A 1,153,433-nucleotide genomic window follows, 5' to 3' on the forward strand; every position below is an offset into this window, starting at 1 on the left:
CTTTTGGCCACTAGGCATGCCACCCCCAGCCAGGTACGTTCTGCTCTACGTAGTCCCGATTCTCCTATAACCCCTAATAGGGATGTCAATGGTGTCAGCGCCACGTCAACTTGTAGAATCAACGAGACCTCACGCGAGATCATCTTCCAATATGTACTGATAACCGAGCATGACCACACCATGTGGAAAAAATCAGCTTTAGGGCTCATACAGCGGGGACAATCAGCCGTAGGCCGGAGTCCTGCTCTGTGCAATCTGGAGGGTGCAAGGTAAGCAGTATGAAGATAATATGTCTGTACTAGTCGGAGACGTGTCGTCATAGTCAGGGAGTGGGGAGCTGCCAAAGCTTCAGTCCAGTCCTCCTCTTCAAGAGGGCCCACCCATCCCTCCCATTTCTGACGAAGTTCCTCCAGGGAGCAGGCCGTAGTAGAGATTAATGTGCGATACACCTGGGAGACACCTCCCCTGCCCAGATTCCCCATCAGAGCCCTCCTCTCCATAGGACTGCTTACGGGTATGCTATTCCCTGGCTGGACCTGCGTCAGAAGGGCATGTCGTACTTGGAGGTACTTGTGGAACTGTGTCTTATTTAGTGCAAAGATTTCTTGGAGATCCTCAAAGGAACGCATGCTCGTGCCCTCCCATACATCACCCAGAGTAGAGATGCCTATAATATCCCATTTCTGGAATCCCTCAAGACCCACAACTTCGCCCAAGCAGGTCCCCTGCCACAGTGGGGTCTGCTGAGTAAGGCGTCCCCACCATCCCGAGATCTTTTGAGCCGTCCGCCATCCCTGCAGCACCACCCCTGTCACCCCAGGGGTCTCACGAGTGATCTTACCACCATATAGGGCGTCAAAGATCTTGGGGTAGGTCAATGTCTGGAGTTCCAGACGGTACGCCGGATCTGTCCAACCCCCCCCCAACCAGTCGTTGATCACTAGTAGTTGCGTCGCCAGGTGGTAGTAATGGACATTAGACATTCCCAAGCCCCCTTCATTAACATCTCTCTGACAGGTTTTAAGCGCTAGCCGGGGACGGGTACCACTCCATAGAAATTGGCGTGCTAGCGAGTCCATGTCTCTAAACCATTTCATGGGGATAGGGTTAGGATAGTTTTGAAGGAGGTAGAGAAGTCTGGGAAGGGCCATCATCTTATAGAGTGCGATTCTTCCCAGCAAATTAAGAGGAAGGTCCTTCCAACGTTGAAGATCGTCTTTGATTCTTCTGGTTAAAGGTGTGACATTGAGCTCCCATGCTAATTCAGGGAGCATTGCGACATGCACCCCCAGGTATTTGAAGCTATTTCTTCGCACTGGAATACTTTGTTGCCAGTCCATACAATCTCTAGATTGATGGAGCGGAACCAACAGGGATTTTTGGGGGTTTAGGGCGAGACCCGATGCCTCCGAGAAGACATCCAGAATTTGCATGATACGGGGACCGCTCCTGGCCGGATTGGCTATGTATAATAGGAAATCGTCCGCATAGAGTGCCACACGGTCTTCTGGACACACTGGCCAAGACCAGCCTTCCATCAGAGGATCCTCTCGAAATAACTTCGCCAGGGGTTCTATTATTAATGCAAAGAGTAAGGGGGATAGTGGACATCCTTGTCTGGTACCACGCCCGATCGGGAACACCCCTGAGACCACTCCGTTTACTTGGACCTGAGCCGTCGGATTAGAGTAGAGCAGTCCCACAAGACCTCGGAACTTGGGTCCAAGGCCGTTTTTAATAAGTACTTGTTCAAGATAGGACCAATCCACTGTATCAAAGGCCTTCTCGAAATCAAGTAGGAGCAGCGCTAGAGGGGTGTGTGACAGGATTTTACGGTGTGCTAAGGCTAAATGTAGACGCCTAATACAGTGCCTGGTGCTCCGCGTAGGCATGAAGCCGCATTGGTCAGGGTGCACCAAGACGGGCATTGCCTCTTTTAATCTATTGGCAAGGATCAAGGCTAGCACCTTGATCTCAGTGTTGAGGAGGGAGATAGGCCGATAAGCCGAGCAATTTGATGATGGGGGCTGGGTCTTCGGGATTACTACTATTGTAGCAAGGTCAATCCCTGAGGGGAAGTGACCTTTCTGCTCGGCTTCTCTATACATCTCAAGAAAATGTGTGGGGCCAGAATGTCACTACATTTCTTGTACAGTTCCGCAGGAAACCCATCCGGACCTGGTGTCTTGCTTGAAGCCAGACTGGCAATCGCACTCGTTACTTCCGCTAGGTCAAGTGCTTCGTCCAGCCTGTCCCTAGTCGCCTGAGACACTCTGGCGAGTGTTATGTCGTTCAGGAGGGGGGAAGCTTTTTCAACCGTAGGCCGGGGGTGTTCTGCGTATAGGCATGCATAATAGGAAGCAAAACTCTGTGCAATCTCGATGGGTGTCTTGTGAGGTACCTGTGTTATCTCTAATTTCGGGAATGATTCTGTTAGCTAAGGGTCGAGTGGCCAACCAGTGTAAGAGCTTCCCATTTTTGTCCCCCCAGCCATAAATTCGGGCGGACGATGCCCTCCACATATGCTTCGCTGACTCAAGTGTTAGGTGTTTAATTTCCTCTCGGACCCTGGTGAGCTGCCTCAATGTGGGGATTTCGGATAAGACTGCTTGCTGGCGTTCCAGTTTTAACGCTACCGCTTCTAACTCGGACACACGTGACTCACGAATGCGCTCACGTGCTCGCAAGAGGCACTTAGCCTGCCCTCTCAAGGTAGCCTTGTAGGCAGCCCATAGCGTGCCTGACGACTGGACTGTTCCCACATTCAGTTCAAAGTACTGCGTGAGACGATCTCTAATCTCGAGGACACAATCTTCATCTTGCAAGAGCCAAGCATTTAGGCGCCATACCGGGAGCCTGGTGAGGTCTACTCCGCCCAGTCGGACTCGCACCGGTGCGTGATCCGACACCCCACGGGACAGTATCTCTGCTCCCGTGACACCGGAGAAGTCCATGGCCGGCATAAATATTAGATCAATTCTAGAGTGTGTCTGATGGGCAGCAGACGTGTGCGTATATTGACGCTCCATAGGGTGCCAAGTTCTCCACACTTCACATAGGCCTAGGCTGTCTGCCCAACTCTTAAGGCCTGTGGCTCGGGCCGACCTGCCCGCTGTGACATCTCCTGACACATCTAATCTAGGGTCTAGAACCGCATTAAAGTCTCCTCCTACTATTGTGATTCCTTGGGGGAGTCCCGCCACCACATGTCGAAGTGAACATAAGAAGGTGTCAAATCCCGCTGGGGGGGCATATACGCATACAAGATTCAATGTCACGCCACGAAGTAGTCCTGAGACTACTATGAATCTGCCTTGTGGATCGGATCTCGTAGATGTTAACACCATGGGCAGTGAGCGATGAAGCAGGATACCTACCCCTCTTGATCCCCTAGAGAAGCCTGCGTGATAGACCCTATCAAATCCCCCTCGGGCCAACATAGGGCATTTAGTTCCCATGAGGTGTGTTTCCTGCAATAGGGCTACCAATGGGGAATATCTACGGAGAGTGTTAATTACTGCAGATCTCTTGATCTTATCTAGCAGCCCGTTCACATTCCAAGAAATGATTTGTGTCAATGTGGACCAGACGTGGGTTGCGTAGGAGTCTTACAGCTTTGGATGCCAGTCAGTGGGCTAAGGAATGACCAATTAAAACTTAATAACGCAATACTCAAAATACATCTATCTAACCCTAACTTAACCTTCCTCCCCCAAAACCGCCCCCCACCCCATACTCCCACCCAGGAAGCATCTGTCGCCCTAACCGTCAACCAAAACAAGACAGCCATAAGGACTGCCATAGGAGTGGAGTGATGGACCCCTCCATTAAGATGGATCATTTACAATTATTCACTAGAAGTCAAGCCATATTTTACAGTACTTGAGGGGAGCCTGTATCCCCGCTGTAGCCCATCACGGGTTTCTTCAAGGTGGACCAGACTCTCCAAACTTCCCCATGCGCTCCATTCGGGGCTCCATGGAACACGTCAGCCAAGCGCTGGGGATTGACTCAGACGGCCCTCCTCCTCGGCCTGCGCCTGAATCTGTCCCGTCGGAGACTCAACGGGCAACCCTCCCATTTGTGGGCCAGCCTCTCCCACCGCCTCTCCGTTCACAGAAGTGCCAAGTGTCCTCGTCTTCCTCTTCGAGACCTAGTACGTTTACGACCCCGCCAGGGCCCACCAGCGGGGGGGGGGATCCCCCCGGAAGGGCTCCCCTCTTCGCGCCGCCGGGCCCCTCCGAGCCCCGACGCCCTCCTCAGTCAGCCAGTCCCATGCCTCTTCCGGGGAATCGAAGAAGTACGCCTTGTCTGCCATAATAACTTTGAGTCTTGCAGGAAAAAGGAGCATGTACGAAAGCTGCATCGCCCTAAGTTTTTGTTTCACTTGCTCATATGAGCGGCGGCGGACCTGGACCTCCCGGGTATAGTCTGGAAATACTAAGATTTTGTAGTTGTCCCACTGAAGATTTTCAGAGCGCCTCGCCTCTTTGAGGATATTGTCACGATCTCTAAAGTTGAGGATTCGGGCAATCATCGGCCGTTTTGGACCGCCCGGAGGGGGGCGAGGACCAAGGGCCCTGTGCGCACGTTCCACTGCAAACCAAGGTGAAAGAGATTGGTCTGGCATCCAGCTTTTGATCCATTGCTCTAAAAATTCTGTGGCTTTATCCTCTTCCGCGCCTTCCGGGAATCCTACAAAACGTAGGTTGTTTCGTCTCGATCGATTTTCCGCATCTTCTGCCCGGCTATGTAATTCTGCTGTTCGAGTTTGTAACTGGGTCACCTTGGTTCTAAGGTCAGCTAGTTCGTCTTCGTTGCAAGAGACTCTGCCCTCCACGTTAGTGATCCGATTTGCCGCATTTCTGAGGTCCTGCCTGATAAGGCCCATCTCCTCACGCACCTCTCCGATTTTAGTCTCTACAGCTGATTGCGAAGACTGGATTGCCAGGAGGATGGCATTCACTCCGTCTGGTGTTGGGTCCCCCGCGGCTGTCTCTCCGCCCCCTCTCGGACCTGTTGGCGTTGCAAATTGATCAATCTTTGGTTGAGAGGGTGGAGGGTGTTTACTTGCTCTGTCTTTCCCCATGTTATCTCGGAGGGAGGGCATGGAGAACCCAGATCGAATTATGCAGCTCTTCCGTCCAAATTCAGCACCCCAAGCGCATCTACAGGGAAGACACAGCGGTCGGGCCCCAACAGGGTGTGCCAGCGAAATATGTCAAGGACCTTTGAATTTGTTGGCTTCCACTCAGTCATGTGTAGCTGGATTACCCCGTGGCCGGTTTCTTCTCCTATCAGACAGTTTTGGAAAGACGGGAAGTCGTGGGGCTCGATGACCATCCGCGAGCCCCAGCGTGTCGCAATTAAATTCCCATCTCCGAGGTTATTGGCGTGCTTTATCAAAATTGCGGCTGTGGAATAGGGGCAAGCCTTTGGGGAGTCTCTTTAATATTAGGGATTGTGAATCGCAGGGCACAGCCTTAATGTTCAGGCCCGCTGCGCCCTACTGAGTTCCCATTACGCTGCTTACTTATGGGGAGGGGGGCCCCGATCTCTCTTCTCCCCTCCTCCTCTCCTCTCTGGCGTGAGGGGCAACTGCGCTCCTGCGCGGGCGGACCAGGGGGGGCCGCGGGCGTCCACTTCACCCCGGTCGCCCAGGATCAGCGGCCGTGCCGCACAGTCACGTCCCCGTAGCCGCACAGCTCACCTCCTCCACGTCGTCCTCGCTACTCTCCCCTCGCATAGGCAGGGTATCACAAGCCGGCCCGTGGGCTCCGGACTGCAGAATCCGGTCCAGACGCCCTCCGTAGGACACTCCGCGCGGTCTTCTTAGCGGGCAAGCCCCTGTCCAGGGGCCCGACCACGTCCACTCGAGTCAGGCAGGGGAGCCCCTCTCCCGGGGCTCACTCTCTCCGGGCCTCTCGCCGGGCCCACGGGTCCAGCACCTCATAGTCCGGCCCTCCGAGGACCAATGGAGAACGCCGGCTTCGTCGCTCTCCCGTCCCCCGGCGGCACCAGGTTTCAGCTCGCCCCAGGCACTCCAGCCCCGCACACGGCACCGGCGCCGGAGGAGGCCCCGTCAGCGGGCGGGCTCCAACGCCGAGGCGCATCCCGGTGCCGTCAGCCCGGCCGCCATCTTAGGAGACCCACCGACCCGGTCGCATCCAGCCTTCACAGCTCTCACGGCTCGGACTGAGCCAGCGCTAGCGCCGGAGGCCTCCCCGAGGTCCAGGAGCTCACAGGGGCGGCCTTGGCAGCATGGTAGACCTCTCGATGGCGGCTTCTGAGGGCGGATGACGGAGGGGTCCAGAGCACTCTCAGAGTGCGACCGCCATCTTGACGCCCGAAGCCACGCCCCCGCTACTTACATATTAAAGAGACAGCCCGCTAAGGTGCCCCTATGGTGACTATGGCTGGAAGCTTAAATGACCATGCCTTTCAACACAATATTTCAACGAGAAAAGGCACACTGCTGGGAGTTGGGCAACTGAATGGGATGCTATAAAAGTGGCCCTCCGAGGGGTCTGCATGGCTACCTTGATGGGTGTTTGCTGAGTACTTTGAAGGGGAGCTATTAGATCTAGAAAGGGAGCAAGAGAAGCTGCGATAAGGGCTTTCTGAGGCCCCAGAGCTCAGGGTGGAATGGGAGCAATTGAAATGTACACTGAATGAGTGTTGGCTCCAACTCGATAAACACAACAAAACAGCAGCTCGTAGACGATGGTACACAGAAGGAGATAAGGCAGGCAGGGAGGATGCTAGCTTACTTAATCAAGGAAGGAAAAACACTTGGGCCAATAGTGTCCATATGAGACCAAGGGGGCCAGGAGGTCTATACCCAAAAGGCCATCAATGATGTGTTTCTGGAAAACCTAAGAAAGGTATATACCCAGCCGAACACTGACACTGATGAGACATCTAGACAACTGTATTTGCACTCCCTACCCCTAAAAACAATTTCAGAGACAGACTGTAAAAACCTAGGGTCCTCGTTTAGTAAACCAGAAATCTTATAGGCTACCAGAGCACTAAAGGCGGTCCAAGGCCCCGGGGAGTGACGGCTTGCCATCTGAGTTTTATAAAACATTTGCAGGAGTCTTGGCGGAGAGACTGGTAGAGGTCTATGAGGAAGCATATAAAACTGGACATCTCCCAAATCTAGAAAAGAAGCGCACATTACAGTAATACCTAAACCTGGCAAAGATCGGCTGGATGTGGGCTCCTACCGACCCATATCAATGCTTAATAAAGATTCTAAGCAGCATCCTGGCAACGCGACTGCTCCCACACCTTCCAACCCTTATCCACGAGGACCAGTCGGGGTTCCTTCCACACATGACCACACTCTGTAATTTACGCCGCCTCGCACACATGCTTCTCGACCCACAGCTCTGGCATAAGTAGGCCTTAGCCTTTTTAGATGTTAAAAAAGCCTTTGACTCCCTCAGTAGGGGTTATGTCTTGTCTGTGCTGGAGAAAATGCAACTGGGCCATCGGTTCATTCAGTGGATTAAACTACTATATCCTCAGCCTGGAACTAAGGTCCACACTGGCCTCTATGTCTCAGATTAAATTTTATTACAAAGAGGCACAAGGCAGCAATGTCCCCTCTCCCCACTAATATTTACAATAGCAATGGAACCCCAGGCGTGTAAACTTCGCCAAGTCTCACAGGTGTGGGGTGTTCAGGTGGGTCTGAGGGAGCATATAGTCTCCGTGTACGCAGATGATGCATTGATATACCTCTGACGTCCTGATATATTGGTTCCCCTGCTGCTAAACGTTATGGATGAATTTGGTGAGGTGTCTGGCCTAGGGGTCAATTTGAAGAAGTCCACCCTCTTCCCCCTTGGGCTACTGACAGGTGAACCCCTCGAATCGCTCCCCAAAGCTAAACTTCTGTGGGTGTTGGATAAGGTCAAATACTTAGGTCTGTATATAACGCAGGACCAGGACCTATTCTACGCTAATAATATGGTGAGAGTCCTGATGGGACTGCTATCTTCTGTGTGCTTCTGGAACAACCTTGGGTTGTGCCTAATGGGGAGAATGACTCTCGTGAAGATAGTCTTGCCCAGATGTCTCTATATAATGCAAGGCTCCTACTTTGAAATTCCAAGGGGAGAATTCCAAGACCTGGACAGGATCTTGGTAGAGCTTTTATGGCAGGGTGAAAGATGTCGGGTCAGCCTGGCCACCCTGAAACAAGAGTGGGCAGGGTGCGGATTGGAGGTCCCTGACCTGGAGCTGTACTATTCTGCAGCCCAGCTCCAACAAGCTACCTCCTGGTTAGATGGGGGGTGGAACTGGGAGAGAAGTCTCTTAGAGGGATTGCATGGGGGTCTCCAACTAGGTGTACCCTTGTTGCTGGGAACAGGAATACCCAAATACTTCCCACATTTAATAGGCCTTATTGGTCAGATATGGAAACAAACAGTAAAAACAGTACTGAAAAGTCCCCCTTTGCCTCTGAGTTGGATATATGGAAAATCCCTCAGTTCAGGCGTGCAGCCCAAGTGATGACAACAGATAAATGGCAGGAGGAGAGCTGCATAATATTGGCAGAGCTCTTCCCTGAATGCCTCTTTATATCCTTTCAGGAGGCACAAATGAGCTTTCACTTAGGAGGGGGGCAATTTCTTCAATATGCCAAAATATCTGGCACGGCCCACCAATTATGGCCTACATTCCCTAATGCACCGGACCTGACCTGCACTATGAGCACACTCTTGGATGTGGCGGGGGAAGGCGATTCATTACACACATATATTGTGCTCTTTGATCAGACAGACTCCAACAGCAATTGGAGGTTGAGTAGGCATAGCAGCAGTGCAGTGTGGAACAGATTTCTCCTCAAGACTTGAAAAATACACAAGGAGATCCGTAAGACGGCAACGTTGGCCAGATTGAAACATATTCAGTATAGCTTGATCCATATGACATATCTTTCCCCAAAATGCCTCTGCCTAATTTACCCCTCTAGATCTGGCTGCTGTCCTCGGTGCAGGGCCGATCTTTGTCCATATGGTCTGGTACTGCTAAAAAATATCTGAGTACTGGTTACAGATCATAGCACAACTGAAGTTGGTGACAGGTTGGGATGTTTCCCTAACTATTAAAAATGGTATACTGGACCACTTGCCGGTCAACCCCAAATGAAAACTCACTATATCTTATAAGATCCTAGGTTTAGTGGTGGCTAAACAACGCATTACCATATGCTGGATCAGCCCTCACCCCGGCAGCCATAGACTAGAGAAAAGATCTCTTGGAATGGGCAGGTGCGGAAGAGGCACACCTAAGAAAAACTAGGATATATGCGAGGGCAGAGGAGGCACTGAAGGCCTGGGTGGTCATGACCGAAACACTACTACATTTTGACCCACAGGGGCAGCAGCATACTACAACTAGGCTCGACTAGTTCATAGACAACTTCTGAGACCCAGCTAGACTTCCATGTATCAAGGCTTATGCATAATTATTGATTGAAACAAACAGTGGGAAAGATAGGAGGTACATTTCCAACAACACAAATGGTAGAGAGGGCATGGTCAGGAGGAAGCTGCGACCTATAATATATAAAATGTCATGAAATAATGTTAGCAATACTATACATCAATACAGCCTCTGGAAATGCTTTGAAGGGCCCAGATGGTGCCCTCCTTGCATAAACCAGTCTACACCGGTTCAGGGACCCCTTCTCCCCTGCTCTGGCAAGAAACTGGACAAAGGAAAGGGGAGTGGCCACTCCCCTGTCCATCACCACCCCAGGGGTGGTGCCCAGAGCTCCTCCAGTGTGTCCCAGACTCCAGCCATCTTGCTTTGCAAGTTGGAGGGCACACTGGAGGGCTCCAAGTGGCCAGTGCCAGCAGGTGATGTCAGAGACACCTCCTAATAGGTACATAACCTGATAAGGTAGTCAAATCCCCTCTCAGGGCTACTTAGGGTCTCTCCTGTGGATTCTCTTCAGATTTTGCTTGCAAGTTTCATTCAGGAATCCTCTGCAACAACTTCAGCCTACTCTGACCTCGGATCAACCACAGCCTGCTCCAAGAAATACTGTAACTGCAAAAAAGTATCCACAAGAGATGCTTTTCTTCAGCAACCTCAGCTCCAAGTCAGCAACTGCAACAGTTTCCACGGTGTGCATGCTCTGAGGACTCCCTGTCTTCATCCTGCACCAGAAGGACCAAAGAAATCTCCTGTGGAGTGATGGAGTCACTCCCCTGCTTCAAGCAGGCACCTTCCAAGATGACAACCGGGACCCTTGGACTCCTCTCACAGCGATGAGCATGCTCCTAAGGACACAGAGGGTGGACATCATTGACATAGACTGTCCTGAGATCCTGCTGACGCAATTTGGAGGAGGTAAGACCTTGCCTTCCCTAAGAGCGATGGTACCCCTGTGTACTGCGTCTTCTTCACCTCCTGAGGCCTCTGTGCACCATTTGCACAGCCTGGCCCAGGTCCCCAGCACTCCATCCTGCAACGCTCAACTCGCTGAGTTGCTCTCCGGCGGGGTGGTACCTTTCTTTGTTGTGCTGCATCAACCGCGTTTTGCACCTCCTTTGTCCCCGGATCGTGCGACTCCCTGGGGTGCTGGCTGGCATCATGAGGGCTCTCTAAAGTGCTGAGAGCCCCCTCTTCCACCTCACACAGAGTTGAGGCCCCCAGATCCCTCCTGGGTCCACCCAGCACCATTTTGGCGCAAGACGCACTTTTGTCATAGCCAAGGCTTGTTGGCGACTTCCAACCCGAAATCACGTCTGCAACGATCTTCACGCCGTGGGACATCTTTGGAATCACGCAGGAAGCCGCTGGCATCTTCCTAGGGTGCATTCCTGCAGTCTTCGGCTAACCGGGGACTCTTCTTTTGCACCCTCTTCTGGGTTGGCAGGGGCTCCTGTCCTTCCTGGAACTTCTTTCAACTTCTGGACTTGGTCCCCTTCCTTTGCAGGTCTTTAGGTCCAGGATTCCAGCAGTTGTTCCTTGCAGGCTTAGTTGGTTGCTGCAAAATCCCAATTGTGAGGTGTAGCGTGTCCTAAGGAAACTTGAAGTACTTTACTCCTGCTTTTCTAGGCTCTGGGGTGGGGTAATTTACTTACCTTTACTGTATTCTTACTCTCCCAGCGATTCTGGACACACTACACTTGTCTAGGGGAGAATTCATGATTTGCATTCCACTTTCTTAGTATATGGTTTGTTTTGCCCCTAGACCTATTTTCTCCCATTGCATTCTATAGGATTTCCTACTGTTTGCATTGTTCTATGACTATTTACTTGTCTAATTTTGGTGTCTAGTGTATATATTGTGTATAATACTCACCTCCAGAAGGAGTATTGTCTCTAAGATATTTTTGGTACTGTGTCACCCAAATAAATACCTTTATTTTTGGTAACACTGAGTATTGTCTTTACTTGTGTATAAGTACTGTGTAACTATAAGTGGTATTGCATGAGCTTTGCATGTCTCCAAGTTCAGCCTAAGCTGCTCTGCTATAGCTACATCTATCAGCCTAAGCTGCTAGAACACCACTACTTCACTAATAAGGGATAACTGGACCTGGTATAAGGTGTAAGTACCCAAGGTACCCACTACAAACCAGGCCAACCTCCTACAATCAGACACATGGCTGAGGACAGTGCTACATCACTACCTTTCTTTTAGCCTGTAACACTGCAGAGTAGTGGTCTGTTGCACAGAATGTACACCTACTACAACAACAAACAGTACTTGATTGGTCAATGCACACAGCCATATGTAGTCCCTGGAGAGAAAAACATTTGTGGATTGTACACAGTTGTGTTCTAGGTCCCTGGGCCAATAGGCAAGGCACATCAGTATGCACCACATGACATATCTACAAAAACAATCACTCATCTACTGTATTACACATGGCTCATCCCTAATCATCAGGGGGAGCTGTCAGAACCTAACACATTCACTTGCCTTGTACTCACCCCCTTGTGGCTACTGTGCTGTTCTCATACGCCCATCAAACTCTGGAAAGGCCACCCCCAGCAGGTGGGCCATTGGGGGTGGGGGCGTTAAGGTCTGACGCGCACCCTGTCCATGGGGGGAGGACAGCCCAAGCTGGACCTCTGCGATCTTCTGGGCCCAGGGTTTCAGGTCCTTCAACCTTTTCTGACAGTGGGTGTTCCGTTGGCTATGGACCCCCAGGGTACGCACCTTCCAGGTGATAGCTCTCCACAGCTCCTTCGTCTGATGGGCGTTAACCTGCATGGATGCAAAAGACAAAATCAAGAGATTACAATCACACGTTTTTTTATCAAATTGTTGAGTCACATACATGTCAGAAACACCAAGCTAAAATTTTTTAAATGGTTAACACTCCTCAAGTGTGAAACACACAAGCCAATACGTACAGGGACATGACTACAAACATAAATAGTTCCATCTGTAGACTAACCCACTACCCTGCTCATGGCCTAAAATGACTAAGCAAGCTTACTGATATCAGATAGCCCATGCTCCAGCAACATGTACTGTGATGTGAGCCCCAATGAAACACTACACGTGTCTTCTGAAAGGTAACTGCTTAGGCCTGAATGAACCAACACATTACCACTCTGTGAGATTGACTCACTGCATACAGTCCCACAGGCAACTAACTTAGTACAGACTTCACTATTAAATTTGAGTGACAATGAAGGGGCTCGCATGGTGGCTAAAGAAAGGTCTCCCTAGTCCATGTGTGGACATGTGGCCTAACAAATGCAGACTCGTACTACTTCAGGGAGCGGGTTCTGTGGTATGTACCTGTACCACAGAAGACTCCTTTGAACATGTGTCCATCCTACAGAGATGGCATCCAACGTGCAAAGGCAGGCATTGTACAATTACTGCTATTTGACCAAGCTACTGACTCACATATCATGACCTTCCAGGAACCAACCCACTGTCTGCACTGTGGGACTGTCATTTTTTCAATAAGCCAGCACAGGACAAATATGAACTGTGTGAAGGTGACAACATAGCTGTAGGAGTAAGGGACCTGTCATGAGTCAAAGATACACATTGACAGTAATACAAAATGCACAAATGAACTAGTTTCATGATTTACCTCAGTATCCATTCCTAATTTAGTCAATAGACTGAGGCATTCAGGGCAAGTTTTGCCACTAGAGCATCATATTGTCCACATGCCAGGATCTGTTGGTGTACAGGGAGTGGGCACAGGTCCACAGTTACATAGCCACAGTGACTCCCCCACAGCCTAGACTAGGTCCCATACTGGGAGATACATTTGAAAGGACCTGGTCTCTGCAGGGTGAGCATACCGAACCTATCTGACACTCCCTTTCCATCACTTCCATGCATGACAGTACATAATGTGGCCATGAGCAATTTGGTATGTGCTGTGTGTGACAACCTGAAGGGCAGAGTGAGTCAGAATATGGATTCCAGACTACAATTTGGTAAGGCCAGATGTGGGTTGAAAATCCAGGGGTACTCTACATACTGCTTATATGATGCTCAAATGACTCATAAAAGATGCATCCACAGCTCATGCTGTCATGAACACACATGCTGTCCAACATTTACAACAATCATGAAAAAAGAGATGTCATTGGATGGCAGTAAAGTATCTTTACCTAGTTACGTGCATCCAACACGAGGATCAAGGAACCCAAAAACCTTAAACAACACAATGTGACTGATCTTAACATATAGTACTGGCCACCAATACCTACACATTGTACATCCCATTGATGCCACACAGACTGCAACAACAGGCACACAAGACGTCTAACTGGCACACAGGGGCACACTGTACAGAGAAAACTGTGCACATGAGGTACTTATCTGCTCCTCTGTTGAGCCACAGAGCTTTCCATACAAGGTTAGGACCTCATTGACAAGCCTCTTCAGATCTTCTGGAGAGAAGGCAGGGGTCCTATCACCTGCTGGCCGTGGTATGATTGCCCCAAGAGGCAGCACACAGGAGCTCAGGTCATGGAGGTATTGCTGGCAGCAGTGTCAGGAGTCAAGTGAGTCAATCTGCACAACATGGCAGCCAAGCCTGCCATGTACGTGGTCGTCACCGGTGGTAGACACAGCCTTTGGTCCAAGACTCCAACTGTCAATGTTAGCCTATGGCTGTGTCCACCGTTGTTGCAACCGCCTACCACCATGATGACTTCCTCTGGCGGTCGGGGGTGGTTCCTAGGGTCCATTGGATTAGGTCAGGCCTTTTGGCGGCCTAAAATGAGTTGTGGTTTCCAAATGGTGTCACACCTACAATACCTGTTTTGTTGCATCACAAACATCCTTAACATATGTTGTCTCGCAGGTCCTTCTACTCAACCACCATGGTAGTATCTTGCAGGGCACAGATGGCATTTTACAGCGGTGAACGGTCCACCAGTGTCTGCGGTCATTTTGGCAGTCAGAATATACAGTCACATTTCGAGAGGCAATCGTGTTGCAATTCTGAGTTTTATTCAAATCCATGTGTTGGACATCTGTTGAAAACCATGGGGGGTCACATGTGATCCTTGTGTAGTTTGCAGCTGTGATGTGCACTGGGTGCCATGTCTATCCAGTCAGAAATGATTTGTCAAATAATATCGTCATGCATGTTGCTGAGGACACACTGACTTATGTACAAGTTACTTACCTTCGGTAACAAAATATCTGGTAGGGACATATTCTAGTTGCAGATTCCCCGATCCAGTCTGACGTCTGGGGGAAAATTCTAAGGTAAGGAATCTGCAACTGGAAGTCTCTTTCAGATGTCACAGCTCACATCTTGTCACACGTAGGTTCCCTGGGAGAGGGAGGATGTGAAAACCTCCTGTCTACAGTGCAACTGCCAGACCTTCATACCATGGAAGAACGCAATATCATCATGTAATACCAGCTGGATAGGCAAACAATAGTGGGCTTGCGCCGCCTCCCACATGTGGTGGGGGCCACTGATGGCACACATGTTGGATTGGTGCCTCCACAGGCCACTGAACAAGCCTATCACAACAGAAAGAACTTTCATTCCATTAATGTGCAAGTTGTCTGTTTGGCAGATCTCTACATCTCACATGTCTATGCTTGTTGACTGGGTTCAGCCCATGGTTCCTTCATTATGCGGAACAGCACCATACCTTAGCTGATGTCACAACTGCACCCAGAGAGGGCCCTGACTGGATACTTAGTCATGTCTGCCTTGATTGTGACAGCAATGCCAGGTGCTACAATCATGAAGTGAGTGGCTCATTGTTGCACTTCTGCCCCATTCCTTGACAGGAGATGCAGCATATACAAACTGTCCTTGGTTAATGACGCCACTGAGGAATCCAACTATGCCAGGGGAAGTCCGCTTCAATGAGGCCCATGGACGAACATGGCAGCCAGTGGAGGGGATTTTTGGGATCCTGAAGGCCAGATTTCACTGTCTTGACCGGACTGGTGGAACCCTCCTCCACTTATGCGGGAAAGTGTGTCAGATCACTGTGGCATGCTGCATGCTCCAAAACATGGCCCTACAGAGGAATATCCTGTACAACCCAGAGTGCCACTGGGTGACACCCCTGAAATGCCAAGTAAGGATGACAGTGGTGAAAAGGAAGAAGCTGACTTGTGGGAAAATCTCATCCACAGCTACTTTTCATGAGTCAAGTATGTCATTTGATGTCTTGACTGTGACTGTACAATGAACTGTAGTTATGAGAATGTGTGGAGTTGAGTGTTTTGGAAACAGCTAGGGAGCTGAAACTCTACAATATTCAACCAAAGGCTGCTTGATAAAAAAAAAAACTTTTGACCACTCCCCCCCCCAACTTGATGTTGCTTTGTTTGTGTCAGTTTCCGTGCAATCTACATTGTTTTCCAGTTGCTTGCAATGTGACTTGTGTCATAGGTATGGTTTCAAGCCTATACTTCTTATTTTGTTCTTTGAACAGGTACCTTCACTATGTCATCTTCATGTGAGCATTTCAGAGTTGTGACATTGGCAGGTATCTGACGCTTTCTTATATACAAAATGGTCATGGATTGTTTCAGGTAATGTAGGTTGCAGAGTTTGGATGTATGAGACCTGTACTGAGAGAGTTTGCAGTGTTTGGGTGGAGGTACAGATGTGCATATTGAACTGTGTTGTGTCTTGTGGTGGGGCCTAATGCATCATTTGTGTGATCATGTGGTCATAAGATATGTATTCCTATCTTTTGACCAAGTAATTATATCTTCACATTGGCTAAAAACTCTTTTTTTCTCTGACCTGTATATAGCTGTGGATGTGTGTCCTCATTGCAGGCCACAGTGACTGTGCCAGAACATTGACATGTTTGTGTCATACCACCAGATGCATGAGCACTGGATTATGATGTGCCTGTGATCAGGGACTTTTGTACTGCCATCTGTCTGTATCTTGTATTATGTGATGTTTGATTACTTTGGTGTGGTATGTGATAAGGCTCAAGCTGGTGACATCAACCACTTTAATGTTTGCTTATTCTAGAGGACAAAGTCTGACAAATCTCTTTCCTTCATGGTCTCGGGGTCTGTACCTCACATATCCACATTTCTAAAAGTCCTGACATATTGACAGCCTATGTGCTGTGCACTGGAATAACATTTTTAGTTTGACCAGTCACCTGTACTAATGTGTTGGTGTGTATTGGTTGTAATCCTGAGCTAGACACTGTGTACCTGTAACATAGCCCTCCTTGCACAAGTAGCTTGTGTCTTCATCATATGGTCCACTTGACCTCACACCTCAACATAGAAAAAGGTTAAGAATTAAGCAAGCAGACAACAGGTTTGTGGTGGGTGAATTTATTACAATGCTAATGCAGAATATACAGTTGGGACACGAAGAAACAAAAAAGTAAAGTGAAGGGGTCAGTCATGGTGAATATCACTGGAGTAGATGCCACACCACTGGGACACAAAAGTACTCCTCTCATTGGAACTGGTATGTGGTTCAGGATCAGTAAACAGAGTGTTTGCAAGAGTTGGGGGGTGAGGGGTTTGAACCTGCTGCTACAAAGGAAGAGGCATCCCTTCCAGTGGTTGGTACCGATGTATATGTGCCTGGTGTTAATGAGCTAAAGAGGTAGACTAATGTTGAAAAGCCCTACTCAAGGTGGTATGAATGTTCCTCAGCACCCGTTAGGGAGGCCATATTGGTATTGTGGACCTCCATCTGTTCTTGCATTTCTCTGTGCATGTCACCTCTGTGGCTGCTTGATTTCCCGGAGTTCGGGCAAGACCTGGCCCATCACACCTTGGAACTCCTGATAGACCCCCAAGATGTGGCTGACACCCCAGTGTCCTCACCCTGCTGGCCCACAGCATCCTTCCAACGCACCCTACTCCTACAGGCCTGTGCCCTTGCCACAGAGTGTACTCTCAAACTTGATCCTAGAACCTCATTGTCGGAAGTGTTGTGCTGCAACTCAGGATCCAGGACTAGGGGGCACAAGATGGTAGACACGGTGCTAGGGACACAGGTTTTCTTTTGGGGGGGGGGGTAGGGGGGAGATTGGGAGAATGGTTTCTTGTGATGAGGCAACAGGCTGGGAGGTGTTGATGTGGCCACAGTGAGATTCACTGTTGGTGTCTGACCAGGTTGCACAGAACCATCCTCCAGGTCCAGGAGTGTCTTCTTCACTGAGGGCTTTATCTGGGGAGGGGGGGGGGGGGGGGGTAGTGGCAGTCTTTTCGGTGGCCTGTGTGCGCCCAATGGCAGCTCGACCTGTTGATGTAAAATGTACAATATTACTAGTTGTACTGTGACATCTGACTACAACAGGTTAGTGTTACAATACAAAGTTAAGTTGCACCTAACCCTATTGTAACAAGTACTCATGGTATTAGTTGTATTGACATGACATTTGTGAAACATGCCAATTCCATTTAGGTCAAGGAGCTGCTGAAATGTGCAGATCATTAGCACTTGGGAGAATGGCATGAGAATGCCATCTTGCCACCACTGCAGCCATAACAGTTGCTAAGCAAGATGGTCTATGGCCATTTTGAGGCCTAGTTGATTATGATGCAGCTAGACCCAGGTGTTTATTGTATATGTGACTGACGTCATCACGTTGTCAGTACAGTGTGAATGTGTCTGCTGTGAATGCCATTTTAGTTATGCACCTTGAGGCCTTAGGAATAACTGTTCCACACTAAGGGTAAAGTGTCATTTCTGTCCTCAAAAATGTAATCTTGGGTTAGCAAGACAAGATGAAACTATGTCGACAAACGTCTGTAATTTGGGCATAAACTGTGTTTGATCACTCCCAAGTGAGTATACTTCATTTGAGAGTTGATAAACAGATGCATTGTAACACGACCACTGTAATGGTGGTAGTAGTTGGAGAAGCAATGCCTCCTGGGAATTGCAGTCATGTCACTCTCTATACTACACACACTTGACAAATGTTATCTTTCCAGGTGAATTAACTTCACTTGAGTTACCAAACAGGGGTATGTTGACAAGTAAACACTGGTCTGGTGCTTGGAGTTATAGAAACAGGGCCTCCTAGGAGTTGCTATCAGGTAACTCTCTGTAGACATGCTATATAGATGTTGGGTATTACATATCTGTATACAGATTGCATTTAGGTTTGGGAATACATTTACCTGTTGAGACATACAATGAGTCCTGGTATTGATATTGTTAGTGAAAGGGTTACATGCCCCATTTAGACCAATGGCATGTGATGGACCTAGTAGCTCTGCTGTTGGGTCCAACAGTACAGAATGGCAGTGTTTAGACTCATGAGTACTGAATGTAGGTAGGGTACATGAACAAGACAGTGGCAAAAGGTGAGATACGAGTATGCATGACATAGCATTTTGGTGACACTTTGTGCGCTGGGTGGTGCCTACAGCATTGACTCTGTTGACTATCCTGTCCCACATTTCAAGTCTCCTACTGAGAGGAGTGTGCTGGATTTGTCTCCAAACAACTGGGGTTCATTTCATCCATCATGACTCTTAATTCATCTTCTGAAAAACAGGGATTTTTTTTAAATGCGACATGGGGGGGGGGGGGGGGGGGGGAAACTATAGGGGACAGTGACTCACTAAACGGGAAGTGTAAAAGGGTATGAATTGACAAACGTGTGTAGAGTGATCTATGGGATAGTGAAAAAAGGTGTGCCTAATCTATGGATTGTTTGTGAAAAATGTTGCTCTGGCTTCTGTGTTTGGCGTTGTAAATGCCTAGGCTAGCGGTCTGTGACGGGGTGTGTTTTATAGTGTCCTTTGCAGGTGTGTCCACTGTGGCAATGTGTGTCAGCTGTGTTGTTTTGAAATTAATCCAATATGCAGTTGTCTATTACTTTGCTGACTACCAGCCGCCGAGATCCGGACTGCCATTGGCTGACCGCCATGGGGGACCACCACAGCGACTGTGCGCTTGTAATATGCTCGGTGGTTGGTCGCTGTGCTGTCTGCGCTGGAGGCCGGACTACCAATTTCCAGGCTGCCATGCCGCTGGTGATCTGCCATTTTTGCTTGGTGGTCGCTTGTCCTGACTGTATAATGCATCATATGGCTATCCGAAGGACCGCCAACATGGTGGTCTTTTTGGGACCATCAAAATGGCTGTCTGGCGGTCTAACCACCAAACTAATAATGAGGCCCTATATCTCCAAAACCCACTGGTGGATCTTTTTCATTCTAGTATCTCAATTTTAAAAAAAACAACAAAAAAACTATTTATATAAATTTGAGTCAGATTTCTTGAGTGTGGCAATTTCTTCTTCAATTGTTTTGGTGCTGTTTAAATGTTTAACACTTTGTACTCTGTGTCAGTCCTGCTGCTCAGTACCACAGGTGCCCAGGATTAAGGAGAGGGTTTGACAGACAAAACCCAAGGGTCCTTAAAGGTTTGCTAAGTATCACGCAGTGAGGTTGCACTACCACATCATATAATACATTCTATTTCCTCACAGTCTACATGTGTCATTTGGCACTCATAACAAAGAGCATGCACAAGGCTAGGTGCTCAAGAAGCCTCAGAATCATCCTCACCAAGACTCAGGAATGGGCACGACAATGGGGCCATATCCTGAATGTCCCATACTCGCTATAGAAGCGCAAAGGAATTTCACACCACAGCGACAAGGACAGCCCCTATGAAGAAAATCTTTGGAGCAGGTGCACTAATGATAAATCTCATTCATGAAAGAAGGGCAACCATGGTCTGTGGCAGTCTGCTGCAAACATGCCTCAAGTAGCCAAGTGCTGAACTAAGGGAATACATTTAAACTTGGTCTCCAAAGATGAGCAGTGTCTAGTGGATGATGTGACCCCCCAAGTGTGAATGACAAATTGGGATTTTTATCCTCTATGAAGCATGAGTAAAGTTTGTGGGACTGCAGGACGAGCATAAGAAAATATGCTTCCTGCATGTCCAAGAACATAATCTAGTCTCCTAGGTACGGAGCAAAAGAAAAGCTGATTCACAGTTATAATTTTAGTTTTTTTGTTAGAAGGCAATCAGAGGCTGGAGGACTTCAAACTGTCTTCCGTATCAGAAAATAGCAGGAGTAACACCCCACTGCCTTTTTCCAATTCAGATACTCTTTTGAAGGCACACTCGCCAGGGGTAGATTGATCTCCTGCATCAAGTTGGTAGCATACTCTTACAAAACCTTAGTTGACACACCACACTTCGTGGAGGAAATGAAATGTTTGACATAGCCCCTTTGAAATATTTGCAGTACCTAGCAATCCAACGTGATAGATTTCCAGCCAGTGAGGAAAAATCTGAGACTGATCTACATCCAGACTCGGGTACAGAAAGGCCTACTTAGAGCAGGTTGGTGGCGAGAGCAGCAGGGGAGGAAGAAAGAGGATTCACCTGCCACCACACCCATTGGACCTGCACAAATTCTGAGCTGGTTACAGAACTGGCTGAGGAGGCTGCTGTGTTGTAGGTATGCCAAGCCCCACGAGTACCCTCTGAACTTTCTGTATTGCTGTTAAAATTGATAGGCTGGCAAGAGCAACCCTAGAGGGCGAGCCGTAGCACAAATGTCCTTAAGCCTTTCTAATGCTGTCGGCCTTTTCCCTCAACAAGTCTAGAGCCGTCAAAGAGCATGTCCATTGGCAATCTGAAAACAACTGCAGTTAGAAGTATCCATCAGAATTTCCTTGTTTGTGATACCCAAAATAATGAATTAGCAGCGCCTTTTGTGAAGCTTGTACACCACTCACTATTGTTTATTGCCTGTGTGGATGCAGTGCTCTATGTGCAGAGGGCACAATGCCACCTTGCGCAGATGCATCTGAGCTACCCCTTCACGGGCCCAGACGAATGGCCAGTACAGTGAACTGCGCTTTTGGATCGATACACATAAAAGACTTCGGTTCGATGCTGTGACACAGCTCAATTACTACCTCAAAGAAAGAGTTAACCTCCACACTCCCACACGCAACCTCCGATGAGCCGACCTCACCCTAGCCACAGTCCCCCGCATCCAACACACCACCACAGGAGGCAGGTCTTTCTCCTACCACGCCCCCAAAACCTGGAACTCCCTCCCCACTGACCTTCGCAAAACCAAAGACCTCCTGGTTTTCAGAAAGAACCTCAAGACACGGTTGTTCGATCAGTGACCCTCCCTGCCCCCCCCTTATTTCTCCCCCCTCCCCAGCGCCTTGAGACCCTCACAGGTGAGTAGCGCGCTCTACACATTTTGACTGATTGAATTACTCTGCAATGTTCTGACTGGCTGCAGACTGGTTAAATTCTAGGAAAATATTTTAGAGAGCGAGTCCGAAACGATGGAGGTACTTCTTAATGAGAAATCTACAAAAAGAAGTGCTAATTACTAACCCTTTCAAATTTGCTGCGTTTGGCTGTAAAGGAGCTACATCTTACACGGAAACGAGAGCAGCTCAACTCTCGGCAGGTTCTGCATGAGTTCTAACAGCAGATTATGAGCAACAGAACATTAGTACTTTTAGAACAAAACCACATGCAAATCACTTATTTGGATAAAAATAACACTAGGAGATATATGATCGTCTTAAAAGGGAATGGCATGCTCACTAAACTGCAACTTCCCAGCTTCGCCACCTTGGTTCAAGAATAAAGTAAGTAGGCTGGGGTGATGTGCAACAGAAACCAGATTCACAAGAACTGTTATTCTGACAAATAGTTTTGCATTCAAGTTTCAAGTGCTGATGCACAAATGTCACCTATAAAAAATAGATGAAAAATACCCTAGCAGTAGCTTAAATCTTCATTAAATATTCAGCTCCTCATAACAATCACACACAAAAAAAAGTCAGACGGTAGTTAACGCCAATATTACTTTCCTTTTATTTCACAAATAACATGGCGGAAAAATGTACAGAATTTGTTATTTCACCAATGATAAAATCAATAATCAATGTAATTTTTAGTGCTGATCAATGGATTCAATCATGTTAATTTACAATAAATCTATTTTACATATTACAGTTTAGCCCATTTCCTTTTTGTTTTTTTCACACACACTGCCGGATCTTTTTCAGTTAAAACAAGTAGTGTTACAATATATTAAATTACAAGATATGGGGTATGGGGTTTATTCAGATCCCTTTCATTTTTTATGGTACAGCAGTAAAGACCCATAACAAAGCACTTTTTAAATTAAGGGAAGAAATAGTAACAAACGACAGCCTCCAGACAGCAAACATATTTACAAGCATATTACCTGTTTCAGAACTAAATATGCTAACCATAAAAATATTAAACAACCAAGCCCTATAGAACTAGGGCCAAGGCCATATTCGTATTTAGTCTTTATTTTAAAAATATAGGGCACATAGCCTCTTACGTGATATATTTATACATGTTAAACACAACATTTCTAGGCCCCCGAAGAAAAGCCCTAAATTCTTAAAGCAGAATGAGAAACTGAACCAACAAAAGACTGTTGCCATGCATTATCCTTTTACATTTTACATGTTTATTTCAACATCTTATCAGTTTCTTATATGGAAGCTGAGGTAAAATAAGTGAGATGTGTGAAAAGGGATGCTGGGAAAGTATTTAATCTGCAGGGCATTAAGTTGAAAAATGTCAAGCAAAAACGTGAGTCATTTTTATATTTTGTTTACGATATGAAAATCCACAAAGACTGTGCTGCCTAACAACTTAATAGGGTTGAATGTCATGCTGAAGGCAGTATGGCCCCAAACAATGGTCACCTTGGAACGTTGTCACCAGCCTGAGTGTACTCCTGTTTTCATTGTCTTGTTAGTAAACCTGAAGATGTGCATTTATAAAAATATTTATAACGACATATCGGAAACCACCAGCAATATGGACCCAACAATCATAAATATGTTTCTGCACGTTTGTAGTGTTAATGGGTCACTGGACGTTTGCGTGTTTCTATTTATTGAGCTAGTTAGGAGACCATTTCATTCTTCCTGCCTAAGATCCCGTGTGTGACAAGCACCAAGGCAGTTGGTAGGGACCGAGTCAGCAGCACATCAACAAACTGAGACTGAACGAAGGTGTAGAATTACAGGAAGGATGAGAATAAGATTTTAAGTTGCGTGGGGAAGCATGCAGGTACATGGGCACATAAGCAATTTGGTCCAAATCCTGGTGCTCAGGTTTACAACGTTGGAACAGCAAGCAACAATATCTCATGTCAACTAGAATGTTGAGCTACTCTTCCTAGTCACATTTGTGGCATTGCTAGAGAACTGTCCTGTGGGCTTAAAAGTAATTTTTTACAACCATGTTCTTACGCTACGACTGGAAGGCTAACATGAATACCTGGAGCATAAGCATTTATTATTAACAATTCCAGTTTTTTTGTTTTTTTCGTGGGTCCACCAAATAACAGTCTATTAACGCGGTCTGCTGGTGAAAGGGGCAGAAAATTGGACACCATCAAGGATTCAGAAGTGGCCTATGTAATGGTGAACAATGTAAGTAACGAAATGCTGTGCATTCTCCCAACATCAACATAAACCTAGTAATCAAGGCAATATTGGTAATACTGCATACAACTCAATGCTGGGAATACGTTATGTACATCAACGGTTGCATAGGCATATAAGGTTCTCTTTTCAGCCATATGTCGATGTTTCGTCTAGAGAAGAGGATTTACAGATCAAGAGTATGTCGAAACATTTGATTTGACACAAGTTATTCTTCGAAATCAAAACACTTAGTTCTATTTAAAAAGGCAGGCATTGTGTATATTGTGAGAATATTTACTACAATAAAAAGACTCAAATTACAGAGCTTTAGGAATCACACACTAACATGCGATCACCACTTTAGGAATCACACACTAACATGCGATCACCACTAAGTCTTTGCAGACTTAGTGAAAAGAGTCTTTCCTCTTTTTGGAACAGTGCTATTCAGGGACAAATGATATTCTTGCCACCAAGAAACCTCAGGTCTATCACAGAAAATACATTTTCTTTGGTATTGTACGTAGTAAAATCGAACTCTTCTCTTACTCAGAAAGATGCGTCCATCTACGGCAAGGTACCACTGCCTCCAACATTCCTCAGAAATGTACTTTTTCCTTTGAATATAAATATTACATTAGCATTGTTGTTTCTCTAAACATTGCGTTCTGGGCATATGAATGCCCAGTATCACAGATGCATATCAGAAGGTTTAAGAGAGATTCATCAGAACGAGAATTTTGAACCAGAAAGGAGATAGACAATCTTAAATGATGGAAAAATAATACATATTAAGATTAATTTACAGATTTTGTGAATAACCCTGTTATTTTTTTGCAGCCAAATAAAAAGATATCTAAAGTATTTAAAAAAATAAGAATGAGTGATGATCCATTATCCTGCTATAGGAGCCACTTTAGCAACCGGACAACTAAGCTGCTTTTGATGGTGTCAGCAGAATGTGGTAATAGTTAAAGAAAACGCATATTATTTAATCAATATAAACAGCAAGAATCAGCTCCGTCTCAGAGGGGAACTGTGAAACACAGATGCAACCATTGGAAAAACTATTGTTCATTTAAACCACACAAATGTAACTTATTTATTCTTTGTTACACAACAGCAAATTTAATCAAGGATATTTCAGGGATGCCCTAGCCGAAAATCAGTCTATCAGCAGTTTCCTTTATATACCTAATGTAGGTAGGTAATAAACTGCAAAGTAGATTTCCCCTTACCACCACAGAGAAGACCATGAAACTGCACTAACATGGGTATTCAATACATAACACTGCATTCCCCTTTATACATCAAGTTATGTTATGGCCAATTTCTGCACCTTTTAGATCAGACAAACCTGAAGAAAGATTTACTGTCTTTGTTTCTATTTAAACAGAATGTGGACCATATTGACAATGGGACTGAAGAATGTGAGGGTATATCAGTTACACAATGACCTGATTTTATTATCTACTACTGGCAGCCAAATATCTTGCACCCGGCAATGCATGCAGAATACCACACATACACAATGTTTTATTGCTCTGTAGATTGCATCACAGTTGCAGAAAGGTGGCTTAGGATAGCAGAACTAGGTGTGGATAGTTCCAAAGGCAAAGAAATCTCATTATTCTTTTTTCTTTAGATAAGTGTTAGGAGAATTGTCTTACTACAACATACTTCAAAACTAAATCATCACAGGCTTTATTAACAGTTTTGCATGAGGAATTAATTTATCTTGATTCTTCACCAACGGAAATAACTTGAATCCCATGCAACTGTTCCATCTTTACTAGAATGGTTAACTTTGGTTGCACTGCCTCATTTCTTAAGTTTTCGTCATCTAACAAAGCTATTATGAGATAGTCTGCATTCTTTCTTGCACTAAAAATATTACATGGAATTGTGTGCAACAGTATGAGATAACATGATAAATGATCTGGGAACCAAACCAACTGTCTCAAAATCAGCATGTGAGGTTGGGGGCCAATATTTGATGCAACTCTGCTTTCCAATCTCTGAGGCATACTTACTGTGTTTTCAAGACAATTTCTGTTAAAGTAGATCGGCCACATTAGGCTCTACTCTAATCAGCAGTTTAGTGAAGTTTTCACTAATGTTCGTGCCGGTTCCTTGGAGCAAATTACATTTAACTACTAAGAGAGGAAACACCCACTTCAGACAGCTTTGCGCTATACATTTCTTGGACATCCTTATTCAAAGGAGAGTTCCTTAAATAAGAATCAACAATGTGTGTATTGGTTCATATTTCTCAAATGGTCGCAAATTAAAATCCTGGTACTAACAATTTAACGGACAAACAGAGCTTGAAATGTGACACATTTAACTGTTGCTCAAAGGTATAATCAATAAGGTCACACCAGCTCTGCAAATAGATGCGGATGAAAATGTCTTCATTCCTATATCTTCAATAAACATAACTGTCTTCACCCGAATATACCAGGTTAACATAGATGGTTTCTTCTCTACATCCACTACGTAATCCATGAACTTTTTTTCTAAAAACATTAAGTTAAAAGGCATCCCTTTATTCGTATGATTTAGTGTCCCGACATTAGGTTACCAGAGTCTCTTACTGGATGGGTAGGGGCCTCTTGAGATCAAGTTAAATAGCAGTTTCTGTTGTCTTAAAGGCAGTCTGCACTCAGAGAAAATACCAACACGTGCAGTCTTAGCGTGCAAATCGGCAACATTGGGCTCCGTTTAAGTTTTGAATATGTAATACAAAAAAAAAAAAACCAACAAAAAAAAAATCACACATTCCAAAAAGCAAGGGCAAAGTCGACTCCAAATTATTTGTTTCGCATACTAACAGTACTTAGCTAGCTCCTATACTAAGGTCTTTGTTTTAAGTCCAATATGATTTGAAAAGGGGTTTAAAATCTCCATGAGTTTATGGGTGACACTAATTTTACTGCCAAGTACCTCCTTGATGACTCAGACTCTACAGCACAAAGACATCCTTTTTCACATGTAGTGCGTTTAATCTCTAGAATTACTTGCTCTGAATATGCCTCTTCCTTAGCACTACAATGCAGATGAGAAGCCAATTCATCCAAGACTTGAAGCAACAGGAACTGTCTACCTAGAAAGACCCATGGATGATGCCTGTAACCCCACATCACCTTTTGAAACTAATTTGTATACCTTGACGAGGTTATGTTGAAAAGCAACATATATTTAAAACAACAACTGGGTACTGCTGCTCCTCTTGAGAAAGTAGGCTGGAGTAATCTGCAAGAATGGATACCCCAGAAATGTGATCAAACTCACTGGTTCAAATTTTTTAACAATGGTGCAGATTGACACCCAGGAAAACTGTAGCTAAAAAAAAGCGACTCCAAATGATGTGGTAGAAAAATCTTTAACGTTTTTACAGTCTAGACCCTGATTACTCCTACAGAGAAGAAGGTGATTATGGTGAGTGGCATGTTATAACATACATTTAAATTGGTAGTACCAAAAAGAGGTACTCTGATGTTTAATTGCTTTCTTCTTAGTTTTCAGATTCCTCTTTTACCTTGATTAGTCACAGGGCCCTCACAAGTGAGAAGCGGCTGGGGCTGTTTGCCCTAGGACTTACTCTTTTCTAGGCCTCACACTTTCACTGCTAAAGTAGCATCATCTGCCACTAAATCGTAATGTAAAACTATCATGCCTAGAAATGAGTCACGGCAATGCTCTTACATTTCTAGCAATATGCTCCAACTATCTAAAAATAAAACCGCAGAAAGTTTGTGACCGGGCCCTACAAAAGCTTATGACAGACGACTGGTTGAGTTGAAGTAGCTACTCTGTGAACTAATCCAGATGTGGGTCGCTTGTCGCATTGTGAAGAATAAGGCAAAGCAGTACTAGGAAGCATAACAGAGTGACATTACATAGTAAATATCATTGTTGCAATAGCATACTGTTTAGATGGTATATAATATTAGTGTGCAAGACTTTAGAAATGTGTCTGGTGCAACTTAAGAAAATATGCCTTGATGTGGAACATGTGGTGATCAGATAAAGCAATCTTACATTTTGTCAAGTTCAGGAATGGAGTAGGAGTAAGAGTAAGGTCTGAGAATCACGAAACCTGCAAAGTCACATACCCCTGTGTCAATCATCAGTGATATTTGATGCAAAGTTTACTATGTTCTGAGATGCTTTTGGAATTCATGTCACATTGCATCAATATACTAAATAAATTAACAGATCGGACTTCATGTACTAAGGTGCAGGTATACTAAGTCTAAATACACACATATTAAGTGATGGATGTCGGTACAAGCTTGTGGATGTTGGAGGATTTACCTGAACATCAAGCATATAGGTTGCATTCAAGTCAGAGCCAACTAGCTTAGCAGCTGTGATCCTTTGCCAATTAAAATCTGGAAATATTTCAATACTATTCCATTTAATTGGTGTTACAACTCTTGAGGTGGCGGGTGTGGTGCATGGTAGTCAAAGGTTTTACACACACACTGATAACTTTAAATAATGAAATCAGGCGAGAGGCTAATTTACAAAATGTGCAATGAGTTGAGGGTTTTAAGAATGTTCATTACAAAATTATTTTCATTTTTTAAATAAATGTTCTTGTTTTTCACATCAGTTACTCCTGCCCAAATCCTTCTGTTTCTTCTATTGCAAAAAGGAGTTTTTCCTTGAGCTGTTCATAGCTTTTGTAGGGTGGCAGGTCCAGGCGGTTGAAACTGAAAGGAAACACAATAACAAGAGGGATTTAAGTCAAATTGTGAAATTTCATTAAAAAAAAAACAAAAAATCTATTACATAGTTATAAGAAAAGGTCTAACCGCCAGTAAGAACACAAAGTATCAGATATCTTGCTTGATGTGCCAAATAAATGTTTCTTTTAGAGACGTAGCTTTCACTAGTGCAGCAGGTGCAATGCTATCGGTCCAAGGGGCCCCCATAAACCCCTACTGATAGATACTATTTACTACCACACCAAAGAATAGGGGTGCATTTTCTTTGCGTGTATTAGGGCTCAAAATACCCTTGGCACGCCACTGGCTTTCTTTGCATGCACAATAAAGTATCCTTGCAGTGGGATGGGTCAGGTGTGGTCTGGTTAATTAATCCACAATCTTTTCCCACACTGGTGTGTAGTGTGGCAAGTAAGAACATGGACATGTTAAGTGGATATGCTGCTGCCCAAGCAACAGAGTCCTACTCTAAGTGCAGTATTGTGAAATCCTTTCAACACACTCTCTATTATGCTGCAATTGAGTACTTCCAGACTCTGCGTTCAGAGTTGTGAGGCCAACCAAAATCCGAGCGGTTCTTTCATCATATATGGCACAACAATGAGAAAGTATTTCATTTGCCATGTGCATTAATGCCCAAAAGATAAAACGAAAAAATACACATACACAAATAGAGCAAGTTATTGAATAACAGAGGAAGCGTAGCTTCCACAGTGTGCACGATACAGAGTAAACAGTTACTTACTGTTGTTCAATTGCCTCATGAACGTTTGCCCCATCGCTAGTGATGAAGCACTGTGTGCTCTTCACCAGGTGTCGTCAGTACAGCCTATTTAAAGGGACTCCTTGAGGCGACATATTTGTATTCAGGGTTTGTGCAAACTAGCTTTTGGATTTTCAGTTGGGTCAGGGTTCCTACTAGCCTTTCTGTCACCACTAATAATCCCAACATTCATGTACCAAAAAAGGCATATAGGAGCTTTGGGACGTGGAGTCTGTTGGCAGCCTCAGTTTTGAGGAGCCGCTGGGCAGCGGTATCATATTGTAAGGCAATTAAAATTCTAAAGCCGATCTCAGTGGATTACTGTGTACAGAGCATGCAACACAAGTTTAAACTTTCAAGACCACCATGAAACAGTCAACAGTAACTATTTGTACATGCTCCCGGCTGACCAAATCCCCAGGTGGTCAGCAGAATATATAAAGCCCACTCTCACGGGTCTGCAGTGGTGACGTAACTGGGATCTTTTCCCTACTGCCCCACCTGAACCACAGACCAGCAGGATATATGTAGCTGTGGGTTAGTGAGTCAAGAAACTTGAGTGAACACTGATAGTAGTGGGTCCATCTTTACATTAGCAGCAATTTATGGAAGCAGCAGATTCATGGTGGAGGCAGGACTGTAGCCTCAAACATGAAGAGCTCACAGTCCATCACTTGGGAAGGGGCAGTCATCTTCGTAAAGCTGACATTCAGTGATTGCCTTCCCACCAACTTTTTTGCTGAAGAATTTCTGCTGATCTAAATTTTATTTTTCACAGTCGCAAAGCCTAGCTACATGGTGAACATAAAGCTTTATGAAACAGCAAGTATCTCTAAACCATGGACCTATGAGGTGCTAAGAGTACACTTCAAGTCACAGAGAGTCATTACAGTGGGACGTGAGATGAAGGAGACTGTGATCCTTAATCCTTCAAAGGACAGGTAGAATACATAGCAATTGTGAGGCTGGGCCTCCATTTGCCCTAAACTCCTGTGGTGATTAAAGTGTTGAAAAAGGGGGCTTTACTTTTAATTATCTTTTAATGAATAAATAGTACATTTTGGTTATGAATAGGACAGCTCATACTTCTCGGGATGGTTGGGTGTCAGGAGAGATACTTGCAGTTGCAGCATGCGGAAGGGGCGGACAGCGCGCAGCGGGGGAAGGGGGGAAATAAACTAGAAATTAATTTAAAAAACAAAAAAACAAAACACACTTACCTGCTCTGCTTCTCAGTCTCCTCTGCTGCAGGCTCCAAGCCTGCCCTGCGGCCAACCCTGCCACTGCTCAGAGCAGCGTCAGTATTTGCTGGGAGAATGGGAGCCTGTGCATGCACTCACCAGCCCGGCAACTGTGTTGCTGGGCTGGAGAGAGCCTACTGCGCATGTGTGTTTGGCTGGCTTGTGGTGGCCGGCCAAACACAACATGCACTCTGAGGGGGAGTCCTGTGGCCCTCCCCCTCTACAAGAAAACGATAATAAATGCAGTTTAATATCATTTTCTTGTAAAGGGTTTGCAGCTGCCGCTGCTGGCGGGAGAGGGTGGCAGGGGGAGTTGGTAACGCTCCTCCTAACGGAGGAGCCACCCCTGGATACTTGAGCTCATAAGTGACACCTGGGTGGCAATAAATTAACCCCAACATGTGTAATGAATACGTTTGTCTCTGGGACCACAAGCTGAACACTAGGTCAAGAAGTATGGTACCACTTTAAAGCAATGCTTTATGCAGTGACAGAATAAAGAAGGTTACTCCAATTAAATAATGTAGTATGCATAACTACTGAGTATGTAGGATATTTACATTTTTAGCTGCATATATAAATCTTCATTGAAAAATTCAGTGTGTGAGGCACTAACTCTTCTCTCAACATGGCAAATATCAAAAGCTAGTTCTATGCCTTCCCATCAGAAGTGGTGCAGCAGAGAGGACAAAAAATGTTTTTCTTAAGTATACTCACCAAGTATGACTTCGTGGTAGCCAATTTTCTTTCCCCACTTTTTCAACACAAAACTTCTGAGGACCATTACTCCCTGAAACAAAAATGCATTTCAGCCTTGTTTCACCATGACAGTGGTTATACAATGAACAATGAGAGGAAGGAGACAAAGATGAGAGAAAATGTGTTTACACACCCAGTTTATTGAAGCATTAAGATTGCTTGCTGCATCACTTTGTTGGTTGGCAGACCATAAGTCACTGTTATATGTGGCTTCCCTTAAAATGTTTTATTTAAAGGTTAAGTTACTTACCTTCAGTAACGCCTTATCTGGTAGAGACAATATCTATTTGCAGGTTCCGCCGGAGAGCCCTCCCTTGCTGCAGCGACAGAAGATCTTCCCAAAGGGGCAGTCTGATCGGATGAGTGATGGGCATACTCAATAGCTCAGGATACCATAATCTTCATGCCCAGTCTGGAGCCACAAGGATTACTTGGGGCCAGTCATTCTTGATCTTCTTGAGCAGAAGTGGTATTGGCGGAAAGGTGTGCGGGAGGCTGGCGTTCAACTCAAAACGAAAAGTGTCACTGAGAGATTGTCGCCTTGGAAACTCCAACTTGCAATACTACTGACATTGCACGCTATCTGAGGAGGCGACCAGATCTAACTAAGGCTTTTCCCACTGCTGAAAGAGTCCTTCTGCCACCTCCGGATGGAGACGCCATTCATAATTAACTAAGCATTCTCAGCTGAGTTTGACCGCTCTGGCGTTCAGCGAACCCGCCAGACGTTGAACCACCAGGGTTATGTCTTGATGTACCTTACCAGCCATGTCCAGAGGCGTAAAGCCTCTTGACAAAGGGTCCACAACCAAACTCCGCCCTGCTTGTTTCATTACCACATGCTGGTAGTGTGGTCTGTGAATACCTACACTGCTTTCCCTTTTAAAGAGGGGAGGAATTAATTCAATGAAAGTCTGTTCACACTGAGCTCAAAAAGATTGATGTGGAGTCTGAACTCTGCCAGAGACCAGTGACCTCCGATCTCCACCTCTCCTATGTGGCCGCCCACTCCCAAGATTGATGCATCGGTCACTACTGTAAGATATGGTTGGGGAATGGAGAGAGATCGGTCATTGACCCAATCTCAAAACGAAAGCCACCACTGCAGGACTTTTGCAGTTCCCTCTGAGATCTGGACCATATTGGAGAGATTCCCCTGATGCTACGCCCACTAGCACTTCAGATGCCATGATTTCCAGCAGCATCAGAGTCAGTCTTACCAAAACCCAGGATGGTGGCTGACATCAGAATCATAGCCTGAATATTCTGGACTCATTGTTTGGGAGGATAGGCCCAAAACGGCACTGTCTAGAACATCTCCGATGGAAGGGAGCATTTGAGAAGAAGTCAGGTGTGACCCGTCGGGGGTGGTGAGCCCACAGGACCATGAGGAGGTGCAGGGACAAGGCTGGCTATTAAAGTCCCCGGCCCAAATAAAATATGGGATTAGAGCTATTAGGTCGTAAAAACGTATTTAAACTTTGTTCCAGGGTATGGGCGACCCTACAAAGAGTGGCATCAAAAATGTTGTTATAGTAATTAATTATGACCACATCCACCATATTCTTACACTTGAGCCATAGCAATTGGAAGTGTGCGGTCTCCATATAAGATTTTTTTTAACCACTACTGGGAGCTTATTAGAAATAAGAACCATTAGCCCCCATTTGGCCCTCCCAGATTGTGATGGTGAAGCTGGCAGGGGGTGTGAGGTAAATCCATGGACATAGACAGGTGAAGCACACCAAGTTTCTTGGACGCAAACCACATCTGACTTGCTAATTATTGTACCCCGCTCTTCTGTCTCATTTTTACCAAGTAGGCCCTGCACATTCCATGTTGCAAAGTAGTGGCGCCCATTAGTGTTGTTGACAATCACCTGCATCTGTGGTTTTTCCATACCGAGGGTGGCTGCTTTTGGAACTACTTCAGTCGGTTCCCCATCCTCATTGTAAATAGAATCCACAGCAACTGTACCATCTGTACTTTGGTGGACTATGAATGGCTTGTTGGGGCTCGTGACCATCTTACGATTGGCTGTTCCCTCTGTCCTTAACCTCATCCTCTCACAGTCTACAGAACCCTTGTATAGCAGTCCGTCAATATCGGTCAATGCCTGGTATTTATTACTTGGTGGTAACGGGGAGGTAGAATGTAAATTATCGGTATGTTCGGGCCTGTGTGTGCCATTGTAAACCATGGCTGTACATTGGGGGAGTGTCTTGTGTCTTGGCTGACCAGTTTGCAAATGTCTATAGAATACACCTAGCAGGAGCAATTCTGGGATGTTTCTAGCTTGGGGGCGAAAAGAGGCCCTGGACAGGATATCCCTCACCAGCCAAGGGTTTCTAAAATGTATAATTATGCAATCACCCCTATGGTCTTTCCCTAATGGGCCCACTCACCCTACTCTCCGAGTTAGTATTATATGGTGTGCATAGTCCATTGAGAATAGATTGTTCTGCACTAGCCAATGCATAGCCTTGTTCTTCAGGTCCCCCTGTTGCTCACTCTGATCAAGCCGTTGGGGGAGGGGGGGGAGACATTGGCCATTATAATAACATAAGGGCAAGACTCTGGGTTTAGATTGACAGTAGGCAGTTCTTCTCTTAGATGTAGGCGGACAGACCTGCTCTTCTGGGTGTTCAAGGGAAATGGTTCAGATGCTTCAGGATTTTGTATAGGTCGTAAGCGATCTGAAACGATGCCCAGTGGTCTCTTCTTAGAGGCTTTATGCCACCCAGTGGGTTGGTCTATATTTTGGGCCTCCCTTACTTGCCCGGTATTGTCTATATTTTGGATCTCCTTTACTTGCCCTTGTGTGGGGGATCAGTGCAATTCCTGGCAGATCTAAGGTGTCTGTGCCCAGTGATATATGTGAATGACCTGACTCATTAGAAGCAGTATTCTTTGCCACAGGGTTCTGGGGGACACCGCTGGCAGAGAGTTTCTGGCATATTTCCAATATTCTTTCCACCTCCCCCTCCAATTTGTCCGCTTTTGCATTAATAGGTTTAAGCAAGTTATCAAGAAAGGATGTGAAATCATTCCAATCTGTGGATCCCATATTTTCAAACATGATGAGACCCAGGTTACTATCAGCCCCCCTCCCAAATCGTTTTCTCCTTTTTGTGATGTGTGACTGGCTTACTAGTGTAGGGTTTATGCTAGGTGAAGCTCTAGGCTCTATCTGGACGTCCCCATTCCTCGTGACCACTGTATCAGTTGTGGGATGAATATCGGGTACATATTCAGAGGGTACGGGGGTTCCCTCTAATCCTTCTCACAATCCTGCTGCCCCCAAAGATAAACATCTTTTGGTGAGGTCAATTTCCTTTGAAATGACCCCTACCACTCTAAAAGAAAATCAATCGTGGTGCGGCATGATTTCATATCTACCTTCTGTCCTCCCCCCAACCTTCCTCTTACCCATAATTAGGATTTAGAGTTACTACCGCCTTGAGTAGGCAACTTCTATCCGGGTATGGGGGGAGATTACCCAATAACTTAGGCCAATAATAATGGGAAGTTTCCAGAAAGCCAAAGGAGTATAATGCATAGAAGGAGAAAAGGTCAAAAAGCCAAGACGGCAGGCCCAGCCCAGTCTCTGTTGACCGCAGACGGGCCCACTCTTTGCCCGGGCGCGTTCCGTGCAGCGGAAGCGCGAGTCTCAATTAGAGCGCCTTGGGCGCATCAGAGCAATGTGGCCTCCTCCCTCTGGTCTTCTGGGAGGTGTGGTTCAGCCCAGGCTTCTGCCCCTGTGTCATTGAGCACAGTGAAGTAGTAGTTTTGCCCATACGCCAGCGGCTCTGAGAAATTCCACATTTGGAACAGGAGAAACAGCTACCGAAAATAACTTCTGATACCTATACCAGTATAGGACAAGATAGTTTGGGAGCCATGCGGAAAAAGCCTGAAATACACAGTATCACCCCTAAGGAACGTACTAAACAAGCACAGGAGGGTTCACAAAAGCGCTGGCAAAAATAAATTAAAGACAGACTAAGTCAGAGAGCAGATTCTCACACCCTGAGGACTCCAAAAGGAGATTTAATCTCAGAAATAGAGAAAATATAAACGCTCCTGACATATGTCTCTCTTGGTCCTTTCAGGACGCACCTGATAGACATAGCAAGAGAGTGGGCCAGTCAGAGTAACGCCCTGACTACCTGAAACAGAAGACTCACTGTGGTCTTCAGACAAAAAAGGTAAGTCCCCACAACAAAAGCCACAGTTTAAAAAAAAAAGGTGGAAGCACTGTCAATTACAAAATGGCAGTAAACTTGAGAACCTTGCCGAAGAACAAGACGTGGGCGGTGACACGGCTAGACAGCGCAGCAGAAGTCATGGTACAGCACCAGAGTCTGAAAGACCATCTGGATGTGACAGCAACTAGCGACTTTACTGCAGTCGAGACTGCGGACGGGAGTGTTCTCCCACCTGACAGGATTTATGATTTAAACATCCAAATTGAAGGAGACATAGAGCGCATCATTAGTATGATATTCTGGGATGAACCTAAGTTGCGATATCTTACTGGCCGAAAAGGACTGGGCACCCGAGCATGTCAATAAGCTCCCACATGGAGAAGATGTCATTTTGCCTTCTTTCTCTGATTTGTTTCAAAAGAGGTAAAAGAAGCCTACGCGGTCAACTCGGCTTTAGCACATGCACCTGCGCTATACCACAACCATGTAGGTTGGAATAAAGATTCCCCTTAACATGTAATACCGAACAGGTCTACACCCCCCATCCTCAGCCTCTATATCCAGTTAAACACGAAGCTAAAGATCCAGTGAGGGAGATCCTCACTCAGCTCGAGTACCAGGGTGTAACTGAGTCCTGTGTCTCTGCAATGAATAACCTGTTATTCCCTGTTGCAAAACCCTACCATTCATACAGAACAGTCTTAGATTACAGACACTTAAACAGTCATACACGCACATACACAAAATTCACACAGCACAGCATTAACATTATAGTGTGTAAAAAATGAAAAACTACCTTGGATATTTCCAACTTTTTTTTCTGCCAAAATTTAGCACACGAAAGTCGGGACCTGAGTGCATTCTCATTTGGCTCACAAATCTGCTTTTGTCATTTGCCCCAAGGCTACAAGAACAGCCCAAGGCTGTTCTCAGCTCATTTAACATCAATATTGCATGATATTGATCCGGATGCATTGTCCTATGTGGATGACATCTATCTCACAGATGACTACCTCAACATGCATCTTGCCAGAGTCTATTGGCTCGTTCTGGGATTCGCAGCCCTTGGTTACTAATTTAATTTTAGGAAAACTAAAATAGCCCTTCTCAGTGTATTGTTCCTGGGATTTGAGCTATCAAACAAGGGAAAGTCTGGCCCCACACTTTTTAGAGAAGTGTGCTCAACTCCAGCCACCAAACACTATCAAGAAACTACAGTCTTTACTTGGTTTCCTCAACTTCGGCAGAACATGCATTCCTGACTATGCCCAACGCATCAAGCGACTCTACGATTTAATATACCCAGATTTGTATAGCAGACACTGGACAGTAAAACATACACGCATCCTTAGAGGATTGCAACAGGACATGTTGGAAGGAAAACACTTGCACACTTGTGAGAACAAAACAAATTTGGTCATCAGATTAATTGCTGGTGCCATTGGGTTCACTTATGTCACCTTTAACGAAGGGGACACAGGGCCCATAGCATATAAATTACATTTATATCCCAATGCAGAAAAACGCTTTGCACCCACACAAAAAATTCTAACGGCAGTACAGATGGCTGTCATCAAGGAGAGGCCACTTGCACAAGGGAAGAGCATTAGTGTTGTTACCCCCGCTGTCATCCTTAGAGGCGGTAACCAAAGCCAGTGTTCCTAACGCTAAAGCATTACATCCATCGGGGATCTCTTTTTGGGGCTGAGGCTGATTCGCGATGCCACTTACGCGCCCCCACTTGGTGGACTATCTGGCACCTTTAGGCACTTTGGATGGTGCTGCCCTCGCGGGTGATCCTGCATCTGAGGCTGCTGTGCATTAATGCTCCATGGATCTGTCTGCCAATCCTGCCATTGATCTGACATCGGACGATGTGGTCTCTTTCCTGGATGCTCTTCCTTTCATTGGCTTCGAAGACATTCTTCAAGATCATGACTACTATTAAATGAATTTGATCATTGGCCTACTCTAAAGTTTCAACGTTTTCCAACATTACCTTTAACTTTGGCCTGCTGTGCTTGTCATGGTCCACATTTTGTATCTTCGTATGTTTTTGCTAATTTTAACACGTTTTTAGTTAGATTTGTTGTATTTGAATATGACTTTAGCTTGTTTTAGTCCAGATCATTTTAGCTTGGGTTCATTCACCTTCTCTGGCATCATCATTATGGTGCCATACTTGTTTTGGCAATGGGGAGTGTGTAGTAGATCCTATCTGGTTTTATTGGGAATCAGGAGATAGCTTAGCCTTCTGGCTTGCAGGCCCGTGCCCCCATCACCTTATGACTTTTAACCTACCTAGCCTGCTCTGTTTTAGTGTATTTATTCAATTATTTCTGCCAAAATGACTGCTATGTTTATAGTTAGGAAGATGTTTTAATTACAGGTTATCAGTGCCACTCTGTGAAGGCGTCACTATCAGCATCACAGATAAGTGATATATGTAGGTATTCACATCATGTACTTTCCCACTTGCATGTGACAGTAAGATACTGTACCTTTTCAGAGATTTTTTTTTTATATAATTGCTGCCCCAATCATGCCTGCTTATCAATTGTTTGGGAACATACCTGCATCAGGGATCCTACAAGATCTGTATAAATACATCTCACGCAAACAGGGTTTCAGAGGGATTCCTACCAGATGCCATAAATGCTATCTATGCTACAAGTCGCCTTGATGCAGACCCAGCCTTCGAGTCTCTACAAAGTCTGATCTAGAGACCTCATGGTACTAGTAGATTAGGTTTAACTTGCCTATCTCTATTCAGGTTAGAGATTAGATTTATCATGCTGGGATATTAGGGCCTATTTCACACCTATTTCACCTCTTATGTTATTGTGAGATGGTGGCGGTCTTTGTATTCATGACTCTTGTTTTTACAATTCTGTTTCTTGCATTGTTCATTATCCTAACCATTGCAGCCCATGCAGTTTAAAGTAGGTTGCAGTCTTGTTTATAAAACCTATTAAAAACTTTACTGCATCTCTATTGCCTGTGCATGACTGAGACTTGTTGCTCATGTGAGAAAAGGGTAATTTCCGTTTAACCACGACTCCCCTGAGAGGTCACACTCTTGAAGCTATGCGTAAAGGATGCCACAAATTACCTTTTACTATTTGGGTTTTTGGTGAGGTACTGCTTGTGAGCCAGGAGGGTTGGGCCGACAGTTTCGACTTGTTGTAGGATTGGTCTAGTCACCTACAGACAAAAGCGCTGTCACCCCTAAACCAGCAGTCCTGCCTAGAGCAAGAGTCCAACCACGACAAAGTATATTCAAAGGGGCTGGAGTAGCTCCTTCGGACTATCCGCAAAACCCACCTGTCTGACGTGAAGGACTGCCAGCGGAGCTGGTGATGGTGGATCCTGATTTCAACTGGTCTCTGGAGGGGAATAGTCAGACAAGTAAGGTTTGGAGGCAGCTGCAGAAGTGGCAGTGGGGGGGGGGGGGGGGTGGGCGGGGGTAGCAAACTGGGCAGACTGCTGGCTCCATGATCCACAAGAACAGTGGATCCTACGTCCCTGGCCACACAGAGCCTGGGCATCATGTGCAGCACAGTGGCTGGAAGGGAATGGACATGGCTGGGCACCCCTCTCGTAGCCATGAAAAGCTGACAGAGGGACTAGGGGCCACCGCAAGGTCTAAGGACCTAGCTGTAGCACAGAATCCTAGATGGGCTCAAGCACTGCTCTGCTTTCTCCCCAAATAGATGGGTGCCACCAAAGGGAATGTCCATAAGATTAGCTTGTATAGCCCTTGAAAAACCAGAGATACTCAACCAGGCGTGGCGCCTCAGGACCACTGTCTAAGCAACCGCTCTGCTTAGTGAGTCATTCATATCCAGTCCACATCGGATCGTTAACTTGAATGCGTCTTTCCCATCAGCAGTGCCTGGGAAAGTACAGCCCGGGCCTCCTCCAGGACCTTTGACAGCACTTGTGCAACTGTATCCCACAGCTTGTTGGAAAAGCAGCCCAAAAGTAATGGATTGTTCAAGGAGCGCAATGTTAGGCAGGCAGAAGAAAACTTCTTCCCAAGTGTGTCCAGCCTCTTGGATTCCCTATCTGAGGGAGCAGAAGGGAACACGCCCTAGGAAGTGGAGGCTCGGATAACCAAGCTCGGAGGGGTAGGGGATTGAGTTAGGAACCCTGAGTCACCTGGTGAAGGGTGATGGCTACAGGCAATTGTCCCGTACACAGGAACCCCTGTGCTGTGTTTGGACAAGGTACCCAGAAGGACACCTGTAAAGGCTTCACTAAAGGGAAGCAGGGGTTCAGATGATGAACCCCAGGCTGAAGCTCCTCTGTCAGGAGGTTGGTCCCGACTGCCACCAAGGGAGCTCAAGGACTAGGACCTCAGCTGTTCTCCGCACCATCACTGATTATGAAGCTCCCTCCTCCATAGCCACAATGTGGGGAGAGAGCATGGGGAGGTATCCAGTCCACTGGTTTCACCCAGATCCGCACACCAGTCCATTGGGTGTTGGAGCTGGTATTCCAAAGGGTCCAGTGACCCCTCCCATTCCTCACCGTAACCTAGCCCATAGGAATAAGACTCAGGATCCGATTTAGCGGGCAAGGCTCCTTTCAGCGCTGGATCCGGCATCATACAATGCCCATCCGGCTCGGTCTCGGAGTCAGCAATGAGGATGAGACTAGCACCGGGAGCGTCGGTGTCAGATCTGGTGCAGGGAAGGTTGCAGTGGTATGACTGATGCCAGTCTGAATCCAGGAACATATCCATGGGTGTCCCTGGAAGCTGAGGGAGTAACTTGTGACGTTGAAGGGGCCCCTTCCTACTCTGTGGGGCCCAAAGCTGCGCCAGCGAAGTTAGACTGTACAAAAATGAGGTGCATGGCCTCATAAAACTCTAAGTTGGGCAGCTCTGTGACTGATCCAGAGACCTTACTCTTGACCGAGACTAGGACTTACGTGGAGTTGAGTGCCAGGCCGTCATGAGCTTTAGGGACCGCTCCCTTAAACACTTTGAACTCATGGCCCAGCACTCTGAGCACAACTTCAGGTTGTGGTCGTGCTACAGACACCAAAGGCACAGGAGGTGCAAATCCGTTGCGGACATCCCCAATGACAGGATCCAAAAGGCTTGAATCCGGGCTTACAAGAAGACATCTCTTGACACATCAGATATAGAATTACTCAAAAAAGCTTTAAATAAAGTCGAAAAAAAAAAATCTGACAAAAAGTGAATGAGGGGTAGTTCTTTCTTGTTATAAGCACTGGCTGGCATGGAAAGAAAAGAACTGATGTCAGCACGCTGTGGTGGCGCCTATATATGGCCTGCAATGTAATATCCTGCGCGGAGGCCGATGACGGATGCAGAGCTGATCAAAGCCACCTAACTGCGCACGGGGTACTGCTTGAGAAAAATCTCTGGATCCAGATTGACACCTGGGGAAATTCTAAGGTATGGAATCTGCAACTTGATGTCTATCAGTTAATATTTTCACATTCAAACATTTTTTAAGATGCCCCAATGGGCTGCATCCTTTAACTTGTAAACACCTAAATTAGACTCCGAGATAGATGAAGCATTGCCGTGTAAAAGCCAACAATTACAGAAATGAACATACATTTGAGGTGAAAGCTTTCTGACTGCACCAGCATAAGGAAAATTAAAGCTCTAGTGCTTTAGAATTAATTGCAAGCAGAACCTGAAGCTGAAAAAACCCCCACATCATTTGAATGGTCATCTAACTAAATCACTTATGGGGTCTGGATCACCCCAACCATAGTGGAACTATAATTTCAAACCTTCACACCCCAGCCGAAGGAGGATAAGAGGTGGCCTGGAGCAATGGGGGAGTCTTGCGATTTCGAAGATGGGTCGCATAAATGTGATTAAGTTGAATGACTTGCCTGGCTTCCATATCTTTCCTAGGGCTTACCTATTCAGGTTCCCTACTCATTTTCTGCAAAACTTGAAAAGTATTCTTTTACATTATATTTGGAACAAGGGGAAACTTAGGGTAGCGTACAAAACGCTATGCCGAGCATTCCCAGACATATCGACATAATAAAACACTGCCAGCTATGAGTCCTACCAGTCAATATACTATAAGGCCTGCCGGCTAGGAGTCCTAGCAGATTGGTGAACTAGGGAATAGTAGAATTCCTGGCATCATATGGACAGACCAATTGCGGACCCTATTTATTCCAAGGCTGGGACCACCCCCCAGGTTGGGGGAAACAGAGATTACAATACGCCCAAATCAGACATTGTGCTCACTACCCAATCTTCAAAGAAATGATTCTGAGAGACCCGACGTCAATGTAGAAATACCCGAGTGGCTACAGCCTCAAAGGGAGTAATCTCAACCTTATACACTATACTCGTAGATGATTCATTAGCCTAGACATACCCATACTCCTTCAGATGGGCTAAACTTCTGGGAAAGACCTCTCAGATAAGCAACAGACGTGTAGAGGGATCTCAAAGTCACACGCAAGTATACTAGGCAGGGAACAGCATTACAAAGTCCTGTCCAACCAGTATATACAGGGGTATAGAATTGATTAAAATATCTACTTGTGCATGGGACAGGTTGCTTCATAAATCTACTTGTTCCGGAAAAAAAGAATCTACTTGTCCCTTTGGTGCCAGGTAGTCCTGAGACAAATTATAGCAACAATCTCATTATATAGGAGTGCTGATAATAACCTCTTTGATTATTCCACGACTAACACTATAGTAGAAAGAACAACTAATGGACGGAACGCTGAACAATGTCAAACATTCACCCCAGTACAGAGATCAGGACCTAAATCCATAATTTTTTTGCTACCCATTCCATTCTAGTTACGACCCAGCCATATGCAAATCAGTCTTGACCCTGTTCCCTATGGGAACAGTCCAGCCCGAACTGCTAGGCCAAGTCTTCCCTGGACTAGAAACAAGCATCCTGGGACCGGTTTCGGGGTATCACCCCTCCTCAGCCAGGCTAGCTTGACTCCAGTGGCACGGGGAGCCCAGGACCCACGTCTAGGCATACCTGTCACACTTAGGGCAACAAGTGCAAAAAGAATGCTTGCTTCCGGTCCAGGGAGGACCTGGTCTGGCGGTTTGGGCTGGATTGTTCCCATGGACAACAGACCATGCATGGGGCTGGGTCCAAACTGGTGTGGCATGGTGAGCAAAAGAACAATGGATTAAACCCAGATCAGTGACTGGGGGTGAGTGTTTGAAAAGTTTCAGCACTCCGTCCATCATACTTTTGTGTTGCTAAAGTCGCCAAGGTGGGAAGGGTATGCCTAGACGTGGGGCCCTTGGTTACTGTGCCACTGAATTCCAGCTACGCTGACCGATGAAGGATGATTCCTTAAAACCGGTCCCGGGATGCTTGCTTTCAGTTCAAGGAGGACCTGGCCTGGCAGTTTGGGCTGGACAAGGGTCAAGACTGATTTGCATATGCCTGGGTCCAACCTGGGATGGCATGGTGAGCTGTGACTGGGGGTGAGTGTTTGTAAAAGTTTCAGCACTCCATCTATCATTTTTTGTGTTGCTAATACTATAGTATGGCATAAATACTAGCAAATTATTTTGACACCGTTCTGCAGGTCTACATATTGGAACAGGAGGTAGCAGTAAGCAATAGGTCCAGGGATAGAATGCCCTTTTGAGACTGTGCAAACTTATTAACTTGCACGTTTTGAGGTTTTCACCAGCTCTTCTCTATTTTTTTTCCTATGCTAAGAAAGGTTGGAAATTTACTCCTGACGAGGGCAAACTGTTGTTGAAGGGAAAGTGAACCTGTAAACGCTCAACAGATTTTCACATGAACAAATCTACATATGCACATTTGCTCACGCTAAAATGCAGTTCGCAAATATTTTCTAGGAGTACGATTTCCTGGTCTACGTCTGTGAATTCTTGTGAATTAATTAAATACCTAAATCTGCACTAATGCAAAGACATATCATGGATGCACTTTTGTGAATTCTTTAAGAACTGGGCCCCTAATTAGGTATTGCGTTAACCAAGACTTTTTGTTTTTATTAAAATCCTATTTCTCTCTCTCAATCCTTCAATCGGCTGGCTTCACTGTGAGTGACAGCATTCTGCTCTTTCACAAGGAGCATTTCGGCACACAAATTAGTTTTGTTCATTGCCAGGAATTATTGTGGCAATGTATGCTTTTTGAGACCAATAACTATGTTTGCTTTTTGCCAATGTTTGTTACACTGATGAGGGCCCGGTACCTCCCACAACAATAACGTTTTACAAAAGCTGTGTCAAAACAACCCATGCCTTGCCAAAACCAAACAACTGACCACCAATGTCAGACCTACTGCCTTAGCCAATGCTTGTTTATTTTAATATTTCCCATAGTCTTGTTGAAAGTGGTTGAACTGATTTTCCACTATAGTAGCATGCATCAATACATTTTACAAAATCATGCTTCAAAGAAATAGTACCTAAAACTTCACAGTACTTAAGCAAAACTTTTTCTTTTCCCAGTTGCATTTTTTGTGAAAATTTATTTTGAAAGCAAAGAATCACCAATCTTGCTTTCAAGCTTCTGCAAATATGTGCATCCGATCTGAGAGCATTCTGGGAGCATTATATTGTTAAACTTGCAAACATGTGTACACATTTTTTCAGTAGGCCCACTGTCACTGTAGTCAGAGCTTACAGCATTGATTTAGAGTACTCACCCTAATAATAAAGGTATTGCATTAATGAACCATAAATACAAGTTCAAACAGCATTAACACACGGACCAAAACATTACCTCAACTGCAGACAATTCCCTTCCCTGCTCCATAATGTCATACTGTAAACTGGCAGCCAAAGGGTTTGTACTGCAGAGGTTTGTGCCTACTTGTCTAAAGGACAAAATAAACATGGAAACGTGTTGTCCTGGCGACTTGGGAGACCAACTACACATATGGTTGACATGTCCGGATGGCGGTCCTGTTAAGCCTGAGCTCCAAGCTACATTGGCCCGTGGCAGAAACACCGGATTTCATTCTCATAGGGGTTACAGCAAGTTATTCCCAGTATCAACCCAGAGTGGACAAAAACTGGGGGAAGAGAAAACAACCATAGCAGGCTCCTCGAAGAAGAGGGACCCACTAGAAATGAATCAATGGTACTCCTGCTTGTGGTCACACATGGCCATGGACAACTAACATTCCGACTCAGTGGGGACAGCAGGATCTGCTAAACAGTACGGGAACTCCGAAGAGGGAGAAAGGGGGAGAGAGAGAGAGAGAGAAGGGAAGAGTGAGAGAGTGTTTGTGTGTATGCACGTGTGTGGGGTCTTCTGTTTGTGTAATGTCTAGTAGAAATTAGGTGAAGAAACTAACGTACCCACCATTAGCGAGGCGCCAGATGTTATAAAATAACCATAGCAGGCGCCTCAAAGAAGAGGGACCCCACTAGACTGCCACTAAACTTAACCTCTTTGGACTGTGTGTGTTGGGGGTGCGGGGGGGGGTTTGGGGGTGTCAGCTGGTTTGTGAAATCTCTGGCAGTCTAGTGAAATTAGGTGAAGACACTAATGTACTCACCATAAGCGAAGAGCAAGATGTTCTAAAATATAGATCTGCCCCATGGACCATTCCAGGCAGGAGGGAGAAATGCTGGTATGTATTAGACCACAGAGTGGGGTTACTGTATGTGTAAATAGGGGGCGAAAAGCTCACTTCTTTCTCGAAGGGAGACACCCCCTCCTCTTCTATATGTTTGTCACATCTTGCAAATACCACAAATAAAAATACTTTGTCACAAAATTAAATACTTATTTTTGGAGTAGGTTAATCTTCTTTTAATACACCAATACTATTTAAATAGGTTAATTTTCCACTTTGTTACATTCACTAAACATCTACAAATCTGTAAAATGTATCTAAATCATGCTACAGTACTATAGGGGGTTCTCTGTTTTTCTCCTACTTCAAACACCAGTAATCCCTTATGGATGTTTGAGGACAGCCTTACATAGTAAGATAAACATTCATCTTATCGAACAATTTGGTTGTCTAAAACGGATTAGAATACAACTGTCAGAAAAGAGGATGGTCTCAGTTCCGTTTTTGTCAACCTTGTAGTTACTGCTGTGAGCAGTGAATTACTTACATATCAGTGAAATAATTTATGACTCGTGCAGATTTGTCTTTAAAATATATCTCCAGATGCAATGTATCAGGTCGGACAAAGTTTTTTTCTCTCTCTCGCACGCGTCCTTTTCATCCGCCCCTCAGTCTCAATCTGCCCACCTAAGGCTCTCCTTTTTCATCCCTACGTTCTCCACATATCCTATCCTATATGTCGTATCCACAGTATTGTCCCATTCACCCTAGTAATTCCCATTTGCCCTCCCACCTTTCCTAATCTATACGCTCTCCATATCTTCTCTTGCCAGCCTAATCTTTTATTCTCTTTTATCCCTTAGATTAATACTTTTCTGTCTTCTTCATTTCCATCACACACATTTCATATCACAACCATTTCTCAGCTCTAACTCCTCCACTTTTTAGATTCAGCTTGACAGTACTACTGAGTTCTGATGTAATGCTACCACGTCTTCCTGCCTCCTCTGGAGTACTTCCATTGGAAATGCATGAATCACTTTTTGATCTGAAAGATACATCAAAAATTACACATTTGATTCTATGTCTGATAATGCATTTTGTACATAAAACAATCGTTACTGAAATGTATTACTGCAGCAGACCTACTGTTGAAATATTTCACTGCACCCTAGTTCTCATTCTTTCCCTACAGATCTGATAAGGGGCAATGACCCTAAGGTTGTGGGTAGCGAGGAGCTGAAAATGAGTTGGCTGAGGATTATGGGTTTTGAGTGCAGGAGTGCTGCCACGAAAGGGCTGGGCTTGAGGAGTCCAAGTTACAGGTGAGGAGATACAGCAACTGAAGTTGGGGCTGACTTTAGTAGCAAACGTGAAAGTTTGACGATAAAGAAGTTAAAAGAATTTGGTTGTGATGAAAAATTGCAACTGCTTAGTTGGAACGAGGACTAGATCTAAGACGTTAGGCCCAATGCATCAGTCTTGCAGAGGAAACAATTCCAATGACTTCATAGTGATGGCATGTTGACAGATCTAATCTGTGCTATTTTCCACTAGCTAGCTAAGAGGCAGAAGCCATCTGTGCATGTGTCTTGATTAGGCCCTTTAGTTCCAAAATTATAATATATTATATTTCTGTGAAATATCACCCCACCAAAACGGCTGCAATTCATTTTTTACAAACCTGCTGCTATTACTATTGGAAAATAAGTGTCCTAAAAGCAGGCTAAACGGGGTAGAAATGCTCCATCTAAACTACTAAAGCTGGATTGGGACTTAATAACGTGAGAAAAGCTTTCCTTCAGGAACTTGTTGAAAAACAATGTAAGTGGATCATTTTAGCCCTGTATAACTTCGTCCAGATTAGCCAAACAATCATTACTCATCGGCTACTTACTGCGTCAGTTTCTCATTTGTCCCTTTGTTAGGGTTAAAACACTTCACAGTTGCCTCTGTGGCAGAGTAGTGAGGTGAACACCACAGCAGATTAACAAAAGAAATCGAAGTTCAAAACACTCAGCAATTCCTTCTATGTGCAATTCAGTTTTAAACTTGATAAGAAGTCTAGTGTCTCCAGCTGATCACCAAATGTGTATGTACTCACCCTTACCAATATGCAAAGGTCAGTGAAACAATGTGCCAGCTGGACAGTCATCAGTAACCCTCAGATCTTAGCTTTAACATTCATTATACCCAACTAGGACTTTCAGGCTTTTAAAGTTGATAACATGATGTGGTGATCAAAATGATTAAAATCCTGTACATTCAGTACGTCCAATCATGTGACGCCTGAGCTGTCCTTTCTAATGCAACTAAATCCTCACTGCACTCCGAGTGAGCTCCCCCACCCGGCTTGGGAGGCGTCCGTGGTAATAGCAACTTGCAGAACGGGGTCTAGGAAAGGTCTGCGCTGTTCCCGGTCCAGAGAGTAATGAACTTGTGACTGTCACCAGCATTACATCTTCCATCTGACCATCTGCTTGTGACTACTGGGCTGACAGGCACTGTTGCAAAGAAGCCATGTGTAGCTGCGCCTAGGGAACAATAGCTGTGCACGAGGCAATCACGTATCATGCCACATTAGTTGCTTTACAGTTCTTACTGTGACGTGGTGATTTGGCTGAAAAGAAAAGTACAAACTGGCCAAAGGCTGTGACCCTTTGAGGGCTTGGGTAGGCTTTGACGCTGACGTAATTTAAGACCACTCGGAAAGGGCCGCATTTGGAGGGGTTGGAGGTGACATTTGACCATGTTTATGGTAAACCAAAGACTGTGAAGAACTGTGTGTTGTAAGCACTGCTGGTAATAACATTTCAACAAGGGAGTACCAAGGATCACGGTGACCTGAGGTAATACCTATAATTAAAAAAAAAAACACAGTGGCCCGTAGTAACAATAATTTAGATTAAAAGAATCAAATGGCAAATAAAGTTTATTCAAAGCTGTTTATGAAAAACGATTTCAAGAAAGTGGAGCAGTGAATATTGGTGCAAAATAAACATGCTTGGTGCCTCTTTAGAGGTAATACACAAGTGATAAATCATTATCAAGACGCGTATCAACACACACATTAACAGCACAGCCCATTAAAGCAACCTCTCGACAATCATATAGGGTCTGTGTTTTTAGAGCTGTCGGTGTTTCGATCCTAATAAAAATAGCGGGATCACCATCAGGACTCGGGGATACAACGAGTCAGAGAGCGAGATGATATGTAAAAGGGGGGTCACTGGTGACAAGCCTCAGGAACGGGATGGGGCTGATTTGGGACCTCTATGTGTATAGAGCATATTTCCTGCTCAGGCCATTCCAGCCACTTTTTTCCTGAGGTTTGTCACCAGGGACCCCATCCTTTAACAAATGCATGGCCTGGGTTCACTTATGTGCAGTGTGGACCACAAGGGAATCTGGCAGGGCGCATACCCATGTATGTAGCGTGGGCTATTGGGAGAGGGCTTATATTACTTGCTCCGGGTGTAACCACTGTCTTCAGAGGGTCCTTAAAAGTGTCTGTGGTGGCCTTAAACATATCCTTAAGTATAGGGAGGAACTGCACTATGCTTTAGGTCTTAGAAGTCATCATCTTCCTTGAGGATGTGTATATCCACCTTATGATTAGTGGCTGCCCTCTGAATGACTTTGTGGTAGGATGTAATGTCAACCAGCGGGGGAAGACTGGGTGGTGTCATCTGGGAAATCAGTAATGTAGTTGTTCCATAGGTCGTCAGTAGGTCCCGGGAAATAAGGTGAGTCATAGGGTCCAGCAGAGTGAAATGGGCTACTGTCCCCGTAAAATGAGCGGGATGAACCCTCTACTGAGTATGTAAGAGGGGAAGTATGCAGAGAAGGTGATGAAGGGGAAAGATGGGGAAGCAGAGGAGGTGAAAAAGGAAGAGGGCTGGTGCCCCTTCCTTCGTGCCTCTTAAGCTTAGGAAGTGATGCGAGTCTCCAAAGCAAGTTCCTCCTCAAAGATGAGCTTCCTCTTCTTTTGGCTGTGAAGGCACTGGCTTTGAAGGCAGCTTGGTAGTGATCTTGTCTGTCCGAAGGTGAATGAATAGGCATTTCATGAGAGCATCAAACTTTTCCTGCAGTTGCTGGAGGATGGGTTGCTCTAGCTCCTTGGAGCGGCCAATAGAGTGCGTCTTTGGTGGTGAGTGCACTCTGGGACCAGATTGTGGTTTTAAACGTCAATGTAGGTTTCAGTGTGAAACAGGTTTTGGGGCTGGAGCTAATAGGTCTTTTGGCTTCAAAGGCCTGTGTTGGGCTCAAAAGATGTGCTGTTTCAGCGCCTGAAGGAAGAAGCATTGTCAGCTCTGAAGTCTTAGGTAGGTGCAGACCATTGCCCCAAAGACAGTGGTGGCCAAGGAGGTTGTTTGTTAGATACTGGGCTCAATATGAGACCCCCACGGGGTGGTGCTATGTCGCGATTCGGGCCGCTGTGGTGTTCTGAGTTGTGGTTCAGTGACAACAGTACTGACAGTGAAGTCTTCTCTCATGTCTGTGAGGCACTTGCGTTCTGCTGTTCTTCCTCGTCGGACTCTGAGAAAAAGGCCGCCTCCGGGCAGGGAGACATCTGGATGAGCTATGCTCCCGAGGGGCTTCTTCTACCTTGATGTCATGTTCCCCAAAGATGATGCAGTGTTGAATTCAAATCTTTCTTTATTCGGTCTCATATTCGACCATAACACCACAGAAATAAACCACACAGCAAAATATTAAAAGAGTTAATAACAAAGCAACAATGAAAAACCAACCCCTCATTAAAAAATCATGAAGCATATTTTTTCTTAAGCTTCAACGCCCAAATAATATAATTCAATACAACAAAGCATTCTACAGGTGACTCTAAGCGTTGTAAAATCGATAAAACTTCTAGATGCGACGTGAAACATTTACCTTTAAGAATTGGACATAAAAACTGCTTTCTAAAAACAGGATACAACGTACAAAACAACAAAATGCTCAGTAGACTGTGCAGAAATCCTGTCACATGAGGAACAGGGTAATGAGGCAAACCATGGCCCAGGAGCAGGAAAAGCCCCTAAAATGAACTGTATTGGCTCTAAACCGGGTTAAATTAAACCTGTATTTTGGATCCCTTATCCACATTAAGTAGGGGTCCATACCGCTGCATGGGTAATTAGGTATATACAGCTGCACTGAAGTCATATCAACGACTTCGGCTAGTCTCAAACTCTTCCAGTGGGTGTAAAACAGTTCCTTCACATGGGCCTCCACAGCTGGCTTGACCTTCTCCAGGGTCTCAAAATGGCAACTCAGGTTTAAGTCTCGAAGAGTCCCTTTTATGTAAGCGATCCAGGGGATAGCTAATGTATTGCTTAAGTTAAGACAATCCTCCAGGATTCTCCAGGTAAAAATCAACTTAGCGGAAGGCCAGACTTTAACCCATAAAAAATAGGTGTCAGGCCAACCAGATTTCTAAAAAAAAAAAAAAAAAAAAAAAAAAACTCTAACCCCACTTCATAATGAGAAATAAACACTATGTGGATGTGGGGAGTCCTAAAAGTCCAAGAACCTGTTCTCTACTATCTGAAAGGACTGTCGGGGCAAATATCCTCACACACTCGCCCCATATGTGCCCACAGAGAGGCATTCACTTTTATGTAACCAAATTAATTCTCTTGGAGGCTTTTGACCCACGTTCCTCGCTAATCTTAACAGCGATTCACACCCTGCCTCCATCATGTGGGACCTCTGTATAAGTAAACGGTTCCAGGACAGTTTTGCATCAAACAAAATGACCAAGTAGCTGAAGTGTGTAATTTTAGTGATTGGCATGTCACCCGTAAAAAACTATTTAGAGAGTGTATTCTTAGGACCACAAATTAAAATGTATGATTTATCATTGTTAATCTTAAACTTCAACCCCTGTGTAAAACTGAGAAAACCATCTAAATGTTCCTGTAAACCATTCGCCCTGTGCGCTAAAAGGACTGCATCATCTGCGTACAGCAGAACGGGAGAGGTTGTATGCCTATTTTAGGCACGTCGAGAGTACAAGAGCTCAGAAAAGAATCTAAAGCATTATAATAAAATGAAAATGAAATAGGGGCCAAAATACAGCCCTGTCTTACATCACGAGTAACTGGAATGCGGGGCATCAAGTCCCCCAACTGCGAGAATACCGGACTCTCATACGGTTATCTTGCTGAAGTTTGTTTTTTGTAAAAAGTTTATTGGGGGGGGGGGGGGGGGGGAAATTAAAGTCCGCTAGACCCATGATATCCCAAAATTTGCCCCTGTCCACGAAATCAAAAGCACAGGACAGGTCGATAAGTCATATGTATGGCCCCTATTTTGACTGACATATTTACCAAGAATCAGGGCTAGGTTTAATGCTTGCTCCGTAGTACCCCAATCCAGGCGAAAGCCATATTGCAAGTCTGTAAATAACAGGTTGTCCTCTGCCCAGGTTTCCAGTATCCCCAAAATAACCCTACCAAAGATTTTTAAAGAGAAATCAAGCAAGGAGATGAGGCAATAATTGGAGGGAATATTTTAACTACCTTTTTTTTTATAAACAGGAACAGTAATTGACTGTTTCATTGACTCCAAGGGCCCTCCAATTATCAAGGACCTAAACACATTGGACAGCAAAGGTCCAGGTGATGACAAACATTTGCCAGGAAACCCATCTAGACCTGGCGCCTTCCCTGTCGTAGAGTTTAAGATTGCCAACCGCACCTCTACCACTGAAATAGGTTTACTAAAATCTATTAAAGCTGATTGCAGCACACTAACAACCTCTGACAACATCTTGGGTATGGGCAATACATGGATAAATATTTTAGAAAAATGGGAAACCCATTCCTGCTCCAATATGTGACAGTCAGTCTCAAGAAGGGTTCTTTTCAGTAAAAAACGGCCTGTTCACCATTTCTCAAAAAGCCCTTTTTTTTTTTTTTTTTTTTTTAGGACAGCAGCACTTTCCAAATCATCCCAGGCCGTCGCTCTGATTTCAGTCTCTTTTCTCAATGGCAGATTTATAATTTCTTCAAGCTACCCAAACCACTTCAGGATCTCGTAGGGTGACAAGTTTTCGAATTTTTAGGGTTTTAGTGTACTCAGAATTGAACCAGGCCTGGACAGGTCGCTCCCTCCACCGACCGTCTGTCAATACCAGATTTAAGACAACAGTGCAGATCTCAGTAAAGTTGGAACAGATAATACCTGGAGCCTGATCATCCGTTAAACAGTTATCAACTACTCCACGATTGTTACTAACCACTTCTGCTAAGAATTTGTTGGCTTCGATGTGATGCCACTTCCAGTGAACCCCTTTGTTGGGGGTAAAAATTAGGGGTAATGGCTGCCTGCAGGTAGAAGTGGCAATATGGACAAATTAAAGCTCAAAAGAGATCAGGTAGTGATCACTCTAAGGGGAGCAAAGAACCTCATACTCCCCTAGCTGTTGATTCAGGTTCTCAGACAATAAGACATGGTCTGTCGCACTTCCCTTGACCTTCACACAAGTTAGGGTGCAGGCAAAATATTCATTCACTAAATCTGAAGCAAAAAACAAACTGTTAACCAACATTACTCGTGTTAGGGCTTCACCGTACTCCAAATGGTAAAAGTAGCCCACATGATCACCCTGTCCATTTATAATTCCGCAAACATGACGCTAACCATGAACACATTTAGATATATTAAAATCACCCACCCATACAATGGAAGCCTTGTGCTCCTAATCCATGAGTTCTGAGAGGATAGTTTCCATTTCCTCAATAATCCCCACAGGTTGACACCCACAGCAGTTATAATAAAAATTAACAAGGATTATATGAAACGTTTCAAGATGTGATAACTTCAAAAGCTGATAGAGATTTGAAAATAATTTCTTGGTTGTAAATTATGCTACTGCAGTGGAAACCAAGACTAAAGGAACCCCCTTCCCCCTGCCAGCCACCGAATGAACCATTGGGGAACAAAAGGACCTAAACCTGTTGGTGAAAGGATAGTCTAACAACCAAGACTTTTGGCAACATATGTCACAGTCCTTGATGAAGATCAACCACTCCTGGCTGTTCAGCTTAGATTGGGGTCCTGCCACATTCCAAAAGAGAAACCGTAAAACCATTGGGCACGGAAAAGCAGGGCAAGCCTTAATTACTGAACAGTCATACTGGGTTGAATTTACGACAATTGTACTGGGCGGCAAGACTTTAGAACACAGCTCAAAAACTGGACCATTCACATCTTTAACTAGACAAGGTGTTCGTTCTGGGCTTAATGCGTGACCCCATTTGTTTAGCAGAAAGGGACTTCTGGCCTACAATTCATTTGAACTCCACATCAGACTTGGCCCTCTCCCCCCACTAATAAGGTCAGGGATCAGGGTATTACAGGCGGGGTCTACCAAGTCATGAGCCACCCCCTCCGTGGCAATACTGCTATCAGCCCGATGCAATGGGCAACAACTAATAAGCAATGGGCCAATTAACCCTTTAGCTGAGGGGGCTTCAAGCTGTCATTTAAGTCGCTCATTTCAATCCACCTCTGACAGCACCTGGAACCTGCTGTGTGTCACAACCTCATACTCTCCTCTTTCCGCTGAACCACAAGGGGTGCAACAGCCTGCTCTCACCTTTGCACTGTAAAAAATGGGTAAACAGTAAAAATAATCCAATGGGACGACAGACATCTGGTCAGCAGCACTTTTCTTCCAGCTCCTAAAGCTCGATCTTATTAATTGGAAAGGCAGCTCTGAATACCTACAGTTAACAATAATACAGTCTCCTTTTAAAGACTTGACAGACAGACCTACCCAGCCAAATCTACTCACCACTGAACTCCCGGATGTAAAGTCAGCATTTCTAGTGCGCCAATGACACAATTTGTTTTTAAGGGCTTTGTAAGATTCACCAACAGTATTTTCTATGGTAGGAACCCCTGTCACCACGGCCACATATGGGGAACAGCTAGGAGGCAAAGGCTCTTGACCATGAGTAGAGCTGTGCTGAGAAAATCTCAGAGGAAGCTGGAACGACAGGAAGCATTTCCAACCTGTGACCAGATGATGGTTGCAAAATACCCTGTTCAGACCCATGACATATCGCAGGAGCGGCGGTGGAGTTTGTCACTGCTGCGTTGAGTACCACTTGACCTCGGGCAGCTCTGAGCTGACATTCCTGGGGCTCCAGTGGTATTAGACATGTAAAGGGTACAAACCGCTACATAAGTGGACACGTAGAGAGGTTGGGGGAACAGGACTTGCCCGTCCTGACACTGTATGGGGCTGCATGGCTGGTGGACTAGATATGGGCGTCTGCTTAGCAATTAAGTCCTCAATAGCCCCTTCCAGAGCGCCAAGCCATTCTAAGACCGGAGCAATTGCATCCATTAAGAACGTCTTCATTGTGTTGACCACGCCTTCCCAAGTTGAAATGTGCTTCCCCTGACATGTCTCATTGTCTTCAGTAATGGTGCAAGCCTGCTGGAAAGAGAGAACCGTCTTCTCATAAGGCAGGCTGTGAGCCAAACTTTTAGAATTGACAGAAGGTGTAGCTGTTTTCATTTTCCTCTTCCTTTTCATCAGTGGCTCTCAAGTACTGCAGTTAAGGCTAGGCTCACATTTAACAGACGCTAAGCTCAGTACAGGCCCATCCTTCAAAAGCCTATCTAATGGTGGAGTTGGGGGCTCAGGCAACATCGTGTTTTTAGTGGTTCCCATGGCTGCGGCCAATATTTCAGCTACTGGGGGAATTAAGCGGACGTTTACACGGCTGTTTACCCCAACTCGAGCGACAGCCTCCTTTCCGCAAGTTCAATTTCCTTGGATATGACACTAAGAGCCCAAGTCAGGAACAAGTCTAAAGAAGAACACCTTTTTGATGGGATCACAGCAGAGTTTTGCCCTGTCACCAACTTGCGTTTTCCCACTGCTGCGAGCAAAACCGCAAATAAAAGGAATAAATACACTTACTGTAGGATGATGGAAATGAGGAAGGACCAGAGAGGTGGCCCAGCCTCTTATGGTCGGGGAAGACAAGTCTGATCTTAGCCCAGGCACATGCCTCAGTGTGTCGTGCACTGCGGGCTGTCTATTGCGCTTTATAGCGAGTCTGGTCAGTCCCTGCCCCTCCTTCTTCCACTTTACCTCAGAGTCAGGGATGCTGGGGTTCGTGGCCTCACCCCTGCGCATTGTCACAGACAGGGGCTGCTGGTAACAAAAGTATCCCCTGTGTCAGAGTCCTACCTCTGCATACTGTGATGGGGCCACCTCCGATTACATCAGTTCTGAAGACTCTTCTTGGACCGGAAGGTGAGGCAGGCCTCTGTCTGGGGCAGTACTGGAAAGGTGTTCTTTCAATTCATGTTCATGCACTCTGACGATTTAGTCCTCAAGGCAAGATGCACAAGGCTCCGATGGTGAGGAAGCGAAGAATGCCAGTGTCTGGTGAACGTCACTGAATTAAAAGAAGCAATCACCCAGTGGAGTTTCTTTCAATGCTCCCGAAGTCAAAAAGTGACCGAATGTGCCAAAACAAAAGTGCAGTAACGGCCTAATATGAAGCCTCCATCAGTACACATTCAAACCCTATTGTTGGAAAAAAAAAGAAAATATAACGGTGTTGATGCCCATGAATATTAGCAACTAAGAGAGGAGTCACCATACTTCGTGACTCAAAAGACATCTTTGAAGAAAAACAACGTGCAAGCATCAAAGCCCAACACTAGGGGGCACGAGAATCCAAAGCATATAGATCTACACCAACACATGCTAGGAAAATATGGTTCCTCCATTTTTTAATCCTTCACTTCAGGTCATAGTCCACTTATAACTTTTAATTTCTTTAAACAATTCTCAATCACTCTTATCAATCAATCGAATTTGTAAAGCGCTTTGCTGCTTCGGCTGAGGCGTCTTGGCACTCAAAAGCAAAGACTGAGAAAAAGCCTGGAAAATCATCTAAATTTGGTTGAAAAGCCAGGTTTTTAGTTCTTTCCTGAAGCAGTGTATGGACTTGGCTGTGCGGAGTTTGATAGGCAAAGTGTTCCAAAGCTTAGACGTCAGCACTGTGAAGGACCTATACCTGGGATATGTATAAGACAGAGGTGATTTGATCCCAAAGATCTCTCCTGTTGGTACTAGTCGGGTCTTTTTCTTCGGTAGCGAGGGCCTTTGCCCTCAAGGGCTCAGAATGCCAACCTAAGGGCTTTAAACCTAATCCTTTTTGCAGGAGGTAGCCAATGAAGCTGCTTTAAATGCGGCAAGATGTGTCAGCGGAAAGGGGCCCGCCTAATCAGCCTGACAGCCGCATTCTCTATGATCTGAAATCTAGGGATGAGGACAGCAGGAAGACCCAAATAAGGGCTGTTGGTGTAGTCCAAAAGCGATGTCACAAGAGCACGGAATACAGTTTTTCGGGTCTCTTCCTGGAGCAGGTGTAACAGCTTCCTAACTGATGTTACCTTCAGAAAGAAGATCAAACCCATCTGCCTGATCTAAATGGCAAAGGAGAGGTCTGAATCAAATAGGATCCCCAGGTTTCTAGCCGATGAAGACGGCACCAGAGGTGGTTTCAGTATACCGGGTGGATTCAGTATTCTGCATATACAATTAGTATTTTAAAGGTGGAATTGCCATAGAACACTGTCAATATACACTTTTAAGCAAACAATAAGATGCAATGTGTTTATAAAAGGAGTCTACAACTGCTTGAAGAATTTCTCTGCATACCCATGAGGTCAGCAAATCCACCAACAGGTAATCTGCAGGTTCCAGTGACAAACTGTAGAAGTCGCATGCGTTTTTCATTGTCCATTTCTTTCACAAACTAAAATGAAAGCAGCACAAATGAGGGCGTGAGCAAAGCATTGAGGACATCCAATTATAATAAATACACATGTACATTTGCTTTAAAATACATTTATACAAGGAATACACCTTAGACAAAAACATTTTTATAGACATTTTTCACTTGTTTTGATCAATTTAATTACAACATATTCACTGATACTTTAATCCACTTCAAGTATGAAACATCAGATGGAAGATAAAAATATGTGGGCATTTTGACTAAAGCATTAGAGCTAAATAAAACAGACAATCCTTTAAAACATTTTGGAATGGTGTAATAAACGCAATCAAGCTATCCTAAAAAAAAAAGTGGAATTCACATTTTCTTTGTGGAGCGTTGCGAGCTAGCTTTGGGTGTACAATCATGCAGGTCTCCAGTCGACAGCCAAATCTTTATTTTTAGTAAATAAATAAAAAAAATATACTGAAAGGCCAAACACTAGATAAAAGAGTGAAGCAACTAATTGAAAAGAGCTATATTTGTGCTATTTTCCACTAACATGAACACAAAGGGTAGAGCATCAAGAAATTATTATTCCCACTCTTTATAGCAGGAGTGATAGCCCCTTGGCTTGGATAGTCCAAGACATCTAGGCGTAGTGAGAGAGAGGGTTAGACTGCCGTACATTTATTAATCATTTTTTGAGCAATGAAGGTTAGTAGAGAATCGGGTTATTTCCAATACAACTCTATACTAATCCTAAACATTATTATCATCATCAAACAGAAGCTTTATTCGGTCACAGTTGAACCATCAAAGCATACAAAATCTGTACAATGTATACAAGTTAAAATATATCACAATTATGATAAATATCCACAAGATCATAGCTAAAATGTGGAAACAATCGCATATCCTAAATTACCATCCACTTTATTTGCTCTATCGGGACACCCCAAGTGGTTATATTACCAAATGCAATCTACAGCGGTCTCTCCTGACATCGAGATATGCACCAGGTTTCCCTCTGTTAAACAATTAGTCGGGAGCAAAAGCGGACCAAAGCTGCAATGCTTTTTTGTGTAAATCCTTTTCTAGTGCTCCAATTTTTAGGTTAGCTAGAGATCGCTTAATTATCTGAGCGACCATTTGTGACCAATACTTCTAAAAACGATCATGTAAGGAGTAGTACAACTAAGAATGGGAGTGAGTGTGAGCCCACTTCAGTCCCTGGTTTAGAATGGAGTTTTCATGGTATGCCATCGCTTGGACTGGCGCGTGGCTTTTTAAAGGGTTGTTAAATTGTTCCCATTTGTGCTCCCACCACTGATAGTGCTCATAGTCTTTGTGTTAGAAGGAAGAATCCTCATGCATGCAATGTATCTTGTAATTCAGAGACTATTTTTTGATGCATTTATTTTACTGAAATAACTACATTTTAATTGCCGAGTAATGGCTTTATTTCAGAAAGCACAGCTGTGTGTCATTAAGGCAGCAAGTTCACTTGTTTTACTCTGTTATCTTGATAAATTATGTTGTTTGAGCTACAGATGTTCTATTCATAAACACGTGGATGCTCAGGCTGTACTGAAAATACTGAATGTTTACCCAAAAAATATATTATGTAATATTTTGTAGCCTATGCTTTTTAAATTCATCACTTACAACTTCATTTTCTGACTCCATTTTTCAACATTCTTCGAGATCACAGCTTAACTTTCCTTAAGCAGTCCGAACAAAAAAGGGTCATAATCACAACTTTCATACTATTGTAGCCCAAGATGCTGCTTCATTAAGGTATTTTCTTTGTGGGCCAAATGGAAGCAACACACACAACACTGCCCAACAATCACCAAACAATTCCTATAACAGAAAGACAGACCTATTTGTCTGGCTGTTGCTTGCTTTAGAAAAGCAAAACCTGTAAACTTTGCCACAATTATGATTGTCTTACAATAAACTATTAATAATCTTGTTCAAGTCTAAAAGTTTTTAATTTTGAATATGCCTAGTGTACATACACACTAGGGCTGACAGCGGGAAACAATTTAAATGAGAATACAGTAACCATCCTATGGTTGCAAAAGTTAAAGATCAATCAACTAACAACTCCGGCAAGGAAGTCACAGAAAGAGGCAAAGGCTTGAGTGTGGCAGTTGTGTGGCTGTGTTATCCTAGTCCCGCCTCGGAAGTGACAGAGCAGAGCAGCATATAGGTTTGCCGGCATCAGGTTCTTGATTGACTCTTTCCAAGCACTTGGAAGCAGCTGACGAAATGACCCTCCCATCGGGCCTGGCTGTCAAAGCTGTAGTGCTCGTGAACATGTACAATGAGGTCCATGTCACAACCTGGCAGATGTAAGAGCAGATACTCCACGTGCCAACACAGTGATAGCTGCCTTTGCCTGATGGAATGGGCGGACAGTGCTTCTAGAAGCTGATTCTTGGCAAGTGTGTAGCAGATCCTAATCCAAAGGCCTATCCACATCACCAGAGTCCTCTTCTGGACCACTTTACCTTTCTTAACCTCAGAGAACCCTAAAATAAGCTGATTGTCCACTCAGTGGTCGTTGGTGTGATCACTATAAAAGCTCAAGAATGTACTGACAGATTCGACCTAGCTCATGCAACAAGCTGAATGATAGTAAAGAGGAAGATGGTTTTGACTGTCAGAAGACAATTGGCAGCTATGCATTGGCTCAAAGAGGGTATACATGATAATTATATTAAGATCCTATTGTGGCATCACAAACGGTTTGGGAGCAAATATGTGTGCCAAACAGTTAAACATTACAGTAGGTGATGTGAACAAGAACGGTTGGTCCAGCAAACAGAATAAGGCTGAAAGAGTGATTAAGTAACTTTTAATGTCCACTGCAAAACATCCTACAGTTTGGCTTGTATAGGGTCTATTTGTGGACTCCAAACCAGACCAAAGATTTCTGCTGGCATAAATGGACTTCGCAGATGGACGCTTAAAAACAAGAATGACATCCACAACTTCACGTAGTAGATTAAATCAAATGCAGTCAATTGCTGCAGTTCAATCTTCACACATGGAGGTGTAGACTACAGAGGCTTGGTGCTGAACCCTGTTCTATTGTTATGACAGAAAAACCTTCCAGAGTGGCAACCTTGTCGGGGGACAGACTCAATGCACAAAAGTTTCAGGTACCCCACTCTCCTTACCCAATCTGGAGCAACTAGAATGACTTGAACCTGGCTGTGTCTGAATTTCTTAAAAACTCAGGGCAAGAGAGGCAACAGTGAGAATTGGTACAGGACTCCTGTGCGAAACTCAAGCCACAATGCATCTCCTAGTGAGTGTTCTTGTGGAAACTCCAACACGTGAAAATTGACACTGTGCCCTTGACAGTGGTGAAAAAAATCTAGCTAGTGTTCCTCCCCCATCAGAAGATGCCCTATGCCACCTTCTGATCTAGATGTTCTTTGTGATACAACAGGTTCCATCGGCTGGGCATGTCTGCCCTGGCATTCAAGAATCCTGGCAGATGATTTTTTTTTTTTTTATAAATTCACAAATCATAATATTTAATAAAATTGATTGTCATAAAATTTTCAATAACACCGTACCAAAATTAAAATCAACATTCCTTTGAGTCTTTTAAAAAAATGTTTAAACATTATGCAAAGCACAAAATGCAACCCTAGAATCCACCTCAAGGGACCCCTGCACTCCAGCCAAAGAGCATACAGTTCCAGCTTGGTGTGCTTTAAAAAAACATAGTAGGCTCTTCTGGGGTCATGGATTCAATGACCCAGGAGAATCACTGTGTTATTTTTATGTAGTTTTTTTTAAAGGTTATTTTTTATTAGTTATCATTTCTTCAATGGAATGCAAACAACCAACTAGGCATCGGACACCAGAGCAAACATTACCAGTGGTACTTGCAATAATTAATAAATCAGCACGCCAAATCCCTGGGACACCACAGAGAACAGGAACTTCATTGTACTCCCACCCGTACCTCCAACCTCTGTCCCCGAGGCCAGCACACGTTGTCCTGCAGCGTCCGGTGCTTCCCATTCCCAGGTAGGGCAATCATTAGTCAATCCCGTCCAAGACTGTTTAACTTAACAGGGTCGCATTTCCCAGGTGCCCCATATCCTCTCAAATTTCTTCATGTTGCCCCTCCCTCTATATATTTCTTTCTCCAACATTTTTTGCGTTCCATACCGGTTTACCATGTGTCAAACCTGGAGATCTGCTTATTTCCCAATTTTTGTGCTATGTCCAGTTTAGCTATAATACGTTGATCAGTGTCTGATGGCTATTCGTGAAATTTGTGGGTTCACAAACTCCAAGTAGCAACACACATGGCAATAGGTCCAAGGGGCCTTCCAGAGCCCCCTCTAGGTATTTGCAAATCTTCCCCCAAAATAGATTTAATTTAGGACACTTCCACAGTGTGTGCAACAGAGTACCATTCCCAGCATACCCTCTCAGGCAGTGTGGGCTGTCAGCTCTAACTATTTTATACATCAGTACCCGTGTATAGTATGCCCTATGAAGTATTTTGAGTTGTATCAAGCGGAAGCTTGTTTTAATTGTGACCACCCCTGGGAAACCCAGCGCCGTCATCTATTCCTCTTCATCCATGCTCCCAGCATCTTGTTCCCACCTTTCCTGTAGGTGCATGAGCGGGGTTCTGGATATTTCTCATAAGGGAGCCATATGTAAGTGACACTAGTTTTTTCTTTATTTTAGTATCCAGCAGCCTTCCTGGTTTCTTCATTATGTGGTATGCATTTTTGCAGGGCGTGTCTTAGTTGTCTTTACCTCAGCCACTGTGATTTATGCATTTGATATTCTCGCTGTAAATGTTCAAATGGTACCATTCCATTTGTATCCAACACACCTGCTAATGTGGATGAGCCTATTGTGTCCCATTGCAGCCTGTTGCTCTTCCACAGCGGGGTCCTAGGTGTTAGACTGTTCTCCCAGCGCATTTTTTTAATTTACTTTGCGTCATGTATTGACCACGGTTCTTGTTGCTGGGCACACTGATGTGCCCACTGCTCCTCCATATAGGGGATGTAAGTAGCTGCTCGGCCCCATCCCCTCTCTAGCCAGTCTATAAGCTGAGTCGCCCTGTCTTGGTATGCCCAATCGTTAACTACTCCCACTTGTGCCACTTTGTAGTACTACGATGGAGTGTTGTAAGTGCTATACAGGCTGCCCTCCTTCCCATAACAGTATTTTAACTAATGTGTCCACTTTCTTAAAGAAGGCATCTGGGACCTAAGAGTGGGGAGTTCAGGAGCACGTAGAGGAATCTAGACAGCTCCATCACTTTGAACATGGCTGCTCTACCCATTAAAGATAGTGGTAGCCGACTCCAATGTTCAACATCATCCTCCAGTCTCAGTAGTAGGGGCAGCAGGTTGGCAGCGTAATAAGCCCCCTCAGTAATAGTAAACTATATTCCCAAGATTTTAAATTTATGGTGCTCTATTCTGAGCAGGAGTGTCAACTTCTCCCCTCGATCCCAAATACCCAGCAGGAACACCAATGATCAGTCCCAGTTAATCCTGAACCCAGAATATGTGCCAAATATTTTTAATATTTCTTTCAATCTGTCCAGTGACTGGTCAATGTGGGTCAGATACAGCAGGATACTGTCTGCGTATAATGAAATATGCTCCTCCCATCCTCTCACGCTCTGCCACTCCCATATTGGTGGGTCTTCTCGCACCCATGCCGCCAATGTCTCCACTGCTAACGCAAACAGCACCGGCAACAATGGGCATCCCTGTCGGATCCCCCTCTGTATCGAAAATCACTGGGATATACTACCATTCAGTTTAACTCTCGCTCTGGGGTTCTGATAAACATGGGGCCAAATCCCACTTTTTTTCAGAAGCCCAAATAAGTATGACAGTCTTTGGAACAGTTCTATTGGGAACCCGTTGGGACCTGAGGCTTTCCCCGGTTGCATCTGTTCCTTTGCTATTGTAATTTCTCCCTTTGAAACCTCCGCTTCTAGGGAAAATTTCTGGTTCTGGGTTAACTGTTTAGTAGGGCAGTCTGCGATTAATTCGAACACTTTCTCAATAGGGTCCGTAAGTCCGGATTTATAGAACGCCTCCATATAGTCGTCGAAAACCTCTGTCCCCCTCTCACTAGTTGTTACCACATCCCCGTTATCTAGGGTTATGTTACTAACATGGAGATTCTCCTGTTCTTTGCTCCCTATCCACACCAATAGTTTAACGGTCTTGTCTCCCACTTCATAAATGCGTTTTGCTTTAGCAATGTGGGTTAATTTTGCCTCTTTTACAGCAGTCAAGCGATAATCCTCTCTAAGTAGTTACAGGTCTCTCGCTAGTTGTGTCATGTGTCTCATCACGTATTCTTTATCAGATTGCATTATGTTAGCCTCTAGTTCCTGCATTTTAGCTCTACGTATTTTCGGATCCCTAACTTCCCCTGCCAGAATGGCACCTTTATATGATTCCCACTCTGTAATATTACTTTGTACTGACCCCCACCCCCCGTTTTCTTTAAAGTAGAGTTTTGTCGCTGTATCTAAACAACACATTTCTAGTCGATTTTTTTTTTTTTTAATTGGTTTCCATCCTCCACTCTCTGACACTCACGGAGTTCTCACCCTTGAATACAATCTCTAGTGGGGTGTGATCACTCAGGCCTCTTGCTAAGTAACGTGCGCTTAAGAAGTCCGGTAGTGCGTGTGCTGTGGTTAAAAAAAAAAGTCCAGTCGAAATTGCATGTTGTAGGTGTGTGAGTAAAAGGACTATGCACGCTCCCGTCCCCTTATTTCCCTTCATATGTCACAATCCCAGTGCTTGTGTGAAGCCCATTAGTTTGCCTTTGGTAAATTCACCCTCTTGTCTTGAGGTCATTCAGGCTAGCTGAGTATCCAGAGTTAGGTTGAAATCCCTTCCAACTACTGTGAGAGCCTTGGAAGTGGCTTCCATTAAATGGGTTTCCTGGAGAAACCCAATGTCCGCTTTATATCTGTTAGGTGCCTTATTGATCAGTCCTCTTTTCACTTTATTCACTAGGCTGTTATAGTACCATGTTAGCAAAGTTAGTGACAGGGTGCACATCATCATGGTCATGTCCTATCCTCCCCTTATCCCTCCCTTCAGATGTATTCATCAATGAGACACCCATTTACTCTGGTGTTGCAACGCATCTATAAATACCCCTTGAATTAGAACTGCCTCTCCCCCTACCTTACTGTGATGTGATCTGTTGCTTGACCACCTCCCAATTAACGCTATGTGTAAACCCAAACTGTACACAACTTAACTGGTGGCCAGCTCACGGCTGGGTCGTGGTCCAAAATAGTAGGAATCGCAATCTGGCCTTTATCTCTGCAGAGTGGAGTTAATCTCTGCGAAGCTTCTCAACATGCCTTGTTAACCCCGGCCCCCCACAAGCGAATGGCACAGAGTAGGGCCCTCTCTGGGGCCGGTACAGTTCTGACTTTTTGGGTAATCGTAGGCTCTGATCCCCCCTGCAAGGTTCCATTTGATCATGCTCGCCTCCCCCTCATCGTAGAGCCAACCCCTCCACAGTGCTTCCCTGTGGTCAACTCAGATCTGTAGCCATCATTGGTGTGAGATTCGGTGCCAAGTTCCCCTCCGATTCCGTCCCTGTTTCCTGGCGTTCCGATCCGCTGCTGCCTGAGTTCGTTATTGTATTCTCCATTTATTGTTATCCATCTTCATGTTGCTCATTCTGATGTCATTCACCGTCTTCATTTGTTCCTCCTTCACTTGTTCTTTTGTCAGGAGCAGGGCTGGTTTCTTTTTCCGATGTTTGTCGGGTGCCATTGTCCAGTCCCCAGGCTTCTCTGTCGCCGGCTGCGATGGTGACCATAGTCCAGTCTGTTCCAGCCATGCCTACGCCTCCAATGCCATTGCGAAGAAGTATCTTAACCTTATGTACCACTCTCAGCTTCGCGGGGAAGATGATTATTTCAATTCTTGTTGGCGCAGGTTTTTTTTAATGGGCACAAATGTATAATCCGGGTAAATATTAACCTTGTTTCCTCCCAATTGCCCAGGCCTGCTTTTCCATGCAAGTTGTAGGATAAAGTCTGTCACGAAAGTTCATGAGACGTATGATGATAGGTCTAGGTTCAGCTCCTGGTATCTGTCGTCTGGTAGGTATGTGGTGGGCCCTTTCCATTGTGATTTTTTTTTTAGGGTTGCCTTTAAGGACTATCTCCACCAGCCACTTTTCTTCCATCAGCTCCAAAGTAGATCCCTCCATACCCTCAGGCACACCCACCAGGCGAACAGTATGCCTATGGGCCCTACTCTCGGCATCCTCCACATTGTCCATTATTGTTTTAATTTCCCTTCCCATGCGTGCACCATTTTGTCGTCAGCTCTCTCACGATGGGTTGCATATCCGTGATCCTCATTTCGGCTTCATGGACCCATTCCGACATGGTTTTGTGATCCTCCCGAAGTAGTTCAACCTCTATGATCACTTTGCATATTTGTTCTTCCAGCGAATGTTTGGTGTCCTTTATGGCCTCAGGTATCTTTAATGTGCGTGCTGCCAGGGTGTCCGTTGGGCTGTCCCCCTGCTCTGCAGCCACTTTTACCAGAGCCGCCATATCTGCCTGCCTGTTATTTTTCCAGACAGGGGTCTTGCCCAACCCTACGATGGAGTGCTGGGGGAGACAAAGGCAAGCCTGGGGGGCCCTGTGCATCAGCAGCCACTATTTCCCAGATCACACACAGTCCCCAGGACCCCCCTCTCTCTCTTTTTTCGGTCCCAGCCAGTGCGTGTGGTTCCAGTCACACATGCAGGGATAGTCTCTAAGCAGATTTCAGCCCCTTGCACCCTTTAGCACAGCCCTCAGTGATTGGGGTCTAATCTGCGGCAAGTCTGGCAGGTGAAGGCCCAGTTCTCCCGCAAGCAGCGGTCCTCTCCTGTGACCAGTTCAGTGTTGCCAGGCCCTCATGTGGGAGGGCGTGTTCTCGGTCTGTCCAGCCCTCCATTCAACAAGTAAGGTCCAACCTGATTGAGGTCCTGCAGACCGCACGAGCCCAGTGTGAGAAAGTAGCCTCTTTCTAGCCCTGTTACCCCCACTTTTTGCCTGTTTGTGAGTATATGTCAAGGTGTTTTCACTGTCTCACTGGGATCCTGCTAGCCAGGGCCCAGTGCTCATAGTGAAAACCCTATGTTTTCAGTATGTTTGTTATGTGTCACTGGGACCCTGCTAGCCAGGACCCCAGTGCTCATAAGTTTGTGGCCTATATGTATGTGTTCCCTGTGTGATGCCTAACTGTCTTACTGAGGCTCTGCTAACCAGAACCTCAGTGGTTATGCTCTCCCTTTACAAATTGTCATTAACATGCTAGTGACCAATTTCACCAATTCACATTGGCATACAGGAACACCCTTATAATTCCCTAGTATATGGTACTGAGGTACCCAGGGTATTGGGGTTCCAGGAGATCCCTGTGGGCTGCAGCATTTCTTTTACCACCCATAGGGAGCTCTGACAATTCTTACACAGGCCTGCCACTGCAGCCTGAATGAAATAACGTCCACGTTATTTCACAGCCATTTACCACTTAAGTAACTTATAAGTCACCTATATGTCTAACCTTCAGCTGGTGAAGGTTGGGTGCTAAGTTACTTAGTGTGTGGGCACCCTGGCACTAGCCAAGGTGCCCCCACATCGTTCAGGGCAAATTCCCCGGACTTTGTGAGTGCGGGGACACCATTTCACACGTGCACTATACATAGGTCACTACCTATGTATAGCGTCACAATGGTAACTCCAAACATGGCCATGTAACATGTCTAAGATCATGGAATTGTCACCCCAATGCCATTCTGGCACTGGGGAGACAATTCCATGATCCCCTGAGTCTCTAGCACAGACCCGGGTACTGGGATCCCCCAGCCCTGCTCTGGTGCGAAACTGGACAAAGGAAAGGGGAGTGACCACTCCCCTGACCTGCACCTCCCAGGGGAGGTGCCCAGAGCTCCTCCAGTGTGCTCCAGACCTCTGCCATCTTGGAAACAGAGGTGTTGCTGGCACACTGGACTGCTCTGAGTGGCCAGTGCCATCAGGTGACGTCAGAGACTCCTTCTGATAGGCTCTTACCTGTGTTGCTAGCCTATCCTACTTCCTAAGTAGCCAAACCTCCTTTAGGGTCTCTGCTTTGGGGAATTCTTTAGTTAACAAATGCAAGTGCTCATCTGAGTTCCTCTGCATCTCTCTCTTCACCTTCTGCCAAAGGATCGACCGCTGACTGCTCAGGACGCCTGCAAAACCACAACAAAAGTAGCAAAGACGACTACTGCAACCTTGTATTGCTTCATCCTGCCGGCTTTCTCGACTGTTTCCTGGTGGTGCATGCTCTGGGGGTAGCCTGCCTCCGTCTTGCACCAGGAGCTTTGAAGAAATCTCCCATGGGTCGACGGAATCTTCCCCCGCAACCGCAAGCAACAAAAGACTGCATCACCGGTCCTCTGGGTCCCCTCTCAGCATGACGATCGTGGTCCTTGGAACTCAGCAACTCTGTCCAAGTGACTCCCACAGTCCAGTGACTCTTCAATCCAAGTTTGGTGGAGGTAAGTCCTTGCCTCCCCACGCTAGACTGTATTGCTGGGTACCGCGTGATTTGGAGCTGCTCTGGCTCCTGTGCACTCTTCTAGGTTTTCCTTCGTGCACAGCCAAGCCAGGGTCCCGACACTCTAACCTGCAGTGCACAACCTTCCGAGTTGTCCTCCGGCGTCGTGGGACTCCCTTTTGTGTCTTCGGTGGACTCCGGTTCACTCCTCTTCCAACTCCCTGTTCCGGTACTTCTGCAGGTGCTGTCTGCTTCTGTGAGGGCTCCCTGACTTGCTGGGCGCCCCCTCTGTCGCCTCATCCAAGTGGCGACATCCTGGTCCCTCCTGGGCCACAGCAGCATCCAAAAACCCTAATCGCGACCCTTGCAGCTAGCAAGGCTTGTTTGCGGTCTTTCTGCGTGGGAACACCTCTGCAAGCTTCTTCACGACGTGGGACATCCATCCTCCAAAGGGGAAGTGTCTAGCCCTCTTCGTTCTTGCAGAATCCACAGCTTCTACCATCCGGTGGCAGCTTCTTTGCACCCTCAGCTGGCACTTCCTGGGCATCTGCCCACTCTCAACATTGTCCCGACTCTTGGACTTGGTCCCCTTGTTTCACAGGTACTCAGGTCCGGAAATCCACTTTGGTTGCTTTGCTGGTGTTGGTCTTCTTTGCAGAAACCCCCATCACGACTTCTGTGCTCTCTGGGGGTTATAGGTGCAGTTTACACCTACTTTTCAGGATCTTGGGGTGGGCTATTTTTCTAACCCTCACTGTTTTCTTACAGTCCCAGCGACCCTCTACAAGCTCCCGTAGGTTTGGGGTCCATTCGTGGTTCGCATTCCACTTTTGGAGTATATAGTTTGTGTTGCCCCTATACCTATGTGCTCCTTTTGCAATCTACTCTAACTTTACATTGCTTGCATTACTTCATTTTGCTATTACTGCATATTTTTGGTATTGTGTACATACATCTTGTGTATATTTTGCATCCTCATACTGAAGGTACTCACTGAAATACTTTTGGCATATTGTCATAAAAATAAAGTACCTTTATTTTTGGTATATCTGTATTGTGTTTTCTTATGATATTGTGCATATGACACCAGTGGTATAGTAGGAGCTTTGCATGTCTCCTAGTTCAGCATAAGCTGCTCTGCTATAGCTACCTTCTATCAGTCTAAGCTGCTAGAAACACCTCTTCTACACTAATAAGGGATAACTGGACCTGGTACAGAGTGTAAGTACCCCTTGGTACCGACTACAAGCCAGGCCAGCCTACTACACCCAGCCACTGTTTTTGTTCCGGGGCCTGCCTCCCGCGCCCAACTCTCTTCTCCATGCAGCCGCAGGCCGGACGACAAGGAGACTCCACCACAGCTCCAGAGCAACACTCGTAGGCCCAGAGTTCCGACTCCAATCAAGCACTCTCACCCAGGGGCGCAACTCCTGGCGCCACAGCCATGGCCCTTCTCAGTGTCTGGCAAGGCACGGCACTAGCCAGCCACTCATGTCAGATCTTCATAGCTTTCTCACCTATCGTTGTTTATACCCAGCCGGCTTAAGCACCGATCCTTCTATGGTGATGGTATTTCTGTAGAGCTGCGGACCTTTGGATGATGCCTACTGCCGGCCCTTGCTCCTCACCCAGCGGTCCTCGTCAAATCTTGGGAGATGTCTTTACCGGTCCTTCTCCAAGGGCCGGGGGAGAGTGTTTGGGGGAGTGGGGGTGGGGGGATGGGGGTTTAGTCCTCCTATTTCTTGCTTCCTATCTGTGCCTATGCCAGAGCGCACCATTTCCTCTTGCCACCTTGACTTCGGTAACTAAATGTCCTTGGCATCTGCCATCTTAGCTTGGCGTTCTGCCCGCACAGGCAGAAAGAGCGTTTGCTCTCCGAGTTGTCGGTCGCAGCTTGTTTACCCGACGGGCATAGTCCACAGCCCCGAGGGGCCCAGAAGCACATTTAATGGGGCTCAGAACCTGTGATACCAGGATTTCTGTAGCCCCTGAGCCCGTTATAGCAGAAGCTCACCAAGACACATCCGACTGCATGCCCGTTCAGGCCACGCCCCTGCAAGGTGATTCTTGATGAGGGGTATATTATGATGCTCTGGCTAAATCCAAAGGTGCAGAGCCTTTTGGCACAGGAGCAATGACCCCATTCCATCCTGCTTGTTGCTTTACTATTTGATTGTAGCGTTGTTCATGAGAACCTATATCAGCCTCCCTGTGATGGACAACAGGAAGGACACCACTATCAGAGGAACGGTCTGCAAGTTTAACAGCTTAATTTGAAGTCAGGTTTCTGCCAGAAACACCTGATCTCCACCTTTCCCAGATGACCTAACTCAGCAGTGACGCATCCATCACCAAAGTCAGGTCTGGGTGGGGAGGGGTGAGGGGCAGGTCCAACTGGGCTTGTGTAGCCACCACTGCAGATCGTGTGCAATCACCTCTGAAACCTGGATGGAATCTGACAGGTTGCCTTGTTATTGGGTCCATTGAGACTTCCGAGTTTACTGCAGAGGCTGCATATGTCCCCTGGCGTAGTCTACAAGCAGGATGCACAAGGTTAAGGGGCAAAGAAGCCTCAGAGCTGCCGTCAAGATCTAGGACTGAGGCTGAAACATTGGGGTCATAGCTCAAATGTTCTTGACTTGTTGCAACGGAGGGAAGGCCATGAACTGCCCAGTGTCCAAGACAGTTCTTATTAAAGGAAGCCTCTGAAAGAGTCAGGTGCCACTTTGGCTCATTAATTGTGAGTCCGAATGACGTTACGAGGTTCGCTGTTGTCTGGAGGTAGTCTCTCCTCTGCAACAGCCAGTCATCAAAGTAGGGGAAAACTGGTATCCCAGATCTCCGGAGTTGAGCAGCAAGCACTGCCATCAGTTTTGTTAACACCAAAGGGGCACTGGTAAGGGAAAAGGGCAGCACAACAAACTGAAAATGCTCGTGGCTTCCTTGAACCGCAGATGAGATCTGTGGGTTGGCAGGACAGGTATATGAAAGGGGGAGCCCGTTAGGCATTGCAGCACCGGCCTAACGAGGAGCTTTCCCAATGATGAAGCCAGTCATCCATTGTGATGCATGAGGGTTCTTGCTCCTGTAGATATTCCAATAGGAACAGTGTACTCTTTTGAATTACAATGTCTATGGGAGGCCGTACACTGGACCTCTAATCTCCCGGTCCCTCTATTTCTATTTTCGTATGAAAATAAGCATCCTGCAGGTCCAAGGTCACCAGCCAGGAATCCGGATCTAGGGCAGAAAACTTGGGCAAGGGTAAGCATTTTCAATATGCCTTTCCGGGGAAAGGAATTCAGAGGGCAAAGGTCCAAGATAGGATGAAGCCCTCCATCCTCTGGCACGAGGAAAGATTAAGAGTAACAACCACTCCCTATTTCCCAGTCCAGACCCTGTCAATGGCTCCTTTGGATAGTAAAGTTCACACCTCCTGTATTAAAATGAATAAGTGCTCCTCCGAAAACTTGGTTAGCACTGGAGGAAAGTGCAGTGCGGAGGAAAAAAAACGGTAGGGCATAACCCTGCTGTACGACCTGGAGGACCGGTCTGCTGGATGTGACAGTTCTCTACCCTGGAATAAAGTACTGGATTTGCCTTCCACTGGGTGGATGTGTGCCCCTAAAAGCAAACTAGAGCAACTTTGAGGCTGCTAGAGCAGGGTAAGGGGCTGGGAGAATGATGCCATGAATGACCTGCATGCTGCCTGCCACATACACTTCCTCTGGCATACAAGGACTGCAGTGGGCTGAAGAGGAGGCTTGGGAGATTGCCTGTATACCAGCCCTCTGGAGTAGCCTCTGAATTCTCTAAATTGGTGAGGAAACGGTCTGGCAGGGGTGAAAAGGCCCAGAGAGTGGCATGGCCCTACTCTATTAAACACCTCTAGGGCTGAAAGAGCTCTGTTGCAGAATAGAAGGGAGCCATTGCAAGGCATAGCCATAAGGGCAGCATATATGTCTCCTGAGAAACCTGCGGATCACATCCATGCATGGCAACGTAGAACCACACTGGTGGTGACTGCCTGTCTCAAACAGTAGTATCCATGCCAGCGTGAATCACATATTTTGCCACATCATGACCACTTTGAATGGCTTGAGCAAAATAGGGCCCAAGTTCTTCCACAGATGGCAAGATCTTGCTGACCATGCCCCTAAGGGTGTGTCTATCAGCCCAATAAACAAACAGTACTGGCTGACCTTAATGTTAGGCTGGGCGAAAAGAACATTTGTTTTGAAAATGGCTCAAATCTCAGACTCCCTGTCCAGCAGTGAGGAGGGAACACAAGGGAAGAAAAAAAGTTACTTACCTGCACACTGTGGTTCTCCTGTATTGATATCTTTCATAGATTCACATGCTTGAATCTCCCCTGTCATCATGGTGGTAGCGTCACTGTATTTATAATAAGCAGTACTAAAAAGTACATTGAAAGACCATAGAAAAAGCAAGTGACATTGTTAACCAATTCACATTGTTTTAATAGACCCAAACTTCAGCCAATCAGAAGTTGGACCCAGGACCATTTCTACCCTTCACAATCATCACACCTTAGATTTCGAGCACAAGTGTGAATATTTATATTGATATAGCTATGAGGTATAAGAGCAGTAGACCTAAACAGGGAGGTGGGTGGGTCGCATGTGAATCTATGAAAGATATCAATACTTGAGAGCCACAGTGCACAGGTAATTTGTTGTCTCTCTAGTAATGAATCTTTCATAGATTCACATGCTTGACTCAGAATAGCTAGCAGTAGGAACTTCAGAGCGTTTAGGCAGAACCAGTTAACGAGATGTACCTGAAATAAGCTACGAAGCATAGTGACATAAATCTATCCTAGTGGCAAATAAGAAAAACAGCAAAAAAAAATAAAAAAAAAAATATATATATATATATATATATATATATATATGCAATCAAGCACCATAACATCAAAACAGAGCATATGAACTATAAAACAATGTAAAAATGTGTAGCTCAAAGAAAAAGATAAAGTAAAACTGCCCGCCCAGCAGCCGCATCCGCTTTCCACATCGAATCATAACAGTAATTGTAGGAAAGTGCCCTTGTTGGCATGGTTTCCCCCCCACACTTCTTGCCTGAAAATGATGCCAACTTGACTGAGCTGAGAGTGTGCTGGGATCCTGCTAACCAGGCCCCAGCACCAAGGTTATTTCCCAAAAACTGTACCATTATTCCCACAATTGGCATATCCCTTGCCCCCCACTTAAGCCCCTTGTAAAAGGTACCCATAGTACCAAGGACCCTGTGGCCAGGGAAGGTTTCCAAGGGCTGCAGCATGCATTATGCCATCCTGAGGGAACTGCTCACCAAGCCCATGCACACTACCATTGCAGCTTGTGTCCACTAGTGTGGACAGAAAGGCAAAGTCGACACGGCCCTCTCATGGTGCCATGCCCACAAATCACTGCCTGTGGCATAGCTAAGTCACCCTCTAACATGCCTTACAGCCCTAAGCCAGGGTGCACTATACCACAGGTAAGGGCATAGCTGCATGAGCAATATGCCCCTACAGTGTCTACATCAAGTCTTAGACATTGTGAATGCAGTATAGCCATATATAGTACATGGGCTGGGAGTTTGTCATTCCGAACTCCACAGCTCCATGACAGCTTCAGTGAAATCTGGTAAGTTTGGTATCAAACTTCCCAGCACAATAAAGCACACTAATGCTAGTCTTGGATTTATTGAACAATGTGCCCAGAGGGCATCTTAGAGATGGCCCCTGTATGTTAGCCAAACTGCTAGTGCAGGACTGACCAGTCTGTTCCAGCCTGCCACTCTCAGTCAAGTTTCTGACCAAATGGGGTGAGAGCCTTTGTGCTTTCTGTGGCCAGAAACATAGCCTATCCTGGGTGGAGGTGCTTCACAACTCCCCCCCCCCTTACAGGAACTTTAACACCTTGCGGCAAGCCTTAAAGTCTCAGGCCTCCTGTTACATTGCCCCAGGGCACTCCAACTAGTGGAGATGCCTGCCCCCGAACAAAGTCCCACTTTTGGCTGCAAGTCTGGTGGGAAAATTAGGGAGAACAAGGAGGAGTGACAAACTCCGTTGGGACCACCCCTAAGGTGACTAGAGCTGAGGTGACCCTCTCCTTGCAAAATCCTCCATCTTGGTTTGAAGAAAAGGGACCAATAGGGTTAGGTCTGTGTCCCACTTCTGAAAGGGAAAGGACGCAGGAAGGGTGTAGCCACCCTCAGGGACAGTAGCAATTAGCTACTGACCCCTGTAACGCCCCTAAATCTAGGATTTAAGGATCCCGTGAACCTAGCTCGTCAGATTCCTGGTGGCCTCACAAGAAGAAAGAAGGACTGCTAAGCAGACCCCAGCAGAAAAGACTGAAGATGCAAACTGACCTGGTCCCAGTCCTAGCGGCCTGTCTCCAGCTTATATAGCCCTGCTAAAAAGAAGGTGATTCATCCAGCAGGACCAGCGACTTCTTAAAAGCCTCTAGAGGCCTGCCTGCACCCCAAAGTACCTAGAACTTCCATGGACAGAGGTCCTGTCCAAAAAGAAACACCATCCAAGGCCTCCAGAACCTCCCCAGATCCGCGAGTCCTGTCCATTCCGCATCCAATGTCCACGGCCGATGTCCAGGTGGCCCAACCAGCTGGAGCTGGTCTCCGAGCAATTCGACCCAGTGTCCACCCTGGGTTGACCCCTCCTGTCCAACGCGACAACGCCTGCAGCTTAAATCCTGAGAACCCCCTGACTACAATAGAACTGGACGAAGATACCTGTTGCCAAAAGGTACTCTGCACCCGCAGCCCCCTGGCCTTGGAGAACCTGATCTCCGGTGCAGCAACGTCCAGCGGGCGGCCCTCCTTCTAGTCCAGCCCATGGTTTTCCGGGACCGACTCCCTGGACTCAGCCTACAACATCTATGTGACCCCAGGGGTCCCCCTACAGAGAAGCATTGGGAGCATGATGCTGTGTTTGCACCCTACACCCGGCAGCCCTTGCGAGTGGGTGTTTGGTGCTGGCCTGAATCAGAGTGTGCCCAGCTTCCGTAGGAGCCCATGTTAAATTTGTCTTATCTTTGACCTCTGCACCCAGCCGGCCCGTGCTGCTGGTGGTGGGTTTTGGGGTTAACGTCAACCCCGACCAGTGGACTTCCTAACCCCCAGAGACTGGAACTTTAAGTTGCATACTTTCCTCGAAACTGTGCTAACGTTTCTTCATCCCTAGAACGGTCTTTGAAAATTGCAGAGTCAACTTTTTAAACAGATTGCTATTTACTGGAAAGCCGTATAACTTGCCAATTTGAAACAAAGTAGTTTTGATACATATGTTGGATACTTGCTTGCAAGTGTACTACATGCAAACTGAATCTTGTGGTTCTAGAAATAAATTAACAAAATGTTTTTTTGCTATATAAAAACCATTGGCCTGGAGTTAGTCATTGAGTGTGTGCTTCATTTATTGACTCTGTGTGTACAACAAATGCTTTGCACTACTTACCCTCTGATAAGCCTAACTGTTCGACCACACTACCACAAAAGAGAGCATTAGTAGTTTCTACTTCAGCCCTTGTTAAGCCTCTGGGGAACCCCTGGACTCCGTGCACACTATATCTCAATTTGTTATAGTATTTACAGACCCAGCTTCCTATAGTAATGCTTGGTGAAAGTATGGGCATTCCACCACGTTACTGCCCTGCAGATATCTGGGAGCCACACTCCCACAAATAAGGCTGTGGATGTAGCCATCATACTAGTCGAATGTGCAGTCACTTTTCCGGACAGTGGACTTACTGCACTGTCATAGAAAAAAAACAATAGCTGTCGATACCCAGTGCGCTATACTGCTTCTTGATAGCGCATAATCCTTTGAGAGGTGCAAAAGATGAAAAGCTGATCAGATTTTCTGAAAGGTTTTGTCCTGTGAATGTGGAATTTTAAGCAGCATTTGACATCTATAGAGTGAAAAGAAGGGTTCTTAAAGTACATTGTCAAAATTATAGGTTCATTCAAATGAAGAGGTGGGAACCTTCGGAATGAATTTTGGGTTTGTTCTTAACAGAACTTTATCTTCCTTAAATTGTAGAAAAGGCTCAGACTGTAAAAGGCTGAATCTCGCTAACCCTTTTGGCTGATGGGAGGGCTCACTGAAGGTACGTCATCCATGAGACATATTTTAACTCTGCCTTATGAATAGGTTTGAAAAGTGGCTTCATAAGGTTTGATCGGTGGGAAGGCCCTGAAGAGGCCTTTCATTTATTTCTTTACCAGTCTAGTGGACTATGGAGATTTCCCCAGTGTTTTGGCTGAATCTGGCATTTGCTGCTAAATACACTTTGATGGAACAGTGTGCCAAGCCTGACTTTGCCAAGAGAAGAAGATATGGCAGCAGCAGTTCTGGAGATGAATGAAAAGGCTGAATGTCATTTTTAATACACCAACAACAGAATCTCTTCCACCTTGCCATGTAAGATTTATTTGTGGAAAAAACTCTTGCCTGTTACAGTACAGGGTTGCATTCCATTGGTATAACTAGAGATCCAAACTCAGGTTCATAAGGTACCCTGCAGACAAATTGAGAGACTATCTGTGGATGCAGTTGCTGGCTGTTGTTCATGGAGATTAGATTGTTCCTTGGCTAGAAGTGATTAAGTGGACACACTGACAGTTAGAGAAGTTCTGTGTACCAATACTGTCTCGGCCATGCCTGGCTATTAGAATGAGATGGCAAGGCTGTTTCCTCATCTTGCGCAGCACCCTGGAAATGAGATGGATGGGGGGAAATGCATAGGTAAACATTCCTGTCTGCTGAATCTGGAGAGCATTTCTCCAAGACCCTTTCTGTGGAAATCTGCTCGCTAATCTTTCACAGTTTTTGATGGATTGAGTTGCAAAGAGGTTGAGTTTTGGCGTACCCCATTTCTTGAAGATTTGAGACAGTCGTCTGTGATCCATTTCCCATTTGTGGCACTGATTGGTTGCCCTGCTGAGAGAATGGGCCCATACACTGTCAATGCCTGGGACATGTTCTACTTGCACTGATCTGTGTTTTTTTTTCTTTTCTTTCAGTAATCACTAGTACATTTGTTGGGCCTGAGAGGAAAGGTTCTTTGACCTTGTGCCCCCTTGCTTGGCAAAGTAAAACTTAGAGGTGGTGTTGTCCGTTCTAAGACAAAGGACCCGCAAATTCTGGGTAGAAATGACAGGGGCCCCAGGAAAGCAGCCTTTAGTTCTAGCATATTGATGTTCATCTGTGCTTCCTGGACAGACCGCTTTCAGAAGATTTCTAGCTCCTGGAGATGTGCTTCCCAGCCATCCAAGGAAGCACCCATTGCCATTATGAAAAGTGGGCATGTTAATTCGAAGGAGAGACCTGAAGATAAATTGCTTTCCTTTCCCCACCATGAAAATGTTTTTCTCATCGTAGGGTGATGTTGATTATATCTTCTTACGAGTAGTGAATTTCAATCAACTGAGCATCCAAGCTGCTCTTGTAGAGGTCTCATCCGTAGACAGTTTGGAATTAATGGGATGCATGAGGATAGCATCCCCACCACTCTACATCCTCAATGAAGTGTACCTTTTAAAAAAAAATAATAATAATTAAGGAGGGAAGCAGTTGTGTGCATTACTTTTTGTAGTCTTTCTGTGGTTGGGTAAGCTTTGGCAACCGTAATGTCTAGAGTGGCCCCCAGAAATACCAACAATTGGGTTGGAATGAGAGATGACTGTTCCATATTTAGTTAGAGTCCAAGAGATGTGAAAAGGTACCGACAAGCCAAGGTAAAGCCTTTTGTAGTACGGAATGTGGATCCTTTGACTAACCAATCGTCCAGGCATGTGAACACCTGGCAAAATTACTTTTTGGCCATTTCTGCCCCCCCTTGGGGACACATCGGCCTATTTTTATTAGGCCAATCTGCCCCCCAAGGGGGGCTGAAACCAATAGGCACCAGGGATTGGTGTGTGTGTTTTGTTTGGGGGGCTACCCCCTGGGCAAGGGTCACTCCCCATGGGACACATTACTATTTGGCATCTCTGCCCCCGATCCACATCCCGGGGGGGGGGGGGGGGGGGGGGGGGGGAGGGGCAGATAGTCTACTAGATGCCAGGGAATTCAAAAAATAGTGTGGTGGTGGCTACCAACTAGTATGGGCATGGTTATGCCCCCACCCCAACTGAAGGGGGTAATGGTCTATCAGCTCACCCCCCACACACAAAAACATCTTATCCCATGGCAAGCAACAGGACTTTTGAATATTTTGGGCTTTGGTTTTACATTTGGGCCATGAGAGCTTGGCTAACTCTCAAAATAGTCCCACTTGGAATGGTGAGGGCTGCACTTTTTGGACGCTGCCATGTAGAAAAATCCACAAGACCGAGACATCTGAAAACTAAACATCTGGGCGAGTCCAGAGTGGTGTGCTTCACATGCACCCCGCACCATTTTCTTACCCACAATGGCCTGCAAACCTCCAACTTTGCTGGAAATTGCAGGAATCCACAAAATTCCTACTACCCAGCATTGTCTCATCTATACCGATAAAAATTCTGCCCCACTTGTCAGCCTAAAAATGCTTCCCCCCCCCCCCCACCCCCCCAAACTGCCCTTTTGGACCTGCTTTGGTTCCCTCTCAATTTCAACATGTTTTTGGCTCTTCCCTGTCACAGGCATTTGGCCCACCTACACAAGTGAGGTATCATTTTTACCGGGAGACGTTGGGTGAGGTGATCCCACACAGAAATGTGGGAAAAATTTGATTGTTCAGCTAAATTTGAGGTTTTCTGAGGATTCTGGGTAAGCAAACTCTGCGGGATCCACACAAGTCACACCTCCCTGGACTCCCTTGTGTGTCTAGTTTTCAGAAATGTCTGGGTTTGGTAGGTTTTCCTGTACGGCTGCTGAGCCCGGGACCAGAAACGCAGGTGCCCCTCCCCGCAAAAACAGTTAGTTTTGTATTTGATAATTTTGATGTGTTCAGATAGTGTTTTGGGGCATTTCCTTTTGTGGGCACTAGGCCTACCCACACAAGTGTTACCGCCCCTTCTATTTCTCTATTTTTTTTCCTTTCAAATGTGAGACAGTGTGTAAAAAAGACGTCTATTTGAGAAATGCCCTGTAATACACATGCTAGTATGGGCACCCCAGAATTCAGAAATGTGCAAATAACCACTGCTTCTCAACACCTTATCTTGTGCCCATTTTGGAAATACAAAGGTTTCCTTGATACCTATTTTTCACTCTTTATATTTCATCAAATTAATTGTTGTATACCCGGTATAGAATGAAAACCCATTGCAAGGTGCCGCTCATTTATTGGCTCTGGGTACCTAGGGTTCTTGATGAACCTACAAGCCCTATATATCCTCGCAACCAGACGAGTCCAGCAGATGTAACAGTATATTGCTTTAAAAAATCTGACATCGCAGGAAAAAGTAACAGAGTAAAAAGTGGGGAAAAATGGCTGTTATTTTACCTCAATTTCAATATTGTTTTTATTTCAGCTGTTATTTTCTGAAGGAAAATCTTGTAGGATCTACACAAATAACCCCTTGCTGAATTCAGAAAAGTTTACTTTTCAGAAATGTTTAGCTTTCTAGGATCCAGCATTGGTTTCATACCCATTTCTGTCACTAACTGGAAGGAGGACAAGCACAAAAAAATAGTCAAAATGGGAATGTCCCGGTAAAATGCCAAACTTGTGTTGAAAAATGTGGTTTTCTGATTCAAATATGCCTGTTTGTGAAAGCTGGGAAGATTGTGATTTTAGCACTGCAAACCCTTTGTTGATGCCATTTTCAGGCAAAAAACCACAAGTCTTCTTCTGCAGCATTTTTTCCCCATTAAAAAAAAAACAAAAAACAAAAATAAAATGTCGCTGCATTGTGCTAATTTCTTGGTCTCCTTCAGAGGAACCCACAACGTTTGGGTACCTCTAGAATCCCTGGGATGTTGGAAAAAAAGACGTAAATTTGGCGTGGGTAGCTTATGTGGACATAAAGGTATGAGGGCCTAAGCACAAACTGCAGCAAATAGCCAAAAAAAAAAGGCTTGGCACTTGAGGGGGGGAAAAGGCCTGACAGCAAAGTGGTTAAGAACCGACAAGGGTTTATGTAGATGGGAATGTGGAAACATGCATCTAAGATCGAGAGACCGTCTGAAATCTGCTCTAATGATCATCAGTAGAATCTCTTGTAATGAGAGCATGCGGAAGGGCTGCTTTTTATTTATTTGTTTAGCTTTCTGAGATCCATGACCCGTCTCTATTTCCCTGACTTTTTCTTTATCAGGATGAATTGTGAAGAAGCATTTGCCATGCTGCTGGAAAGGAACTTCTTCTATAGCTCCCTTCAATAGAAGAATTGCAATTTCATGCGTTAAGAGAGTGAGGTGTTGAGCTCTCTTGCATTGCAGATGACATGGGGGCTTTTGCAGAAATTCTAGGGTGTGACCCTAATGTATGAAGTCTAAGACCCTCCAGTCTCTGGAGGTGCTCTACCACTGATGGAAAAAAGCGGAGTGGTGGTGGTTAAAATGTTGTCTGTGGTGGTACAAGGTGACTAGTGCTGGAGAAATGTCACTGTCGTTATGCCGAATCTCCTCCCAGAGAAGGCCTCTTTTGAGCTGGTTTAGAGTAAGCGGGTTGGAACCTCTGTAATACTGCTATTGCCCACTGTATTGTGGTCCATATCCTTGCTGCACGTACAGTTGTTATCTGCACGACTGGAAAGAGGACCACAATGCATATTATCCTCCAAAAAAGGACTGAAAACGCTTCGGTTGCATCGCTCCTAGGGAATGAGCTGTCTGTGTCAGCCTTGATAGCTTGAAGGGAGTCATCCACGTTGTAGGAAGCAGACTCTGTAAATACTGTATAAAAATGAGATATAGTGTGCACAGAGCCCAGAGGTTCTCCAGAGCTTATCAGAGGGTAGTGCTAAGCATTTGTTGCGCGCACACACACACACACACACACACACACACACACACACACACACACACACACACACACACACACACACACACACACACACACACACACACACACACACACACACAGTCAATAAATGATGCACACACTCAATGACTAACTCCGGGTCAATTGTTTTTATATAGCACAAATCTGTTTTGTTACTTTATTCTTAGAATCACAAGATTCAAGTTGCAGATAAGTACAGTTGCAAGTAAATATCCAACATATGTATCAATACCACTTTGTTTCACTTTGGCAAGTTAAAAGGTTTTCAAGGAAATAGCAAATATTTGTTTTAACAATTGACAGTGCAATTGTCAAAACAGTTCTGGGGGAAAGAAATGTTAGGTACAGTTTTGAGGTAAGTACAAGACTTATAGTTCCATACTCCGGGGGTTAGGATGTCCACAGGTTGGGGTTCCAGTTAACTCCAAACACCAGCAACACGGGCCGACCGGGTGCAGAGGTCAAAGATGATGCAAGATTTAAAATTGAGTCCTATGGAGATTGAGGGTACCAGGAATCAGGCCTGCTTGCAGGTAAGTACCCGCATCATAGGAGGACTGACCTGGGGGGTTTAGATGAGCACCTTGCGGTGGGGGGGGAGGGGCAAAGGGTCAGCACCAAACTTTCGAGCTGGTTTAGAGTAAGCGGGTTGGAACCTCTGTAATACCGCTATTGCCCACTGTATTGTGGTCCATATCCTTGCTGCACGTACAGTTGTTATCTGCATGACTGGAAAGAGGATCACAATGCATGTTATCCTCCAAAAAAGGACTGAAAACGCTTTGGTTGCATCGCTCCTAGGGAATGAGCTGTCTGTGTCAGCCTTGATAGCTTGAAGGGAGTCATCCACGTTGTAGGAAGCAGACTCTGTAAATACTGTATCAAAATGAAATATGGGGTGCACAGAGCCCAGAGTCCAGACTTATAGTTCCAGACTCCGGGGGTTAGGATGTCCACAGGTTGGGGTTCCAGTTAACTCCAAACACCAGCAACACGGGGCCGACCGGGTGCAGAGGTCAAAGATGATGCAAGATTTAAAATTGAGTCCTATGGAGACTGAGGGTACCAGGAATCAGGCCTGCTTGCAGGTAAGTACCCGCATCATAGGAGGACTGACCTGGGGGGTTTAGATGAGCACCTTGCGGTGGGGAGTGGCTGCAACGGGTCAGCACCAAACATTCACTCTCAGATGCATTGGTGTGTAGGAAAGTACCATCTTGCCTGGCATGTTACCCCCATTTTCACTGTATGTATGTTTGTTTTTGCCTATGTGTCACTGGAATCCTGCCAGGCAGGACCCCAGTTGTCATAATGTATGCCCTGTATGTGTTCCCTGTGTGGTGCCCAACTGTATCACTGAGGCTCTGCTAACCAGAACCTCAGTGTTTATGCTTTCTCTGCTTTCTACAATTGTCACTGCAGGCTAGTGACTAATTTTACCAATACTCATTGGCACACTGGTACACCCATATAATTCCCTTGTGTATGGTACTTAGGTACCCAGGGTAATTCCAGGAGCAGGAGATCCCTATGTGCTGCAGCATTTCTTTTGCCACCCATAGGAAGCTCAGACAATTCTTACACAGGACTGCCACTGCAGCCTGAGTGAAATAACGTCTACGTTATTTCACAGCCATTTTACACTGCACATAAATAACTTACAAGTCACCTATATGTCTAACCCTCACTTGGTGAAGGTTAGGTGACAAGTTACTGAGTGTGGGAACCCTGGCACTAGCCAAGGTGCCCCCACATTGTTCAGGGCGAATTCCCCGAACTTTGAGAGTGCAGGGACACCATTACACGCATGCACTGCACATAGGTCACTACTCGTGTAGCGTCACCATGGTAACTCCGAACATGGCCATGTAACATGTCTAAGATCATGGAATTGTCCCCCCAATACCATTCTGGTATTGGGGGGACAATTCCATGATCCCCCTGGTCTCTAGCACAGAACTCGGGTACTGCCAAACTGCCTTTCCAGGGTTTCCACTGCAGCTGCTGCCAACCCCTCAGACAGGTTTCTGCCCTCCTGGGGTCTGGGCAGCCCAGTCCCAGGAAGGCAGAACAAAGGATTTCCTCTGAGAGAGGGTGTTACACCCTCTCCCTTTGGAAATAGGTGTGAAGGGCTGGGGAGGAGAAGCCTCCCCCAGCCTCTGGAAATGCTTTGATGGGCACAGATGGTGCCCATCTCTGCATAAGCCAGTCTACACCGGTTCAGGGATCCCCCAAGCCCTGCTCTGGTGTGAAACTGGACAAAGGAAAGAGGAGTGACCACTCTCCTGACCTGCACCTCCCAGGTGAGGTGCTCAGAGCGCCTCCAGTGAGTCTCAGACCTCTGCCATCTTGGATTCAGAGGTGTTGGGGCACAATGGACTGCTCTGAGTGGCCAGTGCCAGCAGGTGACGTCAGAGACCCCTCCTGATAGGTGCTTACCTCTCCCGGTAGCCAAACCTCCTTTCTTGGTAGCCAAACCCCTTTTTCTGGCTATTTAGGGTCTCTCCTCTGGGCTATTCCTCAGATAACGAATGCAAGAGCTCACCAGAGTTCCTCTGCACTTCCCTCTTCGACTTCTGCCAAGGATCAACCGCTGACTGCTCCAGGACGCCTGCAAAACCGCAACAAAGTAGTAAGAAGACTACCAGCAACATTGTAGCGCCTCATCCTGCCGGCTTTCTCGACTGTTTCCTGGTGGTGCATGCTCTGAGGCCTGTCCGCCTTCACCCTGCACTGGAAGCCAAGAAGAAATCTCCAGAGGGTCGACGGAATCTTCCCCTTGCCAACGCAGGCACCAAAAGACTGCATCACTGGTCCTCTGGGTCCCCTCTCATCCTGACGAGCGTGGTCCCTAGAACACAGGAGCTGGGTTCAAGTGTCTCCCACAGTCCAGTGGCCCTTCTGTCCAAATTTGGAGGAGGTAAGTCCCTGCCTCCCCACGCCAGACAGCAAACCTGTGTACTGCGTGATTTGCAGCTGCTCCGGCTTCTGTGCACTTCTCCAAGGATTCCTTTGTGCACAGCCTAGCCTGGGTCCCCAGCACTCCGTCCTGCAGTGCTCAACCTGCTGAGTTGGACTCCGACGTCGTGGGACCCTCCTTTTGTGACTCTGAGTTCACAGAACTTCCAAGTGCCTGCTACCGTACTTTCTGCGGGTGCTGCCTGCTTCTGCGGGGGCTCTCTGAGTTGCTGAGCGCCCCCTCTGTCTCCTCCTCCAAGGGGCGACATCCTGGTCCTTCCTGGTCCCCAGCAGCACCCAAAATCCTCAACCGCAACTCTTGCAGCTAGCAAGGCTTGTTTGCAGTATTTCTGCCTGGAAACACTTCTGCAACATCCAGCACGCCGTGGGACATCTTCCATCCAAAGGAAAAGTGCCTAGCCCTTTTCGTTGTTGCAGAATCTTTGGCTTCTTCCACCCGGAGGCAGCCCTTTTGCACCTTCATCCGGGATTTGGCGAGCTCCTGCTTTATTCCTACTTTTCAGGGTCTTGGGGTGGGGTATTTTGGACACCCTTACTGTTTTCTCACAGTCCCAGCGATCCTCTACAATCTGCCATAGGTCTGGGGTCCATTCGTGATTCGCATTCCACTTTTGGATTATATGGTTTGTGTTGCCCCTAGACCTATGTCTACCTATTGCATCCTACTGTGATTCTACATTGTTTGCACTACTTTTCTTACTGTTACTTACCTGTTTTGGGTTTGTGTACATATAATGTGTGTATATAACTTACCTCCTAAGTAAGGGTATCCTCAGATACTTTTGGCATATTGTCACTAAAATAAAGTACCTTTATTTTTAGTAACTCTGTGTATTGTGTTTTCTTTTGATATTGTGCATATGATAGGAGTGGTATAGTAGGAGCTTTGCATGTCTCCTAGTTCGGCCTAAGCTGCTTTGCCATAGCTACCTTCTATCAGCCAAAGCTGCTAGAAGCACCTCTATTCTACTAATAAGGGATAACTGGACCTGGCACGGGGTGTAACTACCACAAGGTACACACTATAAGCCAGGCCAGCCTCCTACAAGGTGCGGCCGGGTGAAGGATGCAGACAGCTTCAGGCTCCCAATACTTCTCAATAAGAGGACCACATGGGTCACAAAGATGCTGCAGGCTAGGTCCAGGGGATCGGTTCTGGATAATCACAGGCTGGACACGGAGGAGGGCCACCTGCTGGGTGGGCTCCTCAAGGCCAGGGGGCTGCAGGTGAAGGGGTACCTTTAGGCGTCATGAATCTTTGTCCAGCTGGACTAGGAGGAGGGCCGTCTGCTGGACGTTGCTGCAATGGAGATCGGATTCTCCAAGGCCAGGGGGCTGCGGGTGCAGAGTACCTTTTGGCAACAGGTATCTTCGTCCGGTTCTATTGCGGTCGGGGGGTCCTCCAGATTTAAGCTGCAGGCGTCGTCATGTTGGACAGGAGGGGGTCAACCCAGGGTGGACACTAGGCCAGAATCACCTGAGGACCATCTCTACGCAGCTGGGCTACCTGGATATGGGTCATGGGCGTCAGGTGCAGAGTACACAGGACTCGCAGATTCGGGGAGGTTCTGGAGTCAGTGTGTGTTTACTGTACTGAGAAATTTCCCAGACTTCAGTGAATCCACTTCGGAGCATTGGAATTCGTAAAGACAAACACCCAGCCCATATAGTCAACATGGCCACACTGCACTTACAATGTCTAAGAATGGACTTAGACACTGTAGGGGCATATTGCTCATGCAACTATGCTCTCACCTGTGGTATAGTGCACATGGTGGGGAGCTGGGTGGTGGATAACCATGCCAAAAAGGGCACTTTCTTACACAACCCCTTCCCAAACGAAACAGGTTGAGACTAACCTTTCCAAAGAGAGTCTTCATTGTCTAATTGTAAAAACCTGGAAAGTCCATCTGCATTGGCATGGCCAGTCCCAGGTCTGTGTTCCACTAAAAAGTCCATACCCTGTAGGGAGATGGACCACTTTAAAAGTTTATGGTTCTCATCTTTTATCTGCATCAGCCATCTGAGAGGTCTGTGTTCAGTTTGAACAATAAAGTGAGTGCCAAAGAAGTATGGTCTCAGCTTTTTCAGTGACAAAACCACAGCAAAGGCCTTCCTCAAAATGGCACACCAACACTGCTCCCTGGGAGTAACCTCCTGCTAATAAAAGAAATAGACTGGTCACAGCCGTCATCATTGGTGTGAGACAGGGCTGCTCCTAGCCAATGTTCAGAGGCCTCTGTCTCCACAATGAACTGCTTAGAATAATCTGGAGCTTTGAGAACTGGTGCTGAGCACATTGCCTCCTTCAGGGTGTCAAAAGCATTTTAACAGTCAAGAGTCCAGTTTACTTTTCTGGGCATTTTCTTTGAAGTCAGTTCTCTGAGGGGGACGGGGGTCACAATGGATCCATACTCCTTCACAAACCTCCTACAGTAACCAGTCAAGCCAAGGAATGCCCTGATTTGAATCTGGGCTGTTGGAACTTCCCAGTCCAGAATTGTCTTGATTTTGGGCTGTAAGGGTTGCACTAGGCATCCACTTACAAGGTGGCCCAAGTATACAACCGTGCCATGCCCAATCTGGCACTCTGATGCCTTAATAATGAGGCCTGATGATTGCAGAGCCTGCAAAACCTTCTCCAGGTGATCCTGTCAGGAGGGGCTAAAGACAGCAATATCATCCAGATATGCTGCACAAAAGAACCAAACCAGCAAGCTCTTGAATCACTAACCTAAAGATTGTAGCAGCAGCATTCTTTAAGCAAAACGCTTAACAGTAAACTGATAATGCTCATCAGGTGTAGAGAGTGCTGCCATTCCTTTTGCTCCAGGTGCCATTCTGATTTGCAAGTACCCTGCAGTTAAGTCAAAGGTAATGAGGAATTTAGCTGCACCCAACTTGTCTATAAGTACATCTGCTCTTGGTACAGGATGCAAAAAGAACAAGTGATGGACCCATATGTGAGCATACCCAGCGCACTTATGGACAAAAGCAAACAAACACAGACGATGGGCAGAATGTGGAACCAATCAAACATTCACCTGCAGGATGGATTTAGGCCCGGATCTCTGTACTGGAAGTGAATGTTTGACATTGTTCAGGATTCTGTCCAACATGTGTTCTTTTTGCATTTGTAGCCCCAAGTGGGAAGGGTATGCCCAGACGTGGGTCCCCTGCTCCCCATGCCACTGGAGTCAAGCTAGCCTGGCTGATGAAGGGTGATACCCTGAAACCAGTCTGAGGATGCTTGTTTCCAGTACAGGGAGGACCTGGCTTGGCAGTTCGGGCTGGACTGTTCTCATGGGGGGGGGGAGGGGAAGAAACAGGGTCAAGACTGATTTGCATATGGCTGGGTCCAAACTGGAATGGCATGGGTAGCAAAAAAAAAGATGGCTTTAGGCCCAGATCTCTGTACTGGTGGTGAATGTCTGACATTGTTCAGCATTTCGTCCATTGTTTGTGTTTGATTGCCCTTGGTATAGGGTGAGCATCTGTCCTCTGTGACAGAGCGGAGACATCTGTAGCTCACACAAAACCTAATTTCTCTCTTCCCGTTCTTGGAATGTTGTTTGGGGACCAATACCACTGGGCTAGCCCGGGGCCTGTCAGTGGGTTCAATAACCCCTAAATCCAGTATCCTGTGGACTTCCACTTTGATGCTCTCTTTGACTTGGTCAGACCGTTTATAGATTTTTGTTTTGACAGGTAAAACTGTACCCTGTGTCCACATCATGGGCACACAGATAGGTCTGTCCAGGAGTCAAAGAGAAGAACCCAGCAAACTGTTGTAGGACTTGCCTGCAGTCAGCTTGCTGTTGGGCATTGAGGGTCTCTGAAGAGACCACTCCATCAACTGACCCATCTTTAGGGTCATGAGAGAGGAGGTCAGGGAGAGGTTCACTCTCTACTTCCTGCTCCTCATCAGTAACCATCAGCATGGTTACATTTGCCCTGTCACAACAGAGTTTTAGGTGGTTTACATGGATCACCCTCTTGGATTTCCTGCTGGTGGCCAGGTATATCAAGTAGGTGACCTCACTCTTTTTTTCCAGGACAGAGTAAGGGCCATTCCATCTGTCCTGAAGTGCCCGGGGAGCCACAGGCTCCAGAACCCATACCTTCTGCCCTGGTTTAATTTCCACAAGTGCAGCCTTTTGGTCATACCACTGCTCCTGGAGCTGTTGGCTGGCCTCAAGATTTTGGATGCCTTTTCCATGTACTCAGCCATCCTTGAGCCGAGGCCAAGCACATAGTCCACCACATCTTGTTCAGACTCATGGAGAGGTCTCTCACAGCCTTCTTTTAAAAGTGCAAGTGGTCTCCTTACAGGGTGGCCAAAGGGAAGTATAAAGAGGTAAAACCCTACTCTCTTCTGAGGCACCTCTGTGGGTGGAAAGCAAGGATGGCAGGACATCCCATCTCCTTTTGAGTTTTTCAGGGAGCCCCATGTTCATGCCCTTCAATGTGTTGCTGAATCTCTAAACAAGTTCAATTTTTGTGGATGGTATGGTGTGGTGAAGCTATACGTCACCTCACACTCATTCCACATGTGTTTTAGATATGCTAACATTAAGTTTGTACCTCTGTCAGAAACCACCTCCTTTGGCTACTGCAGGAGCTGTAGTAGACCTAAGGGGAATTGCTTCAGGATACTTGGTAACAAGATCCACTACTACCGGTATGTATGGATTTCCTTAGGCTGTGGGTGGGTGAAGTGGACCCACAATGTACACAACAACCATTTCAAAGTGGACCCCACTACATGAAGTGGAATGAGGGTGGCCTTTGGGTGCCCCCTGCCTTAACACTGGCCTGGCAGGTGACACAGGAGTTACAAACCTCCTTCATCTTCTGAGACATATTGGGCCGGTAGAAATGGCTGACAAGCCTATTCCATGTTTTATTTTTGTCTCGGATGCTTAGCTCGGGGAAGTCATGGGCCAATGTTAGGATAAACTCCCCAAACTGTTGGGGCACTACCACTCTCCTGATTGCACCAAGTTTGAGGTCTCTGTATAGGTGTCCATCTTCCAAATAGACTCCTTGGGAGCCAGTGCCATCTCCCTTTTCCTGTGCAGCTGCTTGCTGCCTCAGACATTCATGAGTGGGACAAGTCTTTTGTCCCTGGCACAGCTGATCCCCTGAGGGTACCCCTGGGCCCACGAGCTCTACCTGATAAGGATCCAGCCCAATGGGCTTGGTTCCCTCAGAGGATAAGACTTCTTCCTGAGAAGAGAGGTTTTGTTTCTTTTGCTGCACAGAAGCTGACTTCCCCAGTCTTCATGCCCTTTCTCTTGGAAGGCTGAGCCATTCTTCCAGGCTCCAACACTTTTTTCACCCTGTGCTCGGCTTTGTGCTCTTGTTATTACACACAGCATCTCAGTGATCCCTAGCAAGGATACATGGGTTTGGAGTTATACCTCAGCTTAAGCTGAGGACTCCAGATCATTCCCTCGCAAGCATTCCTCTGGGATTGCAGAAGAGACCACTACCTGTTTCAGGCCAGTAACCCTTCCCGTTCTAAAATCAACTAGCCATTGGATGGACCTTAGTTACATTGTCAGCACTGGTAACAGGATAAGTTTGTTCAGCCAAATACTGTCCTGGGGGAACCAGTTTTTCTGTCACCATGATGACACTGGCACCGGTATCCCTCAGGGCGTCTACCTTTGTCCCATTAATCAAGAGGTACTGTCTGTATTTCTGCATGTTAGGGGTCCAGACAGCACGTGTGGCAACATCTACCTCACCCTCAGAGACTAAAGTAGCTTTAGTGAGAACCCTGATTTCCTCTGAGCACACTGTTGAGTCCACCTGGAGACTGGCTATACCAGTACTAACTTGAGCAGTGCTAGGGGGATTATTTTTGGGACAAGCCAAATCGGAAGTTTGGTGTCCATTCTGTTTACATTTGAGACAAAAGGCCTTAATGAGATCAAAATTCTTACCCTTGTATCCATGTGAGGATTGTAAAGAGGCTTGGGACCAACCCTCCTGTGCAGGTTTTTGGGGTCCTTGAGAAGAATCTTTACTTTTATCCTTAGGTGTCCCACCACACTTGCCTTGGGGAGGCCGTGTAACCCCTTTCTTTTGGTCACACCCAGAGGAAGTTTTAGTCACTCTAGTTTTGACCCAGAGGTCTGCCTTCTTTCCCAATTCTTGTAGACCTAGGTCCAGTTTCTCCACCAGATACTGATGCAACTGGTCATTGAAGGAATTACTTAAAAGATGGTCTTTCATGAACAAATTATAAAGCCCATTATAGTCATGCACTCCACTGCCAGTTATCCAACCATCTAGTTTTTTTCAATGAATAGTCTACAAAATCAACCCAGGACTGACTCAAGGTTGTGTGAGCCCCATGAACTGAACCTAATTCTATACTCCTCAGAGGTGAATCCAAAGCCCTCAATCAGGGTAGAATTCATGTGGTCATAGGATGTGGCAGCTGTACCAGGGAGTGTGAGGAGTCTAGCCCTACACTTACCAGTAAACAAAGGAGAGCTACCCAATGAGATGTGTTTAGTTTTCTGGTTGTACAAGCTCTCTCAAAAGCTGTGACCCACTTGGTGGTATCATCACCTTCATATTTAGAGACAATCCCTTTGGGGATTTTTAGGACATCAGAAGGCTCTCTGGCCCTAATTAAATTTCTGCCACTGTTAATGGGTTCAAAGCCCATTTCTCCTATCTCCCTTTCAATAGCTAGGAGCTGTTGCTCCAAAGCAAATCTTTTGGCCATCCTCGCTAAAAGGAGGTCCTATTCATTGAGGGTGCCCTCAATGTTCCCAGAGGAACTGGACTCTCCTGTGGAAGATCTAGGTCTTGTGAGCACTATCCTTGGAGATAGGGGCCATGGGCCCTGTTCTCCCTAGTTATGCAAGGAGGTGTGGGGGAGGAGGGGGGGTTTCATCCTCCTCATCTCTAACATTTTCCCTGTCTGAGGGGAGGTCTTCCTCCTCAGCAGGGTGGTTCCTTGTATACTCTGCCAAGAGCTCCCTGAGCTTGACCTTGGTTGGGTTGGACCCTGTTTTAATCTTTTTCAGTCTGCAGAGTGATATTAACTCTCCCATTCCTAGATGGAGGTATGGGGTGAGGTTGAGCTCCAAAAGCACACCCTCTGAGCTGCTCATTGTGTTACTAAAGTTGGGAATTACTTTTATGAACTAAAACATACTTCTACTACTTACCCCTAACTAGAAACATTTGCCAAATTCAAAAATCAGTTACTAAAGGTAGTTTGGGAATTTAGTCTTCTGATTGGGTATTGGCTGAGTAGTGCGGCAAATGTAAAGTAATAGATCCCACCGCTGACACCAATGTAGGAAGCTGCCTCTGTATATATTATATCAACATGAGATTTAGTGTGCACAGAGGCCTGGGGTTCCCCAGAGGCTTAACAGAGGCTAAAGTAGATAAAACTAATGCTCTTTTTTTGGTAGTGTGGTCGAGCAGTTAGAGTTATCAGAAGGTAGTGCAAAGCGTGTGTTGTACACACCTTGGCAACAAATGAAGCACACTCTCAATGACTAACTCCAGGCAAATTGTTTTTATATAGCAAATATGTGTTTCGTTACTTTATTTCTAGAACCATAAGATTCAAGTTACAGGTAAGTACATATGCAATTAAGTATCCAACATATGTATCAATACCACTTTGTTTCAATTTGGCAAGTCAAATGGTTTTCAAGGAAATAGGAAATATCTGTTTTAAAAGTTGAGACACTGCAAAAAACAGTTCTAGAGGGGAAGAAAAGCTAGTACAGTTTTGAGGTAAGTACAAGACTTACAGTTCCAGTCTCCCTGGGTTAGGATGTCCACAGGTTAGGGGTTCAAGTTAACCCCAAACACCCACCACCATCAACATGGGGTCGGCCGGGTGCAGAGGTCGAAGGTGATGTTAGATGTTGAAAATGTCACTTACCCAGTGTACATCTGTTCGTGGCATTAGTCGCTGCAGATTCACATGTTTGGCACAGTCCGCTGCCTGGTGTTGGGCTCGGAGTATTACAAGTTGTTTTTCTTCGAAGAAGTCTTTTTTGGTCACGGGACCGAAGGACTCCTCCCTCTTCGGCTCCATTGCGCATGGGCGTCGACTCCATCTTAGATTGTTTTCCCCGCAGAGGGTGAGGATGGAGTTGTTTGCTATAAATAGTGCCCATGCAATGGAGTGAATATGTATGTACGTTAAGAGTTTATAATAATTATTTACAAATGTACAGATGTTTAAGATTTATGATCTACTTCTAAACGGCTACAGGCTTCCCGGGGAGGTGGGAGGGTACATGTGAATCTGCAGCGACTAATGCCACGAACAGATGTACACTGGGTAAGTGACATTTTCAGTTCGATGGCATATGTTGCTGCAGATACACATGTTTGGCATAGACTATAAAGCAGTTACCTCCCCTAAAAGCGGTGGTTTAGCCTGTAGGAGTTGAAGTAGTTTGGAATAATGTTCTTAGTACAGCTTGGCCCACTGTAGCTTGTTGTGCATTTAGTACGTCTACACAGTAGTGTTTAGTAAACGTATGAGGCGTAGACCAGGTTGCAGCCTTACATATTTCGCTCATAGGAATGTTTCCTAGAAAGGCCATTGTAGCACCTTTCTTTCTGGTTGAGTGTGCCTTTGGTGTAATAGGCAATTCTCTTTTGGCTTTAAGATAGCATGTTTGAATACATCTGACTATCCATCTAGCAATGCCTTGTTTAGAGATTGGATTTCCTATGTGTGGTTTTTGAAAAGCTATGAACAGTTGTTTTGTTTTCCTGATTAGCTTTGTTCTGTCAATGTAGTACATTAGTGCTCTTTTGATGTCTAATGTATGTAGTGCCCTTTCAGCCACGGAATTTGGTTGTGGGAAGAACACTGGCAATTCTACTGTTTGATTTAAATGGAATGGTGAGATAACTTTTGGCAGAAATTTTGGATTTGTTCTTAGAACTATTTTATTGTTGTGTATTTGAATAAATGGTTCTTGTATGGTAAATGCCTGTATTTCACTTACTCTTCTGAGGGATGTGATTGCAATGAGAAATGCGACTTTCCAGGTTAGATATTGCATTTCACAGGAATGCATGGGTTCGAAAGGTGGACCCGTGAGTCTTGTTAAGACGATGTTAAGATTCCATGAAGGAACTGGTGGTGTTCTTGGTGGTATAATTCTTTTTAGCCCTTCCATGAATGCTTTAATAACTGGTATTCTAAATAGAGACGATGAATGAGTAGTTTGTAGGTAAGCAGATATTGCTGCGAGGTGTATTTTTATAGATGAAAAAGCGAGATTTGCTTTTTGCAAATGTAGTAAGTATCCTACTATGTCTTTAGTAGAGGCATGTAATGGTTGTATTTGATTGGCATGGCAGTAGTAAACAAATCTTTTCCACTTTGATGCATAGCAGTGTCTAGTGGAAGGTTTTCTAGCTTGTTTTATGACCTCCATGCATTCTTGTGTGAGGTCTAAGTGTCCGAATTCTAGGATTTCAGGAGCCAAATTGCCAGATTCAATGATGCTGGGTTTGGATGCCTGATCTGTTGTTTGTGTTGTGTTAACAGATCTGGTCTGTTGGGTAGTTTGACATGCGGTACTAGTGAAAGGTCTAGTAGAGTTGTATACCAAGGTTGTCTTGCCCATGTGGGTGCTATTAGTATGAGTTTGAGTTGGTTTTGACTCAACTTGTTTACTAGATATGGAAGGAGAGGGAGAGGGGGAAAAGCGTATGCAAATATCCCTGACCAACTCATCCATAGAGCATTGCCTTGTGATTCGCGGTGTGGGTACCTGGATGCGAAGTTTTGGCATTTTGAGTTTTCTTTTGTTGCGAACAAATCTATCTGGGGTGTTCCCCAAATTTGAAAGTACTTGTTCAGAACTTGGGGGTGAATTTCCCATTCGTGGACTTGTTGGTGGTCTCGTGAAAGGTTGTCTGCTATTTGGTTTTGTATTCCTGGAATAAATTGTGCTATTAGGCGAATGTTGTTGTGAATCGCCCACTGACAAATTTTTTGTGTTAGGAGGCACAATTGTGTTGAGTGTGTTCCTCCTTGTTTGTTTAAATAATACATTGTTGTCATGTTGTCTGTTTTGACAAGAATGTATTTGTGTGTTATTATGGGTTGGAAGGCTTTCAACGCTAGAAATACTGCTAACAGTTCTAGGTAATTGATATGAAATTTTGTTTGGTGTATATCCCATTGTCCTTGAATGCTGTGGTGATTGAGGTGTGCTCCCCACCCTGTCATGGAAGCATCTGTTGTTATAACGTATTGAGGCACTGGGTCCTGAAATGTCCGCCCTTTGTTTAAATTTTTGCTGTTCCACCATAGAAGCGAGAGGTATGTTTGGCGGTCTACCAACACCAGATCTTGAAGTTGACCCTGTGCCTGTGACCATTGTGATGCTAGACACTGTTGTAAGGGTCGCATGTGTAGTCTTGCGTTTGGGACAATGGCTATGCATGATGACATCATGCCTAGAAGTTTTAGCACAAATTTTGCTTGTATCTTTTGGTTTGGAAACATAGCACTTATTACTTTGTGGAATGCCTGCACTCTTTGTGGACTTGGAGTGGCAATTCCTTTTGATGTTGATGGTTGCTCCTAGATATTGTTGTGTCTGACACGGTTCTAGGTGTGATTTTGTATAGTTGATGGAAAACCCCAGTTTGTGAAGGGTTTGTATGACACATGTGGTGTCGTTTGCGCATTTTTTTACTGTGTTGGTCTTGATTAGCCAATCGTCTAGGTAAGGGAACACATGTATCTGTTGTCTCCTGATGTGTGCTGCTACTACTGCTAGACATTTTGTGAACACTCTTGGTGCAGTTGTTATTCCGAATGGCAACACTTTGAATTGGTAATGTATTCCTTTGAATACGAACCGTAGGTACTTTCTGTGAGAAGGGTGTATTGGTATATGAAAGTACGCATCCTTTAGGTCTAATGTGGTCATGTTATCTTGCTGTTTGAGCAGTGGAATGATGTCTTGTAGTGTGACCATGTGAAAATGGTCCGATATGATGTAGGTATTTAGTGTCCTGAGATCTAATATTGGTCTTAATGTTTTGTCTTTTTTTGGAATTAGAAAGTACAGGGAGTAAACTCCTGTGTTTTTTTGTTGTACTGGTACTAACTCTATTGCATCCTTTTCCAGTAGTGCTTGAACTTCTAGTCCTAAAAGTTCTAAATGTTGTGGTGACATTTTGCGTGTTTTGGGAGGGATGTTTGGTGGGAATTTGTGGAATTCTATGCAATAGCCATGTTGGATTATTGCTAATACCCAATTGTCTGTTGTAATCTGTTGCCAAGATTGGTAGAATTGGCTTAGTCTTCCCCCCACTGGTGTTGAGTGAAGGGGTTGCGTGACTTGAAAGTCACTGTTTAGGTGGAGGTGTTTTTGGAGTCTGGAATCTTCCCCTACTCCTTGGGAATTGACCCCCCCTATATCCCCTGAAACCTCCCCTTTGGAAGGAACCCTGATATGGTGTGGTTCTTGTTTGTTGGCTGGTGGTGTCTGTGGGTTGGCCACGAAACCCCCCTCTAAATGGAGTTTTTCTAAAAGAGCCTCTGCTCTGCGGGGAGTAGAGTGCGCCCATGGCCTTGGCCGTGTCTGTGTCCTTTTTAAGTTTTTCAATGGCTGTGTCCACTTCAGGGCCAAAAAGTTGTTTTTCGTTGAAGGGCATATTAAGGACAGCCTGCTGGATTTCAGGTTTGAAGCCTGAAGTGCGGAGCCAAGCGTGTCTCCTTATGGTGACAGCAGTGTTGACTGTTCTCGCTGCAGTATCGGCTGCGTCCAGTGAAGAGCGGATTTGATTGTTTGAGATCGTTTGTCCCTCTTCAACTATTTGCTGCGCCCTTTTTTGGTATTCTTGAGGAAGATGGTCTACGAGAAGTTGCATCTCATCCCAGTGAGCGCGGTCATATCTGGCCAGCAGCGCTTGAGAATTTGCGATGCGCCACTGGTTGGCTGCCTGTGATGCTACTCTTTTTCCTGCCGCATCAAATTTTCTGCTTTCTTTGTCCGGAGGTGGGGCGTCGCCAGATGTATGCGAATTTGCTCTTTTGCGAGCTGCCCCTACTACTACGGAGTCAGGTGGCAACTGCGAAGTAATAAACACTGGATCTGTGGGTGGTGGTTTGTATTTTTTATCCACCCTTGGGGTGATGGCTCTTGATTTTACGGGCTCTTCAAAAATTTGTTTCGCGTGCCGTAACATCCCCGGTAGCATTGGGAGACATTGATATTGGCTATGTGTAGCCGAGAGGGTGTTAAATAAAAAATCATCCTCTATAGGATCTGAATGCAGTTGGACATTGTGGAATTCTGCAGCCCTAGCCACCAGTTGTGAGTATGAAGTACTGTCCTCTGGCGGTGACGGCTTTGTGGGGTATGAATCTGGATCATTGTCCGGCACTGGGGTGTCGTATAGGTCCCAAGCGTCTTGATCCTGATTATCTTGACTTATGGTAGTTTGCGCTGGTGAGTGCATTTGTGGCGGTGTTTGTGCCGGCGATGCCTGTTGTAGTGGAGAGGGCGGAGGCGTGACTTTTTTAACCACTTTGGCTTGTGGTTGTGAGTCATCCTTGAGGAGACTCATCCTTCTTTTCCTCATTATTGGGGGAAGGGTTGATATCTTCCCTGTGTCTTGCTGGATGTACAGTCTCTTTTGTGTGTAGTCTGATTCTACACTTTGGAGCTCTTGTCCAAATCTGTGCATCTGGCCACTTATTCCTTGTTCCTCTGAGTAGGATGAAGGTGTGGTATTTTTCGGCGCCGAGAATCTTTTTTCGGTTTCGGCACAGACAGAATTTTTGTTCCTTTCGGCATGGATTCTCGGTGCCGATGTTTTTCGGTGCCGGTATCTTGTTTTTGTCTCTCGGAGCCGCTTTCTCGGCTCCGAGGTTGCTCCATGGCGGTCCCTCGACCGGAGTCGGGTGTCTTCGCTATGGGCGTGCCCTTTTTCGGCGCCTTCGACGGGTCGCCTGTTTTATGGGTCGAGCCATGGCCTGTTGGCAGTGGCGTCCCCTGGGCTTTCGGTTTGTCGATGGTTTTACTTTTCGACGTCTTACTCACAGTTTGTTGCTGTTGTTCGACGTCGGAGTCTCCGGATTCTGATTCCGGAACCGAGAATGTTTCCTCTTCGTCGTCGAAACGTTGTTTTGTCGGCGTGGACGCCATTTGTAGACGCCTGGCTCTTCGGTCCCGGAGTGTTTTTCTGGACCGGAAGGCTCGACAGGCCTCACAGGTATCCTCCTTGTGCTCGGGGGACAAGCACAAGTTACAGACCAAGTGCTGATCTGTATAAGGATACTTACTGTGACATTTTGGGCAGAAACGGAACGGGGTCCGTTCCATCGGCTTCGATGTCGCACGCGGTCGGGCCGACCAGGCCCCGATGGGGGAATCGAAGCTACCCCAAAGTCTTCCGCTGATCGGTGTCGATGTACCTAACTATCCCGATACCGAACGGAACAATACCGACGCTTTCTTCCGAGATTCTGACTAACTTTCCGAACCGAAACACGGAGCGAAAAGGAATACGTCCGAACCCGACAGCGGAAAAAAACAATCTAAGATGGAGTCGACGCCCATGCGCAATGGAGCCGAAGAGGGAGGAGTCCTTCGGTCCCGTGACCAAAAAAGACTTCTTCGAAGAAAAACAACTTGTAATACTCCGAGCCCAACACCAGGCAGCGGACTGTGCCAAACATGTGTATCTGCAGCAACATATGCCATCGAACAAAATGGTGTCCTATGGAGACTGGTGGCACTTGAGATGAGGCCTCCCTGCAGTCTTCGGAGGGTAGACCTGGGGGTTTAGGTAAGCATGTGGGGGGTCAGCACCAAACACACACCCTCAGCAGTACAGGGGAGACCGGGTACAGGGTGCAAACACTGCGTTGAGCTCCCAATGCTTTTCAATAGGACCCAAGGGGTCACAAAGAAAACCACAGGCTGGAGACGGAGGAGGGACGACTGCTGGACATCGCTGGATGGGTTCCCCAAGGCCAGGGGGCTGCCGGGGTACCTTTAGGCATCATGAATCTTCATCCAGTTCTCTCGCGGTCAGGGGGTCCTCTGGATTTAAGCTTCAGGTGTCGTGTTGGACAGGAGAGGTCAACCCAGGGTGGACAGTAGGTCAGAATCGCCTAGGGCCCAGCTGTAGTCGCCTGGGCCATCTGGACATGGGCTGTGAGTGTCGGGTGCAGAGTGGACAGGACTCGCAGACTCGGGCAGTTCTGGTGTCCTTTGCTGGCGTTTCTTTCTGGACAGGGCCGCTGCCCACTGGAGATCTTGGTCCTCTGGGGTGCAGGCAGTCCTCTTGAGGCTTTTAAGAGGTTGCTGATCCCGCAAGATGCATTGCATTTTTGTAGCAGGGCTTCAGAAGCTGGAGACAGGCCATTAGGGCTGGGGCCAAGTCAGCTGGTGTCTTTAGTCTTCTCTGCTGGGGGTCAGCTTAGCAGTCCTCCTTTCTTCTTCTTGTCTTCTTGAGGTTGCCAGGAATCTGACAAGCTAAGTTCAGGGGAATCCTGCATTTAGGGGTGTTACAAGGTTGAGCGGGCAGTTGCCAATGGCTACTGTCCCCAAGGATGACTACACCCTTTCCGGTGTCCATTCCCTTTGGTCCCTGTCCTCCAAACTAAGATGGAGGATTTTGCAAGGAGGGGGTCACTTCAGCTCTGGACACCTTAGGGGGGGTCCTAGTTGAAGTGGTCACTCCTCCATGTTTTTCCTAACTTTCCTGCCGGACTTGCCACCAAATGTGGGGCTTTGTCTGGGAGGGGGGGGGGGGGGGGGGCATCTCCACCAGCTGTAGTGCCCTAGTGCACTGTAACAAGAGGGCTGAGCATTTGAGGCTCACCACCAAGTGTTACATTTCATGCAGGGGGGAGGTGTGAAGCACCTCCACCAAGAGCAGGCTTTGCTTCTGGCCACAGAGTGCGCAAATGCCCTCCTCCCATGTGGTCAGAAACTCACCTGGAAGTAGCAGGCTGCCACAGACCGGTCAGTCTTGCACTAGATGTTTGGCTACAATACAGGGGAAATCTGTAAGACGCCCTCTGGGTGCCTTTTTCAATAAATTCTACACTGACTTCAGTGAAGCCATTATGGGGCTGTGCAGTTCGTAATAACAAACTCCCTGTCCATATACTCAGTGTGGCCACTCTGGACTTACAATGTCTAAGAATGGACTTAGACACTGTAGGGCATACTGCTTATGTAACTATGCCATCTTCTGCGGTATAGTGCACCCTGCCTTAGGGCTGTAATGCCTGATAGAGGGATGACTTACCTATGCCACATACAGTGGTTTGTGGGCATGGCACTCAGAGGGGTGACATCTCGGCTTTATCTTTTTCTCCCCACCAGCACACACAAGCAGCAATGTCAGTGTGCATGGGCTTGGTGAGGGGTCCCCGGGGTGGCATAATACATGCTGCCGCCTTTGGGGACCTTCCCTGGCCACAGGGTCCTTGGTACTATGGGTACCTTTTACAGGGGACTCAACTGTGTGGCAGTGGTGTGCCAATGGTGGAAGCAATGGTACATTTTTAGGGAAAGAACACTGGTGCTGGGGCCTGGTTAGCGGGACCCTATCACACACTGAGTCAAGTCAGCATCAATATCAGGCAAAAGGTGGGGGGTAACCATGCCAAAAAGGGCACTTATCTAAACACCTGCTTTCCAAACAAATTCTCCCCATTGAAGGGCATATCCAATATTTTGACCTGGACCTCAGGGACAAATGAGGAGGCCTTTAACCAGCCGTGTCGGCGCAGAACTACTGCATGTGCCATCTGCCTAATGGCAATAGTTGGTCATGGTTGTGTCGATCACCGAGGATGCCCTGGCTCCCTCCTGTAGAATGTCTTTTTTAGCTGCCTTCGTTTTGTCTACAGGCAGGTGGTTGAGAAGAGGTGCAAGATCGTAAGCAACCCAGAATAGCCAGAGCATTCAACGCTTTGATTCAGGTGGCTGCCATTGCTGCAAAGCAATTGCGAATATTGTTGAGTCTTCACCCTTCCTTGTCCGAAGGAGAGGAACAAGGGGTAGAAGGGGCCTTGAAGCATATCTGTGCTGCTCCCGGTATATATCGGGGTACTATGCTAACTTCATCAATTTGCTGTTAATCAACCAGCTGGGTGTGTACAACAATGTCGCAATAGGAGTTGTTTATAACCATAATGTAGATGCTTCAAATAATATCACAGAGGAGCACTCAATCTTACAAAAGTCTATTATTTTGAAAGCAGTAAGAAATATGACATCAACATTTTCCAAAAAGTAAGTGATGTAAACGTGAAAACAAAGTGCTCGCAATAATAGTGCTTGGGAACGGTGCAAGTGAAACACAACAAAGGCAGCGGCACATGAGCTACAAAAGTATAAATCATACGTAAAAATAAGAAGCCCGATTTAGCCGTATCATTTGGCAACGTTTCGACCCTTGTTTATTTAAGGGTCATCAGGACAGAAAAGGAGAATGTAGTGCTGTTGACAAAAGAAATGGAGAAATATTAGATAAAGAAGAAAGAAAGGGCAAAAGGAGGGAAAAAAAGGTGTCTCAAAAGTCCACCAACCTGGAAGGTGATCCATAAAGGGTTCTCACAGGGACCAATTAGTCAAACAACCCTTCCAGAACCAATATATACCACAATTCGCAGTGGCAACTGGACGGTGGTGAGGAGTCCTACTGATCTAAAGAGAAGGTCAAAACCTATTAGTAATCCCATTATGGTCATTCCGATTCATCATGGGGAACAAAGGACATCAGAGGAACCCACCTTAAAAGGTTGTACTAATTAAGTTCCTATTTCAAGCCAATGAGGTCTTGAAATCAGTATGTACACCTACATAATCCAAAGAAAAGAAAATCACAAGGATTATTAAGACCCCTCAGTATAATAAATGCTTTGATTAGAAATATAGTTCTCACCACCTTGCAACTTGGAGGTGCTTATGAAGTAATAGACATGCTCACAAAATTGGCATCATAAGAGGCCTGGAACCGGATCATACACAAAGACCTTGGATCAAATAAAAGTTCATGCTAATAATTACCAATTTTCCCAAACAGAGGTGTGGTCTAGTTTTCCTGTTGGCTCACGCATTCCGGTATGAGAGGCTTCACTGGGCATCTCTATTTGGCATTTGTAACTAAGAGAAATATTTGAGGTTAAGTACTCTTGTTCCCTAGATCCGCATGGGTTTGACATGTCCACCTGAGGCACTATTAGGTCGCCTACAAGAGAGTGCGGCCTAGTTTTTTGGTCGAGCGTACAAACTTTTGTATTCTTCAGTATACTTCTTCGTTGGGCTTAAAGCCATTTCACTTGTTTGTTTCAGTGTCATTTAAAAATCCTTGCTTGCTAGTGGTCCGTCATGCCTCTTTGCCCCTCCTTTTTCTCCTTGGGAGCAGGGACTAACTACTGTATAATTACGCTTTGTTGTGTTTAACTGTTCCTTGGTGGACTTTATTTTTCCCTTGGTTTCCTGCTCTTGTGTGGAGAAGCTTCCCTTTTCATTTGCAGAGCTTTCTTGCTCTCAGCTTACGTTCACTGCAACACTTTTTCTGTAAACAGGGCTGTAAATCAGGCTGTACCAAATGCCCTCATTGCTGCTCCCACTTCCGTTTCTGTAAACAGGGATATAATTTCTATCTCCTCACATCTGCTGTGCATTCAAAAGTTCTCTGCTCCCCCCAGAGGGTCTGTTTACTTTTATTTATGTAACTTCAAAGGGAGAGAACTGTAATTAGCACATCAATAATGGCTGCGCTCTCTAGAGTCTGTTAGCACTGCCCGATGCTAGCTGTGCCACCCTTTACCTCCCACCTACAAGGCTGTGATTCATGCGCCCAGTTCCGTCTGCCTCTGTTACATCACCACTTCCTGACTTGCTTAGTGAAAATATATTTAATTTTACCGCATCAGCTGGAGTCTAATTTCACTGCTCTCCTCAGGCGCTAATGCAGCGACGGGCTTATCTCGGTCTATTCAGTTTGTACTAAAACTATGTATTACAAACTCTCTTGATTTCTTATTGTTCAATTTCGATGCCATTACATCAATTTTTGGCAGCGTCTCAGGTAGAATATGGTAAACAAGTGCTGCAGAGATGTCAATCATACACAACAGTGGAGCAGGAGAGGACCGGCGTAAATCAGAGAGAGAGAAGATCTCTGCAGCATGAAGCACCACCTCACATCCAAAGAACGAGAAGTGACACAACCTAGCCTACTTGCCCCTACCACTACTTCCGGAAATGCAGTACAGTCTGAAACCTACCTGACAGCAGGAAAGCTATTGAATGGTGTCCATTCTAAAATCACTAATGTCACTAACTAGCCTATGCTGTTAAAGAATTAGCGTCTTATAGTTGGGAAATGTGAAAGCAAAACGTTAAGACATACCAATTCTTGTGATTGCATATGTTTAGAGTTTAATGGGAAATGTGGCTAATGTGAATCCACAGCTCACTTAGAATCAAAACATCTTCGGGATCATTCCTGGAGCCGCTTAGACAGAACGTGGACAATGGCAATTCTATTAATAGCGGCTATGCGCTCATTCCACTGAGGGGTTAAGAAAACCTGTACACCACGGGCTTGGCAACACCGTCAGCCAATGAGAAATTTCAACGTTGCCTTGGCAATGCACATAACAAATGTGCTCCACCAAGCCACAGGAAGAAAGGAGTGGAGAACGAGTGGTGAGAGCAGGGCGAACATAGTGTGAGAAGTAGTGACGCTGAAATAAAACCCTGTGTTTCGGTTGCCTGACCCTTTAGTACAGGCTTGAAAAGAGGATTCAATGTGTAAGTGTTTTAGATACGTAATTACACAAGACACTCAGTTCCACAACAAAATTTCAAATCAAACATAATTCCACACCACATACATCCCCTACACTCAAAACCAAAACAGATAAATAAAAGGCATTGTTATTTACAATGCCAATAGCTTTAACTCTTGCAAATGGCACCCTATTGCAATGCAAATGCTTGCAAGACGTTGAGTACGTCTGCTATAAGATGCTTCTCTCGGCATCTCCACCAGGTGTCTGCAATAGTTTGTGGCGGTTCTCTCAGATTATACAGCTAAGCGGTTATTCTTCTGATTTTAAGAGATAGGACCACCCAATATGGATTAAATTCATGGTTAGTGTTTTCTCATGTTCATTTTAATTTAGAATAAAGTGATTAATTTGCATATATCGAGTGGTTACTGATCGAGTCTTCCACTGAAATTTGCAGGTAAGCGATTAAATCCTACCCTTTCAACGGGCAAATATTCTGGCAAAATACCTTCATTTTTTATCATTAACGTGAGCTTTTAACTGATTCAAAGTCCTAGTGTGTGATTGGGTTCCAGGCCTCTTATGATGCAGATTTTGAGAACATGTCTATTACATTATAAGCTCCTCCAAGTTGCGAGGAGGTGAGCACTAAATCCCTAATGGAAGCATTTATTGCTACTGAGGGGTCTTTATAATCCTTGTTATATTTTCTTTTTTTGGATGATGTAGTTATACATATTGATTCCAAGACTGCATGGGCTCAAAATCCGAACTACATTAGTACAATCTTTTAAGATGGGTTCCTCTGAAGTATTTTGTTCCCCACGGCAAATCAGAATGAACATAATGGGATTACTGGGGTTTTGAGCTTCTTTTTAGATTAATAGGACACCTAACCACCGTCCAGATGCCACTGTGAATTGTAGTATATATTGGTTCTGGATGGGTTGCTTCACTAATTGGTCCTCGTGAGAACTCTTTGTGGATTACCTTCCAGGTTGGTGGACGTTTGAGACACCATTGTTTCTTCCCTTTTGCTCATTCTCTTTATCTAACATTTTTCCTTTTCTTTTTTTAATAGCACTACATTCTTCTTTTCTGTTCTGATGATGACCCTTAAATAAACAAGGGTCAAAACATCGAGAACTGAAACAGCTAAATTGGGCTTCTCCTTTTTACTTGCGATTTATAATTCGGTAACCCATATGCTGCTGTATTTTAACATTTGTTGTGTTTCACTTGTGCAGTCCACAAGTACTATTATTACGAGCACATTAAGTTCATGTTTTCATCACTTGTTCTTGAAAAATGTTGATGCTGTCACATTTATTACTGCTTTCAAAATATTAATATAGACTTTTGTAAGATGAGTGCTTACCTGTGATGTTCTTATTCATTAAGTATATAAATTATGTTTATAAATAACACCTATTGAGACACTGTTGTAGATACACAGCTGGCTGATTGACAGCACGTTGATGAGGTTAGCGTAGTACCCCCATACACTGTTAATTTAATTTGGACTTTTAAATGTACTATGTTTTTTCCTCACGGATACTTCAGGCATCGGCAGATGAGAGACCATGTTAATATTGTTACTAGCAGGTCACCGTCTAATTGATGCAGGGATGACCGCCGTCAAATAGTCTTCAGCCACTGCTCCCATTTCCAAAAAAACAGTTAACCTTGGTTTGGAACAGTTCAGTTTTCTTGCCATTTCTGAAATGCAAGCAATTTAGTTCTGCCCTCAGGCTTGGAGTCTGTGCACTTCACAGTCTGGACCATGGACTCCAAATGATCAGCATTGATTGTCTAGGTGTTTCAAGACATATTTACCAAGGTGATTTGCAGTTGTCAAGAATGGATTTATACAGGAGGTATTCTTGAATGTAAGATATTTAAAGGTATCTTAGTCCTTTTCTGCACTAGCCGTGAGGATGAGAACAAAAGATTTAGAGCTTGATCCATATATCCATAGGTAGCCAGTGTACAGCCTCCGATGCTGGACTCATGTCACTTGTGTACAAGGCATAGTGTACTGCCTTAATTTGGGAGTCTTTGCAGTCTAACAATGTGTCATGTGGTAAGGAGAGATGAGCAATATGTCCTCTAGAGGAGGAACAGCTATAAAGTGAAAGCTGTGAGGATTTGTGGGAGGACCGCAACCTTTGGATCAAGTATGAGACAGAGGTTCAATACTTTAAAAGAGGTTCACAGTGGCATAGCAGGACTGCACAGCCTCTCAAATCAGAATGCACTGGCCATCATAAAAACTTCAGATTTAGCTCTGTGCAAACTTCTTTTTCCTCTAGGGTAAAACCGAAATCAGCATCATGTCTGGGCAGCATCAATACTGGATTTACACCATTGCCATTTTAGCATCCAACTCCTCCGTTTTACATCAATATGCTCTGTTTTATCAATCTAGTGGACCATTGCTTTGGTGTTCTAACTTTGAAAGGGGAAAATGTGTCCTGTTTCTTGGTAATGTTCTGGTTGCCATCCAGATCAGTGATAATCACTGACTGTCTTATTACTTCATTAAGGCCACTGAGCAGAACTGTGTTGAGGGAGTGGTCTTGTGCTGATAATGAGGCAAGTAGGTTGTGCTTCTATTAACAGTAGTGCCTACTCTCTGGTGGAAGTTTCCTTGTAGGGAATGTCTATGGGACAGAATTTGCAGTGCAGTGGCGAACTGCTTTTACTATAGCATTTTAATGACTAGACCATATACCATTGTATTTGCTGAAGACTTGTATGTCATGAATAGTGTTCAACTTTGTGAAGATTATTATTTCCTTTACAGCCAGCAACTACCTTCATGGGTAAAATCATAAAACATTTGGGTGTAGATTTTCCATTACTGTGATAACATCTTCTGTGAACCATGTTTATATTAGATCTATGAAACAGCTTCAGTGTTTAGTAAGGAGTCACAGAGTGTTAAGGGTGTGTTTGTGTGCTGAATGCCCACTGATGAGTAACTCTGATACAGAGCTAAGGCACTAGCTGTCAGTGGATGTGCTTCTGTGGCTGCATCTCTGCATTTTTGGTCAGTTTGCTGTTTTTTGGCCAAAGGGTGTTGTTCAATTTACAGTACTTTCATGCTATAAGCCTTCTTGGCTCACTGATTGAGGTAGTCTGACATTCTATCTGTGTCAAGATGCTGGAAAGTCTTAACATAGGTTGGATAGTTGACCTTCTCATTTGCTAGTGACAAAACAGACGGTAGTCTCGACAAGGGCTGGCTAACTTTTGATCATATGATTTTCATGATGAGAGTGCTTGAGGTTTCTAAGGTCCCATTCTCTTGAGAAGCTGATTTTTATTTTCTTACTTAGTTGAGTGGTGGTAGTTTCTTCCTGTATAACTCACATGATTTCTAGGCCCAAGTTTCCTGTCTCCTTTCCATTTTTCTTTACATGGTATGTGGAATCTGGAACTCTGGTCCCAATGGGATTTAGAGTCAAGAGCATGAGCTCTGGATCTCTGATGAACATATCCTTTTGATCAGTATGATTTATTTTTCCTGATTTGTACTGATCTCTTGCTGTGTGAATTTGCTTTGCTAGGATAATTTGTCACACCCATGCTTGTCCATATGTTTGGCCAACCTGTTGTGTAATATTGGCAAAACACTAGTGGTAGGTTGTGTTGGTGAGATGAACTGGGTTGGATTTCTGACTGGCTTCCAAGTGTGACCACACCAGTAGCAGGTGCACCACAACGATAGTCTACCCATGGGCCACAGGAGTACAGAAAGCCCCAGGATCACACCCATCCAAGAAGACTTCTCCCCACAGGACCAGCAGTTTCCACTTACAACTTTTCATGTAAGCAACTACTTTTTAATAGTAGCCCCTCCACCAGAAATAAACTGTATCTTCAATCTAACATACCACCACCACTCTGAACCAACAGCCTAAAATAGAAGAGGTTATCTCTTTTGAAGGGTAGGCATCCTCTGAAGCTGCACCAAAGCACCAGTTGCCACTGTATATAATGTGCTCCAAGGTTAGCCACCTCAACTTGCAATTCCCTCTTAGACCAGTTCCTCGCTTTAGTCCACCATCTCACACTGGACCTGCAGAATGCTGGAAAAGCTCTACACAGTAGCAAAGAGTATCCCCCTACAACCTAGAAAGGGAGATGGCAAACTCGGAACAAACACCTGCCTGTTAATCTGAGCCATGTTCCAGAACCATCAATTTTAACTCTGGAGGAAGCGGAAAGAGAAGCAGGCTGGAGCCATTGCCCATGGCACCTCTCCTTACAGCCTAGGGAGGCTAGAGTATAGCAACTATGAAATGACAGTGCCCTGAATTTGAGCAAATATGGTAAAATACCTGTATGTTTCAGCTTGTGCTTTTGCAGTTCACTTGTAAAGAGGTAACAGCAGAAGGACCTGGCACTCTTACTGCCAGACTAAGCTGTTGAGTGCAAATGTGAGTTTTTTCCTCACCATTTGTGTATTCTAACTATAATAAGGAGGCAGGCCTGGACCACTGAAAAGAAACATTCAAAGTGTAGTATATCCCTTAAATCACTTCCCCAGCATCATTGACTTAATTTCAATACTTGACATCTTTGAAAAGACAAGAACGAAACACACACCTGCCAAAACCAAATTATCTGCTTGCTTGTCCTTGTGTAATGCCTATAGATGGCATGCCTTTGCCAGTCATTCAAGTCAATTTCTTGCATTCCACATAGGAGCACCTGAAAAAACACAAAAAAACCAACAAATCTTTAGTTCATCTTCCTACATTTTCTCTGCTTTTACAACAAAGTTACAATTCTGTTTCTTTTTCACTCTGTTCATTATAAAATGAAAGCACATAACCATAATTTATTGAAACAGTTATGGTGGTAAATGCTGAAAAATAAGGCCCTACCCTAAGCAATTTCAGGGATATTTCGACCTTGATCTTTCCAACCAGATTCTTAAAAGCAAGTGTGCTCCAAACCCCTCAAGCTAGTTCTAATCTCATGATTCTGTGATGTCTATCTTTATTGCCATATTAATAATTCGATATCCTCACAAACCAGCTATTTATATTGATATTTTGAATATACATTGGAGTATAACAATGCTTTCTCACTAGTTAATCTTTATCTCTGACCAATCAAACACATTTTGGGAAGCCTAAATCTCAATACCAAATCTGAGTCAATGACAATACTGCCCTATTACAGCACCCTCTTATTGTACTGCTAAGGAACCGTTCAATAAATGAATGCACAAATACTCAGGATTCAGCTGGGCAGATTGGCTGAATAAGGACACTCACTGAAGAGCTGGGGTAGCTGCATTAACTGTCACTGAATTGGCAAAGAAGCAGTAGGGGATGGTGCGGGGGCTGGGGCCTTTACCCACCAATTCCTAACATCATTTATCGAAAGTGAGATCCATCTAGAGACAGACTACGTTCAGACCAATCTGTTACGCCTCTGCTCATTACTGGAGGAGTGAAGTGGACAATAACGGGGCAGCAAGGATACCGTTAGATTCAAATGAAATTCAGAGATCACTTTTTGACAGACATTATCATTTTGTTTACACAGTAACTTTCTCGGTTGCAAAGGTCTAAAATGCATCAAGGTTGAGTGAGGCTGAAGCTCCTCAACCATCCTGGCTGAAGTAACCACCAAAAGGAAGGCCAATTGCAAGTCAGAAATCTGAAGAAAAAAAAATAAAAAATACAAATTAGAAGATTCAAATGGAGACCCCCATTGACGAGGTGAACGGCAAGGTTAGATTCCACAAGGGACCCTAAAAAGGAGTTTGAGGGTGCTTGTGGAGCAGCCTGAGGAATCAGGTCACCACAGTCAACTCTGAAAAGAGATTTAGGCCCTCATTACGACCTTGGCGAGCCAATGCGGCGACACTCCCGCCGACCCATCAGGAGATCCCCGCCAGCCCAGCGGGGATCTCGGCCGCAACACAGGAGCCGGCTCCAAATGGAGCCGGTGGTGTTGCGGCCGTGCGACGGATGCAGTTGCACCCGTCGCACTTTTCACTGTCTGCATGGCAGACAGTGAAAAGCTACACGGGGCCGTGGCCGGGGGCCCCTGCACTGCCCATGCCAGTGGCATGGGCAGTGCAGGGACCCCCAGGGGCCCGTGACTTCCCTTACCGCCAGCCTTTTCATGGCGGTTCAAACCACCATGAAAAGGCTGGCGGTAGGGGGGCTCGTAATCCCCTGGGCAGCGCTGCAAGCAGCGCTTCCCTGGCGGATTAAAACCACCAGGACCTCTGTGGCGGGAAACAGCCGGTCCTGGCGATGCAACAGCGGTGCTTCCGCCACTGTCGTAATTCCTTGTGAAGCACTGCAGGCCTGTTGGCGGTGCTTCCTCCAGAACAGCCCTGGTGGTCTTTGACCGCCAGGGTTGTAATGACCCCCTTAATCTGGCAAGAAAATGCATGCAGTCAATAAGAATCACATGATCTTAGTAAAACCTGATCTTTGGTTGCTCTCTCAATAAGAGGGTGAGGTATTATTATATAGACTGGTATTCTCGACATTGTCCACTGTTCAGAACTGCAAAAACGTTTATGTCTAGGACTAACAACAAAGAAAAGAGATAGGTCACTAACTCTGATAGGAGTTGCCATTGTGCCTGCTTAGGGGGTCTCCCTCTACATTCTGCGATCTGCTAGATGTGCTGCTGACTGTGGACTAAACACTCCCTCACCCCAATCCACCACACTCCCTCACCCCAATCCACCACACTCCCTCACCCCAATCCACCACACTCCCTCACCCCAATCCAGTCCACCACAGTCCAACCCACCTCACTCAACTTCAATCCACTCTTATCCTGTGAATCTAATTGAATCCACCCCACTCTATTCCAATCCACCTATGTAAATCTAATCCACCTGGGTAAATCCAATCCACCCCACTCCAGTCCAATCAAATCCACCCCAATCCCAATAACTCCAATCCAAACCACCCACCCCAATCCAATCTTATCCACACCACTCAAATCCACCCCAATCCAATCCACCTCACCCCATTTCAATGCACCAAATCCACCCCATTCCACTTAATCCACCCCCAATCCAATCCAACCCCTCTCAACTCCAGTCCAATCCAGCCCACTACTTCATTCCACACAACCCACTCCACCCCACAACACACACTGCCACTGAAGGACTGAACTTTACTCCCCTCTACTCAGCTCTACAACACTCTACTCCCCACTCCACTCAGACACTCCATGCCACTAACTGTTAGCCATGCTGAACAGCAGTCACGTGTACAGCATCGGAACACTCATTGCCAAAGCCAATAGCACTTGTATAAGTGAGACCTACTGGCTTTGCCAATGCTTGTTCTTGATTTGCTGTGGTGAACAGCTACCTCCAAATGGCCTGGGATTGATGAGACAGCTGGAGAGAGCGAATGCCTACCTGTTTCTGTAGGTACTACATGGCTGCCATGTTGTCCGTTTGGAAGAGGACGACCTTGCTCACAGCCTTCAGTGCTAGATGGATAGCTAGCAAGCTCCAGACAACTAATGTGGAGACCGTGGTGACTAGGATTTCCCTAGTCCTGAACGGTCAGTTTTTGTAGATGCGTATCCCATTCTGTGACAGATTGCAACAATTTGCTGGTGTTCCACTACTGCAGAATCTGATGGGTGCAGCAGCTGATCAACACTAGATTGGCCCAAAGAGCTGTTACCTGCGACAACTGATGCATTAAGTATTCTTGCAGTGGGCTCATGTGTTACTTGGCAAAGGGAACTGCAGAAATGCAAGAGCCCACCATGCCAAGAAGGCAAATGACCATCCAGACTGTGACCTGTTGATTTGGCTGAAAAAGAAGGAGCTAGACGTGGAAGAACTGGACCCTTGCAGGGTTGGGGTATGCCTTACCCACTTCTGCATTGAGGATTGCCCCTAAAAAGCGTTGGGTTGAAGAGGTTGGAGGGGAGACTTAACAGCATTGAAGTCAAACACCAGATGGTTTAAGAGGTTTACGGTGGCCTGTGTGCATTTTTACACTGAGCTGCACTGCTTATTAGCCAATCATCCACATATAAAAAAAATGTGGATGCACGGTCTTCGCAGGTGCGTGGCTACCAGTGAAAGGCATTTTGTAAACAATCTAAGTGCAGTGGTGACGCCGAACACCAGCATCTTGAACTGATAGGGTTTGTCACTTACCACAAACCAGAGGCAGCGCTGATGCGCTGAATGAATTATGATGAAGAAGGTGTCTGAGGTGGAGTGTAGCCATGAAGTCGTATTTCTGAAGCAGTGTAATGACATCCAGAAGATTTACCTTGTGGAAATGTTCTGAAACAATATACTTGTTGAGGGGCCTGAGGTCCAGAATAGTCCTGAAGTAAAGGGATTACTCCCCTCAACCCTGTAGGTGCTGTGGCACAGGCTCTATGTTTCCTTTGAGGAAAAGTGCTTAAACTTCTTCTTAAAGAGGGTGTTGGTGTTCTGGGGGGAGGATCTGTCTAGAGGTGGTGTGTTGGGTTGTGTGGAAGTGAGCTCCAAACAGTAACCATGTTGAATGACGTCTAATACCCACTGGTCTGAGGGGACATTTGGTCATGTGGGGAAGAACCTCTGTAGTCATTCCCTGACAGATGTTGAGTGATCGGGGGAATGTGGGGCAAGTCACTGCTTGGCAGAGGCAGGTCCTATGAGGTAAACACCTTTACCGCTGCCTCTGGAGCTGTTACCGCAGTATGTCCCTCAGAAGCAGCCCCTTGCGGAGGGTTGATGAGCCTACTGACGCTGAAAGCAGGTGAAGGCACCTGTGAGAGGTGGTCTGGAGCTATCTTGGTACCCAGATCTACGAAAGAACCCATGAGGAGCAGGTGTCTGGAGGGCAACCACTGCTTTCACTGTCTCGTATCCTTTTATATCTTTTCTAGCATCGCATCAACCTGGGGCCTTAACAGATGCTTCCCATCGAAGGGCAGGTTGAGGAGATGCTGCTGAACCTCCTGACTGAAGCAGGAGACAAGGAGCCAAGTGTATCTGCTGGAACTAATACAGCGAGCAGCTGCAGCACCATCAAGCATGGCTTTGAGCATTGGGAGGTACTGCATGGAACGTTGTGAGGAGGTCCGAGTTTCTAGCAGAAAATTCTCTTTAATAACATCCCTGTGCATGTTGACCTTACGGAATAAGGCAGCCTTACCAAGGACTCATGGTAGTGGATATTGTCTTGTGGTGGTGAGGGACAGGCAGGGTAAAGATTGGGTCTGTGTCCCCTGGCAGGTCCACATCATAGGAATCCTAAGCGGCTACCTCTGGAGCACGGGTCTTCTAACTCAGTGATCCTGTGGTGAATGGGCAGGCTCTGGCAAAAGAATCATTGTGCTAACAGTGCATGTTTTAAGCTGAAAAAATGAGAAGCAGTAAATCGCTCTCTAATGGGCCATCACTAACATGTTTTGTCATTTATATCCACGCTGGGAAAATATATTAAAGGAAAGGGAATCAAAATATGCTCAAAACCCCCACCCTCACTTCTAATAATCACACTGTAGATACTTTAATAGAATAATTATGAAAAGTTTGGTTGGGAAGGGGGCTACAATGATTCCCCCACCCCCACCGTTTTTTTTGGGGGGGGGGAGGGGAGGGGATTTGGAAGGGGGCTACAATGATCTCCCCACCCAGTGTGTTGATCCCCAAAATCAGAGTGTTGTTACCCCTATGGTGATTAAAGAAGGGGTTCAGCAGGGAAAGAAGGTGGATGGTGGAGTGCAAGGAAGAAGGCAGGGAGTGGGGGGACAAGTGGCTGAGGGTGTGGACTAGGACTGGTAGCCTTATTGTGTCGCTTCCATTGCTTGGTTTGTTGTGGAGATTCTAGAGCTTCCTCGAAGCTGAGCTGTCTCTTGGATGCCTGAATGAAGGGCGCCGGTGGCTGGGCGAGGATACACCCCATGTGGAGTGGATAATGCTGTGCTGCCAGCCAGCATCTCCTTCGTCCTGGAGCTTCTGGAGGACAGGTTCCATGGAGCAAATGGAAGATGATGGTTTCAGCTCCGAGGGCGTCGGTGCTAGTGCATGGTTTGTCAGCGCAGAGTGGGCTTCTGGTGTCGAAGGCTTCAGCTCCGAAGGATATTTTGTTGCTGATGTGGAGGCCTCTGCTTCAGGATTTTCTATGGTGCCGAGACGTAGCTTGGTGTGGGGTCAGAAGTGGAAGTTCAGTGCTGATAATGGCCCAAAGGCAGTGGCGGCCTAGAAGCCTGTTTGAGCCTCCAGTTTTGCTGTCTGGCTCTTGCGGTGGGCTTGTTCAGAGTGTGAGCTGCGTCAAGGAGTTAGGGGAGGAGTGGCTGTACTCACAACCAGTTGAGCGGGCCAGAGGTCTTCAATCTTCAAGTCGGTGCTGGAACTTGCTTAGAACAAGAAGCCCTTTTTTTTCGCCTGCTGACGGCTCTGGCTGATGTTCCCCTTCAGAATCTTCAGTGCCACAGAAGTTGGGGTGTTGTCTCCAACTTTGCGCAACATTTACAAGTGATGATCCAGACCGTGTCAAAGAGTGTTCTCCAGCTGGAAGGAGTGGCGGGCATCGCAGGATGCCTTGTCGTGCTTGGGTGACGGACAAAGGTTACAGAACTGAAGTACACTGGCCCAGGAGTATTTGGAGCTACACCAAAGGCAGTATCAGAGAGCCACCCGTTCCATCAAAGGTGAGGCATGGAGATGACAGAGCTCAAAAGAGGGGGTGTGTGCACCAGATGGGGTCAGCCCAATGCCCTTTTGATCGAAGCTGTGTGTGTTGAGACAATTCAAGAACGGGAAGGCGCAATAGCAAAAACACCGATGGAAGGAAGAGGAACCAAAGAAGACCAAAGCGAACACCGCAACGTCGATCCGGAGGTCAGTAACACACCTCTAAACCAAACGGTGGAAAGAAAATAATCCAACAATGAAGCTAATGATCATTTGCACTATTAGCAAGAGGTGGAGGCACACTACCTTGTGACTAGAGAAGAGTTCTTTGAAGAAAAACAACTTGACCGCATCCGGGTCCACACACTAGATGGCAGGAGTATGCTTACAGCATGTGCATCTGCTGTCACACATGCCTCCAACAAATGGTTTTCCTTGAAAGCATATGCAATGAAGACTTGTGGATTGGTTCCAGCAAGCTTCTCATGACGGCGCACAAAACAGTATTTCAATTCTACAGGGAAGGTTGTTTTGTCTATAGGGGAAAGTTCTGGAATAACCCGTTCATGAACTCTGATTTTCCTTGAGGAAAACAGATTGTTAATTCGGAAATCGTAAGAATCTGGATCCTGCAGTCAGATGGACTCCTACTGAAGAGTATGAAAGGCCAGAAGCAGTGAACTGAAGCAGGGAATTCTTGAGGGTTTATTTGCAGTGGATTCAGATTACACAGTTCTGCACAGATACAGAATGTCTTCCACGTCGAAGTGTAGGTTTTGTTCAGTGAATCAATCCTTACTGCTTGCACGACACTCAATATACTATGAAGAAGTGATGATGCAACCTCTGTGTCTGAAGCAGACATGTGATTAAGTGGAAGGAGTCTGGTTTGTGATGTAGGATTTGATAGGAGATAATGAACCACCTTGAACTGGATTGGTTTGTCAATGGCTAAATTCCACAGGTCAGTGCACTAGAATTGTGCGGTTCACGCTGAAGCAATTAGAATAAGGTAAATATGCTCTCATTTGGCTTTCCGCAGAATCCTCTGGGCCAGTGGAATCAGAGGAAAACAACTGGCATGGCAATGAAAGTGCTTCTCCTTGGATTTTTGTGGACCACCACTGGTTTGCAAAGAGCAGGCATTTTGCATTCTCAGGCGTTGCATAAATATCTAGATACAAAGTTGCCCATCTTTGTAGCACCAAATGAAGGTGTTTGGAATCAGTATCCCACTTGTGACAATCTGTGTCCTTTCTTTCGAGATGTCTGCTCAAACATTGTGCAGCCATGGTATGTGGTCCACTGTCAATGTGATACCATGCAGCAGCATTCAATGACAGATACTTTTAATTGATATACTTTGTGTCTTTTATTCCTTCTTGCTTGAAAATCCAAAGCAGAGCCTTGACATGGCCTGTTTATATCAATACCTCCTGAGGTTGGACACTCAGCAGAAAATCTCTTCACAGCAGCAATAGTGCTGAGCATTTAGATAGCCTGTTGCTTCGGGTCGAGTGTCCTTGTTGCAAGCTCCTGAAGATGAGTGTCCAATCCTTTCTAGTATGCACCCATTGTTGAATGAATCTGTGGGCTTTGCATGTGCAGGTTTTGCCCAATCAAGCAGTGTCTTCCGTGCAGCCAAAGTCATTAGTGCAGTCTCATCCCAGTGACTGGTGGTTTGTTGCCAATGAAGATCTTGTTGCTCCAAGGGGAGCATTCACAAATACTGAGCCACTATGGGCATGCACAAACTTTGTTTATGAGCAGTGGTTTTCTTTTTGTTAGTGAACATCTTGGACTCAGCTCGGAAATCTCTCGCCTGCTCCTGCAACAGAAACTGTGTTTCAGCATATTTCCTTTCCTAGGATTAACATGATCCTGGTGAGAGATAAATTGGACTTTCCCATACTTAACGTCTATTGAAGCTGTTTGAAGAGGCCAAGGATTCTCTGATTTGCACTGTTCACTTTTTGTTCTGTGGGTTCTTTAACAAGCCAATCGTCAAAGCATGGAAACACACTTATGCAGATTTGACAGGCCTCCACTGGTGTAATTGAATAAAACACAAATTGAGGAGACAATGTAACCATAAACCTTAGATTTTTCAAGTATTGAACTTGGATTGAAATCTGAAAGTTTTTCAGTATCTGGCCATCATGACAACCCCTACACTTACGGACCAAAGTATGATGAGTAAGTTACCATTTTGAATCGTGTTACTTGCGCAATTTGCTGGTAGTCCTCAGGTCTAATAGTGCAATCTTGCACTTTTTTCTTTATGGGGAAAAAGGAAGCGTAAAACCATTGATTTTCATTTGTTTGGCATATGCTCTATCTCTTCGTTGTCGAGACATTTAAGGATTTCATTTTGTAGCACCTCTAGATGGAGATGATTTCTTTCTTGGTAAGTGAAGGAGGTGCTTGTGAGGCAAACTCTATATCTGATAAAATCCAGCACATAGCGGTCTGTAATGATGCTGCGCCATGTCAGACAAAATCAACCAGTATGAATGCTAAAGGGAGCAGGGGTGTCCAAGAGTCAAGCTCAGAAGGACCGATCTTGGCCTTAAAAGGGAAAGGCTCCTTGTGCTTTTTGTACACTGCTTGTTTGATGATTGAAGGTGCGACATATATTTAACATAAGAGATAGTAATTAGCCAATTGGTACCTGCCTTTCCATAAACAGTTTTTTAATTCATTTGTTTACTGTCTCTCATGAGTCACCAAGAAATGGTCTGTTTGTATCTGTTTTAATGGAGGTTTTGGTAATTTTTGATTTTGGCCAAGTCGCTGCATACACTCCTACATACTTGCCAATAATTTCCAGATGGCATCCTTTTTCGTTGGTACCGCAATAAGGGGTGAATGTTTCCAAGTACATCACTGTGCTGCTGCACACATAAATAATGGAGTAGGTTGTAATTTGACACAAGATCTGGAGAAGGTTCAGGAGCTTAATATTTATTGTCCATATTTGCCACCACTGTTTATGTTATGGCTGAAATTCTCATGTGGGACTTCTTCCCACAAATGGTCAAATACCTGGATAGACAATTATCAGGCAGGATGGGATCTTTGTCAGCATCAAACAGAATACAGGCAATCCATTTGGGAATCTGGTTACCTGAGAAGTGTTCTGCACGTCATCCTTCTGCTCACTATCAGTGTCATCTCATTGGTTTTAACTCCCGTTGTCATGTGAGTAAGAAGGTTCAATATCTGTATCATGGGAATAGTCAAATGAAGGACAGTGCGAGGATCTGGTGCAGCGGGCTGAGAAGGAACAGTAACCAGGTGACAATATCTAGAAGGTGGTGGTAGTGGGGCACTTATTGGGAAGGCAAAACTTTAATAGTTGGTTGAGGCCAATTGTTTGGAGTATTCACGGTAGGTGAAAGTAGACTTTTGTAGAAGTCTTTAAGTATATGTTCAAAGAATCCAAATAATTCAGTGGAATATTCATGTTGACTTCCTATTATCATCTGAGTAAATATGCATCATTTCCTATTCCACATTATTATCATAACTATCACTGAACGTGTCTCCTTCTAATAACCTTGATAGAGGCTCTGGTGAACTCACTGATTGCAGTGGAATGGTAGACAGCAATGGCCTATTGGTATCAATGTGGTTCCAGTTATCGTCAAAAGTATTATTGTTGTTCCTGTAATGAGGTTACCGTTGTCTGACCCAGTGTCTACAATGCTGTCTTCATAGTTGGAGGAATTTTAGTTGACTAGGTTGTCATCCTTGATGGGGCTGTTGCAGTCAACTGGCGCCTGCGTTTAATGGCTCCCTTGTTGTCAACAGTGTTTTGTGCATGAATGGTACATTGCTTGTTCCAGATAATGGTTCTGCATGTCCTCGACAACGACAGAGGTGCAGACAACAATTTCTTCATAGACAACAGTGTCTTTGTCATTGACGGAACAAGCGTTACGCTGCTCACTGATGAAATGGTAGCAGGGTGTGACACCAATAAAGATGATTTGTGAGACTTATTCACAGTGAATACCTAATATCTGTTGGTTTTCTGGATCTTAACTGTAAAAGACTGTCTATGACCCATACCAGAATTGCAGTCCTTGGTGTCAGAAGCAGAGTGCCTCAACTGAAGATGGTTTCATCTTTACAAGATACATCATCTTTATTAAGACTTTCCACAAAGATTTTAGTATTCCTTGAAACAATACTAAGTCCAATTCAATCAGTTCACTGCTCAATAACCAAAATAGGAAGTGTGCTGCACCTAATAAAATCTAAAATTGTATAATGCCATATAGATGTTACAGGAAATGGGAATCTGTATGCACACTATAGAAAATATGAGATGGATACATTAAGGCAAAGAGAAGCATCTAGCATTCAATTGCCCACAAGTTTTATGATCAACTGCTCTAGATGAGGCATGCTGAGAAAGCCACATTTTGAGGGAATTTGGACAACTCAGGGATTCTGAATTCCTATCGGCCAACACCGGGTCATATTGTTTGCAGTAAAAGACACCAAGTCTTCATTTTCTCCAAAGGACAACTGGGCCCAACACCCTGCGGCACAAGCCCTTTGGTCACCAGTTTATACTGCCCCTGGATGCCACTGCATGATTGTGGGAAAGAGTAATATCTGCTACAAAGGCAAGCTGTGCATTCATAAATTCACTGTGATATATACAGTTCATTAACGAAAAAGCATTCACTGCTGGGGTGAGTGCTCTAAGGAAACACAGGGAGCTGTAAGCTCAACTTACATTACAGTCTGTGCTTCCAATATAGAAACGTATACAGATTTGTAAAATTTGCAACTGGTGACTATTTATAATACTCCTATTTTTAACATAAACAAGCATTAGAACGGATGCAGGATTTCTGATTGTTTGCTTTTAAAACAAATTGTACCAATAAAACATCTTCAAGTTAAAAAAAAAAAAAAACACAAAGGTTACAGACAGTTTTGCTAAACAATCACAGTTTTTGAGGGCAACTTTAAAAAACATTCACATAGACATTACTTACCTTCAGTAACAATCCTTCTGCTGGATATTCTATCCAACCACAGATTCCTCACCTTGTGAATAGTCCCCAGGTGTAGGGCTGTATTCGGAAACTTTTATAACAGTAATCCTGATTGCTGGTAGGTGGTGTTGTGCGGTTGGGCCCTGACTTCATTCGACTCCAGAAGTGACAAGCAGCGCTGCTTATAGAAGTACCTAACATGTGCGCTGGCATCAGTTGCTTTTTTAAGCTGTATTCACCAGAAAGATTTTTATAGAAGGTGAGTAACTTGTCATGATGGATAATTCCAACTGCAGATTTCTCACACTGTGAATAGATACCATAGCAGTAAATCCAAGGTGGTGAGTATGAACTGGCTCAGACCAAAACATCCTGCAGGACTGAGCTGGCAAATTGCCCCTACCGACAGACTGGACTGTGGAGGTAGTAGTGCTTTGTGAATGTGTGTATCGATATCCACATAGCTGCCTCACAAATGTCAAAGACAGGCACTCTGCATGCCAATGCAGTGCTATCAAATTTGGCCCTGGTGGAATGAGCCTGTAACCATTCTGGAGATTGCTTCTTAACCAGTGCACAGCAGATCTTTATGCAAAGAACATTCACCTGGTGATGGCCTATTTTTGGACTGTCCTTTGCTCTAGAACCCTACAAAGAGCTGGCCATCCACCAGATGTTCTTTGGTGCAATCAAGATAAAAGCATTGTGCCCTTTTAGGGTCCAAAGAATTATGTCTCTCTTCCTCCTTAGTGGGATGAGTGAGAGCAAAGAATTCTGGAAAAGTGATAGCCTGCCTCACATGAAAGAGTGACCACTTTCAGTATAAAGGAGGCAGATTCCTCAAAAGTAACTTAACCAGAAATAATGTTGTACAAGGTGGGTTGACAGAAAGAACATGCAGCTTGCTCACACTTCTCAATGGTTTAAAGATAAGAACGAGCATTTGCAATGTGCAAAGTATCAATGGACAACTATGCAGCAACTCAATAGGGTGACTCATCAGAAAAGTGAGGAAAATTTGAAGTCGCACTGTGGGCTCACAAAGGGTGTTGGCAGAAATAAACGTTGCAGACCTTTCAAACATTTCATCACAACAGGTGATCCCCTAACTGTCAACTGCTAAGTTACGACTGTCCTGGCATTAGAGGTCCCCCCAGAGGTTCTGTCACCAGAGAAATTCCTTAACGGTCCAGCTACTGTCAGAGGCACAACAACCCAAATATGCTCTGCTTGTGGCAATTCCATGTGGAAATGTGACTGCCTAGGCCACCCTTCCTTTGATGGTGGGAAAGAAGGTCTTTAACACCGAGCTAACTGTCCTCAAGTCAAAAGAAATGCTGCGGAGAAAAGTCTCTACTGAAGACCAGAGGCTTCTAATCTCCACCTCTCCCATATGAACTCCTCAACCCAGTAGGGATGAATCAGTGACCATCGTCAGTTCTTGGTGAGGTAAGGAGAGGGTTCTTCCGCTGACCCTAGTCATGTCTAGTAAACACCACTGAAGGTCTTTTGCAGTCTCCTCCAAATTCTGGATGCAATCCAACAGATTCCGGATGCTGTGCCCACTGGGATTTAAGGTGCCACTGTACAGCCACATGTGCCACCTGGTATGTGAATGCAGAAGTCCAACAATCCCAGGGTTCTCAGAGTCCTCTGCACTGAGTTACAGGACCGGGGCTTAAACATCGGGCCATAGCCTGAATGTCCTAAACTTTCGGCTCTTGGGAAAAATAGCATGAAACTGTACCACCTCCAGACTAGCTTTTGTGAACAGGAGCATCTGTGAAAGAGTGAGGTGTGACTTCAGCATGCGGATAGTGAAATCCTTGATGTTAGGGGGTTCACCATCATCAGGGGTGGGTTAAGGAATACCCGAGGCGAACTCCCCTTCAGAAGCTAAACACTGAGTTAGCTGTCCGCTGACTTGATGGCAGTGGAAGGTACAGCAAGTAAGAAAGAAATGGAGCGTGTAGCGCCAAAAGACTTTGGAGGTCCCACTTGTCTGAAGTTATGACCTGCCACCCTCAGAGCAAATATTGGATCTTGCCTCAAACAGGATGGCAGTGTGCAGGCAACGATACAGGAGGGGCAGGGGACTGAGCTGCATGCTGTCCTGAGCCTTGTCTTTGTGAACTGTGGCCTCTGGTAAGGAAGAGCTGAAAGGCCAGCTGAGATGGTGGAGAGGCCTGGTGTTGGTGAAAGTGAAAACCCCAAATACTGCCATGAACAGGGCAAATTTTTAAGTGGAATTGCCTAGCGGAAGACTAAAATCCCAAGAAATGTGGTTGGTTCTACTCTCCTTAAACCGTTCCAGGGCTGAGTCTGCTTTTTCGCCCAAGACGCGAGACCCATGAAAAGGCATGTGTAGGAAACTGACACTTGTTGCAGTCACCCCCCACTTTTTGCCTGATATTGATGCTGATTTGACTGAGTGTGTACTGGAATCCTGCTAACCATGCCCCAGCACCAGTATTCTTTTCCTAAAAATGTACCATTATTTCCACAATTGGCACACCTCTGGCACACAGATACGTCCCTTGTAAAAGGTACCATTGGTACCAAGAGCCCTGTGACCAGGGGGGTACCTAAGGGCTGCAGCAAGTGTGGTGCCACCTTAAGGGACCCCTCACCTAACATATGAACACTGCCATAGTAGATTTCCTTTTTCTCCCCACAAACACTAACACACAAAAGCGACATGGCATCCTTCTCAGGGTGCCATGTCCACAAAATGCTGCCTGTGGCATAGGTAAGTCACCCCTCTAGCAGGCCTTACAGCACTAACGTAGGGTGCACTATACCACAGGTGAGGGCATAGCTGCATGATCAATATGCCCCTACAGTGTCTAAGTCCATTCTTAAACATTTTAAGTGCAGTGTGGCAATAATAAGTATATGGTCTGGGAGTTCGATATTTCGAACTCCACAGCTCCATAATGGCTTCACTGAATACTGGGAGGTTTGTTTGGTATCAAACTTCTCAGCACAATAAACCCCCACTGTTCCCAGTGTGGAACTTATTAAAACAAATGCACACACAGGGAGTCTTAGAGATGCCCACTGTATTTTATTCAGTCCTCTAGTGAAGGACTGACTAGTCTGTGCCAGCCTGCCACTAGCAGATGAGTTTCTGACCCCCATGAGGGGAGGGCCTATGTGCCCTCTGAGGCCAGAAACAAAGCCTGCTCTGGGTGGAGGTGCTTCACACCTCCCCCTTGCAGAAACTAACACTTGGCGGAGAGTCTCAAAGGCTCAGGCCTCGTGTTACAGTGCACCAGGGCACTGCAGCTAGTGGAAATGCCTGCCCCCTGGACTTGCCCCCACTTTTGGCGGCCAGTTTGGCAGGACACTTAAGAAAAACAAGGACGAGTGACCACTTCAGCTTGGACCACCCCGAAGGTGTCCAGAGCTGAAGTGGCCCCCTCCCTCCAGAATCCTCCATCTTGGTTTGGAGGACAGGGACCAATAGGGATAGGAATATGCCCCCTCCCCAAAGGGAGTGGACACAAGGAGGGTGTAGCCACCGTCAGTGATAGTAGCCATTGGCTACTGCCCTCTGACTCCTGTAATGCCCCTAAATCTTGTATTTAAGGGCATCCCTGAACCCAGTTCACCAGATTCCTGGAGACCTACAAGAAGGACTAAGCTGAAACCCCCAGCAGAGAAGAAGGAAGACGACAACTGCTTTGGCTCCAGCCCTACCGGTTTCTCTCCTGCTTCAGAGAACCTGCCAAAAGACCAGTGATGCGTCAAGCAGGTCCAGTGACCTCTGCCAACTCCAGAGGACTGACCTTCACCCAAAAGGACCAAGAACTCCAGAGGACAGCGGCTCTGTCTGAAGAAACCTACAACTAAGAACTCCCACCTCACTCCAGATACGCGAGTCCTGACTCCTGTGCACCCAATGCCCACTGCCCTTGTCCAGGTGGTCCCCCAGCAAGAAAGGGTCCCCAGGCGATTGTGAGGAAGAGCCCATCCTGGGTTGACCTCTCCACCCCTCCACGACAACGCCTGCAGAGGGAGTGTGTTTGGTGCCTACTTGTGACCCTTCCAGTGCTCCTCTAAACCCCCCTGGTCTGACCTCAGTCACGGGTACTTACCTGCTGGCTGACTGGATTCAGAGTACCCCCTATCTATAATTTTGTTCCACCTTGACCTCTGCACCCGACCGGCTCAGTGTTGCTGTGTTTGGGGTTAACTTGAACCCCAACCGTTGGACATCCTAAGACCCAGAGACTGAGACTGTCAGTGTTGTACTTACCTGTAAGCAGATCTAACTTTTCTTCCCCCAAGGAACTGTTTGCAAGTTGCACTGTGTCCAGTTTTAAAATAGCTGTTTGCCAATAATTTTAAAAAAACTGCACTACTTACCTATTTCAAACCAAGTACTGTTGATACCTGTGTGAAATACACAACTTTTAAGGTACCTACCTGCAACTTGAATCTTGTGGCTCTAAAAATAAATTAAGAAACTATATGTTTACAATATAAAAACCATTGGTCTGGAGTTAAGTCATTAAGTGTGTGCTTCTTCTATTTCCTGTGTGTGTACAACAAATTATTTGCACTACCCTCTGTTAAACCTGACTGCTCGAACACACTACCACAATTAGAACATTAGTATTACCTATTTCAGCCTCTGTCAAGCCTTTGGGGAACCACTAGACTCTGTGTACACTATATCTCACTTTGATGTAGTATCTACAGAGCCAGCTTCCTACATTGGTAGATCAGCGGTGGGGTCTACGACTTTGCATTTGCTGGACTACTCAGCAAATACCTGATCACATGACTAAGTTCCAAAATTGTCTTTAGAAAACTGATTTTTGATAATGACTATTTTTCCAAATTTTTAAAAGTCCTGCTAGGGCCTTGGTTAAGTCCCCTTAGCTTCTCTTTTTAAGTTTAAAAATTATTATTAGGCTAGGATTTAGTTACTAGAAGTAGTTTTTAGTTTTTAAAAAGTGGTCCCAACTTTAACATAATGAGTAAGTCGGACGACATGGTGATTGAACTCAACCTCACCCCTTACCTCCATCTCGGGATGAAAGAGTTAAGGAATCTCTGCAGCCTCAAGAAAATCAAAACAGGTTCCCACCCTACCAAGGTCAAGCTACCGGAGCTATTGGAAGAGTAAGGGACCACATTGCTGAGTAGGAAGACCTCCCCTCAGATGGGGAACAACTTAAGGATCAGGAGGATGAACTCCCCCCTCCTAACTAAGGAGACCAGGGGTTCAAGATGCCGGTCTCCACAGATAGTACTCACAGGATCTGGATCTTCCACAGGGGAGTCCAGTTCCTTTTTGAACATTAGGGCAGCCTCAATGAAGAGGGCATCGTTTTAGCATGCATTGTCAAAAGATTAGCTTTGGAGAAACAGCTCCTGGCTTTAGAAAGGGAGAGAACAGAAATGGGTTTAGCACCCATTAATGGTGGCAGCAACATAAGAAATAGGGTTAAAGAAAATACTGATATCCTAAAAATCCACAAAGCAATTGTCTGAAAATATGAAGCAGGTGATGATATCACCAAGTGGTTCACAGCTTTTGAGAGGGCTTGTGCAACCAGAAAGTTAAGCAGATGTCACCCGGGAGCTCTCCTTTGGCAACTGTTCACTGCTAAGTGTAGGCATAGACTCCTTACACTCTGGTAAAGATGCAGAATCCTATGACCACACAAAGGCTACCCTGATTGAGGGCTTTGGATTCTCCACTGAGGAGTATGCAATTAGGTTCAGGGGGGTCACAAAATCTCGAGCCAGACCTGGGTTGATTATGTAGACTACTCAGTGAAAACACTGGATGGTTGGGTAACTGGAAATTAGGTGCATGACTATGTTGGGCTTTATAATTTGTTTATGAAATAACACATTTTAAGTAACTGCTTCAATGGAATGTTGCATCAGTATCTGGCAGATCTAGGTCCAATTTCTCTCCAAGAATTGGCAAAGAAGGTAGACCACTGGGTAAAGACTAGGGTAACCAAGACTTCCACTGGGGGGACCAAAAGAAAGAGGTTACAAATCCTTCCCAGGAGAAAGTGGGTGACACTCCTAGAAATAAAGAGAAAGATTCCTCAGTAGGCCCCCAAAAACCTGTTCAGGTGGGTGGGCCTCAAGACACATCCCAAAACAAAACTGGGTATCAGGGTAATAACTGGGATGCCACTAAGGCATGGTGTCACAAATGGAGACAGACAGGACACCACACTGAAGACACTTCTTGTCCCAAAAACAAACCCCCTAGCAAAACCCCAGGGGTGGCCTTTGTAGCCTTTGGGGATGACTCCTCAGATGAGGCGGTCCTCATAGCCTTCAACTGGAAAATGGGCCCAACAGGTGAGTTGGAGATTCCAGAGCGAAGTTGACACTTTCACCACCTACTGGTGAATGGAATCCCAGCCATATACGAAACGTTTAAGGTATTACCTGCAACTTGAATCTTGTGGTTCTAAAAATAAATTAAGAACATATATTTTTACAATATAAAAACCATTGGTCTGTAGTTAAGTCATTAAGTGTGTGCTTCTTCTATTTCCTGTGTGTGTGTACAACAGATGCTTTGCACTACCCTCTGATAAGCCTAACTGTTCTACCACACTACCACAAATAGAGCATTAGTATAATATATTTCAGCCTCTGTCAAGCCTCTGGGGAACCCCTGGACTCTGCGCACATTATATATCTCTTTGATCTAGTATATACAGAGCAAGCTTCCTACAGCATGTTTATCAGGGATGCTTGAACATCCCTGGAGAAGCCTGCAGACTTCATGCAGGCACGATGCTGAAGAGCCACACAAGTGCCCATAGCTCAACACAATCAGCTAGTTGTGTCCATGTCAGAGCATATACATTTTTTTGCTGCATTATGACCATCCTGAATGGCCTGTATAAGGGATGCTCAAAGGACAAAACATCAAGTAATACTTGTGTCACCTTGCCCCAAAGGGCATGTGAGTAGCGACCTAGAAAGCAGCTGGGAATTTCAGACCTCAGAGCAAGGCTAGTGGAGGAGAAAATCTATTTTCCAAATCTCTCATATCTTTTAGATTCACAATCAAGCGGAGGGGTAGGAAAAGTATTGAGATTAACTTCTCTAGTGGACGTCTCTACCACCAACTTCTCTGGCATTGGATAATCTGTAAGGAAGGCTCAGTCACCTGGTGCAGGATGATGAAGATGATTGATCTGCTTATTAAGAGGTAGATGTGAACATGGTTTTGATCAAGGGTCCAAAAGAGTATCTGGGAGGGACTCCATAAATGGCGACATAGGCTCTGTGATGGCCAAACCTGCTTGCAATACCTCAGTTAACACATTAATTTACACTTCCGTAATGGAGAGCTTTAAGTCTAGAAAGTCTGCTGCCCTATGCATAACAACTGCAAAGGTGGCGCTTTCCTCCATTAGAAGGAGCGAGGGAGACACAAGGCCAGTATCTGAAGAAGTATCCAGTCACCTGGCATCTTGGAGTTCTTCATACCAGTTCTCCTTGTCATACTGCGGAACATTATCATCCCCTTTATTGTAATTGTTAGTGTTCGCGTCAGTGTCAAAAACAATGGTGTAAAGTGTGGGCCAAGTAGTATGGGCAAAGTTTCAGCATCTGGAGAATTGCCTTTTGGCTACATGCCTGTCAGAACGGAGCGTAATCTCAGTTGAGGTGGATAGTATTCAGATAGCACAATAGGGTGCACATCCACCTCAGCAATAAGGCACAGGGAATCAGCACAGGGGATGGTGCAGTGGCTGGAGTTGGCACAGGGGATGGTTCTGGACCCGATGCAGTTTTCAAGGGGGCACAAAGGGCAGACAGGCGACAGGATTAAGACTGGAGTCCCCTGCAGATCTTTGAGGCCCAGAGTTAAGGCAGAGGAAGCTGCTAAAGAGCTTAGAATGGACGGAATAGCCTCTCAGAAGGCCACTACTTGGTGCAATGTCACAGACGGACCTGGAAACTCAAGGTGCTCTGGGACTGTACTCTGAAGTGGCACCAATGGAGAACAGAAGCAAGACTAGGAAGCCCAGTGGTGCCCTCTTTGGAGTCGGAGTGACTGGAGAGGGCTGATTCTTGCTTTAACTTCCTATGCTTTTTCACAGATTTATGTGAAGACTACTACTGTAACAATAATCTCCTATGGGAATGGGATTTCTTTTCAACTTTGACTGGGTACGTCACAGTGTGTCCTTGAGCTTGGCAACAAAGTTTAGCCTTGTGGTCGCGTATGGTCTTGGGGTTTATCTAGAGTTTGACGCAGGCCCTGGATTTCAGCTCCGACCCTAGACACTTTGTGAAGCACCGTCATAGACATCTGTCTGCGACAGTCCAAATACTGGAGAACCTCTGCAACCATAACTGAAGGCACCGAAAGAAAGAACCTGATGTCAGTGCATATTGGCTGAGCATAGATGAAGTTTTGTTTGCCATTTCCAGGGCAGAATGATGCTGGAATGGAGCCACCTACTGCGTGCAGGAATACTGCTTTAGGAGTTTCCAGATCCAGTGTAATGCCTAAGGAAAATTCACAAGGGAAGAAATCTGCAGTTATACGTTTTCATCAGAAAGCACCATTTATTATAATGTGCCTGACATGGCAGTAGCTTAAAAAAATAAATAAAAAACAGAAAAGTAGAGTAAAGCTATTATAGGGAACATGAACAAAATAATTAGGGTTCCATTATTAAATTAAGTCACAAAGCTATGAAGATTTTGTCCTTTCAACAATTCACCTAATCTGCTTATCAAGTGAAAATTCACTTATTAAAAAAAATCTCCAGAAGAAAATATTTTTGCCATGGAGAAACCCATTTCCCTACAAAGGGCTTGCTGCTGCCTATGTCAGGAGTACATTTCCAATCTTTTCTAGAGTAGGAAGGGTTTAGGGAGGAGTTTGTGGATACCATCAAACAAGTAAGTGTGTGGGTATGCACAAAATGACAGGGTGGGTATTCAACGTTTGAAACTTCGATTTCCAGTCTGCTTTCAGTCCACAAGTACATTTTCTCTGACAAACAAAATCATTGTGAGCAAATTTTGTGGGGGGGCAAATCAACTGTAGCTCCTGTAAGCTAAACTTACAAACATAAATAGCTTTAAGAATTGGGTACAAAACCTTTTCACCCTAACATTTGAATTTAATGACCAGTGATTAATAAAGGGTGTTGAAAATAAAGGAACTAAAGCATGGTGAAATGAAGTGATTTGTTCAAGATCTATGCAAGGGTGGTGCAGGTAAGTCTGTGAGTGGTTTCACTCATCCACAGCTTTATGAAAGTACTGGAATATTCAGAGCCCTACAATGATCAGAAACCTGGCCTGAAACCCGTAACATTCATAAATCGAGCCTTTGCAAAGGCAGATCCTATGAAAATATATAGAAAAGATTCCCACTATAATCAGGGAGGTTGCATAATGGGAGCCTTGCTAGAATTCGGACATTGACCTAATATAAAAACTGGATTATATTTAAAGAAGCTTTTATCAAAGCTCTGCTATAATGAAAAAACATTGCCACGATTGCTACCTGACACTAAATTGGATAGGTGATTTTTTTTTTTTTTTTTTAAACACGACAGGTAGATTTCTGAAGCATCTCTTCCTTGTATAAGTAGACATTTTTATACAATCATATACCCCTGCTACTAGAGATATGCTTAGCATGGTTCATACTTCTAGTTCTTTGGCATCGAAGTACTGTAAGTATTGCTGTGGAAGAATTTCATTGAATCCCTCAAAAAAAGCCTGAGTCTGATCTTCCACCCCTCTTGAGAGTCTCCATTCTGCCACCAATCTGTAAGAGAGAAATGAAATGAATACAGTTACACTCAAAACAGTGAAGCTTTTGAGCACTAAGTATCAGAGAACTACATGTAAGGAATAATAGATTCATCTTGTACAGTATGCACTGGCCTGAAGGGCCACACACCTACTAACTGAATTATCCTCCACCCTTTTGGGGGTTGCAAATGTATCTTTGCCAATTCTTATGCATTACAATGTGTGTGATGTGAGTGGAGTTTAGTAATGGTGGCAAGAACTCAGGTAACAATGGGAGAGGCTCCTGTTCTGGCATCACATCATAGGCATGGGGAACATAAAGAACTGCACTCAGCTCCCAGTCTCACACAGTGGAGTAGTTACTGAACAGTGTCAATGGCTGTCTTTAACTAAAAGAAACACTTATTTGGAAACCATATTAAATGAAATTTCTATTTCACAGCCTTCCTCTCCTACATAGTAGATTCTGAAAATCTGACAGCTTACAACAAGGAGAGCAGACCAGTTATACAGCCCTTGAGAGGAGTGGACTGCATTCTGAATCATGTGGAGGAAAGGACTTAAACATATGTGCTGTTGCCACCAGTAATTTACACTTCGGTAAATGGTTCTGTCAGATTCACTTGTGTACACACTATAAATTTAGCATCAAGGGATGAAAAAAAAAAAAAAAAACATTCACACCAGTAGTTTAGGCACTTGCCTATGGACTCCCAGTCCCAATATTGTAACTATTTAACTTTCATAAGGACCTGGGCTTCATACATCACTTTACATCCAAATATCTCCACTTTAAAGGTATGCTGTACAACGCAGGTCCCCTCCCAAGTCATGTGAACTCAACCAACCGCAGATGCATCCCAGACCATATACTAAAAGTTATTTATCTAATGTAACAATCTTTCTGGTGGATACTCGATCTACCTATGAGAAATTCCTCACCTGTAAAACAACCCCAGGAGTCAGACTGGATCTGGAAATTTCAAAACTCTCACGTCACTTGTAGGGAGCGCTGGCTTCGTTCAATGTTGTATACGACTTCAAATGATGACTCCGAAGCCATATACTGCATGCACTAGCACAACTACATCAGTTTCAATCCATTTTTTTCCGAGCCTTCAAGGTGAGAGGACAGACTGACCTGGACAACGTGAGGTATGAGGTGATCCATTTAAAGGTGTGTCCCTGGATTCCGATGTGGTGGAGTCTGTTTATCAAGATGTGATGGGAGACGGTGTTGAAGGTGGCTGATAGGTCTAGTGGGATGAGATTTGCTGTTTTGCTGTGGTCCAACGGGGCCCTGATGTCAGCAGTGGCTGTAATCAAGGCTGTCTCTGTGCTGTTGTTTGATCCAAAACTGGATTGAGAGGGGTCCAGGAGGTTGCTGTTTTCTGGGTGTTTGGCGAGTTGCTGGTTGATTGCCTTCTCTAAGACCTTTGCCTTAAAGAGGAGCAGGGATATGGACCAGTAGTTCTTGGGGTCTGCAGATGGTTTCTTCAGGAGGGGCCTCACTTCAGCAAGTTTCCAGTCCTCTGGGAAAGAGGCTGAGGTGATGGAGGTGTTCAGGAATTTCTTGAGATCGTGGTCTAAAGTCTTGCTCCTGAAGGTAAAGATGCAATGTAAGCAGGGGTAAGTTTGTGCTCCTAAGTGAACGGAATACATGACTGCAATTGTGGCTTGTGTTAAGAGGGTCCCAGTGGGTAAGCAGGTGTTCAGGTCTTGTGTTCACGGGTGGAAGCCGGCTGATGCTGTCAGAGGCAGGGGGTGGGTTTCGAAGTTTTCATATATGATGGAGATCTTGTCATGGGAGAAGTCCACCAGAGTATTGTGCGGTTCTTGGGAGGGGGTGGGGTAGTTTACGGTGCCCATGTGGTTGGAGAATTCTTCCACAATGGTGAGTTCTGGCTGCTATGCTGTTTGCGAGTAGTGTTCTTTGTTTCTTTTATCAAGCGATCTGACTCCAGGCACAAAAGACAAACTGTATGGGGATCTACAAATAGACATTTGTTCCCAACAGTCTCTGCAGGGTTTCAACTCGGATTTCCTGAGAGGGCACATGGTACTGCTTTGAAAGAATTTTATAGAGTTAATGCCTCAGAGAGAAAAGTTCTGGATCTCTGCCTATGGCACAGAAAAAAAAAAGAGAGAACTTACACCTTTATGCTTGGGCGGGCGCTATATGGCCTTGGGGGTTGTCATCCAACATCACTTCCATCATCAACCAAAGCCTATCAACCCCCACTGACAATGTGAGAGCTTTGAAGTTTCCTGATCCAGCCTGAAACCTGGGGTAGTTCTACAGGTGAAGAATCTGCAGATAGAAGTATCCAAAAACCTATCATCACTTAACTCCTCTTAGAAGTAGGCTGGGAGTAAAGGGAAATCAAAAAAGCATGGCACATCTCTATAGGAATACATAGAAATAAACTAAAAAACAATTCCTTTTTTACTATTGCTCTGCTCCTAATCTCACGCCCACAACTTTAGAACATTAGTAAAGTGAAGACCTCCCTTCTCAACATCTGCTCCTGACTGTTCAAACTATATCCCGTCAGAATCAATTCCTTTCGGTAGAGAAAAAAACAATGATGAATAATTTCAAAAGCATTGTACAAAGAAGAAAAAAGAACAATATACATTAGAAATAGACAAACTCCTAACAACGCAACTATAGCAGATTATCTAAGCTTGGTGGCATGAAGGATTCTATATTTCCAAGATCAATCAATAAAAAGGGAACCTGAGTACACTACTATTGAGCAGTGGGTCAAACAAAAAATTTCCATAGTAGCAGACAAAAGCAAAGTAGCTTTTGCGGTACATAGTGGTACAGGACTTCAAATGTCGCCCAAAAATCAGGCCTGAGGAGCAGACATGGGGCTGTAGAGTTTTACTGCCTTCCTTCCTCAGATGCTCTGGAAGATGGCAACACCTTACTAAAATTCTTCTCTGAGGTGATACTGATGTTGCCAATCAGGAGGGCTGGTGACTTCATCATCCTCCGTGCTTTCACGAGTCCTGCAGGAGATATAGGTCTGCGACCCTGACACGTTGAAAAGTGCAGATTTTCTGTGGTGTTCTCTCCCAACTCTGGTAGCCATCAAGTGTGGCCATGGTTCAAAGGGACAAACATTTCTCCCCATTAAGGCACTGTTTTGCAGGTGTGATGGGGTGTGGCATCAAACATTGTGGGCTCTAAGAACTTTACCGCACTGCAAGGCTATGGGGCGATCTTGGATCCAGTTTCTGCTTGCAGGATCATGTTCAGTTGGGAGGGTGAGCCTATAAAAGGAAACCAATGCCAGTGCTAAACACCAGCTGTTGAGCTTTTAGGAAGAAGCAGCATCGCAGTAGGAAACATTGGTAAGAACTGGTTGGGAAGGAGTTTACCTTGAGACTCTGGGAGGTAAGCACCCATTTGTTAATTCCAGTGGTACACTGTGATCTGTGAGATTCTGTGAAAATAGCTTGGGAAGCATTATCTATTACGAAAATCTTGCAACAGTAATTTGCATTATGGAAATTCGACAACAAGCGGAAGGTCAAAGCCATTTGTTGTTAGACTTTCATTCTTTGCATGAAAGAGAGAGCGGGAGAAAGCTCTAGAGATGTAAAGCTTGCAATGACCATAAAGGAGAATAAACCACTACCGAAGGCTTGAACAAGTTTGCACTTTAAAAGTGAGAGATTTCTGAAAGAAGAGAAAAGCCACATTCTGACTCCTGCATTTAAAAGAAGATATTGCTGGGGATGTCCGCTGTAAAATTCCCGAGCTAACTTTCTGAACTGGACATAGAACTTCCTGTGATGACCACTGTAATTGCTTTTCAGGTACGTATTGTGAAAGTAGTGTACTGTGTTAATTTCATTGGTGATAAACACAGAAGCCTTTTTGAGACTGTTTGCTTGCTGTGTACTTTACAAGAGATAACCTGTGCATATAATATTTCCCAGATCTTCAGAGTTGAATGTAATCTTACAGTACTTAGTTATCCCTCCTCATCATTCAACTCACATCAGGAAAGAGTAAAGGGCTTAGTCTCTGTTGCAGGCCAATGAGATTACAAACAAACAGGTAGCATTATTATACAATTTTAAAGGAAGTGCAAGAAAATCCCATTGCGGTGAAGTGACAGATCACTAACCATAACCCTGTCTTCAGCAGGATCTAATGCCAGTTGTTCCCTTCCTAGCCCCCTGGCACACTTTGAAGTAGTTTGCCACATGGTACTTAAGCTGTGGCTGCGGCAACAAAATGAAGGTGGAAAGTGATGGCATTCTGCTCCCATGTAAATAGCAGGGTCCCTTGCCAGAACAACAGGCCTATGATGCGTTTAGGCCTGAGCAGAATGGAAGCAATGTTGGCTTTGCGGTCCTCCATTTCTAAAGATTTGGACAAGGTTCAAGAAGACGTATCTGCCCCCAGAGCTAAAAATGCAGCTTTACAAAACTGTTTCGATCTTCAAAGGATCCCTTCTTTGCCTTCTAATGTTGAGTCCAAATGGAATGTTCCTGGAGCTTTCCTATTTGGGACATCTCCCCCTTCCTCATCAACTTTTGTCAACCGTACAGCAGGTATAACTTCTAATTCGGTGGGCTCTCTGAGTACATTAGTTGTGGGGTTGTTCCTTGTACCATTGGCCCCACCGGAAACATATGGAGGAGACGCCAAAAGATTTACAGAATTCATAACTCATGTCCTTTGCACTTGCTTTACAGACCATTGTCTTTCCTGGATGCCCAAACCTAAATAGCCTTTTTGAGCTCTTATCTAACAAGAGACGCAGCATCAGGTTCCATCTCAGTACAACAAACAATCCAATTCTTTACAAATGGCAGCCATTTTTGGCAGAGTTTAGCATAATTTTTGATAGACACGCTATTACCCAGTTGATAGAGGACGAGTTGATGGACTTGAAGCTGGGGGCATGTGATATCTTGTCCCATTTGACTAATTTCAACAGATCTTAAGGAGTGCTGTACCTTGGCCCTAGTCCTTTGCATTTAATTTCAGTTTTAAAAGGGATAACTCCAAACCGGCACTTTATAAGGTAAGATGTTGAATTGTATAGTCTGTTATTGACATAGTGTAGTCTGTAAGCCTTGCTCTATGAAGAAATTCAGCTAATGTCGCCTGCACATGGCATATCTAAACAGCAAAACCTGATCTGCTTCTCTCTTCACTGAGGCCTTATAAATGTAATAGACAGTACTGGAAGGCACCCTAGTGAGAGCTCCAGGAACAAATGTCAAACCCACCTAGAGACTAGGGCCATCTATGTCTCCTGTCCAGCATCCACTGTATTATTACACAAACCTAAACATTTGCTAACAACCAGTCTCCCTACCTTAGAGGCTTGCCAGTACAGCTTGACTAACAAAGGATCTCAAGGAGAGTGGCTTGAGTTAACAGACATTTCATGAGTTTTTTCAGCACTCCAACTCTTTCATTAAGATAATTTTGGGGACCTTTCTAGAAATGATTTTAATCACCCCTCCAACATACAAAGAATGGGTATGCTGCCATACCTTTCATGGCAACCACAAAGGTATTTTGTCTGCATTCTGGTGCTGGGTTCAAGTTAGCTGCCTTCATAGCCCCTCTAAGGTCTGTCAGGCCTGGGATCATTATGGTATGATGTACAAGGAAATGTTATTGTTTTCCTAATAGTCTTTTATGGGAATCTAGTGAATTCATAAACATTGAATATCTACACTCCAACAGGAACCTGAAACCCTTTTCACAAAGAGACAATGCGTTTATTTTTTATTTTATTATTATTTTTCAGACATAGGCTACGAATGGCACATTATCCTTACTATTTTCTAAGTACAAAAAGTTTAGTTGGACTTTAGTTTACAGTGCTACTTCACCTAGCAATCTGGGACAGTTAATTCTGGAGATGTTATATATGTGTACAGCTTAATTTAAACATTTCAAACTAGGAACTCTTTCTCTTGTATTCTTGTAAAGGACAGTGGGCTCTTCATGAATTCAGTTAAGATTACCATGCATTTCTAAAGCTGTGGACCTTGGATCCAGGGGTAGGTCTGCGATTCCTACTCTGAGGGTTTGAAACCGTCTAGAAAATTAAATAATAATAATGTATATGTCCACAAAAAGCAAAACTACAATTTTAAAATGCTATGTAATTGTAAAGGAATCTGAAAAAGTAGTTAAAAAGTTAAGTTGGTATTCTTGTATTGATTCAGGGGAGCAGTGCAAGTAGAGATGGCTGGTGGACTGAACTGAAGCCCTAGTATGCGGAGACAAAAAGAGGATGCAGAAGGAGCAAAAAATAACTCAACATACTAAGCTAGAGTCTATCACTTTATCTTTTAGAAATAAAAACAATTTTGAAAAGCTCTAACCTCATCAGAAGTTAATTTTTTGCTTGTGAATTAGAGAAACCATTTTATAATTTGTGTATTTGTTTGATGTATACTTGTATCTGTAAATTGTGTATTTTTTTAGGTTCAAATCGTATAAATTGCTTACAATGTGGTCTCTGGCTTCTTACAATGATTCAATGGGGGTCCAAAGGAGTCAAAAGTTAAGAATCACTGGATTACCATGTTAGCAAACTAGCAGTAGAATTAACATTTCCTTCTACATCGTGAAGTCTCACTGATAATCCAAAAATAGAATGTCAAAGCTGTATTAACCATTAAGAGGGAAGCCTATCACAGAAGAGAAAGAATGAGAAAATACACAGTATTAATGATTTTTTTTTGCTATCAATGTGTCGTGGGATGGTCAATCTGTACTTTACTCAGAGTTCAAACTGTTATGTTTGGCAAACGTATGGACTTATTACCAGAAGGCTGCCTTGTAAATATCAGATAAAAAATGAAGTAGCGGGTTCCATATATTTGAATAAGCTCACAAACTGCTCCCTGTTAAACAACAATATAGGCCTCTATCCAATGAGTTATGTAACGTTTGTGTGTGGACATTTCTACACAGAACTGATGAGAAAAGGAGAAAAAGCTGAATACAGTTTATAATGCTCTTTATTGTGTTAGGTTACACTTTTAACCCTCTTTTAATATTTTATGTACGAAGAGCTTTTTACAATGATGTGAAAGGATTTTGGAAAACAGTTGTTGATAGAGCTTATCCTCTTTCGAGGGGTAAGGAGGAGCAAAGACTGCATGCAGGATGGCCAGTTTCCCTATATGAAACAAAGTCATGACTTTTGGCATGACCGCTGCCCACATCCACAACACCATCTTGTCTGGAAAAAAGGTGGTGTATGGACATTGCACTGAAAGTGCTTGGAGTTCTCCAATGCGATGAGCTGATGTAATTGTGATGAGAAAGCCCTTCAAATGCATGAGATGCAGCGAGAAACTATGCATCATCTCGAAGGGAAAGCACATGAGAAGCATCAAAACCAAGTCAAGAATCTACTGCAACACCACAAACTGCTTGGGAGGAAACATGTGTCTCAAATCCTTAATTAATCATATCAGGTGACAACTGTCCTATAAACACAAAAAGTCAAAAAAGCTGAAAAATAACACCAGGTCACAAATTTGTGGCAGTGCCCGGCATGAACTGATTTTGTGGAAGGGCACCTATACATCATCTCAGGTGGTATGTCAAATGCAGTCAGTTGCCATTACTCAATCTCCACGCATGTAGGTGTAGACTGTGCATTTGGATGGAGGATCCTTCACTATTGGTGCAACAGAAGATGCTGCCAAGGCAGGGGCAGGAAGGCGCACAGGAGTCCAGTGTTCCACTCTAGACGAAATTCATTGTATTAGTCTTCCAATGTGGAAAACCTTTAACACTGCACATTCTCAACAGTGGAAAAATTATCTAGCCAGAGATCTCTCTACTATTAAAAGATACCTTATGCCTCTTGTGATCTTCCAGACAAACATCGCCAGCTCAACTCTAGCAGACCCTGCCAGGTGGTTTATAATCAGGGAAATGCTCTGGCACTGAAACCAACTCCAGACCCACAGATCCTCCTGGCACAGGTCCCTTCTCCTTCCTGTTTCTTGCAATAACACATGACAGGGGTCTTGTCTGTGACAAACCGCACCAGCCTCCCGTTGATGGACAGCAGGAATGCCTTCAGAGTCAGATGAATGGCAAAAAACTCAAACAGATTTATTTGGAGCTGAGCTTCTGTAAGAGGCTAACATCCTTCCTCAGATGAACTTCCCAGCCCAGCAGGAACGCATGTGTCATCACCATTAGCTCCAGCTGGGGAAGGGGAAGTGGGATGTCGTTAGAACAATTTCGCTCCAGCAGCCACCACTACAGATCATTAACACCCGCTTCTGAAATCCAGATGACATTGATCAGCCTTGATGCTGGGCCTAATGGAACTTCAAATTTCATTCCAGAACCTGCATATACCACCTGATGTAGCTGACAAGGAGGATGCAGGCCAGAAAGTCTCAGAGCTGGGCTCACTGTGTTCAAGGACTGAGGCTGAAACCTGAAAATGTTCCTGGTGTACCTAGAACTGCCGGTAACGTATGTGGTACTGTAATACAGATACACGGAAATAAGAGTACTGCTTGTCCACTAATACCATCCAGTCACTGGCATGCAAGGACAGAAGTCAGGGCCAGCTGGGGATTTCTGAAATTTTGCCATTCAACAGGAAGGCATTTAGAGGACCAATATAGTCCGGGTACCACTGTTGTTTTTCAGCACAAGGAAATAACAAGACTAACAACATTCTCCTTTTTCCAAGTCTGTTACCCTTTCAGTAGCACCCTTGGAAATTAATACTTTACTTCCTGCATAAGAAGGGACATGGGTTCTTCTGACATTCTCTCTGATGTGGGGTAGGGGGAATGCTTGGGGGGGGGGGGGGGGGGGGGGGGAGAGGGGGATGGGAGGGGGAGGCAGAGGACCTATATGCTGACCGATAAGGAGGACCCATTGATGGAGGAAATGCTAAATACTACCCCCACTGGATAGGCACATTTCCATAAGGGCAAACTAAAGAAGTATGGTGGCTGTGGAAGCACAGGAAGGGTAATGGGAGGACAGATGCCCTGCTGACTTGCACCCTGCTTGCCAGACAGACATCCTTGGTTGGAAGAGACTGTCTTACTCTTTTATGCCAGCCCAATGAACTTTTAAACTGGCGTGGAAACAAGCTTTGGCATGGGTCAACAGACTCATAGCAGCAGGGCCGGACTAGGAACTCAAAGCAGCCCTGGGAATATTGTCCGACCATCCCCTGGGGCCGGTGGGGAGGAATGGTGGGGGACTCACTGCTGCTTTTTTTTCTTCTTTTTTTTTTTTTTTTTTTTTTACAGGGTGCAGATATTGCAGCACCTCTGTAAAACCAGCCTCAAAACCAGCCCCCACAACTACAAAACCAGCCTCGACCCTTCTGGCCTCCAGGGAAAACGCCCAATGCCCGCTATGGCCAGTCTGGCCCTGCAGAGAAGGCTCTGTGGCTCTATTTCCTTAAAGCACACCGATGCAGAATCTATTTCACCCAAGCAAGTAAGCTATCAAAAGGCATACCCATGAGAGATCCTATGGAAGGCATGCATGAGTGTTGACGAGGCGCAACACTGGTGCTAACTGCTAACATATTTGGCTGTATATTGTCCATCATGAATTGTCTGAGCCAGGGAGGCCCTAAGGTCTTCTGGCACTGCCAGCAAGATATAGCATGCCATGTTCCACAGGGAATGCATGCATTGACTCCATTGGCAGACAGTATTAAGCGACTGCAATTCTAGCCTGGTGGAGGAAACTAGACTTGCCAAAAATATCAATCTTTTTAGATTCCTTAGCCAGAGGATGTGTGTGGAATAAATTGAGACTCACTATACTGGTCGAAGTATGAACCACAAGCTTCTCTGGACTATGATATTTAGTAAGAAAAGCAGGATTGCCAGAAGCTGGTCTAGGACACCAGGCCAGCTGTCTGTTCATCAGTTGGCAGGAACAGGGCTTTGACCAAGTGACAATCAAGTTACTTGTAAGGGTCTGGTTAAAAGGGGGAAAGGGCTCAGAGGTGGCTGGCCCAGGCTGCCAAATTTCTGTAGGGTGCTCATTTTAGTCTCGCCTCATGCAGCTGTAAATCTTGGACCTTAGCTGGCCACTGGACCACCACTTCATTGGTGGACATAGTGGCATGTCAAACTCTGCCTCAAGAGAGGCATCAATCCCAATGGCCTCTTGTAAATCCAAGTGAAAGTTATCTTTATAATGAGTGGGAATAAAACCATCTCCATGCCCTCCATCATCATCATCCCCACCCTGTCTCTAGTTCAGCTTAAGAGCCAAAAAGATAAGATAGCCCCTGCTGACACTTCTTCTCTGGTAGAGGCACTAGGCCAGATCCAGGACGTATGACAAATGGTTGTGCTTTTCTTATCTTGTAGTGTGACATTGCTTAAGATCAAGTGGATGCTGGTTGGGTGTCAATCATTGGAATTAGCACCTGATTCTCCTACAGAACCTAAGGCGTCGGTACCAGAGTCAACATGTAAGTTCCCTGCGCAGGTCTTGGAGCCTGAATTGAGGCTTGTACCAGAGTCTGAGTGGGTGCCCCCTTCGGTCGTTTGGAAGCCGGCAGTACACAAAAAAACGGCAGCATTGCCACCTCCTTCTCCATCTTCCCTGGGGAACTAATGGTGCACCATGATCAGCTGTGGAATTGGCTCTGCGACCAGAGACCACGAGGATGAATGACTCACATCATGCTGCCCTTGTGCCTCCTTTTTAGGTTCAGATTGTTGGGATGGCGGTTGAGTCTTGCTTTGTTTTTTAGGTTTGCACCTGGAATTAGACTTTGACTCACTGAAGAAGTGTGAAGTTAATGGTTTGCAGGACATATCTCAGGAGTGGGAGTGAGTTTGCAGTGGGACTGAGTTTGCAACTACTACTTGGAGCGTAAGCGTGACTTACACGAAAGTCACAACTTCTTGTGTTTGCTGACAGACAGTTTTGCCTCCCTGTCTTGGATTGCCTTCGAATGCACTATTGTGCAGTCATGGCTAAAGCAGAGGCATACCTTGAGTGGGTCCATTACTGAGATTTGCTATCTGCCTTCACAGCATGTAGTTTTGGGTGTGGACATCATTCCCTAGTACACTGGAATTAGAGTTCGTCTGAGAATTGTCACAATTGGTAAGGGAGCTTCAGATCCACGTTGGAAGGTACAGGAAGAAAATAATTGATGTCAGAGCAGAGGGGTTGTGCTTATATCTGGCTCTGCCATTTCGAGGCAGTTCAGAGGCAAGGCAGAGGCAAGGCAGAGGCGCATGTGGCCACCTGGAGGTGCACAGGAGTGCTTCTGAAGAAATGTTTCAGGATACAGTGTAGCGCCTGGGGAGTATGCTAGAGTGTGGAATCTGCAGTAAGAGGTATCCATCAGAAAGAGCATTTTACTTATCAAACTTAGTTGATTGCTTATTGAAGCACAATGCCTGAATTTTGCTTACCCTGCCGAGTTACAGAATGGTTACTAAAATTAGGTGAATAAATGACGCGCTGTAATGGAGACTTTGTGCACTAGTTCGAAGACCAGGGCCATTAGTGAGAATAAAATATTAACCTTGCAGTGAGAAACAGGCATCCTTCTATAAGGTAAAACATTTTAAATTCCTTCTGAAATTCCTTGACCACTTGTGAAGTAATAGCCGACAGGTGAAATTTTACAAAATCAGTCTGCAAACAATAATGCAGTTAAAGGCAAGAGAGGATAGTGCCATTTCTTCCTGGCACTTCACTGGGCTGTGTTCTGAACGCCACATAGTGAGTCGCTTCCATTTAAAAATATAGGATGACATGAAGGCAGTTCTTTCTACTTCCTTTAAAATGTGCACCCACTGTGACATTAACTTCAGGAGGTCCACTGTAAAGAAATTCAGGACCCCAATCTGCCAAGATCAACCATCAGTAGTGGCTTGTGCACTGGAGACAGGGTACCACCCCACCAGCTCCACCTGACTATGAGTGTTTGGCTGAGTGTCAATGCAAGCAGTGCATGCATGGCTGGGGGATGGTAAGGCATGGGAGTGCCAGTGGCCTAATTTTATCCTAAATTACATTGTGGGCACCTTCATTAAAATCAAGGTAGCCCTGACCTTAAGGCGGCTTATCCTTGCCGTAGTACGGTCTTTCAAAACATTTTGGTTAGCTCTCATTAACAGGAGCTCCTCCGTGGCATAACATGGGTATCCAGAGCAACATCTGGGCTATCCCAGGCATAATAGTGGCTTATAGTTTACATCTTCTAAGTAATCTTGGGAGCATTCCAGCCATACCTGCCAAAACAGCGGCCAACCATGGTTATCTGTGATTAATGATACATCGTACACACTACCAGAAGGGTCTCTTGGTGAGGGTCTAAGTTAAATAAGATAGGTGTTTTTTAGTGCCTACATAGGGAACGACAAGAAAGGAACTTGCCAAAGTTCCGCAGGTAAGGAGCTGCAAATGAAAGGGCTGTGAAAAGAAAAATACCTCATACCTTTGGTTTACTCATAAAAGCCTTTTGTTTTTGGTCACAGCAAATCTTGATACAAAGACTTGCTCTTTTTAGCTTTAGGAAAAGTCTATAAATAGGTGACTGTTCACTCGTGTTGAATGGGCTCAGTGTAGTAGGACAGTGCACACCTGGCATCCAGTCTGTGCAGTCGAGGGAATAATGATGACGGAATGACCGACAGAACCATATCAATGGCTGAAACCACCTTTAGTAACAATGGGATGGTGCGAAGAACAACATTTCAGAATAAAACGCTAAAGGGTTCCGCTAACCAGAAGATGGTGATGTGAGAAGGAGTCACTGGGGCTGTGAGTCAGCAGGGCCCCCAGCAGATGGTGGAGACGCAATCTGCAGATGTTGCTGATGACCCCTTCTATATCCACTCCTGCTTTAAAAGGAGCAGTATATCTCTGGGATCATTTAGACAGGCAGAAGCGGTTCAGGAGTGCACAGACCTAGTGTAACCATGGAACTTCCAATGTTGTTTAGTGGAGTTACTGTGCAGGAGAGGGCAGGAACAGGGCTTCAGTTGCAGCTCTGTTCATTAAACTTTCTAATGAAAAAGCCTGCTTTCTCTCCAAGTAGCCATTTTGAGTCAAAGAGAATGTCCATAATTGTAGCCTGGACATCCACGGAATACCAAATGGAATGCATACAAGTGTGTTGCTGCAGCACGACAGGTGTACCTACAGACTTGGTAAAGCTGTCCACAGATTCAAAGCTTAAGTCAGAATCTGTTTTCATTGATCTGTTTAGTTTGATCCAGTTCCTCACTGACCAGGTCAAAGGGTCAAAGAATCAGTCCACCATGTGCTCTGGAAGCCTGACTATTGTGATATAATGGGCAAAAAAAAAATAGCATTTGTTGTGCTTCGAGTCAAACATCTGGAAGCCAAAACCTTGCAACCCAAATAATCAAAATTCTTGGACTTTTTGTCCAGGAGGGCTAGAGACAAGCTGTTTGTTTCAACTTAGAAGACAATGTCTAAACCACCTGACATTCTGGTTATGTGTGGGAGAACAACAAGTTTGTGTGCCAGAGCTGGACAATGGCTTCTAACAAATCTCCTATGGACCGCTAAGCCCAAAAAGGGGTTCTTCCACAGCCATTATTGGGTTATTGTTAAACAGGACCAAAGGCTGCAGAAACTGGAGTGGGTGTCTGCAAGATTTTCCATTAGATTGTTAGACTTTATTTCGGCAGAATGCAAATCCTGGTTCAAGGCCTACAACATTAGTGTTGTGACAGAGTAAGTAGACAAGAGTTGTACAAACTCAGAAGGTAAAGTGTATATTCAGTGGTTAAAATTACTTCAAAGCATTTCATATCAACACCTGGGTTAGTAAGAACTGTGGTAGGAACAGCGCCAGCACAATTAAGATAATGACAGACAACTGCCTTAAGTAGTGCTGTCTGCTTATGCCCATGCTGTTTAATCTTTATCAGGCAGCTCTATTTCCGTTTTAAACATGGTTCATTCCTTTTCACTAAGACTTTACAAAAATATACTATTATTAGTGTATGTCAATGATGTGGTCCTGTTGTAAAACAATCACCTGCTGGTCTCCAAAGACTAATTGACATATTGCAGACCCATATTGGAAAAAAGTATCCTCTGTATGAAAATGGCAAGGACAAAGTTGTTGAAATTAGTCAGGAGGAAATCCTTCCACAGTTTGTTAAAAAAAAGGTACCAAAATTGATTAAACAAATCATAGTTACCTGTGAATGATCATTTACTTCGTCATTTAACTGGTCTGAACAAATTGCCTTATTCAACTCTTAGATCTGCACCGATATTTTTCAATTTGAAAATGTGTATTAAGCAGTACTTTGGCTTATGTTTACAGCTGTTTGGTGCTTTCGATTTAAAAAATGGAAGCACATTAGCATCAGGCAGCATTATTACATAAACACCACAGATAAAAAGGAATATAAATAAATGTAATGTCCTGAAAGGTCTTCTTTATTTGCATAGTTACACTTCACAATCAACAGTCAATCTGATGTTGAATAGTGTTTCAGTCAGGATTAAAATGTGAAGGTAGCTTTAAACTAATGCCCTTGAACTAAAAATACATCAGCAGTCTCAATTCCTGAATTAATAAAGCAGGAGAATAAAAGGTATAGCAGGATAAGTGTGGTGCTGTATATTTCATAAAGTAAAGGGAAGAATAATTTTAAGGTAAGCATTTGCTATTCTAAAGGCACTACGCTTATCAAAAGAAATGTTAAACATACCTATGCCAAAGCAATTTGAGAAGCTGGCCTTGAAATGGATGTGTCACTCAAAACTTGTAATGTGCTGGATCATCTAGCTGTCAGATATGATGAACCACAATATTGAATTGAACCCATAGATTTAAATATATGCAAGAGATACAATAGATTTGTTTTTATGTCAGATTTATGAACTAACCCTGGATAAAAACAGTCTGAAAATTTAAGAGGCAGATTATGTTTTGTGCACCAGGAAATATCTTGTTTGCTTTTGATCTGTTCATGGCTGATTGATATTAGGAAGTCTTACCTTAGAAATAACTTAGAAGGAAACTGAATATGTGCGTTTTTGAAGCAATTCATTAACATTTTATGATTGTGGCCCCTTAAATGAGAGATGCAGTTCATTGGCTAAACATTTGGAAATAGTTCTTAAACTTCTGAAACAATCTTGGTATTTATTTTAATGTTCATTAGTGACTAACAGTTTAACTCATATCTATGGCCTCCCTATTTTATATCGCACTGATTTTTGGCCACAACTGTTCACTGACTCAGGAAAATAATATGATTATTTTACTATGATATTACTATTCATTTTATGACTATAATTCTTTAAATGAATAAAGGACAACTTTCAAAGTAAGCATTTGTTCAGCTTTCCAGTCTACAGCCTGTGATAATTCGATCTGCATAATCTTTGATTTTTCCACCTTCCTTTTCCAGGTAGATTCTCTTTCATAAAGTAGGATAGAGAATTTATTTAAAAAAGCAGGACAGAAGAAAGAGGAGTATAGATTTAGCAAAATGATAGGCCATGTGTCATTGCATAAGCAGATTTAGCTATTTTTTATGGGAATTATCCTTGAAATCCACTTTTTACCTCCATTTGTTTAAAAGTTATTTTAGCGACAGTGAAGTTCAATACTTAGAGTTGTCTGGCAAGGCACTTAATTATTGGAATATTATATTAGCTCTCCATCAGATCCTCTGTACTAATGGTGCTAGAGGTAAAAAGCTGAAAGTGTATCACCTGTTCTTTTCAAAGGTGAGAATGTCCCTTATATTCCCAAACACCCCAATGGAACTTGGGCTTGTTTGGTTCATTCTGAGGTAGGTATTTGTGACCTGCCACTACCAAGATGACCAGTCAGTCACTACAAGGGACTTTAAATTGCGGTGGTGCATTGTATACATAAACCCTGGCCAAAAGCCCAGTCTGCATGTCAGCCTCCTAAGAGACTGTTCTGAGAGGTGAAGAATATATGTGAACTAGTGACATGAACACAACGGGGTTTAGATTAGTAGATAGGGTGTAGATCAGAACACCACCCAATTAGATTAAAACAGTCTTGAAAACATTTCAGAGACACTAATGTACAAGTTACTTACCTTCGGTAACAAAATACCTGGTAAAGACATATTCTAGTTGCAGATTCCTTACCTTAGAATTTCCCCCAGGCGTCAGACTGGATCTGGAGATTTTTCTTCGAGAAATACCCTTGCGTGTCAGTAGGTGGCATTAGTTGACTCCGCGGGCGTCGTAGTCGCCGTGATGACGTCAGGAGTAGTACATAGATGCCACCTTAGTGCAGTGACGTCAATTTCTTCTAACGACTTTCCACGGCAAAGCGCAGAGCCGCTAACACTACTGAGATTGGTACGCCAGAGCTAAGGGGGGTTGGGGGATCCCTGTCCCTAGAAATCAGTTCGCAAGCGGGGAGGATCGGTGGGTCAGTAAGGAATCTGCAACTAGAATATGTCAATACCAGATATTTTGTAACCGAAGGTAAGTAATTTGTACATCTGATAGAGACTTCTAGTTGCAGATTCCTTACCTTAGATTAGATACCCAAGCAATGCCATCCTCGGAGGTGAGCTGCGAACCAAGATCATACTAGAAAGTCCTGCAGGACCAAACGACCAAAGTAGCTGTCCCGTCGGACCTCACTGTCCTGGCAGATATCCAAGACAGGAACTCTGCGTGCTAACGCAGTGTAAGCAGCAGTCACTCTGGTGGAATGAGCATGCAAGCCCTCAGAGGGTTGCCTCTTTGCCAAAGCGTAGCACATCTTGATGCAAAGAAGTACCCACTGGGAGATGGTACGTTTTTGCACTGCCTTCTCTTTCTTCGCACCTACATACTCGACAAAGAGTTGATCGTGCACCTGGAAATCTTTAGTACGATTAACATAAAACGCCAAAGCTCTTTTTGGGTCCAGGCGGTGAAGTCTCTCCTCCTCATGGAAAGGATGTTAGGGTGCGTAAAAAGTAGGCTGGGTGATGGACTAGCCTATATGCAAAAGGCGTACCCACCTTTGTAAGAAAGGAAGCCTTAGTGCGCAACACCACTTTGTCAGGGTGCACAGACTAGTATGGAGGTTTGGACGAAAGGGCCTGAAGCTCGCTCACCCTGCGAGCAGAAGTGATGGCAACAAGAAAGACAGTTTTGAAGGTGAGGAGCCGTAAGGGACAATTGTGCATCGGCTCAAAGGGAGCACACATTAAATAAGTAAGGACAAGATTGACGTCCCACTGAGGCACGATAAATGGAGTGGGAGGAAATAAATGGGTGAGACCGTTTAGGAATCTACTCAAAATAGGAGGTTTAAAGAGTGAGGGCTGATCAGGTTTGGAGTGGGAGGAAATAAATGGGTGAGACCGTTTAGGAATCTACTCAAAATAGGAGGTTTAAAGAGTGAGGGCTGATCAGGTCTCCTAAGAAGGTCCAAAATGGCAAATAATCCCTTCCTAAAAGGTCCTTTCGTCCAAACCTCCATACTAGTCTGTGCACCCTGACAAAGTGGTGTTGCGCACTAAGGCTTCCTTTCTTACAAAGGTGGGTACGCCTTTTGCATATAGGCTAGTCCATCACCCAGCCTACAATTTCCGGGTGCACGATCAACTCTTTGTCGAGTATGTGGGTGCGAAGAAAGGGAAGGCAGTGCAAAAATGTACCATCTCTCAGTGGGTACTTCTTTGCATCAAAATGTGCTACACTTGGCCAAGCAGCAACCCCCTGAGGGCTTGCATGCTCAGTTCACCAGAGCGACTGCTGCTTCCAATGCGGAGTTCCTGTCCTGGATATCTGCCAGGCAGCTACGTGAGCGTCTCTGCACATGTTTGCTAAACACTGCTGGTTTGCAACCCACCTCCGAGGATGGCATTGCCTGGGTATCTATTCTAAGGTAAGGAATTTGCAACTAGAAGTCTCTATCAGATGTACAAGTTACTTACCTTCAGTAACGAAATATCTGGTAGAGACGTATCCTAGTTGCAGATTCCTTACTGACCCACCCATCCTCCCCATTTGCGAACTGATTTCTAGGGTCAGGGATTCCCCCTTCAGGTCCTTAGCTCTGGCGCACCAATCTCAGTGTTCTTTGCGGCTCTGTGCTTTGGTGTGGAAAGACGTTAAAAGAAACGGACGTCACTGCACTGAGGCAGTGTCTACGTACTACTTCCGATGTCATTCATGGCGACTAGGATGCCAATGATGCCCGCAGTCTCGACCAATGCCACCTACCGACGCGCAAGTGTATTGCTCAAAGAAAAATCTCCGGATCCAGTCTGACGCCTTGGGGAAATTCTAAGGTAAGAAATCTGCATAATATGCCATATGTATCCTAACAACAATCACCATGGCTGTGTTTTGTGAACTCTGTCATATTGAATCAATTACATTTTCTACAGAAGGCATGGAAACACTTGTGGGAGATTAATTTCAGATATACGCAGCCTTCTGGAAAGCACAGAAGTGTTCAGCTTTATCATAATCTAAATTAGACAACACAGGTGTAGGAAAATGCCACTGCTGGCATGGTTACTCCCTAACCTTTTGCCTTTTGATGATGCCAGCTTTGATTGGAAGTGTGCTGGGACCCTGCTAACCAGGCCCCAACACCAATGTTCTTTCCCTAAAACTGTACCTTTGTCTCGACAATTGGCACAGCCCTCGCACACAGTTAAGTTCCTTGTAAAAGGTACCCCTGGTACCAAGGGCCCTGTGGCCATGGAAAGTCTCTAAGGGCTCCACCATGTATTATGCCACCCTGGGGACCCCTCAATCAGCACAGGCACACTGCCTCACAGCTTGTGTGTGCTGGTGGGGAGAAAAAGACTAAGTCGACATGACACTCCCCTCAGAGTGCCATGCCCACAACCCACTGCCTGTGGCATAGGCAAGTCACCACTCTATCAGGCCTCACAGCCCTAAGGCAGGGTGCCCTGTACCACAGGTGAGGGCATAGCTGCATGAGCACTGTGCCCCTTGTGATGCTATTAATTGTGTTTGACCAATTGCTTTGTGTTTCACCACTGCACATATTAGTTGCTCAATGTTCACCAGTAGCACATTATGGTGGTCATTCTGACCCTGGCGGTCTTTGACCGCCAGGGCGGAGGACCGCGGGAGCACCGCCGACAGGCCGGCGGTGCTCCAATGGGGATTCCGACCGCGGCGGTAAAGCCGCGGTCGGACCGGCACCACTGGCGGGGTCCCGCCAGTGTACCGCCGCCCCATTGAATCCTCCGCGGCGGCGCAGCTTGCTGCACCGCCGCGGGGATTCCGACCCCCCCTACCGCCATCCAGATCCCGGCGGTCGGACCGCCGAGATCCGGATGGCGGTAGGGGGGGTCGCGGGGCCCCTGGGGGCCCCTGCAGTGCCCATGCCACTGGCATGGGCATTGCAGGGGCCCCCGTAAGAGGGCCCCTACATGTATTTCACTGTCTGCTGCGCAGACAGTGAAATACGCGACGGGTGCAACTGCACCCGTCGCACAGCTTCCACTCCGCCGGCTCGATTCCGAGCCGGCTTCATCGTGGAAGCCTCTTTCCCGCTGGGCTGGCTGGCGGTCTGAAGGCGACCGCCCGCCAGCCCAGCGGGAAAGTCAGAATTACCGCCGCGGTCTTTCGACCGCGGAACGGTAACCTGACGGCGGGACTTTGGCGGGCGGCCTCCGCCGCCCGCCAAGGTCAGAATGAGGGCCTATATGTTTTGTTCAGTTTAGCTGCCTATTTGCTTTAACATGGAGTTAGCCATTACATTTTGAATTCAGTTCACCTGCCTATTGGCTTTGACATGGCATTAGCCATTACATTTTGTATTCAGTTTAGCTGCCTATTGGCTTTGACATGACATTAGACATTACTTTTGATATTTAGTTTAGCTGCCTATTGGCTTTGACATGACATTAGACATTACATTTGATATGTAGGTTAGCTGCCTATTGGCTTTAACGTAGGATTAGACATTGCAGTTGAGAAATTACAGATGTCTGTGTTTTTCCAAGCTGTGTTTTTCCACAAGATGGACCAAGCTGTTTTCTTCACACCAGACCTTAGCTGATAAGAGCACGTAGATTTTGAGTTTACCTCGCAATCCAGTCTGAGAGCGGAATTGCTCAGGAGAACTGGCCACTCTCCAAGGTTGTTCGGCTCTCACACTGAGTTTGCTTTTAAGGATGACTCTGGGCTACAGTGAGTTAGATTTGAATCTGCTTGATTTCAGGCTGGAGCTAGACGTCAGTTGCCAGTCTCCCGTTTGGGTAGAAAATCTCTTTCTCGCAGTTGACTGAGTCATCAACTTGCAGACCCCAGAAAGATGAAGCTGAGTTAGGCCCTACTGCCCTGCCCATATGGTGATGAATTAGACTTTTATGCTTTGCTGTTATGTTATATATTTGCTGTGTACATTACAACTGAGAAGTACTGTGATATATTTTGCTTTCATTGCTGCGACTACTTTTGAATGTGTGCTTCCAATCTACTAATTTCGTCTCTCAGGAACTTGTGGGTGGGGGAGAATTAATAACAATAAATGTCTTCTTTGAACTCAAAAGTGCATTCCAGAGAGGTTCTTTAAGCTCCGATAGGAGATAAGTGGGAAAGCAGAACACCCCTACAGTGTCTAAGTCAATTCTTAGACATTGTAAGTGCAGGGTAGTCATTCTGTGTACATGGTCTGGGATTTTTTCAAAAACTAACTCCACAGTTCCATAATGGCTACACTGAATACTGAGAAGTTTGGTATCAAACTTCTCAGCACAATAAACCCACACTGATGTGAGTGTGGGAATTACTGAGAAATGCACACAGAAGGCATCTTAGAGATGCCAGCTCTACTGTTAGTGTGTGACCGACCTGTCTGTGCCAGCCTGCCACTACCAGACGAGTCTGACCACATAGGGTGGGTGCCATTGTGCTCTTTGTGGTCAGAAACAAAGCCTGTGCAGGGGGAGGTGCTTCACACCTCCCCCTTCAGGAACTGTAACACCTGGCAGTGAGCCTCAAAGGCTCAAGCCTGGTGTTACAGCGCCCCAGGGCACTCCAGCTGGTGGAGAAGCCCCCCCTGACACAGCCCCCACTTTTGGCGGCAGGTCCGGAGATAATGAGAAAAACAAGGAGTCACCCCCTTAGCCAGGTCCACCCCTAAGGTGACCAGAGCTGAAGTGACCCCCTCCTTGAAAAATCCTCCATCTTGTTTTGGAGGATTTAGCCCGATAGGGATGTGCTCCCCTCCCCAAAGGGAAGGTGCACAAGGAGGGGGTAGCCACCCTCTGGGACAGTAGCCATTGCCTACTGCCCTGTGAGCCTAACACACCCCTAAATTCAATATTTAGGGGTGACCATGAACCCAGGATTTTGGATTCTTGATGACCTACAAAGAAGGACTGCTTAGCTCAAAAGCCATGAAGAGAAGGAAGACGCCAACTACTTTAGCCCCAGTCCTAACGGCATGTCTCCTACTTCAGAGAACCTGCACCAGTGATGCATCCTGCGGGCCCAGCAACCTCTGCTGACTCAGAGGACTGCCCTGCACCTAAGAAGTATCAAGAACTCCCATGGACAGTGGACCTGTTCAATCAAGAAAGAAGAAACCATCTTTAAAGGGACTCCCACCTCACTCCAGAAGCATGAGTCCCCAACACTCCGCACCAGACGCCTCGGCCCGTGTCCAGAGAAACCAACTATCCAGAGAGGACACCCAGGCCACTCAGACAACGTGTCCACCGTCGGCTGACCTCCCTGTACCCCCAAGTTGACATCTGCAGAGGGAATCCCAAGGGTCCACTGACTGCGAAGGCCCGGGATGAAGATATCCGACGCCTGGAGAAGCAATGCATCCTCAGCCCCCAGGCCTGTGAGAAACCGACCACCAGTGCAGCAACAACCAGCAGGCAGCCCTCATCAGTTCCTGGTCGGTGGCTGGCCCAGGAAGCTCCCCTGTGCCCTGCCTGCAGCGTCTGAGTGACCCCCGGTTTCCTCCATTGAATCCTATTGAAGACCCAATGCCCTGTTTACCCACTGCACCCGGCCGCCCCTGTGCCGCTGAGGGTGTGTGTTGTGTGCCTACTTGGGCCCCCCCCCTGTGCTCTACCAAACCCCCCTGGTCTGCCATCCGACAACACGGATACCGGATCGGAGCACCCCCGTCTCCACAGGCCCCCATGTTATTTTGGCTCCTGGTTGACCTCTGCAACTAACTGGTGCACCTGACCGGCCCGTGTTGCTGGTGCTGGGTGTTTGGGGTTGCCTTGAACCCACAATGGTGTGCTACCCGTGCCCCGGAGACTGAATTTGTAAGTGCTTTACTTACCGTGATGACTGAACTTTACTTACCTCCCCCAGGAACTGTTGAAAGTTGCACTGTGTCCACTTTTAAAATAGCTTATTGCCATTTTATGAACATCTGTATACATTACTGTTTTGATTCAAAGTTCTAACTATACCTATGCAAAGTGCCTTTCACTGAATGTAATTACCTGCAATCTAAACCTTGTGGTCTTAAAAAATAAACAAAAGAATATTTTTCTATGAAAAACCTATTGGCCTGGAGTTAAGTCATTGAGTGTGTGTTTTCATTTATTGTTTGTGTGTGTACAACAAATGGTTAACACTACCCTCTGACAAGGCTAACTGCTCAAACACACTACCACAAATAGAGCATTAGTATTATCTATAATTGCCTCTGTCAAGCCTCTTGGGGAACCCCTGGACTCTGTGCACACTATGTCTCATTTTGATATAGTATAAACAGAGCCAGCTTCCTACAACAGGCTACAGATGGATTATAGGAAATGGCAGCTATGAATGTACTGGAGATTGCCTTGGGTTATCTGATGAAGGCCAGTGAAGTGAGAGCTTGGTCAGAGCTGACCGATTTTCACTACACTTCAAAGATCTACATTACTCTGAGTTTAAAGTAGAATTCTGGGAGAAAACTACCATTCCAAACACTTCTTCAAACAAAAAATTGCACAAAAGTAATCTAAGCTTCAAAGAAATTATTATTACTGTGAAAAAAAGATAAATGAAATACATGGTGATGGAGCTATAGGCAAAGTGATAATAAGAAGGGGTTTATTCCTTTCCATTACAGAGGAAATGTGGTGTAGAAGTTAGGTTAAGAATTGCTGGGGCTGAGCCAAAATGATTTCCACATAATTGGTTCTTATCATAAATGTCACTGTGAAACAAAGAACCAATGGAAAAGAACGCACCCACAGAATTAACTGTAGTTCAAATTTATTTAAGCTTTTTAACCATTACTTTTTGCTTTCTCTGTAAGCAAATAATCAGTTGCACTTTGTGATCACTTACTTTATATATTCCTCTTTATTTTCTTCAGTGACCAGAATGTTGCTGCCATCTGGTTTCAACTCCTGGCTCTGAATTTCACCGAGGATCTCTTTATCAACTGAGAAAAACATTTCTAAACCACATTCTTCTATGTTGTTTTCTCTACAAAAAGAGACACCAAATAGTTCAGTGGCATGAAGTATTAAATATTCTACATTCTCACATGGAATAGCACTAGTAGTCACACTTCTTAATAACAGACTTTGATCAAAACATTCCTCTGTGTTCTTTGCTTTTGCACCATATGCTCCGATTTTAGAATTCTCCTCTTGAGCGTTCACTAAAGATTACTCATGTTTCTATGCCCTTCGGTTAATATTGTTCTGCCCAAACCACTGCTGCTGAAGAACAAATTACTTACCTTTGGTAATGAATTATCTGGTAGAGACATATTCTATTTGCAGATTCCTTATCTTAGAATTTCCCCCAGGCATCAGTCTGGATCTGGAGATTTTTCTTCAAGCAGTACCCCTGTACGCCATAAGGTGGCATTGGTCAACTGGCTGCCGGATATGTCGTCGCTGGTCGTAAATTGGCACCACCCTGGTGCGCTGACATCAGTTTCTTTTCACAACTTTTCACACCAGAAGCTAGGAGTCACGAAGAACACTGACCCTGCTGCGCCAGAACTAGGGCTTTGAAAGGGAAGTCCCTGTCCCTAGAAATCAGTTCGCAAAGCGGGAAGGATAGGCAAGTCGGTAAGGAATCAGCATCTAGAATATGACTCTACCAGATAAATTGTTATTAAAGGTAAGTAACTTGTTCATCTGATAGAGACTTCTAGTTGCAGATTCCTTACCTTAGAATAGATACCCAAGCAATACCATCCCTAGAGGAGAGTCTGAGAACAAAGATCATACTAGGAAGTCCTGCAGGACCGAACGGGCAAAGTGCCCAACCCTTTGGACCAGACTGCTCAGGCAGTAGTGGTTGGTATACGAGTGTGCAGGGACGTCCACGTTCCTGCCTAGCAGATGTCCAGGACAAGAACTCTATATGCTAACGCAATGGTTTCAACTGTTGCTCTAGTACAGTTAGAGCGCAAGCCCTCCAGGGATTGCTTTCTAGCCAATGCGTAGCACATTTTATTGAAGAGAACAACCCATCTAGAGATGACTCTTATACACAGCCCAACCCTTCTCTGCACTCACCTAACCCATAAAGAGCTGATCATCTACCCGGAACTCTTTGGTACAATCACGAAGGAATGCAAATACTTTTTTTGGCTCCAGGTGGTGGAGTCTCTCCTTTTCCTTAGAAGGATGTGTAGGAGTGTAAAAGGTAGACAAAGTGATGGATTGGCCTACATCATAGGGTGTGACTACCTTAGGTAGAAAGGAAGCCCCAGTTTTAAGCAACATCTTGTCAAGGTGGATCAGGATGAAAGGTGGCTTTGAAAAATGAGTCTGCAGCTCACTCACTCTGCGGACAGAGGCAATAGCTACAAGGAAGACTGTTTTCAGAGTAAGCAGGCGAAGTGGGCAGTTGTGAAGTGGTTCAACAGAGGCACAAATCAGAAGGGTAGGAACTAAGTTCAAATCCCATTGTGGCATTAAGAACTGGGAAGGAGGAAAGAGATGGGTAAGACCCTTAAGAAATCTTCCAACAATGGGTGAGGTAAACAAAGAGTGTTGGTCGGGCAATCGGCGGAAAGCTGAGATGGTAGACAAATAACCCTTTAGGGTGCCCAGAGCAGAGCCCTGCTGGGCCAGAGAGACAAAGGAGCCTCAGAAAAAGAGGTCAGCAGACTTGTCTGTACACCACTGCAGACATTTATTCCACCTACAGGCCTATACCATTTTGGTGGAGGGACCCCTGGCTGCCAAGATAAGATCACAGACATCAGATGGAAAGTTGAAAGCTGTCAACTGCCGCACCTCAATCTCCATGCACGAAGGCGAAGACTGGACAGGTCTGGGTGGAGAATCGTTCCCTGCTCCTGCGAGAGAATATCCTCCCGAAGGGGCAGTCTGATCATAGGATCTGTGGCCACTCTCAGTAGCTCTGGACACCATACTCTCTGTGCCCAGTCTTGAGCCACAAGAATGACTTGGGCCTGGTCACTCTTGATTTTCTTCAGAACTCTGGACAGAAGTGGTTATTGGTGGGACGGTGTAAAGGAGGCCTGTGTTCCACTCAAGACGAAAAGCGTCACTGAGCGAGTGCAGCTTTGGAAACTCCAACGCGCAAAACAGTTGACATTGCACGTTCTGTGAGGAGGCAAATAGATCTAATCAAGGGTCTCACCAATGCTGAAAGAGGCCTTGCGCCACCTCCAGATGGAGATGCCTTTTGTGATTGACTATGCATCAACAGCCGAGTTTGTCTGCTCTGGTGCTCAGAGAGCCCGCCAGATGTTGGAACACTAGGATTATGCCCTGATGTTCCAGCCATGTCCAGAGGTATAGAGCCTCTTGACAAAAAGTCTACAACCCCATTCTGCCCTGCTTGTTGTAGTACCATATGGCGGTAGTGTTGTCCGTGGGCACTTGCACCACTTTTCCTTTTAGAGAGGGAAGAAATGCTTTCAATGCAAGCCTGATCGCCCAGAGCTCCAAAAGACTGATATGGAGCTCGGACTCCGCTGGAGACCAGACACCTCTTATCTCCTCCTCTCTCATGAGGCCCGCCCCATCCCAAGAGTGAAGCATCTGTCAGTGTGGTCAGATTGGTTTGGGGAAGACAGAGTGATCTGCCATTGACCCAATTGCAATTTGAAAGCCACCACTGCATGTCTTTCGCAGTTTCCTCCGAGATCTGGACCATGTCGGAGATTCCCCTGATGCTACGTCCACAGGAACTTCAGTTCCCACTGCAGAGCCTGCACATGCAATCTGGCACCTGTCACCAGCAGGATGCACAGCATCCTCAGAATCATTTTCACCGAAATCCAGGATAGAGGCTGAAACATCGGAATTATACCCTAAATATCCTGGACTCGCTTTTTAGGGGGATTATGTCTGAAACTGAACTGTGTCCAGAACAGCTCAGATGAAAGGGTGTGTGTGAGGAGTCGTCAGGTGTGGCTTCAGCATGTTTATAGTGAAACCCAGCAAGTGCAGAAGGTTCGCGGTAGTCTAAAGGTGGGAGACGACTTTCTGGGGTGTGTTCGCCTTCAACAGCCAGTCATCGAGGTAGGTGAAGACTGAAACTCCTACCCTACCCAGATGAACTCCATCCACCACCATCACTTTTGTGAACACCTGAGGGGTGCTAGTAATGGCGAAGGGGAGCACAGTAAATTAAAAGTGCTCATGACCTACCACAAATCACAAGTAGCATCTGTGGGCAGGCGAGACGGGTATCTGGAAGTAAGCGTCCTGCAAGTCCAAAGCTACCATCTAGTCTCCAGGGTCCAAGGCAGACAAGACCTGAGCCAGAGTGAGCATTTTGAACTACTTCTTGAGGAAGAGATAAAGGGCCCGAAGGTCTAGGATAGGACCAAGGCCCTTGTCCTTTTTGGGCACCAGAAAGTAGCGGGAATAGCAACCATAACCTACTTCTGGCAAAGGGAGCCTCTCTATGGCTCCCTTGGTCAAAAGAGTCACGACTTCCTCGCAGACAAGTGTCAGATGATCCTTAGGTGAGCGGTCGTAGGATGGAGGCATGGTCGGAGGGGGCAGTCTTGAAAGGGAGGGAGTAGCCCCTTCGGACTATTTGCAAAACCCACTGGTCTGTCGTGATAGATTCCCAGTGGGGCAGGTGATGGCGGATCCTGCCTCCAACTGGTCTGAGATTGTGGGACAGACTAGGAAGGCTTGGAGGCTGCAGCAGGGGTGGACTGGGCAGACCTCTGGTTCCCTCAACCATGAGCCTGTGGGATTCCGCATCCACGCTGCTAGCATGATCAGCTCTGTGGCCGGCAGGGAAAGGACGCGACAGGGAACTCCTTCCGCTGACACGAATGGAGCAAAAAGCGGACTGTGGTGGGCAAAGGGCAGAGAGGCCAAGGGACTCAGCTGTAGCCTGGGACTATTTGAACCTCTCGAGCGCCAAGGCTGCTTTGTCTCTGAAGAGACAGGCGCCATCAAAGGACATGTCCTTGAGAGACTGTTGGACATCCCCCGAAAACTAGATGTCTTCAACCAAGCGCTGCACCTCAAGGACACTGTTGATGCAACTTATGTAACCAGTGAGTCGGTCGTGCCCAGCCCATATCGAATCATGAACGTAGCTGCATCCTTTCCATCAGCAACAGCTTAGGAGATGATGGCCCGGGCCCCCTCCGGGACCTGCGGCAATACCTGCGTGACCGTATCCTACAACGAATGAGTGTAGCGGCCCGAAAGGCGATGTTCACTGACCGCAATGCCAGGCAGGAGGAACGAAACATTTTCTTCCCAAGTTGATCCCATCTTTTTGACTCCCTGTCCAGGGGATCGGATGGGAATGTTCCAGAGGAAGAAGAAGACTGAATGACAAGGATCTCTGGCATAGAGTGTTGGGACAGGAATTTAGGATCGTTCAGCGCAGGCCAATGGCAGCAGGCAACTGTCCTTTTCAGGATCCCCTATGCTGGGTCTGGACTAGGTACCTAGAAGGACATCAATGAGGGCTTCATTGAAGGGTAAATTAGCACGTCAAAAGCAGCAAGTAGTTTTCCACATTGTACAATGTGCTCATGTTTTTATTTTTCGTTTTCTTTCCCACCAAGGGCTTAGGCTGATAAGAATGTACCAGATGGCAGGGAACGGTCTTGTTTTGAAATGGCACCTTGGGATTGTGGCCACGTCCCGATGTGTTATTTTCAAAGCAGGCCTAAGGCAATCAGCATTTTTTTAATAAATAAACTTTTGCAGTGAGAGGGAGGCTCTAGAATTTTCCTCTCTTGTTTGTTTGAAGTATAAGAGGCCGAGACCAGACGGGCAGGGGACAGAGAGTGATTCAGATCTCAGACATACCCAGGACGCTGGGGCGTGTCATCCTTCCTGTGAGGATAATTGATCTCTCTCCCTGCTCGATCGATTCTGGGATCTGGCGATCTGATGCTGAATACGAGGGAGATGAAGCAGTTGTGCCCTTGCCTCGTGGTGATGCATATTTTTTAATTTATGTGCTTTGCATTACAATATAGATACATATATTTGTTGTGTATATTGCAGTGAAGAATCATTTGTACATGTTTTCTTTTCATTGTTGCGACCATTTTTAAACGTATGCTTTCAGCATGCTGACCTTCTTTTACGAACCTTGCAAAGTGAAATCATAAATGTCTTCTTTAGACTAAGAAGCCCATTCCAGAGATTTTTGTCAGTGCATGAGTGTTTCAGCTCGGTCAGTCGTGACGCAAAACAGGTTCTCTAATGGAAGCCCCAGGCTGAAGCACCTTAGTCAGGAGGTTAGTCCTGGCCGCTAAAGAAGGAAGCTCGAGGTACAGGACCACAGCTGCCCTACTGATCACCATAGAATATGACACACTGTCCTCCGTAGCCATGGTAGGTAGAGGAAGCATGCAAGATTCTGGAGAAGTGTCCAGACCACTAGCCTCACCCAATTCCTGTGCCAAGTTCATGTCAGGGTTGTCAAGCTGGTATTCCAGAGAGTCCAACGACCCCTCTAAACCTTGCCCGTATTCATACCCATAGTAAAATGGGTCAGAATCCAACCTGGGGTGTAAAGAGCCCATCAAAGTCAGATCCAGCGTCGAGTGATGCCGTTTCGGCTCCAGGTCCTCTGAGGCTCGGGCGGAGCTGGTGTGAAACCCGAGGGACCCCACCCAAGCCCCCAAAGGCAGCGCAGGGAGTTCGGTCTGCCCAAAAATAAGGCGCATGGCATCTTAAAATTACTTTAGCTGGGCAGGGGTAGCTCCAGCTCCTGGAAACTCAGGGAGGCGCGGAGCAGACCCAGAAGTGGGCTGTGAGGACAGAGGCCTCAAGCGCTGACCTCTTCCTGAGTCGCATCGGCCAAGTGATGGGGTGAAGTTGAAGAATGTTTAGCCTTCTTCGACGACTTCTTCTTGTGACCCGAATGTCATGAAGATTTGGAATGGGACGAGTAGGAGTGGTGATGACTCCTCAAGCGGTCTTGAGACCTTCCTCTCGAGCGAGACCGTGAGCGATGCCCTCAAAGCCTTCGGGTTCATGGCCTAACACTCTGAGCGCGACTTCAAGTTGTGGTTGTGCTTCAGACACCACAAACACACCAGGTGCAGGTCTGTCACCGACGTCATGCATTGACAGGCATTGTATGGTTTGAAGCTGGTCTTTCAAGACATCTCGATGCACCAAAGAAGTGTAAAAACGGACAAAAAGGTCAAATTCAGTTAAAAATTGACCAGATAGCTCTTCTCCAGATCTGCATGTGGAGTGGAAAGAAAATAAGTGACATTACACCTTGGTGGCACCTACGTACAACTGTGACATCATCACAGCGACCGCAGAGTCGACCGACGCCACCTAACAAGCAAGGGTACTGCTCAAAGAAAACATCTATGGATCCAGACTGACGCCTGGGGGAAATTCTAAGGTAAGGAATCTGCAAGTCACTATCAGATATATATATATATATATATATATATATATATATATATATATATATATATATATATAGAAAATGTCACTTACCCAGTGTACATCTGTTCATGGCATGTTGTGCTGCAGCTTCACATGCTGTGCACTGTTCCTACCATCTAGTGTTGGGCTCGGAGTGTTACAAGTTGTTTTTCTTCGAAGAAGTCTTTTTGAGTCACGGGACCGAGTGACTCCTCCCTTTCGGCTCCATTGCGCATGGGTGCCGACTCCATCTTAGATTGTTTTCCCCGCAGAGGGTGAGGTAGGAGTTGTTAAAGTAAGGATACTAGAGGTGCCCATGCAATGGAGTAAATGTGTATGTACATAGAGTATTAAAGGCAAAAATATTTACATATATACAATTTCAATGCAACTAAGACAGCTACAGGCTCCCGGGGAGGTGGGAGGGCGCATGTGAATCTGCAGTGCAACATGCCACGAACAGATGTACACTTGGTAAGTGACATTTTCCGTTCAATGGCATGTGTAGCTGCAGATACACATGCTGTGCATAGACTACAAAGCAGTAATCTCCCCAAAAGCGGTGGTTAGCCTGTAGGAGTTGAAGTTGTCTGAAATAATGTTCTTAGGACAGCCTGTCCTACTGTGGCTTGTTGTGCTGCTAACACATCTACACAGTAATGCTTAGTAAATGTATGAGGTGTAGACCAAGTGGCTGCCTTACAAATTTCTGTCATTGGTATATTACCAAGAGAAGCCATTGTGGCGCCTTTCTTTCGAGTGGAGTGTGCCCTTGGAGTAATGGGTAATTCTCTTTTAGCTTTTAGGTAACAGGTTTGAATGCATTTGACAATCCATCTGGCAATGTAATACATTAGCGCTCTTTTTATGTTTAACCTATGTAATGCCCTTTCTGCTACTGAGTCTGGCTGTGGGTAGAAGACTAGGAGCTCTACCGTTTGATTTAAATAAAACAGTGATATGACTTTTGGTAAGAATTGTGGGTTTGTACGGAGAACCACCTTATGTTTATGTATTAGTATAAAGGGTTCTTGAATAGTAAACGCCTGTATTTCGCTAACTCTTCCAAGTGAAGTGATAGCTATTAGAAAGGCTACTTTCCAAGTTAAAAATTGGATTTGACAAGAATGCATGGGTTCAAATGGTGGGCCCATGAGTCGTGTTAACACAATATTAAGATTCCACGAAGGCACTGGTGGTGTCCTTGGGGGTATGATTCTTTTTAGTCCTTCCATAAAGGCTTTAATAACTGGGATTCTAAAAAGCGATTTTGTATGTTTAATCTGCAGATAGGCAGATATTGCAGTGAGATGTATTTTAATGGAAGAGAAGGCTAGAATGGACTTTTGTAAGTGTAGTAAGTAACTTACAAAGTTTTGTGTGGAGGCGTCTAGTGGCGTAATTTGATCTTTTCCATTTGTTAGCATAACTATGTCTGGTTGTGGGTTTTCTTGCTTGTTTAATGACCTCCATACATTCTTTAGAAAGGTTTAGATATCCAAATTCTAAGATTTCAGGAGCCAGATTGCTAGGTTGAGCGATGCTGGATTCAGGTGTCTGATCTGTTTGTGTTGTGTTAACAGATCTGGTCTGTTTGGTAGTTTGATGTGGGGTACCACAGATAGGTCCAACAGTGTGGTGTACCACGTTGGCGAGCCCACGTTGGTGTTATAAGTATTAGTTTGAGTTTGTTTTGACTCAGTTTGTTGACCAGATAAGGAATGAGCGGGAGAGGGGGGAAAAGCGTAAGCAAATATCCATGACCAGCTGATCCATAGAGCATTGCCCTTTGACTGAGAGTGTGGCTACCTGGATGCGAAGATTTGGCATTTTGCGTTTTCTTTTGTTGCAAATAGATCTATGTTTGGTGTCCCCCAGTGGTAGAAGTGATCTTGTAGAATCTGGGGATGTATTTCCCATTCGTGAGTTTGCTGTTGATCTCGACTGAGATTGTCGGCCAACTGATTTTGAATGCCTGGTATGTATTGTGCTATGAGGCGAATGTTGTTGTGAATTGCCCAATGCCAATTTGTTTGTGCTAAGAGACACAGCCGTGACAAGTGTGTCCTCCCCTGTTTGTTTAGATAATACATTGTCGTCATATTGTCTGTCTTGACAAGAATGTCTTTGTGGGCTAGAAGTGGCTGAAACGCTTTTAATGCTAGTAATACAGATAGCAGTTCCAAGTCATTTATGTGAAGTAGTTTTTTGTTGATTGTCCCATTGACCTTGTATGCTGTGATTGTTGAGGTCTGCTCCTCACCCAATCATGGAAGTGTCCGTTGTGATAAGGACGTGAGGCACTGGGTCATGAAAAGGCCGCCCCTTGTTTAAATGTACAGGGTTCCACCATTGATGCGAAGAGTGTGTTCGGCGGTCTAACAACACTAGATCTTGGAGTTGACCATGTGCCTGCGTCCATTGTTTTGCTAGGCACTGCTGTAAGAGCCGCATGTGTAGCCTTGCGTTTGGGACAATAGCTATGCATGAGGACATCACGCCTAGTAGTTTCATCACAAACCTTACAGTGTATTGTTGGTTTGGTTGCATGATTGATCTTACACTTTGGAATGATTGAACTCTTTGTGGACTTGGAGTGGCAATTGCTTTTTGTGTGTTGAGTGTTGCTCCCAAATACTGTTGTATTTGGGACGGTTGTAGATGTGATTTTAGGGAATTTATAGAAAACCCTAGTTTCTGTAGATTATCTATGATGTTTTGCGTTTGAAATTGACATTGTTGCTGAGAGTTGGCTTTTATTAGCCAATCGTCCAAAGATGGGAATACGTGCATGTGCTGTCTCCTTATATGAGCTGCTACTACGGCTAGGCATTTTGTAAATACTCTGGGGGCTGTTATTCCGAATAGTAGCACTTTGAATTGATAATGTATTACAAACCTGAGGTATTTCCTGTGAGATGGATGCATGGGTATGTGGAAATACGCATCCTTGAGATCCAGTGTTGTCATGTAATCCCCTCTTTTTAGTAAGGGAACTACGTCCTGAAGTGTTACCATGTGGAAAGGATCTGATTTGATGAAGAGATTCAGTGTCCTGAGATCTAAGATAGGCCTTAAAGTATAGTCATTTTTTTGGAATAAGGAAATACAGGGAGTAAACGCCTGTTCCCTTCTGGTGATAGGGTACTAGCTCTATGGCTTGTTTTTGTAGCAGTGCTTGGACCTCTATATGTAATAGGTCTAAGTGTTGTGGAGACAATCTATGCGGCTTTGTTGGAACATCTGGAGGGAATGTTGTGAATTCTATGCAATAACCATGTTGGATACTTGATAGGACCCACGTGTCTGTGGTAATGTGTGTCCAATTGTGGTAGTATTTGGTTAGCCTCCCCCCCACTGGTGACAAGTGTTGGGGTAGTGTGACATTGAAGTCACTGTTTGCTAGGGCTTGGTTTGGCGGGCTGGAATTTTCCTCTTCCTCTTTGGAATAGTCCTCTATAGGAACCACAAAACCCCCCTCTTTGGTATTGTGACTGGTAGGTGGGTTTTGTTTGGGAGGTGGATGGTTCAGATGTCTGTTGCCGTAATTCCCCCCCCCCTAAATTGTGGTTTCCTAAAAATGCCTCTGAATTGTGGTGAGTAAAGCGCGCCCATGGCTTTGGCCGTGTCTGTGTATTTTTTCATCGTCTTGATCGCGGTATCGACTTCCGGACCAAACAACTGATGTTGGTTAAACGGCATATTTAGTACCGCCTGTTGTATTTCTGGTTTGAATCCAGAACTTCGCAGCCAAGCATGCCTTCGAATTGTTACAGTCGTGTTGACAGTCCGTCCTGCTGTATCTGCAGAGTCTAATGCAGACCGTATCTGATTGTTTGATATGGCCTGTCCCTCTTCAACTACTTGATGGGCACGTTTTTGGTGTTCCTTGGGTAAATGCTGGATGATGTCTTGCATCTCGTCCCAGTGTGCCCGGTCGTAGCGTGGAAGTAGGTCTTGCGAATCTGCAATTCGCCATTGATTGGTTGCTTGTGATGCCACTCTTTTGCCAGCTGCACAAACTTTCGACTCTCTTTGTCAGGTGGTGGGGCATCCCCTGATGATTGTGAGTTCGCCCTTTTTCTTGCAGCCCCCACAACCACTGAGTCCGGAGTGAGCTGTTGCATTATAAACACTGGGTCTGTCGGCAGTGGTTTATATTTCTTTCGACCCTCGGTGTCCTAGCTCTTCCCTTTGCAGGCTCTTGAAAGGCCTGTTGTGCATGCTTAAGCATGCCCGGTAGCATTGGTAGGCTTTTATAGGATGAGTGGGTGGATGCCAGAGTGTTGAAAAGGAAGTCATCCTCCACTGGTTCAGAGTGCATTGTTACGTTGTGGAACGTAGCTGCCCTGGCTAGTACTTGCGTATATGCTGTACTTTCCTCTGGTGGTGAAGGCTTGGTTGGATAACACTCTGGGCTGTTGTCCGATATAGGTGGATCGTATAGATCCCATGTATCAGCATCATCTTGGGTCATCCCAGTATGTGTGGGCGACTGCGTTATCGGTGTACCCACTGGTGACAAGTGTGGTGAATGCAGTGGGGATGGTTGTGGTGAGACCTGTGGTGGTGGTGACTTGTCTCTAACCCACTTTGGCTTTTGGTTGCATTTCTGATTCTTGAAAGGCTAGTTTTCGTTTAGATTTGAGTGGAGGGATGGTCTGTATCTTCCCTGTTTCCTTCTGGATTTGTAACCTTTGTTGCGTTTGGTCAGGTTCTTCTACATCCAGATCTTGCTCAAATCTATGCCTTTCTTTGAGCTGCATCGAAAGCCCTTGCTCCTCAGTGTATGATGATCGTTTCGGCTCCGAAGCTGGTTTTTTCGGTACCGAAATTCCTAATTTAATTGTCTTTTTTGGCTCCGAGGAGCTTTTTCGGGGCTTGCTTGACACGACAACTGTATGCTGAAATTTTTCGGTGCCGGAATCTCGATCTGAGCTGGAAGTCTTCGGCAACTCTTTGGTCTTTTTCGGTGCCGATGTTATTTGGTCACCTTCCTTTCTGTGGGTTGAGCCATGGCCTGCTGGCGGTGGCGTCCCCGTGGCCTTGAATTTTTTGGTGTGATCCTGGGTTTGGGACTGGACAGGTTTACTCACATTTTGTTGCACCATCGAGGGTTGTTCACGTTTCAGATTCATCAGAGTCTGTTTCTTGGATGGAAATTCTTTCTTCCTCCTCGACGTCGAGATCTTGTTTCGGCTTCGACGCCATTTGTAGTCTTCTTGCGCATCGATCTCTCAAGGTTTTCTTCGATCGAAACGCTCGGCAAGCTTCACAAGTATCCTCTCTGTGTTGAGGCGACAAACACAGGTTACAGACCCGGTGCTGGTCTGTATAAGGATACTTGGTGTGACACTTAGGACAGAAACGGAAGGGGGTCCAGTCCATTAGTCTTGGATGATGGGTGTGGTCGGGCAGACTCGGCCTCGATGAAGAGTGGAAGTCCCGAAGGGCCGCCGAAGCGGTCTTGATGTCAGTGCCAATACCCTAGAACTAAACCGGTACCGAACGAGAACAATACCGATGAATTTTTTGATACTTAGCTAACTTTCCCGATTCGAAATACGGAGCGAAGAGGAACACGTCCGAACCCGATGGTGGAAAGAAAACAATCTAAGATGGAGTCGACGCCAATGAGCAATGGAGCCGAAAGGGAGGAGTCACTCGGTCCCATCACTTGAAAAGACTTCTTAGAAGAAAAACAACTTGTAACGCTCCGAGCCCAACACTAGATGCCAGGAACAGTGCACAGCATGTGTATCTGCAGCTACACATGCCATCGAACATATATATATATATACACAGTGCTATATAAACACACACCTTGTTAATACTTACCTTCAACAGACTATTTCGTGGTACAGGCATGTGTTGTAAAAGTATGTGTGTGGTAAACAATGTGTGGTAAAGGCATGCGTTGTGCTTTAACGTGCAGTAATGTCACACCACCAAAATTATGAGTTGTGGACTAAGGGAAGAAAAGCCTGAAGACCTAGAAAAAACGCTTTCTTGGTAGTTATAGTCATGTTTTCATATTAAGGACAACCAAGTACTAGAAGCAAAGACTTTAGAACCTAATAAAAAACACACACTAAATATCAAACACTAATTGTATACCAACAAATGTTTGACTAAAAAGACAGAAGATATTCAAGTTTATAAAACAATAATTAACTGTTAGGGTTCAACTGCTCTAGACAGAGACCTTCAATGCCTGTCTGGCTGCTGTCCTGTCTGACCTCATCTTCCTCCCTGCTGCTAAGTAAAAAGTGACAACAGGGGGCCTTTTGTAGGCTCAAGCCTTGACTGATTATGTAAACTTACCCATCCTCCCTCACAGGAATCAACCACAGCTTGGCTTATTCCTGCAAGCGCTAAATTGTAGGTGAGGTGCCAAATGGGTGAAGGCAAAAGGTGGGGATGGGATTTTTTTTAAACAGGGGCACCTGCAGCCTGTATAAGAAAAAACAGAAATTATTCATTGCAGTGTTCGCTGAAGACAGGTCAGAGGGAGACTGCTGCCTGATAGATATGCAGTCAGTGCCATGTGACCTTCTGAAGGTCAGTATACTGAGCCCGGCTCGTCCATGCTAAAAGCATGTTCTGCCTTCAAAGATAGCGCTGGAGTGACTTTAGTCTGAATTTGCTTGAAAGTAGAGTAACTTAGCTGCATCTGCTGCAGATGGCCTTGGCTCTCAGGAGAAGTACAGACCTAGAACAGATGGCAATCTGGACAGCGATGCAAGGGAGCGGGAGACAACCCCTCTAATCACAGTGGCTGGGGCCTCACAGCAGATGTTGCACGGCTGAAAATGGATATCGGGCCTAACTAAAGGGAAAGGAAGGGGAATCATAGCAAGGTCTGGGTGGGCAACATCTAAGTGAGGGATCAAACAGAAAAAGCATAAAATAAGTGGCATGCTGCTGGAGGCTATGCAGTTAGCCACTAGCTGGGCCCTAGAGAATAGTGGTGAATCTAACACTGAGAACGACCAAAGAATCTCAAGAATAAGCCTGTTACACTGCTGACCTCTCCTCTTCATCTCCCACATGCTACCTTGGGACTCACAACATTATGAAGGGAAAATAACTATGTTTAAGAGTGAATATACCAACGTAAGGCAGAGCAATAATCTCTCCATGTGTGCCTGACCTTAAAATGGTGGCAACCCGACGGATCCAAACCCAGCACTGGAATTACAGCCCTTCCATTTCTCTACCAGAAATAGAGAACTACGATCTCCCTCAAAACGGCATCCATCTTTAAATGGGCAAAGTCAACCTCTAGCAATGTCTATCTAGTTCATGTAAATCCCGTATGAAAATCATTGCAAAAACATCATCCTCCCCAAAATGGCAGCCATCTTGAAATGGTTATGATCTTATCCTCTGGGCAATTACAAATTGTAGGGGCCATTCTGTTATGCTTAGCCCTTAGTGTCCAGCCCACCGACTCAAACAAGCCAAACCATCTTTGGATAACTGTCCAATCCCAGGAGCTAAAATTATCAATGACATTGGGAATCTAATCCCAGCTCCATCTATCACTCTACCAAAGACTATTAAAGGAGGTCTCCTTTTATCTCTAAAAAAGTAGTGTGGTTCGCGAAGCTGGAGATGACTGTACGATGCCCAACTTTACCCAGCAAAGGCTGTTCAGGTCATACCTATAACTTCCCAACCGGTATCAGCCCCCAAAATGACACCAACCTTAAGAGACTTCCCAGAAACCCTCTTCACAGACCAATACCATCGCCAACGCAAAGGTGCCCTCAAAATCAACCTCCTCCTCTTCAAACACATAACTTACCTATGGATCAGGAAATTACACAATTTTCTCCCATCCTGCTCTCTCTCTCTAACATCCCCTTTGAATGCTAACACAAATATTCTCCCCCTTTATAATCTCGGACAGCCTTTCTATCTCCATCTACACCAACGGGAAAGCCATGTTCCAAACTAACAACACAATTCTAGTCATGCTCGACCCTATTTACCTCACCCCAAAGCCATCAGACGAACCTCCATTCTACCCTTCTCCATTCATTCCTAACACCCCTCACCCATTCTCCTTCCCTTCTGGTTACCAGACAACACCTTTAGCCCCGACTCTCCTGCAAGTCGGATATGCCCCCCACAATCCATAGCTAAACGCCAATACCAGACCTCCACAACACCCCCGTATTGAAAATAGGTAGGTTTGACCACTGACTTTCTGTTGCACCACTTTGCCTATTAGTTGTTCGGGGTGCACCAGTTGCAGAATATATTTTGTATTCCGTTTAGCTGCCTATTGGCTTTATCGTGGCCTTCGACATTGCAGTTGAACTGTGTTTTTCCACATGGTAAACTAAGCTTATTTTTCGTATTTCATTCTAACCGAACACAAACAGTTTATGATTAGAAAGTACATATTTTTTGTTTTCTTCAGTGCAGGGAACAGTTTGGCCTTGGAAGGAGAGCCTTGAAAGGTTGGCCAATTTTTAACGTTTTTCTTCCAACTCTGACCTACAGTAGCCAGCATGTTTGAATTTTTCCATCCGAGGAGGGACCTTCTAGAAGGCTCTTTCCATGGTTGTTTAAACTATAAAAGAGGTGGCCCTGCTCAGTACCGAGGGAATTTCCAAGACCTCGGTCAGGATTGGACGTCAAATGCCTGAGACACACACACTTGTCCAGTGAGGGTGGATATCTCTTTCTCGCAGTTGAATGGGGTCATCTTTTTGCTGGTATGAGAAAGATGAAGTGCTTGGCAGGCCCTACGGTGATGAATTTTTACTTTATTCTTTGCTTTGCAATTATGCTATAATATAATCACATATATTTGCTGTGTAAATTGCTGCAGTTGAGAATCACTGTGGTATATTTTCCTTTCATTGCTGTGACTATTTTTAAACGTGTGCTTTCGACCTACTAATCATCTTCATTTTTTAGGAACCTCGTGGTGAAGTAATAATAAATGTCTTCTTTGAACTAAGTAGTGCATTCCAGAGATTGTTGTCAGCTTGGTCATTAGTGAAAGCAAAACACCCCTGCCCCCACAGACCATCTCTGCAACATTCCTCTCCAACCTCCCAAAAAACATTATCTCCCCCTTAGGTTGCCTCCTCCACCCTTTTCTGTGCCCTACAGTCAGCCCGTAAGTCTCCGACTCCCTCCCCATCTCCATCGCCCCTGCCCTAACATCACCCAACACCAGTTACGAACAGCCCATACCTCCACCAAGCCTAATTGCTAAACATAACTGACCTCCGTTCAACAAGCTTCTTTCCTCATTCTCACACCTCTCTGAAAGAATGGACATCCTCACATCAGCTATATTCCATCTAAACAACTCTCTGTCCTCTCCTTGCTGTTCCCCTCATCACCCCTGCTGCCCCCGCACCCTTCCAGAAGACAGCCATCTACCCAGACTCAAACGGACACAATTTACTTGCGGCGACTCAGACCTATTCTACCTCCTACAGAGAGTTACGCATCTTCAAATTCAGCTACCACCTTGTCCTCTCTTAGTGCAGTGGGCTGCTCGATTGCCACCATCATTTCAGACAACAGTCAAACTCACACCATCCTGGTGTACAATCACCCCCTCTTAATTTGATACAAATCCTAACTACCCTCCCTGATCAGCCAAATCAAAAGGTCAGAAGATCCTCCATAAACTGCATGCTACACAATTGTCGGGCTGCAGTCAAACATGGTCTAGAGATATAGGACTAGATCTTGGGCCATGATATTGACATCCTGACCGTCATAGAAATGTGGATTTTTAACTCAACTAACCACGCTCAAGACCTTCTACTGCCTCCCAATTGCTCCATTTTGCATCACAACCTGGAAGACAGACAAGGTGGAGGTCTCTCACTTATTCACAGAAACTCCTTGAGATGCAGGACCCTCCCAAAAACTCATTTTCAATCTTTCGAATACATGTTGATGGAAATGTCCATATCCACTACCTCCAACATCAGACAATGTGATTTACCATCCCATGGGTCAAACAACACCTTCATTGAGGAATGCATGGCTCTCTTCACCTCTCAACTTATCAGCTCGGATGACACTTTCTTCCTTGGTGACTTCAACAGCCACTGGGAAGATGAGTGTAACACCTATGTAGACATGTTTACCTCCTTTCTCAAAGGCAATGATCTCTAACACTGCCAAAACCCACACACCACAAAGGCACCTTTGCGGACCTGATAATCTCCAATTCCCCCAACCTACAGTCAAATAACCACAGTGCAGTCAAGTGGTCCGACCGCATGCAGATCCCATTCTCCTTATACGGCTCTTATACCAAAACATCCAGGCAACCCAAGAAAGAAAAGATATGGTTCATGGACACATCTAACTAGACACAGAAACCACAGCAATCATGGCTCTTCCTGCCCTAATTTTGATTACACTTCATCGCGATATCAATCAATGACATTCACAAGTATAACTCCTCTATGAAATCTTTTGACAAACGTGCACTCCTTAGGTGCAAATTATACAGACCAAAACTCTGTAGTTCTTGGTTCTCAAAAGAACTTCACGAAGAAAGAAAGCTTATCTGAAAATGTGAAAAAGAATGGAGACCACACCCCGTCACCCAAGTAAGATTAGGTTTCGCAAAGCGAGAAAACAATAGAAACACTGAATCATCAGAGCCAAATTCTCCCATATCAGAGCCCTCTTTATTTCTACAAGGAACAGACCGAGCCTGTTTGAGGTTATCACGCATACTACAAACCCCTCCTCCACTTCAGCTCCTACGCCTTTGATGTCTCGCGGCAACAAATTTGTGGATTTCTTTAAAAAAAAGTTAGAGACATCTATCTCTCGCTATTCACCAATGACTCCCTAGAAATGGTTGAGAATCTACAATGCAAAGCAATGCAATTGTGGTAATCCTTCTCTCCAATTTCTGAACGTGACCTACATCAAACAATTTCCTAAGTAAAACCCTTGAACCACCTTCAGTACGCCATTCCAGGTTCTAATGGTAAATCTCTTGCCATAAAACTACTCCCCACATGGATCACGGGCATCTCCTCTCAAACGGGGCCTATTTCCAGAATGATTAAAAGTGGGTAAAGTCTCTCCTCTTTTGAAAAAACGACCTCTTGAGACAGTTTCCACACTCCACTTTTTAGGCGAAGCCATCAAAAGTTGTGCCGCATCCAAACACCCTTCACAAATTGGAACAAACAACCTCGTAGACACTCTCCAATGAGGTTTCCGCCAGTGCCATAGTAAAGAAATTGTGATCCTCTACACTGCAGATTACTCCCTTGGAATCCTTGACTCCAGGAAACTCGTGCGTCTTGGATTTATCTTCAGCACTCAAAAGTGTCAACCATGTGACCCTCCTTTACAATCTAGAGCAATGCATGGGATGTGAAGGCACAGGCCTCCACTGGTTCTTCCCATATGTAACTAACTGTTCTCAAATTGTGAAATTGGGTAGCTTGTTCTTGAGGTCAGTCAGCGTACATCAAAGAGTCCCTCAAGGCTCGATCCTCTCCTCAACCCTTTTTACCCTATACCTAGAACTACAATGGGTTATAAGTCTTATCCCCAGAAGACGTTGCCCTGCTTTCAAACACACTCTTAAAGATTCAAAACTAGATGTCTAACCACCATTTAAAACTCAACCCAACTAAAACAGAAATTCTTTTGATTTTGCCTTTGAAAGCAAGAATTCCAGTACAAGAATAAATGGATAACTTTCCCACACTGGATGGCTGCCCCACCATTGTCCAGAGTGCTAGACCACTTGGTATCACCTTTGACAATCATCTCAATCTTCAAAGCCACATTGCAGCCATGGCTAAAAGTGCCCAACACCAACTGAACCAGCTGTGGGTCAGACAGTTGATCCCAGGACAAGACCTTAAAACAGTGCTCTCTCCAGACTAGATTATGGAATTGCTCTTCTCTGAATTTTTCCCAGATTTCATGGAGGCCCACTGAGAGCAATACTACATGTAGCAGTATGCTTTGTTTTAAGTATCAAAAAATGTGACCACATTTACCCTGCCTTGCTAATCCTCAAATGGATTCCAAGTGAAGCACGGGCCTAATTCAAAGAGCCCTGCATTATCCACAAGGCGCTGCTTCACCCTCCTATCTAATTGAGAAACTGAAAATCTCTGGAGTGAATAGGGGTTTCATTATTGTCCAGTCCCTGCTTGTGGAACCTCCCCCACCTTCAGTCGAGAACGATACATCAGCCAGTCACTCTTTGGTAGTGCCACAAAAATATGGAAAACGCTGCCTCCCTCACTCTGCCTAACCACCCGCCTAGTCACCTTCGAAAAGTACCTGAAGCTCCTCCCCCTTCGACCATACCCAAGTACTCCATCAGGATCTGAACTACCACCGTTTTGTGACTCCACCATCTAAATTGATGCTTTAACTGTGTACGACTTCTGACCAACTGTTGCAATTGTCTGATTTGGTAACTCATCTTTGTTGTAAACAAACAAGGTTAATTACTGTTACTGGTATTCACTTTAACCCATGTATGCTGCTACTGTTTTATAACGCTCTGATGCCACTGGGCCATGTCAGCTCTATATACTATTACAAACTCTCATAGCACAAACAAATACTACAAAGCTGTCCTCTTCCCTCCAGTCAGGGGACTTGACTGAGTGCTCCCACCTCAAGCACCACCTACAAAAGCTGGGTGTAAAAAAATCACAAACCAGAGAGCAAGCGACAAATTATTAAATTAATATCGGCTGGGGCTGATCAAACTGCACTCCATTAAGGATCACAACATTGGGTGCATTCAGGAAGGCCTAAAGCCTGGTGGACAGAAACAGAGAAGGAATGAACCTCATTAAACTGCTTGTCACAATGAATGGACTAAGACATACAGAAAAGGCACTGTAAAAAATTCAAGCCAGAAAAAACCCAAGGTCGCTCCAGAAGTAGCATTATACATTGAGGATGTAATGAGCCACCTCGTCCAGTACTCTACGGGTCCATCATGTTGCACAAAACCATACGGGGTAACAGGCTGCTGGGGTCACTCTAGCAATGTAGCCACTGTGTTCAGCATCTCTTTGGTGTGCACGCAGACCTATGGCCTTGTAATCCTATGGCCCTTCAACACTGGTGATTAGGATCTCTACAACCGCCACCCACCCGTTGCATATATACTAACAAATCAGAAAAGGGAAGTGGGAGACTTCAAAAAAATAATCAGGAGAATGTATTTTGCCCACTGACTTAAGTTGAAGGAGAGGTGGGAGACAGTCTAAATCAGTGGGTCTTTACCTGTAGTTTGAGGACCTCTTGGAGTCTTCAAAGACTTCTCTGGAGGTCTGTGAAGCATTCTCAAAAAATTAAATATTAACAGATTAATTAAGTGTCCATAAATAAAGAAGCAACATGTAAAATTACAAATGTTAAAATATTTTGTAAATGTGAAGAAATCTGAAATTGGGGGCTAAAAATTAAGTTAGTATACTCAGATTGATTTGTTGGAGCAGTGCAAATGCATCAAACATAATATAGCATGGACGATGAGTGGCCTCATTTTAATTTAGAAAAGCTCCAATTTTCCCATTAAAATTAAAAACTATATATTTTTTAATATTTATTTTTGAATGAAAATATTTCATAATTTGTTTATTTGCTTGAAGAATGCTTGTCTCTATTTTTTGTGCATTGTTTTGCATTTCAAATCATCGAAAATGCTTACCAAGGGGTATCTGGCCCCAATAATGATTCAGTGGGGGGCCCTTGGATTCCAATACCGATTCAGTGGGCTTTCTTGAGCTGCAGGAATGATTACGTGGTGATCAACAGTAATAGAAAATGTCAAGAACTTCTGACTTTAAAAAAAAAAGAAGCCTTTTTTGGCTTTAAAAAAAATGAGGGAGTTTACTGCCTGAATCGGGTCTACTGGCATGTTTCCCCTGGCTCACTCCCATCCCAGCTGAGTGCCCTCTAGCTGACGATGGTGAACTGCGGTGATGTATTCCATCCCACCTGGCAGTGGTTGAAGTGGGCAGGTTCTGAGGGGCCCGACATGCCCATAATTTGTTGTAATTTAAGAAAAATTGTTCACTTACTTTTTATGAAAAGGCAACCATCCGGGGACTGTTAATTCAAAGAGCAAAAATGCTTCAGCTGAAGTATAAGACAGGGAGTCTCCTGTGCTGTGAAACCAAGGGATGCACAGACAGCTGAGCAAAACGTCTTGCCAGGGTGCCTGCTTGCCGGACAGAAATGTAAACATGCACAACTGGTTTATTTGGAATTGTAAAAGGTGCTTGGAAGCTGGGATTGGCTTTGATTGATGGAATGACTTGAAGTTTACAGATAACACAGATTTATTCTTTTTTTAGTGGTATTGCAAAGGAGTTACATGCTGAGATGTGAAGTGTGTGCTTTTAAAGAACAGTTATACAAAATATGCACTATGTACAGTCAAGGTATTACTAAAATCTATATTTTGGAAGCCCTTTTAAATATTAAACCTTGTTGAACATTTTATAGTAACCTATCTCCTACTGTTTGTAATACAAGTTTAAAACGATAATTTACATATTTACAGTGCTTTATGTCACAGACTGGGGCCTTAAAGCACTAAACTTACACAAGTAACTATTCTTCACTGCACCAACCAGGGTTCAGTTTGTGGTTCCTTGTTTGCAGACACAGACCTATGCAGTGTACTAACTTAACAGATGTTTCATAATGTACAATAGAGCATTTCCCACTGATTAACATCTTGCATTTAGTTTTCATTTAAGCTGTGCATTATTTTATATGTAATTACTTGAAGGTGAAAGACAAAAAAGAAATTGCAGGATTATTTTGTTTAAGCCGCAACTTTGATCCCTTCCCAACTCACCCTTCCTCATTTCACCACCGCTCTAATTTTTTTTAAATGTATTTCGATCACTCTCTACTGGCAGGCTGAACTGCCGTAGTGGTGCATGGAAGCTTCCAGAGCTGCACAAAGGAATCTAATTCAACACTGGTGCTCATCTGCACAATGGCAGGCAAAATGTGAGCGTAGGCGGAGCAGCTCTCAGGCGGGAGATTCCAGTAGGCATGGCAAGCATAAAGGAGGAATGCCCTCCTCCCCCAGAAAAAAATTAAACTCAGGCCGGAACTCCCCCATCCCCCTGAAGCCTAACTGCGCTAAAGACAAAACAAGTACTAACACATCTGAAAACTTGGCCTGAAACGGATCTAGAGGATGGTTCTTAAACCAGGCAACCAACACTTCCCAGCAACTCGAATATATGGCCAAGGATCATATCCACCACTTAAGAGAACAAGTCAAAACTTCTAAGTTGTCACAGTTCAATCACCATGCATGGAGGTGTAGACTGCGAAGTGTCGGGTGCAGCAACCTGCACTCTTGCCGAGACAAGATGTCTTCCTGAGAGTTCATGAGAACAGGCTACAGGGCAACAAAGAGGGCTTGGAGCTGATCCATCCTGCCTTTCCTAAGAATTCTAGGAAGGAGAAGCAGCGGCTGAAGTGCATACAGGAGATATGTTTTTCCATTGCAGGCAAAATGCATCCCGTAGAGACCCACTTACAAGAAACTCCAGAACACTAATCTTGACACTGTACATTCTCTGCAGTGAAACCTAAATCCTGACATAGCACATTTGACTGGTTGCAGATGTCATGTTTATTTTCCCTCAAGGATGAAGACACCATGCATGACTCACTAGCTGAAACCTGCTCAATGTGTCTGCTCTGGTGTTCAGGGGTGCTGCTCAGTGACAGGCTACCTAGGAGATCCCTTCAATCCAGCCACCTCTAAAGCACGGAGCCTCATGGGACAATACCCAAGACCCTATGCTGACCTGCTTGCTCCATAGCAGTCTGTGAGGACTTGCACCAATCTTTCTTTTATAGTCAGTAGAAAGGCTTTCGGGGTTAGCCTAACTGCATCATGATTTAGCAGAATGCTGTGGAGCTGGAGCTCTGCTGGAGAACACAACCCTCTCTCTCGGGTGACCTCCCCAACCCAGCCTATGAATCTGTCACTAATGGGAACTCTGGATGAGGCAGGGAGAGCAGTCTGATACCACTGAAGGTCCTTGCCTGTCTCCTCTGTGATACAAACAGTGTTGGACAGACTGACCCAGGGTAAATTGAGCTTCCATTGAAGTGTACGCATGTGCCACCTGGCATGAGAAAGATGCATGAGGCCTCAGACCCATCTTTACAGAGGCCCGGGGGTTGAGACTGAAAGATTAGGACCCTAACCTGAATAGCCCAGACTCGCTCTGGAGGTCAGTCCCCATGAAGAGAAACTTTCCTGCAGGTGTCAGATGGGTCTTTAGCTAGCTGACCAAAACCCCGGGGTTGACCACTGTTCAAATGTGGTCTGCACCTACTGCAGCAAGCCTCCCTTTAGCAAGTAGTTTAGGTACAAAAATCGGTGTATCCCCAATCTGCAAACATGGGCTATGACCACTGCAACCCCTTTCATAACAAAGGGGAGAGAGGTGTGAGGGAATTGAGTAAACTGTGCACAGACTAGTGTCACCAGAAAGAGAAATACCTAAGGTAAGAAACTTCTGATGGATACTTCTAACGGCAGATTACCCACCTTTAAAATAGATACCAAAGCAGTACCTCCCAAAGGTGGAGGGCCTTTGGAGTGGGCTCATACCAAAACGTCATGCAGGACCAAATTGCTGAAATGCCTTTCCCGTCAGACCTAGCTGACAAGGCAGTAGTGCTTCCTGAATGTGTGCACAGTAACCCTAGTCGTTGCCTGGAAGCTGTATAGTACAGGCATCTTGAGCACCAACACAGTGTTATTAGCCTTGGCCCTGATGGAATGAACCCTCAGCCCTTCCAGAAGCTGCTTTATGGGCAACACGTAGCAGGTCTATATGCAAAGGACTATCGGTCAGTGAAAAAGTCCTTTTCTGTGCCACCTTACCTTTCTTTGGTCTTGAGAACCAACAAACATCTGTTCAGCCACCTTATGGTCTTTATTGCTCAGAGCTCTCCTAGGATCTAATCTATTTAGTCCCGCCTCCTGTTTCAGGGGTGATGCGGAGCAAAGAATGTCAGGAGAATGAATGATTACCCAGTGTGGAATGGGGGTCACAAATTTTGGTAAGGTGACTCTAGCCTTCAATATCAGTTTATCTGAGAAAAAAGTGTTGTAGGGTAGCTGAACAGATAGGGCCTGGAGCTCACTCATGCAACAAGCTGCAGTGATTGTAATGAGAACAACGGTTAAGAGTGAGAAGGTTCAGCAAGAACAGAATATAGGTTCAAAGCAGGTACACATAGGAAAGTCAGGCCTGAATAGAAATCCCACTGTGGCATCACAACATTTTTGGGAGGGCCCACAGCACAACACTGCTGAGCCAACAACAAAAACAGTACAGTATCCAATAGTCTGACTTGTAAAAGAACAGTGTTGTTAACTTTGCACCATTTTACAAATATGTCCAAAATAGCTGGGTCTTGTAGGACGATGCCTGGATGCAAAGATAGCATCTACAACTTCGGGTTGCAGATCGAACTTAATCAACTGCCACCGCTTTATTTCCACACATGGAAGCATAGATTGAGCTGGTGAAGAACCCTGCCCTGCTGATGCAAAAGAAGATCTTCCTGCAGCGATAGTCTGACTGAAGGACCAATGTTCATGCCCAGAGGTCCCAGGTATCACACTCTCCTGGCTCAATCCAGAGCCACCAGGATGATATGAGCCGAGTGGTTCCTAATCTTTTTCAGACGTTGAGGCCAGAGAAGCACAGATGGAAAGGCTTTAAAGAGTTCTGTGCTCCACTCAAGCCTGAGAGAGCTTTCTTAGGAACACCCAAAGAACAAAAGATGTGACACTATACCTTCACAACAATGGCAAAAAGAACAGGCAAGGGCTTCCACCTCCAAAATAAAGTGTCTGCGTCACCTCAGGATGCCACCACAATTCCAGATCCACTAGATGTCATGGGTTTAGCTTATGAACCCTGGCATTCAAGGGACCCATAAGGTAGTTTACTGTCAGGAACATCCTCTGATGCTCCAATCAACTCTAGAGGCAGAGCACCTCTTGGCACAGGACTTCACCCCGCACTGCTTTTTACAGTACCATATTGCTGTGGCATTGTATGCCAGGATGATCACCAGCCTTACCTTGATGGATGGCAGGAAGCCCTGCAAACCCAGTGAATGGCCTTGAAATACAATGGATTAATGTGGAGCTGGGTTTCTACCAGAAAGTAGATTGCTCTAATTTCCTCCACTCCTAGATGACTTCCTCAGTTAAACGGGGATGCGTCTGTCACCAGTTATCTTTACGTGGGGGAGAGCGAGGGGTCTGCCGCTGGTCAGGTAGTGGTGGAGTAGCCACCACTACAGATCTTGTGCAGTATTCTCGCAAACCTGGTGATATTCAACAGGTTTCTCTGGTGCTGGTTCCACTGAGACTTCAAATCCCACTGCAGATCCCAGATATGCCAGGCGGTGCGGAGGACAAGATGAATGGATGAGTCTAACAGGACAAGAAGGCTCAGACCTCCTCTCAGAGATCCTGGACAGTGGGTGAAACATCGGGATCATAGTCTAAATGTTCTGGACATGTGACAGAGGAGAAGGCTGCGAACTGAAAAGGTGCCCAGAATGGATCCTAAAAGGGAAAACTCTCTCTGAAGACGTTAAGTGTAACTTCAGCTCGTTGAGCGAGAACCCAAACAATCTCAGAAGGTTTTCCATTATATGGTGGTGGTCTATAAGTGAGAGGCGAGTACACCTTCAACAACCCATCGTCGAGGAAGGGGAAAACTCCAGACTCTGAAGATGGAAATCAAACACAGCCATCACTTTTGTGAACACTGGAGGGGCGCTGCCAAGGCCAAAAGCGAGCACAGCAAACTGAACCTTGAACCACAGATAATGTCTGTGAAACTGCAGAAAAGCATATTACAGTATGCATGCTGCAGGTCAATGGCAACCACCCAATTTGTCCTTTCAGAGCAAGGCTACGAGAAGGCGAAAATTCTAATTATAACAAAGGCCTTTGTCCTTCTTCAGCATTAGCAAATAGCGGGAGTAGCAACCTTTCCCTACGTCAGAGGCAGGCACCCTCTAGATTGCTCCTTTGGCCAACAGAGCCCTACGTATGGCCATAAGAAGGAAAGATGCTTCACTGAAAAAGGCTCTGGTACAGGAGAGAGGAAGTTTAAGAGGGTCAGAAAAGGATAGTAAGTCATAGCCCTGCTGGATTATCTGGGGGACCCATTTGCTGGATGTAATGGCCTGCCACCCTTGAAGAAAACATCTGACCCTGCTTCCCACAGGGTAGTTGTGTGCTGCTGATGGGAAACTAAGGAGCCTGGGAGGTTGTTGCCACCAGAGAAGAGGACTGGGTTGAACAGTGTCCTTTCGACATGCACAATGTCCGCTTCATCCATGTCATTAGCCATACAAGCACAGAGATGACTGTTGCGATGGTGGTGGGGGGGCCTAGCAGTGTTTGTAAGCCAGCCCTCTTGAGTAGCCTTGTAAGAGTCTGGCTGTTAAAGAAAATGCGTGGCAGCACTTAAAAGGCCCAAGTATCGCACTGTGGCTCTGCTTTAAAAAAAAAAAAAAAAAAAAAAAAATGCACTGAGGGCAGGATCAGCATTTTGTAGCCAAAGAGGAAGGACCCATCAAACGGCATATCCATTAGTGAAGTCTGGGCAGCCCCAGAAAAGCTTGTTGATTGCATCTACCTATGAAGGTGAAGCACACACAAGTGTGCACAGCACACCCAAGCTGTCAGTACTGTCCAGGGCAGCTCAAATGACACTTTGCTGCATCCTGAATGTCCTGAGACCAGGAGGACCGAAACTCCAATGGGATCGCTGGCAAGACCTCCCAAGTGCATAGCCTAAAGGTGTGCATGTAGCGACCTGAAAAAGCCGCAGTGACAGATCTCAGCGCTAAACTGGCAGAGGAAACACCCACTCCCAAAAGCTTCCATCCTTATCACATCCCTGTCATGCTTGAAAATCCTCCGTAAGGACATTTGTCTTGACTTTCAAGTAAGCTAACTGTATGTCCAGGACTTAAGCTGTACACCTTATCACCACAGCAAAGGATGCACTCTCCTACTTAGGGGGCTCAGGGGGCAACACCAATCCTGTGTCCAGCCCACTGGCCTCCTGCGAGTCCTTGTAAATAGAACTGCTGACAGTGTGCAGTCTCAGAGGTGGTAATAGATTCAGCCAAGGTTCTCCTCATTTCTGCAAGAGGCTAACTGTTGAAAGTTGAGTTGTCGAACAAGTTACCTACCTTCAGCAAAGCCTTTTTTGGGGGAAGACTATATAACTGCAGAATCCTTACCATAGAATATTCCCCAGGTATCAAACTGGATTCAGAAAATCTTTAGCAGTGTTTCGGCATGTCGTCTGCACCAGATGTGACGAGCACGGGACCTATCAATGTGCCACCTCAGCGTGCTGACATCAATTTGTTTTGTCACACATTCCACACCCACAGACACTGATTCACATCAGAACGGTTGTGACAAGTGTGCTAGATCTAAGAGGACCTTTCAGATAAGAGTGCAGTTTGCAGAGCGGGAAGGAAGGATGGTTCGGAAAGGGCCGTTAAGCATGGACTCAAAAGAGGAGACTATCAATAAGGTGAGGACCAGATTTCAGTCCTACTGGGGTATAATAAATGAATACAAACATTTGTTGCAAATCCTTTCTGAAACCTCGTCAACAGGTGAGCTAAACAGGGAAGGCTGATCTGGCAACCTCAAAAAAGCAGAGATAGCTGCTAAATAACATTCAACACTGCTCAGTGTCAGACCCTGCTGGACCAAGGATAAAACAAACAGAAACACCTCAGATATGCATGAAGTGTCTCAATGCATGTCTGAGCACCAAGCCACAAATCTGTCCCGCCGGCAGGCCCATATGGACTATGGTGAGGGATGCATGTCTGTCAGAATAACATCCCCACGCTCAGGAGGAAGGTCAAAAGTGCTCACGCTGCCACCGCTTAATCTTCAAGCATCAAGATGGGGCATGTGCAGGTTAGGGTCGAGGACCCGACCCTAATGCAGCAACAGGAGATCCTCTTGAAGGGGGCAGCTTGATCGGAGGATTGATGCTCAGATCCAGGAGTTCTAGATACCAATGTCTCCATGGTCCTTACCACTAGATGACTTGGGTCCCCTTGGTCCTGATCTTCTAGAGGTCCCGTGGCAAGAGTGGTATTGATTGAAAGGTGTACAAGAGTCCCATGTCCCACTATAAGCAGAATACGTCTTCTAGTAAGAGGGGGTTTGGAAACTCTAACGTGCAGAAGTGCTGACACTATTGGGGTTATTACAACTTTGGAGGAGGTGTTAATCCGTCCCAAATGTGACGGATATACCACCAGCCGTATTACGAGTTCCATAAGATATAATGGACTCGTAATGCGGCTGTGGTATATGCATCACTTTACCGTCACTTTTAGGACGGGTTAACACCTTCTCCAAAGTTGTAATAACCCCCTATGTGTTCTTGGCAGAGGTGGATAGATCTCCCAGTTCTTGGAAGAGACACTGCAGCACCTCTGGCTGTTAATGCCATTTGTGGCCCACAAGGTGCCGACGACCCAGTTCATCTACCCTGGTGTTCAGAGATCCTGCCTTGTGTTGTACTAATGGAAAGCTGTCCTGACGTTCAAGCCATTTCCAGAGGGGCAAGGCCTCCAGGAACAGGGTCAAAGTCCCCACCCCACCATGACCTGCTGTGGCAGTCCCACATGGCGATGGTCCTGTCTGTGAACACACCTCCCTTTGACTGATGGCAAAAAGGCTTTCAACTCTAAGCTGAAGGCCCATAACTCCAACAACATGATGTGGAGGTGGGTTTCCGCTGGAGATCAGAGTCCTCTCATTTCCACTTCTTCCAGATGGCCACCCCAGAAGTGATGCATCTGTCCACACTGTCAACTCTGGGTGCGGTAGCGAGAGGGGTCTGCTGATGATGCTATTGTGGTCCAATAACCACTACTGCAGATCTTGCAGTCTCTTACTAAATCTAGACGATCAGAGACATTTCCCTTATGTTGAGCCTACTGGGACTTCAGATCCCACTGCAGAGCCAGCATATGCCATCTGGTGTAATTTACCACCAAGATGCAGGAAGCCATCAGACCCAGCATCCTCAGAGTCAATCCCACCGAAATCCACGCATGAGGCTGAAACGTTGGGAGTCCAGAATGGCTCTGATGAAGGGGAGCATCTGAGGAGTCAGGTGTGACTTTGGCATGTTGGTAGCAAGCCCCAAAGATGACAGGAGGTTCACCATAGTCTGGGCAGTGGTTGATGACTGCCTAGAGTGAACCAGTCCTTAATCATCCGTCAAGGTAGGGGAAGACTGGGTACCTTGACCTCAGAAGGTTTGCTACAACTGCCATCACTTTGGTGAACAACCAAAGGGCCCTGATGAGACCAAAGGGGAGCACAGCAAACTGAACATCCTCCTGTCCCACCACAAGCAGCGCTCCAATGTGCCTGCAGGAAGGGTATATGGAAATAGATGTCCTGCAGATCCAAGAAGACAATCCAGTCTCAAAAGTGTCTTTGGCAGCCAAGACCTGGGCCAGTGTCAGCACCTTGAATTCTTCTTTCTGGAGGAAGGCATTAAGATTGCACAGTTCTAAAACAGGATGAAGACCTCTATCCTCTTCAGCACCAGAAAGTATTGGGAATAACTACCACAATCTCCTTGTGGTGTAGGCACCCTCTCGACAGCCCCTTTGGCCAAAAAGTCTGGCACTTCCAGCCATAAGACAGACCGATGATCCTCCATCTGTCGTTCTGGAGAGAACGGAAGGTACAGTGGAGTGACTATGAAGGGCAAGGTGTATCCCTTACAGACTATCTGCAAGACAAACCTGCCCAATGTGATTGTCTACCAATCCTGCCAGAACTGTTAGATTCGGTCTCCAACCACATGGCTCTGTATCACTAAGAGCATGGTAAAGAGGTGGGGCTGCATAGGTGTGGTGGGGGGGGGGGGGGGGGGGTGCGTGGACAGAGGAAGCAGACCCATAACTGCTGGGCACCTTTCTAAGGCTGAACTGGCTGACTGTATAGGGTACCTCTGTCGAAGCCACAAAAGGAACAGAAGGGCTGATGTGGTAGACAAGGCAGATACGACCAGGAAATATGTGGCCCTTCTTTCCTTGAACTGCTACAAAGCTGAATCTGAATTGTCACCAAATAGGTAAGTCCTGTCATAGGGCTTGTCCATAAGGGACGATTAGACATCACTTGAAAAACTGGTTGACCGCAGCCAGACATGTGGCAGACAGAGACTCTGGTGCCTATGGCCCACTCGATTGAATCGGTGATGTGCAAGCCACACTGAATTGGAAAGTTGGCAGCATTACAACCATCCTGTACGGAATGGGTTAGGTCGGAAGTCATCTGGGATACCTGGGGGGAGGAGGGGCGTAGGGGGGCTTCTGCCACTGACTCTCAAAGAGCCTGAGTATAACATTGCAGGAGGCAGCTGACATGCATAGACCGGAAGGACAAGCTGGTGGAAAAAAAAACACCCTCTTCAAAAAGGTCTCCACTAGTTTGAACTGCATGTCAGGGGATAAGTTGGAAAGGAAGTTAGGTTCATCCCTACTTGGAGACACCTGCACCAGCAGCTTTTCAGGGAAGACGTACTGAGACAAAAATGCAGGGTCCCCTGGGGCAGGGCGGTGAGATTTCACAATCTGGTGACTGACCAGTAGTCCAGGGTTAGTTGGGTAGTTGGGGAGGGTTGTGGGGAGGGATAAATCACCGCAAAGTTGTGCCCAAGTCCCCAAAAGGGTATCTGTAAGTGCCTGATTGAAAGGTAAGAGAAGTTCAGTAGAGGTTTTTCCCCATTAAAACACAGGTTTTCAACGCTCAGACTGGGTGATGGAGGACAAGAGCTTTGGCTGCGCTATGCATAAGCACAACGTAGGAAGCACACTCCTCAGTGGCATGACCAGGAATCCTAACTCAGGGGAAGTGTCAAGGACACTTACTTCTTGAAGTTCATCATAACAATTTTCCATGTGGTATGGTTGCGCCATTTCAGGACCCGCACCATAATCACTGTCTGAATCCATGCCAAATGCGTGTAGTGAATCCGAAAGGTAGTGCCTTGATTGAAGCAGAGCATGACCTCAGTTAAGGTTGTACCTGCAACAGTTCAGAGCACAATGAACACCTCATCTTACAGCGTCGACTGAGTCTGTTATAGCTCCAAGGACCAGTGCCGTACCAGAGGCAGAGTTAGAACGTGAGCCGGAGGATGGTCCATTGGTGGATTTGGACAGTCCCACTGGCACGGAGGGCGAACCCAAAAGCAGTACCCCAGATGGAGGGCTTCTCGGCTGCTTGGAGCCCAAAGTCATGCCAGAGGGAGTCAAGTAAGAATCCAGAGTCGGACCATGGGCTCATGCAATAATTCAGTCTTCTTCAGTGTTACAAACGGTTCCAGAAACTTGGGTAGTGCTGGAACAAGTTGTGGGATGGGCTCAGATGGAGATAAACTTCAGGAGCAAAACAGAGAGCCTTGGTGACCCGTCACACATTCTCAGAACTGAACTTAGTGGTAATCGGCAAATTACTGCTTGGATTTTCTTTTTCTTCTATTTACTGTACCGGTTTTGCCTTGGAATGTCCATCATGAGTCGCATTTGGTGGTGTACAACACAATGGCAAAAGGTCCATCTTCTTGTGTACCTGCATGCTGTCGGTGCTGTGATACACATGAATGCTATACATATTGTGTTAGCAATGTATGAAGTGAAAACATTTTATGTTGCATATGCATACCTCAAATAATTGTTGCTGCAGTTCTCATGTTAAGACTGCCCTCTTCTAACACTTGCATGACTGCAATGTTATGTGCTTGCGTTTGCCACATGTTGCTATGACAGACTGACTATGCAAGGCTGTTAGCATGTGGCCAGAATCTGTTATGGCTTATGTTTTGTTTTAGCTCACCTTTAATTTCTTTCCCATGAAATGTAAACAGCTTCTGAGTGACGATGAAATGTGGTCCTTTGAGTTGAACGCGTACCCTAAGCATTGTGTACCATAGGTGATTCTTTACTTAGTGACGAGCAACACCTTCTCCAGAACCACAGCAAGAGTTCCTTGCATTAAAAAAGGCCTTGAGGGGGGCGTGGCTTCGGGCGTCAAGATGGCGGTCGCACTCTGAGAGTGCTCTGGACCCCTCCGTCATCCGCCCTCAGAAGCCGCCATCGAGAGGTCTACCATGCTGCCCTGGCCGCCCCTGTGAGCTCCTGGACCTCGGGGAGACCTCCGGCGCTAGCGCTGGCTCAGTCCGAGCCGTGAGAGCTGTGAAGGCTGGATGCGACCGGGTCGGTGGGTCTCCTAAGATGGCGGCCGGGCTGACGGCGCCGGGATGCGCCTCGGCGTTGGAGCCCGCCCGCTGACGGGGCCTCCTCCGGCGCCGGTGCCGTGTGCGGGGCTGGAGTGCCTGGGGCGAGCTGAAACCTGGTGCCCCCGGGGGACGGGAGAGCGACGAAGCCGGCGTTCTCCGTTGGTCCTCGGAGGGCCGGACTATGTGGTGCTGGACCCGTGGGCCCGGCGAGAGGCCCGGAGAGAGTGAGCCCCGGGAGAGGGGCTCCCCTGCCTGACTCGAGTGGACGTGGTCGGGCCCCTGGACAGGGGCTTGCCCGCTGAGAAGACCGCGCGGAGTGTCCTACGGAGGGCGTCTGGACCGGATTCTGCAGTCCGGAGCCCACGGGCCGGCTTGTGATACCCTGCCTATGCGAGGGGAAAGTAGCGAGGACGACGTGGAGGAGGTGAGCTGTGCGGCTACGGGGACGTGACTGTGCGGCACGGCCGCTGATCCTGGGCGACCGGGGTGAAGTGGACGCCCGCGGCCCCCCCTGGTCCGCCCGCGCAGGAGCGCAGTTGCCCCTCACGCCAGAGAGGAGAGGAGGAGGGGAGAAGAGAGATCGGGGCCCCCCTCCCCATAAGTAAGCAGCGTAATGGGAACTCAGTAGGGCACAGCGGGCCTGAACATTAAGGCTGTGCCCTGCGATTCACAATCCCTAATTTTAAAGAGACTCCCCAAAGGCTTGCCCCTATTCCACAGCCGCAATTTTGATAAAGCACACCAATAACCTCGGAGATGGGAATTTAATTGCGACGCGCTGGGGCTCGCGGATGGTCATCGAGCCCCACGACTTCCCGTCTTTCCAAAACTGTCTGATAGGAGAAGAAACCGGCCACGGGGTAATCCAGCTACACATGACTGAGTGGAAGCCAACAAATTCAAAGGTCCTTGACATATTTCGCTGGCACACCCTGTTGGGGCCCGACCGTTGTGTCTTCCCTGTAGATGCGCTTAGGGTGCTGAATTTGGACGGAAGAGCTGCATAATTCGATCTGGGTTCTCCATCCCCTCCCTCCGAGATAACATGGGGAAAGACAGAGCAAGTAAACACCCTCCACCCTCTCAACCAAAGATTGATCAATTTGCAACGCCAACAGGTCCGAGAGGGGGCGGAGAGACAGCCGCGGGGGACCCAACACCAGACGGAGTGAATGCCATCCTCCTGGCAAACCAGTCTTCGCAATCAGCTGTAGAGACTAAAATCGGAGAGGTGCGTGAGGAGATGGGCCTTATCAGGCAGGACCTCAGAAATGCGGCAAATCGGATCACTAACGTGGAGGGCAGAGTCTCTTGCAACGAAGACGAACTAGCTGACCTTAGAACCAAGGTGGCCCAGTTACAAACTCGAACAGCAGAATTACATAGCCGGGCAGAAGATGCGGAAAATCGATCGAGACGAAACAACCTACGTTTTGTAGGATTCCCGGAAGGCGCGGAAGAGGATAAAGCCACAGAATTTTTAGAGCAATGGATCAAAAGCTGGATGCCAGACCAATCTCTTTCACCTTGGTTTGCAGTGGAACGTGCGCACAGGGCCCTTGGTCCTCGCCCCCCTCCGGGCGGTCCAAAACGGCCGATGATTGCCCGAATCCTCAACTTTAGAGATCGTGACAATATCCTCAAAGAGGCGAGGCGCTCTGAAAATCTTCAGTGGGACAACTACAAAATCTTAGTATTTCCAGACTATACCCGGGAGGTCCAGGTCCGCCGCCGCTCATATGAGCAAGTGAAACAAAAACTTAGGGCGATGCAGCTTTCGTACATGCTCCTTTTTCCTGCGAGACTCAAAGTTATTATGGCAGACAAGGCGTACTTCTTCGATTCCCCGGAAGAGGCATGGGACTGGCTGACTGAGGAGGGCGTCGGGGCTCGGAGGGGCCCGGCGGCGCGAAGAGGGGAGCCCTTCCGGGGGGATCCCCCCCCCGCTGGTGGGCCCTGGCGGGGTCGTAAACGTACTAGGTCTCGAAGAGGGAGACGAGGACACTTGGACACTTCTGTGAACGGAGAGGCGGTGGGAGAGGCTGGCCCACAAATGGGAGGGTTGCCCGTTGAGTCTCCGAAGGGACAGATTCAGGCGCAGGCCGAGGAGGAGGGCCGTCTGAGTCAATCCCCAGCGCTTGGCTGACGTGTTCCATGGTGCCCCGAATGGAGCGCATGGGGAAGTTTGAAGAGTCTGGTCCACCTTGAAGAAACCTGTGATGGGCTACAGCGGGGATACAGGCTCCCCTCAAGTACTGTAAAATATGGCTTGACTTCTAGTGAATAATTGTAAATGATCCGTCTTAATGGAGGGGTCCATCACTCCACTCCTATGGCAGTCCCTATGGCTGTCTTGTTTTGGTTGACGGTTAGGGCGACAGATGCTTCCTGGGTGGGAGTATGGGGTGGGGGGCGGTTTTGGGGGAGGAAGGTTAAGTTAGGGTTAGATAGATGTATTTTGAGTATTGCGTTATTAAGTTTTAATTGGTCATTCCTTAGCCCACTGACTGGCATCCAAAGCTGTAAGACTCCTACGCAACCCACGTCTGGTCCACATTGACACAAATCATTTCTTGGAATGTGAACGGGCTGCTAGATAAGATCAAGAGATCTGCAGTAATTAACACTCTCCGTAGATATTCCCCATTGGTAGCCCTATTGCAGGAAACACCTCATGGGAACTAAATGCCCTATGTTGGCCCGAGGGGGATTTGATAGGGTCTATCACGTAGGCTTCTCTAGGGGATCAAGAGGGGTAGGTATCCTGCTTCATCGCTCACTGCCCATGGTGGTAACATCTACGAGATCCGATCCACAAGGCAGATTCATAGTAGTCTCAGGACTACTTCGTGGCGTGACATTGAATCTTGTATGCGTATATGCCCCCCCAGCGGGATTTGACACCTTCTTATGTTCACTTCGACATGTGGTGGCGGGACTCCCCCAAGGAATCACAATAGTAGGAGGAGACTTTAATGCGGTTCTAGACCCTAGATTAGATGTGTCAGGAGATGTCACAGCGGGCAGGTCGGCCCGAGCCGCAGGCCTTAAGAGTTGGGCAGACAGCCTAGGCCTATGTGAAGTGTGGAGAACTTGGCACCCTATGGAGCGTCAATATACACACACGTCTGCTGCCCATCAGACACACTCTAGAATTGATCTAATATTTATGCCGGCCATGGACTTCTCCGGTGTCACGGGAGCAGAGATACTGTCCCGTGGGGTGTCGGATCACGCACCGGTGCGAGTCCGACTGGGCGGAGTAGACCTCACCAGGCGCCCGGTATGGCGCCTAAATGCTTGGCTCTTGCAAGATGAAGATTGTGTCCTCGAGATTAGAGATCGTCTCACGCAGTACTTTGAACTGATGTGGGAACAGTCCAGTCGTCAGGCACGCTATGGGCTGCCTACAAGGCTACCTTGAGAGGGCAGGCTAAGTGCCTCCTGCGAGCACGTGAGCGCATTCGTGAGTCACGTGTGTCCGAGTTAGAAGCGGTAGCGTTAAAACTGGAACGCCAGCAAGCAGTCTTATCCGAAATCCCCACATTGAGGCAGCTCACCAGGGTCCGAGAGGAAATTAAACACCTAACACTTGAGTCAGCGAAGCATATGTGGAGGGCATCGTCCGCCCGAATTTATGGCTGGGGGGACAAAAATGGGAAGCTCTTACACTGGTTGGCCACTCGACCCTTAGCTAACAGAATCATTCCCGAAATTAGAGATAACACAGGTACCTCACAAGACACCCATCGAGATTGCACAGAGTTTTGCTTCCTATTATGCATGCCTATACGCAGAACACCCCCGGCCTACGGTTGAAAAAGCTTCCCCCCTCCTGAACGACATAACACTCGCCAGAGTGTCTCAGGCGACTAGGGACAGGCTGGACGAAGCACTTGACCTAGCGGAAGTAACGAGTGCGATTGCCAGTCTGGCTTCAAGCAAGACACCAGGTCCGGATGGGTTTCCTGCGGAACTGTACAAGAAATGTAGTGACATTCTGGCCCCACACTTACTTGAGATGTATAGAGAAGCCGAGCAGAAAGGTCACTTCCCCTCAGGGATTGACCTTGCTACAATAGTAGTAATCCCGAAGACCCAGCCCCCATCGCCAAATTGCTCGGCTTATCGGCCTATCTCCCTCCTCAACACTGAGATCAAGGTACTAGCCTTGATCCTTGCCAATAGATTAAAAGAGGCAATGCCCGTCTTGGTGCACCCTGACCAATGCGGCTTCATGCCTACGCGGAGCACCAGGCACTGTATTAGGCGTCTACATTTAGCCTTAGCACACCGTAAAATCCTGTCACACACCCCTCTAGCGCTGCTCCTACTTGATTTCGAGAAGGCCTTTGATACAGTGGATTGGTCCTATCTTGAACAAGTACTTATTAAAAACGGCCTTGGACCCAAGTTCCGAGGTCTTGTGGGACTGCTCTACTCTAATCCGACGGCTCAGGTCCAAGTAAACGGAGTGGTCTCAGGGGTGTTCCCGATCGGGCGTGGTACCAGACAAGGATGTCCACTATCCCCCTTACTCTTTGCATTAATAATAGAACCCCTGGCGAAGTTATTTCGAGAGGATCCTCTGATGGAAGGCTGGTCTTGGCCAGTGTGTCCAGAAGACCGTGTGGCACTTTATGCGGACGATGTCCTATTATACATAGCCAATCCGGCCAGGAGCGGTCCCCGTATCATGCAAATTCTGGATGTCTTCTCGGAGGCATCGGGTCTCGCCCTAAACCCCCAAAAATCCCTGTTGGTTCCGCTCCATCAATCTAGAGATTGTATGGACTGGCAACAAAGTATTCCAGTGCGAAGAAATAGCTTCAAATACCTGGGGGTGCATGTCGCAATGCTCCCTGAATTAGCATGGGAGCTCAATGTCACACCTTTAACCAGAAGAATCAAAGACGATCTTCAACGTTGGAAGGACCTTCCTCTTAATTTGCTGGGAAGAATCGCACTCTATAAGATGATGGCCCTTCCCAGACTTCTCTACCTCCTTCAAAACTATCCTAACCCTATCCCCATGAAATGGTTTAGAGACATGGACTCGCTAGCACGCCAATTTCTATGGAGTGGTACCCGTCCCCGGCTAGCGCTTAAAACCTGTCAGAGAGATGTTAATGAAGGGGGCTTGGGAATGTCTAATGTCCATTACTACCACCTGGCGACGCAACTACTAGTGATCAACGACTGGTTGGGGGGGGGTTGGACAGATCCGGCGTACCATCTGGAACTCCAGACATTGACCTACCCCAAGATCTTTGACGCCCTATATGGTGGTAAGATCACTCGTGAGACCCCTGGGGTGACAGGGGTGGTGCTGCAGGGATGGCGGACGGCTCAAAAGATCTCGGGATGGTGGGGACGCCTTACTCAGCAGACCCCACTGTGGCAGGGGACCTGCTTGGGCGAAGTTGTGGGTCTTGAGGGATTCCAGAAATGGGATATTATAGGCATCTCTACTCTGGGTGATGTATGGGAGGGCACGAGCATGCGTTCCTTTGAGGATCTCCGAGAAATCTTTGCACTAAATAAGACACAGTTCCACAAGTACCTCCAAGTACGACATGCCCTTCTGACGCAGGTCCAGCCAGGGAATAGCATACCCGTAAGCAGTCCTATGGAGAGGAGGGCTCTGATGGGGAATCTGGGCAGGGGAGGTGTCTCCCAGGTGTATCGCACATTAATCTCTACTACGGCCTGCTCCCTGGAGGAACTTCGTCAGAAATGGGAGGGATGGGTGGGCCCTCTTGAAGAGGAGGACTGGACTGAAGCTTTGGCAGCTCCCCACTCCCTGACTATGACGACACGTCTCCGACTAGTACAGACATATTATCTTCATACTGCTTACCTTGCACCCTCCAGATTGCACAGAGCAGGACTCCGGCCAACGGCTGATTGTCCCCGCTGTATGAGCCCTAAAGCTGATTTTTTCCATATGGTGTGGTCATGCTCGGTTATCAGTACATATTGGAAGATGATCTCGCGTGAGGTCTCGTTGATTCTGCAAGTTGACGTGGCGCTGACACCATTGACATCCCTATTAGGGGTTATGGGAGAATCGGGACTACGTAGAGCAGAACGTACCTGGCTGGGGGTGGCATGCCTAGAGGCCAAAAGAGACATCGTGGCGGACTGGAAAGCCACTATGGCTCCGGCCCTGACCAAATGGAGGAGGGGAATGGACTGGTGTGCCCAATGTGAAAAGCTCGTATATGAGGTTAGAGGGTGTCCGAGTAAGTATAACAAGATCTGGGGGAAGTGGGACGGAATGACATTTTAACCCCCTGGGATGCGGACCGACACAGTGGAAAGAAGAACCCTTACACACTCCACCAACTCCTTTGGAGGGAAATGAGACACATACGTGGCATGTTGGTACTGACATGTACCGTCTATCTACTCAAGGTGCTGTCTGGGGCTTTGGAGCTGACCACTGTTTGGTGCCCATTGGCGCCTTGTTACTTTATTTTTAGTATATAATTGTATTGTTTGTTTTGTATTACTTTATTTTATTGCAAAATCAATAAAAATTCGTTATAAAAAAAAAAAGGCCTTGAAAGTCTTCTTGACCTCTCTCCTCAGTCGGTTCAAGGCATTTGGAAAAGAAAACACTTGCAAGATTTTTTTAAGAGACAGAGTCAAGTGACATTATTTTTAGAAACATAACTTGTAAGTCTTTGTACAAGAAATTCCAGATAATCCCTAGGATTGTTACTTGCCAATGAAAGACCAACTTTTAAGATTCCAGCTGAAATACTGATCAGCTTTTTTGATCCACAGGTAACCATAGAACAACAAAGCACTGTCTAAGGTTGAGGAAGTGTGTGTTCAAGAAGCAGAAGGGTTTAACATACTGACTTTTTACAAACTTCTCATTCTAGATCTCCCTCCCTAAATCCTTTCCTCTTGCCTGGGCACTCAAACTCTGGCAATCTAAAAGAAGAGTTGGTGCTGCCGAGAGGTAGGCATTTTGAGGGTACTGTTCCAAATGGAAATCCAGTTTTGTAAAAAAAAAAAAAAAAAAAAAAAAACTAGCCTTACGAAAGTTATTCCTTCTGAGCAGTGCCATCAAAAGGTCTATTAGATTTTTGTAGAATAATAAATATGCAGAAACTTAACTGCTGCCTGATTAACGACTGAATCTTTAGCCAGCCATGAACTCATTTGCAAGGGCAGTTTAGCGCACAAGTTATAATTCCATCTAGCTTTAGTGCTCCAATACCACCAGCCCCTGTACACCTCTTATCTGATCCTGTACAAATAGCTGTCTCCTTGGCACCACCAGAAACGTTCAATGGAGACCCCACCAAAGTGCAGGCATTTCTTACACAGGTTCAGCTCCATTTTATATTGAAACCTGTAGCATTCTCCGATGCTTGTCACTGAAGAGCCTTCTTTATTTCATATTTAGTAGGTGAGGCTGCTAATTAGGCCACGCCACTAGTTAATTCAGAGGATTGCTTACTTTACAACTGCAGAAAGTTTAAAGCAAAGCTAAAAAAAAATATGTTTGACAGAAAGATCATTTCTGATTCAGTTGGCAGAGAGATGGTTAAATTACAAGGTTATAACGACATGGTGACCTATATCACAGGATTTGGTCACCAAGAAGAACTGGCCAGAAAATGAGAGGCCCTTTACTATCTAGGTTTAAAAGAAACTCAAAAATGTTGCAGTCTAGATCGTCCCGCCACCAAGCTCCTGTGTGTAATTAGTTGCACTCTACTTCCATCTTGACCAGACTATTAGGTTGCAAAGGAGACCGAATCAAATAAGATACTCAATTCTTTGTGAAGATAAAAGATAAGGTACAAGGCAGGGAAGCGGACTCTAGTTAATCAGTGGAAATAGGAGAGATTCAGGGCACACTTACCCTGTCAGAAAAAATTACACAGCAAGAGTAGCCAATGCCTTTACTGTGGAAACAAAGGCCATTTTGTTAAACAATGGTTAGTCTGACCTAGGACCTTGCCATCAAAGGCTTTACCCAAAAGATCAGGAAACCAACTGGCCAGAGGGAAAGACAGATTTATGACCAGTTGACAACAAACATGAACTCTTGTTGAATAGGGATGGCTTTGAGGCACACACAGGGATTTATGAGAGCAAAAACAAGCAACATCCACTTCAGTAGCTCTCTTTGTGCAAGAACGAATACACCAGAACCCTGAAAATTACTTAGCAGAGGTGGATAGTAAGTGTTCCAAAATTAGATTTTCACAGTGCACTGCTTCCATAAAAACGGAGCTGTGGGCCAATGAAGTCGGATCATCTCAATGATTCATGTGGATTTGCAATTAAAGTAACTCATCTATCAGTTTTGTGCCTTAAGTGACTTTGCCAAATAAGCACTCATAGGTAGGAGCACCTTGTAGGTATGTAATTCAACATAGAGGCTGACAGATTATCTGGAAAGAAACAAACTTTGGGCTAAGCTTAAGAAGTTGAGAATGGCTTTGTATGAAAATGGCTCCTTGTTGCAGTTACACCCCCCCCCACAAACTTTGTGCCTGATATTGATGCTGACTTGACTGAGAAGTGTGCTGGGACCCTGCTAACCAAGCCCCAGCACCAGTGTTCTTTCACTAAAAAGGTACCATTGTTTCCACAATTGGCACACCCCCAGCACACAGTTAAGTCCCTTGTAAAAGGTACCACTGGTACCAAGGGCTCTGTGACAAGGGAAGGTCCCTAAGGGCTGCAGCATGTGTTGTGCCACCCTAATGGATCCCTCACCTAACACATGCTCACTGCTACTGCAGATTGTGGGTGTTGGTGGGGAGGAAAAGGCAAAGTCTAAATGGCATCCCCCTCATGGTGCCATGCCCACAAAAAACTGCCTGTGGCATAGCTAAGTCACCCCTCTAGCAGACCTTAAAGCCCTAACGCAGGGTGCACTATACCATAGGTGAGGGCATAGCTGCATGAGCAATATGCCCCTACAGTGTGTAAGTCCATTCTTATACATTGTAAGTACAGTGTGGCCATATTAAGTATATGGTCTGTGAGTTTGTCAAAACGAACTCCACAGTTCCATAATGGCTACACTGAATACTAGGAAGTTTGGTATCAAACTTCTCAGAATAATAAACCCACACTGATGCCAGTGTTGGATTTATTAAAAACAATGCACACAGAGGGCATCTTACAGATGCCCCCTGCATTTTACCCAATCCTTAAGTTCGGGACTGACTGGTCGGTGTCAGCCTGCCACTGAGACACAAGTTTCTGACCCCCTGGGGTGAGAGCCTTTGTGCTGTGAGGCCAGAAACCAAGCCTGCACTGGGTGGAGGAGCTTCACACGTCCCCCCTGCAGGGGCTCAGGCCTGGTGTTCCAATGCCCCCAGGGCACTCCAGCTAGTGGAGATGCCCTCCCCCCAGACAAAACCCCCCTTTTGGCGGCAAGTCCGGGGAGATAATCACAAAAACAAGGAGGAGTCACCCCCTCAGCCAGGTCCACCCCTAAGGTGACCAGAGTTGAAGTGACCCCCTCCTTGGAAAATCCTCCATCTTCTTTTGGAGGATTTAGCCCAGTACATATAGGGATGTGCTCCCCTCCCCAAACGGAGGGAGCACAAGGAGGGTGTAGCCACACTCAAGGACAGTAGCCATTAGCTACTGCCCTGTAACCCTAACACAGCCCTAAATTCAGTATCTAGGGGTGACCCTGAACCCAGGATTTCAGATTCCTGACGACCTACAAAGAAGGACTGCTGACCTGAAAACGCTGCAGAGAAGAAGGAAGACGACAACTGATTTGGCCCCTGCCCTACCGGCCTGTCTTCTGATTCAAAGAAACGGGACCAGCAATGCATCCTGCAGGCCCAGCGACCACTGCCGACTCAGAGGACTGCCCTGCAACTACAAAGGACCAAGAAACTCCTGTGGACAGCAGCCCTGTCTAAACAAGCAAGAAGAAATCATCTTTAAAGGGACACCAACCTCACTCCAGAAGCTTGATTTCCCACCACTCTGCACCCAACGCTCTGGCCCGTGACCAGAGAAACTAACGGCGCAGAGAGGATCCCCCAGGCGACTCTGAAGATGTGTCCGCCCTGGGCAAACCTTTCTGTACCCCCACGATGACACCTGCAGAGGGAATCCTGAGGACCCTCCCGGACCGCAACTGCCCAGTGAAAAGAAACCAGACGCCTGGAAGAAGCACTGCACCTGCAGCCCCCAGGTCCATGAAGAACCAACCACAGGTGCAGCAGTGACCAGCAGGCAGCACTCACCGCTGCCCAGTCGGTGGCTGGCCCGAGAAGCCCCCCTGTTCCCTGCTCGCAACATCCGAGTGACCACCCCGGGTCCCTCCATTGATTTAGATTACAAACCAGACGCCTTGTTTGCCCACTGCATCCAGCCACCCCTGTGCCGCTGAGGGTCAACTTTGTGTGCCTACTTGGGCCCCCTAGTGCTCTACAGGACCCCCCTAGTCTGCTACCCGAAGACGCAGGTACTTACCTGCTAGCAGACTGGAACCAGAGCACCCCCTGTCTCCATAGGCCCCTATGTTATATGGGCCCCTCTTTGACCTCTGTGCCTGACCAGCCCTGCGTTGCTGGGTGTTTGGAGGTGACTTGAATTCCCAACGGTGGGCTGCCTATGCCCAGGGGACTGAACTTGTAAGTGCTTTACTTACCTGCTAAACTAACTTGTACTTACCTCCCCCAGGAACTGTTGATTTTGCACTGTGTCCACTTTTAAAATAGCTTATTGCCATTTTATGCAAACTGTGTACATTACTGTTTTGATTCAAAGTTCTATCTATACATATGCAAAGTACCTTACATTTAATGTACGTACCTGCAATTTGAATCTTGTGGTTCTAAAATAAAGAAAATAACATTTTTTTTTATATAAAAACCTACTGGACTGGAGTTAAGTCATTGAGTTTGTGTTCTCATGTATTGCCTGTGTGTGTACAACAAATGCTTAACACTAGCCTCTGATAAGCCTAACTGCTTTACCACACTACCACAAACAGAGCATTAGTATTATCGATTATTGCCTCTGTCAAGCCTCTTGGAAAACCCCTGGACTCTGTGCCCACTATCTCTCATTTTGAGATAGTATATACAGAGCCAGCTCCCTACAGTCTTTGCATGCAAATATTGTTTATACAATTTATTTTGGTAAAGCACAGACTGGTTTGCACTTTAGAGCACCTGACAGAACGTAGATGTAGACCCCATGGTGAGACCTCATTTGTGAAGCTCCGTTCAACACACTGGACATCAGTCGCACCCAGGCCCCTATAGTTAGTTATATGGGGACTTGTGAAAGGATGGTCAAGGGGCCAGGACCTTGGCCCCTTGTGTTGCTGACCTGGAGGTGCATGGGGGTATAGTGACATCCTCAGTAGAAAGGTTGGCTTTCAAGGCTCGTCTATAGGCTAAGTACCTGGCTTAATTCCTCATGTGTGGGATCATGCATTCTGGAGCTACGTGCACATAATCTAACAGCTGCTCTCTCAGTACTTTGATCAGCATAATCGTTTTGGATTAATCTAGTGTGAGTGACCAGCTTTGAAATCTGGCCTGATGGCATGACTGGAAGTAAAGGACCCATTTTTGGCAGGAATTTTGTCCTGTTTCTGATAGACAATTTTGAGACTGTGCACACAGACGTTTGAGCCTGATCATGTGCTCTACTCGCAGCAAGTAGGGTTCTTTAAGAGTCAGGGTGACGCAATCAGATTTGTTCAAGTTCAGATAGAGTTTTGAGGTTAACTACCTAGCCACTGAAGTTCCGCCATGTCTTCTGGGCCTGCCTGTCAAAGACCATAAGTCAATAATTCACATAGTGCAGAATAAAAGCCTAGAGAACTTTAAGGTGTTGTCTCAACTGAAGGATCCTGAAAACTTTTGTTGTTGTAAATTGGCCTTTCTTGGGATGGATGTGACCCAATGACCAAGGCAATGTTTTGCATCCAACCATGCCCCCCCAGTTTTAACATCTCCTTGCTGGGGCATGAGATACCCCTTGCCCTTTGACCACGGTGCCTCCATTGGGATCGCAGAATCATGGTACCCAGAGTCAAAGGCCAAGACCATCAACTGAGCCCAAACAAGCATTGGGAAAGCCAACAGGTCTCACCTACACAAGCGTTTTTGGCTTTGGCAAAGTTATTTGCCATGTTGTACACAGTGTGGCTGCTGTCCAGCAGGGTGAGAGTTAGCGGCATCAAGTACAGTGGAGTAGGGAAGAAGACTGTTGCAGAGTTGAGTAGAGCTCAGTGAGGTAGATTAAATTGGGTTGGGGTGAGTGGTCTGAAGTAGAGTGATAGGGCTGGGGTAAACTGGATTAGAGTGGGGCGGGGTGGACTAGAGTGGGGCAGGGTGGACTAGAGTGGGGCAGGGTGGACTAGAGTGGGGCAGGGTGGACTAGAGTGGGGCAGGGTGGACTAGAGTGGGGCAGGGTGGACTAGAGTGGGGCAGGGTGGACTAGAGTGGGGCAGGGTGGACTAGAGTGGGGCAGGGTGGACTGGATTGTGGATGGGATTGTGTGGTGGATTTGAGTGTGGTGGACTCAGCTGGGATGGGGTGGATTGAGAGCTGGGCAGATTGGGATATAGCTGGGTGAACTGCAGCACAGTGGAGTGGACTGCAGTAGAGTAGGGTGGATTGCAGTAGAGTGGGGTGGATTGCAGTAGAGTGGGGTGGATTGCAGTAGAGTGGGGTGGATTGAATTGAGGAGTGGTGGGCTGCAGTAGGATGGATTAGATTGGGGTGGGGTGGACTACATTGAGGTGGACTGGACTGAGGTGGTGTGGACTGGATTGAAGTAGGGTGGGGTGGACTGCAGTAGAGTGGGGTGGACTGCAGTAGAGTGGGGTGGACTGCAGTAGAGTGGGGTGGACTGCAGTAGAGTGGGGTGGACTAGACTGAAGTTGGGGTAGACTAGACTGAAGTAGAGTGGGGTGGACTGGAGAAGGGTGGGGTGGAGTAGGGTGGGGTAGATTGAAGTTGGGTGTATTGAAATGGGGTAAAGGAGAATGGGTTGGGTGGACTGGATAGGGGTGGGTGGTTTGAATAGTAGTGAAAGGGCTGGGGTGGAATGTATTGGAGTTGAGTGAATTGGGTGGTAGTGGGATGTGTTAGATTGGTGTGGAGTGGGGTGGATTAGATTGGACTGAGTGGGGTGGGGTGGAGCGGAGTGGGTGGAGTGTGGTGGACTGCAGTGGGATGGACTGGATTGCAGGTGGGTGGGGTCAAGCGGGTTGTGTTCGACTAGGGTGGACAGGATTGGGTGGATTGCACTGAAGTGGGGTAGATTGAAGTGGGGTGGATAGATGGTAGGACTGAACTGGGATGGTGTGGAATGGATTGGGATGGAGTGGGGTGGATTGAAGTGAGGGAGTGGATTGGACAGGGTGGGTGAAGGGGGTGGACTGGAGAGGCATGGGTAGAGTGGGGTGGACAGAAATGGGGTGGGGTGGACTGGATTGGATGGGGTGGACTAGGGTGGGGTGGACTCCACTAAGGTGGGGTGGACTGAGTGGGGGATAGATGGACTGGGGTGGGGTGGATTGTAGTGGGGTGGATTGGATTAGGGTAGATCGGAGTAGGGCAGGGTGGACTACAGTGGGGAGGCTGGATGGATTCAACCGGACTGGGATGGAGTGCATTAGAGTCAGGTGGAATGGATTAAAGTGGGGTGGGGGTGGACTGGATTGGGGTGGTGTGAAGAGTGGAGTGGAGAGGATCAGATTGATTGAGTGGGGTCCATTGGATTAAGTGGAGTGGACTGGATTGAGTGTGCTGAATTGGAATGGGGTGGATTGGAGTAGGGTGGACTGGAGCGTGGTGAACTGGAGATGGGTGTACTGGACTGGAGTGTACTGGGGTGTACTGGACTGGAGTGTACTGGGGTGGACTGGACTGGAGTGTACTGGGGTGGACTGGACTGGGTAGATTACGGTGGTTTGGAGTGAGGTGGCTTAGACTGGAGTATAGAGGATTAATGTGGACTGGATTGGACTACAGTGGGGTGGATTGTATTGGAGTGGGGTGGATTGGGGTGGTGTGGGTGAATCGGATTGGAGTGAGGGATTGGGTAGCATATGACTTGATTGGATTGGTGTGGGTTGTATTGGAGTGGAGTAGGGTGGGTTGTATTGCACTGGGATGAGACTGATTGGAATGGGGCGGGTTGGACTGGAGTGGAGTGTATTGAAGTGGGGTGGATTGGGGTGAACTGGACTGATGTGGGGTGGACTGGAATGATGAAGGGTGGATTGGGGTAGGGTGAATTGGGATGGAGTAAGGAATAGGAGTGGCGCAGATTGCTTTAGATTGGAGTGGGTTGTTTAGGATTAGAGTGGGGCTGGTTGAAGTGGGGCGGATTGATTTGGATTAAAGTGGGTGTTGGACCTGGCCCTTTTTGCGAGTTCATCCCCAGACTTTTTGCCCCCTTCATCCTATTTTTTCTGACCTACTGCTGTTGGCTCTAGGACTCTGAGCACTTTACCACTCCTGATCAGTGATAAAGTGCAAGTGCTCTCCCTTCTAAAGTTGGTATGATTCGCTTACACCAAATTGGCACATTTGATTTACCTGTAAGTCCCTTGTACAGTGGTATCTCTCTACCCAGGGCCTGTAAATTAAATGCTACTAGTGGACCGGACCTGCAGCGCTGCTCGCGGCACCCACAGAAGTATCCTTTCAAACCTGTCACAGGCCTGCTAGCGCAGGGGCCTGCGTGCACAGTTTCTGCCACAGGGAACAGGCATTTATATTTGCCTGCCAGGCCCAGAACTCCCTTTTTACTATATGTAAGTCACCGCTAAGGTAGGCCCTAGCTAGCCCTATGGGCAGAGTGCTATGTATGTAGAAAGCAGGACATGTGCCTGGTTGCGTGGCCTGTCCTGGTAGTGACAAACAACCTATTTGGTTTCTCACTGCAGTGAGTGCTGCCTTCTTATAGGATTGCATTGGAGATACCCTCCCTTATGACTAGGGGGTATTGTCTGATTTATGAGGGGTAACGTAGGCATGTTTGGTATGGTAGTGAGAAATGCTGCTTACTACTGTAGGTAGATTTTGTTATTACCATTATAGAAATGCCACTTCTAGAAAGTGAGCATTTCTCTGTGCTTATGACCCTGGTGTTTTGCAGCTTGACTCCAATCCACATCTAGGCAGAGTGACAGTTGGGCTTTGAGCATACTCTTCAGACAGCCTGAACACAGGGAGGGTGGAAGTGTTACAGAGGTGCATCTACATACTGAATGGTTTTCCTGGGCTGAGAGCATGGAAGGCGGGGAACACTTGCATCTGAAAAGGCTGTGTCCTGGCCTCACACAAAGGGCTTGTTTCCCCCAACTGATATTCTGGAGCCTGTGCTGGAGGCGAGAGGGGACATTCCTGGAACCAGCTGTAACTGGTTGGAACCTCCTCTCCCCCTCTTTGTTAAACCTTTGCAAAACTGAATATAAGTACAGGGGATTTTTCCCCACAATTGAGACACTTGAACATGCTTTTAACTGGACACAGAATGCTGCTGGGGGGGACCGACCAGGAACCGTCTTGGACTGCTCCTGCTGTACTGACCTATGGCCTGCTGGGTCACTTGGAGGAACTGCCACTGTCTGTATCCCCTTTGTGCTGGCCTGCTGCTGGGCCCTGCCGCTCTGTGCTCAATCCTTCTGTCCCCAGAGGCTAGGTGCTGTGGTCCCTGACCCCTGCAACTGCTCGTTTGCAGCGCATGAAGAATGCTGTCTTTACCTTGCTTTATGGGGTGGTTTGAGTGTCTGGAGAGCACTTCTTCTCATCATCCAGAGCACCTTGAGAGTGCCTCTCATTTTGGCTATGAAGCGCCTTGAGAATGCCTTTTGTTTTTATTGCCGGAGTGCCGAGGAAGCGATTGTCCTGGAGATCACCGCCGCAAGCCAGGTATCCTTTTATTCTTAAGCACCAGAAAGCACGCTGCCCCTGGTGCCCCGGGGTACAAAGAAAAGAAACCTGGAGCAAGCACATGCCTAGCAGTGACCCTGGGGCGACGCACGCTCCAAAGAGCACCCCGGGGCACCAACCGGCCCAAACTATTGCCTCATCACCGCTGTGGCCCAGGCGTGCTGCCTTGGACTCGTGCATCAGGTCGGGTGCAGGCGAGCCAGCTGGTGTGGGCAGGACGGACAGGGAGGAGGCCTCTTCGGAGGCCCCCCACTCCACCGAGGCTCCACTGCTTCATTCTGAAGATTCTGCTTGGCCCCTTGTTCAGTTGCTCTGCTCCCCCTGGGAGGGCCGGTCGTGGGAGCAGAAGGGGCCCCTGCATAAAAGTGGACGGGGTGTGTGCTGCCCCCTCCTCCCCCCCAACCATAAAACAAGCCTGTTTTGACACTGAGGGGCCCACATTTTCCTCGTGTCACACGAGGAGCCCTCACCATGAAAAGTGAGGAACCTTTTTAATGGCCCCGTGTTCGTTTTTGGGGCTTTCTTCATGTGGTGTTTCCGGAGACTTGCCATATATTTTTCTGATGTTCCTTTTATGGGCATGTTGGAAATGTTATGCTAACCTGTTACTTTTTATGATGTGCCATATTCTTGTTTATGTTCCTGTTATGTCATTTATGCTAATTTGTCAGAAAATTAATCAGAAACTCCATTTCTAACAGTGGGGCAGATTAGAGTCTGGCAGACAAATTGTTAAGAAGGGCAGTTTGGAGTACGGCAGATTGTATTAGGGTGGATTTGAGTGGGGAGGGTTCAATTGGTGAAGGGTGGATTGGACTGGGTTGTGTGTGTAAACTGGATGGGAGTGGGGTGAATTGGATGGAAGAGGGGTAGTGTGAACTGGGATGGAGTGGGGTGGGACTGGATGGGGTGAGGTGAATTTGATTAGAGTGGGTCATATTGTTTTGGATTGAGGCAGACTGGAGCCGGACAGACTGGCGTGGGACTGATTGACTGGAGTGGGGCAGACTGGAGTAGTGCAGATTGTTTTAAAGTGGGATGTAGTGAGGTGGATTAGAGTGGTGCAGACGGTTTTAGATTGAAGTGGGGTGGAGTGAAGTGGATTGGATTAGAGTGGTGAAGATTGTTTTAGATTAAAGTGGGGCAGAGTGGAGTGAGGTGGATTAGACTGGGGCAGATTGTTTTGGACTGCAGTGGGGCAGATTGGAGATAGGCAAATTGTTTTGGATTGTAGTGGGGCAGATTGGAGTGGGGTGGATTGTGGTGTAATGCACGATTATGTATTAAAGTATAATTTCACAAATTACAAATCATAAAGAAACAATGTTGCTTTGCAACATTTATAACAGGTTAATGGTCATCTTTTGAGAACAGCACCCACGAGCAAATACAAAAGAAAACATGAGTGCAAATTGTAAGTGAGAAAAGACGATTTGGGAAAATAAGAGAAAGTTAGCTATTAAAAAAAAAAAAAAAACTTGTAATTTTGTGTGTCCTACTAGGCACGTTTTTCACAGTCACAAGCCTTTTGTTTGCAGGACACTAGAAGTTAAAAAGAACAAAATAGTACTTCCATAACGACGGCGCAGCGGAGGGGCACTAATTATGTTGAATCAATCAGTGATTGGTCCCTGCTCCACACGGAGGAACGAAAATAATGCCAGGCAGTGACGACTTACGATGCTGTAAAGCACAGTGCCACACAAGCCAACAAATGATAAGTGACAGGTGAGCTTTCAAGCCCTTTACTGTACACAACAGAGGTTTGCAAGAAAGACACACGCGCTAGCGCATGCACTTGCAGGTTTGATCCTAAGAAGGATCTACCGAATATGGGAATGACTTGGACTGACCAGAGGAGGTTTTGAAATAAGCAGAGCTTACAAAATATATAGCTTTGGGTTGAAGCAATGCAGTGTATGATAAAGAACTGAATTGGTGTGGTAGGATTCAAATTGCCTGATTCATTCAAAAAAGTTGTACATTATGTATATGTGTAGTACATGTCTATACACTGAACATTATTCAGCTTGTTTCCCGGTTCACAAGGTCTCCTGTACATAATTGACACCTTCAATATGCACAAGTTATTTATATAGGAATAGTCAGAAATATTGTTGGCCTGAGTACCTTTCTGCTAATCCTGCAATTTCTTAGAAGTGGGGTTAGAAAAACTGTGAAACGTAAAATAAATAACATTTTATTCATTTCTTTGTGGAAAATATTTTACATGCGTCTTCGTACCATTAGGATCACATCTTTTGGAAATAGGGCATAATAATCCCCAGTCCCACACTTTCTGCACAATGTACACAAGATCACTAGAAGTAAATTAGATCCTTAGACAAGTGGACAAAATTAATTTACCAATGTTTACAAATACTCAAAAAGCTATGCCTGTGTGGACCTTCACTTCTAATATATGGCACTTCCGGGGCACTCCAGTGCACAGGCCCAAAACAGTACATCTAGCTAGCACTTAAAATGCAAAAATTAAGCACACTTTGGGGACATTCTGCACACAAAAAAAGCTAATTAAGTCATTAGACATTTCAGCCTTTGTGAATTACCCCTCAGCACAGGTGAACTTAGACTGTCAATGTGATAGCCACCTGAGGAATGAAAGGTTTTGTGAAACAACCACTGACAAGAAATAGACCATCATCATCATTATCATCCTGTGACAGTAAAAGTGTGACTAAGGAAGGGGTTGACTTTTGTATTGATTTGTAATGAATAATACTGTGGACACATCAATGCTTTGTTACAACTAATTGGGTGCTAGCTCTATGATACGTACACTGGAAATGTATAGTTTTCTGTTCAGGTACACATCGAGTATTAGTTAAATGGGTATATTATAGCGTTTTTTATAGAATAAAAACAGTGCCTTGGAGTCAACATATTAAGTTCATAAAAGAGGATTTGCTTGTATGCACTACCACCATTGCAACAAGGTGTAAAGAAGCAAAACAAAGCAATATGTTGCGTTCTGAAAGAAGTTGCGGCAACACTTTTTTTTTTTTTTTTTTTTTACAATAAAGCAAAGATTTTGTTATGCCAAAGGATAATAAACCCAAACAACTGTCCAAACATCTTCGAGCTAGAACCCATGCCTGAAGTTGTAGGGCTGGTAGAAAACTTGAGGGGATAGTTTAAATTGTTTCCCTTTAAATAAAGATGTTGAGAAACGTCTATGTAAATCTACCGAACGGACTGGGGAAATGACGGGACAGGCACTGATGTCATTTGTAAGGGATGCAGTCTAAATGAAGTATCATTGACCAGGCAATGGGTAACTTCAGCATACCACAATACTGTGTGATTGAGGGAGATGCAACATTTGTCTAATTCTTTCTGGCGTTATCTCCTGGTGTCTTGATGGTGCCTTCGAGAAAGACGAGTTTTAAACCGTGTGGCACCTGCTAGTTACAGACCCCCATTTGGTCTGTTTGTGCGATCTTGAAAGCAATCATAACTCCAAGTCGTGCTTGGACTGCCGGCCATGGCACTGACAGCATTAAGGGAGCAGTTCCTGAAGCTTATGGCGGCCCTGCAGGTGACACCACACAGTGAGACTCCTAAGAGGTCTTAATCGAGAGAAAGGTTGCAGGACTGCTCCAGGAGCCTCAAATCCTGTTCGTCCCACTCTAAGCCCTCGGGACATTAAGGTAAGAGGCACAAGAAGCACAAGTCATCGAAGTGTGCTTCAGCTTCTCCTCATTTGTTGGCCAAATGCAACAACAACCGCGTTTGAGGCATGGTCTTGCGGGGCTGTTGCCGGGTTCGACTTCGCACCTCTCTGCTTTTCCAGGAGCCGGAGCAACCCCCCTCTCAACTTAAGGAGTTTTACGAGGCCATGCACCCGGTATTTCAGCTGGCCGATCCCTAACTGAGTGCCTTTCGGCCCACAAGGATGAAGGGGGCACCATCTGGTTCTGCTCTGGCAGCTTCGGCCTCAGCTCCGATGGACCTCTGTGGATCCCATCACAGATCCAGATTGGTGCTGGTCATGCCACAGCGACATTCCGGACACTGATGCTACTGGCATCCACTAGCAGCGCCAGCCTCATTTGGAATCCTGAATCTGACCAGAAGCCAGAACTGAGTTGACCAACGCTGTTTCTGGTGCTGACAGGACCCAAATGTCCTAGGTTGGTGCCTGAGCCTTATTCTGAAGGGCTAGGCCTCGGGGGAAGAATGGGAAGGGTCACTGGACCCTTTAGAATACCAGTTAGAAGGCCAGGAATTCATTAACTGGTGTGAGGAACTGGATGATGCCAGTGGAATGGATACTTCTCCAGATACTGTTTTTTTCTCCGCCTACCCTGGCTTCTGAAGAGGGAGCATCACAGGCTATTGTGGTGAAAAGGGCAGCTGTGGTCCTGGAACTCAAACTACCCTTGGTGGCAGTCAAGGCAAATATCTTGACAGAAGTGCTTCAACCAGGAGCTTCCTCCTCCGAACCCTTGCTCCCTTGTAATGAAGCACTGACTGATGTCCTGCTGAAATCCTGGTCCAAGCCCAGCACCGGGGGGGTCAGGTAACCAGAGGTCTGCCACAACCATCAACCCCCAGCAGCTGCTACCTTCAAGCCCTCCTAATCTGGCCCTACAAGATCATGGGAGTCCAGTGGTTGGAAGAATCTGCCATCATCTCCTCCACTGGTGGTCCAAAACATCGGACAGGTGGATCCTGCAGATCTTTCTGAGGTACTACTCTCTCCCCTTGAAATCCTTCCCTCCCTCTATACCTCCAACACACGATGGCTGACTGAGGATCATCTATCCTTGCTCTGCTAGGAAGTTAGGGCTTTCTTGGCCAAGGGAGTCATACAGAGGCTTCCAATATCAAAAGTAGGCAGTGGTTGCTATTCCTGCTACTTTCTGATACCAAAAAAGTACAAGGGTCTTCCGCCTATCCTAGATCTCTGAACCCTCAACCTCTTCCTCAAAAAGGAGAAATTCAAAATGATCACTTTGGCTCTGGTCTTGTCTGCCCTAGATCAAGGAGACTGGATGGTGGTGTTGAAACTTGCAGGACGGGTATTTCCATATTCCCCATCCTGCCAGCTCAGACGTTACTTGCAATTTACTTTCTGTTTACCGAGTTCCCATTTGGTTTGACCAGCACCCCACAGGTGTTCACCAAGGTGACGGTGGTGGTTGCAGTTCATCTGTGGAGATTAGGAGTAGCAGTCTAACCCTATCTTGACGACTGACTGCTGTAGGAGAGTTCCCTCTAGGCTGTTGTCTCCAACCATCTGGCCCCAAAGAGAGCATTGTCGTTCTACCTTGACTGCACAAAAGAGTTCTGGTTGGAAGATCAACTCTTTGTGGGGTATGCTAGAGGAAAGAAGGGTCGGGCAGCGCAGAAACCAACAATTTTGCACTGGGTTATTCTCTGCATATAAATCTGCTATGCGCTGGGCAAAAAGTAGCCTCCAGAGAGCTTATTGGCTCATTCTACTAGGGGTAAAGCTATGACCACTGTGTAAGCACATTAAGTCCCAGTCCTGGACAGCTGCAGGCAGCAACAGGGAAATCCCTGCACACCTTTACCAAACACTACTGCCTGGCAGTCAGGTACGCAGGGACAGCCATTTCACCTGTCCAGTCCTGAAGGACTTCTTATTTTTATAAATTTGTCGGCAGCCCACCACTGCGGATGGTCATGCTTGGGTATCTATTCAAATTTTTGGAATCTGCAGCTAGATGTCTATCGGATGAACAAGTTACTTACCTTAGGTAACTCATTATATGGTAGAGACAATATCTAGCTGCAGATTCCTTATCGACCCACCCATCCTCCCTGTTCTCCAGACAGATTTCTTGGGCTAAGGATACTCCCTTTCAGGGCCCTAGCTTGGAAATATCAGTGTCCGTGCACTTCATTGCTCTGTACTTTTGGCATGGAAAGTCGTGAAAAAGTAACTGACGTCAGCGTTCCAAGTTGGTGCCTATATATGTAATGGCGATGTCACTTCTAGCGCGGATGACATCGCGGGGCAGATCGATGCCACCCAAAGGCGCACAGAGGTACTGCTCACGGAAAAGTCTTGTGGATCCAGTCTGATGTCTGGGAAATTCAAAGATAAGGAATTTGCGGCTAGATATTTTCACTAACAGATAATGTGTTATTGAAGGTAAGTAACTTGTTCCATGTGGCCCCAAAACTGCCATTCATGGTCTTGTGGGGAAGAGCTAAAACCAAAGACTGGTAGTATCTACTGTATGTCACAAGCCTCAGGACTTCACTGGTTGCAGTTTACAGGTCATGAAGGCAAGCAATAAAAAGAACAGTCACGCTCAGCCAGTCATGCTTCTGGAATTTTGACAAGATTTAGTTGATTTTCTGAGTAACTCACTAGGAAGTTAGAGGTTAAATAGGAGGAAAACAAAGAAGGATGAGGTACCAACCTTGAGAGTCTTCTCTACAACAATAAAAACATAGCACAAAACTGCAGGTTCCTGTAATGAGCAACTTCTGCACCCATGTCAAAAAGTTCCTAAAGGATGTGGGTTAGGATAGGAGGAACGGAGAAAGTTTTAGATTCAGTTATAACAAGTGTAAACACAATCTCACGAACAAATAAAGGTCAACCAATCCATGGGCTAGGGTCTCCTATCCCAAGAGATGCAAAGAGATTTTTTTCAAAGTAGAATCTGTATCTTTCAATCAAGGTCTACTTCTTCTGGTTGGGAGGATAAGAGCTGTAGAAGGTGCTTAAAGAATTTGGCTCCTTCTTACTCTGGGTCCTGCTGAAAGGGATCTTTGTTTTTCTGTGGATGGTAAAGCCACAAACTTCTGTAATAAATAACACATCTGTCTTTATATTAGGAAAATGGATAGACAACAGAAAAGATTATATGTCATCAGAGCAAATCAATGCTTGTGTTTTAATGATGAGTGGCCCACATTTACAAATGCTCCCGCAATTTGTCTCAATACAAACTTGTTAAAGGGCCTGGCAGCTCAAATGTATCCTCAGCGTTAATGACATGCCTATCACTATCTATGTTCCCTTAGGCAGAGTCCTTGTGCCTCAAAGATCAGACACCCACTCTGAGGACTTACAGAAGGGCAGGGAGAAAATGCACCAAGGATAACCACCAAATGTTTATACATCAAGCCATTGTTTCTACTTTTGTGTGACAAATCTATTAGACAGTTGAAGATACCAGACACTTAAAACAGCTGAAAATAAATTCCATGGAAGAGTTAGTGAACATACAAAAGGATTCATCTTCTGCTACAGTCTGTCCTAAGCATTAATAGTGACCATCAGAGTAGACGACAGCTTCTATCAAAATGTAAGGGCTATCTTCACAACAACACAGCCAGCTTGACAGGCACCACTATCATTACAAAGACATGGAGGGGATTACCAGACTTAACTTGCAGGGGCCTCTAGTGAAGCCATTTGAGGGCACCGAGGACTTATGATTTTGAGCCAAATAGAGTACATCTCTAAAGAATGCTAAGGTACACCAAGGAGAGGCAAGCACCTGAGTTGGAAGCCCACATCTGCATCTAACGACGGGGCTCACTTCAAGAAATCTCTCTTAACAGGACCGAATGAGAGATATCATCTCATGTTAGCAGACCCTTAAGCTGAGAGGGGCTCAAACATCTGAGGTGTCTTCCTCTCTACCACATGCTTCTTTAGCAACATATGTGATTACCTGAGTCTATTTCTCTAATTCATAGAGATTAAGGAGCAACATGGATTGTTGTGATGGACTTCTGACTCCTCATGGGGCTTTTGATCATTGAAATTTAGTTAAGTGGGGATGCCCGCATAGCAGCAGCAGTTTACCCGTATTGCTCCAAATCCTGTCTGGGGTGGCCTACATCCCCCAGAACGTCAGGCGCTGTGACTGGTGAAGGAGAAGTAGAGCTTATCATTGCGCTAAAAGGGCTTCTTGTCTCACGCAGCGCGGGACTACCACATGTCTGGGGTGGGACTACATCCCTCAGAAGGCTGGGCTCTGTGACTCGTGAACGAGGAGCACTAGCTGGTCATTGCTCTAAAAGTGCTTGTTGTCTCCAGCAGCGTGGGACGCCCGCATAGCAGCAGCAGTTTATATGCAATGCTACAAGTCCTGTCTGGGGTGGGACTACATCCCTCAGAACACCAGCACTTTGACTTGTGAACGAGGGGCACCAGCTGATCATCTCACTAAGAGGGTTTATCTCCCGCAACATGGGACATGCCCGGGCGAAGACCAGGTCAAAAGCAGGCCTGTCTATGCCTGGACAATGTTGAGCTGGACCACACCTCTTGGCCCCAAGAAAGAAGCTGACCCGCCTCAAGGTAAAGTGCAATTGTCATCTGGGGCTTTCCGAAAGTTTACTGTATTACCTCAAGCTCTAGGTTTGTAAAGGGAAGAGGAAAGTCTCTTAGGTGCTGCAGGGTATCTCTCCTGAAAAGCTGTCCAATAACACTCCAAATGCAGCAACGCTAAAGGGAAACATGACCTCTGAAGAAGTGGAATCTATTTACAATCCTGCAACTACTTCTAATACGGTGAATAAAGGGAAACCTTTGGCCAAAATATTTGAACCAAAGGGGAAGGAGAAAAGATCAACATTCACAGTAAAAACATTGCAGATAAATTCAGTTTCTAAGCAAAGCTCAAGAAATTAGACTACCAAAACAGGTAACTCCATAGAAGGAAATAGTCGTGAAGCAAGCTCCATTAAATTAGTCTTGTAGTAAAAGTGTTTATTATGACTTGCAGCCCTACGTGCACTCACCATTCAAGCATTGCAGCTGGTACAAATTCTCTGTTAGGCACAAGCACTTTTTCTTACCTGGGTGTTAGTTTCTGTTCATCTCACTCATTGGCACCTAATATTTCAGGCTGCAGTGTTATGTTATCAAGAACGACTGGATCGCTTTTGAGCCTCTCATGCCCTTCAGGCGGAAGGGCATTGACAACTATGATGCAGATTTATGCCACCAAGTGTGTTCTGATAGCCCCCAAATTCTTGCCTCATAGGAAGTTATCTGATTGTTCGGCCCGGCAAAGGTAAGAAAATCGCTTCTGCAGGAAAATCTTGGCTGCTCCCATATTCAACTTCCCACTTCATCTGTCATAAGGAATTGTGTCTAAATTATTTGAGCGAACTTATGCACACTAGACTCACCCCCCCCCCCCTACCCCCCCCCCCCCCTTATTGTGGCTATCTGGCAGCTGGAGGAAAACTTCAATGGCAAGGGACATAATTACTGTCTGGCCTGTGAAAAGAGCTTGACAATCCCGTGGCTGGCATTTGTCAAAAAAATAATTTGAAGGGAGCAGTCTAGTCAATGCTTTTTTTACATGGCCTCCCGTACTGCCTACGGCAAAAAGCAGTGCTTGCACTATTATTAACTAAATTGCAGGCAGACAGACTAAAGGTCGAGTCTTTGAAACCCACTGTCGAAAGCTACCTGCCTTTAAGCCGGAAGTTATCTCCCGCTAGTATCTCTGGAGGAACAGTGGGAGTTGGGAGCGCTCTGTTATTTTGCTTCAAGGCTGACACAAGTACTTACTCTGTTATCCCCTTGGCTACCAGCACAAACTTGAATCCCGGGGCCTGCCCATGTGATAACACATTCAAGCAGTCAATGTTACATTTTCTCTTTTTTTGTGATGATTATAACTGTATACTAAGACATTTTTTGTACCCTTACTGAGGCAAAGAAACTTCTGGTACAGAGCTCAAGCATATTTTATTTTCAACAGATACTAGAAGAGGAAACGTGCATTTGTGTGAGCCTAGTACCCCATGCAGCTCTGCGTTCACAGGCCTGGACGCTTTTTTTTCCCCTTTTAAAAAAAAAATCTTTTATGATGATTTGGTATGCTGGTTTAGGAGAAATAATACAGATGTATTTTAATGTTTTATGTATTCCTTAAATTTGTGTGCGCTTTTATGGTTGTATCGCAAGCAAATAAAGATAATTCTGAATACTATTCTTACTCTTGCAGTAATCAAATAATTTGTAAGAACCGCTCTGCCTCCTTGGCCACTCAGTATGCTGACATTCTATGCCCTGATATATGTGAAAAAAAAAATCTTTTATGATGATTTGGTATGCTGGTTTAGGAGAAATAATACAGATGTATTTTAATGTTTTATGTATTCCTTAAATTTGTGTGCGCTTTTATGGTTGTATCGCAAGCAAATAAAGATAATTCTGAATACTATTCTTACTCTTGCAGTAATCAAATAATTTGTAAGAACCGCTCTGCCTCCTTGGCCACTCAGTATGCTGACATTCTATGCCCTGATATATGTGAACCAGTCAAAGAGCTGCCAAACAACCAGGTGGTGGCAACATCGATAGGTGCCCTAAAAACAAAGGTAAGCAACCTTAAAGATCAGGTTAAATTACTATTGAACCAAGCTGCCTCCCGTATCTACCTTTTGCACCAATCGTTCTCTTCTTCCTTCCATCGGGTCAGCAAAAACACCCAAGATTATGGCCATAGGGCCAATATGGTGGCCCTAGAGTCTGACGACCTACAACAGAGACCTGTTAACAGTAGGCTAATTTCATGTGATCCCAAATCCACCAACAAGGTAACACGAGGAAGAACTTTGGTCTGGCACTATATGGCTCGCACTGAGAAACACAAGTTTCTCAGTGGCCCACCTGGAGGGCTTCTGAAGCATTTGCCAGACCAACTCAATTAATTTCATTGTGACTCGGGCATCCCCTGTGTACAACTAGGATGTTGCACTATTTGCACATGGTCCCACTTTCCCTGTGGTAGAGGGCAATAGACTTTTTGATCAATAGTGATCCATTGGCTACAAGGTGTATGCACTTGTTGCTCTATTGTCAGTTCAGACATTGTTAGAGCTGTGTGCCACTCTGTCCTGGTGACATCTGTGACAATGTTGAAATCCGTCTAAATTACCAGCTTTTGGCTGAAGAACTTACAACCTGAGAAGTGTGCTCGGCTAGCACGTATACAACAGCTATCAAATTAAAACTTCTACCACCCGAAGATGGGATGCAGGCAATCCAAAACGCTGGTTGCACTCCCTTGGCCCCAACTCCACATACTCCTGATGTCTCTGCTTAAGGGAATTAACTTGGGGAGAATCTTAGGGACTTCCAAGTCCCTACTGCCCAGCTTCATACTCATGACAGCACATCCCCCGATGACTGGGATATTTTACCATAGAACAGCGCAGCTCATATACATCTTTAATGTTTATAATAGACCCGTGAGACACCATAGGGAATCATTCACTTTGAAATACTTAGAGGAGAATCTCAATGATACCTTGCCAGGGGGGTTGTCTATTGTAACAGGATTCAATGTCACCTACGAACCAATAGATACTGCAGATTCTGGTATTACCTAGGAGGAGGAGGACAAGGTGCTAGGCATCCCACAACTAGCCTTAGAGCCACTGATGAGGTGCTCTATCTTGGCAAAAAAACTCTTAAGGCTAACGTTGACCCATTGACCCATGGGCTAAGAGTGTGCAATGGCAGGACACCCTCTGATCTTGGGAGGGGGGGGACACACATACCTTTAAGTGCTATAATGATATATGAGCAGAACTGATTATATTTTAATCTCGCTGAATTTATGGCCACTGCTGAAAGATATGAGGATTATTCCTAGGACCTACAGTGATCATAGCGTTTTCCACTTGATAATTAGAAATTCTCTTTCACCAAAGCAGTTTTGCCTGCGTGTAGGCACCAGGGAGAAATAGCTCTTACCAACAACAAACAGGCTCTAAAGTGGCCTTTATTCTCTTGTAATCCTGCAAGTATAGCCCAGATACATGAGAAGGTTGCAGACTCTTGAGTATATGGCAGGCCCAAAACCACTAGAACTAATCCACAGAACTATGTAAAACTTCATGATGACCTAGTTGAACTTCTAGGCATCTTCTATTATGAAGAGTGTCAAGGTACTGCTCCCTCCCCCCCCCCCCCAAGGTAAAGAAGAACCACCCCTGGTTCAATAAGCATTGTAGATCAGCCAAGTCAGCAGTACTATCCAAATAGAGAATTCATTGTAAAATCAAGATGGGAACATAAGCAAAAACTAAAAAACCTGAGATGCGCTTGAGAGTGATATGCAGGATGATCTTGTAACCTCAGCAAGAACTAGGGACACGGAGACATTCTGGAATATAGTATCTAATGGAAGTAAATCAACAGTAAGCCTTGTTAAAGTGTGGGTTGATCATTTTGAAAAGCTCTATTCCTACAAGGAAGCATCTCTAACCAAGACCTCCAGTTTGGGTCTATCAGTTCCCCTGGAATGGCATAATGCTCTTGAAATCCCAGTTGGAGATTCCTTTGAGGGCTTGGCAGCCACTGTTCCAGGTAAAGCAACAGAACCAGATAGCATCTCGGTCTATCTATTTGCTGCAGAGCCTCTAGTCTGGGGCCCTTATTTAAATCTAATTTCTAACTTTATTTTTATCCATATATAAAATAGGCAGCGGGTTTCACATAACTACAGACCAATTAGTTTGATAGGTGGACTACAAAAACGTATTTGACACCAATTTTTGGGGAAACTGATGGGGTGTAGAAAACAATATTCTCTTGGATTTCCAAGCCGGGTTTCTACGGAATTTAAGTACCAATGACCAAATATTTAGGTTCTGCACACTCTACTGGAAGACAGTGGTCAAAGAGTAGGGCCACTTATACGTGGTCTTTGTGGACCTGAAATCAGCCTTTGATTAAATTCCTAGATGCAAACTGTGATTCGTTTTGAGCAACACAGGGGTCCCAAAAGAGATCTTATTGATTATTGTAAGACTACATAGGTGAACTTTGTTCAGGTCTGATGTGGGAGGAAAGGAGAATTGACAAGCCCTATCTTGATCCAGAAGGGACTTTGGCAGAGCTGTGTCTTATCTCAAACTCTCTTTTTCACTGTATATCAATAACCGAGTGAAGCATTTGGATGTGCCATGTAATGATGCTCCTACGATTTGTGAAGTAAAAGTCCCAACTTTGTTGCTTGCAGACAATACTCTACAAATTTCAAAGAGCCTCTTTGGGCTGCAAATCCTAGTAGATAGGTTTTTACAATTTTGCAAAGAGCAGGGGATAGAACTGAGCGTCCAAAAGACTAATTTTATGTCTTTTAACCTCTATAGCTCTCAGAGGAGCACAATATGGGCTGGGAATGATCTGCTTGAACAAGTATAGGACTTTGAATGTCTGGGGGTTAAGCTCTCTAATAAGTTAACATGGATTTTAGCACTACATCAGGAGTCAATGGGGATTCTTTCAGTGATTTATAAATCAAAATCTAGACTGCTTTCTCTAGAAGTAGAGGTTTACAACATCAAGGCCAAGAGAATGGGGTTCTATGGAGCGGGGCTCTGGGTCCAGAAATAAGGTAAATGCCTCACTTTAGCTGAAAATAAATTTGGTAGAGCGTTACTGATTTTAGCCCAAAGCACTCCCTGCCTCATGCAATGTATAGATGTAGGCATGTTTCCAATAGCCCCGGTAATCAAAATGTGGCCCTTGCTCTATTGGCACAGAATGTGGTCCAACAAAGAACTGGCTCCGTACAGGATTTTGCTTGCAGACCTTATGTGCCCTGGCCTATATAGGAAGATTCCATGGCTTAGGCACATAGAGGAGATGTTTGTCTGTTGGACTTGGCCCTTTTTGCAGGGACATCCCCAAACTGTTTGCCTCCTTCCTTCTATTTTTTCTCACCAGTTTTGGTTGGCTTTAGGACTCTGGGCACTTTACCACTGCTAACCAGTGCTAAAGTGCATATGCTCTCTGTGTAAATTGTATTAGTGCTTGGTTTATTCATGAATGGCATATCCAATTTACTAGTAAGTCCCAAGTAAACTGCACTAGAGGTGCCCAAGGCCTATAAATCAAATGCTACTAGTGGGCCTGCAGCACTGGTTGTGCCACCCACATCAGTAGCCCTGTGAACATGGCTCAGATCTGCCACTGCAGTGTCTGTGTGTGCAGTGTTTAAACTGCCAATTCGACCTGGCAAGTATACTTACTTGCTAGGTCTAAACCTTCCCTTTTTTTCCATGTAAGGCATCCCTAAGGTAGGCCCTAGGTAGCCCTGTGGTCAGGGTGCAGTGTATGTTAAAGGTGGGACATCTAGTAATGTGTTTTACATGGCCTGACAGTGAAATACAGCCACATTCAGTTTTCACTGTTGCAAGGCACATTCCCTTTGGGTGCCGCTTGGAACATGGAGTTTGGTGTCCCTGATCTCACAATTTAAAAATACACCTTTTGGTAAAGCTGGTTTTTAGATTGTCAGTTTGAAAATGTCACTTTTAGAAAGTGGGCATTTTCTTGCTTAACCCATTCTGTGACTCTGCCTGCTTGTGTATTACCTGTCTGGGTGAATCCCCTCTAGACAGTGACACAAAGGGAGCTGGTGAGTAACCTGCATGTCCTGATGGGCCATCTGAGCTAGAGTGGAGGGAAAAGTGGTCACTTACACCCGAATAGGCTGTGCCTGCCCTCACACAATGCAGTCTCCAACCCCTAGGTGTGAGTCTGGAACCAGGCCTGAGCAAGGTAGGATCTTGTTAATACCAAAGGCTTTCCTTTGACGTTTGCCAACTTCAAAGGAGGAAAGGGGCATAAGTGGTGGACCCAAAACCCCACATGTTCAAATTACTTCTGGGATCAAGAGGAACCTCTGCCAAGGAGGAGAGCTGAGGAGATATGCTGCCCCTGCCTGTGACTGTGCTTTGCTGGGCTATCCTGCAATTGCTGCTTCTTCCTGTGAAAGGGGACAATAACTGGACTTCGTTGTGCATTCCTGCTCAAGAAGAATCTCCAAGGGCTTCAACTGAGCTTGCCTCCTGTGTTGAAGTCTCAGGGCCATCAAAGACTGGACTCTCTGCTGAGACTCTTGCCCTGCCAAGTGGTGTCCTATCCAGTCCCTCGGCCCTTGAGAGGCGAAGTTGGCAGAAAAGGGACTGAAATCCATGGACAGGACATTGTGCGGGGAAATTGTAGAAGAACCATCTGCAAAGCAGCTGAAAAAAAACGCGCCACCTGCTTTGTAGCTACAATCGATGCTCCACCTGCATCGCGGCTGGGAGATCAATGCATCGGGCTGGAGAAGCGATCCAACACCCACTTGCGGCTGCTGATAACGAAGCAAACCCCACGCAGCGCGATTTGCTAACCTTGTGCGACCGGATTTCTGACGCATTGTCCCTGGGCGTCCAAGTCATTGTGAACCTGCGCCGATCCGAGGTGCCCCGTCCAGAAATTGACGCATTGGTCTCTTGCGAGTGAGAAAAATGATGCATCGCCTACCCGACCGGAGAAGAAACGATGCAATGCCTCACTTGTGAGTAAGGAATTGACGCATTGCTGACTTTTCCGACGCACGCTTGCCTGTGTGGATTTATTTTTGATGCAATCTAGGTACTTTGTGTAGAATCAATATTTCCATTGTTTTATATGGAGTAAGACTCTTATTCTTTTGAAAATTCATATCTTGACTTGTCCAAGTTGGATATTTGTCATTTTGGTCTTGTTTGATTTAGATAAATATTACCTATTTTTCTAAACTGGTGTGATGTCCATTTAGTAGTGTTTTCACTGTATCACTGTGTGTGTTGGTACAAATACTTTACACATTGCTTCTGTGTTAAGCCTGCCTGTTCGTTCCTAGCTACCAAAGGGGTCATTGGGGGTTAACCAGGTGTGTTTCTCCTTTTCCCTGACTAGAGAGAGGGTCCTTACTTGGAGAGGGGATAATTTGCCCTCTTTATGGGATGCCCCAGAGACTGCAGCTGCCTTTTCGGGGCCTATGTTAAAAGAAAGACTTAAATCACTTCTTTGGGATGAGGAGACTAGGGAAAAGCCTGGGGGTAGAATTGATGGATTGCAAGTCTATTCCGACATGTAAACCTTTTTAAGACAAGATATCGTCTCCTTTAGAAAAGCAGCTATTTTTACGGTTTAGATATGGCACATTACCCGTTAACAATTTCTGTAATAGATGGTACCCAAACTACTGTACCAGCACTTTATACCCATCATGTAAATGTGAAGAAGAATCACTGCACCGTTTCAATTTCTTCTGCCAAGCTTATGTCTTGGCCCGCAAGAAATCAATAAGACCAATGTGCCTTTTGCTGGGTGGATGGAAAACGACCAAGCCTTGAGAATAATGAGGCCGGACACAGATGAGAAGATCTACATCAGTGTCTCCAAAACTTTGGCCTCTGCATGACTAAATCGCAAAAAGCCCATGGTGTGATAGTTTTTCCAGCATTCCTCAGGCGACGGGCTGTAGGGTGGGTCACTTTAATATACACTAACGAAGGAGCACTAAGGGTTTTAAGCTATAGATAGCTCTTTGCATTTGACAGCAAAACGCTGCTTTATGTATTTTTAATTCTGCTTTTTGCACATTCTTGGATATGTCCATCCCAGCCCTGGTATAGCCTAGCTTATTTTACAATTTTGTTGATGAGTCCCTAAGTTCAAATTTCTATAGACTGTCAATTGCACCTTATATCCTGCTGCTGGGGTGTTGCTCCCTATTGCCGTGGCATACACTTTTTACACAAACGTTTGAGATAGCGTCCATCGAATAAAATATTCTCTTGCTTTTATCATGCGCAAAGGCACTGTAGTCGCTACTAGTTGCTCCTTTTTATTACATCATTTAAAAAAAATATATAGTACTTTAATGACTCACAAAACTGTACTGTTTGTACTTTTTAGGGATTTCCTGAATCCAAAATAAACTTTGATGGCGATAGTGCTTTCAGTGAGAAAATGGCAGGTCTAATCCATCTGAACTGATCAAGGCCCCATCATCTCTTGACTGCAAACTGCTGAGAGTACACATCATACTAGGACATGTGCCGAAAATGGAATGGAGTTTTCCTTAGACTAGCCCCCAGAACACCCAAGTACTTAGGCATCTGTGGCATCTTCAAATAACTCTGTGGTGAACAAGTAGAATTACTACATAAGAGAATCTCTGTATGAGTAACCCACATTGACTTGATGCTCAACGTTATGGGTTAATCTTGAGGATCGACACTCTGATGCACCTCAGCACTTAAGTCAACGTCATTAATGTAAATTGGCCCATGATCCAATGTCTCTTTCTCGTGCCACTCAGATGAAAATGTCTAGAAGCAGATGAGGGGTGGATGTGCAAAGCAGGAGCATAAAGAAACTCGAGGTCTCTGCAGCCGACATGGAAACTCCCCAAGAAAATGAAGGTGCATGATACTCACCTTAAATACAGCAAAACAACATGTGTGAGAACAGTGACCACGTATCGTGAAGCCTGTGATTCGCACGTGGCTCCAGTTACCCAACCCTTGCTGTGTGTGCTATGTTGGCCGGCCCTATAACTTTCAGCATTTACTTGAAAGTAACAGTAAAGATTTGCTTCTCAAAATAGCAAGTCTTAAGCTTTTCGCGAAGACTTTAACGGACCACATGTAATCTCTTAAGTAAAGATCTGGTTAAACCAGTTATAAATTGATGTAAATGTTTTAAGGTGGAAGAGAACAATTCAAAGTAAACAAATTAAACAAACGGTCTTTGAGCGTGAAAACACATAGTTAGCATATACCATTTCACGGGATGAACGAGTAAGAATTGAACACATACTTTATCCAGATGAGAGAGTTGTAAAACTCTGGATCCACAGTTTCCAAATCATTGAGTCCAACTGGTTTATTTAGAATTCGCTTATAGAACGGTAGAGAGAAACCAGTGTCTATAAACTTGCCATGGAACAAAGCCTGTTGAGCACGAAACAAATTACAGTAAAAACCTCTTCGGTTTCAAACAATTACTAAAATTCAGATTTTTCAGTCTTGTATAAAATAGGATACACATTTAAAATTAGGTATTGTAAGGTCTCCTTAGCAATGATATGCATAAGAACAATCACAGCTGGCCTAAATTATTTCTATCGTCATAATTAAATGAAAAACTAAATAAACTCTTCATATACTCGGTTCAGATAGGTCTCACTATTTGTGATTTTTCCAGCGGGCATGCTGCCTCAGCTTTTGGGACTAATAATAATGACTATACTCACCTGTGTACCCCTGAATGCTCTGCTGAACTGCTGGCATGTGCTGCCAGGATTTCTAAGCTACTGTGGGCTTGCTACTCACTCTGCTCCGTCCCACTTTTTCATTATTCGTAAAACATCAAAACCCAGCATGGATCTTGACTCCCGTAGAAGACTGTATGACTCCAAATGAGTAAATTCATTACCATCACAGCAGTAAAATGCGCTGTGCCTCAGTGCTTAATTTGTGCTGTTGTTTCCAGTGCTGAGCATCGGCACTTATTTTTGAGGGCCGGGACTTATTCATCTCCCTAAAGCATTCGCTGCGAGCAAAAGACACATATGGGAAAGCTGGAGGAAGAGAAACAACGAAAAAGCGTCACAAAGGGCGAAAGTAGAAAGCTGCTAGAGTGAGCTGAGGAGGCAGGGAGTGGCTTTATATGGATTGAAGAGGGCTGAGATGGCTTCAGGATTACGCCGCCTCAGATTTACGTGTTCTCGCATTTAATTACAGCAGCCGCATGTTTAAGAGGAGGGCTTTGGGCACCGGCACGTTTTTATTTACAAATTAAGCACTGCTGTGCCTCTTTCCACCTTGTCTTAATCTAGCAAACGCCACTGCTTTTGGATTGGAATTGCTTAATGTCGGAGGCACAGCCCAAACCTAGTGTAAAACAAACGAAGACAGGTTTCAGATACCTTGCACATTTACTGCCGATTTGAAAAATACCAGGACAACTGATTACATCTGAGGAAAGCTGTAGACAGATAACAGTATCAGTGGGCATTCACTACTTCACATATTTGTTTCCAGCGAGTACATTTATCTGGATTGACTAATTAAAGGAAATAGAGGTGGCTCTTCATTAGCAATGCCATTGTACTTTCATCTCCATACAAATATTCTTGAGTTTTCTAACTCTGGCAATAAACTATTTTGGAATTGATCATAAAAACGTACCTATGGACTGGGCAATGGGCATTGCTTGCTGTCCAACTGATGGCTGAACTAGGTTCTATCACGACCAGCTGCACTTCCTTCTGATTTTATGCTCTACTTGTAGACTAGAAATGGGAGTTTAACACCCCACCCCACCCCAAAAAAAAACAAACAAAAAAAAAAAACAGAAGGAACTGGGATGGTTACACAAGGATCCTAATAGTAACATAGGAAATCTATTTCTTACTGTTGCAGAAAAAACTAAATTTATCACCTTACCCCCTTCACCATCATTTTTCTCAATGCACATTTACTGGAAAAACATGCTATGAAAGTCCATGATGTCAAATGATACAGACTAACTTTCTTAGGTACTAACGAATGTTTTTGGCTTGAAGGTGAGCGGGGGGGGGCGGTGGATTATGTTTCTCTTAACACAGCAGCAGAAACAGATCATCAACTACTTTTTCCATTATTCTTTGGGGAAAAACGTAGTCTTGAATAATCAATCAAATAACACTGAAGTCTCAAAATGCTGCAGACTACATCCTGGACTTCTCTTTTTTACCGGCTCAGTAGCAGTTAAGTCTACTTTTTTCATTGTGCGGGGTGCTAATGCTGATCGACCCTTACAGGTGAACATGGGCACGCACTTGTGGGCAACCCTATGCAGTCTCATCAGTGCAAATTAGAGGTGCAGTGTTGTTCTCCTACCAGGTAGCAGCACCATCATAAACCCCCCCCCCCCACTGATCTTGGAGGCTCCGTGTCACAGAAGGCCCACGACCAGTACGGGAAGTAACTGAAAAAAGGCTCTTCCTGTGGTGCAGATCACATGGAGTTATTAACCCCCCCTTTTTAGAGCCTGGCTCATATATATGGGGGACACCTTCTTTATTTGTCCAAAAACACTTCTCTGCCTCACACCCTGCCTGTACTGCAACGCCTTCTGGAGGTCAGTACCATACATTATCCTAGACACACCAATGGCAGTTTACCCCTAGATGGTGTAAGGGGGGTTTGTGTCCTTGTCTGTTACTAATGCCTTCAATTGGTAGCCTCTTACTCACAAAGCAGAGTGATATTGAGGAGTGTTTTCCAGACGAGGTAGAGAAGCAGGTCTCCTGAGACCAGTGTTTGTCAAAGGCAGTAGACAGCTGTCAAGAAGACGGTTCAGCAGTATTCTTACACATACTGGCAGGTAACTTCAACTGTTGGTGGATGGTTGGCCTCATGCAAACCATCCACCAACCCCCAAACACCCCTCAATGGGGAGCAGCTTTAGGTTTTCTCCTGGAAACCAATGAAATATAAGGCACCAGGGTCAGTTTCATGCCAAATGAAAAATGGAGCAGGCTCACCCACGGAACACATCTGAAAAGACAAACAAACCTTAGGGCAATCGAGCCTAATCCTTGGACCAATTCTGGAAATGATTCTAAATACAATGGAGCTAGATAAAAACATCAATGTGACACATGGAGAATCAAACCCAGACTCGGCTGAATCAGGACCGCAGTGTCCGGTGACAGACCACCAATGACTAAAACACAGATGACTCAGATAATCCAAGTCCAAGCAACTGTCCGATATTCTGGACATCACCCATGATCCATGGAGTGGTTGTCAGGGGAGAAGGTGGCATAGTATGTGGTCAGTAGGACGTATTAAGAAGGCCTGTGGCAGGTTAATGGCGGTGATCCTTTGTCTTACTCTGGAAGAAGCTGCTGCCCAAACCCATGAGAATTGAGGAATGTAAGTCTATTCTCTTAGCCATATTTATCTGAGACCACAAGAAGTGCATTACTAGATCCTTGTGTTAATGCCAGCAAAATGTCTAGACATTAGAGGCCCCTTTACAAAGATCCTAAAGATGGTTTAACAGTCAAGAGGTTAGATGCACTCATCTCCCCAGATACTGTTTCAATATGAGCTGAGAGAGTGGTAATTTTCTTAGGAAATTGTAACTGCTCCATTTCCACAGAAGTGCAGATTCCTGCACATAAAATTAGACACAAAAGTAAGCGACCTGGCCAGCTCTGAGACAGTCCTGGTGGCACAGGAGAGCCTATGCGGGGGAACTTTTTGCAAAAATGACATTCTGTATTCAGTTTGCCCTCTCAGGACAAGGCGCACGCCTCTAGCAAAATGATTTTGGGCCTAGGTTTTTTGGCAGGGCTCAGAGAGGCAGAGGACACACTTTCAGCTCTGTGCAATGCCAAAACCCTCAGAGGTCAGGCATTCATGCAATACCAGTGAAAGGATCTATTCTGCTTTGGCAGCTTATTCCCATCAAGAGGCAATCCCACGTGCCAACTCAATTGTGGATCCTGCAGAGACTGTGACTTATCCTCTAGTGGACATTCTAGCGAGTGAACTCCCTTCATGTGAAAAAATAGGAGAGGTTAGTGGAATTTGTTCACAAGTTGGGCAAGATAATGTCAAATTCATAGGTCCTTGCCAATCTTTTTCTTGGAATGCCAAAGACTTTCGATAGATCAAGAGGTGTAGGCCAATATCTAAGACAGCAATTTTGTGTTATAAGATCCACCCTCAAGGGTTTGTGAGCAACATGTTCCTGGTTGTGAAAAAGAACACAGGTCAGCTACCCAGGATAAGTCTGCAAGAGTTCGAATGGCACGTTTTTCACCACTTGAAGAAAGAGGGCATTCACCTTTTCAAAAATATCCTCCAAACAGGAGACTGAATGGTTCTTTTCATGTCAAGGTACTGAGCATTTCTTAAGATCAATTAAGATCTTTCCTGATTACTTAGAAGCTAGTACTTTTTTATTCTTTTTGATTTCCCTAGAGTTATTTTCCTGCTGGTTTGTTATTTTAACATGTTTCCTATAGTAGAGACAAAAGAAAAGCTGTTGGTAGCCCGCAGGGCTTACCAATTTTAAACAAAAGAAGCATAGTGTGGAAATCTGTACCTTTAGCAACACCAACAACCTAACATAAGTAGAAACCATGCTAAACGACTAAGGCCTTAGGGAAGGGGTTACTACAATAGGGAACAAACTGGTCAAGAAATCTGAGATAAAAAGTAAGATCAACAAAATCAATCTGGAATACTTTTCTAATGTGACACTCTAGTTTGCTGCCCTTTGACAGACATTGAACCGGTGACTGCAACCTCTTAATCCTAAATATCACATGTTCTAAAATGTTTCAATACCTTGAGTGTAGGAAGGGCAAGGATTCATAATTGATGGTGGGTTAATTTGATCAGTGATATATCTCCTAGGGCATCTGTTGGAGAACTAGCCCAAGGCTTCCCCCCCCCCCTCTCCCCATGTTGGTAGGTGATTTGATTAGGCACTGAGAGGCGAGTTGTGCAATTTATGGCAAGTCTTATCTAGGCTACTCAATCTTTTTCCTAAATGTCTACATAGGCCTAACCAGGAACCCATATTACACTTTTTGTCAACCTTAACATAGTGGGATCTCTTAGGGCCAGATGTCACAAGATAGGAATAGCGATTACCTAATTGCGATTTCTTGGCAACTGCTATTAGGAAATCACTATTCCTAATGTATGAAACACTTTTGAGTTTCATTGGCAATTCTTAGTGGGTCACAAACAAACGTATCTCATGCAAATTAATGAGACAGGTCACAATTAACGACCTATTAAGAATAACAGCAATCAAAAGGATGGTGGCTTACGGAGGTCAGTAGACCACCATGTCTGCATTTGCTTTTTTAATAAAGCAATTTTTAGTTAAATGGAGTCCGTTTTCTTTAAAGTAAAACAGGATGAGTTTAAAAGAAGAAAAAAAAAATGAAATTTGGAACCACTGCCTGCTCTTACAAAATATTTTTTCAACATTCTCAAAAGGGTAGGGCTCCCAAGACGATCCCTTCCCATTTGCAAATGGCTTAGTACCAACCTTTAAAATGATGTTAAAGTACTACTGTTTTGCAACCAGAATTCAGTCACAAAACTGTAATACATAACATACCGATTTAATATTTGGAAGGGACGCCCAAAACACGCCCCTTTCAAATACTGAATCGCAACTGCAAACTGCGATTTGGTAACATGTTACTGAATCACGTTTTGCATTCAGTACATTTGAAAAGGCATTTTTTCAGTCACAAATGACTCCTTCCTGTGAATCGGGCCAAGTGCAAATACAAAAATGCTATGTACGTGTAGCCTTAGATCTCTCCTGCCTCACATTAATAGCAAAAAATATAGCCAGAGAGGCAATGCGAGCACAGTAGGCCATACAACCAACTAGGACAGGACATGGAGGCACACCATGAGATAGCAATGGCCACAATTTAGTACTTATCCACAAGGCTTAGGCAACAGACCATTAGACATTAGTTCTGAAACTCTCATTAAATGATAGTGAGATGAAAGCCTGGACAGTTAATATTGTCCCTCAGGCATTTGCTCCTTTTAACTGAATAGCATACCATGGAGGAGACCATGTTTTTACTGACTTTGAAGCCTACTCCAGCGACAAGTTAAAGAGAACAAGGTCTACATGACAAGTGCCCCCAAATTGCAGCAGGTTGTCTATGAAAACCAGGTATTTATGAAAAATAAGGTAGTCTATTGGATCCAAAATGTTTAACACTGCTGCTCTATAATATTTACAGAAGTTGTTTGTCAACTGTTATACAGATCCCAATGGAAGATGTGATTTTATGAAGATTATTCTAGCTGATGAGAATCTTGCTAGGGGGTGAATTATGCTTTACCTGAACTGCAACCCTCCTCCAGGAACAGTGATTCTGTTTAAGATGGGTTCCTCCAATAATTCAAGTTTAAGGGAGTGATCAGATTCTAACCTCAAGGAGTCAGTGAAAGTATCATGGTTAAATCGAACTAATCAGAAGCTGGTCACAAATGTGGCCCTTTGACTTCCTCTGGAGGAAAACAGTGACTGTAGGGCCAATGTTAACTCATCCCCATTGTGTTTATTGCATTCCACCTTAGGGGAATGTTCTCCTAGTGACTAACATTATAAATAAAGGGTTGTGAGTCTTATCTGGATCGGTAATGTTTGTATCCCGATGAACCCAGACAGCCTAGAAACTACCACACAAGCTGATGCCTTCTCTCAACATGTACATAGAAACATTTCAATTTTTTCAAAGCATTTCTTTATTGAGGTTTGTTTCAAAACAATAACAAAGCAAGAAGTACAAGTTACTTACCTTCGGTAACAAAATATCTGGTAGAGACATTCTAGTTGCAGATTCCTTACCGTTGAATTTTCCCTCAGGCGTCAGACTGTATCCAGAGATTCTTCTTCGAGCAATACCCTTGCGCGCCGGTAGGTGGCGTCGGTCGACTCCGCAGGCGTTGCAGTCGCCGTGATGACGTCGGGAGTAGTACATAGACACCGCCCTCGTGCAGTGATGTCAGTTTCTTTTAACGACTTTCCACACCAGAGCGCAGAGCCGCTATGAACACTGAAATTGGTGCGCCAGGGCTAAGGACCTGAAAGAGGGAATCCCTGTCCCCAGAAATCAGTTTGCAATCTGGGAGGATGGGTGGGCGGTAAGGAATCTGCAACTAGAATATGTCTCTACCATAAATTTCGTTACTGAAGGTAATTAACTTGTACATCTGATAAAGACTTCTAGTTGCAGATTCCTTACCTTAGAATAGATACCCAAGCAATGCCATCCTCGGTGGTGGGCTGCGAACCAAGATCTTACTAGAAAGTCCTGCAGGACCGAACAACCAAAGTAGCCGTCTCAACGGACCTGACTAGCCAGGCAGTAATGCTTAGCAAACGTGTGCAGGGATGCCCACGTAGATGCCTGACAGATATCCAGGACAGGAACTCCATGTGCTAACGTAGTGGATGCAGCAGTTGCTCTGGTAGAATGAGCCCGCAAGCCTTCAGGAGGTTGCTTTTTAGCCAAAGTGTAGCACATTTTGATGAACAGAAGCATCCATCGAGAGATGGTACGCTTTTGCACCGCCTTCCCTTTCTTCACACCCACATAGCCAACAAAGAGTTGGTCGTCCACACGGAACTCTTTAGTACGATTGAGGTAGAACGCCAACGCTCTTTTTGGGTCCAGACGGTGGAGTCTCTCCTCCTCATGGGAAGGATGTGGGAGTGCGTAAAAGGTAGGCAAAGTGATGGACTGGCCTACATGAAATGGTGTAACCACCTTAGGAAGGAAGGAAGCTCTAGTGCATGACACCACTTTGTCAGGGTGTACAGACAAGTATGGAGGCTTTGAAGAAAGGGCCTGAAGCTCATTCACCCTGCGAGCAGAGGTGAGAGCGATGCGAAAGACAGTTTTGAATGCGAGGAGCCGCAAGGGACAATTATGCATTGGCTCAAAGGGGGTAAACATCAAGTAAGTACAAAATTAAGATCCCACTGAGGCATGATGAAGGGAGTGGGAGGAAATAAGTGGGTGAGCCCTTTTAAGAACCTATTCACAATAGGAGATTTAAAGAGTGAGGGTTGATCAGGAACCCTAAGAAATGCGGAAATGGCAGACAAATACCCTTTAAGGGTGCCAAATGCAGATCCCTGCTGGGCTAAAGAAAGAATGAAAAGAAGAACCTCTGAAAGAGGGGCAGAAAGGGGGTCAGATCTGTTGGTACACCATGCCACAAATTTATTCCAACAATAGGTGTATACAGTTTTAGTCGATGGACGCCTGGCTGCCGAGATAACATTACAGACTTCAGGTGGAAGGGCAAATGCCATCAACTGTTGCCGCTCAATCTCCACGCATGAAGGCGGAGGTTGGACAGGTTTGGGCGGAGGACCGTCCCCTGCTGCTGCGACAGAAGATCCACCCGAAGAGGCAGTCTGAGTGGAGAATCGATGGACATGCTCAATAGCTCTGGATACCACACTCTTCGAGCCCAGTCCAGAGCCACCAAGATAACTTGGGCCCGGTCGTACTTGATTTTCTTGAGATCTCTGGGCAGAAGAGGGATAGGCGGGAAGGCGAAAAGGAGGCCGGAGCTCCACTCGAGACGAAAAGCGTCTCCAAGCGAGTGCCGTCTTGGAAACTCCAACGCGAAAATAACCGACATTGTGCGTTCTCTGCTGAGGCGAACAGATCTAACCGAGGCTCTCCCCACTTGAGAAAGACACCTTGAACCACGTCCTGATGGAGACACCATTCGTGATCGACAGTGGGTCGGCGGCTGAGTTCATCTGTTATGGCGTTGAGAGCCCGCCAGATGTTGAACCAGCAGGGTAATGCCCTGATGTTCCAGCCATGTCCAGAGCCGTAGTGCCTCCTGACAAAGGGTCCAGGACCCCACCCGCCGTGTTTCTTGGAGTACCACATGGTGGTAGTGTTGTCCGTGAACACCTGCACCACTTTCCCTTTGAGAGAGGGAAGGGAGGACTTCAGCGCAAGTCTGATCGCCCGGAGCTCCAGCATATTTATGTGGAGTCCCGACTTCGCCAGAGACCAGAGGCCTCTGATCTCCGCCTCTCCCATGTGGCAGCCCAACCCCAGAAGTGACACATCCATCACTATAGAGAGATCTGGTTGCAGAAGGGAGAGGAATCTGCCGTTGACCCAATCGGGATTTGAAAGCCACCACTGCAGGTCTTTCGCAGTCCCCTCCGAAATCCGGACCTTGTCTAAGAGATTTCCCTGATGCTGTGCCCACTGGAACTTCAGGTCCCACTGCAGAGCCCGCATATGCCACCTGGCATGTGTTACTAGCAGGATGCAGGAGGCCATGAGGCGCAGCAGAGTCAGTCAGTCTCACCGAAACCCAAGACCAAGGCTGAAAGATCAGAATCATAGCCTGAATGTCTTGGACTCGCTTTTTGGGAGGATAAGCCCGGAACTGCACTGTGTCCGGAACAGCTCAGATGAAAGGGAGCGTCTGAGAGGGAGTCAGATGTGACTTTAGCATGTTTACAGTGAACCCCAGCTGGTGCAGTAGGTTTGCCGTAATCTGAAAGTGGGAGACAACAGTCAGGGGCGAAGGCGCCTTCAACAGCCAGTCGTCTAGGTAGGGGATGACTGAGACCCCTAACCTGCGCAGATGAGCTGCAACCACCGCCATCACTTTCGTGAACACCAGAGGGGCGCTGGTAAAGCCGAAAGGGAGCACAGTAAACTGAAAGTGCTTGTGACCTACCACGATCGCAGATAACGTCTGTGGACGGGCAGGATGGGGATGTGGAAATAAGCGTCCTGCAAGTCCAACACTACCATCCAGTCTCCTGGGTCCAAGGCAGACAGAACCTGAGCCAGGGTGACCATTTTTAACTTTTCCTTCTTGAGGAAGTAGTTCAGGTCCCAAAGATCTAGGATAGGACGTAAGCTCTTGTCCTTTTTTGGTATCATAAAGTAGCGGGAATGACAACCACGACCTACTTCTGGCACAGGGATCCTTTCTATAGCTCCCTTGGCCAAGAGAGCCGTGACTTCCTGGCGGAGAAGCACCAAATGATCCTCCGGAAGATGATGGAAGGATGGTGGCATGTGTAGTGGTGCAGATCTGAAAGGGAGGGAGTAGCCCTTCCGAATGATCTGCAAAACCCACCCATCCGTGGTGATAGGTTCCCAGTGGGGCAGGTGATGGCGGATCCTGCCACCAACTGGGCGGGAGTGAGGGGACTGACTAGGAGGGTTTGGAGGCTGAAGCGGAGGCAAAGGCGGACTGGACAGACCTCTGGTTCCCTGTCCCACAGCCACGTGGGATTCCGCGGCCACGCAAAGGCTGTCCAGCGTGCGTGACACAGTGGCTGGGTTGAGGACGCTACAGGGCGCCCCTTCCGTGTCCACAAAAGGGATGAAAAGCGGATTGTGGTGGGCGTGTGGAGGAGGAAAGACCAAGGGACCGAGCCGTAACCCGGGAATCCTTGAATCTCTCCAAGGCCGAGGCCGCTTTGTCTCCGAAGAGACGAGTGCCATCAAAGGGCATGTCCATGAGTGACTCTTGGACATCCCTGAGAAGCTAGAAGTACGAAACCAGGTGTGTCGCCGCAAGGCCACTGTCATCGCAACCGATCTGCCCAGAGAGTCGGTCGTATCCAGCCCACAACCAATAGTGAACTTTGCCGCATCTCTCCCATCTTTCAATGCTTGGGTGTGATAGCACTGGACTCCTCCGGTATCTGCGGCAGGATTTGCGCAACCTTATCCCACAGTGAGTGGGAATAACAGCCCAAAAGACATGCAGTGTTCACAGACCGCAGTGCTAGGCTGGAGGAAGAAAACAACTTCTTACCAAATTGTTCCAGACTTTTGGATTCCCTATCTGGGGGGTGCGGAAGGGAACGCGCCAGAAGAAGAGAAAGCCTGGATTACAAGACGCTCAGGCTTAGGATGTGGGGACAGGAACTTTGGGTCATCCGGTGCGGGACGATGGCAGCAAGCGATAGTCCTGTTCATAGGAGCCCCTGTGTTGGGTTTGGACCATGTACCCAAAAGAACATCAGTGAGAACCTCATTGAATGGGAGAAGGGGTTCTGAAGTAGAAGCCCCACGCTGAAGCACCTCAGTCAGGAGGTTAGACCTGACTTCCACAGTAGGTAGCTCAAGGCCGAGGACCTCAGCCGCCCTACTAACCACCATACTATAAGTAGCTCCCTCCACCGTAGCCACGGTAGAAGGAGACAGCATGCTAGAGTCAGTAGAAGGATCCAGACCACTGGCTTCGCCCAAGTCCTGTGCCCAGTCCATAGTATGATCATTCTGGTATTCATAAGGGCCCAGGGACGCCTCCAATTCTTCCCTGTATTCGTACCCATAAGAAAGGGGTCTGAATCCGACCTCGGGCGAATAGGGCCCACCCAAGCCGATGGCGGCGTCAGCCGACGCCGCTCCGAGTCGTCGGGGATGAGAATTGGGTCGAAATCGATAGTGGGCACTACTGACGTTGGGAGCGTTGATAATCGACCCGGCGCCAGGGAAGGTCTCGATGGTGCGACCAGCGTCGGTGCGGATCCTTGGGCCCGAAGGCGCCGTATCGGGGTCGGCCCGCCCAAAGATGAGGCGCATGGCCTCGTAAAACTAAGTTGGGCAGGGGTCGCACCGGCTCTGGGAAAACTCAAGGAAGCGCAGAGTAGACCCAGACGCAGGCTCCGAGGACGGAGGCCTAGTGTGTGGATGCTCGTCCCGCATCACGTCGGCTGAGCGACGGTTTGAAGTCGGAGAACGTTGCGACTTAGACTTCTTACCTTGACCCGAGGACTTCGAAGACGACGAGTGGTGATGACTATGCGATCGATCTCGAGACCTTCCTCTCGAGCGAGACCGGGACCTACCCAGAGTCGACTGCCAGGCCGGCATTAGCTTTAGAGACCGCTCCCTCAAAGCTTTCGGGTGCATGGCCCGACACTCTGAGCACGACTTCGGGTCGTGGTCGCGCTCGAAGCACCACAGACAAACGCGATGAGGATCCGTCACCGAAATCGTCCGATGGCAGTCCTCACACGGCTTGAAACTGGTCTTCGGGGACATTCTCGATGCACCAAAGTCGTACCAAAAAATCTCGACAAAACTGTCAAATTCGGCCCAAAAATGGCCTAGGGTAGGGATCTCAGGATCAGTGCGTGGCGTGGAAAGAAAAGAACTGAGGTCACTGCGAGAGGGCGTCATCTTTATAATTCTCCTGATGTCATCACGGCGACCACGACGCCTGCGGAGTTGACCGACGCCACCTACCGACACGCAAGGGTATGGCTCGCAGAAAAATCTCCGGATCCAGTTTGATGCCTGGGGGAAAATTCTAAGGTAAGGAATCTGCAACTAGGAGTCTCAATCAGATGCACTTCAAATTCGATGACCACAATGAGCTCTTTCTGTTGCATTATAACTCTTTAACTCGTCTCACAGGACCCGCAGCTGACTAATTTCACCAGTGCAAGTACTCTCTTTGCTCCTTCACCCTTTGTGTGAACTTGGAGCAATTGATTTTACATCTCAGGGATTTCTTACCATGTATCTCACCTTACTTCCCGTAAAAGCACTAAGCACTGACAGGGGTTATCTGGGGAAAACAAGCAGGTCAAACATTTCTATGATTAGCTGGCACATCGCAGGTTTAAAATCAAAATTACTAGCTAACGATAGGGTCAAGTTTATTGATAGGTTTGATTTGTACTTAGGCCAAGGAAAGTTGCTGCGAATAGTGCACGTAGGCTAGCCTCACAAGTCACTATATTATGGCCCAAAATAAATGTACTGGCTCGGCTTTCGCCAGCAAGGATAGTTGGGTAAGAACATTTTTGTCCTGTTCGAAAAATATTTCTTTTTGGCAAACTTATTCATTAGATTTTTTTTGGTAAGTACAGGCAGTGAGACAAACAAATGTAGCACCCCAACGGGCTTCGAGGTAAGTCGCATACAATATGGTAGTGAAAGTTACAGTAGCATGAAGAAAAAACAAAACACAGCGAAAGTGACAAACACATTCAAAGAGGCATTCATCCCAATGCCCGCTAGACCTGCACCCCTCCCGAAAAAAAATAAACCAGAACCAAGAAAACCATGAGTGAGTGTATGACATTAGGAAATCTTACAGATACGTGATGAGTGGGAACAGAGCTATTACAACAGTGGGTATCAAAATAAATTCTAGGAGGTCCTTAGAACTCAAAAAGATGGAGTGCCCTTGTAAGAAATGCCTCCTTGGCTTGGTTACCCCCTAGCATTTGCCTTTGCTGATGCTAAGTTATGATTTGAAAGTGTGCTGGGACACTGCTAACCAGGCCCCAGCACCAGTGTTCTTTCCCTAAACTGTACCTTTGTCTCCACAACTGGCACAACCCTGGCACTCGAGTAAGTCCCTTGTAACTGGTACCCCTGGTACCAAGGGCCCTGATGCCAGGGAAGGTCTCTAAGGGCTGCAGCATGTCTTATGCCACCCTGAGGACCCCTCACTCAGCACATGCACACTGCCTCACAGCTTGTGTGTGCTGGTGGGGAGAAAATGACTAAGTCGACATGGCACTCCCCTCAGGGTGCCATGCCAACTTCACACTGCCTGTGGCATAGGTAAGTCACCCCTCTAGCAGGCCTGACAGCCCTAAGGCAGGGTGCACTATACCACAGATGAGGGCATATGTGCATGAGCACTATGCCCCTACAGTGCCTAAGCAAAACCTTAGAATTGTAAGTGTAGGGTAGCCATAAGAGTATATGGTCTGGGAGTCTGTCAAACACGAACTCCACAGTTCCATAATGGCTACACTGAAAACTGGGAAGTTTGGTATCAAACTTCTCAGCATAATAAATGCACACTGATACCAGTGTGCACTTTATTGTAACATACACCCAGAGGGCATCTTAGAGATGCCCCCTGAATACCTACCTGACTTCAAGTGTAGGCTGACCAGTTTCTGCCAGCCTGCCACACACTAGACATGTTGCTGGCCAAATGGGGAGAGTGCCTTTGTCACTCTGGCCAGGAACAAAGCCTGTACTGGGTTGAGGTGCTTCTCACCTCCCCCTGCAGGAACTGTAACACCTGGCGGTGAGCCTCAAAGGCTCACCCCTTTTGTTACAGTGCCCCAGGACATCCCAGCTAGTGGAGATGCCCGCCCCTCTGGCCACTGCCCCCACTTTTGGCGGTAAGGCTGGAGGAGATAATGAGAAAAACATGGTGTCAACACCCACCAGTCAGGACAGCCACTAAGGTGTCCTGAGCTGAGGTGACCCCTGCCTTGAGAAATTCTCCATCTCGAGTTTGGACGATTCCCCCAATAAAATTAGGGATGTGCCCCCCTCCCCACAGGGAGGAGGCGCAAAGAGGGTGTAGCCACCCTCAAGGACAGTAGCATTGGCTACTGCTCTCCCAGACCTGAACACACCCCTAAATTCAGTATTTAGGGGCTCCCCAGATCCCAGGAAATCAGATTCCTGCAACCTGAAGAAACAAGAAGGACTGCTGACCTACAAGCCTGCAGAGAAGGAGGAAGACGACAACTGCTTTGGCCCCAGGCCTACCGGCCTGTCTCCAACTTCGAAAACCTGCTCCAGCAACGCATCAGACAAGGACAAGCGACCTCTGAAGCCTCAGAGGACTGCCCTGGACTAAAGGACCAAGAAACTCCAGTGAACAGCGGCCCTGTTCAAAACTAGCTACTTCTTTGCAACAAAGAAGCAACTTTCAAAGACTGCACGTTCCCGCCGAAAGCGTGAGACTTCACACTCTGCACCCGACACCCCCGGCTCGAGATCCAGAGAACTAACACCTCAGGGAGGACTGCCCGGCAACTGCGAGGCCGTGAGTAACCAGAGACGACCCCCCTGGGCACCCATAGCAACGCCTGCAGAGAGAATCCAGAGGCTCCCCCTGACCGCGACTGCCTGTAACAAGGGACCCGACTCCTGGAACCAACACTGCACCCGCAGCCCCCAGGACCTGAAGGAACCTAACTTCAATGCAGGAGTGACCCCCAGGTGCCCCTCTGCTTTGCCCAGGTGCACCTATGCCCTCACCTGTGGTATAGTGCACCCTGCCTTAAGGATGTAAGGCCTGCTAGAGGGGTGACTTACCTATGCCACAGGCAGTGTGAGGTTGGCATGGCACCCTGAGGGGAGTGCCATGTCGACTTAGTCATTTTCTCTCCACCAGCACACACAAGCTGGCAAGCAGTGTGTCTGTGCTGAGTGAGGGGTCCCTAGGGTGCCATAAGACATGCTGCAGCCCTTAGAGACCTTCCCTGGCATCACGGCACTTGGTACCAGGGGTGCCAGTTACAAGGGACTTACCTGGGTGACAGGGTTGTGCCAATTGTGGAGACAAAGGTACAATTTAGGGAAAGCACACTGGTGCTGGTGCCTGGTTAGCAGGCCTCAGCACACTTTCAAATCATAACTTGGCATCAGCAAAGACAAAAAGTCAGGTGGTAACCATGCCAAGGAGGCATTTCCTCACACCCTATAAGGGACATCTGAGCAGGTCGGATCGGCAATTATTGGCGTTCACATTTTCCATGGCTTGTGAGTAATGGCTACTCCCCCTTCAGATAGTAATGCAGCCCAAACATTCAGTTAGGGTCTTATATATAAGTAATATTGACTATATCTTTCTCAATCTGTGGTTATGGTGTGAAAAGGTTGACAGGACTGACTCACAGGCACAAGAGTGATCCCAACCCACCGGTCCTTAACCTAAGTAGCACCGAAAAATTATTTGGTGGGTCCAGTAAGCCAACATGCATATGCTCCATTCCAAACAGAAGGAATGCAAAATGGGTAGACAGTTGCTGTCTAACTGTTAATCTATATATGGAATCTTAATTCATATACTGGTCTTTTTTGTTTTTGGAAAAAAACTCTTGATTTTGGCTTTGCAATATTAGAAATTCAAATGTTATTCGCTAATTTAAAAGTATTCTTTTTGAAGGACCTTATACTAAAAAAAGGAGCACCTAAATTACAGGAGTGGTTTAATTAAAGTAGGGCGGTTAAGTCTTATCTTTTTTCTGCTATTAAACAAGGTGATGAATATAAAATGAATGAATCCCAGGTCTACAAAACTATCCTTTGATCAGTGAAACCTGCAAGGGAAATTGGAAGCTGGGAGGATCTTTTAAAAGCGGTTAAATCAAAAGACATAAAAGCATTTTGGAACACAGTAACTCATGAGGATTGTAAGAAAGTAATGTAAACGGAAGTCTACATACAACCCTCCCCCACCCTCCAGAGTGCTATCATCCTAGAACCCCACCATGATCCGCACGTCAAGTAGTACCTGTCCCATCAGCGTCTCCCTGTTTGATACTTTTTGTGCTATCTGTGCTCTTTGATCGGGGAAGGCCACAGCCCTAGACAAGATCCCAGATTATCTTTTTCACTCTGAGCCTTCAGTTTGGCTACTATACATAAATACTTTTTCTAACACCATGGCAGCAAGTGCTCTGGTTCCAGATTTGTGTATTGATTAGTGACAACTTCCAGGGATGTTGCAAAGTGCCAGGAAACAACAGTTCCATCAGTCTTAGAAATAACATGCAAAAACCCTTTTGGAAACACATTCTTCACAAGTCGACTTCCTCCATCTCTGAAAACAAAGCTTTGAGCCATTTTCAGCCTGGAATTAGACCTAGGGCAGGTACAGTGGACCAGATTTTTCACTTTACTTTAACCAATGGAGGGCGTGGATATCAGCCTGGGCAACCTGTAAATCAGTTTCACTGATTTATTGGGCACTTTTGAGTTGGTCCCAACAACAAAGCAATAGGAGATGATCTCTAGGATGGGTATCCTCCCCTGTTCTAGTACAGATAATCATACAACCCTATTCAAAGAACTTTGCTCAAGTACGTTTGAGATCAAATGGAGAACTTACTGAAATACCTGATGTCAGTAAAAAATCTGTCAGGGTGGCTTCCTTACTCAGACTCTTGCCCTAGTTTCTAGTAACATTTAAAAGTAGCTAATGACAGGTTACCAGATCTAAGCCCTAGTTTAGGGGGATTTACATTTTCCTAATAATCCTCAAACTTAAATTTACATTTTAGAAACAGAAGGCAGTTGGCCTGACTACCTCATTTGGAGGTTAAATGCCATTTCTCCAGAGCATGTTGCTTGTAATATGCAGAAAAACAAATCCTGTTCTTCTGTTTCTTCTGCAGGAGACCATGCGGGACACAACTTTGTTTCAAATGTGGGCGCAGACCATATACTTATAAACTTAGCTAATGGCCGGTTGCCAAATCTAAGCCCTAGTTTAGGGGGATTGATATTTTCCAAAAACTCCTCAAACTTAAGCTTACATTTTATAAACAGAAGGCAGTTAGCCTGACTAATTTATTTGAAATTTGACTGCCATTTCTCCAGTTTGTTGCTTGTACCTTGTCTTCATGAGGCCAAGCACACTGCGAGCAATAGACAAAGTATTGGACCAAGACTCATTGATTCGCCAGGTCGGTCAGCCAGTTCTCGATATACATCTCATCCAAGTAATCTTAAATACTTATGGTCTACGAACAACATTGGAAAAGATCTCTCTGTACTGTTCCAGCTCACAATCGTCCCTACGTGAATCTAATACAAGATAGGCCTCAGTTCCACAATCTTGGTTATTGGCTTCAGGGCAAGATCGAACCATAACGGTAACAACAGACTGCTCTGTGTGAGATTCAATAAAGATCTTATAAAATTAGTCTTGCCCTTATCAACTGCTGTTGTGTTACAAAAGCCCAGAGCTTGAAGTCGTACAAAGCAGCACTACCAGCTTGGGTTCTATAGATTTCAATGACAGAGGACACAGGGTAATAGGCTGCATGCCTTGAAAACCTAACTGTTGCTGACACAATCTGTTTCAGCAGGATTGTGCTTTTTGTAATTTGTGCAGACCATGAATGGAGTCCGTTAATCTGATTACAAAGTAATCAAATTCCAACACTCTCCAGGGTGGCATCACCAATATCATCCACCCATAAAGACATTGCAGGAAAAAGTTACAGAGTAAAACAAGGAGAAAAATGGCAGTTTTTTTCCACCTCAATTTCATTATGTTTGTTTATTTCAGCTGTTATTTTCTGTAGGACAACCTTGTAGGATCTACACAAATGACCCCTTGCTGAATTCAGAATTCTGTCTACTTTTCAGACATGTTTAGCTTTCTGGGATCCAGCATTGGTTTCACACTCATTTCGGTCACTAACCTGAAAGAGGCTGAAAGCACAATTTTTTTAAAAAATGCGGTATGTCCCAGTAAAATGCCAAAATTGTGTTGAAAAATGGGGTTTTCTGATTCAAGTCTGCCTGTTCCTGAAAGCTGGGAGGATGGTGATTTTAGCACTGCAAACCCTCTGTTGATGCCATTTTCAGGAGAAAAATACACAAGCCTTCTTCTGCAGCCCTTTTGTCCTCATTTTATTTTTTTTAAAACGACATTTTCGCTGTATTTTGGCTAATTTCTTGGTCTCCTTCAGAGGAACCCACAAAGTCTGGGTCCCTCTAAAATCCCTAGGATGTTGGATAAAAAGGACACAAATTGGGCGTGGGTAGCTTATGTGGTCAAAAAGTTATGGGGGCCTAAGCGCAAACTGCCCCAAATAGCCAAAAAACGGTTTGACACCTGAGGGGGAAAAGGGCTGGCAGCAAAGGAGTTAATGTTACAGAGATGTGCAAATAAGACACATACTCCGGGAAGGAGGATGGGCTTATGTGATTCTACAACATTACAAGCTACGAACAGATGCATACCTACTTGATTTGTAGCCTATATGGCTGTAAATACACATGCTCTGTACAGACTGTAAAGCAGTACTCCACCAAGAAGTGGCTAGTCAGTAGATGATGCAGTTGTCTGAAACAGAGTTCTTAACACTGTTTAGACGACTCTAGCCACAGAGTAATGTTTGGTAAAGGCGTGTGGGGTTGACCATGTAGCTGCTTTACAGTTGTCAGCTATGGGAGAAAAGACCCTAGAAATGGAATGGTTGCCTACTTTATCCTAGCAGGACGTTGCCTAGAGGAAGTGGTGAATAACCTCTTTGCTTTAAGGTAATATGTTTGGGTACATGTAACATTCATGCTAGCTATGCTAGCTTTTTACATTGAATGCCCCTTACGAGATTTAGCAAAAGTGACAAAATGTTTTTGAAATCTACAAAAAGGTTTGGTTTTGTCAATGTAGTACAATAAGGCTCTTTTGATGGGCGTGAAGAGCCCTCTTGGCTTCAGAGTTTGGGCAAAGGTAAAAAAAAACAAAGATCAATAGTTTGATTATGGTCAAAAGGAGAGACCACCTTAGGGAGGAATTTTGAGTCCGTTCTAAGGACAACCCTATCCTGATACACCTGGATAAAGGACCCTTGCAAAGTGAGAGCTTTCAACTCACGTAAGCCCCTCAGAGAGGTTAAAATACAGAAATAGGTCTTATGGATCACGTTCCCACTGGTGGACTTGTTGATGAGTCCTGCTGAGTAGGTCTGCATAGTCACTGTCCAATCCCAGAATGTACTCCACTGGGAGATGTATTCAATGGTGAATCGCCCAAAACAAAATCTTCGGCGCCAATGTGGAGGCAAGTGTGTGCTCCCTTGTTTTCATGTTACTGGCTTTCACCAATTCTACCTTGCTGTGAAAGTTCTGAAAGGAGGATTTTAGGGCTAGTTGAATGGCAAGATGCTTCAGGTAACTGAAGTGAAATTGCAGTTGTTGGGCTGACCAGAGACCCTAAACTGTTAGGGTGTGGAGATGCACCCTTCCAAGACAGAAAGAGACATCCTTGGTTATGATAACCTGTAGATGGGGGCTGCAAAGGGGTTTCCTGCAGCAAACTGACGAGTTTTCACTAATGCAGAGTGATAAGCACTAGCCCTAACCAACACTAGATCTTGTAGGTGGACTCTTCAACTGTGATCACTGGATTGAGCGACAATGCTGTGACAGACATGTGCAATCTGTCATGGGTAACTATGGCTATGATAGAGGTTTGACAATTCTGGCTGAAAAAGAGGCAGTAGCTGCTGAAAAGGCTGAACATGTAATATACACACACAGGATGTTAGCGCAATAGATGGGGTAAGTGCATAGATGTTAAACATTAGGTGAGTTGGGCAGTAGCCCACCACTGCAGTGACCTAGACAAAAATGTCTGGTCACATTAACACTTCTCAAAACACTGCATGATCCTACTTCTACTCCATATGTTAAGCTTGTGACAGGGCAGTAGTCCACTGTTCGTAAATGAGGGTGGGTTTCGGGTATCCCTCCATATCATATGCCCAAGTCAGGACATAATGATGCCAGTGGACAAACTTGGGCCTTTGACCACATGCTAAAGCAGAGTGAAAACAGGAGCAAAAATGAAGTCAGTATACCTGTGCAACAGGCCTGTAAAGCCATATGCAGGGGACATTACCGTTCCAACAATACTTTTGATGGGTGGTAGCTGTACTCATTGAGACAGCTATCCATTCTAAGTGAGTCACATCAGGGCTGCTACAGGTAAAAAGTTAAGTGTTGGCACTGGATTACATTTTCAGCAGAGACCAGACATTTAATGGCAACAGAGTCTGAGCGCCCCTTTACAATAGCATGTATGAAAGACTGTTGCGTGCACACACAGCACCTTTCATGACCACTCCCATCGCTAGTAACATTATTTCAAATGTAACAAACCTTCAGAAATATACTATGTTTCATCCCAAGGTTGGTTACTGGCCTATCTTCCTAAACAACAAAACACACAGTTGTCAGTGGTTGCCTCCCACTTCTTTTCCATTACGATTAAAATCCTGTATGCGCTCACAAACACACACCTGCACTGATCAGCATTCATCATTAAATGCAGCTAGGGTTTATTTCTCCTGCTAATGTATTTATTTTCCTTTTTTTTTTTTTTTTTTACTGTAGTCAAAGCATCACCAGACTCATGGTCTTACGTTACAAGGCTACAAAACAATCACAAAATTCACTTCTGGCTCACTACTGCATAAGATTTTGTGAGGCTCAGAAAGATAGGGCAATGAAAAGGCAGCAGGAGACTTTTGGATGAATGCATTTGTATTGTGTGAGCGGTTATAAAATAGTTTGGATCAGTGTATAAGAAATGGAAAATAATCTATGCATTAACTCAGGAGGCAATTGTTTTGCTTGCGAAAACAAGGTCATGCTTAAATTAATCTAAACACCTGCAAATGGACTGACACCTTCGCATACCATTGTTTTGTTCTCTGTGCCATTACAGAATACGTTTTTTTTGGCTCGGAATCTTTTAATTGAATTTCAAGTTAACAGAACAAAGTGTAGACAGGATCACCAAATATATCATAAAATGACAGGAGATCAGATGTTACATTGCAAGTAAATAGGGTGAACAGGCTATGATCAACTTGAAATACACAAGAGCAGTGGCAAATTGGTATACAATTGGATCATTTACCATGCAGCGTGTTGCAATACAAATGAAAGAACAAAGAACACAAAAAGAGGATATATGAACTGCGTGCCAAGACGGTCAGTGTGCAAGTCACAACCAGCATCAATGTTGTGATGGAGCATAGTGTGTCCCCCTCCCATCAAGACGATGGGAGACTAGACTTAGTGGCAAAGCCCCAGTGGGAGGGTGAATCATATAGCTGTAAGGCCCTTAGTTTCAGTGGGCTAAAACAGGGGAACTTCAAGTGTGTGAGGTACTGAATCAATGGATGCCAGATAGTCTGGAATTTAGCCTCAGTCCGAGTTAAATTATGGAAAAGCTGCTCCATCGCCACTACATGCCACAGTGGAGAGAACCACTGGGCCATGGGTCAACAGGTGAGCACCTCCAAGAAGAGGAGTTGTCAGACCATAACAGTTCCACGTGGGCATGGTCAGAAATAGAGATGCTGGGGATTTCTGCCGTAACTAGGTTGGGGAGGAGGGAATAAGTTACTAGATCATCATCAATGCAGGCGTAAGATGCGTGAACATGGGAGTAAAATGAGTAGCCCCGCAGATCAGAGAGTATATTACACCAAGAGTCAGTAAGACCCAAGTCAGTGATATCCTTCTTGAACTGGGATGAAATGGCCCCAGTACCCTGATAGTAGACCGCGTTTCTGTCCAAGTCTGGATCCCACACCAAATTAAAATCTACGTCATCAATAATGTCGCCCTCCACCCCAGCTAACTGCTAATACAGAAAGTGTTAAAGGTAAGACTCTTGAGCAAGATTTGGAATGTAGATGTTGAGAAGTCAGAGTTTTTTGTTTGCCAAAAAGCATATGTAGTGTCAGAGAGACACTCCTTATCAGTAACAACATTAAAAACAGATGAGCTCATACCTGCTTTGCATAAAATGCCCACTCCCAGTGTTTATATCATCAGTGTATGTCCAGTAGCACATCAGATATTTTGGGTGGGCCATTCAGTGTCCGTCTGCCCCACAAAGGTGGGTCTCCTGGAGGAGGAGAACATCTGGATCATGGTGTATTATGTACCCCCATGACCTGCTGGTGCCTATCTGGGAAGTTAAGGTCATGGACGTTGAGGGAGTAGCTTAGTACCTACTGCTAGTATCATGTTTCAGAGGAGCGTGGAGCAGCAGTGTAAGGCACCAACATCATCAGGGAAGTGGAGCATGGGAGAAAGGAAGGAATCCTGTAACCCCCCCATCAACTCCCTTCAAAGCAGCCTAGAGAAGATGGACGCTGGGCAGCTCTCAAAGAACAAGACAGCCCAATGTACTGACAGAGGAGGAATGCGTGGCTGATGCACCCCAGCCAGAGCTTAAGGGTTCATCGTGTTACGTGCAACATCTACTGGCATTAGCTGTCCTGAGGCACTGATGTTACAAATAGATTGACATGTCAGGTATTTATACCAGCAATCTAATATTAAACAAACCTGTTGATAGTGATATGCATACACTTGCAGGTTTTATACTAACTGGCTGTATATTATATTATAAGCAAACACAATTGAGTACAGTGCCCAGGGAGTCAAGTTATTAAGTTGTCTCCCTGAATCGTCTGCAGAAGTTCAGCAGTGAATGCTACGATGTCACTGCTCTCCGCGCCCTGGAACACTCCCCTTATGGGCAGTGGCAGCTGGTTTGTATTTGAAGTGGTGGGGAGGGGGATACAATAATAACTTTTTTTTTAAATGGCACTTACCTCAAGGCATCCTTCTTTCCTCATCTCTCCTGGAACTTCCAACGCAGGACCCAGGAAACGGCACTAATCAATCCTGGTGCTGCTCTCATGCTGTTAATCAGCATGAGAGAAGCATCAGGATTGGATGAGCGGCCTCTTTCAGTGCTCTTAAGAGCGATGGAAGCCTGGGCTTTCTCTAACCCAGCTGTCTTAAGACTGCTGGGTTAAAGAACCTTAAAGTGCACGTGTCAGTTTGGCCGTCACAAAATGGCTGGCCAAAGGGACATGCACACTTTAAACTAAAGAGTCCCCTGCTACCACCCAGCAGCAATTGCTCTGCCCTGACACGCAGTTCAGGACGGGGTACTGAAAGATCAAATGGAAATAAATTAACTTTATTACCATTTTATTTTTCAGTTATGGGGGCATTTTTTTTTTTTAGCTGTGAGATGCTCCTCCACTCTCGTGGAGTATCAGCCCCTACTTATGTGTATGTTTTTTCGGCAGCTCCAATTTTCCAGGTCCTTCTGCTTGGTTTACAACTCAAACTTCTTTTCCTCAAGTGCTGCTATCCGGCGCCATAGCTTAGCCTAGTCTTCGGAAGGGGCATCAACAGAGCACTCCAAATCATCTACACAGCCCCCTATCTCAGAGAAGTTTCACTTAATGTCCCAGAGACAAATTTAAAAATCTGCCTTAAGTGAGCAGATTTCGGAGTGGATCTCTTTCAATAAGTGGTCCATGTAGTCTTGTGATATAGGTACTGTGGTCAAGTTTCTTGATGCAGGAGAGGAATCCGTTGTTTCATAGTCTGTAGGGGAGAGTTTGCTTCATAGGGAGTTCACTGGATTGCCCTTGGCAGATTTAGGACGAGGCATGGTGGCCAAGAGTACGGGGCTGTGTGTGTAAAGTTCAGGTCCACTCAGCACCTAATCCCTGCTCCACCGCCTAGTAGACGACTCATGACCAGCCTGACTATGCGCCGGTCTTTTCGGAGGGGTCCAGAAGGTGCAACAGGCAGGGGAGAGAGTTCATACCCCAATGGATGGTGAGACAACCAACCCCAAGCGTTGTCAGCAAAAGAGGCGAGAGGCCTGTGACTGAGTGCTACACAGTATGATCGAGGGCACACGAGGAGTCCAAGCTAGCTGGGGAGGGCAGGTGGCGGCATGAGTGTGGTTTGAATTTCCCCATGTGGGTGAGCTTGGAGGCCTCCAGGAGTGTGGGCACAGGAGTCTGTAATCTGATTCCAATGTGCCTTTGAGTCAAGGAGAAAGTGTCAATCTTATATCACAGCCCCACTCCCTTGGGCCAAGCTACAGCCACTTACTGGTAATGTCAGTCGTGAATGGTGGGCCGATATGGGGCCCCAGTCCGTTAGATAATTTGCCATGAGGTGCATGGCAAACAGGAGGAAAGAGGAAACCCTGGCTCCAACGTTCTTCAGGTGCATGGAGAGCCGTCAAGTGTTGTAGTGCCAGGGAAGATGCCCTGGCCCGGTCACAGGAGACCCACAAAGCAATCAGTGGGTGCTAGTAACTTAAGTTGAGGGGTTCACTACTGCTCCCCAAGACCTTACACCGTCCAAGCCATACTCTATATGCTGCCACTCGCAGGCAAACAAGCTCCAGGGGTCTGGGGCTGGAACATGTAAGCTCACACTATCGGGCAATGTCCATCAGCCCAGGAGCCATCACCTGGGCACCGATATCACATCAGAGCATCTTGCATGCCCAAACTAGGGTGCAGTGCTGGGGAGAGGGGGGGGGGGGGGGAGGAGGGGGGGGGGGGCTGAGGGGGGGGGGGAGGAGGGGGGGGATGAGGGGGGGGGGGGGTTGAATCACAGGTAGCCCCAAGGACTCCACGCAGTCATTTTAAGGAGAACGTGAACAAGGCGGCTTAGGCACTACAGCTTTTTGCACCATCCAAGTAGAGGCACATTCTGCTATTCAGCAGTAGCGTCGCTGCGTCGCTATCGGCTGCAGAGAAGGTCGCAGCATCCCCCAGCAGGCTATGGCGGTACCTTCATTGCAGGGTGCTCCAATGGGGTCACTGGGGTCTCTGCAGTTTGCCGAAGGGGGTGCATAAGTGTTCCACTGCTGTGACTGAGGATAAGCCATGGCCCTTATGCTGTGGATGGCGTTGGGTAACCCACGAGGGCCCGGAGAGCAAGCAAGGCACGTCCTACACCATTCCTGGCTAGGCCACCCCTCCCCAGAATAAGAGTTCTAACACTGTGCAAAGCAGTCTTGGTATCACAGCAAAATGGGCAGATCTGTCGACCTACTAAGCTGCATAAACGGAACCACAAGCAACATGAGACATGTTTCGGCCATACCTAGTTCCTTAGCAAAGAGGTCCTGCTTAAGTCTGAAAGGTGACAGTGAGCAAAGAAATGACACAATGAAGCGCTACCCGAAGTAAAGCTGCTTCAGTGTTCCGATTAATGCAAGTATTCCATCCATCACATTCTGTGTTTCTCAATACGTCACTATAAGTGACAGGAGCTTGTGTTCCCACTGTGAGTGTAACAAATCCTAGTTGTTGGGATTGGGCCAAGTGTGATTTACATGATTTTCCCCCCTCTCAAGGTAAAGAGATCAAAACAAAAAGGAAAAGCAGTGCTAACGAAATGAGTGGTTTTGATTAAATCAAGAATGCTACCCATCACACTTGCTGCTCTTCAAAAACAGTAGCACCCAATACACACATTTTCATTCAAGAGGTTTGTGAATATAAGACAGTCAGTTTTTTTTTTTAGACGTTTTAAAAAAGACCATTCTTATTGACCAACATTTTCTTAATGCTTTATGCAGCTCGAAACCATATGAATCATATCAACACAGAACATTTTTTATGGGTATTTCAACAGAAATACCTGCAATTGAATAATACAGTGACAACTTTCTTTATGTGCCCCTGGTGCCAGCCACAGCAATAGAATCCATGCTGTGACTTTTAAAATCGTACATTTTTATCAGTTATATTTAAAGGGATCGGATTATTTAAATTTTGGATAAACTTACCCCATAGATTACAACATTTCTATTTTTGGATATATGATAAGATTAAATAATTCAACTGTATATCAAATTGACAAAATTTAACAACCACAATGTTTTTTCAGAAGGATAGACAGGACAACCATTTTGGAAAGATGAGGAGCCTACGAGCTCTAACCACAAAAAACATGGCAAAAGATTTGAAGAGGAACAGGTGGTTTGATACACTACTGGAACTCACCATTGCTATAAACCGGCCAATGAAGCGGAAGTATTTCAGGTGGTCAGGGTTGATGTAAGACGCAGGGTTGATCTGTAGGCAATAGTTGTCCTTCCCTGCATATTCAAACAGGCAGTACATTGGGTTCAGCACTTCGTGTGACAAAAGAAAGAACCATTCTCTGAAATTAAAAGAAAAACGATGACCATTGTACTGATGGAAAGCGATGGCTAGTGTGAACATATAAATGATACCCATGCTCAGCTCATGGAGAAGTAGGTAGCCTACATACAGGTAAAGATGTAGTTGAGAATACGAAAAAATGTGTCAAAAATCACAACTGCTACACTAACAGTCCAGCGTTGTTCTCAGCTGCATGCAAAATTCTATGTTTGACATGTTTTAAATGCTGCTAACACTGAATCAAGTTAGTATCTTAAGCTACAATTAAATATTACTGGCACAAAACGTAAGGGTATTGTTTTTGTCAACTGGGATGAATCAAGGGTGACGGGGGTCCTGTGGGGATTTGAAACTGTTACTTGTGCAAAGATTTCGCTGCAGTAGCTTCCTTGAACACTTTCATTGACTTTGGGATTTACAACCGAGTCCTACAGTTTTTCCCTAATTACACGGGGAGAAGATGTGGACTCATGACTAAGGGTCTGATTTTTATCTCGAAGGATGGGCTGCACTGTCACAACGGTGACTGATATCCTGTCCAACAAAATATGAATTCCGTAGGGTATAATGGCCCCAAGTTGCCGACTTTGGGACCGGAATTCAAACCCTGGCCTAAGCACTTTCAGAAACTCCAGTGATCCTGTGCAAATCACCTAACCTCTCTGTGCTTAAAAAAAGTGAAATGCCTTTGTAAATATGTGAAATGTAATTCAAAGATGTAAATCCCTACTTGATAGACATCTCCCAACATGCACCCCTCTCACTCCACAGACACACTATGTACTGCGCTCTGTGGCTTTCCTAAAGGTTTGCTCTATATACAAACACAACATAAAATTACTTGTGGCATTTGGTGACTTTGGTTTGGATATACTTTTCCTTCTGCAGGAAATGAGGAACCACAAGCCTCCTTTAATTAATCAGCAGAAAAATGTTTTGCTTCCATTTACTTTTACTATAAAATCACTGATTCTGTGCTTTGGATTTCACTTAAAATGATAGCTACAATCAGTATCAACAAGAAGCTTTAAATTGTGTGTTAATATTATTTCACACTAATAAATATAGAAAATAGCGTGGAATCAGGTGAGTGAAAAACCCACTTATAAGTGATTATTCTGCTTGAGGTCAACTGCTCAGCAAACAAATCCCAGAGTAATACAGATGACCACTACAATATATTATTAACATCTGCCGATCTGTTAAAAACCTTTTGTTAGAGCTCATAATATGAACAAACACCATGCTGCAGCATGCTGGCTCTCCCATTAGTTGCACAGGTTATCACAATGTTCCCTTCAGTCACACACCTCGACCCTTGAAAATTAATATAAGAAATATGACAACTACAAGAAATGATTGTTCCACAATGAAAGGCACACAACTATCAAATGTTTCACAATTACCCACAAGAAAACAGTTTTTCCACAATGAAATACAGACATACAGAATGAATCACAATCATGACAATTTATATGTTCATGTATGCTTTTTTGTTTTCTATAGCCCCAACATTCCAGATTTTGGACAATTCTCAGAGCCATGCAAAACAAATAGCTACTCTTTACAATTAAGGAGTTACATAGGAGGAAAAGGGTAGTATACAATGGATATTAACTTCGTCATAATCTCCAATCACTGCAATGTCGGGAGTGATTGAATCAGTGTTTTGGACAGAAGTGGAACTTGGGTTAGATATGAGGGTTTGGAGAGAAATTTCTGGTGGTTGGTGGGATGTTCTTATCGGCTGTACGGTCTAACTTTACCTATTACTGTATTAGTGACAAAGTCAGCGTTCTTACTAATCCTAGTTCTATGATGGACGAAACAGCATTCTAATCTCTTGGCATTATTGTTTACATCCCTCAGCTAGGTGGCTATAAATTACAACTCAATGTACCTTTTAGTAATGTAGAGCTACACCGACTACAAACTTGTTTCATAAAGGTTAATGATTTACAAACCGTAATGAAGAAATAAAATGAGCAAATCATAAGCATTCACCACAAAGCTCTCTTCGTCATGTTAAGGGAATGGGGAAATAAAAATAGTAAAACGTTAAAATAAGACAGTTTCTTCAGTTTACCTTGCCACGCCACCATAATCCAAACCTTCTTCACCTGGGAAAATAACCCATAATCGTCTTCTTAGATCCTGAGGGTTGAAACTCATGATCTAACAGAAAGAAAATTAACAGTATAAAAAATATGACAACAATTTTATTGTTGTCTTTTGTTAAACTGAAGTACAATCGTTTAATCACAAATCATAATACATGTAAATAGTCACAAATCAAGAAAACGCTCCTTTATTTCACAAACGTATTTTTCTTGAAGGGCCATTTCTCTTCAGAGATTAGTACCATTTGAAGGGTTTGCCTAGCAGACAGATCTCTACAAACTGTTGCAAGAGCACAGGCACATTAGATTGCACGTTTCCTAAAATAGTGGGGACCTAGGAGTGCCAATAATTATTTGAGGTACCCAGGGGCCTCGTTTAGTCTTCTTGATCCCCATTTACAAGAAGCTGCATTCAGCATTTCCTTAGTTAAGGCCCTCCCACTCACCAAAATTGATAGAGTGCTCGCAATGCAGCATGTTAATAAGCCTGTTAAGTGCTCAGTGTGCAACTGACCTGTGCAATCTATATCAATGAAGGAAGCCAAAAAAAGACTGACCACTCAACAGTTTGATTCTTCAGACATTTATGAGAAGCACTATATTAAATGCTGAGCTTAACTGCTCGGATGTAGAGTTTCTCTCCAGACAAATTCATAAGAAAAAAAACAATTACTTGTATTAACTGTTTTGCAAACTTGAAGCTTTTCTAGTTTCACATGCTGTGTATAATTCCACCACAAAATAATTCAGTCAGGAATCACCGGATTACTGAACCTTTTCCTACTCTTGGTGGGTGTTGACAAATGGGGAGCCTGTATGATGTTAACCGCAAGACCTTAATACCCCATTACGTGACCTTCATCTTAGCTTTATTCCTTGCTCCTATATCACCGGCATTGATGAAGTGGGTGGGTCAAATGTGAATCAAGAAGAGTGTCAAACTGCAAAATAATTATTACATGTCTAAGTAACTTGTTTCTTTTGCAGTGCAAAATCTCTTCTAGATTCAGATTACCTAGCAATATTACTTCCCCTGTGGACAGGGGCATGTAAACAGAGTGAATGAGAACAATGCTTTAGTACTAACTATCCTACTGCTACCTCCATGCATGTTTCTTTAGCTGCACAACAGTGTCTTGAAAATGTGTTGTTTAAGACCACGTAGCTGTTCGCACATGTCTTCTAAGGAGGTATAAACCATGATTGCTAATGTGGCCCCTTTCTTTCTGGTTGCATGTGCCTAGGGGTTCACCTCCAGTGTTCTGTTTACCAATTCAAGTAGTATTTTAAGTCTGCACTATCCATCTCACAATAGTACGTTGGGTCACTTATGTCCAGTGCCAGTAAGGAGTGTGCTACGAAGAACTATGTGGTTTACCTGATGCCCTGCATTTCCTGTATGTAGTACTTCACCATCATTTGTACATTCAGGGCATGAAATGTTTTCTCTGCTATACTAGTGGCTTTTGGAAGAAAGCTTAGGTAACTGATGTGTTTGTCTACCTTCTGGAGGCACACTTATTTGAGCTGTCTTTTGTGCGCCTCTTCAGCCAACATACAATGGATCTCTTAAGATGGATTGTAATACAGGTGTCTTGAATGGCCTCCCTTTTAAAGTATGTGTTTTGTTTCACCAAGTTCTTTGTTGAGTGTGTTACAACCACTAAATCCTCCCATTCACCCCACGTTTGAGAAGACTGACTGCACAAACATTCCTGAATGGGTCTCAATTGCAGTTTTCTGTTTTCAAATAAGTGAAAGAAGCAATCCTAGCCAACAATGCCATAACGGTCCTCACCAGGTGAGACCGGGAAGACTGATAAAACCAAAACAAACCCTGCAGTGTGTAGGTCCTTTTCATGGTCAGATATGCTATTGCTTTCACTGTGACCTATGCAGCACCCAGAAATATTTTTTTCATCTCTAAAACTTCAAGATTTTTCCGATTCACCCTAAAATAGCTGGTACAGCAGGTTTATACATGGTCTGAATTATTATTTTGCATTTTTTTTTAACGAGTCTGCCTTTACCAGCCAGTTGTTCAAATAAGAGCAATGAAGAGGGCAGTGATCATTTTAGCACCCTTAATGCACACTTTCAGGGACAAGTTAACACCTTGAATTGATAAAGTACCCCTATCATCACAAACCCAAGCTATCTCCAGTGCAATGGGTTTATCGGGAGGTGGAAGTAGGCACCCTTTAACATTGCTACCAGGTAGGCCACCTCCAGTAAAGGAATGCCTTCCTGAAAGGCTGTCATTTTTAACATTTGAAATTTGATAAACTTGCTCACAAACTTCATTTCTAAGATTGACTGTTAGACCTTCTTTTGGTACCAGAAAGTAGACAGTCTGTGTTTCTATTCATTTTGGGTATTATTTATATTGTGTGTTTCTATAAAAGTCCAAGAAACTTATGCATGTATTTATGTATTTATGCATGATTCGTTCTGAACCTTTGTTGCTTTGGTCTTACTTTCATTATTTCTTGAGCAACTGTATGTAATAACCTTTTATCAGGGCCCATTACAGCACACATTTTACTCTAGTAATTGACTCTTAGGAGCTTAGGAGGCCCATTATTATACCCCTACATCGGCTGTATGCGTGGGAGTCCTGTATTCAGGCATTTAGAAGGTTATGGAGATGTTCTTCTACAGGCTTTATCTCTTGTCTTGTCCCTGCCTTAAACAAATGTCTGTGGCGGGTGCCAAATTGTAGCTTGGCTTAAATTCTCTCAGTAGTTAACTCTGAAAATAGGGAGTGTCAAGTAGCCTCACCTGTCCTCTCTTATCAGTGATCCCACCTCTCTACAACTGACTTTTACCCATGTCAGATATAGGAATATTCTCAATGAAAGCCATAGTGATCCTTTCTTAGAGATGGAAAGCAGCCCAATTGGGGCAGACAATGTTCTCCTGGCTTTGAGGTAGCAGGTTTGGATGCACTTCACAATCCACCTGGTTATACCTTTGACAAAGGATGACCTTTGCAAGGTTTAGCAAATACTAGGAAAATTTACTGTGTCTTGTGGAAAGGTTTTTCCTGTCAATATAGTAAATGAAGGTGCGTATTACATCAAGAGTGTGAAGGCCCCTTTCTGCGACTGCTAATGAGTTGAGTGGTGGGAAAAGACATGGAGCTCTAACATCTGGTAGAGTTGAAAAGAGGGTAACACCTCTTGGATGAGATTATGGTTGGTCCTAAGCACAACTCGTCACTATGGACCTGATAGAAAGGCTCCTTTAAGGTGAGGGCCTGTAGCTTGAAAACCCACCTTATGGCTGTAATAGAAACAAGGAAGGCAACCTTTCCAAAAGAGGAACTGTAAAGAGCATGAAAGTAGTGGTTCAAAATGGAGGGTCCATCAGTCTGGTAAGAACGACATTAAGATCCAGACAGGGGCAAAAGCAACTCAAGTGGGATGATCCCTTTCAGTTCTTCCATGAAAGCCTTGATGGCAGGGTTTCTAAACAATGAAAATTGTTCCCTGTTCAGCACGCAGGATGCAAGAGCTACTAAGTGAAGGCATACAGAAATTTAAGGTAGGCCTGACTTCTTCAAATGGAGGAGGTAAAATACAATATCCTGTATTCCAGGTTTAAGAGAGTCCAGATGATTTGAAATGCAGTTGTAAACAAATCTTTTCCACTTGGAGGTGCAGGAGGCGTGTGTAGTGGGTCTGTGTGGTTCATAAAGAATGTCTTTGCATTTCTGAGGCAGGTCGAGGTATCAAACTCTAGGACCTCAGGAGCCAGATGGCTAGATTGAGCTGCCAGGAGTCCAGGTGTATGATTCTGCCTTGGTTCTGCCCAAGAAGGTCCAGCCTGTTGGAGAGATTCTTGTGGGAAGAAGGGTCTAGAACCAGAGTTGTCTGGCCCACATGGGAGCCACTAGGATTAAAGTAAAGGAGGGTTGCGGAAGCTTGCTGATCACGTACAGAAGGAACTGAAGAGGAGAAAAAGCAAAGACAAACCCTGAACAGCTCATCCAAAGAGCACTGCCCAAGGACTGACGGTACAGAAACATGGAGGCAACATTTTGGAATCTTGCATTTTGCGCAGTGGCAAAGAGGTACTGGAGTAGGACTAGCAGGTGCAGTTCCCACCCACTTCTTGTTGCTGTATCCTGCTGAGCAGATATGCAAAGTCATTGCCCATCCCAGAAGCTACTCCACCAGAAGGAGTATCCGATGGTGAATCACCCAATGCAAAATACTCTGGCCAGTGCTGGCAACTGCGAGGAGTGTATTCCACCATTTTTCTGCAGAGAGTACATGGAGAGTCATGTTGTCTATTTTCACAAGGACTGTTTTGTTCTTCGTGTCCGAAAGGAAGGCATGAGAGCTAGCTGGATGTCCAAAAGCTTGATGTGATTTATATGGAGACCCAGCAGCTGTGATGATCACATGGTCTGAACAGTTAGGTATTGGAGATGCGCAGCGCATCATGAAGGTGAGGCATCAGTGGTGATGGTCACCTGCGGAATGGGTTCCATGAAGGGCTGGCTCTGCAACAGGTTATTACACCACTCCAGAAAGTGAGAGGTGCTGGCCCATTTCAACACTAGATCTTCCCAGTGAGCCTCCATCTGTGACCATTGTACCAACAGTCAGTTGTGGAGAGGATACAAGTGCAGTCTTTTATGGAGTACTCTGGCTCTGCAGGAGGCCATCATTCCTACGAGAGGCATCACTGTTCTCACTGATTGAATGATGACGCTGAAAATAAGGCAAGTAGCTGATTTAACTCCTGTACTCTATGTTGGTTGGGGTAAGCTTTGCCAGTGATTCAGTTGAGAATGGCCCCAAAGAAGGGCTGAATGTGAAGGGGCTGAAGAAGGGATTTTGCAGCATATAAAGAAAATCCCCAACCTGTGAAGGAGGGATATTGTGGCCTGGGGGTGCACTAGCCATTGCTGCTTGCCCGCGCTCTTATTGAGACAACCATTGAGATAGAGGAACATGTGAATGCAGGCAAGACATACAACCAAGGCTTAGGGTTCTGATGTTGTGTGGTACAACAAAACCCTCAAAAAAACCTCTTATTTTCCATAAGTTTTAATTTGAGGCTGCCTGCCTGTCCTTACCCTTTTAAACTTGATTGTCTTTTGAAGTCGAGCAAACACCCTTCAGCACATCCTTCACAGTGCCCTTGTTGGTGGCCCCGATATAATGGCAATTACTGCACGCCCTTCAAATTAGGGTTTTTCTTTGTGTGGTTCCGTGTGTTCATTCGAAGCTTTTGACTCCTGTATCTTAGTTGGAAACTTGGATGCCTTATCCTTCAACAGCTTCAAAAGCTTTTTAATTTGGGGCACTGTATGTTTCGAGTCTCTTTTTTGTGATCTCAACCCTCGACCACTGGTAACATTTCTGAGTCTACTTGAGGTCACAGTCTGCTTGGTGTTTGCCATGAGCTTCCTCAGGCTCTACATAGTCCTCCTCCAAGGAAACCATCTTCTCCACTGACTGAGTCTCTTCTCTAATTCTGAAATGTCATGAAATGTCCTCAACTGTCCAGGGGAAAAGTAATAAAAGTTTAGGCTTAAAGAGCGAACATGCATATCAATCCTCTGACCTCTAGTTCCTCGGAAAGCAGAACACACATACTGGATTGTTCGCCACTGAGTGCAAATTTCTGATAGGAATTTGGACATATTTTGAAAATCATGCTCATACTACAAAAGGAGATCCAGGAATCTCATGGCTCCCACCTTCGCAAAATCCCACTCTAAGATACGTTGAAGACCCCAGAGAATAACTCCTAAAACATATATCATCATCGATTTCCACTGTTCTCTTGACAACCAGGGCGATCCTTTGTGATTTCTTAATGAATTTTTTAACAATCTCTAGGAGAGAGCACTTGGTGCACCTCCAAACCCAAAGACAAACCAAATAAAAGATGTCGTAATTATGCACGGCATACTGCACAAGATGTGCTGAAGCAGCCATTTTATTACCTGAATGGCAGGTTGAAAACTGGAACGAAAACGTTCCCTTATGCTTGCTAAAAAAAAAAAAACTGGGGTGTGGAAGAGAGGACTACAGTCCCATGAAGATAATCTTTAGACAAAGGTGACTGATGTGCCCTGTGTTCTCGCCGGTGTTGACCGAAATCCATGAATATTAAGTTGGCTGGATATGAAGCCAGCAACCACAGAGTCAACTGTCATCTGTAAGCAGTGCCTGAAAGGACTGACATTTAGGAAGATTTGCTTCCTTATGTCACCATGACAGAGTGTATAATTGAGTAAGATAATTTTTGGACTGAGGTTTTCAAAATGGGTCCAAATGAAAGGCTAAATAAATAGTGCAGCCCTTGTTTTGATGCAGGCCTAATGAACACATTGATGATGGAGCCTCTGAGAGAAGTCTAGTGCTTTAGTATGCTTTAAGCCTTGACATGAAGTTGAAAAGAAGCTACTTACATTTGGTGCCTCCTTTTCTGTTAGAGACTCTAGCCACAGATTCCTTACCTTAGAATATTCCCCTGGTATCAAACTGGGTCTGAAAAATCTTGCAGTACGCCAAAACACCAGTAGGTGACGTTTGTCTCCACTACGGCATCCTGACTGGCCATTCAGAAGTGCTTGTTAAACGTGTGCAAAGACTCAATGTTGCAGCCTGACAGAAATCAAGGACAGGATCTTCGCGACCTAATGCAACGGTCACAGCCTTGGCTCTAAAGTAATGAGCATGCAGACCTTAGGGGATTGTTTCTTGGCCAGTGCGTAACAAATGTTAATGTAGAACAAAATCCATCCTCAGATGGTCCTTTTCTGCACACCCTTTCTTTATTTGCTCCAACGAACCCAATGAAAAGTTGATCGTCCACCGGGAACACTGATACAATAGATGTAGATTGGCAACACTCTTTTTGGGTCCAAGCGGATTATTCTCTCCTTCTCTATGGAAGACTGAGGCAGAATAATGAAGGTCGGCAGTGTGATGGTCTGGCCTAAGTGAAGGGGTGTCACCATTTTCAGAAGGAAAGAAGCACGATTTCTCAGAACCAAGTTTATTTATTATTGCGTGGTTAATTAAAACCATTGCAAACCATTAAAAGGACGTAAATAGTACAAATTCCACATGTTATTGTGGCACAATTGCGGTAAAGCTAAAATATCTGTGCACCAGTAGTGCAAAAATTCCATTACGGAAAATTACGAAGTAGACTGTGCAAGGGCACAGGAGATAGGGTAGAGGGATGTGCAATAACTCAAAAAAGTACAGTCTTTGGTTATACTTACAAATGAAGTGCTTGTGTGCTGAGGAATGTGCTAGAGAATTACAGTTAAAAATAACCGACAATATTGATGGTCAGGCAGATACAACCACTACTGATTCATATACAATAGGCAAAAATAAAAATGAAACCACACAAACTGAGGTTACGTTTCTTACAAGTTTTTTGCCAATCAAATGCTAGGGTCCCACAAACCTCGGCACTAAAAGCAGCAGTTGATTAAAAAAGTACCCCCCTTATCACTCTCACTTGGGGAGTACTGAATAGGGTAACTTGAATTATAAAATGCTAAAGTGTACAGGACTGGCAGGATAAAAACCAAAGTATGCCTGTAGTTCACTAACCCTCCTGGCCGATGTAATGGCCACCAGAAAGGCTGTTTTGATGGACAAAAGTAGCAGGGCATCAATGTGTAGGCTTGAATGGTGAGCTCATCAAAAAAGTCAAAAGCAAGTTCAGGGCCCATTGGGGCATGATGAAGAGTTTTGAAGAGAGAACTTATTTTGGAGAACTTTGTGAAAACGTGTTACAACTGGTGACTTGAACAGGAGGGCAAGTCCGGCAACCACAAGAAAGGCGATGTAGCCGAATAGTTCCCTTTAACTGTGCCCAAACCAAAGCCTTGCTGGGTTAACTAAAGAGCAAACACCACCTTGTACAAAAGTGCAAAAAGGGGAACAACACTTGGTAGCACACCAAGCCAAGAATTTGTTATAATGGCAGGCATATACTATCTTCATTGAGGGACAGAATAACACTGCTGAGTTCGAAGGAAGGTAAAAAATGGTCATTAGTCGCCACTCAATCTCCATTCATGAAGGTGAAGTGTGCACAGCTTCGGGTGTGGGCCCTGCCCTGTTGCTGTAACAGCAGATACTCCGGAAGGGGCAGCCTGATCCGAGAACCGATGACCATACCCAGGAGTTCAGGATACCATACTCTGTGAATGACTTGGGCCTGTTCATTCTTGATCTTTTTGTGATCTCTCGACAGGAGTGGTATTGGCATAAAGGTCCATACAGAAGGCCTGAACTCCACTCAAGATGAAATGTGTCCCTGGCCAAGAACCGCCTTTGAAACTCTAGCAAGCTAAAGTGCTGATATTGCACATTCTCTGCAGTAGCGATTAGATCTAACCAAGTTTCTTCTCAATCTCCGATGAGACCTTGCACCACCGTCAGATGGAAATACCATTCGTTATCCGCTAGACAGACAGCTGACATCATCCACTCTGGTGTTCGGAGAGCCTGACAGATTTTGAACCACTAGAACTATGTCCTGACATTCCAGCCATGTCCAGAGAAGCAGGGCCTCTTGACACAGGGTCCACAATCATATCCAGCCCTGTTGTACAAGTTACTTACCTTCGGTAGCAAAATATCTGGTAGAGACATATTCTAGTTGCAGATTCCTTACCTTAGAATTTTCCCCCCAGGCGTCAGACTAAATCTGGAGATTTTTTCTTCGAGCAATACCCTTGCGCGTGGGTAGGTGCTGTTGGTCGACTCCGCAGGCATCGTAGGTGGCGTGGTCTCCGTGACGACATCAGGAGTAGTACATAGACGCTGCCCTCGCACAGTGACGTCAGTTTCTTTTAACGACTTTCCACGCCAGACCCGCTAAGAACACTGATATTGGTGCGCCAGAGCTAAGGACCTGAAAAGGGGGAATCCCTGTCCCTAGAAATTAGTTCGCAAGCGGGAAGGATGGGTGGGCGGTAAGGAATCTGCAACTAGAATATGTCTCTACCAGATATTGCGTTACCGAAGGTAAGTAACTTGTACATCTGATAGAGACTTCTAGTTGCAGATTCCTTACCTTAGAATAGATACCCAAGCAATACCATCCTCGGTGGTGGGCTGCAAACTAAGATCATACTAGAAAGTCCTGCAGGACCGAACAACCAAAGTAGCTGTCCCGACGGACCTGACTGCCCAGGCAGTAAATGCTTAGTAAATGTGTGCAGAGACGCCCATGTAGCTGCCTGACAGATATCCAGGACAGAAACTCCGCGTGCTAACGCAGTGGATGCAGCAGTGGCCCTGGTAGAATGAGCCCGCAAGCCGTCAGAAGGTTGCTTTTTCACCAAAGCGTAGCACATTTTGATGCAAAGAAGCACCCATCGAGAGATGGTACGTTTCTGCACCGCCTTCCCTTTCTTCGCACCCACATAACCAACAAAGAGTTGATTGTCCACCCGTAAGTCTTTAGTACGATTGAGAGAGAACACCAACGCTCTTTTTGGGTCCAGACGGTGGAGTCTCTCCTCCTCATGGGAAGGATGTGGGGTGCGTAGAAGGTAGGCAAAGTGATGGACTGGCCTACATGAAACGGTGTAACCACCTTAGGAAGGAATGAAGCCCTAGTGCGTAACACCACTTTGTCGGGGGTGTATGGACAAGTATGGAGGCTTTGAAGAAAGGGCCTGAAGCTCACTCACCCTGCGAGCAGAGGTGATGGCGATGAGAAAGACAGTTTTGAATGTGAAGAGCCGTAAGGGACAATTATACATAGACTCAAAGGGAGTACACATCAAGAAAGTAAGCACAAGATTAAGATTCCATTGAGGCATGATGAAGGGAGTGGGAGGAAATAAGTGGGTGAGCCAGTCTGAGTGGAGGATCAATGGACATGCTCAATAGCTCTGGATACCACACTCTCCAAGCCCAGTCCGGAGCTACCAAAATAACTTGGGCCCAGTCGCTCTTGATCTTCTTGAGAACTCTGGGAAGAAGAGGGATAGGCGGGAATGCGTAAAGGAGGCCGGAGTTCCACTCGAGGCAAAAAGCGTCTCAGAGCGAATGCCGCCTTGGAAACTCCAACACGCAAAATAGCTGACATTGCACATTTTCTGCGGAGGCTAACAGATCTAACCAAGACTCTCCCCACTTGAGAAAGAGACCTTGCGCCACCTCCGGATGGAGATGCCTTTCGTGATCGACAGTGCATTTGGCGGCTGAGTTTGTCTGCTCTGGCGTTGAGAGAGCCCACCAGATGTTGAACCATCAGGGTAATGCCCTGATGTTCCAGCCATGTCCAGAGGCGTAGTGCCTCCTGACAAAGGGTCCAGGACCCTACCCTGCCTTGTTTGTTGGAGTACCACATGGCGGCAGTGTTGTCAGTGAACACCTGCACCACTTTCCCTTTGAGAGATGGAAGGAATTACTTCAACGCAAGTCTGATCGCTCGGAGCTCCAGCATGTTTATGTGGAGTCCCGACTCCGCCAGAGACCAGAGGCCTCTGATCTCCACCTCTCCCATGTGGCCGCCCAACCCAGAAGAAACACATCTGTCACTACTGAGAGATCTGACTGGGGAAGGGAGAGGGATCTGCCATTGACCCAATTGGGATCTGAAAGCCACCATTGGAGGTCTTTCGCAGTCCCCTCCGAGATCTGGACCATGTCGGAGAGATTCCCCTGATGCTGTGCCCAGTAAAACTTCAGGTCCCACTGCAGAGCCCACATATGCCACCTGACATCTGATACTAGCAGGATGCAGGAGGCCAAGACGCCCAGCAGCCTCAGAGTCTGTCTCACCGAAACCCAAGACCAAGGCTGAAAGATCAGAATCATAGCCTGAATGTCTTTTGGGGAGGATAAGCCTGAAACAGCACTGTGTCCAGAACTGTCCCGATGAAAGGGAGCGTCTGAGAGGGAGTCAGGTGTGACTTCGGCACGTTGATAGTGAACCCCAGCTGGTGCAGGAGGTTTGCCGTAGTCTGGAGGTGTGAGACCACTGTCTGGGGTGAAGGTGCCTTCAACAGCCAGTCATCTAGGTAGGGGAAGACTGAGACACCTAACCTGCACATATGAGCTGCAACCACCGCCATCACTTTCATGAACACCCGAGGGGCACTGGTAAGGCCAAAAGGGAGCATGGTAAACTGAAAGTGCTTGTGACCTACCACGAATCGTAGGTAACGTCTGTGGGCAGGCAGGATGGGGATGTGGAAATAAGCGTCCTGCAAGTCCAACGTTACCATTGAGTTTCCCGGGTCTAAGGCAGACAGAACCTGAGTCAGGGTGAGCATTTTGAACTACTTCTTTTTGAGGAATTAGTTCAGGTCCCGAAGATCTAGGATAGGGTGCAAGGCTTTGTCCTTCTTTGGTATCAGAAAGTAGTGGGAGTAACAACCACGACCTACTTCTGGCACAGGGACCCTTTCTATAGCTCCTTTTGCCAAGAGAGCCGCGACTTCCTGGTGGGAAAGCACCAAATGATCCTCCGAAAGGGATGGAAGGATGGTGGCATGTGTGGTGGTGCGGATTCGAAAGGGAGGGAGTAGCCCTTCCGAATTATTAGTAAATCCCACCCGTCCATGGTGATATCTTCACAGTGGGGCAGGTGATGGCGTATCCTGCCACCAACTGGGCGGGAGTGAGGGGACAGACTAGGAAGGTTTGGAGGCTGCTGCTGGGGCAGTGGTGGACTGCACAGACCGCTGGTTCTCTGCCCCACGACCATGTGGGATTCCGTGCCCCTGGCCACGCATAGGCTGTCCAGCATTCAGGGCCCGGTGGCTGGGTTGAGGAGGTGATAGGGCACCCCTTCCGTGGCCACGAAAGGGACAAAAAGTGGACTGTGGGGGGTGTGTGGCGGCAGAAAGGCCAAGGGACCGAGCCATAGCCTTGGACTCCTTGAACCTCTCCAAGGCAGAGTCCACTTTGTCTATGAAGAGACGGGTGCCATCAAAGGGCATGTCCATTAGTGACTGGTGGACATCCCCTGAGAAACCAGAAGTACGTAACCAGGCATGGTGCCGTAAGGCAACTGTCGTAGCAACCGATCTGCCCAGAGAGTCGGTCGTATCCAGTCCACAACAGATTGTGAACTTTGCCACATCTCTCCCATCTTTGACTGCTTGGGAGACGATAGCACGGGCCTCCTCCGGTATCTGCGGCAGGACTTGCGCAACCGTATCCCACAGGGAGTGGGAATAACAGCCCAAAAGGCATGCGGTGTTCACAGACCGCAGCACAAAGCTGGAGGAAGAAAATAGCTTCTTACCAAATTGTTCTAGCCTTTTGGATTCCCTATCCGGGGGTGAGGAAGGGAACGCGCCAGAAGAAGAGGACGCCTGGATAAGAAGACTCTCAGGCGTAGGATGTTGGGACAGGAACTTCAGGTCATTTGGCACAGGCCGATCGCGGCGAGATATTGTCCTGTTCACAGGAGCCCCTGTGTTGGGTTTGGACAATGTACCCAAAAGGACATCAGTGAGGGATTCATTAAATGGGAGAAGGGGTTCAGACATAGAAGCCCCAGGCTGAAGCACCTCCGTCAGGAGGTTAGACCTAACTTCAAAAGTAGGTAGCTCAAGGCCAAGGACCTCAGCCGCCCTACTAACCACCATACCAGAGGTAGCTCCCTCCGCCGTAGCCACGGTAGGAGGAGACAGCATGCCAGAGTCAGGAAAGTATCAAGACCACTTGCTTCGCCAAAGTCCTGTGCCCAGTCCATGGTAGGGTCTTCCTGGTATTCATAAGGCTCCAGGGACCCCTCCAATCCCTCCCCTGATTCGTACCCACAGGAAAATGGGTCAGAATCTGACCTCGGGCGAATGGGGCCCACCAAAGCGTCGGGAATGAGAATTGGGTCGATGTCAGTAGTGGGCACTACCGACGTCGAGTGTCGCTAAACGACCCGGCGCCGGGGAAGGTCTCGACTGTGCGACCGGCGTCGGTGCGGATCCGCGCACGGATCCGGAGGTGACCTCGGTGGCCAGGGTAGAAGCTGCCAGCGCGGAACCCGAAGGCCCCTCAGCCAAGTCCCTTGGGCCCGAGGGCGCCGGATCGGGGTCTGCACACCGAAAGATGAGGCGCATGGCCTCGTAGAACTCCTTGAGTTGGGTGGGGGTCACTCCGGCTCTGGGAAACTCAGGGAAGTGCAGAGTCGACCCAGACGTAGGCTCTGAGGACGGAGGCCTAGTTCGTAGACGCTCGTCCCGCGTAGCGCCAGCCGAGCGACGGGGTGAAGTAGGAGAGCGATGGGACTTCTTCGACTTCTTCTTACCTTGACCTGAAGATTTTGAAGAAGACGAGTGGTGGTGGCTCCGTGACCGATCGAGACCTTCCTCTCAAACAAGATCAGGATCTACGCGATGTTGAGTGCCGGGCCGCCATCAGCTTTAGGGACTGCTCCCTCAAAGCCTTTGGATGCATTGCCCGGCACTCGAAGCACAACTTCGGGTCATGGTCGAGCTTGAGGCACCACAAGCAGACACGATGAAGGAGGCAGTCCTCGCACGGCTTGAACCCGGTCTTCGGGGACATCCTCGACGCACCAAAGGTCGCACCAACAAATATCGACAAAACGGTTGAATTCGGCCAAAAAATAGCCGAGGGTAGCTCTCTCTTGGATCAGCGCGTGGCGCGGAAAGAACAGAACTGACGTCACTGCGCGAGGGCGGCATCTGTGTACTACTCCCGACGTCATCACGGCGACCACGATGCCTGTGGAGTCGGCCAACGCCACCTTCTGACGCGCAAGGGTGTTGCTCGAAGAAAAAATCTCCGGATCCAGTCTGACGCCGGGGGGGGGGGGGGTTATTCTAAGGTAAGGAATCTGCAACTAGAAGTCTCTATCAGATTGTTACAACAGCACATAGAGGTGTTGTCCTTGAGCACATGAACCAGACTTCATACTGCCAGCGATGGGTCCAGGCCAGATTCAGCACTGGGAAATGGACTGGAGGAGAGGGTGGAGCTGCAGGCAGAAATCCAGTGGGGGCACCGGCCAAACCCATGGATCCCGAAGCCACTCCAGAGGGATCAGCCCACCCAAATATGAGGTGCATGGCTTCACAAAACTCCGCCAGCTGGGAGTGGGTCGCTCTGGGAAATTTGGGGCGGTGTAGAGAAGACACAGACACATACTCCATGGCTGGTGCAGGGCATAGAGTGGTGACATCATTCCTGCCCCTCGTCCAATGACTTGGACCTGCGCAGTGAATTCGAAAAGCACTTCAAGTCCTTAGAGTCTGTTGATCTCTTGTGTGAACTACCAGACAACTTCGAGAGCAATGACCAGCAACAGGAACCACTCTGCAAACGGGCCCAGCAGCTTCCACATGAACAGTATCTGGAGCGTTACGGAGATGACTGGGGTCGGGAGACCTGGAGCTTCAGGGATTGCTCCTGACGTCCCTTAGGATTCATGGTGGATACTCTTCACAGTCCTTGGAGTAGTGGCCCGACTCTCATTTGTGATTCAACATAATGGGGCCAACGTGTTTCATGACGTGTTAGGTTTCTTAATTCCAACAAATGACTGTGCTAGATATCGGTACGGGGATTAAGCTACAATCAAAAGCATTAGGATGAAGTTTCAAATAGGCCACATCATGTACCATGTCCAGCAGCCCCAGTCTTAAAGAGTACATTTAATGGTCCACATAAGAGTGCCTCATAAAAATGCCAGCACTTGTGCAAAACAACTAATTGGACAGGTGTCGGAATTATAAATTGTCAATTATGACATTTGGATATTTCCCCCAATAGATTTAATCAGATCAAACCAGCTGAAACGTGCAGGGTGTTAAAGGCGCTGTAAATACAGACATGCACATATCTCTGAGAAGCTACTGGCTTGAACTAAAAAAATATTAGTTTAAGCTGTTCCTCAGCTTCTCTTTCAACCTCATTAACAGTAAAAACAAAGATTGAAACCCTCAGACCAACAAATTCAGGTTCCCCTCCTGGACGAAAATCAGAGAAATGAGTCACCTGGGTCAAAACTCAATGCACAGACCAACATAGAAAGGCCAACAGTTCATCAAAACGAAATCAATATAGATTTTATGAAAAATATGCATTTGCTCCTGGGACCTCCTGAATGAAACATTTCCAAGACAGCCAAACATAAGTATCACCACTTTATTGTGACACCCAACAATATACAGAGACGATCTGATCACCATTTAGTCTATTAGCCTCACAGCAATGCTGTTGAGGTAGACCATCGCACACTGCTAACAGCTGCACACTTTTACATTGTTTATTCATTTATTTGTGAGCTTCACATGTGTAGCCTTTATTCACAGCAAAAGAATGTGGGCTCTGAACTTTTTTTTAAATAAGTTTAACTATATGTACATTATACCAGATCATAGCGATTGTCAGAACAATCTACAACACACACAAGTAAGAAACACATTGTGATGTGTTAATCTATTGGCTTTGTAAATTTCGAACAAGCTCAAATTCTCCAAGTCAAACCACGACTTATCCATGTCTCTTAGACAAATAATTCCACTCATCTATGTCGGGGAGAGGGCCTTTCTCCCTGACTACAATTAACTAAACTAAATTATTAATCCCAACAACAAGCTTCTTGTCACCCATGATAGCTCAAACGTGCACACCATGTAAAAATTCCATGATATGGGGATAGTAAACTCATGTGTCAATGATGCTAGGACATCATAGGATTGAGTCAGACCAATATTATTACAGTATATGTTGATCAGCCTGTATCTAGGCCTTCTTGATCTTCAGAATAAGGCAAATATGAGAGTTGTTTGGCTATTATAAATTTCACCTGGCATGGACATCCAAAGAAGATCCATATGAATAACACAATTTCTCCTTTTCTGCCACAAGGCAGCAGCATGTCCATTAACTTATGTGACAGCTCAAGTTTTCTGGAGGCATCACATTTTCAATTAGGAACAAGAATTGGCATTGAAAATGGTTTATTTTGCTGATTAAGCATACAATGTTCCAACATGAAATGCAGATATTTTTAGTTGTGTGTCTTAGCGGACATGGAAAGTAATGAGCGGGAACCAGTCAATCAGTAGAGGCCGCACCTATCTTCACTGCAGAGCGTGATGTTAGGTGTCGGACATTCAGAAATATGAATGGCAAAAAGCAAAAAAAACAAGTGATCAGACCCAGAGCCTGATGACTATTCTGGTCACAGTGGTGTTGCTCAGTCGACATGTTCAGTAATTGCCCATGGGTTTGAGAGGATTATGCTTTGAATATCTAGGTCTCATAATACTTTAAATAGAAAGGAGGCCAGACTAGTGCCCCACAGGCCCATGTCAGGTCACAGTAAGCAAAATGCCTTCTTGAGTTGAATAGCCAAGTTAAGGGCAGGGAGGTTCTAGCTTCCAGGCCTAAAATGCCTGTGATCACAGGAGTTTGAAAGCAATGAGAATATGGTTGAGATAAGAGGTGCCATTGATACCCCTATCTCAGCCCAGAAAATATACTTTTACCAAGTATTTTAACTTTTCATATTAACTCAGGTACTTAACGTTGCCAACACAACATCTAGGGTGCTGGTCTCTTCCTTACCCCCTGCTCCGCAATGTGTGTATTGCTAGCAGAGTCGGGAAACTAGGCTTTTCTTTCTAGTTTTGTACTTGTTTTGCAGCTGCTGAACAAGTCTCATTCTATGGGTTAATCACATCATGAGGGCAGTGCAGCCACTGCTCAAGATGATTCCTTTCTGATTGTGTTAGAACATGGATTTCAGAATTATTTCCAGATCAGGCATGTGAATTCACAGCCCACAACACAATTATTACTGATAATATAACTATGACTCACTATGAGCCCACAGAACCAGGCTATGTGGCTGTGCAAGAGACCAAAGGCAACTGGGTGCCTTAATCTGAATACGAGGCTGACAATGGGACAAAAATAACATATGAACACAAATTCAAATACCAAGGATAACAATTTGGGAGTTACAATTAATAGTATCAACCTACCATTGAATACATAAAACCACTTCAACACAGCCTCTACAAGGTGCATTTATTATACTGTTATGCAGGATGACTCCAATTGCTGAATGCTTCACTAAGACAGAAAAGGATACGTGGAGAGGTCAGGCATAATAATGTAGAGCTCTATCCATGTTAGGCAGAGAAGATCACTGCTTAAGATCAGGGATGTAGAATTCCTATTGCAAGACACACCCTTTTGCTGCCAGTTTCAGAGAAGGAAACTGTCTGCAGTTGAGGTAATGTGTGTGTTCATATGTTAAGGCTGATCGAACTTGTATTTATGGTTCATTTGTGAAAAGCCTTTATTATTAGGGTAAGCGCTGTAAAACGTTTTAAGGTCACATTGCACTACTGACAGTAGTTCCAGTAAAAAAAAAAAAAAAAAAACGTACACACTTGTTTGAAAAGTTTAACAATATGAGGCTAAGTACTACGCTCCCAGAATGCTCTCTTATTAGAGGCAAATGTTTGCAGAAGCTTGTAAGCAAGAGTGATGATTCTTTCTTTCAAAATAAAATGTAAAAAAAAAAGGCAAACGGGAAAAAAACATTTCGCCACAATTTAAGTGCTATTTCTTTGAAGCGTTATTTAGTAAAATGTGATGTATGCTAGTATTTCCAAAAATATTCCAAATGGAAAATCAGTGTAACAATTTCAACAAGATTATGGGAAACATGAAAATAAACAAGCACTGGCAAAGCCACATGATCTGACATTTGTTAGGAGTGTTTTGGTTTTGTCAATGTGTGTCTTGTTTCGACAAGGCTTTTCTAACACTATTTTTGTGTGAGCTGCCAGGCCCTCACCATTGTAAAGAACACTGGCAAAAGACCCCCAGAAAGTTTTTTGGTCTCAAAAAGCACACATTGCCACCAGTGGCAAAACAAAGGTCCCAGAGCCCCTGAGGAGTGGTAGGACCCCTCCAGGTGGCCTCCTCAGCACACCCATGCCCCGTATGAGTCTGAAGGGAGGGCCCCCCTACATGTTCTTTGCAGTGGGGGACCCCTCCAGTTTTGATATGCCTCTGATTGCTACAGTAGTTCCTGGCACTGAACAAAACTACTTTGTGTGCCAATATGCTCCTTGTGGAAGGGCAGAATGCGATCACTCACAGTAAAGCCAACCCACAGACAGATATAGAGAGAAATAGAAGTTTAATAAAAACAAAATGTCTTGGTTCAAGTCAGACCTAAATAGGGACCCTTTTCTTAAATAAAGTCACAGACGTGCAACCATGGTAAAGAATTAGTGGCTTTCATGAATTCACATTTGCTCATGTGAATATCTATTGAGCGTTTACATGTTCACTTTCCCTCTAACCACTTTTTCTCCAACGCTAGAAAAACTTCTACTTCTGCCATTATCAGGAGTAAATGTCCAACCTTTCTCAGTATAAGAAAAGATTGTAGAAGAGCTGGTGAAAATCCTTAAACATGCTAGGTTGCAGATTAAAAGGTATTCCAGCCCTGGAACTACTGCTTACTGCTTCCTCCAGCCCAACTATGTAGAGCTGCGAAAAGGTGGCAAAAAACCGAAATTGCTATAGTAGGGATTGAAATTGCAAGTATTTAAGCCCTACTATAGTAGTAGCCCTGGCATAATCAGAGAGGCTATTAGTAGAGCTCTTACATAATGATTGCTGCCATAATTTGTCACCAAACTACATGGCGCCAAAGGGAAAAGTAGATTTTGTTTACAGGACAAGTAGATTTAAGAAGCGATCTGTCCCATGGACAAGTAGATATTTTATTAAATTCCACACACACCCCTTTAAGATGTATTAACCATTTATGTCATTATTTACTACTTGTAGTATACTGAAATTTGATTTGTCTGCATGTCACAATACAAGTAATTATTCTATGACAAATAAGTACTGGGCACTGTGGAATGGTTAGTCCAAATAATTTATGAGTGCAGTCCAATGAAAAAAAAGAAATTATACAGCACCTGCTGAAATGAGTCCTCAAACAAGGTCTTCCTGGTCACTGAAATCTTTATGTGCTGTGGCATTGCCAGTTGCTGCAAGAAAATGAATAGAATTTCATACAATTATATTTTTACAATGTAGGAACTGGGAAGTAACAATATATTTCCAATGAGTACATATAAAATGTTCTGTGAGCTGCAACTTGCGAACCTGGTGAAGCAACCTTAATCCCTCTCCCATTGTTCATTAGTGCTCATCAATAGGTACATTGGGGTCTAAACATCAAACCAGGATACACCCCATTTTTAATCTACATAAAAGCAATACGAATATAGTAGATATAGTGTGTATCATATAGAAAGAGACTGGACACAGGAGTGCAAATAATAGGTAGTCCCCTGCAACAAACGCTTTGTAAGCTCTCTTTGGAATTCATAAGTTACTACCTTATAAGCAACATAATTTCTTACAAGTAGTCGGGCCACAGAAGGTATCTCTTAAATAAAAGCACAAGAAAAGGTTCTCAACCTCCAGTATCATCAGGTCGACTGGATTCAGACCAAGAACAGAAAGGTATTTATGGTGGCATGCATTACAGAGAATTTACTTGTGGATCACAGGATCTTCAGAAACGGCTGTTGAATTATGATCAGCTCGCACTCAGTGCAGTAACTAAGTGATCCAAAGAAGACACCACTCCCCCCTGGAGTAACATGGGCCAATAACATAGCACCAATGCAGAGGTGAACGCATCATCTGTCAACATAAGCCCTTGTCCGGTTCTTTGGATACATCCAATATTCCTGCAATATTGTGGCATTCAAATGCCCACCACTCTATGACAACAGGCCTGGAACAAGATAATGGAAAAAACTCAGAATTTATTTAGATTATTCAGAGGTTTCTGCAAGATTTGGCACTATGAAGTGAGTCACCTTGTCTACCTGTAGTTGTTAATACAATCAAGTTACATACAGAGAGCCAATCAGGTTTAAGGTCTGGTGCACAGACACTACAGATGTATTCCCAGACCCCAATCAAAGAGAAGCAATAACCAGAGTTGCAGCACAGAAATCCAAACTTCACAACTAGGGGAGTAGGGTCTACATGTTTCCGGATCGGAGGTCAGGAAGAGCCCTTGTATTTCACGTGTGGCTCCAGATGACAGAGATGAAACAGGAGTAAGGTGTATGACTTCCTCCAGTCCAACGCAGACCGTCATTTAGTCAAATGGCAACAAGGAACTGGACATTCTTCAAAATGACTATTCTTGTTTGTTTTAATTATATTATGTACTTGTTTTTTGCTTATCTGATAGTTATCTCTCTCTGAGGCTAGGCTTCCTTGTGTGAATTACTTGAATTTCAGATATAACTTTGTAGAAAAGGTGAAAGAAGAAATCGGCCACCACAATTATGGACAGCTCAGTTATCAACTCTACCCACCTCACCAAAAGATATCTGACTGAGTGGATATGTCAGGTTTCGTACACATTTGACTGAAATGTCAAAAAAAGACCAATTAGCACAATTGCCTGCATCATTCAAACAGACTTCTTCCATAAATGTATTCAATAAACAATACATTTAAATCATATGTTTTTAAAGGGTTTGTAGAAATGTCTTAACTGCAAAACAACACTGCTCATGTCTCACAGCACTGCTTCATCAGGGCTACAAAAATGAAACATGTCAATATTATATATAAAGTTTTTTTTTTTTTTTTATAAAATACTGACATGTTTTATATTTAGAGTCTTAACGTTTCTGTTTCTTTGATTAAAAAAAAATAAAAAAAATATCAGAGATACTAGGATATGACCTGGCCAACCACAGGTGGACTGCATGTTCTCTCAAAATATGTGACAATAAGGTCAAAGTAGTCATACAGCAGCCAAATAATGACATTCTCTTCTGTGGCTCTTCAAGGAACAGTCATCTCTAACAGCATACTAATGTGACATTCTTTCAGTCTTAAAAAACTTTCTTCCACTCTTTCGTCAACTTGTAAGACTAAATGCACCCAAGCTCTCAACTTGCAACTCTTATCCCTGCATGTTTTCATTATGTTATCAATAAAACTAGTTCATGTGAAAGATTTCCCTAGGGACCGATAGCTGCTTTTGACTAATCCATAAAGTGAAAACCATCTGGCTAAGCAGCTCCTGAATACATGAAAGCCTGATCTATTCAACTGGTCCAATATGGAAGCTGAGTGTAGCTAGGATGGCCTCACCAATGGTGAAAGGGCAACATGGTAGAGAATGTGAAGAGCAGGGCTAGTGCTTGTGACAAGGTAAGGACAACGACAGCTGGTTCCTTGGCTTCCTACCAAGAGCAGCAGAGCTCAAGCTCATTCTTTAGTATAAGTACTTGATGGTGGTGCCATAGTCCAATACAGCAAGAGGAAACTGAAGGAGCACTTCCTCAATCAAATTTCGAGCAGGTGTGTAGGAAGCTGGCCTGGTGTGTGGTGGGTACCTATGATACTTACACCTCATACCAGGGCCAGGTACACTGTCTTAGTGAAGTGTAGGCAGTGTCTAGAGGCCAAGCTATCTAGAGGTAGCTGTGGATGAGCAGCCAAGCATAATCTAGGAGACCAGCAAAGCTCATGCAATACCACTATAATCACACAGCAATTACGTACATGAAAGAAAATGCTCAGTTGTACAAAAATAAAGTTACTTTATTTTTGGCACAAATCACCACAAAATACTAGACAGGTAAGGAGGAAGGTAATACACTAAATATATACACTAGTAATCATAAACAGGCATAGAAAAGGTTACAGTGCAAATAGCAATAACCAACAGTGACCCTAGGGGGAGCACCAGCCATATACTAAACAAATTGAATGTAAATAAGGTACCCCCCACCTAGTTAAGTAGAATGTGTAGAGGGGAGCTGGGAGTACTAGAAAACCACAGAGGTAAGTAACAGCACCCCCCAGAGACCAGAAATGCAGGAGTAAAAAGTGGATTTTCTCCAAACCAACCAGAAGGAGGAAAAGACGACACCCAGAGAAGACCGCAAGAAAACCAGTGGTGGATTCCTGAAGAAAGAAGACCTGTGGAGAGAGGGGACCAAGTCCAAGAGTCACAGAGGATTCCAGGAGGAGTAGGAGGTACTACCCACCCAGCTGTGGATGCAAGAGTTGGTTGACGGTACTGAAGAACAGGTCAGCACTGCAGCTCTGGAGCCGGAGAAGAGTTCAAGATGGATGCAGAAGGTGTCCCATAGGAGGTACATACAATGCCAGCACTGTCTTCAGCGTATCATGGGAGCCTATTTTTGGACCCTTTAAGCCTCTCCTGTTATGTCTTACCTAGCGACATAGGGCCGCTTTGAAGGTGTAATGCCAGGCATCTATGAAGTGCTCACACATTACCTATATTCACGGCTCCTCCTTGACAACTTATGTTCCAGGTGGCAAGTCCGCCTCCGAACTGAGAACAAGGAAGAGGATTGGACAGATATCATGACAGCCCTGGACAGGGGAACCCGGGTAGCCCGTCTGAAGTTCTCTCTCTTTAAAACAGTTCACGACTGGTACTGGACCCTGGCGAAATTGTGCAGAATGGGTCACCTGCCTCATGCGAACTGCTGGCGCTGCGTGGGGAGACAATGTGATCTGATCCACATCCTTTGTGACTGTCCCTTGATCCTGCCCTTGTGGGAGGCAGTGGGAACTAACCTTGGTAACTCGATTGCTCTTAGGCACCCAATCTCCCCTTCACATTATGGGGGATCTTCCCGACCTGTGCAGACTGCAAAAATACCTCCTGCACACTGCTTTAGAGACAGCCGAGATATGCATCCTCTGCTACTGGAGATCTCCTACTCCACCTACCCCAGATGAGTTGCTAGTGGCGATGATCCAGACGGCAGTCCATGAACATGTCATCTATAACCTACAAGACCAGTTCGCCCTGTTCACTCTGGTGTGGGCGCCCTTCCTCCCCGGAGATCCATCGAATATCCCGGCACATCCACTTTAGTACTGACTGATGCTGTCAATATTAAGAATGCCCTAAACACTACCCCAAGGTCCCTCCCCCACATACCTCCCCCCCCCGCCCCCCTCTCTTCATGACCCATCTTTTGAACAGTAATATTATAGGACTTTCCTGCAACATCTGTTTCCTATCCCCCGCCCCCACTCTCTTCTCTTCCCCCCCCCCTCAAACAACGCTTGGTGCTGGGTGCACTGCCACACCCCCTCTTCCCCTCCCCTCCCCTCCACCCCCCTCCTTGCTTATCCTTTACCATCCTCCTATCTTGCGCTGATCCTCTTCACCTTTCCCTACACTATTCTGTTATACTCTGTTGTAAATGAATCTACTTTATCCAACCTACTTACCTCCTACCTCTCATTAATTTCTCATGCCCTCTTCCATCATGCGATACACCGTGATCGCCATGAGGCCTGGAAGGATATAAGGCGAATCAGTGTCACCCCCCCCCCCCCTAACCCCCCTTTGGCCATTGGCATTAGGACTACCTCAGAGACCAGAGCAAATCTGTAAATAATCAATGGCCCCTAAAATGAGCCAGGATACTCTCTTCTTTGTGCGTCCAAAGTTATGTTCCAACACCCAGCCCCTTCTTCCTGGAGTACTCCTCCCTTCTGTCCTCCTCCCCTCCCTTTCCTTCTTCTCTTTTCTATTTTCAGGATTTCTAGACGAAGAATACCTTTGCAAATGTTTAATCCACCTTTCTTTGTAAAATGTAGAGGTACAATGTGTCCTGTATAGTTATTATTCTTTAATTTGAAAAAATTGCAACACAAAAAAAAAAAAAAGAAAAGAAAAAGAAACTAAGAGGCGCCAGTTCAGTGATCACAACCCCCTCATGTTTGGGCTAGATTGGGACGTTGGGGTTGCTGTCAGGCAAAGTGCGAGATGTGGAGACCAGGAGCTATGCCCTAAAAATCAGAGCTGGCAAATAAAATGGAATAAAATTATACCAGAGAATTGTATTAGTAATGTTTTTAACCTTCGTGAACCCATCATTAATATTTGCTTTGGCATGGATCAAATCAGGAGGTCTTAACCATTCTAACGAATCAGTGGGCATTTTGCTAAAGAGCTTAGTAAGCCTATGGGAAAGAGGACTATTAAGGGAGGCAGATGGTTCGATCAAATGTGCTCACTAGCTCCCCAGGAACTGAGTGCATTGAGTCAGGCCAGGGATAGGAATGCGATCTCAAAGAGGAGGAAAATATATAATCAAAGTTTGCTTTAGAGGAAATTAGAGATAAAAAAAAAGGCTAGGACGATCTCCAGCAAGTTAGCATACCGAATGACAGTGCAAATTTTGGGAGGTGATTAACAGGCCTTTTTTCAAGGAATCAAGGAACGATGTTATGGATTGTATTATTGTCCCGGATATTTGGGTTTTCCCCACTATCAAAGTATGGTTTGTCAATTGTGTGGCAGAGATGCAGTGAGTGGGCCAGGGTAGACAGTGCGAGGGATACACCCTTGGTTTAAGCGAGGAGGAGATATTTGATGCAATCATAACTATGCCCAATGGCAAGGCATCAGGTCTTAATGGGGTGCCCGCTGATTTGTTTAAATCTGAGCAACATGTTTGGGCAAACATTTTAATCCATGATGGAAATGCTGTGTGCAAGAGAAGCATCCAGCAGTCCTGGTCCAAAGCTATTATTGTCCCCATATTTAAAAAGCGGTTAAGATCAGACATAAAATGTTATCAACCCATTTCCATCACTGACACAACTATTAAGGTCAATCGGGAAAGCCATTCTATCTAGGTTAATGGTGTAGTCTGAGCAAAATAGTGCGATTTCCAGACTCAAATATGAATTCAGACCTGGTAAAGCTACTTTGGACCAATGTTTGAATTTGCAATTGATCATAGGAAAATATATAGTGGCAAAGAAGGGCTAAATGCACATGGCATTCATGGATCTCACCTCCGCGTTTGACTGTGTAAACAGAGCAAAACTGTGGAGGATATTGATTGACCTTAGAGTGGATCAAAACATCTTGTACTTCTTATGTGATTTAAATCTAGATCTTGCTGCCTCGATACAATATGATCAGGAAGGGCACTTGTCAGTCTGTGAGCCTTCACAGGGGGACGGGCAAGGCTGCATCCTGGCCCCTTTTTTATTCATTCTATATATATCAACAGACTGGGCCCCATCTTATGTGCAGCCTCTAAAGATATCTCAAGGGTTGGTTCACAATCAGTTCCCGCCCTTATTTATGCAGATGATGCGGTACTAATTTCTAGAAACCCCATAGGCCAACAGTTGATGGGCTCATTCGTGCCCTTTAGGAGTGCTCGCGATTTAAGTACCAACTACCTTAAATCACAAACTATGGCTGTTGGTAGTACTGAATCTCAGAGAAAATGTTTGGGGGGGGCCAAAGAATTTGGCAAGGGTTCTGACCGTCCTGTATTTGGGAGTCCTTTTTGATGTGAGAAATTACTGGGGTCCGCAAATGAAAGTAAAAAGGATTGCTTTTTGCAAGGGCTGCAGTTGTGACGCTTGATTTTGCTAAAAGGCTGGGTTCTAAACCGATGCAGGCACTGATCAAGGTGTATCAGGGAAAATGGATCCCAATCGCCAGCTTTGGCACTGACATTTTGGGTTTTGAAACTATGAGGGTAATTCAGACAGTGGAAAACACAGTTTTAAGAAAATTGCTGGCAGTTCCAATCAGTTCCCACATTTATTAATCATGAAGAACTTGACCTGAGGTATTTTGCGATCAACTAGCACCTTTGCTCAGGTGGAACAGGGTATGGTGTAATCTAGTGTTAGAGCTCAACCGGGCAATCATTAGGGACTGCCTGATTCTAGACAGGATGTTATCCATCCCCTGGATTAAATATAATAAGGATGTTACGGGTAAAATGAGTTGCCCTGAACCATTTGCGAACCCTAGGCTATTACAAAGTGGGTCTTGACTTGGGCAAAGAGGCATTTTGCCCATGTGATGAGCTCGGAAAGGGAGGCACATAAACTTGCTAAACCTACAGTCCTATCATATTTTACTCTAAAGACTGGTCCATGGGTGGAGCCCATTTGACCATTGTTCCATAGTCCTAAAACCGATCCCTGCTGGCGAGATTTAGATTCAGTCTTCTACACTGGTCACTTGCGGTCCCTCAGGGTAAATGTAAGGTGGAAGAAAGAGGTCCCTATTCATGTGATGATTTCTCCTCACAAGACACTAGGCACTTTATTTTCGTTTGTTATCACGACAGAGCATTACGGCGCAAGTGCATTTACATATGTTAACTAGCCTGTTTGTCTGTTTTAGTGTAGCAAGCTTTTTGACAGGGGCTCATAGAATTAGGAAGAGCTTGCTCAGATGATGATCTTGCTATGTGCTGTGGCTGTGGATTTCGCATCTGTTTTTATATACTTTTAAAAAAAAAAATTGTATTGTATCCATTCTTAAATTGGGATTACATCATTTTTGTGTGCATCAATTGTGTGCTTTCATCACTTTAAGTAGTCAAATAAAGCTTTTTGACTGACTGAAATCTTTAAAGAAGGCTTCCTTATAACTTTTGGCCAAAGTGTTTTCTTTTCCAGTATGCGGTCCTTTACGGTACGCATATTCTGCTAAGAGCCTTCACTTTGATGTTACTTCATTGTCAATAGCACTATATGATGGGGGAATATTTCTGGTGGCACATTCCTCACCCACAGTCTCCTCAACAATCTAGGAGTCTGTAGGTTGTAAAGGTAGGTTTTATCTGACACAGGATTCCCAGCAAATTACATTTCTCTTTCAACCTCATTTGAAAAATGGTCAGAAAGGTGCAAGGATGGTCAAAATATTTACTTCTGTTTATCTATTTGAAAACAGACATTTGGTGTCAATGCTGTGGTGCTCCAAAACATTTCTTTTATTAGTACAAATTCATGGAGATTTAAACTCTTTTGCAACTTGTTCATAAACACCTTTGTTTCCGGTGGTTGCAACCTCAAGACAGAAGCATTTGGACAAGCTTTATTTGCTGCAACTACTGTTATCAATTTGATTACTTTTCTTCCTTATATTCCATTCAATCAGTAAGCACTGTTGTTCAACAAGACCCATCCTTTGTTAACATTTCTATGGATATGTAGGGACGAGCATTTACCAAATCTAGAATTGAAGTCTTTTTGATACAGTTCTGGGTCTGCTGCTATCTTGCCACTTCTAACATCTACCTTCTACTACAGTATTGTTACTTGGTTTCATGTTACATGAACTCTAGCTCTTTATTCCAGACAAAACTCAATCTAACCTGTATACAAACTCAAGTAAATCATCTTCAATTGTGAATGAACATCTTCTCAGTCTTTAACTTCACGGGAAAACTAACATACAAGTTACTTACCTTTGGTAACACTATATCTGGTAGAGACATGTTCTAGTTGCAGATTCCTTCCCTTCGAATTTCCCCCAGGTGTCCGACTGGATCGAGACATTTTTCTTCAAGCAGTAATTCCTGCGGTCAACTCTGCAGGCGTCATGGTCACCGAGATGTTGAGGTCGTATATAGGCACCACTCCATGTCAGTTTCTTTTCACAAATTTCCACGCCAGTAGCGTGGAGCCATAACGAAAACAGAGAATGGTGCACCAAACTAGGGCCCTTAAAGGGAAGTTCCTGTCCCTAGAAATCAGTTAGCTGTGTGGGGAGGGTGGGCATTTTGGTAAGGAATCTGCAACTGGAATGTGTCTCTACCAGATATACCGATACCGAAGGTAACTTGTACATCTCAGAGACTTCTAGTTGCAGATTCCTTACCTCAGAATAGATACCCGAGTAATACAATCCCCGGTGGTGGGCTGCGAACCAAGATCACACCAAAAAGTCCTGTAGGACTGAACAGCCAAAGTAGCTGTCTCTGAGGACCTGACTGTCCAGGCAGTAATGCTTGGTGAACGTAGGTAAAGATGCCCATGTTGTCACCTGGCAGATATCCAGGACTGGAACTCCACGTGCTAACGCTGTAGTGACAGCAGTTGCTCTGCTTGAAAAAGCACACAAACCCTGGAGGAGGTTCGCTGTACTCTGGAGGTGGGAAATGACTTTCGGGGGCGTGTCCCCCTTCAACAGTTTGTCGTCGAGGTAGGGGAAGACTGAAACCCCTAATCTCCACAGATGAGCTGCGACCACTACCTTCACTTTCATGAACACCCGAGGGGGGCTGGTAAGGCCAAAGGAGAGCACGGTGAACTGAAAGTGCTCATGACCTACCATGAATCATAGGTAACATCTGTGGGCCGGCAGGACGGGGATGTGGAAATAGGCGTCCTACAAGTCCACCGCTACCATGCAGTCTCCAGGGTCCAGGGCAGAAAGGACCTGAGCTAGGGTTAACATTTTTAACCCTTTTCTTGGGGAAGAGATTGAGGGACCTGAGGTCTGGGATAGGTCAAAGGCCCTTTTCCTTTTTGGGCACCAGGAAGTAGTGGTAATAGCAACCACGACCTACTTCTGGCACACTTGGAGAGGAGAGTCTTGACCTCCTCGCGGCGAAGTGTCAAATGTTCCTCTGATAGATGATCGTATAATGGTGGCATCGCCGGAGGAGAAGTCTCGAAGGGGAGGGAGTAGCCCCATCGAACAATTTGCAACACCCACCTGTCTGTGGTAAAGGATTCCCAGTGGGGCAGGTGATGGCAAATCCTGCCACCAACTGGTCCCGGATGTTCCGACGGACTAGGAAGGTTTGGAGGCAGAGAAGAAGGTGGAGGTGGACTGGCTCCCTGATACACGAGCTCGTGGGATCCCGAGGCGACACAGGCAGTATAGCATGCGCTGGTCGGTGGCCAGGTTGAAAGGAACGCTGTTGGGTGCCCCTTCCGTAGCCACGAAAGGGACGATAGGGGGACTGTTGGGGGCGAGAAGCAGCTGCGATGCCAAGGGACCAAGCCGTAGCCAGGGAGTCATTAAAGCACTCGAGCACTGAGTTCGACTTGTCTCCGAAGAGACGGGTGGCATCAAAGGACATGTCCTTCAAGGATTGCTGGACATCCCCAGAGAATCAAGATGTCCTCAACCAGGCAAGGCCACCGTTGATGCTACCGATCTGCCCAGTGAATCGGTCGTATCCAGTCCACAACTAATCATGAACTTCGCTGCATCTCTCCTGTCCGTAACAGCTTGAGAGAGAATGGTCCTGACCTCCTCCGGAACTCGAGGCAGCATTTGCCTGACCGTATCCCAAAGAGTATGGGAATAACGGCCCAAAAGGCATGCAGTGTTCATGGACCGGAGCACTAAATTGGTGGAAGAAAACATCTTCTTCCCAAAGTTATCCAGTCTTTTTGATTCCCTGTCGGGGAGAGCGGTCGGGAACGTGCCAGAGGATGACGAAGCCTAGATGACAAGACTCAGGCATAGGGTCAGGAATTTTGGGTCTGTCGGCGCAGGCCAATGGCGGCAGGCAACCGTCCTATTCACAGGAGACCCTGTGCTCAGTCTAGACCAGGTACTCAGAAGGAAGTCCGTAAGTGCTTCATTGAAGCGAAGTAGGGGTTCCGAGTTGGAGGCCCCAGAATGAAGCACCTCAGTCAGGAGGTTAGTCCTGACCTCCACAGAAGGAAGATCGAGGTCCAAAACCTCTGCAACCCTTCCCACCAACATTGAGAATGACGCTCCCTCCTCTGTAGCCACAGTAGAGGGAGACAGCATGCCACCATCAGGGGAGGTGTCCAACCAGCTGTCGTCACCCAAACCCTGAACACATTCCATGTCAGGGTCAAGCTGGTATTCTAAAGGGCCCAGAGTCCCCTCTATACTATCCCCTTACCCATATCCATAGCAATAGGGGTCAGGATCAACCATAGGCCCAGGAGAGCCCATGGAAAACGGAATTGGCATCGACCTACTCCGTTTCAGCTCCGGGTCATCGGGAATTAGTATAGGATCAATGTTGATTGTGGGCCCAATCGTCATCGGGAGCATCGACATTTGACCCAATGCCGGGGAAGGTTGCGTTGGCATGACTGGAGTCAGGACGGCTCCGGAAGCGGAACCGGAGGTGCCCTCTGGGGTCTTGGCCAAAGCTGTCGACTTGGATCCAGAGGGGAATCTCTCTGATTCCCCTGGGTCCGAAGGCACAGAGGGAGGGTCGGTCTTCCCAAATATGAGGTGCATGGCCTCAAAATTCCTTAAGTTGGGCAGGAGTGGCACGGGGTCCCAGAAATTCAGGGAGGTGTGGAGCGGACCCAGATGGAGGCTCCGAAGATGGAGACCTAGAGTGTCGAGACTCTTCCCGCGTCGTGCAAGCAACAGGGTGGAGTCGAAGAACGTCTGGTCTTCTTCGACTTCTTCTTACCCGAATGACTTGGACGATGAAGAGTGGAGATGACACTGCGACCAGTCTCAGGATCTTCCTCTCAAACAAGACCAGGAAAAACACGGAGTCGGGTGCTGGGCCACAATGAGCTTTAGGGACCACTCCCTCAAAGCCTTCAGGTTCATGGCCCGACATTCTGAGCACGACTTTGGATCGTGGTCGCGCTCTAGACATCAGAGACACATGAGGGGCAGGTCTGTCACTGACATCATTCGGTGACTGAAGTCGCAGGGCTTGAATCCGATCTTAGGGGACATCCCTAGACACATCCAAAACTCGTCAAAAATTAAATCGAGAAAAAAGTGTCACAGTTAGTCAAAAAATGACTGGGGTAGCTCTTCTCCAGATATGTGCGTAGGCTGGTACGGAAAGAAAAGAACTTATGTCAGCGTACTGGGGTGGTGACTATATATGACCGCAACGTCATCACGGTGACCACGACACCAATGACACCTGTGGAGCTGACCAACGCGTCTAATGGGGCGCAGAGGTACTGCTCGAAGAATAATCTCTGGATCCAGTCTGCACCCTGAGGGAAATTCTAGGGTAAGAAATATGCAACTAAACGTCTTTATCACATAGTGCAAAATTCTCTTCTTTCAGAATAAGAAAGCGAGGCATGCTCTGTGTCTGACATAAACCCCATGTTGGAAATCTCCTTGCCCTATTTAAAGCAACTTTTCTCAAGCAACGGCAGGTTCAGACAGGGCTTAAATACAGATATTTTGAAGTATGAATTACCCTTGATGGGGGTTACCCCTAAAGTTTCTTGAGACGCTATATTTGCAACATCAGTAGTGGATACTAAATTCAAGGTTAATGTAGGAGACTGGCCTGATGTGTAGTGGGAACCTAAGGTACTTTCACCTTATACCAGATCCAGTTATCCCTTATTAGTGAAATGTAGGCAGTGTTCTAGCAGCTTAGGCGGTCTAGAGGTAGCTGTAGCAGAGCAGCTTAGGCTGAAGTAGGAGACATGCAAAGCTCCTGCAATACCGCTATAGTTACACAGTACTTATACACAATAAAAGACAATACTCTGTGTTACCAAAAATAAAGGTACTTTATTTTAGTGACAAGGACAAAAATATCTTCGAGGCAATACTTCTTCTGGAGGTAAGTATTATACACAATATATATACACTAGAGACCAAAATCAGGTAAGTAAATAGTCATAGAATAGTGCAAATAGTAGAAAATACAATAGAACGCAATAGGCCTGGGGCAACACAAACCATATACTAAGAAAGTGGAATGCGAATCACAAATTCCCCCTAGGCAAATGTGGTGTCTAGAGGGGCGCTGGGAGTGTAAGAAAACACCAAAGGTAAGTAAAATACCCCATCCCGGAGCCCAGGAAAGTAGGAGTAAAGTACTGCAAGTTTCCTCAGAACACACTACAAGTTGTGATAAGACTTATTGCAAGAACCAAGCAAGACTGCAAGCAACAAATGGTGGATTCCTGGACCTGAAGACCGGTGAAGAGAGAAGACCAAGTCCAGAAGTCACAGAAGATTCTAGGAAGGGAGGGGCCCCTGCCAACCTAGAGGATGGTGCAAAAGAGGATTCTCCGGTTAGAAGAAGTCTGCAGAAGAGCAGCAAAGAAGATGGCTGCGGGTTCCTGTGTGGTGCAGGGGATGTCCCATGTCGAGATGTTGGATGCAGGCAGTTTGCGTCACTGGGTTCATCCAACAAGCCTTGGTTCAAGCAAGGTCACGATTTGCGTCAAAATGGCGCTGCCCGTACCCAGTAGGGACCTGGGGGCCTCAACTCGGACTTAGGAGGCAGAGGGGGCTCCCAGCACTGGAGAAAGCCCACAGAAAACCAGGCAGCACCCACAGGAGTCTCAAGACACGGGGACAAAGAAGGTGCAAATTGCGGTTTGTGCGGCACAACAAAAAGGTCCCACGCAGCCGGAGAACAACTCAGCGAGTTGTGCGTTGCAGGATTGAATGCCGGGGACCTGGGCCACACCGTGCACAAAGGATTCTTGCAAAAAGTGCACAGAGGTCCCAGGAGCTAGAGATGACGCGGTAAACAGGGGTACTGTCACAAACCAGGAAGGCAAGCTCTTACCTCCGCAAATTTGGAGAGTTACACCTTAGGACAGTCTGGGTCGAAGAAGTCCACCACCTGTGTTCCAGGAAGCACGCTTGTCACCAGGAGAGGAGTCCCAGAAAACCGGTTGTCGTCTTGGAAGGTGCCTGCTGGAGAAGGGAAGTGTCTCCGTCACTCCACGGGAGATTCCTTTGGTTCTTGTGGTCCAGGATGAAGGCAGGGAGTCCTCAGAGAGTGCACACCTTGGAAACTGTTGCAGTTGCTGGATGGAGGTGAAGTTGCAGGGTCACAGTAGCCTTTTTGGATACTTTGTTGCAGTTACAGCAGTTCCTGGAGCAGTCTGCGGTTGATCCGATGGTCAGAAGCTGAAGCTGAGTTGGCAGAGGGTTCCTGGAGTAAACTTGCAAGCTGAATCTGAAGAGGAACCCACAAGAGAGACCCTAAATAGCCCTGAGAGGGGGATTGGAGACCAACCCAGATATGCACCTATCAGGAGGGGTCTCTGACATCACCTGCTGGAAACGGCCACTCAGAGCCTTCCGAAGTGTCCCCACACCTTGGAAAACAAGATGGCTAACTCCAGGGGCACACTGGAGGAGCTCTGGGCACCACCCCTGGGGTGGTGATGGACAGGGGAGTGGTCACTCTTCTTCCCTTTGTCCAGTTTCGTGCCAGAGAAGGGACTGGGGGTCCCTGAACCGGTGTAGACTGGCTCATGCAGAGGCTTTGGGAGGCTACCACTCCCAAAACCTGTAACACCTATTTCCAAAGGGAGAGGGTGTAACACCCCTCTTCCAAAGGAAATGCATTGTTCTGCCTTCCCGGGGCTGAGCTGCTCAGACCTCAGGATGGCGGAACACAGTCTGAGGTGGCAGCAGCTGTAGCTGCAGTGCAAGCCTCAGAGAGCTGGTTTGGAAGTACTGGGGGTCTATGGTGGAGCCCCCAGGATGCATGGGACTGCCCCCCCCCATACCAGATTTGGAATGGGGGAACAATTCCATGATCTTAGACACCTTACATGTCCATATTAGGAGTTACCATTTTGAAGCTACATATAGGTATTGACCTATATACCTAGTAGTTCACACGTGTAATGGTATCACCGCACTCACGAAGTCCGGGGAATTGGCCCTGGACAGCGTGGGGCACCTTTCCTAGTGCAAGAGTGCCCTCACACTTAGTAACTTTGCACCTAGCCTTCGGTAAATGAAGGTTAGACATATAGGTGACTTATTAGTTACTTGAATTCAGTGAAAATGGCTGTGAAATAGTGTTGGCACTAATTCACGCAGGCTGCAGTGGCAGTCCTGAAGAAGGGTTTGTCTGAGCTCCTTATCGGTAGTAAAAGAAATGCTGCAGCCCATAAGGATCTCCTGGAAGCCCAATTCCCTGGATACCCAGGTACCATATACTAGGGACTTATAAGGGGGGTCCATCCAGTGAGCCAATAAGAATTGGAATATGGAGTCACTAAACTGTAGTGCCAAATTGGGTAAGTAGAGAGAGAATAAGCACTGGAGTTCTGATTAGCAGAACTTCAGTGACACAGTTAAGCTTACTGACAACACACATAGGCCACTAACTATGAGTACTGGGGTCCTGGCTAGCAGGATCCCAGTGAGACAGTAAAAACACACTGACAAACACTCACAAACAGGCCAAAAATGGGGGTAACCATGCTAGGAAGAGGCTACTTTCTCACAGTTTATAGGCCTTCTTTCATAAAGGAATCTGCTTCTTGCTTGCCTTCAGGTAAAATCATTGAAGAGGTGTTCATCGGTCCCACAAACTGGATGAATTTATTTTGCACTAAAAACATTAGATGTACAAAAGATTAGACTAGTTTAGTGACAATCCCTTATTCGTATGGAAAATGCAGGGTGGTCGGTCTGTCTCACAGAGAAACCCATGTCCTAGTTAGTCAAATTGCGGACTCTTACAGAGACAAGACTGAATCTTATGTTTGTATAGACTGAAAACCAAATTTAAAATGGTGGGTTCAGAAGGATACAAAATAGAACATCTGAAGCAGAAATACCAAACCATTCCTTTTTGACAGCTAAGCATAACCAGTCTTCACAAGAACCTATTTGCCTTGGTCTCATCAACACACAACATTTAAAAGGATTTAGCATTGCCTTTACTGTCTTCGGTTGCTATTTCAGTGATATCTTGGAAAGCAAAATTGTGTTCAGTGGACAGACAAACAAGGCAGAAGTCTTTCAGCAAAAATCATGGAGTCTTTCGATAAAGGATATCTATGCTTAACCTTCAGAAAAATAGAGTAATTTCTTAGTGGGGAGGACACATTTACAGATTTATGCAGAGCTGTTGCAACATCACTTTCGGCGTCATGTAAGAGGAGCAATGAATCTCAGCAGCAGCCTTCTTCCCCCTATACTTTCACCTACGTGCATAACAGAAGACAAGTCAGCAACACTATAATACATCAAAGTCCAGCCTAAGCAGTAGCACTACCATCTAAAAGAAAAGAAATGCACATTGTTTGTGACCGTTTGAAAACACATTTAATATTAATCAAGAGTCAAATTTGAAAAGCATCTGCTCAGTGATCGATAAAAGGTAAAAAAACGAATGAAACATGCAGTGGCAAAGCCAATGCGCGCATTTTGTAAGCATTCAATGGCATAAGTCTGACTTTTTGTTAAAGGAGGGGTTTTGGTAATAGCTGGATGTGTTAATAATAATTATTGTACAAAGAAAATACCATGACAAAACAACCCTTTGTGCTACAACAATATGGAGGTTGGAGAGCGATCTTTGTTGAATAGATTGCAGTAGTAGAGTATGGCTGTACCTTCCAACGGGAATGTTATGAAAAGGAGTCGGGCAATCAACTCTGCTTTGTAAGTGATGAAGTTAAAGGGCATAAACAACAAAATATATATATATATATATATATATATATATATATATATATATATATATATATATATGAAAGAAAAGATGTCCTGATCTGCGTGTTACGGCGCACTCAATTCTCCGGTGGTGCTGGTTTGAGGCAGGACAACCATATTTTCAAAAAACAAGATTCTCTTTCTGTTTTAGCAAGAGAAAACCGCACCTGTGAACAAGGTCTGGTGAGACCGAAACGCGTCAGGGGATTCCTGTTTGTTTGTTTATGATCTCACTAATGTATTAAAAGTTAAGGTATTTTTGGCACAACGACAGAGTGCGGTTTTCTCTTGCTAAAACAGAAAGAGATATATATATATAGATATATATATATATATATATATAGAGAGAGAGAGAGAGACCTTTGTCAATGGGCTAGCATTTTTAGGGCATCTTTAAGAAATTGTATGTGGGCACATATCTTTACTTTGTCAGCAAAAACAACTTAAATAAAACAGGCTATCATTGCAGCAAAGAAGATCAAACTAACATGCAAGGCTGACAAATGACTAGAGTGTGGTCAATACAAAAATAATGCACTTCCTAAACAAAACAAAAAAGAACAATTTTAATGTCATCAAATAAATATATATATCTAAGAACACAGCACTGACTTTGAATTGCAAGCTACACCTTATGCTGATTCTATGTTCTAGCAAAAGATCTACTTGAGCCAAAACCCAATGAAAATTCAGAAGGGAAAACATAATTCATAAATTGGTATGGATGAGAAAGACAGCCCATCCAAATAACAGCAAACCATGAACTAGCTATGAAAATCAATGGCTGACAGGGGTTGAACCGAAGACTACTCTCTCTGTACTAATTCTTAGATGCACTTTTTTAATGTATTGGTAACATGAGGTCTCCTGCACAGCAATAACTGTAGCAAGACCTACAAAAATTTAGGGTACAGGAATCACTTCCTGTATTTAGGTAAGTACCCATGTGTTCATTTAAGTTTCACCGGTCTAGAAAGACACTCAACAATCCTGCCTATCTAAATCTAAATTTAAAGGGAAGGACGGTTGGGGGCTAGGGCAATCTTTATAGTGAGCCATTTTCAAATATGAACTAATAAACAAAAAAGTCTTTAAATTAGTTATTTTATGGAACTTGATTTGCATTTAGCATTGAGTGAAAATACTTCAGATATCTTGAGCTACATCGTTACACAGATTTTACCATCAATCTTTTCATTTTGAAAAGGGAGAACAGAACTCAACCATCCTTCCATTTATGCTGCATAAAGCTCATAAATCCAGCCTTATTTAACATATGTTAAAGAATTGTGAAGGAGACACACTTTTAAAATGCACCATTTAAAATGAGCACTATCACAAAAGAAATAATTAAACAGATGATCAGAGGAAAAGGATGTCTAACAATCTGATGCTAGTACTTCCAAATAGAATCATGATAAATATGTATGACTTGAGCCTCGACTTTTTGGCAGCCACAATTATTTCAAACAGACAATATATAGAGTAGCCTTTGAATTACCTGACACCAGAACTTGAAATACTGGACCTTTGCTTTGAAGTCTCTTACATAGGCTATTTGAGGTCCGTTGTCTCTGCAAATAGGAGAGAAAAAGAAGCTTATTAATTATGATCAAGATCACACATGCGTTATGTGGTGATTAACGCAAACAACTAAATGAGTTATGTTTGTTATACTGATGTACTAAAAGGTGAGTCAACTAATATTGTGGGTTTTCAGTCTGTTGAGCAATCAGGTTAGGCTCATCAAAACATTTGCCCATGCAAAACCTATTATCCTATGGTCTATAATAGACAAAACAGTACTGGGTGCACAACATAATTTCCTATCCAGAAATATAAAAGATGTAATTGTATACATTTTTACTTTGTTTGGTTCTGAAACTGCATGTTCTCTGGAATAAAGCAAATAGAGAAACAAGCTTTTTGTCCAATTCTATAAGTGATCAGTATGCCACACGACTGAACATTTTCTTGTGCAATCATGCCACAGTCAAAAAGAGGTACACTACTTCTACAACAAACAGAAAGACAAGCTATGGTATATAAACATCCTGAGTTATTAAACAAACTGACTGAGTATTGCTGTATATCACACAGCAAACAGTAAAACAGTAGGCTTCAAATCTTGAAGTCAACCTTGGATCCCTGTAAAGATACGTACACCGTGGATATCAACTGCATGAGTTGTAGAGAAGAGATTAGAGATATTTGCACCATTTAATACAATCCATTGCTCGTTTCTTTTTCCTAGTGCCTAAGGGAGGCTGAAAAGAAATTGTGGGAAACTGGTGTATTTCACAGGAAAATCATTTAAATATTCCCAACAAAGACTAGTGTTTGGAGAGCTCTTAGCCAGAGGCATTTTTAGCTTCACATGCCAGTATCTTCTAATACATTGGTACAATTGCATAAATAACATTCTTCCACACTGAACCGCCAAAACACAAACATCCAAGGCACCACACTAGTTTCATCTGTACGCAAGAAAGCAAGCAAAACTCTACCTACTATTGAAATTATATCAAATAAAGAGATTTGCGACATAACCAAAAATATATGTATTAAATGCAAAAACTTACAAGGCAGATTTCCCAGTGCGAGGATCAATGTACGTTGTAGTTTTTCTATTATGATCCACAAAATATGGAATACCATCAACTGTAAATCTCATTTCCCACCCTTCTGGCAATGGTTTTTCATTCAGATGCCTGGAATGAAGAACAAGTAACAGACCATGGCATGACATATTGGACAATTACATTATCTTAGATACACATTAAAACAGTTATTACGAATGATAGTATTTACTAAATGCAAATAGAAACTTAATATTGTAGACTATGTATTCCTAAAATTATGGTTACATTAAATTACTACACCGCCATCAAAACAAAAATGAGTGGGTTATAGTAGCCATGAGAAACTAACATTTATCTAACCTTCAAATGTTCAACCATTCCTTTTGGTGTTTGTATGTAAAACATCAATTCCATTGTCCAGGCTTCACATTGTTCCCTAATCACCCATGTTCTGTAGTAAAAAATCTCCCTAACTCCTTGCAGTTTCAAATCGCTGATACCATTAGGCATTTGCATAATTTCACAAACAGCAGAGTCAGAAGGACTTTGGGCTATTGCTGCCACTGCATTTCAACTGGAACTCCAGTTGGAACAGTTTGCAAGATTAGGGAAACAAAGGATACAATAAATCAGTTTTAAGAAAAGGCAAAAAAAAAAAAAAAAAAAAAAAACATTAATAAAATTTGTTATTTAACAAAATACAAAATAAACTACTGAGAGCAATAAATGGCTCACACACGAAATGGTATGGTGGTGCTTCACACAACAACGAATTTCAATTTCACACAAGTTAAAAAAAATAATGAATTAAACTTCCTTATACTTTACAGAGCAAGTCCCCAAAGTGGCATCAAAATCTATTTTAAGCAGCTTAACAAGTTAGTTCCCGCTACCGAACAAGGTGGCCCTGGCAGCCAGAGTTTGAGAACAGGGTGACTCTAAGACATATGGGTATTTCAGTTGTGAACAAGCCATACTGAGCATTGCATAGCCACCACCAACCTTTGGTCCACACACACACAATTAAGGTACTCAATTTCACATCCCTCACATTAAAGACAACTTTAGTGCTACAAGTAGTGTTTAACTTGTAGAAACTGCACCCATGCCTCCACACCTCTTAAGGTCTACCGTACCACAAAACTAAAAATATCATAGCTCCAGATCTCTAAAAAACAACCACTTTCCTAATGCAATTAGGTATTTGCCTATTTCACAATGTAAATCAAAGCATGAATGCACAGGTACTTTAACTAAAATGCTATGTCATCCAATAAGCAGTCTTACAAACCCTGATTAACACAGTCAACCACTGGTATTCAACACAACTGTAATGTGTAAATGCTTTGCTTCATTTGCTGGAATCAGGTCTTGAGCTATCTCTTACTTCCCGTATTGTTTAATCAACATAACAAACAAGTCAAATTAGGATTCTGCCTCTGTGAAATCAACTATATTAACTACTGATTTTACCTCTACGATCAAGGCCTGTTTGTGTCTCACTTCTACCGGTAGCAGCTGTCAATGGCTCTAAACCCAAAACATGTGGGTGATGGACAGATATACCTCAAACTGCAACAGGGATCAATGGAAACTCAAGTGGCAAATACTAGTTGTATTGGTTGTAGGCCGTTCACCAGGCTCATCCACTGGCCGAAATATCTTGGACCTTTTTCCAATTTCACTTCAGAAGGTGCATAACCTTGCTGTATCTTTTGAACATTTGGGATCTATTAGTGGTCACACAAAAGGATGAATGCGGAGTGCTGAAACTTTCAATGCACGTGTGGTTGGCAATGCTCTGGAAACATTCCTATGAAGCACTGTCTTTTTATCACTACTGTGCAAGCAGTCCTATGGAAGAATCAAAAGTTTTCCTGACTTTATATAAAGACAAACAACTTCATGTCCACACGTCCCTTCCTCATGAAGCTATATTGTGAGGTGCTTATTAACTGCATTGAGAGATTTCTAAAGCCCCAACATAAATGAACCCTGAAGACACGGTTCCTACATAGTGGCAACTGCAGTAGCAGCATTGGCCTTTGAAACACTATTGGTCTTTTACTGTTATAAAGTTCACAGTCACAGAATACAAAAAGACATTATAACCAGAATTGTGTGACCCAACATATATCTAACTAGGGCCTGATACATACCATGCACTCTGCAAACAGAACATAACAACTTTTGTACATCGAGTATATCCCTAGTACTTGGATTTTACAAGACGGTATCACATTTGTTTTTGTAAAGCGTGAAGGAAAGAGGGATGGCGACTCTGCTTAGGTCTTCAAGTGCTTTTAGTGCTTGTTTTGCCTGTAACACTTTTCAATGAAGTTTTCAAGTAAGGGTAGATGCGATGGCCTTGCCTACTTAAGGATGCAGCCACCACCATTAGGTTCTTCTTGAACACCATTATGATAGGAGTACAAGAGAATACATTTGAACAGGCAGTGCTTCTTTCACAAATGTGAAAGCTGGTATGAAAAAAAGTATCCTGAAAGACGTGTAGGAAAACAAGGTCTAATATATTCATCATGAAGAGAATGATTGCAAAATCTTTTTTTTTTTTTTTTTTTAAGTTCTGCAAATTTATCCCTGCGTACAAGTGCAAAAATGGTTTAAAGTTGACAGATGTGTCCTCTTCATTTAAAGAGTCTTTCCTTTTCTCTTTGAAGAGGCAAAAGATCTTTCAGATTAATTTGTTAGTAAGTCACAACAGTTTGAATTTGAATAGGTGAATAACAATCCATTTGCAAACGCAAAAAAGGTCCAGAGGCATGTGGTAGAATCAAGAAGCACCCTATTTCACCCTCCTTTTTCGTTTTCTTTTTGAATTTCAGAGTAAGCTCACCACAACCCCAGAGAGGTTACTTTCACTGGTTTACTCTCTAAAGTGGTAACATTGCTCCTTGAAATCATACAACCTTACTAAAGGACTTCACCCAAGTCTATCATGCTCTCTTTTTCTAAAGGGCATCACCAGTCCTAGGTACATCAATGATTTGACATACCTACAAATCTTAATCTGTTGCTTGCCTCAGCATTATTATTTCTGCTTTTACCTTCAAGCTTTGTTTTTTGTTTCACTACATCACGGGTACTAGCGGGTACAATGGTGGTGGAGAAATGTTTCTATGATTTCTTTGCGCCACAAATAACTAGTTTTTTGGGGTCCAAGGTCACTATATTCATTTCTCACACTGCTCAAAACATTGTGTATTAGTTTTGGCGCAGAGCTGGGGGGAGTTTGAGGGACAAACAGAACGATCTATCAAATGGCACAATAACAGTAAGTTAATGATTTTGGGTTTCTGTAAAGCTCATTTTCTGAATGATATTGTTCAGGTAATGCAATAAAATCTTACCTTTGCATAATCAAAATGATCTCAAAACACATCATGCACCTCTGTCTTTTAAGCTCCCGTACAACATGCCCTACTAAGCCAATTCCCTCCACTGCTCCTGGACACAGTATGCGAATAGAGAAGTAACAGCATGGCAGAACAGTGAAGATGGGGATGCTACTATTCCTTCTCATTTAATCTTGTTTGTTATTGTCCACGTTAGGAATCTCCACAACAGTAAAGATTGGACCCAGGTACTTCTGTCCATACTATTTAAAGGACAGGAGCACAAACATCCTGCTGCAAAGCACATTTTCTCATTCTTGTCGACGACTGCACACAACTGTATTCTATTTCAATACAGAAATGCAACTTATCTTCTGTATAATTGGTCTCTTTATTGTAGAGTTAAAACTAGCCTAATTTCTGCAGACCTTGAGGGCAAATAAGGTGTTTGTTTAGAAAGAAAAAAATACTTTGCTTTTCTGCAAATTTGCTACGTGGTCAATTCCAAAACATCATTCTCAAATAAGGTACCCTTCCCTTCAAGGGCTATTATTTTCAGAGAGCTAAAACAAGTCTTTCTTTGCACTTCTCTTGAAAACATTTGTTTTCCGAATGCTCAAGTTGTATGAGCTCAAACTTAAAGAATACACACAAATTTTCAAGTTGGCTTATAATGGCTTTTTCAAATGTTTACAAAGTCATTTAATGGAACAATGAGTAGATGTGGCAATTACAGTAAAAAAAAGTTAATTTCTCCTGACCACAAAAACAAGGCCAAATCTACCAAAAAACAATGCCATTTCTATTAACAAAGCAGTATCACAAGACTAGCAAAAAAATAATTTGAGATAGTTGCCACTGACTGCCCTTTTTAATACTCAAATGACAACACAACCTTTGAATGGTAATGTGGTAATATTAGCAACAAGCACCAATAACTCTTAAACTGATAATACATAGTGCCCTTCTCTCCAGAGCTCTAGGATATCCAGAGGCACCAAACAGTTTGTAGAGCTCAATGGAAGTCAGCTGCATATGCACCATACCTGGCTTGTGTCTACTCCTCTAGGTCAGTCTTTCTCTCCTTGCCTCTACGGCAGGGCAGAGCGACAAGGGCAGAGGGACATACACCATGAGGAAGGGTGCAATACTGACTATACGTAAAACTCAGGCAGAGCACAGGGGGGCCTCTCGGGCAAGGGTGAGGGCTGCCTAATGGTTGCTGCTGCACCGGTGGTTGGTTTCTCACAGGCCTGGGGGCTGCAGGTGCAGTGCTTCTCCAGACGTCGGATATCTTCGTCCCAGGCGGTTGGGGGGTTCTCAGGATTCCCTCTACAGACATCGTCGTGGGGGTGTAGAGAGGTCAGCCCAGGGTGGACACGTCGTCTGAGTCGCCGGGGGGGCTTCTCTGGATAGTTGGTTCTTCTGGACATGGGCTGGGGATGTCAGGTGCAGTGTAGTTGGACTCGCGCTTCTGGAGTGAGCTTAAAGTCCCTTTAAAGTTGGTTGTTTGGTCTTTTCTTTGGGCAGGTCCGCTATCCACTGGAGTTTCTTGGTCCTCTGTGAGTCAGGCAGTCCCCTGGAGTCTTTTCAGGGGTCGCTGGTCCTGCAGGACGCGTTGCTTCTTTTCTTGCAGCTTTCTGAAGTAGGAGATGGGCCAGTAGGGCTGGGGCAAAGTCAGCTGGTGCCTCCTTCTCCTCCCTGCGGGGTTTTCAGCACAGGAGTCCTTCTTTCTTGAGAATCTAAAGAGCAGGGTTCAGGGTCGCCCCTAAATACTAATTTTAGGGGTGTATTAGGGTCAGAGGGCTACACCCTCCATGTACCCACTCCCTCTGGGGAGGGGGGCACATCCCTATCCCTATTGGTCTTAATCCTCCAAAGTAAGCGGGAGGATTTCTCAAGGAGAGGGTTACTTCAGCTCTGGTCACCTTAGGGGTGGACCTGGCTGGAGGGGTGACTCCTCCTTATTTTTCTCATTATCCCTCAGGACATACCAGCAAAAGTGGGGGCTCGTCTGGGGGGCAGGCATCTCCACTAGCAGGAGTGCCCTGGAGCACTGCAACACCAGGCTTGAGCCTTTGAGGCTCACCACCAGGTGTAACAGTTCCTGCAGGGAGAGGTGTGCACCCCCCCCATGGTCAGAAACCCGTCTGGAAGTGGCAGGCTGGCACAGACCGCTCAGCCTTGCACTAGCAGCAGGACAAACATACAGGGTGCATCTCTAAGATGCCCTGTGTGTGCATTTTTCAATAAATCCCACACTGGCATCAGTGTGGGTTTATTGTGCTGAGAAGTGTGATACCAAACGTACAAGTTACGTACCTAAAATATCTGGTAGAGACATATTCTAAATGCAGATTCCTTGCCATGGAATATCCCCCAGGCGTCAGATTTTTCTTCGAGCAATACCCTTGCGTGTCGGAAGGTGGCATCGGTCTACTCCGCGGGCGTCATTGTCACTGTGATGACATCGGGAGTAGTATATAGATGCTGCCTTTGCACAGTGACGTCAGTTTCTTTTAATGACTTTCCACACCAAGCGCAGAGCCGCTAAGAACACTGAGATTGGTGCACCAGAGCTAAGGAACTGAAAGAGGAATCCCTGTCCCCAGAAATCAGTTTGCAAGCGTGAAGGATGAGTGGGCGGTAAGGAATGTGCAACCAGAATATGTGTCTACCAGATATTCATTACCGAAGTTAAGTAACTTGTACATCTGATAGAGCCTTCTAGCTGCGGATTCCTTACCTTAGAACAGATATCCAAGCAATGCCATCCTTGGTGGAAGGCTGCGAACCAAGATCATACTAGGAAGTCCTGCAGGACTGAACGACCAAAGTAGCCGTCCCGACGGACCTGACTGTCCAGGCAGTAATGTTTAGCAAACGTGTGCAGGGACTCCCATGTAGCTGCCTGGCAGGCATCCAGGACAGGAACTCCAGGTGCTAAAGCAGTGGAAGCACCAGTTGCTCGGGAGGAATGAGCACGCAAGCCCTCAGGGGGTTGCTTCTTGGCCAACACGTAGCACATTTTGATGCAAAGAAGCACCCATCAAGACATGGTACTCTTTTGCATTGCCTTCCCTTTTCTCACACCCACATCCCCAAAAAGTTGATCGTCCACCAGGAAATCTTTAGTATGATTAAGATAGAACGCCAACACTCTTTTTGGGTCCAGACGGTGGAGTCTCTCTTCCTCATGGGAAGAATGTGGGGGTGCGTAAAAAGTAGGCAGGGTGATGGACTGGCCTACATGAAAAGGTGTAACCACCTTAGGAAGGAAGGAAGCCTTAGTGCACAACACCACTTTGTCAGAGTGCACAGACAAGTAAGGAAGTTTAGATGAGAGGCCTTGAAGCTCACTCACCCTGTGAGCAAATGTGATAGCAACAAGAAAGACAGTTTTGAAAGTGAGGCGCCGCAATGGATAATTATGCATCAGCTCAATGGGAGTACACATTAAATAAGTAAGGACAAGATTGAGGTCCCACTGAGGCATGATTAATGGAGTGGGAGGAAATAAATGGATGAGTCCCTTTAGGAATCTACTTACAATAGGAGATTTAAAAAGTGAGCGTTGATCAGGTAACCTAATGAAGCCCGAAATGGCAGATAAATACCCTTTAAGGGAGCCCAAAGCAGATCCCCGCTGGGCCAAAGAATGAATGAACAGAAGAACCTCAGAGGGGCAGAGAGGGGAATCAACAGATTTGTTTGTACACCATGCCACAAATGTATTCCAACGACAGGCGTATACAGTTCTGGTTGAGGGATGCCTAGCTTCCAAGGTAACATCACAGAATTCGGGTGGGAGATCAAAAGTCGTCAACTGTCACCGCTCAATCTCCAGGCATGAAGGCGGAGACTGGACAGGTTCAGGTGAAGAACCGTCCCCTGTTGCTGCGACAGAAGATCTGCCCAAATAGGCAGTCTGAATGGAGGCTCAATGGATTTGCTCAATAGCCCTGGATACCAGACTCTCCGTGCCCAGTCCGGGGCCACCAAGATGACTTGAGCCCGGTCGTTCCTGATCTTCTTGAGAACTCTGGGCAGAAGTGGTATAGGTGTAAAGGAGACTGGAGTTCCAATCGAGACAAAAGTGTCTCCGAGCTAGTGCCGCCTTGGAAACTCCATTGCGCAAAACAGCTGACATTGCGTGTTCTCTGGGAGGCAAACAGATCTAACCAAGGCTCTCCCCACTGCTGAAAGAGACTTTGCACCACCTCCGGATGGAGACGCCATTTGTGATCAGCTGTGCATCGTCAACTGAGTTTGTCTGCTCTGGTGTTGAGGGAACCCGCCAGATGTTGAACCATCAGGGTAATGTCCTGATGTTCCTGCCATGTCCAGAGGCGTAGAGCCTCCCGACAGAGGGTCCAGGACCCTACTCCACCCTGTTTGTTGCAGTACCACATGGAGGTAGTATTGTCAGTGAACACCTGCACTACTTTCCTTTGAGAGAGGGAAGAAATGCTTTCAATGCAAGCCTGATCGCCCAGAGCCCCCAGAAGATTGATATGGAGCCCAGACTTCGCCTGAGACCAGAGACCTCTGATCTCCGCCTCTCCCATGTGGCCGCCCCAACCTAGAAGTGACGTATCTGTCACTATAGAGAGATCTGGTTGGGGAAGGAAGAGAGGGATCTGCTGTGGACCCAATGCGGATTCGAAAGCCACCACTGCAGGTCTTTCAAAGTCCCCTCTGATATCTGGACCATGTTGGAGAGTTTCCCCTGATACTGCGCCCACTGGAACTTCAGGTCCCATTGCAGAGCCCGCTTTTGCCATCTGGCATGTGTTACTAGCAGGATGCAGGAGGCCATGAGGCCCAGCAGCCTCTGAGTCAGTCTCACCGAAACCCAAAACCAAGGCTGAAAGATTGGAATCATAGCCTGAATGTCTTGGTCTCGCTTTTTGGGAGGATACGCCCGAAACTGCACTGTGTCCAGAACAACTGGGTCCAGAACGAGCTCTGATGAAAGGGAACGTCTGAGAGGAAATCAGGTGTGACTCTGGCACGATTATAGTGAACCCCAGCGTGTGCAGGAGGTTTGCTGTAGTCTGAAGGTGGGAGACTACTTTCTGGGGCGAGTCCGCCTTCAACAACCAGTAGTCTAGGTAGGCGAAGACTGACACCCCTAACCTGCGGAGATGAGCTGCAACCACCTCCATCACTTTCGTGAACACCCGAGGTCCGCTGGTAAGGCCAAAGGGGAGCACGCTAAACTGAAAGTGCTAGTGACCTACCACGAATTGTAAGTAACGTCTGGACAGGCAGGATGGGGATGTGGAAATATGCGTCCTGTAAGTCCAACGCTACCATCCAGTCTTCTGGGTCCAAGGCAGACAGAACCTGAGCCAGGGTGAGCATTTTGAATTTCTCCTTCTTGAGGAAGTAGTTCAGGTCCCGAAGGTCTAGGCTAGGACATAGGCAGTTGTTCTTTTTTGGCACCAGAATGTAGCAGGAATAACAACCACGACCTACTTCGGGCACAGGGACGTTTTCTATAGCTCCCTTGGCCAAGAGAACTGCGACTTCCTGGCGGAGAAGTGTCAAATGATCCTCTGGAAGGTGACTGAAGGATGGAGGCATGACTGGTGGAGCAGATTCGAAAGGGAGGGAGTAGCCCTTTCGAACAATCAGGAAAACCCACCTGTCTGAAGTGATGGAATCCCAGTGGGGCAGGTGATGGCGAGTCATGCGGGGCATAGGTGGACTGGGCAGACCTCTGGGTCCCTGTCCCACGTGGGATTCTGCATCCCTGGCCACGCAGAGGCTAGTTAGCATAGGTGGCACAGTGGCTGGGTGAAGGATGCGACAAGTAGCCCATTCCATGGCCACAAAAGGGGTGAAAAGCAGACTGTGGGGGGCAAGGGGCAGAGGAAAAGCTAAGGGCCCAAGCTGTAGCCTGGGAATCCTTGAAAAGGACATCGGTGAGGGCTTCATTGAACGGCAAAAAGGGTTCTAAAGTATAAGCCCCTGTCTGAAGCACCTCTGTCAGGACATTATACCTAACCTCTACCATAGGAAGCTCAAGGCTAAGGACCGCAGCTGCCCTAGTGACCACCATACCATAAGTTGCTCCCTCTGCCGTAGCCACGGTAGGAGGAGAAAGCATGCCAGTGTCCATAGAAGTATCCAGACCACTGGCGTTGCCCAATTCCTGAGCCCAGTCTATAGATGGGTCATCCTGGTATTCATAAAGATCTGGGGACCCCTCCAATCCCTCCCCAAATTCGTACACATAGAAAAAAGGGTCCGAATCCGACCTGGGGTGAATAGTCTCCATCGAAGACAAAGGCAGCATCGGTCGACTCTGGGATAAGCACGGGGGCAACATCGGTAGTGTGGACAATCGACCTGGCGCTGGGGAAGGTCTCAAAGGTGTGACCGGCACTGGTGCGGATCCACGAGCGGATCTGGAGGTGACCTCGGTGGCTGGAGCCAAAGTCGCCAGTGCAGAACCCGACGGCCCCTCAACCGAACCCCTTGGGCCCTAAGGTGCCATTTTGGGGTTGGTCCGCCCGAAGATGAGGCGTATAGCTTAATTAAATTCGGTACATTGGGCAGAGGTCGTCCGGCTCTGGAAAACTTGCGGAAGCGCAGAGCCGACCCAGACGCAGGCTCCGCAGACAGAGGCCGTGAGCGTCGATGCCCTTCCTGCATCGCGTCAGCGGAGCGACGGGGTGAAGTCGGAGAGCGATGGGATCTCTTCGGCGACTTCTTACCTGACCCAGGGATTTTGAATACGAGTGGTGATGGCTCCATGAACAGTCTCTAGACCTTCCTCTCGAACGAGACCGTCATTTACGCTGAGTCAAGTGCCAGGCTGCCATTAGCTTTTGGGACCGCTCCCTCAAAAGCCTTCGGGTGCATGGCCCGGCACTTGGAGCACGACTTCGGGTCATGGTTGCCCTTGAGACACAACAGACAAACCCGATGAGGATTCGTCACCGACATTGTGCGGTGACAGTCCTCGCGCGGCTTGAATCCGGTCTTCGGGGACATCCCCGACGCACCAAATATCTCACTGGAAAACTTGACAAAACCGTTCATGTCGGTCAAAAACAGACCATGGTAGCTTTTCTCTGGATCAGCGCACGGCGTATAAAGAAAATAACTGACGTCATCGCACGATGGGGGGGGGTCTATATACTACTACCGATGTCATCATGGCAACTACGACACCAACGATGCATGCAGAGTCGACCGTCGCCACCTACTGACGCGCAAGGGTATTGCTTGAAGAAAAATCTCCAGATCCAGTCTGACGCCTGGGGGAAATTCTAAGGTAAGGAATCTGAAACTAGAAGTCCCTATCATATTTCCCAGTATTCAGTGTAGACATTATGGGGCTGTGGAGTTCGTAATGACAGACTTCACTCAGTATGGCTACGCTGCAATTACAATGTCTAAGAATTGACTTACACACTGTAGGGGCATAGTGCTCATGCAGCTATGCCCTTACCTGTGGTATAATGCACCCTGCCTTAGGGCTGTAAGGCGTGCTAGAGCGGTGACTTACCTATGCCACAGGCAGTGGTTTGTGGGTATGGCACTCTGAGGGGAGGTTGGAGGCACGCACAAGAGGGGGGGAAGGAGGCACGCACAAGAGGGGGGGGAAGGAGGCACGCACAAGAGGGGGGGGAAGGAGGCACGCACAAGAGGGGGGGGAAGGAGGCACGCACAAGAGGGGGGGGAAGGAGGCACGCACAAGAGGGGGGGGAAGGAGGCACGCACAAGAGGGGGGGGAAGGAGGCACGCACAAGAGGGGGGGCAGGAGGCACGCACAAGAGGGGGGGCAGGAGGCACGCACAAGAGGGGGGGCAGGAGGCACGCACAAGAGGGGGGGGGCAGGAGGCACGCACAAGAGGGGGGGCAGGAGGCACGCACAAGAGGGGGGGCAGGAGGCACGCACAAGAGGGGGGGCAGGAGGCACGCACAAGAGGGGGGGCAGGAGGCACGCACAAGAGGGGGGGCAGGAGGCACGCACAAGAGGGGGGGCAGGAGGCACGCACAAGAAGGGGGGCAGAGGCACGCACAAGAAGGGGGGCAGAGGCACGCACAAGAAGGGGGGCAGAGGCACGCACAAGAAGGGGGGCAGAGGCACGCACAAGAAGGGGGGCAGAGGCACGCACAAGAAGGGGGGCAGAGGCACGCACAAGAAGGGGGGCAGAGGCACGCACAAGAAGGGGGGCAGAGGCACGCACAAGAAGGGGGGCAGAGGCACGCACAAGAGGGGGGCAGAGGCACGCACAAGAGGGGGGGCAGAGGCACGCACAAGAGGGGGGGCAGAGGCACGCACAAGAGGGGGGGCAGGAGGCACGCACAAGAGGGGGGGCAGAGGCACGCACAAGAGGGGGGGCAGAGGCACGCACAAGAGGGGGGGCAGAGGCACGCACAAGAGGGGGGGCAGAGGCACGCACAAGAGGGGGGCAGAGGCACGCACAAGAGGGGGGCAGAGGCACGCACAAGAGGGGGGCAGGAGGCACGCACAAGACAGGGGGCAGAGGCACGCCCAAGACAGGGGGCAGAGGCACGCCCAAGACAGGGGGCAGAGGCACGCACAAGACAGGGGGCGGAGGCACGCACAAGACGGGGGCAGGAGGCACGCACAAGACGGGGGCAGGAGGCACGCACAAGATGGGGGCAGGAGGCACGCACAAGACGGGGGCAGGAGGCACGCACAAGACGGGGGCAGGAGGCACGCACAAGACGGGGGCAGGAGGCACGCACAAGACGGGGGCAGGAGGCACGCACAAGACGGGGGCAGGAGGCACGCACAAGACGGGGGCAGGAGGCACGCACAAGACGGGGGCAGGAGGCACGCACAAGACGGGGGCAGGAGGCACGCACAAGACGGGGGCAGGAGGCACGCACAAGACGGGGGCAGGAGGCACGCACAAGACGGGGGCAGGAGGCACGCACAAGAGGGGGACAGGAGGCCCGCACAAGAGGGGGACAGGAGGCCCGCACAAGAGGGGGACAGGAGGCCCGCACAAGAGGGGGACAGGAGGCCCGCACAAGAGGGGGACAGGAGGCCCGCACAAGAGGGGGACAGGAGGCCCGCACAAGAGGGGGACAGGAGGCCCGCACAAGAGGGGGACAGGAGGCCCGCACAAGAGGGGGACAGGAGGCCCGCACAAGAGGGGGACAGGAGGCCCGCACAAGAGGGGGACAGGAGGCCCCCACAAGAGGGGGACAGGAGGCCCGCACAAGAGGGGGACAGGAGGCCCGCACAAGAGGGGGACAGGAGGCCCGCACAAGAGGGGGACAGGAGGCCCGCACAAGAGGGGGACAGGAGGCCCGCACGAAGGGGAGAAGGTACACACGACGAGGGGGGCAAAAGGCACGCACAAGACAAATGATTCAATTGATACAACAAATGATGTGACTTCGAAGTGAAAGAACTTTTTCAGCTCGAAGCAAAAATGTGAAAGGCTTCACAAAAACATTAGTCCAGCAAATACATTATTTGGTGGTGTAGCTTTATATAGCCACGCAAACCAGAAAATTAGGTTTCACATCCCTAAAATACATAAAGCTGATTAGTCATCTAGTAAAATCTGAAGACAAGACGATGTAATCTCCATCTAAGCAGAAAAGGCAAAAATATCATGACTGTACAGTGTGCAAACAGTGACAGAATACAACCTAGGTTAAAGATACATATGCAATAGTAAAACTGAGAAGAAATCCTTACCCTTGCGTCCTGGGGTCTTCCCACTGAGTAATTCGTGTAGTATGGTTGACATAATACACTCTACCATTGCTGTCTGTCCTTTTCTCTAGAAACAATAAAAATTAATTTTAACAATTTTAATTCCGATTTAATTTATAACCTAATGTACTCACTTAATACAATTCAAGGCATGTAATGAAAGCTAAGTCTAAGATATTTTCTCAAAAGAAATTACTTAACTGGTTACCACCCATTTAGACCTAAAGCCCAACCACCCAAACAGAGAAAAAAAAAGAACACCCCCTTTCTTGCAAGCACTCAGTCTCCGAGGAGCTACTCAATATGGCCGAATAAGAGTAGCCAGGGGTGACAAAGAAAAGCTGTTGCTTCTGGTCTCTCTACCAAACTCCTACAGTCATTGGTAGGTGGCAACAGATGATGATCAGAGCAGTGGTGTTGGCGATGCCTGTAAGGCCACAGGCTTGTAGAAGCTTCCAAGCCTCACATGCCACTTAGGGGACATGCTAGCAGTAGATGGTACCCTCCCACAGGGCCCTTGGTACCAGGGGTACCATTTACAAGGGACTTAACTGTGTGCCAGGGCTGTGCAAATTGTGGAGACAAAGGTACAGTTTTAGGGAAAGAACACTGGTGCTGGGGCCTGGTTAGCAGGGTCCCAGCACACTTTCAATCATAACTAGCAACAAAAGGCAAAATGTTAGGGGGTAACCATGTCAACAGTGGCATTTTCCTACAAAGACCTATTGGAATGGAGTGCAAACGGTTTGGAAAAAACTGAACTAAAAACAGAGCATTGGTCCGGCACCAAAAAGGGTTCCATGACATCACATTCAGAGAGGTTCTGATGTCCAGTTGGAGCAATGGTGCCACCTGCCTGAACAGGACCATTACTTTACTTAAACCATTCCAGACACTGATGCTTGGAGAGTTTCAAGAGATGTGGAATCTGCAGGCAGAAGTATCCAACAGAAACTGGGTACATGTGGATGCAGGAATAGCAGGGAGGTCACTTTGGAAATCAACTGGCTACCGAAAGACATGCGACCACAGTGCCTATAATATAAACCCCAGAAAAAAGATGACTTGTCATAGGGGACCAGACAGCCATCTCTCTCAAACTCATGCACATTCCCATCCCGGTTCACTTGACACATACCAATAGGGGGTTTCAAACTGCTGCCAAAAGGGATGAATTCAAGACAGGGCAAGAAGGTAATTGTAGAACATTTAGAGACACATATGTTGGGAATCAGTTTAGGTCATTTGAAGAATGTGGGAGATTGTTCAACCTCACATGAATTGGGCCATGCAACTGACCAACAAGGCAGCAGCAACACAGGAGCTGGCAAGGTTTGAAAACATGGTTGTCTCTTCAGAGAAGATTGGAGAAGTTTGTTCAAGTCAATACAAGTTTCTTCTGGGTAATGACACTAAGGAACAGAAACAAAGAGAATGCCTTGGAGACTGAGTGACATCACATCTAACAACAAGGTGGTGTTACAAAGAGTAACCTCAAACAAAATGATGTCCTGGCACCTCACACTTAAGAAATTAAAGAAAATGTTCCCAAAAACCAGCAATAGCTATTGGAAAGGGAGTGGGGAAGAGGGGAACCAGCTGTATTTTTTGTGAACTGTCCCAAACTGGCAACTTATTAAAAAGACGTTTTAACAACAATAAAAGAGGTAGTATTGCTTGTTTCCAGAGGAGCAGGTGTTCTTTTTACTGGGTCGGAAACAGGAAAATTGCTGAGTTATGTAATCTAGAATGGAAACTAATCTTCCAGTTGCTGGCAGCGGCCAAGGATGTTCTTTAAAGAAAAAGAAAGTAAACAGCACTACACATGCTATTTGGCACTAAAAATAGGAAGCAATACTGGCAAGGGAGTATCAAACATTTTGGTAAATAATAAAAATATTTTGTTTTTTTGTCACAGATGCCAGTGCTAACATACATAGACAAGTGGAAAACGTATGTTCTACACAGGCTTAGTGCACAACACCTTTTTGATTGAAGGGCTGACAAAAGCACTTATGAACGCAACCATGAAAAAGATATTACCTGCAGTACACTGGAAAACTAAATTTCTTTTTGCATCCAGTAAGGGGGGGAATTTAGTTATGTCTATTATATTATGTGTTTAAATTAAACTTCTTTCTTGAATGAATAGTGAAGGTAATGTGTTATGTTTAAGGTTATAGTAGCGCATACAACACTCTTTCTTTGGATAAAATAAAATAAATAACCAAAAGAGAAAAAATTCAATATTTCACAGGCAGCTCACTGAAATATATGAAACATTAAAACAATAAAAAATATGAACATCACTAAACGCTTTATCACAGAACCACAGTTTTGAGTTACAACACAATTTCACAAGTCGAAGCATCAAACAAATGCATACAACGGACGCATCCAGAAGTAATACAAATACCTATGACATCCGCCCCTTCATACAGTGTGTCTAAGTCTAATCAAACATTGAGTATATTTCACAATTGATTTATTTTCCGGTCATGGATGCATATCAGCACTGACTTCATTGTTAGATAGTGTTTTGTCCAACAGGTCAGAAGTACAAATGGAGTAGTGAGTACAAAACGAAGAGTGACCATGCATGTAAAGAACGAATAATATTAAAGTGAAAGATATCTATAACAAACACTGGCTATCCTCAGACTGATTTGTGGGAGCTATATAGTATGGATGATGTGTGGCTTCAATTGAATTTAGAAAAGCTCCAACCTTCCCACTAAAATTACATTTTTTATTTATATTGGTTTGCAAATTATGTAAAATGTGTTAACATTTGTGTATTTTTTTGATTAATTCTTTTTTTTCCTGTATTTTATGTGTATTTGTTTTCAACTCCAATCATCAACAATATTTAACCCATTCGCTGCCAGGCCTTTTGCCCCTCCTGTGCCAGGCATTTTTTTGCCTATTTGGGGCAGTTCGCGCTTAGGCCCTCATAACTTTTTGTCCACATAAGCTAACCAAGCCAAATTTGCGTCCTTTTTTTCCAACATCCTAGGGATTCTAGAGGTAACCAGACTTTGTGGGTTCCCCTGAAGGAGGCCAAGAAATTAGCCAAAATACAGTGAAAATTTCGTTTAAAAAAAAAAAAAAAATGGGAAAAAGTGGCTGCAGAAGAAGGCTTGTGGTTTTTCCCCTGAAAATGGCATCAACAAAGGGTTTGCTGTGCTAAACTTAGCAGCTTCCCAGCTTTCAGGAACAGGCAGACTTCAATCAGAAAACCCAATTTTTCAACACAATTTTGCCATTTTACTGGGACATACCCCATTATTGCAATTTTTTGTGCTTTCAGCCTCCTTCCAGCCAGTGACAGAAATGGGCATGAAACCAATGCTGTATCCCAGAAACCTAAACATTTCTGAAAAGTAGACAGAATTCTGAATTCAGCAAGGGGTCATTTGTGTAGATCCTACAAGGGTTTCCTACAGAAAACAACAACTGAAAAAGAAATATATTGAAATTGAGGTGAAAAAAACATCAATTTTTCTCTACGTTTTACTCTAACTTTTCCCTGCAATGTCAGATTATCGAAAGCAATATACCGTTACGTCTGCTGGACTCCTCTTGTTGCGGGGATATATAGGGCTTGTAGGTTCATCAAGAACCCTAGGAACCCAGAGCCAATAAATGAGCTGCACCCTGCAGTGCGTTTTCATTCTATACCGGGTATACAGCAATTCATTTGCTGAAATATAAAGAGTAAAAAATAGCTATCAAGAAAACCTTTGTATTTCCAAAAAGGGCACAAGTTAAGGTGTGGTTATTTGCACATCTCTGAATTCCGGGGTGACCATACTAGCATGTGAATTACAGGGCAATTCTCAATAGATGTCTTTTTTACACACACTCCTATATTTGGAAGGAAAAAATTTAGAGAAAGACAGGGGCAATAACACTTGTTTTGCTAATCTATGTTCCCCCAAGTCTCCTGATAAAAATGATACCTCACTTGTGTGGGTAGGCCTAGCGCCCGCGACAGGAAATGCCCCAAAGCACAACGTGGACACATCCCATTTTTTGACAGAAAACAGAGCTGTTTTTTGCAAAGTGCCTACCTGTAGATTTTGGCCTCTAGCTCAGCCGGCACCTAGGGAAACCTACCAAACCTCTGCATTTCTGAAAACTAGAGACCTAGGGGAATCCAAGATGGGGTGACTTGTGGGGCTCCGACCAGGTTCTGTTACCCAGAATCCTTTGCAAACCTCAAAATTTTGCTAAAAAAAACACATGTTCCTCACATTTCTGTGGCAGAAAGTTCTGGAATCTGAGAGGAGCCACACATTTCCTTCCACCCAGCGTTCCCCCAAGTCTCCCGATAAAAATGATACCTCACTTGTGTGGGTAGGCCTAGCGCCCAGAGAAGGAATTCAGAAATGCCCTAAAATAAATTTGACCCCCCCCAAAAAAAAACCTGCCCGGGAGTGACCCTTGCCTACGGGGTCGCTCCCCCAGCAGGACATTGGCACCAAAAAACAAATCCCCGGTGCCTAGTGGTTTCTGCCCCCTTGGGGGCAGATTGACCTAAAATCGGCCAATCTGCCCCCAAGGGGGCCAGAAATGGTCTAAATACAATTTGCCCCCCAGGACAGCGACCCTTGCCTGATGGGTCGCTCCCCATCTCTAAAAAAACAAACAAAAAAAAAAAAAAAACAAAAAAAAAAAATTTGCCCTGGCGCCTAGAGGTTTCTGCCCCCCCCCCCCCCCCGGGGGCAGAAATGGCCTAAAATAAATTTGACCCCCCCCCCCCCCCAAAAAAAATAACCCTGCCCGGGAGCAACCCTTGCCTACGGGGTCGCTCCCCCTGCAGGACATTGGCACCAAAAAACAAATCCCCGGTGCCTATTGGTTTCTGCCCCCTTGGGGGCAAATTGACCTAAAATCAGCAAATCTGCCCCCAAGGGGGGCAGAAATGGTCTAAATACAATTTGCCTCCCAGGGGAGCGACCCTTGCCTAATGGGTCGCTCCGCACCTCTAAAAAAACCAAACAAACAAAAAAAACACACAAAAAAATTGCCCTGCCGCCTAGAGGTTTCTGCCCCCCCCCCCCCGGGGGCAGATCGGCCTAATAATAGGCCTAAAATAATCCCCCCCCCCCCCCCCCCAGGGAGCGACCCTCGCCTAAGGGGTCGCTCCCCTTGAAAAAACACCCTGGTGTCTAGTGGTTTCTGACCCCTCCCCCCCCAAGGGGGGCAGAAATGGCCTAAATATAATTTGCCCCCTAGGGGAGAGACCCTTGCCTAAGGGGTCGCTCCCCACCTTAAAAAAAAAAAAAAAAAAAAAAAAAAACATTAAAAAAAAACAAAACAAAAAATGATCCCTGGTGCCTAGAGGTTTCTGCCAGGGGGGGGGGCAGAAAAGGCCTTCCCGAAAAATGCGCCCCCCTGGGAGCGACCCTTGCCCAAGGGGTCGCTCCCTTATGTCAATTTCTGGGAAAAAAAAAAAAAGAAATCCCTGGTGTCTAGTGGGGTTTCAAAAGCCGGATTGCAACGCATTTCTCTTTCAATCGCGATGGGGGAGGCCCCTGTGACAAATCAGCGCGCGCTTGCGTGATGATGTCACGGGGGGGGGGTGCACCCAAGTTCCTGTGCGCCTTGGACGAGGTGACCGAACGGGTTAAGCCGGGGGCCATGGCTTCCAGTAGTGCCTCCGGGAGGGTTTCTGGGATTCCAATAATGATTCGGTGGGGGTCCCTGGGTTCCAGTAAAGATAAAGTGGGGGGTCCACAGACGCAAAAGATTGAGAACCACTGCAATATAGGTATGTTTCCCAGGAAAATCATAGCTGTGTCCAGCTAGCCCTTGAAGTGTGGCCTGATATTGGAAAAAAGGGTTCTTTTAGCTTTTGTTTAACAGGTAGAGATGCACATAACCCACCTGGTGATGCCTGACTTAGAAATTGCATGACCTTTGAGGCTGTGAAAAGGCTACAAAGAGTTTTTGTGTTTTACAGAAGGATTTGATCCTCTCTATATAATACAGAAGAGCAACCAGTGTATTAAGTGCTCTTTCAGCTACTGAGATGGGTCTTGGGAAAGACTGGGCGCTTGATAGTTGAACTAGGGTAGAATGGAGATACCACCTTAGGTAAGAATTTGGGGTTGGTTCTAAGACCAACTCTGTCACTGTGGACCAGGAAGAAAGGTTCCTGTAGTGCGAAGACCTGTAGTTCACTTAAACGTTTAAGTGACCTGATGGATACCATTGCAAGGAACGAACTTCAGAAGGCAAGAATACAGTGGAATGAAAGGAGAAAACAAAATTGAGATTCCAGATTGATGTTACAGGCATCCTTGGTGGAATAATATGCTCAAGGCCCTTCATAAAAGATTTGATTAGTGAGATGATTGTGAAGAGGGAGGAGCTTTCCATGTTCTGCATGTATGCAACAATGGAGGCTAAGTGTTGCCAAATAGATAAGTAGGCTAATCACAACTTTAAGTGTAGGAGGTAACAATGCCTTGCTCCATTGGGTAAAAGAGTTTATGTGGTTGGGTTACAATAGTGGATAAAATGCGTCCTTTTAGAAGCATAGCAGGTGTATGGAGTGGGCCTACAGGGTTCTTGGAATATGTTCATGCACTCTTGATGTAGAACAAGGTAACCAAATTCTGGGACATCAGGGGCCAAATTGCCAGGTTTATCTGTCTGGCTTTTCCACGATTTTGTGCGAGAAAGGTTTGTGTGTTGGGGAGCTTCTCATGAGTTGCAATTAACATTTCTAGAAGGGTTGAGAACCATGGTGGTCTGGCCAATATTCAATCCATGAGGGTGAGGGAAATTTGTCTCAGCTTCCCGACCACGTACAGTATCAGAGGGAGAGGAGGAAAAGCTTAGGGAAAAATCTCTGACTAGATCAAGCACAAAACATTGCCCATTGACAGGGTGTGCTGAAACTGGGGGAGAAGCCTAGGCATTTTGCACTTTCTGTGCTAGGGTCAACAGCTGAAAGGACAGCTTGCCTCCTTGTTTTTGAAGGTAAAACATGACAGCCATGTTGTCCTTTCGCACAAGGACTCCCTGGCCTGGAATCTGTTGGAGAAAGGCTTTGAGAGCTAGATGAATGGCTAACTGTTCCATACAGCTGATGTGGAGACCATGCTGGTGAGGTGGACACAGACCCTGGACTGTCATGTCTTTGAAGTGTGCCCCTCTGCCGGCTAGAGAGGCGTCTGAGGTGATGGTCACTTGTAGAACCGGGTCTCTGAGGACCTGCACTGCACCAGGTTGCTGTTGTTCCAACACAGCATCAGCAATGAGTGCTGGCCCATATCAACACTAGATCCTGTAACTAACCCTGCGCTTGTGACCATTAGCTTGACAGGCACTCCTGAAGTGGGCACATATTCAGTCTAGGAATGCATGAGCCATTCTTCTTAGAAGGCGCATTACAATGCACACTGGAAGTGGATGCAGTGCCTGAAAAAAAGGTGTAAGCCGTAGGAATGCTTGCACCCTCTGGGAGCTGGGGAAAGGTTTGCCCACAACTATATTTAGAACTGACTCTAGGAAGGGTTGAACTCAGAGAGGCTTAAAGTGAGATTTTGTGTTGTTTACTGTGAACTCAGGCTGTACAAGAGGGAGACTCCGGCCTGGGTGTGGGCTAGAAACTCCTGCCTGCCTGCACTCCTGATCAGCCAGTTGTATAGGGGAAGATGCAAGTTCCTTCCCTTCTGAGGTGAGCAACTGCCACCGCTAAACATTTGGTGAAAAGCCTTAGAGCTGTGATGATGGCAAAGGGCAGCACTTAACTGGTAGGCTTGACCGCATACCATGAGGTGCAGATTGTGCTGATGGGCTGGACTGACAGGGATGTGAAAGTAGGTGTCCTTCAGGTCCAGTGCAGACAACAAGTCACATTGCTGCAGCGGGACAATCACATCTTGTAAGGTGACAATGTGGAAATGCTGTGACAGTAGGCATCTGTTGACAAAGTGGAATGAGGAAGTGCTGGGAGTACAGGGAGTTAGACACCTTTGCCATGGTGTTGACAGTCGGAGAGCCAGAACCTCCTTTTGCAGTAACAAAAGTTCTGGGCTGAGGGTATAGGTGCGAGGAGGGATTTTTGATGGGGTTAAGAGGAGCTCTAGGTAGTAGTAGTAGCCATGCTCTATGATGGATAGCACCCACCAGTACAAGCAGATTTCGTCCCAGCAGGGGAGAAATCCCTAAAGTCTCCCTCCGACAGATGCAGTGTGATCAGAGGGAATGAAGGGCAAGTCAGCTCTTCCAGGTAGAGGCTTCCTTATTGCGAGTACCTCTGCCTCAGCCTTTGGAGCTATTACTCCTAAAGAAGCCCCTTGAGAATTCTCAGAAATCCTATTCATAATAACTCTGGTGCTGCCACTGGAAGGACTCAGTTGGTTCTGGTGAAGTGACCTTGGTCCCACCTCTAGCCTGCTGCGTCTAAAAGGAGCCTCTGCGACTTAGAGGGTACCCATTGCTCAAGCATGGGGTCAACTTGAGGTCTGAACAGGTGTTCTCCATCGAAAACGGAAGGTTGACAAGATGCTGTTGCAGACACATGGAGCTGGACACATGAAACCAGAAGTGGTGTCAGAGGATGATTGAGGTATTCACTATTACGGCTGTTGTATTTGCTGAATCCAATGCACACTTGATATTAGTGTTTGGGGTGGGAGTGTCACGGGGGATGGGAGCTTTCCCTAACAAGCCTGCCCCCCTTTTTTTGTTACAGAACTTATCAGGAAAGAGCCTTATGAGCTCCTCCATCTCCCCTCCTAATAAGCTCTATTATACCAGGAGAGCAAGCCTACGGAATTGGCGATGAGTCAGTACATGGCCGCACACACTGTTACTCTCTTGCAGTAGCATCTGTTTGTTTGATCTCCTTGTCAGAAGGTGGATAATCACCCGTGGCCTAGCCTGCTGTCCTATTCCTAGCACTGGTCACAACCAATGAGGCTGGTGGGACATAACCTCTGATGTAGAGCGGGTCAGAGGGCACTGGCTTATAATTTTTTTCTCAAAGAAAAAGAGAGGAGGGGACCAGGAACCAATTGAGGTCCGGTACCCAGGTTCTGAAAACAATAATACGCTAAACAGGAGAGATACTGTTCCTATCAGGAAAAAAAAAAAAGTGAAGGACAAAACATGAAATGGGGATCACAAAGGTAAATTCTTGGTGCCCTCACAGAAGCCTGAAGATGACACATTTCATCATCAGGCATTTCCCTCATGGGGCCGGTGCTGCAATGCCCCAAGGGTCCCCCATGAAGGGTCACGTTGGCAGAGATCTTCTGGTTTGCTGCCATATGATGAGAGATACGAGGGTGACCTAAATATGTGGGGTGGAGTGAACGTGTAGGTACAAGTGAAGGGAAATTAAAACTATTTAAGAGATACCAAAATCAATTTTAATGCAGTGGTTCTCTTGGCAGGGTTAAAAACCTGTGAAACAGATCAGGGCCACTCGAAGGGTGTGATGCGCCCAGGTAGCCACAAGTCTCTAAGTGTAGTCAGATCAGATGTAATTAGGTAGACATGTTTGCTCCCTTCAGGTCCAAAAAGGATCCACAGTGCTTCTTCAGGACCCAAGAAATGAAGATAGGGACAATAGGTACCCGGCCCCACACCTAAAATGTAATTTGAAGGACAAAGTGAAGGTATAGGTATTTCCCTGGAAAAAATACCCAGTTAAAAAAATGTAAGTTAATCGTCATACCTAAAAAGAAAACAGACACATAGAAAGTAAATAGAATTAAAAGCACAGTGTTGGAAGAATCATCAAGATCGCTATAGCCTGCTCGCAGAATCCATGTGTCTCCAAATGTAGACATGCACATGTTGTAGAAGGCACTATACAGTTGCCAACTCATGACAAATACGACAACCACTAAAGTACACACGCATATGTTGGTGGACATATATGTGATTAAAACACAAAGGTACACACTGTATGTGTGTCTCCAGAGTGAGAAATATAAGGACTCATTCGATTTTAGGTGTGAGCCAGAAAGCTTACTCTATAAATCAATCAAAGCTCCATAGGTCAAAAGCAGAGGTTAGCGCTCAGCTGCTAACTGCTAAACACGTCAATAACAAAGAAAGTCTGGGATACCCGGGTCAGTAGGCAGGAGCAGCATTGAGTAAAATGGTAAGCTGCAGTAGTACTCATGTGGCTTAAGTGCAGAGACTGTAAGCGACCTACCCTCCGCTGCTTGCCTGGATCAAGACTGAGCAGAGGAAGCGGCCCACTTTTAAAGCGATGTGAATCAAGTAATTAAAATCAGGTGCTGCATCTGTAAACATGTTACAAACGCGACAATGCACAATGGAAACGAAAGAGCGTCCCGTTTCTCATATGTTTACTGATGTAGCACCTGAATTCAACTACTCGATTCACTTCACTTTAAAATTGCCATTTTGCGTTTTCTGCAGTGGCAAATAGATCTATGTCTGGAGTGCCCTAATTGCAGAAGTATGAGAGTAGGGATGTAGGTGAAGCTCATTGACATGCTGCTGCGTACTACTGAGCAGGTCTGCAGTCATTGTCCACTCCCAGTAGGTACTTTGCCAGGAGATGAACTCTGATGAATGGCCCAGCACCAAATGTGTTAGGCTAGGGCCGACAAGGGAGGAGAGTGAGTGCCCAATGTTTTTGCAAGCAGAACATCGTGGACATGTTGTCGGTACAAATTAGGACTATTTTGCCTTGGAGGAGATATATGCTTATAAACATTTGAACGGCTAGGAGCACCAAGTGGTTGATGTGGAGAGCTCGCAGATGAGGTTTTGGTTGTGTGTGTCACCTAGCCAGAGAAAGATGCGTCCGTAGAGATGGTCACTTACGGAAAAGAGTGTAAAGGGCCTGCCCAGAAACAAACTGTTACTGTTTCACCACAGAAGAACGCAATGGGTGCTGGTCCTTACTAACGCTATATCTTCCATGTGATCCTCTGCTTGTGACCATTAGCTGGAGAGTCACTCCTGAAGTACGAGTATATGAAGCCTGGTCTGGGGCACTATAGCAATGCATACACAAAAACATCATCCTTGGGAGACGCATAACAGTGTGAACTAAAATGTGACTGGGTAGCTGAAAAAGGGGCATCAGCTGCTGGAATGTCTGTACCATCAGAGCTGGGGAAGGCTTTTTCCACTACTGAACTGAGGACTTCCCCTAGGAAGGGTTTAATCTGAAGTGGCTCTAAGTGGGACTTTGTGGCATAAAGTTGTGAGCCCTAAGCTGTGAAGGAGGGAGTCTGGAGTGGGTGTGAGCAAGGCATTTGTGTCTACTTGCACTCTTGATCAGCCAATCAGAGGGTAAGGGAACACATGGATTATCTTTCTCCTTAGATAAGCGGTCACCACTGATAGACATTTGGAGAACACTCTTGGAGCCACAAGGACTCCAAATGGTAGCACTTTGAACTGGTAGTGTGGACTTCTTACCATGAAGCGTAGGTAACCGATGATCAATGGTGGCCATGAAGTTGACCTACTGAAGCAGTGGAATGACATCCTATAGACTGACCATGTGAAAGAACTGTGACAGGATGTAGGTGTTGAGGACAGGCTGAGGACTGGTCTGAGGGATTCATCCTTTTTGGGAATGAGGAAGTATGCATAGTATGAATAGGTGCCCTTGCCTTGATGCGAGGGGCACTGGCTCTATGTCTCCATTTGAGAGGAGTGCCTAAACCTCCTGGTAGAGAAGTACAAGAGGTTCATGGATAATGGTGTGTGCCAGGATGGGTGTTTGATGGAGTGACTACAATTTCTAGGTAGTAGCCATGCTCTATGATGGAAAGATCCTACTTCTCCACAGAGATATCTTCCCAGTGGGGAAGAAATCCCTGAAGTCTACTGTTTTGTGTGATGGAAGTGTGTGTGTGGGGGGAGGGAAGGGGGGGGGGGGGAGGATAGTCGGGTGGGGTGTTGGGTAAGTACATTTGTGGGAGCACAGGCTCCCTTGCTAGGCATGCCTCTACCTTTAGAGTTATCTCTAAATAAGCCCTGTCTTCTACCATCCTGGTGCCGATTGCCCTTGCTGACAGCTTTGATAGGAGTGGCTTGGTTCTGGGAAAGTGGCCTCTATAGTGCTGTCTGCAAAAAGAACCCCTGCCAGAGGTGCCTGCAAGGCATCCATCGCCTTCACAGTATCAGTGTTCATTTTGATTTTTTCAAGCCTTGTGTCAACCTGAGGTCTGAAGAGGTGCTATCCATCGAATGGCAGATTGACTTTGTGCTGTTGTACCTCAGGTTTGAAACCAGACATTCTGAGTCAGGACTGGTGCTGTAAACTAATGGAGGTGTTGACTCCTTGTGCAGTGGCATTCGCTGCATCCAAGACACATCTGATGTTGGTGTTAGTAGAGGAAAGCAAGGCCATCTCTGTTTCCCTGTCTTACAGTACTTGTCCGGAAGGAGCCGCAAGAGCCTCCTCCATTGCCTACCAGCAGGCCCTTTTGCACCAAGATAGGAGACCTACTGAGTTTGTGATGCGCCAATGTGTAGCCACACCAACAGCTACTCTTTTCCTCGCAGCATCTGTTCTCTTACCCTTCTGGTCAGGAGATGGAGCAACCTCAGTAGCCTGGTATGCTGACTTTTCCATGGTGGTGGTGACTACCAGCAGATCAGGAGGGACATGACCCCTGAAGCACAGAGGGTCTGAGAAAGTCTGTTTCTATTTCCTCACTATGCTTGGCATAACCACATGAGATTTCACAGGCTCTTTATACATGTCAGGGGAAGATTTAACTATCCAATTAAGCATAGGAAGATATTGCACAGAACTCTGTTTTTGAAAGGGTCTCTAGCAGGAAGTGTTGTTCCTCTAGAGTGATGTATAGGTCTACCTTATGGTAGGTAGCTGCTCACTGGATGACACTGACATGCTGTAGTGTCATCCAAGAGGGAGGCCCTGACACGGAAGTGTTCTAGGTCTGGTTTTGTAGGGGAGGTCCACCCAGGGATCAACTAAAGCACCTGGATGTGTGGTTGCAAAATCTTCACCTGGTAAATAGGGGCTAGGGCTGCTGGTGCCTGAATTAGACTCCAGGGACTTATGTGGAGGGCAGCACGGGAGTTGAGGGAGGGGTGTAGAAGGTAAAGGGGAAGATGGTAGAGGATGAGTTGGTGGAGGAGGAAGAGGACGTGGAGGAGTGGTGTGTCCTTAGGCCTCTTGGATGGCTCATGTTAACCTGTTAGGGAGCCTGCTCAATGGCAGCTTTACTTTTTTGAGGAATAACTTTATCAGAGGTCGAAATCTTTCTGGTTCACGGAGGGATAACAATTTTCAATTGTCTGACATCCATCTACTAGCTAAACTTCTAGGATGGGACAGTGCTTGACATCAAGGGACCTCAGTGCTGATGATGGTTTGAGTGCCAAGGACTGCTCAGGCATCTATGGTGCCTTTGGTGCTGAGGCTGACTTTGGCTGTACTTGGAGCTGAGATGTTTTTGGCTTTGAAGGTTCTGCTAGTGTGTAAGCACCAACATGAGCTTTTGGGGTCTGTGGTGGACTTGGATTGAGGGCTTTTGCAGAGTCTATCTTCAGGCCTTAATTCGCTGTCAGTCAGTGCAAAAGGGCAGTCATGCACCAAAAGTTGGCAACTGTTTCAGCAGTAGGCTGGAAGCCCATCTCCCAGAGAGTCAGTGCTTGGCTGCAACATGCGGTTGCTTATGAGAAGGGTCGGGAGAGGGATGATGACAGTACTCATGCACGGGCATGGTCTTGACAAGTGGGCCAGAGTTGACCAAAGTGAATGGAGCGTCCACAGGGTTGCCTTCTTTCTCCTCCTTTCCACCAGAATCCAAGGCGTCAGAGTCTATGTATTATGGCTGGGCTCCAGAAGGATGCCTAAGACAACACACACAACCCACTGATCCATAAAAGGGCCACAAAGGATACGATGGGGTGCTGAGCTTCCCCCCTCCCCTCTCTGTGGAACCAGTACAGCAGCTAAAAGGGCAAACTCTGAAACAGATGTGCTGCTTCTATCCCTCAAAAGAGTGAGTGGCAGCAGGGGCCTGACATCAGGCAAAGCAGCCAAGTGAGAGCGAAGGCTGACAAGAGAAGGACAGCAGCCAGTAAGGAGTTCTGGAGAGTGTGGGGAAACCAACATGTCACGGCCAAATGGGGTGGGGAGGAAGTTGAACTGAGAATGTGGTGATGGTTGTTCCCCCCACCACCAACACGCACAGCAAACCAAAATGGAATGGCTTGCAACACAGGGACCTGCAGAGCAGGAAGTGAGAAAGATGACAGAAGAACATACAGGCGAGGAAACCTCTGCACCAGCGGGAGCTGGGGGATCTCAATAGGTGATATAGTGAGCAGCTAGGCAAGATCAAAGCAGGCACTAGAGCTCAAATCAGACTTTGTAACTGTGAAAGATACCTCCTGCTTCCAGGTTTCAAAAAGAGAGTAACTACAGCAGAAAAAACAATAACCCCTTTTAGGAAAAATACAAAAGAACTCCGTCTGGTGATAAATGGCCTGCAGCAAGCCTGAAGACTGTGAAGGATGCTTATATATAACCAATATTCGTCCGGTGGGATTCCTGGAGAGGGCTGAAAGGCCCAGTTAAGAATTATTCCTAGAGGACTTTAGATTAAACACACTGTATCCCAACAGCCCTTTCAAGATCTTCTCCCCTGAGAGGGACCACAAGCTCCCAGTACTGCCACCCAGAGCTGGAGCCCCTCATGGATGAAAGGTCACGCTCTACAAGTTGAATGGTTGATTGATTGATTGAGCCCCCCCATGCATGATCATTGTGAACATCTTCAATCATCAAGACAGGCATGCCATACTGCAGACCACCAGAACGAGAGAAAAGAAAATGATGAGAACTAAGTAGTTAAATTCCTGACAGATTTTACTTTACACGTGCAAAAACTTTGGTACAATTCCAGAAACATTAAACAAGTCTTTAGAGAGTACATCATTAAGTAAATACTTTTATTTCTGGAAGGTAACACCCACAAAACAGGGCCGTAGAGTCAATAGAGACCCAGACCCTGAATGATGGTGAATATAACCAATTCCCAGGGGGAACAAGGCAGCAGCGATGAGACAGACCTTGGTGGAGTCGGAGATGGACCCGGATTTGTGCTCTATGGTGGAGGAAGTGCGGGGTGCTGGATGTTGGGACAGGAAGCAGCTATTACAGAACTGGGAGCAAAGCCGGGACAAGATGGGGCACCTGATCTGACTGGAGACTTATACTCTGCTTGCCAAACAGCTGAACCTGCTCAGACTGGGAAAGCATTGATGGAAACATATGCACAGGGGGGATAAAGGGTTTGCAGTTGGAAGGAAAAAGATGAAGCAAGAGCTACGTAGCTCCTGTACAGTAAGGGGAAGTGACAGACTCGCAACATGATTTACAAAATATATGGATGATGTTCCAACTAGTTTAAAGGGGTGACAGGTGCTCTGCGAGTTTGGAAACCCAAGCAGTTTCAAACCTGGATGGCATGGAAGCGGGGTGGGGTGGGCATTGAGGGTAGCTGTGGTGAGGTTGGGCATACAGTTATATTCCTAAGAGAGAAATGGCATGTGAGACAGAGGAGATCTAAGAAAATTGGAACATCACATCCACCAATGGACTCAGAAGCACCCAAGCCACCCTAGCACACTTCTCAACAGGGATCACATGGAGATAAAGGGGCACTAACAGTAATGTCCTGGAATATCAAAGGACTGGGGAGCAAGATAAAGAGGAGAACAGTGGCCGAATATCTGAAACTGCACTGGCCTAATGTAGTAATGGTAAAGGAAACACACTTAAGGGGAATAACTGGGGGCGTGGCCAAGCAAGATGGCCTGCGGGACGTGCTATCCCGGCCTAATCCTACACTGATCCTGGGGTGCCTGCGGTCACAGGTAACAGCAGGGGAAGGTGCCCGGACCTCATCGGCACCCTCGGGACCCATTTCGGGGGTCCTGGCACAGGGATCTGGCGCAGAGTGTGCCGGGCCGCAGTCGGAGGGAGCGAGTGTGCGGACGCCCCTTCGGTGTGCCACAGTCAAGCTGGAGTAACGAGAGGGCGGTCGGCCCCACAGTGGAGGGACTCCAGACCTGCTGGTGCTGATGGCTTGCGGCTCCGCTGCGTGTGCGGATCCTACTGCAGAGTTGGAGCGGCCCGGCGCTGGATTCGGCTCGCACGCTGGGGCTCCTGAGGAGGGCCAGCTTGTCGGCTCCGGTGGACGATGATGAACGAGGGGCTGGTGACGGGTGTTGGATCGGCTGCGTGGGGGCAGTGGAGGAGCAGCTTGATGCTGCTGAAAAGACTGTGGTGCCCAGTTGTGGATCTGCCCAGTGAGGAAGTATTGGACTGGCCGCTTGGAACTCCAGGGGGTGAACAAACTGTTTGACCCTGGGGCTGCTTATTTGCTATAAAAGCGGCATGTGGATGGCACGGTGCACAGCCTAGTGACAACTCCTGCTACTCCGAGTGGTGTTGCGTCTTTCAGGTACGTCAGCTCCCCATTAGGGTCACTTGTGGTGCGGACGCAGTGTGGTCTCCTGCCGGCGGCAGTATGGGGCGGCACAGGTAGTCAAGCAGCATCGCTGGGGAATACCACTATACAATACACCACACCTGTGCCCCTTCCGCAGCACCAGACACGCTCAGGGGGCCCGAGGATTCTCTGAGTGCGCTGGGAACTGCTGGGGAGCCCTCGCAGGCAGAACTTCTTGCAGATATACAGGGGTCCATGGTGGCCCTCAAAGAGAAGAGAGAGGGTGGCGGTGGAGGTCAATCTCCTGCAGGCAGATCTCAGGAAGGTCTCTGAGAAGGTCAAGGTAGCAGAGGGTTCCATAGTGGAGCTGCAGACCGAGGTGGGCTCTCTGCGCAAACAGATGGTGCAGGTTAATTCCACGGTGGGAAGGGTGGAAGCCAGATTGGAGGATGCAGAGGGCAGGTCCCGCCAGAATAATATCTGCCTGCTGGGGTTCCCTGAATGTGCGGAGGAAGGCTTTGTAAGAGTTGGACAAAGTTGCTCCTGGTAGGCCGGAGAGGACCGGCTTGACAGTTCATCGTCCTTCGGGTGCGGCTAGTTCGGATTGGAGAATTCACGGGGAGAGAAAGCTGGAGGGCACAGCAGACCAGGTGGCGGACATTGCTGCTGCCACTAGAGTTGAGATTCAGCAAGATGGGACAATGGCTGTGGTAACTCCTGGTCTGGCTGATGGATCGATGGGAACAATGGTTCAGGGTACGGAGATGTTCCCTGTGGATACTTGACCTGCTTGCTCGTATTGGATTGCCGATGCCATGCTCTATTGATTATTGATGGGGGAGGTGCCTGGAATGCATGTTGGGGTTGCTGAAATGAGGGTGGCACTATTGGATTTTGGATTTGCATATAAGTTGTACAATGTGGGGGTGGGGGGTGGACAAGCCGTTTACTGATTCCTATTAGTAGGTACTCCAATACAAGAATAATGCAGCAGGGATGGGGGGTGGTTAATCCACAGTTGTGGTAGGACCTAGTAGCTGGGGAGTTGGGGATTAGACTGTTGTTCTGGCAGCGATCACACATATGGATCTACATTATGGTTTGATGCATTTGATTTACTGTTCATCTGGGGTGGGTAATGGGGAGTTGGGTTGTTTGGATGGTCATGTGTGCAAATGTTTGCAGTTTACAATAGCAATGCATGTGTGTGTGCAAGAGATAGAATGGGCTCTTGCCCTGCTTTATCTCTCTGGCAGACAGGAGAGGGAGGGCAATTGGGACGGAAGGTGAAAACATTTTGGTATGGGTCGACAGATTAATATACTGACGTGGTATATCAGGGGGGTGAAGAATTACACTACACGGTACAGGGTGCACTCCTTTTTGAAGTGTCATAAGGTTCATATCGCCTGTCTCAAGGAAAAGCGTATGGCTGAGGAGAAAACTCAAAAGCTAGCAAGGAAATGGCAGGGTCAGATGTTCTCCTCGTCCCTCTCCTCTTGCGCAAGAGGTGTGATCTGGATCGTCCCTGGGGTCCCCTTCACTCATGTATACAGTGAGGTAGATGTTGAGGGGAGATATGTGCTTGGGCAAGGCACTTTAGACGGGGAGCCCCTCATTATACTGAGATTGCGCCTAATGTGGATCATCACTCCTTTTATGATGGTATAACCGAGATTATAGGGTATGGGGTGCGCCTCTGATATGGGCGGGCGATTATAACTAACTTGGATGGCGAGAAGGATTGTCTCCTACCTAGATTGGGGACCAACCACTGATGACGAGATCTGTTGTGGAGGTAATGGACAATCTAGGGCTATGGGATGCATGGTGGGTACTACATCCGGAGGGCAGGGGGTACACCTGTCATTGTAAGATGGCTAACACAGTAGGCTGGATCGGTTTCTCTTGGGTGGCCTGAACTACTACCAGATTCTGGACATTAGTCATCTGGGTAGGTTTCTATCTGATCATACATCTGTTGCAGTGGGGACCCGATAATACGAAGCTAACACGTAGTTGGAGGATGCTCGCTGTTTTTTTGGAAGATGCTGGGTGTTGTGATAAGGTGGCATTGGCTGTCAGACTATATGGACCTGAACTGGTCCACTACGGATTCTAGAGGTATGGAATGGGAGGCACTGAAGGCGGTTGTGAGAGGGGCTTGGATTGGTACCACATGTGGGGTGCATAAACAAATGGAGCAAGAAATTACTGAGTGGGAGGACAAGTTGGTGGCTTTGCAGTGTCAGACATCAATTATACGGGAGTCTGAGAGGGAACAGCTCCAGCTGTACAAGATGGTGAACAACTGTTGGGACACTTTAAGCAAGGTAACACTTAGAGCATACAGACAGCATTTGCATAGGGAGGTGGACAAATCAGGTGGGTCCTAATCCCCATATTGTGTATTAGGAATGCCAAAGATGAAACGTTTACCAAGCGCAAGGATATACTCCAGGTATTGGTAGAGCATCCTTTTGTGTTGCTAAAGTTGCCTTAAGTGGGAAGGGTATGCCCAGACGTGGGTCCCTTGCTCACTGTGCCACTGGATTCAAGCTAACTTGGCTGATGAAGGGTGAAACCCTGAAACCGGTCCCAGGATGCTTGTTTCCGGTCCAGAGAGGACCTGGCTTGGCAGTGTGGGCTGGACTGTTCCCATGAGGAACAGGGTCAAGACTGATTTGCATATGGCTGGGTCCAAACAGGGGTGGCATGGTGAGCAAAAGAACGATGGATTAAACCCAGATCTGTGACTGGGGGTGAGTGTTTGCATTGTTCAGCAGTCCGTCCATCATACTTTTGTTTTGCATTGGTAGAGCATCTGCAGTGAGTATTGAGGGCTGGTGTGGTAGTCCCAGATGAGTTGGTGGGGTTTTTACAGCTCATGAAGCTTCCACTCTTGCAACCGATGTGTAGGGAGGCTCTTGAGAATGTGGTAACAGTTGAGGAAGTGAGCAAGGCAGTGGAGGCTATGACGAAATCTAGGTCCCCAGGCGGTGACAGGTTCCCGATGAACGAGTTACTTATCTTCAGTAACGCTTTTTTCAGGTGGCTACAATAGCTACCTGTGGATTCCTCACCTTATGAATTCACCCTTGCGCCAGCATCCGACAGAAAATCTTCTTCCCAGCTCTCCACGTCGATGAGGACGTCACAATTGCACGGCTCCACGCAACTCCGTCTGACGTCACCGTGCCAATAAGAGGTCCTCGCCGGCGTTCTGACGCCAGTTTCACCCATTTTTATGTGCCTTTGAGGCGAACAGGTGAGAACAGACTCCAGAATAACTCCAATAAATATATATATACATAAAGCTTTCATGATGCAACAATCAAAACCATCATTTATATATACAGGAAATATATCAAAATATACATACACCTATACTCTACATACCCTAGTGGAATGGGCTCTGATACCCTCAGGTGGAACCTTTTTCGCCAACGAGTAGCAGATCTTGATACAAAGGATAACCCACCTGGAGATAGTTCTTTCATGGACTGCTCTGCCCTTCCTCTGTCCTACGTACCCCACGAACACCTGATCTTCCAGGCAAAAGTCCTTTGTCCTTTTCAATGTAAAAACTAAGCGCCCTTTTAGGGCGCAACCGGTGAAGCCTTTCTTCCTCTTTCGAGGGGCGAGGAGGGTAGAAGGATGGAAGGGTAATAGTCTGCCCTATATGAAAAGGAGTGACAACTTTTGGCAGGAAAGCCGCCCTGGTTTTCAACACCACTTTATCTGGGAAAAACAAGGTAAAGGGAGGTTTTAACAGAAAGAGCTTAGAGCTCACTAACCCGCCTAGCTGAGGTTATGGCAACAAGAAAAACTAAAAACCTTAATGGGCAAGAGTGCATGGGCTCAAAAGGTGACCCCATTAAAAAGGTCAAAACAAGATTTAGGTCCCACTGAGGCACATGAAAAGGAGTGGGAGGAAACCTATTAGATAAACCCTTAAGAAACCTAACTACAATAGGTGATTTAAACAATGAGGGCTGATCTGGGAGGCAAAGAAAGGCTGACAGAGCAGATAAATAACCCTTAACCGTAGCCACCGCACAACCCTTCTTTGCTAAGTCCAAAGCAAATAATGAAATATCAGAAAGGTGGGCCTTCAAAGGGTCAATTTGCCTTTCTCCACACCAAGCCACGAATTTTGCCCACCTACCGGCATAAATGGTCTTAGTGGAGTGTCGCCTGTCCAATAAAATAACATCCACTACATCTGGTAGGAGAGAAAAGGAACTCAGGTTGCCACGTTCAATCTCCAGACATGAAGGAGCAGGCTCTTGAGGTGGGGGTGTGGAACCTGCCCCTACGACTGCGAGAGGAGGTCTGCCCTGAGTGGTAGACGGAGCGGAGGGCACAGCTATAGTTGGAGAAGGTCTGTGTACCACACCCTTCTTGGCAAATCCGGGGCTATTAGAATAACTTTAGCCCGATTTTGGCAAATCTTCTTCAGAACCAGAGGAATTAAGGGTATGGGGGAAAGGCAACTGGTTGCACCAAGAGATCTGAAATGCGTCTCCCAAAGCTCCTTGCACCGGATACTGGAGGCTGCAGAATGACGGGCAGTGCGCGTTCTCCCGAGTGGCAAACAGATCTATCACCAGAGAACCCCACATCTGAAAGATGTGCAGGACCAGATCCAGATGGAGACGCCACTCGTGATCGGCCAAAAAGGAGCCAGGACCGGAGACGATACGACCCTACTTCTCCCTGCTTGTTTACATACCGTATCGCGGTAGTGTTGTCCGTCAGGAACTGACTGACTGAAAAGGGACGGGAGGAATGCCTTGAGAGCCAAGCGTATCACCCGCAATTCCAACAGATTGATATGAAAAATCTGTTCCTCTGGAGGCCAACGACCCTTGATCTCCAGGTCCCCCTGATGAGCTCCCCACCCTAGAGTGGAAGCATCCGTTATGACCGTGGCCACCGGCAGCAGCAGTGAAAACGGCCTTCCCTGCGAAAGGTTGCCGTTCACAGCCCATCATCGCAAATCCGCTGCAGCGTCTCTGGAGATTGTTATCGACTCCTCAAGATCCCCTTTGTGTTGAAACCACTTCCTGCGGAGGCACCATTGGAGAACCCTCATGTGCCAACGTGCATGAGTGACCAACAGAATGAAAGAAGCGAACAGACCGAGCAGGCTTAAGACCTTGATGACTGGAACAACTGCTCCATTTTGAAACGCCTGACGATCCTGGATCTGCTGAGGCTGAGGTTAGGCCCGATTCAATGTTGTGTCCAGTACTGCCCCTATGAACTGGAGGCGTTGAGGGGGCTCCAGGTGAGATTTGAGTACATTGATCGAAAAACCCAGCCTGAACAACAACTGAGTTGTCATCCACATGTGACGCAACACAAGCTCTGGAGACTTGGCTTTGATCAACCAATTGTCCAGGTAAGGGAATACCGATATCCCTTCCCTTCTGAGACTTGCTGCCACCACTGCCATCACCTTTGTGAAGACTCGAGGTGCTGAAGTAAGACCTAACGGAAGGAGCGCAAACTGGTAGTGTTGCGATCCCACCACAAACCGGAGATACCTCCTGTGCGACTTGAGTATAAGGATATGAAAATACGCATCCTGCAAGTCGACAGACCCCATCCAAACCTCTTTGTTCAACGCCAGAGGCACCTGCGCTTGAGTCAGCAATTTGAACTTCTCCTGTTTGAGGAACCAATTCAAAATCCTCAGGTCTAGGATCGGTCTCAAACGACTGTCCTTCTTGGGGATCAGGAAGTATCTTCCAATAACAACCCTGACCCCTTCCCTGCTCTGGAACCAGCTCCACTGCACCTTTTAACAATAGGGTCTGAACTTCCTGCTGTAACAACAGGAGATGGTCTTCTGAACAAAACGATGGACGAGGAGGGATGGGAGGAGGAAACTCCTGAAAAGGGAGAGCATATCCTTTTCTCACAATATTTATAACCAATGAGTCTGATGTAACTAACTCCCACTATAGGAGAAAAAGATGTAATCTTCCCCCTACAGGAGAAGTATGGTCAACAAAGGGGAGAAAACTAGGGCTGCTTCCCTTGCTGTTGTCCTCCAGAGGAAGAGGATGACACAGGGTACTGCTGGGTGCCCCTCTTGCTCTAACCCTCGCCCACCCTCTAAATGACCGATATAGGAGGCTGGTAGGCTGCTGGACAGAGGACTGGGGTCTCCCTTGATAAACAGCCCCACATCCAAACCACCTGAACCTACGAAAGGACCTAAAAGGGGTAGCAGAGGAGGCTTGCAATCCTAAAGACTTCAACGTGGATCGGCAATCTTTAAAGCGCTCTAGGGCAGAGTCCGCCTTATCTCCAAACTGTTTTTCCCCATCAAAAGGCAAATCCAACATGGTGGTCTGTACATGTGAAGAAATCCCAGAGGACCTCAACCAAGCGTGCCGTCCTGGTAGCAATAGATGTACCCACTGCCCTGGCCCCATTGCCCTGGCCACCGAGTCCGTACAGTCCAGGCCAGACTGAATTATTTATCTCTCCGCAGCCTGTGCATCAGACAGGAGTTCCCCAAATGGTCTCTGTACCTCTTGCGGCGGATCAGGAACCATGGCTTTCGCAGAGTCCATGAGGGCGTGGACATACCTACCCAGCACACAGGTAGCGTTTGCAGCCTTGAGAGCCATGCTGCAAGATGAAAAAGTCTTCTTTGCAGATTGTTCCATCCACTTGGATTCCCTGTCAGATGGAATCACAGGGAAGGAGCCCGGAGCAGACCTAGTAGAACAAGAGGCCTGGACCACCAAACTCTCCGGGGTAGGATGTCATGATAAAAACCCCGGATCACCAAGCGCTACTCTATCTCCTTGCCATGGCTCTATTCACGGCAGGCGACGATACAGGCTTCCTCCAAAGTTCTAACATGGGTTACATAAGAGCCTCACTGAAAGGAAGCAAAGGGTTTGCAGAAGCTGAAGAAGGATGCAGCACCTCCGTTAAAATGTTAGTTTTAACTTCCGCACCAGGCAATGGAAGTTCTAAAAAGTCCGCTGCCTTCTTGATCACCGTGTGAAAAGAAGCTGCTTCCTTAGTCAATTCCCCCGGTGAAGGCAAGTCCTATTCCGGGGAAGTATCCAGCCCACTGGCCGACTCCAGGCCCTGATACTCTCCCAAAGGCTCGACAATCTCTCCTGCCTCCAACAACTGCCTTTGATATTCTTCCTCTTCCAAGAGACACAAGGCCTTCCTGCGTGACCTCAATCGAGCCTCCAACCTCGGCCTCGACATGGAATTTGCCGACGTTGAAGACACCGGCTTCAAAACCTGATGAGGAACAGGAGAGGAAGGTTGACTCTGTTCGAATCCATCACCCGGATCCGGCGCCAGCACGGATCCTAATGGCGTGAAGATGCATGTGGCTCCACCATCGGCGCCGGCTGACGGGGTGATAACGGCACCATAGATCTAGAAGGCCGTCATAGGATTCACAGGACCTCGAGGCGATTTCATCGGCACCGGTCCAGTACCCTCAGCCGGATAGAATGGCATTAACGGCACCGCCTTGTACGGAGCAGGGGAGCCCAACGAAAATGACAATGGACCCGTGGGACCAGCCAGTACACCAGCAGGGGCTATGGCGCTGAACATAGTAAACATGGCATTCAGAAAAATGCCGCCAGATCCGCTCCCGGAGCCGTGAAGGCAGGATACCGCTGGTCTCCCTGTTGCGCCTGTGCTTGCTGAACATGGGCCTCCTGAGCAGCAGGTGAAAATCGAGAACTTTCCTGAGGAGCCACAACCTCAAAGATGGATGGCGCCGGAGAAGCCTCAGGTCTCTGGGGTTGAGGAGTCACCATCGGACTCACCTCCCACATCACCGACAAGATGGAGACCTCAATCTTGATCGCCTCCGAGCCGAACGTCTCCGAGAGTCGTGAAGGCGCCGTTCCTTATGCTTCTTCGAAGAAGCATGGGAAGAGAATCTTCTATGACTCCTTTGACCCTTCTTCGCCTTGGCCAAAAAGAGTTTGGCCTCCCTCTCTTTTAAAGCCTTAGGATTCATGCTCTAGCAAGACACACACTCCTCGACGTCATGCTCAGAGCTAAGGCACCAAAGACAATCGTCATGAGGGTCAGTGACCGACATGCGACCTCCACACACTCTGCAAGGCTTGAAACCGGACTTTCTAGGGGGAGACATTGTAACTACAAACAGCAACAAGATGAAACCTTCAACAGAAGCGAGAGCTAGGAGAAAACCGTTAGTGTCGAAGGCACGGAAAAAAGGGAACGGACTTCAGCACGCCGGCGAGGACCTCTTATTGGCACGGTGACGTCAAACGGAGTTGCGTGGAGCCGTGCAATTGTGACGTCCTCGTCGACGTGGAGAGCTGAGACAAAGATTTTCAGTCAGATGCTGGCGCAAGGGTGAATTCATAAGGTGAGGAATCAAAGTGGAGAATCCACAGATAGTTTGTATCCATCAGAATGAACTATATCAAGCGTTTACCCTTTTCATGCGGGAGAACTTTTTGGCGGTGTTTGAAGAGGCGCAACAGCGTGGCATCCTGCCGGAAACCATGCGCCAAGGCACTGTTTGTTTGATGCTTAAACCTGGGGGGGATCCTGGTGATCCCTCCTCTTACCACCTGCTTACTATGTTGAATAGTGATGTGAAGATCCTTTGCAAAATACTGGCCACTAGGCTTCGAGGAGTGATTCGGAGGTTGGTGCATGATGATCAATGTGGTTTTATTCCAGTTCGTAGCATGATTTATAATTTACGTCACTTGGCACATGAGGTGCATGAAACGGTGGATGGGGAAGATGAACTAGCGCTATTGTCGTTGGGCCTGGAGAAGGCCTTTGACATGTTGGAATGGTGCTATCTACTTAAAGTGCAGTAGGGCATGAGGTTTGGCACACAATTTGGTGTGTGGTTGAAGTTGCTATATACCGCACCCTCCGCTCGTATTCGAGTGGGAGGACATCTCTTGAATCATGCGAGATTGGCAGGGGTACCAGGCAGGGCTGTCCGCTTTTGCCGCTTCTTTTTGCCTTGGCGGTGGAGCCATTGGTGATCTGGATCCGAGAGGAGCTCGACCTTGGGTTATCCGGGTGGGGCAGACCACAAATACTGTCTCTTAATATGCAGATGATGCACTGGTGTATCTTCGTGAACCCGGTGTTTAGGTAACTGCATTATTGCAGCTGCTGGAGGCTTTTGGGGCTGTGTCGGGTTTTCATGTAAATAGGAAGGAGTCACACCTGTTCCTGTTGGGTTCTCTCTGTGGTACCCGCCCCCCCCAGGAGAGGGTACCGGTGGTGGGGCTCCGATGGGAGCTTGAAAGCTTTAGATATTTCGGTAACTCACACTGTGGCAGCCCATGAAAAGCATAATGTGAAACGAGTGGTGTCTGGCCTTGAGCGCTTTGTACTGTTTTGGAATACATTACCTCTCTCTGTAATGGGGAGGGTGGCTGTAGCCATGATGGTATTTTGGCCAAGGTGGCCTTACCTGTTCAGAACTCCCTGTTCCCGCTGTCTGCTTGACTTTTTAATCGACTGGACAGCTTTTTGATTTAGTTGGTGTGGGATGGACATCGTTGCCGGGTGGCATTGTCGACACTGCAGAGGGAGATGGAAGGGGGAGGATTGGCAATCCCTAATATTAGATATTATTACTATGCAGTGCACCTACAGCACGCTGCGAAGTGGATGACGGAGTCAGACAACTGGGAGAAGAGACTCTTTGTGGGACTGTTGGGTAAGAAGACGCTGGCAAATCTACTGATGTCGGGCGGCCAGTCGGAGTCAGAAGTACCATACCTGGTTAAAACCACTGCCTGGATATGGGAGCAGGCAGTCAAGAAGGTTCTCCGACGTGTCCCGTTTGATAGAGAATTAAAGATTTGGGACTTAGCCCCCTTCAGGGATATGGATACCTTAATGTCCATGGAAGGCTGGAGGCTCGGAGGATGTGAAGAGGTAATAGATTTATACCCCAATGGATAGTTTATCTAATTTCCAGATGCTCAGGATATGTTCGGACTGGGCTCAGGTCAGTTCTTCCAATATGCCAAAATGGAGAGTGGGGCTAGGGAGATCTGGTGTGGGTTTCCGCTGGCCCACAGGCATCGTCGGTGTTGAATGGACTATTGAATTGGGGTGAGGAGACCCATCTCATCACTCGGTTTTACGGTGTTGCACGAGAGGCATGGGAGTGTGAATTGGGAGAACCTATGGAGGATGCAGATTGGGTAATGGCGTTATTGCTGGTGCTTACGGTGTCCTGTAAGAACAGGTTCAAACTATTACACTTCAACGTGCTCACAGAACATACATCACACCTGACCGTCTCAATAAGATTGACCCAGCAATGGGGGTTGGGGGGGTTGTTCTAGATGTGGACTGTTAGATGCTTCCTTTCTACACTTGGCCTAATCCTGTCAGATGGTGCACTGATACTCGCGGAAGGTAGAGTAGAGGAGGTAACGGGATTGGGGCTAGAAGTAACGCCTGCGACGTGCCTTCTAGGAGTGGTGAGGAAGCCGTGGGGCAGGAATATCCCATACAAACTCACACAATTGGCCTTGGTATTGGCCAAACGCAGGGTGGCCATTGGTTGGATGAGCCCCCGGTGCCCTTCCATCCCTTGCTGGATCCGAAATTTGATGGAATGGGGTGCTGCTGAAGAACAATATATGCGCATGACACGTAGAGGGGAGGGGGCACTTACGGACATGATTGCATGGGGGACATTACTGGGTCAGTTCACTGGAGTGAAAGAGTTAAGTACAGAGGGTAGTACGGATGAGGATGACTGATTAAGTGCTCCTTATTTTGATTAGAGGAGAGACGACCAACTGTGGTGAGGTTGTATGTATGTGATTCTTAAGATATGTAAGACTTGGTCTCAGGTAGATCCTTGGGAGTGGGAGTGTAATTTCTGCTGCAGTGGGTGTTATAAATTCTTATACCAGACTATGCGCTTAATTCGTCCCATAGGAATGTAATGGAAAAATAAACAGAAGATTCTGTAATCTGTTGCATTGATACGCACTGCAGTGTGATGTTTTTTTGGTTATGTTTTCTAAACTCAAAAACAGTTATAAAAAAAGAGGGGGAAAAACTGTAAAGCAGTGGAGAGGGGAGGGTACAAGGTACTAGCCCACTCCAGAAACACAACTGACTCAGGGAGGACACGCATACTAATTAAGAAATCCACCCCCTACATCCCTCAGGATATGTGGATGGACAATCAGGGGAGATATGCCGAGAGATTCAACTTACGCTCTTCTCTGCATCCCATTAAACATACAGGTAAGCCACACTAGAGGTGTCCGACCTCTTGCCGTGGCTCCTGAGGGAACTTTTAATTCTGGGGTACGCTTAATCGTCAGTGACAAAGATGATACACACCTGCTGCAAAAGAAGCTGGGGGGACCCCAGATATGTTGAGCTACACTGGGGTGATAGGGCTCTATCTGTAGAATACAAACCCCTAGGGTGAGACAATATACCTTCTACTCTGGGGCACACACAAGTCTCTTGTAAATGAACTACTTTGGGTCACACTGCAGCTAGGTGGGGAGATTTAGAAAGAAAAGGATAATGGCAAGGGGAACATCAGACTACTCGCCACTATGAACGCTGTCACAGGTATAGGAAAAGGGATGAGAGAGAAGCTGGAGACTGAATCCATGATTTCTTAAGGACCAAGCATTCACAGAGCAGATGAGACAGGGCAAGACCTGCTATTTAGGGGAAATAATGCATGCACAGTTTACTCAGAACTCTCAGGGTGGGGGCCTACAAGGCGGTCCTGCTGGGGAAAGCTGTCTCTTTAGGTAGTGGCATAGGAGCCCGGAAAAGAGAACAGTATGAAGAAGTGTAGCAGGGGGTCTTACAACTAAGAAAAGGAGCTGAAGGGACGATTGTTTAAAGCGTAAACAGGGCTGATTGTGACAAAAAGAAACATGGCCCAATAATGAGGAGCCAATTATCTACCTGATTCAACCTCCTGGAAAAACTGTATGGGCTGGTGTATGGTGGCAGAGGGATAGGTTTATGAAGGAAGGGGATGCCCAAAGAAAGATACAGCAGCAAGTCAAACTTACAGAGGATTGTAAAAGAGATCAAATGGGCACGGGATGGAGAACGAAAACAGACACCCACAACAGAAATAGGGGCAACTATGCATAAATTGGGGAAAACAGAGGAAGGAAACAAAGATACTGCATTTGGGAAAAGGACTGAATATGTTATATAACTAAACGGTACTAGTTGTGTTTTGTGCTGGCTGTTATAAAACTAATAAGTGTCTAAAAAACAGAAAAGAATGAATAGAGTAACCTCACCAGAATAAACTAATACGTTTGTTACCTTTCTCCTAAACAGAAAGTGATAGAGAATACATTTTATTGTCTGTGAAGAACTAAGGTGAGCAAGAAGCAGTACTTACGTTTGTGGCCACTGAGCTGAAAATACTACTTCCCAAGCTGTGGGAACTGTGCAGATTTATCTCTAAATTATATTAGCAGTGGGAGAGGAATCCCTTTATATAAGAACTTTCTCAACCAGTGGTAATCAACTGTGCTGATCAGAGCACCAAGACCAAACTGCATCCAGAATTCACACCAATGATCCTAGCAGTGCTGAAAAGCAAACTGAATTGAGAGAGCTGACAAGCACTAGAAACTACAGCCTTTCACCGAATCATGGAACCTGCCGATTTTGAGCTTCCACAATCCTCAGCTTCAGCAAGAAAGATTAAGAGGGAATTGTTCTTGTGCAATGCTTTGTACTCAAGTCTCAGTAGCCAGGCTGCAAAGAATACATGGGTGAGAGCCCTCTCCAAATCCCTTTTAGGTCACGTGGAACACAATTGTGGTGCTGGCTGAGTTATAAAGATGGTCTTTATCTGAGACATATTAATATACAAGATGTTTTCTCCAAGTAAACTACACTACACCAACACTTGAAGAAATAATTTCATCTGCTGTTAGTGAAAATGGAAAAATTGTTTTGCCAAGAGAAAACAAATGAAAGAACGCTCACTTGAAACCATAATCATGTTAGTATCTTGTCATTGTTTTCAGCACAAAGATGATTAGAAACAAAAGAAAAGTTACTAACAATATGTAATGTTCTTTTTCGTGGACAAACGTTACCGCTGTTCCTTACATGATCTTTCCAAGGCAGCATGTTGTTCTTGGAAGCTTTTTTGTTGCAATAACTGTTCTCTAGCAACAGGTGTAGCTAAACAACTCCAATAATGGACATGTGAAAATCCATGGTAAATGACGTGACCAATACAAAACAATACACCACAGACACCAGTGATAGGAGTATCTCCAATTGTGTCTGCACAACACAGAGTTTAAGAACGCAATGTAGCAAAGGCAAATTAAGAATACACACTTCAAATCAACCAGCCACACTAATTAGCACCCTCAGTGAAAACCGGAGGCAAAATGGTGTTAAACGATCTATGGTAAACAGTGTGTTCATATAAAAGAACATTAACCTTGGTACTTAATTTACCCTATTAATAGATACTGCCTTCTTACAGATTCCTTATCTGAACCATTTTCAAAGCCATTTAAAAAGTAGGAGGGTCAGAGGCCTAGCTGATATGTAGGAGTCAAAGAAAACCATCCTGAAGCACAGCTCTACCAAACTGAGATACCACTACCACTTGGGGATGAAAGCAACTCTGTCTGGATAAGTATAATAAGGTTGGTTTGGTAGCAGCCTCAAAAACAGATTGTCGGTCCCCTTGGATGGGAAGAAGACTTGCTATTAAGAGAGTGCACCCTGAACCCTCTTTTAAGTGATCTTTAACTACGACAAGGCGATCCATCTCATTACTATTTGGTGTGTTACTGCCTTACCTAATCTAAAGCCACCATATTCCACAAGTATGTTATTTCTAGCGCAGTTTCTTTTGTCCTACTATGAGGTGGGCAAGTACCTTCAGGGATGCAGTATGTTAGCCTCTGCCCCATCCTTAATAAATAAAAGGATAGAAAATGGGAAGTGAAATCACCCCAAATACTTCAAATACTTTAATGACTTCAGGTAAAAATGAAGGTCAGACCCTCAAAGATACCTTACTCTTAGAAAAAGTGATACACAATGAGAAGACTGAATGCTTGTAGCTCAGTGCTTATAACTCACCGACAGTTCATGCTTAAGTAAAAGCTAATAGGAAAGTTCTAAGTGATAAGTATTGTCATAGCTAAGAATGCCATAGTTTGAACGGTTTTCCTTTGAGAATTGCCAGAGCCAAATTCATGTCTCAAGAAGAAACCAGAAAAGTTATTGAATAAAATTTATTCTGTAGCCCTTTCAAAAGCATGGCTACTAATGGCAACATAAAAAGAGTAAACTGATTGTTAGAATATAAGCACATGTATATGGCCAACAACTGACCCTTTACTCTTACTATATTTTAAGTCTTTCTCACCCAAACAAATTTGCCAACTGACTGATCATGACCACCTTAGGTTATAAATGTTCACAGAATGTTTCAAGGCACCACTGGGAAACCAAACAACCTAATGCTGGAATATGCAGTTTTGACAGATATTTGTCTAGCCATTCAAAGAACATTCATAAACTCTATTAGAAGTACGTATGAACGTAGAGCTAACCTTCCAAGTTCCAACTTGAAGACTGAGACCATGCAGGCTTTACTGAACAATGGCTGCATTCTGTGAGAAAGGAAGGCCAGTCTCAGAGGAAATAGTAAGGACGAGGCACAAATGAGATCAAGTGGATGTATAAACTAAGGATGTCTAGGACAACACATAGTAATGAGGAAGACAGGTGTCATGGTGGCATGTCTTTTGTTTCCTCTATGAACTAACAGAATTGGCAGACCGCATTGTGAAGGTTGGATTACCCTGACAGAATCAGTAGATCTTCCAACAAGTTTCTCATATAAAATTCCACTTTCGTTCCCTGGCACCCGAAAAAAACCAGAATAAAAAAAACCAGAACTAATTCACTGATGATCATTCTTATTGGTTTAGGATGAGGTAAAGACAATGTACTATTTTTCAACAGTAAAAGATTAACAGTAAAAACACTTTCGACTGTGAGCACCTGGGGAAAGTCACAATATACCCTAGAAGAGGTAGATTCTGGAACTTCTAAATATTAGCAGGGGTACCCTTTGCTGGTACTGAGGGTGGGGGGAGGTAAGGCTCTATGTCTGCATAGAATAATCCTGTACTATTTCCATTCGTAGGGATGTTGGAAATCCTGTTTATGTTTTCCTTAAATAGAGGTAATAGCTGCTAAAAAGCACATGAACACTTCCTTTGATTTCAGTGCCTGTCTGCAGAAGGATTTTCTACAGTAAAAGCACAAAACTGTATTCATAGGCATTTCAGATAGTTAGTTGTCTCATACTTTTAAAGCAGGGATATGGAATTCCTATCGCCCAACTGCTGGGACATATTGTTTGGGGTCATGAGCAACAAGTTTTCATGTTCATTTTGTCCTTGTGACAAACAGGCCCAACCTCCTGCAGCACAAACCCTTTGGATGCCAGTTTACAGAGAAGGGAACTGTCTGCAGTTTATGTAATATGTGTGTCCATATGCTAATGCAGTTCAAACTTGTACTTATGGTTCATTAATAAAAAGCCTTCCTTACTAGGTTGAGCGCTGTAAATAAACATTTTAAGGTACTACTGCACTACTGACAGTGGTGCCAGTAAAAAAAAAAAAAAAAAAAAAAAAAGTGTGAACATGTTTGAAACGTTTAACAATATGAGCCTACGATTAATGCACCCAGAATGCTCTCTGATTAGATGCAAATGTCTGCAGAAGTTTGTGAGCAAGAGTGTTCTTTACTTTCAAAATAAAAATTCAAGTAGGGAAAAAAAAACGTTTTGCTACTATTAAATTTTAGGTGCTATTTCTTTGAAACCTCATTTAGTAAAATGTGTTAATGCATGCAAGTATGTCCATAAATAATAATAATGGAAAATCAGTGTAACCTCAACAAGATTATTGGAAGCATGAAAATTAAAAAGCACTGGCAAAGCCAACCGAACCCACATTTAGTAAGTCTTTCGGTTTCGTCAATGCGTGTCCTGTTTTGACATGGCTTTTGTAACACTTTATTGTTGTGGAAGCTGCCAGGCCCTCACCATTGTAACTAACACTGACAGAAAGAAAAAAAAGTTTTTGTTCTCAAAAAGCACACATTGCCACAAGCGGCATAACAAAGGCTCCTCAGTCCCCCTTTAGGGACCCTCCCCCCCTCAGCACAGCAACAGCACTGAGTGAGCCTGAGTCTGGAGGTTGGGCCCCTCCTTGTTCTTTGAAGGGTGGGGGGGGGGGGGGTCTCCTCCAGATTCGTAACGCCACTGATTGCCACAGATTCTCCTGGCACTGAACAAAACTACTTTGTGTGCCAATATGCTTCTTGTGAAAAAGCAGAATGCGATCACTCAAAGTAAAGCCAGCCGATAGATAGTGAGAGAAATAGAAGTTTAATAAAAACAAAATGTCTTTGTTAACACCATACCTAATTAGGAACTCCAGTCTTAAAGAAAGTCACTAAAGTGCGTCCATGGTTTAGGTCTTTGAATTATTGGCTTTCATGTAGACCAGGAAATCGTACTCCTAGAAAATATTTGTTAACTGTATTTTAGCTCAAGCAAATGTGCATGTGTAGATTTGCTCATGTGAAAATCTGTTGAGTGTTTACAAGTTCACTTTCCCTCAAACCACTTTTTTCCAATCCTGGAAGAACTTCTATTTCTGCCATTGTCAGGAGTAAATTTCCACCCTCTCATTATGGGAAAAGATTAGAGAAGAGCTGGTGAAAATCCTTAAAACATGCAGGTTAGTAGGTTTGCAGACTCAACGCTGCTTACTGTTTCCTCATGCCCCAGTTTGTAGATATGTAGAAAGGTGGCAAAATAAGGAAATTGCTATAGTAGGGATTTAAGTTGCAAGCATTCAAGGCATACTATAGAAATAGCCCAGGCATAATCAGAGAGCCTATTATCTGAGCTCTTAAATAATGAGATAGCTGCCATACTTTGTCGCCACACTACATGGCACCAAAGGGACATGTAGATTTTTTACAGGACAAGTAGATTTAAAAAGCAACCTGTCCCATGGACAAGTAAGATTTATCATTAAATTCCACACCCATGTTTAAAGTCACACAAGGTGATACAGACTTTAGACTGACTAAAGTTATACTTTTAGTTGGAATCACAGAAGGTTAAGAAAAAAATGGGTGTTACTTCTTATAACTTGAATCTCACCACATTTTATATTGTTCTCAATAATTATTGTGTCCATTTATTTCAAAGTCCACCATTTGCTAAACGCATGTCCACTTACATATTGTCTATTTCTGTAAAAAACTATTATCTGTCTTGTGTTGCTAAGGTTTATTCACATTCCTTGTAAAAATATTATCAGAGAGCATAATTAAGAACATAAATTATGTCATTATGTTATATATGGAAATGTCACTTACCCAGTGTACATCTGTTCGATGGCATGTGTAGCTGCAGATACACATGCTAGGCATAGACTACAAAGCAGTTAATCCTCCCAAAATAAAATAGCGGTGGCTAGCCTGTAGGAGTGGAAGTTGTTTGAAAGTGTTCTCTGCTTTGAAAATACATCTACACAATAATGTTTTGCAAATGTATGGGGAGTAGACCAAGTGGCAGGTTTACATATATCAGCCATTGGTATGTTTCCTCAGAATGCCATAGACGCACCTTTCTTGTAGAATGTGCTCTAGGTGTGATCAAAAGTTGTCTTTTTGCCTTAATGTAACATGTTTGTATACATCTAACAATCCATCTTGCTAACCCCTGCTTAGAGATAGGATTGCCTTTATGTGGTTGCTGAAAAGCAACAAAAAGTTGTTCTGGTTTTCTAAAATCTTTAGTTCTATCTATATAGTACATAAGAGCTCTTTTGAGATCAAGATTATGAAGGGCTCTTTTTGCAACTGAGTCTGGCTGTGGAAAGAAGACTGGCAATTCCACTGTTTGGTTGATGTGAAAAGAAGATACTACTTTGGTAGAAATTTGGGATTTGTCCTAAGTACAACGTTATGTTTGTGTACTTGGAAAAAACGTTCAAGAGTGAATGCTTCTATTTCACTAACTCTTCGTAATGAAGTAAAAGCTACCAGAAAGGCAACCTTCCATGTCAAAAACTGAATTTGACAAGAGTGCATGAGTTCAAAAGGTGGACCCCATGAGTCTGGTAAGTACGATATTTAGATTCCAAGTAAGTGTTCTTAGATTGTCAGTAGTAAACAAATATTTTCCATTTGTTAGCATAATACTGTCTAGTAGTAGGTTTACGTGCCTGCTTAAGCACTTCCATAAATTCTAATAGAAGTTTTAAGTATCCAAATTCTATGACTTCAAGAGCTAAGTCGCTAAATTGAGAGCACTGGGGTTTGGGTGCCTGATTTGACCTTTGTTTTGTGTTAATAAATCTGGTCTGTTTGGGAGTTTGGAATGAAGTACTACAGACAGGTCTAGGACTATCTTGTACCAATGTTGACGTGCCCATGTTGGCGCTATGGGTATCATGGTCAGAGATGTGTGATAGTTTGTTGACCAGAAAGGGAAGGAGAGGGGGGAAAAGTGTAAGCAAATATTCCTGACCAATTGATCCAGAGAGCATTGCCTTTGGATAGGGTATGTGGATGTCTGGATGCAAAGTTTTGGCATTTTGCATTGTCGCTTGTTGCGGATAGGTCTATTTCTGGTGTTCCCCACTTTTGAAAGTACTTTTGAAGTACCTGAAAGTGAATTTCCCATTTGTGTGTCTGTTGGTGGTTGCTGCTTAGGAGATCCACCAGCTGATTGTGTATTCCTGGAATGTATTCTCTTAACAGATAAGTGTGATTGTGCATTGCCCATTTCCATATTGTCTGGGCTAGAAGAAACAGTTGAGATGAATGCGTCCCGCCTTGTTTTTTCAGGTAATACATGGTCGTCATATTGTCTGTTTTTATCAGAACAGTCAAGTTTGAAAAGGGGTTTCAAAGCTTTTAGGGCAAGGAACACAGCTAATAATTCTAAATGGTTTATGTGAAATTCTTTCTGCTTCGAATCCCATTCCCCTTGAATGGTGAGGTTGTCTAGAAAAGCTACCCAACCTATCATTGATGCATCTGTTGTTCTTGTGGTCTGAGGCACAGGGTCTTGAAATGACCGCCCCATCATTAGATTGCTGAGATTCCATCATTGAAGGGACGTGTGCGTTTGGCGGTCCATCAACACTAGATCTTGCTATTGACCTTGCTATTGTTGAGAGGCATTGTTGTAAAGGCCTCATGTTGAGTCTTGCATGTGGTACTATCGCTATGCAAGATGCCATAATTCCTAGAATCTTCATGATAAATCTTAGTGTATTGTTGATTTGCCTGTATGTGTGGTATGAGATTTTGGAAAGCCTGTATCCTTTATGTATTTGGATATGCTAGGGCTTTTTGTGTATTTAGAATAGCACCTAGGTAAGGTTGTCTTGTGCTGGTTGAAGGTGATTTTTCTGGTAATTTAGAGTGAACCCCAGTGTATGTAGGGTTTCTATTACGTACTGAGTGTATTGTTGGCATTGTGTAAAATTGCCTGATTGTATTAGCCAATCGTCTAGACATGGAAAGGTGTGAATGTGTTGCCTTCTTAAGTAGGCTGCTACTACTGCTACACATTTTGTGAATACTCTCGGAGCTGTTATGCCGAATGGCAGAACTTTGAACTGATAATGTTTTCGTGCTATGACTAACCTGGGGTATTTTCTGTGAGCTGGATGGATGGGTTTATGGAAATACGCATCTTTGAGGTCTAAAGCAGTCATGTAATCTTGTTTGTGTATGAGTGGAATTACGTCCTGCAGAGTTACCATGTGAAAGTGTTCTTACAGGATGTATAGATTGAGAGACCTGAGTCTAGGACAGGCCTTCGAGTACCATCTATTTTGGGAATGAGGAAGCATAGTGAATATACTCCTGTTCCTTGTTGAGAATGTGGGACCAATTCTATTGCTTGTTTTAGTAGTAGTGATTGTACCTCCTGTTGTAATAGAACGTTAAGTTCTGGGGACAATTTGTGGGAATGTGGTGGAATGTTTGGAGGAGTGGAGGTCAATTCTAGGCAATAGACATTGCGGATCATTGATAACACCCAATAGTCTGTGGTGGTATTTTGCTAATAAGAGTGGAATTGCTGTAGTCTTCCCCCCACAGGATTTGTGTGGGGTAGAGGGATGGGAAATAAGTCACTGTTTGGCTGGTGTAGTAGCTTGTTTTGAGGTTTGGAACTTGCCTCTGTCTCTAAAGTATTGCCCGGTTTATAAGACCCTCTAAATCCCCCTTTCTGATATTGTTGCTGCTTTTGTCCCTGCTTTGCCTGGGAGGTAGAGGCTTCAGAGCATTGTGGTTTGAATCTTCCCCTAAATTGTGGCCTGAAAAAGGAGCCTCTATACGGTGTCATGTATAATGCTACCATTGCTTTGGCAGTGTCGACCTCAGGCCCATATAAGTGTTTCTTGTGAAAAGGCATTTTGAGTACGGCCTGTTGGATTTCTGGTTTAAAACCAGAAGAACGTAGCCATGCATGCCTTCTTATAGTAATGGCAGTGTTGCTGTATCTGCAGCATAGAGGGCAGACCTTATCTGATTTTTGCCTCTGACCTGTCCCTCTTCTGCATGTTGCTGTGCACTCTTTTGATGTTCCTTTGGGAGGTGCTGTAGGAGTTCTTGCATCTCATCCCAGTGGGCTCTATTGTATCTTGCAAGAAGTGCTTGTGAATTTGCAATTCGTCATTGGTTGTCCGCTTGTGTGGCCACTCTTGCCAGCAGCATGAAATTTTCTACTCTCCTTATAGGGTGAAGGAGCATCCCCGAGGATTGGCTATTAGCTCTCTTTCTAGCCGCAGTCACTACGACTGTATCTGGAGGAACTTGGTGTGTGTGATGCAGTCTATGTCTGTAGGAGCAGGTTTGTACTTCTTGTCAACATGCAGAGTAATTACTCTAGCTTTGACTGGTTTACTAAGAATTTGTTCGGCATGTTTGACCATTCCAGACAACATGGGAAGGCATTAATATCTAGAGTGAGTGGAGGACAGCGAGTTAAACAAGAAATGATCCTCTAGGGCCTCAGTATGCATAAGCACTCCCTGATAAGCAGCTACCCTGGAAACAACCTGAGTGTATGCAGCAGTGTCCTCTGGTGGAGAAGGCTTGGAGGGGTATAAGTCAGGATCGTTATCTGGAATAGGTTTCGGGTCATATAGATCCCAAGGACCACTGTATCCCCATGAGAGTATTGTTAATGCGTTAGTTAAGGCAACAGTGGTGGACTAGTGTGTGGAGGTGAAAAAGAAAGCTGTGGTGAATGAGGAGGAGAAGTAGGGGCAGGTCCTGGCTTCTCATTTTGCTTATAAATGTATGCTGGTGGTTGAACAGTGTCTAATTCTTCCTGAAAAGCCAGCTTTCTTTTAGTTTTGAAAGGAGGTGCAGTAACAATTCTGCCAGTCTCTTTTTGGATGTGGATTCTGGATTGTCTTTCATCCATAACCTCCAGTATAGTCTGAATCTCAGTGTCCTCATCAGAAGGTCTGTAAGATTCCTGCATTGATTTCGAACTCTGTTTGAGATGGCTCGAAAGTCCTGGTTCTTCTGTATAAGAAGATTTCTTGGGTTCTGAAGTTTGGATCTTTTTCGGTCCCGAAAAAGGAGTCCGTTGTTTTGGCTCCAAAGCAGGGCGTCAAAGCTTCAACTCCGAGGAGTGAGGATACTTACTGGAGTACGAGGCAGAGCTCTATACAGATTTAGTCGACTCCGAAGTCAACGGAGAAGTGGCCTTTTTCAGCGCTGAACTCAAAGGTCGGTCTTTTTTCGGGTCGAACCTTGGCTGGCAGTGGTGTACCCCAGGCCTTCGGTGTTTTTTTTTTTTATATGGACATAGGGGCAGACATACTCACGTGCTGGCCAGCACTGATAGGCGTTTCTTTTTCCGATTCTTGCTCGGAGTCGGTGTCTCTGATGGAGACCGCCGTCTGCGCCTGTTGTTCTTCATGACAGATATTTTATGTAGTTTTTAATGCCATCTCTAACCTTCTGGCTCTCCGATCACGCAAGATCTTCTTGGATCGAAACGATCGACAGGCCTCACAATCCTCTTCTCGGTGGTCCGGAGAAAGACACAGATTACGAACCAGGTGTTGGTCTGTATAGGGAAACTTTAGCATTTGCACCGAGGGCAGAATCAAAAAGGAGTCTGTTCCATCAGGCTTCCACACGGTAGACCCTAACAGAGCAGAGTCGGGCGCACGCGCCCAAAAGGGCAAAGTCTATAATCTGACAGTACTATCGGTTCGAGGCTAGATAGAACGCAATTGAAACAATACCGACGATTAAATGAGTTTCTAAGGTTTCCGAATGGAAATCTTGGAGCGAGAGGAAACACGTCCTAACCCGACAGCGGAATGAAAACAATTTAACAATGGAGTCGATGCCCGTGCTCAGTGTAACCGAAAGGAGTCGTCACTCGATCCCGTGACTCCGAAAAGACTTCTTCGAAGAAAAACAACTTGTAACACTCTAAGCCCAATACTAGATGTCAGAAGAGCTATGCATAGCATGTGTATCTGCAGCTACACATGCCACCGAACATATATATATATACACACACACACCACACAGACTATGAGCAGTCCTTGATTTTGTTTTTAATGCACAACACCTAAACGATTTAGGATTTAGTGTAATGTGAAGCACTGTCCTAATGATAAACATGACAAGTTTTTATAATTTTTTTTATATACTGTATATAAATAATAGCCAGTCATCATTTCAGAGTCTTGCAAGCAGGTATCATCACGTTTCAGCTTTTGGATAAGTTATAGTCCTCCTCAGAAAGCTCATACAAGGGTATTACGTGAATCTACCTTTGATGCAAAATCGGTACACAGACTCCCTTTATAGTGTTTATACATGAAAATGTTCTAACATGTCAGCAATACGCATTTTCAATTTATTGTCAGGTGTCCTTAATAAGTAGGGAACTCACTAGGCTATTCTGGAATATTTAAATTACGGACAGACATGTAGTGGATGTGTCAGCCTTTGTGGTGCTTACACATCTTCACGACTCAACAGGGTTCACTGGTAGCGGGCTGCAGTGCAAAAAGTGCACCTGGCTGTGAGAACACACAAACAGACTATGATTTAGAAACATCTATTCTGAAGTTCATATTTTGCCACTTTCCAGTCTGCCCGATATTTGGAACAGGCAACATCAGACTCAGATTAGGGCAGCCAGGAGTGAGAGAACAAGACTTGAGACTCTGGGAAACAGAGGCAGCAGAATATGTGAACCTGGATCACAAGTTAGGCAGAATAATTCTCAGTCAGAGAAATGATTAGATAACATAATCAAGTCAGACATGGAAGTTAATCCTGTATCGAAGGAAAGGTCGAACCATTCAACGAATGAGCCTGATTTTGATCCGGCAGAAGTATATTTAGACAAGAATCAATAGCATCATGTACCACTTCCCTTCACCACCAGCACAATCACTCACCAAGCAAAGGAAAGGCAGAAACCAACAAACAAATGCCGGACCAAGTCCAACAAGACCACAAGCATTGGTAAATAACTGCAAAGTTGTCTTGGGTTTGTCAGGTGGGCAGAAGACCAATACCCTCAATGGTATATGCCTTGCAGGGACAAACCTAGCCAATACCACATGTTTGGATAGAAGGTCAACAGACCCAACTGTGACAGACTTCCATCTGAAGGAAAAACCATACACTTCTGCACCACCACAACTACTTAATACGCCTGGATATGTCCATAGATATCACTACCTTCCATTGAGAGCCCATACTACAGGCAAACAAAAATTTACAGACAAAGCTCTGCACCAAAGCGCTAAGAGGCAAAGTAAACGGAAGCCCACTATACAAAAAACACACTACATAGCATGAATTTTCATAGGGAATGATCATTTTTCACTCTATATTGTGGATTGTTGATTAGTCAATCCTCCAACTGCATTGTCACTGCGCATTGGTACTTTAAAAGCATGCCACTACCAGCACACCAACAAAGCATAAACAAGCATCTGCAAAAGCCAATTGGTCTTGCCTACCCAAGATGTGATTAAGCATGGCTAAAGTATAATATAAAAAAGCAGTGTCAAATTTTGTTGCGGGTGCAAACATGGTGCGTATGTCTTCAAAATTATGCAGCTACTTTTTTATTCTTTTACACTACTGTTCAGAGTTAGATTGGAAACTAAAGATGATGTGAAAGCATCTTTTAAGTAGTGCAGAGGGGACAGGTGCAAAGGGTTGGGTGGAAGAAATACCCCATGGGGATGGGGAAGGGTCAGAAGTAGCATGGGGAACAGATGATGGACGGAATGCTAAACAATGTCAAACATCCACCCTCAGTCACAGATCTGGGCCTACATAAAGGCCACTCCATTTTTTTTCCAACATGCAACTGGAACAAATGCTGCCATGTCACACATCAATGCTCTTCACCATTCCTCCTCTCTAGTGTTGCTATGCTTATGCAGTCACAACCGCAGGTACTAGTTCTCATCTCTACAGGGACTCTCCACTTGAACTCTTTCTCGTTGCAGAAGAGGCAGGTAGAACTTCAATGGCAATGACAAAATACCCCATTAACTGTAAGTTCACTTAAGAACTTTCTCTGAACTTAGGAAAACAGATTTTTTTTTTTAGGTATAAGTGACCTGATCCCACTTCTACGTTTTCTTGCCACGTCAGACAGAGTCCAACAGCAGCTATTTTCAGAACGAAAGAACACAAAGGACTAACAGTGTTTGGAGGTTTAATCACTATCACATCAAATAAAACCTGCACAATTCTGGATACTAGCATTCTTCAAATAGTTCTGCAGAGAACAAAAACAGAAAAATAATGACTTACCCCACCCGACTGGTAATCGTCCAAGAGGATCAAACTCTTTATTTTGACCTGGATAATCTTGATTCTACGACAAAAGCAGTGTAAAGTAACCACTAGTGGAACAATACAAATTATTAAGATATATAAATGCGCCATTTGTACTCATCAAACATGCCAAAATCATGGCTTTATCTAACACTTTAAGTCTAAAATACAATAAACTGCCTTCTCACCTGAAACATATTGGGAACTTTGTTTAATTTACAGTAGTTTTGTATCATCTCAAACAGAACAACATTGCTGACAACCTCTTCACTTATGGGAAACACTCATTAAAGAATGACAAGTTAGAGCAATTCAAACAGGAAGCTGAAAGCTAAATGGGATTTAGTGCCTCGGAGTGGCCTTGTGCCGTTTGAAAGAAGACACAATGAACTACCTACCTTTCTGGTGGATACTGTATCTACCTTGAGATTCCTCACCTTTTAAATATCCTAGGGGTCAGACTGGATCCAGCAACTTTGAAACAGACAGTATGAGGACAGCATTATACCACCAAGGTGCAGAGCAAAAATCTAAACGTGGTTGTTCCTAAAGATAAGTAACTTTTTCTTCTGATGGATATTTACAACTGGAGATTCCTCAAATTCCGAAAAAATTATTCAAGTAGTAACCTACTGGAACGTTGCACTTAAAGGGCTGGGAAAACCAAAATGTCTTGAAGGACTGAGGTGCACGAAGTGACCTACCATCACAACTCTGAATAAAATCAGTGTTTTGCAGAGAAGCGAAGGGGAGCCCAAGTGGGTGTTTAGCAAATGTTTGCCATGAGGACTCCCTTGCCAGAGCTAAGTAGAGCACGTCGTTCTTGTGAAATGTGGTCTGATGACCCCTAGAGGTTCATTATGTTCTAAGTCATAATACAGCTAGACGAACAAGTTGCTTCACCTTGACAATAAGCTCTTATGGAGGGCTGTGGCTTCCATCTTGCCAGTGTAGCAGATGAAGTTGACTGTCAATTCGGAAGTCCTTGAAACAGTTAATAGAAGAACTGACAGCCTACTCTCAGTCTGTAATGCCTTTTCCCCTCTTTAGTGGGATCTGAAGGAGGAAAGAAGGCAAGTAAGGGTGATAAGACTTCCCTAAATAGCAGGCAATGATACCATCAGGCAGTAAAGCAGCTCTAGTTCGAAGACCCAGCTTGTCAGGAAAAAAAGGAAGTAAAAGGACGTCTGACACTCAGTGCTTGAAACTCACTGACCTATCTAGCCAACGTAAAGGAAATTAGAACATAACTGTCTTAAAAAGGTGAGCATTTGCTGTATAAAGGTTCAAACAGAGAACATTAAAAAGGTAGAGGCCACATTAAAGTCCTACTGAGGCATTATAAATGAAGGAGAAAACATGATGGTAAAGCCCTTCAGTAATCTCATAACGTTGGGTGATGTCAACAGCTACAGCTGATCTGAAGAACACAATAAGGCCAGCAATGCAGATATGTTATCCTTCACTGTACCCACTGAGTAAATCTGCTGAGCAAATAGCAGGGTGAATCATAAGACATCTGACAAGTGAGCCTCAAGAGGAACTACAAAGCTGTCTGAGGCACTGCTTCTGAAGGCTGGTACAACGTTCCTTTAATTACATTCTTCTCCACACTGCTCCATGTCAAATCTGTTGCAGCCTATCTGAGATCACTAGAGACTGGGAAAGATCTTGCAATGCTGTAATCACTGCCTGCGAAGTACCAATGGAGATGCCTCAAAAGACCAAAAGGACCAAAAGTTAGCAGAGCAAGCAGGTGAAAGAAGATAAGAACTGGTACATGTCACTGGACGCACTAATGGCCTTCAACTCTGTAGAATGGCCATATCTATTCGCAGTCTTAGAATGAACGGGTTTTGGGCCCCGTTTTAGAGCATGGGTGCTACTCCTCCATTCCTCCCCCACAAGCTCAAGTAGCTGGGAACGGAACACGGTTAAAGATGTACATCCTGCGAAGGGGGGACACAGAAGGGCTGCCCTCTTTCCCCCTTGCTGTTCACGCTACCCCTTGAGCAGCTAGCACCGTGGGTGTGGATGGACCCACTAGTTACAGGGAATCGTCTGGGACGGCCAGTGGGAGGATAGAATATCATTGTACGCAGATGATATACTACTGTAAATCATGAAGCCTTCTGCCTCCCTGGATCGTATAATGCACATAACCCTATTTGGGAAATATTCAGGGTATGCCATCAACTGGACGAAGACCGGACTCTATATCCTCAAAAGGAATGCTACCTGCCTACCCAGGGGGTGCCCTTTCGAAACCAAAACTGACGATTTTAAGAACCTAGGCATATACGTGACAAAAAATCCAGCTAGCTACTACACTTATAACTTGTCCCCCCTCCTGGGGGGACTTAAGCTAGATATACAACAATGGAGAACATTGCCACTGTCCCTACTTGGAAGAGCTGCTCTCTAAAAAATGATGGCATTGCCACGCTTTATGTATGTCCTCCATAATACTCCATTATAAGGTCCCCCCACACTACTATAGAGAGGTTGACAGTGAATTACGGGCCCTTGTACAGAACGGGGGCCAAGCCAGAATATCCTTGACCAAGCTGACCAGTGGGTGGTATGACGGGGGGATTGCCCTACCCAGCATAAAGAAATACCATTGGGCTGCACAGTTGACATCGATCAACTGTTGGATGCACGACCAACGACCACAATAGGAATCTGCCTATCGAATGGACAGAAAGCTGTCACAACCAAGGGGTAACCTGCTGGCCCTATACTCCTCACCCCAGTTGTCACTCAAGCTCGGCCCCAAGTCAGTGACCATCGAGTACTGGCACGCCACGCACAGAGCCCTGGGTTGGAAGGGAAGACTGACCCAAGCCACCCCGCCCTAGGACTCTTAGGCACTGGGCACTCTGTGCGATCTACCAGTGTTTGCATAGTTTGATCTTATTGGCATATCAAAAACCGGTAACCTCTGGTCACGCAACGCCATCAAGACCTTTGGCGAACTTCAAGAGGAACATGAACAAGCCCCCCGTATGTTCTTTGTCTATGTAAAAACATCTACTCAAGTCCACTGAAAGCAACAATGTTTCTGCTGTCCTAGATGAATTTGGGAAGAAAGATCTGAGAGTGATGGGTACATTTAAGTGAAAGTCAGCAGGAACCTTGGGAATGCTTTCAGCATTGTTTTTCTTCATCTTTTGTGAGTCAGTTGAAAGGTTCCTTGATGGTGAACACAAATATCACTCACTCTCCTTGAAGGTGTCAAGGCTAGGAGAAGCTGTCTTCCAGGAGGTGAATTTCTAATGTTCCTCATGTATTGGGTTGAAAGGAGGTAGTATTAACTGAATGAGAACAGTATTAAGTATACATGGAACCTTGAGGGTTTTGAATAGGTGGGAATGCTGTAAAGAGCACTTTCATAAACTGTTTAATGATCTGCTGGGAGAACAGAGTAGATAAAATTTCAGTCCTCTTGAATCTTGAGATTGCAGCCAGATGAACGCTGACTGAAGAATATGTAAGCCCAACAAATATGGGAAAATTTGGTGAGGTGTAATTTGAAGAGGAGGATGACCTTTATCCCTGCACCAGATCCAGAAATGTTCCCACTTGTCGTTGTAGGTCTTGGTGTTTGCGGAGACTTGAGCTGGAGCCAAAATATTTCTAAAGTCTTGCAGTAGATTCAAAGGGCCAAGCTCTAAAGGTCAGGTACCATGCTGTCAAGTTCAGCGATTTTGGGTTGTGAAGGAGAATCTCTCTGTGGTGTCTGGAGAATGCATTTTCAGAGCAATGGCTGGATGTGCTGATAACTGAAGGAAATCGTTGTACCAGTATTGGAGTGGCCTTGCTGAAGCAGGGAGGATCAGAGTTAAATGATTCATCTTCACCTTCCTCAGCACCCTGGTAATTTGGGGAAAAAGGAAAAGAAGCAGCACAGAGATTGAACCAAGTGAATGAAAGGGCTATGTCCAATATCACAGGATGCCAAAATGTGCTCCTGAAGCACTGGCATTTGCTAATGTACAGAGTGGCTAACAGATCAATCATGGGTCGACCCCATCAACTGAATATGCAATGCCCTTGGTCTTGGTGTATTTCCCACATGTGACACTCCAAAAGCTGCTGACCGAGTGTATCCTCCAGATTGTTCTAGCAGCCCAGGTAGGTGTTCTACAGCAAAGTCGGTCTTGTGAGAAATAACCCAGTTCCAGAGCAGTTGTGCCCCTTCTGAAAAGGGTCTAGACCACATTCCTCCTTGCTTGGGTATGCAGAACATAGAGGTTGTGTTGAGCATTCTGATTAGGACTAGTCGAATTACTAATCTGAGGAGGAACTGTTGTAACCCCAGCCGTACAACTCAGTTCTAAAACATTGATGTGGAGCATGTTCCCTGCATCTGATCAGAAGTCTGGTTGAGAGCTTTTGTAGGTGAACTCATCTGTCCATGGACTCCTCGGTTTTGAGTATTGTCCTTTCTGTTATGGGTAGAAAAAAAAGTCCGCTGGAGTTCCCCACCACAACAACTCTTGCTTCAGTTGCCTTGAGGCACGTGCAGTATCTTCCCATGGGCCTTTGATCACTTTCCATTGCAGGTCCAGTTCTTGTCCCACGCAGAGCCTGCAAAATTAAATGAGGCTTGTACATGATGCCATCGGTCCCCACAGAGCTTTGTACTGTCTTACTGAGGTGAATTGTTTTGCAGAAAGATTCTTTGCTATAGTTTGCAACTTCCTCATTCTTTCCATTGAGAGGAAAGCACTTCGCAGTTGTTTGTTGAATACTGCTACCCAGGTACTGGATTTTTGTATGAGGTGCTAAAGATAATTTCTCTGTTCAAAGTGAGACCCAATCTCCGGAAGAGACGGATGCAGGCCTTTGTACAAGCATTTGCTCCTTCCCTGAAGGCCATTGGACTAGCCAGCCGTCCAGGTATGGGAACACCTGATAACCGCTTTGTCTGAGAAAGAGCAGCTACTGGTGTTAGACATTTGGTGAATATTTGAGGCACTGATTTGAGCATTAAAGATAGTGCCTTGAACTGGCAGTATTGTCCTGCTACCAAGAATCAAAGGTACTGTCTGTGTTTTCAGTGAATGGCTATGTAGAAATATGAATCCAGAAGATCCAAGTAGGCCAAAAAAACTCCTTTCTGCATCTGCAGGGGGGCTTCCTGTAAACATCTGAAATTATTGTTTCTATAGAAATCTCTTTAGTTGCCTGAGATTCAGGATTGGCCTCCATCGACCTGTCTACTTTTTGATTAGAACTAATCTGGAATAAAACCCATGGGGAACATCCTTTACCAGGACGTTTTCACCACGAAATGCAATTGCAACGCATTTGTTTTTTTTACATTACAATTACTTTTACCACGCAAATCTTTACCATGCATATATGTTTGTGAAGGTTATGTGGTAAGTAGGTTGTATATTTTTATTTACTAAAATTTGTTGATATATTTATTAATATATAGATTTATGAAGTTGTAAAAGCAAACAAATATTTTCATAAAAATTAACACAGGATAAAAGGATTTGATGGCAAATGGTGAGGTAGTGTTTTGAACAGAAGGTGGCAGTGTTAGACTGTTTTTAAAATAACAATGTAACAGTAAGCGTGGTAAAATTAAGCGCAGCAGTGGATTGCGTAGTAAACGTATTTCACATGAGTGAACGTAAATGCAAATGCGTGGTAGAGGTATGCACTGTAAACTCTGTGTTGTAAAAACGTGTGTGGTAAAGGAACACTAGGCAATGTTATACAATCAAAAAAATCCTTGATTTATTTGTGATTTGGGGCCAATCTCTCCTTTGAGGGGAAGCATGAGAATTTCCTGTTAAAGCTCCTGCAGATGGAGATGAAGTTCTTTCCTGGGTGGGTATACAGGAGATCTATGAACGAACTGCAAGACAAGTCCTCAATGAACATTTGATGTTATATGTTTCCAAGCAAGAGCAAAAAAAGGAAATTTTCCCTCCCAACTTCTGAGTACTAGATTAACGAGTGAGCAAAGGCAGAGAGTCAAGCTCTATTCTGACTGTCATTTGTACGTGATTGAGAGGAACCTCACTTTCTCATTAAAGGGCTCTCTTACCACTGTTTTTGAGTACGATTACAGGAGTATCCTTGACTGTATCAGGATTGTCTTTGCAGGTAGTATGTGTCCCTGACCTCCATATTAGTTGAATCCTCTCAAGTTTTGCAATCTTCGAGAACCGTGAAAATTAGACGTTAAAAATCAATGGTATTGTGGAAGTCATAATGCCTTTGCAGTGCCATTGCTGTTTTTAGGTCCTGTATAGTCTCATTTACATGTTTACCAAAAATAAGGCTGTCAAAGGGCATGTCCAGAATCCTAGATTGGACCGCAGGATGGAATGTAGTGGTCTTAAACGAGCCTAGTCTTCTTAAACAGTACCTCCTGCAAGTTGGTCAAAAACCTGTGTTTGTGGCATCCATCACTGCACTAATAATTTAGGAAGAAGTCAACACCCCTTAAGGATATCTCTTGCCGTTTCCTTATCTTCAGGGATGAATTCAAATAAAGGAGTAATGTCATGCCACATCTGGCACTCATAACGTCCTAGAATTTCCAGGGCATGAAGCTGCTGCCATAGATGAAATTCCCCTGCTGTCCCAAATTACCAATGTGTCTACTAGCCTTGTCTGGCCAACAAGTGGATGCTGCAATTTGGGTCTTGGTTCTTCTCTTAGCAGCTGAAGAGATGACCGAATCCAGTTTAATATGACCAGTGGGGGAACCCGCAACCCAATCAAGGGCTCTATATTTTATCTCCATGCGAGGTATCACAGCTGAAACTGTAGCCGGTGTTTTCATCGATTTTAGGCCTTATGACTTGACAATCTAAAATGGATATAGATTTTACACACTTTCGTGGTTGTTCTTTGAAGTCGTAAAGGACATGTGGTTAATCTACAGATGTCAATGGTAGATTTAATTTCTGGGCAGCTTTTTCCACTAATGAATGGGATTCAGAGATATCTGTTGAATCCTATGTATTTGTCCCCTCATTAACGCTACTTGGGGCAATACATTCTCAACCAATATCCTGACCTAGATCATCTTGAGGAAGCTCACCTCCGTCCTCATCCATACCAGAGTATACTGAACTATAGGAATCGTTGTTGCTACTCCTAGGCCTGGAAGATGGTTAATTTAAAATGGAGGGAAAGGTAGTGGTGATGGTTGATGAGGTGTGGTAATCTGTATCGTAGCAAGTGGAGGTGGTAGAATTGGTGCCACATTTAACACTAACTGAGAATTATTTGTCAGATGTTATGGCAATAAACTTAGTAAAAGTATCCATCTGCTGTTACGTAGATAAAAAAAGGCCATAGGCACTTGGAACATGTATGGTCTGTCTAGGAGGTCTCTTTCCTATATAATATTGAGTGACTTGAGGCATATAATCTTGCTGATAATATATTATGTTTAAGATCTTTGTCGCCAATTTCTTCTTCCACATTTGGGACATATTTCACATCTAATTATGTTGGGCTGTAAGCAGTCTGTGAGGCATAATCACTAGCCTCTTCTTGGTCTGACTAAGATTTTAACTGGTGGCAAATTTGACAGTTTCAATGATGGAAAAACAGGCCTTCTTTATATATGCAATAGATGGTGTTATCATCGATGGGGATTTTGTCGCAGACAGTTTCATCAGCGGTAGGGTTGACTTTATTATGGACGCCATTGCTGATGGGACAGTTGTCGCTCTCACTGGTGTTGTGGATGATGTTCTTGTCGATGATGAGGTTTCCTCTGAGGATATGCTTTTGAAAATCTTTTCTTCTTTTTACTGCTTGGTCCTCCTTACTTAGAGGTATACTTTTCTTGTTTGTTATTTGAAGATGTGGCGATATGCAGTGTACCAGTTAAGTCCAGTTTAGGGAAGAGTATACATCTTCTTTTGTGCACTGCCTTTGCAGAAATGCTTGGAGGGGCACTCTTCACAGAATCCTTCACTGTAGAGGGGATTGAAAATGTGCCAGTGAATAGTTTTATAGAGCAGGACCCCTGTACTACCTGGTTCTCTAGTGATCGATAGGTTGATGGGAAGCTTGGGTCACCTGGAGCCTGTCAGTATCTTCTAGTTACTATATGGCTAAGGGAAGGGACAGAGGTTGGTTTTTCTCAAGCCACAATAACTAACTCTGTGATGGCATTGTTAAATGGAAGCTGAAATTCTGATGTTTATGATGTAGGACACCAGTCAAGAAGAATGACTTTACCTTCACAGATGGTAAGGGCAACTCACACTTCTACCACTTAATATACCATAAATGTGGCCCCTGAAGGCACAAGACCAGTGGGAGAATATAATTTTCACTTAGCGGAGGTATCTAGAACACTAGCATTTCCTAGGATCCAAAAAATCAGGGTCCATGCAACAGACTGTCCATCTCTTCATCTGTATCATATGGTCCTCCAGACATTCAGAATAACCAAAGACGACTCTAGTCTCTTTTTACATTTATGCCTCTGTTCCAGTTCAGTGAACAGGGTTTCAGAAGTTCATTAAATGGAAAGCCACTAGAGCCAGTGTAGCAGCACGAGGACTGAAGCCTGTGGAGTCAGTAGTGGAGCTGTTTGAGACTAAGAAAAGCCCACCTGAGTCAATATGTAGGATTGTGTTGGCTGTGGCATTGGGCTGGAGAGGGATGGTCTTGTAAATAGTCAATATCCCTTCACTGCACCCAAAAAAAAAATTAAAAGCAAAAAAACTGATTCATGAGAGAATTGGAAGACAGCAAACAGCTCAACAGAGCTGAAGAAATGGCAAAAAAGGGAGCTGACATCAGGACCAAGTGGGGGCACTTAATGGCATCAGTGGCATAGTCAAGGTCGCCAATATGGAGCCAGCGCACCATATCAGTGCAGAGCACTATTGAAAATTATCTTTATCAGTGTATTATTAAAAAGATGAGGAATCTTCAGGTAGAAATATCCATCAGAGTAACAGCTGCAAGTTGAGAAGCGCTGGGACTGCTTATAGAAGAATTCCTAAATATATTGTAGAGAACTACCAGCAAAACCTTAGTAGAGAGTTGTAAATCCTCATACAATATAGATGGGTTCAAACTGAGGTGGCACAGTGTGCAAAATATTGATAGACTGCGATGCAGCACGAGTAATTACTAGTGACAGACTAATTCAACTGTTCCATCCATCGCTTTTTTGTATACCTTACTCCATGGGGCTATTGGTGCTCATTATTGCCTGGGGCCCTTGATTTTCTCTACTGTCTCTGGTCACTGATCTTCATTACTTTCTTGGAACAAGACTGATGCTCATTACTGCTTGGTGTCAGTGAAAATAACTCCTGGCTGGATCCAGTGATATGCATTAATGCCTGTGGCCTGGATGCCCACAACTACCTGGGAGGAATATCTCTGCTTCAACTTAATATTTAGTGTATAGTTAGTTAAAACTATCACAATTATATTTAGAATGTAAATTGTATTAAAATAATTCACAAACAGTTGCCAATATAATCCCTATAAAACAGAGGAATGAGTAAAATACTAAATAATATCACTTCAATGAAATTCCCCAAAAGCTAATGTCTACCACCATGCAAAATAACCTACAAAAGAACACACATCTCTTCACACAAACTGGCCTTTAGAACAAAATCTAAAACAGGATTAGTCACAGATTATGTGAACTCTATTAAAATGTAGGCAATCTCAATCTTTTTATCTGCTTTAAGGTTTGTATGCAATTCTAACAGGCCTTTTCATATACTCGTATAAGTTCCAAAGACAATTCTGAAACAGGCTCAAATGACAGGCAACATACAAGTATAAGCATAGCGCTAATTAAGGAATTGTTTCATCCAGCAAACACTTTCTTGAAAGCTTGCCTAAGCCTAATAGGGCATTCCTCTTTGATTTCATACACATCACACATTTGGACTTAGCAAATTTATTCAACCTAACTTAAAAGAATGACAAAAGCTGTTCATTTCTAGAGTTAAGATATTTTTTATCTGCATCCTTAGGGTTATCACTGCTGTTTTACAAAATATAAAAGTGTTAAGATCCCTGATCAAAGCAAGGCAGAAACGAAAACCGCAAATTCATTTGCTACATCTTAAATTACGAAGAACAGAATTATCAGAATGTATGCTGTTCTTGCACCTCTTGCCACTACCAACAACCAAAACCTGATGCACAAGGAGCCAGTTTCAAGGAACTTATAGTAGTGGCAAAGTAGGGTTGCATCATGCCTGTCCGAGTAAGAGACCCCCTTCCCCACCATTTTAAACATTCTTACTACTGATGCTACAGTAATCAGATTGAAAGGATTTCTGCCTTACATCCCTTTTCAAAATCCTTTTCTGAAAACTATAGGAGAGCCCCATATTCATTACTGGTCTATTTCAAGACAATTCAGTCAGCAGGACCAGCTATTACACATACGTCTATGGCTATGTAATTCTTCCCACAGAATAGATTCTGGAGTGCCAGAGGCAGTAGTTTTAATCCAAAAGCAGCACCTAATAATCCCACCCCCTGCTATACCGCCGTGAAAAAAATTGTTGTCCAAAGATTTTCATTTTTGATTGTGTTTTTACTGGACGAAATTATTAAAATGGTAGATGTGTGGCAGTGATGATGTAATATTTTAGGAACCATGAGACCTATATACTTCATTTTGGTGTGAATACATAGGTTTTGAGTGTCAAGTAGTCTTTAAGAGACTAAAATAACTCCTCAGATCAACCCTTCCGCCATTTTCCAAAAGAGAGGCTATAATAGAAGAAGAGACATATATATAATGTCACTTACACAGTGTTCATCTGTTCGTGGCATGAGACACTGCAGATTCACATGCTGTGCATATCCCGCCATCTAGTGTTGGGCTCGGAGTGTTACAAGTTGTTTTTCTTCGAAGAAGTCTTTTCGAGTCACGAGATCGAGGGACTCCTCCCATTTCGGCGCCATTGCGCATGGGCGTCGACTCCATCTTAGATTGTTTTTCCCGCAGAGGCTGAGGTAGGAGTTGTGTATATAGTAATAGTGCCCATGCAATGGAGTAAGTATGTATGTACATAATGTGTCTAAAAGGGATATATATATATTTACAAATGTACAAGTTTATTTTTATCAACTTATAACGGCGACAGGCTCCCGGGGAAGTGGGAGGGCGCAAGTGAATCTGCAGCGTCTCATGCCACGAACAGATGTACACTGGGTAAGTGGCATTTTCCGTTCGATGGCATGTGTAGCTGCAGATACACATGCTGTGCATAGACTAGTAAGCAGTTATCTCCCCAAAAGCGGTGGTCTAGTCTGTAGGAGTTGAAGTTGTTTGAAATAATGTTCGTAATACTGCCTGTCCTACTGTGGCTTGTTGTGTTGTTAACACATCCACACAGTAATGTTTAGTGAATGTATGAGGCGTAGACCATGTGGCTGCCTTACAGATTTCTGTCATTGGTATATTTCCTAGAAAGACCATGATGGTGGTTTTCTTTCTAGTGGAGTGTGCCTTTGGTGTAATAGGCAGTTCTCTCTTTGCTTTAACATAACAGGTTTAAATACACTTAACTATCCATCTGGCAATGCCTTGTTTGGATATTGGATTCCCTGCATGAGGTTTTTGAAAAGCTACAAACAATTGCTTTGTTTTGCGAAATTGTTTGGTTCTATCAATGTAATACATTAGTGCTCTTTTTATGTCTAATGTATGTAATGCTCTTTCAGCTACAGAGTCTGGTTGTGGAAAAAATACTGGGAGTTCCACTGTTTAATTTAAGTGGAACGGTGATATAACTTTTGGTAAAAATTTGGGGTTTGTGCGTAGAACCACTTTATGTTTGTGTATTTGTATAAAGGGTTCCTGTATGGTAAAGGCTTGTATTTCACTTACTCTCCTGAGACATGTGATAGCTATTAGAAAGCATACTTTCCATGTTAAGTATTGCATCTCACAAGAGTGCATGGGTTCAAATGGTGGACCTATGAGTCGTGTTAATACAATATTGAGGTTCCACGAAGGAACTGGTGGTGTTCTTGGGGGAATGATCCTTTTTAGACCCTCCGTAAATGCTTTTATGACTGGGATTCTACATAATTAGGTTGAATGTGTAGTTTGCAGATAGGCAGAAATTGCTGTGAGATGTATTTTAATGGATGAAAAAGCTAACTTAGACTTTTGCAAGTGTAGTAAGTAGCTTACAATGTTTGTCGTGGGCGCGTGTAATGGTTGAATTTGATTATTATGACAGTAATAAACAAAATTGTTTCCATTTATTTGCGTAGCAATGTCTTGTAGTAGGTTTCCTAGCCTGTTTGACGACCTCCATACATTCTTGTGTAAGGTCTAGATGTCCAAATTCTAAGACTTCAGGAGCCAGATTGCTAGATTGAGCGATGCTGGATTCGGGTGCCTGATCTGTTGTCTGTGTTGAGTTAGCAGATCTGGTCTGTTTGGTAGCTTGATATGAGGCACTACTGACAGGTCTAGTAGTGTTGTATACCATGGTTGGCGTGCCCAAGTTGGTGCTACTAGTATTAGTTTGAGTTTGTTTTGACTCAATTTGTTTACTAGATACGGAAGGAGTGGGAGAGGGGGAAAAGCATAAGCAAATATCCCTGACCAACTCATCCATAACGCATTGCCCTTGGAGTGAGGGTGTGGGTACCTGGATGCGAAGTTTTGGCATTTTGCGTTTTCTTTTGTTGCTAATAGGTCTATTTGCAGTGTTCCCCAGTTTTGGAAGTAGGTTTGTAGTATCTGGGGATGAATTTCCCATTCGTGGATCTGTTGGTGATCTCGACTGAGATTGTCGGCTAACTGGTTCTGAATTCCTGGTATGTATTGCGCTATAAGGCGAATGTGATTGTGAATCGCCCAATGTCAAATCCTTTGTGCTAAGAGACAACTGTGATAAGTGTGTCCCTCCCTGTTTGTTTAGGTAATAGATTGTTTTCATGTTGTCTGTTTTGACAAGAATGTGCTTGTGGGCTATTAGTGGTTGAAATGCTTTTAATGCTAGAAACACTGCTAGTAGTTCTAGTTGATTTATATGAAGTTGTTTTTGCTGTGTCTCCCATTGTCCCTGGATGCTGTTTTGGTTGAGGTGTGCTCCCCACCCTACCATGGAAGCATCTGTTGTAATCACGTATTGAGGCACTGGGTCTTGGAAGGGCCGCCCTTGGTTTAAATTTATAGGATTCCACCATTGAAGCGAGGTGTGTGCTTGGCGGTCTATCAAAACTAGATCCTGAAGTTGACCCTGTGCTTGTGTCCATTGTGTCGCTAGGCACTGCTGTAAGGTCCGCAAGTGTAACCTTGCATTTGGTACAATGGCTATGCATGAAGACATCATGCCTAGAAGTTTCATCACTAATTTTACTTGATATTGTTGGTTTGGGTGCATGCTTTGTATTACGTTTTGGAATGCTTGTACCGTTTGTGGACTTAGACACAGTTGTAAGTGTGATTTTAGGTAGTTTATTGAGAACCCTAGTTTGTGAATGGTTTCTATGACGTATTTTGTGTGTTGAAGACACTGTTTCTGAGTGTTGGTATTTATTAACCAATCGTCTAGATACGGGAATACGTGTATGTGCTGTCTTCTGATATGTGCGGCTACTACTGCAAGGCATTTTGTAAATACCCTTGGTGCTGCTGTTATCCCGAATGGTAACACTCTGAATTGGTAATGTACTCCTTGGATTACAAACCTTAAGTATTTCCTGTGTGAAGGATGTATGGGTATATGGAAGTACGCATCCTTGAGATCTAATGTTGAAATGTAGTCTTGTTGTTTGAGCAAGGGGATCACGTCTTGAAGTGTTACCATGTTAAAGTGATCTGATTTGATGTAAAGATTTAGTGTTCTGAGATCTAAGATGGGCCTCAGAGTTTTGTCCTTTTTGGGTATTAGAAAATATAGGGAATAAACACCTGTTCCTTTCTGATGGTTGGGTACCAGTTCTATTGCCTCTTTTTGTAACAACGCTTGGACTTCTAGTTGTAATAGATCCAAGTGCTGTTTGGACATGTGTGTTCTTGGAGGCACATTTGGTGGTAATTGTAGGAATTCTATGCAATAACCATGTTGGATAATGGCTAGGACCCACAAGTCTGTAGTTATTTCTTCCCAATTTTTGTAATAATCTGTGAGTCTCTCTACCCCCCCCCCCCAACTGGTGTTGTGTTGGGGATTTGTGACATTGAAGTCACTGTTTAGTTTATGGGGTCTTTGGGCTTTGGAATTTCTCTCTGCTTTTAGGGAACTGTCCACCTCTATATTGTCCCCGAAAGCCTCCTCTTTGATACTGGCCCTGGTATGTGGGTTCGGCTTGTGAGGTTGAGGGTTCTGTGCTTTGGCCTCGAAACCCCCCTCTAAAGTGTGGCTTCCTAAAGGTGCCTCTGTTCTGTGGTGAGTAGAGCGCGCCCATGGCTTTGGCCGTGTCAGTGTCCTTCTTTAGCTTCTCTATAGCTGTATCCACCTCCGGCCCAAACAACTGTTGTCCATTAAAAGGCATATTAAGCACAGCCTGTTGGATCTCTGGCTAAAATCCGGAGGTGCGGAGCCATGCGTGTCTCTGAATAATGACTGCTGTGTTCACAGTGCTGGCGGCTGTGGCCGCTGCATCCATTGCCGATCGTATCTGGTTGTTGGAGATACTTTGGCCCTCCTCCATCATTTGTTGTGCACACTTTTGAAACTCCTTGGGAAGATGTTCAATAAAATGCTGCATTTCATCCCAATGAGCCCTGTCATATTTTGCCAATAAAGCCTGTGAATTGGCAATGCGCCATTGATTGGCTGCCTGTGCTGCAACTCTTTTCCCCGCTGCATCAAACTTTCGACTTTCTTTGTCGGGTGGTGGTGCATCCCCAGAAGTCTGTGAGTTTGCCCTTTTTGCGTGCTGCGCCTACTACCACTGAGTCAGGTGTTAGTTGTTGCGTGATGTACACAGGGTCCGTAGGGGGAGGCTTGTACTTTTTTTCAAACCTAGGTGTAATAGCTCTGCATTTGACGGGGTCTTGAAACACTTGTTTTGCGTGTTTTAACATCCCTGGTAACATCGGCAGACTCTGGTACTGGCTGTGTGTTGACGACAAAGTATTAAATAAAAAGTCATCCTCAATAGGTTCAGCATGCAGTGCTACATTGTGAAAAGTAGCTGCTCTGGACACCACCTGAATGTAAGCAGTACTGTCTTCAGGTGGTGACAGTCTTGCCGGGTAGCAGTCTGGACTATTGTCAGATACTGGTGCATCGTATAGATCCCATGCATCTGGGTCATCCTGGGTCATCCCTGTGTGCGTTGGAGATTGCATCATAGGGGGTGTTGCAATTGGTGACAGTTGCGGTGAGTGCTGTGGCGATGGTTGTGGCGAAAAACATGGTGGAGTTTTTTCTTTCGCCACCTTTGCTTTTGGCTGTTTATCTGTTTCTTGGAAAGCAAGTTTCCTTTTCATTTTAATAGGGGGGAAGAGTTCTTATTTTCCCTGTGTCTTTCTGAATATGGAGCCTTCTTTGTGTATAGTCTGGCTCTCCCAGCTCCAATTCTTGTCCAAATTTATGGCCTTGAAGTTGTGGTGACAGGCCTTGTTCTTCAGAATAGGAGCTCTGTTTCGGCTCCGATGCTGGGTGTTTCAGCACAGAAACTTTTTCCGCAGTCTTTTTTGGCTCCGAAGCCACCTTTTTTGGTTTTGGGGTGCCGATCTCTCGGTGCTGACTTTGGTCGGAACTGGTATAGAGTCTGGTCGGAGCCAGTATCTCGGTGCCGAGTATACTCTGTGCCGGTATCTCGACCGGAGTCGGATGTTTTCGACACGTGTGTGCCCTTTTTCGGCGCCGATGGTTGGTCACCATGTTTACGGGTTAAGCCATGGCCTGCTGGCGGTGGCGTCCCCTGGGCTTTCATTATCTTGGTGTGAGTTTTGTCCGGGGCAGTTTTACTCATGGTTTTCGCCGGCTGTTCACTCTCGGCCTCGTCCGAGTCTGAATCCGGAATGGAGTAAGTCTCCTCTCCTCTTCGACGTCGTGTTGTCCTGACGGCATCAACGCCATTTGAAGCCTTCGAGCTCTCCGGTCCCGTAGCGTCTTTTTTGACCAAAATGCCCGGCAGGCCTTGCAGGTATCCTCTTTGTGTTCGGGGGCCAAACACAAATTACAGACCAAATGCTGGTCTGTGTAAGGATACTTACTGTGGCATTTGGGCAGAAGCGGAATGAGGTCCGTTCCATTAGCCTTGAAGACGCACGCGGTCGGGCTGACCAGCCCCCGCCGGGGAATGGAAGCCCCGAAGGGCTACCGGAGCTCTTCTTTTATTCGGTGTCTATCTGCTATAACTAAAAAGCAAAAACAACAAGTGATGGACGGAATGCTGAACATTGTCAAACATTCACCCCCAGTACAGTGATCTGGGCCTAAATCCATCGTTTTTTTGCTGCCCATGCCATTCCAGTTTGGACCCAGCCATATGCAAATCATTCTTGACCCTGTTCCCCATGGGAACAGTCCAGCCCGAACTGCTAGGCCAGGTCTTCCCTGGACTGGAAACAAGCATCCTGGGACCGGTTTCGGGGTTTCACCCCTCATTATCCAGGCTAGCTTGAATCCAGTGGCATGGGAAGCACGAGACCCACGTCTGGGCATACCCTTACCACTTAGGGCGACAAAGCAAAAACAACAAGTGATGGACGGAATGCTTGGCAGTTCGGTCTGGACTGTTCCCATGAGGAACAGGGTCAAGACTGATTTGCATATGGCTGGGTCCAAACTGGGGTAGCATGGTGAGCAAAAGAACGATGGATTAAACCCAGATCTATGACTGGGGGTGAGTGTTTGACAATGTTCAGCATTCCGTCCATCACTTGTTGTTTTTGCTTTGTCGCCCTAAGTGGGAAGGGTATGCCCAGACGTGGGTCCCGTGCTTCCCATGCCACTGGATTCAAGCTAGCCTGGCTGATGAGGGGTGAAACCGCGAACCGGGTCCCAGGATGCTTGTTTCCGGTCCAGTGAGGACCTGGCTTGGCAGTTCGGTCTGGACTGTTCCCATGAGGAACAGGGTCAAGACTGATTTGCATATGGCTGGGTCCAAACTGGGGTGGCATGGTGAGCAAAAGAACGATGGATTAAACCCAGATCTATGACTGGGGGTGAGTGTTTAACAATGTTCAGCATTCCGTCCATCACTTGTTGTTTTTGCTTTATCTGCTATAACTAACCCGACACCGAACGCAAACAATACTGTCGAGTTTTCCGAGATTTAACTAACTTTCTGAACCGAAACAAGGAGCGAAGAGGAACACGTCCGAACCAGATGGTGGAAAGAAAACAATCTAAGATGGAGTCGATGCCCATGCGCAATGGAGCCGAAATGAGAGGAGTCCCTCGATCTCGTGACTCGAAAAGACTTCTTCGAAGAAAAACAACTTGTAACACTCCGAGCCCAACACTAGAAGGCGGGATATGCACAGCATGTGTATCTGCAGCTACACATGCCATCGAACATATATAATTTTTTATCCTTTTATGTACACACCAAACATTGTTTATAAATGAAATATGAAACAAATGAGAATGTTACTTACCCAGGAGACATCTGTTCGTGGCATGTAGTGCTCTAGATTCACATGCTTTGCATAAGGCTGCCATCTAGTGCTGGGCTCAGAGTGTTACAAGTTGTTTTTCTTCTAAGAATATGTTCGAGTCACAAGATCGAGTGACTTCTCCTCTCGGTGATACTGCGCATAAGCATAGAGTGCTTTGTTAGATTGTTTTCCCACAGGCGTGTGAAGTAAAGAGTGTATATATGTGTAAGTAGATAGTACATAAAAGAGATGTTCATTCAATGTATGTAGGTATTTACAGTATGTTGTACTACAACAACCACAGGCTTCTGTGGAGGGCGCATGTAAATCTACAGCACCACATGCCATGAACAGATGTCTACTGGGTATGTAACATTTTCCATTTGATGGCATGTGTAGCTGTAGATACACATGCTTTGCATAGACTGTAAAGTAGTCTCCTCCCAAAAAAGCAGTGGCTAGCCTGTAGGAGTTGGAGTAGCTTGAAATAATGTCCTAAGGAGTGCTTGGCCAACATTTGCTTGTTGACGAGCTAGAACATCTACACAGTAGTATTGAGTAAATGTGTGTGGTGTAGAGCAGGTAGCAGCTTTACAAATATCTGCTATTGGAATGTTTCCTAAAAAGGCCATAGAGGTACCTTTTTCCTGGTAGAATGTGCTAATCCATTTTTTCAAATTGGATTACCCTTGTGAGGCTCTAAAAAAGCATAGTTGTTTTGATTTCCTAAAACTTTTTGTCCTGTCAATATAATACATGACAGCTCTTTTAACATTCAGTGTATGGAGAGCTCTTTCAGCGAGTTAGTCTGGTTGTCGGAAGAAAACTGGCAACTCCACTGATTGATTAATATGAAATGGACAAACTACCTGGAGTAGGAATGTAGGATTTGTTATAAGGACTATTTTATCTTTGTGAATTTAGAAGAAGGGTTCCTCTAAAGTGAGCGCTTGGATTTCACTAACTCTCCTTAGAGAGGTTATAGCTAAAAAATGCAACCTTCCATGAAAGGAACTGTAAACCACAGGAATGCATGGGTTCAAATGGTGGACCTATAATTCTAGTAAGTACAATGTTAAGGTTCCATGAAGGAGATGGAGGAACTCTGGGTGGAATAATTCTCTTAAGGCTTTCCATAAATGCCTTAATCACAGGAATTCGCAATAAAATACGCTGTCTGTTTTGGAGGTAAGCAGCTATGGCAACTAAATGAAGTCTAATAGAAGCGTATGCTAGATTTGCCTTTTGTAAATGTAGCAAATAACAGAAAATGTCTTGTACTGAGGCTTTAAGTGGATCAATATTTTTAGGTTGACAATAATATACAAAAATGTTTCCATTTAGCAGCATAACACTGACTAGTTGTAGGTTATATGCTTCTTTAAGAATGTCTATACTTCCAGAAGGAAGTTGTAAGCAGCCAAACTCTAGGACTTCAGGAGCCAAATGGCAAGATTGAGTGCTTTAGGGTTTGGATGTCTGATTTTACCTTTCTTAGGAGTCAAAAGATTTGGTCTGTTTGGAAGTTTCTGAACCACAGACAGATCCAACAGCGTTGTGTACCAAGGCTGACGTGCCCATGTTGGGGCTACAAGAATCATGGTGAGTGATGTTTGTTTCAATCTGCAGATTAGAAATGGTATGAGTGGGAGAGGCAGAAAAGCATGAGCATATATCTCTGACCAATTCATACATAGAGCAATGCCCTCAGACAGGTTGTGGTTATCTGGATATGAAGTTTTGGCATTTTGAGTTTTCTGAAGTGGCAAAGAGATCTCTCTCTGGTATCCCCCCCATAATTGAAAGTATTGGTGAAATACTTATGGGTGAATTTCCCATTCGCTGACTTGTTGATTCGTCCTGTTTAATAGGTCCGCTAACTGATTGTCCATTCCTGGGAGATATTCTGACAGTAATTGAATAGGATTGTGAATCACCCACTTCCAAATTGTCTCAGCTAGAAGGGACAACTGGAGAGAGAGTTCCATCCCCGCCCCCCCCCCCCCCCCAGAATTGCTCCTAGATAAAGCTGTATTTGTGAGGGTTGAAGATGAGATTTGAATTAATTTATTTTGAACCCTAATTCGTGTAGAAGATTTAATGTGTACCGAGTGTTTGGTGGCAGTTTGAATGGTATTGGCTTATATGAGCCAATCATCTAGATATGGGAAAACATGTATGTGTTCTCTTCTGAGAAATGCTGCTACCACTGCCAAGCATTTTGTGAATACTCTTGTGGCTGTTACCCTGAATGGTGGTACCTTGAATTGGTAATGTTTTCCTGCAATGACAAATCTTAGATAATAGGGTGTGCTGGATGTATGGGAATATGAAAATAAGCATCTTTCAGATCCAGTGCTGTCATAATTCCCTTGCTGTAGTAGAGGAATAACATCTTGCAGAGTGACCATATGGAAATGCTCTGTAAGTATGTGTAGCTTGAGAGGCCGGAGATCTAAAATGGGCCTTAATGAACCGTCCTTTTTGGATATCAGGAAGTAAAGTGAATATATCCCTAACCCCTGTTGGGATGTAGTGACTGGTTCTATAGCGTTTTTGAGAAAAAGGGACTGTACTTCCTCCTTTAGTACAGCAAGATGGTCGTGAGAGAGTTTGTGTAGGACGAGGTGGAATATTTGGTGGAGTGGAAATATGTTCTAGACAACAGCCACGTTGGATAATTGATGGAATCCACTGATCTGTGGAGATGTTGTACTACTGTGGATAAAAATGTACCAGTCTTCCTCCCACAGGAGATGTATGCGCTGTGGGGATTTGCAAAACGTCACTTTTGTTGTGGAAGTAGAACCTCTAGATGCAGATGTTTAACCTCTTCCTCTATTGTTTAAGGCTCTGTATGGGTCCTCTAAAGGAATCTGTGTTATAAAAATGTGTTCCTTGTTTTCATTGTGAAGTGGATTGCTCTGTGATTGAGGTTTTAAAATCACCTCTAAACTGTGGCCTACGAAAAGTGCCCCTAGTAGGTGCGGTATATAACGCACCCATGTCTTTAGATGTGTCAGGGTCTTCTTCAAGTTTTTCTATGGTGGTAACCACCTCTGGCCCAAGTGCTCTTAATTAAAAGGCATGTTTAATACAGCTTGTTTTATTTCAAGTTTATAACTTTGGAAGATATTGCAACAGTGTTTCCATTTCATGCCAGTGAGCTGTATCATATCTTGCAAGGAGTGCCTGAGAATTTTCAATTCTCCAGTAATTAGCAGCTACTCTTTTGCCCTGTCTAATTGTTTACTCTCCTTGTCTGAAGGAGGAGCATCCTCTGTAGACTGACTGTTGGCACATTTTCGGGCCGCGCTTACCACTATGGAGTAAAGTGGCAATTGTGTTCTTATAAAAGTTGGATCAGAGGGTGCAACTTTGTATTTTTTTGTCAATCGATCGTAGGTGTATTGATCCTTGGTTTGGCAGGTGCATTAAATATGTCAGTAGCATGCCTGGGCATGGCTGGAAGCACAGGGAGCGTTTGGGACTCTGTGTGTAGTTGTTTGAGTATTAAATGAAAAGTCCTCTTCAATTGGGTCTGTGTGCAACTGGACGTTGCGATACGCAGTTGCTCTAGCTATTACTTGATTGTAAGCAGTGGTAACTTCAGGGGGAAATGGCCTTGCTGGATATAAGTCAGGGTCATTAGATAAAATGGGATCAGGATCATATAGATCCCCATGGTCTGCATCCTGTTGAACATCACTTAAATCATCCCTATGAGCTGATGCTGATGATGTTTGTGGAGAGAATATTGTGGAATATGGAGACGATGGTGGTGGTGGTGGAGTAGAAGGAAGTAAAGGAGAATGAGTTGGTGAAGACTGAGGTTGTTCTGGAGCCATGTCCTTTTCCTTGGAGGCTTTCTTAGGGGGAGGCCCGGCGTCTAAAGCCTCTTAAAATGTGACAATCCTTTTAATTGGAACAGGAGGAGAGGCTATAATCCTTCCTGTCCCTTTTGTATTTGAAGCTTGTGCTGTTTAGTGTCCATTACTTCAAGTATTGGTTCTACGGAAGACGATGCCCCTGTAACTGCAGGATGTTTAGTGATAGCTATTTTCAGTTTGAAGGTTTTGACACTGAATATTTAACTCCAACTGAAAATGTCAGCTCTGAAAGTGATGTTTTCGGCTCTGAAATAGGTATTTTGGGTTTTCGGCTTGATACTGAAACAGATTGAGATGTCTGTTTGGTCGGTGCTGAATGCATTTTGGTCTTATGTATTTCAAGTGCTGAACCCGAAGGCAGGTCATCCAAATAAGTTTTTCGGCTCCTACCATGGCCCAAGGGTAATGAAGGACCGGTGACCAATGCATAAGTCTTTTTAATAGTCTTTGTTTGGTGCGATGGTGCTGATGTACTCATGTACTGCACCAGTGGGATGAATTGGCTCTCAACATCTGAGGTCCGAATCAAAGTCTCTAATGGATAACGCTGTGCAGGGTCATCCTTCCTGTGCGTGCTCTTCCATGAAGATGTCGGGTGTGTCATCTGTTGCCTCGGACGCCATTTCTAGTTGGCACGCCCTTCAGTCCCGGAGAGTCTTCTTTGACTAAAAAGATCTACAGCCATAGCAAGTTTCTTCTCTGTGTTCCAGATATAGACACAAATTACACACCAAGTGTTGATCCGTGTAGGGAAACTTGGAGTGACACCGAGGACAGAACGGAAATGGAGTTTGCTCCATCAGCCTATCATTCTTCGACTACAGTTTGCCGAAATAGGCCCAAGAAGGGTGTGGACGCCCTTGTGGCGTTAAATCGACCCCGACGGTCGCAATCGGACTGTGCCTTGATCACTTCTGAGATAAAATATGAAAAACGTAATTTGTCATTCTTGATCCAGAAAGCAGTCAAACGCAAAACTTCTATAGCCTCAGATATGATGAGCATACCTTTTAATGAATGAACATCAGTTCCGCTCAATACTGACAGTTACGCTTCCAAAGATTTTAGCCTCAATAAGTGCATCGTCTATGCCACATCCACTGAGATAACTTCCCTCACACCGCAACACAACTTTTGTCATGTGGAAAATGCCTATCATTGGATAAAGATCATCAAATTCTACTGGATAGCTCATAAACATGTCAGCTACAATATGGAAAACACCTTCATCGCAGCAAATTGGCAGGGTAGGCTGGTCTTCAAGCTGAGCAGGCACATTTCAGATTTTTTTTTTTAGAGCAGTGTATACTGTTGCGTAGTTTGTGAGTGGAGACACTTTCTCTGGTAAAACCACAATCTTCTTCAGTGGGACGGTGTTCTGGGAGATCAGAGCATGAATTTCAGCCCACGGAGGAGCTGGCTTTTCTTCGTCTTTCAGTCCGCACCGAAAAAGCACTATGATAAATTCAGTTAAATCAGCTTTGCAGACCGCAGCATCAGGAAGATCATCATCCATGTCCTCAGCCACTTTGAAACTTTCTGGTAAACTAAAACATGTTAATGTCTTGCAGTGATTTTGCACACGTTGGCAAAGCAGCTGGGTTATAAGTTTGCAGCTTTGCTTGTTTATACCTATAGCTGACAGCTTGTTTTCCAGTAGCTACTTCATTTGTACAGTCTTGAAAAAGCACCATAGCAGTATCATGTGTGCTGGCTGTTCCAGACAAAGAAAAGCTGTCTTCAAAATTCGAAATTATCAAGAGCAGCAATTGTAAAGTGACTTGGAAGTGGTGTGCTATCTGATTCACAAAATTTTACAGTGTGAGCTGCCAACAAGTTCCTAACTGTACTATGTCATAACATGTTGATACACCAATTCTTTTCATTGGAGTGATTAGCTCTCTATTTTTGCCCTTGTCAGACTGCGTGGGCAGTCAATGTGTAGCGGAGTTTATTTTTGCCATGATGTTATTCATAAAACATGATTCGGAAAAGAGTACATTTGCACAGCATAAGCCTGCCAGTTCATGTAATTGTCTTCCACTTCTTCGCTTATATCTTCAAAGCCATCATCAATGTTGTCTGCTTCTGTTCCGAACTCAAGAACGTTAGTTTGTAACAGTTTTGCTTTGCTGATATTAAACAATGATGTAAAAAATGTTAAGACAACATCAGGCATTCTTGTTGTCTCCCATGATTTGCAGAGCTCTAGGGCATCAGACAATTTGTCATTAAGTTAAAAATCTAAATCTTTCAGGACGTTTCTTAAAATGGCTCCTGATGATTTTATTGCATCCTGTGATCTTATTTGGCAGCAAGAAATTCATTCGTCAAATCAGCTGAGAACACTAAGTGCCTCATTCTTATTTTTTAGACTGATAAAAACAAATTCTATCGTACATTCTCACCAGAAAGATCTTAATTTCATTATTATGGATCAATACAGTTTCATCGATGTTGACCATTATTTCTCTGATCTCACTTAGAGTGAATCCATAGCCAGCACTCAAGAGTGGCTTTAAAACTTCATTTGTTTTTTCAAAGAGTGCAAACTTAACTGTAGGCTGGCTGTTACATTGCGGCTGGGAGTTCACTGTACATTCGTATTTTCAAATGTATGCACGCATGCAGTTCAGGTGGGAATACAAATCTGCTGCAAATACATTCACCTTGCTGTTTAGATCAGCTACTGATCTGAAAACTTCCATCTTGGAAAAAAACAGCTGGAGATAAAAACACATTTGCCCTTTGATACTCACATACTCTGTACTTTGTTCTTTAGTCTATGCCTTAGGCCCTTATTCTGGCTAAACCACAGATAACACACTGAAATTACCCCTGCTTTCTGATCAGTTACTGGAGGTGGATGAGGGGTAGCCATCGATCTTGTAAGAGGTTGGGCATTGGGTTTGGTCGTTGCCGCTTTCTCAGACGTCTCTGATTCTTTTAATTGGTTTCTGCTATTTGTTTTGACTATTTTTTTTTAGGCTGTATACGACGTGTAGCACTTGCAGTTAGAATGCTAAAATATTTGATCAGTTTCGATCTTTTATGAACTTTGTCTTGCCGATTACTGCAGCATCTCAAACTCTCTACTGTCCAGCCACAGTTCATGTTATCTTTTCTTTCGGGTTAGTTTTGCATATAACACATTTTTCTTTGTAGGCGGAGTCCTGAGATTTTGTAGCTAGGAACACTCTATTAGAGGTAAAGATCCTGCGCTACCACCTGCTTCGCTGATGTTTGTGAATTTGAATCAACGGAAAACCTGAAACAAAAATAATATTCAAATAAATTATCAATGTGATGGATAAAACACTTAATATAGGGCTGCCATTTCGGAAAATGGAGGAAGGGTTACGCTGAGGAGTTATTTTCTGTCTCTATTAGACTACTTGATCCCCAAAAATTATGTTTTGACACCAAAATGAAGTATATAGGTCTCATGGTTCCTGAAATATTACAACATCACTGCAACACATCCTCCATTTTTAAAAATGTTGTCCAGAAAGAAAAAAACAATTCAGCCCTGATAAACAATGTCTACCCAGGCTACATTACTTCTCTAATGATACAAAAACAAAAAATGTAAATCTCTGGACAACAATTATTTTTTTCAGATGCACACTAAGGGGCCAGGACAATAACAAATGCAGCTTTTCTTGCCCACTGATGGTTTAGCAGGCCAAGAAGCTATGCATGATCACAAGCACAGATGTTCATTACTTACCTGTGGTCAATAATAAATCCTGGATACACAGATGTCTATAAATCTGGATCCATTTATGGTTATTCCTGCCTGGGACCACTGATAATATGTCATACAATGTGCCATATAAAGCACGAAGGCATCTACAAACACACTTTAAACACAGCACACATCGGTAATAAAAATACAGTAGCTATGTTAATGGACTACAAAAAAAATAAAAAATACCCCATATTATGAATATAACCTGATGTTACACTTAAAAACAAAAAGGCTTCAAAACCTGACAATCGGCGAACACAGGGAAAAGGCACAGATGCAAAGGAAGTACTGCTGTGTTGTAGTACCAGAACATCGAGTTGGATCGGGCATGGTCAATGCTGCTTTTGTTTCAGATTCTGTTTTTCTTTTTACAGTGTTTTGGGTTTTTGTAATGGAGGACAGAAAGGTAAAGCATCTGGGGCCATAGACAATACATCAGAAGGAGGATACATAAAAAGAGAGATTAAGGTGTTCTCTTTAAAATTTGTCTGAATCATTAGACCAACCCTTGTTTAACATGCTTCTCACCCCATAGATGAATCGCTGGTTAAACTGTTGCATCGCTCCCTGTAGCTGATTACGTTGGAGCTGCCACTGCTCATAATTCCGCACTGATTCAAGTGTAGGTCGCTGCCAGGTTGTTGTTCGGGTGATATGGTCAACGTAATAAATTCTGTTCATGTTGTCAACACGCCTTTCCCATCTAAAGGTTGAAAAAGATGATAAAATGTTTTCACCTTTAGTAATTGTTATATAGGCTGCTCAACCGATATGCACAACTCAGCTTTTTTTTTTTTTTTTTAAGCACTGTCAAGGTACGTTTGATTTGAGAGTTTGAGACAATAAGGTGACAGAGAAATTTTAAAAAGCATTTGAAATAAAAACACAAGCGTTCACAATGTTGTCATTTTAATTACTTTTACATCTACATAATACACTTGAATAGCATACTCCTGCCATTTTTGTCACCTTGCCGCAGTGAATGATGCCCAATTAGCTGTAGACACGAGCTTGCATCTGTGGCTGTGAGTGAGTTAGTGTGGATGCAATGTTAAGAGTTTGGAAGCATTTTCTGCCATGTATGAGGTTCTGAACAGTAAATCGCATTATGAAGAAAGATGCTAAGCACAGATCTACATGTCTGGAACAGAGCGAAGGTATAGCAACATATACATCCATATCTTCTCACACTGTGCTACTAGGATCCTTCCAATGAATGACCTTAATGAGTAACAATCAAAAACTAAGGTTGTCTTTGTAAAAGGCAAGAGGCCCAATCTCTGGCTCAGTCAGTACAGATCAAATTTATATACACTAGCAAGCTGTTGGACATTCATGTTGGCCAACAGAAGAGTTCAGGTATTATGGACAGGGTATCGGATGAAACAGGTCAAGAAGGCTTGAAACTTGAGGAAGCTGCCATCTTGGTGTATGTGCAGTGAAATCGTAAGGCAGATAGGATTTGATATTTATAGTAGTCTAAGATGGGGGACAATGGGGCATCCGGTAAGACTATTAGACCCCAAATGTGTAAAGTGCCTACCCTCTGGCACTATAATAAAACAACCAAAAAAGAGACGAGCTTTAGGAGGTCTGTATGTTACACATGTCAGTATGCTTTTCAACAATGGGTATTGGACTGTATTTGAAGGTAGTCTTCTAAATCCAAGTTTAAATCATGCAAATACCTTATTTACTGTTCAAAAATCGAGAGAAAAACAATAGTTTTATGGTTTACATTTCTTTATTAATAGATGTAACAAATACTATTGTCTACAACCTCTGTCCGGTGAGGAGCAAAGGAATATATCTTTGCCAACATCAAAGTTTTTTGCCCATAGTTCAACACCCCTCTTCTCGCCTCACCCACCCTTTGGGTATTTCAGGAGTATAGCCTTGTGTTGTTTTGAAGGCAAGGAGTCACAAAGCCCATCAGTGCTCCTATTCAATCTTTACCACTAATGTAATGTTTATATGTTTGAAGAGTAGGAGATACAATACTTTTAAGTACATGAGACACCATAAGTGCTGATAATCTTTCGAGAGGATCGTTATCAATGGGGCCCAATCCGTAGCATAGAAGTTCATTATTTTTTCTATGGTCAAATCAATTTTTTCATTGTAACAACTTCCCATAGCCCATCCTGCCAATCACCTAGTATAGGTGCCTTGTGTATACCGTAAAAAGCAAGAATGTTTCTGTAGGAAGCTGGCTCTGTATATACTATATCAAAATGAGATATAGTGTGCACAGAGTCCAGGGGTTCCCAAAGAGGCTTGACAGAGGCAATAATAGTTAATATTAATGCTCTATTGTGGTAGTGTGGTCGAGCAGTTAGGCTTTTCAGAGGGTAGTGTTAAGCATTGGTTGTACACACACACACACACACACACACACACACACACACACACACACACACACACACACACACACACACACACACACACACACACACACACACACACACACACACACACGCTATACGTGAAAACACACACTCAATGACTTAACTTCTGGCCAATAGGTTTTTATACAGAAAAATATTCTTTTGTTTATTTATTTTTAGAACCACAAGATTCATTTAGCAGCTAAGTACATTAAATGAAAGTTACTTTGCATAGTAATACTTAGGACTTTGAATAGAATCAATATTGTACAGATGGCAAAAAGCTATTTTAAAAGGGGATACAGTGCAATTGTCAGCAGATCCATGGGAGATAAGTGTTTCTGAGGTAAGATACCACACTTACGACTTCAGTCTCCGTGGCATAGGTAACCCACCTTTTGGGGGGGGGGGGTGTCAACGCAACCCCAAACAACCAGCACCAGCAACCAAGGGACGGTCAGATGCAGAGGTCAAAAAGGAGCCAAAATAACGTGGGCGCCTATGTAGATGGGGATACTCCGAGTCCAGTCTGCTTGCAGGTAAGTACCCGCGTTGTCAGAGGGCAGACCAGGGGGCTTTGGAGAAGTACTGTGTGGGGCCCCAAGTAGGCCAAAAACCACACCCTCAGCGGCACAGAGGTGGCTGGGTGCAGTGTGCCAACAGGGCCTCCGGTTCTCAATAGAACTCTATGGAGGGACCCCGGGGTCACAGGCGCTGCAGGCAGGGCACAGGGAGCCTCTCGGGAAAGCCATCGACTGAGCAAGGATGAGGCCTGCCTACTGGGTGTTGCTGCACCGGTGGTTGGGTTCTCTCCGGTACGGTGGCTGCAGGTGCAGTGCTTCTCCAGGCATTGGATATTTTCGTCCCAGGCAGTCGCGGTCAGGGGGATCTCAGGATTCCCTCTGCAGGCGTTATCGTGGGGGTGCAGAGAGGTCAGCCCAGGGTGGACACGTCTGAGTCGCCTAGAGGTCCTCTCTGGATAGTTGGTTTTTCTGGACACGGGCTGGGGGTGTCAGGTGCAGAGTAGTCCCTTTAAAGTTGGTGTCTTGGTCTTTTCTTTGGGCAAGTCCGCTGTCCACTGGAGTTGCTTGGTCCTCGGTGATGCAGGCAGTCCCCTGGAGGCTTTTCAGGGGTCTCTGGTCCTCCAGAATGTGTTGCTTCTTTTCTTGCAGTTTTTCGAAGCAGAAGATGGGCCGGTAGGGCTGGGGCCGAGTCAGTTGGTGTCTCCTCCTCTTCTCTGCAGGGTTTTCAGCTCAGCAGTCATCCTTCTTTCTTGAGGAATTCAGGCAATCTGAAGAGCTGGGTTCAGGGTCACCCCAAATACTAAATTTAGGGGTGTGTTAGGGTCAAAGGGCAGTAGCCAATGGCTACTTTCCCTGAGGGTGGCTACGCCCTCCTTGTGCTCACTCCCTCTGGGGAGGGGGGCACATCTCTATCTCTATTGGTCCTAATCCTCCAAAGCAAGATGGAGGATTCTCAAGGAGGGGTGTCACTTCAGCTCTGGTCAACTTAGGGGTGGACCTTGCTGATGGGGTGACTACTCCTTCTTTTTCTTATTATCCCTCCAGACTTGCCGGCAAAAGTGGGGGCTCGTCCAGGGGAGCAGGCATCAGCAATAGCTGGACTGCCCTGGGGCACTGTTACACCAGGCTTGAGTCTTTGAGACTCACCGCCAGGTGTTACAGTTCCTGCAGGAGAGGGGGTGGGTGAAGCACCTCCACCTAGGACCGGCTTTGTTTCTGACCAGAGAGTGCAAAAAGGCACTCACTTCATGTGGTCAGAAACTCGTCTGGAAGTGGCGGGCTGGCACAGACCAGTCAGCCTTGCACAAGCAGTTGGGCTACCATACAGAGGGCTTATCTAAAATGCCCTCTGTGTGCATTTTTCAATAAATACCACACTGGCATCAGTGTGGGTTTATTGTGCTGAGAAGTTGATACCAAACTTCCCAGTATTCAGTGTAGCCATTGTGGTGTTGTGGAGTTCGTAATGACAGACTCCCAGACCATATACTCAGTATGGCTACCCTGCACTTACAATGTCTAAGAATTGACTTAGACACTGTAGGGGGCATAGAGCTCATGCAGCTATGCCCTCGCCTGCGGTATAGTGCACCCTGCCTTAGAGCTGTAAGGCCTGCTAGAAGGGTGACTCACCTATGCCACAGGCAGGGGCTTGTGGGCATGGCACACTGAGGGGAGTGCCATGGCGACTGTCTTTTTTCCCCCTCCACTAGCGCGCACACAAGCTGCAAAGCAGTGTGCATGTACTGAGGTGAGGGGTCCTTGAGGGTGGCATAATACAAGCTGCAGCCCTTAGGGCCCTTCCTTGCCAACAGGGATCTTGGTACCAGGGGTACCTTTTACAAGGGACTTAACTGTGTGCCAGGGCTGTGCCAATTGTGGAAACAAAGGTACAGTTTTAGGGAAAGAACACTGGTGCTGGGTCCTGGTTAGCAGGGTCCCAGCTCACTTCCAATCAAAGCTGGCATCAACACTAGGCAACAAAGTGGGGGTGACCATGCCAACAGTGGCATTTTCCTACAGGTTCTTATTGCTGCGATGGTGATTATGACTATTTGCTTACATTGCAGGGATTTAAGGAACCCACCCACTTTGTACTACATGCCTAATACCACCATTTCTGGGTCCCCTGGGTATCTGGGTCATGAGCACTATGCTGATTTCTGTTAACTCGTCCCAGTATTTATGAAGTTTGGCACACCACCACCACAAAAGATGCAGCAATGTGCCTGCAGCAATGCATCCCTTCAGCAAGTCTCTGATGTTGATCTCTTCCACTTTGCTAAATAATCCAGGCTACTGTACCAATATGTCTCAATTTAGTATTTTGTTTCTTTGGTGATAGCATTGTGTGCCATCACCCTGACCCTCTTGAATTAGTGTTCCCACTATTTAAGAGATATCTCTACACCAAAGTCTATTTCCCATAATTTTTGTCCTGGAGTCTTACCCAGTGGACTGGGGTCCTAATGAACAAGTTACTTATCTTTGGTAACGATTTATCTGGTAGAGACATATCCTAGTTACAGATTGCCTACCTCAGAATATCCCCCAGGCGTCAGACTCGATCCGGAGAAGTTTCTTCGAACAGTACCCCTGCACGCCATCAGGTGGTGTCGGTCGACACTGGCGGCAGTGTCGCCAATGATGATGTCATGGTCGTATATAGCACCACACAAGCGCGCTGGCGTCCGTTTCTTTTTAAAAAAATAAACTTTTCACACCAGTAGTGCGGAGCCATGAAGAACACTCAGAAAGGTTCGCCAGAACTAGGGCCCTGGAAAGGGAGTCCCTGTCCCCAGAAATCAGACCGCAGTGTGGAAAGAATGGGCGGGTCAGTAAGGAATCTGCAACTAGAATATGCCTCTACCAGATATATTGTTACCAAAGCAAGTAACTTGTTCATCAGATAGACACTTCTAGCTGCTGATTCCTTACTCTAGAATAAATACCCAAGCAATACCATCCTTGGTGGTGGGCTGCAAACCAAAATCATACTAGAAAGACCTGCAGGACCGAACAGCCAAAGTAGCCGTCTCTGCGGACCAGACTGTCCAGGTAGTAATATTTTGTGAACGTGTGCAGGGACATCCATGAGGCTGCCTGGCAGATGTCCAGGATAGAAACCCCGAGTACTAACACTATGGTGGCAGCAGTTCCTCTGGTGGAGTGAGCACATAAGCCCTCAGGCGGTTGCTTCGTCGCCAAAGAGTGGAACATTTTGATGCAGAGCACCACCCATCGCGAGATGGCTCGCTACTGCACTACCTGCCATTGCTTCACACCCACATATCCTACAAATAGTTGATTGTCCACCTGGAAATCTTTGGTACGATTGAGGAAGAAGGCCAACACTCTTTTTGGATCCAGACAGTGGAGTCTCTCCTCTTCATGAGAGGGATGTGGGGGGGTGTAAATGGCCTACATGAAAAGGCCTAACAACCTTAGGAAGGAAGGAGGCCCTGGTACGAAGCACCACTTTGTGAGGATGGACAGATAAAAATGGTGGCTTCGAAGAAAGAGCTTGAAGCTCACTCACTCTGCGAGCAGGGTGATGGCAATCAAATAAGCAGTTTTAAGTAAGAGGAGCCACAAGGGACAATTATGGAGTGGCTCAAAAGGAGCACATATAAGGTAGGTAGGGACCAGGTTCAAATCCCACTGGGGCATTATGAACAGGGTAGATAGGAACAAATGGGCGAGTCCCGTAAGTACCCTCCCAACAATGGGAGGCTTGAATAAAGGTTGATCTGGCAATCTGAGTAGGGCGGAGATGGCATATAAGTATCCTTTAAGGGTGCCCAAAGCAGAGCCCTGCTGGGCAAGAGAGAGAACAGTAAAACCTTAGACAGAGGTGCAGAAAGTGGATCAAGAGACTTGTTGGTTCACCATGCCACAGCTTTACGTCAAATGGCGTATATCGTTTTGGTGGAGTGACACCCGGTTGCCAAAGATAACATTACAGACTTCAGACGGAAGGTTTAAAGCTGTCAACTGCCGCTGCTCAATCTCCACGCAAGAAGGCAGAGACTGGACAGGTTTGGGTGAAGAACTGTCCCCATCGGCTGCGACAGAAGATACTTCCGAAGGGGCAGTCTGATCAGAGGATCCGTGGCCACGCTCAGGAGTTCGGGACACCATTCTCTTCAGGCTCAGTCCGGAGCCACAAGGATTACTTGGGCCCGGTTGCTCTTGTTTTATTTCTGAACTCTGGAAGTGTATTGGTGGGAAGGCGTAAAGGAGGCTTGAGTTCCACTTGAGGCTAAAGGGTCTCAGAGCGAATGCCCCCTTGGAAAGTACAACACACAAAACAGCTGACATTGCGCATTCTCTGTCAAGACGAACAGATCTAACCAAGGTTCTCACCACTGCTGACAGAGACCTTGTGCCACCTCCGAATGGAGACACCATTTGTTATCGACGGCTGAGTTGGTCTGCTCTGGCGTTCTGATAGGCCGCCAGATGTTGAACCTCCTGGGTTATGCCCTGGTGTTCCAACCATGTCCACAGGCGCAGAGTCTCTTGACAAAGGGTCCACGACCCCACTCCACCCTGATTGTTGCAGTACCACATTGAGGTGCTGGTGTCTGCAACACAAAAGGATGATGGACGGAGTGCTGAACAATGCAAACACTCACCCCCAGTCACAGATCTGGGTTTAATCCATTGTTCTTTTGCTCAGCATGCCACCCCAGTTTGGACCTAGCCATATGCAAATCAGTCTTGACCCTGTTCCTCCTGGGAACAGTCCAGCCTGAACTGCCAGGCCAGGTCCTCCCTGGACCGGAAACAAGCATCCTGGGACTGGTTTCAGGGTATCACCCTTCATCAGCCAGGCTAGCTTGAATCCAGTGGCACAGTGAGCACGGGACTCACGTCTGGGCATACCCTTCCCACTTAGGGCCATTTTTGCAACACAAAAGGTGGTGGTGTCTGAACACCTGCACCACTTTCCCTTTGAGAGAGGGACGGAATGCTTTCAATGCAATCCTGATCGCCAGGAGCTCCAAAAGACTGATGTAGAGTCCAGACTCAGCTGGAGATCACAGATGTCTGTCTTTCCCATGTGGCCGCCCATCCCAAGAGAGACGCATTTGTCACTACTGTGAGATCTGGCTGGGGAATGAAGAGGGATCTGCCATTGACACAAATCCGATTCGAAACCCACCATTGCAAATCTTGTGCAGTTCCCTCCAAGATCTGGACCATGTCTGAGAGATTCTCCAGATGCTTCAGGTCCCACTGCAGAGCCTGCATATGCCATTTGGCATGTTTCACCAGCAAGATGCAGGAAGCCCTGATTCCCAGCAGCCTCAGTCACTCTCAACAAAATCCAGGATAGAGGCTGAAACATCGGTATCATAGCCTGAATATCCTAAACTCACTTTTCGGGACGACAAGCCCTAAACAGCTCTGATGAAGGGGAGCATCTGAGAGGGAGAGTTACTTCGGCACGTTTATAGTGAACCCCAGCGAATGCAGAAGGCTTGCTGTAGTCTGAAGGTGGGAGACAACAGTCTGGCCTTCAACAGTCAGTTGTCGAGGTAAGGGAAGACTGAAAACCATTACCTGCACTGATGAGCTGCACCCACCGCCATCACTTTTGTGAACACCTGAGAGGCACTGGTATGGCCGAAGACGAGCACGTTAAATTGAAAGTGCTTGTGACTTACCTAAACTTGCAAGTAATGTCTGTGGGAAGGCAGGATGGGTATATGGAAGTAGTCGTCTTGCAAGTCCAACACTACCATCCAGTCTCCAGTGTCCAAGGCAGACAGGTTCTGAGCCAGGGTGAGCATTTTGAACTTTTCCTTCTTGAGGGGGAGATTGAGGGCACGCATGTCTAGGATAGGGCAAAGACCCTGTCGTTCTTGGGTACCAGAAAGTAGCAGGAATAACAACCACAACCTACTTCTGGCGCAGGGACCCTTCTCTATGTCGCCCTTGGCCAAGTGGGCTGACACTTCCTCGTAGAGATCTGCCAAATGATCCTCTGGTAAGCGGTCGTAAGACGGTAGCATGGGCAGAGGTGTAGTCTTGAAGGGGAAGGAGTAGCCCCTTCAGACGATTTGCAAAACCCAACTGTCCATCGTGATGGGTTCCCAGTTGTGAAGGTGATGACAGATCCTGCCTCCAATTGGTCAGAGATGTTGCGAGGGTTTGGAGGCTGCAGCGGGGGTGGACTGGGCAGACCTCTGGCTCCCTGACCCATAAGCCCATGGCATTCTGTGTCTGGAACCACACAGAGGCTGTGCAGCTGCTCGGTGGCTGCTAGGGAAAGGACGTGGGAGAAAGCCCCTTCGGTGAACACAAAAGGTGTGAAAAAGGGACTGTGCCGGGCAAGGGGCTACTGCGAGGCCAAGGGACGGAGCCATAGCCCGGGACTCCTTGAAATGCTTGAGCACCGAGTTCGCTTTGTCTCCTAAGAGACGGGCACTCTCGAAGAGCATGTGGCATGAGAGCCAGTTGGACATCCTCTGAAAAGCCAGACATCCTCAACCAGACATGTTGCTGTAAGGTCACCATCGATGCAACCAGTCTGCCCAGTGAGTCGGTCGTGTCCGGCCCTCAACATAGTGTGAACTTGGCAGCATCCCTCCCATCAGCAACGGCTTAGGAGGTGGCAGCACCAGTGCCAGTGCATCCCATAAGGAATAGGTGTAGTGGCCCAGGAGGCATGCGCTGTTCACGGACCATAATGCCAGATTGGAGGAAGAAAACATCTTCATCCCAAGTGTATCCAGTCTTTTTGTTTCCCGATCCGGAGGGGCAGATGGGAATGCTCCAGATGACAAGGCTCTCACGTGAAGGGTGTTGGGACAGAAATTTAGAGTCTTTCAGCACTGGCCAATGGCAGCAGTTAATTGTCATTCAAAGGAGCCCCTGTGCTGGGTCTGGACCAGGTGCCCAGCAGGACATCCATGAGGGCTTCATTGAAAGGTAAGATGGATTCTGAGAAGGAGGACCAAGGCTGAAGCACCTCAGTCAGAAGGTTAGTCCTGCCTGCCACAGAAGGATGCTTGAGGCAGAGGACCTCAGTTGCCCTACTGATCACCATGAAATAAGATGCTCACTACTCCGTAGCCATGGTAGGGGTAGAAAGCATGGCAGTGTCTAGAGAAGTATCCAGACCACTAGCCTCCCCCAATTTGTGTGCCCAGTCCAATTCAGGATTTCCCAGCTGATATTCTAGAGGGTCCTGCGACCCCTGCAAACCTTCCCCACAGTAAAAAGGGTCAGAATCCACCCTGGGATGATAAGAACCCACTGAAGACTCATCCGGTATCTAGCAACACTGTTCCAGCTCCAGGTCGTCAGGGCTAAGGATTGGTCGACGTAGATTGTGAGCCCAACTGACGTCGTCGCATCAACGTCTTTACTGACGCTGGAGAAAGTTGCATTGGCACAACCGGCGTCAGCATGGATTAGCTAACGGATCTGGAAAGGCCCTCAGTGGCCGGGGCCGAAGCCACCTGCTCGGAACCAGAGGGGCCCACTTCCAACCCCACAGGGCCCGAAGCTGCAGCAGGGGGGGGGGTCGGTCTGTTTAAAGATGAGGCGCATGACCACGTAAAACTCTCTCAGCTGGGCAGGTGTAGCTCCGGCTCCAGGAAACTCAGGGAGGTACAGAGCTGACCCAGAAGTAGGCTCCGTGGACTGAGACCAAGAGCATCGACGCAGGATAGGTCCATGAAGGCTAAAAGAAGACAGCCTTTTTTTAGCTTTGGTGTATTTCTGTACTATCATGGTTAGGTTGAGAGTCTGTTCAAAGGTGCCCAGCCCCAGTCGAAACCCAAACTTGACCTTCCAGAGGCTATTGGTCTCCTTAGCCCAATGTTCTAACTTGCTCAATAACACACACCCTAATATCTTGACAGAAGTGTCTAAGAGAGACATTGGGAGATAATACTGTCCATCTGCTCTGTCACCCTTCCTGAAATGGGCCAAATTATCACCTCACTCCAGGAGTCTACACCAAGGGGCCCATCATAGGAGCCCTCAAAACAATGGTGAGAGGAGGGGCCCAAATTTCGGGCAGAGCTTTATATATGTCAGCTGGAATTCTATCTGGACCGGGAGCTTTGTCAGAGGGGCAGTTTTGAATAGCCTGAAATACCTCAGATACTTCCAATAAATTATGAGGGGATGTTATAAATGCATCCCCCGCCCTTTGACAAACCCAGTGAAATCTCTCTGCAAAGTATTAGCTTCTGTTTCAAAACATTTTTAGAAAAATGCTCCAACCAAACTTGCAAGGGGACAACAGTGTCTATTATCGAATTATCTTTCTCCACAAGTGGGGTGGTGTTAACCACCTTCCAAAAAGCCTTTGTATCTTTACTACTACTGGCCTGAATTAATTAATCCCAAGCAAATTCCCTCATTTCTTTCTTCCTAGCAGCGAGAGTAACCTTATAAATCCGTCCAGACTTTTTAATATGAGACTGATTGCGTGATACAGAATTAGCGATCTTCTTTAGATCTTTGAGGGTAGATGTACATGCGTGATTAAACCAGCGGGGATTTCTATTAATACTTGACTGCTGTAATTTATCAGCCATATAACTTGTTATAGCAGAAAAGGCCTCAATAATATTTTGTGCCGAGGCATGTTTACCTAAGGTAGTCATGATCTCTTCCTTCATCAGATCTACATGAAACTGTTTATCTACCTTACCCCACTTAGTTATCGCGCCTTTGCACCTATTGAAACTCAAAGCTGGGTGCTGTGACTGGCCCTCAGAACGCTTATCCCCACTGTGCCTAAACTCTAAGGTTAGGGGGTTATGATCGCTCATGCAGTTTGGAGTCACCCTAAACTTCCCTGCAAAGGGGATACGATCTTTAGAATAAACTATAAAGTAAATTATCGCTTGAGCACTGCCCCTTGTGAACGTGGGAATCCCCTTAACTTAATCGGGGTTGGAAATGTCAGCATATTAGAGGCCATCAATCGATTTAACGTATTCTCATAAGAAGAATGTTTAAAATGTTGAATGGAGCAATCATATTCATTGGTAATGCCACAACTATCTAATAGTTCCGAATCACATAAATGGGCATTGAAATCACACACCAAGATAATCATAATATCCTTCTTACTTCTGTTAAGGGTACCATGGATCTTGAGTTCCAGACTATCAATCACACTTGTGGCTGACCAGAAAAGGATGTTACTCTAACTACGTGTGGGTGTATTGTACTGGGAGAAAACTAGGCGCTCTGGGTAGCGAGGTGAATATCAACGAAGAATGTCAAATCTCGAAATGGTGCACTCTTGAAAGACTACACCCAAAAGGTCTTGATAGATGCTAAAAGCACTGTTGCACATATAAAGTACAAGAGGCACTCATTATAACATGAAAAATAATAGTACTCATGAGTCGGTATACATAGGCGATGTTTTGTCGTATATTTCTGAAAATAATAGGATTATTTCCAACATAATCCCCAATTACAGTATCACTGTCCAAATCCAAATAGTAGAATGAATTGATCTGTTGTTCCAAGATTGCTATGATCCAAAGTCCAAGTCCAGATTTCTCTAATCAAAGTTCAAAAGAATGCCCGTGGACAGCGGCCCAGTCCATGAAGAAACACCCAAGGACTCCAGCAGCACTCCGAATGCCTGAGTCTTGACCACTCTGCACCAGACACCCACGGCCCACCCGTGTCCAGGTGGCCTAACCAGCTAGAGAGGATCCCCAGGCGATTGCAAGCAAGTGCCCACCTTGGGTTGACCTCTCCACCCCTCTATGACGATGCCTGCAGAGGGAATCCCAAGGACCCCTCGCAGCCACCAGGCCTAGGAGAACCTGACCTCTGGTGTAGCTATGTTCAGCAGGCGGCCCTCCTCCCTGTCCGGCCTGTGGTTTGCCCGAGACGACCCCCCTGGAACTCACCTGCAACATCTGCGTGACCCCTGGGGGAGAATCATTGGAAATCTGACACCTTGTTTGCACCCTGCACCCAGGCACGCCAGCACCACTGAGGGCGTATGTTTGGGGTCTACTTGTGTGCCCCCCCCCCCCCTCAGTGCTGCTCTAAAACCCCCAGGTCACCCTCCAAAGACGCGGGTACTTACCTGCAGATCTGAACCCGAGTGCCCCCAGTCTCCATAGGACCCAATGTAAATTTTGCCTCATCTTTGACCTCTGCACCCAGCCGGCCCCGTGTTGCTGGTGGTGGGTGTTTGGGGTTAACTTGAACCCCAACCTGTGGACTTCCTGAACCCCGGAGACTGGAACTGTAGGTTGAGTACTTACCTGTAAATCATACTAACTCACCCCCCCCCCCCACCCCAGGACTATTTCTGAAAATTGCACTGTCAACTTTTATAAAAGATAATTGCCAATATTCCAAAAACTGTATAACTTCTCGATTTCAAACAAAGTGCTATTGATAGTTATGTAAAATATGAAACTATTGAAGTACTTACTTGCAACTTGAATCTTGTGGTTATGAAAATAAATTAAGAAAAGATTTTTGCTATATAAAAACCTTTGGTCTGGAGTTGTCATTGAGTGTGTGATTCTTTTATTGGCTGTGTGTGTACAACAAATGCTTTGCACTACCCTCTGATAAGCCTAACTGCTCGACCACACTACCACAAAAGAGAGCATTAATATTATCTACTTAAGCCTCTGGGAATCCCCCTGGACTGTGCACACTAAGGCCCTCATTAGAACACTGGTGGTAAATCCCGCTTACCGCCACAGCGACACCCTCCTAGAGACCTTTGGAGTGGCTACCTACCATCTACCATATTATGACAAGAAGGCGGTCAGTATTCCGGCTACGGTCAAGGTGGCAGACGGCGGTAAGGTGGCGCTGCTGCCAGCAGCAGTGCTACGCCAGTGTGTGTCTGATTGTTTTTGTATGCATGCATGTGGGTGTGAGTCGTGTGAAATGCAGTTGCATGAATGGGTGTGTCTGTTGTGTCGTGTGAATGCGTGTGTGCTTTTATGTATGTTAGTGTGTGTTGCGGTGTGTGTGTATGAATGTATGCATGCGTGGCTGGGTGGATATGGGTATGCATGTGTGTGTGTGTATGATTGTGTATGTCTGCGCGTGTAGGTGTGTGTATGTCGGGGGGAATCAGGAGGGGAAGTGTGGGGGAGGACTATGGGGAGGGGAGGGAGAGACCCCTCTCTGTGCCAGGGGGAAGGAATTCCCTGGCACTGATAGTGCCTACCGCCATAGTTTTCGTAGTGGTAAGATTGCCACGAAAACCATGGCGGTAGGTAGGGTCATAATCCCAAGGGTGGGATTGTGAAGGCTACCTGGCTGGAGACTGAAGGCTCCAGTCCGGCAGCTGTTACCACCCTGGCAGACCGAGTGGTACATTGGTGGTTTGGCTTGAGCCAAACCGCCAAGGTCATAATTTGGGAAAAGGTACCGCCAGCCTGTTGGTAGTACCTTTCTCCAAAATAACGCCGTCTGCCAGGGTCATAATGAGGGCAATTATCTCATTTTGATATAGTATATACAGAGGCAGCTTCCTAAAGGTATGGATCATTTTTGTGTGGTGTTTTCATTGATTTACTACATTGTGTTGCACAAATACTTTACACACTGCCTCTTAAATTAAGCCTGGGTGTTCTGTGCCAAGCTACCAGAGGGTGGAGCACAGGTTAAATTAGAGTGTGCATCTGACTCACCCGGACCAAAGCGGTGTTCCCTACTTGGACAGGATGCATACCTCTGCCAGCTACAAAACCCATTTCTAACAAAATGCCACACCAGGAAACCAACTATTATCACTCATGTGCAAAACAGATGAAATGGATTACGCCTCAATTTCCTGTAAATCAAAATACTAATTCCAAATAAATATCTCGGCCAATTATACAATTATAGAGTAGCGTCTTAACAGTATGATAAGCCCTTCTGCCTCCATCAGACCCACATTTCCACTTGTTAAACTCAGAGGCCATAGTGGTTCTTAAAACACTTACCTCTGTTGAGTCATTAGCTATTCTGATTACTATCTAGCTCAAAATGCAGACTAGTGCTTGATCATAGTGGGTGCCATCTTTGAAAGTGAAGGTTCTTGCAGTTACACTCTGGTATACACAGCGGTGTACTAATTACAGATGCCAGTCCATATTCCTTGTGCCAAATGTCTTACGTTGTATACGCATAATACCAGAAAGTCAATGCAAAAAGACAGTGAGCATGAATAAACAGCAACACACTAATTAAAGATGCCTATCTAAATACAATTTTTCAACTGCTTTGTCATATGTGTGTTTACCACATACCCTAAAGCTCACAGATTATTACACATGCTTCATAATTAAAAGTTTACCACACAGCTCAAACATTAATAAAATTAACAAAATAGGATGACAGTGCCAAAAGCGGTACCTCACAGTTGTAGAAGACACATAAGCTTTATTATGCCGATTAACTATTATCAACATATACTGTAGGAAGACAACAGGTTTAAAAATAAGTCAAATTACCTCTGGACACCCGCTAGTTTGCTAAATTGCCTAAAATACTTATTACACTAATTCAATAGTTCCCAAGCCTCACAGCAAATTGGATTACAACTGTCAAATCGAGAAAGGCTAGGAATCAATCCAAATATTATTTATGGTCTAGGATGCACAAAGCACTAATGATCTCCACCTTTTCAACTCCTGAATTCTTTATACCATCTGCAGTATTGCACAACATCACAACTTAAGAAAAAAATATCACGCCTTGTTCTTGTTAAAAGCCATGCTTCTACGACCCTAAATTAAATCTCCAAAAGCGTTGTCTTTCTCTGAGCTTCTGCTCCCAATTCTCACGTTTGAGTTTTAAATGCTCTCTATTGCCACAAACCTTGGCAAAAACTGAGCTCCATGTACCCGTCAGGGTTAACATAATTAGGGTTTCTGATATATAGTAAACCTGATGATTGCGTTCAGTGTGAGGTTTTCACATTCATAGCTGTGTAATTGTGTGCATAACTTCAAAACATCCTTTAAATCATACTATTTAGGCCATAAAAGGCATGTACTAAGGTTACTTAAAAAATTAATTTAACTCATTTGAAAATGTATACTTTGTAGTTTACAAAATTCTTTTGATTAATCACGTTTCTTAAATGTTTTTTTCCTTTCAGATATTTGTTTTACTCTTATGTGGAATTAATTTAAAAATGCATTGAAGAAGTGCTATTAAATTGATGCTGTCAATTCCGATTGTATATTTGGAGGTAGAAAATCTCACTTTTTTATACTGAATATTTTCACTTGATGTTTACTCTTAGTTCCGTCAATTTTTAGGGAGTCGGCTTCTACCATGATTTATGTGCTGGTGCCTCTTTGGTAGTAAGCGGTTGCCTTTATATTTCAATGATGCATGAAAACCTTCTAAGGAATGTCACCACAACTATTTAAAACACCTTCTGTAGGTACTCACACCTGTGTTTTTTTTTTTTCAAATTAATTTGCTATAACTAATCTTTCCAAGGTTTTTTCTTCGGCCTTTGATTTCCAACCACTTTCCTTTTTTTCCATTTGTCTTATTAACTTTAACTGGGGAAAACACTGCTGCTATCTATTAGGTTTTTCCAAGAGTGGGTTATCCTTGGTATACTTTATTTCCTTCTCACCTAGTGGATGATGTACTTCGACAATAACGAATATGTAATATTAATTTATGCACTGATTGTTTAATTACTTTTTTTGTTTTCTCTCTTCTCCCTATTTCACTTTTTTCTATTCAATTCTTTTTGTTGTGGTAATTGGCCTGTATATATGGAAATGTTATAGCCCTGTCTTCTTGTAACAATTTAGCACCAAGAAAAAGTCAGTCATTTACAGAGTTGCAAAACAAGTGTGGGCCTGTGTTTTTTCGCTGATCTCTATTTATCTGCATTAAATTCTATGATCTATGAACATTAAAATTATTGTTGTTCGCTTGATTTTTGGACTTCGAATAAGATAACTGAATCATTGAATTCACGTGACTACCTTCATATACACTCCCATACCAAGTCGAAAAGACATGACTACTGCGTAAAGCATAGACCTCAAATACCTGGCCACTTTTTGACGATTTAGCCTTGTCGGAGTGGAGACATTTCTGTGAATTCCAGCAGCAGTATGGTAATGGCCAAAAAATAAAATCAACAAATCAACTACATTGAAAGCCTGGTGGAGCTCTGTTAAAAAAAAAAAAAAAAAAAAAAAAACACTGTCCAATGGTAAAAGATTAAATCATGTAAGATGGTTGAAAGGTGTTCCAGTCAAGAGTGGGTCTGTCTAGTGAGGGATGGAAATCCAGGGCCACAAGTACAGCAGCACTTAAAAGACTTACGAAAAATAATTGTAAATGCGTTTTGCATATGGAGAAGTCTATTGTGAAGAATTGGGTGTGTGGCTAGTGCATAAATGCAAATTGTCTATTGGTAGCTTTCGGGGCCATCTGAGAACTGGTCTATAGTATCAGATACAATGGTTTTTCGATCAGTACTACAGACCTAATACTATAGGTAGTTTTGTGCGTAAGTGAAAGAGCCAGCCCCTGGTCCTGATTGGGCATTTGTCTTGCATAGAGGTGAGTATCCAATCTAAACAAATAAATCTGAGGTGAGAGGGAGCTTCCAGTGTTAATGCAAGTGCTGAAGTAAAATTACGCCAGGTCAAAGGGCAGAAGACCGTTTCAGTTTCCTCTTGTAGCAGATCTAGGTCCTCTGTGGATCTGGAGAACTGCAATATATGGGTACACCATGCATGCTCTGGAGAGGTTATGCCTTATTTCTATTGAGGGTGAAAATAGAATTCTATGCTACACAAAAGATAGGATTCCAACATTCTAAATGTGCATCAATGAGTTACATTTGTAGGCTATGATCCATAGCTTGGAGATGGAGACTGTCAAAGCAGAAGAGTGAAGCCAATTATGCAATGTTGAACCTGGACATAGTGTTTAAAGGCCACGTCACTGCCTAGTTACAACTAGGATACAAGGGCATTTAGGCACTCAGCAATGGTAGAAGGCTAATGCATGTTTTTATACAAGAAACAAGAATAGAATACACCCAATCAGAGTCAGTGGTTACCTTATTCCTATGAATAGGAACAGGCATGTTTTTGTGGCTCTTCGAAAAGCCACATGGAAAAGAATATTCTGGCTGACTCATGACCAAATTTCATAATTTTGTACTTTCTAGCAAGAATAAGGATTCTCTCAAGGAGGAATTGCAGTATTGAAGGATGTAAATCTGATGCAGGGTTTTTGATTTGAGTGATCATCTAGGTCAGTGCAAACATAATGTCATTTGAATGAAAAGAGGGCCAGGCCATTAATCGTTCTAAGAGTGATACAGAATGCTTCAGAAAAATATTCATCAGCAATAGGGAGCCAGCAAAAAAATCTATAAAGCAGAAGGGATGTGGTGCTAAGATTTTTAAAGCTAGTAAGTATCAATGGAGTAGTCCTTAATTCCTCAGAACCAGGGTATCATAGTATATAAACCACAATGGTTCTGTTGAATGCAATTTGTCACAAATGCTTGAGAAGTTAATTCTTACTGCAGAAAAAAAATAATCACAAAACATGTAGGCCCCATTAACACAGTTATTGGATGAATGTCATGTATTTAATAGTCATTGAGTAGCAACTAATCATATGATCAAACAATAACATGCACCATACATGTTAAGTGAAAAAGGTCTTGTGCAGTGCATCAGAGACTGAGAAGTGACTGTACATATACAACAACAAGAACACAAAACAATTCAGGTTCTTAGGAGGGCCTGACCACTATATCCAATTTGTTCAGTATCTCCTAGATGAGCTAATTTTCACCAGCCCTCAAAATGCCCAAAAAGCCGAATTTTGGTGGAGGCTATGTATGAACCGTCTTTTTCAGAGTTCTGCTTCGAATGGAGCCCAGACAAGAAAAAAATCTTTCATCCTGGACATGATCCAGTTACATGGTCAAATTTGATAACACAAGCACAGCAGCTTCCTGCACTCAATGAAGGGGAAATCCCTCTCAGTAGTCTCTGCAAAAAAAAAAAAAAAGAGAGGATTTGTCTATTGAGTCAACCCAAGGAGCCAAGGAGGTGCCAGCCTAATATATTTCTTACACTGATGGAAGGTAAACATGATACTGCAACTGAAGGGAGCCACTACAAAATTGATGTGTGGCATATGAAACACGTTACCCGAGAGGAGAGCTTAGATTTTGGTGGCACTGAGTTTGAGATGGTTCCAGTGCATCCAACTTCCAATTATCAGCAGGTCAGATAACATAAGCTGCTTTCTCTGATATTAGAATGAGTTGTGTGGGACTCGGGTTTCCTCAAATACAGAAATTGCGGGGGCCTTCACAGACTTCGCATCGGGGCCGCCAGCTGCAAAAGTCACACCACATAAAGGAATTCTTACAAGGCATTGTAGTCCCCACCTTAGATGCCGAGGACCGGGCGGCCTTAGAAGGTGATATTACCCACAAGAGGTTAAATCGGCCATGGCAGGGCTGCACTCATGGAAAGCTCCAGGACCTAATGGGTTCCCAGCGGAGAATTTTAAAAAGCTGAGCGATCTGGTAGCCCCCTCCATCTCCTGGTGATGTTCCTGGAAGCAAGAAGCCAGGGCACACTCCCTCCGGATTTAGAGACAGCAGAAGCAGTGGTTATTCATAAAGAGGGCCAACCTAGAACGTCCTGTACATCCTGTAGGCCGATTTCCCTCCTTAATGTAGAGGTAAAAGTGCTGGCCACGGTACTAGCCAGACGCCTTCAGGGAGTGATCACCCCATTATTTCACAGAGACCAATCTGGCTTCATGCCGGGAAAGTCCACGAGATATAACCAGAGGCGTTCACATAACTGGATACAGAGTTTAATTGGAGGTGAGCTCCCACTTCCAAAAATTTGAAATACTGAGCCCAATGCTTCAATGGTGATTAATTCACATAGTCAAAATACGTTTGACCAACTTTACTTGGACGACAAAGCTGTCAATTTTGGGATTTATTTCTTTTTTCTTTTTCAACTTCAAGAAGTCCACTTTCGGAATTGAAATAAAAAGACTTGGAATGAACGTATTTTGACTATACCCTTTGCAGCACTGAGGGACACCTATGGGCTCAGCGAGACGCAGTTCCTCTACTATGCTCGACTGAGGCATGCTTGGAGGGCAGAGGGCAGAGGGCCTCCCTGGGATAAAATACCGGAATATGCCCCGCTGGAAGGTAGACTGTTGAAAGAACAGTTCACGGTGAACGCCATCTCTATGGTGTATAAGACCCTTAATAATAATATGGCAGACACCCTTAGTAGACTACGCAGACGGTGGGAGGCTGAAGTAAGGGACATGGAGGATATAGACTGGGAAGCTGCGCTGAGGTTTCCCCGAGAAGTTACCATCAAGTTGAGGCTGTGACTAATTCAGTTTAAGATCCTTCATAGGATATATTATGATAGGCAGGGTCTACATACTATGGGGCGGGCACAACACCAAAACTCTATACAATGTTAGGGGCAGATGGGCACCTTTTTCCATATCATATGGGGTTCCTGGTACTGCAGGAATACTGGGGGAAGATTGTGGGGGGGAAATACAGGGGGGGGTTGCGGAGCAGATCCCGCTTGACACCAAATATATCCTTCTGGGCTTTCCCAATGATGTAGATGTGCCCAGGGCTAAACTCATATTCTGCGATCTCGGGTTGGTGGTGATTAAGAGAAACGTGGCCTGCTTGTGTGGCGCAGTGCCTGGACCCAAAGTAGAGACGTGGAGGAGAGGGATGGATGGCTTCATGATGGCAGAAAAGGTAACACACACAAACAGAGGCTGTCTGAGAAAGCTTGAAAGGATATGGAGCGCTTGGTTGACGTATCATTCACTATCTCTGTAGGGAGACAAAGTACAGGATTCCACTGGGGCTCACGCAGATCTGTAATCTATGGAAGGATGGGAGGGGTGGGAAGGGGACTCATGCGCAGTAGAACGTAAACTACATAAAGAACTGTTTAAGGATATGTCAGAATGTCTATGGGGGGTTTAAGGAGGGAGGGGTTCACGGTTGTTCCACTTTCACTACCTTTGGTGCCAAAGTACAGTCCTGTTCTGTATATATTTTCTGGATCTGGTTTGCACCGAATTAAAAATGTAATAAAAAGAGTTAAAAAAAAAATATATCAAAAATGAAAATCTCTGGACCGCAATTTGTTTTATGGAGGGGCTAGGACTATGTATGTCTATGGTTAGTACATCTGTCTCTGAAAAGTGTCTCACATTGAATGCCTTTGGAACCCAAAGCGCACACACAAAATAGCAGTTCTGGGAAAAGAACAGAGTCCAGTGGGAGAAATAATGAGATCAGCCTAGTACCCAGGTTAGTGCAGGAAGATACTTTCAGGACTGGGTATGTCTTGGCACTGTGCTTGGAAAGAGGTTTGTCACTGGCTGAAAATTTAACATCAAACAAGAATTTGCAGTGAACATTCAAAGAAAGCCAGATTTGGTCACAGACAAAAAAGACAATTGTGGCAAAAAACGTATTCAATTTTTATCCATCCATAGATAAAAAGACATGTTGGTCTAAGTTGAACGCTTGAAGATTATATATGAAGGAAGCTTGCTAAACCAGTGTTTAGTCTCCAGGGATGTAGAGGTTGGGGTGTTTCAACTAGTTGGAAGTGTTGGGCTCTGCAAAGAAGTTCATTAAATGTTGGGTTATGTGGTAAAGGTATTTAAATCAGTTGCAAGCCAGATGAAGGTGTAGAAATAATGCACCTGACAAAGAAAAGCAGGTAAAGGAGGTGTGCCCTGACAAGGTGGTTGACGGCATGCTCCACTAAGAAGCTTCAGTGCCTCCTCAAACATCCTGCAAAATCCTGTAAAAAGGCAGACATTGGCAAAGCAGCTATGAGGAGTGAGACAGTGTGCCGTCCGGGTGCCTGGACTGCAGAAGGACACCGTTAAAGGCTGCAAGACACATATTCCCAGGGCCTGGAAGTTGACCGCATGGGAAGAACAAGTGCAACCGCTGAAGGGATGCATATGGATGCAGGAGTCGGAGTAGCGGGCATGGCACAACCAGTTACCAGAATCTAACAGTGGTGGTATGAATTGGGAAGGAGATCATTATGGGGAAGCAGCAATAAAAAACAAGGCACAGGACTAACGTGGCAAGGGGCTGTGAGAAGCTGAAAACAAGCCATTATGCCATTGTTTGTCAGTCGAGGGGCAGCCTGCCCTGGACAGTGCCTACTGGCAATGGAGTGGGAGAGGTGTGGCGAGAGCTGACACCAAAGTGAAAAGGGAAAATCCTCAGATAAGGGAAAAAAAGAGCTACAAGAACTGCTAAATGAAATCCATCACATCAAAATAACATAGGTCATAATTTCATTCAGTGCCTCTTCCAGGTTTGGTAAATTTTTGTCAAAGTTAAAAAATAAAATAAAAAAAAAGCAGCTTTCCACTGCACAATTATTAACAGAGTAAGAAAAATGTTGCTTTTCTTCAACAATTAGTTTACAGCTTGCTCTGGTATGAATACATATATTATACTATGTAGTCTTCAGCTGGCTGTTGTGGAGTCTGAAATAGAATAGCTTTTTCCAAGTGAGCCTCAATTTATAATCATGTCCCATAAAGGCCATAATCTGCCTGGACATGGAATCCACCTGAAAAGAAGTCTTTTTATAGCAGCGTTCCCTTCGATATAATATTGCAATATTTCAAGTAGAAGGAGAATGGCTAAAGCAGGGGAGTAGTTATGGTGAATGCCCTTTTCAAATGTTCCAATTATAAAATACACTATCCTTGGTAAGAACTCCACTTGGTCTGCATCCTCTGTTTGCCCAGGGATCACAAGGACTCCATGTTGTCAGGCATAAAAGGCAACTGAGTGCAAGACAACAATTAATTTAAGAAGGAAGCATCAGTGTGTTAAACTAGAGCTTTCCAGTTCAGAAACAACTTGATTTTGAGGGTTGAGTCTGTGTCAGGAGGATAATGGAAGCAGAAGTTCTCAACAGGCTCTGTTCCTGTACCTCATTATGGTAGCTTGCCATGTGAGCTTCACTTCTCACCGCTGATCTGCTTCACAGAGCATTCGTCTGTGCTGATAATTTAAAGTGCTGCCTTCTGCCATACTGGACCCACCAAGATTCACTGGTGATGCATCATGAAACAAACTGTGGTGACAACACAGCAAGAACATGGTACACAGCGGGGGCTCGACTGCCGAGTAGTGTTTTGTGCAATAAAAGCCATATGCCTGGGATGCTGACAAAGGGTCAGAGGGTTATCTTACTGCTATTGGTAAGCACAGAAGTGTGACGGGGACGGACTGCTACTAACGCTTCACTCTGTTATAGGAAACAGTGTGTACTGTTGGCAAATTTCCCTTGACTAGTACTAGCTACTAAATTTGCTCCTCAGTATTTTTTGCCCAGCTGGCTGTATCCTCTAACTCTGGCTCCCTCAACATTTTCCATGTCGCCTTTAGATCCATCATGGAACTCCTGTGCCCATGAGCCAGCTACCCTTTGAGTAGTGGCATCTGCATTTCTTTACTCTGTCATTAACCACACCCCCCCCCCACCTCCCACCTCCCCCGCAAACCCTGCGATTCCTCCATTCTTTTTGTTTTCATTTTCAGTCTATAGAAAGTGATCAGAATACTTGTGGTGGGGTCTCGAATTGGAGGTAAGACAGGAGTGGGTATATCTTAGTTGACAATTCTGGTGGGTTTCAACAGCCTCAAGTCCTCTGCAAGGGGGGGTTATCACTACTAAAGTAAAAGACACTGGACGGCCAGGAGGTCATTATAATTAAATCTGATCTTCACGAAGTGCAGGATATAGCAGATTAACTCAACCTATGTTAAAAAATCTTGATGTAGAAGATCTCAGTTGGTGCATTAAAACTCCCAAATTTCTCAAGAAATTAAGGTATGAGTCACTGAACCTCCATCACTCTCCAGTTAGAGGTACGTGGAAGAGAAGATGTGTAATAAGGAAAGGGAAACCTTACCAAGGTCAAAACCCAGCAAACACTGGGGCTAAGTCAATTATGTAAATCAGGTCAGCACTTCTCAGAGAATCTCCTGCTGAACTTCCCAGAGGGGCCACTTGTTGTGTTGCTCAATGGCTGAAACCATTAAGAGGGGAAACATGAAAGTCTCGACAGCAACACAACAAGGATGCCACGGGGAGCTGGCAAAGCCAAAGTAATGAAGGCACTTTGGTCACCTTGGACTGTACATCAGTAGAAAAAGCGGGAGAAAAAGGTAACTAGGCGAGAAGTGAATGGCCAGTCAAGACTGCAGTTAAATACAGCCCCTTACTGAGCTAGCGCTTTAGAGATTTTGACGCTGATTGCCCCCCTCCCCAGCCCAACTTCAGTATCCTACTTTACTCAGTTTTGAAAAAGAGACATCGGGGGTCTGCACCCTATGCAAGATCTCAACACTGGGAAGAAAGTGTCTGATCCAATCCTGGGGTGGAATTTTGGAAAGATCCTAAATGACTCAGTCTTAATCTTTTTCTAACATTCAGCAAATCTCTATGTCAAAGGAGGAGAATTTGGAAGGTGTAGAGCGCCCTGAACCATTTCCAGCTTTCACTATGGCATTGGCCAATGTACAAGCTGTGGTTTGCGCTGTGGCTCAGCAATTTCAAGAGCCTCTAACGGTACAGACCCCAGGAGTGCCACATCTGGGGGATAAAATATTCTCAACTTACAGCAGTGTAATAAATAAAAGAAGCTCATCAGCGAAGGCAAGAAAACTTGAAGCCATACTGGGACTAATGGAGGAAATAAAGCTGGATTTGAATACCTGCTATGCAGAAGTAGAACATAGTATCTGCTTTGTAAAACAATTATCTACAGTCCAAGGTGGTTGAACAACATCAGAAAGAGAAGAAAGATGCTAACAAATATTTAGGACCTTGAAAGTAGATCTCCAAGGTCTAAACTGCTCCTGGTGGGAGTACCTAAAAGACAGAAGAGACTCTGAAATAACTAAGAGGTTGTTTCCAAGCTGATCTTGCGAATATGCTCAAAGAACCTCAGGCTGACATCTCTATTGCTAGAGCCCACAAGGTTTAAACCTTCCCGCATCATCACCCAATGACAGGCTCAAACCTCAAATTATGCTGATGCACTTCAAAATGTTAGCATCCAGGAGAAAGACCAGCAAAAGGCCTTAAAAGTGGAGAGCGATTTTTCATTTCAAATTTTCCCTAAAGTGTATTTTGAAACATCTCACTGTAGGTGGGAATTTAGGCAGATGATTGGCGAGTTTAAGGGCAGGGCAGTTCAGGCTCAGATTGTGCAATCAGTTAAGCTGAAAGTCTTATGGTCCAGTAGATGGTATAATGTTTGAGACGTACAGGCAGACAAAGCAGTGGTCTTTAACATAGGCAGCACTTAAAGGATCAGCCAAGCTCAACAACCGTGAACTTAAAGTGAGGACAGATGCCAAGCTTCTCTAGGTACAAGACCAACGTACCTATTTCTTGCTGGGAGAAGGAGGTCTTAGCGATGGGTGGCTAGGTTCTCCAGGGAGGGGTAACAGGTTTGTTGGGTGCAACGGAGGGTATGTGTGGGGGCACTGTGGGGGGGACTGGAAGAAAAGAAAAGGCTATCTCTTTTGTCAGTAAGGAAACAGAAGTTACATAGGGCTAGGCAGCGAGTGAGAAGCTCCCAAATGTTGGCCATTTTTAAGGCCTTCCACAGGAAATCCCCCTGAATTTGATGGAAGCTGTGACGGTCATCCATTTTAATGTTAATGGGGTTAATAACAGATGGCAAAGGGAGGCTACGTATGCCTGATTTAAACAATTTAACCCTGGCAAAATACTACTGCAGGAGACACAATGGATAAGTGGGGGGAAGGAGCATACTAAAGTGAATCCCTGAGCAATGAGATTTCTTCTTCTCCTCAGCTGAAGCTATTCTGAGAGGACTGGGGAGGGGGGGTGGGGGGGTTGGGGGGGGAAGGATGCTGTTCTTGCTAAAAAAGGCCTGTAAGTGAAATATTACCTGCTTATTGGGGATCAGAAAGGGGATTAAACCATACTTCAGACAGAATCTTATTATGGCCCTGTGAATGAGTATCTGAGTAACCATCAAAAGCTCGGGTGGGAATAAGCTCTCTGCAGTAGGCAGCTATTACAGGAGAGGATTTTAATTTGGTTCCAAACGTTGGTACAGACTCTTCTGCATCAGCAAGAACAGAGTGGAAGAGGCCTACTGAAAAATAAAAGATATTTGTATTTCATTAGGTGTGTATGATATCTGGGGATGGAAGAATGAAAGATATAGGTCCTACACCTGCTATTCTAAACACTTTCATTCCGTATCAAGGACTGACATTTTTTGCTGCAGATTAAGACCTTTTCAAGAGTGGGCAGTTATGAGATGACCAAAGCGAAAACATAGTGCTTATTGTGTAATGACCTCCCAAAGGTCTCATACCAGTTTTGAAGGGAAATTATAGAGTAGGACCTAAAAGCTATTTGGGAAAATACTATTCAGTAGAGCCGGGGTAGTAGGTTCATAAAAAATTCAATCATGTAATGAGAAAGGTATCTAACCTCTTGGAAACATGGAAATGTTTGCTGTTATGTATTATAGGGCGCAAACTATTAATGTCAAATACACCCTTGAGTTTGGTTCTTTTTTAGTTAATTACTTGCAAGCTAGTGGCCTCTTTTTTCGTAAAACTGGTGTAAGCCGTATGTGGGATCAGAACTGTCACTGCGTTTAGCTGACAATCTCAATAAATGACGGAGTGAGGGTGACTTTGGACTCTCATTTTGAGATGATATATGCAATCTTATCAAATGTACAGCTTTTCAACTCAGATCTCGAAGTTTGATAGTTCAAGTTTTCAACTTATGTAAAAAAACAAAAAGAAAAAAAAAAAAAAATGTTAACGCAGATGATCTCCATTGGTGCATTAAAACTCCTAAATATCCCAGGAAATTAAGGTATAAGTCGCTGACTCTCATATGTACAAGGAGACAATAGTTTTTTACTAAATATAAAAAACCTGCAGTTAACACAGACTCCTTTGCAGTATTGCCTGCATCTATCACCTAGCCTGACTGCCAGTACAATAAGTGAATGGGAAAATGTATCTATTACTCTCTGAGATTTCGAGGGGCAGAGATACTTTTCTCCAGAAACATTGTCAGGGAGATGATCAGAGAAGATAGCATTATTCAATGGATGGCTGCTATATCTTACACTACAGACTCTAAATAAGATGTTTCCTGTCACGGTAAGAAAGGACCCCAAATGAGGCATTTTGAAGGGGTGTATTTCAGACAGTTGATATTACAACAGGAAGGTATGTTGCCCTACTCTTAAGTGTCCCTCATTTGGGCTATGAGACTCAGGGAGGCAAGAATATCAAGGGACGGATATAACGATGTGGGTCCTATATTGCACCCTGGTGCGCTGAAGACAGTTACTTTTTACGATTTACTATGCCAGAAGCGCAGAGCCATAAAGAAACTGACTACTGGTGCGTCAAACCTATGGCCCTGAAAGGGGAGTCCCTGCACCTACAAATCAGTTCTTAGAGAGGGGAGGATGGGTAGGTTGGGACGGAATCTGCAACTAGAATGTCTCTACTAGATAGGGCGTTACAGAAGCTAAGTAACTTCACCTGCTAGAGACTTCTAGTTGCAGATCCCTTAGCTTTGAAGAGATACCCAAGAAATTCCACCCCAACCCCCTGACGTGGGTCAACAAACCAAATTCTTACTAGATAGTACTGCAGAACCAAATGGGCAAAGTGCCCATCTCTCCGGACTGTCCAAGCACTAGTGTTTGGTAAACATGTGCAGGGCTACCCACATGGCTGCCTGGCAGATATCAAGGATAGGAACTCAGGGTGCTAAAGCAGGAGTTGCAGCTTTGGCTCAGGTGGAATGAGCACGCAAACCTTCAGGGGGTTGCATCTTGGCCAGTGAGTAGCATATCTTTATGCAGAGTATTAGCCACTTGGAGATGGTCCACTTCTGCACTGCCTGACCTTTCTTCGCACCTACATAACCGACAAAGAGTTGATCGTCCCCCTGGAACTCTTTTGCACCATCAAGGTGTAACGCTAACACTCTTTGGGTCCAAGCGGTGGAGTTTGTCCTCTTCCTTAGAAAGACGTGGGTGTGCATAAAAAGTAGGCAAGGTGATTGATTGGTGCACATGAAAAGGCAGGACCACTTTAGGCAAAAAAGAAGCCCTAGTGCGAAGCTACACTCTGACAGGATAGATGTAAAGATAGGGTGGCTTTGATGACAATACTTGAATCTCACTCACCCTGCAGGCAGAGATAATGACCACAACGAAGGCTGTTTTCAAAGAGAGAAGCCTGTGAAGGAAAATTGTTGAGAGCCTCAAAAGGAGCACGCTACAGAAATGTCAAAACCAAATTCAAATCCCGTTGGGGCATAGTGAATAGGGATAGAGAAAACATGTGGAAGGCCTTTGAGGAACCTATTTACAATAGGGGACATAAACAAAGGCGGCTGATCAGCCAACCGCAAAACATTTGAAACTAGAGACAAATAACCTTAGAGAGTGTCCACAGCAGAACCCTGCTGGGCCAGCGAAAGACTAAACAGAACCTCAGAGAGATGGTCAAAAGACTTGCCTGTGCACCATTCCACAAATTTCTTCCAACAGGTATGTACAGTTTAGGTGGAAGGACCCCTGGCTGCCAAGATAACATTGCAGACTTCGGTCAGAAGGTCAAAAGGTGTCAACTTTCGCTGCTTAATCTCCACACAAGAAGGCGGAGAGTGGACAGGTTCAGGTGCAGAACTCTCCCCTGCTGCTGCGACAGAAGATCCTCCCCAAGGGGCAGTCGGATCAAAGGGCGGATGGACATGCTCAACAGCTCGGGATACCAGACTCTCCTTGCCCAGTCCATAAGGATTACTTGGGCCTGGTCGTTCTTGATGATCTTCAGAACTCTGGGCAGAAGTGGTACTGGAGGAAAGGCGTACAGGAAGGGTGAGTTCCACTTGAGACGAAAATTGTGTCAGAGCGATTGCTGCCTTGGAAACTCCAACACGCAATACTGTTGACATTGCTCATTCTCTGTGGAGGTGAACAGATCCAACCAAGACTCTCCCCATTGCTGAAAGAGAGCTTGGCGCCATCTCCAGATGGAGACACTATTTGTGATCCGATTTTCAGCTGAGTTTGTCCTCTCTGACATTCAGAGAGCCCACCAAATGGTGAACCACCAGGGATATGCCCTGCTGTTCCAGTCACGTGCAGAGGTGCAGAGCATCTTTACAAAGGGTCCACAACCCCATCCCGCCCTAATTGTTGTAGTACCACATGGCGGTGGTGTTGTCCGTGAACACCTGCATTGTCTTTCACTTAACATAGGGAAGAAATGCTTTCAATGCCAGCTGGATTGCATGGAGCTCCAAAACGTTGATGTGGAGTCCTGATGCCGCCGGAGACCTGACACCTCTGATCTTCACCTCTCCCAAATGGTCCCATCTCAGGAGTGACATCTGTCACCACTATCAGATCTGGTTCGGGAAGGAAGAAGGATCTGCCTCTGACCCAATCGCGGTTTGTGAGCCACCACTGCAGATATTGCACAGTTCCCTCCGAGATCTGGACGTTGGTGAAGAGATTCCCCTGTTGCTGTGCCCACTGGAACTTCAGGTCCCTACTTTAGAGCCCGCATATGCCATCTAGCATGTGTCACCAGCAAGATGCAGGAGGCCTTAAAGCCCACGAGCCTCAGAGTCATTCTCACCAAAATCCAGGTTAGAGGCTGAAACATTGATATCATAGTCTGAATATATCCTGGACTCGCTGTTCGTGAGGATAAGCCAAAAAATGCTTTGTTTCCAGAACAGCTCTGAGGAAAGGAAGCATCTGAGCGGGAGTATGGTGTGACTTTGTCATGTTCATAGTGAATCCCAGCAAATGCAGGAGGTCTGTCTTAGTTTGGAGGTGGACAACGACCGCCTGGGGTGAGCCCACCTTCAGCAGCCAGTCATCGAGATAGGGGAAGACTGAAACCCCTGATCTGTGCAGATAAACTGCGACCACACCTTGGTGAAAACCAGAGGGGTGCTGGTAAGGCCAAAGGAGAGCACAGTGAACTGAAAGTGCTTGTGACCTACTGTGAATCACAAGTAACGTTTGTGGGCAGGCAGGACAGGAATATGGTAATAAGTGTCCTGCAAACCCAACGCTACCATCCAGTCTCCTGGGTCCAGGACAGACAGAACCGGAGCCAGAGTGAGCGTTTGAACTACTACTTCTTGAGGAAAAGATTAAGGGTTTTTGGGTACCAGAAAGTAGCGGGTATAGCAACCACAACCTACTTCTGGCACAGGAACCCTTTTCTATGGCTCCCTTGGCCAAGAGAGATGTAACTTCCTCTCAGAGAAGTGCCAAATGATCCTCTGTCATCCAATCGTAGGATGGAGCGACAGTCTCAAAGGGGAGGAAGTAACTCCTTCGCACTATTTGCAAAACCCACCTGTCTAACGTGATGGACTGCCAGTGGAACAGGTGGCTGGACAAGAACAGATGTGGCGGGTGCCCCTTCCATAGCATGAAAGGGGCAAAAAGCTGACTGAGGTGGGAAAGAATCTGCCACGAAGCCCAATGACCTGGCCGTCGCAAGAGAATCAAGAGTGCTTTTTCTCCAAAAAGATGGATACCATCAAAGGGCATGCCCATAAGGTTGTCTTGAACAGCCTCTAAAAAGTTAGACATCCTCAACCAGTTGTGGCGCCTCAGAGCCACTGTTGTTGCAACCGATCTGCCCAGTGAGTCAGTTGCGTCGAGTCAGATTGTGAACTTTTCTCCGTCTCTCCTATCAGCAACTGCTTTGGAAGGTACATCCCGGGGCTCCTCCTCGACCTGTGGCAGCCCTTGCATAACCCTATCCCACAGTGTATGGGAGGAGTGGCCTAAAAAGGCATGTGGTATTCGCAGACCACAATACCAGGCTGGAGGAAGAAAACATTTTCTTCCCAAGTGCATCCAATCTCTTTGATTCCTTCACCGGGGGTGCGGAAGAGAACATACCCTGGGAGGTGGAGGCTTAGATAACCAAGCTCTCAGGGGTGGAGCATTCAGTCAGAAAACTTGGGTTGCCTGGAGCAGGGCGATGGAGGTGGGCAATGTCCTGTTCACAAGAGCCCCTGTACCAGATTTGGGCAAGGTACACAGTAGGACATTTGTAAGGGCTTCACTGAATGGGAGGAGGGGTTCAGAGGATGAAGCACCTCTGCTAGGAGTTTGGTCCTATGGCCACTGAAGGCAGCTCAAGGTCCAGGACCTCAGCTGTTCTTCACACCACCACTGAATATGAAGTTCCTTCCTCCGTACCCATGGTAGATGGAGAAAGCATGCCGGTATCTGGAGAAGTATCCCGTCCGCTGGCTTCACCCAAGGGTGAAAGCCAATTCATATATTCTTGAGGGTGCTGGTATTCTAAAGAGTCAAGCAAACCCCCCCCATTCATCCCCCAGGCCTAGGCCTTAAGTAAGAGACTTAGCATTCCACCTGGGAGGCACGGCAGCCGCCTGCGTTGAAATCAGCGTCCCTCTAGTTCCATGTCAGAGTGGGGAATTACAATGGGATTGGCGCCGCCCAGGGGCGTGGACGGCGACGGGAGCATCGGCGTTGGGACAGACACTGGGGGAAGGTCGAGGTGTCTCAACTGATGTCAGTCCAGATCCTTGGGGGCCAATCAAAAATTGACTGAGGGGTAGCTCTCTTTTGATCAGCATTTCCGGCGCGAAAAGAACGGACGTCAGTGCGCCGGGGTAGCACCTATATAGGACCCATAACATCATATCCTGCATGGATGATGACAAATACAGAGCAGATCAACGCCACCCAAAATCGCGCAGGGCTACTGCTCACAAAAATCTTCCAGATCCAGTCTGACATCTGGGGAGAATTCAAAGGTAAGAAATCTGCAACTAGAAGTCTCTATCAGATTTTTACTGTTTAACCACGGCTACTTTCCCACTTTATGCTCATCAATGTAGCCAGAAAATGTGAAAACTGGAGTAAGGGGTAGAATGTATCACAAAAATTATACCATTATAACATTGCACTGCTAACTAAATAGTAAACCTTTTCACTATGGTATAGATTTCAGACTGCAGGGTACAACTGCACTATGTAAGAGCAACAGTTGTTTTTGGAAGATGTATATGCTGATTCGATCGGGATATGCTATGGAGACTTTTTACTAGACAATGTCAACTTTGAACGTTGTATTATGAACTTATTTAAAATCAATAAAATATATTTAAAAAAGGAAGCACAAGAGTGACACACTAGAGAGGTCTAATGAGGCACCTTAAGGAGCTGGAGAATAAACTGCAAACTCATTGTATAGGGTAGTCCAGATCTGAAAGCAGAACAGTCCAAGTTTATAAACTGGATCACAAGAACCAGAACAAATCTCAATCAAGACCACTTTTAGAGGCCTGATCCTTTGCAAAACATCCCAATGAACTTGCACTGAAAACCAAAATGCTCTTAACACAAAACATTCTACATAACACATGAAAACCAACAAAAACAAAAGCCACATCAGTGGTTTAGAGGCACCACCCACCTCACCACCATTAAAGTCACCAACAAACGCCTCAAATTGAAGGCAGGATATGGCCTGGCGGATATTATTCATAGTACAATCATAAAACCCCTGAACAGCCAGAGACAAGGCATTCCCCCTCAAAAAGAACCCACCTCTTAATACAAAAAGTCTTAAAAATGACTATCACCCTACGGCATGAAACTCATGGGCACACAAACTCAAATCACACTGAGACATGGAGCACTACACTATATCCCTCGAAAGGTTAGTGAAAGAATCAGCCACAGTTACTATAAAGCAAGACACATTGAAATCAAATCTACTTCAAAAATGCTTTCTACACATCTGGCTTCGACACAGCCACAAAGAGAAAATTTATATTTGAATAAGTCACCTCTCATAACTTATATGCTTTATCAGTTCCTAAGACAAAGAAAGTAACCCTCGAATAACCCACCAGGGATGAGGAAGGCTGGCACCAGATCACCAGCAACTCTACTTCCTCTTGATTTTTGACAGAGGAATAAGCATAAGAGAATCCACAGGAAGATACAGAACCTTCTGTAGGAAGCCAGCTCTTTATAGGATATATCAAAATGAGACATATTGTGCAAAGAGTCCAGGTGTCACCTTACTAGTGGGCAGGGGCTTACTCTAGCATTACCAACATGCTCTTTTTTTCTGTGGGTGTGGGTGTGGTCCAACAAATGAGAGAACCGACTCAATCATGAAATCCACACCAATTTCGAAAAACAACACGTATCTTTATACATGTTTAGGCGCCAGAATCAATATGATCAGATAGGTACGTTTTGCAAGAGAAATACTTTTGAGTTTCAAACATCAACACTTGGTGCATTTTTCAGACAAGGCAATGTTATCCTATGGACGAAAAAGAAGCACTGCATACAGGTATACAACAGCGACTTACAGGACCAATCTCCTGGACTTAAGATAAGTATTGGGCAGCGTCAAGGCCACACCAGGCGACTCTGGGGCACCAAGGTCCAGGGGTAAAGGGGTTTAGGAGGGCGTAGGGTGCCCAATGAACAAGTTACTTACCTTTGGTAACGCCTTTTCTGGTGGATACACTAGCTACCTGTGGATTCCTCCCCTAATGAATTCTCCCAATGCGCCAGCATTCAACGGAAATTTTCTTCCAAGCTCTGCACATCGACGAGGACGTCACAATTGCCTGACTCCCATGCGACGCCATCGAGGAAATAAGAGGTCCTCACTGGCATGCTGATGTAAGTTTTCACCATTTTTTAGGTGGATTTGTAGCTATCCAGTGTCTGGCTATCGGGGAGGCACGCTGCAAATTTACTGTTGCCAGACGCATGCATCTTTTGATTAACTGAAGAGGATGACAGGCAATAAAAAATTAAATGGGACACTGATACACCAATGTCTTTGGGGGATTTACAAGTTGAGCCTTATATTTGTTCCTTTGCTTGTGATGAAAAAAAAATTTAATTTCCCTGTTTCATTTTTTAGAACCGTAAACTTATGGACAGGGAACCCCATTAACATTTTTCAGAGGGAAGCCAATTTGTTTCTCTCCTGACATCAGGGGCACAAGTTCATCAGCCCAAGGATTTTTCTGAACCAATGACCATACATCTATACCTGCATCCTAAAATGAGCAATACAGTCTTGGGCCTTTAACAGTAAAGGCTATGCCCACCAAGGTACCCAGCACTTTAGATTGGAGCACATATTTTACTTAAGTAGGATGAAGGATTAAATATCTAGGGTCACACAACATGATGGTCGTCAACTTGAAACTAGTATTTGGTACTGCATTCAAGCCACAATCGTCCAATCCACCAGTTAAGTTTGGCGTCCCATATCTAATACAAGTCACAGCACCTTTGCCTTTCTAGGTAGGGCACAACCAAAACACTTTGGCCCTTCCAATCGTTTGCACTACATTTGTTCACAGAGGTCCTCCTCTTACGTTGAAAATACAGCTATTAAGGCTATGCATAACAGAACGAAGCTGATTCAATGTCTACACAGCCAACACGCCCATAAAAATGTGCCAACTACATTTAAAGTACTGTAAAAATTACAAACTGGACTAATGGGATAATTAGCTCACTTACAGAACTCAATATTTTTATACTAAAACGATGTTTTGATATCTGTAAACGTTCCTATCCTTTTCGGGATAATCTAAATACGACAGGCTACACCTGATCACTGCACCTCAATGGATTAAATAAACCAAGTGAGTCTTCCAAAATCAATGCACGAGTCAGAAAGTGCAAAAATGAAGACACACTAAACCATTATTACATTTTATTGCATTACTTTTGTCCGCTTATTTCAAGGATCTGATAAAGAATTTCCTAGTGGTAAGCTTACTAAAGTAGAAGGAGCTACATAAAATTATAAACAGGTAACCGTAAATAATGATGATGTTTTTAACAGAGGGCTTCTGGGTGACATTAAATAGAAGAGAGAAAAGCTTGCGTTGTTGATAATTTTACTAAGCACATAAGGAGCAAAATAAGCAATATTCACTTGTTACTTAAGTTTAATATTATGGTAAGCATACGCTCTCAAATCATCTGCCCCCGATTTCAGCATCTATGCAGTAGCTGAGGGGCAACTGAGGGACCATGCATAACATTGGCTCCTTTTCCAAGGATTAAAAAGAATTTGTTCTCCTGCCACTCATCCCCAACACATACAGTATTTAATCTACCACCTACTGAAGTTGGGGAAAAACAATTGTGTGCCCAGCCAACACCGTCTACACACCTACACACACACACACACACACACCTATACACATACCTACACCCCCCCTCCCTCCCTGCCTAATCTCAGCACATTTGGTCTTCTCTCATCAGTGCCTGTCAGCAAAGACACACGCTGACAAGGGAATGTGGCTGCTGGCTTAGGCACATCATCAGTCACTTCTGCATCCCTTACACAGCAAATATACTTACCAAAATCCACTGGACGATTAACCATAAATGTAACAGCCATACAGAGATAAAGTTTGTGAATAAATTACAATTACAACCTAGTAAAAAATAATTTTCGTTAGTACTGCTCATCAAAAAATGCGTGAAAAGGCTTTATGAAAAACGGAAATGATTTAAGGGTTTCAGGTTGGGAACAAGAAAAAGGATATGGTAATGGAGGCAGTAAAGAAGAAGGCAGAGGCTATGAATTTGGTGAGCATCAGCACTGTATAAATAATTTAGATAAAAACATGTTATTCTATGTCTTTTCATGGTTGGAATAGGTATATCATTATTATATTAGATACATAACAGACAAAGGCTGCATGCCCATAATCACAACAACAAATGGTTATGATATAGTGCATTAGCATATCATCAGTTAAACATGTATTTTTGCAATGGTGCTAAGGTAGCAATATGTTAAGTAAGCACCACATTTCATAACCACACCAGAGTTTTAGGACCAACTTTTCAAGTAATCAGTATGTAATCGTAAAGATGTTGTGAGAACAATCTCTAGCGAAAAAGTGTCAGGAGAAAAAAAAAGTTGGGAGATGGTGTCAAAAGAAGGAAACAAATATAGGGCTTTGAGGGCTGGATAACCTTTAGGAAACAAATATAGGGCATTGAGGGCTGGATAACCTTTAGCTGCATTCATTTGTACAGGTAGCCGAAGACGACTGTATCTTTAATAGATCTGAACTCCTATTTTAGGTATAAAGCTACCCAAAAATCCAACTGCACATAGCACTGCTTATCCTTTTAACTTAATTGTTAGCATAAAAAAGGGAACGGTAAAACGACCTGCTAAAACGAACAGCTAGTGGTATCAATTTCACCATACAAAAATAGGTATGCAAATCAAACAAAAAAATATATATATATATATATAATAGTTAATATGATTTTAGACACTGCACAAAGTCCCGAAAGAAGGATTTTTTTTTGTTTATCTTACCCGGGAGGAAGAGGTTCTGGCCGATCCCAAGTAGTTCTTTTCTCAACGTGATCTACAAAATACATTCGCCCGTGCTGATCCACTCTCTGCTCCCAACTAAAACAAGAAATACAAAAAATAACTTTAGTATTATCACTCTAAACGCTGCGGCGGAGTTAGACTCGGAGAGAGTTACTAGGCCCCGGTAACCTAAAAGGACAACGAAGCTGCGTGTTCTCGAACCAACTAGCATAACACAAGTTGTTGCAGTTCCATAATGGGCTTGCACTTGAGGGCAATGAAACATCACGCGTCACTGCCAACTGATCAGAACAGCAATGGCTAATGAGCTCAACAATGATCGTTAGTTAGCAGGGCTGCCCAGACAGGAATGGAGCAGCAGTGGCATCGCAGGATTGGGTAGTGGGGTGTGAGGTGTGACAATGTAGAGGAACGGAAGGGATTGACGAGATAGTGGGCTAGGAATTACACTACATTTGCAGAATGATTTGATTTGACAAAGTAAAACATGCAGCGGATATTCGCACGTACATGACTGAATTAGAAGCACCCATTGTGAGCAAGCATGCTATATTAGCAGAGTTGTTTAGCTACATTTGGCAGTAGTAGGAGAAACTATTGGAGGAAGGGATTATAGTATATTTGCAAAGCCGTGTTGCTACAGAGAGATATAATAGCAGTGGCTACTGTAGGTAAATCTCAGGTTAAAAAAGCAGGGATAGGCAGGGTGACTAGAATTTTAAAGTAAAAAAACGTGGCATTTCATAAAAAAAGAAATGGGACACAATTTTACCTCAATTGAGTACGCAGAATGACAGCGTTTATCCTCACATAATTACAGCAGAAGCACTTAGAACATAAATAAAATGCAATTCTTAAAGCCAGTGTCATGCCTGTTAATTAAATCGCTTTCTTATGACAGTTGCTAACTATTCCTGTTTTGGGAAACAAAAAAGGCACCTCCCACCGTTTTCAGTCAACCCTTTTTAGAATGCGGGACATTAGCTAAATTTCCCAAAATCTTCAGCGACAGCTGGTGAAAACCCGGGACTATCCCGATAAAATCAGGGACGCCTGGCCACCCCAGATAGGTTTTCCCCAAAAAAAGAGGTGTATGGCATCAGTACATGATAGGGAGTTGCGTGTAAACTCACTATTTTGAACAGACTGCAGTTGATAAATGAATTACCAATTTGGATCTCGTTTCATTTTGCAGGACAGCCAGTGCTTTAAATGGGCCTGTACTGTCCAGTACTGAGTACCGGCACTGTTTTATTTTCAGAGAACGAGTACCTGCACTTCTCAAGAAAAACATAATACTATTAATAATACTTTTAATTGGAGAATAAAGGCACTTCTCATAAACAATCAGGCGCAACAGACTATATAGGAGCAGTTTAGATATCTACACAGCATTTGCAGACACACCGTGTGGCAATAGCTTATTAAAAAAATGGCACAGCTTAAATGAGGGGTTAATTTTGCTCAAAAAAACAAAACAAAACCACCACCACCACCACCACCACCACAACCGGCTCGGCGGTTAAGACTGTTCACTCATCCTGAAACAAGTACTTACCCGGGAGGTAATGGTCCTTGCATTACCGAAGCAACTGGTTGTGCTGCAGGATTCACAGGCGAGACTTGCTGAGATACAGGGGGTACAGCCAACGAGGGTGATGCCTCGCCTTCAGGATTTCTCTGCGGTTGTGAATTTGGAGTTACAGTTGGCAACGCTACTGAACTTGGACCATTCGTCTCTGAAAATGAATAAGTAAAGACCAATGAAAAGGACTGCAAAAACAATCTTGTCAACCCATTACTCTTGAACCAAGGCTCTTTCCTCTGCCAAGTCATGTGGTGCAAAGACTGGAAACTGAGCTCAGAGCTTATCACATTGTGCACCATAAATGTATAAATATGCAGTCCTCAATAATTATACCTGTCTTGTGCGGGTGTGTATCCGCATTATTTTCTGCATGAAAAGAACCTAGCATTGTAATATACTGTCAGACGGCTTAGCTGTCCTACACTAATGTCACATTATATTAGTAAGGAAATAAAACGGGTAAGGAGATGAAAATGCAGCACAGGGAAAACAATGGCTTAAGGTGAATTTCATGTTTAAAGAGCACAATATCCATTATGCAAAAAGGGCCCAAGTAGCCACCTTGCTGAGTCTAGACGAGCAAAGGTCAAGAAGAGCTGGGTGAAGGAGCTAACGTCTTTGGTCTAAACCAGGAAGAAGGGAAAAGTGTACCAGATAGCAACTTTATGAAGCACTTGTTAGCACAAGGAAGCACAAATGCGAACAAGGACAAAGACATTTACTTGTACATAAAAGTGAAAATTTGATCAACAACCTTGGGACAAAATTAGGACGGATCCAGAGGACCACCTTCTTGAGAAATGGGATCTTGTGCTAGAAACGCATGGGGATGTAACTCACCAATATATCTCACATAGATGATGGTGACCAAAAAGGCTCCATTCACCGAAAGCAGTTTAAGCTCATAGACCAAGTTTAAAAAGGTTGGTGGATTCAGACAGGAGAGCAACAATTCGGGTCTTATCTGTCCGGAAGCTTGTGAGCCAAAGAAAGACAAAGAAGAGCAACAAAATGGCATTTGATTACATTAATAGACAAAAATGTGGTTAGGTCTGTTTCTTCAAGACCATCGTATTGCAAATTAGGTCTTGTAAACCCCTATTTGAATGCCGGATATAGCCAATTTTACTTCAATAAAGAGGTAATAATGTAGGCATACCAGGTGAGGGGTTTAGTTTCCTTAAATGCACCACCACAGAATCTCGACAGTCTACTTCAGTGATAAGGTCAGTAGAAGTCATTGGGGAAACACCGTTATACTAAGGTCAATTCTTCAGAAGTAATGTGCTCAAGCTCAGCGCCTACAGGAAGGGATAGAAGACAGTCATGTTATTCCTCATCTAAAGGTCTTGTCTCAAAGTGAGCCATAGAAGATCCAATTATGAAGCTGCAGCAGTTCCTAGACTCAAATCTGCCAAGGACATGATAGTGTCTCAAGTATTACTGCGGTTGCGTGGTTTCCTTGAATTTCTTAAGAACTCAATTGAGCAGCTTAATAAAAATCAAGAAAAAAAAAAATTCTTTGACAGATCAAACATGACAACATCCCATCGACTTCCCTCTTTCTCCTTCTCTCTTGTTTCCCACCCTCCAAAGTCAATCTGTCATCATGAAGGTAATACTACAAGTACTGCCATGCTTCCACTGATCCAAGTCCTCCTCCTATTGAAATTTTCCATTAGGCATGTTTTGGGGTTTTTCTAATCCCTTTCTTTAATCTCTTGCCGTCTCTGGTATTCTTCATAGTCCATTTTATCACACCATTCTTATCGTTGTTAAAAATATTCTTTCAAGCCTTCATCACCCCCTCAAATCCCCATTTTGTTACTTATGCTTCTATTGGAGCTTCTTGAGTATGCCCATTACCAGCTCTCTTCACTTCTGCCCATGTCCTGTCTAGTTTGTTTTGCTTGCTTTACATAAACTTATTTCAGTAGTGTAGTCAAATCCTCACAAAAGCTCCCATGGTTATGAAATTCTTCTCTTGGCTCTTTCCACTACTTTTAATAGGGATAATCACTTTAATTACACAATTCTATCCTCTGCTCGCTCTTTATTCAAAATTTATGGGAGTCTCTTTTATTGTTTTTTTGTATGATGTTTTCAGTTGCTCCAAATCTTTAGATTGGCCTAGGCAGATTTGCGACTCTCACCTGTCCCTTTTGTTATTTAACTTTGTTCTCAATTAGTGTCTTCAGCTACACTACTGTTGCTTTACTTAAAACTCGCTTTGACCAATGCTCCCATGCAAACCAATCAAGATATTTGCTTTCTTCTCATGTTACAATTCCATAATTAGTGACACTATGTGTACAAGTCTATTTGGTTCAGAAAGGGATGTCATCTTGTTTTCTTAATTCTACACAGGCTAAAACCAAAGTTGTGATCTTTTTAGCATTTTTTCCTCTAGCTAGCTCTTCTTCCAGATCTATTCAACTTCTTGAGCTCCCTTACACGCTATTAGGTACTATCTTTGATTCTCATCTCTACTCTGGTACTTGCTTGGCTGGATTTATTTTCTTCTCCTTTTGTCAGATTCACTAGTTACTTCACCCCTGTGAATACTCACCCCTTTCTTCGTTGGCACCCCTGTAACTCTCGCCTAATTCAGTTCCACTGTATTACATTTAAGTACAACCCATGACCCACTTCCTGATACCATTCTTCTCTAGTGTAAAACTTAACCAATGGCCATAATCTTTATCACTCTTGACAGCTTTGTCTTTTCGTTACCACTCTATGTAATACTCAGTTTCGCATTTGTTCTTTCTCCACTGGAACTCTTCCACAGTATGGATGTTCCTGTCTTTCTCATCATTCATTCCATTACCTTTCAAAATAACATTTTATCACTCATTTAATTTCTCCTTTAAAATTTGAATGATACTACTTTCATGTGTTTCCTGTTCACGTCTAACACAGCAGTGCATATAATAAAGTGCTTCAATGACATGAAACAAAGTTCTCACATTTGAGCGTTCAAGTGAAAAACATGTACAACTGGGTGACTCAAGGCCTTGAAGTTCGCACTGAGGCTTGCATGGTTACGTTCCACTTATAGCAGCAACATACCAGACGGTGCAACAGATATTTAGCTCCTTTAAAATATGGGGCAACTGAAGGAAGATCTGGAAAAACTGACATCACAATTGCTAGACAGAGGAGTGAAGGGGAATACAAGTGGCCCTCTTTTCCAAGGTTAAAAAAAAATATACATATATGGTTATGGTTTGTGTTATTTATAACCATTAAGAACATGTTCATTGTAAAGGAGCCATAAGGTCAAGAAGGCATAGTTTTCAAACATACTAGTTGCCCAGGTTTCAAAAAAGTTCTGACCTTGCACTTCAGCTGAATTTCATGACGTAAAGAGCACAATATCCATCCTGCAAAAAAGGCCCTTGAAGACACCTTACTGTGGCACCGTTGCCTTTGATTTAGGCACTCAGAATCCACACTTCTTCAAAAAGAATCTCCACAGGAACGAGACTCACCTCCAGAAGTGAAGATAGTTGAATACAGGTACTAGTCCTGTGCACTGATGTCAGTTTATACACAGAATGTTTCAGCTCACAGCTAGCTTGGGACCTTATTGCCTATGAAAAGTCTATAGTGCAGGAGGAGGGTGGGAGGTGAAGAATCTGTAGTGATATAGGTATTTGTTATTTCTACAGAGCAAACCTAGCCAAGAGGCAGCAGAGTGTTGTAATGGTCGAAGTCCCGAATAATGTCCACAAGTGACAGGAGATGAAACTGGTTTGTAAACTGTTAATGTATTGTGATGTGTGATGTAGAGCTCTTAAAATAGGGGAGTCTTCAACTCTTTACCACATATAAGCAGCTTTGGGGAGGTCTTGATAGCTATGGGAATGCTGTGCCATATCCTGGGGGCATAGATGGAAAAGGCCCGCTGCCTTGTTTTTTCTTTTTTACACTAATTAAAGCCTGCAGTCTGATGGTGTCCTGTTTGCGGGTGTGCAGAGAACCACCAAATGATGACCTTGTCTGCTAGATAAGAAGCAGTGCTAGTCGTGAAAGCTTTGTAAATCATACACATGCTTTTAAGATGGTTTGGGCCAGAAAGAAAGCCAATGGTGTTACCTTAGGATCAAGTTGATGTGATCATATTTCTTCAGGATGAGACGCGCCACTGCAGGTACGATGCCCTTAAGGGGTGCTAGTGTGGAGACTGGGAGACCACAGAATAGGGTATTGCTACCTTCAGATCGATATAACAAGATAGAGTATTAACCAGAGAAAGCATCAGCAAACATAAGTAACACTTTTCTGCAGAATACTTTTAAGAAACATCACCACTTGAATCAAAACCAAAGGAGTAGCTTCCCTAAGTTGGTCGGTCTGAGGAATGGACTTATCATGAAGTCACTCCTTGCCAATTTGAGTCTCAATAAAGTAATACCCGGTGATGGTAGGGTTGGGCACCGAGACAGAAGGATGGCAGATGTCCAACACCAGAACCAAGACTGCCCCAGGGCCAAGGTAGTGGGACGGCCTTCACACTGGTATAATAAGCCCAAAGGCCCTCAGGAGGCTGTTTGGCCAAAGTACAGCTTGATACCAGAATATTCCACCTTGCTGAACAAGTTACTTACCTTTGGAAAATGCTCATTCTGGTGTATGCTCTATCTAACCACATTTTCTTCTCCTTGCGAATACACAAAAGGTGCCAGACTGGACCAGGCAATTATTTCGAACAATTCCCTAGCACGCCATTAAGTGGTGTCGTGCAGCTATGTACCAGCCCTATCCCACCACTAGAATTGAGGCCTTGAGCCCCATGAAATCGAAATCCCTGGGTGCTTAATGGCAGTTTCTTTCTGAACTCTGCCGAAGCCATTGGACATCAAGTCACTAGCTTATCAGGTTTGAGAGTGTTTAGACCTCTAAAGTGAAACTTTCTCAAAATGGAGAAAAGAGTCCATTCCACAGGAGGGGGAGGGTCATTGATCAATCTGTGTAAAGAACATTACTGAAGATAAGTAACTTGTTCTACTGATGAATACTGCTAATCCAAAATTCCTCACCTTGTGAATAGATACTACATCAGTACTTTGAGGCAGTACGTTCGTGGAATGGCTCAGAACAAAAAGTCCTGCAGGACTGATTGGGCAAAAAGTCTCTGCAGACTGTCCTGGCTCTCCAGGCAGTAGTACTTTGCGAATGTGTGAACTGACTCGTGAGTAGCAGCCAGAAAGATGTCCAGGACATGCACTGTGCGTTCCAATGCAGTGGTTGCAGCCTTAGCCCTGATCAGATGAGCCCTAAAGCCCCGGGGGCTGCTTCTTGGCCAGTTCTTTTAAGATTTTGATTCAGATCGCAATCCAGCTTGGAACGGTCTTTTTCTGCACTACTTTACCATTCACTGCTCCTGCAAACCCCACCAAGAGAGGACACTCAATCTTATGGTCCTTTGTGCACTTTATGTAAACATTCAGAGCTCTTTTGGGATCCAAAAGATGGCATCTCTCTTACTCTTTCAAGGGAAAAGGAGGAGCAAATAATGTCAGAGCGGTGATGGATTGTCTGACAAAGAAAGATGTCACAACTATGGGCAGAAATGCTGTTGTAGTCTGTAGCACATAAGTCAAGGAAAAAGGTAGTATAAGGCTGCTGGACAGACAGCCCTTGTAACTCATGCTAAATGTTGCAGATTTCGATATGAGATAGACTGTTTTCAGAGTCAAATGACAGAGGCCAGCTTTTCATTGACTCAAATGGGGTGCACATAAAGTATATTAGAACTAAATTAAGGTCCCATTACAGTATCACAAAAGGTTTGGGTGGCAACATATGGAGTAACCTGTTCTGAAAACTCATCACAACAGGTGATTTAGGTTTAATTATTTTTTATTGAGTTTCCAACACAATACAGCAAATCCACCCACAACCACTGGCAGGTGGGTGTCAATGAAATCAACACTTTGGTAACCACAGACAAAGAACGAATGAGAGGAGGATAGGGAAAGGAAAGAAGGGTATATCTGACAGCCCAAATAAATGCTAAGGCACACATATCCCACGCATGGGAAGAGCCTATCCGAGACAGGTGGTGTTGAAAGTCCATCGATATGTAGAGGTGGATTGAGTGGGTCTTAATATGTGCCAGTAGATAGGGCATGTTAACTCCTGAAAATCCCCTGATAAGAGCTGTATGTATAGAGCCCAAGTTCAATCAAATTGAAGTAGGGTGTGGTGAACCACCACCGTTAGTGAATGAATGAATAATTTATTGTACAGATAATAAAATCTAATACAAATAGGCAAGAGAGCAAAGAAGTAATCAAGAATAACTACAATCAAAAAAAGAATTCATTCTAAAAACACACCTTGATTTAAACATGCATGACACATTAAAAAAAAAAAAAACACATTCCTGCCTAAAAATGTGAGACAATCATGGAATATAAAAATTAAACAGACCACCCAGCCCAGAACCCCAAATAATACATATAAAATAAATAAGGCACAGCCCTAGAAGTGTGTAGTGTATTAAATAGTGATTGCATTAAATACAAACCATATGCCGCTGAAACTCCATGGCCTATCCAATAACGGGCAGTGTGGCAACAGCGTAGAAGAAATTCCGATTATACCTATTCGTTGCTCGCAGTGCCACTAAATTTGGATTGTGCAATTTTAATGAATTTAGTCAATAACACATTTAGAGTTGGATTGGCTGGGTCCAAAGACTAGATGATAGCCTGTCGACATGAGCAAATTCCCAGTTCGTTCCTTTTGCTCCGAAGCAAGAATCTACGCTACTTTAATACAGCAGGGCACAGGCAAACAACATGATCGATAGTCTCGTCCGCATTACTATAACCTCTGCATGTCACTCCTTCCCCGGAGGATGGCTGCCATTGGGGTAAATGTTTTAGGAAGCCCCAATCGCCCATCCTTAAGGCCATAAAGGCCTTTTTCAACCAAAACCCGTAAAAACAGTAGAGAAAACTAGAAGACATACCTGGCTTAAAGGATTCAATTACTGCCCAGGCATGCTTCCGTTAAGCGAGAAGGAACAGTCAGAGTGGTGCAAATACTGTTGAATAAGCCTTTTTTACATCTAGTTTAAACGGAGAGTAGGAGGGATTGCTTTCCCAAAGATTGCCAGCATCTAGTCGCCGTCTGCATTCAACCAAGAAATAAGAATAGGTACCCTTTGATTTCGACTCACTAATTTCTTGCCACAAGACTGCCTCCAGGTGACCATGCGTGGCTTGACGCAATTTATAACAAAGCTTCAAGAAAACACCAACTGCCACCAAATCCAGAAGCCCAAATTCCAACCATACCTGCGCGGGTGAAGCCAAGCACAGAACGTGAAAGACTCTTTTAAAGATTTTATTGACCAGCCTATTTAATAGGCAGGAGCCTTTACCCAACCAATTTTCCTGACCATAGGTCTGCGGAGGGATAATCTTTGCTCTCATAACGTCCATTAAGGGAAAGATGGTCGGCCCCTTTAAAACTTTAGATAATTTAGGAAAAGAGACCTGCAGTGCCATAGCTTTGAGCTCAATTTTCTTCTTATGTTTAACAAAGCTGCCCCTGGAATCTAAGTGTACCCCTAAATATTTGTAAGACTGGTCGGAAACAAGTTTACAACTTTTAAAATACCAACTAAAGTCCGAATGTTTTTTCCTCCAAAAACAGGCCACTTTTGTTTTGAGCATATTAACTTCCACTTGATTCACGGAAGTTTAAGATGCAAGTTGGTTAAGCAGTCTTTGAAGGCCAATCTTAGTGCAACTAAATAATGCAAGATCATCGGCACAAAGCAGATGACTGAGCCTAAAACCTCCAATCTTGGGGGGATGGGAGTTGACAGCGTCAAGAGATGCTGACATATCTGCAATGAACAGATTAAAAAGGGGAGCAAGTACACAACTCTGTTCCACAACAGTAGTGGTGGGAATTTTCCTAGAAAGGGAACACCCAACACCAAACTTAATGCAGACCCAAGTGTTTGTATGGAGTTCTATGATGGCACCCAGGAGTAACGGAGGGATACCCCAGTTTTGTAGTTTAGCCCACAGGGCACTCCGGGGGATCCGATCAAATGGCGCCTTAAAGTCCACGAAACAACAATTCAACATCATACCTGACAAAATCACCCTGTCAATCAGAATGGAAAGCGCTAATAAATTAGTCGAAGTGCCTAGGCCAGCAGAAAACTCTGTTTGGACAATGGGAACTAGAGCCTTCAATTCAGCCCAAGCACGGAGATCTTGCAACAAAAGGCTAGCATAGTACTTAGCCTCATTGTCCAGCAGGGCTATCATCCTAAAATTAGCAGGATCTGACCTTGAACCACTTTTACATAAAGGATGAAGAATGGCACCACGCCAGGACTCAGGAATTGTTGAAGTCAAGAGGCAGTGCTCAAACAGATGAGCAAGATGGTTGGCCCAAAAAAGAGGGCCCTGTTTGAACAGTGCCTGAGGAAGACCGCTGGGTCTGGGGGCGCCAAAATGCTTAGCCCTCGAGATGATATGGGGGAGATGTAGTTGGAAGAACTTCTTCACTCCCTGCAAGGGAATTAAAGACCCTGTAAACAAGGGACACATCTTAAACAAAGCAGAAGTAGAACAATGGGCCCCCTGATCCAACAGTTTGACATCCTGCTCGCTAGCGGAGAAGCAGGAAGTCAAATAAGACGGCCAGGCTCCTTATGAAATGTTGACAGCACCAATGGCCCTTTGGTTGCTATTTAGAATATTAATAAGGGACCAGATTTTCATGGAATTTGGATCTTTACTTGCACTTAAAAGTTTAGCCCAAAACTGGTTAAGATAGGTCTGATGGTCATCGTAAACAGCCATCCTATAATCTTTCCTCAGTTGTTTAAATTCAGTGAATAAACACTCAGAATCAGGGCTTTTTCTGATTGACCTTGCTAGCCTATTATGCGCTTTCTTTAGATTCCTGGTTTCCCGGGAGATGACAAAAGACTGGGATGGGGGCACAATTACGTGCAGATGGATGGAACCTTGACCATAAAAGGTACGAGAGTTTAACACATAGCTTAATTGGGGACACACAACCAGATCCCTCAGAGTCAAAAAAATTAATACATTCAGTCAATACTATACTGCCAATAGAAACATTCCATTTAATACGCTTTAGTGACTCAGAGCAAACACCGCCACCGACTGCCCACATAACATCGTATAGAGGAAAACTAGGTTTGATGGATACAATTTGTGGACAATGGTCGCTCTCACTCCGGGGTGAAATCAAAAACCTTTTGATGAAGGGGAACAGTTCAATATTTCAAATAGAATAGTGTAAAGAGGAGTGGGATCGACCATCAGATCTTGTACATGGGGGTGGGGGTCGTGGGGGGCATCGTCACGTAAACGCCAAATCAAAACTTTAAAGCCCATGCTGTTAAGGTGCATTACTAAGTAGTCTCCCAACAGGCAATGCCAACAACCCTGAGGCCCCAATTGTTTGGGAATTAACTGGCGGTTACCAAGGTCGGGACCATCATGAACCTCCATTGTATCCTGAAACAGGTTCGTATTAAAGTCACCAGATATGAGATAATTAGCACTTGGGTATTTCTCCAACTAAGTTGGCACTTTTTTCCTTTGTTCCGGGAGCAATGTATACATTAATTACTATGAGGGTCAGCTGCGCAATCCCATTCCTGATGACGATCCCCTGGATCCAGTTATCATCCCAAACAAGAGGAAAAATACTCCCATTTAATTTAACAGTTACATAGATGGTCAATCCTCCCTTGGCACGACCATTCTTGCTCGTTCTGTGGGCAGATTTCCATATTTCTAAATTCCCTGGCAGTGGACAACTGTGCTCAGCCCAGGTTTCCTGACGGGTGATTACATCGTAACTGTTCAAAAAAAGTTAAAAGGTCTGCTGAGTTAAACTTGTGCATAACCCCGTTTATTTTCTATGAGCATAAGGACAGACATCCAGGTGTTTGTGCGGAACCACCCACCTGTAGTGGTCAATGGGGACGCCCATGCAAAAGGGTAGATGGCAACCAATCCCAATTGGAGGACCCCTGGGAATCAGAACCAGTACAGTGAGCGCCACTGATGGTAGAAGTGCCACCTAGGGAACCTTTCAAGATTGAAAAGGGCTTCAATACTATGGGAGCAGTTGAACATTAGGATTCTGATAGTAACACAGGATAACCAGATTCCTTGTAAAGAGTTATTGTAATGCCCCACAAGAGAAATAAATCTCTCTTAGAAAAAATGGACTGAGCTATTGGTGCAGAGAATAACGAAGCCAGGGTGGAGTCCCTTGGGTAGGGCCCCCTAGAGTCTAAAAATTCAATAAACGCAATATCCTTAGAACCAATGTAGTTAAGATCCGGGGTGGCATTAAAGGGTCTTAAAATGTCCCCCCTTTCAAGATGTCATGAGGATCCCTTGAACGATATTCTGGGGTAAACACAAGTTTAAAAATTCAGTGTTCCAATGAAGTCGGGGAGGTACACAGGAGAAATGAAGGCTGTAACTATTCCTCTATATTGAGTGAGCCCACAGGGTCCCCTAGGGCCAGAATATCAGCAGAGACGGACCGGAGACTTGGTGGCAGAATTACAGGAGGACTGCTTTTATTGTCAGATGGCAGCTTGAGGAAATTGGAAGAACGGAAATCCAAAGCATCACCGGGAGCATTCCCATAAACAGTTTTAGATTCAAACTGTGGCGGCAGAGCAAACAGGCACTCCGTTACCCCCCAGTGAGAGGCTACCAAAACCGACACACTGGTTAAGTTGCCTTTCTCAGCCGAAATTAAATGGTCCTTGAAAAGGAGATCAGTTTCCTGCACAATAGTGTCAGCCGGAGGGTCCTTAACAGGCTCACTCAGGAGGGGAAAGTCAGCGGATGCGATCAACAAGGGATTAGGCAGGGAACTCACCCTGGGGGCCACCTGAGACTGCAAGAGCTGCAGCACCTCCGGCCAGCCGATAATTGGACAGTTAGAAATCCTTGAGGCAGTTGGCTCCGCCTGTTGTTCCGTTGTTGGAGTCTTTTTTTCCCCTCTTGCTCAATGGATGTTGAGCCACGGGATCAACTCCTGAAGGTGTTGGCTGGACTGAAACAGGTTGTGCAGGAATGCAGGAAAAATGAGAGGAGGAAGGCACCGTGGACTCAAGTTTAGTTGAAGAAGAGAAAAATGGGGCACAGTTGGCTGCAATACCATACTCCAGGACTCCCGTAGCAGCTGGGCGAGGAAGATTAGTGAAGGTTGCACTCTTAACTGGGAGAAAATAATCATCCAATATTTTTGGTTAAGGGGGGTCCTGAGCCAAATCTGGGGGCAGAGGAGCTGAAGAAAGCCTCTTGATTTCACATACAACTGAACTTAAAAAGGTGGGCAAGGATGAAAGGCTTTCAATGATTGGAGAACAGCAGCATGTTGGTTGCACAAAATTAGAAATTGTCTGTGCTCTGGCAATTAGCTGGTTGAGATTTTCGATTTTTTGATCAATACCAGCTACATAAGAGGCCAATGTATTCAGCACATCAACTTGGATGTCCAGTTTGTCCGAGTGGTAGTTCAAGGCCGGCACAGTTGATTGAAGAGTTTGCAAAAGCTGTGGCAGGCTGAACCAGTTACCGTGATCGAAGGGGAGGGCACAGGGTTGAATTCCCCGTCAGCACCACTCAAGAAATCAGATTGAAGACAAGGGTCAAGGAGCGATTTGGTGAACTCAATTTGCAGGCTGGGAACAGCCCCACTAAAAGACCTTGTTGGTAACACTGGGTGAATGCTGCCAGTTGAGCTCCGGGTCCATTAATCTGCCGGGGGGGGCTGGAGGGCAGAGGAATGCTATGATCCTGCGGGAGTTTATGGCGGCATGCAGCCAGCCCATCCTGCCCGACCGGCCGATGGAAAGCTGGTGGAGAGACCGCTGAAGTAGACACCCGCTCTCCTGCATTGAAAGAATGGTAGCTAGAAATGATAATTGGTGAAAGTTCGTATTTTGACAAAAGTGCGGCCGGCTGGCCCTCATGAAGAGGGGAGTGAATCACTTCATCCTGAAATGCTAGCTGGGAAGAAGCGGGTGAAACTGGGCGGTGAACTTGTGCAGCTGTTGTCAAAAACCACAAGCGATGGGTAAAACATCAGTGACTGCAGACTCCATGGGAGCACTCCAGCCTGGCTCCGGCTCAGTCTCCCCATCCTTTGCCAAAAGTTCCAACTTAGGTTTTTTCTTAAAATAAGTCAGAAGAGAAGACTCATGGAGCTTCGAGGAGCATGGATATGGTGTGTGAACAACAAAGTTGAGACTTCAAAATTACTGAACTGGGCGGATCAGCTGTCAGTAGAGGTGCAGCTGTAATTACAGCGGGTGAAGGGGGAAATGTCTACTTTCCAGAGGCTGATAGTGAATGCGAGGGGACGTCACCCACCTCGACACCACAGCAGCATTTCTTGCGCTTTTGAGGATTGGGGTGCTCCTTCCTTACTTTACCAGACCTCATAATATGACAGCTCCAGGAGACCTTCCTACAACTTTAGGGGAGCTCGGAGGAGAAAATGATGTTGCTCAGCATAAATAAGCAAGTCCTTAAGAAGGCGCTTAGCGACGCTCGTTTGTGGAATATCTGTGCTCCACTTGAAAACTTGCAGGCTTGGAATGAAGAAATGAGTAAAAGAGACCCGCTTGGGTTAGACTGAGTGGAAAGGGCAGGAGGAAGCAGGAACAGCTCGGCAAGACAAGCATCACTTGCCTAATGCCAGCCGCCTCCGTCAAACCAGTTGCCAGTTACCTACAGCCTAAGCTACAGTCTTGTGCACTCCCCAACCCCTTCAATTAGCCGTGCTTGCAAGATGTCAAACACTTGCCTTACACCTGAAGAAGTCAATATTAGTGCAGGCCGAAACCCAGAGTTTCTCTTGTGGCAGGCCACTGGGATGGGGTAGCTGACCCAGCTGAAAATCATTGCGCACACCCACTGGCCCAGGAGTCCTTGCACGAGCACAGTTGCCCAGGGGGAAGAAAGACAATCCAGGCAGTAGAGCAGGGTGGCAAGCAGAAGGTTTCAGCAGGAAATCGCCCCCCAGCCACTGGTGCCGACTCGCCAACAGCACCACTGCGCTCCCCTCCCCAGACGGTACAGTGAAGCGAGGCCGGGCCGGGGCCAAGGGCAGGTGCAAAATGATGTAGGCAAGGACTTGGGAGGCCCACCTGCGTAGGGGTCTCATGCGGGGGTCACTGCTTTGTGGCCCGGCTCGGCAGTAAACTCCACGCCTCTGCATCTCTGCCTCCCAATGCGATGACGCACAGCGTATTGTCGGCTCTTCCGGCTTCCGTAAGCCACTGCGCCCTGATCGCCTGGACTGGACTGACTGATACCACCATTAGTTTCTCCATCCCCAGAATTTCCTATAATTTGTGAAGCCAGTCTGTGTCAGAATAACATCAGTACCCCAACGGAAAAGCAGCACCTGCGTGGCAGCTCCTAGGGTTAATGTTATGTCCAGCCCTTTTGCTGATTTCAGTGTGTTAAGTCAAGACATTAGGAAGGCACAACAAAATATAACTAGGGAATCAGGGTATCATACATTCCATCAATCTAATCTAATAACTCCGTCCAGAACCTCTGTATTTTAGGGCAGTGCCAGAGTAGATGCATAACAATGCCAGTTTGACCACAGTCTCTCTAGCAGTGGGGGTCCCCTCCAGGTTTCCACTGGACCACCTGCGCGGGAGTGTAATACCAATAATGGGCTATCTTCAGGAACATTTCCTTGCCTGACGTGCTGCATGCTTAAGCCCATGCTCTATGTACAATACTGTGCCATTTACGTGGAGTGAACTCCCTTTCGCAATCCAGTTTCCACCTACCCTAGAAAATGCTTTTGTCAGATTGGCACGCAAGGAGCCATTTTTCAAAGGAAGTGAGTGGTCTGCTAGCGTGAGGTAGCATGTGAGGGTGCATCACCCAGTGCAGTGCCAGATAGCTAAATATTGCCAGAAAGCGATGTGGGGAGACCATAGTCTCAAGCGGTCCTGAGGAGAGGTCGGTATAGGCGCAAAGAGAGCGCCCACCTTTGATGCAAGTCTGACTATAAGGGGACGCTCCCTCTCCAGGATACCAGAGGCCACTAGCCTCGAGTGTTAGGGTCCTCCCCAGGTATTCCCTTGGTTAAGGTAGGCCCTTCCTCCACCCCTTTTCTAATGTGATTATTTGTGCAGCGCTCAAGAAGCATATGCAACAGGGATCCAACGCCTTGATGAATGCCCAGAGACCCTCCATAGCTCAATTTCAAGGGCAGAAACATGTCAGCTACTTCTTTTAGATAGGTGACCTTGTGAGTCATTGCTCTCACACCGGTTCCCCAGTCCTTTTTAATCACACCACACAGAACCCTCTATCAAAATCCACCCGGGTATCTGAGTAGGTGTTTTTATTTCCCTAGCATAGCTGGATCCCCTTTTCCAGAAATAAAATTAATTTACGCACTCACTTCTGTTCTTTTAACAGTGAGGTTGAGTCCGCCCAGGTGGCACCGTCCTACCTGGGTGGGGCTAGGTGGTCATATGATGAAGCATGACACTATATAGTGTGTGAGACCACCTAGTCCGTAAAGGAAATCCCCCTCCCAGACCACACACCACACCTCACCCACATTTCACCTCTAGCTGAGGGTCACGAGTGGTCTAGTGTCACAATTGATACACTACCGACCTACTTACGTTACAAGAACCCCGTACTCTTATTTGTGATTTGGGAGACCATAGTCCTCATGTATTTGATCAAAGTCCATAAGCCCTTCTGTACCAAAAAGTTCACCCACTTTCTTACAGCCCACCTCCTGCCAGCTCATGTATGTTGTTCCTTGGGCTGCTGGAGAAAAGTCCAGGTTACCCATTTGTGGAGTTTCAGGGGAGACCCAGGATGAGAGACTGTCTTTCTTGAACCTTGTCCCATACTCCCACCGCTGCCCTCACCATCATGGAGATGCACTCCCCAACAGGTCTGTGCATCTTGAGGAGCCTGGGTATCTTCCAGATGTGCAACCCAGAGATGGCTTGGTCTATAAAGCTGCAGTGTTTTTCAGTGCGCGACCTGGCCCATTCCACCATATACCTCAGTTGAGCAGCTTGTAGTACTTTGCTAAGTGCAGCACACCCAACCCTGCTTTTGCTCGACGTATGTCTGCTTTTTAGCCATTCTTTCCTTTTTGCCTGCCCAAATAAAATCACTTATCAAGCGCTGTATCTTGTCCAGGACACGAGCAGGCAGTTGTAGGGGTAATGTCTGCATTACATAGAGGAGCAGGTTCATCTTGACTGCAGCTAAGCGCCCCAGTGACAACAAAGTATACCTCATCCAAACTAAAAAGTCCGCCTTAGCGCCAGAAACTATTGAGGCATAGATTTCATGAGCAGTATATGCTGCAGGATAGAATAGAGTCAAAGACCTAAATACTCTACCCCCTGGGAATTCCACTGAAATGGGTAAAGCATTTCCAAGGTCACCAGTTCCGCTTTTGGGATCGTTACATTGAGGGCTTGTGATTTATGAAAAGTGAATTTGAATCCTGATGAGTTCCCAAAATCCTCCATTTCTGCCATAAGATGTGGCAGGGATGCAATTGTATTCGTCACCAACATTATCACATCATCTGCGTATAAGGCCAATTTATGTTCCCAACCTCCCACTGGGATACAGTTTATAAGTTGGTGCTGCTTTACTTGTTTAGCGAAGGGTTCCATATAGAAGGGAAACAGGAGTGAAGATAGTGGGCATCCCCGACGGGTGCCACGAGCTATCTCCAGAGGCTGAGACAATATTCCGTTGACCCTGACCTGTGCCTTCCAGTGGGCATAGCTGCATCCAATGAATCGTATGAACTGAGGGCCAATCCTGAATCTGGCCTAAACACATTAGAATCTGGCTTAAACACACACGGCTGAATGCCTTTTCGGCATCAACAGATAGCATCAATGTGGGTGGGCATGCTAGGAGGGCCTTGTCTATTAGGTGGCAGAGACGCTTAGTGTTGACGCTGCATCCCCTTTCAGGAATAAATATGGATTGATCATGGTCAATGAGACCTTGCATATATGTGACTAATTGGGAGGCCAGCACACTAGCAAAAAGCTTGGTATCCACATTTAAAAGAGAAATAGGCTGGTACGACGCACAACGTGATGGGTCCTTATAGGTTTAGGAAGTATGGTTATAATGGCTGTTCTCATGATGCCCGTGAGGGCTCCAGTGTCAACAAAAGAATTAAACAGGCACATCAGAAGTGGTGCCAAAATGTTTGCAAAGATTTTATAAAAATATGACAACTCATACTGACCATGTGGCTTTACCCGTCAGCATACATTGAATAGCTGCCATGACTTCAGCAAATTGTATGTCTTTTTTGAGTTTGTAGGATTCACCCTGAGGGAATTGGGGGATAGGCGCTTGGGCTGCGTACTCCTCTGCCGCCCTTGGGTCAAGGGCGTCAGCAGAGTATAGAGTGAAGTAAAATTGTTTAAACTCTTGCCCAATATGTTCGTCCTGCTGGACTCGAGAGCCCTGTGGAGTTATTTCTGGGACTCACTGTTAGATAGTTTATGCCCAGAGTTGCTGTGCTAACAAGTGACCTGGTTAATACCCCACCACCCCTGACCTCCCCCCCCGTTTAAAATTTCTGTTTTGTGCGCAGAAGAGCATTCTCTGCTTTATCCAAGTCTAAATCCTCAATTGTTTACGGGATGTTAGTTGGTGGCTTATTCTCAGGGAACCTGTGCAGATGTGAACCTCCTCCAATTTCACCACCGCCCTCTCCAACTGCGCACAGTTTTCCTGATGTTATCTATTAAGGCGAGTGGCGATTGCAAAAATAAATTGGTCCAGTATAACGGCCTTCAGAGTATCCTAAAGTAAGGCAATCCGAGTCTCAGGGGTATGGTTAATTTCTCAGTAGTCAAGTAGTGCATCAGTGAACTCAGTAACATTGGCGGGGTATATGAGAAGCTTGTGGTTCAAATGCCAGGTATGTTGTTGGGGTCCCACTCGAGGTAGTTAAATGAGTTGTTATAAAGGAATAGTCAAAGAGGGTCATCAACCCAATGTCGACAGCCAACAATTTTATGAGGCATGAGGTGGTCAGGTGAGCATATGTTTGATGTGCCCTCGATTGAGGACTGCGCTGCCTCCCCACATCCACTAGCCCAACTTTAGAAAGCCATAACTGACACTGTTGCAAGAGTGCTCCAGTTTGTCCCACCTGATGTATTGAGCTCTTGTCTTATCCAGGTGACTGGTTGACACCTGTTCGGTATAAGTCAATAAGGACGCTCAATGAAGGACCACACGCCAATTATGAATACAATTTAGCTTTACTAGAATTTCAGGTAAATGTATGCATTTAGCATGTCAGCAATAGTAGAAAAATAGCAATTAAAAGCATCTATTTATATATGAGTACACTACAAAGAGCATCTATGCATATATATATATATATATATATATATATATATATATATATATATATATATATATACACACAAAGAGTTCATTGACAGATATAAGCTTTAATTAACTGTATACCAAAATGCATCACACTATGATGTTCAGAAAGCAAAACATAAATGAGTTTAATACTTGAGATAAGCTTTGATTTACTGCACACCAAAATGCATGTTTCAATTACTGCAGCAGGCTCACACTACGATGTTCAGAAAGCAAAATATAAACGAGCTGAATACTTCAGATTATAAACACAGTGCAAGCATAATAATCAATCATACTAATAGAGCAGAGAAACAAAGACCTTTCATCCCTGAGTGGAACTTAACTTAGTTCACGAAATGCTGGGAAGCCCTCTACCACCCGCTTGAAACTCTCCCCCTCTCAAGCATCACGGTCTCAACAGCAAACAGGGAGGCAGCACTGGGTCTGGAGATGGCAGCTTTCACAACCCCATCTGCGAGCTTCAAATCCCTCACCCGCACTGCAGTGCTTAAATAACTTGAAGCTTGGATTCTATCTCTTTCTGGCATTTTCTAGCTATGTTATCAGTACTTGTCTCTGGCTGCTCTGCCCTTCCCCAGCCTTTGTTTTCATTCCATCTTCTCCCTGCACTCTCGTTCTCAAGGTTGAGACGGAGTTTCCTACACAAACAAGCTTGAAAATAACATCATGAACTTTCCCACGTTGTTCGTGGGTTTCAGCAGGCATCACGCTCATCTACGCTGCTCAAGCTAATTAACCCTTCGCATCACAATGTCTTCCGCACCTTTCCCTATACTGATCAGCTCTCTAGGAAAGAGTGAAATACTGTATTAAAGTCCCCTCCGAGGAGGATATCTTTGTCTATGGAGGTCACCACGCTCCCAAGTGCATCACAGAGAAGAGCCTCTTGATGGTAATTCGGGGCATATACTGGAGCAAGCCTAAAGGTGTAAACTCACCACCTCAAGGCGCATAGAAAGCAGCCTGCATAGAGGCCCCGCCTGCAACAGCACTACCCTCCCCGGAAAGTGAGAAGCCAAGAGAACGGCAACCTCTGCCCTCTTCCCCAGGCCTGATCAACAGTATTGGCGGTCAAACCACCGGGTCTTGATGCGCTTTCAGTCCGCGCAGTCCAGGTGGGTTTCCTGGAAGAGACAGATGTCGCAGGCAGAGTCTCTGAGGAAAGTGACCAGTGCCAGCCATTTTATAGGGACATTTAGGCCACAGATATTTAGGCTTAAAATCTTAACCATGGGGTCATATGATTGTAGGTGCTAAGACAAAACTAGGGAAATGACATGTGAGATCCAAGATTGACCAGGATGGGGACATGTATGGCATGTGTAGAATGGGAAGGGGGGGGGTTGAGTGAATATAAAAAGAGAAAAACCAAACAATAACAACTTGATACTCCCTTTCCAGGCAACTAAGTAAACAAACAAGTAAGGGTCCATGTCTCTGATGAGGTCTTCTCCTTCGAAAGGTATGGCGGAAGACTGGGAGCTCAACTGCAAGCTGTCCTCCCCTGTCCTCAAGGGGGCGAGGCTGTGCGCAAAGGTGATGAGCCCTCAGCAAGGATCCAGCTGATGTCAGGTCGCCAACCCCATAAGCTCATCAATCAGAGTCTGATTCAGAAGCATTATCCTTTTGTTGCAAATGATGTAGAAGAGCCGCACTTTTTTCATGGCTCTCTGTATATATATATATATATATATATATATATATATATTTTTTTTTTTTGTTTCCCGTTTTGCTCTCTCTGTTTGTATTTTATTGTTGGTGTCTTCAGAATGTGGAAGCTGGAGGTGAGTTTCTATTTGTTGGATAAGAACTGTAATAAACTTTTTACAGTCATCATTTACCAGCTTTGGCATCTCATTTCCTGTTGAAGACATCAAGCACATTCTACAGTCCTCTTCCACTCCACACAGCGCCGGAGGCAGGCCCCACATTGAAGGCCCTTCCGCAGGCACTTATGTCGTCGCTTATCTTTCAGTTGGGGTGGGAGCCAGGGGCAGCACCAAGCTCCCGCCACACAGCTCTCCTTCCACTGTTGCTGCCGCCTCTGCTGCCAACTGCAGATCATACTTGAGGCAACCCAGCCTTGCAGTTGCCATTTTGGGCCACCTCCAAGTTGATGTTCCATCCGTCAGCAATCAGGGGGCAGCCCGGCAAGGTATAACTTGCTGAAAGCTGTCCCCTGTAAATGCTCGAGGGCCAGTGCAAGTCAGAATATTGTCTTGGGGCTCTCATGGTACCGCCTCTTTCCTGGCTCTTAATCGGATGGTAGAGCACGTCTGTCTACATGGGCACCATGTTAGACACGCCCACGTAACAGGTGATTTAAACAATGATGTTAAATCTGGTAAACTTAAAAAGGCTGACTAGGTAGATAAACACCCTTTAAATCGAGGCCGCAGCAGGACCTTGCTGGGCCACGGATAGCAGCACATCTGAAAATTTGGCTTCCAGTGGTTCGGTCTACCAAGATGTGCACCAAACCACAAACGTCTCCCAACATCCAGTATAAAACCTTTTGGTGGACTGACGTGTGGTCACCAAGGTGACATCTGCTACCTTGGGAAGGAGCTCCTTCAGGTTATTCAGCTGTAGCTGCTCAATTTCTACACATGGAGATGTAGGGTTGGGTAGGCCCATGTGTAGGACTGTGCCCTGCTGGTGCAACAAAAGATCCTCCAAAAGCAGCAGCCTGAGTGGGGTACAGATGCTCATGGCCAAATGCTCAAGGTCCACACACACATGCCCCGATCTTGAGACACTAAGATGACGTGGGCCTATTCATTACTGATCTTCAGAAATTTGAACAGGAGAGCTAGAGGCAGAGGCAGAAACGCATACAGGAGTCCCAAGCTCCACTCTAAGCAGAAACTGTCTAAAAGGGAGAGAATAGCAATGGGAATTTGAGTGCAAATCCCTGGACACTGCAAGTTCTTGGTGGTGTAGAAAACATCAAACTAGGGTTCTCCGTACTAGTAGAAGACACCTAGCACCACCTCTAAGTGTAATTGCCATTTGTGATCTGCAGGTACAGGTGCAGATACTGGCAGGTGTTTCACTACCAGGGACATGGCCTAGCCGTCTAGAGGCAAAAAGCCTCCTAGCTCAGGACTCCGCACCCCAATTTGCATTGCTTGTTGCAATACCACACAGCCCCTTGATAGGACGAAGGAAGGTCTTTAGTGCCATGCTATTTGCCTGCAATTCCCACAGACTGATGTGGAAGTGTGTCTCTGCCAGAAAAAAGGGTCTTCTGATTTCCATTTCTCCAAGATGGCCTCCCCAACCAGCAACAATTAATTTGTCACAACCATCAACTCTGGGTGTGGTAGGAAGAGGGGTCTCCCACAAGTCCAACTGCGGTCGAGCAACCACCACAGCAGGCTTTTTACAGTCTCCTACAAAACCTGGGTGGAAACAGATTGGTTTCCTTAGGGCTGAGACCACTAAGACTTCAAATGTGATTGCAGAGCCCAGTGCGGAGCCTGCACATGCCATCTGGCTTGTGCCACAAGCAGGACGCAGGTGGCAAGAAGCCTCAGAGTCACTCAAACCAAGATCGAGGATAAAACATCAGGATCTTAGCCTGAATGTCCTGAACTTGCAGAGCTGGTGTAAAGACTCAAAACTGTACAGAATCCGTAACGGCTCAGATGAACTGGAGCTGCTTTAAAGGAGTTAGTATAGCACATTGATCTAACACACCAAAGATGTTAAGAGGTACCCCTTAGTCTGGAGATAGTCCACGGCTGACTGCGACAAGCCCACCTTCCACAGCCATTCGCTGACGTAGGGGAAGACTGGTATACATTCCTAAGAAGGTGTGCTGCAACTACCGCCAGCACTTTTGTTATTACTCAAGGGGCACTGGTGAAGCAGAAGGGGACCAAAGAAAAATTAAAATGCTCTTGGTCTGCCTTGAACTCTAGGTAACACTGTAGGACTGCAGGACAGGAATGCATAAACAGGTGACTGAAGATCCAGAGCTACCGTCCAGTCTCCTGGATCCATGGCACATAGAAGTTGGGCCAATATAAGCATCATGAATTGGTCTCAAATACAACAAAAGCATATTGTGCTGCGTTGGCACCCAGAACAAACAGGAATATAACCTAAAACATTTGCAGCACTCATCACCACAGCAAATTAAGCAGATTTCTTTGTGGAGGAACAAAGGAATGGAACCCACTGCACAGGGAGGTGTCCAACCAAATGGCATCTTGAAGATCTGAATAATCTCCTCTTTATAGAAGTGGGATGCATCATCCCAGTCATCTCCCTCCTCGTGTTGGTCACACTCAGAAGCAAAAGTACCATGTAATGGCTTAGATAAGGGCAGGGTCTCATCTGGGTCAGAATGGGGCTGAACCAGCTACGTTTGAGTGCTGGGGGGTGTGGGGTGCTTGCGGGCGGCAGAGTTACTTTGGTCGAGGTCATGCCAGATGTGCTTGAGAAATTTTAAGGCCAAGATTTTCTTGAGCCAGGGAACCAGCGCAACTGAGAAGTTGGAATAGGTGTCGGCCCCAGAATCAGGGCAGACCCTGCAACCTAGTCCTGAGGCAGAGACTCCGTCAAGGACAGACCACACAGTGGTAATACAACTTGAAGCCTCCTTGGATCCTTGCAGTACTTTGGCATCTTGCTAACTTTTGACTTTGGACAGTTCATCATTAGAAACTAAATGTGTCAAAGAAGTGTAGAAAACTATAACTTTTTAGTATTCATGCAGTTATCTGGGCAACCAATACTTTCACGTGGCCATAACCTAGAAGAATGTTACTACCCTTTGGTAACACTCTTTCTGGTGGACACCCTAACAGTAGATTCCTCACCTTGTGGATAAACAGACTTCAGACTGGATCCAGAGAATGATGTCCAGCAATTCCCTCTCACATTGGTAGGTAGTGTTGTGTGGCTCTGTGTCATATCAGTTGAAGCCCCCCCCCCCCCAACCCCGCCCGCCCGCCCCAGGGGTTTGATTTTGGGAACCTTACACAGTCTTCATAACTGTGTGCTGATGTAAGTTTCCTTTTGATATCTTTCAGCTGGGACGGCCAGGGCGCCTTGTTAATCAGATTGTGCCTGTGTGTAGATCTCTAAAATGTAATTTTATAAGCAGGGACTAGTAGGGTCCATTCTTCAGAATGGAGAGGAAGGTGGAATCTGCGGTTAGATACAGTATGCATCAGAAGTGTTAACCAAGGTAATTAACTTGTTCTTCTGATGGATACTTCAAACCGCAGATTCCCAACCTGGTGAACAGATACAAAAGTAGTACCCTTTCCAGGTGGTGGATCTGTGGAATGCCTCAGACCAGGAACTCCTGCAGGGCAGATGGTGAAAAAAAACCACTCCTGATGGACCTAGCTATCCAGGATGTAGTGCTTTGTGAACAAATGCCCACATCCTGGGAGTTGTTCAAGACAGACTCTCCCACATGCCAATATCATGGTGGAAGCACTGCCCCTAGTGAAATCAGCCCTAAAGCCCTCTGAAGGTTGCTTCTTAGCCAGTCCCTAGCCGATCTTAATGCAGAGGACTGTTCATCTAGGAGGTCTTACTTTACCATACTGCTTTATCTCTTTGCTTCTGTGTACCCTACAAATTGCTGATTGACTATCAAGTGTTCTAGTAAGAACAGATAGGCAACTGTCTTTTCGGATCCAAGCAATGTAGTCTCTCTTCTTCCTTGGATGGATGAGGTGGAGCAAAGAAAGCCGGAAAGATGATAGGCTGACTGACGTGAAAGGACATCACCACTACTGGTAGGAATGTCTCTCCCTGGTTCTGAGTAACGGTTTGCCTGGGAAAAAGTTGGTATATGGTTGCTAGACAGACAGGGCTTGCAACTCGCTCAAGCAAAGAAAGGACGTTATCCCTATGAGGAAAGCTGTTTTTAGGGTTAGAAGATTCAGAGGGCAGCTGCATTGGCTCAATTGAGGTTCACGTCAAGAATGTTAGGACCAAATTAAGGTCCCACTTTGGCATCACAGGGGGCTTTGGTGTAAACGTGTGGATGAGCCCATTCAAAATGCAGACTCAAAACAGGTGATTTGTATAATGATGGTTGATTAGGTGACTGTAGGAAACTGGCACGTGTTGCAGTTACACCCCACTTTTTGCCTGATATTGATGCCGACTTGCTGAGTGTGTGCTGGGATCTTACTAACCAGGCCACAGAACCAGTGTTCTTTCCCTAAAAATGTGCCATTGTTTCCACAATTGGCACACCTCTGGCACACAGATCCCATGTAAAAAGTACCAGTGGTAACAATTACCCTGTGACCAGGGAAGGTCCCTAAGGGCTGCAGTATGTGTTTTGCCACTCTGACTGACCCCTCATCTAACATATGCACACTGCCAATGCAGATTGTGTGTGCTGGTGGAGGAAAGAAAGGCAAAGTCGACATGGCATCCCCCTCAGGGTGCCATGCCCACAAAACACTGCTTATGGCATAGGTAAGTCACCTCTCTAGCAGGCCTTACAGCTCTAAGGCAGGGTGCACTTTACCACAGGTGAAGGCACAGTTGCATGAGCAATATGCCCCTATAGTTTCTAAGTCCATTCTTAAGACATTGTAAGGGCAGTATGGCCATATTAAGTATATGGCCTGGGAGTTTGTCAAAACAAACTCCACAGTTCTATAATGGCTACACTGAATGCTGGGAAGTTTAGTATCAAACTTCTCAGAACAATAAACCCCCAGTGATGCCAGTGTGGGATTTATTTAAAAAAGCACACAGAGAGCATCTTAGAGATGCCCCCTGTATTTTACCCAAACCTCAAGTGTAGGACTGACTGGCCTGTGCCAGCCTGCCACTAGCAGATGAGTTTCTGACGCCCTGGGGTGAGGGCCTTTGTGCACTCTGAAGCAAGAAACAAAGCCTGCTCTGGGTGCAGATGCTTCAAACCTCTCCCTGCCAGGACTGTTACACCTGGCAGTGAGCCTCAAAGGCTTAGGCCTCATGTTACAGTGCCCCAGGGCACTCCAGCGAGTGGAAATGCCCCCCCCCCCCCCGAAAAAGCCCCCCCCCCCCTGAAAAAGCCCCCCCCCCCCGAAAAAGCCCCCACTTTGGGAGGCCAGTCTGGTGGGAAAGTTAGGAAAAAACCAGGAGGAGTGATCACTTCAGCTGGGACCACCCCTAAGGTGTCCAGAGCTGAAGTGACCCCCACCCTGCAGAATCCTCCATCTTGGTTTGGAGGACAGGGACCGATAGGGATAGGAATGTGCCCCCTCCCCAAAGGGAGTGGACGCAAGGGGGGTGTAGCCTCCCTCAGGGACAGCAGCCATTGGCTACTGCCCTCTGACCCCTGTTACGCCCCTAAATCGCCCCTAAATCTTGTATTTAAGGACGTCCCTGAACCCAGCTCACCAGATTCCTGGCAAACTATAAGAAGAAGGACTGCTAAGCTGAAAACTCCAGCAGAGAAGAAAGAAGACAACTGCTTTGGCCCCAGCCCTACCGGCCTGTCTCCTGCTTCTGAGAACCTGCAAAAAGACCAGTGACGCTTCCAGTGACATCTGTCAGCTCCAGAGGACTGCCCTGCACCATAAAGGACCAAGAACCTACAAGGACAGCAGCTCTGTCTAAAAGAAACCTACAACTAAGGACTCCAACCTCACTCCAGATGAGTCATGACCCCCTGTGCACACGACCCCCACGGCCTGTGTCCAGGTGGTCCACCCAGCAAGAAAGGGTCCCCAGGCCATTGGGAGCAAGAGCCCACCCTGGGTTAACCCCTTCAAACCTCCACGACGACACCTGCAGAGGGACTCCCGAGGACATCCTGACCGCGAGCTCCAGACGAAGATATCCAATGCCTAAAGGACACACCTCACCCGCATCCCCCAGGCCTTGGAGAACCCGACCCCCCATGCCTCATCGTTCAGCAGGCGTCCCTCCTTCTTGTCCGACCGGTGGTGTGCCTGAGACATCGCCCACCCCCCAGACTCCACCTGCATCCTCTGAGTGACCCCTGGGGTCTCCCCTTCGACCTGCATTGGAAACCCAACGTCCTCTTTGCACCTTGCACCCAGCCGCCCCTGTGCCGCTGAGGGTGTGTTTGGTGCCTACGTGTGGCCCCTCCAGGGCTCTTTTAAAGCCCCCTGGTCTGCCCTCCGAGTCGCAGGTAGTTACCTGCTGGCTGATCGGATTCAAAGTACCCCATATCTCCATAGGAGCCCTGGACTCTGTGCACACTACATCTCATTTTGATATAGTATATACAGAGCCAGCTTCCTACAGTGACTGTAGAAAGACTGAAAAAACTGGCAAATAACATTTAACAGAAGTCACAGCAAGTCCTTTCTAGGTTGAAAAAGAACAAACATCATACAAATGGGCCTGCAAAGGCTCAATGTGCCAGGAAATACATCAAGCATAAAATTTTCCCCAGAGTCCAGCCTTGCTGGTTTTGGGAGATGGATGCCTTGCTGCCAAAATGACATTGACAACCTCAGGAGGGAGATCAAATATATTCAACTGACACCGTTTAAGTCTAGTGTCAATTGCCCTAGCCCAAATGCAGGAGACTGCCCCGCTGCTGCAGCATAAGATCCTCCTGAAGTGTCGGAGGACAGATGCTCATGGCCAGACATTCTGGGTACCACAAAGGAGTCCCAAGCTCCAGACCAGTTGCAAAGCATCTTTGAGGGGGAACCACCTTTGGAAAGCCAATGAACAAAAGCTTGGACAGTGGGAGTCCTTGGGGGTGGTGAAAAGATCGAGCCAGGGCTCTCCACCATTGCTTCAAGACACCCTTGGCCATCTCTAGATGTAATCTACCTTGAAGATACACTAGGCAATGTCAACTGAGTTTGTCCGCCCTTGTGTTTAAATATCTTGACAAGTGGTGTAGAACTAGAGAAATACTGTGACAAATCAACCAGTTCTAGAGATGTAATGCCCCACCCCACCATGCTTGCTGCAGGACATGAGCAATAGCACAGTGGTAGTAGCCTCTGCTCTGGTAGAATGAGCGTGTAGGCCTTCTTGTGGCTGTTTCTTTGCCAATCTATGGCACATTTTGATGCACAGTGCAATCATCTAAAGATGGTTAGGTTTTGTAGAGCTTTTCCTTTCTTCTCCCCCAAAGAACCCCATAAGAGCGATCGTCCAACTATTGGTCCTTGATATGATCAATGTAAAAACTCAGCTCTCTTTAGGTCCAGCCAAAGTAGCCAATCTTCCTCCATCGATGGATGAGGTGGGGCAAAGTAAGCTGGCATGGTAATGGATTGTCCCATTTGGAAAGGTGTGACAACTATCAGGAGGAATGCCTCTTCTTTCTTAACTACTAGTTTGTCAGGAAAGAAAGTGGCATATATTGCTTGTCCTTTACTCATGTAACAAGCTGATGTTATTTTTATAAGGAATTTAGTGCTTAACGTGAACAAAAAAAGGAAGCTGTGCACTGGCTCAAATGGAGTGCCCATGAGGAAGGGGAGTACCAGGAAGAGGTCCCACTGAGCAATCACGAACAGTGCTTGTGGGAACATATAGGTCAGCCCTTTAGGAAAGCGCATCACTACAGTTGACTTGAATAAAGATGGCCTAAGGAGCCCATAAATAAGCTTTCACTGTTGCCATAGCAAGGCCTTCCTGTGCTAAGTATTATCAAAATAGTAAAATGTCAGACATCTATGCTCCTAAAGGCGGCATATTTCGGGAAGAACTCCAAAGAACAACTTACTCACAGCGTCCTGCATAAATTGTTTTAGTTGAAGGATGCTTGGTTGCCAAGACAACACTCAACTTCAGAAGGGTGATCAAAAGCTGTCCACTGTTGCAGCGTAATCTCCAAGTAAGGCGGTGTAAGTTGTGGAGGCTCAGGTATAGAACTCTAGCCTGCTGTTGCAACAGAGGGTCCTCCTGAAGGTGAAGCCAGATGCTCATGGCAGAAGATCTGGTATCACACTCTCAATGCAAAGTTCATAGTCATTAGGATGACTGGCCCAGTCATTCTGATCATCTTCAAAGCCATGTGCAGGACAGCAGTGACGTAATAAAAATGGAGGTGGGGTCCCCCTGGAAAGAATATTGAGGGGGGGGGGCCCAGATTGGAGCTCTGGAGCCTTTGTTACACCACAATGTGGGTTTGTACCACTGTTGTATGTCAGTACCATACAGAAGTATTGTACAACCAGCTTGACACATACATAGCGCATGAATATACAGGTAAATGCAGTATTCTATCCTAATGGGATTGTACATGCATTTATATATATAGTAATATGTATTTAAAAAAATTATAATACTAGGTAAAGTAGGAATACTGTGTGCGTCACTACCTACAGCCAGACGTGAATGGTGAGACAAAAAAAATCAGCTCAGCAGCCCCATCTGGCATATAAGGGTTGCCAACTTGGTTTCTGCACACAGGCAACAACCTGATCAGTGCAAAAACAACAAGATCAGTGCAGCAATGGTTACGGCTCACTTCACAACGGCCTTCTTCTGGTGTACGGTGGTCACTGCACATGTGCAACAACACGATCGGTGCAGCATCCATCTCCTCACATCTCTCTACGGGGATCCAATCACCAGGATTTCCCTACTGGACTTTGCTCCCGTCAGGGCTCCTCCCCCCCACCCCACAATGCACAGTGTTTTTGTCAAGCAGGCAGGCTCTGGCACTCCAGGCTCCAATTGCAGGTGGTGGTGGATTCCTGGGTGACGCCTCTCACCCAGCTGGGGGATTAGCAAGCCTTGACCCCCAGTACTGCTGTGACCACCGCCATCACATTTGTGAACACCCGAGGGACACTGGTGATGCCAAAAGGGAGCACTGAGAACAGAAAATGCTCCCAGCTCACTGTAAACCACAGGTAGTGCCCATGGCCCTGCAGAACGTGATATGGAAATAAGTGTCTATGGGTACAATGTGTAGATTTAGTCTCCAGGTCCAAGGGCAGACGAGACTTGGACCAGCGTGATCATCTTGAATTTGTCCTTCCGCTGGAACGCACTAAGAGGGTGGAGATTTAAAACAGAGCAAGGGTCTCGGGTCTTCTTTGGCACCAAGAAGCAGTGGGATTAACACCCAGCTCCTACTTACAATGCTGCATCCCTCTGTACTGCCCTTTTGGCCATAAGGGTCTGCACTTCCTGTTGCAAGATGGACAGGTGGTCTTTCGCCAGCCACAATGATGATGGTGGAATGTGGGGCGGACAAAAATTGAAGGGTTTAGACCCAAAAGCAATTTCAAGGACTGACTTGGCCAAGGCGATGGCTTGCTAATATTGGAGGAAATATCCAACAGGAAGGCTGTGAGCAACAAAGGACACACTACAGCTGTTCTGAGGTTTTGCTGAGGGAGGGATTTCTGGGGAGGAGGGGACACAGGACTGAACTGCATGTTGTCCCGGACACCCTCAATCTTATCTTTGTGAGCTACGACTATGCCCATGAAAAGGCTGGAACACTTACTGGGCTAGCAAAGGGGTATGATGTTAAACTGAAAAACTCTGCCATTAGCCAGAGAGGAGACAAAACTGATAGTGGAATTGTCCAGAGGGGGTACACAGTCTAATGGAACATGCTGTGACCCTCCTTTCCTTAAACCAAACAAGGGCTGAATCTGTTTTCTCGCAAAAAAAAAAAAGGAGAGAGCCATCAAATGGCATGTCAATTAAAAATGGCAGGATATCCCCACAGAAGCCAATAGACCTCATCCAGGCGTGGAGCCAAAGTGCCACACGTGTTCCCATTTCCCTATCTAAACAGTTGGTTGTGTCTAAGCCACAGCAAATGACCAATTATGCTGTGTCACATCTAATCTGATTAGCCTGATTGAGGGACACCTGCAGGTGGCCAGGACAGCTTGCAAAATTTGGAACACTGTGTCCCATAGGGCACTGGGGTGGGAAGCACCCTTAAAGGCAGTTGGCATTGATGTATCCGAGTGAAAGGCTTGCAGACAAGTACATAGGTTTTCCAAAAGTCTCAATGTGTTTTAACTACCCATCAAGTGGGACAGTGGGAAAGGCATTAGGATTCACCTCACTTGTGGCTGTCTGTACCATTACACCTTCAGGCAAATAGTGCTGTGTAAGAAACTCAAGGTCACCTAGTGCTGGTCTATAGCAACAAGTAGTTTGTCTATTCACTCGAGATCCATAGCATGCCTTTGCCAAAGCACCCAAAAAAGCACCCGAGAGACTAGAAGGGTAAGAGGTTCTGTACGTGCCTGGCCTGGTTGGAGACCCTTTGTGAGAAGATTAGTCTTTACCTCCATGGTGGGTAACTGTAAATCAAGTAGTTCCACTGCCTATCATATCACTACAGTCAAGAAGGTGCTTTCTTCTGTGGCAGGGCTGGGGTGCAGGGGGAGTGGAGGGGGGGACAAAGCCAGTGTCTAGTGAGGTATTGAGACCACTTGCATCCCTTAAGTACTCATACTAATTGTTCTACATATATTCGGGGTGGGGGGGTGGCAAAGGCATCCCCTTCAGCAAATTTGTCAATGGTTTAGTCACTGTTAAAGATATTGTTGAATACCTGGGTTCTGACACAAAGCAAAGGGGAGGTATCTGGATCAGAGGGGTTGTCAGATGGCTGCACCCTAGTAGGAACAGAATGCAATCTAAAGTCTAAGAGGCAGGATGGGTTATCTCATCTCCTATGGCAACATTAGCACATGAACTGATGCAGGAGGTGAAGCCGAGACCGAGGTTACCGCTGGGGCTGCTGCAAGTAGTAAAACTGGAGGCCCTCGCAGGTCCTTTGGGCCCAAGGGAACCCATGACGTGCCACAGGTCCGCATCATGGCCTCACAACAAGGCCTCAACGTGCTGTGACATTGTCGATGGACCTTGAAATTCAGGGTGCATCAGGACTTGGTTTGTAAGCTGCTCCAATGGGGACTGACTGGGAGATTGCCCAGGAGGCACACAGATCCCCTCACGCCCTCTCTGCAGTTTGACGGAGGCCAAAGAAGGAAGAGCCCTGTAGGAAAGTACCATCTTTTTTGGCATAGTACCCCCAGTTTCTGCCTCTTTGTCAGTATGTTTTGCCTGTCTCACTGGGATCCTGCCAGACAGAACCCCATTGCTCATAGTACGTGGCCTAATGAGTTTATTGTCAGTAGTGCTTAACTGTGTCACTGTAGTTCTGCTAGCCAGAACTCCAGTGCTTATGCTCTCTCCACTTACCAAATTAGTCATTATAGTTTAGTGACTCCATATTCCAATTGGCCCACTGGACCCCGCCTTATAAGTCCCTAGTATATGGTACCTAGGTACCCAGGGCATTGGGGTTCCAGGAGATCCTTATGGGCTGCAGCATTTCTTTTGCCACCCATAAGGAGCTCAGACAAACCTTTCTTCATGACTGCCACTGCAGCCTGAGTGAAATAGTTCCCACACTATTTCGCAGTCATTTTCACTGCACTTAAGTAACTTATAAGTCACCTATATGTCTAACCTTCACTTGCTGAAGGCTAGGTGGAAAGCTACTAAGTGTGATGGCACCCATGCACTAGCAATGGTGCCCCCACGCTGTCCAGGGCCAATTCCCCAGACTTCGTGAGTGCGGGGATACCATTACACGCGTGCACTACATATAGGTCAATACATATATGTAACTTCACAATGGTAACTCTGAATATGGCCATGTGAGGTGTCTAAGATCATGGAATTGTCCCCCGATTCCAAATATGGTATTGGGGGGCCAATCCCATGCGCCCCGGGGGGCTACACCATGGACCCCCAGTACTGCCAAACCAGCTCTCTGAGGTTTGCACTGCAGCACAGCTGCTGCCACCTCACAGATGGGTTTTCTGCCCTCCTGGGGTCTGAGCAGCTCAGTCCCAGGAAGGCAGAACAATGCATTTCCTTTGGGAGGAAGGTGTTACACCCTCTCCCTTTGGAAATAGGTGTTACATGCTAGGGAGGGGTAGCCTCCCAGAGCCTCTGGAAATGCTTTGAAGGGCACAGATGGTGCTCTCCTTGCATAAGCCAGTCTACACCGGTTCAGGGACCCACCAGTCCTTGCTCTAGCACAAAACTGGACAAAGGAAAGAGAGTGACCACTCCCCTGTCCATCACCACCCCAAGGGTGGTGCCCGGAGCTTCTCCAGTGTGTCCCTGGCGTTAGCCATCTTGTTTTCCAAGGTGTGAGGACACTCTGGAGATCTGAGTGGCTAGTGCCAGCAGGTGATGTCAGAGACCCCTCCTGGTAGGTGCATACCTGGGTAGGTATTCAATCCACCTCTCAGGGCTATTTAGAGTCTCTCCTGTGGGTGTCTCTTCAGATTCAGCTTGCAAGACTCCTCCAGGAATCCTCTGCTTCAGCTTCTGACCGTCAGATCAACCGCAGACTGCTCCAGAAACCGTTGCAACTGCAACAAAGTATCCAGGACGACTCCTGTGACCTGCAATTTCAGCTCCAGCCTGCATTTGCAACAGTTTCCAAGGTGTGCACGCTCTGAGGACTGCCTGTCTTCACCCTGCAACAGAAAAACCGAAGGAATCTCCCGTGGAGTGACAGTCACTTCCCTGCTCCTGCAGGCACCTTATGGGATGACAACTGGTTCTCTGGGACTCCTCTCCTGATGACGACAGTGCTCCCTGGAACACAGGTGGTGGACCAATATGACCCAGACTGTTCTAAGGTCCAGCTGTCCACATTTGGTGGAGTTAAGAGCTTGCCTTCCCGGTTTGCGACCGTGCCCCTGTGCACCTCGTCCTCTCCAGCTCCTTGGGCTTCTGTGCACTTCTTCCAAGAATCCTTCGTGCACAGTGTAGCCCAGGTCCCCAGCACGCCATTCTGTAACCCACAACTCGCTGAGTTGTTTTCCGGCAGCATGGGACCTTCTTGTGTTGTGCCGCACCAACCGCATTTTGCATCTTCTGTCCCTGTGTCTTGGAAATCCTGTGGGTGCTGCCTGGTCATCTGTGGGCTCTCTCTAGTGTTGGGAGCCCCCTCTACCTCCTCAGTCTGAGATGAGGCCCCCCAGGTCCCTCTTTGGTCCAGGCAGCGCCATTTTGACGCAAACCACCACCTTGCTTAAACCAAGGCTTGTTGGACAAACCCAACGACACAAACAGCCTGCATCCAACATCTAAACGTGGGACATCTCCTGCACCACGCAGGAACCCGCAGCCATCTTCTTTGGTGCTTTTCTGCAGACTTCTTCTAACCGGAGAATCCTCTTTTGCACCATCTTCTAGGTTGGCAGGGGCTCCCTTCCTTCCTGGAATCTTCTGCGACTTCTGGACTTGGTCTCCTCTCTTCACAGGTCTTCAGGTCCAGGAATCCACCATTTGTTGCTTGCAGTCTTGCTTGGTTCTTGCAATAACTCTTATCACAACTTGTAGTGTGTCCTGAGGAAACTTGCAGTATTTCACTCCTACTTTACTGGGCTCCGGGATGGGGTATTGTACTTACCTTTGGTGTTTTCTTACACTCCCTTCACCCCTCTACACACTACATTTGCCTAGGGGGGGAATCGTGATTTGCATTCCGCTTTCTTAGTATATGGTTTGTGTTGCCCCCTAGGCCTACTACATTCTATTGTGTTTTTCACTATTCTGTGACTATTTACTTACCTGATTATGGTCTCTAGTGTATATATTGTGTATAATACTTACCTCCAGAAGGAGTATTGCCTTTAAGATATTTCTGGCCTTGTGTCACTAAAATAAAGTGCCTTTATTTTTTGGTAACACTGAGTACTGTCTTTTATTGTCTATAAGTACTGTGTAACTATAGTGGTATTGCAGGAGCTTAGCATGTCTCCTAGTTCAGCCTAAGCTGCTCTGCTACAGCTAACTCTAGACAGCCTAAGCTGCTAGAACACTGTCTACATTTGACTAATAAGGGATAACTGGACCTGGTATAAGGTGTAAGTACCTCAGGCACTCACTACAAACCAGGCCAGACTCCTACAAGCCCCACTTGGACTTCTTATGTTTCTTCTTTGATTTACCCAGTGACTGATGACTATCTGCCACGGGCATGACTGGAGAAGGAACAGGATATCTTTCTTTCGACTTCAACCAGTCACAGCATGGAGTCTTTTGGTGCCTGACAACGTTAAGTTTTGCCTCACATTTCTGTATGGCCTTTGGGATCATGTGCATACTTCATGTGGATCTGTCACAGAATCTGTTTGCGACAGTCTCTACAAGACTTAAACCCTGTTTTGACAGGTGACATCCCTTACACACTGAACTGTGGCTGAAACAATTGTCAGAAGACGAATGAGTAGCTCCCCATCCGTATCTGAAGGAGTGAAATAAAAAAGGAACTGATGTCAGCACATGCATGGATGGCACTTGTATACAGCTCTGCTTGTCATTTCTGGAGTGAAAGAAAGTCGACAAGGAGCCACATGACACCACCTGCCAGTGTGCAGAAGCACTGCTTCTAGGGTTCCTGATTTAGGTTGGCATCTGGTTAATATTCACATTCTAACCATCCTGCAGTTAGAAATATCCATCAGAATAAACTGCCTACGCCTGAACAGCCAAACGTCAGACACTGTTGAGTGCTCTTTGAACCATTCACTGCTCCCCTTTGTATGGTCAGATTCCATGGATCCACTCACAATTTCATTTAAAACGGTTCATAACCCAGTGTGAACTCCGGGAACAATCTCATCTATATTTTCCTAGTGAAAGCCGTCCACAATCTGGGATTCACAAAAATCACCCAAGCCTTACTGCAATCGCATCTAACCTCAGCCTCCCAAGAAGAAAATAGCTGAGCTGCAAAAAGTTCTATAACCATCCAGACAGACTCATTTATGGATTAGTGCACCAAAGTCCCAACATCTCTGTCCTCAGATAATCAATGTTCCCAATGAAATAAAGAAGCCACTTCCCAACTATTTGCATTGCCTATACTTCCCTCCATCGCTGCACTCCAGGCAAGAAAGTCTTCTAGCCCTATCAAACATCTAGGCACCTAGGATCAGGAGCTGCAACTCTAAAAGCGATCAGATTACCCAAGCTGAAAAGGGCTGGCAACAGATCTCTTCACATACAGCCACCACCATCTGGTACACATTGCTCTTTTCGCTCAAAGTTAAAATTGTAAAATTTGTGAGTGGCATGAACATCGATCTCGTGGTCTATGGACTAAATTTACAGGCTAGGGTAATAAAACTGTCTTTCTGTACAAAACATATCCTTGTTGGTCATACGTTTTACACTGAAATGTCTTCTCAGATCTATGTTCAAAGGCTGTTTCACCAAATGAGATACTCAAAATGCTGTCTCAAGGAAACAATTAAGAACAGCATCTTTGATATTTGTCAACCTTTACGAGAAATCTGCTTTGGGATGATGTTTTTTCTTCTCATCTCCGCCCTTGTTTAACTTACCCAAGATAAGGCACTCTGGGGCTGCAAAATTATGGTTTTTAGCAGGCTACAACGAAATTATAATCATTTATCCTTAAACAAAGGAACTGGCAAACTTCATCCATAATTTTCTCTTAATACCAACGACTAATAAAAACACTAATTTGCCTGCCAAGTCTAACTGCTTAATTGATACATGGTTCGCTGTGCATTCCTCATCTACTGAAACCCACTGAGCTACGTCAACAATAGCACTTTTTTTGGGGAGCCAGTGATGGTATATCAGGTGCTCCGTGCACTTTTCATATCGCATAATCCACAAGGTTAGAATGCTGTAGAATTTTCTTGGCCACACGCACATTTTATATTCTGCTTTTGTGTGCATTTCAATTAGGATCCAAGGATCATACTGACTGGCCGCTTTTGAGAGGCAATCTTTCTCGTATCTGGTACGTGCATTTCCCTCTAGTTCAGCCTGCTCTCCGATGGCCAGGATCCCTAAGTGATGTCAGTACAGTGTTAGTTGCTTCAAAGGCACAGCCTTGCCACGTTCCTCCGTGACAGCTGCTCTATCGTAGAGGTTTGTATCTTCAAATTAGCAGATTTTCACACATGCCAGGACTAGAATGAACCACTGCATTAGAGAACGTTTGCGGTACTTTCTAGTACTGATTACTTCCAAGCAGTGCTTTAAGTGGACCGTTATTCACTAGTTCGGAGTACTGACACTTGATAATTTTCTCAGTTTGAGTAGCGGAATTTCTCCTCAGCTGTGGAGTGTGTTGGTACTCATACGGGCAGTAGGGCAAGCTCAGGGGAGTTATGTTCAGCAGCTCAGGTGCTGTTCAAGCGATACTGTTGACGCCAACAGAGAAGTGTTTATGTGCAGCACTAATAGCTAAGCGCCAGTGTAGCCCTGTGGACTCCAATGTCGCACATCTTACCTCCCTCTCTCCTGCCACTCAATATCTCTGTCCAACTTGTAATTAGAGCGGCCTACAGTGCCAAGCAACTTGCATGTTCCTGCACTCAATAAGGAAGAGCGGGTGCTCATGAAAATGCCCGACGCAACTATTTGTTATTGACTCAGCAGCGTAGGCGCATAGCATTTTTTTCTACTAACATGCCCTCAGGCCTCTTTTGTCACTCAGCTGCTAGAACTATTGGAGCTCGACACTTGACTTCGGCACGTCTACCTTGGTATGTTTAATACCCTGAGCTACGCTTACCAGCCCTTAACCACCATTCCTTTCTTCGAGACTCTAAAGCACGGGCAGGTGTGACTGTCCTGCAATGGATTACTCTGCTGCAAGTTTGTGCCCCTGAACTATTCCAGCGGAGGGTGAGCAACATGCAAATGAATATGTCGTAGCAGCAGGGGTGTAGGAGACAATACATTTGCGGGGGGACAGGGACAGACTTGGGGACTTTCAATCAACCCTATACAAATCGTTCGTTGTTTACGAACTGCAGTCTCCGATAAATATACACAATCATATATATTGGAAGTTAAATAGGGAGAAAGGAAGGCATGTTTTCACAGTCTGAAAGTATCTTTTACTGTTATTTACATTCACAAAGTAATTAGCTCAAATGTGAAAATAACATGTTGATTAACCTTGCATCTTCATGCACCAAGCAAATAAAGGTAGGAGGGTAAAAAGGAAGAGCATACCCTTTGTGCCCCACACCCATCATGCCCTTTGCCTCATGCCAATTGGAAACGCACTGGAGAGATCAAAAGCTATTAGGTACAACAGTTGTAAACTGTGTTCGGAAACCATAGTTCTAATAACACTTCTACTCCTTTGTGCGATCTTGGGAAGCTCAGCTCCACATCAGTCATAACTAGGAGCATTTCAACTGAAGAAGCTCTTGGAGTTACAGGCTATATAAACATGGATTCTCTAATCTATGTATAAACTGCAGTCACTAATTTCTTTAGAAATGGCTGTTTGTGATGCACCAAGTCACTGCGTGTAAAGAAAAGACATTCACTGATTATAAAGAAAAGACATCAGAAAATGACTATGATAGGGTTTTTACAGTCCAATTCTGACATTACAATGCCTTCTGCCAGAGCTAGCAGCCAAGGTAAAAGGCAGATCAGGTCACAGAGCATAATTAATGCAGCTGTTTAAATCAAAAAATAGAATGTTGCTTTTCTTTCTTCTGCTGTACTTTAATAGCTTGGAATGACAGAAGCTATGCACTAGGGTTTTAAGTGGTTTGTGGGAAAGTTGGTGTTGTGACCATGTATTATATGAGGTAAAATACCCAATGTGTATATAAGGATATTGCAAGTCACCTTAAAGTTCATACCTTATAAACAAGCATTGGCGTAGCCAATAGGTCTCGCCTATGCAAGTTCTATTGCCTTTGGCAATGTGTTTTTGCTATGTTGTACACTAGTGAGACTACTATTCCGCATGGCCCAAAGTTAATGGCATAAAGAAGAATGATGTGTCATCGAGTGGTGTGGCATAGTATCATGGAGTAGGTAGAGTGCCCTAGAATCGAGAAGTAAACTAACTTTAAAGGAACAGGGGTCCCTTGAATAAAATGCAACACCACTCCCACAAACAATGATATTAAAGTAGTATGCAAATGGAATATTTTATACATTTATTCAATCAAAATAGAAAGGTCAAATGTAGTGGGAAAACATCACCAGGGGAAATCGAGAAATACTGGTATTCGGGCATTACACAAGTTATCTTGATGACCAAATGTCACCAATTACAAGAAAAATGTAAAAAGTAACCTATATAGTACAGTGGTTTGGAGGAGGCTGGCCTGGTTTGTTGTGGTACTTACACCTTATATCACGTCCATTTATCCCTTATTAGTGAAAATGGAACTGGATGTCGTGGGGGCACCTCTGCTCGTGCAGGGGTGCCATAGCACACAGGTACTCAGCACCCTGCCCTCAGGGCTGGAGGGCCTGCTATAGGGGTGACTTATAAGTGACCTGGTGTAGTGTAACTGGCAGTGAAAGGGTGCATGCACCTTTTCACGCAGGCTGCAATGGCAGTTCTGCAGAAGCCTTTGAATGGGCTCCCTATGGGTGGCAAAAGAAATGCTGCATCCCAAAGGGATCTCCTGGAACCCCAATGTCCTGGGTACCTGAGTACCATAGACTAGGGACTTATAAGGGGGCATCAGTATGCCAATCTTGGGTGAAATATTGGGTTACCAGTATGCAACAACCATAATTTAAGGGAGAGAGCATAACTACTGGGGTCCTGATTAGCAGGATCCCAGTAGACACACTCAAACATACTGGCAAACAGGCCAAATGTGGGGGTAACCAAGCTAGAAAGAGGCTAATTTCCTACAAGGTTAGCATCCACAATAATGATTTACAAGCTTTTATACACCCACTTTTACATGAATGACTCAAATAGTGAATCAAGAAGTCATTAGCTCATAGTATCTATGCTTATGCCAACTTATGTACAATATCACAAATTCAAGTCAAGGTACTTTGGCCGACGATATCTCGATCCCCTAGACAAGTATCAGGATCATCCTAAGTTTTCGTTAAAAGGGTTACAGAGTGCTTGTAACCAAAACGGCGAAGATAAATCTGACTCACGTCTCATATGAGTGACAAGGCAATCAATGGAGATCTGAATCTCCAATCAAGCGCCAATGCCATAAAGTAGTAGTAGAGTGGAGTAGTGTCACAGTCTAATAGAGTGTCAGAGAGTGGAGTGGCAGAGTGTCGTAGAGTGGAAAGGCAAAAATAAGAGTGAACTGGAGTAGAGTGAAGTAACGTGAACTAGCATAGAGAAAGTTGGGTAGAGTGTTGTTGAGCATAGTACATTGTTGTATAGTGGAGTGGCAGAGGGTTGTGCAGTGGCGTAGAGTATCGTAGATTGAAGTAGCATAGAGTGGTGTGGAATGGCATAGAGTGGAGTAAAGTGGAATGGAGTGGCGTATAGGGAGTTGTGTAGGGAGTTACAGAATGGAGAAAGTGTTAGAGTTTAATGGAATAGAGTGTCAGAGTCTAGTATCATGGAGTGTAATGTCAGAGTGAAGTGTCATTGAGTGGAGTTGGGTGATCTAGAGTGAAGTGGCATAGAGTACAGTGGTGCAAAGAAGATTGGTGTAGAGTGTGGTGGTATAGAGTGCATTGGTTTTGAGTAAAGTGGTGTAGAGTGCATTGACGAAGACTGCACTGGTTTAGCGTACAGTGCAGTAGCGTAGAGTGGTGAAGAGTAGAGGGGAGCAGAGTGGAGTGGCACAGCATAGATTGCAGTGGTTCAGAGTACTGTGTCATAGAGTGACGCGGTACATGGTAGAGTGGAGTGGTGCAAGGTAGAGTAGACTGGTGTAGAGTGCAGTGGTGGAGTGCAGTGATGCAGAGTAGAGTGTCAGAGTGTAGTGGCATATAGTACATTGGTGTAGAGTGCAGTAGAGTGGCATATAGTTGAGCGGTGCAGAGTAGAGTGCCGTGGTGCAGAGTAGAGAGGAGTATAGTTCAGTGGCAGAGTACAGTGTTGCAGAGTAGAGTGTCATAAAGGGTAGTGTGTAGAGTAGAATGGCATAGAACGCATTGGTGTAGAGTGCAGTGATGTAGAGTGATGCAGAGTAGAGAAGAGTGGCTTAGAGTACAGTGGTGCAGAGTAGAATAGAGTTGGATAGAGTGCTGTGGCATAGAGTAGATTGCTTCAGAGTACAGTATAGTGGTGAAGAGTGGATTGTTGCAGAGTGGAGCATAGTGATGTAGAGTGCAGTAGCATAGAGCGGTGCAGTGCAGATTGGAGTGGCGCAGGGTACATTGGAGTGGTGCAGGGTAGATTAGACTGGCATAGCATAGAGTGGAGTTGCGTAGATTGCAGTGGCATAGAGGAGATGATTTCAAAGTAGAGTGAAGTGCCTACAGTGGAGTGGTGTAGAGTAGAGTGCAGTGGTGCATAAAAGAGTTCAGTGGGACAGAGTACAGTGGCATTGAATGCAGTGGTGCAGAGCAGAGTGGTGTGGAGTTCAGTGGCAGAGTGCAATGTTGCAGATTAGAGGGTCGCAGAGTACAGTTGTGTATTGTAGAGGGGCAGAGTGCAGCGCCTAGAGTGATATGCCGCAGTGGCATAGGGTAGATTGTTTCAGAGTACAGTGAAGAAAAGATAGAGAAAAATATAATATACTTCAATATGCTGAAGTATGTAACGAAAACAACAACATACATAACGCTAGGCATAACGGCCCAAAATGAAATATGGCTTCTCCCTGTTAGCCACGGTATAATAAAGCCCTCATTACCTAGAAAACAAAACATTAAACATAAATGTTCGAAAAATATACCCTTCTAATAGCTAAATTGTTGTGTGAAAAGGTAAAATCTGGGCCCAATCTCGACTTCACTGTTTCACCAACTGGTGTGATCTTAGGCAAATACAAATATTGTGTTTCACAGAGTCTCCTTTCTAGCCTGCAGGTGTCAGGCTGAGTGGGACTCTGTTTCCTCTATAGATCTTCCTCATTGTCTTGCAGCTCTTCTTGAAGGCATCCTGCAGTGCTCCTCTTCAAGGCGGCAGTTGATGCAGACAGTAATCATCCAAAACTCTTTTCTCCTCCTCATGCACTTTGTTCTTATGAGCACCCTTAATGCCCACAGCTGTGGACAGGGCAAACAAAATAACAGAGGGCGCAGGGGGCCTACGGACTCACCTTCATTCTGTTACCATCAGATTGGACGATGGTCGGTACAGGGCTATTCTAAGTAGGGCTTTTGTGCGCTAATGGCCCTCTGGATAATAGATGTAACAGGGGAAATTATTTTGTCCCCTTGTCCCCCCCACCTTCGTCCCCCCCCCTCCAAAATCTGGGGGGGATACATCCCCCGCGTCCCCCACACTTCCTACGCCCATGCGTAGCAGCCTGTCTTTGTTCCGGTTGCACAGAGCTGTTAATACACGTGCTGGTGCCTAATCAGAAGTGATGCTTGAGAGGCCAGGAAAACAGATGCTGAAAATGTATGAATAGAGACAGAGGAGCTGTGGATGGTTGGTACCCTCCTTGAGTCAGGGTCTGGTTATGGAATGCCAAACTAAAGGGTTTTAGGCCTGAAGATTGAAGCTAGGGACAGGAAGAAGCGAAAGAAATGATAAACTTGTAAAAGCGTGTGAGGTGCAAGAAAAAACAAGCATTTGCAATGCAAAGGGTCTCACGTTTTCTCGAGTTAAAGCTATTAGCGTTGTAAACTCCTAACCAGACTTTTCTTGCCACATAAACTGAAAAGTAAAACAGTTTCACATTAGCGAGCCGATGGTTGCCATGAGATCGAAGCACACATACAAAAGGAAACAGAACTTCGCTCTGAGTGAAATGTATAGGCAAACGTGCAATTATCCAAATAACAGGGTCAGTGTCATGCAAAGTGCTCTACTACTACCCAGCGAGGTCGCGCTGCCTACGAAATAAAGAGAAGAAATGATGCAGAATCCATACAGAAAACATGGAGCCTCTTATGTTTTCAGTAGTTTACCAGTGCGCTCGAAGAGGGCTAAACACCAGAAAAGGCACGCCTTTCACTAATTAAATCAAGCTGATTTCAAAAGGCAAGCCCACAAACCAACCAAACTGATGGACTTGGCATGGGCGTGGTTACAAGCCCACAGAGAGATTACACCAGGGGCGGAGCACTCTGCGCTCAACCCTAAAAAGGAACAAGAGTTAAAGATCCGGAGGAATGGAGAAGAGCAAAAACAAACAAGGGAAAAACAACTAAGAATGGTTAAGGAGAGGGGAAAGAGGCAAGTATAAAAGGACAGAAGAAAGTGGTTAGAGAAAAGAGGGAAATAAAAAGATGTTAGAAAGGGGTGGAGAGAAATATGAAGAGGGCGAAAAGTCCAAAAAGGACAATGAAAAATATTGCCCTGGGAGATAAAGAAGCGGCTAAAGAAAAAGACATAAGCGGTAGGGGAACAGAACACATTTTTCTGATTATAAAACTATATGGAGGAGAGGACTCAGAAAGAATATTCATTAAATGCTTGTCTCCTCACCCAGCCCGCACACCGGCCCCTGGTCCCACCTACAGTCCACAGCTCAGTAGAGTGAGTACCCGCATTTATTTTTCTCTAAAGTACCACGTCCAAAGCTTAGTAGCCTGCCAGGAATGTTGTCAATAACTTCTTGTTCCTTTTCCCTTCTCTCACATTTTTTCTTCAAAGATCACACAACACATTCTTCAAAATAAAAGGCAATATCCCATGTTAAGGCTAACATCATAAGCAGCAGAGATATTCTACTATATACATTTCTTAACTTCATTTTGAACTTTTAATACTGTGGAAGGTGGTATATAAGAGACAACAAAAATGTATATCATCCACAAAATGCAAAAATGGTTTAAAATTTGCAGTTCTGTTACTCTTTCTTTTGTTAGCACAGAGTTCACACTACTTCTCTTTCCCCAAAAAAAAAAAAAAAAAAAACTAGGAGCTCATGACTCAAATCGCTGCTTTCAGTTATTCACAACAGCTTTACCTCACTATGCCTGTTATCTGAGCACACTGTTCATCAGCCACAGTCCTGAAACTGCCTGCAATTTATTTAACCAGCCCCTACTATGATCTTCAGAAACCCAACTGCGGAGCCCCAGACATATATATAAGAACCACTGACATTTAAATTACAGACCTTCTAATTAGAATACCAACTAAAATGGACAAATTAGATGCGTGGTAACTATACCTGACTCCAGTGCAATGGTTCTCACCTGGAACAGAGGATGTTGGTCGGCGAGGTGTTGGTGGAGGCGGACGTATAGGTCTCGGTGGCCTGGATGATTTGAATCCACCATTGGTTAATACTGGTGAACTACCACTGTTCGCTGTTCTGCTGTCACCGATGTCAGCAACTTCAAGGTTCTCCGAGGTATTTGTCTCTGTGCTTTAAGGAACAACAAAAAGGCTACTATGATGCTCATCATTACAGCAGAGACAAATAACCTTCAGAAATCGATTGCAAGGGTTGTTTTCCTTTGAAAATCTACATCGTTATCATGCAAGTGTTATGCTTTTTTTTGCCCAGCATACTCAGAGCAGGATTATGAATCAATAGAGTAAATCAGTTTTTTTCTACAAGCAAACCGTAAGGAATCACATAACTGAACAAATCCTAGTCCCAAATGAGTCAGGCTCAATCCACACCTTCACATTTGCTGGCGGAGGCTAGACATGGGTGTTCCGTAAGACAGACACTTCCATTCTCCACTGCGAGCAACACACGTGGAACGTTTGTATCCTCTTTATCTGTTCTTAAAATTTCTGTATGCTTTCACACGTTTTTTTTTTTTTTTTTTTTTTAGGGAGATATGACATAACTTTCTTGCTAATTCAGAAGAGATTTTCAATCTATTCCAGCTCATTGCAACAATATTCATTCTGCTGTTAGCTTCACAGATCTAAGTAGTTTAAAAACATTTATGAAATGACTTACGTTTGTGCGTCAGCAATTTGTTCAGACCCCAAACCTAATAATTACTTTGGTCATGTAATTTTTATATTCCTGAAAAGTCAACATAGGTGTATTAGTCTGTCTTTTTAGCTCCGCCCCAGAGATAGTTTTAACAGCCCACCTGTTTCATGTGCTTTAAAATTTTAATATATAAATCCAGCAGCACATTATTTAGAACAATTGCACTTAGAAATGCATACATTTATTACCGGTGGTCAAGAGAGATGAAAATATTCTGCTTTTTCAAAGATCTTGCCAAAGAAAGGTAGGTGAGTGACAAGGTCATCAGGGTCTAGTGTAGATTTCTTTAGGTGTGGGAAAACCTGGCCTGTCTTGAGAGCTTCTTGGAAGATGCGTTGGTGAAGGACATATACACAATGATGAGTAGGATTAACAGACACCATTTTAGACACAAGTGGCTTATAGAGATTTGGTGTAGACGAGATCGGCAGGAAATAGGGTTTTGAAGATGGCCTCTGCGGAACTCTCCTGAAAGGGATGGGAGTAAGAGACGAAGCAGGCTTGGTGTTGTTAATGTGCTGTCTGGTATTCTGTTTTTTTTTACTAATGAAGAGGTTGATGGCATTGCAGTTTTCTGTGGAGTGATCGATAGGTGGGTCCACCAGGCGCTGATGATGTGCTTCATTGCCTTGAAAACTGTTCTCCTACTGTAGGTGGCAATACCTAAACTGTACTACTTTGTGCCTTAAATCCTGAGTGAAAATGGGAATGAGGACTTTTGGGCACAACAGAAATGACGTTTGCGGACAGTATCATACCCTGAAAGAGCTGGCATGGCCTAATTGATAAGGGCCACAAGGCATCATGCTTGCTTTGGGTGTGGAAGGACTCACTAGTAAGAGTTATTACAAAAGCTTCCTTCAATTTCTAAAGGAATGTTTCAGTAGAGAGGAAGGAATTTATCAGATGTGGGCCATGAGGCCCAATAGGACTAACATGCCCTTCACAAAATTGCCTTGGCATTCCATTTTTGGGTCCAAAATCATGACTAGAAGCAAAAAGGGACTTAGTTTCCTGATCATGCACTGGGTCACATAAACTATAAAGTTGCATTGCCCACTGCCGATTGCTAAGGTTAAGATTGGCCTTTTAAAATTCCAATCCGAAAATGCCACATGGGTTCCAAGAATTTTGCCAGGGAACATGCCAATGACACAGATGGGTCAGTTTTAAGTATTCTCAAGGCTGGTAAACAATTCCTAAAGCCCATTTATTTGCATAGAGGGATGATCCAACGAACCCTCTGATTAGAATATGATTTTGCTGTATTTTAAAATTTTATTTGAAAGTTGATGATCTTTTGTTTTATCCCCTTTGTAATCATTTTTGTATTATGCTTTTATGGTATATTCTTACCGAAATAAAGCGGATTTTGATGACGACTTAGTTTCCTTGAATGAGATAAAGCTGAAATTAGCAACGCATGGGCCCAACATGTTCACAGCTCCACTGAGGCACAGAAGGACTAAGATTAAGTAGGTCACACTCTGATGGTAGATAGCAGGGCATTTTGCCTGTTAAGAACTTTCCATTTCTAATACATATTCAAATTAGTGCTCAAGAGAGGAGAAAAGGGTAACTAAGTTTATAGGTTGGGCAACAAGGAATTTTTGCTACTTCAATTTAGGATACATATTTCTTTTATTTGGGTCATTTAATGAGTTAGCCCTCTGGGAGAACCTCGCTATGCTATGACCTGCACAGGGCAATCAAATCCTTTTTAGGGAGATGCTTAATTATTGATGTGATTGCCTTTTCATGAAGACTTCAGTGGATGAAAATGTCTAGGGCCAAACAATGAACCGACAGGCTGAATAATTATAATAATTTTGGTGAAAGGGATACATTTATGTCACGCTATATTTTAAATCACACATAAAACTACACAAGTCTGTGGGAGCAGGTATTAGGATTCTTCTGTCACCTAGCAAAACAACTGGCTTTCTGAACAGGTTTCTTAACTTTGGTAATGTGTTTTCTGGTAGATACTCTAACTGCAGACTTCTCACCTTTTGAATATTCTCCAGGTGTCAGACTGCATCTGACAACTTCTCAAGCAGGTCCCCCGTGCGCTTGAAGGTCATGACGTGTGGATCAGTGCTGAAGTAGTTTCATGACAGGAGTGATGCGCAGAACTGAATATAGGCACCACTAGTGCACACTGACGTCAGTTGCTTCCCAGGCTGTCTGTGTTCCCAGATACAGAGCAGAACCATAAATGGTCTTTAACCAGAGTGGTGATCGCTATAATTGGGACTTATTTAAAGGGAAAAGAGCCCAGTTCACTTAGAATGGGAGGGTCGGCAAGGACTTTGCGACTAGATAGAGTATCTAACAGAAAGAGCGCTACTAACAATAAGTAAATTGTGCTTCTGACAGATACTTCTAACAGCAGATTCATTACCCACCTTTTAAATAGATACCACAGCATTAACTCCCAGGTGGTGTGTCTGTGAGTTGGCTCACACCAAGAAGTCCTGCAGGACCAAGTGGGCAAAAACCTCATCTCAACAGACCTGGTTGCCAAAGCAATAGTCCTTCATGAACATATGGAGTGATCCCCAATTAGCAGCCTGGCAAATTTGCAGAACAGACACTCCAAGTGCCAACACAGCGGTAGCAGTCTTGGTTCTGGTGGATTAAAAGCATAAACTCTCTAGGGGTTGTTTCTTGGCTAGTGTGTAGCTTACTTTAATGGAGAGCACTATCCACGAAAGATGGTCCTCTTCTGCGCTACCTTGCTCTTCTTCGCACCAGTGAATCCCACAAAAAGCTGATAGTTCACAAGATGTTCCCTTGTACAATCAAAGTAAAAGCATAGAGCCATTTAGAAACCAGCCAATGGAATCTTTGCTTCCTTCAAAGGGTGAGGTGGAGCAGAGACTGCTGGTAGGGTGATATTTTGCCCAACAAGAAAGGAGTCACCCTTTTCAAAAGAAAGAAAGCTTGGGTTCTCAGGACCAATCTGGGAAGAACAATGTATGGAGCTTTGAGGGAACGGGTTTGCAGCACTTTCACCTGCTACACCAATGCTATGGTGATGAGGAACTCTGTTTCCAGGGTGAGAAGCCGCAGAAAGCAGTTATGCAGTGGTTCAAAAGTGGTATAAATCAGGAAGGTAAGGACCAAGTTAAGGTCCCACTGAGGCATGATAAAGGGAGAGGGTGGAAACAAATGTGACAAACATTGAAAACACATCACAATGGGTACCTTGAATAGTGAAAGCTGATCTGGAAACTGCAAAATGGCCGAAAGAGCCAATAGGTATCCTTTACCTGTGCCCAAAGCAAGTACATGCTGGGCCAGAGACAACACAACAAGCAATACTATGACCCTCTTCAAGTCTGGTTATCCAATCTGCCAAGTACTGCACAAAAGCACAAACATGTTCTAATGGCAGTCCTATACTGGTTTTGTCAAGGTATGCCTGGCTGCCAAGATTACATCTACCACCCTGAGAGGGAGATCAAATGAAGTTAGCTATCACTGCTCAATCTCCAACCATGGAAGTTAAGATTGTGCAGGCATGGGTGGAGGACTCTGCCATGCTGCTGGAACAAAAGATCCACCAGGCGTGTCAGCTTGATAGGACGACAAATACTCATGCCCAGGAGTTCTGGATACCACGCCTCTTTGTGCCAAATTGTGAGGCACTATGATATCGCTTTAGGAGGAACGTATTTGAAACAGATACGCCTTGGAAACTCCAACATGCAAAACGTTTCACATTTAACATTTTCAGGTGTGACAAAAAGAGTTGGGGTTCTTCTCATTTGCGGAAGATACTATTGCTTGAATGGCAGTTTACTCTGAAAAAACAAAAGACGAGAGGCGTTTGGCAAAAGAGGAACAGTTGGTTTAATGAAACACTATGGCCAGGAGAACAGTTACAGAATGGGGTCCGAGGCCTGCTTCAAACTACAATCGATCGGAGTGGTGTTTTATATATTTCTCTGAGCACCATAAAATAATTTCAGGATAACTTTTTTGGTAAAGAATGTGTTCAGTTGTCTTGGAGTCGTAAAGAATGCCCTGATAACAAATGTAGGTGGACCTCAACCTTGCGTGGACACAATGAGGGCCATTGGGTAACGTGTCCAGATGTCCAGCCAGAGGGGCATGTAATCACTAAGTGTTGATGTGTATGCTGTTTTCTGATTGACTAAGGATTCATAACTTCATGTGTCACCTGACTTTATGGTGTTTTGGGAATGCGCGCACCCCTTGGGCCATTTATGTTGTACTGGGGCCAATTTCCTTGGACCATTGTGGTGTCGCTGCGCATATCTGTGGGTCTTATCAGACTTTCCTTTTCGTGCGTTTGTCTGACGGCTACATGCCATCCCACCTGTGACGTGTCAAACACGAACCTCAGGCCTAGGTCTCAGAGCCTGCCTGACCACGTACTTCTGAGGCGGGTTGATGGAGAGTTCATGTGGGTGAATTTGGTAATAGTGATGTGATTTCTTTGTTATATGTGAATGTATCATTGTGTGCATCAACATCGACTTTCCCAATTTTAACAATACCTTCCGCCACCTATAAATGCAACTGCCATTCATGATCTGCTGGGGTATGAGGCGGAGTCAGTCCACACTGGTGTTTAGAGATACCACTAGGTGGTGTACCACCAGCTAAATCCCCTGGTGTTCCAGACATTTTCAGAGGCATAGTGCCTCCTAGCACAGGGGCCATGAACCCCCGACCCTGTCCTATTTGTTGTAATACTAAATAGTGGTGATGTTGTCCATGAGCAACAGCGCCAGCCTTCCTTTTATGGATGGTAGTAAGGCTTTCAATGCCAAGTGGATGGTTTGCAGCTCCAGAAGATTGAGCAAGTACTCCGAAGGCAAGCAGGTGCCTCTGATACAGACCGCTCCTAAGTGGCTGCTCCCAAACCAGAAGTAATGCATCAGTCTTAAGTGTTACCTCTGACTAGGGTAGAAGGAGGGGTCTGTCACTGACTTAATTATAGTCAAATAACCACCATTGCAGGTCTTTTGCAGTCTCTTCCAAAAATTCTTCAAAGACAGAGGCTGAAACATAGGGAACAAGGCATGAATATCCTGAACTCTCCGTTCGGGGAAAAGGTACCAAACTCTCCAAAGAGTCCGGAACTGTTCTGATGAAATGGAGTGTCTGAACAAGTCAGGTGTAACCTGTGCACACTTATAGTTAACCCCAATGAAATAAAGGGTTTAGCCGTAATCTGGAGGTGGGTGAGGACTTCCTGGAGCATGTCTGTCTTCAGTAGCCAGTCATCAAGGCTGGAGGGCTTGGGGAGGGGAGGACTGGAAACCCTGACCTCCAAAGATGCGCTGCAACCACCACCATCACTTAAGTGAACACATAAGGGGCACGTGTGAGGTCAAAGGGGATCAGAGTGAACTGAAAATGCTCCTGCCCGACCATAAATTACAGTTAGAACCTGTGAGACAGCAGGACAGGGATGTGAAAATAAACGTCCTACAGGCCCAATGGAACCATCCAGTCTCCATAGTCAATGCCAGACAAGACCTGGGCCAGGTTGAGCATCCTGAATTTGTCCTTCCACAGGAAAACATTGAGGGTGTTGGGTCTACATAGTTCGAAGGCCTCTGCCATTCTTCACCACCGAAAAGTAGCAAGAGTAATAACCAAAACCTACTTCTGATGTAGGCACCTTCTTTATGGTTCCTTTGGCCACTGAGAGAGGGACAGGTCGTCTTCCGTCAGCCCTTCTAAGGATGGTTGAAGGTGCTGCAGGATGACAAGAAATGGTAGGGCATAACACCACTGGACATTCTGTAGGACTCACTTGTCTGAAGTTATCGCCAGCCAACCTAGTGGTAAACGTTGAATCCTATCTCTGACAGGGTGGCTGTGTATCTCACGGGATACACCAACGAGGGTTTGAGGATGTAGCAGCAGGCTCATGGTCTGCGGGTACCGCAGCTCGGCCATGAAAAGGATAAAGGGCTTTCTGAGCAGGCTGAACATGCTGGCCATATCCCTACCACAGCCACAAAAAGAGCTAAACTATTGGCGTGGCTAATGCAGAAAGGGGATAGGCTCAAACAGCATGCCTGGCTCAAGGGCCTAATCTGGGCAAGAGTCATCGAAAGGCATGTTCATTAAGGTAGACTGGAAGCTGCTTGAGAAGCCTGTAGAGACCTCTTGTACAGACAATTTCTAAGAGTCACAAATGTTGCCAACTGACTTGCGTAGGCAATCTGAGTTGGCCAAAGTACAATTAATGGTACTTTTGTTGCACATCAACCCTCCAGAATATATTACGTAATTAACACATAAGTGGTCTGGGACACCAGACAAATCTTGTGCAACATAGTTCTAAAGTGCATACTTATAGCTCCCTAGAAGGAAGCTGCCATTGTCTGACAATAGTACCAAACTGGCTAAGGAAAGGAAAATGTTACTTACCAGCAGACATCTGTTCGTGGCATGTAGTGCTGTAGATTCACATGCTGTGCATAAGCTCGCCATCTAGTGTTGGATTCGTATTAGGAAAAATTATTTTTGTTCGAAGAAAGTTTGAAGCACGGGATCGAGTGACTCCTCCTCTCGGTAATACTGCGCTTGGGCATCGAGTCCTTTGTTAGATTGTTTTTCCGTGGGAGGGAGAGTGAAGTAGTGAAAAATATATAGTAAGATAGAAAAGATGTCCATGCAATGTACTTAGATATGTACTATATATATATATCTCTCTATATATCTATATCTCTCTCTATATATCTATATCTCTCTCTATATATCTATATATCTTTCTATATATCTATATCTCTTTCTATATATCTATATCTATCTATATATATATATGGAAAATGTCACTTACCCAGTGTACATCTGTTCGTGGCATGAGACGCTGTAGATTCAAATGCTGTGCATTATCCTGCCATCTAGTGTTGGGCTCGGAGTGTTACAAGTTGTTTTTCTTCGAAGAAGTCTTTTCGAGTCACGAGACCGAGGGACTCCTCCATTTCGGCTCCATTGCGCATGGGCGTGTACTCCATCTTAGATTGTTTTCCCCGCAGAGGGTGAGGTAGGAGTTGTGAATATACTAGATGTGCTCATGCAATGGAGTAAGTATGTATGTACATAATGTGTATTAAAAAAGTATTTATTTACAAATTTACAATTTTCATTCAACTTATAACGGCCACAGGCTCTCGGGGAGGTGGGAGGGCGCATGTGAATCTGCAGCGTCTCATGCCACGAACAGATGTACACTGGGAAAGTGAAATTTTCCGTTCAATGGCATGTGTAGCTGCAGATACACATGCTGTGCATCGACTAATAAGCAGTAATCTCCCCAAAAGCGGTGGTTTAGCCTGTAGGAGCTGAGGTTGTCTGAAGTAATGTTCGTAATACAGCCTGTCCTACTGTGGCTTGTTGTGTTGTTAACACATCTACACAGTAATGTTTTGTGAATGTATGAGGCGCAGACCATGTGGGCTGCCTTACAAATTTCTGTCTAGGTATATTTCCTAGAAAAGCCATTGTGGCGCCTTTTTTCCTAGTGGAATGCGCTCTTGGTGTAATAGGTAGATCTCTTTTTGCTTTAATATAGCAAGTTTGAATACATTTCACTATCCATCTGGCAATGCCGTGTTTGGATATAGGATTTCCTGCATGAGGTTTTTGGAAGGCTACAAACAATTGTTTTGTTTTGCAAAACTGTTTTGTTCTGTCAATGTAATACATTAGGGCTCTTTTTATGTCTAATGTATGTAAGGCCCTTTCGGCTACTGAGTCTGGTTGTGGAAAGAAGACTGGGAATTCCACTGTTTGGTATAGGTGGAATGGTGATATAACCTTTGGTAAAAATTTGGGATTTGTACAGAGAACCACTTTATGTTTATGTATTTGTAAAAAGGGTTCTTGTATAGTGAATGCTTGTATCTCACTTACTCTTCTAAGAGATGTGATAGCTATTAGAAAGGCTAACTTCCAAGTTAAGTATTGCATTTACAAGAGTGCATGGGTTCAAATGGTGGTCCCATGAGTCGTGTTAATACAATGTTAAGGTTCCACAAAGGTACTGGTGGTGTTCTCTGGGGGTATGATTCTCTTTAATCCCTCCATAAATGCTTTGATAACTGGGATTCAAAAACGCGATGTAGAATGTGTAATCTGCAGATAGGCAGATATTGCTGTGAGATTTTAATAGAAGAGAATGCTAGTTTAGACTTTTGTAAGTGTAATAAGTAACTTACAATGTTCTTTGCGGAAGCATGGAGTGGTTGAATTTGATTATTGTGGCAGTAGTAAACAAATCTTTTCCATTTGTTTGCATAACAATGTCTTGTAGTAGGTTTCCTAGCTTGTTTAATGACCTCCATACATTCTTGTGTAAGGTCTAGATGTCCAAATTCTAAGACTTCAGGAGCCAGATTGCTAAATTGAGCGATGCTGGATTCGGGTGTCTGATCTGTTGTTTGTGTTGAGTTAACAGATCTGGCCTGTTTGGTAATTTGACGTGAGGTACTACTGATAGGTCCAGCAGTGTTGTGTACCACGGATGGCGAGCCCAGGTTGATGCTATGAGTATTAGTTTGAGTTTGTTTTGAATCCGTTTGTTTTCCAGATATGGAATGAGTGAGAGAGGGGGAAAAGCGTAAGCAAATATCCCTGACCAACTGATCCATAACGCATTGTCCTTGGACAGAGGGTGTGGGTACCTGGACGCGAAGTGTTGGCATTTTGCGTTTTCTTTTGTTGCGAATAATTCTATTTTTGGTGCTCCCCAACGTTGAAAGTAATCTTGTAGGATCTGGGGATGAATTTCCCATTGGTGTGTTTGTTGGTGATCTCGACTGAGATTGTCAGCTAACTGGTTTTGAATGCCTGGGATTTATTGTGCTATTAGGCGAATGTGAATCGCCCAATGCCAAATTTTTTGTGCTAAGAGACAGTTGTGACGCGTGTGTCCCTCCTTGTTTGTTGAGGTAATACATTGTTGTCATGTTGTCTGTTTTGACAAGAATGTGTTTGTGGGCTATCAGTCGTTGAAATGCTTTCAATGCTAGAAACACTACTAACAGTTCTAACTGATTTATGTGCAGTTGTTTTTGTTGAATGTCCCATTGTCCCTGTATACTGTGCTGGTTGAGGTGTGCTCCCCACCCCATCATGGAAGCATCTGTTGTGATCCCGTATTGAGGCACTGGGTCTTGGAATGGCCGCCCTTGATTTAAATTTATAGGGTTCCACCACTGAAGCGAGAAGTGTGTCTGGCGGTCTATCAACACTAGATCTTGGAGTTGACCCTGTGCTTGTGTCCATTGTTTTGCTAGGCACTGTTGTAAGGGCCGCATGTGTAGTCTTGCGTTTGGGACAATGGCTATGCATGAAGACATCATGCCTAGAAGTTTCATTACAAACTTCACCTGGTAGTGTTGGTTTGTCTTCATGTTTAATGCTATATTTTGGAAAGCTTGTATCCTTTGCGGACTTAGAGTGGCAATCGCCTTTTGTGTGTTGAGTGTTGCTCCCAAATATTGTTGTATCTGGGATGGTTGCAGATGTGATTTTTGGTAATTTATAGAAAACCCTAGTTTGTGTAGAGTTTCTATAACGTATTGCGTGTGAATAAAACACTGTTGCTGAGTGCTGGTTTTTATTAACCAATCGTCTAAGTATGGGAATACGTGCATGTGCTGTCTCCTTACATGAGCGGCTACTACTGCAAGGCATTTCGTGAATACCCTTGGGGTTGTTGTTATCCCGAACGTTAACACCTTGAATTGGTAATGCACGCCCTGGATTACAAACCTAAAGTATTTCCTGTGAGAAGGATTTATGGGTATGTGGAAATATGCATCCTTGAGATCTAACATTGACATGTAGTCCTGTTTTTTGAGCAAGGGCATCACGTCTTGAAGTGTTACCATGTGGAAGTGATCTGATTTGATGTAGAGGTTCAGCGTTCTGATGTCTAATATGGGCCTCAACGTTTTGTCTTTCTTTGGAATTAGGAAATATAGGGAGTAGACCCCTGTTCCTTTTTGATGGTTGGGTACTAGTTCTATTGCTTGTTTTTGTAACAATGCTTGGACTTCTAGCTGCAACAGGTCTAAGTGTTGTTTGGACATATTGTGTGCTCTTGGGGGCACATCTGGTGGGAAATTTATTAATTCTATGCAATAACCATGTTGGATAATGGCTAGGACCCATGCGTCCGTAGTTATGTTTGTCCAGTTTTTGTAGAATGCAGTAACTCTCCCCCCCCACTGGTGTTAAGTGTTGGGGGTTTGTGACATCGAAGTCACTGTTTGGCTGGAGTTTTTTTTGGGGCTCTGGAATTTTCCCCTTGCTCTTGGGAATTGACCACCCCTGTAAGAGCCTCGAAACCCTCCTCTTTGGTACTGCCCCTGATAGGTGGGTCTGGCTTGTGAGGTGGAAGGCTCTGGGGTTTGGGTACGAAACCCCCCTCTAAACTGTGGCCTTCTGAAAGTGCCTCTGCTTTGTGGGGAATAGAGCGCGCCCATGGCTTTGGCCGTGTCTGTGTCCTTCTTTAGCTTCTCTATTGCCGTGTCCACCTCCGGCCCAAACAATTGTTCCTGATTAAACGGCATATTTAACACAGCTTGCTGGATTTCCGGTTTAAAACCTGAGCTCCGTAACCTTGCATGCCTGCGAATGGTTACCGCAGTGTTCACTGTCCGTTCTGCTGTGTCTGCCGAGTCCAGTGCAGAACTTATCTGGTTGTTGGAAATTGCTTGTCCTTCTTCAACAACCTGTTGGGCACGTTTCTGGTGTTCCTTGGACAAGTGCTGTATTATATGTTGCATCTCGTCCCAGTGTGCCCTGTCGTAGCGAGCCAGTAGAGCCTGCGAGTTGGCGATCCGCCATTGATTGGCTGCCTGTGCTGCCACTCGTTTGCCCGCAGCATCGAACTTCCGACTTTCCTTGTCAGGCGGTGGTGATTCTCCTGATGATTGGGAGTTTGTCCTTTTTCTTGGTGCTCCCACGACCACCGTATCTGGTGTCAGTTGCAGTGTTATAAACACAGGGTCCGTTGGGGGGAGGTTTGTATTTTTTCTCCACCCTAGGCGTGATAGCTCTGCCTTTCACTGGGTCCTGGAACACCTGTTTTGCGTGCTTGAGCATGCCTGGGAGCATTGGCAAACTTTGATAAGAGCTGTGGGTAGATGCCAAGGTGTTAAATAAGAAGTCATCTTCTATTGGCTCCGCATGCATTGCAACATTGTGGAAAGTAGCTGCCCTTGATAATACCTGTATATATGCAGTGCCGTCCTCTGGAGGTGACGGCCTTGCCGGGTAACAATCGGGACTGTTGTCGGAGACCGGTGCATCATATAAGTCCTGTGTCATCCCCGTGTGTGTTGGTGACTGCATTGGGGGTGTTGTTACCGGGGACAGCTGTGGTGAATGCAGTGGAGAAGGCTGTGGCGAAAACCTTGGTGGTGGTGTTTTGTCTCTTGCCACCTTTGCCTTTGGCTGCATTTCTGACCCTTGAAATACCAGCTTTCTTTTAATTGGAGGAAGAGTTTGAATTTTTCCGGTCTCTTTCTGGATGTGCAGCCTTTTTTGAGTATGGTCTGGTTCCCCCATACTTATTTCCTGCTCAAACCTATGTTGTTGCATTTGGCTGGAAAGTCCGTGCTCTTCCGTGTAAGAGCTTACTTTCGGCTCCGAGGCTGTCTTTTTCGGTACCGAAGGTTTGGAAACAGTCTTTTTCGGTTCCGAAACAACTTTCTTTACCTTAGGTGTGTCGAACTCTCGGTGCCAAGATTGTTCGGAGCCGGTATCTCGACCGGAGTCAGATGTCTTCGGCTGTTGTGTGGCCTTTTTCGGTGCTGATGGTTGGTCACCGTGTTTTCGGGTTAAGCCATGGCCTGTTGGCGGTGGCATCCCCTTGGCCTTTATGATTTTGGAGTGAGTCTTGGATGGGGCAGATGTACTCACAGTTTTCTGCGGTGTCATCAGTAGCTCACTTTCGGAGTCGTCCGAGTCAGATTCTTGTATGGAGATTCTTTCCTCCTCCTCGACGTCGATCTTTTCTCTCTGTGTCAACGCCATTTGCAGTCTTCTGGCTCTTCGATCGCGTAGGGTCTTTTTCGATCAAAATGCCCTGCAGGCCTCGCAGGTATCCTCCCTGTGTTCCAGTGAAAGACACAGGTTACAGACCAAGTGTTGGTCTGTATAAGGATACTTCGCGTGGCAATTCAGGCAGAAACTGAAGGGGGTCCGGTCCATTAGTTTCGTCGATGGACGCGATCGGGCCGACCAGGCCCTGCTGAAGAGCGGAAGCCCTGAAGGACCGCCGAATCGCTTCTTTTATCAGTTTCGATATCCTAACACTAAACCGGTACCGAGCGCGAACAATACCGTCGAATTTTCGATAATAAGCGAACTTTCCCGATTCAAAATACGGAGCGAAGAGGAACACGTCCGAACCCGATGGCGGAAAGAAAACAATCTAAGATGGAGTCGACGCCCATGCGCAATGGAGCCGAAAGGGAGGAGCCCCTCGGTCTCGTGACTCGAAAATACTTCTTCAAAGAAAAACAACTTGTAACACTCCGAGCCCAACACTAGATGGCAGGATAATGCACAGCATGTGTATCTGCAGCTACACGTCATCGAACACACATATATATATATATATATATATATATATATATATATATATATATATATATATATATATATAATCCGTACACACTTCTAGGGAGGAGGGAGAGCGCATGTGAATCTACAGCACTACATGCCACGAACAGATGTCTACTGGTAAGTGTCATTTTCTGTTCAATGGCATGTGTAGCTGTAGATACATATGCTGTGTATATACTGTAAAGCAGTGCCTCCATAAAGCGGAGGCCAGTGTGCAGGGGTTGCAATTGCTTTAAGTACAGCTTGTCCAACATTTGCCTGTTGTCTGGCAAAGACATCTACACAATAATGTTTAGAAACCGTGTGTGGTGTAGACCATCTTGCTGCTTTACAAATGTCTGCTATAGGTATGTTACCTAAAAAAGCCATAGATGCAAATTTTTTGCTAGTGGAATGTGCTCTAAGTGTACAGGTACTTGTCACTTAGCTTCAGCATAGCAAGTTTGAATGCATTTGACTATCCATCTTGCTATAGTTGTTTTAGATATAGGATCTCCTTTGTGTGGCAATGTGAAAGCCACAAAAAGTTGTTTTTTCTTCCGAAAAGGTTTTGTTCTGTCTATATAGTACATAAGAGCTAATATCTAGAGTATGTTGGACCTTTTTCTTCTACGGATTCTGGTTTTGGGGGAAAAAAAACTGGCAATTCTATTGTTTGATTAATATGAAATTGCAAAATGACTTTTGGAAGAAATTGTGGATTTGTTCTCAATACATCTTTATGAACTTGAAAGAAAGGTTCTTCCAAAGTTAATGCCTGAAGCTCACTGATACTCCTAAGAGAGGTGATAGCAATTAAAAAGGCTACTTTCCATTAAAGGAATTTTAGGGGGCAGGAGTGAAGTGGCTCAAAGGGTGGAGCCATGAGCCTTGTGAGTTCTATGTTACGATTCCAAGTTGGAGCTGGAGGAATTCTTGGTGGAATTATTATTTGTAGTCCTTCCATATGCTTTTATTACTGCAATTCTAAACAAAGAAATATGTTGTCTATTTTGGAGATATGCAGCTATGGCGGATGAAGGTAAACTAATTGATGTGTAGGCTAAATTTGACTTTTGTAAATGTAATACATATTGAACAATGTCCTGTACTGTTGGTTTAAGAAGGTCAATGTTTTTTGTTTTAGAGTAACAAACAAACATTTCAATTTTGCTGCTTAGCACTGTCTAGTAGTAGTTTTTGTGCTTGTTTGAGGATATCCATACATTCATGTGGTAAATGAAAATATCCCAAATCTATGATTTCAGGAGCCATACCACTAGGTTGAGTGATTTGGGATTTGGATGTCTTATATGCCCTGGTTTTTGTGTCAGAAGATCTGGTCTGTTGGGAAGCTTTTGATGAGAAACAACGGAGAGTCCCATAAGTGTTGTGTACCATGGTTGACGTGCCCATGTAGGGGCCACTAAGATCATGCTGAGGGAAGATTGTTTTATCTTTCGTACTAGTAATGGTAAGTGTGGGAGATGAGAAAAAGTGTAAGCAAATATCCCTGACCAACTCATCCATGGAGCATTGCCTTTGGAATGAGGGTGTGGGTACCTGGAGGCAAAATTGTGGCATGTTTTGTTTTGATCTGTTGTGATCAGATCTATTTAATGTGTTCCCCATTTTCTGAAGTATTGTTGAAGGACTTGTGGGTGGAGTTCCCACTTGTGTGTTTGTTGATGCATCCTGCTCCGTAGGTCTTCTAAGTGGTTGTCTGTCCCCTGGAGATATTGAGCCACTATGTGAATATTGTGACGAATCGCCTATTTCCATTATGTTTGTGCTAGTTGGGAGTTGTTGCGACTGTGTGCCCCCCCCCCCCCACCTTTTGAAGATAGTACACCGCAGTCATGTCTGTACATATCAACACTGTTTTGTGCTGCAATCGTGAAAGGAATGCTTTTAATGCCAAGAATATCACTTGTAGCTAGAGGTAATTGATATGAATTGATATGAAGAGACCGATGAGTATCGTCCCATATTCCTTGAATTGTTAGGTTGAGAAGATTAACTCCCCAACTGTTATTTGAGGCATCTGTTGTGAGCGTTATCCGAGGCACGCGGTCTACAACGGGCCCCTTCGTAAGGTTTGTGGTATTCCACCAATGTAAAGAGAGAAGTTTGGCGGTCCAACAACACTAGACCTTCCATTTGACCCTGTGCCTGAGACCACTGACGAGAGAGACATTGTTGAAAGGACGCATTTGAAGTCTGGCATGAGGCACTATGGCAATACAAGATGCCATCATTCCCAACAGTTTGATAATAGTTCTTACTGTGTATTTTTGGTTCTGTTTTAATGTTGCAATTAATGTCTGAAAAGCTTGGATCCTGTTTTGGTAGGGAAAGGCTATACCCAACTGTGTATTGAGGATAGCTCCTAGATATGGTTGTGTTTGTAGAGGTAGCAGATGAGATGTGACGTAGTTTATGGTGAATCCTAATGAGTGTAGTTTGAGTATCTTTTTGACACTGTGGGAATGAATTGGCTTTGATGAGCCAATTGTCCAAATAAGGTAAAACATTAATTTATTTTTTTCTGAGATGTGCTGCTACCACTGCGAGGCATTTTGTGAATACTCTCGGGAGCAGTTGGGACTCCGAATAGTAATACTTTGAATTGGTTAATATTTTTCTGCTACTACAAATCTTATGTACTTGCGGTGGGCAGGATTAATAGGAATGCGAAAATAAGCGCCCTTTAGATCTAATTCTGTCATGAAGTCTCCTAGTTGTAATAAGAGGAATAACATCCTGATGAGTGACCATGTGAAAATGTTCTCATAGGATGTAGTGGTTTAAGGGTCTGAGATCTAATATTGGTCTGAGACTCCCATCTTTTTGGGGGCTTAGAAAATATAAGGAGTAAACCCTTGTTCCTTAGTATTGCAATGGTACTGGTTTTATAGCTCCTTTTAGAAGAAGGGAATGTCTTCTTCTTTGAGAAGAGTTAGATGATCTTGTGAGAGTCTGTGGGTATGAGGGGGTATATTTGGTGGAGTGGAAATGAGCTCCAGACAATAACCATTTTGGATAATTTGAAGTACCCATTGATCTGTGGTAATTTGAGTACAATGGGGGTAAAAAAGTTGTAACTTTTCCCCCTACAAGTGTGGTGTGTGTTAGTATTGTTTCTTGTAAGTCATTGTTTAGTGACAGATGAGGAACCTCTAGCTGTAGATGGTTTTCCTCTTCCATTATTATTGTTTCCTCTATATGATCCTCTAAAGTACCCGTTGGTGTATTCGTGGGTGGGATTAGTTTGATTTGTGGAATGCTCCTGAAATGACCTAAATCCTCTGCTAAACCCTGCACAATGAAAATTACCCCTATGTGTGCTGGCTTGTAAGGCTCCGATAACTTTGACAGTTTGATTGTCCTTATTTAATTTTTCAAGTGTGGTATCCACTTGTAGATCAAATAAATGCTCTTTATCAAATGACATATTTCAAAACTGCCTGCTGTACCTCCTGTTTAAACCCTGAACATCTGAGCCACGCATGGTGCCTTATGATGACACTTGTATTAATACTGCGTGCTGATGTATCAGCAGCATCAAGTGCACATCGAATGGAGTTATTGGAAATTGTTTGCCCCTCATTTACAACCTTTACCCCTCTTTTATGATGTTCTTCTGGTAGGTATTGTAAAAGTTCCTCCATAGCATCCCAGTGAGGTCTGTCATATCTGGAAAGAAAAGCTTGAGCATTAGCAATTCGCCAGTGATTGGCTGCTTGAGCTGCCACTCTTTTCCCCCCAGCATCTAATTTTTTACTTTCCTTATTAGGAGGAGTGTCTCCTGTTGACTTGCTATTAGCCCTTTTTCGTGCAGTAGATACCACAATAGAGTCTGGAGGAATTTGTGCTTTTATATATATTAAGGATCAGTGGGTGCAGCTTTGTACTTTTTAACAACTCTAGGAGTGATAACCTTGCTCTAACAGGCTTTGGTAGTCTTCTTTGGAGGTGTAGAGAAATCAAGACTTTCTTCAAAAGGTAATTTCCTCTTTAAAGGTGGCAGAGGTGATGTTATAATCCGCCCTGTTCCTTGCTGAATTTTAAGTCGACGCTGCCTAGCGTCCATAACTTCTATAATTGGTTTCACCTGTGATGTAGGAGATGTCAGACTGTCCAGAGTCACTGAAAGTCTTTTCCGCTATTTCGGTTCTGAAGGTTTTTTGGGATGGAAAGTTTTCGGTGCCGAAATATTCGCTGACTGCTGTCTCTTTTAATCAGCACTGGAGCATCATATAGTTTTTGTTTTGTCGGTGCCGAAATGGAGGTACTGGAGGTTGATGTCAAAGATTTATCTTTGGTTTTCTTTGGTGCCGGGCTGCTATGTGAGGCATCCAAATAAGTTTCTCAGCTCCGACCATGGCTGGAAGACAGTGGCGGACCTGTGACCTCGTTTGTGATTGTTTTGTCTGATGGGAAAGGTGGCTTTATTCTTACAGTTTGTGCGGATTGCAATGGTTGACTCTCGATGTCCGACTGCACATCAGAGTCTGAATCCTGAACGGAGAAGACCCCCTCGTTCAAAATATTCTTGCGTGTGCTCGTCTCTCGAAAATGTCTGATGTATCCTCTGGCTGTCAAGATGCCATTTCCATTCGACGAGCTCTTTGATCTCCAAGCATCTTCTTCGACCGAAAAGAAGGGCACCCTTCGCAGATCTGGTTGTTGTGGTCTGGTGAAAGGCACAAATTACACACCTTGTGATGGACAGTGCGTGGAAACTTCCAATGGCATCAAGGGCAAAATCGAAATTGCGTACACTTCATCAAGACTGCGTTGTTCGATACCACATGGAAGAGGTAGACCCAAGGAGGGCCAGAGAGGGCCTTTCTGTCCCCGAAAGGGTTGAGAAAATCGATTCAGAGTATAGGAAAAGGAACAGAGAGTTCAAATACGTGTACGGAAACAATACTGACAATGATTAAAAGATGGAAAGAGTACTGTTTTAGACTGCTTGGAGCCAAGAACTCTGAGCAAAAGGAATACACATCCGAACCGATGGCAGAGAAAAACAATCTAACAAAGGACTCGATGCCTATGCGCAGTATTACCGAGAGGAGGAGTCACTTAATCCGTGACTCGAAAAACTTTCTTCGAACAAAAACAAGTTGTACTACATTGGACCCAACGCTAGATGGCGAGCTTAAGCACAGCATGTGTTTCCTAAAGATTTCAATCCATTTTTATACCTTGTCTGCGGGGTGGTAGGGAATGCATTAGGGCTAACCTGGGCGGACCATTGGGGCCTGCAGGACTACACTCAGGTGTGGGATGCCGAATCAAGAAGTCCGGGTCAGGAGGCATGGCCAACAAGATGACCACAAGGATCCAACTTTAGGGAGCTCTGACTCCCAGACACATTATCCTGCATTATCCTGTTACAGTACAAGATAAAAACACCTTAATGAAGTAAGAAATCTCTCTCCACAAGGAACAGAGGCCCCGGAGCCGCCAAGAGCTGCGGAGACGAGCTGGGGGGGACAGAGAACTGCACAGAGCCTGCTGTAGCCTACTCAGTCACCAGCCTGTGGTGGAGCCAGAACTGCTGCTGTGAGAGCAGACAAATATTCTACAGAGCTAAGCAGAAGGATCCTGGGTAACGGATGCTGGGCTGGGACAGGCACTTCTGACAAACCGTGAAAAGCAGCTGTAGCGATGGACTCCGGGCAGCCCTGATCCTCCACAACTGAGCAGAGGGGGTGATCTGCCTGGGGGCGGTCTTGGAGCATATATGTCTCTGCGGCGTGGCTTCTCAGCTGAAGTCCACAGCGCACTGAAAAGGCGGGTGCTTGCTACCCTTGACTGCTGGTGGCTTGAGAGAGACTATCTGTGTGGAGGGGAGAAGTGCACCACCAAGACTGACCACCCCTTTGGGCCTGACTGGGGGCAGCTCCATGGAATGAGAAGATGACTGTTGGGCCTAGCGCTTTGGTGGGTCTGGTGCCCTAACAGGTACTGCATGGACCTTACCTCTTACTGAGCGACCAAGGGGTGTTGACCTTATTCAAAGCTGCAGAAAATTGTGCGGGCCGGCATAACGCAGAGATGGTGGTCCCCCTTCATATTTGACTCCATCAGCGGAGCTAGGAGGGACTGGTTTGAGGAAAGGCTGGGGGTGCTGGATGAGGACATGGGACGATTGGTATTCTACTGTACGGGGCATTAGGGAACAGCCCTGGCCTGCATGGAGCGCTGAGTGGAGGCTGAGAGATCAGGACTGAACTGATCTCTGGACCTGGGCACAAGCAGTGGCAAGGGACTTGGCACCCCCAAAGACATCACCTGCACAGCGAGAAGCCTGCACGGATGAGGGTGATAGAGGGCCCTGGAGGCCAGTGATGTGCAGGGCCCATGTGAAAAACCACAACACTGGACCTACCTGAACCTGGGGGCTCAGCTCCTAAACATCATAGCTGACACCCGGCCATGTGTATCTGGGGATCCCACAGCATAGGTTGGAAGGTCATGTTATTACTTGAACGCTGGTCCTCCTCTGCGCCTCAGTATCCAGCACTGACATCAATGAAGCGACAGAACATAGAACAGATTTGACATGGTTGGGTTGGGGGGGGGGGGGGGGGGGGGGTTAAGGGGGGTCTGGGACTGCCTGGCTCAACATGGAGAGATGGTCCCCTCGCAAAGGTGAAGGTTTTTCACAGCAATGGCACGCAACAAGGTTCACAATAACTTGTTCAGGCAATCTGGGTTGGGCAGCTCGGGCCGTGTAGTGATAAATTAAAATGCTACAATGATGGTGACACTCACGGACCAGCAAATGACAGCGGAGGCCCATAAGAGGATCCACATTGGCAATAAGAAATCTGACTCACCAGCAGATTCTGAAGACATCAACCCCGATATGGGTGCCTGAGAACCAGAATGTCCCCCTTATTTTTGGGGACCCTAGCTTTAAGACTGATAAGCCACCAAAAATGCCTTACCATTGCAAGGAACAATGCTTCAAAAGGTGTGAGAATAGCATGCCAAAAACTGCAGTTGATCCTCTTGGTCATACAGTAATTGAATGAGAGGAGCAAGAATGATGGGGGAGGCGGGAGTACAGATAAACGACATGTGATGACCTCTAAGTTTCCTGATATTTATCAATGTAATGGGGATTTAGTAATACGCAGAATTGACGGGGCAAGAGTGCCTACAGTGTTGAATCTACTTATACAGTTATATGTTACAGAAAAACTGTCAAAGAAGTTGTACATTGGTGGTTGGGAGGGGGGGTGAAATTCCACTGGAGGGCTGATTCAGGAGGACAGTTAAGGGATGTGATAAAAGGTGGCAATGTGGAAGTCCTGGTCACATTGAGTATCTTGGGCATGTATGTGGTATTTGTTTGTAGTTACTCGTCCTGAATGGGGGGGGGTGGGAGTTTTCAGTGGGATATTTGACTGTTTGACTGTTTGACATGTTGGGCTTGCTGCCAGTTTCATATGTGCGGTACTGCGCAGATTGATCAATTGCTGACTTATGTCAAGGACTACCCGAGTAAATTAAGACCCCTCTCTCGGAATGTAGAGGGTCAGAGCTCATACCAAAAAATATATAGTGTTTTCCCTTCTCAAAAGGCATTGGGGGAGAGTACTGGATGCTTGCAGGAAACTCACTTTAGGGATGAGAAGACAAAAAACGGAGGGGTCAGACACAATGCCAACTACTCGTCATACTCCTGTGGTGTGTTGATATGGTTCACCCCAGGTGTACCGTTTGCACTGATATACATGGGACCAGATGTGGAGGGTCGATACCTGCTGATACAGGGCAGACTGGGTGGGATGGATGTAGCCTTTGTAAATTCCTATAGGCCGAATGTAGATGATGAATCATTCTATAGAACGGTAAGAGGTGTTGTGTCTCCGGTGGCTCTTACTAGTCTGTTCTGGGTGGGAGACTTTAATTACATAGCTAATGGCGACTTGAATCTGTACTCCCCTGGGCATAATACTAAGCCGACGTTGACATTGCAGTTGTGGAAGGTCAGGACACAATTAGGGCTGTGTGACATATGGAGGGAATCTCACCAAATGAAGCGGGATACACATGCTCCTCACCAACACATGGTACTTTCAGCAGACTTGATCGTATCCTGTTGCCTATAGATCTTGCCCCCAAGACACAGGAAGTGTCTCACTTGTCCCTTTGGTTCTTTGACCATTCACCAGTGACTTTCTTATCTGAATGGGGAAGTGTTCCCCAGTTGCTATGCACGTGGCGGTTCCTGTGATGATACAGCAGGATACTGTGGGTCGTGAAATACTAGTGGGGGCGCTGAAAGATTATTTTGAGGTCAACTGGACGACTAGACTGAGTCGCGCTATGGAGCGGGAGACAATGAATGCTGTGCTGAGGGGCAAGCGTGTGGGTCTCTCGTGCAGGGTGTGTCAAGCACTGCAGTCAGAACTCCTCCACAAGGAGGGTGCCTTTGCAGAGACAAAGTCTCCCCCCTGAGGATGAGCAGGGGGCGCGAGGAGGCCACACTGCAGCGTCAGGTAGCACTGGTGAGGGACAGACTTGAACATTATAACCTGAAGTCCTAACACCAACTATTGCATAGGGAGGGAGACAGCACTAGGTGCCTCCTGGCCTGGATCCTTTGCCAGGATATCCCACGTCCTCCTATACTACATCCTAAGACCCCTAAAGGGAGAGGTGCTTAAGCACAGCATTATATACTGCACACACTTAAGGAACACCTGGAACAGGTATACAGTAGCCCACAGAGTCTGGATCTGGAGCGTATTTCTGACTTCCTGGTGAGTCTATCACTTCTGCGAGTGGGGGAAATAGCCACACAAGATTTGGGTGCTTAAAGTCGCCTGAGAGGGATGGATTTACAGCTGAATTCTATCAGGCTTTCACTGTGGAAATTGCTCAGTGGTTGCCGGAGGTGTATCTAGAGATGAGTGGGGTGTACTGCCTCCATCCATGTGAGACGGTTGAATCACCATGATCCTAAAACCTGGCTCAACGTCCTGTGATCCATCTTCTTATCATCCCCTTATGATGATTAACAGACATTAAAGTCCTCTGCAAGGTCCTTGCCCTCTGGCTAGGGCTGGTGATCTCCCAGCTGATACACTCAGATCAGTGTAGGTTTATACCGGGTGGGAACACAATCATTAATCTGAAAAGACTGATGCATATTACGCATCAAGTCGAAAACAGAAGGGAGGAACTGGTGGTATCTATCGACATAGCCAAGTCCTTCAATACAGTGGACTGGCATTATTTAATTAGAAGCAATGAGGTTTGGACCACAGTTCAGATCTTGGGTATGCCTGTTGCATACTGCCTTGACTGCTAGGGTCAGAGTTGGGCGTTTATCCTCAAACCCATGGAGGGTGAGTTTGGGACCACGGCAGCGCTTCCCACGCTCACCCTAACTCTTTGCGATAGTCCTGGAACCTCTAGCGATACAAATTAGACAGGAGATGTTTGAATGGGGAATCTGGGTGGGCGACCTGACATATTTAGAGTCACTCTATGCTAATGATACTCCATACCACCTAACGACTCCAAAAGAGTCCTTGCCCCTGAAGAATTTGGATATCTATGGGACATTACTGAGTTGCGGATTAACCAGTGTAAATCACTAGTGTTCCTTCCGGGAAGAATGGCAGAGGCAGAACCAGCCTCTATGCCATACCTGCCCTTGCAATGGGAGATTGACCAGTTTTGGTATTTGGGGATCATGGTGGTGTCCTCTGCTGAGTGTCTATAGAAGCAATATAATACAGACAGAATTGCAGAGGGAATGAAAGCATCGATACAATTCTGAAGCACTCTGCCACTGACGTTGATGGGATGAGTGGTTGTAGCAAAAATGGTCTTCCTGCCACGATGCCTCTATACTATACAGAATTCGTTCAGTACACTGCACAGACTGACCTTTAGACATCCTGAACTCACTACTCAATGCTTATTATGGTGGGTGGTAGGAGCAAAGTAGCTCATGAACACATATTTGACCACAATGGAGGGCAGGCTTGTGGTTCCAAATATGGAGGTACATTACCTTGCCTCCCAGTCGCAACATGCAGCCCACTGTTTCTTGGCGGGAGAGAACTGGAAGACTATTGGCGGATGAGACTCTTAAAACCACACGGCTAAAGTAGCTGCACTCCGATGGATGGGATTCGGATTTAGCTCCATACTTAATTAAGCACACTGCGTCCCTATGGGAGAGCGCTGGGAGGGCAGTGTTAGGAAAAGCTCCCTTCGCTCGGGAGTTTAACTTCCAGAATCTGCCTGCTTTCTGAAATTTGCCAAATATGGTAGACATTACGGTGTGGGAGGAGGGTGGCTGTGAGTCTCTAGGTGATCTCTATACCAATAAGGAATTCATTGCTTTTGAAGCAGCACAAGAGACATTTGCAGTAGGAAGTGGGCAGTACTCCCGTATAGCCAACATAGTTTGAGAACTATGGCCCACGTACCCGTCTGTCCTGTCTTCCTCACTTTTGTTTCAGGCACTACTGAAGTTGGGGGCGTTAGAGTGAGGGGCATGACACCTGGTCTCACAACTATACAAAACCATGTTGACTGATGGGCCTAAGACCCAGTTCCCAGCCAGGACCGCGTGGGAGGAGGATCTGAGGACACCAACAGATGAGACACAATGGAATAGGGCATGCTCACTAGTTCACACAGTGTGTTGTAATGCACAATTTAAGTTAGTGAACTTTATCTTCAACATACCTATATTACCCCTGTACTACTGCATAGAGTAGATCCCACTAGGGCGAGTGGATGCCACCGCTGTTCAGAAAGTAAGGCTTCATTCCTCTACTGGGCATGGCACTGCCCATCAGCGTATTCTGAGATTCTGTGGTACAGCACCTGACAGACATCTGTGGAATTATTGTACCACGTGACTCAATGTTATGCCTATTAGGTGACATACAAGAGTAGGAAGATGGAATACAAGTTCATCCAGTTGTTTCTCCTACTAGCAAAACTGAGGATGGCAATTACATGTAGGGGTCAAACAGGCCCAAGTGTGGATAGCTGGAAAAGGGATATCAGAAAATAGACAGTGGCTGAGGAAGTCCACCTCAGAGAATGCAGGCGGAACAACAGTAGTGGAAGACCTGAAGACTTGGGAGGCACAGGTAGAATTGACTGATGAAGAGGGGTAAACAACTATTGTAATGAGAATGAGTTCTATGCACCACCAGGAGGAGAGAGCATGGGGACACTTATACAAGAGATACCCTATTTGATGTATTGGTCAATAGTCTCTGATAACTTGTCCATGCTACTTGTCAATTGGTTGGAGATAACCGTAATCTTTTTCTCAAATGGTTTACTGTATTGATTTATTTTTGTGTTCTGTTTACTGGTGAAAACAATAAAAAGATTCTTTAAGAAGAAAAGAAGGCCGGGGCTCGACGATGCGATGTGCTATCTGCTTGTTCACCAAAGCTCCAGATCAAGTTAACTGTGGGTCGAGAACCGCAGCAGCCCTTTGCATGACCATGGTGAAGGATGCACTTTTTTGTGTAAGGGCCCAGGAGTTAAACTAGCCCAGTGTCTGGCGAAGTATCCAGACCATTGGTGTTCTGAAGGTCAGCATACTAGTTGCAGTCAGTATTTTGGTAAGCAAATTCATCACCAGCATCATATGCATCTCCGTCACAATCCACTGCAAATGAAATACAGAGGTTTACTGCCCTCCTTTGAGGAAAGGGCAAGGTTTTACAATCTAGTGGGTCCCCCAAATGCTGCTGCCCAAGTAGATCAGGGTGCAGTCTTGGTTGAAGTGGAGCAGGCTTGAAGTAGAAAAGCACAATAGGTAGTGCTTCCCTGTTAGATCCCATTTATGCTTCAGATTCTGGTGTGGGTCGTGGCACCAGGATCTGAGTCAGCACTGAAGCCAGTGCAGAGTCCGTAGTTGGTTCACAGTCCAGCTGGCACAGAGGGCAGATCCACCGGCAGAGTCTCAGGTAGAGGCCCTCGCTGTTCCATGGGGCCGGAGGCATAACAGAGTGAGTCCGTAATGGCTAAAGAGACAGCAAGACAACACAGAATTCTTCAATTTTTCCTTTGGCATCACAGATGGACCAGGAAATTCGGGTTGCCTCGGGGCAAGGGTCTGAATCAGCTCCAAAGAGAAACCGCTTCGGGAGCGAGACCAGGAGCCACGTTGACACCCTCACACCTTCACAGGAGCTCAATAGCAGGAAGGGGACAAGTCCCACTGGTGCTTTTTTTTTTTTTTTTTTCCTTTGACTAACCCAAAGATTTTAACCAGGACAATGATCGGCCACAAGAACTACTACAAGATTGGGAACAGGGCCTTCCCTTCAACTGGTCACAGCATGGAATCTTTGTGTTGCTTTACCTCATGTCCCACAAAGCCTTGGGAATTCATCAAGGTGCAGTCACTTCAGGCCTTGGATATGTGTTGCCAAACCTGACGGGAGTCTGTCACAGACATTTGTTTGAGGCAGTTCCTACAAGTTTAAACTCTGCTGTCTTGGGAAGTGGCATTTTCCCTTCCACACTTTTTTTTTCTTTAAATAACTTTCGTCCTTCTCTACTGGTTAAGAGGGTGTGAGGAATTATTATCAGTTATTTGTTGAATTCTTAGCAAATGCAAATTACACCTGTCAAATCAAATGTATGCAGATTCTAGCTGTGAGCGCAGGCATTCAGGAGAGTCTCACCCACAGATCTGAACAAAATCTTGTCTCACCCCATAGATGGTAATTGTATTTTTGTGGCCATAGTATTTATGCCAATTACTAATACCAGAGCTTTCGGAAATGTGAAAATAAGTTCTGAGTCACCCGACAAGCAAAGGCTTACGCAACTTTAGGATGAGGAATGAAGCACTACCGCCACTATTAAAAAAAGATCCAGTGTTGAAGGAGAGTCCCCTTGCACTTGACAGTCAGATTTTAATTCTTAATATATTTAGTACAGATATGAACACCATCTGAGTGATACTTATTCCATATAATGAAAATGAAGAGACTAGATGCAAGAGGGACAACTTTTCTAAAGGCACAACAAACATGTTTTTTGGCAAACAAAGCAGACATAAATGGGTGCAAGAATCAGCAGGAAGGCACAAACTACAGAGTTGCTGCACAGATTACGATCTCTCTTTATATATATATATATATATATATATATATATATATATATATATATATATATATATATATGGAAAATGTCACTTATCCAGTGTACATCTGTTTGTGGCAGTTCCGCTGCAGATTCACATGCTGTGCATACGTCTGCCATCTCGTGTTAGGCTCCGAGTGTTACAAGTTGTTTTTCTTCAAAGAACTGTTTGAGTCACGGGATCGAGTGACTCCTCCTCTTCGGTTCCAATGCGCATGGGCATCGACTCCATGTTAGATTGTTTTCCCGCAGAGGGTAAGGTAGGAGTGATTGAGTATAAAGAAAAGAGATGTCCATGCAAATGGAACAGAGATATATATACATATGTACAAATTAATATTTTAACTTAAACGGCTATAGGCTCCCGGGGATGCGGGAGGGCATATGTGAATCTGCAGCAGAACATGTCACGAACAGATGTACACTGGGTAAGTAACATTTTACGTTCGATGGCATGTGTAGCTGCAAATACACATCCTATGCATAGACTACAAAGCAGTTCTTCCTCCCATAAGCGGTGGTCAGCCTGTAGAGGTTGAAGTTGTTTGAAATAGTGTTCTTAGTACAGCCTGTCCTACTGTGGTTTGTTGTGTTGCTAACACACCTACACAGTAATGCTTGGTAAATGTATGGGGTGTTGACCAAGTGGCTGCTTTACAAATTTCTGTCATTGGTATATTTCCTAAAAATGCCATTGTTGCTCCTTTAGCTGTCTTTTGGCTTTTAGGTAACCTGTTTGGTTGCATTTTACTATCCATCTATCTAGTCTTTGTTTTGAGATAGGATTACCTATGTGGTTTTTGAAACGCCACAAATAACGATTTGGTTTTCCTCAATTATTTAGTTCTATCAATGTAATACATTATAGCTCTTTTGATGTCCAATGTATGCAGTGCTCTTTCTGCTACCGAGGGTGGCTGTGGGAAGAAGACTGGGAGTTCCACTGTTTGATTGATATGAAAAGGTGATATCACCATTGGTAGAAATTTTGGGTTTGTCCGAAGTACTACTTTATGTTTGTGTACTTGTATGAAGGGTTGGTCAATAGTGAAAGCTTGGATTTCACTAACTCTCCTTAATGAAGTAACTGCAACTAGGAATGCCACTTTCCATGTTAGGTATTGAATCTGACATGAATGCATAGGTTCAAATGGTGGGCCCATGAGTCGTGTCAGTACAATATTTAGATTCCATGAAGGCACTGGGGGTGTTCTTGGTGGTATGATGCGTTTTAGTCCTTCCATGAAGGCTTTGATAACAGGGACTCAAAATAGAGACGTGTGTTGTATATTTTGCAAATACGCTGAAATAGCGGTGAGATGTATTTTGATGGACGAAAAGGCTAAATTTGCTTTTTGCAGATAAACTAAGTAACCTACAATGTCTTGAATTGATGCTGAAAGAGGGGCAATCTGTTTAGATTGACAATAAAACACAAACCTTTTCCATTTGTTCGCATAACAATGCCCGGTAGCGGTTTTCTAGCTTGTTTAATTACTTCCATACATTCTGTTGGAAGATGTAGATATCCAAACTCTAAGACTTCAGGAGCCAAATCGCTAGATTGAGTATTGCTGGATCTGGATGCCTGATCAGTTGTCTGTTTTGTGTTAACAGGTCTGGTCCGTTGGGGAGTTTAATGTGTGGTACTACTGACAGATCTGACTGTGTTGTGTACCATGGTTGACATGCCCACGTTGGTGCTGTAAGTATGAGTTTGTTTCAAAGCAGTTTGTTGACTAGAAATTGAATGAGGGGAGAGGTGGAGGGGGGAAAAGCGTAAGCAAATATCCCTGACCAGTTGATCCATTGAGCATTGCCCTTGGATAGAGGGTGCGGGAACCTGGATGCGAAGTTCCAGCATTTTGCGTTTTTGCTGGTGGCGAATAGGTCTATGTCTGGTGTTTCCCAGTGATTAAAGTATGTCTGAAGCACTTGGGGATGAATTTCCCATTCGTGTGTTCGTTGATGATCTTGGCTGAGAACATCTGCTAATTGATTGTATATCCCTGGAAGGTACTGTGCTACTAGGTGAATGTTGTGGTGTATTGCCCATGCCAAATATTTTGTGCTAAAAGGGACAGTTGAGATGAGTGGGTCCCTCTTTGTTTGTTTAGGTAATACATTGTAGTCATGTTGTCTGTTTTTATCAGAATGTGTTTGTGAACGAGAGGAGGTTGAAAGGCTTTGAGTGCTAGGAATACGGCTAGCAATTCTAGGTGATTTATGTGAAGTTGTTTGTGTTTAGTGTCCCATTGTCCTTGAATGTTGTGATTGTTGTGGTGTGCTCCCCATCCAATCATTGATGCATCTGTTGTAAGTGTGGTTTGAGGCACAGGGTCTTGAAATGGCCACCCTGTGTTTAAATTTGTGGAATTCCACCACTGAAGCGATATGCGTGTTTGGCGGTCTATCAACAGTAGATCTTGATGTTGACCGTGTGCCTGTGTCCATTGTTTTGCAAGGCACTGTTGTAAAGGTCGCATGTTTAATCTTGCATTTGGGACAATGGCGATGCATGATGCCATCATGCCCAACAGTTTCATGACAAATTTGACTGTGTACTGTTGGTATGATTGAATTTGTGCCAATACATTGTGGAATGTTTGTACTCTTTGCCGACTTGGGCTTGCAAGTGGTGTTTGCGTATTTAGTGTAGCTCCCTAAACACTGTTGCGCCGGTTGCAAGTGGGATTTTTGGTAGTTTATAGAGAACCCTAGAGTGTGTAGGGTTTGTATTACATAATGTGTATGGTTTTGAAACTGTGTATGATCGTTGGATTTTATTAGCCAGTCGTCGAGATATGGAAAGCCATGGATGTGTTGCCTTCTTAGGTAGGCTGCAACTACCGCAAGGCATTTTGTAAATACTCTGGGAGCGGTTGTTATCCCGAAGGGTAACACTTTGAACTGGTAATGTTTTTCCTGTATTACAAACCTGAGATATTTTCTGTGCGCTAGATGGATGGGTATGTGAAAATACGCATCCTTGAGGTCTATTATTGCCATGAAATCTTGTTGTTGTAGCAGTGGGACTACATCCTGTAGTGTTACCATGAGAAAGTGTTCTGATAGGAAGTAAAGACTGAGAGTTCTGAGATCTTGTATTGGTCTCAAGGTTCCATCTTTTTTGGGAATAAGGAAGTACAGGGAGTAAACCCCTGTTCCTATCTGATGTTGTGGAACAAGCTCTATGGCTTGTTTGAGTAATAGTGACTGTACTTCTTTTTGCAACATGGAGATGTGTTGGGAGGAGAGTTTGTGTGGTTTTGGAGATATATCTGGGGGAATTTGTGCCAATTCTATGCAGTAACCATTACGGATAATGCCCAGTTGTCCGTTGTAATGGGTAATCAATTTTTGTGAAACGTTTGCAGTCTTCCTCCCACAGGTGAAGTGTGATGAGGGAAGATGTGGAGTGAGTCACTGTTTTGTTTGTGAGGCTTGTTTTGCTGGTTGATATTTTTCCCCTACCTCTGGGGAATTGGCCTTTATAAGTTCCTCTAAAACCACCTCATTGGTACTGAGGCTGGTAAGATGATTTGGATTGTGGGGTGGATGCCTCAGATGTTTGTGCTCTAAAACCACCCCTGTATTGAGGTTTTCTAAATGAACCTCTATATTGTGTAGTATACAGAGCACCCATGGCTTTAGCGGTGTCTGAGTCTTTTTTCATCTTTTCAATGGCCGTATCAACTTCAGGGCCAAAAAGTGGTTTCGCACTGAATGGCATATTAAGGACAGCCTGATGGATTTCAGGTTTAAACCCCAACGACTAAAGCCATGCGTGCCTCCGAATATTAACAGCAGTATTGATTGTCCTAGCTGCTGTGTCTGCCGAGTCTAGGGCTGGCCTAATCTGGTTGTTAGTAACAGCCTGCCCTTCCTCGACTATTTGCTGTCCCTCTCTTGTTGATCTTTGGGGAGATGCTGGATGATATCTTTCATCTCGTCCCAGTGTGCCCTATCATACCTACCCAAGTAATGCTTGGGAGTTGGCTATTCTCCATTGATTAGCTGCTTGCAATGCTACTCTTTTGCCAGCAGCATTGAATTTCCTACTCTCCTTGTCTGGTGGTGGTGCATCACCAGATGACTGGAAGTTGGCCCTTTTCCTTGCCGCACTCACAACTACAGAATCAGGAGGCAGTTTTTGAGCAATGAATGCTGGGTCAGAGGGAGGTGGTTTATATTTTTTCTCCACCCTGGGAGTGATGATCCTGGCATTGACTGGCTCTTGAAAAATTTGATGTGTGTGTTTTAACATACCTGGGAAGGGACTGGTAAGTTGTGTGAGTGGAGGATAAAGTATTAAAGAGAAAATCATCCTCAAAAGGCTCGGTGTGCATGGCAACATTGTGGTATGATAACGCCCTAGCCAGAACTTGAGTGTATTCCAGTGCTATCTTCTGGTGGTGATGGTTTGGAAGGATAGCAGTCTGGGGTATCATCGGAAATGGGATCTGGATCATAGAGATCCCATGGGTCGACATTGTTGTGTTGTGAATCTGCAGAGTGTACAGGAGACTGTGCAGGTGTAGGAGTAGTAGGTGGAGAGACAATCAGTTGAGGACAATGAGGAGGAGACTGATGAGGGGAAAATTGTGGAGGTGGCGATTTTTACTTAGGCCTTGGCACTTTAGCTGGTAGCTGATCAGTGTTCAATTGTCCTTGAAAGGCTAGCTTTCTCTTAGTCTTCAGAGGAGGTGCAGTTATAATCTTGCCAGTGTCTTTATGAATATGAATTCTGAATTTGTGTGAGTTCCTCTGAAAATCTATGGCTTTCTTTATGTTGTTTCGAAAGTGCATGCTCCTCTGTGTAGTTAGGTCTTTTCGGTTCCAAAGCCGGTTTTCTCAGGATCGAAAGGCCGGGAGTGGATGTTGGCCTCTACTCAGAAAGGGATTTTCGAGGCTTCGAGTCAATGGGTCGGTGTTTGCCTGTTTCGGAGCCTGTGCTTCGGCTCGAGTCAGAAGGCTTCGGTGGCGTGGCCTTTCTCGGTGCCGAAGTTGTTGCTTGGTCACCAGAAGTCTTTTTGCGGGTGTAGCCATGGCCTTCTGGCGTTAAGGTTCCAGAGGCCTTGTGTTTGGGCTTGGATTGGACATGGGCAGGTGTACTGACGTGCTGTCCTGCCGGGAACGGTCTGTCCTCCTCGGACTGTTGGTTGGAATCAGACCCTCGGACTGAGACTGTGGTGTGCATAATCTCCTCTTCCTCAACATTGAGACGTTCGGTGCTTCTCAATGCCATTTCCAACCTTCGCACTCTTCTGTCTCATGGAGTCTTATTCGAGCGGAAGGATCTGCAGGCCTCACAAGTATCCTCTCGATGGTCTGGAGATAGACAAAGATTACAGACAAGATGTTGGTCTGTATATGCGAAATTGGCGTGGCACCGAGTACAAAAGCGAAATGGAGTCTGCTCCATGAGGCTTCCACGTGGTCTACCCGACCAGGCCAGAGTTGGGCGTGGGGTGCCCCGAAGGGCGAGTAAAAAAGTTGGATCCGCCGGTACCAAAGTGTCAACGAATTAGAGAGTTTTGAGGACTTTTACGACTCGAACTACCAGAGCGAAAAGAAACACGTCCGAACCTGATGGTGGAAAGAAAACAATCTAAGATGGAGTTGATGCCCATGCACAATGGAGCCAAAGAGGAGGAGTCACTCGATTCCGTGACTCGAAAACACTTCTTCAAAGAAAAACAACATCTAACACTCCAAGCCCAACACTAGATGGCAGGATTATGCATAGCATCTGCAGCTACACATGCCATCAAACATTATATATATATATATATATATATATATATATATATATATATAATTAGCTTAAATATTTACAGTATAATGAGTTTAAGATTTAAGCATGACCTTTACAGAGGTCTTTGACGGTCATACCTCAATGCAACGGTTTCACTTTGTGCTTGTGAACCTTCGGGCTGTGCAGTACCTAAAATAAAAACCAGGAGAAAAGAAACATTTAAATCGATGCTCATACATCAAAAATATAATGAATAATGTAAAACAACTCTAGTTTCATTACTTGTTGAGGACTTAATGCAATGGGTCTGTGGCGGCGGGCGTAGAGGTAAGGGCATACAAAAAGACTCGAGAGGTTTAGGTTTTTGAGAGATGTATATTTTATTGATAATTCACAAGTCCTCTCTATCAGTTTTTTTAGTTTCTTCCTTCTCAATGTAACATTCTCTCCTTCTTCTCTCTTTCAGGTCCTCTGGGGTCCCTCCGAAGCTCTCGTGGGGAACGCCGTCGCCAGGGAAGCCGGGAAAGGAAAGAAGGTAAGGTAAGTCGTGGCTCTGTTCTTAACTCCTTGAACCATGTTAGTATAGTGAGAGGATCTGGGGAGAGTGGGGTAAGGTGGACTACAAAGGAAAAGGCGGAGGGAGAGAAGAAGAAAACAAAAAAACAAAAACAAAAAAAAAAGTTTTACTTTCTACCCAATATTAAATCACCTTAGTGAAATAAAGTTTTTTTTTCAGGAGGACCTGTCATCTATATCTCACCCGTGTTATTAAGATAAGTTTTTTTTTTAAATGTTACTCTCCGTACTTCATTCCTTAGTCCTCCAAGTGAGCTCAAAACAAGGGCCAATGGTGTCAATAAGGGCAGAGAAAGGAAACAAAAAAAAACAAGAATTCTTTCTATCAGCCTCTGTCTGCTATTCCCCTTTTTTATCCCTTCCCTTCGTCCCTCCTTCCTCCCTCACCCCCTTCCCTCCCTCTCTCCCCTTTCTCTTTCTCCAGCAAAGCGTTTATCCTGTTGTGGAAACAGGAACTTACCTGCTGGAGCCACGCCCCTACAGGGACGTGGTGGTGTCTCGGCGTTTCTGGGTTCCTTTTCCCTTCTTCGGGCCTGTCTTCAGTAGTCAGCTGCCCCAGGTAGCTCTGCTCCGCGTGGGGTTCTTCTTCTTGTCGCTCTCTAGATTCTCCGGTCTCGGGCTCCGTCTTTTCTTCTCCTCTTTCGTCTGTCTCTCTCTTCGGATCTCCTGCGTTGTCGTCTGCTTCCTGGTTCCTCGTGTCCACTTCCGCCCTCCATGGACGCGCTGTCATTTCTGTGACTGGAATCCGGATATCCGGATTCCCGAGGGGTGTGTCTTCCGGTTCAGACCCTACGGTGCCCCCGGGGTCCCAGTCGGTCAGGAGGCCGCAGTCTTGGGTAGCCGGGTGTCCTAGCGCCCGTCTACAGGGTCCTAAAGAGAGTGTCCTTAACAGCCTATCTTACTATACCTCGAGTATTCATTAGCAGGCCACATACTGAGTCAAAGTGCACTAGGGAACCGAACAGTTGTTTTTCTATCAATTTCTAAACCTGCATAATATACTGTATAACAACTGTTGGTAAAACCAGTATGTTTGATGCTTCTGTGGTGAATGCAGAAGTAAAGCAGCAGTTGTCATGGTTAGCACAAACAAAATACATTCCAAAGCAGCTTTATAATCTTCCCGTTTAGCAAACCTTTAGCATATAAAGTGTTGGAATATTTGCCATCACTGGGTAAGGCCTTATGCATATCTAGCTTCAGTGATAATTTTGCATCCATTAGCAGAATTCCATACAATGGAAGCACAAAATCCTTTTGCAAATGAGGAATGTTTTTAGTTACAAGTACCCAAACTAATAAGGAACCCACACGCCTTCAAGATTCTTGAGCCTGAACACAACACCGAACGAGTGCTGGAATACAGGATTGAAGTTACAATGAGAATCTGCACACGAAGGCAATATTCTGCTCACATGCTCAGCTTCTCTGACCCAGTACCTTCCCTATGAGGGCAGTGCAGGGTTCCAAGCTTAAGGTGATGCTCTATGATTGCCACACCGACTGCTGCTGTACCCTGCACTGTGGCAGCTGCTACAGTTCAGAATTAAGTGCCATGCCGATGCCCAATGTCTGTGAGCCAGCAGGGTCGGACTGGGATCACAATTAGGCCCAGGAACTCCCGAAAAAGCGGCCCACATTCCTGGATTGACTATTTCATGGATCACCATCTGGTTAGTGTCATTGGAATCTGGCCGGTTATTTTCTTTTTATTATGTTTTTGGAGTTTTATGTAGTGTGAACTCTGCCCAATGTCATTGGAGCAATGTACATGAGCACTAATTACATTACACAAGATAATTTTTTTGTTTTTGTTTTTTTAGGTATGGAGATTAGGTGATTTGCCAAGAATCACAGGATGTTCAGCTGATGCCTGGACTCAAACCTAGTTCCAGCATCGGCAATACTCACCATATCGCTACAGTCATTGTTATTCAACCGGGAAAGTGACGTTACAGTGAGGATTATGCAAACATGACCCCCACACACCCCAACAAGCCCAGGGCGATGACCTAGCGGGGGAGGTGTGTAGAAAAGCACACAGGTGATGGTCCATGGGGGACTTATTTTAGAACGTCCAAATGGCGCAAATGCCCCCCACCACCCCAAGGATGTTCCTGTATACTCCCACCCTCCCCACGCCCGCCATTGGCTTAACACAATGGCACAGCTGTCAGGGCAGGCCACTCGAAGCAGGATGCAAGAGTAATAAACCCAGTGGCGGCTGGCAGCTTTAGGAGGGAGGGCGCGGGCGGGAAGCACACACACACACACACATTCTTTTACACATGCACGCACATCCATTAACAACACCCATAACATTCAAACATGCACCAAACATTCATTTTAAAAGATCACATACACACACTTACCTTAAGCCTCGGAGGGTTGGGACTGCTGCCTTCCCTCATTGGCTGACGGTGAAAGGCAGCAGTCCCAGCCTCGTCACAGAGTGGGATGGGGTCAGTGAGACCGCTGACCCCACCCCCTTCTGTGACTAAGTGTCACTGATTTACACTCACCCTGGGCACTTCAAGGCTTAAACCTCAAGTGCCCAGGTCGAAGTCAATGGGTGACGCTTTCCCCATCACCCAGGGGAGGGCCTCGAATACCTGCCTTGTCAATTCAACCCTGCGAACTAAAGTGGAACCAGCAGTCCTATGGCAGCCTAGGGCTGTGTGAGGCCAAGCTCATGAGCGATGTGAGAGTGAGGTGGGAGAACGAAATGCTGAGGGCAGGAGGTTTGGAACAGTGGACAAGCCCATAGCACAACAGGAAACTGAAGGCCCTCCAGGCAGAGTATAGGTAGATGCTGTGAAATCACTGGGCTGCTTGAAATTGGGTCCTGCTCCATGTAGGAAGTTGGCTCTGTATATACTATTTCTAAGTAAGAAATATTGTGCACAGAGGCCAAGGGTTCCCCTTAGAGGTAAGATAGTGGCAAAAGTAGATAAATGTAATGCTCTATTTTCTGGTAGTGTGGTCGAGCAGTAGGCTTATCAGAGGGTAGTGTTAAGCATTTGTTGTACACACACAGGCAATAAATGAGGAACATACCCTCAAAGACTTACGCCAGGCCAATAGGTTTTTATATTGAAAAATGTATTTTCTTAGTTTATTTTAAGAACCACAGGTTCAAGATTTACAGTTAATACTTTAAATGTAAGGTACTTCACTTAGATATTTTAGGAGCTTTGTATGAAAACAATAACATGTACAGTCTTTGTAAAAATGGCAATAAGCTATTTTCAAAGTGGACACAGTGCAATAATCAACAGTTCCTGGGGGAGGTAAGTAAAGGTTAGTTAAGGAGGTAAGTAAAACACTTACAAGTCTCAGTCCTGGGGCATAGGCAGCCCACCGTTGGGGGTTCAAGGCAACTCCAATCTTACCACACCAGCAGCTCAGGGCAGGTCAGATGCAGAGGTCAAAGAGGCGCCTATGGAGAACAGTGGTGCTCAGGTTCCAGCCTGCCAGCAGGTAAGTACCTGCGTCCTCAGGGGGCAGTCCAGAAGGGGTTTGTAGAACACTGGGGGGGGACACAAGTAGGCACACAAAACACACCCTCAGCGGCACAGGGGCAGCCGGGTGCAGTGTGCAAAGCAGGCGTCAGGTTTTGTATAGGTTTCAATGGAGGGACCTGGGGGTCACTCTAGCGGTGAAGGCAGGCACAGGTGGGGCTCTCGGGACAGCCACCACCTGGGCTAGGCAGAGGGTCTCCTGGGGGTCACTGCTGCAAACAAGTAGCTGGTTTTGAACAGGGCCGCTGTTCACAGGAGTTTCTTGGTCCTGTAGTCCAGGGCAGTCCTCTGAGGATTCAGAGGTCGCTGGGCCCTGTCGGATGTGTCACTGGGGCAGGTTTTCGAAGTTGGCGACAGGCCGGTAGGGCTGGGGCCAAAGCAGTTGTTGTCGTCCTCCTTCTCTGCAGGCTTGCAGGTCAGCAGTCCTCCTTTCTTCAGGTTGCAGGAATCTGATTTCCTGGGATCTGGGGAGCCCCTAAATACTGAATTTAGGGGTGTGTTTAGGTCTGGGAGGGCAGTAGCCAATGGCTACTGTCCTTGAGGGTGGCTACACCCTCTTTGTGCCTCCTCCCTGTGGGGAGGGGGGCACATCCCTAATCCTATTGGGGGGAATCCTCCAAACTCAAGATGGAGGATTTCTCAAGGCAGGGGTCACCTTAGGGGCTGTCCTGACTGGTGGGTGACTCCTCCTTGTTTTTCTCATTATCTCCTCCAGCCTTGCCGCCAAAAGTGGGGGCAGTGGCCGGAGGGGCGGGCATCTCCACTAGCTGGGATGCCCTGGAGCGCTGTAACAAAAAGGGGGAGCCTTTGAGTCTCAAACTTACAGTTCCTGCAGGGGGAGCTGAGAAGCACCTCCACCCAGTACAGGCTTTGTTCCTGGCCACAGAGTGACAAAGGCACTCTCCCCATGTGGCCAGCAACATGTCTGGTGTGTGGCAGGCTTGCATGGACTGGTCAGCCTACACTAGAAGTTGGGTAGGTATTTAGGGGGCATCTCTAAGATGCCCTCTGGGTGTATGTTACAATACATTGTACACTGGCATCAGTGTGCATTTATTGTGCTGAGAAGTTTGATACCAAACTTCCCAGTTTTCAGTGTAGCCATTATGGAACTGTGGAGCTTGTGTATGACCAACTCCCAGACCATATACTCTTATGCCTACGCTGCACTTACGTCTAAGGTTTTGCTTAGATACTGTAGGGGCATAGTGCTCATGCACTTATGCCCCAACCTGTGGTATAGTGCACCCTGCCTTAGGGCTGTAAGGCCTGCTAGAGGGGTGACTTACCTATGCCAAAAGCAATGTGAGGTTGGCATGGCACTCTGAGGGGAGTGCCATGTCGACTTTGTAATTTTCTCCCCACAAGTACACACAAGCTGTGAGGCAGTGTGCATGTGCTGAGTGAGGGGTCCCTAGGGTGGCATAAGACATGCTGCAGCCCTTAGAGACCTTCCCTGGCATCAGGGCCCTTAGTAACAGGGGTACCAGTTACAAGGGACTTACCTGAGTGCCAGTGTTGTGCCAATTGTGGAGACAAAGGTACAGATTAGGGAAAGAGCAGTGGTGCTGGGACTTGGTTAGCAGGGTCCCAGCACACTTTCAAATCATAACTTAGCATCAGCAAAGGCAAAAGGTTAGGGGGTAACCATGCCAAGGAGGCATTTCCTTACACTCTAATACTTATTTATATGTTTTTACATAGTGTAAACACTATCCAGAGGTGTCACAGCACTTTGCAATAGAGCGCAGAAGGTTACAAGTTCCCTACACTTATATTTTGTAAAGTTAAAGTGATTAAGGTTGCACAGAAACATATTTCATATTAACAGAGTTGAAGCAGTGAGGTCAATAAGACACTTGAGTGTCATGTAATGGTCAGGGTCACACCACAGAATTTGAGGGCGTGTGCCTGGAGGTGAGCTCAGCGAGGAGTTACCTAGAAAAATGTGTTTGGTAGAGAAGACTTTTAAGGTCCGTTCTGAAGATCCAGAAAGAGCTGATGGTGCAAAGGTTTTGTGGTAGCGAGTTCCAAATTCTAGTCGCATTACATGAGAAAGATTGTGCCGTAATTCTTTCTCTTCTGAAAGTTGGACGTTCGAGCAGCAGATTGTCAGCATTTTCTGAAGAGCTAGAGCCACCTGTTATTTTGAGTTAGTTTGCTAGGTAGTGAAGGATGGAAGAGTGGATGGCTTTGTGGATGATACAAGCAGTCTCGTATATGACCCCAGCTTCAATGGGAAGCCAGCAGAGAGTCATGAGCATAGGTGTGATATGGTCAATTCTTTTGGACCCACAGATAACATGTGCAGCCAAATGGAGGATGGATTTTAAGGCAGACCGGTGGGACTTGGGGAGGCCTGTAAGGAGAGAATTGCAGGAGTCTAGTCTAGAGAGTACCAAAGATTGGACAAGCGTTTTCAGGTCTTACTCAGGAATGCTACGTCGGATCTCCCAGAGAAGGTGCAGTTGGAAGTGTGCATTTTTGGTCATGGTAATGATTTGTGATTGGAGGTTAAGTCTTTTGTCCAGGATGACACCTAGGGTTTTGGCACTGTCAACGTTGGTAGGTTTATTGATAATGTTCAGATTATCCATCCATAATTGAAAAGCAGTTGGAGAGTTGAGGTGGAGATGAGGAAGAATTTGGCTTTAAAGAGTTTCAGTTTTATGCGACTAGAAAGCATCTATTCCCAAATAGAGTTGAGGGAGGTGGCAAAAAGTGAGAGGTCCTTGGAGTACAGTTGTGTGTCATCTGCAAAGAGGTGACATAGGATCCAGGCCTCTTAATAGCGCTCCTAACAGTTCAATGTAATGATTAAATAGAGCAAGACTAGAGCTTGAGGACACCTTGATTGAGTCTTTAGAGTTTAGAGACAGTTTTTAATTTTAATTATCTGAGATCTCTCCGTGGGGTAAGATCCAAACCATTTAAGCACTACAACTTAAATGCCTAGTCTTAGTTTTAGCATGTTAAGAAGTGTGTGATGGTTTACAGTATCGAAGGGTGCTGAAAGTTCAGAAGAATGAGGAGGCAGGAGCCGCCCGAATCTAGGACTCGAAGGGCATCGTTGATAACCTGTGGCAGTGCATTTTTGGGTGCCACAGCCTTGGATTGAAGCTAGACTGAAATTTGTCTAGAAGATTGCTGTCCTTGATGTGTTGGGTGAGTTGATCCACTACACCTCTTTCAGTGATTTTGGCAAGGACAGGGAGGTAGGCGATATGGCGCATATCAGCAGAAAGTTTCTTTAGTAATGGGGTAACCTAACTAGTTTTGAGGGCATCGGAAAAGGATCAGTGGCTGATAAAGAGGTTAATTAGATTTATCCAGTATGGAAGCATGTGGTTGTAGAGGTCTATTGCAATGTTGGTTGGGATAGGGTCTAGAGAATGGTTCAAAGTTTTGGTTTTCAGGGTTTTCTTGAGGCGGGCTTCATCTTCAGTGATGACTTCAAAACAGTACCAGAAGCATCTGGATGTGCATGGCTCATGTGGGGTTGGATATGTATCATAATCTAGGATTGGTTTAACTTTTGTATTTAAGATTGGTACACACTCTTCCGCTTTCTTGGGTGGGTCGTCCGTTTTGATGGTTGAACAAAACTTGTAACCAAAGCAGTGGGTAACAGCCTCACCACTCCGGTGTCCATGGTGGCAATAACAGGAGGTTAAAATGAAGCAACGTGCTCTTTGAGGCAGGAAGCATACATGTTGGGGCAGTTTTTGTTGCAAACTTGTAGTTGCCTACTTTGTTTTCGAGCAGAGACAATGAGACTTGTGCAAGATTTGGAGATGACGAAAGAGCTTGCTCATAGAATTGACGGTGATGTGATTGGATGTTCCGCTAGAGAGCAGGCTAAAAACAATAAGCGTACATACAGCTAAAAAGCAGATCACGTCAAATCGGACATTATGTAAATGACACTTATGCATGTGTGCAGAGTTATATGGATATACTCTCTGCAACTGAAAAGGTAGTGTGTGCCGACACAACGGCCTAATGCAAAGAAGGCCATTCTGATTTGAAATATAAACACAGAGAGGGGGCCATGTTAGGGTTAGATGGCCACTTAAGTGCTGACAAAAGCAATGAATACATGCCCGACAGAGAGCAAAACTATTAATAAAATGGTTTGGTTGGTGTACTGAATACCTGTATGAGATATAAAAAAAAATTAAATGGCAAATAATTGATGACTGATTGTAGTTTCAGTAGTAAAAATAGTCCCTAGTACATTCAAGTAGAGGGAGAAGACCGAAACAGAAAGAGTACTAACATACTTTTGGACCCTGATCCAAGTTGTCATTGACAATGTCTCAAGGTAAAGGCTTGTGATTCTGGAACAAAATAAGGTGAAGGAGGTTGACCTAAAGCCTGTTTTGGTTTGTAGAGAGTATGTACTGCACATAATGCTCACCATGAATGGTAAAAGTGCCATTACAAGAGAAACCTAAAACAATTACCTATTTTGTCCCATTATTTCCTGTGTCTGAAAACAACTGCATGTTCCAGGCTGTAAAATACAAGTTTCAGGATCAAAATGAATTTTATTCAAATCAGAAACTGAAAATAAGATGAAGATAAGTAAGATGGGCAAAATACCTGAACAGACACTGAGGAAAAGGTTGGATTACCATAACACTTGTATCCTGTCAACAGACCATACAACTGACCTCATAACACCTTGTTTTAGTGTGGATCACCATGTACCATGCTGTGGCCTCTCTGGTTCCAAACACACAGAAAAAATAAGAAACACATACAAAATAGACTGCTTCTATTTCTGAAATCATTTGTTTGATTCTAATTCACCTATAAAAGAAATGGAAACATTGCAATAACTATAGAGATCATATTTCTTTGAGTACTAAAATCTCAAATATTTCAAAAATGTTAATCTTCCAGGTGTGTGACTCAGGACTGGACTTTCCTTAGCAGTCTAGGAAAGTATGAGGCCTGGGGATGCTCATGTTTCTAGCTCCACTTATGTTCCTTTTGGGATAGATCAGACAGAGAGAGACTATACTCCTCTCAGAGGGTTAAGAGGGAGCAAGGAGGAGTAGGAGGGACCAAAGAACTCTGGTAGAATGATTGACTGCCAAATGTAGAGGGGAGATACAACATTAAGTAAAAAGGCCAGGTGAGTCCTCGGCACCAATATCAAACAGTTGTGTGGGGTGATTGCACTAGAAGTGCCTGCACTTCGCTCATGTGACGAGCTGACGTAATCACAATGAGGACGATGTCAAGAGATGCAAAAAGTAGCTATGCAGTGTGTGTGTGAAGGGAGTGTCCATACGTAATGTCAGGACCAAGTTAAGGTCCCACTGTGCATCAGAAACATTTTGGGAGGTAACGTGTGTCAAACTCTTAATAAACTGAATCACAATTGTGATTTAAATTAGAACAACTCGTTTGGCAAATGGAAACAAATCAAGAAGGCCAACAAACAACCTTTTACAGTGCTCACCACAAGGCTTTGCTGAGCCTAAGACAGAACCAGCAAAGAACATTGACACTTTCATTTGTAGTGGACAGTGTCCCTGCTATCACACCAGGTTCCTGATTTGTCCCAGTGCCCTTCACAGATTTTGTGGAAGGGAACATCAAACACCTCAGACAGCAAGTCAGTCAATTGCCACAATTCAATCTGGAAACATGGAGGTGAAAGTTAGAGATCTGGTTGAAGGACCCTGTCCTGTTGAAGAGAATGGAGGTCCTCCCCAAGTGTCAGCCTCATCGAAGGAGAGAGGCTCATTCTCAGGCGCTCCAGGTACCTTATTCCGGTGTGCCTTCTCATGATCCAATATGAGGTAATTAGGATGACAAGAGTATGATAGTTTGTGACCTTTTTCAAAATTCTGGTCATCAGAGGAAATGGAAGGAAGGTGTACAGTACCCCTGATGCATTTCAGCCAGAATACATCTCCCAAAGTGCTCTTACAGATACTCCAATATGCAACAATTTTGGCACTGCTTGTCACAGTAGCAAAGACACCCAGCCTTCCCCACTCATCGCGTACATGTTCACCACAGGATGCAGCCACCATTTGTGATCAGCTAGGGGATGTCTGCTCAATTAGTCCACTCTCGCATTCAGGGTACCCTTTCTGACTAAAACGATTTTTTGCCACTACATCCATCTCAGGAGACAGAAAGCCTCTTGGCAAAGGCCTCGAGAATCCACTCCCCCTTGCTTCTTGCAGCACCACATGACCATGGTGTTGCACGTGAGACCATGCCCCAGCCTCCCCTTGATGAACAACAGGAAACCCTTCAAGACCAAACAAATTGTTTATAGCTCCAGTATGTAAGTGAGATTGGACATTTCTCTGAAAACTAGAGGACCTTCATCACCACCTTGCACAGATGGTCCCCATTCCAACCCAGAAGCAATGCATCCATTGCCACTCTCAGTTCTGGGTATTAAAGCAACAGTGGTCGGCAGCAGGACAAATTGTGGTCTGCCATGCACCGCTACATATCGCAGGCAGTCACCTTCAAGACGTAAAAAGAGTAAAAAAGGCACTCTTGATGCAGGCCTGTCGGATTTGAGGACGTACTTTTACCACTTGGTACAACTGGCAAAGAGAATGGAAGAGGATATGAGGCCAAGAAGCCTCAGAACCACCCTCACTAGGCTTAGGGATAACACTGAAATGTTGGAATCAAAACCCAAACGTCCAAGACTCACAGCAGTTGAGAAAGCGCCTTGAACTTCACCACATCCAAGATTGCAGATTAATGCAAGCAGGTGGGATTTAGGCTAGTTTATGATGAACCCTAACAATGTTACGAATTCCACTGTGGTCCAGAGTTGGTTGGTCTACAACTGCCTGAAGTGAGCCCACTTTCACAAGCTAGTCGTAGAGGTAAGGGAACACAGGAACCAATTGGCTGAGACCACCAGCATTACTTTCATGAACCCCAGAGGGCCAGAGATGAGGTTGTCTCCTTTTTTCCATGATGAAGAAGTACCATGAATAATCATCTTGTCCCCTCTCTCTGATTCTGAACCAGTTAGCATGAACTAAAGTGGCTTAGCAGCTGTTGTAATAGGGAGCTGGAGGACTGGTGCTCTTGCTGACAGGGTTGAGGTCTCTTGGTGCCATGTCCCTGAAAGAAGTGGAGGTTTTAGGTGCTTATAAGTTTATTCTCTTGAGTAGACCCTCAATTTGTCCAACTGATGAAGGAATTAGTTTTCAGTTGTTAAAAGCCCCAGAGAATGAGCTGTGGTCCTTTTACCTTTAAACCGCTCCAGTGCGTACTCCTCACCGAAAAGTTGAGACCCATTAGAGTGCATCATGGATCGTCTCAACCAAGGGGGCCCCAAGGTATCCCAAGGTATTCTGAAACCGCCAGCAAGATCTCACTAGCCAAGTCTCAACAGACAGACCGCAATGCCAAACTGCCCTCTGAACCACCACTGCAGGCACTTTCCTCCGCTGGAGGCCCATGTGGCGAGTCAAGCTCTGTGGCAGGGGAGGAGTCAAGCCCACTGGCATTCTGTAAGTCAAAGTTTATGATATCATAATTCCTCACTATCATCAGCAGTATCAAGAGGTGCTCCCCTGTTCTGGCACTAGATCCGAATTGGAGCCAAAAGGGGTGGAGCATGTGCTGACAGATGTGCTGTGATAGGGGGACTGGGTAAGGCCAGTCTGCATTACTACTGGTAGCATTTTGTGATCTTCTACCACAGCTTCAATCAGGCCCACGTCAGTTTGGTCACACCACCGGCACACCTCATGCAGGTCTGGGAATGACACCTGATTCCTCCAGGTCTGGCATAGCTTGAATCTTATCTTCGCCAAGACATTGCTAGCATACTGTGAAAATTTTGTAGGTCGTCAAAAGACTGACAAAGGTGAGGAAAGAAAGAAACTGACCTCTGTGAGCAGTGGTGGCACTACACCATCTATTGACAAGCAGAGCATTGCTTAAAAATTGTCCGGATACAGTCTCACACCTGGAGGATATTTTAAAAGTGAGGAATCTGCAGTTAGAAGTACTCATCAGAATAACAGTTACTGCAGGTTAACAGTTTTTCCTTACTCTTTTGTATTGCTATTTTCAACTATGGCACCAGGTTATTATGCGGAGATATTTTTAGTCTGTGACAAGGGGCAGTTTGGGCTGGGCACACGTAATCAACCAGATTACCTACGAGGGCTTGGTTGATCTATGGCCAGCAGTTTTATGTAATCAGAGAAGGGGACGCGCTGCCTGCAGTTGGGGCCAAGGGACTTTGTGTCCCAAGAAGAAGTGGAGGCAAGGGGGAGGAGCGAACCCCCGGTGGGTGCTCTAAAGCAGTGAACTCTCTCCCACTGCGCGGGCCACGGGCAGGCCCGGCCTTCACCAGTCAGCGACAGACAGAGGCCGGGCTGGGCCATCCCTCTTAACTCACTCATAGAGGGTAAGTATGAGTGAGAGATTTACTATTTTTCACATTCTGTGACATTTGAAGGCACTTGTGTCATGGCTTAGTGCCTCTTGGCTCCCCCCCAGGTGAAATGTATTACTCCAACTTTTACGTGTGTCTGTTGCTGACCTGCTGTCCCGCCTAAAGATATCCACTGTGCATTGTGAGGATGGGCAGGAGAAGGGGCCCGCAAACTGGGGCCCATGGCTGTGGCAGACGGCATGGAAGTTTAAACACATCCCTGGACTCCTTTCTCACAAGAGCTGTCGGGGTTGTGGCCAAGAAGATTGACCTGGCGGAGAGGAGGCTTTCTTTGGAAATGGGGGACTGGCGCCAAGCTTCTGTGGCAAGTGATGCTTTGGGGGTTTTGGAAGTTGAATTGGTTCCCTCCGGGAGAGTGCAATGTGCTGCCTCTGTAATTCCCCTACCTGCCTAAACGGAGGCTTGCGGTGGGACTGGGCTCTCGAGGAAAAGAAAGAGGCTCTTGACGGTCACCCCCTGCCGCTCCGCCCCTTAGATAGCTGTAGCTCTCCCCTGAAAAAGAAAAAAGGCACTGAAGTAAGCCGGGAGTAAACTCAAACCGTCTCGGTCTACAGATTCTACGGGCCTTATAGATGGCATTGACTTTAGTCTGCCCCCGGGTGGTGGACTTAATAATCTATCAATGAAACTCAAGGAGATGATTGAGGCTAGTTTGACTCCATTTTTGGAGAAATTGATGGGTCTTGAAAAAGCAGTCTCCCGGCTATGTGAGCAGGAGTGGCTCAGCCCAGTCACAGGGGGTCCCCTGGATCTTAACTGCCTAAACCAACTGTATGAGGGGGAGCTTCTACGTGAGGGTGCTCCCAGGGCCTTGGAGAGAGCCACATGGCAGCTGGCTAACATTGCAAACCCAGGGGCACAGGGTTTTTGTCCAGAGACTGTTCCGGCTGCACCTTCTGCCCCCTCTACAGGCGAGGGAGGAAAACAGGTCAAGAGGGGGTAGACAATTTGACAACGGACCCGTGGAGATTGGGAGGGAGTCCCAACATAGTGGCAGAATACAAAAATCGGCATTTGATGAAGAAAAGTTCCCCACTGGTTTATTTGGAGCTCCCTCCAGTCTGTGCCCCTATGTGGTGGTGTTGATAGACATCCCTGATCTTCCTCCAGGCTCTAGTGAATCTACAGACCAACTGAAAGATAAGGCTGGCCACTGGCTGAGTAAAAACTGTGATTTTGCTTGTAAGGACCTGAGGGATATCTTGCTTGTTAGAAGAATTGATTGGGTTGGGCCCCAAGCAAAAGAGAGAAATGGGGACTGTATTATTGTTAACTGTAGATATTCTGGTCTGGTCCAACAGTTCCTCTCCACACAAAGTAAGGTTTCCCAGAGAGGGAAAGATTGGTCTGGTCCCTTTGGGTTATTTTTATGATCATATTGGCAGGGCATTGTGTGTCTAATTAGGAATTGTGGGTACTCCCAACTTGGCCAGAGTATTCCACAGCTTACTAGTTGGAGGAATGATATTAGCGCTCCTGACCTGGAAAGAGTAGATTGACGTCATGCAAAGCGACAGACAGAGTTTGGCAGTACCCCCTAATGTCTTGACTAGGGAGGTTCAGGGTGATAAGATCACAAAGTGCTGCCTTATCTCATGGAACGTTGCAGGGTATGATACAAAGCTCTCAGACCAGGCATGGATTAAGTGCTTGGCGCACTATGACTTTATCAGGCTCCAAGAGAACTGGTCGGACGGTCAGGCAGCCTGGGATGGTTATTATAGATTTGCAGTCCCGGCAGTTCGGCCCTACGGAGGCTGCCCTAAAGGCGGTTTGGTTACCCTAATCCGATTCACTAAAACGACGAAAGCATTTCAAATTAACTGTAATCACCAGGGTATACTGATTGTCTGGGTAGTTTTCCCTAACAAATTCAATGTCTTCTTGGCTAATTTTTATAACGCTGTTTGGGATGTGGGGTGCCAAATCAGGGTACTTTTCTCAGTCCTCCAGATACTTAAGCGCAGAATGGAGGAGGTGGGTTTGGAATTCTGTGCTGTTGTGTCAGGTGAGTTTAATGCTAAGATAGGACAGCACAGCACTGTGGTGTATACCTTCGAGTCTGATCGTGAGGTTTATTTAGTAGACGGTGGACAGGATCCCAGGCGCAGGGTTCTGATTAAGGGCCTACGGAATATGGGTCTTCTGAATATTTGTGACATTGAAGTGGTGGGCACTCACAGATTTCCAACCCTTGTATGTAGAGGGGCTGGTACAGCTACTGATTATATTTTTGTGTCCCCCCCTCTAAAAGATTTGGTCATAGGTGGAGAGGTGGTAGAGAATCACATTAGTGACCATAACCCCCTTACAGTCCTTTTCAACTTTCCAGAGGCTCTATTTAAACCAGGTTGAGGAGGGCCAGTTTTGGTGAAGATAAAAGACCAGGGCAGGAGAGTTGGTTGGAAACAGGTTAATATCCACCAAGTAGTAGTTAGGGTGGTGGGTGACAATCTAAAATGTATTACAGATACACTTCTGGCAGAGACTTCTAGCCCAGGGGGAAGTTATGGCTGTGATGTTCAGAATGAATGAAGCTTTTAAAGACTGTTTGAACCTGGCTGCTCAGTCCCCCTGCAAGGATAAGGGTGGATGGTTCACTAAGTCCTGCTACGACGCTGGGAAAACCCTGAGGAAGGCCTTAAAGGAGTACCCGAGAGACATGGATTGTGTTAGAGTTGTGAGGGCTAAGTACAAAAGTGATCTGAGGGCAAGAAAGCTGAAGCTCAAGGAGTTAGCCTGGGAGAAACTGGAACGTGCAGTGGAGCATAAGAACCCTGGCCTGTTTTGGAAGGTTGTAAATAGGGTTTTTTTTTAATCCGAAACATCTGAGGGCCTGGGCTGTAACATTGCCCCTTAGGTCTGGGTGAATTATTTTTGTGGAATTTTTTAGGGGAGTCCTTTAGGAAATAATCAGGGTTTACAGCCTAATGATTCCCCCAACTTAGCTATTAGGTTTATAATCCATGAGGTAAGGGAGGTGCTTCATGGCAGTGCTAGCAATAAAGCTCCAAGAACTGATTCCATTCCTATGGATCTCTATAAGTCTTGTCCCCAGCTATGGGCGCCTATTTTGTTAAATGTTCTTAATGCAGCAGTCAGTGTGGGAATTCCTGCTTCATGGAGCTCGGCTTGTTTTATTTCCGTGTTCAAAAAAGGGGACCGTAATGATCCCAAGTCTCATCACAATATTTCCCTTCTTGATTCATCCGCCAAAATTTGGGGCCGGATTATCCTAAGGCGTATTGAGGTTTGGATGGCTGATAATGAAATTTTGAGCCGGGTACAGTAGGCTTTAGGGAGGGGCTTGGTACCAGGAACAGTGTCTAAACCTCTTGAGGGTAATTGGGGAATACACGCAAGCTAGGAAAGGCGCCCTATATCTTGCATTCATGAATCTTAGCTGTTCCTTTGATAAGGTAAATCGGATTAAGCTGTGGGAGAGGTTAAACCAGTTAGGTATGGATCGCCAAATTGTGGAGTTGCTTCGGTACCTCCACCTAGGAACTAATGCAAACGTGAGGGTGGGGACCAATGGGGAATGTTCGTATGCTTTTGAGCTAAACAGGGTTGTGCGCCAGGGATGTGTCCTGGCACCTACACTCTTTCTTTTGTATACTAATGGACTGTTTGATTTTTTAGTGGAACACTGAGGGATGCTCCTAAAATTAAAGGGAATAGTGTCCCGGTTTTAACCTATGCGGATGATGCAGTGCTCATGGCCCGTACTTTGAATGGCCTCCGGAAAGCAGTTAGAGCTTATGAATCTGAAAACTGCAAAAACACAAAAATCACATTTTATGGTCTTTGGGAAACTGCTCGGTAGGGTGGGGGAGCTGAAGATTAAAGATCAAGTAATCAGCAAGGTACAGGATTTCCCCTATTTAGGGATTAATTTTGATGATAAAGGCTCATGGAAACCTTGTGTTGCCAGGAGAGGGGTGCTTTTTAACGCTACAGTTGGGGCCACATTTGACTTTGCTGCATGGGTGGGAAATAAACCTATTAAGCCCTTGCTTGAAGTCTATAGGCGTAAATGCCTCCCAGTCCTGCTGTATGGGGCTCTACTTTGGGGTTATATGGATAATAGGGCCCCCGAAGTAGAAGAAAATCGATTTTGCAGAAGGTTGGTAGGAGTTGGTCAAAACACCTCTTGTTTCTGTCTTTATATTGAATTAGTTCTTGAGTTTGTACAAGATACCATCCAGCTTGCGCCCCTCTTGTTCTGGATCTCCATTTGGTCAAATGATTGGGCCTCTTTTAATAGAGAGGTCCTGCGGGACTGTTTGGCCTGTGATTATGCTAAGGATATCCCCTGGCTGATATATATAAGAAAAGTAGCCTGTGTACTGGGGCGGACAGATATGTTTGAGGCTCCTGAGGCTCTGACCAGCCGTGACAAACATTGGGCTAAGAAACATTTCCTGAAAATTTGGGGGGCTAAAAGAGATGAGGAGGAGTTAAGAAAAAAAAAAAACGGTAAGGGATTTCATAATGCTGAAGATGGGGGTGAGCCCTATCTTCTGGAGATTAGAAATGTGAGGGGAAGGACTCTTATCTCATGATTCCGTCTAGGGGTTATCAGAGGTAATTTATGCTTTCCGTTAGGACAGCATGACGAAAAATCTATAAAACTCTGCCCCTGTGGTGGAGTGTCTCTGCAGACTTTAATCCATTTTACCTTATTTTGTGTTTATGTGCCCTTTAGGCAGCGTTTTTTATTCCCCCTGTTGAGGCCTAGGGGTTTTGTGCAACATCGCCCAGCTTTTTTATGGCTGCGTATGGCTTCTGATGCACTAGTGTGGCGGGGGCTGGGGGCTTTTCTTAAGGGAGCCATAACGCGGGGAAATAATTTAGAGTATTTTTAAATGATTTCACATTTTTATCTTGATTCATCTATTTTTTTTTTTTCTTAATGAATTTTGGACTGCAACTTTTTACTTGTGTATATTTGTCCAGTCGGATATGAGAAAATACTTATAATGGCCGAGTGTATTTTGTTTTTATATGATGTGTTGTTTATTTATTGATATGGTTGATTATTTTCATACCGAATAAAGCGTTCTATGATTATGATGGTAATCAGAGAAGTGTTTGCGAAATGCCTATTGTGTGGTAGTTTGTCTAACATACACATTCATAAATGTACAACGATTACGTATGTTACTTGAATTGAGAACTACGAAGTTTCTCAAGTAATCCAGATCTTCACACTCATACCATTTCAAGAGGGTGTTAATGACCCAAACTGTTTTGATTTGCATGTGAAACACCCATGCTGCAACAGGCTCAGAGCATGCTGTCTGTAATAGAACCGTTCTGGCATGAGTGAAGCCACAACGCCACTCCTTTTAAAACGAATTTTAAGGTAGTTACACCCATATTTCAAATGTAAGCAGTAGTGAGATCGCATACCTTAAAGACGAATTAAGCTGGGGCATGCACGTTGAACGTTTTAGGCTGTTAGAGAGAAACTGACAACTCCTTTTCAAAAGGCTTATCAACCACAGCCTTATTCTGTGAGTTGGGTTCACAACTGTATACATTGATGGGCCTGAAGGGATGTGACATCGATGCAAAAAGAGAAATTGAGCTGAAGTGCCTGGGTGTTAGCCCTTGTGCTTTTAGTCGCTGCCTGTGTGGGAAACTGATGCCTATTTAGCACGGTTTCATTGGATGCAAGATGTATATAGAAATTGTGGCCTTTAGCCAAATGCAAATAGAGTACAGCTCCTGCTGACCACCTTTTCCATTAGCCTTCTCTACTGTTTTGAACAAAATCATACCCACTTAATCTATGGTGGGACAGAATATAGCTTATGATTAGATCGCTAGCAGACGTGCTTTGGTTATGCTGCTGGCAGAGCATGCAATTGAAGTGAAAATTCAACGGGCTCAAATAGAATCTCGAGAAAACAACAAAAAACAGTAAAAGCCTTGAGTGTTATGGTCAAGACTGTAAATATAAAACGTTGCTGCAGATGGAACCATATTTGACTCCCGAGTGGCAGGAGAGGGATGAGTCAAGATGCTAGAAAACAATTAGTAAAAATGAGAACTCCGCTTCTTAGCCCCATTATTTCCTTTTTCCATTGTGTTTCAGTACTGCTCCTTAGATCGGAGAAAAAAAGCACTCCACTGTGCTAGGCTGAGGACCTACAAAAAGGAGAAGTAGTTCTTCATGTGAAGAGGAAAACAGATATTCATAGTAAAACCTCTCCGAAGGTTAGGCTTTGGCCCACTTACTGCAAAGTAACAGGTTAAAATCTTAGGAGAGAAGACTTACCCTTACATCCCTCTGAAGCTGTCAAAAGGGGAATCATTCAGTTGTGCAAAGCCACCCACCTAATACCCAAGTGCTTAGAAACAATACAGTTTGTTGTACATACTACAAATATTTCAGTCATTTTTAGGTTATAAAATTTGGAATACTTATGTTCCCCTTAGATTAGAATATCACAACTTCACATTGTGCATCTAGGCAAAAGTGAATTCTTGCCTGAAGAGTACGCCATAAATCATATACAAAGACTGGATGTAGTGGGTTATTGTGGGACCCAAATCTTTAGTGCTGATGCTTTGCTACCATGGGGTAGTTGCACCAGGAGGGTTAACAGACAGCTATAATGTACAGTCCTAAACCTACCCTACTTTGATGTGTTGACAGCACACTGTCAAAGTGTCGTCCTGCCACAAAGTCAATGTTCTCGGCCAAACGGCCTCACAAACAGAATAGACAAAACTACAAGTAACTTACCATTAGCAATGATCTGTCTGGTGGATACCCTAACTTCAGAATATTCACCTTTAAAATATTCCTCTGATGACAGACAGGATCTGGAAACTCAAAACAGTACTTGTACATGCCAGTAGGTTGCACTGTGCAGCGCTGCAGAACCATCATTCAGCTTCGAAAGTGAAGAGTGGAACCACAGATGAGCACAACTCATGCATGCAGAAGTCACCTGCTTGCTTAGACTGTTCACATCCTCAGACACAAAGCCTATTGAAAGACTGGCATGACCAATGTGCTGATCTCTAAATTTGGACCTTTTTTCAAAATTTGAAAAAGAGTCTAGTTCACCAAACTGGGGAGAGGGAGTATTGGAGAAGGTTCTGCAGTTAGGCAGAGTATCCACTAGAAAGTTAGCAAAGGTAAGTAACTTGTTCTGATGGATACTTTTTTACAGCAGATTCTTCACCTTTACAATGGATACAAAATCAGTATCTCTCCCACTGATAGGGCTGAAATGGCTCATAGCAAAAAGTCCTGCAGGTCAGAGTGGCCAAAATGCCCTTCTCGACAGACCTCACTCTAGAGGCAGCAGTGCTACACAAACTGCCCATGTAGCTGCTCGACAATTGTCCAGGACAGGTACTCTGTGGACTAGTGCAGTAGTAGCAGCCTAAGCTATGCTGAAATGAGTCAGGAAGCCTTCCAGAGCTTGCTTCTGTGCTGGTGCATAGCAGATCTTTTTGCAAAAAAAAAAAAAAATAATCCATCGGGATGTGATCTGCTTTTTCCCTGCCTTATCTTTTTGCCCTTGGAAAATCCTACAAAGAAATGTTTCATCTGCTATTCTTTGATGAGATTGTCAAAGACTCCCGCTGAAGTAACGAGACTGCTGGATTTTGGGCGGCAGCACCAAGTACGGTGGAGTGTTTCTGATCCCACACTGTGCAACAGCTGTCAGCCTAATCCTTCCGGCTAGCTAGCAGCACCTCACCAATACCAAAAGCAAGAGTGATTTATGGCAGCCTCTCGCATGACACTCAGACTCCTCAGGGAAGTGGTGGTGGAACAGATCTTACCCCTTTCTCTCAGTTATACAAGTCTCATACATGCAAGGACAAACAGAAGCAGGATCTTGGTTCAATGTATATCTTATTGAAGCAACTGCGTTCCACGTAAAAAGGCATGAATTGCGATTATGAGGATAATGAAACACAGCATTATCACAGCAGTGACCAGGAAAGTAAAACACAGGAATAGTCGCACCATACTGTCACAATCCACTTACACTACTAAGTTTCTACATGACAGCAAATAGCATTGGTAGCCATAATCTGCCCTTCTGGACCCAGGAAGGGAGCCCAACCCTGATACCTGCATTCAAAGTTGAAGAAGAGGTCTGCTGCGAGTCCTCCTACGTAGACGAAGAGGAACCAAAAGGTTTCTGCAGAAACTGCGACGACGTGCAGCATGAGATGGCAAGCTGACTGGAATGTCGCCTCCAACCTGGTGTGGGCAGTGTGATGTTTTGTAATAACATATGTTAATCTAAGAACTGTCCTGACATGACATGTATTTTTCTGTGTAGGGTAGACAATGTACTCTTTGGATCGGCAATACCTCAATAAATATCTTGTACCTCCTTGGGCTGAGCACACAATAAGAATGTTATGCAAAGAAATTATTAACCAATTATGTGTGGAAGGGCAAATGATAAAAGAATAAATACATCTCCACTAAAATGAAGCTTTGCGAGTAAAAAAGGAATAAAAGCAAAATGTAATTAGTTGAGTGGGCACAGGCCTCGGGCCCTGAACTAAATGTGCCTGTGTAAAACCTCACAACAAGATCAGTATACAAGCTTGGTGCCTTCTTGGTGTCAAAACTAAATCCCTCTTCCTCCTTAGAGATATGAGGTGAAACAAAGAATACCTGAAGGGTGGCAAACTGCCCAACATAAGATAAAGCAACCATATTCATTAGAAAGGAAATTTGTTCGGGTCCTCAACAACAACTTATAAGCAAGTTACTTTTCAAAATCAGAAGTCTTAAGAGACAACTGTGCAGCAGCTCAGAAAGTGTCCACATCAAAAAAGTGAGAACTAAGTTCAAGTCCCATTGCAACATCACAAACTGTTTTGGTGGAAATAAATGCAGCAAACCTTTCAAAAACCTATTTACAACAGGTGATTTAAATAAATATGGCTGAAGAGGCTATCACAAAAAAGCCATAAGAACTGACAAATAGCCAAAGCAAGTCCTTGCTGGGCCTGGGACAAAACAAACAGAAAAATGTCAGACTACTTTGCTTGAAGTGGGTCAATTTGTCAGTGTCACGCTAAGCCATAAACCTATTCCAATGACTGGTATGCACCAATTTTGTTGAGGGGCACCTTGCCGCCAAGACAACCTCAATGACCTCAGGAGGAAGGCTGAAGGAGATCAACTGCCACCACTCAACCTCCAACCAAGAAGGTGCAAATTATGCAGGCTCGGGTGCAGCATTCTGCCCTGCTGCTGCGACAGAAGATCCTCCCAAAGCAGTTGCTTGATCAAGAGACCGATGCCCATGCCTAGGAGTTCTGGGTATCACCCTCTCTTAGCCAAATCTGGTGCCACTACGACTATGTGGCCCTGGTTGTTCTTGATCTTCTTCAAAACTCATGATGGCAAGGTGTACAGGGGTCCCAAGTTCCAGGCTACATAAAACGCATGTCAGAGAGAGCCGCCTAGGAAATTCGAATGAACAAATGTAGTGGCAGTCTGTATTGCCCGATATGGTGAGAAGTTCCAACCAGAGTTCTCCCCTTTGATGGAAGAAACCCCCGCCCTGGTGTTTACAGATCCCGCTAGATGACTCGCAACTAGAGAAATACCCTGGAGGTCCAGCAACTTCCAGGTGCATAGTGTCTCCTGGAACAGGAACAGAAAAACCCACCCTGTCCTACTTTCTGCAGTACAACATGGCAGTGGTGTAGTCCATGAGCACCTTCACATTCCTTCTTCAGACGGTGGGGAGGAAGACCTTCAACAACAAATTTATAGCCCCCAACATCATCAAATTTAAAGAAAGCCAAGCTTCTGCCAGTGAACAAAAGCCTCTGATCTCCAGCTCTCCCAGATGACCTACCCAATCCAGAAGCGATGCAACTGCAACCCTCAATTCTGGGAGTGGTAGGGAGAGGGATTAGCCAGTGGCACAAACACAGTCCCTTAGCCAGCACTGCAGATCTCCTCTGATATCTGAGCACAATCTTATAAATTCCCTTGAGGCTGTGTCCACTGAGTCTTGAGGCCCCACTGCAGAGTACACATATGCCATCTGGCATGTTTCACCAGCAAGATCATGAGGCCAACAATCCTAGCAGCCTAATTTGCATCTGTAGTAAGATCTAGGACAGAGGCTGAAACATCAGGATCTTAGTCCGAGTCAGGTGTGACTTTGTCACGTTGATAGCAAACCCCAATGATGTTAGGAAGTTCACCATCATCTGGAGGTAGTTAACAGCTATCTGCGAAGAGGCCACCTTCAACTGCCACTTGTCAAGGCCTGGAAAAACTGGTACCCAGGACCTCCAAAATGAGTGCCGCGACCACTGCCACCACTTTCATTAACATCCAATCAGTAATGGTATAACCATAAGGTAGTCCTGTGTACTGAAAATGTTCCTGGCCCACTGTGAACTGCAGGTAGCACTTGTAGGCCTTCAGGAAGGTAAGTTGGAAATAAGTAACCTGCAGGTCCACTGCCACAATCCAGTCTTTGGAGTCTAGGTCAAACAGGGCCTGGGCTACTGTAAGATTTTTAATTTGTCAGTCCTTCCCTAGGTAGATGTTGAGGACAGGCATTTAAAATAGGATGAAGTCTCAGTCCTTCTTCAGAATATTCCCAGCTGCAAGACAAATAAGAGTCCTCCATCAGCCACCCAGATGGCATTAAAGAAATGGGAGGATGTAGCCCCGTTCTGCAATTTCGAAACTCACTTGCCTTAAGAAATGGCCTTCTTGCCATGAAGGAAATATCAGGCCCTGCCTCTAACAGGGTGGCTGTGTGGCAGCTACAACATACTAAATCTGTTTTGCATCTGTGGAATCTGGAGGGGTGGGGGCTGAGCTGCATGTTCTTCCTGATGTCAAGGACATTGTCTTTGTAAACAGCAACTTTGGCCTAGAACATGCTGGAACGCCTGCTAGGTTTAAAGAGTCTGGTGATGGCGAAACTGAAAAACCCTACCTACCATGGTCACAGTGGGCCGAAATTGCTCGCGGGAAGTGTTTGATGGGGAAGTAAAGTGCCAATTAATATGCCTTGGCCAAGCTCTCTTTAAAAACGTTCTAGAGCCAAATCTGCCTTTTCTACAAAAAGCTTGAGCCATCAATCGAATGTCCACTAGAGATGTCTGGACATCCCAGGAGTAGCATGTAGACCTCATCCAGGTTTGGTGCTGAAGTGCCCCACTAGTACCCAATGGGGGACCTAAACAGTCTGTTATGTTAAGGTTGGAACGGATTTCGAACTTCGCTGCATCGTCGACATCCTGGATAGCTTGAGTAACAAGCACCCAAAGGTTAACCATAACTGCCAACAAAACTCGTGCCACTGTATCCCAAATGAATAGAGGTCTAGAAGACAGATGGTATTAACTTACAGCAAGGCTTGTAGAGGAGAAAATCTGCTTATCAAATGTCTCTATTCTTTCTGACTACTGCGGAGTGGAAAGGAAGGTACTGGATTTACCTTAGTGGAGGATGGCTGCACCACCAAGTTCTAGCGTAAGATGTTGCCAAAGAAAGACTGGATCTCCCGTCACTTGTGACAAGGGACATGCCTACTGAATAGTGGTCCTGAATATGGCTTTGTCCAAGAGGGTATCCAAGGGCCTCATTAAATGGTAATGAAGGTTCTGTAGGTAATTAGCCAGGCCCCGTAACTCTGTCAACTTCAGTTTTCACTTCCATATTTGGAAACTGTACTTATACCACACTGCACATAATCACAGTAAAGGAGGCACTTTCCTTAGTGGCTGGTCCAGGAGGAGAAAAAAGGCCAGTGTCCAGCGAAGTATCCAGGCCACTGACATCCTGCAACTTATAATACCAGTTGTCCTTATTATGGGGAATACAACCATCCATCTCATCATATTTGCTATCTGAGTTAATATCAAAAACATTATGCGAAGTTAGAGCCCTACTGCATGGTATAGGCACTAGATCAGAATCTGAAATGTTACCGGTTGGCTGCATACAGATGAAAGTGAAGCAATGCCTCGGGTTAAGGTTGTGGCACATTCTGCCCATAATATGATGGCCTGACAGGCTGTAAGCCATCCTCCTCTGTCAGAATAAGTGTGAGGGAAACCAGGCAGAGAATGGAGCCAGTGCTGAGCCTGATTCAGGTTCGAGGGGCACAGAAGGCACAGAGGGCGAACCTGCTGCCAGAAGATCTCCTAGAGGCCATTTTGGATCTTTGGGTCCTGAAAGCACGCAGAGGGATCTAGTAATGTACCAAAAATACACAACATTACCTCTCTGAAGGCTTACTTGCTGAAATGTCACCAATGGACATGGAAACTCGAATTGAAGCTGGACTAACCTCATAATCTGCTCCAATGAATGTAGGGAGTGAGACCAAGAGGCACACTGATGCCTTTGCACAATCTGTGGAGTCCAAGAGTGGTGGGCAAGGGGCCAATACCTACTTCCACTTATGTTTTTTCTTGGAGTTACATAAAGACTTTCACTGTGGCCACGATCTGCCACAAGAATGACTTCAGGAATAGGGCCTTCTTTCAACTTGGACCACTAACAGCAAGGAGTCTTCTTGTACTTGGGTGACATAAGGGTTTGGCTCATGATCCCGTATGGCCCTGGAGACTCACCTAGATACAATTATACAAGTCCTGGCATCATACTGCCAAACCAAGCACCAAAGGCACACTTTATGAGGGTCTGTCACTGATATCTGTTTGTGACAGTCCCTGCACGGTTTAAAACCTGTTGTCCTAGGGGTCTTGTCTGGGTTCACTGGAAAAAGTTGATGAGAAAGAGGCTTTAAAAGGACAAAGGGAAGCTCAAGATCGACGTCTGCAGGAGTTTAAGGAAAGGAACCGGATGGGTGGGGCTTATATGTGGCCCTGCTCATTTTCAAAGGGGCATGGTGCTGGCACGGAGCTGCACAACATCACCACCTACAGCACACAGGAGTACTACTTTGAAGTTTCCGGTTCCAGTCAGAGGCCTCTACGGGTGAGGAATCTGAAGTTAGAATTATCCATCAGAAATCAGTAAATGAAAATGACCCCAACAGAATATGCACACTTGTGTGGATGACCTGCAGAGAAAAAGCTGACAAAATGCATTGCTTGAAATGGTCTTTAATGATGTGTGGAAGAAGATGTCAAATTCCTGTTTTTGCAGTTGAACTAATACACAACAAATATCAAACCAAAAAAATGGTCCCTTGAGAGGTGCATAGGAAACGAGTGAAAAAGGTAAAAGGGTAAGTGTGAAAAGAAGCCTGTCCCACTGTAATGAGAATAGGCTGAAAAAAAACCAGGAACTGGACTCTTACTATTCCTGAGGTACGGTTTCGGGCCTGTGCATGAGAAGGGGGAACATGGCCAAGGCCATAACCTATATTTTTCTTTGTTAATTGTATTTATATAGCGCTTACTGGTGAGGCCTCAAAGTACTTTTCAAGGAATAGCACGCTATTCCGGAACCCAAAAGGATTAATGGTGGATTAGTATAGGGAAACAGGAGTCAATTTGAGCAGTGTCTGTTAACTGGATTGAATAAATAGGAGGGATAGAAAAGGGAAGAATCTAGAAAATGTTAATCGGGCGATCATAGTAGTAAAGTAGTAAGATGAGGTTTGGGATGAGTAAAATAAGAGCTGGAGGAGGGGAGAGTCTGTAGAAGGGATTAAGGAGATCACAGAAGTAAAATTAGGTTTGGCATGAGTTAAAGGAGTGATACATGAGGGAAGAATTTAGTAGGGTTGCTTGGGAGTTCATAGTGGTAAACTGAGGTTTGGGGTGAGCCAGGAGGGAGAGAGTAGGGAGGAGTCTAGGAAAGGTTATTTTGGGGACCATAGTAGTAGAATGAGGGTTGGGTTTAGTCCAAGAGTGGAGATAGAGGATATACTGAGAGAGGTATAGGGTGAGGCAGAGTAGAGCATTTAATAGAGTGATTCTTTTCCTCTTGTACAGTAGGAGTGAAATAATAAATATATCGATACATGATTACATAGAAAGGGAATATATGTATAAGGAAGATAATATATTGAAATTTAACGTTGTATTGTATAAACAGTCTTTCAAGTAATGCGGTATTTGATGGTAATTTATTTTAATATTTTTTATAACAAAGTTTTTCTTTATGTTAACTTTTCCTTAACCTCTTAGCCAAAAAATTAGCCAAAATACACCTAAACTTTTATTTTTTTATTTTTTTTAAATTGGAAAAAAGGGCTGCCGAAGAAGGCTTGTGGTTTTTACCCTGAAAATGGCATCAACAAAGGGTTTTCGTTGCTGAAATCACCATCTTCCCAGCTTTCAGGATCAGGCAGAGTTCACTCAGAAAACCACATTTTTCAACACAATTTTGGCATTTTACTGGGACATACTTCATTTTTACTATTTTTGGTGCTTTCATCTTCCTTCCAGTTAGTGACAGGAATGGGTGTGAAACCAACATGGATCCCGGAAAGCTAATTGTTTCTGAAAAGTAGACAAAATTCTGAATTCAGCAAGGGGTCATTTGTGTAGATCCTACAAGTTTTCCTACAGAAAATAACAGCTGAAAACAAAAAATATTGAAATTGAGCTGAAAAAAACCTGCCATTTTTCTCAGCGTTTTACTCTAACTGTTACCTGCAATGTCAGATTTTTTAAAGCAATAAACCGTTACATGTGCTGGACTCTTCTGGTCGCAAGGATATATAGGGCTTTTAGGTTCATCAAGATCCCTAGGCACCCAGAGCCAATAAATGAGCTGCACCTTGCAATGGGTTTTCATTCTATACCGGGTATACAGCAATTCATTTGCTGAAATATAAAGAGTGAAAAATAGGTATCAAGGAAATCTTTGTATTTCCAAAATGGGCGTAAGGTATTGAGCAGCAGTGGTTATTTGCCCATCTCTGAATTCCCGGGGTGCCCATATTAGCATGTGAATTACAGGCCATTTCTCAAATAGACGTCCCTTTTACACACTGTCTTACATTTGGAAGGGAAAAAATGTAGAGAAAGACAAGGGGCAATAACACTTGTTGTGCTATTCTGTGTTCCGCCAAGTGTCCCGATAAAAATGGTACCTCACTTGCGAGGGTAGGCCTAATGCTCACGACAGGAAAGGCAATATGGAAACATCACATTTTTACTTTGAAATCTGATGTGTTTTTTGCAAAGTGCCAAGCTGTGTATTTTGGCCTCAAGCTCAGCCGGCACCTAGGGAAACCTACCAAACCTGCATATTTGTGAAAACTAGACACCTAGGGGAATCCAGGATGGGCTGACTTGTGGGGCTCTGATCAGGTTCTGTTTCCCAGAATCCTTTGCAAACCTCAAAATGTGGCCAAAAAAACACTTTTTCCTCACATTTCGGTGACAGAAAGTTCTGGAATCTGAGAGGAGCCACAAATTTCCTTCCGCCTAGCGTTCCCCCAAGTCTCCCGATAAAAATGATACCTCACTTGTGGGGGTGGGCCTAGTGCCCGTGACATGAAATGCCCCAAAACACAACGTGGACATATCACATTTTCACAAAGAAAACATAGCTGTTTTTTTCAAAGTGCCTAGCTGTGGATTTTGGTCTCTAGCTCAGCTGGCACCTAGGGAAAACTAGCAAACCTGCACAGTTTTGAAAACTAGACACCTAGGGGAATCCAAGATGGGGTGAATTGTGGGGCTCTGATCAGGTTCTGTTACCCAGAATCCTTTGCTAACCTCAATATTTAGGAAAAAAACACTTTTTCCTCACATTTCGGTGATAGAAAGTTCTGGAATCTGAGCCAAAAATGTCCTTCCACCCAGCATTCCCCCAAGTCTCCAGATAAAAATGGTACCTCACTTGTGTGGGTAGGCCTAGTGCCCACAACAGGAATAGATCACACAACGGTCAATGTTGGTACTTACATGAGGCAACAGTTGACCCTGGGGTGATCCATTCCTTAGGCAGGCACTAGGTATAGGCACTCAAGTGGGGTAATGTTTTTTATCAGGACAGGTGAGGAATCACTGGGTGGTAGGAATTTTGTGGATCACAGCGTATTCCTGTAGCTTGTGTGACAGAAATGCAAGAAAAATAGAGTTTTTATTCAACATTTCAGTTTTGCAGGGTATTCTTGGGGAATCCACACAAGTCACACCTCTGTGGACTCCCCCGGGATGTCTAGTTTCCAGAAATGTTTGGGTTTAGTATGTTTCCCCTACATAGCCGCCGAACCCAGGACCAAAAACAGAGGTGCCTGCCTTACAAAACCAGTTTGTTTTGTGATAGATAATTTTGAAGTCTCCACAATAAAATTTGGGCAGTGGAATTTGGGGCTGAACTAAATTGGGGAGCTCCCAAGAGAGCACCCTCTCTGTGCTTGCCCCCACAATCACCTGCTCTCTGGGTTGGTCTAACCCACTATGGCTCTGTTGCACAGACTGTGCTTGCGAAGGGACAGCAGGACTGTCCTCATCACCTCCCTCATAATTTACTGGAAGGAGTTATCCAATGGGACTCCTCCAACTGAAAAATCACTCCCAGAGTCTGCGCCATTGTCCTATCCCTCAGATGCTCTCTCAGTCTCTGATCCCATCTCAGAGCTGTCCTCTATAACCAGAGTGACGTCAGCAGCAGTCATCCATCAAGATGCCATCTCTGCTATTGGCTAAACTGTTGCTCTAAAACACTAGCCTACATAGACAGTCACAAAATTGCTGATGTGTGTGATACGTGCAACAGTAGAGACCACCTTACCTGCGCTTCTTGCCTCAATCAGCACGTTCTTTCAAGACACTCAAACACCTTGTCACATACCATTCGTCACAGTCTTTAGCACCTCCTGCGCCCAGTCCAACAATCATTATTGGTGCTCTCACTCCCATGTCCTCCTCCTCGGATTCCCTCATTACCACCCAGAAAACGTGCTCTTCATCTCTCCATAGCCACCCCGCACATACATTTCCTTTGTATTATAGCGCAGGTAGTGGCTGATCTTACTAATGTACTCAGCTATTTACATAAAATACAGATTTCTCTTTGCAGTAGTCATATAAACCTTCTGGGCTTCTTTATGGCACTAAAACTGCCACTAGACAAAAGTCTGATCCTTTTGTAGCAGAAACATAATCACAAGACTTACTTGACTTTTTTTATTGCTGCCTAAAAGCTACAGTTGAAATGCGTCAGTAGAAGTATGTGCACTGCTTTGAAGACACAAGCTGCAACTGCAAGACAACTGGTGGCATATATATATATATATATATATATATATATATATATATATATATATATATATATATATATATATATAGAGAGAGAGAGAGAGAGAGAGATAATATATATATTTAGATATATATATATAGATCACTTTTATATGTGGGTCTGGTTTTCCTGAGGGCCGATTGCAGCCCCCAGGGAAACCACACATGCACTGACAAAAGTGATGGGTATATATCTCTATACAGATATATCTATCTACGTGGATTGATATATCTATGTCTCTCTCTCTCTATCTCTCTATCTCTCTATCTCTCTATCTCTCTATCTCTCTATATCTATCTCTATCTCTATCTATCTATCTCTATCTCTATCTATCTATCTCTATCTCTATCTATCTATCTCTATCTCTATATATCTATCTCTATCTCTATATATCTATCTCTATCTCTATATATCTATCTCTATCTCTATATATCTATCTCTATCTCTCTAACTCTCTATCTGTATTTTTTTTGAGTAGTTGTAGGGTTTCCTTGGGGGCCAAAATGGCCCCCCCAAGGGAAATCCCTGGTGTCTAGTCGCGTTTCCTGGCCCCGTTCGCAGCTGTGCTGCGATCGAGAGCCAGGAAACGCGTTCAGGAAGGCCTCGTATGAAAGGGGAGAGTCTCCCCTTTCATACGAGGCCTTCCCTAATGTGGGGAAGGCCGCTTGGGGCCGTTTTCCCCGTTGAAGCAGGAAGCTGCCCTACGGCCGCTTCCTGCTCCGATGGGGAAAACAACACTGACGCCAGCGCGTCACAAAGGGGTGGGTGGGGGGCGGGGGAGACATGTAACCTCTTCCGTGTCTCCCAGAGTTTAAAAAAGTAAATAAAAAATCCTCGGTGCGTTTTCTAACACCCTCCCTGGTGTCGGCCACTGGTCGTGACCCGCACCAGGGAGGTAGTGTGGGTGTCGGCCAGTGGCCGACGCCCGCATTAAATGGGTTAATAGTTAAGTGCTTAAAGATAGTTATGATAATATTTACCTATTGTGATGGATAAATAGAACACTCATAAGCATCTAATCAAACAACTTAACTTATATAGAAATGATGCAATGACACATATATATATATATATATATATATATGGAAAATGTCACTTACCTAGTGTACATCTGTTCGTGGCATGTTCCGCCGCAGATTCACATGCTGTGCGTATACTTCTGCCATCTGGTGTTGGGCTCGGAGTGTTACAAGTTGGTTTTTTTTCAAAGAAGTGTTTGAGTCACAGGATCGAGTGACTCCTCCTCTTCGGCTCCATTGCGCATGGGCATAGACTCCATGTTAGATTGTTTTCCCGCAGAGGGTAAGGTAGGAGTGATATAGTATAAAGAAAATAGATGTCCATGCTTATGGAATGTTAAATATATATTTATCTACATATGTACAAATGTTAACTTCAACGACTACAGGCTGCCGGGGAGGTGGGAGGGTGCATGTGAATTTGCAGCGGAACATGCCACGAACCGATGTACACTGGGTAAGTGAGATTTTCCGTTCAATGGCATGTGTAGCTGCAGATACACATGCTGTGCATTGACTACAAAGCAGTTAGTCCTCCCATAAAAGCGGTGGTTAGCCTGTAGGAGTTAAAGTTGTTTGAAATAATGTTCTGAGTACAGCTCGACCTACTGTGGCTTGCTGTGTTGCTAAAACATCTACACAATAGTGTTTAGTAAATGTATGTGGTGTTGACCAAGCTGCTTTACATATTTCAGCAATTGGTATGTTTCCTAAAAAAGCCATTGTAGCACCTTTTTTCTTTGTGGAATGTGCTTTAGGAGTAACTAAGAGTTGTCTTTTGGCTTTAACGTAGCATGTTTGGATGCATCTTACTATCCATCTTGCTAATCCTTGTTTGAAATGGGGTTACCAGTAAGAGGTTTTTGAAAGGCTACAAACAGCTGTTTAGTTTTCCTGAATGGTCTCATTCTATCTATATAGTACATTAGTGCTCTTTTAATGTTTAATGTATATAGAGCTCTTTCTGCCACAGAATCTGGCTGTGGGAAGAAGACTGGTAGTTCCACTGTTTGATTGATATGAAAAGGTGATACCACTTTCGGAAGACATTTTCGGGTTAGTTCATAGTACAACTTTATGTTTGTGTACTTGTATGAACAGTTCTTCAATAGTGAAAGCTTGAATTTCACTGACTCTTCGCAATGATGTAATTGAGACTAGGAAGTCAACCTTCCATGTTAAGAACTGTATATGACATGAGTGCCTAAGTTCAAATGGTGGGCCCATAAGTCACGTAAGCACTATGTTTAAATTTCAAGAAGGAACTGGTGGTGTTCTTGGTGGAATTATGTGTTTTAAGCCTTCCATTAAGGCTTTAATAACAGGAACTCTGAATAAAGAGCTGTGCTGTACAATTTGCAAATATTCTGAAATTGCAGTAAGGTGTATTTTTATGGAAGAGAATGCTAAATTTGATTTTTGTAAATGAAGTGAATAGCATACAAATTCTTGTATTGATGCTGTAAGAGGGGCAATCTGTTTAGATTGACAATATACAAATCCTTTCCATTTGTTAGCATAGCATTGTCTAGTAGTGGGTTTTCTTGCTTGTTTAATCACTTCCATACATTCTGATGGTAGTTTTAAATACCCAAACTGTATGACCTCAGGAGCCAAATTGTCAGATTGAGTGTGTTGGGATTTGGGTGTCTGATCTGTCCTTTGTTTTGTGTCAACAGATCTGGTCTGTTTGGTAGTTTGGGGTGCGGTACTACTGATAGGTCTAATAATGTTGTGTACCACGGTTGACGAGCCCACGTTGGCGCTATGAGTATCATATTGACTGTGTTTTGACGCAATTTGTTGACTATAATGAAATGAGTGGGAGAGGGGGGGCGGGAAGCGTAAGCAAATATCCCTGACCAATTGATCCATAGAGCATTGCCCTTGGTTAGGGGATGTGGGTCTCTGGATGCGAAGTTTTGTCATTCTGCGTTTTCGCCTGTGACGAACAGATCTAGGTTTGGTGTTCCCCCATTGTCGAAAGTATTTTTGAAGTACTTGAGGGTGAATCTCCCACTTGTGTGTTTGTTGATGATTTCTGCTGAGAACAACTGCTAGTTGGGTGTGTATTCCTGGAATGTATTGTGCTACCAGGTGAATTTGGTGTATGGCCCATTTCCAAATTTTTGGAGCTAGGAGTGAGAGTTGGGACAAATGAGTCCCTTGTTGCTTGTTTAGGTAATACATGGTGGTCATGTTGTCTGTTTTGATTAGGACTTTCTTTTGTTTGAGAAGAGGTTGAAAAGCTTTGAGTGCTAGGGAGACAGCTAACAGCTCTAAGTGATTTATGTGTAGCTGTTTGTGTTGGGCATTCCATTGTCCTTGGATGTTGTGATTGTTGAGGTGAGCTCTCCAGCCAATCATTGATGCATCTGTTGTAATTATGGTCTGAGGAACAGGGTCTTAAAAAGGCCACCCCTTGCTTAGACCATTGTTGTGCAAGGCACTGCTGTAAGGGCAGCATGTTCAGTCTTGCATGTGGGACGATTGTAATAAATGATACCATGATGCCATCATCCCTAATATTTTCATGACAAATCTGACAGTGTACTGTTGACCTGTGTGTATCTGTGCGATTATATTTTGGAATGCTTGTATTCTTTGCGTATTTGGACTTGCCATCGCTTTGAGTATTTAGAATTGCACCTAAATATTGGTGTATTTGCGCAGGTTGTAGTTGCGACTTTTGGTAATTTATTGAGAACCCTAGCGTGTGCAGGGTTTGTATTACATAATGCGCATAGTTTTGACATTGCATATGACAGTTTGATTTTATCAGCCAATCGTCTACATATGGAAAGACATGTATATTTTGTCTTCTTAGAAAGGCTGCGGCTACTGCTAGGCACTTTGTGAATACCCTTGGAGCTGTTGTTATTCCGAAGGGTAACACTTTGAACTGATACTGATTTCCTTGAATGACAAACCTGAGATATTTTCTGTGCGCCGGATGGATGGGTATATGAAAATATGCATCCTTGAGGTCTAATGTTGCCATGAAAACGTGTTTTTGGAGTAGTGGGATAACATCCTGGAGAGTTACCATGTGAAAGTGTTCTGAGAGGATGTAAAGGTTGAGGGTCCTGAGATCTAATATTGGCCTTAGGGTGCCATCCTTTTTGGGAATCAGGAAGTACAGTGAGTAAACTCCCGTCCCTACTTGATTTTGTGGCACTGGTTCTATTGCTTGTTTAAGTAATAGAGATTTGACTTCTTCCTGTAACAGACTGATGTGTTCTGTGGATAGTTTGTGTGGTTTTGGTGGAATGATTGGGGGAGTTTGTATCAATTCTAGGCAATAACCATTGCGGATAATTGATAGTATCCAATTGTCTGTGGTAATGTTTTGCCAGTTGGTATGGAAATTTTGTAGTCTTCCTCCCACAGGGGAGGTGTGGAGGGGAAGAGAATGAAACAAGTCACTGTTTAGTGTGTTGTGAGGTTTGTTTAGGTGTTTGATATTTCCCTCTACCTCTGGGGTACTGCCCTCTATATGTGCTCTTAAAACCACCTCATTGGTATTGAGGTTGGTAGGCTGGTTTTGGCTGCGATGTGGATGCTTCTGCAGTTTGAGCCCTAAATCCACCTCTAAACTGGGGTTGCCGAAAGGATCCCCTGTATTGTGTGGTGTATAGTGCACCCATAGCTTTTGTGGTGTCTGAATCCTTACGCAATTGTTCAATTGCAGTGTCCACTTCTGGGCCAAAAAGTTGTTTTTGTTGAACGGCATATTCAACACCACTTGTTGGATTTCGGGTCTGAACCCCAACGACCTGAGCCATGCATGCCTCCTGATTGTTACAGCAGTGTTGACGTTCTTGGCAGCTGTGTCTGCTGAGTCTATGGCAGACCTAATCTGATTACTGGTGATGGCTTGCGCTTCCTCCGCGATCTGCTGTGCCCTCTTTTGATATTCCTTGGGGAGATGCTGAATTATATATTTCATCTCATCCCAATGGGCCCTGTCGTATCTAACCAACAACGCCTGTGAGTTGGCTATTCTCCATTGGTTGGCTGCCTGGGATGCCACTCTCTTCCCTGCAGCATCAAATTTCCTACTCTCTTTGTCTGGTAAGGGTGCATCACCTGATGACTGAGCTTGCCCTCTTCCTGGCAGCGCTTACCACTACAGAGACTGGAGGGAGTTACTGAGTTACATAGACAGGATCAGAGGGAGGTGGCTTGTATTTTTTTTCTTCTACCCAGGGAGTTATTATCCTTGCTTTGACAGGCTCGCTAAATATTTGATCAGCATGTTGTAGCGTGCCCGGGAGCATAGGGAGCGACTGGTATGTTGTATGCGTGGAGGAGAGTGTATTAAACAAAAAATCGTCCTCCAACGGTTCAGTGTACATGGTGACACTATGGTATGCTGCAGCCCTAGCTAATACTTGATATACCCTGTACTTTCCTCAGGTGGTGAAGGCTTAGAGGGATAGCAGTCTGGGTCGTTGTCAGGAATGGGATCTGGATCATAAAGATCCCATGTGTAAGGAAATGCCTCCTTGGCATGGTTACCCCCTGACTTTCTGCCTTTGCTGATGCCAAGTTATGATATACCTTTGTCTCCACAATTGGCACAACCCTGGCACCCAGGTAAGTCCCTTGTAACCGGTACCTCTGGTACCAAGGGCCCTGATGCCAGGGAAGGTCTCTAAGGGCTGCAGCATGTCTTATGCCACCCTAGGGACCCCTCACTCAGCACCGACACACTGCTTGCCAGCTTGTGTGTGCTGGTGGGGAGAAAATTACTAAGTCCACATGGCACTCCCCTCAGGGTGCCATGCAACCTCACACTGCCTGTGGCATACGTAAATCATCCCTCTAGCAGGCCTTACAGCCCTAAGGCAGGGTGCACTATACCACAGGTGAGGGCATAGGTGCATGAGCACTATGCCCCTACAGTGTCTAAGCCAAACCTTAGACATTGTAAGTGCAGGGTAGCCATAAGAGTATATGGTCTGGGAGTCTGTCATGCACGAACTCCACAGCACCATACTGGCTACACTGAAAACTGTCAAGTTTGGTATCAAACTTCTCAGCACAATAAATGCACACTGATGCCAGTGTGCACTTTATTGTAAAACTACACCCAGAGGGCATCTTAGTGATGCCCCCTGAAAACATACCCGACTTCCAGTGTGGGCTGACTAGTTTTGCCAGCCTGCCACACACCAGACATATTGCTGGCCACATGGCGAGAGTGCCTTTGTCACTCTGGGGCCAGGAACAAAGCCTGTATTGGGTGGAGGTGCTTCTCACCTCCCCCTGTAGGAACTAACACCTGGCGGTGAGCCTCAAAGGCTCACCCCCTTTGTTAAAGCACCACAGGGCATCCCAGCTAGTGGAGATGCCCTCCCCTCCGGCCACTGCCCCCACTTTTGGCAGCAAGACTGGATGAGATAATGAGAAAAACAAGGAGGAGTCACTCCCCAGTCAGGACAGCCCCTAAGGTGTCCTGAGCTGAGATAACTGACTTTTAGAAATCCTCCATCTTGCAGATGGAGGATTCCCCCAATAGGATTAGGGATGTGGCACAAAGAGGGTGTAGCCACCCTCAGGGCTAGTAGCCATTGGCTACTATCCTCCGAGACCTAAACACACCCCTAAATTGTGTATTTAGAAGCCCCCAGAACCTAGGAAACTTGATTCCTGCAACCTGAAGATGAAGAAGGACTGCTGACCTGAAAGCCCTACAGAGAAGACAGAGACACCAACTGCTTTGACCCCAGCCCTACCGGCCTGTCTCCCCACTTCGAGAAAAACTGCAACAGCGACGCGTCCCCCAGGGTCCAGCGACCTCTGAAGCCTCAGAGGACTACCCTACATCTAAAAGGACCAAGAAGCTCCCGAGGACAGCAGCCCTGTTCACCAAAACTGCAACTTTGCAACAAAGAAGCAACTTTTAAAGACCACACGTTTCCCGCCGGAAGCGTGAGACTTTCCACTCTGCACCAGACGCCCCCGGCTCGACCTGCAGAAAACTAGCTCTACAGGGAGGACTCCCCGGCGACTGCGATCCCGTGAGTGGCCAGAGTTGACCCACCTGAGCCCCCACAGCGACGCCTGCAGAGGGAATCCAGAGGCTCCCCCTGACCGGGACTGCCTGCTTCAAGGAACCCGACGCCTGGAAAACACACTGTACCCGCAGCCCCCAGGACCTGAAGAAACCGAACTCCAGTGCAGGAATGACCCCCAGACGACCCTCTTCCTAGCCCAGGTGGTGGCTACCCCGAGAAGCCCCCGTGCCTGCCTGCATCGCTGAAGAGACCCCTGGGTCTCCCAACCAATTAAAAACCTGACGCCTGTTTGCACTCTGCACTGGGCCGCCCCTGTGCCACTGAGGGTGTACTTTTTGTGCCTGCTTGTCCCCCCCCCCCGGTGCCCTACAAAACCCCCCTGGTCTGCCCTCCAAAGTCGCAGGTACTTACCTGCTGGCAGACTGGAACCGGGGCACCCCTATTTCCATTGAAGCCTATGTGTTTTGGGCACCACTTTGACCTCTGCACCTGACCGGCCCTGAGCTGCTGGTGTGGTAACTTTGGGGTTGCCTTGAATGCCCAACGGTGGGCTACCTTGGACCCAACTTTGAACCCTGTAAGTGCTTTACTTACCTGTGAACCTAACAAATACTTACCTCCCCCAGGAACTGTTGATTTTTGCAGTGTCCATTTTTAAAATAGGTTATTGCCATTTTTGCCACAACTGTACATGCTATTGTGATAATTCAAAGTTCCTAAGATACCTGAGTGAAATACCTTTCATTTAAAGTATTGTTAGTAAATCTTGAACCTGTGGTTCTTAAAATAAACTAAGAAAATATATTTTTCTATATAAAAACCTAATGGCCTGGAATGGTCTTTGAGTGTGTGTTCCTCACTTATTGCCTGTGTGTGTACAACAAATTTTTAACACTACCCTCTGATAAGCCTACTGCTCAACCACACTACCACAAAATAGAGCATTAGAATTATCTCTTTTGCCACTATCTTACCTCTAAGGGGAACCCTTGGACTCTGTGCATGCTATTTCTTACTTTGAAATAGTACATACAGAGCCAACTTCCTACACCATGCGTCTACATTATCTTGTTGCGAGTCAAACGAATTTGATGGCGACTGCATTGGTGTAGGACTGGTAGGAGGAGAGATATGCAGGTGTGTAGAGTGAGGAGGAGAATGAGGAGGCGAAAACTGAGGAGGTGGTAGTCTCTCCTTTGGCACTTTAGCTGGAGGATGTGTAGTGTCCAATTCCTCCTGAAAGGCTAATTTCCTCTTAGGTTTTAAAGGAGGTGTTGTTAATATTCTGCCAGTTTCTTTGTAGATATGAATCCTGGCTTGCCTTTCATCCATCACTTCAAGTATTGGCTGTACTTGGGTGTCCTCCTCAGAAGTCTTATGGCTTTCTTTGAGTGTCTTAGAAAGTCCATGCTACTCAGTGTAACCTGCTCTTTTCGGCTCCGAAGCTGGCTTTTTCAGTATCGAAAAAGATGGTGTTGAGGATAGTCTCGGCTCTGAAAGTGATTTTTGAAATTTCGACTCCGAAGAGCGGTGTTTGCTCGAGTCTGACATGGAGCCTTTAGTTGACTGATGGTTTCGGAGGAGTGGTCTTTTTCGGTGCCGAACTGGCGGTTTAGTCACCGGGTGTCTTCTTTCAGGTCGAGCCATGGCCTTCCGGCAGTGGCGTACCCAGGGCTTTATATTTCGGTCTTTGTGATGGTACAGGAGCAGGTGTACTCACGTGTTGTCCTGCCGTGACTGGTCTGTCTTCCTCGGATTCCTGGTCGGAGTCGGAACCTCGAACAAAGACTGCTGTGTGCATGATCTCTTCCTCTTCTACGTCAAGATGTTCGGAGCTTTTGGACGCCATCTCAAGCCTTCGTGCTCTTCTGTCCTGAAGTGTTTTCTTGATCAAAAGGCCTTGCAATTTTCTTCCTGATGATCTGGGGAAAGGCAAAGATTACAGACAGGGTGTTGGTCTGTATAAGGACATTTGGCGTGGCACCGAGGACAGAATCGGAATGGAGTCCGATCCATGAGGCTTCCACCCGGTCGGCCCGACCAGGCCCGAGTTGGGTGCGCTCGCCCCGAAGGGCGAGTAGAGATGTCTGTTCCGACGGTACCGAAGTGTTGATAGAAGATGTAACGCAATCAATACAATACTGACGAAAAATGAAGCGTTTTCTAAGTTTTCTGAATTGAACTATCTGAGCAAAAGGAAACATGTCCGAACCAGACGGTGGAAAGTAAACAATCTAACATGGAGTCGATGCCCATGAGCATTGGAGCCGAAGAGGAGTCGTCACTCCATCCCGTGACTTCTTAGAAGAAAAACAACTTTTAACACTCCGAGCCAGACACTAGATGGCAGACGTATATGCACAGCATGTGTACATGCAGCTACACATGCCATTGAACATATATCTATCTATATATATATATATATCTAGTAAGTAATATATACATTTGTTTAGTCGGCCTAAAGAAGCTTTATTTATGACAAAAACTTTTAGTTGAGACTAAACAGAGGTGGGTGAGACAACAAATGAACAAGGAGAGACGAGACAAGAATCTGCTCCAAAAGCCTGAGCCTGGAGAATATTTAGCATTTAAGTCAAGCAACCGATAAGTAAAAATCGGTCCCATCAAAAAAAAATATATATATTTCTATATTTCTTTAACATGGAAAGCATTTTACCTTGGTACATGAGATTACACTACTGCACTGAGAGGCGTGTATTAAAAGTGATAGCTTTTATACATGAACTTAGCAACATGCATTCCCGAACGTGACAATATTACTAGTGAACTAAGCAGCAAGTCAGTTGTAATGAGATCATTTTAAGTGGCCTAGATTCTTTTTAAGCATGAGTAACATTGCAGTCTATTAAATCAAACTCAAGAGCTGTTTTTACAACTCACATCCTGAGCTCACCTATTTGAAGGTACTTTCATATGTGATAGAGGGAAAAAAGAAGCTCAGTGAAATACTATTTGCCTAGGATCACACAATTTGGTCAAGTGGGGAAGCTGAGTTTACTGAAGGTTTTGAAGTTTCATATTCTGCCCCTAGATGGTGTTGTTCTCTCTCTCCCTTTTTAATACATCAAAGGTCACTGCCCTTTTATGATTCCTTATGCATGAGGTTAGATTAGGGTGGCAGGTATAAGCCACATGAAGGCTCTGGTTGTTCTGGGCTCAAGGGTCAAATAAAGATTAAAGTTGAGCTTTCAGTGGCTCGTCCACCTTTAGTCCTCAATAATATGTAGGCTTTCACAACAACATGTGAAGGAGGTAACACAAGTAAGACAAAGTGGCAGCAAGACTCTGAACGTGCTCTCATCCGCCTCGTATGAAGCCGTCATAGTATGCGTTCCAAGCTCAGCCTAGTTACTGTCAACTGTGGACCTTAGAGACCCCCCCCTTCTCCACTAAATCATAAAGACCACGGGCCAATACCATAGTGACTGACATTCTAAAAAGTTCTTTATCTGGTACAACTAGACTAGTCTGGATTTATTCCAGAGCATAACACCCAGTTTATACCTAGTGGCTATATCAATACTGTCTTGTAGACGAATTCCAGATTGCAATTACACTTGATGCCAAGAAAGGATTTGTTTGCTTGAAATTTAACAGCTTTCCAAATTCTGTTCAGCTTATAAGCTGACTAGACGGTTAAACAAGTGACCTACTTTCAGTATCGTTTTTTCTGGTGGACCCTGCCTATTCACAGAATTTCTCCTTAAGAGTAGCTCCAGGCGGGATGTGAACAGTTTCTCCAATCATCACAAAGAACTTTATTTTGGGTCACATAACTATAAATGTACAACTTCCCAAATCAATAACTCCCTAGCACCACAAGGTGGTATCATGCGACTGCTGTTGCACTAACCATCCGCATACTAGACCACAGTTCAACAGAGACTAAGCCCCCTGGCATCAATGTTCTTCTGAACCTAACTAACTTGGGACCTCCTCTTTAGTTAATGCATTTTTCCAAATATTTTTTGGTGTCAGCAGACCTAGATCAAAGTCATCCCCCAAGATGTAAACAGTTAAGCCTTGAGGAAAATCTCAAATGGAGATCTCTTAGGACATTGGTATATGATGTCTGGGGCCCAGTATACATCCATGGCTTTTAAGACTGTAAGGGAGAGGGCGGCTACACCATTCAAGGCTTTGGCAAGTATGGAGACCCTTCTAATGAGTCATTCTTTACTACTTCTGGGAAGATCAACAGTAGCCAATCAAGAGACCCTCTTGAAAGTATAATAAGAGATGTGGGATTTACAAGTTTCCTTCCACTCCTAATGAACTGGAAGTAAATTCCTGTGAAATTCTAAACTTTGGATGTAGTCCTACAAACAATAAAGCACGTTTCCCAACCACAAGACAATGATCTTCCACAGTAAAGCGCCACTATGAGTCTGCAAGCTTGCTTGTCGGGATTAGCTTTTCTGTGTCTCTGCATTGGATTCTGTGCAGTTTTGTTGTCCCCAGTCCCCCCACATGTATTAGTTCATGACACATTATGACTATTGCACAATTCTCGCAAATATTTGTCCCTTTACAATGTTCTATGCAACTTGTAACACTCAGAATTAAAAAAATATATATATAAAACTTACCTGAGCTAAACGTTGCATCCCCGTTAAGCAAGTGATCAGGATCTACGTGCATCCCATCAAGACAAACTGACAGGTCTCCTATTACTTCTGCTGGCTCCTTGTCACCAACTAGTTGTAGGGACACTACCACCTCTTCCACTGAAATAAAAAATGTAAAAAACACTTTTCACATGACCAGTGAAAACATGTATTCAAATATAGCAGTTCATGATGCAAGCCCTTCCATGCAATAAGAACAGATGATGGACTGAATGCTGAACAATGCAAACATTCACCTTTAGTCACACAGATCTGGATTTAATCAATTTTTTTTTCTGCCCACCATGCCACCCCTGTTTGGACACAACCATATGCAAATTAGCCTTGCTATTGCTCCCCATGACAACACACCCACCCGACCTGCCAAGATATGTCCTCCCTGGACCGGAAATAAGAATCCTGGGAACGGTTTTGGGGTATCACCCCTCAGCCAGGCTAGCTTGAATCCAGTGACGCAGTGAGCTCAGGATCCACGTTAAGCCATATCCTTCCCACTTGGGGCAACAAAAGCAAAAAGAACAGATGATTGATGGAATACTGAACAATGCAAACATTCAGCCCCTGTTACAGATATCTGGGTCTAATCCATCGTTTTTTTGCCCACCACGCCACCCCAATTTGGACCCAGCCATATGCAAATCATTCTTGAGCCTGCTTCCCATGAGAACAGTTCTGCCAAAACTGCCCAGCCAGGTCCTCCCTGGACTGGAAACAAGCATCCTGGGACCGTTTTTGGGGTATCACACCCTCATCAGCTAGGCTAGCTTGAATCCAGTGGCGCAGTGAGCTTGGGAGCCATCCTGTGCTTACTGAACTACTGATCCACTGCAGAGCTTTTCCGTGGATTCACAGGGTGCTGTCGGAGACCATGTTGAATGCTGCTGAGAGGTCGAGTAGTATGAGTGCTGCAGTGTGGCCGCTGTCTAGGAGGATGCAGATGTCATCGGCGGCTGCAAGAAGAGCGGTCTCCGTGCTGTGGTTGCTGCGGAACCCGCACTGGGAGGTGTCCAGTGAGTCGTCGTCCTCGATGAATTGCCACAGCTGTGAGTTGGCCTTTTCCAGTACTTCGGCAGTGTTGGGTAACTGCGAGATGGGCCAGAAATTCTTTATCTCTGAGTCAGCAGAGGGTTTCTTCAGGAGGGGAGTACCTCAGCGTGTTTCCAGTCTTCGGGGAGTACCTCGGCGTGTTTGCAGTCTTCGGGGAAGGTGGCTATGTTGATGGAGCAGTTCATTGTCTTAGGAAGCTCGGGGGAGATGGATCCTGGGTCTCATGTAGATGTGGTGGAGGCAGGGGTCTGTGGGAGCTCCGGAGCGAGTGCTGTTCATGATGCTTTCTGCTTCCTCAGTGGTGAGAGTGGACCAGCTGTGGATGGTTTGGGTAGGTTGGGGTGAGGTTCGGTCGTCTGTCCTGATGTGGGCTGGTTCTCTGGGAGAAAAATGTCGTAAATATCCTTCATCTTGTCTGCGAGTCCTACAGTATCATTAAATAGCAGTATAGACATTTTACATTTAAGACAATATTAAAGTGCATTCACTTTCACAACTTATTCACGTTATTTGAAAATGCCAGCCAATCAGGCAACAGCACCCTTTTGAACCCTCACCACAGGAGCCCCAGTTCCTCTGATTTTCTAGCACAAATGAGATCAATAACTAGATGACATATGGGAAGCCTCTATGGGGAGAAGGGTGGGTCACATGTTAATCTATGAAAGATATCAATACTGGAGAGCATTAGTTACAGGTAAGTAACTCTTTCTTCTACAGTATTGGATCTTTCATAGATTCACATGCTGGAATCAGAATAGCAAGTAGTTATTGAAATTTAAATCCTGTGACATTATTACCCTTCTGGATGGTGGATTATAATACAATACACATATATTAATGCAAAAAAAAAGTATATATATATATATATATATATATATATATATATATATATATATATATATATATATATATATATATATATATATATATATATATATATATATATATATATATATGTGTGTGTGTGTGTGTGGAAAATGTCACTTACCCAGTGTACATCTAGTGTTGGGCTCGGAGTGTTACAAGTTGTTTTTCTTCGAAGAAGTCTTTTCGAGTCACGAGACCGAGGGACTCCTCCCTTTCGGCTCCATTGTGCATGAGCGTCAACTCCATCTTAGATTGTTTTCCCCGCAGAGGGTGAGGTAGGAGTTGTGAATATACTAGATGTGCCCATGCAATGGAGTAGGTATGTATGTACATAATAATGTGTATTAAAATAATATTTATTTACAAATTTACAATTTTCATTTAACTAATAACGGCTACAGGCTCCCGGGGAGGTGGGAGGGCGCATGTGAATCTGCAGCGTCTCATGCCACAAACAGATGTACACTTGGTAAGTGACATTTTCCGTTCGGTGGCATGTGTAGCTGCAGATACACATGCTGTGCATAGACTAATAAGCAGTAACTCCCCAAAAAGCGGTGGCTTAGCCTGTAGGAGTTGAAGTTGTCTGAAATAATGTTCTTAATGCAGCCTGTCCTACTGTGGCTTGTTGTGTTGCTAACACATCTACACAGTAATGCTTAGTGAATGTATGAGGCGTAGACCAGGTGGCTGCCTTACAAATTTCTGTCATAGGTATATTCCCCAGAAAAGCCATTGTGGCGCCTTTTTTCCTAGTGGAATGCGCTCTTGGTGTAATAGGTAGATCTCTTTTTGCTATAATATAGCAAGTTTGAATACATTTAACTATCCATCTGGCAATGCCTTGTTTGGATATGGGATTACCTGCATGAGGTTTTTCGAAAGCTATGAACAATTGTTTTGTTTTACGAAATTGTTTTGTTCTGTCAATGTAATACATTAGTGCTCTCTTTATGTCTAATATATGTAAGGCTCTTTCAGCTACTGAGTCTGGTTGTGGAAAGAAGACTGGGAGTTCCACTGTTTGGTTTAGGAGGAATGGCGATATGACCTTTGGGTCAGGAACTTGGGATTTGTACGGAGAACCACTTTATGTTTATGTATTTGTATAAAGGGTTCTTGTATAGTAAATGCTTGTATCTCACTTACTCTTCTAAGTGATGTGATAGCTATTAGAAATGCTACTTTCCAAGTTAAGTATTGCATTTCACAAGAGTGCATGGGTTCGAATGGTGGTCCCATGAGTCGTGTTAATACATTATTAAGGTTCCACGAAGGTACTGGTGGTGTTCTCTGGGGTATGATTCTTTTTAGCCCCTCCATAAATGCTTTGATGACTAGTATTCAAAAAAGCGATGTTGGATGAGTAATCTGCATATAGGCAGATAGTTCTGTGAGATGTATTTTAATTGAAGAGAATGCTAGCTTAGACTTTTGTATGTGTAATAAGTAGCTTACAATGTCCTTTGCGGAAGCATGTAGTGGTTGAATCTGATTAGTGTGGCAGTAGTAAACAAATCTTTTCCATTTGTTTGCGTAACAATTTCTTGTAGTAGGTTTTCTAGCTTGTTTAATGACCTCCATACATTCTTGTGTAAGGTTTAAGTGTCCAAATTCTAAAACTTCAGGAGCCAGATTGCTAGATTGAGCGATGCTGGATTCGGGTGTCTGATTTGTTATTTGTGTTGAGTTAACAGGTCGGGCCTATTTGGTAATTTTATGTGGAGTATCACTGATAAGTCCAGCAGTGTTGTGTACCACGGTTGGCGAGCCCAGATTGGTGCTATGAGTATTAGTTTGAGTTTCTCTTGACTTAAGTTTGTTGACCAGATAAGGAATGAGTGGGAGAGGGGGAAAAGTGTAAGCAAATATCCCTGACCAACTGATCCATAGTGCATTGCCCTTGGATTGAGGGTGTGGGTACCTGGACGCAAAGTTTTGGCATTTTGCGTTTTCTTTTGTTGCAAATAGGTCTATGTTTGGTGTTCCCCAGCGAAGGAAGTGATCCTGTAGGATCTGGGGATGAATGTCCCATTCGTGAGTTTGCTGGTGATCTCGACAGATTGTCGGGTAACTGGTTTTGAATGCCTGGGATGTATTGTGCTATTAGACGAATGTGATTGTGAATTGCCCAATGCCAATTGTTTTGTGCTAAGAGACACAGTTGTGACGACTGTGTCCCTCCTTGTTTGTTGAGATAATACATTGTTGTCATGTTGTCCGTTTTGACAAGAATGTGTTTGTGGGCTATTAGTGGTTGAAATGATTTTAATGTTAGAAACACTGCCAACAGTTCTAAATGATTTATGTGGAGTTGTTTTTGTTGATTGTCCCATTGTCCCTGAATGCTGTGCTTGTTAAGGTGTGCTCCCCACCCCATCATGGAAGCATCTTTTGTGATCACATCTTGAGGCACCGGGTCCTGGAATGGCTGCCCTTGGTTTAAATTTATAGGGTTCCACCATTTAAGCGTGAAGTGTGTCTGGCGGTCTATCAACACTAGATCTTGGAGATGACCCTGTGCTTGTGTCCATTGTTTTGCTAGGCACTGTTGTAACGGCCGCATGTGTAATCTCGCGTTTGGGACAATGGCAATGCATGAAGACATCATGCCTAGAAGTTTCATTACAAACCTTACTGGGTAGTGTTGGTTTGGCTGTATGCTTGATGTTATATTTTGGAATGCTTCGACCCTTTGTGGACTTGGAGTGGCAATCGCTTTTTGTGTGTGGAGTGTTGCTCCCAAGTAATGTTGTATTAGGGATCGCTACAGATGTGATTTCTGGTAATTTATCGAAAAACCCTAGTTTGTGTAGAGTTTCTATAACGTATTGCGTGTGGAGAAGACATTGTTGTTTGTGTGTTGGTTTTTATTAGCCAGTCGTCGAAGTATGGGAATATGTGCATGTGCTGTCTCCTTATGTGAGCGGTTACTACTGCAAGGCATTTTGTGAATACCCTTGGGGCTGTTGTTATCCCGAACGGTAACACTTTGAATTGATAGTGTACGCCGTGTATTACAAACCTTAAGTATTTTCTGTGAGAAGGATGGATGGGTATGTGAAAGTAGGCATCCTTGAGATCTAATGTTGACATGTAGTCCTCCTTTTTTAGTAAGGGAATCGCGTCTTGAAGTGTTACCATGTGGAAGTGATCCGACTTGATGAAGAGATTCAGTGTTCTGAATTCTAATATAGGTCTTAACGTTTTGTCCTTTTTGGCATTAGGAAATATAGTGAGTAGACACCTGTTCCTTTATGATGGTTGGGTACTAACTCTATTGCTTGTTTTTGTAATAATGCTTGGACCTCTAGTTGTAATAGGTCTAAGTGTTGTTTGGACATATGGGAAATTTGTGAATTCTATGCAATAACCATGTTGGATAATGGCTAGGACCCATGCGTCCATAGTTGTGTGTCCAGTTTTGGTAGTATGCGGTAAGTGTCCCCCCCACTGGTGTTAAGTGTTGGGGTTCTGTGACATTGAAGTCACTATTTGGTTGGACTTGTCTTAGGTGTCTGGAACTTTCCCTTTCCTCTTGGGAATTGTCCACCTCTATATGAGCCACGAAACCCTCCTCTCTGGTATTGTCCCTAATAGGTGGGTCTGGTTTGCGAGGTGGAAGGCTCTGGTGTTTGCATTCGAAACCCTCCTCTAAATTGTGGCTTTCTAAATGTGCTTCTGCCCTGTGGGGAGTAGAGCGCGCCCATGGCTTTGGCCGTGTCCGTGTCCTTCTTTTATTTTTTAATTGCTGTGTCCACTACTGGCCCAAACAATTATTCATGGTTCAAAGGCATGTTCAACACTTCTTGTTGGATTTCTGGCTTGAACCCAGAGCTTCGTAACCATGCATGCCTGCGAATGGTTACCGCAGTGGTTACCGTTCGTGCTGCCTTGTCTGCAGAGTCTAATGCGGACCTTATTTGGTTGTTGGATATTGCTTGTCCTTTTTCCACAACCTGCTGGGCACGTTTCTGGTGTTCTTTGGGCTAGTGTTGTATAATGTGTTGCATCTCATCCCAGTGTGCCCTGTCGTAGCGAGCAAGTAGGGCTTGTGAGTTTGCGATCCACCATTGATTGGCTGCCTGTGCTGCCACTCGTTTGCCCGCTGCATCAAACTTCCTACTCTCTTTGTCAGGCGGTGGAGCGTCTCCCGACGATTGAGAGTTTGACCTCTTTCTGCTGCTCCTACAACCAACCGAGTCTGGTGTAAGTTGCTGTGTTATAAACACAGGGTCCGTTGGGGGAGGCTTGTATTTTTTATCCACCCTAGGCGTGATAGCCCTTCCTTTAACTGGCTCCTGGAATACCTGTTTTGGATGCTTGAGCATGCCCGGGAGCATTGGCAGACTCTGGTAGGAAGTGTGGGTGGATGCCAAGGTGTTGAACAGGAAATCATCCTCTATTGGCTCTAAACGCATTGCTACATTGTGGAACGTAGCTGCCCTTGATAGTACCTGCGTATATGCAGTACTGTCCTCTGGAGGTGACGGCCTTGTTGGGTAACAATCTGGGCTGTTGTCTGATACTGGTGCATCAAATAAGTCTCATGCATCAGGATCATCCAGTGTCATCCCTGTATGCGTAGGTGACTGCATTGGAGGTGTTCTTACCGGGGACAGCTGTGGTGACTGTAGTGGGGAAGGTTGTGGAGAAAACCTTGGTGGTGGGGTTTTATCTCTGGCCACCTTCGCCTTCGGCTGCATTCCTGACTCATGAAATGCCAGCTTTCCTTTGGTTTTGATTGAAGAAAGAGTTTTTATTTTTCCAGTCTCTTTCAGGATATGCCACCTCCTTTGCGTATGGTCTGGTTCCACAATACTTATTTCCTGCTCAAATCTGTGTTTTTCATGCATTTGGCTGGAAAGTCCTTGCTCTTCTGTGTAAGAGCTTCTTTTCGGCTCCGAAGCCGCTTTTTTCGGTACCAATGCTTCAGATAAAGCCTTTTTCGGTTCCGACGTTACTTTTCTCACCTTGGGTGAGTCTAACTCTCGGTGTCAAGATCGTTCGGTGCCTGAATCTCGACTGGAGTCGGATGTCTTTCGGCAAATCTTTGGCCTTTTTCGTTGCCGATGATTGGTCACCTTCTTTTCGATGGGTTAAGCCATGGCCTGCTGGCGGTGGCATTCCCTTGGCGTTAACGATCTTTGTTTGAATTTTGGACGGGGCAGTTTTACTCACTGTTTTCTGCATCGTCGTGGGTCGCTCACTTTCGGATTAACAGAGTCCGTCCCCCGGATGGAAATTATTTCCTCCTCCTCGACGTTGAGTTGTTCTCTCGGAGTCGACGCCATTTGTAGTCTTCTCGCTCTTCCATCACGTAGGGTCTTTTTTGATCGAAACGCCCGCCAGGACTCACAAGTATCCTCCCGGTGTTCTGGTGATAAACACAGATTGCAGACCAGGTGTTGGTCTGTATAAGGATACTTCGAGTGGCACTTCGGACAGAAGCGGATGGGGGTCCGGTCCATTAGTTTCGTCGATGGCTGCGGTCGGGCCGACCAGGCCCTGCTGAAGAGCGGAAGCCCCAAAGGGCCGCCGGAGCGCTTCTGCTATCGGTGTCGATGTGCTAACACTAAACCGGTACTGAGCGAGAACAATACTGTTGAATTTTCGATATTTAGCTAACTTTCCCGAAATACGGAGCGAAGAGGAACACGTCCGAACCCGATGGTGGAAAGAAAACAATCTAAGATGGAGTCCACAGGGAGGAGTCCCTCGGTCTCGTGACTCGAAAAGACTTCTTCGAAGAAAAACAACTTGTAACACTCCGAGCCCAACACTAGATGGCAGGATAATGCACAGCATGTTTATCTGCAGCTACACATGCCACCGAACATATATAATAGATGTAACACTGCCTGTCTGACTGTCGCATTACTGCAGTGTGCTGAATGCAGGCAATAGTGCTGTGTGAAAGTGTCGACACGCTTCCATGTTGCAGTATGATACATATTTTCTGGGGGAACACCTGCAAACAATGCAGCGGATGTGGAAACACCCTTGTTGAGTGTGCCTTAGCGGAAAGAGGTATGCCCGCTTTGGAGTGACAGAACTATATAGTTGCAGAGATCCATTTTGCGATGGTTGCCTTTGTAACTGGTGTGCCTTGTCTTAACTGTCCATAAGAAACCAAAAGTTGCTCAGTTTTACTAAACTGTTTGGTATCGTGCAAGTAAAATTTAAGATATCTCTTAATGTCCAGCGTACGCAAAGATCTATCTGCCGGGGATGTCAGATTTAGGAAAAAATTGTTCATATAATATGGGGTTCATTAAGATAAAACTGCGATAGCATCTTATGAATGAATCTCGGATTAGTCCTTAAAATGACACAATCGTCTGTAAACCAAAGAAAAGGTTCTTGGGTCTTGAATGCCTGTATCTCACTTACTTCTAGCAGATGCGAGTACCAACAGCGTAGCTACAATCAAAGTAAGGAAATTCTGGGCCGCTTTGTGGATTGCTTCAAAGGACAAAGTTACTTACCTTCGGTAACGCCTTATCTGCAGAGACAAAATCTAGTTGCAGATTCCTTACCTCAAAATTTCCCCCAAGCATCAGTCTGCATCCAGAGATTTTTCTTGAGCAGTACCCATGCGCCCCATAAGGTGGCATTGATTGGCTCTGTGTCGGTCACAGGTGTTGCACATGCTGGATATGACGCTGCGCCTCCCTGGCGCGCTGATGTCAGTTTCTTTTCACAACTGTCCACAACAGAAGCGCAGAGCCATGAAGAAAAGGGACCACTGGTGTGTTAAAACTAGGGCCCGGAAAAGGAGCCCTGTCCCTAGCAATCAGTTCACGGGGAGGATGGGTGGGTCAGTAAGCAATCTGCAACCAGATGGCTCTACCAGATAAGGTGTTACCGAAGGTAAGTCGAATGTCCATATGATAGAGATATCTAGTTGCAGATTCCTTACCTTAGAATAGATAGCCAAGCAATACCTGTCCCTGGAGGTGGGTCTGCAAACTAAGATCATACCAGAAAGTCCTTCAGGTCCATACGGGTGAAATGCCTGTCTCTACGGACCCAACTTTCCAAGTAATAGTGTTTGGTAAACATGTGTACAGATGCCCAAATTGCCACCTGATAGATGTCAAGGACTGGAACTCTGTGCGCTAAAGTGGTGGTCACAGCATTAGCTCTGGTAGAATGAGCACATGACCCTCTGTGGGTTGCTTCTTAGCCACTGCTGCAGAGCAAAACCAATCTGGAGATGGTTTTCTTCTGCACTGCCTGACCTTTCTTCGCACCCACATAACCAACAAAGAGTTGATCATCCACCAGTAACTCTTTGGTATGATCAAGGTAGAATGATCTTTTTGGGTCCAGGCGGTGGAGTCTTCCCTCTTCCTTATAAGGATGCGGGGGTGCATAAAAATAGTCAAGGTGAAGCACCGGACTACATGGAAGGGCATAACCACTTTTCGCAGAAAGGAGACCCTAGTGTGAAGCATCACTTCGTCAGGATAGATGGAAAGGGAGAGCGGCTTAGTTGACGATTCCTGCAGCTCACTCACCCCGCGGGCAGATGTAATGGCCACACGGACGGCTGTTTTCAAAGTGAGAAATCCGAGATGACAATTATGAAGAGGTTTGAAAGGCGCACACCTTAGAAATGACAAAACTAAAATCAAATCCCATTAGGGCATAATGAATAAAGAGAGAGGAAACTTATGAGTAAGGCCTTTACGTAATCTATTTATAACTGGAGACTTAAACAAGAAAGGTTGATCAGGCAACCACAAAAAAAAAACACAGAAAAGAAGACAGATAACTTTGAGAGTGCCCACAGTTGTCTTGGGCCAAGGACAGGATAAACAATAGGACCTCAGAGAGATGAGCATAAAGGGGTTCAACAGGCTCGACTGTGCACTATGCCAAAAAATTCTTCCAACAACATGCGTATACATTTTTGGTGGAGGGACGCCTGGCTGCCAAATTACATTACAGACTTCTGGCAGAAGGTCAAAATCGGTCAAATGCTGCCACTCAATCTCAATACAATATGGAGGAGACTGGACAGGTTCGGGTGGAGAATCTCCCCCTGCTGCTGCAACAGAAGATCCTTCCGAAGGGGCAGTGTGAAGCACAAGAATTACTCGGGCCTGGTCATACTTGACTGTCTTGAGAACTCTAGGCAAAAGTGTCATGGGCGGAAAGATGTACTTGAGATGAAGTGTTGCAGTGTGATTGCCGCCACTGAAACTCCAAAGCGCAATACTGCTGACATTGTGCGTTTTCTGTGGAGGCAAACAGATCTAACCAAGGCTCTCCCCATTGCTGAAAAAGATCTTCCAGCAACTACCAATGGAGATGCCATTCGTGATCAACTAAGCATTGTCGGCTGAGTCCATCCGCTCTGACATTCAGAGAGCCCACCAGATGTTGAACCATCAGGGAAATGCTCTGTTCCAGCCAATTCAGAGGCGCAGATCCTCTAGACAAAGGGGCCGCAATCCCACCCAGCCCTGCTTGTTGCAGTACCACATGGTTGGGGTGCTGTCCGTAAACACTTGCACTACTCCTTCCCTTTGGGAGAGGGAAGAAATGCTTTTAATGCTAGTCAGATTGCCCGTAGCCATGAAAGGAGCAAAAAGCAGACTGAGGAGGGAGGGGCTGCTGCAAGTCTCAAGGACTTGGCTGTAGCATGAGAATCCTTGAAGTGCTCGAGCGACGTGTTTGCTTTCTCTCCAAAGAGATGACTGTCATCAAAGGGCATGCCCATAATATTAGCTTAGACAGTCGCCGAAAAGTCAAAGGTTCTCAACCACGCATGGTGCCTCAAGGCCACTGCCAAAGCAACCTCTCTGCCCAGTGAGTTAGACGTGTCCAGTTCACATCAGACAGCTAACTTTGCTGTGCCTCTCCCATCAGCAACTGCTTCGGAAAGTACATCCCCACCATCCTCTGGGATCTGTGGCAGCACTTTCGCAACAGTATCCCAGAGTGTGGGAATAATAGCCCAAAAGGTATGTGGTATTCATGGAGCACAATGCCAGGCTGGATGAAGAAAACATCTTTCCAAGTGTGTCTATCCTCTTGGATTCCCTATCCGGGGGTGTGGAAGGTAAAGCCCCCTGGGAAGTGAATGCTTGGATAACCAAGCTTTCAGGGGTGGGGTGTTGAGTCAGGAAACCTGGGTCACCTGATGCAGGAGCCATCGCAGCAGACAACAGTCCTGTTCACAGAAGCCCCTGTGCTGGGCATGGACCAAGTTACCAGAAGGACATCCCTAAGGTCTTCATTAAAGGGGAGAAGGTGTTCAGAGGATGGAGGACCTCTGTCAGGAGGTTAGTTCTAACAGCCACTGAAGGCAGTTCAAGGTCCAGGACCTCGGCTGCTCTTCACACCCCCATTGTGTATGAATCGCCCTCCTCCATATTCATGGAAGGGGGAGTGAGCATGCCAGTATCTGGGGAAGTGTCCAGTCCACTTGTCGCGTAGACTCTCATTATCTTAATGAGCCTACTGGATTTTGAGCAACAAGATCGTCCACGATGTGGGGGACTGAGTCTGGCCCACGGTAGATGACGCTTGTCACTCCAAATCCGGGTTTTGCTCCGGCTAACTAGAAGTGCCTCATCTCTCCCAAATGGTAGAGACAATTGGGCAGCCGAGCACATGACATCTCAGTACTTCTCAGGGAAGTCGTGGTCACTCAGGTCACAACCGGTTCTCTCATACACAGTGCGGTCTCATATATAAATGACAATAGAGGCAGTATAAGTTTTAAAGATTGGTTTAATAAAACAACTGCATTTTAGATGAAGCGTGAGCTGCAATAACCAGAACTACACAACACAATAATATTGAAATAGTAACGATGAGAGTGAAGCACAAAAATAAAGCTATCATAGTGGCACTAGATTATTCTCTCTCTAAGGTATATTTCGAGCACAGCATGTTAAGCTCTAAGCCTGCCTTTCGGGTTCCCCCAGGAGAACATCAACCCTCATACCTGAGCAAAGGCCTGTAATCTGCATCAGCATCTGCAAGGGGGATTCAGCATACAGTTGTGGTTCCCTGGCTGGAATCTCCCTCTTGACGTGTACTAGGACTAGAAAGAGTTTTCATAACTAACACGCAGATGTTCTAAGAAAATGTCCCTATGTAAGGATGTGTGTTTTCTACGAATGCTGGAGACTAAACTTCTACCACGTTTACCGGCAAAGTACCATACTATAGCCTTGACTGAAGCACAGGACGATCAAGAATGCATTATTTGAGAACACAGTGCTGAGCTAAGCTAAACAGTGCGATAGAAGAAATGAAAACAAGACCGTAAAAACTGGTTATTGTAAAATAACAATGCGAAGCTGAATAAAATATATCTAGGGCAAAGTGCACAGCGGCCTAGTATGTTAAACTAACATGCATGGAGCTATACTTTAAATGGCTACACAACACACTGATTTCAACCACACCTGCACGCCAGTCCATGGGGTCTTGGAGCTGGTATTCTAAAGAGTTCAGCTACCCTTCTCCTTCCTCACCGTAACCTAACCCATAGTAATAGGGCTCAGGATCCGATATAGGGGGCAAGGCCCCTGCTGGAGTTGGCGTCGTATGACGCCCATTCGCTTCAGTGTCTCAGTCAGCAATGAGGATGGGACCAGCACCGCCAGGGGTCACAGGTGGCACTGGAAGCATCTACATCAGAACCAAAGTGGTACGACCGGTGCCAAATTGGATCCATGAATCGATCCCTGGGTGCCCCTCAGAGCCTAGGCCGAAGCCACCGGTGCAGAGCCAGAACGGTCCTCTTCTGACTCCATTGGGCCCAGTGTCGGGCCAGCGGAGTCAGACTGCCAAAAATTAGGTACATGGCCTCCTAAATTCTTTAGGCTGGCCAGGGGTTGCTCTGGCTCCCGGAAGCAGGAAGTCGGCACAGACACAGGATCCGCAGATGGAGGCCTCAATCAACAACACTCCCTTGTCTTGTTAGCTGACGGATGAGGTGAAGTCGAGCGCCTTTCACCTTTTTTTGACTACTTCTTATGCCTATCTTGACGTCCCGAAGACTTGGAGTAAGACAAAGATGATGGGGGGCTCTGGAACTGATCCAGAGACCTTCATCTCAACTGTGGTTGGTCAGGCCGCCATCAGCTTTAGAAAACGCTTCCTCAAAGCCTTCGGATTCATGGCCCGGTACTCTGAACATGACTTTGGGTCCTGGTCATGCTCCAGACAACAAAGGCACATGAGGTATGGATCTGTCGCGGACATCACCTGATGGCAGGATACGGAGGTCTGGAACCCGATCTTACGCAAAGACATCCCTCAATGTACCAGGAGTAGAAATACTCAAATCTTTGACAGAAGTTGAAAAAAGAACAGTCAAAAAGTGACTGAGGGATAACGTTTCCTTCGGATCAGCGCTGGCTGGCGCAGAAAGAAAAGAACTGACGTCAGTGCGCTGTTGTGGCACCTATATGGGACCCGCAATGTAAAATCTGCCGTGCACGACGCCAACAACGGACGTAAAGCCTATCGATGACACTTAAAAGTGCACAGGGGTACTGCTCAAGAAAAAAATCGCAGGATCCAAACCGACGCCAGGGGGAAATTCGAAGGTAAGGAATCTACAACTTGATGCCTTGTCAGATCAGCAGTTTGGTGAGGTGGGAGAGAAGGACTTTAAGGTGCCATTCTGGTGGATGAGCTGTAGTGGAGCCATTTTAGTGATGTCTGTGGGCATATTACTTTAGCGAACTAGGCCTGCTGTCTGTTCCCTTTATTCTAGTAAGGTTTAATTTTAATTAATTTTATTCTTTTAGAAACAATCACATTCGTGGTGATGTTTCATTTTCCTTTATCTTGCTGTACTTTCACGTAGAAAAGCATTTACATTTATTAGCACGACATTCTTTCACTCTGTGCTTTATTCAAGGCTGCAACAAGATAGGTATTGCGGGCACAAAGTGGTACACCGAGTCTCTAACATTTCACAGAAACATAAGTATTTTTTACATTGGGACACTTTTTTCAGAACACTAGCTGTTTTATTATAAAAACATCTCTGTCCCCTTCACATTAGAGGGAGGTTTCAGCCAGATGACTGCCACCGCATGCTGTCTGACTTCGCTACAGCTGTTTGCTGAGACTGCTGATTCCCTGGCCTACATGGAGAAGGTGTCTCAATAGAGAACAGGCTTCTTCACAACTGTCATACTAAGGGATGGGGGATTATGTCTTCTGGGGAAGGGGGGGGGTGTCCTGAAGGGCGGATTAGGGCTTATCCTGCTATGCTCTAACATAGAACATTAGTGGTGTAGGTAGGAATCACACATCTTGCATAGTGACAGTATGGTAGAACCTTTCTTGTGTATCTCTTTTCTTGTCACCATTCTGCTTCTAGTATGTTTTATCATCCTAATTATTGCACTTCATGTCATTTTATCTAGGATGAACAAGTTACTTACCTTTGGTAACGCCTTTTCTGGTGGATACACTAGCTACCTGTGGATTCCTCACATAACGATTCCTCACGTAATGAATATTCCCCGATGCGTCAGCATCCGACAGAAATTTTCTTCTAGCTCTGCAGGTCGACAAGGACGTCACAATTGCCCAACTCCCACGCGACGCCATCTGACGTCATCCAGGCAATAAGAGGTCCTCGCCAGCGTGCTGACGTCAGTTTTCACCATTTTTTACGTGCCTTTGAGGCGAACAGGTGACTACGAACAATACATATTTGAAATTAACTCCATAATACTATATACATAACTACAAAACTAAATTTATATATGTATATACATATATATGCATACATGTATCACATATGTAAATAGGGGGAACAGTATATACATACCAATAATATACCGATACACACCCAAGGAAATCTTGATAAGACTATCCAGGCAACGGGGAGGCGGGTGGGACTGTGAGGAATCCACAGGTAGCTAGTGTATCTACCAGAAAAGGCGTTACTGAAGGTAAGTAACTTGTTCTTCTGATGGATACAACTACCTGTGGACTCCTCACATAATGAATAGAGTCCCACAGCAATAACGCACTCGGAGGTGGGTGCCTGAATGGTCAAACCAAGAAATCCTGCAGCACGGACCGTGCAAAATGGCCATCCCTCCTGACTTCAGAATCCAAACAATAATGCTTAGCAAAAGTATGGAGGGGTACCCAAGTTGCAGCCTTACAGATGTGAAGCCGACTTAGCCCTGGTGGAATGGGCTCTTATCCCAACAGGAGGTTCCTTCTTCGCCAGAGACCAACACAATTTGATGCAAAGAATGACCCACCTGGATATTGTTCTCTTATGCACTGCCTTGCCCTTCCTCTTCCCCACATAACCGACGAAGAGCTGATCTTCGTCTGAACTCTCTCGTCCTGTCGACGAAGAAGCTCAATGCTCTTCTCGGATCTAGTCGGTGTAGCCTCTTCTACTTTGACGGATGAGGCGGAGGATAGAAGGAGGACAGTGTAATGGACTGTCCTACATGAAAGGGTGTAACAACTTTCGGTAAGAAAGCCGCCTTGGCCCTCAACACCACCTTGGTCTCATAAAAGGAAGTGTACGGGGGCTTCACGCTAAGTGCCTGGAGCTCACTCACCCTCCTAGCTGATGTAATGGCAACTAGAAAACAGTTTTTAAAACTAATAACCTTAAGGGACATGAATGCATTGGTTCAAACGGTGAACCCATCAGAAATGTTAGCACTAAGTTCAAGTCCCACTGAGGCATAATAAATGGAGTGGGAGGGAACCTGTTAGTTAGACCCTTATTGAACCTCAAAACAAGAAGGGTTGGTCAGGTAGACATAGAAAGGCTGACAGCGCCGGCAAGTACCCCTTAACAGTCACAACTGCACAACCCCTCTGCGCCAAGGATAGCGCAAATGGCAAAATGTCCGATAAGTGGGCACATAAGAGATTAATTTGCCTCTCTCCACACCAAGTAACAAATTTAGCCCACCTGTGAGAATAGATAGATTTTGTGGAGTGTCGCCTGGCTGATAAAATAACGTCCACCACTTCTGGCAGGAGAGAAAAGGAACTCCGATTGCCCTGTTCAATCTCCAGGCATGAAGGTGCAGGCTCTGGAGGTGAGGGTGTAGAACCTGCCCCTGCAACTGCGAGAGGAGGTCTGCCCTGTAAGGGAGACGGAGCGGAGGGCACAGAGAGAGTTGGAGAAGATCTGAGTACCATATCCTTCTTGGCCAATCCAGAGCTATCAAGATAACTTGGGCCCGGTCTTGGCGAATCTTCCTCAGTACCAGAGGGATCAAGGGTAAGGGGGGGAAATGCGTAAAGCAACTGGCGGGACCAGGACCTCTGAAACGCATCTCCCAGCACTCCTTGCACCGGATACTGGAGGCTGCAGAACGATGGGCAGTGCACATTCTCTCGAGTAGCAAATAGGTCTATCTGTGGATATCCCCACACCTGGAAGATGTAAAGGACCAGGTCTTGATGAAGACGCCACTCGTGATCGGTCGAGATGAGCCGACTGAGACTGTCCGTACGAATGTTCAAAACCCAGACCAAATGGTTTGCCACTAAGCAAATCCGATGGTCCTGTGCCCAATACCAGAGTCGCAGAGCTTCTCTGCAGAGAAGGTACAACCCCACTCCTCCCTGTTTGTTTATATACCACATTGCAGTAGTGATGTCAGTCAGGACCTGGACAGACAGTCCGCAAAGGGAAGTAAGGAAGGCCTTGAGAGCCAGACGTACTGCCCGCTATTCCAACAGATTGATGTGAAACATCGGTTCCACTGGAGACCAATGACCTTTGATCTCCAGGTCCCCCAGATGAGCTTCCCACCCTAGAGTGGAAGCATACGTTATCACCGGGGCCACTGGAGGAGGTAGTGGAAACAGCTGTCCTTGGGAAAGGTTGCCGCCCGCAGCCCACCATCGTAGATCACTGCAGTGTCTCTGGAGATCTTTATCGACTCCTGGAGATCCCCTCTGTGTTGAAACCACTGTCTGCGGAAGCACCACTGAAGAGCCCTCATGTGCCAGCGTACATGAGTGACCAACAGGATGCAAGAAGCGAACAGACCGAGCAGACGAAGGACCTTGAGGACTGGAACGACCGCTCCATTCTGAAACATTGGAATCAACGCCTGAATGTCCTGAATCCGCTGAGGCGGAGAAAAGGCCAGACTCAATGTTGTGTCCAGTACAGCCCCTATGAACAGGAGGCGTTGAGAAGGCTCTAGGTGAGATTTGGGCACGTTCACAGAAAAGCCCAGATCGAAAAACAACTGGGTTGTGATCTGCAGATGGTGCAGCATGATCTCCAGAGACTTGGCTTTGAGCGAACAATCGCCCAGGTAAGGGATTACCGCTATCCCCCTCCTCCTGAGTACTGCTACAACCACCACCATCACCTTTGTGAAGACTCGAGGTGCTGAAGTAAGACCAAACGGAAGGACAGCAAACTGATAGTGTTGCGATCCCACCACAAATGGGAGATACTTTCTGTCCGACTTGAGTTTAGGGATATGAAAGTAAGCATCCTGAAAGTCGACAGACACCATCCAATCTCCTTCGTTCAGCGCCAAAAGTACCTGCGCTAGGGTTAGCATTTTGAATTTTTCCTGTATGAAGAAGCAAGTCAAAATCCTCAGGTCCAGGATTGGTCTCAAACAACCATCCTTCTTGGGGGATCAGAAAATATCTGGAATAACAACCCTGACCCCTCTCCTGCTCTGGAACCAACCCCACTGCACCTTTTGACAAAAGGACTAGAACCTCCTGATGTAACAACAGGAGATGGTCTTTCGTACAGAAGGATGGGCAGGGAGGGATGGTAGGAGGAAACTCCCGAAAGGGAAGGGCATAGCCTTTCCCCACAACATCGATGACCCAGGAGTCCGATGTTATTGACTCCCACATATGGAGAAAACTCAACAACCTCCCCCCTCCCTACAGGAGATGCTTGTGAAGGGATGGATGGATGGATGGATGAAGGACTAAGGCTGCTTTCCCTGCTGCACCCCTCCGGAGGAAGAGGAAGAGGCAGTATGCTGCTGGGTTGCCCCTCTCGTACAAACTCTACCCCAGCCCCTATATGATCTATAGGGGTGAGCAGTATCAGGTTGCTGGCCTTCTGACTGGAATCTCACCCGAAAGGAAGAGCCACACCCAACCCCCCTGAACCTCTTAAATGATCTTAAAGGAGTAGAGGTGGAAGCTTGTAAGCCCATGGATCTTGCGGTAGCCCTACTCTCCTTGAACTGTTCCAAGGCAGAGTCAGCTTTTGTTCCAAAGAGTTTGCCCCCATCAAAAGGTAAGTCTAGGAGGGTAGTTTGTACATCAGAAGAGAATCCCAACGATCTTAACCAGGCCTGTATTCTGGTCGCTATGGATGTGCCCATTGCCTTGGCCACCGAATCGGATGTGTCTAGCCCAGACTGGATGACCCGAGTTGCCGCCGCCTGTGCGTCCGCCAAAAGGCTCAGAACATCCTGTGACAACCCAGTCTGTGCAGTTTTGGCCTACTCCATTAGGGCATAGATGTACCTGCCCAAGACAAAGGTTGCATTTGTCGACTTCAGTGCCATACTACATGAAGAGAAAGTTTTCTTCGCGGACTGTTCCATTTTCTTGGATTCTTGGTCAGACGGGACCCCAGGAAAGGACCCCGGGAGCTGTACGCGAAGAACATGAGGCTTGCACCACCAAACTCTCTGGAGTCTGGTGTTTTGAAAGAAATCCTGGATCCCCAGGAGCCACTCGGTATCTGTAGGAAGTTGGCTCTGTATATACTATTTCAAAGTAAGAAATAGTGTGCACAGAGTCCAAGGGTTCCCCTTAGAGGTAAGATAGTGGCAAAAAGATATAATTCTAATGCTCTATTTTGTGGTAGTGTGGTCGAGCAGTAGGCTTATCAGAGGGTAGTGTTAAGCATTTGTTGTACACACAGAGGCAATAAATGAGGAACACACACTCAAAGACAATTCCAGGCCAATAGGTTTTTATATAGAAAAATATATTTTCTTAGTTTATTTTAAGAACCACAAGTTCAAGATTTACAAACAATACTTTAAATGAAAGGTATTTCACTCAGGTATCTTAGGAACTTTGAATCATCACAATAGCATGTACAGTTTTGGCAAAAATGGCAATAAGCTATTTTAAAATTGGACACAGTGCAAAAATCAACAGTTCCTGGGGGAGGTAAGTATTGGTTAGGTTCACAGGTAAGTAAAGCAAAGCACTTACGGGGTGCAAAGTTGGGTCCAAGGTAGCCCACCGTTGGGGGTTCAAAGCAACCCCAAAGTTACCACACCAGCAGCTCAGGGCCGGTCAGGTGCAGAGGTCAAAGTGGTGCCCAAAACACAAAGGCTTCAATGGAAATAGGGGTGCCCCGGTTCCAGTCTGCCAGCAGGTAAGCACCTGCGACTTCGGAGGGCAGACCAGGGGGGTTTTGTAGGGCAACGGGGGGGGGGGGGGACACAAGCAGGCACAAAAAGTACACCATCAGTGGCACAGGGGCGGCCGGGTGCAGAGTGCAAACAGGCGTCGGGTTTTTAATAGGTTTCAATGGGAGACCCGGGGATCTCTTCAGCGATGCAGGCAGGCACAGGGGGGGGGCTCCTCGGGGTAGCCACCACCTGGGCTAGGAAGAAGGTCGCCTGGGGGTCTCTCCTGCACTGGAGTTCGGTTCCTTCAGGTCCTGGAGGCTGCGGGTACAGTATGTTTTCCAGGCGTCAGGTTCCTTGAAGCAGGCAGTCGCGGTCAGGGGGAGCCTCTGGATTCCCTCTGCAGGCGTCGCTGTGAGGGCTCAGGGGGGGGGTCAACTCTGGCTACTCACGGGCTCGCAGTCGCCAGGGAGTCCTCCCTGTAGAGTTAGTTTTCCACAGGTCGAGCCGGGGGCGTCTGGTGCAAAGTGGAAAGTCTGACGCTTCCGGCGGGAAACGTGTGGTCTTTAAAATTTGCTTCTTTGTTGCAAAATTGCAGTTTTGTTGAACAGGGCCACTGTCCTCGGGAGCTTCTTGGTCCTTTTAGATGCAGGGTAGTCCTCTGAGGCTTCAGAGGTCACTGGACCCTGGGGGACACGTCGCTGATGCAGTTTTTCTTGAAGTGGGGAGACAGGCCGGTAGGGCTGGGGCCAAAGCAGTTGGTGTCTCCATCTTCTCTGCAGGACTTCAGGTCATCAGTCCTTTGTCTTCAGATTGCAGGAATCTAGTTTCCTAGGTTCTGGGGTGCCCCTAAATATTGAATTTAGGGGTGTGTTTAGGTCTGGGAGGACAGTAGCTACACCCTCTGTGCCTCCTCCCTGAGGGGAGGGGGGCACACCCCTATTCCTATTGGGGGAATCCTCCAAAACCAAGATGGAGGATTTCTAAAGGCAGGGGTCACCTCAGCTCAGGGCACCTTAGGGGCTGTCCTGACTGGTGGGTGACTCCCCCTTGTTTTTCTCATTATCTCCTCTGGACTTGCCGCCAAAAGTGGGGGCTGTGTCCAGGGGGCGGGCATCTCAACTAGCTGGAGTGCTCTGGGGCATTATAAAACGGAGCCTGAGCCTTTGAGGCTCACTGCTAGGTGTTACAGTTCCTGCAGGGGGGAGGTGAGAAGCACCTCCACCCAGAGCAGGCTTTTGTTTCTGTCCTCAGAGAGCACAAAGGCCCTCACCACATGGGGTCAGAAACTCGTCTCTCAGCAGCAGGCCTGCACAGACCAGTCAGTCCTGCACTTAACAATTGGGTAAAATACAGGGGTGTGTGCATTTTTTAATAAATCCAATACTGGCATCAGTGTGGGTTTATTATTCTGAGAATTTGATACCAAACGTCCCAGTATTCAGTGTAGCCATTATGGAGCTGTGGAGTTCGTTTTTTACAAACTCCCAGACCATATACTTAATATGGCCACAACTGTACTTACAATGTCTAAGAATGGACTTCGACACTGTAGGGGCATATTGCTCATGCAGCTATGCCCTCACCTGTGGTATAGTGCACCCTGCCTTAGGGCTGTAGGGCCTGCTAGAGGGGTGACTTACCTATGCAACAGGCAGTATTTTGTGTGCATGGTATCCTGAGGGGGATGCCATGTCAACTTTGCCTTTTTCTCCCCAACAACACACAATCTGCGATGGCAGTGTGCATGTGTTAGGTGAGGGGTCCCTTAGGGTGGCACAACATATGCTGCAGCCCTTAGGGACCTTCCCTGGTCACAGGGCCCTTGGTACCACTGGGACAAGGGACTTATCTGTGTGCCAGGGGTGTGCCAATTGTGGAAACAATGGTACATTTTAGGTGAAAGAACACTGGTGCTGGGGCCTGGTTAGCAGGGTCCCAGCACTCTTCTCAGGCAAGTCAGCATCAGTATCAGGCAAAAAGTGGGGGGTAACTTCAACAGGGAGCCATTCCCTTACAGTATCTTCTCGCTACAGATCTATTCACTGCTGCAGAAGACACAGGCTTTTTCCACACTTCCAAGATTGGATCCATGAGCGCCTCATTAAAGGGGAGAAGCAGTTCCGCCACAGCTGAAGCAGGGTGCAATACCTCATTGAGGATGTTAGTCTTAACTTCAGCCGCTGGAAGTGGAAGGTCAAGAAAATCCACCGTCTTCCTCACCACTGAGTGAAACAATGCCTCCTCTTCAGTGTACTCCCCAGGAGAAGCACCTCCGATTGCGCCGGTGAGAAGGCCGGACTCTGATGAGGTTCGACCTCATAAGCAGATGGCAACGGAGAAGCAGGAGGTGTTGACGGTTGAGGTGTCAAAGTCGGGCTAACTTCCCAACTCGTACGGGGCATTCTTCGACTTCGAGCGGGACCGGGCCTTACTCGACCGACCTCGTGAACCATGCCGGCACCAAGAGTCATGACGACGCCTCTTATGAGGCTTCGAAGACTTAGAAGATCTTCGATGATGATGATGTTTCTCCTTCTTCGACTTTGCCAAGAATAACTTAGCTTCCCGCTCTTTGAGTGCTTTGGGGTTCATCCGTTGACATGAACCGCATTCCTCGACATCATGATCAGAACCGAGACACCACAAGCAATCATTATGTGGATCCGTAACCGACATACGGCCACCACACTCCCTGCAGGGTTTAAACCCAGATTTTCATGGCTGAGACATTATTAACTAAGTATCACTACACAGAGATTTAGTTGCTCCATGGAGCCTTGAAGAAATAACCGTTACTCAAAGGCACGGAAAAAAGGGAACTGATGTCAGCAGGCCGGCGAGGACCTCTTATTGCCTGGATGACGTCAGACAGCGTCGCGTGGGAGTCGGGGAATTTTGACATCCTCGTCGACGTGCAGAGCTAGAAGAAATTTTCCGTCGGGTGCTGGCGCATGGGGGGAAACTTCATTATGTGAGGAATCATTATGTGAGGAATCCACAGGTAGTTGTATCCATCAGAAGCAGCTGATTCAGTAACTCTAATTGAACCATTCCCTGCTTCTGTCTTTGCATGTATGAGACAAATGTAACAGAGAAAAGGATGAGATCTGATCCACCCCGATTTCCCGGAGAAGTCACAATGTCATGCATGCGGTTGCCAAAAATCACCCCTGCTCTTGGGCATTAGTGAGGTGCTACTAGCTGGCTGGAAACGGACTAGACCAACAGTTGTCACATGGTGTGGGATCGAACTCAGTTACCCACAATTCAGGTGATGCTGCCGCTCAAATCCAGCAGCCTCACTGGTACATTGAGAGCCAACGCGACAGAGCCTAAACTGAAGAGAAAACTCTTAAGAGTCCTTTAATTAATTGCTTGACTATCCTTGTGAAGCACAGCGGGAGAGAATGTGAGGAACATCTATATCTAGATATTGTTGAAAGATGTACCTTTATAGACACATGTACTAAACCTGAACGCATCAAGGAGAGAAGATAAGGTAAGATTTGTTCTGGTGATGGTTCCAACGGGTGTAGGTTAGATTGCGGACACCATAAGCAGAATCTCTTCCATTTCAACCTGTAGGATTTGTTAGTTGACTTCACCCTTGCGATGATGTCTCTGCATTCTTGGGGAATAGTAATATTCTGGAAATCATGGAATTCAGGAGCCATGCATACAACAGGAGAGAGCCTGGGTGCAGAACTTGGCTGTGGTTCACTGTTAGCAATGTTCGCTTGGTCAGAAGATGAACAGGCTTGGACTCCGACAGAAGGAGCAGCTCTGTGAACCAGTATTGCCTGGGACACTTGGGAGCAATCGGGATCAGGTGGCACCTCTCCACTTTCACCTTGCTGAGAACGCTCTTGATCATGGGAATGGGGGAAAGCATGCGTATGTAACCTGGGCCATCTTATCAAAAATGCATTCCCCCATGACCTGGCGAGTTGGTGCAGACTGGCATACGAACAGAATTTGTTGTTCTTGTTCATGGCGAAGAGGTCCAATATGCTGGTTTGCTAAGTCAAAAAATCGTGGTGATTTCTGTCTGGTTCAGTTTCCATTTGTGACAGATCTCTAGGGATCTGCTGAGCATGTCCGCCAAAATTATGTTTGGTCCTGCTACATGATCGGTCTTTAGCGTGATGCTGTGTGTTGCTAGCCAGTGCCATAATGACTGGGCTTCCTGAGAAAGCACCAGCGACCTTGTACCTCCTTGCTTGTTGATGTAATGCATGCTGGTCGTACTGGCTGTACGCACCAGCTCTAAAGAACCTGCTATGCGAGGTAAGGAAGCTTGGAGTGTGAGAAAGATGGCCTTGAGTTCCGGCGATTTATGTACATTAACTTTCTGATGGTAGACCATTTCCTCTGAATCTGCAGGTCCTGTAAATGTCCGCCCCAGAATTCCAGGGAGGCGTCAGTTATGATAAAGTCAGGTATTAGGGGCTAAAACATGAGGCCCTTGGAGATATGAGGAATGTGGGACCACCACATTAATGCTTAGACCATCCTAGGTGTGATCTTGATGAGGTAATTGAACAACCCTTCAGTCTGAAGCCACTGTTGTGGCATGCTACTGGTGCACGATTTATTGCACACATTACATCATCCCTAACAAGGACTTGTATAGACACACAGAAATGGACTTTCTTATGGAGATCTTGAGGGCCAGCTGAGTCAGATTTTGTCTTTCTAGAGAAAGGCAGGCTTTGTTATGTATGGTATCTTGTGTGGAGCCTGGAAACCTTATCTTCTGCTTTGGAACAGTAGATTACTTCTGATGGTTTATTGTAAGACCTAGCTTGAGAAACAATGCCATACAAGCCTGTGTCGCTTTGGATGCTTGCGAAGGTGTTTGTGCTTTTAACAGACTGTCGTCTAGGTAGGGGAATACCTGTTGACCGTGTTTACTGAGGATGGACGCAACTGGGGCCAGGCATTTGCTGAAAATGCAGGGAGCTGATTTGAGGCCGAATGGAAGAACTTTGAACTGGTAATGGGTTATTCAACAGTGAAGTGAAGGTATCTGCGATGCTTGGGATGTATGAGAATGTGGAAATATGAATCCTGCAAGTGGGGAGTTGACATAATCACTGTAGTTCTGGAGAAGGAGGATGTTGGATAGAGGAACCATACAGAATTATTGTTTCTGTAGAAATATGTTGAGCTTTGTAAGGTCTAGGCTGGGTCTCCAATCTCCTGATTTCTTCTTGACGAGGAAAAAACAGGAGTAGAAACATATGCCCTTCTGGGAAAAGGGAACTTGCTCAATTGCTCCCTTAGAGAGCATAATGAGAGCTTCTTTCCATGATAAGTGAAGGGGGTACGCTCCTCTTGGTGGTATGTTTAGTGGTCTCTGTATAAATGCTAGGGTATGACCATAGATGACCAGATCTAATACCCATCTGTCTGTAACTATTTCCCACCATTGGTGAAAATGGTTTGAGATGTTCGCACCCACAGGATGGGGGTAGTTGACAGGTGATCTATGCCACTGTTTATGGGTGACATCCCAGGACTGGATGGACAGCTTAGATCAAACATTCTGCTTCATATACGCCGATGGTGGTGGCGAACAGTATGGCTGCTGCTGGTAGGTAGACCGAATATTGAGGTTGATAGGGCTGGTATAGCTGGTAACGTTTGTTATCTACCCTGTAGGTAGAGAAACCCTGATTGCGTGGTCTTCAAAAGGGAAGTATGCGGAATTGTAATGTGCCCAATGATTTTGCAGTGTCCGTATCAGTTTTGATGGCCTGCAAAGAGTTAGCAATGTGTTTACCAAAGTGTGTCTCTCCATCATATGCCATGTCAAGTATTTTTGACTGACCTTCTGGCCTGAATGATGTGGATTTCAGCCAGCCTTGCCTCTGTAAAACTGCTGCTCCTGCCAATTGTCAGAAGCCAGTGGTAGCGATGTCCATTGCAGTCAATGATTTCAGAGGACATGCGTTCTTCTTGCAAGATCTTTCTTTCTACCCAACATCCTGCTTTTTCAGACTTCTTATCCTGTCTTGACTTCAAGCACTAGATCTATCAGAACACCAATGTCTGACCACATCTGCCTATCGTAATGGCCTAAGATGGCTAAAGAATTGGCTGCATGAACTGTAACAGTAAACATAGTTGAGAAGTGTTCCCAATATTATCTAAGCGCCTGCCTTCTCCATCAGGCCAAGCAGCAATAGGAGTGGAAGGGTTTTTTGAGCAACGTTGTGCCACTTGTGAGACCACAGAGTCTGCTTTATGATGTCCTGTTAGGCAAGCAGGGAATCTTAAGTGTCTTGCACTTCTTGACCATGCTTTAACATGAATTTTTAGCCTCATCGTCCACAGGTCTAAAGAAGAAGTATGCAGAAGGTTTGAAGCCTTAGTAATTGGAGTGTTCGGCTCAAAGGAAGTAGTTTTTTTAGGAGAATTTTGGCATTTTCTCATTTTTCTGTAGATCTTTTAGTGTCCCATGATAGGAAGTTTATTGGGGCCTCCTGCTTTCCTCAGCGGTCACTAAGTTGTGGGACCTGTCCCTTTTGCGAGACCTAGCAGAGGTGTCCCTAACTTCATCTTCAGATGTATGTTTCTGTGAATTGGCATTTTTTAACCATAAAAGAAGCCTTCTCTCCCTGTCCTTCATGGTGCTGAGGGAAGAGGCAGTCCTTATGTGGGTCATCCACATAGTCTCTTTTTCCCCACAAGATTTGAAGGATCTAAAGAGCCCTTTCTTTGAAGCATCAGACATTTTGAAGCTTTTTATAAGATATAATGAAGAAATCTGAGCAGAGCTCAGGGAGACATGACGGATGGTAGAAAATCTGAGACTGGAGCTTCTGTGGTGAGGTTTCTAAGGAATTAAATTTCTTCTTCTTTAGAAAGAGATAGAGGATAGGACGTAAGCCCTTGTCTTTTTAGGGCACAAAAAAGCAGTGGGACTAACAACCACGACCTACTTCTGTCCCAGGGACCCACTCTATGGCTCCCTTGGCCAAGAGAGCAGCGACTTCCTTGCGGAGAAGTGCCAAATAATCCTCTGGTATACAGATGAATGATGGACATAGGGCCGGTTGGGCAGGTTCGAATGGGAGGGAGTAGCCCCTTTGAGTGATCTGCAAAACCCATAGGTCCGTAGTGATGGATTCCCAGTGAGGAAGGTGACGGTGAATCCTGCAGCCAACTGGACCAGAGAGAGGGGACGTATTAGAAGGATTTGGAAGTTGCAGCATGGGCAGGGGCGGACTGGGCAGATCTCTGGTTCCCTGTCCCATGACCACATGGGATTCTGCTTCCCTGGCCACGCAGCGGCTGAATAGCATGAGTGACATGTGGCAGGTGAAGGGACACAACAGGGAGCCCCTCCATGGCCACAAAAGGTGGACTGTTGGGGACGAGGGGCAGTGGAAAGGCCGAGGGACCGCCTAGTCTCCAAAGAGACATGCGACATCAAAGGGCATGTCCATAAGAGTCTGTTGGACATCGTCTGAGAAACCAGATGTACGTAACCAGCCGTGGCACCTCAAGGCCACCATTGTCGCAAACAATCTACCTAGAGAGTCGGTCGCGTCCAGCCCACATTGGACAGAGAACTTTGCTGGGTCTCTCCCATTGGTGACAGCTAGTGAGTATAACAGCTCAAAAGGCAAGCGGTGTTCACTGACCGAAGCGCGAGACTGGAAGAAGAAAACTTCTTCTTGCCAAATTGTTTCAGCCTTTTTGATTCCCTATCCGGAGGTGCGGAAGAGAATGCGTCAGAGGATGAGGATGTCTGGATAACAAGGATCTCAGGTGTGGGGAGTTGGGACAGGAATTTAGGGTTGTTCGTGGCGGGCCAATGGCACCATGCAATTGTCCTGTTCACAGGTGCGCCCATGTTGGGTCTGGGCCAAGTACCCAAAAGGACATCAGTGAAGGCTTCATTGAATGGAAGAAGAGGTTCAGATGTGGAAGCACCTAGTTGAAGCACCTCCGTCAGGAGATTAGACCTGACTTGAACAGTAGGCAGCTCAAGGCCGAGGACCTCAGAGGCCCTACTGACTACCATGGAATAAGTTCCTCCCTCTGCCGTAGCCACGGTAGGAGGAGACAGCATGCCAGCTTCTGGAGAGGTATCCAGACCCCTGGCCTCACCCAAATCCTGTGCCCAGTCCAAGTTAGGGTTATCCCGGTATTCATAAAGGTCCAGGGACCTCTCCAATCCTTCCCCGAATTCGAGCCCATAAGAATAAGGGTCAGAATTCAACCTGGGGTGAATATGCCTCATCGAAGGAGGTGACGTTTGCCGACACCGGTCCGAGTCGTCAGGGATCAGGATCGGGTTGAGGTGTATGGTGGGCACCAACAACGTCGGGAGCGCTGACAATGAAACCGGTGCTGGGGATGGTCTCAATGGGACGACAGGCATCGGTGCGGATCCGGAAACGACTTAGGTGTCCTGAACTGCCGACGCAGAACCCGAAGACCCCCCGAACCGAACCACTTGGGCTCCAAAACAACGCAGCGGGGATGGGCTGCCCAAAAGTGAGGCACATGGCCTCATAAAATTCTTTCAATCGGGCAGGGGTCGCCCCAGCTCCTGGAAATTCAGGGAGGCATAGAGCGGACCCAAAAGCAGAGGCCTTCAGCGTCAACGCTCCTCCTGTGTTGCATCAGCCAAGCGACGGAGTGAAGTCGAAGAATGACGGGACTTCTTCTGACCTTGACCTGAAAATGACAAGTGATGGTGGCTCCGCGACCGGTCTTGAGACCTTCCCCTCGAGAGAGAGACCATGACCTATGCTGAGTCGAACACCGGCCCTCCATAAGCTTGAGGGACGCTTCCTCAAGGCCTTCTGGTGCATGGCCCGGCACTCCGAGCACAACTTCGGGTCAGGGTCACGCTTCAGGCACCACAAACAGACCCAATGCGGATCCATCACCGTTATCAGTCCTCACACATTTTGAAGCCGGTCTTCAGGGATAACCCTCAATGCACCAAAAATCACCAAACTCGACAAAAATTGACCAAGGGTAGCTCTCTCAGGATCAGCGTGTGGCATGGAAAGAAAAGAACTGACGTCACTGCTGAGGTGGCGTTTACGTACTACTCCTAACGTCATCACGGTGACTACAACACCGATGACACCCGCGGAGTTGACTGCCGTGCAAGGGTATTGCTTGAAGAAAAATAAAATAAAAAAAATCGCTATATCCAGTCTGATGCCTGGGGGAAAACACTTAGGTAGGGAATCTGCAACTAGAAATCTCTATCAGATTGCAGCATATAACTGACTGTGCACTTCATGAAAGGCACCTGCCAACACCCATTTCTTACCAAATGGCCCACAGTTGTACTCTGCCAACGTGGTCAAATGCCAAATATAAATCCATCAACCCAAGATGTACTGACCCTTCCTAACAGCAGTACATTTTGTAATAAGTATGTATAGATTCAGGGACTGATCATTAGTACTTGGAGATCGCCTAAAGTTATGTTGAATGTTAAGAGTAATCCACTGCAACTAGTCCTTCTTTGTAAACAGCCCAATAACTATCAATATTGGTATCTGAAGAGTCAATTTCAGAGAAGAGTCTATGGCAAACATGGTTTGAACTATGTCCCTTTGTGAAGATGGGCATGATAATTAAATGTGATAAGAAAAGAGCATTGCTAGCTGATCACATTCAGCGCTCTAATTTCCATGGCTGCCTGTAGTACTCCACTCCATCCACGTAGGTCCATAGGAACACCATCATAGCCAATCAAGCAAATATTCAAGTGGATTTATAAAGTGTGAATAATCACCCAAGAGGGTATCCAGGTGCATGTGGTTCCTGATAGTTGAGGTGACTCAGCTAAACAGTCAGGTCTTGAGTACTGTCCGGAATTACAGTATAGAGGTGGAGGTACGAAGCTGCAGAGGGAGGTAATTCCAGGATTTTGCCAAGAGGTAGGAGAAGGAGCATCCTCTGTTGTTGCTTCGTAGGTGCGGGGAGTGTGGGAAATTCAAAGGACTGGTGATGTAGGCTGGTCCTTGGTTGTGCAGTGCTTTGTAGGCGTGTAGCATCAGGTTGAATTGGCATCTCTTCAGTATGGAGTGCCAGTGGAGTTTTCTCAGATGGGGATGGTGATGTGGGCCCGTTTAGGAAGGTCGAGGACAAGTCTGGCATGGAGTTCTGTATGCGAAGTGTGCAAAAGCAGGCAGAGGAAACTGTTGATCTAGGACTTAATGGACAGTTTGCTGTCAAGATTTATGCTGGGGTTTCTGGTTTAGGTGATGGTCCTAGATCCGAGGGCCTTCATGAGTCATTCCAAGTGGTGGCGTTTTTGCCAAAGATTAGCACCTCCATATTGAGCCTCAAGCAGCTGTCCTTAATCCAGCTGGCGATGCTAGTCATGCACCTGTGGAAGCTGGTTCTTGTGTTGGACGGAAATTCTGAGAGAGACAGGATGAACTGGGTATTGCCTGTGTAAAATATGATGTTTAGTCCTTGGGGTCGGATGATGTTGGCCAAAGGGATCAGGTAGGTGCTGAAAAGGGAGGGGCTGAGAGAGGACATCGCAGATGCGGGTCCGAAAGTGAATGGAAGTAGGCGGACCTTCTGAGTTGTTCCAATGAGGAAGGAGGCAATCCACTTAAAGGCATTTGCTTGGATATTGATGTGAAGCAGTCTTCTGATCAGGGTGTGATGAGATACAGTGTCAAAGGCTGCTGAGAGATCGAAGAGGATCGGCGCAGCTGTTTCTCCCTGGTCGAGGAGGGCTCTGATATAATTGGTGGCTGAGATCAAGGCAGTTTTGGTGCTGCAGTTGGCGTAGACTCCAGATTGGGAGGTGTCTAGGAGAAGGTTCTGCTCCAGATATTTAATTATTTATCGGTTGATGGCTTATTTTAGGACTTTGGCAGGCAAAGGGAGAAGGAAGATGGTGTCTGTAGTTTTGGAGTTTGCTCAGGTCATCAGTTTGTTTCTTGAGGAGTCTTCTGTAAAGGTGGCCTCAGTAAGTGGAGGTGAAGAGTGTGGTGAGCTCCCTACTGATCCTGTGGCTTCTAAAGTTGAAAATGTGGTGTGGGCAGGGGTCCGTAAGGTTTCTTGAGTGAATGGATGGTGGTGGTCTCCTAGGGGGTGTGCTGGTCCCATGAGCTAAGTCTGTGGTCCGTGTTGATTTTGGTGAGTGTGAAGGTGTAGAAAGTTTGAGGGCTTGGGTTTCAAGTTCTTATAGATGGTGGTGATCTTGTCATAAAAGAAGATTGTGAGTCTGTCACATAAGTTCTTGGGAGGGAGTGATGCTGTTTTATATGGCTGCAGGGTTGCAAACTCTTTAATTATGTTGAAGAGCTATTTGCTGTTTTTGGAACTTGACTTGATGCGGTCATCTAGGGCTTTCCTCTTTGTCTCTCTTGGTAGCCGGTGGTATGAGCTAAAGGAGGTCTTAAAGGTGGTCTGGCTGAGGTGTTTTTGCTTGTGCACCATTTTCTTTCCAATTGCCTGCAGTGGCATTTTGCTGTTCTCAGTTCCTTTGTGTACCATTTTGCCTACTTGGTGACTATCGTGTGTCTGTTCGTCTTGATGAGAGCAATGATGTTGGCACAGTTGGTGATCCAGGAGTTGAAGTTTTTGACAGCTTGGTCCAGGTTTGATGCAGTGTTAGGGCATGATGTTTTGAGGGTGAAGGCTCATTGGCTCTCTGATACTTTACTCGAGCTGCAGTGGTGGGGGGACACTGGGTGGCTCAGCAGTTGAGGTGCGGGGGCTGGAGATGTTGAAGTACTCAATGGAGTGGTTGTTCAGGTGAGTTCGATGATGTGGCTTACTAGACCCTGTTGCTGGAGGTGAAGATGGGGTCCAGCGTGTCTCCTGCATTGTGGGTGGGGTCAGTGACAAGTTAGGTGAGTCTGATGCTTTTTATGCTGTGGAGGAGGTTGGGGGTGTTGGTGCCACAAAGGTCGTCAAGGTGGAAATTCAGATCTTCAGGGAATATGTAGTCTATGAAGTCAATGGCAAGAGGGGTAAACTGGATCAAGGTCCAGGTGGTCTGTAAGCGAGGGTGCCTTTGAGGTGGTTTTTCTGTCTGTCTGGAGTTTGAAGTTGAGGTGTTCCATGGTCTGGATGGTGACTTCCGTCTGTGTGGTGCAGTGGATGATTCCTTTGTGGATGATGGTGATTCACCCTCCTGGTTTGATGGTGTGGTCTCAGTGTGTGATCTTGGAGCAGTCTGGTGTTGCTGTGGCTATCTCTGGAGTGGACAGGCATGTGAGCCAGGTTTCAGTGAGGAAGATGTTGTTGGGGAAGAGGGTGATAATGAGGTCCCAGATCTCAGTGGTGTGTTTGTAAAGCAAGCATGTTTTGAGGAGGAGGGAGGCACGTGAATTAGGTGATTTGTGCTGGTTGGTTCGCATGGTGGTTGATGGCGTGTTCGTGGGCAACTTGATGATGGAGAAGGAGCAGTGGATGCAGGAGAAGGGTCCTACCATGGACTGAGAGGAGATGCAGCAGCAGTGGTAGTCATGGCTCAGGGCTCATAGTTTGGCAGCGGTGTAGCTGTGACATGTAGGATAACCAGGGTTCCTGATAATGGGCATAGTCCAGGCACAGACGAGCATGCCTTTGGCACGCCTGTTCCACGGCCAAGTTGCGACCTTCATTAGGTAGGTCCTGGGAGGAGAGAGGGGCGCTCGGAGGTGGTGGGCAGGACTAGTGGGAGGTGGAAAACAAGCTGGAGACCTAGGAAGGAGAAAAAGAAGGAAAATGGAAGGAGAAAAAGGAGGGATAAAAAACAGGGCACAAACAGGCACAAAAAGGAAAGGCATTTAAGGCAAAGGTAAAAGAAACAAAAAGCAAAGACCAGAAGAAGAAGCACAAGGAGGGCAAGAATCTTGCTGCTAAGGGGCAGACAGTGAGAGAAAGAACTGGGTCTGGGACCTGCTCAACTTGGTCACTCTGCAGCCTCCATTAAGTAAGTCCTGGGAGGCAGGAGAGGTGCTGGGTGGCAGTAGCTAGGGCCAGCGGGAGGTCAGAAATGAGCAGCGGCAAAACCAGCAGGACAAAGAGGAGGGAGAAAGATGATGGAGAAAGGAGGGAGAAAAGGGGGGCAGGCTCAAAAGGGAAACGCACTTAGGCAAAGTAAAAAGGCACAAACGGTAAAGACCAGAGGGAGGAAAAAACAAAGTAAGAGATGGGCAAGAACCTGGCTGATCAGGAGCCAACAAAGGGAGAGGGAGACCGAGAAAGCAAGCTGGGCCTGGGACATCCCAGAGGTTTTGTGGGTGAGCTTACCCTTAAAGCTTTGAAAATTTCCTCCAATGAGAATGATAAACCATGGTACCCAACACTTTCACATTCCATTAAGATGTTAAGATTTGGTCTTCAATGGGATAAAGATTAAAATAATGAGCCACCCAACTGCAGAAAGCAATTAGTGTTGAAATGTTGTCTTAAATTAATACCTTAAGGCAAGTTTGTCATGAGACCAAACTGATGGCTCTATAAGTTGCTCCAAAGTCACCCTAGGCCTTTTTATTTTTTTTTAAAGGAAGTGGGGGGCGCGGCCTGTCCATAAAGTAAGAGGTTGGCTTCTTTTGGAGATCTTGGGCTGCCAACAGATATTGGCCAGCTCTGGCTCACTACTCCTGGCTTGGGAGCCAGCATACTGTAGGGGATGTAGGGGCACCCCCGGGTCTGAGATTGCTATCCTCATAGAGCAAGCAGATAGGAAGGTGCAGCCTCGTCCCGCAGCTGGGTGTGGCCTGTGACGCCATGAACTACCAGCGACCAACACGCTTCTCAGAGACTCAGAGCGGTGGCGTGGCAGAACAGCATTGGGTGAGGCACAATACTGACAGTGACAGCTTCACCTTCACTCAACCGCCAACCTGGCCTCTGAATTTCCCCGCACCAAAACAGCCTGGTCCAGGTTGAACTTGCGCACAGGCCTTGTGGCTTGCCCTGATGGCAGCGAATAGTCCCCTTGGGGGCCCCAGGCTTGCATCTTGCTGCACAAACCCTGGGGGGGAATGAACTCGCCCACACGGTTTTGCCAATGGGTGCACCCTGGAGGACATGCACTGAGACCCATTTTCTGTTTTGCTCTTTAGCCCCTACCTGTCTGCTAGGGCTCTCTGCCATACATTGGGGTGTGGAGATCGGCAGTGGCCCTGTGAAGACTGACTACCATGCCTGGTTTGTCCTGCCCATTGTCAGTGGTGGAGGCCTGCTACTATAGGTGTGTATGCCCTGTGACATTTCCTTACCTGGTGGCTAGCTGAGCTGCATCAGGGACTTGGCACCCTGTGCTACGAAGTTACGGTGCTGTGGTTGCTCTGTTGGATGGCAGAGACTCAGAATGTGGCTGTTTATAGTGGCACACCCCAATGGGGTCTTAGACTTCCATACTGCAGCGCTGTCTTTGACTGCTTTTCACCCATTAGGCCTCTGTGGTGTGTCCATTCCAGGGCTGCAGGACCCTGATGCCCAGTGAGAAGGCCACCTGGTAATTCTTATTCACGGACGTTATGATGGGCAAAGTAAGACTCCTTCCGGAGACCATGGCAATCATCACCCTGGAACCCATCATGAAAGAGGTCACTGGTATTAAGGCTACCATGGACTCCATGCATGTCCCTACCACCTTAACGGCTGATGTTTTTAAATACCTTTGCACAGACCCATGCTATGAACACGTCTTGACAATATGGACCGCCGAGTGGAAGGTCTTGGACGATCGCATCACTGTGTTGGAGACCAACCCTGACATCCCTTATAAAGTGTGGCATCTTCATCGGAAGCTGACTGACACAGAGAATTGCAGTTGTACTAATTATGTCCACCTCCATAGTGTGCCAGTGGGGCTGGAGGCAGTGAACATGTCTGGATTTCTGAACACTTTTTTTTTTCTCCAGACCTCACTAGGCTCACCCTCCCACCAATGGAATTCCAAAGGGCCTACCAGATACTACTGCAAAGTGACACGCTGCACTGCCACCAGATCAATTATTGCATGCTTCCTCTGCAATCAGCGGGCGTGACAGATAACAGCTGCGGTCCAAATGGCAGAATGACCCTTTTGCCAATGGTGAATTCAAGATCTTTATGACTGCAGACTTCTCAAATGACACTGGGATGCGCTGAAATAAGTTCTTGGCACTTTGGCCACTGCTGTAGAAACTGAACACCCGATACATGTTGCTCTAACAAGCCACAATGCTGCTTACTATCAATGGAAAGAACCGTGAGATAGTCAGAAATTGCACTGTAGAGTTATTCAGCCTCGATCTCCCCTGAAAGATTTAGGCTGGACTCTGTCCTCAAAAATGGGATGGCAGAACACCCAGGGCCAGTGGCGAAGCAACGGGTAGGGATCGCAACAAGTTGCATTCCCCAATTAAGCTTTGATCTTGTAGGCCCTGGGGCTGCCTGCAGGAGTTCTCTCGCTCACCCGGTAAGACCCATCTGCTCTTTGGGAGAAAAGTCTCTTCTGGGCAGCAGCTGAGGGTGGTGGTACTTTAGATTCCTATGGATCCCTGCACTTTGGAAGCTTGAATGTGCCTGAGCACCTCTTTGCCCGCTTGCCTTTTTCCATTACAGTGTTGCGGTGGAATGCTGGTCTGGGTGTCTGCATGTGATGCAGGGTGTATGGTGGAGCCGTTTGCTTACATGAGCCTGGACCCACTCTTTGTTCCTACTGCTGATTGGGAGTGAGGGGAGATAAGCTTGCATGTTTAACGTTTTTTGTACTTTTCTATCACCTTTGAGCCTACTCTGTAGAGCTATTCATAGTTTTCCTGGGCCTCTTGTTTAAGTGTAAGAAAACCCTTACTTAAGTAGCAACAGACTCCCCTGACATTGCTGTCCTGCAGAGACCCAGTTACCACCCCTGGAGTCTGACAAACTTTGGAGGGGCTGGGTGGATGTGGTGGGTGTTCATTCAAGTCCTCCACCTTCCTCAAAGGAGTGCACGTTTGGCATCCTTTTTTAGGGTCGAGCCTGCGTTGCTCGCGCATGCGTATCGCAGCGAGACGCTTTAGTTATTAGAAAAGGGCTCAGAGCCCTGTCGACTTCACATCAGTGTGTTTGATTGGTTCGTGGGCTTGCCTAGTAAAATCTGCTTGCTTTCATTAGTGGAAGGCATGCACACGTCATGCCTTTTCCGGTGGTTGGCCCTCCTCGAGCGCAGCGACCAAGTACAGAAAACATGCGAGGCTCGATGTTTGCTGTCGGCTCGTGGACTACTTTTTCTCTATTTCCTTAGCGCGATTTCGCTTGGCAGAAGTCGAGCACTTTACACAGTTGATTTCACTTTTTTGGGTTACTTACATCAAAGCACTTTTGCCGATAGATGAAAAGTCGGGTTAGGAGTTTACAACGCGATCAGCTCTAACATGAGCAAACGCGAGACCCGTTGCATTGCAAATGCTTGTCTTTTACTGTTTTGAAAACTTGGACAGATCCCCTGGGTCACTGTTTACGTGAAATTTGTGACCATAGGTCAGACCTTGATTGTTGGCTCCATGTACGCCACCAATCAGGACTATGGGCCCTTCCTCTCATCACTGTTGCGGTTGCTGACGGAGTTTGGCACCACCTGGTTGATTACTGGGAGGGGAGGAATGGAATGTGGCACTGGACACCCCCTTGACCGCTCTGGTCTTCTGGATAAACCCAACACTAGAAATAAGGCGGTCCTGCATGTTGCCATGGGGGATCATGGGCAGCTTTACCCCTGGCATCTGACGCACCCTCCAGACAGGAAATTCACCTTCCTGTCATGTGTATATGTAATGTGTTATCCGATTGACCTCTCAGGATTGTCAGTTCCACATTTCGTAGTACAAGGGGCCCAAATTGTATATTTCTAAAAATGGGTATCTTAAATATTTGCAATTATTAGCCCAACTCTCTAGAGATAGACTATGAAAACATTGGAACACCTATTATTTAAGGTTCTCTCAAGGACAAAAGACTAGATGACTTTGTGGGATAACCTCACATGTACTGGTTCCCTTATTTTTTTGCCCAACATTCTGTGTGACTTCTTTAAAATCATATGGCTTTGACCATTTTTTTTTAACAAATCAGGCGAAGGTGTTTAGCTGTCATGGCACCCTGAGACCGTAACTGAATGATCCTTGTGTGTTTAATTAACATTAACTTTCTTCAGTAGAACTTGGAACTTGTGAGATACAAAGTAATTTTCTCTCCTATGCAGATGCTTCTGTGTACAAATTTTCATGCAGCGAGTTAATCCAACACTTACAATCTCTGCTGTGGAATGCAAACTCGCTGTTAAGCTATACTGAAAAGCACTTTGATGCCTCGTAAGGGGTAGCAATCGCTATATAAATACAATTACGTGGGGACATTCGGCATCTGAAGTGATGGCACTATCAACAATGGGAGAAGGCGAGTAGGCTGCTGGGCCAATGGGAGGCTAGCAGCGCATTCCGGCATTCTGAGGAGAGATGGGAATTTCTGACTCAACCAGTGATGGGGGAACTTCTAACTCACCAAGTGTTCACCGCTTCCTGTAAGAGGTTTATTGCTTGGCGGCTCCTGCCGACCAGTTCTTCGAGCAGACTTTTTTCAGGGCTGTCTGTCTGTCCACCTTTTCAGAGGCGGGACATCCACTCCTAGAGGGCGAGTTCACTGGGAATGAAATCGGGGAGGCCATTTGGACTATAACCAATAATAAGGCACCAGGGGGATGATGGGTTTACAATTGAGTTTTGTAAGATCGATAAGGATTTGGTGGTCCCCCTGCTCCACAAATTCTTTAAATAGCTGAAAGGCCCCAACACCTTCAGCCCAGAACACAACAAAACATTCATTGGTCTCATTTTGAAGCTCAATAAAGATCCAACTAGTTGTGTGAGCTACCAGCCCATTTCACTTCTCAATGTGGTCAATGAAGGTACTTGTGAAGATTCTAGTGAACCAACTGAAGTGGGTCATCTCAAATCTTATCAATGCCTCCCAAACAGGATTCATGCCCGGCTGCTTCTCTCGTAACTATATGCACCTTCTGGAAAACGTCCTTTGGCATGTCAGTGATGATAGGGATGATCAGCTTCTCCTGTCTTTAGACGCCAAGAAGGACTTCAATAGGATGGAGTCGGGGTGTTCCGTGCACTTGACAGAGCCGGACTGGGTCCCGTTTTTTTGCCCAAGATGAAATGGCTTTAACCTTCCTACACTGCACATCAAGTTTGCAGCGGCCACTTGCCTCGAACTTTTCCAATACTGCTGTGGACTAGCAGGGATGTCTGTTGTCCCTTCTCTTGTTTTCCTTCGCACGGGAGCCCATGGCGGCCACCATCTGACAGTCTGCCCTCATCAGGGGTACCAATAACCCTGCTGTAAATGCAAGATCCTGCTTCATGCAGATGACATTTTACTGTCCTTGAGTGACAGGAGGTTTGTTACACATCTTATCTCTTTGATTGATAAATTTTTCTCCTTGGGGTACAAGATCAATTGGACCAAGAGTTAGGTGCTGCTGTTGACACACTGAACCCCAGCACCCCCAACACCACCCTTCACTGCATTTGGCTTCACCTGGAAACCTCAAGGTTTGATGAATCTGGGCATCCTAATCAACATGGGCCTTTCAGATATGGTACAACATAACATTCAGTCATTTATAGCACTCAAGAAGTAGGACATCACTAGGTGGTCTGCTCTTCAGGCCTCCCTGTGGTTACGGCTCCCCAGTTCAATGATGTTTTTGGCATATTGCCTCTCCAGATCTTGGCTACACTGCTCTGCACCATTAACAGACGTATCTAGCAGTTTGTGTGGGTGGGCAGGAAGCTTCGACTTAAGCCTGCATGCTGATACCAGGGCCGGTGGCGTAAGGTTTGCCAGACATGCGCCTATACTACCTTATGCACCATCTTTCTCAGGTGGCTTCCCTGCTGGTCCCTGCAGATTCTATTCTGCAGTGGGCCTCGTGGGAGTGCACTGTGGTATGATAGTATAAGATTACTGTACAATGTATTGACAGCGGAGCCTGCACATTGCCCCTCAACTCTGCGGGCTACTTGGGTAAAGTGGGGAGAGGCACATTGGCTCCTAGGACTTCATCCCGCGGTCCATAAAGGGAAGATGTTGTGTTCCAATGGGGGCATTACTGTAGGATGATGCTGATCACCTGGGTGCTTTGGGTGGAACTGGGATACGGTCAGTGGAAGACCTCCTGGAAGGAGACTCCTTTTGTTTGACGCATTCAGGTCGACATTCCATCTTCTCCAGTTGCAATTATGAAATATGTAGCAGTTGCAACACCGTCTCCGGAGTCTTCTGAGCTGCGATCCTATCCACCTTCGCATCTCCCTGGTGCTGCATTACCTTAGGATGTAGGGTCTCGCTTGGGGGCCCACTGCAAATCTGTTTCAAATCCTTATTGACGATATTTAGTCTCAGAACACACGCACCACATCTCTAGTCTACTGGCAAAATGTCTGTGTACAGAATATTCAGTCAAGGACAGGAGGGAGGTTTTAGATTACCAGGATAATTCCCTTAGGGAGGCGCGTCTGAACTACTCCTGCTTCACTATTCTCCATAACTGGTGCATAATGTGAGCTCATTCGGAGTTGCATCCTGTGATGTTTGTGGTCACTCTTCTACAGGGACAATTTCAAATTCTGTTAAACAAGCTGGCTGAGACATAATATAGTCAATAATGCTAGAAATCCTTCTAAACCCTCACTTTGGAATATATTGCTGGCATTAAATAAGTTGTCAATTGCCATTACCAATGTGGCTTTATTTGTCTACTGTTATGTCTGCGCCTTGTTTTGTCAGATCAATCATTCTTAAGGTGGACTAGACTTATTTTTGCCTTAGAATCTCATCCCTAATAAAATGGTTGTTAAGTCTCTACCAAGCAGCAAATGTTCAGCATTCCATTCATAAAGCTAGACATCTACCAAGTAACAGAGACACTCAGTTGGGTTTCCTGCAGAATAAGGTCATACCTCTGCTGCTTGTGATTTGTTCTATTTTCTTTATTCCGGTTCGGCCCTGGCGCCCTTCTTCCTTTCTGTGTGGCAAACCCTCCACTTCACTAGCTCCCTCCCAAGAATCAGTCAAGGTGGCTTTCCTACATTATTTTACAGATGAGGAGGGTGCGTCCTCACACTGCCGATAATGGTTGTCGAGGGCCCTCGTGGTCAAGATCTGTATCATTCTGCACTGGCACTCTTCCCTAGGTGCCCATGCACCAGCAATGGTCTGCGGAGATGAACCGGTGACCACATGAGTGCTGGCTGTATAAAGTTCAGGATCTCTTGCCTGTCTGAGGCGGTGTGGGGCCCCTTCCTACAGATGGGTGAACTCTAATTCCGGACTGTGTGGAGCTGTGCCTCTTACCGTCTCTTTGCTCTGCCTTTCCTGGTGCCGCAGGGAGGAGTCGTCTGACTTGGGCTGGTAGTAGGTCCTGTTGGAAGTCTTCTCCTGTGCTTAGCTTTGCCTACGGAGGTGCACAGGAGAGCATAACGGATGGCTGTTGGGACCTGAGCGTGTGTCTGGTTGTGTTGGGGTCACAAGAACATGGGATTGGTGGGTTGGAGTATGAGAGTGGGTGTACTTGCTGGATGGGATTCGTTCTTAGCAGAGCTATGGAGGGCATGCTGTCTGGTAAGGTGCCCCGTTTGGATGGGGTATTGTCTTCCTATTTTTGCAGCTGTACATGTTCCTTTACTCATGTCTGTGGTATTGTTTTCTTTCCCGTTTATACTGATGCTTTTTGTGAACATGATGTCTGTAGTATTCTCTCTACTTTACATACATGTTGTGGGATGTTGGGAGTTGATGCCTTTAAACATTTGAATAAAGAATTGTTAAAAAATAAAAAGGAGGAAGTTCTACTTATCACCTCTAGCGTATGTGCTTACGTTTTAAATGCCCTCTACAATTCCCTCTAGAACATCCAACAGGCCCTATAAAATCAGCCCTTTGGGCCGGAGATCCTTGGTTGATACTGTAGTATCATTGTGGTTGAGCCTGAATAAAAAGTTGACTCTTTGGTAAGGGGGGCAGTGGGGTCAGTGAGACCTCGTCATCCTTTTCTTGTGTGTAGTTAGTCAACATCTTGACATTTTAACCTGTAAGCGATGTTATTGAGAGTTCTCATCCTGGTTTCTGAAAGACAGAGGATTCAAACTGAACGTGAGCTCATTCTGAGTTGCATCTCTCTTCTACAGGGGCAATTTCAAATTCTGTTAAACATTTTTGCCTTAGAATTCCATCCCTAATAAAATGGTTGCTAAGTCTCCACCAAGTAACAAATGTTCAACATTCCATATACAAATCTAGAAATCTACCAGGTAACAGAGACACTCAGTTGGACTTCTGCACAATAAGGTCATACCTTCTTATAAAATCCATCGCTCATGGTAATAACCATTTCTTATGGAGGACTGAGATGTTCCAGGAAAAACAGCGACAGTACCTGTTCAATCTCGATCATGAACAATGCAATTAAGAGAGCGTTAAGTCACTGCCAGTGTGAAATACATCTTCTTGCTAAGTCCAAAGACGTAATGGGAGTAAGGATTAATCCAGTCAAAAGATATAATGAAGAACGAGGTTTTCAGCTGCCTATCAAATGCAAATATCTTTGAAGTTCGCTTTGCTTCTGGGACACGGCATTCCAGCAGGTCACTATATATACAGCTCATTTTCTACCTTCATAGAACAAAGTGGTCTGAACTTTCTGTTGGTTGGTTAAGTTAAATGGCTCCTTTGGGGGTTTTGTGTCTCATTCCAATAATTTTGATAAAAAGCTAATAGACAACGTACAGAACAAAGTGCATGACATCAAAACAGCATGCTTCATTGCAGCATTTTAGAAAAGGAGTTGATTTAGTGTGCAGCTATTGTTTGTCACAATATTTTATCAATTTCCCAGAAATAAAACAAAATTTGTGTTTCTCTTTTGGCTGTACCAGATGGGTTTCTACATTGTAAAGCATGACCTTAAACTCAGTCGTGATTGGACAGCTGCTGGGGAGGCAGACGTGGAAGTCAGACTTGGGAAATGGGCTGTCAGATGCCAAGTGGACATTTTGCTGTAAACAAACAAAACTGAGATCCATGAACTATAGGCGTAACTATTTGCATGTTAGACACCTACACAGGATATACAATACATCTGAGAGGCAACAAAAGATTGACAAGGCCTGGCCACACAGTTGTACCCATGTGGAGTCCACCATGCAGACTTTTTATACCTTGCCTGAAACTGCCCACAATTATATGCCTTGTGGGAGGGAATAATCAATACACTAGCAAAAATGACTGAAACCCCTAATCACCCAGAACCGTTGGTAGCATTGTTGGGACACGTAAAACTGTTCCCCTGGCAACAGGCACTTGGTAGCCATTGCATTTTCTACTTGTCAAACCGAGGGTGGCCATGCACTGGTAGAGATTACTGCTCCCTTGGAAAACAATTGCCTTAAAAGGTATGTTTTTTATTTTTTGGAACAACACAATGGACACACATACCTTGATACAACTGCTGACGTCAAGGCTCAAGGACATATGGAGGCCATTGTAGTTGTATCTCCCGTGAAAGGAGACCATGAAGGTATCAGGCCTGGGCACCCATCGCTCTGCCGAAGATCGGATTAAGACTTAAATGGGTCGCATAATTGCTGCATGGGCCACGCTCGGTTCTAGAGACTAAACCAGGTGCATGATTGCTAGTGGCTACACGAGCATGTTAAATGGAGCTCCAGAGGTTTAGAGGTATCACAGGCAGTGCACAAATGATGGCTAAGATGGGTAACTAGATCTCCTCTACTGGCTGGACCACTGAACAGACGCTATTTACCACTGTAACATGTCAGTGCAATGAAAACGATTTAACAATAAATACTGGAAAAAGTAGGAGTTCTCTGAAGTGTTTAACAAGCTTTGAAATCAGTGAAACAAGTTACATACAGTAACGAGCCAAGTGAAAGCGGTAAGGGGCATATCGACATGGAACACGCAGCATGGAAGAGTAGAAAAGTTATGACGATGAATATTAATACGATTACTGGTAATTACCCAACACTTCGACGAAAATATTATCTTTTTAGTGTAAATGGGAAGTCACCTATAGGATTTAGTTTGTGGTATGTTGTTTAGCTATCTTTCAGTTTCTCAGAATAACATTTCGCAATGTTAAGCTCTTGATATCCAAAGCAGTTTACAATTACATTTTGTTTAATGGTTTTTTTTCAGAACATTTAAATGTGGTGACGGAGTGTCTTCAAGTGGGTGGGGATCAATGAATTATTGTTGGGGAGTTTGTGAGCCTTTGTGTAAAGATTATACTTTCTCTTTCAAAAACCAATTTGAGTTGATCTTGGCCACCCACTTTGGTTCGACCACTACTGTTCTCGGGGCAACCAGGAGTTCCGTTAGGCCCTAACTATCAGACCCGGGATCGTTCTTTGGTGGCTGCGAAGCAAAAAAAAATACAAAGCGGTGACCGCAAGCAGAAATAAATAATTTATTTTGTGGCAATGGGATTCACTAACTATGGCAGCTCACACTAAAAATCATTCTGAAGGGTTGTTTCCCACTTACGCTTGTTGGATCATAATGTTCTGCGGACCAGGTACCATATAAGTGGGTGATGATTGGGTAGTGTATTTTGAAAAAATAATTCTAAGGTTTCAGAGGGTACTGAATATTATTTGTCTGGGGCTCCCCCCTCCGCATTTTTTTTTTCTGTGCAAGAGGTGTCAATGGCAATTAAGGGCAGTGCGGGAGAGAAGGCACGAGGGCCCCATGGGTGTCCAGACTGATGTGATTAAGTGCAATATAGATTTATGGGCCTCGTTTTTGGCCAATATTTATAAGTGTTTGAATGACAGGTTGCTTCGCCCTACATGGTCCTGGTCGATTATTGTGCAGATTTTTAAGAAGGGGAATAGAGCAGAGCCCATGTGTTATCAGCCTATTTCCTTGATAGATATCCCTGCCAAGATTTTGGAAAGGGTATCCCATAACAGTTGAGTGGGCCAAGGACAATGCAGTGATACACAGATGTCAAGGTTGTTTTTGCAGCGGCTTGGGTACAATGGAACAATGCCTTAATTTGGGCTTGATCGATGGAAGGTATACGGTAGGCAAAATCTGCACTGTATTTGGCCTTCATGGATCTGTCCACAGCCTTTGACTTTGTAAATCGGGGAAAGCTGTGACAAATGCTCGTTAATTTACAAATGGATCCATCTTTAGGTCATTTGATGGCATCTTTGTACACAGGGACCAAGGCAAGAGTGAGGTAACCACAGAAGAACTCTGTATTGGGAGGGAGTGAGGCAGTGGTGTGTGCAGTATGGAACTCAGTAAGTGCACTCCAGACGTGCCCAAGGCGAAGGGCACCCCCCTCCATGTGCTGCTTTATGCAGATGATGCAGTTTTAATGGCCTGCACTCACAAGGCCCTGTGACTCCTAGTTTATGATTTTGTTGATTTCATGGCAAACCTTGATTTGACAAATATTTTTAAGTCTTTTTTTACTGTTGTGTGGGACCATGTGTAAGCACCCATTAACTATTACTGTGGGCACCAATGTCTTAATATGTGTAGGAAAGTGCCCTTTATGGCATGGTTACCTGCCCCCCCACCACACACACACACTTTTTGCCTGGTATTGATGCTAACCTATGTGCTGGGATCCTGCCAACCAAGCCCCAGAACCAGTGTTTTTTCCCTGAACTGTACTATTGTTTCCACAATTGGCACACCCCTGGCACACAGCTAAGTCCCTTTTAGTATGTACCAGTGATACCAAGGGCTCTGTGGCCAGGTATGGTCATTAAGGGCTGCAGCATGTACTGTGCCATCCTAAAGGGCCCCTCACCAAACACATGCACACTGCAGACTATGTGTTGGTGGGGAGAAAAAGGTAAAGTCGACGTGGCATCCCTCACACGGTGCCATGCCCACGAACCACTGCCTGTGGCCTAGGTAAATCACCCCTCTAGCAGGCCTTACAGCCTTAAGGCAGGGTGCACTATACCACAGGTGAGGACATAGCTGCGTGAGCAATACGACCCTACAGTGTCTAAGTCCGTTCTTAGACATTGTAAGTGCAGTGTGGCCGTATTAAGTACATAGGCTGGGAGTTTGTCATTACGACCTCCACAGCTCCATGATGGCTTTCCTGAAGACTGGAAAGTTTGCTATCTAACATCTCAGCACAATAAACCTACACTGACGCCAGTGTTGAATTTATTGTAACATGTACAAAGAGGCCCCTGTATTTTACCCAACCCTTTGTTGCAGGTCTGATCAGTCTGTGCCAGCCTGCCACTAACAGACATGTTTCTGACCCCAAGGGGTGGGAGCCTTTGCGGGTGGCGGTGCTTCACACCTCCCATCTGCAGGAACTGCAACAGTCGGTGAGCCTCAAAGGCTCAGGCCTCCTGTTACACTGCCCCAGGGCACTCCAGCTAGTGGGAATGCCTGCCCACCCGGACAGGAAGATCTGGATGGAAAATTAGGTAAAACAAGGGGGAGTGACCACTGCAGCTAAGACCGCCCCCATAAGGTGTCCAGAGCTGAAATGAACCTCACCTTGCAAAATCATCCATCTCGGTCTGGAGGAAAGGGACCAATAGGGATAGGAATGTGCCCTCCTCCCCAAAGGGAGTGGACACAGGAAGGGTGAAGCCACCCTCACGGACAGCAGCCACTGGCTACCACCCTCTGACCCTGGTAAGGCCCCTAAATTTGTATTCTTGGGCACCCTTGAACCTTACTCACCAGATTCCTTGTGATCTCAATAAGAAAAAAGGAGGACAGCAAAGCTGACCCCAGCAGTGAGGACTCCAGACGCCAACTGACTTAGCCCCCGCCCTAACGGCCTGTCTGCAGCTTCAAGACTCCTGCTACAAAAAGGCAACGCATCCTGCAAGACCAGCGACCTCTACAAATCCCAAGAGGACTGCCTGGCCAGGAGAGGACCAAGAACTCCCAAGGACAGCTGCCCTGTCCAGAAGAAATCTCCCAAAAGGACTCCAGAACCGCTTTGAATCAGCAATTCTGCCCACTCTGCACCCAATGCCCACTGCCCAAGACCAGGTGGCCCACCGGATTAGAGACAGCCCCCAGGTGATTCCGACCTCGAGTCCATCATGGGTTGACCCCTCCTGACCAACCCAACACATGCAGCCTGAATCCAGAGGATCCTCCTGACTACGACCGGATCCAACTGAGGTTTCTAACAGCCAAATGTACCACTGCAGCCGCAGCCCCCTTGCCTTGGGGAAGCTGACTGATTGTCCAGCACAATCCAGCAGGCACTTCTCCTTGTCCCGCCTTTGTTTTTCCGGAACCAACCCCCTGGACCCAGCCTGCAACATCTTTGTGACCCATGGGGTCCCCCCCATTGAAAAGCAATAGGCGCTCTACTCTGTGTTTGCACCCTGCAACCGTCTGCCCCTGTGCCGCTAAGGGTGTTTGGCGTTGACCTGTGGCCCCCCCAGTGTCCGGACCTATAGCCCCCGGGCCAGGTACTTACATGCAATCTGTTTTCTACCAAGCAACCCCAGTCCTCATAGGATTCCATTGAAAACCTGATGCCAACTTTGACCTTTGCACACAGCTGGCCCCGGTTGCAATTTTGGAGTCAATCTGAAATTTTGACCTGTAGACATCCTAACCCCTGAAAACTGGGATTGTAAGTTGGGTACTTACCTGTTCAATGTGTTAACACTTTTCCTCCCCTAGGACTGCATTGATTCCTTTGAAAACTTGCACTGTGTCAACTTTTAAAATAGAAAAGTGTCACTTACTTGTCTGATACCTACTTACAAGTGTACTTACGTGCAACAAGACCTTTTCATTTTAGTAATCTAGTAACAAAATATATTTTTGCTATATAAAAACATTGGCCTGGAGTTATTCATTGAGTGTGTGCCTTAGTTCTTGACTGTGTCTGTGTAACAAATTATTTGCACTATCCTCCGATAAGCCTAACTGCTTGATCACACTACCACAAAAGAGAGCATTAGTATTACCTACTTTAGCCTCTGTTAAGCCTCTGGGGAACCCCTGTCTCTGTGCAAACTATACCTCATTTTTGTATATTATATACAGAGCCTCTTTCCTACAGTAAGCACCAGCACTTCCCCTATTTGGGTGTTACTTTTAGCTACTCCATCATATTTCTCAAAATACGGCCAGGTTTGCAATGGGCACTGGTTTGTTGCAGAGTCTCTCCCCTCCCCAAAGAGAGAGAGAGAGAGAGAGACCTTTGTGTTCACTTATGCATGTATATTCTGTGCAGCGCACAATAGTAACCTATGGGCCAGGAATTTGGGGCATAGGGGACCAACAAATTGGAAAAGGGAGTAAAACTGTTTGTCAGAGATTGTTATTAGCTCCTCAATCAATTTCAACTTAATATGCCACAGTGAATTGGGCCTCAGCTATTTGTGTTATTTTATCCAGGCCAGAATAGTGGTATTGTGGCTGTCTATTTGGAGTAATGAGGAAGCTGTATGGGCCAGAGAGATTATCTCTGATTGTCTGTCCTGAGATAACGGGCATGCTATTACGTGGTTAGCATATGTTAATAAATCCTTAGAGTCAACTGGCCAAGCAGACTTATTTAAAGATGGCATGCAGAGTCTCTGTTGATAGACTGTATGTGCAAGGCCTTTTATTGGAGCAAGTTACAGCTGAGAAGTTGCAGGTTGAGGAGCTTAAGTCAACTTTGAATAATTATGTATTCTTGAATTCTGGTGCTCTCTCTACTAATTATTTATTGAATAATAACATGAGCAAGCAAAGATTTGTAATGTTTAGTTTCCAGGGACGGTTTTTGAAGTATTCTTTATGTTTCCCAAGAGGTGTCAGGCAAACCTGTAATCCATGGTATGCCCTTGTAGCACTTTGCACAAACAAACTATGTTGCACTTTCTCCTTTTGTGAATATTATAAACTGTATACTTAAAAATTCCAGTACCGCTGATACTTAGAGTTCTTTGGGGTTGTCTTCCCGCTTACTATTTTTTACTGGCATTGTCAGATTAAGAAACATGTGAACATGTGTTCTTATTTCTCCTGGCTGCTGTACGCTCAAGGAAATCTTGGTTTTAGGTTAGGCTGCATGCAATATTCGATTTCTTTTTTTTTAATTGCCGCTTGTGATTTTTATTTTATGGTATTTTATTGTATTTTAATCATGTAGTTTTATTTGTTTCTTTGTGTGTGTTATTTGCTTTTATGGCTGTTTTCAGCTGAACAAACCTGTTTTTAGCTTGAACATTTATCAATGAGACACAGTCAAGCGAAATTTCTTAAAATTAAAGATCTGGAAGTAAGCATAATCTAAGAAGAAATGCCAGCCTAAAGGTGGTTTGTTTTTATTTCTGACCAGTATTCAACTATACCAGAACAAAAAAGTGAGCATAGCCTTATACTGATGATGCAATCTTCCTATGAGATTACATTTAAAATGTCTGACTGCAGTTCAATACGTCCAGACATGCTTTTTGATAAAATTAATGGGAGTTGGAGACCAGGGCCTACATGTTTACAACAACACAGTATTTCACTATGTGATCTTTTATGCAAGGAAATTACCACATCATTACACCCCATCTGTAAATATCTTATTTTAAGCTCAGCTATCTGTTTGCAAATTGTGATATAAATCTTTAAAATCCTACTAATGCTGCAGCATGGAGTAGATGCAGTCTTACAAAAGTTTATATTAATCACATCCAGGTTGGTGTTCCCTGCCCTACAGGTTTATTGCACAAAGGACCCAGGAGCTGTGTTGCACCGTGCAGAAATATGAGGAAACTGTAATGTTATCAGTTTATCAAGATCAGGGAATAAATTCATAAAATCTCTAGTAAATATGCCTCCAATCCCTCCAGTGCTTCCCTTACACTTAGGTCTCAAGAATATTGCACATGTAGCCTATCTCAAACCCCTTCTTCTCTGGTTGTGAATTTGGTCAAATGATAAATTGACACTGTATGGGAATGCACCTAATAATCTTACCAATTTAGCCAGCACTTGAACCATACCCCGGTTAAATTATGTGAGAATTTGGCTCTATTGTTTAGTCTTTAGAGTTAAATGTAGTAGGGATGATCCAGGTTTTATATCTAAACAGCCGGTAAAATTGATGAAAACAACCCATTTGCCATATGTGCTATAAAGATAGTGTAGTGCATCAAGAAACACACATCTTGTTCAGCATTTTCTTGATTTCAAGAACATCTTTATGTTTGAGACTTCTTTTGGATGACATTATGCCTCCTGGTATTAACATTTCATATTTGAAATTTAGACTAGGATTTTTACTTATCAGTAGTTGTAAGACTACAACACAATTCAAGGCACATCTGTTATATTTGTTTGTACTTCTTGCCATAAAAGGGAAAAGGTTAGTTCCAACAAGATGTAATCTGAGAACTGGACAATATCGTATTACATTTAGGATTTGTTTTTTTGGGATAGTAATGGTTTCATAGTTTTTGGATTGCCTAAAAACTTTTGAATTCAGCTTGGTGTATGATAAAGTAGAAAATAAGCGGTCTAGAGTGAGCTTGATAACAACCAGGCTTTATTGACAGATGCATTTATAAATTGTTTATTTTTTATGGCCAGATGAATTGATTATTTTATATACTCATATGCTATTGAGTTTTTATATTTGATGGGGGGGGGGTTCCCAAAATATACATCAATGATGAAGAAATCTGAAAAGTTATTTAATTCTCAATTTAGTAGTATGAGAAATGCTGGTTTCATTGGAATAAGTTGGCTAAATTTATTCAACAGTGAAGTTTGAATACAAATAAAACTTTAGAGACTACTGAGAGGCAGACAAAGATTTAAACATGGCTACACAATGTTTTGTAACAAATAGCTGTAGTACAAAATGCCACGGCAGCCCAAATAAAATCAGTGAGTCACTTTGTTGTGCATGCTGGCAAATCGATTATATGAAATACAAGTAAATTGGTGAAGATCCTCAAGTGATTTTTTTGCCAAGCCATGCTCCAAAACTTTCTTTGTTGCTTTGACTGCAATGAGAAAAACTGAGCTAAGCGTGACAAACTTTGTGGTTGGTTGGTTTTTGATGGATGACTAATACAAAAAAAAAAGTATTTAGTGGATTCAGAAGTTAACAGTTAATGCCTGTACTTTGCATGATCCAACATAAAACTGTCAAGATATTTTCTGAGGCCCTGAAAGCCCAATATCCACCTCCTTTTAAAAATAATTTACAATCCAGACCCTAAAATTCCAGTTTATCATCATGTCCTTAAAGAAAGAATATACATAGAGTTTCAAAATCAGAGCAGATTTGATTGGGACACGCATATGTAAGATTAGCTACACTGCATGAAAATCAAGCTAATATGTGCATTTTAAAGATGACATTTTACCCTAAGAGGAAGTTTAAACATTACATCTTGAATTAACCGCATTACTTTGAGCTGCAACTTTTGAAATGCTAATTATTTACACACAAAAAAAAAAAGTTTGATGAAGAATACTTTCTAGATGTTTTATATGATTATTAGATCATTCACTCTGTCGGTGATTTCATTTTGATTTCAGGGCTAATATTGAAAGAAGCAGCACCTTATTTTGGGAAGTTGATTTGGTAACCTGTGAAATTCTGCCCAGAAGCAAGACTGCAAGGATGCAACATAGATCAGAAGAAAATAAGTACTAACATGTCATCAACGAAGAGAAAGACTTTAAAATTGGTTAATCCTGACACAATCCCTTGATTTTTGTTTCATCTATTCTAACAGTAAATTGAAGAGGAAAGCAAATAGGCCTGTTATTTAATGTATTCGATAATAGTTGATTTTAACATTTCTCCATTGCCATAGAGCGAACAAGGGTGTCACAAAATGATTTTACTTTGTTGGCTAATTTCAAAAGTAATGAACTCCAGTGTATGATGTCAAACGCCTTTCAGTTGTCAAAGTTAATAAAACTACTGGATGGTCTGAATGTTATTAATCAAGTGACATGTTAGTGTACCCAAAGCCATCTCTTATAAACAGTTTTTCTAATTAGATGCTTCAGTTTTCCAGCCAAGTTCAGGTCAGTATGATATATATGGTTTGATGACAAGATAGGTCTACAGATCCTTTGAAAAAATATAAACATGATACTGCTTCATTTCATTATAGTTTTGGTGTACGCTTGACACAATAGCAGAGCGTTCAGCAGGATTGGCTTTGAAGAATATGTTTGAAAATTAATTGCAGCCTGGATCTTTCCCTAAGTGAACATGTTTATAATTTATATATGTATATTGGTCACAGTATCTTCTCATATTCACACATTGATTTAAGGGGTCACCTTCCTATTCTGATAAACTAACATGTCCGATTTTAAACAAATGTTTTTGTTTTTTTTCCCACTTTTTGATGAGCTGAGTCACCTATGTCGCTCAAAAAGTATAAGCCAGGGTCCTTTACCTCATGCATGCTTTGAGGGCCTTATAAAAATATATTCATGACTGACAATTGCTTTATTGGTATCTAGAAAGCAAATTATGTCAAATTTTTCAATTTCTCTTCATAATACATTCTGAATATATTCAATATCCAATTTTCCTCCACAAATGACTGCTATGCTTTTAGCGTCTCTGGTCATGGGAGCCAAAACATGACTCAATTATTGATTTAGCCCCTGTAGGCTCCACTAGTCGCGCAGTGGCAGGAGGAGGTTGCTTACTGGGGTGTAGATGAAAGTGGGGCTTAACGTAGTGGAGGGGGGAGTACAGAGGATTGCTTAAGAAACCCAACATATTACTAGAATGGGATACTTTGTTGGAACACTTCAAAGAACAGGCTAAGGCAGAGGAAGGGGACTAATGAGTGTAGATTTCTAGAACAATTACCCTGGAGGGAGCCATGCTGTCTGCTCCAAGCCCACAGCCATCCACAGTATGGGACAACAGCATACAAAATCCCATTATACTTGATCCAGGTTAGACAGGCCCTGTCCCGCGCATCGGCTCTTACATTAGTGGTACCACAACAGATTTTTCTACAACAATGCACACCGTGTCACTCTACATACACCGCTCTCCATGACAACCTCAATCACAAGGTGATGTTTGGTTGCGGGGGAATGTTTGATTTAATTGCATTGTAACTAATGTGTATAATGCTACAACACAGCTAAGCCTGAATTAAAGGAATTGTTATGTTTTGTCATGTTAAGTATGTCATGACTACCTCACTGTAATGTAACTATAGAAGTAAAAAATGCAATAGATTTTGTGTTTATAAATATTTATTTAGCTCATAAGCCATGACTTTGTAAGAACCTGGATTACTTAGTTCTCTTAACTGCTTAATGATATATTTTGCTTAATCGGGCATGGATTATACATAATCATCTCCTTTCTGTATACAGATTTAAGACAGCTTCCATGGGTAGGTTTTGGAACTGTATTTCTCTTTTATTTGCTTGTCTAAGCCAATTAAGTTTTCATTCATTTATTTATTGCAGGTGTAGAATATGCTTACACCTCATGCCTCAGTTGTTAGTGCACCCCACACTATCAGAGCAGTTCTTGGATTACCAAGCATTTATTTAAATTAGTTCTCACTCACAAAGTCTGGATTGGTAAACAGCTGATGATCGACAATCCATAAACAACTTTTTTGTTTGGTCAGGGATATGAAATTCCCAAATCAGGTAGACAGAGAGGTTTAAGAATGTGGTAGAGTCACTAACTGAAGAAGCAATTAATAGATTATCAATTCAAGAATAGTACAGGTGTAAAATCAAAACTGAGATGAATCCAATTACTGGATGAATCTACAGTTCCCTGCAATCTAATAGGACACTCTCAGTCCTTAAGTCTCCGTACAATAGCAGCTTGTGTTATAGGATGCAATTTAGGATTGATTGCAGCATTACAATTGACACACCATATTAAAGGTCAGGAAAGAAGGCTAGCCTATTGCTACCATCATGCTTCCCCAAAACTATAAATCATCACTATCATGTGCAAAAACAGAGCACAATAGTATAACTGGTTGATAATTGGAGTACTGTCAATGAGTAAACGTATCAGTAGCACCTCTGATTGTGATAATATTTAGATGATAAACTAGTGCAGCTCATGTTTGACAGTGTATTGGTAGTAACTAAGAACTAAGCTGGTGAGAAGTTATTTTGAACAGTTAAATGATACTTTTACAATAAATGATTATCAACAAACGATCCAATGCCTGGACAGAGCTGGTATATAGTTGCCCGTCTGAGAGGAATATGAAATATATATATACACATTCCATGAAGTAACAAATCTAGTTTCTCACACACTTTTGCATATGAGCAGCATGCAAGAGCTTCAAAGGTTAGAAAACATAGCACTGATGCATAAAATGAGTCAAACCAATTCTAGAAGATTTTTACAACCTACCACTTTTAAGAAAATAAATTTCCCAGCCTCCCACCTCTATACCGGTCTATTAACACTGCCTAAATTCCTTAAACCACACAGATCTTAAATATAAGCTTTGTGTAAATTTATGTATAGAAGAGTTAAAATGTTCAACTACTACTGCTTAACTATACAAGCAGTCTAATTTGATGTAACCAGCAGACTATATCGAAAGAAATACCATAAAGGGACCTGTAGAACTGTTCAAAGCGACCAGCATACTGAAAGCCATAAAACTGTGCTTCTGTCGCTCACACTTCAGAATCTATTACACTGCTATGCTCTGCATCCGGTAACATGACAACCATACCTCCGTGGTCTTCACACAACATGGAAGCACTTCCCACATAGGATCAAAATAAAGACAACATCCTTCCAACCACACACCTTCCACTGTGTAGCATGCTAACTATGCAGGCAAGCATGTCAGCGTCCCACATAGGTGTAGTAAACCCTATATAAATGTGGCAGTACAACACAGTATATAATATTTTCTGCCAACCAACGCATTTAGCAGGCTGTAGGGGTGCAAGGTGAATTTGACACACCGATTCAGGCTCTTAAGGTCATCAGAAAATTTTGCTGTGTAAGACCAACATCAGTTTGTCTGGATTCTGTAGTGCAGTTTGCATGTCCACATATCAAAAAGCGTGCATATGTTTCCAAGGCAGCAGAGTCCTTCGTTTATCACTGGTGATAACAGGCAGAGAAGAACAAGTTACTTACCTTTGGTACTGCTTTTTCTGGTGGTCACTCTCTCCTACAGCAGATTTCCTACCTTAGAACACTCCTCAGCTGCCAGACTGGATCTGGAGCCTTTCTTCAGCAATGCTGTTGCGCAGATCCATACCACCCCAGAACACACAGGCAAGAGCACATGTAAGTGCCACCCAGGAGCGCTGACGTCAGTTTATCTTTATCAAGCTCTCAGACACAAATCCTGAAAAATTGTTGGTACCAGTGTGCTGATTTTTAATTTTGGGACCTTTTTAGATGTTAAAAAGGGGCCACTCTGAAGAACTGGGAGGTAGAAGGGCAGTGAAGAATCTATGCGTTGACTATCCATCCACTGGAAAGAGTTACAGAAGAAAATTACCCTTTTTTTCTGAGAGATTCTTCAAACCTCAGAATCCTCACCATAGAATAGATACCAAAGCAGAACCTAAGATGGAGGATTATCGAGTGGACTCAGCCCAAAAAGTGTTGCAGGACTGAGGTGGGTGAAACAGCTTTTCTGCCAGACCTGGTTAAGGCAGTAGTGCTTTGTGAATGTGGGCACTGACAACCACATCGCAGCCTGGCATATGTCAAGTACATGCACTCCCGGCGCCAATACAGTGGTAGGAGCCCTATCTGTGGTGGACTGGGCTTGCAGACCTTTGTGGAGACTGCTTCTTTCCCAGTGTGAAACTGATCGAAAGGCAGAGGACTATCCATCTCAAAGGGGTCCTCTTTTGCAGAGCTTTCCCTTTCATTGCACTGGAGAACCCCACAAAAAGCCAATAATCCACAATGTAGTCTTTGGTCAATATAAAAGCTTGTACCTATTTGGGATTCAACTGATGAAACCTCATTTCCTCTTTCGAGGGGGAGGGTGGCAAAGAATCCTGAGTGATGGATTGCCTGATGTGGAAAAGATTCAAGACTTTAGCGCAAAAAGGTAATCTGAATCTTCAGCACCAGTCCAGGAAAAAGGTGGTGTAGGGTAGTTGCGTCAACACTGTCTTACGCTTACTCATACAGAAAGCTGAAGTAATCGCAAGGAAAAAGACAGTCTTTATAGCCAGGAGATGCAGTGAGCAGCTATGCATTGACTCAAAAAGATGCACACAAGTAACGTCAAGACCAAATTAAGGTCCCACTGTGGCATCACAAACAGTTGAGGTGGAAAATGTGTCAACCCTTTTATATACCACATCCCAAAAGGTGAATTAAACAAAGGCGGTTAAGTGTGGCAAATGTAGAAAAGCAGAAAGGGCAAGCAAATGACCTCTAATATTGGCCACTGGGAGGGCTTGCTAGGTCAAAGACATAAGGAACAAAGCGATATAAGAAATCTTGGCTTGTAGAGGGTCAATTTTGCAGATAACACACTAGGACACAATTTTGCCCAGCACACAACATAAGTGGATTATGACACGATGCCCACCAACATATCAATATTTCTGTAGGTACATCATCATATAGAGATTCCTCATCTTAAGAATCTTTTTTAGGCACTAGACAGGATCAAGATTTTTTTTTCTCACTGCAACAGTTATCACTAGGTGGCCCATGCTATGACCCCGATCACACAAGATGTGACTACACTGGCGTACATATACAGCACTAACTGGCAGGTTGGTGTTCATGATCCTTTTTGTATGCCGGAATAACGCATGCAGAAAGGAACCAAGAGCATAAAATACAGTGTCAATACAAGTTCTGACGATTGCTTCCCATGGGATTTTATGAATCACAGCACTAGCTCACTGGGAAAGACAGAGCGTGGTGAGGAAGCTGCAGAAAAGTATTCACCAAAAATGTCATTACCGAAATTAAACAACATTTTATTCTGATGGTTACATCTTCCCACATATTCCTCTCTTTGGTTCCAACCTAAATCAATGCTCTCTCAGAAGCGTATTAAGTAGAGCTGATTAACCAAGGAAATAATGCAACATAAACCTGACACCAACTATCTATTACTACTTGCTTGGGCTGTAAGGCAGTAAAGAAAGCATGGATGAATGAATGAACATGTGGCTGCCAGCCAGGTGAGAATTGCTGGAAAACTATCAGAGGAGAGCACCACAGAATGAAAATGTCACTTACCCAGTGTACATCTGTTCGTGGCATCCGTCGCTGAGATTCACATGGTATGCATGAGCTCGCCATCTGGTGTTGGGTCGGAGTGTTACAAGTTGTTTTTCTTCGAAGAAGTGTTTTCGAGTCACGGGACCGAGTGACTCCTCCTTCTGTGCTCATTGCGCATGGGCGTCGACTCCATCTTCGATTGTTTTCCCCGCAGAGGGTGAGGTAGGAGTTGTACTATAGTAATAGTGCCCGCGCAATGAAAAATGTAAATATGTACCTATTAAAGGATTAAATAATATATATACAAATTGAAGGTAACTTCTGAACTGCTACAGGCTTCCGGGGAGGTGGGTGGGTCCATGTGAATCTCAGCGACGGATGCCACGAACAGATGTACACTGGGTAAGTGACATTTTCAGTTCGATGGCATCTGTCGCTGTAGATACACATGGTATGCATAGACTAGTAAGCAGTTAGTTCCCCATAAGCGGTGGTTTAGCCTGTAGGAGTAGAAGTTGTCTGAAATAGAGTTCTTAATACAGCTTGACCTACTGTAGCTTGTTGTGCGGATAGCACATCTATACAGTAGTGTTTGGTGAATGTGTGAGGCGTAGACCAAGTGGCTGCCTTACATATTTCCTGCATTGGGATGTTTCCTAAAAAGGCCACTGAAGCACCTTTTTTCCTTGTTGAATGTGCCCTGGGTGTAATGGGCAGTTGTCTTTTTGCTTTAAGGTAGCAGATTTGGATGCATTTAACTATCCATCTGGCTATACCTTGTTTTGATATTGGGTTACCTGCATGAGGTTTTTGGAATGCAATAAATAGCTGTTTAGTTTTTCTGATGTTTTTTGTTCTGTCAATGTAGTACATTAATGCTCTTTTGACATCTAATGTATGTAGTGCTCTTTCAGCCACAGAATCTGGCTGTGGGAAAAAAACTGGTAGTTCTACCGTTTGATTTAGATGGAATGGTGAAATAACTTTGGGTAAAAATTTTGGATTAGGTCGTAGGACGACCTTATTTTTATGTATTTGTATAAAAGGCTCTTGTGTTGTGAACGCTTGAATTTCACTTACTCTTCTTAGAGATGTAATGGCGATGAGAAAGGCAACTTTCCAGGTTAGGAATTGTATTCCGCAAGAGTGCATGGGTTCGAAAGGTGGGCCCATGAGTCTTGTTAGAACCACGTTTAGGTTCCATGAAGGAACAGGTGGTGTTCTTGGTGGTATAATTCTTTTAAGCCCTTCTATGAATGCTTTGATAACTGGTATCCTATACAAGGAAGTTGAATATGTAGTTTGCAAGTATGCAGATATTGCTGCAAGATGTATTTTAATAGAAGAGAAGGCTAGCTTTGCTTTTTGTAAATGGAGCAAGTAATTTACTATATGTTTTGGAGTTGCGTCTAGTGGTTGTATCTGATTATGATGGCAGTACCAAACAAATCTTTTCCACTTACTTGCGTAGCAGTGTCTAGTGGATGGCCTTCTGGCCTGCTTTATGACTTCCATACACTCTTGGCTAAGTTGTAAGTGTCCGAATTCTAGGATTTCAGGAGCCAGATTGCTAGATTCAGCGATGCTGGGTCCGGGTGTCTGATCTGTTGGTTGTGTTGCGTTAACAGATCTGGTTTGTTGGGCAGTTTGATGTGTGGTACTACAGACAGATCTAGCAGTGTTGTGTACCAGGGTTGTCTTGCCCACGTTGGTGCTATTAAAATGAGTTTGAGTTTGTTTTGACTCAATTTGTTTACTAGGTAAGGAAGGAGAGGGAGAGGAGGAAAAGCGTAAGCAAATATTCCTGACCAGTTCATCCATAGGGCATTGCCTTGGGATTGCTTGTGTGGGTATCTGGACGCGAAGTTTTGGCATTTTGCGTTCTCTTTTGTTGCAAATAAGTCTATTTGTGGTGTTCCCCAGAGTGTGAAGTAGGTGTTCAGAATCTGTGGGTGGATTTCCCATTCGTGGACTTGCTGGTGATCTCGAGAGAGATTGTCTGCCAGCTGATTCTGGATCCCCGGAATAAACTGTGCTATTAGACCAATTTGATGGTGGATTGCCCACTTCCATATTCTTTGAGCTAACAAGCTTAACTGCGTTGAATGTGTTCCTCCTTGTTTGTTTAGATAATACATCGTTGTCATGTTGTCTGTTTTGACAAGGATGTATTTGTGGGTTATGATTGGTTGGAAAGCTTTTAGTGCTTGAAAAACTGCTAATAATTCTAGATGATTTATATGCAGTTTTGTTTGATGTATGTTCCATTGTCCTCTTATGTTGTGTTGATTGAGATGTGCTCCCCACCCTGTCATGGAAGCATCTGTTGTTATTACGTACTGTGGCACTGGGTCTTGGAAAGGCCGCCCTATGTTTAAATTTGTACTGTTCCACCATAGAAGCGAGAGGTAAGTTTGGCGGTCTAGCAACACCAGATCTAGAAGGTGACCCTGTGCTTGAGACCACTGTGAGGCTAGGCACTGTTGTAAGGGCCTCATGTGCAGTCTTGCGTTTGGGACAATGGCTATGCATGAGGACATCATGCCTAGGAGCTGTAGTATTGTTCTTGCTTGTATTGTTTGGTTTGGAGACATGTGTTGAATGACCCTGTTGAAATTGTGGATCCTTTGTGGAGTTGGCGTTGCTACTCCTTTTGTCGTGTCTATTATGGCTCCTAGATATTGCTGTACTTTGCTTGGCATAATGTTTGACTTTGCAAAGTTGACGGTGAACCCTAGTTTGTAGAGGGTTTGTATGACTTGATTTGTGTGGTTTGAGCATTGTGTGAGCGAACTGGTTTTGATTAGCCAGTCGTCTAGATACGGGAACACATGTATTTGCTGCCTTCTGATGTGTGCAGCGACTACTGCTAGGCATTTTGTGAATACTCTTGGAGCGGTTGTTAAACCAAAAGGCAATACTTTGAATTGGTAATGTATTCCTTTGAATACAAACCTTAGATATTTCCTGTGTGATTGATGTATTGGTATATGGAAATATGCGTCCTTGAGGTCTAGGGTTGTCATGTAGTCTTGTTTTTTGAGCAATGGTAACACTTCTTGTAGTGTGACCATGTGAAAGTGGTCTGATTTGATGAATGTGTTTACTACCCTGAGGTCTAGAATTGGTCTCAGTGTTTCGTCCTTTTTTGGTATCAAGAAGTACAGTGAATAAACTCCTGTGTTTATTTGTGTGCTTGGTACTAATTCTATTGCATTTTTTTGCAGTAGTGCTTGAACTTCTATCTCTAGAAGCTGTGAATGGTATTTTGATAAATTTTGTGATTTTGGTGGTATGTCTGGAGGGAATTGCATGAATTCTATGCAATAACCATGTTGGATAATTGCTAGGACCCATGTGTCTGTAGTTATTTTGTCCCATGCTTCGTAATATTGACGTATCCTCCCCCCCACTGGTGTTGTGTGGGAGGGGTGAGTGACGTGTGAGTCACTGCTTGTTGGTAGTGGTTTTGGGGCTTTGAAATCTTCCTCTATTCCTAGGGAATTGCCCCCCTCTATACTGGCCCCGAAAACCTCCCCTGTACTGTCCCTGGTAGGTGGGCGGTGCGGACTGTGAGGTGCTAGCTTGTGTGGCCTGACCCCGAAACCCTCCTCTAAAAGGTGTTTTGCGGAAGGTGTTATAGGATCCTCTGCTCTGCGGGGAGTAGAGTGCGCCCATGGCCTTGGCAGTGTCAGTGTCCTTCTTGAGCTTTTCTATGGCTGTGTCGACCTCCGGACCGAACAGAAGTTTTTCGTTTACTGGCATGTTAAGCACTGCCTGCTGAATTTCCGGCTTGAAACCAGACGTTCTGAGCCATGCGTGCCTACGGATGGTAACCGACGTATTAATGGTCCTTGCGGCCGTGTCTGCTGCATCCATGGAGGAGCGTATTTGATTGTTGGAAATGTTTTGACCCTCCTCAACAACCTGTTTTGCTCTTTTTTGCAGATCTTTTGGGAGATGTTCAATGAGATGCTGCATCTCATCCCAGTGGGCTCTGTCGTATCGCGCTAGCAGCGCTTGTGAATTTGCGATGCGCCACTGGTTTGCTGCTTGGACAGCAACCCTCTTCCCGGCTGCATCGAACTTCCTGCTTTCTTTATCTGGGGGAGGTGCATCCCCAGAAGTGTGTGAATTTGCCCGTTTTCTGGCAGCCCCTACCACCACAGAATCTGGTGGCAGCTGAGAGGTGATGAATACAGGGTCCGTAGGAGGCGCCTTATACTTTTTGTCCACCCTAGGCGTCACTGCCCTACTTTTAACTGGCTCCTTGAAAATGTCCTTTGCATGGCGTAGCATGCCTGGGAGCATCGGCAGGCTTTGGTAGGAGCTGTGGGTTGAAGAGAGGGTGTTAAATAAAAAATCATCCTCTACTTGTTCCGAGTGTAGTTCCACATTATGGAATAGTGCTGCTCTAGCCACCACCTGTGAGTAGGCTGTGCTGTCTTCTGGTGGTGATGGCCTAGTTGGGTATGTGTCTGGGCTGTTATCAGACACTGGTGCGTCGTACAAGTCCCACGCATCCTGATCTTGGTCATCGTGGCTCATGGCGGTGTGAGCTGGCGAATGTGACGGGGTGTAAGTTGGCGAAGCCGGAGTTACAGGTGGAGGCGAGGGAGGAGGTGTTACCTTTTGTGCTGTTTGTTGCTGAGGAGTAAACTGAAGCGTTCTCTTTCGTTTGACAGGTGGAAGGGTACTGATCTTCCCAGTCCCCTGCTGAATAAAGATACGCTTTTGCGTGTGATCCACGTCCGTGGATTGCAGTTCTTGTTCAAATCTATGTTTCTTCATTTGTGAAGACATAGAATGCTCTTCAGTATAGGAGCCTGAAACAGGGTCTGATGTCGCTATTTTCAGCTCCGAAAACCCTGTTGATTGTTTTTTCGGCTCCGAGGTAACCTTCCTCTTTTTCTGTGCCGAAAATTCTTGGCCTCTATGGTCTTCGGCGCCACTGTCTCGGCGTCGATCCGTGTCGACACCGAACTCTCGGTGTCGATGCTTCTGTTTAGCACTCTCTCGGTCCCGAGGAGGCTGCGTGCCGGTGTCTCGACCGAAGTCGGACGATCTCGACACTGAATGGGCCTTTTTCGATGCCGATCGTTGGTCACCGAGAATTTGGGTGGAGCCATGGCCGGTTGGCAGTGGCGTCCCCTGGGCCTTCTTTCCTTTTTTAAGTTCTGATCTCGACGTCTTACTCACAGTTTTTGTAGAGTCTAGCTCGTCGGAGTCTGAATCCTGGATGGAAAAGGATTCCTCCTGTTCCTCTTCTGTCCCGAACTGTCGACGCTCCTTTGGCGTGGACGCCATCTGCAGTCTTCTCGCTCGACGGTCGCGCAGAGTTTTTCGGGACCGGAACGCCCGACAGGCCTCACAGGATTCTTCGCTGTGCTCGGGTGACAGGCACAGGTTACAGACCGAGTGTAAGTCCGTATAAGGATATTTGTTGTGGCATTCGGGGCAGAATCGAAACAGGGTCCGTTCCATCGGCGTTGTTCTCCACGCGGTCGGGCCGACTAGGCCCCGACGGGGTGCCGAAATCTACCCCGAAGGGCACCGAAGCGCTTCGATGTTCAACGCGTCGTCGTATGTGTCTATCTCGAACCGGATCGCAACGATACCGTCGAAAATCTTCCGTTTTCAGCTATCTTTCCGTTCCGAAACCCGGAGCGACAGGAACACGTCCGAACCCGATGGCGGAAAGAAAACAATCGAAGATGGAGTCGACGCCCATGCGCAATGAGCACAGAAGGAGGAGTCACTCGGTCCCGTGACTCGAAAACACTTCTTCGAAGAAAAACAACTTGTAACACTCCGACCCAACACCAGATGGCGAGCTCATGCATACCATGTGTATCTACAGCGACAGATGCCATCGAACACAGTCTTATTTGTGGATTGTGCACAATCCTGGTCACAGCTTTGCTCTTAATGGCTTCAACAAAATTCATATAGAGGTGATTATCCACTGTGTCTTATTACGTGTTGTTGATGTAGCAGGATACCGCACAACTGTGATTCAGTCTAGACAACTGCTCCTCCATCCTTGGAAGGAGGTGGGAAGAAAAATGGAGGGATAATAGTCTGGCCTATGTTAAAAGCATATACCACTTTAGAAAGAACAGATGTACTGGTGTGAAGTACCATTTTATCTGGGGAGATTACTGTGAACAGTTGACAAACACGGTGGGTGTGTAGTTGACTGACTCTAGGGGCTTACGCTATTGCCACTAAGAAGACACTATTCATAAGTTAAACTGTGCAACAGTGCATCGGCTCAAATGGGAAAAGTCAACAAATCTGAAATCCCAATGAGGCACAATGAACAAAGCATGAGAAAATGAATAAACCTTTCAGAAAACTAACCACTACTGGCAATCTAAACAATGGTGGCTGTCACGAAGACTTGAGGTAGTACAAGGTATCCAAATTATCTTTTAAAATAGCCCTGCTAAGCAAGAGACAATGTGAAACACAAACTATAGAAAAGGCATGGTGAAATTGATTTGGCCTTCCAACCCAAACCAATAAATTGTGTTGGGTTTCCTGGCAGCCAAGATGATATTTGCAACTTTAGATGGTGTGCAAAAGGGCTCCAGCTGAACTGCTCAATATCCACAGATTTGGGGCTGGGGTGGAGGACAAGAGCATCCTGCTGAAAGAGCTGGTTAATCCTGCATGAGAGAGAGGGAGCTTAATGCAGAGCGCCAGCAGACTGCCGCAATAAACCATCCTCACCCCAGTCTGGGGCAATCAGTACCAACTGTGCCTGATCTTCCCACTGCATCTGCAGGACTCTGAAGGGAAGTGTAATCAATAGAAATACATTAGCAGGTCCTCTGACCAACTGAACGTGAAGACAGTGTATAGCACAAAGCTGGGGACATTACCTGTTTAGGGTAACAGTGATGACATCCACACAGACACACCCCAATCATGTGAATGCCTTGTCCATCATTTTGGTGTGATGTTCACATAGGTGTAAGAGAGGCGATTGAGAGCACTTCATCTTACTTTTAAGCAGTTTGCAAGGTGTGCCATCAATCGAAAAAAATGCCCTGTTACTGAGCAGTCGAATTAACTCCCATCACATGGTCCTTGACCCTCACTGCTAATAGATTCAACAAACCTAGGACTTTCAGAACCCAGATCCGTGTCTGAGTCACACACACTGGAATTATATCCAAACGTCCCCAAGCCTCAGGAGGGAGAGGAAAAGTCCTTATCCATTTCAAGTCTTCCACTATGAATATAAGGACCCAACGTGGGAGTAATTTGCGACTTTTGGGTATTGATCATAAACCCCTAGTTGTGGAGAAAGGTCATAGTGCACTGAAGATGTTCCTTGATCTTTGCGGGAACCCATACCTTCAGCAGCCAATCATCCAAGTACAAAAGTACATGGACTCTCAATCTCTACACAGAAGCTGCCACAACTAACAACACTTTTCTGAAAACGTGTGGTTGCCAGTTCAAATGGTAAGATTATGAAGTGATAGCACTAGGACACCTCTATAAACCTCAAGTAACGTCTGTAGGGAGATAGATGCAAATAAGTGTCCTAGAAGCCCAAGGGCACTATCCACTCTCCCATATTGATGGCTAAAAGAAACACGTCTCAGAAACATCTTAAACACATTTGGTCTATTGAACGGTTCAAGAGGCAAAGTTTGAGGACAGAACTCAAGCATCCATCTTTCTTCTAGGACTAAGAAATAGAGAGGTGGCCTGACGTCGATCGAGTAAGCAGCAAGTGAGGAGCTCCAATTGAGTCCCTGCCATCCTGCACCATCCTGATGCAATTTCTGCCCCTCTCTTCCCCCAGTGCAGAATGGGGAGCTTTGCCTTCTTCACCCCTTCCCATGAATAGAGATATAGATGCTTTCCAGGCTCAGATGTGATGGCCAAGTCAGACTGCGACCACGAGGGGAAAATCCAACATGGCAGCTCCCACTGCTCTATACAACAGTGCCAGAGGTGAGGCATGGCCGTAAGGTGAAACTGTGCTATGCCCCATCCAAACAACCCCCCCACACCCAAAATACACACTGGGGCCAGGATTCGTAGATCAGACCCCATGAGAACACTGTGGTGGTGCAAGTGCCTGCGCTACCCAACAGACTGAAAGTTGAACAAGGTTGTATTACATAAGCAGCCAGCGGTCTCTGTGAGGTAAGGATCTGGGTCACGGCTGCAGCAACCCCTGGCCTACAACTGGAAGTCGGCTAACTGACCGTTTCAGACTGCCTGGGACTGCAGGCCTACAGAGAAACGACACGGGCAACTGGCCAGTTCACACAGGGCACTGCATAAGGGCTCTCTGCTAATGGAGAACAGGTGAGCTGATCTGAGCCCATTTCTGGACACACTGACATTTAGCATAATGAGAAGCCACAGACGGAAAAAAGCCTAGGGGTAAAAAAGTGTACCCTCGTGACAGAAATAAATCTGGGGAGGGAGTGTTCTTGCCACTGCGGGCCTCTGATCCCACCACAGTGCAGCTGCCGCAGAGCAGGGGACCATGGTCTGGAGACATACCAGTCAAGACCAGTGGTTACACTATTGGCACAACACAGGAAGACAATCTAAATGGAAGGAAACTAACAAAAGTGAGCAGTTATTGACTCGGTCAAATAGAAACACTGAGGAAAGGGCTACTATGTCTTTACAAGATACAAACATCACCCCAGTGGATAAATTAGACTGTTCTACTAGCTATCAAGGACACCAGAGAGGCCTTGGACTCAAAATGGACACTGATTGATGACATTGGTATTTTGCACAATTATAAGTGCTAAATGGGGGAAAACTACAAAAAACTAGCAGTCTCTAGCTGCGCTAGCACCAATAACAGAAGACTTGAAGGGGCAGATGTTGGACCTCGCAGTTTGAATCCGATCTTTGGAGTATATGGCTGAAGATGCCGACGGACGAGCTAGTAGGAATAATATCCACGACTGGGCTGCCGAAGCATGTGGAAGGTACTAACATGGTTACCTTTCTGGAACTTGGATTAAAGAAAATATAGTTCTGGAGGGCCTCTCTCCCTTCTTTTCTCTAGAACGCACCCATAGGGTCCATGTAAGACCCCATCTCCCTGGTGTTCCAGGGGTGGCTAAATTACTGCATTAACAAGACCAGCACAACATCTTGCAGCATGCATGAGCTGCATAATAATGGTGTTCCCAGTCTTTACAATGGTGATAACAAAAACAGAGGGCACCCTTTTTTGAGATTACAAATCAACTTTGCTAGATGGCATAAAATTATCACTAACTTCAAAGTTGTGATGTAGTATTTTTAGACTTAAAAGATAGGGGCTCACTACAGATAGGAGTGTACCTGGGAATGTCTGGTGTCTAAACAAAATGAACAAATATAGAAAGTCCAAGCCTACATGAAAAGCAAGGGGATATATATTGCTCGGCTGCAAAAAAAAACATCTGACCACACATGAAGGGGTGGGCCTACATAAAGGTTGGCAGAGTCAAACATGTTACACAAAGTACTTTGTCTTTGCAAGAGAAGGTCTCATTTGAGTGAGACCCAGGGTCCCATTCCAAGTCCTGGGGAAAAGGTAAACAAAGCAGCACGTCATGTCATAATTAACAGCCTCGGGGGGTGGGGGGGGGACATAATGGAAAAAAAAAAATGCTCTTAATACTGATCAGGTTAGGTTCCCGGACAGGTTTTTTTTAAAGTGATAGCACACCTTATGCCAAACTCTATCTTTATTGGAAGAGGGATTTAGACTTCAACAGTGTTGTGTGCCCTATGTTACACAAATCACAACAACCCCATGCAGAACTCTCCCAAAAAATGACAGGCAAAGAAATCTCTCTACTGCTAGGATTACTGGAGAGTAACCTACCCATTACTACTCCTACTTCTCTGCACTAAATAATTTCCATAGTCAACGATGCTTTGTACAACCGGATATCCATGCTGCGATAAAAGATTCGAAATACCTTGCTAGGACCATATCAAATCATAAAACTATCATAACACTGACAAGGGTCAAAACACACACCCTCGTACTTAGTTGAAGACTGAAAGTCTAAAACGTATTAGATCTGGGTCTTTGACAATACCATAAAGGAGGGCATTCAGAATTATTTAGCAGAGAATGAAGGCACTGCCTCCTACGTGCTCTTGTAATGGAATGCCTTTAATATGGTAATAAGAGGGCAGTGTACTGCGGTGGCTGTGGGTGTTGTCGAATACTGGTCGAAGCTCAAGTAAACGACTCATAGTTGTGGAAAGACACCCAGAAAACCTGTGCTGCAACAAAAGCTACTCAAAAAATAAAAGAGAAGCTTGCAGAACACACTGAACAGCTCTGCTGTTTCAACTATAAAGAATGTATGGTGAGGGCAAATGCAGAACGTTATAAATCAGGGACGCTGCTCTTGGGTTGGTTAACCCCAACAAGGTGGCGGGGTGGTAAATTCTGGACGTGAACTGTGAGCCTCAGAATGCAGTGCTAACCAGACCTCATTGCAAGTGGTCCATACCACCTACAAGTATGTGTTGAACTGACTTATACTCAATTGGCATAAGTTAACTTAATTTTAAGTCACTAGTATATGGTACCAGGAACAAGTTAAACTGTCCCTCAGGACAAAGTAAAGCATGTCTCCCAGGCTGGCACAGCAGACTGGTAAAGCAGTATTAAACTGCTAACTCAACTTTGATATTTAAACTGGTCCTAACCACAGTGTTATAGGTTGTTTTTCTTCATGCGATTGAGTGACTCCTCCTCTCGGCTCCATTGTGCATGGGAATCGACTCCATGTTAGATTGTTTTCCCGCAGGGGGTAAGGTAGGAGTGATTGAGTATAAAGAAAAGAGATGTCCATGCAAATGGAACAGAGATACATATATACAAATGAATGTTTTAACTTAAACGGCTACAGACTCCCAGGGAGGCGGGAGGGCGCATGTGAATCTGCAGCAGAACATGCCACGAACAGAGGTACACTGGGTAACATTTTCCGCTCGATGGCATGTGAAGCTGCAGATACACATGCTATGCATAGATTACAAAGCAGTTTTGCCTCCCATAAGCGGTGGTCAGCCTGTAGACGTTGAAGTAGTTTGAAATAGTGTTCTTAGTACAGCCTGTCCTATTGTGGCCTATTGTGTTGCTAACATATCTACAGAGTAATGCTTGGTAAATGTATGGGGTGTTGACCAAGTGGCTGCTTTACAGATTTCGGTCATTCGTATATTTACTAAAAAAGCCATTGCTGCCACTTTTTTCCTGGTGGAATGTGCGTTACTAATAGCTGCCTTTTAGCTTTTAGGTAACATGTTTGGATGCATTTTACTATCCATCTAGCTAGTCCTTGCTTTGAGATAGGGTTACCAGTATGTGGTTTCTGGAATGCCACAAATAACTGTATTGTTTTCCTAAATGATTTAGTTCTATCAATGTAATACATTATAGCTCTTTTAATGTCCAATGTATGCAGCGCTCTTCTGCTACAGAGTCTGGCTGTGGGAAGAAGACTGGGAGTTCCACTGTCTGATACGAAACAGTGATATCACCTTTGGTAGAAATTTGGGGTTTGTTCGAAGTACCACTTTAGGTTTGTGTACTTGTATGAACGGTTCTTGAATAGTGAAATCTTGGATTTCACTAACTCTTCTTAATGAGGTAATTGCAACTAGTAATGCAACTTTCCATGTTAGGTATTGAATCTGACATGAATGCATAGGTTCAAATGGTGGACCCATGAGTCGTGCGAGTACAATATTTAGATTCCACAAAGGCACTGGGGGTGTTCTTGGTGGTATGATGCGTTTTAGTCCTTCCATAAAGGCTTTGAAAACAGGGACCTTAAATAGAGAGGTGTGTTGTATATTTTGCAAATACACTGAAATAGCAGTGAGATGTATTTTGATGGACGAAAAGGCTAAATTTGCTTTTTGCAGATAAAGCAAGTAGCCTACAATGTCTTGAATTGATGCTGAAAAAGGGGCAATCTGCTTAGATTGACAGTAAAACACAAACCTTTTCCATTTTGTTCGCATAACACTGCCTGGTAGTGGGTTTTCTTGCTTGTTTAATTACTTCCATACATTCTGTTGGAAGATGTAGATACCCAAATTCTAAGACTTCAGGAGCCAAATCACTAGATTGAGTATTTTGGGATCTGGATGCCCGATTAGATGCTGGTTTTGCGTTAACAGATCTGGTCTGTTGGGGAGTTTGATGTGTGGTACTACTGACAGATCTAACAGTGTCGTGTTCTAGGGTTGACGTGCCCACGTTGGTGCTGTAAGTATGAGTTTGAGTTTGTTTTGATGCAGTTTGTCGACTAGAAATGGAATGAGCGGGAGAGGGGGAAAGCTTAAGCAAATATTCCTGACCAGTTGATCCACAGAGCATTGCCCTTGGATAGAAGGTGTGGGAACCTGGATGCGAAGTTTGGGCATTTTTCTTTTTCGCTGGTGGCGAATAGGTCTATGTCTGGCGTTTCCCAGTGATGAAAGTATGTTTGTTGATGATCTTGGCTGAGAACATCTGCCAATTGGTTGTGTATCACTGGAATGTATTGTGCTACCAGGTGAATGTTGTTGTGTATTGCCCAGTGCCAAATCTTTTGTGCTAGAAGGGACAGTAGCGATGAGTGGGTCCCTCCTTGTTCGTTTAGGTAATACATTGTAGTCATGTTGTCTGTTTTGATAAGAATGTGTTTGTGAACGAGAAGAGGCTGAAAGGCTCGCAGTGCTAGGAATACAGCTAGCAATTCTAGGTGATTTATGTGAAGTTGTTGGTGTTTGGTGTCCCATTGTCCTTGAATGTTGATTGTTGAGGTGTGCCCCCCATCCAATCATTGATGCATCTGTTGTAAGTATGGTCTGAGGCACAGGGTCTTGAAATGGCCCCCCTTTGTTTAGATTTGTGGAATTCCACCACTGAAGTGATATGCATGTTTGGCGGTCTATCAACACTAAATCCTGATGTTGACCTTGTGCCTGCGACCATTGTTTTGTAAAGCACTGTTGCAAAGGCTGCATGTTTAATCTTGCATTTGGGACAATGGCGATACATGATGCCATCATGCCCAACAGTTTCATTAAAAATTTGACTGTGTACTGTTGGTTTGAATGAATTTGTGCTAATATGCTAATACATTGTGGAATGCTTGCACTCTTTGTGGACTTGGGCTTGCAAGTGCTGTTTGCGTATTCAGTGTGGCTCCTAAATACTGTTGAATTTGCACGGGTTGCAGGTGGGATTTTTGGTAGTTTATAGAGAACCCTAGTGTGTGTAGGGTTTGTATTATATAATGTGTATGGTTTTGACACTGTGTATGACCACTGGATTTTATTAGCCAATCGTCCAGATATGGAAAGACATGAATGTGTTGCCTTCTTAGGTAGGCAGCAACTACCGCCATGCATTTTGTAAATACTCTGGGAGCTGTTGTTATCCCGAAGGGTAACACTTTGAACTGGTAATGTTTTCTCTGTAATTCAAACCGGAGATATTTTCTGTGCGCTGGATGGATGGGTATGTGAAAATACGCATCCGTGAGGTCTAATGTTGCCATGAAATCTTGCTGTTGTAGCAGTGGGACTACATTCTGTAATGTTACCATGTGAAAGTGTTCTGATAGGATGTAAAGATTGAGAGTTCTGAGATCTAATATTGGTCTCAAGGTTCCATCGTTTTGGGGAATAAGGAAGTACAGGGAGTAAACCTCTGCTCCTATCTGATTTTGTGGTACAAGCTCTGTGGCTTGTTTGAGTAATAGTGATTGTACTTCTTCTTGCAACATGGAGATGTGTTGGGAGGAGAGTTTGTGTGGTATTGGAGGTATATCTGGGGGAATTTGTGCCAATTCTATGCAATACCCATTGCGGATAATAGACAATACACAGTTGTCTGTTGTAATGGGAATCCAATCGTTGTGGAACGTTTGTAGTCTTCCTCCCACAGGTGAGGTGGGATTTGGGAAGAGATATAGTCCCTGTTTTGGCTGTGAGGCTTGTTTTGTTGGCTGATACTTTACCCTACCTCTGGGGAATTGGCCTTTATAATTTCCTCTAAACCCACCTCATTGGTATGGAGGCTGGTAAGATGATTTGGATTGTGAGGTGGATGTCTCAGGTTTTTGCGCTCTAAAACCACCCCTGTATTGAGGTTTCCAAAATTAACCTCTGTATTGCGTGGTATACAGAGCACCCATGGCTTTAGTGGTGTCTGAGTCTTTGTTCATCTTTTCAATGGCTGGCTGTATCAACTTCAGGGCCAAAAAGCTGTTTTTCATTGAATGGCATATTAAGGACAGCCTGCTGAATTTCAGGCTTAAACCCTGACGACCGAAGCCATGCGTGTCTCTGAATAGTAACCGCAGTATTGATTGTCCTAGCTGCTGTGTCTGCAGAATCTAGGGCTGATCTAATTTGGTTGTTAGTAATAGCTTGCCCTTCCTCGACTATTTGCTGTGCCCTTTTTTGTTGGTCTTTGGGGAGATTCTGGATGATATCCTTCATCTCGTCCCAGTGGGCCCTATCATACCTAGCCAATAGCGCTTGGCAGTTGGCAATCCTCCATTGGTTGGTTGCTTGCGATGCTACTCTTGCCAGCAGCATCAAATTTCCTGCTCTCCTTGTCCGGTTGTGGTGCATCACCAGATGACTGAGAGTTGCACCTTTTCCTAGCTGCACTTACAACTACAGAATCAGGAGGCAGTTGTTGAGTAATGAATACCGGGACAGAGGGAGGTGGTTTATATTTTTTCTCCACTCTGGGAGTGATGATCCTGGCTTTGACTGGCTCTTGAAATATTTGATGTGTGTGCTTTAACATGCCTGGAAGCATGGGAGGGGACTGGTAGATAGTGTGTGTGGAGGATAATGTATTAAAAAGAAAATCATCCTCAAAGGGCTCGGTGTGCATGGTGACATTGTGGTATGATGCCGCCCTAGCCAGAACTTGTGTATCCAGTGCTATCTTCCGGTGGCGATGATTTGGAAGGATAGCAGTCTTGGCTGTTATCCGCAATGGGATCTGGCTTGTAGAGATCCCACGGATCCACATTGTCCTGTAGTGAATCTACAGAATGTACAGGAGACTGTGCAGGTGTAGGAGTAGTAGGTGGAGAAACAAGCAGGTGAGGAGACTGAGGAGGTGAAAATTGTGGAGGTGGAGATCTTTGCTTAGGCCTTGGCACTTTAGCCGATGGCTGGTCAGTGTCCAATTGTTCTTAAAAGGCCAGCTTCCTCTTAGGCTTCAGAGGAGGTGCAGTTATGATCTTGCTAGTGTCTTTATGGATGTGAATTCTGGCATGCCTTTCATCAACGTCCTACATCTGTGGGAGTTCCTTTGAAAATGTATGGCTTTCTTTAAGTTGATTCTGAAGTCCAGGCTCCTCTGTGTAACTGGGTCTTTTCAGCTTCGAAGCCGGTTTTCTCGGGATCGAAAGGCCGGAAGTGGATGTTGGCCTCGGCTCTGAAAGAGATTTGAGGCTTTGACTCAAAGGGTCGGTGTTTGCCTGTTTCGGAGCCAGTGCTTCGGCTCGAGTCCGAAGGCTTCAGTGGTGTGCCCTCTCTCAGTGCCTAAGTTTTTGCTTGGTCACCGGAGGTCTTTTTGAGGGTCGAGCCATGGCCTTCTGGCAGAGGCGTTCCCAAGGCCTTATGTTTGGGCTTGGATTGGACAGGGGCAGGCGTACTCACATACTGTCCTGCCGTGACCGGTCTCTGTCCTCCTCGGACTCTTGCTCGGAATCGGACCCTCGGACGGAGACTGCAGTGTGCATGATCTCCTCTTTCTCTACGTCGAGACGTTCAGTGCTTTTCGACACCATTTCTAACCTTCGTGCTCTTCTGTCTCGTAGAGTCTTCTTCAAACGGAAGGATCTGCAGGCCTCACAAGAATCCTCTTGATGATCTGTAGAGAGACAGATCACAGGCGAGATGTTGGTCTGTATATGGAAACTTGGCGTGGCACTGAGGACAGAAGCGAAATGGAGTCCGGTCCATGAGGCTTCCACGCGGTCGGCCCGACCAGGCCCGAGTTGGGCATGGGTGCCCCGAAGGGCGAGTAAAGAAGTTGGATCCAACGGTACCAAAGTGTCGATTGGAGATGATACGCGGTCGAAACAATACAGATGAATTAGAGAGTTTTTAGAACTTTTCCGACTCGAACTACCAGAGCGAAAAGAAACACGTCCGAACCCGATGGCAGAAAGAAAACAATCTAACATGGAGTAGATGCCCATGCACAATGGAGCCGAAGAGGAGGAATCACTCAATCCCGTGACTCGAAAACACTTCTTCGAAGAAAAACAACTTGTAACACTCCGAGCCCAACACTAAATGGCAGGACTATGCATAGCATGTGTATCTGCAGCTACACATGCCATCGAAAATATAGACATGTGGAAAATGTCACTTACCCAGTGTACATCTGTTTGTGGCATGTAGTGCTGCAGATTCACACGCTATGCATAATATGCATATCCCTTCCGACATCTAGTGTTGGGCTTGGAGATTTACAAGTTGTTTTTCTTCAAAGAAGTATTTTCGGAGTCACAGGATCAAGCGACTCCTCTCGGTTCCATTGCGCATGGCCATCGACTCCATTGTTAGATTTTGTTCCCGCAGAGGGTGAAGGAAAGAGTGATTCAGTATAGAAATACAAAGAAATGTCCATGCAAATGTAAACACATATGTAAAACTTAAACGACTACAGGCTTCCGGGGACGAGGGAGGTGCATGCGAATCAGCAGCACTACATGCCACAAAAAGATGTACACTGGCTAAGTGACATTTTCCGTTTGATAGCATGTGTAGCTGCAGCTACACATGCTATGTATAGACTACAAAGCAGTTAGTCCTCCCAAAAGCGGTGGCTGGCCTGTAGGAGTTTAAGTTGTTTGAAATAATGTTTTTAAGACAGCTTGGCCTACAGTGGCTTGTTGCTGTGAGAAGAAATCAACAAAGAAGTGTTTTGTAAATGTATGAGGGGTTGACCATGTAGCTGCTTTACATAAATCAACCATTCGTGTGTATGTTGGTGATTTCTGCTGCAGAGATCTGCTAACTGATTGCCTATCCCCGGAATGTATTGTGCTAGTAAATGAATTTGATTGTGAATTGCCTATTTCCAAATTGTTTGGGCTAGAAGGGACAGCTGAGATGAATGTGTCTCTGTTTGTTGAGCTAATACATGGTTCTCATGTCTGTTTTTATGAGAGCATTCTTCTGTTTGAGAAGAGGTTGAAATGCTTTTAGGGCAAGGAAGACAGCTAATAATTCGAATTGATTTATGTGTAGCTGCTTTTGTTTGGCATCCCAATCAATCAATCAATCACTTGTTAAGCACGCTACTCACCCGTTAAGTCTCAAGGCGCTGGAGGGGTGGGTTGCTACTGCTCGTCAAATAGCCAGGTCTTGAGTATTTTCCTGAAGGTCAGGAGGTACTGGGTCAGACGTAGGTTGGCGGGGAGGGAGTTCCAGGTTTTGGCGGCGAGGTGGGAGAAGGATCTGCCGCCATTTGTGGTACGGTGGATGCGGGGGCACGGTGGCGAGGTTGGCGGAGCGGAGCTGGCAGGTGGGAACGTGGAAGCTGAGACGCTCGTTGAGGTAGGCAGGGCATGAGTCGTGGAGGGCCTTGTGCTTGTGGATGAGGAATTTGAAGGTGATCCTCTTGTTGACGGGGAGCCAGTGGAGGTCTCTGAGGTAAGCTAAGATGTGTATGTGGCATGTGAGGTTGAGGATGAGGCGTGTGGAGGTGTTCTGAATGTGCTGAAGTTTCCTCTGGAGCTTGACAGTTGTTCCAGCGTAGAGTGCGTTGCCGTAGTCCAGTCTGCTGCTGACGAGGGTGTGAGTGACCGTTCTTCTGGTTTCGGTGAATATCCATCTGAAGGTCTTGCGAAGCATGTGGAGGGTGTTGAAACAAGAGGATGAGTCGGCGTTGGCTTGCTGGGTCATGGTGAGCAATGAATCTAGTTTGAAGCCGAGGTTGCGTGCATGGGTGGTGGGAATTGGTGCAGTTCCTAGGGTGGCAGGCCACCAGGAGTCATCCCATGCTGGGCGGTTGGAGCCGAGGATGAGCATCTCAGTCTTATCATAGTTAAGTTTGAGGCGGCTTATCTCCATCCAGTTGGCAAAGGCATGAAGTCCGTTGTGGAGATTGATCTTGAATGGTCGGACTGTTTAGGTGAGCTCCCCAACCGATCATTGATGCATCTATTGTGATTATGGAGTGAGGCACAGGGTCTTGAAATGACCGCCCCTTCATTAAATTGCTGCGATTCCACAATTGAAGGGACATGTGTTTGGCGGTCCATCAACACTAGATCTTGAAGTTGACTGTGTACTTGTGACCATTGTTGTGCAAGGCACTGTTTTAAGGGCCTCGTGTTTAGTCTTGCATGTGGGACTATTGCTATGCAAGATGCCATCATTCCTAGAATCTTCATGATAAATCTTACAGTGTATTGCTGATTTGGCTGTATGAGTGGTATTAAATTTAGGAAGGCTTGTATCCTTTGTATATTTGGATACGCTAAGGGTAGTTGAGTATTTAGGATAGCACCTACGAATAGTTGTACTTGTGCTGGTTGAAGGTGTGATTTTTGGTAGTTTAGAGAGAACCCTAGTGTGTGCAGAGTTTCTATCACATAACGAGTGTGGTTTTGGCATTGTGTAAGATTGCTTGATTTTATTAGCCAATCGTCTAGATGTGGATGTGTTGTCTTCTTAAGTAAGCCGCTACTACTGCTAAACACATTGTGAACAATCTTGGAGCTGTTGTTATGCCAAATGGCAACACCTTGAATTGGTAGTGGTTTCCTTCTATGACAAACCTGAGGTATTTTCTGGGAGCTGGGTGGATGGGTATGTGGAAATACGCATCTGAGATCTAGAGCAGTCATGAAGTCTTGTTTTTGCAGTAGTGGATTAACATCTTGCAGAGTTACCATGTGAAAATGGTCTGACAAGATGTATAGAATGAGGGGCCTGAGGTCTAATATGGGCCTGAGGGTGCCATCTTTTTTGGGAATTAGGAAGTATAGTGAGTATACTTCTGTTCCTTGTTGGGACTGTGGAACTAATTCTATTGCTTGCTTCAACAGTAGAGATTGTACTTCTTGTTGTAATAGAACTGTACCTTCAGGGGACAACTTGTGATATCTTGGCGGAATGTTTGGAGGGGTGGATATCAATTCTAGGCAATAGCCATTGCGGATAAATGATAATATCCAGTTGTCTGTGGTGATATTTTGCCAATGAGAGTGCAACTGCTGTAGTCTTCCCCCCTACAGGACATGTGTGGAGTGGAAGGGAGAAAAGGAAGTCACTGTTTAGGTTGTGTTGTTGTTTGTTTAGAGGTTTGGAATATACCTCTATTTCTGAAGTATTGACCTCTATAGAATCCTCTAACCCCACCTCGTTAATACTGGGTTTGTTGTGGTTGCTTTGTTTGGGAGGTGGAAGCCTCTGAGGATTGTGGTTTAAAATCTCCTAGAAACTGTGGCCTGCGAAATGAACCTCTACATGGGGTGGTGTACAAAGCGCCCATTGCTTTCGCAGTATTGGAGACCTTCCTCCGTTTTTCAATAGTGGTGTCCACTTCTGGGCCAAAGAGGTGCTTTTTATCACAAGGCATGTTAACTACAGCCTGTTGAATTTCTGGTTTAAAACTAGAGGAGCGCAGCCATGCATGTCTTCTGATTGTGATGGCAGTGTTTACACTCCTTGGGCAGATCTTATTTGATTATTGCTAATCACTTGCCCCTCTTCTACTACTTGCTGTGCCCTCTTTTGGGAGATGCTGTACAATATCCTGCATTTCATCCCAATGGGCCCGATCATACCGGGCTAAAAGTGCCTAAGAATTTGCAATTCTCCACTGATTTGCTGCCTGTGTAGCAACACTTTTTCCCTGCTGCGTCAAATTTTCTGCTCTTATCAGGAGGAGGTGCATCTCCTGAAGTCTGGCTATTTGCCCTCTTTCTTGTTGCACTGACTACCACTGAGTCTGGAGGGACCTGGTGAGTAATGTAATCTGGGTCAGTGAGTGCAGGCTTATTCTTTTTTTCGATTCTAGGTGTGATAATCCTAGATTTTACAGGCTCGCTAAAAATTTGGTCTGCGTGTTTAACCATGCCTGGTAACATTGGGAGACACTGGTACTTGGTATGTGTAGAAGATAGTGTATTAAATAAGAAATCTTCTTCTAATGGCTCTGAATGAAAGGTTACCCCATGATAAGCTACTGCCCTGGATATGACTTAGTTGTATGCAGTGGTATCTTCTGGTGGAGAACGTTTTGATGGGTAAGTATCCGGGTCATTATCTGGGATGGGATCAGGGTCATAGAGATCCCATGGGTCTGCCGTACCTCCCTGTGAATATAACGAATGTGTTGGAGAAGGCATTGGTGGTGGGCTGTTGTGAGGTGAGAAAGATAATTGTGGAGAATGAGGAGGAGAAGTATGAAGAAGTATTGGCATCTTTTGTTTTTGCACCTTTGCTGGTGGCTGTACAAAGTCCAGTTCCTCTTGGAAAGCCAGCTTTCTTTTTGTTTTTGAAGGAGGTGTAGTGACAATTCTTCTAAGAAAAACAATTTGTAACACTCCGAGCACAACACTACATGTCGGAAAGGATATGCATAGCATGTGTACCTGTAGCTACACATGCCATCGAACATATAGATATATATAAAACAATTCATCCCTACAGCAGGCCTATTGATTGCTAAGGAAGGGCACTGTATATTAAAAAGTAGACCATATATTTGTATACACCTTAACTGCAAAAAAAACAAAAAATGTTTTTGCTGTGTAAAGGCTAGCGAGTACAGAGTTACATGAAGATAACACAGGCAATACCTGAAATGGGACTACTGCAGCTAGTAATTAAAGTTACTAAAATAATCTTAACATTAAACCTGACTTGATGCCCAAGTCGAATTTATTGTAACTTTCAAGTAAACAGGTTTAGAAAAGTTGCCACAGTTACCCAAGTATTCCATTGGCCATTTGCAGATGCTGGCCACAAGACAGTGTTCTGCCCTTCTGAAAGAAGTGTGAACTACTGTCAGGAAAGAAAACAGAGGCCTGCCACTGAAAGCGGTGTCACCTTTTCTTGGCAGGAAGCTACACAGGGTGTAAGCCCAAAAGGCGAGCTTCAAAGGGGGAAGGTATATGGTGGACACACACAAGAAGGGTTGCTTTTTGGTCTGGTAGACAGGTTGCCAATGCTGACAGAGGGGAAAATAGTTGCCAAAGTGGTTTCCCAAGGGAAAGTAGCCATTAGGTAGCCACACCCTTATGGTAGGCCACCAAGCTCCACACACCATGAAAGGGGTCCAGTCATCTTAGGAGTGGTCAGAATGTTGCACTCTGGGACAGCTAGATGACACATCGCAGTAAGACATCAGCAGGAGGGGAAGGGACCTAGCACCACATTGGCTAGTAACCACTGAATCCCCCGAGGGCATTTTCTGAGCATAATTATGCCACCGCTAGCACTCAGAACACATATCACACCTGCGTTGGAGACAGGACTGAAGAAGGACTGCCCTGCCTTTTCTCTGGACCTGGCAAAAAGAGGCTGCACCAAAGACTGGTTTGCACCCGCTATTCCTGGGTTAGCAAATAGAGGACTGTGCATGTGGTGCCCTGCTTGCAGAAAAGTTGTTCCGGAGCCCCAGACTGAAGAGGTGAACTTCAAGCTTCAGTTGTTAACTTACCATTGCATCTCCAGGGCCACAAAAGTTGTAGAAGCCCACCATGGTTAGTCAGTAGCAACAATCGCTTGATTGCCACTGATCACCGAAGTGCATCCTGGGAGACAGAGTCCCAACGCTCTAAAGTGGCACCGGTGTCCACTGAGCCAGGGAGAGTCATCAAAATGCAGTTTAATCACCCAAGAAGGATACCAGCCTCCACCAAAGGGAACCACGAGTTCCATTGTGAACAGAGGTTATAAGTCATTCAGGCAACCATCACCACACCTCACAGGCAGCACCCAACTAATTATCAGGAGCATAAATGTACCAGTCTGCTCATAACAAGTAGTACTGCATTTCACAGAAAATACATGTTGCACAATTCTACAGTCAACTGTGATACCCATTTCATCTCGTCCAGGTCTGACAACAACGTAGCTCTCTCCTTAAAGACACTGCCTTTAATAACGATTAATTGCTTCCTTCATCTGGCAGTACCATCTGCAGGCTTTCACAACAGAGCCCAGTGATTTGCACGCAGAACAGTTCTGGGTGATATGTAAATGTCTAGACTCATTCATTTACGATTAATATAAAGAGGTGTTCGAGAAAATACAAATGTTAACAGTAACAGTGCAGCGAAAAATAAAAGTTATGTATACTCACGTTTCATATTGTTTGCCTTTAAAGTGTCATGTATATTTAAAGTGGAACTCCCCAGTAAAACATCAGATTTCAAAGTCTGATAACTCCACACCCGGAATAGTAATTTACTTGATGGTGACACGATTCTGAAATGAGAACATGATATCCGTTGATATTTATCTCTGAAATTTTGTACAAAACCGAGGACTACTGACAGCACTTTCTTCTCATCTGCAAACTGGATAATGCCACTTACCCAGTAGACATCTGTTTGTGGCATGTAGTGCTGTAGGTTCACATGCTCAGCATGCTACTGCCATCTAGTGTTGGGTTCTGAGTGTTACAAGTTGTTTTACTTTGAAGAAGCATTTTCAAATCCCGAGATTGAGTGACTTCTCCTTGTCAGTGATACTGTGCATGGGCACTGACTCCTTTGTTAGTATATTTACCCGCACGCAGGTCGAAAAGGAGTGTAGAGGAAGTATAGAGAAAGATGTCTATCCAAATGTAACCATATATGTACAACTTTATACAAGTATAAGGTAACAAACTGCCACAGGCATCCAAGGAGGGCGCATTTGAATCTACAGCACTTCATGCCACGAACAGATGTCTACTGGGAAAGTAGCATTTTCCTTTCAATGGTATGTGTGGCTGTAGATACACATTCTCTGCATAGACTGTAAAGCAGTCCCTCCACAAAAGCGGTGGCTAGTCTGTGGAAGTTGCAGTTGACTAGAAAAGTGTCCTTATTACTCCTTGGCCTTCATTAGCTTGCTGGTGTGTAAGTGCATCTGCACAACAGTGTTTTATAAAAGTACTTGATGTAGACCATGTAAGTGCCTTACAAATGTCAGCTATGGGTATATATTTTCAAGGAAAGCCATAGTGGCTCCCTTCTTTCAGGTAGAGTGTTCTAGGAGTAACAGGAAGTTGTCTTTTTGATTTAGCATAACAAGTCTGAATACATTTGACTATCCACCTAATGATGCCGTTCTTCAATATTGGATTGCCTTTATGAGGTAGTGGGATGGCTACATAGAGCTGTTTTGTCTTCCTAAAGTCAGTTTGGTCAATGTAGATCATTAATGCATGATTAATGTCAAAAATGCGAAGGGCTCTTTCGGCAACTGAGTCAAATTGCAAAAAGAAAACTGGTAACTCAATAGATTGAGTAATATGGAATTGAGTACCACTTTAGGGAGGAACTTTGGATTAGTGTGAAGAACCATCTTCTCCCTATGAATCTGGAAGAATGGTTCTTCCAATGTTAATGCCTGGAGCTCACCAACACATCTGAATGATGTGACAGCAACTAAAAAAGCCACTTTCCGTGAGAGGTCCTGAAGAGGACATGGGAGAAGTGGCTCAAAAAGAGGACCCTTGAGCTTGGTAAGAACAATACTGAGGTTCCATGATGGTGAAGAGGGCACTCTTGGTGGAATTACCCGTTTAAGGCCTTCCATGAATGCTTTGATCACTGGAATCCTAGAGAGGGGTGGATGTTGTCCATTTTGTAAGTATGCAGCTATGGCTGCGATATGTAAGCATATGGAGGTGTAAGCTAAATTAGCTTTATGTAGATGAAGCAAGTAGCAGACCATGTCTTGGAAAGTAGCGTTAATGCGATTAATATGTTTGGGTTGACAGTAGCAAACAGTGTTTCTACTTTGCAGCGTAACATGCTCTGGTAATGGGTTTACAAGCTTCTCTGAGGATGTACATGCATTCTGCAGGCAAATATAAGTAACCAAACTATGACCTCAGGAGACATATCACAAGAGTATTGGGATCTGGTGCCTGACCTTGGTTTTGAGTGAGAAAGTTTGGCCGGTTGAGAAGGTTCTTGTAATGGACTACTGCAAGGTCCAGTAGTGTGGTGAACCAGGGCTGGCGTGCCCATGTGGGAGCTACAAGCATCATATTGAGAGATGTTTGCCTGATTAATCAAACTAAAAATGGAACGAAAGGGAGAGGTGGGAAAAGTGTAGGCAAATATCCCTCAACAGTTCATACATAGAGCGTTGCCCTTGGATAGAGGATGTGAGTATCTGGAGGTGAAGTTTTGGCATTTTGCATTTTCTGCTTTGGTGAAAAGATCTATCTGAGGTGTGCCTCACTTCCGAAATATTTTTGAAGGACTTGCGGGTGGAGTTCCGATTTGTGGACTTGTTGCTGCACCCTGCTGAGCAGGTCTGCAAAGTTGTTGTCCATTCCTGGGAGATACTCTGCCACTAGGTGAATATGATGGTCGAGAACCCATTTCCATATTGTCTGAGAAAGTTGTGACAATTGAAGTGACTATGTCCCACCTTGTTTCTGAAAGCAGTACATCGCAGTCATATTGTCTGTGTGGACTGGGACACTTTTGTGAGAGAGGTGATGAAATGCTTTCAGGGTTAGAAATACTGCCTGAAGCTCTAGGAAGTTTATGTGTAGGGGTTGATGATGAGGATCCCAATGGCCCTGAACTGAGAGGCCTTTAATGTGAGCACCCCAGCCTGCGTGTGAGGAGTCTTGTCAGAATGATCTGAAGCACAGAGTCTAGAAAAGGCCGCCCTTTCTACAGGTTGGTGGTGCTCCACCATTGCAGAGAGCGGCGAGTATGGCAGTATAACAGCACTAGATTTTCCTAGTGACCTTGTGATTGAGCCCAATGACACATACTGCCGTAGGAGACATGTGGAGTCTGGCCTGGGGAGCGATGGCAATGTAGGAGGCTATCATCCTTAACAGGCGAATCACAGTTCTGACCATGTATGATGAGTTCTCTCAAAACAGAGAGGAGAGACTTAAGATTGTGAACACAAGCCGGTTTGGGGTATGCAATCCTCCACTGTGCAATGAGTATAGCTCCTAGATGGGGCTGTACCTAGGAAGATTGAAGATGGGATTTGAGAAAGCTGAGTGCGAAACCTAAGCTATGCAGAAGGCCCACAGTCATCTGAGTGTGGCATTGGCAAATGACAAAGTGCTGGCTTTGATGAGTCAATTGTCTAAGTAAGGGAATAAGTGTATGTTTTGTCTCCTGAGATGTCCTGCTACTACTGCTAAGAACGCCATGAATACATTTGGAGCTGCATTGACTCCGAAAGTCAAGAAGCTTGAATTGGTAGTGTTCTCCAGCAATCATAAATCTGAGATATTTGTAGTGTGCAGGGTGAATGAGGATATGAAGGTAGGCATCCTTGAGATCTAGGGTGGTCATGAAGTCACCCGGTTATAAAAGGGGGATAACATCTTCAAGAATGACCATGTGAAAGTGTTCTGAAAGAACATAGTGGTTTAAGGGCCTTTGGTCCAGAATGGGCCTGAGAGAGACGTTTTTTGGAGGGAATGAGGAAGTGTAGAGAGCATACTCCTGTTCCTTGGTATGTAGCAGAACTGGCTCCATGGCTTCTTGAAGGTGAAGGGATTGAACCTCTTGTTTGATAAGCTGTTCTTGCGAGAGTCTGTGAGAGTGAGGGAGAATGTTTGGAGGAGTGGTAACGAGCTCCAGACAGTAACTATGTTGGATAATAGAGAGGACCCACTGGTCTGAAGTGATTTTGAAACATTGTGTATGGAACTTTTGAAGGCATGCCCGACAGGTGTGGAGTGCGGAAGGGGGAAGGGGGAAAGTAGGTAGTCACTGTTCAGTTGTTGATGTAGAGGTGAGTGTGATGGTGCTCTTACCTCTACCTCTTGTGTTGTTAACTCTATAGGTGCCTCTATAGACGCCTTGTGAGAAGGAATTGGAAGACGGTTTGACCTGAGATGTAGATGCCTATGAGATTGTTGGTTTGTAACTACCTATTAATGTGAGTTATGTGGGGCGACGAAAAGTACCTCTTTGGGAAGGGGACTGGAAAGCACCCATAGCCTTTGCGGTATCGGTGTCTTTTTTGAGCTTAAGGGTGAAGTCCACTTTAGGGCCGAAAAGATGTTCCTTATTAAAGGGCATCTTTAGTATCGCTTGTTGTATGTCAGGTTTAAAACCTGAGTATCTAAGCCAGGCATGCCTCCTTACTAGGAGGCTAGTATAAATACCACATGCAGCAGTGTCCCCAGCATCCAGTGCACATCTAATGGGGCTATCACTGATTGTCTGCCCTTCTGTGACAATCTGTTGTCCCCATTTGCAGTGCTCATTTGGGAGGTATTGGAGGAGCTCCTCCATCTCATCCCAGGGAGCCGGATCATATCTCGCAATTAACCCCTTCTGTGCCGCGGACGTAGTGGTTACGTCCTGCGGCACAGTGCTGATGTGCCGAGGACGTAACCACTACGTCCTCGGCACACAGCCCAGAGGGAGCCAGGGGGGTGGTGGGGGGTGGGGGGGGGGTTGGGGGGGGGGGGGGGTTATGGGAGGGTTGGGGGGGGCAAATTTATTTTAGGCCATTTCTGCCCCCGGGGGGGGGGGGGGGGCAGAAACCTCTTGTTGCCAGGGCACATTTTTTTTTTGTGTTTTTTTTTTTGTATGTTTGTTTTTTTAGAGATGGGGAGCGACCAATCAGGCAAGGGTCGCTCCCCTGGGGGGCAAACTGTATTTAGACCATTTCTGCCCCCCTTGGAGGCAGATTGGTTGATTTTAGGTCAATCTGCCCCCAAGGGGGCAGAAACCACTAGGCACCGGGGATTTGTTTTTTTGGCGCCAATGTCACGCAGGTGGAGCGACCCCATAGGCGAGGGTCGCTCCTGGTGGGGGGGGTGGGGGTTGGGGATGCAAATTTATTTTAGGCCATTTCTGCCCCCCCTGGGGGCGGCAGAAACCTCTAGGCGCCAGGGCAAATTTTTTTGGTGTGTTTTTTTTTTTGTATGTTTGTTTTTTTAGAGATGGGAAGCGACCCATCAGGCAAGGGTCGCTCCCCTGGGGGGCAAACTGTATTTAGACCATTTCTGCCCCCCTTGGGGGCAGATTGGTTGATTTTAGGTCAATCTGCCCCAAGGGGGCAGAAACCACTAGGCACCGGGGATTTGTTTTTTGGCGCCAATGTCACGCAGGGGGAGCGACCCCGTAGGCAAGGGTCACTCCTGGGCAGGGGGGGGTTTGGGAGGGTGGGGGCTTAAATTTATTTTAGGGCATTAACCCACCCCCCTTACCTCCCCCTCCCCCTCCCCCCCCCCCCCCCCCCCCCCGGGGCCGGCTGAGTTGGAGGCCAAAATCCGCAGGAATGGCACTTTGCAAAAAACACCTCTGTTTTCTGTGAAAAAATATGTTGTGTCCACGTTGTGTTTTGGGCCATTTCCTTTTGTGGGCGCTAGGCCTACCCACACAAGTGAGGTACCATTTTTATGGAGAGACTTAGGGGAACGCTGGGTGGAAGGAAATTTGTGGCTCCTCTCAGATTCCAGAACTTTCCGTCACCGAAATGAGAGGAAAAAGTGTTTTTTGGCCAAATGTTGATGTTTGCAAAGGATTCTGGGTAACAGAACCTGGTCAGAGCCCCGCAAATCACCCCATCTTGGATTCCCCTAGGTCTCTAGTTTTCAAAAATGCGCTGGTTTGCTAGGTTTCCCCAGGTGCCGGCTGAGCTAGAGGCCAAAATCCACAGGTAGGCACTGTTTTCTATGAAAAAATGTGATGTGTCCACGTTGTGTTTTGGGCCATTTCCTGTCGCGAGCGCTAGGCCTACCCACACAAGTGAGGTATCATTTTTATCGGGAGACGTGGGGGAACGCTGGGTGGAAGGAAATTTGTGGCTCCTCTCAGATTCCAGAACTTTCTGCCACAGAAATGTGAGGAACATGTGTTTTTTTAGCCAAATTTTGAGGTTTGCAAAGGATTCTGGGTAACAGAACCTGGTCCGAGCCACACAAATCACCCCATCTTGGATTCCCCTAGGTCTCTAGTTTTCAGAAATGCACAGGTTTGGTAGGTTTCCCTAGGTGGCGGCTAAGCTAGAGGCCAAAATCTACAGGTAGGCACTTTGCAAAAAACACCAGTTTTCCTTAAAAAATTTGGGTGTGTCCACGTTGCGCTTTGGGGCGTTTCCTGTCGCGGGCGCTAGGCCTACCCACACAAGTGAGGTATCATTTTTATCGGGAGACATGGGGGAACGCTGGTTGGAAGGAAATTTGTGGCTCCTCTCAGATTCCAGAACTTTCTGCCACAGAAATGTGAGGAACATGTGTTTTTTTAGCCAAATTTTGAGGTTTGCGAAGGATTCTGGGTAACAGAACCTGGTCCCAGCCACACAAGTCACCCCATCTTGGATTCCCCTAGGTCTCTAGTTTTCAGAAATGCACAGGTTTGGTAGGTTTCCCTAGGTGGCGGCTGAGCTACAGGCCAAAATCTACAGGTAGGCACTTTGCAAAAAACACCACTGTTTTCCTTCAAAAATTTGGGTGTGTCCACGTTGCGCTTTGGGGCGTTTCCTGTCGCGGGCGCTAGGCCTACCCACACAAGTGAGGTATCATTTTTATCGGGAGACATGGGGGAACGCTGGGTGGAAGGAAATTTGTGGCTCCTCTCAGATTCTAGAACTTTCTGCCACAGAAATGTGAGGAACACGTGTTTTTTTAGCCAAATTTTGAGGTTTGCAAAGGATTCTGGGTAACAGAACCTGGTCCGAGCCACACAGGTCACCCCATCTTGGATTCCCCTAGGTCTCTAGTTTTCAGAAATGCACAGGTTTGGTAGGTTTCCCTAGGTGGCGGCTGAGCTAGAGGCCAAAATCCACAGGTAGGCACTTTGCTAAAAACAGCTCTGTTTTCTGTGATGTGTCCACGTTGTGTTTTGGGGCATATCCTGTCGCGGGCGCTAGGCCTACCCACACAAGTGAGGTATAATTTTTATCGGGAGACTTGGGGGAACATAGAATAGCAAAACAAGCGTTATTGCCCCTTGTCTTTCTCTACATTTTTCCCTTCCAAATGTAAGACAGTGTGTAAAAAAAAGACGTCTATTTGAGAAATGCCCTGTAATTCACATGCTAGTATGGGCACCCCGGAATTCAGAGATGTGCAAATAACCACTGCTTCTCAACACCTTATCTTGTGCCCATTTTGGAAATACAAAGGTTTTCTTGATAGCTATTTTTTACTCTTTATATTTCAGCAAATGAATTGCTGTATACCCGGCATAGAATGAAAACCCACTGCAGGGTGCAGGTCATTTATTGGCTCTGGGTACCTAGAGTTCTTGATGAACCTACAAGCCCTATATATCCCCGCAACCAGAAGAGTCCAGCAGACGTAACGGTATATTGCTTTCGAAAATCTGACATTGCAGGAAAAAGTTACAGAGTAAAACGTAGAGAAAAAGTGATGTTTTTTTCACCTCAATTTCAATATTTTTCTTTTTCAGTTGTTATTTTCTGTAGGAAACCCTTGTAGGATCTACACAAATTACCCCTTGCTAAAGTCAGAATTTTGTCTACTTTTCAGAAATGTTGCGGTTTCTGGGATCCAGCGTTGGTTTCATGCCCATTTCTGTCACTGACTGGAAGGAAGCTGAAAGCACAAAAAATCGTAAAAATGGGGTATGTCCCAGTAAAATGGCAAAATTGTGTTGAAAAATTGGGTTTTCTGATTCAAGTCTGCCTGTTCCTGAAAGCTGGGAAGCTGGTGATTTTATCACCGCAAACCCTTTGTTGATGCCCTTTTCAGGGAAAAAACCACAAGCCTTCTTCTGCAGCCCATTTTTCCAATTTGTTTTAAAAAAACGAAATTTTCACTGTTTTTTGGCTAATTTCTTGGCCTCCTTCTGGGGAACCCACAAAGTCTGGGTACCTCTAGAATCCCTAGGATGTTGGAAAACAAGGATGCAAATTTGGCGTGGGTAGCTTACGTGAACAAAAAGTTATGAGGGCCTAAGCGCGAACTGCTCCAAATAGCCAAAAAAAGGCTCGGCACAGGAGGGGGAAAAGGCTTGGCAGCGAAGGGGTTAAGGCTCGTGAGTTGGCAATGTGCTAGTGCTTGCGCAGCAATCTCTTTACCTGTGACGTCAATCTTTTTGCTCACCTTATCTGGAGGAGGAGAGTAGCCTGACTATTGGCCCGTTTACATGTGGTAGTAGCCACAATAGAAGCTGGCGGGGCCTTTGATCTTATATATGACAGGTCAGAGGGAGCAGCTTTGTATTTTTTGTCAATTCTAGAGGTGGATAGCCCCAGAGCGGACTGGTTCCTTAAAAATATTTGCAAGACAAAGCATGCCAGGGAGAATGGCGAGGAACTGGATATCCCTGTGTGTGGGCGATAGGGCATCAAAAAAAGTTCTGCTCAATGGGGTCCCTGTGAAGCTCGACATTGTGGAAGACAGCTGCTCGAGCAATCACCTCCTGGTAGGATGTAGCATCCTCTGGTGTTGAAGGTTGTGCGGGGTATAAGTCTATCTGTGGAGATTATGGTTATATCTGTCCCATGGATCTGGGTCCTGCTGTGTTCCACCCAAATCCTCCACAGTACATAATGGGGAACCCTGTGGTGTTAAATCTTCTGCAGTAGGAGAGGCAAGTGAATGAGGAGGGGAGAAGGGTGAAGGAGGGGAGAAGGGTGGAGGAGGGGTAGGGGGTGAAGGAGGAGGAGCAAGAGGAAAAGGCTTGTGAATAGTGGTAGCCTTGTCCTTGGTCTTCTTCAGAGGTGGTGATGTGTCCAAAGCCTCCAGAAAAGATAGTTTCTGCTTGAAGGTAAATGTGTTTGTGTGTGTGTGTGTGTGTGTGTGTGTGTGTGTTGGTGGGGCGGGGGGGGGGGTGGGATGATGCACCCTGTACACTCCTGGATGTGGAGGCAGCATTGACAAACGTCCATAGTTTCCAAAATTAGTTCAACAGGAGCTGGTGCGGCCAAAGATTAGCTATAGTCTTTTGTCTCCAAAGAGGTTGATTCTCTGGTTTTCGGGACCAAGCTTTTCGTCAGTACCGAAGTGGATGTGGAGCTTGGTCAGCTCAGTGTCGAAGTAGTTGGTGCCGAGGGTAGCATTGAAATTACCACAGTCTCGTACCAAAGATGTTGAGGTCGATGCCGAAGTTAATGTCTTGGCCTTGCTAATTTTTGGTGCAGAGCCGGAAACCAGGGCATCCAAGACAGTTTTTCCAGAGTTGGTTATGGCCTGGTAGCAGTGGCGGTCCAGAGACCTCAGTAAGGGGCATTTAGACGTCTTAGAGGGGGCAGGAGGGGCCATTGTACTCAGTTTGCACAGATGTCACCTGCTGGCTTTCGATATCCAACTGGATGTTGGAGTCAGAGTCTTGGATGGAAAATGCCTCCTCCTGTTCCAGCTCCTCCTGGGCGTGCTCCGCCCCAAAGATAAATGGTGTGTCTTCCGGAGTCTTGTGCGCCATCTCCAGTTGACAAGCTCTTTGGTCTCGAAGGGTCCTTTTCAACCAGAAAGATCTGCAAGCTTCGCAGGTGGCTTCTTGACGATAGGGGCAGAGGCACAGTTTACACACAAGAAGTTGGTCAGTGTGTGGGAATTTAGAGGGGCACCGTGGACAGAAGGGAAACTGCATCTATTTCATCAGTACCGCATATTGGTCAGTGCCACATGCTGAAGTAGACCAGAATGGGTCAGGATGCCCCAGAAGGCTTTCAGTCGGTTCCCGAACCGATTGAGTGAGACGAGCGCAATAATGTGAGAAAAAGTGATTGAGAACAATACTGTTGATGGAGTAAAGATGGAAAAAGAAGGTTTCGAAACCAGAGCAAGGGGAAGATAGAGCCAAGATAGACACATACTAACCCAAAGGCAGACAGGAAGCAAACTAACAAAGGAGTCGATACCCATGCACAGTATCACCAAGAAGGACGAGTCACTAGAAAGGGGACCACCTGTCTAGGGAGGGAAAAGATATTCCTAAAGTTGGCATAAGAGAAATTCCTGTTCTAGTTTATGCAGATGATGCTGTTCTTATTGCTCAAAAAGCCAACGCCCTCCAGCTTCTTTTAGATGCTTTTAAAAACTTTGTGGACAGCTTGGGCCTTAGGGTAAATTGTTCTAAATCCTTTGTGATGAAATGCAGCCATAAGCTTGCTAAAACCAAAACGTTTTTACTTAACGACGAGGATATCTTAAACACTAATTTTACTTAATTGGGGATCCAGTTTGATGTAAAACTCAATTTGAAGTTTTTACTCAAAGTAAGAGCGATGCAATTTTAGCGAACTATAGAAGCTCTTTTTAAATTATCTAAGTGGCTAGGCCATAAACCGACAAGAGAAATCCTCTGCATTTTTAAAAGTAAATGTCCCCCGGTAGCCACTTTTGTGGTGGGAGTAGTGGCCATGCAAATAGCGAAGCTCTTCAAATACTTACAAATACGTTTTTAAGAAGGATGCTGGCAGTCCCGCAGTCTACATTTGCTGCTTTTTGTCATGAAGAGGTTGGGCTTTCTTATCCAGCCTTTGATGTTGTGGAACAGGATTTGGACAAAGCTCGAGGCGCAGCTATGTCAAATTATAATCAGGGATTGTATGATCCTTGACCAGAATAAAGTTATTCCTTAGTTAACATATTTAAGGACAAGCTTTGAATGGCTGGGTACTCCTGCTTTCTATAATTATCCTGACAGCTTAGTTACCATCTCCTCTAGTCAGATTAAAAAACTTTAACATATTGGCAGGGTCTGACCCACATCAATAGGTGGAATGACTGCTAGTGGCCCCTATGATCCTTTATTGCACCAGAGACTTTATTTACAGCTTATTCTTAATGAAAAACATACGTTTTTATTGACATACTTTTGACTTATAAAAAATGCTTTTTTAGTGGCTTTCCCCCAAAAAGGTGCTTGGTTTTCAGCTCTTCCTCATTGTCATTTCCCAGAAGAACATGTTCTGCTTCTTTATGCATCTTAATGACAGCAGTTTTTGCGCCCAGTTCTGCGTGCACTAGGAATAAGTCCCATGCTGCTCCTCTTGCTTTTTTGCTCCAGCTGGGTAATCAAAGGGTTATCTATGCTGTCTTAAACTTAAAAATAAAAGCCTTGAAGGTGTGTTTTAAATATTGAGGCCACCCTTTAACCCTAAGGCTTTTTTGCACATTGCATTTCATATGTTGTGTTTTTTTTTATCTTGTATTAGTTAGGTAACTTAGCGGATAATCATGCTGCTTTAACCTATGTAGTACGTTTTATGAAGTTCCCTTGGCTCACGGTGCTCTATTTTAATGTTTGGGATGTGTTTATTTTATTGTTTCTTATTCCATTTTAGTGTAGTTTAACATTTATGTCTTGAGACTTTTATGGCTTAAAAACAGGCGAATAAATTATTTTTTGATTGAGGATTTGATGAAGTTACTACAAATGAGAACTAGAAAACTTTAAAACTGAAATTTTTAAGCTTTCAAATCCTTTGCAACTAGTCATGTTTAAAATGAAAACAAAATTCTGCACCGTAGGTTTACCATCTCATTTGGACATAGCTCTACAAAATTTTACAATTCATGAATAATTCCATGCGGCATGGCAGGAGGGGCAGTTTCAGACAGTGTGTCTTGTGAGATTAAACAATCCAACATGTGTAATGCATTGGAGTTGTTTTCAGTACTTCTGTTAAAGGGGTTAGGTAGAAAAAGTAAGTCTTCACACCAAAAATAACAACTCCAATCCCATATATTTATATAGAAAGGGTGGGATTTAGCAGTATCAGTGCATGTTTCATTACAGAACATTAATACATTATATTACTAGGTAATATGTCTACCAATTCATCCAGAGAAGCCATTTATAATATATTTTCAGTTTTCATCACACAGCCTGGATACATAATTTTCGCACACCAGATACTAATAAAACGCACAGACACATTTTAAACTTACACTGTGAGATGTTGCTTCCATTTCGGACTATGTGTATTGTTACATCTTTCTGTCTTTTTGGACTGCCCATCCACGGACACTTCCACGTAAGGGCTCGGTCCAAACCAGTTCTTCCTTGTGTCCTTAAGCTTTGCAGAAATTACTTGTAAGGGAAAAGGAGAGAAGAAAGACAATTAACCTAATGGCTTTTACTTAAGAATTCTCATCAACAGATATGTACAGATTATGATCCTAAACACTACTGATTAATTCGCTAAATGCACCAACTTTGGCCAGCTTTGTAGAAGAGATTAAAGAAGTAAAACAAAAACACGTGCATTACTCTACGGTCGAGGAAATCTACGCTACTGGTAGTCAATGAACAATATCACACTAAAGTCAGTGCCTTCATGTTTTGATAAGAGATGACCGGTTTGTTTATGTAGTTGTCAAATTTGTTAGCTTCATAATCTGAAAAATAAGCTTAAAAATAGAGTCACAGAATACTAAAAGCAAATTATAGATGGCAAAACATTAAAAACGTTTTTTATACAACTTCGACCCACAATGAATATAAGAATCTGTTATTGTTATACTTTGTACAAAGTAGGACACCTTGGCAAATCGCATTTTAAGTCTATTTCTTTAGTTTCCAGATGCATATGTCTTCCCAAAAGTGTGCTTACAATTTCAATGAAAGGCCATTTTGCAGAAAAAATCCAGGTTGCAGTCTAAACACTTAGGCATCAGTCGTCCAGTCCACCCGTGTCAAAAGCATGACTGCTGCTGATGCGTCCAAGGAAAACAAAAACTTAAGACCATCCCGCCCCATTTCCCACCTAACCTCGACCTACGACCTGCTACACTGTCAAATCCTGAAATATACCACATTTATGCCCTTTTCACACTACTACTCACCCATTATGGACTCGTACCAAAGAATCTTCCAGAATTAGATCTAGAAACCATTCCCACACTAATAGCTAAGAACTTTTATTTTCCTAAACTTTGCTCTTGCAACCTTGCTAACCATCAACAATCTGTAGTACTGCGCTCTCTGCCTGCAAAAATATCAAAATGTTCTGTAAAGCTTTGGCCCACAAAAATCAAACCGATTCTCAATATGACCACTTTAACTGAGATATACTTTTTTCCCAAAAACATGGACGCCCATCCCCAACTTTCGTCTCTTGGATGACGTTCTCCCTAAGTTATTAAAAATGATACAAGCTGACTGAGATGGGAAACTGGAGGTGGAAGGCAGAGCTGGGAGTTAGGAGGCAGAGCTGCTAAGGGGTGAGCTACAATTATGTTCCATGAAACTAAGAAAAAAAGAAAGCCAATTCATTTGAATCTCAATATGACAGCCCAAGATTTCCAGGCAATTCAATATTATGGAAATCCTATAATTCCTACTTTATTGATCCCCCTCAAAGAACCACTCAACTACTCAAACAACACATTGGTGAAATTGGTGCACTTTGTGTTCATGATGAAAATGCAATTTCATTAGGGGACTTGTACAGCTGGCTAGAAAACCTACACACCGCAGGCCACCAACATTTTTACAATGGACAATACCGTACCAATGATATGGCCTGACAGATCCATTCACATTTTCTTTGCTATACAGGCAATTATGACATCGTCAGTGTTTGCCTTACAGCAGTTCAATACATTACACATGTATAAATTTGTGCTGTACTTCACAAGTGGTTGCATATTAACGAGATGTGAAAAAGCAGCACAACAGAGCAACAAATTATCAATCTGCCAATGCCTGTGCAGCCCAGCGTTGTTAATTTCAATCCATTTAAACTGGATAACCTAAGGAGCATGGTCTGTTAAAACAGGGTGCAAAATTTCTCTGTCAAATGTTTCTACATCTTGGAAACAATTCCAACTCTGGCCTGTTCAGCCTGTAATCCATGTAATCGGTAAATTACAATTCTAGAAGATCATCTGACCTTTAGAAAATTGCTACAGGACTTTGCTGCTCCAAGCTTGGATCCTTTTGAAGGCTGGTTGGTACTGCTGTAGTTTGTATTATAGCCTTCGAGCCCGCCGTATCGGGCTATACAGGCCATTAAAGGCCCACTCCAGCATTGGTCTTTAACAAGGGAGCGGGACTTTAACAGCCGGTATAGCCCAGCTATGAAGGGCTATAAGGCTATTAGAACCTTCTGCCACTAGATGGCAGATCCTTCTGTGAAGAAAGAACATTGGAATATTGACGCTCCGGATGTTTACCAACCAGTAAAAGCCTGGAGCACTCCACTGTCTCCAAAGGAGCCCCCAACATTCCAACGTTCTAAATAGTTAATAACATACTTGATGGGTTGACTGACTGAATTTAATACAACACCAAAAACAGATCAAATCCTGTACTGCCCAAGGCTTTTTGTTAAGGAAAACGTACTTCACTAGATTGGGTTTAAGCTGCCTTCACATATCATTTGACTGGAAATATGTCATTAACTTAACACAGGTCCTTTTAACATTAACTTGAGACAATATTTTAGGAATGGAAGGCCTCACGAACACTTTCCAAAGTTTAACTCGTGTACTCAGACTTGTACAGTAGCAGGGGAGTTAAAATCCTACAAAGACCCTACATTGGCCAATGAGCTGCCTAGTAATCAGACTGAAATTGTGTATGAAAGTACCATCTTGCCTGGCATGTTACCCCCATATTTCACTGTATATATGTTGTTTTAGTCTATGTGTCACTGGGACCCTGCCAGGCAGGGCCCCAGTGCTCATAAGTATGTGCCCTGTATGTGTTCCCTGTGTGACGCCTAACTGTCTCACTGAGGCTCTGCTAACCAGAACCTCAGTGGTTATGCTCTCTCTGCTTTCCAAATTTGTCACTAACAGGCTAGTGACTAAATTTACCAATTCACATTGGCATGCTGGCACACCCATATAATTCCCTAGTATATGGTACTGAGGTACCCAGGGTATTGGGGTTCCAGGAGATCCCTATGGGCTGCAGCATTTCTTTTGCCACCCATAGGGAGCTCTGACAATTCTTACACAGGCCTGCCAGTGCAGCCTGAGTGAAATAACGTCCATGTTATTTCACAGCCATTTACCACTGCACTTAAGTAACTTATAAGTCACCTATATGTCTAACCTTCACCTGGTGAAGATTGGGTGCAAAGTTACTTAGTGTGTGGGCACCCTGTCACTAGCCATGGTGCCCCCACATCGTTCAGGGCAAATTCCCCGGACTTTGTGAATGTGGGGAAACCATTACACGCTTGCACTGTACATAGGTCACTACCTATGTACAGAGTCACAATGGTAACTCCAAACATGGCCATGTAACATGTCTAAGATAATGAAATTGTCCCCCGGGTCTCTAGCACAGAACCTGGGTAGTGCCAAACTGCCTTTCCGGGGTCTCCACTGCAGCTGCTGCTGCTGCCAACCCCTCAGACAGGTTTCTGCCCTGGCTCAGGAAGGCAGAACAAAGGATTTCCTCTGAGCGAGGGTGTAACACCCTCTCCCTTTGGAAATAGGTGTGAAGGCTGGGGAGGATTAGCCTCCCCCAGCCTCTGGAAATGCTTTGATGGGCACAGATGGTGCCCATCTCTGCATAAGCCAGTCTTCACCGGTTTAGGGATCCCCCAGCCCTGCTCTGGCATGAAACTGGACAAAGGAAAGGGGAGTGACCACTCCCCTGGCCTGCACCTCCCAGGGGAGGTGCCCAGAGCTCCTCCAGTGTGTCCCAGACCTCTGCCATCTTGGAAACAGAGGTGTCAGTGGCACACTGGACTGCTCTGAGTGGCCAGTGCCAGCAGGTGATGTCAGAGGCTCCTTCTGATAGGCTCTTACCTCTGTTGGTAGCCAAACCTCCTTCCTAGGTAGCCAAACCTTCTTTTCTGGCTATTTAGGGTCTCAGCTTTGGGGATCTCACCAGATAACGAATGCAAGAGCTCATCAGAGTTCCTCTGCATCTCCCTCTTCACCTTCTGCCAAAGGATCGACCGCTGACTGCTCAGGACGCCTGCAAAACCGCAACAAAGTAGCAAGACGACTACTAGCAACCTTGTATCGCTTCATCCTGACGGCTTTCTCGACTGTTTCCAGGTGGTGCATGCTCTGGGGGTAGCCTGCCTCCTCTCTGCACCAGGAGCTCTGAAGAAATCTCCTGTGGGTCGACAGAATCTTCCCCCTGCAACTGCAGGCAACAAAAGACTGCATCACCGGTCCTCTGGGTCCCCTCTCAGCACGACAAGTGTGGTCCCTGGAACTCAGAAACTCTGTCCAAGTGACTCCCACAGTCCAGTGACTCTTCAGTCCAAGTTCGGTGGCGGTAAGTCCTTGCCTCCCCACGCTAGACTGCATTCCTGGGTACCGCGTGATTTGCAGCTGCTCCGGCTCCTGTGCACTCTTCCAAGATTTCCTTCGTGCACAGCCAAGCCTGGGTCCCTGAAACTCTAACCTGCAGTGCACAACCTTCTGAGTTGTCCTCAGCGGTCGTGGGACTCCCTTTTGTGACTTCGCGTGGACTCCGGTTCACTCTTCTTCCAAGTGCCTGTTCAGGTACTTATGCGGGTGCTGCCTGCTTTTGTGAGGGCTCCCTGACTTGCTGGGCGCCCCCTCTGTGTCCTCATCCAAGTGGCGACATCCTGGTCCCTCCTGGGCCATAGCAGCATCCAAAAACCCTAACCACGACCCTTGCAGCTAGCAAGGCTTGTTTGTGGTCTTTCTGCGTGGGAACACCTCTGCAAGCTTCTTCACGACGTGGGACATCCATCCTCCAAAGGGGAAGTTCCTAGTCCTCTTCTTTCTTGCAGAACTCCAAGCTTCTTCCAACAGGTGGCAGCTTCCTTGCACCCTCAGCTGGCATTTCCTGGGCTCCTGCCCACTCTCGACACGGTTGCGACTCTTGGACTTGGTCCCCTCGTCTTACAGGTACTCAGGTCCGGAAGTCCACTGTTGTCGCATTGCTGGTGTTTGTTCTTCCTGCAGAATCCCCCTATCACGACTTCTGTGCTCTCTGGGGGTAGTAGGTGCACTTTACACCTACCTTTCAGGGTCTTGGGGTGGGCTATTTTTCTAACCCTCACTTTTTTCTTACAGTCCCAGTGACCCTCTACAAGTTCACATAGGTTTGGGGTCCATTCGTGGTTCGCATTCCACTTTTGGAGTATATGGTTTGTGTTGCCCCTACACCTATGTGCTCCTATTGCAATCTACTGTAACTTTACACTGCTTGCATTACTTTTCTTGCTGTTACCTGCATAATTTTGGTTTGTGTACATATATCTTGTGTATATATATCTTATCCTCATACTGAGGGTACTCACGGAGATACTTTTGGCATATTGTCATAAAAATAAAGTACCTTTATTTTTAGTACTTCTGTGTATTGTGTTTTCTTATGATATTGTGCATTCAGTGGTATAGTAGGAGCTTTACATGTCTCCTAGTTCAGCCTAAGCTGCTTTGCCATAGCTGCCTTCTATCAGCCTAAGCTGCTAGAAACACCTCTTCTACCCTAATAAGGGATAACTGGACCTGGCACAAGGTGTAAGTACCTCTGGTACCCACTACAAGCCAGGCCAGCCTCCTACAAATTGTAATAGCATTTTCTTACATTTTAAGAAAACAATGTCCTGCTACTGTAAGAACTTCCTGAAGCATCAAAGACTCATCTAGAATGCTACAGATCTATTACTGATGAGTCTGGTCTTCAGTAGTTTAGCTCGTTAACATTTAATTAAATTAATAATAATATCAAATTCGTTTATGCTTATTCTAATGTTTACTCTGCCTGCATCATGATCTGATTTTTAGTACTGCAAACAATGTAAATCACCCAGTATAGAAAATAATACCAACTTCTCAAATGCTCTTTATATTATAAAATAAAGATTTTTCATCCCCATTTGAGCCTCAAAGTGTCAGTCTGTTTGATCTCCATAGTTTGATCAACAGGCACCGAGAGACAACCACCCGCAGTATCTGACCACGTCTAGCTACACTGCCCTGTTTGAGTCTAGTCTGCATTAAATTGTGTTTCAATGTTGGATATATTATTCCAAGACACTGCCAGAATGCAAACTTTTTTTTAAAAAACATACATCAAATTCAAACACACACAGTGCCCAGAGTACCATGCATCAAGAGAAATAAACTGAGGGGACATTGTTCAGGACTTGCATCCGATTTAACTGTTGTGTGCTCGACTGCAGATGCCAAATTCATCCTAAAAGTCCAATCCATTTCCATTTATATTTATATTTCTTCTCATTTAAGAAATCAGAAGGGAATTACGCGACTAAATGTCATTAAGACCTGAACCTCTTAAATGCACAGAATTTTAAGAAAACCACCAACAGGTGAAGTTCAGAAGTACGGCTTAGAAAACAGATTTTACAGACAGATCTCGCTTAAAAGTCACACATAAATTAACTGATCAAAAAGAGCGTATTCAGCAACAGGTAATCTCACCTGTTTGTAGGTCTTCAAAGGTTTAAATGAAGAGTCCATTAATTGTTCCGATCAATAATAATATGGACATTATTTCAAATGTGAACAAGAGAATGAAACAAGAAGACCTTGCAATATTGCAATTCGCTTCTCACTCTATAGGTGACATTCAAGTAAAAAGAAACAAAGCAGTAGCCATTCCACAAAGGCATTGTGCACGTTAACATTAAATATGTTGCTTAATTGTACCTGAAAAATGGATTAAGTTCTGGAGTAGAGAAAGAAATCCATGGTGGACAAAGTATTTTTGTTGAAGTTGGTTTACTGTTTTTACGGCTTGGGGCCAGTTATAGCAGCTGGCTATATAGACCATGGTATGTAGAAGCCCACAAAACCGGGGGCCACCTTTACTTAAAACATGTTCACAGACAGACAAGTCACTTATCCTCGGTGACTGCCTATCTGGTAGAGACTATATTTAGCTGCAGATTCTTTACCTGTGAATTCTCCCCAGGCGTCGGACTGGGTCCGGAAGATTTTCACAAGCAGAACCCCTGTGCGCCAGGCGGTGGCATCAATCAGCTCCGCATTCGTCAGTGTCAACCGTGCCAGAAATGCTTCTTCTTTTCCTATATAGGTGCCATCCAGGCATGCCAATGTCATATTCTTTTCACAACTTTCCATGCCAGAAATGCACAGACAAGGAATACCGACCACTAAGGCCCTGAAAGATGAATCCTTGCCCCTAGAAATCCATTTGCAGAGCGGGGAGGATGGGTGGGTGTGTAAGGAATCTGCAGCTATATTCTCTACCAGATAAGGCGTTTCAGCAGGTGAATAACTTGTCCATCTGACAGAAACCTTTAGTGCAAATTCCTTACCTCTGAATAGATACCAAAGCAATACCATCCCCTGAAATGGGTCTGACAACCAATTTCAAACAAGAATGCCCTGTAGGACGGAATGGTAAAAGTGACCAGATTGTCCAGGCACTAGTGTTCGATAAATGTTTGCAGGGATGCCCACGCTGCTGCCTAACAGAAGTCTAGGACCGGAAACATACGTGCTAACGCAGAGGTCGCAGCTTTAGTCCTGAAAGAATGCGAGCGCAAACCCTTAGGATACTGATGCTTTTTGACAAGTGCATAGCGGATATTAATGCAGAGTACGACCTATCTAGAGAGGGTCCACTTCTGCACTGCCCGACGTTTCTTCGCACCCAGGTACCCTACAAAGAGGAGTTCATCCACCCGGAACTCTTTTGTACGATCAAGGTAGAACACAAACACCCTTTTTGGGTTCAGGCGGTGTAGTCTCTCCTCTTTCTTAGAAGGATGTGTGGGTGCGTCAAAAGTAGGCAAGGAGATGGATTAGCCTACATGAAAGTTTGACCACTTTTGATAGAAAAGAGGTGCTAGTGCTAGGTGCCACACTGTCAGGGAGGATAGAAAGGTACAGTACCTTTAATGATAAGGCTGCAGCTCACTCACACTGCGGGCAGATGTAATCGCCACAAGGAGGGCTGTTTTCAATGTGAGTAGCCAGAGAGGTTCAACAGATTTGTCATTGCAACATGTCACAAATTTCTACCAGCAAAAGGTGTATACCATTTTGGTGGAGAGATGCCTGGCTGTCAAGATTAGGTTACAGTCTTTGGGAGGAAGGTCAAAGGCTGTCAATTGCCCCACTCAATATCCATTCTAGAAGGCGGAGTGTGGATAGGTTTGAGTGAAGAAGATGCTGATGCGACAGAAGGTCCTCCAGAAGGGGTAGTCTGATCAGAGGGTCGATGGAAATGCTCAGTAGCTCAGAATACCAGACTTTCCATGCCCAGTACAAAGCAACAATGATTACTTGGGCCCAGTTATTCCTAATCTTCTTGAGAGCTCTGGGCAGGTGTCATAAGGGCGAAAAGACGTACAGGAGGCCTTAGTTCCACTCAAGATTAAAAGCATTTCTGAGTAATTGCCGCCTTGGAATCTCCAACATGCAAAACTGCTGACACTACGCATTCTTTGGGGAGGCGAACAGATCTAACCAAGGCTCTCCCCACTGCTGAAAGAGACATTGCACCACCTCCGGATGGAGATGCCATTCGTGATCCGCTAGGCATTTTCAGCTGAGTTTGTTCGCTCTGGTGTTAAGAGTGCTCGCCAGATATATAACCACCAGGGATATGCCCTGCTGTTCCAGCGACACCCAGAGGTGCAGAGCATCTTGCCAAAGGGTCGGTGACGCGACCCAGCCCTGCTTGTTGCAGTACCACATGGTGGTGGAGTTTTCTGCAAACACCTGCACCATCTTTACCTTAATAGAGGGAAGAAAGGCTTTCAATTCCAGGCAGATCACACAGAGCTCTAGCATGTTGATGTGGAGTCCGGATATCGCCAGAGACCAGATCCTCTGATCTCCACCTTTCCCGGATGGCTGCCCAAGCCCAGGAGTGGATTATCTGTCACTACTGTCACATCTGATTGGGGAAGGGAGAGGGATCTGCCCCTGGCCCAAACGCAGTTTGTTAACCACCACTGCAGATCTTTCGCAGGTCTGTCCGAGATCTGAACCATGACGGAGAGATTGCCCTGATGCTGCACCCACTGGACCTTCAGGTCCCACTGCAGAGAGCCTGCATATGCCATCTTGCATGTGTCACCAGCAGGATGCGGGAGACCATGAGGCCCAGCAGCCTCTGCTTCATTCTCATCTAAATCCAGGATAGAGGCTGAAGTATCAGTATCACAGCCTGAATATCCTTGACTACCTGCTCTGGAGGATAAGCCCAAACCTGCACTGTGTTCGGAACAGCTCTGATGAAAGGGAGCATCTGAGAATAAGTCAGGTGTGAGTTTGGCATGTTTATAGTGAACCCCGGTGAACGCAAGAGGTCCACCGTAGTCTGGAGATGGTAGACGACAGCCTAGGGAGAGCTCACCTTCAGCAGCCAGTTGTCGTCGAGATATGGGAAGAATGACACTCCTGATCTCCGCAGATGAGCTGCAACCACCTCCATCACCTTGGTAAACACCCGAGGGGCGCCTGTAAGGCCAAAGGGGAGCACAGTGAACTGCAAATAACGTCTGTGGGCAGAGGCAGCACAGGGAAGTGAGAATAAGCGTCCTGCAAGTCCAACACTACAATCCAGTCTCCTGGGTCCAGGGTAAACAGAAGCTGAGACAGAGTAAGCATCCTGAACTTCTTGAGGAAGAGCTTGAGGGCCAGAGGTTTAGAAGAGGGCAAAGGGACCAGAAAGTAGTGATGTTGGAAATGGCCCTTTTTGCAGGGTTATACCCAACTTTTTGCCTTTGTTCTCCTGATTTTGACTGTGTGCTGCATTTCGTTTTTTGTTGATTTTAGGATTCTGGGCACTTTACCAATACTGACCAGTGCTAAAGTGCAAGAGCTCCCTGTCTAAATTATATTGGTGGTTGGTTTATCCACGATTGGCCTATCTGATTTACTAGTAAGTCTCTAGAATTGTGCACCATGTGTGACCAGGGCCTCGAAATCAAAAGCTACTAGTGGGCCTGCAGCACTGATTTTGTCACCCATATGAGGAGCCCAGTAAACATGTCTCAGACCTGCCACTGCAGTGGCTGTGTGTGCAGTTTTAAACCTCCCTTTCGACCTGGCAAGTACACCCATTATTGAGGCACAAACCTTCCCTTTTACTACACGTACCTCACCCCAGAAGCAGGCCCAAGGCAGCCCCATGGGCACAGTGTAGAGTATTTAAAAGCTAGGACATGTGCTGGTGTGTTTGACATGTCTTGATAGTGAAATGTTGCAAAGTTTGTTTTTCACTATTGCAAGGCCTATCTCTCCCATAGGGTAACATGAGGATTGTTTTGAAAGTGTAATTTCTCATAACTGTAAGTTTGATAATGCCACTTTTACAAAGTGGCCATTTTCTTGGTTAACTATTCTGTGCCTCCCCTGTCTGCTGAATACACGTCTGGCTAAGGATGACAGTTGGGCTGCTTGTGCATTCACTCTAGACAGTCATACAAAAGGGGCTGAGATAGGCCATCAGGATATGAAGGGCACATTACCAGGCTGATGGGTTTTCCTGAGCTAGAGTCGTGGGAAGAGCGGACACTTGCATCTGAATAGGGTTGTGTCTGTCCTCTCAAAGCCGTCTCTAGCCCCCAGGAGTGTCTGGGGACATGGCACGGAAAGCAATTCAAAAGGATGATGGACTGGGTGTTGAAACTTTTCAAACACTCACCTCCAGTCACAGATCTGGGTTTAATCCATCGTTGTTTTGCTCACCATGCCACCCCAAGGTTGACCCAGCCATATGCAAATCAGTCTTGACCTGGTCCCCATGGGAACAGTCCAGCCCGACCTGCCAGTCCAGGTGCTGTAGGAGGGACGGCCACCCTGGCTGGTTGTTTTATTCTGCTGGCCTGCTGCTTGCCACTTCTGTCCTGGGAGTGAAAGGACTGGACTTTGCTTTTTACATTCTGCTTTCCAAGGTTCTCCAAGGGCTTGAGTAGATCTTGCCTCCTGTTAAGAGGTCTCAGGGACATCAAAGACTTCATCTGGCAGCACCTGAGCTTCTGTGCTGAGAGCCCTATCCTAGGCACAGTCCGTGTCCAACCCAGCAAGCACGAGTGAGTGCCATCGGCAAGGAGGAATAGGTCATTTATAATAATTATGCTAAATTTCAAATTGATCTCTACAGAATATTCTTGCAGTCAGACTATGATGAGAAAATGCTGATATTGCTTCTTTCTAGCTGGATCATACTTAAGTGTCCAACTTGTATGTCATGCTTAAATCTGAGGATTATCTCCCAAGTCCTACTAGCTTTTTGGAACTATAAGGATAGAGACATAATACATACTCTTTAGAGTCCCTTGTTCCTTTCATATTTTATGATTGTAGGGCTATTTTGTGGGATGATAACAAAATTGCTGTATCAATGCTACTAGATCCTGGTATGAATAAATAAAGTGCAGTGCTTGCAGGGCAACCAGGGAAATGTCTGTTTGTGGTGCTTAATGATGCAGCAGTTCCTCCACCATGGGCTGCTCACAGTCTATTCACCCCCATGGCTCTGACCACTTCCTGTTATATTCAAGCATCCCACCTTATCTAATGTTAAGAAGTATAAATAAGTATCCTCATGTTATAAAGTTGCAGTATCGGATGCATATAGCATTAAGATGAACTGGGGGTAAGAGAAAATGTGTAAGAAACAACCCTACACAAACTGATTGCAGTGTCCGCTTACTTTGAATCCTTCTGCAACCACTGAATGTGCTGCCTTGAGAACAAAGGAGATTCCGACAGAGCACTAAATTGAATCTAACATGTGATGTGACCAGGGGAGAGAAATGAATGTAAGAGTGATACCTCATCACATCATGGAGTTGCCCATGTATAGAGAAACTGAAGCCTCCTGGGAACTATAGTTTCCACCAGGCAAGATATGGGACAGTGTGTGCATATAACTGTAGTTCATCATAGTTCCAAGAGCATTCAAGCATTGGGATAAAAATCTTAAATATTAGAATTACTGCCTAGGAAGACATGATCCCCTTTTAAAACAAGCGGGTACTATGCAGAAAAAATAAAGGCGCGCAGCCTCCCAAAGCAGCCACCAGGCTGAAAGATGAGGCGTGACGGGCGTCAAGCGGGCCTGCGGTGATCAAAGGAAAATCTGCCACTCTACTTACTGGCCATGCTTGTAACCATATCCCCAGGCTGCGTAGTAGAGACAGTGCCAAACTGGGGAGGAACAACATACCGCAACGGAGCTCGGAGTGAGAGAAAAAACGAGCACTTGTGTAAAGTGCTCCAATAACCGAGAAAAAAGTACTTTGCTAAAATGGGAGGTATTGTAGTAATTGCTCATTACTTTCAGAGAGGACTAAACAAAGTAAGAGGCATGACTCAGGCATGCCATGCACAAATGAGGACTATAAAAGCAACGATGGAGCCAGCAAATGGGAAGTCTATGGGAGGGCTGATTTCCACTAAGTATATACGACGTGGGTAGCTGAACTTTGGGATAGACTACTAAAAGGTCATGTAGTACATACCTAGAGCCATTAATGTGTAAAAATACACATTGTAGGAAACACTTCGGCTGATGAAGCTGCCAAATCTGCAGTAGCTACGGCTTCTGTTGATGCACTAACCCGTTCTCTATTGAGGTTGGATAATGAGATGATGGCTGCTTTGAAAGCGTCGGCTGACGGGAAGCCTTAACAAAAGCACACTCTACAAAATATTCCTACCATCTCAAGGCCCAGAACATTGTACTTGCAACCATTCAAGGAATGGGAGATCGTATGATCCCCAATCGTGAACAGAGTAGATCTCATCAAAGCAGCGCATGAGGGTGTTGCTTCTCCTCTCACAGGTGTGGTGGCTACCATATAACTATTTAAAAAAATGCTTTTTGTGGCCAGGTCTTTACAAACCGACAAAGCAATATGTCCTTTGTTGTGACAATTGCCATCAAATTAAAGGGTCCACCATCAAACACCCACCACAGACATCACTTCCATTATCCAACAAACCACTACAATGTGTGTACCTGGACCACTGTGGTTCTTTACAACCTGATGGAACATACAAATACATATTAGTCGCTGTTGATTCTTGCTCCTAGATTCCTGTGGGTATGGCCACAATGGTTGACTGACACTCAGACTTATCAAAAATTTGCTAGTCTTTATCAGTACATATGCGGATGCAGCATTCCAGGCAGACCATGGCCCTGCTTTTGCCTTTAAGGCATGCAGGACTCCATGGGAACCTTGGGTGTTCAACTCCATTACTCCTCACCCTATCATCCCGAGGTAAATAGTGTTGTGGAGAGGAAGAACAGAGACTTAAAGCAGTCTTAACAGCAAGAGTTTTAGGTTCATTCCCTATGTGGGGTCCAGAGAGCACTAAATCTGCCCAGATGGTCCACGGGAGGTTGCACCCCATAGGAGTTCCTCTTCCAGATACTTATCTATGTCCCTGATCTTGAGAGTCCTGGTGCAGTGGCAGCAGACACACCATTTGACTTAAATGAACGTGTCGCTGTTTTACAGGAGCTACAATAATTCTGTGATGAGAATTAATCTGCATGTGCCACCACCCTGGGAATAAGAGATTTGTCAACAACATCTACAGGCTGGATCCTTAAAGTCGGGGATCTAGTGCGTGAGAAGATTGCTGTGAAAAGCACATTTGCCCCATCCTACAGAGCACCAGTTCCAATCCTGGGAATATGCAGTACCAGAACTGCCATCATACCACACGACAGGATATACCGCTAGAAGCAATAAACAACCCTTCTGCAAGTACCAATGCTACAATTGCCTCATCAAGCAAGGGGAGAGTGGAGAATAAGCTTCTGCTGATTTCTGTGAACACATCAATGGCAAGAAACATCCAAGATGTGGAACTTTACTATTCCAATTCGATAGACGAATGCCATCGTCAACTATGAACCATCACAAATGGGTCCATCCACTTGCACTGCACCGGCTCCTGTGTTTGCACAGACTGCTTCCTGTTAGGTCATCGACATTGATGACTTTCTTTCTGACTTCTGCTACTGAAACTGAATCAAAGACACATAAGCTGTTCATATGGCTTAAAAACAATTACTTAATTTATCCATGGTACTATCTGTGGATACTGTGGACACTGCTTGCCTTTCTGCTTTGGATTAGTTTTCTTTCTTTTGAAAAATTGTCATTATCTTCTTGACTGTTCTGCCAGCGAGCCGGTGGAGGAGGTTTTGACACTTAGCTGTATTCCAGGTAATGTCCAAAGAGTTGTCCCTTGTGAATTTTTCAGCAGTTACGATTCCAGATGGGATTGTGTGAGATAAAAGTACCATTTGATATACATCTGATCTACTCCGATTCCTTTGTTTACCAGCTTGCAGTTGAAGATTATGAGTACTGGAAACATACTATTGACTTGAAAAATATATGGGGAACAAAGGATTGGCAAATACAGGAAAGGAAAGCTTTGCGCAGAGCATGCCTTATTCCTATACAAATGATATTGTTAAATGACACTGTCCAGCAAACATCGTGTTTAGGGTTGGCAAAAGTAAAAGCATTACGTGCGCCCAGAATCCCCACACTTGCTAAATTTCACAACTGTCAAATATTTCTAAATATCATAGATACCAGCTTGCTGATTGGATTCAGAATAGTACCTGGAATTCCTCTTTTTCGAGTCCTAGTGGATGGTTGTGGCCAACAACAAAAACGGGTGCCAGACAGCACGTTTTGTTAATTCCTCATGGTGTTGCAAAGCGAGCTGGCCAGACCCTTGCTTTGACTCGGCTCAACATTCAGGTATCACGTCACAACATACAATGTGGATAAACTGTGTCAATAATGGTTATGTTCCTCCACTTTAACAGCTGTCAAATAACACCCTAGTCTCCTGTCTGAGGAAGTCAATCTACAAGATGTCCTGTTAAGACCCACAAAGCCACGCTCAAAACGCTTCCTGTATGCCATATACAATGAGAACTGGAAACTATCCCAGGCGGACGTTGCTGCACATTTAAGGCAGATTGATAGAGAAAACATGGAAAAGGCTTTATTTGTTGTCAATAAAGACATGAACACTCTGTCCAACAGAATTTATAACTCAAATAATATAGTGTCTTCGGCAACTGATATCACTCAGAATGAGGTGTCCTTTTTACAACATGGACAAAACCAGCTGCAGTATATCATGCAGTTAGTTTGGACACTGCAGGTTCTCAAAAGTGCCAGCGTGCCTTGGTAGTACGTTAACAGCACTCAATTGTTTGCCGCTTTTAATTTGTCCAGACAATAACAGATAGTGGCTAAAAAAAAAGCAGTTAGTTACATTGCGTTTAATATTGAGAGACTGGAAAAGTTGCTTCACCAGTATGGTTAATACATGGAGTAATAAATCTGACCATTTCCACCTTTCGTTTCATGAAATGCTTAAAGCATTTTGCAGTGGGCAGGTCTGAGCAGCTAGAAGACAGTCACATAAACGAGGTGTGGGAGTTGCCTTTCCATTACAAGTGCAGGAACGGCGAGACAGAGGTCTTTCCTAGCAGAAGAGAATGTGAGACTACTGCTAGCCACTCTACAATTTATAGGCAGGAGACTTTTCACGGCCTTTGCAATGTGGGGGTCATGAATTTGGCATGCTATTTGAAGGGTACTCCTGTCTCCGATTCATCCAGTATTTCAGATATTTTATAATGGAAGTTATGTGGTTCTGAACGATCAAAGGTGCTGAGGAATATAGCCAGGAATAGCTTGTGAGTTCAGTTACTCAAATGGTAACTTGTTGCTGCCATGTTTTATTCCCCCCCCCAACACACAAAAGATATAAGCGGCAGACTTGTGGGTCCACATTGCTGCTTCTAATGTAAACTTTGACAAGCTCAGCAGACTAAAGGCGCTATTGTTTCAAAAACATGTGGTCCTGACAACAGCCAAAGTGACTTACGATCTTCAGGTAGCAAGATCATCAGCTGAGATACAGTCCCTATTAAGTACCAACGTTCCCAAGCATTTCGGAGAATTTATATACATCGAACAGTGCGGGGATTGGGCTTTTTTTTGTTTAAGGCTGTTGGTTCTGGATTTGTCTGCACCTTCCAGAAAGTGTTTGGAGTCCTACCTGGAGCCAGACATTTACTCTGAGTGTCTTTGGCGGATTCCCTATAACTTTGGCATTAATTGGCGGAATTCTGCTGCTGGTATTTTTAATACGCAGTAGCTGTTCTCTGTCAGCAAAGCAGAGTGATGGAGCTACCACCAGCCCAGCTGTGTACGCATGATGCAGTATTTCAGAGCTTTCTTAGTTGGGGAGCTGGAGATAGAGCTAGATTGGTCTTTGACATTCAGATCAGTCCTGAAGAGTGTCCAGCCAGTCTTCCATTGCATTTGGTGCCTCTTCGAATTTGCATCTATGGTATGTCTTGCTGTGCAGTCTGCACCTCTTGTGGACAAGGATTTGTTAATGTTTTTGATGAGGGCTCATTCACTGACATGCCCCTTGAGTCTGCTGTTGATTTGCGAGGCATCCAACGATCCACTGCACGTGAATTTGCTAGCTCCAACGACATCTGGCACAATGAATAGTGCAACCTACACAGTTCATTCTGCACCTGAGGATTCTGCACACTTCTGCTCCTTGGATCCTTCTGCTAATACATAGTCGAATTGTCACCTGCCGAAGTGGAGTCCTTCTTGGTCTCAATCTCCCTTGATGACATCGGAGATTTCCTCCAAGACCATAATTAGGGAAACTACTTTTACAACGCAGCTGGAGCCATGCAGGCCATAAGCATGCAAGCATTAACACATGTGCCCTGAACCATGCATGTGCCTGAACCACACAAATACGTGGTTAAGGCACTATGCATTTACGTAGTTCAGACACACCGGAGAAACATCCGGAAGAGGAACTCAGCGGCTGTTTAAGTGGTGCTAGGGGCAGGTCAGAGTATTTTTAAGGACAGGGTTAGGTTGGTTTTAGAGTTCAGGGCAGTGGTGGGGGGCAAGGTCGTTTTTAGGTCAGGGTGGGATATATTTTAGGGCAGGCTAGGGTAAGCTTTAGGGTTTAGGGCTGGGGGGGGTCAAGGTAGTTTTTGGGACAGGGCAGGGTAGGTTTTGGGGTGGGGGTCAGGATCGTTTTAGGACAGGGTGAAGTATTTATTTTTAGGACAGGGTAGGTTGTAGGCTTTAGGGCGGAGGGGTCAGGGTAGTTTTTGGGACAGGACAGGGTAGGTTTTAGGGTGGGGGGACGGGTCGTTTTTAGGACAGGGTGGGATAGTTTTTAGGTAGGGCTTGGGGTCGGGGTAGTTTTGGGTCAGTGTGGGGTAGTTTTTAGGGTTTGGGGCAGGGGGGTCTGGGTAATATTTAGGACAGGTTGGGGAAGTTTTTAGGACAGGGTAGGTTTTAGGGCGGGAGGGGGTCTGAGTAGTTTTTTGGACAGGGTGGGGTAGTTTTTAGGACAAAGAAGGTCTAAGGGTTTAGGGTGGGGGCAGGGTAGTTTTTATGACAGGGTAGATTTACAGGTTTAGGGCAGACTAGGGATTAGGGTGGGGTTATTTTTTCGGGTAGGGAAGGTTTTGGCGAGGGTGGTCAGGGTAGTTTTTAGGACAGGGTGGGGGAGTTTTTAGGACGTTGTAGGGTTTTGGGCAGGGTAGGGTAGTTTTTGGGACAGGGCGCCATAGGTTTTAGGACAGGGCAGGGTAGGTTTTAGAGTGGGGGTGGGGAGTCGGGTCATTTTTAGGACTTGGCGGGGTAGTTTTTAGGACAGGGTAGGTTTTAGGTGGGGTCGATTTTAGGACATGGCAGAATTGGTTTTAGGACAGGGCAGGGTAGCTTTTACGGTTTAGGGTGGGGCCGGGGTAGTTCTTAGGATAGGACAGCTTTTAGATATTAGGGAAGGGTAGGCTTTAGTGTTTGGGGGGGGTCGGGTAGTGTTTACAACAGAGTCGGGTAGTTTTTAGGACAGGGTAGGTTTTAGGGCAAGTGTGGTTGGTGTAGTCTTTAGGACAGGGCAGGGTAGGTTTTAGGACAGGGCCTGGTACATTTTAGGATTTGGGGCGGGGTCGTTTTTAGAACAGGGTAGGTTTTAGGGTGGGGGGAGTCAGGGTACTTTTTAGTACAGGGTGGGACAAAGTAGGTTTTAGGGTGGTGCAGAGGGTAGTTTTTAGGAAAGGGTGGATTAATTTTTATGACAGGGTAGGTTTTAGGGATTCGGGCGGGGTTGAGGATGTTTTTAGGAAAAGGTGGGATAGTTTTTAAGAGGGTAGATTTTAAGGGTTTAGGGTGGGTGGGGGGGTCGAGGTAGTTTTTTGGACAGGGTGGGGTAGTTTAGGACAGGGTATGTCTTAAGGTTTAGTTTGGGGGCAGGGAAGGTTTTAGGGCAGGGTAACTTTTAGGGTGGGGGTTGGGGTAGTTTTTAGGACGGTGTGAGGTAATTTTTAGGACAGGGTAGGTTATTGGGTTTGAGGCGGGGTTGGGGTAGTTTTTAGGACAGGGCAGAGTAGGTTTTAGGGTGGGGCGGGGTGGGTGTTGGGGTAGTTTTTAGGATTGGGTGGGACAGTTTTAAGGACAGCATGGAGGAGGAGAGTTGAGGTAGTTTTTAGGACAGGGTAGGTTTTAGAGTTTATGGCAGGGGCAAAGGGGTCAGGTGGTTGTATCATGCAACCAAGCATGATGTTACCACATACACCTTTTCTAAGCATGCTCTTACAACGAAATTCGTTATAAAGGCAGGCGTGGTTAAGTCACGTTGTGGTTCCAACCAAGTTGTTAAGCCATGCGTGGTTCTCTCATACAACCCCATAATTACTGTTAGGATTCGATCATTGGCTTTTTCTTTAAAGTACAAAATGGGACACCAGTTGCCTTTTATTTCGGCTGGTCCGTTGGCCTGCTTGTCGATGTAGACATTTTATCCCTTATGTGTGATTTTGGTAATGTTCTTAGAATGTTATGGTCTCAATTAGAGCATTTTTAGTGTTAGGCTTTGGACTTTGCACCCTTGTTCCGGCAATAGGGGAGGGTTTTGTGGGACCATTTGTAGTTCCCTGCACGCAGACACAGATGGTTTAGCTTAGGCTTGCGGCCTGTGACCTTTTACCCAGAAAACAAGCTCTGTATTCATTTTTATTTTCATAATCAGTCGCTATTCTGCAAGAGCATCACTACCAGTGTTCTGAATTACATACTTTGCATCATGTTCTTTTTCCTCAGGTTCACAAGAACTTAATGCAAGGCACACAGGATAATATTTTGTATTGCTGCCACAAGACTACATAAACAGTCAAGCTTCTGTGCAAGAACATAAACATGTCTCCTATACAAACATCTTGTAGAACAAAGGGCATCAGAGGGGGTTCCAGCCAGGATTTTCTATCCATACTTCATGCCGGTTTGCGGTTGACCACAGCCTTTGTGTCTCTGCGGAGCCTGATCTGGAGACTGAAGGCCCGACATTGTACCAAGGTAACGGGGTGGGGGGGTGCTCCATATTTACATCTCTGATTTTCACAATCCTGATTTTGTTATTCCTCATTATCCTAATCATTGCAGCTCATGCATTTTATCGTAGATTGCAATCTGTTCAATACATGTATTAATATCTATCCTGCATCGCTTTACTTGCCTGTGTGTGTAAGAGACTTGTATGTGGAGAAAAAAGAGTAAGGCTTGTTCACCACAATTTCCCTGAGGGGTTTTCAGAGTCCACACGCAGGACTGTCACAAATCACCTTTACTGTTTGGGTGAGGTGCTGCTAGAAAGCTGGGAGGGTTAGGCAGGCAGCTGCCAACTGGCATGGGAGTGGCTCAGTTGCCTACAAGCAGAGGTGCTGCTGCCCCAAATCCAGCAGTCTCGTTGGAATACGAGAGTCCTTATGACATAGCTGCAAAGAACACTGTCTCAAGGATGAGAAGCTGCAAGAGACAACTGTGTAGCAGCTCTAAGGGAGTACACACCTGATATGTGAGGACCAAGTTAAGATCCAACTGTGGCAAGACAAAAGGAGAGGGAAGAAACAAATGTTGTAAACCTTTCAAAATGCACATAACTGGAGATTTAAATGAGGGCTGGTCCGGCAGCTGTGCAAAGGCCGAAAGAGGCAAAAGGTAGCTTTCAATAGTGTTCCAAGCAAAGCCCTGCCAGGCTAGGGAGAAAAACAGCAAAACGTCCTAACTTGCTCGAAGGGCGTATACCTACCAACCATCTCAGCAAGCCACAGATTTGTCCCAATGACAATGCATATACAGTTTTTGTCAAAGGGTGCCTGGCTGCCAAGATGACATAAACCACTTCTAGAGGAAAGTCAAAGGTTTTTAGTGACAATGCTCAATCTCCAAGCATGAGGTGGAGATTGTTAAAGTCACTGGTGCAGAATCCTGCCCTTCTGCTGCAAAAGCAGATCCTGCTTGGGGGCAGCCTGAAAGGAAGACAGATGCTCATGTCCAGGAGTTCTGAGTACCATATCCCGAATACCCACTCTGGAGCCTCTAGGGTGACTTAGGCGCGGTCAGACCTAATCATTTTGAGAACTCAGCGCAGGAGTGGTATTGGTGGTGAGATATACAAAAGTCCCAAGTTCTACTCAAAGAAAAACATGTCTTTAATTGGCAGGCACCTTTAAATCTTCAACATACAGAAGTGCCGACACTGGATATTCTCTGTTATGACTAACATACTGAGGCAAGGTTCTCACCATTTATGGAAGAGACCTTACACCACCTCTGGGTGTTGCTGCCCCTCATGGGCCACTAGGAGCAGAGAGCTGATCTTGTCCGCCCTGCCATTCAATAATCCTGCCAGGAGGTCCACCACCAGGAAACAATTCACTAGTGGTCCAGTAATTTCCAGAAACACAGGTGGCTGCCCAACACAGAAGGGACGCATTTGTCACCACTGTCAACTCTTAGTGGGTTCAGGAGAGTGGTCGGTCACTCATTAAATCACAATCCAGTAACCACCATAGCATTGAAGAGCCACAGACATGGTCTGAGAGGTCCCCTAATGTTGGGCCACTCAGACTTCAGATGCTACTTCAGAGCCCACTTAGGACATCTGGCATGCTTAACCAGCAGGATGCAGGAGGCAATCAAGCACCACTAGCTCATAGTCGACCTCACTGAAATCCAGAGGTTGAAAGATCAGGGTAAAAGCCTGAATGTCTTGGACTCTTCTTTACGGAGGAAAGGCAAGAAAACAAACAGTGCCTAGAATTGCTCATATGAAGGAGCCAGGTGTGATTTGGCATATTGATAGTAAACCCCAGAATACAAAATATTGCTTTTGTTTCTTCAGCTCTGTTTTTATAGCGGTATAGTGATAATGAAATATTGCTACATTTGTTTTCCACTATTGCAAGGCCTATCCCTCCCAAAAGGTAACATCTAATTGCCTTGAAGAACAAGTTAATTTCAGTAACGCTTTTTCTGGTGGATATCGTGATGATGTCAGTTTCACCCACTTTCTTTACCACGCCTTCAAGGCGAACAGGTGATCACCAGCACAACATGTGCGAACTCAATACAAAGTTTTATATATGTGTATATATATATATATATATATATATATATATATATATATATATATATATATATATATATATATATACATACACACACACACACATATCCCTAAATAAACATATTTCAGAATATATAATTATCCAGAAAATCATATATACAACAAACTATTTAATTCTTGGTATAACCAGACACACAAGGGGAGGCGGGTGGGACCGTGAGGAATCCACAGGTTGATACTGTATCCACTAGAAAAAGCATTACCGAAGGTAAGTAACTTGTTCTTCTGATGGATACATCTACTTGTGGAGTCCTCAACTTTAAAATAGAATCCCAAAGCAGTCCTGCACTATAAGGTGGGTACCTGTCTGGCTATACCACAAAACCCTGCAGCACAAAGCTGGTAAAATAGCCATCCCTTCTCACTTCTGAGTCCAAGCAATGATGTTTTGCTAAAGTGTGGAGGGAAGTCCAAGTTGCTGCCTTGCAAATGTCAACAATAGGTACACCTCTAGCCAAAGGAGAAGTAGCAGACTTAGCTCTAGTCGAATGAGCTCTAATGCCCTCAGGAGGATTCTTCTTTGCCAGCACTAACATACTTTAATGCAAAGAATGACCCACCTTGAAAGTTCTATTTTGTGGACGGCTTTGCCCATCATCTTACCCACGTAGCCAACAAAGAGCTGATGATCTGTTCTGAACTATCTTGTCCTGTCCACACAGAAGCTCAGAGCTCTCTTTGGATCCAGATGGTGCAGCCTTTCCACCCCCTTAGAGGGATAGGGAGGAGGGTAAAAGGACAGAGGGGTGATGAACTGCCATTAAAGTAAAGGAGTCGCTACCTTTGGCAGGAAAGCTACCCTAGTTCTCAAAAGGACGCTTCACACTTATAGCGTGAAGCCTAGCTGACGTGATCGCTGTAAGAAGTACAGTTTTAAATGTATGATGCGTCAATGGGCGCCTATGGAATGGTTCAAACGGTGTAACCATTAGGTACATTCAAATTAAGTTTAAATCCCACTGAGGCATTATAAGCAGAGTGGGGGGAACCTATTAGTTAAACCCTCAAGCAACCTTAGAACTATCGAAGGTTGGTCAGATAAATACATGCCGACGGTGCAGACAAATAACCCTTCACTGTTGCCACTCTGCAACATTTCTATGCCAAGGAGACAGCAAATAGTAAAACATGGGGCAAATGGGCCTTTAGAGGATTAATGAGTCTCTCCTCACACCATTTAACAAATTTGGCTCATATACCTGCATAGACAGTTTTGGCGTCGCCTGGCTGATACTATAACATCCACTAGTTCAGGCAGAAGAGAAACAGAATTCAGATTGCCCCGTTCAATCTCCAGGCATGCTTTGGAGGTGTAGAACATGTCCTTACACCTGCGAGAAGAGGTCTGCCCTGTGAGAGAGTCCGAACAGAGGGCACAGTGAGAGCTGGTGGAGGTCTGTGTACCACACCCTTCTTGGCCAAACCGGGACTATTAATATAACTTGGTCCCAGTCTTGGCAAATCTTCCTCAGAACCCAAGGAATCAAGGGTTTGGGAGCAAATGTATAAAGCAGCTGGTTACTCCAGCTCAACTGAAACATGTCCCCCAATACTCCCTGTATTGGATACTGGAGGCTGTAGAATGACAAGCAGTGTGGTTTTTGTGAGTGGCAAACAGGCCTGAGGCGTCCCCTACAATAGGAAGACGTGAAGAACCACCTCCAGATGGAGACACCACTCATTGTTGGTTCAAACGTGTCAGCTGAGACCAAATGGTTTGTACAATGCAAATCTGATGGTCCTGAGCCCAGGACTAGAGTCATAGAGCCTCTCTGCAGAGAAGTTATGACCCTACTCCTCCCTATTTGCTGATCTACCTCATTGCAGTAGTGTTGTCTGTCAAGACTTCAACAGATTGACCACAGATGGATGAGAAGAAGGCCGTCAGAGTCACACGTAACTCCAATGGCTTGATGTGAAACATTTGTTCTACTGTAGAACAAAGACCTTTGATAATTAGATTCCTCAGATGGGCTCCCCACCCTAGAGTGGAAGCATTTGTTATGACTTGTCACCGGAGGTGAAAGACAAAACGGCCTCCATTGCGATAGGTTGTCATCCACACTCCACCACCAAAGATCCACTGCAGGGTCTCTGGAGACTATAATGGATTCCTTGAGATCAACAATTGTGCTGAATCCACTGCTTGCAGACGCACCACTGGAGAGCCCTCATGTATCAACGTGCATCAGTGACCAGTAGAATACAGGAAGCAAACAGACCCAGCAGGAATAGGACCTTTAGTAAAGAACGTCTCCATCATAAAACATTAGAATTATAGTTTGAATGTCCTCAATCCTTTTCTTTTTTTGGGGTTGGAGGGGAAGGGGGAGAAGAACAAGAGGGGGGGGGGGTTGCAGGTATGTTTCAATGTTGTATCCAGTACTGCCCCCAGAGAGCTCCAGGTGAGATTTGGGCAAGTTTAAATAACAGGTTGAATAACAACTGGGTTGTCACCTGCAAATTGTGCAGCAATAACTCTGGGGACTTGGCTTTGAGAAGCCAATCATGGAGGTAAGGTAATAATGATATTCCCTTCTTTCTGAGATGTGTTGCAACCACTGCCATCACCTTTGTGAAGACTCGAGGTGTAAGAGGAAGTAAGACCAAAAGGAAGGACCGCCAACTGGTAGTGCTGTGATCCTACCCTGAACTGCAGATACTTCCTGTGTGGCTTCAGAATGGGGATGTGAAAATACACACCCTGCAAGTCAATAGAAACCATCCAGTTTTCCTTGTCCAGCGCTAGAGGCACCTGAGCTAGGGTCAGCATTTTGAACTTCTGTTTGAGGTACCAGTTCAAAATCCTCAGGTCTAGGATGGGTCTCAAACGACCATCCTTCTTGGGGGATCAGGAAAAGCCTTAAATAATATCCCTGTCCCCTTTCTTGCTCTGGAACCAACTCCACTGTATTCTTTAACAGCAGATTGTGTACCTCCTGCTGAAGCAATAGCAGGTGATCCTCTGAACAAAAAGAATGATGGGGAGGGAAGAGAGGGGGGAACTTCCTGAAAAGGAAGAGCATGTCCATTTCCTACAATGCTACAAATCCACAAGTCTGATATCATTGACTCCCACTCTTGAAAAAAATGAATTAATCTTGACACATTATGCTGAAAGGAGAGAGAAATAGGGCTGCTTCCTGGACATATTTCGAGGTGAGGATGAGGAAGGCTGATGGATGGCACCACGCTGCTTTGGTCTCCCACGACCTCTGTAGGACTTATATAGGGGGTTGGAATACTGTTGGCCCTGGAACTGCTGCCTCCCTCGAAAGGAGGAGCTGCGGCCAAATCCTCTAAACCCTACGCAAAGGTCTTTAAGTAGTGGAAGGTGTCTGAAGACCTAAAAACTTGGCAATAGCTTTACTCTCTTTAACCCCCTCTTTAGGCTGAGTGTCTTGGCTCAAAAAAGTCTAGGTTAATTGAACGGAAGATCCATTAAAGAGAATTGTACATCAGAGGAAAACCCTGATCTTCTAAACCATACATGCCTTCTGCTAGAAAATGAAGTCCCCGTGGCTCTGGCGATAGAATTCAGACCTGATTTTATCACCTGTTTGGCTGCAGCCTGACTATCCTGCAATAGTTCTGCAAAATGGCATTGCATATCCTGTGGCAGTTTAGGGATGACCTAATTTGCTAAATCCATCAGCACATGAATGTACCTGTCCAGCAAACATGTATCATTCACCGATTTCAGCACCATACTTCCTGAATAAAAGATCTTTTTTGCTGATCGCTCCATACATTTTGACTCCCTATCCGCAGGAGTCGTAGGGAAGGAGCCAGGTGCAGCCCTTGATGAACATGAAGCTTGCATCACCAGGCTTTAAGGTCCAGAGGCGGGTATACCTCCAGGGGATAACAATTACCACTCAAGAGATGTGTTCATTCCACTCTCTAACTCAATGTCTTCAAAGTCTTGGGAAGGCAAAAGAATCTCTCCTTCCTTGAGCTCCTGCGGTTCCTCCAAAAACTGCTGCTCCTCCAAGAGGCCCAAGGCTTCCCTCCTAGATCTTAGCCTGGATTCCAGGCGTGGCGTCGATAGAGAATGCACTGACGTCGAGGAAGCCTGTTGCAGCGACAGGACCTTACTCCAAGCAAGAATACAGAGACTCAACATCAGACGAGATCTATCCGACGTAGAGATCGGCACCGGTCGGGCCACCATCTCTGAAAGTGATGGTGTTTTCCTTGGCGCCGATCCAGTCCACTGGTTTGGAGTCATGGGTAGAAAAGGCATGAATGGAGCCTGCCTATACGACAACGGGAATCCAAGATTAAATGTCAAAGCACCTGTGGGGCCTGCAAGTGCACCAGAGGGCGCCATCGCCCTATTAAAAAATGCTATACAAAGTATTTTGGAAGTTGGACAGGTCCATCCCTGCAGCCGGAAAGGTCAGATATTCCGGCTCCTTTTTGTGGAGACTGGACCTGACCTGTGTCCTGTTCTTCCTTCTCCTGACCTGATAGGGGCACAGCAGAAAAGTGTGCCGCAGGACTCCAGGGCAACGCAGATATCTCCACTAAAGACAGCGCCAGTGACAGTGACAGCTAAGGTGACTGCGGATGAGGAGAAAGTGTGGAACTCCCTTCCCTAATCGTGCGGCGCAGAGATCTTGAAGTAGGAGACAAAAACCAAGGACTGGTAGCGCGGGATGAACAATGCATTGAACCATGACACTTTTTGTGCTATCTCGAAGACCTGTAGGATGACTCCTCCCAAGGTCCGGATCTTCGGGAGCCCCGCTTCTTCTTAGCTTTTACCAAGAAGAGCTTTGCCTCCCTTGCTTTTAGTGCCTTCGGGTTCATATTCTGTCAAGAAGAGCATCCCCCCCCAAACATCATGGTCAGAACTTAAGCACCAGAGGCAGTTTTTGTGAGGGTCAGCGACTGACATGTGACCCCCAGATTCACTAAAAGGTTTAAAGCCAGACTTCTTTAGAAGCGGCATTGTTGCAGAAACAAAAACCTGACAAAAAGCTTCCTTGAAACAGTGTAACCACCTGGAGAGGTAAAAAAAAAAAAACATTATCAAAGGTGCAGAAAAAAGGGAACCGACGTCAGCACTCTGGGATATTCAAAAGGTGAGGTATCCACAAGTGGGAGTATCCATCAGAAGTATCTTTAACATTTATTTTGCCATTGGGAGCAGATAGAGATATGGACTTTAGGGTCTCTGAACTCACAATTTTAAAATACATCTTTTGGTGAAGTTGTTTTTTTGAATGGAGTTATAAAGTGCCACTTTTAGAAAGTGGGCGTTTTCTTACTTAACCATTCTGTACCTCTCTCTGTCTGGTGATCACAAGTCTGGGTCAGGATGACAGTTGGGATGTGTGTGCATTCACTCTAGACAGTCACACAAAGCGAAATGAGGTGTGCCCTGCATATCCTTATGACCCATCGCCTGACTAATGGGTCTTTGAGATAGAGTGATGAGAAAAGCTGACACTTGCACCTGAACAGGGCTGTGCCTGTCCTCACACAAAGAAGTCTCCAATCTCCCTGGAGTATGTCTGGGGGAAGGGCAGGGAATGGCAGGGTATTGTGCACTACAAAGACTTCTCTTTGAAGTTTGCCTTCTTTAAAGGCAGAAATGGGTGTAAGTACTGGACCTCTAACACCACATAGTTAGAACACCTCTGACTGAGGACATTCTGCCTGGAAGAAGAGTTGGATGCTGCAGGAGGGACTGACACTCCGCCTGTTGCTTTGTTGTGCTCACCGGCAGCTTGCAGCTTCTGACCGGGGGGTGAAAGGACTGGACTTGGCTTTCTACATCCTGATTCCAAAGGTTAACCAAGAGCTTGGACTGAGCTTGCCTCCTGTTACGAAGTCTCAGGGTCATAAAACTATTCATCTGCCAGTGCCTGGGCTCTTCTGCTGAGAGTCCTAACTTGCCAAGTGGTGCCAATACCAGTCCCTGGGCCCTTGGAAGTGCAAGCTCGTGATCTGAAGGAGAAAATACACAAATTAATGCACAGCACCAGAAGAATCAACAAAGCTCCTTCCCCATGGCTGGAGAATCAGCGCAGCACCTGCTTCATGGCTGCAGAATCAATGCAGCTCATGTTTCACTGCAGTCCCACCAACACAGCATGTCTGGATTTTCCACACATCGTCCCTGGGCATTAATTTTTCATCAACCTCGCACCGAAGTAAGGAACCGAAGACGCATGTCCAGAAATCAACTCAACGCCTTTCCTGCGAGGAAAGAATCGCCCCATCACCTCCTCTACCAGTAAGGAACCGATGCATCGCTTTGCTTTTCCGGCACCTCACCTCCCTGTGTCCCGCATCGTCTTTGTTTTTGACAAAACCCAGGTACTTGGTGCTAAAGAGATACATCCACTGATCCCTATGTATTAAGACTTGCTTAAACTTATAAAAAGAGATTTTGACTTGTGTATGTTGGATTTCTGTTGTTTTGGTCTTGTTTTACTCAGATAAATAAGGACTATTTTTCTAAACTAGTGCCGAGTCCTTTTGTAGTGTTTTCACTGTTTTACTCTGTGTGTGAGTGCACAGATACTTTACACATTGCCTCTGGGACAAGCCAGACAGCTCGGGCCAAGCTACCAAGGGGGTGAGCAGCGGTTATCTTAGCTGTGGGGCTCTTTTACCCTGACTAGAGTGAGGCTCTCTACTTGGATAGGGTGCAAAGCCCTGCCAACTAGAGACCCCGTTTCTAACACCGACAATTTATTACTCTCCTTTGAAGACATGCACACTATCCCTACTACAGAAGCCTTGACACTCAACCATTTTGCATCCATTTCTAGATTGAGGGTCAACTGGATAATGCCCTGACTGTTCCCTTTCATGCTTGATGTCCCTAATCCACATTTAATTCTTAATGGTGCACAGGTGGATTGGCAACCTAACACTTTCCTTTATCTTGGCATGTGTATATATCACTCTCCAGCAGACCTCTCTGATGGCAACACTACTCATGTGGTCACATCCTTGAGGTCCCAGATATCCTTTTACCGCCCACTACCACTGCCTGTTGCAGGATGGGTGGCGCTTCAAAAACTGGTGGTCCTACCCTGCCTTCTATATTATTTTACTAATCTACCTCTTTATATCCCAGCTGCGTTCTTTCGATCCTTTGACAGACGTATGGGAATTCATTTGGAACAAGTCCAGATTTAGGGTGGTGCTAGAGAAGCTATGCTTTTCCACAGACCAGGGCGGCCTTGCTGTGCCACAGTTCGAGCAGTACTAATTTGTCTCAAATCTAATGGATTGCCAAGTGGTTAGCAGCCTTGCACTTAGCAGACACAGCCATGACCCTATCTGCCTGGAACTTACCCATTTCCCTTCATCTGTTCCATCATGTACCTGAGCAAAAACACCCACATTCCTTGATACTGGGAGTGGCTTACTGCTGCTTTCGCAGGTGTCACCACCTCACCCCGTGATCCCGTACGCACCAGCACTAGCGCAACTTTGAGCACCCAGAAGTGTCAGCTTGACCTTGGCAGCAGTACTGGACACGTGGCACGCCGTTGGCCTGCATATTCTAGGTGATCTGTATTGGTAAGGCACACTAGTCTCATAGGAGATGTTGATGGAAAAAGACTGCTTACACTCCCTAACCCCCAAATGTCAATTCCGGTTATAAAACTCAATGCTTGCATTCTTAGGAAACAACTGGGGCAACAAGATCCATGAACACCCGGCCCACCTCACGGTCCAGTAGCTTCATGTGATGGGGACAGGCAAATACCTCATACTTTGGTTCGCTGACTCGCTGCAAATCCACCCTGTCCTGCAGCTCACAGCATCACGACAGCGCTGGGAGACTGACTTGGCACACCCCTGTGCAGATAAGGAATCCCATCATTTGGCTGAAGAGAGAGTGGTTCAGAGGAACCTCTTTTGATCCACAGAGTATTATTCACCCGAGATCCACCCAATGGGTGTCCTCTGTGGAGGTTGCGCACTATGTCCAGGACAGGTTGCGCAAGAGTTTCGACAAGGATGTGTGCAACACTCTGCGCTCAGAGTGTCCCTGTCCTTCCCTGGCTGGTAAAGTGGCAGACACTCATGAGTTAGACCCTAGAATGGCAACTTGTCTGAAGAAATTTGCAAAGGATCCTAAAAAGGGACTGGACCGAGCCTGGAGAGGCTGTCAGGATAAGCTCTTGGGTATTTTCGGGCATGTCACGAAGATTCTGGAGCTTGCGGTACAGTCCAAGGAAAATAATACTCCCTTGGTGTAATATGTGAGTTTTGACCACTGACTCCACGTTGCACTTAGCCTAGCACTACACCGTCACATTAGTGACCACCAGATTCATTCTGCCTATTGACTTTATCTTAGCATTAAACACTGCCATGTTGAAAGCTGTAAGTGATTTTCCACATTGTACACTGTGCACTCTGTCTTGTTTTCATACTTTTTCCCAACAAGGGCTTTGGCTGATAAGAATGTACTCAGAAGGCAGGGAACGGGCTTGTTTTGGATTATCACCTTGGGATTGTGGCCACATCCCGACGTGTTATTTTCAAAGCTAGCCAAAAGCAATCAGCATTTTTTTAATAACTAAACTTCTGCAGGGAGCAGGAACTCTGGAAATGTCCTCTCGTTTGTTTAAAGTATAAGAGGAGCATCCAGGACATTGGAGTGTGACATCCTTCCTGTGAGGGTAACTGATCTCTCTCTCTCCTCGATCTATTCTGGGATCTGGCAATTTGATGCTGATTAGGAGAGAGATGAAGGTGGGCTGCCCTTGCCTCATGGTGATGCATACTTTTTAATTCATTATTTGCTTTGCATTCACACTAATATCCTTTCGGGAACCTGGCGTTGTGAAATAATAAATGTCTCCTTTGGACTAAGAAGCACATTCCAGAGATTTTTGTCAGTGCATAAGTGTTTCAGCTCTGTCATTAGTGAAAAGCAAAACACTTGGACTCTCGGGCAGTCCCGGAGTGGGCTCAAAGAGCCATTTGCCGTCTCAGTAATGCCAATTGCACCATGTCAACAGAGCAGCGCAAGTCCTTTGTGATGAGGATTGATTCCAAGTTGGTTGAATTGGCATCTTCGGAGCCTGGTTCAATGGCTAATGGCCTCTTGTTTGGGGACAAATTCGTTAAAGATCTTGGTAAATACGCTCTACATTCTCCGCCCTGGACAAAGCTCAATCCTCCATCAAAAAATACGTTCAGTGGCAACTTTCTCAGGGCCGGACTTATTGAGACCGAGCGCCAGGCCGTGGATTTTATTAGGCCTCCTCCACATACCTGCAAAGAGGTCACGGCTCCTACCAATCCTCTTCAGGACTCTACCCCTCCTGCAGGAGAGGTCGAGGACGTACCCATTGAGTTGGAAATAGGGGCAGCTTCAACAACACAGACTTGGCAGCAACAGGTGAGAATCATTCCCTTTTCCAAAGTGTTTCTGGGGGGCAGATTAAAGGAGCACTTGCAGGCTTGGAAGCAAATATCTCAGGATCCCTGGATCCTTCAAACTGTACTGGGTTACCAATTAGAGTTGTATTCCCCTCCCAGGCAGTCATTCCTCCTACATTTTTTCCAAGCAGAGAGCTATTTCATAGACAATGAGGTTGCTTCTCTTCTACAGAAGAAGGCGATAGTTCTTACAGATCTGCACCCGTCAGGGTTTGTCAGCAAGATCGTTCTCGTGCAAAAGAAAGGAGGAGGGTACCAGCTGATTCGCAGTCTTATGGAGTTCAATTCCTTCATAATCTACTGCCATTTCAAGATGGAAGGTATTCATATTTTAAGGGATCTGTTGCAAGAGGGGGATTGGCTTGTCCGTCTGGATCTCAAAGATGCTTATTTAACAGTACCAGCCTTCGCGCAACGTCGCAGATTCCTGCAGTTTTGTTGGTAAAACCGGTGGTTCGAGTTCTCAGTCCTTCCCTTTGGTCTGCCCTCGGCCCCATGGTGTTTCACGACATTTGCGTGACCTGTCGGACAATTTCTTCGAGAGAGGCATACGTCTAATTATTTATCTAGATGACATTCTAATTATGGCACACACCAAAGAGTTAGTTCTTGTTCATCTAGGAACATTCCGATCTTGCAGGATGTGGGGTTTCTGATAAATTCAGACAAATCCATCATCATCCCTCACAATGCATAGAATTCCTAAGCTCCCAGGTTGATTCTGTCAAAGCACAGTTAAAACATCCTCTGACGAAACGGTTATGAGGAATCTGGCGAGGTTGGTAGGGCTTCTAGGCTCTTCTATCCAGGCAATATTTCTGGGCCTCTTACATTACAGGGCCCTTCAGCATCCGAAGATTCTGCATCTTCGCCAAGGGCTGAGTTATGCAGAGCAGATTTCTCTCACAAAGCCCGAGCAGAGATATACTGGTGGTTGGAGCACATGGATGCTTGGAACGGCAAAGCCATCTTTGCCTCTGTCCCGGAGATAGTCGGAGTCAGTGGGGGTGGGGAGCACAATGTGGAACGGTAGAGACGGGGGCAGGTGGTCTCCAGCAGATCTCTCCCTACACATCAATTGTTTGGAACTACTGGTGGGAGCTTTCGCGATTCGCTTTTTCTCCTCACAAAGCCAGCTGTTGCAATACTGTTACGTATGGACAACATCTCGGCGGTGCAATATATCAATCGATTGGGCGGGACCTGGTCCCGAGTACTGGTGGAGACTGCCAAGGAATTCTGGCATTTTTGCCATATCTGTGATGACAGAAAACAATCCAGGATGTTCCAATGTGATGGTGGATTGGAACTCTCAGTTTTTGAGGAACAGCAGTGACTGGAAGCTTCACCAGTCCGTATTCTTGACACTTCGATATCGTTGGGGCAAGTGTGTGACAGACCTCTGAGTCTCACCTCAATTCTCAACTACCTCTCTTTTACAGATGGAGAATAGATTCATTAGCTCTATCCATGGACGCTTTCCTTCAGGTCTGGACGAACTCTCTATTGTATTCCTTTCCCCCTTCTCCATGGTTCAGAGGGTACTCTCTCAGGTCCTCAGACAGGGGGCAGAGATCAATTTGATAACACCTCTGTGGAGGGCTCAGTCGTAATTCCCGATGTCACTATCTGTGCCCCGCAGATTCTTCTGCAATCGTTCCCCTCTTTACTTCTGGATCTGGGTACCCTCCCTCATCCTTTAATAATACAGAGACAGTTGTCCCTTATGGCGTGGAGACTTTCGGGGGACGTTTGCAAATGTCGAATGTTTCGAGAGAAGCTATCTTCTTATCCCAGTCCCGGGCACCTACAACTCATAAAAGATATGAGGCTTCTTGAAAGCAATGGATGGGTTGGTGCGGTGAACGGAGTATTGATCTTCTAGGGGGCCACATTAGCATGATCGGATTTGGTTACGCAAGGTTTAGCTTATAGGACTATCAGTCATTTTAGATCGGCTTTCAGCTGGACATCCTCATATTGAAGGCAAACTGGTGGGCAAGCACCCTTCAGTTTGCAAACTTTTAGAGGGTATCAGGATGGTCAAACCCCATCAGCCTAAATATAATGTTTTATGAGATGTCGATATTGTGCTTCGCTTTCTAAGAAATTGGCTTTGTAATGAAGATTTATCATAAACAATTGTCGGCCAAATTTACAGTATTATTAGGTCTTATTTCATGCAGAAGGGTATCAGATGTGAGAGTCCTTGATTTAGCCAGTAGAGTATTTACTCTGGGGCTGTCCTTTTCCATTTCAAGACTTATTAAGACTGCTTCTAGATGAGTACCTTATCCAGCTTTTCCACATCATCCTACATTATGTGTAGTAAGACGTAAAAAGGCATATGAACATTGTACTCATGAATTTCGTAAGGATACTCGAGGACAATTACTCATTTCCTTACAGAGACCATTTTCTCCCATCTCCTCTACCACATTGGCTAAAAGGGCTAAGACTTTTGGAGCTAGTTTTCTTTTGGAAGACATTATGAATGCTGCAGATTGGTCTTCTGATAGTACATTTAAGGTGTTTCATCATAAACCTATTAAAGATGTAGCTTAGCTTGTGATGGATCAGCTTTGAACTAGTATACACCAAAGCCTCAGGTCCTGACATAGAATTAAAAAAATTCTAGCTGTCAAGGATTTTAAATTCTATTAAGGACACAGAGATGAGGAATATCCCACCATTATTCTATATGTATTTAAGGAATATGTTTGATATGTATTTCATCCTTGAAGTTATCAACATTGGTGATGCATATTTGATATCTGTATCTAATCTGATTTCCCTCCCTTTTTTTATACATTTTATACTGTGGTTCTAAAAATTCTGGACCCATGTAATTTACTTTGCCACAGCAGTACGATTTTAGTATCAAAAGACCGATAATGACTAGTACACTAAGCATGAGCATTTTCGCTCAATTCCAGCAGCGTTTTCACCTCGAAATCGCCATTTTCGTCCTGCACTCGTGGCTCCCATTTTATACACGGCAGCCATTTTAAAAGTTGCCCTCACATAGGCTTATAATACAGTCAGATTTGATTCCAAGGACACGTACACCTTGATTTTTTTTTCTCTGACCTGGGCAAGCTGGAACCATTGCCTCAGGCCAAACCTGTTTGGTCATCCCTCTCCCAGTGGCCGAATCAGATAGCATCAAGGCACACCATGCCATAAAACCCTTATTATCACTCACACACCCTGCCTAATCTTGCTCACACCTGCACCTGCTCTTTTCTTCTTCTTACTTTACGAGGGGGAGGTGCCCGTTTTTATTGGGGGTCCACACTTATCTGATGTAAAATACTAGGCCTTGCCGGGTAATTTATTATGGGTTGGATGACATGAAATATGAGGTTTCATCATGACACTGTTTTTTCCTTTGTAGTGAAAACATGTGAATGACCAACCAAAATGTCAAGAATGTTTGCCTGAAGCTTAAAAAACTGTATATAAGGAAACCTGACTTTGCATTGAAAAACAGTCTCCTGAGAACATACAAACCGTGCTGTTGTACTTCTAGGACGCTTGTTACTTGGCTGCAGCCAATAAATTCGATCTTTGACTTCACCTAGAAGACTCTGAGTTTCTGTGGTCTGAATCAGGAAAGTACCCGAGGTCTTTGGGTGTACCCTGGCACCGCTGGGTTACCGGATCAGTACCGGTTCTGAAAAACCCAGTACCTCAGTTGGCGCCCAACGTGGGGCGATACCAGCGGTACCGGTCCAAGCCTGAGGTCCGTGAGGAGCTTCGTGTGAAAATTCTGGAGGAAGGCCGCCACTTCATCGACCCCTGCATGTCGACGTGGTCCGAAAGTCTTTGCTGCGAGGTTCCCCGCTTCCCGACGGCTACGAAGGACTGCTGCCCTGGCTATCGCCCTGATTTGGACCCTTGATGTTTGGTAGAGCGAAACGATAAGACGAGTCTTCTGGTGACGTCATCGATATTTTCAGTTAAGTATAAGTGGAGCGTCTCCCAGTCCTTAGTTGGACACTTGGTTTGGTCCTTAGTTGGACATTTGGTTTGGTATCCCTTCGGGATCACTTTGATTTGGAACTTGCAAGTACCAAAGCCGAAGGACTCGTGTATTCACGAGACTATCGTAAACGATAATCCTTTGAAGTTTGAAGCTAGACTAGTGAGCGAAGATGCCTGGTCTTAGCAGACTTGGAAATTTGTTTTGTCTTGGTTGTAAAAGGGACTCCCGGTTGGAGGACTCATGTCCGGTTCCTCCGATTGGAACTCCAACCTATGAACTATATGTGAAGCACGGAGTAGGCCCCATCACATATAATGAAGTATGGATCCGTTACACCAGAAAAGATGGTGTTTTAAAATGGCCCCAAAATGGTAGCTTTAACACAGAAATCTTAGATAACCTCGAAGTTAGACTTTTTAAGAAGAAAGTCCGGCCGGCAATGTTTGATTCTTTCCGCTTATGGCGTAAGGAAGCCAAGCAAAAGGAAATTAAATTAGCTAAGAAAAATAAGAGAGAAAAAGGTATTTCGATTATGCAAGCTGCTATACAGTTTAAAGATAACGAAGTAGAACAGTTGAATGAGCAGTTGCATAGGCAACATAAAATGACAGTAGATAAATGCTATCCAGTTTTGCCGCCTCTTCAGCAAGATGCAGCAAAAGACTCTGAAAAAGTCCCCTAATGTCGCATTTGCTAAGTTCGCCACCACCCTATGCGCAGAATGCCACGGCACCTCCGCAACCTCTGGTTGCGCAACCAGTGGTTGCATTGCCTCCTGCTCCTCCACAGCACCCACCAGCTATTCTTCAGTTGGTTCCTATTCCTCCGGTGCAGCCTCCTCAAGGGCCACCGGCTTTGACATCTGCTCTGCCTTTACTTCCTACAACTTTGACTACTATAGCGACTACCACTCCTGGTATTGTTTCTGACACTGCTTCTGTCTCTGCCTTGTCTCATTCTGTTTTTCCTCCTGTTCATTTGTCAACCTCTCCCTCTGTCCGTCAGAGAATGACAAACACTGTGACTAGTCTTTTATCCCCTCTCTTTGGGTCATTAGCTACGACCCCAGTTTCAGAGCGCAAACAATTGCGTAGCCTATTGCCTGATGGTAGGGAGAAAGAGACACTGAATTATTTGGCGCATAAATGGGTTACTGAACCAGCGAGATATGAACTAGAGTCTGTTATGGATGTCTTCCATCAGTGGGAAGAACCGAAACAGAGATACGTTTTTGAGAAAATGTGTACTTTTCTTTCTGAGGATTTAGAGGAAAATGGTTTGGAGCCCAATCCGCCTAAGTTGTGTCGTGTACGGTTCGATTTTGCAACAGGTTTGATTGTGGGTTCAGATGTCGAGAAAGCAGTTGCGATGTTATTGTCGTTTAGGACTGAAGGTGTTTCCAGGTTATTGTTTAAATATGATTCTTCTGCTAAAAAAAAAGGGAAACAGTACCCCATGAGAGAAGTTCCCCCACAATGGAGGGAAGGGGACCCAAATGCTAATCCACCTGTCCTGCCTCATTTCCAGCGTGTATGGGTACATTTTCCATGGAAGCGAGCTGAAGTTTTAGCCCTTAAGCAGACATTGCCTGATCCCCGTAAGAATCCTACAGGGTATTACAAGGAATTGTCACAGACTGCGGGGTCTTGCATTATGAATTTAGCTGACATAGACATGTTGTTTGGGAATGTTGTTCCACAGCCTTTATGGGGAAAGATTCGCCATACAGACCATGCTCAAGAGTTAGGTGACACATGGGCTAATATTGCTGCTGCAGATGCCCGACAAATTGGTGGTGCTAAACCTGAGCCTTTAGTGACAGAGCTTCCTGGTAGGATTATTGATTACATGAAAACTATAATGCCTGCGATGCGTGTAAACTGGGATAAATTGTCTGCATGTAAGCAAAAGAAAGAAGAAACGGTATCAGATTTCTTCACCAGGTTTGAACGTTTGTGGACCACAGTGGTCAAGATATGAGCACGGAAGGTGGTCAACGTTTGTTCGTCGATAAATTTGTGCATAATCTGCTTCCTGAGTTGTGTAAAAAGTTAAAAGATTCAGAAAGTTCTTGGGCAGTTTCCTCTTCAGCGCAGATATTGGCTACTGCACAGTACTACGAAAATAGAGATAAGGATGAGAGAGATAGAGTAGAGAAGAAAACTAAAGAATTGAAAACGAAGGTTCTGTTATAACAAGCGTACCCGCCACGTGGTGGTCAAAATAGTGGTGCACAGAACAACTATCAGAATAACTATCAGCCCCAACCGTTTCAGAGTAACTCGCAAAGAGCCGAGTATGCTCAACCACGTATCCCAGTAGGTCCCAATCAGTGTTCATACTGCAAGGAAGAGGGTCATTTCAAGTATAGTTGCCCTGCTTTGCTACAGCGCACAAATGGTACTTCTGGTTTAAGAGGTCGAGGTGTTCCACAAGCACCTAGAGGAAGAGGACGTGGATATGTTCCCCAGAGCGCGCGCCCATTCCCCCCTCAAAACTCAATGAACAGATTTGATCAGCAGGTTAATGCATCTGGTAGGACGGCTCAGTACTATACTGATGATTACTATACAGAGGATGAGCATTTGGACAGTAATGATTGCTAGGACAGCCATAGACAAAGAGAGGGAGTTGTTTCAGTTCCAGTAGATCAGAGTGGGCCTTATGTTAAGGTGATTGCATCAGGTGTGTCAGAACCTTTTCTGTTGGATACTGGTGCTACCAAGAGTTCTATTATGCACTCAAAACTCCCTGGCGCACCTTTGTCTGGCGAAACAAATGTATCAGTAGGTTTTTCCCGGCGCCCCAGTTAGAAATCCAATTTCTAACCCTATATCTCTTTCTGTTGGACCTTGTAAATTTGATACACCCCTTATTTTGACGACAGGTTGTGGCGAGAACTTGTTAGGATTAGATCTGTTAAAGAGATTGTATGCGACATTGTATTGCTCTCCTTCTGGAGTGCAACTCACATTGGGTAAGAAAGTGGTTTCACCAAAGTATTTGTCAAAGGACAGATTTCCACCAGAATTTTCGTCTCTTCCTAATACTCTTTGGGCTACTGGACCAGATGATGTAGGTCTTTTGGAAATTCAGCCATATGTGATAACATTAAAAGCCAATGTTAAAATGCCACGTATTCCCCAATACAAGATCTCTAGTGAAGGGGAAAAAGCGTTGTTAGCAATTATTTGTGATCTGATTGAGAAGGATGTAATTGAAGAGACAAGAGGCAACGTTTGCAATAGTCCTGTTTTGCCTGTCTTGAAGCATACTGACCCTACTCAGCCACCTGTTTATAGGTTTGTAATTGATCTTAGAGAGGTGAACAAAATAGTTGTGCCACAGTTTCCAGTCGTCCCCGATATCACTGCATTGTTGACAATGATTCCAGCTTCAGCCACTTGGTTTTCAGTGATAGACCTGACAAATGCTTTCTTCAGCATCCCTATTGCCGAAGAGAGCAGGGATATTTTTGGCTTCAATTTGGGAGGACGAAGCTTCAGATTTAAGAGAGCTCCTCAAGGCTATTGTGAAAGTCCATCTATCTATAGTCAGGCTTTGAAAGCACAGCTTGACACTCTTATGTTACCTGATGCCGCCACTCTCATTCAATATGTCGATGATTTGCTAGTTGCTGCAGATACTAAGGAGATCTGCAAAGAAGCAACATTGTCATTATTGCGTCATTTGTCTGATTTACACCACAAAGTGTCCCTTTCAAAGTTACAGTATTGTCAAAAAGAAGTGACCTATTTAGGTCATCTCTTTTCGAAGGAGGGAAGGCAACTGACCCCAGAGAGAATCAGGGCTGTTGCAGCAATGAGTGTGCCAAGAACACAGAGAGAAGTGCGTGCTTTCTTGGGTATTACATCATATTGCAGACAATGGATACCTAATTTTTCGTTAATAGCCAAACCCTTGGTGGCATTAACTTGTAAAGATACACCAAATCCCGTCCCATGGTCTGAAGATTGTCAGAAAAGTTTTGTCGAATTACGTGATGCATTATGTTCAGCTCCTGTGTTGGGTACCCCCAACTACAGCAAGCCTTTTACATTGTATGTCCATGAGAAAGAAGGTTGTGCGTTAGCAGTTTTGACACAACAGTTTGGAGACAGGGAGCGTCCATGCGCCTATTTCTCTTCAACCTTAGACCCAGTAGCTAAGGCACTACCGAGCTGCTTAAGAGCGGCAGCGGCAGCTGCTGTTTGTATCCGACAGTCTGCTGGTTTAGTGATGAATAACACATTAATCGTAATGGTTCCACATGCAGTGGACACGTTGTTAAACAGAACCAAGACACAGCATTTAACTAGTGCTCGATTGTCAGGTTACGAGTTGACATTGTTAGCAAGCCATGTACATATAAAAAGATGCACTACACTTAACCCAGATACGTTATTGCCAATTGTGACGGAGTTAGATACTTCTGAACAACATGATTGTCTCCATAGAACAGAATAAGAAACGAAAGGGAGAATAGACCTTCTGGACACTCCCCTTGCAAAGAGTGATGGTACTTTGTGGGTGGATGGTTCATGCTTTAAGCTCCCGAATGGTGACACGACTGCGGCGTATGCTGTGACAACTTTGTGTACGATTGTTGAAGCTGCACGTATCACACACAATTCAGCCCAAGCAGCTGAGTTAATAGCCCTAACAAGAGCATGTACAGTATCAAAAGGAATGAAAGTGACTATCTATACCGATAGCCAATATGCGTTTGGTGTGGCCCATAGTTTTGGGCGTTTGTGGAAGGAACGTGGGTTCCTGACCTCGCATGGAACTAAAATACAGCATGGTCAGTTGGTAAATGAGCTCCTTGATTCACTTACATTACCGTTGCAAGTTGCGATTGTGAAGTATAGCGCACATAAAAAGGTGACTGATGATGTTGGTCGTGGGAATGCATTTGCTGACGAGGTTGCAAAAGAGACGGCAAGGAATGTGATGAGCCGAATGTATGTTGCGGGCCCTGCAAGATTGATTGGTGATGTTGGAATGTGTGAAGACACAATAGAAAGCGTGAAATCGATTCAAGCTGAAGCCACAGAGAGAGAATTGAGTGTGTGGAGAGAAAGTACGGGTAAATTGGATGCGAATGGTTGTTGGGTCGAGTCGTCAGAACATCAGAGATGGTTGCTACCCGATGCGTATGTGCTTGCAGTGGTTACAATGGCTCATGGAATGGCTCACATCAGTGTGAAAGGGATTTGTAAGTTGTTGGCCCCAGTATGGCAAAATGCAGGAATTCCCAAGTGCGCAGAAAATGTGGTTAAAAATTGCATGGTATGCCTGAAACACAACCCTGGTAGAGGAACCCCAACTCCAGCTGGTCATTTTGCACCTCCTACGTATCCGTTTGAGGTTTTGCAGCTAGATTTCATCCACATGGAGAGGTGCAACAACTTAAAATACGTACTCGTTGTTGTTTGTGCCTTTTCAAGATGGGTGGAAGCCTATCCCCTAAAAGACAATACTGCGCTATCCACAGCCAAAGCCCTTGTGAAAGAGTTCTTCCCTAGATTCGGAATGCCGAGAATGATCTGGAGTGACAATGGAAGTGAATTTGTGGGTCAAGTGATGAAGAAAGTATGCGAAGGGCTAGGCATAAACCAAAAGTTTCACGCTGCAAATCACCCCCAATCAGCTGGATTAGTGGAGTGCTATAATGGCACTCTAAAGCTAAAATTGGCCAAGATACAAGCGAGCTCTGGTCTTAAATGGCCTGACGCTCTACCCTTAGCACTCCTATCAACCAGAATGACTGTGCATTCACGAGTGAAACTTAGTCCTTATGAAATAGTCTTTGGCCGCCCGGCCAATATATGGGGAGTGCCCAGGCCCAAGAAGTTTAGCGAGATAGAGCATCCTGTTTTGCTTGACTATCTGTATGAATTGACGGCTAAATTGGGTGTTTTACATCAACAGGTCCACGACACCCTGCCTCCGGTCTCTGAATCTCCAGGTCATCCCATTGAGCCTGGATCCTGGGTTTTAATAAAGAACTTTCAGCGAACCAAAAACGAGCAGCCCAGGTGGACCGGACCGCACCTCGTTCTTCTCTCCACAAGATCAGCTGTTCGAGGGGAAGGGAAGAAACACTGGATCCATGGGACCCATTGCAAGAGGGTACCCCTACCTCTGCCATATGACCGGTGGGTCCAGGAAGGTGTCGCCGACTCAGAGACTGAAACCGTGCCACGTTTTCTGCCTTTCAGCGATGCACGAATAAAAGGAACACTCACTGAGAAAGAAAGTGATGACATTTTACAATCAGCAGTATCACCGTCAGTTCGATTGGACACTACAGAACCTGAACTCCTTTTTCAGGACCACACGATACCTGGGACTAACCGTTATAATCTACAACCAAGAATAAAGGACAAATAAAACAGTTTACTTTTCTTCCCTTTAGCAAAGTTCTCCAATATGGAAAATTATTTTTGAATGACTTTTTGTTTTTTGTGTTTTTCGAACCTCCATCCGGGTTCAGCTGTAGGGTCGTGGCTGAAAAGACTTAGGGGGCTAGCCTGTGGACACAAGGTCTACAGGTCTGGTTTGTTCTAGGGCAGCCTGGAACATTCAGAACACTCCTAAGTGAAGTAAAGTAAACCAACCGCCACGAACGGCAACGGTTAGAGGATGGAATCTTTCCAAAATGGAGAACATATTGAAAGACTGAGTTTCAAGAAGAGAATATGTGAAACGATAACCAGGAAACGGTTTTTGCTGCTGTGCATTTTTATGTTATTTAGTATACTTATGTTTTTTATAGGATATGTTTTATTCTGTTTTAACGTGATATTGGCACCCACTACCTCGTCTACACCTCCTTCTTCCACTGTTTCCCCACATTCTTTTCAACTCCTCCCTAAACATGAATCTGCTAGGAGACTAGAGTTCATTAATAACTCCTTCATCCAGCTTTTGCACCAACACCAACTAGTGGTAAATACAACTAACTGTTGGGTGTGTGGCCTTATGCCTCACACAGCAGATAAAGGTATCCCTTACCTGATCCTGCCTTTCAGCCACAATGGTTCCGTGTGGGCATTCAGAACGATATTCATCTATGCACACTACCCCCTATGTTTTGCGGAAGACAACCCTAAGAAAAATGCTTTAGTTAAGGGTATCATAGACATGATGAAGGACAATATCTTCTACGAGACTATCCCCAGAGATGAGACAATAGCATATATAGGATGGAACATAACCGGATATGAAGCCACAATGAGTGAGAAACAGCAAGCTAAGATATCTTCCCCGATTTGGGTTGTACCCCATCAGGGTCACCTGTGTCTGCAAGGTACTGGCAAGAATCCCAGAGCTCAGCTAGGGGAAAGCGTCTGCACTGAGACATATGTCTTCGCATCTCAGACCTCCCCTCCGCTCTTGGCAGCTAAGGGTACCTATTTCATCTGCCATAATAGAGCCTATACATGGTTGCCTCCTGACTTCTCAGGCACATGTTTTGTTTCGTTCCTGTTACCTCCCACCTACACGGCCGTGGCAGATTACCATAAAACAAGGATAGTTAGAGGTGTCATAAGTGAAGAAGACACTACAGGACAAGAATTTGGAGATTTCGTAAAGGGTTTTCTGCCGTTTTGGGGTCCTATGGTTAACAGCAGGAACATAAGGCAATTGACAAGGGTGGTTGAATCCACCGTGGCTGAAACCGCTGGTGCCCTTGGTAACTTGACTGCTGAGCTCCAGTCGGATCGTCTTATGACCCTTCAGAACAGGGTCGCATTAGATGTCATACTTGCAGACCGGGGTGGAGTATGTACATTGATCCAATCGAGTTGCTGTGTTTTTGTCCCAGATAACGCTCCAACAGTATACCAGGCCATCTCCAAACTGCATAGAATTTCCAAATCTATTCATTTAGATAGAGGAGATTGGTCATTAATGGAATGGTTCTGGGAACTGATATCAGCATGGGGATGGAAGATTCTGATGGTCCTTGGGATGATCTTGGCCATTCTTTTCCTGTTCTATCTATGCGTGCAGTGTGCTCCTGCGATATGTGGCCTCTGTGTTACATCATGCATAAGGAAACCTGCACCAAGAGACGAGCTAAATACTAGGATGATGTTACAGCAACATCTCAACGACTTTAGAAACATAGACCTGGACTCAGATTAGCATGAGAATAGGTTTATTGCCTATGTAAGGGGAAAAGGAGGGTTTGTGGTTCTAAAAATTCTGGACCCATGTAATTTACTTTGCCACAGCAGTACGATTTTAGTATCAAAAGACCGATAATGACTAGTACACTAAGCATGAGCATTTTCGCTCAATTCCAGCAGCGTTTTCACCTCGAAATCGCCATTTTCGCCTGCACTCGTGGCTCCCATTTTATACACGGCAGCCATTTTAAAAGTTGCCCTCACATAGGCTTATAATACAGTCAGATTTGATTCCAAGGACACGTACACCTTGATTTTTTTTTCTCTGACCTGGGCAAGCTGGAACCATTGCCTCAGGCCAAACCTGTTTGGTCATCCCTCTCCCAGTGGCCGAATCAGATAGCATCAAGGCACACCATGCCATAAAACCCTTATTATCACTCACACACCCTGCCTAATCTTGCTCACACCTGCACCTGCTCTTTTCTTCTTCTTACTTTACGACGGGGAGGTGCCCGTTTTTATTGGGGGTCCACACTTATCTGATGTAAAATACTAGGCCTTGCCGGGTAATTTATTATGGGTTGGATGACATGAAATATGAGGTTTCATCATGACACTGTTTTTTCCTTTGTAGTGAAAACATGTGAATGACCAACCAAAATGTCAAGAATGTTTGCCTGAAGCTTAAAAAACTGTATATAAGGAAACCTGACTTTGCATTGAAAAACAGTCTCCTGAGAACATACAAACCGTGCTGTTGTACTTCTAGGACGCTTGTTACTTGGCTGCAGCCAATAAATTTGATCTTTGACTTCACCTAGAAGACTCTGAGTTTCTGTGGTCTGAATCCGGAAAGTACCCGAGGTCTTTGGGTGTACCCTGGCACCGCTGGGTTACCGGATCAGTACCGGTTCTGAAAAACCCAGTACCTCAATACGAGATATTAGCGGTCTGTTTTTTCTCTATTAGGTTCTGATAACAAAGGTGCATAAGGATTCAATGTTTCAGGGACCAGAGTGTTTGGACAGTAACCAGTTGGATTCCAAGGTGAAGATCCTGGCTGGATTAAAGATTTGCATTTTACTCAGGTTGTATTGTTTTGTTATGGCAAAGAAAGAGGAAGGACTAAGGACAAACGGACATTTTTTATGGACTGTAGACCACGGATTGGTCAAAGTGGACTACTGGGAATGTTGGGTTATGTCGTTTTTTGGTTATTTGAACGTTTATTGGCTGCTGTATTCTTTCAGTGAAAAAAAGAGAAGGCATAATCCTCGCCTCTGTGTCCTTAATAGAATTTTAAATTGACGCAATAGCTAGATTTTTTTTTATTGTTCTAGGGCTGAAAGGAACCGACTGAGTCAGTCTTCAAGTGCCAGCGTCACTGCTTAGTTAATAGCTAACCAAGTCTGCCAAGGGAAACCTAGATGTCTGCCTTGCAAATGTTTACAGCCTGTTGTGTGATTCCATATGGACTACAGCCCCCTGACCCCAGTCTAGCCTTACACTGTAAACACACACAGAGGGTGCAAAAAGCAATGACTCACAAAAGCGTATGACACACATCTTCACATGCAGGGTAAATTCCAGTTCGACTTTGGAATTGCAACTAAAAATGAACTACGGTTTTTTTAAGTCCATTTAACAGTACATTCAAATTCGTACTGCAGTTAAATGTGCACAGAAAAATCTTGTGCACAGTTTTCAACTGGTAATCCGGCAAAAAGTGGAGTGTTCTTTACTAGTCGTAAATTTACACTAATGTGTCATGATTGATGGCAGGGATTGGGACTACCAGAAAATGGTATAGTTGCAACATCTGCATGCCCTTTCCATTTCCAACTGCAGTCAGGATAACAAGTCTTTTATTTTGTTAGGGAAAAATATCTGGTACTTACAGCTTCATCCAACTTTACATTTGAACTGAATCAGCAACTATCATGGGCCACTTTTGTAAAACCCATGTTGTCGAAAGAAAATTAAGCATAGTACTGGTGTATGCTTATCAAGGCCCAGACACCAAAGCACAGTACTCTTTGTTCCCACTTAATCTATTGCCAAAACACTTTTTAGCTTTATCATGTAAGGTATTGCCACTTCAGATGAGTATTAGAAGATTACTTTTTGACCGTCTCTCCAGTGCAATAATAAGTGGTTGGGATGCAAGTGTTTCTCCTTGTACTGCATGTCCACTTTGTGAGGAAGTCGTACCACTGGCAAGAGCAGCTGAACTTGTGTGTTGCAAATGGAATTCCAAGCAACCTAAGGTCTAAGGGTAGAGGGCAAGGGAGTAGGAACAGATGGTACGAAAACAAAAGGGGGATTTCAAGCCAATGTGTTAGAGAATGAATGGGTACTAGTCTCTAGTGTGGTAGTGAAATTGAGTCTGCAAGGACAGGGAGGAGGTGAAGTGGAATGAAGCCTCTGTTAATTGAGTTGAGGAAAAAAGAGCATGTAAGATGTGGTAGAAGAGTTGCAGTGCAGACAGAACAGAACCTGCTTGTGATTAGAAATTGGAGGGAAAATAAGTACCTAGCTAGAGGTGGGTGAGTGATATAGCAAAAGTCCTGGGCCCTCCATATGGTGAAACATTGGGACCAAAAGGGGGATTGTGCTACGGATGACAGACTGGACACCATAAGGGAAATCTGGACCTGTGATGAGAAAACGGCAATGAAAAGAATGGAACCTCTATTGTGGAATAGCGAAGCAACGACAGAGAACTGCACTGTGAGAGAATAACAAAAAGGGAAAACGCAGCCTGTTGTGGGAGATCAGGGGGCAAGCATGAAGAGTTGAGAAAGAGGGTGAAGGGAATTTCTGCTTTACTGCAAGAGATGCAGGAAATAACTCCTGATTCTGCCAAGTGTATGAGGATATGCAAGCCTACAGTTTGTGATGAAAAATGAACCAATAGGTTTAGCACCCATAGACCAGCAAATCAATTTAGGCAAAAGCTGGGACAAATTGATCTCTTTACAGGACACATAGATGTCTGTTGTTTTTAGTCCCCTAGACAAGTAGAATGTTTTAAAAATCACACACCTCTACATTATTGTATTGTACAACAACAAAATTAATAAACCGATTCAAAAAAGTGAACAGTTCAGAATTAACCTTACTTCCACAAGTCTGTGTGTGTTCTATTAGGCAGAAAGAGAATATGCAAGCCCCCTCTAGTTTGCATGCAACTTTACAACACAGAACTGACATCCCAGGAAATAATATCAATTGACTGTTAATCTCCTGGTATTGTTGAAGCAACTTTGCAAGAAGCAACTTTCCTGATGCAGACATCAGTAAAACAATAAAAATTAAAATAACCAATATAAATAAATATATTTCAAAATTATATTAATTTGAAGTACACTATATTAGTCACATTGGGTGAAAAAGCTAGTCACAGGTCTAACCATATATATATATATATATATCTCAGAGAGAGAGCGCAAGAGAACCCTGGAACATATGTTTGCTTCTGTGTGTTGGGAGCATTTTCAAATCTCCCACCAAATGGTAACACAAAGTCTGCTCCTAGATGGAGTCCCGGGCTATGGGATCCCCAAGCTCAAATTAGGTTCGGGAAGAGAGGACTGGGCAGTCCTCTCCCTGCACCTCAGTAGGCCACAGGGCCATATGAATTTTACAAGGGGAAGGCAGCTGTGCATCCCCCGGAACCCCATCCCCGATGGTCCAATGCACTTAGAGTTGAGGGGGCTGTGCAGCCCCCCTCCTCAAGCCTTTTAGATCCTGGGGTCCCCAACCCCTAGGACTGCATGTATTTTAAAAAGGGAAGGAGGACTTATAGGGCCCAAATCTCCATTCCTTGGGTTCAGAGGAGGGTGTCATAGTTCCCACCAATGGCACCCACTTACCATAATTTGGGACCACAGAGGAGCCCCTCAGCCCCGCCAGCTCCCACCATGGTGCATGAGGTGACTGCTCCTGCCCAGAGGGAGAAGCTACTTATTGTTGCGTTGTTCAGGCGGGGAAGTATCTGCTCTAAACAGAACACCCGCCTGCTCCCAGCCTGCAGGAGCATCTTTAAGTCTCCTGCCACCTGGAAGCAGACAGTGTTTTGCTCCCATTCGGCTGGAGATTTAAAAAATGCTCCTGCTAGGCGGAAGCAAACAGATGTTTCCTTGCCTGTGCTAGTTCAGGCAGAAAAACTATGCCCTTGGAGTGGTCTTCCCAGGACACAGTCACTGAGCTGGTTCTGGGAGATGGGGGTCCCTGGGGCAAATAAAGGCTAGAAAGCGGGGTGGGGTTGCTTGCCTTCTCCCCTCCATTAATATATTAGGTCCCAGAGAATAGGGCCCCCAAGGACCAAAATGGCTTTAATAGGGGGCAACATGCCCCACTCCCCTTTAATAATATACCCTGCCCCGGGGGATGGGTCCCTGTGGTCCACAATATGCTCAGGAAGAAAGCCTGTACATCCAAGTATATTTTTTCAAAAATTGCAACAGACCATTTTTTTTGCGACACGATCCTGCAGTAGTCCAGCAATATGGCAGCAAAAAACACCAACTGTTTTGGCTCTGGGGATGGGTCCTCTGGGCTCTGTTTTGGCTCTGGGGATGGGTCCTCTGGGCCCCCCCTTTCTCCTGCCCCCCCACACAATGACTGCAGGTGAAGGTTATCCCTGCCCTGCTCCCCCTTACATTATTGTATTTATTTTTAAACTTCAGGACAGGGGACTATGCACCAGAGTCCTGTAATGGCTGCCAGCAACATTTTTCTCATGTTGCTGGCAGCCAATAAGAGAGCTCGCTTAAGTGGTAGTCTGACTTCGTGAGGAGCTATTTGGCCAAACAGGGGAAAAAAGCTCAGTGGGCCAAGGAGAAGGCTTGATTTTTTTAAACTGGGCTTGAAGTACTCTCGCAAAAGTCCCTCGAACCCAAACATGCAGATATACAAATATTGTTTTTACTTAATTTCCCAAAAACTACTGAAAGGATTTACACCAAATCACAAAATGCATCACCTGCAAGCCAAAACAAGTAGCTTCCTGCCAAATTCGGTATAAGTCTGCTCAGCAATTTTTGTTGTAGTGCCGCCTAAAGAAGTCCATGGGAAAAGCATGGGGATTTTGCATTTTAGGACCTCCCTATTTTCTTGGCCCACTCCTGATGTGTCACCCAGAAAAATTTCCAGGAAGGAGATGAAGCCAATTTGCTTTTTCATGGAAAATTGTGTAGATTTGTGAAACTAACAAAGGAAAATACACAATGTCTATGGAAACAATATATTTTATATATATATATATATATATATATAACGATTATTATAGAAAGGCTCTGTGTACGGTTACTGCATCATAATGTATTTTTCTTTCAAGAGGTAAATGTTTAACTGTTTCCTACATTTGAGACATCGCTCCAAATCCTCAGTGATAGATGGAGATAGGCTTTTTTTTTTTTTTTCTTTTTTGCACTTCGATTCCCATCTGAAAGTGTCACAGCTATGGGTGTGTGGAAAGCTACTGGGGATGGTGAGTGTTTCATCCAAGTAGGCAGGGGAGCCAATCATGATGGCTTTGTAGATGATGCAGATGGTTTTGAAGGTGGTGCAGACTGCAAAGGGATCTTGTGGAGTTTCACCTGGCTAGTGTGATGTGGTCATATTTCCTCAAGCCCTAATAAAACATGATAAAGCATGCAGGATGCACTTAAAGGGTACTAGGTTGGACTACAATTCCAAGATGGATTCCCAGTGCAAGAAAAGGATTCTGCCATGGAATAGTCTTAGCAAGGAAGATATGAAAGCAAATGAAACAGATGAAAATAGCTTAACTTCTGTTAGAAGCATCATTGAAGTCAATGTAAAATTAAACAGTGGGATCCAATGAAATAAATCGGAGTTCTGATACCTGACCTTTGTATTTGAAAGATTATGAAGAACAGCTGAGAACAAAGAAAAGGGCAGTAGAGTCCTATTGATGCAAAGCATTATTTAGGGTTTCTTCTAACACTAATTATTAGCATTCTGGGATTTTCAGCCCAAACGTACATAGTTAAACGTGAAAGTTTGAGAATGCAATGCTATGTACCCTAAAAGGGGATAACATGAGAGTATTAGCAATGTGAACACCTAGATGTTTTACTGTTGTACTAGGAATTGAAGATAACCCTTAGACCACTGGCCGACAACAAGAGCATCATGTAATCTTGGGTTGCCTAATCATAAGCACCTCGGTTTTATTAAAATTCAATTTAAGACCGTTAAAATGCATCTACCTGATAACATATGGAGAGAACTTTGAGGATGGGATCGCAAATCCTAGATCACACCTATGTGGGCCATGGGAGAGGGGCCAATGGTGTAGCTATGGCACCATGGTTCCTGATGCAAGCAATGTAAATTGTCCCCTCTTCCACTTGCTGGTCAGTAAATCATAACCATAATTTAAGTATGATGGGTCCTTAATATCCCTGAGCACCAGCTGCACTATTTATACAAACATCCCATGAAGGATGTATAACATGGGCTTCTCAGACACCATTCAGTGCCACAAAGTCCATGGAAGGGAGTCGCTTCCCCTGCGTCGAGCAATGCAAGGCCCAGGGGAGGTGGCTCCCTTCGATGGGCTCCACATCACTGGGCCTCAAAGTCATGGGTAATGGCTACAGGTCCCAGGGGACGACAGCCCCCTTCCCTGGGCTTTGCAGCTATTTCTCAGCATTGCTAGGCCCTGGGGAGGGATGCCATGCCCTTGGCCTTGCAGCCATAGATAAGTACTGGGAGGTCCAGGGGAGGGAGGGACTTACAGATCTGGAACATGGCTTCAAGGCCCACAGAAGAGGGTAAGCTGCATAGGTCTGGTGCCATGGGCCCAACTGCAAAGTAAAACATCCATTACATTGTCCAGTGGCTTCACAGTAAAATAATGGGTGCAATGGCAATCTATTACCTCTGAAGCCTGGAACCACTGCACATACTAAACTAATGATTGCTATGCCCATAGCATGGGCTCATGCCTATATCCAAGGTACCGCAGGTGCAATAGCACCAGGGCTAATGTACCCAAATAATGGTGTATTTTACTATGCAGTCGTTTTACAAGAGTGGGGGTTCTTTTCATGCTGCAACCCAGTCAACTGGCTACAGAATACAATATATAGCTAGACTTTTGGTGCATTAGGCACATAACAGCTTTTTGTCACAGCACTATTGACCGCCAGGCCCCTGACAAAGGCCCATGCTCCTAGCCATGACACAGCCCTATGTGGCCGCAGGTGGGTGGGGGCCCACTCCTCCAAGTTTTGCCACCACAGCCTAGTGCTGTGAGGGCTGAGGAAGGGGAACCCCCTTCCCTGGTCCCCTGGTTCTCACAGTCATGGACTAGAGCCGCAAGTGGCAGAGGAAGGAGGGAGGGTCCTCTACCCTGGGTCTCACTACATGATTCAAAGCTGCAAGGCACAGGGGAGGGGGCCCTTCTCACTGGGCCTCACAGCCATGATACAGGGCAGCAAGGCTCAAGAGGGTATGGTGGCTCACTCCCATGTACCTTGAAGCAATGGTCTGGAGTTGTGAGTCCCAGTGAAGGGGAACCCCCTTCTGAGAATCTTGCAGCTAATAACCCAGCGATGCAAGGGCCAGGGGATGGACCAGGCAGACATAGTAAAGAGCTGCAAGGTGCAGGGGAGCATGGTTCCATTCCATGAGTCTTCCAGTCATGGTCAAGTGCTGTGTCACCGGGTGCGTCAGTGATGACACATGAGCAATGAATATGTGTTCAAGTGTCTTTTATTATTTCTTGTTGATGTGAAGTTGTGAACATGCTACATAGCCTCTACTGTTCCAGTTTCTTCTGATAACGGCAGGCCTTCAGTTCTCTTTCTTCTCTCTCCTTATTACAGGGCTCCAGGAGACGCATGTGAAGAAAGACAAGACAAGGTATCAGTAAGTTGCTTTTCTTGTCTCTAAGTGTCTTTCCCTTTCTCAGCCTTACTCTTTCCCTTTCTTCTATCTCAACCTTCTGATTGTTTTGCAGGCAATTCTTTTCCCTGTGTTCAGTTCTTTCTGCTCTACGTTCCTTTTCCTATTTTAGGTACACCTATCTGTATCTCTCACTCTTCGAACCTTCCAAGTATGTTTCTTTATACATTTGTCTTTGTCTACTTGGCTTATACTTCTTCTCTACTCCTTTAGGTCTTTGTCTTTTCCCTCTCGCTCCTCCTCTATTTCTTCCTGCTTCTTGTTCGCTCCTCTTTTGCCTGTCGAGTTCTCTTCTGCCTTCGTATTGACCCTTTCCTCTGGTCATCTCTCACTCGGTTGCTGTTTGGTTTTCCTCCCCTCTCACACTTTTCCCCTTTTGTCTTTCCCGGCTTTCCCCTTCCACCACCCGTATTCTTCCTCTGTCCTTACTAGAGACACACCTGGCTTGACCACGCTTCTCCAGAAGCGTGGCTGGAAGGATCACAAAAAATGCCTCCCGGGCCACTGTTGAGTCTGGGGTCTCCTCGCATGCACGGGCCGCTGGTTCCTGGCGTCCGAGGGAATCCTCTATCACCGCCTGCTTCAGTAGCAGCCTTTCTTCCTCCGTCTCCATCTCTCCCGTTTCGTCCGCATTGTCGCCTCCGTCAGCTGGTTCTTCTTCCTTGACGACACCCTCTCTAGATCCGCGAACTGGTCTTTTCTGCCGTCTTCTCCCCGGAAGTTCAAAGGGATTGGAGAGCGCCTGATCCCTTTCTGGGTTGGAGGCGGCAGTGTCCGCACCAGTCGCCTCCTCGGACGGGCCTGACGGCATCGGCCCGACACATGCTGCAAGGCTAATGAGTGGAGGTCCCACTGTCCTAGGGCTTGCAGTCATGGTTAATTACTGCAAGGACCAGGGGAGAGAGGCTTGGTCCTCACAGCCATAGTCTACCACTATGGAGTCCCAAGGGAATTGGGCTTCATAGTAGCCAGTTGTCTCATAACAAGACAATGGAAATCATCAGAACGAATATCGCTGAAGGTTTGGTACGCATCTTTACTCACATGGGCACAGGCAGAAAGCGTAGCATTACATAGAGAAGACAACTGAGGCCTCTGCAAATATCCAATAGCTTCTCACTGGGACACCATTCTCTCTGAATTGACTACTACCTCTAGCTCAGATAACTCTAATGCAATGTAAATACATAACACCACAACAGTTCCAAAACCATACCCTATGTAGTATTTGAGTCAAACTATTATCCTCATGATATACTATTGCCCAGGTACTGATAGTAATTCTTAAAGAAATAAACTATCCGATAATAACTTCATATACTGACATACACTAATTAGAATGACTGTACTATTGATATTTAAACTGCATATCTCTGTAATTGCCTTTATAATCTTATATTTTATTGTTGTTTATTTTTGTTTTCTCCTGGCAAATACATGTAGGAACATGTAATTGATCACCAATGCAATCATATATTTGTTGATGTCAGCTATAAGATCTTCCCTGTAAAAACTGCTGCTCAGTCAATTGTAAACTTCATGTATCCGTTAGCACACTAAATTGTTACTGTGATATTTATAGAAAAATAATGCAAACATTTAGAAAAAATTGAGTCCCAGGAGAAGAGAATCCCCTTCCCTAATCCTTACATCCATGATCTAGAGCTGTGAGGCCCAAGAAAAGGCCTTTTTTCTCTTTGCCTCTGCAGGGCATTACAGCATAGACTCACACCTGTGAGGCCCACTGGGTCACTTATGAAGGGAGTCTGTTTTATATCTGGGAATATGTGGTTTACCAATGGACTGGTGAGAGCTGGCATCCACTGAGCCTCACATGCATGTGCTGTATACAATGGTGATTTGCTTTTTGCTGGGCTGATGCGGCCTGACTGACATCCCAGCTTAAGTGTAATCTCTCTCTATCACCCTTTGCAAAACCTCTTCACCTGGTAAGGGCAAGTCTCCAGCCACTTTTGTCTCAAGTGTAGGTATCCCCAGCTTCCGTGACACTCGTCCATCCCCAATTTCCTGTGTTGTAACATTCTGCCTTCGCAACAGAAAAAGAGCAAATCTTACAGATGGATGTTACTACATTAGAGCCATTCAGAACCAGTTTCAGTCTGGACACTGCTAGAATCACACTAAACTTAGACAGCAAAAACACTGGAATGCTTCTCTAGAACTGGAGGAGCCCTTTTAACTTGTGAAAGAGGAAGACCCACTTGTTGGTTTTGGCATCTCACGTAAGCCATGAGAGTGTAGTACTGGACCCCATCGCCAGTACTTTTATACTATATCACAGACTTAATTGAGAGGTCTGTGAGACCGATGCAAGAGAGAATAATGTAGACTGAACAGGAGTAGAATCTCTGCTGGATTGCCAATATCCCTCAAGACTGGACATAAGTCTAGGAAAGCCTCTAGAGTAGCCTTGATGCTGTGACCTAACAAGAGGAGAAAGACCACTGAGTACACACACTGCACCTCCCACTAGGAGAGACCAGATTCACATGAAGATCTACACAGGGCCCAGCTGACTGGAAGGACCGGAGTGAAAACAGCTCTAAGGACTGACACTCACCTGAAGCCAAAATATTGGCCTAGCCAAGCTGCCCAGAATAAATACCAGGAGAACATCTTTGTCAAGGAATTGTGCTAGCATCTTCACAGAGTGAGAGGGGTAAGCCTACTTTGCCCCTGAGACACCAATGCCTGTAAGGCGCCCCAGATAACCTCGCCTCAGCCCAAGGGGGATCCCTAGACAACAAGACTTAACACCCATTGTCTTTTAACAATTGTTCTAGCCCTTACAGCTCAGAATATCGGTGAAAAAGTAAATGGCCAATTTGTTTTGGGTGTGTGTATGTGCTTTTTGTAATTGAATGATTATGTGCAACAACCAAAATAAAGGAAATATTGAATATACGCAGTACCAAAGTATAGATAGCTTCAAAAGAACATTTTTCTGGGTAAAATATGGATAAATATGATCGTGATTTTAATTCTATAAAATACAGGCTGTGATATCAAAAGAATGCACTGTAGGCAAGGACGAATTTCTGGGGTCCCCGTTTCTAACCAACTCACTCGCACACCAGTTGGAATACATTACCCAAGAAACAGTCACTTGAAGCAGTCCTGCATACTGTAGTTCTTTCAATATATCTGTCATGGAAGTTAAAAGCCTGGCCTCAAAAACACTGGACTGCCTTCCCATGAGGGCCAAACTTCAGTTCAAAATTGCCTTCCATGTTTAGAAGCTTTTCATCTTCTTTCTCACGTGCTTACTTTGCTGTCCAATTAGGAGTTCACAATATACAGGTAACCTCTCTGACTTCAACCAGCTGGAAGATAAGATACTTTTTGACGCACTGGGAAATAAGGGAATATACAAAAAATACTATTCATTGTTAAACATCTGATCGTCTAGTGAAGTTAAAAGCTAAATAGGAGAATGATGCTGGAGGTTTAAATGAGGATGTCTGGACAGAGACCAAGATGGGCGTCAGGTCTCCTCTATGCTCTAACTTATCCAGTTCAAGTACTTCCACAGATTTTATTATTATCCATCACAACTATGGAAGATGGGTAAAGCACAGGATCCTCTGTGTACAAGATGTAGAATCTCCAGGGACACACATTTTCGAGTAATATGTGGATTCCCATTAGTATAACAATACTGGCAAAAAATAGCACAAATAATGGGGGAGATGATGGATAGGAGTATAAGTTTGGACCACAAGATGAAGCAATGGGGCTCAAGGAAGAGTGGAGAGGCCCACGCTACATTAGGTCATTAGTTGGGATGGGTCTGTTAAATCACTGAATGAGGAATTTTTAAACTCAGATGATCTATTGGGCGGCCCACACTGTGGGTGACTTTTGTGCCAAAACAAGGTGCTGGTCCACAAAGCAAGAGACTGTCTCAAAAGATTTAGGATAAGTGGTGGGAATACTCTCATAGGAAAGACACTTGTTTGGATGTAGGAATATAGCACTGTTTTGTATCACTAAACTTATATTTGATTTAAAAAAATAAAAATAATATATCAAAAAACAAGAAGTAGTCACAAGGTAATAGTTTTCCAGAAATATGGAATTCTGCTTTTGGAAACTCTAAATTTAAAAACATACCCTAACACTGTTAGTCACTGATGAGTATAGCTTTCTTTTCATGTAATAGTCTCTCAAGCTGTCATTCCATGCCATCTTAATTGACAATTAAGACAGGAATTAAGAGGTTTTTTTTTTTGGTTTTTTTTTAACATTACTCTTAATAATTTGTATAGATTTTGTTTATGTACCAGCCGTTTCTGCTATTATAATTATTGTTGCAAATAACTATAATGACTCATTCTAAAGATTCTTGACCAACGTGTTATCTTGTAATAACACTGAAATAGTATTCCTCTGACTTCGTAATAAGCTCTTTCGGAAACTCCTCCAATTCTAACAGTAACAAACTTATTGCACCTCAGAACAACTGGGCAGCTGCTTTTTATTACCCTGAATATTCACGGAGATGATTTTAAATCAAATTGCTAATTACCTTCTCTTACGTCTTTCATGTGAATTCTATTACTCTTTAAAGGAATGTGCATTTATAATGTTAACAGAATTGCTTGCAGAATTATATATTGTAAGGTGGATTTTGGAGCCCTGGAAAGAACCAGCAGAAAACTAACACCTCTACAAAATTAGCGACTTAGTGGTTCTGAAAGCAAAATACCGATTTGAATTTATTGTTAATCGGATCAAAGGTATAACAACATTTAAAATGTTTGAATAGCATGTCTCAAACCAGCTTTATGACTACCGTAGCAAAAGCTAATAAACAACATTTGGCCAATGCATAGTCATAGCCCTAAACAAGGGGCTCAAACACAAAATCTTTTAGTAGAGCCTCCGACAGAGGAATTGTTATACGAGTGTGGTTTTCTTTTTCTAATTTCAGACCATGGCCTCCAAAGCAGAGGTTACATTTGAGAAGGGCTGTCTTCTGACATACTTTTAGGAAAGGAGGATTTTAGGTGGTCTAAAGGTTTAAGGACACGGGCTTTGCCAATAGCATGATGGAATCTGCTAAGAGGAGAAAAATATCACATTAGATTTATCTGGAAACGTTAGTAGAGGTTGATACTTACCCAAGATGGTTTAGTAACATTGAGTGCCACATTCTGGGTGTATTAACAAATTAATGCTCCCATTCAAAAGAGTAAAGAAGATCTAGTGATCAAGTTGCTGACATTTGAGCAAAACCTGCATTCTTACCTCCAGTTCACCGCGTGACATAACTGTGTGCAATTGTGGGAAAGCCACTATCACCTCATGCCTCAAAACATATGTGTATCAAAAGAAAATCAGTAGTGTGTGTAGTGTTGTGAGACTAGATGCACTAGGACCCTAGTGGTTCTGGGTGGACCCAGCATAGGGATCTCGTAACTTGCTGGGAGGTGTTAAAGTGTGGTTATTTATTTTCAACTTTGTTTATTGAATTTGTATGACAAAGAATTTCACAAACATACAAGGACACTTTGCACAGAAGTACAGTAATATCAGCATGGCACTACCATTGCAAAAATAAATGGCAAAAAAACAACAAATAACATCTGCAGCAGAGATATAAGGGTATCACAGAGGGAATGTGTGGCAGGAGCGGTTCCTGGGATGACTGGCAGTGATCCAGCAGGCAAGTGGTGGACATGTATGGCCTGCGGAGTACCAGGACTCAGTCATCAGATTCCAGAGTGAGAAGGTAATCTTGAGGAGGCTGTCAGATTTATTTGGTCCTTAATGTAAGAGTTTGTAGTTATCTTCACGTTGTCGCACTGAGCCATGGATTTAAGCCAAGCAGAATCACTGGGCCTGCGTCTACTGCCCCAGTGTATCATCAGTTCCTGTTTAGCAGGAAGGAGTGCTGCAGAGATAAATCCACAGTAAGACTTTGGGATATTGAAGTTGTTTCGCAACAGAGCCCCTATGGGATCCGGTGCAATCATGGTGCCAACCATGGTGGAGATTGTTGAAAAAATAGTAGTCCAGTGTTTCCTTACACGGGGACATGTGCAGGTTAAGTGTGCAAAGGTATAGTCTAAGGGCTAACATTTGGGTCATGGGAAGGATGTGCAGGGTCAAAGCATGCATTATCTACAGGTGTAATGTAGACGCAGTGCAGAAATTTAAAATGTAAAAGATTATGCATATGATTGAAAGATATAAGTTTTGTTCGGGACCACCAATAGGACTAAACCTTAATGATAAAGGATAATCCAACTAAGACCACAGGCTTCACAGACTCGCCTAACAGCATTGGGCTTAATGGCTAAGCTGGCATTGTAAAGGCGCAATATTAGTCGCTTTCCATCAGTGTCTGATATGACAAGTGTCAAGGGGGAAAAATATACGGGGCTAGAGGATATGTGGGCAAAGAGGAGAAAAGGGTGTTATGGAGCCGGCACACGACAAAAAGATCCACATAGGAGGGATCACGAAAGCAGGTGTCATCTTGCAAGTGCCATGAATGTCTATCAGGGAACATATCACCTATAGTGTGTAGGTCATGATGCAATAAGGTACGTTGGACAAGCTTTTCACGTGTGAGGGGGAGCCACTGGTTTTTCGCTAATCGTATGGCAATTGATTAAAGGATCCCACTTCCCAGTACACAATGAAGTTTTGGCCATGCCCAACATGTAGTGGACAGGGTCTGTATATCAGTAGCATCCAAAGGGATGCCCATTGGTAATATAAAGGAGAAGGGTAAATCGCCAAGCTGGTTCCTCTCAGGTTTAAGATGAGGAAACCTAACGTCCAGATGAAACCAACAATAGGAATAGTGGCAGAGGGATGCAAGATAGTAAAGTTGAAAGTTCGGTACTCCACAACCCCCGCGTTTATAAGGGAGGGTCAAGGCATCCCAGTGGATATGAAGCTTACATCCAGCCCAGATGAGCTGTAGCAAGAGGCTGCAAAGCATCTTAAAGAATTGCTGTGTCAATGGGATAGGAATGTTAAGAAAGCAAGAATGAATGAACATTTTTATTATTGCTACTCACCCAGCCCATCCATCTCTCTATCTGCGTCACAAATTCATCGACAGCTGGGCCGTAGTTGGGTCGGAGTAGCTGGTCTTTGTCCCTATGTAGATGTGTGCCCAAGTATTTTGTGGAATCTGCATTTCACATGAATGGATAGCCAATGTTGACAGTTTGGGCCCTTTGTGTAAGAGGGAAGACCTCAGACTTGACTCAATTAATGCGTAGCCCGAGAGGCTTATCAAAGAGGCTAATTTCATTAATTAAGGGGGGGGATTATCTGAAGGATAACAAAGAAACATTAATATATCATCCTCATAGAAGGAGAGTAAAAGGGGGCCTCTTGTGAGTTGCAATCCTTGATTCATATGTTGTTCTTGAAAATGGCAGGCCAAGGAGTCCAATGTAATGATGATGAAAGGGGAGTGTGGACAGCCCGGTCTTGTACCCCTGGTAATCGGGGAGGTATCTGTGAGCAAGACATTTACTCGCAGGCGAGCCACCGGGTCAGAGTAGAGGAGCATAATCAGAGAGATGAAGGTAGGGAGGAATGAAAATGTCACTTACCCAGTGTACATCTGTTCGTGGCATTAGTCGCTGCAGATTCACATGTTTGGCACAGTCCGCTGCCTGGTGTTGGGCTCGGAGTATTACAAGTTGTTTTTCTTCGAAGAAGTCTTTTTTGGTCACGGGACCGAAGGACTCCTCCCTCTTCGGCTCCATTGCGCATGGGCGTCGACTCCATCTTAGATTGTTTTCCCCGCAGAGGGTGAGGATGGAGTTGTTTGCTATAAATAGTGCCCATGCAATGGAGTGAATATGTATGTACGTTAAGAGTTTATAATAATTATTTACAAATGTACAGATGTTTAAGATTTATGATCTACTTCTAAACGGCTACAGGCTTCCCGGGGAGGTGGGAGGGTACATGTGAATCTGCAGCGACTAATGCCACGAACAGATGTACACTGGGTAAGTGACATTTTCAGTTCGATGGCATATGTTGCTGCAGATACACATGTTTGGCATAGACTATAAAGCAGTTACCTCCCCTAAAAGCGGTGGTTTAGCCTGTAGGAGTTGAAGTAGTTTGGAATAATGTTCTTAGTACAGCTTGGCCCACTGTAGCTTGTTGTGCATTTAGTACGTCTACACAGTAGTGTTTAGTAAACGTATGAGGCGTAGACCAGGTTGCAGCCTTACATATTTCGCTCATAGGAATGTTTCCTAGAAAGGCCATTGTAGCACCTTTCTTTCTGGTTGAGTGTGCCTTTGGTGTAATAGGCAATTCTCTTTTGGCTTTAAGATAGCATGTTTGAATACATCTGACTATCCATCTAGCAATGCCTTGTTTAGAGATTGGATTTCCTATGTGTGGTTTTTGAAAAGCTATGAACAGTTGTTTTGTTTTCCTGATTAGCTTTGTTCTGTCAATGTAGTACATTAGTGCTCTTTTGATGTCTAATGTATGTAGTGCGCTTTCAGCCACGGAATTTGGTTGTGGGAAGAACACTGGCAATTCTACTGTTTGATTTAAATGGAATGGTGAGATAACTTTTGGCAGAAATTTTGGATTTGTTCTTAGAACTATTTTATTGTTGTGTATTTGAATAAATGGTTCTTGTATGGTAAATGCCTGTATTTCACTTACTCTTCTGAGGGATGTGATTGCAATGAGAAATGCGACTTTCCAGGTTAGATATTGCATTTCACAGGAATGCATGGGTTCGAAAGGTGGACCCATGAGTCTTGTTAAGACGATGTTAAGATTCCATGAAGGAACTGGTGGTGTTCTTGGTGGTATAATTCTTTTTAGCCCTTCCATGAATGCTTTAATAACTGGTATTCTAAATAGAGACGATGAATGAGTAGTTTGTAGGTAAGCAGATATTGCTGCGAGGTGTATTTTTATAGATGAAAAAGCGAGATTTGCTTTTTGCAAATGTAGTAAGTATCCAACTATGTCTTTAGAAGAGGCATGTAATGGTTGTATTTGATTGGCATGGCAGTAGTAAACAAATCTTTTCCACTTAGATGCATAGCAGTGTCTAGTGGAAGGTTTTCTAGCTTGTTTTATGACCTCCATGCATTCTTGTGTGAGGTCTAAGTGTCCGAATTCTAGGATTTCAGGAGCCAAATTGCCAGATTCAATGATGCTGGGTTTGGATGCCTGATCTGTTGTTTGTGTTGTGTTAACAGATCTGGTCTGTTGGGTAGTTTGACATGCGGTACTAGTGAAAGGTCTAGCAGAGTTGTATACCAAGGTTGTCTTGCCCATGTGGGTGCTATTAGTATGAGTTTGAGTTGGTTTTGACTCAACTTGTTTACTAGATATGGAAGGAGAGGGAGAGGGGGAAAAGCGTATGCAAATATCCCTGACCAACTCATCCATAGAGCATTGCCTTGTGATTCGCGGTGTGGGTACCTGGATGCAAAGTTTTGGCATTTTGAGTTTTCTTTTGTTGCGAACAAATCTATCTGGGGTGTTCCCCAAATTTGAAAGTACTTGTTCAGAACTTGGGGGTGAATTTCCCATTCGTGGACTTGTTGGTGGTCTCGCGAAAGGTTGTCTGCTAGTTGGTTTTGTATTCCTGGAATAAATTGTGCTATTAGGCGAATGTTGTTGTGAATCGCCCACTGCCAAATTTTTTGTGTTAGGAGGCACAATTGTGTTGAGTGTGTTCCTCCTTGTTTGTTTAAATAATAAATTGTTGTCATGTTGTCTGTTTTGACAAGAATGTATTTGTGTGTTATTATGGGTTGGAAGGCTTTCAACGCTAGAAATACTGCTAACAGTTCTAGGTAATTGATATGAATTTTTTTTTGGTGTATATCCCATTGTCCTTGAATGCTGTGGTGATTGAGGTGTGCTCCCCACCCTGTCATGGAAGCATCTGTTGTTATAACGTATTGAGGCACTGGGTCCTGAAATGTCCGCCCTTTGTTTAAATTTTTGCTGTTCCACCATAGAAGCGAGAGGTATGTTTGGCGGTCTACCAACACCAGATCTTGAAGTTGACCCTGTGCCTGTGACCATTGTGATGCTAGACACTGTTGTAAGGGTCGCATGTGTAGTCTTGCGTTTGGGACAATGGCTATGCATGATGACATCATGCCTAGAAGTTTTAGCACAAATTTTGCTTGTATCTTTTGGTTTGGAAACATAGCACTTATTACTTTGTGGAATGCCTGCACTCTTTGTGGACTTGGAGTGGCAATTCCTTTTGATGTGTTGATGGTTGCTCCTAGATATTGTTGTGTCTGACACGGTTCTAGGTGTGATTTTGTATAGTTGATGGAAAACCCCAGTTTGTGAAGGGTTTGTATGACACATGTGGTGTCGTTTGCGCATTTTTTTACTGTGTTGGTCTTGATTAGCCAATCGTCTAGGTAAGGGAACACATGTATCTGTTGTCTCCTGATGTGTGCTGCTACTACTGCTAGACATTTTGTGAACACTCTTGGTGCAGTTGTTATTCCGAATGGCAACACTTTGAATTGGTAATGTATTCCTTTGAATACGAACCGTAGGTACTTTCTGTGAGAAGGGTGTATTGGTATATGAAAGTACGCATCCTTTAGGTCTAATGTGGTCATGTAATCTTGCTGTTTGAGCAGTGGAATGATGTCTTGTAGTGTGACCATGTGAAAATGGTCCGATATGATGTAGGTATTTAGTGTCCTGAGATCTAATATTGGTCTTAATGTTTTGTCTTTTTTTGGAATTAGAAAGTACAGGGAGTAAACTCCTGTGTTTTTTTGTTGTACTGGTACTAACTCTATTGCATCCTTTTCCAGTAGTGCTTGAACTTCTAGTCCTAAAAGTTCTAAATGTTGTGGTGACATTTTGCGTGTTTTGGGAGGGATGTTTGGTGGGAATTTGTGGAATTCTATGCAATAGCCATGTTGGATTATTGCTAATACCCAATTGTCTGTTGTAATCTGTTGCCAAGATTGGTAGAATTGGCTTAGTCTTCCCCCCACTGGTGTTGAGTGAAGGGGTTGCGTGACTTGAAAGTCACTGTTTAGGTGGAGGTGTTTTTGGAGTCTGGAATCTTCCCCTACTCCTTGGGAATTGACCCCCCCTATATCCCCTGAAACCTCCCCTTTGGAAGGAACCCTGATATGGTGTGGTTCTTGTTTGTTGGCTGGTGGTGTCTGTGGGTTGGCCACGAAACCCCCCTCTAAATGGAGTTTTTCTAAAAGAGCCTCTGCTCTGCGGGGAGTAGAGTGCGCCCATGGCCTTGGCCGTGTCTGTGTCCTTTTTAAGTTTTTCAATGGCTGTGTCCACTTCAGGGCCAAAAAGTTGTTTTTCGTTGAAGGGCATATTAAGGACAGCCTGCTGGATTTCAGGTTTGAAGCCTGAAGTGCGGAGCCAAGCGTGTCTCCTTATGGTGACAGCAGTGTTGACTGTTCTCGCTGCAGTATCGGCTGCGTCCAGTGAAGAGCGGATTTGATTGTTTGAGATCGTTTGTCCCTCTTCAACTATTTGCTGCGCCCTTTTTTGGTATTCTTGGGGAAGATGGTCTACGAGAAGTTGCATCTCATCCCAGTGAGCGCGGTCATATCTGGCCAGCAGCGCTTGAGAATTTGCGATGCGCCACTGGTTGGCTGCCTGTGATGCTACTCTTTTTCCTGCCGCATCAAATTTTCTGCTTTCTTTGTCCGGAGGTGGGGCGTCGCCAGATGTATGCGAATTTGCTCTTTTGCGAGCTGCCCCTACTACTACGGAGTCAGGTGGTAACTGCGAAGTAATAAACACTGGATCTGTGGGTGGTGGTTTGTATTTTTTATCCACCCTTGGGGTGATGGCTCTTGATTTTACGGGCTCTTCAAAAATTTGTTTTGCGTGCCGTAACATCCCCGGTAGCATTGGGAGACATTGATATTGGCTATGTGTAGCCGAGAGGGTGTTAAATAAAAAATCATCCTCTATAGGATCTGAATGCAGTTGGACATTGTGGAATTCTGCAGCCCTAGCCACCAGTTGTGAGTATGAGGTACTGTCCTCTGGCGGTGACGGCTTTGTGGGGTATGAATCTGGATCATTGTCCGGCACTGGGGTGTCGTATAGGTCCCAAGCGTCTTGATCCTGATTATTTTGACTTATGGTAGTTTGCGCTGGTGAGTGCATTTGTGGCGGTGTTTGTGCCGGCGATGCCTGTTGTAGTGGAGAGGGCGGAGGCGTGACTTTTTTAACCACTTTGGCTTGTGGTTGTGCGTCATCCTTGAGGAGACTCATCCTTCTTTTCCTCATTATTGGGGGAAGGGTTGATATCTTCCCTGTGTCTTGCTGGATGTACAGTCTCTTTTGTGTGTAGTCTGATTCTACACTTTGGAGCTCTTGTCCAAATCTGTGCATCTGGCCACTTATTCCTTGTTCCTCTGAGTAGGATGAAGGTGTGGTATTTTTCGGCGCCGAGAGAGAATCTTTTTTCGGTTTCGGCACCGACAGAATTTTTGTTCCTTTCGGCATGGATTCTCGGTGCCGATGTTTTTCGGTGCCGGTACCTTGTTTTTGTCTCTCGGAGCCGCTTTCTCGGCTCCGAGGTTGCTCCATGGCGGTCCCTCGACCGGAGTCGGGTGTCTTCGCTATGGGCGTGCCCTTTTTCGGCGCCTTCGACGGGTCGCCTGTTTTATGGGTTGAGCCATGGCCTGTTGGCAGTGGCATCCCCTGGGCTTTCGGTTTGTCGATGGTTTTACTTTTCGACGTCTTACTCACAGTTTGTTGCTGTTGTTCGACGTCGGAGTCTCCGGATTCTGATTCCGGAACCGAGAATGTTTCCTCTTCGTCGTCGAAACGTTGTTTTGTCGGCGTGGACGCCATTTGTAGACGCCTGGCTCTTCGGTCCCGGAGTGTTTTTCTGGACCGGAAGGCTCGACAGGCCTCACAGGTATCCTCCTTGTGCTCGGGGGACAAGCACAAGTTACAGACCAAGTGCTGATCTGTATAAGGATACTTACTGTGACATTTTGGGCAGAAACGGAACGGGGTCCGTTCCATCGGCTTCGATGTCGCACGCGGTCGGGCCGACCAGGCTCCGATGGGGGAATCGAAGCTACCCCAAAGTCTTCCGATGATCGGTGTCGATGTACCTAACTATCCCGATACCGAACGGAACAATACCGACGCTTTCTTCCGAGATTCTGACTAACTTTCCGAACCGAAACACGGAGCGAAAAGGAATACGTCCGAACCAGACAGCGGAAAAAAACAATCTAAGATGGAGTCGACGCCCATGCGCAATGGAGCCGAAGAGGGAGGAGTCCTTCGGTCCCGTGACCAAAAAAGACTTCTTCGAAGAAAAACAACTTGTAATACTCCGAGCCCAACACCAGGCAGCGGACTGTGCCAAACGTGTATCTGCAGCAACATATGCCATCGAACACCTAGTTTTGTAAACGTTGCCTAAAAATAAAAAAATAAATTAAAATAAACACTCCAAAAGCGTCAAATGCCTTCTCAGCATCTAGTGGAGCCACTACCGCTGGACTTGCTGGTGAGATCTTATTGAGGACCACAAATATGGTTTGTAAATTAAGAGAGGTGGATCTATGAGGAACAAATCCAGACTGAATATGGGAAATGATCTGTTGCATTAGGAGAGATAACTGGGTAGCGAGGAATTTGGCTAAGATCCTGTTGTCCAAATTAAAAAGGGAGCGGGAGCGATAGGAGGTTCTCAAAGTAGGGTCCTTACTGGGCTTCAAGAGGCACGTAAGAAAAGCCTCACGTATGGAAGATAGTAACTTGCCTGTGGCTCGAGACTCAGTATACATGGACATTAATGTGGGGCTACCTGATGCTTATATGCTTTATAATAAGCACCAGTGAGGACATCGAGGCCCAGAGCTTTGGACCCATTTAGGATGTAAATTGGCTGTAAGATCTCCTCGCATGATAGGAGTTCATTCAGGAAACAACGTTGTGATCCACACCATTGTGATTTCTGCAAGATAGGATGAGATCTCTGAACCCTCATCCACAGAACAGGAAGTGTATAAATGTTTGTAATAACGCTGGAATTCACAGAATCCCTTTGTTGTCAGTAACAGTGTCCCCAGAGTGGTGAGGTGTAGTTCAGTGACAATTTTTAAGGCGGTAAGGGCCTGGAAGTCACACCAGTGTGCCGCCAGTTCGTTCCCCCTTCCTGTAGCGCCTCGCGGTGGCCTGTTTCCCCAAGTATGCCAAGCGTTGGAATTCAGGCATCAAGATCAACTGTCTATGTAGCTGAGGGGCATATTCTGACTGGGAATCCGCCCTATCAATGTCATGCAATAAGGATGTGACACAGGCCAACTGGGAACAGATACCTCAAAAGATGCCTTCATGCTTAGATCTACATACACCATACATGTGCACTTTGAAAGCTTCCTAGAGGGTAGCTGGTGTTGATACCAGGCCTGCATCTGAGGTGAAATGTTCAACAAGCCTCATAGTTTGATGTGGAAAACCTGATCATATAGTGCCTCGCCAGGGAACCTCCAACAGCGCTCCCAGCCACCCCCATGGCAGGTATGCAACTCTAGGAGTACTGGGCAATGATCAGACATTGTGTAGAGTAGTTGCCGTACCTGTGCCGTCCTGAGTGAGACATTTGCAAACAGGCGGCAATAATCAAGTCTTGTCCACACATCATGGGGAGCAGAGTAGAAGGTAAAGTCAGCGGTGGGGGAGATGGCGAATGCGCCAAATGTCAACGAGAGAGTAAGTTGTGGTGATATGTCGAAGGACCTCCAAGGCACATGGTTTAACACCAAGCCACACACTGGTGGAGTCAACCAAAGGGTTTAGAACCATATTAAATTCCCCACCCATTACAACAAGACCCGCCTCTACCTGACATAGATGGAATGAAAGAAATCGGGGGTGTCAGTGTTTGCGGCAAAGACATTTATCAATAATGTGAGCTTGTCCACCAATGTGCCCGCAAATATAACATAACCTTCAGGGTCTACATGTGACGTAGAGAGGGAGATAAGGACGCTTATGTAGGAGGATGCAGACTCCCCTGGAATAAGAGCCTTATCAAGAGAAATCTCGATGTGCGCCCCAAGTGGATGCATATGCATGGGAGTTTGTAGGAGGAAAAGACGGGTCTCCTGGAAGAAAGCTATTTTAACACCAAGGTGTGACAAATATGAAAGAACCTGTTTGCCATTCTGCTGATTATTAATGCCTTGGCTATTTCAAGTAGGAAGGGAGAGCTCCAATATCCTGTCTTGAATATAATGCGTCAGCATGGAAATGTGGGATATGGATAGATCGTGGCATGTCAGGGAAGCAAGTAACAAACATTAAATAAACAATGAGCAATGTACAAAACAAACACAAATGAACTCAAGAACCCCACTCACACCAGATTAAGTAGCATCCGGTGAATCACAAAAACAATCAATATAAGAAATACCAATCCTCGTAGAGCTCTCAGAGGTTCTGGCATCTGTAAGCAGGTCAAGAACAGTGAAAACACCGGAACCAAAAGGCATACCAGCTGAACTTCACAAAAACAATGTCAGATTCCTGGCCCCACACCTACTTACAATGCTAAAAGAAGCAAAAGATGTGGGTATTCTACTATTAGACCTTCGCACTGCTACGATAAGTGATTCACAAACCAGATAAACCCAAGGCACACTGTAGCTCCTACCATCTAATAGCTCTGTTAAATACTGATATGAAGATAACGGCGATTATACTGGTGAGTAGGCTCATACCAGTCATTAATAATTTAATAATTTAATACTTAGACCAATCTGGCTTCATGCCAAAGTGATCAACCAGACTCTACTTTCACCGACTCTAAAATTGGCTTGAGGTGGTACAATGTAGAAAAGAATCGCACCTAATCATGTTCTTTGATAGCGAGAAAGCATTTGACGCTGTACACTGGCCTTCCGAAGACAGCCCTTGGTAAAGTTTGGGTTTGGCCCTAAATTCATCACTTGGCTGGCTCTCCTAAATAAGAACCGCGTAGCCAGGGTCAAAGTTAATAGCAAACTATCCACTGACTTCCCCATTGAGAGGGGAACGAGGCAGGGATGTCCTTTGTCACCCCTACTTTTCGCCCTTGTATTGGAACCCCTACCTTGCATAATTAAAGCACATCCACACTTATCAGACTTCCGGGAGAAAGAGGAGGAATTGGGAGATGAATGGATATCGTTGTATACAGATATCCTCTTGTATGTTACCAGACCATCTGAGACAATACCGAAGATATTCCAGATATTTTAAAGATATGAGCACATGCAAGTTACTGCATCAATTGGTAGAAGACACGTCTCTACCCAGCTGGAGGGCACTTCGCAGATCAAAACTGCCCCAGACAACTGCAAATTACGAGACAGGGATTTAAATACCTGGGTGTTTATGTGATCTCCAACAGAGAAGCCAGCCTAGACCGCAATATTACTAAGGCACTTGTAGGTTTTCGGGGGGCATTCGAAAGATGGAGGACACTACCCCAGACTCTATTAGGTAGGGCAGCCATGTATAAAATCATCATACTCCCGAAGCTCCTGTATGCCCTCCAGAATACCTACCATAAGACATCAAAGGATATTTTCACCAGAATAGATACTGCGGTCCAGACAGTTATGGAATTGGGGACACCCTAGAGTGGCACTGGGGACACTGCAGAGGAATCAATAAAATGACTGGGGGTATATGCCCAGAGACGACACAACATAAGCATTAAAGAGAACCCAGTTTCAGACATACTCATCTGCATTATCTATACGGGGGAAAGTTTCAAAGAACTTGCTAACAGCAACCCAGATGACAACTAACGGCTGGAAACAGGTGGAGAAACAGACAAAACGGGACTGGAGGCTGACCAGAGAGACACCCTTATGGATGGGTACACGTCGGAAAGAATTCAGGAACATGAAAAGCTTTGGAAAGTGGGATACCATAGGAATCTCAAAGCTGCGAGACCTCAGAGAGGAAGGCACACTGATCCCCTTCAATTTCTTGCAGCGTGAATATCACTTGCACAAAACAGAGTATTTTAAATACTTGCATCTGAAACATGTGGCAGGCAGAGACTAACTAAATAGCTGATATCCTGGCTTATGCACCCCTAGAAGGAAGGCTCCTCCAAGGCGAGATAGCTAAGAAAGCAATCTCATGGACATATATGACTATTGTCAACATTCATGATAACCTAACGAAACTGAAAACATTATGGGAGGGTGAAGTAAGGGAACTAGACAAAACAGACTGGGGGATGGCTCTCATGCATTCCTGAGAGGTGGCAATCAAATCCCGTTTACGACTCACCCAGTTTAAGGTATTACATAGGACCTACTATGAAAGGGCGCACCTACACAAAATGAGGACGGCAGAGTACCCTAACTGTCTGAGATGCCGAGAAAAAGATGGGTCGTTCCTACACACACTATGATCTTGCCCACTGATACGTACTTACTGGACAGTCATAACAGAAAAGCTAAATGTGATACTAGGCGAAGGTCTGTCAATAGACTTTGAAATTTGTCCTGTTGGGGGATATACACAGAGGTAGATATACCCAGACGCAAGCTACTCCTTAGTAACCCAGGTTTGTCTGTGGCAAAACGAGATGTGGCCAAACGAAGAGGTGCTCCTGGGACACCCACCCTCAGGGAATGGAGGGGTGGAAAGGACCTATATATGGCCACCGATAAAGTTAATTAGAAGAGGATGCCCAAAAACGTTCCATAAGATACTAGGTCCCTGGCTAAAATACTATGATATTGATATGGGAGGGGATGGGGACAGACCTTTATCTTAATATCACCCCTGAGAGGTATTGTTAAGAAAAGAGGAGCACCTGACCAGATATGTGCAAAATATGACTGGCAAGAATATACTGTACTGTCTTTTACAACAATACATGTTGATATGTACAACCCCAAGTAGCAATACTGATGTACAGTTTTTTTTAAGGAAAAATACCAATCCCCCATACAACTAGTGGGTATACACCACGGGGAGGAGGCAAATCCTCTGCCGGCAAGGCCCATCTGTTTAATGTAACCTGAAAAAGAGAAACAGGATTGCAAACATATCAAAGCCAATGGGGGTGCGTATAAACCAAGTCTCAATATTTAGAGAAAGAAAAAAGATCCATATGACGACAACAGTAAGGTGGATGGCCACAAAGGGCCCAGTGGTACAGAGGGAGAGTCATGAACAGAACTGGCATCTGGCAGGAGAGGACTGCATAGTTGCAGAAGGTGAGGGAGCGCGCTCCGGTGTGTTCTACCTAGAAGAGTATGAGCTGGCCACATGCTGTTTGCAGAAATCTGTTAGAGCTGCCAGAGTGTCGAAGATGAGGATCTTCCCATCGACTTTGACAAAAAGACGTGCAGGATGAAGCATAGCATATTTAAGGCCAGGTTTGCATAGCGAGTTTTTAGCATCCATATATTTGCGGCATGCTTCTTGAACCATAACAGTGAAGTTGGGGAATACCAAGATAGAGTAGCTCTGGTGTAGCAGAGGGCCACGCTCACGGGCAAGGCGGAGTGCAGTGTCTCTATCCTTATAATCGAGGAGACATGCTATGAGTAGTTGTGGGGAAGCGCCCCGGAGGAGGTCTCAGACCAAACTAGCAGTGCACACACTCTACTGCAAACACCGATGAGAAGCTGCTATGGTCGATGAGGTCTGTAAACAATTGTTCTATGAATGCATCTGGATGTCCCATACTGGTCGACCCCGCAATACCCATAATACGAATATTATTTCGGGATCTCGCCTCTAGGTCTTCATTTTTGATAGTCACCATTTTCAGTATACATTCCGTTTTGTCCAGACCCTTCAACGAGGATGCTGCAATGTTCTCCAGGTCAGAGATGAGCTCCTCCATGCTGTCTTTCCTGGTGTTCTGGCAGTCTAGACTTTCGCCCATTCGGTCATGCATCTATGGAGCAGAACCCAGCTCTGAGTTCAGCCAAGCTACGGGTAGTGCCACTGGTGATGTCTTAGCCCACCTCCCCGCCCAAAGGCTCAATAATGTTGAGGTGCAAGCTCTGATGCGTCGGCTTCATGAATTGCTCGTAGAGCAATTTGTATTGTTTTGGATCTCCCCGCCCCATCATGAGGGGTTAAAGACAGCGGAGGCAAACAAGATGGGCTGTGGACAGATGAACTACAGCAGGACACCTCCAGCTGCTGGAAGTCACTATGGTGCCACCACAGAGCAAGCATGCAGTTCTAAAGAACCACACACCCAGCGCCGTGGGAGGATGGGTTATTGGGGCAATAGATATTATTTAAGTTCACCCACTGCGTATTAAGCACGTGCGAACATCACACAAAAAGGGCTCCCAAAGTTAACCAGTCCACCAGGCAGTCTGAAGTAGGAGCACCATGAGGTTATGTGGGATGAGGTGTTACCCACAAAGTAACACCACAATCACTCATCCCCCTCACTCTAGTGTCTCCCACACCTTATCTAAAAAAAAGCAGGGCATAGCAGAACTCAACAACCCCACCCCTCCCCGTCTGAAAATGAAACACAAAAGATCGATGGGAAGGTCCAGGAAGCCACATATACAGCGGCCGGTAGCAGGAGAAGCAGTTATTTTTGAGGGGGGGGGGCCAGGGGAAGTAGCCGTTACTTGCAAGGATCTCTGGCCCCAGCGTACTCCCCCAGCTTCCCAGTTCATAGTAAGGAGAGGGAGTCGCACAGAGTCAGCCGCAGCATGGACCAAAAGTAAGTTGCAGTGGCAGCCGCCCAGGGAAATCAATAGTGCGGGTCACCAGAATGCCAAAGGAGCGCCCTACTCCAAGTAGGATGTCGGATACACACCCTGCCCACCAGACTGTGTTCTAGGCTCCACTGGCGATAGGCGACCACAGCCTGAAGAGAGATAGGCATCAGGTCGGAGTGAGACCAACAACTTTCGGCAGCAGCAGCATCTCCATAGGCTAAATGAGCCGGGACAGCAATGGCGCTCTTTGCTCAGCTCGATGTAGAAGGGTTGGCGGTAGGGAGAGCGGGCTGGAAGCTTGAATAGTCTTGGCCTCAGGCTCACCCGCGGCTCCTGGGGGCCTCTGAGGCAGTGTGGGCTGCATGTTCTCCTTTTGTGAGGTGACGGTTAGTGAATGGGTTTGACAGCCAGAGAATCAACAATCCACGCCTCCCTCTTCCGAAGCTCACCCCATGGCAGAGTTAGAGGGAGATGAGGTTTTAAGGGCGATCCATGCAGTTTTTAGAACGCCAGAGCGTCACAGGCACTCGGCCAACTCGGTCGTTACCATGACCACGCAGCAAGGTGTGGTTATTAACCATTAGAAAGTAATCAGGGATAGTGTGTGACCGTATGCTGAGGAATAGACGTCTAATCTAGAGCTCCATGTGTGGCGTGTTCCTTTACATACTCCCGGGCTATGGAGGACACTTCAACTGGGGACGTGTGGAGGATCTGTGCCCCAAAGAAACAAGACTTCTCTCTTTGAGAGTTTGAAATGATACAGCAAACTGCTAATGTGTGCCATGTGCGCCTAACTATATAAGAAGCAATACAAAGTTGGCATGAGTGGAGTCGAAGCCTGCTCCAGCCTATATACAGCCCTCAAAAAAGTGGTAGGCCCTGTGGAGGAGAGCATTTGAATAGCCCACCAGAATCCATTGGTAAGCCTGAAAGAATAAATAATGTAGTGCACCATGAAACAGAGCCATCACTGATACAAGGCGAAAAGCTCAAGACAATGACAACCAAGTGCAATGCAAAAAAATAAAAATAACCACAACAAATGATCAAGTGCGAGAAAAAGAACCGTTACCCACCATCAAAAAAGTAGGCGTCTATGACTTCTAATCGAACATGACTGGCCAAGTGTATGCACAAGGCCAGTGCTTGCAGAAGCTACACCTCCAGGTAAACACCAGCAGCCATTTGAACAGCATATGTTCTCAACATCAGTAGAAAAGATCGCAAAGTATGATTTAGCTGTGTTTATGAAACCATCACAGCCATTCATCACTGCCAATAAACAGAATATTGGTGCCAGGTGGACCGCATGGCTCGAGATATTTGATGATTTCACAGATGCCCTAAAATAAGTAGGTGATACAAAATTAATTAAGTATTTAAAGAACCTCATCGAAGATGGAGGCAAAGAAGTATTGAAGAAAATCACGCAGACTGAGGCAATATTGTACCATCATATCAATGAAGCATTCAATACCAAGTTCAATCTGACGCCGAAAGTCGACTATCAAAGGTACATTTTGAATCAAGCGAGACAGCAAGCTGGTGAAATGATGGACGAGTTTGTTGAAGGACTTGATATGCTCAAACACTAAGTTTAGTCAATTTAATGATGAAGAAGCCATACGCCTTAAGAGTCAGTGGCTGTCAGACTCCTTCAGAATACGCATATTGAGAGACGCTCAGTTTAGGAAAAATACTAATGGCTGCAAGAGCCGATAAAAGAGCAGACCGACAAGCAGCTGATATGAAGCCAGAACAGTGAAATATTAATCAGCCTTGGTCATGAAAAGCAAGTACCAGGCGGATGCACGCAAGCTGATGTCTTCAAAGAAGAAAAGTTGCGTTTCCAAAGGAGGTTTTCATATTTCTATGCAGGTAAATGTCCAGCCATAGGGCAGAGGTACAAAGGTTGCTAAAAAGAAAACCACTTCATAATAATTCACAAAGCGAAAGAGAAACCAATAATGTTGCAGGGAGAAGAGAAAATAAATTCCAGTAAGTTCCAAAAGCATTCTCGTCATGCCCTTAAGATCAAAAAGTAACAGCAGTTACGACAAAAAGAAACCAGACAAAGTCGATCATCATGAAGCTCGTCTTGCAAGGCTCTTCAACGTCATTGTCAAGCACCAGTGAAAAAGATGGATGTGCAATGATGACGTCGACCAAAGGATGGCAGGTGCATGTTGGCTTGGCTGCATGCAAGGAAGAGCAAAAAACAAAGATACGTCATCAACGAAACAACCAAGTTCGTTTGGACACTGCCCTAAGATTACAATAAAAGTCAACTGTTGCCCTATAACCCTTCAAAACAGACAGTAGTGCATCAATTAACATTATGCCAGTCCAGATGTTCAACAACATGTCTCCTCTGCCACACCTCAACCCCTTCAAACATGAAGGTATACACGTGGGCTGCTACTAAACCTTTGTAAAGTCATGCGTCATTCACAGTGACAACGCAATACAAAGTAGTTCCATGCAAGTGCCAAGTCATATTCTTCAAGGAACTTTGTCTAGTGCATGTTTACACAGTTTTGCCACTGATGCTGACATGGGACTGATCATTCCATTACAACCTACATTCTCAGTCTGAAATTGTGATTCTGTTTAAGTCATTGTCTAATAGCCTAGAAAGACACAAGACCATGAAAGTGTGGCTTCACATTAACAAGAACATTCGCCCTGTTGTCCAGTGGCACCACAGAATTGGCTTTCACTTGCATGATACTGCTGAGAAAGAACTGTAAACGTTGTTGAAGTATGACATCATTGACCACTCTACCGGACCTATGCCATGGGTTTCACCCTTAATGGTAGTACCGAAAAAGGACAGTGGAAGTGTTGTGTACATTTGTGTTGATATGTGCTAGGCCAGCAAGGCAATAGAGAGAGAAAGACGGTCCACATACAGCAGACATGATCGTGCAACTGAACGGCGCCAAAGTTTTCTCCCATCTAGACCTGAACAAGGTATAGCACCAACTCGAGCTCAGAGAGAATTGCAGGTGCATCACTAGTTTTTTGACTCATTTTAGTTTGTTCAGATACAAGAAATCCTCTGAGGGTGGTGACATGTCAAGGACACATGGTGACAGCACAACATCCCAGAAAGACCATCACACGGGACTTCTTACATTTTAGGCACCTATCTCAATGTTCATCAGCTCAATCCGGCCTGAGAGTCTAGATAAAGCATCAGAACCTGTGCCATCAGTGCTCAACTAGAGTGCATTTCGCCTACTTCATACCACTCGATCTGGTAGAGAACTGAGAGCAGCTCTACGACTTAATGAAGCGATATGACATAACTGTTTGTAATTTTTATTTAAAAAGGAGGGAGATGTAGTGTCGTGAGACTATGTGGCCTAGGACCCTTGAGGTTCTGCGCAGACTTAACCAAGAGATCACGTTACTTGCTCTGAAGTGTTAAGATGTGGTTATTAACTGTTAGGACGTAATCAGCAATAGTGTACGATTGTATGCTGAGGAATAAAGTTGTCTAATCTAGATCTCAGTGTGTGGTGTGTTCATTAGCATTTTTCTAGGGCTGGGGAGGACCCTACAGTGTGCGGACTAATATTATCCCAATAAATGATTCCCCTGTGCATCACTATCATAACTTCGCTTCTTTGAATGTGTTTCCATTGCACCCTACATATCATTCTGCCTTACATACAACACCACATGATTTAGATGCTTCTGCTGCTATACATATTGTCTCCAAAGCACTCAAATGTTACGCACCACAGAGTTAAGTTTCTATAATAAAAAAATACCTAATATAAATAAAAATGTAAACAAATATGCAGTTATTAATGCCAAGCCACCTGCCCAAAAGGTGAATTGTTTTTGCTCGATCAGACTATATTACAATGACAGCAACGAAGTGAAAGAGCCAAAACCTTCATTTGTCCTAACTTAATTTTAACAGTTTATTAGGTTTCCCCAGTTCATGATAATGAATGTAATGCAATTTGTCATTTAAATTGTGCCCACTTAAAATGAACTTCTCAATGGTTTACAAATTAGGAACTCAACAACTTTGGTCTTTCAGAAGTTGAAAAAATGAAAGGCTAAGTCTGCCCTTCCTGATTTCAAACCTATCTTTTATAAGGTACGGGGTCGGTTCCATGGCCCATTCTAAATGACAAGGGCGGAAATTTGGAATTTAGACAAGCAGGCAAATGCGAAATGTATTTTCCCAACGTCATTTTCAACGTGAATTCAGTTACATAATGGAAAAATCAAGGCCTAGAAATTAATGTCCTGTTTTACAAACTCTTGAGCAACCAGAAAAGCTTTTAATGGTCAATTAAGTTGAAGTTTGCAATTAAACCTGCGCTTCCTTGATATTTGGGAATTAAGGTACATTTCTTACAGAATACAGAAAACAAGACAAATTACTAGTTTAATTTTCCCTAGTTTTAAAATAAATAGCAAGGGCAGGCAGTTTTAATGACCGCATTCATAAAGCATACATAATCCCTGCGGGTCTTGTTAGGCTGAAAAAACAAGTCTACATCCCGAGATGGACCTCAACGTCTGTATTTCTGGGTAACTTTTTTACATGGTTTATTTTGCCATACTTTTTCATGTGACTAGGAGAACATAACCTTGACAAGAATACTCTTGGCTTAGACTTTAGGACCACTCACTTGTGACTTGGAGCTGCGATTTCATTGTCAATCCATTAACACCTCCAGGTCTTGACCAACTGCCCTCCATATCACGGGCTGGGTCACAACCCTAACAAACAAAAAAAAAAAAAAAAATTTGTTGCAGTCAAATACATATATTTGTTTTTCATGTCTGAGCATCTAATTTATTCTACAATGTCCCACAAACTAAAAGAGGTGAACAAATCAAAGATTAGCTGTTTTCACCTACCAAACGGTGCAGCTGCTTAGTTTGCTAAGACATCTTAGGGACATTGAGAAAGCCGACTTAGAAATGCATTCCACCCACTCCTTACCACTTGCTTTGTGGTTTGTAACTCACATTTTTTGCTATTTGCTGGCTTTTGATTGACTTAGGTGTCCAGCTTGAGTTTGTCCCTCCAGTTGTCCTAACATTGTTTACAGCATTTCTTTCCACTAACTCACTTTCTGGAAACAGGCCTTTAAATCCTGTTCTTATCTTGTCACATTTGCTGTGAATTCAAAAATAAGTCAAATGTCACAGTCTCTCTTTCAGGCACACTGGAGTTTATTTTTCTTTCTCCAACTTCAAAGTGAAAGAATGTATGTGACAATCCTGCCGAGTACCAATAAAAGTGGAGAAGATTTAGGATGTATATCAAAACTAGCACACATTAAGCACATTTCTTCTGTAATTCTGATGTATGGTGGAAACAAATATTTGAATACAATCAAAACACATCAGAACACTAAATGATAACATTTGCACACATCATCGTTTTTGTGCAATTAAAGAGTATTTCAGTGCCAATGTAATGGTCATTTAAATTGAAAATGTTTTGTGTGTAATGGTAGAAAATGTGTTGAGTGTAATGGCAGTTCACTACCACACTGTGCATACTCCACAATATGCCACTCTACACCCTTCCACTCAATGCTACGCCACTCCATTGTACAACTCTCCACACCCCTCCACACTGAGGAACTCTGCAACCAGGCACACCACTTGACTCCACAATATGACACTCCACTCCAATGTATCCCACTCCACCCCAATGTACCTACATTTATGCCACCCCACTTTGCTAAAATCTACCCCAATCTACTACACCTCATTCTACCCCACTCTACACCAATCTATTATAATCTACCCCACTCCACCCCACTTCACCACTCCATCCCACTGCAATCTACCCCCACTCTAATCCACTCCTCCCTACACCACTTCACCCCAATATACTGCACTCCATTACACTCCACACAATCTACCCCACTCCAAGTGACTCCGGTCAACTACATGCCACTCAAACCTACCCCCCCCCCCCTTAAGTCCAGCCTAACCCACCCCAATACACCCCAAACTACCTCACACCAATCTACTCCATTCCATCCCAAACTACACCACACCTCCATATCTAACTCACTCAAATCTACTCCACACCACTGTTTAGTTCCACTCCAATCTAAACCCACTATACTTTGTCCAGCACCACTCTAATCTACCCCCACTTCACTCTATCCAGCCTCACTCCATCCTATCCAGTTCCACTCTACCCCCAAACCACTCTATCTAGCTCCACACCAATTTACTCCATCATCTCTATCCAAATCCACTCCATCCTACATCTGTTCCACTCCATCCAGCTCCACTTCAGTCTACCCCAATCTGCCACATTCCATTGCACTCTACACACACTACCCCACTTACCTCCAGTCGATCACATGCCACCCAAATATACCCCAATCCAGTCCACTATAACCCACTCTACCGAACTCACCCCACTTCAATCTACCTTACCCAACTCTACCCAAACTACCCTACTCCAATCAACCTCAACCAACCTACCCCACACTCTACCCAACTACACACAAATCTACATTGTTCCAATCTACTTGAATCCACTCCAATCCACCTCACTCCAATTTGCCCAAACCTAATCCACCCAATCCATCCCACCCCACCCGAATTTACTCCACTCCAACCTACATCATCCCACTCCAATCTGCCCCACACCAATCTACCCTCACTCCACTCCAATCTACTCCTTTCCACTACAAACTACCCCACACCTCTCTATCCATCTCAACTCCAAGCTACCTCAACTCAAACTACCCTGCACCACTATACCCAACTCCACTCCAATCCAATCTACCCACTCCCTCACTTGTTTACTCCAATTTTCTCCACTCCAATCTAGCCCTTCCCAATCCACCCTCCACAATTCACCCTACTCCATCCCACCTCACTCCAATCCACTCCATTCCATTCCACTTCATTCCAAACTACCCCACTCGCCCACACCCAACAGCAATCTATCCCACTCCAATCTACCCAAATCCACCCCATCCCAATCTATTCCACTACCCCACTCTAAGCAATCCTAATGTATCACCACTCCATTCCACTCTACTATAAACTCCTCCCTCAATCCAATCTACCCCATTCTACCATATTCTACTCCCTTTCAGCCATGCTAAACAGCAGCCACACTGGTGTACAACACAGCTTAACACATTGCCAAAGCCAATAGCCCTAGTATAGATTAGACTATTAGCTTTGCCAATGCATTTTAACCCTGAAGTGGAACCACTAGATCCAACGGAGAGAAAATACCCTTTCTAAAGCCAGATTAGCATCTTTAAAGTGGGTGCAAATAAGCTGTTGTCTCATTCTGGTTCTGTATGATCCAGATTCCCAGCTTGATGAGGGGGTACTTGATAAAATCAACAAAAGGGTGCTTTTAAAAGGGTGTAGCAGAGAGGCACCAGATTAGTCGGTTGTCCATTCAAGGCTGGAAAACTTTAATTCATTTTTCAACATACAAGAGCAGATACAACATTTTTGAAAATCTAAAAAAGGATATTGGGCATGATCATTAGATTAGGTCAATTTACCAATACAGATTTTTCCATTAACAGTCACAGCCAAAACGCTTCTTGACCAATTATTTAAACATATATATCCCTCACACAAACTGTTTAGTATTCTGATTTTTGATACAGCATAGAGCTTAAAGGGTTACATACAATCTATCTTTATTCAGTTTAAGCCTATCCCTCCCAAAACTCCCCTGACTCAAACAATAGATGCATTTGACATTAGCACAATACATTCTTGTGAATCTGATCAGTTGGTAACCCACTATTTGAAATAATATCTCAGGGGTGTAGAATATAATAAAATATCTGTGTGTCGATCAGGTAGGCTACTTCATAAATCTACTTGTCCTGTTAAAAAAAAAAAAAACTACTTGTCCCATTGATGCCATGTAGTGCGGCAACAAATCACAGCAGCTATCTCTGATTATACAAAGGCATGAATACTAGCAATTTCCTTATTCTGCCATCTTTCTGCAGACCTACATACTGGGGAAGGAGGTAGCGGTAAGCCATAGTTCGAGGGTTGGAATGCCCTTTTGAGTCTATTCAAACCTACTAACTAGGGATGTTTTTAGAGTTTTCTCCAACTCCTCTCTGATCTTTTCCCATACTGAGAAAGTTTGGAAATTTACTCCAGATAAAGGTCAGACGTAAAACTACTTCCAGGGTTTGGAAAAAAGTGGTTGGAGGGAAAGTGAAATTGTAAACGCTCAACAGATTTTCGTATGAGCAAATCTACACATTGCATAATTGCTTGTGCTAAAACACAATTCACAAATATTTTGAAGGAGTATCGTTTCCTGGTCTACTCCTGTAAATTGTTATGAATTCACAAAATATATAAATCTGAACTAATACAAAGACTTATACCATGAGTGCCCTTTTGTGAGATGAAGGCTTAGTTAGGTCTGACGCTAACCAAAACATTACATTTTTATTAAAATTCTCTCTATCCATCCATCCATCCGCTGACTTCACTGTGAATGATCGTAATATGCTTTTTCACAAGAAGCATATTGGCACACAAAATAGTTTTGTTAAATGCCAGGAACCGTTGTGGCAATGGGTGTTTTTCGAGGCCAGAACATTTTTGCCAACGTCTGTTACAATAGTGAGAGCCCAGCAGCTCCCACAACGATAACGTTTTACAAAAGTCACCCACTTGGGGGGGGGGGAATCAAAAGGCTGACCACTAATATTGGACCTATTTGCTTTGCCAATGTTTGTTTATTTTCATGTTTCCTTTAATCTTATGAACCTGGTTACACTAACTTTCCATTATGAAAATTTTTGGGAAATAGTTGCATACATAAACGCATTTTACTAAATGATACTTCAAAGAAATGGTACCTAAAATTTCACAGCAGTTTAGCTAAACAATTTTTTTTCCCTAGTTGCATTTCTTTTTTGTGAACATTTTCTTTTGACAGCAAAGAATCATCAATCTTGCTTTCAAGCTTCTGCAAATATTTGCATCTGATCAGAGAGCAGTCTGAAAGCATTATACATAGCCTCATGTTAAAACTTTGCAAACGTGTGTACTTTTTTTTTTTTTTTACTTGAACCACTGTCAGTAGTGCAGTCCGAGCTTAAAACAGTTATTTGCAGCGCTCACCCTAATATAAGGCTTTGCATTAATGAACCATAAATACAAGTTTGAGCAACATTAAAATGGACAGAACTATTACTTCAACTACAGACAGTTCCCTTCCCTGCTCCATAATGTGGTACTTTAAATTGGCAGCCAAAGAATTTGTCCTGCAGGGGAATGGGCCTACTTAAATAGACCTGAAAGCTTTTTTTCCTTGACCCCAAACAATATGTGTTGGGCATCGGGCTACAGGAATTCCAAATCCCTGTTTCCGATTATGTTTTTTTAGGCAACAGGGAAGTATGTACATGTCCACATGAGTTTTACTGCACCAGATTTGTCCCTCCAGTTACATCTTTCCAGGGGTCATTTATTTTTACAACGGGCATTTTCATTTCTGTTTTCGGGCCACATAATACTTGGAACTAAATGCATGATGGGTTTATAACAACGTGCTGATGTCCATGCGTATTCTATCATATATGTACACAGGCAGCAGAGATTGGTAACCCTTTTCTTGTATTTGATTTTAGGGTGATCCGTCAAACTGGGGCTGAGAAAAAAAAAAAAAAGGGGGGGGGGGGGCAAAAACAGTGTGTTTCCCATTATAATTCCCACAGGGATTTTGGACACAACTACAGCCCGAACAGCTGGCCGGAATTACACCAAATTTGGCAGAAAGGTAGCTTTTGGTCCAGAAAGAGCCATTTGTGTTTTTGGTGTAAATCTGTTCAGAAGTTCTTGAGATATTAAAAGAAAACTAAATATAAATATCTGGAGGCACGAAGGCTTCGCGAATACTGCCGATCTCGTACAGAGCTCTGATTGGCTGCCAACACTTCAACCATGAAGTGTTGCCAGCCATTTTGAGACTCTGCTTCAACTGAGTCTATAAAAAACAAAAACAAAATGAAAAAAATAATTAAATAAAGGGAGTAGGGTACTGTTAACCTACCCCTCTAGCCTTGGTGCAGTGGTCCCCATAGACTCCCCCAATGCTTCAGAACATTTTTTTTTTGTTTGTTTCAAGCACGGCAAAAACCACAGCCGATCTGTGAATTTCACCATGATTTAAAAAAAAAAAAAAAAAAAAACGAAGGGAAACATGTTTGCTTTTCTTTTATTTTTGCACCCAGGGTTGCCAGGTCCTACTGACACTGGAAGTGAAAAGAGAAAGTGGGGTGCACAGAGCACCCCTCCTAGGGCTTTTCAAAGCTGCCACTTCCCCAGGGCACTGTAAAATAAGTGTGCGGGCGACCACCACCTTTCTGGGGCAATTTTAACAGGTGAGTCCCGTACGGCCTCCCCTGCAGCCCTAGGGACCGCTAACTCCCCGGGGTAAATATGCAATTAATGTGGGGGCCCAGCATAGCAACAAGGGGCCCACCACCTTCCTGGGGCAAAGGATTGATTATAAGAGGGGGCCATGCCCACCCCTCCCCAGTAGTCTTGGAGACTGCCACCTCCCTAGGGCTGAAATAAAATAATCAAGTGGGTCCATTCTGGACCCCTGGGAACCACCAGCTCCCCCGGGCTAAACTGACACACTGGAAAGAGGGGGGATGGGTGGGGGCACACAGACTCCCTCGTGGAGCCAATAACGGCCTTGGGACCGCATCCCCCAGGCCCGGCTCCTGCTATGTCCTGGGGTGCCTATCCGCAGGATAAAGCTGCTTGCTCTGACTTGGTGGAAGCTTTGACAGCTCCCCCTGGGTCAGAGCAAACACTGCTTCCAGCGAGCGACAACTGTCTAAGTGCTCTTGCCTGCTGGAAGCAGAGGTTTTATCTCTTTCCGTGCCTGCAGAGATGTGGGTAGGGAAAGAGATGACACTACTGCTCTTGCACACAGGGAGCTGCATGTTTAGCAGCTCCCTGTGTGCAAGAGCAATGCTGGCTCTCGCAGAAGGCAGGGATCTGGCTGGGGCCTTGAGGGGACCCCTGCAGTCCCCCCCGTGCCCAGGGCACCCAAGTGACATGGCTTGGCCCCAGCGAATGGTGTCCCCAGGACCAAAATCGGCCCGGGTGGGGCTGCATAGCCTCCCTCCATCCACTTCAAGTCCATGGTTCTCCCTTTAAATTGCTAGGAGTATGCAAATGTGCAAATCACCTGGAAGCTCTGGCTGCTTGGCCCTTCACTGTCCACCTTTGTAGTACGCAAAGGTCTTCCCACATTTTACCAGGATAATGGAAAGCTTCCCAAAGGTTCCCCCCCCACCCAGTGCATTTCCTGCCAGATTGGATGGTGCGTTCTTGATGCCAAGGAATACGAGGCCATCGCCACAAAACAAGGAAACAATTATTTAATATAGATAAGGGGAAGGGCCCTGGTTTTGTGGAGATTTAAGTCTTTTTAGTCTCGGTGGCTTCTCTAGGGAAGAATTCATGTTATCACACATTTCAAGAGAAACAGGCAACAGAAACAACCATGTTGCCAAAACACACACAAGGTTATTGGTGACAGTTCCTCGTGGTCCATTACATAGCTGTAGTGTAGAATATATACTGGATATTTACCCAAAGAGGCAGAAGAACTCCACTTGGGTAGCTATTTTGTGCAATGCTGTGGACTCTTTTTTTTAAAAGGAAGGTGAGGCGCCTTTGCGGCTAAGTCACTCACACAGCTACTGACACACCCACATAGACACACACTCTCAGGGCCACTCGGAGACACACACACTCACTCAGAGACCCACTCAGTGTCTCACAGAGACACTCACACGTACTCTCACAACAAGACAGGCACTCTCACAACCAGATACTCTCGCACCTAACTCTTATACCCATAGGCACCCTCTAATACCTATTTATAGTTACCTTAGGGCATGAGTTATTGATAGTTATTTCAAGTAACTATAACAGGTGAATTTCTATGTTTTTTATGTTTAAAACGTGAGCCTATCTATAACGTCCCCGAACCCTTTGTTTTTATAAGTGAATGTTATATATAAATGGCAAGACAACATTACCATTCCAGATCCCTCACTCGGTCTTTCATTTTTCTGCAATAAGAACAAGTGCAAATAAGTAGGCTATTAATTACAAAACTATTTAAGTATAAACCTTTCTTTCATTGGCTCTCTAGTGAATACGCTCTTATGAGTGTACTGTGTACTTGTAGTTGTTTTAAGAAGAAACCTCTCTGTAAAAATACTATTTGCTTTCTCTTGCGAAATGCCGGATCGAAAATGGCCGTGGAAGGGCAAGCTAAAACGCTTCACGGTGCTAGAAAACTTGGTCTATACCTTAAAAGAGTATAAAAACAACGGTTTAGTATCTACAAGTGAATTTATATTACCTACAATTAAGAACCCAGACGTGATGGGTGTGTCCAAACTGAGCAGGATTCGCATTTACGGTAAGTGCTTGACCCTTAGTTGTCCTGAAAGAATGATTGTATCAAGTGACAGTTCATTCCCTCGAAGTTGCTGACTGCCTGCTCAGTAGGGTGACCACCTGGCATTGAGGCAAATTCTGGACAGAACTGTAAAAAATTCAGGACAAAGGGTCAAAATTCAGGACAAAGGGTCAAAATTCAGGACAAAGGGTCAAAATTCAGGACAAAAATTCAACAAACAAACGTCAGTTTTACAGACACACGCAAGAGAGGCCATGCCTCACTATGTTGTCAGTGCATTTATTTACTCTTTTTTAACATAGCACTAATTATTCACTGTGGACCTTTTGTGATTGCCTCCTGGTGTGCTACATTCAGGTGTCACATTACGTCCTTGTTCAGTAGTAAATTAATGCCCTTCAGGGCAAGGCCATCACCCCTACCCAAATCTACCCGATCATTCCTGAAGAGAAAGTAACAGCAACATTTTGATTATGTTTCTGAACATTTAAAAAACCCTGGCAAACAGTCTGGGAAACATTAAGGTAATTAACATTATGCTAGTTTAAACCAATTGAACAAAAACATCTGGCTTACCCCAACCGCCCATGGACTTTCAACCTATTTTTTTTTTTTTTTTTTTTTTAAGAGGCAGGGCAGATGGTGTGGATGACAGTCTCACACCTAATGACAGGATGTGATGTACCCATAACTTATCTGTAGTCTCACTGCACTAGAGTGTATGTTTGGGACTCTACATTTATCTCAGAAATGGGAGCCCGGACTACCAATCAAAGATAATAAAAGAGTAGGATGAAATCGAGATCAAATGGGAGATCCACAGCAAGTAATTCAAAGGGTTGGTGCTAACAACTGGATAAATAAATAAGAGAAGAACAAGGTGGGACAATTCCTAAAATCAGACAAGATGGGTCCACCAAGACTATTTGAAGGTATTGGGTACCTGGGGAGTTGTCTGCACACAGGAGCGAAACAGAAGGGGCACTGTCAAGTGGTTGAACAATCAACACCCATCCACCTTGGCAAACTCTACTGGTGCAATGGTCCGCTGTTCGTGCTTGTAAAGGATGAGCAGGGGCCAGACCCCTTGCAAGGTTGTGCAAGGCAATTGCCCGCTTAGTCCATGTCTTTATATGGTTTTGAAATTCAGCAAAAGCCAAACTAGAGATCTGGGTTATCCCTAAGTGTCAAGTACACATAGAATCTTCACAATATTTGGGATGTAAATTGCACAAACAAAATTTACAAATTTTAAAATGTAATTAGTGTTTCGTTAACATATGGCACTGTTTTCGCCTTCATACACAATTAGATCTCAGATTGAACTGGGAACCAGTTACCTTTTGATACCTAGTAATTAATAGCTACCATTCTTACACTGATTTCCAGGATGAAAATCTCAGCAGAGCGAAGCCCAGTTTGCTTTTTGGTCTTCTCTTCTGCTTTCTGTAGAGGCCATGTGGCACTAGCGAAGATGGTGTGCTACCCCAATGATAGTATTATTTTGCAAACCATCCCCTGCTCGTCCTTCATTCCTTCTTCAGACAGGCCATACATCTGATTTGGTCGCTGCGGCGCCATCGGGAGCTCTTTCCACTCTAAAGCTAACTGTGACTGCGGGTGGATTAGATCTTCTGGACTTAGAATGCTTTTATTCAGCTGCAGATGTCCAATGGGTGGCTCACTGGCTTTCTGCCCACCTCCCTGCATGAGATGGGGTTTACCAGTAAAGACTTTTAAGGAAGGCTTAATGCGCTGCTCATCGTTTCCTACTGACCATTCTATGTATCACCATCCGGGGTTATCATGCATGGCTTTCTCTTGCCTTGCCAGAACCTGTAAACTCACTGACACTAAGAAACCCTATGCTCCTGCACTACCTTTGCTACGCCTTCCCACTTGCACAGGATGGCTGTGCTCAGAGCAACTCCATCAGTGGCATGTTGCAGGTGTCTTAAAATTGGGGACTTTGTTTCTGAACAGTGAGCTACTAAATTTCCAAACCCTTGTGGCGGACTACCATCTTCACCCCGGTCAACGCCTTACTTACAACCACCTTAAATAATCATTAAATGCCCCATTTCATGTCTGCTACCTAGCACTAACCCTGCAAGAGGTGTGCCAGAAGCTCTGTACCATAGGAAATGGTGGCAAACTGATAGAATGGGTGTACAGACCTATCCTGCAACATGGAAATCACTCTAGGTCTTCTTGTCATACTACCTGGGTGATTGATGTAGCCAAACCTCTGCAAGATATGGATTAAAACACTGTACTTTCCCCACAAAGTATCCCACAGCTGTCACTTTAAGTAAATTCATAGTGCTTCCTTGAGAATGCATTCTGTCCGTTGCTTGCCATTGGCCTTGTGGTTTGTAACTCACAATTTGTTGCTTTCAATTTGCTGGCTTTATTTGTTTTAGGCTATGCAGCTTGAATTCGTCCCTTCCCTTGCCAAAACCTTATTTACAGTATCCTGCCGAGTGCTTCCTTTCTGTAAACAGGCCTGTAAATCTTGTTCTTATCTTATCATATTTGCTGTGCATTCAAAGAACAAAGTCAAATGTCAGGCTCTGTCTTCGGTGGGAACTCAGTGTTTACTTTCCTTTCTCTGACTTCAAAGTGAGAGGATTTATGCAACAATCTTGCTAGATACTGGTGTTAGGAAAGAGTTTTTTCTATCACATGACAACATTTAAATAGACTTCAGAATATATCAGAATTAGAAGTACAAATCAAGCACATTTTTGTTAATTCTGAACTGTGATGGAAACAAATACCTTTACATGATTAAAACAAATCATTGCATTAGGTGATGCAATTTCCACACATCGCCTGTGCACAATAGAGTTTGATTTGAAAAACTGTATATCTGTGCAAATGTAATGGTCATTTCAATCAAAAATGTGTTGTCTGTAATGGCAGTGTGTTACCACACCATGCTCCACTCCACTCCACTCCACTCCACTCCATGCTCCACTCCACTCCATGCTCCACTCCACTCCATGCTCCACTCCACTCCATGCTCCACTCCACTCCATGCTCCACTCCACTCCACTCCACTCCACTCCACTCCACTCCACTCCACTGCACCCTACTCTGTATCACTCCACTTTACGCCGCTCCATGCCACTGTTCTCTTCTCCATTCGGAACCACTCCACATTATGCCACTGCTCTCTATGCTACTTCACACTATGCCTTCACACTATGCCTCTCTACTCTACTCTATACTACTCTAACACCACCGCACTTTGCGCCTCTCTACACCACTGCGCTCTGCTCGTCTGCACGCCATACCAATCCAGTCTAGGCAACACCAATCTAATCCGCACAACTCTACTCTCTGCCACTCTGCAACGCTGCACTGTACACCACTGCACTCGAACCTAATACACTCTATGCTAATGCACTTTACTCTGTAACACTCAACTCTATGCCCCTGCACTCTACATCAATGCACTGTACATCATTCTAATCTACTCTGCACTCTATGCCACGGCACTCTACACTACTTTACTCTATGCCATCACACTCTATGCCACTTTATGCAACTCCACTCTAACCTGCACTTCTCCACTCTAAGCCACCTCACTCTACTGTGAAATAATCTACTTTATGCCACTGCACTGTGCCACTGCATTCTATGCCACTGCACTCTACCCTGCACCTCTCCACTCTATGCAACTGCACTCTACTCTGAAACAATCTATTCTAAGCCACTGTACTCTATACCACTCTGACCACTGCACTCTAGTTCAATGCACTCTACGCCACTGCAAGCTGACACTCTGCAACACTGCTCTGGCCGCCACTATACTCTACACCACTCTGCTCTGTACTACTGCATTTTGCACCAATATACTCTATTCCACTGCATTCTATGCCACTCTACTCTGCCCAATGCCACTCTAGACCAGTGCACTCTAAACAACTGCACTGCCCTTTACTCTACACCACTGTACTCTATGTCACTGTTCTCTGTACCACTCTACACCACTGCACTGACACTCTACTCTGCACTCTACACCACTCTACTCTATGCAACTGCACTCTAGGCACTATACTCTACTCTACACCACTCTACAATACTCCACTCTGCACCACATGAGTCTACTCTGCACTCTATGACACTGCACCACTCTGCATTACTGCACTCTCTGCTACTCTATTGTATGCCACTCTACTCCACTCTATGTAACTCTACCCCACGCCACTCTATGCCACTGCACTCTGCGCCACTGCTCTGTGCCACTCTACATCACTGCAGACACTCTACTCTGCAGTGTTGCACTCTCCACCACCGTACTATAAACCAATGTACTATGTACCACTCCACTCTATGTACCACTCCACTCTATGTACCACTCCACTCTATGTACCACTCCACTCTATGTACCACTCCACTCTATGTACCACTCCACTCTACAGCACTTTGCCCTACGCTGCACCACTCTACACTACACCACTGCATTCCCTGCAACGTGAGTGTACTCTGGAATCTATGCCACTGCACCACTCTACACTACTGCTCTCTCTGCTACTCTATTGTATGCCACTCTACTCCACTGCACTCTATGCCACTCTACTCTGTCCCATGCCACTTCACTCTATACCACTGCACTCTACGCTAACGCACTCTAAACAACTGCACTGTACCCCACTGCACTGTACTTTGCACCACTGGGCTCTACGCCACTGCTCCTATGCTACTCGACTCCACACCACTATGCCACTAGCTTTAAGCCATGCTGAACAGCAGCTACTCTGGTGTATAACATGGCTAATGGCTAAAACACATTAGCAAAGCCAATAACTCTTTCGTAGATGAGACCTATTGGCTTTGCCAATGTTTGTTAGTACTATGAGGTACCGAGGTACCTGAAAGAACTGTGAAAAAAACAATTACATCATAATAAAGGCTGCTACAAAATGCGCAAATATATTTCGGTTAAATAAAAAAAAGCGCTTCTCAAATACCGATTCGAATAATATACAGTTTATACCTAGTGATAAAAAAAATGTATAACACTCCATTAAAACCACACACTCCACAGTTCACCTTGGAACACCATTACAATACCTCTCTGAAAGAAATATCTTTGCCACCAGAAAACTTCAAGTGACTCCTTTTATTAAAGTCAATGCAGGTTTTCAAGCCCCTTTGTATTTGCAGATTTACCAGTTGCCCACATTTGCATGTCTTTAGGGAAGGAGACCCCCTGGCAAGAAGGCCTTTTCTTATCTGTCTGCCGGAGTTGTGGAATGTTCTTTTGTTTACGTACGCCTGGTTTGGCTGGGTTGTAAAACCTATCGTGTCGACATTCACTAGATGGGCCCTTCAAGGTTTTGGGTTACACAGGAGTTGTGCTATTTAACATTAAGTAGGCTTTCCTCTGGTGAGCACACCTCCCTATGTCATACTGACAGTGCTTCTTTGAAAGCCCTCGCCCTTTTCAAGAAAACTGGTGGCAAAAAAACAACAATAGAATGCACCGAACAACCTTTAACAAAAGAAAGACACATTTGTACAAGTTCGGCTATTTACTCATCCCCCACACCAAAAAAAGACACTGTTGGCTTGAGAATAATTCTATTCCTTTATTCTATTTTCAAAAGTCAGATTGTTCTGGTTATCTGTTCGATGAAGCACCTGCAACGGACTCACGCTGGCAGTACTTGTTCCTACTGCTCACTCCACCCGTACGAGGACGCGCTACTAGCTCAAGGGCTCTTCGACGTCTGCGAAGAACATTCCGGTAGGGCGAGAAGGTCAGGTATTTGATGGGCTGAAAAAGGGGAGAGCTTACGTAGTAGCATGACTCAGTGGAAACGAGGCTACAAGCACACTCTTCAAAGTCCTGGGAAAACAAAAGGTGAGGTGAGAGGCCAAGGTGCATCTCGTGGCTTGCTGACAGCGGCATTTTAAATATAAACGCATGATGAGGTGCAGTGTCAAATTACGCACGGGGCAGTTGACTAGCAGCACTGGAAGTATCGAACAATTAAGTATACAAGTGGTCTGACATTTGAAGAATTAATTAACAAGCAGGCAATGCCAACAGGTATTGTGCAGACACACATTCAAGTAGGACTGTCTAAGAGCGCATTTTTGCCAATGTACCTGCCTAAACTAAGAGACTTACAACAATCAAACTATAATCTACAAGTATAACTCACCAACAAGCACTGGCAATGCCAATAAATTTGGCATATAAATTAAAGTGGCTTTAGTGTCATTGATGCGATTAGGTATTCATTAAATTCGCATACATACATGGTAACTTATCTTTGCATTCATGCATCCATCCGCTGACTGATTCCTGCATTCACTATCTGGCACAACCACAGTAAAACAAGTTCAACATCATAAACAAGATCCATGAAAAGAACACAAATAGGAAAAAGGAAACATCCTGCCGCTACACAAGTCAGTACAATGCTTGTAATAGCAGTCACAAAACGTAGCAGTGGGTGTGCTTGAAGCATATTGTACAGGCTATTGTTTTTTTAAGTTCAAACATGGCCGCCACGTTCAGAACAAACACACTGCCCATTATGGAATGGTAGAACAATGATACACTATAGACTACGGCATTCCATAATGGTTGTCTGGTTTGGAGAAATCAGCAACACCACATACGGCGCTCTACAAACGAAATGAGTAGAATGCAAGCATCCCCTACTGTGAGAAAGTAGCCTCTTTCTAGCCTTGTTACCCCCACTTTGGGCCTGTTTGTGAGTGTATGTCAGGGTGTTTTCACTGTCTCACTGGGATCCTGCTAGCCAGGGCCCAGTGCTCATTGTGAAAACCCTATGTTTTCAGTATGTTTGTTATGTGTCACTGGGACCCTGCTAGTCAGGACCCCAGTGCTCATAAATTTGTGTATCCTGTGTAGTGCCTAACTGTCTCACTGAGGCTCTGCTAACCAGCACCTCAGTGGTTATGCTCTCTCATTTCTTTCAAATTGTCACTAACAGGCTAGTGACCAATTTTACCAATTTACATTGGCTTTCTGGAACACCCTTATAATTCCCTAGTATATGGTACTGAGGTACCCAGGGTATTGGGGTTCCAGGAGATCCCTATGGGCTGCAGCATTTCTTTTGCCACCCATAGGGAGCTCTGACAATTCTTACACAGGCCTGCCACTGCAGCCTGAGTGAAATAACGTCCACGTTATTTCACAGCCATTTTACACTGCACTTAAGTAACTTATAAGTCACCTATATGTCTAACCTTTACCTGGTAAAGGTTAGGTGCAAAGTTACTTAGTGTGAGGGCACCCTGGCACTAGCCAAGGTGCCCCCACATTGTTCAGGGCCAATTCCCTGAACTTTGTGAGTGCGGGGACACCATTACACGCGTGTACTACATATAGGTCCCTACCTATATGTAGCTTCACAATGGTAACTCCGAATATGGCCATGTAACATGTCTAAGATCCATGGAATTACCCCCTCTATGCCATCCTGGCATTATTGGGACAATTCCATGATCCCAGTGGTCTGTAGCACAGACCCTGGTACTGCCAAACTGCCTTTCCTGGGGTTTCACTGCAGCTGCTGCCAACCCCTCAGACAGGTTTCTGCCCCCCTGGGGTCAAGCCAGGCTTGTCCCAGGATGGCAGAACAAGGGACTTCCTCTGAGAGAGGGTGTTACACCCTCTCCCTTTGGAAAATGGTGTGAAGGCAGGGGAGGAGTAGCCTCCCCCAGCCTCTGGAAATGCTTTCTTGGGCACAGATGTGCCCAATTCTGCATAAGCCAGTCTACACCGGTTCAGGGACCCCTTAGCCCCTGCTCTGGCGCGAAACTGGATAAAGGAAAGGGGAGTGACCACTCCCCTGACCTGCACCTCCCCTGGGAGGTGTCCAGAGCTCCTCCAGTGTGCTCCAGACCTCTGCCATCTTGGAAACAGAGGTGCTGCTGGCACACTGGACTGCTCTGAGTGGCCAGTGCCACCAGGTGACGTCAGAGACTCCTTCTGATAGGCTCCTTCAGGTGTTAGTAGCCTATCCTCTCTCCTATGTAGCCAAACCCTCTTTTCTGGCTATTTAGGGTCTCTGTCTCTGGGGAAACTTTAGATAACGAATGCAAGAGCTCATCCGAGTTCCTCTGCATCTCTCTCTTCACCTTCTGCCAAGGAATCGACTGCTGACCGCGCTGGAAGCCTGCAAACCTGCAAACCTGCAACATAGTAGCAAAGACGACTACTGCAACTCTGTAACGCTGATCCTGCCGCCTTCTCGACTGTTTTCCTGCTTGTGCATGCTGTGGGGGTAGTCTGCCTCCTCTCTGCACCAGAAGCTCCGAAGAAATCTCCCATGGGTCGACGGAATCTTCCCCCTGCAACCGCAGGCACCAAAAAGCTGCATTACCGGTCCCTTGGGTCTCCTCTCAGCACGACGAGCGAGGTCCCTCGAATCCAGCGACTCTGTCCAAGAGACCCCCACAGTCCAGTGACTCTTCAGTCCAAGTTTGGTGGAGGTAAGTCCTTGCCTCACCTCGCTGGGCTGCATTGCTGGGAACCGCGACTTTTGCAGCTACTCCGGCCCCTGTGCACTTCCGGCGGAAATCCTTTGTGCACAGCCAAGCCTGGGTCCACGGCACTCTAACCTGCATTGCACGACTTTCTAAGTTGGTCTCCGGCGACGTGGGACTCCTTCGTGCGACTTCGGGTGAGCACTGTTTCACGCATCCTCGTAGTGCCTGTTTCTGGCACTTCTCCGGGTGCTACCTGCTGCTGAGAGGGCTCCTTGTCTTGCTCGACATCCCCTCTCTCTCCTGGTCCAATTTGCGACCTCTTGGTCCCTCCAGGGCCACAGCAGCGTCCAACAACGCTAACCGCACGATTTGCAGCTAGCAAGGCTTGTTGGCGTTCTTTCGGCGGGAAAACACTTCTGCACGACTCTCCACGGCGAGAGGGATCCGTCCACCAAAGGGGAAGTCTCTAGCCCTTTTCGTTCCTGCAGAAACCGCAGCTTCTTCTGTCCAGTAGAAGCTTCTTTGCACCCGCAGCTGGCATTTCCTGGGCATCTGCCCATCTCCGACTTGCTTGTGACTTTTGGACTTGGTCCCCTTGTTCCACAGGTACCCTAGATTGGAAATCCACAGTTGTTGCATTGTTGGTTTGTGTCTTTCCTGCATTATTCCTCTAACACGACTTCTTTGTCCTTAGGGGAACTTTGGTGCACTTTGCACTCACTTTTCAGGGTCTTGGGAGGGTTATTTTTCGAACTCTCACTATTTTCTAATAGTCCCAGCGACCCTCTACAAGGTCACATAGGTTTGGGGTCCATTCGTGGTTCGCATTCCACTTTTGGAGTATATGGTTTGTGTTGCCCCTATCCCTATGTTTCCCCATTGCATCCTATTGTAAATATACATTGTTTGCACTGTTTTCTAAGACTATACTGCATATTTTTGCTATTGTGTATATATATCTTGTGTATATTTCCTATCCTCTCACTGAGGGTACACTCTAAGATACTTTGGCATATTGTCATAAAAATAAAGTACCTTTATTTTTAGTATAACTGTGTATTGTGTTTTCTTATGATATTGTGCATATGACACTAAGTGGTACTGTAGTAGCTTCACACGTCTCCTAGTTCAGCCTAAGCTGCTCTGCTAAGCTACCATTATCTATCAGCCTAAGCTGCTAGACACCCTATACACTAATAAGGGATAACTGGGCCTGGTGCAAGGTGCAAGTACCCCTTGGTACTCACTACAAGCCAGTCCAGCCTCCTACACCTACTGCCCGGGGAGTTGTAGTATCCACTTAAGAAAAAATAAAAGTAAAAAAAAAAAATATATATATTAATAAAACAGAGAAGCAGCAAAGAAATGAAAGTAAAATGCAGTGCTCTGTCAAGAAGGAAGCAGAGTAAATGTCGCCAGGAAAGACCAGTGGCAGAAACGGGGTGACCCCAAATGCCCACTAAGCATTTGAACACATATATATATATATATATATATATATATATATATACATATACACACATATACACACACATATATATATATATATATATATATATGGAATTATGTAATATTTGATGATTTATTTTTTAACCACAAGACCCTGCCAGACAGCTAAGCTTTTCAGGCCTCTGTAAGAGATTATAGGGCAAATCATTACAGTGCAACTCCTCTACCAAACAAATTTATCAAATGGCATTATCAAAACAAAATAAATCCCTACAAAAGTAATGAGATTTCATTTAACAAAATACTTCACTGCAAGACTTTAAAACAGCACAAAAGCCATACAACTTTTAAAAGGCATATATGCTTTAACGTGTTACACATTAAAGAAATCTTGCCAACTGCCTTTGTGGTAACTCTTCATTTTAAACAGATCAAGACTATGGCATATGAAAAACCTTTTCCTAGTACACCAATTAGGCATATATCTTATCATTGGCTGTCACCATAAACAATTCAGGCCTATCATATTAAGCTTTCTCACAAGGCAACCATCAGGCATGCAGTCAAAATTACAAAAGTGCACAACATTACAGGTGGAAAAGCAAATATTGTCTCTCCGAAGAGGAGTCCTCTAACAATGACTCCCACAGTGCTAAACAGATATGCCCACCACAGTTTATCAGATGGGGTAACCAAAATCCCTGCCTCCTTCAGTTTCCATTGAACATACTAGAAAAATAATCTACTTTCAAATGATCATTGACTTTAAAACAAGCTTTTCACAATCACTACGGCAGGCCTACTGCCTTTACTGTAATTCGCTATTAACAATGAAGGCTATAATCTTTGTCCATCGTTTATCACCATAACCAACTCAGACCCAATGTGTTGCACCAAAGCTTTCCCAAAGTATACTGTAGTAAAATTACATATATTTAAAAAATTAGAGTTCTCAAAACAATATCAAATCCCTACTAACAGAACCCAATAAGGATTACCAGAGTGCAAATCTTCTATCCCCCTGAATTGTTCAGGTAGGTCATGAACTCCAAAACACTTCCCTACTACAGAAATCTGTATAATTCTGTGTAACAAAATATCTCCATATAGGCTTTATCACGGTGAAAGTGTGCATGTATAAATGTATATGGTATTTCTACAGCGTAAGCCTAGCCAAAAAGCTGCAGAGCATTGTACATAGTCAAAGGGAATCATTAAGTCAAAAAGGAAGTTTGGTTGTGGACGGTTAATGGATAGTCAAGTAGTGTTCTTTAAAGAGGCAAGTCTTACATTATTTTCTAAACTGGGGCAACATTGGGTCAGTCCTAATGGTTTCAGGTATGTTTTTCCAGATCCTGAGCCTATCTTTTTTTTTTTTTCTTTTTTTTTTTTTTTTTTTTAACACTTCTTAGTCTGCAGACTGACGGTGTGCGAGTAGATCCACAAGAAAAGGTAAACCTGTCTGTGGAGGTGCTGTTAACCCCTTTGGTGCCTGTGAAGGCCAATGGCCATCAAACGCACACCCTCACTGGTGTGTCTGACGTAAGTCTTCCCCATTGGAGCAGGTTAAGCAGCAGGTAAGGCCACAATCGACTGATGGGGTACACAGGCCGTAAACTGCATACCCAGCTTTCAGGAAGGCATACTTTGAAAGGAGAGTGTTTCCCCTTTTAAACAAGGCCTTCCTGAAAGGGTTCTCTGGCCGTGGATTTCAGCCGCACTGCGATCCACGGCCAAAAAAACGCACTAGACACCAGGGATTATATCTGGGGGAGTCGTCCCTCATGAAAGTGGGCCACCCGAAGAAAAAAATATGTGTTTGTTTGTGGGGCGAGCGATCGCGCCCCCCCTTTGTCCAAATTTAAAAAAATAAACAAGGTGATATTGACAGGGGTCGGCCTGTGAGCAGGAGGGCCAACCCCCTGTGGGTGCTATATATATTTCAAAGAAAAGTGTGCCCAGGAATCTTTTCGAACATGGGAAGTTTCGGGGTGATTTGTCAAGCATAGGATTGTGAACACAACTACAGCCCGAGCTGCTAGTCGTAATTAGACCTAATTTGTCAGAAAGGTAGCTTTTGGTCCAGAAAGAAGCCTTTTTATTATTTGGTGCGAATCTGTTCAGCAGTTTAAGAGAAATTAAAGGAAAACTAAATTTGTTTATCTAGAGGCGCAACCACTTCGCAAATCCTCCCAATCTTGTGTAGATATCGGATTGGTTGCCAACACTTCAACCAAGAAGTGTTGGCAGCCATTTTGAGACTCTCCTTCAGTCCAGTCTCAAAAACAAATGTTAAAAAATAGAAAAGGTGTCAGTGTACGTTCACCCTAACCCACTAGCCTTGGTGCCGTGAATTTTTTAAAAAAACATACACATTTGCTTTTAATATTGTCCCCAGGTGGGCCAGGCCGGAGAGGCATTTCTTAATTATGAAACAAATTGGGGGTTGGGGGGAAAGCTTCACGTACCCCACCTCCTAGGACCACCACCTCCCCGGGTAACATGTAAAATAAACGCGGGGCGCACGGACCACCAACCTCCACCCCTCCAGTGCACATTCAGCTATACTTAGCACAGGGTTGGATTCTTTATGGGCTTTTTTAAACATCGAAATTCACTGAAAAAAATAAAATAAAGGTTACAGGGACGTTATGGTTAGGCTCACATTTTAAACATATAAAACCAAAGAAATATACCTGTTAGAGTTATTTCAGGTAACTATAGCTTGTGCCCTAAGTTAACTATAACTCAGGCCCTCACCATACACTGTTAATTAATTAACTTATATATTACAGAACTCATGGCATCTTAAATAACCTCATTGATGAAATCAATTTAATATTTGTAGTAAAATGTTGAGCAAAAAGCTGTGCATGGCGGGGCATGACAGTTTCCTTAGGGTTCAAGTTCTAATTACTTGAAATAGCTGACTTTAATAGTTGAATTCCAGTGGTTATGTACATTTAAAATGTGAGCCTAACTATAACGCCCCTCTAACTTCTGCCTTTCTTCAGTTAAAAAAACAAAAACAAAGCGGAGCTGCTGTTCAGGCAGTACATTGTGAGCAAAAGTGCTCACTATGGCATCATGCTGTGTGAGCGCTCTAGTGGCTATGTGCACAGCTTTAGAGTGTATACAGGGAAGGACTCTACTTTAAACCCTGTAGGTTGCCCTCCCACGCTGGGGGTCACAGTAAAGATTGTATGGGAGCTTGGCAGCCACTCCTTCTCAAAGCCTATAACCTTTATGTGGACAATTTCAATACGGCAGTAGAGCTTTCCCGTGAGCTCTACAAAGCTGGCACTGTGGCCTGCGGTCAGTTTGTTGTTGCCACAAGGGATTCCCAGAGGAGCTCGTTTGAAGGAAGCACAAGAAAATAGAGAGCACTGTGGTGCGTTCCAACAAACTGCTCACAGTCAAGTTCTCGGATGGGTGCGAGGTGTACTTGCTCACTACAATTTATGATGAAAGCACTTCCCACATCACGGTTTGGGGTCAGATGGCCGAATTTAACAAGCCCACCTGTACACTTGATTATAACAAGTACATGGGCAAAGTGGACAAGAACAACCAGGTTCTTCAGCCATAAAATGCGAATTGTAAAACTCGCACTTGGTATAAGAAACAGTTTACCCACCTGATCCAGATGGCAACATACAATGTGTATGTTGGTTATGGCCAGACAGCCACAGGAAGACTTGTGTCTTTCCTTGACTTTCAGCGGTCTGTGATTAAAAGTCTCACTGCTACAAAAGCAGCAGCCTCCATTTAAAAGCCAAAACAGATAGACCATGGTGTCACTCTAAAAAGTGCTCGAAGAAGGGAAAGAGGCAAGAGAGTTGTGTTTACTGTCCCCAGTGCCCATCTTGTTTTCCAACTTGCTTTATGGTGTATCATATTAAAGCGAACTTCTGGGAAATTGACTGAGGTGGAGCTGCCGTTAGGTAAACCTTTCAATGGCTGTGCATTGATACCTACTGTCCATGATCCACAACTTCGCTAGGCAAGCAGCCACAGAATTTTAGTTCCTCTACTTCAAGAAATCATGGACTACTTTATCTCTTGCCTGACACCTTTATCCACCGTCAGAATGTGGTAGGTGCTCTGTTCGCCGATTGACAAGTGCATGATAGTCCCCACACTGCACATACTGGTGGACAGAAATATGCCACGTTGTAACAGAATGCCCTGTGTGGCAAATGTTAAAGGAGTGATTGACTCTTTAAGTGCTTGTTAGGGATCTTATGTATTCTACACAAGGACCACCATGATTGCCCACAAGAACCAGTGTAAGTGTACTAAGTCAAACAAATGACCCGTGGGACTTATTCACCAACATTACTACTTGCTCTGAAAACTAGACACCTAGGGGTATCCAGGGTGGGCTGACACCTTGCAAAGCTCAAACATTGCTTATAACACACATTTACCTTACAATTCCATAAGGAACATTCCTGGAATTTGCAGGTTGCTACAAAATTCTTACCATCTAGCGTTTCCCCAAGTCTCCTGAGAAAAATGGTGCCTTGATTTTGTGGGTGGGCAGAGTGCCCTCAACAGGGAAGGGCCCAAAAAGTACTGCAGCAACATCAAAATTATCTACCACAAAACAACCCGGTTTTGTACAAAGGTGGTTTTGGGGGGGGGGGGGGGGGGAAACAACCTACGTTTTTGGTCCCAGTGACCATCTAGGGAAACCCACCAAACCCAGACATTTCTGAAAACTAGACCCCACGGGAGTCCAGAGACATGTGACTTGTGTGAATCAAAGCTTTCTTACCCAGAATACTCTGCAAAGGTGAAACGTTGAATTAAAACACTATTTTCCTTGCATTTCTTTGTCAAACTACAGGAATGTGCAAGGATCCACAAAATTCTTAACACCCAGAATTCCACCAGCTGTCCCCTTGCAATCCCCCCATCCATGAGACGCAGCAAGGACCTGTGCAGATGTCCAGTAAATAACATAGGTGATTCCCCATGCCTCCCTGCTCCACTTACCTGCACAGCACATTGCACCACAGAGCACAGGCAGCCTAAACAAGACTCTATAGGACATAGCTATAACCACTGGGGTGCCTATGGGCTGAACAGTCTACAACGCCATTACAGATACCAAACTGCTCTGATGAGACTGGCTGCCTTAATGCCTACTATTTAACCTAGGACCAATTGACTACTGAAGAACCATAAAAAGCCCCTTGACTGGAAAACTGACTGAATAACAAGTATGGGCAAATTCCAAAAAACGGGACCAGGCTGATGCCAACTTCTCCCGGGAATAGCCACTGCGAACACTTAGCTCATGAACACTGCCTCGCACAAAATAGAACCACAGTGTGCAACCCTAGAGACAGTACTGCAGGCCATTGCTGCCTCACACGAGGCGCTAAAATTAAAAATGGACACCATGGCCGCAGACATAGGACTCCTACAGGATCCCCACAGAAGGCTGGCTGAAAGAGTCACAACAATGGAACGAGCACTCAACATCATTACTTCTGATCTTACATCGGTGATGGGCAGGATGTCGATGGTGGAGGAACAAGTCCAACACTGGAGAAGAGGGCTGAAGATTCCGAAAATAGGGCAAGAAATAACAACAGTTGGATCACTTGTCTTTCAGAAAAAAAATCAAGAGTACATCTAGGGACATGGTCGCCTTCTTGAAGGGGTGGCTTTGCGACGAGGTGGCATAAGAAGGCTTGTCCCAATATTATGCTATCAAACACCCATAACACTTACCGGCACGAGCGCCTCTACCTGGAGCAGTTCCGTGGCCAGTTGAGGCCTAACAACTGTAATACCATGAATCAGTTCATATTCTTGCCCAGGCTCAAATTACAGGAGGCCTCCCAGTGGATATCCAGTGGGTGATGATTTTCCCAGACTTTACTAGGGAGGTTCAAAAAATGCGACCCTCCGTCACCAAAGCTAAGAAGTGAATTAGGACTCTTGGCATATGTTATGCCATGTTGTTTCTGGCCAGACTAAGACTGGTACATGGAGATGGAGTGCAGGTCTTCACCACGCCCGCTGCAGTATGGGACTGGATCAATGGGCTCCCACAGGAGGGTGGTCGCCCCATGGCTACCTCTTCCAGAACAAAGTAGAAATCAACCAAGAAGATAACCAGGAAAATGGAGGCAGCTCTGTCCCGCTCACAGGCCATACAGGAGTGCATGAGGGTTGTGGAGGAGGTGGTGGCGGCAGCAAATAGCGCAGCGGGATCCAGTCACCTACTCCTTGGAAGTGGGCAACAGATCCGGTGACTAACTCAGTGCAAGCTTCAATGACTTCTTACAATTCAGACACCTCGATGCTGCCAATCAACCGGGGCACATCTGATGAAATCATCTAGTGAAACCTCTGTGAGTAATGGAGGACTGCGTAGTATTAACCTGTGACTATGACTAGGTCATGCCTGTATGAAAACTGATTAGCAGCTGGGCCATAACGTATAAATTATACTTACTTCCTGTGGGTTGTGTTAAGTGAGGCCGGGAGGTGCTGTGACTGGTGCAACCCCTCAGTTATTAGGGGTTACATATTGGTTAGCCCCTGTCGTCAGGGTGCCCCACCACCAAGACTTCAGTCGAAATGTAACCAATGTGCTGAGTTGGGCCCTCCACCCCTGACCTACATACATTCCGACATTATACAGACATGGCTGCCCCTTAACCTATACATTAATCAGCTGGAAGGTTAGGGGGCACAACAAAATCACTAAACAATATAAGATATAATCACATCTAAAGATGAGGGGAGGACATTATGCCATATTGCAGGAAACTCACTTAACTTGCAAAGGAAAGGGAGGCGCTGTACAAAAGATGGCAGGGATAAATGTGTGCCACCTCCTATTCGGCATTTACCAGGGGGTACTGGTGAGGGTCCTCTCTGTGGTCCCCTTTCAATAAACAAATACAATTATAGACCCTGATGTGAGATAAGTAGTGCTGTTGGGACGACTAGCTGGCCTAGACCTGACCACAGTAGGGATTTATGCTCCCAACACTGACCGGGGGGGGTTCCTGAGTGCAATATCCAGACTCCTAGCACCTTACATGACTAAGAATATCCTACTGGGGGCGACTACAAATGCTTAGCAGACTCCATACTGGACAGGACCCACCCACCATTACTAGATTCTCCTGTGCACCCCCCTGCCCGTATGTTCATGGGCTGGCAACTGAAATGGGAACTAATAGATAACCGGAATGCACGTCTTACATGTGCACCTTGAAACCTTCCTGTGCTCCCCAGGAGTACATAAATCAATCCGTAATAAAGAATACCACTGCCAGACTGTGTCCGACTACAACGCAGTGCTAATATCCCTGGACTGGCTCAGTGAGCACCCTTGTATACCAGACTGGCGCCTACGAATATGGACACTGGAAGACCCGATCTTTTTGGCCACCATTGACAAGGCAATACAGACTTATTTCACTTCTCCCTTGGCTGAGTGGGCCTCTTTCAAGGCAGTTTTCAGAGGGTGCAGCATAGCATAAATAGTAGGAGTGTGTCGTACCATAGTTAAAAGAAATCAAGACCCATGAGCAAGCCTTAAGGGAGTTTGAGATTGCAAGGCTAGGGAACTCAGACCTATCACAACAACTGTTCGATGCAGGAGAGCAGGCATGAGTAAGCACAGAGAAACTATGCTGCTCTGACTACTGCAAATACATGATCCTCGATCACGTGGAACGCAATAAATGAGGAACCCTACTGGCCTGGTTGGCGCATCCCTCCTCCAATGGTTCTGTCATCCTTGAGGTAAATTCAGACTTGAGAGAACGCCTCTATATGTAGGGAGTCAGGTTTGAGGAATACTACACCACACAATATGCTCCCCCACCAGACCTACCCCCACAACTAATGAACGACTTACTGGACCAAGTGGTGATCCAAACACATGCAGGAAGAAGGGGAGGAACTCGGGGGAGTATCCCAATTCAGCAGCTGATAGCAGCGGTCAAAGCTCTGACTTGGGGCAAAACTCCTGGGACAGATGGCTTCCCAGTAGAGTTCTATGCAGCATTCTTAGGCAACCTAATACCTAAACTGATGGATCTTTATGCGAGTGCTTGGGAGTCTGGACACCTACCAGTCATCACAAATTAAGCCTTAGTGATCCCACTACTCATACCGGGCTGCCCAACCCAGGACGTGCGGGTGTACCACCCATGGTCAAATCTCAACATTGAATACAAGATCTTAAGTAGAATATTGGCAACTTGGCTCCTCCCTCTAATGGCCAAGCTGATCCACAAGGATCAGGCTGGATTCATCCCAGGACGCAACACAGCGCAAAATATATATGCAGGCTCTACAGGATACTGGATGCAGAACTACTGGATAAACACAAAGGGCCTACAGTACCAATAGATATTGAAAAGGCCTTTAACAGCCTAAGATCAGACTTCCTATTACACATGATGGTGAAGATGGGTTTTGGACCGGGATTTCTTCAATGAGTTAGACTCCTGTACTTAACCACCAAAGCCAGAGTTCTGACTGGGAAGCACATTTCAGGGGTGTATACAGTAGAACGCAGAACGAGGCAAGGTTGTTCGCTTTCCCAACTTTTACTCGCCATTGCTGTTGAGCCACTGGCTAGTAGTGTGCCCTAGGGCATGGCTTTTAAAGGACTAGACATACCGGGCACACAACACAACGCCACCCTTTACGCAGATGACATGCTCCTGTTCCTGCGAAGCAGATACCGAACTACCTAAAGCAAGCAATAGCCCAGCTAGAACGTGTCGAGATAACATCTGGCTTGCGCATTAGTTGGCAAAAATCCCACTTTTTTCAGCTCAGCAGCATAGCCCACCCAGCCCTACAACCTGCGGGGCCTTACTTGGAAAGGGACATGCCTTAAATACCTGGGGTCTGGATATACCATGACCCTCTAGATCGGCTGGAAGGCAACACTGGAGCAGCAATCAGATCAGAAGCTTCAGGTCCAGTATAGATATTTAGAAGACCTTGCCCTTATCAGTAGTGGGTAGAATCGCTATAGCAAAAATGGTAGCACTCCCCAGGCTACTATACGTCTCCACACTGTCCCTCATTATACGACAACAAATTTTTAGGGCACTAGACACCCTACTGACAGAGCTCATGTGAGGAAAAAGAACCTGCACTGTTAAAGCTGCTGTGCCAAACTGCCAGAAAGTGGAGGGGGGGGGAGGGGATTAGTGAAACCCATACATGGAGGCTTACTACTTTGCAGCACAGTTCCTATTACATAGGGCGATAATTGCAACAATATGTGACTTATGGAGAAAAGGGCCAGAAAAACATGTAGATAACAGGAGATGCCAAACTCTATGCACAATATCAGGCTGGTGTAAAGCGGTCACCTGCCTCTACCAAGCACTGTGACGAAATAGTAGCACGCCTTTACTAACACTGACCGAAACGTGGGAAAGTCCTTCTGAACACATACACAGCGTCCCACAATGCTTGATTTAAACTGAACAGCTTTTACCTTCTGCACAGGGCCTACCTGACCCCCAGCAGGATCATACATCTTTTTGTGGCCACAGGGGCAGCCTGCCCGCGCTGCGTGGAACACAGAGCAGAGATGCTCCACATGGTATAGACATGCCCACTATTAGCTGATTACTGGAAAAAGTTAACACTGTCAACTACAATACAATGAGGTAAATTACACACACTCCTCTGGCTTGTCTTTTGGGGCGCTTTTCAAGACCTGCTAAACATAAACTGACCACCCGGTTCACAGACTTAGATTTGATCATTGCAAAAAGGGAGATCACAAACTGGAATAACACCAAATGCCCTAGACTGACAAAGTGGAGGGAAGAACTGATCAACCAGGTAGAATCTGAAGGAGCTACACTACTTATGGAAACTAAACTGGGCCACTGGATGGGACACGGGTGTGGGAACACTTATTGGACTACCTCAAAAACCCAGAGAGACACACACCCAATTAGGACTACCAGCACAAGCCGACGAAGCAAATAACTATTAGCCATTGCTGTCCTCCACTACTAATAGGATGAGGAGCGACCAGACTGTACACATCGCTGCCTAAGCAAATAGACTGAGATATATAACAACTACTAAAACACTAAAGGGGGAACCTAGGTGAGCAAGGGGCAGATGGGGGAGGGAGTTACTGTTTTTGCCCAACAAGGCCCAGGCACAGTATGGGTGAAATCCAGTGGATACTTCAGAACTGAGTATCATTATTGCATTTAAAGATTAATTCAGATAATATGTAAATGCACTGAATCGATACAGCGACACTGGGCCCCTGAGGCTTGTATTTGTATTGTCTGTAAATGCAATAAAGTTTGTCAAAAAACAAAATGAGGAAAATATGTTATTTTAGTGAATGTTTGAGGTTTGCAATAGATTCTGGATCAACAAACGTAGTGTGAGGCACGCAAGTCAGCCCACCCTGGATACCCCTAGGAGTCTAGTTTTAACAAATGTGTAAGTTGGCTAGGTTTCCCTAGGTGCCGGCTGATCTTGGGCTACCCAAATTGGAAAGAAAGGTTACGTTTTTAGTGAGAAAATGTGCTGTGACCATTTTAAATTTTGGACCGCTTCCTGTTGCGAGCACTAGGTCCATCCACACAAGTGAGGTACCATTTTCTTCATGAGACTTGTGTGTGCATAGAATAATACATGTGTTATTTGTGCCTTTCAAATGTAAATCAGTGTGTAAGAACAATGACATTTTGAAACATACCCTCCAAATCATACGCTAGTAAGCTACGTACAAATTCAGAGATGTAAAAATAACCACTGCTCCTAAACTCCATATTTTGTGCCCATTTCAGAAATACATAAGCTTCCTTGATAGCCATTTTGCACTCTACATCAGTGGTTCCCAGACCTGTGGTCTGGGGAGGCCTCTGGGTCCACGAAGCTTCCTCAGGGGGTCTGCGACTGCATAGAAGATTAATGTTGACAGATTAAGTATATATACATCTATCTTTCTCTCAAGTGGCCAAAAGTACAATTGAAAATGTTTAATCCTACCGTAAATGTTGAGGAATTTGAAATTGGTGACTAAAGTTTAAATTAGTATCTTCAGATTGATATGTGGGGGCAGTGCAGGTGCATCTAACAGAATAAAGTGTGGTTGGCTTCTATTTAATTCAGAAAAAGCTCCAACCTTCTGATCAAAATTATTTTTTTTTAATTTAAATTTGTGTGCAAATCAAGTTAGTTGTGTTACCATTTCTGTATGTGTTTGATGAATGCTTGTTTCTGTATTTTTTGTATATTTTACATTTCAAATCATAGGCAATGTTTACGCCGGGGTACCTGACTTCTAGTAAGGACGCAGGGGGCGCTATATTTCAATAATGATGCAATGGGTGTCCCTGGGTACCAGTAATGATAAAGTGGGGATCCACAGAAGTCAAAAGGTTGGGAACAACTCTACATGTTTGACCATATGAATTGGTCTATACTCTGTAGTCCATGAAAAACCATTGTACGGCTCAGCTGTTGGCTTGAATACATTGGGTTCTTGGAGAACCTATAAACCCTACATATTCCCGCAACCAGAAGGGTTTAGCGGATGCGGTGGTATATTGCTTTTGTAAATCGACCATTGACACAAAAAGTTACAAATGTAAATGTCACAAATGCTATTTTTTTTCTACTAATTTTCAATACTTCTTTATTTAATCAGTTATCTTCCTTGGTAAAACCTGGAGGGATCTACAAATAGGACCCCTTGATTAACTCAGAATTTTGTCTACTTTTCAGAAATCTATAGCTTTTCTGGATCACCCACGGGTTTCACACTGGTTTCTGGCACAAACTGGAAGTAGGTTGAGAGCACAAAACAAATAGGGAAAATAGGCCACCTCTTAGAAAAATAACAAAATTAGGTTTTTGGATTCAGCTCTGTATGTTCATGAAAGCTGGGAAGATGGTGACTTTAGTATAGTAAACCGTTTGTGGATGCCATTTTTAGGGAAAATAAACACACTTATCTGGGGCACTTTTTCCCAGTTTCTCTCACAAAACTCAAACTTTTGCTATATTTTGCCTATTTTCTCGGTCCACTCAAAGGGAATCCATAAACCCTGGGTGCCTTTACAATACCCAGGATGTTGATACAAAAAGGACACAAATTTGGTATGGATACCTTACATGGAAAACAAAATTATGTGGCCCAAGTGCAAACTACCCCAAATAGCCCAAAGCTCAGCACAAAGGTGTGCAGGTCTGCAAGGGAAGCCAATGTGAACGTATTTCTTCAGCCCTGGGTGAGATGTTCTGCAGCATGTAGGATGGCCCAAAGGGGTGCCAATGTGGACTCTGGGAGGCCATGGAGTAGGGCAGTAACACCATCCACAAGTGAAAGTATTAGGGCTTTAAAGTCAGAAAATATCTTGACATTCTTTAGAAGGGATAGCGTTTTTTTTTTGGCAACATGTTTTTCGGGGTTCGGTCGGTGTCCACTGTGAATTCAAGTAACTTGGCTTTTAGTGAAAGTTGGGGCTCGAAGTCATAGAAGTTCATCATTGAGTCAAGCTTGTACTTTTCGTTGTTCTTGGGAAATAACATGAATTCTGTCTTGGTTGTGTTGATCTTCAGCCAGGTGCTGGAAATCCAGGTCTGGATGATGTGCAAGCAGTGTTTCCAGATCTGGATGTCTGAAGCACACAAGAGTTTCGAGTAGAGTGTGATTGGCATACTGTTGAATCTTGATTTGGTTATTTATGAGAAGAGCACCAAATGACTTCATGTAAAGGTTGAACATGACAGGAAACAGTATGAAACCCTGGGAGCCTCCTTTGTGACCTGGAGGTGCCCATGTGAACAAACTGGTGTTGGTTGGAAAGGTGGGAGGAGAATCAGTGAAGGACATTGCTGGTGAATCCCATTCAAGTCTACAGAGTGCAATGGTCGACTGTGCTGAAGTCAGCTGAGAGGTCCAGCATTACAAGGAGGCAGGGGTAATGTCAGTCTGTAGTCAAGGGGGCAATGTGTAATGTAGTGGTTTCCGTGCTCATTAACATGAAGCCATACTGGTAGTCGTGCAGATGATTAACAATAATGTGATCTTGCAGATGAACTTAGACTGCTTTTCCAGTTATATTGTCAATGAATGGTGGGTGAGTAATGGGCTGGTGGTCGGCGAGGTCATCAGGGCGTAGCCAGTGCTTAATTTGAGCTGCTGATTGCTAGCGGGGGGCACCTGCAGTTTTGCGAACCAGCACTTATTTTTCTGCACCAAAAACATTTACTCATAGCAGAACAGAGAGAAACTAAAGCGAAAGACTAAAAACAATCAAATGGAGGAACTGGGACCTACTAGAGTGAGATAAAGAGAAAGGGAGTGTTTGGTAGTTGATTAAAGAGGCCTGAGGTGAATTGAACACTAAACAACTTTGGTTTTTAGCGCTGGCATTTATTTACACTGGCCACAGGGTTCTGTGCAGAGCTCTGGGCACTGGCACTAATTTATACTTATAAGCATATTGCCTTTACCATATGCCTTTCAGCATAACTGAACTATGTCTGGGTTTTGTCATACTGTTTTACTAATCAACAATGCAGGATAACCTTTCCAATGAACCAACAAGGCTAGTAAAGGCTTGACACCATAAACAAGTGCACATAATCTAGAAATCATCATGCACACAGTTATAAAATTACAAAAGGTATTAAAGTTACAGCAGGCTAAGCAAAAAAAGATCCTTCTTAAGAGGGCCTAGCAAGGATTCTCACACTACAAATCTTCTATAGCCACAGTTTGTCACAAGGAGTATCCAACACCAAAACCCTTTAATAATATAGTAATCACTAAAATTCCATGTAACAAACCCTTTTCTGCAGGCTCTCATACACAGTAATAGTTTTCCATCTTTACATGGAATGATGACATACTTTTCACAATAAATACATCAGATCTACTGCATTTATCGTAACATTTCCCAATAAACAGATCTAGAGGCAGTTATTCTGGGGATGGGGATGGGGATGGGGGGGGGGGGGCAGAAGGCACAAAAAGCCACTAGGCACACCAGGGATGATTTGTTTTGTGGAGAAATTGATGGGGGTGTCCTTCGTAGCCATTGAGCCTAACCCCACCCCTCCACTGTCCAGCAATAGTATTTCTGCCTATTCTCATTATGGAGTGCAAACCAACCAATGCTTAAAAGCGTAAGTAGAGGAGTCAGGGTAGGAACTATTCCAGCAGCGTTTTAAGACTCATCCACGGTTAAATAGGTAAACATCAGATCTTCATCAAGAACCCAATGAAAATAGGAGAGGAACTTTTGAGAGCCTAAGTGAAAAAGCTAAATACTCCTAAATGCAGACGCCTCTCTCAAATTCTTATAAACGAGCAGCCACACACTACGGGAATCAATCTCACACCCCTTACACTGCACTACTGACAACACCTCACCATCATAAATGTAGCAGTCACACTACCAAATGCACTGACACCCCTAGACTACTAACAGCAATCATATTCTTTACAAAATAGCAGTTTCATACTATCACACTAGCAGTTACACAACTACTGAAAGGCACCCACACCTCTCACAGACTACCAGTCCACGCATTATCAACAACACTCACACCACTCAAAAACTATAGGCCTGGCTGATAAGAGAAAACAGTCATTGACTTGTGAGTTAGTGTGCATTTGTGGTATGATGGAAGGACAAGTGTGTGAATGCAATAATAAATCAACAGCAGGATGAGAAATGAGCCATTTTGAATGCTGCCTGTGCGTGGAGTGCTATAAAGCAGGGGGGAATCTGAAGCCAGGGCACTTTTGAATGTTGTCAATAGGTTTGACCTTCTCCCTGCCTCTGATGCCGATAATCCAACATATCGCCTGAAAGCTACCTTTGTTAGGGGTTGTTATGGGTCAATTATTGATTACATCTTTGTTTCTAGGTCCATTGCAAGGTGTATCACATGTGGGGGCATTACTGTTACTGTGCTGAGTAACCACAATCCTCTATGGCTAGGTTTTGGTATCCTTAAAGTGAATGTTAGTGTGGGTGGTTTCACCCTCTTCTTCACCATCTGTTAAGTCTCAGTGGCTTTGCTTAGTTTGGAGGAATGTGAATCAAGGGGCTACTGTGAAAAATCTGTGTGTCAATCACCTTGATACCATAACTGTCTAGCTTATATATTGGCTAATGGCTTTGTCCGTTTGGGTGCTGCCATTGCCAGCTTACTTATAAAACCTGGTACGCCACCACTGCCTGGGGCGAACTGCTTCGATTCAGTCTGTAGAAAGGCTTCCTCAACCTTGCACGGAGCCCTAAAGGAGTCACCTAGAGATTGTCAAAAAATTAAGTAATAGAGAGCTGTTTACAAAAGGGCCCTGAGGAGGAGGAACAGGAGTTAAGAAATCAAAATAGAGCAATGGGGGAGGTTGGTGTTGTCCTGTAGGAGTAAGGACTCTACATCCTTCTGGAGGGCTGTTAAGGATATTTAATCTTAGAGATACAGCGATAACTCAGTTACTACCACCAAAGGTCCAGATGTTTGGGAGAGTCAGTTTTATGCTATCACTCAAATATGCCACAGGATTCTCAAGAGGGTGAGGTGGCCTATCCAGTTCCTATCAGATTCACTTTGGAAGAGGTCTGCGAGGCCATTGCTAAGTGGCCATCTAATAAGACAGAGGAACTGCATGTGTAGTAACATGTAATTCCCTGCAAGCCCCAGTGGTTGACACCGACATTGAGGAGACTCTGATCCTTCCATGTCTCTCAAGGGGGTCCGCGGGACTCTGATACTGCTGACTATATCAATTTTTGCAGTAACAGTGCCTGTTATTAAGTGGGTCAAATGTTTTGGGGCGACAGGCGCTCTGCAAAGTTGGGGGGGTGGGCAGTTTAAAGTCCAACATGCAGGAAATTAGGGAGGGAGTTTGTACTGGGCAATGGTTTTGATGTTTATTCTGGTTTTGTTGTTGCTTTTTAACTTTGATGACATCCTTTTTCCTTCACACAGCCGCGCTCTAATGCAGATGCTTTCTCACTTAGTCCTTCGGTACCACCTAACATGGCAGCGACTGGATTCACCCCAAATAGGTGCTGCCCGTTAAGATGTGAGATGGTCTCAGTCTTTCTTCTACTCCTGGCAGGGTCCTTATGTGGAACTGGTGGGGTGGTGACCTCTGGTGCTGGCTGCACCTCCTGGGTAATTAAGCTTCATCGCTGAGACTTCGGTGACCTCTGCTTTTAAGATCCGTTCTTGAAATGTCATTGGGCTGGGGACAAAATGAAGCAGGGTGTGGTGCTACAATGCCTCAAGAGCTACTCAAATGACATAGTACTCCTTCAGGAAACACATTTACAAAGCAATACTTGCCATGCATTAGACAGAGGGGGTTATAAAATGGTTGTCCATGCTGGGTATTCAAGGGGGTCGAGAGGGGTGGGCATCCTAGGGCACAAAACATTTATGCTTACCATACAACAGGAGTGGCCTGATCCCCAGGGGATATATGTTGTAGTGTCAGGACAATGGGAGGGCATTACACTTAACACTGCTTTGCTTTGCTTTACATACATTGCCCCCCCCCCACCCCCCAACTGCACGAGGGTGCCTTTTCAGACATTGTCATTCTTTGACCAGCTTCCTGTGGTTGGAATCCTACTGGGTGGTGACTAACACCGTTCATGAGGAGGTTGACCGCTGGCCCCCTCATCCATCAACATCACCGCATAGACTTCTTGTAGATTTCCTGGGGGCGCATGGTCTGATCGACCCGTGGCAGGCCCTTAATCCCACTGCAAGATAATATACATTCCACTCCGGGGCTCACAGGAGTCTTTCACATATTGACTACATAACCACCTCAGCTTGGCAACACCCCTTTTTTAGAGAGGTTTCACACCTGGCCAGGGTTATCTCTTATCACTCACCAGTCTTGCCTCCTACAGAATGACAAGGAGCGGCAACATTTGTAGAGTTGTGCTTAGCCCCTAATACCTTAAGGTAACTCGTATCTGTGACAGTAGTCGCTAAACGGCAGAGAATTATTTTAAGGAGGAGAGCTCTGTGACTTTGGCTCGGACATTGTGGGAAGCATTCAAAATGATTATAAGGGGTGAGGGGATAGCCCTGATGGCTGGATATAAAAAGAAAAAAAAAGAGCCACTCTTGGTAAGATAGAGGAAGAGAATCAGCTGGAGTCCCGGCTTGTTGAGGGTGACCACTGTGACCTCTCTCACAAATTGGCTTTGAAACAGAGGGAATATAGGGAGGTAGCAACTGAGGCAGCCAGGACTTGCTTTCAGGCTACTCAGCAGCACCTTTACGAGCCAGGTGATAGAGCTGGGAGGCTCTTAGCATGGCTGGATAGGATGGAGGCGAGTACCAGATGGGTTCTTGAAATTCTAAATGAACCTGGAGAACGAGTTAGGGACCGACAGAAGTGGCCTCGACTTTTGCAAACTACTGTACCCGTATTTATGCTTCTGCTAACTATGGCCGCGCTAGAGAAATCCCAGGGGCTTTTAGCAGATACTCGAATGCCTGGCCTAACCCAGTCAGTAAGGGAATATATGGCCTGAGTAAGACCTCACGAAGGAGGAGGGGGGGCGGAGGCCATCGGTGCTCTAAATTCAAACTCAGTTAAAGCTGTGGGTCCCAACAGCCTCCCAATAGAACAATAGAACAATATATATTCCCAGCCTGTGAATTGGCGCCTCACCTCCTGAGCATGCTCCTGGAAATCCAAGAGGATGCTATGCTGCGTAGAGATCAGATAGTGGCTACTACTGTAGCAATCCTTAAGGACGGTAAACCACCAGAAGAATTTCCTTACCTAATACAGAGGTAAGAATATTCGCTAAACTCTTTGCCACATGTTTGATTCTGGTGATTCATGAGGCATGCCCTCACTCCTCTCCCCCCCGCCCCCAAATCTTCATCTTTGTGTTGGAGTCATTAGTAGCCTGGGTAAGAACCAACAATATGATCAGAGGACTGAGATGGACTGCGGTCTGGGAGGACAGAATCTCCCTCTGCACGGATGATATTCTGCTGCATGTTGCCGATCCCAGCAATTCCCGCGAAAGGATTGTGTGTGAATTCTCAATATATCGCAGGTACTCTGGCTACACTATCAACTGGCATTAATCACTCATATACGTACTTACGAGATAAGCTGCATTACTGTATGCAAACAATGAGGTCTTGTTTGCAAGGACACCAGTAGGTCTTCAAAGTCTTTTGGACGCTTTCATTGACTTCATTGGCTCACTGGACCTTGCAACAAACTATACTAAGTCTCATACAATGACATTTGGTTGTCATAAGATAGTCAGGAAACCTTTTTTTTGGTAATGGGGTGGAATTAACTAAACTAGCTACCTTTCCATACCTGGGGTATTATCTATTGATCAGGGATCCTGGGTCCCACAGGGGACCTTAAAGAAGAATCTTCTCTTGAGAGCAGTGGCTGTGCTAAAAACACTCAGCACCAAACCAGTGCAGGCCTTAGTTAAAGTATACTATGAAAAATGTGTCCCGATGGCAAGTTATGGTTGTGACGTGCGGGGGCATAGACGCCACCGAGTTCTGAGTAAATGAAAATATCTTTTTGCAAAGGTTCCTGGCGGTTCTCGCATGCACTTCTTTTGTGGTACATCAGAAATCAGGCCTAGGTTACCTCTCTGATTTTACTGCTCTGGCCCCTGTCATGTGCTGGCTTGGAATCTAGGCAAATCCAGCCATTTCCCTTAATCAGCACTACTCATCCAAGGCTCAGATACGTAAAAACACACTCTAGAGTGTGGGTTGTTCAGAGTTATTTGCAAGCCCTAAAACTCTGAGGAAAAGAGATATGCTGGAGCTAAAGATAATGTTGTTCACATGTAAGATGGTGGATAGAGGTCAGAGGGAGTTCCTTTAACCAACAGTGAAATAATATATTCTATTAACAACAAGCTCTCTAGGAGAATCGTATTTGGCGAATGTTGGTGATTGTTAATAACCCCCACCATCTGTTATTAGGAAGGTTCAGGCGGAATCTTATACACTGGTTTTTAGCTGTCCCAAAAGGGTTCCAGAAATTTGGCGCACAGCAACCTTGCCCCTATGAAGCATCTCACAGCAGGATACTATGCATTTTATGTTTTTCTGTGATTTTTATCAGACACCAAGGCACAGTTTTATTGTTCCACTGCTGAGAGAAACATCATTTGTACAAGCAAGATCAGCTTTGGTGTTCCTTCAAATGCTTTCTTCTCCCAGGGGTTGTTTTGGGGTTGCAAGCTTCTTCTCCGGTGTCCCTAGATTCAGGAAACAGCTATTTAACGATTAGGTGTCTCCCGTACAATGAGTTGTTTTTGTCCCACAAAACACAAACAGACACATTTGTTTTTTATTCTTCTTTTTACCCAATGTATTGTGCTCTTTTTATGTATGTATTGTTATGCATATGTTTTAATGGTTCTATGGACGTTTTATGGTATTAAGCTACTGAATAAAGTATTTATGACTGATTCTGGCTGTGAATATTCCGCTATGAGGTGTGGCAAAACTGGCACACGAGAAGGAAACACAGGTGTTGAAGGAACTACTGTGCTATAGTGTTGTTATAAATCGCTCATAACAGCACATATCAAAGCCATACATAAATTGCTTTCGCTAAGATCGCCAATCTAGTCCTGCTTTAAAACAGGTAAAAACGTGCCTCCCTCTGTTTTCAGGCAAACCTCTGAAAGTTGGAAAGTTACTTTTTTATTATCAGAAATCTGTACACAGGAGAACTGGTTTGGGAAAGCTTCCTTTTCAAGTACCTCTCTATGCAGTTCTGCAGACACAGCCTTTGGTAGGGTGATGCGCCTCACAACAGGGTAGTCCCTAGGCTGGAGCACACACAAAAGGCACAAAGAGGTGTGAACTACCTGCACCTGGCTATGCACAGCCAAAACAGTGATCAAGAAAGAGACATGACTTTTTTTTTTTTTTTTTTTACCTAAAAGACCTTTCTCACTCTGAACAACAGACTGCATCCCCCTTCACCCCCAGCATCTACCAAGTGGAAGTACTACAGGAAGGACATAATCAAAAATGTATAGGAGCCTTTTCTCTTCTGTCCCCACTTCACAGTCTAGGTCTCCTCTCTCCTGCACCCTGATACATTTCCACTGTCAGGAAAAACAACATCACCCTAATTTTAGACATCCAGGACATCCAAAATGGAACCCACATGCCTCCATCACTCTGCTTCACTTGCAGATACAATTCACATACTACAATAGCCACAAGCACACACAATAAACACTTGGATGGGATAAGATGACAAAACAGGGTATAAATCTGACTACGCGTTGGCCAGACACTCTCAGCTAGTGCCACAAAGCTCATGTTTAGTTAGTGAAAAACCTTTTACTTACAGAAGAGTGATGGAAGATTTTCTAATGAGACATTTTCTTTTTTCCGCACTAAGTCTCCTTGTGCAGCGTGCTGACCCTGTACCAAGGTCGGGACATGCCAGAATATGTTTAGAAGAACTGTCCTAGGTGTGGTATGCAACAGGCTACGGCTTTCAATGTTTAAATGAATACACTAGGGACTACATGTTTAAGCTACATGACCCAGATATGGAGAACTATGTATAATGTTGTTTCTTCCTACAGCTTACATTCTCTGATTGCTTGCCATCTCAGAAAGTCTTTTCCCACTATACTTGTAAAACCCTGCATGAAAAGTTGACCTTGACATACTTTCTTTCGACTGACACTTCTTTCCTTCCATCCTCTGCTTACCTTTTATTTCCGAGCATAGGCTTCCTCTCAGTCTCATGCCTACCTGTATGCCTGAATCCTCCTTATTGTAATTCTGCAATTGGCTGATACCACATTTCATAGATCTCAGCCTCTCCTCTTTAAAATCCTATCCCTGTATTGTAACATTAGCTAATCTCCGCCAGCCTAGCTATCTCGCCAAATATTTACTGGAACCACATAGCCCTCACTAAGGATCACACCTACCCGGAATTAATATATTACAAAGTAACCAGTATATGCATGCAATTTTTTCTTGAGAGTACAAGACTAATCACAACAAACAAAAATAATTACATGAATAACCACTAACCTCGGATTTAGGAGTAGAGCTTTGCTCACCATAAAGCGCTTGAGCGTCTCATCAGTGATAGCAAGAGCTGTATAAATCCAATTAAAATTACAATGTACGTGCAACTGCATAGATTTGAGTCTCCAGGGATTTTCTGTCATTAGCCACACTTACTGGCTTTGCCCAGCCTTCTTTAGGTTGGGTTTTAAAGATCTTAACGGGCAGAGGCTACCTTTTTATCTGCAGCACCAAGAAGCTATTGTAAATACATGCTATTTAAGAGAGTTGTAAAGTAACAACTGTGAAATCAAAAGGGTCATCAAAATTCGACCGTATTTTAATATTGCTTTTGAGTACTTTTTTTTTTTTTTTTTAACACTGAATTTTACGCATCACTTCCACTAGTGCTCCATCTCAATGAACTACCTAGGCACAGGACATCAAAGCAGAATCTCAAAGAAAATTAACATTCTGTTTTATAGTGTGTACACGCATACAAATGTCAAATCTGAAAAATCAGACATCTTTTACTGCATTGTTTTTATTCTCTTTCTCTCACATGGTTAACAAAAAACCTATAGTCAAGCCATGATTGTTGTCCTATGCGGCTCTGCAGCATTATGTCACGAACATCTCAACAAACAATATTAGATATGGGTCTATCAGCTATTGACTATAGCCAAGTGTTATATTTTTTGCACTGAAACTACTGGATGAGCTCCTTCTGGCTAGCAAAATTACATGGTGTGCGAAGGAAGAACCCCAACACGCCCCAAAATCGTGGGCATGCATTATGTGCGAGAAGCAGGAGTGGCCAAAAAAGTTACAAAGAGTTCACAGGCAAACAAACAGTCCCTTCCCTGAGGCAAAATTGTCTGAACGAATACTGAATTACTAAACAAACTTAGAAGTGTTACTGGGATTTTCCATTTCAACAAGAGAGACCAAATCACAGGGTTATGCTGCTAAGGTTCTGGTAGGTTCCAGGCCATTTGAACTGCATAATTACTTACACTGGAACATAATCTGCCAGGTTAACTTTTTAATGAATGCACATCGGGGCATCGACAATACTTAAGCTGGAGCAGGAACAGAAAACAAAACGTTGATTGTGCTAGCTGGTCTATTATGGTGATAACAAAACAAACAGGTGAAGGCAATACATATGGATGTGCCGACCACAGGTAGCGTGAACTTCACGGCTGAACGTGGAACCAGAAGTGTGTGGGAGGGAGAGGAGAGGCCAAGAGTCAATCCATTAAACTGGACGGGGGTTCGCACACAACTACTCTCAAATTCCACATTTTATAATAGGTGTCCAGGGGCGTGGCTGGTGACCGGCTTGTGCTTCGAACTACTGCAGTAATTAGCAAAGAAAAGCCTACTGAGCTACAAACACGAAAGTAAAAGAAGGGTAATAAAGGCGTTATGGCCCAGAATTATTAGAGAAGTCTGCAGCGTAAGTTGAAAGGAGTAGCCATGAACATTCTATAGCTCTCAACAGTAGATGCTCTATATTGTCACACAAATAACTGGAGGGTCCAGTTACTGCCTAGCATGGGATGAGGACAGTGGATGATGGTGGTTCTTTCGCCAAGCAGCTCAGATAAGCTGGCACAACGTGAGAGAACAGTTACCGAGATGAGATATGGAGAAATAATGTGAAGGAAGTTCGGACTCATGCGTGTTGGGAACCTCGACCCTGCCCCAGAAACCGATCTGAGGAATTAGCGGACCCAAAATGTACGACACCAACAAAAATGCTTAACTAAGCCAGTGTCACCAAGGTGGAAGTGGTGACTTCTAATCTTCTGTCCCTTGCCTTCCTCTACCAATATAACATTTTGATTGTAATTAGACAGTAAGAGAGCTACGTGATTACTGCAGAGAACTTAGAGCAGCACTCTTATCTGGGACGAGTATCTCCCTCGTGATATGAGAGGGATTGATGCCATGCCGCCAGCCCATTCTACCATAACATGTTTACTACAGCCCCTTTATCTACGTTGTGTGCGGCACAAACCCCTAATCGACCTACTTAATTCTCCCCCTTCACTCCCCATCTTAGATAAAACCCTCACAACTGCCAGCATCTTTGCTTCAGCCTTTTCCGTCTTGTGTTACATCTTATCCACTGTAAATGTAGGCCCCATTAGAGCCAAAGTATAATACTTATGAGAGAGTGTAGTTTATATAATCTGTATTAACATGAAATGCTTATGAAATAATGTGTGATAATGCCGCATAGAAACTGAATTAATGTGATTTGTTTAAAACGTGCACTTGAAATGTGACCACGGGGAGTGACCGCCAATGTATACGGGGACTAATAACAATGACTAATGTAGATAAAATATGACATTAAGTATGATTTTGTACTAATTATTAATGATTTTAGGCACATACGTGACACGTCGATATTGACATGTACAATCTATTCATTCAGGGTGTTGGCTGGGGCATTGGATTTGACCACTGTTTGGTGCCCATTGGCGCCTTGTTATTTCTGTATAAAATTGTTTAGCTTGTTTTGTATTATCTTATTCAATTGCAAAACCAATAAAAATTCTTTATAAAAAAATTATTAATGATTATGTTATTACAGATATGCTAAATGAATTTTGTAGGCCTTAAGTTAGCATGAGCCGAAGCTTAGCTGCCTGGCTCTCATATTAAATGTTTTTCCTAAACGTGCAGTGTGCTGACTCGCAAAAGGACATGACCTCTTGTTTTTCTTCAACTAGTAGCTGAATGTAACCATAGTGGATCCATTCTCATGAAAATCATCTTGCTTGTAGAAATGTTTAGCTAAAATGCAACAGTGTTTATTAATATAAATGTACAAGGTTGTTGTAACCGGTGAAGACCATGGAGCCACTGACCAAAAGATGTGCAAAGAATTACAGAAGGATGAAATCATACCGGACGTGCTACCTCTGAAGACGTCAATCATATGGACCAATAAAATGTCTGTAAATTAATATGGGGTCAAAGATTAATGACAATCTGTTTTCTAATAGGGTGAAGATAGTGGGGTATAACCATGAACCAATGAAATTTTAGGGGAATGTACTACGAAAAAGGGATAAAAACCAATGACACGGGGAGCCATTTAGGTGGGTTAGGGAATGCTATTGATTTTATTCGGAAACTCTGTCACTGTTTAGTGACTTATTGGTTTACTTAAAACCATCCTCGTCCTTAGATTGCCCATTTTACACTTTGCCTCCTTATGAGGGAAGTGCCCCTTTTTACCCTAGAGCTGAGTTCTGACTGATGGCGTATCGACTGATGTTCTGAAGACGAAGACTGAACCCGAGTGCTGACCTAAACCTTGGAGGGTAACTATGACAATGAAATTGTGATTTGTCTGTTTGCTTTTCTTTTCTAGGTACCAACTGCTTACTTTTGACAGAGACCATAGCTAGGTGTTTTCCAAATTTGTGTTCTAAATTGTTTTGCATGAAGCCCAACATGCTAATGCTAATCAGTGGTAAGGACACTCTGCTAAAATTGATCTATGTACACGTCGTGTTAATTTCTGATGTTCGCGATTCTTGCCGTAATGAAATCTTATCAGAGTTGCCATATCGTGACTGTGCGGTTTTCTTTCTTGGTTTTGAGATTAACTCCTCTACTTTTAGAATTGTAACTAATGGGGGATAAAACTCAAAACATTCTACTAAACTGGTGTGGATATTCATGACTGCAAGGTCATGGTTGTGTCTTGAATCGATTATTGTCTTTGACTAAAGTGAAATGCATTGTGGTAATAAATATTGATGACATTATTGACGTATTGATTGACATCTTGATTAGCTATCTCTTTCTAAGGTGTCTCTCAACTGGGTCAAAAGATTCATTGGCCTAAAACGAGTCCTAATGTGTAATAAATTATCATAAAGGGACGCGTTAGCACTTACATGCTGTCCTTTTTAGGTGGGGAGTGGGGTGGTGATGGAGGGAGGGGGGGCAGAGGGGGACTCGTCCATGACCTGTACAACAAGCACCTGCAATGTAATAAGTCTTGCATTTGTGAGAGTCAGAGCTATTGGCGCTGTAATTGACAAGGTCTTTTGCCTATGTTTTGGTCTGGAGTGTAGTGGATCAGTGCTTAATTTGTAAATAAAAAGTGCCAGTGCCCAAAGCCCTCCTCTTAAACACACTGCCGCTGCAATTAAATGTGGGAACATGGAATACTGAGGCAGCGTAATCCTGAAGCCATCTCGCCTCGGGCCTCTTCAGTCCATAAAATAATGCCACTCCCTGCCCCTTCAGCTTACTCTAGCAGCTTTTTTCTTTCTCCCTTTGTAACGCTTTTTCGTTTTTCCCTTCCTCTGTCTTTCCCATACTGGTCTTTTGCTCGCAGCAAATGCTTGAGGCAGAAGAATAAGCCCCGGCCCTCAAAAATAAGTGCTGGTGCTCAGTACCGGAAACAAGCAGAAATTAAGCACTGTAGTGGATGCATGAACAGAGACACAGCTGCAGCACTGTCTAGAGGACTAAGAATGGGGAATTACCACTGTGACCACAGAGACAACTGCAGAACTGCCTGCAGGTCTTAGAATGAGGGAGTTACAGGACCAGAGAAACAGCTAGCAGCACTGACTAGAGAACTTACAATGATGAATTGCCACTGGGACCAGAGAAGCAGCTGCAGTATTGTCTACAGGAATTAGAATGAGAATTAACACTGGGAGCAGAGAAGCAGCTAGAAGCACTGATTAGAAGACTTAGAATGGGGAATTACCGATGGGACCAGAGAAGCAGCTAACGGCACTTCTTAGAGGACTTAGAATGAGGAATTACCACTGGAACCAAATAAGCAGCAAGCAGCACTGCCCAGAGGACCGAGAATGAGGAATTACCACTGGAACCAAAGAAGCAGCAAGCAGCACTGCCAAGAGGACCGAGAATGAGGAATTACCGATGGGACTAGAATAGCAGCATTGTCTAGAGGACACAGAATGAGGAATTACCAACTGTACCAGAGAAGCCGCTAGAAACACTGTCTAGGGAACTTAGAAGGAGGAATTACCAGTGAGACCAGAGAAGCAGCTGCAGCACTGTTTACAGGACTTTAGAATGTGGAAGACTGAAAGTGGATGAATGTATGCCAGAGGGTGCACAGCACGCACACAGAGGCAATTATTTCTAAAAGAGCAGTGCAGGAAAAAGTGGCTTGGAAAACATCAATTAAGTATGCCCAAGCAAAGGCACAAGAACAAACAAAACCTTTGGAGCCTTTCTAAACATGGTGTTTTCACTGATGTAGTGTGAACACATTGCTATGGACAATCAAAAGAACACTAAGGCTGCAATGCCCAGTTGGAAGGGCCCTCACACGCAGAAACAGGAGGAAGCGTGACTGAAGTGTGATGGCCAACAAAAATGTTCTTAGTGAAATCGCCTGGAAGAGAACTGAGCACAAAAAAGGAGGGACATTTAGAAAACAAATGCACCAATAAAAGGGAAGTATATAAGACAAGCACAACATAGAACGAATGGCAATAGTAGGTGTGGTTAAAACCCACAGACTGAATACAACAAGTCTTGGGGGAAGGAAAAAAAGAAACAAAAAAAAAAAAAAAAAAAAAAACTCATGCACGCTGCCTAGGCTCCACCAACAAAAAAAAAAAAAGTTGCTAACTGTGTTAAAAAGATCACTTTAGCTGATTGAGCTACTTCATATGTAGGACTCAAGGCATTGTGGCCTCAAAATCTCAAAGGAATTTATAGTTGCCCACTGTAAAGGATTAAAAGATGTACCCAACGGTGGTTGGTATAGATATCTAAGTGTTTCCTCTTTATTTTCCTTTCTCTGAAGCTGTCTGAATTGCCACACATATGTAGTCTTGTGAAAGGTATATTGTTGATGCAAATAAAGATCAGGTTTAAAAAAACAAAACAAAAAAAAAAGCGATGGAACTCTAACAGCATGCTAAATGTTATGAAAAATTCCTGACATAAGGCAAAAAGACAACTTTATTTGGGGGACAACAGCAAATGGATGAGGAAATAAGTAGATCTAGGAGTGGGGGATGAAGAGTCACTTTACGAGTGGATTTATAAGTGAATGGCTGGATGAGTTGGTGGATGTGCAGATGAATAGACAGGGATGCGTTGGCAGATGGTTAAGCAAGAGGATGTATGTTTGAGAGGGGTAAGACCTTCGAGATTTGATGCAGGCCTATTTTGAAATTGCTAACGCTTTGCTGTTGACAAAACAGAATATTGCACAACCATGTTAACAAAGCTAAAGATTGTACTGTGTGTTTAAATCTGCCATCGATATTTAGTGGAACCATGAGGTCAAGCCAGATTAAAGTTGAAAAACAACTCAGGTGTTCCTTAAGAGCTAAAATTGTGACTACTAAACAATACCTGGAAACAGAGCACTCCGATTACAAAACAATGTGTTCTTAAATACGGCATAAACATCAACAAGCATTTGCAATGGGTTTCACGTTTGCTCGAGTCAGAGCTATTGGCGCTGCAAATTCCTAAGTGGACTTTTCTTGCCACATAAATTGAAAAAGAAAAGTAACAGTTGACATAAGCGAGCCGATTCAAAGCACCACGGCCGCCATGACCTTGAGCACGAAGGAGAGACACAAAAGGAAAAAAGTTCGCTCGCAGCCAAACGTATCTGCCGAAGGGCAATTATGCATCTAATAGGGTCGATGGCCAAGGCGTTAACAAAACTTCCCCAAGAAGGGGGCAAACAAAGCATTTACCAATGATAACAAAGGATTTTTCAAAGGCAAACCCATGAACAAGTGACAGTGATGGTTGTGCAGTGGGCGTGGTTAACAGCCCACAGATATAGTACAAAAGGCCAGGGCACTTGCGTGTTCAAACTAAAATGACTATAGCACCGAAGGAGGCTTTAACTTCCCAGCAGGCCTATAACAATAGAAAGTGGCAGTGCAGTTGTTGGAAGAGGCCTGAGTGAGCGAATTCCATTCAGAATGGGCACTGAGGAAACACTAATATAATGGCATTTGCAACCTCTAAAAGATACTTTCACAACGGTTGAGGGTACAAAGTCTGAACAAGGCAAAACAATCATCGTCTTTAGGCTGTCGTAGCCAGTGGTAGTTTGCAGACATGGTAAACCAGAAAGGGCCTGATCCAAAGACAACAGTAGTTGAAATGGGCTGATCTACAACCCATTCTCTGCATAGTGTCAACAATAGGTAGCAAAATCTCTGCTGTCAAGCCAAACATTAAATGGAAGGTTGGAACAACTGTCTTCACAGTGCTGGTACTTTAATATCTACAAGAAGGTAAAGAGATTTTTGTCTTGGATAAAAAGGTTTGGAAATATTGGCAAACTGATTTGGCCCTTGCTGTACAATCAACAATTCAACCAGTAGACCACACATTCTCCTTGGAGGCAACATGAACCTTAAACACACTCACATTTTAAGCTAATCTTAATTGACTCTGGCCCAGCTGCTTAAGTGAATACATCATGAGCAAAAAAAATGACCCCCCCCAAAAGCTAAAGGAATGGAGAATACCTTGATTAAGTAAAGGACCCAATTAGGTGTGATTTTCTCTTGCTGCGATTTAGGTCTACATTTATCAAGGTTCCACAACCATGGCTACACTTGACAACTCAAAATACTGGGTGAAAAAGAATTCTACAAAGACCTTGCTGGGGAATAAATGGAGATGAAAAGACATGTGGACTATCTTGCGCCATATCTTAGGAGTGTTGATCCTACTTTCATCATATGATGCTTCAGAGCAGCCATCAAAGCTTTCCTTTACACCTAGATGGTAAATACTCGGCCAAGCCAGGCCCAATGGCTCAATCCTAAGTATATGGTCAGATGATGCAGTAGCCATCTGATCAAGAAGCTGGGGCTCGAGCCAGGTTTCTTCTCGGCTGGCTAAAAAATAATAATAAAAACACAGACGCACACGTTGTTTAACCAGCAAACAGGTAATACACGCAATTGTGGTGTTTCCCATTCATGTATGCTATGAGTAAACATTTTTGAGACGTATGTGGACTTCCGGTTTCTAGTTAGTTGCTCTGTTGTCAATAAAATCATTCACACAGCAGACGGTCTTCTTTATAGCACAATTCCAGAGCATTTGTCTGTATTATTTCATGGTGTCCAACATTCTGCCATTCGCCAATGAGAATAAAAGTAGCTCCACCCAAATCTGGAGTGCGCCATGATACATAGAGGTCCTCCAACTCCTAAAAATAGCCACCTCAGCACGAAATTACATTCCTTTGACTGCAGCTGTACAGTTAAACATCACACAAAGAAGCTCCGTTTCTAAAGCTCCTGCTTTCCACCACTCTTTTTTGTGGGCAAACCAACAAGCTCTATACACTCTGGCAACTACAACAGGGGAGTGGTGGAGGTCAGTTTTTAAGTAACATGCCCATACTTCAAGTGCGGCTCAAAGACCTGGCATGCCTAATCTAGAAGGCATGGTTAAGACAGTTCATGCTGTTAGGTGCAAAGAACGGATCTTTTTCCGAATAATACAAATAAAAAATATTTTGAAATGGCCCTTACTATTCACCCTTCACCTTCTGGATAAAGGGTGAAAGAAGTGTAAGAGAAGGCAATCAAAACAAGCATTTCCAATGCATTAGGTCTTGCATTTGCGAACATTAGAGATATTAGGGTTGAAAACAGCATTTTTTTTTTTTTTTTACTTTTTATTTTTATTTATCCAGTGAAATGCTGATATTTGCATAGCACTATTGCCATTCGTATGACCTTGCAGTGCTGGAGAACCAGATAATGGAAAACAGGTTAAGAGAGGGGAGACAAGAGTAATATGCTGGCTGTGAAAAATAAATAATAACATCCTAGGAAAAGCAAACTGATAGAGAATGTAAGATTACGTAAAAACATGAGAAATGTAGGCAGGAACTGTTCCTGCTGCAAAAAGCCTGCAACATTTACTGTTGTAATGTGCACAAAGCAGGGAAAGGGTGCAGCACCACATGCTGTCCCTTGGGACCTCTTTTGGCCGCATAAGGTACTGTACCCTGCAATGTTAAATTCAACACATCCCCAATGAATTTCAGGCACCATACTGAAAAATGGAGAGCGGCACCAATTTTGCTATAAGTTTTACGCTGTGCATTCTGGTTATGAGGGAAAGGAGACAAGGTTGATATGTTTGAAAATAAAAATAAGTACGAGGTCGTGCTATATGTAACTTCATTTAGTGTTGTAAAGAGCTCTTCCGACTGAGTTTGCGCTGTATGCCTAGTTATGTAAAGCACTCTTCTGATCAAGTCTGCGCTATATGAAACTTCACGTCCTCATGTAAAGGCTCAGATGCCACAAAACAACAGCAGCATGCCCAAAACAAGGAAGAGGAATAAACAACATGCGGCCACACCGCACGAAGCGGCGATGCAAAATAAAAAAAATATAGTGTGCCACACTAAGCTATATGGCCAATCGTTCAATCATCGGTGTAACAGGGTCAGTCTGCAAGGTGGAAACAAAGAAGCCTCAAGGCAGGACAAATGTGAAGCATTTTCCTAAGAAATGAAGGGAACTTTGAAAGGCAGGCCAAGGAACAAATTAAAGTGATGGTCGTGGATAAAGACCACAGATGTATATTATAAAATTTCGAGAGACTGTGCTTGCGTGCTGCCAAAGCTCAACGTAAAAATGTTGTACTTAAAAAATATAGTTTGATAACTGATCTCCCAAGTGAGACAAATGAACTTGACAGAAGTATAGAATAGCATCAACTGACTGAGTACTTTTATGTCTGGATTTAGCTAAGACCTTTTGTTTTTAATTTAAATAAACACATTATACATATTTACAGGGATTTTTAGCCAGAACTCTTCATTTCTTGGTCCGATGTGGTGTCATTCACATTTTGCTTCCAGCCAACACAGGATATAGAACGGGCCATGGAGTCACCTTACATCAGCCACTGGCTTACTTACTTGACTCTGAGTTATGTCATTCTTCTCTTGCACAGTGTACACTTCTGCATACTTATCAGTCCCTTTCACTACTAGGGCCAACTGGCATAATATGTGCTTTTACATTAAAAACAAATATCTTTTATTTTTTTACATTTTTTCCATGCAATGTGCTCCCTCATACTAACATCCTTAAAAAATCAAATAAGCCTGGCAAAGCCAAGAAATCAACAGTCAAAGCCAGACCAATCAGCTTTACCAAAACCTTTTTACATTAGAATGAATTTTCACTGAAAAGATTACAGGGCACGCACTATCAGTGACAACCTACATACCTTGGACGAGAGAGAGACAGAGAGAGACAGAGAGAGAATCGGGGCAGTGAAGCTTCAGGATATGGGCATAAACCCCCACCATAGGGAGAACTATAAAGGTTAGGGCCTTGAAGCACTACAAGATGTTCAGCATTAGTCACCTAGAATATTTAGCTATGCGAAACTGCCAACAAAAATTGCATTGTCATGTTGTTTGAAGGAATAGAGTGCCAGAGATAGATATAACGGTCATTGAAATTAAGATGGAACAACCTAGCCCCAACCAGCAAAATGGCACCAAGAGGAGGAGGAAAAGGAGGTGAAAAAATAATGGCATGGCACTTTTTGGAGAGAGGATTTAAGCACAGCAAAAGCTTAGGATCATTAGGTCCAGCCTAGAGAGCGCTTGTGCTATCTCTTCGAGACCTGTTGTATATAGTTGAGGGACTTTAAGTCCACCCACTGTTTTTTGTTGGTTTCATTGTCCTTTAAAAATCCTAGCTTCCAAGTGGATAATCTTTCGTATTTCCCCCTCCTTTTCGTAGGTTGTTAGCTCCCACAGAGCAGTGCCACATTACTTCTAGCCTTCCACTTGTCCCAATATTGGCACCTGTTTAGGGACTACTTTTCCCTTTCTCCAAGAGCTTTTCATATGAGTGCTTGATGCAATCAGTGGCTCCAAGCTACGAGTACAGGGTTGTAATTCTTGTTCTTATCTCTTCACATAGAATGTCAGATGCTGTTTGAGGGGCCAGTTTAAATTTACTTTCTCTGACTTTAAAGTGAGAGGATTTTCCCCATCTCACAACCCCCTCCTGCTTCGCTGCTTTGGCAGTCCCACAACCTCCTCCCATACAATCGTTTACTATGAATACCTCATTATCTGAAGCTTCCTGGTGCCTGAACAGCTTCTGCAGGACAGAAGAATGTACTGTTTCCCTTCCAAAGACAACGCCCTGGAGAGCAAGCAGTTCATGGAGATGGACTTCCAGGAGTACTGCAGCAAGATCTCCTTGGTCCAGTGAAAGTGTAAGAATTGCTGTGAGACAAAACCCAGACCGCTCAAAAAAAAAAAAGACACAACGCACAGTAAATTAAAATGACAGTCAAAATAAAATATGCAAAACTCCCCTCAGCCCACAGACGTCACACAACATGCGTAAATGCTGCATACAAAGATACACAACTTAGATTACAGACACTGCCTATTAAAACCTATATGAGGCACACACATCCTATGTAATCATACAGCACACAGAAAAAGTATGCGCCACAAAGTGAAACACAACAGACACAAGGACATATTGCGGAAATAACTTGTTACACAAATATGATAATGTGTAGAACATACCTTACTGCCCACCACCCTAAACCTAACCAAATATGGATACTGATCAGAAAAAAATGCATCCACAGAATAGCCTTGTCAACATAGCGGAGCAAATTTCAAACCTGTCTATATGATGAATATGCCAAAGGAGTGTACGCATCCATAGATTATCACAAGATAAGAGCAACAAACACAGCCAACCTTCCAAGGAGTGTCCTGTACACAGCAACAATGCACAACCTATAAAAAAGCCACACATTAAATAGCACTATTATAAACCTAGTGCAGCACGGAAACATCCACAAACTGCATATGTAAACTGAAAAAAAAAAACGTATGATGCTGAAAACCACATACAATTAAAATACACCAGGGAATGCATGATGTGTAGTAAATGCACACGCTGTGAGAGCCAGATCAGAGGGAAGAGCGGTCTGACATTCCCACCTACTTGTGATTTCATTGCACTATTTTGTTTTATATTTATTGTAAGAAATTGGGAAAATAAAAATTAGAACGTGGGTGGCGTGCTGGTCTTTTGGACCACTGACATTTGACAATTTAGGAGCTGGACTGGCTCTCGATGAAATTATAGTATTCTGTAGACTTAATTGACTTCCTTGCCAAAAATTATATTGCCTTCATGCACTCTACACTGACAGTCATGGCAGAAGCAATATGGCACTTGTGATGAATCCTGCAAATATCAGCTATTTCTTGCTCAGATGTTTTTCTAATGCAACTTTGTGCCTTTGCTGGGGTGAGGGGTATTTTATCCTGGGCCAAGGGGGTGTGCTGCAAAAGGAAGGACGGATCCAATGCTTGAATTAATTTTGATGCAAGTGGCGGCTGAAGCACTTATGTAAAAAAAGATTGTATGTTTTTAAATACGTCACCTTCATTTATATTTTTAATAATAAGATATGCCCCGCCCGTCGGTGCCGTTCAACCTGTCAGTGTAAATATATTTGATTAACCTTCATTTTTTTCCATCACCTATACCGGTCGCAGGAGTGTGATTACTTACAGTACACTACCCAAATTCACTCTGACTCTGAGGGCGTGGCTACCATATTAGAAAATATTACAAAATCAATTGACACCCTGGCTAAAGTACAAGTTAAAACAAGTGTGGCTACACACTTATAAGGTCCAAGAGGCGAGATCTATTGCCTGTGCTCGTTTTTTATAGCTGTCATCCTGGTGTTCAAGCACTTTAATGTCTGAAAGAAAAGCTATGCTTGTATTTAGCTAGCTGAGCATACAGCAATCAATTAACTTAAGATATCCGCTTCTTTTAAACCTGCAATGATTTTAAGAGATAATTTCAGAATAAGGATAAGTGGATCCATTAAAGTACGCATACGTGCTATAAAGAGATGCAATTTTATCTGCTAGCACCTTGTCCTTGACCAATTCCAGCAAACTATGCAATGGTATGCTTACAAGAGTAAGTAGACTGATTGGGTTCTTATCATTCCATAATATCTAGTCTTTCATTTTTAACAAAAAGATTGCCAAGTAGGCTCGACACTGCAACATCTTTCTCTCATACACTCCGAAACATCTCATACAGGTGTATTGCAACATATGCTGCACCATGTTTAAAGCAGGTCTTCGGAACATGCACTTCAGAAACAACATCTACTGTACATGCAGTTCTACAACCAACATCCATGCAACTTAACAACTCTAAAAGGAACATACAGGAAAATCAAACAGCTTAATTTGCCTTGCCGTGGGCATGAAGAGTTACATAGAGCCAGTTATTACTTCCATTGCAGAATCTATCTATTCACCACACAAACTGTGGCCTACACAGTGCTTCATTGCTACACCTAATTTAGTCTCCTCTTCATAACTCATAAGCAGCAACTAGCAAAAGTTCATTATATGCTTGGACAAGGAATTCTGGAGGTCCAGAGATGATTTTCAGCTTAAAACCTGTATAAATCCAAGAGAAGTAGATGGGACCAAGAGAGTTCAACTCTTCTTGGACTTCATCGCCACTGACCTCAGGTTTAGCTCACAAGGAGTGAAACAAACAGTCTTGTGCTACATGGAGAAATTACTATACAAGCATTAGCAATGCTAATAGGTCAGGCTTTAAAAAAAATGTTGTATGGTAATGTAAAGCGTTATCAGTAAACGGCATGGAATGGGTATGCATTTCTGTGGAAGCAAAGAAATAAATAATATTGGTGTACGACAAAAGGTCAGGTGACCATTGCACTACAAAGCCACACCTAAACATCCATGTAGTTATTGACTGGTCCACCCCATCTGTTCTTCTGACAGAAAAAGAAACACCATAAATTATTTAGTTACCTAATACACTTTAATAGCATTACATTGTCATACATGTGCCCCTGAAAGCTGAAGCACAGGCAGCCGGATAAATAAAATGATCACAGCTGCGTGGAGATTAAGTACTTTTTTGTGGAAGCACACAACTTCTACTCAATCAAAACAAATTCCTGGCTCCCCAAAAATGGACGGAGCCAAACCCCACGCTCCTTGTGATTCTTATATAATTGTCTGGCAACAGCTGTGCTGTCAAGCAAGACCATAAAAAAGATCTCATTGAGAATTCGACACAGCACTTCTAGTAATACATTCACCAAATACTGCTCCATCTCCAGTTTAAGTATGCAATATAGGAAAAATTGATGACCTTCTAAGTCATTATTTTTCAATACCAAAATGGAAGCTCACTCCAACAAACTAACTAAACTTGAATGTGCAGGCCATATCCTCTTCATGCTTGGCATTATGGAGATTTTAGTTTATGCATTTTTAGTAATCACGGATTTAAAAAAATCCTATATGTCCTAATGCATATTTCGCTTTAGTAGGAGCTTTGAGTTTTTAAAAAGACTTAAAAATGTTAAAGACTTTGAAGGTTTGGATCCTTAGTAAAATGGTTGTTAAACATTAAATCAATGTAATGCTGATTGGAAATCCTTGGAGTTGATGGAATAATAATGTTTTCTATAAAAAGTAAATCTGGATGCTAACGTTTATTCCCTAGAGGTGTCTACCTGGATGTCTGGGGTCCTGCAAATCACTCTTCCACAGCTGTGTACTAAAAACCTGACACCTGCCAAAAGCTTGGATTATGTGTTGCAATTGTGCACAGGAACACAAGTACTCACATGGACAATTGCCAAGGGACATATCAAATGACAAGCCCAACAATGGAAACAGATACAAACTCCCTATAATCTCAGTGTTCTCCCACCATTAACACTCCTGTCCAGTCACAACTATTCAGGCAAATAGGATAACAAGCATATTACAACTCACAAGTATGGTCTTTCGACTCTGGGAGGAGGCAAGCTAATCTCCTGAATGGACAGGTTAAGGGTCCAGGTCAGTTTTAAAAAGGCAAATATTTCTCTCATGAGGTCTTGTCTAAAAGCTGTCTGCTACTGAAGGGCTCATTTTCGACTACATTCATACTTTCATCAGCCTTCGGGTCAGCCCACTGCGTATCACTGGTTGGGTTTCTTATCAGTCTCACGCGCTTGCTTTTTATTTGATGGCTTTTCTTCCTCTTCTTGTTCCTGTGTCCCCCCTCCCCCTGTAGCATAGCCTTTTTTTTGTACAATCCTTTTCATTGGCTGACTGAAACACTGAAATATAACTAACAGCATCAGCAAAGCCAAGAGAATTGCAGTTGCAAAGCAAAAAGCACTATTTGCTTTGCCAATGATTGTTCACTGATGGACTCTATGTGAGATGTCAGATTTAGTCTACATATTGGCTGGGATTTATGGAAATGGGATATACTGCCTCATTCTCCCCTGCCCCATAGTCTGTACCATACCCTCCACTTTAACCAGAATTGGGAGAGTGAAAGTAAAATTAGCTTTACATTCTAAGACCTGTGTACTGTCCTATGTGGGTAAAGGGTCTTTTGTCTGGTTTGGGTGGCCATCTGACAGCTTCTCAGGAGAAGTGAAATGCTTTCTTCATATAAACAGATAGGGAATTATTATGCAATGTTGCAAGCCTGAAGGTGTGATATATTATGCAGGTTTATGAGAGACGTTCAAGGGAGTTAGAGGGTGAGGTGTATCAATGCTGTTGGGTGACTTGCCCCCACCTAGTCAAAAGCACTAATAATGGCTTTTCAGACTATTGGTTAGGGACGATAACTTTTAGAGCCTGAAACAAGAGAAGGATTTTCAGAGGATGCACATTTTTACAACCTCTAATTTATATATAATTGGAATATGGGTTTGCATTTTTTGGCCTTTTCACTATACCCTATTGTTGTTGACCACAGAACTATGTGCACATTACTCCTGCTAACTAGCAATAGAGTGCTTGTGCTCCCTCTTTTAGCATGCTGAAATTAGTGCACCCCTTTTAGGCATATTTAACTTAGCTATAAGTTACTAGAATATGGTCCAAAGTATACCCAGTGCCTGTAAGTTATAAGTAAATAGTGGCTGCAGCAACCATAGCTGCCGTGAACCCACAAAACTCTCTACAACAATACCAGTGTAGACTGGCTGTGCAGTTTTAAGGTGCCGTTTCACCCTGGTAAAATAAACTGTTTTTGATAAGTCAAAATGTTCCTTTTAAATATTAAAAAGTCACCCCTAAGCATGTTGTGTTTCCCATAAAGCAGTATTTAAAAGTGGAACGTGTAAATGTTTACGGTTCTGCATCTTTACAGAGGAGAAAAGCCAAACGCTATCTGCACTGTAGCAAATCTGGCTACTCCATTTAAAAATACTGGGTTACACTAAATAATGACAATTTCTGTTTAGAATCAGGTAGAGAAATAATTCAAGAAATCTTTATTAGTTATTCAAAATGTAAATTTAACAGTAACATTGAATTGTGCATAACTATCAATGAAAAGTTGCTTTTAAAATGTTATCTTTGCCCTGCCTGAGGTACCTGGAAGCTACTCTTATTTTGCTCTCTCACTTCTGCTGGTCATTACTTTTTTATTAGGTGTGAACTTCCTCCGAGGACAGGAACAAACAGCATTGGGTGTGGGGAGGTGGTGGAGTGTCTACAGGATTGCCTGTGTGCTGGGCCCAGGAACATGAATAACTTCAAAGAAGCCTACCCTGTCACAAGCAAATGTATCTATCACCCAAGTTAGTACCCTTCTTTGCTCTCCCCTGCCAGATCAGCCCCAATCACAGTGAGCCTCTTATTACCATCACAGTGACATGACCCGCTGCAGTGTCAAAACATACTTGTCAAGTCTGCTGGGGTTTATCATATGAAACTTGGGGCACACTTCAAATGAAGGAAACAAGATGTCAAATCATTGTTTGTGTATCCTTTGTCTGGTTGCTGAAAACTCACCTTCTGTTCTACCAGACTTGTGTCTTAGAGTTTGTTGGGGGTACAGTGACTCCTCCAAACTGGATGTTTGCGTTAGATATGGGAGGACACTAGCAGTACCATAGTACACTCCACACGTACTGCCATACAGCAGAGCCCAAGTTTAGTGTGGGCGAAAACTGCAGCCACCCGGAAAATGTCCAAAGTGGATAGTGTTAGTCCCAGGAACTTTTACCACCTTGTTTAAGATGTGCCCTGGGGTCATTTATACCTAGTTGCTCTTTGGAACATTTACTGAACCTTTGATAGAACAGAAGAGGATTGGACCTGCTATATGTGATCTGAGAAAAGCCCTGAAGACTAGACTTGCTCTCCCTCTTGTATGGAAGAAAAAGAAGTGGACTCCAAAGAGTCATAAGGCTGATCTGTTAAAGCTACAGCGACAGAACAAGCTACAAAAGGCATTTTCCTGCAACTGCTCAGCTGACCTCTAGCAACTAGACCTGGACTGGATTCTCCGGTACGGCCCCGCCTACCATCAGATGAGTCACTAAGAGCTTCTCCTGAGGGGGTGTAGAAGTGTACTTCTGCAGTGGATTGAGATGCAAAGGACTAAAACAAAAAAAAGGTAACATCTTTGACTAACATAACCCTGGTTAGTGAATCCAACCCTAGCTCGATTGAAGTCTGCATCTAATTGCTCCTAGATCCTGTTCTACAGGAATCAATGGCTCTTTATGCTTTTTGATCCTATTTCTACTTAAAACCTTTGAAAACAATCATATCTTCTGTTCCCCTTCTTAGATTTGTGTCAGTTGGTGTCATTTTGTTCATTACATTTTACTTGATTTTTTGTTTTACATTTTTACTTTTTTTGTGTTTTAGTAGTGAAATATACCTTATACATTGCTTCCAAATTGAGCCAGTCTGATCTATGCCATAGCCACCAGGAATATGAGCTTAGGTTAATTCAAATGACTTTAATGATTCACTCTAACAAGGATTATGAATACTACTTAAGGTGGGTACCCACCCCAACTAATAACCCAATTTCTACATAATAGTAAAGGGTAAATGTAAACCTATAGCTTTCAACAGCGCTGGGATCATCCTTGCAGTACATTTTCCATGTGCATATATACAGATCATGAAGACTAGAAAATGTGGACTTTATGACAATCTGACTGGCATAGCTATCACAGAGAATATTAGTAAGCACTGACCAACATTTGCATACAAGCATTTGCATTTCAAATAGGTTTGGCTGTTATATGCTGTACACTGAACTCACAGCTGACACTGCACTCACTGGCTGCACACCCTGAACTCACACAGGAATTCTTCTCACCAGCATTAATAAAGACACTGCACTCACACAGGCACAATTCACTATGCAGTCATACAGGTACTTCACTTCCTCTCAACTCACACAGGCACACTGCTCACTCTTCATTCACACATGCACATTTCCCACCATGCAATCACACAGGCACACTGCTCACGAATAAACTCGCTCAGGCAAAACTCAATTTAAGTTCACTCCGCACTCCACAACACTCACAACTCTTGCCCTGCATGCTCACAGGCATATCCCCTAGCACTGGTGCACTTAACTCATTTAGGCACATTGCTCATCAGTACCTTATGCTACCCCGCACTTACATAGGCACAGCTTCTACACTCATGTAAACACTCCCCTCACTTTACACTCACATTGGCACAGCTGTGCGCTCACACATTTCATCCTGAACTCGCATTATCACATGGCTCACCTGCACTCACACTGGCAAACTGCATTTGCATGGGCACACCACTCACCATGATGTCACACAGGTACACATATTACACTGCACTCACACATGCATTCTCACCCATGCAGAGCTCAGGAAACACAGACGTCCACAGCTTACACTTCACTCACCAAGTCGCACCCTGAAGTAACACAGGCACACTGCTTACCCTGCCGTAAGAGACATACAGCTCACCATCCACATATAGGTACCACTCACTCTAAATTCATAGGGACAGACATCATCCCTTGTATCCACACCACTCACAATGCACTCACAGGTTAACCTCACACTGCTCAGATGCATTGCTCACCATACACTCAGACAGCGCTCACCCTGCATAGCCACAGGTGCACCCAAGATCATGCACACACAGGCACAAGAAAAACTCTGCTATCACAAAGGCACGTGCTCGCCGGTAATAACAAAGGCACAATACACTTTGCACTCTCACAGATTCAGCCTTCACTCTGCACCCACAAGGGTGCATCACTCACACTGCACTAATACAACTCAGCCTGCAAGCACACAAGCACACTCATCTCCTTGCACTCATTCAGTAACACCGCTGACCTTGGGCACACGTCTCTACCTGCACTCACAAAAAGGTACACCTTTCTCCCTGCACTCAAACAGGCACACATCCTCACACTGTTTACCTTTAATTCACAGGCACACAGCTCACCCGGCACTCACACTGACACACTGTTCACTTTGCCCTTGTGAGCACACAACATACCCTGTACTCACATAGGTACAGCCCTCCTGTTGAACTCACACCAGCAAACAGCCCAGGCTGTACTCTCACAAGCTCACATGTCCCCATAGACTCAAAACAAAAAAGCCTGAATATGAATCTTACTTATGCATGTAACACACAAATGCAAATGATGCACATCTCAGGCTGGCACTCAGAACAACTTAGAAGGATGCCTCTGCAACGCCTTCCAGTTTATGAAACGCATGGCTAAATAGGGAGTCAAATTATTGATCTAAGATCAAGTTAATACATCGCATAGCCCACATTTTATGTGTGGGGGTAAATTAAAGGCATTTAGGAGATGTGTGGCAAAGAACCGCAAGATACATAACTCAGACATGAGTTTACAAGACAGGGAGGGAATCACTGAGACCTGTGCATGTGAGGTGCTGCCTTTTACTTAGTCGAAGGAAAGGAGCAGAAATGGGCCAAAACTGCCCAGAGCAAAAACTCAATTTAAAGGCAAGAGAAACCCAGAAAGGCTCATATTGTGCTAAGAAGTTTTGACTTTCTGATAACATTACTCTAAATAAACCATAAATCAGGAAGAGTACAGATCACCCATGCTCTCAAAACATTAACATGTGCACTGGGCACTACCAAGTTCACTTTTCCTTTAAGGAAGAGAAAACCGGTCATTCCTACTTGAGTGGAGGACACACACCAACCATGCACTTCCTACCCCCATCAGCAGCCTCACTTACTCTGGTTTATCTCAATCGCTCACATGTGTGCGCATCAGCAAATATAGACCAGGGGTAGCGGCCAAGCTGACTGCCCCAGTTCTATCTCCAGCCACAAAATACGGTAACTATCCACCAGGGACGGCCCCTGCGCTATGGCGGAGGAGCATCGCCCGCTGATAAAAGCAGAAAAATAAAGGGATAATTAAAATATTTTATTAGCACTTTATTTTCCGCCTTCGTAGGGTGGGGTGGGGTGGGCGGGGCTAGCCTCCTCCACGTCTAGTGGAGGAGTGTTATGTGCGCATCTAAGTGCGCATGTCAGTTTGGCCGGCCACCTGAGGCAAGCCAAGCTGACGTGCATACTTAGAAACTGTCCACCCAGCTGTATCTTACAGCCGGGTGGAGACAAAGCGCAGTGCCCCACTCTCCCCATTTCTGCCTGCTCAGGCCAATCGTGGCACTTCTTTGGTGGTGTGCAACAGCATGAATGAAGCGTTGTGATTGGCTGGGGAGAGAAAATGAGGCGGCCGAGCGGCACATCACGGACGGCAGGTACGTTTTTTTTTTTCTTTTTTAATTTAACTGCCACCCCATGTCCCCCCCACCCGCCCCACACCCACTCTCCCACCCCATCCTGGGAACAGCTGCAACTGCTATCCAAGCCCATTATGCGAAGCAGGTGCTCTTTTGCACCAAGAGTAGGCAAGTGCAGCTCCTACTTGTGTGTATATGTGCACAATGCTGACCAGGCACAGCCATGCTGCCTCTGCCGTGGAGAACAGCCACCCGACATTATGATGCTGGGGGACAGCAAGGCACGTTGCTCCAGCACTACTTGGCCTATTCTGTGGCCTTGCTAGCTCTGGTTTATCAGGTGGCAGAGGTCTGTTGCTCACACTTGTGCACATGAGCACATACAGGCCACAATGAGCAGCCACTATGACTTTCTTCACATGCAACAAATTTAACAAAGACCCCATGGTCTTTATCTGCAGTCACTGTGCAAAGAGACGTGTAATCGGCCAAGGTCATAGACCAGGTGCCCACAACCAGCTGAGCGTGAGCTACTAATAGCTCCCAGACACCCTAAGAGTATCTTGTGGCCCCAACTTCATTTTTAAGTAAGCACAGCATCACATTTTCTTTTTAAAGAAAAGGTAAGGCTCCCCGCCATGAATAAGCTGGCAGAAAGCCAGTGTTGGGGGGCCTCCGTGTCCAGCACCCTTCAAATGCACACTGTCTGCTATGGCAGGCAATGCACATTCCGAGGGTGCTGGGGCATCCTCTGTGAGGAGTCGAGGCCAATGCCGCCGCTGCACTATTTCCACTGGGCTGTCCGCTGAAAACCTCTCAATACAGAGGTTTAAGTCGGTCAGCCCAGTGGAAACATTGTAATTGGGCCGGAAGAGACCGCCAGCTCCGCAAGGGTCTTCTCCCCATGGGTCTGGTGGGCTGATGGTCGACCCGCCAGTCTCATATTGAGTCCCTAGGTTAACGCTTCATTTTAATTTTCAGCCATTTCAAAGTGTCAATTTACAAACGGTAGGCCTCTTCATCCCAATGTCCAGTAGACACTGTGCCACATGTATGAATGAATTTGCTTGTTTATTTTAAATGGGAGAAATTTAAAGTGTAGAAAAATGTCCACATAGTTAACATTTTTGCAGAACATTTTTCTGCACTTTAAAATTCTCCCAAAAAAGGTTGCACATTTGTGTAATACATGGTAAAGGCGCCACATATAGTGAAATATATGTTCTGTGCCTCAAATACATACAACACAGGATCTCAGTCACTCATACACATATGTCCCCATTCATATGCACACATGCTCATACATCCCCAAAAGACCACATTCTAACTGACACCCATGGCAGCCTTCTCACAGAGCCCCTAGTTAAACTATTTTGTTCACACGATAACACCTGGCTTTATGGACATTAGGCTTCAAGTCAATGAAGTTGGCCGTGGGGGTGTCTGGTAACAATGCGCAAGGTGTTTAGTCTTCAGTAGCTCACTATGTTTTTCACTGATCAGAAGTAGCTTTTACTACAGAAAAGGTTGGAGACCCCAGTCATAGACTCATTCAGGGCTGTATTGTAATGTCAAAACAACTTATGGTGACTGATTCCAGCCCTTGGCCCACCAAGGTGCCCTTCATACTGTGATGCACTAAAGCATGGTGTAGATGACAGACCTAAAAAACAATTTCTCACAAGTCATTTTGTACAATGCCTAACTGTTGATTAAACCATCCATGTATCTGCAGCTGCCTAAAGTCGGCAACATACTTCTTTGCTGCCTTTGATATCGATTAGTTCATTTTTTGGTATTGGTTAGTAACAATTACATGTTTAAAAACAATCAACAGTTATCAGTAAAAATTTTAACTTGCTAAAGGCTTGCACAGCACTTTGAACTTAGAAATGGCCACAGAATAACTTCAGATAAAGCTAGAAAATTCATGGTTTTGTGAGTGGTGAAACAGGAAGTTCTCCCTCAGACAAATGTTTTTCGATCACATTTTAACATCTGAAAACTATGATGCAGTGGATCCGTGGAAGGCTTCAGCTACTAGAAAATATTAACCTGAGGGACAGCATAAGCATCCTAGCACTAGAACTTTTCAAAGACCAGTGAATGTGTGACATAATAATGTCTGACAGCAGGATAATTTATGGAGTGAAAGAGATGCACACAATCTTAACCACATTACTGTTTTTCCCAGGAGGGACAGTTTCTGTGACCTCTGCACATAAGTAAATACTGCAGAGTTAAAGTCTTGCTGAAATTATAGCCTGCCGGACAGATGTTGCTTGGGGCATGGTCCAGACAATGCGGATGCAGGAGATGGAAGATGCTCACAGATGCTCTGAGTGCTGTGCGGATAAATGTGGAGCCTTTGTGGTTATTCCTGTCAACTTTGGACACAGATGTCGGGGGTCCTCAAAGTCCTCTTTGAGCCAGCAGAAGGTCAGGCTACCGCTCTCCATCCACAGTGGTCCCAGCAATATCCTTTGGTGGAGCTGGTGTCACTCTTGTTCAACCAGACTCAGGCGACACTCCCGGGCCCAGCAGACCCAGGTGCACAGCGGTGTGGAATTTAAAATCTACTTGTCCATGGGACTCGTTGTAGGAGGCTGGACTGGCTTGTAGTGAGTACCAAGGGGTACTTGCACCTTGCACCAGGCCCAGTTATCCCTTATTAGTGTATAGGGTGTCTAGCAGCTTAGGCTGATAGATAATGGTAGCTTAGCAGAGCAGCTTAGGCTGAACTAGGAGACGTGTGAAGCTACTACAGTACCACCTAGTGTCATATGCACAATATCATAAGAAAACACAATACACAGTTATACTAAAAATAAAGGTACTTTATTTTTATGACATTATGCCAAAGTATCTTAGAGTGTACCCTCAGTGAGAGGATAGCAAATATACACAAGATATATATACACAATAGCAAAAATATGCAGTATAGTCTTAGAAAACAGTGCAAACAATGTATAGTTACAATAGGATGCAATGGGGAAACATAGGGATAGGGGCAACACAAACCATATACTCCAAAAGTGGAATGCAAACCACGAATGGACCCCAAACCTATGGGACTATTAGAAAATAGTGAGAGTTAGAAAAATAACCCTCCCCAAGACCCTGAAAAGTGAGTGCAAAGTGCACTAAAGTTCCCCTAAGGACAAAAGAGTCGTGTTAGAGGAATAATGCAGGAAAGACACAAACCAGCAATGCAACAACTGTGGATTTCCAATCTAGGGTACCTGTGGAACAAGGGGACCAAGTCCAAAAGTCACAAGCAAGTCGGAGATGGGCAGATGCCCAGGAAATGCCAGCTGCGGGTGCAAAGAAGCTTCTACTGGACAGAAGAAGCTGAGGTTTCTGCAGGAACAAAAAGGGCTAGAGACTTCCCCTTTGGTGGACGGATCCCTCTCGCCTTGGAGAGTCGTGCAGAAGTGTTTTCCCGCCGAAAGGACGCCAACAAGCCTTGCTAGTCGCAAATCGTGCGTTTGGCGTTTTTGGACGCTGCTGGGGCCCAGGAGGTCGCAAATTGGACCTGAAGAGAGAGGGGACGTTGAGCAAGACAAAGAGCCCTCACTGAAGCAGGTAGCACCCGGAGAAGTGCCAGAAACAGGCACTACGAGGATGCGTGAAACGGTGCTCGCCGAAGTTGCACAAAGGAGTCCCACGTCGCCGGAGACCAACTTAGAAAGTCGTGCAATGCAGGTTAGAGTGCCGTGGACCCAGGCTTGGCTGTGCACAAAGGATTTCCGCCGGAAGTGCACAGGGGCCGGAGTAGCTGCAAAGTCGCGGTTCCCAGCAATGCAGCCCAGCGAGGTGAGACAAGGACTTACCTCCACCAAACTTGGACTGAAGAGTCACTGGACTGTGGGGGTCACTTGGACAGAGTCGCTGGATTCGAGGGACCTCGCTCGTCGTGCTGAGAGGAGACCCAAGGGACCGGTAATGCAGCTTTTTGGTGCCTGCGGTTGCAGGGGGAAGATTCCGTCGACCCACGGGAGATTTCTTCGGAGCTTCTGGTGCAGAGAGGAGGCAGACTACCCCCACAGCATGCACAAGCAGGAAAACAGTCGAGAAGGCGGCAGGATCAGCGTTACAGAGTTGCAGTAGTCGTCTTCGCTACTATGTTGCAGGTTTGCAGGCTTCCAGCGCGGTCAGCGGTCGTTTCCTTATCAGAAGGTGAAGAGAGAGATGCAGAGGAACTCGGCTGAGCTCATGCATTCGTTATCTAAAGTTTCCCCAGAGACAGAGACCCTAAATAGCCAGAAAAGAGGGTTTGGCTACCTAGGAGAGAGGATAGGCTAGCAACACCTGAAGGAGCCTATCACAAGGAGTCTCTGACGTCACCTGGTGGCACTGGCCACTCAGAGCAGTCCAGTGTGCCAGCAGCACCTCTGTTTCCAAGATGGCAGAGGTCTGGAGCACACTGGAGGAGCTCTGGACACCTCCCAGGGGAGGTGCAGGTCAGGGGAGTGGTCACTCCCCTTTCCTTTGTCCAGTTTCGCGCCAGAGCAGGGGCTAAGGGGTCCCTGAACCGGTGTAGACTGGCTTATGCAGAATTGGGCACATCTGTGCCCAACAAAGCATTTCCAAAGGCTGGGGGAGGCTACTCCTCCCCTGCCTTCACACCATTTTCCAAAGGGAGAGGGTGTCACACCCTCTCTCAGAGGAAGTTCTTTGTTCTGCCATCCTGGGCCAGGCCTGGCTGGACCCCAGGAGGGCAGCTGCCTGTCTGAGGGGTTGGCAGCAGCAGCAGCTGCAGTGAAACCCCAGGAAAGGCAGTTTGGCAGTACCAGGGTCTGTGCTACAGACCACTGGGATCATGGGATTGTGCCAACTATGCCAGGATGGCATAGAGGGGGCAATTCCATGATCATAGACATGTTACATGGCCATATTCGGAGTTAACATTGTGAAGCTACATATAGGTAGTGACCTATATGTAGTGCACGCGTGTAATGGTGTCCCCGCACTCACAAAGTTCAGGGAATTGGCTCTGAACAATGTGGGGGCACCTTGGCTAGTGCCAGGGTGCCCTCACACTAAGTAACTTTGCACCTAACCTTTACCAGGTAAAGGTTAGACATATAGGTGACTTATAAGTTACTTAAGTGCAGTGTAAAATGGCTGTGAAATAACGTGGACGTTATTTCACTCAGGCTGCAGTGGCAGGCCTGTGTAAGAATTGTCAGAGCTCCCTATGGGTGGCAAAAGAAATGCTGCAGCCCATAGGGATCTCTTGGAACCCCAATACCCTGGGTACCTCAGTACCATATACTAGGGAATTATAAGGGTGTTCCAGTAAACCAATGTAAATTGGAAAAAATGGTCACTAGCCTGTCAGTGACAATTTGGAAAGAAATGAGAGAGCATAACCACTGAGGTTCTGGTTAGCAGAGCCTCAGTGAGACAGTTAGTCACTACACAGGTAACACATTCAGGCACACTTATGAGCACTGGGGCCCTGGGTTACCAGGGTCCCAGTGACACATACAACTAAAACAACATATATACAGTGAAAAATGGGGGTAACATGCCAGGCAAGATGGTACTTTCCTACACTCGTTGTTTCATAAATCTACTTGTCGCTGTGGTGCCACGTAGTGCAGCAACAGATTATGGCAGCAATCTCATTATTTAAGAGCTCTGATAATTGCCTCTAAGATTATGCCATCACTCATACTAAAGTTTGAATATTCTCAATTTCTTTATTTTGCCACCTTTATGCATATCTACATACTGGGGCTGGAGGTAGCAGTAAGAAATAGTGTTGGAATGCACTTTTGACCTTGTGCAAGCCTACTAACTTGCATGTTTTAGGGGTGTTCACCCGCTATTCTCTAGTCTTTTCCGATGTGGAGAAAGGCTGGAAATTTACTCCTGACAAGAGCAGAACCAAAACTTCTTCCAGGGTTGGGAAAAAAGTGGTTAACCGAAAAGTGAACTTGTAAAAGCTCAACAGATTTTTTCAAGAGCAACTCAACACATGTAGATTTGCTCATGCTAGAATGCAGTTCACCAGTATTTTCTAGGAGTACGATTTATTGGCCTACCTCCGTCAATTGTTGTGAATTCAAGAAAGCTGTAACTCTGCATTAATACAAGGACATATACCATTAATGTACTTGAATGACTTTTGTTTAAGAACTGGGACTTTAATTAGGTCTGGAGTTTTTATTTACATAATGAGTCTTCAACAAAATGGTAGATCACATAGTAGTTCAGCAAAATGTTTTTTCCCTAGTTGCATTTTTTGTGAACATTTTAGTTTGCAAGCAAAGAAGCATCAATTTTGCTTTCAAGTTTCTGCAAATGTTTACATCTTATCAGACAGCATTTTATGTAGCCTCAGATTGGTAAACTTTGCAAACCTGTGCACATTTTTAACTGGAACCACTTTCAGTAGTGTAGTCTGAGCTTACAACATTTCCTTAGAGTGCTCACCGTAATAATAAAGGCTTTGCATTAAAAAAAAAAAAAAAAAAAAAACGTTTTAACAGCATATGGACACAAATATTACCTCAACATCAGCCAATGAATGCCCTTTCCTGATCCTTAATGAAGTACTGTAAATTTTCAGCCAAAGGGTTTGTGCTACAGAGGGTTGGGCCTACTTGGTCCAAGGATACAATAAACATGAAAACTTGTTGTCCTTGAGTCAAAACAATGAGCCTTGGATGTCGGGCTATAGCAATTCCACACCTCTGGGTGCAGCTTTTGCCAGTCAAGGATCAGTCTCTTGGGGCAGTCAGCGATGATTCCACCGAACTGGTTACTGACGTGCTGAATTGGGCTACATCAGCTTTGTTGGCCCTGGTGCTGGTTAGCAGGCCTCAATGCACACTCAGTCGAAACAACAGCAGTATCAGTCCTAAAACGTGGGGATGAACATGCATAAAGAGTCATTTATTTACAACAGGGTTCTAGCTCTATCAAATATTTGGTTATTCACAGGATCGGTTTTTGAATTGCCTCTTAAGGGTAATATTTTGATCACAGCAGGGTTCTGAATATGTATGTGTTTTGTTGTGCCAGAGTTCTGGTTATAGCAGAGTTTAGGATATACTACTGGTGTAAATACACTATACTTCCCTATTTCTTATGCTACCGTCTGAGAAAGGGTCTTGTAAAATACATTGGCAATTTTACCATTAAGCATTCATCCGATTTCACAATATGTTACAGCAAATAAAGTTAGATTATATTTGTGGTCCAGTGTGTACATTCCAACTGAGAATCAACGAGACACCTCCAAGTCTGGCCTTCTCCACTTCAGGACATAGTGTAATTGTTAGACACATGACTTGATCTCACTGTGCGCCAAGTTCGCTTGTTTACTACAGTTGTGAGCATATAACAAGAACTAGATCAGTCACTGGTTTACTTAGTTTTTAGAGCCAGCAATGTTTTGCGACCACCCATCTCTTTTCCTGGCATTTGGAGGAGTTTACGTGATGATGATCATCTCTTACTCAGTCATGTAAACCCTGCAACTAGTGCACCAAGTTTCTGATAGAAAGTCCTTGAAATATTTAAAGATAGGGAGGGAAACAAATACATAATTCTTGGTAGAATATGCATTTTGACTGCATTTATCCTCCCTACTAAAAATAATGGTAAGCTACATCAATTCTGTTTTCAAGTGGAGCAGTCCACATAGCCTTAGATGATTTTTTCATACTTATTAGTTAGGGTTACCAAGTATCTGGCTTCCTAGATCACTATTGGCTTGGCTACACTCCGCTGGTTAATAATATCTTTGATTTCCCCTTGTTCATTTTGTAACCAGTTACCCCAACAAATTCAGAGGCCTATTACTCTGTAGTTGGAATAACTGCCTCCAGGTCGGAGGTATACATTTTGACAGCTGAAATATCAAATTGGCAGCATGTGTAAATGACTGAAGCTATACAACATGCTAGTTTACATATATGAGGCTCAATGTAAATTGCCTATAATGTTGGCTACAGCAGGAACCCCACTCATGTGCCTCAATCAATCTTTGTAGGTGGGATTAACTTCCCAATAAACAGGATCAGGTTAAATAATTTGCAAATAGCTCCTAAATACAGGAGCAATATTCATTACAGGATTGCCTCCTACATAAACTGCCACAACACCCGAGAGAACATCTTTTCTGCGTCTAGTAACAAAACAGTCATTGGGTCTTTCAGTGCTTGGGTGTGCTCGATCAAGTGCACAGCCATGTGCATGTGGAAGATGGTGTCTCCTCTCAATTTGCTCTCTCTCTCTGTTTAAGCATGAATTAGACCAGTAGGTTCAGTACACTGGTTGGTCTCCTATTCAAGATCCTTAAGTATATTTTGAGGTAGTTTCTTAAAAGTTATTGGCCGGCATGAGCAGTAGTCAAATGTATTTTCTGGAGTAAACAGAAGATTGGAAGTGGTAGCTTTTCTCTTTTTTTCCCCATAGGTCTGACCTGTACCCATACGTTTCCCTTTCACAACATTCTTAAAGAAAGTATTTCTCAAGCTAAAAAACTTTATAAAGATCAGCCTGTGGCGAATTAGGGCCTGGAACCCTACCAGAGACAAGTTCTTTAACTGCCGCTAACATTTAATGACTGCCCTTTTCTCATCTGTGCTACTGCCAGAAAAAAACACCATTAATTATCAAAGGCCATATGGATGTATATACAGAATTGCAATTTTCAAACTGCAGTACTTTCCAAATCGCAATTAATAAATTGCAATTTCTAATGTAAGAAAACGTGTATCTGTTCAATAGCGATTCCTAGTGGGTCATAAATCATCCTACTTCATGAGGAGGGGTTAAAAAAATAGAAAATTAAACTTAAGTGTAATGTTTGAAGTCTAGGCAGCAGTCCGTGGTACCACTGCTTGTTCTTAACATTTTTGTTTATATTCTCAAAGGGGATGGGGTTCTTTGCAGACGAATGGTTACCACTACCTTTTATGAGTCATTAAAAATTGCTTTGCCACTGTAATTGAGCTGCAAAACATTAGTACATACCACTGTGATTCGGAAGATGGAAGCCCCCCAAAACACGCTCCTTCCAAATACTGAATCGGTATGTATTTGCAATTTCAGACTGAGATCTAGTATCGTGTTACCAAATCTGAATTTTGGATTCATTCATACTAAAATGCTTTATTGTAGTCGCATATTTTGCGGATTCTGCAATTCGGCCAGTTTGTGACCACAAAATAGTTTTGTACATATGGCTCCTAGCTATCTAAGATACTTTAATAAAATTACAATGTTATGCGTGTACCTTAGAAAGTTCATGCATACGCAACTGTATAATTAAACAAGATGACTGCAGGGCAAGCACTTTTTTATGGAAACACACAACTTCTGCCTAATCAAAGCATGTAGTCCTGGCTTCCAGCAAGTGGGCCGAGCCAAAACCCCATTCTCTTCGTGATGCTCACATAATTGGCTGGCAAAAGCAGACCATCCAAAACCACAGCTAACAGGCAATCACCTTCAATAAAACTATGTGCTTTAATGTATTATGTGCTGAACTTGTAGCAGACAAATACATGGTCTTGTCTTACGCCCCACCACTTTTAAAGTTCACTAGCCTCCACGGATTTGGAGTTAAAAATAATTTCTCATTTCGTTGTTAACAAATATTAACTTTAAATGATACTGATCAAACAATACAATCATTAAGAGAAAAGCCTTGTTACTAGCAGCGTAATATGTAAATAGGGGGTCCCAAAGTGGCAGGAGCAGCGAGTCTTTTAGTACTGTACATGGGTGGCACTGGGTCCGAATGAAACTGAAATAAAGGCAGATAGATGTATGACACACAATGCTGTTGTCAAGTCAACAAAAATGTAAGAGTTATCATCTAACCTTTTATTAATTCAAATAAGTAACGGCAGAGATTCTACAACATGCTCACGTGGGTCACAAAAGAGTTTGACTACAGGTGTCAAAAGAATATCAGCCTCAGCAGAAATCCGCTCCTCCTTAGTCCATGCCAGTGAACATCTCTATAAAGAAAAGTGCTGAAAGATAGCCTGCAAAATGCCCTCTGATGACGGGGGGGGTGGGGGGGGGGGGGGGGGAGAAATCGAGGAATCCAGAGTCGTCAAATTTCATCAAGTTGTTAGGCCACACAATCACTTGGAATAAAAGACACTGCACCATGGAGACAGCCGTGTTACATAGTACTTAGAACAAAGCAATCCTGAAATACAAGCAAGGCCTGTTTTGCATGTCAACTTCTCAGTTAGTGTGAAACCGTGAAGAGTTTTAATATAACTAACTACACTTTTGTTTAAGAGTGAAATATTTACACAAAAAAATATATATGCGTTCTCGTATTTTTTTTTTTTTTTTTAACTAGTCCCTCAAGACGCACAGAATCAAGCAGCTTAGTTTTTAATTAGAAAAGGCCAAATAAAAAATATCATCACTCACTAAATGCTTTGCGTAGAATTCACCGACGTCGATGCAGGTCTCATACAGACCTGCGACGGAATAAGAGATCAATGGCTTATTACGTATATTCAACACACCAATGGAGCAGATGATTTACATGCACAGGGTTCACCTTGTACTAAATCCACAAAAAAAAAAAAAAAAAAAAAGTAGGCAAACCGAGCATCCGAAAGCAGATACAAATATCAAGAGTGGAAAAAATAAAATGATTTGTGATTCTATTGTTGCAAAATAAGGTCCATTCCTAGATCTCATTTAATCGTTAGCCATAAACATACATGTGATAAGTTACATAATTACTTTTACAATGCTAACTATACCAGCTAAGAAGTACTGTTTTTTAACATTAAAGATTGAATAAATATAAAGTCTCTTTAGGATTATTTATCAACGCTATCAGCTTTAAAGAGGTAGATGTTGTTCTAAGGAGGTGCTGACATTCTCAAAGCTGGACAACCAATAAATATAGTTAACAGGGCATCAAAGGTAGTTTTATTCATTCTCCCATTTGAGTGAGGTGTTGTGGTCAAAGAGGTTTGGGTGGGCGGTGGGGTCCGCATAAGCCGAAAGGATTCAGATAATGCCAAGAAATTACTGGATATTAAAGTATTGTACATAGCTCATTAAATAACTGAAAATGTTCCACCAAGTTTTTTTTAAACCTGCTTCATAGAAGGCATTAGGTAAGGCCAGCACAACATAAAAAGTTGCAGTGTTTTAAACTTTTCAGTCAGAAAAATTCATTAACAGGATAGCTGGACTTTACTCTTTTTGCAGGGTCACCCTTAAACATTATCCTTCCTCCTCTTATTTTCCCGAACCTCATTTTGTTGTTGGCTTTAGGACTCTGAGCACTTTATCACTGCTGATCAGTGCTAACATGCATGTGCTCCCCTTCTAAACCTGTTATGATTGTCTTACACCTGATTGGCACATTTATTTAATTTATCTGTTAACTGCCTTGTTCAGTGGTATCCCATATACCCAGGGCCTGTAAATTAAAAGCCACCCAGAGAAGTAGCCTTTCAAACCTGTCTCTGGCCTGCCACTGCAGATCCTGCGTGCACAGTTTACTGCCAGCCCAACTTGGCATGGCAAACTACCTGCCAAGGCCTAATATCCCTTTTTACTACACCTAAGTCACCCCTAAGATAGGCCCTAGATAGCCCTATGGACAGCGTCCTGAGGATCTAAAAAGGTAGGACATATGCCTTTATGTACTGGCCTTTATGTACTGTATGTCCTAGTAGTGACAAGCAGCCTATTTAGTTTCTCACTACTGTGAGCAGTGCTCCTCTCAAAGGAGTGCATTCAAAAGACCCTGACATATGTCTATATGGTATTTTCTGATCTATGAGAAATAGAGTGGGCTTGTGCAGTATGTTTGGGAGGGTAGTGAGAAATGCTGCTTACTGGTGTAGGTGGATTTTTTTTATTACCATTATAGAAATGCCACTTTTAGAAAGTGAACCATTCTCTGTGCTTATGACTGGTGTTTTGCAGCTTGACTCCAATCCACCTCTGGTGCAGAGTGACAGCTGGGCTTTGTGCATACCTCTCCAACAGCCAGTGCACAGGAAGGGTGGAGGTGTAACAGGATTGCGTCTGCATCCTAAACGGCCTTTCTTGGCTGGGAGAGGTAGAGGCGAGGAGCACTTACATTGGTAAAGGCTGTGCCCTGGCCTCACCCAAAGGGCTTGATTACCCCCAACTGATGTCTGGAGCCAGTATTGGAGGAGAAGGGGACATTCCTGCAACTGTTTAGAACTGGTTGGAACCCCCTGTCCACCTTTATGGAAGCTGTGGAAAATGACTAAGTACAGGGGGGTTGCCCCCCACATTTCTAGACCGACTCTAATGGACTAATTAACGGGACACTGGACGCTGCCAGAAGGACTTGCGAGGAACTGCCTTGTGACTTCTCTGCTTACCTGTGACCTGCCAGGTCACGGAGAGGGATTGCTACTGCCTTTGAACCATGGTGCTGACCTGCTTGCTTGGGTCCTGCAGCCCAGTGTCCCCATTGCTGTCTCCAGGGGCTGGGTGGTGTGACCCTACATTCCTTTGCCATTATCCCTTAATGGGTGCCAGTGGAGTGCCCCCTGTCCCTTGCAGGAGCTTGTGAAGAGGCTTTATTGACCCCCGCGCATGGAGAGCACATCTGGTTTCTGCTTGATGGCTCCCAGCGCGTGGTGAGCACTGCCCTGGTTGTCCCTCGAGAACGCATGGAAAGCACTCTAACCTTGAAAGCCCCAGAGATAGTGCTGCAACAGTTTCTCCCAACTCCTATGGGCAGAGGCCGGGGAGTAGGAAGATCTTCGCAGCACCTTGGTTATGCCCGGAGAAGCGCGGGTGAAGCACGCACTCCCCAATTCACCCGGGGCCCAAGCAGCCACCTACTGTGGTGCAATCACCACCACAGCCTGAGTCACAGAAAGAGAGGAGCCAGATCTCAGGAGAAAATACCGGAGTGATTTCCCTGAACCGCTCCGTAAGGAGGAGGGTAGCAGTCTGAGATGCCCCAGAGGACTCTGGATGCGCTGCCTGTCGAAGGTGGCCCGCAAAGAAGCTGCAGGAGTCAGTAGTCGCACTGCGAGGATGTGGGCAACTGTTGGCTGATCTCCACCCGGTAAATCACACTGCCAACCCTGGGAGTCTGGGGGCCCTGCTACCATGATTGAGCATACCCACAGATATGTTTGCAGATCAGGAAAGGAGCCTCAACGAAGTCCCGGTCTTGCCTGTGGAGATTTTCTCACCGTAATTATGGTAGTGAAAGTGCGGGAGCCCTTCTCTTGACATGTAGGCTGTGCCTGCACCATATAATTCCAGAAAGAAGCGCGGAGGTGCCGTGACTGCCCTGCCGCATTTATACTGAGCGACTGCCTCACCTTCTGCAGTTCCCTATTGTGCTTACGTCCTCATGTGCTTTTGTACAATATGTTCTGACCTGGGGTAATTTGTTATGTGGTTTACCCTGTGGTGATATCAAGCCTTTCAAGATCTGCATTACATGCCTTGGGTGGATATGGTTTGGTTGGACAAGTGCATAATGGAAAGCCTTCATTATTTAGTATTCATGATAATGCAGCTGATGATTTCCTGATATATGCATTCTCGTTGGTGATACTGGTGACCTGACAACTGCTGTTTGCAGAGTTCTAGTAACTTGTGTAATGATCGGACTACCGCTTGTGTAGTAGGGAATTAATAATACATGTTGTTAATGGTCTGATGTTTTGTGCAATACAATTTATTTTTATATAACTTGTTGTAGCGTTTCCTTTGTGGTTTATTTATTGTGTCACTAGTGTTGTGTGTGTTGTACAAATGCTTTACACATTGCCCCTGGGATAAGACTGACTGCTTGTGTCAAGCTATCTAGGGGGTGAGCCGGGGTTATCTTGGATGTTTAAATACCTTTCCTTGAATAGAGTGATGGTCCCTACCTGGCTGAGATGCCTACCCTAGCCAACCATGAACTCCATTTCAAACAAGGACGTAGTCGAGTGTCTTATGTCGCAAGAAATCAAAGGTGCAGGAGTTGCAGTGAGGTTTCACATGAGAGCATAGGCAGAAAAGTGACAGGGCGCATCACAATGTCCTACCTCGCCATTTATGACCATTCCTGCAAAAGAGCTGTTCCACTACTGCACATTACCGTTAGAATGCCACAGTTATCGTTATACAAAGCAATGCCTCACAATGGTAAACGTCTGCTGCACTTACAGAATCTCGCTCCCCAAAGAAACATAACTTTTGCCATTACACTACAGGCTCTGCACCTAGTGCATAACCGTGTGCGAACTTAGGCAAAGTCTCCATGTGGCTCACGATCCTTTAAATCCTCCTCATTATTTTCTACTGTCGAACTGTGAAGATACGCCAGACCATCTTTAAAAGCACTTTGTTGCACTAATAGTGAGAGAAGTTGCTGCTGACTCTACACTGTTCCTGAGGTTATGCTGCCCGACCAGCACATACCTACCCCTGCTGCTAAACCTTCAAGTGCTATAAATTAAAAATAACCCTCACACAAATGCCAGCATGGTTGATGTTTGTTTAAGTCTGTAACCTCATGACAATTAAGCCGATGGCAGATAACATCAAAACTTTGTCATGACAGTGTTAATGAGTTGTCAGCCAAACATTCAGCCAATTGTAAATGGCCTCTACTTCTAGCTAAGGAAGCAATCCATGACAATGTGTCAAGAGTAAGTGAATCACAGGGATAGGCCCGGTCATCTTGGTCTGATTAATCACGGTTAATATCAGATTTCAGGGGGTGGTGGTGGTGGTGGTGGTGGTGGTGGTGGTGGCGGCGGCGGCCCAGATGGCTATTTAGGAGGAATATTGTCTGGCATACACTAGTCCGAGAAGAGGACCACAGCTGTCTTTCATGTCAGACAGTTTATGCTGGTGAAGATAAGCAGTGATAAAGGTGTAACCTAATAGGTTACACCTTTATCACAGGATTCAAGTGTCATCCAAGACATGGAAATACTTTGTCATCCACTGTGGATAACAATGAGTCACCAACAGACATTCCATAATGTTCCTTTGGCATTCTTTGAAGAGGCGATCTGGTGAGTGATGTCACAATGCATCTAAAAAAAAGAGCAGATCTCATCAGACAAGCATAGTAAGGGGCGTCAGATGATTATAAACTGAAAATGTTTTCTGACAAAGTAAATGACTGTTTTCCAACTTGGTTCATATTTTCTCAAAAGCCCTCTGTCCTGAGCAAAGTGCTCCATTCCAAGCTCCATTAGATAGGCTAGAAGAGTAAAGTGGTCGCCTGCATCAAAATGCATCTGATAAAGTCACATGACTAACGGTTGCTGACAACACCAAGATGACTGAGCCCGAAAGACAGAAAACGAATCCTAGCTTGCCCAGAGAAAATATTCATCTTTTCATATTAACAATTTAAGACAAACATGAAGGCTATTTCCGAACAGTCTGTCAACAGCAGTATTCTTCCTTTTAACCAGAAGCATAAGGGTTACTTTAATACCAAAAGAATTGGACAACAAGAACTCAAAGAGACAGTTAAGGCATGAGTAGAGTTGAGCATCTTTGCATGTCTACTGAACCATTGTACAAAAAACATGGCTCGAAGGAGCTCAATGTACATTACAGACACTGGACTACATTTGAAGTTTCAAAGCTAATTTGTTTCAGTGCATTACCATTTTGTAATAAATAATTAAATATTTTTAATGTCCACTTAAGAACAACCACTGAAAGCAAACCTATAAATAGAACACACAAGTATCTATCAGAAAGCTATGAAAGATGGTTCAGTAGATCCAATTTCAAAATAGCTGCATTATGCTGATCCATTGTTGTGAGAAGACAAGCTGCTTTGATAAAGCTTCCTGCTGCAAGGAACTCTAATGAGAACTTACTTGTACGGTAGATCATATATGACCAGAACGCATCTCCTGCTTCATAACCACAAAGTTATATTTGGTGGTAATGTGGTTTGGCATTAAAGGCTGATCCTGATGAAGCAGTGAAAGAGAGCAAGAGGACATTCAAACGGTCTAGGCAGCATCTGCTGTTTTCCCAAACACTGATCCGTGTTCATATGGCAGTATACACAATCCTGGACAGATGTTCATAAGCTTAACATTAGCTACAGAAACGTGTAGGCGAAGGAATGTGCATAGAATGAAGTCTGCATTTTAATGAATAGGAGTAATGATTGGTACATTCTCCATGCATGACTCTGCACCACTGTTTCAGCTATAGTGTAGGGGTTCACGTGATCTGCAAAAGCACTTGATCTAACCGCAGCACTACCTGCACACCGTGTGCACGATGACGAACAGCAGCAAAAACTCCTGTATCAAGTTTAATCAAATCAGTGTAATAGCACCATGGTGTCACTCCTGTCAGGGAGGGTTAGAAAATGCTAAAATAGCAAGAATGATACACCACAACAAATAGATGGCTCAATACTTCATTATCCGTATATATTAAGCTCAAATATAGGCAGTGAGGGTTAAATGTGTCATGCTGCCACTCAGGGATCAAAACTATGTGAAAAAGAGAACGTTTTTTTTTTTTTTTTTTTTAACCTTGACTGTAGCTTCTTTGTTTGAGATAAAAGCAGGACCAAAGCTATTGTAGTGGTCAACGTAATCTAACTCTTCTTAAAGTTACTAGCTTATTTGCCAAGGTTAGGTCATGAGATCTCGAGAAACGATAAACAGGTCATTATGAAATTCATAAACAGCTGAGATTTGCACATGTCCAAAGCCTGGAGGACATTAAGTAGGATTATGAAATTGTCAGTTTGTTTCCATTTAAATTTATACCGCCAACAAATTTTATCAAGCTCTATCTATTATTTTTCCCATCCAGTTCCATTAAGATCTGAAGAAGGTCCCAAGTCCCCACTTTAAGTCGCCCCTTCCTAGCAGCTTCTGCTAATTTTTCAAAATGGATAAAGTTGACAAATGCAATGGATTCAGTTAGCCAACTTTCTTGCAAGCTAAGCTGACTCGCCTAAATTCCAGGACATATTATCAACATATCAGCCTAGGGGATGCTGAATTCTAGATTGTCCCTTCCTGACCAACTTGGATTTTAAGACTTGGGATCACAAAAACGATTTCTGATTTAAGTACTCCCTGAAAACCGTCCATGTGTTTGCCTCTCCTGTAAGGTGCCATCTAGATCACCAAATCAATCATAATCCATGGAAAGTTTCACAATTTCATTTGTGATGGGGGAACCGTACGAACATTTGTAGAGCTTACACTGCTTAATTGGGATTTAAAAAGGCCCCCTCAGTCGATTCCTTGAGCAACAGCCAACATTTGTCTCTAAACATTCCAAGGTATTAGAATCGGAGTAAGTTGTTGTTATCCACAAATTTTACAAACTAGACAGTTTAAGCTGGATTCTTAGCAGCTCCAGTAAAACGCTGCTTTTATTGAGACAACCTAAGAGAAGGAATAGATTACTGTGGTAAACTATCTATAATAAATTTAGAGGCAATACTTGATTTCACTGGTTCAAAATACTTCTGGGACTTTTACATTTACATGTTGGCATTATCACAATATCTGTAATTACAATATTGTTTCTGCTTTGCCAATCTTATACAGAGTTAAGCTTTCTTTAAATCCCGGGGCATCTGGGTTCAATTGCATTTCATTTGTACAATGAGGCCCAACTTAACCAGTATGCTGTTAAGACCGTTTGGCATATCACGGCAGGTAGCGATATTATGATGACTTAGGAAGGAGGTTCTGTTTGCCCAACGGTATACTCCTGAGGGAATGCCTTCTTTAATCCGAAGCTTGCCACATCCATTGTGATGACTATTTTGTCAAAGTTCTAATGGAATTTCTGAGAGAAAAAAAATCCTTGGTACCGCTTCCTGCATAGATTTGGAGGAGCCGCCAAGGGGAGTCCAAAGAAGTATCAAATGTTATGGGAGAAATAGTGGAAGTCGCACAGGCTGTTAAATCAGCCAAGGGGGAATCTTCTCAGTGGCGTAGAGGTCTTATGGAAGGATTCATGAACATTAAGATGTGGAATTGTTACACTGTTCTATCTGAGGCATATGCTCATATCAAAACTAATGAAATATGGCTGTAAAAACAAAAAATCCTTGACAGAAGAATACTCGTTGACAGCTGATGGGTTAATCATTAAAACCTTATTAGAAGTCAGAGCTTGGGTATTAGAGGCAGATGGTAAAATCCCCAACATATCAATTTTGCAATACTTGTGTAGTAGGATGTTCCAGTTCGGAGGTGACATACTAATAGCTACTACTGGTTTGAAATCTATGCCAGACCACTCCATATTTGTGATGTGCTGCTTTGCAGATACAAACCGCATCTGAGGTTTATGAGAATGATGTTTTCCACAAAGTGCATAACTGAACTTTATTTTAGGAGTTTAAAATGTGCATGTTTCCCTTTGTGTTCAATACAGTCTCCATTAAGAACAGCTGCTTGAGCCAAGCTGAGATTGGTAATTAATACCTCAGCTATGCAACACATTCTTTGCAGGATCAAAATAGGTCGATCTTGAGACAAAGAGGTTAAAGGTCATCACATGGATAGATAACAAGAATGCTACCCCCTAAAAGTGTGAAGTCATACATTTAACCCCTTCACTGTCAGGCCTTTTGTTTGGCTATTTGGGGCAGTTCGAGCTTAGGCCCTCATAACTTTTTGTCCACATAAGCTACCTTCACCAAATTTGCGTCCCTTTTTACCAACATCCTAGGGATTCTAGAGGTACCTACAGTTTGTGGGTTCTCCTAGAAGAGACCAAGATATTAGCGAAGATACCGCAAAAAATTTGTTTTTTTTTTTTTGTTCAATGGAAAAATGGGCTGCAGAAGAAAGCTTGTGTTTTTTCCCTTGAAAATGCTATCAACAAAGGGTTTGGGGTGCTAAAATCACCATCTTCCCAGCTTTCAGGAACAGGCAGACTTCAATAAGAAAACCCCATTTTTAAACACAATTTTGGCATTTTACTGGGACATACCTCATTTTTACTATTTTTTTCAGCCTCCTTCCAGTTAGTGACAGAAATGGTTGTGAAACCAATGCTGGATCCGGACAGCTAACCATTTCTAAAAAGCAGACAAAATTCTGAATTCATCAAGGGGTCATTTGTTTAGATCCTTCAAGGTTTTCCTACAGAACGTAACAGCTAAATTAAAGAAAATATTAAAATTGAGGTGAAAAAAAAACAGCCATTTCCCTCCACGTTTTACTCTATAACTTTTTCCTGCAATGTCAGATTTTCAAAAGGAATATACCGTTACGTCCGCTGGACTCTTTCGGTTGTGGGGATATAAAGGGCTTGTAGGTTCATCAAGAACTCTAGGTACCCAGAGCCAATAAGGGAGCTGTACCTTGCAATGGGTTTTCATTGACTACCGGGTACAGAGCAATTAATTTGGTGAAATATAAAGAGTGAAAAATAGGTATCAAGGAAACCTTTGTATTTCCAAAATGGGCACAAGATAAGGTGTTGAGAAGCAGTGGTTATTTGTATCTCTCTGAAATCTGGGGTCCCCATACTAGCATGTTAATTACAGGCCATTTCTCAAATAGACGTCTTTTTTACACACCGTCCTATTTGGAAGGAAAAAATGTAGAGAAAGACAAGGGGCACTAACACTTGTTCTGCTATTCTGTGTTCCCCCAAGTCTCCCAATAACAATGGTACCTCACTTTTGTGGGTAGGCCTAATGCCCACGACAGGAAATGCAACATGGACACATCACATTTTTACACTGAAATCTGATGTATTTTTTGGAAAGTGCCTAGCTTTGGATTTTGGCCTCTAGCTTAGCCAGCACCTGGGGAAACCTACCAAACCTGTGCATTTTTCAAAACTAGACACCTAGGGGAATCCAGGATGGGATGGGATGACTTGTGGGGCTCTCACCCAGTTCTGTTACCCAGAATCCTGTGCAAACCTCAATTTGGCCACAAAAAAAACATTTTTTCCTCACATTTCGGTGACAGAAATTTCTGGAATCAGAGAGGAGCCACAAATTTTCTTCCACCCAGCATTCCCCCATGTCTCCTGATAATAATGGTACTCCACTTGTGTGGGTAGGCCTAGTGCCCGCAACAGGAAATGCCCCAAAACACAACATGGAGATATTACATTTTCCCAAAGAAAATGGACACTTTTTTGCAAAGTGCCTAGCTGTGGATTTTGGCCTCTAGCTCAGCCGGCACCTAGGAAAACCTAGTAAACCTGGAAATTTCTTAAAACTAGACACCTAGGGGAAACCAGGATGGGTTAACTTGTGGTGCTCTCACTGGGTTCTGTTACCCAGAAGCCTTAGCAAACCTCAAAATTTGGCAACAAAAAAAAAACACTTTTTACTCACATTTTGATGCAGCAAAGTTCTGGAATCTGAGGTGAGCCACAAACCTTTGTCTACCCAGCATTCCCCAGGTCTCCTGATAACAATGGTACCTCACTTGTGTGGGTAGGCCTAGTACCCGTGACAGGAAATGCCCCAAAACACTATATGGACACATCAAAATTATCAAATACAAAACTACCTGTTTTTAACAGGTTTGGGAGGGGGGGGGAAAGAGAACCTGCGTTTTTGGTCCTAGGCTCAGCAGCCATCTAAGGAAACCTACCAAACACAAACATTTCTGAAAACTAGACACCTGAGAGAGCCCAGGGAGATGTGACCTGCTTGCCTCACCATTGTTTTCTTACCCAGAATCATCAGTAAACCTCAAATTTAGCTACAAAAAAATAAAAATACACATTTTTCCCACACTTCTGTGTGGGATCACCGCACCAGCACAAATTTCCAACCACCCAACGTTCCCCTCAGTCTCTCAATAAAAATGATACCTCACTTGTGTAGGTGGGCCAAATGACTGAAATGCAAGAGCCAAAAACATGTTGAAAATGAGGGAGAACTAAAGCTGGTTCAAAAGGGCAGTTTAAAAAAAAAAAACATTTTTAGGCTGACAAGTGGGGCAGACTTTTTATTGGTATAGATGCGACAATGCTGGGTGGTAGGAATTTTGTGGATTCCTGCAGATTCTGGAAGGTTCCATCACAAAAATATGGGAAAAATGTGTGATTTAAAGCAAAGTTGGAGGTTTGCAAGGCATTGTGGGTAAGAAAATGGAGTGAGGTGCATGTGAAGCACACCACCCTGGACTCAACCAGATGTTTAGTTTTCAGATATGTCTAGATCTCTTAGATTTTTCTATATGACAGCATCCCAAAGTCCAAAAAGTGCTGCCCTCACCATTCCAAGTGGGACGATTTTGAGAGTTAGACAAGCTCTCATGGCCCAAATGTAAAACCAAAACCCAAAATAATTAAATGTCCTCTTGCTTGCCGTGGGATAAGATGTTTTAGTGTGGGGGGGGGGGGGAAGCTGAAAAACTGTTACCCCCTTCAGTTGGGGTGGTGCATAACAATGCCCATACTGGTTGGTAGCTACCACCCCACAATTGTTTATTTTATTTTTAATTCCCTGGCATCTAGTAGGCTTTCTGCCCCCCCATTGGTGGGCAGACCAATTGTCCCCATTTATTGGGGCGGGGGGGGGGAGGGAGAGAGAGAAGGGTAGTATTGCCATACCACCATCCTCATTTTTTGAGAGAAAAAAAAAAAAGTATTCCCTGGTCTGTGGAGGGCTTTCTGCCTCCATTGGGGGCACATGGACCTTACAAAAATAGGCCGACCTACCCCCAAAGGGGGCAGAAATGGCCAACAGTAATGTCCCAAGTGCGCCCCCCCCCCCCACCAAAATAAAAACACACACACACACCAATACCTGGTGCCTAAGTGGTTTCTGCCCCCTGGGGGCAGATCCGCCTAATAGAAGTAGGCCGACCTGGCAGAAATGGCTTAAAATAAATTTGCCCCCTAGGGGAGCGACCTTTGCCTAAGGGGTCGCTCCCCTAGCGTGAAATTTGGCGCAAATAAAAAAAAACAGGTGTCTAGTGGTTTCTGCCCCCCCTTGGGGGCCAAACGGCATAATAAAAATAGGCCAATCTGCTCCCAAGGGAGGCAGAAATGGCCTAAAAATATTTTGCCCCCCCCCCCCCCCCAGGGGAGTGACCCTTGTCTAAGGGGTTGCTCCCTATGTGTGAAAAAAGTAAAAAGATCCTTGGTGTCTAGAGGTTTCTGGTCTCCCTGGGGGCAAAGCATCATAATTACAATAGGCCGATCTGCCCCCCGGGGGGGGAGGAATGCAGGGGGGCAGAAATGGCCTTAAAATAATTTGCCCCCTGGGAGCGACCCTTGCCCAAGGGGTCGCTCCTCTTGTAATCATAAACAAAAAACAACAAACTCCCTTGTGTCTAGTGGGCATTTCTGCTGCCTGATCGCTTCACAGAAAGACATCAAAGTAAAAGAAAGGCCTTTCCTCTCCTTTGATGCCTCTCCCGCCCCCAGCCTGTGATCGGAAGAAAAAAGCATTTGCATTTCTCTTCCCATCTGCACTGGAAGCGGAGCTTCCAGCACAGTGGGGGCGGCCTCTGATGAGGTCAGCGCGGAATTGTGCGCTGATGTCATCATACATCACAGGGGCTGGGGTGGAAGGGGAAGCGATTCCCCTTCCATCCCTGCCCATGGGAGGGGTGTGCGAGGCACTCGGAGGGGAGGGGGAGCAGGGGGAGCACTAGCGCTTCCCCTGAGTGCCTATACTTGGAGGAGGTGGTTACGTCCCTGGCGCCTGAGGCAGAAGACGTAACCGCCTCAAAAACCTATAAAAAAAAAAAAAAACAACTTTATGCTCAACACAAAAACAGTGTTTCAGAAGAGGCATCTAGCTTCCTTAATGGTGGGTCATAACAACAACGTACAGCCTGCAACAATCTTACACGGCACAGTCGTCTTTAACCCCTTCTGTGCCGCAGACGTAATGGTTACGTCCCGCAGCACAGTGCTCATGTGCCTAGGACGTAACCATTACGTCCTGGGCACTGAGCTCAAGCTTCCTCTGTGGGATTCCCTCCCAGCCCCCCAAGGCAGGCGCTGACCTCATCAGAGGCCACTTCCCCATCACGCTGGAAGCTCAGCTTCCAGCTCGATCGGAAGAGAAATGCAAAGCATTTCTCTTCTGATCATGTGTTGGGGCCATGCGAGGCTTCAAAGGGAAGGAAAGGAATTTCCTTCCCTTTGAAGTCCCTCAGAGAATTTCAAAAGCCGATTTGTAAAGCGATCCGGCTTTTAAAAAGCCCACTAGACACCAGGGATTTATTTTTTATTTGAAATTGGCTTAAGGGAAGCGACCTCTTGGGTAAGGGTCGCTCCCCAGGGTGACAATATTTATCAAGGCATTTTCTGCCTCCCCGGGGGCAGAATCCACTAGACACCAGGGACCATTTTTTTTTTGTGTGTTTTTAGGCCATTTCTGTCCCCCCCCCCTCCATTGGGGGCAGATCGGCCTATTGTTATTAGGTTGATCTGCCCCTTGGGGGGAGGGGGGCAGAAGCCTCTAGGCACCAGGGATTGGTGTGTGTGTGTGTGTATGCATGTGTTTTCTTTAGGGGGCAACCCCTTGGGTAACAGTCGCTCGCCATGGGGGCACATTACTGTTGGCCATATCTGCCCCCCCCCCCCCTTGGGGGCAGATCGGCCTATTTTTGGAAGGCCCATCTGCCCCAAGGGGGGGGGGGGGGGTCAGAAAGTCCGCCAGAGACCAGGGAAGTTTTTTTTTCCACAAATAAGAGGGTGGTGGTATGGCCATACCCCCACCTCAAATAAATGGGGCCAAAGTTGTTCTGCCCACCAGTGGGCAGATGGGGCAATTACCCCAGTCCACAACCTGGGGGGGGGGGGGGGGGGCAGAAAGTCTACTAGACGGCAGGGAATTAAAAAAATAAAAATTAAAAAAAAGATATTGGGGTGGTGGCTACCAAACAGTATGTGCCTGGCTACGCCCCCACCCCAACTGAAGGGGGTAACAGTCTTTCAGCTCTCCCCCGCGCACTAAAACATCGTATCCCACAGCAAGCAAGAAGACATTTGATTATTTTGAGTTTTAGTTTTACATTTGGGCCATGAAAGCTTGGCTAACTCTCAAAATCGTCCCACTTGGAAATGTGAGGGCTGCACTTTTATGGACTTTGGGACGCTGCTATGCACAAAAATCCACAAGACCTAGACACATCTGAAAACTAAACATCTGGGTGATTCCAGGGTGGTGTGTTTCACATCCACCCGCACCATTTTTGTACCCACAATCCCCTGCAAACCTCCAACTTTGCTGGAAATCACACATTTTTCCCACATTTTGTGATGGAACTTTCAAAATTCCTACCACCCAGCATTGTCTCATCTATACCGATAAAAAATCTGCTGCACTGGTCAGCCTAAAAATGTTTTTTTGCAAACTGCCCTTTTGGACCCCCTTTGGTTCCCCCTCAATATCAGCATGTTTTTGGCTCTTCCCTTTCACAAGCACTTGGCCCACCTACACAAATGAGGTATTATTTTTACCGGGAGCCTGAGAGGAACATTGGGTGGTATGAAATTTGTCCCAGTGCAGTGATCCCACACAGAAATGTGGGGAAAATTTGATTTTTTTAGCTAAATTTGAGGTTTGCTGAGGATTCTGGGTAAGCAAACATTGGGGGATCCACACAGGTCACACCTCACTTGACTCCCTCGGGTGTCTAGTTTTCAAAAATGTCTGGGTTTGGTAGGTTTCCCTAGAAGGCTGCTGAGCCCAGGTCCAAAAACACAGGTGCCACCCGCAAAAATAGGTAGTTTTGTATTTGATAATTTTGATGTGCCCAGTTAGTGTTTTGGGGAATTTCCTTTCGCGGGCAGTAGGCCCACCCACACAAGTGACGTACCATTTTTATCTGGAGACTTGGGGGGGGAACGCTGGGTGGAAGGAAATTTGTGGCTCCTCTCTGATTACAGAACTTTCTGTCACCGAAATGAGAGGTAAAAGTGTTTTTTTGGCTAAATGTTGAGGTTTGCAAAGGATTCTGGGTCAGAGACCCACAAGTTAACCCATCCTGTTTTCCCCTAGGTGTCTTGTTTTAAGAAATGTCCCGGCACTTTGCAAAAAACAACTCTGTTTTCTTTGTGAAAATGTGATGTGTCCATGTTATATTTTTTTTGGCAGTTCCTGTCGTGGGCGCTAGGCCTACCCACGCAAGTGAGGTACTATTTTTTTTAAATCGGCAGACATAGGGGAACACAGAATAGCAAAACAAGTGTTATTGCCCCTTGTCTTTCTCTACATTTTTTCCTTCAAATGTAAGTGTGTGTAAAAAAGACGCCTATTTGAGAAATGCCCTGTAATTCACATGCTAGTATGGGCACCCCGGAATTCAGAGATGTGCAAATAACCACTTTTTCTCAACACCTTATCTTGTGGCCATTTTGGAAATACAAAGGTTTTCTTTATACCTATTTTTCACTCTTTATATTTCAGCAAATGAATTGCTGTATACCCGGTGTAGAATGCAAACCCATTGCAAGGTGCAGGTCTTTATTGGCTCTGGGTACCTAGGGTTCTTGATGAACCTACAAGCCCTATACATACCCGTAACCATAAGAGTCCAGCTGACGTAACGGTATATTGCTTTAAAAAATCTGACATTGCAGGAAAAAGTTACAGAGTAAAACGTGGAGAAAAATTGCAGTTTTTTTCACCTCAATTTCAATATTCTTTTATTTCAGCTGTTATTTTCTTTAGGAAACACTTGTAGGATCTACACAAATTACTCCTTGCTGAATTCAGAATTCTGTCTACTTTTCAGAAATGTTTAGCTTTCTGGGATCCAGCATTGGTTTCTCACCCATTTCTGTCACTAACTGGAAGGAGCCTGAAAGCACAAAATAGTAAAAATGGGGTATATGTCCCAGTAAAATGTCAAAATTGTGTTGAAAAATTGGTTTTTCTAATTCATGTCTGCCTGTTCTGAAAGCTGGGAAGATGGTGATCGTGCCACTGCAAACCCTTTGTTGATGCCATTTTCAGGGGACAAACCACAAGCCTTCTTCTGCAGCCTTTTTTTCCCATTTTTTTTGCTGTACTTTGGCTAATTTCTTGGTCTCCTTCAGGGGAACCCACAAGGTCTGGGTACCTCTAGAATCCCTAGGATGATGGAAAAAAGGACGCAAATTTGGCGTGGGTAGCTTATGTGAAGAAAAAGTTATGAGTGCCTAAGCGCGAACTGCTCCAAATAGCCAAAAAAAGGCTTGCACAGCAGGGGAAAAGGCCTGGCAGCGAAGGGGTTAAGGTTAGCTAACACTATCTGCATATTTTTGGTAAACTAGTTCCACTTCTTCCAGAATAACCACTGCTGGTATATTTTACTGATCTGGCAAACAATCCCAATACGTGAAATGTACTAATCTCAATGTTATGACAGTCACCGTGGATTTCAGTCATGTTAATGGCAGAAAGACACCAGTTTTTATAATGAAATTCCAAGAGGTGTCGTGTCCGTGTATTGAAACACCGAACAGGTATGGTTAGCAAATTTGACATAATTTGCACACTTTTCTAGGACATAGCGTCCCTTGATGTCAAGTTAAAATTTGACCGGCAAGTCTGACCAATTTGAAAGTCTCTCAAAAATAAAATCACAATTGCACTATCGATTTCCAAGCTAATTTGCTGGAGATTGCCTGAATCTTTAATTAGATGAAAATCCGATTACATTCTGTACCACAAACACGCTGCAGGCACAAAAAATGCTGCAGACGTTCATTAACATGACTCCCTGAATCTCAGGGCCCATTAAACCATGAAATACAATTATTACAGAGTTAAATATTAGTTTAATAGGCACATTTAATCGTTTGGTTCAATACCTTTTCTGAGCCTAAATATCTGAGATGAATGCGGTGAGAGACATTACGTACTACTAGGATTTAACTTCACATATGGTTAAAGTACGTGGGTAAAAACTGCGAGTAGCCATGTAGGTAAGCATGCTTTCGCTAGGTGGACTCCGACAGTAACGTTTACAGCGTTACATCGTCTCCTTCTACACATTCTTTTCCACCGGCTCTGCTTACATCAGCAAGTTTGTTAGCTTTTTTTTTTAACATTAAGTGAAGAGGACTTAGTCTAATTTTACGAGTTTTGACGTGTCAGGTTTATAAAGAAGGCAGTCTGAAAAGACGCCTACTTTAAGTTAGGCAAAATTACTTAAAACACTGTTGGTGGAAGCTGCTAAAATACTGCATCCGCTTGAAAGTTACCTTCTCGTCATTTGTCTCAAACAAAAGTAAACACTAATACAATTCTGACATAGCAATTAATCATTCCATATCTATGTCAGAGTGATAAATCATTGCTGGAAATCTTAATATGGTTTCCACGCTGATGACATTTTACTACTATTATAATAAAACTCTGTTATGTAATACCATAACAGAATAAAATGTTTAGTGCTATTATATACATTTTAAATCTTGATATCTAAACACCTGGAGCTCGAGTGGCTTGTAGGCATGAGCAGCAATTACTTGAGGGTAATTAAGACTACGGAATTGGTCGCTTCTGGATACGAAGAGCACTCGGAATCCAATAAACGATAAATAAGAAAACATTCCTGCAAGCAGTAGGTCTAGGAAAAATCCCATTGTCACTACTGGATCATGGAAACCTGCCCCAAACCTAGGCTCTTTGCTGGCACCCTTATCTTAAAACTTTATTTTTTACAAAATTAGCTTTCGCTCACCAGCAGGCGGCAAGCAGAAGCGTGAAAGGTGAATAACAGTATACACGAAGGTGGGCCGTAGCCCAACGAGCTGTGCAGGCAATCTCTCTGCACTCATGAGTCTAGGCCGTCTCTGAACCCAAATGCTTCTATGTTTGAGTGACATTTCTATCTCTCCATTCGCAGGAGATTTTCTTTGGGCTCAAAGACAAGGTTTCCTCGCTATTTTTCCCCTGCAGCACAGACCATTTGGCTACTAATTCACAATGCGCGGAACTGTTGTGAAGAAAAGAACTGTCTGCTGCTAAGGCAAAACATACATTCATATGAATAAGGTAGTCAGAATTGTTATATGATTCATTAATGTAAAGCCTTTAATATTAAAGCGAGCACTCAAAAGGAAATACAGTGAGTTCTAAGCTTTCATTACTGAAAGTGGCACCAAAATTAAAAAATGTACCAGCTTGTATCTATTTATAATGCCTACCCCCAGTGCTCACGGACCACATGCAAATGCTTACAGAAGAATGAATGCAAGATTGGTGACGATTATCAAAGTATTGCTTAAACATTATCAACTTGAAAAAGAAAACTGTAAAAGGAAGTTTTGCTGAACTAGCAGGCACATTTTAAGGGCCAAATTTAAAAACCATTTCTCTACAGCATCACCTCATAAACATGTTTGATGCATGTCAGAAATTTAAAAGAATTAACATTGGGAAATCGGTGTTAAATCATTGAAGGCAACAAATTAAAAAAATTAACCGGGGGCCCTATTGCTTAAAGAGCATCACAAAAGCTAACCCACAGTTATGGGCACTTGTTTTGGTGCATATTTATTACTTACAAGGCATTTACAGAAGCCTAGACCTATACTTTCTACTCAAGTGGAAAATGTCAGACAGTGGGGTCTAGCGTACACTCAGTTTGAAACTTGCCCAACTAACTAACCAATTAATCTAACCAATTATTAGGCACAGGACCACGAATATATTCTTGGTTTACTTAAAGTAGCAAGCTGAGAAATCGAAGGTATGCATAAAAATGTGTTTGAAAAAGCAATTCACAAGATTTCTTCAGAAGCTGAAGAAAGAAAGACAGCTGTTGTACAATTGGAAAATAGTATTTCCTGAACTGTTCTTGTAGGAGGCTGGCCTGGTTTGTAGTGGGTACCAAAACGTACTTAAACCTTATACCAGGTCCAGTTATCCCTTATTAGTGAAATGTAGTCATTGCCTAAAAGCCAGGCTGTCTAGAAGCAGCTGTAGGCAGCACAGCAAAGGCTGAAGTAAGAGACATGCAAAGCTCTTGCAATACCTCTGTTGTCACAGTACTCACACACATTAAAGACAATACTCAACGTTACAAAAATAAAAAGGTACTTTATTTTAGTGACACAATGCCAAAAATACTTTGGAGACTGCACTCCCTCAGTAGTTAAGTAAACTACACAATATATATATACACTAGTAACCAAACACAGCTAGGTACACAGTAGGGAAACAGTGCAAATAGTGAAAATCACAATAGGTTGCAATGGGCCTAGGGGGAAAACACAAACCATATACTGAAATACTGGAATGCGAAAGTCGGTTTCCCACCTAGGAAAGTGTAGTGTGTTGAGGGGCGCTGGGAGCGTAAGAAAACACCAAAGGTAAGTATAATACCCCACCCCAGAGCCCAGGAAAGCAGGAGTAAAACAAAGCAAGTTTCCTAAAACACACAAGAAGTCGTGATAAAAGATTATGCAAGAACCAGAATAGACTGCAAGACACCAACGATCGATTACGGGACCTGAAGACCTGTGTAAGAAGAGACCAAGTGTAAGAGGCACTGAAGAGTCCAGGGAGAACATGAGCCCCTGCTAACCTGGACGAAGGTGCAAAAGAAGAACCCCGGGTGAGAAGACAAAGTCAATATTGCACCAAAGAAGACCGATGCGTGTTCCTGGTTGGTGCAGAAGATGTCCCACGCCGGATGGATGAACGCAGTCTGGTTTGCATCGCTGGATTCCACCAACAAGACTTGGCACACGCAAATACGCTGTTAGCGGAAAACGGCGCTGTCTGGCACCAGAACGGACCTGGTAGCCTCTAACCAGGAGGGGGAGACAGAGGGGGCTCTCAGCAACTCAGAGCCCCCAGAAGACCAGGTAGTGCGCACAGGAGTCCTACAGCCCGGGGACAAAGGAGGTGCAAATTGAGGCCCATGCAGCATGGCTAACGATTCCCACGCAGCCAGAGAACCACTCAGGAAGCTGTGCATCGCAGGATGGAGTGCTGGGGACCTTCTTGGAAGGTCACACACAAGCCCTGACAAATGCAAGTCATGCAGTGCTTTGGGGTACTGTCTTGAGTGGGGAGGCAAGCTCTTACCTACACCTAAGTTGGACAGCTGGACATTGGGACTGTAGAGTCTCTTTAGTCCACCACCCATGTTGCTGGATCCACGCCTGTCGCCTGGAGAGGGGACCCAAGTCACCGGTCGTCGCTGCAGAGAAGTGCCGTCTGAAGCAGGGAAGTGACTGTCACTCCACAGGAGATTCCTACGGTTCTCCTGGTGCAGGCTGAAGACAGGCAGTCCTCAGAGGATGCACGACCTGGAAACTGTTGCAGTTGCTGGCAGGAGCTGAAGTTACAATGTTGCAGAAGTTGTCTTTGCTTCTTTGTTGCAGTTTTGTAGAGTTCCTGAAGCAGTCAGACGTTGATCCGTCGGTAGAAGATGAAGTAAAGGATGCAGTGGATTCCTACTGGAGTCCTACTGGAGTCTTCAAATACAAATACAAATCTGAATTAACACCCAGAGGAGAGGCCCTAAACAGCCCTGAGTGGGGGGGGACTGGTCACCTAACCAGGTAAGCACCTATCAGGTCTCTGATGTCACCTGCGGGCCCTGGCCACTCAGATGCTTCCAGACTGCCCCACCACCTCGGAATCCTAGATGGCAAAACCCAGGGACCCTCTGGAGGCCCTCTGGGCACCACCCCGGGTGGTGTGATGGACAGGGGAGTGGTCACTCCCCTTTCCTTTGTTCACTTTCGCGTCAGAGCAAGAACTGGGGGTCCCTGAACCAGTGTAAACTGGATTATGCAAGGAGGGCACCATCTGTGCCCTTTAAAGCATTTCGAGAGGTTCTGGGAGGATACCCTTACCATGCCTGTAACACCCATTTCCAAAGGGAGAGGGTGTAACACTCCTCTCCTAAAGGAAATACATTGTTCTGCCTTCCTGGGACTGAGTTGCTCGGGCCCCGAGTGGGCAGAAGCCTGTCAGCAAGGTGTCAGCAGTTGGGGCTGCAGTTTAAACCCCAGAAGGCTGGTATGGCAGTACTGGGGGTCCACTGTGGAGCCCCCAGAGTGCATGGGATTGTGCAACCAATACTGGAATCAGTATTGGGGTACAATTCCCAGTTGTTAGACACTTTACTTGACCATATTCAGAGTCACCATTGTAAAGCTGTGCATAGGGCACACTTAAAATGTCGTCCCCACACTCATGAAGTCCGGGAAAATGGGCCTGGATGATGTGGGGGCACCTCTGCTAGTGCATGGGTGCCCTAACACATAAATACTTTGCACCCATCCTTCAGGGTCTGAAGGCCTGACATATAGGTGACTTGTAAGTGACCTGGTGCAGTGAAAATGGCTAGGAAAAGTGAATGCACTATTTCACACAGGCTGCAATGGCAATCCTGTAGAAGCCTTTGCACGGGGTCCCTATGGGTGGCAAAAGAAATGCTGCAGACTATATGAATCCCCTGGGACCCCAATGCCCTGGGTACCCAGGTACCATATACTAGGGACTTATAATGGAGGTCCAATATGCCAATTTGGAGTGCAATACTGGGTTACTAGTATGCAAGGACAAATTTGGAACCAGAAAGAGCATAAGCACTGGGGTCCTGGTTAGCAGGATCCCAGTGACACAGTAAAGCATACTGACAAATACACGGTGGGTGTACATACTGACAAATAGGCCACAAACTATAAGCACTGGGGTCCTAACTAGCAGGATCCTAGTGACAGTCAAAACACAGAGACAAACAGGCCAAAAAATGGGGAGTAACCATGCTAGAAAGAGGCTACTTTCTCACACTTTTACGATTAGTAAGCTAGCATAACAAAAGTGCTTGGTATTCTGAGCCCTACTCAGATCAAGAACCTGCACCCTCAGACCACCTGTGCGGCCTGAACCCCATCGGCCCAAATAGGACTTCACCGCAGGGCCTGAACATTGACCCCGGCTCCTAATGGAGCCAGCGCCAATGTGGTGGTGCAGTGGGGGCAGTAGCACCAGTCATATATTCTACTGCCCGTAATTCGGGGCAGTGCAATGCGCAAAGGGGCTGTGCATGGGGCCCCCCACCCGAGTCCCCCATTGCACCAGCCTTTCCATGGCGGTGTGAAACGCCATGGAAAGGCTGGGGGATGGGGACTCCTAATCCCCAGAGTGGTGCTACAAGCAGTGCTGCCCTTGAGGATGTGAAACCACCGGGACCACTAGGCTGCTGGCTTGCAGCAGCCTGGCGGTGTCGGTGGTCAGACCGTGGCGGCTCCACCACGGTCATAGTGTGGCAGTCCCACCGCCAGCCTGTTGGCGGTGGGAACACCACCGCAAGTTGAATAATGACCACCAGAGTGTTCAAAGATTTGACAGAAATACTACGCTAGTGTGTTCAGCATTCAGTATATTTAAACATTTGCCATAATAAGAGCATTGTTAGAATCCAAACCTTGACAGCGTGAGTTTTGGCATCTTTTAAAAGTAACTTATCTGAGCTCTGATATAATGAAAACACTGCAAAAAAATCCTCACTACATGCAATCAAATTGGACAATTTGATTTTCTTTATCCAGGGCAAGTAGATTTCTGAAGCATTCGTGGAAAAGTTAAAAACTGGGCTGGTGTTGGCTGAAGCCCATAAAAGCACTGAAGTTCACAAGTTATGTTATGAATACACACAACACACGCCATAATTCACATTTATGTTTCTGAAAGTGTGCCACGAATTAACTACTTTTTTGTGAAAGGTGTAATCGACATCACCCACCTCTAACAAACAGATTGCCATTTAGCTGTTGCCAAGGGAGTAGTAATGCGGACTCCCGTCGACTGCACAAGTGGCAAGATGTATACCTTACTAATGGTTGTACTACGCTGGAAATAGTTTAAAATACGGATGAAACCACAAAAAAAGCAAAATACCCAATAATAGATTTAAAACGCATCCCTCAAGCTGTAATGAAAACATGAAATTATCACCGAATCAAACAGCCTATTTTATTTTCACCACCGATTTATAAAAAAAACTCTAAGCTCAAACCCTTCAACAGGAAGCCTCCAAACAGTTTACTTGCCCCAGTCGATCAACCTGCTCTATCGACACAGCGCTCGGTGCTCTGGGGAGAGATCAGCAGAGTAGGTGGAGCACTGGATCCTCTGCTTGCCTCTGTAAACAAACGTTCCACTCAAACAGGTTGCACCAAGCAACAGCCACCTCCCCGAGGGAGCCACGGGCACTGCTCTCCTTTTATAAGAGGAACCAGATATCTGCTGGAGTCTAGGGTCAGACAACTCCTGCCTAGCTAGCTTCTGAATGCTAAGCCAGAAGCGAGCAACAACATGGTACTGATTCAGTATTTATAATGAAGCTTTCTATATCATGAAGCGCTTTTGGGGAGGTTTGGCTCCGTTAATTACATAGCACTTCATAAACATACACACGGATGGGTCATGAAGTGCTGCAGTGGACACTCTAAAGAGTGCATGGCTGAAAACAGTGCTTTAAATGGGCCGGTACTGAGTACCGGCACTTTTTTATTTTGAGAGGGAGAGTACTTGTCAGGAAAAACTTAACATTTTTAATTGGAGAGTACCGGCACTTTTCAGAAACAAGCAGGTTGTCGGATACAATGTACCTTCACTTCTATTTCTCCATTTCAAGCACTGGCCTGAAGGGTGTTTGTTTTGTGTTCTGGATGGGACAGGTGCTTGACGTGAATAAAATCAAGCTAAAGAGTTGAGGGCACTAGGTAAAGTACACTGCAAGTCTAAGGAGGAAGAAAAAGCTGAACTGGGTTTCAAAAATCAGCCCTTCCAAAATGTTCGAAATAGGCCCCGCACTACACACAAAATGGAACACCCGCCGTGTATAGGAAGAGCTACGACTGATTCCTGTCTAACATATATAAACACGTGTCCAAACAGTTCATTTCTCGGCACATTTTTTCAAATATCATAAAAACGCCATTTGCTTTCAGTGTCCATTCAAAATATTAATATTCTAACAGTGTCTTGTGCACTCGGGAACAAATTATGCGTACAAAAAGACGGCATGCAAATCCACCAAACACCAAGGCAGCGTAGAGAAGTACCTGTGTCACATGAGCTGCACTGTTTATCTCCCAAAGTAAGGTAAGCGTCACTGAAAAAAAATGCAGAAGCAAAATCAAATACCATGCGTGAAACCCCGCTCTCGCCGGACAAACTCTCAACCTTCTTAGTGTGGGCAGGAAGGGGGGTTAGATTCTGAGCAGGGTCTGGAAGTGCTAGAGTTGAGCAGAGCGAAGGGGGCACTGGGTCTCTCAGACCTAGAGCTTTACTACATGGCTCCTCAACGGCAGCACATGGTGATGCGCGACCGAGCCCAACTGGGAGACGAGTCTCGCGAGTGGCCTGGTGGTGGCGGGCACACTCCCTGCCGCCGGAGTGCCACTGGTGGCTGCGCGGGCGGTATGGGACAGGCAGCTCACTGTTCGGTAGATATCTCCCGCTGGATTGGCTTTACCAACAGATGTCATGACGCTGCACCAGTGGACGGAGGGAGGATGCCTCCTGCTGGGGAACTTACACCTTTGGGGTCCATAGTGGGGCAATTCTTGCAATTTGCTAAGATAGTGCACACCATCAGGGATATCTGGACAGACTTGCCGAATATACTACCTTCCCACAGACGTTGGAGATACTCTTGGAAGGAGGACAGGGACGACGACTAATTGGCAGACTGGACCAGCTTTGGCAGAGGACCGCTCAAGGCCACTGCTCAAGGCGCAGCAGGTATGGGATGCAGACCTGCAAAGTCCTCTAACAGATGCGGTATGGGCATAGACTTGCATGCAAGTGCAAGAAAATGTCAGGAACACCCGATCTAAAGTTATGCATTTTCGTTTCTTACACAAGACGTGCATGATCGCTGATAGCCTATATGCGATTTATAGCAACCGGTCGTCAGAATGCCCTAAGTGTCGCGAACCTATCGCTACATTCTTACACATGACATGGATTTTAAAGATGCCGACAGCTACTGGGCAGAAGTGACTGAGACTGGGGCAAGTGACTGGTATAGGTATCCAACTGACTGCGCAATACCGTCTGCTGGGCATGATCCCCAGATCTAAAAAGAGTGCGATGCAGCCGAAGAGATGTGGCAATTCACTGGGTGGGGAATGCAGGACTCACAGTGGGAAAATAGCAACAGGACATGATGGAGTGGGCCCTGGCAGAGGAGGTATGCCTCAAGCAGGTACGGACTGATGAAGATGTTAGAGAACTTGAGGGAATATGCGGACATGCTGCACCAGCTGGCCGATGCAACAGACGCCAGAGGATGGTCAGTGTACCGAGACCGATCAATAGCTCGTGAGAGGATGGCCACAGGAGTGTGCTGAGTAGGCCTTCTGCGTGGGGGGTGTAGAAACAGGTCTGAACTGGTGGGCGGGAGACACTGTTTCTCTGTTTTTGGTGGTGGGAGTCCTAGTGTGCTGGGGGTTGGAGACTGTTCTTTACCAGTGTTGTAGTTTATATCCCAGACCGGTGTTAGTGGTTTGGAGACAGAATGGTCAGATTGGGGATCATGATTGCACTGTACTGCTGGAAGCACTACACAAGATTATGGCATAATATGTACTGCCGAAATTGATGCCTATGGGTAATGAATAGAATGTTCATATATTTGAAACCACAATAAATAGATTGCACCCTCCAAATGATAGCTCGGACAACGGATTGACACTCACCAACTGGTGGGGGGAGTCACTAACGACAAAACCATGTAACATATGAAATGATAGGATGGTGCTCTAGGGCCTGGACCAGCTACCGGATAACACCCAACACCTACCCACTCCCAGAAACTGGGATTAGTAATACAAAATCAAAATATGCTGTGAGCACTCAGATTATCAAAATAGTATAATGTTCAGTGTTCCAGCAAATTAATGTATGTGTGCTCTCAGTAAGTGTCACTCCATCAAGGTACAGGAAAGCCAATATCCGTTTCTCGGTACAGTCTGTCTACAATCCTTCTATCATGCGAGTGCATTTGTGTCCCAAAACACAAACGCCAGAAGTGACGTCTTTAGTGCTTTCCTTTGTTCCTTTTATTTTTAGAACTTCTCACAGCCATCAGTCGTTGCCAGTACACATTTCATGATCACATCGGTCTTTAAGGTTTCATATGTGACAAGATCATATCAATGTTCCGTAAAACATAACTGTCAGTGGTACAGCCAACACGTTTCATCACGGTACAAATCCTCGACTTCTTCAGGGCTGGATATAATCCAATAAATCGCTCCTCCTACCTTAATTATTACAGGTATATTCACAGGACATTTTCCTGTATTGAAATGTAACAGTGATCATAAGTTGCAATAAAACAGCACAGATTCACAATTAGTAGTGCACAAGCAACCCACCCGACAGACACACAGCAAGAGACCCTGATGTTGGAACACAGAAGCTCTTAAAACCACTCCTAACTATAAGCTCTATCACACAAGATTCCTGAAAAAGAAATATCTTGTGGTTTACAATAAATATATCCCATACGGGATCGTCAAGCTTAGACTTGATTCCTGCAATCTTCCAGCTAACAATAGCGGTAGCTCTGGGCAAAGGCTTAAAGCAAATACAATTACCAGTTACAAGCAGTGATTGCTGTCCAAGTATTATAAATTGGGCATTTTCCCCCCGATAGGTGACTGGGCGACAACATCTGGAAGTCGCACAGTGTCAACCGAGGATCTAGAAACACAATCAAGAGGCGTCAGAAGTAGCAGTCTAAGTGGATGTGAAAAATAATTTGGAAGACCTTAAGTTAGGGGTCCTGATGTAAGATTGCCAGTTTTATGGGCAGTGGAAGACTGAATAGCTGAAAGACTATCATCTGTATGCAGTCAATCTGTCTCTGAGAGGGCAGAAGAAGCAAGATGGTAATTGGCTGTACCACTTCTAGACATCAATAGTATGGATAAATGGGCCAGGGGCATAAACCTTGGCTGCAGATGGTGATAAAAATAAAAACGAATGGAAGAAGGGAAATGTCCGACAGGGATCCGCAGGAGTATACAAATTAGCTAGCAGCATATGTGCAATACTGGGAGATCTGAAGTTGACAATCCCCTAGGAAATGTTTTGGAAGGGCAATAATCCAGCCTACCCTATGAACGAGTGGTATATTGAAAGTATCTCAATAAGGAAAATGGGCAGCGGTATGTAAACAAGGGAGAACCTTGTTCTCAGCTGAACAAACGATTCAACCATTTTAGTAGCAAGGCACACTTGATAACACAATAACACAAGGAAAAACCTCTGTTGGAAGATTAATTGAGATGGAATTAGATTTGTGAATGAACAAAGCTCCTGCAACCCCAGTTGTCCCAGCTGGAACACACTCCTGTCTCCTCCCTTATCCCCGTCCAGACAAACTTGTTTATTTACCAGTGGCTCACTACTGGCAATAAAAGGTCGCTGCTTGGCCTACATATCCAACAAGCAATTTTTCATATCAACAATATTTCACTCCATAATAATGGAGAGATTGGTAGGACTGGAGTCCACAGGATAATGTGTATCAGATGACACCAAGAATGGCGGGTGACAGAATAAGGATGAATTTAGCTTGCATAGTTCTGCCTCAGTTGCACCCTACCACTCATAAATTGGCTTAGGTTTAACGTCCAAAGTGTTAAAAATGTTGCCACAAAGTCTCCATTGCACCCACGATTCTGTCCTCCTCATAACCAATATAGTCCCTTTTGCAGGAACTCTGAGTTGTACATGGACACTGTTTTAGCACACACGTCATTCCTCTTTCATTTCACTTCCAAGCTACTGGAAATGGTGCCTTTTTAGGCTGTGGCTCCAGGGGCACTAGGGGCGATATCAAAGAAGTGCTGGGAAGGACATTCCCAAAGCAGTGGTAGAGGCTGTTCCTCCCATATCAGCATATACTAACAATTGAGAGGCAGGGAGCACATAAGAGGAGGAATGAAGGGATAGGCGACGTTCGGCCAAATCAATTTCCTTATTTAAAGTGCCTACTGCACACTGAAGAAATCCATCTAAAGAGGTGCCAGTCTGAGATTTTAACGAAGTTGCAGTAGGGTTTCGCTTCCCCATTTCCTAACAAGGAGCAAAATGGAAACACCTTACTTGATTCCCGGCAAAAAAGGGATGGCCCAACTCAGCCTCTTTTGGGCGAACATGGGCCTGCTCTTGGCCAGGTCTTCGTCTGGGCACGTCTTGCGCAGCGGTAGGTTTTACACGCTATATAGCCCTGGGCATGTCTGCCCTGACTTCATCTGCTTCCCGGCGGCAGCCAAGCTGTAACAAAGGATTGTGGGCAGTGGAGTGCCCCAAACTCTGAATGCACGTCCTGCGCAGCTGTAGGTTCTTTCGGGCTATGTAGCACTGTGTCCGTCTGCCCCCACCTTCTCCTGTTCTCCAGCAGTAGCCCAGCAGCAAAAAAAAAGGACAGTGGGCAATGTAGTGCTACCAAGCTCTGAATGTGCATCCCTGCTTACCACGTATTTTACTGCTGATAAGCACTGACTTTTACACGGAGGTCGGTTTAGGTAGGATGATGGCTAGGGAACCTAAATGGCATTTCATGCATCTTTTGAGCAGTACTTAATTATATTAAAATAACTGCATTCCAAACTGCAAATCACATTATACTTTAAGTGTATTTTAATAAATTCCCATTAGATAAAACAAAACTTACAATCAATGACATGTGTTTCATATATACACTTAGTGAGGAGACATCAGAAAGGACACAGAATCCAAACTCTCTTTCTGTCTTTCTTTTACAACAAGGACAGGTACAGAAATACTAATTTATGACTTATGTGCAACCCTTAACTTAATCCACAGATGAGCTTTTAAACTGTGTACTGTCTAAATGCACTGGTAAACAGAACCTTTTTGTTACTCACCCAGCGTTTTGTGGAAATCCTCATGCACCAGAGCAGAATTGATTTAAATGGCTCATCTACTTAAGCTGCTAACGATCCTAAACCCAGTCGCTGCAATGTGATCTCTTTCATCACTTTTGTCACAAAGGTTATTTTATTATTTTTTTTTTTTAAAGAGGTTAGGTGTTTCAAAAAAACATTTTGTTTCTAATGAAAAATAATATGCAAGTCATTAAGGCTGCAAACAGTCTGCCCTTCTCGAGTTACCAAACAATCTATTTTGTACAGTGCTCAACACTACAGTTTGTGATGTTTCGATGTGCTTTAACTAATAGATATTTCCAATATCCAATTTGACAGTACTCAATTTACCAATTTGCATGAATGAACGGAGGAGTTGGGCTTGTAACGATTCAAACTTGTGACCCAACGGTCACACTGGATGCCAGGGACCAGTAGCCTGATCAGTTCTTTTCCGTCAGCAAAATTTGGTCCTCTAAATAAACTCACAGTTATACAAATTATATAGATGGGCTACAGACTGGGGTAACGTACCTTGGATCAGTACTGTAGATCAAGAGCATTTGAAAATCCAATATACAGCACAGATAATCTATCGCCTATATGAATACATATCTTTAAAAAAAATTAGGGAGGTCGTAAGGAACATTACGGTTCATTTAGAAATGAAACTAAAACCCTCTGAAATTGACCACTTGCATATAGGGCTAGGGCTTGCAGAGGAATCCATAAATACTTATTTCCATTTGAGTTTGACAATGGGGGCATTATAGTGCCTTTATCTAGCCAATTTCTTGTGATCCCAATGTTAGTAACACAACCATGTCACTTAATTAATCGAGTATTTTGTCTTAATTTTGTGTTATCCTGGTCATTTTTAGCACTCCAAACTGAATGGTATTCCAACATTCTGCACTTTGATTACTGATCTGTACAAATCAGTTCTCTAACTATGCATTGTCATATAGACTTTTTTTTTTGTCAAAAACTAAAAACGTACTCAACCCCCACGGTCTCTCCTACAGCAACCCCTAGGGTTGCAGTGTACTCATCTTACACCGAAATGACAGCAACATTATATATATTCAAGAACCAACAAATCTGGTCCTCAGACAACAAGTCACTTCTAAGAAGTTCTGTAACTCAGCACGCTTCACTTTTAGACTCTGTTCAAACAACTATATGTTTAAAATCCTATTTCATCCACCTACATACACCAAGCTACAAAATGATTTCAAGTGAAACAAAGCCCTCTTTACTGCTAAATTTGAAGTAATCTGTCCACTATTTGTATGTGTGCTAGAGTAAAATTGGACTTTTGAGAGGAACAAACACATTTTGTGACCCCCAAACCTGCAGCATTCCTTTTCCGACCAACCTGCATGAAATAAAAATCTGTGCCCATGATTTGTCAGTGACATCATATGGCACAGTTGCGATCACTGTATAATCTTATTCATCAGCTTATATATTTTTAATTTTAATAACCATTTCCAGACAAACACTTTTCACTATATCCTGTGATAGCTTCCTAATGCGACTCAGACACTGCGACTTAACTTCTGATTTCAACAAACAGGCTTTGACCCCAACAGGTTTTCGCCTATCATTTAACACACGGACGTATTGATTTCACATTATGCAGATTGTCCAGTGCTTATTCTTTTTGTAACTTCATGCAAATGACTTGAAGAGAATGTAGTGCAATAAAGATCTACATGGCTTGGCCATTGATAGACCCGTTTAAACAGCACTTAACAAGCACAACATGTTTTTTAAATTTCACTATTTTAGTGTACTCTGGTGAGGTGCATGCGGAGATGCAATACAAGATGTATACTAAATTTAACAGAGGTAAAACAGCCCTTAAAAAGGGAAATCTGCTAATTATTTTAAGTGTGTTAGAAAGGACCATGAAATGGCTATAACAGAAATTAAGGTTTTATATCACACTTTACCACTTCACACCAACCTCAAAACACATCAGAGAATATAAGAATATTTCCAAAAATCAATGGTCTTATTAACTCAAACAACCTCAATGGAAGCCAGATAAAATGTCAGAACAGTACCTATGAATATGAAAAAGAATTTAAAAAAAACTAAAAAAAAAAAAAAAAAAACACCACACAATATGGCCAGTTGGATGCAGCAAAGCACAGATAATCAGACACAGGCTACAGCTAGACGAGCACTGGCAAAACAAAATAGTTTTGCTTTCTTGTATTTATCATCAGTGAAGTCTGGTTTCCTTTAATAACGGGTGTACTGAAAGGTTGGACCAACCAATGCTTTATGCTACAAAACTTCATAGTAAACCAATAACGTCTTACATAGGCAGATTATTTGCCAAGCCACAGGTAAATAATCGTCTGATCTGTATACGATGACAGTTGTGCAAGCACACTGTTCAATGCAGTTGAATGGCTGTTCCTGCAATATTGCTCCTAAAGTTGATCTGATAAATATGATTTGCTGACATGCGCTGCCCAGGACCAGAGAGGCTCAACTCTCCAGAGCACCCAAAAATACATAGACCTGGTACATGGCTCTCCACCCAGTAATGCACTGGAAGACTTCCACTGGTGAAGAAGGTGCAAGGACAGCTGCACAGGGAGACACAAAATAGCTCCGGGATCTCCAAACTTCTCTAGTGAGAGCTACTTCTGATCAGTGAAAATCTCTGAGATACTGAACACCAAGCCATTCGTGCAATGTTACCAGACACCTTCACGCCCACTTTCACTGGTTTTTAAGCCTAATCTCCATAGAGCTAAAGATTATGGTTTGAGCAAAATACTTTGACTAGGGGGTGCTATGAGAGGGCTACCAATCAATCAGTGGATTTGTATTGTACACTTGTCACCCATAAGGGTATCCAGGTGTTGTAGTCTGCAGAGCTCTAGTCGAATAACCTGGTCTTAAGGCCCTTCCGGCACTCCTGGAGAGATGGATCTGTTCACAGGTGGGATAGGAGGCTGTTCTAGTCTTTAGCTGCGATGAAGAAAAAGGTGCGACCTCCAAAGGAGCTGTGACAGATGCATGGGGTGGCTGCAAATGAGAGTATTGCCCAGTGAAGGCATCTGGAGGGTTGGTAGAAGTTCAGTCAGTGGTTGAGGCAGGAGGGTCCCAGATTGTGCAGGGCCTTGATGCCCAAGTCAGGATCTTGAATTGACTGAGTTTGTGCATGGGCAGCCAGTGAAGGTTCCTTAGGCAAGAGAGGATTTGAGGCGGGGGGGGGGGGGGTAGGTCTTCTAGGGTGGTCCAAGATGAGCCTGGCGGCTGAGTTTTGGATGACTTGGAGTTGTTTTGCGATGTGAGCTGAGATCACTTGAGTAGAGAGCATTTCCGTAGTCAAGGCAGCTGGTGATGAGCACTTGAGTGACTGTTCTTGTTGTGACAGAGTCACTTGAAGATTTTCCGTAGCATACATAGGGTGATAAAGCTGGTGGCCGAGACTGCATAGATCTTTCTCCATGCTGAGTTCACTGTCGAGGATGAACCCCACATTCCTGGCGGAGTTAGACTGGGGCAGGGGGGAGGTCCAAGGTCATTGTGCCACCAGGAGATGTCCCAAGAAGAGGCACAGTCTCAGAATCGGAGGACTTCTGCTTTGTCTGTTTTAAGCTTGAGGCGATTGTCCTTCATTCATTTGGGGATGGGAGTTTATGAGGAGCTCCAAAATTGGCTTTTATAGTGGGCGTTTCTTTAGATAGTGAGAGAACGAGTTGAGTGTATTTTCATATTGTAGTTCCCGACGATGCTGGCTTGGTGGGGGTCGGACACGAAGACATTTAAGAGGGTGGAGCCGAGGGAAAAGCCCTGTGGTACTCTGCATATGATGTCCTTGTGTTGAGGGGTGAAGCGGGAGATGTAGACTCTTAGCGATCTGCTGAAGGAGGCGATCCACTGTACGGCGTTTCCTCTAATGCCTATTCGGCAGAGTCTCTTGATCAGCATGTGATGGGAAACAGTGTTCAACACCGCTGACAGGTCAAGGCGAATGAGAGCGGCTGAGCCTTCTTGGTCAAGCAAAGTTCTAATGTCTTCTGTTGTGGCGATAAGAGCAGATTCGGAGCTGGGGCTGGCCCTAAATCAGGAAAGGATATGTGTCCAAAAGTTTGTGGTCCTCTAGGTAGGAGGTGGGCTGCTGGTTGGTATCTTTCTTGATGACCTTCGCTGGGAAGCTGAGTAGTTGGAAAGTATTTTTTTTTTTTTTTTAGATCGTTTGGGTTTGCAGAAGGTTTTTTGAGGAGTGGCTCAACTTCAGCATGTTTCCATTCCTCAGAGTGTGTGGCTGTCATGACGAGATGTTGAGGAAGTCTGTGAGTTTCATTTCAATGGTGTTGCTTTTGTTGAACATGTGGTGTGGACAAGTATCCATGCGGGATTCTGAGTGGATTTGTCTCATGATGTTGGTGGTAGATTGCAAATTGAGTAGGCTCCAGCTGTGGAGGGTCGTTGTGGTTGAGTGGGTTCAAGTGTCGGGAGCCATTGACTGGGGTGCAAAATTTCTGTACATTGTGGATATTTTATCATGGAAGTAGTTGGCAAGGGAGTCGCACAGTTCCTGTGTAGGGGAAATGTTTTCTGCTGCTGAAGGGTTGGAGAATTCTTTGACGACCTTGAACAGTTCCTTATTTCTGCTGATACTGGATTGGATCCTAGTTATTAAGTCTGTCTGCTTGGCTTCTTTTAGACCATTATAGTATTGGTTGAGTGAGTGTCTGGAAGCTGCTATGTCGCTGGGAACTTTGGTGATACGCCAGCGTCTCTCAAAATGCTTGCATTTGCGCTTCTGTAAGCGGAACTCTGAAATGTACCTTTTTGCTTGTTTGGTGGGTTTGTGTTTGACCATTTTGCATGGTGCTAGCCTGTCAGTGCAGTCAGTGATCCAGGAGCTGAAGTTTTCAACAGCAGTGTTTATGTCCGAGGTGGCTTCTGGGGAATGTCCATTGGTTCTCAGAGATCTTGCATCAGCTCCGTTGGGTGGTACAAGGGTGAGGGGTGGGTGACTGTGAGTGGTGGTGTAGGTGAAATGGACACTGGAGTGGTCTGACCAGGTGATTTCCAGGGTGTGGTTTCCAGGGTGATGGTATCAAGGGGGGTGTTCATGGCTATTTGATTGAGCCCGATGAGGTTCATACCGTCTAGGAGGTTCTTGGTGTTTGTATCGTTGAGGTCCTAAGTGTGGAAGTTTAGGTCTCCAGGGAAGATGTAGTGTTCAGTATTGATGGCTGTAGAGGCGATGAGTTCCGGAATGGGGTCCAGGAGGCCCACAGGCATGGGTGTCTTTGAGGGTGCTGTTGGCAATTATGTTTATTTGAAAATTGAGGTGTTCCATGAGCTGAGTGTTGATGACCGCGAGGGTGGTGCACTTGAGAGTTTGTTTTAAGTAATGGCAATGCCACCTCCTGGTTTGTTGTGTCGGTCGAAGTGGCTGATCTTGTATCTGTTTGGAACGGAACGGCTGCTGTGCTATCAGGTGCACAGGAGGTGGTGAGCTAATATTTCAGTGAGGAAGGTGAGGACAGGCTTGAAGGAGTGACTGGTGCCCCATCCCTCAGTTGAGTGCTTGCAGATGGATCGTACGTTGAGAAAGATACATTTTAGAAGAGTGTGTTCTTGTGCGGCTGGGCCTAGAAGGGTCGGCATGGCAGGTAAAGTGGCAGTGGCAGCAGGAGAAAGGACCTGTAGTCTTTTTAGGTGAGGGGTGACAGCAAAACCCGAAGGAGGGGTGTGGAGGGCGATAAGTTCCGATCGTATCGGAGAATGTTTGTGGAACCAGGGTGCCTGGAGCTGGGCGCAGTTCAGCCGCCGACAGGCTTGCCTTTGGCACAGCGGCCCGCATAGCGGGCAGGGCAGTGAGGGAGGTAGGAAGGCCAAAGACGGGAACCCACAGGAGTAGGAAACCGTGAGAAAGTAGCATGACCGGGGCAGAGAGAAAGCCCCAAAAAAAACAACAAAAAAAAACACAAGCATTTGCAATGCAACGGGTCTTGTGTTTGCTCATGTTAGAGCTGATAGCGTTGTAAACTCCTAACCCGACTTTTCACCTAATCGGCAAAAGTGCATTTATGTACGTAACCCTAAAAAGTGCAATTAACTATGTAAAGCGCTCAACTTCTGCCAAGCGAAATCGAGCTACTAAATTAGAGAAAAAGTAGTCCACTAGCCGGACAGAAAACAGCGAGCCTCGCATGTTTTCTGTACTTGGTCGATGCGCTCGAGGAGGGCTAGGCACCGGAAAAGGCATGACATATGCATGCCTTCGACTAATGAAAGCAAGCAGATGTTATTAGGCAAGCCCACGAACCAATCAAAAACACTGACGTGACGTCGACAGGGCTCCAAGCCCTTTTCTAAAACACTAAAGCGTCTCGCTGCGATACGCATGCGCGAGGGCTTGCAACGCAGGCTCGACCCTAAAAAGGAAACACAGACTGCAGCCAAATACTACTAAATAATACTACTAGCTTAACCAGCAAATAATTAATATTACAGCGTACAATATTACCATGTGTGTCAGTGAGTGTGTGGTCTATAGGGATGTACGAACACGTGTGCGTATAAATGGAATATATAAGTACAAGTGACAGAGAGTGTTTCTTATGTACTTGTGACACATGACATACCTTTCTCCGTATGTGGCACTGTTCCATGTATGACACAACCTAAAATCGTTTTTTTTTTTTAAAGAAAGAAATTTAAGGTGCAGAAAAATGTTCAGAACATGGAACATTTTTCTGTACTTTAAATTTCTCCCACTTAAAAAAAAATGGATGTATTTTTCAGTTATGAATAGGACACTGTGTCTACAAGCCACTGGGAGCAAGATGTAAATGCAACACTTTGAAATGGGGGAAAATTAAACTGAAGAGTTAAATTTAATGTTTATATAGATTTCATAAAACTCATTGCTCAAATGTTCTCCCATTTTAAAGTGTTGTCGTTACAAACAGCAGACGTCTTCACCCAGTAGTCTGTAGGCAGGGTCCCTTATTTATAAGAAAATAATACGGTCATTTCTTTAAATGTGAGGAATTTTATGTGAAGAAACATGCTTCATAACATATTGAAACAAAACTGGCTTAATTGAAAGGTGAGAAAAATATCGATTTAATGGTTGATAGAAAATGTTTTATCTGCTGTAAATTTCTCACATTTGAAAAAACAAAAGTATTTTTCAGTTATAAATATGGCACAATGTGTCTGGGCCACTGGGAGCAAGAAGCCTGTTTGTAATTGTAACACTGTGAAATGGGATTACATTTAAATGAAGAGTTATCTTAATCATTAAGTTAAATCTTCATTTTAATTTTCTCTCATTTAAAAGCATTGAGAAACATTTTGTTCTCATGATCCAATATTGAGTTGACAAGAACTTTTATTTAAGATCTGAATGACTCAGGGCTAGAGGGGTAGAGACTTCACTTATTAATTTCCATAGGAAACTTATCACAGCTATAGAAAAAAAAAAAAAAAAGACAGCTAAACGCAATTACACCAAATGTGGCAGAAAGTAGAACTCTACTCATAAAGCATGTTTTTTGTAGTTAGGTATAAATCTATTCAGCACTTTGAGAAACTTGTGTTTAAAGAGGCACTTGGAGCAGTCATGAAGGGATCAAAAAGTTACGTACATCTGGCTGTTGCTGTCCAGATATGCTCTGATTGTCTACTTTAAAGGGACCAGTCAAACCTGACTGGCTCATCACAACCTGAACAATATGCTGTGGCAGCCATGAAAAGATGCAGGGACATGTTCTTGTGTGCTGAAAATGTCTCATAAGGACTTTAATCAGGGCCAGCGCTAGGCATGGGCAGTTTGGGAAGCTGTCCCGGACCTCGCAGCTGCTCACATCTAAGGGGTGCCGCACCAAAACAGAGTCTTTCAAAAACTGTGGTGTTACCAAGCCCAGGGAGCAGCAGTGGTTCTGCACTGCAAGGCCCAGGGGATGGAGAGAGGTCGCCTCCCAGCCATGGGCTGTAAGTACTTCCGAAATGTAATTGCTGCATTTGCATTAGAACACCAATAACATGGGTGCTTAAAGCACCCTTAGGTGTGAAGTGAGCCCAGCCCATGCATGAATGAAAAATAGGGTATCATGAAAGCTGCAGGGCTTCCAAGAAAATAAACAATCAAGTCCATCACCAATGGGCCTTATTCACCTAGGATGGAAAAAAGCAGCATGTCGCAATTGTGCGATCCGCAAGATAACTGATTTTGCAGTTAACCTGAGCTATAGAAGTAATAGTTAATATACTGGTCGCAAAGAAATAGAAAATGTAATCTCTCAGCAATAAAAGCAAAATGTTTCATGCTCTCAGAGAGATTTGTTTACTTTAGTTGCTAAATGGCACTTACATAATTACCTACGACTGTACAGCCGCAAATATTAGCCACTTCATTTTGCAGTTGACTCAAGCAGAAAACCAGGAGCACGACAAGCGGCCTAATAACAGGCAAATGTTTACAGGGGTTGCCCTCAGGACACAAAAAAAAACCGATGTTCTTGAGGCTGAGTAGGTCAGCACGGATGTCAGTACAGTGCTGAGGAGGAAACTACACATAACATGTGGATGCCTTCACATAAATACTTCTCAGTGCAGTGCTATGATACGAAGTATTAATTTTAAGTAATAGCTTTTAAACAAAACTTTAAAACTATTCCTGCCCCCACCATGGTAACAGTGCCGTTAGTGAAGTAAGAGGCAAGACAATTGTCATGTGAACTCTTTATGTGGCCCAGATTCTTATAGTCAGAGCAATATCATAATCTATTAAATCAACCCAATAGGTTTCGGTACAGCTGGTATTCTGAACTCATGTACTGGAAGGTGCTTTGCTGTGTAATAGTGAAGAAAAAGGATGATTGATAGAATATTTGCCTAAGGTCACACAGTTTGATTATGTGGGGGATCCATGACTGATCCAGGGTTTTGGGTTTCAGCTTGTTGAAATAAAAATAAAAAAAAGAGCGAGATTTAGTTGCTTATCTCAAATGTTAATGTTCTGTGTTTATCCCTTAGTGTATTGGGGGTAGAGCAAGGATGGTAGGCAGAAAACCTATGAAAGCACAGCTTGTTATGTGCTCATGTTTTCAATGAGACTGCGAGCTAAGCCAGAAATAGTCTTCAGGCTCAGCCTAGCCTGAGCTTTCAGTGGCTAATCCACCTCTACACGTAGGTATCAGTCTGTTGTGGTAGAGAATGTATAGCCTAGGCAGGGAATGAGAGCCCAGGACAAGGGGTATTGCACCGACGCCCATTCCTCCTTCAAGGAGGGCTGTGAAAGGTGTTGGGAGTAAAGCGAGGGACGCAGGGAGTGTGCGAGTGCACCTTTGCTTCAGCTCATGAATGGACAAGTGTGAAGAATGCAGTGAGTTCCTGCAGGGAGGGGTGCTAAGAGGGCGGGAAAGTGAACGATGGTTTTAGGGTGCTCCTTTAGGCAGTGTTTTAGGGTTACACTGTATCTACATGGAAGAGAGTAAGGGTTTTAGGGAACTCCTGTAGTGAGTGCTGTGAGGGGTGCAGACAGCTCCTGCAGGTAGGGAAAGGAGGGGTGCATAGTGTTCCTGCAGCGAGGTCCCTGAAGGGTACAGGGAGCACCTGCAAGATAGAGGAGAGGTGCAGAGTGCGGTTTCTGAGAGGCTGAGTGAGTGGTGCAAGAGGTTCCCGTAGTGAGTGCTGCGAGGGCTGCTGGGAGCTCATGCAGTGAAGGAGTGTTGCAAGGGCTCATTGCTGTGCAGGGAGTTGAGTGAGGGGGGCAGTTATCTGCTGTAAAGTGGAGAGTGAGGGGTGTTGTGGCTCTTGCAGGAAACATTGTGAGTATGCAGATGAGTCCCTGCAGGGAGTGTTGCTAGGATTTTGCATCTGGCCTGCAGTAAAAAGGTAACACAAACCTGATGCAAAACCTTTCTAGACCTAGGCCTATATGTTTTAGCACCAAGTAACTTTAAGAGTGAAGCTCTTGTGACTGTCTTTTCAGGATAAATAGCAGGTTAGGAGTAGGAATCCTAGCAGAATCAGATCAGGCTTTCACCTCTGATGTTGACAAGAATGAATGAATGAATGGCAAAAGCCAACAAACACCTTGCGACACCTTAAACATGCCTACACCATGTTGGAATACTCTGGTGTAGATGTTTTCATTAATTTTAGGCTGAAAAGGAATGATTGCAAGTAAAATAAAATGCTATTAACAAAATTATTTTTTTGTTAAATGCTGCAGATTACGCAGCCGATGGCCTATGCGGCAAATTTAATAATTACACTGAAAACTCAACAACCACAACATCACATAATTCCAGTGGCCCTGACTAAGAGACATGTCAGGGTTCAGGTGTACCCTATATCTGGGCTGGATTTTTATTAAACATGGAGCAAATATATAGTCTATTTCTTTAAACACAAGAGGTGTTGTGCAGCACACATCCTGACTGTACATATTTCAACATACCCTAATGTGTGATAATGACCATAATGGAGGTTCATGAAATAAAACATATGCCTAGGATTGCAAAATTTATTCAAGTAGGGAAACCAGATTGATCCCAGATTTTCCAGTTTCTGACTGTGCAATTCAGCCACTACATGGGTGCCTCTTTAAGATATTAACGCTTAATGCTTGGTCTTGAAATGTAGGATGATGAGACTACAACCTGGGTGACAACTCGGTCCACACTGTATTTTTGGACATTTTACGTAACATGAACCGCGGGCATGGACATTAGAGGCCTTACAATAGACCAACTATGTTCATTTTTTCCCAGCTTCGAGATTTGCTTGGATACACAGGATGCTGAGCCCAGGCTGAGATTCAATGCACGGTGGGCAGCTCTAGCCACTAGGCCACATCAATTTTGTGAAAGCTCGGTTCATTTTGGGCTCAAGGTTCCAAAAGGAATTTGAGATGAGATGAGCCGAGCCAGGCCTCAGGCTCCAAGTTTCAACAACTTGCCCACCTACAATAGCATGCAGAAATAGAGTAATGTGAGGAGGGGAAGAATCCATGCAAAAAAATGGAACACACATTCGGAGAGTGAGAGGGCTGAAGGGGAGAGATGGACATCAAGGAGGAGAACAGATGAAGCAAGGTAGGAGGATGGGTAGAGTGGTGGTAAAGAGCAGCGTATGGAAGGAAGATGTGGATGTAAGTGAAGTAAGATGAACCAGCAAGAAAAGGCTGGGGTAAAGGGAGAGGTTGATGTAAAAGGGACAGAACTAGTGAAAGAAGTTGAGGCAAGAGACGTTTAGAGGCCGGTGGGGAGATGAGAGGAAAGGAGTAGAGCGTTGAGGGGAAAGATGGATGGAGTGCCAGAATCAGAAAGCCAAGGTAAGATCCTTGAGAAAAGACGGAGATGGACGTAAGTTGGCAGAATGAGATCAGCAAAAATAGCAAGAGCCTGGAGAAGAGGTAAAAATGGTATTGAACCAGTGTGTTCTAACTCCACTGAGCCTGCTACCGAAGTTTGCAGTTCCCTACGTCTTTATTTTCCATGTTAACATTTTTTTAAAATAAATGTTGCCTTAGTTTTGGGAAGCATGTAATATCCTTCACTAAGGTTGTGAGCTTGAACCACCCTCAATGTGTCTACTGAATTTCAGTCTGTTCTGTAAGTTCTATAATACTCCTCTTAAACTTTATATAAAATCTCACTCCCAGTGGGACCCTTTTCTGCCGATGTGCTGACTAGAGATCTAGCGATCATAGCTCCTGCCAGTGAACTTCTGTGTAATATCTTGCTTGCCTCATCGTAAATTCCTACCAATGTAAAAAATAAAAAAAAGGTGTGCTTGTTTTTCTGCTGGGAACAAATCTTCAGCAGGCTGAAAACACCTCTGCATCTTCCGACATTTCTTTGCTAACGTTTTCTTGAATGTCCCACAATATTCTTCTGTGAATGTTAAAAAGCCAAATGATACTGTGAGATCTTTCCTTTGGGTCAGAGACTGTAGGTAATTAATTCTCACCATCTGTGAAGAATATCATTCTTTATGATTGTTGTTTCAGAACGGATTATTTCATTTCGCACAAGAATTATTTCTTTTAGAAACTTGGTTCACCAAAAGGTGACAAAGGTGAGCAGTCAAAGCTTACTCCAGAAAGTGATAAAGGTATTGGAACTCAAACACAATATGTCATATTAATCACACCAGATTAACGCCTCATTCAGACAGTCTGGCTATGTATTTTAAAAGGGACTAATGTAGGGATGGTAGTTATGGAATAAAACACTGAAAATGTGCTCTGTGACTAATAGTTTGCCAATACCCAACAAACATCCTACAATATCCTTTGTGTGCAAAGTATCCTGCAAAGTAATAATGGACACTGGTCTAACCCGCAAGACTTGAGCCCTGCAAAGCGCGAGGAAAGGGCGGGATTCAAGTAGGAAATATGGAAAACCTACAGCTCACTGACAGGCCTATGGCCAGGCCACTTGACTAAAAAAAAAAAATTCTAGTAGCATGGACAATCTGAGCTCATTGCTTTTGCTGGCTTTGCCGCTAGTGCACAACCCAAAAGGTTGCTGTAACCTTAAGGTCGGAGTGCACGCAGTCGGACTGTGCTTTGACTGTGCGCGCAAAGCCAGCCAGCTCATTGTCATGTGCAGAATGACAATGGGCTGTCCTGGCACACAGTATGAAGTGGGCTTCTTCCCACAACCTATAATCTCAAACCTTATAAAGTAATAACACGGCCTGAAGAAATGCCTGTTTTTCAGGGGCACAGTTAGAATTGGCCTCCTGTGGGAGGTGAGGAGAACATGGTAATGTAAAAGAGATGGGGGCTCTAGGTGAGGAGGGCAGCTGAGAATCAAGGGGTCATTCCATAGAGTACATGAATGCACATGTCCATTGATGTACTCTGGCAGATCACTACATGTAGTAATCTGCCAAACACTGAGCCTGTGCAAGTAGTAGCCAGTAGGTTCAGGGAGGCAGGTCTTGCATTGGAGGTTGCAAGACCAAAATTATTTGGTAAGATAACTGGGGATGGACTGGAGTGGCCTCTGGGTGATGGAAATGGTCTTGCTTTCAATTATCTCTTTAAACTAAGATCCAGTGGATTTAACTGAGGGCAGGCACAGAATGGTTATTACTTACTACTCTAAATAAGAGTTGTGTGACATGTTCTGCTCCTTTTGCAATTTGGCAAGTGTCTTCTCAGTTCTTAGGGACATGTGACTTACATTTGTTTAAACTATACGTCTCTAATATTACTTATCTTTATTTTGCAAGTCACTCACAACCTCCCCAACCTACCTATTATGTGTTGCTACATTTCTTTTCCATATAACTGTAAACAGCACAGGGTCTATATTAGTATAGCCTTTGAGTGCAGGCGCTTGTGCATGCGTCTCGCATGAGAGGCACTGTTGTGTTCAGTAAAGGGCTTGGAGCCCGCCTGTCGCTCACCATTTGTTAGTTTGCATGGCACTCTTCTTAACAGCCTTGAAATTCATCAAGGTGTATCTGGCATCATTTACGTTCCTCTGTGTGGCGCAGGGATCAAACTCCAATTGATTTCAACTTAATTATTGCCCGTCCGCTGCTGGTGACTTGATTAAGGTACTATTTTGTTCCGACTTCCTTCGCCCCATAAACAGAAGGCTTGGAACTGGCAAAAACATGCCCAGCCGGGTAAACAAAATTGCAAAGTTTTATTTTTAAAGCTAATTTTATCTTATTAAGTCATATTTTCTCATTTCCAACTCATGTTTTTTTTGTTTTTTACTCGTGGGAGCTGATGTCAAAAGATTACTTTGAACTTGTTTGAAATATGTGAAACATATTGCATTGCAAATGCTTTTGTTTTGTTCCTTTAATGTATATTTTTAGTGGTTAGCTCTCAGTACAGTTAGCAGTCTTTTTTGTTTTCCCTGTTCACAAACCCCTTTCCCTTGTTAGTCATCCTTTATGTATATCTTTAAGGTAGTTCTGCTCCTTGCATCTCTTAAAAATGAAGTTTGAGAGTAATTGCTGTGTTTGGGTACTAAGTGTGCTGGAGGGTTCCAGCCTTTGTTGCTTCTGCCTGCCTGTATATTGGCCATCCCATCCCACCTGTGTATAACGTTTGTGTTGCCACTTCTTCTTATCCTTTAGATGTTTGCTGCAGCTCATGCAGGTCACCGACCTGATCCAACATGTATATATTGTGTTGATCTTCCATGTCTGCTGAAAACCAAGGGCCACATGTACGAAGCATTTTTGTGGTCGGAAACCGACAATTGGGCTGTTTCCGACTGCAAACATCCTTTTAGGTATGTACAGAACACAAATTGTCATTTGGTCACACGTTACCAAATCACAATATATGATTGCTATTCAGTATTTGGTAGAGGCATGCTTAGGGCGTCCCTTACAAATACCAAAACTTAATGGGGTGTACAAATGTTTTGCAACTGAATTACAGTCGCAAATCATTTATATTTTACTGATTCCTTGAAGGAGGTGGTAACCCATTTGTAAATGGGAAGGGGTCCCCTGGGACCCATTCCCCTTTGAGAATGGAAAAAAATATTTTTAAGAACAGGCAGCGGTCCCACAAACCACTGCTTCCTCTTAAAAAAAAAATGAAACTGCAAAGTTGATTTTTTTCTTTTTTTAAACGCATCCTGTTTTCCTTTAAGGAAAACGGGCTCCATTTATCTAAAAACAAAAATTTTTAAAAATGCTTTATTACAAAGCGATCACATACATCGTCGCCTGCTGACCTCAGCAGGTCACCATTCCTGTGATGGCTGTGATTCCTAACGGGTCACAAATTGCAACCTACCGCATTAGTATGTATGAGGTAGGTCTATTTGCAACCCACTAAAAAATGGATAATGAAACTCAAAAGAGTTTCATACATTAGGTATACCAATTTCCTGATGGCGATTTTTAGAGAATTGCAATTAGGAAATCGGTATGCCTAACGTTAGTACATATGGCCCCAAGTGCCTTTTCTTCAACGCCACTAGCTTAAATCAAGGACTGGGAAGTCACACCACGTCCCGCTGTATCGCTCTGGGACAATCTGACTTAAAATTTTAATCATGCACTAATCCGGAAACTATTACTGGATATCGTAGTAATTGTAACAGTTTTGGAGAGACCTAGGCCTACCTTTTTTAACCACATCATGCAGTTTTAAAATATATGTACTTATTTTAATAGGATTATTGTTTATATTTTTAGCCATTTTAGTGATATCTACACTAGGTAAGTAGTTTCTTGCAAAGCTGCTTCAACAATGCCAGTAAATTAATGTTCAATTGGTATCACTTCCTGTGAGTTCACTTCCAGTGATTTTACATCATGAGGGGCCTGCATGTTTGTATTCTGCCCAGGGACCCATGAGCCCTACGACAGGCTCTGACTTTCATCACCAATGTACGACTAGCTTGACCAGGTATGGGACTTCAGTAGTTCTTCACCTGTAACAGGAGAACTATCGCAGTAACAAGGAAGACAGTCATTAGGCCACCATTCTCAAGTCAGATTGCATGGAAGACATCACTGTGACCAGTCGATCAAGTGGGTGAGTGCATCCTGAGAGGACCATGGCATTCAGTGAATGGAGCTTTCCTTCCCTCTCAAGGATTGGGTATGCCTATCCTCAACCCACAGAAGAGGCGGGAGCATATATGCGCCTTCAAGGGCAGATCTAAGGACTTCTGTGAGGACCCACGGGGTGACAGAAGGGACTCGCTGATAAATTTTCACACATCCATCACGGTCTACATCAGGATGACCAGAATTTTGTCTAAGAAGGGAGAGGCCCGTCCCTGCCTACAAGATCATGCTTGTCACTGCACACAGAGTTCTACGAGGCAGTCCACTTACTGCCCCTTGGTCTCAGAACCATCCAGCATGCAACTGCTGCTGCGAATCAAACTGCATGCTCTTTTACCCTTTTTCCACTTCTGACAGGTATGGAGAACCTTTAGGCTGGGGAAACTCCAACATTACCAGCGGGTTTGACCATGGCAACAAGTAACCTAGGCAATACAGAAAAGGGTTGAAAGTACACACAGAACTGTTTAGATCAACCGTTTTTTTTTTCTTTGTTTTGTTAAACTTGCCTGCGAACAGGGACTATCACCGCTAGTTCAATGTTGAGATGTTAATATGAACTTCTGACATTGATATGGATATAATGTCCAACTACTGCCAAAGCCAGAAGACACACCACTCATCCTGACCCCAGCCACTGCCTCACCAATACTCAGTGGATCGGGTTTATTACTCATACAGTACTTTTACTAATGCAGGCTTTCCATCAGCAGAGATAATTTGCCTGATTTGTTTCCATCTGATAACATCCATTCCACTTAGTGATCTATTCCAGAGCAGGAACTACCATCTTTATTATATTGATCATCATCAGGATCCATTAATCTTTAGGAACAGTCAGAGTACCTGACTATCACACCTCCACATCATGTAGGCAAACAGGTCTCACCATTTTGCACTGTTGCAAGTGCACACAATCAATGGGATTACTGAGACTGTTTTATAATTTCTCAACATACTCCACATTGCTTAACGGACTATGTTAACATGTTTGTTTGGATTATGTTAACATCCTTCCTTGTAGGTCGAATACTAAATGTTTGTTGTTAATGTTTGCAGGAGGCTGGCCTGGCTTATAGTGGGTACCGTGTGGTACTTACACCTAGTGCCAGGTCTATTATCCCTTATTAGTAGGGTAGAGGTGTCCTAGAAGCTTATGCTGATAGAGGTAGCTATAGCAGAGCAGCTTAGGCTGAACTAGGAGGCATGCAAAGCTCCTACTATACCACTTATATCATATAGCACAATATCATAAGAACACACAATAATCAGAGTTACTAAAAATAAAAAGGTACTTTATTGTAGTGATAATATGCCAAAAGTATATCAGAGGATATACTCCCTTAGGAGGTAAGTACTATACACAAAATACATAGACACAAGTCAAAATCAGCTAAGTAACAGTTAGAAAAGTAGTGCAAACAATGTAGAATCACAATAGAATTCAACTGGAAGAAATAGACCGAGGGGCAACACAAACCATACACTCCAAAAGTGGAATGCGAACGACGAATGGACCCCAGGCCTAGTGTACACTAAGGGTGTCCAAGATACCCCACCCCAAGACCCTGAAAAGTAGGAGTAAAGTTACCCTACTACCCCAGAAAGACAGTAAAGTCGAGATAGGGGATTCTGAAAGGACAGCAACTGACTGCAAAGCACTGAAGGATTCCTGGACCTGAGGACCTGTCAGGGAAGGGGACCAAGTCCAAGAGTCACGCAAGTGTCCGGGGGGGGCAGGAGCCCACTAAACCCCGGATGAAGGTGCAAAAGGGCTGCCTCCAGGTGGAAGAAGCGAAGATTCTGCAACAACGGAAGGTGCCAGGAACGTCTCCTTCTGTCAGAAGATGTCCCACGACGTGCTGGAGGATGCAGAGTTGTTTCCACGCAGAAAGACCACAACCAAGCCTTGCTAGCTGCAAGAGTCGCGGTTGAAATTTTGGGTGCTGCTAGGGCCCAGGTCAGGCCAGGAGGTCGCCCCTTGGAGGAGGAGACAGAGGGGGTGCTCAGCAACTCAGATAGCCCATGCAGAAGCAGGCAGCACCCGCAGAAGAACCTGAACAGGCACTTAGAAGATCTGAGGACAGCAGTCGACTCAGAATCACAAAGGAGGGTCCCACGACATCGGAGTCCAACTCAGCGATTTGGGCAATGAAGGATGGAGTGCTGGCGACCTGGGCTAGGCTATGCATGAAGGAAGTCTTGCAAAAGTGCACAGAAGCCCGAGCAGCTGCAGTTCACGCAGTACACAGGATTACTGTCTGTCTTGCGGAGGCAAGGACTTACCTCCACCAAATTTGGACAGAAGGGCCACTGGACTGTGGGAGACACTTGGACCCAGCTCCTGTGTTCCAGGGACCATGCTCGTCAGGATGAGAGGGGACCCAGAGGACCGGTGATGCAGAAGTTTGGTGCCTGTGTTGGCAGGGGGAAGATTCTGTCGACCCATGGGAGATTTCTTCTTGGCTTCCAGTGCAGGGTGAAGGCAGACAGCCCTAAGAGCATGCACCACCAGGAAACAGTCGAGAAAGCCGGCAGTATGAGACGCTACAATGTTGCTGGTAGTCTTCTTGCTACTTCGTTGCGGTTATGCAGGCGTAATGGAGCACTCAACAGTTGATCCTTGCAGAAGTCGAAGAGGGAAGTGCAGAGGAATTCTGGTGAGCTCTTGCATTCATTATCTGGTGAGATGCCCACAGGAGAGACCCTAAATAGCCCACAGAGGAGGATTGGCTACAGAGAGAGTTAAGCACCTATCCGGAGGGGTCTCTGACGTCACCTGCTGGCACTGGCCACTCAGAGCTGTCCATTGTGCCCTCACACCTCTGCATCCAAGATGGCAGAGGTCTGGGACACACTTGAGGAGCTCTGGGCACCTCCCCTGGGAGGTGCTGGTCAGGCGAGTGGTCGCTCCCCTTTCCTGTGTCCAGCTTTGCGCCAGAGCAGGGCTGGGGGAGATCCCTGAACCGGTGTAGACTGGCTTATGCAAGGAGGGCACCATCTGTGCCCCTCAAAGCATTTCCAGAGGCCAGGAGAGGCTACTCATCCCAGGCCCTTCACACCTATTTCCAAAGGGAGAGGGTGTAACCCCCTCTCTCAGAGGAAATCCTTTGTTCTGCCTTCCTGTGACCAGGCTGCCCAGGCCCCAGGGGGGCAGAAACCAGTCTGAGGGGTTGGCAGCAGCAGTAGCTGCAGTTGAGACCCCGGAAAGGTAGTTTGGCAGTACCCGGGCTCTATGCTGGAGACCCAGGGATGCATGGAAGTGTCCCCCCTGTATTGGGGGGACAATTCCATGATCCTAGACATGTTACATGGCCATGTTCGGAGTTACCATTGTGATGCTAGATATATGTATTGACCTATATGTAGTGCACCCGTGTAATGGTGTCCCGCACTCACAAAGTTTGGGGAATTTGCCCTGAACAATGTGGGGGCACCTTGGCTAGTGCCAGGGTGCCCACACACTAAGTAACTTTGCACCTAACCTTCACCAAGTGAGGGTTAGATAAATAGGTGACTTTTAAGTTACTTAAGTGCAGTGTAAAATGGCTGTGAAATAACGTGGACGTTATTTCACTCAGGCTGCAGTGGCTGTCCTGTGTAAGAATTGTCTGAGCTCCTTATGGGTGGCAAAAGAAAAGCTGCAGCCCATAGGGATCGCCTGGAACCCCAATACCTTGGGTACCTAGGTACCATATACAAGGGAATTATAAGGGTATTCCAGTGTGCCAATCAGAATTGGTAAAATTAGTCACTAGCCTGCAGTGACAATTTTAAAAGCAGAGAGAGCATATACACTGAGGTTCTGGTTAGCAGAGCCTCAGTGAGACAGTTATGCACCACACAGGGAACACATATAGGACACAAATTTATGAGCACTGGGGTACTGGCTAGCAGAATCCCAGTGATACAGTAAAAACACCCTGACATATACTCACAAACAGGCCAAAAGTGGGGGTAACAAGGCTAGAAAGATTCTACTTTCCTACACAGTTCGAACACTAAGAGTATTTAATGGTATAAGTCTAAGTAACAACTTCACTTTGCATATGTATGTGGTTATAAATTGTAAAAGATATGGTGGTCTGTTATTTAGTTCCTTCAAGCATGTTCCCTGTCAAGAGCTCTCTGAGACGGCCCTGCCCGCCCCTTCTTTTTCACAGTAGGCAATACACCGCAGACATTTACCAGGCCCACAGGGTTTTAGGTTGCTTTTCTCAAAACTTCAATGGAGACACCCTATTTATGTACACCACATTTGAACTCTGGACTCTATAGCCCTCACAGAGCATTTTACTCCCACTGCGACTATCATGTGGCAGTCGTGATGGTAATGAAGGAGAACCAACCATCCTTTACCCTTTGACAGAGTGGTTTCTTTACTCGAGATAGCTGAAACATGAACAGTTGATTCTGACAAGGTTGTCTTGGATAAAGGTAGATACTGTGGACACAGTATGTATCAGTAACAATGCACTTTGATAAATTGATGAACATCCAAAACTCAGAGACCAACCAAACGCAACAAAACTAGTTTATATAAATATTCCGAAAGCAGGGCACTTGCAAAAATTCTCAGAATCTTACACCTTTCTGTCGCTATGAGGAAGTGCCAAGATAATGTTTACAGCCAAGATCTCGGTGTGCAAAAGTGTGTATGCTAAGAACCCATTTCAACAAGAACTAATCAATAGCTACGCTCCCTTGCCAAATCTGAGATTTGCAGTCTAGCGCCTTCTAATAGTTACCGAAACAGATAACACGCAATAAAGGGTGAGGTCGGCAAGATACTGTGACCGAGGAACACAAATCCTCATATTTACATAAAAAGTCGCATTTTTACTTTGCAGGGTGTCTTTCTTATTATCACCCCAAACAGTGTTTAGAAAGCTCGGGGTTTTAACGTTTCATTAATTACATAACACTTGCGATTTGTATTGACTGAAAACCAAAGCTGTAAAATAACATGTATCCTCTACTGAACATTTGCTACATTCTTCCACTGCACCATACATTCAATAAAATAAGGTCTTCAAGAACATGATATTTTTTGTTCTTACAAACATAGCCACTCTGTCAAAAATCCGCGCCATGTCTAAATGTGGCAGTCGAGAGCCAGCTGATACTGTCTGTTTACTTCCATTGGCACTTAAATGGAAGAGTAAAGTCGTAAACATTGGCATAATATATAAAAGAGAAACATGTCCAGCACACTGCAATTTGATCGGACAGGCCTGAAAGGAAGCGCCCTATTTGAAGTGGCAACCCTAAGTATATCGTACAGACTGGGACATCCCGTGATCTGCCTTTAACTGCTATGCAGAGAGAAGGCGTCCACCCTTTTAAGGGCCCGGCCCTTTTTTGTACTGCGTTACCAAATGAGACTGGCTGAACTCGAAACGAAGATGATTAACCAACAAAAGTAAAACTAGTCCATTCCAAAAGTAGATCCCCCAGTCCCTTAAATGAGTTGGGGGTTGCCTTCCACAGAGACAATTAACTGAAAGTAAAGACGACGAGAGATTTCATACTTCCACTTTAAGGAGAAGAGAGTGAGAAGTCTGTTTACAGTGGCTATAAAACGGATTCGGGGCTCTCGGAATTAACATGTTAATATTTATATGAGTTTAGAGAAAACGAATAGGAGTTTCTAGTTTCTCATGTTTCGTTTTTGGGGGGTCCCAAAGCTTTATTGTGGACATGATGTATGCGCAGGTGCATTGTGATTTTTGTACACAAACAGACGCCAGGAGAAAATAAATTTGTCAAGGGCGTGTATTTTTGCCTCTCATAAACGAATTAGTTTCAAACGACTGTTTCAAAACACAACGTAAGTTATCTACTGACTAATAAAGCCTCCTAAATATCTCTCTGGTAAAAAAATCAGATGCACCCTACAAAAGACACAAAACAGCCTTTCTTCAAGCTCTCTGAATGCGGTTTCGAAGACTGGTCATTGTTTTGCCTGAAAGCGATACACGTAATAAAGCTTTTCAGTGATAAGAAGGTCACTCGAATAGCTCAGACCCTATCACGAAATGAGAAATTATTTACAATAGTAAAATTGTAGGAGAGAAGTCGTGGACAAAAGCGGGAGCGCTGACAAGGCGACCACTGGAACTCAAGGCGTTTGTCAGCCGAGGCACAGAAGCTCAATTCGCCTTTGACACCGGACTGCAGTAATAACAGATAAAGCGATAACCTCTCTCACAGGGGACACTGATGACTATGAGGGGAACCCACTGGCCCTGGGCCAGGCATTGCAGGCATTGCAGGAAGTAGGTGTGAAGAGTAATTCAGGGTGCCAGTGACAACACTTCACTGGATTAGGGCCAGAGGTCAGCACACTGGACACGCCCCCACCAGTGTACCCCCTAACATAAAAAGTTCCCATTACTCTTACAAACAGTGACAGCCCACTGCGGGCAATGACCGTCCACACCTGATGTAACAGACCCTGGGGTACAGCAGCTAGCCGAGGCTCACCACGGTAACGGTGATAAGTTGCTTACCTGCCCGCGGCCCCTGCAATCCTTTCCGAAGATGGCGGCAGCCCGTCTAAGCACTTCCCGGGGCGGAGCAGAGCGAGAGACAGCCGCCGACGACCGGAACACCGCGCACGCGCATCGGAGAAGCTTAAGGTGCGATCCCAGAGACTACCAACACTCCCAGGATTCCGACGCCAACGTGACCGGAAACAGACTGCGGGTCTGTCATCCTTTTGTTCACGTGACATTACAAGTGGACTACACTTCGCAGCGTAATAAGAAGCAGGGATGCGGATGTACGACTGTTCCCGTTAGAGAAGCAACCTTCTGCCGTCTCTTGCAGCAGTGCTCCCTGACGTGACAGCCTAACCTTGTATTTCATTGAATCATTGCGGCCCCTTTTGCGCGCTATTGTGTTGGAGTGTGCTGCGATAGTTAACACACGAGGCTGTTTACAGTAATTCCTTGTAGCAGCGTAGGTGCGACATTTTGTGACTATGCATGCCGCGCGTGTTAACCATATCCCTCACTAGCGTGCTTGACAAATGCCTCCCAGCTGCCAAGTTTTCTGTTTGGTTATGTGTGCCATTTTTAGGCAGGAGCCTATCGCAGCTGTCTGCTTTCCTCAAACTTCTTGGGGATATTCTGGCAGCTCACCCAAGAATGCCTACCTCCCTTTGCTCACCATTAGCTTTGTGACACATTTGTTTGTTTTCTATTTGCTGGCTTTATTTGTTTTAGGCCATCCAGCATGTCTTTGCCCCTCACCTGGAGCATGGCATGTTTCCTGTATTCTCCCAGGAATGCTTGTTTTATGTAAACAGGCCTTTAAATTATGTTGTCACATTTGCTGTGCATTAAAAAAAAAACAGATCAAATGCCAGGCCCTGTTTTCCGATGAAGTTGGTGTTTACTTTTTTTCTCTGACCTCAAAGTGAGAGGATTTATGACAATCTCGGGGTGTGGAAGGAAAAGCTTTTTTCAAACACAACTAAATTTAAATGTCTCCAAATTAACTGTGCAAATATATCAAAATTAGGAAAGCACAAATTAACCACTTTTTTTTGTAACTTTGACTTGTACTAGAAACAAATATTTTAATACAATCAAAACAAATCAACACACTAGGTGATGCCATTTCTACACATTACCATTTGTGCACTGCATAGTTTTGCCTGTAAAACTGTATGTCTCTGTAAATGTAATGGTCATTCCAATTGTAAATGTGGTCTTTAATGGCAGTGCACATGCCACACCGTGATTCTACGCCACTCCACTGTACGCCTCTCTACTGTACTCCACTCTACTCCATTCCATGCATTTCTACTCCACTGTATGCCACACTACTCCACCCCACTCTACTCTGCACCCTCCACTCCATATCACTCTACACCACTTTTCTCTAGGCCACTCTACTCCTCTCTACGACACTCCCCTTTATGATACTCCATGCCACTCTACAACATTCCAGTCTATGTCACTCTACAACACTGTATGCCACTTACCACTCTACTAGATTGCACACCACTTTACTCCTCTCTACGCCCCTCCAAACTATGCCCTTCCACTCTGCAACAATCTGTTCCCTTTTACAACATTCCACTCCACTCTGCATCACTCTAATCAATGACACTGTGCCATTCACTCTAGGTCACTCTATTCCTCTTTACAACACTCCACTCTACAATACTTCACTCTATGCCACTCCACTCTACTAGACTCCACACCACTTTACTCCACTTTATCAAACTACATTATATGCCCTTCTACTCTACTAAACTTTACTCCCCTCCACTCTGTGCCTTTCCACTCTGACACTCCACTCTACAATCCTCCATTTTGACACACTACAACACTCTACTCCACTACTCGCCATGACACTCCATTCTACGAAACTCCTTTGCATGACACCCACTCTACTCCACGACATTCCACTCTACAACAATCCCCCTCACTCGATGCCACTCCACAACTGTCTATGCCACTCCACTCTGCAATACTCTTTTCCACTCTATACTAAGCCACTCTACTCCATGCCATTCTCTCTGCACCCTTAACTTTTAGCCATGCTGAACAGAACTAAACTGGTGTACAACATGACTATAACACATTGATAAAGCCAATAGCTTTTGCATAAGAGAGACCTGTTGGCTTTTAAAATGCCTGTTCATATTTCTATTGTGCTTATGTGTGACATTTCAATGTCTTTTGTGTGAGAGCTTGAGTGACACTTTATCATGACAGTGTAGTGGCACTGTGGTATGACATATATTCTGTTCTATTGTTCACCTTTTCTCTTACCTGTCTTTCCTTTGTTATTATGGTTCAGACCAGGAGTCGTGCGTTTGGTTCTAGAGTGGTCCAACATTCACTGTTTGTCAGTTGTGGTCACTCTGAACATGATCCCCCATCTCATGTTGGTGGGCACACTGCTATGCATAAGTTACCAAATAATCTTACCTGTTGAACCTGTTTCCAGGGTTCTTGGTCATAATTTAATCTTACTTCAGAATATTGGTGTCAAGTTGTGAAGCCACTGCGGGAGCCCACTGACAATATAGGGGACACGACTTTGACTTTGGGAAGTCCAGCATCGGAGCTTCTGTACAACCAGGTTTGCCGTGGTCAGATTACAGTGGGGACACTGTGAAGAACCCAAGATTCTGGCAGCTTTAAATGTTTCTATCATGCTACAGTCTTGGTAAGACACTTTACTTTCGGAGGAGTAATTCTGACAGTTGGCAACTTGAGCCCAGTACTTAATTAGAACATTGCCTCATGCCATGACGGATTTGAATGCTGGATCCCTGCCTGCCCGCCATCCTTTGCTTTCTTCCTTGCGTCTTCTGTGTTACTGCAGTGCACACATGATTGCATATGACGCCAGGGTGGCCTTTTTGGATTGGTCTGGGCCCATTTTAATGCAGTACAGAGGGGTTCACAATTGAGGCATCAGTGCGTCATTGGATTTTGTACATTAGCAGCAAGATCATTATGCGCAGAAGTAGATCTCATTCTCTCTAGGACATTCTTTCAGTGGTGGTGTTTCACTGAGGGAATTTTATTGTTTTTGTTTTGGTGCAAATCATGTGGGCTTTTCATTCAGCATTATCATTTCTTCACTGGAATTAATATCTTATTTGACTAACAGTACTGCAAGTTTTGTGATCCTCACTTGATACCATTATGGCAACAGTACATCAGGTTAAGCAACCAGCAGCATTTTTACATTTGCCTGGTAAACCGACTTTTAGATGGAAACAAGGGCAGCACATTTTTGAAAATGATTTAATTGCAACTGGGGCTGTGAAATATATCTTCAATACAAAGCAGCTCTTTTATTCACTCATCTGGGCCGTGCCAGTGATGGTGCAGATATACTAATTCAAGACATTTCTAATGATTAATGTGTGTTTATAAATGAGAAAAATGCATAGAGAAATTAAAATTGGGAAATAACGTGTGTAAGCAAAAATGTGCCCACGGGGAATGGTCACCATGTGTATTAACGAAATGCTAAATAATGAGAAAAATTTATGTAAAATGTATTAATATATCATAACTGGATGTATAACCTATGTTTTGTGTTAATTCGCATTTCTTAACTTATCCGGATTAAAGGCCTGGTTTCACTGGGCCTTACCTGCTTATAACGTGAAGACTCGACAAGGCTTGTGAGGACTGGAAACCGGAGTAAAGGACCTTGAACTGTGCAGAGTTCAGATGGCTCTTCTAGAACATTCTGCAATGTACCAGCGGACAGGAGACGATGAAGTCAATTTGATACAATTATGTGTAGTGTATGCTAAATGTACTTTCCCAGGACTTGAACAATAGAGGCACTGACTAAAGACTATAGATGCAACAATTTTGTTACCTGAAGAGCCGCGTGATGTTCACATCACCAGAAGGACCAATCAAATTTATGGAGCCTAAGCAGAAATTTAGATTTGGTAAATAAAAACTATAGGTTAGACTCATAGCTTCCGATAAGTTTGACCAATTAGCAATTAGTGGGACGGACTGAGAGACCTTAATAAAAAGTCATGCAAGGGGATGAAAATCAGAACGGAGAGGAGAAAGTCGATGTCGTCAGGAGACGCAGTCCAAAGTGCTGATAATTGGGTTTATACTCTGTGAGCCCGATCCGTAGCTGACCACCGATGACCTGGGAACGAAGACTATCTCGTTGCTCATCCATCTTGGATAGGTAGCTATGAAAATGTGACTGACAAATTGTGCCTTTTTGCCTAGGTGCCAACTGCGCTGTTTCTGAATAGATTTTCTCTCTTTAGATAGATTTTTCCAAATTAATGTTTTATCTAAATTGTTTTCGCATGAAGACCCACATGCTGATTCTAATCTTGGTTAGGTAGGCTGACAGGGGAGATGTTGACGGTGACAATTGACTGATGAATTTTTAATTGCTGAATTACTCCATTAATGTTGATAATCACTGACTTATAATTTGCATTGTTGCTTATGATTCTTTTGTAGAATAATGTTTTCTTGTTGATTGATTAATAAAGGCAAAACTAACGTGAATTAGAATTGTAATCAATAGGGAATAAAAATGATTAATCTTTTGCATGAGTGATGGTTATTTCTGATTAATATGTTTTTTCTTTTGGCTTCTTGAGTGGTTGATATTGATTTATTGATGTTAATTATTGGTTCAGGAATCATTGCATGACTAGGATACTCCATGCAATTCAAAAGGTTCATCGACCTATATGCGTCCCCCTGTAAGTTTACTTACTAAGGACCAGGCGCGCTTGCACCAGTCAAAGGGTTTTTAATACCAGACAGAGAATGCACTCCTCATGGACTGTTGGCACCTAAGATGAATACAAAAAAGCAAAAGAGAGGATGAATAAACAATTTGATGATTAACCAAGAGCATTATTGGAATGCCACACATTTTACAAATGAAAGCAAGAGCCTAATGAGGCAGTTGAATAATATATTGCAGTATTGTGTGTTTTTTTCAGAAACATGAATTTGAGAGTATGGTTGACACATACATTTGGGACCAGTTAGTATTCAACTGCAATTCGAAGAAAACTCGGGAACGATGACTAACTTGCAAAAGTCCGGTTCTCTTGGAGGTTATTGGCACATCTCTTAAAGTATTGAGAGGTCTCAAATTTCTCAAAAAGCTTTAAGTTCATAGGATTATTCTTCTACAGTGAACAACAGTAGTGATGAGAATGATATTTGTGTGGTTAGTGAATCCCAATTGATAGAGAAAACACCATTATTGAGATAATTTTGCATCTTGTCCTGCAGTTAACTAAAGGTTCAATCTATGCAAGAAAGGGGGAGCAATTCCTGGTGGTTTGTAAATCCAGCAATAGAAAAATGAAAATGATTACTGTCTCACAAGATTTTTAAAAAAATGTATAGAGAGTGTATACTTACTCAAGAAGTGTCCATACTTAATATTTCAAGTAGTATAAAAGATCCTTTATGTGAAGCTGCTTCTGATGGTGCATACATTGTGTGGCGGACGACTCTGGAGAACTAATTATTATTCTATACGTTAAAACATATTTTAGAAATTGCCCAGAGTTTTTATGGATACTGAGGTTAACCCCAAAGCATTTGGTGACCATGATATGGATATGATTGGATTATTTTTGGGTCAGATTAAATGTTTAGGCAGGAAAGCACAAACTAAAGCCTACATTATGGAGAAAGGACATGATTTGCTGGGTCAAAAGATTCAATACTTGTTGTTTTAGTGCTTAAACCATGTTCTGCCACTCCTATTGCACTTGGAGATTTGCCTATCTTAAATGTTGAACTGAAAGATAATCCTCTTCAAAACATTGTTAGAAGATTTTTCTCAAGTCTTTAGCAACAAAGTGGGAACTGTTAAGGGTTAGAGCATAGAATTAAATTAGAAACTGAAGCTCAAACCTCTGTGCATAAACAGGGATCAGTACCCTTAAGTGTGCGCAATGATTTTAAAACGTTATTGGATAATCTCTGTTCAGAGGGTATCAGTTTCTGCTGACTTTCCTGAGTGGGTTTCTCCTGTCGTTTTGTTTGGCCACGAAATGATGTGGAAATGTACCCTTAGGCATAAACTTGCGCACATTAAATCTGAATATTTGAATAGATTGCCACCCATAGCCAAAAATCCAGGAGCTATTATCTAACATAGGTCTAGCATTCATCTTACCACCAGATACAGGTAACTAAAGAATCACAAGATCTTACAACATTCATAACACCATCTGGGGCATATAAATATCTATGTTTACCTTATCGATTGCCATCAACTGCCAGTGTTTTCTAAAAGCGGACGGACCATTTATCTAGTAATTTCAGTAATGTTGAAACACTGCAGGATGATATCCTGTATTTTTACTGAAAGTGCAGAGGAACATTTTGTTGTGCTTGAACAAGTTATACATATACTTGATACATATGGTATGACTATCATATCTGAAAAGTGCACACTGTTAATACAACAAGTTGATTATCTTGGTCATTCTATTTCAGCTGATGGTATAAAATGTAATCCTGAAAATCTGGTAGGTATTCGAATGGTGCTACTTGCTCCTGCTGAAGATGGTCTAAGGCTTTCTTGGGTCTTACAGAATATTATGCACAGTTTGTTCCAGGCTATACCTTATTAGTTCAACCATTACGTGACTTATCAAAAAATTGTGAAAAGTTTGAATTGTCCAGCTTAGTTAGCAATGCTGTTGAAACAGTTAAGAAAATGTTGATGGAAGCACCTACACTTAAAGCATATCTGTCTGGCTCTTAAAGTGTTATCAACAGAGTTGTCAGTCATAGAGGTTTGGGTGCTCTTTTTCACCAATGGGTTAAAGATGCTAACACAGATGTTTTAATTCGACATTTTTAATCAATGTTTATGTATTTTGGATAATGACTTATGTAGAAAAATGAATAACGTAGAAAATAATGTGCACGTTTGAAATTGAGACCTCGTAGATTGGCCACCATTGCTCACGAAATGTACTAACTAATGATTAATCTCTATGAAATATTGAAAATGTATTGGATTAATGTAGTAGTATGTCATATTAAGAGTTATGAGTTATTTTCTTGCTTTATAATTGTAGGCCTTAACTTAGCAAGTGTCTTTGCCAGGCCTCATGCAGAAGCTGTATTTCTTAGCGTTTAACGAAAAATGCTGACAGAGTGAACTAACTGTGAAATGCTCATTGTTTTAATAAAATGCTTAGTAGAAGTTTTCTGTGAGAACTGACGGACAGGAGATGATGTCTCTAGCAATGTATCTAATAGTGTGTAATGTGCATGAGATGTACTTTCCCAGGACCCGAACAATGAAGACACTGACTGGAGACGAAGATGCTACAATTTCGATACCTGACATGCCGGATGATGAGAACATCGTAAAGCTGACCAATCAATGACACGTGAACTGCAAAATATTAGACTTCATAGTTTTGGTAAAAGGGAAGTATTGGGTAGAGTAATAACGTACGATTAATTGACCAGTTGGAAATTGGGGGAAGGTTTGGGGAACCTTGATATAACCATGTGAAAGAGGGAAAAGACTTCAGATGATATTAGTGAGATATTCTGCGATATTGAGAAAAGAGATTCTGTCATTGGGCTCATACTCTCTGACTGAGAGCCTGATGTGTTGCTGATCGACTGATGACCTGAGGACGAAGGCTGGTTCTGCTTGCTGACCCATACCGTGGATATGTAGATATGACAATGACTGAATTCCATTTTTATGCCTTTTCTTTCTAGGTACCAATTGCGCTGACCTAGTACTTCCTTTAGGTAGCTGTTTTCCAAATTTGTTTTCTAAATTGTTTTGCATGAAGCTCCACAAGCTGATGCTAATTAGAGTTAGTTAAGGTTACTTACATGACGACTGACAAATCACATGTACAAATGGTTGACAAACTATCTTGCTGAATTTGATGGATGTTTTGGACTTATTCAAGTGGGTTCTGTTAATGTTATATAATGATGCCTTAGAATGTCTTTTGATTCAAGTTTTGATTAGGTCACGTCTTCTGCGATTTCCTGATTAATGAGTGTTAGAAATTGTTTGAAATAAAGTTGATGATTAAAATTCATGAGTTAGTATTGTTAACAAATAGAGAATAAACTTACTAAACTTATACCTAAAGGTGTGGTTATTCATGGCTGAAAAGTCATGGTGTGTGGAAGTTATTGACTCCTTTGATTGCTGAATTGACTAATGGGTATTGACTATTGTGTATCGATTTCTGATTCTGTATCGAAACTATGATAAGAACACTCTATACGAATCAAAAGGTTAATCGACCTATACGCGTCCCCTTGTAAGTTTACTTACCAAGGACCGGCGCGCCAAAAGAGGTGTCGAGCGAACTGTGGTATTTGCATCATGTACTTTGAGACAACCAGAAAATTATTACAGCACAATTGAAAACAATGCACCTGCTTGTGTTTGGGCAATGCAGAAATGTAAAACTTACGATTGGGATCAGAACTTAAATATTTACACTGATCATAAATCTCAGGTCTACTTATTAGCTGGTAATGGTACAGGCAACTATTCTGCTCAACTAGTAAGATTACTTTCTAAATTACAAGAATATAACATGACAGTGAAATATGTTCAAAGTGGCAATAATTTCAGGGCAGTTTTCCTATCCAGAATGCAAATAGTAGAGGAGAATAATGATTTTGAATCTAAAGATGACATTGAATGTGACATTGTGAGTGGTTCCACCGATTGATGCAGTCCAGAAATGCACTGTGTAAGCACAGAGTCAATGGCTTGAGGTTTCTGATGCACATAATGTTTTACAGCAAGTTATCATTTATATACACAAAGGTTGGCTGGATTTCAGAAATGTGAATGGAGAACTCAAAATATTTGTCCTAATATCTTGAGAACTCACTTTTGAAAATTGTGTTTTCAAAAGTCATGATTTGATTGTTCTACTCAAAGGCCTTCATAATGCTTTGGTAAACCTTGCACACTAGGGCGATGATGCTCTGGGCCAATATTCTTGCTTCTCTTTTTCTGACATACCATTTTAGGAGTCTGGAGGGGTAAGGGGAGTTGAAGTCAACACTTAAATCAATTAACAATGTAACAAATTTGGTCACTATAGGAAGCTAACTCTATATAGTGCACTAAAATGAAGGACGCTAAGCAGAGAGTGCAGTGGATTCCCAATTGGTTTGGCAGACGCAAAAGTAGATAGGACTAATGCTCTATTTTTGAGGTAGTGTGGGCGAGCAGTTAGGCTTATCAGAGGGTAGTGCTAATCATTTGTTGTACTCACAGAGGCAATAAATGAGACACATACTCAAAGAATAAATCTGAGACCAATTTAGAAAAATAACAAATCTTGTTTATGTATGTTTAAAACCCAAGATCTTTGTAATCAGGTAAGTAGACTTTAAAGCATAAATCCTTTGCAGTTTCAGAATTCAACACTTCAATTTTCAGAGTTCTCTCAATGTTATCCTGTGGAGGAAAATCAAATGTTCAGCAAACAGCGACTTAAGAGGTCAAGCTCAGGGAGCAAAGGTAAGTACTGGTCCCTAATCAGAACCACTCCAATAGGTCACAACGGGCGGCACTGGGGTGGCTGGGTGCAGAGGTGCAGTAAGGCATTGAGTGCCCTATGGTTCTCAATGAGAGTTGGAGCTCATGACAAACAGACTGCAGGCTCTGGCTAGGAGGCCAGTCAGGGAAAACAAGCAGGTAGGTAGTAGACTTGGGGTGCTGTGGGACGAAGGTGCACCTTTATGCAGGAGTATCTTTAGGCGTAGTATTTTCTCATCGGGGAGCACTCACGATCAGAGGGTCCTGTCTGTTGAGGTTGCAGGCTTCGTTGGGGAATCTAGCAGGATAGAACCTAGGGTGGATTCGAGCTCTTAGGAGCCAGGGGACATCTTTGGCACCAGTGACCCTCCTCAGATGGGGTCAGCTGCGACGGGTGCAGTGGCTGCTGGAGTTGTCGGTTTCCTCTCACCACAAAGCTGCAAGAGATGGGGCATCCATGTAGAGGCTGCAGGCAACTTGGGGGAGCTCATGAGGGGTGAAACCTGACCGGACTAGGACTCTGGCCAGCTGCAGAACCTCCGTGGCACTCTTGGTTTACTTTGCCTCACTTTGTGGACATCGAGTGCAAAGGTCACTTCAGGTGTCAGGTTTTGCTGTTCTTGTGGCTGTAGTGTCCTTTCTTGTTACTTTGTTGCTGAGCAGGTCCACTGATCACGGGAGTCTTGAGGCTTTTTAGAAGGCAGGCAATCCTCCGGGTATCTTGGAGGCTGAGCTGGAGGATGAGTAGTCTTCTTGGGCAGAGTCCAGTGAGTTCAACAGGCAGGCAGGTAGGGCTGGTAATGGGTCAGCTGCTTCTTCTTTTTCTCTTCTGCAGAGGTGCAACTCTTCTTTGTTCATGCTGAGTTCTAGGTTCAAGGGTGCCACTGAATACTCGTATTAGGGGCGTTACAGGGGCTGACCACCTTTAGGGTGACGACACCTTTTCTATGACCACTAACCCTAGTAGGCTAATTCCTGTCCAAAAAAGATGGAGGAATTCAAAAAATAGTGTCCACCTTCGGGTGGGACTGGCATGAAGTGGGCACACCCCCTAATATGCCTAATTTTCTTGTCTGTGTTGCTGCCAAAATTAGGGTCAGGACAGGGAGTTGGTGTCATCTCCGCCATTTGGAGAGACCTGGGTTGCATTTCAAAGGTGGCTAGGCCTTTGACGTTCTCCATCCTGCTCTGGACGAGGTGTTAGCACCTCTGCCCAGAGTAGGCCTTTCTTCTGGGCCTCCAAGAGCATTGGCTCTTACCTCAGGGGGGCAGCACTCGGTCTGGGGTGGCTGTGCTGGTTCTGACCAGTCAGTCAGCACACCACTAGCTGGGTAGGTTTTCAGGGGAAACCTCTAAGGTGCCCTCTGGGAGCAGGTATTGGTGAATCCAACACTGACATTAGTGTGGGCTCACCAACACAAGATGTTTGCCACCAAACATCCCTACATTCAGAGTAGCCATCATGTCCAGCACATGTATTAAAATGGCTTCTCTGTCCACCTACTATATCTGAGAATCGACAAAGACATAGCATAGGTATTGCTACTCATGCAGATATGCTCTCACCTGTATTATAATACACCCTGCCTATAGGGCTGGAAGGTCTGCTAGAAGGGTGATTTACATATATTACGTGCTGAGTTAAGGGGGCATTGCACATAGGCTGTGTGCCATGTCATGTTTTCACTTTTGTCCGCACCAAGACTTGCAGCCTGCAAAGGCTGCTGGTCATGTGCTTGTTGAGGGGTCCCTTAGGGTGGCACAATTTTTGCTGCAGTCCCTAGGTACCCTCTTTAGTACCCCAAGTCCTAGGTACCAATGGTACCTTTTACTAGGGACGTACAGTGGGTGCTAAAGGTTTTGCCAATTGGGGAAAACTACTGTGCAGTTTTGGGGAAAGAGATCTGGCCCTAGGGACCTGGTTAGCAGTGATCTAGTGCACTTTCAGTCAAAATTACACCAAAATCCAGACAAAAAGTTGAATATGTCAAAAGAGGCACTTTCCTACAGTCACATATTAAATTGAGGAGGCAGAGGATAAAGTTCAAAGGTTTATTACAAGTTTGGAACCAAACTGTAGAAGGCTGGCCTGGCTTATAGTGGGTACCAATGGTACCTTCACCTTGTTCCAGGCCCAGTTATCCCTTATTAGTAGAGTAGTAGTGTTCTAGCAGCCTAGGCTGATAGAGTTAGCTATAGCAGAGCAGCTTAGGCTGAAGTAGGAGACATGCAAAGCTCCTACTATACCACTTATATCATAAAGGTACTATATCATAAGAAACACAATACTCAGAGTTACTAAAAATAAAGGTCCTTTATTTTAGTGACAATGTGCCAAAACTATCTCAGAGGATATACTCCCTTAGGATGTAAGTAAAATACACAAAATATGCATACAAACCAAAATCAGGTAAGTAAAACAGTTAGAAAATAGTGCAAACACTGTAGAATACAAAAGGATGCAATAGGCTTAATGGTCAACACAAACCATATACTATGAAAGTGGAATGTGAACCACAAATGGACTCCTGGGCTAGTGTAGTGTGTAAAGGGTCACTGGGAGTGTAAGAAAACACTAAGGGTGTCCAAGATACCCCACCCCAAGACCCTGGAAAGTAGGAGTAAAGTAGGACGATTTCCCTAGAAACACACAAGAGTCGTGATAGAGGATTTTGCGAAGACCACAACAGACTGCAAAGCACTGAAGACAAATTCCTGGGCCTGAGGACCTGCAAAGGAAGGGGACCAAGTCCAAGAGTCGCAAAAGTGTCCAGGGGGCGCAGGAGCCCACTAAACCCCAGATGAATGTGCAAAATGGCTGCCTCTGGATGGAAGAAGTTGAAGATTCTGCAACAACAGAAGGTGCTAGAAACTTCTCCTTCGCGCAGAAGATGTCCCACGGAGTGCTGGAGGAGGCAGAGTTGTTTCTTTGGCAAAAGACCGCAAACAAGCCTTGCTAGCTGCAAGAGTTGCGGTTGAAGAAAAAGGGTGCTGCCCTGGCCCAGGAAGGACCAGGATGTCGCCACTTGGAAGAGGAGAAAGAGGGGGCCCTCAGCAACGCAGAGAGCCCACGCACAAGAAGGCAGCACCCGCAGAAGTCCTTGAACACAGGTTCAAGAAGTCTGAACACGGCGGTCGTCTCAACACTGCAAAAGAGGGTCCCACTAAGCCGGACATCAACTCAGGGAGCTAAGCATCGCAAGTCAGTGTGGGGACCTAGCCTTGGCTGTGCATGAAGGATTTTGTGGAAATGTGCACAGAAGCCCTAGTAGCTGCAGTTTACGCGCTGCACAGGATTACTGTCTGGAGAGGGAGGCAAGGACTTGCCTCCTCCAAATTTGGACAGTTGGACCACTGGACAGTCTGGGTCACTTGGGTCCACCACCTGTGTTCTAGGGGCCACGCTCATCAGGATGAGAGGGGCCCCAGAGTACCAGTGACGCTGAAGTTTGGTGCCTGCTGAATCAGGGGGAAGATTCCGTCGACCCACAGGAGATTTCTTTGTGGCTTCCAGTGCAGGATGAAGGCAGGCAACCTCCAAAGCATGCACCACCAGGGAACAGTGGAGAAATCCAGCAGGATTAGGCGCTACAATGTCCCTGGTAGTCTTCTTGCTACTTTGTAGCACTTTTGCAGGCGTCATGGAGCAGTCAGCGGTCGATGCTTGGCAGTAGTCGAAAAGAGAGGTGCAGAGGAACTCTGGTGAATTCTTGCAAGTCGTTATCTGAGGAAAAGCCCACAGGAGAGACCCTAAATAGCCCTCAGAGGAGGATTGGCCACCTAGCCAGGTAAGCACCTATCAGGAGGGGTCTCTGACGTCACCTGCTGGCACTGGCCACTCAGAGGCCTTTCTTTGTCCAGTTTCACGCCAAAGCAGGGACCGGGGGTTCCCTGAACCGGTGTAGACTGGCTTATGCAAGGAGGGTACCATCTGTGCCCTCTTAAAGCATTTCCAGAGGCTGGGAGAGGCTACCCTTCCCCAGCCCTTAACACCTATTTCCAAAGGGAGAAGGTGTAACACCCTCTCCCAGAGGAAATTCTTTGTTCTGCCTTCCTGGGACTGGGCTGCCCATACCCCAGGAGGGCAGAACCCTGTCTGTGGGGTGGCAGCAGCAGTAGCTGCAGAGAAAACCCCAGAGAGCTGGTTTGGCAGTACCCGGGGTCAATAGTGGAGCCCTGGGGATGCATGGGATTGGCACCCCAATATCAGATTTGGCATGGGAGGGACAATTCCATGATCTTAGACATGTTACATGGCCATATTCGGAGTTACCATTGTGAAGCTACATATAGGTATTGACCTATATGTAGTACACGCTTGTAATGGTGTCTCCGCACTCACAAAGTCCAGGGAAATATGTTGGGGCACCTTTGCTAGTGCAAGGTTTGCCTCACACTTCGTAACTTTGCATCTAACCATCAGCAAGTGAAGGTTAGACATATAGGAGACTTATAAGTTACTTAAGTGCAGTGAAAATGGCTGTGAAATAACGTGTATGTTATTTCACTCAGGCTACAGTGGCAGTCCTGTGTAAAGGTTTGTCTGAGCTCCCTGTGGGTGGCAAAAGAAATGCTGCAGCCGATAGGGATCTCCTGGAACCCCAATACCCTGGGCACCTAGGTACTATATACTAGGGAATTATAAGGGTGTTCCAGTGTGCCAATTGAAATTGGTAAAAGTGGTCACTAGCCTATAGTGACAAATTTAAAGGCAGAGAGAGTATAAGCACTGAGGTTCTGGTTAGCAGAGACTCAGTGACACAGTTAGTCGCCAGACAGGTACACACTTTCAGGCCACAAACTATGAGCACTGGGGTCCTGGCTAGCAAGATCCCAGTGAGACAGGCAAAAACAAACTTACATACATGAAAAAATGCAGGTAACATGCCAGGCAAGATGGTCCTACACAAACTGATATAAATTAATCTCAAGAACATGCTGTACAAGTACAGAATCACCAAAGGAGAAGTAAATTGTCAAATAAAATTGAGTCTTATGACCATAAGGCATACAAGAATTTTGGTTAGAGCAATACAAAAGATGAGAAATTGGATCTGGTGATCAGTATGCAAGTCGCTATCCTCTTGCTTAATCATGGGAAAACCTGTTAACCTAGTGCCTTAAACTAAACTATTGGAAATCCTAGTTAATTCTCAGGAAATATAGGAATCATTAAGAATGTCAGAAAGTGACAGCATATCAGAAACCTCTGTAAAAGTCCTGATAGAAAGGTGATGTATAGCATGAAGCCACAAAAAGGAAAACGAGTAGAGAGGACTCCTCGAAGTCTCAAGGGGATCTTCTCCCGTCAAAAGCCACAAGGAATCTCTTTTGTATAACTAGGTTTATGCCAATTAAACTCACAAAACCTTTGAGAAGTCTATGTCATCCAAACCACTAGTTTTCCATTGTATTTGCAAGGCAACTCCCACTGAACCTCGCATCCCACAATTTGAACATCAGGACAACCTTTAATGTCTCTCCGTACCGGATACACAAACAGGAGTTCTTTCTTTTCAGTTCGTTAGCGCTCCTTTTGTCCTTACCAAAAGTATCCTCCCATACCACACGCACCATGCTCTCCATTAACTGTAGACTCGCACGAATGCACCTGCAAAGCAAGAATATTACAGAGCAAGCAAACTCCATGCTGAAAGTTGACACTGGAAATTAAATATTTCAGGCCTTCGGCTATGCTAAGTTAACATGGCATTAATGCACATTTCAAATCAACGATTAAAAGTGCATCTTGCAATTATAAAATAATACATGACTCAGAAATGAAATTTACTATATGCCATTACATCATAGTAAAATAGTCAAAATACATTAATTTAGATGCGCCTACATATTACAATTCAGCATCTTAAAATCACACATTAGAAAATGCATGGATATAACTCCTGATTCTCTACAGTGATTATGCCTTCAATAATATGATTTAGGTACTTCGCTTTACATTAGTAATGTTAGGACACACAATATATGTATGGTTGATTACATTATCATGTCACTTCTGTGACGTACGATGGTACAACCAAAATTCTGCGTTACCAAGGGTCATTTAGGTGTAACAGCAGCATACAAAAAACTATGCCAGTTTTATCGGTGGCTACATATGGATATTCAGGTGCGTAATTTGAATAGTTGCAAAGAATATTTGTGTTCTGACAAACATTCGAAAACACAAGAAAGGCCACTTTTCCTGTGCCACTTTCTAATGGACCTTGAGAAAATTAGCTTTACATTCCTCTGGTCCATTCCAGTTTTTACCTTCTCATTTGAGGTACCTGATTGTCTCAATTGATTATTTTTCAAAGTGTTTTTTCTTTTCATTTGTTGATTCAGCATCCACACAGAATGTAATTAGCTTCTTTGAAAAATGTTTTGTTTTGAAGGTTCTCTATAAGTTCATGTTACTGACAATGGTACACATTTTGTATTGGATGAAATGTGCACATTTAAAGAAAAATTATATTAAACACTTCAAAGTGGCTCTTTGCAACCAAGGCTCAATTGGTCCTGTGGAATGTTCAAAACATTTTCTGTAGTAGGTTATCCAAACAGCGTTGTCTGTTGGTTGGGATGTTATACATTTTGTGAAATCACAAAATATAGTCATATCTTACATCTCCCCATTGTGTGATCTGTGTAATTTCATTCAAAATATAGAGGGAAATGGAACCAAAAACTAATATGTTAAATAATTGGTTAAGAGATTTCTACAAAGATGATAGAAATTACCTGAACACTGGAAGAGGCGAAAGTCTACAGGAAATAGTGTTTGACAAACAAATGGAGGCAAAAACTTTCACTGATTTCAATGTAGGTTCTAGGAAAAACCATTAAAATAGAGCTGAATCCTGTTTTTGGTCACCTACTAAGGACTTAAGGTATCTAAAACTTGTGTTTTAATGGAAGGGAAAGGATGGAGGCATGGGAATAGTCTTGTTCCGGTCACTTTTCAACAAGCAGGCATTATTAATAGACATAATACAGATGTTAATAACAATAGTTTACAGCATACTCACTCAATGTTATCTACTGATGTATTACAAAATTTGTGTGAGAGTGTTCAGACTAGAGCTGAGACAGTATTGAACACCATGTCTGTTCAAGATGATTCTAATAATTATGTAGTGCCCAACTCAAAAGACAAGACATCTGTAACAGTTGAAACATCCTCTGAGATTTTATCTTCCTCTGACTGCCAGGGGTATTAATGGCAAATGTCTAATTCTAGTTCATAGCAACAAAAAGCAGTGTCCAACATGAGAATTGTTTTTCTTGCAGGAAACGGTTGGTCAACTTTCCTAGTACATTTGAAGACTTTAATATGTCTTGACTTTTCTAATAGAACTGTTTTTTATTTTCTGTAAGAAACAGTATGTCTGTGTCCATATTTTCTTCTAATATTTACTTTTTGTCCTACCCTTTCTTCCCCCAATTATTTGGCAGGCATGGCATGTCTTCACCATCTCTTTCATGTCAATTAACACCCTTGAATGATCTGTGCCATCACCTCTTTGAATTGGCCATTGTCTGCCCATGTGCTCACTAAGTCCCTTAGCTGGGTCTTGAACCCATCTATCATTTATTCCTCTTTGTAACAAGTTTGACTAAGCTTGAAATGCTCATAATTGGGGTTAGGCCATGAGCGAGGGCCCCAAATTTAGGCCATTGGTACCAGTCGGGGGGATGGGTTCTAACTTGACTTTTCTTTGCAAGATATGGATTCCTAGATATGGAAAATATGTGATAGCAAGTCATCACTCTTTGCCTTCTGTCTGATATTATTGGATTAGCAACCATAGCTGAAAAAATAATGGTTTTCATATTGTTGATAAACAGCATACAAATTCATCATAATATGTGGAAATAAAATCTACTTCCACCAGGTTGGTTAATTTCAATAAAATTAAAAAATAATTATGATTATTAATGGTAAAAATAACAATATAGTCCTTAAATTAATAACAATAAAACTTCATTGTACTCCTCAAATATCGATACAGATTATATGCATAATTGTCACATATAATTACTAACAGTTGTCACATCTTACATAGGCAATGTATGTCATGAGTGAACATAAACCCAATTTTATCATTCACATTCTTCGTCATAATCTTCTTCTGAATAGGTGTCACCATTTTCTGCGTCTGTTTGATTTTGACAGGCGGTACGTCTGTACATGTCAGTGCTCTTGAGATAATTTAGACAGCAGACACGTAGGCAAATTGCAGTTCCTAATGCAGTTGCAAACTAGTAGATCTAATACAGCCTAAGGTGCTGGCTGCCCCTCCATCCAGACCACTACCAATTGCTCTGCTCCCTTGTGTTTTTCCAACTTCCACCCTATCCCAATTGGACTAGGTGTTTGTGGATCATTCAGAAGACATCTCTTGCTTATAGCGGCTTGATAATTGGCACAGTTGGCATGTTTCTTTAGACAGTCACTGTTTCGTATCACTTTGAAGGCTAAGGCAGGACTTGCAATTATTGCTTAGGTGACATTGAAAAATAAACCGAGTCACATACTGAGGCCTGCTGGGAATGAGAGAAGCATTCACAGCCAATAAGTTGCTGATATATATCTAGCGAGAGGCTAGAAGGTGAGATGGGCTGAAATTGCTTTCTTTCTGCCTTTCATGTATAAAGCTCGCAACTGACTAGGTGTTTGGTGCAGGGCTGAAGAATTAACCTGCCCACCATGCTCCTGCTAGTGAGTGAGACCAGTAGATGTCTCATGTCAGTGGGGTGCTGCACATCTGTAAGCCTGCAGGAAACTGTCCCAGCAGGCATCAGGGAGACTGGCCAGCCTCAAATGTTTCATTTTACGATACAATAAAATGTAAATAAATATTGCTTGAAAACACAAAAGACTCTGTGCCTCAGCTCCTGCAGCAGGACTTAGCGACAGCCAGAAAATAAGTGAAATCTATCCAAGAACTTGTACTGGCATCTTAGATAAAGTGCTGCTTCCAACCAACAATATGGAAGCCTCCAAATCCCTATCTCTGTTGCACCCTTTCCCCTCCCTCTGTTGATTTACAATGTAGGCTTTCCTTTCTCAAAACAACAGTTTAACACATTTGTGTCATTGTATCAACAGCAATGGACAAAACCTAATGGATAAATGGTCAAATGTAATCTGCAAACTGCTGTTAACCAGGCTCTCATCTGTACCTACTTTGAAGCAACAAGGAATACATTGGTTCTTCTTATGAACAACGAAAACAGTAATTAAACTGAATATGATAACTTTTTTCATCATGCACTGTTACCAGTAATCATTCTGCTGTACAATGCTAAGCAAGTTTTACGGGTCCATGAAGGAAATTAACAGTATCAGGCTCCATTCAGGAAGCCTCTGGTAAGGCAGGGGTCACTGGACCACAACTGTGTGGATTGAGGTCTTTTACCACTGCTGTCCTGGGGCCAGACCTACTATATCTCTACAAACTCAACTAACTACAACCCTTTCCGCACTTGACTCTCAGTTATAGCGCAGGCAGACAGTCACAGGCTTCTCAGGATATTAGTGTGGGGGTCCTCAGGCTCAAGAATGCATACCGTCCCTCTAGCAGCGCAATAAGGTCAGTGTCAAGCCCAGTGCTTCCCTTTGTAGAAAAGACAAGTACTCTGTTACTCTAAAAAACAGAGAATTCCTCAACACATTCAATCATGCGCGAACACCTAATTGAAAGGTGTGAGTCTTTGTGCTCTCGGAGGTCTCTGCTGACTAGGCCTTCTCCTGTCTCAAGTTGGTCTGTGCTTAATCTATGAAAGTCCACCACTTGGTGATGCTCTTTGTCTATTTCTGAGGTAAGCACATCCTGTTGCGCCGCACCACGCGGCACGAGCCGAGCATTCGGCTCGCGCCGCACAGCGCGCCCTCAGGACGCGGCGCCCCCCGAGCCTTCTGTGCACCTCACGAGGCCCCAGATTTTGCTTGGGGCCTCGCTCTGCTTTTCCTTGCGTTCCTGGTGCCCCCTGACCCCTCCTTACCTGTTCTTTTTTCTTCCTTTCTTCTTTTCTTCTTGGGGCATTTTTGTTGTACTTTCTTTATGGTTTTTCCCCCTTCCCATGTTACCTTTCTCTTCCCAGCATTCCTTGTTCCTTGTTCCTTATTCTCTATGGTTCCTACTCTATTCTGTTCTATGTACTTTTCCCTATCTAAGATGGTGTCCTTTTACTTCCTGTTGGTCATTTCCTGTTTCTTGGTATTTAAGGGTTCTGTTTTCTTCCTTTCTTTGCGCTGCAACACTTTCTGCTCTGATTGTGTCTTCGCTCCTGATTCTTTGCCTTCGGTTCTGAATCTCGTCTAAATTAGCGTTTACCTGCATTTTGTTTCTTTTTGATTCCTGTTTTTTTGTTTGTTCTTGTTTCAGGAATCTACTGTTTGGAGGTTTTTTCCCCTTTTCAGGGTTTTTTTCCCTCTGGCGCTATTTCTGAAGGGCACGGTCTGTTCTTGGCGTTACCATTGCCTACAGCACCGTGGCTACTAGAAAGAGTCGCCTCTTGCTGGGCCAAAGCCGAACACTCAAGACCCACGCCACTCGATCTGCGGATTCCAGGCGTAAGCAGCACGTGAGTCGTGACAGATTGCAGCGCCCAACCATCCCGACGTCCTCTGACACCATGGATGATACAGTGGCGGCTGCTGCAGATCCAGATCAATCTCTTCTGACAACAATTCAGCAACAAGCTCAGGAATTGCAACAACTACGCAATGAGAATGCTGTATTACGACAGGCTTTGGCCTTCCGCAATGGCGATGTTCCGACTATCTCTGCTTCTACTCCTCGTTTCTCTGGTGAACCAACTAAACTGCGTGAATTCCTTGATGCATTAACGGTGTATTTCGCCTTCCGACCTACTCAATTCTCCCATGACAGGACAAAGGTGGGATATCTTATCAGTGCGTTATCCGGTCCTGCCTTGGCCTGGGCAACCCCATGGTGTCATCCAACGATCCGGTATTGTCGGACTATTCCGCTTTCGTGACTCGCTTCAAACAAATGTTTAGTCGTCCAGGATTGGAGGCCTCAGCGGAAGAAGCATTATGTGACATCCAACAAGGCTCACAAGATGTCCTTCAATATATTACACGTTTTCGTCAGTTAGCGGCAGAGACCACCTGGGTGGAGCGTACCCTGGTGACTTTGTTTCGCAGAGGACTTAAAGAAGAAATAAAAGATGAATTAGTACATTCCACCAGAGTTGAAGATCTTCGTGGCCTGATGGATCAAGCACTTTCCATCGAGTATCGTCTTCAAGAACGATGAATGGAGAAGAGAAGGAGTAGAGGGTCTTCCCAGCCAAGCACTTCACGGGTGTATCTGCCTTGTTCTGAGGAATCTCGTCCTCCTGCTAGAGACATAGAGGGGGAACCCATGCAAGTGGATACTACTAGAGGGCCGCTCTCTGCTATTGAGCGGGAAGACAGACATAAGAAAGGATTGTGCCTGTACTGTGGTTCTGCTGGTCACATGCTTCGTACCTGCCCTGTACGTCCACCAAGACCATCGGGAAACGCCACTTCCCGTCCTCTGTAAGAAGGGAGGGGGCGGGATCATCGGCTATACCTTCCATCAGTTCATTTAATTACAATACGACATACTTGTTCATGTTACCTGTCATGTTACAACTACCTGACGGCCGTCAAGAAAGGACTATGGCATTATTAGATTGTGGTGCTAGTGATATTTACATGGATAAGACTTGGGCCACTAATCAACAGATTCCAACACAACCCAAAGAAATGCCTGAACAAGTGCACACAGTGGATGGATCCTTGATATCCTCTGGTCCAGTCGATACTACTACCCTGATGTTAAATTTACAGTTTGGTAATCATCAAGAACACATCTCCTTTGATCTCATATCATCCCCCAACCATACCATCATTCTCGGAATTCCGTGGTTTACAAGACATAATCCGTATGTGAATTGGGTAACCCGGACTATTTCTTTGTCCTCACAGTTTTGTCATGAGAACTGTTTTGCTTCCGACAAATATTGGTCACCGAACAGATTAACACCTATTAAAAGTACTACGGAATATTCCATCAATACAGTCCAAGGAGTCCCTGAACACTATTTAGAGTTTCAAGATGTGTTCCAAAAACCTTCCAGACCTGTATTACCTCCACATCGAGAATACGATTGTGCTATTCCCTTGGAACCTGGAACTGTCGTTCCCTTTGGAAGGATGTATTCCCTCACGGAACCTGAAAAGGAAGTTCTAAAGGAGTATCTGGAAGAAAATGTACAGAGTGGTCTTATTGTTCCATCGTCTTCTCCGGCAGGGGCTCCTCTCTTTTTTGTACCCAAGAAGACAAAAGATCTTCGTCCTTGCCTGGATTTTCGAGGCCTGAATAAGATAACTATAAAGGATCGTTATCCTTTGCCTCTCATCAAGGATATTCTAGAGGCAGTCAGAGGGGCTCAACGTTTTACCAAATTGGATCTTCGGGGAGCCTACCACCTCTTACGTATTAAGGAAGGAGCCGAGTGGAAAACAGCATTCAGGACACCATTTGGTCATTTTGAGTACCGGGTCATGCCTTTTGGTCTTACTAATGCCCCTGCAATATTTCAAAGATTTATGGACTCAGTGTTTTCTGATCTTTTGAACCAGACAGTTGTAATCTACTTAGATGATATCCTTATTTTTTCCAGACACCCCGAACTCCATTCTTCCCATGTGAAACAAGTCCTTCAAAGACTCCGGGCACATCAACTATTCTGTAAACCCGAAAAGTGTGAGTTCGATAAGACGGTAGTCAAATATCTGGGTTATCATTTAAGTCCCACCGGCATAGCTATGGACCAAGAAAAAGTACAAGCCATTCTGGATTGGCCTTCTCCCTCTTCTATTAAAGAAACACAATGTTTCCTAGGATTAGCAAACTTTTATCGGCAGTTCATTGTAGACTTTGCTAAACAGACCAGCCATATAACTCACACTGTAAAGAAGGTCAATTTAACGAAGGGGTTTGTCTGGACTAAGGCGGCTGAAACAGCTTTTCAAGATTTAAAGAAGGCTTTCACTCAAGCCCCCATCTTAAGACACCCAGATACCAACAAACAATTTATTGTAGTTACCGATGCTTCCGAAAGAGCCATTGGAGCTGTCTTACTCCAACGACAAGAAGATGATGGTCTTGAACATCCTGTTTTCTATTTGTCCCATATACTCTCTACAGCAGAACAACATTACTCAGTACTTGAAAGGGAGTTATTAGCTCTGAAAACAGCCTGCCTAGAATGGAGACAGTTTCTGATGGGTTCCAAGGAGCCTTTTGAGGTGAGAACAGATCACCGTAATCTACAATGTCTACGTAATTTTTTATGCCAGAATAGTCGCCAGGCCCGTTGGGCCTTTTTCTTCAGTCAGTATGATTTTTGCATCACCTATATTCCTGGATCCCAAAATATTCTGGCTGATGCTCTGTCTCGCTGTTATCCAGATTGTACTCCTTCCCCATCTCAGTATCTACTTGAACCTAGTAAGATCATTGGAGTTGCTCAGTCTTTCCTGGAGGAGGTACAACTGGAGTACTCCAGCCTGTCTAACCGCGAAGTAGAGGGACTAAGAACCTTTTTATGCAAGAAGGAAGGATACTATTATCATCAGAATCTGTTATTCCTCCCTACTAACAGAGTTCGAGACAAGGCATTACAGATGTGCCATGATTCGCCGGTTGCTGGTCATAGAGGCATCAAGGCCACACAAGAACTTCTCTCACGATCTTTCTGGTGGCCTACCTGGAAGTCGGATGTTGAAAGATACGTTCAGGCTTGTCCCATATGTGCTCAGGTCAAGATTCCCTGTACCAGACCTGCAGGATTACTACAGCCTTTGCCTGTTCCACCAGCTCCATGGCATACTATTTCTACTGACTTCATGTGTTCACTTCCACCATCAGCAGGAAACCGGGTTATATTGGTCACTGTTGATTCCTTTACTAAGATGGCTCACTTCACTGCCCTAAAAAAGTTACCTACATCCCAAGAATTAAGCCAGATATTTATCGACCATATTTTCAGTCTCCATGGACTTCCACATACCATTGTATCTGACAGAGGACCTCAGTATATTTCCCGGTTTTGGAAATATTTTTGCAAGACACTAAATATCAATATAGCACTATCATCCGGTTTCCATCCTCAGACCAATGGACAGACTGAGCGTCTGAACCAAGGATTAGAGCAATACCTTCGCTGTTTTTGTAATTCTACCCAAAGCAACTGGAACACTTATCTCCCTATTGCTGAATTTTCCTACAACAATACTGTCCATAGTGCCTCCAAAGTCACTCCTTTTTTTTGTTCCTATGGTTATCATCCTACCTCTTTTCCTACTTCTCCTCAATCTACCTCTCCTGTGCCTGCGATTACTTCTTTTTCCAAACGTCTTCTACAAATCCATAGACTAATTCGATCTAATTTATTAAACACCAAGAGATATATGAAGAAGATCGCAGATAAGAAACGTGGACCCACTCCAGATTATCACCCTCAAGATAAAGTCTGGCTTTCCTCCAAATTCTTGCCTTCACGCCTTTCTCTAAATAAGTTCACACCTCGCTATTACGGGCCTTTCCGTATTCTTCAGTTGATTAATCCTGTCACTGTTCGTCTTCGCTTGCCTCATACTTGGAAAATTCATCCAGTCTTTCATGTTTCCCAGCTCAAACCTTATGTACCTGACCCTTTCTCTCATCAGTTTCCTTGTCCTCCTCCTGTGTTGGTGAATGATGTACCTGAATATGAGGTTCAGGAAATTTGTGACTCTCGCCTTTTTCACAAACGTCTTCAGTATTTGATTCACTGGAAGGGATATCCTCTTAGTGAATGCTCTTGGGAAGATGCATCTTCTGTTCACACACCTCTTCTGATTTCTCGTTTTCACCGTTTGTTTCCCCTCAAGCCTGGGCCTTCGGGGGGGGGACCTACTGTTGCGCCGCACCACGCGGCGCGAGGCGAGCATTCGGCTCGCGCCGAACAGCGCGCCCTCAGGACGCGGCACGCCCCGAGCCTTCTGTGCACCTCACGAGGCCCCAGATTTTGCTTGGGGCCTCGTTCTGCTTTTCCTTGCATTCCTGGTGCCCCCTGACCCCTCCTTACCTGTTCTTTTTTCTTCCTTTCTTCTTTTCTTCTTGGGGCATTTCTGTTGTACTTTCTTTATGTTTTTTCCCCCTTCCCATGTTACCTTTCTCTTCCCAGCATTCCTTGTTCTTTATTCTCTATGGTTCCTACTCTATTCTGTTCTATGTACTTTTCCCTATCTAAGATGGTGTCCTTTTACTTCCTGTTGGTCATTTCCTGTTTCTTGGTATTTAAGGGTTCTGTTTTCTTCCTTTCTTTGCGCTGCAACACTTTCTGCTCTGATTGTGTCTTCGCTCCTGATTCTTTGCCTTCGGTTCTGAATCTCGTCTAAATTAGCGTTTACCTGCATTTTGTTTCTTTTTGATTCCTGTTTTTTTTTTTGTTCTTGTTTCAGGAATCTACTGTTTGGAGGTTTTTTCCCCTTTTCAGGGGTTTTTTCCCTCTGGCGCTATTTCTGAAGGGCACGGTCTGTTCTTGGCGTTACCATTGCCTACAGCACCGTGGCTACTAGAAAGAGTCGCCCCTTTCTGGGCCAAAGCCGAACACTCAAGACCCACGCCACTCGATCTGCGGATTCCAGGCGTAAGCACGTGAGTCGTGACACATCCGCGTGTTTACTAATTAAAAACCTAATGAAAATTAACAATACCAGCGTGTCAAGGCCATTCCTACAGCTTTTGGTGAGATGGAATAATCTAAATAGTTAAACGTGTAGGAGTCTGATGATTGAAAGTTGTGTTGGTACCGGCATTTGGCAGTGCTGGCAGTAACAATGGGCATGCAAGCTACAGTGGTTGCATGACACCTACTTTTTTACAAATTAAGCACTGAGTGGACCGCTTCTCTAACTCTGGATCCCCCTGTCGTAGTTCAGGGTCTAAACGTAAGCTTTATGCATGCAGGTCATGTCACCCCTGGTTGATTGTAGCACTTGGGTTCCTGGGCCGAGGCCCTTTTGTTCTCACATCAAACTCATAATAAGAATGCAAGCCGTGTTCAGTGCTCCTGCCACAGCCGAACCTCACTAGCACCAGACAGAAGATTACAAGCGGCATGTGGCAGTCCAGAAGACCTATGGACCGTGTTTGGCCTTACTTGGTAGTGGGATCTTTCCAATGGCAAGCAGGAGTCTCCAGGACGCATACAGCGGTCCTCTCAGTGCTGACAGCAGCCGATTACATATGTTACTCGAAGTAGGGCAATAGGAGCGAAGGCTTCTGCCTGTGGCCCTCTTCCGGATGGCAGCAGCAGATCACGGTTTGTTCTGACACTCCACTGAATACTTGTGGTCCTTCAGTGCTTGGGATACCAGTCAGTCTCCTGCAGATGACGGTTCTTCTGAGCTGAGGATGCCTTGCACTATCTCAACTATGCAGTGCATCGAGGCAACGATTTTGATTCTTCATGGGGCACCCCAGGACATCTCTCAGATTACGTAGAAACAAGACTGCTCCTGACCCAAGGGCACACTTGGAAGTGCCATGGTCACATATTCCACATGCAGGGCACATGGACCACCAACAAGCACTTATCCTATCTTCAGTTGATGCTACATCACTGGCACACTTCTTCAGAGGATGGCTACTTCAATGGGGATATTTGAGAATGTTGCACTGTCCGTTCTCTTTGGTGCTCTTGCTAAGCGAAACTGTCGAACAGACTGCACACCATGGTCAATTACAGTGGTCCCTTCCATGATCTGCTTCTCTTGCCGGGTTGGCATTGCCTTCCCTTGCTCATAGGCACGATGTCTTAGCTCCCACGATAGTCAGTAATTCCTCTTTCAGATCAGAGTCCAGGTGATATTTCCTCGGCTATGGGGAGTTAGCTGTTAGTGCAAACCCAACACTTGGCTGCGTAGCAGTCCCTGAATACTCTGAAGAATACCCCTCTTTGTTGGAAGAGACCACAGCAACAAATAATGATGGGTGTTTAGCTCCAATCTTTTACCGATTTCGCAGACAGAGGGTGGGCATTCCAGGCTTGGGGCTTGTTTGGCTTGATTTCCCTTCAAGTGTCCTCACAAGGCCACCTTCCAGGCCTGGCTTTTGTCTGCAAGGAAGCTGTACCAGGCAGGACATTCTGCAGGTGGAATACCTACCACAGAAGTACAAAGATGTAAGAAAAGGCTGCACCCGGCCATTTATGGCTCCTCCTCACAGAAATCAGAAAGAGAGACAAGAATCTGTGCCCCTTCAAATGACTCCTTTCCCTATCACTCAGTGCTGCGGGCCTCACCCTGCACCCCCTGCCATCTACCTAATGGCACAAGCACTTCTAAGGAAAGCCTGTCTCCTCTTTCCTCACCATAGCATCTGGTGTTCCCTCTACCCTCAAGGAGATGACAGCAATACACTCAACTTAGCTTTAGAAAGCAACCCCTCCTCCATGTTATTCTATTGTTATTCTGTTGTTATTCAAAAATAGAACCTACAACCCTGTATCACTCATGAATGGCACACTACTAAATCTAGCACAACCACACACCTACAACCCATAGCATGCCACGTTCCGATTCTGGTTCATTGTGATTAGGAGAACTCTGTAGATGCATAGGTCTGTATGCACACACTCATGTCTCGTAGGTAAAAAGGACTGTTGCTACAACTTTAACAAGTTAACACAATATTGTGCCACCATATTGCTGCTCTCATGATACCTCCGATATGGGGGTGAGCTTGTGCACACATTCCAATTCAGGACCCATCATTGTCATCAGACTGTGCCTAAGTCAATGCACGCACCAAAAATAAAAACAATTAAAAACAGGATCACAGCTATGCATTTCAGGCTTGCATTTAAGGGACTGTTAGAAATGGGGTCTCGAGTTTGCAGTCAGTTTACACCCTGTCCAAGTAGGGGCCCTCACTCTAGTCAGGGTAAGGGATTCAGACTCCTAAAATAACCCCTGCTCACCCCTTGGTAGCTGAGCGAGCAATCAGGCTTATCTCAGAGGCAATGTTTAAGTGTTTTTGCCTATATGCACAGCAACACAGTGAAAACTCTACAAATGGACACCACACCAGTTTAGAAAAGCAGACAATATTTAGCTAAGCAAAACAAGACCAAAAATGACAAAAATCCAACACACACAAGCAAAGTTATTAATTTTAAAAGATTAAGGCCCTCATTATAACCCTGGCGGTCTTCTGACCCCCAGGGCCAAGGTGGCGGCTTCACCGCCAACAGGCTGGCGGTGAAGACCGCCACATCCCCACTCATACCACTAGGGCGGTTGGACCGGCCGGGCCGGAGATGAGCATCTCCGACCCGGCAGTCCATAGAATAGCGCTGGCGGTATTTTGTGCCGGCTTTCCAGGGTTTCTGTTGCGGTAGCACCACCACAAAAACCCTTGTGGAAAGGCTACTGGTGACAGGGAATTTCTTCCTTGCCACCGGCAGATGACTCCACCCCCCACCACCAGCAAGCACAATACCCCACCAGCCCCACCCTATCTCCAGATACAGCATCCCTCTCCACGCATGCATGCACAGGCACACACACGGAGGTGAGGCGGCGTTTGCGGCGAGGCATCGGTTCCTTATGATCCTGCAGTGTCAATGAGTCCAGCAGGTCAAGACATGATAAGGCAACTTTTCAGTGTTGTGTTCACACCACGGGGCCACAGGTGCGGCAGCAGAGTCAGGTGTCAGGCAGTGGCACAGAGTCAGGCAGTGGTGCCGATTCTGGAGCCGTCCGGAGTCTGTGTGCTTGGTTCTTCTTGTTTTTCTACTAGACTTCACTCTAAGGGCCCAGGAACTGGAGTGGGCCCCTTTTGGCAAGTCAGGGTCCTTAGAAAGAGAAACCAGGGTCTGGCAGGTGAAGTCTTTTTTGTCCCAGAGACTTCCTAACAGGAGGCAAGTTCAGTCCAAGCCCTTGGAAAAACCTCACAACCAGGATACACAGCAAAGTCCAGTCTTTGTCCTCTCCACAGCAGAAGCAGCAACTTCAGGCCAAACTCAGCAAAGCACACACAGCCAAGGGGCAGTATTCCTCCTCACAGCTCTTCTCCTTGGCAGAGCCTCCTCTTGATCCAGAAGTGTTCTAAAAGTCTGCAGTTTTGGATCCAATACTTATACTCATTCCTCCCTTTGAAGTAGGCAAACTTCAAAGAAAAGTCTTTGTAGTGCTCATGAACCTGCCTTTCCTGCTCTGGTCCAAGACACCTTCTAGGGGGTTGGAGACTTTATTGCGTAAGGCCAGGCACAGCCCTATTCAGGTGCAAGTGTCAGTTCTTCCCACCACTCTAGCCCATGAAGACCCATCAGGATATGCAGGGATGCCTCAGCTAACTTTGTGTGACTGTCTAGAGCCAATTCACAACCAGCCCAACTGTCCTCCTGACCAAGACATGTATTCCACAGCCAGGCAGGGAAACAGGATGGTTAAGCAAGAAAATGCCCACTTTCTCAAAGCAGCATTTTCAAAAACGCATGTTAAAAACCACCTCCACTAAAAGATGTATTTTTACATTGAGACCTCAAACTCCAAACCTCTATCTGCTCCCAATGGGAAATTGCACTTAAGAGATATTTCAAAGCAATCCTCACGTTAACCTATGGAAAGACAGGCCTTGCAATAGTGAAAACCACATTTGGCAGCATTTCACTATCAGGAAATGTAAAACACACCAGTACATGTTCTACCTTTTAAATACACAGCACCCTGCCCATGAGACTATATTTGAGCCTACCTTAGGGGTGCCTTCGGTGTACTAAAAGGGCAGGTTTGGGCCTGAAAAGTGGGTGCACTTGCCAGATTGACATGGTAGTTTAAAACTGCACACTTAGACACTTTAATGGCAGGCCTGAGACATGTTTACATGGCTACTCATGTGAGTGGCACAATCACCAGGTCCACTAGTAGAATTTGATTTACAGGCCATGGGCACACATGGTACACTATACTATACTAGGGACTTACTAGTAAATCAAATATGGCAATCATGTATAACCAATCATAATCACAATGTATACAGGGAGCACTTGCACTATAGCAAAGTACAACAGTGGTAAAGCGCTCAGAGTACCAAAACCAACAAAAACAAAATCCAGCAGACAGTTAGTAATACAAGAGGTGGGACAAAAAGACAGGGGGATAACCCTGCAAAAAAGGCCATTTCCAACGGGGATACAACTATACATCATGCAGGAAACATTCCCCATCCCAATAAATGATTTGCATTTTAATGTTTAGACGAATGTCCTTAGGAACATGCAAAAGGTTTTTTATGTATTAACATCAAATTATCGTCATTATAGGTGAGTAAGGAAGCCTGGCCCCTCAAATGTAATCCTGTACTGTATATTTATTAATCTGTAATTGAATTCTTTAAGAATACTCATGGGAAAAACATTTTGGTGTGACATTCCAAACTTGTTGGAAAAACCCTAGCCTCTTATATTCTCATAAGGAGAAAATCAGATAAGTGATAGATATATGATAAGCATAGGCAAGTAAACGCACTGCAGCGTGTATAAAAAACACTTGGAAAGCCTAAGGGTTATGTACCTGAGGCGTGTGTCCCAGGCATTGGAGGCCAATGCGGGCTGCAGTGAACCGTGCCACCTTACAGTTCCTTAAATAAGGTAACATAGTGCTCTTTGTGTGGATCGAAGATATTAATTGAAAGAATAGCAGGTGCTATGTTGGATGTATTCTGAAGAGAGGACTAGAAATCCTCTATCTGTATAATCAGCTTAATGCACATAAGCGGTCTTATATAAATATGAGAACCATAATGTGAAATTGGCTTAATGATTACTCGCTAAAAGGCCAGAAAATGTGGTGTTCCTAAGCTAACAAATGTTACGACTCGGTCGTCCCATTTCCAGGGGGCGCTGTAAGGGGACTGTCAGAAGTCTGGGAATCACCTTGAACACCTATCTAGAGTCCCTTGCTGACTCCTGTTTGTTTCTCTTTTCTCCATGGTACACTTGTGTAGGACTACATTTGCTTCTTGGGACTGCAAATCCCATAATGCACAGCTTGGTAGTCAGCAAAACCCGGATTCTGTTTCCCATTGTTTTCAATGGGAGAAGTCCAGTTGCTCCTTTTCACTGGATCCTCTCCTCCAGGACTTGGAAGTGTCCGAAACCACACACACCTGAAACCTCTCCTGTGCAGCCCAGCTTGGAACTGCTTATAAGCAGCCATTTCCTCAAGCTCCCCGTCGTGCATCGGACTTCGATTCCTTCGTGTTACAGACCCTTTGTCGGATGGTGTTCCAGTTTTGTTCCTGTTCTGTTCCAGCTTGATCCTGTTTCCTGTTTCTCTGCCCTGCTCCTGATTGTTCCAGCCAGAGTCTGCTCCCTATCTCTTAGCCTTGTACCTGTTTGTTTCTTCCAGAGCCTGCTCCCTGTTTCTCTGCCCTGCTCCTGCCTTGTTTCAGCCTGAACCTTCTCTCTATTTCCCAGTCCTGTTTATTGCTCATTTCCTACTCCCTGTATTCCAGTCCTGTCCTTGCCTGTTCCAGCCAGAGCCTGTTCTCAGTTTCCCAGTCCTGTCTCTGTCTGTCCCAGCCAGAAGTTTGCGCCCTGTTTTCAAGTCCTAGACCCGCATTTGCTTCAGCCTGAGCCTGTTCCTAGTTCTTGCCTCTGCCTCTTTGTTTGTTCCCTTCTGTTTCTGTTTCTTCTTGGTTCTTTGTGTCTGGTAAGTGTTCTATCAGTCTTCACCAGTGTATACGTGTCCTCCTTTGTACTGGGGTTGGCTCCTGGTTTCCAGGAGGCAATTCCAGCCCCCATCCTTGTCCAGTGTTATACGTTGTATTTCGTGCCTAACAGTGACAGTGTGCTATCGCTGTTTTCTCAGGAATTGCCACTGTGTTTCCAGCTGGACCCACAAGAGCGTGTCCTGTGTATGTAAGTACTATCCTTGTTTGTGCTCTAGGGTCCAGAGACAGAATCACTTCTGCTGTCTCCTTTCTATGGGGCTGGCAGGGTGACTATCTGTAAGAGCAAACTGCACAGAGGCATTGAGATTCCCTGTCACTGTGGGAGGTTCTGCGCCTTACTCTGTGTACAACCCCAGCGTGTTTGTCCATTAGTAAGCTGTTTCCTGTTTGTTCACACAAGGGTTGCTCTGCTTTTACTTTCCTGTTTCCTGTGCCTAACCATAGCTGTCCTTTCCGTGTATGCCTTTATCTGCTCCTCTGCCCCAGTGTACTACCTCTTTAGGATATTCGGTGACCTCAAGGGGTGTCCCAACCAAATTTCTGTACCCGTCTGACATGCTCTCAACATTCCGTTGTTACTGTTGCCCCCTCCATCCTTTTGGTCCTTGGAAACATCCCTGACCTCTCATTGCTCTGCCTTTCTGACCTACTCCCATCCACAAATGTCTTCACACCCCACCAACCAGGAAAACCCAACAGTGTTTTCCTGGCCCGCCGAAAGAGAAAATCCTACCATACCCTGAACCTCAGTCCCACAACCTCTCTCCCAACAGCTCCACAACCTCAAACACAGTTCCATTTTGTAAAACTTGTTGCCTAAAACAGACAAATGTACACTATCCTGCCTAAAAAGCTTCCCATCCTTCTGCTCAATCTCTGGGTGCCGCAACACTGAAATTCTCATTGCGCTACAGAAACCTCTCATCTCTCTGCTAATCTTCTTTTTCTGCTTCTCCATGGCCCATTGTTTCCTTACACCTCTCTAATATCTCCTCAACACTAACTACCTGCACACTGAGATTTAATCCGCTCCAAATCCAACTTCATTGCCTTCAATAATCCAATACCCAATAAATTAACAAGATTATTTTCTCCAAGATGTAACTCCAACAAATCAGGACAATAACCCCCTATCAACTTCTTCAAAAGTGTACCCAAGAGCTTGCCCCATCTCATGCCACTCCCCCAACCAAAAAACTGCCCTAGCCCCGTCTAATTCAAACTGACGTCCATAAATCCAGGTCTCCATCTGCTTTGCCACCCAATGGACTAACTAATGTCGCACAATGCATACAGTTGAAATGGCCCCACAACACAACCTGGAAAAGAAAACACAAGATTAACAACCTCCAAATGGAACAGGTGCATTCAACTGGATTAGCTCCCATATTGCTTAGCACTTCAAACCAAACCAGAACATACATAACGCTTATAATATTTAGACCTCCATCTACCCACGTTCTTTACCATGTCCTCTAAAAGGCCTCTCTGCTTCACTGTGGTAGATGCTCCGATCCGAAAATAATGTGTACCATAATCCTTCTGGCAAATACCCAAATTACTTAACGCCAAGTGTAATACGGCTAAAACCTGAAAAGATGTCAGCTTAGACCCGTCTTCATGGACAAAAACATGACAGGTAGGACTCCCTAAAAAAAACTATGATAAAAAAACAACAAGCCATTTGACACACCGTGGGGGGTTTCTTCTTCAAGATGACTTTCTGTCCTGTGCCCAACTTGTCCATTTTAGATTGGGCTAACCAAATCTTAATCCCTTCATCGCACACAAACACATTAGAGCAAAGTACACCTGACCTCCCTCTGGTCCCCAATAGTTAGAAACTCAAAAAGCCCCATGAAATATACAAACTATGCATAACCACAATAAAGCAACCTCCCATGGAAAAAACACAAATCACCTCCACTTCACCCAGGACATCACAAAGTAACTTACCATTAACAGGTCTCCTTCTGTCAAAATGGGCCCCACCTTCCCTTACCCTATGCTATACAGTCCATTTGCAGACATCTCCCTCCATAGGATCATAGCCCCAGAACCACTTGTTGTATAATTAAATAACCACCATTTTACCTGAAATTGTCACAGCAGAAAGGCCCAAAGCAATCTGTCCCATTATAAAGCCCCTGCATCAACCCTTCTCTGTAACAAAACCGATGGGACTTCCCCGCTTCTGTGGACACGACATTGAAAGAAGTCAACCCAAGCCTGTGAGTAGCTCTTTTGGGAGGAAATAGCTATTGAGTTCTCAGTGAAGCCCAAAATTCGCATTCCCTCAGCTACCACAGATCCCAAAGCATCTTTGTCTCCACCTCCTCCGCTCCCAGTGCAAGCCCATGGAATCTCTGCTACTGTGAACGAGGTAGCGCATCCACTATATTATTATCTATCCCCAGAGCATATTTTGCTATAAACAAAATGTTAAACTTTGAACAACCTAGAAGGAAAATCCTCAACAACCTGAAATCTCATTCCTAGCCTTTTGTGAGTTAACTAGATTAACCACCGTTTGGTTGTCAATATGTAAAATAAACGCTCCTGTGGCAGGCCTCTTCCCCCATATCACCATCGCCACCACCAAGGGGAAGAACTCCATGAATGGAATGCTGTGTCTCGCCTTCAACCGCGCGGCCACCTACTTTTCTGCCACTCAATGACTGTCCCAGAAAACTCCAAAGCGATACCCTCACGCTGCGTCAGAAAATATTTGCACCAGCACAACCGGTCCTAGTCAGTGGACCACATGATAACACTGTTGAATTGTTTCAGGTATTAAATCCACATCCTCAAGTCTGCCCTGATGTTTTCCCTCAAACGCACCCGGCGATGGGGCAAAACTGCACCTCTCACTGTGAAACCAAATCACCTACAAAAAGCTCTACCTACTCGAACCTCTCAACAGGCAAAGTTCAAATACCCCAAAAGGCTCTGCACTTTCGTCAATTCCAACTTCTTGCAACTGACCACCTCCTCCAAAAGCAAAATCAGTGCTTGGACCTTGTCCTTAAGTAAACACACTTCCATCAATTGATGATTCACCTCAATACCCAGGAATGTAATTGATGTACACAGTCCTTCAGTCTTTTCTGAAGCCAAAGGACATTCCAATTCCTGCACTGATGCTTGGAAAATCTGCAACACCCTCAAGCAAGCACCAGACCCACCTTGTCCCACCAGTAGAAAATCATCCAAATAGTTAGTAATGTGTCGCACACCACTCCTCAAATAAAAAACACATTGTAAAAACGTGCTAAACATCTCAAACGATGAACGGGACACTGAACAATGCACTGGCAACATCCTATGTAAATTAGATCTTCAAACTGTAAACCCAACAAGGAAAAGTCCTCTTGGTGCACTGGTTACAGAAGAAAATCTGACCGAATATCTAATTTCAACATCTCAGCCCCAACTCCACACGACCACACCAAAGCAATTACCTCTTGCACAGAAGCATAATGCACTGATGAATTCTCACTGACTATAAAATAATTAACAGACTTGTCTATAGTCCAAGATAAAGGATGAATTAATTTGAACTCACCTTGCTGCTTCTTCTGCAACATACCCAGGGGGGAAATAGTCAACCCAGACAATGGCCAATAGTCAAAAGGACAAACAATCTTTCCCTCCTACGCCTTCTTCACTGGTTTTCTCCGCACTACCTCAGGATTTTCAAAAGCGGATCTCAACTTTTAGGAACCTTCCAAAAAAAACTAGTACAAACATATGGCGTCTTCCTGCTGGGGATAAAACTGCAACCAATAACTCAGAACTTGAAAATCAATTGGTGTACGCCCCTTTTCCCACCACCTGCTGAATCTGATCTTTGCATCTGTCTGCCCCTCTAAACTGAGCTTCTTGCTATCCTCACAGTAGTCCACTGAAACATTGCACCACAGGATGCCTCCCTCTGCAGTTTGCGCAGTCATGCTGGAATCTGCATTGGGTGTGTGTACAAGCATTTCTGTCAAAGGGAAGCGCCTTTCTCTGGCAATTGTCTTCTCCCGAAGCTACCAACCCCAAATTTGATGGAGTGACCCTGAAAGGGCTTACATCGAAGTGGCAAACCACTAGCTGTATGCACCACCGGTACAGGCCTTACAGCCCTAACCACTGCATCTACAGCTCATTATCAATCTCAACCCATTCCTTATGAGGGTTCACCACAAATCGTGCTCTGAATTCCTCATCGTATCTGAGCCAACAAAAGCCTCCATAATCCATTTGAGTCTTACATACAACATCCATATATTTAAACATAGCAGCACATCACTCTAGATGGTGCTCACAGTAAACGCTGGCATAAATAAAAATGCCGAAGTCTAGTTCTCAATCATAGTCTGCACTTTTGGCCTTCACGCTCTTATTCCATCTCCTTTGAATCCCCTTTCGCCTGAACTTCTCTATGTAAAAGCTTAACAACATCATCCACATCACCCTTGCTAATCTTGTCTTTCAGCTTTTGGGTAAAGTGCATCCCCAAAGGCATCAAAATACCCATGTAAGGTAGCTTCGTATTCTTAACACTATCCCCAGAACTGCCTTCTGCCATAGCACTACCTGCCTTCTCAATAGCAGTCAAGGTATCCCCCGAAAACTGAGTACCACTTTCCACACCTTTCAAACCCTGCTGAGCCCCATCAGCAACTGTTTGAATAGCCATTTTCACTTTCCTCAACACACTCAATGAGCCCTTAGGTACAGTATTACCTGGGCTATTCCCCACAACTTCTCATCCTAGTCTCAGCACTGATCTGCCCTCATCCCCCTGGTTCTCCACCAGGCAATCCAAAAGCTTACCTGGAGGGGCAACAGACATCTGGTACCAGTCCTCTCCTTTCGCCTCTTCTCTTCATCCCAACCCAGCACCAATAGCACCTCTTCGCTTTGTAAAACACATAGGCTCTTGCTGCTGTTAGCACCTAGACCCCCAGACCTCATCTGAACATGGTCTGCCAGGGCTCCAACCCCTTCATCCGCAACCTCACCTTCTTCCATGGAACCTCTGTCATCATAATCCAGAATGTCCTTATCACACCCCTCAAAACCCCACAAACCAAAATCCACAGCAATCATGCTGGGCTGTTCGCTATCTCCGACTCATCTGTTCTGTCGCATGAGGTACAACGTTATCGCTGTTCGCAGGCCTCAACGCGCGCGATTAATCATTGCGCGCGCGTCAATAAACACACGGGACACGCATTTGGTGTGTTAGGCTGCCCGGCATCCAAACTGCCCGCCTACCGCCGACCAGCCTTTTTATTTCATTTTCTCACGTCACGGGTCTCAACCATTTTAACCCCCAGCGGCAGGGGAGGTGAAGCGTTCCCGCAATTACTGACATTGTTTCTTCTTTTCCAAACTAACACCCCTGTCCACTGGGTAAACTTGGGGAGGTCCCCAAACATAACATTCCTCCTCAACTATAAAAAAAACTTAAACATTTAACAGAGAGGCCTTAAGCAGGATCTCATAATGCGTTGATCAACTGGTGTCTAACACAAACTAGGACAAAACGATGTTTTTCTCTTTTACTGACTTTTTGACATCATTGATCCCCATACCCGGAAATGCTCACTCTACTCACATACATAGTCCTTCAGTCTCTCTGGGGGTGATATGCGGGATCGCAAGTGGTACCTGCCCGTCCCTCTTCTTTGAATCACCTCCGGGCCGTTTTCCTCCACAGGCACCTCTGCAGGCTGGTTCTCCTCAACCTGGGTCAAAACTCTCGTGGGTGTCACTTCCCTATCTCCATATTCGTCCCGGGCACCTATCGCACTACTCTTTGGCCTGATCTCAGTAGATGAACTTGGTCTCCTGAAATATTCGTCTTCTCTCTCTTGATTTCCATCATTCTCACTCCCTGGACACAACATGTGGTCTCTGTGATATATTTTGAAACATGATATGTTCCTTGTCACCATGTCATTTTCTCTTGTCACGGTCACTAGCGTTCCTTTTACTCAGGTGACGGTCCACAGACCGGGCTCAAATGTTGCTTTGAACTTGCCTCCCGGATGTCGATTCTTCATGAGTACCACATCCCCTCTGTTTAGATGTTTGGTACACGATCGCCTCCTCCTCGACACCCTCTCATTGTGGACCTGTCGTTGTTGCAGTCTCGTTTCCACTTGTCTCCTCGTATTTGCCACCTGGCCTGGCATATCTGTCCTGGTTTCCACTTGGGAAATAGTGTCTCTTACTTGTTGTTGCATGCAAATCTGGCTCGGGGTTACACCAGTGGTACTGTGCGGGGTCAGGCGGTACTCTCTCAAAAACTCAAAAATAGCACAGTCTATATTTTTTTCTCTTACCACTGCAATCCTCAGTATTTTATTTAGGGTCCTCATAAAACGCTCAGCCTCTCCATTGGCTTGAGGCCATCGAGGGGTGATTTTCCTGTGCTGGATGCCATGGGATCTCAGATATGCTGCAAAATCTTGGCTCGAGAATGGGGGACCATTGTCAGTTCTTAGTTCTTGTATCATCCCATGCGTGGCCATTATCTTCTCTATGCAAGGTATTACTTTCTCCGTGACTGTTGATTCTAGAATTTCCACTTCTGGATATTTTGAGAAGTCATCGATCACAACGAGCATATGTCTTGCATCCGGTAGACTTCCAAGATCCGCACTTGCTCTCTGCCAGGGTATGGACGGGATGGCCTCAGTGATAATGGGGGGGGCGGATCCGTCGGTCCCACCAATTGACATACATGACACCTCTGTATGGTCCTCTCCACCCAGGTGTCTAGGTTTGGGAACCACACTTTACTTCTTAGCCTGGCTTTTGTTTTTACCATGCCCTGGTGAGCCGTATGGGCCAAGTCTACTGTTCTTTGCCTCAGGCTGTCCGGGATGACCAGCCGGCTCCCTCTCAACAAACAGTTTTCAGGCGACACCGCCAGCTCATGCCTGACTCGAAACAATGCTTGTAAGTTGTGATTTGCCTCCTCGGTCCTTAAAGTCAGATTCTGTTTCAGCAGGTGCCATTTCCCATCTCTGACACAGGACATTGCCAATTGCAATACCTCGTCTTCTTTGGTGGCATCATGTATTTCCTTCAGGGACATAGGCAGTGGCCGAGATCTCTCCACTATCAACCTCACATACTCCTCCGTATTCTCCGTCTCCTCTTTTTCGATTTCGGTAATCGGCCTTGCATGTCGAGACAGATAGTCTGCTGGGTTTTGTGCCCCAGGGCGGTACACCACAGAGAATTGATACCCTTGTAGTTGGAGAATCCATTTCTCAATCCTCGGGGAGGCTGGGAGGATGTCTTGTTGAACAACGGTATTAGTGGCTTGTGGTCGGTGTATATAGTGAAAGGGTGACCATATATGTACAGATGATAGTGTCGACAGGCCCAGTTGACTGCTAACGCCTCCTTCTCTATGTGTGAATACCCTTGTTCCGTTTCTGTCAAAGCTCAGCTGGCATATGCCACAGGAGCCCAGTCGCCTTCTTTTTTCCTTTGGGACAGCACGGCTCTGAGCCCTACCCCCGTTGTGCCCCTCTGATTGCTGTGCCCCGATTGTATTTTGTGCCATTAGTGTATTTTTGTGACTGTTTTCAATTTGTGCCCGACTTTTCTGTGCCTTGTTTTTCTTGTTTTCGCCCCTTGCAGTTCTCTCCCTGCCGCTGCCTCCCTGCGGCCCCGCCCCCCCGCGCCCAAATTCGACGCTCCCTCCCGCCTCCCAGCTGCTCCTCCCTCCCCCCTCCCTTCTTAATGGCTGGCGCTGCGCGTTGCGAGTGAGCGACCTCTGACCTGCCTTAGGTCTAGAGCTCGCCCCCCACGTCCGCAGCACCAACCTGCTGTCTCCTGCCTCTGACCCCCGCCCACGCTGCTGCTAGCGTGTTCGAGGCCGTCCTCCACCCGCAGGCATCCTCCTGCGCCTCATCCCTGGTGTCTAGTGGGCTCTAGCAAGCTTCACTTGACCCGTGTGCCGCTTTCCGCCGTCCTGTAAGTGTTTTTCTATATTTTCAGCGCCTTGCCTCCTTGCGCTTCTGCCCCCGTCGTGCCCCTTCTGATTGTGCCACTTTTCGCCGTCCTGTAAGTGTTTTCTATTGTTTTTCAAGCGCCTTGCCTCCTGCGCGTCTGCCCCCGTTGTGCCCCTCTGATTGCTGTGCCCCGATTGTATTTTGTGCCATTAGTGTATTTTTGTGACTGTTTTCAAATTGTGCCCGACTTTTCTGTGCCTTGTTTTTCTTGTTTTCGCCCCTTGGGTGCTCCCCCTTGCAGTTCTCTCCCTGCCGCTGCCTCCCTGCGGCCCCGCCCCCCTCGCGCCCCCATTCGCCGCTCCCTCCCGCCTCTCGCCTCCCAGCTGCTCCTCCCTCCCCCCTCCCCCCTCCCTTCTTAATGGCTGGCGCTGCGCGTCCGCGCCGCTGGCGCGCCAGAGGCAAGCCCGTCTGCGCCCGTCCGCGCCTGGACCGCGCCCAGCGCCACCCCCCTGGTCCTCGCGCCCTCCGCACCCCATGCCTTCGTTACTCGGCCAGCGAACTCCTCGCCTTCAACCCTGGCCCCTCCACAGAGTGCTTCCAGGTCAGCCCGAAGCACACCAAAGGCCCTTTTTCCTGCCGCTCCTGCAACTTCACCTGCAACAGAACAACGAAGCCAGCAACAACCAACACAAACCACCTGCACTGCATCCTCCTCAACACATGCTCCGCACGAAAGCACGCCATCGAACTCTGGGACCTGCTCGACAGCACCGCCCCAGACGTAGCCTTCCTGACCGAAACCTGGTGGAACGACTCCTCGGCCCCTGACATCGCCATCGCCATCCCTGACGGCTACAAGATCACCAGAAGAGACCGCACCAACGGAATCGGCGGAGGAATAGCCATCGCCCACAAAGCTACCCTCAAGATCCATACCCACACGGACGACACCCTCAAAACAGCCGAACACCTCCACTTCCAGATTCACACGGACCCCAACACTACCCTCAGAGGAACCCTCATATACCGTCCTCCAGGACCAAGAGCCCTCTTCAGCGACACTGTCTCTGACCTCGCAAGCACCCACGCCCTCGCCTCTTCAGACTACATCCTCCTGGGAGACCTAAACTTCCACCTGGAGAACAACAATGACGTCAACACCGCATCACTGACCACCAACCTCTCCAACCTCGGACTCCGTCAACTGGTCAACACTCCCACCCACATCGCCGGCCACACCCTTGACCCACTCTTCACTTCAAGCAACCACATCTTTTTCAGCCACACCTCCGAACTCCACTGGACCGACCATCACTGCGTCCATTTCTCCTTCAAGAAAAACACTGAACACCACCGCACCCCTCTTCCGCCTCACCGCCGCTGGGGAAAAATCACCGAAGACCAACTCACCAACACCCTCGCCAAAAACCCACCACCCGACCCCACCGACCCGGACTCCGCCGCCATCAACCTCCAACAATGGATCCTCAACTGCGCCAACATCCTAGCCCCACTCAAGAAACCCACCGCAAACCAAGAAAATAAAAAACCAGCCTGGTTCACAGACGAACTAACCACCTCCAAACGCACCTGCCAGAAACTCAAGAAAAAATGGATCCTCGAGCGCACACCGAGAACCTTGCTACCCTCAAGGAAGCCAACTGTAAACACCACCAACTGATCCGACTCGCCAAGCGCTCCCACTTCACAGAACGCGTTAACAACAACGCTCACGACTGCAAGGAACTCTTCAGCATCGTGAAGGAACTCTCCAACCCCAACGCCAACGTCAACGACATACCTCCATCCCAGATACTCTGCGACGATCTCTCCACCTTCTTCTACCAGAAAATCGCAGCCATCCACGACAGCTTCAACACCTCACCTCCGCCAGACCCCACCCCCAACAACTCCTCCCACGCCGACCACATCACCACCTGGACCCAAGTAGATGACGCCGAAACCCTAAAAACCATGAACTCCATCCACTCAGGATCTCCCTCTGACCCCTGCCCACATCACGTTTTCAACAAAGCCGACGTCGCCATCGCCTCCATACTCCGCAAGATCATCAACCTTTCCTTCAACACCGCTACCTTCCCGGACAGCTGGAAGCACGCAGAAATCCAACCTCTCCTCAAGAAACCTAAGGCTGACCTCAACAATCTCAAAAACTTCCGACCAATCTCCCTCCTCCCTTTTCCAGTGAAAGTCATCGAGAAGATCGTCAACACACAGCTCGCCCACTACCTAGAAGACAACTCCATCCTAGACCCCTCCCAATCCGGGTTCAGACGAAACCACAGCACAGAGACTGCACTCCTCGCCGCCACAGATGACATCAGACTACAAATGGACAACGGCGAAACCTCAGCCCTGATCCTCTTAGACCTATCAGCCGCCTTCGATACAGTCTGCCACCGCACCCTACTAACCCGTCTACACGAAGCCGGCATCCAAGACAAAGCCCTCAACTGGATCTCCTCCTTTCTCTACGGCAGAACCCAGAGGGTCCGACTCTCACCTTTCCACTCCAAAGCCACCAACCTCATCTGCGGCATCCCCCAAGGCTTCTCACTAAGCCCAACGCTATTCAACGTCTACATGGCCCCCCTCGCACAACTGGCCCGCCAGCACAACCTCAGCATCATCTCCTACGCCGACGACACCCAGCTCGTCCTCTCCCTGACCAAAGATCCTCTCACCGCCAAAGCCAACCTTCACGAGGGACTGAAATCCATCGCCGAATGGATGAGCAACAGCCGCCTAAAACTTAACTCCGACAAGACGGAAGTCCTCATCCTCGGGCGCACCCCATCAGCCTGGAACGACTCATGGTGGCCCACCGCCTTAGGCCCTCCACCCAGCCCAGCCAACCACGCACGAAATCTCGGCTTCATCCTCGACTCCGCCCTCACCATGTCCAAACAGGTCAACGCAGTCTCATCCTCCTGTTTTAACACCCTCCGTATGCTCCGCAGGATCTTCAAGTGGATTCCAACAGGAACCAGAAAGACGGTAACCCAAGCCCTCGTCAGTAGCAGACTCGACAACGGCAACACACTCTACACAGGCATCCCAACAAAAGACATCAAACGACTCCAACGCATCCAGAACGCATCCGCCCGCCTGATCCTCGACATACCCCGCCGATGTCACATCTCCCCTCACCTGAGGGACCTCCACTGGGTCCCCGTGGACAAGAGGATCACCTCTAAACTCCTCACCCACGCACACAAGGCTCTACACAACACCGGACCCACCTACCTGAACACCAGACTCAACTTCTACGTTCCCTCACATCAACTACGCTCTGCCAACCTTGCCCTCGCCATCGTCCCCCGAATCCAGCGCAAGACCTCTGGCGGCAGATCCTTCTCCTACCTCGCCGCCAAGACCTGGAACGCACTCTCGACCTCACTATGCCAGACCCAGGACCTCCTCACCTTCAGGAGACTCCTCAAGACATGGCTCTTCGAACAATAGCAGCACCACCCCCAGCGCCTCGAAACCCTAACAGGTACATAGCGCGCTTTATACATGATTGATTGATTGATTGATTGTGGGGCTCGCATCCACTGATAACTCTGTTTCTTTTGCTTGGTCGAAAAAAACCAACGTTGTTTATGCCGACAGTGCCTGCTTCGTGTCCTGAAAAGCCTTTTCTTGCGTACCCGTCCACTCCCACTGAGTGTGAGCCTTTGTCAACTCCCTTAGTGGGGCCGTGAGTGATGTCAGGTTGGGAATAAACCTCCCACAATAAGTTACCATTCCCAAAAAACTTTGTATGCCGGTGACTGAGGTGGGGGGTGGTGCTGACTTTATATCCGCCACCTTCTCTGGGTCAGGCCGAACTCCTTTTTCGGAGAAGTGATATCCGAAGAATGCAATGTCTTTTCTCAGAAATTCGCACTTCTCCCGATGTAATGTTAGTCCATTTGTGTGCAGTCGTTGAAATACTGCTCGTAAACGCTGTATGTGTGCCTCAACTGTGGGCGCATGCACCAGGATATCGTCACTCACATTGATGACTCCCTCCAGGCCAGCCAGAACTCCTCTTATGGTGTCCTGGAACACTTCAGCCGTGCTGGCGATCCTGAAACTCAGGCGTCGGTATCGTCGTAGTCCCACATGGGTGGAGAAGGTGATGATGGCTCGAGACTCCGGAGCCAACATTATCTGGTGATATCCAGCTCTTAGGTCCATTTTTGAGAACCATTTGGACCCACTGACCTCTGCCACTATGTCGTCCACAGTCGGGGTGAGGTGACGCTCTCTTCGAATGGCCACATTTGGGAGGCGCATATCTACGCATATGCGTACCTCTCTGGGTTGCTTGGGTTTTCTGGTGACCACAATGGGTGACACCTATGGGGTTGGTCCTTCTACCTTCTCAATTATGTCCGCTTCTTCCAGTTTCCTCAATTCGGCCTTTACTTGTGAGCGAAGATGAAATGCAATTCGTCGGTGCTTCAACGCGACTGGCTCTATGGATTTGTCAATATGTAGTTTTACTTGACGGTCTTTCAGGCATCCAATGCCTCGGAATATGTCCGCGTACTCTTCCTGTAGGCTTTCGAGCTCCCCTACGTGGATGCTGAACGTGAATGTTATCAGTTTCAGCTCTTCTGCTGTACGGCAGCTGAGCAGCATCCCTGTCCCTATCTCGGTGATATACACCTTAGACTGTACCGTTGCCTCATCATGTTCGATGTCCGTTACGAAAACTCCAACCATTGGGAGGGGTCTTGTTGATCCAAATGCAAAGACTTGCACTGTTGTGCGCCTTAGAGGGGGGTGATGCGGCATTTGGTCCAAATCAGATTTTGCTAATATATTAATTGAGGCTCCCGTGTCAATTAGGGCAGTTACTTGATGTCCCGCCACTTTGACTTGGCACTTTGGAATTTTCTTCCGGCTTAGACAGCCTTGTTCAGTTGCATGGATTATATACACGGTTCCTTCTGGTTCATCATCATCATCCATGTCAGGGATTAGATCTGGTGGTTGTACCGCTTTGGCTCCTTGACTTGTCTTTGGCCTGTCCCCTCTTGCTCTGGTGTTTGAACGGCAGACCTTTGCGAAATGATTTAGTTTTTGGCAATAGGTGCACTGTTTACCCAATGCGGGGCACTTCCCTTGGTGTGGAAATGTTCCTCCACACATGTAGCATGAGCGATGTGCCCCTGCTGGTCTTGTCTTGTCCTTTTTTTTTGTCACGTTGCCTGATGCTATGGCATTTATTGGTTCGGTTTTGATTGTTTGTGCTAGCGCCGACTCCATGTGTGCTGCTCTTACCCTGGACAATTCTTTTGACCTGCCCATCGTCAGCATATCAGCCATCGTCATGCCTGGGATCTGGAGGATGTGTTCTCTTAGTTTTGTTGAGTGACATCCTTGGATAAATTGCGCTCTTATTTCATCATCGGGGTCAGGCAACGTGCATGTGCTTGCTAGTTCCTTCAACCTTGCATAGTATGTGTCTACCGATTCATCTGCGTGTTGTCTGGCTTGTCGCAGGAGAAACCTTTCGTAGTCAGGATTTGCCATAGGTTCAAAATACGCAGTTATCGCCCTTTTTAGCGTACGGTACGTGAATGGTGGCCCTTCCTCAGCCACTGTTTTGCTGATTCTGTGCAACATTGCTCCGCCCATGTGCAGGAGCATCGGTCTCTGTCTATCCGGGTCTAGTGCAACAGCTGCGAAATAGTTTTCTAACCGTTCCACCCAGGACTTCCATTTTGTGGCCTGTGCTGATGGGGGTCCTTCCATCACAAAAGGTTCTATGACCGGGAAAGTGGCCATTTTTTTTTACATTTTTTTTTTATATATATATCCGTTCTTTCTTTCCTTGACTTTTATCTGCCTTTTCTATGCTTTATTTGTAATCTTTCTTTATTGACTCATGTATATGTTGTTTTCTCTTTGTTTTAGTTTAGTGTCCTGTTATTCCTGGGCCTCACTCTCCCCCTCACCTCCTTTTCCGTTGTTTGGTTACCGGCTAGTCTCCTGGGTGCAGAGTTCAGTGTTCTTTGCAGGGTGGGCGTCTCTTTCGGTTGTAGTTTTCCTCGTGTGGAGATGTCAGGGCCCGCTCCGGTGTGTCATCAATGGAAAACGTTTGCCTTCGCGTCGTCTCGCTTCGAGCGTTTTGACTCTAGTTCTTTTTTTTTTTTACTGGCGGGCGTTTCGAGCGCTGCCGCAATCGCACCGCCGCTCTTCCCACTCGGGGTTCAAAAACTCCGCCTCGTCGCCAATTTGTTCTGTCGCATGAGGTACAGCGTTATCGCTGTTCGCAGGCCTCAACGCGCGCGATTAACCATTGCGCGCGCGTCAATAAACACACTGAACACGCATTTGGTGTGTTAGGTTGCCCGGCATCCAAACTGCCCGCCTACCGCCGACCAGCCTTTTTATTTCATTTTCTCATGTCACGGGTCTCAACCATTTTAACCCCCAGCGGCAGGGGAGGTGAAGCGTTCCCGCAATTACTGACATTGTTTCTTCTTTTCCAAACTAACACCCCTGTCCACTGGGTAAACTTGGGGAGGTCCCCAAACATAACACTCATCCACCCAGAGCAAAGCTGAATTGTTTCCTCTCCTGTGATGTGGAACAGTTCGCTCTGGACCCTGCTCTCACTTCGTTCTGGTGTCCAGGAGGCACCTGACCTCCACTGGGGTCTCAAAACTATTTATGTACTCACTCTGATGGATCTGTGAACCTTTCTCCTCTAAGCTGCCCAACCATGAGAAGTCATCACACCCAGACAACCCATCAGCCGCCCCAGGCTGTCCTCGCATTCCTTCAGCTAGCTCAGCAGAAAACCAACCCACTGGCCTACAGGGCAAACTTCGCCACAAATTTCCCCATCCCCATTCCCCCCCCCCCCCCATCCTCTTGTACGCCAAACCTCACCTGTTGCTCTCCTGAGCCTCCCTGTTGCCTTTGCTCTATAGAAGTGACCATAAAATTTTCGCTTTCCACCTCTGCACTTTGTTAACCATCAGGTTCACCCAACTTGGAATAATCTGGGGCCAAAAAGGTAAATTAATGCCTTCCATCAAATCCCCCCTCCTCCCCCCCAGCCCCAAAACAGCTTCAACCCCACCTAACGTGCCCATAGCCCCTCCTCATTCTCGGAATCAGATATAATCATTGGATCGTTTTCTGCAGAGGGCGCCACCATCTTGCCGAGCGCTCCTAAAGGTTTTTCCTCTATCTGCGCATGCACAGCTCCTTGCCCGAGGTGTTTACTATGGAGAGCGGGTGCATGCGAGGCACTCTAACCTTAAATGGGCCAGATATTAGTGAGCACACATGCACTGGACACAGCGCATAGCACACCTGCCCCCTGGTGACAAGCACCCATTACCGCAGGCATCATGGTAAGCCGATGGCCGCCCGCCCGCCCACTTGCACCCGAAAATACCCCCTGGACTGCCTTGAGAAGCACTGACTACCTCTCTGAATTATATTGATGCTCGCATCCTGCCGAGACACGGTGGAGAGCCCAAACACTTCCTGAACAAACTCCTTCTCTGCAGGTATGGCACGCCCTTACCTCCTCCCAACACTTTTCTGTCTAAATTTCTATGGCTTATTGACTGGGAGAAGCAAGCCAAAACTGCGACAACCACTCCCCCTGGAGGTGCCTTTTTAGGATGCTTCAAGCCAACCCAAGGTTGCTCTAACACCCCTTCCTGGAGCAAATCTTCCCTGCCCTCATCTTGCAGAATTTTAGGAGCCACAACCACCCTACTCACTCCTGCCATAATTACTCTGAAACCAATACTAATAATGGTAAGTAATAACTAAATGTCCCGATTTCCCTTGGTCTACCTAGATGACACACCTACTGAATGTCCTGGTCCTTGTGTGATGATGGCCAAAAAGGCTGCCCACAACCTACCTCAAGACAAAAAACCCACCTTACCAGCGCCGGCAAAATGCACCACCACACCCAACTAGCCCAGGGGGAGACTGGGCATGCCCATCTCCCCTCAAGTCCCATTGAGTCTTGTGACACTAATCAGATGTGATGGTAGATGTAACAGTGCATTCAGATCGAAGTGAGATATGTATTACACATGGTGTGAATACATGAGGAGTCAAGTTTCTTCTATCCATTTTGCTTCCGTTCTTTTTTTTTTTAGGTATGTTTTATTTTTCTGAGATAAGCAAAAAACAAAATGAAAAAGACAATTAAGAGCAACATGCGCCCATATGTGCAAAAGTTCAATGGAAGTACATAACAATGACCAACGTGATAAACACAATATAGGAAGCATCCATGCACAGTAAATAAGAAAGCTTAACGCACCAAGTGTGGCCCACGACATGCACAAGTACCTATGAGGCCTCCTGATTTGAGGCGAGTCCAGGGCTACCCTCCAAGAAGTCCAGTCCATAAATCTCCATCCATCTGCCCCATATCTTGTGACCACTCATGAATGGTGAATACCTCCGGTGCCCCCTAGATTCTGGACACATCCCTGGTAGCCACCACCAGACTAAAAGCCCTAAAGAGGAGTTTGAAGCGTGGGACGTCAAAATCGTTAGGAAATCCCAGCAATGCATATTTCGGATCAAGCGGGAGAGTAACTTCCAGTGTAGTGCCGAGTTCCCGAATGAAGGCAAACAGGAGCGGTGTCAAGGGACATCCCTGCCAGGTCCCCCTCTCAAATGGGAATTCAGAGGACAACACCCCATTCAGTCTAACTTTAGCTACTGGGTTGCAATATAAAACCGCCACCCACCATCAAAAGTTTGGAACAAACCAGAACTTCCGGAGCATTTGTTCAAGGAAGGCCCAACCGACCGCATGAAACACATTTTCTGTGTCCAGGGAGAGCGGACATGGGGAGCCTGCTAGCCCTGCACCGTTGCCAACCAATTGTACCTACGCCTTAGGTTAATTTGCGTGGACCTATCGGATATAAATCCCAATTGGTCCCTATCTATTAAGGGTGTGATAACCCATAGAAACCGGGAAGCCAGAACCATGGTTTTAACTAATACTGTGTAATTCTTAACGGTGAAAAATGAAAATGGGAGCCCGGTCCAAAGGCGTGCTATGCAAAATACAGTAGGAATTATAAAATGCTGAAAGAATTACAAAAAACAAAATATTTTGTTTCTGTCATTCAATTCGTTTGATGAATACTGTCCAATTTCTTCATCCTGTAAATCTCCCTCTGTAGATTTTTTTTTCCATATATCATGTTGTGCATTTTGTGGCACTAACTCAGTATCTGATATCTTAATTGCGTAATATTGTGTCTTTTTCCAATGAAATGCAATGCGAGCATAAACTTTGGTTCCTGGTCCTTATAATGCTTTTGTGTTCACTCATCCTTATTATTTCTCTTCGTTCCCTTGTGCCCTGCTTTATAGGCACACATGGGCATTTTTATAGATTTATTTTATTGTACAACTAGTGTAGTGTACCACGTACATACATAGACAGCAGTGGCTTATGTCATATCTTGTCAAATTAACACTTGACACCGCCAAGGCTCTACAAGGAATAACATGTACTATTATTGCAGTGTGAGCCTATTATAGCACGGTACTGGAGAATGTCAGCCAGGGGCCCCACATTTTGGGATGTTTATCATTGATCTCTTTTTGCAGTCAGGAAGCACACTATCAAAGAATGTGTGTGGCATGAGCCTCCAGCCTCATAAGAAATACCCTCAAGGATAAACTTAGGATCCAACTCTAAATCTCAGCCTACTGCTCTGCACAGGGTACTTCTGATGTCTCTCCAATAAATAGACACCACTGGGCATTCCCAAATTGTGTGGAAATAGGTAGCAGAAGTTTATCTGCACTTTAACCAAACACAATCTTTTGTTAAGACAGAGGGGTGTGGGGCAGTAATAATACCTGTGGACCGGTCTTAATTTGGATAAGGCGAAGATGTGAGGATATAGCCGGAGTCCTGCGACCAATTTAGCTTTGACCACTCCTCACTATCTAGACCACCAATATCAGCCTCCCAGACCTATCGCCATTCTTCCAGAGCGTCGGGTGAATTTATCACTAGAGATCTGTAGCACATGGGCACTTTAAACAGTAAAAGCAGTTACTGTGTCACATGTTGTGTAGTATTTTACGGAAAAGGTCTTGCCGCTGAAAGGGTGAGGAGTTTCATGGTTACCTAGGACCACATTATTACACATATGTGGCATAGATGTCAGTCTTGGTGATCTAACGGACTGCTGGCAAGTATGCTTTCCTTAAAAGTTGCAATTATACGATTCCCAGTTCTGACTAATGTGATAGGCTAATGCGTTTTACGATGCAGTATTTGCTCCAGCATTTCGCAAAATATTCTTGGGTAGAATGTTGATGGTACAAAATCCCCTGTGATGTGGTATTTGCATACATGCAGCTCAGGACTACCAGTGTTGCTGGCCCCCGATAACCATTAGACATACAAGTAGCAGTTTAGTCTAAAAAGTTGTCGAGCATACACTAGCATGATTTACGCTGAGCAACTTAATTCTTAAAAAATCTCCCTTTGCATGTATTATGCTTTTGACTAGAGCTTCAACCTCATTGTTGTAATTTAAAGTGCTGTAAATAAGAGATAGTGACAAATTTTACAATTGACTATTTAGTCATTTTTGATTTATCGACCTGGGAAGGACGGAAGGCTGAGTCGACCTTGTTGGTATTTTAACTTGCAACATTAAGATTACTGCACATTTCAGCATTTAAGAACGCCTTGTCACCTAATTGGAGGAAATATGCTTTTTCCAAAGAGATAACATGACCTTTGTTATTATAAAACAAGCACTTTGCAACAGCCACATATACAGTTTCCCGATTCTATGCATGAAAGTAGCTCACCCAAACCTATTCTTGTTTAAATTCTGCTACTAGCGGTCTCTAATTTCTAATGAGATACTTGGAGCTACAAGTACTGGCATGCAACGAAAAACATCTGCATGAGTTAGCTACTAACAGATGAGCTCATTTTTTTTAATTCTGGGACTAGTAGCCCTGAATTTCTAATGAGATAAACAGAGTTGCAAGTACAAGCTTTCAAAGAAAAACATCTGTTTTAGTTAACTGCTCATAGAACTTGCATGGTGTTGGTTATAAAAGCTAGAAGCAGCTGGAAGTGTCACAATATGAAATTACGTGACAACACAGCAGCGCTGCACCCACCACACTGTTGGGAGTAAAGTAAATTATCAGGAGTTGAGGCGCCCTTTATACTCAGATAAGGTATGATAATTAGGCCCAAGTCTACTTCCTCCAGGGAGTCCTGAAGTCAGGATCTGTTTAAAGGCAGCCACCTCTCTCCATTATGTGTGAAGCTTCAGCCGTCATACACATGACTTCTACCTGCTTCATGTACTGTGACCCGGAGCACAGCCAGTGCCTTATTTGTTTGATAGGCCTGAAGAGGGAGATGAATGAGAGGGGTCTATGGACCTTATGGTTACCAGCTCCCAGATGAAGAACAGGACAACTGGTACAAGGAACTGGTAGAGGCCAGTGGGTTAGACAGATCACCTGACACTGGCCTGGTCTCTCCTCCTACCATGGCTATGGAGGAGGGAGCCTCTTTTGCATTGCTGATGCGTAGGGAGGTTGAGGTCTTGGGCCTTCATTTGCCCACAGTGGCAGTCAAGGCGAATGTCTTGACAGAGGTGCTTAAACCGGGAGTCTCCCCTTCTGAACCCTTACTCCCCTTCAATGAAGCCCTTAAAGATGTCCTTGTTGGAGCGTGGTTCAAAACCTGCACAAGCGCTCCTTTGCATGAAACTATTGCCTGCTGCCATCGCCCCACTCCTGGGGACCCCAATTCCTCACCCAGCACCCCACCCCTGAGAGCTTGCTGTTCTGAGCCTCCACGTCCAGGATGAATCCCAGTGCATTCACTACCACTCCACCGGATAGGGAATCCAAGCGTCTGGATAACTTTTGCAAGAGAATGCTCTCTTCTGCCAACTTAGCACTGCAGTCAGTACACAACATCTGTCTACTATGTCATTATACCCATACAATATGGGACTCGGTTGTTCAAGTGCTGCCTTGGTCTCGAAGGAGACCCAAGCCATACTCACTCAAGCTATTGCTGAGGGGCAAGATGCAGCTAAGTTCACCATAAAGTGTAGGTTCAAAATGACTGAGTTGCTGGGCAGAGTGATTTTGTCATCAGTGGTCTTGCAGGGCCACACCTGGCTGAGAACAACTGGCTTTTCAGGGGATGTCCAGGCTTCACTCATGGATATGCCCTTCGATGGCTCTCGCCTTTTTGGAGAGAAGACAGATTCAGGGCCAGGTCCTTGGGTTTTTCTATGGCCCCTTTCCAACCTCAATCTGCCTTCCTCCCCTTTTGTAGCAATGGAAGGGGTCTACAGCTACTCCTATTCCCTCCCAAACACTACAACCAGGGCTGGCTTTTGGGCGGTGCGAGCGGTGCGGCCGCACCAGGTGCAGACCTCAGGGGGGTGCTGTGTTTAGCAATAACTTCCGAAACTTGCGATATGAAAGCACCTGCTTAAAAGTTTCTTGTGCGTCCTACCTTCAGGAAACAATTAAAATGTCAAGATACCTCTTGTGATTAATGTTCCTGCTAGGGAGAGAGATGGAAGTTTCGCCTAGCGGCAGCTTTGACTCAACATAAAGAAGCATAGGGGATTAATGTGCCTGCTGCAAAAATCAGAACTATGGGGCATATTTAAGAAAAGTGGTGATGCACGCAGTGCAGCACCACTTTTTTTGCACTCCTTAGTGCCCCCCTAATGCCACCAGTGTGCGTCAAATTTAAAATACAGCGCACAATGGCGGTAGTTAGGGGACTAGCATCAAACTTTTTTTACCCTAGTCCGGCGCTTTGCAGGATTAGTGTCAAAAATGTTGCTGCTAATCTTGCAAAGCACTCAGAGGCCCATTGTAACCAACGGAAGCTTCCTTTTAACGCCTGCTCTGAGCAGGCATTACCAGTGCCGGAAAAAATTATGCAAAGAAATATGTCAGATTTCTTTGAGCCATTTTGTCGGCCACCCCTAACGGGGGAATGCCACTTTTGCATACAGTATGCCTGGCACAGGCATAATGTATAGCAAAGGGATACAAAGTGGCGCAATGCACGCATTGCGCTACTTTGTGAATATGGCACAGCGTTTTTGGTCTTTTAACACCACATTAGTGTATAAATAATGACACTAATGTGGCTTTAGAATGGCGTTAGGAGCTCCTAAATATGCCCCTATATTTTATGTGGATAGCTGAGTGGATTACTGAAGCCAGCCTTTACAAGTGCTTTAAAACAAATGAATGTATGTGAAAGGGAACTATGGAGAGATACAGGGCACATTTGCCCGGTGGAAGTGACTGAAACCGAGGAGGAGGACATGGGGCGGGTTGCACCAAAATAAACTATTGCACAGGGCGCCACCATTCCTAAAGCCAGCCCTGACTACGACCAACAGGTTTTCCAGCCTTTTGTGTCTGATGACGTTCGTGCCACAGACAACGTGGGACAGGCAGCCAGCAGTCAAGTCAGTCCACCATCAATCTCCCATCAGCCCCAACTCCAGCATTACCTACCCCCAGCAGCTGCTGCCTCCAAGGCTATTTAATTTGCTCTCCAACCATCATTGGCACCTAGTGGGAGGCAGGATATGTCATCACCTGCCCCACTGGAGGTCAGTGACATAACACCACTGGGTTCTCCAGATCATCCACAGGGGCTACTTCTTCCCCTTTATGACTAGGCCGCTTCCATGCCACCCACTTAGGATTGGCTGATGAAAGACCATGTCTCCGTGCTCCGTCAAGAAGTGCAGGCTGTCTTGGCCAAGGGTGCCTGCATCAGATGTAGGTTGTGGTTATTATTCCTCCTACTTTCTGGTGCCTAAGCAGGACAGAGTACGTTGTCCTATCCTAGACCTGCACCTTCTCAACCTCCTATACAAAAAGAAGAAGTTCAAAATGTTCACGCTCTCTAACTCCTGTCTGCCCTATATGTGGGAGACTAGATGATAGCTTTGGACTTCCAGGATGCATATTTCCACATCCTTGTCCTGCCTGACCACAGACATTACCTGTGGTTCACGGTGGGCCAGGAGCACTTTCAGTTTGCCCTGCTGTTTTTTGGCCTTACCAGCAGCCCTTGGGTGTTCATGAAAGTGATGACAGTGGTTGCAGCTCATCTGCGGAGGTCGGGGTTCCAGTATTCCCCAATCTTGATAATGTCTATTGGCTGTTGAAGGTAGGCTCATCCAAGGCAGTAATTTCCCAACTTCAGACTACGGCAAACCTCCTGCACTCTCTGGGGTTCACTATGAACATGCCAAGGTCGCATCTGACTCCCTCTCAGATGTTCCTTTTCATCGGAGCCGTTCTAGACACAGAGCAGTTTCGGGCCTTCCTCCCAAATGGTCCAGGATATTCAGGCTATGGTTCAGATGCTTCAGCAAATCTGACTCTGAGGCTGTTGGGCCTCTTGGCCTTCTTCATCCTGCTGGTTACTTATGCCAATTGAAATATAAAGGCTCTGCAGTGAGATCTGAAATTCCAGCGAACACACTATCAAGGGAATCTCTCGGACTTGGTCCAGTTTTCAGAGGGAACTGCAAAAGAGTTGCAGAGGTGGCTAAAGAACCATGATTATCTCTGTGGAAGACCCCTCTCCCTTACCAAAACAGAATTGACTGTAGTGACAGACGTGTCACACCTAGGCTGGGGTGTGGCCATTTGCAAGAGGTAGAGATCACAGGAATCTGGTCTCCAGCGGAGTCTGAGTTCCACATCAACCTGTTGGAGCTCTGGGCGATTCGCTTGGCATTGAAAGCCTTTCTTCCTTCGATCAAGACAAGACTGCTGTAGGTGTTCATGGGCAATGTCACCACCATGTGAAATTGCAAAAAACAGGATGGGGTGGAGTAATTTACCCTTTGTCTTTGGACATGGCTGGAATGTCAGGACATTTCCCTGGTGGTTCAACACCTGGCGGGCTCTCTGAACACCAGAGCGGACAAACTCAGACAAAGATGCTTAGGGTATCACAAATGGTGTCTCCATCCAGAGGTGGTGCAAGGTCTCCTTCAGGAACGGGGAGACCCTTGGTTAGATTTGTCTGCCACTGATGAGAACACGCAGCAGTTTTATGTGCTGGGGTTTCCAAGGCGACTCTTGTTCGGAGGTGTTTTTTGTCTAGAGTGGAGTCTGGCCTCCTGTGTTCCTTTCAGTCAATTCCACTCCTGCCCAGAGTTCTCAAGGAGATCAGGAATGACTAGACCCAAGTCATTCTTGTGGCTCCAGATTGGGCACAGAGCGTCTGGTATCCCAACCTGCTGAGCAGGACCATTGGTACTCCAGTCAGCCTGCCCCTTCGGGGGGGGGGGGAGGGTTCTACACCAGAAGCTGTGCACCCTCCACGTTCATGTGTAGGAATTGAGCAGCAACAGTTGATAGCTTTGGACCTTCCTCTCAAAGTCTATAATGTTTTTCTGACAGCCAGGCATCCCTCCACCATTTCAGTACACGCCTGCAGTTGGGACAAGTTTGTGTTATGATGTGTTCCACAATGTTGACCCCCTTTTCTACACTTTTATCTAAAGTTCTATTGTTTGCATTGTCTTTGGCCCAGCAGGGCTCTGCTCTGGGTACAGTTGTGTTATCTCTCTGTCATCTGAGCAATGTTGTGGTTGCTGGATCAACATTCTCTCTTTATGTCACCTTTTGTTGCTTGGTTTCTTAAAGGCCTGCAGCATATATTTCCCCCTATGCTATTCATCATGCCTCAGTGGGACCTCAACCTGGTCCTCACCTTTCACTGGTTGGACCCAAAAAGAGCATTGTTTTTCTACCTTGACCGCACAAAAGGATTCCGGGTGAAGAACTAACTGTTCATGGGCTGTGAAGGAGCAAACAACATAGGAAAAAGTGCAGAAAAGGACTATCTTGCAATGTATTGTTCTATGCATGTCTTGCAAGCTCACTCCACCAGAGCCAAGGTTGCGACCAGTGCTTTATCTTGTGGTATCCCGGTCTTGGACATATGTCAGGCAGCAACATGGGCCTCACTGCACATGTTCACCAACCACTTCTTCCTGGACAGTCATGTCCATTGTGATGGGCACTTCACCTATTTGGTCCTGCAGGACTTTCTGATTTAATTGATTTCAGAGTCCCACCTCTGGGGAGGTATTGCTTGGGTATCGATTCGAAGGTAAGGACTCTGAGGTGATAAATCTCATTCAGATGAACAAGTTACTTACCTTCTCTCTGTATGTCACCTTTTGTGGCTAGATTCCCTAAATGCCTGCTGCATATGTTTCCCCCTACGCCATTCATCATGCCTCAGTGGCACCTCAACCTGGTCCTCAACTTTCTCATGTGTGCACCATTCGAGCCTCTACACAATTGCTCTCCTAGGCTCTTGACAATAAAAACTGCCTTTTTAGTGGGCACAACATAGGCCAGGAAGGTCGGCGCATTACAGGCACTCTCTGCATGCCATCCTTATTCGGACAAGCAGATTCTCCAGACAGGTGCCTTCTTCATTCTGAAGGTTCTGACTTCCTTCCATGTAGGCCAGAACATCACCCTCCCTACCTTCCTTGATCCACCTTATTCCTCTAAAGAGTAAGAGAGACTACACTGTTTGGACACAAAAAGAGCATTGTTTTTCTATCTTGACCACACAAAAGGATTCAGTGTGAACAACCAACTCTTCATGGGCTATGCAGGAGCAAACAACATGGAAAACAGTGCAGAAAAGGACCATCTTGCAATGTATTGTTCTATGAATGGCTTGCAAGCTCACTCCACCAGAGCCAAGTTTGTGACCAGTGCGTTAGCGGGTGGCATCCCAGTCTTGGATATATGTCAGGCAGCAACATGGGCCTTACTGCACGTGTTCACCAACCACCTCTGCCTGGACAGTCTTGTCCATTGTGATTGGCACTTCACCCGTTTGGTCCTGTAGGACTTTCTGATTTAATTGATTTCAGAGTCCCACCTCTGGGGAGGAATTGCTTGGATATTGATTCTAAGGTAAGGATTCTGAGACTATAAGTCTTAATCAGATAAACAAGTTACTTTCCTTCAGTAAGGTATTATTTGGCAGAGACTTTATCTAGCCACAGATTTCTTACCAACACTTCTATACTCCCTACTCTGCAAACCAATTATGGTGTAAGGGACACCCTGCTTAGAGCCTTAGTTTGTCACACCAGTAGTCATTACACATTGTGGCTCCACACTCATGGCATGGAAAGTTGTGGTATGGTGCACATAATTTGTGGCATGGATGACACCGACGTGGAGCCAAACTACGCTACCTACCAGCGCTTAGGAGTCCCCCTTGAAAATCTTCCGGATCCAGTCTGATGCCTGGGGGTATTCTAAGGTAACAAATATGAAACTAGATGGAGTCTCTACCAGATAAGGTATTACAGAAGGTAAGTAACTTGTTCACCAGGACAAATTCAGCATGTTTCCCTTGGTGGACCAAATCCCATTAGCTGCTGGAACCGGGATCTGGTGTATCCCTCTACATTCCATCAATGTCTGGGTTAATTGAGCCATGCTCATACCTCTTGGTCTTGAACTGGCAACGAGGAGTACTTTTACTACTTGAATTCGGCAGCAGGTAATTACATAATCGCTGCTCTCAGTTCAGTTGAACTCGCACTGCCACTCTTAACTTTGAGTGCCATCACTGGAGTTACTTGCTTGCTCAATTGATACAGGTCTGCGAAGTGCCACATAACAATAGGCTTGGTTCTTTCTGTACAAGCAGTTCGCCAGTGAAGCATTTCTTGGGAACTCAACAAGTCATGGGAGGGAGGAGGCCATTGCCTAATGAAATGTGCTGTTTTCATAGGGCTCAGCAGTCTTTCCTGGAAAGAGTTGAGCATCTAAACAACAGCCTACCCCAAAGCACCTCACAACTGTACGGAAGTGGCAACTTGGCGAATAACAATGTCCTGTGGACTTTCTGAAGTCTTCTCCAGACAGGTCACTTCATCAAAACTGCACACCTTGAGTGAATGAGACAGTTACTCACTGCACATGAGCAATAAAGACTAAGCACTGAGACTAGATATATCTGCCCTCTAAAATGGTCAATGTACACAGGGAATGTTGTGCGTGATACTTGGCAAAGGCTGGTGTCCTGTGGACCTTGGCAATGACTTGAGACCTCTGCCTCAATCCACCTCTATCCGACTACTGCAGAGGGTCCCATTCACATGTGGAAAGTGGGCTGTGACACATTGCCCAGTGTATCACTGCACGGTTCACAGTAGCACTGAATTATTGGATGGGTATTTGAGCCGTGTCAAGGTTAATAGATGCTGCGGCTAGGGGATGAGAGAACTGAGAATAGGGAATGCCCCAGTTACTTACTGGTAAATTACATTACTCTGAGTTCAGGTCTTCCTCCTTCCTCAGTTCTCCCAATTGAGATATTTGCCACCAATCAGAACACATTCCCTAGCTTATAAAAAAATATTTTCCCCAGCATGGTCACCAATACCGAACAGTCATCACAAAACAGTGGATAGCAATGCCACTTTGTGTAATATACCGCACATTAATATCACTCAAATAACAGCAATAAAACTAATCAATCCCTTTCCTGATGGGGGGCAGCATTCAGGACTGTGCCGAGGAAGATCTGGAATAAGGATGTTTACCAGTAAGCACCTGGGGCATTACTTACTCGTCCATCTTCCTCAAGCTAGACCTCACAATTGAGACAATACCCAAGCAATTAAAGATTGATGCTTCTGCGATTCCACACAGAGAAAAAACAGGCAAAAGAACAAGTTATGCAACACCTATGAAATTGATTTAGTTTGTGCTATAGTCTGTAGATATCACAGAGTTACACAATTGTGATTACGTTTCAGATACAGAGGAAAAACACAATAAACACATTTGAAGAAAAAACGTCACCCAATCAAAAGTGATAGTGTGAAACAAAGGTATGCAGGACTTCCAGGCAGCTGCACAACAAATTTCCCTTAGAAATGATCCCTTGAGGAAAGCCCAAGGGGTGGCGATACCTCTTGTTGTTCGCCCTTGCACCTGGAGGGGAATGGCAGAACCCACACTTTCATAGACCTTTATAATGGCTGATTTAATCCACCCAGAGATAGGCGAGTTAGAGGGTAAAGAAATCTGAAGGTAACAAACAGAGATTTAACCTTTCAGAAAGCTGATGTCTCATCACAATAGACAGACACGGCTCTGGGTGCATCCAAGGAATGTAATGCAACCCCTTCAGTCAAGGAGGGAGCTGGTTAGAACATTGGGAGAGCAATATTTTCCGAACAATGGAAAGATGATGAAATCTTGTGGAAAAATGCAGGACTAGACTGGTGGACTAGTTAATCGAGAAAAAAATGGATAAAGGGGGCCACCTCAGGCAGTGCCCTGATATCACCCATTATTCTACCTGAGTAAAAGGCAACCAAAACTACCACTTTTCAGTTAGAAATTTGAAATCAAATGATTCTAGTGGTTCAAGTGGCTGGTCTCTTAAAGCATGTATTACTCTGGGCAAATCCCAAGGTGGGACCGGATAGTGGACTACTGGTCACTGGAGGTAAAATTGTCTGCGGAGACAGGATGCTAGGAGTGCTATTACAGACACAATCTCCCTCTTGAATGCTATCATGGCTATCTATTGTGTCCTGATGGTTGAAACTGCTAACACCAATAAACAACCATCTTACATAAAATCTGTAATTGGGACTGGATTGCAAGATGTTTGCTAAGGGGGTCATTACGAGTTTGGCGGTCTGAGGACCGCCAAACCCACGGTGGCAGTCAGTCCACCACACACCTGGCGCTCCGACCGCCAGATTACAACCCTGGCGGTCTGACCACCAGGGGACTGCCGCCAGCATAACGGATCCCGGTGGGGTGGTGGTGGTTGGAGACATGGTCAGCCACAGCAGCGCTGAGTTCAGTGCTGCCATGCTGGTCAGGAGTCCTCTTTCTGCCAGCCGTTTCATGTGGGGGGTCCCTGCCAAGAAAAGACTGGCAGAAAGGCAGTGCTGGGGGCCACAGTGGGCCCCTGTAGTGTCTATGCCTATGGCATGGCCACTGCAGCCCCCCCACCAGCACCCTCGGAACCTGCAATGTCTGCAATGCAGACAGTGCACGTTCCGAGGGTGCTGGAGTCCCACGGCATTGGCCTCGGCTCCCTTATGGGAGCACTGTTGCTGCCGGGCTGACCTGCGGAAACGTTGTAATATGATGTTTCTGTCAGTCAGCCCGGTAGAAACATTGTAATAGGACTGGAGGGGCAGCCCTGGTATGATGCCATCCTCCTCCCTGTGGTTTTGGTGGTCCGATCATTCCGACCACCAAAGTCATAATGACCCCCTTAGTCTCAAAATGACCCCAGAGATGGCTATGTGACTTGCAAATTGATGGTCTATGGGAAAGTTGCATTGACTCATCAACTTCTGAGGTACACCCCTCAGTCAAACGATTCAGCCTTTTAGCAGCCAAGCGTCCAGCTTGAGATGGTTCAGATAATCTTGTTAAAGGATTGATGAGTCAATCCTGTAACAAGTGAAGAGGGATGCAGAGGGAAACCAGAGTGCACAGAGGCCCATCGTAAGGAGAAGAGGATACAATGGCCTCCACAGCCACCCTGAAACTATTAGAAGTATCTGGGCATGACCCATTCATATCATCTGCAACACCCTAGAGCAGTGGTTCCCAACCTGTGGTCCGGGGACCCTTGGGGGTCCGCAAAGCCTCCTCAGGGGGTCCGTGGCTGCTTAGTAAATTTAATAATATTAACAGATTTGGTCCCCAGATTTCAGTAATGAGTCATTGGGGGGTCCCCATATTCCAATAATGTCATTGGGTCTTTCAATATTATGGGGTAAGGCCCACAAATGCATTATAATAGTGGATTTCATCCATAGAGGAAGAAAGATATTAGTATCTGGGAGGCGTGTATATGACCACAATAAGCAATTTGCTATGCTTTATATGATCTTGGGTTTACATTCCTGTTGAATGTATCATGTGATTTTTTGATTCATCTTGGGAGATTGTAATGGGGTTGCCAATGGAGTTTTTTAAGGAATGATGTGTGAGTATGAATGGTTTGACTGTTGTTCAGTGGTATTTGTTTTTTTATGTGTTATGGAGCTGGATATTTATGTCCTGAACATTGGATAATTATACTATTTATCATGCTGGGACATATTTGAAACGCTTCTATTAAAAAAAGTTCTTTGAAGTATTAAAATAAACAAAAATAAAGATTTGTATCACAAATACGTTTTGACTAGTACCAGAAAATCGTCTTTGTTTATGACCGCTTGTCTACATAATACAATTGTTTGATTCTATTATTAGAACCTTTACTTGGAGGTGGGGTCTTGTTTTTCTTTTCCCATTAAAAGGCAACTTCATTAGAACTATTTTCTGTGCTGTGTCAGCCTTCCAGAATCACATCTACAAATGCCAGCGTGTGGCTATAGCTTCTATTGAAGCAGCTGCAGAAGCACACAGGCTGTCAAATGATAGGTCTGAAAGAAACCTAACCTGTTGCTCTATGAGGCGCAGTGAATCTGAGCACTCCCCCCCTTCATTCATACCATCTGCTAAAGCCAGAAATTCTTTAAGAACAGAATGAACTGACATTTGGGTATTGATGGAGCTGATCTCCCTTTTCAGTTTATTGCTATCTGTTTTTTTAGCAAGAACGAAGGCTAAACTTGTAAATCTATTAGATGCTTCTTTCCTTTTGGGGGAGGAAAAGGCCATTTTTAATAGTACATTAAATATTTCTACCTGTCACCTAGTTAACTAACTGTGGGCCCTGTGCCAAATATTCCTTCATCTGTTGGCATTCCTATGCCATATGTGAAAAAATTGCATTGGCTAACCCACTTAGGGGACTCCCAGCCCAAGCATTTGGGAAATATTTATTCAGGGATGAGGTAAGTCCTATGTAAGAAGTTAAAGTGAATAAATTTTAACCTCTCATTTCAAAATATTTGGAGAGCTGTTGAGATGATGTTTCCCTATGTAGCATCCAACCATGTACCCACATTCTTTTTTCATTTAACCCCAAGTCCAGTCAGAGCTTTTCGACTGCTGCACTAGCACTCTGCAAATCTGTGTTACCACCGTAGTTCTACCAGAAACAGAACTCAATTGGTTGAAGTAGAGAATGTAGGGGTTGTTCTTCCCTGTTGATCTTCCATGTCTTATGGAGCATCGAAAATATCAATGCAAATAATAGGAATTGGGTACAAGGGAGTTCATATGAGTGAATGTGTGGGCTATTCCGTCCTCAAGAGATCTCCCACTGTAGTGACTCCTGGCTCCTTCCAGATGCCCAGTCCTTCCCAATAGGCCTTTGTCTGCACTTTCCAAAGACACGGAATAGCCGAAGCAAACAGTATTCAGGTGTTGGTTCTCTGCAAGCTTCTACCACAACAATAATCAATTGCTGTAAACCCTTTCACTCCTTCCTGCTCATTTTGTTTAGTTCTCATGAGAACACAAAATATTCCCAAGCGAGAGGGTATGTTGCTCTTGGGCCCCGCTCTCTATTCCATTATATTGTATATCCAAATCGCTACCCATTTCAACTGCGCTGCAAATTAATACAGTTTATAATCCTGGGCAGCAAGGCCCACTTCCTCGGTGGGGGGTTTAAGCTTTCAAGCACCACTTTACACTGTCCATGTCCCCATATACGGTCTAATAACATCTTGTCCAAGTCTCTGAACACATCTCTCAAGATTCTGATTGGGAGGGTTACAAAATGATAGAGCAGGCATGGCTGGATTCCCATGTTAGAAATGGCCACCCTATCGCTATTGATTTGGCAAGGAGTTCCAAAAAGCAAATTTGTTCTAGTCGAGACCAACAAATTCCAGAAATTGCCTTCCTTCAGCTCAGTCTCCGATCAATGTGTCTGAGTCCCGAAGTACCACAATGCGGTGGCCTCCCGTTTTATATCCCAGATAATGTATGGGAGTACATCCATCCTTATATCTGAGTGAATCGGCAATATACTACTCTTACTGCAATTTACTCCAAGGCCAGATATTTCATCAAAGGCATCCAGCGCTTTAATTATTTGATTCATGGGTGCTTTTATGTCTGTCACATAAAAGATTAGGACATCTGCAAAAAGGAAGATTAAATGTGTTGCATGCCGATCAGTGTTACCTGCAAAAGTGAGTCCATCCCATATCATGCTCCCATTTCATGCAATGAAGATAGGGGACAACCCTGACTTGTTCCCCTCCTTACTCAATATGTGTCCGTTATTGCTTTACCAGTTTTGACTCTACCTGTGGCCTTATTATTAAGCAACACGATCCACTTCGAAAATCTGGTCCCCAGTCTCATTTTTTTCATAATCTACTCAAGATACCGCCAGTTCAGGGTGTCCTAGTCTTTTTTAATATCTACAGCCATAATAGCTGCGAGGAGGAAGGTTAGACGAATCGCCCAGGGTTTCAAGGAGCCTTCTGATATTCATTGCTGTATTAAAATGCAGGAATTAACCCACATTGGTCCGGACGGATTAGATGGGACATGATGGATCATAATCTACTTGCAAATGTTTTACTGAGCACTTTATAATCCAAGTTTAAAATGGAAAGTGGGAGGTAGGAAGTCACATCTTGGGGCTTTCTCCCTTGATTACACAGTGCCACCACCAACACTTTACTCAGGAAAGAGGGAGCATCCTCTGCCATGGGGCCTCATTATACACCTCAGTCAGCACAGGGACAAGAACCCCATTGTAAAGAGATTAAAACTCTTCCGGGTGTCAACCAGACCCTGGAGTTTTTCCAAGAGTCTTATCTTTCATTGCCTTTCTAAGTCCTGCCATATTAGTCTACTTATCCAAAGGCTTTGTGACTTCTGGGGACACCATAGGAAGTACAATTTTGGACAGGTTACGATTAGTTCCTGATCTGTACAGTCCTTGTTCCACCCATACAGCCACTCATAATATGGTTGGAATGCTTTATTAATCTCAGTCTGAAACATGTTATTGCTAAATTGGAGCCTTTTAATTACATTCTTCTAAATTTAGTTGATCCTGAAATTAGAGACTGCCTACTGACTTGGTTTTCAAACCTTTTAATGTATTAAACAGGGGAATTTGATTCAATATATAATCTCCCATTTTGACCTTGCTAGATGAATTGTTTTCGAAGGTCAACAATAACAGATGGTGGTGGGCAATTTTAATACTACATTTGAACTCTTCAGTTTCCTATCAGACTTGCAGAATAACAAAGATAAATCATGAGGCATTCCTACTCTAGCCATTGCTGCTTTGAAACACTGTATACTGTATCATGCTATTTAGCCTCTCGCCAGCTGTTGCATTGGCTTCTGATGGTTGAACTACTTCTGACCATGCACCTAGTTTCACCTATGAAAACGGTTTGTGTTGTAGTTACAATGACTACATTATGTTAGGTTTTGAGGACTGATACTTTGTCCTAAATAAGATCCTGGAAGAGAGACCTAAAAATTAATACAAGGCCCAATTTTCTCTTAAAGACCTGACAAAGGGCCTTATTTAGATATGGGATTTATATTTTAGCAGGCGGGGTATCCTCCACCATTGTGACTGATTAACCTGACCCCCAATATTTAAATTAGGACGAGTTATTAACACTATAACAACCAACCCACAAGATATGCGGAGGTGATGGCTTTCGCTCCTCTGCTACAGGACAGCCCACTGAATTTAGAGATCTTTGCCAGTCAGGTTGGCTTCTCTGTGCATATAGTGGAGGCAGTGGTAGAGCAGCTCCTCTTAAGGCACAGATCCTTTGCCAAGTGGGTGCCATGTTGGATGCTCCTACTTGCCTAAGTATTTTGTTCTACAAGAACAAACTTGCCAAATGGGTGCCATGTTGGATGCTTCTACTTGCCTAGATATTTTGTTCTACAAGAACAAACTCCCACAGTGGGTGTTTGTTCTTACACAGCAAAACACCAATAGCCTGAGGCACAGGAACGTTCCACCCTACAGTTTGGAGCCAATGTACAATTTCCCCACCTGGGACACCCATGTTTCACATTGCAGTCACGGTTGTGGAATGTGAGTGATGATGGGCATGCTCTAAACAAGACGAATAACCCTCACTGTAACCTTAAGGATCTGTAACAGACTAGCTGTCAAGTGAAAGGTTTCCAAAGGCAGAACCAATTAAGACTCTGCTATCAGAAAACAGACATTTCCCATACTCTCTAATAGGGTAGGGGTACATGGAGCTTGGCAGAATAGTGCATCCACTATTTTGTGAGAGGATCACCATTCCTCTAAACCAGCATTTGCCATACTGTGGGTTGCAGCCCACTCGTGGGTTGTGAGACGGTTTTTGGTGGGTTGGGAAGTCTGAAAAAAAAATAAAGATGCTTTTAACCTCTTAGCTGCTGGGCCTTTTCCCCCCCCAGTGCTGAGCCCTTTTTTGGCTATTTGGGGTAGTTCGCGCTTAGGCCTTCATAACTTTTTGTCCACATAAGCTATCCACGCCAAATTTGCGTCCTTTTTTTCCAACATCCTAGGGATTCTAATGGTACCCAGAGTTTGTGGTTTCCCCTGGAGGAGACCAAGAAAATAGCCAAAATACAGTGAAAATTTCGTTTTTTCCAAAAAAATGGGAAAAAGGGCTGCCGAAGAAGGCTTGTGTTTTTTTCCCTGAAAATGCCATCAACAAAGGGTTTCTGGTGCTGAAATCACTATCTTCCCACCTTTCAGGAACGGGCAGACTTGAATCAGAAAACCACATTTTCCAACGCAAAGTTGGCATTTTACTGGGACATACCCCATTTTTACTATTTTTGGTGCTTTCAACCTCCTTCCAGTTAGTGACAGGAATGGGTGTAAAACCAATGCTGGATCCCGGAAAGCTAAACATTTCTGAAAACTAGACAAAATTCTGAATTCAGCAAGGGGTCATTTGTGTAGATCCTACAAGGTTTTCCTACAGAAAATAACAGCTGAAATAAAAAAATATTGAAATTGAGCTGAAAACAACAGCCATTTTTCTTTATGGTTTACTCTGTAACTTTTTCCTGCGAAGTCAGATTTCTGAAAGCAATATACCGTTTTGTCTGCTGGACTCTTCTGGTTGCGGGGATATAAAGGGCTTGTAGGTTCATCAAGAACCCTAGGTACCCAGAGCCAATAAATGAGCTGCACCCTGCAGTTGGTTTTCATTCTATACTGGGTATACAGCAATTAATTTGCTGAAATATGAAGAGTGAAAAAGAGGTATCAAGAAAACCTTTGCATTTCCAAAATGGGATCAAGATAAGGTTTTGAGGAGCAGTGGTTATTTGCACATCTCTGAATTCCGAGGTGCCCATACTAGCATGTGAATTGCAGGGCATTTCTCAAATAGACGTCTTTTTTACACAGTCTCTTATATTTGGAAGGAAAAAATGTAGAGAAAGATAAGGGGCAATAACACTTGTTTTGCTACTCTATGTTCCCCCAAGTCTCCCAACAAAAATGATACCTCACTTGTGTGGGTAGGCCTAGCGCCCGCAACAGGAAATGCCCCAAAACACAACGTGGACACATCCCATTTTTTGACAAAATACAGAGCTGTTTTTTGCAAAGTGCCTACCTGTAGATTTTGGCCTCTAGCTCAGCCGGCACATAGGGAAACCTACCAAACCTGTGCATTTTTCAAAACTAGAGACCTAGAGGAATCCAAGATGGGGTGACTTATGGGGCTCTGACCAGGTTCTGTTACCCAGAATCCTTTGCAAACCTCAAAAAGTGGCTAAAAAAACAAGTTTTCCTCACATTTTGGTGACAGAAAGTTCTGGAATCTGCCACAAATTTCACGACTCACGTGCTGCTTACGCCTGGAATCCGCAGACCGAGTGGCGTGGGTCTTGAGTGTTCGGCTTTGGCCCAGAAAGGGGCGACTCTTTCTAGTAGCCACGGTGCTGTAGGCAATGGTAACGCCAAGAACAGACCGTGCCCTTCAGAAATAGCGCCAGAGTGAAAAAAACCCTGAAAAGGGGAAAAAACCTCCAAACAGTAGATTCCTGAAACAAGAACAAAAAAAAAAACAGGAATCAAAAAGAAACAAAATGCAGGTAAACGCAACTTTAGACGAGATTCAGAACCGAAGGCAAAGAATCAGGAGCGAAGACACAATCAGAGCAGAAAGTGTTGCAGCGCAAAGAAAGGAAGAAAACAGAACCCTAAATACCAAGAAACAGGAAATGACCAACAGGAAGTAAAAGGACACCATCTTAGATAGGGAAAAGTACATAGAACAGAATAGAGTAGGAACCATAGAGAATAAGGAACAAGGAATGCTGGGAAGAGAAAGGTAACATGGGAAGTGGGAAAAAACATAAAGAAAGTACAACAAAAATGCCCCAAGAAGAAAAGAAGAAAGGAAGAAAAAAGAACAGGTAAGGAAGGGTCAGGGGGCACCAGGAACGCAAGGAAAAGCAGAGCGAGGCCCCAAGCAAAATCTCGGGCCTCGTGAGGTGCACAGAAGGCTCGGGGCGCGCTGTGCGGTGCGAGCCGAATGCTCGGCTCGCGCCGTGTGGTGCGGCGCGACAACAAATTTCCTTCCACCCAGCGTTCCCCCAAGTCTCCCGATAAAAATGATACCTCACTTGTGTGGGTAGGCCTAGCGCCCGCGACAGGAAATGCCCCAAAACACAACGTGGACACATCCCATTTTTTGACAAAATACAGAGCTGTTTTTTGCAAAGTGCCTACCTGTAGATTTTGGCCTCTAGCTCAGTCGGCACATAGGGAAACCTACCAAACCTGTGCATTTATGAAAACTAGAGACCTAGGGGAATCCGAGATGGGGTGACTTGTGGGGCTCTGACCAGGTTCTGTTACCCAGAATCCTTTGCAAACCTCAAAAAGTGGCTAAAAAACAAGTTTTCCTCACATTTCGGTGACAGAAAGTTCGGGAATCTGAGAAGAGCCACAAATTTCCTTCCACCCAGCGTTTCCCCAAGTCTCCCGATAAAAATGATACCTCACTTGTGTGGGTAGGCCTAGCGCCCGCGACAGGAAATGCCCCAAAACACAACGTGGACACATCACATTTTTTCATAGAAAACAGTGCCTACCTGTGGATTTTGGCCTCTAGCTCAGCTGGCACCTGGGGAAACCTAGCAAACCAACACATTTTTGAAAACTAGAAACCCAGGGGAATCCCAGATGAGGTGGCTTGTGGGGCTCTGACCAGGTTCTGTTACCCAGAATCCTTTGCAAACCTCAAAATGTGGCTAAAATAACACGTTTTCCTCACATTTCGGTGACAGAAAGTTCTGGAATCTGAGAGGAGCCACAAATTTCCTTCCACCCAGCGTTCCCCCAAGTCTCCCGATAAATATGATACCTCACTTGTGTGGTTAGGCCTGGTGCCTGCGACAGGAATAGATCACACAACGGTCAATGTTGGTCCTTACGTGAGGCAGCTGTTGACCCTGGGGTGATCCATTCCTGACACAGGCACTAGGTGTAGGCACTCAAGTGTGGTAGTGTTTTTATCAGGACAGGTGAGGAGTCACTGGGTGGTAGGAATGTTGTGGATCCCAGCATATTCCTGTAGTTTGTCTGACAGAAATGTGAGAAAAATTGAGTTTTTTTTCAACATTTCAGCTTTGCAATGTATTCTGGGTAAGAAAACTTTGGGGAATCCACACAAGTCACACCTCTGTGGACTCTCCCGAATGTCTAGTTTCCAGAAATGTTTGGGTTTAGTGTGTTTCTCTATATGGCTGCCGAATCCAGGACCAAAACACAGGTGCCTGCCTTACAAAACCAGTTTGTTTTGCCATAGATAATTTTGATGTCTCCACAATATGATTTGGGTGGTGGAATTTGGGGCTGAACTAAATTGGGGAGCTCCCAAGAGAGCACTCTCTCTCTCTCTCTCTCTGCTTGCCGCCGCATTCACCTGCTCTCTGGGTTGGCCTAACCCACTATTACCCAGTTGCACAAACAGCTTGCGAAGGGACAGCAGGACTGTCCTCATCACCTCCCTCATAATGTACTGGAAGAGGAGTTATCGAATGGGACTCCTCTGACTGAAAAATCACTCCCAGAGTCTGCGCCATTGTCCTATCCCTCAGATGCTGTCTCAGTATCTGATGTCTCAGTCTCTGATCCTATGTCAGAGCGGTCCTCTATAACCCGAGTGCAGGCAGCAGTCATCCATCAAGATGCCATCACTTCTATTGGCTAAACTGTTGCTCTAAAACACTAGCCTACGTAGACAGTCACAAAATCGATGGTGTGTGTGAGATACGTGCAACAGTAGAGGCCACCTTACCTGCGCTTCTTCCCTCAATCAGCACGTACTTTCAAGACACTCAAAAAACACCTTGTCACATACCATTCGTCACAGTCTTTAGCACCTCCTGCGCCCAGTCCAACAATCATTATTGGTGCTCCCACTCCCTCCTCCTCGGATTCCCTCATTACCACCCAGCAAAAGTGCCCTTCATCTCTCCATAGCCGCCCTCCACCCCGCACATACATTTCATTGGTATTATAGCGCAGGTAATGGCTGACTTTACTAATGTCCTCAGCTATTTACATAAAATACAGATTTGCTCTTTGCAGTAGGCATATAAACCTTCTGTGCTTCTTTATGGCACTAAAACTGCCACTAGACAAGTCGGACCCTTTTCCCCCCAGGGAAACCACACACATATTGACAAAAGTGATATATATATGACAGCCAACCACCTGAAACTCAACTCAAGCAAAACCGAAATAATCATCTTTGGCCCACACAAAAACACCTGGGACCCCTCATGGTGGCCCACCATGCTAGGCCCTGCACCCACCCCCGCCAACCACGCACGCAACCTCAGCATCATCCTAGACTCCTCCCTCTCGATGACCCAACAAATCAACGCTCTCACCTCCTCATGCTTCAACACACTCCGTATACTGAAAAACATTCAAATGGATGCCCACAGAGACCAGAAAAACTGTCACTCACGCACTCATCAGCAGCAGGCTTGATTACGGAAACGCCCTCTATGCCGGCACCACTCTAAAACTCAAGCGCAAACTACACGCATCCAGAACTCAGCAGCACGACTCATCCTTGACCTCCCCCGACACAAACACATCTCTCCACACCTCAAATCCCTCCACTGGCTCCCCATTGACAAAAGGATCACCTTCAAGATCCTCATCCTCGCACACAAATCACTCCACAACACAGGCCCTGCCTACCTCAACGAGAGTCACCTTCCACACCCCCACACGAAACGTCCGTTCAGCTGACCTCTCTCGCGCCTCTGTCCCCCGCATCAAACACACCACCACCGGGGGTAGATCCTTCTCCTACCTTGCACCCAAAACCTGAAACGCCCTCACAACCCACCTTCGCAAGACCCAAAACCTACTTCTTTTCAGGAAGGGCCTCAAAACCTGGCTTTTCGAACAATGAACCTCCCAGCCCCTTTCCCTCCCCCTGTCCCCCCCCCCCCAGCGCCTTGAGACCCACGGGGGAGTAGCGCGCTTTATAAATCTCTTTGATTGATATATATAGATCTACCTCTATATATATATATATATCTATCTACATAGATATATCTATAGATATATCCATGTAGATAGATACATCTATAGATATATCCATGTACATAGATATATCCATGTACATAGATATATATATATAGATCTATATATAGATCTATTTTTTTTAGTTGTTGTATGGTTTCCCTGGGGGCCAAACCCTACAACATCTAAACAAAAATATTGCCCCCACAGGGAGTCACCCTGCCCATGGGCGACCCCCTGTCATTTTATTTTTTATTTTTGTATTATATTTTTGGGGAGAAAAAAATATTTCCCCGGGGGGGGCGCGATCGCGCCCCCCCCCAGGGGGCCCCTACCTTTTTTTAAATAAAAAAATATGCCCCTGGGGGGCGTGGCCCGTTTTCAGACGGGGCCGCCCCCCCAAAGTGAAATCCCTGGCGTCTAGTGGTGTTTCCTGGCCCCCGATCACAGCTGTGCTGCGATCGGGGGCCAGGAAACACTTTCAGAAGGCCTCGTAAGAAAGGGGAGACTCTCCCCTTTCTTACGAGGCCTTCTGAAACTGTTTCCTGGCCCCCGATCACAGTTTCAGAAGGCCTCGTAAGAAAGAGGAGAGTCTCCCCTTTCTTACGAGTCCTTTTGAAAGTGTTTCCTGGCACCCCGATCGCAGCTGTGCTGCGATCGGGGGGCCAGGAAACCTGAAAGTGTCAAAGCACAGCTGCGACCGGGGGCCAGGAAACACTTTCAGGAAGGCCTCGTAAGAAAGGGGAGACTCTCCCCTTTCTTACGAGGCCTTCCCGAACGTGGGGAAGGCCGTTTTCCCCATCGAAGCAGGAAGCGGCCGCAAGGCTGCTTCGTGCTTCGATGGGGAAAACAACTTTGTAACGTCAGCGCGCCTCGCGGCGCGCTCACATCACAAAGGGGCGGGTGGGGGGCAGGGGGGAGACACGGAAGCTACCATGTCTCCCGGGAAAAGTAAAAAAAAAAAAAAAAATCCTCGGGTGCAACGCACCCGAGGATTTATTAACACCCTCCCTGGTGTCGGCCACTGGTTGTGACCCGCACCAGGGAGGTAGTGCGGGCGTCGGGCAGTGGCCGTCGCCCGCATTTAAGGGGTTAAATTGTGTGTTTATCTTGTCACATTTGCTCGTGCTTCAAACACAGAGGTCAAATGTCAGGCTATGTCTTCTGACAAATTGTTGCTTATTCTTTTAAAATGGGGATTGGTGTTTACTTTTCCTTCTCTAACTACAAAATGAGAGGCGTTTTTTAAATTAATTAAGTAACAAACTTGCTGGAGTACAGGGAGCGTGAAAGGAAAGGCTGTGGGATGTCTTTTTTTTGCTACACAAAACAACATGTAAATACATGTAACTGAACTGTATACATTCACCAGTCAGGAAAGTAAATATAAAGCACATTTTTTTATAATTCTGAAGCGTGAGGAAAATTGAGATTTTAATAGGATCAACACAAATAAAGACACTTTACTTGGTGAAGCACTAATGATAAATATTCACATGCACCCTATTTCCTCACATTATCATTTGTATTCAATATAGTTGTATTAGTAACACTGTATGTCAGTGCAAAGTTACGGGCTATTCCAATGGAAAATATTCTGTCTGTAAATTACAATACGCTACCATACAATGCTTTAGTTACATTCAAAAACTTCACTATTTTAGGCTATTTGCAGTGTGTGAAGTTACTGGCAAGTGAAGGCTAAAACGTCATCACCCCCAAAGCATGAGATAGAGCCGACTTTACAACTGTAGGTTACAACTGCAAAAAAGAAACAGTCGTATGTACACCATCACACTTGGCCAATCACTGATACTGCAACTCCCTCCCTTAGAAAATAATGGAGCTAAGGACTTAAAGTAAAACCCATAGGATATAAAATTAAAGTAAATTATTTAAAATAGTTAAAAAATAATACTAATGGTTTGGGCCCTTTTTGGCTATAGTGATTTTAGAAGTGCAGTTTATGAATAACAATGGGTTTATTATTTTGTGGGTGGGTACACATCGGTCTCTATGGCCTTCCCCAACCCTCCATAAACCCTTCTGTACTCCTCCAGAAGCCCTTCCCATTTAATATTAATTAAGTCCCCATTTTCTGCCACTCCCCTCGTCCCTCCCACATTTACTACTGAGTAGTATACTTACATGTGTGAGTATCTCCATAAAGAAAAGATAGGAGGAGTGGTGTAGGAGGCTGGCCTGGTTTGTAGTGGGTACTTACACCTTACACCAGGTCCAGTTATCCCTTGTTAGTGAATGAAGTAGTGTCCTAGCAGCTTAGGTTGATAAAGGTAGCTATAGCAGAGCAACTTAGGCTGAACTAGGAGACATGCAAAGCTCATGCAATACCACTTATAGTTACACAGTACTTATACACAAGTAAAGACAATACTCAGTGTTACCAGAAAATAAAGGTATTTATTTGGGTGACACAGTACCAAAAATATCTTAGAGACAATACTCCTTCTGGAGATAAGTATTATACACAATATATACACTAGACAGTAGGAAATCCTATAGAATACAATGAGAGAAAATAGGTCTAGGGGCAACACAAACCATATACTAAAAAAGTGGAATGTGAATCACGAATTCCCCCCAGACAAGTGTAGTGTGTGCAGAATTGCTGGGAGAGTAAGAATACAATAAAGGTAAGTAAATTACCTCACCCCGGAGCCCAGAAAAGCAGGAGTAAAGTACTGCAAGTTTCCTTAGGACACACTACACCTCGTTTTTGGGATTTTGCAGCAGTCAACCAAGTCTGCAAAGAACAACTGCTGGACTATTGGACCTGAAGACCTGAAAAGGAAGGGGGCCGAGTCCAGAAGTCGAAAGAAGTCCCAGGAAGGACAGGAGCCCCTGCCAACCCAGAAGAGGGTGCAAAAGAAGAGTCCCCAGTTAGTAAAAGACTGCAGAAATGCACCCTAGGAAGATGCCAGTGGGTTCCGGTATAATGCAAAAGATGTCCCATGGCATGAAGATCGTTGCAGATGAGATTTCATGTTGGAAGGCACCAACAAGCCTTGGCTACAACAAAAGTGCATTTTTCATTAAAATGGCACTGGATTGACCCAGGAGGGACCTTGGAACCTCAACTCTGTGTGAGGAGGAAGAGGGGGCTCTCGGCACTTTAGAAAGCCCTCAGGATGCCAGCCAGCACCCCCAGAATCCGCAGGATCTGGGTTCAAAGGAGGTGCAAAACACGGTTGATGCAGCACAACAAAAGAAGGTCCCATGCCGCTAGAGAACAACTCATTAAGTTGAGCGTCACAGGGTGGGGTGCTGGGGACCTGGGCTAGGGTTTGCATGAAGGAATTTTGCAAAGAGTACACAGAGGCCTCAGGAGGCGAAGAAGACACAATACACAGGGGTACTGCCGTTCTCGGGAGAGGCAAGGTCTTACCTCCTACAAATTGCATCAGCAGGACCTCAGGACAGTCTATGTCGATGATGTCCACCCTCTATGTCCTTAGGAGCACGCTTGTTGCCGTGAGAGGAGTCCCAGGGTACCAGTCGTCACCTTGGGAGAGGGTGTAACACCCTGCTCTCAGAGGTAATGCTTTGTTCTGCCTTCCTGGGACTAGGCTGGCCAGACCCCAGGAGGGCAGAACCCTGTCTGTGAGATGGCAGCAGCTGTAGCTGCAGTGAAAGCCTCAGAGCTGGTTTGGCAGTACTGGGGGTCCATGGTGGGGCCCCCAGGATGCATGGAATTGGCTCCCCAATACCAGATTTGGAATGGGGGGACAATTCCATGATCTTAGACATGTTACATGGATATATTCGGAGTTACCATTGTGAAGCTACATATAGGTATTAACCTATATGTAGTGCACGCATGTAATGGCGTCCCCGCACTCACAAAGTCCGGGGAATGGCCCTGAACTATGTGGGGGCACCTTTGCTAGTGCAAGGGTGCCCTCACACTTAGTAACTTTGCACCTAAACTTCAGAAAGTGAAGGTTAGACATATAGGTTACTTATAAGCTACTTAAGTGCAGTGAAAATGGCTGTGAAATAGTGTGTGCACAATTTCACGCAGGCTTCAGTGGCAGTCCTGTGTAAGGGTTTGTCTGAGCTCCCTATGGGTGGCAAAAGAAATGCTGCAGCCCATATGGATGTCCTGGAAGCCCAATGCCGTGGGTAACTAGGTACCATATACTAGGGACTTATAAGGGGGGTCCAGTATGCCAATTGAAATTGATAAATGAAGTCACTGGCCTACAGTGACAGATTTAAAAGCAGAGAGAGCATAAGCACTGAGGTTCTGGTCAGCAGAGTCTCAGTGACACAGTTAGGCACTACACAGGCATACACATTAGGCCACAAACTATGAGCACTGGGGTCCTGACCAGCAGGATCCCAGTGAGACAGGCAAAAACATACTGACATACATGTGAAAAATGGGGGTAACATGCCACGGAAGATGGTACTTTCCTACACGTGGAAGTGGAGAGTTACACTTGTAGGTTTTTTAATAGCATTTTGAAGTACTTTAGTAGTGCTACTGTAGTACTACTAAATGTCCTGCAAAATGCAATTTGTGAATAGGCCCCAAAATGTTCAACTCCAGCCTTGCCCCACTCTCTCTGGTTAAACAAAAAATAAAGATCGAGGGTACCCAAATCTTCTGGAGACAATGGCCAAATTAGAAAATATTTTATAATTATGACTTGGGCTCCTTAAAAGATGCAGATCATTCCCCAACCTGCAACATTTGTTTAAGGTAGAAAGCAAAGAACTTTATACATTTGTAAAATTAAACGTGGCCTTATCTGAGCTACATAATCTAAATGAGAACTTCTCATTTCCATCTCTAGTATCTAAAACAAATAAATTGGACATTCTCTAAAATCTATAATACCATTTGCTCAAAATCATGTAAAATAGTTAAAAGTAGTTAAAAGGCATTGGGCGACAGAATTTTACCAAAATAAGACTTTGACTATTTTGCTATCAGGAGCAGAATGTGTTCGTCCTCCTTCAAGAACAAGATCACGCCTTCTTGAGAGCAAGCTAAATTCATTCTCTCCCACAGAGTAATCTGAATGCATAGTACATTACACAAATTGCACTTAAGAAGCTTTTGGAACTGCAAGAAGCTGATTGGGGATATAAAACACTTGCTGGTCGACTAAAGTCGTCTATATAATTTCTGAAGGAAAATCAAGCATACAATTTCTAAGGTTCTCCAAAACCCAATATTAATAGACTAGGGATCAATTTCTTCAGGCTTACATAACACTCATCTTATCGCAACCAAAAGCGAGCAGACCTTTATTTAATTGATCACATGTTTACATTATGCATTAAATTCTATGCAATTGTGAATCCTTCACTCAGTCAGGAGCGCTGCCATCATCCCTTTATCCAACTCCCAGTGGCTGCCCTTCTCACATCAAATTTGGGAAAAAGTAGACAAATACTTAGGGCCTGATTACGATTACACACTACCTTGTAATTAAGAAGCTTTCACATAATGCCTCGATTTACCTTCATTTCTTATTTAGTTGTGTCACATGTATATACGTTTTACAATTCTCATTGTTTGTTAACTGTACACAATATTTTCCCTGTAGTCGGGATGCTAAATTGTATGACATTTCTATTCTTTAAACTGTTTTTAGCCCTCTTTAATTTTTTTCGTTTTATGCTTGTTTATGTTCTGTTGTAGAAAAGCATAAAGAATTAAGCTATTGGACATAAATGCTGCGTTTCAGGCTGTAAAAGTCCCTGGTCCCCTAGATTGCGTTCTGGTATGGAGGGGAGACTGCAGAAGGCATCTGACAGGAGTGCATTTTGGTGCCCACTCCTTTGTTCTTTTTAATAAATAGAGTGGTTTGCTACTTGCACTAATGTATTAATGAAGTCCATAGGCTATCTGGAGAAAAAATATGTACCCTTTTATTTGCTGATGATGACTTTCTGATTTCTGGGCCCTCGATGATGCAGTTTTCAGATTTTTGCAGCAAGTTGTGCCTACCTATTAATACTGAAAGGATCAAGTTTCAGTCTCAGCTTGTGGGGTTTAAAAGTGGCCGGGCAGCGCGCAGCGGGCAGGGGTGGGGGGAGGAGTAACATGAAAATAAAAAGAAAAAAGAAAAAAACTTACCTGTACGCCGTGCCACTCCTCTGTCTCCTTAGCAGGTAGCATAAGCTCCCATCCTGCGGCCAATCCTGACACTGCTCAAAGCAGCATTAGGATTGGGTGGAGTGCTCAGCCAGGGCGCTTCCAGGCAGACTAGGAGCCTGTGCCTTTTCTCTCCAGCCCGGCAACACAGTGCCGGGCTAGAAAGAGCACAGTGCGCATGTGTGTTTGGCCGGCCCGAGACAGCCGGCCGAAGAGACATGCGCACTGAAGGGAGTGCACTGCTGTCAAGTTAATGGCCTTTAATCTTGCATCCAATCCGCACTAAATTGTTTTGGATAGTGTTATGCTTAAAAGGGTTTGATTACCAGTGACCAGTGTTTACGGGTGGCTTCTAAACTCAAATGAATTCAACATATTGACTAGGGTAATCCGATCTTGATGCAGACAGTCATTTGCTATTAAGACTGACTCACAGACTATTTTCTCTGCATTAGACGTGTCCAGGTTGCAAGCCCAAGCCATTGCTCTTGGTGAGTCTGCAATGTGGGGTCATGGGACTGGCCCAGAGAACTGGTTCCTTAAATGCTTACTCAGACTTCCATTGAGTACCTCTGTAGTGTGGATTCTATGGCGAAACTCAGACCCTTATTATATTGGGTTTGCATTTGTTCTGTAGATACCCTTCATCTGTAAAGACATGCTCTACATGCGGTTCTTCACCTGGGGAATGTTAACAATAATTTGATATAATTGTGTCAGGTGCTAGCCGGCGCCTACAGGGCCGATCGGGAGATTGTAGTCATTAGGGACTACACCTCCCATGAAGCCCAGCGCGGTAGAGATCGCGTAAGAGTCGGCGCGCCCTGGAAAGGGTGTGCGTTATTTGTGCTAATGAGGCAGGTCGGAGCCTCAACGAAGTAGGAGCGGACGGCGTTCCCCAGGGGGGAATTCATCGGCGGCCGGAAAAGAGGAATGAGATTCATCAGGACCCCCTCCTGGAAACTGACCTTTTACCGGCAGAAGGAGTTCCTAGCTGCTCCTCCTTTCGAAATCCAAGTACTAAAGAGGTGGTAAGCGGCAAGCTGTGCTACTTGCCGGAGGCTATCGCCTTTCTTTATTTCTGCATTCCTTACGGCCAGGTTGTGAGTGACTGTCATATATGGGAGCACTTTACTTTTTGAGGTACCATAATAAAGGAATGGCGATCCTATGAGACATAATCTTTTGGCTTTTTGTTGGCGGCAATTCAGAATGAGATTTACTGTTTGCAGGATTCCAAACAGCCGGGACAAATAATTCTTGTCAACATTCACTGAGATATGAACGAGTTACTTCTTCAAATATACGTGACATTAACAAAAGGCTCAGTGGGTTAACTGAATCATAGGAAGAAGTACAAAATAGATTTTCTTCACCTTATTCTTTCTCCTCATGTTTGTTTCTTTATACGTATTGTAGTATTGTTTAGGAGGAAGGGCGGTGAGACCCTTAAGGGATTATTAGTGGCCGTAGTTGGCTTGGGACATCCATTGGTGATACTGATGGAACATAGGCAGGCTTGGGACTAGTTCTGCCCTTATGAGTTATGGGCAGGCTAGGTCGTTTTGGTTTTAGTGAGACCTTATGAGAATAGACAGACAATGTGATAATTAACACTGTGTATTTTTCTTTACAGTTATCCCGTCCCTGCTGATCCTTCCCCTTCCTTCCCTCGCTTGATTACTCCAATGCACTGTGGTTTTTTATCGGTGACTTGGTGGTGTCAGGAGGTGGACCTTGTTTGCATCACACCGAGTCTGAGGAGTACCTACACCGTGACAGAATAACGCACCCACGAATAATACTCCTCCTGCTCGGTGTAATGCAAAGATGGCATCTATGGATGATGTATTACAGGCGTTAGTGGTAGTGCAGCAAGAGTTGGCAGATTCTAGGGTGGAGGCAGCGGCCCTAAGGGACAAGGTAGAAAGGCTTACTAGGAATCCCTTCGATGCCTCAGCATCTACACCGCAGATAACCGTGAACGTCTCCCCTCCAATTCCTTTGGCCAGTCCGGAACGGTTTTCAGGGGACCCCAGGAAAGTTCAGGCTTTTTTAACGCAGTTGTCTCTTCAATTCTCATGTAGACCGGCATCTTTTCCCTCTAACCTTTCCAGGGTAATGTTCGCTATTTCTTATCTCTCGGGAGATGCAGCTAACTGGGCAGTGCCGTTAGTTAGAAACGATGACCCATTATTATCGGATTGGAATGCCTTTCGGTCGGCCTTTGAGAAGGTGTTTGATCACAGAACAACCACCTTTAGTGCTGATAGAGAATTGCTGGAACTGAGACAGGGGAGGTCTGACCTGGTTACTTATCTTACGACCTTCAATAGACTGGTGGCGGAATCAGAGTGGCCAGAGGAGAAGAGAATGTCTCTCTATTATCAAGGATTAAGAGACGACATGAAGGATATCCTAGCCCAAATAGATCCACAGCCTTCCACGTGTACTGAACTTGTGAATCTTACCTTGAGATTGAATCATCGGCTAGCAGAGAGAAGGGGAGAGCGTAGAGCGGGTGATAGGCGGCCGGTCATTCCAGAAAGGGAGGGGCGACCAGTTCCTAATTCCCATGATTTATGCGGGGAACCTATGGAAGTGGGAGCCGTTAGGGCACCTCTGTCAAGGGCCGAAAAAGAGAGTAGGAGGGTACAGGGGTTGTGCATGATTTGCGGCAGGAAGGGTCATTATGTGAGAGAGTGTCCCCAAAAACCAAGAAAAAGGTTCTCCTACTCCCCCACTCAAAAGGCAGCGGTGACGTCAGGGAAGATATCAGAGAAAGAGGATTTGCCCTTTATAGAACCCCTATCGGGGTTCCGGTTGACTTCTTTAACCCTCTTGCCACAAGAAGAAAAGGCGTCACACCTTTTGTTATCCGTAGAGCTGGTGTCCCAAGATCGAACCCATCCTGTGTGGGCAATGATAGACTCAGGAGCCACGGGAAATTTCATAGATGAAGGGGTGGTTAAGAGACTGGGACTTCTGAGAATTCCAAGAAAGAACCCCGAAATAGTGTTGGCAGTTGACGGTACACCACTGAAGTCTGGACCCCTTACTGAACAAACTGAGGATGTGGGGTTGGTTTTCAGTGGAGTATCTCCGGCACGCAGAGAAATAATCAGGCTAGATATAATAGAGGCTCCTCAGTATGAAATAATTTTGGGAATGCCCTGGCTAAGAAAAAGCAATCCTGTTATCGATTGGCAAACCAAGACGGTTAGTTTTCAGTCCTTGAGGAGTGAGAAAGTCTGTTCCTTATATGATAACCCCCCCGCGTTAGCGTTGGCTCAAGGGTTACAGTTGGCCACAGTGGTGGAGAAAGCGGTGATATTGCCCTCTGTTTACGCCAAGTTCAAGGATTTGTTCGACGAAGGTCAGGCGGAGACATTGCCACCCCATCGTATATACGATTGCAAGATAGATCTGATTCCGGGAGCACTCCTTCCTTCTTGTAGGGTATATGCTCTATCAGACCCAGAAACCAAACATTTGCGAAGATATCTGGACCGTTTCCTGGAAATCGGGTTCATTAGACCATCTTGTTCTCCGGCAGCTTCTCCACTCTTTTTCATAGCGAAAGCGAATAAAGAGTTGAGAACCTGCATCGATTATCGAATGCTGAACAAGAACACGATAAGGAATAGATACCCTCTTCCCCTCATTCCTGTGTTATTGGAACAGGTGAAAGAGGCAACTATCTATACAAGGTTGGATCTGAAAGGGGCTTACCATCTGGTCAGAATCCGTGAAGGGGATGAATGGAAGACGGCGTTCAAGACCCGTTATGGCCTGTTTGAATACTTGGTAATGCCGTTCGGGTTGTGTAACGCCCCGGCGGCTTTCCAATACTTTCTGAACGATGTTCTCAAAGAATACGTAGACCACTTTGTGATCGTTTATATAGATGACATATTGGTGTATTCTACCTCCCTAGAGCGGCACATGGAACATGTTTCCCTAGTACTCCAGGCATTGCAACAGCACCATCTTTATTGCAAAATGAGCAAATGCGAGTTCCATGTACAGAAGGTTGAGTTCTTGGGGGTGGATTTAAGCCCGGAAGGGTTCTGCATGTCGACAAGAAAAATACAGGCGGTTCAAGAGTGGCCAGTGCCCACTAGTGTGAGAGACGTGCAATGCTTCCTGGGGTTTTCCAATTACTATAGAAGATTCATCTGTCATTTTTCCCACATTGTGTCACCTATAACAAGGTTTCTAAGAAAGGGTGTGTCTTTTGTTTGGTCAGAGGAGGCAGAGGAGGCCTTCTGCTTCTTAAAACAGGCCTTCTGCTCAGCGCCTATACTTCAGCATCCACAGCCAGAAGTACCTTTTATAGTCGAAGCAGATGCCTCGGATATAGCCATTGGGGCTGTGTTATCCCAAAGAAACAAGACCTCGGGACAGCTTCATCCGGTTGCGTTTTTATCTAAGAAGCTATCTGCTGCGGAACTCAACTATACGGTGGCAGAAAAAGAACTACTAGCCATCAAGAAGGCATTTCAGGAATGGAGACACTATCTCTGGGGGGCCCAACACCCGGTCACGGTATATACTGATCACCGAAACCTGCAGTATATGAAGGAGGCTAGACAGCTTACCCAGCGGCAAATGAGGTGGATGCTGTTCTTTTCAGAATATGAGTTTGTAGTAACCTTCCGTCCTGGGGTTGACAATCGCAAGGCAGATTCACTGTCTAGACAAAGGGACGCGAGGAACATCACTTCAAGACCTGATGAATCAATCATCCAACCGGAAAAAGTGCTTTGTGCCCTTCATATATCTCACTTCTTAGAAAAGGTCTCTAAGCATAAGTCTGCTGCTCAGTGGAAGGAGTGGGCCGAAGGAAGTCAGGACCGTACCCTTAAGCATGGAATACCGTTGCAAGGTAATCGTTTGTATTTACCAACACCTGAACTTCGAATGCAAGCCTTCAATTGGTGTCATGATGCGGTAACAGCTGGTCATCCAGGGTACACCAAGACTGCGCAAATAGTTCAACGACATTTCAGGTGGAAAGGTTGGGCTAAGGACGTTGCGACATGGGTAGCTCGGTGTGAGATATGTGCTCGATCCAAGGGAGAAAACGCGAAGAGCCAGGGCAAGCTGATGCCTTTGCCCACTCCGGAAAAACCATGGCAAACCATCAGCGTGGATTTTGTGGTAGGATTGCCAAGGGATCAGGGGTACAATGCTATCATGGTGGTAATCGATAGTCTTACCAAGATGGGTCACTTTCTCCCTTGTAGAAACCTACCTACAGCAAGTCAGACCGCCCATCTAATTCTGTCTCAAGTGGTGCGGTTACATGGTTTACCAAGAACCATTATTTCAGACAGAGGCCCCCAGTTCGTTGCTAGGTTTTGGCGCATGTGGTGCAAGGTTCTGCGCATTGAATCCGCCCTATCCACCAGTTTCCACCCACAAACCGATGGCCAGACGGAGCGCCTCAACCAAACCCTTAAGAAATATCTGAGGTGCTATGCAAAGGACGCCCAGGAATCGTGGGTGTCATTGCTATGGCTGGCCGAACTATCGTACAACAATGCTTGGCATAGCTCGATAAGGGAGTCTCCTTTTCGGGCTAACACAGGGTTCCACGCGGAGATGTTGCCCATAATCATACCTCGTGATGTCACGGATCAACCTACTGTCCATGCTATGGCTAAGAACCTACAATCCATGCAAAAAAAAATACGACTTAATTTGGATAAAGCCAAGGAACAGTATAAGAAATGGGGTGATGTACATCGGCGTGAGGGGCCGGTGTATCAGCCAGGGGATCGAGTGTGGCTTTCCACCAAGTATATACGCTTTAAGATGCGTAGCATCTTTCATCCTCGTTACATTGGTCCTTATGAGGTGGTACGCAAGATAAACCCTGTGGCTTACCGTCTCAACTTACCTGCTTCCTTAAGAATCCATCCGGTGTTTCATTGCAGCCTTTTGAAGCCAGCTCTGTCAGCGACCCGGCGGGCGGTGCCTCCGGTGGTTAGAGACGGGCAGCTGGAGTATGAGGTGCGCAAGGTGTTGGATTCCAAACTACGGGGGGGTAAGTTATGGTACTTGATTTCGTGGAAGGGGTATGAGGCCGAGGAGGATTCATGGGAGCCGGAAGGCAATGTCCATGCCCCTAGGGCGGTGCAACGGTTTCATGCTTGTCATCCCACTAAACCTGGCCCTAGGAGGCGCTTTGGAGGTGGGCGTACTGTCAGGTGCTAGCCGGCGCCTACAGGGCCGATCGGGAGATTGTAGTCATTAGGGACTACACCTCCCATGAAGCCCAGCGCGGTAGAGATCGCGTAAGAGTCGGCGCGCCCTGGAAAGGGTGTGCGTTATTTGTGCTAATGAGGCAGGTCGGAGCCTCAACGAAGTAGGAGCGGACGGCGTTCCCCAGGGGGGAATTCATCGGCGGCCGGAAAAGAGGAATGAGATTCATCAGGACCCCCTCCTGGAAACTGACCTTTTACCGGCAGAAGGAGTTCCTAGCTGCTCCTCCTTTCGAAATCCAAGTACTAAAGAGGTGGTAAGCGGCAAGCTGTGCTACTTGCCGGAGGCTATCGCCTTTCTTTATTTCTGCATTCCTTACGGCCAGGTTGTGAGTGACTGTCATATATGGGAGCACTTTACTTTTTGAGGTACCATAATAAAGGAATGGCGATCCTATGAGACATAATCTTTTGGCTTTTTGTTGGCGTCAATTCAGAATGAGATTTACTGTTTGCAGGATTCCAAACAGCCGGGACAAATAATTCTTGTCAACATTCACTGAGATATGAACGAGTTACTTCTTCAAATATACGTGACATTAACAAAAGGCTCAGTGGGTTAACTGAATCATAGGAAGAAGTACAAAATAGATTTTCTTCACCTTATTCTTTCTCCTCATGTTTGTTTCTTTATACGTACTGTAGTATTGTTTAGGAGGAAGGGCGGTGAGACCCTTAAGGGATTATTAGTGGCCGTAGTTGGCTTGGGACATCCATTGGTGATACTGATGGAACATAGGCAGGCTTGGGACTAGTTCTGCCCTTATGAGTTATGGGCAGGCTAGGTCATTTTGGTTTTAGTGAGACCTTATGAGAATAGACAGACAATGTGATAATTAACACTGTGTATTTTTCTTTACAGTTATCCCGTCCCTGCTGATCCTTCCCCTTCCTTCCCTCGCTTGATTACTCCAATGCACTGTGGTTTTTTATCGGTGACTTGGTGGTGTCAGGAGGTGGACCTTGTTTGCATCACACCGAGTCTGAGGAGTACCTACACCGTGACAAATTGTACATAGACTCTGGTGTCCCCCAGAGACCTCATCAGACCCCTCATGAAGGGCTCACAATTTCCCAGCCCCTCGCCCAGCTTCCATTTTCTTATCGTCATATAGCTAATTTCTAAAGTTGAATGTGCCTTCAGGAGAGAAATGCCCAAGAAGGAATCAGGAAAGGTTGATGTGTTTAGGACTGGATATTGGTAGGAGGATGGTCAGTATACTCATAATGTAAAGTTTCTTCTGAAATTTTATGATTTACAGTAAACCAGTGCAAATGCAGAGTCAAGCTACTTTCTTTATGAACTATACCCATTGTATCCCCCATCTTTCCTTCCTTCTACCCCTCTTTTATGATGCATTTCCTCCTTATCCGTCTTCCTTGATACAGTCCTTACGTAATGGTTTGATTACTTACTGGTAATCTAAATTACTCAGAATACCTTTTTCTTGTACCAATAATTACTTAAATGAGGTGTTCAACTTCTGCTCAGGCACCATGTGACCTAGCTAAAACAAATCACAAGTTTAAGTGCTATACGCTCTACCCCTCCATGCCCCTCCCACCAATATGGTGATAAAAGGGAACGAAGTCCACAACACTTCCTGAATGTCCCCAAGCCAACATGAGGATTCAGGGTGATCAGTACAGGGAGAGGATGGAATGAAAACAAAGGCTAGAGAAGGGCAGAGCAGCCAAGTACTGATAACATAGCTAGAACATGCCAGAAAGATATAGAATCCAAGCTTCAAGTTATTTAAGCACTGAAGTGTTGGTGAGGGACTGGAAGCTTGCAGATGGAGTTGTGAAAGCTGCCATGGCCCAGCGCTGCCTCCCTGTTTTGCTGACCGTGATGCTTGAGGGGGATAGAGGTCCAAGCAGGCGGTAGAGGGCTTCCCAGCATTTCGTGGACTAAGTTAAGTTCCACACAGGGATGAAAGGCCTTTGTTTCTCTGTTCTATTATTATGACTGATTATTTATGTTTGCACTGTGTTTATAACCTGAAGTATTCAGCTCGTTCATATTTTGCTTTCTAAACCTCGTAGTGTGAACCTGCTACAGTAACTGAAACATGAATTTTGGTGTGCAGTAAATCAAAGCTTATCTGAAGTATTCAGTTCGTTTATATTTTGCTTCCTGAACATCGTAGTGAGAGCCTGCTGCAGTAATTGAAACATGCATTTTGGTGTGCAGTGAATCAAAGCTTATCTGAAGTATTCAATTCATTTATATTCTGCTTCCTGAACATCGTAGTCTGATGCATTTTCGTATACAATTAATCAAAACTTATATCTGTCAATGAACTCTTTGCTTATATATATGCATAGATGCTCTTTGTAGTGTACTTATATATAAATAGATGCTTTTCATTGCTATTCTTATTCTACTATTGTTAATGTGCTACATTTACCTGCAATTCTAGTAAAGCTAAATTGTATTTATAATTGGCATGTGGTCCTTCATTGAGCATCCTTATTGACTTATACCGAACAGGTGTCAACCAGTCACCTGGATAAGACAAAGGGTGTGGAGTGGGTGCGGGGAGGGAGGGTCGTAAGTATTGGTACAAGAAAAAGGTACTTGGAGTAATGAAGATTACCGGTAAATAATCAAACCATTACCTCCTCAACATTTATCTCGTAGCAATACTTACTTAAATGAGGATATACCAAAGCAAGGCCAGCCCAAATTGAATGCCAAAAAAACAACTCTTGGAAATGCAAAAGAAAGAACAATGGATACAATGGAGAGCCGCAGCCAGAACGCCTGCCCTAAAAAAACCTAAAGAGACTCCGATCTCAAGGTGATAAGGGAAAAAAGGCAGATGGAAATGCCTAGGAGGCCGCCATACAAAGGGAAACAATAGAAACACTAGTAGCTGAAGCCCAGGAGGTCGCCAGTGCACGTGTAGAATTCCCCTGTACCCTGCCAGGCAAGTGTTTGATTTGTGAGGCACAAATTAGAGAAAGCAGAGATCAAATCCATCATCTTAGTGTAGGGGAGGAACCCTGCAGACCATGACGGAGAACACAAAAATGTAGAAACACAGTCTTGCAACGTCTGAAACCCCTTGTCCTGGACAAATAGATGTACACCATCAGAACAACATCCAAGGTGAGCCACATGTCCTCCTCAGGAGTAGAGGGAGCTGGAAAAAAGGAGGTCAAAGTCAGCGCCTGTCATTGATGACTAGAGGAGACCATCGAAGGGAGAAACCCCAGGTCCAACCTGAGCATCAACTGAACAGTAAAGAAGCATAGATGGAGGCTAAACAGAGGCTAGACAGAGACTTAAACACCCCCAGGCTACCTACAGATGTAATAGCCATGAGAAGAAATACCTAGAAAGACAGAATTGTAAGGAAAGCACTCCAATAGCTCAAAAGGAGAAGATTGCAACTCCCTGAACCAGAGGAATACTCCAAAGGGGAACTGGTGACTGAAGCGGAAGCCTGAGCAAAAAAAAAAAAACTTTCAGTAAGCAAGAACCCAAACCAACCACCATCTCGACACCCAAGAAGCCCCAACAACGTTGAGAAAGACAAATCCTGTAAGCTCAGACCCCTCCCGACAAATTCCAACAAGAGTCTGGGTGAAGAATTGGAGACCTGAGCAGGCAGGGGTGAGAAGGAAGAACCCCTTCCCCTAGGCAGCAAGTGCAGGAAAGGGAACCAATCCAGGCGAGGCCAGAAGGGAACAATCAGAATGAGGCATACATGTCCCCCCTGCACTCGGGCCAGGAGTCTGGGGCTCAAGGGAAAGGGAGGAAAGGTGCATAAAAGAAGTGAAGGCCAGGGATGGGAGAGCGCACCATCCCCCAAGATCCCAGAATCTGGACAGAAACACATGGAGGAGAGCACGGATGGAAGCGGCTAAGCAGAACGGCAGGAGGGGTGCATAATCAGTGACATAACATAGCAAATACATCTGGCACCAGACAGAAGGCAGTGGGAGACAGAAAGAGGCCACTGAGCCTGTCGGCCCATACATTGTCCGTCCCCTGGAGGTCAGCTGCAGACAGGGAGAGCAGAAGAGACACCTTCTCACTTACAATCAGAAAAGCAAGAGCTACTAGGGATTGAGGACCCTGCCCGGATAGCTTGTTGACATAGCTCTTTTCACCGAGTTGACTGGACAAACCCTGTGAGTGTAAAAAAGGCGAGCAGTGCAAGAGTGCTAGAGAAAGTGCTCTCAACTCCCTACAGTCTGAGGAGTGGAGCGAGGCGAGAGGCGACCACTACCCCAGGACTGAGAGACCATCCAAGGTCGCACCCCACCCCACCATGCAGGCATCTGGGGACATGAATCAGGATGGGGGTGGAAGAACCAGAGAAATCCAGTGGCCACATTCGCCGGTGTCAGCCACCGCTGCATCGCCCGCCAGAAGAGAGGAGTGACAGTGTGACCAAGAAGGTGCAACCAATCAGGGGCAGACACCACAGGTCTCCATCCTAAGGAAAGAAACAGACTGTGCAATGTCTGACCCCTGTCCTAAGGGAGACTAACCACATTAAGGGAAATGAGCACTGAAACAGTAGATCTTGAGCCTTGTCCAGCTGTGACAACCCCTCATAAGGAATGCTAAAGACTTGCAGAGGCTGGCACACTAGAACAAAAGGTACCCAGATGAAGGAGAAGCCACACGTCGAGGGAAGGATGAACCAACACCCTGAGAGAAGAAGCAAGTCTGAAGAAAAGGATCCTGAACTGGCAATGAAGACACCTACACAGAGATGAAGGAACAGCGGAAGAAATGGAGCCACAGGAATGTGAAAGTTGAGGATGAGGAAACTTGTGACAGGAAAAAGGAGGCTGCCTGGCCCTACCCTGAAACCACACAGGAGGGCTATGGGAGCGCACCTAACTTCTGGGGAAAGCGAAAAGGAGAAGGGCATGCTTACTAACAGCAGGAGCACAGAAGGCCCATTTGTGTATTTACACCATTTCACACTGACCCCCAAAGAGCATACTGTCAGAAAAGGGCATATGAAGCAACCACGACTACTGAGGAATAGCCACCTTTCAGTTCCCGAAGAAATGTGGCGACGAGCAGAAACAGAAAAAGCCATGCCAAAAAGTTGTGCCTGCATTGTCATAATGGCAAACAATGCTAAACACCCCACCCCATTCAGGAGTGCAATTCCCAAGTAGTGGAAGACCTGCCCAAGGGATAGACAAGTAGAGGCCGCATAAAATGTAGCCCAGAGGGCCAAATCCTACCCCTAAAACATTACAGCAGACAAAACAGAAAGTCTGCAAGCCAAACTGGAAAGCAGGGAACTCATCTGATTTGAAAAAGAAAACCCCACATCTCCCTCGGCTGGAGGATAGAGGCATTGTGAGAAAAGTGGAAAGATCTGCCATCACCGGAGCTTTCCAGGCATGCGAGGGCCGATCCAATACCTCTTAGAGAACTGCCAGCAACATGGGAGGGGGAGAATGCAAATGGGAAATAGACCAGGGAGGACGACCTTTATAGGGACATAGAAAGGTATCCTATACAGCTGAAGAGGGCCAAAACGATCCCGCAAATGAAAACAACATTTGTCCTACGACAAGTAAGGATTTGCTTCCTGCTGGGCGGCGTCGAGCTGCTACAAGTTGCTGCTGAGGGACAGCACCGGTGCTAGCTCCGGTCCAGGTGGCCCTCTTTTCACTGGCACCAGCAGCCTGGGAGCAGGGGGCAGAGGGAGGCAGAGAGCCAAGCTCTGGTTCTAAATGAAGGTAGACTGAGGCACAGCAGCAGAAACCAGAGGCTGAACCACATCCACACATGCAGGGGAACTAGAGGAAGACGGGGAATAGCAGAAGCGCCAAAGGCTCAAAAGACTCCGGAAGAACGTAAAAGAGAAACTGGTCAGGAGAGCAGACAGCACCTAAATGACCTCATCCTACCAGACCCACCATCCCACAACTGGTGACGGCTGGCACAACAATGCCACAAGGCTGTAAACTGCCAGTGTGTCATGATGGAAATAGACAAAATGAAGGGCCAGTACAGACCCACATAAACACCACTAGGACCTCTAGGTGGCCAACCCAGTGGCTGAAAGTGATAGCAGAAACTGTGAAACAGAAAATCATGGACACTGCCAAAAATGTTAGCGCAATGGCTGGATCAAATCCCTGTACTGGGTTAGCCAGCTCCATCAGAGCCACTAGACCGTGCCACAGAGACAAAGCACCTCAGCAACAGAAAGGCAGACAACTATACAACTACATACTCCCCCTTACAATAATAAGGTATGGTTGATATGATAACCATGAAACAGTGACACATGCCTTGTCACGGAGCCTTGGCAATGCAGAAAAAAACACAGAGGTGCAAGCGGCAAAAGAAACAAAGCTCATTCATCTCACACAAGAATACATGTGGCTGGTCGAAACTGACCCTAATGAAGTCAGGGGAAAACAACCAGGTACTAAGAGTGTGAGGTCAAAGGGTCACAGCTACAGATAATCACCATCCACACCGGAACATGGTGGCCAAGCAGCCACCCTCACCCAGCCACTGCGCTAGCTAGCCTCTGAGAAAACCAACACGGCATCCAAACAAGAGCCCCACACTGTGCATGGCCGTGCCCGACAAGGAGCAAACTCTGCCGACCCTGGTGCAACTGCTGAGGAGGAACTGATAATGTGTACCGCCCTCGATGATTTATTTACCCCAGGACTCGTTTTAGGCCAATGAACCTTTTGACCCTGATTGGAGACACCTTAGGATGAAATATCTATTCAGCATGTCAATCCATAAATCGATAACCTCATCAATATTCACATTACCAGATCAATCAAATAAGTTAATTGCATCAATATGAATTTGAAACACAACATGACCTTTCAGTCATGAATAACCACACGAGTTTAGCAAGATTTATGATATTTATTCCCTATTGGTTACACTCTACTAGTAAGTTTATTAGTCGTAACACCAGAAAACACATCAACAGGGTTATAATGTGACAACTCAAATAGGATTTGAGTAAGGCAAAGATTATAAACATTAGAACAAAACACGGCGTCAACATGAATTAACTTAGCAGATTATCAATTGCACATTATTTAACAAAGCAAAGATTCAGTCATTTGTCTATTTGCATCTGGGTTGTGAACTCCTTAACTAACCTCAAATTAGCATTAGCATGTTGGGCTTCATGCAAAACAATTTTGTAACACGAATTTGGAAAACATCTAACTATGGTCTCTGCCAAAAGAGCACTTGGTACCTAGAAAGGAAAGGCAAACAGACAATTACAATTTCATTATCATATAGTTACCCTCCGTAATAGGAAGCATACAGAGTCAGCCTTCGTCCTCAGGACAGTAGTCGATCTGCCATCAGCCAGGGTAGAACAGCAAAGTCTCAGCAAAGAGGGCAGAAAGTTCCTCCCTCTTAAGGAGGAGAAGTAAATGTTAGGTAAAGAGACGGTTCAAAGTAAGTAAAAATCCCTCAGAATAACGACAAGGTAATGGCTTCACGGAATGGCAGAGAACGGCAAAAAAGAGTGTCTGATTTCTCCTTGTTGTTGAAGTAAGCCTCAGCAAGGTCTACTAGTGCAAGGGGTTCACCTTTCTCTGCACAAAGTCCTTAGACCATGTAGGAAGAAGTTGGCACAGGAACTGAAATAAAAGACAAAGTTTATTAACCTCATGAGGTGGTACTACAGTTCAAACAGCAACCTTAGGCAATGTCTGAAGTAGCACACTGAACTGAGAGAGCATGGTCCTTTTCTACCCACGCAGGGGCTAAAAGGAGGTGGTACAATTATAGAAGCAAAACTTGTATACATGTAAGGTCATGTGGAAAATACACAGTCGACAGGTAGGAGGAGCTAACAGTTTTCAGGGACTAACAGCTGCAGACCTTACTGAGCATGTGCGAAAGTGGGAGATGCTAAATATAACTTGTCACTAGGCAGATTTCAAGAGTAGTTAACAGAAAGGTAGGACAGAGCATATGGTGAGCACATGGCAGCATGTGGCAGAGAAAATGGCTGCCATGAATACAAAATGGATTCCGCGAAATGTTCACAATAGTTACAAATACAGATGTCTTCTGCTAATGCTTAATCTAATCGCTGCTAAACTACAACATTGTGACATGTCATTATATTAAATTAGTCGAGCAAACCCTTAATTTCCAATTGGGCAAAATCTGGCGCACCACTATCTCTATCCAATGGTTGAGTGGTCACCTTACTAGAATCTTCACCTAAGACAGTTCTCATGCAGTTCATTGGCTCCTGTGATTTACGTCTTCAACAGGTGAGATGGCTGGTAAGAAAAGTTACACGCACAGCTTCAGTCAGTAGCTCCATTGTCTTTATCAGTTTGGGCGACCTTGTACCTGTTGCGAATTACACTGTTGCAGTCAACAAGAATGTCTCCTTGAGCATGTCGGGTCTCATGAGAAAGAATTTACTACGGTTACACACATATCCAGCTTCTGCAAAAGTACAGCTACCCGTCCTTAGGAAGACAGCACATTACATGTTAGAACAACACATTTAATATGAGACCAGGCAGCTAGGCCCAGACTCTTGCTAACTCAGGCCTAATGATTAAATTTGCAAATCCTTCACATATAACTCTTAAGGCTACTACAGAATCATATATTAGTACATTAATAATCCAATATTAGTCAATTTCATTAATCATCGTATACATTGGTGGCCACTCCCCGTGGGCACATTTCAAACGTGTATATTAGAAGAGCATTAATTCAATCTCTCTGCAATTTTGTTAAACATTATTTTGCAAGCATATCACGTTAATAATAATTATAAAAGGTACACTCCAACAATACCGATGCTCCAGGACAAAGAACACGCAAACAGCTCCCCAAACCAGGCAAGACCCAGCAACCCGGGGGGGGAGGGGGAGGAGGCGGAAGACAAAACAGACTGCGCTGTTCCAGGACGTACCCGACCCTGCAGCGTGCGGTAAATAATTACAAGCCTCACCACATGAGAGATGGGCTGTGAAGACAGAAAATGAGAGACCCTGGCTACAACTACTGGGCTGCTCTAAGCAACCGGTAGCCCCATGAAGGGAAGACCAAGTCTCCCAATCCTAGGGTCAACAAGGCGTCCCCAGGGAACCCAAAAGGCCCCGCCTTTGGAAAACTGGGCACAATGAAAAACAAGCAATCCTTCCCACGCTCTGGATACTTCCGCCAGCAAAGTACCTGACTTACAAGGAGTAGGTGAAGAACAACCGTGAACCCCAGACCTTGAGAGGCCTCGCCTTCCCAGGCTTACCTGAAAATGGGTTCCATAGGCTGTTAGGATATGTACTGATGAGCAGATGAAAAAAACAGGATGTGTTGTGGACTCTGTTGGAAAGTACCATCTTGCCTGGCATGTTACCCCCATTTTCACTCTATGTATGTTTGTTTTTGCCCTTGTGTCACTGGGATCCTACTAGGCAGGACCCCAGTGCTCATAGTATGTGCCCTGTATGTGTTCCCTGTGTGGTGCCTAACTATATCACTGAGGCTCTGCTAACCAGAACCTCAGTGTTTATGCTCTCTCTGCTTTCTAAAATTGTCACTGCAGGCTAGTGACTAATTTTACCAATTCTCATTGGCACACTGATACACCCATATAATTCCCTTGTATATGGTACTTAGGTACCCAGGGTATTGGGGTTCCAGGAGATCCCTATGGGCTGCAGCATTTCTTTTGCCACCCATAGGGAGCTCTGACAATTCTTACACAGGACTGCCACTGCAGCCTGAGTGAATTAACGTCCACGTTATTTCACAGCCATTTTTTATTGCACATAAGTAACTTATAAGTCACCTATATGTCTCACCCTCACTTGGTGAAGGTTAAGTGCCAAGTTACTTAGTGTGTGGGCACTAGCCAAGGTGCCCCCACATTGTTCAGGGCAAAGTCCCCGAACTTTGTGAGCGCGGGGACACCATTACACGCGTGCACTGCACATAGGTCACTACCTATGTGTAGCGTCAGAATGGTAACTCCGAACATGGCCATGTAACATGTCTAAGATCATGAAATTGTCCTCCCAATAACATTCTGGTATTGGGGGACAATTCCATGATCTCTTGGGTCTCTAGCACAGAACCCGGGTACTGCCAAACTGCCTTTCCGGGGTTTCCACTGCAGCTGCTGCCAACCCCTCAGACAGGATTCTGCCCTCCTGGGGTCTGGGCAGCCCAGTCCCAGGAAGGCATAACAAAGGATTTCCTCTGAGAAATAGGTGTGAAGGTCTGGGAGGAGTAGCTTCCCCCAGCCTCTGGAAATGCATTGATGGGCACATTTGGTGCCCATCCCTGCATAAGCCAGTCTACATCGGTTCAGGGATCCCCCAGCCCTGCTCTGTCGCGAAACTGGACAAAGGAAAGGGGAGTGACCACTCCCCTGACCAGTACTTCCCAGGGGAGGTGCCCAGAGCTCCTCCAGTGTTTCCCAGACCCCTGCCATCTTGGATTCAGAGGTGTTGGGGGCACACTGGACTGCTCTGAGTGGCCAGTGCCAGCAGGTGATGTCAGAGACCCCTCCTGATAGGTTCTTACCTCTCTTGGTAGCCAAACCTTCTTTCTTGGTAGCCAAACCTTTTCTGGCTATTTAGGGTCTCTCCCTTGGGCTATTCCTCAGATAACGAATGTAAGAGCTCACCAGAGTTCCTCTGCACTTCCCTCTTTGCCTTCTGCCAAGGATCGACCGCTGACTGCTCCAGGACGCCTGCAAAACCGCAACAAAGTAGCAAGAAGACTACCAGCAACATTGTACGCCTCATCCTGCTGGCTTTCTCAACTGTTTCCTGGTGGTGCATGCTCTGAGGGCTGTCTGCCTTCACCCTGCACTGGAAGCCAAGAAGAAATCTCCTGTGGGTCGAATTAATCTTCCCCCTGCCAACGCAGGCACCAAACATCTGCATCACCGGTCCTCTGGGTCCCCTCTCATTCTGACGAGCGTGGTCCCTGCAACACAGGAGGTGGGTCCAAGTGCCTCCCACAGTCCAGTGGCCCTTCTGTCCAAATTTGGTGGAGGTATGTCCTTGCCTCCCCACGCCAGACAGCAAACCTGTGTACTGCGTGATTTGCAGCTGCTCCGGCCTCTGTGCACTTCTCCAAGGATTCCTTTGTGCACAGCCTAGCCTGGGTCCCCAGCACTCTGTCCTGCAGTGCTCAACCCGCTGAGTTGGACTCTGGCGTGGTGGGACCCTCCTTTTGTGACTCTGAGTTCACAGATCTTCTAAGTGCCTGCTCTGGTACTTCTGCGGGTGCTGCCTGCTTCTGCTGGGGCTCTCTGAGTTGCTGAGCGCCCCCCCTGTCTCCTCCTCCAAGGGGCGACATCCTTGTCCCCAGCAGCACCCAAAATCCTCAACTATGACTCTTGCAGCTAGCAAGGCTTGTTTGTGGTATTTCTGCCTGGAAACACTTCTGCAACATCCAGCACGCCGTGGGACATCTTCCATCCAAAGGAGAAGTTCCTAGCCCTTTTCGATGTTGCAGATTCTTTGGCTTCTCCACCCAGAGGCAGCCCTTTTGCACCTTCATCCGGGTTTGGTGGGCACCTGCCCCCCCTTGACACTTTTGTGACTCTTGGACTTGGTCCCCTTCCTTTACAGGTCCTCAGATCCAGGAATCCGTCTTCAGTGTTTTGCTGGTGCTTGTGGTTTTTGCAGAATTCCCTATCACAACTATTGTGTCTTTCTGGGGTGGTAGGGTAACTTTACTTCTACTTTTCAGGGTCTTGGGTGGGGTATTTTGGACACCCTTACTGTTTTCTCACAGTCCCAGTGACCGTCTACAATCTCCCATAGGTCTGGGGTCCATTCGTGATTCGCATTCCACTTTTGGAGTATATGGTTTGTCTACCTATTGCATCCTATTGTGCTTCTACATTGTTTGCACTACTTTTCTTACTGTTATCTGTTTTGGGTTTGTGTACATATAACTTGCGTATATTACTTACCTCCTAAGTGAGGGTATTCTCTGAGATACTTTTGGCATATTGTCACTAAAATAAAGTACCTTTATTTTTAATAACTCTGAGTATTGTGTTTTCTTATGATATTGTGCTATATGATATAAGTGGTATAGTAGGAGCTTTGCATGTCTCCTAGTTCAGCCTAAGCTGCTTTGCCATAGCTACCTTCTATCAGCCTAAGCTGCTAGAAACACCTCTATTCTACTAATAAGGGATAACTGGTCCTGGCACAGGGTGTAAGTACCACAAGGTACCCACCATGAGCCAGGCCAGCCTCCACCTTTTATCCACCATATTGGTGGGAGGGGATTGGGGGGACCGTATAGTGCTAAAACTTGTGATTGGTTCTAGCTAGGTCACATGGTGCCTGGGCAGAGGCTGAACACCTCATTTAAGAAAGTATTCATACGAGAAACATGTTGAGGAGGTTGTGAGCATCGGGCTCACCTATAGGAGTTTCTAAAAGTCTAAAACAAGTTCCTACCCCCTTTATGGCTTCCTTCCTTCCACACCACCCAGCATTCACCACAAAAAGAAAGCCAACCTTCCCCAATGTTCTTTTTCTTCTGAGGAAGCTCCATGAGTCAAGGTTGTGATTACAATATTTAATTTCCTTTAAGTTGTGTATGTTAGTGGTACCTGCTTGAGAGGTACCAGTTTGCTTAGTCAAAGTGTTAGGATGCACTTGATCCTGCTTTGGCTGATTAGAGGTGCGAGGCATGGGCCATAAACACCTGCTAAAGTGGTGTGTGTGCGGATTAAAAGTATCCCAGCCCTGATTAGCAAGGAGCGGGTGGAGAATATGAGCTTAAATGTTACTGGCCACTGCCTCACTTAAAAATGGTGGGGGATCTTGTGTGATTTAGAAGAGGAGGAACAACACCTTCGAGGGTTTAATTGGATAAATTGTTACTGTTGTGGAGAGACATTGCTACTTGGTGGTGGCAATATCTCTAGGAACATTTCGCTAGATTTATGAACAGCGAAAGAATGGATCAACAGTTCAAGCGTTGATGGTGTCAGCAGTATACATATTATCCTTGTCCAGATTGCATATTTATCCATATTTATATATATTTATTCGATCCCAGAGGGGATTGTGGGGCTGTAGTGGTAGTTGGATCAGTAGAATTTAGCTAAAATGTTTTCTCCGGAATCTTCCCCTCCTAAAGCCTTGCCCAAGGATGCCAGTGGAAAAAGCAGAGGAGCAATTCTGGTAGCCAGACAGCCAGGGAGCTTGGTCTATGGTACAGTAAGGGTTCTCATCTAATTGGAGAGAGATTAAGTAGTATATCTGGCGCTGTTACAGTTTTCCCCAGGACTGCAGGAACACAATGTTCTGATTAAGGGCATTTGGACAAATGAGATATCGGAAAATAAATACAGTGATATACAGCTATCATGATGCACACATATCATTGACAAGAACATCATTTTGAGGAAAGCAATATCGTTTTTATAATTATTTTAATGTGTTTTCATTGATATATTAAGTCTCTGTGTTACTATTGTTTATAAAAAAGTTATTTATTTGTTTTAAATATAGCTTGAATTTTAAGTGAATTCGAATTGTTTATTTACATTGGCATAGTAATTTATAGTGTCATAATGGGTTGTTGGGTGTATGGGGGATAGGGCAGGAAGGTAATTAGTTAATAATAATTATGAATTAGTCAATACATTTTATTTAATTTTACAAGGATGTCAGTCCTCAAGATGTAATCCTGGCTTTTACCTCTCTAAAAGTTATATGGCGAGCAATTTAACTATAACACCTAGGAACGAGAGGACTAGCCTGAGGTGGTTTGATGGAGCTTGCACGAAAAGCCCATAAGGCGCTAACGCAGGCCCTAAAGAAATGCCCTTGAGACAGGGCGGCTAATGTGCAGGCCAGGAAAATGTACAGGGAAGTGATATTGAGAAGGTAGGCAGAGATAAGAGAAAAGGCCTAGGAGGACTTAAGCCATGCAAGTGAGAATAAATACGCAGGCGCATTCTAGCAAATAGTAAACTCCCATGTCTTTTCAGATGATTTGAATCCTAAAGTTGAGTGCCTTGTTTCCAAGGAGGACTGAGTCAGCCACTTCTCACTGATTTTTGGGCAGGAGGCATCCGCGGATGACCTAAATAATAAAATTGTACTCACTTTGGATCCCTTAGTGACTATGAACCTATGTTCCTCAGTTAGTTTAATTGATGTTACAACAGCAATTGAGAGCTACCCCACCAGGAATGCACCAGGTCTGGATCAAATTCCAACTGATGTCTATAAATCGAACCAGGAATTCTGGGGACCAGTGATTACTAAAGTGCTGAGAAGCGCAAATTGTGGGCCCTTAATACAAACATGGGAGGAGGCCATAATAGTCCCAATTTTTAAAAAGGGGGATATAAGGCAACCTAAATGCTATCGACCAATTTTGCTTTTGGATAGCACAGTAAAGATCTTGGGAAGGGTGCTTTTGGCAAAACTGCAAATTTGGGCTCTAGAGAACCATAGCTTATCTGGTGTGCAGTTTGGTTTTCGCCCAGGTGTCGGCACAGTTGAACAGACTCTAAATCTGTCCCTTATAATTCAGAAGTATACCAAGGCTAGCACAAGTAGCCTACACTTGGCGTTTATGGATTTGACTTGTGCGTTTGAGTCAGTTGATCGTGTTAAACTCTGGGGGATATTGTCACAGATAGGCATCGATAATGCTACCATTGCTCTACTCCAAAGACTACATGCACATACCTCAGCTAGAGTATGGTGTACAAAGCAGGGAGACCTTACGGAAAATTTGCCAACAGTCACAGGAGTGACACAGGGTTGTGTTCTGGCCCCATTTCTTTTTCTGCTCTTTATCAATGGACTGGAGGGTCATTTGGTTGGGGCTGGAGCAGACGTTCCCAAACTCAGTGACCAGGAAATACCAGTTTTACTTAATCAGATGACGCTATCTTGCTGGCACGCACAGCTAATGGTCTACAGGTCCTGTTAAATGCCTTTCACTCCTTTATGGGGAATCTAGGCCTGGCAGTCAACCATACTAAGTTGTTCATCATGAAATGTAGTCAAAGTCTGACTAAGACAAAAATAAATCTGATCGCAGGGGAAGAAATTAAAAAAATCCCTCACTTCACTTACCCAGGGATTACGTTTGATAATGGTCTTAACTGGAGGTTTCTTATGAATATTAGGGTTTTGCAACTACAGAGGTCCATTGACGCTGTCTTTAGGTTCTCAAAACCTGTGTAAAGGAGCAAATGTGTGTCCATCGTTTCTGTTTCATTTGGAGCTGGTATATGGGGAAACACCAATTGCACTTCTCTGTAGACTACACAAAACAAGTTCATACCCAGACTGCATCAATCCCCCAGTCTACTGCTGTTTCTTTTTGACATCAGGAGGGGGGCCTGTTACGACTAGATGAGCTCAAATGCAACTGATGGGGTCATGACATATATCTCTGATGCCCTCAGTGTACTGGACCTCATCAGGTGTAGTCCGCCTGCCTTTTGTAGCCGGCATAGGCAGGTGGTGAATGAGCACCATGTTACACCAAATTTGGCCACCTGATCATGATCAATTGCCACTAGTTTTTTCATGGCATGAAGTGACCAGGTGTTTGCCCACCATATGCTCAGTGAGAGTGCCCAAGGCTGTTTCCACAACTAGGCCACACTCAATTGTGCTGCTAGTAATAGGTGTTGGAAAAATCACACCGAGTCTTCATGGGGAAGAGTCTATCCGCCCCCCTGCTTCCCTAGAAGGCAACGTGTGGTAGCGAGACATTAGTGATGGCTTGTATCATGTGGAGGACTTTGTCCCAGAATGTGCAGATTACTGGACATGACCACTAAGTGTGAAGGAACATGACACACTCGCCACACCCCTTCCAACACAAGTCGGAATCTCCAAACACCTTTGTGAGTCTAACAGATGTGAGGTACCAACGTGTTATATTTTATAGGCATTCTCCTTATATCTAATGCTGATAGAAGATCTCTGCATACAGTGTGCCAGGTGTTGTTTGAAATCTCGGTGTCCAACTCCCTCTCCCTTTGCCACTTTATGCATGTTTTTGGGGGGCATGAGGGTCAAGATATGTTTTTATAGCCATGATATATTGGCGGGTGTTGTAAAGGTACAGGGCAGCGATAGGAGTTACTTCCCATTTTAAAGCTAAGCGTGCTGGAGGTCTGCCTGCCCAGTGTGCCACTTGACTGAGCCTGTAGGTGTCTCATCTGGTCAGTGCAAATTTCTCAACTAGATTCCCCGTGTGCCTGTATATCCCATCACCATACAAATCTCACAAGGTGTGAGAGCAGCCTTGGACCCAACTAAAGGATCCAGGGTTGACCATGCCCGTCAGAAAGTCTGGATTGTGTGTAAAGGGGGTAAGTGGGAAGGGGTAAATTGGAAATGTCCACCTCCTCACACCTACCGCCAATGCGCCAAAAGTGTAGATGTCAGCAGCAGGGGTTGGGAAGCCCCTGCCCAAGCCAATGAGGGGAGCCACAGAAGCCTAGACAGGGGGATCAGGGAGAAGGCTTATTCCACCTGTACCCAAGGTTTGCCTTTGTGGTTGTAGTTCCAGTCTAGCGAGGGATGGAGTGGTGCAGCGTGGATATATGTGATGATGTCAGGAAAGCCCAAGCTTTCCTGCGCTGTAGGTATACAGAGTGATGCCCTCGCCACGCTAAGGGACTTTCCTCCCCACACAAAGTCAAGCATTTTGTTATGAATATGTACACAACTCACTTTAGGAATACCTTTACAACACTTGCCAGTGAGGTCTATCATGGCTCTATCAACATATCATGAACTTCATCCCCCCACCCCTCAAAAACATGGTGGTGTCTGGGTCAGTAATGAAGCACAGTATGTCTTCGGCAAAGAGGGCCTAATTTTGTTCTCTGCCACCTATTGTCATGCCATGGATTGTGGGGTTATTTTGGATCCTTGTCACTGAGGGTTCCATTGTGAGGGTAAAGACAAACGGGGTTGGGGGACACCCCTGCTGTGTACCCCTAGTGAGCACGATGGGTGGGGAATATGAGGCATTGATTTTGAGTTTAGTGGATGGTTTCTCAAAGTTGGCTTGAATGAAGGTTTTCATCTTGGACCCCAAGTGGATCTTATCTCGAACCTTGGATATACATTCCCAGTCTACCCTGTCAAATGCCTTCTCAGTGTTGATGGAGAGTGGAGCCATCGGCTCCCTCCGCTATTCAGCCAATTCCATGGATAGCCACATGTTGTTGTTTGCCTGTCTATTACAAATGAATCTGGATTGGTACAGAGATATAAGGGAAGGTCATATGCGATGGAGACGGGCTATGAGAATTGATGCAAACAGTTTCACGTCTCAATTTAATAGCCCAGTGGACCTGTATGAGGAGCAGTGTGTAGGGGGTTTACCTGGCTTCAGGAGAAGTGTAATATGAGATTCTAGAGTGGAATCAGTGACCACTCTGGATGTCGGAAAGAAATTGAACACCTTAAGCAGCAGGGCTATTAGTAAGTAGGGTAGGGTATTCGGCTACATAGAATGTAAATACCCATCTTGTCCTAGCGCTTTTCAAGAGGTGAGATTACTAATCACTGCCTGGACCTCATCTGGGGTAATGTCTTCTTCGAGGAAGCACAAATCTTCATCTCTATTCAGGGGGCTGGAACTGCATTTTGAAGCACACTGTCACAAACGTATTATTAGAGCGTTGTGCAGCAGTGCATTGTAATTTACAGACCACACAGTTTCCATGAAATGGCCACTATATTTTCAAGACATACAGTTTTGCTGACAAGATTATATAGCACACAAATGACAATGTGTGGAAATATGTACTGAAATATGTGCACAGTCCATTCACAGATACCTAAAAGTTGTTTTGTGTTACACAAAAATGACATCCTACATCCTTTCCATTCAAACATAGTTTCCCATGTTAAAAGAATATGCTGCAATGTATAAAAAAACATAGCCTTACCTTTGACCTTTGTCTTTGAAGCATGGTAAACATGACAAGATAAAAACACAATTTAGAGTCACCTTCAATATTCTTTTGCAATCCACCAAGGATTGGCTGGCAACCCTCCACTAAGTAGCAACTTACAGTTTAGGAAGCACTAGTCTAGTGGCACTCACTTTGGGGAAAAGGCTATGGAGTAAGAGGTCATTTTGAGATCAGTACAATGCCACCTATCACCCAAAGGTTCCTTTAGCATTTCACTGTATGAATTATCTGGTGTTTCCAGTCTATGGGCCTGATTCTAACTTTGGAGGACGGTGTTAAACCGTCCCAAAAGTGGCGGATATACCACCGACCGTATTACGAGTCCATTATATCCTATGGAACTCGTAATACGGTAGGTGGTATATCCGCCACTTTTGGGACGGTTTAACACCGTCCTCCAAAGTTAGAATCAGGCCCTATGTGCCTTCTCCTTCTTTTATGGAAGAGGAGGGGTTATGTAGCCTGAATGTGCGTAGAGTGATAAGATGTATCTAGAAAGAACAAACCCTTTACATTTGGCAGATTGCTTGTGACTTTTAGTTCTTCAGGAAAGGGCATGAAACCCTCTCTCTCTACATTGAGCAGATGGCTGAAGCAAGTCATTGTGATACATGACAAACAAGAAAGATCCCTAAATGCTGAGGTGCAAGGGAGATCAACAAGAGGAGTGACAGCATAGTGGGCTTGATTGGAAGGTGCTTCAATGTCTGACATTTGTAATATGGCCACATGATCGAGGCCACATGAGTTCATGAGGCACCACAGGTTGCAAAAAGTGTAGGAGATCATCTTCTCTTGCTTCTGCAGACCTGAAAGGACCACTGGAGCACTGAACGAGTGAATAAACTGCATGTTGCAACTGTATTGTTATGATGTGTTGTTTATGGAGTGAGATGAAGCCAAAGGTTGCTTTGGTATCTGCTCACTAAGTAAGTACTCTGCCAAGGAAGCTAAATAAGGAGGTAATAGTCTGGTTAACTACCAGACTATTACTCATTACTCCGAGTCCAGGTCTTCATCCCCACAGTCCAGGTTTCCCTTCCACCAACGTCGATGGAATGTGTTTTCTGCTTTATGCTGCGAAACGACAAGAAGTGGGGAAGGCTGGCTTCCTTTTTTTGGTGCATATTGGGATGTGGATCAGGAAGGAAGCCATATTGGGGGTGGGAAGCGTGGTTTTGACTTGTGGAACCTCCTGTGGGTGACCAGGAATTGGAGTAATGAAGGTTACTGGTAAGCAACCAGGCCAATTTTGCACATTGGCCATTTGTTTCTTTGCACTTCTAACTCTCAACTCGCTCCCACGTCTACCCCTTCACAGCATAAGAGATAGCAGAAATGTAAAACTTTGCACACATTTCTTTCAGTATTTTTATTTTTTTATAGTAATAATTTACTAGTGCATTTATTTATTTAAAACAGTGCTATAATAGCATATATTCCTCCCTTTCTTGCCTCACCTGAGCAAAGTAGATGAACTCTTTCATCATATGAGCATTTGCAGTTACATTTCCTATAAACGGCTTACACTTGCTTTCGCTGGTATGTATTTTGGCATCATTTTTACTCGATGTGCCCTGCCCCATAGATCCGTAGATGTTCGTAGAGTCGTTTGTGGCACCCTCAAAGCCCGCACCTGATCTCCAACTCCGAAGCTACCTGAATAGCCCTGAGGGTTGTGAGTTCCTCTGGGTATACTGTTGCCAACACGCCTGTGTCGGTAATTAATGATGCAGTGATAACCTGAAGGCCTACAGCTCATCTCTATCCAAGCGAAGCTCCCTGCAGCCAAGTACACTGTAGGGAGTATACAAATATTAGATGTTGCTTCCTCCACTGCTTCATGCACTGTACCCAGGGCTTTAAGTGGGCCAGGTCCCTCCGGATTTCAGAACCTTTAGTAACTAAAAAAACGTGTCCCTATCGGGTCCTTTTTTATGTCTGTAACCTTAATGGCAAATACCATTGATCGATTTCTGAACAATTAATGTAAAAACGTTAATGTAATCCATGCCACCGATTGAATTCCTGTTTACATTTCAGGTGTTTTATTTAATCTTGATTTGTCAAGAGTGTTAGCTATTTCCAGGGTGTTGTGTTACTGTATTTTTCAGATAGCATATTACTCTTACATTGCGCTTACTCTGAACTGAGTTGCCTCAAGGTGCTTATAATGTGCCACCATTGAGCGCTCTGGAGCGGAGGCAGAAGGCGGAGTGAGCTTCACACAAGGCCTTTGAATGAGTCAAAAAGATCTCCCGAATACATGGTCATCCAATCCTTGGTCATGGTGCTGAGCCCACAGAACAATGATCATGGATTCCAGTTGCAATCGTGATTCTGTGCAAATGTGTGTCAAGGAGGTCCATAGCTGTCAAAAAATTGACTGGAGGAAGTAAAAGAAAACGTAGTGCTTTCAGTGAAGTGGGTACGAATTGTATTTGGGGTGGTGAAGTACAAGTGATGCGAGTAAGTGTGTTTAGAAGACAGTGAAAAGAGAGTGCTGAAAAGGAGATGAGTGAGAAGTTTACGGATGAACCAAATGTGGCGAGAAAAAGGGCGTACATGTGTAAGTCTGAGTGAACATAACAGGAGTGACTGAGACACTTCCACAGGCCTCGGTAATGCTTAATTCACAGTCCCACAATTTCAGAACTGAAACATTTTAAATATTCACAACAAAATCATTGTTTTACTCATTTATTTTAAACAGCTAACAACCACTGATAAAGCCAATAGTCCTGGATGGCATTAAGGGGTTGATTCCAACCCTGGCGGGCGGCAGTAGCCGCCCGCCAGGCGGGAATCGCCATTTGCCCGCCATGCGGCCAAAATACCGCTGACCTCATTTCAACATTCCCGCCGGCCCAGCGGGAATGAGGCCTGTAACACAGGAGCCGGCTCCGAATAGAGCCGGCGGTGTTGCGGCCGTGCGACGGGTGCAGTTGCACCCGTCGCGCTTTTCACTGTCTGCTAGGCAGACAGTGAAAAGCTGGCCGGGGCCCTGTTAGGGGACCCCTGCACTGCCCATGCCATTGACATGGTCAGTGCAGGGGCCCCCAGGGGCCCCAGGACACCCCTTACCGCCACCAGGACACCCCTTACCGCCAGCCTCTTCCTGGCGGTGAAAACCGCCAGAAACAGGCTGGCGGTAATGGGGTCAGAATCCCCAGGGCAGCGCTGCTTGCAGCGCTGCCCTGGCGGATTCTCCCAGCCGGGGCAAAAACGGCGGGAAACCGCCGGCCCCGGCGGGGCGACCGCGGCTTTACCGCCGCGGTCAGAATGGCATGTGAAGCACCGCCAGCCTGTTGGCGGTGCTTCCGTCATTCGTGACCCTGGCGGTCCAAGACCGCCAGGGTCAGAATGACCCCCTAAGTGTATGTCAGTTGGTATGTTATGTAGGTGGACGCAGTAACAGAAAGCTCAGAGATTAACCAAAACACTGGTCGGGCAACACACTTTAGAGACACTTCACCCGCTTGTTGCGTGCCATTTAAAAACCTGACTGTACCTGCAGCTTATTTCCAGCATCTGCAGCGAATTCAGGTGCCCCGGCTACCAGCAGCAGAACGTCCTGACACGAATCTCCACCCTACTGCAATAAGTAGTGATGACACTGGCTCTTGGAGCCACTTCTCGGGATTCTGCATACTCCTACAGCGATTGGTGCAGTCATATGTTGTGTCTTGGACGACTCCTGCTGATCTCCCCAGCTGCGAGATTCCATGTTCTTGTAACAGTGTGTATTATTGTCAGTCATCTTCATCGGATTCACCGCTTCCCTTACACTCCTCTTGCCGTTTTCCCTGCTAATGCTCTCAACAGCTCCTTGCAGATTGCTTGAAGTGATTTGTGGTTCCCTGATCGCTTGAAGCTGATATCCAGTAAAGACTTCGTTGCTGTCTGTGCAGCGACCGACATCCACCTAGAGCAGACTCTCATTTACGCTTAAGTGTTACATTTCTGTAAATCACAGTCGTCAATAAGTAACAGTCATGAAGAGAATGTGATTCCTCACAAACCATCCCAGCTCAAACGTACTTGGTCCCCAGTTAATTCTGTCTCTGAAACACACTCTGTCCCTTTTCTAACTTTCCTGCCTCAAACCAGTCCTTACACTCTTCCAATCCCCACACAATCCCTTTTTTTGGCCTCCAGCGCTTTCCTTCCGGCCCTGCTTTCTCGGCCATGACACACATCAGGGCTGAACTCCATGAAATATCTACCCTTCTAAATCTATAAGCTCCTCTCTCGAAATCAAGTGTGAGCCCTCCCTCAAAGTGGCCTTACTGAAAGCAGGAAATAGGACTACTACAATGACTTGGATCTGCTCCTAGGGTAGAAGATTGATGTGCTTACTATAATGGGGCTACTGGCTTTTCTGGAGGGTGGATTGTGGGATTTAAGTTGTGTTTTTCTTAGGTCTGGCGTTAGCCAAGAACTTTAGATTTTATTAAATGTATGTGGATATTATACTCACTTATGGTGGCTTTCAGTCAGTCCAATTAATCTGTTGGTCTTTTGATGTCATTCACGTTTTCTTCTGCTCAGTGCATCATATAGCATTGGGCAAGGGGTAAAGCTATTGACTGACTTCTCTGTGAGTGTTGGCGTGCTGCCCTTTTACAAGGGACAAAGCCACACACCAAAAAGTTCCTTCAGTATCGGACTACTTATTGAAACCAAAAACTATTTTTGCTTTTAGCAAATTGCTGTTTTCAGACTGACGATGCCCAAGAATAATAAAGCTTTGCAAAAAAAAAAAAAAAAAAAGCATTGACAAACAAAGTGTCTGGCAGCCATTGCCAGACCTATTGACTTTCCAAATGTTTGTGCTCTATTTAAATTCCTTTTTTGCTCCTTCCCGCTCCACCGTGTGCCTTCAATGTCACACCAGCACATCAGGCCACATAATTCTTACTAACCAGCCAAAGTCTGTTTCTTCCTATATCAAGATTAGTTTACATACCGTAGCTGACTTTTCATCAGCAACACCCCACATTCATCCTTCACTCTAGTGCAAGGACTAATCTTTATAATCTTACCACCTACCTCTTTCAACCTTTCTCAAACAGAATTGCATACCTGCCAGCAGATGTCAGTTGCTTTCATTCCTCTTTGCCATTGTTCCCATCAGGCTTCCTATGGCTTGGGAAAAAGCGTCGATGGAAAATGCCCAAAAGAAAATTACAGATGACAAAGAAGCAAGGAAATATTGCTTAGGTTTGCTAAAGGCATTGCCATGAGTTGCCGGAAGCACTTGTCGCTACTTTCTCCTTGCACTTACAAAACATGCTCTGCAACAAGACCTAGGTCTGGGGTTAGAGGAAAGGAAAATCATTTGGCTCAAAGACAACTAAAACATACACTTGCAAAACCAATAGGTGTGACTTTTGGCAAGCTTGTTTGTGTGGTTCTGTGAATGAGTCAATACAAGAAGTGAAAAGATTGCTGAGTGGATGGATGAGTGAGTGAATGGATGATGGAATGCGTGACTGAATGGTTGGGAGGATGAACGGACGGGTGACCGGGCACTTGAATGGATGAATGCATGAATGTCAGCAGGAGTGAGTGACTGGGGACCACAACAGGAGGAGAGAGTAACCTTTTGTCACCAAACGCTATACGCTTTTTATCAGAAAGAAAATTACCAAATACATCCAACAAGAAAACCTCCGCTCAAGATTGGCACCCCTCCTTAGAACACCACCATACAAGAAAAAGACTATAGGTGGTACATCCTTCTCCGTCCAAGCAGCCAAACTATGGAATTCATTACCCCCAACTATAAGAGCCACAGATAACTTTCTTGTCTTCAGAAAACTACTCAAGAGTTGGCACTTTCCTTCATAACCACCATATTCAAACAACTATGAACTGTATATGCCTATGTTGATAAATATTTTTTCAGATTATGTGTATATTTCTATTTATTTATAGTTTCTTTAGAAAATATGTATTGCTACTATGTCATAACAATAAAATACACACACACTCTTTAAACCTGTTTGACTAAGTATTTTTTACCCATGGTTCTAATTGTGTATTGTATGTGGATATGTGTGTGTATTCATGTGTGTGTGTATATATATATGTATGTGTATATGTTGTTTCTGTGCTTGGCATGTTCGTGGATCATTGCATGGCTCCTGGGTGGGTTGTTATACTAGATATCCATGAATTCCTGCTCTCATCTTATCACACTTATGTACTCATCATCATATGTCATGTCTCTATCAAACTATCCTCCATTCTCACTCTGACTCATCCCAAATCCCTTCTACTACTTTAATCTCCTAAATAACTCTGCCTAAACTCTTCCCTTAGCTTCCACATCTAACTCACCAAACCTCACTTTACTACTGTGACTTCCCACACAACCCTACTAAATTCTCCTGCATTTAGCTCGCCCTGGTACTATGCTCTCCCTAACCCTTCCACATACTCTTCCCTCCTCCACCCCCTTTACTCATCCCAAGCCTTTGGGTTGAGTAAATGAAGGAAATACTCCCAATTAACACTTCTGGATTTCTTTCCTCCTCCACCCTCCATTACTCCAGTCAATCTAACTAACAAACTCTCATATCCTCGGCTCAAATTAACTCATAATAATACTAAAACTGTACTCATTATTTCCAGATACTAATCCATCACTAATTCTTGTTGGGTTCCAGAGTAGCGTGCTACTCATCGAAAAGCGCTTCGACGCCTCGTCAGGGGTAGTAAGCGCTATATAAATACAGTACAATACAATACAATACATCAACATCCAGTGTTCTGGCCTGAGTCACCCAAGCAGTCGCTTATCTTATCCATTCTTCCATCTTTGGACTCCCTCATTCATCATTCAATTTTCCATCTCTAAAAAAATCCTCATTGTATATATCTTTGGACCTTGGAAAAATCTGAATTGTGCAAGTGAAAAATGTGTTGTCTTTATTTTGTATCGCAGCCTTTCCTTTACAATTAAAACTTTCTTTTTCAGCGAGAATTTACGGTTTTGGTTGAAATAAATTTTTGAAACGGGATATAAAAATATACAAAACAAATACAGTACTATGCATAAACAAATGTCAACGTTACATGATCCCGTGTAGCAAATTGTGCTACAATTGCATATTAATCAACACCTAGAATCTGCCGCCCCCTTACTAGCACGTTTCTTATTTATAGGGGCTTATGCTACTGTGATTCAAAGTCCGAACTTGGCGAGTTCTATACAGGGAGTGCAGAATTATTAGGCAAATTAGTATTTTGACCACATCATCCTCTTTATGCATGTTGTCTTACTCCAAGCTGTATAGGCTCGAAAGCCTACTACCAATTAAGCATATTAGGTGATGTGCATCTCTGTGATGAGAAGGGGTGTGGTCTAATGACATCAACACCCTATATCAGGTGTGCATAATTATTAGGCAACTTCCTTTCCTTTGGCAAAATGGGTCAAAAGAAGGACTTGACAGGCTCAGAAAAGTCAAAAATAGTGAGATATCTTGCAGAGGGATGCAGCACTCTTAAAATTGCAAAGCTTCTGAAGCGTGATCATCGAACAATCAAGCGTTTCATTCAAAATAGTCAACAGGGTCGCAAGAAGCATGTGGAAAAACCAAGGCGCAAAATAACTGCCCATGAACTGAGTAAAGTCAAGCGTGCAGCTGCCACGATGCCACTTGCCACCAGTTTGGCCATATTTCAGAGCTGCAACATCACTGGAGTGCCCAAAAGCACAAGGTGTGCAATACTCAGAGACATGGCCAAGGTAAGAAAGGCTGAAAGACGACCACCACTGAACAAGACACACAAGCTGAAACGTCAAGACTGGGCCAAGAAATATCTCAAGACTGATTTTTCTAAGGTTTTATGGACTGATGAAATGAGAGTGAGTCTTGATGGGCCAGATGGATGGGCCCGTTGGCTGGATTGGTAAAGGGCAGAGAGCTCCAGTCCGACTCAGACGCCAGCAAGGTGGAGGTGGAGTACTGGTTTGGGCTGGTATCATCAAAGATGAGCTTGTGGGGCCTTTTCGGGTTGAGGATGGAGTCAAGCTCAACTCCCAGTCCTACTGCCAGTTCCTGGAAGACACCTTCTTCAAGCAGTGGTACAGGAAGAAGTCTGCATCCTTCAAGAAAAACATGATTTTCATGCAGGACAATGCTCCATCACACGCGTCCAAGTACTCCACAGCGTGGCTGGCAAGAAAGGGTATAAAAGAAGGAAATCTGATGACATGGCCTCCTTGTTCACCTGATCTGAACCCCATTGAGAACCTGTGGTCCATCATCAAATGTGAGATTTACAAGGAGGGAAAACAGTACACCTCTCTGAACAGTGTCTGGGAGGCTGTGGTTGCTGCTGCACGCAATGTTGATGGTGCACAGATCAAAACACTGACAGAATCCATGGATGGCAGGCTTTTGAGTGTCCTTGCAAAGAAATGTGGCTATATTGGTCACTGATTTGTTTTTGTTTTGTTTTTGAATGTCAGAAATGTATATTTGTGAATGTTGAGATGTTATATTGGTTTCACTGGTAATAATAAATAATTGAAATGGGTATATATTTTTTTTTGTTAAGTTGCCTAATAATTATGCACAGTAATAGTCACCTGCACACACAGATATCCCCCTAACATAGATAAAACTAAAAACAAGCTAAAAACTACTTCCAAAAATATTCAGCTTTGATATTAATGAGTTTTTTGGGTTCATTGAGAACATGGTTGTTGTTCAATAATAAAATTTATCCTCAAAAATACAACTTGCCTAATAATTCTGCACTCCCTGTACAGAGAACAAGCACTTTTATTCCACTTCTTTTAGGCGTGTGTTTTATCCACTCTTTTAACACCATTTATATGCTCTGATAATGCACTCTCTGTTGAAGTTCATATGCCATAATTTCATGATCCGCTACATACACATGTATGTTAGTATATGCTACATTTTAAAGACCGCACTTTTACTAATTTATACAACAAGCGTTTAGCTCAGAAGGCTAGCTTTTCTTCATACGTAATTACATTCCCTGCAGAAAGTGAAATCAATACAGGAAAAAATAATTGTAGGTGCTTATGTTGCTGTGATTCGAAGTCCGTACTTGGAGACTTTTTTGCAGGGAACAAGCACTTTTCTCCCACTTTTTCTAGGCACGCGTTTTAGGCACTTTTTTCACACCATGTATATGCTTCGCTAATTTACGCACTGTTGGGAACTATATATGCCTTCATTTTATTGCCCACTACGTACAGATGTATGTTAGTAAAGGCTTCATATTTTAAACAACATTGTTTTACACATTTATGCAGCGAGCGTTTAGCTCACTGAGCTTTCTGTTCTTTATCGGTTACACGGCTCCTGCAGAAAGCGGAAATTTATACATAAAAGAAGATTTGCAGCAATAGGAAAACATAAAACGGGGGGACTCTTAACCCTATTGCTTGGGTGACACTCGAGATAAACCATCCGTTCAGTGTTCAGTGTGCGCCGCCTTAGATGACCATGGGAGAGGACACTGCACTTGTGTTTTCTGAGGGGGACCAGGACCATTGGTGTTACATTGTTTACAGTCTATTTACAACTCAGTCGTTGGCGACGTTTGGCGCTCAAGATAGGAGCTTCAGGCATGGAAGAGCCAACCACAATTAACACTATTTTAAAAGCTTGGTTTTCACTCTGATCTTTTAAACCTAAGCAGTATTTAACTATGTTTTCATCTTAGTAGCATATTTTTCCTTTGTACGTGTTTATGTTATGCTGATTCAAGCTTCGTAGAAGCCCACTCGCTCAAAGGCTTGCCTTGAACCTGGGAGTAGTTTTTATTTTAAGGGTCTTGTTTAGAAAATATTCCAGTACGCCTACTGGCCCTTTAGGTTAATGCAAGGCCACTTGAATTTTCTGGTACAAACGACCAAAATATACAGCAAGGCTGACCAACTAACGTGGCAAAAGAAGTCCAATTAGACATCTACAATGCCAATAGCCCCAACACCATTAAATGCGAGACCTATTGCATTGCAAATGTTTGTTACTCTTCCCTTCTCTACAATCTTACCTGGAATTCACCTGGAATTCTGCCTACTCAAGCAGACAGGAGTGAGACCTTCACGAATGCTGAGCTTTGGGTTTTGGTGTAATAAGTAAAAAACAGGCACAATAAAGGCTCTCTTGTGGGCAGAAATCAAGAAAGAGGCCCATAATACAAGCCATTCTGCATTTGGAAATGCAGGAAGCCTGGGAAAAAACACGATATCTGATCAATTTTAAAATAATTAGAATGACAACTGCAAAACTCATCTTTTGAAGGGAATTTAAAATGTGCCTCTCTATTCAGGCTTAATGTTAAATCCTGATATCACACGTGTTGTCCAAAGATCCCTTATGTAGGCACTACTTTACAGGTTAGAAAGGACTAGGCCAGGCTACGATTCGCCCAGTTTTATAATGGCGAAATACAACCGCAAAGGAGAAACAAGCATTGGCAATGCCAATATTTCTGGCTTAAAAATGCACTGTCATGCCAGACCTAAGAATCCATGTAAGTTAATGACTGCTCACCTGTACTGCTGACAGAAATAAATGCTATAAATGATCTTGTCATTTAAGACACTTAATAGCATTTGTGTGCTCCTGAAATTTTAGGCAGCTGCATAAAGAAACAAAATGATTGCATCTGCGTGGAGCGCAAGCACTTTTTTTGTGGAAGCGCATAACTTCTGCACAATCAAAACAAGTAATTCTGTTTCTGAATATGTGGGTGGAGCCAAAGCCCCTCCCTGATGATTCTGTCATAATAATCCTTTTACTAGTTCTGGATGCAGGATGTACAAACTACTGATCAGCGTGCAGACATCTATGAACACCTACTTTGTTCTAAATAGTGAGTTTATGCAGTACTACTTTTATACATTTTATGAGGCCATTAGCCAGTTGCATATCTGAGATGTTAAAGTTTTTATAAGGCTTTGGCACATTCTGTAACCCTACCAGCACTGAAATGATGGAATTTGTAATAGCACTCACTCTTTCTGAAACCCTTGACAGCAACATTGAATATGAGCGTAGTTTTTACGGGCGAGCGCAAAGCGCTCCGTCCCGTGTGGTAATCTCTCTTTGGGCTTCAAACCACACCCATGTCACGTCAGTTTCTTTCATTGGCTCATGAGCTTGCCTTTTAAAACCTGCTTGATTTCATTAGTGAACGGCATGCATAAGTCATGCCTTTTCCGGTGTTTAGCCCTCCTCCAGCGCAGCGACCAAGTACTGAAAACATACGAGGCTCCACGTTTTCCGTCTGGTTTCTGGACTACTTTTTCTCTTTTTTCACAGGACGATCTTGCTGGGAAGAAGTTGAGGGCTTTGTATGACATCAACCCTGTTACATAGTTAATTGCACTTTTGTCGGTTACGTAGATTATTGCACTTTTGTCGGTTACATGGATAATTGCACTTTTGCTGATAGGTTTCACTATGAGTGAACTTTTATTTCAGTTTGTGTGTCTGCTTTGCACTAACGGCGGCCGTCAGCTCGCTTATGTAAAACTTTTACTTTTCAGTTTATATGGCAAGAAAAGTCCAGTTAGTTATGTGAAACTGTTTTATTTTCATTTTCAATTTATGTGGCAATAAAAGTCCGGTTACGAGTTTACAATGCTAATTGCTCTAGCTCTAACAAACGCGAGACCGTTTGCATTGCAAATGATTGTTCAGTTTGTAGTGAAAAATTGCGCAGCCAATGTGTGGTCTGATTTATTATGGTCTGGCTTGACAGCACAGCCGTCACCAGACAATCATGTTGGAAAAAATGTGAAATGGGTTTGCTTATTGGCTCTACACACAACAGTGCTAACAGCGCTGCCATCTTTAGAACTGGAAAGTTCGGCCTTGTCTCTGTTATTGTGTGATATATATACTACGAGGAAAAATAAAAATACATTTACAAAACAAATTATTAGAAGTTACATCGAGATGGCTTCTGAAGCTTACATGCACAAGTTTGAAATAAGGCTAATGGGACTTATACGTCTCAGAAGAATTCATTTCAGCGTTTTCTGGCAGATATAAGGCTGTTTGTTCTAAGGTCATCGGGACACAACGTGAGGAAGGTACACAGGGAGTTTTGGAGTGTTTAATTATCGAGAGATCTCAAATGTAAGAACTGTCATGTCAAAGAAGATAATTGCCGAATTTCATTGTTTCTTTGCGCACACACAATGCCTTGATTACAAAACTGACTAACCCCCAAGAGAAAAGTAACATAATGATAACTAGAATACACTGTCAAGGAGTCTTTAATTTATTGTGACTTTCGCTCTGAATATTGTTGTTTTATTTGTTAATTCCCCTTTTATCTTTATCAATTATGTGTGTCTGTGGTGATTTGCAATTTTTTTTAACTAACTTTGTAATTAAGTATTTCATGCATTCATAGTATTAGCTAGGTGTTCATTTCACGTATTCAGTAATACCATAGTGACATCTAGTGGAATACGGGTTTATGGCACTTGCCCTCCTTAGTATTCTAGTAAATAGTCATTCAGCTTACTACAAAAGTCATTGATTACAATTACAAATCAGGCCGGCTAAGTTATCACCATAACAGACTACAGTAGTGTAAACCCATATTTCATTGGGGACTGTGACATATAGAAAATATTTCACATTTTCCTGTGAAATGCGAATTTCATCATCATAATAACAGCTTCCAAACAAATAGCCAGAGTTTTGACCCTGAAAGGGCTAGCTGCATGCACTTATGGTTCACAAACCTGGAATTGTACATTTCCTCACCTGCCAAGCAACCCATGACTCACAAACCAAATTGAAGGTTCAAGACCTCTCACCCTGCTGTAAAAAGTACATGAGAAATTACATAAATGAACTCACCAGTGACATGATGTATTTATTAACTTACCATTAACAATATGAATAACATGGCTAGGGATACAGTATGACCTATTTTTGTGTATCTGGTTTGAAGTCCTTTTATTTATTGTTATAAATATTGTGAGGTCATAGCATGGCATTTAGTGTGAGGTGTTGACGACTACGGACCCCAATCAAGCAGTTTTACACTCTTGTTGTGCTCCCTCTAGGGTTGGGGACCCAGGGACTGAGTTCACAAATCCTGAGGGGATCAGGATTAGCAACCAGGGCTCAAAGGGGACACTAAATTTCAGTTTGCGAAACCATATTTAGAATTCACAAACCCAGATTTAAGGCCTGCAAACCGCAAAAAAGTTTAAAACAAAATAATAAAATGAGAAGCCCTCTATATATAGAGAGTTAAGTAGAGGGCATCATGGCCAAAAGCAACATAGCCACGTCCCATGCAGCATGGATTCCTTCCCGTGCTGAGGCAATGACTCTGCAGCTATCACCATTCGGGGCTGGAGGCCATGTGCAGATTGAGTTGGCCACCCATAGAGGGTTCGCATATATATATGCATATACATAAAACCTACTGTTGGTTGCCAGTAGGTAGTTAGGACCTAGTTTCCATAGGAAGAGTGTTTTTTATTTTGCGAATAACTTTGTCGCCACGTGAAGAATCTTCACAAACTTTTGAAAACGTATACTTCAGTAGGTTCAGCCGCTATCTTGAAGGTTTTGGAGTGATCTTTTAATCAGGGGCAGAGAAAAAGGGGTGCCTCAAAACACATTTTCCTCATGCACTTTCCCACAAGAATTCTGGACGTGGCTGCAGCCTAAACCGCTAGACTGATATATAGAAAATTCAGCAGAAAGCTAGCTCTAGGTCCAGAAAGAACACTTTTTGTGATTTGGTGTAAATCCGTTCAGTGGTTTTAGAGATATTAAAGGGCAAAAAATGTAGCTATCTAGGGACGCGGATCCTCCACAGATCCAACTGTCCCCGTCCAGATATCTGATTGGCTGCCAAAACTTCAACAAGGAAGAGTTGGCAGTCATCTTGGGACTCGGCTTCAGCTCAAAAAGTGAAAAAAAGGGCCAGGGTAGGGTCACCCTGAGCCTCTAGCCGTGGTCTAGGGGGGTCCCTCACAGACCCGCCAGGCAAAGAATCATTTAAAAAAAAACATAATCTCATGAAAATACCCAGAATCATGGGTTTTTTCAGTTTTATTTTTAAAAAGCCTGGTCTCTGTCCTTTTTTAAGTCGAGCATAAGCGTTCAACCTCATATATACTTTCAGTATACTTCTTATGGCTTAAAGCGATTTAATTTGTTGGTTGGAGTGTCCTTTAAAAATTCTTGCTTGCTTGTGTTCAGTTCTGCTTTTTCTCCCCCCTTTTTCTGTTTCAGAGCAGTGACCAACTACTGTATTATTCCACTTTGATTTCTTTATCTGTTGCTGAAACTGACTTTTTTGTTATTTCTTTTTTGCTGCCTTTTCACTGTGGGTGTTTTAGCCTGTTGTATTTCAGCTTTCCATTCCTCCCACCTCTTCCCATGGCTGACATTTGTTTTGGCTTCATTCCAGTGCTGTCCTAGTTTACATCTGGCTCCTAAAAGAAGCTTATTTTACAAAGGAAATATCAGGTTGTTTAGCTCACTGCTCAAGAAAGCCAAAATATGCCTGTTAGAAATGGGGTCTCTGGTTGGCAGTCAGTTTGCACCCTGTCCAAGCAGGGAGCCTCACTGTAGTCAGGGCAATGGAGATGCACACTGAAGATAACCCCTGCTCACCCCCTTGGTAGCTTGCTACAAGCAGTCAGTCTTATCATAAAGGCAATGTGTAAAGTATTTGTACCAATACACACAGCAATACAGTAAAAACACTACAAAATGGACACTACACCAGTTTAGGAAAATCCTGGGCAACACCGCTCGGGTACCCAGGACGTAACCGTTACATCCAAGAAGGGGCCCTCGGGGGAATCGCTAGCGCTTCCCACGGAGGCCTCACACCCCCCTCACCTGGGCAGGGATGGAAGGGGAATCGCTTCCCCTTCCACCCCGACCCCCCTGTGGCTTCTGATGACATCGCACTGACCTCATCAGAGGCCTGCCCCTCCGAAGAGCTCCGATCACATGGCGGGCAGAGAGAGGCATCAAAGGAAAGGCCTTTCCTTTGATGTCTTTCTCAGCATTTCTGCTGTCCGATTGCTATGCTGCCCGATGCGATGGGGCAGCAGAAATGCACACTAGATACTACGGAGTTTTAAAAATATATATTTTGGAATGAAGGGAGCAGCCCCTTGGGCAAGGGCCGCTTCCCAGGGGGGCAAAGTATTTTAAGGCCATTGCAGCCCCCCCGGGGGCGGATCGGCTTATTATAATTAGGCCGATTTGCCCCCAGGGGTCACAAACCGCTATACACAAGGGCAAATTTTATTTTTTTTATTTTTTATATGTGGGGAGCGACCCCTTAGGCAAGAGTCGCTCCCCAGGGGGCAAGATTACTTTTGGGACATTTCTGCCCCCAGGGGCAGATTGGCCCATTTTTATTAGGCCAATCTGCCCCCAAAGGGGGGCAGAAACCACTAGACACCAGGGATTTGTATTTTTTTGCATCAATTTCACGCAAGGGGAGTGACCCCTTAGGCAAGGGTCGTTCGCCTGGGGGGCAAATTTATTTTAGGCCATTTCTGCCCCCCTTTGGGGGAGTATGGCCTATTTTTACTAGGCCTGAAACCACTAGGCACCAGGGATTTATTTTTTTGCGCCAATTTCACGCAAGGCGAGGGACCACTTAGGCAAGGACCGGCTGAGCGAGAGATCAAAATCCACAGCTAGGCACTTTTAAAAAAACACATCAGTTTTCAATGTAAAAATGTGATGTGTCCATGTTGCGTTACTTGTTGCAGGCATTAGGCCTACCCATGCAAGTGAGGTACCATTGTTATCAGGAGATTTTGGGGAACACAGAATAGCAAAACAAGTGTTATTGCCCCTTGAGTTTCTCTACATTTTTTCCTTCCAAATGTAAGACAGTGTGTAAAAAATATGTCTATTTGAGAAATGCCCTGTAATTCACATACTAATATGGGGACCCCAGAATTCAGAGATGTGCAAATAACCACTGCTTCTTAATACCTTTTCTTGTGCCCATTTTGGAAATACAAAGGTTTCCCTGATACCTATTTTTCACTCTTCATATTTCACCAAATTAATTGTGAAATACCCGGTATAGAATAAAAACCTATTTCAAGGTGCAGCTCATTTATTGACTGTGGGTACCTTGGGTACTTGATGAACCTACAAGCCCTATATATCCCCGCAACAAGAAGAGTCCAGAAGACGTAACTGTTTATTGCTTTCAAAAATGTGACATTGCAGGAAAAAGTTACAGAGTAAAATGTGGAGAAAAATGTCTGTTTTTTCACCTCAATTTCAATATTGTTTTATTTCAGCTGCTATTTTCTGTAGGAAAACCTTGTAGGATCTACACAAATTACCCCTTGCCGAATTCAGAATTTTGTCTACTTTTCAGAAATGTTTATCTTTCTGGCAACCAGCATTGGTTTCACACCCATTTCTGTCACTAACTGGAAGGTGGTAGAACGCACAAAAAATAGTAAGAATGGGGTATGTCCCAGTAAAATGCCAAAATTGTGTTGAAAAATTGGGTTTTCTGATTCAAGTCTGCCTGTTCCTGAGAGCTGGGAAGATGGTTATTTTAGCACTGCAAAACCTTTGTTGATGCCATTTTCAGGGAAAAAACCACAAGCCTTCTTCGGCAGCCCTTTTTTCCCATTTATAAAAAAAAAATGAAATTTTCGATGTATTTTGGCTAATTTCTTTGTCTCCAAACTCTGGGTACCTCTAGAATCCCTAGGATGTTGGAAAAAAGCACGCAAATTTGGCGTGGGTAGCTTATGCAGACAAAAAGTTATGAGCGAACTGCCCCTAATAAACAAAAAAAGGCCTGGCTCCTGAGGGGGGAAAAGCCCGGCAGTGAAGGGGTTAATCCATAGAAAACAATGGAAACATTGTTGTTACACAAAGTACCTGGTTTGCGTCAAAAGTAAAGCTGCATGGGCAAGAATGCGTTGGAAAAGTCAGTGATTCGTCGATTTCTTACTCGCAAGTAAGGCTGTGCATCATTTCTTCTCAGGTCGGGTAGGCAAGTCATAATTTTTCTCCCTCGCAAGAGAGTGACGTGCTGATTTCTGCACAGGACATCTCAGATCCGCACAGGTTCACGATGACTTTGACGCCCAGCGACGATGCGTGAGAAATACGGTTGCACAGTGTTGGAAAACCGCAATGCATGGGGTTTGCATCGTTATCAGCAGCTGCAAACGGGTGTTGTGTCGTTTCTCCAGCCGTGATGCACCGATCTTCCAACCGCAATACAGGTGGAGCATCGATTTTAGCCATGAAGTGTGTGGCGCATCGTTTTTCAGCCGAGTTGCAGATGGTGCATCAAAAGTTTCCCCACACTGTGTTCTCTGCATGGATTTCAGTCCTTGTTCTGCCAACTTCACCTTTCAAGGGGCCAGGGACCTGATCAGGCACCTCTTGGCAGAGCAGGAGTCTCAGCAGAGAGTCCAGGTTCTGGCAGAGGAAGTCTTTGATGGCCCTGATATTTCAAAACAGGAGGCAAGCTCAATCCTAGCCTTTGGAGATTCCTCCCAAGCAGGAATATACCACAACGTCCAGACTTTGTCCTCTTTCAAGCAGAAGCAGCAACTGCAGGCCAACCCAGTAAAGCACAGTCACAGGCAAAGGGGCAGTACTCTTACTCCAGCTCTTCAGCTTTACTCATTGGCAGAGGTTCCTCTTGATTCCAGAAGTAATCTAAAAATCTGGGGTTCTGGGTCCAGTACTTATACCCCTTTCTGCCTTTGAAGAAGGCAAACTTCAAAGGAAAGTCTCGGTTGTTCACAAGATCCTTCCTTGCCCAGGCCTGGCTCCAGACTCACACCAGGGGGTTGGAGGCTGCATTGTGTGAGGGCAGGCAAAGCCCATTCAGGTGTAAGTGACCATTCTTCTGCCACTCTAGCTCAGATGGCCTATCAGGATATGCAGGCTCTACCCCAGCTCCCTTTGTGTCACTGTCTAGAGGGTATTCACAAACAGCCCAACTGTCAGCCTGAGCCAGACAGGGAATACACAAGCAGGCAGAGTAACAGAATGGTTTAAGCAAGAAAATGCCTACTTTCTAAACGTTTCATTTTCAAACTGACAATTTAAAAAACAACTTTACCAAAAGATATATTTTTAAATTGTGAGTTCGGAGACACCAAACTCCAGATTTCTATCTGCTCCCAAAGGGAAACTACACTTAAAAATTATTTAAAGGCAGCCCCCATGCTAACCTATGAGAGAGATAGGCCTTGCAACAGTGAAAAACGAATTTGGCAGTATTTCACTGTTGGGACATGTAAAACACATCAGTACATGTCCCAGCTTAAATATACACTGCACCCTGCCCAAGGGGCTACCTGGGGCCTACCTTAGGGGTGCCTTGCATGTATAAAAAGGCAAGGTTTGTGCCTGGCTAGTGGGTACACTTGCCCGGTCGAATTGGCAGTTTAAAACTGAACACAGAAACACTGCAGTGGAAGGTCTGAGTCATGTTTACAGGGCTACTAATGTGGGTGGCACAACCAGTGCTACAGACCCACTAGTAGCATTTGATTTACAGGCCCTGGGCACCTCTAGTGCACTTTATTAGGGACTTACTAGTAAATCAAATGTGCCAATCATGGAACAGCCAATCACAGATACAATTTACACAGGAGCACTTGCACTTTAGCACTGGTCAGCAGTGGTAAAGTGCCCAGAGCATCAAAAACAGCAAAAACAGAGTCCAGCACACAGCCAACACATGGGAGGCAGAGGCAAAAAAGACAGGGGAGACCACGGCAAAGTTGCCAGGTCTAACATCGCCCTTTCTGGTAGAATGTAGCTAAACCTTGAAGCAATGATGTGAAACTTGCTTTGCTTCACAGAGTCTCTCTCTCTAGGAACCCTCCCTGCCAGCACTCAAGACATCACACAAAGAGCATTGCTTATCTCTTTTACTGGGGCCATACATTTTCTCAGGCTGCTCTGCTATTGTTAACTTAATTAGGGCTTTGTTGAAAAGGGAGGCAAGAACTCTTGCAAGACTTTTCATTCTGTTAAAATAAAAATAAAATGCTTTTCAAGCATTATTTTCCAATTTTTGTTCAGACGTTTCTGATGTCAGTAGCCACCAGTGACTATCAAAACATGGCAGGAAAAGATGAAATTATGAGACGGGGTGGCAAGAAAAGTACAGTTCTGAATTTACAATGCCAATTGCTCTAACTCAAGCAAATGCGAGACCTATTGCATTGCAAATGCTTGTTTTAATTTTTCCCCCAGGTGGGCCAGGTCCCGGGGGCATTTAGGGCTTTAAAAAAGTGGGGGGGGGGCACATGGGCCCGCTCATAGGGCTTACATTAACCCCAGGGACCACCAACTTCCTGGGGCGATGATGTTAAAATTTGCAAGGGTGGCACGGACCCCGCACCGCAGGGACCACCTCTTTCCCAGGGCAAAATGTTTATTTGTAATGGGGGAGGTCCGTACTGCCTTCCCCACAGTCCCAGGGACCACCACCTCCTGGGGCTCAATAGGAAACTTATGTGGGGGTCTACGTGGCCCCTCTGCAGCCACAGGGACCTGCAACTCCCCAGGGCTAAATTAAAGGTTGGAGGAGGGTCAAGCAGCCCCCTTTGTGGAGCCAATAATGACCCTGGGGGCCGCCACACCCCCCAGGGCCAGCTCCTGTTATGTCCTGGGGTGCCCACCCCCTAAATATAGCTGTTTGCTCTGAATTGGCTGGAACTTTAACAGCTCCTGACAAGTCAGAGCAAACACTCTGCTTCCAGCGGGCGAGAGCTGTCAAAGTGCTCTCGCCCGCTGGAAGCAGAGGTTTCATCTCTTTCCCTGCCTGCAGACATGCTCTTAGTAATAAATGTATTATCAGTGACAATAAAGGGTTTCATTGTGCATTTAAAATATTTTATTTTCTCTCCTGATTCATCCTGCTTTGTTGTTTTGGTACTGTTTACCCAGAATCTGGAGGTTATATGGGCATTACCCTCTATATTGTTGTCTACTAGCTTCTTGTAGAGTTATAGGAGTGCAAAGAGATTGCGAGGGGGTGGTCAGCTCCCAACCTTACATTATATTATTGGGCTTGCATGTTACAGCTTATAGGGATATTAATTACAGGAGAGTCTGGGGGAATAGGCCCTGTGGAAACCCCAGCAATATATGAACTAGGTTTGGGTAGTGAGGCCAAGGGCTGATTTCTTAAGAATGGCAAACCTAGCTACTATAAGAAAAACAAATTCAAGATCTAAAGAGTGGCATTTAAAGATTGCGGCAAGTTAGGCATAGATTGGGTATGATTAAATGTAACTGTTATACACCTCTATCTGCCCCTTTTTCAGGATGTTAATGCAAAGAGATGGGCTTAAAAGGGCATATTGATGTTGGGGGACTTATATAGGGAGAATCAACTCTGTTCTTTTAGTGAGCTGCTGGAGATTTACCAGATTGATAGGGGCGATTTTTTGAAATACCTGCAGCTACAGGATTTCATTACTAAAAGAATCATTAAGTCATACTCTGTAGTGAAGATACCCCTGATTGAGTTTATAAGGCGAAGGGACAGAATTGGACTAATTTAAGACTGTCTGATAAAGGGGCTACCTGATGATATGCAAAATGCCAGATGGAGGTCATACTTGGGGCATAGGGCTATCTTTTACAGGAGTCTCTGGATATTGCTAATAAGGTATTGTTAAAGGCTGACTTGAAAAGTCAACATTTTACATTGCCCCCGCTATGCTGTTAATGGTAGTAGCAACATAACTACTAACCATCACACTCCTACAAGTGTGACAATTAAGATTATTCCAAGACCCCCAAAGCTATAAGGATGGCTTGGGAGGCAAGTAACAGTCATTTTTAATGTATATTGAATTAATAATTACCTGTTGTTGTCATCTCTACATTAACCAGACAGTGCCACCTTGTGGTAGGCTTTCACAGGTGCCAGTTCTAGCTGTGCACTGGAAACCACTGGCTCAAATTAAGCACTGCATTATATGAGAGATGTAATGCTGTACATTGTGTGAATAATGAAAAGCATGTGCTGGGTGTATGTGTGCTTGCAAGAAGCACAATACATGAAGGGTGAAGTGTTGTGCAGTACACACATAGTGACAGGGTGTTCTGGTAGTATGTGTTTTGCAAATAGCACACCAATGGTGGAATTCAGAAAGACTACAGTACTGAACAGTGCAGGAAGATTGAATGTGTGTGCTGAATGTATTTAGTTCTGTAGTGGCACAATGCACGGAGGTAACATTGCTAGACAGTATGTGTGCTATCAATGTACATTGAGTGCAAGTGTGCTGGCTACAGCACATTACACGGAGGATCCTGGGTTCCATTATATAAAGCCCAGGCCTGCCTGGTAAAGACTTAAGGAGTAGAGAAATGCCCACAGACTGATAAGTGTATTGGTGCATTCCTGTGAGATGGGTGGGACACACTGACGTAACAGAAAAAAGTCTCCCCCTTTACATTGTAAAGGGTTGCTCTTTGATTCAGTGATAGATCACAAGGAAGCAGCTTGGACACATCTCAGAAAGGAGATGGGGCTGATAAGGGAATTATTAAGATTAGAGCTGGGAGCCTGAATTAACTTTTTTGATGCACATATCAATGAGGTTGACATCCAGGTGTAACCTCTAGTCACTCCCACGGCCTGTGTTGTGGGACAATAAGCGTCTGGGATTTTCCTGCTGTGACATACAGCCTTTCAACAGGAAAGGAGAAAAATAAATGTGTATACTTCAAAAAATGCATAACCCTACCATAAAACCTCAACATTTGTCATCTGCTAAGCAGCCAGATGGGCTGTATGAGAAGGCGAACTGCCGTGCTGCAGTGACCCCATATGCCAGAGGGCCACCATTGAAGTTATTGCTATAAGCAGGCTGAGACTCGTGACCACCATAGTGGCAATCCTGTATTGCAACATAGGAGTCTGTGCTCAAACCTTAAAGTACCTTGGCAACACGTATGTCAGGAAGGGTTGCAGTTCCGAACACTGCCGGGAAGTTTGGGTTGCTCCCTGGGAAAAGATTGAGGCTGTGATCAGTGTGACGAGCCCGCACAGCAAGAACTGCCCCTGACTGACCCCCAAAGACCATGGAGGATGCCACGGAAGATGCTGTACCCTTGCTAAGCTCAGTCAGCAGCTGGAGGATCGAAACCCAACCCCATCAGTTGTGGGGAAGATTGACTTACGGCGTCTTCACAGGCTGGGAGCACCTTTGATCACTGATAAGAGCCAGCAGTGCTGCTCTGGAGAGACACTGTGCCTGCTGGGTGCTGGCACATGTACTGCGAGCAGTCCAATATCTCTGTACAGGTTCAGAACTTGTGAGTGCCTGTGATCATGGCACTCGCTGCAACGCTGAATGCTTCCATGCTGCAGGAGCAGGTAAGACTTGAATTGGGCCTGTCGGGCCCTGGGGGACTCACTGCTGATGGTGCTGCAGCACCATAGACACTTTTGACTAAGTCACAGGGAAATTCTTGAGTATGCCCTAGTAGTGAGCATTCCATGTGCATAGCTACCAGTGAATGGGGATTAACCATGACCATGTTACAAGGAAGATGGTTGTGAGAAAATAGCCTCTTTCTAGAATGGTTACCCCCATTTTTGGCCTGTTTGTCAGTGTGTTTCGACTGTATCACTGGGATCCTGCTAGTCAGGGCCCCAGTGCTTATAGTTTGTGCCCTACATGTCAGTATTTTTTTACTGTTTTTGTCAGTATGCTTGACTGTGTCACTGGAGTCCTACTAATCAGAACTTCAGTGCTTATGCTCTCTCTGGTTCCAAATTTGTACTTACATACTGGTAACCCAGTATTCCACTCCAAATTGGCATACTGGTCCCCCATTATAAGTCCCTAGTATATGGTACCTAGGTACCCAGGGCATTGGGATTCTAGGAGAACCTTATGGGCTGCAGCATTTCTTTTGCCACCCATAAGGAGCTCATACAAACACTTCTTCAGGACTGCCATGGCAGCCTGAGTGAAATGCTGTAAGCACTATTTCCCAGCCATTTTCACTGACCCGGTCACTTACAAGTCACCTATATGTCTAACCTTCAGACCCTGAAGGTTAGGTGCATAGTACCTGTGTGTGAGGGCACCCCTGCAATAGCCCTGTTGCCCAGGCCCATTTTCGCGGACTGCATGAGTGCAGGGATGCCATTATAAGTGTGCACTATATATAGGTCAATACCTATATATAGCTTCACAGTGGTAACTCTGAATATGGCCATGTGAGGTGTCTAACAACTGGGAAATGTACCCCAATACTGATTCCAGTATTGGTTGCACAATCCCATGCACTCTGGGGGCTCCACCATGGCCTTCTGAGGTTTTCACAGCAGCCCCAACTGCTGCCACCTCACAGACAGGCTTCTGCCATCCTGGGGCTTGAGCAGCTCAATCCCAGGAAGGCAGAACAATGCATTTCCTTTAGAAGAAGGGTGTTACACCCTCTCCCTTTGGAAATAGGTGTTATAGGCATGGGAGGGGTATCCTCCCAGAGCCTCTGGAAATGCTTTGAAGGGCACAGATGGTGCCCTCCTTGCATAATCTAGTCTACACCAGTTCAGGGACCCCCAGTCCCTGCTCTGGCAGGAAACCGGACAAAGGAAAGGGGAGTGACCACTTTCCTGCCCATTATCACCGCAGGGGTATTGCCCAGAGCTCCTCCAGAGTGTCCCTGGGTTCTGCCATCTTGTTTTCAGGATGCATTCTGGGGGCATCTGAGTGGCCAGTGCCAGTAGGTGACACAAGAGACCCCTCCTGATAGGTCCATAGCTGTTTAGGTAGCCAATCCCCTCTGAGTGCTATTTAGGGTCTCTCCTCTGGGTATTTCTTCAGATTTGGATTGCAAAACTCCAGCAGGACTCCTCTGCATCCTTAGCTTCACCTTCTTCCATCGGATCAACCACAGAATTGCTCCAGGGACTCTACAACTTGCAAAAAATTATCCAAGAGAGCTACTGCAACTATGTAACTCCAGCTCCTGCCAGCAACTGCAACAATTTCCAGGTCGTGCACACTCTGAGGACTGCCTGACTGCAACAGTTTCCCAGGTGTAAACGCTCTGAGAGCTGCCTGTCTTCATCCTGCACCAGACGAACTGAAGGAATCTCCCGTGGAGTGACAGTGTCACTTCCTTGCTTCAGCAGGTACCTCTCTACAGCGATGACTGGTACTCTGGGTCCCCCTCCTGACGACGAGCGTGGATCCTGGAACACAGGTGTGGACCAAAGTGATCCTGACTGTCCAAAGGTCCAACTGTCCAAATTTGGTGGAGGTAAGAGCTTGCCTCCCCGTGCCAGACAGTACCCCTCTGCACTGCATGTTTTGAAGCGCCTAGGGCTTCTGTGCACTTCTCCAAGGAATCCTTCATGCACAGTCTAATCCCCAGCACTCCATCCTGTGGCGTGAGATCCCTTTGTATAGTGCTGCGATGACCGCCATTGGCAACAATTTTGTTCCCATGGTTTGGGACTCCTGTGGGTGCTGCCTGGTCTTCTGAGGGCTCTCTGTAGTGCTGAGAGCCCCCTCTGTCTTCTCAGTCTGAGCTGAGACCTCAGGGTCCCTCCTGGGCCTGGGCAGCGCCTTCTTCCGCCAAACGCGTCTCTTGCATAAGACAAATCTTGTTGGCGGAATCCAACAACGAAAACCAGCCTGCATTCATCTACTCGACATGGGACATCTCTTGCACCAAGCAGGAACCCGCAGCTGTCTTCTTTGGTGCATCTCTGACTTTTTCTTCCAACCAAAGTTTTCACTTTTGCACCTTCATCCGGGTTAGCAGGGGCTCCTGTTCTTCCTGGACTCTTCAGCTGTTCTTGGACTTGGTCTCCTCTCTCCGCAGGTCTTCAGGTCCAGGAATCCATCATTGGTGTCTTGCAGTCTTGCTTGTTTTTTGCATTGTTCTTTGTCATGACTTCTAGTGTGTTCCAAAGAAACTTGCTGTACTTTACTGCTGTTTTCCTGGGTTCTGGGGTGGGGTACTGTACTTACCTTTGGTGTTTTCTTACAATACCAGTGCCCCTCTACACACTATGCTTGCCTAGGTGGGAAACCGACATTCGCATTCCACTATTTTAGAATACGGTTTGTGTTCCCCCTAGGCCCATTGTAGCCTATGGTGATTTTCACTATTTGCACTATTTTACTTACCTGATTTTGATTACTAGTGTATATTTTTTGTATAATACCTACCTCTTAAGGGAGTATAGCCTCTAAGATATATTTGGCATTGTGTCACTAAAATAAAGTAACTGTTTTTTGGTAACACTGAGTATTGTCTTTCTGGTGTGTAGGTAGTGTGTGACTACAGTGGTGTTGAAAGAGCTTTGCATGTCTCCTAGTTCAGCCTTGGCTTCTCTGCCTACAGCTACCTCTAGACAGCCTGGCTTCTAGACACTGACTACATTTCACTAATAAGGGATAACTGGGCTTGGTATAAGGTGTAAGTACCTCTGGTACCCACTAAAAAACCAGGCCAGCCTTCTACAAGGGTGTAACAGGGATTTGCCTGTCCTGACAAACGCTAGAACTCCAACATCAGGGGACTGTGTTGTTGTTTATGAATGTAGTTATTCCTTTGAATGTATAGAGTTAGAAATAAGATATTTCTTTCTCTTATCAAAACGAGTATTTGACTGGACATTGATTTATTGACAGCAGCGTGTGCACGTTGAGTTATGAGTAGTATTCACTAATCTGCATCTACACTTCCCCCCACCGAGTGTGCCTCTGAGTGCTCTTCCACAGCTACCATTGAGAGAAAAGTACAGAAGCGGTACATGGACCACTTGCTCAGGATCCATAGTAGGTCAGGCCCCCGGATATCAGGAGTAAAAGGCCTTTGCCTCCACTGTGGGGCACAGTAGCCCTTAAGGTTCTGCCACCTTTCTAAACCAAATTTGTGGTTTGGTAATGTTACCTAATCGCAAAGTGGTGTTAGTAGATTTTAAAAAATAGTTTTGTGGTTGCAAATCGTGTGATTTTGTGAACAACAAGCTCATCAGGCCCCTGATTTCTTACAATCATTAACTGTTTTTTCCTGAACATTATTCTCCCCTTAAACATGAAGAAAGATTGAAAAGCTCAGCCTCTGTGTTGCTGGTGACTGTGGGTAAGTACACCATATTTTGTGTCTCAGGTGCAACCCTGTCTGTTCCCTTGGAAGAGCTTAGGGAAGTCCCCTTGTGTTTGAATGAACTTCACAGGGGCTTGTAGTATAGAGCTATGGAGGGGGTAGGCCCCTATGGAGTAGCCTTTAGGAATCTGAATGGCCTTTGGAAGTTAGATCCTTCAGAAGAATTCAAAGGATGACCAGAAATAGATGGCAGAGGAGGTGAAATACATAGTTCATGCCTGCTTTTCTAGATAGCCTGGAATTAGCTCCCAATGAAAGTAGACATGAGATCAATCAGCAATTTGGGTGAACCAGCGATTCTTTACTACGGTGGTTGAGGGCAGCAAACGTAAAAGGCTTTTTCTGAGAGGAACATTTTAAAAAGCTTCAAAGTGACCAGTCTCTTTGCTGAGTTTAAGACACAGGAGTGTTTAGGATGAAGAAAAAGAGTAAGGACATTCCACCTACTTCTGTTAGGATTACTATGTAAAATGGTGGTTTGTATTGATGGTTGGGAATGTGCTGAAATAGAATCAGTTAGTATTTTTTGAGACAAGAACTATAGTTATCACAGCGAAGAAAGTGATTAAAATAAAACAACTGTGTCAAGAATTATCATATTATTTTGCCTGCTTTATCACTTGTTTTGTGGTTCCTTGTTCCAGACCATTGGTTGTTGTAGTTTTTAGATATTTTGAAACAGAGCTGTTGTTAATTGAATTGACAAAAGGGAAAATGTAATTTTCACCTCTGCGTTCTTATTAGAAATAATAGCTTCAGGCACAAAAGTAAAAAAAAAATTGCATTCATGTTTATTCAGTGCTTCAAATGAGCACAAAGATAAATAACCTAGCAGGGCAATCTTCAGCAAAACCAAATGTGTTTTTTACATAAAGTTTCAAATGTTCTCAGACAGGTAAAATAATGTCATTTGGGGTTAAACAATTTGGAAGTCTCCAGCCTCAAGTGAGTGTGGGTAAGCATGAGACCACACATTGAACTTTCACCCAATCTGTGGTTTAAAAGGTTCAGAGATATGGGAATGAAGGAGGAGATTATGCACTCGATAAAAATCTGAACATTATTTTAATGCTTGGCTTTTTAAAAATCAACTCTAGTCCTGCCACGCCACCCACTGTCCCCATGACTTCAATTCACTGTGCACCTGGTTTCCTGAGTACCTGTAAAGTGCAATTTTATTAAAGCCCGAAGGCTCATATTATGCTTTCATTTCGTGCTTTAATAAACATAGCAGCCAAAATAAAAAAGCATAATTTTCCAGAAAATCCTGGGAAAGGACTATTACATCACATCACAAAATAATAACCAATAGGATGTCAAGTACAACAATAACTATCTTGACTGAGAGCAACAAGCCTCTCGCAGTCAATATAAGTAATCTACTCGCAATTTTATAATCCTGTATGCCCATGTTGATATTTTATTGTATTACAATCTTTGTATTATGCTATTTTATTTTTTTGGTTAAACCTTACTTGGTTCAGTTGACCTCGTACTTGCGGTGCTTGTTTAGAACATTTGTTAATGTTAGTTTTTAACTCTCCTGAGGCATATGCACTTTTGCCTTCATCGTGGGATGCCGCTCTGTGATCCCTAAGGAATTTCCTGTCGCCACACTGTCCTTGCGCTACCTCCGACAGAGATTTAGGGATTTCCTTTAAGCGACTGTTGCAGAGCGTCTTGCTCTCTGCTTCTATGACCGCTTCTGAATGGATTCCCAGATTGCGGCCCACTCACTGACTTGCCTTCCTACACGCCCTGCCTCTTATAGGCCCTCCCTTAAGGATCACGGTCCCCTCAGGCAGTGAACACTTTTACCCTTATTAACCAGTTTTGATTATATTAATTCTTGGGACCTAAAGGTTTTGACACTTTTTTCAATACATTTAGATTATTTTAAATTATTGTTTTTTTCCCTTTATTTATATTTGTAGTGTCTGAATATGAAGAATCTCAGACCATGAAGGAAAATGTTAAATCCTTCATTAAAGACTTGGTACAACATGCTGCCTCAGCATCAATGTTAGATGCTTCAAAAAATTTGGAGGCTTCCGTTTCTAAAATGTTACAAGGCCCTAATGAGATTCCTTCTAAAAAAAGAAAGAAACCTGAGGCACCTCAGAGTCTGCTTTCAAAAGGCGTTCCATTAAATGTGGCCCTGCCACCTGGGAGGTTGATTTTTCGGGGCTCCCTTCCTTAACACTATTAATTTACAGGACACTGATAGTGATGATGATGGAGTTTTGGGTGAGGACAGGGCTAATTTCAATGTCAAAGATGTCATCTCTGATAATAGACCTCCGGAGAAAAGGTGTCAAATTTTGCCTGCAGATGGCATGTCCCATCCAGTGTCCAATGTAGGTCATTTAGGGGAACCTATGTTTGACCCCATGGTAATACACCACCCAAATTCCTCTGAATGGTTCCCTTCTGATCATATGTCAGATTATGTTTCCGTTAACTTAAGACACTCCTTAGACAAGTCCTCCAGAAATAAATTAAAGTCAGAATGTCCTTGCACGTCCCTTCCCAATAAGGGGGCTGATACCCCCATTATTGAACCAAATATGTTAATATTTTTACTAAATTTGGGAAATACCCCAGGAAAGGAGTTGATAGAGCAATGTCTAATTGCCAGGGCAGGAATTTGGACCTGGTGGGTCCACTGACAAGGATTCTGGATTTGGCGGAGGATTTAAAATAGAAGGGGAACAAGTCGACCCTGATACACTTTCTAATTGGGCACAGTGTGCCATATGTAGGTTGGTCAATACAACTGCCTACATTTCCCAAGAAAAGCATGTTGGAAATTGCCCTTTTTGCAGGGTTATCCCCAAATGTTTTGCTCCTGACCTCCTGTTTTGATCCTGTGCTGAATTTCGTTTTTGCTGGCTTTAGGACTCTGGGCACTTTACCACTGCTGACTAGTGCTAAAGTGCAAGTGCGCTCTGTGTAAATTGTATTGGTGATTGGTTTATCCATGATTGGCATATTTGATTTACTAGTAAGTCCCTACTAAAGTGCACCAAGTGTGCCCAGGACTTGTAAATCAAATGCTACTAGTGGACCTGCAGCACTGATTGTGCCACCCACATCAGTAGTCCTGTAAACATGTCTCAGATCTGCCACTGCAGTGTCTGTGTGGGCAGTTTTAAACTGCCATTTCAAGCTGGCAAGTGCCCCCACTTGCTAGGCCCAAACATTCCCTTTTACTACGTGTAAGTCACCCCTAAGTTAGGCCCAAGCCAGTCCCGTGGGCAGGGTGCAGTGTATTTAAAAGGTAGGACATGTACTGGTGTGTTTTATATGTCCTCATAGTGAAATACTGCTAAATTCATTTTTCACTATTGCAAGGCCTCTATCTCCCATAGGTTAACATTGGGATTGCCTTGAAATATCTATCTAAGTGCAATTTCCCATTGGGAGCAGATAGAGATGTGGAGTTTGGGGTCTCTGAACTCACAATTTAAAAATGCGGCTTTTGGTCAGGTTGGTGTTCGAATTGTAAGTTTGAAAATGTCACTTTTCGCAGGTGGGCATTTTCTTGCTCAACCATTCTGTGCCTCTGCCTGTCTGTAGAATACACATCTGGGTTGGAATGACAGATGGGCTGTTTGTGAATTGACCCTAGACAGTCACATAAAGGGAGCTGAGGTGTGCCCTGCATTTCCTGATGGGTCTTCCTGAGTTAGAGTGGTGGGAGGAGTGGACACTTGCACCTGAATAGAGCTGTGCCTGTCATCACACAAAGCAGTCTCCAACACCCTGGGGTGTGTCTGGGCCCAGGGCAGGAAAGCCAGGCTATTATGTTTTACAAATACTTTTTTTGAAGTTTGCCTACTTCAAAGGCAGAAATGGGTATAAGTACCGAACCTCAGACCCCACAAAATCCTTCTGGACTGAGAACATTCTGCAAGGAAGAAAAGGTGTATGCTGTAGGTGGGACTGACATTCTGCCTGTTGCTTTGCTGTGAGGGCCTGCTGGTTCTGTCCTGGAAGTGAAACGACTAGACTCTGCTTTCTAATACCTGCTTTCCACGGTTCTTAAGGGCTTGAATTGAGCTTGCTACCTGTTAAGAAGACTCAAGGACCTTAAAGACTTCATCTATCAGTGTCTGGGCTCTTCTGCTGAGAGTCCTGACTTGTCAAGTGGTGCCAACTCCAGTCCCTGGGCCCTTGGAAGTATAAGCTGGTGACCTGAAGGAGAAAATCCACTCACCAATGCAATGCGGCAGAACAATCGACACAGCGACTATCCCGCAGCTGAAGAATTAAAGCAGTGCCTGTCTTGCAGCTGCAGAACCGATGCAGCCCCTGTTTCTCCGCGGCTCCATCAACACAGCATGTCTGGATTATCCACACATTGTCCACATTGTCCAGGGGCGTCAAATTGACCCCGCACTGCAGTAAGGACCAAGGCCGCATGTCCAGAACTCAACGCATCGGCTTTCTTGTGAGGAAAGAATCGACGCATCACCTCCCCTCCCAGTAAGGAACCGACACATCGCTCTGCTTGTCGGCACCTCACCTCCTCTGTGGCTTGCATTGTCTTTGTTTTTGACACATCCCAGGTATTGTGAGTTAAAATGATACAACCATTGATTCCTAATTGACTAAGACTCATTTAAACTTTTAAAAAGTGATATCTTTGCTTGTGTATGTTGGATTTTTGTCATGTTGGTCTTGTTTTATTCAGATAAATATTGGCTATTCCTCCAAACTGGTGTGGGGTACTTTTGTGGCATTGTCACTGTGTTACTGTGTGTGTGTGTGTACACATACATTACACATTGCCTCTGAGGTAAGTCTGACTGCTCGTGCCAAGCTATGCTATGCGACTCCATGGCCACCTTCTTCCACCGCAAGATCACCGACATCCACGACAGCTTCAACTCCGACCCCCCCACACCCACCACTGAGTCCACCACCCCTGCGACTACCACTCGCACCAGACGCCTGACCGTCTGGTCCAGCATCAGCGACGAAGACACCATCAAAACCATGAACTCCATCCACTCCGGATCCCCATCGGACCCCTGCCCTCACCACGTCTTCAACAAAGCCAGCGCAACCATCGCGCCCCACCTCTGGAAAACAATCAACTGTTCCTTCGAGACAGCAACCTTCCCAGAAAGCTGGAAGCACGCCTAGATCAACGCCCTTCTGAAGAAGCCCAAGGCGGACCCCAAGGACCTCAAGAACTCCCGGCCCATCTCCCTGCTCCCTTTCCCGGCAAAAGTGACCGAGAAGATTGTCAACAAACAGCTGACCCTCTACCTCGAAGTTAACAACATCCTGGACCCTTCCCAATCCGGTTTTCGCAGTAACCACAGCACCAAGACTGTCCTCATCGCCGCCACTGACGACATCCGGACCCTGATGGACAAAGGAGAAACAGCCACCCTCATCCTCCTGGACCTATCAGCAGCCTTTGACACTGTCTGCCACCGTACCCTATCAGCACGCCTCCATGACGCCGGTATCCAAGAGAAGGCCCTGGCCTGGACCACATCCTTCCTCTCCGGCAGAACCCAGAGCGTCTGCCTTCCACCATTCCGCTCCAAAACCACCAAGATCATCTGCGGCGTCCCACAGGTATCCTCCCTCAGCCCGACACTGTTCAATATCTACATGGCCCCCTTCGCCCACGTCGCACGACAACACAACCTCAACATCATCTCCTACGCCGACGACACCCAGCTGATCATATCCCTCACCGAAGATCCCCACACCGCCAAAGCTAACCTCCACCGAGGAATGAAGGCCGTAGCCGACTGGATGAAGGACAGCAGACTGAAGCTGAACTCAGACAAGACAGAGGACCTTATTCTCGGACCCACCCCATCAGCCTGGGACGACTCTTGGTGGCCCACGTCACTAGGCACAGCCCCGGAACCCACGGACCACGCATGCAACCTGGGGGTCATCCTCGACTCCACTCTCTCCATGACCAGGCAAGTCAACGCCGTCTCCGCGTCCTCCTTCAACACCCTCTGTATGCTCCGCAGGATCTTCAAATGGATCCCCATCGACACGAGAAAAACCGTTACCCTGGCCCTCATCACCAACAGACTCAACTACGGGAACGCCCTCTACTCAGGAACTACAAACAAGCTCCTGAGACGACTCCAACGCATCCAGAACGCCTCGGCCCAACTCATCCTCGATGTCCCCCGCCGCAGCCACATCACACTCCACCTGAGAGGCCTGCACTGGCTCCCCGTCAACAAAAGGATCACCTTCAAGCTCCTGATCCACGCACACAAAGCACTGCACAGCACCGGACCCACCTACCTCAACAACCGACTCAGCTTCCACACCCCCACCTGAAGCCTCCGCTCAGCCAACCTCGCCCTCGCCACAGTCCCCCGCATCCAAAAAACCACCGGCGGTGGCAGATCCTTCTCCTACCTCGCCGCCAAGACCTGGAACACTCTCCCCACCATCCTACGACAGACCGAGGACCTGCTGGCCTTCAGAAGACTCCTCAAGACCTGACTCTTCGACCAGTAGCACCTCCCCTTCCCAGCGCCTTGAGACCCTTGCGGGTATGTAGCGCACTTTACAAATGCAGTGATTGATTGATTGAAGCTACCAAGGGGGTGAGCAGGGGTTATCTCAGCAGTGTGGCTCCCTTACTTTGACTCTAGAGTGAGGGTCCCTACTTGGACAGGGTGCAAACCACTGCCAAGTAGAGACCCCATTTATAAAAAGGCGTGAGATTCTTTTACTTAAAATAGACCCAAAGTTGAGTAGCTTGGCAACTAAAGAGGAGGGACCTCAGGCTAATGGCCTTTTGCTTGGGGATTTCTTTATAAAGGAAAGGGGCAAATATGTCTCAACTTTTGCGACCAGTGATAAAGCCCAGTTTTCTATGAAAAAGATCTTCTCTTCTTGTGTTTTTGGCAGAGCTGGCAAAGGTAGGGTTCAATTTGCCGACCGTTATTCATTAAGAGGTCAATCCCTCAACAGAGGATCCTATAATCAAGGCTCCCAACAAGAATTCTATCAGTAGTACAAACCCCACTTCTACCCCTGCTGTTCTTGTGAATTCCGGAACAGGGGATACAGAGCCAAAGGAAACCTTTTTGGCCTTCCTCCAGTTGGAGGTAGGTTGGTGTATTGACTAGATGCTTGGTTGTCTCTAACGTCAGATCCTTGGGTGATTCAGCCTTTTCAGGGTTTTTGCATAGAGCTATATCAGATTCCAACAAGGAGTTTTCTACCCCAACTTCTACATTTCTCACAGGAACAGTCTCTCCTTGTTCAAGAAGAATTGCAATCCCTTCTCTCAAAACAGGCTACAGACTACTTTCGACCCATCAGGTTTCCTCAGCACCATTTTCCTAGTTCTCAAAAAGAAAGAGAAGTATCATCCAGCCATAAATCTAAAACTGTTCAACAACTTTGTGGTATACCATAATTTCAAGATGGAAATCATTCTTCATTTCAGAGATCTCCTTCTTCAAGATGATTGGTTAGTGCATTTAGCTCTCCAAGATGCTTACGTGACAGTTCCTATTCATCCTTCCTGCAGGAAGTTTCTTCAATTTCAGTCAGGACAGTCCTTTTTCCATTTCAAAATTCTTCCTTTTGGTCTCTCTTCAGCACCTTGGTGTTTCACTAAGATTCTCAAACAAGTGCTGGCCTTCCTCAGAAGTCAAGGTGCAAGACTCATTGTCTATCTCAACAATTTTAATAATGGCCCAGGACAAGTCTTGTTTTCTAGTCCATTTAAATCTCTGTCAAGATCTTTTATCAAGACTAGGGTTCTTAATAAATATTCAAATGCCTTTTCTGATTCTGTCACAACGCCTGGAATTTCTAGGCTTCCTCATAGACACTTCTCGGTCAATCCTCCAATGTCCTTAACAAGAGGTGGACCTAGTAAAAAAGAAGATACATCAAGCCTTGTCTCTTCCTCTGTGTACCCTCAGATCTCTAGCTTGTCTGGTGGGTCTTCTGACTTCCTCCATTTATGCCATTTTTTCCCAGCCCTCTTCCTTACAGAGCCCTTCAAAGACGAAATATGCTCCATCTGCGCAAAGGGTTGGCTTATTCAGATTTGGTAATACTGGATTCAGATTCCAGAGAAGAACTGCTCTGGTAGCTGATTCACCTAGGTGCTTGGAAAAGGGAGAAAGATTTTCTCTGCCGCCCCAGATTGTGTATTGGAGTTAGGTGCAAGTCGGACAGGATGGGGTGCAAAATGTGATCAACTCTTAACTACAGGTACATGGTCGCTTCAGGAGACATCACTGCACATCAATTGTTTAGAGATGCTTGCAGTTTCCTTTGCCATCCAGTCCTTTATGAAAGACAGAATAAAATGCACAGTCACATTACAGATTGTGACGGGTCGGACCGTTCCGACCCGCACTCAATGGCACCTAGTACTGTCTCTGCCTGGGTTGCCCCGGAAGCAACCCAGAGGGCCGCTCTTCCTATTGGCTACGCGTGGGATACGCGGGACGGGAGGGCCGTAAAAGGGGAGGTCCCTGAGCGTCAAGGCGAAGCCGTCCGGAGCAGACCCCGAAAGGAAGGAGTTAGCGGAGCGGACAAGGGAGGAGAGGAATCGACAAACAGCAGGAGTTCCTGGAGAGAGGAAACCCGACTGGAACCACGAGCCCTCATAGTCCCAACCCGGGATGGAGATCGCCGGCCCCGGGAAGCAGACACCTAGGACCCGCCACGCTTCAGGAAAAGCGTGGCCAAGCCAGGTACGGAGCTAGGGACAGGTAGGGAGGGCGGGAAGCGGGAGGAGGAGGTGGGATACGGAAAAATAAAAAGAGCACGGGGCGGGAGGAATATGGACAAGGGGAGGAAAAAGAGGCGGAGAAAACACTGTGGGCACAAACTGGGAGGTGGAATAGGAAAGAAATTGTGTCAATCGCGACAGGAAGGACCATACTTGAGAAAGTATAAAGAAAATACAGAAAAGGAAAACGTCAAGAGCCAAAGAAGAAGGGAAAGAGGAGAGAGGTACAGGAGAGAAAAGACAACGGGCAGAAGATACAGACAGGTCTAATAAAAGACAGAATACAGGAGGAGGTAGGAAAGACCAGAAACCAGGGCTAAGGGAGAGCCAGTGAGAAAGGAAGAGACAAGAGCGGAACATAGAAAGAAGAAAGGAAAGAGAAAGTAGAGAATAAAAGATCCTGATAGTGAGAGTAAGAGAGAGAGAAAAGGAGAAGAGAACGTTGATGAAAACACTTACCGTGCCTATTTTTCTTCTGTCCTCACATGCTTCCTAAGGGGCCTTTGGAGAGAAAAGAAGGAAGAAGACGAGATTAGCACACCCAGACGAGAGGAGACATCTACAAACAACTATCTCAGATTTGCTCATCAGAAAGCATCCTGTAAAACTACAATAAACCATACTTACTGTACAACACAATCAGTCTGGTAGACGTGATATCGGTCAACCTACAACAAAGTGGTGTCAGAAGTGGGATTTGAAAAAGAATTCCCAGTATGGAGGAAAAACCCACCATGGCCGACGTTATAGCGCAGTTAGCGGAAGGACAACATCACCTCCAATTAATGTGGGAACACCAGATGAAGGAAGCACGAGAGGAACGCGAGGCCCTACAGACAGCCCTTAAGAGCCAATCGTCAATCATGGCAAACAACCAACTAGTCCATGAAACAACCCTTGGAAAGCTAACCGACACAATAGCCCACACTAAGGTACATCCCAACGTACCAAACAGTGTCTTACAAAAATATCAGGACCAGGAAGATCCAGATTCTTTTTTTCTCAACTTCGAAAGAGTGGCAAGCACGGCTAGTTGGCCAGAAGACAAGTGGGGCCAATATATTGCCCCGTTGCTGACAGGGCAACTTCAAGCAACCTACCAAGCTATCAATCCTAGTGGTAATCTCCCTTATAAAGAAATAAAAAAGACCATCCTAGAAAGGGTAGGACTTGATAGTGAGAGTTACCGGTCTAAGTTCCGCCATATGAAATGGCAAGCACAGGAGAACCTGCGTACCCTCTACTACAGGGTACAACATGCTGCTGGTCGATGGTTACATCCCACCGAAAAAAACAGAGAAGAGATGTTTGATGTAATCGTCTTGGAACAAATTTTAGACGCCCTGCCCAACTCTACCCGTAATTGGGTTCGCCAACTCCCCGGGTTGACCAATGAAACAGCCATTGAACTAGCTTGCGCTTTTCACCGGAGTCCAGACTTTAGAACAAACTCCAGTAGAACCCCAATCCCCTCCCTGGTGCGGCCCACTATAGGAAAAGGAGCAACCCCAAGACCTCTGGGGACGCAAGATCCAGAAAGGGTACGGATACCCCATCCTCTACCATCGACGTTCCCACTACAGGACCTCAGTGTTACCACTGTTCGGAGTGGGGTCACATAGCAAGATATTGTCCCCAGAAAAAGGACATGGAAGAACTGATGGAAATTGGAGTGGCAAAGGGAAGGGTCTTCTGGGCTGGGGAACCCAAACCTGCATATACCCTCCCTATCCTTCTCAATGGCAGGGAAAGGGCAGCGCTGGTGCAGTCAGGATGCAGCTAGAGTGTTATCCGTCAGGAATTGGTCGAGCCTGGTCAAGAGTTACCTCAGGAGAAGGTATTGATCGCCAGTGTCCACGGGGACCAGCGGTACTATCCAGTAGCAGTCATTAACTTTCAGTGGAGAGACGATAAAGAAACTCTCAAGGTGGGTGTGTTACCTCACCTGGAAGAGGATATTATCATTGGGACTGACTATACGGCTTTTTCCCTTTTATTGACAAAAGCAGGACAAGAGCATACCTTGAAAATGTGGTGGAAAGAGGTCCCATATGACTCTGGGGAGATATTTAGTCAACAACCTAAAACTCAGCTAAGAAAAGAATACAACGACAACAATACTCAGTAAAGAACTATGAAGTCAGCAAGAAGGATCCAGGAGCCACGGGCAAGGTATATACGGTGGCAGGAGACTTTAGACAGAGGCAGACGGACGATCCTTCCTTAAAGAATGCATGGCAACAGGCCTTACGTCACGAGGAACCTGTGGTAGGTCCAAGATTCCTCATCCAGAACCATCTCTTGTATCGGATTCCCCAGTCTAATGATGACAGGCAGAAACAATTGATAATCCCCAGTAGTCACAGACAACAAGTCCTACAATTGGCTCATGGGTATACGGGGGAAGGGCATCTAGGTAGGGAGAAGACCGAGGAGGTCATACTTTGACGGTTCTACTGGCCCGGGGTTTTTGGGGATATCCGGAGGTATTGTGCGAAGTGTCCGAAATGCCAATTATATAACCCTAGCACACACCCACCTGCTCCATTGCAGCCCCTCCCTATTATAGAGACCCCTTTTTCCTGTGTAGGCATGGATATCATCAGCCCTCTCTCTCCATCCAGTAGAGGTAGACAGTATGTCCTGGTATTGGTTGATTATGCCACCCAATATCCAGAAGCAATTCCCCTCCCCAGCATGCACACGAAAGTAATAGCCTAAGCCATGATTGAGTTTTTTTCAAGGGTGGGTTTTCCTAAGGAGATCCTAACCGATCAAGGTACACCTTTTATGTCCAGACTCATGGGGTAAGTAAGCAAGACCTTGGGAGTAAAACAGATCAGAACATCAGTGTATCATCCAGAAACTGACGGTCTCGTGGAGAGATACAACCGGACTATTAAGTCCTTGCTAAAAAAAAAGCATCACTGAGGATGGAAGGGATTGGGAAAAGAAACTACCCCTAGTATTGCATGCGATACGCACGCATGTTCAATCTTCCCTAGGCCACAGTCCATTTGAATTGTTATTCGGCCGGCAACCCCTAACCCTTCTCGAAATGCTATCTGAACAATGGGAAAAGACTGACGAGGAGACAAAAGACCTCCTTACTTATACCAAGGAATTACGGGGGAACCTACAGGCAGTATGGGAAAAGGCCCACACCATTCTACGCGAAGCCCAAGAAAAACAGAAGAGGGGGTATGACACCAGGAGTGTACTCCGTAGTTTAAAAATAGGGGACAAGGCACTGGTCCTCCTTCCTAGTAGTGAGAATAAATTATTGGCATGATGGCAGGGACACTACTGTTGAAGTAAGCCTCAGCAAGGCCTACTAGTGCAAGGGGCTCACCTTTCTCTGCACAAAGTCCTCAGACCATGTAGGAAGAAGTTGGCACAGGAACTGAAATAAAAGACAAAGTTTATTAACCTCATGAGGTGGTACTTGTAGGAAAGTACCATCTTGCCTGGCATGTTACCCCCATTTTTCACTGTATATATGTTGTTTTAGTTGTATGTGTCACTGGGACCCTGCCAGCCAGGGCCCCAGTGCTCATAAGTGTGCCTGAATGTGTTACCTGTGTAGTGACTAACTGTCTCACTGAGGCTCTGCTAATCAGAACCTCAGTGGTTATGCTCTCTCATTTCTTTCAAATTGCACTAACAGGCTAGTGACCAATTTTACCAATTTACATTGGCTTACTGGAACACCCTTATATTCCCTAGTATATGGTACTGAGGTACCCAGGGTATTGGGGTTCCAGGAGATCCCTATGGGCTGCAGAATTTCTTTTGCCACCCATAGGGAGCTCTGACAATTCTTACACAGGCCTGCCACTGCAGCCTGAGTGAAATAACGTCCACGTTATTTCACAGCCATTTTACACTGCACTTAAGTAACTTATAAGTCACCTATATGTCTAACCTTTACCTGGTAAAGGTTGGGTGCTAAGTTACTTAGTGTGAGGGCACCCTGGCACTAGCCAAGGTGCCCCCACATTGTTCAGGGACAATTCCCCGGACTTTGTGAGTGCGGGGACACCATTACACGCGTGCACTACATATAGGTCACTACCTATATGTAGCTTCACAATGGTAACTCCGAATATGGCCATGTAACATGTCTATGATCATGAAAGTGCCCCCTCTATACCATCCTGGCATAGTTGGCACAATCCCATGATCCCAGTGCAGTGGCGTAGCGTGGGTTGTCAGCACCCGGGGCAAGGCAAGTAATTTGCGCCCCCTAACCCGTGGATTTTAGCACTCGCGAGTGCGAGCGCGCCCCCCCCAGATGTTGCGCCCGGTGCGGCCGGCTCCCCTGCATCCCCCCACGCTACGCCACTGTCCCAGTGGTCTGTAGCACAGACCCTGGTACTGCCAAACTGCCTTTCCCGGGGTTTCACTGCAGCTGCTGCTGCTGCCAACCCCTCAGACAGGCTTCTGCCCTCCTGGGGTCCAGCCAGGCCTGGCCCAGGATGGCAGAACAAAGGACTTCCTCTGAGAGAGGGTGTTACACCCTCTCCCTTTGGAAAATGGTGTGAAGGCAGGGGAGGAGTAGCCTCCCCTAGCCTCTGGAAATGCTTTCATGGGCACATTTGGTGCCCATTTCTGCATAAGCCAGTCTGCAGCGGTTTAGGGACCCCTTAGCCCTGCTCTGGCGCGAAACTGGACAAAGGAAAGGGGAGTGACCACTCCCCTGACCTGTACCTCCCCTGGGAGGTGCCCAGAGCTCCTCCAGTGTGCTCCAGACCTCTGCCATCTTGGAAACAGAGGTGCTGCTGGCATACTGGACTGCTCTGAGTGGCCAGTGCCACCAGGTGATGCCAGAGACTCCTTCTGATAGGCTCCTTCAGGTGTTGCTAGCCTATCTTCTCTCCTAGGTAGCCGAACCCTCTTTTCTGGCTATTTAGGGTCTCTGAATCTTGGGATTCCTTAGATAACGAATGCAAGAGCTCATCCGAGTTCCTCTGCATCTCTCTCTTCACCTTCTGCCAAGGAATCGACTGCTGACCGTGCTGGAAGCCTGCAAAACTGCAACATAGTAGCAAAGACGACTACTGCAACTCTGTAACGCTGACCCTGCCGCCTTCTCGACTGTTTTCCTGGTGGTGCATGCTGTGGGGGTAGTCTGCCTCCTCTCTGCACTAGAAGCTCCGAAGAAATCTCCTGTGGGTCGACGGAATCGTCCCCCTGCAACCGCAGGCACCAAAGAACTGCATCACCGGTACCCTGGGTCTCCTCTCAGCATGACGAGCGAGGTCCCTTGAATCCAGCAACTCTGTCCAAGTGACTCCCACAGTCCAGTGACTCTTCAGTCCAAGTTTGGTGGAGGTAAGTCCTTGCCTCCCCACGCCAGACTGCATTGCTGGGAACCGCGACTTTTGCAGCTACTCCGGCCTCTGTGCACTTCCTGCGGAAATCCTTTGTGCACAGCCAAGCCTGGGTCCACGGCACTCTAACCTGCATTGCACAACCTCCTAAGTTGTCCTCCGGGGACGTGGGACTCCTTTGTGCGACTTCGGGTGAGCACCGTTTCACGCATCCTCATAGTGCCTGTTTCTGGCACTTCTACGGGTGCTGCCTGCTGCTGAGAGGGCTCCTTGTTTTGCTCGACGCCCCCTCTGTCCCCTGACGCTATTGGCGACATCCTGGTCCCTCCTGGGCCACAGCAGCATCCAAAAACACTAACCGCACAATTTGCAGCTAGCAAGGCTTGTTGGCGGTCTTTCAGCGGGAAAACACTTCTGCACGACTCTCCAGGGCGTGGGGGATCCGTCCTCCAAAGGGGAAGTCTCTAGCTCTTGTCGTTCTTGCAGAAACCTATGCTTCTACTGTCCAGTAGCAGCATCTTTGCACCCACAGCTGGCATTTCCTGGGCATCTGCCCATCTCCGACTTGCTTGTGACTTTTGGACTTGGTCCCCTTGTTCCACAGGTACCCTCGACTGGAAATCCATTGTTGTTGCATTGCTGGTTTGTGTCTTTCCTGCAGAATTCCCCTATCACGACTTCTATGTCCTTTGGGGAACTTTAGTGCACTTTGCACTCACTTTTCAGGGTCTTGGGGTGGGCTATTTTTCTAACCCTTACTATTTTCTAATAGTCCCAGCGACCCTCTACAACGTCACATAGGTTTGGGGTCCATTCGTGGTTCGCATTCCACTTTTGGAGTATATGGTTTGTGTTGCCCCTATCCCTATGTGTCTCCATTGCATCCTATTGTAACTATATATTGTTTGCACTGTTTTCTAATACTATTACTGCATATTTTGGTATTGTGTACATATATCTTGTGTATATTTGCTATCCTCATACTGAGGGTACTCACTGAGATACTTGTGGCATATTGTCATAAAAATAAAGTACCTTTATTTTTAGTATATCTGTGTATTGTGTTTTCTTATGATATTGTGCACATGACACTTATGGTACTGTAGGAGCTTCACTCGTCTCCTAGTTCAGCCTAAGCTGCTCTGCTAAGCTACCATTATCTATCAGCCTATGCTGCTAGACACCCTATACACTAATAAGGGATAACTGGGCCTGGTGCAAGGTGTAAGTACCCCTAGGTACTCACTACAAGCCAGTCCAGCCTCCTACATTGGTTGTGCAGCGGTGGGATAAGTGCTTTGAGACTACTTACCACTCTTGTCATTGTACTTTTCATAAGAGAAAAATATACAAAACAAGTTCAGTGTATGTACACATAACTAAAAAGTTTTGCATTTCCTCTTTTCACTCTTTTCTAAAGTGCTGAAAAGTACTTCTAAACTTTCTAAAAAGTTCTTAAAAGTTTAAAAAGTTTTTTTTCTGTCTTTCTAAAAGCTCTAAAAACTTTTTTCTCACTTTTTCTGTCACTTAAACTCTTTCTAAAATGTCTGGCACAGGCCAAAATGTTGATCTGTCCAAACTTGCATATGACCACCTTAGCTGGAAAGGAGCAAGGAGTCTTTGTATAGAAAGAGGTTTGAGTGTAGGGAAGAATCCTTCCTCTGAATTATTGCTTAACATGCTTAGAGAACAAGATAAGGCCAGAAGGGCCCCATCTGTTGAAAAAGCAGCTAATGGTTCCCAATCTGACCAAGGGACCCCCCTAGGAAAAGATTCAGGAAAGAAACTTCAGAGCCTGCCCATTACTAGACAGTCTAGCATAGTTGGTACTGATGTAGAGTCACACCATACAGATAGTGTTGTCTCACATCATAGCAAGAGCATTCATTCTCACCACAGTAGAAGTGATGTTTCTGTTAACCAAGCTGTTAGGGTGCCTTCTGTCCATTCTCATCATACTTCTGTTTCAAGACATGTCCCTTCCACCCAACCTGATGACAGATTGTTAGAAAGGGAGCTCAATATATTGAGAGTGGAACAAACCAGACTGAAGCTCAAGAAGCAGCAGATGGATTTGGATAGACAGACTTTAGAAGTAGAGAAGGAGAGACAGAAGTTGGGTTTAGAAACCCATGGTGGCAGCAGCAGTATTCCCCATAGTCATCCTGCAAAAGAGCATGATTCCAGGAATCTGCACAAGATAGTTCCCCCTTATAAGGAGGGGGATGACATTAACAAGTGGTTTGCTGCACTTGAGAGGGCCTGTGCTGTACAGGATGTCCCTCAAAGGCAGTGGGATGCTATCCTATGGCTATCATTTAGTGGAAAAGGTAGGGATAGGCTCCTTACTGTGAAAGAAAGTGAAGCCAATGATTACAAAGTTCTTAAGAATGCACTCCTGGATGGTTATGGCTTAACCACTGAACAATACAGGATAAAGTTCAGAGAGACCAAAAAGGAGTCTTCACAAGACTGGGTTGATTTCATTGACCATTCAGTGAAGGCCTTGGAGGGGTGGTTACATGGCACTAAAGTTACTGATTATGACAGCCTGTATAACTTGATCCTGAGAGAGCATATTCTTAATAATTGTGTGTCTGATTTGTTGCACCAGTACTTGGTGGACTCTGATCTGACCTCTCCCCAAGAATTGGGAAAGAAGGCAAACAAATGGGTCAGAACAAGGGTGAACAGAAAAGTTCATACAGGGGGTGACAAAGATGGCAACAAGAAGGATGGTAAGTCTTCTGACAAGGGTGGGGACAAATCTAAAAATGAGTCTTCATCAGGCCCACAAAAACACTCTGGTGGGGGTGGTGGGCCCAAATCCTCTTCTAATCAAAACAAAGAAAAGAAACCATGGTGCTATTTATGTAAAATAAAAGGCCATTGGACAACAGATCCCAGTTGTCCAAAGAAAAGCACCAAGCCTCCTACCACTACAACCCCTACTGCTACACCTAGTGTCCCTACTAATAGCAGTGGTGGTGGGAGCAAACCTACTAATAGCCAATCCAAGGGAGTAGCTGGGCTCACTTTTGGTAACTTAGTTGGGGTTGGTCTTGTTAGGGAGACCACAGAGGCTGTGTCAGTCTCTGAGGGGGCTATTGATTTAGCCACCTTAGTTGCTTGTCCCCTTAATATGGATAAGTACAAGCAGCTACCCCTAATAAATGGTGTTGAGGTTCAGGCCTACAGGGACACTGGTGCCAGTGTGACTATGGTCATAGAGAAACTGGTCCACCCTGAACAACACCTACTTGGTCACCAGTACCAAGTAACCGATGCTCACAACAACACACTTAGCCACCCCATGGCTGTTGTAAATCTCAACTGGGGGGGGGTTACTGGTCCAAAGAAAGTTGTGGTAGCCACAGATTTACCTGTAGACTGTCTACTAGGAAATGATTTGGAGACATCAGCTTGGTCAGATGTGGAGTTGGAGGCCCATGCAGCAATGCTGGGCATCCCAGGGCATATTTTTGCTTTAACCAGGGCTTAGGCCAAAAAGCAAAAAGGACAGGGAAACTTGGATCCTGGAACAATGGACCAAGTGCTCCCTAAAGCTAGGGCTAGTAGAAGTAAAGCACTTCCTACTATCCCTCCCTCTACAGTGGATTCTACTTCTGAGGAAGAAGAATTTCCACTCTGTGCAGAACCTACACCAGAGGAGCTGGAAGCAGACACTGCTGAGCTTTTGGGTGAAGGGGGGCCTGCCAGGGAGGAGCTGAGTGTGGCACAGCAAACCTGTCCCACACTAGAGGGTCTAAGACAGCAAGCTGTCAAACAGGCTAATGGGGATGTCAGTGACTCTCACAGAGTTTACTGGGAGGACAACCTCTTGTACACTGAAGCAAGGGATCCTAAACCTGGAACTGCCAGGAGGTTAGTGATCCCTCAGGAGTACAGAAAGTTCCTCCTAACTCTAGCCCACGACATTCCCCTAGCTGGACATCTGGGACAAATGAAAACCTGGGACAGGCTTGTTCCCTTGTTTCATTGGCCTAGAATGTCTGAGGACACAAAAGAGTTTTGTAAGTCCTGTGAAACCTGTCAAGCCAGTGGTAAGACAGGTGGCACACCAAAGGCACCCCTTATTCCACTGCCTGTGGTTGGGGTTCCCTTTGAGAGGGTAGGGGTTGACATAGTTGGCCCCCTTGACCCTCCTACTGCTTCAGGCAATAGGTTTATCTTAGTGGTAATGGACCATGCCACAAGATATCCTGAAGCAATTCCTTTAAGGACCACTACAGCACCTGCAGTGGCAAAGGCCCTCCTGGGAATATTTTCTAGGGTGGGCTTCCCAAAGGAAGTAGTATCAGACAGGGGAAGCAATTTCATGTCTGCATACTTAAAGGCCATGTGGAAAGAGTGTGGTGTGACTTACAAGTTCACTACACCCTATCATCCACAAACAAATGGACTGGTGGAGAGATTTAACAAAACTCTCAAAGGCATGATTATGGGTCTCCCTGAAAAACTCCGCAGGAGATGGGATATCCTGTTACCATGCCTCCTTTTTGCCTACAGGGAGGTACCCCAGAAAGGAGTGGGCTTCAGCCCCTTTGAACTCCTCTTTGGACACCCTGTTAGGGGTCCACTAACACTTGTCAAGGAGGGTTGGGAACAACCTTTAAAAGCTCCAAAGCAAGATATTGTGGATTATGTACTTCGCCTCAGATCAAGGATGGCTGAGTATATGAAAAAGGCCAGTAAAAACCTTCAGGCCAGCCAAGAGCTCCAGAAGCAATGGCATGACCAGGAGGCTGTTTTGGTTCAGTACCAACCAGGGCAGAAAGTGTGGGTCTTGGAGCCTGTGGCCCCAAGAGCACTCCAAGATAAATGGAGTGGACCCCACACAATTGTTGAGAAAAAGGGTGAAGTCACCTACTTAGTTGACTTAGGCACTGCCAGGAGTCCCCTTAGGGTGCTCCATGTCAATCGCCTGAAACCCTACTATGACAGGGCTGATCTCACCCTGCTCATGGCAACTGATGAGGGACAGGAAGAAGACAGTGATCCTCTACCTGATCTCTTCTCTTCCACAGAACAAGATGCTCTAGTGGAAGGTGTAGTTTTGGCTGATTGTCTTACTGCTGAGCAGAAAGACCATTACATAAATCTCCTGGGTCAGTTTTCTGAACAACTCTTCTCTACTGTGCCAGGTACCACTTCTTGGTGTGAGCACACTATAGATACTGGAGACAGCTTGCCTGTCAAAAGTAAAATCTATAGGCAGCCTGACCATGTCAGAGACTGCATAAAGCAAGAGGTGCAGAAAATGTTAGAACTGGGAGTGGTTGAGCACTCTGAAAGTCCATGGGCTTCTCCTGTGGTACTTGTACCAAAACCTCATTCCAAGGATGGAAAGAAAGAAATGCGGTTTTGTGTTGATTACAGAGGTCTCAACCAGGTAACCAAAACTGATGCTCACCCTATACCCAGGGCAGATGAGCTCATAGATACACTGGCATCTGCCAAGTATCTAAGCACTTTTGATTTGACTGCAAGGTATTGGCAGATCAAATTATCAGAAGATGCTAAACCTAAAACTGCATTTTCAACCATTGGAGGCCGTTACCAATTCACAGTAATGCCTTTTGGATTGAAAAATGCACCTGCCACTTTTCAGAGGTTGGTGAACACAGTCCTGCAAGGGCTGGAAGCTTTTAGTGCAGCATATCTGGATGATATAGCTGTCTTTAGCTCCAGTTGGGATGATCACCTGGTCCACCTATGGAAAGTTTTAGAGGCCCTGCAAAAGGCAGGCCTCACTATCAAGGCTTCAAAGTGCCAGATAGGGCAGGGAAAGGTGGTTTATCTGGGACACCTTGTTGGTGGGGAACAGATTGCACCACTTCAGGGGAAAATCCAAACTATTATAGATTGGGTTCCCCCTACTACTCAGACTCAGGTGAGAGCCTTCCTAGGCCTCACTGGGTATTACAGGAGGTTCATTAAGAACTATGGCTCCATTGCAGCCCCTCTTAATGACCTCACATCCAAAAAAGATGCCTAAAAAGGTATTATGGACACCAAACTGTCAGAAAGCTTTTGAGGAGCTGAAGCGGGCCATGTGCTCTGCACCTGTCCTGAAAAGCCCTTGTTACTCTAAAAAATTCTATGTCCAAACTGATGCATCTGAATTAGGAGTAGGGGCAGTCCTATCACAACTTAATTCTGAGGGCCAGGATCAACCTGCTGCTTTTATTAGTAGAAGGTTGACCCCTAGAGAAAAGCGTTGGTCTGCCATTGAGAGGGAGGCCTTTGCTGTGGTCTGGGCACTGAAGAAGTTGAGGCCATACCTGTTTGGCACTCACTTCATTGTTCAGACAGACCACAAACCTCTACTTTGGCTAAAACAAATGAAAGGTGAAAATCCTAAATTGTTGAGGTGGTCCATATCCCTACAGGGAATGGACTATACAGTGGAACATAGACCTGGGAGTAGCCACTCCAATGCAGATGGACTCTCCAGATATTTCCACTTAGACAATGAAGACTCATCAGGTCATGACTAGTCTTATTATCCTTCGTTTGGGGGGGGGGGAGGTTTGTAGGAGGCTGGACTGGCTTGTAGTGAGTACCAAGGGGTACTTGCACCTTGCACCAGGCCCAGTTATCCCTTATTAGTGTATAGGGTGTCTAGCAGCTTAGGCTGATAGATAATGGTAGCTTAGCAGAGCAGCTTAGGCTGAACTAGGAGACGTGTGAAGCTACTACAGTACCACTTAGTGTCATATGCACAATATCATAAGAAAACACAATACACAGTTATACTAAAAATAAAGGTACTTTATTTTTATGATAATATGCCAAAGTATCTTAGAGTGTACCCTCAGTGAGAGGATAGGAAATATACACAAGATATATATACACAATAGCAAAAATATGCAGTATAGTCTTAGAAAACAGTGCAAACAATGTATAGTTACAATAGGATGCAATGGGGAAACATAGGGATAGGGGCAACACAAACCATATACTCCAAAAGTGGAATGCGAACCACGAATGGACCCCAAACCTATGTGACCTTGTAGAGGGTCGCTGGGACTATTAGAAAATAGTGAGAGTTAGAAAAATAACCCTCCCCAAGACCCTGAAAAGTGAGTGCAAAGTGCACTAAAGTTCCCCTAAGGACAAAATAGTCGTGTTAGAGGAATAATGCAGGAAAGACACAAACCAGCAATGCAACAACTGTGGATTTCCAATCTAGGGTACCTGTGGAACAAGGGGACCAAGTCCAAAAGTCACAAGCAAGTCGGAGATGGGCAGATGCCCAGGAAATGCCAGCTGCGGGTGCAAAGAAGCTTCGACTGGACAGAAGAAGCTGAGGTTTCTGCAGGAACGAAAAGGGCTAGAGACTTCCCCTTTGGTGGACGGATCCCTCTCGCCGTGGAAAGATGTGCAGAAGTGTTTTCCCGCCGAAAGGACGCCAACAAGCCTTGCTAGCTGCAAATCGTGCGTTTGGCGTTTTTGGACGCTGCTGGGGCCCAGGAGGGACTAGGAGGTCGCAAGTTGGACCTGAAGAGAGAGGGGACGTCGAGCAAGACAAAGAGCCCTCACTGAAGCAGGTAGCACCCGGAGAAGTGCCAGAAACAGGCACTACGAGGATGCGTGAAACGGTGCTCGCCGAAGTTGCACAAAGGAGTCCCACGTCGCCGGAGACCAACTTAGAAAGTCGTGCAATGCAGGTTAGAGTGCCGTGGACCCAGGCTTGGCTGTGCACAAAGGATTTCCGCCGGAAGTGCACAGGGGCCGGAGTAGCTGCAAAGTCGCGGTTCCCAGCAATGCAGCCCAGCGAGGTGAGGCAAGGACTTACCTCCACCAAACTTGGGCGAAGAGTCACTGGACTGTGGGGGTCACTTGGACAGAGTCGCTGGATTCGAGGGACCTCGCTCGTCGTGCTGAGAGGAGACCCAAGGGACCGGTAATGCAGCTTTTTGGTGCCTGCGGTTGCAGGGGGAAGATTCCGTCGACCCACGGGAGATTTCTTCGGAGCTTCTGGTGCAGAGAGGAGGCAGGCTACCCCCACAGCATGCACAAGCAGGAAAACAGTCGAGAAGGCGGCAGGATCAGCGTTACAGAGTTGCAGTAGTCGTCTTTGCTACTATGTTGCAGGTTTGCAGGCTTCCAGCGCGGTCAGCGGTCGTTTCCTTATCAGAAGGTGAAGAGAGAGATGCAGAGGAACTCGGATGAGCTCTTGCATTCGTTATCTAAAGTTTCCCCAGAGACAGAGACCCTAAATAGCCAGAAAAGAGGGTTTGGCTACTTAGGAGAGAGGATAGGCTACTAACACCTGAAGGAGCCTATCAGCAGGAGTCTCTGACGTCACCTGGTGGCACTGGCCACTCAGAGCAGTCCAGTGTGCCAGCAGCACCTCTGTTTCCAAGATGGCAGAGGTCTGGAGCACACTGGAGGAGCTCTGGACACCTCCCAGGGGAGGTGCAGGTCAGGGGAGTGGTCACTCCCCTTTCCTTTGTCCAGTTTCGCGCCAGAGCAGGGGCTAAGGGGTCCCTGAACCGGTGTAGACTGGCTTATGCAGAATTGGGCACCTCTGTGCCCAACAAAGCATTTCCAGAGGCTGGGGGAGGCTACTCCTCCCCTGCCTTCACACCATTTTCCAAAGGGAGAGGGTGTCACACCCTCTCTCAGAGGAAGTTCTTTGTTCTGCCATCCTGGGCCAGGCCTGGCTGGACCCCAGGAGGGCAGCTGCCTGTCTGAGGGGTTGGCAGCAGCAGCAGCTGCAGTGAAACCCCAGGAAGGGCAGTTTGGCAGTACCAGGGTCTGTGCTACAGACCACTGGGATCATGGGATTGTGCCAACTAGGCCAGGATGGTATAGAGGGGGCAATTCCATGATCATAGACATGTTACATGGCCATATTCGGAGTTACCATGGTGAAGCTACATATAGGTAGTGACCTATATGTAGTGCACGCGTGTAATGGTGTCCCCGCACTCACAAAGTTCAGGGAATTGGCTCTGAACAATGTGGGGGCACCTTGGCTAGTGCCAGGGTGCCCTCACACTAAGTAACTTTGCACCTAACCTTTACCAGGTAAAGGTTAGACATATAGGTGACTTATAAGTTACTTAAGTGCAGTGTAAAATGGCTGTGAAATAACGTGGACGTTATTTCACTCAGGCTGCAGTGGCAGGCCTGTGTAAGAATTGTCAGAGCTCCCTATGGGTGGCAAAAGAAATGCTGCAGCCCATAGGGATCTCCTGGAACCCCAATACCCTGGGTACCTCAGTACCATATACTAGGGAATTATAAGGGTGTTCCAGTAATCCAATGTAAATTGGTAAAAATGGTCACTAGCCTGTCAGTGACAATTTGGAAAGAAATGAGAGAGCATAACCACTGAGGTTCTGATTAGCAGAGCCTCAGTGAGACAGTTAGTCACTACACAGGTAACACATTCAGGCACACTTATGAGCACTGGGGCCCTGGGTTACCAGGGTCCCAGTGACACATACAACTAAAACAACATATATACAGTGAAAAATGGGGGAAACATGCCAGGCAAGATGGTACTTTCCTACACAACCCCCCCCCAAACGAAGGACAATAAGACTAGCCATTACCTGATGAGTCTTCATTGTCTAAGTGGAAATATCTGGAGAGTCCATCTGCATTGGAGTGGCTACTCCCAGGTCTATGTTCCACTGTATAGTCCATTCCCTGTAGGGATATGGACCACCTCAACAATTTAGGATTTTCACCTTTCATTTGTTTTAGCCAAAGTAGAGGTTTGTGGTCTGTCTGAACAATGAAGTGAGTGCCAAACAGGTATGGCCTCAACTTCTTCAGAGCCCAGACCACAGCAAAGGCCTCCCTCTCAATGGCAGACCAACGCTTTTCTCTAGGGGTCAACCTCCTACTAATAAAAGCAACAGGTTGATCCTGGCCCTCAGAATTAAGTTGTGATAGGACTGCCCCTACTCCTAATTCAGATGCATCAGTCTGGACATAGAATTTTTTAGAGTAACAAGGGCTTTTCAGGACAGGTGCAGAGCACATGGCCTGCTTCAGCTCCTCAAAAGCTTTCTGACAGTTTGCTGTCCATAATACCTTTTTAGGCATTTTCTTGGATGTGAGGTCATTAAGAGGGGCTGCAATGGAGCCATAGTTCTTAATGAACCTCCTGTAATACCCACTGAGGCCTAGGAAGGCTCTCACCTGAGTCTGAGTGGTAGGGGGAACCCAATCAATAATAGTTTGGATTTTCCCCTGAAGTGGTGCAATCTGTTCCCCACCAACAAGGTGTCCCAGATAAACCACCTTACCCTGCCCTATCTGGCACTTTGAAGCCTTGATAGTGAGGCTTGCCTTTTGCAGGGCCTCCAAAACTTTCCATAGGTGAACCAGGTGATCATCCCAACTGGAGCTAAAGACAGCTATATCGTCCAAATATGCTGCACTGAAAGCTTCCAGCCCTTGCAGGACTGTGTTCACCAACCTCTGAAAAGTGGCAGGTGCATTTTTCAAACCAAAAGGCATTACAGTAAACTGGTAATGTCCTCCAATGGTAGAAAATGCAGTCTTAGATTTAGCATCTTCTGATAATTTGATCTGCCAATACCCTGCAGTCAAATCAAAAGTGCTTAGATACTTGGCAGATGCCAGTGTATCTATAAGCTCATCTGCCCTGGGTATAGGGTGAGCATCAGTTTTGGTTACCAAGTTGAGACCTCTATAGTCTACACAAAACCGCATTTCCTTCTTTCCATCTTTAGAATTGGGTTTTGGTACCAGTACCACAGGAGAAGCCCATGGACTGTCAGAGTGCTCAACCACTCCTAGTTCCAACATTTTCTGAACTTCTTGCTTTATGCAGTCCCTGACATGGTCAGGCTGCCTATAGATCTTACTTTTGACAGGTAAACTGTCTCCAGTATCTATAGTGTGCTCACACCAAGAAGTGGTGCCTGGCACAGTAGAGAAGAGTTCTGAAAATTGTCCTAGGAGATTTATGCAATTGTCTTTCTGCTCAGCAGTAAGACAATCAGCCAAAACTACACCTTCCACAAGAGCATCTTGATCTGTGGAAGAGAAGAGATCAGGTAGAGGATCACTATCTTCTTCCTGTCCCTCATCTGTTGCCATGAGCAGGGTGAGATCAGCCCTGTCATAGTAGGGTTTCAGGCGGTTGACATGGAGCACCCTAAGGGGACTCCTGGCAGTGCCTAAGTCAACCAAGTAGGTGACTTCACCCTTCTTTTCAACAATTGTGTGGGGACCACTCCATTTATCTTGGAGTGCTCTTGGGGCCACAGGCTCCAAGACCCACACTTTCTGCCCTGGTTGGTACTGAACCAAAACAGCCTTCTGATCATGCCATTGCTTCTGGAGCTCTTGGCTGGCCTGAAGGTTTTTACTGGCCTTTTTCATGTACTCAGCCATCCTTGATCTGAGGCCAAGTACATAATCCACAATATCCTGCTTAGGAGCTTTTAAAGGTTGTTCCCAACCCTCCTTTACAAGTGTGAATGGACCCCTAACAGGGTGTCCAAAAAGAAGTTCAAAGGGGCTGAAGCCCACTCCTTTTTGGGGTACCTCCCTGTAGGCAAAAAGGAGGCATGGTAGAAGGATATCCCATCTCCTGCGGAGTTTTTCAGGGAGACCCATAATCATGCCTTTGAGAGTTTTATTAAATCTCTCCACCAGTCCATTTGTTTGTGGATGATAGGGTGTTGTGAACTTGTACGTTACACCACACTCCTTCCACATGGCCTTTAAGTATGCAGACATGAAATTGCTTCCCCTGTCTGATACTACTTCCTTTGGGAAGCCCACCCTGGAAAATATTCCCAGGAGGGCCTTTGCCACTGCAGGTGCTGTAGTGGTCCTTAAAGGAATTGCTTCAGGATATCTTGTGGCATGGTCCACTACCACTAAGATAAACCTATTGCCTGAAGCAGTAGGAGGGTCAAGGGGGCCAACTATGTCGACCCCTACCCTTTCAAAGGGAACCCCAACCACAGGCAGTGGGATAAGGGGTGCCTTTGGAGTGCCACCTGTCTTGCCACTGGCTTGACCGGTTTCACAGGACTTACAAAATTCCTTTGTGTCCTCAGACATCCTAGGCCAATGAAACAATGGAACCAATCTGTCCCAAGTTTTCATTTGACCCAGGTGCCCAGCTAGGGGAATGTCATGTGCCAGTGTTAGGAGGAACTTTCTGTACTCCTGAGGAATCACTAATCTCCTGGCAGCTCCAGGTTTAGGATCCCTATGCTCAGTGTACAAGAGGTTGTCCTCCCAGTAAACTCTGTGAGAGTCACTGACATCCCCATTAGCCTCTTTGACAGCTTGCTGTCTGAGACCCTCTAATGTGGGACAGGTTTGCTGTGCCACACTCAGCTCCTCTCTGGCAGGCCCCCCTTCACCCAAAAGCTCAGCAGTGTCTGCTTCCAGCTCCTCTGGTGTAGGTTCTGCACAGGGAGGGAATTCTTCTTCCTCAGAATTAGAATCCACTGTAGAGGGAGGGATAGTAGGAAGTGGTTTGCTTCTACTAGCCCTAGCTTTAGGGAGCACTTGGTCCATTGTTCCAGGATCCAAGCTTCCCTGTCCTTTTTGCTTTTTGGCCTGAGCCCTTGTCAAAGCAAAAATATGCCCTGGGATGCCCAGCATTGCTGCATGGGCCTCCAACTCCACATCTGACCAAGCTGATGTCTCCAAATCATTCCCTAATAGACAGTCTACAGGTAAATCTGAAGCTACCACAACTTTCTTTGGACCAGTTACCCCCCCCCAGTTGAGATTTACAACAGCCATGGGGTGGCTTTGTGTTATGTTGTGAGCATCGGTTACTTGGTACTGGTGTCCAAGTATGTGTTGTTCAGGGTGCACCAGTTTCTCAATCACCATTGTGACACTGGCACCTGTGTCCCTGTAGGCCTGGACCTCAACACCATTTATTAGGGTTAGTTGCTTGTACTTCTCCAAGTTATGGGGGCAAGCAACCAAAGTGGCTAAATCAATAGCCCCTTCAGAGACTAAAGTAGCCTCTGTGGTCTCCCTAATCAGACCAACCCCAACTAAATTACCAAAAGTGAGCCCAGCTACTCCCTTGGATTGGCTATTAGTAGGTTTGCTCCCACCACCACTGCTATTAGTAGGGACACTAGGTGTAGCAGTAGGGGTTGTAGTGGTAGGAGCTGTGGTGCCTTTCTTTGGACAACTGGGATCTGTTGTCCAATGGCCTTTTATTTTACATAAATAGCACCATGGTTTCTTTTCCTTGTTCTGATTAAAGGAGGATTTGGACCCACCACCCCCACCAGAGTGTTTTTGTGGGCCTGATGAAGACTCATTTTTAGATTTGTCCCCACCCTTGTCAGAAGACTTACCATCCTTCTTTTTGTTGCCATCTTTGTCACCCCCTGTATGAACTTTTCTGTTCACTCTTGTTCTGACCCATTTGTCTGCCTTCTTTCCCAATTCTTGGGGAGAGGTCAGATCAGAGTCCACCAAGTACTGGTGCAACAAATCAGACACACAATTATTAAGAATATGCTCTCTCAGGATCAAGTTATACAGGCTGTCATAATCAGTAACTTTACTGCCATGTAACCACCCCTCCAAGGCCTTCTCTGCCTGGTCAATGAAATCAACCCAGTCTTGTGAAGACTCCTTTTTGGTCTCTCTGAACTTTATCCTGTACTGTTCAGTGGTTAAGCCATAACCATCCAGGAGTGCATTCTTAAGAACTTGGAAATTATTAGCATCATTTTCTTTCACAGTAAGGAGCCTATCCCTACCTTTTCCACTAAATGATAGCCATAGGATAGCAGCCCACTGCCTTTGACGGACATCCTGTACAGCACAGGCCCTCTCAAGTGCAGCAAACCACTTGTTAATGTCATCCCCCTCCTTATAAGGGGGAACTATCTTGTGCAGATTCCTGGAATCATGCTCTTTTGCAGCATGACTATGGGGAATACTGCTGCTGCCACCATGGGTATCTAAACCCAACTTCTGTCTTTCCTTCTCTAATTCAAAAGACTGTCTATCCAAATCCAGCTGTTGCTTTTTAAGCTTCAGTCTGGTTTGTTCCACCCTCAACTTATTGAGTTCCCTCTCTAACATTCTGTCATCAGGGTTGGTGGGAGGGACATTTCTAGAAACAGAGCTATGATGGGAATGAACAGAAGGAGACCTGTCCCTTACAGAAGGCACCCTAACAGCTTGGTTTACAGAAACATTACTACCAGTATGGTGAGAATAAATGCTTTTGCTATGATGTGAGACAACACTATTTATTTGGTGTGGCTCATCATCATTACCATCTATGCTAGATTGTCTAGTAATGGGCAGGCTAGGAAGTTTCTTTCCTGAATCTTTTCCTGGGGGAGTCCCTGAATCAGATTGGGAACTATTAGGTACTTTTTCAACAGATGGGGCACCTATGGCCTTATCCTGTTCTCTAAGCATGTTAAGTAACAGTTCCAAGGAAGGATTCTTCCCTACACTCAAACCTCTCTCTATACAGAGACTCCTTGCTCTTTTCCAGCTAAGGTTGTCATATGCAAGTTTGGACAGATCAACACTTTGGCCTGTGCCAGACATTTTTTAGAGAGAATTAAAGTGATAGGAAAAGAGAAAAAAGTTTTCAGAACTTTTTGGAAAGACAGAAAAAAACTTTTTAAACTTTTAAGAACTTTTTGAAAGTTTAGAAGTACTTTTCAGCACTTTAGAAAAGAGTGAAAAGAGGAAATGCAAAACTTTTTGGCTATGTGTATATACACTGACCTTGTTTTGTATATTTTTCTCTTATGAAAAGTACAATGACAAGAGTGGTAAGTAGTCTCAAGCACTTATCCCACCACTGCACAACCAATGTAGGAGGCTGGACTGGCTTGTAGTGAGTACCAAGGGGTACTTGCACCTTGCACCAGGCCCAGTTATCCCTTATTAGTGTATAGGGTGTCTAGCAGCTTAGGCTGATAGATAATGGTAGCTTAGCAGAGCAGCTTAGGCTGAACTAGGAGACGTGTGAAGCTACTACAGTACCACTTAGTGTCATATGCACAATATCATAAGAAAACACAATACACAGTTATACTAAAAATAAAGGTACTTTATTTTTATGATAATATGCCAAAGTATCTTAGAGTGTACCCTCAGTGAGAGGATAGGAAATATACACAAGATATATATACACAATAGCAAAAATATGCAGTATAGTCTTAGAAAACAGTGCAAACAATGTATAGTTACAATAGGATGCAATGGGGAAACATAGGGATAGGGGCAACACAAACCATATACTCCAAAAGTGGAATGCGAACCACGAATGGACCCCAAACCTATGTGACCTTGTAGAGGGTCGCTGGGACTATTAGAAAATAGTGAGAGTTAGAAAAATAACCCTCCCCAAGACCCTGAAAAGTGAGTGCAAAGTGCACTAAAGTTCCCCTAAGGACAAAATAGTCGTGTTAGAGGAATAATGCAGGAAAGACACAAACCAGCAATGCAACAACTGTGGATTTCCAATCTAGGGTACCTGTGGAACAAGGGGACCAAGTCCAAAAGTCACAAGCAAGTCGGAGATGGGCAGATGCCCAGGAAATGCCAGCTGCGGGTGCAAAGAAGCTTCGACTGGACAGAAGAAGCTGAGGTTTCTGCAGGAACGAAAAGGGCTATAGACTTCCCCTTTGGTGGACGGATCCCTCTCGCCGTGGAGAGTCGTGCAGAAGTGTTTTCCCGCCGAAAGGACGCCAACAAGCCTTGCTAGCTGCAAATCGTGCGTTTGCTGTTTTTGGACACTGCTGGGGCCCAGGAGGGACCAGGAGGTCGCAAATTGGACCTGAAGAGAGAGGGGACGTCGAGCAAGACAAAGAGCCCTCACTGAAGCAGGTAGCACCCGGAGAAGTGCCAGAAACAGGCACTACAAGGATGCGTGAAACGGTGCTCGCCGAAGTTGCACAAAGGAGTCCCACGTCGCCGGAGACCAACTTAGAAAGTCGTGCAATGCAGGTTAGAGTGCCGTGGACCCAGGCTTGGCTGTGCACAAAGGATTTCCGCCGGAAGTGCACAGGAGCCGGAGTAGCTGCAAAGTCGCGGTTCCCAGCAATGCAGCCCAGCGAGGTGAGGCAAGGACTTACCTCCACCAAACTTGTGCTGAAGAGTCACTGGACTGTGGGGGTCACTTGGACAGAGTCGCTGGATTCGAGGGACCTCGCTCGTCGTGCTGAGAGGAGACCCAAGGGACCGGTAATGCAGCTTTTTGGTGCCTGCGGTTGCAGGGGGAAGATTCCGTCGACCCACGGGAGATTTCTTCGGAGCTTCTGGTGCAGAGAGGAGGCAGGCTACCCCCACAGCATGCACAAGCAGGAAAACAGTTGAGAAGGCGGCAGGATCAGCGTTACAGAGTTGCAGTAGTCGTCTTTGCTACTATGTTGCAGGTTTGCAGGCTTCCAGCGCGGTCAGCGGTCGTTTCCTTATCAGAAGGTGAAGAGAGAGATGCAGAGGAACTCGGATGAGCTCTTGCATTCGTTATCTAAAGTTTCCCCAGAGACAGAGACCCTAAATAGCCAGAAAAGAGGGTTTGGCTACTTAGGAGAGAGGATAGGCTACTAACACCTGGAGGAGCCTATCAGCAGGAGTCTCTGACGTCACCTGGTGGCACTGGCCACTCAGAGCAGTCCAGTGTGCCAGCAGCACCTCTGTTTCCAAGATGGCAGAGGTCTGGAGCACCCTGGAGGAGCTCTGGACACCTCCCAGGGGAGGTACAAGTCAGGGGAGTGGTCACTCCCCTTTCCTTTGTCCAGTTTCGCGCCAGAGCAGGGCTAAGGGGTCCCTGAACCGGTGTAGACTGGCTTATGCAGAATTGGGCACCTCTGTGCCCAACAAAGCATTTCCAGAGGCTGGGGGAGGCTACTCCTCCCCTGCCTTCACACCATTTTCCAAAGGGAGAGGGTGTCACACCCTCTCTCAGAGGAAGTTCTTTGTTCTGCTATCCTGGGCCAGGCCTGGCTGGACCCCAGGAGGGCAGCTGCCTGTCTGAGGGGTTGGCAGCAGCAGCAGCTGCAGTGAAACCCCAGGAAGGGCAGTTTGGCAGTACCAGGGTCTGTGCTACAGACCACTGGGATCATGGGATTGTGCCAACTATGCCAGGATGGTATAGAGGGGGCAATTCCATGATCATAGACATGTTACATGGCCATATTCGGAGTTACCATGGTGAAGCTACATATAGGTAGTGACCTATATGTAGTGCACGCGTGTAATGGTGTCCCCGCACTCACAAAGTTCAGGGAATTGGCTCTGAACAATGTGGGGGCACCTTGGCTAGTGCCAGGGTGCCCTCACACTAAGTAACTTTGCACCTAACCTTTACCAGGTAAAGGTTAGACATATAGGTGACTTATAAGTTACTTAAGTGCAGTGTAAAATGGCTGTGAAATAACGTGGACGTTATTTCACTCAGGCTGCAGTGGCAGGCCTGTGTAAGAATTGTCAGAGCTCCCTATGGGTGGCAAAAGAAATGCTGCAGCCCATAGGGATCTCCTGGAACCCCAATACACTGGGTACCTCAGTACCATATACTAGGGAATTATAAGGGTGTTCCAGTAATCCAATGTAAATTGGTAAAAATGGTCACTAGCCTGTCAGTGACAATTTGGAAAGAAATGAGAGAGCATAACCACTGAGGTTCTGATTAGCAGAGCCTCAGTGAGACAGTTAGTCACTACACAGGTAACACATTCAGGCACACTTATGAGCACTGGGGCCCTGGGTTACCAGGGTCCCAGTGACACATACAACTAAAACAACATATATACAGTGAAAAATGGGGGTAACATGCCAGGCAAGATGGTACTTTCCTACAGGGTTGTGTAGGAAAGTACCATCTTGCCTGGCATGTTACCCCCATTTTTCACTGTATATATGTTGTTTTAGTTGTATGTGTTACTGGGACCCTGCCAGCCAGGGCCCCAGTGCTCATAAGTGTGCCTGAATGTGTTACCTGTGTAGTGACTAACTGTCTCACTGAGGCTCTGCTAACCAGAACCTCAGTGGTTATGCTCTCTCATTTCTTTCAAATTGTCACTAACAGGCTAGTGACCAATTTTACCAATTTACATTGGCTTACTGGAACACCCTTATAATTCCCTAGTATATGGTACTGAGGTACCCAGGGTATTGGGGTTCCAGGAGATCCCTATGGGCTGCAGCATTTCTTTTGCCACCCATAGGGAGCTCTGACAATTCTTACACAGGCCTGCCACTGCAGCCTGAGTGAAATAACGTCCACGTTATTTCACAGCCATATTACACTGCACTTAAGTAATTTATAAGTCACCTATATGTCTAACCTTTACCTGGTAAAGGTTGGGTGCTAAGTTACTTAGTGTGAGGGCACCCTGGCACTAGCCAAGGTGCCCCCACATTGTTCAGGGACAATTCCCCGGACTTTGTGAGTGCGGGGACACCATTACACGCGTGCACTACAAATAGGTCACTACCTATATGTAGCTTCACAATGGTAACTCCGAATATGGCCATGTAACATGTCTATGATCATGGAATTTCCCCCTCTATACCATCCTGGCATAGTTGGCACAATCCCATGATCCCAGTGGTCTGTAGCACAGACCCTGGTACTGCCAAACTGCCTTTTCCCGGGGTTTCACTGCAGCTGCTGCTGATGCCAACCCCTCAGACAGGCTTCTGCCCTCCTGGGGTCCAGCCAGGCCTGGCCCAGGATGGCAGAACAAAGGACTTCCTCTGAGAGAGGGTGTTACACCCTCTCCCTTTGGAAAATGGTGTGAAGGCAGGGGAGGCGTAGCCTCCCCCAGCCTCTGGAAATGCTTTCATGGGCACATTTGGTGCCCATTTCTGCATAAGCCAGTCTACACCGGTTCAGGGACCCCTTAGCCCTGCTCTGGCACGAAACTGGACAAAGGAAAGGGGAGTGACCACTCCCCTGACTTGTACCTCCCCTGGGAGGTGCCCAGAGCTCCTCCAGTGTGCTCCAGACCTCTGCCATCTTGGAAACAGAGGTGCTGCTGGCACACTGGACTGCTCTGAGTGGCCAGTGCCACCAGGTGACGTCAGAGACTCCTTCTGATAGGCTCCTTCAGGTGTTGCTAGCCTATCGTCTCTCCTAGGTAGCCAAACCCTCTTTTCTGGCTATTTAGGGTCTCTGTCTCTTGGGATTCCTTAGATAACGAATGCAAGAGCTCATCCGAGTTCCTCCGCATCTCTCTCTTCACCTTCTGCCAAGGAATCGACTGCTGACCGCGCTGGAAGCCTGCAAAACTGCAACATAGTAGCAAAGACGACTACTGCAACTCTGTAACGCTGACCCTGCCACCTTCTCGACTGTTCTCCTGGTGGTGCATGCTGTGAGGGTAGTCTGCCTCCTCTCTGCACTAGAAGCTCCGAAGAAATCTCCAGTGGGTCGACGGAATCGTCCCCCTGCAACCGCAGGCACCAAAGAACTGCATCACCGGTACCCTGGGTCTCCTCTCAGCACGACGAGCGAGGTCCCTTGAATCCAGCAACTCTGTCCAAGTGACTCCCACAGTCCAGTGACTCTTCAGTCCAAGTTTGGTGGAGGTAAGTCCTTGCCTCCCCACGCCAGACTGCATTGCTGGGAACCGCGACTTTTGCAGCTACTCCGGCCTCTGTGCACTTCCGGCGGAAATCCTTTGTGCACAGCCAAGCCTGGGTCCACGGCACTCTAACCTGCATTGCACGACCTCCTAAGTTGTCCTCCGGCGACGTGGGACTCCTTTGTGCGACTTCAGGTGAGCACCGTTTCACGCATCCTCGTAGTGCCTGTTTCTGGCACTTCTGCGGGTGCTGCCTGCTGCTGAGAGGGCTCCTTGTCTTGCTCGATGCCCCCTCTGTCCCCTGACGCAATTGGCAACATCCTGGTCCCTCCTGAGCCACAGCAGCATCCAAAAACACTAACCGCATGATTTGCAGCTAGCAAGGCTTGTTGGCGGTCTTTCGGCGGGAAAACACTTCTGCACGACTCTCCACGGCGTGGGGGATCCGTCCTCCAAAGGGGAAGTGTAAGGAAATGCCTCCTTCGCATGGTTGCCCCCTGACTTTTTGCCTTTGCTGATGCTATGTTTACAATTGAAAGTGTGCTGAGGCCTGCTAACCAGGCCCCAGCACCAGTGTTCTTTCCCTAACCTGTACTTTTGTATCCACAATTGGCAGACCCTGGCATCCAGATAAGTCCCTTGTAACTGGTACTTCTAGTACCAAGGGCCCTGATGCCAAGGAAGGTCTCTAAGGGCTGCAGCATGTCTTATGCCACCCTGGAGACCTCTCACTCAGCACAGACACACTGCTTGCCAGCTTGTGTGTGCTAGTGAGGACAAAACGAGTAAGTCGACATGGCACTCCCCTCAGGGTGCCATGCCAGCCTCTCACTGCCTATGCAGTATAGGTAAGACACCCCTCTAGCAGGCCTTACAGCCCTAAGGCAGGGTGCACTATACCATAGGTGAGGGTACCAGTGCATGAGCATGGTACCCCTACAGTGTCTAAACAAAACCTTAGACATTGTAAGTGCAGGGTAGCCATAAGAGTATATGGTCTGGGAGTCTGTCAAACACGAACTCCACAGCACCATAATGGCTACACTGAAAACTGGGAAGTTTGGTATCAAACTTCTCAGCACAATAAATGCACACTGATGCCAGTGTACATTTTATTGTAAAATACACCCCAGAGGGCACCTTAGAGGTGCCCCCTGAAACTTAACCGACTGTCTGTGTAGGCTGACTAGTTCCAGCAGCCTGCCACACTAGAGACATGTTGCTGGCCCCATGGGGAGAGTGCCTTTGTCACTCTGAGGCCAGTAACAAAGCCTGCACTGGGTGGAGATGCTAACACCTCCCCCAGGCAGGAGCTGTAACACCTGGCGGTGAGCCTCAAAGGCTCACCCCTTTGTCACAGCCCAGCAGGGCACTCCAGCTTAGTGGAGTTGCCCGCCCCCTCCGGCCACGGCCCCCACTTTTGGCGGCAAGGCTGGAGGGAACAAAGAAAGCAACAAGGAGGAGTCACTGGCCAGTCAGGACAGCCCCTAAGGTGTCCTGAGCTGAGGTGACTCTGACTTTTAGAAATCCTCCATCTTGCAGATGGAGGATTCCCCCAATAGGGTTAGGATTGTGACCCCCTCCCCTTGGGAGGAGGCACAAAGAGGGTGTACCCACCCTCAGGGCTAGTAGCCATTGGCTACTAACCCCCCAGACCTAAACACGCCCTTAAATTTAGTATTTAAGGGCTACCCTGAACCCTAGAAAATTAGATTCCTGCAACTACAAGAAGAAGGACTGCCTAGCTGAAAACCCCTGCAGAGGAAGACCAGAAGACGACTACTGCCTTGGCTCCAGAAACTCACCGGCCTGTCTCCTGCCTTCCAAAGATCCTGCTCCAGCGACGCCTTCCAAAGGGACCAGCGACCTCGACATCCTCTGAGGACTGCCCCTGCTTCGAAAAGACAAGAAACTCCCGAGGACAGCGGACCTGCTCCAAGAAAGGCTGCAACTTTGTTTCCAGCAGCCTTGAAAGAACCCTGCAAGCTCCCCGCAAGAAGCGTGAGACTTGCATCACTGCACCCGGCGACCCCGACTCGGCTGGTGGAGATCCAACACCTCAGGAGGGACCCCAGGACTACTCTGATACTGTGAGTACCAAAACCTGTCCCCCCTGAGCCCCCACAGCGCCGCCTGCAGAGGGAATCCCGAGGCTTCCCCTGACCGCGACTCTTTGAATCCTAAGTCCCGACGCCTGGGAGAGACCCTGCACCCGCAGCCCCCAGGACCTGAAGGACCGGACTTTCACTGGAGAAGTGACCCCCAGGAGTCCCTCTCCCTTGCCCAAGTGGAGGTTTCCCCGAGGAACCCCCCCCTTGCCTGCCTGCAGCGCTGAAGAGATCCCGAGATCTCTCATAGACTAACATTGCGAACCCGACGCTTGTTTCTACACTGCACCCGGCCGCCCCCGCGCTGCTGAGGGTGAAATTTCTGTGTGGGCTTGTGTCCCCCCCGGTGCCCTACAAAACCCCCCTTGTCTGCCCTCCGAAGACGCGGGTACTTACCTGCAAGCAGACCGGAACCGGGGCACCCCCTTCTCTCCATTCTAGCCTATGTGTTTTGGGCACCACTTTGAACTCTGCACCTGACCGGCCCTGAGCTGCTGGTGTGGTGACTTTGGGGTTGCTCTGAACCCCCAACGGTGGGCTACCTTGGACCAAGAACTGAACCCTGTAAGTGTCTTACTTACCTGGTAAAACTAACAAATACTTACCTCCCCTAGGAACTGTGAAAATTGCACTGTGTCCACTTTTAAAACAGCTATTTGTCAATAACTTGAAAAGTATACATGCCATTTTTATGATTTAAAGTTCCTAAAGTACTTACCTGCAATACCTTTCGAATGAGATATTACATGTAGAAGTTGAACCTGTGGTTCTTAAAATAAACTAAGAAAAGATATTTTTCTATAACAAAACCTATTGGCTGGATTTGTCTCTGAGTGTGTGTACCTCATTTATTGTCTATGTGTATGTACAACAAATGCTTAACACTACTCCTTGGATAAGCCTACTGCTCGACCACACTACCACAAAATAGAGCATTAGTATTATCTATTTTTACCACTATTTTACCTCTAAGGGGAACCCTTGGACTCTGTGCATGCTATTCCTTACTTTGAAATAGCACATACAGAGCCAACTTCCTACATTGGTGGATCAGCGGTGGGGTACAAGACTTTGCATTTGCTGGACTACTCAGCCAATACCTGATCACACGACAAATTCCAAAATTGTCATTAGAAATTGATTTTTGCAATTTGAAAAGTTTTCTAAATTCTTAAAAGACCTGCTAGGGCCTTGTGTTAGATCCTGTTTAGCATTTCTTTTAGAGTTTAAAAGTTTGTAAAAGTTTGAATTAGATTCTAGAACCAGTTGTAGATTCTTAAAAAGTATTCCAACTTTTAGAAGCAAAATGTCTAGCACAGATGTGACTGTGGTGGAACTCGACACCACACCTTACCTCCATCTTAAGATGAGGGAGCTAAGGTCACTCTGTAAAATAAAGAAAATAACAATGGGCCCCAAACCTACCAAAATACAGCTCCAGGAGCTTTTGGCAGAGTTTGAAAAGGCCAACCCCTCTGAGGGTGGCAACTCAGAGGAAGAGGATAGTGACTTGGAGGAAAATTCCCCCCTACCAGTCCTATCTAGGGAGAACAGGGTCCCTCAAACCCTGACTCCAAAAATAATAGTCAGAGATGCTGGTTCCCTCACAGGAGAGACCAACACCTCTGAAATCACTGAGGATAACCCCAGTGAAGAGGACATCCAGTTAGCCAGGATGGCCAAAAGATTGGCTTTGGAAAGACAGATCCTAGCCATAGAGAGGGAAAGACAAGAGATGGGCCTAGGACCCATCAATGGTGGCAGCAACATAAATAGGGTCAGAGATTCTCCTGACATGTTGAAAATCCCTAAAGGGATTGTAACTAAATATGAAGATGGTGATGACATCACCAAATGGTTCACAGCTTTTGAGAGGGCTTGTGTAACCAGAAAAGTGAACAGATCTCACTGGGGTGCTCTCCTTTGGGAAATGTTCACAGGAAAGTGTAGGGATAGACTCCTCACACTCTCTGGACAAGATGCAGAATCTTATGACCTCATGAAGGGTACCCTGATTGAGGGCTTTGGATTCTCCACTGAGGAGTATAGGATTAGATTCAGGGGGGCTCAAAAATCCTCGAGCCAGACCTGGGTTGACTTTGTAGACTACTCAGTGAAAACACTAGATGGTTGGATTCAAGGCAGTGGTGTAAGTAATTATGATGGGCTGTACAATTTATTTGTGAAAGAACACCTGTTAAGTAATTGTTTCAATGATAAACTGCATCAGCATCTGGTAGACCTAGGACCAATTTCTCCCCAAGAATTGGGAAAGAAGGCGGACCATTGGGTCAAGACAAGGGTGTCCAAGACTTCAACAGGGGGTGACCAAAAGAAAGGGGTCACAAAGACTCCCCAGGGGAAGGGTGATGAGACAACCAAAACTAAAAATAGTAAAGAGTCTTCTACAGGCCCCCAAAAACCTGCACAGGAGGGTGGGCCCAGAGCCTCTTCACAAAACAATGGGTACAAGGGTAAAAACTTTGATCCCAAAAAGGCCTGGTGTCATAGCTGTAAACAGCATGGACACCAAACTGGAGACAAGGCCTGTCCCAAGAAAGGTTCCACTCCAAACTCCCATCCAGGTAACACTGGTATGGCTAGTCTCCAAGTGGGATCAACAGTGTGCCCAGAGCAAATCAGGGTCCACACTGAAGCTACTCTAGTTTCTGAGGGTGGGGTGGATTTAGCCACACTAGCTGTCTGGCCGCCTAACATGCAAAAATACAGACAGCAACTCTTAATTAATGGGACTAGAATAGAGGGCCTGAGGGATACAGGTGCCAGTGTCACCATGGTGACAGAGAAACTGGTTTCCCCTGGCCAATACCTGACTGGAAAAACTTACACAGTCACCAACGCTGACAATCAGAGAAAAGTACATCCCATGGCAATGGTTACTTTAGAATGGGGAGGGGTCAATGGCCTGAAACAGGTGGTGGTCTCCTCAAATATCCCAGTGGACTGTCTGCTTGGAAATGACCTGGAGTCCTCAGCATGGGCTGAGGTAGAACTAAAAACCCATGCAGCAATGCTGGGTATCCCTGAACTGGTGTGTGTGAAAACAAGAGCACAATGCAAGGCACAGGGTGAACAAGTAGAGCTGGAGTCTGGAAGAATGGCCCAGCCTACCAAGAGAACAGGAAAGTCAGTTGGGAAACCAACTGCAACACAGCAAAAGAAAGGGAACCTCTCTTCTCAGGAAGAAGTTCTGCCCTCTGAGGGAACTGAGCCTTTGGAGCTTGAACCTTACCAGGTTGAGCTCTTGGGCCCAGGGGGACCCTCAAGGGAGGAGCTGTGTAAGGGACAAGAAACCTGTCCCTCTCTTGAAGGCCTTAGGCAGCAAGCTGCTGAAGAGTCCAAAGGCAAGAAAAATGGAACGCATAGGGTCTATTGGGAGGATGGACTCCTGCACACTGAGGCCTGAGACCCCAAACCTGGTGCCACTAGGAGAGTGGTAGTGCCTCAGCTGTTCAGAGGGTTCATCCTAACATTGGCCCATGACATTCCCCTTGCTGGACATTTGGGACAAACCAAGACGTGGGAGAGGTTAGTCAACCACTTCTACTGGCCCAATATGTCCAACATGGTTAAGGAGTTTTGCCTCTCCTGCCCCACCTGTCAAGCCAGTGGTAAGACAGGTGGGCACCCAAAGGCCCCCCTCATTCCACTTCCAGTGGTGGGGGTCCCCTTTGAAAGAGTGGGTGTGGACATAGTTGGTCCACTGGAACCTCCCACAGCCTCAGGAAATATGTATATCCTGGTAGTAGTGGATCATGCTACCAGGTATCCTGAAGCTATTCCCCTTAGGTCGACTACTGCCCCTGCAGTAGCCAAGGCCCTCATTGGTATCTTTACCAGAGTGGGTTTCCCTAAGGAGGTGGTGTCTGACAGAGGTACCAACTTCATGTCAGCATACCTGAAACATATGTGGAATGAGTGTGGAGTGACTTATAAATTCACTACACCTTACCATCCACAAACTAATGGCTTAGTTGAGAGATTCAACAAGACATTAAAGGGCATGATCATGGGGCTCCCAGAAAAACTCAAAAGGAGATGGGATGTCCTCTTGCCATGTCTGCTTTTCGCTTACAGAGAGGTGCCACAGAAGGGAGTAGGATTCTCACCCTTTGAGCTTCTGTTTGGTCATCCTGTAAGGGGACCACTTGCTCTTGTTAAAGAAGGCTGGGAGAGACCTCTCCATGAGCCTAAACAAGACATAGTGGACTATGTACTTGGCCTTCGCTCTAGAATGGCAGAGTACATGGAAAAGGCCACCAAAAACCTTGAGGCCAGCCAACAGCTCCAGAAGTTTTGGTATGACCAAAAGGCTGCACTGGTTGAGTTCCAACCAGGGCAGAAAGTCTGGGTTCTGGAGCCTGTGGCTCCCAGGGCACTCCAGGACAAATGGAGTGGCCCTTACCCAGTACTAGAAAGGAAGAGTCAGGTCACCTACCTGGTGGACCTGGGCACAAGCAGGAGCCCCAAGAGGGTGATCCATGTGAACCGCCTTAAGCTCTTCCATGACAGGGCTGATGTGAATCTGTTGATGGTAACAGATGAGGATCAGGAGGCAGAGAGTGAACCTCTCCCTGATCTTCTGTCATCAGACCCAAAAGATGGCACAGTAGATGGAGTGATCTACTCAGACACCCTCTCTGGCCAACAGCAAGCTGATTGTAGGAGAGTCCTACAACAGTTTCCTGAACTCTTCTCCTTAACCCCTGGTCAGACACACCTGTGTACCCATGATGTGGACACAGGAGACAGCATGCCTGTCAAGAACAAAATCTTTAGACAATCTGACCATGTTAAGGAAAGCATCAAGGTGGAAGTCCACAAGATGCTGGAATTGGGAGTAATTGAGCGCTCTGACAGCCCCTGGGCTAGCCCAGTGGTCTTAGTCCCCAAACCTCACACCAAAGATGGAAAGAAAGAGATGAGGTTTTGTGTGGACTACAGAGGGCTCAATTCTGTCACCAAGACAGATGCTCATCCAATTCCAAGAGCTGATGAGCTCATAGATAAATTAGGTGCTGCCAAATTCTAAAGTACCTTTGACTTGACAGCAGGGTACTGGCAAATAAAAATGGCACCTGGAGCAAAAGAGAAAACAGCATTCTCCACACCTGATGGGCATTATCAGTTTACTGTTATGCCCTTTGGTTTAAAGAATGCCCCTGCCACCTTCCAAAGGTTGGTGAATCAAGTCCTTGCTGGCTTGGAGTCCTTTAGCACAGCTTATCTTGATGATATTGCTGTCTTTAGCTCCACCTGGCAGGATCACCTGGTCCACCTGAAGAAGGTTTTGAAGGCCCTGCAATCTGCAGGCCTCTCTATCAAGGCATCCAAATGCCAGATAGGGCAGGGAACTGTGGTTTACTTGGGACACCTTGTAGGTGGAGGCCAAGTTCAGCCACTCCAACCCAAGATCCAGACTATTCTGGACTGGGTAGCTCCAAAAACCCAGACTCAAGTCAGGGCATTCCTTGGCTTGACTGGGTATTACAGGAGGTTTGTGAAGGGATATGGATCCATTGTGACAGCCCTCACTGAACTCACCTCCAAGAAAATGCCCAAGAAAGTGAACTGGACTGTGGAATGCCAACAGGCCTTTGACACCCTGAAACAAGCAATGTGCTCAGCACCAGTTCTCAAAGCTCCAGATTATTCTAAGCAGTTCATTGTGCAGACTGATGCCTCTGAACATGGGATAGGGGCAGTTTTGTCCCAAACAAATGATGATGGCCTTGACCAGCCTGTTGCTTTCATTAGCAGGAGGTTACTCCCCAGGGAGCAGCGTTGGAGTGCCATTGAGAGGGAGGCCTTTGCTGTGGTTTGGTCCCTGAAGAAGCTGAGACCATACCTCTTTGGGACTCACTTCCTAGTTCAAACTGACCACAGACCTCTCAAATGGCTGATGCAAATGAAAGGTGAAAATCCTAAACTGTTGAGGTGGTCCATCTCCCTACAGGGAATGGACTTTATAGTGGAACACAGACCTGGGACTGCCCATGCCAATGCAGATGGCCTTTCCAGGTTCTTCCACTTAGAAAATGAAGACTCTCTTGGGAAAGGTTAGTCTCATCCTCTTTCGTTTGGGGGGGGGGTTGTGTAAGGAAATGCCTCCTTGGCATGGTTGCCCCCTGACTTTTTGCCTTTGCTGATGCTATGTTTACAATTGAAAGTGTGCTGAGGCCTGCTAACCAGGCCCCAGCACCAGTGTTCTTTCCCTAACCTGTACTTTTGTATCCACAATTGGCAGACCCTGGCATCCAGATAAGTCCCTTGTAACTGGTACTTCTAGTACCAAGGGCCCTGATGCCAAGGAAGGTCTCTAAGGGCTGCAGCATGTCTTATTCCACCCTGGAGACCTCTCACTCAGCACAGACACACTGCTTGCCAGCTTGTGTGTGCTAGTGAGGACAAAACGAGTAAGTCGACATGGCACTCCCCTCAGGGTGCCATGCCAGCCTCTCACTGCCTATGCAGTATAGGTAAGACACCCCTCTAGCAGGCCTTACAGCCCTAAGGCAGGGTGCACTATACCATAGGTGAGGGTACCAGTGCATGAGCATGGTACCCCTACAGTGTCTAAACAAAACCTTAGACATTGTAAGTGCAGGGTAGCCATAAGAGTATATGGTCTGGGAGTCTGTCAAACACGAACTCCACAGCACCATAATGGCTACACTGAAAACTGGGAAGTTTGGTATCAAACTTCTCAGCACAATAAATGCACACTGATGCCAGTGTACATTTTATTGTAAAATACACCCCAGAGGGCACCTTAGAGGTGCCCCCTGAAACTTAACCGACTGTCTGTGTAGGCTGACTAGTTCCAGCAGCCTGCCACACTAGAGACATGTTGCTGGCCCCATGGGGAGAGTGCCTTTGTCACTCTGAGGCCAGTAACAAAGCCTGCACTGGGTGGAGATGCTAACACCTCCCCCAGGCAGGAGCTGTAACACCTGGCGGTGAGCCTCAAAGGCTCACCCCTTTGTCACAGCCCAGCAGGGCACTCCAGCTTAGTGGAGTTGCCCGCCCCCTCCGGCCACGGCCCCCACTTTTGGCGGCAAGGCTGGAGGGAACAAAGAAAGCAACAAGGAGGAGTCACTGGCCAGTCAGGACAGCCCCTAAGGTGTCCTGAGCTGAGGTGACTCTGACTTTTAGAAATCCTCCATCTTGCAGATGGAGGATTCCCCCAATAGGGTTAGGATTGTGACCCCCTCCCCTTGGGAGGAGGCACAAAGAGGGTGTACCTACCCTCAGGGCTAGTAGCCATTGGCTACTAACCCCCCAGACCTAAACACGCCCTTAAATTTAGTATTTAAGGGCTACCCTGATCCCTAGAAAATTAGATTCCTGCAACTACAAGAAGAAGGACTGCCTAGCTGAAAACCCCTGCAGAGGAAGACCAGAAGACGACTACTGCCTTGGTTCCAGAAACTCACCGGCCTGTCTCCTGCCTTCCAAAGATCCTGCTCCAGCGACGCCTTCCAAAGGGACCAGCGACCTCGACATCCTCTGAGGACTGCCCCTGCTTTGAAAAGACAAGAAACTCCCGAGGACAGCGGACCTGCTCCAAGAAAGGCTGCAACTTTGTTTCCAGCAGCCTTGAAAGAACCCTGCAAGCTACCCGCAAGAAGCGTGAGACTTGCATCACTGCACCCGGCGACCCCGACTCGGCTGGTGGAGATCCAACACCTCAGGAGGGACCCCAGGACTACTCTGATACTGTGAGTACCAAAACCTGTCCCCCCTGAGCCCCCACAGCGCCGCCTGCAGAGGGAATCCCGAGGCTTCCCCTGACCGCGACTCTTTGAATCCTAAGTCCCGACGCCTGGGAGAGACCCTGCACCCGCAGCCCCCAGGACCTGAAGGACCGGACTTTCACTGGAGAAGTGACCCCCAGGAGTCCCTCTCCCTTGCCCAAGTGGAGGTTTCCCCGAGGAACCCCCCCCTTGCCTGCCTGCAGCGCTGAAGAGATCCCGAGATCTCTCATAGACTAACATTGCGAACCCGACGCTTGTTTCTACACTGCACCCGGCCGCCCCCGCGCTGCTGAGGGTGAAATTTCTGTGTGGGCTTGTGTCCCCCCCGGTGCCCTACAAAACCCCCCTGGTCTGCCCTCCGAAGACGCGGGTACTTACCTGCAAGCAGACCGGAACCGGGGCACCCCCTTCTCTCCATTCTAGCCTATGTGTTTTGGGCACCACTTTGAACTCTGCACCTGACCGGCCCTGAGCTGCTGGTGTGGTGACTTTGGGGTTGCTCTGAACCCCCAACGGTGGGCTACCTTGGACCAAGAACTGAACCCTGTAAGTGTCTTACTTACCTGGTAAAACTAACAAATACTTACCTCCCCTAGGAACTGTGAAAATTGCACTGTGTCCACTTTTAAAACAGCTATTTGTCAATAACTTGAAAAGTATACATGCCATTTTTATGATTTAAAGTTCCTAAAGTACTTACCTGCAATACCTTTCGAATGAGATATTACATGTAGAAGTTGAACCTGTGGTTCTTAAAATAAACTAAGAAAAGATATTTTTCTATAACAAAACCTATTGGCTGGATTTGTCTCTGAGTGTGTGTACCTCATTTATTGTCTATGTGTATGTACAACAAATGCTTAACACTACTCCTTGGATAAGCCTACTGCTCGACCACACTACCACAAAATAGAGCATTAGTATTATCTATTTTTACCACTATTTTACCTCTAAGGGGAACCCTTGGACTCTGTGCATGCTATTCCTTACTTTGAAATAGCACATACAGAGCCAACTTCCTACAGGAAGTCTCTAGCCCTTGTCGTTCTTGCAGAAACCTACGCTTCTACTGTCAAGTAGCAGCATCTTTGCACTGGCATTTCCTGGGCATCGGCCCATCTCCGACTTGCTTGTGACTTTTGGACTTGGTCCCCTTGTTCCACAGGTACCCTTGACTGGAAATCCATCGTTGTTGCATTGCTGGTTTGTGTCTTTCCTGCAGAATTCCCCTATCACGACTTCTATGTCCTTTGGGGAACTTTAGTGCACTTTGCACTCACTTTTCAGGGTCTTGGGGTGGGCTATTTTTCTAACCCTTACTATTTTCTAATAGTCCCAGCGACCCTCTACAAGGTCACATAGGTTTGGGGTCCATTCGTGGTTCGCATTCCACTTTTGGAGTATATGGTTTGTGTTGCCCCTATCCCTATGTGTCTCCATTGCATCCTACTGTAACTATACATTGTTTGCACTGTTTTCTAATACTATTACTGCATATTTTGGTATTGTGTACATATATCTTGTGTATATTTGCTATCCTCATACTGAGGGTACTCACTGAGATACTTTTGGCATATTGTCATAAAAATAAAGTACCTTTATTTTTAGTATATCTGTGTATTGTGTTTTCTTATGATATTGTGCATATGACACTTATGGTACTGTAGGAGCTTCACTCGTCTCCTAGTTCAGCCTAAGCTGCTCTGCTAAGCTACCATTATCTATCAGCCTATGCTGCTAGACACCCTATACACTAATAAGGGATAACTGGGCCTGGTGCAAGGTGTAAGTACCCCTAGGTACTCACTACAAGCCAGTCCAGCCTCCTACAGTACTACAGTTCAAACAGCACCCTTTGGTAATGTCTGAAGTAGCACACTGAACTGAGAGAGCATGGTCCTTTTATACCCACGCAGGGGCTAAAAGGAGGTGGTACAATTATAGAAGCAAGACTTCTATACATATAAGGTCATGTGGAAAATGCACAGTCGACAGGTAGGAGGGGCTAACAGTTTTCAAGGACTAACAGCTGCAGACCTTACTGGGCATGTGCGAAAGTTAGAGATGCTAAATATAACTTGTCACTAGGCAGATTTTCAAGAGTAGTTAACAGAAAGGTAGGACAGAGCACATGGTGAGCACATGGCAGCATGTGGCAGAGAAAATGGCTGCCATGAATACAAAATGTATTCCGCGAAATGTTCACAGTAGTTGCTAAATACAAGATGTCTTCTGCTAATGCTTAATCTAATCGCTGCTAAACTACAACAGACGACCCTTTCAGCATTAGCTGAAGACATTCGTCTTTCTAGGATAATCTAAATATTCATCTTGTATATTTATGCTCATCATTTCAGCTATTTCTTTATCTTACATATGTTGTGCTTTCATTTCTGTAATATTTCTTTTGGTAGGCATACAAGCAGTAATACACATGGACCAGAACATTGGACCACACTGAATACAGATACAGCATGTGAAAAATATTGCAATCATTACACAACACCTGACCTTCCAACAGGTAGTTGGTAATATCCGTAGTTACCACAAACAAAATATGTATTATGTGAAGCTGTAAAACTACTATTATTTACACCCTTAATAGTTGAAATCAAGGTACAATCGCTTATCCTCACTGGAATTCACCCAATGCTACGTATACATAAATCTGCTTTAGTTTTTGTAACAGAAATCACAAATTGTTCTTTCTTGTCATAGTCTCTTATATTTGTGAAGACATATGGTATTGAAACATTGTCCGGTTGATACTCTTCCCATTACCATTTAGTTTCTTTGGCTTGGGGATACCCATCTTTGTCTTGGTAGCATACTTTATTAAGGCGAAAAAGAAGTCCGCCCTCTGTACGTTTTCCAGATGCAAACAAAAGCGTGTACCAAGCTTGACAAGAACCATTGTGTGAAAAAGGAAGCGGAATGAAAGGTGTTCCTCCTTTCTTTTGATGCGCAGGTATCATTCCACATACCCAACAGTTAGTAGTATTTGTAGCATTATGAGTATGATGCAACATCTGAATGAAAGTATTATTGAAGTACGATTGACGGTGCTTCTGCTCCGGATAGGGAAGTGTAAAGTAATAGTGATCTTCTGGTACTGGAGTAGTGGCAACAAAAAACTCACGAGCAGGAGACTTCTTTTCAACAAACCAGGTGATTATTGCTATAACCACCAAAACAATAACAAACCCCATAGTACTAATGATCAGTTTGTTATTCATTTTAGCAACAGTGATAATCGACCCTTTTAGAAATGGATTAAAAACAATCGTTGGAGCTCTTATCCCTGTGCAGCCGCTGATTTCTTCACCATGGGCCAAGACGGGTGTCACTACTCTAATGCATGGCTGATCCCCCCCCCTTGCCACATTGGCTCTCTGTTTCACTAACCCAGGGCAGTAGCTCAACCAGTTTTTTCAAAACATTTTCAGATTCTTTCCTCGGTCTCAAATTATATCGCGACACTCCAGAAGTCGTATGGTCCGGGAAGACTTCTGCAGATTCGTCAGGTGATATAGCACGGCCTTTCTCCGTAGTCAAAATCTCTCGGTGATCGGTCAACACAGCAGGTTCCACCAAGGTAGGTAGCACTCTCTTGCAGTGAGTACTATGGACCCAATTCTTTCGGTTCGTCACTCGAACTGCTGTCCTTGTCGCAAGGAGCACCTGTTCTGGGCCTCGCCACCTTGGTTCCAAGCTGCTTGATCTTTCAAAGGACTTAATCATCACCTAGTCACCAGGTCGGAGTTCATGGCCTTCACCTGTAGATCTGTCAGAAAGGGCTTCTCGAACCTGTTGATGAATAGAAACCAAATTGTTGGTTAACTGTGCCAAATAATCATTCATCAGGACACAAGGTACATCATATAGGGATTTTGGCTTAGGAACTCCCCAAATATTCATTGGCCTTCCAAATACCACTTCTTAGGGAGTAAGGCCAATTCGAGAGTATGGCACTGACCTAATAGACAATAATGCCAACGGTAATGAATCCGGCCAAGTTAAAGATGTGGAAGCCTGTATCTTCGCTAACTTCAGCTTCAAATTAGCATTATACCTTTCCACCAACCCTGCTGATTGTGGGTGGAAAACCGCATGGAACTTCTGTTTGATCCCTAATCCTTTCAGGACATACTTAATAACTTCCCCAACAAAATGAGGTTCGTTATCACTCCATAAAAGTCTGCAAACACCAAACCTAGGGAAAAATTATTTCAAAAGCACCTTCGCTGTGGTAATGGCAGTATTATCCTTTGTGGGGTACGCCTCTATCCATTTACTGAAGGCACATACCACCACCAAGACATACTTTAAATTGTTGCAGCGTTCAAGCCGAATATAATCCATTTGTAGAACTTCAAAAGGTGCAGTTGGTGTAGCAAACCCTCCCGCAGGAGTACGTGTCCCTTTTCCAGGATTGTATTGTACACAGATCAAACAAAACTGTACTACTCTCTTAGCTGTACTGGAAATTTCTGGATGCTCCCAAACTTGCGTAAGCAACTTCGTTATTGTTGAAGCTCCAACATGTGCCAGCCCATGTGCCATCTGAACCATAGGTTGTACAAAAGCTATAGGCAATTTCCATTTATCCATCTGCTTATTCCGCCAACAGCCCTCATCATCCAATTCTCCATTTTCAGACCATTGCTCACGTTCTTTCACAGAAGCAGATTTCTGTATATCTAATACATCTTGTCTAGCATTATGCCAACGTTCAGCTTGTGACTTCACTACATACATAGAAGTAGTACTTCGCTGCATCGCAGTCTCACGTGCTACGCGGTCTGCAAGAGCATTACCTTGCCCTATCTTATCGGTCACTTTCTTATGTGCACTACATTTCACAATAGCTATTTTCTTTGGAAATGTCAATGTAGTCAACAGGTTATGCACTAATTCTCCGTGCATTATCTGCATCCTGTGGGATGTGAGAAAGCCTCTCTCCTTCCAAAGCAAACCAAAATCATGAGCCACTCCAAAAGCATAGCGGCTGTCTGTATAAATGTTCACACATTAGTCAGTACTGAGCTCACATGCTTGTGTCAAAGCTATTAGTTCAGCTCGCAGTCTCACATTCATCTGTCCATGGAAGGGGCATTGGAGTATCTTTAGTCAAAAGTGCTAGCAAAGGTTTGACAATGTGTGAAAACCCTAATATCCATTGCCTACAAAAAGAAGTAAGACCAAGGAATGCATGAACATCTTTCTGAGTAGAGGGTACTGGTGTGTCTAAAATTGCTTGAATACGATCTGATGTAAGTGCACGGCCCTCCTTAGACAAAAGGTGACCTAAATAGGTTACCTTTGGTCTACAATATTGCAATTTCTTTCGTGACACTTTATGATGGTGTAAAGCAAGAAAAGAAAGTAAGGACAAAGTGCACTTTTCACATTGCTCAGGGGTATCAGCCGCCAACAAAATATCATCGACATATTGTATGAGAGCCACACCTTCAGGCAAAACAAAAGAATCAAGGTGTCCAAAGTCATGGTACAAGAAGTAATTGCTCCCTCAACTTCCTCATAAAAGGCAGCTGTATTTTTCCACGGGTCAGGTAATGCTGTTTTAAGTGCCATTACATCTGCCCTATTCCAAGGAGTATACACCCAATTATAAATAAAATAACCCTTAACATCAACAGAAGTTTTATCATCACTTGTACCCAATCCTTTAGGAGGAACATACAAAGGCGCGGCCTCCCGCATTGGTTTCGCGTGAAGTATCATAATCTTATCTGTTCCGAAGATGGAAGCTTGCACCCCACCGGTCTGAGATGTCCGTGCAACTACGTCCACAGCCCTTTTCTCCTCTCGCAAACGGTCTGCTGCAACACATAATTTCATCAAACGCCTGATTGCATCAGCCACCTGGGAGAAAACAAAAAGACCATCACGCATTTGCTTATGATCAGCTGCTACATCATCGGGCTCTAACTCATCAGAATATTTCCGATATAGTTCAATAACTTCTGCGCCAAATGCCTCAGTAAAATATAGCTGCTCCTTTTCCGCCCACCCTTTCATGTTATCTAAAAGTTCAGAAGCAGAGACAACGCTACGAATTGTTTTACGAGCAATAGATCTAAGCTCAGACGCACGGTCAGCAGGCAACATAGAGCGACTGTCTCGTATCTTCTGTTGCTCTGAACTGGAGGCCTTAACTAACTCATGAGGGGCAGAAGGGACGACATACGGAGGTGGAGGGCGATCTAGTAACAATAAATCATCATGTGGTTTATTAAGGATTGGATAGAGAGGTTGCCTAACGGTATATTGGCCAGTTACCTGTAATTTATGTTCTTTCTCTTCTAGCTCCTTTAAGTCATTTCTTTCTTTCTTTCTCATTTGCAATGCTTTCACATATATATTCTTCCGCTGCTCTTTCTCAAGCAAGGCTTGCTCACGCTTCACTCGTCCACGCACTTCTTTCTCCCACATTCGTATACAGTCAAGCATATCTTGCCTAGACTTTCGCTTACACATACATTGTTCCACATACTCAATCTTTCGCAAATCAAATGACCCATGCAAAGGCCAACGTAACTCAGGATCCGCATGAGTGTATTTATTCCATAATGTGCTGTACATTATAGAAGAAAGACCATGTTTAACATACATATCTCTATTGGGCGTCCCCTCTGGGGGAGGCGGTTGCGATTCTTCCAGTCTCAAATTGGTACCATTACAAAAGCAACACATCCTACGAAGTGCTCTAAAAACAGGCAAGCCAAAAATAGTGCAGAATATGCAGTATTATAATCAAAGTAGCACTTAAGGTGCCGTTCAAATCAAAATTAAATTGGAGAAAATTCTCCTCATTACCTGCCTATATAAATTGAAATTTATATATCAATTCAAAGGACACAAATTGACTAGTCACCCAAAACACGAGAGCCACAGTAAGTAGTGCTAAACTACATTACCAAACAAAGGCATCAAAACCCACAGCAAGTGCCGTAAAACGGCTCTTACCAATCACAGGGTGTCCAGGTTCCAACTGCCAAGTTCTAAATTCGACCAAATGGTCACTGCATGACGAATTAACAAAAAGGATCTCAGTCGAGGACCGGCGCCACCTGGATGGTCAAATCAGAAAGAAGGGAAAAACGCTGTGGTTGCCAAGACTCGGGTCTCCTCAGGCATTGATCGTCCACAGCGAGATCCCAATCCTTCATCGCGACCAATCCGTTGGGCGTCCGAGTCGCCGATGAGTCCCTGTTCGGGCGCCAATTTGTTGAAGTAAGCCTCAGCAAGGCCTACTAGTGCAAGGGGTTCACCTTTCTCTGCACAAAGTCCTCAGACCATGTAGGAAGAAGTTAGCACAGGAACTGAAATAAAAGACAAAGTTTATTAACCTCATGAGGTGGTACTACAGTTCAAACAGCACCCTTTGGTAATGTCTGAAGTAGCACACTGAACTGAGAGAGCATGGTCCTTTTATACCCACGCAGGGGCTAAAAGGAGGTGGTACAATTATAGAAGCAAGACTTCTATACATATAAGGTCATGTGGAAAATGCACAGTCGACAGGTAGGAGGGGCTAACAGTTTTCAAGGACTAACAGCTGCAGACCTTACTGGGCATGTGCGAAAGTTGGAGATGCTAAATATAACTTGTCACTAGGCAGATTTTCAAGAGTAGTTAACAGAAAGGTAGGACAGAGCACATGGTGAGCACATGGCAGCATGTGGCAGAGAAAATGGCTGCCATGAATACAAAATGTATTCCGCTAAATGTTCACAGTAGTTGCTAAATACAAGATTTCTTCTGCTAATGCTTAATCTAATCGCTGCTAAACTACAACACTACGAGGTGCTTGAACAGGTCAACCCTACCACCTATAAACTGTCTCTTCCCCACGGCCACGGTAGGGAACAAATATATCACATAAATATCTTTAAAAAATGTCAGGAACCCGTTAGTGTCCAACTAGTCCGTTACATCACTAATAACAATACAGATGATATCCCGTACCCAGCCTTTTCACTCCCACCTGGTCAGGAGGATTCTAGACCCCAAACTAATCCATCCCTCCCAGATATACAGTTGGTCTCTCTCTTACAAGTTATGAATGCATAGAGGGATGTTTTTTCTAAACATCCAGGGCATACCCAGTTGGCTGAACACATCATTCGCACTAAGAATGAGTAAATATCGAGACAAAGACCTTATCGTATCCCAGAGGCAAAAAAAGCCGTAATAGAACAAGAGGTCCAAACTATGTTGGAAGCGGGAATCATCGAACCCTCCAACAGCCCATGGTGTTCTCCGGTAGTATTGGTCCCAAAACCGGATGGAAGCACTCGGTTTTGTTTAGATTACAGGAGGGTCAATGAACTAACTTATTTTGATGCCTACCCAATGCCCCGCATTGATGAGCTGTTGGAAAAATTGGGACAAGCCAGGTTCATGTCCACCCTGGATTTAACAAAGGGGTATTGGCAGATCCCCTTAAGAGCAGGTGACAAGGAAAAGACCGCCTTCGCAGTACCATCCGGCTTACACCAATTTACTGTTCTTCCCTTCGGGTTGCATGGGGCCCCCGCCACATTTCAAAGACTAATGGATTAGGTACTACGTCCCCATCAGCCATATGCAGCCGCGTATCTCGATGACATAGTGATATACAGCCAGACATGGACTGATCATCTGGTACACTTGAGGGCGGTCTTACAGGCATTGAGGGAAGCCAATTTAACAGCTAACCCCGAGAAATGGAGACTTGGGTTTACAACACTCAGGTATCTAGGTTATATCTTAGGGGAGGGAATGGTCCGTCAACATATAGAAAAACTAGAAGCAATCCAACAGATTCCCGTAGCGAAGTCAAAAAAAGATGTACGTGCTTTCCTCGGCCTTGTAGGATATTACAGGAGGTTTATCCCACAATTCTCATCAGTGGCCGAACCCCTCACCAATTTACTTAAAAATACTACTCCTAAAACCTTCTCCTCACTTCCCGAAGCTGCCCATCGCAGTTTTGTCCATTTGAAACACTCCCTAACCACCAACCCGGTATTATGTTGTCCGGACTTCCAAAAACCTTTTATTTGCAAACCGATGCATCTGATGTGGGACTTGGGGCTGTTTTGTCTCAAACTCAGACGGATGGGTCCATCCACCCTTTATTATACATCAGTAGGAAGCTGCTCCCGAGATAAACACACTGCCCCACCATTGAGAAGGAATGTCTGGCTATTAAATGGGCTGTTGAAGCATTGCACTATTATCTCAGTGGGCGAACCTTCACCCTACTTACGGACCATGCACCTCTCACCTGGCTCACTCGCAACAAAGACTCGAAAGTTAGGGTTCTAAGATGGTTTCTCTCTTTGCAACCTTTTTCTTTCCAGGTGCTACATTCTCCGGGCCGCCACATGTTGAATGCGGATTACCTGTCCCGTCACCTTCCTCCTGAGCGTCATCGACAGCCGCTCTCTAGGGGGAGTGTTTGTGACGGGTCGGACCGTTCCGACCCGCACTCAATGGTACCTAGTACTGTCTCGCCTGGGTTGCCCCGGAAGCAACCCAGAGGGCCGCTCTTCCTATTGGCTACGCGTGGGATACGCGGGACGAGAGGGCCGTAAAGGGGAGGTCTCTGAGCGTCAAGGAGAAGCCGTCCGGAGCAGACCCCGAAAGGAAGGAGTTAGCGGAGCGGACCAGGGAGGAGAGGAATCGACGAACAGCAGGAGTTCCTGGAGAGAGGAAATCCGACTGGAACCACGAGCCCTCACATTCCCAACCCGGGACGGAGATCACCGCCCCCGGGAAGCAGACACCTAGGACCCGCCACGCTTCAGGAAAAGCGTGGCAAAGCCAGGTACGGAGCTAGGGACAGGTAGGGAGGGCAGGAAGCGGGAGGAGGAGGAGGAGGTGGAATACGGAAAAATAAAACGAGCACGGGCGGGAGGAATATGGACAAGGTGGGGGAAAAAGGGGCGGAGAAAACACTGTGAGCACAAACTGGGAGGTGGAATAGGAAAGAAATTGTGTCAATCGCGACAGGAAGGACCAGACTTGAGAAAGTATAAAGAAAATACAGAAAAGGAAAACGTCAAGAGCCAAAGAAGAAGGGAAAGAGGAGAGAGGTACAGGGGAGAAAAGACAATGGGCAGAAGATACAGACAGGTCTAATAAAAGACAGAATACAGGAGGAGGAAGGAAAGACCAGAAACAAGGGCTAAGGGAGAGCCAGTGAGAAAGGAAGAGACAAGAGCGGAACATAGAAAGAAGAAAGGAAGGAGAAAGTAGAGAATAAAAGATCCTGATAGTGAGAGTAAGAGAGAGAGAAAAGGAGAAGAGAGCGTTTATGAAAACACTTACCGTGCCTATTTTTCTTCTGTCCTCACATGCTTCCTGAGGGGCCAATGGAGAGAAAAGAAGGAAGAAGACGAGATTAGCACACCCAGACGAGAGGAGACATCTACAAACAACTATCTCAGATTTGCTCATCAGAAAGCATCCTGTAAAACTACAATAAACCATACTTACCGTACAACACAATCAGTCTGGTGTACATGATATCGGTCAACCTACGACACAGATGGACAAACTGTTAGCGGTCAAGTACATAAACTGTCTTGGAGGAACAAGGTCCAAACCTCCGGCAGGTCTTGCCAAGAGTTGTTGGGAATTTTACCTCCAAGGGAACATCTCTGTCAAAGCAGACTATATTCCAGGGAAACTGAACATGATGGCTGACTGGTTTTCCAGTTATCTTCCCGGTTCGAGAGACTGGAGACTTCCTCCTTCAGTATTCAAACGCCTTCCTTTGAGCTTCGGAGCCATGTCAGGAGACCTCTTTGCTTCCCATATCAATTCTCAACTCTCTTCATTTTTCAGTTGGAGACCAGATCCTCTAACTCTTGCTACAGATGCTTTCCTTCAGTTATGGCTTCAGTCCCTCCTTTATGTCTTTACTCCATTCCCTTTCATTGTCAGAGTCCTTGCTCAAGCCTGCAGGCAACAGTCATCCCTTGCTGTGATTACCCCCTATTGGCAATCCCAACCTTGGTACCCAAGGTTATTGGAACTGTTGTTGGACCTTCCAGTGTGGATTCCTCCATTTCCCAATTTGCATCTCAACCCTTGTGGTCTTGGTCACAATTCAGTTCTAGAGGGCTCCCTAACCCTCATAGCATGGAGGATTTCTGGGCTTCCTGGAGAACCCTGGGAATTTTAGTGGAAGGCTGTCCAATTCATCCAACAATCCTGGGCTCTGGACACGGCAAAGGTTTACGAGTCAGCCTGGTTGGTCTGATGTAGCTGGTGTTTGGACAGGGATTCACATCCCCTTTCAGCAAATATAACTTTGTTAGTGAATTTTCTAGCTTCCCTGATGTCTCCAGGGAAAGCTTATCGCACCATTAATACTTACAGATCAGCAATATCTGCAGAACATGTCAGAGTGGATTGAAGACCTATCGGTGAACACTCGCTGGTGTGTTGCCTGTTAAAGGGAGTACCTTTTGCTAAACCTCCTGTTTCCAAGTATAATATTATGTGGGGCGTTATTTTGGTACTATGTTTCTTTATTTAATGGCCACCCAATGCTGACTTTTCTCTCACACATTTATCTGCAAAATTGACTATGATTTTGGGTTTTGTATCTATCAAACGTGCCTCCTTTGTTAAAGCACTGGATGTTTCCTCTTTCGATTATACTTCCTTAGGAGTTTATTTTCAGGTTAATAGACGTACCAAAACTAATCTCTCATAAGTTCAGTATCCTTTTTTCCCTCTCAACCTAAATTGTGTCTTGGCAATTGTTTAAAAATGTACGTTTCATGAACTGCAGATCTTAGAAGTTCCTCCTGTCCCCAACTCCTTATTTCCTTTCAAAAACCCCATAAGCGAATCTCTGCTCCTTATGGCCCATTGGGTTAAGTGGGTCATGTCCTTGGCTGGCATTTCTACTGATACCTTTGGCGCCAATGTGGTCAAAGGGGGCCTACAGCCTCTCAGGTATTATGGGTGGGAGCAAATTTATATGATATTCTTAGAACTGCAGATTGGTCAACGTTAATATGTTTAGAACCTTTTATTGTAACCAATTGATCATCCATGTGACTCCGTTATATCATTGCTTTCAACAAACATAATATGAGCCTCTGATCTTGTAATAAAATTTAGATTTTGCTATCCTTGGTGTCTGAAAGGCTAGATTTTATTAAAGGCACAGAGGTGAGTATTATCCCACCACAGTTTCACTAACCCTCCCTGGTTTCTTTTGCCTGCCGTCCCAATGCCTTCAACAAGTTCAACTGCATCCAGTTAATTCACATGGAGCATCTCCTCCTCTGGATACTTCCTTATGGATTTCTCGACTTAATTCAACTCTTCCAGACATGGCTACTTTTTTCCTTAAGGACATCTTTAAGGATTTGGTGACTGTGATATTAACTTTATGTTAGGTTATAATTTTGTTTTCCGAATCTCATATTGACTGACTCTCGCAGGAAAAGAGGGCTTGTTGCTCTCAGTCAGGATAGTTATTGTTGTACTTGATGTCCTATTGGTTATTCTTTTGTGAAGTCATGTAATAGTTCTTTCCCAGGGTTTTCTTGGTAAATAAGTTTTTTTTGGCTGCTTTATTTATTAAAGCAAGAAAAGAAAGCACAATACTCACTCCATGTCTTTAATAAAATCTAGCCTTTCAGACACCAAGGCTAAGAAAATCTCAATTAGTTATGTAAAAAGCAGAAGATCCTCTAAGGTTCCACCTCCAAGCCTGGCCACTGGATGCAGGCATTCACCAAATGGGCTGCTTGTGAAACAGGTTGATTTTAAATGATAAACCATATTAGACTGGACCATGACCTTCTTGTATTGCTGCACATTTATCCTAAGTAGGCAAAAAGCCTCATTGGAAGGCAGTCAATCATGTGCCTGCAAGCCATAACACAGACTGGAACGTTTCGGACCTTTCAAACCAAAGGTCGAAGTGGGCAGGATCTGTGGGCACGATGTGCGCATACTTTTATAATTTAACTGTAGGAAAGTACCATCTTGCCTGGCATGTTACCCCCATTTTTCACTGTATATATGTTGTTTTAGTTGTATGTGTCACTGGGACCCTGGTAACCCAGGGCCCCAGTGCTCATAAGTGTGCCTGAATGTGTTACCTGTGTAGTGACTAACTGTCTCACTGAGGCTCTGCTAATCAGAACCTCAGTGGTTATGCTCTCTCATTTCTTTCCAAATTGTCACTAACAGGCTAGTGACCATTTTTACCAATTTACATTGGCTTACTGGAACACCCTTATAATTCCCTAGTATATGGTACTGAGGTACCCAGGGTATTGGGGTTCCAGGAGATCCCTATGGGCTGCAGCATTCCTTTTGCCACCCATAGGGAGCTCTGACAATTCTTACACAGGCCTGCCACTGCAGCCTGAGTGAAATAACGTCCACGTTATTTCACAGCCATTTTACACTGCACTTAAGTAACTTATAAGTCACCTATATGTCTAACCTTTACCTGGTAAAGGTTAGGTGCAAAGTTACTTAGTGTGAGGGCACCCTGGCACTAGCCAAGGTGCCCCCACATTGTTCAGAGCCAATTCCCTGAACTTTGTGAGTGCGGGGACACCATTACACGCGTGCACTACATATAGGTCACTACCTATATGTAGCTTCACAATGGTAACTCCGAATATGGCCATGTAACATGTCTATGATCATGGAATTGCCCCCTCTATGCCATCCTGGCATAGTTGGCACAATCCCATGATCCCAGTGGTCTGTAGCACAGACCCTGGTACTGCCAAACTGCCCTTCCTGGGGTTTCACTGCAGCTGCTGCTGCTGCCAACCCCTCAGACAGGCATCTGCCCTCCTGGGGTCCAGCCAGGCCTGGCCCAGGATGGCAGAACAAAGAACTTCCTCTGAGAGAGGGTGTGACACCCTCTCCCTTTGGAAAATGGTGTGAAGGCAGGGGAGGAGTAGCCTCCCCCAGCCTCTGGAAATGCTTTCTTGGGCACAGATGTGCCCAATTCTGCATAAGCCAGTCTACACCGGTTCAGGGACCCCTTAGCCCCTGCTCTGGCGCGAAACTGGACAAAGGAAAGGGGAGTGACCACTCCCCTGACCTGCACCTCCCCTGGGAGGTGTCCAGAGCTCCTCCAGTGTGCTCCAGACCTCTGCCATCTTGGAAACAGAGGTGCTGCTGGCACACTGGACTGCTCTGAGTGGCCAGTGCCACCAGGTGACGTCAGAGACTCCTTGTGATAGGCTCCTTCAGGTGTTGCTAGCCTATCCTCTCTCCTAGGTAGCCAAACCCTCTTTTCTGGCTATTTAGGGTCTCTGTCTCTGGGGAAACTTTAGATAACGAATGCAAGAGCTCATCCGAGTTCCTCTGCATCTCTCTCTTCACCTTCTGATAAGGAATCGACTGCTGACCGCGCTGGAAGCCTGCAAACCTGCAACATAGTAGCAAAGACGACTACTGCAACTCTGTAACGCTGATCCTGCCGCCTTCTCGACTGTTTTCCTGCTTGTGCATGCTGTGGGAGTAGTCTGCCTCCTCTCTGTACCAGAAGCTCCGAAGAAATCTCCTGTGGGTCGACGGAATCTTCCCCCTGCAACCGCAGGCACCAAAAAGCTGCATTACCGGTCCCTTGGGTCTCCTCTCAGCACGACGAGCGAGGTCCCTTGAATCCAGCAACTCTGTCCAAGTGACTGCCACAGTCCAGTGACTCTTCAGTCCAAGGTTGGTGGAGGTAAGTCCTTGCCTCCCCACTCCAGACTGCATTGTTGGTAACCGTGACTTTTGCAACTTCTCCGGCCCCTGTGCACTTCCGGCGGAAATCCTTTGTGCACAGCCAAGCCTGGGTCCACGGCACTCTAACCTGCATTGCACGACTTTCTAAGTTGGTCTCCGGCGACGTGGGACTCCTTTGTGCAACTTCAGGGAGCACCGTTTCACGCATCCTCGTAGTGCCTGTTTCTGGCATTTCTCAGGGTGCTACCTGCTTTAGAGAGGGCTTCTTGTCTTGCTCGATGTCCCCTCTCTCTGCTGGTCCAATTTGCGACCTCCTGGTCCCTCCTGGGCCTCAGCAGCGTCCAAAAACGCTAACTGCATGATTTGCAGCTAGCAAGGCTTGTTGGCGTTCTTTCGGCGGGAAAACACTTCTGCACGACTCTCCACGGCGAGAGGGATCCGTCCACCAAAGGGGAAGTCTCTAGCCCTTTTCGTTCCTGCAGAAACCTCAGCTTCTTCCGTCCAGTAGAAGCTTCTTTGCACCCGCAGCTGGCATTTCCTGGGCATTTGCCCATCTCCGACTTGCTTGTGACTTTTGGACTTGGTCCCCTTGTTCCACAGGTACCCTAGATTGGAAATCCACAGTTGTTGCATTGCTGGTTTGTGTCTTTCCTGCATTATTCCTCTAACACGACTTCTTTGTCCTTAGGGGAACTTTAGTGCACTTTGCACTCACTTTTCAGGGTCTTGGGGAGGGTTATTTTTCTAACTCTCACTATTTTCTAATAGTCCCAGCGACCCTCTACAAGGTCACATAGGTTTGGGGTCCATTCGTGGTTCGCATTCCACTTTTGGAGTATATGGTTTGTGTTGCCCCTATCCCTATGTTTCCCCATTGCATCCTATTGTAACTATACATTGTTTGCACTGTTTTCTAAGACTATACTGCATATTTTTGCTATTGTGTATATATATCTTGTGTATATTTCCTATCCTCTCACTGAGGGTACACTCTAAGATACTTTGGCATATTGTCATAAAAATAAAGTACCTTTATTTTTAGTATAACTGTGTATTGTGTTTTCTTATGATATTGTGCATATGACACTAAGTGGTACTGTAGTAGCTTCACACGTCTCCTAGTTCAGCCTAAGCTGCTCTGCTAAGCTACCATTATCTATCAGCCTAAGCTGCTAGACACCCTATACACTAATAAGGGATAACTGGGCCTGGTGCAAGGTGCAAGTACCCCTTGGTGCTCACTACAAGCCAGTCCAGCCTCCTACATTGGTGGCAGCGGTGGGATAAGTGCTTGAGACTACTTACCACTCTTGTCATTGTACTTTTCATAAGAGAAAAATATACAAAACAAGGTCAGTGTATATACACATAGCCAAAAAGTTTTGCATTTCCTCTTTTCACTCTTTTCTAAGTGCTGAAAAGTACTTCTAAACTTTCAAAAAGTTCTTAAAAGTTTAAAAAGTTTTTTCTGTCTTTCCAAAAAGTTCTGAAAACGTTTTTCTCTTTTTCTATCACTTTAACTCTCTCTAAAAATGTCTGGCACAGGCCAAAATGGTGATCTGTCCAAACTTGCATATGACAACCTTAGCTGGAAAAGAGCAAGGAGTCTCTGTATAGAGAGAGGTTTGAGTGTAGGGAAAAATCCTTCCTTGGAACTGTTACTTAACATGCTTAGAGAACAGGATAAGGCCATAGGTGCCTCATCTGTTGAAAAAGTACCTAATAGTTCCCAATCTGATTCAGGGACTCCCCCAGGAAAAGATTCAGGAAAGAAACTCCCTAGCCTGCCCATTACTAGACAGTCTAGCATAGTTGGGAATGATGATGAGCCACACCATACAAATAGTGTTGTCTCACATCATAGCAAAAGCATTTATTCTCACCATACTGGTAGTAATGTTTCTGTTAACCAAGCTGTTAGGGTGGCTTCTGTAAGGGACAGGTCTCCTTCTGTTCATTCCCATCATAGCTCTGTTTCTAGGAATGTCCCTCCCACCAACCCTGATGACAGAATGTTAGAGAGGGAACTCAATAAGTTGAGGGTGGAACAAACCAGACTGAAGCTTAAAAAGCAACAGCTGGATTTGGATAGACAGTCTTTTGAATTAGAGAAGGAAAGACAGAAGTTGGGTTTAGATACCCATGGTGGCAGCAGCAGTATTCCCCATAGTCATCCTGCAAAAGAGCATGATTCCAGGAATCTGCACAAGATAGTTCCCCCTTATAAGGAGGGGGATGACATTAACAAGTGGTTTGCTGCACTTGAGAGGGCCTGTGTTGTACAGGATGTCCCTCAAAGGCAGTGGGCTGCTATCCTATGGCTATCATTTAGTGGAAAAGGTAGGGATAGGCTCCTTACTGTGAAAGAAAATGATGCTAATAATTTCCAAGTTCTTAAGAATGCACTCCTGGATGGTTATGGCTTAACCACTGAACAGTACAGGATAAAGTTCAGAGAGACCAAAAAGGAGTCTTCACAAGACTGGGTTGATTTTATTGACCATTCAGTGAAGGCCTTGGAGGGGTGGTTACATGGCAGTAAAGTTACTGATTATGACAGCCTGTATAACTTGATCCTGAGAGAGCATATTCTTAATAATTGTGTGTCTGATTTGTTGCACCAGTACTTGGTGGACTCTGATCTGACCTCTCCCCAAGAATTGGGAAAGAAGGCAGACAAATGGGTCAGAACAAGAGTGAACAGAAAAGTTCATACAGGGGGTGACAAAGAAGGCAACAAAAAGAAGGATGGTAAGTCTTCTGACAAGGGTGGGGACAAATCTAAAAATGAGTCTTCATCAGGCCCACAAAAACACTCTGGTGGGGGTGGTGGGCCCAAATCCTCTTTTAATCAGAACAAGGAAAAGAAACCATGGTGCTATTTATGTAAAATAAAAGGCCATTGGACAACAGATCCCAGTTGTCCAAAGAAAGGCACCACTGCTCCTACCACTACAACCCCTACTGCTACACCTAGTGTCCCTACTAATAGCAGTGGTGGTGGGAGCAAACCTACTAATAGCCAATCCAAGGGAGTAGCTGGGCTCACTTTTGGTAATTTAGTTGGGGTTGGTCTGATTAGGGAGACCACAGAGGCTACTTTAGTCTCTGAAGGGGCTATTGATTTAGCCCCTTTGGTTGCTTGCCCCCATAACTTGGAGAAGTACAAGCAACTAACCCTAATAAATGGTGTTGAGGTCCAGGCCTACAGGGACACAGGTGCCAGTGTCACAATGGTGATTGAGAAACTGGTGCACCCTGAACAACACATACTTGGACACCAGTACCAAGTAACCGATGCTCACAACATAACACAAAGCCACCCCATGGCTGTTGTAAATCTCAACTGGGGGGGGGTAACTGGTCCAAAGAAAGTTGTGGTAGCTTCAGATGTACCTGTAGACTGTCTATTAGGGAATGATTTGGAGACATCAGCTTGGTCAGATGTGGAGTTGGAGGCCCATGCAGCAATGCTGGGCATCCCAGGGCATATTTTTGCTTTGACAAGGGCTCAGGCCAAAAAGCAAAAAGGACAGGGAAGCTTGGATCCTGGAACAATGGACCAAGTGCTCCCTAAAGCTAGGGCTAGTAGAAGCAAACCACTTCCTACTATCCCTCCCTCTATAGTGGATTCAACTTCTGAGGAAGAAGAATTCCCTCCCTGTGCAGAACCTACACCAGAGGAGCTGGAAGCAGACACTGCTGAGCTTTTGGGTGAAGGGGGGCCTGCCAGAGAGGAGCTGAGTGTGACACAGCAAACCTGTCCCACATTAGAGGGTCTCAGACAGCAAGCTGTCAAACAGGCTAATGGGGATGTCAGTGACTCTCACAGAGTTTACTGGGAGGACAACCTCTTGTACACTGAGCATAGGGATCCTAAACCTGGAACTGCCAGGAGATTAGTGATTCCTCAGGAGTACAGAAAGTTCCTCCTAACACTGGCACATGACATTCCCCTAGCTGGGCACCTGGGTCAAATGAAAACTTGGGACAGATTGGTTCCATTGTTTCATTGGCCTAGGATGTCTGAGGACACAAAGGAATTTTGTAAGTCCTGTGAAACCTGTCAAGCCAGTGGCAAGACAGGTGGCACTCCAAAGGCACCCCTTATCCCACTGCCTGTGGTTGGGGTTCCCTTTGAAAGGGTAGGGGTTGACATAGTTGGCCCCCTTGATCCTCCAATGCTTCAGGCAATAGGTTTATCTTAGTGGTAGTGGACCATGCCACAAGATATCCTGAAGCTATTCCTTTAAGGACCACTACAGCACCTGCAGTGGCAAAGGCCCTCCTGGGAATATTTTCCAGGGTGGGCTTCCCAAAGGAAGTAGTATCAGACAGAGGAAGCAATTTCATGTCTGCATACTTAAAGGCCATGTGGAAGGAGTGTGGTGTAACGTACAAGTTCACAACACCCTATCATCCACAAACAAATGGACTGGTGGAGAGATTTAATAAAACTCTCAAAGGCATGATTATGGGTCTCCCTGAAAAACTCCGCAGGAGATGGGATATCCTTCTACCATGCCTCCTTTTTGCCTACAGGGAGGTACCCCAGAAAGGAGTGGGCTTCAGCCCCTTTGAACTTCTTTTTGGACACCCTGTTAGGGGTCCACTCACACTTGTAAAGGAGGGTTGGGGACAACCTTTAAAAGCTCCTAAGCAGCATGTCTTTAATAAAATCTAGCCTTTCAGACACCAAGGCTAAGAAAATCTCAATTAGTTATGTAAAAAGCAGAAGATCCTCTAAGGTTCCACCTCCAAGCCTGGCCACTGGATGCAGGCATTCACCAAATGGGCTGCTTGTGAAACAGGTTGATTTTAAATGATAAACCATATTAGACTGGACCATGACCTTCTTGTATTGCTGCACATTTATCCTAAGTAGGCAACAAGCCTCATTGGAAGGCAGTCAATCATGTGCCTGCAAGCCATAACACAGACTGGAACGTTTCGGACCTTTCAAACCAAAGGTCGAAGTGGGCAGGATCTGTGGGCACGATGTGCGCATACTTTTATAATTTAACCAAAACAGTTCCCTAAAATTTTATTAAAAGACAACGCTCCTAGGACAGTTAATTCAACAGCTGAGATGCCTCAGCTGAGGTGGAAGGGTTGGAGCCTTCTGTGCTATAATGCGGGGGCAGACAGCTAAACAAGAAACAAGCCTTCTTGAGAGGGTGCCTTCTGCTTGAACAAAATCAATTGGTTAATCTGCAAATGTAATGGCTGCTTGGGAGTCAGTATAGTCTTTAAATGATGGAGTCACTTGAAGCTTCACGATGACAAAGATTTATTCTGTTTGAGAGACAATGTAGGGCATTACCAGCTGAGTTGTTGAATGTGTGCTTCGATTGACAGTTACAAAACAATTACAAAACTAGGTGGTATGATAATCTATTGAAAAGTGCTTTTTTTTTTACCTTAACTATACATGTTTTCACATTTTGTGGAAGCCTGTCTTGTACTGTGTGAAATTCAAGTTTAAAATAATAAATAAGGTGTTGCAAATTGACTGTGCTTTCTGTCACAGGCTGGGACTTCGTGGCGCTTAAACACACGATCACATTAAGCAAGTTTCCATAACATAAAATAGTGCATTTCACACTCATTTGTTTAACTTACATTATTTTTTTCATTTCAGGTGTGTTATCCGAACAATATTGCTATAGAATTTTTTGTTCTTTTTACTGCGCCTTTGACATCCCAGTCACTAGGGATCACAATTTCTATATTTTTTTATGCTCTTAGACCACTGTTTCAAATCTCTTCCTTTCTCGACATAAATCAGTTCGTTTAGTTTAAAAAAGTTTTAAAAAATACATTTTTTTTAAATCCCACCCACCGGGGCTGTTTACTGTGGACCAAAGTATAGCCTGGCGAGAAAGTGAATATGAACGATAAATAAACGGACTGCAGAGCATGAATTTGGCCACCATCTTACCCGGGAGGTTTTCTACCGGAATAGGACAATCATTTGAAACTGTGGCTGACATTTTATCTATTTTGTCAAATTAATTATACTTTTTCAGAACACTATAGGAAACTAATAAAAACACCAGTCTTTTTAACCTAAAACAATTTGATATTTTTAGCAAAATAAATTCTTCAATAAAAAAACAATTTTCATGCGCTGGTGATCCTGACCGATTATTTTGTGCAATCCACATTTTTAATTGTCTAGTAAGTTAGGGTAATAGTGAGGCTCTAAAAGATGAGGCGATTTTTATATCTCTCTCCTCCCCGGTCTGAAGATATTTTCGTGGCGTTAATACATTGGGAGTCCGTCTTTTATGCCTAACAACCTTTTATGCAAATGAGCAGAGGCTTCTTAAAGGGAACTAGCCCGCTGCTGCTTTCTTCCCGCCGCTGCCACTATCTGAACCACGCTGTCTCTGTTCTGTCTCCAGCACCAGCTTCAGCATGTCAGATAAACTGCCCTTCAAAGTCGGTGAGTTTAACGCCGCACGTTATGTTTTTAACGATTCCAGCGGGCACTCTATTTGCACATTTGTGTCATTAAGCTTTTGAATTGGTTGTCTGCTGTAATCGATATATTTTAAGGTGGACCGCACTCGAGAGACATAGTGTGCCTTAGGGTCCTCTGTATCGAAGCCTGAAGGTTGTAAGGGGGATGTAGTGAATATTCCGCGGTTTATACTGGCCTAACGCTTTAACTGAGCTTTAGGGTCTGAGAATATGCTGCCGTAGACTAGCACGCAGTCAGCCCGGTTGCACAGGCGTCTAGCATTTCTGCGTGTCGTAGTTCAGCAGCTTTCTTGCAAGTAATGTTATCTACGGGTGACGTTTGTAGTGTGGACCACAATGCCCAGCAAGCAATACTTTAGGTAGGGACACTCTTTGACCTGTAGCGTGGACATCTTTTTTGCACATGTACTTAGGCTCCGGGGTTATTGTGTGTGGAAAACGTTTGGCAGAGCGTTGTTCATGGGCTAGCTTTTTTGTGTGTTAATTTAACCGCGTCACCTGTTCCCTCTGAGCAGCTGGACCCCCCTCACAGCCTGGGTCAAATAGCTTTATGCTTTTTGCAATCAGTCAGACTTGTAGGAGCCGTTTTGGGGTCTTGCTTGACTTAGGTGCACCTGTTTGTGCCCCCTTTTACTAGCAGCATGAAAACTGCTGTATTCTGTAGAGACCTGTTCCATGTTAGACTGGTGAGGGGCCAATGTCCTTTTGCTAATCACAAAGAACAAGCAGAGAATTCTGCAGGAGTACGTGATATAGAAAAGTGGATTTTTAACTGCTCGATATAATAGCGGAGTGTTCTTTAATCTTTCAGCCATGCTTGTTGAGAGCATGAGTTATGGTGAGCAGGTGCCTAGAGTGACCATTTGGCATGGAGAGAAATTCTGTCCAGGACTGTAAAATTTCACTCAAGGGGCGTGACCCTTAGGCAAGTGTCGCTCCCCTGGTGGGGGGGGGGGGGGGGGGGGGTGATTTTAGGCCACTTCTGCCCCCCTTGGGAGCAGAACAGCCTATTTCTATTAAAATGCCTGCTAGTTGCCTCGGAATAATAAAAAAAAAAAGTGGGGTGGTGGCTACCAACCAGTGGGGCATGGTTATGCTCCCACCCCAACTGAAGGGAGTGATAGTCTTTCAGCACACTAAAAGATCGAATCCCAACAGCAAGCAAGGGGACATTTAATTATTTGGGGTTTTGGTTTTACATTTGGACAAGGAGAGCTTGTCTAACTCTCAAAATTGTCCTACTTGCAATGGTGAGGGCTGTACTTTTTTGGACTTTGAGATGCTGCCATGTAGAAAAATCTAAGAGACCTAGACACATCTGAAAACTAAACATCTGGGTGAGTCCAAGGTGGTGTGCTTCACCTGCACCTGCACCATTTTCTTACCCACAATTCCCTGCAAGCCTCCAACTTTGCTTGAAATCACACATTTTCCCCCACATTTTTATGATGGAACCTTCTAGAATATGCTGGAATCCATAAAATTCTTACCAACCCAGCATTGCGCATCTATTCTGATAAAAAGTCTGCCCTACTTGTCAGCCTAAATTTTTTTTTTTTTTTCAAACTGCCCTTTTGGACCTGGTTTGGTTCCCCCTCAATTTCCTCATGTTTTTGGCTTTTCCCTGTCAGAGGCACTTGCCTCACTTACACAAGTGAGGTATCATTTTTACCAGGAGACTGAGGGGAACGTTGGGTGGTATAAAAATTGTGCTGGTGCTGTAACCCCACACAGAAATATGGGGTAAATGTGATTTTTTGTTTAGATAAATTTGAGGTTTGCGGAGGATTCTGGGTTAGAGAACACTGGGGGATCCACGTAAGTCACACCTCCCCTGACCCCTTTAGGTGTTTAGGTGTCTAGTTTTCAGAAATGTCCAGGTTTGCTAGGTTTTCCTACGTGCCGGATGAGCTAGAGGCCAAAATCCACAGCTAGGCACTTTGCAAACAAAAATGTCAGTTGTCAGTTAAAAAATTTGATGTGTCCATTTGCATTTTGGGGTGTTTCCTGTTGCGGGCACTAGGCCTACCAACACAAGTGAGGTACCATTTTTATTGGGAGACTTGGGGGAAAACATAATAAAAGAATAAGTGTTATTGCCCCTTGTCTTGCTCTACATTTTTTCCTTCCAAATGTAAGACAGTGTGTAGAAAAGACATCTATGTGAGAATTGCCCTGTAATTCACATGCTAGTATTGGGCCCCCGGAATTCAGAGATATGCAAATAACCACTGCTTCTCAACACCTTATCTTGTGCCCATTTTGGAAATACAAAGGCTTCCTTGATACCTATATTTCACTCTTTATATTTCACCACGTGAATTGCTTGGCTCTGGGTCCCTAGGGTTCTTGATGAGCCTACAAGTCCTATATATCCACGCAACCAGAAGAGTCCAGCAGACGTAACAGTATATTACTTTTAAAAATTTGCCATCCCTTGAAAAAGTTAAAGAAAACGTGGACTAGAATGGCTTTTTTCACCTCAATTTCAATATTTTTTATTTTAGCTGCTACTTTCTGTGGGAAAACCTTGAATGATGTACACAACTGACCCCATGCTGAATTCAGAAATGTCTACTTTTCAGAAATATTTAGCTGTCCGAGATCCAGCATTGGTTTCACACCCATTTCTGTCCCTAACTGGAAGGAGGCTGAAAGCACATAAAATAGTAAAAATGTGGTGTATCCCAGTAAAATGCCAAAATTGTGTTGAAAAATGAATGTGGTTTTTTGATTCAATTCTGCCTGTTCCTGAAAGCTGGGAAGATGGTGATTTTAGCACGGTAAACCCTTTGATGCCATTTTCAGTGGAAAAAACACATGCTTTCTTCTGCAGCCCCTTTGTCCCATTTTTTTTTTTTAAAGGACATTTTTGGCTGTATTTTGGCTAATTTCTTGATCTCCTCCAGGGGAACCAACAAACTCTGGGTACCTCTAGAATCCCTAGGATGGCAAAAAAATGCACATTTGGCGTGGATAGCTATTATGGACAAAACGTTATGAGGGACTAAGCGCGAGCTACACCAAATAGCCAAAAAAAGGCTCTGCACCTGAGGGGAAAAGGCCTGGCAGCGAAAGGGCTACAAAAAGACACCTTTGGGACATATTGGCTTTGCCATTGGTATGATCCATGCTGTGCAGCATGGCAAACAAGCATTTGCAATGCAATGGGTCTCGTGTTTGCTCAAGTTACAGCTGTTAGTGTTGTAAATTCCTAACTGGACTTTACTTGCCACATAAATTGAAAATGAAAAGTAAAATAGTTGACAAAAGCGAGCCTATTCAAAGTGAAAAGGCTACTACGAGCGTGAGTGCGAAGGAGGGGCACAAAAAGAAAAAAGTTAAACGTCTCCGCAGTCGTGCATTTATCCATGTAACGGGCAGTCCTCAAGGTGGTAACAAAAGCTCCCCAAGGAAGGACAAACATAAAGCATTTACCAGTAATAAATTATTTTTGAGAGGTAAGCTTATGAGTTAGTTCAAGTCATGGGCATGCGGTGGGTGGGCTTAAAAGCCCACAATGCTTACTACAGGTCAAAGCATTGGCACGCTCGTCCTAAAAAGGGAAAAAAATAGTCCAGTTGCCTCACTTTGTAGGCAAGCTAACCAAGCATACACAAGCCAACGAACGGACACTCCATTTTGTTTACCTGTCTGAGTTAGATCAGTAAATAAAAAGTAGCACGGATGGGGGAAGCTACGTGGGTATGAGGGCTTGAAGAAGAACTGCTGAGGGAGCAGGGAGGGAAGCATAATACCGGAATTTGGAGCTGTGCTTTGCAAAGAAAGTGCATTGTTAGGGTGGAGTAACTAATCTTTTTTTGTAGCGTCATTGACGATCATGTTAGAGCTTGACTGATATGTGCGTGTGCCAGAATCTTCCTGTTGTGACCGGATACTTATTTGAATTTCAGCAGTATTTAATTTTCCCTTGCTTGAAGGGAACATTGAGTTCTCGCGTCTTTCAGTTGTAGATGCAAATGTGTGCATTAGTTATGTTGAATGCATTTATTAAAATCACCTACAAGCAGCCTTTAAATGTTTATAGGTAAATTCAGTTTAAAAGCCACCATGGCCTTGTTCCAAATAGAGGAGCAGCTACTCCTGATTTGAGCTCATTCCAATGTATGACACATGCCATGGAAAAGGAGAATTAGAGGAAAATATGGTTGAACCCAGTGTAGACATTCCTCTAGTCAGAAATGAGATTAAAATTTGCCTACCAGTTTGACCTCTGGTGGCTTTAGCAGACCCAGTAATATTGATTAGAAGAACACATCAGTGGTGTCCTGTCACACCACTATTGGCACATTTTATTTAGAACTTAACCTGCACAAACCGTGAATAGTAGCTGAATCTAATCTCTACTGAAAATGTCAGTGCGGCCATCGTCCTTAAAAAAGGAAGCTGGTGAAATATCGGGGTAGCATCTAAATGTCACAACGCAAAGTGCATGTAATCAAATAACTATAGCAGATCCTGGGGTAGTTCCAACTCCAATCTACTTGGGCATTAAATTGACTATGGAACCCAACAGAAACTTAGGTCAGTTATAACCTCAAATACAGCAATATACTGATAAAATGGGAAACTGGCATAAGCTTTCCATAGTTTGGTCGGTGTAATACTGCCAAAATGAACACGTTGCCACCTCTTGTATACTTATTTCGATCTATTACTTAATTCATTTATAATATATTTTTTATTTTTTTTGAAAGTTCAGTCAGACTGTAGTTAGTTATCTGGGGGTTTTAAAACATAGATCATTAAGATTTTTTAAATTAGACTGGTTAAAAGGAGGCTGAGCAGTTCAAGAGTGTACTGCACACAAAACCATGTAGAAATTTCCCTCTCCCAGGCCTATTTCGAACTGCGGGTTGCATAGCATGGACATGGACTGGTATTAAGACAATATGACTAATTTATCAGAATGCATACCCCTGTTCACAAATTAAAATGAAATTACGTCCCACTCTGAGGCTTTAAGAAATGCTTGCATATTACAGACTTTATTAGCAGTGGTGGAGTTAAAAAAAAAAAATGAATAAAAAAAAAGAAAAATTGGGATTAGGTCTACAGGGGCCCCCAAACATTTCTGTAATCGGCTACTTAAATTCTGTGAAAATCATGCTGAGCTACTAATATTAGTGTTGCAATAGTGGCGACATCAGACAAGGTTACATTGATGGGCATCCTATGCAAGATTACCAGAAGTGATCACCTCAGTACAGCAGGCTGGGATGACAGCAGCAATGTTAAGAAAATTATTTTTAAGTTTTGCGTGCCAGGGATGAAAAATGCATGAGTCATAGCCACATTGCATGTTGCATCAGTGTTATGACATTAGTAATAATTCTTCTGAAAGCCGCGATTTATTACTCCACTAGCAGCTTTAAATATATTTTGAAAACATGACCATTTTTCTCCAAGCGTCACGTTTTGATCACAAATAGACTCCAAATGTTGGTATCCATATATCAATTCAGGTAAGCAAGCTTCTAACCTAGTAGGCTGGTCTGCACACAGGAGAGCTACTTACATGTAGCTGGAGAGCTACCAGTAGCTCACAAGCTCCTTGTTGGAGAAGCCTGGATTAGGACAAATTGCTAAAATTGCTTCAGGAACATTTTTCCAGAAACCAAATTAGGGCTTTGTATAGTCCGTTTTAGGAAGAACAGCACAATGACATGATTGTATAGCTGAATTATTGGTCCGGAAGGTGGATTCATAATTTTATGAAACACAATTCCGAAGCAGTATTACTGTTGGTCACTCAATGTTTGTAAACTTGCAAAACCTTAAGACTACATATAATCTATTGTACAGCATATAGTTTCGATGGGTGTGGTGAAAAACGGTTGATATTTCATATCTGTGCCACAGACAAGCTTAATATTTTTTTGTGACATGACCACTGTTAAAACTGTATTGGTTAACAAGTTGGCCATACTTTCAAGACATTTTGCAAATAGAATACAGGCTTTCAATCCAGGATTGAGACTTCCAAAATGCATAAGGAATGAGTACACTTTCATTGTTTACATTTTTTTGCACAGTTGTATATCGCAAACATTTGGTTTGTTCTTAAACCCGCCCCAGTGGTACCTGATGTCAAAATTGTATGTCTCTAGTGTGGCCTGTACGAATATCAGTCTATAAGGGGAGTCTTTGTATCAAAAACTTCAGTTGAATAAACTGAACGAGCTTTCAAACTTAATATAACCTAAAACTGCTAGATAGCAATGTAGCGCAGGCGGAAGAAAAGCACACATTCAAGAAAGCAGCAGGTGGGGGACAAAGTGCAACATGGAGGGGGCAGACAGAAGCACGTGGGAAATGGCGAGCAACAGAGTAAAGGGAAGAGAAGTACATGAGGGAGACAGCTGACACACATGCAGTCTTGTGACGTGCCTAACCAATAAGTAAAATGATACGCTAGAAAAGCAAGCAGTAGAAGCATAGACGCCAGCCAATCAAGAGATGGAAGGGGCAAACACAAAATTGAGACGCTAGGACCGCGAATAAGAAGCAGCCAAATGAGAGGGACAGGAGAACCAAACAAAGGTAATCAATAGTCGGGCTCCTAGTCACTTCATGATGTTGGTAAGTCCCCAATAAGTATTAAGGGATAAGGGATCGTAAGGAAACAGAAGGCAGTTAAAAAAAAATATATATATACACCTAAATACATACTACTAAGTAATGCATCGCTCACTCTGCAAAAGTGAGAAATAAGAAAAGAACAGGTCACTGTTTTTGAAGATATGGAAGCAGAGAAGTTGTGTACCGATAAGTGTGATTATTGCGATGCTGTTACGACCTCATAGCATGCCGCAGAGCACGCTTCTGTTCGGAGCACACCTCCGTTCGGAGCACACCTCCGTCCATGGCTATATGCCGATTATTTCTTGTTTCGCAATTTAAATTTAGCATCCTACAAACTCTCTAGCATACTGTGAGTATAGTTTGAGCAATTTAGCCCGCACTTTCTATAAAAGAATAATCCAAGATTTGCTTCTTGTAAGTGATACACAGCATTCACGGACAGTAAAACTGTATGGCCAAGCAGCGGTTAACCTAGTTTCCATTAGGCAACTTGTCATGGCAATTTTAGTTTCTTTAACATTTTTTTAAATGACTTAAGAGTGACTCCACTGTTCCACTGGTCTCTGTCGAGATTACTGTTTTTTTTTCTCTCTACTGCAATAGGTAATGTAACCAGGGATGGACAAGACTGGATTTGGATCAAGGAGAGCAACATGTTTGCATTGAAAGGCACATTGTCACCTGTTCAGTGTATGTTGGGGGTTGTGTGCTCTGTTGAGAGGAGTACCTCCCGAAGTGCACAAATGTACAGCAAAGATATTCTATCCCTGCTTTCCACATTAAAGGCAATCCAGAATGCTGAAAGTGCACAGGCTTGGAGATAGTGCTTTGAAAAGACTTTTGGAGCTTTGGTGTAGTAGGTTAATCCATGGGCACAGGCAGTTGAAGAAAGGTCTGCTAGAGTAGAATTTTGAAAGTAGCATGTAGACACTGTCAGGCATTGTTAACTTGGCAAGACTGTAGAATCTGAGTAGGAAGGACTGGCACGATGGTGCCTGCTGGTCAGTACAACTTGTCCTCACACTTATCAGATTCCCTATATCAACTTTCTCAGGTTCTTCAACTTGTCATTATGCCCTTGGTCATAGTGAGCCTGATACCTTTCAACCTTTTCACTCAGAGCGCGATTGTCCAAGTCACAATGATTTGCTTTTTCCATCCTGGCTGGCACCACAGTGGTGCAACCCACCCTTGCCTTAAGTAAAAAGAATGGTGTTCAACCTGTGGATGTATGTAATGTGTAGCTCCACATTAATGGTTTTCACTTCTTGCCTACACCATAACCCACCACTTATTGCTAGGTGCATACACTTGTCCAACATACGGTTGAAATGATATTGTATGATATGGTATTCATTTGGCCATAGGATTTTCGCACCTTCATAACGCAAAACATGCACCTTGTCTCAAATATGATTTACGAACTTGAAGCAATGCTCCACTAAACCAAAAAAATTATGTAATTGTTACTCATCCGTTGGAGAGGGTGACTTTTAATAGCTTTCAGCATTTTCAGCCTCTGTTGTATCCCTTCCAAAAAGTGTCCCAAGTAGCACTCCTCATAAACCTCAAAATTGAATTTCTCTACTCCAGTTGTGGCTCCAATCTACCCAACACAGCATCATGTTGAATCTCAGAGCCCCACACCAGTATGTCATCCTGTAAAAAATCCAACATTGTTTAATCCACACTGTATTCTTTGCATAATTCTCTGGTACATAGCTGATGCGAAAGCCCAAACCATATGGTATTTGCAAGAATTGATAGGCTTCGTTGTGTTAGGAATTATGTTGGGTGTTTTGACTCTGGATAAAGCGGTACACAATATGTTTAATAAATCAAAAGTAGTGAACAACCTGGCTTTCCTCACATTCATCATCTCACCAGTCCAGGGCAGTGGATGACGATCAATTCAAATAAAATTGTTTAGGTCTCTGAGGTCACCACACACATGTATAATTTACCAAGCTAAAACCACTGAAATTAACTACTTATGATTCTGTTGGTTCTACAATTCTACCAGGGATGTGAAATTCCTATAGCCCAACGCCCAGGACATAGTTTGGTGTCAAGGAAATTTTTTCATGTTCATTATGTCCCTGGGACAAGTAGGCCCATCCCCCTGCAAGCATAATCCCTTTGGCTGCCAGATTACAGTACCACATTATGGCGCATGGGAGGGAATTCTGTAGATATGGCAATATTTGTGCCAGTAAGTCAGTGCTGCTCGAACTTGCATTTATGGTTCATTAATGCAAAGCCTTTATTAGGGTGACCTCTGTAAATAATTTGTAAGCTTGGTCTGCACTACTGACGGTGGTTCCAGTAAAAACAAATGAATACACATGTTTGCAAAGTTTAACAATGAGGCTACATATAATGCTCATAGAATGCTGTTTGATTATATGCAACTACTTGCAGAAGCTTGAAAGCAAGATTTGATTTGCTTTCAAAATAAAATGTTTACAAAAAAATGCAACTAGGGAAAAATGATTTGCTAAATTACTGTGAAATTGTAGGTACCATTTCTTTGAAGAATCATCTTGTAAAATGTTAATGCATGGTGGTATTTCCAAAAAATATTAATGATGGAAAATCAGTGTAACAAGTTTCAACAAGGTTAAGTGATGAAAATAAACCTGCATTGGCAAAGCCAATATGTCTGACATTGATGGTCAGTCTTTTGGTTTTGTTAATCCATGTATTATTTTGAGATGACTTTTGTAACACTTCATTGTTGGTGCTTCCGGGCCCTCACCATTGAAACAAACATTGGTAAAAGGCAAAAATATTTTTTGGTCTCAAAGCACACATTGCCACAGTAGTTCCTGGCACTGAACAAAACTGCTTTCAGTGCAGATATGCTCCTTGTGAAAGAGTAGATAATCACACACAGTGAAGCCAGCCAACAGATGGATACAAAGAGACCTGGATCGTTAATGAAAACAAAAGGTCTTGGTTAATGCCAGACCTAATTAGGGGCCCTATTCTTAGTCACAAAATAGGGACCATGGTATATGTATTTGCATTAGTGCAGATGTATTTGTTATTTGATTAATTCACAAGAATCTGTCCCAAAGGTGGAAAAGCGCTTGTTACCTTGGGGAGTCCTATGGCACAAACCAGGCTGTTTCAGAGTTTGGCTAATGGGGAGGTCAGTACCATCATCTTCAATTGTGAAAGAGGGTTAGAACATGGTTGCAAAAACATTTTGGGGATTATGGCCCTCATTCAGACAGCTTTATTTTGACCAAATTATTTTAATTGAGGCACTTATTCCCAAGGGGTGCTTCTTCAAAATGTAGTAAAATGCATTAATCCAAGCATTGCACCTTTTCAGAGAAGAGGAAAATTAGTTTTGCTATGCTGTTAATTAAGTCGATCCTACCAAACACCACAAGGTGACTGGAGGTAAAATTCCTAGTCTCCGCAAGCTTACCAGCTTACAGTTGGCCTGCTCAATGCTTGCAATTGGTTGGCTTTGACACACTCGTTTACTTCTTATTCGATGGCTTGCCATGTCCATCCTGTTTTTCCCGCCTTAGAATGTCATCTTTACTTGTCATTCCAGTGCTTTAAATGAACTACTTTTTACTTGTGTAAGTACCCAATGTGAGTTCAGGTTTTTCCCAGCTGTCTGTCTCATGTTTCATTGTTGCCCTCTTGCGTGTGTGCTTCTCACCCATGAGCTTTCCCCTTGGCCCAGTGTTGATCCCTCACTTGCCTCGTCTGCCCTTGTGATTTTTCTAAACCCTGCTTAATTACACTCCCCTCACTAGCACTTCCGTTGTTGCTCTCCTCATTCCCCCTACATTCCTCCCCTGCTGCCTTTTTTAGGGTCGAGCCTGCGTTGTATGCGCTCGCGCATGCGTATCGCAGCAAGACTCTTTTGTATTTAGAAAAGGGCTCGGAGCCCGGTCAACTTCACATCAGTGTTTTTTATTGGTTCGTGGGCTTCCCTAAAAAAATCTGCTTGCTTTCATTAGTTGAAGGCACGCATATGTCATGCCTTTTCTGGTGGCTAGCCCTCCTCGAGCGCAGCGACCACGTACAGAAAACATGCGAGGCTCGCTGTTTTCCATCGGGCTCGTGGACTTTTATTTCTCTAATTTACGAGCGCGATCTCGCTTGGCAGAAGTCGAGCGCTTTACACACTTGATTTCACATTTTCGGGTTATGTACATAAATGCACTTTTGCCCTATAGGTGAAAAGTCGGGTTAAGAGTTTACTACGCGATCAGCTCTAACATGAGCAAACGCGAGACCCGTTGCATTGTAAATGCTTGTTTATATTAGCTTTGTTAGAAAGGGGAATACAGCAAATTAATGCTGCCTCCTCTGCTTTATATTTAAAAAAAAGTGATTTCACGCTATTTTGGATCAGTAAAAAAGAAAAAAACAAGGCGCTTGCGTCAGGTGGCCTGAAGAGGCACTTTTTTCTGCCTTTTGTTCATTCTGTACAACATGAACAAGAGACTTTGGCAGATCCAGTAAGTCTCAAAAGCCAGACATATTGACTTTAACAATGCTTGTTTCATCACGATATAATTTTTTGTTAATGAATGAAATAGCACTTCAGATCCGACTGGACTGAGACAACACCCTCTACGTAGGAATCACTGCACATCTTACAAACACTTCAGACTACACAAACCTGCAGCCAGACTCATCCTTGGCCTTCCCTGATAAACCCAGACCCCACCCCTCCTCGGGCAACTCCACTGAATCCCCCTACAGATGAGATGACAATTCATCCTGCTGGCCCACACACACAAGGCTCTACATAACCAAGGATCTACATACATTAACCACCATCTGAACTTCCGCCAACTGTCGAAGGCTACGCTCCGCCCCACTTTCACTTGCCCATGCTCCCCCACCCATCTACAGAAGTAGAGGACGCTCCTTCATTCACATCATAGTAAAAACCTGAAACTGACTCCCTGTGCACCTCTGGAATATGGAATTGCCTCAAGACCTGCCTGTTCGACTAAACCTCTGGAGCCTGCAAGCACCTGGATACCCCATTGTGTGATTAGACAGGCTTAATAAATCCTGATTGATTCATTGAAGGTTCTTGATCTTTTTGACAGAAATAATTTGTGCTGGGAGGTGACGGGGTAGTTTTGATTCTCTTATGTATATACACATCTGTTGTAATGAAATATTTCTTAGATTTACGTGACAATTCTACTGTTTTAATTTGCTGTGGTAAGGATTTTTTTGTGATTCTGAGCTTGCACTACATGTGTATGGAGCTGCATATTCTTTAAAGAGGCTGACTTTTAATCGATCACTCCTTGTTCCTTGCTTCAGTGTAACCAGGAGGCCATGGCAACAGTGTTAGGTGACTGCTAGTGATGTGGGTATTGCTGCTCACTCCGTTGCTATTTTAATTAGTTGCCTTTTCATTACCTTTAAATCAGTAAGTTATTCTATGCTGTTGACCTGACAACTTCTAACACGTAGAGTTCTGAACACTTGGATTTTATTACTTATTAATTTGTATCTGTTACGTATGCTGTGTACTTTGGCACCAACAAGTATGCTGACAGGGCATGTCTTTGTTCAGTGATAGACGTGTGGACCTCGATCTGGAGTGAGCTGTGTGAACTTGGAGATAGTTGGTGCATTTTTAGTATGCCATGTTGGTCGTGATATCATATTTATAAATTCCACCCTGTCCGAACTCTGTACGGTTCTAATGCTAATAACATTCCTTTAATGTTGAGGAATGTTATAATTTAAGAGTTTGGAAGTACTGTGTTTCTCCGCTTCCAGTTTGAAGCTCTATTTAAATTGACTTTGAATTGACTGCCTTTTTTTACGCTGGCATCGCCTAACATGAAGAGGTGCACTACATGCAAGTATACTACAACATAGAGAAGCCTTTGTAAATACATTACACGTTTGTTTCCATTATGAGTACCCTTTGAAAAAAAATGCATCCTGGTTTCCAAGTGCATTTAATGAAGTGCTCTGATTGAATACGTGTGATGGGCAAAGGCCACTGCCTACCAAAACAATATTCCGCATTGACAAGTGAACACTTGACAACATAATCTATAGGTGACCACAAGGTAGACCTGTTAAACGTCTGTAATAAATCTGGAGGGATTTACCTGTAAGTTATGGGTGTAGTTTGTCTACTGTTAGTACTGGCAGTTGCTGTTGTCGAAGCGTACAAATTGGGTCTTCTGGCTAGGATTGAACTCATTTATAAGATACATTTGTAAGATATAGATTGCAGTATTTGGCTGTGCACAAACTGTATTGTAATGGACAGTTAATTTCTAACCTTCCCTTGCCTTGGAAGCCGTTAGCTCTGTGCAGTGGCAGCACATCCACTTGGGTCACAAATACGCTTGTCTTCACTGGGGTCTGAAGCTGTGTAGCCAGCATCACCTATCACTGGGCAGTGCTTGCGTCTCCAAATCCCACATAATATGTGGAAAAACGGGCATTCAGATACTCCGCTTTAACCTTGATCTCGCAGGTCAACACTTTAATAAACTATTGTTTATTTTCCTTTAGTTTTTTAACGCCAAAATATCCGATGCGGGTGTATGTATTTGCTCCGTAAATATACAATAAATTGCTGTTTTGTAATGTGGAGCCATTCGTCTTACCAGTAGTGATGCCATTCTCCAAATGTAAATTATCTCCATTTCTTCCTGGTGGTTGTGATTTTCATTCAGTCCTTTGGCTCACAATCCGAATGAGTAGAATTCATGCCCATTTCCATTATTTTGGATTCTGTTCTCTCCTTTCTAGTTAACAAGTTTATCTATTAAACCGGTCTGAAACCTTTGCACTGTCTCTAGAAAACCTGGGTATTTTCTGTGCCAAGATTTGAAATATCCTGCTAGAGAACATTTTGTTGAGATCAGACGCTGCAAATTGCTCACAATGTTAAAAAACGATTTCCATACAAAATCAAATTTTTCATAAACTGACCAAACGGCGCTAAATTGTCTTGTCCACATTCTATACTTAAAACAGACTGATTTATAACAATGTATTGGCACATTATTCTGGGCTTGAAACTGTAATCCTGGCATGTTGTGTGGTAACTGATTTACAGGAATATTTTACCATTTTGCAGTTCAACTCTTAACAAACTGCAACACTTATGTTAACATTTCCAGATCACCTTTTTATCAGACATTAAATTTAATTGTAAGATTCCGAAGCTCGGCGATAGGCTTGGATATAGGTGGGAGGTTAAGGTCTTCAAACCCTGTTCTTAATGTTTCTGCTAAAATAGGGCTAGCTGTGTGAGGAGAACCTTCATTGATGCTTTTACACCAGTGTATTTTGAAGAAATACATGGACGCAATTGTCATTTCTGTGCGAGGGCAATTTGTGTTTCAGCAGTGTGATGAAAAATTCAGAATTTTGCAAGCAATCTGATAGGTCACCACTAATCAGTTCTTTCTTTGCAATTTGACTTTGTACGGCATATGCCCTGGCTCCCTTTCTTGTACGATCTTATGTGCTTTGTTTAGGTACCCAAGTTTAATTCCTTGATCAAAATAGGTGAGGATACTGGATAAGCGTTGTCATTTAAAAAATATTAACTGTGAATGCAAATACAAACTGAATTCTCAATTTCTAGTAAAGTGCACCCCTTGAAAGTTTTGTGTAGGGGTTTTATATGTTTGGCGAAAGCTACTCTCGTGAGTCTACGCTGGCACTGCTTTATTTGTTTGTGAATTAGACACTAGTGAAAGCGCACCTCCTAAACGGTACCCTTACATTACCAGCGTAGTTTAATACAGGCTTTCAAATAAGTCACTGCAGCTGTGCCCATCTCCCTATAGGCTTTCAATCATGGGCGCCTGCGGCTTCTACCCTTTTTGCTAGCTTCCGGCAGAACTTTCAAGTAGTTAGTAATCAGTTGCCTCAGTCTTCACCTGTCCCAATCTTAATAGAAGCCCATAGGACCTTCTGTTTAAACTGAAACAAAGTGAGTAGATGCATTTATTTCACTGTTTTTAAGTCTCTCCTACAGGTGGCACCATCAATCACGTGTCAGGTGCTTCATCTGAATTCAATATGTCCCACTTTCAAGCTAACGTCTGCAAATATCCGTCCATCTTGATCACAGATTTGAAGGGCAGAGATATATACCAGTGAGGCCATAAGAAAAACTAAAGTCCAGAACGGTTCAGCTGTTTACGTTTACTACTACCGTCTAACTGAGCCTGGTATCTTCACGCAGCTAGCATGTTGCAGAAGGAGCCCTTTAGTGACTGGTGCTGACCTGGGAAGGCCTTATAATATGAGTGCACATTAAGTGTGAGTATGTACATTTTGATTACTGAGAAGTCTGTTTAGTTCTGTTGGAGGCTGGCCCTCTAAGCAGTGTGCAAAACCGAGCACACTATGCAGAGGGTTAAGGCAACCATATGTTGGTTTCCAGAGGTAAAAATTAGACCACTTAATGCTCCACTTTTCAAGGTAGAGAGATGTGCAAAGTATTTGCTATACTCACAAATCCAATCATGCACCACATGCACTCAATGAATAACTTGAGACCAGAATTTATAAAAATACTTCAGACTTTTATATAAATTTTAAGGCCAAGATCTTTAGAATACATGTCGTACTTTTCAGGTTATGGCCTTTTAAAGTTTTGGCAAAATTAGTCTTTCTGTGCATAATTACACACACCCTTTCTTCCTCAAATCCTTTTCAAATCTAAATTTTTGGTCTAGGGGAGCCCACTAAATACTGAATTTAGTGGGTGTTTTAGGGGGAACCTGGTAGTGTCCAATGGGACACCTACACTTAGGTGGCTACACCCACTACAGTACTTACTTCCTGCGGGAAGGGTCACTTCCCAAAACCTGACAAGCTATTTTCCTCCCTTCCAAGATGGAGAAAAATTAAATGCAGGGTCCACTTCGTCTGCAGGCCCCTATGAGTGGTGCATGCTCATTGAGGCCCCTCCTCCTGCTCTGTGTGGTTTCCCGCTTTTGCTCCCTCCAGAAGTCGGGGTTTGCAAAGGGGGAGGCCATCTGACGCTGGCAGCAGGCCTGGGGGGGTCGAGTTTCAGGGCGGTACCCCTTTGAAGCTCACTGCCAGGGCAGTGCACATTCCTGAGGGAGTGGGAGTTAGCTCCTCCACCCGGGAAGGGCTTTGTTTCACAAATCAGATAGACGGGCCCTCCCCCAGAGCTTGTGTATTGGCCGTCTTGATGTGGCAGGCTTGCTGGAACCAGTCAGCAACCATGCCAGGATAGTTAGCTTTTGCAGGGGGCAACTCTAAGGTGACCCCTGGGTACTTATTATACTAAATACAGTACTGGTACCACTTTGGACTTATCATTCTGAGTTGTTTGCTACCACACAACCTATGGTTCAGAGTAGCCAATATGTAGCTCTGAAACTCATTTTGACCAGTGTCCAGCACATAAATTAAAATGGCTGCTCTGTTCACTCACTATGTCCCAGGTTTGGCAAGGACAGTGGGGGCATATTGCTCATGCAATTATGCCCTCATATAGTATGGTGCACCCTGCTTGAGGGCTGGTAGTCCTGCTAGAGGGGTGACTTAAGCATAACATATGCAGTGTAGGGTGGACAGGGCATACAGGGAGTATGCCATATCAAGTTTGTATTAAATGTTTGCACCAGGACATTGCCTGCTATGGTAGTGCCGAGTGCACCTGGATGCATAGCTCTTGAGGGTGGCACAATCAGTGCTGCTGCCTTCAGAGGCTTACCCTTAGTACCCCATGCCCTAGGTACCTTAGTACCTTTTACTATGTACTTTTAGTGGTAGCTAAAGATGTATCCAATTACTTTTACCATGTTTTAGGGAAAGAACACTGGCACTGAGAACCTGGTTATCAAGATCCCAGTGCACTCTAGTCCAGGTTGCATTCAGAAACCAGGCAAAAAGTGTGTGTGTGTGTGTGGGGGGGGGGGGTGGGGGGTGGTACTGCTACAAGGAGCCAGTCTCACAGCTCCCTTGTATTATATCATGTAGGTGAAAATTTCACTCAACTACAGGTTCACCATTGTTAGGCTTTTAGACGTAGTTGACATTAATATCGTAAATCGCAATCCCAGATGCAGATCTGACATTAATTTAAACATATCTGCACTCCTTGTGAAACTTTAAGGTTTATTGTTTTTCTCTGGTTCAGCTCTTAACATGGTTTGGGCCTTTGAATCACCCTGCTGGGCTGAGTTAGTTACTCTTGCTAGCCAGCTTGAGGAACAAAGGCCTCCTCACACAATAGGGCCGTTAGTCAATAACCACACCTCTTGCTAACTGAGGAGAGGATAGCCTGAGCTCTGGAGCGAGTCACAGGCGGGGCTTTCCTTTTCATAGGAAGGGGGTAGACACTTGTGGTACTCGGGAGCAGGGCTTAGAATCTCCGAGGTCTTTCAGTAGACCACTTGGTGGCACCATCTAAGAAATTCACAAATTGCTGTTAAGGAGGGTTGGGGCAGAGATGAAGTAATGTCACCACAGGATTACAAAGATGTGCCTACCTTAAAGAATTTTCTACCCCCACTTAAAAACCCCTCCATAAAGAAGAGACTTTTGAGAACAGTCTTATCCTGTGGAAGCGATGTGGGAGGAAATCCCATATGAAAAGAGAAGACACCTGACCCCCTGCCTCAAGGATAGATTCAAGAACTTTTCTTCTGACTTAACATTAGCACATAAGGACTTGGATTTGTTTTTCCAGAGCCAGTGGTGCTCACCCTCTACACCCTCTGGGGAATTTCATGTGGGTGGACCTGCAATTTGGACCATAGAGGGCTCAGTTGGATCTTCTGTGAACTCGTCTTGCAGGAGTGTGACCCGGAGTAGGACACGGATTTCTGCTTCCCAGCTGCTCAAGTGGCAAAGTTGGAGGCATTTTGACCTGGAGGGTACTGGGCCTTGGAGGGCTTGGGGAAATACTGAGAAAGACCCCTGGCCCAGGAGGGGTGTCAGGCTCCCAGACAAAAGATTAGTCCTCCAAGGAGGGGAGTCCATCGAAAACCAAGCTCCTAACAGAAAACTCAAATGTAAAGGCCGAGACACCTGAAGAAAAATGTCTTGTTGCTAGAGCCGACAACAAAGAGCCGAATGACACCAACATTGCTTAAATCTTCCCAAGAAAACCCCATAAGTATAATGCCACTGATGGCCAGGTCTGCTAGTGTGAGTACCGTCACCCTACCGGTTGCCTGATACCCAAGGGATGAGCCAAGGGGTCAGTGCAATCAAATTGGAGGATGGGAAGGGGTGTGCATCGGCCTCCTCTTAAGTTAAGCTTTTTGTTCCCTGGGTCCCCCATACTCCCAAGGACCAATGTGAGGACCACATAACAAACAATGAGCACTTCTGCCCTCAGATGAATGGAAGCTTCTGGGCAGGACCATACGCCAGGGAGCATGAAGCACATAGCTTAGTGCAGCACACGCTGAACGCAGGCAGGAAAAGAGAAGTGTTCTCCCTGTCCATGTGTCAAGGAGTGTAGACAGGAGAAACACGATTCTGCCTCTGTGTAAGCACACAACAGCTATGGCAGTGGCGGGAGCTGGCCAGGCTGCATGAGTTCAGCTTTTGTGTGCCTGCTTTTTGTACAACACAGGTGCCCCTCAAGAAAGAGGGCACCTGAGTGGACAAAAAGCAAATGAGAATACTACAACAGTGCATGGGATTGTCCCATAAGACCCAGCTGCCACGTCAGCTACGCCTGGGGCACCTCATAAGCCCTTGCCGAGGGCTATGAAATTTGTATATTCAATCAATCAATTATTTGTAAAGCTTGGCTTCTCACCCAGGTGGTCTCAAAGCACTGTATATTGTTTCCTGTGGTGCACCAGAAAGGTCCGAGGCAGCACCCACATTAAACAGGTGGTTGGAGGGCTGCTTATAATGTGGCTGTCCCTGGAAAGTTTTTTTTTTTTTTAAGTCACCCTAGGTGTTCCTGGGGTTTACACTAAATCTGAGAGTCTCATTGTACTTAAAGCATTTCAGCAGCTTAGCCTTTTTCTTAGAGGCTCTGGAGTGCAGGGACCGTTTTTGGTGGGTGCTAAGGCTGTGCTTCAGACTGCTAAAAGGAAAGAAGACTTATGCACACATTTTGTAGATAATGTTTTATTGATACTGACATATTGACACTTTAATGATAATCACAAGGTTAACACTGAGTTATTACAGGCCCTGCTGGATGTAATTGTAAAATGATACAATTCTTAGTAGTTTTAGTGGTGTTGCAGAGGTTTTCTGTGACATTTCTTTTATCAATGCAGTGACAACCTGACAAAGCCAACAGTTTTTGGTCTTTCAGTAACTATCCCCCACCCCCCATTATATTGTCTAGTGTAGGTTAGGGGAGGCATTGTGGGTAGATGGATTAGGAATTGGTTGCGTTATGAACTGCTAAGGTGTCAACAAGAGTATTTATGCCTGCCATTGTATGTATACATGTAAATTAATGTGTAGTATTCTGTAGTGTGTGCCTGATGCTTTTCCTTTTCATAAGCAGAAGCACTGACTGGGCCCTGATTTATTTGTTGGATTTTGTTGCGGGCCTACAGACTCTTGCCAGTTCACACGACCTCCCTGGAATAGACCATGGAATGCTCTACTTTGCTAACCTAAATGAGACGTGCCGCAACAAGGTACTTGGTTCCCAGTTGAACCAAGGTTGGGGATTTATTAATTATGTATACCCCACAGCCTTCTGAATCAGTTACCCACTTTCTTACAGCTCTTCTTTATGGTGGACACTAACATACATTTGTGCTATCCACCTCAATTTGTTTGTCTCACTTGGTTTTTTCAGGCATTTCATCAACTAGCAATGCAGCTGCATCACAAGGTGTTTGAATTTTGCTTAGCGAGCAGGTGATTCATGTGTTTTGAAGTGTGGTTAAATCCTTTTCTTGGATTCTGAAATCCCTCTTCGGCCAGTTCCTATATTTTTAACACATGCTTGATAATCTAGCCTTGCCTTTTTAAGGTCTTGGCTAGACAGCGCCTGCAGTTTCCCTTCAGGACTACTATAATCTTACTGTGGGCTTACAGTCTACCCGTTGCTTACAATTTGTTGGCATGTGTTTAACTTATCTTTACAGCCTCGTAATTGGTCACTGCAGGCCTAGCATCATTTCCGTTCCTGCCTGTGGAGCAGGAACCAAGCACTGATTGATTGATTCAACTTAATCTGTGTCTGTCCTCTACTTCCGATGTGATTGAGGTACTTCTTTTTAAATCTAGGGCCCTGCAAACAGTGTTGGACTGGCAAAAACATGCCCAGCAGGACAAACCAGATTGCAAAGTTGTTTTCTGTAGTTAACTTGTTCTTTATTTTGCAAAGTCTTTTTTTCTCGCTCCAGTCTGCCCCGCTCCGCTCCGCTCCAGTCTGCCCCGCTCCGCTCCGCTCCAGTCTGCCCCGCTCCGCTCCGCTCCAGTCTGCCCCGCTCCGCTCCGCTCCAGTCTGCCCCGCTCCGCTCCGCTCCAGTCTGCCCCGCTCCGCTCCGCTCCAGTCTGCCCCGCTCCGCTCCGCTCCAGTCTGCCCCGCTCCGCTCCGCTCCAGTCTGCCCCGCTCCGCTCCGCTCCAGTCTGCCCCGCTCCGCTCCGCTCCAGTCTGCCCCGCTCCGCTCCGCTCCAGTCTGCCCCGCTCCGCTCCGCTCCAGTCTGCCCCGCTCCGCTCCGCTCCAGTCTGCCCCGCTCCGCTCCGCTCCAGTCTGCCCCGCTCCGCTCCGCTCCAGTCTGCCCCGCTCCGCTCCGCTCCAGTCTGCCCCGCTCCGCTCCGCTCCAGTCTGCCCCGCTCCGCTCCGCTCCAGTCTGCCCCGCTCCGCTCCGCTCCAGTCTGCCCCGCTCCGCTCCGCTCCAGTCTGCCCCGCTCCGCTCCGCTCCAGTCTGCCCCGCTCCGCTCCGCTCCAGTCTGCCCCGCTCCGCTCCGCTCCAGTCTGCCCCGCTCCGCTCCGCTCCAGTCTGCCCCGCTCCGCTCCGCTCCAGTCTGCCCCGCTCCGCTCCGCTCCAGTCTGCCCCGCTCCGCTCCGCTCCAGTCTGCCCCGCTCCGCTCCGCTCCAGTCTGCCCCGCTCCGCTCCGCTCCAGTCTGCCCCGCTCCGCTCCGCTCCAGTCTGCCCCGCTCCGCTCCGCTCCAGTCTGCCCCGCTCCGCTCCGCTCCAGTCTGCCCCGCTCCGCTCCGCTCCAGTCTGCCCCGCTCCGCTCCGCTCCAGTCTGCCCCGCTCCGCTCCGCTCCGCTCCAGTCTGCCCCGCTCCGCTCCGCTCCGCTCCAGTCTGCCCCGCTCCGCCCCGCTCCAATCTGCCCCGCTCCAATCTGCCCCGCTCCAATCTGCCCCGCTCCAATCCAGTGCACTTCAGTCTAGCCTGCCCCGCTCCAGTTCAATCCATCCCACCACACTCCAGTCTAATCTGCCCTGTCTGGCCCTGCATCGCCCCTAATGCTGGCTCTGGCCTAGCCCCACCCTGCTTGGCCCTGCCCCCTCCCTGGCCCGACCCTGCCCCCACTCCGTCTAACCTGGCTTGGCCACACCCCAGTCCAATCCTACCTGCTCCATTCTGCCCGGCTCAGACCTGCCCTGCTCCACTCAGCCCTGCTCCTCTCGGCCTGCTTCGCTCCAGTTGGCCCTGAATCACTCCACTCTGCCCCACTTCACCCTAGTCCACCCCACTCAAATCCACCCCACCTCCTCCATGCCACCCCCTCAAATCCATCCCACCTCCCCAATCCAGTCCGCTCCAGTCCTATCACCCCATTCCCCACCCACTCTGATCCAGTCTACTCCACCCCACTCCATAACACCCCACTCCAATACTCCCTAGTCCACTCAATCCTTCCCACTCTACCTCACTCCAATCCAGCCCACTACCTCAACTCCCTCTACCTCAATCCACTCCACCCTATTCACCCCTTCTTATCTCTCCACTCTACTACACTGCACTCTACAATACTCTGCCATTGACCATTACTCACCTCTTCGACACTGCTCCCCCACTCCACTCTACAACACTGTACTACATCAAATCCACTCTGACACATCCCCACTCCACTAATTTTTAGCTATGCTGAACAGCAGCTACACTGGTGCACAAAACTGCTAAAGCACATTGGTAAGCCAGTAACTTTTGTATAGGCGAGACCTATTGGCTTTGCCAATACATGCCTTAAAGTGTTAATACCCAAAGTTGATTCGTACAATGGTTTGAAAACACGCAGTGTCGATTGAGCAGCGCAAACAGCAGCAGTACACAATTATCAGCACTGCTATTACATGTCCACCAAGCGTGATCTGGTGGGTGACTGGGTGGTTAAGACTGCATTAAAGTCTCTGTGGAGGCTGAGTTCCGTGTTGATTTTTTTATGGCTATTTGGGGTTGATTTACTTACTTTAAACCACATACCTACTAAAATTCAGCAATCGACATAAAGTATTCCGGCAGACATTTACCCACCAGCAACACATGCTCAACTGTTCGGTCAGCACCACTCACAAACTATCAATTAAATTTTTTTTAACACATATAAACAAGACCTGTTGGCTTTGTCAGAGCCGTTCCAGCAGCTGTGAATGTAAAAGCTTTACTTGATTTGACTGATATCTTTGCATGTCCTGTCTGCAAAGTCCTTGAATGCTCATCTCCTCCACCTAGTTATCCTGCCGGGAATTCTCTTCCAATGATTCACCAGACGGCTGTAAAACAAGCTGTAACAACGAATCGAATAAGCCTCCCCTTATGAGGAGTAATGTCTTCTTGCACACTGATGCAAATATATACCTTTCCCCATCTTATTGTGTAATCTGTGGCATGGGCAGGGCTTTGGGGTTGTCGAAGCACGTCGGTTTCCTGGTTTACATTTTTCCGTGTATTTATCTTTTCTTTAGCGACTCGTTATTTTTTTGGGGAGTTGCTCATAGTTTTCTCCTTTTGTGAGTGCCGCCCCCTAAAATAAAATAAAAGTATAATCTCGAGTTTCTCGAGGCAAGCTTTGTGAACCTGGAACACACTGCAGTTAGAATTTATACAGCTCTTCGTTTGTTGGGTTTAAGATAAGATTGTTTTTATCACAGGAAATGCTCATTTGCGATTCACTCAATGAAGGCACAACATTTGAGCTGCTCCCCACATCCCTACGTTTGTACCCCAACTATCCAGAGGCCTGCTTACACCACAGGTCATTCATCGTGAGGTGACGAATACACAAGGACTGAAGCCTTCTGCCTTCCCTTCATGTCAGCTGTGTACTAGTGCAACCTCTGCATATCGTACAAACACGTCAGGAAATGTATATTATAAAAGATTGAATGATCCAAATTCCTTCTGCCACCCAAATGAACTGCACCGCGCCCCCCATCCCGCCGGGCTGTGCCCCACCTAATAAAGTATTCTGCCTTCACCTCGGAGAATAGGCGATGGTAGTCCTTCAATCAGTTCACTGGCTGCCTGTAGTAGAATGATCAATGTTAAGGATATTTTGCATCCTCCACAGAGCATTCCAAAGAAAATGCCTCCACATCTAGAAATTAAATATCAGCAAAACCAACAAAATAGGACTTTGTGCAACAGCATATCATCATGAATCATCCTACTGCCTTACAAAGAGAAATCCATAGGATACTGCCATCTCGATGCAGGCCGCCAAATTCTGAAAGTCATTGCTAGGCCAAGTTTGACGCCTCAATGAGCATTTAAAGTTGAGAAGAGAGGTGACAACATGGATTTTTTCAAGGCATGTACGTTAACCTTCTACCCTGAGATAGTATATAGAACAATAAAATTCATCTATATCCTGTACGTATAAATAAGCTCCAGAGCCATGGGGCTCTCCTAACCAGCACCTCAGGCTGACACACATTCAAATTGGACACCTCTGCCCGATTTAGGCTTAAAATGATTTTGATATACCGATGGATCCGAACGGTGCCATTGTAGCTGTAAAAGGTACCTACGGCACCTTCAGAACCGTATCTTGCCTTATGAGATGGACTCTAACCGTAGCACGCGTAACTGCCGACAGCTGTTGCACCAGTTACTCTATAAAGGTTCTTCTGCTCCTCGGGCCAAGTTAAGACCCACCATAAATTTACTTCCGTAAACATAAATGCCTTGACTTCTTGCTCTTTTGTAGTCGCGCGCGTATCTTGGTTTTCTGTGAACAGTTCTAGAATTGTTTTCATGAAGGCTTCGTTTAATGTTTTAGATGCAGTTATAGTGTCCCCTTTACATAGCTGTAGATAGATTTCTGACCACCGCCCCTCCCCGACACCCCTGCAGCAGGCATCAGATCTCCACCTCCTTGCCTCAGCCCCTTATCCTGGTGTGGTCCCAGACAATCAGCAAGTTAATTATTGTAGCTGTCTGTCCTTAAAAAACACGACGGGGCTGGGGGGGAGGGTTGTGCTCATTCTGTGCCTTTTATAACCGCGACCTGTAAATTACATTTGTGCATCAGATGCATTATCCACGTAAGGGTTATATCAGTTTATTGCCCTCGGCTTCGCTGTTTGCACGTCGCCGCTACACTATTTACAAATATATTTTTCAACCTGGCTGTCCGAGGTGGGGGGGGGGCTTTTGCATGTTATCACGCTGCTTTGAAAACTTTGGCATCGTCAAAAGCGTTGTGCAACAAAAATAGCAGTTAAAACACAAATTATCCTCAATTTTTTTTTCGACTTAACTAGCAATTCACTTTTCCATCTGCCTGTATCATGGTTGTCCATCGTAGGTCCAGGAGGGATGAATCACGGGCAGATATGCTTAGTATCTACAAAATACATTGACACAATCAAAATTAATGGAAACGTACATGTTTAGTTTCCGCTCGTCTATCCCGCAACGGGCCCTCCTTGGACGGACCGAAGTTGACGTTCCTGCTGTTTAATTTACCTCGGTTAGCCAGGGTTCAGTTGGTTATGTTCAGACATTTTAATTCACACGGAAAATATCCATTCATGCCGGACATAGTCCTGCGTAGGTACGTTCACCAGGGATGCTATCCACCCTGAAACAATTTGCTTTTTGCTGTTTTTTCTTTTTTTGTTTTTGTTTGTATGGATAAGGTTTTTGCTAAGGGCTGAAGCCTTATACTTAAACATGGCCACTTAATGGGTCACAGACTGCATGTTGAAATTTGGGGCACAGCAACATTTGTTTGACTTGTTCCATTATCAATTGCCTGCTGACTAGTTAACGGGGTCTAGACTGAGTTGTTTTAGTTATACAGATGCGGGTGAGGATGCAAGGTTCGATGCGGGGCAACGAGGAAGTAGAGTTGGGTATGATTTGGGTGCAAGTGCGGATTGAGTGTAAACATCCAGTAAGGTTCCTGAGGCGGCATATAACAAAGGGAAAGTCCAGAGTGGTTCGCAGCAGCTTGGTAAAGGACTAGGAAATCCACTTTCGTTTTGCTTTTTAGTGCGCACACGGATAGGTGCACGCTCTACAAATTCGATATTCATTTGTATCGAAAAAGTAGGCTATGTATTGTGTAAATGGTTTTCTATTAAGTTTACATTCAAAGCTGAGATGCCTCCGGGTTGAACAGGCACACGGCGGCTTAAGAGCACTCTTGCCTCTGATAATCGCGACTGGTTCGGCGCAAGTGCCGCACAGGTTGTGAATGGATACTGCCTATTCCCCCATTTACGCTTATTCCGTTCTCCTCCTTTTGCAGCGGACATCAGCCTGGCCGAATGGGGACGCAAGGCTATCGATATCGCCGAGAATGAGATGCCGGGGCTGATGAAGATGAGGGAGATGTACTCGCAGTCTAAGCCTTTGAAGGGGGCCCGGATCGCAGGATGCCTGCACATGACCCTGCAGACTGCCGTCCTCATTGAGACTCTGGTGGCACTTGGTGCAGAGGTAATGTTGTGTTCTCACCCATGCGAAGTGAATCGACACTTGAATATTGTGGCTTTTTTTGGCAGATGTAATGGGTTTAAAAAAAACAAACCACCCACCGCACAACACAAACTATTAAAAAATAAAATCAAAATAACTTGGTTAGCTCGTGTATCAAATGGCAATGCTCGCAAGTAAAAAGTTAAAGAAATAGTATCTGTTATTTTATATTGCTTAAACGGTTCTCCAAAATACAGATCTTCATATGCTCTTAATTCATAAGATAGTTCGTTATGTTATTGCCTCATAAAAGAGCAGCACCTACACTTGGATTTCCGGCAGATGTTCATTTCTGGCCCTTACTTTGAATCCTCAGCCTGGTGCATCCCACATTGAGCACTCGTCTAATTTACAGATCGCTACTGCTCCAAGTTCGTCTTCGGACAGTCGCCAGTAAGCGGCTTTTACTAGACATCTTGGTCTTTATTAGAAGAGTACCCCAGGTATGCAGCTTCTGTTAACGGCCTACTTATTGCCGTCTGCTTTTAGCTCCCCTTTATGCGGGGACGTAACATAGGCCTATGTAGCCACTGTGGCGCAGGGCCTGGGCCCCAGCTCAGCGCCACGTGTCCCCCCCCCCCCCCCCCCCCCCCCCACAAATCCCTGCCCGAGACTAACGGAGGCTTGGCTGCTTCGGGCCCCTCGCCAGTCTGAAGTGGGGCATCTTTTTGTGTTACTCCACTGTCCATGAATTCTCATTTGCATGGGTGGTGTGTGCTGTACAACTGAGGGAGTGTTACCCTGTGCAATTGGCTTATTAAAAGGCTTATAGGCATGTGGGGGGACGTGATGTTTACCCCAGCCTCTGAGTTTGTACCCAGTCAATCTGTGTGTGTGCTCCTGGTTTTCCCATGGGTAGGATCATGTTGGTGCTTACCCTGTACTGAAGCCGGCACACTTCCTAGTTTGCAGGTGGACAATTTATTATAGGAACTTCACACATACGTAATACCACAGAGCAAAGAAATGTAAAGCTAGTTCGTTTCCCGTTCTTGACCACCAGCATGTCAGGCTATGCTTTGAGATCTATGTAAGAGACATGCAATGTGTAAGACAGTAGATGTGGGGACGTCGGATAAAAAGCGCTGCTACTCCTTACTGAAAGGCTCTTCGGGCACCTCCTTATGTCCACGTTAAGAGAAGCTGGTCAACACTGATAGACTCAGGAAGTGTGCCTGTTGGTGACTCGGGTTTCTCCCTCATGCCTGGTCACCGAGCCATGGGGTCTAGTCCTCACCCTCGTGTAAGCTCTGGACTAACTGGGTCCGACCCTCAAGAGATTCCTTCAGTTCCATGGCACCTATGCTGACTTTTGGGAACAGATAGGGACTATATTGCGATCTAAATGAAGCAATCAAAGGGTCTAAAAGTTAAAAGGATTGGGCATGAATATAGACCGAGCTCAGAATAAATAGAAGAACTTGGATACCATGCTGACCAAATTTACTCGACCAGAAATTTTGGAACATAAAGAGGCGATTTTTTTCATTCTCTGATAGTAATGCACGTAAGAACTCACTCGTATTAGTATTAACATTTCAAAGATCCCCAGCTTACTGCACTTTGGGTAAGGAGTCATTCCATGTATATCCATAGTTGGATTAAGATGCTTTTTCTTCTCTAGCCAGGATTGCCTATTTCTATTATTAGTGTAAATGGCAAATTCTTTACATGCAGAGGAATGCCTTTAGTACACCTCTACAGGGGCGTAGGAGACAATACATTTCTGGGGGGGGACAGGGACAGCCTTGGGGACTTTCAATCAACCCTACACAAATTGCTCGTTGTTTACGAACTGCAGGCTCCGATAAATATACACAATCATATATATTGGAAGTGAAATAGGGAAAAAGGAAGGCATGTTTACACAGTCTGAAAGTATCTTTTATTGTTATTTTAATTCACAAAGTAATTAGCTCAAATGTGAAAATAACATGTTGATTAACCTTGCATCTTCATGCACCAAGCAAATCAAGGTAGGAGGGTAAAAAGGAAGAACATACCCTTTGCCCCCCACACCCATCATGCCCTTCGCCTCATGCCAATTGGAACCGCACTGGAGAGATCAAAAGCAATTAGGTACAATAGTTGTAAACTGTGCTCGGAAACCATATTTCTAATAACACTTCTACTCCTGTGTGTGATCTTGGGAAGCTCAGCTCCACATCAGTCATAACTAGAAGCATTTCAACTGAAGAAACTCTTGGAGCTACAGTCTATATAAACATGGATTCTCTAATCTCTATATAAACTGTAGTCCCTAATTTCTTTAGAAACGTCTGTGATGCACCAAGTCACAGCGTGTAAAGAAGACATTCACTGATTATAAAGAAAAGACATCAGAAAATGACTATGATAGGGTTATTACATTCGAGTTCTGACATTACAATGCCTTCTGCCAGAGCTAGCAGCCAAGGTAAAAGGCAGATCAGGTCAAGGAGCATAATTAATAAAGCTGTTTAAAGCAAAAAAAATAATGTTGCTTTTCTTTCATCTGCTCTACTCCAATAGTTTGGAATGACAGAACCTATGCACTAAGGTTTTAAGTGGTTTGTGGGAAAGTTGGTGGTGTGACCATGTATTATATGGGGTAAAATACCCCCTGTGTACATAAGGATATTGCAAGTCACCTTAAAGTTCATACCTTATAAACAAGCAGTGGCAAAGCCAATAGGTCTCGCCTATGTAAGTTCTATTACCTTTGCCAATGTGTTTTAGACATGCTGTACACTAGTGAGACTACTATTCAGCATGGCTCAAAGTTAATGGCATAAAGGAGAATGTGTCATTGACTGGTGTGGCATAGTATCATGGAGTAAGTAGAGTGTCCTAGAATGGAGCAGTAAACTTAACTTTGAAGGAACAGGGGTCCCTGGAAAAAAATACAACACCACTCCCATAAACAATGATATTAAAGTAGTATGCAAATGGAATGTTTTATGCATTTATTCAATCAAAATATAAAAGATCAAATGTAGTGGGAAAACATCTACAAGTTATCTGGATGACCCAATGTCGCCAATTACAAGAAAAATTTAAAAAGTAACCTAAATAGTGCAATGGTTTGGAGGAGGCTGGCCTGGTTTGTAGTGGGTACCTATGGTACTTACACCTTATACCACATCCAGTTATCCCTTATTTGTGAAATGTAGGCAGTGCCTAGACGCCAGGCTCTCTAGGGGTGGTTGTAGCCAAGGCCCATCTAGGAGACGTGCAAAGCTCATGCAATACCACTGTACTCACACACATGAAAGAAAATACTCAGTGTTACAAAAATAAAGGTACTTTATTTTAGTGACACAAATGCCCAAAATACCATAGAGACTATACTCCCTTAGGAGGCAACTAATACACCAATTATATACACTAGTATGCAGCAATAGCAATAAAAACAGAAAACAGTGCAAGTAGTGAAAATCACAATGGTTAGAAATGGGCCTAGGGGCAACACAAACTATGTACTAAAAGTGGAATGCGAATGTCGGTTTCCCACCTAGGCAAGTGTGGTGTGTAGAGGGGCACCAGGAGTATTAGAAAATACCAAAGGTAAGTAATAGAACCCACCTCAGAGCCCAGGAAAGCAGGAGTAAATCACAGTAACTTTCCCAGAACACACAAGAACACGAGAAAGAAGATAATGGAAGAACCAGAAGATACTTCAAGACAAAAAGGGTGGATTCCTGGACCTAAAGACCTGTGGAAGAATGGGACTAAGTCCAAGAAGCACAGAAGAGTCCAGGGAGGACAGGAGCCCCCACTAACCCGAATCAAGGTGCAAAAGAAGAACCACTGGTGAAGAACAACAGTCAGTACTGCACTCAAGAAGATGGATGCAGGTTGGTGCAGATGATATCCCACACCGGATAGATGATTGCAGTCTTGTTTGCATCGCTGGATTCCACCAACAAGCCTTGGCACACGCAAAGCTCACGGTTAGTGGAAAATGGCACTGCCCGGGACCAGGAGGGACCTGGTGGACTCTACCCAGGAGGAAGAGTCAGAGGGGGCTCTCAGCAACTCAGAGAGCCCACAGAATACCAGCCAGCACACACAGGAGTCCCCCAGCACGGAAACAAAGGAGTTGCAAAAGGAGGCCCACGCAGCACAAATCAAAGGATCCCACGCCGCCTGAGAACCACTCAGGAAGCTGTGCATCTCAGGAAGGAGTGCTGGGGGCCGGAGCTACATTGTGCACAAAGAATTTCATAGAAGGATGCCACACGCCTTGGCAACTGAAAAACACGAGGTGCACGGGGTACTGTCTTGCGTGAGAAGGCAAGCTCTTACCTCCACCAAAGTTGGACAGTAGGATGTCAGGACCATCTGGACCACTTCAGTCTACCACCTGTGATGCAGGATCCATGCAACTCGTCAGGAGAGGGGACCCATGCAGATGGTCGTCATTGCAGAGAGGTGCCTGCTGAAGCAGGGGAGTGACTCCTTCACTCCAAGGGTGATTCGTTCATTCTTCTAGTGCAGACTGAAGACAGGCTGTCCTCTGAGGATGCACAACCGTGAAACAGCTGCAGTTGCTGGCAGGAGCTGAAGTTACAATGTTGCAGAAGTCGTCTTTGCTTCGTTGTTGCAGTTGAGTTCCTGAAGGGTCCATATGCAGTTTCTTCGGTGAGAAGGTGAAGTAAAGGATGCAGAGGATTCCTGCTGGAGTCTTGCAATCTGAATTTGAAGATCCTCCCAAAGGAGAGACCCTAAATAGCCCTGAAAGGGGGATTGGTCAGCTAAACAGGTAAGCACATATCAGGGGAAGGCTCTGACACCACCTGCTGGCACTGGCCACTCAGATGCTCCCAGAGTTCGCTGCCAACTTGGAATCCAAGGTGGCAAAACCCAGGGACCCTCTGGAGGAGCTCTGAGCACCACACCTGGGGTGGTGATGGACAGGGGTGTGGCCACTCCCCTTTCCTTTGTCCAGTTTCGTGCCAGAGCAGGGGCTGGGGGTACCTGAACTGATGTAGACTGGATTATGTTAGGAGGGCACCAAATGTGCCCTTCAAAGCATTTCCAGTGGCCTGGGGAAGGAAGCTACCCCTTCCAAACCTATTTCCAAAGGGAGAGGGTGTAACACCCCTCCCCCAAAGGAAATCCTTTGTTATACCTTCCTGGGCTTGAGCTTCTCAAGCAACAGGAGGGAAGAAACCTGTCTGAGAGGTGGCAGCAGCTGGGGCTGCCTGGAAAACCTCAGAAGGCTGGAATGGCAATACTGGGGGTACTCTAAGGAGCCACCAAGAGTGCATGAAATCATACAACCAATGCTTGCAAAAGCCTTGTGGTATGAATCCAACATGTTTGATACCAAACATACCTATGTTTGGAGTTACCATTATGTAGCTGGGAATAGGGAGTGACCTATTTCCAGTACACATGTAAAATGGCATCTCCGCACTCCTGAAGTCTGGGGAAATGGTCCTGGAGGTCGTAGGGGCACCTCTGCTAGTGCAGGGGTGCCCTCACACACAGGTACTCTGCACCCTGCCCTCAGGGCTGGAGGGCCTGCTATAGGGGTGACTTATAAGTGACCTGGTGCAGTGTAACTGGCAGTGAAAGGGTGCATGCACCTTTTCACGCAGGCTGCAATGGCAGTCCTGCAGAAGCCTTTGCATGGGCACCCTATGGCAAAAGAAATGCTGCAGCTCATAGGGATCTCCTGGAACCCCAGTGCTCTGGGTACCCAAGTACCATATAATAGGGACTTATAAGGGGGCACCAGTATGCCAATCTTGGGTGAAATACTGAGTTACCAGTATGGAACAACCATAATTTAAGGGAGAGAGCATAACTGTTGGGGTCCTGATTAGCAGGATCCCAGTAGACACACTCACACTGGCAAACAGGTCAAGTGTGGGGGTAACCAATCTGGAAAGAGGCTACTTTCCTACAAGGTAAGCATCCACAATAATGATTTACAAGCTTTTATACACCCACTTTTACATGAATGACTCAAATAGTGAATCAAGAAGTCATTAGCTCATAGTACCTATGCTTATGCCAACTTATGTACAATATCACAAATTCAAGTCAAGGTACTTTGGCCGACGATATTTCGATCCCCTAGACGAGTATCAGGATCATCCTAAGCCTTCGTTAAGCTTGAGTTAAAAGGGGTACAGAGTGCTTGTAACCAAAACGGCCAAGATAAATCGGACTCGCGTCTCATATGAGTGACAAGGCAATCAATGGAGATCTGAATCTCTAATCAAGCGCCAATGCCATAAAGTAGTAGTAGAGTGGAGTAGTGTCACAGTGTAATAGTGTCGTAGAGTGGAAAGGCATAAATATGAGTGAACTGGGGTAGAGTGAAGTAAAGTAACGTGAACTTGCATAGAGAAAGTTGGGTAGAGTGCTGTTGAGCATAGTACATTGTTGTATAGTGGAGTGGCAGAGGGTTGTGCAGTGGCGTTGAGTAGAGTATTGTAGATTGAAGTGGAATAGAGTGGTGTGGAGTGGCATAGTGGAGTAAAGTGGAATGGAGTTGCGTATAGGGAGTTGTGTAGGGAGTTAGAGTGGAGAAAGTGTTTAATGGAATAGTGTCAGAGTCTAGTATCATGGAGTGTAATGTCAGAGTGAAGTGTCAGAGTGGAGTTGGATGGTCTAGAGTGAAGTGGCATAGAGTACAGTGGTGCAAAGTAGATTGGTGTAGAGTGTGGTGGAATAGAGTGCGTTGGTTTTGAGTAAAGTGGTGTAGAGTGCATTGACAAAGACTGCACTGGTTTAGTGTACAGTGCAGTAGCGTAGATAGGTGAAGAGAAGAGGGGAGCAGAGTGGAGTGGCACAGCATAGATTGCAGTGGTTCAAAGTGATGTCGTAGAGTGATGCAGTGCATGGTCGAGTGGAGTGGTGCAAGGTAGAGTAGACTGGTGCAGGGTGCAGTGATGCAGAATAGAGTGGCATAGAGTGTAGTGGCATATAGTACATTGGTGTAGAGTGCAGTAGAGTGGCAAATAGTTGAGCGGTGCAGAGTAGAGTGCCGTGGTGCAGAGTAGAGAGGAGTATAGTTCAGTGGCAGAGTGCAGTGTTGAAGAGCAGAGTGTCATAAAGGGCAGTGGTGTAGAGTAGATTGCTGCAGAGTACAGTATAGTGAAGAGTAGATTGTTGCAGAGTGGTGCACAGTGATGTAGAGTGCAGTAGCATAGAGCAGTGCAGAGCAGATTGGAGTGGCGCAGGGTATATTGGAGTGGTGCAGGGTAGATTAGACTGGCATAGCAAAGAGTGGAATTGCGTAGATTGCAGTGGCATAGAGGAGATGATTTCAAAGTAGTGAAGTGCCTACAGTGGGGTGGTGTAGAGTAGATTAGAGTGCTGTGGTGCAGAAAAGAGTGCATTGGGACAGAGTACAGTGGCATTGAATGCAGTAGTGCAGAGTAGAGTTCTGTGGCGTTCAGTGGCAGAGTGTAATGTTGCAGATTAGAGGGTCGCAGAGTACAGTGGTGTATTGTAGAGTGGCATAGAGTGCAGTCGCCTAGAGTGCTGTGGTGTAGAGTACAGTGGCATTGAAAGCAGTTGAATAGAGTGCTGTGGTGCAGAGTAGATTGGCATAGAGTGCATTGGTTTTGAGTAAAGTGGTGAAGAGTGCAGGGGCGTAGGGTGCAGGGGTGCAGGGGCGTAGGGTGCAGGGGCGTAGGGTGCAGGGGCGTAGGGTGCAGGGGCGTAGGGTGCAGGGGCGTAGGGTGCAGGGGCGTAGGGTAGCAGAGGCGTAGGGTGCAGGGGCGTAGGGTAGCAGAGTGGAGAAAAGAGGTATAGGGTGCAGGGGCGTAGAGTAGCACAGAGTGGAGAAAAGAGGTATAGGGTGCAGGGGCGTAGAGTAGCACAGAGTGGAGAAAAGAGGTATAGGGTGCAGTGGCATAGGGTAGATTGTTTCAGAGTAGAGTGAAGAAAAGATAAAGAAAATATAATATACTTCAATATGCTTAAGTATGTAACGATAACAACATAAATAATAACGCTAGGCATAAGGGCCCAAAATGAAATATGGCTTCTCCCTGTTAGCCACGCTATAATCAAGCCCTTCATTACCTAGATAAAAAAGCATTAAGCATAAATCTTAGAAAAATATACCCTTCTAAAACCTAAATTGTTGTGGGAAAGGGTAAAATCTGGGCCCAATTTCGACTTCACTGTTTCACCAACTGGTGTGATCTTAGGCAAATACTGTGTTTCACAGTCTCCTTTCTAGCCTGCCGGCACCAGGCTGAGTGGGACTCTGTTTCCTCTTTAGATCTTCCTCATTGTTCTGCAGCTCCTCTTAAAGGCCTCCTGCAGTGCTCCTCTTCAAGGTGGCAGCAGGTGATGCAGATAATAATCATCCAAAACTCTTCTCCTCCTCGTGCCCTTTGTTATGAGCACCCTTAATGCCCTCAGCTGTGAACAGGACAAACTAAATGGCAGAGGGCCTCCTGACTCACCTTCATTCTGTTACCATCAGATTGGAGGATGGTCCCTACAGGCCTATTATAAGTAGCGCTTTTGTGCGCTAATGGCCCTCTGAATAATAGATGTAAAAGGGGAAATTATTTTGTCCCCTTGTCCCCCCCACCTTCGTCCCCCGTGCCCCCACCCTCCAAAATCTGGGGGGGATACGTCCCCTGCGTCCCCCACACTTCCTACGCCCATGCACCTCTAACATTTAAGGCAGGTACTCTTTACTTTCTGGATTGAGAACAGTCCAAGGCTTCATACACATGCCACAGAGTTGTGAATGTGGGTAACCGTTCATTAGAAAAGCGCTCATCGTAAATTAGTGGAATTAAACCACTGCCTCAGGACTATCATGTGAGCAAAATCCCACCTGTGCCCTAACCTCCCGCAGAAAGCCACCATGTCGAACACCTTTTGGTGTTGAGCAGAATGAGGGTGATTGGGCTCCCCCAGCCAATAAATATGGCGAGCATAGATGTGAGTTTTGCAATTTTTGCTTTCAGCAACCTCATTTGAACTTGCGGAAAATAAATCACACTGTCCTTATAGAAGGGCGACACTGTTCATGAAGGCCATTTATTCCCTGCATAATTTCTTGGATGCAAAAACTAAACCCTTACAGAAGAATGCATTTGTGTTCTGGGTCACGCTGTTATGCAGTTCTTTCCAAGGATGCATATATAATGGTATTAGTATCTGATCCTCAAGAAGGGTTCTGAATAGCAGTAATTAAGAACGGATTGCCACAGCTAGAGGTGAAGCCCTAAGAGGTTCAGCGCCGAAACGAGTGGCTCGCAAGCATGTAGAGCTGACAGCTTCACAAACATAATACATCTTTGTGACTAAAAAGAGCTAGACTAAATATGTCCAATGCCGTTTCGAAAAGTGCCTGATCTCAGGCAGTTGTTACTCGTGACCGCTCAGTCCCATGGCAGTAGCTGTTAACAAAGGATCTAATTGACAAATCCCATGACCTGATATCGTGAGACAAGTAACTCACTGCAGAGGGGAACTAGTTAAATCCAGTACTTACCCTAGCTGAATTACCAAAGAATAATCTTAACACAGTGAGATAGTTTAAAATTGTAGTTTATTTTGAATCTCAGAACTGACCATTGCTACATTGAGTAACGATGAGCATAATGTTTGCATTTTACATGACGGTAAATGTTTCTTGTGCCCCGTGTATACTCCACCTTTGAACTCTGAGATGCCCTTGTTAGGCTTGATCAATGCATGTTGTTTTGGACAGATTAGTATGCTTCTTTCCTGGGGTGAAATGGATTTTCTCTCTTCAGAAATCCTGAAGTTTGCTTTCTTGATCAAGTGTTTTCACTTCTGAGCAGACCCCATAAACAAATGGTTACTTGGAAATGTTCTTTCATAAGACTGCATTAAAGACTTGGAATTTGTAGGAGAGCCATGTGCTTCTCTCTTTGACCCCCGAATTAAGTGTTATACACTTTGACATAGAATGGCATTTGTATTGTTAAAAGCAAAAGAGAAAAAGAACTAAGTCTTAAACACTATATTGTACTGAGTTGCACGTCCACTAAAGTTGCAGCTTAGTGAAAGTGCATTGAACCATTTTGTTTAACCACTTTCGTATTTCAATACCAGAAAAGCTTGCTTTTGTGTATTCTCTGATTCTCTAGAACTAACTTTGTGCTCGCCTAAACTTTTTGCAGGTGCAGTGGTCCAGCTGCAACATTTTCTCCACTCAGGATCATGCTGCTGCAGCCATTGCCAAAACTGGCATACCTGGTAAGTAACACTATCGAGGAAAGAGGGACGTGTGGGAAAGGGAGAGAAAATGCATGCAGCACTTCATCTTGATCTAGCTCAGATAGCGCCTGTTAATGCCTTGTCCATCTGTCTGCAGCGCTCACAATATAACTTGTATGTGATTGTTTGTCCCTATTTGAGAGGCCACAGAGCAAGCAGGGGCCACTGGGTCTCAACCATGGTCGTTCAGGGCATATTCCTCGGGGTTCATGCTGTTCTGGTTCTGCAGTTACACCCCTTCTGCGCTTGCAGCAGGATAGTGAGGGTGAGCACTCAAGACCTTTCGAGGTAGTGTAGGGCGTAGAGGCTCCGAACTCGCACAGTTGAACACAATAATTCATTGTCTAGCCCAAGTATTTGTCTAATTTGAAAGATAAGTAATATATTCTCAAAGCAAACTGAATTATAAGCACATTGGTAAGGTTCAGTTAAAGGATTGTACAAAACATAAGTACAGGGTTGTAGCAAAGTTCTTCAGGCAGCTATAGAGTTCAAGCAGTAAAGAGACCGTATGCAGGAATGAGGCTCAAGAATAAAAAGCTGTAAATTATAGATCAATTTGAATATCTTGGTCATATAGTTTTCTGTGGCAATCATTAATAATCCATGTACTGAATTAGCTTCCTTAGCCCAAGACAGTCTCAGTTTTTAGATTAAAGCCTCATGTTAACCGTTTACTTGGATGTGGTTTGTCACTGGGTTTTGTGGTGCATCCTTTGTGGTTGCCTAGGTCAGGGCCTTGATAAGGTGCAGTAGACCTCTCTCAGGTCTTGACGTGAGATACAGAACAGCATGGCAGGCCTCTATAATGTTGTTGGAAATGACGATCTTTTGCGTGGCATTGCACCAGGTTTTTGCTGTAACTGTATTTGTGGCTGTCTAACTCTGCACTTTACCACTGCTAACTAGTGGTACTATGCCTGTGCCACCCCTTTAACCTGAAAAAATTTACCCCCTCCCCCCTACAGTGCTGGGTAAAAAGTGTAATCAGGGCCAGTAACTGTCACAAGCAGACTGCAACACCCATTGGCTATCCATTTAGAGTGACACTGTAAACTGACTGCAGATCTGTCATGTTATTGTTAAATCTGCCGCTACAGTGAAAAAGCCAGAAAAGCTATTTTCGTTGTACAGAGGGTTGGCTGTTCCATAGGAATGCGTTCGGATACAATATTCCATGTAATATTCTTAACTCCTGCTATTAACAGCTACAAAGTTTTTTTTAGACTTTGTGAAATAATTACTGCAAGCCCAATTCATAGATGAAATCCTATTTGTAATAGATATTTTGTAAAAGGTATTTTTAGAAAGTTACCTTTTCCATGCCTAAATCCTCTAGAGGCCTATTTATATGAACTTAAATTGTCACCTGGCAGCTGGATAGCACCCTTGATAAGGTGTGCACTTGCTCCCAGAATTATGACAGACTTTGTGTGTGTGTGGAGGTGTTCTGTTCCTGTGAGCAGATGATTATCTTGGCTGTGTCCAGGAACATAAATCCCAAAAAGCCTACCCAGTCACAGGAAAATACTAGAAGTACCTGGCTTGGGCTCTGCTTTGGCTGCGTCCCCTAGCCAGGCAGACTCCAAGCTCAATAGGAAAGGAGGTGCCCTTAGAGTTGCTGTTTTGAATGATCACAGTGGGTTGTTAATTTCCCTGGCCACACCTCTATGGTGGATGCAGGAGATCTACACAAGTGAGTAAAGCTTCTATCATGTTGGTTTTGAGCAGAGGGACACTGGGATTGTTTGTGGTAGAGCACACAGGAAGTGCTGCAGAAGTGGACAGGGTTGTCCCTGGAAACGCTCACCCTATTGGTTAGGGAGGGGTCAAGAGTTGCCCCCCACCCCAAGGTGGTGCCCAGCATAAATGTGGCACCCACAGTATTCTCTTCAGAAAACATTTTGGACCGTTGGATGAACTGAAGAGCACTTAGTTACATGAGAAGAGCTTAGAAGACTGGGCCTGCTCTCCCTCTTGCACCCAGGACATAGTAGACTTTAAGCATCACATGGCTGACCTTTGAAGTTCAGGGACACAACAAGCTACAATAAAGGCCTTTCCTGCAACTTGCCAGCCAGCCTGTTCCAACTGGACTAGGCCTAGACCCTGCTGGCCTCTATTTGTAAGTCTTGATCCCCAAGTTCTGTCCCCAAGGATCTGGAACCCTGGCTGGTGTCGGTGTATTCCTCCTAACTTTTTCTGAAACCTGGTATTTAGAAACATTTTGGATCTAAAGACCTCTGGAGGACTGGCTGCTCCCTTGAAAGCTTATCTGATAGTTTTATTGCCCCTGGACCAAAGATTGAGGTTGCTCCTGCTCTGAGATTTTCCACTGCAGAAAAGTTGATTCAGTTGGGGCTCCTGAAGATGATGTCCAGCCTTGTGGAGCAGTCTTTGACTGCAGCCTTGCCCCACTTGAAGAATCTGAGCTCCAAAAAAGTGTGAAAGTTCAAAAGGGAGAAATATTCTCCTGCCTAGGCTGTGAAAAGTTCGACAGGCGAGGTACCTTCTGTGGGTGCGAAATTCAAATTTCTCCCACTCTGAGCTTTTCCACCAAAAATGTCAATGGCTTCACAGAGAACTCATCCAGCAGCTATTGAAAATTTGGAACTCTGTGGCCAGTCTTTCTTACCCTGCTGAGGATTTTTGATTTCCATTCCCAAAGGTAAAATGTCCAACTGGGTCAATACAGATTCCTGTATTCGACCTGCACTCCATGGTTGTCCTTAACTTGGGTCCAAGTGTACCAGTCAAGCTTAGCCAGATAACGGCAGTTGGTGCTTAAGACTTTTTGGTGTCATATTCACATTTAAACATAAAAAATTCGTAACTTGGTTTACCTTACTGTTACTTGGTCATTTTATTTATTAAAATGTACTCTACCTTTCTAAATTGGTTTGGGATTTTTTTGTGTTGACTTTGGTACTGTTTTAGTACTGCATAAATAATTTACACATCGTCCCAAGTTAAACCTGTGTGCTTTGTGCCGTAGCTACCAGAGTTGAGCTCAGGTTAATGTAGTGACTTCCGTAGTTACACCTTGGTAAGAGTTGGGGTTAATTGAGGTCGGCTCTTCGCCCATAGCTGCGCCCCCATCCCCACAAGTAGGTGTTTGTTTAAAATTTTTTTTTTTTTTTTTTACAAACTTTGTATTTTCAAAATGTCTGAACACAGTATTCAAAGACAGTGCAGTGTTACCATCAGAGCTTAGCATCAACAATGGCATACATATTTTATAAGATCATTTTGTCAGTCTCTGTGTAACAGTCAACAGATTTAGTACACGTATATGATAGTGTAATGTTCATGGATCATAATCCAAGTATAAAAGACCATCTTGAATTCGCAATGAACATGTTCCTTGAACAACCTTGACACCCTGTGGTGCATCGAGTAATAAGTGACATTAGCCGTCCTGTTAACTCTCCTAGAGCTATTACTTGGAGGCTATAGGCTCGGCTTGAGGTTATCAGTGACATATCGGGGTCCACCACCCATATCAGTCAGTAGTGTCTGATGGAGGGGCTCAGCTTTCATCTGGCGGACAGTCCTCTTGATTCCTCAAGAGCCTTCTAAGTTCCCCCAAGCCCGTGCCACTTCCATGGAACCCTTCCACCTTTTTGCATCTGGAGTCTCACCTCCGCCTCGTAATCCGCCCACTTTCTAAATTCTCTTCTCCGTGCTTGTAGGTTAGGGCCTCTCTGGCACTTCCAGTTCTTAGCGATCTCCTTTTTAGCAAAGACTAAAGCCAGGTCCTGGAAGCGACTAGTGACTTTATTCTTAGCTGTGTGTTGGAACCACCACAGGAGACAATGTTGGGCTACACAAGGGACCTTGCGCTCTGTGCTAGTGGACAGTGTCTCTGATATCCTCCCAATAAGCAACTAGCTCTGGACAGCCTCAAAACATGGTAGAATTCCACCCCTATTGCTCCACAGTGTGGGCATGCAATTTCTATCTGTGGAAAATATCGATTGAGTTTCCCAGGTGTAAGGTATGCCCTGTGTAGTGTAAAAAGATTGATAAGTTTAAACCTAGAGTTTCTGGCCACTTTAGCGGTGTTGTATAGGATATTCCCCCAGTTCCTGTCGCCTATGACCAAGTCAAGATCAGCTTCCCATTTACCCTTTAGCGTGGTCAGAGGGGCCATAACATCGCCTGGTAGCATCTGTATAAACAAGTGACAGCCCTGTATGTTCCTGACGTTGTCAGGATGTACTTGGTAGTAAGCTGCTCCCGGTGGTTCCGCTATGCCAGATCACCAGTGCTTACGAATAGCAGCATTTATCACGTTAGGTAATAGGAAGTGTTACTGGGGCAGGTCATACCTCAGGTGCAGTTCCTCAAAGAGAAGGAGCATTCCCTCCTTGAAGAGGGCCCCCATTGTTGTTACTTATGCCTCCAATTCCACTTTGCTCCATAAGGCGCTTTGCGGTATTTGAACAGTATTTCTGGAGAGTAAGGGACCCAAATTCGCGCCTTACTGAGACTGGGTCCTCGGCGACAGGAGGCCAAGTAGAGTGCAGGTCAGCCTAGTACCCGCTGGAGTAGATGGTGGTATTTCTCTGCCTGCTAGCCACCCATTGCACAAGCCATTGCATCTGTGCCACCAAATAGTAGGCCTTGAAATCTGGGACAGCCAGCCCTCCCTCTGTCACAGGATGCTGCAGGGTGGCCAAGGCAACTCTGCGTAGGCCCAATCTTCAGCTAAAGCTCGCTATAATCTTGTTTGTTGTGAAAGTAGGAGGCTGGGATCCAAATCAGAAGCATCGTAAAGAAGTATAGCAGGCAGGGCATTTTCAGCGGGGCCGTCCTGCCTGCAACCAAGAGTGGCACTGTCGCCCAGAAAGAGGTGCTGGCCTTGAGGGACCTGATTGCTTTACTTGTATTTCCATTCAACAGGTCATCTGGATCGTGGTATACTCAGACTCCTAGGTATTAAAAGGGATCCGGTTCTCACAGCAAGGTCCCAAGTCCTCCGGGGGCTGCCTTGTTGTGCACCGGGAACATGTAAGACTTGCTCACCCCCAAGGTAATACCCAATTTCTTACAAGACTCACTGATGTTCGGCAGTTATAGCTGCCAGTATGATGTGGTTCCTCTGCTATGGCCATGTTGGAAGGCACTATAGGACTTGTTGCGCGTTTGTCCTCATCACCGTAATGTCTGCAAAACTCGGCTATTTCGATACTATCAGACCCTCAGCCTGCTGCACATGCATAAGCCCACTCTCTCAACCTGCGCCTAGAGGACTCATCAGTCATAGCGGCGCCTGGTGTAATCATAGGACTGTTTATTCTACCAATTCCGTTACTAACTCACAACGCCACCTAACAAAATCGGCCCATGTCCTGCAAGTCCTGTTGATCTTACACCCCAATCCAAGTGACAAGTCCAGTGTACCACTCTAAGCCAGACTGATGCGCTTGAGTAGATGGATCAGTCCAATGCCTACAGATCTCTCCCCTGGCCAGGAGTACAAGGTAAAATAAAACCCTCTGTGCTTTACTGAGGCGACCCCACAAGTCCACATCTACCCTGAACACCACCAACCCAAGGTTAAACTTGATGTCGCCCCCCCAGGATATCTCTAATTATAGTCTCAACATCCTCCCAAAAACCCCTAGAACCACGGCAGGAATAAAAAAGGTGTTCGTTATTGGCTTCCAGGAGGCAACACCTTTGGTACCTAGGTGTCGGCGCCTGCACAAACTTTGCGATCCTTTGAGGTGTTAAGTATAACTGATTGGTATAAAAATGGTTCTGCTTCAGGTTGGCTGGCTTAACCACAGAATACAGCTGGTTCAGGGATGTTTGCCACAAAAAACTTGTCACTCTGTATGACTCCTTCCCAAACTAACTGGTGCGCCACCGTTTTCCTGTCATTGCCAGTATCAAGCCACTACCTCCTTGCGCTGAGGCTGTACATCCTGCAGTAATGATTTAACCTCCCAGAAATCTCTTTTCTCCCAGATTGCATTTGAAAACCAGGAAGATAGTTGCAGATATTTAAATCTGGACAAGGATCCCCCAGTGTTATCTTTCAGAACTTTCCAAGGTAAAACCCCCTGAGCTGAGAAATCCACCCCCCTCCTCCCAGGTAACAATACCTTTCTCCTGTAGCAGGAACGCTCAGCTTATCTTGAATACCTGGAGAATCCCAGACAGGAGCAAAATCTGAGTAATAACAAGTACCCAGAAGCTTCCAGCTCTGAAAAGATACTCAAAGCAGCTTGCAAGACCTTTAGTCATACGATTTTTAAAACATTTCAGGCGCCAAATTTGTATAGGAAAATACCATGTCCCAGGTCCCTAACCATCGCAGCCAAATCTCTCTCCAGGTTGTGGTCCTGAAATACTCAGGGGCATTCTGCTTTTCTTGAACTGAAAAGCCAATCAAAACAGATTCAGATCCGTTAGAGAGGCCTTCCTTCACTAGCTTGTGCCTTGGTTTTTTCAAGCCCAGAACCCAAATAAAGCTAGTTATTTTCCCATGAATCTTATCGATGGCATCCCTTGGGAAGGTGTGTGGGATGCAGTCGAAAAGGTAAGCCAGCTTAGGGAGGATCGTAATTTCCACTAAATTCACATGCCTGTAGATATTCAAATTTAAGTTCTTCCACCTGGTCAGTAACACATGCACCTCTTTAGCCACCTTTCTCAGATTGTCCTGTGGGATATCCTCCAAATGCTCTACAATAACAATACCCAGTATTTAATTTCCACCTGCCTTCCCTTGTCCAGTTTGATATATTCCAACACATCTCTTCTGACTTGGAGGTATTTACAAAATGCCCCAAATGGGGCCCCCAATTCCTCCGACAGTTTTTCCACTCTCAGGATTCTGAGTCAGGTCCAAAGTATAGATGACCAAATCATCCGCGTATAGCGCTACCTTATTGCTATAGTGGTGTGCATGGAAGGGGATGACCCGAGCGTCCCTTCTAAGCTGCCAAGCAAATGGCTCAATAGAGATGTCAAAAATGAGGGATGAAAGGGGGCATCCCTGTTGTGTACCCCTATGGATATCAAAACTTCTGGTCACAGACCCGTTGAGTAGAATCCTGGCTGAAGAGTTCTCATAAAGCCTCTGAAAAGTCAGAATAAAAGAGGGACTAAAACACAACACTAACCAATATAGGCCCAACACTCGATCAAACGCCTTTGCCGTGTCTATTTTGGCCACTGCCAAAGGGCTCCCCAGGTAGTTGCTAAATCAATAGACCTTATTAGCTGCTGAGTGAGCTCTTGGGTCTGTCTTTTTGGCACAAAGCCCTTCTGGTCCGGATTGAGTAGCTAGCTTCTCCATCCTTCTGGCCAAAATGCTTTCAAACATCTTATAATAGGCTTTTATAGGGATATTGGACTATTCAGATCTGCCTTCCTGGGATCTTTAGTGGGCTTAATCAGTGATTGTAGCCTCCTTCCAGGAGTCAGGGATCTGAACCTTAGCCTGATATATCAAATTGATCAGGTCACTCATATTGGGACCACCTCCTCGTTTAGAACTTTATAGAGCTCGAAGGGATGACATCGTGGCCTGCCACCTTCCCGTTTTTCTGAGTGGGCCAAGTGCTCTCTGATTTACCCCTGGGTAATCTATGCCTCCAAGCATTCTCTGCCCTCTGCAAAAAGCCATGGTAGTTCCAAACCCCTCAGCCATTCATCTTGTTTACACAAGCCTGGAAATACTGTTTCTGTAGACAAAAGGGAGACCACAGGCTCCTGCTTTTCCTCATCCATATTGGAGACCTTTCCCGAAAGGTTGACAATCAACTCTTTGATAATATTCCTGGATCTCTCTGCTCTTGATTTCCATGCCCAAAAAGCTGTTGCTTGCTCTCCATACTTAAACTGCTTCATACAGCTGGAAAGCTACTTTTTCTTGAAGGTGTCCAGCTTGATTTTTAAATTTAGCTGTGCCTCCCCTAGCTGCCTCCGGGCCCTATCCTCCCACTTCGTGCTCTAATCTAGCCAGTTCTTCCCTTTCCAACTTACCTTCGAAGTCTGCCTCACTGAAAAACTCTGCAGGTATAGGCTTTAAAGGTATCCCAAATTATTCCCAACGGGCTTGGACTAGCCATCTCTTCAGCTTGAGGAATGCAAACAATACATGCCCATTGTCTGGTGAGGTTGTATTCTAGCCTCAATAGTGTGCCATGGAAAACCACAGGCAATTCAGAATGAGTGGTGATGAGAATAGCAGTGTAAACAGAAGCCTTCCTTTGATTTAACGTATATAGGCTTTGCCTGGATAGCCAAGTGTAGGAATCAATCCAAACTACCCTGTCGGTGCTATTGTAAATGAAGGACTCTTTTTAAGGCCATAGGGGATTTCGCTAGATACTGTTCCTCATACTGTACTGTTCGTAGATACTGTTCCTCATACTGTACTGTTCGTAGATACTGTTCCTGGGCACTTGGGCCACCTTTCACTTTTTAGTAGGTCAGGAGCTGTAAGCAATCCCAAAAGGGTGCAGGGGTGCAGTTAAGCCTATTAATGCTGCTTTCTTGGTAGAAGTTGGCACTCTTGGGGTTTTCAGCGTTTTATCCACTGAAGTGTTGTAGTTCAAAATTTTTAACTATTACGTTTGAAATTCAGCCTCCCAGAATTCTTGACAGCAGAGTTCATTTGGCAAATTTCTTTTAAAATGGTAACTGGGCTTCAGACAGAAGCAGGATTGATGAAAGCTCTCAGTTGGGGGACTCGCCTGCTTATGTGAGTACCTCTAGTGTACTGAGATTTCTTTCACCCAAATGTTAGAGTGGAACTTACTGAAAGAACTAATGCACGTAAATCTTTTGCTTCCTATTCAGCGATGGTAGCCAAACAGAAGTTATTAATGTTCGCTTACCTAAAAATCATTACTTGATGGGTATTAAAAAAAACACACGGAGGAACAGTTAAATCATAGGAAAATATAAATTATTCACACTATTTTCATAAATTTTACAAAACAAACAGTTAAAATAGGGTCCTTTGTATTTAAACTTATAATTATTGACTGTCAACATATTTGTATATTCCTTTGATTAAAATGTTGCCGAAGTAACCGCCTTTGTTGGTAGTAAATAAAATCGGAGAAATACAGGACAAGTGAATTCGTTTCCTCTGATTTTTGTTTTTGTTTTTTTGTTTTTTTGGTTTCTGCACATTTTGCCTGTTTCTGGTAATTTGTTCTTAATCGAGGGGGAGTAGACGACAATGCAATCTAGTAATAGTTTTTTTTAATGAAGTTCAAATAACCCGTTGAGAAATGTGCTTGAAAGTGACAGTTGCCTAACTTTTGATGACGTCCAGCCATGAGTGGTTTTCCTATGACAGCCCGCACAGCGTGATCATTTTCTCATATTGTTTTTTTTTTAAAGTTAAACGGAGCTTGGAGATTGGTCTAAACTGCTTCCATATATTGGCATGCAGTAAGAATTATATTGCTGCCTTTAGCCGGAACCAAAGCAGTTTATTCAGGCAATGGTCTTGTATTGACCTACGTCTGAAATAGCATTTAAGAAACGCTCCTTGCCGTGCGATATCTTGCTTTACAACTCCAAGCGAGCTGGTGCAGGTGATGCTGCTTTTGGTAACGAGAGCGAGAGATCTAGACCCCCTTGAAGTGCTGCCATAACTGATTGTAGGAATAAACTTTGCACCCACAACTTTCAAAATTGGAGTTAAGATATGCTCTTTCGCTGATTAGTAGTGGGGAGAAGTTCACACACGACTTTTCCCTCACCTGCTGCAGGTGAAACATAAATATTTCTCCAGAATCTTGAAGCCAAATACACTAGCTTATTTTGCTGCAACCTTCGTTTTACTTTAATTGATCTGCTTGTTGATGCTAGTGTACACACCTACTTGGGTAAGAAGTGTTTGCAGGCTAGCTTGGGTTTTATTTATTAGGACCGTATTGTCGGCATACAGTAGATTAAATCAGTTTGGTAGTACTGAAACCAATGTGATGGCCTGCGTGGAATACAGCCCTTTCGATTTTTGTGTTCTGTCTTGGTGTGCCCTGGTTCTGGTTACATATAAAGTAAGCTGGTTTCTCTGAGCTGATGTTGCTGTAATTGGAAATTGTTCACAGCACTTGACTTTGAATTAATGCCATTATCTAGATGAGGCATTATCGGGCAGTGTAACCAATAACCACTTTCGTGGTGAATACTTCTTTCTTTAGTGTATGCCTGGAAAGGGGAGACGGACGAAGAATACATCTGGTGCATCGACCAAACTCTGTACTTCAAGGACGGCAAGCCACTGAACATGATCCTGGATGATGGTGGAGACCTGACTAATTTGGTCCACACCAAGTACCCTGAGCTGCTGAAAGGTATGCTATTCCTTCATCTTTAGATATGTACAGCTATATGTGGAGCTTGAAGCAGGAAGATGTTCTGTCAGAGTACACCAGACACATTATTCTAGGTTTCCTGTAAAGCATCTATTTGAAATGGGCTGATGGGGGACTGCGTTGCAAGGTTTATAAGGCATATTCATTTCCCCCCCCCCCCCAAATGATCTTTTAGCATTAACTTGTCCCAAGAATGTCTTAGCTGAATAGCCGAGCTGTGATAAGTTTTTGTAGTATCGAAGTATTTGTGATACACCGATCCTACAAAAGTGTCTGGGACTCTGTGTTTCAACTGAGATGCAAGTGAGTGGCATGTCACCCATAACAGCATTAGTAAGCAGTAGCGGCATGAAGCTAATGTGAAAAAGAAATCGAACTTAATTATTGATTAAAACAATATTGATTGAAGGAGGCACGTTAATAGCAAGTGGAATCAGTTAAATGGGAGGTACTAATCTTAGGATAACGGTTTTGGCCTCTGCTGTGGAGTCTAAAGGCTACTAGGTATGGTGTACAAGTGGAACGCAAAGGTTCTGTAACTGCCAGACACTAAAGCAAAATTTAAGTCTGGATATATAGTACCTTACCACTCTGTGCACTAGGAATTTCTTTTAGCCGCAAGTTCTTGGGTGAAATACTGACTTTTTAGTTATGCGGCTCTTGCTGTAAAACATTGCAGGGAAATTTCATAGTATGCCAAGGTCAAAGTTAGGCTCTAATTTATAAGAAGGAAAGAAAGATAAGATGATGTTGGGTGGATGTACATTTTTAAATAGGCCAATACAAGTTACCAGTATATTTGAAAGTTCATGTCTTTAGTATGCCAATATGTCATGTAAAAGAACCTAGCTAAAGCAACTTTTCTGTACTATGTTGGAAGTTTGGTTGCATTACTGACCCTCCTAAATTTCAATGGCCTTAGCTATAATAAAGGGAAAGTGTTTTTTATTAATGACTTGGAAGCCAGCATTATGCTCACCACTCTTAAATTGCCAAGTGACAACTAATCATGAAAAACAGCCGACTACAATAACCACAGGGTGAGTTGCCAAGAAATCTCCTACAAGTCTCCATGCAGATACCAGTCCTTGCTCCAATGCTCCAACAGCTCCTGTTTTTTAATTTTTTTATTTCAGATGACACTAAACCCACCTTATCTTCTAGTATGCTTTAAAACCTTTCTTCAATAATTGTGCCCCGTTTTATCAATCATGTTTGGCTTCTTAATAAAATAAACAAGTAGCACTGAAGTGGCTTCAGAGCTTGTTTGGAAAGATCTGTTCAAGGCATGTGTGGTTGTAGATACACTGCTGCCATCTAGTGTTGGGCTTGGATGTTTGCAAGTTTCTTATAAGAAATCTTCTCGAGTCGTGAAGGTAGTATGACCTCACTTCTTGCTTGCAATGTGCATGTGTAGGAAAGTGCCCCTTTTGACATGGTCGCCTCCACTTTTTGCCTGGTATTTGATGGACTTTTAACTGAAAATGCACTGGCTTCCTGCTGACCGGGTCCTCAGTGCCAGGTCTCTTGCCTACAACTGTGCTATTGTGACACAGTTGGCAGTACCTTTGCCCCCCCCCCCCCCCTTACACCACCTAGGGCATGGGTATCAAAGAGGGTCCCCAAGGGCTGCAGTATGTATTGTGCCACTCTCCGGGACCCCTCACCTGCAAATGCAGACTGCCATTGCAGGATATGCATCTTGGTGCAGCCAAGTTAAAACTCAACGTGGCATACAGCCTGTGCCATGACCCCTAAACACTGCATGCAATATGTCACCCCCTATAACAGACCTTGCGGCCCTAAGGCAGGGTGCATATTATTACATGTGAGGGCATATCTGCAGGAGCAGATATGCCCCTGCTAGGTCTGTTGATTCATACACATAGCCATTTTAGTTACATGTGCTGGACACTAGTCACCACAAGTTCCACAGGTACTAAATGGCTTAACCGAAAGTAGGGATGTTTGATATTAAACATCTCATATTAATATACCCTCACTGATGCCAGTGATGGATTTATTGATACATGAACCTAGAAGGCACCTTAGAGTGCCCCTGAAAACCTGCCATCTCCCCTTGTGTGGACTGACCATTTTTAGCCATCTTACCACCACCAGATATGAGACTGACCCATCCCTCACCCCACCTCCCGGCCCCCAAGGGAGCGAGCCTTTGCTCTCGAGGGGGTCATAACCCAAGTCTGCTCTGGGAAAGGTGTCTACACACCCCTCCCAACAGGATGACTTGCAAATCTGCATTCCAAGGCAGGGGTCTTCAAAAAAGCCCTCCGCCCTTGGTATACAGATCTGGCTTTTCTCACAGGAGATGCCGATCCCTGGCCCCCAGAGCTCATTTTACACCGAGACAGGTAGGAAACTTAGTATTCAGAGAGGTGTCCACTCCTCATGTCAGTCCCACCCCTAAGGTGAGCTGCATGATGTGAACACAACAGTTAGAAATCTATCTTGGTGTTGGTGTTTGCAGATTAGGAACTCTGGGATAGGCTATTCCCACTTCCCTCAGGAAATGGTCGTATTGGGGGTGTAATGACCCCAGGGGTAAATTGCCTATTGGCTACTACCCTACACTCCCTGAAACACCCCTAAATTCACTATTTGGGGAAGCCCCTGGAACCAGGGAAGCAGGTTTCTGCTGACCTAAGGGCACCCAAGAGCTGCAAAAGCAAACCCAGAGGAAGAAGCACCTGACTTGGCCCCAGCCCTGCCGGCCTGTCTGCTGTTTGCTACAAAGTCACCTCGTCCTCCAAGCTGCTGTGCCTTAGGCAGCCTGGGAGGTCTGCCTGCAACAAAGACCCAGGAACTCCTGCGGAGCAGTGAAGCTGCTTCCTTGCATCTTGCAGGCACCCCAAGACAACTGCGAGGACTCGACCACAGAAAGCCTGAAACCTGAAAGCACCACTGCACCCGTGCCAGCTCGTCTGAATTCAAGTGGACCAACTGTGTCAACGTTGTCCCTCTGCCCTCCAGAGACAAAGCCACCTTGGACTTGCCCACTGTGAACTCAAACTGCCTGCAGCCTCTGCCCACAGGGCCCTTAACCGCGAGTGTTCCAGGTGGAGAAAACCCAACGCCTCTAAGCACCTCTGCACCCTTTGTCCCTGGTATGTGGAGAAGAGGCCCTGGCATATTCCTGAACTTCTCAAGATTTGAGCCTACTTGTTAGTTCTTCCTGACTGGATTCCCAGTCTTCACCTGCAGCATCTTTTCGACCAGACTGATCCCCTTAGAGTAACATTGGGCACCTGATACCGCATTACACCTCTGCACCCGGCTGCCCCAGTGCCTCCTGGTGTGACATGTTGGTGTGGTCCTGCCCCTTGCCCAATACTTAACTAAAGTCCAGGATATTGGCCTTGTAAATTGCTGTACTGTACCTGTTTTACAGTCCGTTTTTCCCCCATAAGATGGTAATGCAGCTTCCAGAAATTGCACTGTTGATTTTTCAAAATTGTGAAGATTTTTCTTGCAAATCGTACTTACCTGATCTTATTGATATTGGTGCCTAGATACTTAGTTTGTAAATTGGTGTGGATCTCCTTGTTGTCTCATTGAATGTGTGTATTTGCAGATGTCTAACACACCTCTGATAAGCCTAAGCCTGCTCGATCACACTACCCCTCAAAAGAGCCCTTTGGGACTGCTAGAGCAAGCCCCTGTCCCTAGTAAGGGAACCTGTGGACTCTTTGACCAGTATGTCTCATTTTGATATAAAGAGCCAGCTTCCTACAGCATGGTCTTTGCCTTCATGGTTAGTTTGCTTTTTTCCTGCCATTTGGTTCGTAATTGTGCTTCTGTGCCCCAGATCGACGTAGTTGTAGTGATCCTTTAGGTTTTCACTGTACCTGTGTGTGTCTGTATTGTATGAGATCGCATTTCCCCTTTCCTGTTGTATCAGGTTGATGCTTCCAGTTACCTTCAGGGACAGTTCGCTGATTGGCTTTGGTCCCTGGTTGGGCCTTGCCCGTTAGGGCCTCTTTCCTTCCATTCCTTCTGCTCTCACCATACTGCGCCCTTTTGATATTGCGCTTCTTGTTGGATAAAGTGCCCCTCAGCCGACCTCCACTAGGTCTGTAATGTTCACCGCTCTTCCAAGCACGATGAAGCCCCCTTTGACGTCTGTCTTTTCTGTCAAAGAAGACCCTTAGAAACCGCCGGGCCAGTTGCCTCGATGTCGCACAGGAGCGGTGGAGCTACTCAAAGCCTCTGAAATCCAGTACTTCGGCAGAAAACATCATCCTGAGCATTTGGCTGCTGATGAGAATGCTTTCTTGCCCGAAGAGTTCTGGCTTGACCTCCAGATTGAAGACCTCTAACCTTGCAGTAGTATCAGAGCATCTGCAAAGACAGGGCATCCATGTATTAACTTAAATGGCCGATTGGCAAGAGCACAACATAACCGCAATGCCATGCATAGACCAAGTCACAATAGACCTCCTGCACTAACTTGGCTTTCCCATGAACACTAAAATCCCATCTACAACCCCTTCAAATTCAACCCTTTCTGAGCCATCCTCAATGCGATCAGCAACTGGCAAAAGTTCAGTCCTTCCATGTGTAGCTGCCTCTTTTTCAGCCAAATCAACATGTCTCAGAACAGGCAGTCAGTCTGAAAAAAAGAATATTAATTCGGCTAATCCCATTAATGCACAGAATAAGAGTGCAATCATACAACGACATAAAAATAAAAAAAATGTGATTAATGACATATCAATTAAATTCATATGGTCACAGTAGTTCATATAGCAGAAACATTCACCAGATAGCCCCACAAAGATTTCTGATCCTAATTGCATAACAAATACATTTTAACACTGCTGTACATAGATCCAATTCACATAGGTTTTGCAGGTAAAGCAACACTTCTCTGAGATCTAATCTTGGATGAACAAAGAATTGGTCTTGGAAAGCGCTTCCGAGGTTGAGAATATAAATGACAAAATAGAGTAAAGTGCATAGTGTTTAATGAATTATCACAAGGGCATTTAGGCAAGGTGTACTCCAATCAGCATCATTGGGAAAGGCAAATAAAAGATTATTAAAAGAAACCTAGTAAGCAAAAACCTACTTTTTTGCATCAAAAATTTAATTAAATGCAATTCACAACCCAGCAATGTTTTAATAGTTATAGTTGGCACTACTGCTTAGTTTGCCAAAGTTTGCCTGGTGGATGCTACACTGTCTGTCCCTGAATGCCTATTTCACCAAGGACAACATAGTTGGTTTTATATCTCTCAGGTTGGAATATAGGTCTGCAGAACCCAGGTCCATAAACCCCTCCTTAAAATAATTGATTCAGAGGATTGCCAAAGCATGATCCATGTGGATACAATGTTCCAGAACATCTCTTGAAAGTGAAGCCCTTATTTTACCCCAAAGTCCAACCCAAAGCAGCAGAGGGGTCAACTTAACCCTGTCCTCCAGGGGGTATAGCCCCACCTCAGAGTAACACATAAGATTGGGTGAGTTGTGGAACACCAAGAAGTCTTCTTAGGAACTTGTTCACAACCTACTTAAGAGGGCCACCACCTTTGTACCCCTCACCCCAGCTCCATATGAAGCTAGGGAAATGCACTTGTTTTGTAAGTGCTAATCCTGTCGTGCACTGGTTTTTGCCCTAGCCAGCGTGCATAGGTAAAAATCGCCTCTACTGCTCTTTGGGACTGGAAGACCCTATTAGGGAATAGACTGCCAAGTGAAATTTTGGTCAAGCGGGATGCCTACATAATTAAGTCTTGACCTTTTGAATTGCTGTACCACCCAGATGGAATATTCTAGTTTTAACATTGTTATGGATCAATACTCATAGTGAAGGACTTACTGTGATTGGTTTGTAAATCGAGCCACCCGCCCCAAATAAAACTATTTAAAAAAAAAAAGGCTAAAATACATTGTAAACCACTTGTAGCTCTTAAAATGAGGACTGCATCACCCTTCAATAAAATGGACAGGGCCCTTGACTTTGCTTTGGGGGGGACATCTTTACCTGCTTTGCACATGCTCAGTTCAAGGTGATAGGTATAAATTAGAAACAATAAGGGGTCTCTCGCACCCCTGTCAGACTCCCATAGATGGTTTAATTTAGGGATAGTTCACCCTCCATTCCAAACCTGATTCTAATCAAACAATTTCAGTGCATCCTTTGCAACAAGCCAATTATAGCTGGGTCAATTCCCATCCTTGCCATTATCCCCCAGAGCTTACATCTATTAACTGTCAAAGGCTGAGGAGAGGTCCATAAATGCTAGGTAAATGGAACTTCTTCTTACATTGACATACTTGCCAATGGCCAGCTGGATATTCAAGCATTTCTAGACTGTCCCCTGCCTGGGCAAAAACCCATATTGGACTCTAGATAAGGTTGTGGTTTCCTCCAGCCAATCCTCCTTGCTTGCTAAAATTCTTCCAAGGGTCTTGAGGGAGCTGTTTAAGAGAATTGGTCAGTAGTAGCGACGATCATGGTGGTCTCCTTTCTTAAAGATGGAACCACTACCACTTCCTTCCATGTGTGTAAGATCCGCCCTCCGACAATATAAGCTTTAAAAACATTTGTCAGAATCAGGGCCCACAGTGCAATGTTACCTTTGAAGGGATCTAGGGGTGGTACTGTCAGGGCGCTCTTGGTAGTGGCTCTGTTATCTGGATTAAGTATACTTTTATAGTGGGCAACCAATGCCTTCCCTGTAACGATTACATCTATGGAGGGTTTCTAATACCCTGAAAAGAAAGGCTGATTTAATAGCCTTCCAGAACAGTGCTGAATCCTTCAAGATGGAGGCTTTTCATGGCTTCTCCCAAGTTTCTTCCCTCAGGATAGATTTCCTGGCCTCCAGGGTAGATTTATAGCTTCTTCTGGCATTCACTATATATCTTTTTGTGCGGTTTAGTAGAAAGAGCCAGTTTGTCTTGTGAGCCACTGTACAGGCATGATCGAACCAACCTGTAGGTGGGGGATTCTCTGAAACTTTAGACTGCTTTAACCCCTTGTCCACTGCAGAACATAGTTCTTAAAGCATTAGAGATGTTTTATGGTGTCCCCCTTCTCCTGGGAGAGTACTTTAAATGCCTCACTGTTATCACACGCATGTTTACCCAGAAAGGTGTCCCTATCCATTTTCTCCCATTTTAACTGGACACCCCATTTCCAGATAACAGGGGTCCAGGTTCTCCTGCTGTCCCTTTCCTCTGTCATTGTGAGGTCCAACACTAAAGTGAGAGGGTTGTGGTTGCTAATACTTGAAATAGACATAATGGTCAAGTATCCACTTTGCTAGGTCCTCTGACACTAACAAGTAGCCAGTCTCACTACCCTTTTGAAGACCATTAAATGTAGTGAAGGGAGAGGCACCTAGGGCATTAAATTCTTTGGCAAAAACCAAGGATCTGGAGATCAGCAGTCTATGCAAGGCCTCCCCAAAAGGTGTATGTTGGAAGTGTATATAATCCTCCCCCTTCGATGTCTCCAGGCCATATGAGGAATCTGTGGTCCCATGAAGCCTTGTGTTAAATTCCCCCCCTCCCACTCCACACATACACAACACCCACACCCCCACCCACCCCTAGACAATCAGTATGGACAGTCATTTGTCTCCTAGGCATAGTGGCATCCTGCATCACCATAATACCCCACTCATGATTGCACATGCGCCTGCTGCAGGAATGCTTTTGCATCTTTGGTCTCGGAGAGGGTCATTCGGAAGATCTAGTGTTGATCACTCCCCAAACACAAGGCTCACTGCAGTGGTGCAACACAGCACGTTGTTAAGCATGCTGTTTCTCACCCCAGTTCTGAAGATCAGTCACAACAGATGCAACCCTCTGGGTGGTGCTCCTACAAAACCTGACTATCCAGGACCATTGGGGTCCCAACCAGAGAGACCTGCATCAACTATTTGCAGCTGCTAGTTTTCCATCTGTTTTTTTTAATTTTTTTAAAGGCCTTCCTTCCCCTCATACAGGGCACGTTAGTCCTCATACAGACAGACAATATAACCAACATGATTACATTGAGAAGGAGGGGGCACTTGCTCCCCTAAGCTTTCCCTGTTAGCTCCATTCATCTGACACTGGACACTCCACCACAGGATCCACCTGTTGATGGTTTGCCTCTTGTGAGTGGGCAAAGATTTTAGCGGCTCTCAGGATGCAGCAACAAATCCACGAGTAGGAACTCCACCCAACAGTCCTCTTTCACTGCTTCCATTGATGGGAGTTTCAGGACCTGGACCTCTTCACTACACCAGAAAACGCAAGATGCCCATACTTCACATCCAGGTTCTCACACCCACAGACCGTGGGCAATGCACTATGGATGAACTGGTCAGGGATATTTGCCTATGCTTTTTCACCTCTCCCCCTCATTCAATTTGTGGTTTGGAAGCCACTGCAGTCCTCCCTCAACTTTGTCCTAGTCCCCCCACATGGGCCAGACAACCCTGGTTCACTACTCCCCCTCAAAATGTAATTGGTTCTGCACATGAGGCTCCCCAGCAGGACACAACTTCTCATGCAGAACCAGTGAGAAATTGGGCATCCAGACCTCAAGAGTCTCAACTTTGCGTTCTGACGCCTGAAATCCTAGAATTATCAGTCTACCTACAGAATGCATGAACATTCTTACGGAAGCATGCAAGCCAATAACCTGGGCCTGCTATTTTGCCAAAAGGGAAGAGGTTTGTCTGTTACTGCTTCTCAAAGCACATTGACTCACCCCCCCCCCCCCCGGCAGACAGTTAATGTTCTTTGCTATCTACTGCACATTCAAGCATGTGGTCTAGCCTTCATTTCCATTCAGCTACACCTGGTGTCTGTAGTCACATATCTTCAAAATAGGCATTGCCGCTCTTCAGGATTCAAGTCATTGAAGCTTTTTATGGAGGAGCTCAAAAGTAATTCCTTCCCAGGTGCCCTCAACCCCAGAATGGATTCTTAATATTGTCTTCAAGACTTATAGCTCCCCTTTCGAGGCCCAGTTATTCCAGTCATGTCCCTTACAATTTCTCTCTTGGAAAGTAGCTCTTGTAGTCATTATCACATCACTAAGGCGTGTTAGTGAGCTTCAGACATTAACCTTGAAGAACCTTTCTTTCAGGTTCATAGCGATAAGGTGGTCCTTCACACTAACCCCAGATTTCTTCCTATGGTGGTCTCCCATTTCCCCCTTGACCAGTCAATAGAACTTCCAGTTTTCTTTCCACATCCTGACATAGTTGCAGACACGGCTCTTCATACTGTAGAGGTCAAAAGAGCCTTAATATACTATATAGACCGAACAAACCCATTTAGTAAAACTGAACATTTGTTTGTTGCTTTTGATGAACCGCGTAAAGGGAAGGCCTTATCAACATCAGGCATGTCCAGACGGACAGTTAAATGCGTTTAAACCAGTTACTAAAAGCTAAGACTTATGCTTGATTTTCCTAGGAGCCCATTCTCCCAGAAAAAAGGGTCTCTGTGGCATTCCTTGAAAACATCCCAATAGCTGATATTTGTAAGCAGCTACTTAGTCCACACCACACACTTTCACTAAGCACTACTGAGAAGACATATTAGCCTGCCAACAAGTATTGTTGGTCACGCTGTACTACATGTCCTTTTTCAGTCTGCCACATCCACAGGCTGGCCAGCGATTAGGGGAGAACTGCTTTACAGTCTATGCACAGCATGCCTCGAACGGAAAATGTTAACCTGTAAGCATCTGGTTTTAACTTCATCAGTAGAGAACAAAGAAAATTCATCTGGTGTTGCTGGAAATGCTGCCAAAATCCTCTCAGGTCAAGTACCACTCACAGGCACACAGGTGCATCTCCAGAGCTCTTCAGCTCACTGGCTCAAGGGAGCCCTTTAAACAGGAAGCGCACTCTCACACATCCCAGCACAGTTTGCCCCTGGACTTGTGTGGATGCTCTGCTGATGGAAGCGTTTCAACTTTGCTCACGCTTGGCAGAGGCTAATCATATTGTGTTGCTGCAAATGTGTAACACGGAGTATGCACGGTGCCAAGAGATAGTGAGACCTGCATTTTTTGTTGGTCTTATCCTTCAGGTGATTTATGTTCGCTCCAGTCAGTATACTTGCGTGGACTCATGGGCCATTTAATCGTGCTTAATGCTGACAGAGTTGCACAGAATTAATGACGTAATTATATCGAGGGGTCAGATAAGAGATAAGTAGTGGATAACATTTTAAGAAAAGTTCCGATTCCTTAAGTATACTTCAGCTGTGAAAAGGAAGGAGCAATGGTTGTGTCCTGTAGGACGCTAGAGATATCTAGTGACCAAGGATTGAGCACGCCACTTGCATGACCCACAGACTGAGCTGCATTCATTTGTGTCCCCTGCGCCTACCCAGCTAAACTTTCTTGTCCTCTTCACGCAGAGGCTTTCAGTAGGCAGAAGTAATGAGGGTTTACACTGCCCCTCGGCCTGCTGCCGAGCTTCCCTTCACCTGCCTCAGACGGGTGAGGCTCATCGGGTGATCCTCACGTGAACTTTTCGAACGCAGAACCACCCAATTCGGGCCATTGTTTTGGGGGATTTGGGATTACTGAAGTACTGCTTTGTTTAATTAGAAACTATCACTTTGATGTTTAAGGGTTTTAACAAACACACGAGCTGAGAAATTGCCACCGATATCACTGGGGACTTTCTGTGCAAAGGTTTGGGCAGAACCGGGCAAATGAAGTCTGCGTGGTGTGTTGTGTAGAGCAGGTTCGATCTGCTCAGTTTGTGCCCCTCAGCTGTTTAGGCAAGCTTTTCGGCCGAGACCACGGTTGGTCCAGGGCTCGCAGAAGGAATGTTAAGCCCGGATGCTTGAATACGTGGTTTGAACAGGTCTCAGATCTCTCATAAAAGAAATTGCATGCTTTTGGCGCGAGCATAGATTGAGCTATTCAAAATTCCGTTAGGGGCTCATTACAGAGATCTTGGAAAGCTGCAGGTATGTTTCAAATTATGGCCAGCCTAGTTCCGCCTTAACCATTTTTAGGTTGGTGAAATGAGTGCAATTTAAGTAGGTACTAGTTGCACTGTTGTCCTCAGTCCTGTTGACTCAATTTGTGGTAGCAAGCGGGTGTAGAACACAAGTAAACTCCTGAGCGGCAGGATTCATGTCATAGAAATCTTGTGAGAAATGGCACTTACTGATACATTATGTCCTCTGCACCAGGAATCAAGGGAATTTCCGAAGAGACTACTACAGGAGTGCACAACCTGTACAAGATGAACGCCAGCGGTACTCTGAAGGTGCCTGCCATTAATGTAAACGATTCCGTAACCAAGGTATGTATGGTCATCCTGCCAAGTTTTTTTTTCTTTTACATCTGCATGTCAATATTTTGTCTTTAAAAGATTGACACTGCCGGCCTCCCAATGCAATCGCGCACAGGTTAATCAACCTTTGATTTCCTCAAAATATTTCTCTCCTCATCTCCACCCCCCAGACTTTATGCCTTTCGTAGTGAAATACAGATGTGGTATTGCTCTGAATGTTATGAACACCATTGCTAGAATAGTATCCGACTGCCTCACAGTAGCCGCTGTTCATTTACTTTTGTGCACTTGTTGGCTTTTAGGTGGCGATAAAGAGACTACATTATAGATCGTTCAATATTTTTAAGGGTTATTGACTATTTTTCAACCTTGTTTACAGACCATAATTGCTTTGTTGGTCCAAATAAGTCTTTTAGAACTGGAGTTAAATGTTACCTTGTTTTGGGCAGTCCTTATTTTTTATTTTAACATTTTTTTAATCTTTGGGCTTCAAGGTGAGTTTGCTATAGAGCCGTTGATAAATGTTCAACATTTTTAATGCCTAAAGTCCATTTGGGCTTCACCTTATTAGAAACTACCGAAGAATTCCTTTATTACCTAGTTCCGGGCGTTTGAAAAGAAAAACATGGTGTTGCTTGTTGAGCACTTGTAAATCATGTGCGTTCCTCACTTTTCTCAGTTCACATATATGCTCTGGTGTACGTTGCACATGTCTGTGCGTACATTCCAGTTGAAGCTCAATACAAACCTACTGTGCATGTATTGCAGGATTTCCTAGGATGTGCATCATGCACATTTAGTGAAGCTTGCAGGTATTGTAAGTTGAACAGCTGCCCAGCGGTGTGCTTGCATTCTAGCTGCCACTCAGTGAGCTTGCACACCTGTTGATGCGTGCATTCTAGTTGGGCTATGACTCTTGGTAATGAGCAACATGAACAGACTACAATTAATCTTTTTTGAATGTAAAAATTTCTAAATCAAACTTTGATTCTTTTCTCTCGGTCTTTTGGTAAGAACTTCCTCATAATTTTTTCTGTTTTCAGAGTAAATTTGACAATCTTTATGGCTGCAGAGAGTCCCTCATCGATGGCATTAAACGTGCAACGGATGTCATGATTGCGGGCAAGGTAGCTGTGGTAGCTGGCTACGGAGATGTGGGAAAGGGATGTTCGCAGGCCCTACGAGCCTTTGGTGCCAGAGTGATCATCACTGAAATTGATCCAATAAATGCCCTCCAAGCGGCGATGGAAGGTGAGGAGCACAGATGTATGATACGTATCTCATAATATAGCCTTGGGTTTTGGCGGGTTTTCGTTCTTTTAACCCCTTCGCTGCCAGGCCTTTTCCCCCTCCTGTGGCGAGCCTTTTTTTGGCTGTTTGGGGCAGTTCGCAATTAGGCCCTCATAACTTTCTGTCTACATAAGCTAGCCAAGCCAAATTTGCGTCCCTTTTTTCCCAACATCCTAGGGATTCTAGAGGGACCCAGACTTCGTGGGTTCCCCTGAAGGAGGCCAAGAAATTAGCCAAAACACAGTGAAAATTTCGTTTAAAAAAAAAAAAAAAAAAAATGGGAAAAAGGGGCTGCAGAAGAAGGCTTGTGGTTTTTTTCCCCTGAAAATGGAATCAACAAAGGGTTTGCAGTGCTAAAATCACCAGCTTCCCAGCTTTCAGAAACAGGCAGACTTGAATCGGAAATCCAATTTTTCAACACAATTTTGGAATTTTATTGGGACATACCCCATTTTTACGATTTTTTTGTGCTTTCAGCCTCCTTCCAGTTAGTGACAAATGAGCTTGAAACCAATGCTGGATCCCAGAAACCTAAACATTTCTGAAAAGTAGACAAAATTCTGAATTCAGCAAGGGGTAATTTGTGTAGATCCTACAAGGGTTTCCTACAGAAAATAACTGAAAAACAATATTGAAGTTGAGGTGAAAAAAAACAGCAATTTTTCTATGTTTTACTCTGTAACTTTTTCCTGCAATGTCAGATTTCTGATAGCATTATCCCGTCTGGTTGCGGGGATATATAGGGCTTGTAGGTTAATCAAGAACCCTAGGTACCCAGAGCCAATAAATGAGCTGCACCCTGCAGTGGGTTTTCATTCTATACCGGGTATACAGCAATTCATTTGCTGAAATATAAAGAGTGAAAAATAGCTATCAAGAAAACCTTTGTATTTCCAAAATGGGCACAAGATAAGGTGTTGAGGGAGGAGCAGTGGTTATTTGCACATCTCTGAATTCCGGGGGTGCCCATACTAACATGTGAATTACAGGGCATTTCTCAAATATACGTCTTTTTTACACACTCTTATATTTGGAAGGAAAAAATGTAGAGAAAGACGAGGGGCAATAACACTTGTTTTGCTATTCTATGTTCCCCAAAGTCTCCCGATAAAAATGATACCTCGCTTGTGTGGGTAGGCCTAGCGCCAGCGACAGGAAATGCCCCAAAACACAACGTGGACACGTCCCATTTATTGACAGAAAACAGAAGTTTTTTTTTGCAAAGTACCTACCTGTAGATTTTGGCCTCTAGCCCAGCTGGCACCTAGGGAAACCTACCAAATCTGTGCATTTTTGAAAACTAGAGACCTAGGGAAATCCAAGATAGGGTGACTTGTGGGGCTCTGATCAGGTTCTGTTACCCAGAATCCTTTGCAAACCTCAACATTTGGCTAAAAAAATATATTTTCCTCACATTTCGGTGACAAAGTTCTGGAATCTGAGAGGAGCCACAAATATCCTTCCACCCAGCGTTCCCCCAAGTCTCCGATAAAAATGATACCTCACTTGTGTGGGTAGGCCTAGCGCCCGCGACATGAAATGGCCCAAAACACAACGTGGACACATCAAATTTTTTCATAGAAAACAGTTTTTTTTTTTTTTTTTTTTTTTTTTTTTTTTTTTACAAAGTGCCTACCTGTGGATTTTGTCCTCTAGCTCAGCCGGCCTCAGGGGGGGCAGAAATGGCCTAAAATAAATATGGCCCCCCGGGGAGCGACCCTTGCCTACGGGGTCGCTCCCACTGCGTGACATTGGCGCAAAAAAAAAATCCCCGGTGCCTAGTTTCTGCCCCCCTTGGGGGTAGATTGACCTAAAATCTTCCGATTTGCCCCCATGGGGAGCAAAAATGGTCTAAATACAATTTGCCCCCCAGGGGAGCGACCCTTGCCTAATGGGTCGCTCTCCATCTAAAAAAAAAAAAAAATTGCCCTGGCGCCTAGAGGTTTCTGCCCCCCTGGGTGAATATCGGCCTAATAACAAAAGGCTGATCTGCCCCCAGGGGGGGCAGAGATGGCCTAAAATAAATTTGATCCCATCCTGGGAGCGACCCTTGCCTACGGGGTCGCTTTCCTTGCGTGACATTGGCGCAAAAAAAAAAAATCCCCGGTGCCTAGTGGTTTCTGCCCCCAACCTAAAATCGGCCGATCTGCCCCCAAAGACGGCAGAAATGGCCTAAATACAATTTGCCCCTCCAGGGGAGTAACCCTTGCCTAAGGGGTCGCTCCCCTTGCGTGAAATTCACGAAGAAAAAAAAAAAAAAAAACTCCCTGGTGTCTAGTGGTTTCTCTCCTCCTTGTGGGCAGATTGGCCTCATAAAAATAGGCCAATCTGCCGCCGAAGGAAGCCGGAAATGGCCTAAATGTAATTTGCACCCTAGGGGAGCGACCCTTGCCTAAGGGGTCGCTCCCCACCTCTTTAAAAAAAAATCCCTGGTGCCTAGAGGTTTCTGCCCCCGGGGGGGGGGTTGTGGGGGGGAGGCCTTTAAAAAAAAAAAAAAAAAAAAAATGCCCCACCTGGGAACGACCCTTGCCCAAGGGGTCTCTCCCTTATGCCAATTTCCAAATAAAAAATAAAAACTCCCTGGTGTCTAGTGGTTTCTATCCCCCTTCGGGTTCTGACGTGTAATTCTTTGCTCTGTTTTCGACTCGCCCGTTCCAAGATTTTTCTATTCAGCGGTATTGTACATTTAATCAGGTTTTCTGACACTCCCATCGACTATTTCTCATTTGTAAGTTGCAGTTTTTTCAACTGTCCGCTCTTCGTGACTGAGGTCAGTCGGGCCGTTAAGCCTTGAAACCTTTGGCACCAGAAAGAATGTAAGCCCTATGGAACAGACACCATTTTGGTTCGCCTCCTATGTGCCATTTGAATTACCCTTACACCCATCGTCATTAGGTGTTTAACTTGTGCCTCTCGCTGGACCATCAAGAGGCTACCTGTTAGGCATGTTGGTTGTTGTGGTCTAAGAAGAAGCTCCAAGTTTGTGCTAGAGATGGCGCGCAGATCTCCAGATGGCACCCTGGTTATTTTCGGAGAAGAGCATGCGCAGGAAGAGCCCCACCAAGAAGCCATCTCCATTGAGAAATCTGTTTCAGTCATCCAATCTGACATCGGGAGCCGAGAACTGACATGAGCGCGAATAGTGAGTACAGTGGCCCCACCTCTTACCACAAAACCTCCAAAAAGACTCCATACCGAGGTCACTGGACCACCACTGCATTCAAGCCATGGTCGGTCTCTGAAATAAACTTCGGTTGCCTTGCCCATCGGCTCGGCACCAAAAACCATGAAGACAGGGCTTCATCTTCGGCTCGACCTAATCAACTTTAGTCTGACCTTCCACCACCAAGCACTCTACATCCACGCATCGGATACAAGCCAACAATCTTTGGGTTTGAGTTTGGCATCTTAAAAGATCTGACTGATAATTTTGGCGCAGGAAACAAAGGAACATGTTCCTGTGGAGCATTTAGATTCAAGCCACTCCTCCACCACACCTTCGCCTATTCAACCCACATTAGAGATAGTGGATGCTAGACAGCACAAAATATATATTCAGGAAGGCACAGGATGAATTGTAGCTTCCTTGAGTTACTTTTAAAAGGAAGCTAACCTTCCAGGAGCTCCTGGACACCCCACCACTTTAAAAAAAAAAAAAAAAAAAAAACTTCTTAAGAGAAACTGTTTCCACAGAGGAGCTTGTTTTTCCTCTTCATCTTCCTCCTCCTCTCCCTCCTTCACCTTCACTTACTTCTCCTCTGTCTCATTCTCCTACTTCTCCAACTGAGGGAGACCACACTCTACAAGGGTCGTCATTATTTGAAGAACACTTTATGGAGGAGCTACCACCAGGTCAGGATCCCTGGAATTCTTATGATCCAGACCAAGTTAATACTGATCCAGACTTGTATCCGGCTAGTCCTTCCACTCCAGAGGATATTACTAGCTACCAACAAGTCATTGCTATGGCACCTGTGTATCATAATGTACCTTTACATAAGGATCCTATTGAACAGGATTTTTCTCTTAGGTATGATGTGGCATGCAAACATTTTCCAAGAGCCTGTCTGTTCTAGAATAATAATGCCAAGGGTAGATAAAAAATACAAACCATCTCCTTCTGACCCTTTATCAGATCACAAGTGCCGCCAGGCTCTAGTGGCTACTACAGCCAGGGAAATAGCTAATAGCCAGGCCACTGGAGACTCTTCCCCACCTAACAAAGATAGTAAAAAGATTGATGCAGCAGCCAAAGAGTAGCTGGGCAAGCCGCTTATCATTGGCGGATAGCCAATTCCTGAGCCCTACTCTTTAGATATGACAGAGCTCACTGGGATGAAATGGAGGAGCTGCTCCAATATCTTCCATAGGAGCATCGCAAACGTGGTCAACCATTTGTCAGAGGGGGCCAACCATTGCCGATAACTCCATTAGATGTAAGCTGGATGCAGCCGATACCGCAGCTCGAGGCATAGACACAAGTTTCCTAATCAGAAGATGTGCATGGCTTAGGTGTTCTGGGTTTGAGCCCGCAGTACAGCAAGCAGTTTTGAATATGCCTTTTTAAAAAGAACCTCTTTCGTCTGCAAGTTAATACCACCTTGAAAAAAACTAAAAAAGAACACAGGCACTGCAAAAGCCATGGGAACTCTTCAGTCACAGAGGATGTTTTTTCGCACCCACCCTATAGAGGGGGATACAAATCAACAGCTTCATCAGAACCTTCCCCCTCTCAAACCAAACATGCCTCATGTTCCTATACCAGAGGCTCTTTCAGAAGAGCATTTGGAGGTCATCATTTCAGAGACAGGGGTGATAAACTCTTGGGGCTCAGGTTCTACAATAAAACAGTGACTGCCTCAACATACCCAATCCCCATAGAACACCAGTTGGGGGACATCTTCAGGACTCTTATTCTCGATGGACACAAATGAGATAGGACCAAAGGGTCCTCTCCATTATCCAACATGGTTATTTCATGGAGCTTACAACCACACTTCCCAACACCCCTCCTCACACACACAGGATATCTCAAGAACACCTCACTTTCCTCAGAGGTACAAGCTCTCCTTTCAACAGGGGCTATAGAACCAATTCTACCCAAGTATCAAGGAACTGGAGTATGTTTGCTATATTTCCTAATTCCAAAAAAGGATGGGTCATTCAGAACCATCTTAGATATCAGGCCTCTAAATCAATACATTCTTTCAGAATATTTCCACATGTTCACTCTTCAGGGATGTCATTTCACTCCTTCAACAGGGAGATTTAATGACCGCTTTAGACCTCAGAGATGCATACTTAGTTTTCCATCCATCCAACACAACACATATATTTAAGATTTGTGATTGCTGGCAAACATTGAGTTCAGTGTTCTACCTTTTGGGGTCACAACTGCTACCAGGATGTTTACCAAATGCCTAGCAGTGATTGCAGCACATCTCAGATGACAAAAGATTTGTCTTTACACACCTGGACAACTGTGTAAGTCCCACACCCACACATAAATTACAGTGAACCTTCTTCACTCGTTGGGGTCCACAATCAACTTTGTAAAATCTCATCTTCAGTCTCTCCAGGTTCAACCATATCTAGGGGTCATTCTCAACACTCCACCAGGGTTAGCATACTCCATTGCAGCTGGTTTATAAAGCTTCCAGTATCTGCTTACTCACTTTCAACACAGTAACACTCACACAGTCAAAACTGTAATGTGGCTCTTAAGTATGTCATCCTGCATTGCTGTCGTACCCTATGCCAGACTCCATGTGCTTCAGCTACAGCAATGTCGTGTCATCAGTGGTCTGTCACAGGGTTGACTTCAGGATCTAGTAAGACCGCCAGACTTACCACTCTGCAATGGTGGAACTCCGCTAAGCTTCTTAGGAGGGGAGCCCTTTCGAGACACTGTGCCTCGACTCATTCTGACCACAGATGCATTCTTGACAGGTTGGGGAGCACATTTTCAAAACTTCACAGTGCAAGGTCTTTGGGATTGCACAAATTGTTCCATTCACATCAACTATCTGGAGCTTCAAGCTGTTTCTAGCCCTCAAAGCTTTCCTACCTCACACATAGTTGTCCTAGTCTGGACAGACACTATGAATGACAGCCACGTATTATCTACGAAAACAGAGGGAGGCCCGATCTTTCCAGTTATCACAACTGGCAAAAAACAATATGGAAATAGGTTCATCACCACCACATTCACCTACTAGTAGAGTACCTCCCAAGGACGACAATGCCTTTGCAGACCTGCTCCACAGGATGCATCAACAAGTCCACAAATGGTAACTCCACCCACAAGTCCTTCAAAAATACTTCCAATGGTGAGGATATCCTCAAACACCTTTTCGCCACAGAATAGAACGCAAAAATGCCCAAACTTCGTGTCCAGGTACCCTCACCCTCTTCAAGGACAATGCTGTATGGATGAACTGGTCAGGGATATTTGCTTACGCTTTTCCCCTCTCCCACTCATTCCATTTCTGGTTTGCAAGTTCAAACAGACGTCACTAACTAGGATACTGGTAGCGCCTACATGGGCACGACAACCTTAGTTCACAACACTTGTGGACCGCTTGCAAGATCCTCATGAGAAGCTCACAACATGCTGGATCTTCTCACAGGATCACACAGATCAGGCATCCAGACCCCAAATTGCTCAATTTAGTGATATGGCTCCTGAAGCCATAGAATTTACTTATCTTAATTTACCTCCTGAATGTATGGAAATATGGAAGGAGGCGCGCAGACTGACAACTAGAGAATGTTATGTAGCAAAATGGAAGCATTTTGTTTGCTACTGCCAGTCCAAACACATTTATCCAATTAAGGCATCTGTCCAAGAAATAATTTGCTGCTTGCTTCATTTGCAGCAAACTAACTTGCCTTACAATGCAATCAGATTACATCTTGCCGCTATAGCTGCATACTTAGAAAATAGATAACACATACCATTATTTAGAATTCCTATTATAAAAACTTTCAGGGAAGGACTTAAGTGTATTTCCACCTAGATTTTCACCTGTTCCATTGTGGAATCTTAACATTGTACTCACTAAGCTCATGGGCCCTCCTTTGGAGCCACCTCACTCATGTCCAATTCAGTTTTTTTCATGGAAGGTAACTTTTCTGGTTGTAATCACATCACTTAGACATGTCCGTGAGCTCCAGGCATTAGTTCCAGAGGAACCTTTCTTTCAAATTCATAAGGATAAGCAGTGCCTAATTTGTAAATAAAAATGTACAGGTGCTGAAAGCCCTCCTCCTAAACACGCGGCTGCTGCAATTAAATGTGGGAACATGGAATATTGAGGCAGTATAATCCCGAAGCCATCTCGGGCCTCTTCAATCCATTTAAAGCCACTCCCTGCCCCTTCAGCTCACTCCTTCAGCATTCTACTTTCTCCCATTGTGACGCATTTTCGTTTTTCTCTTCCTCCATCTTTCTCATGTGTCTTTTGCTCACAGCAAATGCTTGGGGCAGAAGAATAAGCGCCGGTCCTCAAAAATGAGTGTAAGGTGGTCCTTCACACAAATCCAAGATTCGTACCAAAAGTGGTGTCTCAATTTCATAATCAATCAAACCATTGATTTGCCACTTTTTCCCCCCCAACAATCTGTTAGTAGCAGAGAGGGCACTCCACACTTTAGATGGAAAGAGGGCACTCGTACTATATTGACAGAACAAAAGGTAGGAAAACAAAATAACTTGGTGACTTTTGCTTTTCCATTCAAGGGCAATCCAATTTCAAAAAATGGCATAGCTAGATGGATTGTTAAATGTATACAAACATGTTCTGTTAAGGCAAAAAGACAATTGCTACAAACTACTAGTGCGCATTCCACTAGTGAAAAAGGTGCTGCTAGAGCATTTTTGGGAAATATTCCTTTAGCTGACATATGCAGAGCAGCTACTTGGTTTACACCACACATTCACAAAGCATTATTGTGTAGATGTACAAGCACAACAGCAAGCAAAATGTAGGACAAGTTGTCCTAAGAACACTTTTGCAGACAACTGCAACTCCCACAGGCTAGCCACTGCTTTTTGCAGGGACTGCCCTACAATCTGTGCAAACATGTGGATCTACAGCCTCGCATGCCACCGAATGGAAAAGATTACTTACCCAGTAGACCTCTGTTCATGGTATGTAGTGCTGTAGACTCACAAGCGCCTACCATCCTCCCCGGACGCCTATGGCTGTTGCAGTTAGTATTTGTATCTGTTTGTACATAGGTAGATACACTTGTATGAACAGCTTTTCTCATACTCCCTTCTCATTCCGCTTTCTCACCCACCTGCTGGTAAATAAAAATCTAACAAATTACTTGCTGCCATGCGCAGTATTACCAAGAGGGAGGAGTCACTCGATCCAGTGACTGGAAAAACTTATTCTGGGAAGAAAAAGAACTTGTAGCACTTCAGACCCAACACTAGATGCCAGGATAATGCAAAGCATGTGGATCTACAGCACTACGTGCCAAGGACAGATGTCTACTGGGTAAGTAACCGTTTCCTTTCTACTTTACATGCCCAATTTCTTCAAGTGACTTACAACATGCTTTAATTTTGGGGTTTTTGGTGGCTGTGAAAGGAACGTGACCAATGTCAACTTAGACATTCAGTATCTGAATTGACTGAATTTGAAAAGGGCATTTATTTTTGTGATGTGACTCCCTTGTTTGCGGGGGGGGGGGCAAATGTGTGGCCGAAAAACTCTCAAATGATGAGCTGAGCAGATCTAGTCTTAATATTCTAGAGAGCAGCCACTTTGTCATAGCCGTGATCGCTCAGTACAGCTGAAGTTTTCATCTGTCTTCAGTCTTTTGCAAGCAAACTGTAGGAAGCTGGCCTGGTGTGTGGTGGGTACGTAAGGTACTTGCACCTTATACCAGGTCCAGGTACCCCCTCTTAGTGAAGTGTAGGCAGTGTCTAGAAGCCAGGCTCTCTAGAGGTAGCTGTGGATGAGCAGCCAAGGCTTATCTAGGAGACGTGCAAAGCTCATGCAATACCTCTGTAGTCACACAGTACTCACACACATGAAAGAAAACACTCAGTTGTACAAAAATAAAGGTACTTTATTTTTAGGACACAATACAACAAAATGCTAGAAGGGCAACCCTTCTATAGGAGGTAAGGAATACACTGAATATAAATACACTAACAATCAGAAATAGGCATAGAAAAGGTTAGAAAACAGTGCAAATAGCAATAACCAATAGTGTCCCCAAACCATATACTAAAAAATATGGAATACGAGCACAGGGCTTCCAACCTAGGCAAGTGGAATATGTAAAGGGGAGCTGGGAGTACTAGAAAACCAGAGGTGTATGTAACTCTGCACCCCCCAGCAACCAGGAAAGCAGGAGCAAATCACTGGATTTTCCCCAAACCACCCTAAAGGAGGAAAAAGACACCCAGACAAGACTGCAAGAAACGAGCAGTGGATTCCTGAAGATGATGACCTCTGGAGAGAGGGGTCAAAGTCCAAAAGTCAGTGGAGTCCAGGAGGAATAGGAGCTACTACCAACCCAGCTGTACTTGCAGGAGTTGGTCGATGGTGAGGAAGAGCTGGTTAGTACTGCAGCCCTGGAGCCAGAGAAGAGTTCCTGATGGATGCAGAAAATGTCCCACGCTGAAGTGAAGATTGCAGACTGGTGTCAGTGCAGGAATTCCACCAACAAACTTTTGTCAAAGGCAAACTCGTGGTTAGTGGAAAAGTGGTGCTGCCGGGGACCATCAAGGGCCAGGAGGACTCAACCCAGGAGAGGAAGCCACAGGGGACCCTGGGCATTGCAGAGTCTCCACAGGAGCAGAGGCAGCACCCACAGGATAGGGACACAAGTCGCAGAAGATGCCCAAGCAACAATACGGAAAGTGGATCCCACGCCGCAGCAGAGCAATGCAGAAGGCTGAGCATCACAGGCAGGAGTGCTGGGGACTGGAGCTACACATCTCCTGAAGATCCCTTGTAGGAGATGTAAACAAGCCTTGGCAGCTGCAAGAGATTCAGTGCACAGGGGTACTGTCCTGCGTGGGAAGGCAGGGGCTAACCTCCACCAAGATTGGACAGCTAGCAGAGGGGACCAAGAGGACTACTCTGGACCACCACCCGTGATGCAGGATCCACGCAACTCAAGATGAGGGGAGATCCACGCACCCAGTCGTTGTTTGCAGCAGGTTCCTGCGGATGCAGGGGAGTGACCCCTTCACTCGAAAGGAAATTCCTTCTTGTGCAGGCTGAAGAGTTGCTGTCTTCTGAGGATGCATGGCCGGGGAAATGTTGCAAAGCTGGCAGGAGCAGTTACCGTCCCAGTGGCTAGAAGTTGAAGTGGAGGTTGCAGAGGAATCCTGCTGGAGTCTTACAAGCCGAATCTGAGGACCCACCCAAGAGAGAGAGACCCTAAATAGCCCTGAAAGGGGGATTGGTCACGTAGCCAGGTAAGCACCTATCGGGAGGGGGCTCTGACGTCATCTGCCTGGCCACTCAGATGCTGCCAGTTCCCTGCCAAACTTGGAAACAAGGTGGCAGAACCCAGGAACCCCCTGGAGGAGCTCTGAGCACCACTCCTGGGTTGGTGATGGACAGGGGAGTGGTCACTCCCCTTTCCATTGTCAAGTTTCGTGTCAGAGCAGGACTGGGGGGTCCCTGAACCGGTGTGGACTGTTTAATGCTCAGAGGGCACCAAATGTGCCCTTCAAAGAATACCAATGGCTTCGGGAGGCTACCCCTCCCAAGCCAGACACCTATTTCCAAAGGAAGAGGGTGTAACACCCCTCTCCCAAAGAAAATCCTTGGGCTTGGTCAGATGAAGCAGCAGGAGGGCAGAAACCTGTCTGATTGGTGGCAGCAGCTTGGGCTGCCCGGAAAACCCTGTAAGACTTGTAGCAATAATGGGGATCCTCTGAGCCCCCAGAGTGCATGGAGTCATACTTCCAATACTTGCAACAGTATTGGGGCATGATTCCGACATGCTTGATACCAAACATGCGCAGGTTCGGAGTTACCATTATGTAACTGGACATAGGTAGTGATCTAAGTCCAGCACACACGTAATATGGGGTCACGCATTCTCAAAGTCCAGGAAAATGGATCTGGAGTTAGTGGGGGCACCTCTGTTAGTTCAGGGGTGCCCTCACACACATGTACCTGCACCCTGCCTTCTGGGCTGAGAGGGCCTACCATAGGGGTGAATTTATAGTGACCTGGTGCAGTGACCTGTAGTGAAAACGGGTGCATTCACCTGTTTCACGCAGACTGCAATGGCAGGCCTGCAGAACTCTTTCCATGGGCTCCCTATAGGTGGCAGAATAAGTGCTGTAGCCCATAGGGATCCCCTAGAACCCCAATGCCCTGGGTACCTAGGTACCATATACTAGGGACTTACATGGGGGGGGGACCAGTATGCCAATTGTGGGAAGAAAATGGTAGTTACCAAGTTAGAAGGGAGAGAGCATAACCACTGGGGTCTTGGTTAGCAGGATCCCAGTGGACACAGTCAAACACACGGACAGAAAATGGGGGTAACCGCGCCAAGAAGGAGTGCACTTTCCTACACAAACATTTTGCTTTAACTAGTGAGTCACTGAGGCTGACTTGTGGATCATTGTTCATTTTTTTTTATTGACTTAATCTCTGAAGTGGACTTCTGGGTCAGTTGCGCACCGTCGTTGTGAGGATGTTTCACTTTGCTTGAACTAAAATGTTTTTTCCTTTCAGGTTATGAAGTTACTACCATGGACGAAGCTTGCAAAGAGGGAAATATCTTTGTTACCACCACAGGGTGCACTGGCATTATAGACGGCAGGTATGGATACTTCTCATAGGACAGTTTGAATCCACTTTCGTCAGTCTGCATCTGCACTGTTAAGTTGTGTAACTTTCAGATCTTTAGTCTCTAACTGTGGACCACCCATGTGCCTTTCTCCCACTCCATCTAATGTCTGTGTCTCTTTCCGTCACAAATTTAATCCAAGTGGGCTTGCATTACACACAGTTCTACTGGTAGCTGTTTGTGTCCCAGTGAGCCGTTCTATTGGTTCCTGCCCCTTTTTAGTGGACTTCTTTCACTGATGCAATTGAAACTTGGAAGAACATCTTCACCGTGAACTTAATTGTGCCATCCTTTAATAGTGAGCTCTGCTTTTCTCTTTGCTCTATCTATATACTATTGTTTTCATTTTGTAATACCTTCTTTCTATCTATTCACTGCTGTATTTCTGTTAAATGTTGTCGTTTGATATGATTTATTTATGCATACCTTGCTTAAACCTTCATTCCGTCCACGTTTCCAAATTGGAGTAGAATACATTTTGACAGGGTGCTTGCTGATTACATTCACCTGTTGAATAGTATGTGCTCAAGCAGTTTCAATATAGGCTCAATGTATTGTTACGAGGTCAACTATAGTCAATAGACCATATTTGTCATTCAATCATATGTTTATAGTTTAACAAAGGAATGCTCATGTGGTTTTTAGAATGTGGAGCAAGAAAATACGAACACATGTTTCTAACTTATTATTAAGCCATTGACAGTCAGCACAGATCTTTGAACAGATTCACCTACGATGTGTAAAAAGCCTCTTGATGCAGCAATCATAAGAATCAACATATGGTCAGCTTCCAGGTTTTTCTCAAAGTAAAGAGCTCTGGGCCACAATACAGATTGTAAAAGTAATGTTATACAACACGTATTATTTTGACAGTGTACTTTAATATCCAGAGAATACACACATTGCAAGGACATCTACAAAGATGTTAATGCCACACAGGGTATTTGTTACCTTTCAGTGATACAGTCCTATTACTGTGTTTAATGTTTGTATTGACAACTGACATGTACTTTTTAGAAATCTACTTAATAACTGTTTATCACTACAATCAAAACAAGTGAACCTGCCAGAGGAGCAACTGCGTATGCCCAGCCCTAAGAAATGAGAGCTTTAAAGACATTCTAAGTTCATTTACAAAGGCTTGGAAACAGCAGATAACTTGTAAGAGACACTTTTTTTGTATTTGCAAATTCTGCAGCCACTCTGCTGAAGATTTCCAAGATTGTTGCAGCTCTCCTGGAAAAGATATTCATCTCAAATAATGTAGTTCTTGTTTGTGAGAAAGTGCTTATTTTGTGTGATCCTCCCAATTGTTTGCTGAATACTATCGCTGTTTTTTAAATTCTGCACAGATGGGCACTACTGACTTGTCCAGTATGTGCTCTGACCCTTAAAACATGGTAAAATAGTTAACTCCTAATTGGCCTATTTTATTTTCCAGTAAGTCCATACCATATGCTGCAAGAAATACTCCAGTGCCATGGAAAAGTTCAATGCCATATATAGACTGCAACACATGTTACGCTATCCACTATGATGACAAAGAACAGATGGTTTCAGGACTATTGCTGTGTAGCCTGGCTATTGCTGCTTTTTAACCTGCAAGCAAACCTCTGAAAATAATCCTTTTTGACACAAAAGAAACCTATTTTATATACTAAATAATTCACCCCTACGTAGGCCTTGTAGCACACAAGTAAGGTGTCTAGTATTTAAAAGTGGTAAGGCAACAATTTAGTGTTGTCATATACCTACAGTGACTCACCCCCTCAAAAGCTATTTTCACTGTGAAGGGCTGTAGCTGTCACATTAGAAAAGCAGAATTTGGGAAAACAACGATAAATCTTCAAATTTTGGTTTGGGCAAGCTACTGGAACAGTTAAAGTACTATTTGTAATGTTTATTAAAAAATACAGTGAAGTGCTCGTTAGATTTTAATGAATGTTTAAGAAAAGTGAATTTTAAAAAGTTTAACTTTGTCTACCTATACCTCTGGTGGGTTAATTCATTTTCTTTGAGGAGCAACCTTTTCTGGTTCCCCTTTAACAGTTCCCTGTGATGTTCATTGTGGTCATCTGTTAACTTTTGTTTTCCATAATCCCAAAGGGGACTTTTTTGGGAGCTTCGTTTTTGTAGTGAAGATGGGTATATTCCTGAATGTAATGCAGATTGAATTTCGTCTTCTCAGTCTTTATTAATTTACTCCTCTGCTCAGTCTTTATCAAAAAACTATTTTGCCCTGCCCACTTCTTGCTGATCATATTGGTTCATTTGCATCTGTTCTGCTAGTTTTCCTAGTGACATGCCCCTTTGTTTTCATGGACAACCTTTTTTTCTGCTGCACTTTACCCCTGATTGCAAAAATACAATTGTTTCCTATGGTAATTCGGCAGGGCTACTATTTGGACTTTGGGGTCTAAGTCGTATCTTACTGCCCCGTTTCCAAATACGTGAAGCTCATGACACATTTCAGCTACCTATGCATTGTCTGTCTTCTGAGTACTGTCAAGTTCATCAGTCATCTGGTGGGTAAAAAGTGAGACCCTTGCAAATGCCAGGTTTTTTAAATCTATCCCACCTGTTTCACATGCATCAAAGCAAGTCTCAGACACTTACTTCAGATCAAACCAGGGCACTGGTTACTTTGGTTATTAATTTTACCTGCAATCTAGTCCTAAAGAATAAACATAAAAAAACTTTGTTCTCTTGGAAAATTAAAATAGACCCATCAAGAGGGATTTACATGTCCTTCCTTGATGGTTAGTGAGTCTGTCAAAGGGAGGATGACGCAGCGGAAGTGTTTGTTGATTCTAAGTTTGCTCACTTTCTTTATATTCTCAGACACTTTGAACAAATGAAAGACGATTCCATTGTTTGCAATATTGGACACTTTGACTGCGAGATCGATGTAAAATGGTTGAACGAGAATGCAGCCAAGAAAGTAAACATCAAACCCCAGGTGAGGATAGGGGATCATTTATTTTTAGTTTTATCCTGGACTCCCTGTTCCCATCGTGTCCAGATTGTGGCGTTCTACCATTAATGACTTGCTTTCATTAAGAGCTTCATAACATTGTCATCTAGAAAGTCTGTATTTTCAGCACTCGAGTCAGCTGACTGTTATTTGTTTTTAAAGTTATTTGTGGCAGGTTATTTTTGTCTGACTGCATTGAGTTACCAAGAGGAAGTACCTGATTAAGCTGTCCCTCTCGGCATCTGGAGTGATTTTAGAGACAATGCAGCAGTTAGTCTTGGTTGTGAAACCCTGTTCCCTCAGCTTATTTCCAACAGCCTTCATATGTGATGCCAGAGAAACTGCAGACCCTCCTACCTACCTCCAAAAATACTTTTTAGTCCATGACAGTCTCTTCAGTGTCATCAGGGAATGGATTTAAACATAGTCCACAAAGTTCTCTAACTCGTGTATCAGTCTTAAAGTAGAAATATAGCAGTGCATAATCTGATCTGGCCAAGATTTTCAAAAGTAATGTATTCTCTGGAATAAAACCTTAGTGGGGCTGCTGGTATTTCCATTCTGTGCATTGGCATATGCTCGGCGTCCCCATGGAATTTGACTTGAGTGTTGTCTGCGCAGTGCAGCTTGGAACAGAGTTAAAAAATATATTCAAAAGTAAGGTAAAAAGTGCAAGATGCAGTAATGTAAAACTTGAGTTACTGCTGACCTACAACTAAGGAATTCAGCTGAACGTGCAGGTTACAGGGAGCTAAACGTATTGAAGGAGTGAGCAGCAGATTTGTACAAAATAGGTTAGATCATGCTTTAGCGTCAGATAAGTGTCCACTCTATATAGCTCAGAGGCTCAGTGAAAATTTGCCTTGCACAGATGTTTCCCAACCTATCTGACCCTGATTATTGTAACCTACACAGATTTCTGATCAAACAATGACAGCAAGAACCATGCTTCACTCTGGAAATCATGTAATGTACACTTGTACAATAATCAGAGCCAGTGGCATTGAATCAGTGTTTTGTGATGGAGCGATTGTTTTAGGGTGCATGCACTCAACTCCAATATCGAAGCTATCATGTGACATGGCTGAGTTAAGAAGTTTGGCTCTGAGCTGCCATCCCACAACATCCCTATGCTTAAGTCCCTTCAGTCAGAAGCAGTACAACATAAACATCCTCCACTTAGGCATCTGACAGTTTGCGCCCACCAGTAACTCCTAAGGTAGTTAGAAGGCATCACTTTTGTAAGTTTTTATTCGTCTAAGCCAAGTGCCTGACTAAAATCCAGCTTCAGTGTCCACTAGTTTGGCTTTAAGGTTAAAATTATTAAAACAGGTGACTTTTTTCAGCAGGATGACTGCATCTCAGTGCTCTCTATATCAAACAGATCCTTACTGATGCCTGAGCTTAGATTAGTTGCAGTAGATGAGATGTTAAGCAACAGCATAGTCTGATAGTGAAGTGCAGCCTGAATCTCTCTAGAAAGTACCATCTGCCAAATTACTGTGATTTACTTGACTGTTTCTATGATGTGTCCATATGTGCACTGATGTCCTGATTAATGCATGTTTCTAATACCAGAAGACAAAGTGCCTGTTGTGCTTTCTGACTCAGTCTTTGTTGCTCTGCCCTTGACAGAAGCTGCTATCTGTAACACAGCTGCAGGAGGCTATAGGAAAGTGCTCCTTTTGGCATGGTTACGCCCCCCCAACACACACCTTTTTCCTGGTATTGATGTTAACTTGACTGTGTGCTGGGATCCTGCTAACGAGGCCCCAGCACCAGTGTTTTTTCCATAAACTGTACCATTGTTTCCACTATTGGCACACACCAAAGTACCTTGTAAAAGGTACCAGTGGTACCAAGGGCTCTGTGACAAGGGAGGGTCTTTAAGGGCTGCAGCGTGTATTGCGCCACCCTAAGGGACCACTCAACAAGCACATGCACACTGCCATTGCAGATTGTGTGTGCTGATGGGTAGAAAAAGGTAAAATCGACATGACATAGGTCAGTCACCCCTCTAGCAGGCCTTACAGCCCTAAGGCAGAGTGCACTACACCACAGGTGAGAGTATGGCTGCATGAGCAATATGCCCCTGCAATGTTTAAGTGTATTCTTAGACTTTGTAAGTGCAGTGTGGCCATAGTAAGTACATGGACTTGGAAGTTTGCCATAACGCACTCCACAGCTCCATGATGGCTTCACTGAAGGCTGGGAAGTTTGGTATCAAACATCTCAGCACAATAAACCCACACTGATGCCAGAATTGGATTTATTGTACAATTCACACTGAGGGCATCTTTGAGATGCCTCCTGTATTTTTCCCAACCCTTTAGTGCAGGACTGACCAGTCTTTGCCAGCTTGCCACTAACAGACAAGCTCTGACCCCATGGGGTGAGAGCCTGTGGCTCTCTGGGGTCTGAAACAAAGCCTGTTTTGGGTGAATGTCCTTTACACTTCCCCTCTGCTAGAACTGTAGTACTTGGTGGTGAGCCTCAAAGGCTCAACCCTCCTGTTACAGTGCCCCAGGGCATTCCATCTATTGGAGATGCCAGCCACCAGGATCAAGCCCCACTTTTGGTACATGTCCAGCACGTAAATTAGGAAAAACAAGGAGTGACCGCTTCAGCTGGGACAACCCTTAAGGTGTCCAGAGCTGGAGTGACCCTCCTTGAAGAACCCTCCATCTTGGTTTGGAGGAGAGGAACCAATAGGGTTAGGAAGGTGCCTACCGCCTCAAAGAGAGTGGGTACAGTCAGGGTGTAGCCACCCTCTGGGACAGTAACTATTGGCTACTACCCTCTGACCCCTGTAACACCCCTAAATCTAGTATTTAGGGGCACCCTTTGCCCTTACTTACCAGATTCCTAGCAACCTCAAGAAGACAGAAGAAAGGACTGCGAAGCCGACTCCAGCAGTGAAGACAACAGCGGACTTGGTCCCAGCCCTTCTGGCCTACTTCAAAAAGGCGACGCATCCTGGAGGACCAGCGACTTCGACAAACCCCCAGAGGACTGCCTGGCCATTAGAGGACCAAGAACTCCCGAGAACAGCGGCCCTGTCCAGAAGAAACCTCCAAAAAGGACTACAGAACTGCCCGGATCCGCAAGCCCTGCTCACTCTGCACCCGACGCCCACTGCCAGAGTCCAGGTGGCACACCAGTCCAGAGAAGGTCCCCAGATGATTCCGACCTAGAGTCCACCCTGGGTTGGACCCCTCCTAGCCAACACGTCGCCTGCAGCCTGAATCCAGAGGACCCACCCCCACGACTGTGTTCAGGTCTGACGAAGATTCACGACGCCCAAGGAGACCCCTGCACCCGCAGCCCCCTGGCCTTGGGGAATCCAACCAACGGTCCAGCCACACCCAGCGGTCACCTCTCCTACTTGTCCAGCCTTTGGCTTCCCTAAACTTACCCAGCCTGCAGCATTTTTTGTGACCCCTGGGGTCCCCCTATTGAAAAGCATTGGGCGGCTCTGCTCTGTTTGCACCCGGCCGCCCATGAGCCGCTGACGATGTGTGTTTGGTGTAGACCTGTGCACCCCCCGTGCTGACTTAAATCCACCAGGCCTGTGTCCTGAACCTGCGGGTACTTACTGGTAATCTGCTTTATACTGGGCACCCCCAGTCCTCATGGGATTCCATTGTAAATCCAACGCCAACTCTGACCTCTGTCCCATCTAGCCCCGTGTTGCTGGTGGTGCACTTTTGCAGTCCGCCTAAACTTTGACCTGTGGACATCCTAATGCCCGAAGACTGGAATCGTAAGTTGTGTACTTACCTGTTAACTGTGCTAACACCCTCTTATAAGCCTAACTGCTTGACCACACTACCACAATAAAGAGCATTAGTATCATCTACTTTAGCCTCTCGTAAGCCTCTGGGGAACCCCTGGACTCTGTGCACACTATACCTCATTTTGGTATAGTATATACACAGCCAACTTCCTACAGAGGCTGGCTCAGTTTATGGTGTACACCTATGGTGTGGCACCCTATACTGAGCCCAGGCAACCCTTAGTGATATTGAATAGGTGTTCAGATAGCGAAAGCTCTCTAGGGCTAGCTGAGTCGAGCAGCTAAAGCTTATCTAGGAGGAATTTAGAGCACTTGCAATACCACCGTAGTCACAGTAACTTACAAGAAAGAATCACACATGTTGCAAAAAATAGTTTTCTTTATTATAGCACTACTACTAGACTAGCATTGTTATATCTCCCTTTGGAGATATCTACACACTATATATACACAAAATAACCAGCAGAAATAGAATAAAATATACAGGGCCCTGTGGAGGGGCCAAACCATATATTAAAAATAAGTGGAGTGTGAAATAGTGAACCCAACCAAGGTAAATGTGGTAGTTAGCTAGGGGCTGTAGGTAGATGAAAACACCAGAGGTAAGTCTGGTTTAAGTGTCCCCAGCAACCAGGTGCAGAGAGGTTACCCACCCAGTTGCCCCATGTAATAACACAGGGAAGTAATGGTTGGAGTTTGTGTTCCAGGACCCTTCCAGTGTAAACGAACGACATGAGGAAGGTTGAAGAGTGCCCCATCTGAGGATACCTACAAGACAGGAGTACCTACACCAGGGAACCAGGATGCCAAAGGGAGATGGGACTTTATCAGAAGTCAATGGAAGCTTTGGGTTGTCCAGCTGCCGTAGTGACCTGTTGACCAGGTCGGTGGAACCCAGGGATGGATTCTGGACATGGAGGACTTGAAAAGGAAGGAGCCAGTTTCCAGCTCCCTCCGAGGTGCCCAGGTGGTGCAAGTGGCAATGACCACCCTCCTAGAGATGAAGTTCCTGCAAGTCGGTTGAGGAAGAAGTCCAGCTGTGGGGTCCAGGAGCTGCAGAAGATCCCTGGAGTCGCCTGCTAGCTGTCTCTTGACAGTCGCCGTATTGCAGGAGGACCAGTGACCAGCCAGGTCACGAGCAAGCACTGGCAAATGCAAGCAGAAGCTGAAGAGGTATTTGTATAGTTTTGGGGACCAGCAAGGTCCAGGAGGCTGTACTTGGAGGGGGAGTCAGGGCTAACCCTCAGCACTCAGGAAGGCCACCAGAAGTCGTTTGAGCCCCCCTGAGTAACCCACAGGCGATGAACACAGGGAATCACACACAGGCCTCCGCAGCACAACAAAACAGAAGTCCACATCGCAGGAGTTGCAGGGCAAGGGTTGATCTTCGAGTTGCAGAGTGCTGGAGGCTGGGACTTACTGGCATATGAAGATCTCCTGGAGGAAGTCTCAACAAGCAAGAGCAACAGATACGTTGCACAGGGGTTCTAGTACAGAGGCAGGGGCCCACAGTCTCCCAAGTTGGTCAGGACACAAGCAGGACTCGGAGGAAGCCACAGACCCCACCGCCTGTAATGCAGAGTGTAAGGAAATGCCTCCTTGGCATGGTTGCCCCCTGACATTTTGCCTTTGCTGATGCTATGTTTACAATTGAAAGTGTGCTGAGGCCTGCTAACCAGGCCCCAGCACCAGTGTTCTTTCCCTAACCTGTACTTTTGTATCCACAATTGGCAGACCCTGGCATCCAGATAAGTCCCTTGTAACTGGTACTTCTAGTACCAAGGGCCCTGATGCCAAGGAAGGTCTCTAAGGGCTGCAGCATGTCTTATGCCACCCTAGAGACCTCTCACTCAGCACAGACACACTGCTTGCCAGCTTGTGTGTGCTGGTGAGAACAAAACGAGTAAGTCGACATGGCACTCCCCTCAGGGTGCCATGCCAGCCTCTCACTGCCTATGCAAGTATAGGTCAGTCACCCCTCTAGCAGGCCTTACAGCCCTAAGGCAGGGTGCACTATACCATAGGTGAGGGTACCAGTGCATGAGCATGATACCCCTACAGTGTCTAAACAAAACCTTAGACATTGTAAGTGCAGGGTAGCCATAAGAGTATATGGTCTGGGAGTTTGTCAAACACGAACTCCACAGCACCATAATGGCTACACTGAAAACTGGGAAGTTTGGTATCAAACTTCTCAGCACAATAAATGCACACTGATGCCAGTATACATTTTATTGCAAAATACACCCCAGAGGGCACCTTAGAGGTGCCCCCTGAAACTTAACCGACTATCTGTGTAGGCTGACTAGTTCCAGCAGCCTGCCACACTAGAGACATGTTGCTGGCCCCATGGGGAGAGTGCCTTTGTCACTCTGGCCAGTAACAAAGCCTGCACTGGGTGGAGATGCCAACACCTCCCCCAGGCAGGAGCTGTAACACCTGGCGGTGAGCCTCAAAGGCTCACCCCTTTGTCACAGCCCAGCAGTGCACTCCAGCTTGCTGGAGTTGCCCGCCCCCTCCGGCCACGGCCCCCACTTTTGGCGGCAAGGCTGGAGGGAACAAAGAAAGCAACAAGGAGGAGTCACTGGCCAGTCAGGACAGCCCCTAAGGTGTCCTGAGCTGAGGTGACTCTAACTTTTAGAAATCCTCCATCTTGCAGATGGAGGATTCCCCCAATAGGGTTAGGATTGTGACCCCCTCCCCTTGGGAGGAGGCACAAAGAGGGTGTACCCACCCTCAGGGCTAGTAGCCATTGGCTACTAACCCCCCAGACCTAAACACGCCCTTAAATTTAGTATTTAAGGGCTACCCTGAACCCTAGAAAATTAGATTCCTGCAAACTACAAGAAGAAGGACTGCCTAGCTGAAAACCCCTGCAGAGGAAGACCAGAAGACGACAACTGCCTTGGCTCCAGAAACTCACCGGCCTGTCTCCTGCCTTCCAAAGAACTCTGCTCCAGCGACGCCTTCCAAGGGACCAGCGACCTCCGAATCCTCTGAGGACTGCCCTGCTTCGAAAAAAGACAAGAAACTCCCGAGGACAGCGGACCTGCTCCAAAAAGACTGCAACTTTGTTTCAAGGAGCAGCTTTAAAGACCCTGCAATCTCCCCGCAAGAAGCGTGAGACTTGCAACACTGCACCCGGCGACCCCGACTCGGCTGGCGGAGAACCAACACCTCAGGGAGGACCCCCGGACTACTCTACGACTGTGAGTACCAAAACCTGTCCCCACTGAGCCCCCACAGCGCCGCCTGCAGAGGGAATCCCGAGGCTTCCCCTGACCGCGACTCTCTGAAACCTCAGTCCCGACGCCTGGAAAAGACCCTGCACCCGCAGCCCCCAGGACCTGAAGGACCGGACTTTCACTGCAGAAGTGACCCCCAGGAGTCCCTCTCCCTTGCCCAAGTGGAGGTTTCCCCGAGGAAGCCCCCCCCTTGCCTGCCTGCAGCGCTGAAGAGATCCGTTGATCTCTCATAGACTAACATTGCAAACCCGACGCTTGTTTCTACACTGCACCCGGCCGCCCCCGCGCTGCTGAGGGTGAAATTTCTGTGTGGGCTTGTGTCCCCCCCCGGTGCCCTACAAAACCCCCCTGGTCTGCCCTCCGAAGACGCGGGTACTTACCTGCAAGCAGACCGGAACCGGGGCACCCCCTTCTCTCCATTCTAGCCTATGCGTTTTGGGCACCACTTTGAACTCTGCACCTGACCGGCCCTGAGCTGCTGGTGTGGTAACTTTGGGGTTGCTCTGAACCCCCAACGGTGGGCTACCTTGGACCAAGAACTGAACCCTGTAAGTGTCTTACTTACCTGGTAAAACTAACAAAAACTTACCTCCCCCAGGAACTGTGAAAATTGCACTAAGTGTCCACTTTTAAAGTAGCTATTTGTGAATAACTTGAAAAGTATACATGCAATTGAAATGATTCAAAGTTCCTAATGTACTTACCTGCAATACCTTTCAAACAAGATATTACATGTTAAATTTGAACCTGTGGTTCTTAAAATAAACTAAGAAAAGCTATTTTTCTATACAAAACCTATTGACTGGATTTGTCTCCGAGTGTGTGTACCTCCTTTATTGTCTGTGTATGTACAACAAATGCTTAACACTACTCCTTGGATAAGCCTACTGCTCGACCACACTACCACAAAATAGAGCATTAGTATTATCTCTTTTTACCACTATTTTACCTCTAAGGGGAACCCTTGGACTCTGTGCATGCTATTCCTTACTTTGAAATAGCACATACAGAGCCAACTTCCTACATTGGTGGATCAGCGGTGGGGTACAAGACTTTGCATTTGCTGGACTACTCAGCCAATACCTGATCACACGACAAATTCCAAAATTGTCATTAGAAATTGATTTTTGCAATTTGAAAAGTTTTCTAAATTCTTAAGACCTGCTAGGGCCTTGTGTTAGATCCTGTTTAGCATTTCTTTTAGAGTTTAAAAGTTTGTAAAAGTTTGAATTAGATTCTAGAACCAGTTGTAGTTTCTTAAAAAGTATTCCAACTTTTAGAAGCAAAATGTCTAGCACAGATGTGACTGTGGTGGAACTCGACACCACACCTTACCTCCATCTTAAGATGAGGGAGCTAAGGTCACTCTGTAAAATAAAGAAAATAACAATGGGCCCCAAACCTACCAAAATACAGCTCCAGGAGCTTTTGGCAGAGTTTGAAAAGGCCAACCCCTCTGAGGGTGGCAACTCAGAGGAAGAGGATAGTGACTTGGAGGAAAATTCCCCCCTACCAGTCCTATCTAGGGAGAACAGGGTCTCTCAAACCCTGACTCCAAAAATAATAGTCAGAGATGCTGGTTCCCTCACAGGAGAGACCAACACCTCTGAAATCACTGAGGATAACTCCAGTGAAGAGGACATCCAGTTAGCCAGGATGGCCAAAAGATTGGCTTTGGAAAGACAGATCCTAGCCATAGAGAGGGAAAGACAAGAGATGGGCCTAGGACCCATCAATGGTGGCAGCAACATAAATAGGGTCAGAGATTCTCCTGACATGTTGAAAATCCCTAAAGGGATTGTAACTAAATATGAAGATGGTGATGACATCACCAAATGGTTCACAGCTTTTGAGAGGGCTTGTGTAACCAGAAAAGTGAACAGATCTCACTGGGGTGCTCTCCTTTGGGAAATGTTCACAGGAAAGTGTAGGGATAGACTCCTCACACTCTCTGGAAAAGATGCAGAATCTTATGACCTCATGAAGGGTACCCTGATTGAGGGCTTTGGATTCTCCACTGAGGAGTATAGGATTAGATTCAGGGGGGCTCAAAAATCCTCGAGCCAGACCTGGGTTGACTTTGTAGACTACTCAGTAAAAACACTAGATGGTTGGATTCAAGGCAGTGGTGTAAGTAATTATGATGGGCTGTACAATTTATTTGTGAAAGAACACCTGTTAAGTAATTGTTTCAATGATAAACTGCATCAGCATCTGGTAGACCTAGGACCAATTTCTCCCCAAGAATTGGGAAAGAAGGCGGACCATTGGGTCAAGACTAGGGTGTCCAAAACTTCCACAGGGGGTGACCAAAAGAAAGGGGTCACAAAACCTCCCCAGGGGAAAGGTGGTGAGACAGCCAAAAATAAAAATAGTCAAGAGTCTTCTAAAGGCCCCCAAAAACCTGCACAGGAGGGTGGGCCCAGAGCCTCTTCACAAAACAATCCTGGGTACAAGGGTAAAAACTTTGATCCCAAAAAGGCCTGGTGTCGAAACTGTAGTCAGTCTGGACACCAAACAGGAGACAAGGCCTGTCCCAAGAAAAATTCCACTCCAAACTCCCATCCAGGTAACACTGGAATGGCTAGTCTCCAAGTGGGATCAACAGTGTGCCCAGAGCAAATCAGGGTCCACACTGAAGCTACTCTAGTCTCTGAGGGTGGGGTGGATTTAGCCACACTAGCTGCCTGGCCGCCTAACATGCAAAAATACAGGCAGCAGCTCTTTATTAATGGGACAAGTGTAGAGGGCCTGAGGGATACAGGTGCCAGTGTCACCATGGTGACAGAGAAACTGGTTTCCCCTGGCCAATACCTGACTGGAAAAACTTATACAGTCACCAATGCTGACAATCAAACTAAAGCACATCCCATGGCAATGGTAACTTTAGAATGGGGAGGGGTCAATGGCCTGAAACAGGTGGTGGTCTCCTCAAACATCCCAGTAGACTGTCTGCTTGGAAATGACCTGGAGTCCTCAGCATGGGCTGAGGTAGAACTAAAAACCCATGCAGCCATGCTGGGTATCCCTGAACTGGTGTGTGTAAAAACAAGAGCACAATGCAAGGCACAGGGTGAAAAAGTAGAGCTGGAGTCTGGAAGAAAGGCCCAGCCTACCAAGAGAAAAGGAAAGTCAGTTGGGAAACCAGCTGCAACACAGTCAGAAAAAGAGAACCTCTCTTCTCAGGAAGAAGTTCTGCCCTCTGAGGGAACTGAGCCTTTGGAGCTTGAACCTTATCAGGTTGAGCTCTTAGGCCCAGGGGGACCCTCAAGGGAGGAGCTGTGTAAGGGACAAGAAACCTGTCCCTCTCTTGAAGGCCTTAGGCAGCAAGCTGCTGAAGAGTCCAAGGGCAAGAAAAATGGAACACATAGGGTCTATTGGGAAGATGGACTCCTGTACACTGAGGCCAGAGACCCCAAACCTGGTGCCACTAGGAGAGTGGTAGTGCCTCAGTCGTTCAGAGAGTTTATTCTGACCTTAGCCCATGATATTCCCCTTGCTGGGCATTTGGGACAAACCAAGACGTGGGAGAGGTTAGTCAACCACTTCTACTGGCCCAATATGTCCCAGAAGGTTAAGGAGTTTTGCCTCTCCTGCCCCACCTGTCAATCCAGTGGTAAGACAGGTGGGCACCCAAAGGCCCCCCTCATTCCACTTCCAGTGGTGGGGGTCCCCTTTGAAAGAGTGGGTGTGGACATAGTTGGTCCACTGGAACCTCCCACAGCCTCAGGAAATATGTACATCCTAGTAGTAGTGGATCATGCTACTAGGTATCCTGAAGCTATTCCCCTTAGGTCGACTACTGCCCCTGCAGTAGCCAAGGCCCTCATTGGTATCTTTACCAGAGTGGGTTTCCCTAAGGAGGTGGTGTCTGACAGAGGTACCAACTTCATGTCAGCATACCTAAAACACATGTGGAATGAGTGTGGAGTGACTTACAAATTCACTACACCATACCATCCACAAACTAATGGCTTAGTTGAGAGATTCAACAAGACATTAAAAGGCATGATCATGGGGCTCCCAGAAAAACTCAAAAGGAGATGGGATGTCCTCTTGCCATGTCTGCTTTTTGCTTACAGAGAGGTGCCACAGAAGGGAGTAGGATTCTCACCCTTTGAACTTCTGTTTGGTCACCCTGTAAGGGGACCACTTGCTCTTGTTAAAGAAGGCTGGGAGAGACCTCTTCACGAGCCTAAACAAGACATAGTGGACTATGTACTCGGCCTTCGCTCTAGAATGGCAGAGTACATGGAAAAGGCAACCAAAAACCTTGAGGCCAGCCAACAGCTCCAGAAGTTTTGGTATGACCAAAAGGCTGCACTGGTTGAGTTCCAACCAGGGCAGAAAGTCTGGGTTCTGGAGCCTGTGGCTCCCAGGGCACTCCAGGACAAATGGAGTGGCCCTTACCCAGTGCTAGAAAGGAAGAGTCAGGTCACCTACCTGGTGGACCTGGGCACAAGCAGGAGCCCCAAGAGGGTGATCCATGTGAACCGCCTTAAGCTCTTCCATGACAGGGCTGATGTGAATCTGTTGATGGTAACAGATGAGGATCAGGAGGCAGAGAGTGAACCTCTCCCTGATCTTCTGTCATCAGACCCAAAAGATGGCTCAGTAGATGGAGTGATCTACTCAGACACCCTCTCTGGCCAACAGCAAGCTGATTGTAGGAGAGTCCTACAACAGTTCCCTGAACTCTTCTCCTTAACCCCTGGTCAGACACACCTGTGTACCCATGATGTGGACACAGGAGACAGCATGCCTGTCAAAAACAAAATCTTTAGACAGTCTGACCATGTTAAGGAAAGCATCAAGGTGGAAGTCCACAAGATGCTAGAATTGGGAGTAATTGAGCGCTCTGACAGCCCCTGGGCTAGCCCAGTGGTCTTAGTCCCCAAACCTCACACCAAAGATGGAAAGAAAGAGATGAGGTTTTGTGTGGATTACAGAGGGCTCAATTCTGTCACCAAGACAGATGCTCATCCAATTCCCAGAGCTGATGAGCTCATAGATAAATTAGGTGCTGCCAAATTCTTAAGTACCTTTGACTTGACAGCAGGGTACTGGCAAATAAAAATGGCACCTGGAGCAAAAGAGAAAACAGCATTCTCCACACCTGATGGGCATTATCAGTTTACTGTTCTGCCCTTTGGTTTAAAGAATGCCCCTGCCACCTTCCAAAGGTTGGTGAATCAAGTCCTTGCTGGCTTGGAGTCCTTTAGCACAGCTTATCTTGATGATATTGCTGTCTTTAGCTCCACCTGGCAGGATCACCTGGTCCACCTGAAGAAGGTTTTGAAGGCCCTGCAATCTGCAGGCCTCTCTATCAAGGCATCCAAATGCCAGATAGGGCAGGGAACTGTGGTTTACTTGGGACACCTTGTAGGTGGAGGCCAAGTTCAACCACTCCAACCCAAGATCCAGACTATTCTGGACTGGGTAGCTCCAAAAACCCAGACTCAAGTCAGGGCATTCCTTGGCTTGACTGGGTATTACAGGAGGTTTGTGAAGGGATATGGATCCATTGTGACAGCCCTCACTGAACTCACCTCCAAGAAAATGCCCAAGAAAGTGAACTGGACTGTGGAATGCCAACAGGCCTTTGACACCCTGAAACAAGCAATGTGCTCAGCACCAGTTCTAAAAGCTCCAGATTATTCTAAGCAGTTCATTGTGCAGACAGATGCCTCTGAACATGGGATAGGGGCAGTTTTGTCCCAAACAAATGATGATGGCCTTGACCAGCCTGTTGCTTTCATTAGCAGGAGGTTACTCCCCAGGGAGCAGCGTTGGAGTGCCATTGAGAGGGAGGCCTTTGCTGTGGTTTGGTCCCTGAAGAAGCTGAGACCATACCTCTTTGGGACTCACTTCCTAGTTCCAACTGACCACAGACCTCTCAAATGGCTGATGCAAATGAAAGGTGAAAATCCTAAACTGTTGAGGTGGTCCATCTCCCTACAGGGAATGGACTTTATAGTGGAACACAGACCTGGGACTGCCCATGCCAATGCAGATGGCCTTTCCAGGTTCTTCCACTTAGAAAATGAAGACTCTCTGGGGAAAGGTTAGTCTCATCCTCTTTCGTTTGGGGGGGGGTTGTGTAAGGAAATGCCTCCTTGGCATGGTTGCCCCCTGACTTTTTGCCTTTGCTGATGCTATGTTTACAATTGAAAGTGTGCTGAGGCCTGCTAACTAGGCCCCAGCACCAGTGTTCTTTCCCTAACCTGTACTTTTGTATCCACAATTGGCAGACCCTGGCATCCAGATAAGTCCCTTGTAACTGGTACTTCTAGTACCAAGGGCCCTGATGCCAAGGAAGGTCTCTAAGGGCTGCAGCATGTCTTATGCCACCCTAGAGACCTCTCACTCAGCACAGACACACTGCTTGCCAGCTTGTGTGTGCTGGTGAGAACAAAACGAGTAAGTCGACATGGCACTCCCCTCAGGGTGCCATGCCAGCCTCTCACTGCCTATGCAAGTATAGGTCAGTCACCCCTCTAGCAGGCCTTACAGCCCTAAGGCAGGGTGCACTATACCATAGGTGAGGGTACCAGTGCATGAGCATGATACCCCTACAGTGTCTAAACAAAACCTTAGACATTGTAAGTGCAGGGTAGCCATAAGAGTATATGGTCTGGGAGTTTGTCAAACACGAACTCCACAGCACCATAATGGCTACACTGAAAACTGGGAAGTTTGGTATCAAACTTCTCTGCACAATAAATGCACACTGATGCCAGTATACATTTTATTGCAAAATACACCCCAGAGGGCACCTTAGAGGTGCCCCCTGAAACTTAACCGACTATCTGTGTAGGCTGACTAGTTCCAGCAGCCTGCCACACTAGAGACATGTTGCTGGCCCCATGGGGAGAGTGCCTTTGTCACTCTGAGGCCAGTAACAAAGCCTGCACTGGGTGGAGATGCTAACACCTCCCCCAGGCAGGAGCTGTAACACCTGGCGGTGAGCCTCAAAGGCTCACCCCTTTGTCACAGCCCAGCAGGGCACTCCAGCTTGCTGGAGTTGCCCGCCCCCTCCGGCCACGGCCCCCACTTTTGGCGGCAAGGCTGGAGGGAACAAAGAAAGCAACAAGGAGGAGTCACTGGCCAGTCAGGACAGCCCCTAAGGTGTCCTGAGCTGAGGTGACTCTAACTTTTAGAAATCCTCCATCTTGCAGATGGAGGATTCCCCCAATAGGGTTAGGATTGTGACCCCCTCCCCTTGGGAGGAGGCACAAAGAGGGTGTACCCACCCTCAGGGCTAGTAGCCATTGGTTACTAACCCCCCAGACCTAAACACGCCCTTAAATTTAGTATTTAAGGGCTACCCTGAACCCTAGAAAATTAGATTCCTGCAAACTACAAGAAGGACTGCCTAGCTGAAAACCCCTGCAGAGGAAGACCAGAAGACGACAACTGCCTTGGCTCCAGAAACTCACCGGCCTGTCTCCTGCCTTCCAAAGAACTCTGCTCCAGCGACGCCTTCCAAGGGACCAGCGACCTCCGAATCCTCTGAGGACTGCCCTGCTTCGAAAAAAGACAAACTCCAGAGGACAGCGGACCTGCTCCAAAAAGACTGCAACTTTGTTTCAAGGAGCAGCTTTAAAGACCCTGCAATCTCCCCGCAAGAAGCGTGAGACTTGCAACACTGCACCCGGCGACCCCGACTCGGCTGGCGGAGAACCAACACCTCAGGGAGGACCCCCGGACTACTCTACGACTGTGAGTACCAAAACCTGTCCCCCCTGAGCCCCCACAGCGCCGCCTGCAGAGGGAATCCCGAGGCTTCCCCTGACCGAGACTCTCTGAAACCTCAGTCCCGACGCCTGGAAAAGACCCTGCACCCGCAGCCCCCAGGACCTGAAGGACCGGACTTTCACTGCAGAAGTGACCCCCAGGAGTCCCTCTCCCTTGCCCAAGTGGAGGTTTCCCCGAGGAAGCCCCCCCCTTGCCTGCCTGCAGCGCTGAAGAGATCCGTTGATCTCTCATAGACTAACATTGCAAACCCGACGCTTGTTTCTACACTGCACCCGGCCGCCCCCGCGCTGCTGAGGGTGAAATTTCTGTGTGGGCTTGTGTCCCCCCCCGGTGCCCTACAAAACCCCCCTGGTCTGCCCTCCGAAGACGCGGGTACTTACCTGCAAGCAGACCGGAACCGGGGCACCCCCTTCTCTCCATTCTAGCCTATGCGTTTTGGGCACCACTTTGAACTCTGCACCTGACCGGCCCTGAGCTGCTGGTGTGGTAACTTTGGGGTTGCTCTGAACCCCCAACGGTGGGCTACCTTGGACCAAGAACTGAACCCTGTAAGTGTCTTACTTACCTGGTAAAACTAACAAAAACTTACCTCCCCCAGGAACTGTGAAAATTGCACTAAGTGTCCACTTTTAAAGTAGCTATTTGTGAATAACTTGAAAAGTATACATGCAATTGAAATGATTCAAAGTTCCTAATGTACTTACCTGCAATACCTTTCAAACAAGATATTACATGTTAAATTTGAACCTGTGGTTCTTAAAATAAACTAAGAAAATATATTTTTCTATACAAAACCTATTGGCTGGATTTGTCTCTGAGTGTGTGTACCTCATTTATTGTCTGTGTATGTACAACAAATGCTTAACACTACTCCTTGGATAAGCCTACTGCTCGACCACACTACCACAAAATAGAGCATTAGTATTATCTCTTTTTACCACTATTTTACCTCTAAGGGGAACCCTTGGACTCTGTGCATGCTATTCCTTACTTTGAAATAGCACATACAGAGCCAACTTCCTACACAGAGCTTTTCGATGTCCGTGGGACAGCAGACCACACCAGCCGGTCGACGGTCTTGAGGTGCCTCTGTATGCAGGGGAGTGACTCCTTCAATCCAAGGGAGGTTCCTTCCTGGTGCAAACATAGTCTTTGTGAACCTGGAGGATGCACAGCCTTGGATTTTGCTGAATTCTTGCAGGATCTGGAGAAACAATGTTGCAATAGGAGTCTTCCCACCAGAAGCAGATGTTTTAGTTCCAAAGCAGACCAGCAGCGGTTCCAGAGACCAAGAACAGATGTCTTGAGGTGTTCTTTGTAGAGTCTTGTTCGGCAAATCTGAGGACCCACCTTTGGGGGAGCCCTTAACCCTAACAGGGGGTTGGTCACTGTCTGGGGTGACCCACCTTTCAGAGGGGGGGTCAGAGACATCATTTACCTGACCTAACCAGTAAGATGCTCCCAGGGGCCTCTACCCATTTGGTTTCAAGATGGCAGAATCAAATGGCCACCTGGCAGAGCTCTGTGCACCTCCCTAGGGGAGGAACCGGACAGGGGTGTGTTCACTCCCCTATCCTTTGTGCAGTTTTGCACCAGAGCAGGAACCGGGGGTTCCTGAACTTGTGCAAATCGGATTATGCAAGGAGGGCATCAAATGTGCCCTTCAAAGAAGTCTGGTGGCGCTTAGAGGCCACCCATCCCTTAGACACCCAATACACAGGGGGAGGTGGTCACACCTTTCCCTTGCAGGAAATCCTTTGTTCTGCCTTCATCAGCAGGAAGCCAGAACAGTACCTGGGGTAGGCAGCAACGTGGGCTGGCAGCCACACCCTGGAAGGCTGCACAAGGAGAACGGGGGCCGGGGTGATCCTCTAAGGAACCCCTAGAGTATGGGGTATCATGCATCTAGCACTGGAATTGTTGTAGTTGCTTGATTCCAACATGTTTTATATCAAACATGCCTAGGTTTGGAGAAGCCATTATGTATTTGGACCACTCGTGTTGACCAGTGCCTACTACATACCTTAAGATGGCTTCTCCGTACTTATAAAGCCCAGGGGCTGGAGTCTGTGGTTTGTAGGGGTACCCTGCTCATGCAAGGGTACCCTCACACTTAGGGACATGCACCCTGCCCTTGGGCTTAAGAACCTACCATAGGGGTGACTTAGTGTCAGTGACCAGGATATAAGGCATGCCTTTTATCTGTGGTGAAAGGGTGCATGCACCCTTTCACACAGGCTGCAATGGCAGACCTGTAGGCATAGTTTGCATGGGCTCCCAGGGGTGGCAGAATACATGAGGGCCATGGGGACTACCCTGGTGTACCAGTGTCCTGTGTACCCAAGTACCATATACTAAGGACTTACATTAGTGCACCACTATGCCAATTGTGGGTGTAAAAAGTTACCCGGCAACCAAATTTAGAGCGGAGCACAGTTGCTGGGGTCCTGGTTAGTAGGATCCCGGGAACTACAGTCTAAAATCACTGACATCAGACAAAACGTGGGGGTAACTATGCTAGAAAAATGGCACCTTCCTAAAGCAACCTTGACCAGCTTAACGTGTTCCACAAGGCACATTTCATATGTTGCATACCTTGTTTGGGACAAATTCCGATAAGGACTATGATGCAAGAGATGAAATCGGCCAGCCCCATAACAAAGAAAACCGGTATGATGACCACCAAAAGGCCAGTGGTCTTTATAACTCTCTTGATTTTGGCCTTAGCTGACCCCTTGGTCCTGCCACTGAAGAGTGCTCTTTTGCAGTAGTTATGTGGACGGTGGCTGAAGTTTTTATCCTCTAGCTCCTTGCCTTATAGATCTGATAGACTTCTCGCTGCAGATTCCTTATGTTTGAACTTTCCTTAAACAGACTGGATCCGTAATTTTTTTCATAAACAGTAACCCTGCATGCTGGTAGAAGACAATCGGCTCTGGGTGGTCTCATCGGTATTGTCTGCGCGGGCAGTGACATGCGCAGTGTATCCCAGCATGCTGATATTATTTTTTGTTTTTCTTTCCGTGCCATTTACTGCAGATCCTGGAACCCCTACCTCTTCTGTCTTTTTAACTGAGCTTTTTTCAGCTTTTGTCTAAGCTTTCAGTAATTTTTCTACTGGTGTAGCTGGAATGTTATCTTGGAAGGCCGGCTTCTAGCCCTGTGGCTCAAGTCACCAACCAGGTTCAGTGACGGACCTGCACTGTTTATTTGCTACCTTGAGCACAACCACAACATTAAGATCTGCTTCGACTGCTGCGCCATGAACCTGAAAGTCTTGAGGAAGCGGTCCAGCTAGCTTCTGGTGACTCGACATGCGATGCCGCAATGGTCTCTATTCCAGTCGAGAAGAAGGTACTGGGATCTGTCACGGAGTCCAAGATCTTCATTGCATTCTAAGTAGCTCCAGTTGGGTAAGTGCCCCTGCAAGAAGACGAGTGAAGTCGAAGAGGTCGTCTTTACCTGTCTGTTGAAGTTAACTGATGTGACGAGGAAGCGTCATTTGAGGCCTGGCTTCGGGGTTGAGTCTGCGCTTGGGTCGCCTCCATGCCTTCCCAAGTTTTCGGGAGCCAGAGCGACCCCCACCCAACTCAGTTTAGGAGGCTATGCATGCCATATTTGGGCGGCCTGTTCCCTCCCGTGCGCCCTCAAGCTCCATGGGCTTGAGTGGCCCCGACTGGTTCTCTGCCAGCAGCTACGGCCGTGGTGCCAGTCGGGCCCCTTGGATTCACTGATGGGTCCGGATTGACGCCGGTTGTACCATGTCAGTCTTCCCCAGCGCCAATGACATGCTCCTGGTGACATTCCACTGACCGACACAGAGCTGGAGGGACGTCAGCACTGGCCCGACTGGAGCCCTGTCCTCCAGGTAAGATCCTGAGCCCTATTCCTATGGACTTGGACTCTGAGGAGTGAGAGGGGTCACTGGACCCTGAAGAATACCGGCCCCTAGATCCTAACTTGGACTGGTGTGAGGACCTAGCGGGCTGGATAATTCTCCAGATACTGACATGGTTTCTTCTAATGTGGCTACGTAGGAGGGAGCCTGATTAACAGTGGTGGTGAGGGCCGTTTGAGGTCCTTGATCTTCAGTTAACCTCACTGGTAGTCAAGACTACTTTATTTACCAAAGTGCTTCAGCTGGAAGTGACGCCTTCCGAACCGCTTCCCCCATTTAACAAAACCCTCATGGACATCCTGCTAGGTTCTTGCTGTCCTGTGAACTGGACGATTACCAGCTTCCCTGCCCCAGGGGTCCACAGTTTCCTCACCCAACACTCTACTCCAGAGAGCTTGGTGGTCCAAGCCTCAACCTCCCATGTAAATAGTGGTGCACTCACTACCATCTCACAGGACAGGGAATCAGAGGCTGGACACCTTAGAAAAGAAAATGTTTTCTTCCACCAGCCTGGCACTACGGTCAATGACCTCTGCATGCTTTTTTTTTTTTTAGTTTTACTCCCACGCACTTTGGCGATACAGTTGTGCAGGTGCTGCCAGCGGTCCCGAAGGAAGGCCGGGCGGTAATCTGCCAAGCTGTTGCTATCAGGAGAAATGCAGCCAAGATGCAGCTATGTTCACAGTCCGATGTGGACTGGACACCACAGACTTGCTGGACAGAGCGATTTCATTGTCTGTGAATTTGAGTTTGTAATACTTTGATTTTGTTCAACAGCATAATACAATACATTAACAGTAAAATTTAATATAATTAAATAGATATTTTACCTAAAAATAAAAAAATAGGCTCCACCCCTGGCTTCTGACAACTGGGTTTTCAAGGGCTCTCCAAGCATCGCATACGGACATGACCTATAGCACCAGTCTCTTCAGAGACAAGACTGACTCAGCGATGGAACATTTCAAAGATAGCAGGGCTACGGCCAAGTCCTTGGGTCAATCCATGGTCCCTCACCAATCTTAGTCTACTTTTCGCTCCTTTCATGGCCCTGGAAGGGGCTTCTAACTGCGTCTTTCCCCACTTAACCACCATGCCATCATATCCTGTATTGGCGGTCTATCACATCAGACCAAAGGGTTGCTCAAATGTTTGGAAGGGGAGACTCCTTCTCGTTCGTGACCACTGCTCTACCTGTGCCACCCACCCGTGAAAGATTGACGGAGGACCACCCTTCTTGTCTCTGCCCGGAAGTGACCACTTTCTTGACCAAGGGAGCCATAGAGAGGATGCTGATACCAGAAGTAGATTGTGGTTGTTACAACCTGCTACTCTGGTACCAAAAAAGGACAGAGGCTTTCATCCTGTCCTAGACTTGCACCTTCTCAATTTCTTCCTGAAACAGAAGTTCAGATTGCTCATGCACGCTCAGGTAATGTCTAATTTGAACCCGGGTGACTAGATCGTAGTGTTGGATTTGCAGGGTGGTTACTTCCACATCCCCATCCTGCATGCTTACAGGTGTTAACTGTGGTTGATGGTAGGCCACAAGCATTTTCAGTAAACTGTGCTTTTTTGGCCTCGTAAGCACCCCTCAGTTTGGTGGTGGTTTCAGCTCATCTGCAGAGATCAGGGGTGCCAGTCTTTCTCCGTCTCAATGACTGCCTGTTGAAGGTGGGCTTACACCAGTTGATCATCTCCCACCTCCAGACTATGGCGGACCTCCTGCACTCACTGGGGTTCACGATAAACAGTCAAAGTCACACCTGACTCCCTCAGGTGCTCCCTTTTATTGGATGTGTTCTGAACACATTGCAGTTTTGGGCTTACTCTCCCGAACAGTGAGTACAGGATATTCAGGCTATGATACTGAGGTTTCACCCTCTATCCTGGATTTTGGTGAGCCTGAAAGGCTGCTTGACCTCATGGCCTTCTGCATCCTAGGTGTGACACATGCCCGCTGGCATAGGGTGGCTTTACATTGGGACCTGAAGTTCCAGTGGTCGCAGCATCATGGGAATCACTCCAACATGGTCCAGATTTTGGAGGAAACTGTAAACTCTCTGCAGTGGTGGCAAACAAGCTACCAGTGGGTCAGCAGCAGACCCCTCTCCCTTCCCCAACCATAGCTAACAGTGATGACAGATGTCACTCGTGGGATGGGGCGGCCATCTGGGAGGGGTGGAGATCAGAGGCCTCTGGTCCCTGGTGAAATACAGACTCCACATCAATCTACTGGAGCGCTGGGCAATCCAACGGACATTTACGGAAGGGGAAGGCAGTGCAAAGGCGGCCACATCCAGTTGGATCGTGCTGTTCATTAAGATTTGCCACACATTGGCTGAAAAGCAACCACCTGAGGGTTTGCTTGCTCATGCCATCAGAGCAAAGACTGTTGACCACTGCTTTAGGACACGGAGTTCCGGTCCTGGACATCTGGCAGGCAGCAAAGTGGGCAGCGAAGCACACGTTCACCGAACTCTACTGCCTCGACAATCCGGTCCGTCAGGAGGGAAACTATGCCTATTCAGTCCTGCAGGACTTTTTGGTCTAAAATCACTCAGTCCCACCTCCTGGGAGGTACTGCTTAGATATCTATTCAAAGGTGAGGAATCTGCAGCTAAGTTTGAATCAGATGAAAAAATGACTTCCCTTCGATAATGCCTTATCTGGTATAGATTGTCTAGCCACAGATTCCTTACTGACTCACCCATCCTCCCTAAGAGCAGATTCTAAAGTCTGGGTTTTCCCTTTTCAGAGCCCTAGTGTAGGAATCTGTCTCTGTATATACTATATCAAATTGAGATATAGTGTGCACAGAGTCCTGGGGTTCCCCAAGAGGCTTGACAGAGGCAATAATAGATAATACTAATACTCTATTGTGGTAGTGTGGTCGAGCAGTTAGGCTTATCAGAGGGTAGTATTAAGCATTTGATGTACACACACAGGCAATAGAAGAAACACACTCAATGACGTAACTCCAAACCAATAGGATTTTATATAGAAAAATATCTGTTACTTTATTACTAGAACCACAGGACTCCGTTCAGATGTAAATACTGTTGCAGGTAAGTACTTAGCATAGACATCAATGTAACTTTGTTTCACTTTAGTCGAGTAAATAGTTTTTAAGAAAACAGAGAATATCTATTTTACAAGTGGACACTGTACATTTTCAGAACAGTTCCTGGGGGAAGAAAACAAAGTACAGTTTTAGAGGTAAGTACACGACTTACAATTCCAGTCTCCGGGTTATAGGTAGTCCACCGTTGGGGGTTCAAGTCAACCCCAAACACCCACCACCAACAACACTGGGCCGGCTGGGTGCTGAGGTCAAAGTTGAGCAATTTTAACAGGGGCTCCTATGGCAACAGGGGGTACTCGGTATTCGGTCTGCCAGCTGGTAAGTACCCGTGGCTCGGAGGGCAGACCAGGGGTGATTTAGAGGAGCACTGGAGGGGCCCCAAGTAGGCACCAATCCCACACCCTGAGCGGCACTGGGGCAGTCGGGTGCAGGGTGCAAACAAGGATTCGGGTTTCCAATGAAACTCTGAGGGGACCCCGAGGGTCACTCACACGCTGCAGGCGAGGTCCGGGCAGGTGTGTCGGGCACACCACTGGTTGGACAGGGAAGAGAGCCGCCTGTTGATTGTGGTTGCAACAGGTGTCTATTTCTCCAAGGGCTGGGGGCTGCAGATGCAGTGGGTCCTTTGGCTTCTGTTATCTTTGTCCAGGGCAGTCGTGGTCAGGTGGGTCCTCGGGATTCCCTGTGCAGGCGTCGTCGTGGAAGGGTCAACCCAGGGTGGTCCCTTGGTCACCGTCACCTGGGGGGGTCCTCTCTGGTCGGTTGGGCCACCTGAACTCGGGCCATGGGCGTCTGGTGCAGTGTGGTTAGGACTCACACTTCTGGAGTGAAGTGGGAGTCCTTTAGAAGAGGTTTCTTCTTTTCTTCTTTGGACAGGGCCGCTATCCACAGGAGTTCTCGATCCTCTGTGATGCAGGCAGTCCTCTGGAGGTTTTTCATAGGTCGCTGGGCCTGCGGGACATGTCTCTTTTCTTCTGCAGGTTCTTTGAAGCAGGAGACAGGCCAGTATGGCTGGGGCCAAGTCAGTTGTCTACTTTCCTTTTCTGCTGGGGTTTCCGCTAAGCAATCCTCCTTGTGAGTTCGTCATGAATCTGATGATCTGGGTTCAGGGTTGCCCCTAAATACTAAATTTAGGGGTGTGTTAGTCAGAGGGCAGTAGCCAATGGCTACACCCTCCTTGTGCCCACTCCTGAGGAGGGGGGCACATCCTACTCCTCCAAAGCAAGATGGAGGATTTCTCAAGGAGGGGGGGGTCACTTCAGCCCAGGTCTCCTTAGGGGGTGGACCTGGCTGAAGGGGTGGTGACTCCTTGTTTTTCTCCTTATCCCTCTGGACTTGCTGCCAAAAGTGGGGGCTCGTCCAGGGGGTGGGGGGGGGGGGGGGAGGAGGGGCCTTGGCTGGCATCTCCACTGGCTGGAGTGCCCTTGGTATTGTAACACCAGGCCTGAGCCTTTGAGGCTCATCGCCAGGTGTTAGTTCCTGCTGGCCCCAGAGCACACAGATGCTCACCCCCAGGGGTCAGAAACTCGTCTCTGCGGCAGGCTGGCACAGACCAGTCAGTCCTGCACTGAACGATTGGGTAAAATACAGGGGGCATCTCTAAGATGCCCTCTGTGTCCATTTTTTAATAAATCCAACACTGGCATCAGTGTGTGTTTATTGTTCGGAGAAGTTTGATACCAAACTTCCCAGTATTTACTGTAGCCATTATGGAACTGTGGAGTTCGTTTGGCAAACTCCCAGACCATATACTTAATATGGCCACGCTGTATTTACGATGTCTTAGAATGGACTTAGACACTGTAGGGGCCTATTGCTCATGCAGCTATGCCCCCACCTGTGGTATTGTGCAACCTGCCTTAGGGCTTTAAGGCTTGCTAGAGGGGTGACTTAACTATGCAACAGGCAGCATTTTGTGTGCATGACATCCTGAGAGGGATGCCATGTCGGCTTTTGCCTTTTGTGGCCCCACCAACACACACAACCTGCAATGGCTGTGTGCATGTGTGAGGGGTCCCTTAGGGTGGCACAATACATGCTGCAGCCCTTAGGGACCTTCCCTGGTCACAGTGCCCTTGGTACCACTGGTACTTTTTACAAGGGACTTATCTGTGTGCCAATTGTGGAAACAATAGTACTTTTTTAGTGAAAGAAGACTGGTGCAGGGTCCCAGCACACTCATTCAAGTCAGCGCTCCTGATGTGGAAAGTCACGTAAAGAAACTCAAGTCAGTGTGTTGAGTTGGTGCCTATATAAGCACCCCGCATGTCACTTCAGTGCAGACAATGCCACTTAGAGCCGATGGACTGCACCTACTGGCATGCAAAGGTACTGCTCACGAAAGTTTCTGGATCTAGTCTGATGCCTGTGGAAAATTCAAGAGTAAGAAATCTTCGCTATATAGTCTCTACTAGATAACGTGTTTCTGACGGTAACTAGTTAGTCAAAGCCAGTACCCTGACCAAAGGTACTTTAGCCAGCACAAACCACTGCTGCGCCCCTACTACCATTTTAATGATTGACTCATGTGGTGCCTGGGCCAAAACTTGCTCTGGGCTGCTAGTTAATCTCCAAATTGCGAGAGGCAACAAGCCGTCCCTGGTGACCCTGCCTTTCTGTCTCAGTGCCCCTCTCCTGATAGCTTGGTGGTGTAGGTTTCGGCCAGTCTGACCCCAAATACTTTTCAGACTACTCTCCTGAATAGGGAGTCTGAGAGGGGAGACCTTTGGAAAGATTTTCTTTCACTAGTTTGGCTTTCAGGTCAGTCAGTGCAGGCTGCTATTTCCACCTCTTTGGGATTCTGTTGCTCAAGTTCTCTCACGTGTCCTGGAACATCTGCGACCTGTTCTTACCCAAGCTATACAGGATGCCAAACGTACAATACATTGTGGGCTAGATACTCCAGATTCCATTGGGTGAGCCAGTGGCACTAGATTTGCTGCTCTTCGCCATGCTTAGCTAATATTTTAAGGTGATGCCCAGTTGTTCCTTAAAAACATGCCCTTTGACAGGACTCACCTCGTTTTGGAAAGCAGATTGCTCTCTAGAGCACTTCAGAGTAGGCCACAGAGTACTCCCGGGCTTATCTGCTCTGCCAGCTGCATAATCCAATTGTTCCTTTCGTGGTTTCATGAAAGGTACCCCAAACTGCCAACCGCTTCAACCTCGGTAAGGTGACCAGCAATTTTGAGGTCTAGGCTGTGGCAACCACTGACCCTGTGGTTTGGGGCAGTGTGTCAGCTGGTCTACTGCTCCCCGTCACCCTGTGGCCCAAACTTCAAAACCCCTTTAGAGTGCCCTAAGTGAAGCAGCGCCACCCAATTGGACGCAGGAAGCAATGACTGTTACTCAGTTGACTGGCCATAATATTGGACAGGTGGGTCCTGCAGATTGTCCTGAATGGATGTGCCTTGCAGTTCCAAGCCACTGTAACCCCACCTTCCATTATACCTGGAATTACACATGGAGGTGCCAAAGGAGGACAGAGATCTTTGTCTTATTTTAGATTTGTGCCTCTCTGTACCTTCCTCCGACAAGATAAATAAATGCTCACCCTGGCATAGAGCTGTTGTCCTCGACCTGGAGACTGGATGGTGGTGTTGGATTTACAGGACACACATTTCCATATAACCGTCCTGCAACTCATTAGCGCTACCTGTGGTTTGTGATAGGACAGGAGCATTTTCAGCTCACTGTGCTCCCTTTTGGTGTCAACTGTGCTTCGCAGGTGTTCACAAACGCGATGGTAGTGGTAGCAGCACAGTCATAGGTCAAGGGTCCCAGTCTTCCTCTACCTTGATGACTGGCTGTTGACAGCGGGCTTGTCCCAGGCAGCATTCAGCCACCTCTAGACTATGATAAAGCTTCTTTCAACATGCCAATGACACACCTGACTTGTCAACACTCCCCTTCATCTGAGCCATTCTGGACACTATCATATTTTGTGCTTTCCCCTGGAAAGGAGAGTCCAGGACATTCAGGCTATGGTTCTGAACTTTGTCTGTGTCCTGGATTACAGCACAGTTTACTTGGAGGGTGTTAGGACTGATAGCCTTCTGCATCCTGCTGTACAAGCAAGCCAGGCGGCAAATGCAGGCTTTATAGTGGGATGTGATGTGTGCCCAACATCAAGGAGACCTCTGCCAGCTTCCAGATTTCAGAGGAGGCTGCAAAAGATCTGCAGCAGTGGTTACTGCACCGTGATAAGTCTGAGGCAGACCCCTCTTCTTACTTCTCGTAGCTGACAGTGGTTTAATCCATCATTTATGGGTTGGGGCGGCCACCTGGGTGAGATGGAGATCATAGCCCCTGGTCTCTGGCAGAGTCCGAGCTCCATATCATCTTTCATTTGGCTTTGAAAGTCTTCATTCCTTATAAGCCTGTCATTGTGACAAATGTGTGGCTTGTTCATCACTTTTTGTCGCTACGTTGGGAACTTGGTTCTCACATTTCATTTCTACTTCATTTGAGCCGCTTTGCAGCTGTCCTTTACAGTGTCTCACTCCCTAGTTCCTTGTTGCCATAAAATCTGCATGACGTGTAAGTGAGCTTCAAACTCTCTCAACCCTCTGTAAACCACCACCTTCCCAGACAAATTAGTTCTGAGGACGCGAGCATCCTCCTAGCCGAGGTTTTGATGCCATTTCACGATAGTCTGAATATCACCTTACTGTGTTTTACTCACCCCACCCCTCTGAGGAGCAGGAGAACTCTATTGCATGGTCCCCTAAAGAGCACTGAGCTTTTACATCGATCATATCAGCAAACACCAGGTAAACGATGTAGGAGGCTGGCTCAGGTTATGGTGTGCACCTATGGTGGGGCAACTAATACTGAGTTCAGGCAATCCTTAGTGATGGTGAATAGGTGTTCAGATAGCAAAAAACTCCAAGGGATAGCTGAGATGAGCAGCTGAAGCTTAACCAGGACGAATGTAAGGCACTTGAAATACCACAATAGTCCGACAATAACTTAACCAAAAGAAAGAACCACACAGCTGTTGCAAAAAATAAAGGATTCTTTATTACAGCACTACTACTAGACTAGCATTGGTATATCTCCCTATGGAGATATCTACTCACAATATATAACCAAGGTAACCAGCAAAAATAGCATAAAATACACATGGGCCCTATTGGGGAGCCAAACCATATATGAAGAAAGTGGAATGCAAAACAAGCACTGGCAACTGCAAGCAGGAGCTGAAGAGGTATTTGCAGAGCGTTTGGGACCAGCATGGTCCAGATGACTCTGTCCTTGAAGGGGGGAGTATGGTTGGCCCTCAGCACGCAGGAAGGCCAGCAGAAGTCGTTGGAGGCCCCACGAGTTACCCACAGGCGTTGGACACAGAGAATCACAAGGAGACCTCAGCAGCACAACAACAGAAGCACCACAACAGAAGCACCACGTCGCAGGAGTTGCGGGACAGGGGCTGATCTTCTATTTGCAGAGTGCTGCAGGCCAGGACTTCTTGGAGCCTGAAGGTCTCCTGGAGGTAGTCAACCAGCCTTGGCAAGAGCAACAGCTGTGGTGCACAGGGGTTCCAGTCCGGTAGCAGGGGCCCACAGTCAAGTTGGTCAGAAAACAAGCTGGACCCACAGAAAGCCTGTGATGCAGAGCCTTTCTATGTCTGTGGGACAGCAGACCCCACCAGCTGATCGCCGTCTTGAGGTGCCTATGGATGCGGGGGAGTGACTCCTTCACTCCAAGGAAGGTTCCTTCCTGCATCCAGGTGCAAACAGTGACCTTGTGATCCTGGAGGTTGCACAGCTTTGGATGTTGCAGAATTCTTGCAGGATCCGGCGAAACAATGTTGCAGTGGGAGCCTTGCCACCAGAGGCAGAAGTGTTTCTGTTCCAAAGCAGACCAGTAATGGTTCGAGACCAGGAGGAAAAGATGTCTTGCGGAGCGGTCCTTGTAGAGTCTTGCTCGATGAATCTGAGGACCCACCCACGGGGAGCCTTTAAGTAATCCAAAAAGGTCACCCTGAAGTGACCCACCTATCCGAGGTGGTCAGGGACATCATCTACCTGGCCTACCAGTCAGATGCTCCCAGGGGCCTCTGCCCATCTTGTTTTCAAGATGGCAGAATCAAGTGGCCACCTGGCAGAGATCTGTGAACCTCCCTAGGGGAGGAACTGGACATGGTGGGTGGTCACTCCCTTGTACTTTGTGCAGTTTCGTGCCTGAACGGGAACCAGGGGTTCCTGAACTGGTGCAAATCGAAATATACAAGGAGGGCCCAAAATGTGCACTTTAAAGCAGTCTGGTGGTGCTCACAGGCCACACCATCCCTTGGACACCTTATACACAGGAGAAGGTGGTCACACCTCTCCCTTGCGGGAAATCCTTTGTTGTGCCTCTCTGGCCTGAGCCAGGCTCACCGGCAGGAGTGCAGAACAGTGTCTGCAGTCAGCAGCAGCGTGGGCTGGCAGGTAGACCCCGTAAGGCTGCACAGGCAGAACCAGGGATCCTCTAAGGAACCACCAGAGTACATGTTATCATGCAACCACCAATGGAATCGGTGTAGTTGCTTAATTCCAACATGTTTGATACCAAACATGCCTTGGTTCGGAGAAGCCATTATGTAGTTGGACCACTTGTGTTGGTCAGTGTCCACTACATACCTCAAGATGGCTTCCCCCACACTGAGTCCAGGAAATGGAGCCTAGGGTCTGTAGGAGCACCCTGCTCATGCAGGGATACCCTCACACTTAAGGACATGCACCCTGCTCTTGGGCTGAAGGGCCTACCAGACAGGTGACTTACGGCCCAATAACGACCTTGGTGGATGGGACACACCATCACAAATGTGACCGATATCCTGTCTGCCGTTTTACAAGTTCCATTATATCCTGTGGAACTTATAAAACGACGGGTGGGATATCTGTCACGTTTGTGATGAAGTATCCCATCCACCAATATTGTAATCAGGCCCTTGGTGTCTACGTGCAGTGACCAGGATATAAGGCAAGCCTTATATCTGTGGTAAAAGTGTGCATGCACCATTTCACGCAGGCTGCAGTAGCTGGTCTGTAGACAGTCTGCATGGGCTCCCATGGGTGGCTCAATACATGCTGCAGCCCATGGGGAACCCCTGGTGTACCAATGCCCTGGGTACCTTAGTACCATATACTAGGGACTTACATTAGTGCACCAGTATGCCAATTGTGGAGGTAAAAGGTTTACCAGCAACCAAATAGAGGAGAGAGCACAGACACTGGGGTCCTGATTAGCAGGATCCCAGTTAACTACAGTCTAGACACAGACATAAGGCAAAAAGTGGGAATAACTATGCTAGAAAGATGGCACTTTCCTACAGATAAGCTCTTTATGGGGTTTGCCAGATTGAAAAAAGGCAAGGCTTTGCTGAAGAGGACTGTCTGCTGCTGGATCATGCTCTGTATTAAGAATCTGCTCAGCCTTAGCAGAAAAGCAGCCTCTGAAAGGGCTAAATTGAAATTCCATCCATAGACAAAGCGGCTACCACTGCGTTGTCAAACAGAGCTCCTGTGCTGGACATCTGCCAGAGGAGCTATGTGGATGTTCCTCCAAATGTTCACAAAGTGCTGCTGTCTGGATAGCCAGGTTCACTGCCTGCTTGGTCCTACTGGATTTTTTAGGTTTTAGTCCCTTCAGACACAGCTCCAACTAGGTTCATCTTTAGTATCTATTTCAAAGGGGTGGAATCTGTGGTTATAACTTTCAGAACAAATTACTTTGGTAATGCTCGTTCTGGTAGAGACTCTAACCGCAGATTCCTCACTGATCCTCCTTGTTCGGTGAGTTGGGCTCTATCCATTAATAAGATCCCAAGTTGAATAATCTGCACACATGTCAAAGCCAATTTGCTGTCTGTGCTCTGCATCTAGGGGTGCGGGCAGCCTTAAAAAGCAACTGATATTAGCATGTGTGAGTGGCACCTACATAGGCCCCGCAAGTCCTCGCAGGAGCAGAACAGCATCAGTGCGGAGCCACATGATGAAATGTTTCTGGCTACCGTTTGCTCACCTTTTGATTATTCCCTAGGAGTCAATCTGCAATTCTCTGCCAGGAAAAGCATTAATGAAGATGCATAACTTTGTCTTCTTGCTCTTTTATGACCATTTCTGGCTCCACCAAGGGGCCAAACTTTTCTTAAGTAATGTGCACCATGATCCAAAGTTGTCAGGTTCATCCTCTCGCAATGGAATTGCATAATCATAGTTACAGCTGTCCTTAACCTAAAATGCATCTCTGCGTAACACTGTTGTGGTCGTACTAAAGAGCAGAGGTTGCAAGAGTTTCTACATATAAATAATAAATTATTTAAAAGGCTGTTCTACATAATTAGTTCTTCGCTTCTCTCCATACTGGCTGCCCACCAAAATGTTGTCCCTCTCCTTGGGCATGGAAAGCTTACTTAATTTCTGTCGTTCTGGTTATTTTGATGATTAAGCTTTATGAAAGGCACTTAACGCTGAAAAGAGAAGTTGGACATGCCTTTTTTTTGTTGAGAATCTTGTTAGAATAATACACTACTTAAGCAGTTGAAGCTTCAGTGTGGGAGGAGCTGGAACTAAAGTCTGCAGTGGCTATTGTGCAAAAGGTCATCATTTAAATACATTTAATTGTTAAAAGTCAACCATCAGTCAAAAGCTACTGGCGTTTAGCCCCCCGGCATTTACTGTTTTGTGGTAGGAGTAGAAACAGCCACATTGATCCAGCAGTCAGTCCACAGTAATCTATCTTAAAAATATTAGTCCAGTGCTCTGCCAGTATATCTTATGCAATTCTTTTGTTCTTCCCCATCTGTAGGTTGACCGTTACCAGTTGAAAAACAACCGACACATAATCCTACTGGCAGAGGGCCGCTTGGTGAACTTGGGCTGTGCTATGGGTCACCCCAGCTTTGTCATGAGCAACTCCTTCACTAATCAGGTTTTAGCCCAGATAGAGCTGTGGACTAATCCAGACAAGTACCCTGTAGGAGTGCATTTCCTGCCAAAGAAGGTGAGTTTAGGAAAAGACTAAAGACCATTAGTTTTTTTTTTTCTCTCAAAGGCACGGGGTAGTGCTATGCATTAAGGGGCACCACAAACAGTCACTGTGCTGGTGAGTTGTACATTTTCCTTCTCATGTAGCTTGCCAACTTTGCTGACAGTGTATTGCATGTTTAGTGAATCAGTGTTACTACGATGCAGCCCCAGGTGACGTGCAGAAAATCTTCTCTTTAGCTTTGTCCAGGTGCCATTTTTATTCATTTCTTGTCCCTTATAACAACCACTCCAGGTGATATATTTTAGCTCTGTTTTACATTCGATTTTGCGTCTGTTTCTGTGAATCATCTTTATGACAGCAATTAAGTTTTAGGTCTGGCCTATATAATACTTTTGCTTATTTTCCAATTGTTTGCGGTAAAAAAACACATTATAAATCCATATTAATCATTTGGGTTGCCCTCTACGTCCATTGATGTGTTTAGGTATCATTCACTTTTTGTGTGTGCTCACTACAGCAATCACCATGTTAGTGGATGAACCAACTTCAGCCTTTGGCTGTTTTGCACTGAGTGATAACATTTTTCATGAGCACAACAGAACACACCTGCCTAAGAATTGCACCTCAGTGCTAGAGTTGGTATGCCTTTATTTTTGTTTTTAATACTTGCATTATTAGCATTTTAAGACATACATGACATATTACACATTCATGGATGCATGGTAAAGCATGTAACAGTACTATCAGAATCCCGGGTAACGCTTATATGTCCACATTCTGGGTGAAGCATCCTTCTGTGGCCTCGTCCAACATCCGCACTTTCTGCATTCCAGGAACTAGGCTGATAGCCCACCAGGCTCCAAAAGGCCCAACCCATGGGACAATCGCTTGTCAGGGGAGGCCCATCTGGGTCTTGGGTGGGAACTGACTGCTAAAATGGTCAGGGTTCATGTAATTCCCTAAGGGTGATAATGGATGCTAGCCCCCCTTGGAGGGGCCGGAAATGTGACTGGAGTGCCAGACTATACAACCAAACAAAGAACAAATTCAACCTGTGAACTAAACCACAGTACTAAACCATGGTCATGTACCTTAAAGTGCACGGAGACCAAAATGTAGCAGGTGGCCGTGCAACTGGGCTGGGGGATCCATTGACCACTGGTAACACACAGGTCTTACCCTATTTATCCGGAGGCCCGAGTATAATCCTAAAGGAGCTGCAGTGCTTGATGGATGTCCTGCTCACATTACACAGCTAGATCAACAGATTTCCTTAAAGGGAAATAATATGCTCCGTTCTGCCCACAATGTCCCAGCCCTATCCCTCCACACAAAACCACTCCACCAGTGGCTAAATGGTGAATTGAAGGAGCAACAGTGGGTAGCCCAGTCTTGTGCTCTGAAACACCTGTTATGGTTCTGAGGTTATGCACCCTGTCTTGACCCGTAACGTGTGAAGAGTGTATAGCAGGTGTCAGCATATCTGAGTATCTAACCCCATGCGCATCATGGTTACCTCCACCAAGTCCCACTGTACTTTTGAAGGCCTTTTCCAGGTCCACCAACTTAATCAGAGCAAGTGGATTAGCAGCAAACTCCTGGTTGTAAAAGACAGTGTAGAGCCAATGAAGGTTAAGGGAGGTGTTCCAGATTGGAATTAACCCACTTTGATCTGTGGATCAAATCTTGCATATGGGGTAAAAGCTGAGAGGTAAGCACTTTACTTAATATTTGATAATTGGCATTCAGCATGGAAAGGGGCCGTAAATCAGTAACAGCCACCACTGGGGAGCTGGACTTAGGCAGGGGGACCACCAGGGCCTCCCTAGTCATGGCTGGGAGCAGTCCAGCCTCGTAGGCCTCCGCTTAAATCTCCAATCTTGGTGCCAGCTCCTTCACAAATTCCGCGTAGAACTTAGATGAAAGTTCATCTGGACCTTTTGATTTGCCATGCGCCATGGTCTTAACAGATTCTCTAACTTCCTGGGCTGTGATCTGGTTGCACATAGCCTTGCTCACATCTGCAGTTTGGCTCCTAAGGGCTAGATGGTCCAAAAAGGGGCCAAACATCACCTCAAGCGACCACAGAGGGAGAGACAAACTTGAAATGCCCCATTAATATCCCACAGGGAGAAAAGAGATATCCCATTTGAGGCCAGCAGACAAGTATTGGGGGCTGCTCTGTTTTCATGTTCTCAGGTTGGATCAACCAAAGCGGTAATCTCCCTGACTTCCCTGCCTTCTTATGGGTGCGAATCACATATTCCTTACAGGTGTGGGTCCGTAGACACTCCAGAGCCACATTGTACAATGCCCAGGCCTCCAGCAATATCGAGACCCTGTTCATTATCCTGGACATGAATAACGTCTTTCAGTTTTGTAAGTTCATGGTTAAGATCTCTGCAGATGCCCACTGACTAGGATGAGCATCGCCCCCTGACCACAACCCTAAAGGCCTCCCACTCCTTTTGGCAGCATGACACTATCCCTGGATTCTTGATGAAGTACTGAGCGATTTGTTCTCCTAAGGAGGCCCGGAAAGTGAGATCTGTGAGGGCTGCTGAATGCAGCCACCTGGTAGGTATAAAAGGACACTTCTGTCGGCTGTAATAACAGGAGCGGGCTGTGGTCGAAAAGGTACAGCCCAGATAATCAGAGTGGGTGACACGACTACTCAGAGACTTAGTGCACATGAAGCGGTTAATACTAGTGTGGACTTGATAGGGACCAGATTGAGAGTAGTTCCTATCTGCTATGTGCTGAGTACGCCAAATGTCTTCTATGTCCCAGTATGTTAGCTAAGTCCTCAAGGCAGCTATCGCTCTACGGGTTGGTGCCCCAGTTAGTGGAGGGATTGAACAATTGTGGTTAGTGTCAAGGACGCAGTTAAATTGATCCCAAAGGAGCTACAACCCCCATGCTACGTGAGACAAACATGCTGAGTGGTGTTCCTGGTCTGTGAGATGACCATGTTGTTTTCAAGGCTTGGTGGAGGGCTGTAGGACCTTCAGTGCAGCCTCGGTATTAACTCAGTTAACCAATTGATGGTCAGTGCGGAGTAGGCCCAGTTCAACCGAAACTGTGCCGATCTTCTGCTGGAGGGTGGTTTTAGTGTCTGCTATGGCCTATAGAGTTTTGTCTAAGGTAAGTTGTAATGATTGAGGGGGTGGGTGAGTGGGCATCCCCTTCATCAGCAGATTTGGTTGTAGCTTCCCCTGATGCTGAGGGAATCCCGAGGACCCCCCTGACCGCGACTGATCTGGACGACGATAACAGACGCGAAAAGACTCACTGCACCCACAGCCCCCAGGCCTTGGAGAAATCAGCACCCGTTGCAGCAGCAATCAGCAGGCGGCCGGCTTCCCTGTCCGACTTGTGGTGTGCCCGAGACACCCCCCCCCCGGACCTTGCTTGCAGTGCATGAGTGAGCCCCGGGGTCCCCTCATAGTTTCATTGGAAACCTGACACCCTGTTTGCACCCTGCACCCGGCTGCCACAGTTCCTCTGAGGGTGTGGGATTGGTGCCTACTTGGGGCCCCTCCAATGCTCCTCTAATCCCCTCTGGTCTGCCCTCTGAGCCGCAGGTACTTACCTGCTGGGAGACCTAACTCCGAGTACCCCCTGTCTGCATAGGAGCCCACGTTAAAATTGCTCACCTTTGACCTCTGCACCTGGCTGGCCCCGTGTTACTGGTGGTGGGTGTTTGGGGTTGACTTGAACCCCCAGTGGTGGACTACCTATAACCCAGAGACTGGAACTGTAAGTCATGTACTTGCTTCTAAAACTGTAGCTTGTTTTCTTCCCCTAGGAACTGTTCTGAAAATGAAGTGTCCACTTTTGACAGTAAATGTTCTCAGTTTTCTTAAACTGTTTACTTGACCAAAGTGAACGTTACATTGATATCTGTGCTAAGTACTTACCTGCAACATTATTTACATCTGAACTGAGGCTTGTTGTTCTAGTAATAAAGTAACAAAAATATATTTTTCTATATAAAATCCTACTGGTCTGTAGATAAGTCGTGTGTTTCTTCTATTGCTTGTGTGTGTGTACAACAAATGCTTATCACTACCCTCTGATAAGCCTAGCTGCTCGACCACACTACCACAAATAGAGCATTAGTATTATCTATTATTACCTCTGTCAAGCCTCTTGGGGAACCCCTGGAATCTGCACACTATCTCATTTTGATATAGTATATACAGAGTCAGCTCCCTACACTATCAGTGTGTTACTCTGAACTCGCTCCGCAAGTGACCGAGCATCACCAGTGAATTTCCCCATTGACTGCAGTGGTAAAAGTTTGACAGCTTGAACTGCATTGAATAATTTTCCCTTTGAAAATCCATAGCTTTGGTTATGCGTATCTGATTTACTTTGGTTTGGTGTCTAAATATATATAAAATTTGCTGTATTTTTTTATAAATTGGTGTCAGATTTCTTTTGAGGTGTCAATTACTTATTGTCCATATTGGTTCTCTGAACTGCTTAACACATGTTCCTTTAGTAAAGCCTGAATGCTCTTTGCCACCGTACCAGGACTGAGACAAGGATTTATTATTGTGAATCCAAAGGGACCATCTTTGGAGTATTACATAATGAAGCCTACCCAGCATCACTGTATAGTACTCCACTTGCCTTCAATCTTCAGTTGTGGCTACTGGATCCACGATTGGATCAGTGGCAAGTCTTTTCTGTTAGTCAACTCAGAGGTGACAGTGGTCTCAGATGCGCTGGGTAAGCCATCTGTGACGTGTGGAACTCAGAGGCCTCTCTGGTCTTTGGCCGAGATGCAACTCCACAGCAGTTTGTCAAAATTTAGGTTGATTATCTTGGTGTTGACCACCTTCTCAATATCCAAGGAAGGCTGGTGGTCCTGGACAATATTAACAAGCAGGGTTGGGTCTTTTGTTGGGTCTTTATTGAGAGGCTCTGCCATCTGGAAGTAGATGGACTGCCAAGGGACTTCTCTTGGGGTGAACTACCTGGTGGGATCTTTAAACACCATGGTGGACGAACTTCGCTGCAGGTGCCTAGCGGGTAACAAATGGCAGTTGCATTCGGAGGTCGCACATGCCTGGTTCAACAGGTGGAGAACCCTGGCTCAAACTTTTTGCCACACCTGAAAATGTGCAATGTTGGCAATTACGTGCATTGGAATTTGCAAAGCAGCTCTTGCTCAGATGCCTTCTATCATGAATGCATCTTAGGACTCCTGTTTGGCCTCCTGCTACTGCCACTAATGTCCTGAATTCAGAAGAATAGCAGGAATAGGTGGTGAGCCCAGGAGTGTGTGGTACCTGGCCCTCATATGCATGAGCATCTGCTCTACAATTGACCTGCTCCGGGAGTTTCCTGTCACATCAGGAGGGTGGGGTGTTTCACCCAGCCCAACACACTTTGCATGCCCATGCTTAGAGATTGATCAGTGACGGTTAACCTCTTTCAACCTGCACCCTGAAGTTCTCATCATGGCAGCAAGGCACTCCTATTCAAAATCAATCCGTGCCGTCCGATGGATAGATTTGTGGATTGCTGTGCCCACCGGACAAATTGATCCTTTGCAGGAAAATTTATTGGAAGTGTTTTCTGCCCCTAGCCTCCCAGGACTTTTTTGGGGCACTGTTAAGAGCTACTCATCTGCTCTTTTGGCTTTTTTGCAGTTGCAGAATCACCCGTTGTGATGAGGTTTTTTTTAAGGTTTACAAAATGTGTTTACACCAGAACGCTTTGTGATGCCACAGTGCAGTGGTGCTGCCACAACTTTAGGAGTAGGGGTGCTGTGATCAGTGCTACATCACTGAAATCATAGACATCGTTGGAAAAAAAAAAAAAAAAAAACTATGTAGGACACAAACGATAATGTATGGAAATTGGGTTTCAGCAAATACCTATCATTTGTACATCACCAAATACATTATCTTGATTTGGTTTGATCCTTTTATAATCGTTGTTTCCATCACACTTCAGAATGACAAATGTCCTTCATTTCTGTTTTTCTAATTGATATATTTTGAAATATTTCTACAGCTCATTTACCAGAGTTTAAATGTTTTAAAAGCTGACTTTCAGCAGTCTTTCTTTTCAAACCAACAAGACTGACAGATTGGTCATTTTACAAATCTCCCAACTTTTGCATTCAGAGAAGGAACAGTAAACACCAGTCTACATCTTAAAAGAATATGCAGCAGTTTGGGGAAATATATTGCCTGATATTTGACCTCTTTGAAAGCACAGCAAATGTGACTAAATAGAAACAAAATTTAAAGGCATTCTTCTGAACTCCAGCATGTTTGCTGGGGCACTGCAGCAACGCCGCAACCCCTACTTTTGGCACCTATGTCGCAGTGGGACTACATAGTCCTCATTTTTTTGGTTTGCATCCCTTTTAAACTACTGCACAGTTGTCACTTGACTTCTGACCTCAAATAGTCTCTTCTCACCATAACATTGGCTACAATTGTGAGTGACCTTTGGGGTCTGTCTATCCATCTCACGCCACCTTCTTTCCTTGCTTTTAAGGAACTGTGCTTCATTTCTGTAGGAGGCTGGCCTTTTATGTGGTATGCGAATACTGCATAAAGGGACCAGGGGTTTCACAGTGAGAGGACAGGGCTTGCTATGAAATCCCAGAGTGTTCTGTTTATGGGTAGCCTGGTTGAACAGCCTTAGGCTTAACACAGAGGAGTGCAAGACATCTACAAATAGACACAATAGTCAATAAATGACATACAACTTCAAAAGGAGTTAGATGTTTAGGCATCAGAGAAAAATTGTTCAGGTATGTATGTTTTTAAATATGAATTATTTTCACTTTAAAAAGTGGACACTGCAATTTCTGAGTTCTGTCATGCTTATCTTGGGGAGGGAAAAAAGTTCTGCAAACATGTAGAGTACAGTGACTTACAAGACCAATCTTCAGGAGTTAAGGTGAGCAAGGTCCAAGGCAGCGCCAGTAGTACATCACCAGCGGAACGGGGGTGGCAGGGTGCAAAACAGCATTGGTGCCCAATGCTTTTCAATGGAGATAGGTCACTGCAAAAATAGGCTTGAGGCTCTGGCTAGAAAGCAGCTGGGCTCAGGCTTCATGATGCTCTGGCACAGGTAGGCAACTTTGATCCTCTTCTCCATGGCTCAGGGGGTCAACAGGTGCAGAAGTGTTTTTAGGTGTCTGGTTTTCCTTACAGAAGCAGTCACACTAAATGGGGGGCTTGCTGCAGAGGCTGCAGGTGTTGGGGAGTCCAGGAGGAGTGAACCAACAATAGACTCGGACTCTGGAGGGCTGAGGAACCTTGTTGGCACCAGGAGTCCACATCAAATCAGGTTGGAGACGGCAGGTGTAGTAGTGACTTCAGGTGTCAGGTTTTGGTGTTTCCAGAGACTTGAGTCCCTTCATTTGGAGCTTGCTAGGGAACAGGTCCGCTGTTCACAAGAGATCTTGTATTTTTCCAAGGTATGCAGTCCTCCCGGGTTTCTGGAGTCACAGCTGCAAGACAAGTTGGCTTTGCATCCCTCGACGAAATTGGCACCAGACAGGCCAGCTGGGATGGTGTCAGGTCAGCTGCTTATTTTCTCCTTGTGCTTTCATGGCTCTTCAGTGTCCTTGGTTGTCTTAGATTGCTAAGATCTGCTTCTCTGTTGCCATGGACTCCCCTAAATACTGAATTTAGGAGTGTGTAGGGAAGTAGTCAATGGGCTACTGGCCCTTGGGGTCACAATGCCCCCTATAAAACCTGTGGTAAGTGGCCATACCCCTTTTTCAGAGTTCCTAGGTATGCCAACACAAAGATGTCTACTTGTAAAATTTCATGTCTAGCTCGTAGTAGTCCACCTTAGGGGTGGTACTTGCCTGCAGGTGGCATGCCTACCTGACTGGCTATTTTTCCTGCTTGTCCAGGTGCCTAAGAGGGCTGTGGATGTGAAGGGTGGGGGGCATGGTGTGGCACTCCTCTCCTGTAAGGGGAGCCAGATTTGCATTTCAGAGGTGGCAGCTCTTTGAGACCTTCTGCCTTAGGAAGGCTAATCAGCAAGTCATCCTGTGGGAGGGGGTGTTGCATCCTCTTCCCGGACAGGCTTTTGTTCTAGGTCTCCTGAAAGTAGAAGCCTCTTTTCCTAGGGGGGCATTACTGTGTTTCGGGTGGCATGCTGGCCGAAACCAGTCAGCGAGCACACCAGAGGCTGGTAGGGTTTCTAGAGCACCACTAAGGTGCCCTCTGGGTGAATCCAACACTGGCATCAGTGTGGGTTCACTAATACGAGATTTTTTAAACCAAACTTCCTTATCTTCAGTGAAGTAATCATGTAGTTGAGGAACTCTTATCGACCAGTGTCCAGCACATGCATTTAAAATGGCTTCCCTGGCCACTTGCTATGTCTGAGAATAGGCAAAGTACTAGCAGGGTTATACCTGCTCTTGCAGATATTTCCTCACATATAATATAATGCACCGTTCCTTAGGACTGTCAGGCCTGCTGTAGGGGTGACTTACATTACATGCAGTATTAAGGGACATGGCACACAGGCTGTGTGGCATGTTGTGTTTTCTCTTGTGTACATGAAGACACGCATTTTGCAATAGCAGCGGTCATGTGCTTGGTGAGGGGCCCCTTAGGGTGGCACAATTCATGCTGGTGCCCTAGAGGAACCTCTTTAGCACACCTCAGGCGCTAGGAAACATTTACTAGGAACTTGCAGAGGGTGCTAAAGAATTTGCCAGTTGGGGGAAACAATTGTACAGTTTAGGGAAAAAGATCTGGCACTAGGGGCCCTGGTTTGCAGGAATCCAGTGCACATTGTCAAATCAGATACCAGGAAAAAGTGTGGTGGGGTCACCATATCAAAAAGATCCGCATTCCTACAATTTCAATCTAAGGTCATCACTTATTTTCATATTGATCGGATTATCATCCTTCTGGCATTATTTGCTCCACTTCATTCCTTTAAATAGGAAAAGAGACTCCATAGCTTGGATCCTAAAAACATTGATTTTTGTTTTATGCTGATCGGCCACTCTGTGCAATCAGTTCTTTGTAGAGTTTTTAGGTGCAAAGAAGGGCAAAGCAGTGCAAAACCTGGCCATTTCCAGTTTGATTGTCTTTTGCATACAAATCGACTACACGCTGGGGAAACAGAAACCCACAGAAGGCTTTTAGGCTCATTCCATCAGGGCAAAAGAGGCTACCACTACTTTAGCATTCAAAGTGCATGTCCTGCTCATGTCAGATGCCTGTGTGGGGTTCAGTACCCACATGCACAAAGCACTACTCCATTGACAATCTGGTACATTGAGAGAGGGCATTTTGGATGCTCTGTCCTGCAGTACTTTTTGGTCTAACCCAGTTCAGACCTCCTACCTTGGGTGATACTGCTATGGTATCTATTAATAATGTGAGGAATTCACGTTTAGAATCAATAATCAGAGGAATATATTATTTAACTTCAGTAATAATCTTTTGTGGATACTCTAAAAAGGGATTCCTTACTGACCCTTCTGCTCATCACTTTCATAGAATGCTGCAGTACAGAGCTGCACAGTGCCACCTAAAGGCATGCAGGAGAACTTGTAAATACGTTTCTGGGTCCAGTCACAAGGTGAGGATTCTGCTGGTACAGTATCCACCAGAAAGGTATGTTCGATGGCATCTGTCGCTGTAGATACGCATGTTCTGCAATAGCTCGCCATCTGGTGTTGGGCCGGAGTGTTACAAGTTGTTTTTCTTCGAAGAAGTCTTTCGAGTCACGGGACCGAGTGACTCCTCCTTTTGTCTCCATTGCGCATGGGCGTCGACTCCATCCTCGATTGTTTTTTTTCCGCCATCGGGTTCGGACGTGTTCCTGTCGCTCCGAATTTCGGAACGGAAAAAATAGTTAATTTCGGAAGATTTTCGTTGGTATTGTTGCGTTCGGGATCGGCGTACTTAGATTCCACACCGCATCGAAGATCGAAGAGCTCCGGTGCCCTTCGGGGTAGTTTTTTCGATCCTCCGTCGGGGCCTGGTCGGCCCGACCGCGTGCTGAAGAACGCCGATGGAACGGACCCCGTTCCGTTTCTGCCCCAAATGCCACAATAAATACCCCTACACAGACCAACACTTGGTCTGCAACCTGTGCCTGTCACCTGAGCACAGCGAAGACACCTGTGAGGCCTGTCGTGCGTTCCGGTCCCGAAAAACACTCCGAGACCGTCGAGCCAGAAGACTTCAGATGGCGTCCGCGCCGACAGCCCACCGAGAGTTCGAGGAGCAGGAAGAGGAAGGTACCTTCTCGATCCAAGACTCAGACTCCGAAGGATTCGACGATACACAAACCGTGAGTAAGACGTCGAAAACCACACAAAGAAACATTTACAAGGCCCAGGGGACGCCACTGCCACCAGGCCATGGCTCGACCCATAAATTCGGTGACCGACCGTCGGCACCGAAAAAGGCCCGAACAGTGCCGAGATCGTCCGACTCCGGTCGAGACACCGGCACGCAGCCTTCTCGGGACCGAGAAAGTGCTGGAGACAAGCCTCGACACCGAGATGCCGGTGTGGACACGGCTCGACGCCGAGACAGCGGCACCGAAACAGATCGACGCCGAGAGGTTTCGGCCCCGAAAAGGAAAAAAGTCGCCTCTGAGCCGGAAAAACACGCAGACAAAGTTTCGATGCCGAAACAAACTGCAAGCGACCCAGCTTCAGGCTCTTATACAGAAGAGCACTCGATAACCTCCCAAATGCAAAAGCATAGGTTTGAGGAAGAGCTACAAGCAACTGATGTGGACCATACGCAAAAGCGTATCTTCATTCAGCAGGGGACAGGAAAAATAAGCACCCTTCCCCCCATTAGGAGAAAGAGAAGGTTGGAGTTCCAGACGGAACAAGCACCACAACCAAAAGTGGTGAAAAGAGTTACACCACCACCCTCTCCTCTGCCCGTGATTAACGTTTCACCAGCACAAACGCCATCACACTCCCCAGCTCACACCACCATGAGCCAGGGTGACCAAGATCAGGACGCATGGGACCTATACGACGCCCCAGTGTCAGATAACAGCCCGGAGGCATACCCTACAAAACCATCTCCACCAGAAGACAGCACCGCGTACTCTCAGGTGGTGGCTAGAGCAGCACAATTTCACAACGTAAGCCTCCACTCAGAACAGGTCGAGGATGATTTCTTGTTCAACACACTCTCCTCCACCCACAGCTCCTACCAAAGCCTGCCTATGCTCCCTGGTATGCTCCGGCACGCAAAAGACATATTTAAGGACCCGGTCAAAAGTAGGGCAATCACACCAAGGGTGGAAAAAAAGTATAAGCCGCCTCCTACGGACCCGGTTTTCATCACAACACAGCTGCCACCAGACTCTGTTGTTGTAGGAGCAGCTAGGAAAAGGGCCAACTCTCACACATCTGGAGATGCACCACCCCCAGATAAAGAAAGCCGCAAGTTCGATGCAGCTGGTAAGAGAGTCGCAGCACAAGCTGCAAACCAGTGGCGCATCGCGAACTCCCAGGCACTACTTGCGCGCTATGACAGAGCCCACTGGGACGAGATGCAACATCTCATTGAACATCTGCCCAAAGACTTCCAAAATAGGGCAAAACAAGTGGTTGAGGAGGGACAGACCATCTCCAACAACCAGATACGTTCCTCCATGGACGCTGCAGATACAGCTGCACGGACAATTAATACATCTGTAACTATCAGAAGGCATGCATGGCTCCGAACGTCTGGATTTAAACCAGAGATTCAACAAGCAGTTCTCAATATGCCTTTTAATGAAAAAGAACTGTTCGGTCCAGAAGTGGACACGGCGATTGAGAAACTCAAAAAAGATACGGACACTGCCAAACCATGGGCGCACTCTACTCCCCGCAGAGCAGAGGGAATTACAGCACATTCCGTAAAACGCCCTTTCGAGGGGGGTTTCGGGGTCAAAGCACACAAGCCAGCACCTCACAAGCAACACCGTCCACTTACCAGGGACAGTATAGAGGAGGTTTTCGGGGACAATATAAAGGAGGGCAATTCCCTAGAAATAGAGGGAGATTTCAAAGCCCCAAAACCCCTACTACTAAACAATGACTCACATGTCACTCACCCCCTCCACACAACACCAGTGGGGGGAAGAATAGGTCATTATTACAAAGCATGGGAGGAAATCACTACAGACACTTGGGTTCTAGCAATTATCCAACATGGTTATTGCATAGAATTTCTACAATTCCCTCCAAACATACCACCAAAAGCACAAAATTTAACAACACACCATTCCAATCTCCTGGAGATAGAAGTGCAGGCACTATTGCAAAAGAATGCAATCAAATTAGTGCCAAACACACAAATAAACACAGGAGTTTACTCACTGTACTTTCTGATACCAAAGAAGGACAAAACGCTGAGACCAATCCTAGACCTCAGAGTAGTGAACACTTTCATCAAATCAGACCACTTCCACATGGTCACACTACAAGAAGTATTGCCATTGCTAAAACTGCACGACTACATGGCAACTTTAGACCTCAAGGATGCTTATTTCCATATACCAATACACCCATCGCACAGGAAATACCTAAGGTTTGTATTCAAAGGAATACATTACCAATTCAAGGTACTGCCTTTCGGATTAACAACCGCACCAAGAGTCTTTACCAAATGTCTAGCAGTAGTCGCAGCACACATAAGAAGGCAGCAAATACATGTGTTCCCATATCTAGACGACTGGCTAATCAAGGCCCATTCGTTAATAGAGTGCTCAAATCACACAAATCATATCATACAAACCCTCTTCAAACTAGGGTTCACCGTCAATTTCACAAAATCCAAAATTCTGCCACGCAAGGTACAACAATACCTGGGAGCCATAATAGACACATCAAAAGGAGTAGCCACTCCAAGTCCACAAAGAATTCAAAATTTCAACACCATCATACAACGCATGTATCCAACACAAAAGATACAGGCAAAGATGGTATTACAACTCCTAGGCATGATGTCATCATGCATAGCCATTGTCCCAAACGCAAGACTGCACATGAGGCCCTTACAACAATGCCTAGCATCACAGTGGTCTCAAGCACAGGGTCACCTTCTAGATCTGGTGTTAATAGACCGCCAAACTTACCTCTCGCTTCTGTGGTGGAACAACATAAATTTAAACAAGGGGCGGCCTTTCCAAGACCCAGTGCCACAATACGTAATAACAACAGATGCTTCCATGACAGGGTGGGGAGCACACCTCAATCAACACAGCATACAAGGACAATGGAACGTACATCAAACAAAACTGCATATCAATCACCTAGAACTTCTAGCAGTTTTTCAAGCACTAAAAGCTTTCCAACCAATAATAGTTCACAAATACATTCTCGTCAAAACAGACAACATGACAACAATGTATTATCTAAACAAGCAGGGAGGGACGCACTCCACGCAGTTAAGCCTGCTAGCACAAAAAATTTGGCATTGGGCAATTCACAACCAAATTCGCCTAATTGCACAGTTTATACCAGGGATACAAAATCAACTCGCAGACAATCTCTCTCGAGATCACCAACAGGTCCACGAATGGGAAATTCACCCCCAAATACTGAACACTTATTTCAAACTCTGGGGAACACCTCAGATAGACTTGTTTGCGACAAGGGAGAACGCAAAATGCCAAAACTTCGCATCCAGATACCCACACAAACAATCCCAAGGCAATGCCCTATGGATGAACTGGTCAGGGATATTTGCTTACGCTTTTCCTCCTCTCCCTCTCCTTCCTTACCTGGTAAACAAACTCAGTCAAAGCAAACTCAAACTCATATTGATAGCACCAACTTGGGCAAGGCAACCCTGGTACACAACGCTGCTAGACCTATCAGTGGTACCCTGCATCAAATTGCCCAACAGGCCAGATCTGTTGACACAGCACAACCAAAAGATCAGACACCCAGATCCAGCATCGCTGAATCTAGCAATCTGGCTCCTGAAATCCTAGAATTCGGGCACTTACAACTTACCCAAGAATGTATGGAAGTCATAAAACAAGCAAGAAGGCCATCCACCAGGCACTGCTATGCAAGTAAATGGAAGAGGTTTGTTTGCTACTGCCATATTAATCAAATACAACCATTACACACAACTCCAGAACATGTAGTGGGTTACTTGCTTCACTTACAAAAATCTAACCTAGCTTTCTCTTCCATTAAGATTCACCTTGCAGCAATATCTGCATACCTGCAGACTACCTATTCAACTTCCCTATATAAAATACCAGTCATTAAAGCATTCATGGAGGGCCTTAGGAGAATTATACCACCAAGAACACTACCTGTTCCTTCATGGAACCTAAATGTTGTCCTAACTAGACTTATGGGTCCACCTTTTGAACCCATGCACTCCTGCGACATACAGTTCCTAACCTGGAAGGTGGCATTTCTCATCGCCATTACTTCCCTGAGAAGAGTAAGCGAGATTCAGCCGTTTACTATACAGGAACCTTTTATACAACTACACAAAAATAAAGTCGTCCTAAGGACCAATCCTAAATTTTTGCCAAAGGTTATTTCACTGTTCCATCTAAATCAAACAGTGGAACTTCCAGTGTTCTTTCCACAGCCAGATACCGTAGCTGAAAGGGCACTACATACATTAGATGTCAAAAGAGCATTAATGTATTACATTGACAGAACAAAGAACATCAGAAAGACTAAACAACTCTTTATTGCATTTCAAAAACCTCATGCAGGAAACCCAATTTCAAAACAAGGTATAGCCAGATGGATAGTTAAATGCATCCAAATCTGCTACCTTAAAGCTAAACGACAGCTGCCCATTACACCAAGGGCACACTCAACCAGAAAGAAAGGTGCTACCATGGCCTTTCTAGGAAACATCCCAATGCAAGAAATATGTAAGGCAGCCACATGGTCTACGCCTCACACATTCACCAAGCACTACTGTGTAGACGTGTTATCCGCACAACAAGCCACAGTAGGTCAAGCTGTATTAAGGACATTATTTCAGACTACTTCCACTCCTACAGGCTGATCCACCGCTTTTGGGAAAATAACTGCTTACTAGTCTATGCAGAACATGCGTATCTACAGCGACAGATGCCATCGAACTGAAAATGTCACTTACCCAGTGTACATCTGTTCGTGGCATCAGTCGCAGTAGATTCGCATGTGCCCACCCGCCTCCCCGGGAGCCTGTAGCAGTTTGGAAGTTACCTTCAATTATTTATATATGTATCATCTCAACCTTAAATAGGTGCATACTTAGTCACTCCATTGCATGGGCACTATTACTACAATTCAACTCCTACCTCACCCTCTGCGGGGAAAAACAATCGAGGATGGAGTCGACGCCCATGCGCAATGGAGACAAAAGGAGGAGACAAAAGGAGGAGTCACTCGGTCCCGTGACTCGAAAGACTTCTTCGAAGAAAAACAACTTGTAACACTCCGGCCCAACACCAGATGGCGAGCTATTGCAGAACATGCAAATCTACTGCGACTGATGCCACGAACAGATGTACACTGGGTAAGTGACATTTTCATTACTGAAGGTAATTAACTTGTACCTGGGGTACTGTGGCTGTTGCCCCTGCTGCATCACGTTCGTAGCCCTTGCTCCTAAGTCCTCATCCAGTGGAAAGGATTCATATTTCACGCTGACATTATCGATTAAAAAAAAAAAGATGCACACTTATGCAGTTGCTCAACCGAACCACTAGATTCTGCCGAACTGCTGTAGCTTGTACGTGTTACCCAGCAGGTGCCTGCTCCTTTGGACTGGGATGCTTTTTTTCAGTGACTTTGAATTGTATCATTCAAGGAAATGCAAAATGTAACCTACTATATCGAAAAATTGTGCAGGTACGTGGTGATATTACTACTGCTCTAAAGTCTTTGGGTATCCCTCTAAGCATGCACTCCAACATCAGTCATTGAAACAAGGTCTATCCGTCTTTACCAAAAATAGGTGTTTCTTGCGAGATTGAGGGTTACAGTGCAAGCTCTCTAGCAATCAGAATGGTCACGTATAAAAATATAAGGTCATCCATAAATGTGATCTATTAATTCATTAATGGTATTCAAACTCTAGGCTAAAATTCGCAGTTTAGATCTTTGAAAGCATAGCCAAAGGATCCACCATTTAGCTTACCAGCCTTTCGTTACTGTAACCTTGGGTTTAGTACACACATTCTGTGCACTAGCTATGTAGTTAGACACCACATGAATCAATAGTAGACAGGGTGACATACCAATGGAAACTGTTTTATAAATGTCTTGTTCCCACGGTAAGTGTTTATCTACTCTGCCCTGAGTAGGGGAAGGAATAAGTAATAACGAAACGTTTCTTAAACTGGTGAGTAAGGATAATCGCTGGCCTTTTCTGCTTTATTATCTTATGATTAGTCATAGTTTCATGGATACAACTTTTGGTGCCTAAGAATCAGTCAGTTGGAGGCCACTTTCACAGCTATGGTGTGTCCAAAAGTAACTTAGTTGAAGAAGCTCCTTTGCATGTTCAGGATGTCTTGCTTTCCTATCCATCCTGCAGCTGGCTTTCATCTTTGGGATAGTGGCATGTGTGGGTACCTCTAGCCTTACTAAAAGCAACCGTGGCTTAAGTTGGATCGCTCCCTGTAGCCACTTGACATCTTTTGGAACCGCTTTTTAATCTTGGCAACTGGGGTTGTGCGATTTAGCAACTGCAGCATTTTCCGCATAATTATGTATTCTCCATGTATGTTTCTTTAGTTCAGTTTTTTTTAACCAGTGGTATGGTTTCACGTTTCTCGGCCATGTATGGCGAGCATACGAGTCTTAATGCCTAAACTTTTTATGTGGGATGCCGACCACGTTCTTTTAGTCTTTGCCCTTGCTGAGTAGGGCATTTACAAGCGCTACAGGGTCTTGCATGTGAGAACAGCAACGTTCGTAAAAAGTATTGGCATCTGTCCATCTTGGTGTATGGAATGTCTGCTGACATAGGAACCAGTTAATCAACTATGCCATCACTTAGCAAGACCGTTGGTGCCAATACGCAGGCCTGGTGTAAACTACTTGAAGTTCAAAACCCGTAAACCACTCCTAATCGTAGAATAGTCCTCAAAAACTGTAAATACATCAGCAAACGAAGGTCAGATCTGCACACGTATCATAAACATATCATTTTTCAGAAAGCTTACTTGTCCTTTCTGCATCTGAAATGTGATGTGCTAAAATTATTCAGACTTAGCATACTTTTAAAGGTGTATACAGGGAGTGCAGAATTATTAGACAAGTTGTATTTTTGAGGATTAATTTTATTATTGAACAACAACCATGTTCTCAATGAATCCAAAAAACTCATTAATATCAAAGCTGAATATTTTTGGAAGTAGTTTTTAGTTTGTTTTTAGTTTTAGCTATGTTAGGGGGATATCTGTGTGTGCAGGTGACTATTACTGTGCATAATTATTAGGCAACTTAACAAAAAAAAATATATACCCATTTCAATTATTTATTATTACCAGTGAAACCAATATAACATCTCAACATTCACAAATATACATTTCTGACATTCAAAAACAAAACAAAAACAAATCAGTGACCAATATAGCCATCTTTCTTTGCAAGGACACTCAAAAGCCTGCCATCCATGGATTCTGTCAGTGTTTTGATCTGTCCACCATCAACATTGCGTGCAGCAGCAACCACAGCCTCCCAGACACTGTTCAGAGAGGTGTACTGTTTTCCCTCCTTGTAAATCTCACATTTGATGATGGACCACAGGTTCTCAATGGGGTTCAGATCAGGTGAACAAGGAGGCCATGTCATTAGATTTCCTTCTTTTATACCCTTTCTTGCCAGCCACGCTGTGGAGTACTTGGACGCGTGTGATGGAGCATTGTCCTGCATGAAAATCATGTTTTTCTTGAAGGATGCAGACGACTTCCTGTACCACTGCTTGAAGAAGGTGTCTTCCAGGAACTGGCAGTAGGACTGGGAGTTGAGCTTGACTCCATCCTCAACCCGAAAAGGCCCCACAAGCTCATCTTTGATGATACCAGCCCAAACCAGTACTCCACCTCCACCTTGCTGGCGTCTGAGTCGGACTGGAGCTCTCTGCCCTTTACCAATCCAGCCACGGGCCCATCCATCTGGCCCATCAAGACTCACTCTCATTTCATCAGTCCATAAAACCTTAGAAAAATCAGTCTTGAGATATTTCTTGGCCCAGTCTTGACGTTTCAGCTTGTGTGTCTTGTTCAGTGGTGGTCGTCTTTCAGCCTTTCTTACCTTGGCCATGTCTGAGTATTGCACACCTTGTGCTTTTGGGCACTCCAGTGATGTTGCAGCTCTGAAATATGGCCAAACTGGTGGCAAGTGGCATTGTGGCAGCTGCACGCTTGACTTTTCTCAGTTCATGGGCAGTTATTTTGCGCCTTGGTTTTTCCACACGCTTCTTGCGACCCTGTTGACTATTTTGAATGAAACGCTTGATTGTTCGATGATCACGCTTCAGAAGCTTTGCAATTTTAAGAGTGCTGCATCCCTCTGCAAGATATCTCACTATTTTTTTACTTTTCTGAGCCTGTCAAGTCCTTCTTTTGACCCATTTTGCCAAAGGAAAGGAAGTTGCCTAATAATTATGCACACCTGATATAGGGTGTTGATGTCATTAGACCACACCCCTTCTCATTACAGAGATGCACATCACCTAATATGCTTAATTGGTAGTAGGCTTTCGAGCCTATACAGCTTGGAGTAAGACAACATGCATAAAGAGGATGATGTGGTCAAAATACTCATTTGCCTAATAATTCTGCACTCCCTGTATTTACAGTGTGCTAATGGTGGTTGTCATGGTAAATTGTTTTAGGATTTTGGAATTTACCTTGGATTAAACGTACCCCTCCAAGAACACCACCTTTATTACGATGCGTAGTATTAGCCCTCCCCTCTTTCGTATAACTTTGCTTTCATTTTAATGGATGCCACGTGGAGGTAGCTGTCAACTTGAAGAGGCATGAGTTTACGATGTAAATTTCGTTATAAATGTGTTTTAAAGGTTGTGTGCATCCTTCATCAGTCCTGTGCATTCACTTTGCATTTTTGTGTTGCTTCTGATGACTGCATGCAGCAATCTAGTTTTCTGATTGTTCCAAAATGTTTCTTTCCAGCTGGATGAAGCCGTGGCTGCAGCTCACCTTGACAAACTCGGTGTGAAACTGACCAAATTGACTGACGAGCAGGCCAAGTATCTGGGTCTGAACAAGGAAGGGCCTTTCAAGCCGGACCACTACCGATACTAAACCTGCAGGGAATACGCACTCTCCTTTGTGCAGCATTTGCCCTCCTGCCTTCCAAACCCTATCCCAACAAATTTTTTTGTGCCGGAGGAGAATGTGCTGACCCCGTTAGTCTTGCCTTGTTACAAATGTTGGAGAGCAGCACCCACCAAACCCTGCAGTCCCTGTAAACTTGTAATACATAAATCATGATACGATAACGGGCAGGTCCTCCATATCCTTCATCCAAGGTCACCAACTCCTCTCTGAAGATAGTTCATTATTTGTTGCCCTCTTACTCTTCACCGAGTCACGTAAACCCCTCTTGCGCACGCACTAGTGCCTGACTGCAGCTTCCTGTGTGTACGCCGGCAGTCAGTACTGTCTTGGAAACACGGGACAACTCAGTGCTACAGACGGGATTTTTTGTTACGGTATCACTGTGTCGAAATATTGAACATTTGGTGAGGATGGGTTTTTCGTGCCAGGCCTGTGCAAGTCTGTAAACGGTTACAATCTGATTTCTCTCTCGAAATGTAAGAATTTCTGACTGTCTGGTGATTTTCAACTTCACCCTATGCCCTTATGCATGTCACCTGTACGTTTGATGTTATATTGACATGGCTTTAAAAAATGAACTGTTTCAAATAATACTGTGCTCGATCATTGGTCTGTCAAGTCACTGCGCTTGGTCCCCTCCGGCCCGTTGAAAGCCCTTGATCTCTTGCAGCAAGTTCAGTATTACTGAAAATTGCGAAATCTCAAAACGGTAGGTAGATTTTTACCGTTCCACACAACCAAAACCCTTCATGATGTCTGCATTTAAAGTGTTTATTGGCCCATGGTACTGGCTTTATGTTGGCACTTAATAAAACGTTTATTTTAGTGGCCATGGTAAATATTGGTCTTGGACCTGCTTGAATTGCTTTACTGTAAAATTGAAATGTTATGTTTACGATTAGGGAGTGAGCCAAAGAGATGCAGGTGAAAAATGTTTTACAAAATGGGGTGGTTACTTTTCAATCAAGTGACTTTTAAGAAGATAACTGAATAAACGGATATTTTCCAAAAGACGTTCTTACTGTCATGTTATGTCTTCCAGTACAGTAGGTATGCCTAGATTTTCGCAATGACGTTGTTGCTAAAATCCGCTCTAAATTCGGTTGATGTTGCAGGTGTGAGATGCCATCAAGTGGTGAAATTGGAGACTGACCCAAGACCATTTAAATTGCCTGCCAGAGCTCATGTAATAAATACAAAAACCTTTACGGTGGGAAGGGCCTTTGGTCCAAGCGCCGCTAGCCATTGCTTACTTGTCATTTACATTTTAGAACAGCTCTGCTGCTGCCGCCTTTGGTTATTAGAACGGCCATTCAAGATATATGGTGATTTGCTGTTGCTTTGTATTTTGCTCTAGGTGTGGCATTGCGAGTATGAGTTGTTTGACTTTTTTTTTATTTATTATTATCCCAACCATCACTACAGCTGAATGTCATGAACGCCTCCCCACTGCTATCCTAAGGACAGTATCTCACCCTCGCTAAATGCAGCCGTGTGGGATCTGGAGCAATGATTACTTTCAACCCAAATTTGCCAACATACACGATGACCGTTTAGTTTTTATTTTAGTCGATTTGTTTTAATGGTGTTCTTGAAAGCTTAGTTGTAGTCTTGATATTTTCGTTTTTTTCTGGCGTCTCATTTAAACAAGCTTTTGGTACGCAAAGTTCTGTGTTTTAAAAATGTTTTTTAATTATCTTTCATTCAGTACTCGAATGTTGATTGACAGGGTGCTCAGATGGGTAAACTGATAAGTGGTTGCATGCTTATTTAAATATATAAATGTGTGTGGGGCAGCAGAAGGTGTGAACAGCCTCATGTCACCAGCAGAAACACTACTACCTCTAAGCAGCTTAATCTCATCTATCCATGCATTCCAATTCAACTGTTCAGTAGTTCATCTCTATTCATTCATCCATTGTCACCCATGCACTCATCCACTCGTTATATATCACAACCACACATACAAAATCGCAAGTAATTGCAGAAACACTATTTAAAAAACAAAAACAAAGCACAGACTTAATGTTCTTCATTGTTTTTGTTAGAAATGGGGTCGCTAGTTGGCAGTGGTTTGCACCCTGCCAAGCAAGGACCCTCACTCTAGGCAGGGTAGGGGAGTCACACAGCTAAGATAACCCCTGCTCACTCCATTGGTAGTGTGGTACGAGCAGTCAAGCTTATCTCAGAGGCAATGTGTAAAGTATTTACACACACACACTGAAAACACCACAGAAGTACTCCACACCAATTTAGACAAATAGCCAATATTTATCTGAGCAAAACGAGCCCAAAACGACAAAAATCCAACTTACACAAGCAAACATATGAATTTTCAAAGATTAAATCTTAGTAAAGCACTTAAGGACAAAATAGCTCTGACTGGGGCTATCACAACATCTTGACTGAGTAGTTCCCAACACCACTCGTGCTCCGGTACAGTGCCTTGATAAACGAGGAAACAGACGTTGCACACAGTCGGGGAGGTGAGGTGTTGCTGGAGCCGGTGTACTATCGGCTTCTTACTGCCACTGGGAGGTGAAGAGTCAGTTCCTTAGTGCTAGGCAGGGGAGATAATGTCAGTGGTGCAGTGTCTGTTTCTTAGGATCCAGCAGGGTTGATGAATCCAGCAGGTCAAGACGTGAGGTATCAACTTCGTGTTGTTGTGGTCACACTGTGAGGCCACAGGTGCAGCATGGAGTCGGAGCCAGTTGCGACGAACGTTGGTGACAGTGCTCTGGACTTCTGCTGTTGTGGGACTTCGGAGGTGATGTGGCAGCATCAGGCCTGAGGTGTCAGCCGCGGTCGTTGCATTCAGCAGTGACAACGGCTCCAGTGCAGGCAGCAGCACAGAATCAGACAGCAGTGCCTGTTTTGAAGTCACTGTGGAGTTGATGTGCTTGGATTCTTCTTGGTTACACCAGACCTCACTCCCACGGGCCTAGGAACTGGATTTGGCACCTCTTGGCAAGTAAGGACTCCGCAAGAGAGCCTAGGTGCTGACAGATGAAGTCTTTGTCAATGAGACTTATTAACAGGAGGCAAGCCCAGTCCAAGACTTTGGAGAGCCTTTGGAAGCAGGATGTAGAAAGCATAGCCCGTAACCTTTCACTTCCAGGATAGAAGCAGCAGGCCAGCAGAGCATACCAACAGGCGGCATGTCTACTGTTCGTTCCACAGCATCCAGCTCTCTCTGGCTGAATGTCCTCTTTCCAAAAGGATTCTAACTTCGTGGGGTCAGATTTGCAATACTTATACAGATTTCTGCCTCTGAAGTAGGCAATTTCAAAGAAAAAAAAATCCTTTTAGTGCACAAGACCCTTCTGTTCCTTCCTTGGCTCCACACCCTACAAGGGGTTGGAGACTGCTCTGTGTAAGGCCAGGCACAGCCCTATTTAGGTGCAAGTGTCTGTTCTTCCCAACACTCTAGCTCGGGAAGACCCACCAGGATATGCAGGGCACACCTCAGCTCCCTTTGTATGTCATACTAAGCCCAGACGTGTGTTCAGAGACAGGCAGAGACACAGAATGGTTAAGCAAGATAATGCCCACTTTCTAAAAGTGATATTTCCAAAGTTACATCTTTCAGGTAAAATTGGTTCTTAAATTGTATTCTTAAATTGTGAGTTCAGAGACCTCCAAACCAATTCAGCTCTCAATGAGTTTACGCTTGAGATATTTCAAGACAATCCCCATGTTACCCTATGGGGGAGATAGACCTTTCAATAGTGAAAAACGAATTTAGCAGTATTTCGCTATCAGGACATGTAAAACACACAAGTACATGGTCGCCCCCCCCCTCTTTTTAAATACACTGCACCCTGCCCATGGGGCTGCCTTGGGCCTACATTAGGGGTGACGTACATGTAGTAAAAGAGAAGGTTTGGGCCTGATCAATGGGTGCAAGCTTGCCAGGTTGAAATGCCAGTTTAAAACTGCGCAAACACACACTGCAGTGGCAGGCCATGAGACATGTATGCAGGGGTACACCTGTGGGTGTGACAGTGCTGCAGGCCCAGTAGTAGCATTTGGTTTACAGGCCCTGGGCACACCTGGTGCACTATACTATGGAATTACTGCTAATCATGGATTAACCAATCATCAGAATAATTTAGACAGAGCACTTGCTCTTTAGCACTAGTCAGCAGTGGTAAAGTGCCCAGAGTCCTAAAGCCAGCAAGAACAAAATTCATCACAGGCTCAAAAACAGGAGGTCAGAAGCAAAACGTTCGGGGATAACCCTGCAGAAAGGGTAATTTCCAACAGTTTTTCCAGACATTATTGATCAGGCCTGCATTTTTTTATTCTTCTCTCTGGGAAGACAGAAACGATATAAAGTCCATTACAGTTGACATTCTTATACAAAATAATCCAGTAGGCAATACAAAGCCTCAAAAGGTCACATCTACCTATAAAAGTAATTCTTTTCAAGTGGTTTTAGCTTCTCAGCTGTATTGCCATTTTATTTAGCTCTTACTAGCCCTGATGAGGCATTGTACAGCTTTGTGACCAGAAGCATGGTACTCTGGGACCTAGTGTAGATGGTAATTCATTGGTTTTAGTCTTATCTTGTCAAATCGTTCTAATTCTGTGTGGGAAGTTTGCCCATGTGTTGAATGATGACCAAAGTGTGATTATCGGTCATAACGTATATTTAGTCAGGGAGGGGATGGGGGTATAAGTGTGTAGTGGCCATACATTAAATCACTGCACTTGCAGTAAGAGCTTCGGTCTACTCCTCAGCTCCTGTTGCTTACAGTTGGCAGATGCTGCTCAGTGGACTTCTGGCAGCGGTGGATCACCTAGAGAGCCAAGGTCTAGTCTGATTGGAGTTGGGCTTTTTGACTGCTGGTTCTCTCCAGAAGTTCACTTGTTTAGCACATCAGAACATTACGTGAAGAGGCTTCAACAGCAAAGAATATAATAAAGGGCGCCAAGAGCATAGTGCATCAACGCAGAAACAAATCTTTTTTTTTTAAATCTGTTTATTAAACGCACACTGCACACAATGCAATAGCTGTTGATAATTTGCAATCCATTAGCACGCTTATATAAATTTACACAGCATTATTACACAAGGTGTCAAAAAAAAAAAAACTAATAATAATAAGGGACGGGGAAAACAAGTATAAAGCAACATAAAAAGTGCAAATCCAAGAAGAGCTAAGGAGGAAGGGGGAGCAGCATTCGACATGGGGGCTATGAGTGAACTGGTTGCAGATCTAGGACACAGGTGGTCACTATCAGTGTCACTACTAGTTTAAGTGATCCCTCACGTTGCGAGGGGAAAGAGAAAAGAGGGAGCGCGGCTAGTATGTGAGAGTAAGAGGAAGATGGCCACAACAGAGGTGGTGTATATGTATATGGGAATGACAGGGTGCAAGGCAGGTATGACCGCACGTGATCTGGGTATAAGCTACATACATGTGTTATCCCCTAGAGCGTGTCTAATCGTGGTGCAGAAATACCTTGCGGGGGGGGGGGTGAGGTTGTTAGTAATGGGTACAGTTGAGGGTGGTTGAGTTTTGGACAGTATAGTTGAAGTGTTGACGATGTTTAGGCAGTGTTGTAGTAGGTATGTATAGTATCCTGCTTACGGTGGGTATATATAGTCTCTGGCTTCAATGGCCACCACAAAAGTGTCCCAGACCTCGGGCCGTCTTGGTTGAGACCCCTTTGTCGCAGTAAGTGGAGTGTCTGGGCTTCAGCCTGCCCACGGCTATGTAGCTCACGCAGCCAGGACAAATGGGAGGGGACATGTGGGGCTTTCCAGTGCGTTGCTATTAATCGTTTGTGAACCACGAATGCCAGGTCTATAAATTTATGTGTTTGTTTATCCGTTCTGGTTCGGTGGCGTATGCCAAGTAAACAAGAGTTGGGCGTAGGCACCAGGGTATGGGTTGAGATATCTGCAGTGGTCTCTGTCACACGCTGCCAGGCCGAATTTATTGAGTGGCAACTCCAAACCATATGAAAGAAGTCAGCCGCCGGTGTGGCACATCTGGGACATGTCGGTGATGTGCTCGGATATATTCTTTGGATGCGGGCTGGTGATAAATATGAGTGGTGAAGATAATTGAATTGGGTATAACGCAGACGAGGGTTGCGGGATACTGTTTTAACCATTGCGAGAGCGGCGGCCCACGATTTTTGCGTTAATGGTGAGGGGAGGACGGAGTCCCATCGTGCCTTCGCGTGTGGCAGGGTGGTGCATATCGGCTCAAGCAATGCTTTATATAGTTTAGTTATAGTGACCTTTGTGCTACCTATGGTGAGGATGATAGTGAGTAATGGAGATTCCAGGGGCTCCGCGTCATTGGTGCCCCAGAGATTATTGAGTAGTCGTTTTATGGCGCTATATGTTAAAAAGGCCCCATTATGCATCATTCCAGCGGATACCATTTCCGCAAAGGTATGCATCACAGACCCAGAATATAAATCTCCCAGTTGCAATGTGTTTATTCCACGTGTTTTATGGTACATTGAGAGGACTTGAGTGCCTGGTAGTTGGAACAGTGGTAGCAAGGGTGAGTAGGGGAGAGAAGAGGCTTTATTCTGGACGTATCTATGCCAGCAAAAGCGAGCTGCTTCTAATATTAGTCTAGGAAGTGTGGTGGGAGGGGTGGTTAACATTTTGAGCAGCAGTCCCTGCGGCGCTATATGTGTTTGCAGCGTTATGCCTTCAACAGAGGAAGTTTCTTGAAGCCATGCGGATACCCATGATAGTTGGGCAGCTGCATAGTATCTTTCAAAGTTAGGCATACCCAGCCCACCCGACTCTTGCGGATGTTGCGTTATGGCCAGCGCCACTCTCAGTCTGTCTTTGCCCCAGAGTAAGTCAGTTAGCATTGATTACAATTTGTTAAAGAACGAGCGTGGCAGGCACAGCGGTAGGGCAGTAAAATAATATAAGAACCTTGGGAGGATAAGCATCTCAGCTATCGCCAAGCGACCCATGGGAGACAAGGGGAGTGAGCTCCAGAAAGGTATTGAGCTACGAGTGGAGCCGAGCACCCTATCAATGTTGCCTTCTTTTAAGTCTGTGATTGAGTGATAAATCTGCACTCTGAGGTATTTAAAGGTTGTATGTGACCAAGGTAGTTTATATTGTGGCAACGCCTCATAATGGTCAGCCGGGATAGAAGCGAGGGGGAAAATGCTTGATTTGGACCAGTTAACATGCAAACCAGAGGCAAGGGCGAAGGAGTCCAGCAACTGCAATACCTCTGCCACATGGGATGAGTGATTGCGCAGGTATATTAGGGCATCATCTGCATACAAGGATATAATGTGATAGGTATTGGATTCCGGGATGCCCCAATGTGTGCGTAGCTGCGTAGTTTAATTGCTAATGGTTCCATGGCAATAGCGAATAGTAATGGGGATAGTAGGCAGCCCTGTCTGGTACCTCTGCCTATAGGGAATGCTTCGGAGATAACTCAGCCATTTTTAACACGGGCTGTGGGCTTAGAGTAGAGCGTTTTGATCCAATTAAGAAAACCGGGGCCAAAACCGAATGCCTTAAGTGTGCATAGGAGATAATTCCAACTGAGCGTGTCAAACGCTTTTTCAATATCTAGGGAAAGGGCCACCGCTTCCAAGTTTGTGTTGCTGTGCATTATATGCAGGAGTCTTCTGATATTTAAAAAAGTGCTCCTGCCAGGGATAAAGCCGGATTGATTATGGTGTATTAAACCCGGTAAGTAGGGGAGGAGCCTATTTGCGAGTACTTTCCCTAGTAGTTTGCAGTCTGTTGAGTAAGGAGAGCGGCCTGTATGATTTGACATCGAGAGGGTCGCGTCCTGTTTTTGGGAGGACGACTATCAATGCCTCGCGCATAGAATCCGGCAATTGTAGGTTATGGTGTGCTTCGTTAAATACTTCTATGAGTGGGTGCAGTAAGTGGGTAGCATGGGAGTTAAAATATTCTACCGGTAGACCGTCGGACCCAGGGGTTTTGCTACGTGCCATTTGTGATAGAGCTAAGCGTAGCTCATCTATAGTAATAGGGCCATCTAGTATGTCGATATTGTCAAGGATAAGTTGGTTTCGAGAGACCAGGTGTAGTGTTTCAGTAAGGTGCTGCTCCGAGGGATGGGGGGGGGCGTGTAAAGGGCGCAGTAAAACGCAGAGAAGGCATCATTTATGCCTGCTTGGGTGTTAACAATGACATCAGGGTTTAAGCGTATAGCGCCAATAGGAGTTGATTGTGATGGCTGTCGCGTCAGCCAAGCTAATAGCCTGCCCGACCTGTCTCCCTCAGCATGTTGTCTTGTCATGTAGTGTCTATAGTCGTGTTTGCTTAATCTGTTGTCCGCTTCCTTGTGAGCAGCTCTGAGCGAGTGCAGTGTTAGTGTGGGCTCACTGTTGTCAGTCACATTTTCTGCCCTGCGGAGCTTCACTTCTAAGTCTTGTAGTTCTTTAGTAAGTGCTTTTCTAACTGCCAAAGTGGCCGCGAGGCAGTGTCCGCGTATTACCCACCTTATGGGCATCCCACTCTATAGCGCGGGATGAGGTTGTGTTTTTATTTGATAGAAAATAATCGGCTAAACTTTTGGCCATATCTGCTTGAAAGGGGGAATCTAGGAGGGCTTCTGGCTGTAGTCGCCATGTTGGTATCCGAGTATGCGTGTGTCCCCAAGCCATTGTTATGCATAGAGGGTTGTGATCCGATATCGTGCGTGCTAAGTATTCAGATAAGCATATTTTATGAATGACCGCTGCAGATACAAATAACATATCTATTCTGGTATGTAACTTATGCACTGGAGAGTAGAAAGAGTGTGAGTGGGGTGGTTCACCCTCCATATATCACTCAGACCGTTATTTGATGCCCAGTGCGCCAAAGCCTGTGAGGCACGATTAGAAGGGGCTGTGACGAGTGGAGGGAATGAACGGTCTATTTGAGTGTCCAGGACACTATTGAAGTCGCGCCCCCCCCCCCCCCCCCAATATACACTCCAAACTAGGATCACTTAGGTTGCCGGTAGAGAGCGTGTATAGGAAGTCGCACTGTTTTGCATTTGGGGAGTATAGTGCGACCAGAGCCAAGGGGGAGCCATCTAGGGTGCCTTCCAGTATCACATGTCTGCCATCTGGGTCACACTGTGTGCGAGTCAAAACAAACGGGACCCCCGGTGCAATCCAGATGGCCACTCCGCGGGCGAAGGAGGAGGAGGTAGTGCCATGCAGTTGGCCTTTCCATTTTGAGCGTGCATTTTGAAACGTGGACTTAGCAAAATGTGTCTCTTGTAATAACGCTATGTGTACTTCGTGTCTTTTAAGGAAAGCGTAAACCCTTTGGCGTTTCCGTGGGGTTGCCATGCCTCTGACGTTCCATGTATCTTATATTTTAAGATCACTTGGTGTGTGTGGGTGGCCATAATGTTTTTGTGGCTATTATGGGACCAGGGGGGTAGTTGTCTTTCAGCCTCATTGTGGCATTATTGTGACGTTCAGCCGCTATAATAGATCGGCCAGTAGTTACTGAGCTATAAGCTGCAATCCTGTTGCTATATTGGACATATCCTATGTGTTTGCTGCTCCTTTTACAATTAACTTGCACTTGAAAAAACCAATCACCTAAGATGAAGGTGCACACTAAAACTACATACAACAACAATTGAATTACTAACAAATAAAGAACAATACCGGTGGTTCCTGGCGTAGGAGAATGGTCCATATGAAGCAGGGGGGTGCCAGTGGACATTGGTGCAGAGATATAGGCTTACCCTGCCCAGGTCTCTTATGGTTAAAAAAAACAAAAAAAACAGTGCGCCAGCCGGAGGGCACCCACGGACTGCATGCAGCCGCGAAGGAACAGTGAGAAAAAGAGAAAAAAAAAAAAAACATGGTGACGTTCGGTAATCAATGAGCAACCAAAGCAAGGAGGAGACATCAGATGGCAGCCAGTCAACAGCAGCAGGCAGAGTTTAGCTACTCATCAGATATCATCCGCTGTGCGTGGTGTGAGAGGAGGACCCCTTGAGGACTCGGCAGAGTCTGAATTTATATCCTGTTCCAGTTCAATATCTGTTTGCATAGATAGAGTAGTAGGCGAGGTGTTGACGAATCTGGATGTTGTCTGTAGGAGCCGAGAGCGTTCAGACTGTGCCTGTTCAGGTGAGGGTTTAGTACCTTGTTTTTTGCGTTGCCTGCGTCCTTGCGTGTAGGAAAGTTTATTGTCATCCTGTGTACTTGCGTCTAGCGGGTCGGCTAGGCCCTTGGCATGCAGCCAAGTCCAGGCATCCTCCGGAGTAGTGGAAAAAAAGGAGCGAGTGTCGTCTTGCACCCGGAGTCTGGCTGGGAACATCAGCGCATACTTGATGTCATGTTTGCGGAGGCAAATTTTTACCCGGTAAAAGGAGTTGCGCTTTTTCTGCACTTCTGCTGTGAAGTCTGGATAAGCTGCGATCACAGAATTTTCATAGCTTATTGGGCCAGATTTACGGAATAACTGCAGGATAAGATCTCTATCTCGGTAGTTAAGAAATCTTACTATGAGAGGGCGTGGATGCGAACCAGGTGATGGGGGTCTGCCTGGAATCCTATGTGCTCTTTCAACGGAGAAGAACTTCGGGATATTGTCTTTGAGTATTGTGCCTATGAGCCATTGTTCAATAAATAGTTCAGCGCTTAGGCCCTCTGTGCGTTCAGGGAACCCAACCAATCGTATGTTGTTGCGGCGGGACCTGCTTTCTGCATCTTCCGCTCTGCGTTTTAGGGAATCCACTTCTGTTGATAAATGCGTTAGTTGCAGTTGGAGGTTCTCCATAGAGCGGGGGAGAGTCGTCACGTCCTTTTCAAGCTCAGACACCCTTTCGTCCAGTGCGTGTTGATCGGTGCGAAGTATATTGAGATCTTCCGCTACCGAGCCAATTTTAGCTTCCAGGGTGGTCTTGGTATCCAGAATGGCTTGCAGTATTTTTTTGAATTGTGACGTGTGTGATTGTAAGGTGAGTTCCAGCTTCTGTAGTGTTGTTTGTGTGGTGGCGTGGTCTTCTGGGGGAGGTAAGGTAGTGTGATCCATTTTTTCCGGAGGCGCCCGTGCTGTCTTTGGCTTAACCATTTGGTAGGTGCAGCAATGCTTGTGCGTTAGCACTGCGCAAGAACACACAGCAGAGGTTACGGTCCCGACAAGTATCTTGGAGATCTGAGAGGTGACTACAGAACAAATAACTTAGGAATTGGCGGTCCAGTACAATGACTATTTACTTGCGAGGCCAGCAATTTATGATGCCAATGGGGTTTTGTAGTGCTGATGAGGTGTGGAAGTTAGACGAGGATTATAGATGTTCTGGGTGTATGGAATGTCAAGAGAGTAACTAACACAGTAGCAAACTGCGACCCGATAAGTGTCGCCGGGAAGCTCACCTTATGAAATTGATCGTGTCCGGTTCACCCTTTTCGTCCGACCATTGGATGTGCTCCTGCTGCGTTGTCCTTCCTGTGGTGAGGCGAGGTTCAATGCAGGAGAAGAGAAGGGTGTGCTCCTGCTGGGTTGCCCTTCCTGAGGTGAGGCGAGGTTCAATGCAGAAGAAAAAAAAAAAAAAAAAAGGGGGGGAGAGAAACCAGCGCAGTTTGAGCTCTCTCGCCAGTGGGGTTAGCCCTCCAGGGCCTAGTAGCTGCAGTCTGATAGCAGGCAGCTCTCCAAAATGGCGGCCTCAGCCTCTGAGGCCACCCAGCAGTGTAGTGTGTGTGGCCCGATAGAGGCGGCAGTTGCTCCCCCCAAAAGGTGTAGCGCCGGCGAGTTCGCACCAGAAAAGTCCAGTTAAAGAGGGACGGCGCCACCGCAGGAAAACCCCGGCCGGCGCCGCCTCACAGGACAACTCTCCCCGGGTCTGCGCGTAGCCCCCGGTAGAGTCGGCAGTCTCTCCAGTAATATTCAATGCCGCTCCAGCGGCATTAGGAGGGAGCTGATCCGCCGATCGCCGCAGGCGCCCACCTCCATAGACAGCTCCGGCCAGCCTGCTCCAGCAGGGCCCGGTCAAGGATGGGAGGCGTCGCCGCCCCGGGAAGGACTCTGCCGGCGCCGCCCCTCAAAAACATTGCTCCCCGGGTCCGCTCCTCCGGCAAGGTCAGCGGTCTCTTTACTTTTCAGCTCCAGCCGGCTCGGACATACGCTCCGGGCCAGCAGGCATCTGGCGAAGCGCCCACCGAGCGCGCAGGTCCCGAAACGGGAGTGGGCCTCGGTCGGACGAACTCGCGCCGATCACCAATGCTGTGGCAGCTCCGACTTCGCAGCTTCGGGCCCAAGTGCAGCCCCCCGGCGGCTTTTCAAGCGACGTCTGACCTCCCCAGAGGGGGAGCCAGGGCCGCTCTAAGCAGGATAATTATTTGTGCCAGGGATCGGAGCTACAGTTTAGGCTGCCGCTCCGGTCGCCATCTTGGCCACGCCCAAACGCAGAAACAAATCATAAACCCATAACAATGGCACACATATCCTTACACACAAACACTATACAGGTGATAATGAAGGTAAAAACATGGGTGCAATGTATGTTACGTATGCAAGTACATCAAAAGGTAGGCTTTGAGTTACCTGGCAAAGAGTCAAGTAATTGCCACTTTGTGCAATACATTTTTTAATATCACGTAGAGTATTCCTGGCACTTCAGTGTGGATTCAGTTGAACAACTACCTTAGCATCACATCCTGCTGCCGACTGATATTAGCTGTTAATGGCATTTTACCCAGCTTTTATGCCTCAGCCCAGGGGTGTGATGAGGACCTATGACAACTGAAGTACCCCGAAGCAGTGGTTGTATGATTTTAGAACATTGTACAGTAAATGAGGAAACAAAAAAGGATCCATTAGAATGGTAGAGCTCCCAAGTCCGTACCAGACCTTTGTACTATTGTCTTGAGTGGAGCTCTCAATATTATAATGCCAATTGGAGCTCTATAATTTGGCCCAACCAAGACCTGCATTATATTACTTGTATGTCAGTTTATTTTGTGTGGATACCCTGAAATCCTGCCATGGATCTCACCCTCATGGACATACGTTGGACACTCCTTCTGATAAGTTTTTGGCTTAGCTGTGCATACATCAGTATCCTGGGCTATGGAGCTGTATAGAAAAATTTGAAGTAGCCCCTTCGTGCAAGACATGGAGAAGTTTTGCAAGCAGCGTTGAATTAAATGAGGAAAGACAGCACCTTTGCTGAATTATTTTTAAGATGTTTGTTCTGTAATGAAAGGAGAAATAGATTCTCAAGGATCTATTTTTTTTCTGCAGTTTTATACAGTGCTACCTCTACCCAAAGGTATTGGAGCTCATCTTCTGAGCAGCAGTTACATTACACAATATCACTGTTCATTGTTTATGGGGTTTAAAGAGAATAAGTGATTTGCCCGGAATCAAAGAATTTTGAGCTGACGTGGAGAGACTAAGCAGTTTCCTTTCCCTAGACGGTTACGCTACATCCTCCTTGCAGAGATCTCGATTTGTGGAGGACAGATGTGGGAGCTATGTCAGGGAGACCAGATCATCGTGGCCTGTGCACGCTCCCAGCATGTCCACCACAAGACAGCTCCAAAACTCTGATGGAAATATCACAGAGCCTAAGAGAGTCCAAGTGGGGAAAAGGGGATTAGGAAGGGAACAGCTGGGAAGGAGTCCTGTTGGAAGCAAAAGCTTAAACAGCACAATATCCTAAAATAATCACATTGACTTTCACTAGACTATGGCCCTAAGCATTGTCCTACTATAACCATGGGTAATCTAAGAAGTGACTTTAACTAGACCTCAAAGAACTCTGGGTACCTGGAACAAATCAAGAATGATTAATGCAATGTTTCATATGAGCTTTTCATGAAATATATCATACAGTCTAGAAATACAAGAACCTTCTATAATACTGTTACAGAACAAACATATCATCTTTACATGAGGACAAAAAGCAATCTGAAACATTCCCTGGAAAACGATAGCAATTGTACTAGGGACTTAATATGCACAAAGAAAGTAACATCTAGAATTTAGCATGTTTGCAGAAAATCAAAAAGGCCCTGGATAAATATGTGCACTTCAAGAAACACTACACATCAAAGTTTTCATTGCCAAGGAAATGATCGCGCAGACTGTTAGCGATCTGAACACCAAGTTTTACATGCGGGAAATGAATTGCGCACACTGCCGATTCTAACAAGAATATGCAAATGCCCTGAAATGATCGCGCACACTGTTACTGATCTGAACATCAAGGTTTAAATGTGGAAAAATGAATAGCGCACACTGCCGGTTCCAACAAGTATATGCAAATGCCATGAAATGAATTGCGCACTCCGTCATCTGAACATCAAGGTTTAAATGCAGGAAATGAATCGCGCACACTGCCGATTCCAACAAATATATGCAAATGCCATGAAATGATCGCGCACTCTGTCAGCGATCTGAACACCAAGTTTTAATGCGGGAAATGAATTGCGCACACTGCTGATTCAAACAAGAATATGCAAATGCCATGAAATGATCGCTGCAAGCCTTTGCCGATCTGAACACCAAGATTTGCATCAGAGCAATGATTTGCATACTCTGAAAGTTTCACAAGTCGGCCCCAAAAACTCGAGTCTTTTAGAACGGGGTCGGGGCCCAGCCCGACCTCCGTCTTACCACCCTGCTCAAGGATCACCAAGAGAATGCGGGGCAGGCCTGGAACGTCAAGGTAGGCCTCCGAAACAGGATCTCAGGAAAATGCTGCTGCATTGCACCAGGACCTCTGAATAGTGAGCACGTGGAGCTAGGCTGGCTCCCTTATATAGAGTGTGGCCCATCCCACAAACCGTACCCGGTCATGCTGCAGGGAAAGCTTCTAGAAGGTCCTAGAAAGGGACCACACCCTGATACACTCTGGAAGCCTGCAGCAATACCCTGCAAATGAACATTTGCAAACATCATTAATAGTGGTTTCAGGGTAAAACTCTGTAATGCAAAAGGTTAACAAACTGCATATAAACACAATGCATGAATTATGCTCTTGCTTAAAGACTGGGTTTTTGCATTTTTGTCACCTGTGCAGCGCGCACTGCCCTGATGTTAACAAGCTAGCTGTAAAACTGGGGGTATTGCTCTGAAGCCACAGTCTCTTGTTTAGAGATGTTCATGCACAGGCTGTATAGGTGCTTGCTGATAGACACAAGAATGTGTGAGGTCTCCTAATAGTGATAGAAAAAGGACACAAAAGCACTCAGCCAACAAGTCTGGACCCCAGTGAGTGCTTTATGTAATGAGCACTCCTTGTTGATGCGCAGATGCAACATTTGCCAGATGCTTAAGTGCTGTGTCAGTGGGGACTCTTGTCACCCAGGGAGCTCACTTTTCCACCAAGTAGGAAAAGTCCTTCCGGTGCTGAGATTTAATTGTAACAGGCAACTAATGACTCTGGTCTGGTAGCTGGCACAGTAGTTTAGAAGCCTGTTGTGCAACAAGGCAGTACCAGAATCTCTGTTTTCCCCAGCTGGAGGGGGAACAGCAGAGAAGGTCATGTGCTGGAGGAAGGTGAGGGCTGAGTGATGGGGTTAGGTGGCCGACAGTGCTCCTTCTTGATGCGCTGATACAACATCTAATGTATGCGTCTAAGTGCTATGTCAGCGAGGATTCTAATATTGAGCTGGGAGGGGGTGAGTGTGTCATTTGAAAATGTAACAGAGCAAGGGAGGAGGTAGGTTATAGTTTGAAAAGGCAAAGGAGAGCAGGAAAGCAGTGGGGTTTGAAAACGAAGGCGGAGGTCAGGATTAAAAGCACAGCAGGAAGGGGGTGAGCCAAAACACAACTGAGGGTAGGGGTGAAGAAGAGAGAACACTGACAAAAGCACTCACAAAAGTAAATAAAAAAAATAGTACCGGCAGGAGCCTGTGGCCAGTGGACACTGGCTACAAGAAGCAGTACTTTGTCCAAGCTCCAAGTCATGGATGAAGATGCCCAGGAGAAAGACGAAGGAAGCACTGGCCAATAGGAAGCAAGCAAATGACCCACGTGGGAATCGGATGGGGTAAGGCAAGGTAAGTAATGGGTGGGCTCTAAACCCCTTTATATATCTTTTATTTTTATTTACAAGAGACTTTGCAAGTGCTGTACAGGCAAAACCTAAAAATGAAAGGCTCCAAAGTGCAACAAGGTCATAGCAGCAATATACAAACTCACAGCAGCGGTACTAAACTTGCACACATACCAATAATTTCTGTAGGAATATTTAATTCCTGAAAGAGCAGAATTAAACACTGTGTATCCTATTTATAAGGGTATTGCTGATTGAAATATACTGCAAGTTTAAACAAAGTATTAGGTACCTGAAAGGTTTCTTAAATGAAATTGGGGGCTTGCAAAATATGAGTTGGATAAAACTACCAGTCATAAGTTTTTTTTAATTTTTTTTATAGGTTCTCAAAAGATGCTTATATTCCTATTTCAGATGTGTGCCATAGGTCTACCAAAGTCTGTCAGCCAGCTTGCAATTTAGTTTAGTTCAGTTCCTAATCAAACCATGCAACAGTGTTCCTTCTTAGGAGGACCAAAAGTCTTAATTGGAGCAACATAGTCGTCAACTGTTATAAGCCAGTTTTTAGGTTGAGCTTGACAGCGTGCAGCGCTGTCAGCAAGATGTGTTGTGTTCAACATGGGCTTTTGACCATGCCACCTCTTGCCATTCTTTTTTTGTTGTGCTGTTTTTCAATGCTTCCCTTTTATTGGTGCATTTTGCTAACTGTCCCTCCTTTTATGTGCTAAGTTCCTGCCCAGGGGATTTCACTAAACATTTTTTTTGGCCATCACACTACATCATGCTTTCTCCTGGTACAGCGTGATGGCCACACACAGGCATACATCCATATAATAAATGCAGAGGTGCAGAATATAATGTACAGTTTATTACTGTTGTTGATCGTGAGGAGGGGCAATGATTCATGAGAGGGGAAGCACCTGGTGGCTCACTCCACTATTAATGCTAATAACATGACATCTGACACAGAAAGCTCAGTTTTTGGGCATGTCAGTTTCGCTCTACTGTGTTAATAAACCCGAATTACACGTTTGCACTGTAGTAATGTGCAAATCTGCACTTACTAGTACAATTTCTCCAAAGCGTGTGTTATGGGTCCACATTTTGCCCTGCTATGGAACACTGCAGTACAAAGATTAAATTTGAGAAAATCACCACAGTACAGCACAATTGAGATGAGAAAAAACAGTTGACTGCCTCGGAATGGATGCAAGTTTAATATCTGTGGTGCACATTAGTTGAATCCATTTGGCGGTACTACGGCACCCAGTTCCAGGACCTGGCACTTTACCAGACTTTAGATCATTTGCATAAAATCCTACTGGTACTTGGGCATTTTGTTCCGCTTAAACCAGCTTTGTTAAAACACTAATAGGTATTTTGCTTCAACTGTTTTTGTTTTCTTGTCTGTGTCCTTTTTGTTTGTCACTGTTTTTAAAATGTTGGGCAAACAGTTTTTACTAAATTAAAAAAATATGTGGGCACATCGTGCCCGAAGGAAGCTGCCCACTTCGATCTCTGTTTTTAATGGAATAAAAAAACCTACAAACCCCAAAATGCATGTAAAACTGGTCTGGAGGAGTTAGTCACGCATTGCACTTGAAAACTTGATACTACTTTTCTACAGTAAGAGAAAAAGAACTAATTGTCTTCGGGTATCTGTTTTACTATTCCTTGTTAAACTTGGTAACATAATCTGCACAAATACACTCCACACCATGCCATATAATTCCAATAAGCATAATTTCACTCAACGTCACACACTTTCACAACGCACAATTCAACTACACATTTCCATTCCACACCACATAATTTGACAACAAACTACATGATTCAACTCGCCAATACAATTACACAACATGCCACATACATCCAATCCACACCACAGAATTCCACATCATGCCACAAAATTCAATGTCATATCATATAATTATACTCCACTGCATACTACTCTGCCATATTACTCTGCAACACAAAATACCATTCCACATAATTATACTCTTTAACACAATCCCTCTCCACATTATTCCAGTACACTCAACACCACATAATTACTATCCACCTAATTCGACTGCACACCATGCCACAAAATCCAACTAAAGAAATCCACATCACACAATTCCACGACTAACAATTCTAATCCAACCCACATTATTCCACTCCACACTGCATACATCCACTCTACTCCAAACCAAAACACATGGGTTAAAGAAATTGCCATTTACAAAGCCAATAGCTCTAACTCTCAGAAATGGGAGACCTATTACATTGCTAATGCTTGTTAAATATTCTGTTTGCCACTTTTACCTTAGTGTTACCAACTGATACAGAGAAAACCAAAAACTGTGCTGGCATCTAATAATCAATGTTTTGCCAGCAGTGACTCAAAATGGCAAGAGGTTATAGCATTAGAAGTCATGCCTATGGAATTGGCATTAGATTGCAGCAGTTACTCCCCTCCCTTGGGTCAATCACTATTTTTAACCTGAAAGTACAATGTTCAGCTGCTATAAATTTGATAAAATCAAATCTAACAAGTATCTTGCTTGGTGTGTGGTTTCAGATACTGTTTAAAATTTGTAAAGCAACCCATATCGAGGGGGCGAGTGGCCGCCGTACTGGACTTCTCTTCAACACATAGTAAAATCGCTAAGACCAACATTGTGGAAGAATGCAAATAATGTGAACTTTGAAAGGTGACTATCTCAGATTAACTTCCATAGAAGACCAGGAGGCCGATAGACTAGTAGATATTTTACAGCTACTCCTGACTGAAGGCTGATCCTAAAGAGTAGGGCTTCAAAGCTGGACAGCACAGACGTGGAGCTGGAGAAGCTGTAGAATATCTAAGTAACAGCCAGCCTGCCTTTAGTATTAATTTCCATCGCTCTCTCGAGTTGGATACCGTCACACTCTGGTCTCAAATGTGTTGTTGAAGAGGGGACTCTGTTCTTTGTTTGAAAAAGATCATCAATAGTGTGGTTATTATGCCATGTATAAATTTGGTTAAAAATGTTTTAGTGCTGTATTGAATGGGTGCAGCCAGAAAGCTTTACCACTTCTCTGTTGTATACCAATCTGTGAGGATTCGGTCTATTGCCCAACTTTAGGTTTGTTTGTGAGATAACTTTGTATGGTATTTTGTTAGGTCACACGGCATCGCCTTTAGTCAGTCTGCTGGTGGGGTGGGTGTTGGTTTAGTGTTTTGTGATGTCATGCCAAAATGAGGTTTATAAAGAATGGGGTGCTGCTGTGATCTCATAAGGTCTGACTCTATGGTGCCTCTGAACTTTGTTTTTTTCTGTCTTTGTTCTAATATGTTTTGTTAGAGGTTGATTGATTTGTGTTATATATTATTTATATATATATTTGTAGTGTTGTGAGCTTGTTGCTTTCTTCCTCTAAGGAATAACTGATCTGTGTAGTGTTTGGGCACAGTTTTTGCATGTTACGTTGGATGTTCGTCACATAATTGAATGTGTTGAGTGCATAGAAAGTTCCAAGTTCGTCCTCACCGCTTTGTACTCCCAAGTGAATACCTTCAAACTGCTCACCGCCCTGTATGTTTATTACGTTGTATGTGGTGAACATGTTGATATTCCACTGTACAGAATATTTTGTGCTATTGTTGATAGGTGGGTAGGGTATTTTGAGCTGCTTTAAAAATATATATTTTTTTTTAGAATCAGTGCACTACTGCTGTTAATGCAGTGACATCCTTCTATATGATGTTTCTGTACTGTTGGATGTGTGATGCCTAATGTTCCCTGTTGGATGAAGGGTATAGGTGTGCTGCCAACCTCAGCTGGACAGAAGTTACGGTTGGACCTGCCACCCTCCCAACTTGTGACTGTTTCTGCATCCCTTTTCTTATCCAAGACTGCAAGGTCTGGGTCTTGTATACTGGTATATTGCATTAGGTGTCTTCGATCCACAGTGTTACTTCCTGATTACACCTTCCTACTCCATCGCCTTAATGGCTGGAGAACCCATCCCCTGCCTTCACTTCTCCAACTTGTAGCACAAGATCAGCACAAGGAGTCAGGGAATGGCGGCCTGATCTAGAACGGTCTAGATAAGATGTGAATAAAGACTGAATGAGGTGCCTGTCTAAACTCTATGGATTGCCTGGGGAGGGCAGAATGTACTAGAGTTGTCTATTGAAATGTGTGGATGCTTCTTCCACAGGGTTCTGTGATGATGTACAGGTCTCCATCATGGATATGGCTTTGACTGGACCCTGTCTTTATGAGAAGGGGAAGTCTGAGTTTCAATGCTTTAAGGACAGCAGGGCTTCAGCTCACACTATGGGATTGTTGGCCACTTCCAAACAGTCTCTGTATCAATTTTCTAAGTTTGACACCGGCCGGACACACCAACGTCGAAGAAGAGAAGCCATTCACCATTAGGGATTCGGACTCAGACGAGTCCGAAAGTGAGCAGCCGAAGACGCAGCAAACCGTGAGTAAACCAGCCCCGGCAAAAACTCACACAAAAATCATGAAGGCCCAGGGGACGCCACCGCCAACAGGCCATGGCTTTACCCGAAAACACGGTGACCAAACATCAGCACTGAAAAAGGCCTCCCAGCAGCCGAAGACATCCGACTCCGGTGGAGATACCGGCTCTGAACAGACACGGCACCGAGAGTTCGGCACACCGAAAATCAAAAAGATTTCTTCGAAGCCAAAAAAGACTGTCGAAAAAATTTCGGTACCGAAACATTCGTCCTTGGAGCCGTAAAAAAGTTCCTATACAGAGGAACAAGGCCTTTCCACACATTTACAAGGCCATAGATTTGAACAAGAGCTGGGCATGTGAGAGCCTGACCACACACACAGAAGGCTCCATATCCAAAAGGACACGGGGAAAATTAGAACTCTGCCTCCAATCAAAATGAAAAGGAAGCTCGCATTCCAAGAGGTGGAAATGCAGCCAAAGGCAAAAGTGACAAAAGAGAAAACTCCACCACAATTTTCGCCACATCACAATTACATTCGCCACATCTGTCCCCGGTAGCAACACCCCCAATGATGCAGTCACCAACGCACACAGGGATGAGTCAAGATGACCCGGATGCATGGGATTTGTATGACTCACCGGTCTCTGACAATAGTCCCGAATGCTACCCGGCAAGACCTTCACCACCTTGAAGACAGTACTGCTTACATGCAAGTGGTTTCCAGGGCAGCTGCATTTTATAATGTTGCATTGCATGCAAAGCCCATAGAAGATGACTTCTTGTTCAACACCCTGTCATCTACGCACAGCCAATACCAAAGCTTGCCAATGCTGCCAGGCATGTTAAAACACGCTAAACAGGTGTTTCAAGACCCAGTCAAAGGCAGAGCCATCACGCCTCGGGTGGAGAAGAAATATAAACCTCCCCCTACTGACCATGTGTACATAATACAACAGTTAACTCCAGATTCAGTGGTAGTAGGAGCAGCCCGAAAACGGGCGAACTCACAAACTTCTGGAGACGCACCACCACCTGACAAAGAAAGTCGGAAATTCGATGCAGCAGGCAAAAGGGTGGCAGCAAAAGCAGCCAATCAATGTCGAATTGCCAACTCTCAGGCTCTTCTAGCAAGATACGACAGAGCACATTGGGATGAAATGCAACATCTCATTCAACACCTTCCCAAAGAGTTCCAGACACGTGCCCAGCAGGTTGTCAAGGAAAGCCAAAGTATCTCCAACAACCAAATAAGGTCGGCCATAGACTCAGCAGACACGGCGGCCAGAACAGTAAACACAGCGGTAACCATTCGGAGACAAGCATGGCTACAAACCTTCGGATTTAAGCCCGAAATTCAAGCAGTGCTAAATATGCCATTCTGTGAACAACTATTTGGGCCGGAGGTGGATACAGCGATAGACAAACTGAAGAAAGACACTGACACAGCCAAAGCCATGGGCGCGCTCTACTCTCCACAGAGCAGAGGCACTTTTAGGAAGCCACACTTTAGAGGGGGGTTTCGGGCCCAGACCACAGAGCCTTCCACCTCACAAGTCAGACCCACCTATCAGGGCCAATATCAGAGAGGAGGTTTTCGAGGACAATATAGGGGTGGACAGTTCCCTAAAACAAGAGGGAAATTCCAGAGCCCAAAAACCCCACAAACTAAACAGTGACTTCAACGTCACAAATCCCCACCACACAACACCAGTGGGGGGGGGGGGACTCACAGATTATTACCACAACTGGGAACACATAACTACGGACGCGTGGGTCCTAGACATTATCCAACATGGTTATTGCATAGAATTCCTACATTTGCCACCAGATGTGCCTCCAAGAGCACACAACATGTCCAAACACTTGGATCTGTTACAGCTAGAAGTCCAAGCATTGTTACAAAAAGAAGCAATAGAACTAGTACCCAACCATCAAAAAGGAAAGGGTGTTTACTCACTGTATTTCCTAATCCCAAAAAAGGACAAAACACTGAGACCCATATTAGACCTCAGAACGCTAAATCTTTACATCAAATCAGATCACTTTCACATGGTGACACTTCAAGACGTCATTCCCTTGCTCAAACAGGACTACATGTCAACATTAGATCTCAAGGATGCTTATTTCCACATACCCATACATCCTTCCCACAGGAAATACTTGAGGTTTGTAATCCAAGGCGTGCATTACCAATTCAAAGTGTTACCGTTCGGCATAACAGCCCCAAGAGTATTCACAAAATGCCTTGCAGTAGTAGCTGCTCACATCAGGAGGCAGCACATGCACGTATTTCCTTACCTAGACGATTGGTTAATAAAAACCAGCACTCAGCAACTGTCTTCTACACACAGAATACGTCATACAAACCCTTCACAAACTAGGGTTCTCTATAAACTACCAAAAGTCACATCTACAACCGTGTCAAATACAACAATACTTAGGAGCAACAATCAACACACAGAAAGGGATTGCCACTCCAAGTCCACAAAGGGTACAAGCCTTCCAAAATGTAATACTAAACATGCACCCAAACCAACACTATCAAGTGAGGTTTGTAATGAAACTCCTAGGCATGATGTCTTTATGCATAGTCATTGTCCCAAACGCAAGACTACACATGCGTCCATTACAACAATGTCTAGCAACACAATGGACACAAGCACAGGGTCAACTTCAAGATCTAGTGTTGATAGACCGCCAAACACACTCCTTGCTTCAATGGTGGAATCCTATAAATTTAAACCAAGGGCGGCCATTCCAAGACCCAGTGCCTCAATACGTGATCACAATAGATGCTTCCATGATGGGGAGCACACCTCAACCAGCACAGTATACAGGGACAATGGGACACTCAACAAAGGCAACAGCATATAAATCATCTAGAGCTTTTAGCAGTGTTTCTAGCATTGAAAGCATTTCAACCGCTAATAGACCACAAACACATTCTTGTCAAAACAGACAACATGACAACAATGTATTACCTAAACAAGCGGGGAGGGACACACTCATCACAACTGTGTCTCTTAGCACAAAAGATTTGGCATTGGGCGATTCACAATCACATTCGCCTAATAGCACAGTACATCCCAGGGATTCAAAACCAGTTAGCCGACAATCTCAGTCGAAATCACCAACAAACACACGAATGGGAAATTCATCCCCAGATACTAGAAACTTACTTTCAGCACTGGGGAATACCAGAAATAGACCTATTTGCAACAAAAGAAAACGCAAAATGCCAAAACTTCACGTACAGGTATCCACACCCTCAGTCCAAGGGCAATGCGTTATGGATGAGTTGGTCAGGGATATTTGCCTAAGCTTTTCCCCCTCCCCCACTCCTTCCTTATCTTGTAAACAAATTGAGTCAAAACAGACTCAAACTAATACTGATAGCACCAACCTGGGCTCGCCAACCATGGTACACAACACTACTAGACCTGTCATTAGTACCTCATATCAAACTACCAAACAGAGCAGATCTGTTAACTCAACACAAGCAACAGATCAGACACCCGAATCCAGCATCGCTCAATCTAGCAATCTGGCTCCTAAGTCTTAGAGTTTGGACATTTAGACCTTACACAAGAATGTATGGAGGTCATTAAGCAAGCTAGAAGACCTACTACAAGACATTGTTACACAAACAAATGCAAAAGATTTGTTTATTATTGCCATCATAATCAAATCCAACCACTACACGCTTCTGCAAAGAACATCGTAAGCTATTTATTACATTTACAAAAATCAAACCTAGCCTTTTCTTCTATCAAAATACACCTCACAGCAATATCTGCCTATCTGCAGATTACACATTCAACATCACTCTTTAGAATCCCAGTCATCAAAGCATTTATGGAGGGTCTAAAGAGAATCATACCCCCAAGAACACCACCAGTTCCCTCGTGGAACCTCAATATTGTATTGACACGACTCATGGGTCCACCATTTGAACCCATACACTCTTATGAAATGCAATACTTAACCTGGAAGGTAGCCTTCCTAATAGCTATCACATCTCTTAGAAGGGTAAGTGAAATTCAAGCATTCACTATACAAGAACCCTTTATACAAATACATAAACATAAAGTGGTTCTCCGGACAAATCCAAAGTTCTTACCAAAAGTTATATCACCGTTCCACCTAAACCAAACAGTAGAACTCCCAGTCTTTTTTCCACAACCAGACTCAGTAGCCGAAAGAGCCTTACATACGCTAGACATCAAAAGAGCATTAATGTATTACATTGATAGAACAAAACAATTTCGCAAGACAAAACAATTGTTTGTAGCCTTTCAAAAACCTCATGCAGGAAACCCAATATCCAAACAAGGCATTGCCAGATGGATAGTGAAATGTATTCAGACCTGCTATATTAAAGCAAAAAGAGATCTGCCTATTACGCCAAAGGCGCACTCCACTAGGAAGAAAGGCGCCACAATGGCCTTTCTAGGAAATATACCTATGACAGAAATCTGTAAGGCAGGCACATGGTCTATGCCTCATACATTCACAAAACATTACTGTGTAGATGTGTTAACGACACAGCAAGCCACAGTAGGACAGGCTGTATTACGAACATTATTTCAGACAACTTCAACTCCTACAGGCTAAGCCACCGCTTTTGGGGGAGATAAATGCTTACTAGGCTATGCACAGCATGTGTATCTGCAGCTACACATGCCATCGAACGGAAAATGTCACTTACCCAGTGTACATCTGTTCGTGGCATGAGACGCTGCAGATTCACATGCGCCCTCCCGCCTCCCCGGCAGCCTGTAGCCGTTATAAGTTGTTAAACTTATACATTTGTAAACTTGTAAATATATACTATTTTTTATACACATTATGTACATACATACTCACTCCATTGCATGGGCACTTTTACTATATACACAACTCCTACCTCACCCTCTGCGGGGAAAACAATCTAAGATGGAGTCGACGCCCATGCGCAATGGAGCCGAAAGGGAGGAGTCCCTCGGTCTCGTGACTCGAAAAGACTTCTTCGAAGAAAAACAACTTGTAACACTCCGAGCCCAACACTAGATGGCAGGATAATACACAGCATGTGAATCTGCAGCGTCTCATGCCACAAAAAGATGTACACTGGGTAAGTGACATTTTCCATACGTTAAGGCATCAGAAAAAGATCCTTCAGGTAAGTACGTATTTAAATAGGAATTCTTTTCTGGACACAATGCAATTTCTGAGTTCTGCAATGTTATCCTATGGGAGGAAAAACAAGCTCTGCAAACAGGTAGAGTACATTGACATACAAGACCAATCTTCAGGAGTTAAGGTGAGTAGTGGGCAATGTCCAAGGCAGCACCAGTAGATCGGGCCCTGCAAAGAATCTGCAGGCTCTGGCCAGAAAGCCAGTTGGGCTGAACCAACAACGTGGCGCAGGCTTCATGATCCTCAGCCACAGGTAGGCACTTTTAGTCCTCTTCTTCACGGCTCAGGGGTGACAGTTGCAGCGGTGTCTTTAGGTGTTGGGTTTTCCTTAACGCAGTGGTAGGGGCTGCGTGCAGAGGCTGCAGGCATCATCGGGGAGCCTAGGAGCGGTGCAAACACGATGCACTCGGACTCTGGAGTGCTGGGGAAACTTATTGGTACCAGTGGACCACTTCAGCTCTGGTCGGAGACGGCTTGTGCAGTCATAAATTCAGATGTTGGGCTTTGGCGGTTCCGGAGGCTTGAGTCCCTTCTTTGGAGTTTGCTGGAGAACAGGTCTGCTGTTCACTGGAGGTTCAAAGGAAGGCCACCCCCCCCAGATTTCTGGAGTCACAGCTGCAGGATGAGTCTACTTTGGTGCAGAGTTCGACAAGGGATGCAACAGGCTGGCAGGGTTGTTACCAGTTCAGCTGCTGCTTTTTGTCCTCTTCTACTTTAGTGGCTCTTCAGTGTCCTTGGTCTTCTTAGGTCGTCAGACTCTGCTTCTCTGGTGCAGGGGCTACCATAAATACTGAATTTAGGGGTGTGTAGGATTGTAGCCAATGGGCTACTGACCCGGGGGGTGAAGGGGAGGAGGAGGAGTGTCACTTCTCCCACTATATGACACCTATCTGTGATAAGTGGGCATAAGTCTGTCCTGGAATTCCTTTGTAAGTGATCACAAAGACGGCTACCTTTGAAACTTTGTGTTCACCTTTAGGGGATGGTACTAACCTGCATATGGCACGCCTACCTGACTAGCTAATTTTCCTGCCTGTTCAGGTGCCAAATGGGCTTTGTGTGTGTGCGGTGGGGCTGTTTTCCTCTCGTCTGACGAAAGCCAGATTTGATTTCCAAAGCAGCAGTCCTATGAGGCTTGCTGCCTTAGCAAGGCTAATCAGCAGCTTATCCTGTAAGAGGGTGTGTTACGCCCTCTTCCTGGACATGATTTTGTTCTGGGCCTCCTGAGAGACAAAGGGGTCAGAAGGGAGTCTCAGGTTGCAGGCTGGCTGAAGCCAGTCAGAAAGCACACCAAAGGCGGGTAGGACTTCAGAGGGCGCCTCTAAGCTGCCTTCTGGGTGCATCTATTGATAAACCCACACTTATTCCAGGGATAGCTATCAATATAGGTTTGATACAAACCTCCATATCTTCAGTAAAGCCGTTCTGTAGCTGGGGAACTTGTATTGACTAGTACATGCATTTAAAATGGCTTCCTTGGCCATTTACTGTGTCTGAGAATTGACAGACATAGCATGGGTATATCTGCTTATGCAGATATGACCTCACATGTAATATAATGCACCCTGCCTTAGTGCTGTGAGGCCTCTGCTGTAGGGCTGACTTGAAATATTGCATGCAGTGTTCGGGGATATTGCCCACAGGCTGTGTGCCATGTTGTGTTTTCACTTTTATCTGCACTAAGACATGCAGCCTGTCATGTGCTAGGTGAAGGGTTCCTTAGGTTAACAGAATTTGTGCTGCAGGCCTTGCTGACCCTCTTTAGCACCTCTGGCCCTAGGTACTATGGGTACCATTTACTAGGGACTTCGGGCCAGATGTAGCAAAGGTTTTTACCCATTCTGTGTCTGTGGGAAAAAGTGTTCGTACATATGGCCCTTAGAGAGAATGCTAAAGGAATTGCCATTTGGGGGAACAGTTGTGCAGTTTAGGTAAAGAGGTTTGGCAGCGGGGACCTGGTTAGCAGGAACCTAGTGCACTTTCAGTCAATCACCTCGGATACCAGGCAAAAAGGGGTGGGGGTAATCATGTCAAAAGGAAGCATTTTCCTACAAGGCCTTTTTTCAATCCTTCTAGGAAAGGCTGGTTCAGGTTCTCACAGAAAACACCACTGTGTGATGTGGAGTTCTGAATTCTTGGCTCAGCGCCGTTGGAGATGGCTTGAGTGGCAGGACATTTTTCTGATCACTAACCATTTAGCAGAGTACTTGAATGCCAAAGTGGATGAACTGAGCAAGGAGAATCTGGTGGATCCTACATTTTGAGGTGGTGCAGGGCGTTTTCTAACAGTGGTGTTTTGTGTGTTGGAGTTTCCACAGGTCTGATTGTTGAGAGATGTTTTTGGGCTGGAATAGAACACTGGCACTTCCATATGCCTTCCTGTCTTGGGTTCTTAAAAGATCTGAAGCGTCCAGGCCCAAGTAATCCTAGTGGCATGAGATTGGGCCAGGAGAATGTTACCTGGACCTTACAGTCATGAGCTTTTGTCCTCTTGTCAGGGTACCACTTTGTGTGAACATCCTGTCTCTGCAACGGGGCAGGATCTTCATTCTGCAACCTGACCCTACATCTGGAGACTGAGTGGCAGCAATTGGCTTCATTACATTTGCTGCCTGAAGTGTTGAATGTCCTGCTGGCCAACAGGTTCTCTTCTCTGAAATCCATTTATGGTGGGCACTGCGGCAAACTTGGAGACTAGTGTGGCATTCTCAAGAGTGACCCCTTGCAGGCAAAACTGCCAGCCCTTCTTTTGTTTTACTTTTGGCTCTGGAAGGCCTTGCAGTGGACACTATAAAAGGTTTTGACAACCAGCTTGACATTTTTACATTTGCTGGACTAATGGTCCTTGTTTGAATCAGCTGTTGTGATGAGATTTACTAAAGTTTGATGCATGTTATCTCCCAAACCATTTGTGATGCCAAGAGTGGCACCATGGCTTGGTCTTGGGCATTTCGTGTGTGCCCTCTTAGAGCTGATGGATAGCTGCATCTCCTGAATTTCAAGACAGTCTTCCTCATTGCGATTGTCTGCTTTCACTGAACTGAAATTCACTCATGTGACATACTGCAACATTTTTTCTAGGACAAGTTGGTGCTGAGATTTAAGGCTTCCTTGTTAAGTTAGAACATCCTTCCACCTTTGGCAAGCCATCATTCAGTCAGAGTTATTTGCTCCCCCTCACCACTCAAAAGGCAGAGAAGCTCTGTTGCATAGACCCAAAAATGACTTTGAGGTACTACATTGACCACACTAAGGACAACTGACTGAATAAGGTGGTGCAGAATAGAACCCAGTCGAGGTGGATAGTCCTGTGTATTAAGGTCTGTTACGCACAGTGGCCAAGAAACACCCCTAAAGAGCTGAGGATGTTACCATGGATTTGGCACACAGGATGCCTGTCCTTCACATTTACCAGGCTGTGAGATGGATATCAGTGCATACGTTCAGAAAGCCTTACTGCCTTTGACAGCCAGATCTAGTGAGAAGGACCCTCTTGGCCCTGTAAGACTTTTTGGTTTGAGCCCACTCCAAATACCCTCTGCCTTTGGATGTATGCTTTGGTATAAATACTAGGGGAGGAATCTGTGGTTAGAAGTATCCATCAGATGTTTGTTTATGTAATGTTTTCAGTTTGATACTCTGATCGCTGATTCCTTGCTGCCTTCCCACCTCCCTATTCTGATGAGGGCCCCTTTTAACATTTAAAAAGACCCAATTTAGTGCTTTCCACAGTGGTAATAAAATTGTTTGCTATCCACATGTGAGGGTGCAGAAAGGGTAGAAAATAAGCAACTGTCATTTGCACCCAGGGTGGTGCTTACATGTAATTCTGCTCTCTCTTCTGGGGCGGTGTTAGGTCACTGTGGAGATGCATAATGCTATCTAGCAGCAAGCAGGAGCCTTGCTGCAGAAAAAGCATTGCTGATACTGTCTGGTGCTTGGGGAGTATTCTAAAGTGAGGACTCTGCTGTTATAAAGTATCCACCAGCAGGAGCTTTACCGAAGGTATGTAACTTATAAAGAATATCAAAAATACTCATAGCACAAGAACCAGAATTGTAGATCACAAATCTGACACATAGTGAGCTGTGCAGTAAAAAGATGAGATATGGCAGCCACTGTTACTTAGTGTAGAAGTCTTAGAAAACCTGAGGGTGTGTTTTAGTTTCTTGAACACCTGTAGCTCTTAGTAGTATTAGAAACCAACTTTGCCTTTGGACAGAATAAAATGGACAAACGAATGCCTTTGGTGTTGAAATTTGCTGAGCTGGGGCAAAGATATTTGGTGACGGGTGAGGAATTAAAATTGAAAATAAAAGAATTCAGTGACAAAGTACCCATCCAGAATTGAAAATACAATATCTTAGCTAGAAGCCAAAGCTGGGTTTATGTCTAAAAATTGCACAAATTGGGATACATTTGTGTAATATGAATGCTTTGATCAAATGACATGTGAAGTGCAAAAAAACAAAACTGATTCTTCTCTGACCAGAGATTGTATTTGGTCTCTTTGGCCATAATCGGATGTAATCATTTTAGAGGGCTTGCAGAGGTATGAGACCAGTTTGCCCCGACATATACCTAACATACCTGAACCATCCCAGAGCCCAACTATTAGTATGGTTTTGTATGTCCCAGTGCATCCTTAATATGACTGGGATCAAATGTCCCCCAAACTATTCCAGTACTGTAAGTATCTTTGTTTGACATGGGGATCTAATTCATAAGTTTCCAAATCCAGGTACATAGTGAGGCTAGGTGTTCTAAGAGAAAATCTCAACAGTGTTTTGAGGAACTGTTTTTCACAAGTTGACAATTGTGCAAGGTCCAAGTAGTCCCAGGATTCCGCTTTCTAGAATGAGGTGTTCCAGTACTGTGCTTTGCATACATTCACTGCAGAGTACACCAAGTTCCCCTGCTTTATCTGGGCTGTTTCTCCTGCCTTTTGTGCCATAAGATTGCTCATTAAATATGCCTTTTGTTGTCTGAGCCAGACTCGGAAGGTGTACTGTGAGGTCCTGTGATGTCCTTGTTGCAGGAGTCCTTTATGCCTTTTCAAAAGACAATGATTTTAATAGCTGAAACTCTTGTCAGTTTTTGCTCACCCTGTAGGTTGACAGGTAAGTCTTCCTTTGCCCAAGTTCCACATGTACACCCACTGGTACGCCTGGACATCTTCAGTAAACAGAAATGCTTTAAAATGTTGCTGGGGGTGATTGGTTATGTTTAGGACATGTAATATTAAGTGTGGCATCTTTTGAGGATGCATAGAAAAGAGGGCTTCACATGGGATGATCTTCGCAAACCCCATAGATTAGGAGATGATGGATTATGGTACTTCCCAGTGTTTTGTTGCCAAATTCTACTTGGTCTAGTCGCAGCCCATTACCCACAGCCACTCCAAGACCATCAGCTCTCCTACAGTATAGAAATGCCTGGAAGTAAGAGAGTGAAACTGTCATTCTAGAGGGTCTTCTGAAAGTTTGAGTTGGCTGTAGGTCAATGCACACAGCCTCTAGGACACCCAGGTGGCAACCAAAGAGTCTTGCCTTAACATCAGGAACGGGTCCTTGTTGTGGTGAGTAGAAAAAGAGCACCAAGTGAGTGCTAACAACTAATATAATTAGGGCCTTTATTGCAAGGTGAGAACATCAGGAATAGCTTTGCTTCGCAGGCAAGTTTGTAAGTATTTTTAGCTCTATATATTTTTTCAATACGAAAAAAGTTAATTGAGTTATTTCTTTGATTTAATATTTTAAAATTAAAATATTTAATATACTTGAAATGTAATCTTTTTTTTAGATATGAGGCTTAATTATTTACTGTAATTTTAAATGACCATACCCTGAACTCTTAAAAAAGAAAAAAAAAAAAAAAAAAAAAAACCTCAACATCACTCTTCATTGCACCCTAAAAACCCTCTACTATCCCTTAATGCTACTCACCATGAACCCTAAAAAGTACCACGAGCTACCCATCTGTGAACACCCTAACTGTACCCTTTATTCAACCTTACAAACTCCTTACTACCCCTTAATACAACCCATCTCTGAAAACCCCTTTCATCTTGTTAGTTACCCTGAACCCTAAAAACCCCCTTGCTATCCTGAGCCCTAAAAAACCTGCTATCCCTTAATGCTATATTTATCTGAACCCTTAAGTCCCTTGCTACCCCTAATACTACCATTCCTTGCGCCCTAAAAATGCTTACCCCTTAATGCTTCCCATACCTAAATATTAAATACCCTTTCTACTCTTTGACATTGTCCATCACTGTAGGAGGCTGGCCTGGGTTGTAGTGGGTACCTTGGCTACTTACACCTTAAACCAGGTCCAGTTATCCCTTGTTAGTGTTCTAGCAGCTTAGGCTTATAGAGGTAGCTATACCAGAACAGCTTAGGCTGTACTAGGAGACATGCAAAGTTCGTTCATGCAATACCACTTATAGTTACACAGTACTTATACACAAGTAAAGACAATACTCAATGTTGCCTAAAATAAAGGTATTTATTTGGGTGACACAGTACCAAAAATATCTTAGAGACAATACTCCTTCTGGAGGTAAGTATTTTACACAATATATACACAAGACACCAAAATTAGACAAGTAAATATTCATAGAACAATGCAAACAGTAGGAAATGCTATAGAATGCAATGGAAGAAAATAGGTCTAGGGGCAACACAAACCATATACTAAAAAAGTGGAATGTGAATCACAAATTCCCCCCTAGACAAGTGTAGTGTGTGCAGAATCGCTGGGAGAGTAGGAATACAGTAAAGGTAAGTAAAGTACCCCACCCCAGAACCTAGAAAAGCAGGAGTAAAGTACTGCAAGTTTCCTTAGGCCACACTGCAGCTCGTTTTTGGGAATTTGCAACAGCCATCCAAATCTGCAAAGAACAACTGCTGGGTTATTGGCCCTGAAGACTTGCAAAGGAAGGATCAAGTCCAGAAGTCGAAAGAAGTTCCCTGAAAGGACAGGAGCCCCTGCCAACCCAGAAAGGGTCTCTCCTGTAGGTTCTCTCCAGATTCTGCTTGCAAGTTTCCTTCAGGAATCCTCTGCAACAACTTCAGCTTCCTCTGACCTCGGATCAACTGCCTCCTGCTCCAAGCAACGCTGTAACTGCAACAAAGTATCCACCAGAGATTCTTTTCTTCAGCAACTTCAGCTCCAAGTCAGCAACTGCAACAGTTTCCACTGTGTGCATGCTCTGGGGACTCCCTGTCTTCATCCTGCACCAGAAGGACAGAAGAAATCTCCCATGGAGTGACGGAGTCACTCCCCTGCTCCAAGCAGGCACCTTCCAAGACAATGACCGGTACCCTTGAAATCCTCCCACAGCGATGAGCGTGCTCCTAAGGACACAGAGGGTGGACATCATTGACATAGACTGTCCTGAGGTCCTGCTGACGCAATTTGGTGGAGGTAAGACCTTGCCTCCCCGAGAGAGAAGGTACCCCTGTGTACTGCGCCGTCTTCACCTCCTGAAGCCTCTGTGCACTATCTGCAAAATTCCTTTGTGCACAGCCTGGCCCAGGTCCCCAGCACTCCATCCTGCGAAGCTCAACTCGCTGAGTTGTTCTCCAGCTGCGTAGGACCTTCCTTTGTTGTGCTGCATCAACCGCGTTTTGCACCTCCTTTGTCCCGTGTCCTGGGTCCTCTGGGGGCGCTGGCTGGCATCCTGAGGGCTCTCTAAAGTGCTGAGAGCCCCCTCTTCCTCCTCATCCTGGGTCCATCCAGCACCATTTTGACACAAAATGCACTTTTGTCTTAGCCAAGGCTTGCTGGCGACTTCCAATACGAAATCATGTCTGCAACGATCTTCACGTCGTGGTACATCTTTTGCATCATGCAGGAACCCGCTGGCATCTTCCCAGCGTTCATTTCTGCAGTCTTCGACTAACCGCGGACTCTTCTTTTGCACCCTCTTCTGGGTTGGCAGGGGCTCTTGTCCTTCCTGGAACTTCTTTCGACTTCTGGACTTAGTCCCCTTCCTTTTCAGGTTTTCAGGTCCAGGAATCCAGCAGTTGTTCTTTGCAGATTTGGTTGGCTGCGGCAAAATCCCAATCACGAGGTGTAGTGTGTTCCAAGGAAACTTGCAGTACTTTACGCCTGCTTTTCTGGGGTGGGGTAATTTACTTACCTTTACTGTATTTTTACTCTCCTAGCGATTCTGTACACACTACAATTGTCGAGGGGGGTATTTGTGATTCACATTCCACTTTCTCAGTATATAGTTTGTGTTGCCCCTAGACTGATTTTCTCCCATTGCAATCTATAGCATTTCCTATTGCTTGCATTGTTCTGTGACTGTTTACTTGTCTAAGTTTGGTGTCTAGTGTATATATTGTGTATAATACTTATCTCCAGAAGGAGCATTGTCTCTAAGATACTTTTGGTATTGATCCCAAATACCTTTATTTTAGGTAACACTGAGTATTAGCTTTACTTGTGTATAAGTACTGTGTAACTATAAGTGGTATTGCAGGAGCTTTGCATGTCTCCTAGTTCAGCCTAAGCAGCTCTGCTATAGCTACCTCTATCAGCCTAAACTGATAGAACACTACTACATTTCACTAATAAGGGATAACTGGACCTGGTATAAGGTGTAAGTACCCAAGGTACACACTAGAAACCAGGCCAGCCTCCTATAGCAATCAAAAAGCATGTCTCAGAGTACCAAGTTCCAATTTACAATGTCAACAATCTTGTTTATCACAAAGATTTGTATCATATAATTTGAAAGGAGACCAATAACAGATGTTCAATATAAATGAATAATATTGAGAAATAGATTAAGTTATCTAACTAGGAATATTGTAGAGCCAAATTGTCTTCGTATGCTGTGGGATCATTAGTATGGAAAATTGGATTAGTTTTGCAAGGTGGGAAGATGTAAGTGTTAATATTTTAATATATTTTAGAAACAATATGGCTAGAGAATCTATGAATATTAAAGAAAAGCTTCATATCTGGACATTGAGGATGAGGAATAGAGCTGTTATAGGCGTTAAGGATTGCATTGTATAATACCATGCATTGATGGTAAGAAGAGGAAAGGATTTGATATTTGGTTTGTATATCTGAGAAGGACAAAAACATATTGCTGTTACAAATATCAGAAATTTAAACTATCCCAGCATCAAATCATATCATCCAGCAAGGGACAGGTGTATGTAGATTGATCCTAGAATCATACCATTGAGGACTTGACCTGTTGGTTGACTCAGTGTTGATAATGTGCTCTGTGTGGGGACAATCTTGCTGTTGGTTGTTTGGAACTTTCAGATTTTGTTGTTTGCATTGGCTTACCAGGCTTTGATTGTTTAATCAGCTAGGATCATGTGATGACCATCCTGCCTTTCATTGTGTGGCCTGACCTAGAACCTGGTTCTTCCAGTTCTAAAAACATTTGTTTGTTGGTGGTAATAGCACCTCTGAACATGTCCATTCCGGGGACAGGTTAAGATGGATTATTTCCATGACTGAGTTAAACTCGCAGGAATACAGAGGTGAGCAGTGAAGTAGTGCCTTCCAGCACTTGCTTCTTTGAAGTACCCATGGTGTGCATGCCCATGTTGCAAGTGAGCTCCCCAAAAGTTTCCATTTTGGTCTTATGTCATGTCGTCCCAAAATAGATATCACACCTGCCAGCCCATATCTACTGTTGTTATACCCACATTTTATTAGGTTGATAATGTAGTGTTTAGATTGTGACTGAAGTTCAGACCTTGCAGTATATGAATACATTAACAATAATTTTAGCATAAGGTACTACTGTATTTGCTTTAGATCCCAACTAGCCATTGCTGATTACATCTATTTTTTTTCAATGTTAGCTACTCCTCTCAAACACCTTGCTATCCATCCACCTACTAGTGTTCATTTCCTGACTAGCACACACACCTTAACCACACATACGCAGGGAAACAATAAATCTCACAAAAGCTGACATTTCCATACAAAATTGTGAGACCCTCATGACCAGATGCTACCCTACGCTAACTTACTCCTTCTTTAGAGACCACTATCAATCCAACATTCCCAGACACGTTTCTAGAAACAGTTTCAAACCTTACGACACTATACACTCTAGATGAGCTAAACATATAATTTGACAACCTAATATGCTGCATCCAAGAACTATCACTGGCCTAGACCCACTGAACCTACATCAGATCCTCTTCAAACCCACATCCTTGGTGACCTAAACATATGGTTTGACAAACCCACTATGCTGCATCCACAGACTATCGTCGTGGCTTAAACACTCTGAACCTGTATCAGATAGTCCAGAAACCCACACACATCACTGGACAAATCCTAGATGTTATCTTTACAAAGCCTGAACTAGTTACATGTGAAAGGATTTCTCCAGTCACATGGTCAGACTACCATCTGGTAGCTTTCCAACTCAAAACACCACAGATCAACATACCTAAGGCCACCATACATGCATCCACCTATTGACTGTGGAATAAACTTAATTTTGAACACTTAGAAACACAACTAACTTCCAACACAGGTCTAGACACAATAAATTCAAAAACTTTGACTAGTTCCGGGAAGTTTTTCATGTCCTAATACCACTAAGAACAACAAAACAGCACAAAAGAAAACAAGCTAGTTGGAGGAATGGAGAACTAAACAAGATAAACAATTGTATAGCTGCAACACATCTGGCTCAAAACAAATAGGTTTGTGTAGGTGAAATTTGTTTTGATTGCTAACAGGATATACAAGTCAACAATCAAAAAGCTGAAAAAAAGAAATACAATTCAGACAGAATTCAAAATGCTAAATGTGCAAATAAAGAATTTTGTAAACCCAAGTGCTCAGAAGGAATTCATCCCTTGACTTAAAGATTTAGTAACAAACTGGCAAATCATTACACAACCAAAGCAGACATGTTGGAATCCTATTTAACTCCAAGGAAAACCACCAGCACCAACCTATTT

General features: G+C 45.2%; 2 protein-coding genes across 4 annotated transcripts; one reads left to right on the top strand and one right to left on the bottom strand.

Moving 5' to 3' along the window:
* Positions 1 to 22,280: 22,280 nt before the first annotated feature.
* On the bottom strand, positions 22,281 to 802,241 carry ITCH (itchy E3 ubiquitin protein ligase). Of its 3 annotated transcripts, none has more exons than XM_069243814.1 (25): positions 802,105 to 802,204; positions 689,475 to 689,656; positions 681,723 to 681,813; positions 606,308 to 606,449; positions 594,590 to 594,714; positions 516,712 to 516,849; positions 475,424 to 475,475; positions 442,986 to 443,158; positions 400,432 to 400,612; positions 398,853 to 398,948; positions 362,953 to 363,127; positions 337,194 to 337,257; positions 295,783 to 295,867; positions 282,727 to 282,855; positions 281,646 to 281,718; positions 263,844 to 263,915; positions 244,867 to 244,955; positions 242,619 to 242,778; positions 216,507 to 216,640; positions 151,031 to 151,171; positions 127,612 to 127,732; positions 106,885 to 106,989; positions 56,872 to 56,968; positions 31,363 to 31,435; positions 22,281 to 28,626 (listed from the first exon to the last, which is right to left on the bottom strand). In XM_069243814.1, the coding sequence occupies exons 2-25, from the start codon at positions 689,523 to 689,525 to the stop codon at positions 28,527 to 28,529; spliced, it is 2,667 nt and encodes an 888-aa protein (XP_069099915.1). In that variant the 5' UTR covers positions 689,526 to 689,656; positions 802,105 to 802,204; the 3' UTR covers positions 22,281 to 28,526. The 3 variants fall into 3 exon arrangements, with proteins under 3 accessions (XP_069099915.1, XP_069099916.1, XP_069099917.1); XM_069243815.1 differs by having other exon boundaries at positions 689,471 to 689,656; XM_069243816.1 differs by lacking the exon at positions 689,475 to 689,656 and having other exon boundaries at positions 802,105 to 802,241.
* Positions 802,242 to 993,111: 190,870 nt separating this feature from the next.
* On the top strand, positions 993,112 to 1,117,845 carry AHCY (adenosylhomocysteinase). The gene is made up of 10 exons (XM_069243818.1): positions 993,112 to 993,248; positions 1,018,558 to 1,018,748; positions 1,028,906 to 1,028,981; positions 1,039,184 to 1,039,336; positions 1,050,545 to 1,050,657; positions 1,051,692 to 1,051,899; positions 1,063,665 to 1,063,752; positions 1,066,621 to 1,066,738; positions 1,097,332 to 1,097,526; positions 1,116,664 to 1,117,845. The coding sequence occupies exons 1-10, from the start codon at positions 993,221 to 993,223 to the stop codon at positions 1,116,793 to 1,116,795; spliced, it is 1,302 nt and encodes a 433-aa protein (XP_069099919.1). The 5' UTR covers positions 993,112 to 993,220; the 3' UTR covers positions 1,116,796 to 1,117,845.
* The last annotated feature ends 35,588 nt before the right edge of the window (positions 1,117,846 to 1,153,433 follow it).

The sequence above is a fragment of the Pleurodeles waltl genome, chromosome 7 (genome assembly GCF_031143425.1).
Source record: "Pleurodeles waltl isolate 20211129_DDA chromosome 7, aPleWal1.hap1.20221129, whole genome shotgun sequence".
NCBI classification, from domain to species: domain Eukaryota; kingdom Metazoa; phylum Chordata; class Amphibia; order Caudata; family Salamandridae; genus Pleurodeles; species Pleurodeles waltl.

Excerpts from the sequence above, each read along its gene's own strand:
- ITCH (XM_069243814.1), bottom strand. The coding sequence starts at position 689,525 with ATGCGAATCCTGCTCAGTTTGGACACACCCATCACGTCTGGGTTCTTA. Across the intron at positions 337,258-362,952 it reads ACCAGCGATTCATCTATGGG|AATCAAGATTATCCAGGTCA; the intron begins GTGAGAAGCATG and ends CTTTTGTCGTAG. Across the intron at positions 295,868-337,193 it reads ACGATTACCAGTCGGGTGGG|AGAAAAGGACAGACAGCAAT; the intron begins GTAAGTCATTAT and ends TATTGTTTCTAG.
- AHCY (XM_069243818.1), top strand. The coding sequence starts at position 993,221 with ATGTCAGATAAACTGCCCTTCAAAGTCG. Across the intron at positions 993,249-1,018,557 it reads TAAACTGCCCTTCAAAGTCG|CGGACATCAGCCTGGCCGAA; the intron begins GTGAGTTTAACG and ends CTCCTTTTGCAG. Across the intron at positions 1,066,739-1,097,331 it reads AAGTAAACATCAAACCCCAG|GTTGACCGTTACCAGTTGAA; the intron begins GTGAGGATAGGG and ends CCCCATCTGTAG.